We start from the raw sequence: 909,938 nt of genomic DNA, 5'->3' as shown, positions 1-909,938 counted from the left end.
TTTTAAACAATATAGGAAGTGCTCAGCTCCTCCCATGGGGAGAGCAAGTTCCACAGCCATCATCAATTGGGTCAGGCCAGTGGGTGGAAGAGTGTTCACAGCTGTCTGAATAGGATGTGGCCAGGAGAACAGGGCACAGACTGTGACACCTGGCCACTCCCTGCGAAGTCAGAGACTCGGTGTCTCCCTCAGTGTGAACACTGTAGAGAGATGTTAGTCCAATCACAAGAGCAGGGTGTTCAGAGCCAGGCAGATGGGCCATGGCTACCACAAGAGACAGCCAACACTACTGAACTAACAGAAAAGATGTTTGGGGGTAGAGTTGAGTTATCAGATTTTATTGGGCAGGGTGAACCAACGTAAGCTCAAAATGATAAAAAGAAAATCTATGTTAGATTGTCAATCAAACTGTGGCTTTGCACAGTGGTGTAACAGCACAGCACAGAATCGTTCCACTTGGAGCAGAGTGATTGCATGAAAAGCAGGGGTGAGCAGTTGAACTCCTAGGATGTCCAGGGCCTGGCGCTCTCCATCCATTGGCAGAGGGAGAGGACACGCGGTACTGTGACCCTCAGCTGAACAGCACTCACATACATACCAGGGGATGACCATTGTTTTCGTTTTTTTTCTATTACTAAAATCTGTAGCTGAGAAAAGGTCCTGGAAGCCTGGTGACCTTGGTTGGACGTTGGACACGTATATTTGTAGCATTTACAATAGATTTTCACAGCTATTTATTTAACCTGTGGTGGCAGTTGTCATTAAAACGCTTGCCATGGCTTCACAAATGAGCGTCTCATGGGATTTTCTTGTTTCATCTACTTCCTGCCCTCCGATCCTGACCAGATAGAGCTGAAGCATTCACCTGTTAAAGAAGAAACGACACACCTGCCCCTCCCTCGCTTCATTCGCGGTCAGATCCAGAGTTATTTCGATGGAATACAATCTCTATCATATACCTACTGCCACCTACCTGTCCTCGGGTCACAGCAGGGCATTTGGAGGCAGCTGGTCACAACCCAGTCAGGAAGCAGAGAGAGACGAATGCCGGTCTCAACTCATTTTCTCCTTAATATTCAGTCCGGGTCCCCAGTCCATGGATGGGGCTGCCCATGTTCAAGGTGAGTCTTCCCTCCTCAGCTAATCCAGTCTAGAAACTCTCACCCAGACACGCCCAGAGATTTATCCCCTATATGACTCTAGAGCCTGATGAGGTCATCAATGGCAACCATGACTACCCAAATCCCAGGGACCCCCTAAGTGGCAGCTCTCATTAAAGGCTTTCTAGAGAGGTGGCTCAGTGGTTTAAACACTTGTTGTGCAAGCCTGAGGATCAGAGTTTGGATCCCCAGAGCCCCTGTAAATGCTGAGTGGACATAGTGGCCCGTCTGTAATTCTAGCCACAGAAGGCAGAGATACAGGTTTCACTAGAGCAAGCTGGCTCTGGAAACACACCATATCAGTGAGCTCTGGTTTTGATCGACAGACCTTGCCTCAATGAATAAGGTGAAAGATTAATGGAGGATGACTCATGACATCATCCTACAGCCTCCACATGCATGTTTACCCACATACATGCAAGCAAGCATACACGTGTGTCACACAACACTCATGGAAACAGAAAAAGACCAACCTTTGTGCCGGTTATTTCAGTCATCGGGATCTGTCGCCATATTCACAAATCTCTAGTAATGCAAATATGACCTCACAGGATGAGAGTTATGTTGTCCAGACCCTCAGTCATCTCTTTCCTCAAGGGTTCACTGTTACTCTGCCCAGCACCAGCTCTGCTCAGCTTTCTTCTTGGTGTGAACTCAGACAGACCATCACAGTCTGTGATGCAGACCGTGCAAACACGGGATACCTAAGCCAAGGACCCACATGTCAGCTCACCTTTCAAGAGAATCTTTTTTTTTAAATGCAGATGTTTTTTATCTGGTTCTAGTGTGGATCACCAATCCGCTTAACACCAACTGACTGTACCTTCGCTTGTGAAGGGTGGGGTGATGAAGAAGACTACGAGGCTATCAGTCAAAGGCAGAGGTGGAGAACTGCAGGCAGATGTGGGCCACACAGCTGCTCTGGTGTCACCTCCTGTTCCTGGGCAGACTTACCCACTCTTCTCATGGTTTTTGGAAATGTGATGAGCTGGCCCAGGGTGTCGACTTAGTTGGTAAATCACTTGCCAGGCAAGCATGAGGACCCAAGTTCGACTCCCCCATCCTAGAACTCACTATCTTATAAAGTCAGGAATGTTGACCCGTGCTTGTAGGCACAAGGGAGGCAGGTGGAACCCTAAGGTTGATGATGACCAGTCAGCCTAGCCTACTTGGCAACTTAGAGGCCAGTGAAAAATTCTGTCTCAAAGGAAAATGTGAACAGTTCCTGAGGAACAACACTTAGTGTTGTCTTCAGACCTCAGCACACACACACACACACACACACACACACACACTGAGGAACAAAATAAAGGAACAGAATACTTCTCAAGTTAACATGAAGACCTTCAGAACTCTATTAACACCAATATTCATTACAGACAAAGTAATAAGAAACTGTTCAATGGGCTTTTATTCTATATCAAGACCTGTGTCAAACTTTGTCCAGTTATCGACCCAGCACAGAAGTGTGAGCCCTAATTCTGACAAGGAATCCAGCTCAAAACATCTTTTAGATTACGGCTAGACTGTAACAGAGCCAGGATTCAGTATCCAAAGAGGATACTTAATTAACATGTGAATGCAAGCTTTACATATATTATCTGGGGTTAAAAATGGAATTTGAGTTATGGAAAAGAAATTCAGATCCACTACACAGCATTTGGGACTTGAAAAAAGCCAAAAGAAATGAAAGAGATTGAAAAAATTCCGCTCTCCGTGCAGAAAGAGAAATGAATAATTCACCTAATGAGGGTGTCCTCATCTTGAGCAGTGTACACAATTGTGTGTGTGTGTGTTTGGATTCTCGGAGCTTATTGTTATAAACAAGAGTTTCGACTTAATTTTAAAATGTAAAGGACCCCTAAAACATTGGGTTTTTTTAAAAAACAAAACTCTTTTGAGACAGTCATATACTGTGGTCTAGGCTAGACTGGAACACAAAATGTAGCCCAGGCTGACCTCAAACTCATAGCAATCCTCCTGCTGTAGCCCCCCGCAATACAGGAGTTACAAATGCACACCAACATAGCATGTTTTCATAGTTTCAGAAGGTGCTATGTGGGCTGCTGAGGGAGAAGTCATCAAAGGTCTTATCTTTGAATGCTCCAATGAATGCTAACCTGCCAGGCAGGATGAGCCTGCTGGTGAACGGGCAAGACTGTTGGTGGGGCAGCCACTTGCTCTCTTGACTGGATTGAGGCCTGCTCCACAGGAGGTGATTCATGCCTAGCACTGTAAACATGGTCAAAATCCATGACTAGGGAAGTCGTAGGGAGGACCTACTAATGATAATTTTCTATATGTTCGTGCTGTCAAATTGCCTTCTAAATAGCTATGTTTATATCCTTCAATTTGTGCTTCTCCCAACCTTACAAAGAAGAGCTGCCTTCAGCAATGGGGAGCAGTTAGTGCGGAGACAGGTACTAAGAATAGGAGACCAAGTGCTCAGCCATAGACACTTTAGGCTCAGGCAACATGGAAGAAGAGCAGGCAGAAAGAATGTAAGAACAGAGGATGTGGAAGAAGATGCTGTGCTCTAGACATGATGCGGCTGTTGTACATGTAACACGTTATGGTCACCTTCATGAGCTCAAGCCAGTTAAAAACTCCAACATGGAAGGGAAAGGAGAGCCTGGGGCCTCAGCTATAGCTGAGGAACTGTTAGTAGTTGATTGGGGTCACTTTTCTTCAGGAGTGTGGCCACTGGTAGATTTCCATGTCCCAGTGGATGACCCCACACCCAAGAATATATGAGCAGACTAATTGGAATCCATGGGTTAAATAAGCAAAAACGAAGGCATGAAATCAGAAAGCTATCATGGGTGGTTGGGGAAAGGTGAACTGGGGAGTGGAGGGTGAATGTGATCAAGTTAGAGTTTGTATAAATAAATGAAATTTTCAGAGGATATGTGAAAATTAATGCTAAAAAATATTAAGGAGACAGGTGGCGGTGATACATGCTTTTAACCCCAGCACTCAAGGAGGCAGAGGCAGGCGGATCTCTGTGAGTTCGAGGCCATCCTGGTCTACAGAGCAAGTTCTAGGACAGGCTTCAAAAGCTGCACAGAAAAAACCGTGTCTCGAAAAACTAAGCAAAACAAGAACTATTAAGGAGAGAGAAGCAGATGGTACTCAGAAAAGTTTTGACGAGACTGAGAACTGATCAAAGAGGGCAATGAAGGCCGCTTAGAAGAATGAGGCTTGACCTGAGCCTCTCCGGTGCATCTGAGATAGAAGCCTCTGGAGACTCAGTGCAGAGGGGAGTCTGGGAGTGAAGACCGATACAGACAGGTGTGAAAGTGACACGGACCAGGACACAGCAGAACAAAAACTAAACCCAGTGGGTCTGCAGAGATGAGTTTCCTGTGTACATGTCACGGCTGGGTCACATGCATGATCCATGTCCCCCTCCCTGCACATCCATGGAAGACCATGCTGGAAGAGGTCAGAGGCCAGATGCTGCCAGCACGATAGCTTGAAAATCAGGCACATTTACTCCGGGTTGCAAAGTGCCTGATCACTTGACTGCAGCCCTCTTGTGTTGAGCTTGAGGATGCTGTGTTGAGCTTTCCAAAGCATTTGCTGCAAGAGGCTCAGTCATTACTTTTAAACAGCAAAAACTAAAGCAAACCTGGGAGACTGGAGGAGTTGACTGCTGAGGTCTGTGTACAGACAGACATGTGGACTGGAAAATCCTGTGCCAAGAGATACTTGGGAGACAGAGACAGAGGCCAATTTCTCCCGGCACCACTTTGCTTTGGGGTAGAACATTAGATTACATTTCAGAGAATGAGACACATGATGGCATTTTTTCCCAATTTATTTTCCACTTAACAAAATGTTTTATCCTAAAGCCTTTTGCTTCCCCTGTCAAAAAAAAGTCACAAGGTAAAAGGAAATTACCGGATTGTGAAATTTCATTGATTTTTTTTTAAGTCCAGGTTAAGCTGAGGGTCAGGGTTTCCCTTCTCTGTCCTTCAAATGTCCCAGGATCTGCTGTGCTTCAAATGTCCCAGGAGGCTTCAGAAACTGTGAGGTTTGAAGACACTGCAGAGGGCTGTGGCTAACTGAGGTTCCCTTCAGCCAAAGAGAGAAGGAACCACTGCGCCAATGGTGAAAGTGTGGGGGAACACGGGGTGTACACAGACATAGCAAAGCAAAGACACAGAGGGGGTAAAGTCAGTCAACAAATACGGAGCTTATACTATAGGCAAAGATGCCATGTAAGCAGACTGAATAATAAGAGACATGAGACTCAGTGGGTTTAAGGCTTGCCCTGATCCAGCAGGATTAATCATGTTCACTAATTATTTACAACATCCCGAATTCCAAATCGGGTCACAGGCTGAGGACTTGAACTAGAGGAAGGACAATATTCAGCCAGGTACAGTACACAGCAGAATTCCAGCCAGAGTGTTTTTGCAAGTCTAATTCCTTTATCCCTGAGACTCCAGCAGAGATGGTAGCCACCATCCACAGCAACCACATGCACAGACAAGCCCTTTGCAGACTTCCTACCTTTGTCAGTTACATCTCTCTTTAATGTGGCAAAATTCATGACAAAAGCAATGGGAAGGGATTCATTTTGGTTCGTGGCTTCTGGGGTTCAGTCAATCATGGTGGGGAAGGCAGAACACAGTGACACAGCCTAGAGCAGAGGCTTCTCACACAGAGGCCACATGAGGAGGGGGCTTCAAGTAGGACCTTGTCCACCCGACAGGGTTTTTCCCTCCTGAGTGTTGAGATTGAAGGTGGGCACCACACCCAGCCTGCATGTGAGTTTTTGTGTGAACTCTCTGTCCTCCATTCTTAACACATCCCTGTCTCCGTTCCTGCCTGGAGACACACATGCAAGGATCGAAAACCCAGACCTTCCATTGCCTCTTCTATATCCTTCTGTACACAGCTGCCTCCATTGCCTCTTCTATATCCTCTGTGCCCAGCTGCCTCCATCGCCTCTTCTTCTATATCCGTCTGTACACAGCTGCCTCCATTGCCTCTTCTATATCCTTCTGTGCCCAGCTGCCTCCATCGCCTCTCCTATATCCTTCTGTGCACAGCTGTCACCTGCAGCTTTAATGGAAGTCAGAGGAAGCATCAGTGAGTTTGCTGAGGTTTAGAGACTCTACCTTTCTGGTCAGCTCCAGATATGGAGATATGGAAGTACTTGGACCACAGACTACATCTGGGTATTGAGGGTCGTTGGGGTAAGACAGAGACAGTGGGAGTTGAGTGAGAAACAGGGAAGTGGAGAGCCAGAGAGATCATACTCCTGAAGCCATCACAGATGGTGGCAGCAGAAGCCACAACTGACATGCTCTAGGGCAAGCAACTCCTGCCTCCTGGTCAAACCTAGCTAGAGGTGGGTCGCTGTGTCACCAAAATCTTAGAAGCTATGGAGAAATAGAAGAGACCATGTCTGTTTTGCAGATAGTAGAGATTTGCCTCACTCAGGGTTTTTGGCTGTCAGTGTTACTGACAGACATGCCTGGCTCACACCTCAGCTTCATATAGTTACACAGCTGCATATATAGCTGTGTAGCTGCATATAGTTACCCTAAAGAATAGGAGCAGGAGTTCACACAAAAACTCTCATATAAGATGGGTGAGGTACACACTTTAACCTCAACATTCAAGAGGGGGAAAATCCCATTAGAGTGGACAAGATAATGGTAAAGCTGTCACCTTTATCTTGCCACCAAGCCTGACTATCTGGGACCACATGGGAGGAGAGAACCAACTCCTGCAGGTCATCCTCAGACATCCATATACAGGTTATAGCACAACCCCTCCACAATCCAAGATAAGTAAATGTTGAATGTTTTTTAACTTACATGCAACGTTTCTGGGCTCACCATAATAACCAAAAAGTGGACACAGCCTGAATGTCTATGGATGAATAAACAAGGTGTGATCTAGTCTCAAGATGAAATATTATTCAGCCACAAAAGGGAACTATATGCTGACACGTGCTGCAATGTGAATAAGACTTAGACAATATGAAGAATGAAAGAAAGCACAGAACTATGGATCGTAGGGAACATCCAGGAGAATAAAAAGAGGAGTGTTCTAGCTCATTTCTGTTTGCTGTGATAAAACGCTCTAACCAAAAGCAACTCAGGGAAGGAAAGTGGTTATTTCAGTTTGCACAATCAGGTCACAGTCCATCATTAAGAGAAGTCAGGGCAGAAACTCAAGGCAGGATCTTGAACGCAGGCCCGCTTACTGACCAAGGAACTCCCTCACAGTCAAGGAAGTAAAGCAGGAACCATGGAGGGCACTGCTTGCTGACTCACAGGCCAGCTCATGCTTAGGTGGCTTTCACAGGAGGACCTACCCAGGGAATGGTGCTGCCCACAGTGGGCTGGGCCCTCCTGCATCAGTCAAGACAATCCCCCACAGACATGCATGCACATGGATCAATCTCATGGGGAAATTCTTCAATGGAGATTCCCTTCTCAGATGACTCTAGGCCATGTTCAGTTGACAGTGAAAACTAACTAGGACAAGAAGTAATCATTGCTTAAGGTGAGTGAGAATGGGGACTACAGAGGTGACAGCTATGTCTCTTTCTTCTTGAGTGATAAAACTATTCTAAAATTGTGACAGTTCATAGCTCTTGCAGACTGCTGAACTATACACTTGAGAATAAAATTTGGCTCAGGTTATGAGTATGTCTTAGTTAGGGTTTCTATAGCTGTGAAGAGACATCGTGACCATGGCAACTCTTATAATGGAAAATGTTTAACTGGGGCAGGTTACAGTTTCAAAGGTTTAGTCCATTATCATCGTGACGGTGTATAGGCAGACACGGTGCTGGAGAAGGAGCTGAGAGTTCTGCATCTTGATCCACAGGCAGTAGAAGCAACTGTGTCCCACACTGGGTGTGCTTGAGCAAATGAGACCTCAAAGCCTGCCTGCGCAGTGACACACTTCCTCTAACAAGGTCACACCTCCTAATAGTGCCCCTCCCTATTGACCAAGCATTCAAACACATGGGTCTGTGGGGGTCATACCTATTCAAACCACCACAGAGTGACAATTGTCAAAGCCATTCATAACCCAATTCCTTCCACTGGTAATTGGTAATGATGTTGGTTTCAAATGCCATTGAGATTTTCTAATTTGGTGAAAATAAAACACTCGTCAGGTCTCTCATGGCTCTCTGAATCTGCTCAAGGGAGAGGAGAATTGCTGGTCACATGGCTAACTCCTATGGTGAATAGCCCCTCCCTTGTCCTTCCTTGTTCTGTTAAGGCTGGATGTGAGACCCCAGCACAGATTGACTGCTGTCTGGATAGCACAGACGGCAAGTTCTCCTCCTGTGAAGAAAAATGAATCGAGACGTGACTCTGAAGGCTTCTGAGAGACCAGGGCAGACTGGCAAAGTCAGAGTGGATCTGAGCACCTGCGTTCAGCTCACCCAGTGCTTCTGGGGAAATCAACTCCTTCCTAATGGTTTGTACCAGCAAAGGATCACACTCTGTACTCTCTTGTTCTCTCCTGCCTTTCCTCCCCAGGGGGAGGGAAAATATCACTCCATTCAAGGCACCTGGAAGCAAACTGGTGCTCATGGCTCTGATCAGCCTACAAAGACTTTTTCATTAAATTGAGAGAGAGAGAGAGAGAGAGAGAGAGAGAGAGAGAGAGAGAGAGAGAGAGAGAGAGTTTTGCTTTCCTACCCAAGTCAGTCACCGGTTGTATTTCTTTTTCTTTAGTTTTGAATATGATTTACTGAGCAAAAGGTATATTGATTTTTTTTAAGAGCGAACCACAGTTGCCCCTATAGCCAGTTAATGTTGGCAAAACTCCTCTGGCTTTGGTAGAGGGGCCCACGAAGAGGGCTTTGTGCATTTTAGAAAGACCAACACTCATCTGGGTGGAATTTGTGTGATGGGTGGGTAGACCATATTCTGTGTCATGGAGGATCTGGGAACATTCCTTACATGGATAAGCTGAGAAAAGAGGTCACTTAGAGCAGGAGCAATCAAAGTTTATTTTCAAGGTACCCTCTACCTGGACAAGGTGGGCACTTGCCTGGACCTCCATGTCAGAAGGCCTGGCCCTGCACTCCTCTGCCTGTATCATCTACCTGTGTTCCTCCCTGTGAAGGAGGCGGCTGTAGTTGGCTTGTCCCCTCAAACATCCTGACAAAGAATGAGTTTGGGGATAGGGTTTTTGAGAGAGATGACAGGAAAGCAAGGGTGTTCCTGTGGACCCCTCTTGTGGTTTTAATGTCGGGAGAGAATGTTCCATCTTAGGGAGTTCAGCCACATCCCCCTTGCAGAAGAATCTGGGCTTGTTGGCTGTTTCTGACCCCTCGTGGAAGAATGAAGAGGAATACGAGACTCTTACTTGAGTACCCAACAACTCCAATCACACGTTATATGCAAGGCTGTCCCGGGAAGGGGCTAGTGTATATAGCCCAGGGAAGCCTGGGTGTGTGGGGGATAGGGCTCCATCTACGCAGGTAGAGGGAAAAAACGCTATCCCTGCTAGGTAAGGCTTTCCGGGTGTGGCCTGCAGGGGGAAGAGCATCCACATCCCCATAAGTGACCCCTCACCCACACTCTGTAAGGAAATTCAAAAGACTCATTGGTTACCAAGAGAACTTCAGCAGAATTGTGCCTCAGGGGTAGACATTGCTTATGTCTCCCCCTGGTAGGGAATTGTAGCCACAAATGTGAGATGTTCCCCACTAGGTCATTGTTTGAACACTCAGTCTCCTGTGGGTGGTCACATTAACTACTTATCCATTGCTATGAGAAAATGCCAAAATCCAAAGCAATTTGTAGAAGCAAGTTTATTTTGGACTTACGATTCCAAAAGGATAAGAGTTCGTCATGGTAGGGAAGCATGGCAGCGGGCGAGCACGGTGGCAGGGGCAGGAAGCTGAGGGCATACATGGTGAATTGGAAGAAGTGCAGGTGTTGTGCCATCTTTCTGGAACAAGCGTCTTGACAAAAGTGACAGTGGAAAGAAGATGTCACCAGTGGGTGGACCAAAACCAGGACAGTTTGCATCCTTTTTTATACTCTAAAACCACAAGGTAGGGCGGGCAAGCAAGCAAGACTTCACAGAAGGAGGTGTGGTGGTCAGCAGGCTGCTAAGGGCTGGTTCTCCAGGTCATTCTGTTCCAGGTAAATAGGCAGGAGAAGCAGTGCTTTAATTAAATCACTAAGTCAATAAATCAGTGTCTAATAATTGGTCTTCTTACCTTATTCTACTTTGTAGAACCTCAATGCCCACCCTCAGTGATGTTCGTCCTCTATCAAGGCTGAACCTCCTAAACCTCCCCAAACATTACCACTGATTGGGAACCAAGTATTTAAATACCTGTGACCATGGGCGGGGGCATTTCTCATTTAAGCAGTCACACTGGTGCTGGTTTGGAAGGTTCTGGAATCTTTAGAAGGTGGAGCCTCACTGGAGGAAGAGAGCCACTTGGGATGACGGCCTTTGAGATTTTATAGCTGTCTGCCTCTGCTTCCTGACTGGGGACACAACTGAGCAGCCACCTTCCACTCCTACTGCCATTCCTTCTCTGCCATGATGGACTTCGTTCCCTTCAACTGTGAGCCAGAATAAGCAAAGGAGTTGTGAACATAGCCTTCATCTAGCATGGCCAGTGTTCTGATATGGAGGGGCTGGAGAGATGCTGCTGCAGTGAAGAGCTCTGGCTGCTCTTGCAGAGGACTGGGGTTCGGTTCCAAGAACCCATGCTGAAAGGCTCACAACTGCCTGAAGCTCCAGAGGAGCACACACACACACATACACACACAATTTTTTAAAAGAAGAAAAAATGTGAATACAGAGTATGACACCAGGTATGGGGTGCACAGGATGATCAGGTGAGGACACAACAAGAAAACTGACACCTGAATTCAAGCAAAGATGTCTCAGGTTATTCCAAACCCAGTCATACCTTGATCTTGGATTCTTCAGCCCAGGACTGTGAAAGAGGCCCTTTCTTCTATTTAAGTTGTCCATTGTGTGATGTTTTCTTATGACAATCCCAACAGAGGCCAACAGGGTGTGTCACCAGTCTTTGATTTTCCTTTTGCACCATCCTCCAGGTGCCTGGGCTCAGAATCCTCTCTCTGGACAGTAGTGGTAAAGGCTGGTAGGGGCCTTTCCTTTGAGGAAGAAGAGGCATGGAGCATGAAGCCGTGTGCCCGGCCTAGGAAAGGAGAGGATCCTGGGACATGGATGTTTGCAGAGCAACTGAGTACATGTAGCCAAGCTGATACAGGATGTTGATGTTTCTTACGATGCTGTAACTCTAAGAAGACAAAGTCTTTATTAACACTCATGTTTCTGGGTTGCTAGGCGACTCAGAGTCAAGACCAGGGTGGTTTCATTAGCTTATGCAGTGGCCACGAGCACATGGGAGTTGGCACCTCCATCTGTTCACTTTGAGCCCCACAGATATTCATACAATTGACAATAAGGTTTGTGGCTCTGCCGGCCTGTGAGGGCCACATGCTTATTTTGCTAATATTGATGGTACACAAGAGATAGGAGCTCCAGAAAGGCGGCAGCCATCTTTCCTGGGGTGAGGGGTGTGAAGCAGGAAATGTCAACCTAGCATGCCTAACCCTGGTAAGCCATGAGTGATGTTTGCGAAGACTGATCTAAAGGGGCATTTGGAGATGTCCCATGCAGGAGCAAGGCAGCCAATGGGGACTTCAGACAGGGAGGTGGGCTGCCCTAGATGAGTGGATCTCCAATAGACAATGGCAGCAGTTAGGCTATATCATTATCCCAGTGGCGTTGCCATGGAAACCCTTTCCTGCCTTTGAGGCCTACCCTGAATCACTTCTCACCCAGTAATGTCCACTTCTATATTTCATAAGAATTGTAATGTGTCTTGATTATTGCAAAGTTGCTACCTCGGAGAGTCGTGGATCACACAAACAGACACAGTTCTCTGCGTGTTTTTGTTCAAAATACCCTCGCATCCTTCTTGATGGAAAATGCATGGGTCAGCTCGTGACTTGGCTCCCAACCAGAAGGCCAAATTTCTTCTTCCTCCTGCTCTTAGGAAGACAGAAGGCACAGACATGTACTTCCCACGGAGTACCAGGAGCAAGACTGAAGCCTCGGGATCATTTCCTGGGTTTTGAATAGCCACATGGAGGAGAGAGAATAAACCAAGACGAGGCCTGAACTCCCCTCAGAGCACCAGTTCATATTGTCTTTCAGTGGCTTTAAATATTCCTTGTGGCTGGGGAAACAGCTCAGTGGGTAAAGGCGCTTGCCACCAAGTCTGACGACCTGAGTTCAATCCCTGGGACCTACATGATGAAAGAAGAGACTCCTGTGCTACCACACACATTTTTAAACACACACAAGTTAATTTTTATTATTTATTCTCTCTCTCTCTGTGTGTGTGTACGTGCCAGGGGCACACCGAGAAATCAGAGGACAACCTGCAAGAGTCAGTTCTTCCATTCCACCTTCTGGGTCCTGGAGATTGAACTCAGGCCATTAGGCTGGCACTTTCAGCTGCTGAACCATCTCTCTGGCCCGCATGTCAGTTCTTGAAGCTTCTGGTATAGCTAGGTCCAGGTGCTCATCTGGACCTAGCTATGTGTCTGTTAGCTCTGTCTTTCTCTGTTCCGGGCAGCAGGAAAGGGGCCATCAAGAAGCTCGATAACTTTTCAGTCCCTCTGATAGCAGAGCCAGTTTCTCCTCTGCCTACTCCAAGTGTTCAGAATCACATCGCTGGATCACTGGGTCAAATGTCAGCCTCAGGGACTCGTTCCCCAAACATTAATACTTTCTTCACCTGCAACCAGAGAGAATGAATTCAGGACCGGTACAAGGGAGAGGGAGAAAAGAATAACTTTCACCAGATGCATGCCCCCGTGCAAACCCACACATCAGCCTGAAAATGGTTTTAGCTGCATCTGGGACAGGAGGGAGTTAAATGTTTGTGTTCACCCTTCCTGGTCCCATGCAAGCAGATAATGCTGTGGGTTTGGAAAGAGAGTTCAGCAGCAGTTGGCCAGAGCCGGCCATGTATTTTGACATTCATTAATATCTTTGTGAGCCTGACACCTTGTCTTTAAGAAAGTGGCAAATCCCTCTTCCTTCCTCCCTTCCCTTCCCCCGACTTCCATGGCAGCCACAGGTGCTGGGAACAGATAAGGTTTTTTAGCTGTGAGTCCACAGGACGTTGAGGACGTTCTAGGATGCTGTCTGGTTGTTTGATCAGCAGGGTGGAAGGCCTGCACGCTCTGGCCTGGAAAACTGAGGAATCTTGAGAACGGTGTTCGGCCATCCTCATCAAAGCGGATAACAGCACTCCAAACAGAAAGCAGATCAATAGAGGTGATGTGGGGCCTCCCTCGGCTCAGAGGCGGCCACTGTTAACACAGCTCCTCTCAAGCCCTTGTACATTTCTGCAGACACAGGGTTATGAGAGCTGAAATGGGAAATGCTGTGTTCTGGAGACAAGCCAAACTTACCCGCAGAGGCGGGTGTGGTTAAGAAGATTCTTTGGGGCTGGGCATAAAACTCCAAAAGGCAGTGCTGGACTGGTGGTGTTAGTGAGGCCTTGGGTTCCATTCCCAGCACAGAGAGATGATTGATAGAGACATAGATAGATAGGTAAGCAGATGGATAAATAGGTAGATGATAGATAGATAGATAGATAGATAGATAGATAGATAGATAGATTATATATACATATATGGATGGATAGATGACAGACAGGTTGGTAGATAGAAGAATAGATAGATGATATATAGATCATATATTTATATATGATAGATGATAGATAAAGATAATCTAGATAGATGGATGGATAGATGGTAGATTGACAGGCAGGTAGATAGATTATATAGATAGATGGATAGATGATAGATTGATAGGCAGGTAGCTAGGTAGACAGATGGATAATGAATTGGTGGATGGATATAGACAGACAGACAGATGATAGGTAAAGACTTGAGAGGGTGAGGTGGAAAAGAATGACTGATGTTTGTTTTACTGAGGTCCCTGGTGCAGTGGGAGTACAGGGCTTGGGGTGGCTCAGGACAAAGACTCCTGATATTTTCTGGGCAGCAGACAGTTCTCGCCACCTCTGTGTACCAAAGTTTCTGGGAAAAGAACTTTCTAAGTGAAGCACCTCAGATGTCAGTACACAGGTGTCAGCAAACGCGGACACTGTCCTGGCTCTTGTCCCTCTGTTTCCTGTGAGAAAAACTCTGGTGATAAGCAGGATTTTTTAAAAAGTCAGGCTGATGGAGTAAAGGCTCAGCTGATAAGAACACTCTGTTCTTGCAGAAGACCTGAGTTCCAGTCCCACCACCCATGTGTGTCTGACACCCTCTTCAAGCCTCTGAGAACACTGTAAACACATGGTGAAGGCAAAACACTCACACATAAAGTCAATTTTAAAAGTCAGTGCAAGTAAGTCTAATAGCATTGTGGAGATTAGAATCCTGTTTTCATCGGGCAGTGCCAAATACTACATAATCCACTGATAGAAATAGACCAGAAAGACCCCAGACAGTCTAGATCTGCCACAATGGGGATGAATTCCCCTTTATGGATCTCTGAATTGTTGGAGTTTTGTAGCAAGCAGGTATCACGTTCCAACAAAACACAGGAGTCAGTCGGTAATTCTCCCTGGTCTAGTGGTAGTGGCTGTCAGCACAGGCCCCAAGATGCAGGCTGAGGAGGTTCAGGAGTTCAAGGTCAATCTTGCTATATAATGAGTTTGAGGAAAGTCTCAAAAAGAAAAAGAGGGAGGGAGGGAGGGAGGGAGGGAGGGAGGGAGGAAGGAAGGAAGGAAGGAAGGAAGGAAGGAAGGAAGGAAGGAAGGAAGGAAGGAAGGAAGGAAGGAAGGAAGGAAGGAAATCCTTTTCATCCATCCTACAAACAGGGGCCCTTTAGGGGTATTCTTACATAAAGCCAGTATTCTCAGCTGAACCACGCCACCCACCAACCCAAAATATGCTGTGGGGGCAAGTTGAGCAACACTAAGGCAGACCCTGAACCAGGAGGCTGGCCCACTCACCTCCTTCTAAAGGTCTTCTGCAGCTGGGGCTGACAGCACTAGAGTGAATTATCAGCTGCCGGCCCACACATCTTGCACGTGTCCTTTTTGCCTTGCCCGTGAGACTTCAATAGAAGGCAGGTGTTAGGCGCATCAGTTACAAATCCTGCGTGCAAGCCCCAGCAGGGCGATGTGTCCGGGCTTTATGGCTCTCCCGGGGTCTGAAAATTATTACTCTCCCCAACACACGTGCCCTTTGCCGGGCAAAACACTCTCAGCAGACAGACTTTGACTTCCAAAAGTTTTCTGGGCCTCCTGGAAGGAGTCTGGAACATTCTACAGGCCCCAAGTCTAACTCTGGTGTGAATACACCCTGCAGTCTAAGATTCTTCCAGGTGATTTGTGACTAGCCTTCTCCCCCACCCCCCAAAGCGGTGCAGATAAAAACGCTTTCGCAATCTCCCAGGAACAGACCGCCGAGGGCAAATCAGTTGCAGCAGCCTGCGCCCACTGTTGCCGAAAGCGAGCTTCAGAAATGAGTGGCGTTTTGTTTTGTTTTGCTTTGCTGTTGTTTTACTTTCAACAAAAGACTTTGTTTATGCTGAAATTGGTTTAAAAGGCCTTGTAACTCGTCGCCATTCAGGACCCGAGGATTAAAGAGAGGGGGCGCACAAGGCCATGGCCCCACCTTCCTTTGGTTCTCCCCTCAGACTTTCTCAGATGGAAGGCGGGTAAGTGGAGTCGGGGAGAGCTCACCTGAGGCAATGCGGGCCAGGGTGCCAGGGTAGGAAATTTCTGTGTCTTCCCTTGTTGGAGCAAAAGGGAGCAAAAGGGAACGTGCTTATGTCCTTATGCAAGGACAGGGGCAGGGCAGGTGGGGAGGACTGAAAAGAATCGCTCTGCTAAGCCCGGGACCCCTTGTGTGCAGGACTGGAGTAAGTCACAGCACCTTTTGGGGCAACTGTCACAACAGCATTGGAAGGTGGCAAATGTAGACGGGTCTTTGGCCTGCATGGTTATATAACTATGGAGTTCTGGGTCACCCCAACGCAGGTCAACTTGTGACTCCATGCCTATATTTGCCATTTTTCCCGTTGCTGTGACAGAACACCGGAAGAAAAAAGAGTCACATTAAGGAAGGAGGGATGTATTGAGGCTGCAGTCCATCATGGTGGCCCTATGGCGTCCACAGTTAAGAGGAGAGAGATGTCTATCTGTAGAGATTCCTCTCTGGGCCTAGGCATGGGGAGAGTGAGTTGGGGGGAGGGCCTTGGTTCTGCCTCAATGAGGTGATGGGACAGATTTAATTGACTTCCCATGGGAGGCCTTGCCCTCTCTAAAGACTGGATCGGGGGTTGGGGTGGGAGGAAGCTGCGGGGGGGGGGCAGGAGTAGAGCAGTGGGGAACTGGGATTGGTATGGAGCGAGAGAGAGAGAGAGAGAGAGAGAGAGAGAGAGAGAGAGAGAGAGAGAGAGAGAGAGAGAGAGTGCTGGTGTTCACTTTCTCCATTTTATTCGGTCTGGGACCTCAGTCCATGGGATGGTTCTGACGTCATTCATTTGTGTGTGTGTGTGTGTGTGTGTCAGGGGGTGTCTTCCCTCCAGTGAACCCCAGCTGGATGTCTCCTTGTGGACACCCCAGAGGTTGGGAGGTTTTGTCCTCAGGTGACTCTAGATCCTATAAAGTTCACAATGGAGATTAATCATCACAACGTCCTTCCGAGTCTTTAATTAGTCACTCAACAACTAAAAATGATCGTTCATTCCACACGAGTGTTGTATGTAGAAAGCTCGGCTCTGGGAAGTGGGGAAGCCATAGTGAGTAAAAGAAGCAGCTCGAATAGCATCTGGAAGTAAAGAACTGATAACATTCATAAAAGGTTATGATGCTCCACTGTGGTGTGGACGAGCTCTGAAAACATGCCAAGAGAAAGGGAAATGGCCACAAAATTCACACGATGATAGATGGATGATTCCGTTTCTCTGAAATGCCCGTGCAAGATAAATGCACAGAAAGAGAAACCTGGTGGGTGGACCCAGGGATGGGAGGAAGTGAAACAGGGAGCTGGTAGAAAAGGAGGAGGTCCTGAAGTTGCCGGTGTTGGTGGACATGCACCTATGAATGCACTGAAAGTCTCTGAGTGACATCCCTAAAGTGACTTCCAGTATTGTGAGTGGATCTCGATGTGACCATTGAGGTTAGTCCTTAACAGACCTAAAGACATCAACAGATGCTAATGGCTGATCAAGGAGTGGGTGGGATGAGTGCTTGGTTGACTTGGCTATGTGTTCACGGGTGAGAGATGGCTCGGGAAGCGATCTACAAAGACTTCACGTGTGCTGTGGTGCGGCGTCCTCTGGGAAAAACAGGGTAATCTGCCCATGCTTACTTTCACCAGGATAGATGATAAGAAATGTCAGGCCTAGAAGGTTCTAGAGGACTTGGAATTGGCAGAACCACTTCCATCCATCTCTTCTTTAGGCAAAGCAAGTCACAAAGCGAGTTCTGAATGAAACAGTGCTGATTACTCTTAACAGCCTTGTTAAGATGTGATTCAAACAACACCCGTTTTGTTCACTCCGAGTGTACATTCGAATGGTTATTAGTTATCCCTTGTAACGCATCTACAATGGTAGATTAATTATCTGGGACAGAGATTCATGGGATCCAGGCTAACCCGGACTTTGCTAGATTAACTAGGGCTTCAACTTCCAAGGCTGTTTTCACTTCCCCAGAACTAAGGTTACAAGCATGGCCACCATGCTCAATTTATGCCCTGCTGGATATAGAACATGGAGCTCCGTGCAAACACTTGGCCCACTGAGCCCACATCCCCAGCCCCCATTACAGCTAATGTGGGTACTCCCAACAGAAACCCTTCCCCCATTGGCCCTGACTCTGCAGGACTTCCTCCCCACTCGCCTCCTTATTGTATCTGTGGACTCACCTCGTCCATGTATTTCATACAAATGGAACCACATGGCGTGGGAACTGTGCTGGCTTCTTTAGCTCAGAAGCACTGTCATCCTTACAGCAGCGTGGATGGCCCGCCATTCTTTTCAGTCACTACACTGTTCCTCATTTCATGATGTCCATGCTTGGGAGGGGTATAGCCTAAGACAGAGGTCACCTCCTATGGAGGGGTTTCAAGGTCATCTTGTCAGGAGCAGGAGGGGAACCGAGGCCACTTTTGCAAACAAGCTATCCAGTAGTGTATGTACACTAATCAGTTCTGCCCCGGTGATAATATGTCTCACTCATATTGGGATGAACCAAACCCTCCCCAAAGCCAATGTCTGGTTCTCAGTAGGTATGCTGCACCGTGTTTAGCCAATGATGAAAAGCAGTCCTGCTTGGGCACAGGCCTGAAAGTTTCTTTTCTCATAAGAACTGTCCACGGAGACCTTCCGTCCCTTCGATGGCGTGCAGTTTATCTGCACCACCATCTCCATCTGTACTGAGCTAGACAGTGACCCGAATCTCACATCCACTTAAAATCCCAGGATGCAAACTTAGAAACAGGTCCTTCCAGATACGCTGATAGGCAGACAGAAGCATACTTGACCGTGCACCCTCTCAGTCTCTTGGCTGATGCCACTCTAAGAACAGAGTGGTTTCAACGGATAGGTCTGGATGAAAGCATGAGAAAGCATAAGGGGAGGATTGAACGGTAAGTCTACAAACTAAAGAATGCCGGCTGAATATTGATTTCTGGTTCTTAGCCTCCAGAGTTGTGAATATATTCCTGCTGTCTTATACTGCTTCCAATCCTCTCACTGTGATCAGACAATGTGTAAGAAACAGTCTGGCTGGTTTGGGGGAGAATATGGCCCTCAGCCTACCTGGAGACCAGAAAGGGAAAGCACTAAGATCAGTGGGGGCAAGTGTGAAAGGCATGCAGTAATTCAGGCCCCACTTTCCAAATGAAATGGAAGGATGATTGACATCAGACTCCATCCACTGAAGGTCAAGGTTCGGGAGGTTCCCAGGGACTTGACTAAATCACTGAGGTCAGCATTTCTCTGCTAGGAACTCCCAGATTACCTAACTAATCATAACAGGTTTGCAACTGAGGATTTCTGCTCAGCCAATGAAAGCCAGTCTTTGTAGCAACCCCTTAGTTAGTGTGTCTATTGCCGTGTCCAAACATCATGACCAAAGCAACTTGGGGAGGAAATGGCTTATCCACATCCTAGCCCATCATTGAAGGAAGTCAGGACAGGAGCTCAAACAGAGCTGGAACCTAGAGGCTCTTGGCTCTTGATGCAGAGGCCATGGAGGGTGCTGCTTACTGGCTTGCTCCTCATGGCTTGCTCAGCCTGCTTTCTTATAGAACCCAGGACCACCATCCCAGGGATGGCACCATCCACAGCAGGCTGGACCCGTCCTATCCATCACTAAGAAAATGCCCAGCTGGATCTTATGGAGGCATTTTCTCAATTGAGGTTCCCTCCTTTCAGATGATTCTAGCTTGTGTCAAGGTGACATAAAACCAGGCTGCACACCCTGCAAAAACCCTTCCCCCACCTGCCTCCAGGATACCATCAGAATGCCCCCTTGCTGTGCTGGAATTGTGGTTTAGTTTCCCAGACATTTATTTCCCTGGCCAGGCCTTTATTTTTATTTTTGTTGTTGTTGTTAATCCAGGTAAAGAAAGACTATAAACAAGGTTTGGACAGATTTGTGGTCAAACCCCTGAACCTCACAATCATGGTCCCTCCTGTCTCCGGGCTTCCTCCAAAGCTCGCCATTCTTGAAGGGAAGTGACCTTCACCGGAGTGACGAAAGGAAAGCCGCTATCTCTCTCCTCTCTCCTTGCAGAGCCAAGCCCTTTTATCATGAGAAGGAAAATATATGATTTCTCATTTTAAGGGATTATGGGCCATTGATGCCTGCTCTCCATACGTTAAAAGCATATAAAAATTTTTGAGGGATGGAAGTGAATAACTTGAGGGCTGAATGCAATAAAGTAATTTTCGTTTTTATTATGGAGCAGTTTGGCTTGAGGTTCCAGAAAGGGTGTTAATATTTGGGGGCGAGGGTTTAATGCCTTTAGTCAAGGACAATAGAATCTTGGTGGATCACAGGGAGTCATTCAATTACCACAGTTGAAGCTTTTGGCATGCTTCAGATAGGAGGTGAATGAGATTTTAAGTGAATGACTATACCCTAAGATTTGGGCACACACACACACAGAGATAGAGAGAGAGGGAGAGAGAAATCCTTTTTTAAAAAATAAGATCCCAGCCGGGCGGTGGTGGCGGACGCCTTTAATCCCAGCACTCGGGAGGCAGAGGCAGGCGGATCTCTGAGTTCGAGACCAGCCTGGTCTACAAGAGCTAGTTCCAGGACAGGCTCCAAAACCACAGAGAAACCCTGTCTCAAAAACCAAATTAATTAATTAATTAATTTAAAAAATAAGATCCCCTTTATTATCCAGGGAATCTCATGCCTCTGCAGAAGGCTTGAGGTTTAGCTTATTTTGAGAGTTGCTTTCACTGCCATAAAAAAAAAAAAAAAAAAAAATTACCTAAGGGAAAAAAGTGAGAAAAGGTGTATTTCGACTCCTGGTTTCAGAGGTTTTATTCTGTGTTCCGGGGGCTCCACTGCTAGGGCCTGTGCTGATGTTGAACATCTGTCGGCAGGTACACGAGACAACCTGCCTGTCTTATGGTAGACAGGAGGCAGAAGCAGAGAGGGAGGGTCTCTCAAAAGACACCACCCATTGTCATACTTCCTCCTTGGAGCACATTCAGCTCTGAGCTCATTGCGCTAACCCCTGAAGATGTTGGCACCCTAGTGGTGCAATCGCCTCTAAACAGCGCCACCTGCTGGGAACCAAGCCTTCAACACATGCATCTCTGGGAGCTACTCCAGTTCCAAGCCACTGCATCTGGGAAAGAGGGCCCATGGCAGGCCTTTTCAGGATGATTTTGACCTGGTTTCCACACTATGTGGGAGGTGAGGGTATACAGAGAGTAGCTGATCCCATCCCCCAAGGATAATCCCACCATGGAGCCAGCATCCTTGGAGAGTCAGTTCAGTGGTGAGCCCTCCTGAGACTTGGTTTGCGAGACAGGGTCTCATTGTGTAATGCTGTCTGACCTGGAACTTGCTGTGTAGACCAGGCTGGCCTGGAATTCACTCAGATTTACCTGTCTCTGCCTCGGGTACCATGCTGAGAATTTCTAGACCCTCCTTAGCCTTCCCAACTGGAAAGCTCCAGTTCTATTTCCTGGCCAACATTTCTAAATGTTTGGCTGTGATCAGCACTCGAGACTTTGATCAGATGTCCAGACTTCTCCATTACTTAGCTTAGGTACCCCAAAGGCAACACTTTCTTATCTATGTAAGTCCTTGGGATGGGGAGCGTGTGAAACACACTGAATTTTCCATCAGCCTTGAGTTTCACCTTAGCTGCAACTGGCTCCCAGGGAGAGAAATCGATGGGAAAGTAATTAAGGGTCGTGTAGTTCTGAGGACGTAACCAGGGAGGGAGGGTCTCAGAAAGCAGTTCCCAGAAGTTGTGGCGAAGGGGTGATTCATCAGCCACAGAGGCCTGGGGGTTCCTTTGCAGGGATGGTGAGGGCTGTTGATGAGGTGGAATTAGATGCCAGGATGGAGTACGTGGATCCAACTCCCCACCCCATGAGATGTCTTGCTCTCAGTTACCGCCATGCAGAACATTAAGGCAGACAGCCCATGCACAATGCCCAGCCTCGGGCTATGTTGACTGCCGGTCTGCAGTCACACATTCAGGGGTGAGCGAAATACAGTCTGTGCTAGAGCCCTAGATGTGGGTGAGGGGTAGCTCAGGGCATTGCTTGGGTAGGAACCCCTTCATGTGGAGGGACTGCTGTCAGGGAGACAGAGGAAGGGCAGTGTGGATTCCTTGTAGTGGACTCAGAGCTCCGTAAGTTCCAGATGTTAGGGCTCCTTACTAGGCTCACTCAACTGATGAACTGCTCCCTCAAAGGACAGAGTGACCGCCTTAAGCACTTGAAGCTACCCCACCAGCAAACTCCAAATCCACTTTTAGTTTTTTGCAAGGAAGTCCAGGCTTCCTCCCCCAGCAGATCCTCCCAGCAGTGTGTCAGAGTCCCTGTTCCTTCATCCTCCCTATCGCTTGTGGTTTTCTTGATGACAGTCCTTAGCCCTTCCAGCTGTGGTGAGATGGGATGTTACGATGCATTTGCCTTTTTATAGAGTCAGTTGTTTGGAGCTGGGACAGGTCACAGAAAGGACACCTGGCAGACACATGGTCCCCACTGTGCCTGGACACAACCACTGAATATGTGTCAGTTTCTCTGGTCTCTGCTGCTCCCATCTGTTTCCTAACTGTGCCCCATTCACGTTCTTCAGACAGACCTAAGATGTTGGATCATCTCTGCCTCCAGACCTCTTCCCCCAGGAAGGGAAACTGAGGTAACCAATACCCAGACCAGATCATAGTCCATATGTCCCCAGTACCCCTCACCATCTTGCCTCTGGTTTCCCAAGAGGCACTGACTACTTTCTGTGACATGTACCTTGATCTGATCCACTGTTTGCCGAGGGCCCATCTCTATCAGCCTCCAACTAGACCACCAGGGCTTGGGACCGTTTTCTTCTTGAACATTTCATGGCAATGGGCTCATGTTAAGACCTGAACAGGTAATTAGAGAAAGAAGGAACAACATGGGTGTCAGTTATCTGTCCTCACCACTGGAACCAAATACCCGACACGAGCACATAAGAGATGAGGTTCAGAGCTTTAGGAGACGGTACATCAGAGTGGAGAAGGTATCTTAACATCTTTCCCTGTTGCTGTAACTTAAGGCAGGAAGGGTTTATTGTGGTTCATAGTTCCAGACTGCAATGGCCAGGGATCATATCGAGAAACAGAGAATGAGGAATGCTTGTGCGTAGCTAGTTTCCCTGTGCTTTAAATGTTTGTTTAATCTTATGTGTCTAAGAGTTTGCCTGCATGTGTGTGTACCATGTGTGTGCCTGGTGCCCATGGAGACCAGAAGAAGGAACCAGACCCAGGTCCTCTGCAAGAGAAAGTGCTCTTAACCATGGGTGATCTCTCCAGATCCTATCTTTCTCCTTTCTACAAAATTCAGGATCTTAGCCCAAGGATTACTGCCACCCACAGTGGACGGGTCTTCCCCATCTCAAGCTAACCTAGATAATCCCCCATAGGCTTGCCCAAAGGCTAAATAATCCAGCACAGTCCTGGGGGGTTATCTCCTAGATGACTCCAAGAGTAGATAATTCATGCTATCTATCACAGAGGGGCTGAAGGCAGACAGCTTCATGGCAGGGGGTTGGGTGTAAGGCAGCTACATGATACATGGCCAGACCAGGAGCAGACAGAGGGGTCTGAATGTAGGATCTGCCAATCAGTCTCAAGCCCCACCCTAACACTCCAAAGGTTCTGCACTTTCTCAAAACAGCACCATCAGCTGGAGACTGTTTAAAACCATGAGCCTGTGGAGACACTCCAGATCTAAACTGTAACAATATATAGATGAGTCTACACCCAGCATCATCGGCCACTTCCTGGGGTAATAACTCCTACCCACTGTCACTGGGCAAGAGCAGCAGGGATTGTGATTTGTGATTCCAACACTGTAAGTCTGAGAAGCAAACACACCATTAAGTGCAAAGTCCAGTGCCTATGAGGAGCCAGTGAAGCTTGTGACCCATCAGCTGCCCTTCGTTCTTAGCACCGGTTCTATTTCCTAATTTCTCCGAAAGAAAACTTCCCATAATGAATCCATCTTCTCGTATTCATTCAAAGCCACTTGAATGGGATGGGCCACCAAGCCCAAACTGCCTCCCTGTGCAGATCCCTTCTGTATATTCAAAAATTGGTCCAGCCTCTCTCTTCTCATCCTTGAGTCCCCTGAGAACTGCCCATCAGACAAATGAAGCCATCCCCCAATGTCCATCTTTCTGTTTCCAATCTCTATACTTTCCACAAGAACATTTGCTCTCCTTTGGGGCTTTCGTCAGTCGAAGTAACTGAAAAACAAAGAAACCTGTGAAGTAAAGTCCAGTGTCTGCTGCTTCGAGTCAATATTTTGACAGTAATAAAACAAAACAAAAACAGCCCAGGACCGTGCATCTCCAGCTGGAGTGGGTGGGGCACTTAGCAGGACCTTGAAGTTTGGGGGCTGCAAGGTTCCAGTTTCAGCCAGGCAGCACAGGGCTGGAGAACCAGTGACTCATGGAGATCTATCCCATTGAGGTCAGCGCCTTTGTAGAAGCCCCAGGAAGAAAGGAATGCTGGCTTCTGCATGGAGCAGGAGGATGTGAGGAGCCAGGGTGTTGGTTTGCTGTCTCTGCGACAAAATAATTACAGAAGTCTGAAGGAGAAGACTCCAAGAGAACACTCTGCTGGAGGGGGACAGAAACTAGGCCATGAGAAGTGTCTTAGAAGTCCTGGAAACTTGAGAATAGTGTCACCCAGCGTCAGTCAGTGAATGCCACATCTGTGTGACCTTACTAGCCACAGGAAACAGACCTGGAGATAAAAAGGAGTTAGACATGGCCCTCAGACTCCATGTGGGGCTTATATGGGTCTTTACAGAAACAAGCACAGTGCAAAAGCAAGGAAGTTAGGCGCCGGGGCAGAGGCTCAGTTGATAGAGAAGTTGGCCTGGTATGCACAAGGATAGGGGTTCTATCCCAGGACTGCATAAATGGGGTGTGTGGTACATGCTTGTGATCCTAAAACTCAGGACACGGAGTCAAGGGGATCAAAAGTTCACGGTCATCCTCAGTCATATAGTCTGAGGCCAGCCTTAGCTGCACATGATCCTGTCTCAAAGAAGAAAAATGTGAGTCACCTGCAAACCAGCATAGTCAAGTGATTTTTTTTTTTTAATGTGGGACTAGCATAGATTATTCCAGAAGTGATGGTGGATGTCATAGGGTCTTTAGAGCACTCACCATTTCCTAAGATTTTACAGTGTGTGTATGCACTACTCAGAGGCCAGAAGACGGCATCAGATCCCCAGTAGCTAGAGTTACAGGAGGTTGTGAGCTGTCATGGGGATGCTGGGAATTGAACTCAGATCCTCTGCGAGAGCAACCAGTGCTCTTAACTGCTGAGCCATCTCTCCAGCTCCTACTTAGAGTCAATGACAGGATCTCACCCTATAGTCCAGTCTGGTCCAGACTAACCTTGAACTTCCTGCAATTCCTCTGGCCCTGCCTTCCTGAGTGTTGGGACTACAGGTGTGATCCCCACAGCGGGAAGAGGCAAGTGCTGCCACCTCTGTTAGTGCACGGACTTCTCAGATATATGGCACGATGTTCATACTTGTGCTTTGAACATAGCATCAGGTATTATTATAATCAGGGTTACAATTTAATCAGTTCACGAGATCAAAACAGGACTTTTGAAATGATGTTCAGCTGACTATAAAATCATTGGCACTGTTGTGAATGTGACTGCAAGTTTTAAAAACAAATAGACACCAGAGATGTATTTATTTGGCTTTGCCGTAATATGAATTCAAAAGTTTTAGGTTTTTTTATGTATATGTGTGTGTGTATGCCCCATGTGTAGGTACCCACCCACACAACCCAAGAAAGAGAATCATGTCTGTTGGGAGCTTAGCCCCCAGCCCCCTGGCCTGAGAGTTGTATGGGTCTGGACTCCAAATCCCAGCATGCCAGGTCCTGACCCCTCCCTAGGGGGGGAAGGGTCAGGACCACTCACACAGAGTATTTAAGAAAGCTCCCAAAAGGGGCTGGAGAGATGGCTCTTACCTGCTCTTCCAAAGGTCCTGAGTTCAATTCCCAGCAACCACATGGTGACTCACAACCATCTGTAATGAGGTCTGGTGACCTCTTGCATACACACAGACAGAATATTGTATACATAATTTAAATTTTAAAAATAGCTCCCAAAGGAGATACACGTGGTCCCTTTTCTTTCCTCCTGGTGGTCGCGTTTGCGGCCTCCCGGTTCCCCCTCGGGGCCACGTGAGAGTGCAAGAATTTCACTAAACCTGGATATTTTTAATTTGGCTTGTTGTGATTTGGCTTGATTGGGATTTTTGCGGCAGCAGAGAGCTTGCATTAGGAAAAAATTCCTAACAATGTCCCCCAAATCAGGAGTTGTGAGCCACCATGTGGGTGAGAATTGAACCCGGCTTCTCTACAAAGAGCAGCCAGAGCTAACCTCTCCACTTCTAAAAGAGATTTTAACAGGGTGACAACAAAGGCTCTGCGGCTCAGCGAAATCCATTTCCCCTTTTCTTGCTGTGCCTTCCCAACCCCCAGCTCTAAGACACTGTCATGGCCTGAGAGACCCGAAACTCTTCAGTCACTCCCCAGGAGAGCCTGGAGAACAACCTCTCAGCAGGAAAGCAGACACAATGGCCCATGTGATCTAACAACTCCCAAGTCTACCCAGTGTGTCTCCAGCCCACAGAAGGGGTGTGAGTGTGTGTGGTTGTAAGGTGTTGAACAACTTGGGCAGCCGTTACACGGTGATGGATAAACAGTCCTAGCCCAGAACCTTCAGGTGTTCCCATACACGCAGCAGAGCGCCCGTACTTCAGAAGGTACCACAGACTTTTAGCTCTATGTCAAAACTTCATCAAAGCAGTGTGCTCCTTTTGTTTGGCGCCTTCATTCAATTGGATTTCTGACTGAACTGTTTTGAGTCTTTGAAGAACTATTGTGCGATTCTAAGTGCCCAACGTGGGACTGAATGAGTTTTTGCGAAAATGGAAGGTCTTACCGTTTCTGCTCAGGCAGATGGGAATTTTAATCAGGTTATCTAGACAATGGATCTTCAAGAAACCTTGGATTTCAGGAGCTTTTAGCAAATTGCAATGGTGTGTGTGTGTGTGTGTTTAAGCAGAATACCAAGTGGGCAGTGGGCAGCACAGAAACATCTCCACGCAGGCGCCCAGGGTGGGATAGGGATGTGCACGGCAGCCCACTGAAGCAATGGCAGAGAATGATTTCTGACATCACAGGATCCCATTTTGAATACTATAGCAAGAGTCTTTGGGCAGAGTTTCTATTTTCTAAAAAAAAAAAAAAAAAAAAATGGTGTGAGGGTGTCAGATCCTGGTTAGGAGCTTAGAACAGTTAGGAGCTGCCATGTGGGTGTTGGGAATTGAACCCCAGTTCTGTTAGGGCAGCCAGGTCTCTTAACCACTGAGCCACCTCTCCAGCCCTGAGTTCCTAGATAAATTCATTCTCTGTGGCAGAATGGACTGAGCTAACACGGTTTGCAATTTTGCTGGAGCTCAGTTATCTCAGAGAGGTGATGGGGCTTGGCAGACTTTGCTACACAAGAGTGATATTTGAAAAAAAAGTAAAAAGAATTTACATGTAAAGATATTTAGACGTGTGTGCACCTATGCACGCTGCAGTGCCCATTACAAGCAGCTGTGAGTCATCAAATGTGGACGCTGGGAACAACTTAGGTTCTCTGTGGAGCAGTGAGTCCACACGCTTTACCGCTGAACTCTCTCCAGGGCCCCAAACTTTTTCCTCCTTTTGTTTTTTTCAAGACAGGATTTCTCTGTGTAGCCCTGTATTTTCTGGAACTCACTCGGTAGACCAGGCTGGCCTTGAACTAAAGCCCCACCTGCCCCTGCCTCCCAAGTGTGGGGATTAAAGGCCTGCACCACCATGGCCCAGTCAAACTTTATTATTAAAGACACAACTGTGTAACTAATGAGAGAACACACACATGCCAAGGGTAATTAGCCTCCTTTGGATCTGTAAAAAAAAATTATATTTACAAAAATATGACAACAGAATTTAACATTTTGATGGCAATGATAACATTAGTATAATATGTATAGATGAGACTTGGGATTCAAATGTTTATTTTTGAAAGTATCTTTTGAATAGGTCCTATATGTCCACTAAATTTTTTTTTTTTTTTTTTTTTTTGGTTTTTTTCGAGACAGGGTTTCTCTGTGGTTTTGGAACCTGTCCTGGAACTAGCTCTTGTAGACCAGGCTGGTCTCAAACTCACAGAGATCTGCCTGCCTCTGCCTCCCAAGTGCTGGGATTAAAGGCGTGAGCCACCACCGCCCGGCTTCCACTAAATTCTTAAAGTAGACTTGTTACTCCTTAAATCGGGTATGGGGCTGGAGAGATGGCTCAGTGGCCAAGGACACTTCCAGCACTCATTTGAGTTTACAGCTGTCACTTCGGTTCCACCACCCCCTTCTGGCCCTGAGGAGGGCACCGTGTGTATGTGTAAGGCAAAACACCATAAACATAAAACTTAAAAAAGAAAAAAAAAAAAACAGATACGGGTGGGAGGTGGGGCTGGAGAGATGGCTCAGCAATTAAAAGAGCACTGGGCACTCTTAGAGGACCTGGGTTCAGTTGCCAGTACCCACATGGTGACTCACAACCACCTGTAACTCCAACTCCAGGGGCTCTGGCACTGTCTTCTAGCCTCCATGTGTACTGTACGTATTTTATACAGACATACTTGCAGACACATACAAATACATATACAAGATAAATAGCCGAGTGCAGTGCTAACTCAGGAGACAGAAGCAGGTAGATCCCTGAGTTTGAGGTCAGTCTGGTCTACATAGGTGATCCAGGCCAGCCAAAGCTACATAAGCTACATAGTGAGACTCTGTCAAAAATAAAATAAGTAAAAATTTTATACATATATACATGCACACATACACACATGTGTATATATACTTATATATTATATATACAATTACATACATACATTATAGACACACACACACATATATACATACATATAAACACACATACATGTGTGGTATGGTGATGCCCACTTATGACCCCAGTACTCAGAGGCAGAAGCAGGAAGATTGCTTCAAGTTACAGTCCAGTCTGAGCTACATATTCAGTTCCTGGTTGGGCTACAGAGGGAGACAAAAACTGTACTTCCTCATCCCCATAAAAAACATTTTTTTTCTGAGATTTCTAGCAACTTCTCTCATTTGTAATTGACAGTCACATCTGTAAGATTCTAATTTATTTCAAAGCTCTTCCTTTCAAAGGCGTCTATCTTCCTTTGGACAATCAAACCAAAAGTGTTTCACCCTTGGGGCAGAGAAATATCTAGCTATTCAGACTAGGCTCAGCACTGTGTCTCTAACCTTGGGGATGGGGGATGTCAAGTTCATTTCCTGAGCTCTGTCCTGTGTGGTGAGCTGGCTGTGTAGTGCTGCTTCCATGCCACAGTGGGAGTACATCCAGGAACCTTCTGGTGACGCAGGCTCCCCTCAGACATGGCACAAACCCTCCAACTTCACTGCTTCACACTCAATCCCCACGCTTTCCATTTCCCTTTTGGCCAACAGGGGGAGTCCAACCTCCATCAGATCACACCAGGCTGGTCAAAGTCACCCAGGGGGTCCCAGCCTACTTGGAATGTTCTAGAACTAGACCCTGGTGAGCCAGCTTCCTTCCACCTCTCCTGGCGTTCTGCTGTGCCACAAGTGCAGTGTGGGCTCCTGTCCTGTGTGTAAGGGGCAGTCACTGGTACAGACTGCGCCAACAGTTGAGCAAGAGAATGTGTTGAGAATCTGTACTCATGATTCTTCCTCCTGCCCTAAAGTCACTGGGCTGCCCACTCTGATCAGCCTTTGGTCAGATCATTTTTACAGGAGACAGAGACAGACGAGAGGGGACCACACTAAATGGGGTCTTTTGGATGAACTTCCCACAGGGTACAAGCTGTTGCTAATGGGTGTAGGATGGTATAGACTTGCTTGAGTGGAGTGATAAAAATCACTGTAAAGTCAGTCCAAGACAGAGAAACTCGGTGTTACTCTGTGAGTCTTCTTGCTAGCTACTGGGCTTTTCAAAGTCAGGGAGTTCTATTTTCTTAGGAGACAGCGACTCAGTACTCTGCCAACAACGGACACCTGCCACCTACCAACCGCAACCTGTGACGGAAGTTAACAGCCAGTGGGGCAGATGAGATACCCGTTAAAGGTGAGGGTCACAATCCAACCCAGCTCCTTCTCAGGCCCTTTGGCCAATTTCCTGGGGTCTTCAGAAGGCTGCATTTTTACACTGTAAAGCGCTCTGACATCCAGAAGTACACACAGAACCTTAAAATGACCTTGCTTAGAGAAACAGAGAAGCTACTGAGAGCTGTCCTGCACCTGCCTGATACTGCCATCACCATTGGAGAGCAAGCTGTGCCCCAGGTCTTGCTTCTGCCTAGATGTCCCTGATGTCTTTTAGACTGATGTGTATGGGTATTTTGCCTACATGTCTGTGTACCACAAGCATGCAGCCTATGGAGGCCAGAAGAGGGCGTCTGATTCCTTGGAAGTTAGAGATGATTGTGAGCCACTATGCTGTTGCTGGGAACCCCCAGAATTCCCCTTTCGCTTGGAACCAAAGGCAAAAAATTGAGTTCCCCCTTTGTGGTCAGGTGGTATGAGATGTGTGAACCATTTCAGCAGTCCCACTTCTGTTCTTAAAAAATAAGTATGGGGGTTCAGAGGCTAAAAGCATTTGTTGCTCTCACAGTAGACCCCATGGAGACCATTCTCATTCAAACTACCAATGCGCCCCTCCCCAAACTCCCCCATTCCCCCCTTCACTTTCTGGCTCTCCTCTAGCTGATCCAACCTCTGCCCAGGATTCCACATGGTAGTAGCAAAATGTGCTGGTTACTGATGCATCGCTGAAGGATGGGTACCCAGGCCTATCTGCCCGACCTATTCTTTCCACAAGAGACTATACATCATTATGATCAGGTAGGAGATATCTCTTTTAGCCCTGTGAAAATATTTGAAGCCGGGCGGTGGTGGCGCACGCCTTTAATCCCAGCACTCGGGAGGCAGAGGCAGGCGGATCTCTGTGAGTTCGAGGACAGCCCGGTCTACAAGAGCTAGAGTGCCAGGACAGGCTCCAAAGCTACAGAGAAACCCTGTCTCGAAAACTAAAAAAAAAAAAAAAAATTTGAGAGTTCAGATCTGAGTTCTAGAGGAGAAATTAGAGATAACAACCAAAATATTTAGTGCCTGTATGATCAGTGAGGGCAGAGCTAGGGACAAAGTCTGGAGAAACCATGTCATAGTCCTGGGGCCCAGGAGCTACCTATGGCTACATATGGCCAGACAAGCACAGAAAGGCAAATGCGGGCTGTTACCATAGGACTAGTCACCTACCTGAGATGAGAGAGCTGTCTTTTACCTTTAAGTTGGTCTGGAGAGACTCAAGGAAGCAGATAGGAGATGGAGTCCTGGGCCCAGACTGCCTCCCTCTTGGATCCCGACAGTGCAGTGACTTGGAGATCAGCACATCTCTGGTATACTAAGACCCAACTTGGTGTCATCTGCCCTCTCCTTTAGCACCCTTGTACTTCTTTCGCTTCTGTGTACCTGGTAAGTTCTTTTTCAGCAAACCACCTTTGTCTATCATTCCCTTTTAAAGACCCTACTCCCAAAGAACAAGATGTCAGACTGTAATCCTTTAAAATACCCACGCAAGTGTTTGTTTTTTGTGTGACTCCACATAAGGTGTCTGGGACTTACACAGCATAGATGTGCCACCACAGGTAACATGAAGAGAGCACTTGGCACCAAGCGCACAAGCTGCAGTGTAAACATTAGGGCACTTTTGTTGCCTCAGAGTGAGAAGGGGCTGGCATTTTGGAAGGGTCTTCAAATCCCACAACAGTTAGTGTTTATTTGTTTCCCCATTCCCACGCCCAGAGAAGCTACAGCAATGAGTGGACATTAAGCTGTGACCTGCCCCAGAGCCTTGCAAACTGCAGTGGACACAGGGCCATGGCCTGCTCCCGGATCACCAACTGCAGCCCTGAGGGACCAAGCACCTTGAAAGAAGTTGGTTTTATTAAAATCTCTCTGCTTCTGCCGGGACATATGTAGTTCTCACCCACATCCACGAAGAAGCTATTCTGTCTCCTCAGAGATCAGCAAAGGTAATATAGCCAAGACCTCAGGGCAGACACAGCTTTGAACATCCCAAATAGCACAGCCCAGCTGTGTTTATTCAACTTCTTGTTTGGATCTGTATATTAAACTGACTGCCTATAGTCTGTTCAGATACAAATGTCAAGGCTTAGGACCACCACCTGCTCCTCCACAGCCAGGTTCCACAGGGTCCCCTGCAGGTAGATCTCACAGGACTGCTGGTTAATCGGATAACCACCATGCTCTTTTCCTGACTCTGACTACCATGGCAGATCACTCCCAAACTTGAACTTGGGTAGCTTGTTAATCCCAACAGACATGGGGGACAAGACAAGGGAAGGCCACTCATTCTGCTCAACACCAAGCAGCCCCCCAGATGCCATCCTCTGGAAGCTATGGAGACATCAGTATAGTCACGGGGACTCCCATCACTGGCTGCTGCCATCTCCAGCTGGACGTACCACTCACTGAGTATGGCTGATCCTGAAGCCAGCCCCATTATGGTCACATTAGAATGATGGATTCTCTTACCACTCAGCAAGTGATAGGGGTTAAAATCAAACCCCAGGAGCTTTGAGACAGATCACACAGGCCCTTTTCATCACACAGAGGTCCCTTGCAAGCTGCCATGCTTGTCTCACAGAGGGTGCTCCCTGGGTGGTCAAAGGGCTGAGGAGGCCATAGGTACCTTGTCCAGAGCACACAGGGGGGAGGCAGAGCTCCTTCTTTCATGTAAATACAAAAGATCCTGTGAAGGAGACTTACTTTTTAAAAAATGACATGCTTTACTTGGGGTCAAGGTTTGCATATGCCCCAGTGGTGTGTAGGTCACTGATGCAGCCCACAGGTCTCAGGCTTGCTGGCAAGCGCCTTCACCTGCTGAGCTCTCTCACCAGCCCTAGAAAGCCTACATTGGGACAGAAGAAGGTTAAGATATCAGCACCCAGCTTCTCCTAAGATGTAAGCTGAGCTCTATAGAACTACCTTCCCCCTTAAAACAAGAACAAGGGGTACGGTGGGTGTTTTTCATTCCAAATCCTTTCCACCTGGAGTGTGAGAGCCAGACATGTACTTGAACACAGTAGCTCCCGCGTTTGGCCAAGGGAATGAAAGGCTGAGCTGGCAGGAGCTTCTATATGAAATGAAACCTGTAGAGGGAGTCAAACTGAGGCAGAATACGGAGAAACCACCCAGGAAGCTCTTGTTGTCATGTATGAGAAGCTTTTATAAAATTATACAAAACACAGCAACACAAAGAACAAACTCCAGGTACGTCAGTAACGAAACAAAGGTGGCAACCAGCCCAACAGCTCCCGGGCTTTCCCACTCACCCCTGCCTCCAGCCTCACCACATTCAGGTTCTAGGAGAGGATCTGCCTGGTGTGATTCCAGTCTTCTGCCAGCTGCTGTCTGGCTTCAGCAAGGACATGGTGTCCTCAGGATTACTGATGCATGTGCTTAAAAAAGCACATTGGTAATTCAAGAACTTATTCCCACTGACCATGATGTGGGATCTCAGCACTCAGGTGGCAGGAAAGAGACGGCCCCATGTCTGAAGCCAGCCTAGTCTAATGAAGAAAGCTCCCCTACCTTGCCAACAAAACTTACTTGCAGATGAGTCTACACTACTGACCCAAAGGCCTTGGTATCAGCAAGACCTGTGGCAAGAAAACTATGAATGGAGCAGTGCTCCTAGGGACCCTCACGCCATCGACAACAGTTTCACCTCTAAAGAGAATCCCCTACCCCTTGATGGAAGTGCTTGCTGATCTTAGAGGAGATGCTATGAGGAAGAGTAACAGTGTTTGTAAGGAATAAGGATGCCAGTAGCAGAACAGAGGCTGGCCAGGACTCAAACAGAGAAAGCATGGCTGGCTTAGGACTAGCAGAGTCCTTCAGTGAGCCCACATTCTCAGCCCCACGCTTCTCCCCTGGCAGGCCCGGTGCACAGGAGACTGATCACAGTAAGGCACTCCCCACACTCATCTGGGTGGAGGGAGAGGGAAGCCAGTCCAGACAACATGCAGGTTCAGAAGTTGTGTCACCAACGCTCCCTCAATGGGCCTGCTGGCAGTGCCCTGGCGGTTAGCAGGCACTGAGGCCTTACAGTCTGCAGAACCTGTGAGCATGCTGGCTGGCTGCATCAGGTCCTTGTGCTGGCAGGGCCCCCATCTGCCCTGGCTCGCTGGCGGTCGTACTTCACAGACACGATGAGGAAGAGCAGCAGTGTAGCTCCCTGGATGGCGGCCAGCAGGAAGAAGTAGTAATGCAGGTGGCAGCTGTTGATGTTCCCTAGGAGTGAGCAGATGCCTGCTGGTGAGTGCACTCTATGGACAGGGCACCTTCTCACTGGCTCTTGGCCACCTGAGAGAGTACTCTGCTCTAGCCACCTCCCTTCCAGGGGCTCTTCCATTTGGGTGAAGGGAGGGAGGAAGGTAGCTGTCCTGGACCCAGCTCTGACACTGGGCTGAGAAAGATGGGTAACTTCTCAGAGAAGGTTCATGATGGTAACTTGCATCTGTAACAATCCTGGGAGGGAGTGGCATTCTGCTCCTGACTGTGTCTGCCATGGCATTCACTTCTCCCTTTCTGAGGTGCTCTCTCGTCACTCCACTTAAAGTCACTTTCTACATTCAGAACAGCAACGCTTGGGAGGATGGGCTAAGTCCCTACCTCAGCAAACGCTGCAGGGTGTTGAGCATAGAATGGTCACAGGGTATGGCCTTCCCACATGACAGGCAGCAATAAGGACATAGCCTCCCACTAGAGCAAGACAGATGGTTTTTCCAGTCTTAATCTTTTCTAAGTTTCACACACTGCCCAGGTAGCCCACATCCTGGTCTCATTAAAGCATTGTCACAGCTTTTACATCACCCAAATGCTAAACAAAGAGGACGGTGCAGGTCAGGGCCACAGACTACGGAGATCAACAGCCAGGCTGGAAGGTGCGAGCCTATGGTCTCCACTGACTGGGCGAAGCAGCGATAGCTGCAATGCTGCCCACCTGGCACAATTGCTTCTGTAAACCACTGTTCCACAAGGACTACTTAAAGACCCAGCACCACCACTACTTAGCACTGACCCAGGACCAAAATAACAACAGAGTGGCAGGATGACCGCCTGGCTCCTGTCCCCATGAGCCACAGGTATCATTCATGTCACCGGGGCCAGCCAAGGAGCAGATGACTTGTCCCACAGAAGGAACTGGCACACAACTAATGCTGTGGCGGGAAGTTGCTGAGCTTTCTGACATTTCAAAAGCATATTTCAGTGTTTATTCAGAAGGTGAGACTTCCTCTCCCTGACATCTTTTTATGCTGGATTATTCTACATGCCCTTTTACTACCTGAGCAGATGCTTATTGGCATCAAATATCTAGCAAGGAACATGAACAAGTACAACACATATGTTCCTATAAGAAACATAAATACATGCAAGATTTTTTTTTTTTTTTTTTTTTTTGGTTTTTCGAGACAGGGTTTCTCTGTGGTTTTGGAGCCTGTCCTGGAACTAGCTCTTGTAGACCAGGCTGGTCTCGAACTCGCAGAGATCCGCCTGCCTCTGCCTCCCAAGTGCTGGGATTAAAGGCGTGCGCCACCACCGCCCGGCCTACATGCAAGATTCTAACCCAGAGGGAAGAACAAAGGTCCTAAGTCTGCCCGTAGTGGAAAAGCCCTGTTACCCTGAACCTCACAGTCCAAAGACTGATTCAGTCAGTAAACGGAACCCAGCTCTGCCTGCTCCCTCATGGTCAGTGACACCCATCCTCCAGGACCTGTCCCCTCTGTGACTACAGGGGATGGACACTTGATCCAACTGTGACAAGGTATCAATGATGTAATTTTACGTGCAGTGTTGAAGCTGGCAGGCCAGGTGGACAGTGTCGTTATGTCCACACTGTCAGCCCCAGAGCAGAAAACATAACAGAGCCCAGTCTCATTTGGGAATATGCAGAGAATTCAAACATGTACCCATCACCCAAGAAGCAGTTGTCCTGGGCAGTCACAGAAGATCATAATGAGGGGTTTAAAAAAAAAGTTGTGTTTCATCAGACTCCTGGTCTTCTGAGAATGAAATGGAAGGCCTGAACAGCAATGCCCACCAAAGCTCCTTCATGAAGCCAACACTGGAGACACCAATGTCCATCAGGGCAGAATGAACAAGTTCACTGCAACACAAGCCTGTGAGTGGCACTCGGGATCAACAGGGCGCCTCTCAGAACAGGAGGTACTCGAGGCTGACTCTTTGGGAACAGAATGTGTCCTGTGTAGGGTCAGGGTGGTTAGCAGAGACACGACAGGGTTCTGAGCTGACCTTCAACAGTGGTGAGAAAGTGTAAGGAGTTAGAGAAAAAGAAATAGTGCAACTGAAGCCTAGGAAGTCTTGAACCTTCACAAGGACTCCTTAGCCTGCTAGGGACACTACATAAGCTCTCATCACCCCCTCTTCTGCAAGAATGCTAACATAGGACAGGGGACAGTGAGGGAAGGGCCCAGTGGCTGTGCACCTGGTGTGAGAAGGGGGTGCTGGCCTGGAGCTACCACCCCCTTCTGTAGGAGGCCTTCTTCTGGAAGGACCGACTCCATCTGATCTCTCTCCGGGTGACACCAGGGCCTCTGCACAGCACTGTTCCCATTTCCTAGTGGAAAGTGAGGCTGCTGGGGACTGCCTAGCACTACCTTGAACACAGCAACCGAACTCTCCAAGGCTTAGGTACGGTCTATCAGAAACAAACAGCGGGGGATGTTAAGACACTAAATTAGTAAATAAACTAGGAAGGAGTGGACTGCAAGTGGGAATAACCACAAGCAGTCAACTCTGCACACAAATGAGTCTGAAGAACTAGAGTCTAAGACAAGCAAGGCAGTTCCCACTTATAATCCAGAACTCGGGAGGCAGAGCCAGCATTATTGCAGATGAGTGATGTGGTGTCCCTTGGTGGACTTGGGGGGTAGGTCCCCTCTGAGATGCATTGTTTCCTTCACCCCAGCCCCTTTGGACACTATCTCACTAGTGTCTAAGTAGGAATGGTACTCCTGCACTTTGAGGTCACCCTGGGCTACAGAGTGAGACCCTGTCTAAAACAAAGGATTGTGGACTGGCAGGATGGCTCAGCAAATAAAGACATTTGCCATGCAAGCCTGATGGCCTGAGACTGATCCCCAGATCCCACAGGGGAGGAGACAAATAGCTCCTGAAAGTTATCCTCCCTCCATCACTATGACAGCCACCTGCCTGTGGTGTGTGCACATAGAATAGTAAATGTTTTTAAACCAAACAGTAACTAAAATCCTGGTCTCTTTGATGAACATTTAGGAAAGTCTACACCATGCAGGCTGACTCCATGGCACCCAGAACCAATGAGGCATTCCAGGGCTGCCACCCTCCCAGGGGGATGAGAGCAAGGGCAAGTCCCAGACCAGCTGATGGATTTTACAACTGACCTCACATGGCTAGAGTCAGTTACAGGCATCTAGGGGAGAGGGTCTCAGCCTTCTGAACATTACCCCAGGGCCTTCCAAGGAATCCAACCCAAGGCTCTGGAAATCACACTACTTCTAAAAACCAAATTCCTGACTTTCCCAGGAATGCAATAAAAGCGGGTAATATCAAGCAGGGAAATGCTGACATTATGGCCCTCCAGGAACATGTACTTGTTTAAAAGGTAAACTGCTGTAGCTCCTGTTCACCCACAGCACTGCAGAGCTGCCCAGAGAAACATCCAGCAGACTGACCGAGAACAGTATTCACTGACAAAGCCACCGTCTGTCTTAACATCCAGAATCCAAAACTTCAGCTCAGGTTGACACAGGAGCTGCCATGCAGGTCTTCCTCACCTGACACTGCAGACTGTGCTGAGCTGGACGCAACAGCTGATAAGGCAGTGCTACTCACTGCAAACTTCAAGAACAGAGGGTCTGGGCCAATGGCCTCTTGGGACAGACTGGATACTTCACACATCCTGCGGCAGCAGCAAGCACCCTGCTTTCCCATCCCAGACATTAGAATCTTACCAAAGTCTGCGTGGCTGCTCATCCACCCAATGGCCTTGAGAGACACCAGGGCTAACAGTCCTGAGCCCACAAAGGACCCGATGCCAGAAAAGAAGAAAAAGAGTCCCATGATGGCACTCTGCATGGACTTGGGAGCAGCAGAGTAGGCAAACTCCAAACCTAGAGAAAAGGAAAAGGAAGCTACACTGAGAAGATCACCTTGGTCACCATGAGGTCACGTCAGCTTCTCAAAGCCGGGCGGTGGTGGCGCACGCCTGTAATCCCAGCACTTGGGAGGCAGAGGCAGGCGGATCTCTGTGAGTTCGAGACCAGCCTGGTCTACAAGAGCTAGTTCCAGGACAGGCTCCAAAACCACAGAGAAACCCTGTCTCGAAAAACCAAAAAAAAACAAAAAACAAAAAAACACATCAAAGAACACCATTCTCACTTAAGAAGTTTTGTTATAAGACAGACACATGTTGTCTCATACCTGAAATCCTAGTATTCAACAGGCTACAGCAGGAGGATTGTTGCAAGATTCAAGTCAGTGGGACTGCAGTGTTAGAGCCTTTCTCAAAGAGTCAAGAGTTCAGGGGCTGGAGAGATGGCTCGGTCGCTGAGAGCTCGGGCTGCTCGTACAAAGGACAGGGGTTCTATTTCCAGTACCCCCATGAAGGCTCACAACCATCTGTGACTCCAGTTCCAGGGGATCTGATGCCTTTTTCTGTCCTCCATGGGAACTACATGCATGTGGTATACATACATACATGCAGGCAACACACCATATGTATAAAATGAATCTTTGAATAAAAAGTCAATGATATGTTCATTTGTATTTTAATAACTAAAGCTTGCTCGAAGATCAGAGTAAAACAGCCCCACTGGTCAGCCTTAGAGACCAGGCAGTGGTGGCACACAGCTTTAATCCCAGTAGCCACAGAAACCAGGCAGTAGTGGTGTATGCCTTTAATTCCAGCCCTAGAGAACAATATAAAGCGGGAAGAGACAGCTCACAGTCTCTCTCATTCTGAGATTCCTGGAGGCAGAATTGCCATTTTGGACTAAGGTAGAGATAAGAGACAGTGGCTGGATATTTTGCCTTTCTGAACTTCAAGTTGAACCCCAATCCTGTCTCTGGGTTTTTATTATCATGCTATAAGTCAAGACTTGAATGTGTCGGGGGGGGGGGGGGGCTCTCTCTCCATATGGACCCTACTTCATAATCAACACAGCAGAATAGGTTCAAGCACCTATAGACTGAGATTCCCAATGACCGGGTGGAGCAAAGACAAAGCCCACTGTCACTAGTCAGAGAATTCTTCCAGGGTTTGAGAGGTGAGGCACCAGCATGCTCCTCTTTCCCTCCCTCTAGGAAACCAAGCATCACCAGTTCCTCTCTTCACACTGCGTTAGCTGATCTGCACTAATACCTTGTCCTTGCAGAGTCTTACTAGTGACAGAGGCCCACGAGGACAAGCTCTAAGTCAGGTTTGCTCCTTCATTAAGTCTGTGCCAGAAGCACAGCTGTGTTCTGCCTAGAGACTGGGACACAGAGGTCCAGAGGAAGCCTCCCACAGCCACTTCCCCTTCCTTTCTAAGGCACACACAGGGCAGGTCATGGACTCATGAAAATATCTTAGGGAACACTGGTTTTGCACAGGAAAGGGCAGCCTCAGCATGAGGATTATTATTTACTAATTCATGCTGTAAGCCACAACCCCATCCCATCCCCTCCAAGCACCATGGCCCTGCTCAGGACTGCAGGGTATAATACAGACAGACCGAAATGTCACCAGCATTCAGTCTCACCTGCTATACTTGCAAATATCTCACTGATGCCAATGAGCACATACTGTGGGATCTGCCACCAAATAGGCAGGTCAGCAGCATGGTATACCACACCACCAATGGTCTGGTTGATGGTCTTCTCCTTCACCAGGTCCAGCCTTTTACTCTCCAGGATTCCTGGAATTGAGAAGCAGGTTAGTGGAGCACTAAAGTTGTCACTGAGCTAAGTCTTCAGTGTATTACAGGTATTTATCAACAAGCCTGACAGGTGTGAGAAAGGAGGGTGACCATGACAGCTTTGTAGGCAGATTACAGTTGTTATCCATCTCTTCCTCACAGGGAAGCTCACTATGTTTAGTTTAACCCTCAAGTTAAACCTCTTTCTGGTCATCTTTTTAAAACTGGGAGGATGCATGAGGATCTGCATGCAGCTAATGGTCACTGGGGGAGGCAGATATAATTCATTCATGGCATAGCCACTGTGAAGATACCCATGCTCCTGTAAGCAACCCAAGTCTACAAAGACAACACCACAGGCACAGAAACAAAAAGAAAATCCTGAATTAATCAATGTGCATTTCTTCAAATAAATGCACCTAATTGTCTAGATGAAGCTCAAAAACTTGCCTAGGTTCAAGAAAATAAAACAGACTGTGAGCAGAACCAAAATGAAGTACCCCACGTTAAAGGCCTGAGGTTCCAGGAGAAACAACACAGCAGGAATAGTGAAGGGAACACCTCGGAAACAATCACCGGGAACCTTAGTAACAAGCTGGAGCTACTTCCTGACTATGCCATGGTAATACCCCCTCAAACTCCCAACAGAGGACTGATGATCTCCCTCAGCTCTACAATATGAACTATCACTACCAAAAGCACAAACACAAACCTTAGCACCAAAGTAAAAAGGCCCAAGTGACTTTCAGATCAAATGGAAATCAAAGCAAAGTTCTGGGACAATGAGACATGTCAGTGTATGAAGGCGAGGTCACCAAGACTGATGACCTGAGTTCGATCCCGACAGCCTACATGATGGAAAAGGAGAACTCATTTAGGCAAGTTGGTCTTTGATCTCCATACATGTGCTGTGGCCTGCACACCTCTACCCCTATAGGAACACAAAAATTTTAAAGTAATAAGTAAAAACAAAACTACAGTAAAAACATAGTTATCAAAGTATAGCTGAAACAAAAAAATTCTCAGCATTATTTTTTTTTCAACATTAAACAAGAAAGAGGGGTTGGGAAGATGGCTTGGCAGTTAAGAGCACTTGCTGATCCTGCAGAGACCAGAGTTCTGTCTCCAGGACCCATGATCAAGAGCTTAGAAACACTGGTTACTCTAGCTCCAGAGGATCCAATGCCCTCTTCTGGCCTCTGCAGGCACTGCACACACATAACTGCACACACACATACAATTAAAAATAAGGGGCTATTTAAAATCATTTATTAACCCTGCAGAGGACCCAATTTCAGTTGCCAGAACCCACAGCAGGCAGCTCACAATTCTGTAAATCCAATTCCAGGGACCTAATATTTCTGGCTTCCATGGGTAGCTGCACTCATGTACACACACACGTAAATGAAATCTTTCAAAACAAATCTTAAGGCCAGCAGTGGAGCATACACCTTTAATCCGAGCACTCCGGAGGCAGCCAAACCCCTTGAGTTTGAGGCCAACCTGGTCTACAGAGCAAGTTCCAGGATAGTCAGGGTTACTCAGAGAAATCCTGTCTCAAGGAACCAGAAACTAAAACCAAACGATCAAAAAACTTTAGTAAACATCTAAAATTGTGAAATACCTAGAAGTTAATATGTCAAAGTGGGGGTAGGGTGTAAGCATTTCTCTTGGCCACCAAAGAAAGAGAACCTGGGGTCACAATTACTCGCTGCTAACACATGTACAATGGAGCTTAGTTTGTGGCATCACCACTGCCGCCAGCTGTACATCAACAGCAGCTAACCTGACAGTAGTTCGTGGGCCACTCTGGCCAGAGCAAGGCACATACTAACCCGGAAGAAATATCCAGTAATTTCACCCAAACTGCTCAGCAAAAGCAGCATAAACATGGGGAGAGGGGGAGGCAGGGGAACTTATCAGAAGACAAGGAGGAACTATTGTATTTAAAACAATCCACCAAAGTCTACAGAATTTTAAGAAAATTCCACATAAAAGCCACAAAAGCCACCTAAATATGCAAGGTAGTTAGGAATATACTTAACAAAACACATACAAGATAAAAATGAAGAAAATAGGCCCCTCGCTTCCACTCTCCCTTCAACCAAGAGGCTCCAATAAAGCGTGATTTGGGAAGAATCCTCGTCTGGTGATCGTCTTTTCCTGCTGGTCAGGGAGTTCGCCGCATCCTGCCTCAGCCTCCCAAGTGCTCCTGGGATTATAGGACCCAACAAAGATCTTGCTGCCAGAAGTGAGATGGGACAGAACATCTGTACCTGTGTGTGGACCTGGTGCATGGGAGTACCATTTTAGTTACAAGCCAGAAAGAACCTCAAGACTCATGTTAGAAATAATCTCTGTGTCCTATCTCTGTGCCCAGCAAAGGAATGCAAAAAGTGAAGGTATCTCAACAAGGCAAATATAGATAGATAGATAGATAGATAGATAGATAGATAGATAGATAGATAGACAGATAGACAGATAAACAAACAGATAGATGATAGGTAGGTAGAAGATAGATAGATAGATAGATAGATAGATAGATAGATGGATGATGGGTAGGTAGATGATAGGTAGATGATAGATAGATAGATAGATAGATAGATAGATAGATAGATAGATAGATGGATGATGGGTAGGTAGATGATAGGTAGGTAGATGATAGACAGATAGATAGATAGATAGATAGATAGATAGATAGATAGATAGATAGATAGATAATAGGTAGAAGATAGATAGATGATAGATAGATAGACAGACAGACAGACAGACAGATAGATGATATGTAGGTAGATGATAGGTAGGTAGGCGATAGATAGATAGATAGATAGATAGATAGATAGATACATAGATACATAGATACATAGATAGATACATAGATACATAGATAGATAGATAGATAGATACATACATACATACATACATACATACATACATACATACATACAATAGATACATAGATAGATGGGGTATCCCAGAATCCAAACAGAGATAGCAACTCTTTGAGGCCAAAATAGCTCAGGTCTTTTATCCCTCATTCTGGTGATAACTGTGTCTCACCCCATTAATGGGAGCTCGACTTCACCATCTGCTGTGATTGGCTAATTGTCACAAAGAGGAAGGGGAAGGCAAGGAAAGATAAGCCCTTGCCCAGCTTTGATTAAAAAAGAGAAAACAACAACAAACAAGATAAACCTCATCTCTCGCAGTGGCCACAGAGGAAAACAGGGTGGGGAAGAGGAAGCAGATTCTGAATTATGGTCTCTAAAGCCAACGCTTTGGGGCTACACTGCAGCCATGTGCTAGCAAGGGCCTAACAGAGCCATCTTCTAATAAAGCTTCTTTTTGAGTGAGAAACATTTGTGTGTTCTCAATAGCAAGAATCAAGGCTGGAAGCAGAAGCACCACGGAAGATGCCGGAAGGAACTTTGCCCTGCTTTTCACCCTTGAGCGACAGGGACAAGGGATGAGTTCAGCATGTGGTATACACCCTGCTTGATCACTCCACATGAAATGCATGTACAGGACTTATGGGCATGCGTGAAATCTTTTCTCATCCACACAAAAACCTGCTGGGAAATGCTGACAGACAAGCACGTGCCATTGCAAAACTCTCCATCAAAGCGCGCTCCTAACTGACACACGGAACAAGCTCAGCCGCATCGTGTGGAGACACGCTATGTCCCGTGACCAGAAATCAGCCGCATCTCAGGAAAGGGGACAAGCCGGTAAAGGCCTCTCATCCATAGCAAGTTTTCTGAAAGATTAAAAAAAAAATCCTAAAAAAAAAAAAAAAAATGAAGAAAATATAAATAAATGCAAGACACTATAAATAAAATAGAAAAATGACTTAGATCTGTTCCAAACACTAGAAAAACTGTGCTCACAGGAATAGAGATAGTAAGGAGCTGAAGTGGGGACTTAAGCATCAGTAAGGAGATATAAAATAGTGATACACTGTATTTTAACCCTTCAGGTAAAAAGAGGAAGAAACAAAACACATAGCTAGGTGTGACATGTGACAGCTATACCTGTAAGGCCAGCACTCAAAGGATAAAGCAGGAGGATGATCGGTCTCAGGCAAGTCTGGACTACATAACAACCTGTCTCAAACACATAATCAGGGGCTGAAGAGATAGCACGGGTGTTGAGAACACTGATCTTGCAGGACCTGGATACCATGCCCAGCACCCACAGGTCAACTCACACCATTTGTAACTCCAGTTCCAGGGGACCCAACACCCTTTTCTGACCTTCATGGGTACAGTATGCACATAGTGCACAGACATACATTCACACAAAAACATCCACACACATAAAGTAATCAAACTGTTTTGGGTTTTTTTTTTTTTTTTGGTTTGTTTCTTTTTTTAAGACAGGGTTTCTCTGTGTAGTCCTGAGTGCTGAGATTAAAGGCATGTGCCACCACCACCCAGCTAATAACCAAACTTTTCTTTTTTTTCTTTCTTAGAAGTCCTGGAACTCACTCTGTAGACCAGGCTGGCCTTGGACTCACAGAGATCCGCCTGCCTCTGACTCCTGAGTGCTGGAATTAAAGGTGTGCACCACCAATGCCCAGCTTTAAAGAACACATTTTTTTTTTTTTTTAAGGGGAAAAATAAAACCTAATACAGGGAACAACTTTCTTTTCTCTTAAGCCATCTTGGAAGCCCATGGCCTACCAATTTGCACCTGGGGGCCTTTGGAGCCAGTTGCCACTGACAGGCACGGTGTAAGTGGAGTTAAGTCCTGTGTACGGCAGGTACAAGGTGAAGTGTTAGGTTTCTTTTTTTTTTTTTTTTTTTAATTAAAGATTTCTGCCTTCTCCCTGCCACCGCCTCCCATTTCCCCCCCTCCCCCATCAAGTCCCCCTCCCTCGTCATCCCTAAGAGTCAAAGTCTGTGGACACTCCTCAGTCCTCCACCCTAAAACTGCCTGTGTGCAGCAGTGATGGCTGTCTCCAATGAGCTGCTAGACTGTGCCCCTCAATTCCTGACAGGATAGCTCCTTCCTATGTCTTGCAAGGGCAATTTCTTCTTGCGAAGACAGCTGCATACTACGTGGTCTCTACAGGCAGGTCAGAGCTGCCTAGATTCAGCTAATGCTGGACCCTATGAAACACGTACTTTCCTGGCACTTTAAAAGACCTTAGAAAGGACAGAGTCTGAAAGAGAAACCTGTTTCCAGCACTGATCTACCCAGAGACCAGAGGACAGCCCACGTGGCTCTGAGGACAACCATTTAAGGAGCCTCAGCCATGCATGAAACTGAAAGAAAAGAGGCTGTATAGAAACCTATCACAGAGCTCTATGAGAAAATGCCCCTGAAAAGAAGGAAACAAAAGCCCTTCTGACACCCAGCTGGCACAACTGCAGGATGCAGGGCCCCCACCCACTAAGAGAAGTTGAGAACAAAGACAAGCCATAGGCACTTGAGGCAGACAGAGATTCCTTCCAGCCCAGGATTCCCAAAGACTACCCTGCGTCCCCAATTCATGTGCTCTGTTTATTTCTTTGCTAACTTATAAAGCAATGTGTCACTCAGATAAACCTCACTTTAATTATGTTTGATCAACAGAAAATGCACTACTTCTCTTAATAACCCAGCACCTGAAAGATGAACTTCTTAAGCTGAGTGATTTTTTTTTCTTTTCTTTTTTTTTGGTTTTTCAAGACGCGGTTTCTTCGTGTTGCCCTGGCTGTCCTACAATTCCCTCTGTAGACCAGGCTGGCCTCAAACTCACAGAGATCCACCTGCCTCTGCCTCCTGAGTGCTGGGATTAGTTGTGCTCCACCATCAGCTGGTGGGACTGATTTCTGTACACCCGTGAGCACCATATCAGCAGCATGTTCTGCTGCGACGGCAGAGGCATTTTCTTAAACTCCCTTCAGTAGAGCTCAGTACCACGTTCCTCAGACTACAACTGTGTGGAAAATGCTTTTTTTCCCTGCCACTATATTGTTTTATGGTGCATCACTTTCAAATATTAATGACGGCAGGACACTCATTGAAAAGGGGATTACCCCAGTCTCATTTACAAACAGAAACAATGATGGAAACAGGAGTGTCTTAGGGCACTGTCCCTTGAAGTTGTGGTGTGGGACCTCAGCTGCTAAGACTTTTGTTGGGAGTTTCCTTAACAATCCCACAAACCTTTTTTTAGTTTGTTTTGTTTTTTTTTTTTTTTTTTTTTTGATGCTGGGACACCTGCAGGCTCCAACAACTGTGAGATTCAGAAGCTTCCACAGAATGTCCTCTCATTCCCACTGTCAGCCTGCAGCCTGGGGCAGCAGCACAGGGCAAGTCTACTCAGCCCCACAAGATGAAGGTTTGTCCTCAAACGACACGCGTGAAATGAACATCTGAAGACGAAGAGTCACCAGCTGCTCAGTGTCTTCAGCACAATACACTAGCAGAAGCCATGCTGGGAGTGGAAAGAGAAGAAAAGAGGTGGGGGGGGCTCACCCGCAGCAAAGGCAGAGCACATGACGAAGAACATCCCCACAGCAATCCTCTTCAAGGAGGATGGGAGCAGGCCATGTCTTCTGAGCACTGGGTCCACTAGCTTGTCCTTCAGCGGGATGAGCAGGAGGATGAGCACCGCATCGAACATGGTAAGCCAGGCTGCAGGCAGCTGCACAGAGTACGGCATTAGTGCATTGCAGCAGCTCCCTAAACCACCCACACCCGACCTCCAGGATGCTTTAATTAGAGAAAATGACTGTGTCCTGAGATGGGAGAAGGGCTGGAATCTGACAGTACTAGGTTTAATGGCACTGGTCAACCCAATCTCAGCAGGCTGTAACCAGTCAGGAACTAGTTCTAGAGGCAGTGTCCCAGCTACCTGTGGCAGCTGCACAAAGGAGTCGTGTCACCTCCAGATCTCTTACCGTGTGATGGGTAGTGGTGATACTTGAGATTTCTGGAATCTTCAAATGAAGACTCTGTAAAACATATGTAGTCTGCATCTGGATAAAGAAAGCAGATGGTACAAGTAAGCCGGCAGAGCCTCTCCAAGCCTGTGTACACGCCCTCCCTCTTCCAGATGACTCCTCCCACCTCTCAAACTCAGACGGGCAACTACTGGGTGGGTCACCTTAGAGTCTCTTTGAGAAGAGCTGCCAGGAAACCAAATGAGAAGCTAGAGGGTCCAGACAACCAGATGTACCCCACTCTCAGCTGCCACTTGGGAAAGGTTTTTCAATACGAAGCAGCCAATCTGAGTCCATGGCTGCAAACTGTGGCATCTGGTGGCCAACCCTGAGTCCTGCACTGCAGCACCTGCCATGCAGCTGGGGAGGCCAGACACCTGCAGCACTCACTTGAAAGTACACAGTCCAGTAAGGAATCAGAGCCAAGAACACAGGCACGATCTTGACCAGGGCTTTCACGTCTTCCACTTTGTCCTCTGTGAACGGCCCTCCACGCGACATCTTACATGAATCAAACAGACTGTGTTTAGAAGATTGCTGAAAGACTCCAAGGCCTTCACTTTGGGAGACAAAATGAAGGAATTAGTTTACTTCCACCCCCAGGGAAATCGCTCTGGTAACAAATCACTTCAGGGGTGTGAAAGCGGCTCTCTGCACTGCCCTGCTTTAAGTCCTTCTGTGACTAACTGTGGACTGCCCACACAGCTCCTGTGGCTGACCACAGGGCCTTTGGACAGGGCAGCTCTGTCTAATGAACCCACTGGGACGATGTATCAACTCATGCAGCTCCATGGGGCAGCAATGTGGCCTGGACTTCTATCCAGATGACAGCAATCCATGTTTCCTGTGACTACACTGGCTTATCACACAAACAGACACTTGAGGGACTAGAAGGTGCCTTGATGGCAGGGAAAGCAACATCTCTCTCAGGGTAAAGGGACAGTCTGAAGTAAAGAACCGTGAGAGATATTATAGCATGCCTGTGGGGAACCAACAGAGCACTCACTCACTCTCCTTTATCATAGGCTTGGGAAGTCCTCCAAGGCTCTTACTGGCCCATTTCGAGGAGGAAGTTAGGACAGAGACCACAGATGAGACAAGAGCTGCGTCAAGATTCTAATGCCTCAGAGTTGCAGTTTTTACAAAATAAGTGGGGCCCTCCAGATAGCAACAAGATCTTTCCCGGCTACACAATACCAATGTGGACTATATAGAACTGTGCACTGTTGACCAAAAACAATAGGAGACACTCAACGCCACCAAGAGCCTCCCAATTCCACCTTTTTGCACTGGAGTTTATAATCCTACACCCTATTTCACTAAATGGTCACATTTAAATATTTTTTTCTTATTTTATATGTGTGGTTTGCCTGTATGTTTTGTCTGTCTCCCTATGGAGCCCTGGCTGTCCTGGAACTTGCTACATAGACCTAGCTGGCCTCAAGCTCAGAGATTTGCCAGTCTCTGCTATCATTAAAAGCATGTGCCAGCCAACACACCCAGGTTGCCTGCATATATGTGTACTGTATGAATGCCTGCTGCCCTCAGAGTCCAGAAGGGGACAATGGATCCTCAGGAATCAGAGTTGTGGACTAGGTGTAGTGGGAATCAAACCCAGGTCCTTGACGAAATCAGCAAGTACTCTTAACTGCTGAGCTGTCTCTCCAGCCCCTCATTTTTATCTTACAAAGCTTATGCACTTAATCTGTGAATTCCAAGCTGGGGAAGATTGATAAACTAGAGGCCATATCTTAGTATGTTAGCCAAATTCTGATGAAGTAAATACCTATGACTATCCAGTACCACATGGACTAGTTGTGAGGGACACTGAGTCATAGGTTCCTATACTTTGTCTTCATTTGATGACATCCCTAACTCCTTCAAATTCCTATTTATCTCTAGTTCCCATATACATGAAGCAGGCAATACCTCTATTAGTGATGAGCACACCCCACTAATGATGCATCTCTGAAACACATCGATGCCAAGAACCAAATCCCCTTGGCACCAGGGCTCTCACAGGTCACTCAGAGCCTTTCAGTTGTGTATCATTACAATACTTTAAAGATGATGAACCAGGGTGTGGCTAAAGCAGTGATTCTCAACCTGTGGGTCACAACCCCTTTGGGTGCTGAAGGATCTTTTCACAGAGGTCACATATCAGATATCCTGCATAACAAATATTTACATTATGATTTATGTAAATAATTTATGATTTATGCAAAACTAGTTTTTGAATGAAATAGCAACAAAAATAATTTTATGACTGGGGGTCACTACAACATGAGGAACCGTATTAAAGGGTCGCACTGTTAAGAAAGTTGAGAACCTATGGTCTAAAGCCTCCCAATCACCAAGTGAGGTGGCACACATCTAACCCCAACACTAGGAAGGCTGAGGCAAAATAATCACTTCTTTAGATATGAACCAAGTATAGAGCCAGCCTCGGCTACGTGAGACCCTGTCTCAGAAAAAAAGCTCCTAATGCGCTTGCATGGTTAGTGCTCTATGCTGTGACATAAGGAGCCCCCACAGTCACAGACAAGAGCCCACTCCTCCCACAAAGACTGTGACTCAGTTTCCCTGTACCTGTGTAGCCTGTGTATCCAGGCTCTGAAAGGCTGGGTGCAGAGTGCACCCCCTTGCACCTGTCAAAAACTCCACACAAAGGCACTCCAAACAAGCCCCCGCACCAGCTCTATTATAGTATGGTGATGATGATGTGAACTCAGACTGTCAGGTCTCATCTAAAATCAGCACCACTGCCCTCCAAACACATCACCTAGACCACACACAGGAAAAGGGCCAAGAGTCAGACCCATGGAGAACAGGTGTGTGGCACTTCCGGGGCTCTTAAATCCCACTTCAGAAACTCCCAGTAGCACAGTGAAAGGTTCCACCAGGTACTAGGCTGCTAAGAACCTTACTTGCCTCATTGCATTGAGGTCTTACAACAATCCTAAGAGTTGTCCAATCCCCTGGGCAAACAAAGCCAGGCACTGTAATGTCTCTGAACTGCCAGATTCCAAAGCAAGCTCATATAATTTAGTTGACTTTCCAAACCTGTCTGTTTAGTTTTGTCCCAAAGATTTCCAAAGTTGAAGCTGAGAAAAAGGCAGACTGCTCAGTCTCCCCCTTCCTTTGACATGTGTGCACTGAGATATCCCACAGGTCCTGGAGTAATGCTGGACCCTGGCTCAAAGGTTCTCATCAGGGCTATTTGCAAAGGGCTGTCCTGCCCATGGCTAGCAGTCTAGATGAGAAACAGCTAAAGTCTGCAACACTGCTCTGTCTGGCTAAAGTCAGGTCCTAGCAAACACCAGGATCAGCTGGAGCTGGGTGACATCCAGCTTTGCAAGCTCCTCAGTGCTAGTCCCCTTCTGGGCAGGGTCTGAAAGCCGCCAGAGTAAACAGCTTTCTAGCAGATTCACAAAGGAAGTTGGACAGTCAGATTTCACACAGGGGACTCATGCGCCATCAGCACAACCACAGAAGCCACTGTGTAGCTTCAGTTCTGCAACATAGAGGCTTCCAGTACACCAATAACAGACACAGACAAGCACGGGTGAGACTATGCACCTTAGCCTGTAGAACATTTTCACAATCAGGGCCACCCCATGGGAAGCCCTAAGGACAACGAATCCATCTCTGCTCAGTAACTCCTGGAAAGCCTTAGGCTCAGTAAATCACTGAGAGGGAGCTGACCACCAAGGTCCAGGAGCTTCCCTGAACCTTGGTTCTCTCTCTGCCTTGACTGCTCTGGTGACTCCAGTACTGCAGGCTGTCTAATGTCACATCCACCGTCAAGGGACCAGTTTACTCTACACAGCAGTCTGCAGAAAACAGAAACATCTAAGTCCTCCTTAGGCCAATTTCTCAATTTCATTAATCTGCAGAGAGCAGGACCACGGGTCACTATCAGCAGCAGAAGGGGGTAAATCTCAGAATATGGCCGTTTCTAAAAGTCCCAGGCTTGGGACAATCAGCACTGAGGCTGTGCAAGTCCCATTCAAGTAAGAGTAAATGGTTCCCCTAGTGCATCTCAAGCATGTTTGTGTTCCCCTCCATCAGAGAGTAGCTGCCATAGCCCTGGATGAGGGATGCTATCCTGACCAAGAGAGAGACAGCAGCTTCCCTTAGAGATAAGTACCGACAACATACACAGTCTAAGTTCTCATTAACACACTTCTGTGTCTAAGGCACATGATGTGTCTCCATGGTACTCTCTGCAGATCCCTTCCTTCAAAATCCGCAACCCAACAGCATCAAGGCATCCTTACCCATGCTGGCAGTGAGGAAGTTGGGCATAGAGTACTGAACTCAGAGTTCTGCTAGCTGAATGGCAAGGTTTACACCACACACTTTCTGAATGAAAGCTGGCTTGGGGATCAGACACACGAGCCGTACATCCCAGACTTCAGCTAGTATTTTATCTGCAGGGAGCGAAAAGTTGTGCAACTCACCCACTTCTCCGCTGCCCACCTCTCTGGGAGCAGCAGCTGTAGGTGAGAATCCTGAACATGTCAGTGAAGGCGCTGCCATCAGGAGGCTTGGTGATGAAGACACTCTGGCCACAGAGGAAGACCAGGAAAGCGATAGCCACGCAGACAGTGGGAATCAGGTAGCCTGTGAGAAAGCTTACATTCTGCTGAATATAGGCAATGCCTCCTAATGACAGGATCGCTCCCAAATTAATGCTCCAGTAAAACCAATTGAAAAATCTCCGAGTGGCTTCTGGACCACGATCTTTGACCTAAAGTAACAGGGAAAAAAATACGTAAGAACATGTGATCCTCTACATTTTTCATGTTCTGTTAACATGACAAACTTTACTGTTTTTAATACTTAAATGACCACCCAGCCACCCACAGCAGCTACAAGCAATGCCACCACACCAAGTACCTAATCATCTCCATTACGAGAGCAGATACAGGGTGTCTCAAGTCTCTGCTCTCAGAAAACAATAGGACACAATCAAAATGCTATTTACAGATCCAGCCCAGTCTCTCAACAAAAGATATCTTGTACTCAATCATTCCAGGAGCTGAAGCCCACTCCAAATGCAAGGAAGTCCTAGTGTTCAAAGTAAGCTGACCTTGAAACCAGCAGGAATGATCCTTAAAACAGGTTCCAGAACCTACAGCAAAATCATCATCTTGGATTATCAGGAGCCTGCACGCAACTGCTCAGTGCTGTCATATGGAGATTAGGGCCTCGCTGAACTTAGCACAAGTACTAGGACATTGCCAAGTAGGCTGTGGCTCCATGCACTTAAGTAAGGATTACTCAGAGGCAAGGCATGGAGCCCAAACATCAGAGTCTTTGATAAGCCTACAACTAAGCTGTAGGCATAGTAAACAGTTATAATCACAAAGTAGTTTTAGATTAGAAAGGTTATTCAGTGCCAGTGATACACACCTGTAATCCCAGCATTTGAGAGACAGAAAGCAGGGAAATCATGAGCCGGAGGCTGGCCTGAGCTACACAAAAGATCTCATCAACACACTCAAGAAGTGCTCAAAATTGGCCCCAAGCTAACTCTCCCCTTCAGGTGAAAACACACACACACACACACACACACACAACCCTTCTGCAGATCCCACCTGGCTGGTAGCTAGGCGAGTCAGGCCCAGCCTGGCTTCTTCCACCTGTGCTTTTTACATCTACACAGACACTCTCAGGACAGGACAGGTCCTAGTCAGCAGCATCATTCTGCAGTTTCATTGCACAAATGGTCTTGAGCAAACCCACAGCCCAAGATTGACTTGAACATATACAGACACATCCTTAATGGATGGATAGGGTTAAAATTGACTCCATAGCACCTCCTCTGATTCACAGAGCAATCTCTTCCCTCGTACCAGGAGCAAAGCTGCCAAGTACAACATGCAATAAGGCCTCTGCTTGGCACTCATGGTTTCCTACAGAGTATTTAAGGTGAGGGTACAAACTATACAGTCAAAACTGAGTATCCCTTGACAATTATTAAACTCCAAATGATAGCTACTGTGTTGGCAAGTCCTTTGTTTGAATTTAGTCAGATAGTTATAATCATGTCAAACTAAAAAAATCCAAGTTGTTGGTTTGATCTTTCCTTTCTTTAGGGCCAGGGACTTCACACGGGTCCCTGCAGATATTAGATATGACCTTGACCACTAAGTGCCATTGCTAGCCCCCAAATCAAGCAAGCAACCAACCGTAAGGATTTTGTTCTACACACGTCAGTTCTAAACAAAGGTTCCACTCTGAAGGCGGGCATCACTGCAATAGTTTATAGTCACAGTTTCTTACAGCAGAGGCACAAGCTTTTAAATGTTACTCAACAGTGAACATCAATGTCCATGACACAGTGGAGGCAGGCCAGAAGAAAAACACATAAGCAAAGAAACAGAGAAAATAAAACTCAAAGTACATACATACATACTTTCTGTTTGTTTTCATTTTGTTTTTTGAGACAAGGTTTCTCTGTGTAGCCCTTGGCTGTCCTCAAACTCAGAGATCCACCTACCTCTGTGTTCCCCTCAACCCCTGCCCCAGTGCTGCGATTAAAGGTGCGCCACAACTGCCTGGCTCTTTATTCTTTATATATACACTGTACTTTGTGTGTGTTAAATACCACCTACACATAAACATGAAAGGGAAGGAGTCAGTTTAAAGAAAAAGAAAAGCAAAAGCACCTCTTTGGAAATGGGATCAGTTGTCCAGGCCATCCTCAAACTCCTGGGCTTAGATAATCTCCCTGCTTCAACCTCTAGAACTGCTGGAAGTACAGACATGCACCACAATGCCCAGCACAAGACAGGGAACATTAGATACTAACTGAAATGTTCCAAGCGCTTCCCATTACACATCACAGGATCACATACATCTTCCCGCATTCATAGAAACAGTCCTTCCTCCAAGACAGTAGGAAATACTTGTTCAACTGGCCTAGCAATACCCTAACCTAACCCTAACCCTAACATAAGCAAAAGTCCTTATGCCCTTTGTAAACTCGGTGGTCAACTGACTTTACTGTTCAAGTTTCCAGCCACAGTTGCTTCATAAAAGGAGGCCTACTTTCAGGGCCTCAGTAGCCACACACCATCCGTCAGCATACAAACGGAACTGCTGCTGACTGAGCTGTCTGTCACATGCCTCTCCTTGCCTTTGGCCAAAGGCCACAGCTTCCCAATATACCAGTCGCATGACATCATGACATCACCACATATCCTGCCAAGGCTGAACAAGCTCCCCATAACCCCTCCACACCCCATGAAAACACTGCAGTCAAATAGAGAGGAAAGGTCAGCAGGCCAGAAAGGAGAATAGGTTTGACGGTATCAGATTTGCAGGAGCCTAACCTCTCCCCACTGGAACAAACACCACCCTGGGTGTCCTGATGTCATGCTTCAGCACAATCTCAGCACTTAGAATCTCTGCTAAAGCAAAGAATTCCTACAGAAGCCTGACTCAAAACTAAAGCAAACCACAAAGGAAGTACTGTCTACTCTACCTGCATGGTAGTTTTTACCTCGTAGGGTCTAAGTAACCCAGTATGGGTTCCAACTCCTTATGTAGCTGAGGCTGGCTTTGAAGTCCTAGGCCTCGTGACCTGCCTTCCAAGTACTGGAGTCTTAGACAAGCACCTAGCACTCAGCTCACTATTTCGAGTATCACCAACCAAGAATGATTGACCTCTGGCGACTGGTAAGTACTAGGAAAGGCAAGGGGCAGAATTTTGCTTTCAAATGAACCACCTTTGAGAGTGACTTATAGATCTGCACTCACTTTGAAGTAACCTGGTACTTCTGCTCACAGCCACAGCCTGGCCCATCTCACTTGAGAGGGCACTCTGGCAGCACCAGTCAGAGAAGCAGAAGCACCTTAAAGACAGCAACCCACTCCTCTAAACAGGAAAGGCCAGCAAGAACTGCCCCAGCACAGCAAGAACTGCCCCGGCACAGCACCCTTCCAGCCATCAGGCTTCTCCTGCAAAGTAGCTGACGCATTAGAAACAAGGGAGGTCTTGAAATCTCCCTCAAAGAACAGTCATGAGGCAGCGGAGAGCAAATGCCTCCTTAAGGATCCCAGTTACCTGCTAAAGATGCAACTTACACACCACAAGATGAACCTACGTGTGGTTCATGGTCTCTCGCAGTCTCAGAGCTGTCAAACCACCACTGCCCTGGCCAGAAGCCCATTTATCTGCTTACTCACTGAAGTGCTCCCAACACCCCTGGGAACCCTAACCTCTTGCTGTAGGTGGGTAGCATGTTCACAGAAGACAGACTGCGGTAAGTCAGCTGTTCATCAGTAGAGGGGCCACACCTTACTTTTCACTGAAACATCTCAAAGTTATAGAGAAGTTGAAAAAAAAGGAGGATGTGTCCTTCTCTTACATTTTTAGCTCTCTAACTTCTGTTAAAAACAAAAAATACTGGGCCAGCACAATGAGATGGCTCAGCAAGTAAAGGCATTTTCAGCAAGCTTGAAAACCTGAACTCCATCTCCAGAATCTGAATGACAGGAGAGAATCCACTCTTGCAGGTTGTTCTGACCTGAAATGCACAACGTTACCATGAAAACACACACACGAATAAAGACAGAGGCAGGTAAATCTGTGAGTTCCAGGCCAGCCAGGGATACACAGAAAGACCTTGTCTCAAAAACAAACACGTAAACAAAAGAGCTCACTGACTGCCCCCATACACACACACACACACACACCTCTTTGACTGAATCTCCTAAAACCAAACCACTCTTCTATGTAACAAAGGCACAACCAAACCTAAGACCATCCTAAGCACCCAAAACAGGGGCTTTAAAAAAGACAAATGGTTGGGGTGCACACATCTGAAATCCCAGCACTCAGGAGGTAGAAGCTGGAGGATCAACATTATTTTGATGCCAGTCTGTGCTATACATGGAATTCCAGGCCAGCCTGGTTACAGAGCAAGAAGAGAGATCAAAAAACAAAACAAAAATCAGTGGAAGCCTGGCATGGTGGCACACACTCCTCACACCACCATTCAGAGGCTAATACAGGTTGGACTGCCCATCTGGGCTACTTAGTCAGTGTGAAGACAGCATGGACTACACAGAAAAATCCAAGGTCAAAAAAATAAAATGGCCAAGAACGGAGGGGGAGACATGACTTGGGCAAAGGCAGGAATATTAGTAGTTCAAGGTCATCTTCTACTAGTGAATTAGAGGCCAGCCTGAGCTACACTGAAACCCTGTACCAAAAATATAACAAAATAAAACAAAAACCCACAAACGGAAAACAAAACCAAAACACCAGAGAGCCAATCACTGAGCACATCCAAGTGGCTGTGAAGTTTCTCTAGGGTCCCAGATCCAGAGGGTCTCTCCTCCAGATGGTGTTAAGTGTGGAGATTCTGGAGACAATTCCAATTACTCTGTGGAAGAGCACCTATTCTTAGCTACAATGACGTGTGCAGGCTGGGACCCACTCACAGTGGCCCTCACAGGAGCCATTCAACAGGCCTGCTAGGGAGAGCTAATCATTGGTCTAGTATCTACTGGAGAACACAGACTGTGGAACAGCTGGGCCTGGACAGACAGTCACCCCATGCATACTACAACCAAAGCTTCTCAAACTGTGTGTAACTTGGCAACAGTAACAGGTTGCTGAATGCACAAGGACCAAAAACAAACTCAGAATCAATGTGCAATGGACCAGAGATGTTTCTGGCAGGGCTTGCCCACGCTGCATCCTGTGACGTCTGTGGCCTTGATTCTGCACAAGGACCAGATGCACTTTACACTGCACACACTGACATGCCTCATGACTACAAAAAATGTGCCTGACACTCCCTGGTTAGATTTAACACTACTTCATACTATGAGCTGCACTGTTTCCACTGCACAGAGAACGTTTTTCTGCTCTCACAGAAGCACAGTGTTAATTCCAAACAGCCAAGACTTTGAATATGTCCCTACCAGTCATCACTTTCAAAAGCTATGGCTTTGGAATGTATCAAGTTGTGTAAATACCCATCTTATTTCTGTACAAATTGGACTTCATCTTTAATAAATGGTAAGTTATTCATATAGCAAAGAACTGCTTTAAAACAAATTTGTGACTTGGGTGATACCAGTTAATGTTTGATTTGAATGTCTATTTTAGACTCTGAGTCACATAAGTTCTTGGGTGAAAGGGGCTGTGAGTGCAAAGTCTAAGGAGCTCTGCGTACACCATGAGACTCAAACTATGCCAACGTGGAGATGCACAGTAGAGGTACACTTTGTGTGGTATGGCCCAGTTTGCTGCTTACTTTCCTGTCGATGTGATAAACACCATGACCAAGGCAACTTATAGAAGGAAGGATTTATTTTCCAGAGGGCTAAGAGTCCATTATAGCAGCAAATATGTGGGCTACAACAGCAGGTATTGATCTCAAATAAGGCCCAATCCCAGTAACTTACTTCCTCCAGCCAGGTCACACCTAATCCTCCCCAGTCACCAACTAGGGACCAAGAATCCAAATATATATGAGACTTATGAGGGTCATTTCGTGCAAACTACCACACCTAGGCTTAAGACATTCAGACAGAGCTAAAGTGCTTTGACCCTGTGTCTTCATATAGCACTAGAAGCTAAGCTCATTGGAACTGCCCCGTGTGAAAATTCTAAAGTGACAACTACTTCTTTTGCTTATGTTTTACTTTTACGAACCACTGTCTTGCTCTGTAGCCCGTAACAGCCTAGAGCGATATAGACTGAGCTGGCCCAAGTTTGTGGCAATCCTTCTGCCTCAAAATCTGAAGTACTGCAGTTACTACTTCTGGCAGAGTTGAGATGTGCCCTCACTGAATTGGTTAGCCTTGTGGACCATGTAATCGAGGCTTCTGAACATGGCCCAGTCCTATATTCATGGTGCTACTCTCTGAGCAAATGATTTTATCTTGGTCACTTAAATTTCAGGCACTCAAAGATCAGTTTAGTGCCAAGACCCAGGGTTCCTTCCCTGCAGCCACAAAGAACCCTCTAGCAGTCCCTACTGCACTCCTCCCACTTCTGAGTCCACCCCTTTCTTCCAGGCCACTGTCTCCACTCTAGGCCACATGCACCAGCTGCAGCCTGAGCTGTGCACGCGCTCACCCACCTGCCACACAATCCACTCTCTATGGCAGCCACTTGCAATCTCTTTGCAATGAGACAACATGTGTCAGGTTTTAGGAGACATCTGGCCTCTATGACTACTCAATTCTACAAGTCTAGGGGAAGCAGGGAAGATGAGTAAGCAGGAAAGAGCAGGACCTTAAAGAGTTTTATCCACAGAGCCTGCCACTCCAACCCCACATAATTTCCACTGCTTACAAAATACTCGATTTGCATTTGACCACTAGATCCATTCTTAGCCTGTGAGAGCCCTAAAAGGGGAAGCTGAGCAGCTGAGGCACCCAGGCACTAACAGACCACTTCTGTTCTCCCAAGCTTTGGCTCCTCCTTCACCTCTTGGTCTTGGTGTTCAGAGCGGCAGCATGGTTTTGGACTTTCCTACCCAGCCCACCCCAAAACTTATTTAAAACAATGAAGATGAAAACTAAAGTGCTTGCCCGTAAGCTTGTAAACGGAAAACTGGGGCAGTGGTGGGTCTTCGTACATGCATACAATCCACATCTATACAGCTTCAACTTTTCTTTCAGATTTTAACCCAAATGACTCCGCCATTAGAAAGAACCTTCTCTTGAAACCCGCCCTGGCCATCACGTCATGAATAATCACCTCATTGGGTGAAGCCCTCCCTACCACCCAGATCACACCTGCTTTCTGTCTACTCAAGGGCTTCCACCCACACTACAAGCAAGTTCCCCCAGAGCAGAGGGTGGGTGTGGTTCCCGCCCCTCCTTCAGTGCTGTACCAGATGCAAGGGCAGATGTGGATACAGGGTCCGGCCAGAGAGTGTTAGGCTCTCTTTTTACCAGTCATGAAACTTGTGCGAGGTGTGGGCTCCTTTCTCACCTGGATTAGAAGTAGCCTTGCTCTCCCTCCTACCCACTCAGTAGGCGTCGGAGCACTCTACAAGGAAGTGCCCCCACCCCTGACAGGTCTTCTTCCTCCCCTCCCTAACTAGAAGGAAGAGATCAGAGGCAAGTGATCTTATCTACACTACAAGAGAGATTCCCTGGCCAGGAAGTATCCCCTTCCATAGCCTTAATCTTTCTCAAGATGCGAGGTGCAGGTGACTGGGTTGGGGAGCTTGGTGGGCAGCTCCTTGCTCTCCCATCAGTCGCTCAGTCAAATGTGCAGGTTGAGGTAAAGGGGTGGCTCCTTCCATCAGTGGAGAACCCTGGGGCATGTGCAGGTACACAGAGTACCGGGACGGTCCCCGTATCTTCAGCGTAGCGCACCTAGCGCAAAGTCAGGCGTAGGTTCAGGTAGGCGTGGTGCACGGTAGGTGCAAAAACAAAACAGGGAGGACGGGAGCGGGTCCGGCTCACCTGGTCCGCGCCGAAGGGAGTTATGTTGGCCTTGACCGTGGCCACACCGAGTCCCACGAGCACCAGCCCCGCGAAGGTGGCCGGAGCGCAGCGGCGCGCGGCGACATCGGGACACACCGCCGTGCCGTTGGGGAAGGGAGCCGAGCAATTGCGGACGAGCTCGGGGCTCGGGTCCCCGCAGAGCGCGGCGCGCGAGCGGGGCGCGGCCAGCAACGGGAAGGCAAGCATGCCGAGCAAGTAGAGTGCCAGGCTGAGCAGGATGGCGCGCGCCCGGCCGAGCCTCGCGTCGGCGAGCCAGCCCCCGAACGGCGAGCCCAGGTAGGTGAGGCCCATGAAGAGCAGCAGCGCCTGGCTGGCCTGCGCGCCCTCCCAGTTGAACGGCGCGCCATTCAGGAACAGCACCAAGTTCGCCGTGATGCCGTAAAAGGCGGCGCGCTCTAGCAGCTCGGCCAACAGCACCGCCCCGCACGCCGCGCGCCGCCCCGCAAACGCCCCGGCCGCCGCCGCACTCCGCCGCGAACCAAGCAGCGGAGCCCGCTCAGCCTCCATGGCTAACTCCCTGAGTACCAGGTTGCCGAGCTCTCGCGAGGATACGCTCCCCGCCGCCTCACTATTGGGCAGGAGGAGGACTTCCGGTCCGGCCCCGGAAATGGGACAAAGCGTGGCAGCTGCTTGTTGTTGAGATACCTGGAGGTATTGTGGTTCCCATTGCTGGAGGAGACCCACGGGGAAATTCGAACCCTACGCTCCGAGGTTCCGGAACCACGCTGATGTCCTAATCCAGGTCACCTGCGTTTAACTCTTCTCTCCTTCCATCTTCTCTGGTACCCGGGGTCAAGTCTAAGCCTTATTCCCCTGACAGTCTCGGCGTTCTCCCCCCATCCGCTAGCTTTTCTCTGTCTGTTTGGCTGGAATCTCTCCCTCACTCCTGAATGATCCGGCCATTCCTTCACCAAACCCTGCCCTCTAAGAAAAACCTGCCAAAAAAAAGTCCAGTTCCATGGCGGTGGTGGTTGCCCACCTGAAGCTGATAGCTGCTCAAGACCCCGCCTAAAAGCTACCATAGTTGGCACCATCAACCCCCCCCCACCGCGTCTACAAGGTATTTAAGCCCCCTCCTTTAGACAGACAGGCCTGTGATTTTTTTTTCTTTCCCCCACCCCCCACCTCATCTCTGGGGACTGGAGGGTCACCCTGAAGTGCTTTGCACAAGTAAACCTGGTCCTTTACTTTTTAATTTAGCTTGAACTGGCTTACTACGGCGGCGGCGGAGAAACCTATCATCTTGGTGCCAGAAGCCCTGGACGAGTTGAACCTTCCCTGCCAGACAGACCCAGTTCCCTGACCACGTGGGAAACCACTCTTCATTTTATCTTCCTCTCTTTTTGACAGGACCGACTTTTGATACCGCTCCAGGCAACACCAATCCGCTTCGGAGCAAAGACCATCTACGATGGATGCATTGCTCAAGTCTTCAGTCTCCAGCACAGGCTTGGAAATAGGCAATTTCTGGTCTAGATCTCATCCTCAGTCACCCCTGGGGTGTCTACTGCAAAATTTATCCAAATTGGGCTGTCTAACACCATACGTCCAGAACACCTTTTTTCCTTTTGCTCTGTGACCTGGCCTCAATACACCCTTGATAACAAGTCAAGATGGCCACCAGAGGGAACTCTTCAACATCCTCCATGATCTTAAAATTTCGGCCCATATAAACAAGTGGTCTGAGCTCCCTTATATCCAGGGATTTGGGGTTCTGCGCTCCTGCACCTCTCTCTGTAGCCAGTGCCCCACGGCACAGGTTTTGTTGGCTAGGGTTGAGGCACCTCCAGACCCGTGTTTATCTGGGGACTTGGACACTGACCACTCTGCCTTGACCTTGCCATCTGTTTCACTGGCATCTTCACCCTTTCCCCGGAGCCTGCTTCCCCCTTCCCCTCTTACACTGCAATGTTTCTCCGTGGTCATTGCACACAGATGGTGCACAGACCTACATGAAGATAAAACATCCACACATAAAATAAAACGAAATTAATCTTTGGGGACTGGAGAAATGGCTCAGCAGTTAAGAGCACCGTCTGCTCTTCCAGAGGCCTTGAGTTCAATTCCCAACAACCACATGGTGGCTCACAACCATCTGTAATAGGTTCTGGCATAAAGTTAATAGGCTGCTCATATATATAAAACAAATACATAGTTTTTCTTTAAAAGGAAAGGAAAAGGTCTTTGGTGGTGCACACTTTTAATCCCAAGTCTTGGGAGACAGAGGTAGGTGGTTTTGCATAGTGAGTTCCACTGAGGCTGCATAGTCAGACCCTGTCTCAAAAAGGAAACAAGGATGCACGATGGAGAGAGAGTAGACTCTCCAGCACGTTTGTTCACACATAACACACAGGAAATTAAAACAATAAAACGACTGCTAAAGCCGGGCGGTGGTGGCGCACGCCTTTAATCCCAGCACTAGGGAGGCAGAGGCAGGCCTGGTCTAGAAGAGCTAGTTCCAGGACAGGAACCAAAGAGCTACAGAGAAACCCTGTCTCGAAAAATCAAAAAAACAAAAAACAAAAAAAACAAAACAAAACAAAAAAACGACTGCTAAATGTGATGTGTGGGCAAAGACTGTAGTGGGATGACAGTCCATTTGGACTGACTGAGCTGGTGTCTCGCTGCTTATTGTAAATGTGTAGTTTGGATGGTTCTAAACTCATCTAAAGGGATTAAGCTGACTTCCTCAGGGAAACGCAGAACTAAGAGGAAGAGTAGATTGGAGGGCCTCAAAGTGTGTGTACGGAGGAATCTTGGGCAGTGCTCTGAGGTCCCTGAATTAGAAACTTTGAGAACGGAGACAAAGCCAACACAGAATGTTCTAGTATGGTCACAGTGTTGGGGGTGATGGTGGTAAGGAGTGAGCCAGTGTCTTCATTAGCTTCAGTTGTCAGCTTGACAGATGGGAAGAGGAAACCTTTGTTGAGAAATTGTCTTCATCAGATTGGCCTTTGGGTGAGTCTGTGGGGGCATTTTCTTCATTGGTGATTGATGTGGAAGGTGCCCAGCCCATTGTGGGTGATGCCACCCCTGGGCAGGTGCTTCTGAGTTGTGTAATGAAAGTAGCTGAGCAAGTAAGCAGCAGTCCTCCATGGCTTCTGCTTCAGTTCCTGTCTCCATCTTTCTGTCTTGAATTCCTACCCTGACTTCCCTTGATGATGAATTATAAGCTGTAAGCTAAAATAAACACTTGTAGTTTGTTTTTGGTCAGTCACAACAACAGAAATCAAACTAGAAAAAATTTCCTATTTCCTTGAAAAATATTTGGTTATCTTTAAATCTTGTGTGTGTGCTGTCCCATCAGAGGCTCCTTGGAACTGGAGTTACAGGTAATTGTGAGCTATTTGATGTGGGTGCTGGAAACAATTTAGATCCTCTGGAAGAATAGCAACAGATCTTTACAGGTGAGCCATCTCTGCAGCCCTTAGCAAGATCCTATTTCTCTGAAATGTCTGAAATAGGCAGTACAGGTTAGTCAAGGGTTCCCAGACAATGAATGTTAGGGGGACTGTACAACTAGACAGCGACTGCTAGGATATAAGATTGGGGGGCGGGCAGAGTCTTGTCTTAAAAAGAGGTAGGCAGATCTCTGTGAGTTCGAGACCAGCCCAGTCTACAAGAGCCAGGATAGGCTCCAAAGCCACAGAGAAACCCTGTCTCAAAAAACAAACAAACAAAAAAATTGGTTGTATGGATAAAATAAAAACTACTAAGTTTTTCATTCTGCATAGGTAAGCTGTATGGTCTGTTGGCCATATCAAGGTAGAGCTGTTATCAGCTGGAAGTGAACCATTGATCAAAAACAAAGAGGCTAATGTTGGAAAGATGAAGTCAGGAGTGCATACTGCTCTTGCAGAAGACCTGAATTAGGCTCCCAGCACCCATATCGGGTGACTCACCCACCACTTGTAACTCCAGTTCCAGGGCATCTAATGCTCTGTTCCGGTTCTGAGGGGCCCGCACTCAGGTGTACAAACCCACACTCAGATATATATACACAATTAAAAATATTTTTTAAGATGCAGAAGTTTCACATGTAAACCTGGTTGTCTTGCTGCACAGAGGCTCAGGCAATCTGAGCTCATTCTTCTGAACCAAGAGTCAGGCCATGGTAGCCTGGGTGTAGTCTTCCTGGGTGTAGTCTTCCTGGGTGTAGTCTTCCTGGGTACCATTGCCACAGGCTTGGACTTGCAACCTGCTTTGACTAAGAATAACAAGAGTCCTGGGCCAGGTCTGAGTCTTAAGACTTTAGAAGTTCTGGCAGCCTCCGCTCCACATGCTTTGAGCCCCCCGAGCTACACTGTTAGGAATACAACTGCCATGCTGGAAATGCCAGCCTTTGACACAGTAGTCATAATTAAAGATTAATTAAAAAAAAAAGATAACAAAAACATGCAACAAAGAGGCCGTGAATTTGATGGCACTGGAGAGATGACTCAGTGATTAAGAGCACTGACTGCTCTTTCGGAGTTCTCAAGCTCAATTTCTAGCACCCACATGGCCTATCATACCTGTCTGCAACTCCAATTTCAGGGCTTCTGGCACCCTCACACAGAAATACATGCAGGTAAAGCACCAACAGACAGAAAAAAAAAAAAGCCATGAATTTGAAAGAGCAGGATTGGAGGGGAGCACATTGGACAGTTTGACTGTTGACATTTCCTCCTATTTGGACTGGGTGGGGCGAGTCACTGAACTCTCCCCCTGAGATGCTAGCTGCTTCCCACAGCACTTGCCAGCTATCTGTGTGTGCTTCTGACCTAGCTGCATGTGACTGTATGGTGCCAGCCGCTGCCAAAGCGTCCAGACAGTAGAAACCCCAGCAATGAAAAGTTGTCCATATTGAGATAACTGCTTTGGTCCACCCACACTCCTGTTGAAAACCCCTCACTCATGTTCTGTATGCTGTGGAATAATTCTGTACACTGTAAAGACATGTTTCATTGTTAATAAACTGATTGGCCAATGGCTAGGCAAGATTTGGGGGGCAGAGAGAATGCTGAGGAGAGAAAGGGCAGGGTTAGAAGAGACACCATGAGATGTAGACTGAGCAGCATGGGAAGTACATGGATGAGGTAATCAAGCCTTGGGGCAGCCATAGAGCAAGAGAAACAGGTTAATTTCAGTTATAAGGGCTAGCTAAAAACAAGCCTAAACTGTCGGCTGAGCATTTATAATTAATATTCTCTTTGTGGTTATTTGGGACTGGCGGGACAGGAAAGTCCACCTACATCTGTAAGCAAGCCCAGTATTCTCATTGGTTCCCCATGCTGGACTGTGATAGTCATTCTTTGACTTGTCATTGGTGCCCTGCATAAGGGAAAAGGCATTTAAGTCCCCTCAGTGAGTGTTTCAGAACCAGCATGTCATGGCTGCTCAGCCTTGGCACTCTGGTCACTTTTGCCTTTCTGGACCTGTCTGTTTCCTCAGGGAGTGATGCTGGCATGGCTTCCCAGCTTCCTACACCTTGTAGTCATGAGCAGTACTGTCTGCCTTCTGACTTCTCGTAGGTATGGATAGTTGTGAATTCTGTTATTCCAAAGTAGCAGTAGCAACTAAGATTCCAGACAACCTGAACAGAAGCAAAAGACATAAGAAAAAAAAAAAGCAGTCTGTGCTCTGATGTATTAATCTCAGGATGACTTTGAGTTTCTTTTAATAGAGGATGTGAGACCATCGGCTTAGAGAAATGAGCTGCTTCAAGTTCTCATTTTATTTGACCGTCTGGGGAGAAATCCGTGCTTCCTCGGTGCCTTTTCTCTTGTGCTTTAAAACCCACATGATGTCTGCGAACATCAATCATTCGTCATTGGAAGGGGAAAGGGCAAGAGGGAGGACAAGGGTAAGTGAAAGAAGACCAACTTCTGCTTCTGTGCATCATGAGATGTTCCGGATGTTAAGAGTGCAGTGATGCCTACCCGCCCACTGCTAACCGTTGCTTTTTATCACCATGTAGGCCAGGCCGGCCTCAAACACACAGAGATCCACCTGCCTCTGCCTCCCAGTGCCAGGATCAAAGGTCTTTAATCCCACACATCGAGTGGAATTTGTTCTGGGATTTTTTTAAATTTTTTATTTGTGTTTGTATGTGCAGGTGCTCTTTCTTGGAGGTCAGAAGAGCGTCTTGTCTCTCCTAGAGCTGAGGTCAGAGGCAGCTGTAAGCAGCTGGTCTGAACTTAGGATCTCAGTTCTGCTGGGATCCAAACTCAGGTAATCTGGAAGAGCAGCAAATATTCCCATTACTGAATCATCTCTCCAGCCCCTAAATTATCACTTTGTAATTTCTTAAGTATAATCTTAGTCTTGAATGGTGTGTTGGCACACACAAGTAAATCTAGCACTTGGAGGGTGGAGGGAGGAAAATCAAAGCCATTGTCAGCTTCAGAGAGGGTTTGAGGTCATGGTAGGATACATTAGATGTTGTCTCAAACTTTTTTTAATCTTATTTCTATATTGGAATAAAAAAACGGGTAATTTGCAGCTAAAATGTGTGCCTATTTGGGGTTAGACTGATAGGAAATGTTAATGGGGACAAAGACAATGAATGGGACTAGAAGCACTCATAAAAGTGACTCAACCCAGGGCTAGCAAGACGATTCACTGGGTAAAGCACTTGCCACCAAGCCTGCCCGCCTGAACTGGAATCCTGGGATCCACATGGAGGAGGGCGAGAACTGACTCCCACAAGCTGTCCTCTGACTTGCATACTTGAACTGTGGCACATGCATGCCCACACACACAATAAACAAGCGAATGAATGAATGATTGAAAAGTGAAATAAACTGAGCCCACGACAATAAACAAATTTGTAACTCGGGCGGAAAGGGGGCAATTTTTCAATTAATTCTGTTAGGGAAAGCTACTGAATATGGGAGAGGCAGTTTCACATTCTGTGCTGATTAAACTCCAGGAAGAAGACATATAAAATGAAAGGATCAAAAGTATATAAAAATTAAAAGAAGTTGGGAATATAATCTCAGGGAGCGAATTATTACTATTATGGTTGTTGTTATTATTATTAGTAGTAGTATTATTATTAGTAGTATTCAAGACAGGGTTACTCATTGTATCTCTGGCTGTTCCGAAACTCACTCTGTAGACCAGAGTTCCCCCTGCCTCTGCCTCCCTGAATGCTGGGATTAAAGACATGCGCCACCACTGCCTGACTGAGAGGATTATTTTTTAAACTGATGCTGGCAGAAGTCACATTGCACAATTTCTTCTGAAGTGACATAAACAGGTCACCCCAAATAAAAAATTCCAGTGGTGTTAGCCAGGCTGTAGTGGCACCACTGCCTTTAACAGGCAGGCGGATCTCTGTGAGTTCAAGGCAAGCCTGGTCTACAGAGCAAGTTCCAGGATAGCCAGGACTGTTACACAGAGAAACTTTGTCTTGAAAAACCAAACAAACAAACAAAAAATTCAGTCATGCTTGCTGGTCCGTGGTGCAGGACAGAGTCAGGTGGATCTCTGTGAGTTCAAGGCCAGGTTGTTCTGCGTAATGAGACCTGGTTTTTAAAAACAAAAACGAACAAACAAACAAACAAAAAAAACCCTGTAATCCTTATAAGTAATGCATACACAGGTGGTGGCATGGGGGGGGTGACAGGGGAGTGTTGCAGTATAAGAAAACAAGCTTTTCATGAAAAAACGAAATAAAAATACAATAAATTTAAAATTCAAAGCCCTGCATAGTGACACACACCTTTGATCCCAGCCCTCGGGACGCAGAGGCAGGTAGATCTCTGTGGGTTAAAGACCAGCCTGGTCTACAGAGCTAGTTCCAGGACAGCCAGGGCTATACAGGGAAACCCTGTCTCAACTCCACCCATCCCCCAAAAAGAGGGTACTTTTTGTAATTTCACCTGGAAAATCCGTGGTGCTGGTGGTGCTTTGGCAGCTGGTGTGTTGAGAGGACAGGCTTGAGGATGGAGCTCTCTTGGGGAGAATTGGAGATAGGCCCTCTCTGCCCAATTGCAGGTTGTGAACTGCAGGCTTTGGTGGGAGATTTGGCTCTAAACCACTGGTTATGATGTTGCTAAAAGGGATCTCAAAAGCCTGGAGACAGCCACGAGGTACAAGAGGGTACTGATACATTGAATTCCAGCCATGTAGATGCTGGGGTACTCTGTAGTCAATGGTCTTGTAGACGTGAGATTGGTGTGTGGAAGCCTTCTCTACATAGGTTTTTATGTTTCTATCTCTATGTAGTAGATCGAGAAACCTCAGTTGCTCATAAGAAAATGGAATTGATGAACACACAGCTCTGCTGGCTAGAAGTCTGGGCATTGCCATGACAGGCCCAGGACCTAAAATTTGTGAAGTGGCAGATAGCTCAGTTGGAGTTCAGGGTGCAGTGTAGTTCCTTGAGATCATGCGCTGAAATTCCCCCTTCCTTCCCACACTTCGTCTAGAAGTTGTGCCCCACCCCAACCCAGTCCCAGAACCTGCTGGAGTTGCCCACCATGTCAGGAATGCTCACTCCTTTTAAAGTGACAGGCACAAGTTGAGGCTCACTCTGTATAGTTCATACAGACAAAAAGGCCCAAAATAAAATGTCAAATAGCGCAGTGTTTATTTAGCAAATAATCTCTAAAGGCTCGAAGCCTGACTTGTGTGCCACTTTTATTCAAACAATTAGAATCTGAGTCCTAATAGCCCTTTGATCCCAACCCAGAGGGGATTGTCCTACCATGGGGACGTGTGACCTTATAAAATTTACTATCCCAAGATAGTGAGCTGCACTCTTAAACTCTGTCCAAACACAACCCCACACAAATGCCCATGAGACAAAGTAAACTTTCCTCTCTCCACTGCTACAGAGAGGCTCCATTCTCTTTCAGAAGACTCTCCCTCTTTCTCTTCTCCCCCACCCCCAGCTCAGAGTTGCCCACTGTTTCAGTCCACCCTGTCTAATTTTTATTATAACTTTAAAGATTTATTTTTAATTGTGTGTATATGTCTGTGTAGGGTTATGTACACGTGAATGTAGTCGCCCGTGGAGGCCACAGGCGTTGCATCTCTTGGAGCTGGAGTTGCTACTGGTTGTGAGCCGCCAGCATGGATGCTGGGAAGAGAACTTGAGTTTTCTGCAGAAGCAGCAGGTGCTCTTTCCTGCTAGCTACCCCTCTAGCCTCTTATCACAACTTTTTAATACTAATTCTAGTCTGATAAATACTTTCCTCCCAGCCTTTGGCTTATTGGTCCACCAGGACATTGTTTTCCTATTTTAAGGTGAAGAAGCAATACAGCTACAATTCTTCCTCTTGGTAATTCATGGCACAGGACGTGCCTGAGCCACCAGCAGAAGGCATGTGTCTATCGGGACGTGCTGTATAATTTTGCCTACCAAATTTATAATTTTAATTTCATTATTATTGCTGTTATTATTAGTCTATGTGTGTCTAAATTTGTACGCGTAAGTGCAAATGCCTGCAGAGACCAGAGGTGTCAGATGCCCTGCAGCTGGAGTCATATAGGTAGTTGTGAGCCACCTGACATGGTTGCTGGAAACTGAACTCAGATCCTCTGGAAAAACTATATGTACTCTTAACTACTGAGCCAGCTCCTCAGGCCTAAATTTAAAAAAAAAATTAAAAATTGTACTTAATTTTATGCCTGTGTGTGCATATGTGCATGTGTGCAGGTGCCCCTGGAGAGCAAAGGTATCACATCCCCTTAAGCTGGATTTACAGGAAGCTGTGAGCTACCTAATGTGAGTGCATGGAGCTAAACTTGGCTCCTCCGCAAGAGCAGCTAGTACTTGGAACCTCTGAGCCATCTCTCCAGCTTCTAGGACATGCGTAAGGAGGTCAGAAGACAACTCCTACGAGTCAGTCCTCTCCACCATGTGGGTCCTGGGGATTGAATTCAGGTTATCAGGCTTTGTAGCCAGTGGTTTTACCCATTGAGACATCCCATCAGCTCACCTACCATGGTTACTAAATAAAAACAGAACATATTAGACATAAAAACATCGATGGTCCCTCCTTCTGTTGTAGCAAGAACAAACGCAAACCAAAGGAAAACAAATGTCAACAACAAAAATGTTCTGTCCTTGGGGCTGGGGAAGTGGCTCAGTGGGTAGCTCCAAGTCCCAGGTTCCAGGTTCCACCCACAGTTTCACCGAAAATCAGACATGGGAATGCTTGTGGGGCATTTTCTTTTCTTTCTTTCTTTTTTGTTTTTTATTTTTTGCTTTTCAAGACAAACCGTTTTTGGCTTTAGAGCCTGTCCTGGAACTCTCTGTAAACCAGGCTGGGGTCAGACTCACAGAGATCTGCCTGCCTCTGCCTCCTGAGTGCTGGGATTAAAGGCGTGTGTCACCCCTACCCTCCACACCTCCAGCTGTCGGGCATTTTTCTTAATTAGTGATTGATGTTGGAGATTCCAACCCATTGTGGGTGGTACTACTCTGGAGCAAGTGATCCTAAATTCTATAAGAAGACACGCTGAGAAACCCTATGGGGAGTAATCCAATAAACAGCATCTCTCCCCTCCATGGCCTCTGCATCAGTTCCTACCTCCAGGTTCCTGCTTAGTTTGAGTTCTTATCCTGGCTTCCTTTAGTGATGGACTACAGTGTGGAAGTGTAAGCCAAATAAACCTTTGCCTACCTAACTTTTCTTTCGGTCATGGTGTTTCACCACAGCAATAGAAACATGAACTCAGACATTTGCTTTCTATTGCTGTTAAAACACTGACTAAAACCAACTGAGGGAGGAAAGGGTTTATTTGACTTACACTTCCATGCCATAGTCCATCCTGTAGGGAAGTTGGGGCAGGAGCCTGGAGGCAGAACCTGAATCAGAGGCCATGGAGGAAACATGGCTTGCTCCGGCTGCTTTCTTCCCCCAGCCCAGGGGTTATACCACCTACAGTGGGCTGTACCCTCTGCACATCACTCATCCATCAAGAAATGCCCTGCAGACTTGCCTACAGTCCAGTCTGATGAGGCATTTTCTCAGATGAGTTTCCTCTTCCTAGATGACCTTAGCTTGTCTCAAACTGACAGAAAAACTAAGCAGTATAGTGAGCTTGAAGTCGGCCTGGGTTACACAAACCCCTCTCTGCAAAATACAAAACACACATTTTTATAATGAAGTCAAAGACAGAGTATGTAAGCGCACCTGATGTAATGGGAGGCTCCAGCCTTCCCGATTCTCAGATTCCCATGTTGAGGGTACACTGAGATCTGTGGGGGAATGGACAGAGCACAGCTCAGTGCCTGTAACGACGTTCACACAGTCATCACCTGTGAACAGAGAGATTACTGTGAACTCATTCTCAGATTTGGAAAACTCGAAAATATGAACAGAATTCTGGTTAGTCACTGTTCTGGTCACTGTGATAAAAAAAAAATGGCTAAAACAAGCAACGTGAGGAAAGGAAGAAGCCATCCTGACCAGGAAGGTGTGGCAGTGGGAGCCCGCTGACACATGGACAGGTCAGGAATACAGACTGACAGGAAACAGGATCTGGCTATAAACCTCAAGGCCCGCCCACCTTCTCACCCTCAGCAGCCCACTTCCTCCCCTGAGGCTCCATTTCCTAAAAGTTCCATAATTGTACAAAACAGCAAGAGCGCCACCAGCCGAGGATCGTGCACTCACGACAGCCAGCCTGTGCAGGAGCTTTCACATCAGAACAGCACGTGCTTTTCTCAGGGCCATGGGATTCTGTGTGATTTTGACTCTTCTTCCATATGTTCAAAATGTTCCCCTTCTCTCCCCTTTCCCTGTAGCATAAATAATGAAAAGCCAGAGATAGATATTGGGGTTCAACCTCAAAACCAGAAAAGCAAAGCAGCCAATCCACTAGAGAAGTCTTAACCTCTACCAAGGCTGGGCGACTACAAACTAAACAGATTAAGCCTCTCTCTCTTCTCTCATTTTATAGTCCCTCTAGTACTGGGATTAAGGGCCTGTGACTCCGTGGGACTGGGATTGAAGGTGTGAGCCACCACCACCCCACGGGGATTTGTTTCTGCATTGATCTTGTGTAGCTCAGGGTGGCCTTGAACTCACAGAGTTCTGTTTGACTCTGTCTCCCAAATCCTGGGATTAAAGGTGTGTGTCACCTTTCTCTGACCTGTAGTGGCTTTAGTTTTGTCTCTGGTCTTCAGGAAAGATTTATTTATCAAAATATAAATAATATATCACTACACTTCCCCTCCCTTATCTTTTGTCTGTTTCTCTCTCGCCTTCCTTTTCTGTCATGCACTACTGCACACTCGCACACACAGGCACACAGCAACCCTCAGCCTGCAGCTTCATGGAGAAGTATAGGGGCACAAAGCCTCGACTCTCTAATAGCAACAGAGACGTGGGCTGCCTGTCCTATTATGAACATAAAAGAAAAAGACTTCAAGTGTTGATTTCGACAACAGAGTCATTTCTAAAGGCAGCAGGTCCTCGGAGCTCTCCTTAGAACATTCTAACTTTACAGAATAGGTGATAAAAATTTTTGTTCTCTCTGGTGCTAGGAACTTGGAAACAATCTGAGCAAACACTATGATCAAAGAAAAAAGAACCAGATTTTTCTTTGCATATATTTTAAGACCCTTATGTTAGAAGCAGCTGGAGCAATCTCAGCAGTCTCTCTCCTCCCTAGTAATCATTTCTACATTTCCATGATAACATATTTGCCTGTGTGTCCTTTTCTATTACGTACTTGAGACCATCGTAAAAGACTCCATGAAAAATGAGCTAGTTGGCCATGATACTGTTTCTAGTTTTTCTCATTTTACAAAGGAATAAATTGAAGCAGTGGACTTGTCAAAGTTATGGGTCCTAAAAGATATATCAGCTTCTCCCACCTGATGGAACACTCATATTCTAGAAACATCCAGTGTGAGCGTCAGCCTAGCCAAATTTCCTATCAAAAATCAGGACACAAGGGCTGGACAGATGGCTCAGCAGTTAGGAGCACCAGCCGCTCTTGGAGAGGACCAGAGTTTGATTCCCAGCACTCCTGCCCCTCACAATAGCCTGTAACTCCAGCTCCAGGGGATCTGACATCTTCTAGTCCCCATGGATACTGCATACACACGGCACACAGACATACATGCAAGCAAAACACTCATATACTTAGAATATACGAAATCTTTAAAAAGAATTGGGAATGGTAGCACACATTCAATGTTTCATCAGAATGAAGTGTTTATTGAATATCGCCTAGGATGTTCATGTTGCTGCCCCAGCACACAGAAGTTGGGAAGAGAGTGGCAACCTCTCAGTCTTGGTGCATTGAGACAAGGACTGATTCCTCCATATTATGGTTAGAAAGCAGAGTAGGGCCATGGAGGGGGAGAGGGGACAATACACTCAAGAGTGAGAAAAATGGGAATATTTTGCATAAGTAGGGTGTTTTGCGAATGCAGTCATTTCTATAATTGTTTTTTTTTTTTTAGATTTATTTATTTATACAGTATCCTTCCTGTAGGCCAGAAGAGGGCACCAGATCTCATTATAGGTGGTTGTGAGCCACCATGTGGTTGCTGGGAATTGAACTCAGGACCTCTAGAAGAGTAGTCAGTGCTCTTAACCGCTGAACCATCTCTCCAGCCCTAAAACTGGGGTTTTGTCAGGTTTGTGTGGTGTTGTGGCCTGTGAGAATGTCCCCAATGGCTCAAATATTTGAACATTTGGTTCCCATTAGGTGATGCACTTTTTGGGAAGGTTATGGAACCTTGGGGGGGGGGCGCGGTTACAGCCTTGATAGAAGAAACATGTCCTGGGGGTTCATAATCTCACCCCACATCTAGTTTTCTCTTTCTGCCTCGTTCTTGTTAAAGATGTGAGCTCGCAGCTTCCTGTTCCTGTTACCATGAGTATCTCCTGTCGCCGAGCTCCCCAGCCATGATGGCCTTTATCCCTCTGGGACCATAAGTCATAATAAACTCTTCTACCCCATAATCGTTTTGTTAGTGTTTTATCACAGCCACGAAAAGTAGTTAATACATATGGCGACCCTTTCCTCACCCTAAGAAATAATATGCTCACGTCCTAAACCCTAGAAACTGAATCTATAACAAAACACCAGAGTCTGGATAATTTATTCAGACACAACAGAAAATTCACAGTCATAGAGGCAATGAGTTGGAGATGAAGGGACCAGCAGATTTGGTGTTTAATGAGGGTTGTTGTTTGCTTGTGTCTTGTTTTTTTCTCTCAAGTCCTTCCCCTACCCACTGGCCTACACTTGTTCAGAGAGTCCATGCTGTACCCCAGCCTCACCACAGATTTTGCAGGGGACATGCGCATTCTGACCACCACAGTGTTATTTGGAAAGGAGCTCTTTGCTGTAGCTAAGACAAGCGTTTTGACAAGAGGCCATCTATGGAGGGAGGACCAAAGGACAGCCAGCAGAGACAGTGGTCGCACACCAGGTGGAGCCTGGGGAGGTGCAACTCCAGAAGAGGGAATGTTGACAGGCACCAGCAGCAAGGAACCAATATAGGGATGCCCAGAGCAGTGGGTTCTCAACCTGTGAGATGCGACCCCCACAGGGGTTGCATATCGGATCTTTACATTACAACTCATAACAGTAGCAAAATTACAGTTATAAAGTAGCAACAAAATAATTTTATGGTTGGGGGTCACCACAACACGAACTGTATTAAAGGGTCACAGTGTCAGGAAGGTTGAGAATCACTGTGCTACAGTGTCCAGAGGAAACGATGCCCAGATAACACTCTGACTTTTGAAGTTTATTCTCTAGAAAGCTTCTTTTTTGCTGAAAGGCTCCAAGGCAAGCAGATGGGGAGAAAAGGGCTCAGAATTTAGGTTTGTTTGTGCTAGGATTAAAGGTGCGTATCATTATACCCAGCTTCAACCACCTTTTAAAAACACGGCTTTAAAGCAGGCGGTGGTGGTGCTTGTTTTTAATCCCAGAACTCGGGAGGTAGAGGCAGGTCGATCTCTGTGAGTTTGAGGCCAGCCTGGTCTACAGAGCTAGTTCCAGGGCAGACTCCAAAGCTACATGTAGAAACCCTGTCTCAAACAAACTAACAAAAACAACCAAACAAAAAACTAGAAAGAAATACCGTATTCTGAGGGCATCATTTTTTCCCTTCCTCCTGCTGCCTGGAATATGAATGTGATGATTGATTTCCAGATTCAAAGATAAAGTCTGGGAGTCTATGAACCTGACTTTGAGTCCCAGAACCCACATCAGACAGTTTGTAACAACTTGTAACTACAGTTTAAAAGGATTTGATACCCACTTCTGGCCTCTGAAGGCACCTAAACACACACACACACACACACACACACACACACACACACACACACACATACACCAATAAAAATTTTTAAAAGGAAAGTTAGAAAAGAAAGAAAAAATCAAGTCCCAGAAGCCTTTAATGAGGAGAGGGAAGAAACGGGTAACTTCATAAAAAATAAATGCAAAAACCTTCCCTTGCTCCCTCCCTGTGGAAAGGCAGGACAATTGGTGCCACTGTCTCCTGCAGGGCAGGCTTTGTCCAATGGCAAACCAGAGGTCAGCGTGTTGAAGAGCTCGACCGGGAGGATTACACACTAACACCTAGGCACCTACCCTTTCCCCTTTGAAGCTATTAGGGGGTTTTTGAGGGTGGGAAGAAGCTGATTTCAGGGGTTATTAAGTTTAAAATATTGGTTCTATAATATTGCTCAGCTTTAAATACTGCACACGTGTTTGTGAAACACCATGAATTCACCCAAAAGTTATGTTGTCAGAGGGCTCTGTCTTGTCCCACACTTCCTGCTTCCTGCTCAGGTCAACTTAGTGTAAGAGACTCTCAGCTGGGCGCCCCACATCCTAGCTTCACACCATGGTTCCCTAAAAGCTGCCTTTCTGGGCCTGGGGTTGTGGCTCCGTGTGCAGAATAACAGACTAGCAAACAAGAAATCCTGGACTACCAGAGGTCGCCTTTCCCCTCCGTTCCTCAGAATCTTGCGGCAGCAATCCTCCTGCCTCAGTCTCGGTATTGCTGGAACTGTTAACTGCACCCCTGAAACCTGGCTCCATAAGCGGTCCTCTCTTCTTCTGGAAGTTCACTGAACTTAGTCCAGGGATGCCAGGGTCTAAAATAGGATGAACTGCCTGGCCTAAGGCTTCAGAGTCCAGGGTCCCCTCAAAGAGTGAGTCTCGAACATCATCTCCGCATTTGGGCTTGCACCCCACTTCCCACCTGGTCCTGGTGTGGTGGGGAGGGCAGTCTCAGTCTCCTAGCCATCACATTGCATGTGGGAACCCACTCATGGACACCATGGGAGGAGACACAGGCTACCTGTGTGTGGGTCTCCGGAACAGTGGATACCCCTCACCTTCCTGAGCTCGTGGATGCCTGACACCTGGGCTCGTGACCCCTCCCCACCCGCTAGTCTCCTCAGGTCCCCTCAGGTCCCCAGCCCTCCCTTCTCCCGCCACTCCTCCCTTCCCTTCTTGACCCCTCCCTCTCCCCTCTCCTCTCCTCCCTTCCCTATCTTTCCCCTTTTCCTTCCCCCTTTCCCTTTCTCCTTTCTGCTTCTGAACCTGCCGCTCCGCCTGGGAGTGGCGGGCGGGACCGAGTCCACCCGGACCCCGCTGAGGCCCCGGGCCTGGTGGCTCAGTCCTTGGCGGTAGCGACATGCGGCTCCTGTTCCTGGCGGTGCTGCGGCCACACACCGGCAACGCGATCACCGCCGAGCGCCTGCGGTATGTTTCGGGGCCTGAGCATCCCTCGCTTGGGGATACCGGGCTGGGCCGGGCGCCGGAGCTGCGCGTGCACAAACGGCTGGGCCATGGGCGCAGGTGCCGCGCGGGGGCTGCCGCTTTTAACCCAGCTGCCGCTACCCTGTCTGGCTATTGTGAGTGTCCCTAGGGTGCGGAAAAGGGGCAGCCTGGGCCAGCGCTGGCGGGGTTGGGGGAAGACTCAAAGGATCCGCAAAGGCCTCGGTGCAGAGATGGGGTTTGGGCAGACTGGCCTGGGATGCGAAGGGGGCACCCACGTGGCTGGAGAAAAGCAGAGTCCTGGTGAAAGGTAGATCTACATGGTTGGAGAAAGGCCTGGTGGATGGTCCAGCACGTGCAGGGATGCAGGGTCCATATTCTGCTGCAGCTGTTCCCCGCCCGCACCTTCCATTTGATTCTCTTCCGAATGCTCAGCTTATCTTGTTAGGTCCTTTTGCTTTGTTTGTTTACCTGGGATGGAAGCCGGAGCCAGGACAAGGCAGGGAAGGAGGGTCCATTCTCTGGCCATGCGATTGCCTGGATCAAGCAGGGCTTGGTCAGTATTAGTGGGAGATAGATGCTTATGTACTCACTCGGCCTAGAAGTTAGCTTGCTCCCCGCTCCTCTATCTCCCTCTCTCCCTTCACCTGCTTCACGGAATTTCCCAATGGCTTCCTCCTCTGTGGGTCTGTTGCGTCATCTTGGGACAGAGCCGTTGAGGCTACTCCAGCCCTCACAGACCACTTTCAGCTTGAAAATGTTACAGTTCCTCTCAAGATCGCAGTGAACAACCAATGGAGGGTGGATGCTTTCCTGAAGTTTCCTGGAGAAGAGACAGGGTTCGAATTGTGTGCGTCTCCCCTCCGTCTAGTTCAGTCACTCATTGGGCTCTCTGTGGGCAGGTTTTAGACAGAGCTCTTTGCAGTGGAAGAGACACAAGAAGAACAAACAGAGAAGTCAATCATTCCAGAGGGTGATTGGTGCTGTCAGGCAGCTAAAACCAGGCTGGGAGTGTGGCCAAGTTGGTAGAATGTTTGCCAAGCAAGCATACTTGAATCTCTGGGTTCTAATTCCAGCACCGTATAAACCAGGTATTGTGGTACATGCCTATAATCCCAGCTCTTGGGAGGTGAAGGCAGCAGGATCAGAAAGTCAAGGCCATCCTCCTTGGTCAGACAGCTACTTAAGTTCCAGGTCAGACAGCTACTTAAGATCCTATCTCAAAAACAAAATACTATGACCTTTGTGTTGGAGGGGGTCCTTCATGCCATAAGGTCCAGGCTATGCTCTTTGTAGAAGGAGCATGCAATCTAAGACCAGAGGGGAGGCATTCACCCAGATCTGGGAAGCTAGGTCTGGAAGGACTAATAACACAGGTCCTGAGGTCAGTGCAAACTTGAGCTGTTCAAGATATAGAAAGTTGGGCCGGGCGGTGGTGGTGCACGCCTTTAATCCCAGCACTCGGGAGGCAGAGGCAGGCGGATCTCTGTGAGTTCGAGACCAGCCTGGTCTACAAGAGCTAGTTCCAGGACAGGCTCCAAAACCACAGAGAAACCTTGTCTCGAAAACCCCCCCCAAAAAAACCCCCCAAAAAAAACAAAACAAAAAAAAGATATAGAAAGTTGGTAAAAGCCATCCAGCTGCCTTGTGCACATGGTGGGAAGAACAGATTGTGTTTAAGATTAGCATTTAAACATTAAGCACATGTTAGCTAACATTTGACTCTGTGGGCGGGAAAAGGTCCAAGGTTCTCCGGAGCGAACTGATCGTCGATAAATGAATTATTATGTGCAAGGAGGCTGTCACAAAGCATAATTGCTTGTTAACTCAGAAGTGTGTGCGCCCCTTTCTACAGGGGAAGGCCATGGAGAATGTGTACCTTTCCTAAGGGGATTCCTAAATGATTTGGGGGAGGCCTTGGTGGGCTTAGAGAAGCTCACATTGCCCTGGGATGAAGGTGTAGACTCACAGAACAGTGAATGGCTGTAAATGATTCCTAGTGACATTGGACGGTTCCAAAGTCAGGCACAATGGGCTATGACAAAGGCCTATTCATCCGTCATGCTGTTATGAGACTTGAGGATCACAATGTGAACCCTCAATAAGCAACAACCTGTTCTCAATAAGCCAATTAAAGGAGACATAGAAACTTTAACATGTTACATACGTACACACACATATGGGTATAATTTTTGCTTTGTTTGTTTTTCAAGACAGGGTTTCTCTGTATAGGCCTAGCTATCCTGGAACTTGCTTTGTAGACCAGGCTGGTCTCAAACTCAGAGATCCACCTGCTTCTGGCTCCCAAGTGCTGGGATTAAAGGTGTGTGCTTCTATACCTGGCTAAAAAAAAATATATTTTAATATTTTTAATTGTGTGTACTTGTATGTGTCTGTAGGGATATGTCAGTATAGAGTCACAAAGAGGCCAGAAGCGGGTCACTGGGTCCCCTGGATCTGGTTTACAGGTGGCTGTGAGCCTCCAGACATAGGTGTTACAGAAAGTTTGTGCTTGAACCCCTCTTTTTAGCATGGGTGCTGGGGATGTGAACTTGGATTCATATGCTTAGGCAACAAGCAGTCTTAATTCAAATCCACCGAGCCATTTTTCCAGACCCCGAGGTGTGACTTTTGTCTTGAACTAAAGAGGCCTAACTTGACATCACTGCAACCATGACAGGCAGCAGAGTAATAATATTGGGACTAGGCCTCAATATTTTCCTCACAATAACCAGGAAAAGCCGCAAACTGTATCCTGTGGGGGACCAATCAGAACTGAGACACACAAGTACCAGATGCTCCAGAACATTAAGAATAGCTTTTATAGCTTGTACATAGGTTACCAGTTTCCTTACAACAACACCAATACTGATCCCTGTTTGACCGGACTTCTGTTACCTCACTCCTGCTCAGTCAGGAGTTCAACCTCTATCTGAATCCAAAATTTTCCTACCCCCCCCCATCCTTTACTCCTTAGAAGCCCTGCCATAGCTGAGCTCAGTGCGCTCCCTGATCGTTGCAACCGCTGTGTTGAAACGGACAGACAGTACAAGATTGCTTTTGCATACGAACTCAAACTCCTGGTGGTCCCTGGGGAGTTCATGAGGTGGGCATAACAGGAACTTCAGTACATTTATATGCTGTAGGCAGAGGGTTTCTTTATGGCCAGTTTCAGGAGCATGGGGGTGGAATTTTCAGGTTTTGTCATTGGTTTGGGGTGGGGTGGGAGGCTCAGATTTCTATGACCACCCTGAAAAAGAAATTCAGCATTTTGTTATCCTTTGCTTGCTTTGCACGAGAAATAGAGCAGGAGGCAGGAGTAGAGGCAGTCAGCTTCAGAGGCCTGACATGGGGGTGCCATTTTTCTGTTTCTCTAACATTAAGGTGTCAGTAGTGACTAACCTGTTGTCGTCAGGGCTGGGGATAAGGCAGGAGATGTAGGAAGGACTCTTGTCATAAAAGGCCAAGAAGAGCCACGCAAGGAAGGTAGTGACAGCTTTATGACGGCAGGTAGGAGAGATTGAATCTGAGGTATTCTGTGTTTAAGCAATGGGGGCTGCTGACTTGGCCCAGTTGGTAGGATGCTCGTAGATCCTATGGCAGAGAGCTTGTGCCTCGGTTGGTAGAGAGCTTGTGACTCAGAAGAGTACTCGTGACTGGGTTGGTGGGGAGCTTGTGGTTCGGTTCACAGAATGCTTGCTTAGCAGGCTTTAGGCCTTGGGTTCTGTCCTCAGCATTGTACCAAATGGACATGGGGGTCCTCGTCTGTGAGCTCAGCGCTTTGAATACGGAAACCTAAGAACAAGAAGTTTATGGTAATTCTCTGCTTTGTAATGAGCTCAAGGCCAGTGGAGGCTACTGGAGACCCTGCCTATAAACAAACAAACAACAAACAAATGAACTGGGTGTGGGAGAAGGCAGATCTCTGAAGGTTCAAGACCAGCTGGTTTACTTAAGTGAGTTTCAGGCCAGTCAGGGTTACATAAGGAGCCTCTGAAGAAAAAAAAAAAGATGAAGTTGGAGAGATGACTCCGCAGCTAACAGCGCTTGCTCCTGTTCCAGAGGACTGAGGTTCGGCTCCCAACACCCACAGCAGGAAGCTCACAATCAACTGTAACTCCAGCTCCCCACCCCACAGTGGGCGTAGGTCTGGCCCGTGCTAGGCAAGACCTTGAACTTCTGGTCCTTCTACACCTACGTCTTGAGTGATTGGTTTGTAGGTGTGTGCCCTCACATCCCACCGCTGAAAGTTTCTTGACCTTTGTTTGAAATCATACTGTCCAGTTCCCCCGATGAGCACAGTGTTTATGGCTCTCCTGAGGGCATCTGGGAAATTCTGCCAAGTGCCGAGTACACTCGGCTCTCAGGAGCACACACTGTTAGGGTCAGATTGGCATAGGGCGGAGAATGTTGCCCCAGAATTGTCACAGGGAGAGCTGGACTTTGCGCAGTGGGTGGCAGCTGCTCTTAACTCACCCAGGGCAAGCTAGTGAGCAAAACATGTTTGTTTTTTTTTGCTAAACCTTGTGATGAGGTACCTTAGGGAAAGGGAGCAATCTGAAGCCTCCCGGGGAAGATGTCCCCTGCAGCCAGGAGTCACTTTTCCTTCCCCCAGACAACTGTCGCTTGCCTTCTGAGTTCTGCTGCAAATGCCAGGCCTTTGGGTAGGAAAACTTTTTGAAGAATCCAGAAAGGGAAGTTTTCACTTTTTTTTTTTGTGTGTGTGTGTGTGTGTGTGTGTGTGTTTTGCTCTAGAGGAACACACTTAGAAAGCTGAGACAAAATACCTGAGGGAGGTCCAAGGAGGAAAGCAGAATTGTGGATGAAGGTTTCAGACCTGAGTGAGGAGGGCTTGGCCCTCCTCCAAATCCACTAAGCTAGGATCCATAGATTGGTCCATCAGTAACATCAGTGCCTCCATGAATCAGTCCCCACCCAAAGACTCCACACGCTGTAACACACACACAAAAACACACGCGCACATACCTTCAACACATGACCTTCTGAGGAATATCTCACACCCAAACCACAACACAGACTCAGGGAATCATGGGTGCCTGGGAAGCGTGGGGAAAGAGACTATTTTATCTTTCTGCCCTAAGTAACACGTATTGGAAGTTAGTCAGTATTTAGGCATTTGGCAAATGGGTATCAAAGACAAAGTGGGTCCTCACATAGCAACACTGGCCCTTGCAGCCCTTGTATTCCTGAAGCCTGCAGCCAAGCCACCAGAACTGTGCGTACCTGTCAGAACCAAGCATGGCCATTTGGAAGAAGGTTCTGGCACGTAGATGCACAAAGTGTTACCTAGTTATATGTGAGCCTCTGATTGAGAAACGCAGGTGATGACAACCTGGGACAAGGACTTGTCCTGTGCTCCACAGCGTCTGGGAAGGCTTCCTGCAGAAATACTCCTTCCTTTCCCATCTGAGACCCTTGCCACACCACAAAATCCACCCTTTAAGAGTAATCCATGGTGCTGGAGAGATAGCTCAGAGGCAAAAGAGCCTGGGTTGCTCTAGCAGAGGGCCCAGGTTCAGTTCCCAGCACCCACATGGTGACTCAGAACCATCTGTCATTCCAGTTCCAGAGGACCCAATGGCCTCTTTGGACCTCTGAGAGCACTGCATGCATATGGTGTACATACATGCAGGCAAAACACTCATACACACGAAATCAATCTAAAATATATAAAAAAAGAAGTGCATAATTCAGGGGATGGGCTCCAGGGCCTTATGCATGTTAGGCAAGTGTTATTCTCCTAGATATATCCCCATCCTTTATTTTTGTCATTGTTTTGTGACGTGGTCACCTCTGCCCCGAAAGGCGCTATTTAGTCCAGATGGATCTCAAACTCACAGAGACCCTCTTGCGTCAGCCTCATTGGTTCTGCCATGCCAGGCATGCAGTACCATGTCTGCCTTTAATTTCCTTATGCTGCTTTCATTTTCTGTAAACACGGGCATCGTTGATCATGGAAATTCTCCCCTGTGACACACGGAAGCAATTAAGCGTTGCTATTCACAGGGAGAAGAAGAGGGCTGTAGAGACTGTGGAGATGGCTCCGGAGTTAAGAGTGCATAATGCTCTTGCAGAGGGCATGAGTTCAGTTCCCAGCATCCACACAGTGGCTCACAGCCACCTGTAGCTGCAGTTCTAGTGCGTCTGATGCCCTCTTCTGGCATCTGTGGGTACTGCATGTATATGGTGCAGATGCACACATATAGGCATAATTTTAAAAAATCATACAAATAAATCTTTAAAAGGTATTGGGCTATTGTTGGGAGGTGGACGGAGTGGTTTCTAATCTTCAGTCATTAATATGCAATTGGTTCCCTCTTCACAGAGATCATGGACCATTTATTAAAGTTTCTCTCTCTCTCTCTCTCTCTCTCTCTCTCTCTCTCTCTATATATATATATATATATATATATATATATATATATATATATATATTAGCTTCTTTTTTAAAAAAAAACCTTTTGCTAGGAAAGAAAACCACAATTCCTTAGGCATAATAGGCACTTTGTGAATTTATTATTGAATCGAGTTATTATTTGACAGAAGGAATAAGGACAAAGCAATTTAAAAGTATTATAAGTCAGCAAGCCACCAGGGCAAAATTTCAGTCCTCAGAGTATTAAGATTAAACATTTTTTTATTTAGAATGTTTATGAGCTCATGCAGCGAATGCCACAAGGCAGTTTAAAGGACGTTTAGGAGTTGGAGAACAACTTGTTATCATGACTCTCATTACCCGTGACAAGGCCCCCTTCCCCTTTCTTCCATATGGATTCCGCAGAGGTCATCGATTTCTCAGGCACTCATTCTCCAGTAGATTTTAGACTCGTTCCCATTTGCCAGCAGCTTCTCACTTCCTACAGCTTTCAGGAGATGGAAGAGTAGCTCCTCATTTCTGCACCAAGCACGTAGGACGCCAACTCTTAGGCTAAGGCGAGCAGTAGCTGCAGAAATATTCCTTCAAGGGCTGGAGAGACGGCTCAGAGGTTAAGAGCACTGCCTGCTCTTCTAGAGGTCCTGAGTTCAATTCCCAGCAACCACATGGTGGCTTACAGCCACCTGTAATGAGATCTGGTGCCCTTTTCTGGCCAGCAAGCGTACAGACAGACAGAACTCTGTATAAATAAATAAATTATGTAGAAATAAATATATCTTAAAAAAAGCTAAGAAATATTTCTTCAAGAAATGAGTGACAGGGTCTGGAGAGGAGGCTCCGTGGTTAAGAGCATTGGTGGCTCCTGCAGAGGACCTGGATTTGGCTCCCAATACCCACATGGCAGCTCTCCATCACCTAGAACTCCAGTTCTAGTGGATCAGATGCCTTCCGACCTCCGAAGGCACTGGTATTTTATGTGGTGCATAGACACACCATGTAGGCAAAACCCTCATATATATAAAATGACAAAAAAAAAAAAAGAAATCTAAACGAGATGAGTGACAGCAGTTAGAAGATGCATTTCAGGCAGCATCTCGAGTGGAGGGCAGCGAAGAAGGAACCGGTGGAATTAGAGAGGGCAGACAGAGCTTTGAGGTAGTCCTGTGCCACTCAGAGTTGTGACTACATTGGCCTTGATCTCCCACAGTCTGAGGTCTCTTGCAGGCTGGGGAATGGAAGGCTGCTGCCACCATCTCCAGCTTCCATGTCTGTTTCAGTCCAGACTGACTCTAAAGCCTTAACCAGCCTTTCCCTCTCTCTGTTTCTCCATTAAGGGACCACCTAGAAGCTGCGGGCCACATGTGCGTTCTGAGAGATGCCTTTGACTTTGAAAGCCCATCTGATGTTGCCGATCTCATCGCGGCCGAGAACCTGGAAGCAGCCCTAGCCCTTCACCTCTACCGAGGAGGCAGACTTTTGCAAGGTACAGCTCTCATGCTCCCAAGGTTGCACAGGGGGAAATGTTGACAAACCAGATGCCAAGAACAGTGCCCTGTTACCCAAATGAAGGATTATACAAGGTTTCCATTTTTTTTTCTATTAAGCAATTTTCTAAATTTGGTGGCCTTGACACTTTTGAACTGATACAGTTTAGAGTTCCCTTCCTAGGGAATGGTAACACCTACAGTGGGCTGGGTCTTCTTCCCACATCAATTCAACCAAGGCCATCTCAACACAGATGTGCCCAGAGGCCAACCTGACCTAGACAAACCCTCACTGAGACTGTCTTCCCAGGTCATTCAAGGCTTTGACAAGCTGACAGTTGAAAATGAACCTTCGCAGGTAGTTTAAATAGCTTGAGACATAGCGGTGCTTCTTTTCGGAAATGTCTACAGCAGAAGGGCTTTTATTTAAAAAATTTAAATTTTAGTGTGTGTGTATGTGTGTGTGTGTGTGTGTGTGAGAGAGAGAGAGAGAGAGAGAGAGAGAGAGAGAGAGAGAGAGAGAGAGAGAGAGAGAGAAAGAGAGAGATATGTGCCAGCACACCATGGCATTCACACTGAGAACAAAGGATGAGCCAAGTGGTAGTGGCACATGCCTTTAATCCCAGCCCTTGGGAGGCAGAGGCAGGCGGATCTCTGTGAGTTCGAGGCCAACCTGGTCTATAAAGGGAGTTTCAGGACAGGCTCCAAAGCTACAGAGAAACCCTGTCTCGAAAAACCAAAAAAAAAAAAAAAAAAAAAAAAAAAAAAGAGAGAGAGAACAAAGGATGAGTTTGTGGAGTAGATTCTCTCTAAAATGAATTCCAGAGGCTGAATATAAGTCATAAGGCTTGTGGGCAAGTGCTTTTAGCCATTTAAACTATCTCGCCAGCCCTTCATCTTAGTTTTTTTTTTTTTTTTTTTTTTTTTAAATGTGTATCTTCACATAAGCAGTGAGATATTTGGAGGATAGCTAGGCTAGATTATGAAGTTCATTTGTGTTTTTCACTCCCTTGGACCCACGTCCTATGGTCCATTTAGGTTTGTTTGTTGTTTGAAGTAGACTCGTGTAGCCCAGGCTACATGAGGATGACCTTGACTTTCTCACCTTCCTGGCTTCACTTTCCAGTGCTGCGATTCTAGGCATGTGCTACCATGTCTAGTTACGTGGTGCTGGGAAAGAAACACGGGGCCTCATACATGGCGGCAAGCACTCAACCAGCCAAGATGCATTCTCAGCCCCTGAAGTGATTTCAGACAGTATTTTCAATAGTGACAGTGACCTGCTCTGTGAGGTTGGGAGTGCCATTTTCCACATGTGGCCTCACTTCAGTTCAGATTCTCCAGTGTGGGATCACCCCACGTTTTGGATTAGGCAGGCTCCCCCCCGTGTCACACTGTGGGGATCCTCTGCATTCATAGCTTTAACTTTAGACTCTAAGGCATGCCGCCCCATCTTGGATCATATCTTTTTGTTGTTATTGTTTTGAGACAGGGTCTCACTAGGAATCCTTGGCTGCTCTGAAACTCATGTAGACCAGGCTGACCTCACAGAGATCCATCACCACACCAGGATGATTGTACATTCTTGAAGTTGATATGGGATGCCTCTCTGTATGCTGTGAATATGTTTTATTACCATTGGTTAATAAAGAAGCTGATTTGACCTATGGCAGGGCAGAATATAGATAGACAAGAAATCCAAGCCGAGAGTGAGGGAGAAAGAAGACGGAGTTGGGAAGACACCTGAGCAGCCACCAGAGGAGTGAGATGCTAGAGCATTTCTGGTAAGGCACAGGGCATGTGGTAATACACAGATTATTAGAATTGGATTCATTTATATGTAGAGCTAGCCAGTAAGAAGCCTGAGCTATCGGTCAAAAAGCCTGTAATTTGTATTAAGCCTCAGAGTGGCTCTTTGGGAACTGGTGGGCAGGAGAGAAACCTCCAGTTATGTGAAGTCATGGTGAGTGTCTATGCTATCAGTTCCTAGGTTAACCTGGAGGCCAAAAAACTATTCAGTATTTTGTTTTGTCCAATGCTGACAAAATTGCCATAGAGTTCAGGTAAGACTGGCAGATGGCAAGAGCCTGCTTCACCTCACTCTGATCCAGTTGCTGTTTTTTTTTGTTGTTTTGTTTTTTTGCTTTTTTTGTATGTATATATGTATGTATGTAGGTATGAATGTATGTATGTATGAATGTATGTATGTATGTATGTATGTATGTATTTTGAGTCAGGGTCTCTCTGTGTTGCTTTGGCTGTCCTGGAACTCACTCTGTGAGTTTGGCTGGCCTCAAACTCAAAGATACACCTATGACCCCCACAAGTGGGGGGCTAAAGGTTTGTGTCACCGCCACCACCTGGTTTTTTTTTTTTTTTTTTTTTTTTTAGTTTATATGCTTAATCCCACCACTCTTGACCTCTGCTTCAAGTAAACATGAAGATGTCACTGTTCCGTTTGCTTCTGACTTGGGAGGAACTCTGAACTAACACAGGGATTGTTTTTCTCTCCTGGGGATGAGTATGAAAGACTTTTTTTTTTTTCTGTGTACAAATCAACAATTTTTAAAGTGTTCATTGACAGAACTTTATAGTTGTCCTTATCTAAGAGAGATATAGCTGGGGCGCTGTGCAGGGTGCATTCTGGGAGCTCTTTTATATGTTTTACTAGTGCATAAAACAGACAACTTGCAAGTTAATTTGATGTGGGTTGCAGAGCTTTAATGAAGTCTTAAGAATACACCTTAGCTAGGTGGTGGTCGTGCACTCGGGAGGCAGAGGCAGGCAGATCTCCGTGAGTTCAAGGCCAGTCTGGCCTACAGAGAGAGTTCCAGGGCAGGCTCCAAAGCTACAGAGAAACCCTGTCTCAAGAAACCAAAAAACAAAAACAAACAAACAAACAAAAAACAAAAAACAACCCCCCCCCCCCAAAAAAAAACAAAACAAAAAGAACATGGCTTAGATTGGAACCTAATAAGGAAGCAGATAGGGTCAGGTGGCCAAGAACAAGATTAACACGTCTGCGATGGCACCCCATGACTCAGTATGGATCCAGTTCAGGTGCCCCACCCCATAGGATTGCTCTTTACTTTGTGTTGTTTTTAAAATCAAAATCACGTACTATAGTTTGGTAGTCTTTGGGTTGTAAATTATATTGCTCTATTTCATAGGGTGTGTGTGCCACTGCATGCGTGTTGGAGCCAGAGGTCAGGTACATGGTGTCTGTTCCCTCCCACCACGCTAGCCCTTACACCATGAGCCATCTCACTGACCTGCAGTTGTCTGCCATTTTTGTTGTTATTTTGGGATTTTTGAGGCAGGGTCTCACGTAGCCCAGGTTGGCCTTGAACTCACAATTTAGGTAAGGTTGACCTTAACCTGCTCTCCTCCTCTTGTCAAATGCTGGGGTTACAAGGCACCAACACACTCAGGCCTTTGAGACAGGCTTTTACACTTTACAGCCCAGGCTAGCCTAGAATTTACTATGTAGCCCAGACTGGGGTTGAAGTCCTGACAATTCTCCTGCCTTGGCTCACAAGTTTGAGTCAGTCCATCTCTAGCTTTAGTTTTCTGTTCTTACCTGAAATAAGATAAAAACATCCTCTATCTTTGTCAGGTCTCTCGTAGTAATCAGTTATGAGTGATGGCATATTTTTTCTTTTTAAAAAAAATGATGTTTTTTTTTTAATTAAAATTTTCACATGTATGGATGTTTTGCCTGCGTGTATGCAATGACATTGCACCACATGTATTCCAGGTGCCCACAGAATCTACGAGAAGCTATTAGATTGGGACCTGGAGTTACAGACAGCTATAAGCTGTCATATGGGCGCTGAATCAAAGCTGGGTCCTCTGCAAGAGCAGCAGCGCTGTTTACTGCTGAACCATCTCCAGCCCCACTATTATTTTTATGTGGGGGGTTTTCATCCGCATGTCTGTGCACCTTGAGGATGCTGTGCCTGTGGGTGCCAGAAGAGGATGATGGAGCTACAGACTGCTGAGTTGCAAAGAGGTGCTGGGAATTCTGGGTCCTCTGGAAGAATGACTGATGCCCTTAACCACTGACCCATCTCTCCAGCCCTGAATGATGATGTCTTATTTCCATGTTTTGTCTCAGACACTGTATATGATGAACTGTGTCTGTTTTTGAGTTGGAGTCTCGGCGTGTAGCCTTGGCTGACATGGAACTCACTGGTTATGTAGACCAATCTGACCTGGGACTCACAGAGAGTGCTGGGATTACAGGCATGTGCTACCACACCCTATATGTGACGGACTGAATTCAAAGATACTTTTAGACTGGACATGATGGGGCAATCTGGAAGCAGAGGCGGGCAGATCTCTGAGCTCTAGGCCAGCCAGGTCTACGTGGCAAGTTCAGTTCACAATGTTGTGTTTGCTTCCAAGAGCCAGGGATACCACTCAGATACCCTTCAGAGTCCCACTGTTTCAATGCCTGGCTTTAGAAGCTGGTGATCATGAGGGAGGGGCTATGCCTGGTGACCACCGGGTACCAGTGTCTACATAGTGTTGCCCATTCTTCGAGACTTCCAGAGCTGCTGGCTGAGGATACTAAGCAGGACCCTCTCCTGTCACCAGCTTCATTGGAGCTCTTTGATTTCTTCCCAGGATTGGTGAGCTTGGCTTTGATGGATGGTGGGGAATGATATTTTTCCATGGTTAAAACGGAAAGCAAATTAATTTGAAAACTAATCCTGACAACCACGGGTGAGACTTGGCATGCTTAATCTCACTGTGGGTTTTTCTTTGTACATATATTTATTTGTGTGTGTGTGTATGTGTGCAGTGTTGGTGGGCATGGTCACGGTGTTGGTAGGCATGGTCATGGTGATGGTGGTAGCGCTGGGGAGGGATCTTTGTGGAAGTCAAAGGACAACTTAAAGGAGTAGATTCTCTCCTTCCACTATGTGGGTCCCAGAGATGGGACTCAGAGTGTCAGCTGTGGTGGTTTTTGCCTTTGCAGAACTATCTCGCTGGCTCCTCAGTACAGGTTTCTTTCTTTCTTTCTTTCTTTCTTTCTTTCTTTCTTTCTTTCTTTCTTTCTTTCTTTCTTCCTTCCTTCCTTCCTTCCTTCCTTCCTTCCTTCCTTCCTTCCTTTTTCCTTCCTTCCTTCCTTCCTTCCTTCCTTCCTTCCTTTCTTTCTTTCTTTCTTTGTTTCTTCCTTTCTTTCTTCCTTTCTTCCTTCCTTCCTTTCTCCTTCCTTCCTTCCTTCCTTTCTTCCTTCCTTTTTCCTTCCTTCCTTCCTTCCTTCCTTCCTTCCTTCCTTCCTTCCTTCCTTCCTTCCTTCCTTCCTTTCTTTCTTCCTTTCTTCCTTTCTTCCTTCCTTCCTTTCTCCTTCCTTCCTTCCTTCCTTCCTTCCTTCCTTCCTTCCTTCCTTCCTTTCTTTCTTTCTTTTTTTTGACACAGGATTTCTCTGTGTAGCCCTAGCTGTCCTGGAACTAGCTCTTGCTGGCCTCACACTCACAGAGATCCACGTGCCTCTGCCTCCCAAGTGCTAAGATTAAAGGTGTGCGCCACCACCACCTGGCCAGTGCAGGTTTCTAATAGTGATATCTGCTATTCCTCTAGAGAGTTGAACAGAATGAAACAGGCACCAAAACACACCACGCTTAGGGACTGGGTCTGAAGCTCAGCTGGCAGAGTGTTTGTCAAACACGCACAAAGCCTCGGTTTCAACCTAGAGGGACTTGAATTGGGTGTGGCAGTGCTTGTGGGAAATCTCAGCCCTTTGGCCCAGCTTAGGTAGAAGCTTGAGGATTAGGAGTTCAAGGTTATCATCTTCAGGGAAATAAATTCAAGGCCAACCTGCCTCAAAAAGAAAATGACACCAGGCCAGTGAATGGATTCACTAGAGTTCAATTCACAGAACACACGTAAAGGTAGAGAGTAATGACTCCACAAACATGTTCTCTGACTTCCACACTAGCACTGTGGCAAGCACATGTTCCTACACGTATCACACACACACACACACACACACACACACACACACACACACACACACATCTCGGAATGGTGGTGCACAACTGGAGTTCTAGCCCTGGGTTTTCTGAGGGAGGAAAGTTGAGAGTTCCAGGCCAGCAGCCTGGGCTCTAGAGCTCTCTTTCAAAACAGATGACAGAAAAGCCATGCAGCCCTGGATTACGGGAACTTCCGCTTTTGCTTCATGGCTGCAGGCCAGTTGTCAAGGGGCACTCCCTGATGTCCCATGTGTTCTACTTGTCATCATTTTGCAGGTCACGGCATTCCTTTTGGGGTCATCTTTGGTGGAACTGATTTAAATGAAGATGCCAATCATAAAGAAAAAAATGAAGTCATGGGGAAGGTTCTGGAAGAAGCCAGGTAAGGCCATCTATTTGTGCTCTGCTTTGGGAGGGCTTGCATCCTAGCAGGGAAAACAAATTCTCACCACCAATAATAAGGCCCTTGCCAGGCATGGTGGCTCATGCCTTTAGTTCCAGAACTTGGGAGACAAAGGCAGGTGGCTAGCTGAGAGTTAAAGCTAACCTGGTCTACATAGGAAGTTCCCAGACAGTGAAGGACACATAGAGAGAGACCCTGTCTCAAAACAAGTCCACAAAACAAAACTGTCCTTCAGTATAGTTTTATTTTGCTACAAATTCTCCTTGTAACCAAGTGAGTCATTATATCTAGCTTAATGCTAATATCACATGAGCATTTTAGAAGGTTCTGTGTGGTAGGAAGATAGCTTGTGTGTGCTTGTGTGTGCTTGTGTGTGTATACTGAAATAGGGTCTTTTGTAGCCTAGGCTAACTTTGACCACTGAGGATGACATTGAACTCTGCTCCTGTCTTCACCTCCCATTTTCTGGGACTGGATGAATGCACCACAGTGCAGGGCTGAGCAGATGATGCAGGTCTATGCTAGGTTTCCCAGCCCAAGGCTCATCCTCGTCACTATTCTTAGGCTATTCACTATTCATATTCAGTATGTATGGCTCCTGTCTGTGTCACCTTGTGAGTTCTGTAAACCATTATTGAGAGCAGTCACCAGCGAGATTCTGTACCCTGGCTTAGTCCTCCATTTACACATTACTCCCAGCCACCTGGGAGCAGAGAGCCACCAAGAGCATGGCTCTATCACCTGGAGGTGGTGCTTCTCCAAGACATCCATTAGTTCTGTGGGAATAGTGTGGGAACCCCTGCCCCAGACACTAGCTGTGGCCAGCATCTTCTGACCTGCATGGGCAATGTGTGAACGTGGTATACATACATATACACAGGAAAAACACTCATACACGGAAAATCAAAATAAATAACTCTTAAAAAACAAAAACACAAATTCAACACCCCTTTATGATAAAGATCTTGGAGAGATTAGGGATACAAGGGTCATACCTAAATATAATAAAAGCTATTTACAGCAAGCCGACAGCCAACATTAAATTAAATGGAAAAAAACTCAAAGCCATCCCACTAAAATCAGGAACACGACAAGGATGTCTACTCTCTCCATACCTCTTCAATATAGTGCTTGAAGTTCTAGCAATAGCAATAAGACAACATAAGGGGATCAAGGGGATTTGTATTGGAAAGGAAGAAGTTAAACTTTCGTTATTTGCTGATGACATGATAGTATACATAAGGGACCCCAAAAATTCTACCAAAGAACTCCTACAGCTGATAAATACCTTTAGTAATGTGGCAGGATACAAGATCAACTCCAAAAAATCAGTTGCCTTCCTATACACTAAGGATAAGGAAGCAGAGAGGGAAATCAGAGAAGCATCACCTTTCACGATAGCCACAAATAACATAAAATATCTTGGGGTAACTCTGACCAAGGAAGTGAAAGATCTATTTGACAAGAACTTTAAGTTTTTGAAGAAAGAAATTGAAGAGGACACCAGAAAATGGAAGGATCTCCCTTGCTCTTGGATTGGGAGGATCAACATAGTAAAAATGGCAATTCTACCAAAAGCAATCTATAGATTCAATGCAATCCCCATCAAAATCCCATCAAAATTCTTCACAGATCTGGAGAAGACAATAATCAACTTTATATGGAAAAGCAAAAAACCCAGGATAGCCAAAACAATCTTATACAATAAAGGACTGCCTGGAGGTATTACCATCCCTGACTTCAAACTCTATTACAGAGCTACAGTATTGAAAACAGCTTGGTATTGGCATAAAAACAGAGAAGTCGACCAATGGAATCGAATAGAAGACCCTGACTTTAACCCACAAACCTATGAACACCTGATTTTCGACAAAGGAGATAAAAGTATACAATGGAAAAAAGAGAGCATCTTCAACAAACTGTGCTGGCAAAATTGGATGTCAATCTGTAGAAGAATGAAAATAGATCCATATCTATCACCATGCACAAAACTCAAGTCCAAATGGATTAAAGACCTCAATATCAGTCCGAACACACTGAACCTGATAGAAGAGAAAGTGGGAAGTACTCTACAACACATGGGCACAGGAGACCGCTTCCTACGTATAACCCCAGCAGCACAGACATTAAGGGCATCATTGAATAAATGGGACCTCCTGAGACTGAGAAGCTTCTGTAAAGCAAAGGACACTGTCACTAAGACAAAAAGGGAACCCACTGATTGGGAGAAGATCTTCACCAACCCTGCAACAGACAAAGGTCTGATGTCCAAAATATATAAAGAACTCAAGAAATTATACCGTAAAAGACTAATCAACCCAATTATAAAATGGGGCACTGAGCTGAACAGAGAATTCTCAACAGAAGAATTTCAAATGGCCAAAAAAACACTTAAGGTCATGCTCAACTTCCTTAGCGATCAGGGAAATGCAAATTAAGACAACTTTAAGATACCATCTTACACCTGTCAGAATGGCTAAAATAAAAAGCACCATTGATAGCCTTTGCTGGAGAGGTTGTGGAGAAAGGGGTACACTCAGCCATTGCTGGTGGGAATGCAAACTTGTGCAACCACTTTGGACAGCAGTGTGGCGGTTCCTCAGGAAATTCGGGATCAACCTACCTCTGGACCCAGCAATACCACTCTTGGGCATATACCCAAGAGATGCCTTATCATACAACAAAAGTATATGCTCAACTATGTTCATAGCAGCATTGTTTGTAATAGCCAGCACCTGGAAACAACCTAGATGCCCTTCAATGGAAGAATGGATGAAGAAAGTATGGAATATATACATATTAGAGTACTACTCAGTGGTAAAAAATAATGAATTTTGCATGCAAATGGACGGAAATAGAAAACACTATCCTGAGTGAGGTAAGCCAGACCCAAAAAGAGGAACATGGGATGTACTCATTCATATTTGGTTTCTAACCATAAATAAAGGACATTGAGCCTAGAATTCGTGATCCTAGAGAAGCTAAATAAGAAGGTGAACCCAAAGAAAAACATATAGGCATCCTCCTGAACAGTAACCTTCATCAGGCGATGAAAGGAGACAGATACAAAGATCCACATTGAGCACCGGACTGAAATCTCAAGGTCCAAATCAGGAGCAGAAGGAGAGAGAGCACGAGCAAGGAACTCAGGACCGTGAGGGGGGCACCCACACACTGAGACAATGGGGATGTTCTATTGGGAACTCACCAAGGCCAGCTGATCTGGGTCAGAAAAAGCATGGGATAAAACCGGACTCCCTGAACATAGCAGACAATGAGGACTACTGAGAACTCAAGAACAATGGCAATGGGTTTTTGATCCTACTGCACGTACTGGCTTTGTGGGAGCCTAGGCAGTTTGGATACTCCTCTTAATAGACCGGGATGGAGGTGGATGGTCTTTGGACTTCCTACAGGGCAGGGAACCCTGATTGCTCTTAGGGCAGACGAGGGAGGGGGACTTGGTTGGGGGAGGGGGAGGGAAATGGAGGTGGTGGTGGGGAGGAGGCAGAAATCTTTAATAAATAAATAAAGAAAGAAAGAAAGAAAAAACCTGTCTCAAAAAATACTCAAAAACAAAAACCCAAAACAAACAAAACCCCCTACACAAATACAACAACACCAACAACAACACAAAAGCATTACCTCCCTTTACAGAGGACCTGAGTTCCCTTCCCTGTATCCACATCAGGTGGCTCCTGATATAACTGGAGTATAGATAACTCCAGCTCCAGGGTGTAAGCACCCTCTTCTGGCCTCCATAGGTACTGCACCCACATAGTGTATACACACACACATGTGCACTCATACACATACACAAATAAATCTTAAGAAAAGTGACCCATTAGTGAATATTCCTTACTTCTTGCACATTTTAAAAATATGTTATCTTTCTATTTGCATAGTTCATGCTGCACAGCCCTAAGGAAGAAAAGTAATCCTGTTTACTAGAAACATTATTGAACAAATCTATCTTGTAGTATTATCTTTAGGGTTATTTATCTTTTTGTTATTAAAACAAATATTGATTTTTTTATTTGGGGGTAATTGATTAAGGCCAGTGGGCAAGAGAGACACATGAATCATGGATTTCTTGTTTGACAGCACACAGCTCATGTTTCTGTAAACGAGGTATTGAGCTTGCCTGACTTCTTAATGAACATTTCATTTTTAATTAAACACTTTTTAAGTTGGTGTATTTTTTTCTATGGGATTGTGTGAATTTTTTTCAGTATTTTAAACCTTTATTCCATGCAGTATAGTATTCTATTTTAATTTTGGATTAGGTTATTAGCTTCTAAGAATTATAGTATTTGGTAATTATATTATAAATATCAAAATTAAATGAAGTGTATCTGAAAATTAGGATCATTTTGTTTCTGAGTACACTTGAAAAAGAATACTTGCCACTTGTTATTGTTTACTTAAAAATTCATTTTCTTTAATTTTATTTTTTGTGTATGAGTATTTTTCTGCATATGTGTCTGTGGACTCTGTGTGTAGTGTACTTAAAGGGCAGAAGAGGCCGTCAGGTCTGGGACTGGAGTTACAGATGGTTGTAAACCACCATGTGGGTGCTAGGGATTGAACTCAGGTCATCTGGAAGAGCAGTCAGTGCTCGTAGCCACTGAGCCCTCTCTCCAGCCCCCCCAGTCTTCTATCTTCTCAGATATATCCTGGGTAGGAGGGTAGGAACCCTTTCAACTTATGGAACCCCTTCTCTGCCATTGCGTTAAACTCTTAGATGTGTTTGAGTCTGCTCCTGGCCTCATGTTCACTTTTGGGCTCCTGTTCTTTTTCTCGTTGCCAATACAGTTTTTTCTTGTTTTTTGTTTGTTTATTAATTTTTATTGAGTTCTACATTTTTCTCTGCTCCCCTCCCTGCCTCTCCCTTCCCCTTCAACCCTTTCCCAAGGTCCCCATGCTTCCAATTTACTCAGGAGATCTTGTCTTTTTCTACTTCCCATGTAGATTAGATCTATGTGAGTCTCTTTTAGGGTCCTCATTGTTGTCTAGGTTCTCTGGGATTGTGATTTTTGGGCTGGTTTTCTTTGCTTTATGTTTAAAAACCACTTATGAGTGAGTACATGTGATAATTGTCTTTCTGGGTCTGGGTTACCTCACTTAAAATAATGTTTTCTAGCTCCATCCATTTTCCTGCAAAATTCAAGATGTCGTTATTTTTCTCTGCTGTGTAGTACTCTATTGTGTAAATGTACCACATTTTCCTTAGTCATTCTTCGATCAAGGAGCATTTAGGTTGTTTCCGGGTTCTGGCTATGACAAACAAAGCTGCTATGAACATGGTTGAACACATGTCCCTGTGGCACGATTGAGCATCCTTTGGATATATACCCAAAAGTGGTATTATTGGGTCTTGAGGAAGGTTGTTTCCTAATTTTCTGAGAAATTGCCACACTGACATCCAAAGGGGTTGTACCAGCTTGCATTCCCACCAACAAGCAGAAGTGTTCCCTTTTCCCCACAACCTCTCCAGCATAAATTGTTGTCAGTGTTTTTGATCTTGGCCATTCTTACAGGTGTAAGATGGAATCTCAGAGTTGTTTTGATTTGCACTTCTCTGATGACTAAAGATGTTGAACGTTTCCTTAAGTGTCTTTCAGCCATTTTAGATTCCTCTGTTGAGAGTTCTCTGTTTAGGTCTGTACTCCATTATTTGGATTATTTGTTCTTTTGATAACCAATTTCTTGAGTTCTTTGTATATTTTGGAGATCAGATCTCTGTCTGATGTGGGGTTAGTGAAGATCTTTTCCCATTCTGTAGGCTGTTGTTTTGTCTTGTTGACTGTGTCCTTTGCTTTACAGAAGCTTTTCAGTTTCAGGAGGTCCCATTTATTAATTGTTTCTCTCAGTGTCTGTGCTTCTGGGGTTCTATTTAGGAAGTGGTCTGCTGTGCCAATGCATTCAAGTGTACTTCCCACGTTTTCTTCTATAAGATTCAGTGTGGTTGGCTTTATGTTGAGGTCTTTGATCCATTTGTACTTGTTTGGTGCATGGTGACAGATATGGGTCTATTTTCATTCTTCTACATGTTGATATCCAGCTATGCCAGCACCACTTGTTAAATATCCTTTCTTTTTTCCATTTGATATTTTTTGCTTCTTTGTCAAAAATCAGGTGTTCGAAGGTGTGTTGATTAATATCGGGTCTTCTGTTCGGTTCCATTGGTCCTCCTGTCTGTTTTTATGCCAGCCAATATAGTTTTAATCATTGTATTTTGGATATGTGCCAGTGTGTAATGTGAGTATCAGCTCTGCATTCTTTATCTTGAATGGTTGCTACTCAGTAACATGCGTATTTGATTTTGTCTTAGTCAGGGTTACTGTTGCTGTGATGTCATGAGTCACCATGACCAGAAGCAAGGTGGGGAGAAAGGGTTTATTTGGCTTACCCTTCCACATCACAGTTTATCATCTGGATGTCAGGACAGGAACTCAAATAGGGCAGGAAGCTGGAAGCGGGAACTGATGCAGAGGCCATGGAGGAGTGCTGCTTACTGGCTTGCTCCTCATGGCTTGCTCAGCCTGCTTTCTTAGAACCCAGGGCCACCAGCTCAGGGATTGCACCACCCATAATGTGCTGGGCCCTCCTGCATCAATCACTAGTTAAGAAAATGCCCCACAGGCTTGCCTGATCTCATGGAGGCATTCTTTCAACTGAGGTTGAGGTTCCCTCCTCTCTATTGACTTTAGCTTGTGTCAAATTGACATAAAACTCTCCAGCACAGTTACTTTCTTCACTGCTGTGACAAAATCCTTGACAGAAACTACTTAAGGAAGGACCTAGGTGTGGTGATGGGCACCTTTTATCCCAGCACGCTAGAGGCAGGGACAGAAGGATCTCTAAGTTCAAGGCCAGCCCAAGCCTATATGGAAAAACTCTGTCTCTAAAAGGGGGGAGGGTTATTTTGGGTCACAGTTTAAAGGTACTGTCCAGCCGGGTGGTGGTGGCGCACGCCTTTAATCCCAGCACTCGGGAGGCAGAGGCAGGCGGATCTCTGTGAGTTCGAGGCCAGCCTGGTCTACAAAGGGAGTTCCAGGACAGGCACCAAAGCTACAGAGAAACCCTGTCTCGAAAAACCAAAAAAAAAAAAAAAAAAAAAAAAAGGTACTGTCCAGTCCATCTTGGCAAGGAAGCCATTGTGGCAGGAATGTGAGGCAGCTGGCCATGCAGTGTCCCCAATTCAGGAAGAAAAGAACAATAGATGTTGATACTCAGTTCGTGCCGTCCCTTTTATTCAGCCCACGGCCCCAGCCCTCGGCATGGTGCTGCCCACAGTCAGGCTGGGTCTTCCCAACTCAGTTTTCCTAGTCTAGATACGCTTTCATAATAGGTCCAAAAATCTGTTTCTTAGATGATTCTCTATCCTGTCTTGATAGATGGTGATTGACAGAGTGACCTTGACTTAGATCCCAACTCGAAAATCTTTCTAACGATCATAGACTTACGTGTATGGTTAATCCTTAAGCAACCGTCTGAAAAAAAAAAATCCTGTCTGATGCTATTATAATTCAGTTGTGGGTTTTTTGGTAAAAAAGGAATATCTTGGAGTGCTGGACCGCCGGCCGTTGGATTCCCCGGACTGCGCCCACCGCTTCTCTGGGTCACCCCGGCCGAGGGGCTGGCTGCGGGAGACCTCAGGGAAGGCTCGGGCTGCCGGGCCGGGCGCCATGTCCATGGAGGACCCCTTCTTTGTGGTGAAAGGAGAGGTACAGAAAGCAGTCAACACTGCCCAAGGATTGTTTCAGAGATGGACGGAGCTCCTTCAGGGCCCCTCTGCAGCAACAAGGGAAGAAATCGACTGGACCACCAACGAGCTGAGGAACAACCTCCGCAGCATAGAGTGGGATTTGGAGGACCTCAATAAGACCATCAGCATAGTTGAAGCAAATCCTAGGAAATTCAAACTGGATGCAACTGAATTGAGCATAAGAAAAGCCTTCATTACAAGTACTCAGCAGATTGTCAGGGACATGAAGGATCAGATATCATCTTCATCCGTGCAGGCATTAACTGAAAGGAAAAACAGACAGGCACTACTTGGAGACAGCAGCAGCCAGAACTGGAGCACAGGAGTGACGGATCGATACGGGCGCCTTGATCGAGAGCTGCAGTTAGCCAACTCCCATTTCATTGAGGAGCAGCAGGCACAGCAGAAGTTGATTGTGGAACGGCAGGATGAGCGGTTGGAGCTGGTCTCTGGCAGCATCGGGGTGCTGAAGAACATGTCCCAGCGCATCAGAGGGGAGCTGGAGGAACAGGCAGTCATGCTGGACGACTGGACAATGTGATGAAGAAACTTGCAAAGGTGTCCCACATGACCAGTGATCGGCGCCAGTGGTGTGCCATACCCATCTTCTTCGCAGTCCTGTTGGTCGTGCTGATCCTCTTCCTGGTGCTGTGATATCATCGGCCCTCCGCAGGCCCTCCTGCACTGGACCTAGGGGAGAGGAGAAGCAAGCACTCTGCCACTTACATTCCTCTTCCAGAGACTGGCCTCTGCCCTGCTTCCTCTGTGTGACTCCACCACTGAGACAGCCCTCTCTCCCAGTACTGGAAGGGCAAGGCTGGAAGAGGAAAGAGGTGACCACACTCCCGGCTGGATAGCAGAAGCCCCAGCTGCCCATTCTTTCTGAGGACAGCTAGCCACTGCTTTGCCTTACTGGACCTCGCTCCTCGAGGAAGACTGAGAATCATCAGGAGAAGTAACAGCCCCATTTATTGCTTATTTTTCTGGTCTCTGGCAGCCCCTTCCCTCTGCTCAGACCCTTGCCATGCTTAGATGGGTGCCGCTGTCCCTTCAAAAGAAACCTGGCAAGAATGGGGCATTTGGGGATGACGTTTCCCACAGCTGTTGTATTAGCCCCTGAGAGCTGGCTGTTGGTGAGGACAGAGGCTCAGAAACCGTTCATGACAGAACTGCGGTGTTTCACTTTGCTGGGTGAGAGCTGAGGTTAAATTGCTTTTCCAGGTGTGTTTGTGGCAGGGCTAAGCACAGGAAATAGTGAAATCCCTGGGGGTTTGGAGGTGCTGAGGACAAATGGCTTTAATGGACAGGAGCAGCTGAGAGCAGCTGCCCCTGTGTTGGTCCAGCTTTATGAAGGGCTGGCAGTAGTTCCGGAGGCCGGCCAGACCCGCTGCCTGTCCCAGAGATGCAGCTGCACGTTAGAGCACCCCTGCGCACAGCCTTGGACAGCATAGCAGCACTGGGTGGGTGAGACACGCCTTCTCCCCTGGTGCCTTTCTTCTGATAGCAAGGCACTCAAAGTGAGGGGGAGGGGTCAGGCATTTATTACATCTATGCAGAAACTGTCCTGACACAAAAAGGCTGGTTGTGGGTCAGGTGCCCCTTACTCTGTAATAGCTTGGATGGGTGAGGGAACTTGATACTTTGTTCTCTAAGTGACACTTTGACTCCATTGTGACAGACCGTTTACTGGGTTGAAGTCGTGAGAGCTGCTGACACTAAACTTCAGGCTTCGGGTGACTTTTTCGATGCTCCGATGTGCACATATATGGAGGATTTTCATACCGTCCCTGATGCATTAACCTGGTATTAAGTCGCTGTCAGACCCAGAGCCTACCCTTCACAAAGGAGGCTGCCCCTCAGTCATCTTCTGTGCTGGAAAGAGCGGCATCTGGACAGTTTGACCTTTGACCTCCCTTGCTTTGCCTTTCTGTGCATTCGTTAGCATGCCAACTTTAAAAAAAAATCCTGGGTCGTTCATATTCCTTGGGATTTTTGATTTTTGGATCCCTTTTTTGTTTTGTTATTTCCAATGATGTGCTTGCCCAGCTAACTTTTAAATTGCACTTTTAAATAAATATTTGTAACAGTTTTAAAAAGAAGGATATTTTATCTGGTTTAGGATCATGATAAGTAAGGAAATCTATCTGTTGGTGGAAGCTAAAGAAGATTGTAAAACCAAAAGGATTGCCAGCACCACGTTTACATTCAGCTCTGGTGTTGGATACAGAGATGTTATTTCTTTTCAGATTGGGGAAAATGTGAATATTACAAAGGGCTCCAATGTAGGGTTCTGTGTTATTTATGTTTCATGGAATCTTAAGGTTTGAATAGTCTTCTGTGAACTTAGACCATGGATAATCCTTAGATTTGCATTAAAATATAGAAGCCTTTTGTTAAAAGTCAAAAAAAAAAGGGAATATCTTTATGTAATTCTTTTTTTTTTTTTTTTTTGGTTTTTTCGAGACAGGGTTTCTCTGTGGTTTTGGAGCCTGTCCTGGAACTAGCTCTGTAGACCAGGCTGGTCTCGAACTCACAGAGATCCACCTGCCTCTGCCTCCCAAGTGCTGGGATTACAGGCGTGCGCCACCACCGCCCAGCTCTCTTTATGTAATTCTTATGCAAAAGATGTCCCATACAACTCAGTTAAAATGTATCTGTTGCACTCTTTCCACGGCAAAGGCAATCTTTTAAAATACATTTATTTAGTGTGTGTGCACACATGCACATGTGTGAGCATGCTATAGCTCTCATGGGGGTCAGGGAACAACATATGGGAATTGGTTCTTTCTTTCCACCATGTGGAATCCCAGGGGATCAAACTCCAGTGATAAGACTTGACAGCCTCTTCCTGCTGAGCAATCTTTAGTGGTCTGGTAAACAGCCTTAAATAGAGGTTCCCCCATTTTCTTAACGCCGGAGCCCCTTAGGTGTAGGGGCATTTCATTTGGATTGTAGTAAATAAAGCTTGCCTGAAGATCAGAAAAGCAAAACAGCCACACTGGCCAGCCTTTGATGACACACACCTTTAATCCCAGTGGCCGCACTAGTTTGCCATAGAGACCAGGCGGTAGTGGTACATGCTCTTAATCCCAGAGCTAGAGAGGAATATAAGACAGGAGGAGACAGCTCTCACACACAGTCTCATTCTGAGGTTTCCTGGAGGCAGGATCATCATTTTTGAACCGAGGTTGAGGTTTAGAGCCAGTAGCTTGTTGCTTTGCTTTTCTGGTCTTCAGGTTAAACCCCAATATCTGTCTCTGAGATTTTATTAATTGTGCTTCACTTAGGACTGACTTTTTCTTCTATTGTTTTTAAATTTTTGTTTGTATATATAAACCTGAATGTGTGTGTGTGTGTGTGTGTGTTACATGGCTTTAAGATGTAAATATTCCCATTATCATACAGGCATCTTGGGCAAATATGGGCACTATAGCACACACAGAATTCCCTGGTCACACACCCGTGTCATGTGCCCCTTGCCCTGGTGTACTGCTCATAGCATATTAACTACGTCACCTACTGAATTTGATTTTCTGGCTTTTGATGTTTTAAAAAAAAAACTGTAAATGTACGTTAGTGTGCATGCTGTGTGCACGCAGGTGTCAGAGAGGGTGTCAGGTACCCAGGAGCTAGTTAGTAACAGGTGTTTGTGAGCCGCTGCACGTGGTTGCTGGAAACTGAATCCAGGTCCTCTGGAAGAGCAGTAAATATTCTTAACTACTAGTCATCGCCCCAGCTCTGGCCTTTGATTTTTAATCTCTGCTTTTTCTAGCATGATTAGAAAGGAACAAGAGAAATAAAAGGTTTCGAGCATCGCTGAGTTTATCTCCCTCCCACAAGTTTTTCTGGTGTGGGTGGAGATGGGGCTTAATGGGCGGTGACTGGGAGTAATGACAGTGGATGGAACCGTGCCCTGTCCGTCTCTCATGAGTTGTTGGGAAGTGCTGCCTCGGAGTTGTGTTAATTGAATTCCAGCCTAATTGACTGTTATCTTTATTCATTGGCTAGGTTTGCCGTGGCTTTCACAGAGGCAATGAAGGACACAGCGCAGATGCAGTGGGTACGTGTTCTTCTGGAGTCTTTCCGGTAGGGCTTGGGGACAGGGAGGCTGTCTAGACCATGGTGGGATGGCACACTTTTTTAAAAAAGTTTAGTGATGTTTCAAAGTTTTTTTTAATTAATTTTTTGAGAGTTTCATACAATGTAGGAAATTTTTTTAAATTAAAATTTGTATATATATATATATGTATATATATATGTTTTTTTTTTTTTTTTCCCTGCATTCTATCTGTGTTCTACGTACGTGTCTGGTGCCTGCGCCTCCTGGGGCTGGAATTACAGAAAGCTGTAAGCCATCGTGCCAGTACTGGGAATCGAACCCAGGTCCTCTGCAGGAACTGTCTGTGTTCTTAGCCAGTGAACCATCTTTCCAGCCCCATACAGTGTTATTGAGCATGTTCATCTCCCCCAACTCCTCCTCCTCCCAGATCTGTCTTCCTTCCATACCCACACAACTTTGTGTTCTCTTTTGTTTTGTAAAACCCTTGAGTCCAGTTGACTCTACATATACTCTTTCATATGGGACATACCCTGAAGTGTCGTCAGCCACCTAGGGGCCACAAACATAAAGAAAGCTGCCTCTTCCTCTCCCAGGAGCCACCAGCTGCCAATAGCTCCTCAGCTAAGGATGAGACTTTGTGCCTTCTTCCCCCTCCATTCTGAGATTATTTTTAAACTTATTTATTTTGATTTTACGTGCATTGAGTTTTGCTTGCATGTATGTTTATGCGAGGTTATCAGATCCCCTAGAATTGGAGCTACAGACAGTTGTGAGCTGCCATGTGTGTGCTGGGAATTAAACCCCGGGCCCTCTGGAAGAGCAGCCAGTGCTCTTAACCACTGAGCCATCTCTCCAGCTCCCATGCTGAGATCTTGTCTGGCTTTAGCTTGCATGGGAATTATGCACACTGTCTCAACTGCTGTGAGCTAACATAGGCAACTGCTGTGTAAGGAAACATTGTTTTCTTGCAGTCACCCCCTGCCTCTGGCTCTTACAGCCTTCCCACCCCCTTTCTGCAATGATGCCTGAGCCTTGGGAAGAGGGAATGGGATCTAGCTGTGCCATTCAGGGTTGAGTATTCCACAGTCTCTCATTCTCTGCACCATGACCAGTTGTGGGTCTCTGTGTTAATCACCATCTACAGCAAAAAAGATGTTTCTTTCATGAGAACTGAGAGATGCACTAATGTATGGGTATAACAATGCTTCACTATGTACACCAGGCTGGCCTGGAACTTACAGAGAATGCTTGTCTCTGCCTCCCAAGTGCTGAGATTAAAAGCATGTACAACCACACCTGCCTCAGATATGTATAAGCTATAGAATATATATGAATATAGGTATGTATATGTATATACACACACATGCTACCAAATATATAAACACTACCCTGGTGCAGCCAGATCTAAGCTTGGACAGTCCTTTGCCAAGACTAGTAGGCATTTGAACAAACAAACAAACAAACAAACATCAAGGGGCTAGAGAGATAACTCAGTGGTTAAGAGCACTTACTCCACCTACCAAAAACCCAAGTTTTTGTTCCCAGCACCCACATGGCAGCTCACAACTATCTTTAACTTACAGTTCCAGATGATCTAATGCCCTCTTTTGACGGGCTTCAAGCATGCGTGTACTACAAATATACAGGCACAGGCAAAACACTCAGGCACATAAAATAAATAAGTGTAAAGCAAATCTTTTTAAATTAAAAAAAAAAATGAGGACTGCAAAGATGGCTCAGCAATTAAGAGCATGTACTGCTCTCACAGAGGACCTGAGGTCAGGTCCAATACCAAGTAGCTCACAGCTGCCTGTATGTCCAGTTCTAGGAGAGCTGATGCCCTCTTCTGGCCTCCATGGGCACCTACATCCATGTGCACAAACACGCTTTCATATGTACATATAATTGAAAATAAATCTTAAAAATTAAAAAAAAATGAAGGGAGGAAAACACTTGCGGTAGCTTAGATGGCTTTGTCCCGGATGAGGATGTAGGAGGTACTGAGATAAGCCTAATACAAGATGATATTAACTTGTTTTCATAGCTTTGAGGCTGAGATAGTTATTAAATTTGAAAGTGAAGTTGTCTTTAATACACATTTTGTACAGGATTGGTGGGTGGGTTTTCCAATAAAGTTCAGCTCAGTACCTTTATTTGCTTTGAATTTTTTTCAAATGCAAATATGTATAACTAATATAAAGGTTTCTTGCTCAGCTGTGTTTATGGAATTCTTTTTGATTTTGGAGGAGAGACTTTGATTCATGTACCATGAACGGTGATAATGTGTTTTGAGCAGCACAGTCTTAATCTTCCCGGTGGAGAAACCAGCTTTGGTTTTTAATTTTATGTTCTCTGTTTTGGAAGCGGGCTTGACTCAGGCTGTAGCCTTGTTAATCTTGCCTAATTATTACCAAAGTGTGATCAAATATCAGTAATCCTAGATTAGAAAGATTATAGGACCTCCTCTAGTACTCTTGTGGTTTTTGTCCTTCTCTTCTTCCTCCTTCTCCTCTTCCTTTTTTGCCCCCCTTTTCTTTCATGAAGTATGGGCTCACCATGTAGCCCTGGGTAGCCTGGAACTTACTATGTAGAACACACTGGCCTTGAACTCAGAGATGGGCCTCTCTCTGCCTCCTGGGATTAGAAGTTTTGAAGCCACTATCATACCACCATGCCTGGCACTTTGGGACTTCAAAAGAGAGACTATGGAGGCTGCAGAGATGGCTCAGTGGTTAAGAGCACTAGCTGCTCTTGCAGAAGACACAGGTTCAATTCCCATATGGCAGCTTACAACCATCTACCTCCTGTCCCAGGAGATCTGATGCCCTCTTCTGGCCTCTTGGAGCACTGCAGGCACATGGTTTTTCTCCCCCACCCCACTCCTCACACTTTTAAGAAGGAGATAATATGTATGTGCACAGAAATAATGTATTTAAATGTGGTTTTAAGCAAAGAAGCCAGTTCAAAGCTTAGGCATGCATTCTCTCCACCTTTATTTCTAGAAAGGTAATTAAGTTGGGTGTAGTGACATGCTGATCCCAGCACAATCTTGCTGCTATTCTCATGAGAAATACACTTCCTAATACAAGCGCAAAAAGTCAAGATGACCCTTTCAGTTCCCCTTTCTACCCAAAATTAATTAAGCTGGCAGCTGAACTCTGTGGCGGGAGGAAATGGCTGTGCCTAGAGACTTGGGAGTGTGTCTGTTCACTCACCTCCCAGGGCTATTTCTCTGGGATCTAATGAATGCCTGAATGGTTGAGAGCCGAGGCTGCTTTGTGTGATAGTTTAAGAGGAATGGGGGAGAGTATTAAAATTCCACTTTAATAAATGGGAGAACTTAATACTTGATTTGACTAATTATTTGATAGGAAAAGCCAGCGTCCTTTTAGGTACACGCTCTGAAATAAATGAGTCTCCGTAAAAGACCCATTTCATAGACTAAAAGGGAAAAGAGAGTGGGGGAGGGGATGAGAAGGGTGGGGCTGGGCTCAGCTGTAGCGCACCTGCCTAGAATCCACCAACGAGGAGCTGCCGCTTAGCTTGGTGTTGCCATAGCACTTGATGAGGGGGCGGAGGCAGGGCTCAGTGGTGCAGCGCTTGTCTCTGAGGGTGAGCACCACAAGATGAGGGAAAAGGCAAAAGAAAAGAAAGACCAGACCACAGCTGTAAGAAGACCTCCTGTTCTTTGGCTAATATAATAAAAAGGCTAATCTTAACATTCAACTTTTCGCAAGTGGAAACTACATTAAAAGTTCTTGTAGTAGATTCAGAATCTAAGACTCAATGTTTGTTTTGAAATCACAGAAATTACTCCTGACTGTAGCTTTCTGAAAAGACTGGATCTAATAGTTACGGCTTGCTTAGAGGAAACCATCCCCCCTACACACAGTGTTCACACGCTGTATCAATGCGGGTCACACAGAGATCGGCACTTCTCAGGGAGGTTATTTACCCTTTTCCTATGCCTTTTCATATAAAATCTTTTGCCAAGCAGAAAATACACTGCAGCTACAAGAGATAACCCTGTAAAACAAGGCAGGGTCTCACCATGAAAACACTCACTCCGTGGGTGAGACTCTGAAGGCATTTATAACCGGGCTTGGATGCCGTTCAGTAGGGAGCATGCTCCTTAGCACACGCACAACCCGGAGTTCCATCCCCAGCCCACAAAACCTTAGTGGCGTGCCTCCGCAATGCAAGTACTCAGAAGCGGAGAATCAGAATCCAAAGTCGCCCGCAGCTACCGGGCTTGTTCGAGGTCAGCCTCGGCTCCAGGAGGTCCCATCTTATGCAAACAAACCAAAAGCCTGAGATGAAAATATGCGCCTGCATATGGATTCCAATACGGAGAGGCCCCGAGCCATAAGATGAGAGGCCTGGAATCCTGGCAAAGGCTGGACTCAGGGCATGGCACAATGTCTATGGAGACAAATTTGGCTCAGGGGCCATGGGCAGGAAAGTCAGTCCTGAGGAAGTTGCTGCTCTGAAGTACCAAGTCCCCCAAGACCACAGCCTGCACTGTGGGTTTAGCTAGCACACCTTTGAGCTTGTTATTATTTTTGAATTTACGTGCTAGCAAGGGCTAGGGTGCCACTGGGTAACTTGCCTGTATCCACTCTTCACTTAATTTATTTATTTATGTTTTGTTTTATGAAAAGTATCATCTTCTTTAAATAGGAGATTTTCATTTTGTTTTGCTTTGTTTTGAGACAGGGTCTCGCTGTAGCCCAGGCTGCCCTTGAACTCGAGCCATTCTCCTGTTTTTAGTCTGTGAAGTGATGAAATTATAGACACAACACCACTGTGCTTACCTAAAAAGTGATTTTTTTAAAAAAAATTTTGAAATACTTCCTATTTAAAGGTTTGGGATTTCAAGGGATTCCCTTAGGGACACCCGTATCTGCCATACAGTATCTGGAATAGGACAGCGGAGGCTTTGGTGGGCCAATGGTTCAAAGAACTAAATGAAAAAGGTGGTGCTGAAGCCAAAGCCAAACTGAAGGGAACCTTAGGTTCTGGAATGGAAGCTGCTCGTCCTCAGACCTGTGGCTGACTCTCCATCATTCTATGGGACGTCTGCCTGACTGGACTTTATCACCACGACTTGTTCTCCAAACTGACAAATTAGTTTGAGGACCATTGTGCACACCCCTTACAATGTCAGGACCTTGCTGTTAGCGGTGGCGCTATGCACCTGTGTGTGTGTGTGTGTGTGTGTGTGTGTGTGTGTATACACATGACAGGAATGGTGACCTCTGGCTTCAGGTGTCCCTTCCTGCCTTCATCAGAATATTTAGGTTACTCTGGGCAGTGGTGGCACACATCTTTAATCCCAGCACTTGGGAGGCAGAGGCAGGTGGATCTCTGTGAGTTCAAGGCCAGCCTGGTCTGCAGAGCAAGTTCCAGAAAAGCTAGGGCTGCTACACAAGAGAAATCCTATCTCAAACAGTAACAACAAAACAGCAGCAACAACAAGGGAATATTAGGTTACAAAATAAAAAGTTACACAGCATTGGTCCCCAGAGCTCACCTCCACAAGAGCTGTATTTCAACCACAGCCGTTGGCATCTTCGAATCCCCTCTGCCATGGGACAGAGGATTTCCTGCCCCCTCCAGCTCCCACCTTTGTTCATTTAATGATTATTTGTCCCCCTGTGTCTCCAGAACCTAGAAAAATGAACTCTTTGCCCTCTAGTGGCTTTGTGCCCTTTCACCAGGAAACGGTACAAAGAATAAGAAGCTGGCATCTTGTCACAAAGGGGAAGGAAGAGAAGGAAGAAGAGAAAAGATATGAGAGAAAGAGGGGAATGGACAGTAGAAGGGAGAGGGAGAGAAGGAATGAGTGAGCAGAAGAGGGGACCGCTGCTTCTGCCTGAATCCTGGAGACACTGAGGTCTCTGCCAGGTCTTGGGGCCAACCTGTCCTCACTGGCCACCACTTTGGGTCTCTACCCACCACCTCCTTCTTTCCTCCCACCTCTTTCTCCCCCTTTCCTTTCTTCCCTCCTCCTCCTCTTCTTTCTTGGTCCTGAGGGATGGGAGATACCTTTCTCAAGTTAGGGACAAAGTACTATAGCTGAATGGCACTGCCCCACCCTCCTCCCCTGCTTCAGCAGCTGGTGCCCTCCTGGGCCTCAGGGACTCTCCTGCTGACAGCCCCCATGAGGCTGCAGTACTGGCATTTCTTTCTTCATTCTTTTTCTTCTTTTTTTTTATTTTTGATTTTTTTTGAGACAGGGTTTCTCGGTAGTTATTGGTTCCTGTCCTGGAACTAGCTCTTGTAGACCAGGCTGGCCTCGAACTCACAGAGATCCGCCTGCCTCTGCCTCCCGAGTGCTGGGATTAAAGGCGTGCGCCACCACCACCCGGCTCTTCATTCTTCTTAGTGATGCAAAACCCACTAGGGTGGAAGGACCTCTGTACCCCTCAGAAGCCAATGTGGGTGACTTAGAGATGTTTCTGAAAGGGTATTTAATTATCTTGATTTCTAAAAAGCATAGAATGGTTGGATCATCCAATTAACTTTACCCCCCCCCCCCCATTCTTTCCCTTTTAAAAGCCACATGCTACTGGGAAGATCTTTGTCCAGAGTCAAGGTAAGAATTATATATATATATATATATATATATATATATATATATATATATATGTGTGTGTGTGTGTGTGTGTGTGTGTGTGTGTGTGTGTGTGTGTGTATGTAATTTATTAAAACGTATTTATAATACATATACAGTTTATTGCATTTATTTTACCTATTTGTGTTCATATTCATACCACTGCATACACGTGAAAGTTAGAGGACACTTTTGGGACTTGGTTCTCCTCTCTTTTCTTCCTTTTTTTCCCTCTTTTTCTGTTGGTTTTTCAAAACAGGGTTTCTCGTGTAGCCCTGGCTGTCCTGGAGCTCACTCTGTAGACCAGGCCTCCCTCCAACTCAGAGATCCACCTGCCTCAGCCTGAATGCTGGGATTAAAGGTGTGTGTTACCACCTGACTTTGTTCTTTCTTTTCACCATGTGGATCCCAAGGATTTAAATCAGGCTTGGTGGCAAGCATCTTCTTCTACTACTGAGTCATCTCTCTCAGCCCCAATTTGCTCTATATTTTGAAACAATGCTGGGTGATGAGATACTATAGTTTCTGAAACATATTTAGAATAATTAGCAGAGAGGATAACTTTCTGTTGCTGTCTAACATTAGAATAAAAGATGAGGAAATTATAAAATATAGAGAGGAATGCATATGACCATGTTTTCCACCAGTGGAGACAGACAGTCCAAGTGTATTTTATTTCTTGTTTGCTTTTCCTTCCTTCCTTCCTTCCCTCCCTCCCTCCCTCCCTCCCTCTCTCCCTCCTTTCTTTCTTTCTTTCTTTCTTTCTTTCTTTCTTTCTTTCTTTCTTTCTTCTTCTTTCTTTCTCTTGTTTGCTTCTCAAGATAGATTTTCTCTGTGTACTCTTGGCTATCTTGAAACTGGCTCTGTAGACCAGGCTGGCTTCAAACTCACTGAGATCCCCCTGCCTCTGTTTCCTGAGGGCTGAGATTAAAGACAACATAGTGCCCTCAAGCCCCATGCTTGGTTTTTCTTTTTAGAGACTCTCTGACCCAGGTTGACCTTGACCTCCCGGTCATCCTACCTCTATCTTTAGCTGTAATTACAGGAGCTTGTATAACACCTAAGTGAGACAAGAGTTGCCTTGTCCTTGGGGTGTGAACTCTTCTGCACCAAGCCATCCTCCCTCTCTCCCAGTACCCCCCCGACAGTGGCACACGACTTTCTTAGCCAGCTACAGTGACCCTTAAAAAGCACTATCCTAGAGGGCAGAGGATGGAGAGAGGGTTTCAAAGACTGATTTGGGAGTGATTTTTGAGTCAGGTGGACACAGGTGTAGTGGCCGAGGCAGGGGACACTGACTTGTGTTGGCTCCACAGGCTCCTCCTGGCTTCATCGAGTCACCCAGGTTCTAGTAGGCCCCTGAGACCATAGCACTTGGTGAAGTCAGAAAGGAGGTCAAAGCTGAGTGAGTGGCCAGCATGGGGTACAGGAGATCTTGGAACTGGATGCAATCCTCCTGCCTTCCAGCCTCCCAGGTTAGAGGCATGAGCCATCACTCTTAGCCGAAACGTTCGTTTTAACTTAAGTCCATCTGAGGAAATGACAGAGTGTACACCTGTGTATATATATGTATACGTTGATTCTTGAATTTAGGGGTTGTAAATGAAGGTGAACTTATCCATATTGGGTTTCATGGTCTAAGTTGATAAGGACAACTGACCAGGTCTCTTCCTCAAGAGGGCACAAGATCTCCTTACAGGTGGTTGTGAGCCACCATGTGGTTGCTGGGAATTGAACTTGGGACCTTTGGAAGAGCAGGCAGTGCTGTAAACCACTGAGCCATCTCTCCAACCACCATATACGGGCTGCCCATGCTTGCTTCAGAAAAAAACAAAATGAAGATGAGCCTTTACCCAGTTTTTTGTTTGCTTATTTGTAGTAAGAAGTCACTAGTTAGTTCCCAGCTGCTCAGCCCCCAAATAATCACACAGATACCATATTATTTGCAACATTGTTTGGCCAATAGTTTAAGCATTTCTCTGGCTAGCTCATATCTTAAATTAACACATCTCCACTAATCTGTGTATCACCACGAGGCTGTGGCTTACTGGGTAAAGTTCTGGCGTCTGTCTCCAGCAGGGCTACATGGCTTCTCCCCGACTCTGCCTTCTTTCTTCCAGCATTCAGTTTAGTTTTCCCCATTTAGCTCTGTTCTACCCTATCACAGGCCCCAGACAGCTTCTTTATTAATCAATGGTATTCACAGCATACAGAGGGGAATCCCACATCACTTTTTAGTTTTGGCTTTTGAGTTTTCAAGACAGGGTTTCCCTTTATAACAGCCCTACCTGTCCTGTAACTTGCTTTGTAGGCCAGGCTGACTCAAGCTCACAGAGCTCCACCTGCCTCTGCTTCCCTCACTAAGTGCTAATGTTTTAGAAGATTTTCCCAAATCTCTTTAAAGAGCTCAAGGTCTGTACCACCCAGAGGGGGTGGTGGTTCAGCAGGATGGTGCAGCCCTGGCATCCACAGGTGTACCCAATTTCTGTGCCGAGGGGCCCATGAAACTCCATTGTAGTGCTCAGGAGGTTGAATAGATTTATAAGAACCAGAACTTCACTTCTTCTTCTTTTTTTTTTTATATTCCTTCCACCAGGAATTGCAACGATACCAAATGTCAACTTTAATTAACTGGAACACCTTCCTCCAACAATCAGGTAAGACATGGCTCCCTTTCTGGGTCTTTGCCAGAAGCATCCTTTGCCATCTGCCCTTAGGGCCCTGTTCAGACTATCTTGCTGGACCTCCTGCTTTTCTCTTTCTATAATGCTTAGGTCTTCAGTAATGGGGGTGGCGTGATCTCCTTTCTTTATGCATTCACCTGGATGTTTTCTTAGGAGGCATTCCTAATAGCTGGTTTCTGTGTGAGATGGTACACTTAATCTGAGCTCCATGCATTTTGCAAGACTGTCACCCGGCAGGATGGCATCAGGACACAGCCTGATGGTGGAGTGGGGAGGGGCTTTTTCCAGCCTGTGGTGAAATTCAGAGAAACTTAACCACTTCAGCTCCTACTTGTGGTGTGAAATGAACTCAGCCATGATGTGTGAACAAAACCTTATTGTGCCAAGTCTTTTAAATACAGGCTGTCCATACATGAGGCCTGCTGTATATAATTGTTTTAAGGATCAAAACTTCCAATTAGATTGCCATCCCAGTTATTCTGGGTCCTAAGGGATAGAAAAGTAAAGCTGTCTTTTGACATGAGATTCGAGTTTAATAATTCCTCTGTTCTAAGTCAACATCTTTTCCCAGAAATGACCATGCCATATAGTGATCAGTCAGATGTGTGGTCATTCAGATGTGTGCACTTGAATATGTGTGATGGGTATGTGTAATAGTCATTCAGATGTGTGTACTTGGGTATGTGTGATGGTCACTCAGATGTGTGCACTTGGGTATATGAGACGATCATTCAGATGTGTGCACTTGGGTATGTGTGACGGTCACTCAGATGTGTGCACTTGGGTATATGAGACGGTCATTCAGATGTGTGCACTTGGGTATGTGTGATGGTCATTCAGATGTGTGCACTTGGGTACGTGTGAAGGCCAGAGCGCAGCCTCAGGTCATCCTTAGGAGCCATCCACCTCGTTGTTAGAGACAGTATCTCTCACTGACCTGGAGCTCATCTAGTCGTGCAAGATGACTGGCCAGTGAGTCCCAGGAATCCTCCTGCCTCCATCTCCCCAGCACTGGGATTAAAAGTGCACATCCATATGCCTGGCACCTTGTTTTTTTAAAGAAGCATTCTGGGAATGGAATACAGGTAGGTCCTCATTTGCAAGTTCATTCTTTACTGACTGAACCATCTCCCCAGCCCTATATTTAGTAACGTTTACAGGGTTTAAGCTCTGGGGGTCCTGGAGGGGAAAGCTGAAGTTATAGGCTTTACTACAAACTTCCAAGACTCAAAATTTGAAACCAGCTCCCCATCCGCAGCTGATGTAAGGACGCTCCAATCCCATTTCCTCTCCAAAAGCCTTACCTAAAACCACCACAGATTGCATGTCAGCCTTAGTTTCACTTGAAAAGAAAAATCCCAAGCATTTTATTAGAAAAAAATTCTGTAGCACGTTCATCAATCCCCATGACAGCAGTGTGGCTGTTCTCGGCGTTACAAATGAACCTCTGAGACCCCATTGCTTCTTCATGTCAGCATGTGGGTACAATTCTTCAGGACAGGGGGGCAGGCTTTAAATTGCATGCCTTAAGGTTATTTCAGTTTCGATATATTATAGGACACGACAGAGGCGTAACTGAGACCCATAATTCCTGAACTCCAAATGGCATTTCATCAAACCCCCTAGTCTCAGGGCTGATGGTTGGGCTTGCAGTTGAGTGAGCAACAGAACAGGCAGGAGTTTTGAAACACTCCACTGAAGGCATTTTCCCCATAGGCTGACTTGGCTACTGTCCCATCTCAATGTGAACAGTTAGAAATCCTGTCTGTTTGGAATCAATGGGTTCAAGGAAACTCTGGCTGTGGCTGGGGTAGCTGATTGCAGGGGGAATACAGTAAATCAGAGGAGCCATTGGAATTCTTCTGTGGGTTTTACAATCAGGTGTGAGTCCCTATTTGTACAATTGACTGTCTCTGTTGAGTTTGGTCTTGGGGGATGACTGGCCTGTTAGCCCTGCTCTGTCTCACTGGGATTCTGGAGTTTGTGTGACTCGAGATCGTGCCCTACCCCTTCTTTGTGCCTCAGACGATGAGAACAGAAGACGTAGAGGATTTGGATGTGCTCTTAGTGATCATTGCCCTCTAAGTTCTGGTTGTTTGGGTATAGAGAGTGGGCAGGTAGAGCAGGACCTCACACGACCATCTAAGTTGGTGAGTTACCAAAATTTATAGCCTGCTCCTTAGACATCTGATGTTAGTTTTTGTTTGTTTGTTTTTTGAGACAGAGTTTCTCTGTGTAACAGCCCTGGTTGTCTTGTAAGTCATTTTGTAGACTAGGCTGGCCTTAACCTCACAGAAATCTACCTGTGTCTGCATCCCAAGTGCCGGAATCAAAGGCATGTACCATCTGTACATCTGATCATCTGATACCTTTTTTTTTTTTTTTTTGAGACAGGGTTTCTCTGTGTAACAATCTTAGCTGTCCTGGAACTAGCTCTTGTAGCCAGGCTGGCCTCGAACTCACAGAGGTTCACCTTTCTCTGCCTCCTGAGTGCTGGGATTAAAGGCATGCACCACCACCGCCTGTGTGCCACCAGGGCTCACTCTCCTCCCACCATCCCCCCAACCCTATTTGTTTTTCTTTTTTTTAAAAAAAAAAATTATTTATTTATTTATTATGTATACAATATTCTTTCTGCGTGTATGCCTTCAGGCCAGAAGAGGGCACCAGACCCCATTACAGATGGCTGAGCGCCACCATGTGGTTGCTGGGAATTGAACTCAGGACCTTTGGAAGAGCAGGCAATGCTCTTAACCACTGAGCCATCTCTCCAGCCACCCTATTTGTTTTTCTATGCAATGGAGACCCTAACATCTTAAAGCCCACTCCCCGTCCATTTCCAAGAAAACCCACTTGGTTTTGCTATGGGATGATGGTGCTACTGGATCTCCATTCTTTATGCAGCCATAAATCAAAATACTTTTTTTTTTAAAAAATCTACACTCCTGTCAGCACACCACCCTTCTCACATTTACAGTTGAGGGATAGAAGAGGTGCCAAGGCAGGGTACCGTGGCCCACACCCATAATCTCACCCCTCCAGAAGCAAGGGCAGGAGGCTCCTCAAAAACTCAAGCCTAGCCTGAGCTAGACAGCTAGTTCCAAGCCTGCTAGGGCTACGTCAGACCCTGCCTTGAGAAACAAAGCCAGTGATGGAAGAAGTGTTGACATGGGGGACAGGAAGCCTCAACAACTGGCATTTGGCTCTCCCAGCTGTTCTCACGTGTGATCAGACAGCCCCGGCTTTCGTCTGTCACTGGAAGTGGATGCTAGACCACCGAGAAGAAGAAAAAAAAAAGGCGTATTTTGTTTCAAAGCTAAAAATACCATTCCGTTGGCCCCTGAGCTATGTTAAGTACACGCACACCTGCGTACATGCCAGGGCTGGGTTCACATCTGCCCTCTGCCTAACCCAGTGTGGGAGGGAGGACGTGAGCAGGGCTAGCCACAGCTCCGACGTAAACAGCGGACAAAAGTCATTCGAGCTTTAGGTAGCACCTGCTTTCCCCAAGCCTTTGCAGGCTCATCTCTTTCTGTTTCCTTTTAAAAGCTAAGGACAAACCACAACACTTTCCCTTAAAGCCATCAAGGGCTTGGAGGGTGCCTGCCAGGTCACTCACTAGACCAGTGGCTCCCAACCTTCCTAATGCTGCAACCTTTTAAGACAGTTCCTCATGCTGTGGTGATCCCCCCAACCTTAAAATTGTTTCTGATCATACTTTATAACTGTCATGTTTGCTACTGTAATTAGTTGTAATGTAAATACTTTTGGAGATAGAGGCTTGCCAAAGGGGTCGTGACCCACAAGTTGAGAACCTCTACATTAGACAGAGTTCACTTGCAAGAGTACTGGGCTCCAGTCTTTGGTTCTGTGGTTCATTTTTTTTTTTTTTTTTTTTTTTTTTTTAACGTTCATGTGTCTGAAAATGAACTTTCTCTCTGTGGGCAGAACATGCCAGGTTCTTCTCTGAATTTTCTTTCTTTCTTCCTCCCCTCCCCCCTTTTTTTTTATTTCCAGAAGAAGAGCAGGCATGGAATGCCCTCGTCTGTCATTCTCTAATTTAGTTTCCTGAATTCTCATTACATTTAATCTCCAGCCCAGGAAAAAGATTTGAGAGGCGCAACGGATATAGGATTAACTCCGGCTCCCTCCAGGGTCTTCTGGGGCAGGAGGCTCAAAATCAATTTAGAGAGTTGGGGGGTGTGCACTTTGCTGAAGAGCAAACATCAAGGCACCTTGCCCGTAGTCAGTCTGAAGTATACATTTTTATTTTATTTATTTTCATTTAAATAACTTATTTTTGAGACAGGGTCTTATATAGCCCAGGATGGCCTTACATTGCTAGGAGTGCTAGCATTGTGAGTAAGCATTGTCATACCTGGTTTGTACCCTGCTGGTGAGTGGGTGCAGGGCTTCCTCCAAGCTAGACAAACCCCCTACTAATTGTTCTGTAGTCCCATCTATTAGATTGCTGAGGCAGTTGAAAGAGACAGGAGCCGGAAGGAGACAGGAGTCTAACCCTTCAATGGACGGGACTGTGTTTATTGGTGCACACAGTTGGGGGCAGACTCCTTCTGGAAGGGGTCAAAGGGCAGAAAGAATTGCATGGCATAGCTCACATTTCCTTCCTGAAGTCCCTGCCTCCCAGAGTTGCCTGCTCAGGTGAAACTGGCTCTCCCAATAGACGGTCAAGCAAGGTCCAGCAAGATGATCTGTGGCCTTGTAGGAACCCTGCTTCAAGGACGAGGAATTCTATCATCATCCACCTGAAGTCTGAAGTGTGTGTGTGTGTGTGTGTGTGTGTGTGTACTTTTAAGTTTTTTAAAATTGACTTTTATTTATGTGTGTATGCATTCTTTGTGTGGATATGGTACCATGTGCATGCCTGGTGCCCACAGAGGCCAGAGAAGAGCATCAGATCCACTGGAACTGGAGTTTCAGGTGGTTGTCAGCTGCTATATGGGTGGTGGGAACTGACCCGTGTCCTCTTTATGAGCATCCATTTCCCTTAACCACTGGGGTCTCTCCGGCCCCCGCAGCATGTTCGTCATTGTGAGTAAGCACTGCACGTGACACACAGGCATCATGGGTTCTCAGCTGCAATACGGTGCATACCTTCCTATAACTTACAGGCAGCATCCTGTGGAAATCAGGGATGAGGTTCATGGACCAGCTTCTTCCCAGGGCTGTCGTTCCAAGCCATCCAGGTCCCAGACGGTACAAGGCTAGGTTTCCCTATGACCTCTCAGCTGGGCCAAGGGGTGTTCAAGCAGTTCTTCTGAGCAGGTGACCCATGTGAGTGTCCTCAGCACCTAAGTCACATAGGTGTTTACAAGGTGCCAGGTCTCCCCAAGCAATTATGTGAGCTCCCAGAATGTCATCTTGGTACAGCATTTGGCATTTTATAATTTTCTCCTAATTCAATGAGACCACTTTCCCATCCTGGGGGTCCTCATGGCTCTCCCACTGGCTGCCCTTCCTTCTTCTTCCTCCCATGGATTTGAACACATCTCTACATCAAGGGTGTGAGCAGATTGGAGTCACGTTTCACTCTGGAGTTGGATGGATTGTCCTGTTGAATATATAAACTCCTGTGTATGTACACATGTTTTATGTGTATCTATGTGGCAGTGTGGTGCATGTAGGTCATGTGTGTGAATACACAGTCCTATGTGTTGGACTGAGAGACCTCTCCTTTAGCTAAGGAGCCTCCCCCTTGTTTTTCCCATGTGCAGAATTATATTTCCTTTGAAATTAATAAGCACATTTTTGGAAGGCACTTTTGATCTCCGGCTGCAAGCAGACTTTCAGTCTGAGGCTCAGGCACACATTAGCAGCTCTACACTGGGAATCAAGGCTTGGGCGGCCTTCTCATCCTGACCCTTCCTCCCCTTAGATTTTATTAAGGAGAATAGCTTATCATTTATTAAAGGCAATCGCTTGACTCCTGACCTTGTATTCTGGTGCCTGAATTCCAATTCTCCGACATTGCGTCCACACTCTCTCCGTAGCTTCTGGCTCAGACTTTAGTCAAACGTGCACTCACTAAGTTTTATCTGCTAAGATTAGTTAGGAAATTCAGAGCATGGGGGGGGGGACACATAAAACCCTCAACATAACTTAGTGATATTGAATTGAAATTCAATTCAGAGACTGTAGTAACTTTTTAAACGATATATTAATTATGCATAAAATGTATGTATGTATATGACATTATACATTATGATATTTTGATACATAGATAATATTTTATTATTTATTTATTTTGGGTTTTTGAGACAGTATAACAGCTCTGGCTGTCCTGGAACTCACTTTGTAGACCAGGCTGGCCTCAAACTCACGGAGCTCCACCTGTCTCTGTCTCTGCCTTTCCAATGCTGGGATCAAAGGCATGAGCCACCACTCCCTGGCCGTGTTTTATTTTATTTTTTTAAGATTTTTATTTTGTTTTTATTTATGCATGTAAATCTGTGTGCGGATACATGCAGTTGGGTGGAATGCTTGAGAAGGCCAGCAGGGGGCATCGGCTCCTCTGGAGCTGGAGTTTGCAGACCCTTACAAGTGGCCTCATGAGTGCTAAACTAAATTTGGGTCCTCTGCAAGAGCAATAAGCACTCTTAACCATCATGCCACCTCTCCGGCCCCAACATATAAAGTTTCTTGATTATATTCCTTCTTTCTGAATTTTCCTTCTTTCCTATGTTCATTCTTTCTTCATTTCATTTTCTTTCTTTCTTATTTATTTATTTATTTTTGAGACATGGTTTTGTTCTGTAGCCCATGCTGGTCCTGAACTCAAACTTGGCGTTATCCTTCTGGTTTAGGCTACTTCTTACTAGGATTGAAGGCATGTGCCATCTCACCTGGCTTAGAATGTGTGTGTGTGTGTGTGTGTGTGTGTGTGTGTGTGTAAGTGAGGGGTAAGTGTGGGGGTATCAAAAGGTTCTCAGGTATGCAAGGCAAGCATACTACCCCTGAGCTGCATGCCCAGCCCCCAGAATCGCTTTTAACGCTTTTCTAAGACAGGGCTCGGAGTCTTCCCTGTCAGTGTGAGTCTGTCCAGAGTCATTCTCGTTCTTCTCTTTGCTGACCATGTCCCTCCTGCACTGAGCTACACGTATGACACATATACCATTTTCATTCTCAAGACTTAGGTAAGTTCAGAAAATGGTTTGCATGAAATGGAAATCGACAAATGCCCATCCTCAGGAAGACAGCCTGGCACGTGCGTGGTTTTATGGGCCAATTACAAAGGCTGCAAACCCCGATATTTTAGACCAGCTTTTTCTCCTGAGTCTATTAATAGTTGCCATTAAATCAATTATCCACCAGTTGCCATAAAATACCTCAACATCTCCTGGTTCCAAACAACTATGGCCCTTCCTCATGATTTTTGTGGATGTGAACTGTTGTGGTTTGTGTCTCAGCTGGGCAGCCTCTGTCTGCTCCGGGTCCGTCAGTGCTGTCCCCTCCTTGCTTACATGTGTCTGATACCCAGCGTCACCTCTGGGCGGGGACCTCACTCTGTCAAAATGAGTCTCTTTATCAAGTCTTTTTTTCCCCCATAAAAGTGGTGTGGCCAGATGACCAGGGAGTGATAAGGCCTCTCACAGCCAAGGTTCAAAGGTTACATATGAACATATTCCTGCATTTTGTTGGCTAGGAAGGCTCACACCCCATCTAGAGGTCAGGGCTGAGGAAGTCAGCTTCACTTGTCATGAGAAGAGGCACCAAGAATAGTGCTCACTGCTTGTCCTACATCACAGATTTGGCACTCCTAGGCCTATTATTATTATTATTATTATTATTATTATTATTATTGCTGTTGTTGTTATTCATATGAGTGGCTCTTTGGCCTTATTTATGTCTATGCACTACATTAATGCAGTACCTATGGATGCCAGAAGGGGGCACCAGAGCACCACATCCCCTTGAACTGAAGTTACAGATGGTTGTGAGCTTTGTGAGCTACCATGTGGGTGCTGGGAACTGAACCTGGGTCCTCCGCAAGAACAACCAGTGCTCTTAACTGCTGAGTCATCTCTCCAGCTTCTTTCCCTCTCTGTTCTTTTCAAAGCTATACAGATAGCTCCATTGGTAGAGTGCTCGTCCAACATGCAGGAAGGCCTGGGGTTGATCCCAGCATAAACTGGGCGTGATGGTATATGGCTGTAGTCCTGAACTTAAGAGGTGGAGTCAGGAGGATCAGAAGTTCAAGGTCCTCCTCAGCTACGTAACGAGCTTGCGGTCTGCTGGGACTATTATAGGAGACACTATCTCATACTCTCCACACGAGAAACAAAACAGAAACAAACGAGAGAGAAAAAGAAAACCCTTCTCTACAAACACGCGTCTACTTTTAGAACGGTTGCAGTTTTCTGAGGTATAGTTGACAAATCCAACTGGCACATACAGAAAAAACAACAGGACGACAAGACGGATGTGTGTGTTTCCTATTCCCGGGGACATATGCTCATACCTAGCGTGCATCTGTGAATTCGTGAGTACTCTCACCCAGAAGCCACTTTTCTAGCTGCGTCAAGGAACTCACACTTTTCTCAACTGGAACTGTGCCCACGTCCTTCCTGGGACTGCTCACCCCTATCACTCGTGGCTGGGGCAGCTCTCCCAGGCCCCATCCCTCCCTCTCTAGGGCAGAGACCTTGCATTTCACAGGCAGAGCGAAACTCGGGTTTATCTATGCTTGGAGAAGCTCATGTGTGGCGAGGCAGTCAGAGGACATGGAAGGGGTCAGAAAGTCAACGTGGGAACCTCTGTTCTGCACAGTGATGTCACTACTGCAGCGTAGCTGTATCCCCCACCCCCCCACTGAAGTGGCCCCCGCTCTTACGTTGCAGAGATTGACCAAAATGCAGACAACCTGTACGTGTTCCTGGTAATATGTGGACTCAGGCCCGTGAAGGACCCTCTGTTCTTGGTAGACGCGTTCTCAGGTATGTGGTCCAGTGTCTCCCTTCCTTGTCATGTGGATTTGTGGATAGAGATGTGCCTTGCTTGGTCTTGTGTTCTTTCTGGATGGCCCCAGCTGGCCATGAGTGCCCAGTCCTCCTGCTTGAGATTCCTAAGTGAATTGCTGGCATCACACCACGAGCCATCTTGCCTGGTGGGACCACTTTTCTTTCTCCCCCCTCCTTTTTTTTTTCTTTTTGCACATAAGCAGAACTATTTCTAGATCATCACTTTGGAAACAGCCAGAAGGGTAATTTATTGGATAACTATCTCTGTGTAGACTTGCAACTTCGGTATGAAGGATGGTGGAAAAATTGGAAATAATTATAAGGCTAAAAGATTTGTTTAAAATTTCATCACTTTTTTAAAAAATAAAGATCCCCTTATTTTTCTGTGTTTGTGTATGATGTATGTGCAGTGCCTGTGGATACCAGCAGGGGGCCCTGGGACTGCCCCACCCCAGAACTGGAGTTACAGGCAGTTGTGAGCTGCCATGTGGGTGTTGGGAACCAAATGTGGATCCTCTGCAAGAGTAGCAAATGTTTTTAACTGCTGAGACATTGCTTCGGCTCCCAAAGAAGCAAATCTTCGTGTAAAAGCATACAATACTACATGTGGGCATTCTAACCAAGTGAGATCAATCCTGGTTAGCATGGGTGAATGCTTAATGACCTAAAAGCACAAAGCATGCTGGGGAGAAATTTGTAGTTAAGCTGAATTGTTTTCTCAGCTGTGACTTGAAGCCACTTCAGGTCCTTTATTCAAAGTCTTTCTTTCTTTCTTTCTTTCTTTCTTTCTTTCTTTCTTTCTTTCTTTCTTTCTTTTTTCTTTTTCTTCCCAAGAATGGCATCAAGAAGAGCCCAGTGTTTACATGGTGATTGTAGGTCCTGAGGTGAGTCCTTGTGCTATGAATTTCTAGCTGGTGGCTGCTTTTTCCTACTGATTTTGTTTTCTTATTTGTGTGTGTACATGCATGTGTGTGAATTCAGTTCCTACTGGGGCCAACAGAGGGCACTGTATCCCCTAGACCTGGATTCAAAAGCGGTTGCTTGTCAGGTGCCCAGTGTGGGTGCTCAGAATGGAACTCAGGTTCTCCGTAAGGGCAGTGCACCCTCTACCTGCGGAGTCAGCTCTCCAGTTTCTCTTCTACTGACGTACAATACATTTTCTAAAACTAGTGTATGTTCCTCTTCTATATACCCAGGCATTTTTTCTCTTTAGGTAACTTTTCTCTTTAAGTTTGCCTTTTTATCATATTTTACTGTTTAATATGGCAAGTGCAGGGGTGGCCATGCATCTACAGCACACATGTAGAGGTCAGAGAGCAGCCTTGGGGAGTCTTTCTACCATGTGGGTCCCAGGGATTGAACTCAAGTGTCAGGCTTGGTGGTAAGCACCTCTAATGCTGAGCTATCTCCTTGGCCCATAATTTGCATTAAAAAAAATGAAAACCATGGGGTGGAATGATGACTCAGCCATTAAAAGCACTGGCTGCTCTTCCAGAGGACCTGGGTTCAGCTCATGCACCCACAAAGTGGCTAACGAGCATCTGTAACTTCAGTTCCAACACCCTCACCGGGCTCTTCAGGCGTTGCATGCATGTGATGCAATGCATACATACATGCAAAACATGCATATATGTAAAAATATTTAAAAAATGAAAATCACCTGAGTCGTATCTCAGTGGTAGAACACTTGTCAAACTTGTATATGCAAGGCCCTGGATTCAGTTCCCAGAACTGTGTGTGTGTATGTGTGTGTGTGTCAGAGAAGCGGGGCGGGGGGGGGGATTAGATCAAAGTTAAAGCTTATAGCTGCTGTTCACCTTTATGGCCGACTTACTGTAAAGATTGCAATTACTTCAAACTAATTTACTGTTGCAAAGACTAATTAGATAATTCTTATGGGAAAACTGGTGGTTCATGTAAAGAGAAACTTAGTTAAAAATATATAGGCCAAACTCTACGTATGGTCCGAAGTATTTTGGAACCCTTTAACTGCTCAAACTGTGACTGCAGAACTGCTCTGGAACCCAGCTTCAGATCAAGCCACTGGCCTCTTTGGACTTTCATTTGCCCCAAGCACTTTGGAAAACAAAGTATACTCCATGCTCCTAGCCCGATGGGATCTGCATGGTCATTACCACTCTGTCTTCATGTGGCTTCTGTTCCTGGCTTCCCACTGTGTACCTTTCCCTCCAAACTCCTCTGCTGAAATCCTGTCTTGCAATGTGCTAAGATGAAATCTCTGGGGAGGCGACTATATTAAAGGGGATGAGGGAGCCCTCGCCAATGTGATCAGTGCCCTTATAGAAGAAGCCCCGGAGAGTTGCCCTGACTTTTTCATTGCGTGTGGACGCAGCAAGAGGCCACTACCTACCAGCCAGCAAGCGCAACTTATGAAATGCTCAGCCTGCTGATACCTTGATCCTGGCTTCTAGCCTCTGAGACTCTCTGCTACGTGTGTGGGTGCACCCAAGTTATAGTACAGCACAGGAGTAGCCTATCCGAGCTACAACATCAATCCTCTGTGGTGCTGAGTGGAATCCTCATCTGTGCAGTGTGAGCCACCTCTTCCATCTCCTTGTCTTGTTAGGCCAGGTGGTGAGAAGCCAGCTGGGAGTGTTTGCTAACTGACACCGACAGAAAGGGTATCCACAAACCTAGGAAACCCACGTACATAAGTCCATCTTGGTGAACCAGGGAGATTATTGGTGTTACTGGCAGGACTATGGGTGACTCAAAGGCTAGTAACAACACCAAAAACCCCACCCAGCCTGGGTGATGATGCATCCCTGGGGCTTCCTGCTCAACTTGCAGATAGTTCCCCTGAAGAGTCAGTCTCCTCTTCCCTGGCTACCGCTTCCCTGCTTCTGGGACCTCAGGGGGCTCAGTGAGCCCTGTGACTTTGTTGTGTCTTTCCTATGCCTCCCACCTCCATCCAGGAGGAAATGGATTCTCTATAGCATCAATCAGACGGTCTCACTTTCACTCACTGGTTTAGAAACTCGCCCCCAGAACCTAGCCACCACTTTCTACACTTCTCAGAGCCTCTTCCATTTGTCTTATTTATTCTAGCGCCCCGTGGACCTTCCCAGCACGCACAAGTGTTCTCTGTTTTCTTACAGCCTTTGGGAAGAATTGTGTTTACTTAGAATGAGGGCAGAGGTGCTAATAAAGATAACCAAGGTGGGGAGGGGCTGGTAAAATGGCTCCGTGGGTGAAGTGGGTGAGGGTGCTTGCTGTTAAACCTGTTGGCTCGATTTCAGTCACAGGGATCCACTTAATGGGAGAGAAACAATTTCCAGATGTTGTCCATTGCTACGTGTGCAGCCAAATTTAAAATACACACACACACACACACATATATACATACATGCACAATCAAGGGCTAGAATCTGTGCAGCCATGTCAGAGCCCTTGGTGAGAAGAGCTCTCTTGTTAGTCTAGTGACATAATACATAGTATAGCATGAGAGGTCCCACAGTCTTCAGGAAAATCCCAACACTTTAAAAGTTCAATGCCTTTTAACGGTGGCTTCCTATAAAACCCAAAATAAGTCACACACTTCTTATTTTAAGAGGGGAGAATCAGGACATAGTTAGAATCAGACCAAAGCAAAACTAAACTCTAACAGTATAAGCCATTCAGTGTCCGACATCTGGGACTCCGTCAAGAACCAGGCTCCAAAGGGCTTAGACAGTCCCAGCCCTCTGGTTCTGCCACCGCAGCACACACTGCCTGTCCTGCAATGCTCGGGGTAGCTTCACCCCACACCTGCCACTGTCCCCAGTGGTCACTCCATCATCTGGCATCTCCAGTATTCTGACATCACCCCTGAAACTAAAGCTTCACCCTCCCCAGTGATCTCTCCCATTGCCAATGCTCAGCTTCTCTCCTTGAGCCCTGGGGTCACCCATGCAGTCGAGGCTGCACCTTGACCAGTTATCTTCTTCATGGACTCCCTTCAGGGACTCTACCTCTGCCCCCATGGCATCAAGCCTCAGATTCTCTCCACGACCCCTTCAAGCCTGAAGCCTCCACTACAGATGCAGCTATCACTCCACCAATGACCTCCTGACCTTTCTAAAGGGACTCCAGCCCTGCCTGCCATAGGGTCCTCTCACCCTCTACACCCTCAAATCAGGTCCATGTAGGGGATTTCCACACCTTACTAAGTTTTTTTAAATTTTTTTAAAGATTTATTTATTATGTATATAATATTTCGCCCACATGCAGGCCAGAAGACAGCACCAGATCTCACTACAGATGTTTGTGAGCCACCATGTGGTTGCTGGGAATTGAACTCAGAACCTTTGGAAGAAGAGTCAGTGCTCTTAACCTCTGAGCCATCTCTCCAGCCCCATACACCTTACTAAGTGTGACTGCCAGCTTGAGGTGCAGCCTTCTGAGCCACTGCTTCTGTGTGCCGGCCCCAAGGAAATACCTTCTAGAAGATTCCTCCTGAATGGTGCTGGTCTCTCATTAACCACAGCTTAATTTTCAGTCCCAGCAAACCAGAAACCAGGCTTGCAATTTAAAACATCACATGAAGGAACGGCCCTGATAGGGTCTCTGAGAGACTCCCAAACTCCCTTCAGATACCCGTAAGCCAGGTCTGCGCTGCTCTTAGCATCATCCTCCCGCCTTATACAACAACCGCCCACCAAGGTCCGAGGACTCAACCGTCCCTTCAGCCCAAAGTTCCCAAATCCTTCCATAATCCTCCCCCAAAACAGCCCGGTCAGCTCCATCATGGCAAGATGCCACTCTCTGATACTAGCTGCCCATCCCCCCCAGTTTGTTTTCTGATCCTGTGATGAACACCATAAGGGAAATCAACTTAGACGGATAAAAGGCTCATGTGGCTTACAGCTCACCGTCCATCAAGAAGGGGAGCCAGGGCAGGAACTCAAACGGTAACGGTACAGGAACCGGAAGGCAGGAACTGAAGTAGCGGCCATGGAGGAACGCTGCTTATTGGCTTGCTCCTCCAGGCTTGCTCAATTTGCTTTTCTATATGACTCAGGCCCACCTGTCCAGGGGTGATACCACCCACAATGGGCTGAACCCTGCCTACATCAATCACCAATCAAGAAAATACCCCTCAGACTTGTCCACAGGTCAATCTGATGGGGGCAGATCAGTGGTACTCCCTCCCGAAGCCTGCACAATGGCTTCTCCTGAGATGCCACTGAAATTCCCCAGGGTCGGGGCTGGCTCAGGTTGGGTCCTTCTCAGATGTTCTTTTCTGACCTCTCTCTACAAACTCATTCTTTACCATTTCAAAACCTCCACACGTCTAAAATGGCCACAGTCAAGTGCTCAATTTATCATCTCTCTGAGTCTGGAACAGGAGGAGATTTAAGCCATTTTGTACTTTGAGTATTTGCTGTTGTGTTAGGGGCTCACATGCTGATAAGGTGAGTTTGCCAAGTGACCAGTGTCAGGACACATTAAATGTCCTGTTTCAATGGCTACAGCATACATTAATACCACCCCACCCCACCCCACCCCCAAGCCTCCTGAATCTTCCTGTCTTTCTTTTGGACCATTTCTGCCTTTGCTCTCTGCAGAGCTGGCGTCTCAGTAAGCACTTGTGGTATAAGTGGGATGCTTGGCGGGCTTATTTAGCTTTTCCACGTCATCTCCCATGCCTCTTTGCAAAGTTGCGTCAACTTGGCTAGATCATGGCCCATGAAGCAGACCCCCGCTATTACTGGGGAATCACTGTGTAGTTTGGCAATGACTACCTCCTACCTTGTAGCCCCAATCATGCAGAAGACTCTGGTGAAGATAGTGAGTGGGTTCATTCACATGCCTCTGCCACAAGTACCAAAAAAGGTTCCCAGCTCAAAGCGTGCCAGAGGACATCTTACGAGCTCAGTGGAGAAATCACAGGGGACGCTGAAGAGCCTTGAAATGAGCACAGTACGCCTCATGGTGATAAATGTCACTTAAGGGGAGAAAAGAGGCCCTCCCACCTTGCCTTTAGAGCTGGCTAGTGTACCAGGCTCAGGGCTCAGGAGAGTGTCAGGCTATTTCATAGGGACAGGGCCACCATGTGAGAGGCCACTCATCAGACCCTATTCAGTGGGGGAGAAGTGAGGATGAGTCATGGGCAGGCGGGATGAGATGGGGGCTGACCAGGACAGCTACAACAAAATCCAAAACTGTTTATGCATATGCACATTTTATTTTCAAGATTTCTTTCACTTCTTATGTATATGACTGTTTGACCTGCATTATGTATGTATGTTGTTCACGTGGGTGCCCGGTGCCTGCTGAGGTACCATGTGGCTGTATGGTGAAGGATGTCATGGCCCTCATTGACTTCGGGGACAGCTACCTAGCTGCTCTTGAGTTAATCATGTGCCTCCGTTTCCCCATCTGCAAAGGAGGAATGACTGACAGCAGTCCTTGCCTCCCAGTTCGCTATGAGTGAAAACTTGAGCCGTTCTTGTCCTTGGGGTAGTGTCCTGTGGCTATAGGGATGGAAGGAACGTTGTCGCCAATGGTCCCTTCCTGCTCTGACTGCCAGGATCCTGTTCCAGCTTCAGGGTGCTCTGAGCTTGGCTTGGGCTTTCCATAATGCTCCTTTGACCTCTCAGTTTCCCCATTTGAGAGAAGCACGTGTTCCTGCTCACAGGGCATCTTGTGTGGGACCTTTCCTGGCTCTTTGATAAGCGCGCTGGAGGCCAGAACGTTTGCTTTGGGCATGACAGCTTAATGACTTTGCCCGGTAATGTCTCCAGTGAAGATTATTTCCTCTAAGCCCGAGAGAGTTGAAACAATATATTTTGTTAGGAAATAAACAAGCTTAGAAGGAGGAGATGAGAATTTTTTCTCTGCCGCTTTCGATGTTTTTTTTCCCCCTTTAAGAATTCCATTAAGTAACAGCAATCCCCTCTTCCTTTGCTCTTTATCTCGTGTTTTGTTCCACTCGGCTTCACTAAGAGATTTGAAAATGAACTGACGTGGAAAGTAAACCCAGCGAAAGCCAGTGCCGATTGTAGTTTCATTTTAGAGCTCGCTCTTCGCTCCTTAGCTACGCTCCAGCTTTGCATCTCAGCCGTCTCAGAGCACGGGCTTGTTTGCTTGACAAATTATCTTTCCCCGAATCGTTCATCAAGAGAGCCAAAGCATGCTCGTAAAGATGAAAAGATGACCTGGCTGAAGTACCCCCCTCCCACACACACACACATACGACTTTAACATGAAAAGAAATGTGGAATGAAAGGCTTGCAGCTTTTTGTTGATTTTTATCTATGTGTACGTATGCACATGACATGGTGCATGTGTCTAGAGGTCAAAGGACAGCTTTCTGGGGTGGGGAGAATGGGGTTGTCCCAGGGATCAAACTTAAGTCATTGTGCTCGGTGGCAAGCACAGTTGTCCACTGAGCCATCTGGCCAGCCCAGAAGGAGGGTTCATGCGGGGGGTCGTAGTGAGATCTAGTTGCTTAGGATACTTGGAGCCTGAGGCCTCGAGAATGGGAAGTGGAAAGGGAGTTCTCATGCATGGGATGTTCTAGTCACTGCATGGGATCCAGGGAAGGAGACGGAGGTGCAGAGGAAAGAGGCAGAGCTATCATAGATGGAGATCCTCCGTGGCAGGTAGCAGGATAGTTGGGGAGGAGGTGGTGCTGCTAGTCTGGGTAGTAACAGGGATTAAAAGCATTTCAGAGATGTGGCATTTCAGAGATACTGCATCCCGGAGGCTGACTTCTGGAGGCTGGGACACAGGTTGGCCAGAAGGGGAATAATGAGGAAGGTGGCAGGAATTTCATGGGCCTTTACTCTGTGTGTGTGTGCCCACCCTCATGTGTGCTTGAATTAGTGCATATTCCTATGGCGGGCCATCCACCTTTTGTTTTGAGACAGACTCTTTCATGGTTCTGGGGCTCACAGATCTGGCTAGGCAGACTCTTCAGGAAGGGCCAGGTATCTTCTACTCCCTATCCCTTAAGCTAGAATTATGAGCATACACTATAATGCCTTGATTTTTAAGGTTTAAATTATTATACATACATACGTGCATACATACATACATGTGTGTGTGCAGATACATAATAACCACTTGAGTATAGGGGTTCATGGGGGCCAGAAGACAGTGTCCAGATCCCATGCAACTGGAGTTACAGATGATGGTTTTGAGTGTTACCCAATATGAATGCTGGGAACCCATTCTTCTGTAAGGGCAACAAGTGCTATTCGCCACTAAAGCCATCTCTCCAGCCCTGACTCCTGGCTTTTTAAAATGTGGGTTCTGGGGATTGAACTGAGGTCTTCATGGTTACAAGGCAATCATTTACCAACTGAACCATCTCTCCAGCCTCTGTCCCTCAAACTTTTTAGGATGAAATCAAGCAGAACCAAGGGAGCTTGACTTGCAATCTGCCCAAGTGGAAACACTGGTCCAATAGCTTTCCTGCTCTGGGACCCTGGTGAAGTTACACAACCTCTCTTAGTCCTCCTGTGTGGAAGTGTTTGGTAGTAACATTGTTGCTAGAACCAATTTAACAACTGTAAAGGACTTGGCACATGCTCTTCTAGCTTATGTGGCTACAGAGTAGTAATTATTAAGAGCCAAAATAGCGGCGATTTGCTGTTCATAACTATGAGCCTCTCTCTGCACAGATCTTCCTGGGAATAATTACAAATTCTTACGCATTCATGTTTGATATGATGTAGCCCTTCAGATTCCCAGGCATGTAGGGGTCCCGGGGATATCAGCAACCCTAACAGGGACAGCCCTTTGGGATCTTGGGCAAGCATCTGAGCAGTCGCAAGGATCCAAGGCGCACCATATAGCACTTCTCTCAGGAGAAAGTGAAACCGAGTTCCTGGGAGAAGGCAGTCTATCACCTGCCATTAGAAGTGGCCGTCCTGGCGTTTGCTTGCAGCTAGCCAGCATGCTTGTAATTCACGATGGCTATTGGCAGCGTGTAAATGAGAACAGAATGAGAGCAGGAATTGGATCTGCTTTCTTCACAGCCCGGCTGGAGCCAGTGTTGGGAGGGGCTGCTGGCACCCTGCGTTCCCGAGCTCGGTTCACACCCTTGCTGTGTCTTTGAAACAATGTCTAGGATTTTTTTTTTTAAAAGTTAAAAAAATGTCCTTTTATTTTTATTTATGTGTTGCATGCAGATGCCATTGAGCCACCTCTCCGCCGAAAATAAGTCTTTTAGAATTTTTTCTCTTTCTTTTTCTTCTTCCTTTTTTTATTTTCTGAGTCTGGCTCTCATTCTGTAGCTCTAAATGTCTTACTAGGTAGACCAGGTTTGCCTCGCTCTCATGAGAGACCCCCACCTGCCTTTACCTCCCAAGTATTGGAATTAAAGGCGAGTGTCATCATTCCTGGGCTCTAATTTTTTTTAAAAAAACAAATACATTTATTTACATATTTATCTTGGAGGAGGCACATGAGCCACGGTGCACGTGGGTCCTAGAGATCCAACTCAGGTCTGGTTTGATGGCAAGCATCTTGACCCACTGAGCCATCTTCATCTTGCTGACTCTAGAATTTTGTGCTGAAGAGAGCTTTTTCTATTGCAAAAGCGTTTTAGCAGTCAGGCAGGAGACACTGAGGGTCCAGTCTGCCTGATGTAGTTTGTCAGATGTCTCAGTGTGGGGTTTGTGGCGAGCATCAACAAGCTGGGTGACCGACTCTACAGCCTCCAAGCAAACTGACCTTGAACTCCTGAGCCAAGTCTGACCTTGAACTTCTGTCCTCCCTGCCTCCACCCCTGAGGGCTGTAACACAGGTTTGCACCGCCACGCCTGCGCTAGCTCCTGCTTTCTAGATTCACTTCTGTTGCTACCTAATTTAGTCCTTTCTCTTTGTGTCTGAAATTATACTCGTGTGGGTAAACACATTTTTGTTATTCATTGGCGGAGGGGGCGCGTCCTTGATTTGCAAGCTGCATTTCTGAGAAGGCTCCTCGGTAAAAACAAACTTTGATTCCATGAACTACTTTGTCAGAGGCTTACTGAGGTTTCCCCTGCATCCTCTTGATTGCTTTTATGACAGATTCCATCTGCATCATTTAAGAAAGCAAGCCTTCCTCTGAAGGACGGGGCACTTAAATTGTCCTGTCTCTAGGAATGCTCCACTGTCCTTTAACGTCCTGAGGTGTCCCTGGACTCAACCCTCACAGAAGGTGGCACACACAGTCCAGGTGCCCTCTGCTCCTTCCTGTTCTTGTCCTCATTGTGTAACTGCTAGATTTGGACTGTTCCTCTGTTTGTTTGTTTTTTCCCCTATATTTATCCTTTCTGAACTACTGAGTGGGCTTTGAGCCTGTTACAATTTATACTCTGTAGACTCGGATTTAGGTCAGGTTCACCCCAGCCCTAGGCAGGGTCTTTTAAATATCCAAAGCTGGCCTGGAATTTGCCACGTAGCAGAAGATGAACTCCTGATCCGTTTGCCTCTTTCCAAGTGTGAAGAGTACGGGTTTTCATCATCACACCTGGTTTACTCAGTGTTGGGGATTGATTGAACCCAGGGCTTTATGCATGCTAGTTAGGTGCTCCACCACCTATAGGGTCAGGATGTAAAAATCCTCTCTCTCTCTCTCTCTCTCTCTCTCTCTCTCTCTCTCTCTCTCTCTCTCTCTCTCTCTCTCTGTGTGTGTGTGTGTGTGTGTGTACGTACATGCCATGGCGCATGTGTGGAAATGAGAGGACAACTTTGGGGAGTCAGTTATCTCCTTCAATCATGTGAGTTTCTGGATCCAGGTCCTCAGGCTTTTGCAGCAAGGGCCTTGATCTGCTGAGCCATGTGCCAGCCCGAGGCTCAGGGGTTTTAAGTGTTTCTTGTCCCTCTCTTTTTCCAGGTGGATCCAGCTTTTACAAGGGAAGTGAAAGACCGGGTGAGGAGGTAGGCGTGGCAGGCAGGTGGCGTCTTGCACACTAGGAATCATGAATGGCAGAATGGTTCACGAGTCCCACCTTGCCCATGGCAGACTGCTCTAAGTGGGTTGCCAGTACTGCATCCTTTAATGTTCCCTATGATCCCTCAAGGTCATGCTTTGGGCCTCAAGGTATAGGCAAATAAATGGATGCACTCGAAGTGTAAGATGCCCTACCTCCCTAGTCATCTGCGGAAAGGCCAGAGCAAACCATTTTGTCTCTCTGCATATCCCAGGCTGGACTGGAATCAGAAGCCTCCTACATGGTGGGGTTCTAGGTATGTGCCTCCATGCCTGAAGACGGTGTAATACTGATGACACCGGCAAAAAAAAAAAAAAAAAAGAAAGAAAAGAAAGAAAAAAATATATAAATTAACAAATATTTAGGAACAGATGAAGGCTCAGTTGGGTCAGAGCACTGGCTGCTCATGTAGAGGACCCAGGTTCAGTTCCTAACATCCATAGTGTGACTCACAATCACCTATAATTCCAGCTCCAGAGGATCTGATGCCCTCTTCTGGCCTCTGTGAGCACTGAAGTCACATGGTTCACATGCATAATGGCAGGCAAACACTGATGTTTATGAATCAGCCAGGTGGTAGTGGCGCACGCCTTTAATCCCAACACTTGGGAGACAGAAGCAGGCGAATCTCTGTGAGTTTGAGACCAGCCTGGTCTATAAGAGCTAGTTCCAGGTCAGGCCCCAAAGCCACAGAGAAATCCTGTCTTAAAAACCAAACCAAATCAATCAATCAATCAATCAATCAATCAATCAATCAATCAGCCAGGCTGTGGTAGCACCTGTTTTTAAGCACTCAGGAGGCAGAGGCAGGTGGATCTCTGTGAGTTCAAGGCCAGCCTGTTCTACAGAACAAGTGCTAGGACAGACTCCAAAGCTACAGAAAAACCTTGTCTCATAAAAAAAAAACTTAACAAAGATTTGGAAGAATTTAAGGAGCTGACTTGTGTTTGGCTGATGTCTATAGACTCTTTGGAGATAACTGATCAATGTATCTTTTTAAATTGCATTTTTTTTTCTGCTAGGAGCAAGGGACCTAGTCTCAATTGTTCACATAAATTTGAGCGGGACAGTGAGCCAGGCCAAAACAACCATGCCAACCCTGCTCTGTTCTTTCAGGGCTGCAGGGGTGCGGCTGATCCGGGAGATGTGTCAGGAAGACCTGCACGCGGTGGTGAAGAGCTGCTTCGCGCTGGTCAACAGCTCAGTCTCCGAGGGCATGTCAGCCGCCATCCTGGAGGTAGGTGCTGCCCAGATGCTGAGGATGGGGTACTGGATTCTTCTTTCTCTTCTCTGCCTTTTAAAAAAAGATGTGCAAGTGAGTGCAGTGGCTGGAGAAGACCAGAAGGGGGCGTCCAGTTACTCTGGCGCTGAAATTGCAAGTGGCTGAAAGACACCCAAGGTGGGTGTGAATTTGCATCCACTATTCTGAAAGTATGTGACATGGCTTTGTGTCATCTCTGTGTCTGGCCAAGAAGCCCTGTGCCCTATGATGAGTGTCAGCCTCGGCAGTCTGTCCCCTCAGCAACTACCTTTGAAACCAGTGGAGAGCAGGTGCCAGTTGCTTTCCTGTACACGTTTTCCCTCTTCCTGTTTCTTAAGAAGAGGCCGTAAGCCTGGAGTCTGCTGAGTGCTTTTCTAAGCTGCGTACCCAGCTTTTCCTGCAGAGGAATTGCTCTCAGCCTCCGCTTAACTCACAGAAAAGGCAGCTGTTAGCAATCCTGATGTCCTGGAAATGTTCCTTTGAGAAGTTAAAATAACCTTTGGACGGAGGGTTCTCAATGAGGTTGATTTTAGGGGGAGGGATAAGCATGTCTTTCTCGTCAGAATCACTTCAGATGGCCAGGGCAGTTAATCATAGAGCATGTGGCATCAACTGGTCAGGGAGGTGACCTTTTGACCTTTCTGAATCTGCTTTCCTGTGTGGGCAAGTACAAATGCCCCTTGGCTAAAAGCAGGCCTCTCACTGAAAACTCAAAAAACCAAATCTCGGCCAGATGCACAGCGACTGCATGGTTATTGCTAAAAACCTGCCAGGCATTTCCCATTTAAGCAGACTGTGGATTTGAGCCCCACATAGAATTACCTAAAAGGAAGGGGACGGGGAGATGGTTCAGTCAGTAAAGTATTTGCTCTCTCTGTCCCTCTCTCCCTCCTTCCTTCCCTCTTCCTCTCTTACACACTCTGACACCAAAATGGCACAAGTGTTTTGAAACCCTCTTCCAGGGTCCTTCAAGGTCCTCCAATCACTAAAGCTGGCACTACCACTAAGGTCAATCCCCGGGACACACAGGAAAAGCCAGCATGGTTGCTTGTAAGTGTTATCCCAGGGCTGGGGACGGGGGAGAGTGGAGACAGGCAGATCCCCCGGGCTCGCTGGACAGTCAGCCTAATAGAATCTGTGAGCTCCAGGCCAGTGAGAGATGCTGTCTCAAAACAACGAGGGATATAGTTCCTGAGGAAGGCCACTTCACGTTTTCCTCTGTCTTCTACACGTGCGTACGTACCCCTCCACACACAAAGGATGTGAAAGATGGCCTTCATTTCCCCGTGTTCCCATTTGGAGCACCAACATATAGTCACACACAGACATACACCATACCTTCTGGGTCAGGTTTTGCCCCCTGGGTGAAAGGAGGGCTGGGCTCAAAAGCTAAGAGCAAGGAGGAGAATGCTTGACCTTAGCGGGTAGCGCCGGCTCTGGTGATTGGAGAACCTTGAAGGACCCTGGAAGAGCGTTTCAAGACCCTTGTGCCATTTTGTGTCAGAGTGTGTGAGAGGAGGAGGGAGGGAGGACGGGACAGAGAGAGGGAGGCAGTGAGGGAGAGAGCATCAGAACTGGAAAGATGTGCTAAGGGCATTTATATGGGATGTGGATGCTGCAGGAGATGAGGACTTTTCCAAGGGGCTGTATAGTCTTTGGTGTAGAAGAACCATATCACCAGCCGCTGGCCAACACCCACCAAAAACGCCCTCTGCTCGGTTCTGTGCATCTGTGTGACCTATGTCTTCAGATCAAGTCATTTCTCCACACTACCAGTGATTCCTCAGGACGGTCACGCATGTCACCAGAATCCAAGCAAAGCAAACCCCTCTTCGAGAACACATAGAGAGGGCAGTGTTTAACCTCAGGTGTGACCCAGAATTGACGAGCAAGTTCCCCCTGCCAGACACATGCAGGTGAGCTGTGTGTCCCCAAAGCCTGGGTGTTTCTCGTGACTTCTCAGCCGTGAAACATAAAGACTGTTTCTATAAACCCCAGATAGCTCTGATAAGGGTAGGGGGCTGGCTGCAGGGGTTTTAGAGAACCATACAGGGGGTTCCAACCACCCCATAAGAGGAGGTTGAGCTGGTTTAGGGAGCTCAGGTGAGCCTGTTTCTAGAGGGAGGCTGTGGGTCTTGTGTTCTGACATTTGTGTGTCTATCCCGAGCGCCAAGCTCACCCCCTCCTCTGTCTTTCCCTGCTTACTCTGTGGATTTGCTCTGGATTGGAGGAGGATGCCCATTTCCAAACACCGTCTAGCGCAGGGCCTTGCCAGCTGCAGTGCTATTGGGACCAGCTTCTCAGTGTGTTCATATTCTCAGAACTTGTCTGTGCTTAGAAGTTGCCATTTAAAAAAAAAAATTTATTTTTATTTTCAAATATGTATACTCATGTGTGTTTATGTGGGGGTATGTGTACATGTGTGGGAGTGGCCATGGTGACCTGAAGAGGGGGTTGTATCCCCAGATCTAGAGGCCAGCTTGGGTGCTAGGAACTGAACTCCAACCTTCTGCAAAAGCAGCAAGCACATGTAACCCATGAACCATCTCTTCAGTCGCATCCACCTTAGTTTTTCTGAGCTAGAATCTTTCATAACCTGGAGTCTAAGAATGAGGCTAGACCAGCTAGCCAGTAAGCTCCAGGGATCCCCCTGTCTTGCAGGCCCCCATCTCCACACCCCGGATGGAGATTATAGATATGCACCACCATGCCTGGTTATGTGTTTAACATGACTCCTCTGGGATCGAACTGGGGTCCTAATGCTTGCAGGGCAAACACTTTATCACCTTAGCCATCTTCCAGCCCCCTTGTCTGACTCTTCAGTGACAACCCCCGTCTTCTGTCCTCCCCCCTTCCCAGGCGATGGATTTGGAAGTCCCCGTGCTGGCTAGGAACATCCCTGGGAACTCGGCTGTGGTAGAGCACGGAGTCACAGGACTGCTGTTCACAACCCCTCAGGTAAAGAGAGTCCTTTCTCCACACTGGCCTCATTGGTGCCATTTCTGTCTTTCTGTCTGAAGGATGGCCATAAATTTGGGTTCCTCGTAAGCCTCTCAGCTCCTGCTGTGCATCAAGGTGCCCGGCAAGCTCTGTAGTTTCTGTTCTCACCCTGGAGGGACATGCAGAATTTAGAAATCCAGGGTACCTCTGACCTGAGTGTTTAACTTAGTGGCTGAGTGACTTGCTTGGCATGCATAAGCCAGGCTTGGCAGTGCACACCTGTCACAGAGCATTCAGAAGGGAGAAGCAGGAGGGTCAGAAGTTCAAGGTCAACCTCTGCTATAGCACTAGTTCAAGACTAGCCTGAGCTGTGTGATACCTTGCCTAAAAAAACAAAATATAGCTAATCTCACATAAACAAACAAGCAGACAAACAAAAAAAAAAATCCAGATGCACAGGTGTTCTTTAAGTGGTTGTCTGGGGCAGGGTGGAGCAGAAGAGAAGGGACTCTAACTTCCTGGTGCCTTGTGACGCTGTGTGCAACCTGGGGCCTGGAGGCACAGCTCCCTGCCTCTCTTCTCTCGTGTTCAGCACAAGCCCCCACAGACACAGCCCCACCCCCGCACCCCGACTACAGAACTTACTTGCACATGTGTTTCAACTCAGCGTCTTCTCATTGGCTTTAGCGAGGATGTTTAGAACAGCAGACCTTCCTGGTTCTAGGCAGGGAGAGCTGTGATTCTTCACACTCTGAAACGGCGTGCGAGACACAGATGTTGCCCGTACTTTGTTGCCCTCGTCATCTCCACCAGACATTACTCGGTGCGTGGCAGGATAGGAAGCTTTAAAAACAAATAATGCAAATTTTAAGGAACTTCAGGCTGGCATTGAATACAATCTCAACCGCCGCGGAACTCAGACTTTAGCCACTCGCTGGTCGGCTGTAGGGAGGGCAAATGTAATTTCAAATATGCATTCAAATATGTATGAGAATCAGCATTTCATATATTAAGAAGAACTGTTCTGTCAGACCACCAGCTCTGGGCGTTAAAATATGTATATGAAATGCATAGGACATAAATAATGCGTAAGCATAAATGCTCTTTGAATCCAGGCTAAATATAGTTACTCATTCTGCGTTAGCTGTTATTCCTTAATTGGGAACATAAAGAAACTTGATCTCTTCATGTAGAGCTGGAGATAAAGGGCTGAAGAGTTCAAAGAGATGGGGAAGGTAGGGCCTGTGTAAGGGGGTGAGGTACATGGCCAGGAACCTTGGGCAGAGTCTGGGAGCTCAGAGTAGCTCCAGTGAACAGGCAGCAGAAGAAAGGGGCCTTGGTTTGGGGAACAGAAAAATTGAATTTGGCCAGGCACCATGGAAACTTGAGGGAGGAGGAGGGCAAGGGCAACCCATGGACCATGCAGCATACTGGGTGTGTGGCTGTATTGAACTCTAGAAAGAGGATCATTTTAGATGCTAGGATGCAGTTCAGTTAGTAGGTTGTCAGCCTAGCACGCATGAAACTGTGACTTTAGGTGCCAGCAATGCATGAACCCAGACATGGTGGTGTGTGTCTACAAATCCAGCATTTGGGAGGATCAGAAGTTCGTCCTTGGTGACAGCTGTGTGGAACGGGGCACTCAGTCATTGGTTTTGTGTCTGCCTTTCTGTCTCCAACCTTCTTCTCCACCCCCTTAGCATGCCCAGCCTTCCAGGGTGATTTCTGCCTTCGACAAATGAAGATGATTGGATGCCCACTTGTGGGATTTGGGCCTCTGCATTATGTGGTTCTCTAGCACCTGAGACAGTACCTGCCCCTAAGCCCTTGTTCCTTGATAAGAAGGGAAAACCAAAACCTGTGTTCCCCCTAATACACATCATTATCCCTGTGACAGCTACTTGTGGGAGCAGAGAGGAATCTGGAAGGAAAGGATTGTATTAGTTTGTTTTCGATTGCCATGGTAAGTGCCACGGCCAAAATCATCCTGGGGAAGAAAAGGTTTTATGTGGCTTACACATCCCAGTCACAGTCCGTCATCGATGGAATTCAGAGCAGTAGCTCACTCATGCAGGAGCAGAAACAGGAACCACAGAGGAGCACTGCTTACTGGTTTGTCCTTGTGGTTTGCTCAGTCTGCTTTTCTTCCTCCCTTCCCTTCCCTTCCCTTCCTTCCCCTTCCTTCCTTCCTTCCTTCCTTCCTTCCTTCCTTCCTTCCTTCCTTCCTTCCTTCCTTCCTTCCTTCCTTCCTTCCTTCCTTCCTTCCTTCTTCTTCTTTTCCAAGACAGGGTTTCTCTGTGCATCCTTGGCTGTCCTGGAACTCACTCTGTAGACTAGGGTGGCTTCGAACTCAGAGATCCCCTTACCTCTGCTTCCCGAGCACTGGGATTAAAGGTGTGCACCATCACCACTTGGCCTGCAGCCTGCTTTCTTATACAAGCCAGTATGGTGTGCACCATCACCACTTGGCCTGCAGTCTGCTTTCTTATACAAGCCAGTATCACCTTGCCCAGGGGTGGCACCACCCACAGTGGGCTGCACCCTCCCACATCAATCAACAGTCAAGAAAATCTGATGGCCAATCTGAGAATTCCTCAGTTGAGGTTCCCTCTTCCCAGGTGACACTAGTTTGGGTCCAGGTGACAGAAACTGAAGCATCACGGGATGTTTGCTTTGGGAACCTTACAAGGAGAGTCTACTGGATCATCTGTATCTATTCATCTCTCTCTGTCTATGTCAGTATCTTCAACTATCTATGTCTATCTAATATCTAATATCTCTCTCTGTATCTAATATATATGCATATCTATATATGTATGCATAAATCTATATATGTTTATGCATGCCTATATATCTATATATCTATATATCTATATCTAATATCTATTTATCTAATATCTATCTGTATCTCTATAGCTATCTTTTTCATCTGAAAGGCTGATGACTAAGCATATTTCATGGTTGTAGGCACAGAATAATCTCTGTTTTTGTACACTTCACCTCTGGAAAATTTCAATTAAACGAAGCTCTCCAAACCCGCTCAGCATTGATTTCTCATTACCTCAACAATCTGGTTATTTCTCCATTTAAGAAGAAACGAGTCCAGTGACTTTCCTGGGTGTTTTTATAGCTTAGTTTTATAGCTTCAAAATTAAGATCCATATGACATTTAATAGAAGCAGTGAATTCATATTCTGCCAGGGTTGCGTTCTTCAAAAGAGGCTCACACTTATTCTCTAGCAGGTTTTCTATTTGCTCTTCAGACAACTGTAGAGAAATAAACTTTGGGATATTAGTGGGGGCAGTGGCTAATGCATATAAAGGGCTTGTTATAGTCCATCACCTGTCCTTAGTGGTCAACGTGACTTCTTTTCTTTTCTCCTTCCTTCCTTCCTTCCTTCCTTCCTTCCTTCCTTCCTTCCTTCCTTCCTTCCTTCCTTCCTTCTTTCTTTCCTTTTTTCTTTCTCTCTTTTTTTCTTCCAAGACAGAGGTTTCTCTGTGTATCTCTGACTGTCCTAGAACTCACTCTGTAGACTAGGCTGGCCTCAAACTCAGAGACCCACCCACCGCTGCCTCCTGAGTGCTGGGATTAAAGGTATGCACCACCACTGCCTGGCTAACTTATGTTTTCTTAAAGAATATGTGTGTGTGTGTGTGTGTGTGTGTGTGTACACACACACACATATATTCTTTTTAAGACAATGTCCATGTAGCTCAGGCTGCTCTCAAGCTCTCTATATAGCCTTTGTGACCTTGAATACCTGATCCTCCTGCCCACCCCAACCCCATATTCCCAGTACAGAGATCACAGATGGCCACCATCACACTGAATGTACGCAGTACTGGGGATGTGATTTAGGGCTTCATGAATGCCAACTCTATCTACTGAGCTACATTCCCATCTCAAAGCTTATGTCTTTCCTAAAAACAATGACGTTTTCTTTAAGCAGGGATGGCTTTGATTGTGTTTGGGGAGAGCAAGGTGCTTTGGGGGATTTGTCCGGGCTGGGAGGTGGTGGTGCTTAGGGGTCTTGTTCCTGTTTGAAATCCACCGTGGCTTTCTGTTGTATGCTGCTGCTTCATCCAGGAGATGGAGGCAGGACTCTCTGGAGGTAGAAAATGCTGTGCCAAGTGCTATGAAGATTTTGAATAATTGAACCTAGAAAGCATCAGTTTTCAAATTTAAATTTAGAGCCAGCAAGATCACCTAATTGTGAAGAGGCACTTACCACTGACCTGAAGATCCAAGTATTACCCCTGGGAACTAAATGGTGGGAGAAGAGAATGGACCTGAAAGTTGTCCTCTGGCATCTACATGCTTTTAAAAAATAAAAACAGCTGGACAGTGGTGGCGCACGCCTTTAATCCCAGCACTCCGGAGGCAGAGGCAGGCAGACTTCTGTGAATTTGAGATCAGCCTGGTCTACAGAGCTAGTTTTAGGACAGCTAAGACTGTTACACAGAGAAACCCTAATTTGGAAAAAAAAAATAAGTGTACAAAAATAAACCAGAAGTTAGTTAAGTGGTCACTAAGCACCCAGTTCCTAGTCCCTGTACATTTGGATGCTCAGAGATACCAGGAGGAGTAGGTCAGGCCTCCATTGTTGGATAGAGGGGCGCTGTGCAGGGAAGAGCCTTGGCTGGGCTTGTCAGAGGGGTTCAGGTCCGTCTCCGTGTGGTGCATAGACATCAAGTAGGGTCAGCACTGTGAGTCTGGACAGTCACACCTACTGTGAGGGTTAGAGAGTGAGTCTGTGCCCCAGGCACTGAGGTCCTGCAAAGAGTCCATCCCAGGGGAGAGATGCAGAAATGGATACACACACAACACACACACACACACACACACACACACACACGTACTCATGCGTGCATGCATGCATTCATGCATGTAAGCACACGCATCCCACCGCAAACAAATGCTGATCATAGCTCTCACCTCCCTCTACTTCTGTGACTCTATCCTCCCTCCCTTCCTCCATTCCTTCATCCTCTGCTCTCTCCTTTACCCCCTCCCTTCTGCGTTCCTTTCAGAAGGAATTCTGGCACTTTCCTACCTAGCAGTCACCCACAGTAGATTCTCTCAGCCCCTACTTATCCAGTTTCATCAAGAGTAGGAAACTTTCCTGTCTGAGGCTCACCCCTGCCCTTTGCTGGAGACAGATGGCACAGTCTGGTCACCCCTAGTGATCCCTGGAGCCTGGGCTTGATGAGTGTGGCTGGATGGGAAGAGCCACCAGATGGGGCTCATGCCTCAGGAAAGCGGAAGCTGTACCTGGGGTTAGCACAGGCCTGGACCCATCACCTGGGCTCATCGTGGGCCTAACTCTCAGGGGATCAGGGGCAATATCAGGAGAATCCTTCTAGTCAAGAATTGTTGCAAAATATGAGGGAAAGAGGGTGTGTGGTTTCTCCAGTGAGCTCCATGGTGTCCCCACCATCCCAGCTTCTGCACAGTCGCCTGCTAACAAGAAAAGCTCTTCTCAGTATTGTCGCTAAGACAGAAGATGAGTTGGACACAGACCTGGAGCCTGGGGAAGGGGCCAGTTGTGTGGTCCAGAGGGATGGTTCCTTCCCTTACTCTTTCAGTTTGCCTATGCCCTGTGAGGGCTCAACCGATCCCACTGCAGGATCTCTCACCAGGCATAGAGGTCTGTGGACAGCTTTGGTACCCAGGTGTGTGGCAGATACAATGGCATCCCTGAATCAGAGCAGAACAGGGTCGCTCTATGGGAGCAGGTGCTGGCTGGTGAGTACCCTGGAAGTCAGCAGGTGTCTGAAGTGTCCCTTGGAGGATGCCCTTGGGCTGTCACGGGCAGGATAGTACTAGAGGGGAAGGTGGGAACTGCAAGCAGGCTCAGTCACCCGCCTGGTGCCTCTGCTTGTGTTTCCTATGGGCTTTGTCTCCAAGACAGAACCAAAGCCAGTATCCATGGCGTCCCATTTCTGGCAGGCAGCACTTGGTCCTACCTGGCTATTTATTTCAGCAGCCACCTCCATTGCAGCACTTTTCCTGGCCCTGGGCAGCCAAAGGAACCTGTTTTGAAACATTGAAATTTCAATTACACCCAGCACGCCTGAGAACCCTCTAGGCTTCCCATCACATACAGGGCATGATGCATGTCTAGGCCAGGCTGGGGGCCCTGCCTAGTGCCCACCATGCCCTCCTCTGCCCAGATCCACTGGTTGTGACCCACAGGGGCTGGTCTCTGCACAGAAGGCCATTCCCATGCTAGCTCCTTTGCTGAAGAGCTCTCCTTGGTCCAGGTAACGGCTAGGTTCCCACCATAGCATTCCAGATCTGCGGTTTGAAATTCTTCTTTTAATTATCTGTAAAGGAGCCAGCTATGTCTCAGCAGCCCCAGGCTCTTGGAGGGCAGGGCCATTGGCTAAGGAGGAGGGCTGTGGAACGCTGCCTACTGGGCAGGGCAGGGTTGTTCCACCCATGGTCTAACCAGGATGTGTGTCTTAGTTTTCTGTTGCTATGATAAAACATCATGGCCAAGGCAGCTTAGAGAAGAAAGAGGTTGTTTTATTTCATGTTTGATTCACAGCTCTCAAGGGCTAGAGTCCATTATGGTGTGGACAGTGTGGTGCACAGGGCAGGTGCAGGAAGTGGAGAGCTCACAGCCTTGACTGTAATCAAGAAGCAGAGAGCAAATTAGTGGCTGTGGAGTCTTTTTTCTTTTTTTTAATCTCAAAGCCTGCCCCCCCAGTAATCTACTTCCTCCAGCAAGGCTGCATCAGTTAAACCTCCCCAAATAGCATCACCAACTGGGGACCAAGTGCCTAAGATGATGCAGAAGACATTCCACGTTCAAGCTACAGCACCTGCATAAGATCTGCACAGGATCAAGCCAATCAAAACTCCAGCACAAACGGAGTAGGGGGTTCCCCGGGCTGCAGCCCCAGCTCAGAATCTATAGGCACTTTGTGGCTGTGGATGAGGGAGAGTCATTCCTGGGAGTTTGCGGCTACTGGGAGGTTGCTCATAGCTCAGTGGATGACCGGAAATCATGTGCTACTAGTTTCCGTGAGTTAGTTCTTTTTTAAAGGGACAGGAAGCTGGAAAGATATGTTGGGGGCAATGAGAGAGCTGGGGGCGAGAGAGTAGATAGGATTGAGATACTCTGTATACATATATGAAGCTTTCAAAGAATTAAAAGTGTTTTTTTTTCTTTTTCTTTTTTTTTTAAAGAAAGAAAGGATACAGTTTCTACCAGCAACAGAGTCTGAGGTGGAAAGTAAACTTCAAGCAGTCGGTTACTTATCTGAAGATAAACAATGCTTGTTTGTATCACATAAAAACAAAACAAACAACTTTCTGCAGTTGTCTGAGTCAGGTTCTGTACACCTGCAACCCTAGAGGCAGCACTGGTCTATACCTTCGTTGTATTTAGTTGGCTGTGTCCCTTGTGTTTCTGAGTGACTTAAGTCACTACTGGCTACTCACTGGGGATGGGAGGCATATGGTTTTCCCAAGGCTGATTTATAAGCATCCATAATGCAGCTCACTTCTGAGCTCTCTGAAGCACTGGGTTTTTGTATATGGTTTTTATTTGAATTGTCTCAGTGCGTGCAGATTCTCTGCCTTTTCCTGATCTTCGCTAGTGGCTTTCAGGAGTGCAATATAGGTCCAAGAGAGAGAGCACCTCTCTCAAAAGTCACTAGACCTGTTCAAGTTTGCACTTGGGTGTGCTCTGGGGTGACAGCTGTGTGGGACCTTGTAGTAGGAGCTGCGGGCCTGCTTTTCGTCCTGCCCGGCTCCTGCACAGCTAGCTTTACACCAGAAATAACAACACACAAACTGTATTCTTTTAAACACTGCTTGGCCCATTAGCTCTAGCCCTTACTGGCTAATTCTCATATCCCAATCAACCCATGTCTAATAATCTGTGTAGCATCAGTCTTACCAGGAAAGATTCAGCATGTCTGACCTGGTGGCTTGCTTCATCGCTTCTGGCTCTGAGAGGAACTGCCCTGCATCTGAGCTCACTTCCTCTTCCTCCCAGCATTCTATTCTGTTTACTCCACCCACCTAAAGGCTGGCCAATCAAATGGGCCAAGGCAGTTTCTTTATTAGCCAATGACCTTCCTCCATCAGGACCTGTGACTGCTCCAGGCTGAATGACTCTGCCCCGATTTAGTGTGAACACTCCACAGATGTTTTTCTGTGGCTCTTGCTTTATAGTTCTTTGGTCTGTTTGGTGTGGTGGCTCCAGGTAGGTTTCAGATATGCAGTCTGATATCGCCCACATAGCCTAGACTTACAGGAGGCCATGGAGTGTGGACCGGTCAAAGGCATTCTCGCTCCTGAACTTTGCCATGGCTCCTGCTGGTTGGGAGTGACTCTCAGGGTTATTCTCTCCTTGAGTCAAGGGAATGGGTTGGGCTGTGGCTTGCCCCAGCACCATAGTCAGTGTGGACAGATAGGGCCATCCATGGATGCTGGGTATAAGTCGTCTCCCTGGACCGCATTACACTAAAAGGTGGTCATTTCATCTGAGAGGAAGGAAAAAGTAAGGACGGGGCTGCCGGCTCGGGTGTTCGTGGCTGATTAAGCAGCTGGGTTCCATGGAGACACTTCTGCTATTCCAGTTGGGGCCAGCTGCCAGACCCGTGAGTCAACTTGTGCCACAGTTGTTCAGGGGCTGGATAACCACCCAGCCCTCATTTACAAGATGGTGTTCCTCTTGCATTGACCTTGATTCTGTCCTTGGTGTCTCATCCTCAGTGAGGCTGCCCCAAGCATCTTTCTGCATCATTTTCCAAGGAGTTTTGAGAGAGCAGAGCAGAAACTAAAGCTACATTTTACTTCTAAAATCTACTAAGGTTTCTTTCTTCAAAGCTTTGCCTGCAAATCAAAAACAGCATCATATCTGACACACCATGCTGTTGAAAGCAAGAGCCCAGGCTTGTCCACTTGCAGTTATGGGGAGGGGAAATAGGGGCTCGACTCCAACAGGGAAGAGTGACAGAAGCTACAACGTAACCACCCTTGCATGAGGGCTGGAGGGCTGGTGGCAGCCGACTTTGCAGACAGTCCTTGACCAAGATCAAATGAATGAGTGGCAGGTAGCTCATCTGCGCACAGGGACAATATCCTGGCTCAGCAGATGGTCACTGTAAGACTAAGGTTTTCTTTTCTTTTTTTTTTCTCTTTCTTTCTTTCTTTCTTTCTTTCTTTCTTTCTTTCTTTCTTCTTTCCTCCCTCCCTCCCTCCCTCCCTCCCTCCCTCCCTCCCTCCCTCCCTCCCTCCCTTCTTTCTTTCTTTCTTTCTTTCTTTCTTTCTTTCTTTCTTTCTTTCATTCTTCTTGATCTGGCTATTTCTCTTCTTTCTTTCCATCTCTTTTCATGTTCTCATTAAGGCAGTTGTAAGGTCCGTCTGACTTCTAGCTCTGATCTTTCTTGCTTCAAGCCCTCTTTTCCCAGACGTCATTGCTGAGTGAGTAAATACATAAATAAATAAATAAATAAATAAATAAATAAATAAATAAATAAATGGATGTTTTATCAGAGCCCATCCCCCATCATTCAGGATTTTGCTCTAAAATTGTCCTGCATTTTGTAGCGATAGTAAGCAAAAGTCCCCGCTTTAGCCCAATCCTCCACATCAGATAAATCACAGATATGGCCGGTGTCGTAAAGTAATATTCCCGAGTGCTAAGCCCCTCAAATTATTTTAATAAGAATGCTGTTCTGCCACGCGGTGAAAATAAATATGTTGTGTTTTTATGGTGAAAAGAGCACCAATTTACTAGAAAATGTGTACGTAGTACATAAAAATAAAATCCCACCCACATAAATGTTGCTATTTATATTGCCAGCTATAAAAGGCATTCAACATTTAATTAACAATAATTTTGAGACTATGAGGATGTTCCTACTTGACAGTAAAGTCTCAGGCACTGTCTTCTGGTTGGAGTTTACCTGAGCTGACGGAGTAAGAGAATAATAGTAATTAAGTGTGTTTGACTTTTTGCATGAGAGTCTGAGTGTGTGTGTGTGTGTATGTATGTATGTATGTGTGTATGTGTGTGTGTCTTGTAGGCACAAGTATGCATGCGGTGCTGGGGTGCATGTGGAAGCCAGAGGATAACCTTTCCTGCTGTTCCCCAGACACTGCACCCCACTGCTGCACCCGGTTGCTTGTTTTTTGTTATGCCAGGCTTAGAATTCACAAGTAGGCTAGGCTGGCTGACCCTTGAGCCCCAGAGATCCACCTGTCTCTGCCTCCCTAGCACTGAGAATACAGTGTGTGCCACCACATGGAAGTCCTTTGCTCTGGATGCTGGGGATGGAACTCAGGGTCCTCATGTTTATAAGGCAAGCACTTTCCTGACTGAGCCATTGCCCCAGCCCTGTCAGCGTGACATTCTGTAGCAACTGCTGTCACTACTGTGGCTGACAGTTGAGCGCCATGTGCAAGCCTCTGTGTCTACTTCAGGAAGGGGAGTTTGGGAACTTAAGCCAGGTTCCTGCCTCAACCCTCCTGAGAATTCTAGGCAAGCATAATAAATAACATGTACTCCCCTCTTCTCCCTAAACAAGCTTTGATATCAGGATCCATCTTAATGTCCTAATTATGAAAGACTTTGAAATGAAGGCTTGGTCAGCAGGAGCCTCTCAATGCATTGGTTAATAATACACACTGACGGTAAGCTACAGGAGCCAAGGCAAGAAAACAAAAAACCCAGGGCCTTCTCATGCTCGGTACTCAGCCTGCGGGGATGGTGGCCTTTGCTCCTTCACAGGTGATGGGGGTGAACTCAGAGATGGGAACTAGCTTGTTGGGAGACAGACACTGATGATGCAATGCGGAACTCAAACACAGATTTCACCCTGAATCCCAGAGCGCCCTTCTGAGCCAGGGGTACTCAAGTATGAGGCTCTCTGTGCCCATTGTGAGGCAATGGTCTCTGGTTGTGGCCGTAAGAAGAGCGAAGAAATCACAGCTCCTACCACTGCAAAGAAAGGAGATGGGATGTTTAAAAAAGTTCTTTCATTAGCATATATTAATTATATATATTTAATGCATCTAGAGCATACTCCCCTTTTGCCCCCTCTTGTCCCTCCCTCACTCCCATTGATTCTCTTCCTGGTGAGTCCCTTCCTCTTCTTCCCCCCCCCCGCCCTTCCTCTTTGTGTCTTTAGTGGCTCTTCTCATGAGGCTGGGTTCCTTACAAGTGACCACTCTTACCAGTGGGGAGAGTCTCTCTCTTTCTTGCATTAGCTTTTAGTACTGTGACAAAAACCCCATAAACCGAAAGCAGCTTGGGGAAGAAAGGATTCACGTGGCCTCTAAATCCTGGTCACAGCCCATCACTGGGGGAAGCCGGGGACTTAAGCAGGGCAGGGACCTGGAAGTGAGAACTGAAACAGACTGGGGATGAAAGCTGCTTACAGGCTTGCTCCGCATAGCTGTCCAGTCTGCGTTCTTACCGCACCCAAGATCACCTGTCCAGGGGTGGCACCACCCAGAATGTGCATTGCACAACACTGTACGCCTTCCTTCAGTTCTTACAGTCCTAACCCCCAGCACTGTGTTCCCTGAGCAGCCTGGAGGGTGTGATAAACACATCCCATCTAAGGCTGAGTCACTTATCCTCAGCATTTTTGACCACTTATGAGTCTCTGTGTAAGCACCGCCCACTGCAGAAACAGGCTCAAGGGATGATTCTTATTGGATTAAGGAAGACTGGAAAGAGGCATGATTGACAGCTCTAGAGTTTTCCCTGGGTGTTTCCAGCAGGTGTTTATGGGCACAAATGTGTGTGTGTGTGTGTGTGTGCGCGCGCGCATGCTGCTTCTTATAGTTGTTCACTGCAAAACCGCAAGAAGAACAGTGTGAGCATATGGTTGTAGATATGGCATATACACGTGTGTGTGCGCGCACACATATTTGTCTGTGTGTCCACACACACATAGACCCTAACATTTTTATTTATTTTTTTGTCTGTGTGTGGGTGTGGGTGTGAACATGCCACAGCGCACACATGGAGGTCAAATGACAATGTATTCGAGTCAGTTCTCTCTTTCCACCAGGTGGGTCCTGGGGATTGAACTCAGGTCGTTAATCTTGGTGGCAGGTACCTTTACCTACTGAGCCATCTCGCCAGCCTGACATATACAGTGTGTCTTAATCTCAGTGCTTGCGCTATTCTGATATCTCATTGAAAGCACTGTTTCTTTAGACTGTGAGGCAGATGGGGGGCGGGGGTGGTAGTGATGGGGGGTGGGATGGGAGAATGACCGAGAACTGGTGCAGATACAGGCTTTCAGACAGCTCCTCAGGTTCCCTTCCGCTCATCACTCAGGCATGTTTCTCATTCACTTTTTGTCTTCCAGGAGTTCATTCAGTTGGCAAAGAGACTGGTCAGTGACCCTGTGCTGGAGAGGGAAATCGTGACCAATGGAAGGAAGTACGTGAGGACATACCACTCCTGGCAAGTGGAGAGAGACACTTACCAGCGCCTCATCGGGAAGTTGGGGGCCAGCTTAGAGGATTAAACGGCTGAAGTCTGTGCTTCCCACATCTGTCCCAATAACTGTTGGGTACTCAGCTCTGGGTAGATGCTGAAAGATGGGACCTAGTCCTGGACTGCTGAAATCCCTGAGTCCCCAGGAACATCTCCACCCCCAACTCTCATGTGTGGCGGACACAGTTCCAAAAGTGTTTACAGTTCCATCCTGGATGGGCTTGTAGCTCACTCCTGAAAGAGAGCTTAGGGCTCAGTGCAGGTGATGGAGGTGCATCTCAGGGGCCTCTGCGCGAGTCTTCCAAGAACTGCTTTTACAACTTCTGGAGCCTCCAACAGGGCAGACCTTTCGCCTGCCTTCAGAGTGACCTTTGCCTGTCATTGCCAGTTCACAAAGAAGAAACAGAAAAGCCAGGACTGTCAACTGAGTGGAACTGGCAGCATTTTTGATAAGATCTTGATCTGCAGCCCATCTCGGGGTCCTGATGGACATGTGGGGGTCCAGGTTTTGACTGGCATGCTAATAAGCCCTAGAGAGGTCGTGAATGGGTTTTATCAGAACATGCTGCTTCTCATGGGTGCAGCTGAGGGACACTTGCCAAAAGAGACCCACAGGTCCCGCCCACCTATATCACATCACAGGGAGCCTGGAAGATGATTGGATGGCCCCAGGATGGAGGACCCCAGGATGGAGGCTGGGACCTTGAATTCAGCCTGGGCCCTCTTCCTTCTTGCCTAGGGAACTGAGGGCAAGTGCTGACTAAGTCACAAGACTCCAGACTGTGACAGGAGGTCCCTGGGATGTGGGGAGGTCAGCCTGGAGTCTTTCAATGGGATCTCCCCACATCAGCAGGCCGTGTTTCCAGTGCTCTCTTGTCGCATTCTAACTGGGCTGCGCTACTGTAGGCAGCTAGGAGGAGGAGGGAGGAACAATACAGCCAAGAGCCACACATGCAAAGAAAGTACCAGACTCTGGAGGGCATGGTGTATGTGTGTGTGGGGGAGGACTCGGCACCTGTACTGTCCTTGTTCCAACTTTGAAGGCACATCCTGGGCCTTTTGCTTTTCTACAGGAAAAGAAAAAAAGAAAAAGGAAAGAAAGAAAGAAGAAAGAAAGAAAGAAAGAAAGAAAGAAAGAAAGAAAGAAAGAAAGAAAGAAAGAAAGGCTAGCAGTCACATTTCATTCTAGGAGAAGTGGACTAGAAGAAAGCAAACTTTGTAAGCCAGTGCTTTGGGAATGAGACCAGAGCCCCATTATATAGGGTATAATCCGGCTCCCCATTTCCGTACCTCAGATCCTGCACAGTCACTTTCCTGAAGGCTCCAGCAGAGGCAGTGGCAATTCCATAGTCCCTGAGTGCCTAGCGTCTAGAGGCCAGCTGAGCAATGTGCCCATTTCCTTGGCCCCTGACGTGAGCTGGGGTCCTACCTCTCTGGGCACAAGGAGAGGAAGGGAGTAAAGAAGCCTGAATCCTACAGACAGTTCCTTTGAGCCCAGAGTTCCCGCCCACCTCAGGAGAGGTGCACAGAGGTCGTCAGGTGTCACTGTTTACAAAGTGGGATGCTCTGGAACGCAGGCCTCTCCTTTGCCCAGTGTCAGTATCACTGCCTGACCTCCTTCATGCCAGCATCACTGAGTTACATCTTCTGCCATGTGCACTTTGGGGGAGGGAAGGGACTTAATTAATAAAGCGTGTCACCATCAGGCTTACGAAAACAGCCGCCGTTTATTCGTCCCAGGAGTGCCTCTTGTGGTCCCCAAGAAAACAAATGCGAGTGTCTGGTTGGAGGCATTTGATATGAACTTAGACTACAGTGTGATAGTTTTCCCTTTCAGGAACAGACACTGCGGTGACCGATAGAGAGAGGTTTATGCAGGCTCTCAGGTTGGAGTTTCTAAACTACACCAGGTTGGCCCTATTGCTCTGGACCTGTGGCAAAGAAGCGTCTTGACAGGAATGATTGGCAGAGCAAATCTCCCTTCACACCTGGGAAAAGAAAGAGAAAGAAGAGGCAGTGGCCCTAGAACCCCCCTCAAGGCTGATAATGGCCTCAAGACCACACAGGAGGCCCTCCTCAGAGGGGCACATGGCAGCTGTGCTTTCAAGTGAGCATGTAGGGGAGGCCTCTGGATGGGAGACACTCTGACCACGCGGGAGGTTTGCAAATGTTGGTGTGCATAGCAGGCACCTTGGACGGCCTGGCTCTTGCCAGTCTTATTACTGCTTCCCTTCACTCTTTTTTTAAAAATATTTATTTATTTATTATGTATACAGTATTCTCAGTATTCTGCCTGTGTGTATGCCAGCAGGCCAGAAGAGGGCACCAGACCTCATTACAGATGGTTGTGAACCACCATGTGGTTGCTGGAAATTGAACTCAGGACCTTTGGAAGAGCAGGCAATGCTCTTAACCACTGAGCCATCCCTCCAGCCCCTCCCTTCACTCTTGACCATTTCATTATGTCAGCCCCTCACGGACTGGGATGCCGTTAACTTCCCATATCCGTTCTCTTTCTAGTCACCATGACGGAATCCCTAACAGAAGCAACCTTTGACCCAACGGCCAGGGCATTTGGTCCACCCTGGAGGCTGTGGTGACTCTGTGTGGCAGGGGAGGCTTTGGCCTAGCTTGTTTGAATTTTGGTTGATCAGAGAGCTGGGGTAGGAAGCTATGTCAGACCAATGTCTTCAAAGGCAGTGCCCTGACGACCTTCTCCACAAGGTTCCACAGCCGCTCTAGAAAGCACCATCAGCTGGGTAGCGCAATGTGAGCGCCCATGTTTACGGTTCTCATTTAACCGCAGTATTCCCCACCTCCATTTTGTCGACCTAAGCACTTCCTGCCTCTTTCCCAACATTTGCAATTCTGCTTTACGGTCGAAGCCTAGCAAGGCCCTGCTTGGTGAACCAGTGAATGTGTTGGGGTTACTTACAGGAGTGTAGGTGAGGAGTTACCTAAGAGCATAGATTCCTTGCTGCAAAGGCCAGCCTGGGTGCCTCTCTGCAAGAGGTGCAGGCAGCTTAAGAGGTCAGAGAGTCTCATCTTCCTCAGCTGCCCTATCTACCTACATAATTTTGGGGAAGAAGAGGCCTTGTGTGTCTGTTCAGTTTCAGGGTCTTCTTGAGACTTGTGAGTTGTTCACTTCCCGAGTCTTAAGAGCCTCTCTTCAAGACAAAATATTTCAGTACAGAGGAAATTGCTATTTATCAGTCATATATACCTATAAACACAGTGTTCTGGTACAGGAGAGTCACTGGGGCTTACTGGCTACCACACTGGCTCTATGTTTTCAGTGAGAGACTGTTTCAAAGAAATGATACAGGGGCTGGAAAGATGGCTCAGTGGTAAATAGTATTGACAGCTCTTCTATAGGTGCTGGGTTCAGTTCCCAACACATACATACAGGTACATACATAACACACACACAACACACACACATACCACCACCACCACCACCATCAGAAAATCCCCAAATAAGTAGTGGTTTAAACAATATAGAAATTAATTCTTTCCACTCGGAGGAGCCAGTGTTCTATGGGGTGAGAGACCTACACCTTTTCCATCTTTCTTTTCCTCCCCCTTGTAAAGGGGGAGGTGGCCATTACTAACTCATGATATAAGGGGCTGCCTACATTCTTCCATTATGCCTGAAGTCCAGGCAAGAACAAAGATACCTATCCTTCTCTTCAAGGTAAGTCTTACTTTGGGTCATATCCCATAGCCACATATAGCTGCAAGGGAAGCGGGGATCTACAAACTCCTGGGTCCAATGGAAGAGTTGGAATCTGTAACTGGGGAAGAAAACATGGTGCCTGCATAGAGTGACCTTGCTGCTGTAGCTGCAGCTATTGGGTTATACCGAACTGAGATTCTGGTTGTGGCTATAGGCAGCCTGCTTTGTATAATTGCTGAATAACTTTTAATGTCAAGAGCAGTGTTTTCCTGGACTTTAATTTAGCCTTTAAAGTCACCCCTCACCTTTACTCTGCCAGATGATTATTTATATTGCAGGTTCTCTGCCAGTGCATCCTATTGATCAGCACCTCAAACTTTGCCACTCCTAAATTAAAAACTCCCAGTGTAAGAGAGAACGTGACTTTTTGTGGCATGAAATGCCCTTTTGCTTCAGGTGAAACACACCCAAGGGAAACAGTAAAATAAGTGTATTGATTGCACATAGACACAGGCTCCCTTTGAATGTCCTCACAGCAGTATGGAGTGAGTCAGCACTTTGTTGTATGTGTTGGAGGGTTCTGGGACATTGAGATCTTTTCCAAAGAGATCTACCAGTCAGTGTTTACTAAAGTCACTCTTATACATTAAATAATGAAATGCATGGGGCTGGAGAGATAGCTCAGCAGTTTAGAGCACTGGCTGCTCTTGTAGAAGACTCAGATTTGATTCCCAGCACCTACATAGTGGCCCACAACTATCTGCAACTATAGTTCTAGGAGATCTGACATCTTCTGACCTCCTAGGGCACAGATACATGCAGGGAAAATATCCATGCATACAATATAAAATAAATCTAAAACAGTTTTTAAAATGACATTCATGGGGCTGGTAGTATGGTTTGGTGGTGAAGATCATGTACTGCTCTTACAGAGGAGCTGAGTTCAGTTCCCCACACCCATGTCCAGCAGCTTACAACCACTACTTCAGCTTTAGGGGATCTGATGACCTCTTCTGGCCCCTGGGGACCACACACACACACACACACACACACACACACACACACACTAGCCTGTTGACAATATCAGGACATGGATTTTGACAAGTGAGTGTCAAATATAGACTAAAATTATACTCTGGATAGAACTCATAGGCCATCCTAATGAATTACTGAGTTAGTCCAAACAAAGGCTTACTTTTAAAAAATATTTATTTATTATGTATAAATGTTCTGTCTGTGTGTATGCCTGCAGGCCAGAAGAGGGCACCAGATCTCATTATAGATGGTTGTGAGCCACCATGTGGTTGCTGGGAATTGAACTCAGGACCCTTGGAAAAGCAGGCAGTGCTCTTAACCTCTGAGCCATCTCTCCAGCCCCAAAGGCTTACTTTTGAGTACAGGATAATACATGATCATTAACTTGGGTACATTCTCCATGTGTGTATGCTCACACTTGAGTGTGGTTTACTGTGAAAAAGTCAAACTCACAGTTTTTCAGCAGTTGAGAGCTGAAGCAGGCAGTGCCCATTCTGATAACAGAGTCAATTTCTATTTTTTTTTAAGATTTATTTTTTATTATTTTTGTTTATGTGTATTTGCATTGCCCATTGTGGCCAGAAGAGGGCATTAGATTCACTGGAGCTGGAGTTCCAATGTGGGTTCTAAGGTCTTTCGCAAAAGCAGCATGTGTTCTTAATCACTGAACTGAGCTGTCTCTCCAGCACCTGGAGTCAGGATCTTGTCTTTGGACTTGATAAGGGGCTTTTGAGTGTCAGCAGAAAGAGTAGCTATTCTGAACACCAAAGTCTGAATCACAAAGTAGGGCTTTGGGGAAGAAAGGTTTTGGCTTTTAAATGCAAGGTCTAGATGTGTCTGTCTGGAAGGCCTCAGGCATATCTGTGTTTGAATTGTCAGCCTGGAGAAAAGAGAGACAGTGTGTGTGTGTGTGTGTGTGTGTGTGTGTGTGTGTGTGTGTGTCTGTATTGGTGGAGGCTGCTCATTCATTCCCGGCTTCCCATACTCGAAATAACTACACAGAAACTGTATTAATTAAATCACTGCTTGGCCTATTACCTCTAGCTTCTTATTGGGTAGCTCTTACATCCTAAACTAACCTATCTCCATTAATCTGTACATCACCACAAGGTGTGGCCTACCGGTAGATAAAGTCTGAGCAGGCTTCAGGAGAGGTGTCTGTCTCCTGTGGCATTTACATGGCTTCTTCCTGACTCCACCTATTCTCTCTCTGTATATCTTTCAGTATGGATATATTTTGTTAAACCATTGGCTGAAAGCAGCTTCTTTATTAACCAATGGCAATAAAACATTCATAGCATATAGAAAGGAATCCCATATCATGTCTCTCTCTCTCTCTCTCTCTGTGTGTGTGTGTGTGTGTGTGTGTGTACTACAAGACAGAGGGTTTTCTCTTTTCATGAAAAGGTGGTTGAGGAAATTGGCTCACACACACTACTTGCAAATTGCTCTTGCTTGAGGTAATTTAAAAACAACAATTTTGTAAATGGAAAAACTCTGAATTTTCATTAGAGAATAATTTTACAGCAAAAGCAGATTCTTGCCCCCTGGGCCCCCCATATACATGTAAGAGGCAGGATGCCATGTTCCTGCCCTGTGTTTCTTCATCATCTTCACACAGAGTCATCGTCACATGCAGGCTGTGTATGATGGAGCCTCTGGACCAGTTGACTCACTGCCATGCTGGGCTATGTGTTCCACCCACCACCCCAAATCCAAAGGGTGAACAGTTTGTCATACCTAAAATTGCAAATGCTGGGCTGAAGGAAACGGCTCAGTGCTTAAGAATGTGTACTGTTCCTGAAGAAAGCCTCCGTTTGGTTGTCAGTAGTCACATCAGGTGGTTCACGACCTCCTTTAACTCCAGCTCCTGGTGTCCTCCTCTGGCCTCTGGGAACATCTGTACTCATGCACACACACAGAAACACATAAATAAAACATAAATCCTTACGTTCCGAGTGCTATCAACATCATTATGCAAATGAAATTACTCGAGTTTTCACCTCACACATGAATGAGGAAGCCAGTGGCAAACTCAACAAATTCAAATACAGGTTCACGACACGAAAGTTCCTGTCTTAGTCATTCTCCTATTGCTGTGAGGACACCAACAGATATAGAGAGGTTATTGGGGCTATAGTTTCCGAGGGTTGGTTCATGGTATGGAGCATGGTGCTGAAGCAGTAGCTGAGAACTCACATCTGATCCACAAGTAGCAGAGGAAGGAGGAAGAGAGAAGAGGAGGTAGGGGAGAGAGAGAGAGAGAGAGAGAGAGAGAGAGAGAGAGAGAGAGAGAGAGAGAGATTGAAAACTTACTTAGGGCAAGGAGTTGGGGCTCTTTTCATCCCAGTACTTAAGGGGAAGAGACAGCAAATGGTTGGAAGACACTTAAGGAAACTCAACATCCTTAGCCATCAGAAAAATGCAAATCCTAACAACTCTGAGATTCTATCTTACACTTGTCATAATGACCAAGATCAAAAACACTGATGAATGGATGGATCCAGAAAAACAAACATGTTGAGTGAGATTCCCAGACCCAGAAAGACAAATATAATATGTACTCACTTGTAAGTAGCCTTTAGACATGGAGCAAAGAAAAACTAGCCAACAGTTCACAACCCCAGAGAACCTAGACAACAAAGAGGATCCTAAGAGAGACACACATGGATTTATATAGGAAAGAGAAAAAGACAAGATCTCCTGAGTAAATTGGGAGCTTGGGGTTCACAGGAGAGGGGAAAAGGGTTAAGGGGAGGAAGAGAGGGGAACAGACAAAAATATATAGCTCAATAAAAACAATAAAAAAACAAAAGAGGCAGAGACAGGCCAGCATGGTCTATACACAATGAATTCCAGGACAGCCAGGGCTATAGAGTAAGCATGCTGAGACCCTATCTCAAGATAGAGGGATAGATGGTAGATAGATAGATATAGATAGATAGATAGATAGATAGATAGATAGATAGATAGATAGATAGATGATAGATAGATGATAGATAGATAGATGATAGATAGATAGATAGATAGATAGATAGATAGATAGATAGATAGATAGATAGATAGATAGATAGAGGTTTCCCATTCTTAGATCTGGCAGTTCCTTTCAGTCTTATGCCTTGGTTCCACACTACACCACCATATTATCTCTAAAATAGTATATCTTTCTTGATTATGCCAATTTGGGCTGGACTGTGGTGAGAGGGGCTAGCAAGTATGCCTAACCTCTGGGCTGCACAGAACCAAAGATGGCTACCAGTGCAGCCTAATCCAACATCACAAAGTTACTTAAAATCTCTTGATATTTTTTTTTCCTGTTACTTGTTTGTGCAGTTCTTGAGTTTGAATTTTGTAGACGACAATGTGATGTGGAAATGTCAAAGGTTGAACACACTTGGCAGTAACTCAGCTGGGACAAGCTAAGCCGTGAGAGTTGTGAAGTGCACCAGTACGGCACAAGCAGGTCATAGGAGACAGCTCTCCACTTGAGTTCCATCAAGCATGGAACTTGATGAGCCACCCCAGGTCTCTAGGCTGTGTTCCGGCCAGCAATTCAACAACTTCATACACCTTTTTCAGCCTTGGTTAGACCTTTGTGCTTTAGGCCTCACATGGTCCGAGAGTTGCAAGATGAGTTCTTGGTCATGGTGAAGAGTGCTAATTGCGCTTGGATATCAAGTACCTGCTCTCTCTTTTGTCAACGGAAGTTTGGCTTTGCTCAGGGATGCAATGTCCCTGAATGAAAACGCTGTGGATGTCTAGTCTGAGTCTGTGGGGTGTGACCTAGAAGTTTCCAAACGAACCACCAAGAATGACACTAGAAGAGACAGGAGTCATTCCTTCTTGTCGCGTAGAATTCAGGTATGATGGCTGGTACTCCAGCAGCCATCTTGCAATCATTAGGGCAGCTTGAGGCGACAGCTGGTATGTTCTCATAGACAGGTGATTTAGTGGTATGTTTCCATGGCTGCTATAACCTTTCTGTTTCTAGGGAAAAGAAATCTGCTCTCATGTAGTTTTTTTTTTAGCTCTTTGTCACAGAGACATTTGAGCATACCTAATAGCAGATGGAATAATACAACACTGTCCATGTAGCTGTCACTCATCATCAAATGCCTGTCAGTCAAAGTCCCATGGAAATGAGTGCCCCATCAACATTAAGGAGGGTGTTGTAAAAACATTTCTTACATAGATTTGGCTGCATCTAGGAAAGTCACAGCCAGTTGCATGTGCCTGGGGCTAGTGTGGTGGAAGCATGTTCCTTCCCTGAAGACATGGCAGGGATGTGGATTACCTGGAGGGGAACTATGTGCAGGGGGTCCTTCATAGGAACTGCAGGTTTTTTTATGTGTGTGTGCAGGTCCCCTGGCTCCATGGAAAGACTCCCTCTTCTTCTTCATCCTGTTCTCCTACAGTGAGACCTGCTCAGAAGATACAGGGAAGCCAGGCAGTTTTATCTTTACCAGGAGCTCTTATGGGCAGATTCTGGGGTAGGAAAGAGGGCCATGTAAGTCCTGGGTAGAAGGAAGTCTTTCAACTTAATTCATCCCCAAGACTTCTATGATAGGTGACTATATTTCTGGTGACTTCAAACAACAGACATGATATGCTCACAGTCCTGGCAACCAAGGCCTGGGATTGTAACATGAGGGCCTTCTGCTTGTTGGGGTTTCTGTCCTGCCCAGTTCCCACAGCCGTTTAGCCACAAAAAAATCACACGGAAGTCTACATTAGATATAAACTGATTGGCCCATTAGCTCATGCTTCTTATTAGCTCTTATCACATATTAACCCATTATTCTTATCTATGTTAGCCACATGGCTTGGTACCTTTTTCAGCGGGGTAGGTCACATCTTGCTTCTTAGGTGGTTGAGACAGGACTGGGAGGAATAGACTTCCTTCTTCCCAGAAGTCTCCTGTTCTCATCGCCCCGCCTCTACTTCCTGTCTGGTTGACCTGCCTATACTTCCTGCCTGGCCAATCAGTGTTTGTTTAAAACATGATTGACAGAATACAGACAATTATCCCACACCATGGGATGAAGCTTCAGGCAGAGCTGTGTTGCATTCCAGGCTCTTGGGAAGGATACTCCAGCCTCAGTCAGGTCCTAGTGGCATCGGGTGACCCATGGTTTGTGGCCTCCTTGCTCTACATTGCTCTGTTATCTATCCCTGTCATCTTTCTCTGTGTGTCCCTGACTTGCCCATCCCTCTATCTGACAAGGACTTTTAGGCATTTTATTTCTAACCATCACTGTGCAATGAAGTTTGAGACATGCAGTTCAATTCAGCTCACATAATTTCTTAGTTGAGTTAATATTATCTTTTCATGTGTCAATCAGACCTGGATCCTTTCAGTTCAGATGAACACACGATTCAGAATTTTCTGCCATTTTGTAAGCATGGAACACTGAATAAAATACCAGGGGGTCGTGGGGACAGGGACATGTGAGCAACAGGCAACATGTCATCCTTAATCCTATCAGATCAAGCTAAAACATTTACTTTCTGCTCTAGAAAAGTCCAGATGGATTTGTCTCCACGGCTTTTATGAGAGATGGCCAGAACTCTGGTGACTCCAAACAATACTAAGGGTGTGAACATGTTAACATTACCAGTCCCACGGCTTCATGGGCTGTAATTTTGAAATTTTGGTAAAACCATGCTTCAGAGCACAAGTGTTACTCTCTGAAGTAACACTGCACCATCGACCTGTTCCCACTGCCAGAAGTGTTGCAGGAATATAATGCACATATAATGTATAGATAGAAAATAGACAAACATTTAAGCATTTATCTAAGTATGTGCATAAATTCATGTTTAATGAATATACCAGATTTTATAATAACTGAATTTATCACAGCTTCCAAACTCATAACTACCTTACTGATATTTATAAAGTTATAAAATGATGGTTTTAAATGCATAGCATAAATAGCAAAATAAATAATGAAGGTAATAAAAATTTAAGCATATATATGTACAACTCAATACACCCATCCTCAGAAGCCTTAAAGCTATGAATTGTCTTCTGCCTAAGCATTTTGCTTGCAGGGATTTACCCTAAGGATACAATCAGAGAAGATTAAAGAGATTTATGTGGAAGATGGTGCCATCATGACATCGACTACAATGGTAGGAGATTTCAAACGGTGCACGTGGTCAGAAATAGCAGGTTCCTTAATTAAGCAATTGTGTGGTTATAAAAATGGATTGTGTGCAGCCTTTTTATTGTATTATAAATGGCATTACCCTAAAAGGAGAGACAATACCAAGGCATGTATGTGTGTGTGGTGGGACTGTCTTACTGTAAATGACAATTCCTGCCCACAAGCTGGAACTCCCAGGGGCACCCTTGTTAATTACGTGATGAGGCATGGATAGGATCTTAATTTTTTTTTATATACAGGTTTTTTGAAATGAAGATCTATCAAGGCCAGCTCTGGGTTTGATTAGTAGATTTTGACTCAAAAAATAAGATGGAAGAACCAAGAAGCTAAATTTCTGGCATCAACTTTAGGCCTCCACATGCATGTGCATGTACATTCCAACACGCATACATGGGAATGCATGCACAGATTCCAACACACATATATGGGAATGCATGCACAGATTCCAACACACATATATGGGAATGCATGCACGGATTCCAACATGCATCTACATAGCAGGGATACCATACACACACAAAAACAAACCCAAATTATATTTTAAAAGCTAAGGAACTAGCTGAGTGTGGTGGTGCATGCCTGCTGTCCTAGCATGTAGGAAGGTGAAGCAGGAGTACTGTAAGCTCCTGGCCAGCCTGGGCAAAGAAGCAAGACTCTCTCTCAAATCAGATAACAACTGGGTGTGATGGTGCGCACCTTTAAGCCTAGCACTGGAGAGGCAGAGGCAGGAGAATTTCTGTGAGTCCAAGGGCAGCCTGGTCTACAAATCAAGTCCAGTACAGCCAGGGCTACACAGAGAAACACTGTCTTGAAAACCCCAAACAAAACAAAACAAAACAAAACCAACCCCCCAAAAACAAGAACAAGAAACAGACAATAACAAATTTAAAAAAGACAAAACCAGAAGAATAGTCATTAGCTCCCTATTGCCTTTTTCCTCGGCGACTTGGAGCCAAACCCACATGCCATTTACGGAATGAAGGAGTGGCAGTCATGGAATATGAGCCTATTTCCTAGGATTCTTGCTCGAGACGATCTCGTCCATGAGGCCTTGAGATCTTCGTGGGAAGTTGGAATTGAGTTTCCTTTGAGAATATTATGGGTGAGGCTAGGATGTAGCTCAGGTCCTAGAGTGCTTGCCTGGCACACACATGGATTTGATTCAAGCAGAAGCCTGGGCCCTCATTTCATAATAAGAGCACTGGAGACTCGGAGACTTGAGGGCAGTTTATTTTACATCCTTACAAAGTCCAGCATGCGCTCTGGGGTAGACTGAGGCCGAGAACAGTCTTCATAGTCCTAAGGCCGGCTGCTTCCTCTCTATCCTCTTTAGAGCTGAGTAACAAGAAAGCTGCTACTTTGAGTCACCTGAGTCACCTGAGTAGCTCTCTTCCCCTCTCTTGCTTCTATATCTTTTTCTCCCCTCAACAAAAACCCTGGTCTCTCCACCTCTCTCTTACACCCTGTTTATTTTAAGACATTACAGGTGTCCCAGTGCTGAGAGGGGGATGTGGACCCAAGTCCCCAACCCTAACCAAGAAGCTACACCCGACTGACAATCCTTTGCAAAGGAAAATGTAGTTACTCCAATGGAATCTCACTGGGTATATAAACTACGCTTTAGGATAGGCTGTGTGGCCAGCAGTAGATAGATGACACATAATGAACTCAATGTTATTTTGTAGACTTTTTGTCTCACGTTACTTTGCTTGGGTCTTTTTTGTCTTACTGGTCTTTTACTTGTAGTTTGTGTGTGTGTGTCTACGGGGGGCAGGGGTGGAGACTGACAGAGGTTGGGTTAGGTGTTTGGCTTCCCAGGATTCCAGTGGTTATTTTATTTGTAGCTAGACTAAGACGACTCATGGTACGTTTATTTTTTATTTTATTTATTTATTTATTTATTTATTTATTTATTTATTTATTTATTATGTATACAATGGTTTGTCCGTGTGTATGCCTGAAGGCCAGAAGAGGGCACCAGACCTCACTACAGATGGTTGTGAGCCACCATATGGTTGCTGGGAATTGAACCCAGGACCTTTGGAAGAACAGGCAATGCTCTTAACCACTGAGCCATCTCTTCAGCCCCGGTACGTTTAGTTTTAAATGAACCCTTAGATTTTATTTTTCACAGATTCCCCAACACCACATAAAATCAGATATTGTGGCAAACAACTGCAATCCTAGCACTGAGGAGGTAGAGGCAGGAGGATCATGAGTTTCAGTGAGTTCCAGGCCAGCCTGAGCTATGTGAGATTCTATCTCAAACAGTAACAGTGACAAGAATAGCAACAAATTCCAGAAGCTTCTGGCTAAAGCTGGACTTTGGGCTTCTAGGACGTCCTTAATAAGATGGTGACAATGCAGTTGAGTCTAAAAGCTGGGCAGACCTCAGACACAGTCACCTGAGATATCAACCCACTCATTTCATGCCATGTGAGTACACGACTTTAACCTTGGAGGGTGCTAACAGGTAAATATGGAGCAAATTCCCATTCAAACATGGTGTGGGCCATTCTTAGTCCAGTTGACATCAGTGTCTCCATGACTGATCAGCATGTGAAGTGGTGTGTGGAATTCTAACATATCAAGCATGTTGAGTAGGTTAACTGCAGACATTTGAGGTCTCAGCTTCCATCTGAGGTCGACCAGAGTCTCAGTGGGCAGCCTATAAGTTACTATCCACATGTAGGTTATTTTCGGTCTCTGGGAGCTAATGTTGCCTTTTTCTTACCTTGAGGTAACCATCAGGATATAAAACTCTCTAAGAGGAGGCTTCATCCCTCCGGACTGTGGGGAACTCAGCTGGAAATAGAAAAATAGCTCTCTTTCTGTATGAGTGGTTTATAATCCAAGTGAATGCCAAGCTGTGTAATTAATAGCTCATTATAATTGGAAGTGAGAGTGCAATCCATCTTGCACATTCTTGTCTCTCCACCCATAGCTGTGTCTTCACTGGTGAGTGACCAAGCTCAAAGACAAGGCTGTATTTCGGGGAAAAACTCTTTGGCTAATCTTTGTCATCCTTCACATTTCCATGAAAAAGAAGAAATAGTTTATAATGGGGTTGTCACAGCTGAAGGGGGTTTCCACGTGGAAATCAACTGTTTAATGTCTCAGCAGGAGTTGGGGAGTTTTCATTAAGTTGTCTGGTACAATTTCATCATGGTGGAAGCAGCTCTGGTTCTTAGATTCTTTAGGGCTGGACAGAAAGTCACTAGAAAGTCAACAGCTCTGTGTGCTTGGGGTGTGTGTCTGGGAAGATGCTCTCATAACCCACTCTCTATGAATTTACACCTAACTGATTTCTGGGTTTGTCTTTCTTGTGGTTTGCTTCTTCTCGGAGAATGGTTGGTGGTATCTTAGTTACTTTTCTATTTCTGTGAGGAGACACCATGACCATGGCAACTCTTCTAAGGGGAAGCATGTAATTGGGGCTGGCTTACAGTTACGGAGGTTAGTGCATCATCATCCATTATCATCATGGTGGGGAGTGTGGGAGCACAGAGGCAGGCAGGCAGGCAGGCCTAGCACGAGAGCTTGGCTGTTATACTTGCTATTGCTATTTCACTCATCCCATTTAGGAACTCATAGCTGCCATGGTTACTCATGCAGAATCAAGCCAGTCAAACTTCTGGCTGGCATAGATGGAGGTGGGGTAGGGGTGTTCTCCAAGGCACACCCTTCATTGGTGGGACCTATTGGCAGCTGGTAGTTACTAGGGGAGAGAGAATCACTCTTTATCAAGGGTGTAACCACTAGCAGACATTTCACTCTTCAGTGGGGGAGGGCATATACACATGTACATATGTGAAACACCAATTGGACTTAGGAGGTTATCAAAAAACAATATGTTTTAATTTGAGAAGAAATGCTTTTGGGGGAGGAACATGGGGAGAGTAAGAAGGGGGAATTTAGAGATGAATATGTATATGTGTATATGTTATACTTATATGAAACTCACAAGTGGCTAAAATTTTTAAATATTTTTTTTTAAAGGCAGCAGCTGTCTTTGTTGGACTGGGTTCTAGTGAGTAGAGTCTGACTGTTCAGCAGCCAACAAGTACATCAGACAATTTCCACGGTGGCTTAGTGTGGAGGAGAAGATACATAGGGCTGAGGGATGCCTGGAGATGGGCATGAAGAGACTGACATTTAGATACTGTGTGATTGGAGGCATTTGCAAGGAAGGACATCTGCACTGAGACAGAACTCTCTAGAAAGATACAGTTCACAAATGTCAGGGGCCCATGGTACCAAGCTGAGGAAAGTGTGAATTCAGAGGCCCTGTGGTGGTAAGGGGTTAGGGTGTGAAAGGACTGGCAGTCAGCTTTCACTGCGGTTCAGAGGTAGGACATGCATTCAGATGTCATGGGGTCTCAACTCAGGTGTGCACAGAGCTCAGGTGTTCACTCCCAGTGTAAGGGACTGCTGCTGGGTCTTAGCAAGCAAGAGAGTGGCAGAATCATGTTCTTCCACTGTGGAGGGAGTGGTGGAGGACCAGTAGGGCACAGTGGTGAGTTGTGTAGAGTTGTGGAGGAGAATTCAGAGAAGACAGACAGATTCTGGATGCATTTGGAGTTAAAGCAAGTAGGACATGTTAAGTCAGATACGGAACACAATGTAGAAAATGAGCCTTAGGGTTTTGTAAAAAAGCAGCTGAATGAGAGCAGGGTAGCACTGTTGCTAAAGATTGAGATGTGATAAGCATCACTAGTGTCTTTTCTTCCTTCATTCTCAAGCACAGAAAGAATAAAATAATTAATATAGATTATCAGCTTATTAGGAGGTAAAAATCACTGAGGAGCAAAATATCTGGACATGTCTATGAGATGTTTCTAGATTGGGTTGAGGAAGAAATGTTCACCCTGAATGTGGGCAGCACCATCCCATTAGGTGGAGTCTTGGACTGAATGAAAAGAAGAAAGAAAGGGAGCTGAGCACCAGCACACACTAATTTTTGAATTTCTGATGACAGTCGTAATGTGACCAGCTGCCATACTTTCCCACCTTTGAACTGTAAGATGAAATAAGCCCATTTCACCTTAAGTTGCTTCTTGTTAAGTATTTTGTCACAGTACTGGGAAAAGTAACTAATACAGATGGTAATTGCTCAGGTTTGCTTTGATGGATTCCCTTGCAGCTAGGTGTGAGCAGGTGATCAAGTTTTGGCCAGATCAAGTTAAAATCTCTTTGGATGAGCTTCCAGGAAGGTCTGACTCAATTGAGAGGGGCTGAGTTCCTTTCTCTGCCTTCTCCTTGTTGCTTGGAATGACCATGTGATCAGTGGTGCTTCAGAGGTCATCCTGTGACATGAGTGAGAACTGGCTTAGGTGTCTGGAGACTATTATTAAGTCTTGATGTTAGAGCAAAGTTCATTTTGTTCATGTGACTGTCATTCTGAGCTTTCTGTGCTATGCAGTTGACCTTCTTCTGGAGGTGAAAAATGACAGTAGGAAAGAAGCCAGTCATCTCTGTGCCTAAGGAAGACTCAGACGGCCTTCTAAATGTCACCTTAGCATTGTCAAATGGATCTCTCCACAGACATATAGAGCTCATTAATGAATTATTAATCTCTGTGCTGCATATAAGAAATAAGTCTTTCCTATGCCCTGCAAGAAAATCAATTTCCTTATTAGCTTTCTGAAATTGGAGAAGAGAAACTGGATACAATGCTCTAAGCAAACATGTTTTACCATCCTGGCTGTTATAAATCAGCCAAGTACCTCCTCTGACTACGCCCAGGGACTAGGCAATCTCTTCTAGTCAGAACTGAGCACAATGCAGGTCGGAACACAAGAGCAAAGGACCCAGTGGAAAATAAGAGGACTCCTAGAGAGCCCTTGCAGATTTCAAAAAAATACTTCCACTTCGCTAGAGACACAGGTGAGCATCAATTAAGCGTGAGGGTGTGTGTGTTCACTTGTAACTAGATTTTCAAGGGCTTTAGGGAGAAGGAAAACAGCACAGTATCCAGTGTGTCATGTGACAATCTTTTACTTGTGCAATATCCTCTCTAGACCAAAGGGTGTTTGCTGCTCAAACTTAATCCATTCAAACTTTAGCAGACATTCAGTGGGAGGTCTGAACCATCTCTAAACACTCATACCACACACAGAGAGGTCTCTGCTGTTGCTGAGGTCTGGGGAAGAATAAGGTAAGATGCAATGACTACTCTAATGTAAGAGATCTGCTGAAGCGTGTGCACACAAGCTGGCCCATGTGCACACACACTCCCTGGAGTCTCTAAGGCTTTATAGCAAGACTGCACATGGGCTTATGATAGCCACTACTGCTTTCTTAAATTCACTTGACAATGGAAATAAACATAATGTTATCTTTAACTTATGACTCTTAAAAATAGTGTGAGGGACTCTGGAGGGCCAGAGCACATGTTTCCTACATTTGTATTACTTGGTCTTGTATAGCATGGGGAATGAGAAGTACAGCTCAACCTTTGAATTCATTTGATCCTTCTGCGAACACTGGGAGGCCTGAGCTATGATCATGCTCAGATAGGTTACTGAGGTGTATGCTAGAAGGGTGTCTTTTTTTCTCTTGCCCCTTCCTGTGTCTGTGATTCCTGGCTGACATGAATGGAGCAGCTTTGTTCTACAACATGTTATCTGTATGATGCTCTTTCTCCCTTACCATGTCCCAGGAGCAATGGGTGAGTGATACACACTGAATCTGCTGAAACCATAGGCCATTTTTCATTGGTTCCAGGCACTGGCCTTCAATCAGTAGCTACTCTAGTACCATGGTTTGACATGTTCCTGGAGGATGCATGGCAAACCCTCACAGATAGTCTACGGTGTTCATGAAGGCTGAACAATTTTTTGAGGTCCCGTCTCTTCCTCCATCCCATGTAGGCTATGCAAACCATGCATCCAACTTCATGGTGGCATTGGAATTGAAAACTCAGCTTCCTTAGGTCATTGGGACACAGGTGAGCAGTGATGTTGGTGACTAAGTTCACTGACCTGTTCTTTTGAGAGTCCTTTTGTTTTCTTTCATACTTGGGGCTTCAGGGATGCAGTCAGCAATGTCTGAAGCATGGAGTTTAAGGCAGAAAGGTGGAATATCTGCAATGGCAAGCCAAAGAGGCAAGGAATGTAGCCTTGTACCCTCCTCAGCCTGGGCATTGCTCTTGGTACCTGGTCCATCTGGAGCTTCTGTGGGAGATCCTTCTGTATATGTGTTGCTTTTTTTGGTTAATGTATAAAGAATCTGCTTTTGGCCAATGGCTTGGCAGAGTGGAGCTAGGCAGGTAAAACTAAACTGAGTGCTTGGAGAAAGAAGGCAGAGTCAAGGAGAAGCCATGGAGCTGCCAGAGGGGGGAAGATATGAGCTGCCAGCTGGAACCTTGCCAGTAGGCCATGAGCCTCATGGTAAAATATAAAAATGGAAATGGGATAATTCTAGATATAAGAGTTAGATAGCAATATTCTCAAGCTATTGGCCAACCAGTGATTTAATTAATACAGTTTCTGTGTGGTTATTTTGAGTCTGGGCAGCCAGGAACAAACAAGCGGTCTTCTACTACATGGAGTGAGAAAAGCTATAATGGCTTCTAGACTTGCCTTGGAGAATGGGATGTAGTGAGAACAATATCCTAGTTTTTGTATTAATTTACTCAGACCAAATGCAACCGAGGGAAAGAAAGGGTACATTTCAGTTTATAAGTAGTCAGGGCAAGAACTCAAGCTGGAACTGAAGTAAAAATCATACAGGATGCTTCTTGCTGGCTTGCTCACATGATCATGTATAGTTAGCGTTCTTATACAACCCAGGGCCTTCTGCCTAGGGAATGTGGCCACCCACAGTGGGCTGGGTCCTCCTACATCAATTAGCAACCAAGACAATCCCCCACAGACATACCCATGGGCCGATATGATCTGTAAAATCCCTTAATTGGGTCTCCCTTCTCAGGTGTCTCTCTTGGCTGTGTCAAGTTGACAATCAAAGCTAAGTAGGACAAACAGTGTCCCCAAGTGCCAGAATGCACCTGCGTTTCATTGTAGAGGAGTCCAGGATGACTTGATGGAGGATAAGAATCCTTATAGGGCACATCTGAGGACAACCTAGGCCAGGCAGCTGACAGATCTCTGAGCAGGACTAGGCACCATCACCTAAGCCTAATTCAGACAATGGAAATGCAAACCCATGAGCTATAATTATCATAAGCTACTATAATAAATTATAATTAGTCAACTCCATTATACAATCACAAATAACTTACAATAATAAATGATAATTTTAAGTCTTTGTTACCTGTTTCTAAGGCAAAATACCCAACAAAAGCAACTTAAAAAAGGAAGGAAGGAAGGAAGGAAGGAAGGGAGGGAGAAAGGAAGGAAGGAAGGAAGGAAGGAAAGAAGGAAGGGTGTATTTTAGCTCATTGTTTGAGGGCATAGCCCATCATTGTGAGGAAGGCAGTGAAGGGAGCAGTCAAAAGCACCTTAGCTTGAGTACTGCCATTTTGACTTCACATTCCATTTTACCGATAGGTGAAACAAAGTTCAGGTTCTCAAGCCCTAGAGGAGCTGAGAACCATCCAATGGCTGATCAACCTCCTCCCTAAACCACAGAAATAGTCTTTATGCATCTTTAGTTCTTTAGAACATTATGGCTGTTCCTAACAACAGAAGGAGCAAATGAATCTGATTGGTTGGATTGAAAGGCTTGCATTGTACGTCGATTGACAATGATGGAACATATAAGGAAAGTCTCTAATCTTTGACTTCCGATTGGTGAAACTTGTAACTGTAACCTAGCAACGAATGTTCATCATTTTTGTACTTACAAACCCTGCTTCTGCCCCCTGCTCGGGGCTGTCAGGAGAAACAAGGCTCCCGAGTCCTTGTCCTGCATCCCTGATCATCAGTGACCTGTTTATGTGGTGATTTATTAAGACTTTGGAACCTGTTAGTGTTGTCTCTGTCCTTCCTCAGGCACACAACCGACACGGGTGTAACAGACATGAGACAGCAGGTCACGTGGTATCCACAGTCAGGGTCGTGAAGAGGCGGACGCTGGTGGTCAGCTCACTTTCTCCTTTAGATTCAGTCGGTGACTCCAGCTTACCAGCTGGTACCACCCACACTCAGGATGGGTCCTTCCTTCTCAGTTAAGTCTGTTTGGGAATGTCCTTACAGGCACATCTCATGTGTCTTCTAGATGACTCTGAATCCTGTGAAGGTGACAGTCAAGATTAGATGTCACAGTAAGGGAAGCAGTTCAGTCCAGGTCTCTAGGACAGTGGTTTCCAACCCTTGGGTTGTGACCCCTCTACAGGGGTCACCTAAACCATCAGAAAACATGGATATTTACATTATGATTTACAACATATCAAAATTACAGTCGTCAAGTAGCAACAAAAATAATTTTATAGTTTTGGGGGTTGGTCACCGGAACTTGAGGAACCGTGTTAAAGAGCAGCAGCATTGGGAAGGTCGAGAATGACTGCTCTAGGGTCGGATGGTTTGTTGTGCAATAACACGTGAGAGAAGGAGGGCTTCTTTCCACACTTCAGCCAGATTCTGAAAAAGAAAATCACACACCACACTGCTGTGGACATTTTCAAATGTAGTCACTCTGCCGACTTGTAATGTGGAGGTTGAGCTAGGATCTCGACACTTACAAGAAACAAGCTGAGTCGATATTTTAAAATTGAGACATTTCACATAAGAAATCCCAGTTTCAACCTCTTTCAAGAAATGAAAGATCTGTCAATGTATTCCCTGAGGGCAGCCGTGTGCAGCATTCGGTGCTGGCTGTGGAGTTTGTGCGGTACCAACTCTGATCCTCATCTCTGGAGTCAGGTGCAGGGCCATAGGACTATTGCAGGTATATTACAGATGGCTTTTAATTCTCCCCTGAATATGCGAGCCCAGGTCTGCATTAGGTTCCTTTGAGACCAGATGAGCCATAACACAAAGAGTTGCCTGACCCATGCCTGGCGCTTGGAACCCTCTCCGCTGTTATTACTATGACTGCGGTCTTTGGAACACACTGGGCCCTGTAGGCATTATGCTTGTTTATTTCTGTGCTGAGAGTCCTTCCTCTTCCCATGCCACCCCTCCCCCATTGTGAATGTGAGTCCATAAAACAGAGAGCAGCTGGTTAGAACTCAGACTGGAGGAGTCATGAAACTGGTATAGTCCTATATATCTAGCACGGAGGTGGAGAGAAGAGGATCAGGAGCAAGTGTGAGGCCAGTGTAGACTACAGGAGACCCTGTTTAAAATAATAACAAATAAAACTGGGTGCGGTGGTTCATACCAGTAATCCCAGCATTTGGGGAGGCCAAGGCAAGAGGACTGCTCAGAGTTGGAGGCCAGCCTGTACTAATTTAGTGAGTTTCAGATTCAGGAATACCTAGGCAATAATGAGACCCTGTCTCAGCAAAACAATTTAAGGTATTAAGACTGGAGAGATGGCTCAGCAGTTAAGAGCACTGTCTGCTCTTGCAGAGGATCCGGGTTCAATTCCCACTGCCTACATGGCAGTTCACAGCTGTCTGCATCAGCAGGTCTGGTGATACAATGTCTCTGTGGGCACCTACATGCATTTGGTACACCTAATTTCATGGGGCTGGAGGAATAACGGTTCAGTAGTTATGCTCTTCCAGGAGACCCGTGTTTAGCTCACAGCACCTATGTCTCATGACTCACAATGGCTGTAACTCCAGGGCCAGGGAATCCAACATCCTCTTCTGTCTTCTGTGTATTCCCAACCCCACCCTAACACACACACCACACACAGTAAAAGGTAATATCAACCAATATGTTTTACTCACTCTTTCCATGTTTAGTTCTATAGACATACCATATACATGTTAACTTGTACTGTGATCAGGATTCCAGAAACTTCCATGCACTGTCCTTTGTCACTGTTCCTTTCCTCTGGCATTTTTTTTTAAATTATAAACTGGTTGGCCTATTAGCCCAGGCTTCTTATTAACTCTTATAACTTATATTAGCCCATAATTCTTGTCAGTGTTAGCCACGTGGCTCAGTACCTTATTCGGCGAGACAGTCACATCTTGCTTGCTCTGTGTCTGGCTTCCTCTGTCTCTGGGAGATGACTGCCTCCTCTGGCATTCTTCACCCATTCTCTCTTAGTATAGATTGCAAGGCTTTTATTTTTAAAGGCTGTTACAGGAATGGAATCATGTGGTCTGCAAGCTTCGAGATTGGCTATGATTATTACTAATAGCGCAAAATTGGATCTAACTTAAAAGCACAGCAGTAGAAAAATTCTTAATAAATAGTTACTGGCACTCGGTGACCTGGCATGCAGACGCAGAAACACAACATATGTTAGAGCTGTCTGCGCTGGCAAAGGCAGAATCTAGATATAGGAAGATGCAGGCGGATAGTCTGAGTCCAGTGTCGCTCATGTTCCCTTCCCCATCTATAGGTTCTGTGCAGACACAAAGGAAGAGGATTGAAGGATGCATACAAGACAGATTTCAATGGATACCCACGAGGCCTGTGTTCATTCCCACTCTGCACCCTTCCTCTCTATTCCCTACCCCACCCCCAGGTTGAGGCTGCATTGAACCTCCAGTCTGCTACAGATGTTGCAATGAAGTCCCCAATAAGGTACCTAATGCTCTCAGTGTCAGTGACCACTCTACCAGCTGTGCTCTGCTGTGTAGAATATCCCCAACTGTGTCACCAATGTGTAATCATGAAAATGACAGCATGAGACTCTCAAGTCCACACCAAGGTGTTCTCTTGGGTCATTTGTTGTGGGAGAAGTCAGCCACCATATTGACAGGAGCCCAGGCCACCTCAGGGACTGCTGCACTTGACGGTAGATGGAGGGTGGCCTTTGCCTGCAGTTTGGATGGATCAAAGGCCTTCCAGCAGTCATTAGCGCCTTCCAGCCTCCAAGCCACCAGACAACACAGGCACACCTTGACAGAGGCCTTGTGAAAGGCAAAGCCGGGGTTGATTCCTGACCATGGGAGCTGACTGTGGTTTCAGGGGACTGAGCTTTGGGAACTTAGTTGTATAGGTTACCTCTTGCTGTGCAACAAATGTCCTGGGTCCAGCAGCTAGAAGCCAGTACTAGGGGTTTACTCAGCCATTGTGGTGCAGGGTCACTTATGAGGGTGCCACCCAGGTGCTGGTCCTATGGAGAGACAATGGCTTCCAGGGTCACCCAGGTGGCTTCAATGCCTATGTAGAGACAGTGGCTTCCAGGGTCACACAGGTGGCTGCTGATCAATCTTGCTTTCTTGCTAGAAGGGCCTCCCCAGTGGTGCTTTGTGACATGGTTTCTGGCTCCCTCTAGAGAGCAAGCATGAATCCTGTGCCCCTTTCTTCACAACCCTCATAGGTTGTGTAGTTTCAATAACAATACAGGAAGCTGGAAACCCAAGTTCAGGGACTCAGAAAGATTATATCTGGTTCAGGATGTTTTACGAAAATTTGGTTACATTCTTTTCTTACATGGTGTAGGGAGAGCAATAAGGGCAGGGCAGATATGGGAGAAAGCATAAAAGGAGAAAAAGAGAAACAGAAAAAGAAAGAGAGACAGGGGAAGGAGACAGGGGTAAAGGAAGAGAATGGAGAGAGATACACACAGGACAAACAGAGGGGGATAGAAAGAGAGAGGAGAGGGAAAGCAAAAGGGAAGAGAGAGGAAGAGATGGAGAAGGGAGGGAGGGAGGGAAAAAGAGTGAACACTGGATGTCTTTTTCACCTTTGTCTTTTAGATTTACTTATTTTATACCTATTAGTGTTTCCTGCATGTGTGTGTGTGCACCTTGTTTGTGCCTGGTGCCCATGGAGGCCGGGATAGGGAATGAGGTCCCCTGGAACTGGAGTTATGGAGAGTTTTTTTTTTTTTTTTTTGGTTTTTCGAGACAGGGTTTCTCTGTGGCTTTGGAGCCTGTCCTGGAACTAGCTCTTGTAGACCAGGCTGGCCTCGAACTCACAGAGATCCGCCTGCCTCTGCCTCCCGAGTGCTGGGATTAAAGGCGTGCGCCACCACCGCCCGGCTTTATGGAGAGTTTTGAACCATCAAATATGTGCTGGTTATCAAACCTGGGTCCTCTGAAACAGCAACAAGTAGTCTTAACTGCTGAGTCATCTCTTTGGGTCCTGACTTTTCATCTAATAATGATAGGAGTTTATTATATAGTTATATTTAGGGTTTCTTCCATTTATGAATTTTGGAGGATACCCAATCACATATGTAATGCTACCTAACAGTTCACCTTTTCATACTTTAATATGGAAATAACACCCCATCACTTCTGCTGCATTTAATTGCAGCTCCCATCCAAAGAGCGATGGTTCCCAGTGTAGACAGCGGGAAGCAGGGGCCAGAGAGAGCATCCTAGAGGCTGACTCCACAGCACGGACACATCAGAATGAAGCAGCTTTCTGTGGCCAGTCCCAGCCCACTTCCTCAGGAGCATCAGCACATCCTGCCACTTTCAGACAAGCCATTCATTAAATTAATTCCTTGAGTGAGCAATACGCCTGCACACGGCTCACTTCTTTCAATTCTGAGCCAGTCATGGCTTTTGATTCATTTCTTGTAGGTTGTAGAGTATCTTCGTTCAGACAGGATCAGATACAAAACATATTCTTATTCCCTCTGCTCTTCTTTACACACAGCCACCTGCTGTCTATACTGTCTTGTAATCCACTTCCTACTCCGAATCATTTTTCTTTCTCCATCAGTTCGCAATCTTTTCACTCCCTGCCCCCCTTTATCTAGATATGCAGCATGCTATTATATATTCCAGTGGATGGCTCGATGCACGTTATCCAAAAGGTCTCTTATGGATGGAGCATCTGGTCTTTCTCCATCACTTGTTATTACAAGAAGATGCAGCAGAATTAAATATTCTCGTCCACGCGCCACACATGTGCAGGTCTGCAGGTGAAGGAAACTCGCAGGTGCAGGTGGAGGGTCGCAGGTATGTACATCTGCAAGCTGATGGCTGTTGCCAAGTCTGTCCATATGGAGCTTGTATGGGTTTGTGTTTCCAACAGCGATGTGTGAGGCCTTGCTTCCCACAGCTTCTCCAACACAGCGTGTTCCCGTGTGTTGGAACGTGTGCCAATCTGCTGGGGTGAAAACACACCGCTCTTGCCTACTTTTTAATTTACACTTGGGACGTTATGGAGTCTGCTTCAACTTCTCTTCATGTGTTTGGGAATTCCCTTTCTTTCTTTCTTTCTTTCTTTTTTTCTTTCTTTTTTTCTTTCTACTGTCCTTGTGAAAATGACATTTCCAATTCTCTGTTTTTCCATAGCAGGTGTTTTTCTAGAATGTCAGGGGCCTTATCTTACCTGGAATGCTCCATACTTATCCTATGGTCACGGTGGACCACATTCATATCCAACCACACTCATGACTGACCGTATGTTCATTTGCTCCTCCTTAGACTGAGCTGATAACTGCACGTTCCCTCTCTGCTACAAATCCCACTTACTATCTGGTGCTGGCTAAGGGTCCCAGGTAAACAAGCCACCCAAATTAGAAAAGTCATCCCAGAGGCTCAGAGATGACTTCCTAGGAGTCTGTCAAAAGCACTCATGACCAAGGCATAGTGGTTCATGCCTGTCACCCCTGCACTTAGGAAACTGAATCAAGAAGAAGCAAGTTCAGGTGCTGAAAACTTATTTAGACTCTGTCTCAAAATGAATGTGAGAAGCTGGAAGTGTAGCTCCCTGTTAGACTACCTGCCTGGCATTCTTAAGCTCTGAGATCCGTTTCCTGCTACACACACACACACACACACACACGCACACACACACATGCACACACGTGCACACACACACACATGCACACATGCACCAGGAGAGAAACACTTCCTTTGAGAATGGATACTATGTCACTAGAAACCACACACTGAGATTCTGCTCTTATTTCCTGAGTTAACTAAAAGATCCCCCCTGAGAATACATGAGAATTAACCACCCCATTTCCTGTACTTTCAAGCCATGGTCATGGCCCTCTGTCATTAATGTTACTAGCCTTTGCTCTTTAAAATTTATTTGAAGTGTGTGTGTGTGTGTGTGTGTGTGTGTATTCACGTGAGTGCAGTTACTAAGGAAGCCAGAAGAGGGTGTCAGATCCACCTGGAGCTGTAAGTCAGCTGACATGGGTAGGTGCTAGGTGAACTCTGGTCCTCTGCAAGAGCAGCAAGTGCTCACAGCCACTAAGCCAGCTCTCCAGGTCTGACACTGGCCTTTAATGCTGAGATACTCTGAAGGACCCATGATGAGGATTGTGTTGTAGAGGATCTTCTGAAACGCCCATCATGTTCTCCCTCACTGATCCTGTCTCCAGTCTCTCCAGCTTAGGTCATCCTTGTTTCTCCGGCTCCAGCAAGCCCTTTCTGGTTTGTTTTGCTTTCACAAGATAGGGTCTTTTTTTTTTTTTTTTTTTTTTTTCAAGACAGGATTTCTCTGTAGCTTTGGTGCCTGTCCCGGAATTAGCTCTTGTAGACCAGGCTGGCCTCGAACTCCCAGAGATCCGCTTGCCTCTGCCTCCCGAGTGCTGGGATTAAAGGTGTGCGCCACCACAGCCCAGCTCAAGATAGGGTCTTATGCCGCCCTGGCTGCCTTTGAACTCTCTAAGTAACTAGTTTTCCAATCTTTCTACCTACCTTCCAAGTGCTAGGATTCTAAGTGCCACCACCTTGTCTTATGTAGGCCTGGGACTAGACCTAGACCTAGGGCTCTGGGAGTACTTGGCAAATGCTCTCCCACCTGCACTGCATCCCTAGCCTTCCAGTTATCCTCTGATGCTACCTTCTATTAAGTCCTTGATGTCAGTCTACACCCTTGTGGAGAGGGCGGTGGATTTTCAGTTCTTTCTTTCCTTTCCCTGCTTCAATGTCATGGTCCCTAGCAGCCCTCCACACCCTCAGCTGTCTCTCCATATAAGGGGCACTGACCACAGGCCACCCCAATTATTCATCTGCCTCACACCTGCATCCAGGTGCCGACAGATGCACACAACTTGCCCACACGTCTTAGCTATATTTCTGTGCGTTCTCTTTGATGGGTCCTCAGTGCAGCCCAGAACTCCCTTTGTGGCTCCCAAAGCCACCTGCTTCCTGCTCACCGAGAAAATTAGAAGCAGTGAGAAAAGGACTCTTTAAGCTCTGAGCACCACATCTATATCCCCTAGATGGAAGGAGGTTCTCTGCTCTGATTGACAGCCACCCTTCCCCTCCATCAACTACAGGAGGTCATTCATCCCACAGGCCGCCTCTTGTCTTATTGCTATTTTTTCTCCTCGGCTGGCTGAGCCTTGCAAACTTTGGGGGAAGAGCTGGCTTTTGAGGTACCCAGGCTACCTCTGTTCTTTGCTCTTCTCTGCTTTGTCCTTCAGAAAAGTGTTCCCAATGTGTCCCCTTTCTATCCCTTAACGGTACCTCTCTTTGGATGGCAGCCATTGGAACAGACTGCTGACTGTCATGTTCAACTCCCAATCTTCCTTGTAGCCCACCTTATGAAGCAAGGAAACAAACCCCTCTATTCCTTTTATGTGTATGTGTGTGCACATTGTGTGTGTGTTGGTGTGCATGCATGCAATAATGATGAGGTCAAAGGTTGATGTTGGGTACATTCTTCAAATGATCTCTATCTTTTTTTTTAATTATTTTTTTTATTTTATTTATTTATTTTTTGAGAGGATCCCTCACTAAACCCAGAGTTCATGGGTTTAGCTGGATTGGATGGCCAATGAGTCCCTGTGATTCTTCTGTCTCTGCCTCTTCAATGCCAAGATTAAAGTGAGCACCACCAACTGGTGCAGAGTATGCTCAGGAATATGCCTCCCTTCCCTGTAAAAGTTAATAAAGTACAGATGTGTGGAAGACATTTTCCCACACGGTGGCTTGAGGACCAATTTGTCTCCATTTTACCTCCTCTCCCCTTCTCAGCTGTTGGGGGCAGGGAGAGATTGTGGCTGGCAGATTTCTTGGCAACGACTCTTCTGCAGCCCACCGACCAGGTCTCAGCCTCCAAAACACTGGGAGCTTAAGCTGGACTGCGTTCCCAAGAGAAGCCCATAGATTTGAACTGCCACTCAGGTCCTGAAACCCACTAGTTTCTGCTCCTTGCTGTTCTCTCCTGCCGGGCAGGCCCGTACCAGGCTCAGCTGTGAGACTGAGCACAGGCTATGATGGATGAAGATGCACCAAGAGGGCTGTGGCCAGGCAGCCACCCGGTTCCCACACACACTTGCAGCCGCTAGCCTGAGTCTTTACCAGATCACGTCTAAGCACCTCCCTTGCCTCAAACTGTTGCTCAGTATTTTTAGCAAGGCCGAAAGTTCCCTTAAGCATCGTAATTATCTCCACTGGAGCTGTCAGGAGCGTTTACAGTTGAAGAGGAAGGCGGCCTGCCGCCGTTGTGATAACAGGGCGCAGCTGCGGAGCGGAGCTTCCAAGGCTACTTTACATATGGACTGGGGCCGCGATTGTCCTTCGGGGAGCCGTCTAGGCATAATTTCTCTTCAGTAGAACCGAGTAAGTTATTCTGACCCATACGGTTTGCACCTCGGGAGGGAAGAAAATAAATGCACTCAGTAGAAAGAGTCTTCCCTTAGTTAGTGAGTTCTGATGAGACCGGGCTGGTCTGAAGATGGCGGTAGTGGCCGTAGAAGATATTCACAAGCCCTGAAGTGCTGGAGTGCGTTCAGAACCTGCAGGCTGTGGGACAGAGAGGAGCCAGAGTCTCTCTCCTCAGGATGCAAGATGTCATCTAGGAAGAAGCTGGTGATGCTGAGGGAGGTGGGCTAGCTAATGTGATGCTCAAAACAGCAAGATCTCCTCAGTTTGAGGTCAGAGTTCCCTGGCACCCAGTTTTGTGACCCCAGGAAACTTTCTGACCGTCTCTGTGTTTCAGGGACCATAGGTATGAAATGGAGGTCAGGGCCCCTCAACAGAGGTCTTTGGAGTCAAGTGGGTTCTCTGTCCACTTACTTACACTACAGAAGTCAAGGGCACTGATCTCAGCGACTGACAATTTGGAGACTTACCTCAGCTCGTGTGTTCAGTGTATCAAGATGTTATGTCCCTCTATCCTTCCGAGGACTGTGTGAATCGGCAACTCTAGTCTGGATGGTGCTGGTCTTGAGTTGAAGGAAAAGAAGGGCCAGGGTGTGCCAAGCAATGGATTTTTTTCTTTAAGAAAAGGCTTACTTAATCGTTTTATTTTGTGTGTCTGTATATATATCTGACTGCATATGTGTGCAGCATGTGTGTGCAGTTCCTACAGAAGCCAGAAAAAGGTGTCAGAACACCTAGAATTGCTGTTTAAAGGTGTGAGTTGCCTTGTTGGTACTGGGACTCAGACCTGAGTCCTCTGCTAGAGCAACAAGTGTTCTTAACCACTGAGCTATCTGATTAGCTCTCACACAAAGGCTTTTAGAACCTCTGAGGAATATCAGATGTCATCTCTGCTCGCATGGTGTGTCGGAGGTAGGTCTCATGTTCATGGCAGGAAGGAGGGATTTCTCGCAGGGTCTGTTCCTTCAGGATAGAGGAGGAGGGATGCTTCATCTGTCTTCTGCCATGTTCCACAGGCCAGCGACTTTCATCAACAAACTTTGGTGTTAAATAGAACTGTAAGATTTAGACTATTTCAATTTGTGTATATGTATGTGTGTGCTTACAGGTGCCCGTTGGTGTGTTTATATGCGTGCACATGTATACATACACTGTGGAGGGCAGAGGTCAGTCTTAGGTTCTGAGGAATCTTGAGGCACTGTTCACTTGATTTTTGAGACAGGGCCTCATATTGGCTTAGAGCTCTCCAAGAATGCTAGGCTGGCTGGTCAGGGAGTTCTGAGGATGGCCTATTACCATGATTAACAGGCACACAAACTGCCAAAACTGGCTTTTTTCTTACATTGTGGGGCCTCAAACTCAAGTTCTCAATCTTGGGTGGTAAACCTTTTACCAGCAGAACCATCTCCCCACCTCAAAAATTTCAAGTCACACATACACACACAAACAGAGAGAGAGAGAGAGAGAGAGAGAGAGAGAGAGAGAGAGAGAGAAACAGAGAGAGAGAGAAACAGAGAGAGAGAGAGAAAACACACAGAGAGAGAAACAGAGAAAGAGAGGGAGAGAGGAAGAAAGAGAGAGATTAAGATGGCATCCATCTATATCTATCTGTCTATCTGTACAGCAGTCCACAGGACCTATGACTATCACCCTTGGTGTATGCTGGATGGTATCAAACCTAGTACACTACACATATGTATATATGATAAAATGTACAACTAGTCACAATAAGAGATTGATAGTGCTATAGTTAGTGAAGTGCTTGCCATGTAAGCATGAGGACTTGATTTCAACCCCTAGAATGTTTTTTGTTTTGGTTTTGTTTTTTCCCAAAGCCAGGTATAGGGGCTGGAGCGATGGCTCGCAGTTAAGAGCACTGGCTGCTTTGGCAGAGGACCTGGGTTCTATTCTCAGCACCCATGTGACAGCTCACAACTGTCCATAACTCCAGTTCTAGAGGATCTGATGCTCTCTTCTGGCCTCTGTGGGCACCAGGGACACATATACATAGACACACATGCAGGCAATACCCATTAAAATAACAACAGCCAAACACATTTAAAATTAAATACATCTACAAAGAGATAAAAAAGGCAGGTGTAAAGGCACATATTTGGAATCCCAATGCCTGGTAGATAGAGGAGACCCTTTAGACTTCCTGATCAATGAGATCAGGGCCAGCGAGAGACCCTGTCTGCAGAACAAAAGCAAACCCGTGAGGTGTACAGTGGTGAGGAGAGGCATGTGTACATGAAGACAGGGAAACTGGTGCTGGGTCTAAGAGTGGAGTGACCCAACATTTGGAGAAATGTGTTCGGCTATGGTTTGATTTCTGGTGTTAGCCATACATGTATATGTGTGAATGTGTGCGTATGTGTGTGCACGTGTACCTGTGCATGTGTGCCTGTGTGTGCACAGTGTGCCCTCACTGTCAGGTGTGTGGAGAGGCAGGATCATAAAGAAGTTGTGAAGCACAGGGGAGTGGTGGCCTTGAGGAGCCTGGACCGTGTCTCATGCTCACTTCCTGTCCAGGTAGAAACCTAGCACAGCCTCCTTTTGGCATCTCCAAAGAAAGCTCCCAGCCCTCAAGACTTCTTCTCACCCACCTGGTTGTTATGTGGTCTACTGTAACAAGCCCTTTACAAAAGCCTGCTTGGAAGAGTGAATATATGTGAGGTGTCTCTTTCCTGTCTGCTTCCCACAGGACAGGGAGAGGTTCCCAGACTCAGGGACTCAGCGGTATGCCCCTGTCAATGCATATCCCCCCTGCCCCGGGACAATGCAAGCCCTTGCACCTGCATCCTGGGGCACATTCTACAGCTGCACAGATTTTCCAAGTGCAGAAAGTCTCACAGCTACAGCGGCCAGCTGCCTTCTCATTCTAATTGAACTTCTGGTGGCTCCTGCAGAAGCAGAAGCACCAATGAGGGACTGTAAATTTCAGATCAGGTTTGGAAAGGAAGACCCCCATCCCCTTCAGCAATCAGAGTCTGGCTTGGCTCATGTGTGGGTGTCTAGAGCCACAGTAAGGGCTGGGAGTTCCTAGATGGGGTCTGGGATTTTCATTGATTAGTTTGAGGTGGGACAGGTCCTGGCTGCAGATGCTGGAGAGCCATAGCTTCCAAGAGCTTCACAGGGTTCTCCTACTCAGCTCTCATGTAACTGCCCACATCCTCCTCCATCCTCACTGTGGATCACGGGATGCCAGGCTACCAGTGAAGGTACCACTTCAGTATCTGAGAGCTGGAAGTGTTGACCGAGGTTTCTGTCCAGTCCGGTCTCCCAGCTGTTCAGTCTCAAAGAAACACACAGATGTCTACATTAATTATAAACTGGTTGGCCTATTAGCTCAGGCTTCTTATTAACCTTTATATCTTACATTAATCCATAATTCTTGTCTGTGTTAGCCATGTGGCTTGGTACCTTTATCTTGTTTCCCCTGCATCTGGGTGATGACTGCAGACTGAGCCTTTCCTCTTTCCAGAATTCTCCTGTTCTGGTTGCCCCACCTATTCTTCCTGCTTGGCTACTGGCCAATCAGCATTTTATTAAACCAATACAAGTGACAAATCTTTACAGGGTACAATACTATTGTCCCACACCATGGAAAGAGGCAGGGTCTTCCAGGAAGAGCAAGAGTCATCTTTATCATAGCTAGGGCAGATGGCTGGCCAGCTTGCTGGAGGGTAGATGTCCTGCCAGCATCACCACAAATGTGTTAGTCAGGCCCATGATTGACTTCAGCCAAAGGGAAACCTGTGAGGGTCCAGAGCCCTGCTCTAGTTGGTAAAATTTAGAGGAAGAGAGTTCAGGGTCATTGTGCTTCCTCCCCATAGATGTCTTAAGAATCAAAGTCCCACTGCAATCAACCTGTGCCCCCCCCCCCCACGCAAACTCAAGTGTTCACTGTGGCTCTGGAGTACAGTGCTTACTCAGCCTAAAAGGGGTACTGACTGGGTCCACCTCTAGTGCATGTATATGTGTGCGCATGTGCGCGCGCGCACACACACACACACACACACACACACACTTGAAGCTGTGAAGAAACCACAACAGGAGTCTGCAAAGATGGCTCAGTGGTTAAGAATAAATACTGCTCTTGCAGAGGATCTGGGTTTGGCTCTCAGCATCCCTGTTAACCAGCTCACAGCTGCCTAGCATCCCAGTTCCAGAGGATCTGATGCCCTCTTCTGGCCTTTGCAGGCACTCACACACATCACTTAAAGTAAAAATAAATCTTAAAAAGGAACCCCTGGGACTGGAGAGGTGGCTTAGTGGTTAAGAGCACTTGCTCCTTTCCTGGAAGACTTAGGTTTGATTCTCAGCCCTCACATGGTAGCTCACAACCATCAGTAACTCCAGTTCCAGGGGATCCAATTCCTTCTTCTGATCACTGAGAGGCACCAGGTACACAAATAGTGTACACACATACATTCAGGCAAAACACGCACACATAAAATAAAAATGAATAAATCTAATACAGACTTTAAAAAAGGAACCACTTTGGTATGAACAATGATGGGGCCATGACAAGCTGCAAACAGAGACACAAACCTGCCAGGAGGATAAGCCAGTTGCTGCCTTGCACAGATGGGACTGGTGATAATGGATTTTCTGACTTGAATGTTTACAAGAACACAGAATGTAGTCATCAACCCTAAAATCATCACAGATTCTTGTCCTTCTTCAGGAAATCCCAGACATCAGAATGGCATACTCCCCCATCCTGTGTTCTCATAGAACCTTCATGTCTATCATTTACTTCTCAGCCCATAGCCTCAGTCCCTCACTGGGGGATTCTAACTCTACTCCCTGAGTCACACCCACAAATCTCCCCTGAGGGCCTAGCAGGAAACACAGGCCTTCCAGGACCTAGGGCAGGTATCCAAAGGACAGGGGCAGAGGGGGTTGTGCTGGGAGATGAGGACCCTAGGCAGACCATGTGACCAGGGCCTTATAGCTGTGGCAGTGGCTAGAACTTCATTGCAATGCAACGATCAGCTCCGGGTTTGGCCAGGGTTTTCTCTATGGCCTTTACAGATCTCTGAGTGCATTGTGGAACAAGGATCACACAGGAGTGAATTCAGAGAGCTCAGCCAGGAGACCAGGGCTTCCTTCCCAGTGCTGGAAAGTACTGATGCCCAGAAAGGAAACATAACAGAACGTTCTAGTAGAAAATCAACACTGGCTCAATCCATGACACTTTGTGCCCTGACCAAAGGGCTGATTGACACCCCCGGGCCATGTCTCCTGGAGGTGGCCTAGGGCTGAGCATGCTAAATGTCAGGCCCCACTCTGTAAGGGTCTGAAACCCAAACAACAGTCACATGTACCCAGCAACCAAACGCCACAGACATACGTGTATCAGTTCCCCATTAACTGATCAAATAGAGTCTGTCTTCTCAAACAAAGGTCATGTCTGAGTCAATTTTTCTGGTTGTTCACGGGGTAGTGAACTGTGAACGGATGAACTGTACTCCATGGATTCTGAGGGGAAAGGACTAGCAGCCACCGACCAGAGCAAGGGGGCCAAGGTTCACCTTTGCTTCAACCAATTTTTGAAAATAACATGTCTCAAAGGAATCTTCGAGGCAGATAATTCTCCCCCTGGCGGATGCTTCCCGACAGCATAGAGATGTGCTCATCTCATAGATAACCCACCCTTGCCTAGCTCGATTTCCAGAAACATTTGGAGAAGCCATTTCTACACATGGCTGATTCCTTCTACACAGTGGCTTGGTGTTAATATCCTGGGTTGACATATCATTTCTAGAAGATTAGGGGGATTCATATTTTGAGGTTATCCAAAGTCCCTTGGTTGCCAGGGATTTCGACTAACCAAATGGGAATGGATACTGTTAGAAGCTGTTGGGTATCTTATAAAATAGAAAAGTTCGCTGAAAACTGGACAAAAAGTGGGCAGGAAAGATCATGGCCTCAGAGTAGGGTGAATGACAAAAACTGATGGCTGGGCTCTCAGGTCACTGATGTAGGATCCCCACCTCTCTCAGAGTGGAAGAGGTGAAGACATCACCCCAGTAGGTTAAACCCCAAGGAAAGGAGCATCCTCCCTTCCCTGAGTAGATTTGGGACGTTGCTGTCAAGCAAAGGTGAAAGAGTTACTGATGGCCAACAGTGGACAGTGGCTGTGTCCTCTGATGGATCCTCTCTTGATTGGCAGAGATTACACTCAGAGCGCTTAGTAAGTAGTGTGAACACTGAAACACCAGAATGGAATTTTAAGGTCTCCATGTAAGGTGCAATGGGGACACTGAGCTGCATTGTTAGGGGTAAGTTTATTAGAAGGTCTGTTAGTGCAATGGACAAAGAACAGACAAGGACATGGAGGGGACTCTGAGGAGAGCTTAGCCCACAGTGCCATAGACAGCGTGGTGGGGTTGGGGTAAGGTACTGAAGAGGAATCAGATCCCTGAGAGGGGAACACCAATCCCTTCTAAGAGGTGTCTGAGGCAGGAGGATGGTTTCATAGCAGGACGCAAACCTAAGGCCAGGTTCTCTAGGAGAGAAGAGAGGGCATAGGGAGAGGGAGTGATTCTTGGTTCCAGCAGTCACTGGCAATCCTTTCCTGTGCTAGAACCTGCAAACCCAATCTTCCAAGTGAGAAATTCAGACACCTGAGAGTCTGATGGCTAGATATTCATAGACAGCACTCTCAACAGGGAGCCTGACAGTGTCTAAGAGGGGGAAGCGCTCCAAGTGGTGTGGCCTGAGCATCCCTCTGGTCTGTGTTGCAACAGAGCTAGCTATGAGTCCCTGGGTGAACTCTGTAGGATCCTAACCAAGAGTTGAGCAAGTAAAAACAAAACAAAACAAAGATCTTCACACTAGTGTTTTATTTCTTACCCCACCCCCAAGAATGTTCATCTCTGTCTTTGGAATCTTTGTGAACACCGGGAAAGAGCACTGACTAGGAACTAGGACGCTGTCATTTCCACCAGTCTTCTCAGACTGCTTCCTGTTGTGTTATCTTGGATGGCTTTTTTCATTGCCAACCTGGGGCCTTGAACCTCTGAACTCAACTGAACTTGATGGATGCTGGTTGAGTTCTTATGGTTCTTTCTGCCCAGTCTCTCAGTGGTAACGAGTGATAAGCTCACCAAGAAAAGTGTGGGACCATCTCTGATTATGATAGCCACTCATCTACCTGTCTCTATCTCCCCAGTGCTGAGATTTTAACCCTGTATAACATCTGGATTTCTTTTTTTAAATGTATATTCTGCGGATTGAAGTCAGGTCCTGCTGTTTGCAAGGCAGACTACTGACTCAGCTATTTCTCCAATGTTTTTTTTTAGGGTTTTATTGTTGCAAAGAGACAGCAACTCTTACAAAGGGAAACATTTAATCGGGGCTATCTTACAGTTCAGAGGTTTAGTCCAATATCATTATGGCAGGAAGCATAGTGGCACACAGGCAGAAATGGTGCCGGAGAAGGAACTGGAAGAGAGAGAGAGAGAGAGAGAGAGAGAGAGAGAGAGAGAGAGAGAGAGACCCGACCTAAGCATTGAAACCTCAAAGCTCACCCCGGCGACACATTTCCTCCAACAAGGCCACACCCCCTAACAGTGGCACTCCCTGGCAAGCAAGCATTCAGAAATAAGAGCTTATGCAGGCCATTCCTATTCAAACCAACACATGCAGTCCTGGTTGTTTCCTAAGGCGGAAAAATAAAACCCCTGGAACTTGAAGACTTCTTAAACATAGTCAAAAGCCCAATGGTCAAGAGACCCTGGGTGGAACTAGCTAGCATTATTTTGCTCAATGGTCCTGCTGCCAATGGCATTCTAAACATTTACATTTACAGTCACAGATAGGGCTGTTCTGCACCCTGCTCCGAGAAGCTGTTTTGTGCAATGCTCAGTGGTTGAGGCAAAGACTCAACTGGTCCAAGTGTGGAGAAGAGAGTGAATGCTGGTCCTAAATGGGAGCGCCACATGGTTGTACACATGGAATCGAACCCCAGTTCTCTGCATGAGCAGCCAGTGTTCTTAACCACTGAGCCAGCTCTCCAGTCCGACAATCATTTTTTTAAATTTTTTTAAAACAATAACTTAGTGGCTACAGCCATTTGATAATTTCTGCACTGAAATGTCCACTAATGAAATGGAGGGAGGGAGAGAGGGAGAGAGAGAGAGAGAGAGAACGCTCAATTTATAAATCATGAATAATTTCAATTTCCTTCAACAGAAAATATGCTGTGGTATATTATCTGTGTGAAGCAGATGCTGGTTGACTTAAAAAAAAAAAAAAGACAGCGTGTTTTACACAAATCTAACGAAGCAGTTTCAACGGTTGTAGCTGAGGTGGATTCTGCCAGCAGCCATCCCGCACCCTGTTACAACAACAGCTCCTCTGTGCCGTGCAGAGCAGACGTTCAGACCGTGGCTGGGCTTGAGGATGCCGGGGCCGTTTATTTCATCCCAGGAAACAACAGGCGGCCACGATGGCTGTGTTTAGTTTCAGTGATTCTTTGAGTCCGGAAACTGAGAAGGAGTGGAAGAAGACAGAAAAAGGGAAAGCTACCACCTGTCAGGTTCAAGGTTTGCTTAAAATTCCACAGCAGTGGCAGGCAGGTCTAGGATGGCAACTCGTGCAGGTTGGCTAGTGGCTCTCGTGAAAGACAAATGCCATCTGCTTTCTCGCCTTTGTGACGTTAGCTTTGGCTCTTCAGTTGTGTGTGCTTCATTGGGAATAACCACAGAAGTCAGGGAATTAGTAAGGGGCCTAACAGATGGGTCTCAAAGGATGGCAGACACAACACAGTGGTATAAAAGGTTAAAGGGGAATAGTGGAGCAGAAAGGGTTAAATGGGTCAGGAGTAGGGTAGAAGTGGGACTAGATGGAGGGCTAAACAACACGAAAGGCCCTCTGAAACAGTCCCATGGGAAATGTCTATAGGAGAACATTGTTGGGAAGACACGTGTCACTTTGTGATGGTCAAGGCCAGGCATCCCATCAGGAAAGCCATTGCTATATGCAGCTGTCTGCTGTGAAAGTTGAAGACCAGGACTCCTCATCTCACAGATGGGTGTCAGCACATAGCTTGGGCGTGTCCAGCTTGAGGCTTTCTCTGGGAATTCTTATTCTTGAATATGATATATAGGGAGTGGTGGGGAGATGGCACAGTCAACCCAGTGCTTGCCTTGCACGTGCGAGGACCTGAATTTGATCCCCAGAACCCACGAGCAAAAAGCTGGGCATGCTCACACACAGGGTTTGTAGGAAGAGAGGTGCGGGATCACATCTGTGGGAAGGGCAGAGGTGACTCCAGCTGTGCCATCCAGTATCTTGCTCTCTGTGGTCCGCCTGGTTTCTGTTCCCTTCCTTTACCCTCAGCCCCAGTTGTTTCGCAGAGACCCCCATCCTCTGATGAGGGGGAAATCCTTACCGGTTGCAGCCAGGAACACTGACCCCTTCCAACAAGCTTCATATCATCAAATGCTTTACTTTGTCTGGGCAAAAAGAGAAAAGGTGCTTTGCAAACACACAGGGTGTGAGGATAAGAAGACACTCTTCAGCCAATCCCCAGGGCTCCTCAGGCCTCCTCCTAAGTGCTAAGCACAGAAGGATCTCTATCTGTGAATTCAATCTTCATCACCACATTTTATTCCCAGATTAGAAAGCAAAGACAGCAGTTTGGTAAATAATTCCTTGTTATGTAGACAACTAGAAAGTGGGAAGGCCTGGAATCAAACCCAGGGAGTTGGATTGTAGTTTTTAATCCCTTAAGCCCCTAGACTTGTCTAGTCTTGTCCAAAGCAAACCAACTTAAAATTCTCACAAAGCACCTGCACATGGGGCCATCCCTTTCTGTGTGGCTGCAGCATCCTGATTGGTTGGATAAAGGTGCTTGTTGCTGCTGTTGGAGCTCTTGAGGCATCTTCTCCCACACTGAGTACCTGAGTGCAATTCCATTTTCCTGTTGCCTGCTGCGTCTACACCCTGTGTTATCTTATTACTCAGACAGTAAGTAGGCGAGGCGAGGCATACTGTTTATCTGGTACATAATGGGGAAGGTGTTGCCACAATGTCTACCTGCTCTCAAATCATGAAGAATTTGGATTCTTTCTGCTCAGAGACATTGCTTAATAGCTGAAGTGTGACTGTGTGCGGCTTTGTTTTGTGATTTTCCTGTCATCTGTGGACCACGTGGGGGGAAAAATGGGGTTGTTTACTGAAGATGACGGGTGAACGTTAGGAGCTGAACGTACTACGGTTTACTCTCAAGGGCTAGAGAAATGGCTCAGCAGTTCAGAGCACTGACTGATCTCGCGGAGGGCCTGAGTTTAGTTTCCTGAATCCTAAGTCAGACAGCTCACAACAGTTTTTAATTCCAGATACAGGGGACCCAGCACCCTCTTTTGGCCTCTGTGGGCATCTGCATCTGTGTTTACATTTCTACCTCCTCCTCATAAACGCAGTGTGGTGGCTTGAATAGGAAGGGCTCCTATAGGCTTATATATTTAAATGTGTGGTCATGAGGAAGTGGCACTGATTGAGAGGGAGTAAGAGGTGTGGCCTTGTTGGAGGAAGTGTCCCTGAGGCTTCTGATCAGGTCCAGTGGCTCTCTATTCCTGGTGCCTGTGGCCAGATGTACATCTCTCAGCTACCATGACTCCCTGTGTGCACGCCATGCTTCTCACCATGACGATAACGGACTAAACCTCTGAATCTGTAATTCCTTTATAAGATTTGCCAGGGTCATGGTATCTCTTCACAGCAATAAAACATTGACTAAGATATACATAATTAAAATAATCTTTAAGCAGTCATTATTGAAACCAGGAAAAGTGAATGTGATGGCTATATTTATTGTCACCCTGATGGGAGTTAAAATCACCCAGGAAACATATCTCTGGGCATGTCTGTAAGGGAGTTCTAGATTGAGCTAATTGATGTGAAAAGACCTATGGTGAATTTGGGTAACACCATCCCATAGGGTCAGGGCTTGAACTCAATGCAAAGGAGAAAGAGAACTGAGTACCGGCGTCCATTTTTCTTTGCTTCAACAGCAGATGCAATATGACCATCTTCCTCATGCTCCCACCACCACGCCTTCTCCACCATGATGGACAGTGCCTTTGAACTGTGAGCAGAAATAAACCCTTGTTCTTCCATTGCTTTGGTCAGGTATTTTGTTGTAGCAGCAGCAAGTAGCTAATACAGAGGATAAGGGGCAGAAACTTAACCACCCAATCGCTATTTCAGAATAAGAGAGCTAGGAGTAGATGTCCTAGCTTTCTTGGTGTTTCTTAGTGTTGTTCTGATAAATTCCATGACACAAAGCAACTTGGGGAGGAAAGAGCTTCTTTCATCTCACAGGTCGGAGTCCATCGTTAAAGGAAGTCAGGGCAGGAACTCAGACAAGAACTTGAAGCAGAGGCCATGGAGGAATGGTGCCAGCTGGCTCACTCACAGGCTTACCTTCAGCTAGCCTGCCCAAGGATGGCACCCCCACCCCAGTGTGCTGAGTCCTCCTACATCAATTAGCAATTAAGAAAATGCTGCCCACATATCCCCACAGGCCAATCTGATGGAGATAATTCAACTGAAATTCCTTCTTCCCGAGGGTGTCAACCTGACAACCCAAATTAGCCACCACAATTTTGCCCCTTGTCAAACTAGAAACACATCGCTGTTAAACTATGACCTTACCCACAGACATTGCCAGTGAAACCCAGTCATCAGGCATGGCAGCAGGTGCTTTACCCATTGAGCCACTTCGTTGGGTTTGCAACCAGAGTTCTGATCTTTATCATTATAGGACATCTCTGCCTGTTTTTCACTCATATAAACTCAGCACACCTGGCTTCTATCTTCTCCCCTTCCTTTTTTTTTTTTAAACATTGTGCTCATCAACACCAAATTAATTTATTTTTTTAAAAAAATGATATATTTTTATTTTAGGTGTATGAGTGTTTGCCTGCACATCTGTCTGTGCACCATGCCTGGTATACTCAGAGGCCTGAGGAAGGCATCCATCAGATCTCCTGACACTGCATTTATAGACAGTTGTGCACCACCATGTGGATACTGGGAATTGGACCCAGGTCATCTGCAAGAGCAGCCAGTGCTCTTAACCACTGAGCCATCTCTCTAGCCCCTCCTTTTGCTTTTTACTTCCCGAAATCTCAACATCTTTTTATATGTGAGCCTGAGACTAAACCATGAAATTTACCTCCCATCTTAATTTACTTTGTGCTAGGGAATATTTCCCCTCTTTAAAAAATGTCCCCCTAGGGGGCTGGAGAGATGGCTCAGAGGTTAAGAGCACTGCCTGCTCTTCCAAAGGTCCTGAGTTCAATTCCCAGAAACCACATGGTGGCTCACAACCATCTGTAATGAGGTCTGGTGCCCTCTTCTGGCCTGCAGTCATACACACAGACAGAATATTGTATACATAATAAATAAATATATAAAAAAATTAAAAAAAATGTCCCCCTAGTCCCTATCCCTCCCAGCTCTGAGCCTGGCAACCCGTTCTATAATAATAGCATGTGCTCCTGTGCTCATTGCAGAAGAATCTGGAGGAATCTAGCAAGTTTTGTGTTTCAGGAAGCATGGAAGTGAGGGTGATTCTCTATATCTAACTACCCCGAACATCTGTCTAATATGCAACTGAACTGCATCAATGCAGAAGGCGAGGCAGCCAAGCATGGTGGCTCACACATTTCATTAAGTGCCTGATTCACTTGAGTTTCGACGCCATTGATGGTGTGGAGAGAGCAGAGCCAGCCAGAATCCAGCCCCGGTTGCCACATAAAACCGCCAGTATAACCTGAAGGCAGGGACTTTGACAACCCCAATGAAAACCGCAGGAGACAGTTACTGTACAACTTGAATGCTGTAACCATGCCACTGTGTAAGGGTACATGGCCAGTTGAAATGAGCATCTTACGTGTACTGTGGCCCAGGTGAGTCCCCCAGGGGCACCATCACGATCCCAGCATTCACACGGGACTCCACGTCTCCCAGGCACTTCTCATTAACGTTGAGTTTCCCGTCAATGACCCATTCAGGTGAACACTATTTTTTCATGTTTCCTATATGAAGAAACAACAGGTGTGAGGAGGTTAGTGTTTTAAATACCAAAGTTGCAGAGTGAGAACTCAAGCTAAGGCAGTGGTGTTCCGTGGCTGTATCTTCACCTACAATACCATCACCCTCCCAGAGAGTGCCGGTCAACCACAAGGCAGGCCAAGTAGACACATCCAGGCCATTTGGACGCCACCTTTGGTCCTTTGGTTATCTCCAGAGGATAATTATTAGTGGTTAGTGTGTTATCCCAGCACATGGATTTGACTGGGAAAGTCTGATCTCATGTCTACTTAGATTTATCTGTCAGAGTGTGTCCCAAACCATGTTTCTGAGTGGCCTGTTCCTTTCTATACACTCTTCTATTGGGTGGAACTGGTCCTGGGGTGAGACTTGGGGAGGGCACTTCTGCTAGATTGATGTCATGCCTCTGGATTTCTGCAAGAGGTGTGCAGCTCAGCTGATATCCATATTGATTTTTTTCCCCAACGCTAAGTACAGCACTGACTGCTAGAAGCCTCTGGTGGTGTAGCTGTCTATGCTTTCTACCCTGAAGTCCGTCACACAGCTGCAGTGATGATGGCCAAGCCTGTATCTTTTGCTCCTTGAGTGTTTCTGGGGTTCCTTGAAATCAATGACTTTATACATACAGAGACAACCTCAAGGACACCATAAAGTCACGGAGTTTGTAGGAGTCTCTGGGTGATGGCAAGAAGCCACATTGACTCTGAGAGATGCAAGCCCTTCCCATAATGGCTTTATTTTAGCTAGCTAAAATAAAAGCAGAAAAGCACAAAGCCCAGTGGCTAATCTGACTAGTCTTTACCTCTTGGGCATGCGCCTTAGCTGAACTGGACTAAACAGCTGCCCAAATCTGTCAAGACTCATGGGTCTATCCATGAGGAGCTGCCATATTCATTATCAGGTTGTGTTGCTGACTCTGACCAGGCCTTTTCATGGGGCCTTCAACAGAGATACCCATTCCATGTGACTAACTTATCAGCAAGCTAGCCTGGGCTTGTGATTTGAAGGCAAGCTGTTTTAAGGATGGGCATGGCCATGCAAACGCTCTTGGGTCTTGGAACTGTCACAGGTGTCTTCTCCCATGCTCTGATGACTAGATCAAGGGACAGAGGCCATTTCAGCAGATTCAAGCCTGAGGGAACACTTTCCATCCCACGAGAGGAAAAATGCAAAGTTATAAACCAAATATGTCATACATATACATCACCACATCAAATGCTTATAAATCAATTCATCACATTGTCTGCTCGCACATAGACAAGCTTTATTTGTCAGTGAAATATTCTGAGCTAAACAAAGAAAACAGTGTACACAGGAGGAGGAGGAGGATTGAATACATTTTCTGTGACCTGTCAGTCTCTCCTGTGGATTCTGGAGTCGGCCCTGACCCAGACACTTGAACACCTAGAAGGTCCACGAAGGGCCCGCAGAGCCCAGCTAGCCTTCAAGAGCCTTGTGCACCTGTGCTGAGGAGCTAAACCCGACCTGGTTGTTTCTGTCACCTTGATTGTACCTCAGTTTCTGTGCAGACAGCCTTATGTTGTGATCACGGTTACATTGTGATCTGCACAAACGTGCAGTTACAGCGATGGAGTGAACCACCTACTGTGCTCTGGAGAAGAAATCACCTTTGCTTCCCTGTGGGCTACTTGACTTAGCACCTCAGCAGCTGTCTAAAGGCTCCATAAAGGAGCTGAGATTTGCAAAGATTGCCCAGAAAACAGTCAACCATCAGTGGTGGTAGTGCCCTGGACACTGGGGTCCTCTGTCCTGGGACCTTTAGCTCACTGCTCCTGGACAGCTGTCGTCAGTCTTACTCATAGAATTCCTCTGAGACTGGAAACATGACGCTTCTCCACAGAAAACAAAGTGCGTGTCAACTAACCATGGAGGGATGGCCCAGAAGGCAGGACCATCGATGCTAAGAGAAGAACCTTGTCCACTTTTTATCCCCAGGAACCCACTCAGTACACACAGAAAAGCCAAGAACTAAGAGGAGAGTTACGGATCAGATCTGCAGGGGGGAGGGTTGGCTGAGAGCCATAAATGCTTCCTAAAGTCCGGCTGGAGAAAGGGGTGAGGCTGGCATGGCTAAGAGAAGACAAAAGGACCAATCGAAAAGGGAGGAATCTGGGATATAGCGTCTCAGACGCTAGAGGCCCCTGCTCAACACTGCATCCCTTCGAATCAACCAGGTAAGGCTTCAAAAGCACAAATGCCTGCCTTGCCCCACATCTGTCTACTCAGAATTTCTCAGAGGTGAGCCTTTCTCCCTCTTTCCTTTCCTCTCCGTCTTTCTTTCTCTCCCTCATTTCTCTACCTCCCTTCCTCCCTCTCTCCTCTCGCCCCTACCCCCTTTGAGACAGGGTCTCACTATGTAACCCAGGCTGTTGACTCAGAGAGATCCATCAGTCCCTGCCTCTCAAGTACTGGGATTGAAGGCATGTTCTACAACACCCAAGCTGTTTTTGTTTTTTTTTATTTTTTATTTTTTGTATCCTCTCAACTACATAAGCCCGGCTGATCTTGAGCTTTCAGCAATCGTCCTGTCTTAACCTCCTGGCTGCTTGGTTTACAAGTGTGAAATTGGTGATTATCTCTGTTTGTTTTGGAGACGGACCTTTCACTCTCGACTTTGGGAATGTTCTCTTGAGTGCATCATTAGAGCCTGTGGTATCCAGGATGCATGCATTTTCATCATTGCCACTGTCTTATTTTGCATATAAAGGAACTGAGAATTATTGAGTAAAGCACCAAAGCCATGGACTAGGGAGCAGCCCAGCATAGATTAAAACCATAGGCTGACCACCAACCCTCCACCATGTAACCCACACTGACCTGAGACTCCTGATTCCCCAGCCTCAGCTTCCTGAGTGCTGGCATAACAGGCTCGCACTGTCATGCTCACAAGCCTCTGTTTATTTCTTCTGTATAATGGGTTCAAAAGTGTCTGCTAGCTCAAATGCCAATCCCCGTGACCCAGACTTGAAACAGCCATGAAGAACACTCTTCTGCCACTAAAATCAGTACCCTTGACATTTTCTATACCCTCTGTCTGCTCCAGGTGTTCATCCCTGGGGATGACCATTAACACTATATATCTACATACATCACGATAAAACAGTGTATATATGGATGTGTATATATACTGCATAGTGTTATACATCATGTATACTGCACATGTACACACACATTCACACACAGTTGTCACCATACATTCTACTTCAGTGACTGGAACCCACAACCCTTTCTGCTCTGTTTTGCGCCTAGCAACCTTTCTGTAGTGTTTTGCTAAAGATGGAGACAGAGAACTGCCCTGGTCCCCAGAATCAATTCTTCCCATCTCTTTCCACTAAAGGAACCTCTGAGCATCAGCCAGTAACATGGATACTCAGGTGGAGATGCTGCCCAACCTCCCTGACAGCAGAGGGTAGATCAAGGTCAAGTTTGTGCTGACGGTATGTGAATGCCCAGTATCAGCATCCCCCACTTCTGGATGGAAACTCCCCGGAGGACTTTCATCACTTCCCTTTCACACATTGGGTTAAAATGAGGATTCAGTGCACTAGAGGGGATTTCCATGGCAGCTAGTGGTCAGAGGTCTGGGGCACTGCTACAAGCCATACGAAGCAAAGTGTGGCCCTTCCCAACAAAGAATTACCTAGCCCCAAAATGTTGAGCAAGTGCCAAAGCTGAGCAAGGGTTACAGATGAGGACAGCACTCCAGAAGAAAACTGAGGTCAAAGGAGTCATCCTAGGAGACCTCAAAAGCCAGAAACAAAAGCCACCAACTAATCCTGGGCTATCAGCCTCTGAACTATTGTTTCAGAATGAAATAAACACTTCTATTTGTTTCCTTCTTGGATGCTTAGTTTGTGTGCCATTTGATATGGGGCCATATCAGAAACGCAGCCCCAGAGACCTCCAGGTGAGCACAGGCTATGTATGAGAGGAGAATAGGAATACTTTTTCATTATTGGGAAGCATGTTCTAGAAGACCGGCTTAATCTTGATAAGGTGTTTTACTTGCAAGCATGAAATCGATTGACGGCTACTTGAAGATATAATTTACTAGGAGCCCAATGGATGGGAAATTTGGAGATGGACAGGGTAGCTTGCAGAAAGCCTAGAAGAATGGTCCACTTTATTTGCTTCTTTGACCCTGGGCCATGTGCTTCAGAGTTAATACCATAAGTAGGAGCTTCTATCTAGATATACAGGTCTAGGCTGCATGCCCACATGCTGACCAGGTACCCAGGTGCACTAGGAAGGTTATGAGCAAAGATTCTCCAGATGCCCCTTCCTTTCTGTGACAACAGGTTCCCCTCCTTACTTCTACTGTCCCACCGGGACACACAATGGGTTGAGGTGACTCTCTGAGGAATTCCAGGCCTCATTTCTGGCTGGCTACTGTTGTGGTCTTAGCCAGTGATCAAGGCTAAGACCATGCTACTTACTATGCATGGGACGCTGAGAAAAAGCCTTGGACTTGAAGACCTGAAGATCAAGACTGGACTCTGTGCAGGCATTGGGAGGCCAGAGGTCCAAGATAGGGTCTCTTCTTCGATTGCTTTCCACCTTTTAATTTATTTTTGTTGAAACAGGCTCTTACGCTGAGCCTGGAGCTTATCGATGCCCCACGTATCTTTCAGTCCTCACCTCTCCAGGCCTGGATTACACGTCTGCATGTTGTGCCCGGCTTTAGAAAGTAGATGCTGGGCGACACCTGTCCTCCTGCTTGCCCACAAGCACTTTATTGTCTGAGCTATTGCCCCAGCACTCAAGAATAGATTCGTTAACGGCCCATCCCCTTCCTTAGAAAGTGACTGTGATCCAGATGTACTCAAACAGGTTTATAATTTGATCAACACTGCCAGTAACATTATCCTTCTTCCAGGATCCATATATTGGCACGTGGCTCTTCGTCTGCCCAATTTCACATCAACAAATGAGAACTATTAATTGATTTTGTCTCAGTTATTTGGAATGAAGGGGTTGTTTGCAGACACTTTCATATACTTTGAAATATCTCAAAAGTTGGGAAGATGTCCAGTGAGATGATGCAGCAGGTAGAGGTGCCTGCTACCAAGTCTGACAATCTGAGTTTGATTCCCAAAACCCACATGATAGAGAGAGCTGACTCCCCTCTGACCTCTACAGTAATACTGAGGTTCACAAACACTCTTCCCCATGAACACACGCACGAGAGAGAGAGAGAGAGAGAGAGAGAGAGAGAGAGAGAGAGAGAGAGATGTAATTTAAAATATTTGAGAAGAAACAGAACCTACCATGTCATGATAGCCCATTTGGCCCTGGAGAGATGCTGATGGACTCGCACAATGTGGTTCAGTCCAATCCACACCCTCTGAGCTTTCTCCATGAAAAACAGCCCATCAGTCTGATATCCGGTTAATGGTGCCAAGAGGGCATGGGCTGACTTACCTCAGCTCATCTCTGAGGGATCTCACATCTAACTTCCGGGATGACCTGTAGGTCAACTGCTAAGTTTCCCCTCCCTGTGTAAAGACTCGGGCACTATGGGAGTTACCAGAGTCTGCAGCTGCTGTTGGCCGATCTTTTCTGCTCTTCCTCTCCCTTTTCTGTGGAAAAAAGGAAACTCTAGGCTCCTCATGGGAGAGGTCTTCTAACTTCAGCCTATGTTAGGTGAGGATTTTACCCCGTGCTGGAGAACTGAGCAGCAGAACGCTTGCTGAGAACACAGTGGAAGCTGACGTGTTTCCTGACTCCATTTGGAACAGTGGGGTTCGATTTCTTGATTTTTATTAGAAACACTTACAGAGCTACTGTTTCTTTAACAGTTTACTGAGCTCTTTGATGTCAGCATGTCATCTGGGGAAGGTCATTTTTGTGGCTGCTCAGAGAGTCATGGCGCCCACCCTCAGAGTGGTTCCCATGATCCCTTCCTCACTTTCAGAGTCTTCTGTGGTTCCCTCCCACAGTGATTAAGACTAATTTGTGCAAACAGTAGAATGTAGCAGAAATTAGAATGTGTGAGCTCTGCAGTTGGATCCTTGGAGCCATGACCACATGCTCTTTGTCCCTTCTTGGGTCACTCACGCTGGGAGAGACTGGCAGCTATGTCAGGAGGACATGCCACGCCACCAGACCCCGCTGAGATGCAGGTGGCAAGGGTTCCTTTGAACAAATTCTTACTTTTCTTTTTCAGACTGGCCAGTGAGCTACCTCAGAGACACACGTTTTAGTTCTAATTAAACTTTCAGATGATCATAGTCCCAGCTGGAGTCTTTAAGACCACATCTACATGGGGGACCTTGAGTGGAGACTGCCCAGCGGAATCACTCCCGGGTTCTGATGTAAGGAAGGCTGGCGGGAAATAGCCGCATCAGTGGATAGCTAGCAAGCAGCTTCTCTGGACTTGCCCACACAGCAGAGAGTTTCCTGAGAATCACGTGGGGTTAAAACATCGATCTAAAATTCAATCTAGCCATTAAGTTCTCCTCTAGACAGCCCTGCCCAGGTGGGTCTCCATCACTACCTTTATGGAGGAGAGAGAAGGAGGGAAGGAGATAGGGAGGGGGAGGGGGAGAGGGAGATGAGAGGGAGAGGAGAGGAGAGGAGAGGAGAGAGAGAGAGAGAGAGAGAGAGAGAGAGAGAGAGAGAGAGAGCGCTTTGCTTTTCAAAAACAGGATTAAGGTTTTATTTTGAGAAAAAGCCTAATTTGGGAAGTTTCTCACTCATGGTGTGTGAGCTGTACCTTGGGACCCCTCCAGGTTCCGCAACCGTCTTCTCTGCAGGAAATCAGAACCAGAGGTAGTTGTCTTGGCTAACAAAATAACTCTTGGAAACAGAGAGAAGCAACCATGGGAAGGAGCTGTTGGGTTCGCCTCTTGTGGTGTCTGAAAAGAGACTTCCGGCAGGGCCTGTGAAGAAGGTGGATAGGAAGCTGCCAGCCTGTCCCAAGGATCTGAGGAAACCTTCTCGATAGGTTCTTGATGGTCAACGGGAATTGTGGATCATGGAGTCACTCAATGGACTGTCTGTCTTTATCCCACGATGATGTTCTCCGGTTTCTTCTTAGAAGCTGGGAGCAAAGAATAAATAGTGATGTCCACTCTGGGGCTTCTGCCCGCCAGCAGGGCAAGGATAAGAGATGTTTGCCCTGCTGCTTACGTCTCTCCTGAGGTGTAGTGGTTACCATCATTTCTAAGGCTGAGAGGCCATCTATGGCAGAAGTGATGGGGTTCAAATTGGTTCCTGACTAGCGGTCATGAGCTACAGTTTCGCTATTGACTTTCTTTTGAGCTAGAGTGGTGGTCAAAGATGGGACAAGGCTGAGTCAGGTTCATACGGACATGGAGTCTGACATAAAGACCCCAAAGGGTCTTCCAGGAAAAGGCCTGGGGGTGACTGATTTTCTCACCTTAAAAGTTCTTCTCGCATCTGTACCAGGAAGAGGCTCTGCCTAGTGACTGTGCCTTGTGTGGCTGCTAGTCATTTCAGTGAGACGGCCCGCTTTGCTTGGGGGACAAGGTTCTCCTGATCTCTTAATTCTTGACACACTGGAGAAGAGGCACAGATTCAAACCTGGGGGGCTTAGTTGAAGTCAAGGAGGTGGGAAGAGGGAGGACAGAAGAGGAGGAAAGGGAGAAGGATAAGAAGGGAGGGGAAGGAGGAGGGGGAAGGAGAAGGGAGGAGGGAGAAAGAGGGAGAAGGAGGGAACAGGAAGAGGACACTTTAGACGCATAGATGAGGAAAGAGTGTATAAATGAGCAGCAAGAACTGCCAACCAAAATGTAGAGGTGGGATCCTGGGAGAACCTTTGGGCAGAGTGCCGTTAGCCTGCCAAAAACACAGTACATGCTGGCATTTTCTATTCACTGATATGTTCTAAGGTTGCTCAGGCCAAGAGAGACACTTATATTACAAAGGACAAACTTGCAGCTCAGGAGGATTCAATGGCTTGCGCTGCTTCCCCCAGCATGGCTGCAGAACAGGCCTGGGCATCAGAAAGCATTTACAGAGGAGCAGGGAGCCCACTGGGGCTTCACTAACCATAGCTCTCCTCTGAGCAGCTGAAACCCCATCCAGGCTCCAGCCTGGATGGCTGCCCAGCTCTGCCACTCTGAGACGGGTGGTATTGAGGTGGGCTTCAGAGCTGCGGTTTCTGTTTCCAGACCTGAAGCTGTGTGAAACGTCTAAGGTGGCTGGGTAGGGGCAGAGCTAAGACCCTCTCCGTCATGACTAAACACGTTCTCCAAGGGGCAGGTAGGGATGAAGGCCATTGGGGAGCTGGAGAAGCCAGACAGCCAGAGGTCTTTGGGGGGAAAGCTAGGCTCTCAGGCAGCACTGGCACACACTGCCAAGTCCCAGCTGGCTAATGAGGCCTCTCGAGCCAGCAGAGAAGGGCAGTCAAGTCCCATCATTCCTTGTAATAAGAGTCACAATTAAGCCTCTGGGGACCTCTTCACTCTCAAGACGGTCTGCGTGTTGTTCTCCTTCGGGCCAGGCCTGCACTGGCAGCTGGGTCAGGCCGATCCTTAAAGGGAAAAATAATAGATTGTGGCATGAATCTGGCCCCTGGCTGCACACCTAACTTCCCAGTCTGACATGAGGATGGGCTCGGGGGAATCCAGCTGCTTAACGAGCCAGCTGCGTGTGATCAATAACTATGGTAATTGGGCCACGGTGGGTGCTGCCAAGATAATAACCCAAAGTGCCAGTGGTGAGCAAGAGCTACTGAGGTCTGCGTTGTCCCGAAGAGGCCTATGGGAGGGTCCTATGGAGACCAGGCCCCTCCATACGGTGATTCAGGGATCCGTGTGTCAACACCCACATAGACACTCCACAAACTCGACTGTCCTCATAGGAAGTGACACCTGTCACCACTGTCCACAGCTGATGCCCAGAGCTAGTTAGGAAGCTGTATCTGTCCAGAAACCAGGAAAGTAAAAAGGGACCATGTGTTGGCGGAGTAGGGGCTTGGAGAGGGGGAATAGAAGGACATAGGTGCTGTAAAGGAGGACATAGCAAAGGCCCCCACCTTTATCCGGGGAAGAGGAGGGAGGATGTATAACATTAAGGATGTAAGGATGATCGAAAAACCCATAGGGAAACATTATTTTATGTTTACTTAAAATACATATTTAATATATATAATATATGTAAGTATGAGTGTCTATCATAAATAATTTAAATTAAATTAGGCCACTTGGGGTGTACCACTTGCTCCTGCAAAGGCCCAGAGTTCAGTTCCCAGCACCCATGTTGCTGGCTCACAACTACCTGGAACTCCATTTCTCTGCAGGTGCCTGCAATCGTGTGCCTTTCCAGGAAGCAATTTAACCTCTGAGCTATCTCTTCACCTCCTATGTATTGTTTGAAATCGCTTGCATTAGAAGTATTTTATTTCACTTCACTCTGAGACAGGGTCTCCCTTCGTAGCCCTGACTGTCAGTCACCATGTAGACCTGGCTGCTTTTGAACTCACAGAGATCCTCCTGTCTCTGCCTCTCGAGTGCTGAGATTAATGACTATCTGCCACCATGCTTTGTGGAAAGATTAAAAAAAAAAGTCCAGTAATATGGGATTTCTTTCTTCCCAAAAGGCGTCTTTCTCTATGGTGTGGATAGAACTGTGTCCTCCTCAAGGTCCATCACAAGCCTAAGCCCCAAAGCCCGTGGAGACAGGGCTTTTACAGATGTAAAGACGTAAAGACATATGTAAAGACTATATGTATGATGAAGTCATACTGGAGTGGGGCAGGTCTGCATCCTTATGAGAAGATGAAAAATTCAGACTCAGTAGAAGGCCAGGCCTGGCCAGGAGCCATCAGGGACCTCAGGAGGCACCTGGAGATGCCCTCATTTCAGACTCGGAAACCAACAGGGAACAAATTCCTGTTGTTCTAGGTCATTCGGTCAGTGGTGGTTAGATACAACAGCGCTACAGGTATCCACTCCTCTGTGCCCCCAGAAATGCACCCTCTCCCCACACTGAAGTGTAAGCCTTTCACTTCCCTGTCCACAGCGTTCTGCTAGAGTCTCACATTTTTGCCATAGACGTGTGACCACTGGGCCCAACAAGTCTTCTCAAGGGACTCCACTGAGTCAAGTCAATCTGGTATCTGGATCTCTTATTCTTTTTCATCATCCAGAATGCTCCTTTGATGTCAAGTGGCTGCTGGCCCAGAAAACATGCCTCTCCTGGGACAGCATCCCTGGTCCACACACTCCTCTTACTGAATGTTTTGCTGTTTCAAAGGCAGAAGCAAGGTGGAAAGGCGCTAATGAGGGCTCTTTGGGAGGTGTCAAATGGGCGGGGAAGCTCACAGTTTGGAGCTTCCCCAGAGGGAAACACACACCTATTTACTGGTTCGCACTCCCAGGGGGGCCCAGCACAGCCTTATTTGTAAAGTGGGTGTGAAAGGGAGAAATGAGGATGAAGAAAAGCTTTGGGGGCTCAGACATTCTTGGAAACCCCAAACCCAAGCCAGTCCTATTAACAGGGAAAGGGGGATGTTTTAGGATGTTTGAGGATGAAATTCAGGGCCTTGTACACGCTAGGCAAGTGTTCTACCAACGAGCCACTCTCCAGCCCCAAGGTACTATTTCTGAGAGCAAGGGACACCAAAGACCGCCAGCAAGCTGCAGAAGCCAATGGATAGCTCCAACTTGAAATTCTCAGTCTGAGTGACCTCCAACAACACTTTGACCTCAGTGCTTTGTCCTCCAGAGATGAGAGGCAACATAGTGTTCAGGGCTCCTCTTTTACAAAATCTTTATGGTTGGACAGCTGGAAGAGACGTGGGAGGCAAAGAGAGCTGGTGGTGCATCCTTCTGAACGTGATGCTGAGGAGACGGTAATGGCTGCTGCAGGAATGGCATTCCCAACATGTGGGAAGCTCTTTGCTCCCAGGCACACATGGGTACAATGAGATTAGCTATGCGAGAGAAGGCATTGGCTTTCTTTACACTTGAAAGACACCTGTCTGGGGTTTTTTGTTTATCCAGACTTTGGGTTGTTGTCCAAATTCTAGGCACGTGGATCATGTCAGACTGTGTATTTAAGTTGTTGTGTTTTTTGTGGGTGTGTGTTTGTATAGGTGCATGTATGTCTATGGACAGGAGGTCAGAGTTCAATGGTGGATGTCATTACCCATGTGCTGTTTACCTTGTTACTTTTAAATTACTTATTTGGTTTTCTGTCTGAGTGTTTTGCCTGCATATATGTGCAGCATGACCATGCCTTGAGGGTGCAGAGGCCAGAAGAGGGTATTGGGTATTCCGGAGCTAGAGTTATGGGAGGTTGTGAGTCACCTTGTGGGTGCTGGGAACAAAACTTGAATCATTTGCAAGAACAGCAAGCACTCTTAGCCACGGAGCCATTGCTCCAGCCCCAACTTCATAATTTAAAATTTTTTGTTATTATTATTATTACTAGTAGTAGCAGTGTGTATGCATGTGTGTGTTCATGCATGCACATGTATGTCATGGAATGTGTATGGCTATCAGAGGACAACTTCATGAAGTCTGTTCTCTCCTTCCACCTTCATGCAGGTTCCAAGACTGAACTCAGGTCATCCGGCTTATACAGGAAGCTCCCCCAGCTGCTGAACCATCTTTCCGGCCCACATCCTGTTTTCTGAGACAGAGTCCCTCCTTGTGACTTGGAGCTTACTGAGTAGGCCAGGCTGGCTGGCCAATGAGTCCCGAGATCTGTCTATCTCCACTTCCCCCGCACAGGGATCCCATGCCAAGCTTTTGTATGTAGGTGTCGGGAATCGAATTCAGGCCCTCTTTCTCGCATGACAAGTATGTTACCACCGAGCCATCTTCTCCATAGACTGTGCATTGTGTTCTTTAGGTACTGTGTATTTGCCTGGGAGATTCAGAAGAGAATGGTCTTCCTCGCAGTAACATATCCTTTACTAATTAATTGTCTTAAAAACAGTTTCTTTGTCATTTTCCCCACTTGGGATGGAGATGGCTTCAAAAATCATTCCTCTTGTAGGAAATTGTAGGCAGGTAGAATTGATGCTCTGTTCCAAGTACACCCCAGGAATCAGGTTGTCCATACCAACCATGCCCTTTCTCACGTGTATGCGTTTGTAAGGAACAGTAGAACCTGGATATTTTTTAGGCAAAACGGACAGGGCTTTAAGTACTGTTTAACCCTTTCTTCTGCTACTTTTTGTATTTCTTTTTGTGAAACTTATGGCTATCTTCCAAATTATTTTATCTTTGTTAATCCCTGTCCCCAAACATAAGTAATACCTGTGAGAGTGCATGTGTCTCTCCAGTGCTACCCTACTGGCAGAGCTCTTGCTCCGCATATGGTTGAATGACCAGCACTCATGAGTGTGTGTGTGTATCCCAGGGCTCTGCCGTCTTTGTCTATGAAGAACCGTGTTGGGGACACAGTGAATAAAGTCTGAATCTCCAGATCAGCGTGTATGTGTGTTCCTGCATTGGGAGCACTAAGTTGCTCTCCATGTTAATTTTTGAGACAAGGTCTCTTGGTAAACCCGGGCCTCACAGGTTCAGCTAGGCTGGCTGGTCAGTGAATCCCAGGGATTCCCCAGCTCTGTCTCCCCAACACTGGGTTTGCGGATACATACCACTGTGTTTAGCTTTTTCGTGCGGGTTCTGGATATCTGAACCACCTCTCTCAAGGTCAGTTTTTGAATCCAGCTGTGTGTAAATACCTAGGAGACCCAAGGAGAGGACAGAGTGCCCTCGTTGCTCCAGCACGCAGGGAGGCTGGGCCAAGTGCCTGTCTCTGAGGCTCCCATCTACCATCTGTCAGCAGGCTTTTAGGAGAGAATTACACGTGTGATTTATTTTCAAATCCTTTCAGGTCCTGAAGGAGAGACACTCAGCACACGGCATACTCTGTCATCGTGTGTCAACATCCCCTCGATGCCGGGAGCAGCATTACAGGATGTCAGGGTGTAATTGGATTGCACTGGATCCTTAATCTACATTTTCATTTACCAAAAGCCATAGCATTGGGAGAGCCATTTACAACTGATCCTGGGGCCCTGGGAGCAGGGGGTGGTGGTGGAGTGGGGGGGTTCAGCGTGTCGAAAGACAAAGGCCAGCCATAAAGCCGCGGAGTGCATGTTTTATATTTACAGTCAGTGAGTTTATAAATATATATTACATTCTTACAATCTACAATACATTCTACACATGGAGGGACTGGAGAACAGGCATCTGCTGCAGTAGTCCAGGAAATGCCACATGGGTCAGAATAGGAAGAAACCAGAAAGGGGGCAACTAAAAGCAAAGCATTTCGGTGGTCGAGGGGTAAGAGTTTCATCACCTACCCAAACAAGGGGAGTCTATGGGGGACAGGAGCTGGGTGGCTTGCTGGCTGTCAGAACAAACGGGTTAGCACCACAATCAGAGGGGAGTGGGCCTGAGGGGAAGGGGAGGTGAGACTCTGGGGAGATTCTCTTAGTGGGGAGAAGAAGAAGAAGGGGAGGGTGATAAAGAAAGAGACAAGAGCATAAAGATAGAAAGTAATGGGAAAGAAAATTGAGAAATAGGTTCAGGGCAGACAGAAATGCCCAAAGAGAGAGGAGAGGAGAAAAATGTTGAAGAGAGGTCTGAAGACCAGGAGAAGGGAACTGACCGTGGTAGAAATAGACAGAGAGACCAGCCTCCTTCACCCTTCAAGGTCACGGCTACTTTTCAGTCCTCCTCACTTCACAGTGAGACCGGGATTGGGTTAGGGATCCCCTGATCATGCCGCCCACTCCGTCTTCAGGGGCATCAGCATCTGAGGAATCTTAGAGACAATGACCAATCATTTTGATTTTAAGCAATGGTAATCCTTTTAGGGCTTTTTTTTGCCTGTGTTTGCAAAGGTATGTACCTACACACATGCACCCACAGACACATGCATACCCTCAACATACATGCACACACCTCCAATACACATGTACACACACACACACACACACACACACACCCTACACATACCCTTCATCTCTCTCATGCTCTCCAAGCGTGGACAAGCCCATCTCTCTCACAGCTCGGGATAGCCTATCCTCTCTGAACAGAGGGATTTGTGTCATATGAGATGCAGAGGGACCTCCTACACCAGATTTGTTGTAATACCTTGGTGACAAATTCTTGGACAGGAGACCCACCATGAGTAATAAACAGATCCACTCCCAAAACAAACCTCTATGGTTTCTAGGAAAGCAGGGAGTGAGCGTGGCATTCACCCCAGTCCTGCTTACACTCTGGAGCCCAGCCTCTTCAGAGGGATGTATGTCCCTGGGACCATCTCCATGGCATGTCACCCACAGTTGACACAAGGTCCGAGGAAAGAGGGGCAGGGAGAAAATTCTAGAAAATTTACCCTGCTCTCTTCACTCATGAATAACCAACAGCTACAGTAAGGGTGTCAGTGGAGTGAAGAGATCAAGTTCAAATGTGATGAACTTGCTAAAGGAGCCGTGTGGTTTATGCCCAGTGCCCGACAGGGCAGGAGGCTTCTCTGAGTTGCTCTAATGTTGTGTGTGTGTGTGTGTGTGTGTGTGTGTATAGTTATATTTGTGGGTCACACTCATCTACCCATTTCCTTTTTGCCCTGCTAATCTCCGTCTTGACTTGTCAATCATCCCTGGCCGACTTTGACCATCTTTGGGAAATACCAGTCCACTACCTGGCTTCCTGCAGCTAGCTTCAGCATTAGGCTCTGCCCACGGGCACCCTCCCAGCCAGCCCTGCTGCTCCACTCAGATAGCATGCTTCTGCCCGCTGCTCCATGCATGCTCAACCCGAGTCTTGCCTTTTTTTATTATCATGGTCTGAAATATTGACACCCAAAGCAGCGTGGATCTCACCAGAAAACCAAATTGCTTAGATTAAAGGGAGAGAGCTCTTCCCTGAGAACTCTCAAACGCGCATCTTTGTTCCAGGTTTGAAAACACTTTCCTATGCACAATGAACCTCATAAGTAGAACCAGAACATTGTGCGCAATGACGTATGCATGGGTACCAACTCTGGGCCTCCTCAGCTAAGAGGGGATCATTTCCCAAGGCTCCATGGACAGTGTCACCCTTATGGTGTCCTCTTGTCTCATGTCTCCCTTGGCTGCATGTCTACTCCCCATACCCGGGTGGGTTCAAGGCTGAAAGGTAAGAACAACATTGCTGTCCATGTTACACGTGCTCATGTAGCCTCTCCATGCAACTGTGAGGGTCTGGGCACTCCCCGGGGTCCAGAGCCTGACAGACCCACTTAATGTCATCCTCATTACTCAACACCATGGTGTTCCCAGCAGAACACCCGTCATCTGAGGAGATGGCCGAGAACGTGGAGAACGTCACTCTTTTCCTTTTGGAGGTAGGGGATGTGGGGGGTTCGCTTTTCTGTTCATCCCCATCTGTGAGCATGGCTCCCGCAGACCTGAACAGCTGTCCATTGATGCTGCTCTGGGAATTGGAGCTGAGAAGCAGTTTGCTCTCCTCAAAGTCCAGACCCCTGTCAAGGGCAGTGATCTGCTCCTCTTGGGAGGAGGCGAAGTTCATGGGGTTCCCCAAGAGCTCTGTCCGGTTGCTCAGCCCAACCCAGTCATGAGAGTGACTCAGACCTTCTTGCTCCTCAAAGGGAACCTGTTTGTGCCTGTACTTCAAGGCAAAGGTCACGCAATTAATTAAGAACACCAAGATAGCCAGGCAGAAGACACCCAACAAGGCATACATCCCGATTTCTAGGTCACTCAAGCCCTTGGCTGCTTGATCGGGGTCGTGCTCCTCAGAGCCTGTGTTGCTCCTGGGGAGATCCACCTGGTCTGGAAAGCTGGTGAAGTCTGTGGCCATGGTCTGTGAGAGGATGATGTCGTCTAAGAGGCTTTCCTGGCCTTCCTTCTTCTGGAAAGTTGGCCTTTTGGTTGTACTGCCCCATCCCTCCATGAGCCCCATGGAGGAGCTGCTGTAATACGGCCCTTCAGGGCTCCCCCATTCCTGCAAAGGCTTTTTGGACCGCCTCTCATTGATATTCTCCACATGAAGTCCAGCCCCAAGGTGTCCACTCTCACTGCTGTTGGGGTTCCCGTCATTTTGTCCAAATTTAACCTTGATGTTGGCTGTTCCCACAGCCAGCACGCTCTTCCGTTTAGATTTCTGGCAAGATTCACTGATCAGCATCTCCACCTTTACCAGAGCCCCTTGTCCTTCATTTTCTGCAGCGATGATAGGCCACTTGAATTTGGGGTCCTGGAGAATGGAGACAACCTTCTCATCCAAGGATGTGGCCAGCAGGGAGAAATCCTTTTCATCGTAAATGTCCAACGGTGTGACAGAGCCATCACTGAACTGCACCCAGCAGCTGATGGCCGCTTCCTGTGGAGCAAGAGAAGTGGGGTCAGCATGCGTCCAGAGGCTCAGCAAATAGGTACAAACAATGAAAACTTTCTGTGGCTTCAAGGAGAAGCCAGTTAGACAATGTAGGGAAGTCGTGAGAAGCCCTACTCTAGGACATGGAGGGATGTGAATTCCTATAAAGATACCAAGCGGAGAGGGTGGCAAACAGGACCAGATTAAGCCTTCCAAAATAAGATTGGTGTTTGAGGTTGGGGGCGTAGCTCAGTTGGTGGAGTACTTGCCTAGAAAGGGTGAAGCCCTGGGCTCCATCCCCAGCACCATGTTAACCCAGGGACAGTGAAACGCAATTCTGCTCCCAGTACTTGAGAAACGAGGCACTATAACAGGAGTTCAAGGCCATCTCTGACTATGTAATGAGGTCTGGGGTATCCTCATCTCAAAAAAAAATTAATAAGATTGACTTATTTTCTGATCCGTTAGAAGACCACAGGTTCAGAGACGCCCCAGGATCTACTTTTGCACAATTTTAAATACCTTGTTGAACAGTATGGCTAATCAGCGGGCACCTTCATCGGGGTCACAGGTGTAAATTAAACACGGTACCATGCCATCTGACACCATCTTAGCAGCCAGTCACATTATCACACATAACACAGATTGAGGACACTGATCTAGACAGGAAGAGAAGCCCCTCAGGGTCACTGAAGGGCATGGTTTCACTGGCTCTGCCTTCTCTGGGACACAACTGTTTGGTGCTCACCTGGAGACCAAGCCTTGACTAAGGTAGGCGTGAAAACATCTAGAGATAGTAGGAGATTTTGCCTCAGTTTCCCCCACCACACTTCATTTAAACCAATGGGAAGAAACTTGGGGACACAAAGGCAGCCAACAGCCAAGGTCCCTATGTGTCTCCATCTCTTGCCTTCTGCACTTCGTGTTTAGACGTCTTCATTCATTCATAGCATGAGACGTGACTTCATCGATGTCTTCATTTTAAGTGATGCCTTCGATCTTGGATATGTCAGGAAATGGGCACTTACTGGGAAGTAAGGGAAGCCCCCCACATTGAGGGGCTACCATGGTAGCTCAAAGCAAAGATATGAGGTGGTCATCATGCACAGTAAGATTTTAAAAAATGACAAGATCTCAGGGAAGAGAGAGTGGGAACCAGATGACCTGGGTCTCCCAGTCAGGGTCTGAGAGTTCCCCAGGGCTCTACCCCATTCCCCACTGTTGATTGAGTTTTCTCCCCACCCCCATCCTAACATCCGTCATTAGTGATTAAAGTAAATGTTTCATGGGTGGTATTTAGCTTCAAAGAAACAAAGCAAGACCCTCAAAGGTGGTTTGTGGCTTCCATACCTTCCTTTTGTTAGATGTTGGCTTAAGCCAGGCACCACAGGGGAAACGGGCCAGGTTGTGGTGCAAACACCACAGGACCCAGCCACTGATCTGCCAGTTTGTTTTGTTGTGCTAGGAAGTCTCAGCAGGAAATGCATAAGGACAACCGGCTTTTTGAAGTTGTCAGGTCAGGGCCAAGCTGCACAAGGGGACTGAGGGCCATGTAACCCTACCCCAGCACTACCCTTAGGGGAGCAGGTGGCGCTCTGCATGTCAGGGATGCATTATTCTATTCTGGTTGGACCTTATGACTTTTTAATTCTTAACTGGCTGTGGTCCGATTTTATCATCCGCTGAGCCAGGAAGAAAGCTCATCGCTCGCCTTCCTATCAGTACTTCACAGGCTGCTGTCCGTCTTTCTAAACAAAAGGCTTGGTTTTTGCCAAGAATTCATATCTGTTACTAGGAGCATCAACTCTCCAATGTTTTCTAATCCCAAATCCCCCGCGTAAGACTGTGCTATCAGGGCTCAGTGATTGGCTAGCACCTGAGAGGGGAACTTGAGGTGCAGGTCCAGCTGGGAGATAGAAGGTTGGAGGTGGTGAGTTGGGCTCTATCTTCTTCCTGCTGTGAGCATGCTCAGTCTCTGCTGCTACCCAGTGCTGTGAGGGAGGCTAAGTCTGGCAACTCTCCCTGCTGTGGTGGAAGAAGGGTTTCTGGTGGGTAGGGAAGCTTTCAGAGAAGTCTCTGTGGGATGGATGAATACGATCCCATGCAGACAGAACTGATCGCTGTCCTTTGCTGTAAAGTTCATCTCTTTCTCTGTCCAAAGAGGAAGATAGGCATATTCTAGTCTATCTGTAGACCTATTGTACACAAACCACCGAGTCTCTCTCTCTCTCTCTCTCTCTCTCTCTCTCTCTCTCTCTCTCACCATTCAACTACACACATTAGAGTATATTCACACAATGCCCACACAACACAATACACACTACATACACATACATATGCAGACACATACACAAACACACACAACACAGGATGCCTAAACAAGATCCACACATACATACACCCAGCACACAATATGCTTACACAGGCACATAGACATAGACATAGGCTCATGTATGTACATAACAGACAATATAATACACAAAGGACACATGTACCCACATGAAGACACATACATGAGAACATATAAGACACACAGATTGGAACATCGCCAAACATATGTCCTATGTGGGTTGAACTTTGTTAACCTGATATAAGCTAGAGTTATCTGAGAAGAAGGTTCTTAAATTGAGAAAATGACTTCATCAGATACATTTGAGGGCAGTCAAGGGACATTTTCTTGGTTAATGATTGATGTGAGCCTAGCTCAGTATGGATAGTGCCGCCTCTGGGAAGGTGGTACTCAGTGGGATAAGAAAGAAGGCTGGGCAAGCCATGAAAAGCAAGCCAGTAAGCAGAATTCCTCCATGGCCTCTTAAGTTCCTGCTTTGAATTCCTGCCCTAATTTTCCTCGGTGATGGACTGTGAGCTATCAGTCAAATGAACTCTTCCCTCCGCAAGTTGCTTTTAGACATAGTGATTATCACAGCAAAACAGACCCAAGACACATCCCTACACACAACACAAATGCACAATGCAGCCTGTTAGTATACTGGCTTCGAATAACAAGAAAAGGATGACATGACCTCGTGTTAGTTCCCTTCTTCTGCCTGAACAATAAGAAGAGGTACTTTATTATCTATATCAGCCTCCAAGCCTTCAGGAACCTGGCTGCAGGTTTTGGTAATCCTTAGTCGTCTACCCATGCCTCCTCTACCTCACAACCACTGCTAGATGAGGCCAGCATGCCAGTCCAGGAGGACTATTTAGACAGCAGGAGAGTGTGACCCATCCAGGTCCCCACCCCAGCACACTTGAGTGCAGAGGACAGGGGAGCATCTTCTCAGCACTTCTGACATGAGTGGCCGATGGTCACCTGCTGCAATGTTAACCCATCTACTTCAAGGAGCTAGGAGGCAAGAGGCTTCGCAATCTCATGTTAGCAGCTCCTTTGCAGGCAAGAAACACAGGTCATGTAATGTCTGTTTGGAGTACGTGAATCTCCTGGAAAGAGCCTTCATCTGCCATGGAGTTCTCACTATGGGACATTCACCTGGTATGAAGTCTCCTTAATGTGTGAGCACTCTGGTGTTTGCTGACCTCGGTTGACGAAAGTTGGCTATAGCTGGTGTATGGTGACCTCACCTACTGCGTGCTGACCTCACCTGGGGTAAGACTCGGCTGATGCGTGTTTTAGGCTTCACCTCCTTACCTGTTTGGGCCTCTGCAGAAGTTCCTGAGCCACTGCAGTGGCGAAAATGGCTCTGTTGCTTCCGGGGCTGAGCTGCAGGGACAGCGAAAGCCCCGTTACCAGCTGGACCCCGAGGTCTGTGATGGTCACCTTCTCATCCAGCACAGTGATGGTCTTCTCGGCAAGGATGGCATCTGACAGAGGGGACAGGATCTGAAGGGCAGAACCAACATGACAAGGGGAGGCTCTCTGTGGTTACAGCACTTCATCCATCACACGCCATGTGTGAGGGCATGCAGGGACAATGAGAGAAAAGGAGCCCACATGAGCCTGCTGGAGCAGAAGCAGACTTCCTCTAACACTAAGCTTTGATCATGGAAATGTGGTGATGCCATGTGCTTCCACACACAACAGCATGGATACCCATAGGTGTGCAGAGGGATACCCACAGGTGTGCAGAGGGATACCGATAGGTGTGCAGAGGGACACCCATGGGTGTGCAGAGGGATACCCATAGGCCAACACTGGCTGTCACTGTGAGCCTATCTTCTCCTTAGCAAGAAGAATTAATGTCATTGTTCTTCTGAGCCTGTTGATTCTTATACACACCGTGGGTCATTTCTGCCATTACCAGTGCACTTTTATCTAAAATCATTCAGCTTCCAAAGGCTTTCAGATCCCTGAGAGAATGGTGACCCGACACCCTAATTGTACATTTATTTCTGTCTCACATGTGAAAGCCAGCATGGAACTATAAAGTAAGACTTCTCGAGGCTGGAGAGATGGCTCAGTGGTTAAGAGCACTAACTTCTCTTGCAGAGGACCTGGGTTCACTTCCCAGAACCCACATGGATGATCGCAACCACCTGTAATTCCAGTTCCAAGGAATATAACGGTCCTCTCTGACCCTTCTGAGCCCTGTGGTCACCAGGCACATGTGTGGTGCACAGACATAATTACAGGGATAAAAATCAATCAATCAATAAATCAATGAATAATATCTAAAAAATGTGTAATGCTTCCTAATTCAAATACCATCTAATCTATCTCCTGTCCCGGGATCTTCAGTTTCATAGTTTGAGATTCTTTTTTTTCTTCAACAGGATCTCAATGTCTAATCCCAGCTGGTCTAGAACTTGCTATGTTAGAACAGGCTAGTCTTGAACTCACAGAGCTCTTCCTCAACTTCCCTAAAGCTGGGGTTAAAGACTTGTATCAGCACTTCGGGATTCGACTCCACACACTTTGAGAAAGCCTGAACCATGAGATCCAGGGGCATCTTGAAATCTTGTCTTGCCTCACATGACACCCACCCTCACCCACACTGACTCCCCTTATGAGTCCAGTCTGGTCTTGATGTCCTCTACGTACCTCTGGGGACCAGGGAGCACGATTCTCCCCAGTCCAGCTCAGCTTTGGAAGGATGAAGAGCTGGCTTCCTACACTTTTTGTTTATCCTCAGCCCCCTGGATAAATGAGGCCTGCTCCCCTGTCCACCTTGCTCTTTTGACTTTGGAGTTTCAGGGCAGCTTCAGCAAATCAGTTTTCACAAGTTCCAACCAACCCCCACCTCTGGATGTCTGTGGTCATTTAAATGGCGGTAGGCATGACAGGAAAGACTCCAGAAGGAAGTGAATGAACAAGCTCATCCATCACTCAGGAACTCAGTGGATCTGCTTCAGGACTGGATGCCCTGCTGTACCAGTTCCTACACTTCCTGACTGGGAAGGCAGTCCTTTCCTCCTTGCTAACATACAATTCCTTTCTGGACTGAAATCAACTTTCAAAGTGAAGTTTAAAGCCAAACCCTTATCTAGGTCCAGGCTCCCAGCTGTTGGTATTGCCTTTCAACTTTCTTCCTAGTTGTATGATAGAAGCAACATTAAAATTTTCATTTACTATTACTATATTATTACATTATTATTATTATTGTGTATATATAGTTCAGGGGACAACTCTTAGGAGTAGTGATGACTCTATTATTAATAATATTTTAAATTTATTTTTCATTTTGAACATTTTTGAGACGATAATATAATTCCATCATTTCTCCCTTCCTTTTCCTCCCTCCAAACCCTTCCATGTTGCCTCCCTTGCTTAATGAAGATGGAAGATTCAGGTGGCCATGGTCAGTATGGAGGAGACAGCCAGGCCCAGGAGCCAGGCAGGGTGAACTTCTCTCTAGGATTTTGCTTCTCGAGCTGGTAAGACCTGCTATGGCTTTAGGGACATGGCCAAGAAGAGGTGGAACCCTGTAGTGCCAATGTATTGTATGAGGGGTCTCAAGGTCTTTGCTGTATATCACAAATTGTGTATGTTGTGATTTCACTGAAGCAAGCCCTGGGAGACTCTGCTCCGAGCAATGGCAGACAGCTGAGTGCTCACCTGGCAGAGCAGAACAGAAAGCCCCGCCCAACCCTGCAGATGCCTCACCTGGATGGTGGTCATGCCCAGCTCCTGGCCAGTCAGGATCTGCCCTCCTTGTAGCTTGGCGATCCTGGGCTCCTCCACCTGCATGAAGTCAGTTATCAGCTCTGTGATGTCCACCTGCCAGTCAGAGCCCAGCAGGTAGGCCAGGTGTCCCCCGGGATCAGGTGCCTCGGCCACAAACTGGGTCAAGACTCGCACCATGGCATGTTGGTACTGGAGGGTGCAGCCTCGGCCCTTTTTCTCATCATCATCTTCCTCTTCACTGTCCTGAGCTGGCCTGCCAAAAGAGAGTTACTTGTTGGGGCAATTGTTGGGGACTCCATGAGTCTACTTCCAAAGAGTCCCGCTTGTTTAAGGCTCGGGTGACACACAGGAGATTCAGGGTGTTTAATCAGTTCTGTGACAAGAGTTCAGAATGGAGAGGTACGATGGGGGGTGAAGAACTTCCCAAAGATCCCACTTCCTGACATTTTCTCTCTACTCTTCCTCATCAAACGCTGAGCTTGTTTTGTAACTCTGTTCAAAAGCGACTGGAGAGTCCTTCCCATCGTTAACATTTTTATTAATCTATATTAATGATGTATAATAGCGGGTTTCAGGATGACATTTCCATACATGTACATGATATATTTTGATCATATTCATCCCCATCATTGCCCTCTCTCATCCTCTCCCACTCTTACTGATGCCCTTTCTCTTACTCACCAGCCCCCTCTATTTTGTGTCTTTTGTTGTTTCGTGGGTGGACCAAGCAGTTTCACTAGGTTGCTTACAGGGACAGTGTGATAGGTTATTTACAGGAGTATGGGCATGGGAATAACATGTCTGAACCACGGAAGACAATGTCTCTCCCTCCCCAGCAAACATTGCCTGCCAATAGAGATCAAGGGTCAAAAGGCTCCTTTAAGACTTACATTCAGCTAGTGTTTGCTGGGTGGAAGAATTCACAAGCCCTTTTGTTCGTTTCTTAATACGAGGTCCCACTATGAGGCCCAGGTGACAACTCTCCTGCCTCAGCTTCCCAAGTTCTAGAATTACAGATGTACACCCTCATGCCTGTCTACCTGATTGGGTTTGAAGACAGTGACACCAACGTAGTTTGTAATCTTCTATGGCTTCTGTCACTGGTTCTCTCTGATGAAGCAAGATGCTGAGTTCTGAGCTGCCTGCCCTATGGGGACATCCAGCTGGCAGGTACCTTGTCTACTGATTAGCAGCTAGTGGGATGTTGAGTCCTCTGGACAATGCCTGAGCGAGTCTTCTCTGCAGAAGCCTCTAGATGTGTCACCAAACTACTGGTAGACCTCAGCTTTGAGACCTCAGCTTTCAGGACTTCATTAAACCACATCTGGCTGCTTCTGCACAGAATCTGAGAGGCTGTGCACATAGTCCTTCAAGCCATACTGAGTTTTAGATTAAGGCCCTGCATCATACAGTGTTCTGATTTCCTTTCTGTTGCTTTGATAAAATACTCTGATGGAAAGAAACTTGGGGAGAAAAAGGTTTATTTGGCTCACACATCCAATTTGAAATCCATCATTGAGGGAAGTAGGGGCAGGAACTCAAGCAAGAACTTGAAGATAAGAACCAATGGAGGATGCTATTTGCTGGCTTCATGACTTATACTTATCTAACTTCTTTCTATAGCCCACGACCACTTGTCTAGTAGATGGTGCTGCCAGAGTGACCTGGGCTCTTCTGTATCAATTAATAATTAAGGCAATTCTCCATAAACATTCACATAGACCAACCCAATCTAGGCAATTCCTCAATAGAGATTTTCTGCTCAGATGACTCTTGGCTGTATCAAGTTAACAATTGAGGCCAACCCAGGACACACAGCAATGTGTAGTTGACATGACAAGGTTGTGACCACTAGCAACGTCCTCTAAGTCAGCACCTGGAAGAGATGAGTGTTTACCTTGAGGTTAGCGAGATGCTGTAATCAATGCAGACAGGGACAGGTGGCTTCAAACAGACAGATGTTAGCTGTTCCCTCACTGTCTGATACATTATACACACTGATCCATTCCCACCATCATTTCAGCCTCAATTAACGTATCAGTGACCCATTTCTCAGAGAGCGCACAGCCCTACGTGAGTCCATTAGCTATAGTAGCATTTAGTTGAGCATGCACCAGACCTGGCCAGTTGCCTGCCAGCAGCAGCAGCAGTAGCAGCAGCAGCAGCAGAAGCAGCACTACCACCACCAGCAGCAGCAATAACAACAACATCTACTTCACCATCTATCCCAATTCCTGAAAACCCAGTTTTCCAAAGAAGTATCTTCAAGAACCACCTTCCCACTGTCCATGGTACCAACTTCCTTCTCAAGCTCTATATTCTTCCAGATGTCACAGAACTAAAGGTGTGAACCTCAAAGGTGAAGACTATCAAGGCCCTCCCAGTGACAGCCAATTCCCCATTCTCTGCTGTGCCACAGCCTGCAGAAGCCTTTCCTTGTGTGCTGGCACATACTTACTTACTCAGACATTTGCAATTTTTCCAGTGCATGGATATGTATGCACTGAGGTCCCTGCAGTGGTGGTCAGAAAAGAGAGGTTGAACTGTGACTCTGCCTTTCTGGTCCTTGTCTGGATTTACCTCGCTACCAAATTCTGCCCACGTGTGCAATAGGTAGACAACCAACAATAGGTTGGTGCCCACTATGGCAAACAAACTTCAGATGTCTCACCAAAGCCAAGTGCTCAGGGCATCTGCTGCCTGCTTCTTCCTAAAGTCTGCCAGTTTCCTTCTTATCCCGAAACCCATCCACGTGACTTCCTCTCTAAGCTCCCTTTTCTTTAGCTAGAGGCTTGTGGTTGGCATCCAATTGCTCATATGGCAGGTTCTAGGCGCTTGGTTCCAGTAAGTCACCATGTGAACCCTTGCGTCTACTCCTGCTTTTGCCTAGATAGGTAGTTAGCCACTCGTGTGTGTCCCTCCTCAGCCTGAGCACAATGGACATGACTTTCTGCTATGTATGCCCAACACACACACACACACACACACACACACACACACACACACACTCATACACACCTACCTTTTGTTAGAGACAACAGGGACCCTCCAGCCCTTGATCTGGTTCAGCTCCATGTCTGAGACCTCAATCTGTAGTGGTAGCCGTGGCACCCACACTGTCATCTCCAGGGGGCTGCTCAGGTGCTGGTAGGTGAAGCTGACTATCACATTCACCTTGCCCTTCATTTCCTTCCCATTGACAAAGACATAGTCACATCTGTCAGAAACCTGGTTGGGAGGAGGGAGAGAAGCAGGGAGGAGGGAGGTGAGCTTCATCTCATTCCATAGTTCGGGGAAGAGGGTTGTGTCATGTTTGGGACTCATCATTGTGAAGTGAAGCAGGCACAAGCCATTGCTTTGAATGAACCCCCTGACGTCAGAGCAGAGCCTGCTGGGGACTCTGCAGATGGGGCTAAGGGTTTTTGATGTGCTGTTTCGGTGAGTGGAGTTGTACACATTAATTTGTTTTTCTATTGTTGTGTTTGTGGCATGCATTTGTGTGTGTACATGCATGTGCGTGTGGAATACCCAGGTTGAGATTAGGAAGCAGCCTTGATCCATCTTCAACCTTATTCATAAAGACAGGGTCTCGTAATCAAATCCAGAGTTCACCTATATGGCTATTCTCGCTAGGTAGTTTGCATCGGGTATCCCTTGTGTCTGCCCTCCAAGGGTGGGATCACAATCAGGCTGTCATGCACACATGGTATTTATATGGGTTCTGGAGATCCAAACTCAGATCCTCAGACTCTCAGAGTAAGTACTTTTTAACGCTGGAGCCATTTCTCCAGCCTCAAAGTGAAGGATCTTGGCGGATAGAAATTAGCCTAGAATATTTGAATTGGTCCTGGATAGCTTATGGTTGCCCCTTTGAGAGGGGCACTGGTAATGCAGTGGGGGGAAGCAGACACTGTGGCTGAGGGGCAGGAGGCTGTGTTGCCAGCTTGGAGGTCTGAGAGGGTTGGGAATGAGGAAAGTCAGATTGGAGGCTGAAGAATCCCAGACTGATGCCTGATTCCAGATCTTGACCTTTAGAACTGCAAGGAATAAACACATTCTTCCAAAAGAGAGCTGGTGTGTGGGTCATTGGTCCCAGTAGAGGGTGGACCCAGAGTGGAATAGGAGGATGGACCTGGGGACAAGAATGAGTTCCCTCACCTGTGTCTGCTGATCAGCACAGGAGAGGAAGGCAGGTGTGAGGAACCTCTCTCCGCTGACAACAGGATGTATGATATAGGTTAGGGATGCCTTCTGAGTTCACCCTAAGTATCATCTCAGCATCAGGACCACACAGGAGGTCAGCACTATTATCAGCAGCATCTCACATATGACAAACCCAAGGCCAAAGGACACTGATGACTCATAACACCCCAAGGCCATGGCAAAGAGTAAGGGATGTGACTCGCTGTCCCTCAGTCTGCCCTGCCCCCTCATAGGTGCCATTTCAGTCCCAGGGCTCTTACTTTTCTTCTTAAAGGATGGAAAGCCTTCTTTTAACACTTAAAGGGGATGTGAAAGAAAGCAGACAGAAATGAGTAGGTTGTGCAAAGATCACAAAGACCTTTCTAGTGAAAGCCCCTTTGTCTGCTTCAGAGGCAGCCTGGGAGGGGAGGTCGATCGATAAGTGCAAAGAGAAATGGGCACCCGGCTCCATCGAGGCGAACTTTGTCATCTTCAGTGTCTGCCAATAGCGAAAGTACTTAAATCTGATTGCATTGTCCAGAGGGAGTAGCGATGGCTGGTTTATTATAATTTGTGGTCTGGCCAGAGCTTGCCTTGCTTCAGGGCCCAGGGAGTATTTAATTTAAGGCCTTTTCTCTTTCAGGATATCTGCTTATGTTCAGGTTGAGCATTCTCAGAGGATCAGACACCGTGAAAGAAAGAGTGGTTGGGATAAGGGGGCAAGAAGAGAGGGGGGAAAGGAAGAAAGAAGGAAGGGGAGGAAAAAAGGTTGGGGGGAGGGGGAGACAAGAAGGAGAAAGATGAGCGTTGAGGAAGGAGGAAAAAGGGAAGGAAGAAGAAAGGAGAGGAAGGAAGGGCAGAGGGAGGAAGGAAAAGAAGAGGATACTATATGACAAATTGCTGGTAAGAGTCATTTTTTTAGTACAACTTAGTCCTTTATGACCTTAACTCTCTTGGCCTTCCTGCCAAGCAGGTGACCCATTTAAAGGAGCTTGGAGCTCATCCCAGCCCAGAAAGTCACACAGCCTGTCTTCGCACTGAACAAGATGTGGGCTGAGGTACACTAACCATGGCTTTGAGTACACTCAAACTCTCGTGTGCATGTTCTTTGAGTGCCTTCATCATGGCTCTCTGAAGACATGGGGTGCAGGCCACATCCTGGACTCTGGGATAGTCAAAAGAACTGCTTAATAGCTATTTCTGGATCTTTGGGATGTCAGGGTTTGCCTTCTGCCTTTGCTGCTGCTGAGTTAGGATGTGACCATCACAGGTTATAAGCTGGGAACACCAGTGACAGGTATCCCTTTCTTTCTGGGACTCTTCCTCTCCAAAAGAGTGACCTGCTGCTCTATAGCTGTTACCTCGCTGTTGGTGAGATGGTGGCTGATGCCAGGCCAAGATCTCAGAGCTGGGGCTACACATTGCTGCTGGCACAAGCAGGGGTCAGAGGTCCTGGTGAGAAGAGCCCTTCCTTGGTATGAATCACCATAGCATCACTCTGATGCAACACGAAGGAGCCATGTTCCGAAGGCTGTATTCATCAGTCAAAACCTGCCAAATCGATGGCATTAGTAGGCTAAGCCTTACTGAGTAAGACAGATGAAGATAGGCAAGCTCGCACAATTCTAGCTATCAAAAACTCAAAATGAGCCAAGAATATAATTGGGGTCCCCACCGAACAGAAGTCTCTGTTTTAAGTGACCCCAGTCACATCACTTTCAACCGCCGGGTTACAGGAAGGGCTCTTCTAATATAAAGTGCAGTCAATGAGTTCTTAGTTTTCCTAAGCCTGTGTGCTTGGGAGGTCTTGGCTAAAACCTAGAGATATCAGTGGCTACAGATAATACTAATTTTTATCCACTTAGAAAATGCTTATGTGTGTGTGTGTACACACATGTATTCACATGTGTGTTTAGAGGTCAGAGGTCAAATTTAACTGCCATTCTCAGGGATGCAGTGAACTTCCTTTGAGATGGTATTTTTTTCCATTGGTCTGGAGTTCATCCAATGAGGCTCAGCTTGCTGTCCAGAAAGCCCCTGGGATCCTCCTGTCTCTTCCTCTGCATCAGTCTTAATACCAGTGTGCATCGCTCTACTTGGCTTGGTGGCTGGACAGATGGCTCAGCAGTTAAGAGCACTGGTTGCTCTTCCAGAGGACCAATGCTCACTTCCCAGTACCCATGCGGGAGCTCACACCTGTCTGTAAGTTTAGTTTCAGGGCTTGACACCTCATACAGACATACATGCAGGCAAAACACCAGCGAACATAAAATAAAAATAAATGTATAAAAATGTGGGATTGGGGGATTGGACTGAGGACTTTCTGCTTTCCAGCAAGCACTTTACCAACTAAGCCATCTCCCAGGATAGATTCTTTTAAATAAACTTTTGACAATTATATTTCATTGTGTATATTCAAGGTTTATAAAATGATACTTTGGGGTTAACACATATCTTGGAGACATTAATACAGTGAAGGAAAAGTCATGTATCTTTGTCTGGTACGGTGACAAACATTCGTTTCTGGGAGATTCACACTGGACTTGTTCTTAGGGAACCCACTGCAGCAGGTCCTCTTCCTCTTTCCAGCCATAGCTCCAGGTAGGTGCTTAAACTTCAGACTCTCCCCGCTGGGAGGTGAACCAGAGAGATTCGACCATCTAGGAGAACTGTCCGACTTCATCACTTCTCCTTCAAGGATGATGACTAATGGTACATGTCAAATGATTTATCAACCACCACTTTACAATGTTGGCGGCTTCAAGGAATGATCAAGTAACACTCTTGAGTTCCCTCCACAATCAATTTCCAGCCAATCTCCCCTGCTCCGTGACGGAGACAAAGCTAATATTTCTGACTCTCGTGTGCATAATCCTGGCACTTATGTGAATTTAATGCTAGCTCTAGCTCTTCTGGTTAAATGCTGGCTGGATTTAAATCTTATCTAAATATCACATCTGTGACAAAATTTATGTTCTCTGGATATTTTTCTGGATATAATGAACTCTTATCTTTCCTCCCTCAAACTGAGCAAACAGTCATATTCCACAGGAGGCTGGCATCTGAGTCTCAGGCTGGCGGTACCCTCTTATGGATGGTCTTTATCTTGGGTGAAAAAAAAAAAAAAACAACCCAGCGTTAGTAGTGATGGTAGAGGTAAATACCGCAGCTAACACTTAAAGTTTGCTAATGCAATATGCTGTGTGTAGCACTAAAGCCTTACTCCATCTGTTCTTCATGGTAAATACACTAAGTAATATGATTTGGATGTGAAAGTCCCCCCTCCGTGCACACCTCAGAGGCTCATGTGTTTTAACACTTGACTACCAGATGGTGGCACTGTTTAAGGAGGTTGTGAAGTCCATAGGACTGTGGCCCTGCTAGCAGAAATGAATCATTGAGAGTAGTGGGCCTTTGAAGGTGGAATCTATTTCATGCCAAGGCCTGAGCTATCTACACACACACACACACACACACACACACACACACACACACACACACTTGGATTGGGGAGATAGCTCAGTGTGCAAAGCACTTACCTTGAAGGCATAAGGATGAGTTTGAATTCTCAGAAGCCAGGTAAACCTGGACACAACAGCACAACCCTACAGTGAGGTGGAAGGTGGGACAGGAGAATCTCAGAAGCCTGAGGGTCAACTATATTGGAGAGCATAGCAGGGTGGACGGTGTGGATCAACACCCAAGTTTGTCCTTTGATCTCTGCATGTATGCTGTGGCGTTTGTGGTGTCTCTGTACTCACACATAAGAACAGACGACATACATACACATGCACACACACACATGCAGACACACAATATGAGTGCAAATTAAATTAAATGGTAACTAGGCTTTGTTCAATTCAATGGGAATCTTTATAAGACAGTCCAGACGTAAAGATGGAAGATGCGTACCCAGTGGAAAGGCCAGATGAGGATAGAGAGCAGGTGGTCACATACCACAGGAGGCAGGCAGAGGAGAACCCAATTCTGCCATCACCTTGATCTTGCACACATATGCATATATGGCAGGGAGAAAATAGATTTCATCTATTTAAGCCACTCAGCCCACCCTGAGGTACTTTATTATAAATAGCCTCAAAAGGACCACACAGTTGACAGTACAGGTGAGCACAGTCAAATAAGCAGGCCCTGGAGACCATTTTCCTATTTCAGGAGACAGTCACCAGCTTGGATGAAGAAGAGGCCATTAGGGACTCAGGGAAACTGGCCTCTTGAGAGAGCTCCATGCATCAGTGCATACGAAAGCTGGCTTTAGGGAGGCCTGCTTGTCCAGAGCCTTCCCAAGGTCCCACCTGTTTGGATTACTGTATTCCTATGGTATTCCAATGACATGGCAGCCACTAAGAGCACCATTGTACCAAACAGGAGACAGGCACCCAAAACGGAGCTGCGTCTCTAGTTCTCCTGGTGTTGTGGTTCATTTGAAAAGCTAACTGCTGGGGCTGGAGAGATGGCTCAGCGGTTAAGAGCATTGCCTGCTCTTCCAAAGGTCCTGAGTTCAATTCCCAGCAACCACATGGTGGCTCACAACCATCTGTAGTGAGGTCTGGTGGCCTCTTCTGGTCTTCAGGCATACACATAGGAAGAATACTGTATACATAATAAATAAATAAATATTTAAAAAAAAAAAAGAAAAGAAAAGCTAACTGCTGCAACCGGGAAGAAGGTCTCAAACGAGGAATTATCTAGATCAGGTTGGCCTGTGGGTTTATCAGTGTGTATGTGTGTGTGTGTGTTGACTGTGAATTCAGATGGTACCCTGAATATGGGAGGCACCATTCCCTAGGCTGGGTTCTGAGCCTAGGTGAAGAAAGCTGGCTGAGTGTAAGCAGAAGAGAGCAGGCAGTGAGGGCGCATTGTCTCTCTGTTTTCTGCTATGGCTGTGATATGATTAGTTTCTTCAAAAAGAGAAAACAGAAATCAAGCTGGCTGGGAATGTTTTAGAACCAAGGTTTCGATCCAGGCTACTTCCTCCAGTGTTTGAGACCATGGGGGCTCCTCTGAGAAGCAGAAGTTGAGTAAGGAATGCGTTGGGTGGAAACATTAATGAAATCAAAAGAGAAGGAGTGGCTCTGGAAATAGAGATTGGCAGAAAGGAGGTTGCTATAGGGCATTCTCGCTGTTAGAAATAGACAAGTCCTTTCCCGCTGTCTTAGTTATTAGATACAGCCATCCTAAAGGCAGCCTAGAACAGAGGGGCCCCCATGAACTACTTACTGGAACCTATCTTTCCTCAATACTCCCCAAGGCCAAGTGAGGCCCTTCTTGAGGGAGCACTGCAGCTTCATCTTTGTATGCCACATCATGCCTCTTAAGGACTGTGGAGAAGAAAGCTACGCATGTCATTAGAACTTTTAACAGCTGATGTTCCTCTAGAACCCATGTCACATGCCCAGGAGATGCTGCCATTCCTAGCAAGTGTCAGCCACTTTCCTGGGGAAGGAGGAGCAGTGTGCTCAGAGAATACTCTCTTTGGTCTCAGAACACATGTCTGGAGGCTGCCATTGTCATGGAAGATCATTTTATAGTAACAACCACCTGTAGCCACTTTGCCTTAGCTCCAGTTGAGAGGACTTGGTGGCAGTCATAGTGGCAGGCTGCCCGGTACATTGTGGAATGTGGAATAGCACCCTGGCTTCCACACTAGATGTCAGCAGCACCCTTACAGCAGTGGGGACAACCACAATGACTTAGATACTATCAAAGGACCCACAGGTCTCCCCAGAAGTGCTATGATCCATGTTTTCCATGTGTTTATTTTAGCCACACAAAGGTCCACTGCCTGTTGGATCTTAGGGACATCTACAGAATAAAACAAGAAACTCTGAATGACTCTGCCAGCATTGGCCATTTGGACAACAGGGTCCTCCCAAATCTGCCCTTATAGACTAATGACCATTGCTGTAGATAAGACATAGGGCTCAATGAGAGGCAACCTGACAGTCATCTCCACCACCCCCTGCTCTTCCCAGAGATCCTCTGAAGCTGGAATGATCCCATCTACTTTTTCCAGACAACTCAAACCCAGACGAATTGATGTATATAGCAGATTGTATTTTTCCAAAGATGGCCATGGCCCATTTTGTCCCTCACCTTACCTCATCTTCTTCTTTCAAGTGATCCTGTGATGGTCCAGTTAAAGAGCTAAACCCAACTCCATCCTGGATTCTCTGCAGGTCTCAGAACTAGCTTAAACAATAGAATTTAATCGCAAGTCTGCGATCTCTCTGTCATAGATTCTTTATTTTGCTGTTTCTCTATTTGTCTCTGCTGCCTTCCTTCACGCCTATCTTTCTCTGCATCTCTCTCTGTTTCTCTTTCTCTCTATGGAATGCAATGGCATGAGACTGAATGCAGCCAGGTCTCAGAAGAGCAAGGCTCTGGGGATGGAAACTGGGAAGACCCTCCGCTATTGCCTGGGAGCTTTCTGACCTGCTTCCTCCCATGCTAATGATCCTTCCTTGCCTCCAAGAAGCACAAAGGACACAGTTGTCTGTGAGTCATTGTATATGCATTCTCTCTCTCACACATGTATTTGAGTGGATCTGGATGTACATGTGCAAGCAGGTGGCTGTGCATGTATGTGAGCATGCATGTATGTGAGCATGTCAAGGGATGAGGTCAGGCATCTTTTTTAAAAATCATATATATATATATACACAGACATATATATATATACACATATACATACACACATCTATATCTATATATAAATTTAGACTTGCAGAAGTTGTGAAGGACAGAGACAGTTCCTCACAGGGAGAGACTATCCATGCGTGACACTGTTCACCAATGCCCAGTGGCTATGAAGGCTCTCAGTCCTGTGGTAGGTATGTCCCCACCAAGGTCTTAGACTTTGAGCAGAAGGAGATCTTTCTCCCCAGATTTCCTCATACCACACACAGATTATTCTGCCTGGGCTTCCAGAGGGCACATGATGATCATGGTATATCCCTTGACCTGTCCCTCTCCTCACAGCAACCAAAGGAGGACAGAAGAAGAAGCAACAGCTTCCATGAGTTGCTGGGTCAAGCTCATCACTCAACTTGTGAACCAAAGGTGAGCAAGCCTCCCCACAGGGGACTGGGAAAGGAGGAAGCTTATCCTCTGGGAATCGAGAGGATAAACTCACCGCTCCTTCATTTGGGTGGTAATGGCCAGAGCCTTCCTGCCAATAGCTCACCTCTCTCATCCATCACCATGCTGACCTGTCTCTGAATGTGTTCATCACAAAGCAACTTCACAGCAACCCATTCTTTAAAGAGGGCATCCGTGTCCTCTCTTTAGCTGGCTGCATCCTATGTAACAGGACATGGTTCTTTTCTCCCTGTAGTGGCAGGACCTATGGGTAGTGGATGCCCAAGACTTGACCATATGGTTTGTCTCTTAGACTGGATAACCTGTGTGAATGACCTCTGTGGCGGTTTGAATAAGAATGGCCCCCATAGGCTCATACGTCTGAATTCTTGGTTCCCAATTAGTGGAAGTTTGGGGAAAGGATTAGGAGCTATGACCTTGTTGGAGGTGTGTCAGTGGGGGTGGGCTTTGAGGTTTCAAAAGATTCACTCCATTCCCAGTGTCTCTCTCCTTGCTTCCTACTTGCAGATGGAGACGTAAAGCTCTCAGACATTCCCATCTCCACACATTTGCTCAGCCATCATGGACTCTGACCCTTCCAATCCATAAGCCCTAAACTGAATGCTTCCTTTTATAAGAAGCCTTGGTCATGTTGTTTTATCTCTGCATTCGAAAATAACTACGACAGTCCCTTTCCGCTAGCTTCTGCAGTCGTCACCTTGCTGGACCACATACAGCAGTCTTGGAAAACAGCTCTAGTTAACACTGGAAAACATTAGGTCATCCCCTGTGAATCCCTCTTTAATTAATGCATCGGGGGCTCCTCTTGCTTCTCCAGGGATGAACTCCGCTGTTGCAGCAGTCTGGCAGACTGTGCATGGTACGTTTCTCTATGTTCTTTTCTGTATCTGCTGGCAAGCTGCCCATCTATCTCACTTTCCTACCTGGCTCCTGGTGGTAATGGGAGATGACTCATAGCCTGCAGGCTCAGAGGACATGTGTCCCTGGTTCTGGTGGAGCAGCTGTGGCATCCAGCAGCAAGGTGGGAGGCCGAAAGGCTCTGGTTGACCTCTCTCTGGGTAGCCCAGATTATGTAGAATCCTGGGAGTCCTGAGCTACCTTATTTATCTGCCATGTCTGGGAATTCGCATCTTCACTTATGGTGCTTCCTGAATACCAGACATCTTTACCACCCTGCAGAATGAGCCGTGTGCTGGCCCTGCCTGTCCCTGTTCACTTGCGGATTAGTTCACTCAACCTGTTTCTACCAACATTTTATTATGAAAAGCACTAATCAGAGGAAAATTGAAATTGTTCAGTGAGCACTCACGCCCACTGCCTAACTTCTATAATTAACGTCTTGCAGTATTTGCTTTATCACAGATCGGTCCACCTCACAGCCCTCCATCCATCTGCTTTTATGCTCCGTCTCAAAGGAAGCCACAAACACCCACTTCTCATGCCCCCGAAGGCTTCAGACACATGCTATTAACTGGAGTTCAACCATCATTTTAAATAATATAACAAAACAAACGGCTTTGTACTCTTATCAGGAGCAGGACACTGTTACCACTGGACATTGGTAAAGTTAACTCCCCTCAAGCAGGTACAAAAGCAAGCACTATCAGGAGAAATAGGAAATTGGGGATATATAGCTTGAGATTCTCCAGCCTGGCTGAGTCCCACGGGATAGGTGTTCTGTTGTCTCTCTGGCTGTGTGACTATGAACGGCTCGCTTCTTTGATTCAGTTCCCTATCTGAGAAATGAGGATGAACCTAGCCTTATCAGACTGTTTGAAGACCCAGTGAGCTACTGTATCTGAGGTCCCTGGACTTTCTGCAATGCAGCATTTACTCCGGAAAGCAACTGTCTATAATAGGTTTCAGCCGATGAAGGCAGCTGGCAACAGAAATGTGCTCGCCTTTCAAGATCCTCACAACCTGGGTTCCATCCTTAGGACCCATGCTTGAAAAAGATGAATTATTTCTACAAGTTTCCCTGTGACCTCCATGCAAGCTGTGGCATATATACCTCCCCTTAATGTAACAGAAATATAATAAAAAATAACTTTATTTTCCTTAAATTATAAAAATAACAGGGCTGGAGAAATGGATCAGCACTTAAGAGCACTTGCTGTTCTTGCAGAGGACCCAGGTTTGATTCCAAGCACCTACATGACAGCTAACTACCCTCTGTAACTCCAATTCCAGGAATCTGATGCCTCTTTCTGGCCTTTGTGGGTAATGCATGCGTGTGGTATACAAACATATACACAGACAAAATACACATAAAATAAAAATGAACAGGTTTTAAGCCAGGTGATGGTTGGTGCATGCTATTAATCCCAGCACTCAGGAAGCACAGGCAAGCAGATCTCGGTGAGTTTGAGGCCAGCCTGGTGTACAGAGTGAGTTGCAGGATAGCCAAGGTTACACAAAGAAACCCTGTCTTGAAAAACCAACCAACCAAACTAACCAAACAAAACATTACTCTTTAAAAAAATAACATATATACAAATAAACATTAGACATATATGGTCATTTTCTTCTGGTTGATATGCCCAAATACCTGACAAGGAGCAACATAAGGGAGGAGTTTAAGATGGTTACCACTTTGAGAAGGGATACAGTGGTGGCAGGGAACCATAGGGCAGAGCAGGAAAGAACATGGTCCAAGAAGATGTTCAACACCCTCTCGCGGGCAGTGGAGTTCAGGTCACGGTGCAGTGTGGGCCTGTGGCTGCATCTCTGAGTCATTGGGAGCTGGCTAGTGTGCATCGCATTGGGCTCCGTAACTATACAGCTATAAACGGGATCAAGCAAGTGTTCTGCTCCCAAGGTGGAGCCACCATAGAATATATCCTGAAGGGAGAAGGCTGGCACATGACTCCTAGGCTAGGGCTTTCCAGTTCTCTGTTATAGGACGAGTATGAACAGCCACCACCTTCAGGACTCCAGCTGGACCTGCTCATCAGAGATCATCACAGCTGGGCCTGTTGGTTGTTGATGCTCCCTCTTGGAAGGAGAGGGTAGGGAGGGTCATGGAACCTTCCCATGAGTATCCAGCTGCCCTTCCCAACCAGTTGCAGCTAATTTTTCCCACAGTGCATGTGACCTCAGAGTTTCAGGGAGGGGCTAGCCTAGTGCTTCTCAACTTTCCTAATGCTGTGACCCTTTAATATAGTTCCTCATTTGTGGTGACTCACAACCATAAAATTATTTTCATTGATATTTCACAACTGTAATTCTGCTATTGTTATAGATTGTAATGTAAATATCTGTGTTTGCCAAAGGTCTTAGGTGACCCTGTGAAAGGGTCATTAGAACCCCAAAGGAGGTTGAGAACTGCTGGGGTAGTGGATATAGGTGGGGAAGAATAAGCAGAGGGGCTCACCACAGTCATGGACCAACCATCATCCCTGCTGGGTGTGGCCACCATGTTCCTGCCATTAAACCCTCGCCCATGATCTGGAAGGAAGCCTGATAAAAGCCATTGGTTTCCCAGAATGAACCTCGGTGGATTCACCCCTCAGTTTGTCATTGAGATTTTATAAGGAGGGGAAGTCTTTTTCAGGTAATGAATGTTAGCATTACATTCCCATCACAAAGGTCAAGCTACTGGACAGAACAGTAGTTCTCAACCTGTGGGTCACAACCCCATTTTGGGGTCATATATCAGATATCCTGAATATCAGTTATTTCCATTATGATTCCTAACAGTAGCAAAACTATAGCTATAAAGTGGCAATGAAATCATTTGATCGCTGGGGGTTACCACACCGCAAGGAACTGTATTAAAATGTCATAGCATTAGGAAAGTCAAAAACCACTGTGCTGGAACATTGCTGATAACAGCGAAGCTAGCCATCAGCACATGCCTGTAAAAACCAAAGCTGGCAGCAGAGCACACCAGCGACAGCCAGGCTGGCCAGTACAGTGCCTTCTCTGTCAGTTCCCAGGCAGTTCCCACCCTCAGCTGCCCAAGAGCTCCCTGGGACACTGTAGTGAAGGACTTATATACTCGGGAGGTGTCTTCAGGGCACCTGTGCAGAATTGCTGTGTGGGCGGGAAAAGAAAGGCCATTTTCAAAGGTGTATAAAACTTCTGGAAGAATCTATAGAAGAAGCTACAGCCCCTACACGGAACAGAGAAGAAGGAACATGGGCCTCAAACCACGGAGCACTCGTAGCCCCAGGAGCCACAAGAGGCAGGAAGGCTCCACCCAGTGAGTGCTGTGGATGCCTGGATGTCAATTTCCATCCATTATAGCAGTGAGAGAATGAAGCTTGACTTTAGAAGATGACCCAGTTTGTGGCAGCTAAAGAAAGCTAAACACCTGCTACATTAGCCTTCTCCACCAGGCTTTAAAGTCTGCCTGTGACACACCACATGTTTGAACTGCCACCGAGAGGCTTGAGAGGCTGGATCCCCAGCCCAGGCAGCGATTATATTATCCTTGCTGTCCACAAAGGGTATCTAAATGAAAGAGCCTCATACAAAGTCAGATCACTCATCACTTCTGAGAGCTCCAGCTCAATCTTATCTTCTGAGTTAAATGAGAGCTTCTTCTGGAAATTTCCTCCCTCTCAATCTTTCCAAAAAGCCTGGCTTCCCCAGTTGCTCTGAGCCAGAGGCTTCTCGGTCAGTGATGAGCAATTCGAGGGACAGCCAGCCTTCCCGTGATGAGGGTAAGCAAGCGCCACCTACATGTGCCCTTCAAGTGGATCTCCCTTGCCAGGTCAGTGTTACTGGTGTCCTCTGAGTAGTGTGCCCTTGCTGCCTCCACAGAAGCCCCTACGGCTTGCCATAGATGACAGGTAGGAGAGGGCCATGACCAGAGACACTTGCTCCATTCCAGACACACTGGCTCCTGTCCCTCCAGGAACTAAGTTATTCATTATTCTTTTTAATAAATTGAACAGCTTGGCATCTGCATAAACCAGCCAAGGGTTCTATTCTATTATCTGCAAATAAGAATTCTGGGAAGTTGGAGCGATGGCTCAGCAGATAAAAACACCCCATGCAGCAGTTTACAATTGTCTGGTACTCCAGACACCTTGGTCTCTGTGGGCATTGCACACACATGATTCACAGACATACACACAGGTGAAACATGCATGCACATAAAATATACACAAACACATCTTTAAAGATATTCTCAGCCTAGGGGAGATTGTCACATTTGTTAAAAAGAAGTGTGGCCCGTTTTCTGCATGGTTATTATGGCTTCTGTCCTGTCTAATTGAGACAGAATTGAGACTGTAATGACTTTCATAGACCTGAAGTGATTTTGGCCTGGGACTCATTATGTCGCCTAGGTTGGCTTTGAACTTGGGCAATCCATCTGCCGTGGCATCCTGAGTTCTGGGATTGCAGGAATAAATACTCAGCTTATTGGGTTGGAACATAGACAAACCATGACAGGACACTGTAAGGCAGTCACTGTCTGGACCAGGAAGTTCCCCTGGAGACAGTGCAAAAGGCAACCATGCAATTTACCTAGTGAGGCAGGAGCACTGTGGGGGCAATACTCCTGAGTCCCAGCTCAATGCCCCAAGTCGAGGTCACTCAAGGTGTTTTTGTTTGACAGTCTCACGTAGCCCAAGTTGGCTTTGAACTGGTTATGCAGACAAGGATAACTTGATCCTCCTGCTTCCACCTCGCTTTTGGCATACACCACTACACCTGGTTTATACTGTGTGGGGATCAAACCCAGAGCTTTGTGTGCGTTAGACATTCTCTTTGTCAACTGAGGCACATTCTGGCCTTTGGGGTACATCTTTAGAAGTATCCCAGGTAAAACAGAGGGAAGTTAAATCCCCCAATATTAATGTCTATACTGTTATACATTAATGATTACATTTTAATATTTATATCTTTTTTTTTAACTTAAAGAAAAAAACTTTATATTAGAATATTACACAATAAACAACTGTGCAACAAATGAGAACAATGACCTCAAAATGTAAACAATGTATAAGTATCTTGATCAGAGATAGAAATGTACATTGCATACAAAAATGTTTTAAGCAGACGTAGAAGCATGCATGCATATAATATGATAAAATAACTTTGCCTAGATATATATTGTAGATGAAAATAGAAACATATTCAATATAATTTAAGTTTGTATCAATATACAAGAATCCATATCAATGTAAATTGCCTATAAATAATAGCTTACAAGTATTCACTCTATTACTCACTATTATTATTAGTGTGAGTACGCTCACACTAATCTATTATCCCATCCAACTCCCCCCTCTTTTTTTTTCTTTTTTTTTTCTTGCTGATTTTTTTTATTAATTAATTAATTTAATTATTAAAGATTTCTGCCTCTTCCCCGCCACCACCTCCCATTCCCTCCCCCTCCCCCAATCAAGTCTTCCTTCCTCCTCAGCCCAAAGAGCAAGCAGGTTTCTCTGCCCTGTGGGAGGTCCAAGGACCACCCACCTCCATCCAGGTCTATTAAGATGAGCATCCAAACTACCTGGGCTCCCACAAAGCCATTACATGCAATAGGATCAAGAACCCATTGCCATTGTTCTTCAGTTCTCAGTAGTCCTCATTGTCCATTATGTTCAGCGAGACCGGTTTTGTCCCATGCTTTTTCAGTCCCCGGCCAGCTGGCCTTGGTGAGTTCCCGATAGATCATCCCCATTGCCTCAGTGTGTGGGTGCACCCCTCGCCGTCCTGAGTTCCTTGCTCGTGCTCACTCTCCTTCTGCTCCTCCTTTGGATCGTGAGACTTCAGTCCAGTGCTCCAATGTTGGTCTCTGTCTCTGTCTTCTTTCATCGCCTGATGAAGGTTAATATTCAGGGGGATGCTTATATGTTTTTCTTTGGGTTCACCTTATTTAGCTTCTCTAGAGTCACGAATTATAGTCTCAATGTCCTTTATTTATGGCTAGAAACCAAATATGAGTGAGTACATCCCATGTTCCTCTTTTTGGGTCTGGCTTACCTCACTCAGGATAGTGTTTTCAATTTCCGTCCATTTGTATGCAAAATTCAAGAAGTCATTGTTTTTTACTGCTGAGTAGTACTCTAATATGTATATATTCCATACTTTCTTCATCCATTCTTCCATTGAAGGACATCTAGGTTGTTTCCAGGTTCTGGCAATTATAAACAATGCTGCTATGAACATAGTTGAGCATATACTTTTGTTGTATGTTTGGGCATCTCTTGGGTATATTCCCAATAGTGGTATTGCTGGGTCAAGAGGTAGGTTGAACCCGACTTTCCTGAGAAACCGCCACACTGCTTTCCAAAGTGGTTGCACAAGTTTGCATTCCCACCAGCAATGGATGAGAGTGCCCCTTTCTCCACAACCTCTCCAGCAGAGGCTATCATTGGTGTTTTTGATTTTAGCCATTCTGACCGGTGTAAGATGGTATCTTAATGTTGTCTTGATTTGCATTTCCCTGATTGCTAAGGAAGTTGAGCATGATCTTAAGTGACTTTTGGCCATTTGAACTTCTTCTGTTGAAAAGTCTCTGTTCAGCTCAGTGCCCCATTTTATAATTGGATTGATTAACCTTTTACGGTCTAATTTCTTGAGTTCTTTGTATATTTTGGATATCAGACCTTTGTCAGTTGCGGGGTTGGTGAAGATCTTCTCCCAGTCAGTGGGTTGCCTTTCTGTCTTAGTGACAGTGTCCTTTGCTTTACAGAAGCTTCTCAGTCTCAGGAGGTCCCATTTATTCAATGATGTCCTTAGTGTTTGTGCTGCTGGGGTTGTACGTAGGAAGTGTTCTCCTGTGCCCATGTGTTGTAGAGTACTTCCCACTTTCTCTTCTATCAGATTCAGTGTGTTTGGACTGATATTGAGGTCTTTAATCCATTTGGACTTGAGTTTTGTGCATGGTGATATATATGGATCTATTTTCATTCTTCTACAGATTGACTTCCAGTTTTGCCAGCACAGTTTGTTGAAGATGCTCTCTTTTTTCCATTGTATACTTTTAGCTCCTTTATCGAAAATCAGGTGTTCATAGGTTTGTGGGCTAAAGTCCGGGTCTTCTATTCTATTCCATTGGTCGACTTCTCTGTTTTTATGCCAGTACCAAGCCGTTTTCAGTACTGTAGCTCTGTAATAGAGTTTGAAGTCAGGGATGGTAATGCCTCCAGACAATCCTTTATTGTATAAGATTGTTTTGGCTATCCTGGGTTTTTTGTTTTTCCATATAAAGTTGATTATTGTCTTCTCCAGATCTGTGAAGAATTTTGATGGGATTTTGATGGGGATTGCGTTGAATCTATAGATTGCTTTTGGTAGAATTGCCATTTTTACTATGTTGATCCTCCCAATCCAAGAGCAAGGGAGGTCCTTCCATTTTCTGGTGTCCTCTTCAATTTCTTTCTTCAAAGACTTAAAGTTCTTGCCAAATAGATCTTTCACTTCCTTGGTCAGAGTTACAAGGTATTTTATGCTATTTGTGGCTATCGTGAAAGGTGATGCTTCTCTGATTTCCCTCTCTGCTTCCTTATCCTTAGTGTATAGGAAGGCAACTGATTTTTTGGAGTTGATTTTGTATCCTGCCACATTACCAAAGGTGTTTATCAGCTGTAGGAGTTCTTTGGTAGAGTTTTTGGGGTCGGTTATGTATACTATCATATCATCTGCAAATAATGAAAGCTTAACTTCTTCCTTTCCAATACGGATCCCCTTGGTCCCCTTATGTTGTCTTATTGCTATTGCTAGAACTTCAAGCACTATATTGAAGAGGTATGGAGAGAGTGGACATCCTTGTCGTGTTCCTGATTTTAGTGGGATGGCTTTGAGTTTTTCTCCATTTAATTTAATGTTAGCTGTCGGCTTGCTGTAAATAGCTTTTATTATATTTAGGTATGCCCCTTGTATCCCTAATCTCTCCAATACCTTTATCATAAAGGAGTGTTGAATTTTGTCGAATGCTTTTTCAGCATCTAATGAAATGATCATATGGTTTTTTTCTTTCAGTTTATTTATATGGTTGATTACATTGATAGATTTGTGTATGTTGAACCAGCCCTGCATCTCTGGAATGAAGCCTACTTGATCATAATGGATAACTTTTCTAATGTGTTCTTGGATTCGGTTTGCCAGTATTTTATTGAGAATTTTTGCGTCGATGTTCATGAGTGAGATAGGCCTGTAATTCTCTTTCTTGGTTGGGTCTTTGTGTGGTTTTGGTATCAGGGTAACTGTAGCTTCATAAAAGGAATTTGGCAATGACTCTTCTGTTTCTATATTGTGAAATACATTAAGAAGTATAGGTATTAGCTCTTCTTGGAAGTTCTGGTAGAATTCTGCATTGAAACCATCTGGCCCTGGGCTTTTTTTGGAAGGGAGATTTTTGATAACTGTTTCTAATTCTTCGCGACTAACAGGTCTATTTAGATCGTTCACCTGGTCTTGGTTTAGGTTTGGTATATGGTACTTATCTAAAAAAGTGTCCATTTCTTTTGCATTTTCCAGTTTTGTGGCATACAGGCTTTTGTAGTAAGATCTAATGATTCTCTGAATTTCCTCTGCGTCTGTGGTTATGTCCCCCTTTTCATTTCTGATCTTATTTATTTGCGTGTTCTCTCTCTGTCGTTTAATTAGTTTGGATAGGGGTTTGTCAATCTTGTTGATTTTCTCCAAGAACCAACTTTTTGTTTCATTGATTCTTTGGACTGTTTTCTGTGTTTCTATTTTGTTGATTTCTGCCCTCAGTTTGATTATTTCCAGTCTTCTACTCCTCCTGGGCGCGTCTGCTTCTTTTTTTTCTAGAGCTTTCAGGTGTGCTGTTAAGTCCCCAATGTATGCTTTCTCCGTTTTCTTTAAGTGGGCACTTAGTGCTATGAACTTTCCTCTTAGCACTGCTTTCATCGTGTCCCATAGGTTTGAGTATGTTGTCTCTTTGTTTTCATTAAATTCAAGGAAGACTTTAATTTCTTTCTTAATTTCTTCCTTGACCCAGGTGTGGTTCAGTAGTTGACTGTTCAGTTTCCATGAGTTTGTCAGCTTTCTGGGGGTAGCTTTGTTGGTGGCTTCTAACTTTAATCCGTGGTGATCTGATAAGACACAGGTGGACACTGATATTTTTTTGTATCTGTGGAGGTTTCCTTTGTTTCCAAGTATGTGGTCAATTTTCAAGAAGGTTCCATGAGCTGCAGAGAAGAAGGTGTATTCTTTCCTATTTGGGTGGAGTGTTCTATAGATGTCTGTTAAGTCCATTTGATTCATTACGTCCAACAATTCTCTTAATTCTCTATTAGTTTTCTGTCTGATTGACCTGTCCATTGGTGAGAGAGGTGTGTTGAAGTCTCCTACTACTAGTGTGTGTGATTTGATGTCTGCCTTGAGTTTTAGCAATATTTCTTTTACATAAGTGGGTGCTTTTATATTAGGGGCATAGATATTCAGGATTGAGACTTCATCCTGCTGAATCGTTCCTGTTATGAGTATAAAGTGTCCCTGTCGATCTCTTCTGATTGATTTTAGTTTGAAGTCAGTTTTGTTAGAAATTAGTATGGCCACACCTGCTTTTTTCTTAGGACCATTTGCTTGAAAAACCTTTTCCCAACCCTTTACTCTGAGTAGATGCCTGTCTTTGTGGTTGAGATGAGTTTCTTGCAAACAGCAGACTGTTGGATCCTGTTTTCGTATCCAATCTCTTAGCCTGTGCCTTTTTATTGGTGAATTGAGACCATTAATATTAAGTGATATTAATGACCAGTGGTTGTTAACTCCGGTTATTCTTACTGCTTTTGGTAGAAGAGTTTGTGTGTCTCCCTTCTTTGAGTTGTGCTGTTGAAGGGTCGCTAGATGCCTGGGTTATTGTAGGCAGTGTTGGCAATGTTGGATTCCTTGGGTTGTGATTTTCCTTCTATTACTTTCTGTAGGGCTGGATTTGTGGCAACGTATTGTTTAAATTTGTTCTTATCCTGGAATGTCTTGTTTTCTCCATTGATAGTGAACGATAGCTTGGCTGGGTATAGTAGTTTGGGTTTGCATCCATGGTCTCTTAGTTTCTGTAGTACCTCTATCCAGGACCTTCTGGCTTTCATGGTTTCCATAGAGAAGTCAGGTGTAAGTCTGATCGGTTTACCTTTATAAGTTACTTGGCCTTTTTCCTTTGCAGCTCTTAATATTCTTTCTTTAATCTGTATATTTTGTGTTTTGATTATTATATGGCGAGGGGACGTTTTTTTTTGATCCAGTCTGTTTGGTGTTCTGTATGCTTCTTGAATATTCAAAGGAATATCTTTCTTTATGTTGGGGAAGTTTTCTTCCATAATTTTGTTAAAAATGTTTTCTGGACCTTTGAGCTGTGCCTCTTCTCCTTCTTCTATCCCTATTATTCTTAGGTTTGGTCTTTTTATTGTGTCCCATATTTCCTGAATGTTTTGTGATGAGAATTTGTTGGTTTTGGTGTTTTCTTTGATCAGTCCGTTTATTTTCTCTATGTTGTCTTCAGAATCTGAGATTCTTCTATCTCTTGTATTCTATTGATTATGCTTGTTTCTGTAGTCTCTGCTCATTGACCTATATTTGCCATATCCAGCTGGTCCTCAGTTTGTGTTTTCTTCCTTGCTTCCATTTCAGTTTTCAATTCTTGGACTGTTTCCATTACCTGTTTGATCGTTTTTTCTTGGCTTCCCAGGGTATCATTTACGTATTTACTCATTTCTTCAAACTTTTTGTTATACTTCTCATCCATTTCTATGAGGGCGTTTTTTTACATGTTGTTTAAGGGACTCTATTGCTTTCAAAAAGTCAGTTTTTTCCTCTTCTCCTGTGATAGGGTGTTCAAGTCCTTGTGTTGTAAGATCATTGGGTTCTGGTGTTTTCATGTTGTTTTTCAGATTGTTGGGTGAATTCTTGCCTTGGCGTCTGCCCATCTCCTCTTACCGATGCTATCTATTGGGTTTGATTTAATTGTAGCGGGGCAATCTGTTCTCAGTGCAGGCTTCACTGTTTCTTGCCCGCACTATCCTGTATCCAGTGCCTCCGCCACCCGGGCCTGCCTGCCAGTGCCTCCGCCGCCCGGAACTGTCTGTGCGCCGGTGCTTCCGCCGCCTAGGTCTGCCTGCCGGTGCCTCCGCCACCTGGGCCTGCCTGCGCGCCGGTGCTTCCGCCGCCTAGGCCTGCCTGCCGGGTCTGACTGCCGGTGCCTCCGCCACCCGGGCCTGCCTGCACGCCGGTGCCTCTGCACCACTATCTTTATCACTATTATCATCTCATCACCATCTTCATGATGATCACTACAACCTCCATCACTATCATGACCATTGTTATAACCATTGTCATGACCACCATCACCATGACCATCATCATCACCATTATCATGACCATCATCATCACCATTGTCATTACCACCATCACCAAGCCCCCATCACCGTGACCATCATCATCACCACCATTATCATGACCATCATCATCATCATGACCATCATCATCACCACTGTCATGACCACCATCAGCATGACCCCCATCACCATGACCATTATCATAACCCTTGTCATGACCATCATCATCATCACCATCATCATCACCATTGTCATGACTACCATCACCATGACCATCATCATCACCATTGTCATAACCACCATCACTATCATGACCATTATCATAACCTTTGTCATGACCATCATCATCATGACCATCATCACCATTGTCATAATCATCATCATCACCATTGTTATCATCACCATCAACACCATTGTCATAACCATCACCATCACCATGACCATTATCATCACCACCGTCATGACCACCACCATCATGACCATCATCATCACCATGGTCATGACCACCATCACCATGACCATCACCATTGTCATGACCACCATCACCATGACCACCATCATCACCATTGTCATGACCACCATCATCACCATTGTCATGACTACCATCACCATGACCATCATCATCACCATTGTCATAACCATCATCATCACCTTCTACTTATAAGGTACTACTACTGACCATTACATTTACCAAGTTAGAAATTCAGGCCACAAGAGGCCCAAGGCCCCACTGATAACTTTAATTAAGACAGAACCTACTCTTATGAATGCAGATCCCACAGTTACTCATCCCTCTTTGAATCTGATGCCAAGTGTAACAATGGCTTTATATTTGCATAGTCTCTTTAAGGTGGTTGGATCTATTATGATGCAGTGGGAAATAAACTTGTGATTCCTGAGAATATTTTACTTTCCTGACATATTCTCTTTCCCTTCTTGATTCATTCATCTTGTTTAAAATATGGGCATGTTGACGGAGCCATGGCAGCTATCTTGTAACCATGAAGCAAGTGGCATCAGGAAGAAAACATGATAAAAATGGTACTTCATAGCGAGAGGAGAAGCCTATCTCTGTACAAGCATCATCTCTGTATAAGCAGCAGCCCTGTGTTAATTCTCCTGTGTTACGAATAAGCTCTTACTTGTTCTATTCATGTTTATGCTGCCATTGCCAGCTATTACAACTATCCAACTATTTGCAGCCACGTGAAATCTTTTCTAAAAACTACTTTTGTCTTGTGTGTACATGCGTGTGTACACATATGTATAGGTAGACATATGTCTGCAGAGGCCAGAAGAGGATACTGCATGTCTTCCTCTATTGCTCTCTTCCTTATGCACTTGAGATAGGATCTCTTACTGAACCACTGGGGTAGGTTGGCTGGACAGCAAGAGCTCCTTACTATTCTGTGTCCAGTCTCCATTGATAGGGTTACAGGCATGCACAGCCATGCACAGCTGGGGATTTTACATGGTTGCTGGGGATTTGAACTCAGGTCCTTATGCTTGACCAGCAGGCATTCTTACCCATGGAGGCATGTATCCACCTCATGTGAGGTCCTATTGAACTCCAAACATAGAAAAAACTCCTTTTTGCTTAAGAAGAGGCTTTCTTGATCCCAAACTTTTTCTAACATTTAACTTTAGTCTTAAGAAGTCACAGATAGAAAGACAACAGCAGGCAAAAGACAAAACAAATGAATTAGAGTGAACCAGATGAACCAGAGCGGACCCTCCATGCCTGCGGAGAGCACTGATGGGTGACCTGACTGTGACCTCACAGGAAAGGGTTCAGTTCTGCCAGGCAAGTCAATTTCCAAAGAGAAGCTACACATCCAATTTTAACATGAATTTTAATATAATGTTCTCCAATTTCCAAATATCGGTTACTATTCAAAGCCTTTAAGACCAAATACATCGTGCATAGGCCAGATGTGACCCAAAGACCTGTAATTTGTAACCTCTGGCTTAGAAGAAAAAGCTAATCTCCTGATATTTATTTATTGGGGGATACAGGAGAAGGAGTAGGTTACAAGAAAGCAGGCCAGGGGCTGCTTTTGGTCTCTGAACCAGTAATCAACAACCAGCAACAAAAGCAAGCTGAGAAATGGGGTCTCCTCACACCACCATCGATCACTAACAACAGGGACAGGGGGCCATGAAATATGAGGACAGGATCCTGCCACGCAGCATCTCTGATTTTGCCCCACACCAACAATGCCTCCCAAGGCTGCTGAAGGATGGTTAAGCCCAAATTGCAACCTCAACCTCAGGACTTCCAGATCCACCAAAGCCTGAAGAACCCCTCCCAACTTCCCAGCTTCTGACTCTGAAAAAGGTTTGGCAGTATGACTCGCGGCTCTCAGGGAGCGGGGACTAGGACTCCCATTTTACAGATAGAAAGGGGAGGGACATCTAACTCCCAACCCTATAGGAAGAAGTCTGCCTTCCTGCCTAGTGCTCTTACTCTTTCTGGTAGAAAGTGCCCAAGTTTAGAGACAGGAGAGATGGATCCATGGGTAGAAATGATTGCTATGCAGGTGCTAGGATCTGAGTTCAAGTCTTCAGGAACCACATAAAGCTGGGTATGGCAGTGCATTTACTCCCATAAGTGAGATGAGAGAGTTCATAGACATTCGTGCTCTAGCTACTCATGAGCATGCGGTAGTGAATGACAAAAGAGACGAACACTGTCTCTGACCAGGTGGAAAGCAAGGGCTGACATCCAAGGCTGTCTTCCGACCTCCACATGCAAGGCAAAGCACGCATGCTCCGATGTCCACACACATGAGAGTACACACACACAATAATAGCAATAATAAATAAGATGAATGGTACATGAGGTTGATCTTGGACCTCTACACACACAGACGCACACATACACATACATACACACACACGCACACATACACACACATACATAAACATACACACACATACACACACACGCACACATACACACATACACATAAACATATACACACATACACACACATATGCACATACACACATACACACACACAAACACACACATACATAAACATACACACACATACACACACATGCACACATACACACACATACACACATACATAAACATACACACACATACACACACATACACACATACACACACGCAAAGTTGATGAGTTCAAAGAAAGGAAGTGTGCACGCATGTGTACATTTGTGTGTGTGTGTGTATGTGTAGGCAAATGGGGGTGGTTGTGCGTGCCTTCCTGTAAGAGTATGTTAGTGTGTGTTCAGGCAGGACTGACTAGTCCTCTCTTGCTTAGGGTAGCAGCTGAAGCAAGCCTTACCTTTTGTCTCTGGGGCCTTTATACAACTCTCGTATTTAATTTTGTTTCTCTTTAGTGGACAAAGGGAACTTGTTTATGACAGTTTTGGGGTAGAGTGTGATGTCTCTTGTGTTCTGACACTGCTGCAGTTAGATCACACAGGTTTGGGAATCCACTATTTCACATGCCTATCATTTTTTTTGTGTGTGTGGAAATATTTGAAATCTGTTCCATTAGCACTTCTGGAGTCTGTGGTAATTGCACATAGTTATAGGGTCTGATGTGATGTTTTGATATGTGTATGCATTATGGAAAGATTAAATCAAGATAATTAACATATCTATTACTTCACACCCTTGTTTTTTTTTTGGCGTGTGTGGTGGGCACATTTAAAATACAATGTTGGAATTTTGCGACATGTATTGCTACTAGCTACAGTTGGCACATATACTTCGTTATCTTTCTTCATGTATCTGTATGTGTGCTGTGCACACAAGCGTCTGTGGGTCCGTGGCTGTGCACATGAATGGCAGCCAGAGGTTGACACTAGGTGTCTTTCATGATCGATCACTCTCCACCTTATTTATTGAGATAGGCTACCTCACTGAACTCTGACCTCTCTGATCCAGAGTCTAGCTTATAAGCTTGGTTTGGTGACACCAGCTCTGCCTCCATGTTTGGTGTTAATATGAAAGGTGGTTGCCACACTATCCCAGTTTTTAGATGGGTGTCAGGAACATGAGCTCAGGTTCTCACCATTGTATGCTACCCACTGAGCCATCCCCTGCCCCTATTTTAGCATCTTTAAAGTATTCAAGCCTTGAACTTCCCTCTGTCTTGTTGATGAGGTTATTACTTGCATGTGGAAAGACTCGACCTTAAATGTACAGTTTGATTAATGTTGATAACTGCACAAGCTCATAGCCCTCATAGCCATCATAACCACAACAATCAATTGCATCTATATGAAAAGTGTTATCTAAATGGCTTAGTTGTAGTGTATACATGCACACATGCACACACACACACAGACACACATACGGATGCAGAGACATGCACACACACCCATACAGACACAGACACACACATAGACACAAACAGAGAGACACAGAGCCACAGAAAGATACACACAGACATATACACACAGATTTAGAGAGAGACACACACACACAGACACATAGACACACAGACACCCCTGCAGACTCAGAGACACAGATACATACACAGACACAGACACACAGACACACACACAGAAACACACACCCACAAACCCAAACACAGATATACACAGAGATATAGACACATACACAGACATATATACATAGACTCAGAAACACAGACACATACACAGAGACACAGATATATATGCAGAAGCAAAGAGACACACACAGAGAGACAGACATACACAGACAGACAATCAAAGACACATACAGACATACACATAGAGACATACAGACATACACAAACAAAGACACAGACACACTACAGACAACCTCCCCTATGGACACATACAGAGAAACACAGACACAGACACACACACACACACACACACACAAACACATGGAAGCTCTGGGTGGTGATAGATATGAGTTTTTCTTAATAGTAGCAACCATTTCATTTCATATATATATCTATCCTTATACACAACCAAGAAAGATATTCCAAATTTCCCTCACATTAAAATAGATACACGATGCAGGAAGAGGGGGACTAGCTTAAAGAAAGGGCATATGCAAAAGCCATATGGAAATTACTATAACACAGCTTGATTAAAAATATAATTAGAGGGACAGTAGCGTACATGTAATATGGAAGAAGATGTGGGAACACTTGGAGCTCAAAGATTAAGTAGGGAAGAGAGCCAGGATGAGGTCAAGGGTGGGTCAACCAAAACTAACAATGTGTGAAAAAGCCTTACGGAAACCTTGAGTCAGAAGGCTAATTCTAAAATAAAACTGAAAAGAAGAGTTCCAACAATGGTACCCTGTATGGATGGACAATGTCGCTCCCAGAAGATACAGGCTATTAAAAGAAAAATCTTCAGAAAACGCCTACTGGGATAGAATTCCACCACAGACTCTCTCTCTGTGACTTCATCTGGCCTCGGGCATTGAGAATCATTCTAACACGGAGGGTCCCCACAGCTCTTCGATTTGGGTGGAGAAGGAGCATCCTTTTGCCTGACTGCACCCGGGTCTGTCTTTTCATCCAGTAGTTATGAGACATTTGGTTTCCTCTCTGGTTTTGTCTTTTTAAACAATATGTATATTTGGGGGGTGGGCATATGGGTTTTGCATGCATATTTCTCTGTGCACTACATGCTTGCAGTGCCCTCGGAAGCCAGAAGAGGGCATTGTATCCCTTGAAACTGGAGTTACAGACAGCTGGAAAGAGCCATGTGGGTGGTAGGATTCAAACCCAGGGACTCTGAAAGAGCGATAGGTGCTCTAAACCACAGAGCCATCTATCCAGCTCTGGATTTTGCTGTGTCTTTTAGTTTGAGGACTAGGCACCGTCTAGACTTCAAAGACCTTTGTCTGCAACAACCAGCTTAGCTTAGCTGTCAGGGCACCTGCAGCAGCCCCAGTGCTGCACCGTCACCGCTGAGATCCTTCTCACACTCCAAGTCAGTGTGGGCAGCTGGAAATACCAACGTGCAGATGTACATTTCACCATCCTTCACCCAGCCAATAGGAATCAGAGGGCCGCTATTTTTTATTGATTCTTTAGAAATTTCACATCATGCACCCCGATTCCACTCATCTTCCAGTCCCTCTGCATTTGCCCCTTATGTAATGCTTCCCAAAAGGAAACCTTAAAAAGAATAAAAAGATAAAAATAATAATGAAGAAAAGAAAAGCACTCCACTCCTCTGTCTTTCCCCGCTCTCCATGGCTTCCCTATTCATCTCAGTGGCACTGGGAGCTGCGGTATATTGTGTAGTGAACCCTTTTGTCCAAATAGCTTTACTTGCAAATGTTCATTGTGTAATGAGCTGTTGTTCAGGTTCAGGTCTCTGGCTTTAGTACACTACCAATACTGAAAGCCCACTGACATTTTTCTCTCTGATATCCTGCTGTTGCTCTAAGTCATGGAGATGCTGCTATGGTTCTGCAGGACCAGTCTCTTCATACATCCCAGCAGGTCATTGATGGGGTAGATGCTGGGGTGTGCCTACTCCAAGTCTCGTATGTGTGCCTGGGTAGAGGCTGAGTTGGTCAGTCCAGGCTGCTGGGACCATTCCTTTGGGTGAGGGGCAGAACCAGTGTTCTCAAGTCTGTGGTGAGGGGTGAGGTGAGCTTTCCCAAATGTTGGGAACAGCTCTCCTATTAGGGGGTGGGCCCAGTTTTCCAGTGCCAGGATCATCAGGGTTCTTTCTTCCACAGCAGGGAAGGTTCAGGGTCAGTTCTCCTGTGAGGTGTGTGTCGGGGGGTGCAGGTCACTTTGGGCCAGTGACAGTTCAGCAGGTCACGAATACTTCTGTACACAGTTCAACACAAAGTCTGCATGGGCCCCTATGGTAATATGGGTAACAGACATCCACACAGCCCCAGCTGCTGCAGGATCACAGACCCAGATGTGGTCATCGGCAGCGGCTTGGGGCTGGTTATCATCACGGCCTTGGGTGGCAATGCAAGCCCCTCAGATCCAAATGAGCCCAGCAGCAGCACGATTCCCAGGGTCCAGTCTGGCCCCATGTGGTGTGGTTCAGACTCTGGGCAGTTATGTGCCCCCACCTCCTCAGCAACAGGAGCCATGGAAGTCAACATAGACTCTGGCTGCGGCAGGGCCACAGACCCAGAAATAGCCCCAACCACAGCTCAGGCCTGGATGTCAATATGGTCCTGTTGTCATACATGCCACCCTGATCTGCATGGTCCCTGTGGCAGCGGGCACCTGTATTGCCTTTGGTGGTAACCAGAGCCTCGGACATTGGCACAGACCCTGGTTGCAGTGGGGTAATAGGCACCATGGAAATCAACACAGACCTTGACTGTGGTAGGGCCACAGAACCAGACATGGCTCTTGGCAGCAGCCCAGAGCAAGATGATGCCATGTCCCTAGGTGGTAAGCAGCCTGTTCTTCACAGCCTTTGCCCTTCAGATCTGCCTCTCTCTCCCTCCCATATCCCACTGTGCATTAGCGCACCATAATGGTGCCCAGCTACCCAGCACTGCAAGGCAACAGGTGGGTAACCTGGCTTCTTCGTGCAAACTATTCACGGTGGGCACGTGCATGACCATCTCCAGCCACTTGGTTTTTAGTGGTGCTGAGCAGGCTTGTGGCTTTTTTTTTTTCTTTAATGTTATGCTTGGGTCTAGAATTTGGGGGCATGATTGTGAGTTAGATGGCAAGATCTTTTTCTAGATTGCAAACGACAGTGATGGGATCAGCAACGGGAGAGGAAGTGAGAACATCGTGATCCAAGTTGATAAGGGCCGAGAGTGTGTGAATGTGCATGTGCGTGCTCACTCGCATGCCAGTGCTCATGTGTATGTGGGTGTGCATGTGTGTGAGAGCCAGACAACAACCTCAACCTCGGGTGCCTTCCTGAAATACCACCCTTCTTCGAATTAACTGATTATTAGCTCGGTGTGTACGCTGCAGTGTATTTGTGGAACTCAGAGGACAACGTGCAGGAATCCATTCTCACCTTACACTATGTGTGGGTCCTGGGGATCAAATTCAGGTCCTCAGGCTTGGCGCCAAGTGCCGTTACCCACTGAGCCCTCTTGGTGGTTCCACTGTATCTTTCGAGACAGAATTTCTCATCAGTCCAGAAGTCACCAATTAAGTTAGACTGGGTGGCCACTGCGTGCAACAATCCCCCTGCCTCAGCCGCCCCAGTGCTGGGATTACAAGAGTGGCCTGTCACACTTGGAATTTTCACATGGGTTCTGGGGATCAAACTCAGGTCCTCATGCTTATAAGACAAAACTTTTTTTTTCTCCCTCAGGAGCTATCTCCTCAGACTGGCAAGTTGGCAAGATTTTTAAGCTAAAATTAGAAAAAGCCTTATCCAGAACAAGTGATTGAAAATTAGGCTTATGTTGGCTGCATGTAACAACTTTCAAAACAAGTACCATTTTGATGGAAAATGCAAGGTTATTAGAAAAGTTGGAAAGGATTTGCCGTGAGCAATGAATTCTATATTCTCTCATAGTGTTCAGCATAGAACTGTCTTGCTTTCTTTTTCTGATTCTGTGTTAAAAACACCCTGATAGAAGAAACTTAAGGAAAGGTGAGGGTTTTTTTTTTTTATGTTTGTTCTTTGCTTGCATCACGTCAAGGAAATCAAGGCAACTGGGGCTTGAAGCAGTCGGTCACAGCACACTCGTAATCAGGAGCAGAGGGGGGTGAATCCATGCCGCTGCTCAGCTTCCTTCCTCCACGTACACAGTGCAAGATCCCAGCCAGGGAATGGTGCTGCCCACAGTGGGCAGGTCTTCCCACCATGGTAACTATAGTCAAGATACTCCCCCACGAGCACATCCCGAGGTCCATTTTTCAATGATTCCAGAATCTGCCAAATTGATAGCACCATTCATCACAATGATTACACAACAAATCCTATCCAACAACTTGTGGATTTATGTGGGCTCCTTGGGAATCACATTCAACTCCTCTGCTATTATTCTTTCTACTGCCCCACTGCCTTAGTGAGTGTCTCCAACCTCGTGATGGCAGCACTGTTCCTCTAGGTTAGGAGGACAAAGTCACACCTCCCAGATGAGACAAACGAAGTTCCAGGGGTAAGTAAGACATTCACTCCAGGAGAGCAAGGTTCATGTTGTTCAGCGGAGTTCGTGGACTGGCTTAAATCTCTTTGCTTATTGTGTGTTTTGCCTGCTCCTTAAAAGTGCTTCAAGTCTTTATAAAGATAGATGAGGCTTGTGTTTTGAATTTCAGGTCTGGAAAATTATGATTAAGTTTGTAGTCAACATTTAAATCTAGCCAATTGAACTTAAATCTGTGAAGCACGCTAAACTGAAAAGTTTTACAGTTCCCTGCCCTGTGAGCAGCGCACATTGGTTTAGAGAATGGACGCTGCCTGGCAAGTCAGGACAGTGAACAGTAGCCCTCGCTGCTTCATGGTGAAGACAACATGGAGACAACTTCACTCACACCTGCTTCGGAGTCTGGGCTGTGCCATTTCCTGACCCCATCTTCGGCAGCTGAGGATGGCTTGCTAGGTTGGCAGTGGGCCGCTTAAGACTCAAGAGGTATTCCATGGACCCAGGGAAAGTAGAGAAAAAACAAGGTCAATGTGTGGCATTATGGTTCTGTGAGACAGAGTGACGAGTCAGGGACAAGAGCAGGATGGTAGCCCCAGGGTGGCTCATGCCACTCACGCCGAGGAGGACAGCTCAGCTTCCATTTTCAGGGGCTGTGAAGCTACACACAAGCTTCCCAGAGCTTGCAAATTATATTAGGGAGCTGGGTGCGATGACACTGATTTATTCATTACATCCACAAATATTGACTCCTGAGCACCCGGCATGATAATAAGATGTACAGGATCGTAGGGAAGACGCGCTCTCTCCTCTGGGGTCCCGTTGCCTTGACATTCAGCAGCCTCACATCCTTTAATAGGTTTTTGGTGATTGGATAGAAGTTTGTACATTTATAAATAAAACATAATAGTTTAGAACTTATTCTAATGATTCTTTTTTTCCCCTAAGGATCATATTGTTGTGATATGTTCCATGGTGTCTATATCTGGCTTGAGAACAGATGGTAGGTATGATAAGTCATTTTTCTCATCTACTTCTCTTTCTCTCTCTCTTTTCTCTCTTCCTTCTCTCCTCCACATCTCTTTCTTCTCTCCCCTCCCCTAGTTCTTTCCTTCCTTCTCTCTCCCTCTCCTAGTTCTCTCCTTTCCTTCTCTTCTTCCTTCCCTCTCTTCTTCCTTCTTTCCTTCCTTCCCTCTCTTCTTCCTTCTTTCCCTCCCTCCCTCCCTTCTTTCCTTCCTATCAGAACAGTCTGACTCACTAGAGATGACAATGGGGGAGTTGTTGGTATAAGTTCTGGGTGTTTGGAACATCGACAGGTGAAAGGCGTTTGGGATGGCTTTTGACTGCTGTGTTAGATCCTTTTCTCATCACTGTGGGAACAAGTCCCTGGCAAGAAGTAGTTTAGAGGAGGAAGGGTTTATTGTGGCTCACAGTTTCAGGGTACACAATCCATCCCAGCAGGGAGTGGGAGTTGCTAGACACACCCTACTCAGTCAGGAAGCTGAGAGCAAGAGAGACAGAGGGAGGCAGAGAATCAGACAGAGATGGGAGAGAGAGACAGAGAGGCACACAGAGAGTGACAGAGAGACAGAGACATGGAGACAGAGAGAGACAGAAGTGGACAGAGATAGAGAGGCAGAGAGACATACAGACAGAGAGACAGAGACTTAAAGAGATAGAAAGAGACAGAGAATGACAGACATAGATGCAGAGATAGAGAGCTAGAGAGACAGAGAGAGATTAAAGAGAAAGATAGACAGAGATAGAGAAAGACAGAGAGATATAGAGAGACAGAGACAGAGAGAAACAGACAGAGACAGTGAGATAGCAAAACACATAGAGAGGGAGTGAGACAGAGACAGAGAAACAGGGAGACAGAAAGACACAGAGAGGCAGAAAAACAGAGAGATGGAGACAGGGAGACAGACAGAGAGACAAAGCAGAGAGAGACAGAGAAAAAGAACAGAAAGGAGGGCCTGGCTATAAAATCTCAAAGCCCAGCCCCAGTGATGCACTTCCTTCAGTCAAGCCTTCATCTTCTGAAGGTTCCATGACTTTCCCAAACGTTGCTACCATCTGGGGACTAAATGTTGAAACACATGAGCCTGTGGGAGATATTTCACATTCAAAACATAAGCACCAACTTGTTTCTGAGAGTTCTACCCATTTCTCTGTGTGCACCCCACTGGAATGACTTATTCTCGGTTTGGCTTTAATCACATTTTTTCATTTCTAGCTTTTTAGAATCAAGGGCGGGAAGCAAATTGCTAACCACAAAAGAACAACCAGACCGTGAGCTCACCTAGGGTTTCCTTCTCAGATATATGCAGCTTTAGTACGGAGTGCACTTCTGACAAAGCACACACAGTCATGGTTCTTTGCAACTGTTCACACAAAATGTTTGCAAGAATACACAGATGCGGGGGTTGGTTGCAGAGATGCTTCAGTGGGGAGCTGTCTGTTGTGCAAGCATGAGGACCTGAGTTCAGATCCCCAGCATCCATGTTAAAAGCTGACCATGGTGGCCTGTGTTTGGAACACTAGCACTGGAGGATGGAGGAAGGTGGAGACAGGAAGATGCTTTGGGTTCTTTGGCGAGGAGGATTAGCCATTTGGTGAGCTCCAGGTTCAGTGAGAGACCCTGTCTCAAAAAGTAAGGTGGAGACCCATCAAGGATGTCAACTTTTGGCTTTTACATGCACATTCCTATATAATCACACACACGCACACACTACGGTGTGACACACACACACACACACTATGGTGTGACACACACAGAATACATAAGCCCAAGTAGTTGCTTCTCTACACCGAAGGCTCCCTGATAGCACAGCTTACCCGCTTCTTCCTTACACACGTACTATTCAGTTTGTACCTGACTGCAAGACGCTTAGGCTCCGACCATTTGTAGTCATTTTGTGATGTGAGGAAGCAACATGCTTTCAGTGGAGACGATGATGTGAGTTTTGTTTTCCCTGCCTTTAAACGCACGAAGCCTCAGTCTAAAACACCTCATCGTGTGCTTGTTGCTTTATCAGTGATGCTCCCTTGCAACATGGCAACATGACAAAATCCAATTTTCAGGACATGATTGACAGTCCACCTGGATTCCCACCTCCCCTCCTCACTTTTATAGATTTGCTTTCCAAGGTGCATCTAGCTTTACGCTTGAGTTGTGTCCATTTATATTAATATCACTAATATGGATATAATGCTGATGCGGCTGTCATAATCACCAATTTTACACACCAGTTAATTTGCACCAGGCCATTGATTTATTTTTATGAATTGGAGCTGTGATGTCAAACACAATGCAAATAACAGCGATTGCAAAACTAATAAATGCAAGCAAAACATGTAGATTTCATCAAGATGCATTAGCTGTTATCAGTTCTTCCCTGGTAACTGAATGCCAGCTCTAAATAAAACCCCAAACCATCTGGTCTCTGTAATGCCTACATAATTTTAAGATTGTAATGATTATTAAGAACATAATGTGGCTTCTCAGACAATCATAATTAATAGCTGTTTTCCTTGCATGATGTCTGGAATTTCATTGCTTTCCCCCAGCAGCTGTCACGTTACTTATTAGGATATCTAGTGGGGAAGAGAGGTCCAGGGAGCGGAGTCAGAACCCTGGCACACCAGCGCCGTGGGCCGAGAGCCCCTGTGGCTGGAAAAAGAGAATTCGAGAGAGCAGAGATGTAGGCAGAGAGGAAGTGGGGCCATCCTCATAAAGTTCTTTGTTAAATAATTATTCGTCTATTATTATGTGTATATGCCTGTGTGTGCCGGCATGAATATATGTATGTTATGTATGTATGTATATATGTATTATATATAGAGAGAGAGGAGAGGAGACTGTCAGGTTCCCTGGAGTTGCAGGCAACTGTAAGCTGCCATGTGGGTGCTGGGAACTGAACTTGGGTCCTTGAAAAAAGCAGCCAGTGCTCTTAACTACTGAGCCATCCCCCTTGCTCATTATCACAAAATTCTTCAAGACTAGAAGAAGGGGAAGTAAAGAATATATATGTTTGGGAAAAATTACTGAGTGGAGGGTGATCTGAAGATGATAACATTGAGGACCAAAAGGCTACAGAAAGAGGTGTAGAATTCAAATGGGAGAATACGATGGTCTAGAACAGCGATGAGAAAGGGAGGCGATTAACGGATGTTGGCTGGGAATATGATTCACTTGGTACAGTGCATACCCACAATAGACAGGAGGCCCTGGCTTTAAGCTCTAGGACTATATAAAATCAGGCAAAGTGGCTCATGCTGAATCCTAGCACTCAGAAGTAGATGCAGGAGATCCAGAAGTTCAAGGTTATCTTTGCCTATGCTGTGTGTTCAAACCAAGCCTGGGCTATGTGAAACATTAGGGTGGAGGTGTAGCTCTGTTGTAAATCATTTGTCTAGTGTTGCAAGATATTTGATGACACTGTGAACCCCAAGTTTGCATTTACACTTATTAGAGAAAATCAACTTTGGAAAGGAGGCTGAGTTAGTCACTAGTTGATAGAAAATAATCATAGAGAGTTAAAGGGTGTCTAGAAAATGACAGAGAGCTGCACAGTAATAGTAAGGAGGCGTTTCCTGGAACTAGCTCTTGTAGACCAGGCTGGCCTCGAACTCACAGAGATCCGCCTGCCTCTGCCTCCCGAGTGCTGGGATTAAAGGCGTGCGCCACCACCGCCCGGCCATAAGGAGGCGTTTTGAGTGGTGTTTTTTTTTTGGGGGGGGGGGTAAGCGGAGCAGAAGGGCACTCTCTTGCAAAGAGAGAAGGTCAGCTAGTTGACACTCAGTCTCTCTGAGCTAGCAGGTTTTCAACCCAGCCTCTGATTCCTGAGTCTTATTGATAAATAGGATGATAGAGATTTAATTCATACCAGGCTATGCCGAAGTGGTAGGACCACTGCCAGAGATGCAGGTGAAGCCACAATTACTGGCTGAAACACAGCAGTAGATTAGGGCACAGCCTCCATGCCAATGGAAAAATAACAGTATAGCCTGTCCAAGGCCCTGGGTTCAATGTCCAGTTTATATATATATATATATATATATATATATATATATATATATATATATATATATATATATATATATATGAGAGAGAGAGGAGATATACACAAGGAAATTACTGTAGGGACTTATTTATTGATTCTATCTATTCTATTGCCCACATTAGAATAGAATAGGGAGGGAGAGACTGAAAATAGCTCCTTGTTTCTGAAGAAAACACAGGTAGGCAAATGGGATTTCTCCTCCTCCCCTTCTTCTTTAATGACACATGTACTTTGAACATCTTGAATTGAAGCCATTCACATGCTATCAGGCTAAGCTACAGGCTGGGCAATGAAAGCTCAGACCATCCATGGCTTAGGAGTTGTCAGTTGGCTCGTTGGCTCCATGCAAATGTACAAAATCCTGCAGAATGAGCACTTTTATGAGAATGAGAACTTGGAGCTGGAAGTCTTGAGTACCTGTCAGCCAAGCTGGGTCAATGGAGGGAGAATCCCTTGACGGAGCAGTGAGGAGAAAGGATGCAAGGGTTGCGAAGCCCCAGGAGAGAGGCTCTTCAAGAGGAGAGGGTGATGAGACTTGCTGCTGAGAGCAGCAGGGAGAGGTAGCTGGAAAACATGTCTGCTGATTCTTACAGAGACGATGTGACTTTGCTAACCAGTCCGAGTCACTCCAACTAGTAGTGAAATTGACCCATTTGGTCTGAGGTTGTTTGTGCACATAGAGTATGAGGTACTTTGGGAGCACAGATAGAATATTCAAGAAGTTGAGTTTTGATGACTTTTTAAAAAATGTTTTTAATTGTGTGTGTGTGTGTGTGTGTGAGAGAGAGAGAGAGAGAGAGAGAGAGAGAGAGAGAGAGAGAGAGAGAGAGAGAGAGAATAGTGCCTGCAGAGGCCAGAAGACAGTGTCAAATCCCTTGAAGCTGGCTTACATCCAGCTGTGAGTTTCCTGATGTGGATGCTGAGAACTGAACTCAGCTTCTCTGCAAAAGCAACGCGTGTTCTTAGCCATGGAGCCAGCTCTCCAGCCCCAAGGCGGAGCTTTGAAAAACCTAAACCTTGGAAGCAGCTGAAGGAATATTTTACATAGGCCTTTCCTTTATTTGAAGGAAACTGAAAATCCTTTTACCTGGAAGAGATATTTCTAAAGGGCATGGACGGCACAGAGTAGATAAATGATAAGACAATGGGACTTGAGAACCAAAAAAGGAGAGAAGGAGCTCTAATTCCACACATACTGGGAGTGAGAAGAAAGGTGGAATGGTTGTGTACTGGGGGTGGATGGCCATTGTCGCTCAGTTTTATTGCTGCTGTGATAAAATAACCAATAGAAACAAATTACAGGGAAGATTTATTTGGCTCATGGTTTCGGGGGGGGGTCGTGACGATGCAACTCACACCACTATAATCAAGAAGTATGAGAGAAAGGGAACATGAAGGGGTCAGGAAAAGATCTAACTCTTAAGGAAATATGCCCCACGTTGGCTTGAAAGAAAAATGCCCTTCAGGGGCTCAGGTGCTTGAAAACATGATCCCCAGTAAGTAGTGCTGTTTGGGAAGTTTATGGAATCTTTAGGAATGGGGTTTCCTTGGGGGAAGGACATCACTGAAGGAAGGATTTGAGGGTCCATAGCCTCATTCTAATTCCTGTCTCCTTTGTTTCCTGCACATTGATGAAAACTGTGATCTCCCTGATTCCTGCTTCTGCTTCCATTCCTTTCACACCAGGATGGATTTTGAGCCTCTGGCATTGTAAACTAAATAAACATTTCCTTAAAGTTGCTCTTTTGGTGATGATATTTGTTTTTATCATAGCAACAAAATGTAACTAATATACCTGCAACGATAATGAGCCACCCCATCTAAGCAAGCCCTACCTTCCACGGTTTCACAGTCGTCCAGGGATCTGTTCACACTTTGTCTTCATCAGGGGATTAAACCGAATTTTAAGTCTGAGCCCTTATGATTTAGCTGTATCTGGAAACGGCTCAGAGACTCATTTCCCAGGCAATTCTCAGTCCCACCATGTTTACAGCCAAGGATTCACCATCACAAACCAGAGTCCTCAACAGTGTCAGACTTCTCCGTGAAGATGGAGCTGAGGTGGGATGATGGACCAAATGCACACAGAGAAGAATGAAACACTCATGGGTAGCCACTGGCAAAGAACCCACTGGACAAAAGAGCTCTGGCCAATACCGGGGGACCTTTATAAATTAAATAACGGCCCACTGTGTTGGAAAGGAATTATGCTTTGCAGCAGCACCGGATTCCGGTAGGTAGGTGACAACTGCTCCACACACGATATCTGTTGGAGAGATCATATATGTCCTTGGGGAGATTATATCCTGCTGTCAAGCCATGTGTGTCTAATACCTGGCTTAAGAGGTGGCATACAGTTCCAGTCTAGCCAATCAGTAAACCCCACTCTATCTGTTTGCAATGCTTAGTTCATACACTGATCCAATCAGATGGCTCTCCTGGACCTTACCTTAGTAATAGAGTCTATAAGGCCTCTTTTTTTTGCTTTAGATCTATTACTGTTTTAAAAGTTATGTGCACATGTGTCTCTTTGTGGTTTTATGCATGTGAGTGCAGGTGCCCAGAGAGGTCAGAAGAGGGAGTGGACCTGGAGGTAAATGTAGTTATGTGCTGGCCTAAGTGGGTGCTAGGCACTGAACTTGGGTCCTCTACAAGAGTAGTTAGTGCTATTAAATGTTGAGCTATCTCTCCACCCTCTGCCTCTTTCTGTTGTACTGGGACAGAGTCAAATCTGCTGATGTACACCCTGAAAGTGGAGCTGCCCTGCTGAAGAGTCACTGGCAGCAGGGTGGTACCAATGTGCCAGATGCAGCTATGGACTTGGCCAACAAATTATTTTGATATTTATGTTTTCTTCACCATGAAGGTAAGTCTACTGGCCATTGAACTACATAGCTTCTAGAATTCTCTCCTTTTGACCTTCCAGTTATTAACCTCTAGTCTCCAAATTACTGTTCATGACTCAAACATGACTTAGCTATTGTCTCATTCCTGTGATAAGATAGTTGACAAACACAACAAAGGAAGGGAAGGTGTTGTGTTTTGAATGAAAATGTCCCCCACAGGCTCACAGGGAGTGGCACTATTGGGAGGCGTGGCCTTGTTGGAGGAGGTATGGCTTTGTTGGAGGAAGTGTGTCACTGTAGGTGAGCTTTGCGGTTTCAGATGCTCAAGCCAGGCCCAGTGTCACTCTCTCTTCCTGCTGCCTGCTGATCCAGATGTAGAACTCTCAGCTCTTTCTCCAGCACCATGTCTGCTTATATGTCACATGCTTCCTGCCAAGATGACAATGGACTAAATTTCTGAGCTGTAAGTCAGCCCCAATTAAATGTTTTCTTTTATAAGATTACCATGGTCATGGTGTCCCTTCACAGCAACACAGGATTATTTGGACTCACAGTTGGAGGGTGCAGTGCATCCTGGAGAGGAAGGCATAAGAGGCTAGTTTTATACTAAGTCCTCAGTCAGGAGGCAGAGACAGACGCAGCTGCTCTTCAGCTCTGTTTCTCCTTTCTATTCATTCCAGGACCCCACAGTTCCAGTTCACAGTTAAGTGAACCCGACTTAGAAACTCCCTTACAGATACAGCCAGAGTCTCATCTTTTAGGTGACTTTACATCCTGCCAGGCTGCCAATCAATATTACCCATCACACTGAGTGTGGCATAGTGTTGCTTAATTTTCTGCCTCTCCTTCTTCCAGGCCCTGTTTCTCATTAAAGATATCAGCAGTGGCAGAGAGTTGAGGGGTGGAGTGGGGCATGGGTTTGCCTTTTCTACCCAGAACAACAATCAAAATAGTTTTTATTATAAATTTACTCATGCATTTTCCCTAACCCGTCTTCTCTGATATGGCTTTTGCCTTTCTCTGGGTCCCTCTGCTAGGCAGTGATTAAATTGATGAGACATTTAAGTGGGTCATGATGGTATGTCAGCCTCTCCCACATCCAGGTGTAGCAGCCATGCTCCCCCCAAAGTTGACCTACTTTGCCATGTCAGAATCACATAAGCCTAAAAATGTTGCATGAGCAAGTATCTCCTGTCCTGGGAGATACTCGCTAAACATGAGTATCGCTAAACCAAAGTTCCTCTTGATTGGCCCCCAACTGTAAGAGAAAAAAATCAAATAGCTTCTTCATAAAACATCATTGTTGTTGGGGAGGGGAGATTTTTGACTGCATGAAAGTATTGAGTGACCCACAGAGGGGAACTCACTGCAAGCCTGCCTATCTGGGGTCTCAGGCTTAGCACAAAGGTCTGAGGAGTTTGCTAGGAAGCAGAAGGTTTGGTCTCTGTCATACGACAGGCTTTGGAGAAAATGGCTAGGGGTCACAGACTGAACTGTGCCCCTATGGTGATGACTCATTCTCACTGGTAACTGAGGAACGAATGGTGAGTGGGGTGGAGGGGAAGGTGGAAGGAACGGGAGGAGGGGAGGGAGTAGGAACTGGGATTAGTATGTAAAATGAAAAAAAGATAGTTTATTTTCTTTTTTTTTTTAATAATAGAATTAGAATCACCTAGGGGACACATCTTTGGGCAGTTGTGAGGATATTTCCAGAGATGATCACCCAAGGATGACAGACCCTGAGTGTAGGTGGCATTGTCCCATGAGCTGGGGACTCAGACTGAATACAGTGAGACAAAGCAAAAAGCCACCTGAGCACCAGTATTCCCTGTCTGTGCTTCCCGATCGACACAGATGTGAGCAAGCAACCTTACACCCCCCGCCATCATGGCCAAGAGTGCCACTTTCCCACCAAATTGGGCTGTCCCCTCAAACCGTGAGCCAAAGTACCTTTCCTTCCAGTTGTTCCTCGTCATGTAGTTTGTCACAGTGACAGCAGAGACACCCACGGACAAACTGTCCCTATTTGTGCTGCCGTTCAAGGCCAGGGCAACTTATTCAGACTATGTCTTTAAGGAGGTGACTGCGGATGAATTGAAGCCATAGGGTGGGGGTCCTTAGAGAGAAAGAAGAGAGGCCGGAGAGCCGCTGTCCCTAGACATGGAGGCAAGGTCATGTGAGGATGCAGCGGCAAGGTGGCTGTGTGTAAGCCCAGGAAGGGAGGGCCTCCCTAGACCTACCCAGCATGGGACCTGCAGGCTCCAGAGCTCCTGGGCAATGGATGATGTTGTTTATGACACTCTGCCTGTGAGATCTTGTCAAGGTAGTCAGAGTTGATAGGCAGTAGACATACTAGGGAGTGCGTTTGTTCCTATGTTCCTATCAACACTCAGGACAATCTGCCATTGAGCCAATACCAACCAAGTGGTCACTGGGCTGCATAGGGCCACTCAACAGCGCCCCCATGTGTCTGCAAGCTGCAACAGTAGCAGAGGATTTGTCATTAAGTTCTACGATTGGCCTCCTAACCTCACTTGCATGGTGCAGCAAGCCACTGGGATTTTTGGACAATGCAAAGAGATGGCAAAGGCTGAATATGTTAGATGTTCTGATATCACATAAGGTAGGTTCTTATGATATGAGCCCTGAATAGTAGAAGATATGGTTGTTTTTGGTCCCAAGCTGATGAGACAGTCACTGGACCAGGTAAGTGCTTGGAGTTGTGTGTTATTTTCCTTCATTCTACATTCAAAAGCAGCTATGATGAGTTAAATGAGCTTTGGTACAGCCGCTTGCCCCCCCTTTTGTCCCTCCACACTCAGGCCCTGTGTCCTCATGTTCATTACCTCCTAATGAAGTTGATCTGTATTAATGACAGCAACCACTCTCCTCTTCACTGAGTCCAGTGGGGTTCGGCTAATGTGTGGTCTTGGCAGGGAGTCACACCAGGACGAGGAAGAGGCTGGGGCATTTCTGCTTCTCTTTCTTCCCTGGTGACTGCTGTTTGATGCATATTGTTTTATTTTGATTTTCATAGCCACCATTCCACATGGCTGTTATTTTAATAGCTGTTTCACGGACCACAAAACAAAGTCCTGGGAGCATACAGAGCAAATCCTCGAGAGGGAGCAGGCCCATCGTATCTGGTTCGGGATTTGAAAATCAGGCATACTAAAGTCAGAAGCCCACAGCACATTGTCAGGGATCCGTATGTAATTTAACACGAGCTTCGTGCAAAATGGTTTGCCTAATGGCTGTCTTAACTCTTACTGATTTGGGGCTTTGGAGAGCAAATAAGGACGGGTGGACTCTGTGGCCAAGTGGATATGGAGATCCTTGGCTGAAGAGCCAGATGCATGTGGGTTCTAGCTGATCCTTGGCATGTGTAAATGGAAGTTGGACTTTAAGCTCAATGGTGTCTCAGATCAAAGTCAAATAAAGTATTTAGCTATTAGCAGCTGAGGATTAAAGCACTGTGCTTAGCTGATTTTAGAGGATTGCTACAAATGGAAACAAACCTGGGAGGATATTTTGAAAGGAATATACACTGTACTGAGGCTTGGGACAGAACTGTACAAGTTTCCAGACTAGTCTAGAAACACTGTTAACCACAGATACAACCCCTCTATCCCAGGGGCACTTACCATCCTGTAGCCCATTCCACTGCCCATGTGGGGAACAAGTTGGTTTCAGTGGGGGTTTCTATGTTGAAATCCTGGATATCAGGCTTGATGGGACTAACAGGGTTACTCAGGGGGTCATAGGAAGGATGGCTCTAGAGCTTGCATTTCATGGGCTTATTGCCTTGGTTACCCTCTCAGTAGGGACAACAAATTTTCTATTTATCCAACATCCCCAGTCAGTGGGGATTAACTTTCTTGAACTAGTTCTATCAGTATTTGTCATTTATTGCCTGTGGGTACACCAGCAGACAGGCCTATGACCAGCGTGGGAGGGGGGGATCCCAGGAGCTGGTTCCTGTCTGTAGCCATTGGCTGGTCCTAGCACATCCCTCATTCGTTAACTCTTCCATGAATGCCTGTTCATTTACACAGACACAGGACACCATAGGGTTTGATCTACACTATTTAATTCAACGCCAAGACACGATAGGTCTACAGGATGTTGTCTCTTTAATACCCCCATAGTCTAATTCTGAGTGTAGACGAGAGCTACCTAAACCTGGATGAGCCACTCCCTCACCCAGACTGATGAGAGCTGAGGAGTGTGGCAGTGTATAGCCGTGGCCACACAGTCTGTGGATGAATGCAGGGCATCTCTGGAAGAAAGATGCTGGGGATGCATCTTTCCCCTCTGGCTTTCCCTTAGGGTATCAAGACAATATCTAAACAATCAAGATTTTTGTGAAGGGTGAAGATTTTAAAATAGTTACAAGAATGGTTTTCTCTTGGCCTAGTGTACAAACACAATGTGAGAAATTATTTAACTTTTGCTTATCTCTTCGTTTCTACCATCTAGAGGTGGCTGATATAGATGAGGATTTAAGAAACAACAAATGAATGAATGGGTGAATGAATGAGTGAATAAATGAATGAATAAATAAATGAGTAAATGAATGATCTTTTTGTCTCAAGCCTTCTCCAGCTTAGTCATTTCTCATGCACCATGCTTTGTCACACTTCAAATATCAATTACATTTTAAAAAGTTTCAAACATTTTTAACCTTCTAAGCAAAATATTTGCCACCCTAGTTTTTGTTCTGCTACCTATGTTTTTAACAATCCAATAAAATGCTTACGTATTGCATTTGAAAAGAAGATTTGTGTACCACCTACAACCTTCGTCCTTGCTCTGGGGTGGTCACGTGCAGGAAGCTACGCTGGACCACAGCCAGTTCTTAATCAGGTCCATAGTGTTCTGGCTTTTCATGAATAATCATGAATCCTTTACACCTGTTTCTTTTAAAGCCGTTTCTTGAAGGTTAGAGGTGAGGCACGGGGTGGAGGCCGATCCCTGGTGCTGTGACCAATGCAGACTGCAGATTAATAAAAGATGATGGGACCCGAGGCTGGGAGCAGCATCTAATTCCTCCCCCCGCCCCCCACCACCACTTGCGTGTGCTGCAGTGTGTCCAGCAAACCAAGAAGCCCCTGCAAGGGTTTATGGGTATAAGATCAATAAGACTTGGTGCCTCTGAGACTCTTCCAAATGGAGTGATTTTAAGAAAAACTCCTTTAGAGACGAAGGGCGTGATCCTCTGCGCTCCCAGTCAATGCTTCCTTTATTGCCCCTAAAATTTATAAACCAGGGTGCTCCCTAATGGTTGGCAATTTTTCATATTAGCTCAGCCAGCCTTCAGCTAGCTGGATTTTTTTTTTAAATACAGAACCTAGCCTTTTTTTTCCCCCCACCAAAGATTTCCAGCCTAGGGAGCTCTCCTCTGAGGTGTGGAGCATCTTTCAATGTCTGTTTCTGACTCCTGCATCTTGTTAGTCCAATCTCCCTTAGTGATCTGTGTTGATGCCCATGTTTAATTCCACCAGCTTCTCCCTCAGTCTCAGCCTCCTCTCTGGTTCCTTCATCTTGGTAAGACTGGTTTGTAGTTAAGACCTGGGTTATTGCCTCCTATTTATAAAGTACCAGACAAAACATACGGCTATTTCTGTGAACGTCCAGAATGATTAATGCCTTGATTGGCTCCTTTTGGAGAAACCCTGTCCCTAAAGGACATCCCATTCTCCCTTTGATGTTTACCTGTATACACTGAAGAGGAGATGAAAATCAGTAATCCCCCCATTTTTTTTTTTTAGGAAGGCAAGATCAGCTTAAAATTGCTGGAATTATTGGAACATTTTGAGACATGGTTCAAAAACAGAGAGAAATGCATAGCATACATATCTTAGAAAAGCTCTACCAGGCCTTCCTTAGCTACCAGGAGATTTTGGTCACAGTAATAATCAAACCACTGGAAGAACTGATGCTGTCTTTATGGGAGGAAAAGAGCCTGGGGCTATGACCTGACCATGTAATTATATTTGATACTGACAATAGCATTTGATGTCATCCGCATCAACTCCCTCATCTGTATACATATATTTGCTCTTAAGTACAGAGAATTGAACCTAGGCCCTCACACAGCTAGACAGACATCCTACCACTCAAAAACACCTTTAGTCCCCTTTTTACATTTTAAACATTTTGAGATGGGATCTCATTAAGTTGCTCAGGCTATCTTTGAACTTACTGAAGGTAAGCCTTGAACTCATCATCTTCCTGTCCATGGTAATTTGAGTGAGAATGGCCCTCCTAAACTCATATATCTGAATGCTTGGCCTCCAGCTAGAGGAACTTTTGGGAAGGATTGGGAGGTGTGGCCTTGTCAGAAGAGGTGTGTCACTGTGAGTGGGCTTTGGAGATTCAAAAGCCCACACCATTCCCGGTTAGCTCTTTCTGCCTCTTGCCTGTAGATCTTGATGTGAGCTCTTAGGTACCGCTCCAGCACCATGGCTTTTGCTTCCCACGGTGATGATCATAGACTAGATTTCAGAAACTGTAAGCGAGCCACCAATTAAATCCTTCCCCTTATAAGAGTTGCTTTGGTCATGGTGTTTTTTCTCAGCAATAGAACAGTGTCTAACAATGCCTTGCCCTCATGAGTGGCTGGAGTTACAGGCTTGTGCCATTCTGCCTGTTCCTCTGTGTGTGTGTGTGAGAAAATACACATGCATATGGGAGCTGGAAGTTGACACTGGGTATCTTCCTCAATTACTCTCTAATTTAGTTTTGGAGACAAGGTCTCTTACTGTATAAGTGCCTCCCCAATTTGGACAGACTGTCCCACTAGCGCTAGGGACCTGCCTGTCTCTATTTCCCTGACTCTGAGGTTTCCCATGAATGTTGTCACCCCAGCTTTTCACAGGGGTGCAGGGCACCTGGACTCAGTGCCTCTTGCTTGTGTGGCAAGTACTTCCCTGACTGAGCCATGGGCTCAGCCCCACTAATCTGGCCTTGAGCAAGTATTTTTAAATGAAAAGAATCTATGAGAAGATTCTTCAGAAACAGGCGCCATGCTGTGCAAATGAAGCCAGGACAGCAGGGTAAGGCTACCCACTGCTGAGCCAATTTGACATCCTACTGGGCACCAAGCATTCTTGGTGCGACAGTGATGTTTTGTGTGCCACCAAACTTCTCGTCATTAGTATCCATAGCTTTCTTTTTTAAGGCTTCTTTTAAAAATTAATTATTTTTTGAATTAAAGTAAGTTGTATATATTTATCCCATGCAACATGTCTTGCTATGCATACATGCATATATATTATGATGATGTATATATTGTGGAACAGCTAAAGCAAACTGACTCTCTTGTAAATTATCTCATACCCTCATCAGTTTTGGGAGAACGTTTAAAATAAACAATTTCCAAGAAGCGCTGCCTCTACACAGACCCAAACCATAGCTTCCTCTCTGCATCTATGACGAGACACCCTGAGCACAACCCCAGGGAGAAAAGAGGCCATGTCTGTCATGAGCCACAGTCCATCACTGAGGGAAATCAGAACAAGAGCCTCAAGCAGGAACTTGAAGCAGAAACTGTGGAGGAACAATGCTTAGTGTCTCTGTCTCTGTCTCTGTCGCTCTCTCTCTCGTCCATCTGCCCAGGGAATGGTGCCACCCACAGTGGTCTGGGTCCTCCTTCCACAACCAGCAATCAAGACTATCTGCCACAGACGTATCCGTAGAGTGGTCTAATCTAGGCAGTTCCTAACTGAGGTTCCCTTCTCAGATGACTACAGACTGTGCCAAGTGGACAATTAAAGCTAAGCAGGACCCCACATAATCCTTTCTTCCTGAAATCTGCTATGCCAGCTCCTTTGTCACAGCAGCAGAAAGTCGAATATACAGAGTGTCAGGCAGCTCTCCTACAGAGTTCTTTATGGCTCTTGCCAATCCCTCTGAGCAACACTATGTGGTTTCTGGGGATGGAGTCTGCATCTCTGCAATGTCATGCTCTCTCCTGGAAAATCAGCTCCTGGTCCTGGCTCCTCTAGTCGAAGACTGGGTTTGTTAGAGAGAGCTTAGGGACCATATTGCATGGAAGAAGACATCTTGGAAAGGCCACTGAAGTGAGATGTTCCCACTCCAGAAAGCACCTGGGAAGGAAGACTGGCAAGAGAACAGAGTCTGGCGCCTTCCACAGCTTTGTCATAGCGTAAATCTCAGTGTTCGATGGGGCCAAACCCTATCATTTGAGGGCTGTTTCTCTCTCTCCATCTCTATTTTCCCTCTCAGCTTAGGCAAAGTGATAGACAGTGTTCCCACAAGAAGGTCACACGCTGAGTGACTCCCCAGAAAGCCCAGGAGAGGGTGTGATTGTTTTGTAGAATAGAGAGAAGCGACTACCACCTGTCCCTATTGTCATCTCATGGGAACCTTCACACTGGCTCCTGGAAGCTAAGGGAATATTCCCACCAGGTTACCAACATCATCTAAGAAGCCGTGTGTCCAGAATGGGAAGCCAGAATACCAGATCACATATAGCCTTGCCTCTCTGCCTCAGAGAGGGGATTTACTTCATAAGATGAGTGACAGTCTGCCCAGCCTATCTGCTGACTCCCTGTCCTACAACAGTGAGTTAAAATCCACCTCCAGGCTTCTACTTTGGCTGCCAGAGAACAGGCGGTTCACTGTACGCTGTTATCTTCACTGAAGGACAGCCAGCTTCTGAGTTCCATCACAGGTCAGGACGGATGCAAGGACCAAGTCTGGTGACTATGTGTAAGAAATAGGACTATTTCCCTTGACATATGTCCTGGGCATTGCCTAGCCATGGCTGTTAGGAGGTGACATGCCAGGGACTGAGGTGTGTTTAGCCCAACAAGTCCTATTAAGAACAGAAGGAAAGCTGTGGCAGGGAGGCCAGGCTTCAGTTGTTTTGATTAAACTTTGTAGTTAGAATCTCCCCGTTAATGTAGCATAGCTTGGGGAATCTCTTCCCTACAGAGGTTGCTTTGCATTCTTGAAAGTCACTAGTTTGGTCAAATTAGAACTGGTGAGTTTAAAGTTTCAGGAAATGAGGAATTAATGGGACAGAAGAAAAATGACATTAAATACTTAAAGCTGGGTTATAAGTAAGAGTCTCGTTCTGACTCGTAAGTTTCTAAAGTTAGTGCATTCATTCATTAAAATCACCCAAGTATTTATTATGGGCCTGATGAGTTCTTACCAAGATGGATTCCCATTGGGGCCCTATCCGTCAATAAAATAAACAGCAGCACCGTTCTTGTGAGACATGTGTTCTCTGAGATGTATGAGCGACGGCAAACCAACAGAATAATAAATAATTTATACCATAGGGTAGAGGAGAGGAATGAGGGATTGGATAGGGGCAAAGGGGTTGGGAGTGTTCCACGTTTAAAAGCAATTAAGATTTTTTTTTTTTTAAGAAAGATGAATGGTACAGGACGTTTGGAGGTGACGTTTGGGCAAAACTTGAAGAGGGTGAAAAATGGGTATAGTCAAAATTATAAATTATAAAACACGTGATCTGGCCCCTGATAAAAACAGCTATGGATTTCTGCCATGCTGTGCACAGACTGATTGCTGGCAACAGGTGAAAGGGGTGGCTCTCTGTGGATCATCCTAACAGTGGGGAGATGGTAGATGTGACGTGGACTTTAGCCAGAGGACAACACCTATGTGAGAGGCTTTTTCCTCTCCCTTCTGGAATGTTGGGCCCATCTTTGAAAAGTGTGAGTTAAGCCTTCTTGATGATAGAAGCTACATCTGAGCCTGCATGGTCTTGGCTGATGTTGAACCAAACACTAGATGTGTTGGGTGGAGAAGTTGGTGGGGGGACCTCCTGGCCACTGGTGAGAGCACAGGAGACAGGAGATGCGAAAACTCCTCAAATATCTCCTAGGCCATCAAGAATTGACACAGAAAGATCAGGAGAGCCGGACTGTGGTGAGAGAAGGAAGGGACCAGGGCTGGAAAGCGGCAGATGCCAGGAAACTGGGAGAGAAATCCAGGCTAGAGGGTGGGGTGGAGAGACTTTAAAGAGCTTCGTGGAGTGATGGAGAATATGGGGCAAGAGAAGAGCCAGAGAGGCTGGACAGGAGGAAGCGGTGGTGGTCAGTCACAGAGGTCCCAATGTGGGCAGGCACAGTGTGCCACGGGCAGGTGCTTTCCGTTCAGGTAGAGCCTAAGCTCTGCTTCCCCTTCAGAACTACCCCCCCCCTTTTTTTTAAAATACATTCTGCTCTCTTGATATTTTTTTATTATCTCCTCAAGCCAGAATTCTGAATAGCTTCTGGACCTCCCCCCTTTTCTTCATTCAAACACACCCTCTCCTCCACGCCATTGCTTCTCTACCTCCTATTATACTAACAGGTTGGCCTATAGCCTCTTGGAGCGGGGATCATCTACTTGGCTGAAGGGATATTTATTTAAATGTGAATTCTAAAGAGGGGTCATCCGAGAAACCTTTAGAATAATGTCTAACTAGTTGGGGACTGTGACCTAGCCAGACTGGCTCATAACATTGGTCATGACTCAAGAGAATTAGACTGTCCAATGGTTGTTGAGACAAACCTCACCAAAGGTTAGGGGACTCCTAAGGAATTCTCCTGCTCTTTTAAAAATTACAATTTTATTTATTTATTTTATGCGTTTTGCCTGCATGTTTGTATGTGCACCATGGGCCTGCATGGTTCCTCTAAGGTCAGGAGAGAATATTGGATCCCCTGGTACTGGAGTTACAGATGGTTGTGAGCCATCCTGTGAACGCTGGGTATAGAACACGGGTCCTCTGCAAGAACAAGTGCTCTTAACCACTGTGCCATCTCTCCAGCTTAATAATCCTGTTCTTTCTCATGACCTGTGTGGCGGCTTTTGACTGCCTCCATCTGAGCTGCTCATGGCATGGCAGAGAAGAGGAATCAGGGGATACTTTCTCTCTCACCTTAGAGCTGAGCCAGCCTTCTCGACGTGTTAGGTGGGTTCAAAGAGCAGGTGCTGCAAGAACAAGCCCAAGGCACCCACTTACCAAACCTCCTGTGAGCATTCTGTAACACAAAATAATGTGCATTGTGAAAGCCAATGCCCAGCTGAGTAAGGGACCTGACATCTAAGGGTTACAGATGAATGTCCAGGAATAGCTTGTTCCTGCCCAAAGGGGACCTCTTATCTGCCACTGTCTTTTCCGCTAAGCCAGCACTCTGTCTAAAATGACCCTTTTCAGGTGTATGTGGTGTGTGTGTGTATGTGCATGTTCATGCATGTGTGTATTTGTGTTTGTGTGTATGTTCATGAATATGTATATTCATGTGTGTTCATGCATGTGTATATTCATGTGTGGTGTGTGTGTGTGTGTGTGTGTAGGTCTGAGGTTGGTGTTACTTGCTTTTCTCATTCATTCTCCACCTTATTCACTGAGACAGGGTTTCTCAGTTGACCCTAGGGCTCATCAATACTCCAAGTCTGGCCAGCTGGGGACCCCATGTCTCTACCTTCTGATTGCTGGAATCCAGGTGACTGACACATCCACCTGGAATTTATGTGGGCTCCGAGGGCTCCTAATCTCAGTCCTAACACCTAAAACACCTGTATGGCAGGTGTTTTAACAAGTGAACCACCTCCCCAGCTCCTAAGCCTTTTCCCTTCCTTTTCTGCCTTCCTCCACATCCTCCAGCATCTCTCCCATTTGTGCACCATCCCGTCTGTAAGGGCTCCACTCCCTCTAACCTGAGCTCCAAATATAATTTAGTTCCCTGAGCATCTGCACCACAGGCCATGGGATTTTTAGCTCAGATATTGTCATAGTTTTCATGCTTGAGGCTGAATACCGACAGCTTCTGAGTCAGGCATGCGCATGTGGTTTGTTTAATTTTCAATAGGCATTCATGGCCATCAATTAGAAGGTGGGAGAGTTTGCCAGAATATCTGGGTTTCAGGTTTCTCTAGGGAGAGTCACCAGCTCTGACACACAGCAGAGGGGCAGAGACTGGCCTCGGGGACGATTCCGAGAGCTGAGTTGCAGGGCTGTTCCCTTGGGTGGGAATCTTCTCTCAATGCAATGGGGACTCAGCTGTTCCTGCATCTTTCTGAGACCAAGGCAGGTGTCCTTCATTCCTAGACAATCCTGTCACCTTTCTTTCTGTAGAGACAACTGTCCTCATGATCACAGTTTAGCATGAGGGAGAAAACAAAGGCAGGTTTGGAGAACAGCCCATTCTCTGCACACCCTGCTGAGCTCATTGGGGTTCCCGCTTGCTCCTGTTACCAGGGTGTGCCCCCCACAGAAAGACAAACTCTAAATGAGGTCAGGAAACTGTGGGCCACGGCCATTAAAAATGAGTGTCAGGGAAGCTGGGATTCCCCCAGGTTCATCCTTATCTCACCCCTCCCGTTCGACTGCAAACTTCTCTGCTGCCCACAAGTGACTACTATAAAGCCTGGAAAGCAGTTGAGTTTCCAGAGTCCCTGATCCTGTGTGTGGATAAACAGAAGATGGCAGGCTTTCCTGTGCATAGATGGACTGGTGACGGGCAGAGGAGAGGGGTACCTGACTACCATGCTCTGCTGGTTTGGAGGTCCTGTCATGCCTGGGGGTTTCATTGTCTCCCCTTAACAGCAGCTCAGGGCTATGCACAGAGGCTAGGGATGCACCCCATATTTAGGGCAAGTGCCTTTCTGCACCTGTTCTACGCAGAAGCTGAAAATTTCTCTGTCTCTTGCACAGTCATTCAGGGAGCCACCATGAGCTGCTATCTCGCTCTCTCCTTTTAGCCCCGTGTTTCTGAATCTCCGGCTCCCTGAAGTCCGGGGACAGTTAACCTAGCTGAGGCTCTGAGCTTGTATCAGACCCAGCAGACCCTCACTTTCTTCTGCAACCCCTGTCTGTTCATCAGAAATGTAATATGAAAGAGACTGGGGTGGGATAGGAGGATAAGGGTTTGGGGTATAGATGGGGTGGGTCTCTGTCTTCCTGCCTCAAGATCCAGACTTGAGAAACCAAGAGATTTGAGCTAATCCACACGAGAAGAGCTGGAACGGATTGGTGAAACCAACCAAATGACACCCATGGGAATGACTGCCTGGAAGGAACAGGGAATCTAAAGCCAGTTAATGTGAGCCAGGTTAAACTCGAGCTGAACCTATTTATTTCTTAAATTATAGAATACTGTCTGAGTTGAACTCATAGATGAACTTTGCAGATTTGACTCCCTAGCTCTTCCTCCAGGGAGAACAGACCTGGGGCCCATCTGCTCCACGCAAAGGCATGGATGTGAGGGTGAACAGGTTGCCTGGGCCCAATGGAAAACAGTGTTTCTGCGCTTTCAGACAGATAGAGGCTTCTGTCTTTTGTGCAGTGCTGGGTGGGGAGGATGTTCATATTCTCAGTACAGAGGAAAGTAGAAGACAAAATCGCAGCAAAATGGAACAAGTGGAGACCAGTTAAATGTCTGTTGCATTGTTAACCCAAATGGGAATGTTTTATTCCAGATGTTATATACAGCTGTTGGTGACAGATAATAGAGTAAGGTCAATGTTCACAATGGTGCAGCTTTTCAATCATCAGTCTGACTTCTGTCTATCATCTGTCTGTCTCACTATCCATCCAGCTTCTATCTGTCTGTCTGTCTATCTATCTATCTATCTATCTATCTATCTATCTATCATCTATCTATCTATCTATCTATCTATCTATCTATCTATCTATCGTCAATTCCTCTGTCTCTTATCTACCCTGCCTCTCTGTCATCTGTTTATCCATCCATCTATCTAGGTTCTATGTATGTGTCTACAGTACATCATCTACCTTTTCATCCTTCATCCACCTTTCTTCTCATCCCAGCACTTGGGCAGCTTTGCTTGTCTGTATCTTTTGACAGGAGCTGGAGGCCTCAGACGGAGTCTTGTTTCCATGAAGCTCTTCCACCCTGACAACACTCTGGGAAAGCTCTAAACTTAGCTGGCACCCCACAGTTCTGCAGCCCAGCCAGAGGGCTTTATTGAAGAAGTAGAACACAACCTTGCACTGTTTTCTCCCTATTTGATGGTAGACCTCAGCGAGGTCTGGAACGTGCAGGCCCCTGCTGCAGGTGCCCCAGGCTATTCATGGGTGCGGAGTAAAGGTGCCTATCCACTGCTACCTATGGAGCATACGGAAACCTTGCATAGTAATGATTTAAGTGGGCAACTTAGCCTGCCAGGTAGGTGACTCCACAGCTCAGGTCCTGCTTCTGCAGCTGACAGCCATCAGTCTCTGCCTGCTGTTCTCCTATGCCTTACCTATGCAGGCAGGGATTAGTGCCCTCATAGCTCACTGGGCACTGCCCTCTTGAGCTCCAGGGCAAAGGGGCACAGTCACCTCCTACAGAGCCAGACAGGCTTCCTTCTCCTGTACCTCTAGTCACAGAGTATCCATCCTTTGTCTCTGCAAACAGCCTGTCTTCAAGTGGTTCGACTTTCTGCTCTGTCCTTCTCTCCTGCGCATTGAGAGAGAGAGAGAGAGAGAGAGAGAGAGAGAGAGAGAGAGAGAGAGAGAGAGAGAGCTGTGTTTGCCTGTGATGGACAGGCTGAGTCAAGCTGCCGGGGATGCACATTCTGGCTTCTACTCAACCTCTCAGGCCCCTGTTTCTTCTGCATTACAGAACCATGGAGGGACAGGAAGGATCTCCATAGGAGCTAGCATTCTTATCATTACTTGCTAGATCATCATAGCGACCGCAAATCCAATACTGCAAGGAGGATTTCATTTTCTCAGAACTGATTCTTGTACAATACTAATATTTTATGAATGTTTGGAATATGTTAAACTAAGGATTAAAACTAAATTTGTAACACATTCTAGGCACACTATATTCAAGTATTATAGAAATGTGAGCAAAGGAACTGAGGATGCTCAACCCTAAGTAGGATGCCTTAATCATATCCCTCCGGCCATGGCTTGGAGACTTCACCACCATGGTAGACTGTACCCTAGAACGCTGAGCTGGAATAAACTCAGTTAAGTCAATTAAGTTGTTTCATGTCAGAAATTTTGTCACAATAAGAAGCAAAATAGTCAACACAGTGGGTTTTTCATTTTGGATTCTGTATGAAGTTTTCACGATGTCCTTTGGCGTTTACAGTCCTAACGATGTCCTTTGGCATTTACAGTCCTAACGTGGCTCAAGGGGAAGAGTATGTAGGTGTGGAACATCTTTTAGAACATTTGGGCATCTCTGCCCTTCTCCTCCCCAGGATTCAAATCTCACCTTGGACAGGAGCCCCACTGCTCCCTATTGCTCTGCCCTGCTAGTGACACCAGCTAAGGTTGCCCCTCGGGTCCACCTTCCTGGTTTTGTTTCCATCACTGTGACAACATACCCTGACCAAAGGCAACATAGGGGAGAAAAAGGTATATTTGTCTTAGAATTCTAGTCTGTCATTGAATAGAACGAAGGCAGAAACTTAAGCAGTTAACAGTCAAGAGCAGGGAGCAATGAATGTATCTTTGCTTTATGGCTCTCATCTTCCTTCCTGTTGTCTTATATAGTCCAGGACGCTCTGCCTAGGGAATGGTGCTACCCACAGTGGGCTGGGTCAGTGAACAATCGAGACATCATTTCACAGATGTGCATACAGGCCAACCTGATCTAGACAACACCTCGGCTGAGACTCTCTTCTCTGGTGACTCTAGGTTGTGGGAACTTGCCAGTCAAAACCAACCAGCCCAGGCAGTGATCAACGATACCCGGGATCACAGGGCTCCACAAAGGAGTCTTGCCTAGGATTTAGAGTCTATGGTTTCCCATTATCTGAAACCCTTTCTTTCAAAGCATAGACTCTGTCCTCTGCATTTTCTTGTGGGGACTTGAAAAGGTGTTTCCTTTCTGTTACTGTAATGAAACATTCTGACCAAAAGCTACCTGGGGAGGAGAGGGCATGTTTGTTTATATGACTTCCATGTCACACTCCATCAATGAGGGAACTCAGGGCAGGAACTGGGAGCAGAAGCCATGGATGCTTGGGCTAGCTCACTGTCTTGTGAAGAGTTAGCTTTCTTACACAGCCTAGGCCTACCTATCTAGGGAATGGTGCTGCCACAATGGACGGAGATCTCATACATCAATCATTAGTCAAGGCAATCACTTAAAGACAACACCCCCAAGCTGGCCTGATCCGGGCAATTCTTCAATTGAGGCTCTCTCTTCCCAGGAGACTGTAGGTTGTATCAAGCTCATGATAAAAAATCAGCCTGCAGAGCAGGACTCCCATCTCATTATCAAACGGTCATTAAGTCTCCTGATACCTTTCTCTCTCTCTGGATCAAAGACCTTCCTCTGGGGGAAGATGGCAGATGCTTCCCCGTGTCACCCCAAAATTAAAATCGAGATTCGGCAGCCATTCTATAAGAAGGATAGACCCAAAAGACCAACAATGCAAAATTCCCGGTTGCAATAGCAACGCCTCTAATTCGGAGTTGCACACGTCTTGTCGTCATTTCCCTGATTAAATTTAGCTTCAGCTTATCAGAGGAGGGGAACCGGCTTCTGGCTGCGTGCTAATTATTCACCACTGTCTAATTAATGAGATTTTCTGCTGTACTCAGGGGCTTGAGTCACAGCAGGTATGATATACATAGATACGCTCTAAGTATGATGTGCAAAAGATGGTAGCTCCAGGCCTCACATCAGTACCAGAGGGGATTCAGTCCTAGGCCATCATGCAAAAAGCTTCTTTTCTAACATTGGGTTTCCAAAGAAGAAACACACGGCAGCCCTCTACTGATCACAAGGTGTCTATCTACAACACGTAGCACTTTCTTTCGTGAACTTTAAATTGATACATCTCAGACGACGTAGGGCATAGAACACCTGCTCTGGCGCAGACCAGGTACGTGCGTTTTTTTCTTCTAGACTGTCAATACCACTTGTAGTTGATGGACTATGAAGTCCAATCCAATAGACTGTTTCCAGCTCAGAGATGTTAGAGAATCGGAAAGTTTCTACCTGAAGATGCTGGAAACTCGAAAGACATTACACCTGCCTCTGGGCTGCCAGGAGGGGATACTCGTCAATAAACACTTGTTCCATCAGGTGTATCTTACCCTCAGGTGTATCTGGCTCTCTCTGCCTTGGGGCATTTGGCAAATGACAAATATGAGATAGAGTCTTATGAAAGCAACCTGTTGCACATCACACACGTGTGTGAGCCACGAGACTATTATCAGAGACACCATAGGAAGAAATGACGGCTTTGATCCATTGTAGCCCACTAGATGCTCAAGCTTTAAAATTTCATTTTTGATTTTTATGTGTGCATATGATGGGTTTGTATGTGTGTGTGAGTGCATCACATATGTGCCAAAGCAATTGTATTGTGTGGAGGTCAGAGGCCAACCTTGGGTATCGGTTTTTGCCTTCTACATTGTTTGAGCACGCTGCCGAGTTCAGCAGGCTTGCTGGACTCCTATCTCTGCCTCCCGTCTTGCCACATGAGAACTGGGATTCACGCAGCTTTATGTGAATGTTGGTTGGGTTATTTACCTTTGAGTCTTCTTCGCAGCCCAATAAATTGGAGTTTTAATCAAACCAGTGCTTATTCAGGCATTCATCACTTTCCTTCATTCATTCAGAATCTCATTACTATCAAGCAGCTGCCTTGTCTCAGGTTGTCTGTTAGTGAGAGTAGATGAGTAACACATGTCCCAGTCTAGAATCTCTCCAAATCATGAGGGTGGCTCCATGCTTTGATCTACTGAGGACCAGGCCATTCTATGCACAGCAAGGGCATAGCCCGCCTGATACCTAAGTCTGTGGAAAGACTCATTGGCAAAAACAAAAAACAAAAAACAAAAAAAAAAACCTCAATTAAAGCTCTTGAGAATGTCTATGATTTGATCATTCAACTCCAACTTTGGTTTGCAGGACTTTGCAGGCCTTGGCGGCAGGTTTACAATCTGCCGTAGCTTGGCCCTGCTACCTCCATGAGGCCTGTTCTTGTTCCAACCAAGCTGCCCCAGAACCCTAATTTACTGTCCTATTGTTATTCTTTCCCAGAGAACACAGAGAACATGGGGGAGGCTTGAGGGTCATGCCTGTCTCTACGAGAGAGCTCAGTTCTCTTGCTTTTCCGATCAGTTGTCGTCTCTGCAGCCCCTTCCCTTCCTATCGACTGGGATAAGCAGGAAGATACAGCACAGTTTTAAACATCACCCATCAATTCAGCTCCTGAACCTCTTCTGTAATTTCCCACCAGCCACCTCTGAAATAACTCTCCTTTTTTATGTGGAAGCTTGGGGAAAATCTACTACATAGGAAGTGTATGGGCATCTAGTACATAGGAAGTCTATGGGTGTCTCTTCACCTAGGTGAGGGGAAGGTGGCATGATGAATGGGAAGCAAGGTTTCCCTCCATATAATCCTAGTCCCCTGTGTGACAGCCATCAGGGATGGCTCTCAGTATCCTCTTTCCTTGTGATTTCTCAGATAAGATTCCTTTCCTAAGAAATGCTGATAGGCCGCGCATACAGCAGGAAGCCCAGGGGAATCTGTAAAGAAAGATGCTGGAAGGCCTGGAAACAGGAGCATTGCCTTGGAGGCTCCAGGATAATCAGGAAGGGTGGTGATGCTGTGAAGAATGCACAGGAAGTGATGTCAGACAGGTACAGGGCCAAGAAGGTATATGGGAGACAGAGTGAGTTCCCGAGACAATTGCAAGCCATTTGCCTTCACTTATTAATACTAAAATTTACCTTGAGGGAATTGGGAAGCCACAGAAGAACCAAGCAGAGAACTAATGTGACCTATTTTAAAATTAATAAATTATTTTAAAGTTCTCTATTACCTATGTGTATATGTATGCATACATATGTACATATGAGAGTTGGTCGGAGGACCACTTGCAGGAGGCAGTCCTCACATTCCACCGTATAGGACCCAGGAGTCAAACTCAAGTCTTCGGCCTTAGAAGCAAATACTTTGACCCATTTGGTCATCTCATCAGCTCCTGATGCACGTTTTCAGAGGATCCCATTGAGTACTGGGTTGAGAACAGGTTTTGGAACAGGGCACGAAGTCAAAAGCCATTATATCAGAGAGAGTGCTCATGGAAAATTTATGTGTCCATCCAGCTCTGACCATATATATCCTAGTTCTAAATAATTAAACCTAGGAAGAATTTGTGCAGACATTCTTGTAATTAAGAACACTGCTAAAGGCCTGTTCCTACCTAGGAGTGAATTTGCAAGTGATCGAAGTAACTAATAGATTCATTTCCCAACATGAGGCAAAATCTAAATTTATTACGACAATCATATCCATGCTAAAATTCAAGAAATGGAGGGAGGCACAACAAGTCTAGGCATTGTCCACTAATTACTGTTGTTTATAAACAACAGGGTCAACATTGCTTGTGTGTGTATGTGTGTGTGCGTGTGTGTGTATGCATGTCTGTGTTGGGAGGAGGCAGAAGTAGATGCTGAGTGTCTTTTTCAATTGCTCTCCACCTAATTTTTTTTTTGAGACAGGGTCTCTCACTGAACCTGGAGCTTCCCAGTTCAGCTAGTCTGGCTGGCCAGTAGGATCTGAGGATCCTCCTGTTTCCTTTCCCCAGCTCTGGGATTACAGGCCTGTTCCCCCAGGTTAGGGTTGCCACATGGGTGGTAGGAAGATTGAACTCAGGTTCTTAGACTCGCACTGCAAGCTCTTTACCCACTGAGTCATCTCCCCAGCCCCAGGGCCAGGGTTTAAATCTGGGCAATCCAACTGAAGAGCCTCCAACCTCCAGCACTTTGGGTTTCTTCCACATCACATAGCCCCATGAGATACAGAAGGGCTGCATTTCATATGAGGACACACTCTACAATTTGCTGCCATCTCTACCACCCCCTTCCATCCTAACTCATGTAAATGTTCATTTGCCTTTGATGTTCTTTCGGCCTGATATCCCTGGCCTTAAGTCTCTGAAACTCCTGTGATAAATTCTGTAGGTGAGGTGGTATGGGGAGGTGACGTGGCTTCTTTCTAGGTTCCAGACGACAGAAAGGTTTCATCTCCACAGGCTCAGGGCTGGTAATGTTGAGGATTGTCAAATCTATGACTAAGCACTATATAGAAAGATGCTCTGTGTTCACTCAGCTGGTGATGTCTGCCATGAGTATGGTACTGGGAGGTGTGTCCTGAGTGAAGTTTGTCTCTGTGGATGATGCTCTAGGCTAATTTAGAAGGTAGGGAAACATTAGGCCTTTTATGGTCTGTAAACGGAGACTGCACTTTCCGTTCCTGGATACCCAGACCCAAATAGTAACACATAAACTATATTAATTGCAACACTAGCCACTGGCTTAGGCACATTCCTAGTTAGCTCATACATCTTAATTAACCCATTTCTATTAATCTGTCTAAAGCCATGAGGCTGTGGCTTACGGTTAAGGTTCTGGCGTCCTTCTCCTTCACCACTTACATGGCATCTCCTGACTCTGCCTTCTTTCTCCCTGCATTCAGTTTAGTTTTCCCACCTAGCTATATTCTGCCCTGCCATAGGCCAAAACAGCTTCTTTATTAACCAATGGAAATAAAACATATTCACAGTATACAGAGGGGAATCCCATATCAATGATCCACTTTATCTCATTTTCTATGTTTCCATATTTCCCCAAAAGGTGAAGTCTCTGTTTGTCTTTACTTGAATTATTGAGGAAAAAATATATTCCTGGAAATTGATATGCTCCAATGTAAGCATTGGAACAAACTCACTTTAACAAAGAAATTGCAAGAAGAGATAAATATTCAACTAATTATGTGCTTTCTTTCTTTCTTTCTTTCTTTCTTTCTTTCTTTCTTTCTTTTTTTTTCTTTCTTTTTTGTCAAGTTGACACAAGTTAGGTCATCTTGGAAGAAAGAACTTCAAGTAAGAAATGGACTCCATCAGAACGGCCTGTGGGGTATTCTATCACTGTGGAAAGACCCAGTTTACTGTTGGAGTGCCACCCCTGGGCAGGTGGTCCTGGGTTATATAGGAAAGCAGGTTGAGCCAGCCATGGGGAGTAAGCCATTAAGAAACATTTCTCCATGGTCTCTGGTTCAGTTCCTGCCCTGGCTTCCCTCAGTGGCCTATGTAGACCAGATAATTCCTTTCCTCCGCAAGGGACTTTAGGTCAGAGCACTCTATCACAGCAGTGGAAGCCTATCTGGGACATCCACGGGCCTGAGGTCTTCCTGAGTGAACTGCAGTATCTGAGGCAGTTTGATGCGGAAATGAGCCCTCCCCCTCCCGCCTCCCAGGAGACAGTGTCCTCTCAGAGTTCTTGAGTAGGGATTTCCCATGAAGAACTGGGTCAAAACTGGGCGGATGGGACACAGTTTCTATCGCTGCTCCCCAGCTTTCTCTGGTATTGGTTGTGATTCAGGACAAACATTTTTAAGGCTAGTGACACTTGGAGTTGAAGTATGTTTCACATCTACTTTGCCACCACAGCACGGAGCAGCAGAGACAACAGCAAATGCAGGGCTGAATTATGTTTTCTCGTGCTACAGTGAGCAAATATCCAACAAAACTCAGTTTTAAGAGGTGAGGGTTTATTCTGGCCCAAGGCTTGAGGAGATACATTCTGTCATGGTAGAGAAGGCATGGTGACAGGAATGGGAAGCAACTAGTCATTCTGTGTCCCCAGTCAAGAAGCAGAGAGCAAAGAACCAGGGAGTGAGACTTGAGCCATATTTAGCTTTTCCCCCTTAGACATTTATTATTTACTTATGCATAAGCGTGTTTGTCTGACTGTGCACGTATGGGCACAGCATGCAGACGCTGTGGAGGTCAGAAGAGGGTGTTGAATCTCCTGGATCTGGGGTTACAGGTGGTTATGAGCTGCTTGAGGTGCATGCTGGGTACCAAACTCTGGTCCTCTACAAGATCAGCAACTGCTCATACCCACTAAGATATTTTTCCAGGCCCTGGGGCTGGGCTATAAAAACCTCAAAGTCTGTCCTAGTGACCCTCTTCCTCCAGGGAGGCTCTACCTTTGAAAGGTCCCACAACCTTCTAGGTGAGCATCCAACCATTTGTGAGACCAGGTGTTCAATAACTTGACCCTACAGGGAAAGGTTCATATGAAATCCACAGCAAAAGGATGCCAGTTTTGTTCCATGGCAAAAATGGCTTTCCAATGCCCAGCTTGGGAATGGGGACTGTGAAGGTTCTATCATCTCTGTGATGTATCGACACCCTGCTGAGCCTCACGTACCTTATAGGAAATATAAGAATAAAATGTTTCATGGTGTGGTTGTGAGGATGAAAAAGTAGATGCTTATTTGCTATGAAGTGAGTTTCCAGCAATTAAACAGCCACTGTATCAGTTTTCATTATTTTATTGATATCTTTGTCTCCCTTTATTCTCCATAAAATCTGGGTCAAATGGTCAGATAGCAGCTCTGAAATTGCATATGAAATTTAAAAGCTGTTGGACAGGTAGTTGCAGAGAGAGAAGATTCTCATAAGGGTCACAGAGTGGGGAGGAATGTGTTCTTCCAAGGGAGAGATTAAAATGATTCAGTGTTACCAGATCACTCCTGAAAAAGTCTCTCCATTCAGTGTTCTCATGGGATGTTAGGATTCAGAGGCAAACAGAATCCAACCACGTGCAAACTTGCACAGCCTAGCTTCTCTTTCCCTTTCTTCTCATCCCCACCTTGTGTATTTGCTGAGTATGCCCTGGATGGGAGGGAGACATGCATGGTAGACTCCTGCATTCAGCGGGTGATCCTCCCCATCCTGTAGTCACAGGTTGCATATTCGTGCTGGAGGTGTATTTAAAAATGACCACCCTTTGTGGCTGGAGAGATGGCGCCCTGGTTAAAGTATTTGCCTCCCAAGCATGAGGACCTGCACTTGATCCTTAGACCCTGTGTAAACAGCTACACACAGTAGCTTGCACTTGTCTTCTTATGACTAGTGAGCCCCTGGCAAGCCTGCCTACCAATTTCGTAATCTCTTTGTTCTAGAGAGAATTTCTCTTTCAAGAAACAAGGAATGGCATGTGAAGTTGACTTCTGGCCTCCACACAAATGTGTACACAGGTACACATCATCCGCAAACACAGAAACACAGAAACCACACACACACAATGAAAAAGTGTATATAGTATCAAAGTGTCTTCCACCAATAGATTAGTGCAGCTCTCAGATCTCAGAGATGTCTCTTTGCACAGTGGGTGGTGGTCAACGCAGAAAGTCATAACTGGTCAGAGTGCAGAGCATAGGTGTCAGCAGAGACATAAACAGGACATCTGTATCAATCAGCCACCCTCCAAGGTGCAGGGATCATCTTGAAAGAGAGATTAGATTGTAAAAGCCAGAGGTCAGGAGGACCACAGCTAACCAATGTCTTCTGCACATGACAGGACCACTACACTCATGACCACAGCAGCTGTGATTGCCCACACAAGATCAAGTCAGTAAATACACTATCATGGAGGAAAAAACGGGTCATGATCCCTCATACCATAGCTAAGGAGCCTTTTATAGCTGGTGGCTCCTGTGGGAGGGAGAGTCCATTTTCTTTAAGGGTGTGTTCCTGGATAGGTCAGTCAGGCCCTGGTGGATGGCCACATAGCAACGAGTACATGACCATCACAAATCGGGTTAAAAAACTGTTGAATTAAAAAGAATATATACATACATATATATGATGTTCTCCAGGAATTAATAAACACCCTGTGCCTAACGGATGAAAGACTGTCTATGAGGATGTCAGACAAATTCATCACTCCTGCCAGATGGAAGACGTCGAGAGACACTCGTCTTCTGCATTGATGTGTCAAGCATCACATAGAATGTAAAGGTGATCAGCCATCCCTCCAAACTGTCTCCCTGTGTTCCTTGCTGCTGCTGACAGAGGAGGTCTTCAGAGGAGGCAGCAGGCACTCCTGGGGAGACACAAAACCCTGCACTGCCCCATCCCTGGCTGGAGAGTTAAGGAGGGGCTGTAGGGAGGACAGTGCGGAGTATAGAGCCTTCCAACTGAGAAGAAACTAATGAGCTCTGTCCCTCCTGGTGGCATCTCTGTGGCTGTTCAGTGATTGGAAGTCCAGTTGGATGTGTGTGTGTGTGTGTGTGTGTGTGTGTGTGTGTGTGTGTGAGAGAGAGAGAGAGAGAGAGAGAGAGAGAGAGAGAGAGAGAGAGAGAGAGAGAGAGAGAGTCCTTCAGCAGGCTGGTACCTTCTGTTCTCCCCAGGAACAAGGCTACTGAGCAGACGAGCTGGTTCTTTGAGCCCCAACTCTAAAGCACCCACTGAGGTACTGAGTGCTCTCCTGAAAGCCCCACCCTTTTCTGTTCCTCACAGGCACCTGGTTGGCTTGTTAAGTGGCGCACTCCGGTCCCCAGCTCCACACTTCTCTTCTCCCGGCAGGTTGTCCTTCTCCTGGGACAAAGGTGTCCACAAAGCCCTGCCTTGGGGGAGTATCACAGCTTTGTTCCATGGTCTCCTGCTGGTGAACATCTCTGGGGAGGGGCCAGGGTGGGCCTGAAATCTCTGAGCTGCTCTGACATGAGTGAGTGTGGTCTGTGCCCAACTAGGACTGGCTGGAGCTGAGCCCCCTTTGCCGCTACCAGTAGACATGGGTGAGCAAAAGGTTCATACTGGAGATGAATACTTGACCCTATGAGCAGTGCAGACTCTTGAAGGAGGTGGTAAGCTCCCATCAGCTGACTTCCCACACGCAATTGCCCTACTCTGATGTTTCCTGCATTCTGTCAAGATTCCCCCAGTCCCCACATCCATCCCCCACTGAGTGACTACAGGGGACTTTCTGATTGTACTGCTTTACTTTGGGGGTTTCAGCTCAGAGATCTGCCCAGGGGTTCCTGCTCCAAATGCATCTTTGAGATGATGTGGATTGGAACTGCTTGTGTTTGGGGATCCCTGGGATGTACTGATTTGCTCAAGGATGAGAGGCAACCTGAATACTTATGATTAGAATACACTCCAGGCTTTACGTAGGAATGTTCTGGAAGGCACACTTCTTCCTGTGGGCTATGAGCTGGCTCAGCAGCACCCACAAGGATGGGAGGCTTTTGTAAGAGTAGAGGTCAGAGCCTGCAAGATGGTTTAGCCAGTAAAGATTCTTGTCACTAAACTGGGTAACTAGAGTTTGATCCCTGGGACCCAAAATGTGAACTGACATCCCCAAGTTGCCTCTGACCACCCCAACAACTTCCATGATCTAGGCATACCCCCATGCAAAAAAAATGGATATAAATGTAATAAAATTCCATTCCCTGAGTTCCCACTGGGATTTGTCTCTAAGGCATGTACTGGCTTCTTGGGATCCTATTCTCTTCAGATGTAAGCCTTGCTCAACCTAGATGTAGTTGGGGGGGGGGCTTGGACTTTCCACAGGGTGGGATGCATGGCCCTCTCTTAATATTGGAGGGGGGTTGGGATGGGAGGATCTGAGGAGGGGGTGGGAGGGGAGGGGAGGGAGTGGGAATTTGGATTGGTATTTTTTAAGTAATAAAATAATAATAATTTAAAAAATTAATTTCACAAAAATAAATGTAATAAAATGTTTAAAATAACAAAAACCATACAGATAAAAGAGTAGAGCAGAAAGAAGGAAAATGACGCGGGGGGGGGGGTTGAAAGAGAGGAAGGGAGAAAAGAACTGAGGAGTGCGAGGGAGACAGAGAATGGATATCTGGTACTGTATCTTTACATTCTCAACAGAATCCACTTCAGCAGCCCAAACTCAGACCCTTTCTATCGTCTATGTTGGTGTGTGTGTGTGTGTGTGTCTGTGTAAATAAGTTTGCATGAGCGGGATTTCCCATAATTTCCAACCCTTGAATGTTACACTGGATGTTATTGCTAATATCAGAGATACTTCTGGGTAATCCATGTTTTCTAAAACAATAAACCCCAGGCATTCTCGAAGTCCACAGCTGGGGAGATCATGGGGGCAATAATGGGGCCCTTATGTCATTTACAAAACATTCTGAGTGAGTTTGCCTGTGGATTTCCCAAGAGGAGGCCCATGATGCACTTGGAGGAGACCCTAATGAAGATGAAGAGGGAGGCCCAGAAGGGAGAAGGCGCGTCTACCCGGGTGGGCTGATGCTGCTCTAAGGATCCTGAATGACACCGATGTACCACCTGTTCCAGGTGACTGTCACCATCTGTGATGTAGAGAGTGGCACAGCGGCAGCTGGGGAGGTCAGGGGACTGGAGCATTGCCTCGTGTGCCAGCCGCAAAGACTGGCGATAGATGTGAAACAGAATGTAGGGTCTGCCATTTTTCCTTGTGTCCTCTGCATCTCTGAGAGTGGCTCAGGAGTCTTTCCCAGGAATGAATGGATAGAAGCCCCTTCCTTCTCTAGGCTCATCCCCGAATACCAAGGCTGCATCTCGGCTGCTCTGATTGGGTACTCTGTGTATCTCTGAGATGATGGCTGGACCACGAGGACCCAGTGCTGGCTGGCCATCTGGACTTGTTGATGATTGTTGCAGGCTGCAGATGCGACCGGTGTGCCCTGAGCATATTGACTTTGTGTCCTTTCTCTGCAATGCCCTTTGGGACCTTGTCTGTTTGGCAGACTGGTTAATATTGACTGTCAGGTTGGTGAGATGGCTCAGCAGGTAAAGATGCTCGTCCCCAAGCCTGACAGCCTGAGTTCTGTCTTAGTAACTCAAATGGTGGAAGGAAAGAACTAACCTCTGCAGGTTGCCCTCTGACCTTCTCACATACACATACACATCATAACATAATAAGAGTACATAATACATACATACGAACATATACACACAAATGATAAATATAATACAACATTAAAAATACTGATTGTCAATTTGACGGGATCTAGAGTTACTGAGAAGTCAGGCCTCTGGGCTTGGCCATGGAGGGGTTTCTAGACTGGGTTAATTACACTGAGAAAGCCTACTCTGGACGTGGGCATCACCGTTCCATGGTGCCGAGCGCCAGCATTCATTTCTCTCCTTCCTGGCTGTTCATGGAATGTGACCAGCTGCCACTGTTGCCATCAAGATTTCTCCACCACGACAGACTGTCCATTTACGTTGTGAGCCAAAAGAAGCCCTTCCTTCCTTAAGTGGCTTTTTTTCCCCACTGGGCCACCGTAACTAACACAACATCCTTTCTGTCTTAGTTTAAGCCCCTCCCCCGAGGTCAGTTTTGTAACTTCATTAACTGTTTCTTGTTTGTTATTACAGACAGTCCAGCTGAAGGATGCTCCCCCTTAGGATTCTTTGACTCTATGAGAGTGGGGAAGTGATACACACTCAATAGAAATATTACTTTAAATGTTAATTTTGATTTTTTTTCCGGGGCTGGCAGTCGGTTCCATGGTACTCTACTGATGCTGTGTGTTTCCTTTTCTGCTGTCACAGGGTCTATAACTCATTTTCCACAGGGCACTGTTTCATTGGTACATTGACTTTATAAGGTGGCCAATCTGTTCCATGAAATATTGAGCACTCTTTTACAAGACAGATAGAGTTTGTGTTCCAAGGTTCTGCCCAACTGTGAACTGATGCGGACGCTCAGGGAGGCGGGGGCAGGGCAGGCTGCTCAGGTTACAGTACTAAATATGTTTTAACTCAAGATGCTCTTGACTTAATGACAGTGAGAGAGTTAAAATGAAGCTACTTCCCCTAAGGATTCCTAGCTAAGAAGTGTATTGTTGAACAGTATCAAAGCACTGGTAACGTCAATTGCCCTCATGCTAAGAACCCTTTTAAAGCTTATTTTTCCTTTACGTAAGCTATGATGTTGGAGGCTGTGATGGTTAGGCTCCCTGATTGACAACTGCCAGACTCCTTGGTGCTCTGGATGACTCGCTTCAGCAGAGGACTATCAGTTGAGAGGTCAGCCTTCATTACAGCCAGCCTGCTTTGGACACTGCAAGACATTGAGGAAGCTACATAGCAACCACAGCTGCTTGCTGCCATTGCACAAATCTAGCTCCAGGGGGCACTGTCCCAGGCACAGCAGTTTAGGCAGTTTGAGCAAGAGCTTGCTGCTGTCACAAGCTTCAGTAGTCATACTACCCAGGCCAGAGGAGTACCAGAGGGAGCACTCTCTGTGGTTTCTTTTTGATTATATAAGGATATTGGACTCTTCCAGCCATTGCTGTGCAGCATTAGGCTCAACCAAAGGCTTCTCATAAGTAATGCTTTCCTGCCTATTTTCAGTCTTTAGTAGAACATAAGAAGCCGGTCATACAAAGTGGAGATGGTGCGGTGGTGAGGTAGTGGGAGGGAAAAGGTGGTGGAGGTGGTGGTGGTGGCAGTGGCTGCAGCTGCAGCAACAAGAGGGTGATTTCAAAGTTCCAGAGAGTGACTGGGGTAGAAATGGTGGGAAGCAGACGTGGTGGAGACAAGGAGGAACAGCAGAAGTAGAGGAAGGTGAGCGCGAAGAAAACCAATGCTGAAAAAAGGTAGAAAGACGGGGAAGAGTAGGCTCCGGTGGCCAAGCAGATCCCAGAGAACTGGCAACCCTTATGGGCTAGGGGTTTCAGACCCCGCCTTGTCAAGGACCATAGCACTACCTCTGCAGGAGCTGAGCCTCCCAGCTATTCAGGAAATGAAACACGAGCAGGAACTGCCTGCTGCTGCTGTTCCTGCTACTTAGCAAGCTGAGGGTTACACCAGCTGCCAAGTACTGGTGATTAAAGCCCAGATTAATAAGCCTCCGAACTGAGTCCTAACAGTTTAAGTCTCTGGCTTCTAGAGCCTAGAGCAACGGGTCTGTAGCTCTTAGGGCTTTGAGAAATGAGTCTCTGGGTCTGCCTTGGGTACTCAAGAGCCTAGGCCAACCAGCCCCAGTCCACCTGACCCACTCATGATTTCTGTCTGAGAGCACTAGCCCAGATGGCTGTTTGGAAGTGATGGGTCCTCAGGAGGTAGCTCCATCACCACTGGAGGGGCCGCTGTATGGCATTCACTTGTTCGCCTTGCAAGTATTTGTTTATTATTCATGACGTGCCGGGTATTGCAAAGGATGGGACTATAGCAATGAACAGAAGGAACCAGAACATCCTCCACTCATGGAGCTGATATTCCGATGAGAAAAATCAATGAACACGGTTATCTGTTTTGTGTACATGAACATATATATTATATCACATATATAATGCAATATATGAATAACTAAACATGATGTATATTATATAGGTACATATTTTATTATGTAATATGTATGAATAACTAAACATGATATGCATTGTAGAGGTGCACATTTCATTATGTATTTATATATGAATAAAGAAATGTAAGCAGGTGGGAAAAGCCATGCTGGGTATCCATGACAACTTTGCCCATGCTGGAAAGCCAAAGACTGTGGAAGCTAAGTGAGGGCACTGGCTACATAGTCATCAAGGGGAGAGCTAAGATGCTAAGATGGAAAGGGGTTCTTGCCCTCAAAAAACCCACAGAGGCACTGGGTGGCTGGAACGACAGAGGGTGGTGTGAGGTGTGGAGTGTGGGTTCTCTGAGCCAGAGGGGAAGCTGGTGAACGGTCCTCAGTCGATGAGTGGTGCTGTTGGCTGTCACATCTTGGCTGCTGCATTGAAGTAGATGTGGGGAAAGCACATGGGTATGGTTGAGTGTGGGGGTGAGGGGAGAGGGCCATTCCTTGATCTAGAATCCACAGTGTCCTGGACCAGGATGGGGCCTATCCCAGAGAAGAGCTGTTGAATGGGAAAGCCTGAGAAGGGATCCCCAGAATGATTTGCAGAAGATTCGATATGAGAGACAGAAAGGGAAATCAAGATAAGGTGAGACACTGGCCAGAGACACTGAAGGCCCGCCTGTATGTTGTAAAGAAGATTCTGGAAGTAGGTTGGAATGGCATGTTATGTAAAGCACCACACTACTGATCCATTCTCCTGTAAATCTGCCTCCTCACAGTTCTGGTTAAGTGTGCTGCCTGGTTTTTGGTGGTCCTGGCATCCTGAGAAGAAACTATCACCAGGAAAAAGTGGAGAGATATCTGTCACCATGGCTCTGACTGTGGAGTGGGTGACGGCAGCCACAAAAATCCACTCCCTCCTGCTGTCTGCAACCTTGCTGAGAGATTCCTGACCCAGCCAAACTGGAATCATTGGCCTCAGGCTTCTCCCGGTATGCCTTTGCCTTGAATCATTTCTGCTTTCAAGTTAAAAAGAGAAAGAAGAGTTTGGGAGGAAGGATGGGGTTTGGGGAGCGGAGCAGAGGGATGGGTATAGTGTGTGGTGTCCCTCCCTCATGTAGAGAGCCATGTGGGAGGGCCAGGGGTTGGGAGACAACTCCTCTCTCCAGTGGCTGATTTTGTAAATCAAAGTTAGTTATAATCATAAACTTTATGCCTTTATCGATCTCAAACAAGTCTGTAAATGCATCATGGAGCATGGCTGTATGTTCACCAGTCTGGGTCGTGACTCTCCTTCCCATTCTTTTACAGTCCAAATGGGTGGAAAGAAACCTCTATTGTCAGTCTGTGGAGGGGGTGTGGATGGCTTATGGTCCCCGCACCCCACTGCTGCCTCCCAGGGTCTGGGAAAAGATCAATGTCAGGCGACACAGACCCAGAAGAAAAGTCTCAAAGCCCAGGCATGGGCTAGAGCAGTGTTTTTTCCTCTTCAGTTTTGGGCTAGGAGACACTCCCGATTTAAGTGGCAGGAAACTCAGAATGGAAGGCACCCTGCAGATCCAGCTGGAGAGAACTACCCACACCCAGGCAACTATGGGTTTCTGCAGCGGAGAGGGACTGTCCACTTGCCTTAACCACGTCTTCGTCTGCTGACCTGCACTCCACCGAGTCCGACAGACCTTGCACTGTGCCATCTTCCTCTACCGAGATCACCTTCACAGGGACAGCCACCGTCTTCCCAGTGAGGATGGCTGTGTTCAGTATCTCTGCCTCCTGGAAGATCAAACACAAGGTCCATTACCTAACCTCCTAACGACCAGTCCCTTGAATGTGTGGATTGCAAATGGCTCAGCTTTTCACCTGGGCACAGGAAGCTTGGTTACCAGTGCTTGATTACCAGCCCTCTGCCAAGAGGCCATTTCTGTGAACACTTGGGTTTTGTAGGAGCATGTGATGGGACCAGTGATGGGGTAAATTCATAACCAACACTGTGTCTGGCAAACATGTATGAGTCTTATTATGTTTCCAGCACTCTTTTCAAGAGCCCTGCAAGTACTGACCCAGAAATCTTCACATCACTAGGTGAGACAGGCAACATTCCTGTTTCTTAGGTACCACAGAGAGGTTTTGTGATTTGCCCGAGGTCGCTAGGCCAAGGAGAAATGAGGGGGAGAGTTCAATTGGGAATTCCAGCTTCTGAATCCTGTACTGGTGACTTAAATCACTCTAACTTTATATACCATGAATCCAACTTAAAAGAGCTTAGATTGGTGATGCCACAAGGAAGACGGGAGTGATCTTGGTTGCTTCTCTCTGCCCTCCTTTCACTTCCTTCCAATTTGTCAGGCTTTTCCTGGGTTATAGCCTCTGAATGCTATTATGGCTGAAACCACACACCCACAGCTCCTCCCATGTAGTTCATGCATGTATAAAACTAACTCCCTCGCTCCTACAAACTCATGAAAACACACATTTTGCCACCAAGCTCTCAAGCTCTTCTTTTAGGGATCAGGCAAGAGATCTGTCTTTAGCTCACCAAATTGCAGGGTGAGTGTAACTGGGCTGTGAGTGTCTAGTTGGACCTGGGCTGGACCTGGGCTGAAAACTAGACTGGCTGTCCCAAATAGTGTTGGAAGGTGCTATGCAGGCCACATGGCTTCAGGGAGTGACCTAACTAGGGCAGAGCGGGAATGAAGGAAAGACACACAGACACACAGTAAAGCTGGGATCGTGTGGACTCTGATAGACATGCTGCAGCACCCTCTTTATTATATACACAACATACACGTTTATATACAGATACACAAGGAGGTGGGGTTATTACATACTGGTAAACAAGTAGGCAGGGTTATTATATACATCTGAGCAAGGAGGCAGATTTAGCTAATCTTGGTAGAACAAATCTCTGTAGGGGAGCAGTCTTCAGGCCATAAATATTGGTGGTGGGAGGGGGGTGGGGGAAGCTATGGTGGACATTTCTGCACACACTGTCAACGTCTGAACATGGACCAGAAAGATTGACAATTCCCTTGCGCCTCATTCCTGGAAGTCTTTGTCATTTTCCTTGAGTCCAAGGCTCTGAGGTCCTTGCTGTGGTCATGCCTATGCTAACAACACACATTCGCTCAGGACTTCCCTGCTCCCTACACATGACACACCCTCCTCAGTTGGCCTCTGGCATGCCTGTCACTGCGGCTTATCCTTCGCTGACAGTGTTCCCATGAGTCCTTTCAGCAAACAAGTCCCATTCCATTCTGTAAAGTCGGAGCTTGCTTGGCCCTTCTTTATAGACTAACAGGGGACAGCTGGATATATGCAGCAGGGTCAACTAGGTGTCACGTGACTTGACTTGCAGCCACTGGATCAGGGTGTCCCTGCTCTAAACTCAGGCTCTGGAGGGCTGAGGCACTCTCCTTGGGGACAAAACTTGTAAAGAGTCTTGTGAATTTGATTTTCGTGTGGAATCTGAACTGCCTGCGAGTAGCTTGCCAGAATATGGAGTAGCAGTTATCTCCAAGTGACACCGCCACCTCTCTTATGGCAAGCCTGCTTTTCATGTAAGATACACTGTTTCCCTCCCTCGTGAGGCTCACAGCATGTCAGCTCCTACTAAGCCTTGGCCTCTGCTAACATATGCTATTTTTATCCTAAAAGAAAAGGCTCCGCTTTGCAACATTACTGAACTCGAAGCACAGGCCTCCCCACACTCCACTGAACACACTTTAAAATTTTTTATGTACATTTATTTATTTGCATGCATACACATGTATGCAGGTGTGTGTGCACATGTATGTGTGTGCATGCATGTGTGTATGTGCACGTGCACAAGTGTGTGTGTGTGTGTGTGTATGCACGTGAATATGTGTGGAATGGGCACATGTGCCATGGTGTGCATGTGGAGGTCAGAGGACAACCTTTGAGAATCTGTTCTCTTCTTCCACTATGTGGAACACAGGAAGCAAACTCAAATTGTCAGACTTGGTCACAAGTCCTGTCTGCAGAGCCATCTTGCCAGATCTACCCTACAGATATTTCTCTTGGAGTCAAGTGCATTATTATCAGTTGTGAGAAATGATAATGCTCCACGTTTTGCTGGAGGAAGGACCAGGCTGCTCTCAAATCTGGTTAAAGAGGCTTCTCTGTGCAGCAGGCAACAGTCAACACAGAGATGTTTAACTGGCCAGAGTTCTGAGAATGAGAGGCCATGAGTGCTCAGCCCTAAGCGGGGCAGCAATATCAACCCCTACATGGCTCAGGGAAAATTGAAAAGAGAGGAAGGAAGAATGCAAGAGCCAGAGGATGGAGAGAAGAGCTGTGAAATTCTGTCTTCTGGACAAGACGTGGTTGATGAACACCTCAGACCCCAGGAGCTATGCACAAGACCTGTGCCAAATCAAGCCAGACAGAATTGCAGCATGAGCAGGGGAGGGAACCACAAGACTGGTCCCACTCCTAGCTGAGGAATTACTGGAATTTGATGACTCTTGGAGGAGAGAGAGTTATTTTGTTTCAGAAGTATGGCCACTGGTAGAGTGCCCCAAACTCATGCACAGTCTTCATAGGACACAGGAGGTTATTTTTAAAAAGCAGTTAGAGACATATTGGAGGAGGACAGGAAATGGGGTGGGGGTGGATATGATCAAGATAAATTTCTGTGGGACAATGGTCTGTACTCTGTCGCTTGTATTTTAAATAAACGCTGATTAGCCAGTAGCCAGGTAGGAAGTATAGGCAGGGTGACCAGGCAGGAAGTAGAGGCGGGGCAGTGCGAATCCTGGGAAGAGGAAAGTTTCAGTCTGTAGTCCGTCCAGACAGAGAGGAAGCCAGACATAGAGCACGCAAGATGTGACTGCCTTGCTGAAAAAGGTACCAAGCCACATGGCTAACACGGACAAGATTTAAAGGCTAACAAGAATTAGTTAATAAGAAGCCTGAGCTAATGGGTCAAACAGTTTATAATTAATGTAGACCTCTGTTTGATTCTTTGGGACTTAATGGCTGCAGGACCAGGTGGGGTAGAAACTTGTATGAAATTATCAAAGTGTCTATTGTGACAAACCCACAAGGTTGAAGAGTCAGGTTCCAGATGACTGCCCAAGATCACCTGAGTGAGTCCTTGCATGGAGGGATCATCCAGCTGACCTGGGTAGGCAGGAGGAGGAGTGACCAGGTTTTCCTTGTCCTATTGCGGTCTGATTTGGAAGTGACTTTTACCGCCATATAACCCAATCTATTCTGACTGATAGAATACTTACCCTCAGAATTTGTTCCATGCAGAGGTTGATGGTCTTCTGCCCTGGTTTGTTGGGCGGATCCATCCTAAGTCATTTTGGTGGTCCAATGTTCCCTGCTTGTCCTAGATGTGGCTGATTTCTTAAAGCTTCTCGTTTCCCTTCCATGATCAATAACCTAACAAACCAGGGGCCTCGAAGCAGACCAATGACTCTGCAACGAACACTTGGCAAGTAAAGATACATGGATAAAAGAGTATCCTGCATGATTCACAGAGTCACACGACAGCTTCTATCATGAGACTGATGTTTTCCTTCTTTCTTTTTACTCTTAAATTTTATTTTATTTGGGGGGGTTTGAAAGGTCAGAGGGTGAATATGAAGGGATGGGGAAATGAATGGAATGGAGATGCATGATACGAAAGACACAAAGAATAAATAAGAAGAGGGGAAAATAACCTAACAATCAGAGTGATAACTCACCACCCTGTCCTTGCCTTTTGTTTGCCTTCTGAAGCCCTTCCCACCCTGGACTCACACACCCTCAATAAACTTCAAACACTGTCAGGATGACGAGTGGGGGAGGTTTTCATGGGTACCACATTAAACACAGAGAGTTGTTAGATGACCACAGTGATAGTAGATCTAATTAGCAATAAGACTGCAGGGCCATAAATAAGCCCCAAGCCTCTTCTGGCCAGTGGGAAGCATCACTCAGTCTGATGCCTGTGACACATACAGATTTACAAACCACTCTCTGTGGCACCAAGTGCATGGGTGCCTGGGTTTAGTGGCAGGAGTATAGTGCAGCGAATCCTGCGTTTTAATAGTCCCGCTGAAATAAGATCATTCCTCCACCTGACGGGGAGCAATAGGAGTTTGAACAGCACAGCAGCCTCCTCATCAATCTCCCACTTAGGCTGGCTGCTCTGTGTCATCAAGACACAACTGGCGATATCTTTTCCCTCTTTTATTAATGTGGATTTAACTGTTTTATCAAAGCCACACATGTTCACTGTTACAGCACACTTGCTGAATAGTTCGTGAAAAGATACCCCACAAGCATCCGGTTCTCCACAGCCATTTCTGCTTCTTCAACCCTAACTCTCCTGCCCATACTATGAACATTCTCCTATGGGTTGAAGTGATGTGCTGTATAACCTAGTCTCAACGGAACCATTGTAGATCTCATGTACTGTTCTGATTTCATTGATGTTGCTCTAATAAAATGCTCTATGGAAAGAACCCTAGAGCGGGAAAAGGTTTATTTGAGCTTACAATTTTGGGTTATAGTCCATTGTAAAGACAGGATCTTAAGCCAGGCAATTAATTATATCACATCCACAGTCAAGAACAGGGAGAGAATGCACACATGCATGCTTAGTGTTCAGCTCACTGTTTCTACTCTTACACAGCTCAAGACCCAAACCTAGGGGGTAGGGATGCCCCTACTGGGCTGGTCGTCTGACCTCATTCAACTCAATGAAGAAAAGTCAGTCCTTCACAAATGGACACACAGACTATCCCCATCTACGTAGTCCCTATTCAGACTTTCGAGATGAGTCTAGGTTGTGTCAAATTGACATTTACAATTCATCTAAATACCAATTGGCGGTGTGAGAGATGAGATGTTGCCTCTGCTGCATTTGGTTCTCTCTCCTTTAGACACCTTACGTGTTCTTGGCTGGGTCTCTTTACTGGCTATAACTAGTATTTCAAGGAAACTGTTCTAATCAGGTATTGGGGGAGATCAGAAAGCAGAGGTTACACGCTGCAGTTTGGAGATAGTTATACTCTGGAGATCTGATGTGCAGTAGGGTGACTGTGGTTGGTGAGAATGTTCTAGATACTTGAAATTTGCCAATGGAGTCAGGCTTCATGTCCCATACCAATAACAACATCAAATAAACTATGTGAGCTGATAGTTCTATTATCTACTCTGACGATGGCAACCATTTCAGAATGTAACCAGAACACCATCCTACACACTTAAGCTAGGAGGAAATGAGATAACATACTGACTCCCGAATAGTCCTTTGGTATTGCCATAGAGAGATTGAGTCTAGCTTCCCTCCTTCAATGAGACCTGGCTTTAGGGACATATGGCTGGAGTCTAGGAAGCTGTGTGACTCCTGAGGTGAGGCCATAGAAGGCAATGCAAATACCACCTGGCTTTTTCCCAGGGGTCCTTGCTCTTGGAACTTAGCTGCCATGCCACAAGGAATCCTGAGTCACTCACAGAGGGATCTGTCTGGTTGGCAGGCTCAGGGGAAGCCCAGTCGTGACCTACCAGATACAGACTAAAGAGGCCTCTGTAAGGACTCCAAGCCACCACCTCATTGTACTGGACAAGGGACCCTGGGCAGGAGCCACCTAGCTGGAATTGAAAGTGAAAATGGATGACTGGTGTTTTATGTGAGCATGTGCAATGGCTCTCAAGGTTCCGTCCACCTTGAGAGATGAAGGTTCTTGGCCATCCTTCAGTCTGTCACATGCTGACTCCCTAGCCTGCAGGAGCCAAGTTTCCTGCTCCTACTTCCTCTGTGACTCTTGGCAAATGAATGGCAGCTCTGTACCTTCATTTCTGCATCTGCAGAATAAAAGCTTAAACGCTTCAAGTCATCTGACTGAACTGAGGGTTGCGCGCGTGACAGTCCTTAGGATGCGATGGTTGGTGATAGCCCAAACATGCTAGGATTTATTGCTTTCACCTGCTTTACCCGACTTCTAGCCTTTCAGCCACATCTGGCCTCTGGGAGCTCGAATGCAGGAAGGAATCCCGGCTCGGGGGTGGTTTATGAACAAAGTGCTGGCAAGCCAAACGACCTTGGCTGAGGTAATGTGAGCTCCTGGGAGCTAAGTTTCCTTATTCTGAAAGTCAAGGATGGTCCAGCAAAGTCTGTTCACGTGTCAGTGTGCAGCCTCTGAGTTCCCTTTCCTGTATCATATAGCCCCTTCTTTGCCCTTTCTGGAATGTATGACTTTGTAAGTCTCTGAATCTCTTTGTACCTTGCTCTCATCAGCCTGGGCATCAGGTTTCCAGGCTGCATCCACTGGAACGGGGTGAGTTAATGAGCTCAGCTCTTAAGAGTGATTGATGTTATTAAGTTTTCAATAAGGTTGGTTATTATTAACTGTATCATAATGTATGCAACGACTTATACGGATCCAGTATGTTCTTGGCAAAGGGAAAAGGCTAGAGAGATGAGAGAGGGAAGAAAAAAGAAGAGGAGGGAGGAGAAGGGAGTCATGGGAGAGATACAATCTATTGCAATATTTTGGGGGACTCATACTCCATCAGGAGTTAGACCAGGATGGGAATGATGTCCCGTTGGTGGCTCTCAGCACACATGGCCACTACTCAGATAGATGCCATCTTTAGGACTAAAAGCAAGCATTTCTTATTCATAGCTCCCATCCCCCCAACCCCCAGCCATGGGCTTGGTACTCAACCTGGGACAGATAATAAATACCTCATCAGCAATGAACAGCTGGAGGCTTTGAGCCCTGCAGGCTACACTGCGTGGGCATCCTGGGATTTGTGAGAGCCATCTCAGCCATGTGTTACTGTGGCCTCATGTGCTCAAGTTGGGAGACTGAATCTAGGCTCCCCAGCCACGCATGGTAAGTGTCCCCAGCATGTGCGGTCTCCAGTGAAGATGGGTGAATTAAACAAAGATATCACCTCCTGGTCTCTTGCATGAACATCAAATCCACAGTAGGTTTTTCTCATGTGGATACAGATGGGTATCTTCCTCAACTGCTTCCACTCCTGGCCTCTCCATAAACACTCAGAGCTTCAAGGTCTCAGCCTGAGCATTCTTATACAGTTTACCTTTGACAGCAGCTGACCTGGGGATGTCAGGCTTTACTTGGGGATGGAGGTGATCACATCACTTGGTAAAGAGAATCTCACACCTGATTCCAAGAGGATTTTTTTTTTTGTCTTCCTGAGACAGGGTTTGTATTGTGTAGACTTGGCTGTTCTGGAACACATACTGTAGTGTAGACCAGGTTGGCCTCGAACTCAAAGAGATTAACCTGCCCTGCCTCTGCCTCCCAAGTGCTAGGATTAAAGGCATGTGCTCCCAATGCCAGGCTTCAATGGGACAATTTTAGCTCCAGCCAAATGTGACCTGTTGGGGGCTTGTTGCTGCTGCCTGTTGTGCAGCCCCCGGATGGAGATAGGGGAGCAGGGGTGAGGAGATGCAGAGGCAATGATACAGACTCCAGAAGATTCCAATGTAGATTTTAAGGGGTTAGGGAAATTAAGCTGCTGCAGGAACGTTTTTGATTGGTCCTTTTAAAACTGACAGTCACTACTACCATGTTGTGATTGGCTAGGAGCACGTGTCATTAGTTACTGTGCATTTAGTCCACTGACAGGTTCTTCTGGCCAATTTTGCTTATTCATTCTAAGTTTGCAAGCGCTTTCTTGTACTTGAGCTATTGCCCTGCCTCAGTGACCTTTTAGATACGAGGATAGTTTGTTCATGTCTGGATTTCTGCAGAGGAGGTGAGAATTGATGGTTTTATATAAAACTCTGACTTTGCTGTTTGGCCTAGCTTCTGTGAACACTGGAACAAAACACATGTACAGTGACCTGCAGGTGCCACTGTGAGACTCTCCCTGGCAGACTGTGCTCATGTCTGAGAAGGACAGAGATGCTACAAACCCTTCCCTAGCTGCCTAACCTCAGCAGAGACAGGCATGCATTTCCCCCATGACCCTCTGGGTCCTCCAGCACCTTCTGCTATCGGGGACTCCCCCCAGACTTTCTGCTCTCAGCCTGCCTGACAACTTCCCCAGCATCACGACAGCAAGTCTTGGTTTTGCATAACTAATTTCAAATCTTACGTAGCATCTAGTTTGGGAACTAAGCAGTGGAGTGACAGCTGTTTAATTAACTCCTCAAGCTGATTAGACAGTAGTACTGAAATCCCTCAAGAAGGAATTTCTGACCTGGGGAGAGCCCCCGGGCACTATGTACTGCCGTGGGATGGACTGGGTTTAGAAAGCCGTGAAACCGCTGGATCGTGCATTTCTGGGGTCCTCAAGGGTGTGGTCAAACATGTGTTTTTGTTTATTGTATTAGCTGCTGTTACACGAGATGCGACATGAGGATAAGAAAAGGAACCTCGACTCTGCCAAGAAAGCACATTCTGAATAAAGCTGTGGCACCAAACTGAATTTTCTCCCAACCCCTGGCTTGTTAGTATGTTGCTTGAACATGTGTGCTTGCTTGTATTGGTCAGGATGAGCCTCCTCCCCACACAATGGGTGTGTGCATTCCTTTCCATGAGTAAGACAAATTCAAGTTAATGAGCTTAGGGTTTTAAGCCAATTTCATCCTCAAGATTACAGTTGTACAAAGAAGAATCGGGAAGGAATGGGGGAAGCCCAGTGTTCTTGGATTGCATGTGTGAGGCCGAGCCAGGTTGGGGGGACCCAGGACACTCCACGAGGAACAGATTCCTTCTTTTTTTAAGTTTTAGTAGGCACCGTGGAGTGCACGGTCCCAAAACCCGGTGGGAGGGATGAACAGCGGGTCAAAAAGGAGCATAACAGTCAGGCAAATTGGTGCAAGCTTGTAATGCCAGCATTTGGGAAGTAGAGGCAGGAGGATCAGGAGTTCTGGGCTGTCTTTGGCTACAGAGGGATTTGAGGTACCTGGGCTACATGAGAATCAGTCTTAAAACAAGACAGCATCAAAAACAGCACACACACACACAAAACACACACAACCAACCTAGTTAAACAATGGAATAAAAACAACACTGCTCATCTTCCTGGAGGCTCTTAGGGGATAGACTTTTGAATTGTCCTTCACCAAGGTATTTTTCTTATATATTGAAGATATACAGTCTCCCTGGGGACCAGCAGATTTCGGCTCCATAATGATGATGTAGGGACAGTTAGTGGATGCAGAATGCATAGTTCATACCATCCACTCATTTAGAGTGAACAGCTCACTAGCTTTTAACCTGTTATCAGGTCTGTGCAACATTGCCACAATTTTAAAATGATTTTTATCATATCCCAAAGAAACTATATCTCTGTTAGCTCTCATCACACAGCCCCACCTCCAGCCTCAACCGGTCACCTAATTCTTGTCCCTGAATTTGTCCTCTATGACTACGTCCTATGAACTGAACCACACTGTGGGTGGTCTTGTGCATCTGGCTGGGTCCATGTTGCCTGCTGATATCAGGCTCGCCCCCACTGTGACACGTGGGTATTTCTTGCCCATCTTGACTCTGCAGAGTTTTCACATGTAGAGTAGAATGACTTCCGATGAACGATCTTCAGTTGTTTCCCCCCCAATCCTGGCAAATTCAGTTTATAAATAACATATATTCTGTTTGTAGAATATATGAATAGGATACAGACGTGATTCCTTAACCCTTCAGACTGAATTCCTTTTCAATGAACCACTACCCTAGTTTGCTTTCTGTTGCTGTGTTAAAACATGGCCAAAAGCAATCTGGAGAGGAAAGGGTTTATTTCAGCTTATAGTGTGCACAGTCCATCATGAAGAAGTCAGGGCACAGGAACTTGGAGGCAGGAATGGATGCAGAAGGCATGGAGAAGTGCTGCTTACCAGCTGCTCCCCATGGCTTGTTAAGCCTCTTACATATGCAACTCAAGACCTCCTGCCCAGAGGTGGTACTACTCACAGTGGGCTGGACCCTCCCATATCATCATCAATCAAGAAAATGCCCTACAGACTTGTCCATAGGCCAACCCGATGAGCGGGAGGCAGTTCCTCAACTGAGGCTTCCCCAGATGACTGTAGCTTGTATTGTTTACAAAACCTAACTAGCAAAATCACACGCTTAAAATCCAAGAAATGGGCAAAAATCGAAACACCCATGCAAATGTGTACTGGCATTTCAAATGTATTTTAATAAATAAAGATTGCCTGAAGATCTGAGAGGAAAACTGGTTAGCCTTACAGACCAGATTATGGTAACACACACCTTTAGTCCCAGTAGCCACACTAGATGCCATAGAAATCGGGAGGGGGGGGAGGGGGTGCATGTCTTTAATCCCAGCCCTAGAGAGGATTATAAAATGAGAGGAAATAGCTCTCAACAGACTGTTTCATTATGAGAGTCCCGGTGGAAGGATCGCCATTTAAGACTGAGGTCTAGGTAAGAGCCAGTGGCTGGCTGTTTTGCTTTTCAAATCTTCAGGTTGAACCCCAATTTCTGACCCTGAGCTTTTATTAATCACGCTTCACAGATGTGTTAAGATTCCGAAATCCAGGCTTTGACTCAGGTGGGGGAGCAGATGCTCTCCATGAGCCCCAGGCTTCTTGGCATAGGGAAATGCAAGATTATCCAGGATGTTTTGAGTCTGGGACCCTGGTTTAGAAGCTTCTAGGAAAATACCATATAAGTAATGTACCCAGAAGTAAACCACACCCAAACCCAACAGCTAAAGCTGGAGTCTGTAAGAAACACAAAGGATAAGAGAATAAGAACTCAGTTTCCTTCATCTCTTTCCCTTTTAAATAGTTTCTATGTGTGTGTGTGTGTGTGTGTGTGTGTGTGTGTGTGCGTGCGTGCGTGCGTGTGTATGCATGTGAATGTAGTACCCTTGGGCCAGAAGAGGGTGTCATATCCCCTGAAGCTGGAGTTACAGGGGCTGTGAACTGCCTGCCATGGGGGTGCTGGGACCTGAACTCTGGCCTTCTGTAAGAGCAATAAGCACTCTTACCTGCTGAATTATCTCTCCAGCCCAGTCTTGTTTTTAAGTGAGCTCTGCTCTTTGAGTCAGAAACACTAAATGCAGTGATTCAGAAAGAAGCTAATAACATGGCCAATGGCTGTTAAGCATGATGATACAGATCGCGGACCGACAGCTGTGGACGGTGACAATGGTTCTTAAGGAAAGTTTCCACCTCGCCCACAACCAGCAAACAGCAGTGCCACAAAACACGGCATGAGTATTTAATCTGTGTTGATAGGTCCTTCCTGATGGCATGAAGTCTTACTCTTTGAAGCCAGGGGGAAGCTCTGCCCGCAGCCTTTAACCAAGCGGGCCTCTCATCCACTTTTCAATTGCTACAGAAAAATGCATGTCAAATTGTCAAAGGCGACAGAATTTTCTGTACGCCCGGAGAAGCGTATCAGTTTTACGGTTCATGAGACTAAGGAATTAATTCAATTGGTTTGGGAAGGGCAGACAGAATTAATAAACATCAAAGGGTCGCTCCGAGGCTGTGCTTTGCAAAAGGGGCCGTTTTGAAAGTGGGCCTTCTTGCTGAGAGAGCTGCAGTCTTTTTTTGGGACCTGCCAACCCCAAGAATTTCAGCAAGCCCCACATGGGAGCCAGAACCAGGGCTTGATCATCTATGCTAATGAGGGTGCTGAGGCGTGGCTAATCCCCAACAGTGCTAAGTGCAAAAGTCATCTTCAGTTTGGCCCCTGAAGACATTATGTTCTTTTTCCCCCTCTTCAGCAGACAACTTCTTAATTATGTTTTTCCTAGGCTAATGTAAAAATGAATTTGCATGTCTGCAGCCCACACTAATTGAAGGAGGGTGAACACCATAAAGATTACTCCAGGAGACGCAGCTAAATCAATTCAGGGCTGAGTCAGCCATGCAGTACCCTGGGCCACTGACCAAGGGAACAGGTTGTCAGCCATCTTTCCCTTCCTAGGACTGGGACTACTGTGGTGGGAGAAGACAACCTTCTTTGCTACTTCCTGAGCCCTGCACTACCACTGTCCTCACACCAGAGAAGGTGAAAGTCAGATGAAGGTCATAGGCCTTGAAGACAAGGAATATAATCCTTAAACCCTCTTCCTCCTCAAGGTTTTGAGACAGGCTATTTATGGCAGTTTAAGAATGTTCTCCACAGGCTCATGTATTTGAACACTTGATCACCACAAGGTGGTGCTGTTTAGGAGAAGTCATGGAACCTCTAAGAGGTAGAGCCACTGGGGGTGGGCTTTAGGGGTTTATTGCCCCACCCTCTTCTAGTTTGCTCTCTCTGCTTCTTGTTTGTGGTTGAAGATGTGAGCTTTCAGATTCTTGTTGCAGCTGTTGGCTGCCAGGTCTCCCTCACGGTTACAGACTCTCCCTCTAGTACCAGAAGCTCAAATAAACTCTTTCATGTATAAGCTGCCTTGGTCATGGAGTTTCATCACAGAAGCAAATGGTAACACATACAAAACACAGGCAAAGCTTAGCAACACAAGACTGTGCTTTGTTTGAGCTATGCTTAGAGGCCTTTCCTATAAATGGATTTATCAACCTGCGACTCCCCCACTCACATCGCATTCCATGCACATCCCACTCTAAGCCATGCAGCAAGTGGCTCTACCCTGCGGGAACTCATGGTTCTGATTCAAGCACATCTGGGAATTAGACACAGTAGGCCAATCCAGTCTGACCCAATTTTGGATGCTTGAACAGTAAGAAAGTATACCCTCTATGGTAACTTTTAGGGAAAACCCTCTATTTAGAGTATTATGCCTATGAATGATTATGTGTGCCTACAATTACAATCTGATGCATCATGGGAAGGGACATATTCAGTTAATAGAGGTTTATGTAACCTAGGCCTGTCAATCAAAATCAAAGCATCACCTATACCCCATCATTAGTAACTTTTCCTTCTCTTGGTCCCATAAAAAGAAGCTGGCAGCTGTGCCAGGGACTCTTGAGTACTCTGGCCGTCTTGCAGTGTGCTCAACCAGTATTATCACTTTGCTGGGGAATAAAGTTCCTTACCAGTTTGCTATCTGTATAAGTTTCTTCAGTTCTTTGAACAGGATGCTAAGAAGGTGGGACACCCAATTCAGACAGAGAATCCAGTTAGCAATGGTGGAAGCTGGTCTTACTTTCAACTGTCCTAATTCAGACATGCACGCCATGGCCAGGCAGCCATGCTTCCCAGTTGTTTGTGGGTTGGGTAAGTGAGCTTGCTGTGGGAGACAAGAGCTGGGAGGACCATCTCAGCCAACCTAGTGGCACCGATACTCTGGTTGGTTCCAGATGTGGGTCCCCCTCAGTTATCCCCTGTGCACTCTGAAGCTATATTCCACCACCCCAGTTGCATCACTGCGGGGGATGTCTCACACTTTCTGGGCTCCAATGCTTCTCCTGAAACCATTTCTCTGTCAGCATGCCAGATGAAGAAAATGGTACCCACAGCTACTTGACTGAGAAAGTCCCAAACCTCAGAGTCATCATCTATCTTTTCTTGCATATGCAAGTCTCACATCCATCAGGAGAAGCTGTCCTGCTTCTCCCATAGCCAACGTGCATTACAGTTCCAGCCACATTCCTGCAGCCCATCCTAAGTACTGTCAATCAAGCCACTATGAGAGGTGTAACCATACTACAAAAAAGCATTTGAAAAGCCCAGGTCTAGTTGACTTGCACCATAATATTTATTCCTCTCAGGATCATGCTTCAAAACAAAACAAAACAACAAAAACACCATTACTGCATCACTGCCTTTTACATCCATAGCCAAGCTTGAAATTCGGATAGAGAGACAGGAACCATTAAAGGGACTTTGGAAGGGAACAAAGCTCCTCATTTCAGAGTCTGATTGGAGCCTCCCAGAGACTGAGTCAAGAATTTCAGTTGGATTTATGTGTCACAAGCCCACTAGCATAGAGGTGTTCCTTATAGAAAGATATTTTAAATAAGACTATTAAGTAGCATGAATGTGTGGGAGTAACCAACCACTTTCTAATTAGATTTCTAATTAGATTGAAGCCATCCTCCACAAGTTGAAACCACATCCTCCACAAGTTGAAATCCTGGCACTGTTACTGGAGGCAGGAACCTACGACCAGACAGGTCCTAGGCCCTGGGTGAGAACCTACTAGTATCATCCTGCTAAACGGACACAGTATTTACCCACTCCTAAAGATACATGGTGAGAACTATTGATCAGAGCATCTCTCAGTCCTCATCCAAGATGCTTCTTTTTGCAATAGATGGTGCTTACCACAGGGACCAACTGGTCAAGTTGCAGGGAATAAGAGACTGCAGAAGGCTCATCCCTAAATGGGATCTCTATATTGTACCTTCTCCTCCCAAGGATGAGGCAGCATTCCAGAAAGGGGATGAATGACAAAAAAACAGTATTTTCTGGACACAGCAGGGCAGCTGCACATGTGAACTCAGCACACACATAATTTTCATAGTAAAATCCAACTCTGTCTCATGCTGGCTCACCCTCAAGTTATTTTCTACAGGGAAGTCAAGAAGCCCAGCTTCACCTGAGTGAAGATCGCTGTAGAGAGGCCCCCAGGCTGCTGCAAGGGGGCATTGTGGATCTATCTCTCCAGCTTCTGCTTCACTGCAACTGTCAAGCTCAGGCAGGATGGCCAAGCCTTCCTGGCCTGTCAGACTGAAGGACATGTCATCACTTAACTCATGTGTCTTGAATGCATCATAAAGTCACTTCCAATCAGTTCCCATTTCCAACAGATAGTCTACACCATGGCCTTATTCTCAAGGCGCTTTGTTCTGGGTTGCAAACTATACCACTGGTAGATCCTTGTAGACAGCTCCAGGTCCCCACATTTCCTAGCTGCATTAAGAAAATCTCATCAAATCCACAAGGCGTGGTGTGTATGAGGACATAGACTCAGCGTGATTAAAGTCCTTCCTACTTTGGCTCAGTACAGGAGCATCAGCGACAGTGGGACATCCACACCATCACCACTTTCTGTTGCTGCTTTTATTTTTATTTTTTCACTTAATTAAGCTGGACTCTATAGGAGGGCTGAAAGCCATATGCAGTCAACAAAGCAACCATGGATGATGCTCTCAGCTGGATAGCCCAAGGTCATGGGTTCAGACACACCGGGCTACAGGTTTGCTCTAATTTAGCAGGCTGGGGTGGTGGCTCCAGCTCCATCTAAGAGCTTTGTGATATGAGAAACCATAGGCGCATCAAAGCCAAACCATTGCATCTTTCTGAGATCCTGGTACTCCTGAGGTTGGGGATGGTGGAATGATGCACAACCTAGGCTGATTAAGCATCATCAGGTCACAGCCCAATTCCCCTCTGAGATATCAGAAACCTCCAGAAGGTAGACACAGACAGCAGTCAGTTTTCATGTCTTTGTAGTGGTCCTCGAATGTAGGGACAGGCTGAAATCACCCGAGGGGGTTAGACCTTAGCCCCAGGTTTAGATTCTGGATTGATTATTATGGATTGCAATTTAGCAGCGTGGGTACCTTCAAAGATGATCCTATTAGGCCTGCTTAGGCCTGTTAACATATGCACTCACGAACATAGGCCGAGATAGATCAGTCAATCAATATAAAAGGCAAATCAAGAAACTCAAGTCAGATAAAAAAAGATTTAATGGTGCCTGCTACTTAAGGTGTATTAATAGAGATTGTTGGTGGGGTGACAAGATGGCTCAGTGGGTAAAGGTGCTTGCCACTAAAACTGAAGACCCGAGTTTGATTCCAAGCCCCACAAGTTGGGTGAGGAGGAGCTAGTCTTATATTTTTAATCTGACCTCCACTCATGCTCCATAACATGTTTAAGCCAACACACACACACACACACACACACACACACACACACACACACTTCATTTCAGGAAGCAGGAAGTTCAATAGGAACTGTGACTTACAGGGCCAGCTGTTCCCCAGGTGAGACTGGATGCCATAATGACTTAGAAGTTCCTTGTTCATGTATCAAGCTTGTTGTCATGGTTTCTTGGGGTTTCTCTGACCTCTGAGCTCCAACAGTTTGCTATGGCCCCCAACCAACCACCCCTCCCTTCATTCCAATGCGTCCTTCATTTCTGCAGCATATGGAAACAGGAGGCTGTGATCTTACTTTTAGACTTCCTTTGTGACTTTTAGATGTATTTATTTTTATTGCATGCATATGGGCGTTTTGCCTGCATGGATGTCTGTGCATCATGTGTGTATCCACAGATCCCAGAAGAGGGTGTCAAATTCCCCTGGAGCTGGAGTTACAGGTATTTGTGGTCTGCTATGCACACGTTGGGAATCAAACTTGGATCCTCTGGGGAAAAAAAAGTCAGTGCTCTTGAGCCATTTCTCCAGCCGCTCATTTGTCATTTAAAAAGGGCTCTGTCCCCTGTTCTAGATCACAGATGGACGAGGGTGGACCACTGCAGGCTTCTCCCATGGCACGGTGTGGCTGGTCATCATACTCCAAAGCTCAAAAACAGGTCACTCCAGTTATAGAAGGTTCTAGTCTTTCCTTGACTTGCTCACACTTTTGATAAAACTGTTCATGCTGGCCATTTGGACCATGGTGACAAAAAGCCACACTTCTTCAAAATGCAATGGATAATTGACTGTGGGGGGCCCAGCCTCAGTTACTACATCCACAACACAACCACCACACCTTAAGGGTCAGGGAACGCTGCAGAAGAAGGCTCAGAAAAATTGGAAGAGCCAAGAGGTTCAGAACATCTGCTCTGAGATAGTGGTATCTATATAGGATAGGAAAACTGTACCCATCAAACAAAATCCGAGCAATATCAATGCCAGCTGATGTGTCAATATGAACATGGTAAATATCACAAGACTCCATGCTAATTGCTTGAAGCTTTTCTTGTAGCTACTGAGAGAGAGGGAGAGTCAGTCTTCTGTATGAACGAGCCCACTGGTAGGTTATCTAATATCATGTGATCACCTCCATATATGAGCAACACCAAATGGACTAGGTAGTTGCAATAATAAAGAATAAGAATAATAAAGAATAATTTGAGTAGGGAGGGAGAACAGGAAGAGTTGGAGGGAGGGAAGAATGGGGAGAACAAAGGGAATACAGAGCAGGAATTGAAAAAATTAAAACACACATGCTCCGCCACGGACTCTCGGCACACCCTTGAATTCACATCTCGTTACCGGATAGTTTTTTAGTGAGGGAAGAACTGAGTCTGTGTGTAGTCAGAGGGTTAGAAATGAAACTCTAATTTGGCTTGCAGCAAAACATAATTTAAGAGTTAGACCATTGCAAAAAGAATTCATAAAAGCGATTCCAGTAGAGTACATGACACAGTGACTCTGATGCCATGGAGGAAGGATGCTAAGAAAATGAAAGCACGGAAATTAAATGAAGAGAGGGGGCAAGCCTTCTCATTTGCAGATCTGGGGAGGTTTGAAAAGGAGGAACAGGAGGCACTGGGGTGAAGAGACACAACCTGCCTGTCACAATTTCCCCAGAAATCAGCGGCGAGTGTAGGATTCGAGTCCTTGCTTGTCGGAGGCTCAGCTGTAACTCTAATTTTCTCAGGCTCCTATCAAGAGAATTTACACTAATGCCTAGTCTACATTACTCGAGAAGATAAATCTCCTTTTGACTAAGGCTTTGCCTCCAAACGGCTACATTTCTATAAAATCTGTTTTATAATGACCTGCAGGCTTGTTCCTGTCTGCCCCAACACAAAGCTAGGATTTTTCTCATTTCTTTTCTAAAATATAGTATGTTTCATAAAATTTCCCATTTTGCCTAAATCTGTTTAAAATATTATAGTCACTTGGAATCACAAAATCCATATGTAATGTCAATAATAATGACTTACGTATGTTAATAAGATAGTTTTTTAATAACTGTTAGAAATATAAGCACCATTATAGTAGGAGTATCTAATGATTTTTTTCTTTTCAAAGACAATCTATGTGGGATAAATCCATTATCTTAAGGGTATTTTGATAAAGAAAAATCTATGTAAAAAGCTCTATGTATCCGTATGCGATTGTTAAACCCCATTAAACATGCTTAATAATTAGCTGGGCCAAAGAATCTCATTAGACGTACATCAAGTGTGCACTGAAGTCATATTTGGAACACTTCATTAAAGGCAACACGGGCTTCCCTGCATAACTTAAATACAAACTCCAGTCAAATTAAAACTTGAATTTATGTCCCTCCCACCTGATCTGGGAGAAGAAATCTTGCCACCACCAGGGACCAGCCTTGGTTGGGCTATGTCTCAGTCAGCTAACGGGCCCATTTAGGTATGATTTACATGCCACATGCTTATTTTAAAAGGACAGTTCAGCGCCTTTTACGAAACTATGCAATTGCACAGTAATCACCACAGTCTAGTTCGGGGAGAATCCTTCATGTCAAAGTTGGCTAGTGTTCCTTTGTAGTTAATTCTATATTACTCTCTTACTTTTTCTGTCTACGCTTGTATTTTTGATGATCTCACACACACATACACACACAATCCTAGAACATGTGACAATATGTCTTCTGTCCTCATCTCTCAGCATGATTTAAACCTTTGATATTTTTATGTGTGAATATGTGTGTGTCTCTCTGCACGTGTGTTCATGTGAGTGCAGCTGCCCAGGGAGGCCAGAAGAGAGCACTGGGTCCCCTGGAACAGGAGCTACAGATGGTTGTGAGCTGCTGTGTGGGTGCTTGGAACTGAACTCAGGTCTTCTGAAAGAGCAGCCAGTGCTCCTAACCACTGAGCCATCTCTCCAGATCCTAACATGATGGTTTTAACATTGATTCTCATTGTTTAATTCTGTGGCTACACCAGTGTAATTGCCTATCCAGTCACTTAACTGCATTTGGGTTGCCCCACTGTATTTTGTAGTGGCCTGCCTGTTGTATGGGATGGTTCGTGAGTTGGACAGGGGCTGGAGATGAAAGAGAGAGAGAGGAGAGAGAGAGAGAGAGAGAGAGAGAGAGACAGAGACAGAGACAGAGAGACAGAGAGACAGAGAGAGAGAGAGAGAGAGAGAGAGAGAGAGAGAGAGAGAGAGAGAGAAAGGTCATCCTTGAAACAAGAATGCTCCCTTTATTGTGTTCCAGGGAAGCTTATATAGGGCTCTCCTAACTCTTGGGATTTTTCAGTTGCAATCCCACCAGAAACCACTCCGCTATCATCAGGAGCTCATGAAGGTCTTGCGCTCACTGCAGCTGCAAGCATAGGAAAACAAGTTGTTGACTTTGGTAGGAAAGGGGTCACAGGAAATTCAGGTCTGAGGGTCTGTAGTCCCCAACTGATGGAGGAAGGTCATTGGTTAAATAATAAAGAAACTGCCTAGGCCCATTTATAGGCCAACCCTTAGGTGGGTGGAGTAAACAGACAGAATGCTGGGAGAAAGAAGCCGAGTCAAGAGTCGCCATGATTCTCCCACTCCAGACAGACGCAGGTTAAGATCTTTCCTGGTAAGCCAGCTCGTGGTACTACACAGAATATTAGAAATGGGTTAGATCAATATGTAAGAGCTAGCCAATAAGAGGCCGGAACTAATGGGCCAGGCAGTGTTTAAAAGAATACAGTTTCCGTGTAATTATTTCAGGGCATAAGTAAGCCATGCGGGTGGCCGGGTGCCTGGACGCAGCCCCGCCGTTCCCACTACAACAGAGTGGCACCCAACGTGCTAATAAACTCCACGTAAAACCTGAGAGGGCTTAAAAAGAACATAGAATTTAAGACAGCTTTTTGCTGTTTGTGGGTTGTGTGCGGCAAAGAAATTGTCCTGACTCAGCAACAGGAAAAAACTGGCTGTTTTAAAATGCCGGCTTTCTGGGCTGTGCCGCCATCGCGATCTCTGTCTGGCTCCTGCGGGAGAAAGAGTCTTTGAATGGAGCATTTGGAGTAAAGTGCTACGGCTTGCTTGATGGCAATGTGGACTACTGTGTGCCTGGAACTGTGAATGGTTCAGGGGCACCAAACGGCTCAGAGGCACATGCAGCTCCACCACGCTACTGGTGCAATGTGCAAGGATCACAGGCACGAGCGGCACCGCCATGTTGGACTGGGCGGGGCAAGCAAGCAGTACCTGTTTTTGTTAGCGATTTAAAAGCACAAAACAAAGTGCTCCTGGATAGTAAAAAAAAATTACAGATTCACAATAGAACTGATTCAGACACTGTTGGATGAATGTACGTAGGCTTCAGAGAGAGAAAAAAATATATATAAAGAATAAAGTTAATGTTTTAAAAAAAGGGTAAAGTCTTTAAAGAGACAGAGTACAGATAGTTATAGATTAAAAGAAATGAAAAATAAGCCACGTAAAAATGGAAAATTCACAGAGAGTCTGGATACTTTGTATTATTGTGTTTTCTTTAAAATTTTTGACTGTAAAGGAGCTAAATGCAGAGAGACATTTCATTATATGGGCTGCCAAGCTAAACCAGAATGGATATAAGGGTATTATGATTTCAGAATATGGGTCTAAGGATATGATGCTTTGGACAGGGTCTTCTTTTGTTTTCACAGAGGATGCGACCCTGTGGATTTCTTCTATCCCAATATGGTATGATAGACCACGCCCTCCTGAAAGGTTGCTGTGAACACCCTCAAAAAATTACTTCACTCAACTGCCAACTGAGATGACCCTGGCACACAGGTTATACCATGAAAGACCTAGTTAACGATGCCCCCATTCAGCAGGAAGCAGTTTGGAGAGAAATAACTGCGCCCATATTCCCAAATATTGTTTATAAATGTTCTTTTACATTTAAAGGGGGATATGATATAGATATGAATAATTTGCTTTGGTGTGGATTTGAAGGTCAATTTTGTTATATGTATATGCATATTTCTAATCTTGATTAAGGTATTGTGATTGTATAGTTCATTTAAAAATGTAATGTATATAGGTTGTTAATGGATAATCATCAATAATTGTCAAGCTTTTAGTCATGTTAGTTAGATTTTCTAGATGTGCATAGATATATTTCAGCTAGATAGGCATTCTTCATATCTTTCAAAGACTGCAGAATATGGCATTTAATGTTTTAATAACTTAGGGCTTTTCATGACAATGAGACACATCTGCTCCTGGCAGCACCAATCTACTTCAAGAGGAAGATGGGCATCGAAGAGGCTCCTTATGGAGTTTGATAGCCATTTGGGCAAGAAACTGCTCTTGCCTGGACTGTTGCATAAACTGGACACAGAGAACCCGCAGAAAGAGGACTGCTGAACTTGCCTAAAGGTGAGATGGATTTTCGGGGTTCCTGACTCATGAAAGAGTCTGCAAGACATTCTGCAGGACACAGCAAAAAGTGACTGAACTGTCTTTGGAATTTCCTGCTTCATGGAAATGTCTGCTGAAAACTATGGGCCTGTAGGCCGAAGATGGATGCCCCAACGGTACAGAAGAACTTTGGATGACTGTCCAGGCAGCGAAATGTTTCTGTCATTTCTAGAGTTTTGGATTTCTTGTTTACTTAAGTAATATTATATCCTTCTGGAGTCTTTGATGGAGTTGAAGAATGGATAGATAGTTATAGTTTTCCTTAGTTATGATAAGAGATAAAATAGATATAAATATTGTAACTGTAATTCTTGCTTGATAACTGTTTTGCTATATGTAATCTTACTATGTTAAAGTGAAATCCTTTCTTTTTTGTTTAAACAGAAAAAGGGGAAATGATGGAGGAAGGTCATTGGTTAAATAATAAAGAAACTGCCTAGGCCCATTTATAGGCCAACCCTTAGGTGGGTGGAGTAAACAGACAGAATGCTGGGAGAAAGAAGCCGAGTCAAGAGTCGCCATGATTCTCCCACTCCAGACAGACGCAGGTTAAGATCTTTCCTGGTAAGCCAGCTCGTGGTACTACACAGAATATTAGAAATGGGTTAGATCAATATGTAAGAGCTAGCCAATAAGAGGCCGGAACTAATGGGCCAGGCAGTGTTTAAAAGAATACAGTTTCCGTGTAATTATTTCAGGGCATAAGTAAGCCATGCGGGCGGCCGGGTGCCGGTGACCTAGCCCTGCCGCTCGTATTACAACACCCAACATCTCCCCATTTTCTATATAATTAGCACTAAGGTTCTTGACTGGCCCAGGTGTGGCACAAATCTGATGGAAGGAAGGAGAACAACTAACCACATGCAAATCCCACAAGAAATCCAACTGCTCTTGTAAGTTGGAAAATGCCCTAGCAAACATGCTCATTCTACATTCAACAAGAAATTTAATGCTGGTGCTGGCTACAAGATCGCCACAGCAGCTGTCTTGCTGATGGCAATTTCACCTGCCGCAGTGATCATGAAGTCTCGACCAGGACATCTCAGCACAGCTGATTAACCTGGACCATAGTGACAGTCGTCTCCTTCACCCAACAGCTGTTTAAACTTGAGAGCAATTAAGGGCAGAATCATTCAAGGCACAGACAGATGCATGAGAATGGCTGGCTGCCTGTAGGCTATTTAGTCATATGGGACTATCCAGAGCCACCAGCATCAGCACCGGATTCCTGACTGGGGCCCCTTGTACCTGTTGCCAGTGGCTGATGGTACAAGCCCAACGGCCTCTCCAAGCTGTTCCCTGACCACATAACCTTCAGTATACAATCATTTAGTGAATTTTGGCATAGTTCTCTCTAAACTGCTTTCTGCTGTTAGTTAGGCAAAGTAAATTTTTTTTTGGGGGGGGGGTTGTTCACAGCAACCTTTCAGGGGCTCTTGGTCCATCAAACCACATTAGTTTGGAATGATTCCACAGGTTCTCATCTTCTGTGAAAACAAAAACAGAACCTTTTTTCCAAAGCAACAAATCCTTAGACCCATATTTTGAAATCAAGATACCTTTCTTAGCAGTTCTCAGAATCAAATATCTCTCTCCAGTCAAAAAATTAAAAGAAAACACAATAATATACATAATCCAGATTCTCTACACATATTCCATATTCCTATTACTCTCCTTTATCAGAGTGGACTTGAAAAAAATCCACCCCCATCCTTCAGTTCACTCTATTGTCTTTTCTTTATTATGTTCCTGACGGCCAGTCTTCTGGAGGGCGCCCGTCAGAGAGTCCCTAGTTCTCCATCCCAGAGGTGCCTCCTGTGGTGCCTGCACCATCCGGAACTGCTATCTGGTAAGGGTCGTGGGATGCAAAAAACACACAGACACATACCCATCTTCAATCCACCCTCACTATTCCCGAAGGCTATCTCTCAGGGATCCTGAGCTTCCAATCTCGCTGGGGACCTCCACCTGTAGTGGCCCGACTGCAGTAACAGGATGGTTTGCAAGTCAGGTAAGGGGCTGGAGACTGAAACACACACACACACACACACACACACAGAGAGAGAGAGAGAGAGAGAGAGAGAGAGAGAGAGAGAGAGAAGAGAGAGAGGGGGGGTCATCCTTGAAACAAGAAAATCCCCTTTATTGTGTTCCAGGGCAGCTTATATAGGGCTCTCCTTAACTAATGGCCACGCCCTAACTCTCGGGATTTTTCAGTTGCAATCCCACCAGAAACCACTCTCCTGTCATCAGGAATTCATGAGGGTCTCGTGCTCAGTGCAGCTGCAAGCACAGGAAAACAAGTTGTTTGCTTAGAGAAGCTGCATGCATAGGAACACAAGTTGTTTACTTTGGCAGGCAAGGGGTCACAGGAAATTCAGGGTCTGAGGGTCTGCAGTCCCCAACAGTATTTGTTCTAAAAAATGTTGATTTAAAAACTCAGGTGTAAACCCTCATGTGCACATATGCCATTGCTTCTTTGGAGAGAGAAAAATGTCAAATCAGATAAAAATGATGCAATTTAAGATTCTACAAATGTAAGTGAGTGCATGGCCCTTATAGTCAAGCTTTCTCTCGTTACCTGAGGTCCTCTTAGGTCCCATATAAATTTTAGGACTGTTGTAAACATTAGGAGAAAACACTGTTGCAATTTGGACAGGGTTACTGCAAACTTACAGTTTTAACTATATTCTAACTATGATAAATTCTCTAACCATGAGCATGGGACACTTCCCATTTCTTTGTGTTACCCTAAAGTTATTCATTACTGTCTGATAACTTCAGTGCACAGGATTTTCACTCCTTAGTTAAATTTGTTTGAAAGTATTTTGCTTCGGATGTTACTGTAAATTGGCTATTTTCCCCTATTTTTTCCAGGTAACTCTCTATTGGTGTTTTTTTGTTTGTTTGTTTGTTTTTGTTTTTTTTTGTTTTTTTTTTTGCCCTGCCATATTTCTGAATTCGTTCCAGCAGTGAAATGTGCAGGGTTGTTCACACACTAGGCCATTTTGTCTGTAGGCAGAGACAGGTTTCTTTTCTTCCTTCTGATTATCTTTTTCTTGAGTAGCTCTTTATATATTTCCTGCTCCCTACCCCTCTTGCCACATCCTATGGACCCAAGATGAAATCTTTTTGAGGTTTTGACTTGCATTTCACCAATGATTCATGACACTGAAACTTTTTTTTACATATTTGTTGGCCATATTTCATATCTTCTTTGGAGAAATATTGTGTTGGTTTGAATGAGACTGGCCCCCAAAGATTCATATATATGCATGGTTAGCCCTCAGTTGGTAAGAAGGATTAGGAAGTGTGGCCTTGTTAAAGGAAGCATGGCCTTGTTAGAGGAGGTGTGTCGCTGGGAATTGGCTTAGAGGTTTCAAAATCCCACGTCAGGCCCCAATGGCTCTCCCCCTCTCTCTCTGTCTTTCTCTCTCCCTCTCTACTTTCTGCCTGTAGATCACGATGAAGCTCTCAGCTACTGCTCCAGCACCATGCCTGCCTGCCTGCCACCACCCTGCTCACTATAATGATAATGGATGAACCCTCTGAAACTGTAAGCAAGACCCCAGTTGAATGTTTTCTTTGTATGGCATTGGTCATAGTGTCTCTTCATGACAATAGAACAGTGACTAAGACAGATATCTTGTCAACTCTTTGTATAAGAGTGGGTATTTAATTTTCTTGATCTTACAGGGTCTTTTATTTAGCCTTTCACCATACGAAGTTAGCCATGGGCTTATTTTACCCATATATGTATAAATATAACAAGATATACCATATAAGTTTATATATATTATGTAATAAACCATTCCTATTTAAAGTATATGACTTATTTATTTATGTAAACACTAACAGAAACATTAGCATAACCAATGTAATTAGCATATCAATCAGCAACAACATTTTCCTTGTGGCCCTCGGGAAGTGACATCTCAGCAGTCTCTGCTGATCAATTTTCTGTGATTAAATTAGTATGAATTCTCTAGATTCATATATAATTAGAATAATTTTAGAAAGCACAAATTTCACTAACTTTCAATGATAAGAACTTTCAATTCATTTTGGGTTGGTCAGTAGTGGTGCATACCTTTAATTCCAGCACTCAGGAAGAAAAGGCAGATGAATCTCTCAGTTCAAGGCCAGCCTGGTCTAAGAGTAAGTTCAAGGCTATACATAGAAACAAAAACAAAAAAGAAAAAAAGATTCCTCTTAGGCCCTGTGTGTATCAACAGGGATTTCTTTTTTATTCCTGAGCACTATCCCATTTTGTAAACCAGCCTCCCTTGTATTTTTCAAATGGATCCCAGCTGGTTGTGTTGAATAATCTTTTTCATTATTATTAGAATTGGTTGCTAGTATTTTCCTGAGAAAAATTTACAACTGTATTCATCAGGGATATTGATTAAAAATTTAATTACCATAAGGTTCACACATTACCAACTTATTTTCAAATGTATAGTATGAAGTATACTTATATTGTTGTAAACCAATCATTAGAAGACATTTATCTTCCAATAAAGCTTTATATTCATTAATCAATAACTTAGATCTTCCCCTGGTGACTTTGTCTTCAGATGCCCCATGAAGTTAGAATGATGTAATATATATGTGTTTTGTGCAAATAGTTCATTCATTTCACTTTGTATAAGATTCTCAAGGTTCACCTATACCACAGCAGGGAGGGGACTCAAATTCCCTTACTTTAAAGGCTGTAAAATGTTCCAATGTATGGAGGAATAGCACATTGTGTCCATCGTCCTCTAATGTCCCAACCTGTCAATATGAACAGGCTCCAAAGAATAGGGGTATATAAATATTTCTTTGAGACAGTGTTTTTTTTAACTATTTCAACCATATAATCTAGGATATATGGTAGTTCTACTTTTAATTTTTTTGAGGAATGGTTGTATATTCCACAGAGGCTGCATAGTGAGATAGTTTTACATTGTACAAGTGTTCAGTATCTTCCAATCTTGGTTTTTTTTTTTTTGTTTTTTTGTTTTTCCCCCCACATTATGATGGGTATGAAATGAGATCTCATTGGGTGTGCATTATTTATTTATTTATTTATTTATTTATTTATTTATTTATTTTGCTTGTTTCTTAAGACAAGGCCTTGCTCACAGAGATCAGCCCATGTCTGCCTCCTGAGTGATGAAATTACAGGCATACCCATCACTCCCAACTTCATTATGGTTTTGTTTCATCTCCCTAATGATTAATGATGTTAGATATCTTCACATGTTAATTGGCCATCATTTGCATCTTCAAAGAAATATCTTTTCTACTCCTTTGCCCATTTCCATCGAGTTTTTGACTTTTGTGTTAGAATTCTGAGTGCAGCTGTTTGCATATTCTGGATATTAACTCTGTGATGATTAATTTTATAAGAAATTCTTACTGAATCCAATGCCACATAGCATTCCCTTGCTCCTCTCTCTGTCATGTGTAGTCTTAGCTCTCATGCTTAGCTGTTTAGCGTATATTGAGTTGAATTAGTACGTGGTGTGAGATGAAAGCCTAGACTCATTATTTTACATGTGGATATCTGGTTTTCTCAATATTACTTTGTCAATATGTTTGCTAAACTTTCTCCATTTCATATGTGAGAATATTCATTTTCCCACATAAAGTTGTCCTTATGCCACACTTCACCCAAATTCTAGAACTTTTCATGAAACTTTCTCTCTCAAAAGTTCTTCCTACAACTATTTCTAAGTCTTGTGACTCTAAAGGGCTAATTGCAAAGCAATTTTTGACAATTATATTTTGCTAGATGTATTAATCCAAAGCAAAAGGTGGTCTGGTTAGCCAATGTACAACCCTTCAGGGTCCTAGACACCTATTTTTTGATCTCTGCCGTCTTTAGAACCCTGCCTGGTTTCTAACTCCTCATGGTGACAGTATGGCTGCTGGAGTCCCAGACACATCTTCCTAGAACCACAAACACTTGAAAATCAAGAGGGAATTCTTACCTGAATCTTGCTGTTGTTGAGAGAAAATTATTCAAGGATAGCAACTGATACATGCAGCACTTTTGCATAAAACATAAAAGTTCTTCTAAGTAGACTAGGCTTATATGGAGCCACTATTGTTTGGCAAGAAAATAGCATCACTGTGTACATAAAAGAAGAACATCATTACATTCTCTCCTAAACCATGCAGTCCATGCTAAGATTTTTTACAAACACACAGCATACTTGGCGACCTTGAAAAGCATCATACACCTAACCCTACACCTATCACTTATCAAGTACAGAGAGAAGATTTCGAATGACCTAGACCACAGGTTCTCAAACATGTCAAATCTTAACCAGCATCACTACTTGCCCTTCACTCAGGAAGACCTGAATAAGAAAGTCAGAGCCTGGGGAGAGTACCGGAGTTCTATAGATTTCCAGTTGACCAAAATGAACAGCGGCGTCTCACTGAGGATCACTAGCTCTCTAATCCAAGAAAGTGTTGGCACTCACATTAGGTTGCCTATCAGAGTCACCAGGGAGCTGAATTAGACTTCATTTCTCATCTGCGGATCCCCTTCCATTTCTCTGGGTGCATAGGGTGGTCTTGAATTTGCCTAAGAGCCTTTGAGATGGTTGCTACACAATCTGTGTGGTCTTACTTTGTTTCCCCAAAGACATGTGTAGCTTCTTCTCCAGTGCCTGTGAATATGACCTACTTTGAAATATAGTCTATCCAGAAATAATCAAGGCCCTAACCCAGTGAGTGCTCTTGTATTAGGAAAGAGTCATTTAGACAGAACAGAGAGCATTCTGGGTGATGAGAAAGGCAAAGATGTCAGAGTGGCATATTTTCTATGCCAGAGAATCCTGCAGAGAATTCTAAAGCCAATGTGGTGGTGTGAATAAAAATGGCCCCCAGAGGCTCACAGGTAGAGGTATTATTGAAAGGGTTGAGATGTGTTGCCTTATTGGAATATTTGTGGTCTTGTTGAAAGAAATGTGTCCCTAGGTGTGGGCTTTGAGGTTTCAGAAGCTCAAACCTGGCTCACACTTTCTTTTGCTGCCTGCCAAACCAGATGTAGAACTCTCAGCAACTTCTCCAGCACCATGTCTGCCTGAATGCCACCATGCTTCCCACCATGATGATAATGGTCTAAACCTCTGAACCTGCAAGCAAGCCCCAGTTAAATGTTTTCCCTTATAAGAGTTGCCATGGTCATGGTGTCTCTTCACAGCAATGGAAACCCTAATGAAGGCACCAGACAAGCAAGGAGACATCAGGCACTGGCTTTCAGAGAGGGAGCATTGTCATGCTGATAAACTGACTCAGACTTCACAAGAGAAAAGATGTTTTCTGGAGCCATCTCAGGTTATAGACATTTCCTCTAACATGTGAAACTTCCATATGGTTCCCGAGTCTGGCTCCAGGTTTCCTGAACACATTTCCTCCCAATGTTAGGACAAAACTGGGTCTTAGTCTATCTCTCTTTCTGTCTCCCCCATCTTCCTCTCTCCCTCCTTCCCTCCGTCCTTCCGTCCCTCCCTCCCTCCTTCCCTCCCCTCTTTTCTCCCTTCCTTCCTGGCATTTCCTTCCCCTCCCTTCCACTTTATCTGGAGTGTGTGTAGGCAGGGGTGCTTGGAGAAGATGAAGATCAACCTTGAATGCTGTCCCTCAAGTGCCTCCCTGTTTTTTGAGGGGTAGCAGGGTCCTTTACTGGCCTAGAACTTGCCAAGTAGGCTAGTCTGTCTAGCCATAGAGCCCTGGGGATCTTCCCATCTTTCCTACCCAGTGCTGGGATTGCAAGCATGTACCACCATGCATGACTTTTCATATGGGTTCTGGGGATCAAACTCAGGTCCTCCAGTTTGCATAGCAAGCACTTTGCTATGCCCACTGAGCCATTTTTCCAGCTCCAAAATAGTTTTTTAGCAAAGAAGAGGGAGACGTGGCTATGAGGCTGGCAATTGACCATGTTTCCTTTCCAGTTCAAATAAACGAGCAGCTATTTTCTTGCATTAGGGATAAAAGATGAATCGGGCTTATTGTAGAACATTTAGAGGATTCATGGAAGCAACCAGAAGTAGGTGGCAACCCTGATACTCAGACAGAAACACTGTTAAAACCATGTTTTCTGCATTCTCTGGCTCTTTCCCAGAATCTATTTTTTTTTTAAGATATGAAATGACTCCTTGCTTTCCTTCCACGTTGCCATGGATACCTTCCATTTCCCATTCTGTTGATAATTTAAGTTTGTTCAATGCTAGTCTTGAGCTACAGTAAAATTGGTTTGAATTCCCCCAGGGTATCAATTGTCATGATACCCAGGTAGACACTGTACCAAAGACAGACCCAGGTACCTGGAATACAGTCAATTCTCAGAAGAACTTCGTTGAATGAATTAAGAAACTCAGAATAGTCTTCTATGGTAATGCATCAACTTAGACTGTATATTGTTCACAAACTACAGCACTGGAGAGTAGAAGAATGGGGGAAGTTATCAGAATCAGCATGGCAAGTAATCTCTTTTTCTGTAATTTAAAAACTATGAAATTACTTTGCAATTTTGAGTGTAAAATTCACCTGTCATCATCATTTTATGGATGTTTTGTTCAGCCAAATAGAACTCTTTAAGGTTCAGGAACTGGGATTTGCTGATATGCAATTTCTGTTTATTTTAATATTTTTTGAAAGAGCATGTGTGGCATGGTGTGTGCATGTATGTTTGAATGTATGTGCATACATGTATGTCTTCCTTGGTCACTCTCCATCTTATTTTTTGAGGCAGGGTCTTTACCTTAAACTCATAGCTTGCCACGATGGCTAGTCTGGCTAGCTAGCTTGCTTTGGGGATTCCCTGTCTCTACCTTCTGAGCACTGGAATTACACATGGGTCACTATGCTCACCTGAACTAGTGAAGATAGATGACACCAAGGAAACAGTGCTTTTAAGATACAGTAGGGCAGTTGCGCATATGAACTCAGGGCAATTGTGACAGCATCCACAAGATCTGCTCACGCTCAATTCGGACAAATCCCAACATGAGGATGGGGAGGTAGGAGCAAAATCCCATCACCAACAAAATCCCACTACTACTGGCATTTCATTGCTGCGGTAGAAGGGAGAGTCAGTTTTCTTTAATGATGTCCCTTCCTGGTTGGCCAGCCACATGTGGGGTCAGACCCTACTCCTATACTAGCTGGATAACATATAAACTGGACACAATGGGGAAAGAGAAAACACAAGAAGTCTCAAAGTTGGGTGGGAAGGGATCGAAAAGTGGTTATGGGGGAAGGCTTAGGGAAGAGGAGAGTATGTTCAAAATATGCTGTATCAAATTCTCAAAGAATGAATAAAAGTGTGGATAAAAACGAAGATGGGTGGCTCCTGAGGAACAGCACTCATGGCTGGCATGTCCACACGCATGCACATGTACCTGCGTGAACATGTATCCCTCCATCCCGGGAGAAAGTTCTCCGAATTTCCCCTAGTGAGCCAGCCCTTACCCCAGTAGCTCTCTGCTCTTTATCTTCTCTCATGGCACGTGCCATAGGTAATGTTCTAGACTCACTTCTGCCATCATTTGATTAAAAGCTGTTTTCTTACCCGATTTCGCGCTCCCAGGGGCTGAGAGCACATATGACTTGTATTGATTTTATCTTCAGCTCCCATCAAAGTATTTGGGGGAAGGGACACATAATCCAGGCATGTTAACTGAGTGAATGGAACATATATATCATGACATCATTGTGAGATTGAGACCAGCCTGTGCTACACAGTGAAACCCTCGGTTGCCAGAGAACTGTGAAAAAAGTGGAACCTAAGCCTATTTAAGCAGAAAGAAAAATGCATGAGCCCTGACAGCCTGGCATTTTGAAGACTCTTGCAAGAGAAATTGAAGGCCCACCTGATGCTCCTGGACTTTTGGCTATGGGGGTATTTAGTGAGGTGCATTCCAAGTGTGCTCCAGGAGTATAATCCAAGACCCAGAGTCCATCCATCAAGATGCTATTCTGAATGGATGTTGAAGCGTCTTGTAGGTTTCATGAGGATAAGGTCCCATGCCTCTCTTATCAGCCAGCCCGGTAGTTTAACTTCCCTCTTTGGGCCTAATGAAGTTATTTTTCAAGGAAAAAGAAGTGTGTGAAACATTGCTTCTGGTTAAATATTTATGCACACCGAGTCTGGAGGATGCCCATCTGCAGGTGGAGAGCTCAGCAGTCGGACAGTGACCTCTTCATCTTGATGTAGACTTCTAGCATTAAAGCCTATTTTGTGTGATTGTTTCGCATCCATACCAACTTCCTTTTGACTAGGATTTGTTTCCTATATAATTATCCAGCATTTTCTTTCCAATCTTTTGGAGTCCTTATCTTTTAACATAATCCCCCTCTTGACAACACAGATCTTTTAAGTGGAGAACTTAATTATCTCTGTTGATTGTCAGACTTGTGCATTTCAGTTCATGCCTGTCTTGTTTTATGGGTTTTTGCTTTCTCTTTGTAGAAGATTTTTGAAGTATTTTATTTCTTTGCTTTTTTTTTTTCCTTTTAAAACTCTGGTTGAAAATTTTCCTTCTTGTTTTCCCTTCCCCTTCTCCTTACAGAAGCTACATAACCCCCCTCTATTTTCCAGCAGTTCACCTCAACATTTTAACAAGGCTTATCAATTAGTTTAGTTCTTTAGTCATTTTATGATTATTGAGTCATCATTAATCATAGGAACGAGGCTCTGAAGACAAAGTGAGGTGACCCCCTGCCTCATCCATGGAGAGGCACTATTTCTTTTCTTTTTTCTTTCTTTCTTTTTTTTTTTTTTTGATTTTTCGAGACAGGGTTTCTCCGTAGCTTTTGGTTCCTGTCCTGGAACTAGCTCTTGTAGACCAGGCTGGCCTCGAATTCACAGAGATCTGCCTGCCTCTGCCTCCCGAGTGCTGGGATTAAAGGCGTGCACCACCACAGCCCGTGAGAGGCACTATTTCTAATATGGGCTCTGCAAAGCTCAACCCGAGGGCTTCCTGCTCCTGTTGTTGTTCATGGAAGGATTGGTTATGGGTGCCATATTTTTGCTGTAACATCTAGACTTACCCTTGTAACTGTTAACAAACAATGCTTGGGATGTGGCAGCTCACACCTATAATTCCAGCGCTCAGAAGGCTGACCTAGAGAGCACCCTGAGATTGAACCTTGCCTGGGCTACATGATGAGCTCTTTTCCAATCTGGGCTCCAGAGTGAGATTCTATTTCAAGATACAAAAACGTAATCCACCTCCCACAGACAAAACAAAATATAACAGGCGAGGGAGTAGCTCACTTGTCTGACACTCACGAGTCTTTAAGTTTGAACCTTGGCACCACAAAAAATGAAAACGGACTAACAAACCAGCTACTAAACAACAAAGGGGTTAGCCCTTCACTCCAACAGCCAAGCAAATCATGTACACTTCACACAAAGGCACACATAAATGCTCACACACAAATGAGCATACATACACTTACATATATACAGGTCAAGATAGAGTGACTATATAATACTCGGCCGTCCTTCCGGAGCTGATGTCAGCAAATGGCCTCATCTATTGTTGGGAATTAAAACCCTTTCCCTTTATTGCAACCATCTGTTGCATATCTGACCCCACTTATAGATGAGGACTTCTATTTATAATTAGAACAGGGATTTGAACCAGTTCAATATTGTCTGCACTACACCGCCATTGTAAGTGGAGTTCAATTTGCATGAATTTGCATACCTTGCATATGCAGGAGGACATCATGTCAGAGTGAGGAGGGATCAGGTGCTCTCAGGTCAGATGCCAGGGGACTCTAGTGCTACACTCCAGATGAGTATGCATCAGCTGAATAAATACATCTTTGCCAAACAGATGAGAAGACCTGGAGGAGACTGACCTTTGACCGCTTGCCTTCCTGACCCAAGGCTGTTTCTCCATCCTAACGTCTCCAATTTTTGTACTATTACCTGACAAGATTTGATTTCAATTCTTGTAAAGGTGAGCTTAATGTGAAGTAAATTACATTCTTTAATGGGGTTTCCTTTAGTATGAACGAGGAATATAAAAGGCCCAATATTAAATAGCAAATTGTTCTTTATTAAAATTTTTATGGGTTTAGCTAACAGCAGATGGAACACATCTCTTAGGTAATTGCTTCTATTAATGGCACACCTTGGGATGTTAATTAACCATTTGGATGTCCGAATTTTGATTGGCTTTGTTTTCTTCGATAAACAAAATGGGATGCTGGCTCAGGTTTCTACTCGGAATAAGAAGACTCTCCCTTGTGAAGGAAAAGTGACTTTGTCAAGGGTTGGGGAGTAAGAAGGAGGAGCCAGAGAGAGGGATGGAAGCCAAGGCAGGTGACCCACGTGCAACACCAGTCAGAGGGGGCTTGATGCATAGGTTCCTGAGTTTTGAGGTAAGGATGGAGAACTTGGAAACAAGGATCAAACTAGAAGAGAAGAAAAACAAAGAAGTTGCTTCAGCTGGGTCTGTTTACAATGCCGAAAATCAAACTTTAGGAGACCTTCATGGCAGGTGGTTAAGAAACAGGCACCCATCCCTTTGTTCTGCTGCTACTGGGCACACATGCGGCTTCCACTCTGTCCAGCAGGACGGAAGAGGTTGGGGTCCTAACCATTAGTTCAAATGCCCAGTGAGAATGGTCTATGCTCATAAAATATGCTGCTGTTCCTTACTGAGGTTCTGACCCATCTCCTAGTCACCAACATCAGATAAGCCCTAGTCTTCCATTCTAAGGTAGGAGGGGAATGGAATTTTCCATGTAGAGAGTGCAGTTGGGAGGAGACTCTGGTAGTAACAGTCCCTAGGACAATAGTGGTGGCTCTTCCTTGACATAGAAGGGGTTGGAAAGGACATAGGAGCCAGAATTCAGAAGAGCAGCTTTGAAATGTTACCTGTTAAGTATGACACAGCCATGGCAATCATGACCTCACAGAAGCTGTGCTTTCTGGCACCTTCCAGTCAGCTATGGAGGGGGAAGGGGCTCATGAGGCTCTGTCACCAATTGTCGATCTACTGACAATGAACAGATTATGGGAGACAGGGAAGTATATCGCCTAGTTGTGCACTCACTGGTGAGTCCCTCAGGCTGTGATGGAACCTTCGGAACTCAGAGTCACACAGATGGTTCTACTTAAACTCCATGTGACACTATGTCACACAAAAGCTAGTAAATAAAGGGGAGGGATTTGTAAGGAAGGAGGGCAGCTGGCGGGGTGGGAGGGAAATAATGGGGGGAGGAGTAACCAGCATGCACATTACACACATAGGATTTTTATCAAAGGACAAAAGTCATTAAGGAAAGCAGAGAAGAATGAATGCAACTGAGGGTAACAGTGGGGGTAGGAGCTCACGGAGGCAGTCAATGTTAGAGAGCACAGTGTCGGTGTGGGTGTTTCTATACAGCATCACCCAGGGCAGCAGGGAGCCCCAAGCCAAACAACTCCACCATCCAGGCCAACACCAGCCCTGCTGATTTTCTGGAACTGAAGGCGGAGAAATTCTGTCACCCTCCAAACAATGTCTTTCTGTTCATTAAGCTGGTGTCAAAGACAGAAACCCTATACAAGCTAGAAAACAATTTTCTCACCATACCTTTATCGTAAAGGTGAATCTGAAGCCTTCTACATAGCAGCCCCTTTTATTTTATTTTCTAAAAATGTGTGTTAGTAAAATACCTATGAAGAAGAATCTAGAAGCCAGCCCACAGATTTTCTCTGTTAACTGTTCAGCTTGGTGGGTATAGTTAACCTCGAACATGGGGTTTGGGTGGTAGTTATCGGCGCTTCGGGCCTCAGAGCAGAAATGAGTGGATCTCGTGTTTGTAGTTGGTGTCAGGGTCCACTTTTATTTTTTTAAAATTCATTTTATTTTATATTTGTTTTGCTTGCATGTATATCTGTGCACCATGTGCATGCAGTGCTGACAGGGACCAGAAGAAGGCATGAGATCTCCCCCTGAAACTGGAGTCATAGATGGTTGTGAGGCACCATGTGGGAGTGGGAATCGAACCTGAGTCCCCTGCAAGTGCAGTCAGTGATCTTCCCCACTGATCCATCTCTCCAGTTCCCAGAGTCTATTTTTAAATGATGACATTTATAAAGGATGTCTGGACCAAATTACAATTCCCTGCCCCCTTGGCTTATGGAATTCTCAGTGCACAGTGTTTTGCCTGCCTGGAGGATAGCAAAATAATTCATGCTCTGAACTTGACAGCTAAGTGACATTTTCTAGCATTTGCATGACCACAAAAGGCTGGTCAGCAACTGCCACCTCTCCTGGGATACAGTGCCCAGGTTTATCATTCTATTTTCACAGAGACAGAGACGGGAAACCCAATTGCAATGCAAGTCACTCTGATAGGATGTGCAGAGGTGGGGAATGGGAGAGAAATTACTGTATCTACTGGGGATGGGAAGACTGTGCCTCATGCTCAAGAAAAGTCCCACACCCAAAGAACACTGCATGGCTCTTCTCCTTGTACAAGTGGGTGTCTCTCAGTACCATCTGAAGTCAAAGTGAGGAGCTAGCTATGTAGAAACAGAACATGACACACCCTACATGCCTTAACTCTGTCCCAAAGAAGGAAGCTGCCAGCCCCCAACTATCAAATGAGCTACATCTCCAACTCCAAGAGTGGCCTTTGCATAGTGACACACTCAAAGAGCAGACACTTGGGAACTTGGAAGCAACAGAAGTCCAAGCCAGAGATGTAGCTGAGCCCAATTCCATTGATGCTATTTATCTGCCATAAACACACAATCCAAGCTAGGTCTAAGCTTGTCCCTCATCTTGATGTCACAAGCTGACTGCTTAAATCTTTTCCTGCCAAAAACAGGGCAAAGGGCTTCTTCATGAAATTGAAATGTCACATAATTCTAGACACTTTTGACCTTGCATTCTGGGGCTGAGAATTATCATGGAGGAATCTGTATTTGTTGGACTATGTTTGCTGAAGGAAATCGTATTTGTCCTCGTGATGCTGAAGTAGGGTCATAGGGAGCGGATCTGCCCATCAACGTGGTGATAATGAACTCGGTGTGACCTGCTGCTCCCTCACTAATTAACTCAGTCACCAGGACAGGGCTCTGAATATTCTCAGAATTACAACATGGTGTGGGCATTCCTCCTTCCAAAGCCCATTCTGCAAGTAAGATGGAGGCAGCTGTAATAAATTCTCTTTCAGAACCAATGCAGACCCTCTGGGTACCAGAGCATAAAACTCACTTGAAATGCTGGAGAAGAACCAATAAATTGCTATTTAGTCTCACACAATGAGCCTGGGAACGAGTAATATAAAACAGAGGTGGGTTTTCATTATGAGAATTCTTGTTTTAAGATTGATTTTTGGAGGGCTGTCGAAACAGAACTAACCTCCTTATGGTACCAGGATGCAAGGGCAGAGCTCAGGAAACTAAGATGAAATCAACTGTGGGTTTTCCAGTGCTTGGTTGCAGGGTGTTCCGTGATGTTTGAGAATACTAAACGGTGACCAAATTAAAGAAAAAAAAAAACCATGTTTACAATTAGCGCTTGCCTACAATTAGCACTTCATTATTTCCATGGTGTGATTTAGCATGACTTAACAGCATAACTGTCCACATTTCCCAGGAGTAGGAGGGATATGCACGGGCTGGTGGTATGGCTAACCCCGAGCAGAATATCCATGCCCGCAGAAGACAAGAACACAGCCTGACTAGAGTACAACCTCCTCATACTCTGACCCTGGAATACTTTCCCCACCTTCTTTGATGCCTACACTGAAGAGCCTTTCATCCATGTAGCCTTTGGACAAGATCTTGTTGGATTTACCACCATCTGCAATGATCATGGATGATCACCATGTGTTCTATCTTGCCCCACATGGGAGGCACACATGAGAAGGGACTGTAGAATCTATATGAGAGTGGCGGGATGTTGGCGGTCAATACTGAAGTGAGCCATGGGGTCCTGGAGGGGTTCTGTGTGACCGAGTTGCGGCTGTGGTTCTTGCTGCCTAGCCTTCTCAGCTGCCTTTTTTGGTCTTCCCTTTTCCACGAAATATCTCTCACTTGGGATCTTACTGGTTGGTGTGGACTTGCCTGGACTACTGAGGGCACCTTAACCCATAAGCTTCTGGTTGGACTCAGATTTAAAAAAAAAAAAAAAAAAGAGGCAATGAAGATTGAAGGAAGAGAACCAGATTGCAAGTTTGGCATCTGGACTTCTAGGGTCTTCCCTGGTGGCTCTATGTAGGGTGCTTAGCCTTCTCAGTCTACCCCAGAATGACTTCTTTTGGTTGGCTCATTCCTTTGGTTAACCATCTCTATCTCCAAGAAGCATGCTTCTCTGTGCTGAGCCCTTCCCCTGAGCTGTCCACTGCCCTGACTGGCAGGTCCCTGGTCCCGTCATTGCTGTCCTTGTCTTGTTTCAAAGATGTCATCTGTTTTCTCCTGTCACTTAACTGCTTCACTCTGAATTTTTTTTTTAGATCAGACATGTTACTCGGATGTTCTTTCTGAGAATCTCTGATTCTGTGAGCCACTTTGTATCTTGCCAAATGGACTTGCTTAACATTACTTAGCTGCAGCTCAAGAGTGTGTTGGAATAGATTGGATAGCAATAATGGCTGACCCCAAGGAGGATGCTCATGCTCTTAGCAGATAAGAATACAGCCTGACTGGAGGCCAACTCCTATCTTCTGGGGGCTCTATTCATGTTCCCTATCCCAGGAAAATACAGAAAGACATTACCTTATGATATGCTTATTAGTGCCCTTATGTTGGTTAGTTTCAACCTGACACCACCTAGAATCACCCAGGGAGACTCTCTATGAGCAATTGTTTAGATTAAGTTAACCCTCGGGAATGTCTGGAGGGCATTGTCTTGATTGCTGACTGATGTGGGATGACTCAGTCCACTGTGGGCAGCACCATTCCCTAGGCAGGAGTTCCTGAACAGTATAAGAGACAAGAAGGCTACCTAAGAGCAAACAATGAAGGGTTCATGCGTTTATTCTTTCTTGCTCTTAACTATGGATGTGACAGGTTATGTTTCCGTCTTAACTATTCCACAGCACTGGACTTGAGACTGTTAGTCAAACAAACCCTTTCTTCCCTAAATAGCTTTTTGTCAGAGTATTTGCTGCGGCGATGGAAATGCAGCTAGAGCACCTCCCCAGGACTTTCTTGTGTGGAGGAGGAATATTTTACATAGGAGGCAGTGCATGTCAGCAGGCACTGAGTCATATAAGAATCAAAATTTGTTTGGGAAGTCTGCTTAATTGCCTATAAATTTCAGTGTACCTGCTTTTCTGTGAACAGCTCTACACAGAAATCAAATGCTAGCGTTAGAATTCATGGAGATTTCAAAGGCTAAAGGAAGGAGAAAAGGGGGAAGGATTCTATTGATAAGCTTGGTCTTTGTGATTCTCCAATTTCTAAGCTAGCCATTAAAATTCTTGCGTGGATAAGGGATGGATAAAGATCTCTAAGGTGTTCTGTTTGCCTGTGGATTTTCTCCATTCTATTTTATTTTAAGGCCAAGAGCTCTAAAATATACTCATTTCTTCTGAAACACCAACAGGACAAAGGGACAGCACATAGCATAGAATCGGGAGTCAGCATTTTGACAGAGACTGTCTTTGACAGAAACTATTCTCCTCATCACCATTTGCCCTCTTTCCCCAAGACACAAATCTAGATGGTTCCCAGCTTCTCTTTCTGCTGAGTATAGCCATGTGGCTAAAAAACAGGCCTCCATTGAATCATGGGGTTTTCTGGAACTATACTTTTAAGAGAGCGAGTCAGGCTACTCTTGGTCCTTTTCTACCTCTGATGGTTGGACCTTGGGCAAGAATGATTATTGGGCCACCCAGACATTTATGGGGTACTGAGCTACAGGCAGAAGAAACCTGGGCCCCTCCATCTCCTTGGCACTCTAATCTTTCATTCAAGTAAATAGCGCGTCTGTGTTCTGTTTGACTCCCTGGATCATAGGGCTTGTTGGGGGCCATTGAGTTGTTATCAACGTAGGAAATGTATCAGATCATGAAAACATTCAATGATGGTACAGCAATGGTAGCTGTTCAGAGGTCATATTTGAAAGCATGAAACTACTATGGACAGACGCCTTGTCCAGAGCCTGGAGACTGGATGTGGACTTTGAGACAGAGGAAGGATTTCCCCGGAGAAGGAAACAGAGAAGGGTGCCTTTGCCCCTCAGACTCCCTAGACACACTTAGGAGAATACAATACACATTTCAAGAAGAGATTGGCAGTGAAACAGATGGACAACAACTTGGCTCCATCTCAGGAAGAGCCCAGGTTCTTCAGCATTTCCTGGAACCCTAAAAGTGCCTGAGACCAAGGCAGTAGCCACCCCTTGGGCACCTAATGGGGCTGAGGCCTGAGGGCCAGACAGAATCCCCTCACCCTGCACAGAGAACTATGAGCTCATTCCCAAGCCCTTCTCTCTGACCTTAGAAGCAAACAGAAGGAGACTGGGGTTAATTACCCTGTCCACTCATAAAAAATGGGGTCTAGGAAAAGTAATTAGGTTGAGTTACAGAGAAACAAAGAAATATTTCTAAAACAAGTGTTCCTGATGCCTGAGATTTATAGTCACCCCAACCAGACTAGGAATGCTTTACTGGAGAGAATTTAAACTGGTTGGCCTTCCAGTCTTGCCAAGTCAAGGAGAAGACTTCTAGGAGAGCAGGATTCCCTACATTGTGTCTCTTGTGGAATTCAGGCTTCTGATTTGGTGGTTTGGTGTTCTCTCCCTCTGTTAGAGCCTGGATTTCTAGGAATCTCCAAGATGCCCACTTGGGCCAGCACACTGCAGATGCAGTAAGATAAGTTTAACCCCCCCCCCCTCCACGACAGCTTTTGCATGGTCCTGACAAAATACCTGACAGAAACATCCTAAAAGAAGAAGGATTCATTTTGTTTATGGTTTCTAGTGGTTGGGAAAGTTTGGTGAGGCAGCTCAGCTCATGGGCCAGGATGTAAAGAGTTAGACAGGAAGTACTCAAACACAGGGCACTTGACATGATCTGCTGACAGTGACTTCATTGTTCCAGGCTAACACTACCTCCCAATTTTGTAGAACATTTCAAAATAGCATCACTATTGGGATCAAGCATCCAAATCAGGAGCCTATGGGGTGGGGGAATGGTACGTATTCAGACATAGTACCTATTGAAGTCATTCGGATCAAAAAGCTTCTTTGAAGGAGAGGAAGGCATTGACATTGGAAAGGGACAGCAGAAGGGAAGAAAGGGGGGAGTTCTTGGAGGGCTAAGCACAAGTACACTGTATACGTGCATGAAGATGCCGTGGCAAATTGCATTATTTTGCAAAAGTAATAAAAGCGAATGGGAAGTCAATGGCTACCAGAAGCCATGGGATGGAGAGGTATGGACTTTGTCCTCTGCAGTTCAAAGGGACAATGCTGTAGACACTGCTGCCTACATTTCCTGTAGGGAGTGGGCAGCACAGAGTCTTAGGAATCTTCAGCCAGGGCATCTATTTTAGGGGAAACCAGACAGAGGCCATGCATCAGGGGGCTGAGTGGGGAGGGGCTGTGGTGGCTGGTGCCTGTGCTTCCTGGTGCCCTTCTCCATGCAGAAGGGTTCACAAGGAGGCTGGAGCTGCATGCCTGGGTTTAATTCCCAGATTGCCACCTTCTAGGTCAGTGGCAAGTTGTTTTTATCTCCTCTAAGTCCAAGATCCCTCTGTAATCAAATAGGAATAAACAAGAGTATCTGAAGTATAGATTTGGGGCAAGAATTGAATGCGATTAAGCCTTCAAAGAGTTCAGTGCAGTTTTGACACACAAGGACCCATGGATGATTGGAACATGATTTTTCGTGACAGAACATGTCAGAGATTCAGAATTCTCTGTCCTCTTCTGGAATGAGCACTGACAAGGGGGACTTCCTTTTTTTTCTTTTCTTTTTGTTTTATCTTTCATTCTCCTTGCCTCTTTTCCTCCCTCCTGCTTACTCTTTTTGACTCTCCTTCTCATTTTTATATAGCAGAATAGTGGGCTATACCATGATTTTAAGGGACATATCTTCAAGATTACAGTTTTCTTTTTCATGATCATTCCATCTCCTTCTGGTTTACAAATGTGTGTGTGTGTATCTGTGTGTGTGTCTATCTGTGTGTACATGGGGATAGGTGCATGTGCGTATGAGTGCCTGTGGAGGCTATAGCTGGAGTTATAGGTGGTTGGAAGTCACCTGGCACAGATGCTGGGAATCAAACCCAGGTTCTCTGGAGGAGCAGAATGTGCTTTTTATCACCAAACCATCTCTCCAGCCTGCACCCCTGGGTTTTGGCAACTGTTCATTTCTTTTTATGCTAAAGACATCCAGATTTGTCAATGAGGAAATATCCTTCTTTACCTTTTGGTTTGGTTTGGGTGGGAGCATGTGACTTGTGTCTAGCCAATCAGAACTACATTTTGGGGTTCTGGCCACTAAAATTAATTTATGAATGTAGCTATGACTCACACAGACACAAGGAAACAAGGGTCTCTAGGAATTCCAACTGCTATGAATCTAGGAGGGGGTGATCTTGGTATCTAGTAGACATCCAAACACCATGAGAGGCTAAGCACAGAGACAGTTTGAGATGTGGAGAGAACACAGATATTAATGGCCTCATTTGGGCTCCTGGATCCAGTGTCTCCTGAAGTGGGACATGACTCGAAATGATATGCATGGTCACTCAAGCCTTTTGTTGTCTACGTCACTTTGGGTGAGGTCACCTTTCTGTTACCACAAAAGCAGTCTTCACTGACATAGTAAATAAAGGTGAAATGTGAAACCCCTCCAATCCCTGTCTAAAGGCAACACACTTGTTCATAAAATGAGACATACATGCTTGAACTACTGACGCAGTCCTTTCTGTCTAGCTGGACTTGGACAAGCCATTCCAACTCCCTTTGCCTCTGTGCTTTCATTTGCAAAACTTGGCTAGATGCCACCTAACTTCCAGGGCTGCTTACGGATTAAATGGGAGAGCCTGTGTGAAACAGAAAGAAGAGATATAAGCCACAGCTAAGAGGGTCTAGCTTATCATTATTCTTTCCAATACTCAGGGGAGCATCCAGTACACACGTCTATGGGATAGCACTAACCTTGCTCATTTCTGCAGAAAAAGAAGGAGGAGAAGAAGGGGCTGGTGAGGTACTTTCCACAGCAGGTAAAGGTACTTTCCACAGAAGCCTGACCACTCATGTTTGATTCTCAGAGACCACATAGTGGAAGGAAAGATCCAACTCCACTAAGCTGTCCTCTGAGCTCCACACATGTGCTGTGGCATTCATGCCGCATGCATTACTGTCATGCACACACACAATGATAACAGATAGAGAAAAACCAGAAAGGACCCAGAACTTCCATTTCTAAAACGTTCTCGGTCTCAAATGAATGAATAAATCATTTCCAGTATATATTGGCTTATGGAAACCCAGTGAGAGAAACGTATTCTTTTTACTTTTTTATTTTATGTGTGACCCTTGCACACTGATGGAAAGCTAGGCAGTGCTTGATGCTCTGAGTGATGTCTCTGCACCCGGATTCTGGGGTCTGGCGTATCTCAGTAAGGGTGAGAAATAGGTGTGGGTTAGTGCGGTGTTTCTCAACCCGTGGGTTGCGACCCCTCTGGGGGTTTGAATGACCCTTTCACAGGGGTCACTGAAAATCCCGTTTTCCTGCATGTATGTCTGTGCACCATGAGCATGCCTGGTGCCCAGAGAGGCTAGAAGAGGGCATCAGATCCCCTGGAGCTAGAGTTACAGGTGGTTGTGAGCTGCCATGTGGTTGTTAGGCATTGAACCTGGGTTCTCTAGAACATAAGTCAGTGATTTTAATTGCAGAGCCATCTCTCCAGCCCCAGAGGCATATTTTTTAATGTCACATTTATGTAATTATCTTATAAGGTGACATCTGTGATGGAAAGGTAACAGCCCTGGCCATGTGTGCATTTTTCACCATGGTGCCAGAGAACAGTCATTTCACTCCTTAGTTATGGAAGACATCCTGCCTGCACTCAGGCACGCCCTCACTCATTCAAGCATTTATCCGTTTTCTTGGGTAATCATTTTGGATGCCCAGCATGGACCAAGTGCTATTCTGAGCCTAAAGGACGCCCACCATGAGTCACCTACTTTTTAAAATAGCTTACAATGGATGGACGGAAAATAAGCGACAGGTAAACTAACTAGATAAGTTCAGATGGTGCTAGAAGCCATAAACAGGGTCAGAGGCTGTTTGTGGCATCATTACAGTTTCCCAGAAGCATGGTGTGGTGTGAGGGCGTGAGGGAAGGATTTGCGTGCACTGGACAAACTGACCAAAGGCTCTGGTACATTTCCCTAACCATGCTTGCAGGAATATGGCTTCAGCTAGAAGAAGATGGGTTGTCATTATTTTTATAGTTTTGTTTTGTTTGTTTGGGGGGGGGGCTGCCATGCTATTACGGCAACACTTGAGCCTCATGCATGTAATTCTCCTGCCTCTACTGCCTAAGTGCTAAGGTTAGAGGTATGTGTGCCAGGCCCAGTGAAGTTGTCAGTGTGTGTGTGTGTGTGTGTGTGTGTGTGCGCACGCGTGTGCACATGAAAACAGTACTCTCAGAGGCCAAAGTAGAGTTCCTAAAACTGGAGTTTATAGGCAGTCTTGAGTCTTAAAATGTAGATGCTGGGAATTGAACCCAGGTCCTCTGCAAGAGCAGCCAGTGCTCTTAACCACAGAGCCATCTTTCCCTACAGGAGGCTCACACTCAAGCCCATAAGTGGGTGCAGAAAATATTTCCTTTTAATAGAGAGAGAGGGATGGTGTATGGGAGAAGTAGAAATTCTAGGCAAATGAGATTCTGGGCTGTGGCACATCTGAGGATGAGCTGGTCTCCCAGGAAGCCCTTTAGTGAAACTTGTATCTGTGGCATCTGGCCCACGTGTCCCAGCCTGTCACAGCTGCTCCTGAACTATTTGCTGAAAGGCAGAATATTGGCTAATTTCTTACAGTAATACCCTTGATCAAGACAAAAGCCTTTAATTGAATAAGTGATTATCTCTGAAATTATCAGTACGCACGGAGGCATAACAAATGACTTTGCTGATGGCTCTTAGCTCTAATCATCCGCTGTTTTGGTCTTAGGTATGAAATCATTACCCTAATAGGTATGCCATTAGCTCTCTGGTCCCCTGTTCCGTTTTGGTCACTATAAAGGTCTGAGCAGGACCCAAAATTCAAGGGTCTGTTGAGCTGGGAAGGCAGGTGAATGAGCTTAGAGACATGGCTGTGATCAAGGGGAGATACAGGCTCAGGCCAGTCTGACTGGTCTCTTCAGAGAGACACAGATCTTCATTTGTATGAGTTATCTGCTGAGATTTGCGTATCTATCAGGACTTCAACCTTTTAGGAAAGGCAACATGTCAAAACAAAATACACCTGTGTGTCTCACTGTAGTATTTCTGGACTCAAGGTCTGGGTATCTTTTCTTGAGACCATCTCACCACTCCTCCTCCTGCTCCATGTTAGAGGTTAGAGCAACACAGAGTGTCCTTGTCTCCTCTGCCAATTCTCTTCGTTTGGGTTTGGCCAATGGAGGACTCTAGCAATAGGTGCAAGAGAAAAGAAAGAATAAGGCAGGAAGACACTCCTTGCAGTGCTACTTCAGGTGGATAAAGGATGCTTTATCCACAGGGCATTGTTGCTGACTAGTGCCTCACTGCGAGCCTGTTTCTCTGGCCAGCATATCATCTCTTCAGAACTGACAGTGGAAAGATCTCCTTAGCTGGTCCTCATGTCCTGCATTGGGCTTGGTGACTTCCTCATATCTATTAATCAGAATCTGTTTAAGAGACTCAACTCAAATATCTATTTACTTTTTTTCCCTGGGACCTGGAAAGTACACCTGTTCGGCCATATCCTAAGAATTCAATTCCCTTTCTCTATAGCATCTCATCTCTGCCCTCCCATCCCCTCATTCCTCTTTCCTTCTCCCCTCCTCCCTTCCCTCTTTCTCCTTGTCTTCCCATTAAGGGCTCCATCCATATTAAAGCTGTGATGACCATTTACCCAATGAGTCTAAAATCGCTTCCCTCCTGCCTCAGTTCTCTGATTCCAACCTCCCCACATCCAGATCACCCACTAGACACGATGAAGACCCTCCTGTTGTACCAGGAGTCCAACCACCCTGACGTCAGCTCCTGCCCTACAATCAGCACCTGAGTCCCATCACAGCCCAAACGCCTGAACCACCTCCAAGCTCAGCTCTGCCCCTTCCTCCAGGACATCTTGTTCCTCTCGATGCTTACCCAGTATTGGAAAGGTCTCCAAACTATCTCTACTTCCTGGATAACACCTTCCAGAGCCGTGGCCACACTCTAGCACCCAGCTAAGGGCCACTGGAGTCCTAAGATCTGGTCCCCGAGTCTTTGATCTTGTGCTGTCCCGGTGTTCTGTCATCATCACACCCTAACCTGAATAGCTTCAACTGCCATTTACACTGAACAGCCACGGCATTTCCTGCTCATTCCTTCTTTCCTCCTCCCTTTCCCCCTTTCTCCTCCTCTTCTTCCTCCTCCTCACTGTTTTCTGAGACAAGGTCATGTATCACAGGCTGGTCTCTGATTCAATATATACCCAAAGATGACCTTAAACTTTATGTTTCTGATTTACCTTCCCAGCGCTGGGATCAGACCATATACTACCAGACACAGCTTCCTGTAATGCAGATGATCAAATCCGGGGATTTGTGCATGCTAGGCAAGCACTCTACCAATGGAGCTATAGTCACACACCCTTTTATTATGAAGCTGCCTTCTGACCTCTGCATCATGATTTGCTTCTCCTTCACCCTGCATGCTGTCTCTGTAGAGAACTTTCAGACTGCCTAGTCTAAACTGGTTTTTGTCACTGTCGCAATCCTTCTCTGATTTCCTGAATTTAGTATGACATTTTGTCTTCTTTTCTCCCTTTCAGGGAATCTTTCTTCTTTCCAGTATTTTGTTGAGGATTTTTGCGTCGATGTTCATGAGTGAGATTGGCCTGTAATTCTCTTTCTTGGTTGAGTCTTTGTGTGGTTTTGGTATCAGAGTTACTAAATCAATCCTCCCTCTCTGCCCACTTCCTCCCTTCTATTGTCCCTGTTAGGCTGTCACTTACATGAGAGTAGGGATCTTGCCAGTCTTGGCTATGTTTTTATCAGGCTTAGAATAGTGCCTGTAGGTGATTGCTACTGAATGTCTGGATAGATGGATTATGGAGTGAATGAATGAACAAATGAACTGTTGAATGAATGAATCCATCTGCCGGCCTTCATTAGGCCCAGCTAGAGAATACAGAAGTAAATTCAGGAACTGAGCAGGGAGCTGTGAAAAATAGGGCGACAGAGAGGGAAGAAAGGTCAGCCTGGAGACTTCTATATCTAATATGTAATATTAAGCTTCTCTAGTCCATGTTGCCTGCCCTAGGGTCTGTTCTACGGCAGCCCTCCCCTCTCAGACCCACCCTCTTGGGGACGGACCCCTGCACCTCATTATTCCATCTGAGTTAGTTGTAGCATTCCACGGCGCAGAGGCTGGTCTAATTGCGCATGCTGGATGCAGAGCTAGCATCTGATTAGTAAGGATGCTGTGAGGACAGCGCTCTGGGTACAGCCACTTAGTGATAGATGGAGCTACAACTGGGGGCCCTGAAGGAAAGGCAGTGTTGGGAGCTGGAGGGCAGCGGCTGTGCCTGGTGAAGCAGTGACATTGATGGTCAACTCCGACTGGGAAAATTCATCAAACCACTCGGAAAAAGACCCTGGGCTAAATTGAATGGTCTCCAAGAAATTCGATAAGCCCAGGATTTCCAGAGTCACAGTCTGCTAAGCGTTGAGTCCATCCTAGGACTCCCGTATCTGGTATGCAGATAAGACAGCTCAGCATCATTCTCTCCACCACTTCACCAGCAATGATTTATCCTCAGCGCCTCTGCTAGGAATGTAAGTGGTGTCAGGAGCAGGCTCTTCTAACCACAGTTAAATAGCTGACTCCCAAACCAGACACCTAGGGCCATAGGCCGGTCTGGTTGTCATGGAAACGCCTCATCACACTGGGTACCACTTGAGTTTACACCGTCAAAACTCAGGAGTCAAAGAGGACCCCTGGAACACGAAACTACTTAGCTTATCCTGGAATCACCTGTATCATTAAGTGGGTTGTAGAGGCCTCATCCCACGTTCCCTTGAAAACTCACACTTCAATGTGCCATCTCAGGTGCTATCACCTCCACAAGTTCCAAAAAGTGACAGGTGGAAGACAGTTGTGTGCTTGCAGGGTCTCACACTGGCCTTTAGGAGACTGCGTTATATCATGCTGCATGGTCAAATCCCACACTTGCGAGTGTGTATCTAGTGGATTTGATCCCACACTTGTGTGTATCTAGTGGATTTGTGTAGCTACACAAGCTATATAACTCAAGTTACAACACAGAAGCAGGTATTTCTGACCCCCTTCGTACCTGGCCTCCTGAAGTCCTCCATCAACAAAAGGCTGAGAGGCTTTCAAACAATCGTTCATCTTCAAGTGTGGTCATATGCCAAAATATTATCATCCCTCTGGGATATATCCATAGCAGATAATTATAGCCACGACAAAGCTGAATTTGGATTCATTAAGAAATGAATGTTGTGGGGTATATTGCAGAGGCACCCAGGGTCTGATTTTTTTTTTTTTTGTTAGGCAGAGGCATGCTTGCCATTGAAAGTGGCTCTCTGTGATTGTTGCCTCAACATCTTTACTTCTGAATGGAGAGTCAAAAAAAAAAAAAAAAAACAGTGTTTTCTAATGTAGCAGACAGGTGCATGAAGATTTTTATCTTTTGGAGTGCATTTTCCCTGAAGCACTTAGCTTTTAAGTAACGCGTGTGAAACTGATTTGAAAGGAAAGATCAGGCAGCTGTTTTCCCGGGATTGAGTGATGTTGGGGGCAAAGAAAAGACTCTCAGACAAGCTGCTGTAAGGAGACAGGGAGGCTAGTTCCCTTCAACAAGCTTTACAGAAGAATCTAGCCTCCAGCTTTGTAACCAAAAGCGGCGACAGAACCCTTTCATAGCTCCCGTGAAGAACATGCCCCAGCAGGTTATGCTTTGGTAAAATGGGGACCATTGCTGCACACAGTCCTCTGGGCATGGAATGGTTGTTGCCATTATCTATGATTACCTGCATGACACCTTGAAGAGACCAGGCTCACTAATGTTCCTTTGCAGAAGGGGCATGCATGAGGCTAATAGGGTTCTGGGCCTTCCGTATGATATATAATATAAGCTGTTATCAGCAATGGGACAGAGGGAGAATCCTCAATTATGTAGCTATCTATAAATCGCCCATGCTCCTATAAGTAAGGCCCTACCCATGCTCCTGAAAATCACTCCAGTACATTCGTTGGTCCACTAAGCCATATGTCATTTGATTGGCTGATCAGTGCGCTCTATATCTTTGAGGAACAGTAATAGACAATACAAGAAAAATCACAAAACAGGGGTGGCTAAATGCCAGGGTGTAACACATCTCATGAATGATGACATGGAAAGAATACACCCAGATCACATCACATATGGCTCTGGACCACGCAATGCAGCATCCAGGCCATGACCTGCTCAGTGGAAAGGATTTCACAGATCTCCAGGATCTGAGTACCAGAATTCCTCCTGGGACTGACCAGCACATCGTGCCATCAGAAAGTCCTAACTACAATTCCAGAGAATCACATGCAAGCCTCATTAGATCAATTTACTGGAACATGATTAATGAAGGTCATAATCGAAATCTACGGATTTTACAATGTGCTCCCACGAGATGCTTAACAGATCAGACTCTCTTTAGTCTGGAGACACAGCTTGCTTTTTCTTCTGCAGGTTGTTGCTATGTAAAAAGCATCGTGAATTTAAACTTGCCTTCCCTCTGGTGTGAGTCTCATGGCTGTGGAGGATGGCCAGTGAACTGGGAATGGTTAAAGGTTACCCAAATGAGGGGAGGTTTGTGGGCACCATGTTTTCAAGCAGCTAGGAGAATCTCCCTTCTCTGCCTCTGCACCTCACATAGATATCCCTCTCTCAAAGCTGCTGGCTCTGCTGGGAGGTCATTAAGTTCTACCATGCTTGCCCATCATGTGCAAGGTTCTGGCTCCCATCCCTAGCACTGCAAGGAAGCATGCTGCTGCTGGTCGTGCACACTGATGGAAAGCTAGGCAGGGCTTGATGCTCTGAGTGATGTCTCTGCACCCAGATTCTGGGGTCTGGCATGTGTCAGATGGGGTGAGAAATAGGTATGGGTTAGTGCGGTGATTCTCAACCCGTGGGTTGCGCCCCCTCTGGGGGTTAGAATGACCCTTTCACAGGGGTCACTGAAGACCACGAGAAAGCACAGATACTTACATTATAATTGATAACAGTAACAAAATAACAGTTATGGAGTAGCAACAAAGATTATTTTATGGTTGGGGGTCAACACAACACAAAGGAATGTATTAAAAGATCGCAATATTAGAAAGGTTAAGAAGCACCAGGTTAGTGCATGGATAACACCTAAAATGACTCAGAATGACACTGACAGCTTGCTCCTGTAAGAAGGTGCTTTGATGAAAGGAGACAGAGACAAAGACCCACATTGGAGCACCGGACTGAAATCTCAAGGTCCAAATCAAGAGCAGGAGACAGAGCACGAGCAAGAAACTCAGGACCGCGAGGGGTGCACCCACACACTGAGACAATGGGGATGATCTATCAGGAATTCACCAAGGCCAGCTGGCCTGGGTCTGAAAAAGCATGGGATAAAACCGGACTTGCTGAACATAATGGACAATGAGGACTACTGAGAACTCAAGAACAATGGCAATGGGTTTTTGATCCTACTGCTCGTAATGGCTTTGTGGGAGCCTAGGCAGTTTGGATGCTCACCTTACTAGACCTGGATGGAGGTGGGTGGTCCTTGGACTTCCCACAGGGCAGGGAACCCGGATTACTCTTAGGGATGATGAGGGAGGGGGACTTGATGAGGGAGTGGGAGGGAAATGGGAGGTGGTGGCGGGGAGAAGGCAGAAATCTTTAATAAATAAATAAAAAAAAGAAGGTGCTTTGAGATTGTGAGTACTTATGGTCCTGGTTCCTATAAGGGCGAGGCAGGAGGACTGTTTTGACTTCAAGACAAGTCTGGAACACATAATGATAATCTATTTCAAAAGTTAAAAGAAGGGAGGGCGGCTAGAGAGCTGGCCTGATGGTTAAGAGCAGGTACTGTTCTCCTAAAGACCTCCACTTGGCTCCCAACACACATGGCAGGTTATAATCATTTTGTAACTCTAGTTCCAGAGGATCAGATCCTTTTGGCCTCTGTAGATAACTACATATGCATAGTTCATACAAACTCAGACAGGCATGTTTTTTAAAAACAAAAAAGGGTACCCTGAATTTGCTTATCTTATAGCTCATTTGTTGGTATCTTGCTTTTCCTGAATAGTAGAAGTGAGGGAAGTGTTAGTCTATTTATAAATGTATTTATTTAATAGGCTAAGTCCACTTCGATAAGACCATTAAGCTTATTACTAAAACAGCAATAGAACAATGTCAAAAATTGAGACGGCTTTTTACCTAAAAATATAAATTTGGGCCAGGTCACGGTGATAAAGCAGGGATATATTCCTTACTGCCCAGCATTGGCATAATTCTGGGTCACCTTCTAACCCTGAAAAGGGACTTGAAACCTAATTGATATGCTCCGAAACCTCCAGTCCTCTCCTGGAGTTGAGATATATGCAATAAATCACTCTAGGTAGAGAGAGGGCACCTGTCAGGAGTGGAAGACCATGGAGCCAAGTCAATGGGTATAAGTGCTGTACGCTGGTCCGGCATCCATTTTCTGGCCTCTCCCAAGTGAGATACAAATGCCTGGCTTGAAGGTGAATGCACAAGATAGTTTTATGTGAACTCGACAGAAGCTAGAGACAACTGGGAAGAGGGGCTCTCGATTGAGAAAAATTCACTATAAAATCTGCTGGCGGGCAAGTCTGGAGTGCATTTTTCTCAATTAGCAATTGGTGCCTGGGTTGTATAAGACAAAAAAGCACGATAAGGCAGGAGGAAGTCAGTGGGCAGGGTTCCTCCATGGCCTCTGCTTCGGTTCCTTCCTCTAGGTTCCTACCTTGGGTTTCCTCCTGACTCTCTTAGTGATTGACAACGATGTATAATCTGTAAAGTGAAATAAACCCTTTCCTGCCCAAATTGCTTGGGTCGCGGTATTTCATCACAGTAATAGAAACCCTAATAAGACACCGAGGATCCTTCCTACATGCTCTGGAGGATGAGCTATTTGAAATGGTGAGAGAAAGTCCCGCAAAGACACGGGAATAGGGCCACTTTATTTGGGGAGGGCAACTTCATGATGATCCAGGTGGGCGATACGGGGATAAATGTCACTTGAAAGTTGGGGAGGGATGTGGACAGCTTAGCCCCAGCTGTAGGCTGGCCTTGTTTATCAGGCAGCCAGGCTCTTGCTGTACACCCTGCCTGCTCTCTTGAGATACACAGTTGTCTTTAGGAAATAGGACTTGTCTCCCAATAATACTAGCTATCCTTGGCTAGATTAGCCTAGATGATGCATGCCCCTCCCCAGCCCCTAGAAGAAATTTTCAAAGATGTGCCCACTCAAGAGAATGATATTGATGCAAACCACTGGCCATTTTTCTATGTGGAATTTCTCCTGGTATTATTACCCCAAAGATAAAGCATTTGCTAGCCAAAGCACAATTTGGTTGAATAGCAGCATTGATGGGGAGGGGAACTCTTATCAGAGATTCTAAACACTATGGTATCAAACACATTTGCAGAACCATATTTTGTTTTTAAGATAGATTTCAAGGGCGCTTATGATAAATCTATGAAGAGAGAGCTACTTACAAGCCAGGGATTTGTGGAGTTTGCTGGTTATTTGTGTCCCTTCTTTTGTCAATAGTATTAAGATCTGATGTTTGTGTGGGATTATCCACTGACCCGGATCTTGGTGAGCTATCAAAATCTGCTTCTGAGATAAATTTGTGCAGGCGCGTGATACATTTATCAGCTCCAGACATGCCGCCACTCTGTGGAGGAGGCTTTTTTGAATCTTCCCTGAACACCAGAGGAAAGGAGGGAGCAAACACGAACCGCGGCCCATTTTTGCTGACAATTTTCAATAATCCCCAAGCGATTGTTGCCTAAAAGAGCGCAGTAGCAAAGTCCCTGGTTTCTTCCAAACTTTTAAAGCAAAATGCCATGCCATTTGTTTACCTAACGCACCGCCCTGAGATTTAACTACGAGGCCCAAATGATGTATTGTTCTCCACTGAACAATACACTCTGGAAAGTCCATGCTTCATTATGCAAAATCAAAAGCATCGCTATTCACTTGAACGCGTCTCGGTGTGTCAGCACCAGGTGCCCTCCGTGACTGGCTGCAGCACTGTCAGCGTCCCACTGTCTGAGACTTCAAAGCAAGAAAATGACTCAAGTGAATGCCAAGTCTCCCAGGAAGAGACACTAATTTGGTCTAGAGGGTAGCGATTCCAAAGCCAGCAGCAGACAAACTCTGAGAGGGGTCTGCCATGAAAACCATAAATTCAGTATCTTAGAACAAGGCACAGCTGGGAGGAGGGGGGGCTTTGGCAGCAAGCCTAAAATCCTTTGTTTTATTTTTTGCTATAGCAGTGTGTTTGTATATGCCCCTGTGTCTTTTTAAAGATTTTGCTTTTATTTTTAAACTGCATGCAAGTGTGCATGCATGTGTGGGTGCAGTTGTCCATGGAGGTCAGAAGAGGGCATGAGACACCCCGGAGCTGGTTGTCAGACATACATAGACGCTGAGGACTAAGCTTGGGTCCTCTGCAAAAAGAATAGTGCTCTTAACCACTGAGGCATCTCTCTTGTCACCCGTGTGCCTATTTTAAAATTTACCTTCCTTCACCACAAGATCCATACTTAAGACATCTGCATCCGTTTAGGCTTTTTACCATTATTCTGAAATGTGAGGTATGGGGTATTTCTATTTTATTACAAATCCTATCTGTTATCACATGAAATTTCAACACTGCATTTGTCAAGGACAGAAAAGGACATGGCTCCAATGGCTGTAGTTTTGAATGCTTGTAAAATGATTTTAAAAAACTCTTCCCTGGCCTATTTATTGATGCTATCAAGAATTTGAAAAGAACATTTATAGAGATTTGATGCAGACATCTCAAGCATACAACCAGGCATCTAAAAGTCGTGTTCAGGCATGCGAGCTGAGGTTTCTCATTAAAAACCCTTCTTTTAAAACAGATTGAATTTGGAAGTTATAAACAAATTTAGTATCTAACATATTTCTTCATTGCTAGTTCTGTGTGTCTTCTTAATATAATCACGTAATATTAAGAATCATGGCTGGACCTGATGGTGCAGTCCAGTAATCCCAGCTATTCAGAGAGCTGAGGCAGGTGGATGGCAAGTTCAAGATGTGTCTAAGCTACAGAGTGAGTCCAAGGCCAGCCTGAGTAACTTAGTTAAACACTATCTAAAAAAGAAAGAAAGGGAGGGGGAGAAATAAATAAACAAAGAACGAAAGAAAGAAGAAAAACACTAGATTTATCTGTGGGTATAAGTATTTAGAATGTAGTTCAGATTACATATCTACACATACATATGTATATATATGTTTCATACACACATACATATATATAAAATGGCAGTAGTAGGTTCTTTCTCATCCAGAGTCCATGACCTCACCAGCTGGCTCTGTTCATGGTATTAGGAAAGGGTTCCCTATGATTGAGCAGGCTTAAGTCCAATTAGACAGCTGTTGGTTACCCCCAAGATAAATGTGCCACTATTGCACCAATGGGGATAGCTTGTTAGGTTGATAATTCTGTTTTATAGGTTTTACAGCTAGATAGGATTAGTGACTGATTTTCTCCCTTGGCAACTTTTCTCCCAAGGCTTTTCTTTAAATCGCTGCCTAAGTAAGACCAGAACAATGACAATACTAGTTGACATGCCAACGCCCCTAGATGAAGAGCTTCAGGTAGCCAATAGCTAATTAGAAAAGGATAACCCATTTTCTCCAAGGACAATCTCCCTGAGAGGTTATCCAATCCCAAGAGGTCATCACTAAACACACAGACATACGAGTCAAACTAAATGGATTCAGCAGGTTGTGCATATATACATGTGTGTGTGTGTGTGTGTGTGTGAGAGAGAGAGAGAGAGAGAGAGAGAGAGAGAGAGAGAGAGAGAGAGAGAGAGACTGTATCTATGTGCATGCAACAATGATAATTCAAGAAGAAACCATGAATTTGAGAAGGAGAGGTGGACTTAAGAGGAGTCAAACTGCAGGGGAGACAGGTAGAAATGATGTAAATATGCCCATGTGGCAATCTTAAAAATAAAAATTTAAGTTTGCAAAAAAAAAAAGTAAAAGAGGCCTGGGAATGTAGCTCAGTGCTACCGTGTGAATGCATACATGAAGTCCTGGGCTGGATCCTCAGACAAAATTTTCCTGAATCTCTCACAGATGCTTTGCAATCCCATCTACTGCAAAACCACTCATGTTGGGACCCACAACCAAGTTGTGAAGCATTGATCCAGCACTAGGACTGCTCTTGTTCACACAGCATCATTTCAAACTCTCATCCCTGTGTAAGAGAAGCATGCACAGGCTCCAAGGACCATCAGTGCGCTCCCCATCCATCCCGCTGTGCAAGGAAGCAAATGACAGGCCAGGGACCACAGGAGGGAGGCAGGTGGAGGAAAAAGTGTCTCCTGAAGACACACCTGGTCCTTGGACGGTTTGGGTCAGGATTCAGCCACCTCCTCTTTCTGTACTCCCTAAACTCCCAAGCCCAGGGAAAAACACCCCAGCACATTTTTGTGGGTTCTCTTATGTCTAAGTGATTGGCTTCTGAGGCTGAAGAGCCAGGGAGACAGGTGCCTCTTGGTTTGAGAAAGTGGCCTGAATGCTTCCTAGGTCATGCTGAGCTAACCCTGCTCGCTCATCAGAGGGTCAATGGAATCACCCGAAGAGTGATTGCTGAAGGGGCGTGGTTAATTCAGAGTCCGGCAATGACCTTGCACGTTCCCCAGTACTGCTTCAGCCAGTCTTTCTTCTGAGTCACAGACGCACCTCGCTTCAGTAGAGGACACAGCTCTTGACTTCCCTGGTCAAGTGGCCACTCTGCTGCCTCTGACTTCCTCTTTAGGAAGCAGGAGCCCATGCTCTTTCAAGAAGCCCCTCCATCATGAAGAGTTACTAAGGGCTTTGCCTCCAGGAGAAATTAAGAGAATTTGGCTGTAGAAAAAAAAAAGCCATGTAGATTTTATAATGAGATTTTAAAGTATGTCACGAGACAGTGACTTTATAAGTGGCAATTAGAATTTAATACTGCGAATTAGCCATTGTGATTCGTGTATATCCCATTAATTAAAATGTCTCCATATCCTTTCCCTTCTTGTCCCCACTGTGTCTTTCATGAATATGAACAATGAAAAAAAGAAGTAAAACTTGCTCTTTGGGAAATTAAGAAAAACTATATTTATTTTTATAAAAACAAAGCCCAAAATCACTTACGTAGTCCTAACAGCTAGCTCCAAACTGTCAAAAATTTTTTTAAAGAGTACTGGGCTAGGGAAGGAGGCTTAGTAGGTAGGACCTGAGTCCTGAGTTTGATCTTCCAGCATCCATGTCAAAAGCCAGGCACAGTGTTGTGTGAATGTAATCTCAGCAGTGATAAACTGAGCCAGGAGGATCCTGGGGCTCACTGGCCAGTGAGCTCAGCCTACTCAATGAATTCCAAATCAGTGAGAGATTCTGTCTCGAAAAAAGTATAAGGTGGGTACCTGAAGAATGAGGCTGTTACTCTTCCACATGTCTATGGATACAGGCACACCTCCACATGTATGTGGATACAGGCACACAGATAGGTATAAACTTGCACACATGCATGCACACACACACAAACACATGGATGCACACCTGCATTAAGGGGTTAACAGAAAACAGGGTATGCATCCTGCATACGATCTGCGGCTGAATATTTGGCTGCACGTAGGAGATGTCAACTCTTGGTGCTGTTGACACTGGGGACCACACACATACACCAGGGTAGGGATAGGTGAAGACATACCAGTCTGCATACGAGGAGGAACCAGCAAACATGCCTTGAGGCTTCGGCCATCTGTTGCCAAGCAGCATCTAACCAAAGCAGCAATTTCCAGTTTGACAAGAGAGCTTGGGAATCCAGAACTTTATTAAACACCCAATGTTAAACCGAGCAGTGAAATTTAATTAAAAACTAAACACAACACTCTGTGTAACCTAAACACGACCTGTGTCTTCTTAATAAAAGAAGGTGTCACCATCACCTAGGAGTGCTTAAGAAGGACCCTTGGGAAGCAGGACACTTGTGAGTATGGTCTGTCCCCAGCATCCTATGGAGTACTGGTCCAGCAAGCACAGCTCACTGGGAACTGGTGAAGTAATAGAGCTGAGAGGAGGAATCATTGCTTCACTTCCCTAGAAGCTTTAGAAATACATACATTTCACGGAGCAGAAGGTGGGAAGCCAGCTCCCAGGGATGCTTGATAAGCCACTGCTGACATAGAACTTAGAATAGAAAAATAGAGAGTGGCTCAGTTGTTAAGTGCCCTGGCTGCTTGCAGAAGACCTGGGTTCAGTTCCCAGAGTCCACATGGAGGCTTACAACCTTCTGTAACTATAGATCTATGGAATCCTGTGTCCTCTTCTGGCCTCTGTGGGTACCTCATAAACATGACACATAGGCATACAGGCATGCAGAGCATCAATATGAATAAAATTTTTTTTAAAAAAGAATAAAAAGAAGTGGAAAACAAACTGCACATTGGTATAAAGGGGCTGTGACAATTCTGTAATAACTGTATTCTCTCCCCACTCACTGTGTGTGTGTGTGTCTGTGTGTGTGCATAGTGGAGACAGGACCACTTCAGCTGTCATTCTTTAGACATCATTCGCCTTCCTTTCTGACAAGATCTCTCATTGCCCAGGAAAACACTGAGTAGGCTAGTCTGGCTGTCCAGAGGTCTCTGGGAACCCACATGTGCTATCCCCAGTGCTGGGATTAGAAGCACATAGCACCAGACCCAAATATTTTCCAGCTTCCAGGATGGAACTCAGGTCATACTTGCAAGACACTTTACCATCTGAACTGTGCCCCTGAACCCCAGGTATATGCTGTGATATTTGGTATCTTTAACTTTATTAAACATTTGTATTATGTTAATGTATATGTACATGTGTGCACATGTGTGTACACATGTGTGTGTGTGTGTGTGTGTATGGCACGAGTGTGGAGGTCAGAAGACAACTTGCAGTAGTGACTTTTTTCTCTTCTCCATTTGGTCCAAGGGATTAAACTTAGGTTTTCAGGCTTAATAGCAAGCATCTTTAACATCTTGCTGGCCCTAATTTTATTTTAGAACATATAGAAAATCCAAAGTTTATGACATTCTTTAATAGGAGTTTTTTTTTTAAATATAAGTATAACGATTCGTTTATGTATTCATATGTGAGGGCATAGGCTCAAGTGGAGGTCATAGGACAACTTGTGGAAGCTGGTTCTCTCCTTCTTCTATGTGGGTTCTGGGGACTGAACTCAGGTTGTTTAGGCTTAGCAGCAAGTGGCCTTACCTGCTGAGCCATCTTGGTGACCCTCATGAAAGTCCTAAAGAACATATTAACAAGAAATCAGAGATCTCAAAATGCATCCACTCTTGGGGACCTCACCGTTCCTAAACCTAGACCATTTTGTCTCTACAGAAAACATCGAGAAATCGCGAGAGCACGTTGCGCTTCATTTCCCCCCCCCCCAGAACCGGCTCACGGCGGCTACTTAGACTGACGACGGCCCAGTGTCCAGTGACAATCTCATTTCATGTGTTCATGTGTGATTTGCTTCTAAATGATGTGACTTCATCAGAGACAGTCAGATAAGCCCATCGTATCTGGAGTTAAGTCCGTTAATGTGGCTTGAATTAATTTTCCTGGTGTTAAAGTGCAAACGAGGCTAATAAAAACGACACATTGACTTTTGCTGAGAATGATGTTCAGCTTATGAGGAATGGCGGCATAAATGAAAATTAGCCCGGAGACAATGTTAATTACACTCTATCAATTAGGAGGAGGTAATTGAATCACTCATTTCTCAGCAAAGAAAACCCTGCTGGCTCCGTAAAGGAAACTATAGTATTTAACGCTCTAATTAAGGCCTCTGACTAAAGCTGCGTTCAGAAGAATGTACAGTAGAGATGCGAACGATGAGTGTCTTCTTGTCGATTCTCTCTTCTGCTTTCAGCTGTCTGATTTGCACGAAGATACGGGATAAGAGGCACTACAGTCAAGTGAGCCGTAGTCACTCAAAAGCTCTGATCTATGGAGTGTACACAAATCAACTCTGGAAACACAGAAAGCCAGCTTACAACTGCAGATGCGCTTTCAAACAAAGTGACTAATTGTGTTGGCAGTGGACCATGAAGTAGGATGAATTTAGGACACACACACATGAAGGAAAATCAGGTTATTCTTTTTTCTCGGCTCTTGTGCCACGCAGAAAGCATGCTTTTTGCTCCGCTGCAGAAATTGGGGAGCCAGATGAGAGGGTTAATGGCATCGATGCTGTGTATATGGACACCCACTTCCCAAATGGGGTAGCCTTTGGCTGATCTCTTTGGGATTATGTGGATGATGTAGGATCTACCCTTGTTGAGGACAGACACAGTCTTCTCAACACCCGTGTGGTAGACAGTGGCACTTATCCGCATCCAGGCATCATTCCAAATAGGATGAACAAGGCTGGGAGATTCTCTCCACCCAGTCTTCATGCACTGCGAAGTCTCAGACTATAGATGGTTCTTCCTGGGTAAAGTGACCACCTATGATGGTTCACATTGACTACGAAGTTGACAGGATCAAGACTCACCTAGAGCACTCACCTCTGGGAATATCTATGATTTTATATCAGGTTAATGAAGGTAGGAAGGCCCACTCTAAATGTGAATGATAGAATCCCATACACTGCATCCTGGGCTGTATTAAAAGGAGGAGAAGCCGGGTGGTGGTGGTGGCATACGCCTTTAATCCCAGCACTCGGGAGGCAGAGGCAGACGAATCTCTGGAGTTCGAGGCCAGCCTGGTCTACAAGAGCTAGTTCCAGGACAGGCTCCAAAGCTACGGAGAAACCCTGTCTTGAAAAAACAATAAAAGGAGGCGATGAGCTGAGCACCAGCATTCATCTCTGCTTCCCGACTGTGGATGCCATGTGACCAGCTCCCCGCCACTCCTACTTCTACTGCCAAGATAGATTCTACCCTTAAACTGTGAGCCCCAATAAGTCTTTCTTTCCTTCTTTTTTGTCAGCAATTTGGTCACAGCAGTGAGAAGAGTAAATAACAGACCATCTCATCCCCATCATAGAGCAGAGATAACCAGGGTCCTACAACTGTGACGAGAAATGCAAAGAGCCACTTGGTGACAGCCATGTCAACTGTAACTATAATGGGGTTCTTAATCCTCCCTACCAGGAAAGTGGGGAGAACTGCAGGCTCTTTACGTGAAATCCTGCCTATTCTCTCCTGCTTCTAGCTACATGTGGTCTGGGGAGGTGTCTTTGTATATAGGAAGTAAAGAGGAATTGAGGGTAGGTCTCTATGATGTAGCTCCCATGAGGTCACTAAAATGAGGTGAGACCAGGAAGCAAACTTATGTTTGTACTCCAACAAATGCACTGGTTCTCTGACTTGGGCTCTGGAAAACTGTTTGCTAACGGGGTTCTGTCTGGGGCGAGGAGATGTTTGTCAATGTCTCCTCAAGAGAAATACCACTGTCCTGTGGAGGTAGCTCTACTGGTATCAGTAGGATATATGTGGCCCTAAACTACCCTCATCAATGCCTGGTAGGTATGGGGATCAGAAAGTTAATGCCGATGCCTTGGGGGTTCAACTTTAAATGACAGCCAGAGCACCGAGGGTTCAGCTGCACCTCGATACCCCTCTTGATCCCTCCTCCTCTTCTCTCTTTGCAGTGTCTGGATATCAACCTGAAGCTCAGCTTTTTCTATAAACCCCAGCCAGGGCACAGCTGCGGTTACTGGACCCACAGAACAGGGGCCAGACAACTGAGCCAAATGCTCGGGATGATGGAAAGGCAGAGTCAGCAGGAGTCCACCTTAGGCAGAATGCCAGGGGGAGTAACCACATCTGCATGTGAGGCTGGGAGTAGGGGACCGACATGAGTATCACTGACTTTTCCTTAGGAGCCCATTTCTAGTCACACCAGACAGAGAGGGCAGTGACAAGCCAAAGAAACAATCCCATGGAAATCAAGGGAGATGAGCCAACGGGGATGCTTACAGGGACATGAGTGACTCATAGGCAGCTGCATCGTGGAACCCCCCTCCATCCTCCAGCATGGGTGACCAAGAGGTACACTGGTAGAATTCTCTGGGCATGGTAAAGGCAGCTCCATCAAAGAGTGTTCGCCTCCTCTAGAAGTTGCTTACTGCTTATATAACCCAGGAAAGGGCAATGTGTGTTTCCCAGTCCAGTGAGTCTGTCAATTTCTAGTGAGTTCCATAAGCCCTCTGTGCCTCTCCCATCTTTTCCTATCACAGAATGCTTGAATTTAGAGGAAATAGCTACACTGCACAGGGAGTGTCCCCTTCCCCAGTTCCACTCCAGATAAAGGCTTTGAACTGTCAAGGGGTCACAGGACGCCTGAGATCAGCAGCTTACGTATCTGCATGGAAAGCAGGTTTGAGGCACAGCCAGGATCTCCTGAAGTCCGGGGTGCCATCTGTTGTAGAAAGGGCACATACGTATGTGTCCCATAGAGGAGATGCATCTAGAGACGTTAATGACCCTGGCGGTCAGAGGCACGGCTGGGTGACTTATAGCCATTAGTCAGGAACAAAGAACTGTGTGTGCCCCAGGAGGGTTGGTGACCCTCCTCTGAACCCAGTGCAAGACTTGGCAAGAAGGAATGAATTTATGCCACCTTGGTGTGTATGAGGGTGTATGAGTTCAAACTCGAGATCATCAGAGAGAAATGCAGGTGGGACACAGGCGAAAGTGGAAACCGGGTGAGAATCAGAACTGAAGACACTGACATTCCTAGCATATGTGACTTACTGAGGCGGGAGACGTACTCGGGAGACCTCAGAGCCATTACAAAACATCATGTGTCGGGTAGATGGGCCCAAACACATGGGTGGTGGATGAGAAGACATCTCAGCTACCGCTGGTGGTGGTCCTTCCTGCTTTGTGAGGCCAGCGAAGGCACATGTTCTGTTAAGACCTCTGGCTGTCTCCTCTGTGTTTACAGATGTTAGTGGCAGATCATATGACTTCCTGGATGCAAGAGCATAAAGAGTCCATGATACCCAAGTATTCACATACACTCTGTCCCTAGTGGACAGAACTACAAGTCATTCACTCATCCAGGAACCCAACAATTCAAGTAACAAACACATACTTATCTATTGTGTATATGTGTATGCATGTGTGGATGTTCCTATGTATAGGTACATGTGTGTGTTTGTTTAGTGGACAAGAATGCATGTGTACATTCATGTGGAGACCAGAAGGGCAGAGGACACTCTTGGGTGTTATTCCTCAGCAGTCATCCACCTTTGAAAATACTATATATTTTTAATTATGTATATGGGTGAGGAGATATCTGCACATGAATGCAGTGTCTATGGGAGCCAGAAGAGGGCGTCAGGTCTCCTGGAGCTGGAGTTACAGACGATTGTGAGCCACTTGATATGCATGCTGGGAACTGAGCCTGAGTCCTAAACAGTGAGTACTCTTAACCACTGAGGCATCTCTCTAGTCCCAACCTCTGTTTTCTTCTGTTTTAGAGACTCTCTTCCCATTCCAGTGTCCCCTCCTTCCTCAGCTTCTTCCCTCCATTACAACCAGATCAGCAAGGAGACTTCCATCCCAGTTCTTCCTCGGCCACGTCTGTAGAAGTGCCACTTCTTCACTGGGCACTTCTCTCAACCCCCCATTTCCAGAGACGCAGCAAAGATGCTTTAAAAACATGCTATTAAAATCCATGATTTTCTTCTTGCTACCAAGGAAGATTTATTTCAAATAAATGGCTTATAGAAAGAAGGCTGTGTCGGCCAACCTCCTCAGAGCCCAGTTCTGGAGAGAAAGTTTCTCTGGTGTTAGCTTCGTTAAGGAGAAAGGGGAATGAAAATAAGATAGAGTCTGAGTTCCAGCTACAGCAGCTCTCCACGGTGGCTTTTGATCATTATCCACGAGAAATAGCTGCCAGCAAATCCAGGAAGAGCATGGACTTAAGCTACATGTAAGTACCAGAGTTTCATGTGCAATGTTTAATACAGTGTGGAAAGCAGCTCAGTGCTCCATTACCCATGGCTCTTTAATTATCTTTTTAAAAATTTGAGGTGTGTGCACATGCATATGGATGCTGATGGTTGGGTGTCATGCCTCAGATACTCCCCAGCTTTGTTACTGGAGACAGGGCCTCTTACTGAACTGGGACCAGAATGGCTGGTCACTGAGGCCTAGAAATCCACTGGTCTCTACCTCCTGAGTGCCACACTCAGCGTTTTGTGTAGGCTAGAGACTCAAACTTGGGTCCTTGTACTGATGTGGCAAACACTTTATGCACTGGGTGTCCTCCGCCCCCATCCCAACCAGGTGACAGGTCATCATGCATTACTTGGGATAATGAGCATGAGCAGTCTGCCACATACATGAACAGTGAGACAGGTTCAAAGGTGTGTGCTGAAATATGACAGGCAGAAGGCAGAGTTCCCGGTTGCATACATAGAAAGCGACCACACCACGGAATCCCTCTGTGCCTGTCACGCTGCTTGCCTCTGCCTGAGCCCCTGGGAGATGGGATTTCTCAGCCTCCCTCAGTCTTATGTTGGGAGCCCGTGTCACATGTAGACAAGCAAGAACATTGGGAGCTGGGGGAAGTGCTTGCTGAAGTATTTCTGTTGATAAGTGGGGGAGAGGGCCCCAAGAGATGGCTCAGCAGGTCAGAACACTTGATGCTTTCCCAAAAAACCTGAATTTGGATCCTAGTGCCGTATCAGGTGGCTCGCTACCACCTGTAATGCCAGCTCTGGCGGTGGGGGGGGGCATTGCTTCTGTCCTCCTTGAACACATGGACTTATGTGCACAAACCCACATGCAGACACACACCTACACATAATTAAAAATAATAAAAAGTCTTTTTTAAGTACATAAAAGCCAGTGTGTTCCCTGAGCATTCAGAACTAAGAATCTAAATAACATTCTTCACTGAAAATGTGCCACAGGACCTTGGAGCACCAGTTCACTTCTGCCTGAGGCAGATGGGCATTTGATGAGCTTGGAGGCTGATATGGCAGAAAACAAGGGCTCAGTATGGGTGTGAGTGGGGTTGGGGGTTGGGAGTGAAGCTCAGGGGTTGAGCAACTCCCAAGCAAGTGTGAAGCCTTGGGTACTATCTACAACACTGCCAACCAACCAACCAACCAACCAACCAACCAACCAACCAACCAACCACAGCTTCATGGAAGCATAGCAATCAACTGGAAATCTTACAGTCAGGCAAATCAAACAGGCTTGGTAGCTCATGCCTATGATCTCAGAACTCTAGAGACCGAGGCAGGAGAATCACAATGAATGTGAGGGCAACCTGGGCTATATGGTGAGCTCCAAGACAGCCTGGGCTACAGAAAGAATCGCTGTCTCAAAAATCATAAAAGAAATAATGATAACAATGGGTTCTAATCTGTAAAATAAAAGAAAATAACTAGGAATTCATAGCTAATATGCAAACACAATTGAACACACAGTCAATTTAAATCAATGAGCACCGGAGAAATGGTGGAAACAGAGTAACCATAAGCAAAACTGACAATGGTGATTTTTAGGTGAGAGTCATGAGCAAACACTTCACTATCCAGGCTAAGTGTGGTAAGCCAGAGGTGTGCAGCCTTAAGACACAGGGAAAACAGAAGTCTCCTGGCAAAGAAATCGGGACAATGACTCAAAACGTCTATCATTGGTGATAGGACTTAGTGCTATCTAACTCCTTCCACGAAACCTTGAAAACACCTTCACAGCTGTCAGAGGACCCATGTTCAAGGGGTATAACCTTCTGTGAGAATGCCTGGGTTTCCTAAGATTCATTGTTTCCCTGGTGTGTGCTTTGGCACCCTGAAGTTGAATGAACATGTGAGAATTTATTTCAAGACTCTGTTGATAAGTCTGCTTTTATGCCAGGCTGACCCTGTGTGAACCTGTGTTGCTTTAAGACGCATTATACAACTAGGAAGGATGCTTTGTTCTTCCTCAAGATAGTTCTGACTATTCACAGCCCTCTGTGGTTCCACAGGACTTTTTAAAAGCTGAGTATGCACCCACAGAAGAATAAAATTGGGCTTTTACCTTACACACTACCCAAAAAAATCCAACTCAAAATAGATTAAAGACTTAACCTAATACTGGAAGACCTTTAATTCCCAGAAGAACACAAAGGGAAAATCTTCATGACAGTGGTCTAGACAGTGATTTCATGGATATGACCCTAAAACTCTGGTCAATAACAGCAAAATGTAGACGAGGGGATTATATCAAGCCAAGAACTTCTGCCCAGCAAGAGGATCAAATCAACAGTGACTGGAGTAGCCCATAAATGGGAGGTGAAGGTATTTGTTAATTATGTATCTGATATGAAGTTAATTCATAAAATATATGCAGGATTGCTAATGTTCAGTCACCAAAAAAAAAAGAAAGAAAGAAAAAAAAAAAGAAAAAAGCTCACTAATTCCCAAAGTTAAAAATCAACTGAATATTTAAAAAAACATTCACCCACAAAAGACATCCAAACAGCCCCAGGTACATGGAAAGATGTGCATCAGTGATGGACACAGGGATGAAAATCAAAGTCATAGTGAGACGCCTCTTTCCTCCTGCTGTTAGGATAGGTAAAGTAGGAAGTAAAGAAATAAAAGTGGAGGAAAAGTGATAGAGGAAGGTCATTGGTTAATTAATAAAGAAACTGCTTGGCCTGATAGGTTAGAACATAGGTGGGTGGAGTAAACAGAACAGAAAGCTGGGAGGAAGAGGAAGTGAGCTCAGACACCATGCTCTCCTTTCCAGAGCAGACACGATGAAGCTCCGACCCAGGATGGACATAGGCTAGAATCTCCCTGGTAAGTCACCACTTCGTATTGCTATACACATTAATAGAAATGGGCCAAGCAGTATTTATATGAATACAGTCTGTGGGTTGTTATTTTGGGGCATAAGCTAGCCAGGCGGCCGGGAGCAGGGTGGCAGAACACAGCCCATAGCTCCTACTACAGAGTGGTGCCCAGACGTGGATAACAATCCACAGAAAGCCTGAGAAAGCTTGGGAAAGAATAGAGTAAAGCATGTTTTCTTGGTAGCAGCAATTTCTCAGGTCTGCTCTGCTTGCTAGAAGCAAGCAAGCATTCTCATCTAAGAGAGGCTTCCTGACTCAGCTTTAGCTGCAAAACCCTGTAGCTTTTAAGAGGTCCTGCCACGAAACACTTAAATGGTGTTGATAAAAGCTGAACGCATGCTTTTCGGTTTTCAGCCGTAGTAGGAAAAAAGCTGTGCCATTTAAAAATGCCGGTTTTCTGGGCTGTCCTGCCAGGGCAAACTCTGACTCTAAGAGGCAGGAGGGCCGGCTACAGAGAGAGGACTTAAGTGTTGTCTGTGGACCTACTGTTGCAGCTTGCTTGCTGGCAAGGACCTTAAAACGCCACAGAGTTGTGGCAATAAAAATGGCTCCAGCAGTACCTCTGCCATGAGGCTGGAAAGCTAAGGAATGGGGTGGATCCAGCCATCAAAGCCATGGCTGTAATCCTACTGATATTGCTTGGTAAATTAAAGGCTCATGTGGTCAGAAAAAGAGAGAGATATACAGTAAAGAGAGATTCAAAAACAAAACAATAATAAATAAATGCTGCTGAACTAATCCAAGATATATATTTTGAAAATACCTTGACTTTAAAATTTGGATCTAAGGACATGATACTTTGGAAAGAAGTTTCTTCTTTTGTTTTCACAGAGGATGAGACCCTGTGGATTGCTTCTATCCCAATATGGTATGATAGACCATGCCCTCCTGAAAGGTTGCTGTGAACACCCTCAAAAAATTACTTCGCTCTACTGCCAACTGAGATGAACCTAGCAGACAGGTTACACCATAAAAGACCTGATTAACAGTGCCCCTATACAGCAGGAAGCAGTTTGGAGAGAAAAATACTACGTCCATATTCCCAAATATTGTTTATAAATGTTCTTTTACATTTAAAGGCAATATGATATAGATATGAATAATTTGCATTGGTATGAATTTGACTTTATTGATATAAATTTAAGGTCAGTCTTGTTATATGTATATATATTTCTGATCTTGATTAAGGTATTGTGATTGTGTAGTTCATTTAAAAATGTAATGTATATAGGTTGTTAATGAATAATCATTAATAATAATGAAGCTTGTAGTTATGTTAGTTGGATTTTCTAGATGTACATAGATATATTTTAGATAGACATTCTTCATATCTTTCAAAGACTACAGAACAGGACATTTAATATTTTAATAACTTAGGGTTTTTCATGACAATGAGACATGTCTGCTCCTGGCAGCACCAATCTACTTCAAGAGGAAGATGGGCATCGAAGAGGCTCCTTAGGGAATTGGTTGGCCATTTGGGCAAGAAACTGCTCTTGCCAGGACTGTTGCATAAACTGGACACAGAGAACCTGCAGAGAGAGGACTGCTGAACTTGCCTAAAGGTGAGATGATCTTTCGGGGTTCCTAATTCATGAAAGAGTCTGAGAGACATTCTGCAGGACACAGCAGATAGTGACTGAACTGTCTTTGAAGTTTCCTGCTTCATGGAAATGTCTCTGGATACTATGGGCCTGTAGGCTGAAGATGGATGCCCCAACCGTACAGAGGAACTTTGGGTGACTGTCCAGGCAGTGAGATGTCTCCGTTATTTCTAGAGTTTGGAAGTTGCTTATTTCTTGTTTGCTTGGGTAATATTGTATCCTTCTCGAGTCTTTGATGGAGTTGAAGAATAGTTAGCTATAGTTATAGTTTTCCTTAGTTATGATAAAGATAAAATAGATGTAAATATTGTAACTGTAATTCTTGCTTGATAACTGTTTTGTTGTATGTAATTTTACTATGTTAAAGTTAAAGCCTTCCTTTTTATTTTGTTTAAACAGAAAAGGGGGAAATGATAGAGGAAGGTCATTGATTAATTAATAAAGAAACTGCTTAGCCTGATAGGTTAGAACATAGGTGGGTGGAATAAACAGAACAGAATGCTGGGAGGAAGAGGAAGTGAGCTCAGACGCCATGCTCTCCTTTCCAGAGCAGACACGATGAAGCTCCGACCCAAGATGGACATAGGCTAGAATCTCCCTGGTAAGTCACCACCTCGTAGTGCTAATACATTAATAGAAATGGGCCAAGCAGTGCTTATATGAATACAGTTTGTGTGATGTTATTTTGGGGCATAAGCTAGCCAGGCGGCCGGGAGCTGGGTGGCAGGAACGCAGCCCGCAGCTCCCACTACAGAAAAGAAAGGGGGAGGAAAGAAAAGAGAGAGAAGAGAAGGCAAGGGAAGGAGAACATGGAAAGGGATAGGAAAGGAAGGAAGAGGGTAAGGAGTAGGAAAGGATGGGAAGGGAAGGAAAGAGAGGGGGAGTGTAGAAAGGGGTGGGAAAGAGGGGAATATGTGGGAAGGAAAATTAAAGTAAACATGGCAGTGGGTCAGAAGGAAAGGAAGCGGGAAACAAACAAACCATTAATGTCAGGGTGTAGAGAAAACAACTGTAATCTTTCAAACCTTGTGCATTCCCTACTCAAACCAGTATGGAAACCTCTCAAAATTTAAAAATAGAACTCTTGAGAATTGATTCAAGATCACTGACATCAACACCCAGGGAGAGGTCGACATCCCCATATTCTATCCACAGTGGGCATAGGAGCCAAGATCTGAAGCAGCATGGAACCCACCCACAGATGAGTAGATAAGCAAAGTGTAGTATGTCTATGCAATGGAATATTATTTAGCCATAAAAGGAAAGAAATCCTGCCACGTGTGGGAACATGACAAACCTTGAGACATGGAGGTATGCAAAACACTAATCACGGAAGAAGAAATACTGTCCGAGTACTTAGAGGAGGTGTCTAGAACACAAGGCACCAGCAAGTAGGGTGATAGCTGCCAAGGCCCCAGAAAGGAAAATTAGGAGTGTTTGGATTTCAGGCATGCAAGCTGAGTACATCTTAGGAACACACTGTGATACTGAGCTCATAGTTATGGCAACACAGGGCACATGGGTAAGAGGTTGAGAGTAAAGGGCCCGTGCTTAGTTCTTGCCTCAGTGAGGAAAAACAGCAAAAAGCCAAATGTAGATTCAACCAAAGCCAAAATATAGAGGCAATCTACAAAACAACTGGATGATAATCATTAAAAAAATGGGGGCCATACATAACTCATTGCTTAAGAGTCCTTGCTGACCTTGCAGATGATCAAGGTTTGGTTCCCAGCATCACACATGGCAGCCTCCATGTGTATTGTGCTTATGGGCACATACCTCCCCACCCCTTTAGAAAATTTAAAGATAATAAATTCTAAAAATAAGAGGAAAAATGTTCTTGAAAAGCAAAGAATGCAAGGGCAATTGGGGCAATTCGGGACAATGGGGTAACCCTGAGCTGTATCCTTCACACCGAAAAAGGTTGTTGGCGAGTCATGTTGGGGTTCAAATAGATACCTACACATGCAAAGGTTCACAGCAATGTGTATGTCTTTCTTGTTTGTGGTTATATCAACTAATAACATTAAAATAATGCACCATGACAAAACAATAAAATATCTATTTAGGAAAACACAGTAGAAAGAGACTATGGGAAGTCTTACTATTACTTTGTGACATATGTACATATTAAGAAGATTTCCTTATTTTTATTGTATACACACAAGTGTTGTGTCTGCATGTACGTCTATGTACCACATGCATGCAGTGCCCACAGAGGCCAGAAGAGGGTATATGATCCCTTGGAACTGGACTTGTGAAGAAGGTTGTGAGCAGCCATGTGGACTCAAACCCTGTTCTCTGCAAGAGCAGCCTGGACTCTTAAACACTCAGACATGTCTTCCGCCCTTATGATATACAACATTGAACCCCCAACTTCTTCAAGTGAGCAAACGGCATAGTTAGGGTGTTTTCTCCTTTCCACCTTCCTTCCTGGTTGGAAACCAGGCATTGAGCAAGGGTGCCATGAGACAGGAAAACCCTAAGCCATTGAGTTGTGATAGCAACCAGTGTCACAGTCAGTCTAGTATAAACTTGACAGGAGTGAGAAGCTAAGATCTGGAGGCCATACAGCTGTGCCCCAGCTGGACTATTCTGATGAGCACACCCCAGGGCAGTTAACAGCCAGAAGCTGGCTCCGTGTGTCCAGAATTGAGTGGGTTAGGAATTACTGTTGAAAAACAAAAACACATTGGAAAAAAAAAGCTGCAGAAAGAATCCAATTCTGTTGAAAGAAAAATCACAGAATTTGACACAGGGTTTGTGTGCACTTAGAGGTCAGAGGACAACTGACAGGAGTTGGTTCTCTCCCTTCACTGTGTGAGTCCCAGGGACTGAACTCAGGCCACCAGGCTTGTTGGCAAGCACCTTTAATTGCTGAGCTAGCTCTCTGGTCCTTGTCATATTTTGAGAACGGGGCTCACACTAAAGCCGAAACTCCCTGATTCTGCGAGGATTTTTTTTTCCCAGCAAGCTGTCAGGATCCACCTGTCTCCCCTTCCCCAGAGCTGGGATTCCAGGTGCACAGCATGAGACAGGTGGTTTGTGGACATGGATATGCCTTAAAGGTCAGGGGATGATGGAGGAGTGTGTTCAACTAAAAATTATGCTATTTCTGGTGAGGTGGGGATTGAAGAGGTGGCATAAGAGCCTCATCTGTATTATGTTAAACATGGTAATATAGTCAGCAGTAATTTGTATAATTAAAATTCACAATAAAAGCAGGCAGTGTATTAAATCATTGACCTCCACTAAACGCTTTGTAAACCCAGGGCAAAAGAGAGACACATTTTCAATATAAACCTCTCTAATTTGCTAAGGCCCCATTTGCTACTCATTATCTAATAAAGTTTCATTTCTCTGTAGATTTGATTCCAGAGTCAGCGCTAAAGGTAGGAATTGAATAAAATTCACAACTCTTAGCATTTTCTCTTAAATTGCACACACAGTGCAGATGGTTTTATGTGGTCATGCAAAACAAAATAAAATAAAATTGGTTTTCACAGACTTGAATGCTAACATGCCATTAGGCCGAAGTAGAGAGAAACCAGACAGATGCAGGCGTCAAGTTAAAAACCTTTGTGATGTTTGCTTGACTGTAAATTCCCGGCTAGTCATGTGCACGGTGGGAGACATGTCCCTGCAGGGTTGGCTTCATTTGAAAATCATGCACCTCTGATTTGGGTCTGCACTAATGAGGCCACAGGCCTCTAGGATGGGAGAAGGGGGAACATAAAACCCCCAGCTTGAGCTTCCTATGGATTTTTGGCCCCCAGCAACAGGCATCAAGGCTCCATCTCCTTGTGGTCTTTCTTAACAATACTAAGTTTCTCGTTCTCTGAAATGGAGCCCATGCTCACACGCAGTGGGTAGCTATGCACAGACAGAGGAAGAGTTTGGTGTATCCACTCTTGCTCCAGACAATGAACACTTCATGGATTTTTATTCTTGTGGACAGAGGCAGAGACCCAATCCCAGATAGAGAAAAGCACACGGGCACCTTTCAAGGAGAATGTGGGTAATCACCTGGTAGGACACCCTAAAGCCAAACGAAACCCCAGATTCCTTAGTGTCCATAGCTTTCCCAGATCTATGGGCTTCTTATCTTTTGACCTTGCTCTGTTCTGTTTTCCCATCTTCTAATTCTTTAACTGATGGAGAGCAAGAATTCACCAGCGATGTTATCCAGAATGGATGTGTTTGTTATTGGAGTGTGAGATCAAAGAACCAAGCATCTTCTCCCTAGGATTCAATCTTAAAGTCAGCTTGTAGATTAAACGTGACTATGTCACAGCTTCTGGTCATCAAGCCTTCTTACAACAAGGCATAAGTCAGACAAATGGCTGCCTGTGCATACTGGCCCCCCAGGCTCTCATGGCACCACAAATATCAGTTACGCATTTCTGAGTCCATGTTGGCATCCTGACCCTTCTTTATTCTAAACTTCTACAACTCATGGGCTTCCCTTCCCCCAGCTACCCATTTCTCCTTCTAACCCTGCTATTTCAGCTATGATATATATTTTTTATGCTCTCTATTTTGCCCTACTCTCTTGTTTTCATCTTTGCTCCCCACCTCCTTCTCTTTCTCTATTCTGGCTCTGGCTTCTCTCATGGTCAGATCTAGTCTGCTGGACATGTTCAATCTACTACTTTCTCTCTGCTCTGGACTCTTCCAAATGCTCCCGGCTGTCATCTCTACAATAAAAACCTTTCTTATAGCCATACCTTGGAGCAGTCTGTCATCTGTTTATATCACGTGTGTGCTTAAAGGATTTCTACTTTGCTCTTCCCTGCATTGACTTCCAGGACTATTCTCCACCCTGTCTTGTCCTGTCTTGTTCTGGGTGGTTCCGTGTCTCACTCTGAGCTAGTAAGTTGACACTAAAACCCTTCATACCCCATCTTGGGTGGGCCAATATCCAATACAAACCTGCAGGGTAATAATTTCCTCTGAACTGGAACAGTCTCTTTGAAAGGATGGCTCAGTGCTTAAAGTACTTTCTAGGTAAGCATGATGCCTCATCTATAATTCCAGTCTAGAGAGATAGAGGTCGCGGTAACGGAGGGGTGTTGTCCACAGAGCAAGCTGGTTAGAATGATTGGCCACATTGGTGAGCTTTAGGTTTGACTGAGAGACATTTCCTCAGTTAATACGGTAGAAGCACTGAGGATGATTCCCGAACACTAACCCCAGGCTTCCTCATGCACAAAACCATATGTGCACATGTACCCCACTAAACAATATGTACCCCATCCATGCAAAGAATATATATGCACACACAGAGAGACAGACAGACAAGACACACATACACAGAGAGGGGGAGGAGAGAGAGGGAGAGAAAGAGAAGAAAAGGGAGGTGTGTGTGTGTGTGTGTGTGTGTTAGATACTCAGAAGGTTCACAAGCCAAGGTATATAAGCTGTGAACAATCCCTGGAGGCAGGAGGCTGTCCCGGGCAGAGCTTCCTATAAGTTGCACAGTGGTCACCCATGCCTGGGTAAGCTTGGTGGTCAGTCCCTAAGAAACTTGCTGGGTCACCATGCTAGACCTGGATGGAGTCATTTCTCTGGCTGTCACTGCTGCTCTATCTTGAGTAATAAATATCTTCCCAGGGGAAAACACACACACACACACACACACACACACACACACACTGCCCATTCCCTTCCGAGCAGCATGGGGACTGTGGAAGCAGATGAAGACACTGGGTGTGGAGTTAATATCCAAATTCTCCAGAGTGGTTACTTGGATCCCCAGTTTCCTCCAGCCTCTGGAGTCCCCATAGTTCCCTCTGTGTTGGCGTATCCTGTCGTTGGGGCTAGGAGCGGGGAAGCTTCCCTGCTACTGCTCTGATCTGGTCTGAGGGTCACAACCAGACCACAAAGTTAATGAAATAAAGCCTTAACCTTGATCTGATGGAGGCAAGGAAGTCTGGGGGAAAAGAACCGCAGTCATTCGGTTTACAGGTAGGAGACAAGAGGACTTGCAATGAGGTATAAAAAGACAAGGAGATCATGGGTTTGAAGAGAGGCCACAACAGAAGCCAGGAGGTTATGGGAGGTGAACTGGAGCTGTTTAAGGTGAATGCACAGCGCCGCCTACGGCAGAGGAGAGTACTGCAGCTGATGCGACTGGGCAAGCCCACCTTATTAGAAGGGGTCCATGAGGTCCCGTTGTAAGAACGTTTAATTAGCTTCCACATTCACATGGACCTGCCCTTTTCATTGCCTCCTGATGACTTAACGAAATAAACTGACTCTCATCTGTAGGTGTGAATTAAATCTTCCTTCTTGCTGTGATGATGGAGCGCTTAGGATCTGTGGTGACTTCCACAATGCAGCATGAATGTGGCCTGCAGTGGGAGAGTGGAAGAATCCCATTACTTCCCTCCCCAACAGCCTGCCTGGATCCTGGTATTGGGGTAAGCAGGGACTCTCTGAGGAGAGGAAATTTGGCCAGTCCCTCTTGCTCATCAAGGTATGTGTGTGAGGCAAATAGATCAATTCTATTCTTTACGGTGGACTGTTTATCCACAGAGGAAAGAGCGCAACATACTGCATCCACAGCTATGCACATTTCAGCTCGGCCCCACGTGAGAGAATGAGACCTCTGGGTCCTCACTCGCTGCCTGTGCTGTGAGAGGATGAACATGCATCCGTGTGTGTGTATGCGTGTTGAGTGTGCATGTGTGTGTGTGCACATGTGTGCAGTCACCTAGAAAGTCCAAGATATACTGTAAAGATATTTACACACACACACACACAACACACAAATCTTGAAGACAGAACCTTGAGGATAGAACTAGGTCCTCGAGCATGCTAAGCAAGTATTGTGTGTGTGTGTGTGTGTCTGTGCATGCGTGTGTGTTCATGTATGTGTCTTTGTCTCTGTGTGTATGTAAGCGTCTCTCTCTCTCTCTCTCTCTCTCTCTCTCTGTATATGTGTGTGTATATGGTGTATGTCACATGTGTACAGGTTCCCAAAGAGGCCAAAGAGGGTAAGGGCATCAAATACCCTGGAGCTGTGTTGGGGTGAGCTGCTTGTTCGTACCAGCCCCCCGAACCAAAATAATCACACAGATGTGTTGCTTTGTCTGCCTAAGGAACCTAATTGGTCTAATAAAAAGCTAAATGGCCAATAGCTAGGCAGGAGAGGGATAGGCGAGGCTGGTGGGCAGAGAGAATAAGAAGGAGAAATCTAGGCTCGAGGAGAGAAGAGGCAGAATAGAGAGAGAATGAGGGAGGAGATGACTGGGGCCAGCCAGTGAGGCAGCCACCAGACAAACAGACACAGAGTAAGAAATACATAATGGAAGAAAGGTAAAAAGCCCTGAGGCAAAAATCTAGATGAAGAGAAACAGGTTAAATTAAGTCATAAGAGCTAGGGGGACAAGCATAAAATAAGGCTGAGCATTTGTTACTAGTAAGTCTCTGTGTCATGATTTGGGAGCTTGTGGGTGGCCCAAAAGTAAACCTGCCACAAATATCACTTTCTGTGTTTTGTTTTCAAAGATAGAGACTATAACAGAAGAGAGAAGAAGATCTGGGAATCACTGTAAGACACAGGGCAGCTTCAGTGACAGTAGCAACTAGCCACCTTCCTCCTTTGGTCCTCAACCTCCAAGAGACAGGTGGATGGGGCTGTGGTTATGCTGTGGAGTGGTCTGTATCTCAGCACAAGCCCAATACAGCCAAGATCTGCCAAGAGGACATTGTATTTGCTTCTTGAGACAGTTCCCAAGGAAGTGGGAGGAGGGTCTCCTGGAAGAAGAGTGAAATGAAATACCTGAAGCATTTCCTGCATCCCAGACAAACACAGGGGCTGTGGGAAGATGCTTGAGGGCTTCAGAGACACTGGAGAAGTAGCCAAGAACACCTGGGCTTAAAAGGAGATAGAATATGCACTACAGCTTCAGCTAGGTGTGGAGAAGAGAGGCCCAGTTGGACCTCCTCCACACTGGGATAAACATCGGAGAGCATGATAGGAATCTCAGAAGTGGCTCATATGAGCTCATTGTCTTGTATACCCAGCTCCGTAGGCTGTAGGAGTAGGCTGCCCAGGATATAAACACACTTCAGAAAGAGAAAGGGAGGTAGAATCTTATGGGCCAGGGCTTGAAGAGGAGGGGCTGTGTTTCAGTTGTAGAGCTCTTGCTACATAAACCAGGCGTGATGGCAGATACCAGGAGTCCTGGAACTGGGGATGGGGAGGCAGAGGAAAGAATTTAAAGGTCATCCACAGCTACAAGTGAGTTTGAGGCCAGCATGGGCTCCATGAGAGCTCAATTTTTTTTTTTTTTTAAAAAAAGCCAAGTTACTGAATACTAACAAAAACATCTTCTTTTGTTTTGTTGCTCATGCTGACTCAGGCTATGTATAGATCATGAACAGGTGATGTATGTGGGTTTTAGAGCCACTGTGAAGCCTGGAAAAGAGCCAGTCAGCTGCCTAGCCTGGGTGTGATGAGGGGGTTTTCCTACAAGGAGGTGCAGCAGGACCCCCCCACACACACCTGCAGGAATCTCAAGCTCAGATTAGGGGGCCCTATGCTACTCAGATGGCAGATGCTCACCTCTATATCCCAAGACAACAAAACTTCAGTCTAGTGGCTGACTAACGGCAAGGCCTGAAAGAGAGACTCGGGAGTAGAGAAAGTCCTTGACAAGTTAGAACCAGCTTCTAGCTTCCCAGACCCACCTCATAACCCTGGCTTCCAAGAGGCCAGGGTTCCAAACATGCTTATTTTCTGCATTTTGTGTATGTGGGTGGGGAGGGGTATGGACGTGTATGGAGACCAGTGGTCACTCCCTGTTGTCATTCCTCCTCAGGCAGTGTTCACCTTGTTTTTTGAGGCAAGGTCCCTCACTGGAACCCGAAAGTCACCTACTAGGCCAGATAGGCTGGCTGGAAAGCCCCCAAGGCTTCTCCTACCTCCTTGTCTCCCGTGCTGGATTATTATTTTTTTTTTTTGCACTTTAATACTAGTTTATTTCTTTTCTTTTTTTTTTATTGAAAAAAAAATTTTCCGCCTCCTCCCCGTCTCCCATTTCCCTCCCCCTCCTCCCGCCCCTCTCCCCCTCCCCCCACTCCTCTTCCCCTCCCTCTCCAGTCCCAGGAGCAGTCAGAGTTCCCTGCCCTGTGGAAAGTCCAAGGTCCTCCCCCCTCCATCCAAATCTAGGAAGGTGAACATCCAAACTGTCTAGGCTCCCACAAAGCCAGAACCTGAAGTAGGATCAAAACCCCGTGCCATTGTCCTTGGCCTCTCGTCAGCTCTCATTGTCCGCCATGTTCAGAGAGTCCTGTTTTATCCCATGCTTTTTCAGTCACAGTCCAACTGGCCTTGGTGAGCTCCCAATAGATCGGCCCCACTGTCTCAGTGGGTGGGTGCACCCCCCATGGTCCTGACTTCGTTGTACATGTTCTCCTCCTTCTGCTCGTGCTGGATTATTGTACACCGGCTTTTATGTGGGTGCTGGGGGTAGAACTCAGATCCTCATGCTTGTGTGGCAAGTGACTGACTGACCTTAATTCCTGTTTTTAAATCACTGGATGCCACCACTCCTCTGCATGCCACCAGCTTCATCTACCCTGTGCCATCCAATAAAAATCTGTTCTTAATACTTGAATACTAGTTGAAATGTGTTCTGTGATTGTTACCTTTTCCCCCCTCCTGTTTGGTGGGATTTTGTTTTGTTTTGTTTTGTTTTTTGTTTTTCGAGACAGGGTTTCTCTGTGGTTTTGGAGCCTGTCTTGGAACTAGCTCTTGTAGACCAGGCTGGTCTCGAACTCACAGAGATCCACCTGCCTCTGCCTCCCAAGTGCTGGGATTAAAGGCGTGCGCCACCACCGCCCGGCCTTGGTGGGATTTTTGAAAAAAAAAAAAAGTCACCCCTTACCACAGTGACGGCTCACCAAACTGTGTGCTCAAACATTCCTTGGATGCTTCTGTTGGCTGTTTTCAGCTGAGATAAACAGTTACAACGATGAACTTTGGATAAAGAACATCCCACACACAATGTGGATGGGGGTTCTCTCTCCTTGGGTCAGTTGAGATCCTAATTAGAAAGGGGAAAGAGCAATTCCCCAGCAGACCATCTTCAGGCTCATTTGCAACATCAGCTCTTTCTGGTCTTTGGGAGATGACCTTTGAACTCTGCAGCACCTGCCCCCAGGTTTGTGGTGTTCCAGCCCTCACTTCAAACCTCGGCGTTGCCACATCACCTCAAGTAGGTCGAGGTCCTAATTAGAAGCGAAAATCCCAGCTGTGCCTCCGAAGCTCCGCAAACTCTGGAGTAGCCCGCTTCTCTTGCTGAGCGTGCTAAGCCTCGCCAGGGCCGCTGCCCTCACGGTACACATTCTTCGGTTGATTCTCCGGATGGAGATCGCTGACACAGCTACAGTCGTTACACTCCGCGACCTTCGCTTGTGGCATGCAACTCGATATCAAACACCAGCAACAAGGATCCTCTCTCTCTCTATGACTCTATGGCTCAGGAGGCCTCAGATCTAACTTACACTTTCCTGTGGTGCTGCCGGCATGCTAAACATGGTGGGATGGATTGCCAGGGCCAAAGGCAGGATGGTCAGGTTAGGACAGATCAGTTTTTATGAGAACTAACTCTCTGATGACAGCTCTAGCACCTTTGTGTTACACTCTAAGTGGCTCTTAGTCTGTGGGTCGTGACCTCTTTGGGGTTACAGGGGCCACTTAAGACCATCAGAAAACACAGGTATTTGTATTAGGATTCATAATAGTAGCAAATTAAAATGATGGAAGTAGCAACAAAAATAAGTTTATGCTTGGGGAGGGGTTGGTCACCACAGCATGAGAAACTGTATTAAAAGAGTAACAACGTTAGGAAGGTTGAGAACCACATTCTAGAAGGAATAAGAGGTTTGGGGTGTAATAAGAGTCTGTTGTGCTGGCCTTGGCATCAAAAAATATCTATTATTTGTGTGTGTGGTGGGCAGTCCATACATGTGTGCCCTGAGGCTCATGTGAAGACCAGGGGCCAATTTGTGGGAGTCGATTCTCTCCTTCCACTATGCTGGTTTAGGGATTGAACTCAGGACCTTGAGTTTGGCAGCAAGCACCCTTACGCGCTGAGCTATCTCACCTGGCCCATCATTTTTATTTTTAAGATCAGCAGATAATGCAGATGCCTCTCTGCATAGTTTCTATGTTTAAGTGGCTCTCAGTCTGGATAGTCAGTTTCCCGTCCCTTTCTCAATATGGCCTAGAGGGTTTCTGCCTACAAGGTGTGCAAGGCCCCTGCTTTTTCTAATGTGATCATAAAAGGCAGCGCAACCTGTGCCCTCAAAGCAGAGCCTGGGGAAGGAGCCATGTGCTTATCAATGTCTAGAGAGTACTAGCCCTGGAGGAGGAGGGAGGAAAAGAGATTGGGCCTGCAGAGAACCAACACAGGTACGGGTTACAGGGCTCAATAGCGGAAAATGAGAACTGACCTGAGCTGGCCATGTGTTTGCAATGGGTTCATTAGCTAGTGAATCTTTCAAAACCCAGGCTACACAGGCCCTGGCGGGGCCGAGCCTAGCTTTCCCCTGCTTCAGAGGAGCATATGTGCTCGGCTAGAAAAAGTTCTCTGCTTAGAATCAAAACCCTTGGGAGGGAAGCATGAACAGAGGGGACACCTGCTTCAGTGTCCCAACGAAGTCATTGGCATCAACAGGGTGTAGTTTCCTTGGCAACGGCTGAAGATGGGAAGCTAGCCAAAGGCCCTGAAACCAAGTGTGGCTGAGAGGCTAAGACTGGAGAGAACGGAACATGATTTCCTCCGTCCGGTTTTCTCAGAGGCCATCCTGGGTGATTTTAGCCCAGTGGACACTCGCAGCTGGTGCAGGGCAAGGTTCACAACAAGTAGTAAAACGACACTTTGGATAATTTAGCTGATGCAGGGATTTACAGGCATGGTTTATGTGGGGTACTCCTGAATCAAAGGAACATTACAGAAAGCAAGTCTCAAAAGGGCACGGACAGTGTACGAAGAGCCAGTCTGGAAGCCTAAGCTCATGCCTCTGCCTTAGTGAGAATTAACTTCAAAAGGTTCCTGGTGCAACGGCTTTCCTGTCAAGTTAAAAATTCTTGGCAGCCTGAATAGTTCAACTCGCATGACAAGTTTCCCAGCCGTGATCACTCAGCTGAAGCCTGAATGCAGGACAGTGGGAAACAGAAGATGTAACATCCTGCATCAGCATGCCTAAGTGATGCTGTGCCAGAAAACAAGCATCCCCACAGTTGTAGAGGAGCATGGCCCTTGTACATTCCAGATTTAATCTACAGTCAGAGACCAAGACTACAGAAGCAGCCAGTACAGGGAGCATCACTACGCACTCAATTAAAGAGGAAAATTTCCCTGGAGGATTCTGCCCAGGCAACCAAATGTTCTTTAGTAGAAACAAGTCAATTGACTCTAGTCAAATCAGAAAGCAAAAAGCAAAGGGAGTCCCACAAGAACAACACAAATTACCGTCATTCACGCCCAGGGCAGTGGGTCATTTCCCAAGGGATGACAAGGGACAAACCAGGTGGAACCAACCCTCCACTGGTGTCCATTATAAGTAGTGGTCAACGTGAGGAGGACCAGAGTATATCAGGCTTTTGGAGTTCAAGCTCACCAATAGCTCACCAAGGGACATTCATTCCTAAAGAATTTTTTATAGCTTGTTATACTATTTACCTCTTTTGTTTTAAAATTTATATGCATTTGTTTGAGTATGTGCCATGCTGGGTGCCTTCAGAGGCCAGAAGAGAGCATCAGATTCCTCTGAACCTAGAATTATAGTTTCTTGACATGTGTGCCAGGGAACAAACCAAAAGAGTCCTCTGAGAGAGCAGTGCATGTTCTTAACCTTTGAGCCATCTCTCCAGTCCCACATCTCTACTGTTAAGAGGCCAAAAGTGGTCTTCCGGAGGAGAACGGTCATTTTTTTTAAGTCAACTGCAGAGCCAGGAATAGACACTAGGTGACCCCAATGAGAGATTTCCCTTACAGGGTGTCCCTGTCAAGAGCTCCAGTGGTAGGGTGAAGTCCTCCAGCATACCCCCCCAAACCCAGGACCCTGGGAATATTTGCTTCCATAGTAAAAGGGACATTGTGGTGGCATTAGGGATGTGTGATGCCTTGGTCCTTAGTGCTGTGTGTGTAAGAGCCTGTGTGCTCTCAGAGGAGAGCGTCACCATGCTGGCTGCAGCGAGGACCTGGTTAGGGTAAGAGAAAGATTAACAAGGAAAGGAGCAGAACTGATTGAAATGGTCTCTAGACTCAGAAAAGACAAGAGGATTTCCAGAAGGAAAAAGGCTCAGGCTACAAGTGTATTTCTTACTTCTCATCTCCAAGGAGTATACTGACTTTGTACAGTAGCCTTGGGCCATATCGTTCCTGAGTGACTCTTCAGCTAGACAGGTGATCACACTTCTGTCCTTAGTGGTGGTCACGGAGATGCCATCAGAAGTCTTTTTTGCCTTAATGGGTCAATGGCAGCCCTATTTTTATTGACTTGCGGGATCTTTTCTTTTATGGGGGTAAGTGTTGGACAGCTGGACTCGCTCGCAGGTTAAAAGCTTTTCTGCACATGAACTGGCATTTGGAGTTCTGGGCTTTGCTGCACACTTCTCCCTTGCATTGCACAAGGGACATGCTCAGCAGCTCCTCCAGAGGACGTGACCCACCCCCGGCACGTTTGAAATCCTCCCCCTCTCCCCTCTACCGAACAGCTGTCATTCTCCAAATCTTTGTGCCCAAACTCCAAATGTGCAGAGATTCACAAAAGATGAGGTGTGAGGTTTTATTGCTTTCTCATTTTGGCACCTTTTCTGTCAACCTTTTAAGTACTAAAGATATCCGTGTGTGTGTGTGTGTGTGTGTGCGTGCGCTGACTTTGCTTTTTGAAAAGCACAAGGAAAGCATGTGAGGTTTGAAGTTTACCTACGGAAATGATTAAGCAGGCTGGGAAGCAGCTGGGCAAGATGGTGCACCGAAGATGTAGGCTCAGCTTCGTGGCATAAAAGGCTCACAGAAAAGATGCACCTCTGCTTTTTCAGAATGGTCTTGAGAACATTCTGGAAATGGTGCTGTGTCCACTTCCTGTCCCAATCAGCAGTGAGCTAACCTGGTGTCAGTAAAGAACTTGAAATGGTATTTTATTATTGATGGTATCTGCAGATTCCAGAAAGTTAAAGGAAGGAGGTGGGGTGAGTTTAATCGGAAGGGAAGTTGGAACGGTGCTGTGGGCTGTCACACATAGAATATTCTCTGACCTTCCCTAGCTCTCTGTAAACAAGTCTTTAAATTGTTTGGGGACCAAATCAATCAATCTAATGCAAAACAGTTAAAACTGTGTGTTTGTGTGTGTGTGTAACATGTGTGCTTGCTTGCAAGTACATGTGAACATGTGTGCACTTGTGTGTGAAGGCCAGAGAGGGAAGGATCATGGGGAACAGGGGAATACGCTCAAAGTACATTATATGGTTATACAAAAACAGTCGTATCATATAGTATATATTATGTGTATATTTACCTATTATATATATATGTATATGTGTATCACAGAAATTTTTTTTTTTTTTTTGGTTTTTCGAGACAGGGTTTCTCTGTGGCTTTGGATCCTGTCCTGGAACTAGCTCTGTAGACCAGGCTGGTCTCGAACTCACAGAGATCCACCTCCCTCTGCCTCCAGAGTGCTGGGATTAAAGGTGTGCGCCACCACCGCCCGGCTCTATCACAGAAAAATTAACAAACACAAAATTCACTCCAACAAAGTTGAAGAAAGATGACCCAACCTGAAGAATTCTTTGGTAAGAATCAGTGACTCACAAAAGCCCCTCTCCCAACACTTGCCTCTGACATGGGACAAAGAGAGGCTAGGTTGAGTGTCAATGGCCCCTGGGCTGCTCTCTCTCTCTGAAGGTGTGGCAGAGGGTCTTGTGCAACGATGGAGAGGGAGGACCTCAGATCCTGCATTGGTTTCCAGGTAACACGGGAAAGGAAATGGGTGTAAGTGACTGATGGAGACAGGGCTGTAAGTGGAGACCTGAGTTCTAAGGCTAGAACTGACATAGAAAGGCAGACTCAATATCACACACAATCCCAGCGGTGAAGAGACTGGAGGCAAAGACAGGAGGATCGCTGGGGCATGCTAGTCTACTTGGTGAAGTTCCAGGCTAATGAGAGACCCTGTCTCAAACAAAAGTGGAAGGCGCCTGAGGAACAACATCCAAGATTGACCTCTGATACACACACACACACACACACACACACGGGGGGGGGGGGAAGGAGGGAGGGAGAGAGAGACAGAGCATACTAAGAGCTCAAGATCTAGCTCTAGATATCAGTTTCAGACTTGTTTCTAAGCCTCTCTGAGCCTCAGTTTCCCCATCTTTTGCATGGGGCCAATAACAGCAAAGCCCCTGTGGGCTTTCCTAAGGACTCACCAGGTCAGTTCCTGCAGAGCCCTGTGTGGGTGTAGTGTATATAGTAAGAGTCCATCTGGCTTTGCTATTATTAGTATAAATAAATATTAATCTGCATCAAATTATAGATATGAGAGGGATCATAATTAGAGCCATAAAAGAAGACGTGTTATAATTTCTCTGGAAAATATAGAGGCTTCTGGAAATAAAGCCTTCTACACATGCATCTTCAGGAGCGTGGTGCTCAGCCGCTCACCCACCCGCCAGCTGTCAGCGATGGGTTTAAGTCAGGGAAGTGTTCTGAACAGCCGTTCTCTTTTCCCTGACGATCTTATCCCAGGGCCACCCAGCAGTGATGATGACCTGCTTATTATAACTGCACTGTAAACAAGGCCTGGGGTTTACATAACACCTTGGCCACTGACGGAGAAAAAGCATAGCTGAGTGTTGTACTTAGGTCTGTTTGTACAACACTGATGCAAAATTGAGTGGCTTTGGCAATAGCCTGTTTACAGACAAAAAGATTGGAAGAAAATTAAGTGGTTCCTTCATGTATCCCCACCGGAGAAGCCCTGTCCACAGACAGCAGGGCAGCCTGTGCTACGGTGTCTGATGAACAAATTTGATCTCTTCACTTTGATTCCATCTCTTTCTTCAACAGAACAGATAATATCAGTACTACAGAGATGGCTCAGTTGGTAAAATGCATGCTGTATAAGCTGGAAGATCCTGGCATCCAGATAAAACCTGGGGATGGGAGAGCTAGTACCTGTTACCCCTACAATGGTATGGCAGTGGAGATAGACAAGCCCCCAGGATTTCGCTGGCCAGCCAGATTAGCTGAAAACTGTCTATAGATCTAAGCTGGGAAAATGATCGAGGAAGACTCTGATGCTGAACTCTGGCCTCCACCTGCAGGCACAAATGTGCATGCTCCTCCCCCAAGGAACAGGAACAGAGACAGACACAAAAGCAATCAGCGGTACAACTCACAGGTCAAGTGGCTGGTGCCAAAACTAATCTCCCCCAAATAATAGCAGACGGTGGCTGCTGTGCTTGGAAGCTAAGAATTTCACTGAAGACAGGAGTCCACATCAAAGAAAGCTTGGGGTACATTCTGCCCCAGTTCCTCTCATGTGGAAAATGAGCATTATTTACAGCTCTGGACATGCCTGAAGCAGTCAGCCTCTGAGTCTGGTTAACTTGGCATTTTATGTTCTCAAGCAGAGCAGTTTCTAACACAAACTCGTGCTGGGTTCCAAAGCTCCTCTGCCTGGGAAATGGTGTAAGGAAGAAGACAAGGAAACGCCACGACAATGATGGGATAGTCGGGACTAGGCTGGCTCCCCGAGGCAGGCCGTGGACATAGCAATGGACATCCTCCTGATAAGGTGATGGCCTAGTGAGCAGTTATGGAATTGAGCGAGCCAGGAGTGTCATTTCCAATGATTACACTTCCTCAGATATTAAGATTTGACATAAAGCGGCGATATGGGACAATCATCAAAAGACTTATTCTTAAGTATTTTTGGGCCGAGTGAATTTAGTCATCCCAAACATAACTAGTGACGTTCTTCGAGGTGCCATCCAAATATGCTGTAAAATTAGGCTGTTGGTTTCTGTCGTCGTGCTTGCTCGTGCAGGGAGATTTCAGATTTCTGAGAAGACGGCAAACTAGAACTCTCCGTGGAAAGTGTGGGCATGCAGCCTATAGAGGTCATGAAAAAAGTTGCGCTCACCCACAAACAGGAGCTCGGATAACCACCAGCTCCTGTCATGCCCACCGCTGTTGGCGGCTTTACGGTGCTGTGGAGACACCGCAATGCAAGGATCATCAATGCTCTCCCATGCCACTATTAGCTAGGCTGGAAGAAGCCACCTCACGTTCAGGAGTGTGTAGTCATCGTCACACTGGTCTGAGTAGCAAACTCAAGCCTAGAGATTTGGGGGAGGGGCTCCGTGAGCCTGGTTTAAATGAAATTCGGGAGGGAGATTTTGTCCTTTGCAGCCTCATTCATAGTCTGCAAGATGCGATGCCAAGTAAAAGGAGCCAGGTATGGAAAGGTAGATCTCGCGTGCTCTCGTGTGTGGGAGCTGCATTATGTAACACACAGGAGCCGAGCAGAATAGGGTTTGGCAGGGCCTGGTGAGTTAGAGTCTGGAGGCGATAGGCAAGGAGAATGCAATACTTCAGCTACAGGAAATAGCACTAGGGAGGCTGAGGCAGGAGGATTGTTGTGAGTTTGAAGCCCATCTTGGCTAGACACAGAGTAGGTTCAAGGCTAACCTCAGCTATGCATCAAGAGCTGCCTCAAAATATAATTTCACATATCCAAAAGCAGATGCATGGTCTCTTCTAGAACCATCTCACCCATCTTGTCCCCCTGGTGTTAGAGAGGGAGGTGGGGGTCAGCATCTTGAAGGACCATCAAAGAGCAAGGTCAGGAGTTCTGCCTTCCTCCCGCTGCACATCATATGCTCTCCTCATTCCCACTTTCCCTAGAGTCCCCAGTAGGTCCTTCAATGGTCTCTGTCTGATCTCTCAATATAGTCTCCACTCACAAAGAACTCCAAACCTCATACTTCTTAGCTTCCGGTTCACGCTTCCTATATCCTGACCATCAACACCGGAACAATACCAGAATGCTCTCCAAGCTCCTTCAAGGCATTTCTTTGAGTTGTCCACATCCTTCTGGGTCCTTGGGGTCTGTTCTCTTAGAACCTGACAGAAGGTTCACCCCATGGGCTGGATCCTCATCCCAGCCTATCACTTGACTGGCCTCCCTAAAGCCTCAATATCCTCTCAGATCTCCCAAAACAAAAGGGCTTCCTCCTTCCCCATCCCTAAGGCCTTGCCAAAAAATTCTATGGAGTGCCTTCATAATCTGTGGCCGGACACCTGCCCTCTTTGGCTTATTTCTTCACTTCTGTGTTTAACTCTATCCCGGTCCCCTGTGTACCTTGCTGCCTCCATGGGAGAGCCCTGCACAACTGTTTTACTTAACCAAGCCCTACACTTGATTCACCGAATGTCAGGCAGAATGATTACAGAGAACACGCGTGGCTGAATGAGGAAAACTCTACAAAGCAGTCTTCATTAAGAAGGAACATAATTTTAATTTAGGATAAATTACATAAGTATCACACAAAACACCCACAGAATCCCGAGTCATTCATTAATTTACTTCCATTTCTCGGCCACCAAGTCCTCTCGGGCTAACATATCAAAATGTAAACACAGCTTGTTTATAATCCTTCATGTTTAAAATTATCAATGACCCAATGCCCTATTTAGAAATCATAAATTGAATACAGTAAGGAAATTAAATGATCTTTCCGACACTGCAGAACACCCCTTAGTTAATTCTGAAGTGAATGATGAGGCACAACAAATACCACATACGAGTTATGTTTATATGGATTCATTAGCTAGAGTTTGGGAAAAGAAAGAATTGTCTTAATCTGGTCACTCCTGCCAGGCCATTTGGAGACACAGAGTGGGAGATGATCGGGCAGAAGGGAGGCACTGGAGGCTCAGAGCTTTCTGTGTCTAGCAGAGGAAATAAGATGCTGTTGGGGGTGGGTTATTGACCAGCTCACAATTGCATTTAGCTGTTTTTCTGCTAAGAGGTGAGCAGGTAGCTTTTAGTTGACGTCTGTAAGACACGTTTCCCAAGGCAGGGCTGCTTATGTGGAAGGGAAGATGTGAACCTTAGAATTCAGGGCACATGGGGTTTCTTCACAGTCTCTATTTACCCATTTATTTACAGAAAATCCAGCCACCACCTCTCTGTGTTGCCTGCACATCCACCTGAACAAACACTCTTAAAAGGCACTTATCTGGCTAGCTGTCAATAGAGAAGCACATCATTATCGACGTTATCTTCAGAGAACTAGCTCTCTTGACCCCCTGCAGTACAGACTCCCCTATTTCCTTTTGAAGTTTTAAGAGTGCCCATTTTCTGGTTGGCAAGCCCAGTGTTCTGACCACTGCACCACATATGGGTTTTTACCTGGTGCCTGGTCACCTCTGCTCCGTGCAGTTAGGGATGACTTTTGGATGTTATTAAATACATCGGGAGGAGATTTTTCGTGTTGTTTATCTAATGACTAGTTCGGTAATTACCTCATCACTACTTAGGCACCAAATTATCTACATAGTTTTCAATCCAGAATTCTCTTTACAGTCCCCAAGGATGTGTCTCATCAGGGTGCAGGTGCAGGGTGGGTGCAATCCACAGTAATAGAAGTTTTGTAGGAAGGGATGAATTCTGTGCAGCCCAATTTTGCGTACAACCATTTAGGAGAGAAGCGATCTCTCTGATTATCTGTGGGATGCATCCTTCTCCTTGGCCATTGCCGATGCCGGCTAATCGGCCTGCAGATATCAGGAGAGTAGCCCGTCTTACAGACAGAGCAATTAAAACATGCGCAATGCAGTTTTTGCTGGGAAAAGAAGCAGGAAATGTTCCAAACTAATGGAAGGTTAATAGGTGGTCAAGCCAGATAATCAAGGAATCTTGAGGGGAAAAGAAAATCAAGATCTTAAGGAAAAAGAAACATAAAGTTGCAGACAATTAACCCATAAGAGCTACCCTGGAGCCACTCTGTCCACTTGTAAGCCCCTCCGCTAGCACTCTTGAAGGGGGAAGTGGCCAGTGGGGAGCAGTCATGTGTTACAAAGTGTGTTCACAGACAGAAGTTGAATTTCCGTAACAACCAGGTCAAGGGTTCTATGTCCAGAAGAAACTGATGAGGCCAGCCAGGCAGGGACACTAAACTCGGATGCTACATCTACAGATAGATGAAGTAGGAAGAGTCATCAACAGGATCCACAAAATTGCTGGTGTTGGCTCAGGGAGAATCCATAGGGTGGTTGGGGCAGGTTTAAGGTCTCCACGGAGCAATGGATCCTTAACAGTAACAGAAGGCCAGACTGCTTTAGGGGGGCTGATTGAGTAGCTTCTTCTCTCTATCTTTTCAACTAGGCAAAACAAGTGGTGATAATATACTAATATATTATTTGATATAAAAGTTAATTAAGTTCATAGTTTTATCGTTGTCCTCTCAAAAGTAAGGTGTGCTTGCATAGACCCGTTATCTAGTACTATGGAAGCAGATGCAGAAGGATTGCTATGAGTTCTAGGCCAGTCAGCACTAAGAAGAACAGATAAGATGAGGAAAAGGAAAAGCTCAAGACAACGTAAATTTCACTTATGTCCAGACTGTTGGTTCAAGAGTCATGATGGGGAAGGTACAGCTTGCTGGTATAAAAAAACCCAGAGCAGGGGGCTGGAGAGATGGCTCAGTGGTTAAGAGCATTGCCTGCTCTTCCAAAGGTCCTGAGTTCAATTCCCAGCAACCACATGGTGACTCACAACCATCTGTAATGAGGTCTGGTGCCCTCTTCTGGCCTGCAGGCATATACACAGACAGAATATTGTACTCATAATAAATAAATAAATAAATAAATAAATATTTTTTTTTAAAAAAAAAACCCAGAGCAAAGAAATCATTTAGGAGAAGGAAATAATTGATTTCTAGTATTTTGATATATCCAGAACATTAGCTGAGCAATGAAATGCAATATGAATCTGAATGGAGCCATCTCGGTTATTTATTCACTTCTGAGTATATCTGAAGACAACCTTGACATATACCTGGTATGAAGGATTTTTTTTACTTGTCCAGAGGGGCCTCTTGGAGTGGAAAGCAATGCAGAGATGTGAAATAACTGGTTAACGGACTTGAGAATATGTGGCTGTTGAGTGCTCAGCCCTAAGTGAAACAGCTGCATCAATATCACCCCTCCCAGGGCTCAGAGAACATCCTGGAAGAGGGGGTGGAAAGAGGAAGAGCTGGAGGATGGGGAGGAGAGCTGTGAAATACCGTCTTCTGGACATGGTGTGGCTGTTACACTCCACCTCCCAGCAGCTCTTGATACCTGCACAGGGGCAAGTCAACAAGATCGGTCACCACTTCAGCCAGCAGCACTAATAGGATTCAGTGGGTTATTAACAAAGAGTGGACATGAAGGAGAGAGGAGGATACATTAGGGTGCACAAGAGTAGGAGGGAGGAATTGCGGGTGAATATGATCAAGATACATTGCTTACATCTACAAAATGATTGAAGTATAATTAGATGTACTATATTTTTAAAAAGTTTTAGATTTATCTAGAAAATAAATATGTAAGTAAAATAGACAAAAATTCACCATTTATCAATGGTATTCTAGTTTATCTGATATATACAATGTCAGAAGGTGGCTGGCACCAGGCCGCGAACATGATGAGCCATTGAGAGCAACTGAGAAAGGGGATGTGAGGTTTGAACACAGTTTTGGTCCGAGCAACTGGAATGATGGAATATTTTGGCTGGGATGGGGAAGTTACCAGAAATAATGGTTTGGAAGGTGAAGATCGTGATTTGGGGTTTAAGACATGCTGGTTTGGATTGCCTACTATGTAACCACAAGGAATGAGTGAGTCTAGAGTGTTCTGGGACGAATTCCAGCAGGGAGACACACATGTCGGGATTATCAACAAATAGATGGTATTTAAAGTCACAAGAAAGCCTGGGATTGCCAAAGAAAGGAAAGTTAGAAAAAAAAAAAAAAAAGGACCCCACAGCTACTCCCTCGGAGCATCACACTGTTCAATGGGCTGATGGTGAGGGCTGAACAGAGAGGATGACGTAGGAGCTGCTGTGAGTAAGGAGAGAATTCCAGGTGTGTGTTGTCCCAGAGCCTTAGGTTCTAATAGGATGTCAGGCCCCCTTCTACTCAGAGAGTCAGTCAGTGAACCACTATTGATCATATGTTAATCTCAAGAGCTGTCATCAACATGCCCAGTTAGAGACTTGGGATCCTTAGGCACTCACTGGGTTGACATGGTGATAGAGTCTATACTCAGCTGTGGATGAAACATCCACATCCAAATTCTCCCCATCCAAGGCTCCAGGACCATAGAGGAAGAGTGGGTGGAAAGGATGCAAGAGCCAGCAGGTGGAGAGGAGTTCTGTGAAATGTCGACTTCTGGGTATGATAGGGATGCTACACAGCATCAACTCATGGCAGCTGTGGTTGTCTGCTAATGACCAAGTCAATCAAAATTCTCTCATGACTGGGGGAGGGGTCCCCACGGTCCCACCCTTGGCTGAGGAGTTACTCATAGTTGATGGGAATGTGACTGCTGGAAGGAAGCCCATGTGTCAATGGATGACCACACATGCATGTGTACATGGGAAATGCTAACGGGATTCAGAGAGTTGTTTTAGCTAGGGTGTCTATTGCTGTGAAGAGACACCATGACCACAGCAACTCTCATAAAGGAAAACATTTAACTGGGGCTGGCTCACAGCTCGGAGGTTTAGTTCATTCTTGTTATGGTGGGAATCATGGGGCACACAGGCAGACATAGTGCTGGAGAGGTAGCTGGAGAGTTCTCCATCCAGATCAGCAGGCAGCAGGAAGAAAGAGAGATACTGGGCCTGGCTTAAACAGTTGAAACCTCAAAGCCCCCAGTGACACAATTCCTCCAACAAGGTCATACATTATAATTGTGCCACTCTCTGGCGAGCAAATATTCAAATCTTTAAGACTATTGGGAACATTCCTATTCAAACCACCACAGTCATTAATAGCAAATAATACAGAGGATATGAAGTTTGGGGATATTGGGGTGGGAACACTAAGGAAAGTTGAAGACAGTAATGATGGACTAGATATTAAAATAGTAACAATTAATGACAAAAGGTCATGAATTTGAAAGACAAAAATGAGGGGTATTTTAGAGGGTTTGGAGGGAGAAGGGGGAAGGGAGAAGACATAGTTATGTTTTAATCTCCAAAATAAAATAAATCACTAAAATATATTGTATAAATGTATGACACTTTCAAAGAATAAAGCTGGGTATGATGGTGCACACACCTTTAATCCTAGCACTTGAGAGATGGATATCTATGATTTCAAGGCTGACTTGGTCACACAGTAAATTCCAGGTCAGCCAAAGGGATATAGTGAAAACCTGCCTCAAGAAAACAAAACAAATAATAACAATAATAATTATTTTTTTTTACAAAAGAGACTTGTACAATGGACCACTGCAGGGGAATTTCCCAAGAAGATTCTCTACAGGTTGGTTGACATTTATGAATATACAAGTCCAAAACTGAGAAATTCAAGCTCCAAACAATTCTTTTTCTGTCAACCCTAACCCACAACTGTTCTGCAGCTATGAATAAAGTGTGGGAGATGGATTTTGGACTGAGCACTGGAAAGACAACAAGCCATTGCTTCTGAGGGTGCTCAGTGCTAGATATGCAGACCCAGGAGGCTCCTGGAGTGACACAGCTCTGTGCTGCAGCCTTTTCAATACTCATTCCACTGGTAACCATGCTACCCAGTGTCTTATAGCTAGAAAGGGTTGAAAGAAGATCTCAGAAGGGGTCAGGGTGGGGCACACAAAGCAGGATATAAATGCCTTGTGATTGTTCCTGTCTTCTGAAGAGTCATAGACAACAACTGTGAGGTGTAAATCGAAGGTGTTGATATCCAGAGTAAATTTCTAAAAGGAAACCATCTTCATTGTAGAGAAGAGGGTAGTGAGGGGGTGGAGGGCAGTGAGACGTGTGAGTGAGAATCTGGCAGGGCAGCTTGGAGTGCAACGGCATTGGATCCAGGGTAAGAAAGATGGTCTGACCATAGATGGGAGATAAAACCAGCAAGGTGGGCAGCTGGGTTAAAGATAAAGCCATGGGAAAGAAGATTCAAAGGGCATCTTGAGAGGGACAACTGTCAATCATGTACTCAACACTGTATCAAACTTCTTCTATTATATTCATCCATCCATGTATTATCTATTATCCCTATATCAATTAATCTACCATTGTCTATATATCATCTCTCTACTATATCTTCCATCATCTTTCTGTCAACCCTATCTTCCTATCAATCATATATCTCCATCTCCATAGATGATAGTCTATATTATTCAGACTATCATCTATCAATCTATCATCTATATTCTACCATCTTTCTATTATTTGTATACTTATCTGCTTACCTTCCTATTATTTATCTCTATTTTTGGTCTACCCACCTATCCATTATTCTGCCTGTGAACTAGAATCAATCTATCAGTCTATCTATCTATCTATCTATCTATCTATCTATCTATCTATCTACCTATCTATCTACCTATCTATCTATCTATCTATCTATCTATCTATCTATCTATCTATCTATGATCTTTCTACCTACCTATCAACTGTTTATCTATTGTTAATATTATCTATCTTTTATCTAGCAATCATCTATTAGAATGCTGGGAGAAAGAAGCCTAGTCAAGCAGTCGCCATGATTCTCCTACCAGACACAGAGGCAGGTTAAGATCTTTCCTGGTAAGCGCACCTTGTGTTGCTACACAGATTATTAGAAATGGGCTAAATTAATACGTGAGAATTAGCCAAGAAGAGGCTAGATATAATGGGCCAGGCAGTGTTTAAAAGAATACAGTTTCTGTGTAATTATTTCGGGTAAAGCTAGCCGGGTGGCGGGACGCAGCCCGCTGCTGCTCCTACAACACTTATCATATCTATTAATTTGTTTTCTATCCTATCACCTCTCTGTCTGTCATCCATGCACATCTATAGAGCAGCTGTAGCTGTGTCATATATCTCTTTCTCTGATCCACAGCCTTCACAATTCTCTGTTCATCTGCTCTGTGTATAGGGAGGCCTGGTTTACCCAACAGGCTGTGCATCACTGTCCATCTCAAGAGAAAAGTAAAAGATCAGATGATCCCTACTGGATGTATTGTTGAGGGAATTGAACCATAATATAGAAAACGAACAGGCTGTTTCAAAACATATTAGGGCTAATATTTCTAGAAAACATCAAGAATTCTATTAAACTGGTAGGGCTGGCATGGCATTTTTTCATAGACAGGCAGAGGCATCACTAAAACAGGAACTTGCCATAACTGCCATGGGGGAGATGTCAGAATCATGACCTTTCCTTCCTATGTTTTTTTATGTGTGTGGTCCCATTATTCTAGAAGTTTCTGACATCACACACCTTCCACTGAGAGGGGTACAGCTTGGCTTTGTCATCTTGCTTTGAAGACCAACACATCTCAGTAGTTTCACCATTTATTACTGTGATTTCATTACTACAAATGGAATTCGTTTAAACAAAGGATGGAGTTTTCTGAAAGATTCTATTTTTATTTATGTGTCTGAGTGTCAGTATGTGTGTCATGTGTGTGCAGTTCCTATGGAGGCCAGAAGAGGGCACTGAATCACATAGAGTAGGAATTATAGGTGTCTGTGAGCTGCCTGATGTGGGTGCTGGGTCTCTTAAAGAACAACAAACATGCTTAAATGCTGAGCCATCTCTCCAGTTCACTTCCTTAGATTAAAAACATTACATTTATTTATTTGTATGTGTTGTGGGGGGTTGCATATGCCACAGGGCACAGGTAGAGCTCAGGGGACAACTTGAAATAGTTGTTTTTCCCTTATACCATGTGGGTTCTGGGGATTTAACGCTAGTTAAATCTGGATTGACAGCAAGTACCTTTATCTGCTGAGTCATCTCACTGCCCAGCAAAGACAGAAATTTCTAAAAAGACAGAGGTCATGGTGCCATTATATTTAGAGTATAAAAATGTTCACTTCTTTCCATTTCTTTTTTCATTTTTCAACACTGGGGATGGAACCCAGGATCTCCCATACAGGTGGCAATGCTTTCTCCCATGTTTGCTGCTGAGTGGTTGAGGATAAGCTGAAACCTGTGAACTGTGACTTGGAAAGGTGCCTCCTGTGTTCCTCAAGGGGTGGCTTTTAAGCATCATCTCACAGAGCAACACTCTTGCTGTTTTTGAGTCCCACTGTCCACAGGGCCTGAAGGACCACTCCTTGCCACTCCGGCTCATGTCTCTCAGGGTTTTGCTATTACTAAACCTTGAGTAGCAACTTTTCCATCTTAGTATGCACATGTGTAGAGATGTGTGCACATGTGTACAGATGTGTGCACATGTGTACAGATGCATGCACATGTAGAGATCAGAGATGTTTCTCAAATTGTTTTTCACTTTACTCTTTGAGACAGGGTCCCAATGAACCTGGAGCTCACTGCTAAAACCAGGTAATCTTCCTGTGAGTCTAAAGGATTTGCTGCCCCCGCCTCCCCAGTGCTAGGATTTCAGGCATCCCTGGCTTTTTATGTGGGTGCTGGAGGGGGTGGTCTGAATGCAGGTCTTCATGAATATATGACAAGCACACTGCCCAGCCACCCTTTTCAATCTTTTCTGATGGAGTCATAAACTTCCCTGACAGTCAGGGTTGTTCCATTAAACACTGGCTATGCAGCTATTCACATGGGCATTAGTGAGCAACAGCCCAGCTCCCTCCACGCATCCAAACAGCAAAACAGACAGATGAGAAACACCCTATATCAGAAGGATTAACAAGCTGGAGCGAAGCTAAGTGGTGAGCCAAAGAAAAATGAAATTGATTCTGAAATCTGGCATGATTGTGGAGGAAGACATGATTAGAAGTCATTAGGACTTCGATTTAAGAAGATGTTCAGGTCGCCCTGATAATGTTTGTTAAATCCTTTCTGATGGGAAGGTCACGGGTTACAAATAAATACATTTCAGAGCGTTAACTCCTGTCTGAAGCACAATCTTCAACATTTAATATCACCAGCCTGACTCTAATTTAGCTGTCGACAGCGGGCTTTATGGGATGAACATGTCGGCCTCACCTGTGGACACATTGCAGTAGGTATGTGGGGGGGGGGGGTCGGAGATGAGAGCAGAGTGTTCCAGCTACATATGCATGCTTTAGGAATGAAGAGTTCTGGAAGGGCTCTTCCTTCACCTGTGTCTCTATTATCATAGCATCTTTTCTGTAGGAAGCTTAGTTTTCTTTTATTATTATTATTATTATTCTTTAGAAGGTTTCAGGTGCATAAACTGGAAAGCACTTGACTCCTTCCCCTAAGGCTTTATACAGTCAGTCACACTTACCCTTTGTTTTTCTGTGGGGAATTTTCCATGTCTTACCCACCCCTCTGGATCAATAACCAGCCTTTCTTCAGGTAGCTGACTGCCTTGGCAGCCTGAGAGTTCACGAGATGTTAGCGGTCTCTCATTTAAGTTGGCTTGTGGTGATCTCATACTATTGGCTAAGATGAGCCCAGGAGACCTACCCCTGGTCCTCTGTTAGTAATTATGGATGAAAGCTGGCTTGTCAGCATCCGGTTGAAGGGAAGGATTCCACCCCACAGCAAGTGAAGGGTTATTCCTTAGGAGATGATGAAGCTGTTGGTGGGCTGGAGATGCACCGCAGACAGGGAATGGAGCTTAAGCAGTGGTGGAGTGGGACCCCCACATGGGGCCTGGTGGGAGGTCAGCTCTGTGTGTGAGTGTACTGAGAGAGGTCATACCTACAGAATTCTGAAGGGGTGGCAGCTGACACCTGAGACCTGATTAGTATTAGAACATGGTCCTTGGGCTTAGGGCTATAGAGAAGTAACCAACTGTGAGCAGATGGGGGAATCTGGGAGGGAAAAGAATGGGAGTAGAGGAGGAACAAGAAAGAGTTTTCCACCCTGTAAGGGTGAGGAGGAAGTGACTTCTATATTCATATTCATGGTTTCTTTAAAGCAAAATGGAAATTGCCCTTAAGGAGATGGGAGCTATAATGGAGGAGAGGAGCTGGGGCGGACTAGGGTATGACATGATCTAGATACATTGTGCGTGCACAGACACACACTCATACAGATACACACACAGACACATACATACATGAAAAAATTGAAAAAAGTACACGATCATTTTTGTTTAGGGTAAATTTCACAGATAACTCTGGAAAACCCTCCAGGGACTCAGGATTTCAATGTGCAGCCTCCAGCTTGTTTCTCTATACGGAAGGTTGTAGAGCCTTCCCAGGGTGCAGCCTGGATGGTGGAAAGTGAGTCTGCATGGAGCGGGTCTTTGAAGGTTATGCCCTCTAATAGCTCTGCCAGACCTCCCGGTCCTGTCACTAGGTGCGGGGTTTCCACCTCACACTCCAGTTGGCCAGCGGCCATGAGCATCATGGTGGACTGAAATTCACAAAACCCTGATCCCAAATAAACCCCTCTCTTCTTTTAAATTGCTCTGTCAGATATTTTGCTACAATAAAAGGAATAAATACAATGTCTTAGCCATTCATTGACTGACTTGTAAAAATACACAATTGTTTATTTTCCCCAGGCTGGAATGTTATGAGCACCAACTTCCAACCAAAAGTCTGCCCAATTGTTACCTAATTAGACTCTGCTATTGCTAATATATCCAAATGCAGACTTCAGCATCCATTAAAATTCTCAGTGTTCTTATCACCTACCAGGAGAAGTATACTTACTGAAAAATGTGTGAAGGAAAAATCATGAAGGTCAACATGACTGGACCAGTTGATAAATGCATGAAACTGATGTTCTACCCTCTGTGCCGACGGTGATGCAGTTGGTAAGCAGATACATGTATTGGTTCCAAAAATATTTTGAAAGTGATTATTTCTCTCACTACAAAGCACTTTCACTTTTGGATCCACACTATCACAGATGGAAGCGCTCACTATTTCAAGCTAAACTTGGGTCCTCTGGATTCTGATGTACTTTATAGCCTTTGGGTGAGCAGTGAGGGACATCTAATGACTAACAAAACGGCAAAGCTAACCATTGTTCTGCCTTAACTGGATGCTGGTCTTCATGTATTCAACACTGCCTTCAAAGACTTCATTTTCTTTCTCTTTTAAATAATATTTTTAGCCGGGCGGTGGTGGCGCACGCCTTTAATCCCAGCACTAGGGAGGCAGAGGCAGGTTGATCTCTGTGAGTTTGAGACCAGCCTGGTCTACAGAGCAAGTTCCAGGACAGGCTCCAAAGCCACAGAGAAACCCTGTCTTGAAAAAAACCAAAAAAAATATATATAATATTTTTATTTTTAATACTGTGTATGAGTGCTGTGTGTCTGAGCGTAGTTTTCCATAATTTTGAGGTTAGGTTATTATGGTTTGAATGAGAAATGTCCCTCACAAGCTGTAGTATTTGAACAGTAGGTGGCGCTATTTGTGGAGGTTATGAAACCTTCAAGAAGTGGAGCCTTGCTGGGAAAAGTACATCACCCCCACTTCCTGTTCTCTCTCTGCTCCCTGCATGTGGATGAAATGTGATGAACTAGGCTCCTGCTCCGACCACCAAGTTTTCCTTTCCTGCTGCCATGCCTTGCATGCCATGGACTCTGTCCTCCCTGGAACCATAGCTAAAGCAAATCCTTTCTCCATTTAGACTCTTTTTTCAGGGTGCTTTACCACTGGAAAAGGAAAGGGACTCAGGCAGGTAGTCTCTATTGCAAAAAAGAGATTTCATGGAGGTGACATGGTGGTGGGCTTGGTAAGTAGTGGGAACACCTGAAATGCACATGGGCTCTCCATGCAATTAATCTGTTCTGAAAAATGACCTGACCTTCTAGTGTTGGTTGCCAAGATCTTGGGCACTGGGAGCAGGTCGGCTTTTACATGGTAATCCATGGACTAGCCCTGAGCAAGTGGAATTTGGAAATTACTACTGTTCCTTAATATCTGTAGGGAGGAGCTCCAGGCACTCACTTCAAGGGTCTCAAATCCACAGATACTCAAGTCCCTTTAATAAACACCTAGCTTGTGCCTACCCTCTGAGAATTTTTTCTCTGCTCATTTATGATATCCAATTGAAACCATGGCCCCAAGGCACAGAGAAACAAAATTCCTCTTTCCATATTAAGTTACTCTTCCTTAGTTATTAAAACACAAAAAGTGGGTAACGTGGGTCCACCCTAGTTAATGACAAACACCAACCAATCAACAGCTATTTCTGTGCTTGTAGACAGAAACAGGGCATCCAATCCCAGCACCAGAAGCGTTGCTTGGATACCTTAGGACCCACAGAGAAGAGTAAGACAATTACAAGAAGGGGTATTCAAACCCAAAAATAAAAACCCAGACTCCTGAGAGTCAGGGGCTTTCTAGCTCTGGGTGTCCCTTGTGACATTTGTAACATTTGCTAATGAACATTTATGTGTTGTGGGATAATCTTTTTATATACTGTGAATATGTGTCTCTGCCTAAGGTGCCTTCTTTATTGTTTAATAAAGAGTTGAATGGCCAATAGCTGTGCAGGAGAGAATAGGCAGGATTTCTGGGGAGAGAGAGGAACTCAGGAAGAATCTGAAGAATTTGCCAGCCAGACAAGGAGGGAGTCAGATGTATAGAATGGAGGAAGGTCAAGAGCCATGTGGCAGAATGTAGATTGATAGAAATGGGTTAATTTAACTTATAAGAGTTAGTTGGGAACAGTCTAATCTAAGGCCAAGATTTCATAATTAGTAAGTCTTCATGTCATTAATTTGGGGACTGGCAGTCTAAAGAAAATCCAATAAGAAAGTTTGATTCATTTATGCCTTCGGCTGAGATATTTTCTCTTCCTTTATTTCTTTAATTGATGGAGACAATAAATCCACCTGGCAGCCAGTATCATGTTGCAGAGCAGGTGCTGGGAGAACCATTGTTATACATCAGTGCATGGGAGCACGGCTGCATCAGAAGTCTGTTTGTATTTTGGAAACAAGGGCGTGCTTTCCCCTGTATTTTGCATCCACGGACAGATGGAGAACCTGCACCCATTCACATTGGCTCTTGAGTCTGTTTACGGGTCTCTTTTCTCAACCACTATTGACTCTTGCTGCAAGGCTCATTCATTCAAGTTGGGTTGCTGTGATGGAGATGGTATGACCTACAAGATGGGAAAATATCTTCTACCACTGTTTTGCAGAGAGCAATCAACCAACTGCCCGTGGCTATTTCCCGAAAACAGGAAGTATGCCTCCCTTAAAGACTCAAAAAATAAAGGAAACATACACAGCCCAGGAAGTAAATGAAGTCAGATTTACAAGGCACTGTTTCCAAGGTTACACACATAGTTACAGCTGCTAGGAAGAAAAGACAGACTGGTCCAACTTCCTCCAGGTCAGGCAGAGAAAGTTCCAAGAATGGAGCTTTCACATATTGGTGCCCCTATTGATTGGCATTTTGGTGATGCAGTGATCTTTGCGTCACCGATGTTCCCATAGGAAACCCCACACCCATGCTCTGCAAGTAAGCCCAATAAACTATGCTTCACCAAGTTGGACTTGGATGGAATCTTTACTTTGGTCTGTTGACAGTAGCCTCCCTGGGAGTGGGTGGACATTCATTTGTCTCCCCAGAAAAGGTCACACAATACCAAACCTACTGTGACAACCATATCTGAGCTAAACCTTTCTTTGCAGAACATTTTGTTAATATTTTAGTTTTATTTTAATCACGAGTGTGCATGTGTTTTGTGTCAGAATGTCTACAGACATGCAGGTGCTCTCTGAGGCCAGAAGTGTTTGCTCTTCTGGAGCTGGAGTTATATACGGTTGTGAGTCACCTGACATAGATGCTGAATATTGGACTCGGGTCCTCTCCAAGAGCAGAAAGTGATTTTAATTGCTGAGCCATCTCTCCAGCCTCCCCAATAAGTATTTATGCAGGAAATAAAACAGGACTTACTTAATGACTCTGAAATAAGAACCATATTAAGAGCTACACCACAATCCACCAATGAACATACTTAAAAATCAACATATGATTTAACTGAATTGTAGAACAAATAATTTATAGGAAAATTGTACCTATCTGAACGTGTCCATTAGGGGCAGAAATCATTCCTTTAGATCTGTGATGCCGTGAATAGCAGGAGATGACCGAGTGCTTGTGTGGGAGTCACAAACACCACAGATGATATTTTTTGCTCATACTTGATAGAGTTGGCCGGCAGTAGCTGGCAGTCTTGACAGAGTTCACAGCCATTGTGATAAATGGTTGTCACCAGCATAAGATATCTCTCTCTGCTCCTATACCATGCTGGTTGTTTTTTGTCAACTTGACACAAGTTACGGTCATCTGGGAAGAGGGACTCTCAATTGGGAAAACATCTCCTTCACGTGGGCCGTAAACAAATCTATTAGGGGCATTTTTTGACTGATGATGGAGGTGACATGGTCCAGCCCATTGTGGGTGGACCACCGAGGAAATGTTCCTCTAAGAAAGCCAACTGAACAAACTGTGGGAAGTAAGTCAACAACCGGTGTTTCTCCACGGCCTCTGCTTCAGCTCCTGCCTCGGCTTCCCTCACTGATGAACCATGACTGGGATGCGTACACCAAACGAACCATTGTCTTTCTGTCATAGTGTTTATCACCAAAACAGAAAGCAAACTGTTACACCTACCAAGATCTTCTGCCTGCCGAGATACTAGTGGGAGACAAACCTAGCTGCGCAAATCATAAAAGGAAGATTCCAGGGCACGGCACAGGGAAAGAAGACCAACAATGGACTCACGGTGGAGAAGGAATCAGCTACTCTGCATAGCATGGTCTCGCCTTATGCAGCCCCAGTTCAAAACTTCAAAGATGCCCTATCTAGTCTCGTAGTGACTGACACACTATTCAGATTTATATTAATCTTTTAAAGTTCATTGCTCGCCGGGCAATGGTGGTGCATGTCTTTAATCCCAGCACTCGGGAGGCAGAGGCAGGCGGATCTCTGTGAGTTCGAGACCAGCCTGGTCTACAAGAGCTAGTTCCAGGACAGGCTCCAAAACCACAGAGAAACCCTGTCTCAAAAAACCAAAAAATAAATAAATAAATAAATAAAGTTCATTGCTCAACTCCACCCTTTGAGCATTCAGCACTTGATGTCACCAGACATCACAATGGTTGCCATACTAGATGGCGTAGGTTTCCCAACACTGATATAATTATATCAAAAAGTCCATTGTGTTTTTCTGTCCAGTCCAGTATCACATTTGATCTTTGCTACAAACACACATCTTGTCAATTCTCTAGGCAAGTCTCAATGTCTTTACATGAGAAACATCCTAATAAAGTCTATTTGTCTATAATATCAGCATTGTCACCTTTGTCTGAACTCAGTCATCCTGTTATGGACGAAGTCATGTTTCTGTTTCAACCACTGGCCGTCCCTTTCAAAAATATATTCTCCTCTTGGCCTTCAGAGTGATATTTTAAAAATTGATCATTGGTGTCTAAGAGATGGTTCAGTGGATAAGGGTGCTTGTAGTGTAGGCAGGAGGACCTGAGTTTGTATCCCAAATACCCGTGTAAAAAGCCACACATGGCTGTGGGTCTTTGTAACTTCAATATTGATCCCGAGATCCTTAGAGCTTGCTCGCTATCCAGCCAAGAGGAAACAGTGAGGTTGTGGCACAGTGAGAGACTATCTCAAAGCAATCAGGTGGAAAGTGACAGAGGATGACACTGGTGCACACCTGCACATTCACGTAATGCATCACACACACATGTGCACACACACAAACACACACACACTACATATACAAATAGACAAGGACTCAGATCAGATCCAAGCATCCACAACCAGAAATTCCACTCCATGAATCAAAGCTGATAAGGACATACGCTATTAAGCCCTTGCCAGCTCTGACCTCAACTCCTGGCCCTGTCTCCCCAATTCATGACTCAGATTTAAGCCACTCAAAACACACCAACCGGCCTTTGTAGGGACATGGTATATACTTTTCCTTCTTTGTGGGCACCTAGTGCTCCTCATGTCTTCCTGCAGATATCACCTGTGCAGGCGCCCACCTCACTCAGCCCTTCTCCTTCACAGCGCACTGTTGGGTTTCCTCTGCAGCACACATACCCTGGTTCTGAAATCATCTTGCTCAATTATTCTTCATTTATTTACCCCCTGCTTTTGCTGGGTGGAGTATGGGCTCTGCTATACCTTTAAGGCCAACACGAGCGCTTGGCACTCGGTGGGGAACTCTGTAGATGTTCCCCGAGCAGTGTGTGCTATTGTGGGGTCTACAGAATGAATCACCCCATGAGCAGCTGTTTGTGGAGACCAACTGGCTATACAACAGCTGGGGCTGTAATAACTGCACGACAGTCAGTGACAGCAATGGCCCTCCTGTGTTCATTTAGTATGACATACCCACAAAAGCACTGTAGATGAGCAACCAGCCACCTTACTGTTAGTCGTCTCTGGAGAGGACAGTTCATTAAGTAAGGAGCACCAGAGGCAGCTCAGGGGGCTGTGGAGAGAAAGCAGTGGCTCTCTGCATAACAAAGAATTCATTGCAAAGGGCTTCTCCAAGTTCAGGATGATTTCTCTGTCTCTTATGGCATGTGTGCCTCTCTGAATTTGCATTTCCCAAGATCACCTTGAACAGGCACTTATCAACAGCCCCTTGAACTAATCAATACCCTCCATGTACAGATCAACATCTTCCCCTTGTACAAATCAATCAATTGCACTGATCAATACCCACCCTTGCACCTATCAATACCTTCCTCTTGTACTGGCTAACTCCCATTGCACCAACCAACACCCTTTTGCACAAATCAACACTTGCCCCTTGTACCCAACACATCTCTCCTTGTACCCATCAATACCCTTTGTGCACCAACCAGCATCCTCTTGCACTGACTGATAATTTCACACCTATCAACACCCTTCTCTTTCATTGATTAACATCCCTCCTTATGCTAATCAACACTCCCCTCCTGTTCTCACTATGGGTGAAGCACTATGGGCTGGTCATGAGCCTGAACTCTGAACTCCATCCATCTAGAATATGACTTGTCTCTGCATCTTAATTGTGTGTCTTGAGGGCAGGTTGCAGGCTCCGTGCATCCCCTTCCACCTGGGAAGTGTGAACAAGAGCAGCGCCCACATCTCTGAGCCATGATGGAAATCACATGGGTTGAAGTATGTTCTGGAGAACAGACAGCCTCACCTGGTACCCAAGCAGCAGCTAAGTGCTGCCTTTAATTATCCAGACGTGTTTGGGGAACAGCAGCCACTCAACAAACATAAAAAGAAATAAGGCATCTCGGAGCAGCGCGTTTCCTCAAGGGCCATGGCAGCATCTTAATTTGCACTTGGTTGCAGAAGTATGAAAACGAAAGTGGCAGCGTGCTCTGCATTGTGACTGGATTTTCAAAAAGTCAGAGTAAAACAACAGAGGGGCGCTGGCGTGTTAATTAACAGGTCGACATGGGAAAAGAATACCATGGAAAGTCAAACAGAAAGAGCCTGGAATCTGCTTTTATGCCCCAAATAAAAGGACTTCTCATTATTGGAGCCAGGAGAGAAAGCTTCCTTCTATAATTTAGGGCTCTTTCCCGAGTCCTGATCTCAGCACGTGAGGGCTACACTGTACTACCTGCGTTCATTTCCGGAACTCCTGAGAGATGATGACAGAGTTCTTCTGTCTAGAGACTGGCCACAGGTGTATGTATGCAATGGACAGTAGGATTTGTCTTACACACATCTTTCAGGTATCTGTGTGGGTAGATGCTGTGCTTTCTGTTGGGGTATAGAGAAGAGAAGACCCTGGGCTGAGGGCCATGCAAGTCCTGCGGGGAGAAACACCAAGGTGGATGTACTAGGCAGGATTCTAGACCTGTCATACAGACATGATCAGTCTATGTAAAATTCGTTTTACTTAAGTATAGAAATGTACTAGATAGAATTTTTTTTGAAATGCATTTCTTGAGAAGTTTATGAGCTAAAATTTCATGGCCCTGAAAGCTGGGGAGGTTTTGTCTGCTTGCTCCATAGAAAAGAATTTCTGAGAGGGCTTAAGTACACACAGGTGTCAGAGAAGACGGCGATGGTCTCATACTCCAAGATTCATCCATAGGAAGAAACCACATGGCATTCCAGAGGCTGGGGAGACGGCTCAGCAATTAAGAGCATTGACTGCTCTTTCCAGAGGACCTGGGTTCGATTCCCAGAATCCACAAGGAAGTTCACAAGCATCCATAACTCCACTTCCAGGTGATCTGACGCCCTCTGCTGGCTTCTGTGGCTGCTGTGCCTGTGTGTGCATGTGAATACACACATTCATACACACACATGCACATACATACATGTTATTAAAAAATAAATCTTCAAAAATTCTCAGCATTCAGCAATCCTCACCAAGTTTGTGTAGGGTCTGGCTAGACAGATACGGATACTTGATGCCTACTTATGTAGGTTGCGGAACTCACTGCCTCTACTCTTTCAATCCTGCTGATGAGGAAGAAAGTATTAAGCTATGGAAAATTGGGTGCCAGAAACCATGCCCTGGAGTCTAGTAGCTTCTGCTTTGGAAGAAGGGCTGGAGACTGAATGGGTTTAAGCAAGCTTTTAGGAGACAGAATGAAAGGAGAAAGGACAAAGGCTCCATCAAAGTGACACTTAAGTCCTCCTACAGCATCTCAAGTTTGTCTGCTGATGACTGCGGAATCCAACCAGCAGCAGCAAGGCTTGCTTGCTGCCATTCAATCTCAAGAAAATAGCAGCATCAACTACGATCTTCCTGAGTTTAGGCATCAAGGAAGACCCTTGCCACGAGGTAGCATGGCAGATGGGCTAGGAATCATGAACTCTTGCAGTTAGAATTCTCGCAAAAGCCAGAACGTACTGTCAAGCTGCACTTCACAAAGGGAGTTGTCTTAGTTAGGATTTCTGCTGCTGTGAAGAGATGCCATGACCACGACAACTCTTAAAAAGGAAATTTTTAATTGGACTTGTTCACTTACGGTTTCAGAGGTTCAGTCTATTATGGTGGGGAGCATGGCGGCACACAGGCAGAGGAGGAGCTGAGAATCCTACATCTTGCAGGTGACAGAAAGTCAACTAAGACACTGGGCAGTATCCTGAACATAGGGAACCTCACAGCCCAACCCCACACTGACACACTTCCTCTAACAAGGCCACACCCACTCTAATAAAGCCACGCCTCCTAATAGTACCACTCCCTATGAGATTATGGGTGCCAATTACATTCAAACTACCACAGAAGTGTTCCTGACACTTTTGATTCCTTGCTCTGAAACCCCATGGCACACCCCTCAGGACCTTGAAGGCTGTCAGTCATATCCGTATACACCTTCATGTCACATGCAAGACCTTGGGTTCCATCTCAGGATATATATGTGTGTGAATATAAACAAACAGGCAAAATGCTCTTTGCCATCAATGTAACTACCATGAGACATCATCACACCAAACTTCCTTGGAATTAGAACCTCCTTGTAAACTGAGACTGCTTTTTCATTTCCTGGCCACACAGACCCAAATAATCACACAAAAACTGTATTAGTTACAACAATGTTTGGCCAATGGCTCAAGCATATTCCTAGCTAGCTCTTATAGCTTAAATTAACCCATTTCTAGTTTTTCATATTTTACAAAGAGGCTCGTGATTTGTTACCTCTTGCTTCTTGGGTGGCTACATGGAATCTGCCTGTCTCCACCTTCTATCTCCCTGAATTCAGTTCAGTTTAGTTTTCCCGCCTACCTATATTATGCTTTGCTATAGGTCAAAGCAGCTTCTTTATTAACCAATGGTATAAAACATATTCACAGCATTCCGAGGGGAATCCTACATCACCTCCTTCTGATTATTGTCAAGGATGATGTACTATCTGTTCTGACTGTTATCTTTGGGTTGAGTTTTATCTCAAGCCCCAGATCAATAATAATTAGTATTAAAGTTTCAGAGGTGAAGCTGAGACAGAAGCAAAACAAGAACCGTTTACGAAATGGATGCAGGATACTTGTTTTTTCCAATGCCAAGAAAGAATTGATTAAGCCCCTCCCTTATCCATGTGCTGGGCTGACAGCAACACCCACCATGATGGCACTCAAAACAGTTGCTTCCCCAAAGGAGTGGAAGTAAGGGTTCATTGAATTTTGAAGAGCACTTATTAGTGAGCTTTTAAGGACTCACTAGTGAATTGCATTCTCAGCATGGAAGTGCAGGCCAGTGTCTCTGAAGCTTGGAATAAGCTCAGAATTAGTTTTATCCCAAGATCAGGAAGCAACAATGAGAAGCAGCCACCACCCTCAATCGATGGGCCACTGAGGAGCCTCCCAGCTCCTCTAAGAAATGCAAACAGCATGCCTCATACCAGACCCTGTTGTGTGCTCACTATGCACTTAACAGAAAGATGCACCCTTAATGAGCTTTTCTCTAAGAATTCCCCACCCTTAGGAGGGGGAAGCACACTTCACCTTCAATACAGCAAAGCATGATTTCTCAAAGGGCAAAAATTAAGCTTATAGAAATGCGTGATTGGATTAAGAGCGTACAAAAGCTTTCAAAGCACTGGACATGGGGGAGACTTGGTCTCAGTTTAAAATTTTTTCTAGTGGTGCAATTACAGAGCCACTGAAAAGCAGGGGAGTGACATTTGCCCTACACTGATCTCTAAGCTTTCCTGGTGTCACAGAGGCACCTGCCTTCAGCACCATCTTGGTGTTCTTCCTGCTTATTCGGATGTGCTGTGTCGGGCATTGTATTATTCCCAGGCTTTGTGAGAACAAATAAAGCAGGTGTGCATTTTCCTCTTAGAATTCATTAGGAGAAGATGAGAGATTTTAATTATGGAAAGGATCGATAGATTTGATCACATTAAAAATTAAACAAGGGCCAGGGGCATAGCTCAGCAGTAGAGTACCTGCCTAGAATCTCCCAGTGAGGGGCTGGGGTATGGCTCAGTGGCAGAGCATCTGGCTAGAATCCCCCAGTGAGGGGTTGGGATGTAGCTCAGTGGTAGAGCACCTGCTTAGAATTCCCCAGTGAAGGGCTGGAGGCATGATTCAGACACTGAAGACTTGCTTAGTGTAAGAAAAGCCTTAGGTTCCATCCCAGAATATATACATAAGCAAACAGGCACAACCTTTGCACCGCCCCCTAATGTGTGAGATTAGGAGGTCAAGAGCAAACTGGTAAGAATCCATGTGACACATCAACCAAAAGACAGATTATCACTAACACACAGGAGAAAGTGGATTTGGACTCAGTGACCCTAGCGGTTCAGTTTTGTTAAACAAGAATGTAGGAAGAGCTAATGTCAGCAAGTCCTACCCTTGAAATGTGATTTCCCTGCTTTGTACAACACTCTAGCTTCAGAAAGAAAAGAAGTTGAATTCCCAGTAGGATAATAAAATGGGCAAAGGACAAATATTTAATAATAAAATAAAAAATAATGTAACCCAAGTAGGGCAAATTAAGGAGACACTGAGATAAGATGTTTGCTTAATAAATTGTCTATTTGAAAAAAAATTAATATTCTCTGTTGGAAAAGTTGCGGGGAAATGGGTATCTTTACACACAGCAGGTAGAATTGTAAATTAGTTAAGACTTCCCGAAGGCAATTCTACAGACATTACAAAACTGTATTACAAAATTACATATCCTCTGACTCACATCCTTGAATTAAAATTTATTTCTCAAAGTTTACCTCAAGGGATCGGTGGGAGATACGTGCAAAGATTTCTATATCAAAACACAAACCATAATATATTTTATAATAGAGAACATCTTTATAGTGTTATAGAGTTATGGAAGGGATTTTTAGACACATGGTTTATTGCTGTCTTTCTTCCATTCCTACTTCTAATGAGGAGGGATGTCTGAGAACCTATCAGGAGCGTGTATCTCCGAATGGCTCAGCTGTCTGCTTTCCCACCACAGGAACAGCTCACTGGGCAAGGGGCAGCCTTGGGCATCCCTTTCTTCTTTCACTGTTACATCCACCTACGCAGGTAGACAGCCTCTGAGGAGGGACTTCAGTCTCCTCTGCCTCCCTTGACACTTAGCAGAGTTCTTGGCTTAGAAGTTCAATGGAAAATGTTATACTCAGTCAAAGATCCCATTCGTCTCTGGTCCCTAACCCTGCTAGATACAAGGTAGACATGGTTTTTATAGACTTAAAGGTTGTTGAGACCCTGGTGGGTATTGGGGAACTGAACTCTAGTTCTCTACAGGAGCGGTGTGCACTCTTGACGGCTGAGCCATCGCTCCAGTCCCAACATGACTGTTATTAGTTTGGGTTCACAGGGATAATAATGTGATCGGGATCACTCAGCTACCAGATAGAACATCCAAGCCACTGAGTCACCATTCTGGGCACACAAAGAGAGTAAATATGCCAAGCCCAGCAGACCAGTATAACAAAGTCTTTTGTAGAGCAGATGGAGCATGCCCTAATTTTCTGTTTCCCCTTTGCCTCACAATTCTGTCTAAGCATGTAACCAGAATGCTTCTGAATGATAGCAACAACAACAACAAAATCAGTATAGGCAAGACTCTATGGTTCTCCCGGCACTGGCTTTCCATACCATCAGACCCCCAACTCTTCAAGCTCCCTTCTGGGATGCATGCTTCAACTTCAAACCCTCCCCCTGGTCTACACATCTCCATTGCTTTACCAGTTATCACTTAGTGAGCATATAGACTAGAAGAAGCAAGGCCATTTTGTAATGGTAACACCCCCCCATGGGAAGTATTTTATCAGCCAACAAAAGTGGACCCCCAAATGGCCCAGATACAAGACACAGGGAGTCAGAGCTCAGAATTTTCACTTGATTGCTGGGAACTCGTCAAATTCAAAGTATTTTAATCTGGTTAATTCAGTGAGGCACACTGATCAGAGATGCCTACCTGTTGCCTGGCTTTCAGACTGTGAAGAACAGGGCTGTGACCAAGCACTTTCCTTAGAGAATGTGCAGACCTGTTGTGGTTGTGGAGTGCCCTTTGTACCTTGCTGTCTATAACAGAAAAATTATAATAGTGGCTAATAGTTATTATGTGTCTGTAAGGGGATGGAGTTCTTGGAAGGACCCACGAGTTATTTATTTATTTAATTTAAGTTTTATTGGGTTAGGGGTTGAAACCTGTCCTGGCATATGATGGAGGAAGGTCATTGGTTAAATAATAAAGAAACTGCCTAGGCCCATTTATAGGCCAGCCCTTAGGTGGGTGGAGTAAACAGAACAGAATGCTGGGAGAAAGAAGCTGAGTCAAGGAGTCGCCATGATTCTCCCACTCCAGACAGACGCAGGTTAAGATCTTTTCTGGTAAGCCAGCTCGTGGTACTACACAAAATATTAGAAATGGGTTAGATCAATATGTAAGAGCTAGCCAGTAAGAGGCTGTAGCTAATGGGCCAGGCAGTGATTAAAAAAATACAATTTCTGTGTAATTATTTTGGTTCATAAGCTAGCCATGTGGGCGGCTGGGTGCCGGGGACTCAGCCCTGCCGCTCTTATTACAACAGGCATATGCCAGGCAAGCATTCCACCCCTGAGTTTCAGCCGCGGACCCAGCAACTGTTTCATTCTCACAACAATAATATGGTTTCTGAGTGATTATTTTGAGTCAGATTGGTTGTGAAACTTACTAGCAGTCTTCCCCAACAGACTGTAAGATGTAAGTAAAATAAATCCCTTTCTCACCACCTTGCCTTTGGTCCTGGTATTTATCACAGCAATAGAAAGCAAAGTAGAACACATGACTTGTAAATGGAGACCAGAATTAAGGTGTATTTTCCTTCTTTACAGGAAGGTGGCTAATGCCAGTGAAAGACACCAGACCCACAGAACCAAGATGAGTACTTCCTGGAACCCTATTCTTCTCTTGTGGAGATAAGGATTCCTTGAAGAGATACCCCATTACCTTTCAAGACCTGCTCTCTTTGTTCCTTGTGGCAGTGTCTAAGCCACTGTAATGTTGTTGAATTGCCAGCCCAGCCTTCCTTGCATCTCAGTATGAGCACATGCACACTTAAGCTAAGCACTCTGTACAGTTGCATATGTCTGAAATCATTAAGTTATCTGCATTATATCATGCATGTTCATCCCACCATCCATAATATTCACATAAAGACAGGCTCATAACTACTAACTGAACCACATATATTGTTGGCCATTGGCAGTGAGCTTATGCTCCCATTTTGTCCCCATCTTGGTCCTTGCTGACTGACATCCTTGACCCCCCGAACCTGGATCACAGCATGGAGCCTTCCCGTTCCCAGTTCCCCAAGTGTTATCTTACCATTGCCAGTGGTATGACCCCAATCAAGTCCTTCTGGCTCACATAGATCTTGGATACCCCCAGGTCAGAGGTGATGTCTCCTGGATATTCAACCTGCCACGTGACAAGCTGTGTGGTGGGTGGGTCACTGGGTCCTTCAACCTCGACGTCAATCTGCATGACTTCGTAGGAGGCATCATCCACACTATGGAGTAGGAATGAAGGGAAACAGAGGTGAGCAACTGAGACGCAGAACTCACCTGTGTCGGTGTGGCGTTTCGCTGGCACTTCTGTTTGTGTGCTCCAAGCCTTGAGCAATTTAAGGACAAGCCACCATCTGCATGCTTGCCAGCCCTTGCCAGGGCTCTGACATCATCATTTAAGAGTAGCTCCTTCTTCTGAGCTATTCAGCATCCCCAGGACAGGGGCTGCATTCTCTGAACACTTTCTGACCCATCTTTTTTCTTTCTTTCTTTCTTTCTTTCTTTCTTTCTTTCTTTCTTTCTTTCTTTCTTTCTTCCTTCCTTCCTTCCTTCCTTCCTTCCTTCCTTCCTTCCTTCCTTCCTTCTTTCTTTCTTTCTTTCTTTCTTTCTTTCTTTCTTTCTTTCTTTCTCCCCCACCCCAAGAATGGCTCTTTCCTGGACTTCCAGAAACAACAACACTGTTACGTTGATTTTATCTCAGAGTCACAGCCTGTTTGGTCATGTGCACAGAATTTTAAAGGATGCTATGGCCTTGTGTTCTATTGATGGTAAGGCAGTGTTGCAGGGAAACAGAAGACAGGCAAGGAAGTGGGCCCAGGGATCATCCCACTGCTGATAAACATGGAGACATCATCAGCTATCACCCAGAGACAGGAATGGCTGTGACAAATGCTAGTTTCGAGACATATGAGTTCCCATAAACACAGTTCTGGAAACAGATCCAGGCTAGAAGGCTAGAACTATTTTAGCAGCCTTTGCTATTTTCATTAACTGGCTGCTTTCTTCTCTTCAGAGTTTCTTTCTAGTACAATGTCTGTGCTTTTACGTGACAGGTGAGAGACAAAATGGTTTCATGCCAGCCTCTCTTGAGGAGAAGATGAAAGAAGGGTAGGTGAGGGCTCATAGGGGCTGTCTGAGATGGGCTCTCAAAGGAGCATTAGTGAGCAGACATGTATGTAGTGACTCGTTTCACATCTTCACAAAAGTGCCTTCAAACACTGGCATTTACTATTTTCATTAGCGCTGATTTTTTTTCCACAGAGGACCAGTTTATGCAAACACACATGTCAGTGACACCACCCACCATGCAATCTCTCACCTGGAAGCTCAGAAAGAGACACTGTGAACACACGGGTTAAGATGGCTGATTGGAGATCATGAGATTGGATCAAACAAAGTCAAGGTAAGAGCCATCAATACAGAAACAAGCGAAAGAGCCACAGAGAACAGAAACGAGGATGGTAGAAGAAGGCACCCCTACACCAGTCCATGCCAAGATGCTCCTACTGGTCCAAACCGGTTCTGCATAAAGCATGTATTCAAGAACAGTGGGTAGCAGCTACCCCTGGAGTCTGGCAGTTTGGATGCTGAAAACTCAAATCAGAAGCCGAATTTCGTGTTTCGGGGGTCTGAGGGGGTAGGTAGAGGACAGTAGACTGTGGACCCAGTACTAGAAGACAGACATAGGAGTCTGAAGTAGGGAGATCCAAAGTGCAAAGAAACCAGGGTTGGTGGAAGTGTAAGCAGAACCCGGGGCAGAGTCCTGATGGATGCCATAGATGCTCAACAGTACACATAGAGGTGATAGTATCAGCAGGGTGATTAGAGTGGTTTCCTCAACACTTTCTGCCTCCCTAACACCCTCTCTCATCCCTGAAGTCTTACAGGAGCATGGGAAGTATGTGTTGAGATGTGTAACAGCCAATCTAACAGATTAGAAAGGGCAGACACAGTGGGTCTTCCCCATTCCCTCAGAGACTCATGTACAGAAAGCCCTGCACTGCCCAGATCACCCCCAAAGCATCAGAGATGGGGTGTAATTTGCAACCTGAGGAAATCAGAGGTGGCATTCTGGCCAGAAGTTGTCTTTGACTTATTTTGAATGTCTGACACCAGTAGCCCCACCCTGTCAGTGTCAGATAAAGTACATTTCCCTAGCATGAAGAGACAGACTGAGAGAAAGTACACTATATTCTGTCATATTTCATTATAGACAGGATCTTACTATGCAATCCTGACCAGCCTGGAACCTTCTATGTAGACCAGGATGGCAGCAGACTCAGGGATTCACCTGCCTCTGCCTTCTGAATATTGGAAGTAAAGATGTGTACCACCATGCCTAGCTATTTTACTATCCATTTAATATTTATTGCTTAATTTAATTTTTGTTTGTTTACTGTTTACTTACTATTTTTGAATTACACTTGTGTGTGTATGTGTGTGTGTGTGTATGTGTGTGTATATCGCCACATACACATAGAAATCAATGGTTCTCTCCTTTCATTACATAAGTTTTGGGGACAGGACAGAGGTTGTAAGCTTTGGCAGCAAGAAGTTCACCCACTGAGCCCTCTCTCCAGCCCTTATTATTTTAATTCTAACTAATTGTTTTGATTAGGTTCATAGAATGCCACTTCTGTCTTTGGGTTATTTGTTGTGGCTTAATTTGTATTCTCACTGGAAAAGCCTGTGTTGTTTCCCTTTCTTCCTCTACATCCAACACACAACAGTCTTCCTACTACTCACTGTGTACCCAACCATACACTCTCCTCTCATTCTGATTATACCTCTGCATTCTCTCTTATCCATTCCTTTTTTTTACTTCACTACTCAAATATTGAGACCATTAGCACTAAAAAAAAATACCATAAACCAAGTTGTTATGGAGTTTTTTGTTGTTGCTATTTTGTTTGCCATGGAAATTTCAGTGATACTGTATCTGAATGTTCTAGAGAATGCAGGTGGAGGTCACAAGTGTCTTCACTCTCTGCTGCTATTCTTTCCTGGACCACTGGTAACCCACCATACGTGCTACTGCATTCAGCTCTATCTCTAATCTAATGCCACACAAGGACAAGGCAACTCACCAGGAGACTCACATAAAAGAAAACAAAACAAAGTATGACTTTGATTCAGTGTCAGAACCCTTGCCTAGAAGTATAAGGCCCTGGGTACAATCCCCAGCATTGGAAAAATAAAACAAAAGAAAATAAAGAGAAAATAAAAGTAATAAAAGATAAACTATATCCTAAAGGACACACACATCCTAACAACTACGTAAATCACACAAAGAGAGCAAAAGCCAGGAGCCAGCAATGCACAATGGCATTTCACAAAGTGACGACTCAATACCAGAAAACAAAGATAATAAAATAGATGGAATTCCAGAAAAAGATATCAGAGTCTTACTTTAAAACTAATCAAGGCCATCAGAAGACTCCAAAGAGCACTTGAATGATGTAAGAAAATCCACTCGGGACCCAGACAAGAAGGTGACCGGAGTGGATGAGATGCTCAGTACCCTGGAGTGAGGATCTGAGCACATAGACAGGAAAGGTGGCATGTAAATTGAGACACTGGAGTAGAACCACAGATATTCTGGAAATGACAGAGTCTATCAATAACACTAAAAGAAAAGACAATGGAAAGAAAACATTGGATAAGCCTGGTCAGAGTAACGGAGTTCAGGACGGGTGGACAAGTCTGAGACAGTGCATAGCAACATACAAGAAAGAAAAACCAACACAAATGACAAACTTGTGCAACAACTCAGAAACAGTCAAGAGACCAACATAAGAATCCCCGAGGTAGAGAAAGGATTTGGAATGAAGTCTAAAGGGCTTAGATAATTAATTTGAAGAAATTATAGTTGAGAATGCCCCTGACTTTGAGGAAGAGATGGACATGCAAACACGGGCAATATTTGGAAGCCAAACAGAGAGGATGAGCACAACCCCTCCATGACACATCACTGTACAAGACAAAAAACACCAAGAGAAACACAAACACTGAAAGCTGTAGTGGGCAAATTGCACCTCACATACAAAGGCAGAAACAGTAAAACAACACCAGATGTCTTATCAGCAACCCTAAAAGCCAGGAGAGCATGGGATAAATAATATGTTTCAATCACTAAAATAAGTCACTGTTAACTAAAGTTCCTAGGCCTTGTGAAACTGCGGGAGAAATACGAACATTTCTTTTTTTGTTCAAGACAAGCCGAAGTCAGAGAAGTTGATGACCATCAAGGAAGTGCTGTAGACTATCCACAAAGGAATACTATAGACACAGGAAGACGAGAGTTTCTCGATGAGGACACAGGAAAACCAAGCATCTCATGAGAGGAGCAGATGAATAGAGGGGCACTGGGAAGGTATCGACACAACCCATGGATTCCCAAAGAGGAGGAAGGAAGGACCTATCAATAATCCAGCTATCCTCATTTATTTCTCCATTGCTGAGATAAAACACTGTCTAAAAGCAATGTGGAGAGTAAAGGCTTTGTTTGGCTTACAGGGTCACAGTCCATCACAGAGGGAAATCGAGGCAGTAGTCTGGAGGCAGGAATTGAAGCAGAGGACACAGAGGGATGCTGCTTACTGGCTTGTTCCCTATGGCTTGCTCAAACTGCTTTCTTATACAGCCTAGGAATAGCAGCCCAGGAATGGTACCACCCTAAGTGGGCTGAGCCCTTCTACAACAAACATAAATTGATAAAATGCCCAAAAGACTTGCCCATGTGCCAATACGATGGAGGCAATTTTTCAAATGAGGTTTCTTGTTCCCTGGTGTGTCAAGTTGACAATTGAAGCTATGTCACACGCCCTTTAAATATACTCTATGAGCCTCACCAGAGAGAGAGAGAGAGAAAGATTTGTTTCAAGACACTTTGAAATCAACTTTGCTTTTAGGGTCCTCTGCCAATCCTCTGAGTCCTGTGATGTTTCAGTAAATCAAAGTGGAGGCATAAAAACTAGAATATTAGCTGCGAATGCTTCATCACACATTGCATTTGGAAAGATCAAACACCACATAGACTCTGACCCTTGGGTGGGCACAATATTAATAGCAGAGAACTCAAGTTATTAAGTCTTCCAGCCTCCTTTCTGTTGTCCTGATAAAATACTCTGAACAAAACCATCTTGGGGAAAACAGGGTTTACCTAACTTACATTTCAAGATCATAGTCCATCACTGAGGGAAGTCAGGGCAGCAATTCAAACAGGAATTGAAGCAAAGCCTAGGGTGGAATACAGATTACTGGCTTGCTCTGGAGATTATGCTCAGCTAGCATTCTTGTACAGCCAAGGACAACCTGCCTAGGAGGGATGGTGCCTCAAGAGAGGGCGTGGCCATTCTGCATCAATAATCAACCAATAGAGACAGACATGGCCAAAGCCCAGTCTGGTCAAGACAATCCCTTAGTTTATGTTCCCCGCTTCCAGGTGCACTAGAGCACTGTTAACTAGAGCACTGTTAACACTTGTTAATAATATCCATGTTTGTTTTTATTTATTACAGATTAGAAGCCAATATATCATGGTATGGCTTTAAGAAGCACTCTAGTGATCCACTTTCACTCTGCAGCCACCCACATGGGCAACTGGCTTCCGGGGTGTGTGTGAGAGCTGCATTTGCATGGTGACATGGGTGTGGGAGACAGGGAGTGAAATTTCACTCCCAACTTTAGGCTGCTCCAGATGGTTCCCTGAAGGATAAATTGGTGAAATTTTAGGAAACCAAAACCAAGCCAGAGGTGGAGTGGAGGAGTGGGGTCGGGAGGACCCATCTAGGACGTGAGTGACTCTTTTCTTAGGGACCCCTTTGATATGTATTCCCGGTACCCCTTTCCATACACTTTCTAATAGGTCACCCGAGTGCAAGACGTGTGATATTAGGTCCATAGAATTGTACAGACTTCCCCATCCATTCCACTGCCCCCTTGTGCCTGAACCCTAGCTCTAAACACTTTCAATGCTAATGACCCAAGTCTGGCTTTCCTTGGATAGTCCCTGTTACGGTTTGAAAGGTGTTTGAACATTCAGTCCTTAGCAGATGGCACTGCCTAGGGAGGCTGCGGAGACTTCAGAGGTGAGGGCTAGGTATGGAAACTAGCCACCAGGGATGAGCCTTGATGATGATGTCTATTTCTGTCCTCTGCTTCTTGATGGCCAAGAGATGAGCAATTTGAATCATAGGTCACCTGCCACATGCTTTCCCCTCCAAAACAGACTATAGTCCATGAGACAGTGAGCCATGGTAATTCTTTTGGAGTTTTTAGAGCCAGTTTACAAGATCTGAATTTGAGGGGTTATTTGCTGGGAACTCAGCTTTAGCAGAGACTGTTGGTGCTAAGTTAGATGCCCCAGTCCTTGCCTCTGAAGGAGTCACAGTGAGAGTCTAGTACTTCTTGTGGCAGCTACACCTTATGGGAAGAGCCATTGTCTTAGGCTGGGTCTTCCATCCTAAAGTCCTCAATGGGTTGTTACACTTTGTCACACATTCATTTACTAAAGAATCTTCATCATCTTATTGGCCGTCCTATAAAAAATGAAGGAATTTTCAAAATAAGCAGGATAGCATCCTGTTTAGGTCTTTTTGTCAACTTGACCCAGGGATGGGTCATCTAGGAAGAAAAGGACCTCAATTGAGGAAATGTCCCTACCAATCTGGCATGTAGACAAGCATGTGACATATTTTCTTGATAGGTGACTAATATGAGAGGGCACTGACCACTGTGGGTGATGCCATCCCTGGTGTAAGAAAGCCATCTATGCAAGCCATGGGGAGCAAGACAATAAGAAACATTTTTCCATGATCTCCGCTTCAGTTCTTGCCTCCAGGTTCCTGCCCTGACTTCCCTCAGTGATGGTCTCTGATCAGAGCTATAGCCTAGTAAAAATGCTTTGCTCTCCAGATTGCTTTTGGCCAATATTTTATGACCGTAATAGAAAGCAAACTAGGAGAGAAATCAAAGGCAATTAATAAATATTCTCCAGAAACAGGAGTGGGGAATGAGGGAAGGTACAGAGGGTTTCACTCCAGGCTCAGCTCCTCTTAGAAGAACATTACTGTGGTCCTCGCCTGCAGTGGAATTTGGGAAATTTGCAATGATGCAGACATAAGGGACCAGATGTCTCCCACATGGAAGGACCACTGTCCTCCTTTCCTGTGTCCTTTTTCATGTCTCATTCTCAAGATTAAAATGGGGATATTACTCAAACAAATTGTTTCTCCTTAGACATTATCATGCTATTAAAATTTTCCATTACTGATACATTTTTTCTAACTTCTTCATTACCATTTTCTGTATAAGACCTTTTATGAGTAAGTAAAATATGCACAACTCCTTTAATGTATATACTTTATAATGAGATCTTCTTTGTCACTATAAATTTCTCGTCTCATTAACTCTCTTTGTGACCAGAGTCATTCTAGAGGAGAGAAAGAGAGAGATCGCCAAAGAGGTGAAACTCATGGGCCAAGGTTTGTGTGCAGTACAGTGAAAACTGAAGCAATCTCTGTGGTGTGACTGGGATCTTAAGAATTCTGGGATGGAGCCGGGCAGTGGTGGCGCATGCCTTTAATCCCAGCACTCAACAGGCAGAGGCAGGTGGGCCAGGCTGGTCTACAAGAGCTAGTTCCAGAACAGCTAGGCAGCTAGGACTGTTGTATAGAGAAAGCCTGTCAAAAAACAAAAAACAAAAAAAAAACAACCAAACAAACAAAAAGGAATCCTGGGACTGGGACTGACTGGGGCCAGAGGTGCAGGTGATTGGTAGGAAGGCCATGCAAGTCTTTAAAACTATCCCCCAAGCAGCCAGCTATGGCTAGCCAGTCATCTATGAATCACAGTTTGCTTATGGACTGTTTTTTTTTGTTTTTAGCTAAATTTAAGCTTAATTTTTGAAGAAAAAAGAGTATACAACATAGAGCATGCATGGTCTATAAAGCTTGGCATATTGCTATCCTACCCCTTACAGAGAAAGCTTGCCAATTCCTGATCTTTATCATGAGAATAAAAAGACAAATTAATAACCTTTAAAAATAATAAAATGGTATTTACTTCACCATATAGATACTCCTCTAGAAGAGAACATGAACCAGTCAAGTACTTCTCCCAAGTGCTAATGAGAAAGTTCACATGTAAGAGTTGACCTGGGGCTATTCCAGATTGGAACAACAAGAGAAGTGGAATGAGAGAAATTGGCATAGGCGGGCCCTATTATAAAGGCTGGCATTAGGGTTAGAATTCATATACTAGGCTTTTTTTTTTTAGGTACTAAAAAGTACAAAATGATTCCAACTGAAATAGAGCAATAGGCCAAGCTTCAATGGAAAGGGGGAAAAAATAAATGGGGGAACTCCTTTAGATGAGTTATGGATTTCACAAGAATCTCTGCAGAACTCTAGAATGTTAATCAGAGTGGGGCATTTTTCTTAAGTGCAAGCATCCTTCACACATTTGTGATCTCAAGCCCTGCCCTTGCACACAGAGGAGCAACCCCAGTTAACCAGAATGGACAAAAATACACAGACAGCCTTGACCTAGGACAGCTCAAGTTTCCAGATGAGGACTTACCTATATTGCTTGAGTGATACACAAAATGATTAACAAGTAGGGGTGTGGCCATGTTCAAATGTGAAAATCTACATGAACTTTGACCAGCTGGACCCTTTGCAACTCATGTCATCATCTTAAATATGAAGCAGAAATCCCAGAAAGAAATGTAACAGAGATGTTATGCTTGGGATGCTGTCTTCTGAATAGGACATAGTCCATGCCTTCGTGAGGAGACCCACACAAGATCTGGACCATAGATGTTTTGTTATGCAAAGGAGGGCTCACACAGACCCACACTTCATAGAGAATACAGAAGCAAACAGCTATTGCTAGCAAGAGGAGCTTTGCTTGGGTGCACTAGCCTGTGCTCCTGTGAGTGAGCCATCTTCCATGCTTCTGTAAGCAACCCCTCACTCACGTTCCTGTAAGTAACCTCTCACCCTTGCTCCTGTGGGTTACCCCAATTCAACTTCAGCTAGACTTGAGTGCAGCTGCTTATTTATTCTGTTTAGGGTACCCTATCTAGGCTGTGCAGATTTGAAACACAGCAACACAGTCACTCATTCAAAATGGGGTTTTCTTTGCAAGAGAGAACCGCTCCCACTTAGGCGATGTCCACATCAGTCTTTAAGAGCAAGCCCAACATTCTAATTATATGATCGGTGTATTGGAGATGAAATAGCCTTGCCTTCTAGGTTTTAAGTTTCATTTATTAAAAGGCAAGTTCCCAATTTGACCCCTTTTGTTCCTATTTTAACTATATTTCCACCTCTGTTTTACCTGGATTGACTTAAATGATCTTTTATGGCATACTTTACCTGTTAATCCATAGCTCAAGAAGCTTTTCTTCCATGTTCCAAAGTGGAAAGAGAGAAGAGAGAGAGAGAGAGAGAGAGAGAGAGAGAGAGAGAGAGAGAGAGAGAGAGAGAGAGCGCACAAAGATGGAAGATGGGAAATCAGCTGTTTGCAAAAGGCATAATTCTACCTAAAAGCAGCGAGTGCCCTTGACATCTTTGAGGAGCCCCCTCCACTCCCAAAGGGAAGGCATTTTCCACACTTGCTGAGCTGGAATCGCTACAGCAGACAAACAGAGGGAAAAAATAACACTAAATCTTTCATCTCCACTTCGTGACATTTTCTTAAACATATTCGCTTGGAGATAGAGAGATATTTTATTTTTATACATTTCTTTTTGTTGGGAGTTTTTTTTCCCACTCAAAAAGAAAGAAAGAAATCCAATCTGTATGCCACAGACACATTAGTATCCTCGCCAGGGCTGCAGACTGTTCGAGACCACATCTTGTCTTGCATAAACAGGTACCTCGGATGCCCAGCATTCGTGATGAAGCTTTAGCCCTCCGTGCAACTTGAGCGGGAGCTACAAACTCAGAGTAAGGTGCAATTGGCAAGAAATGTAAGCAAGACAATCACACAGTTAGTTTCTGACTGTCTCAACCTCTCCCTTCTTGGGGAACTAAGAAGGGTCTGTAATGGGCTAACACTGATGAAGACATTGTCCGCGTTCTAGCTGGAGTTTATAAAGGTGCGCATTATAAGATTTCCTAGCACAAAATTTTAATTGGAACTATTTCTACTACTACGTCTGGTGACTCTGCTCCCTAGACCCCACTGCAATTATTTATTATTTTTAAGTTAAGATAAACTAAGCAGAACTTCTTTACACTTCCTCTCAGCAGAATGCCTCCAGGATTGACAGATGTGAAGCAGGGTTAAGTGTCTTTGCAAGTACCTTGGTGTTTGGAAGTGGGAAAGCCTCACCATGACTGTGTGACATCTTCAGCAGAAAATTGAGGTGTATCCCACACATACATGCACCCATGCGCGCATGCGCGCACACACACACACACACACACACCACCCCTGAACCCAATAGCCAAAGCATATCTGAAGCAAGTATACATCCTACAGTATTAGTGCCACACTGAAATAAAAGACCTACAGACATTATTGTTCTCCATCTACAATCTCTTTAAGCATGCCATTGAATTGAATTGCTGGACTAAAAAAGCTCTTACGTTCACATGAAAATTCAAAAAGGGGGTTATTAATTGATAGCGATGATGGGCACTAAATCTACTAATGGTTTTCTCAGCTCCCATCTGACATGACAAATGACAGAGCTCACAGGCTGAGATGTTTTATTATCCTGCAATAAAATTAATTCAAATATGTATATAGGTAATTCCTCCCACAAAAAAGGTTTCTGTTTCTTTAAACCTCCATGTGAGACTGTCATGTCCCCGCCTATGATCAATACATAATTGAGCTTCAAGCTTCTAGTGCCCAAGGTCTGGGGCTGAAGAATTAATTTGCTGGTTGAGGTTAATGGAATGTCAATTAATTTCTTGGTATAAATGTCAATACATTCAGTTAGGCTCTGTGATTTAAATATAATTAAAGATAAACTTCAAGTCAACGTTACCTTTTTGGCTTGGGATATGATGGGTGATTTACTAAAATCCTATGAAGTCACAAGGGAGGGGAATTTGCACGTTTGCATTATCTCATCCAGCAAGTTATGTGTGTTCATTTCCAGTAGCTTGAGAAGGAAACAGAAATAAGTGCCCTCTTGTTTCTCTCCAGCCTTCATGGTCCATCTTCGATGGCTACAGTTTGTGTTCCTCGGTGTGGTGGTTGATAGAATGAACTTTGGAACCAAATGTACCCAGTATAGAATCCTGATTATGGTACTAATTAGGATATGTCAGCCCTAACTCCTAGGGTGGTGAGCTTGAATTATCAACTTAATACAACCCACAGTCACTGAGAAGAGAGTCTCAGTTAGGGGTTGTCTACCCTAGGTTGGCTTATGGGCGTGTCTGTGGGAGATTGTATTGAGTTCATCAATGTGAGAGAACACAATCCATTGTGGGCAGCCCCATTCCCTAGGCGTGGAGTCCTTAACTGTATAAAAACGGAGAAATGGAGCTGAGCACTAATAAGCAAGCAGCCTATGTGCTTTCACTGCTTTCTGCTCTTGACTGTGGGTGATGTGCTTAGCTTTTTAAAGTTCCTGCCTTAACTTCCTCATTATGATGGGCTGTAAACCTGCCATTATTCACTGAAATAAGCCCTTTCTCCTCTAAGTTGCTTTCTGGTAAGGAATTTTATTATCAAAACCAGAAAGGAATCTAAAGTTCTGAAGGCCCCAGATTTGCACACTATACCCCTTAATCAGGACTGTTTTGAGTGACTATCAGACCTCAGGACATGATGTTTTGAATTCTAAGTGGCATGCAGTGCCTGTTTGAACTGCAATGGTGATGTGCACAGCTGTATGGGGCCATCCTGTCAATGATTAATGGAGATCACTGTGCCAAGGGTTTAAGATTATATGCATATGAAGCTATGGCCAAGGCATTGGAGGTGATAGCTTGCATTTGAAACTGGGTATCAGTCTTGACATAAGCTCCATTTAGTACCTGTGGGGGTGTGAGGGGAGGCTAAAGATCAGTGCTCAGTGTGTGGTTTTGAATGCTGACCTCCTTCCAGCTGTGGGTCACAGACAACACCTGGAGAAGCCACCTGTAAGCCATGCTCTGTTGTAGATGCTGTCCATGGTGCCAAGTGAGAACACTTGGAAAGGCTTCCGCTCCCAGGGAGACCACACACTCAGGGTTATCAGATTTCAATGAGAACATACAGAAGATGAATTCAATCTCCCTGGGATGGACATCTCTCCACTACTTCTCTAGAATCAAGGGGTAGTGAAGTTACCAATGTCCTTATCCATGGAGCCTGTCACTGCCATCTGATATGGCAAAGGGGACTTTGCCATAAATTGAAGGTCCTGAGATAACATTATTCGGGATTGCAGGTGTGACTCTAAATGCAGTCCTGGTGGTCATCATTAGTTGAGGGCCAGTGGGAGGTTCCACAGTGGGAGGAGCCCCACAGAGGCCCAAGTGGTTGGAACAACGTTCTTGGAAACAGGACACAGAGCTGACTTCAAAGCTAGTACGAGGAATCACTTTAAGCGCTTTATTTAGCCAGGCCCTTGCCTGGTGGACCAGAGGAATTTCCTCAGTGACCCAAATTCCCATCAATATGTCCCACTCGGGAGTGTGGGCTGTGCTGTGGCCCATGTGTTATGTCTGCTGCAACAAGTTCAGAAGCAATTGGCCACTTTACATAAAAAAGAGATTAATCGGCATCACATATATTATGCTCAACCTTATAATAATCCAATCAATTATTCAGCACAGCAATCAGTAAACATGGAACCGTTTACAAACAACCCCATCATAAAGTGTTCTGGCTTAGGATTAACATATGGAGTCGTGTCTACACCACAGACAAGCCTGGTGTTTCAGGAGATACATCAGGAGGCCAGCTGTACATTGGCAACACCTGATGTTCCCAAACAATGCTGAGGGGGAGGCTCTTGTCTCCACTGATTGTAGGTTGGCTCTTTAGTCTGGGATATATGATGGCCGTGAACTCAGTGTTTCTCTCAAGACCCCACTGTAAAGCCCCCATGGAGAACAGTTGATTTTGAGCAGCAGAAAAGCACTAGTCTGGAGAGATGGATACTCCATCAGATGGGAGAAGATATTTGAAGAATGGACCCTTTGAGCCCACTGCCCTGTTCAGGTAAGGAGCACCCAGAAGTTCTAGTCCACTGATCCAAGGCTCTCCCCAGGCACACAGATTCCAGGCATCTGGGGTATATGGTGTGTCGAGTGCACAGTGAACTCCACGGGGGCATCATTCATGTAGTTACATCCACTTAAAGTGCACAGCGGTGACAGGCACACCTGTATGAGGCCACCCTGTCACAAGCAGCACAAATGAAATGAAGTCAATGAGGCAAATATTTAGGGACACAATTGTGAGGGTGGTCTGGACTTTGGGTGTGATAGCTTGTATTTTAAACTGCATATCAAGTTTCAAATAAGCTTCATTTAGTGCTTATAAAAGACTGTGGGAAGGCTAAAGATTGATTTCTTCATGTGTGCCTTTGAATTCCGACCTCCTCCCTAACCGTTAGATACAGACAAGAACTGGGCACCCCCATTACCTCCTGAGAGGAGGTGCCTGCACTCACACGGTGGTTCTGTTTGAAGCAGGCTTGTCATCTCATTCACATGCCATAGTCATTCCAGGTTTTTAGAGTCTGGGAGGATTTGATTTGAAACTGGCTTGTGTGCACCCTTGCTAACAACTGTCTTTACAACCTCCCAGGGTGGCCTATAGCACTCATGGCTGGAACCTAGTGATCTGAACTCAGGATGACACACACTCTTAATGGGAACCAGGGAAAAAGTGAGTGGGCCTCTTCACTGAGGTTCCCAGAGGAAAAGGGAATTTGAAAAGGTGTTAGGTCCAGTCTGTGTCCCCAAATTCACATCCTTAAGAGCTTACGTTGAGTGCCTCGAAGTTGGACAGTTTGGAGATGGACATAATAAGAGTAAACAGAGGAGATCGGTGGGGGGCAGGGAAGTTACAGTCAAATTAAATCAGAGACAAAGCATCAAAAAGTTCCCAAGTGGACAAAACCACCCATGCCGTCTAAGTGACCTCAATCTTGCTTGAGTTGTGTCCTAGATTTTTTTTTTATTTTTTTTATTGTCATCCTGACACAAACTAGAGTCACCTGAGAAGAGAGAATCTGGAAGAGCTGCCACAATGAGACTAGTTTGTGGGTAATTCTATAGAAGACTGTTGTGATTGGTGATTGACACGGGAGGGCTCAGGCCACTGTGGGCTGTGCCACTCTCTAGGCAGGTGATCCCGAGCTGTGTAGAATGAGCTTGTGACTGAGCCAGGAAGCAGCATTCCCCTGTGGTCGCTCCTTCAGTTCTGGCTTGTGTCTCTTCCTGGATCCCCTCAATGATGGACTGTGAACCTGGAAATGTAAGCCAAATAAGCCCTTTCCTCCCCAGCTGGCTTTTGGCCATGATGCTTATCACAGAAAGTGGAAAACAAACTAGAATAATTTATAAACATAAGAAGAACTTGACTATTTCTTGCCATGTATGCCTTAAGGAAGAGCTGAACTACCACCCACTGAATCAGAAACCACCGATGGAAGGATCATAATATTAATTAGTGATGTTCCAATAGGATAGACTGACAAGGGCACCGGGACAACTAAGCCACCAGGCATCTTCCTATCCAATTACATACCGTGTGTTTTCTATGAACTGCTCTCGCTGTGTTCTCTCTGCAGAGTCACTCACCCAGTGCTGGCTAAAAGTCTAGGAATGCATGAGCCTGACAGCAGAGCTGTGGACGAATACATCTTCTGGACTCAATAGTTCAGCAAGATGAGGCTGACTAGTAGTTCCATGGCCTTAATACAGGAGCTGAATTGAGGCACTCCTTATGGATACAGACTTAAAGTACTCATTATGATTCTGTTTACCTCTTAACCAGGTGCTGGGGTGTTTGATTGGCAGATCATTAAGAAGGGATGACCAATTACTTTGCATTCTTTTTCTGTACTAAACACCAAGACCAAAAGCAACTTGGGGAGGAAATGGTTCATTTGACTTAACAGCTAACAGCCCACCATCCAGAGAAGTCAGGGCAGGAACATGCAGGTAGGAACTGATGCTTAAGCCAGGAGGGATAGCTGATTACTGGCTTCTCTTCATGGCTTGCTCATACAGCCTAGGTCCACCAGACAGGGTATAGTACCTCCCACAGTGGGAGGGGCGGCCCTCCAGTGTCAACAATTGATCACTAAAATGCCTAACAGACTTGCGCATTGGTCAGTCTGATGGAGGCATTTTTTCAAACTCCAGCTTGTATCAAGTCAACAAAAACTAGCCAAGACAGATGAGAACACAGACACACACAGGGGAAAACCAGCAAAGGCAAGGAAAGCCAAGTTCTATCCATGCTCGTGGGCGAAGGAGCGCCCTCCAGTTCTGCCATGTCTGCCTGGTAACCGGTTTGGAGTCATTCCACGGCCACTGAATTGTATATCAGTCACAGTGTTGTTTTGTCTCGTGAGCATGAGGAAGAAGCAGTTGTCTACATTCTACTATTGTGAAGAACTGCATGAGATGAATTCCCACTATGAAGATAACTCACGGTTCTTATCCCTTTCCTTCTATATTTTTTCCCTATTTCCATCTCTTCATTTGATCTTCTTTAATGAGTTGCTCTTATTTTCTAGCGCTAAACATGCTAATTAAACCCCATTAAGGTATTTTGGAATAAACTAATGAATAAGCTATGAAATACTATCTGTAGCTTATTTTTCTTTGTGTATGTGTAGTGTCCATATATGTATGCACATTTACATGTGTAGGAGTGTGTGTGTGTGTATGTGGGCACACGCATGTGAAGGTCTAAAGTTGATGCCAGGAATCATCCTTGGCCCATCTTCCACCTTATTCCTTGAGTAGGGCCTTTCAAACTCCAAGCTCATCAATATGGCTAGTCTTGCTAGCCCACTTGTTCTGGGGATCCATTGGCTCTGCCTTCTGAAGTTGGAACAACAGGTGGGCTGCCACACCCACCTGGCACTTACATGGTTGGGGGGACTCCAAACTCGGGTCCTCATGTTTGCAGAACAAGTGCCTTAACCACAGAACCATCCCGAAGCCCCCTCTCTGTAGTAATTTTGATCAAAGTCAACGTGTCGTTATTTGGCCATCTTGTCAGTCAATGCTGGTGTGTCGGACACATTCCTGATGAACACGCCTCCTGCTAAAAGATACTGAATAGCGACAGTCTGCTTTAAAGCCTCGTGGAAATAGTCTCCTTAAGTGAAACTTCAAGATACACTTGGAAACAATTAGGGCTTTGGGTCTCAAACCGACTACAGTTAAAAGATATTTTAAGGAAGAGAACACGCCTGGGCCCAGCCTCTGGGGCTGACTTCTGTGTCCGACATGACTGACTATGCCACCTGTGTCTTTTTTGGTTTCCTAACTGCCCAGGTTTCCTAACTGCAACCCAGCACTCTTAAAACTAATTGAAAGTTGGGAGGCTGTGTTCTGATGCCCAGGTACATTTAAACTACTGCATGGTTGTGAGTAGATTCCTCTGGACCTAATCGAAGGTTTTATAGGAAACCTGAGACAGACCATTTCCAAAAGAGCCTTGACTAAAAACAGAAAATTAAACAATGGGGTCCCACCCTGCTTCACCAGCCCCCTGCTAAGGCTGCCTGCCCTAAGACAACTCTGGCCACAATTCCTGGCTGGCTTCAGATGGAAGCATGCCACCCCCCATATCCTGCCCAGCTACTTACATGGCTCTCTCTGTTTACTATTGAGAGAAGCTGCCAAACGGCAGCATAGGAGGGGAGTTGTTTTAAAAATGTGCCGACCAGCGCTGTAATAGCCTGCTGCTCTTTTTCAGTGGGGACTCTCAAGCCACCGGAATATATAGTCAACACAAATGGCTGGGTGATGGAGTAAATTTTTAAAACCGATGGCTGATGCAGCTAAGTTCCTTCCATCACAGCACGCCTGGGATGCCACAGGGAGACCACCCGGGATGGGGGTGCAGTGAATCTGACAGGTCCCCTGAGAATATCCTCTTAATTCCATCTCTGAATTCTTTTTAATGATGCTAATTATGGTGATACACCATGGAAATGTGTCTTCCAGTGCCAGCCTTCGTTCCAAGTGACTTATCAAATTTATATACTAGTCATTACTCCTTACTGGACTGTGAAGACCAGGGCTGTGTGTCTGTATTCTGCTCTTAACTACAATGTGCGTCTGCACACACACACACACACACACACACAAACACACAATCACTCTGTACATGTGCATGCATGTACACACAAAAATGTCATAAACAGAAACACACACGATACATATACACACAAATACTCAAGCACACACATAAACACACAAACACACACACCTTCACAGATTCAGACACATGGGTGGCAAGCCCTGCGGTTTGCATACATTAAGGACAGAAAGAAGAAAAGGATGAGGGAGTGGATGTGACGGGTCCAGGGAGAGTTGGAGGAGGTACGGGGGTGCACAAATCATGTGTTACTGAACACAGGTACGGAATCCTCCAGGAATGTAGCTTTCTAAAAAAGGATAATCTATTAGCTTATTCCTGTCAGCTACTGAATGACATCAGTGAGGACAGACATTAATACAAAGTGATTGAAAACAAAGCAAAAGTCCGGATCAGTGAGCTAGCTCAGCAGGTCAGGTCCTGACTGATGCAGCCTTAGGTGCCAAGCCTGATGACATGAATTCCATCTCCAGGGCTCACAGGGTGAAAGGAGAGAACCGACTCTCAGAAGTTGTTCTCTGACCTCCATAGGTGCACTGTGGCATGGACACACATGTGTGCATACACACACCAAATACATGTAATTTTAAAAACGGATTCTAAAAGAGATCCACCATTGAGTATAAAAGAGTCCAGAGGGCATTTTTTTTTCAGGTAATCAAAACACACTTTATAATCTTTGCAACCTAGACCTAAGAGAATACGATGATAACATATCATTTATATCAGACTTTGAGGAGTCAGGTACATTTTATTTTAAAAGGAAAATCATACAAACAAGGAACAAAGTGTTTCTGGATCACTCACCCAACAAACAGATTTTCCAAGAAACTCATTTCCTACAGGAAATGGCTTTAGCGGGTCTGTCAATGAAGCCTCCACTGTCATTCCATCAGTAATTAAGAGTTCATTGGAACTTGGACAAAGATGATTGCCATTTATTTCCTTTGTGGTTACCAGAGCACAGTCTCTCCAGCCATGGCTGGACCAATCTGATGCAACATGATGCAACAGAGTGAATCCCAGATGGAATGTAGATGTGGGCCTAGTACAGGCCTCATTCAGAGTTTCCAAATTTTATTCCCATTTATGTGTGTCATTACATATATGCCTGCATGTCTGTACATGTGTGTATGCATTTGTGCTCTTTATGTGTACATATATGTATGTGAATGTCTGCTTGTGTTCATATGTTTGTATGGGTATGGGTATGTGCACATGAGTGCACGTCTCTGTGTACATGTGGGCATGCATGTATGTATGTACCATAACAGGTGGTACATACATGTTCATCACCACTATCTAGAGCCTTCAGTTCTGCTTCTTCCTGATCCCTTTCACAGCTGAACCCCACTTCCTTTTGTCCCAAACTCCTCATCGTTGGCAACCACTATTCTTTCCTGCATATCCAAACCCCCATAATTTCAATTTTGACATGAATGGGATTGTACAGGATATGAACTTCTAGAAGTAGGTATTTTTTCAACAAACATAATTTTTTGGAGCATCCCTAAGCTTCGGGATATATTTGCACTTCATTCCTTTTTATTTATTGCTTCTTTTATTTTATTATTATGTTTTTTTTGGTTTTTCGAGACAGGGTTTCTCTGTGGTTTTGGAGCCTGTCCTGGAACTAGCTCTTGTAGACCAGGCTGGTCTCGAACTCACAGAGATCCGCCTGCCTCTGCCTCCCAAGTGCTGGGATTAAAGGCGTGCGCCACCACCGCCCGGCTTGCTTCTTTTATTTTTGAGATTATAATAAAATTCTATTTCACCCTTCCCTTTCCTCCCTCTGAGTCCTCTATATACCCCTCCTTGCCTTTTTTTTCAAATTCACAGCCTCTCTTTTCATTAACTAATGTTACATACATATATGTTTTGTATATACATATATATTCCTAAATATAACCTGATCAGTCTGTATAGTATGGCTTCTATGTATGTTCCTTGGGACAAATACCTGGTGTTAGATAACCAGTTGGTGTGCTCTTCTCTGGAGGACTATTCCTCTCACTCTCAGCATTCCTTCGTGCCTTGTAGTTCCTTATGTATGGTTGAAGCTTTGAGATGTTTGAGAGGCTTGATTTCTTACATCTTTCCTCTCATAGACTCCAGGTACACAACTAATGAATTTGATGGTTGATATTAATTGCTAACTTGCTTTAGAATCACCTAGGAGACAAACCCCTGGGTGTACCTATAAGGGGGTTTTCAAAGAGCCATCCTGAATGTGGACAACATCATTCTATGGGCTGGGGTCCTGGACTGAATAAAAATGAGAAAGTGAGCCGAGTACCAGCATCCGTCTCTCTCTGCTTCCTGACTGTGGATGCAGTGTGATTGGCTGCCTAAGGCTCCTGCAGCCATGACTGAACTGTATCCTTGAACTGTGACACAATGTAACACTTCCTGCCATAAGCTGTTTTTTTTTTTATCACAGCAACATCAAAGTAACCACTATAAACATCAAAACTTTTAACACTATAACAGTATCCCTGAGGATCCCACCCTTGCCGAGCAGTGGCATCTTATGTGTTCTCAGCAAGAGTGAGTTGTTTGGTCTGATCTGGCTTCTTATGTAAATAAATCTAGACTGCACCCTCCGGTGTCTGGTCCCTTTCACTTAGCACAAGATATTGCCACACGCAGTTGTACACCATCATCAACCATGGCTGTATAGTACTCCATTGTGAGAATGTACCACAGTGGAGGTCTGCATTTTCCTCTTGGTGAGCAAGGCAGGGTTCCCAAGTGAACCTCCTAGAGGCAAAGTTTGCTAACACATATACACCCGTCTCTTCCCATGCTTACTCAGCAGTGTGACTGCTCTACTCTGAAATACAAGCGGTACTCTTGGAAGAGCTGTTGACAGCTGCGTGAGCACTACAGAACCCTCAAGTTACAGGAATGATTCAAGTTTCCATTCGGATAAAATTCAAACATCCATTTCTGCCCTCCCACTCCCATCTCATAATCAAACATCATCTCAGGAGCCGGTTTACGAGGCTCCTTCTCCAAATTTACCACCTTTCAAGTCCTAGCCATTTTAATCAAGACTAGAACATCCGACCACAGTTCTTTGAGCACTAAAATTCCTTTCAGTCCATTAAGTTGACAAGGGGTATTCAATTACCAAGTATTACTGTAATCATCACGGGAAAGTGTCTCCAGGCAATACTTACAGCTTTGGGGTTTGCTCCAGCAAAACACTAACTGCTGGTTGTCCGTAGCTGTGAAAGATAGAGCTGGACAGGCACTTCTCTCTTAGGACGGCCCCCAGGTGACTGTGCACTGGAAGAGCCCAGCTCCATCATTGTGGCTGGGTTGTTTGATGACAGACAACACAAAAGGCGCGAGTCTCCACTGTTAAATAAATATTGACCGGATGGAAGTGGCTGGATTGAGAAGGGAGGAGGAGAGAGAACTGACTCGCAGCTCTCAGGGTAAGGAACATCTACTTTACTCTGGGCCCGTCTACCATGTTTGCGGTACGTAAGTGACAAGCACAGGACAATGTCCACATCTCAACTCGGTCTGCCTTGTAAAGCATTATAAAAGAACTCTTGTAGCTAGATAGTCGTCACAGGAAGCTTCAAATGTCAACTTGAATAAACCTCAACTGTTAGAATTGCCTCCATCAGACCGCTCTATGCCCATGGCTGTGTGGCATTTGGTTGATTATTGGCTGATGTGGGAGGGCCCGGCTTATTGAAGTCAGTACTACCCCAGGCTGATGGTGCTGGGTACTATCTGAAAGCAGACTGAGCAAGCTATAGCAAGCAAGCCACTAATCAGTGTTCTTCACTTCAGTTCCTGTCCTGACTTTCCTGGATGGACTACAAGCTATAAGGTGAAATAAACCCATCCCACCCCCAAGTTACTTTTGGTCATAGTGTTTATCACAGCAACAAAAACCTACTTAGAAGAATTTTTGTTTATTTCACAGACTTCCAACAAACACACTTCATCCATGTCATTGTCAAATACCTTTCCGAGATGTTCAGTCAGGCAATAGTCACTTCTGTGTAGGATGTTGGTGTCCACCACTTCTATAATCCACTATGACGCTGGTATGGTTCTCTTTGACTGTCAGCTTGAAGGGATCTGGAATCAACTAAGAGATGTACCTGTGGGTGGGTCTGTGAGGGCATTTCCAGAAAGAATAAAGTGGGAGGTACCTTCCAGCAGCAGCCAGAATATAAAAAGGGACTAACACTTCAAGGGCCTTCTTTGGCCTTCTGATGTGGACTAAATATAACCCCTCTCTAAGAATCCTCTAGACCAGTGATTCTCAACCTTTCTAATGCCGTGATTTTTTTAATACAGTTCCTCATGTTGTGGTGACCCGCAACTACAAAATTATTTTTGTTGATAATTCATAACTATAATTTTGCTACTGTTATGAATCATAATGTGAATATATGGTATGCAGAATATCTGATATATCACCCTTGTGAAAGAGTTGTTAAACCTCCAAAGGGGTTGCAACCCACAGGTTGTCTCTCTAGACCTTCAACACTAGATGAGGAGTAGAAGCACCTAGCTTCAAGGTTCTCGGTTTCTCCAGCACACAGATAGATACTGTAGGCCTTCCCAGAATGGAATATATAAGCCATTTAAAAGAATTCCTCTTGATATATTCATTCTGTTGGTTCTATCCCTTTAGAGAACTCTGGTCTATGTAGACGCTGTCCCTGAATCTCCTACTGAAAATTAGCTACAGGGTTTTGAAACAATAAAACTGAGACTCATGGTGAACGTATGCTCAGACAACACCCTCTGACCTCCCAAGAGCCGCCCCTGGCTAGATGTTTGGCTTTCTTTACAGCTGTCAGTACCCAGGCAGCCTGTTACTCACTTGGGATTTTTGTATAACTTTTATTCGATCTGGTTTCTATTGGTCAAGGCTGAATTCCCCAGGGCTCCTATTAATTAATGACATTTGAGATTGCTGAAGTGGCTAAATGGTAGACTTGAAGCTGAGTCACCAGCCTCTAGGAACAAATGCTCAAACCACACTATAGGCCTGTCCTGGTCTCAGCTCAGAGCTGTGGCGGTGAGCAGGAAACAAAATGACCAGGGTCTGTCCATGACACCCATCAGTTCCAGTCTGCACCAGCAATCCCAGGTGTCTGTGTCCAGATAAATAACCCAAGTCCAGGTTTGCATAGATATATTTAATTAAAGTACCTCAACTCATACCTAGGCACAACCTCTGTTGGAGTTGTGTGAAGTGTGAGTCTGTTCACAGGGAGGACATAAGAATGCCAACCCCACCATCCCATTAACATCACCTCGATCAAGGGGGAATAGTCTGGGAGGGGCGAACTCTGCAATGTGTGTAGAATCTCAGTACTCTAGCAACAAGACATCATCCCTTATTATCACTCAAAACCCCCTCTTCTTTTAACATCATCAGTTCTCTGCACACCTTTTGTTGAAGGTGAGATATTCATTCACACAACCTAAAACAACAGACAGAGGGGCCTGAGGAGATGGCAAGACGGCTTGCCCTGTTAGCAGGAGGACCTGAGGTCATGGCCAGAGTCCATGTTTAAAACACTAAGTGCAGTGGCGCGTGTTTATCATCTCGGTTCTGTGTAGGCAGAGATGGGCAGCTGCCTGGGGCTCTCTGAACTAGCCGAATTAGCAAGTACCGGATAAAGATGAGAGACCCTGTCTCCAAGACAAGGTGGAAAACTCCTGAGAAAGGCAGCTGAACTTGTCCTCGGGCTTACACACACATACAGACAGACAGACAATCAGACACACACCCCCCTCTGCAAGGTCCATCTGAACTGTAGAGAGGCTGAGAACCCAGTAGCTGCTCAGTTCGTGAGGCTGTGTGTCTCCAAGGCCTAATCTAGTGTTGAAAGTCTATATCATCAGTTTTCAACCTTTGGCTCACATATCAGATATATAGCATATCAGATATTTACATTATGATTCATAGCAGTAGCAAAACTGCACACACATACCATAGGCGCTTGTGTGGGAAATTCTCATGGAACCCGGCACCAAATTCCACATAGAAAGAGAGATCTGAGAACAGGTTCTCAAGTCTTATTCCACCTATTCCACAGGGGCAGAGAGGAGGGCTGACAGGATTTGCACGGAAAGTGCCGGGGGATATTTTAATTATCAGAACCTTATCTAAAATAAATGAAAAGTAGAGCATTCTATGTAAGAAATAACAGCGCAGTCTCCAGCTGCCAGGTCCCTGTTGGTAATTTAGAAGAGTTTGTTGGAAGTTTAAGAGCTAATCAAACAAGCCAGGCATAGTGGCACATGCTTTTCATAATCATCACCCAGGAGGCAGAAGTTGAGGGAGTCTCTGTGAGTTCAAGGCCAGCGTGGTATGTGTTGTGAGTTCCAGGACAGCCAGGGCTACATAGTGAGACCCTGTCTCCAAAAATGGGGAGGGATTAAAATGAATCAGAGAAGCAGAAATAAAGACAGACGGTAGCAAACCTCACCCCAATAAGATGGGATGAACTAGGAGAAGCTGACTCTAAGCTTCATTCATTCTCTCCAGAACCCCTTCCCTTCTCCCCCAAAAGCTACCCTGGTCCTGGAATTCTGGAAAATGAAATTGCATCCTCATCTTTCCTGGCTGCTTAGGGAGAGTAAGAGCTTCTGGTAAGGTTTGCTTTTCACTTCCTATCATTTCAAGTATGAGATTCACCACATTCTTTAGCAAAGACAGAGGTCTTGGATTCGGGTTTGCTGGCCTGCCCCATTCTCCTGATGGACAATGTACATAAAGCGTCTCCATCCAGCTGTGCTGTGTATTCACCGAGGTCCCCTAAGCCCCAGCCAGAGCCTCCCTGACTGCCTTGCCCCTGTTAGACCATCTGTGGGCATGCTGGCCTTTGAACATGAAGTATCCTCCTTAAGAATTGTCATTGCTTTAGATGGGGTCTCATGTATCTTTTTTGTTTGTTTGTTTTTTGAGACAGGGTTTCTCTGTGTTGCTTTGGAGCCTGTCCTGGAACTAACTCTTGTAGACCAGGTTGGCCTCAAACTCACAGAGATCCGCCTGCCTCTGCCTCCCAGCGCCGAGATTAAAGATGTGTGCCACCACTGCCCGGCCTCATATATCTTATATTGGCCTCAAACTCTCTATGCAGTCGAGGATGAACTTGAACTCCTGATCCTTCTGTCTTCATTTCTTGGGTACTGGGAGGATAGTCACGTGTCACAGTGCCTGGTTCCTATTTAAGAACTGGGGGATATTAAAAAGAAATTAACTCTCTAGCTTACTAGATTGGAGGCAGTCAGGCTTCTTATAGGAGGACACCTTCCACAGTCTGATGCAGATCCATGCATAGGAAATGCTTCCTAATAGCTAAACACCCTCCAACATACAGCTTTGCCCGCCCATCTTCCTAATGAGCACTTGAAACTGCTGGGGAGCTTTGGACGAAGCATCCTGCACCGCAGACTTATATGGACATTAAAGAAGAGTTTTGTGCCTTTATTCCTAGTGACCTGAAAGCAAGCAGACAGCTCCTTCACCTCCCGCCCACCTACTGGCCCTGTAATTGCTATCTGACTGTCTGGTTGATTTTTTAAGAGAACAAGGCTTTAAAAACTCCTTTCTCTTCTAAATATGCAGCAAGAATTAGTTGGGAACACAAATCAAATCTCTGACATTATGACAGGACGGCAGGAAGACAAGATTAACTGCCGGTATGGTTCTCCATCTCATCTTTAGGTTCAATAATTTAGAGCTTGGATTGTTTACACAGAAGGCAAACAATATCTTGTGCTGCATATTTTATGATTGCATTTCAGAGCGCAATAAGCCAGAGCCAACCACCAGTGCATACTTAACCGTTCTCGGGAGAGAGCTATTAGGGAAGAGGCAGGATCAACCCTGACACCCCAGGCAGAGGTTCAGATGGGATCGGCACCCAAGGGTGAGCCTCAAACCCTCCCAATTAACTTCTCCTGGAATCAGGGTACTTAGCAAGGAACAGTTTCCAGACCACCCTGGAATCTCCCTCTGAAGTACTCTTCCAGACCGGCCAACTGGGAGGCACATGCCATTTATTCTGCTTTAGTTTTTAAATATTTATTTATTTCTATTTTTTATGCATTTCTGTGCATCATGTGTACATACTGCCCTTGGAACAGAAGTGGGGGACAGTCAGAGAGATGGCTCGGTGGTTAAGAGCACTGGCTGCTCTTCCAGAGGACCTGGGTTTGATTCCTCCCAGGACCCACACAGTAGCTCAAAACTGTCAGTAACTCCAGCTCCAGGGGATCCAACACCTTCTGGCCTCTGAGGGCAACAGGCATGCACATGGTGCACAGATAAGGCATATGGACGAAAGTCAGAAGAGGGTGCTGGATCACCCTGGAACTGGAGTTACAGATGGTTGTGAGCATCCATGTAAGTGCTGGGACTTGAACCTGGGTCCTCTAGAAGAGCAATCCGTGCTCTTAACCATTGAGCCTTCTCTTCAACCCCAAGGCATACTTTTTTTTTTTTACTTATTTATTTATTTTTATTCTTTTTTAATTAAAATTTCCACCTGCTCCCCATTTCCCATTTCCCTCCCCTCCTCCCAAATATTGCCCTCCCCCCACTTCCCTCCCCCTATCCCCACTCCTCTTCTCCTCCCCCCACTCCATTCCCCCTCCCTCTCGATACTGAAGAGCAGTCCAAATTCCCTGCCCTGCGGGAAGACCAAGGTCCTTCTATCTACGTCCAGAAAGGTGAGCGTCCAAACAGGCTAAGCTCCCACAAAGCCAGTTCATGTATTAGGATCGAAACCTAGTGCCATTGTCCTTGGCTTCTCATCAGTCTTCATTGACCGCCAAGGCATACTTTATAGATAACTTATGGCTACATAGGCCTGGCATATGGACTGCACACACATGCCTATCTATTGATACTGGGATCCTTGATACCCAAATGAAACCAGCTCTCTCTAATCCCAATTCATTGGGAAAAGCGTCTGTTGTTAAGAGCGCATATGATGAAAACACAGTGACCGTGCTTCTCAGACTCAAGGGAGCATGAACGCAGCAGCACTAACCAAGTGTGGATGCCAGCACAAACACTAGGACTGATGTTGTTTTCGCTCTTTTTCTACTGCTGTGGTGAAACACCTTGACCAAGGTAACTTATGGAAGGAACGGTCTATTCAGGCTTACAGTTGCCGAGGGATGAGAGTCCATTGCCATCGCGGTGGGGAAGTGTGGCAGCAGGCAAGTGGGGAGTAGCTGAGAGTTCACATATTAAACTTTAAGCAGGAAGGAGACAGAGTTCTGGGAATGACAAGGAGCTTGAGGAACATACTTCTCCCAGCAAGGCTCCTTCTCTAGACCTCCTGAACAGGGCCAGTGATTTCAGATTGTTTAAATGCCAGAGCCAACAGACAAACAAAACAATCACAGACATCAGCACCACAAATGACCACAATACTAACAGTAACGCCAATGCCAACACTAGAGTTACAGACGGGTGTGAGCGGCCATGCGGATGGTTGGAATGGAACATGGTTTGGGGGGACTCTTTTTAGGTTTGTTGCTTTTGATTATGATGCATTTGTTTAACTCTATGGAGCTGCTATCCTTTTCCTGCTTAAAACACCTGATGATCTGATAAAGAGCTGAACAGCCAATAGCAAGGCAGGAGCAAGATAGATGGGGCTGGCAGGTAGAGAGAATAAATAGGAGGAGGACCGAGGGAGAATGAGGGACAAGAGAACAAGGAGAGGAGGATGTCAGGGACCAGCCAGCCATGAAGGAAGAAGGAAAGTAAGACATAAAGAAGTAAGAAAAGAAAAGGCTCAGAGGCAAAAGATAGTTGGAATAATTTAAGAAAAGCTGGCTAACAACACGGCAAGCCAAAGCCATGTATTCACAACTAAGAATAAGCCTCCATGTGTGATTTATCTGGGAGCTGAGTGGTGGGCCCCTCAAAAAGAGTAACGAGTAAAACAACCACAATAACTTGGGTCCTCGGCAGGAGAAGCCGATGCTTTTCACTACGGAGCCGTTGTTCCAACCCCGTAAGCAATCAAGCGTCGTGCCTCTGCTTCACGAGTAGCTGTTATAGCAGGCAAATGCCACTGTGCCAGCATCTCTCAGCCTTTTCATGGTGACTTCTTCCCACTTTCTCTAACAATCATTGCCCGGGGTGCATCACCATCACAGAACTTCCCTGACGCATGCCCGTTGATTCCCAAGGCCTCACTTGGGATGTCACCAAGTCAGTAATGACGCTATTGGAAGACATAGTCCCCAGGAGGTAACATCTTATGTCTGCGATACACCTACTCCAAACATTTCAGATGCATAACTGATGCAAGTTTTACACACACTGTGGGAGACAGAGTTAGAGTGTAGAGAGACATAGAACACTGTGTGTGTGTGTGTGGGGGGGCATCTCTAATTGGAAAGCCAGAAGGAGAGGAGACATTTGGAGACCAGCTCCCTGAACTTGATAAAACACTCACACTCAGGTCTAGATGGGAGTGGAGGAGGGTATTGGCTTCCTTCCCCAGCCAGGCTTGTCTTGCAGAGACAGAAATAGGGCGAGTTCCACTCAGTGTCGGCACCCAGCATTCTCCCTTGGCCCTGTGAACTAAGGTTGTTATCAAATCAAAGAAAGCAGTGTCTCTAGACCTGGCTAAGTGTGCAAATGTTCAGGGTGGATTTCTTAGAGAGATTTAGATGGCGTCACCCTGGGGTGGAGCCCTGGCAATGGCACTCTGTAAAAGCTCCAGGTATCTGGAAGTCAAGGTGCTAGGAACAGTGGAGGTGATACCATACTTTAGTCGTTTCTCCACTTCTCACCCTCCTTTTTCTAGGGGATTCTCACTTCTCAGGTCTATATACACACACCCTGGCAAAGCAGGCTTTCTGAGCAAGGGCCATCTTCTGGTCATCCTGGAAACTCGTAAACCATTCAAGTTCATGGCCCCTGCCTCATATGTGAGTCAGGAACTCTAAGGAAACCACTCCCATCTATGATGTAAGAAGAGAAGCCCTTCTACCCTAACCCTGGTGATCTGGGTGCCTATATCGTTGAGGGTCCTTGGGAAGGGTACCCATTCCCATTTAAGAACATCTGCCCTACACCCAATGTGGGAAAATTCAAACCCTATAAGGACCATGTAGGCAGAAAACCCAAGGAAAAAAAGACTATGTCAGATTAAAACAAAACAAAACAAAAGATAAACTACAAGACAGTATTAACAATGAGTGGTACCTGTTACCCTTTGGTGTTGAGGAAATCAATGTAAGAGCAAGGGATGATGGTGGACTTTGGCGTGCGGTCCACCTGAGGAGGCGACAGCTAATCATCAATGGTACGTTAGGATGTTAGAGGTGGGACCAGTTGAGTGAAGAAGAAAGGCATCACACACACACACACACACAATATTTATATGTATATTTATATATATAAACATAAATTTTTCAGAGTCTTAGGATGCTAGAAGCTCAGAGTTGTAAACGATAGCCTGTTGTTTCAATAAGTCATGGAATTTATGTTAACTTAAACCAAGCATGTGGACCAATCAAATCTCTACCTAGGCAATAGATTCCGTCTCTGTCTACAGATTTACAATCCTAATTCGGGGCCATGGAGGTGAGGCCACCTTTTATCTACTTTACCCATCATGCCATGTGTGACTGGAGGCTTAGAATACACACATGTGAAAAAATGAGTGGACGAATGAATGGTATGGTAACCACGCAGGGTTTTCACTGGCAGTGTCCACGCAGGGCAGAGTATGTGGTTAGCTGGAGAAACTTTCTCAGCGCCAGCGAGGCTCTGGGTTCCAGAAAGATTTCAAAAGTCAACCTTTGATGGGGTGACTGTTGAGTGTCAAAAAATGCAGATACAGTGGCTTCTTGGGGACATGTTCCTGCTTCCTTCTGTGATCAGGGGAGGGCTATGCTGAGGCAGGCCAGGAGAGGGCTAAGGGCTTGTGGAAGAGAAACCCTCGTTCTCAGTTTGGGCCTCACCAGACAGCCCTTACAGTTCCCCTTCCCCTTTTTATTTTCCTTTAATTTACACGCGCGCGCGCGCGCGCGTGTGTGTGTGTGTGTGTGTGTGTAGGCACCATGGAGTCCATAAGAGGTGGCCAGATAACCCATAATTATAGTAGGAGATTGTGAGCTGCCCTGTGGGTGCTGGGACTGAGCCCAGATCCCCTGCAGGAGCAGAAAGTGTTCTTAACCACTGAGCTACCTCACCAGCCCCTTTCCCCCCTTTTTAATCCACTGAAAGTTTTGTTACTGCTTTCAACACACCTCAGGAGCTTCGCTGAACATTGCCCACTTTCTCCTTCCCACAGACTATTCTGTCTCCTCCTAGAAGGCCTCAGCAGCTTCTCCCTAAAGAAGACAGAGATGCCAGCTGGCTAAAACCCAGAGGCAAACAGCTCAAGCAGGTAGACACTGGTTCTCTCCTGTAGCTGATGGTAATCACTCAGAAACACCAACACACAATAACACAGATACGATGAAGAACAGGGGATGCTATCAAAAACCCAACACCGCCTCCTTCCTTGTGACTAAACCCAGAACTCGGAGCCAACTTGCGAGGCCTCAGAAATGAAAATCTTCCACTTCCTGGGGAATAGACATATTTTTCCTGGCAAGAGCCTCATTTACAATTTTAAAGAGCAACAATGTCTTTCATGATCACCGTTTTCTCTGTAACAAGGCAAAAAAATCACAAATTGAATTAAATGACTCCACTCTCTGAGTGGTTTTGCCGGCGCTCCACGCTTTTTTCGGTAAGAAGCCGAGAATCCTAAGCCGTTGATCAAACTGTGTGATTCTCGCTGACAGGGGGAGAGAAGGAAAAGAAAGTGGCTTCCAAGCCAGCGGCTGAAGCTATTACTGTCAGTCTCAGCTTCTGCTCAAAAACACTGGGGAGATCTCCCGGCCTGGTGCCGTTTCCTTCAGCACACTTCTCTAAGAACCGGGAATGCAGAGCTGGAATGTGGGAGATTATCTGCTCCTGCTGAATTATTACCCCACCCCAGACCTCCATGGCCAGACCCAGCTGAGGGATGACATTATTGAGACCAGTCAATGAAGAAATATTGAGTGCCCCCAAATCTCTGCCATGGAAACAGCTGTCTATTGATGTGACTCTCGCAAGGTTCCTCTGACACGTAAGATGAAGGATGCCCAAATATGGGCCATCTGGTTCTGAGAAGACAGAAGGGATGTCACTAAGGAAGGGCTTTGAGGAAGGTGGCTTGGTGCTGCTGCTGTGCTACTCTGAGCCCAGAGGAAGCCCACAACTGTATGTACTGACATCGGGCACTAGACCAGCTAAGCATAGCGAAGCCGAGAAGATAGATACTTTGTGATTCTATTCACATTAGATGTTTGCAAAAGGCTAAATCTACAGAGGTGGACAAATGGATAGACATAGATAGAACATACTTGCTGAGGGCTAGATGCAGGGGTTAGAAGAGAACTTTCTAGAATGTGGTAAATGTCATAGTTTAAATTAAAAATGTCTCCCATAAGCTTGCTTATTTGAGCACGTGGCCCCTGGTTGGCAGTGCCGTTTGAGGTTATGAAACCTTTAGGAGGTGGAGCCTTGCTCAAGAAAGTATGCCGCTGGGAGTGGGCTTTGAGGGTTCACAGCCTCGCCCCACCTTCTGTCCTTTCTCTGCATCCTTTGAGAGGTTAAAAATGTAATCTCCCAGCTTCCCATCACCAAGCCTCCCCAGACATTATGGACTCTCTCTGGAAGAGTAAGCCCAAATGACTTCTATTTCAGTCGCCTTGGTGATGACGCTTTATCAGAACAACCGAAAATTAACTGATTCATAGGAACAGGGATGTCCTAGTAATGGACTGTGGTGACAGTCCCTGACTTGGTAAGCACACCAGCTATTCTTCAGCTGGCCACGGATTGCGTGTGGGTTTTATGGACTCTCCTGGAGGAAAGCTGCAATGGGTGGAAGTTAAGGAGGAAACTCTTAACTGGCCAAAGTGTCAAGAATAGGTGATGGTGTCATGCCTCGACCCAAATGGGACAACTGTGTCATTCTCCTCAAAGCTAAGGGGACATCATGTAAGAGGGAGAGGATAGGATGTGAGATCCAGAGGATGGAGAGATTAAAAAAAAAAAAAAAAAGAAGACATCTGGAGGTGGCATGGCCATAGTACACATGGACTTATCTGCAAAGAATTGTGCAAGACCAGGTCTGTAAACGTTGTACCATGGAAGTGACAGGGACTCTGAGGCCCCACCACTCCTCGAGGGATTTCTGGCAGCTAATGGTTGGAGGAGGGGCAGGTGTCATTTTCTCCAGTGGCGTAGCTCCTGATGAGTTGCCTTTGATCTCGTAAACAACATCACTCAGGCAGGAGAAATAGTGAAGCTCAAAAAGGTAGCACTACTATAAGACATGCAGTAGGAGGCAGACTTGTTGAGAAGAAGGATTGAAGCAGAAGACGGATAGGGATGAGGGAAAACGACTCAAATTCGTTCTGTAAATGTAAGAAACACCCCCACCCTCACTGTGCCAACAGAGAAACAGCCCCCAGGTGAGGATGTCATGGCACATCTTGACCTCAGGAAGTCCTCCTCCAGGAAGAGTGGGGATGCAAAATAGAAGTTAGTGCTAACTATGGAATTTAAGGGAGGCTTGAGATGAATGTACACCTAGGCATTCAGCAGTATAGAGGGAGTGGGAGTAAACAGTGGTCCTCCCCATCCCAGCAGCCATTGGCAGCATGTAGTTCTACATCTAGGGACGGAGCCTCATGAGATTACCCCATTCAACTTGTGTTGTCTTTGTTCAGGTCTTCTGGTGAGCATATTGTCTTGGTAGCGTGGTGAGGCTTCTTCACCATATACGGAAAACATGTGCCCATCCTGGTCCTCTGGGTCTTACAATCTTTCCACCCCCTTCTCCACTGTGTTCCCTGAGCCTTAGGTGTTGGGGTTGTATTGTAGATATATCAGGTAGTGCCGGGCACCCATGGGCATTTGTTCTCTGCTGTTTATTCTAGTTGTGGCTTTCTTCCCTGGTCTCCACGACATTCCATATGGTCAAGAGGCACAGTGGAAAATGAGAATAATTCATTCGTAGAATTCCAAGATCGTGTCCATAAGAGGAAGTGTTGTGCCTGAGTCCTGAGACCCCCAAGATCACCACCATGGAGCCACACTTCTGAATGCCAAAGTAAGGTTTTGTTTATTAAGTTTGGGCTCTGACTCACAGTCTGACACAGCAGATGGAGGGAGAAGGACCCCGTCTATTTTTATAAGGGGTTTGTTTATAAAGACAAAAACCACAAAGCAGTCACAAGGCCATAGTTTCAAAGTACAAAATTACTTAACCTATATCACAATTGGTTAAAGGTAAGGTAAAGCTTAACTGTTGTTCTCTGATAGGCTGTTGCTGCTTGGAGGGGGTGTTACGCCCCTGGTGACTGTCCTCTGATCACATACTCAGGACATCTGATGACCCCTTGCAAACACAGGATCTGCCTGGAGACTTATCTGATTGGTCCGTAATTACTCAACCAGTAGGGAAAGTTAGATGGTCAACATTCTATATATAACTACAGGTGGGGGAATGGGCTACAGCCAGCAACTTTGTATAACTTAGGTTTTTCCATTAGCTAATACTTCCCCTAAAGGGGGGCCCATGGCCTTCAGCTTATCCTGGGGGCTAGGATGCAGTTTCAAAGTCCCAAAAGGACTCAGCACAGAAATGTAATCCTTTCCAGCCTTTCATTCCCCCTCCCCCGGTGTTCTAAATGGAGTTCAATCCTGAATTCTAGGCTCCTCAACCTGATGAGAACAACTAAAAAAATGTATTTCATCTTCAGTGTTGCCCCTTCTTCCCTTTTCTGTGACTTGGAGGGGGCTTGATGGTACCAGATCCTGGGAACTAGGACCCCAGACATTGTGAGCAGTAAGACATAAGAACGAGACTCTTCTGAGGAACACCTCTGCCCTCCTTCCCTGGGTGCCTAGCAGTATATACTTCCATGAGATGGGAGAATCCACATGTCATCTTTATTTGTTGCTAATGAACTTTTAAGAGAAGATTTGTCTTTTTATTTTGTGTGACTGTGTGTGTGTGTATGTGCACTTGAGTGAAGTTCCTACAGCAGCCAACAGAGGGCAACAGATCCCCTAGCACTTGCGATATACCTTTAACTGCTGAATCTCTCCCCAGCCCCATGAATTCTCTTTATAGTACGTACACTGACATTCTCCCCAAAGACAAAAGAGGTTTAAAGATAATTTTAAATATGAACATTTTTATTTCTTAAAACAACATGCAAGGAACAGTTGATAAATCATCACTCTTGTTAATTATATGTAGCAGTCTGTATACTTATTTCTAAATCATTTTTATATTTTCCTAAAACTTACAAATACATGCAAAAAAAAAAAAACCCATAAAGGCAGTCCCATGACTCTGATTTGGATTTGTTCCACATAAACACACTTAGTGGTCTATTTAATGTCTTATATCTTTGCCAGAGCCCCAAGCAGAAATAAACAACTCACCTTATCATTAAAGTGACATTAGCAATGCTGTCCATGCCTCTGGTTCAAAGGTACAGAGAGGGGAGGCTTCCTGTTTTCAGTGCTCACCCCTTCACAGCATACCTCGGAACAGAAATCTCAGCAGGTATTCACCCACCTCACCAAATAATAGCTAGCTACAAATCTCCTTTGACTCAGGAGTTCCAGGACTGGCGCTTGTGAGCAAGATGGAGTGTTTGCCATCTGCCACTCACTAGGTGTGTAGCTGTCACTTGGGCTCAGAAACCTGCCTTCACAGGGCTCTTGACTCGCAGGGTCTCGAGAGCATGCCCATTCTAAATCATGGTCTGCACGTAACCTTTCCAACTCACTCCATAAAACTAAATGATAGATTGTCCTGAGAGGTGACCAGACGCGTGGCTATAGGAAACCAGAGTCTCTCCTTTGGAGGCACATGATTAACAAAAAAATCCATCTTCTATTTCTGCGGTGCTGGGGATTAAATCCAGGGCCTTGTGAACACCAGGTTAGCACTCTACCTCTGAGCCCCGAGCCCTTCCTGCGTACATTGAGACAATGTCTCACAAAGTTGCCCAGACTAGCCTTGAATGTATTATGTAGTCCACCATGGGCTTTGAAATGGCAGCCCTCTTTCCCCAGGCTTCCAAGTAGCTGAGATGACACACCTGTGTCACCGGGGTTGGCTAAAACCTATTTCTAGATTAAGATAAACAGCAAGGTCTGGGAGTTGGGGATTTAGGAAGCTAAAGGCATTATTATTCCCTTGACACTTTCCCAGGGTGTAGGGAAGTGCCCGGTATAACCGGGAATTGCTCTTGCCGGCTGATTTCTACAGATAACACCACAGCCTGTTATTTTCCCTGATTACGATCCCCAAAACTGTGCAAACAGGGGAGGAAGTGGCACTCAGGAAGCAATTGGTTCTCAGAACTCACAGCAACTTCACTGCTCTGCGATCCATATTTGCTCCTCTCTGATTGTGCAGTCACCAGGAAGCCAAGAGCTACCAGGTAGATAAAACCAATGGGGCAAGGGGAGTAAACTCTGAGCTGACCCACGAGAAAGCCCTGGGGTAGCGAGCAGGGATATGCAGGACCCAGAATTTTTGTACGTGTGCCTGCTCAATCGCCCCTGACTGCTGTCATGGTCTTCTGCTCCAACATTGAAAAGCACAATGATAAACACAGGAGACACTCTTGTTGGCACAGCGACAAGGTCCCTGCCCTTATCTGACACTTAGGGTGCAAGCAACACAAAGTTTCCAAATGAAGTAAAGGCTGAAAGATACCAGTTATTCAAATGAGCCTGTGGGTAAATGGTCCCCTCAGGGAAATCATTGGGGATGAGGGTCTATCTTTATTCATATATATTACCTACTATTTAACTTCTATCTATCTATCTATCTATCTATCTATCTATCTATCTATCTATCTATCTATCTATCATCTATCAATCATTTATCTTCCTATCATAATCATCTGTCATCATCTGTCTATCATAGTCATCAACCATCTATTTATCTAATCTATCATCTATCTTATCTATCATCTTTCTAATATTCATCTACATATCTCTTCAACTTCCACCTATTTATCTATCTTCTATCATATTATGACCTATTTCCCTTCTTCCAGCCTCCTTTTCTTTCTTTCTGTCTCCTTCCTCCCCCCCCCACCAATGTACCCATCTATCTAGCAACTGATCAGAATCTCTCTCTCTTTTTTTTCGACAGGGTTTCTCCGTAGCTTTTTGGTTCCTGTCCTGGAACTAGCTCTTGTAGACCAGGCTGGCCTCGAACTCACAGAGATCCACCTGCCTCTGCCTCCCGAGTGCTGGGATTAAAGGTGTGCACCACCACCGCATGGCAGGATCAGAATCTCTTATACAAAATTCTTGTACATTTTAATAAACAATTTATACAGTGTGATTATAAAGTTATCTGTACAGATCAAGGTGTACAGCTGATTAGGAAATGGAGCCAAGAATGAGATCAATCACAGGCAAAAATACAGCATGGAGGAACCATCACAGGGTTAATGGAGGAAGGGATCAGATGGAGCTACATGTGCATATCAAGAAGGGATCAAAAATATATGGTAAAGGAATGAATGAACGTTTTCCCAAGTCATAAACCATAACAACTCCAGATAGGGAATATGAGGTAACACTTGTTTATTTTCTAAGAACTAAGTTAGAGGACTGGGGTGGGAGAGGTCTCAGGGCTCAAGCTGGTATCTCAGGAATTACATCAGGTTCAAGATGAAGCACAAGTAGGAGGGGGAGGAGAAAAATGTTGTAGTGGTTTGATTGAGAAACATCCCCCATGGGCTTATGTGTTTGAACACTTAGTGCCCAGCAGGTGGCGCTGTTTTGGAGGTTATGGATCCTTTAGGAGGTGGAGCCTTGCTGGAGGACATTAGTCACTAGAGGCAGGCTCTGGGGGTCTATAGCCCCACAGCCTCTGTTTTCTGCATGGGGCGAAAACTGTGATCCCTTCACTTCCTGCTGTCATGTGATTCCCACCACTGCTAATTCTCCCTCTAGAACCATAGGCCAAAATAAACTCTTCCAGAAGCTGGTTTTATCACTGCATTTTATCACAGCAGCGAGAGTATAGGTGTATATCATCAGACTTCAAAACTGTCAGCCAGACGCAGAACCCAATGTCAGGAGCATGCTCTGAGGGTAGATGCAAAACGGCCCCCGATTTTTCCTTCTTTGCATACCTGTGGCCTGCCAGCAGGCCCTTGCGTTCGACTATTCTCTTAAGGCAGCAGAAACCATCCCGTCTGAACCTTGAAGATCTGACCAAAGGACCACGGGGTTCAGTCTACACACCAATGTTTCCAGGGAAAGGGAACCGTGTCATTTGTACTTTCTTGGAAGAATGGTTCTTGGGGAAAAATATATCATTTTAATGCCAAGTTAAATATATAACATTTTTCAAGTTAACTCTACGTTTTTCCACGCGGAGTGGGAAAACTATCAACATCTCAGTGGGGAATGTGTGAGTCACTCGGTTGGCCATTTCAGTACTCAGTGAACAAACTATGTCACATCATATATCTCTGTCTGGATCCCCAACAGCGAAGAGTTCCTACTCACCCGCCCTGTCCTGACAAGGGTCTCGCCATCCTCGGACTTGAGCTGGTGCTCTCCCTCTGGGACACTCCCAAGGATTTCACCCAGTGCCATTGTCAGCTGTAGTGTTCGAAGCACAACATACATGTTTGCTGCTTGACCATGGTTTATTTATTTACTCTTTTGAAAAAGGCTTACTTTAGGGGCTAGAGTGATGAACCAATGATTAACAGCACCTGCTGCTTTTGCAGAGGATCTGAGTTTGATTCCATTCCCAGCATCCATGTCAGGTGACATACAACTTCTTGTTAACTCCAGCTCCAGGGGATCCAGTCTATGGGATACCATGATTTCCCCCACTTCTCCAGCTCTCTGACATTGAGTACCTGAGTCTCAGAGTAATTGGAGAAGAGGGAAGGAAACAGGTTTGCAGGGAAGCCAGGTTCCTAGGCTACATTTATACCCATCTCCACAGTTCAGGTCTTTAGAAGTCCCTCCCTTAGATTGCATGGAAGTGTGCTAGCTAAAGGGTCAGTTTCTCCATCCACATATTGAAGAGTTGCTTTTAGAACCCAGGTAGAGAATTACAGGGAGGGAAAGGGGGAAACCCTTTGGGGAGTGTCAGCCAACTTCAGGAGCTTCCCTAAAGGCCCATCCTTAAGGTTTGCAGGAGAATTCAAATGCTGGGTCTCACATTTGTTCCAGCCAGGATGCCAGCAAGTCCCTTCTGCACTCACCTGGCAACCTTACATAGCAAGTCATCAGCATACTGAAACCCTCAGCTGGCCCAATGGTCAACTGACTACAGAACAGGGTCAGTTTGCTAATTGAGAGGGAGAAGTCATCTCTCTTACTCAAGGGCTTGATGCCAAGGGGTGGGCAGTCAGTAGGATACTGGTCCCTGAAGTGGGAAGTGCCCACCCGAGATGAAAATCCGGAACCTTGTGTATTTTCTGTGCACATACAGCTGGCTTCACTACAGAACCCATGGTTACACAAACCTCCGAATTCTGCCTTGTTTTCCTCTTTGCAGGGGGTGGGAGCAGTGTTCTCTGTCTTAGACACTAAAGGAGACATAGATAGTCAGACTGTCCCTTAGGACTGTGCTTGGCACCTTATAATCTCAAACTCAGTGGTAGGTACCAATTACCAGAGAGAGTCCCTTGTATGTAAACAAAGGGGTCTGCTCACAACAAACCTTACAAACCAACTCAGTCACCGAAGGTCAAAGGTCAAGTGACTCCACTCCTTTCTGTTGCCTGTTACCAAAGGCGTGTCACACAGGGACATTGTCACAGCCCAGCATGGCTGGGACATTCATCTGTGGAGCCGAGAAGTGGCAAAGAGCCCAGGCATGTCTCTCTGAGGATGAGCAAAACACTCACTCCAGAGCTCCCACAAAACTCCACCAAACAAGACGGCAGACCATGGATGAAATTCACAGATCAGATGTTGGGTGACAGAGAGCATCCGGGCAGAGTGAGAAATCTCAGGTGGAAAAGCTTTAAACACTGATTTTTAACTGAACAATAGGTCTAAGGAGGCACGCCTGCTGTAGGGAAGACACTGTACTTAAGGGGGATATATAATCTCACCCTGAGCCCCTGGCTGAGGTCCAGGCCAGTGTTCTGTTATGTGTACCGAGGGGAGGACGTGGAGAGTGAGAGATATCAGTTCCCATTACAGGTACTGAGTTGAGGGGACAGGGTTATAAAAGTAGAAAAAAAATCCCCAAAGCTAATTCATGCTGGTGGTGCTTACACACAGTAGAAGGACTAAAGAAGGTACCAGGTTAGTGGAGGTGAATTTGAGCAAAGTCCTGGATGCAGCGGGAGGGTCATCGGAGCAGCCAATGAGAAGCCAGTTCTAGGCAAAAGGTGTGACTGGAACAGTCACCATGAGCTCGGCATGTGTTTGACATGTTGAAGGACAGTGAAGGCCCCTGCATAGGTAGAAAGTTGTAAGTAGAGATAGCATTGGCATCTGAGGGGACCAAAAAGAAACAGTCAAGAACCAGGTGAGTTTCTGATTAGTTTGTTAAAGACTTAGGACTTTATCCCGAGTGGGGAGTACCCAGGCGAGCCAGCCAATGTCCATGTTTAGGAGACCAGCTGGGGGGCTGGAGGGATGGCTCCACGGGTAAGCACACTGGCTGCTGTTCCAGAGAACCTGGGTTGGATTCTCAGCACCTGTATGGTGGATCACAACTTTTCTGTAACTCCAGTTCCAGGGAATATGATTCCCTTTGTGCCATTGTGGGGACTATACACATGTGCTGCACAGATGTCCATGCAAGCATAGATATAAAATAAAACAAACCTAAAAAAAACCACCTAGGAACCAGGTCTATAGCTCAGTCAACAGAGTGTCTGTCTAGCGTGTGCAAAGCCACGGGTTTCATTTCTCACATTACACAATCTGGCAAGCCTGAAACCCCAGGACTCAGGGGCAGAGACTGGGGATCCCCAGGGCAAGCTAGCTAGGTAGACGAGCCAAATCAGAAAGCTTCATGTTCAGAAACAGACAACCCCACTTCAGTAAATAAAACGGAGAGCAACTGAAGAAGACATCCAATGCCAGCCTCTGATCAGCATATGTGCATGCACGCACACACACACACATGCATGCACACACGCACACACACGCACATACCACCCCACACACATGCATGCACACACACACAAGCACACAAACATACACACACACACACACACCCTAACTTGCAGACACATACTCAGACATACCACACATACATACTCATGCCAAAAAAATTGGTGAAAACCATGAATAAACTAAGAATGATATGGCAGGTGGGTGTGAATAAAATGGGAGCCACACACTTGCTCGGTGTACATTTGTTCAGGGTGTCCTGATGGTTTTAAACTTACATTCATTCATCCCTTAGCACAGGGAGCAACCACACAATCCCAGACTCTGTGTATACTAAACAGAAAGTAACTTATCCCTTGTGGTTGTAGAAATCTAAAACGTTCAAAAAATGGAGGAAAGATGATTATGCTTTTAAAAAAAACTTTTTCCTAGTGATATTTCATTTGTATTTAATAAATAAAGCTTTCCTGAAGATCAGAGGGTAAAACAGCTGCCCAGGCCAGCCTTACAGATCAGGCAGTAGAGACACACACCTTTAATCCACACTAGTTTGCCATAGAAACTGGGTGGTAGCGGTGCACAACTTTAATCCCAGCACTAGGGAGGAATTTAAGATGGGAGGAGACAGCTCTTACGCAGTCTCATTTTGCGGATTCCTAAAGGCAGGATTGCCATTTTTTGGACTGAGGTAGAGGGCTGTTTTGCTTTTCTGACCTTCAGGTTGAACCCCCAAATCTGCCTCTGAATTTTTATGAATCGTGCTACACATTTTAATTACAGCAATAGATAAAGCCAGTGAGAGATTTTCGCCCTGTGGATGCCCAGGCGTGGAGAGTAAATTCCTTACATGATTGATGAATGTCACCGGTCTCAGGAAAATCTCTGTGCTGGTTAGGCTTAACAATATTGGCTCAAGACAACCTAGGATCCCTTGGGAAGAGTCTTAATTACCTGGACGAGATTGCTCTGTGGGCATCTCTGTGGATGATTATCTTGACTGTTAATTGATGTGGGAAGATCCGGCCTGCTGTGGGAGGCACCATTTTCTAGGCAGAGTCCTGACTTATGTGCAAATGAAGAAAGGGAGTGAAACTTGAGCAGAAAGCAGGCAGCATGGTTGCATTTATTTCTCTGTGATCTTGACTATGGATATTAAGTGGTTAACTGTTTTGACTTCCCCAAAAGTATGGTTTGAAACCTGGACGTGTAAGTCAAAAAAAGCCCTATGAATATTAAGTGGTTAACTGTATTGATTTCCCCAAAAGTATGGTTTCAAATCTGGAAGTGTAAGTAAAAAAACAAACAAACAAACAAAAAAAAAACACCCTTCCCTTGCCTTGTTATTGTTGGATAGGGTGGTTCCACCATACTATTAATTAAAATAGAACAGCAATATTGTTCTAACTCCTAGTAACTAAACAAAACTTTTTCTTTATATATTGTTGTGGAACAATCCTTCTGTATACTATAAGTATGCATGTATTACTCTCCCTGGTTAATAAAAATCTGACAGGCTGGTAGCTAGACAGGAAGTATAGGTGAGACAGTCAGACACAGAAGACTCTGGGAAGAAAAAAGGCAGAGTCAGGTGAGATGCCAGCCAGCCACTGAGGGAGCAGGATGTATAGAAAATGAGATAGCAAGCCATGAGCCATGTGGGAGAGGGTAGATAAGAAATACGGATTAATTTAAGTGCAAGTGTTAGCTAGTAATAAGCCTGAGCTGTTGGGTGAGCACTTGTAAATAATATAAGTGGTAATTTGGAAGCAGCTACCTGGACGAGGAGCAGGTGGTCAGGACCGAGACACTTCCAACTACAATGTATGACTTGCGAAAGGAAAGCTCAGCTATCCAAGAACAGCAGCTATGCACGGCTGCCTGATGTCAGGACCTCAGACAGCACCAACCTAAGCCCCTAGCACACATGGCTGGATGTGAAATTCTCATCTCCCCACAAGCCACTTGTTGCCTTAGGCTCACAGATCTGTGTCTGCCTGATGGCTTTTCCTTCATCACTTCTGTTCTCTGAACTATTTTAGATATTTTAAGCATCTCTTCGCTGGGCGGTGATGGCACACGCCTTTAATCCCAGCACTCGGGAGGCAGAGGCAAGCGGATCTCAGTGAGTTCGAGGCCAGCCTGGTCTAGAAGAGCTAGTTCCAGGACAGGAACCAAAAAGCTACAGAGAAACCCTGTCTCAAAAAAATAAATAAATAAATAAATAAAGCATCTCTTCGTGTAATTGGATTTTAGGATTATTTTGTTATTTTTCTAAACACCTCTCTAGCATTTCTCCTCACATTATAGAAAGAGCTCTGAACTGTTAGAATATGTATAAGTGCAATACTGCATTTAGAGTCCTCTGTGGTGAGGGGGTGTTGGATTTTATCTTTTCAGCTAATGTGATGGGAAGCCAGTCTAATCGCTCCTGTCCCTCCCCATCCCTTTGCAAAGCTCAGAACTTTTTCTTCTTTTGTTTTTATTGCTCTTGAGTTTACCTCTGAGTGTGCTAGAGGAGACTGAAAGCATCAGGCTGGGGCTGTAGACTCTTGGGTACTGAGATGTTTGCACAGCACAATGTGCATATAATATTGAGAGCTGGAAGAGACAAGAGCCTGTGGTCTGAGCCAGAGGCTTCAGAATATCAAGGATAATGAGTCTTTTGGGATATGGTTGCTTGGACAGCCATCAGTGTTATGTGAAGATAAGTGGATACAGATGTCTCTACATATACACACATGGATTCCTACAACTTGTGTGCAGACCACACTCTGTCAGATTCCTGGGTTCCGGCACTGCACAGTGGTCACAAGTTAGGAAAGCTTAGTGAATACACTCAGTGCCTACTCTTGTATTTTTTTACCATTTATTTATTATTGATTTGTTCACTAATTTATTTTTCAAAGATGGAGCTCAAAAGTAGTCATCAGTCCATGCTAGGTAGCTGCTCCATAGTCAAATTATGTGCCAGTTCTATGTGCTGCAAAGGATCACCATGGCTGGTAAGATGACTCATTAGGTATACATCTTCAGACAAGTCTGGAGTCCTGAGTTTGAGTCCCAGGATCCACATGGAGGAAGGAGAGAAACTGCAGCTGTAAGATATAATCTGAGCTCCACACACAGAGCCTACCAAAAAATCAATTAATAATGTTAATGTAAAACAAAGATCATAAATGCATGTCTGGCTATGTTCTGCTCTACTCTGCTAGACTGACGGGAGAGCTAAGGTTGTTAAGTAGCCCAGGATGACCTCGAACTTGCTATGTAGCTGAGGAGGGGCACTCACACAGCACTCTAACCATCTTCAGAAGACAATACAGCAAAATATGGGAAAACGAGTGTTCACAGATACTCTTGGAGAAAGCTCCCAGTGTTGTATAAAACATTTCTATATTTTTGAGTCCTTTCTATTTCAGCAATAAAACAAGCTGGGTGAAAAGGCATCCCAACCTGTGGATGCCTGACCTGGGGAGTGAGTCTCTGCATGAATCATTTCTACCATGAGTGACAGGGTGGGAAGCTAATTCCTCGACGACCTTTCCAAGCCTCCTGTATGGCTCTGACTCCTGGAAACAAACAGAAGTGTTTCTTTACATATGCAGTGTGAACATCAGGTGCCTTTAAGCAGTAAACAAGCATTCGTCTGTTATGGAGCGAACACTGGGGGAGTTTAATGTCACAAATACAGCAGGAAGCATCCTCACTGATTAGAGACAAACGCAGAAAGAAATGCCACCCAAACAGTGAGTGGCCCATACTGGAGATGTTCACACACACACACACACACCCTAGAGGATGTAAGATCTCTCATCCTTGATAATGCTGGGAGGATGGATAGGGACACACTCTGTGTGTGTGTGTGTGTGTGTGTATTTGCAGGAAGGGCACTGTGGGGTGTGCACCTTCTACATGCTCATGTAAATCAGGGCCATGAATTCTTATCTACGAATTTATTTTACTCCAGACTTGTTCTTTTTTTACTATACCCCAAGGATAGAAGTCAATTCACAGCCTCCCATTTCTGCTTTATACCCTGGATAAGGCAGCCCCTCCTAGGACTCCAGCATCTTCCTGCTACTCATCCTGTAGGACACTAAGAGTCAAAGGAAGGAGGGTGTGTGCCAAGGAATGCTACTGTCCAATCATGGCACAGCTGTGCACTCTTAAACTCCCAGTACCTGGGACTAAGACTTGCACAAGTTTGGGCTGCCAATGTCCTCTCATAGATGGTGCGCTGGCTTATTTTGTCAAACTGACACCAACTAGAGTCACCCAGGAAAGAGGCCACCACGGTTAAAGAACTGCCATCTTCAGTTCTGTATGGCATTTTCTTTTTTCTTTTCTTTTCTTTTTTCTTTTTTTGGTTTTTCGAGACAAGGTTTCTCTGTAGCTTTGGTGCCTGTCCCGGAACTAGCTCTTGCAGATCAGGCTGGCCTCGAACTCCCAGAGATCCGCCTGCCTCTGCCTCCCGAGTGCTGGGATTAAAGGCGTGCGCCACCACGACCCGGCTCAATGTGTGGCATTTTCTTGATTAATGATTGATGTGGGAGAGTCCAGTCCACTGTGGGCAGTGCCATCCCTGAGCTGGTGGTTCTGGGTGCTATAAGGAAGCAGACCGAGCAAGCCATGGGGAGCAAGCCAATAAGCAGAGTTACTCTATGGCCTCTGCTTCAGTGGCTGCCTCAGATTGCTGCTTGAGTTTCTGCACTCACTTCCCTCAGGGGTGGACTGTGCAATGGGAGTGTGAGTCAAATTAACCCTTTCCTCCTCAAGTTGGATTTTGTCAGTGTTTAGCCACAGCAGAGAAAAGCAAACTACAATAGATGGGAAGGGCTCACAAGGCTCCACCCCACTTTAAACATTTATAGGCGGCTAATAATTGCTGGAGGGAGAAGAGACATGCTGTTCAGACATGTAGTTACTGATTAGGTGCCCACATTCCTGTGACTATCCCCTCAGACATGACGTTGTGACTCTGGAAGAGACACGAATTCAGTGGATAGGGTCACCAAAAACAATGACATGGGAAGTAGGAAGGAGGAGTTGGAAAGAGGATGGAGATCCGTAGGTGTGAGGGGAACAAGAGAGCATGATGGAGGGCAAGTATGATCAAAATACATCATTTACATTATATAATACATACACATATGCACACACACACATGCTAATGAAAACTTCGTAAAAGAACAATAAAAAGAAAGAGCTCCCACTGCCCACAAGGTGTGTTGCAAATTCTTCTGTTTCGCCTACAAGTATTTTAGTAAGGAATGGTAAGATTTGTCTCACGTGCAAACCTAGCAAAGATTCCTTCCTCATGAGTACCATTTAGTAACACAGGTGTTTAAATTGAAGTCCCCTTAGAAAGTCATGTTCAGGTTCTCAGCCTTCCACCAGAGGACAAGCTCTCTGGATGTGGAGAAATGGCTCCGAGGCAAAGGACACTGGCTGCTTTTGTAGAAAGCCTGGATTCAATTCCCAGCATACACATGATAGCTCACAATCACCTGTTAATTCCAGTCCCCGGGGATATGATGCCCTCTTCTGGCCTCTTCAGGTACTGCATGCACATGGTGCACAGACACACAGACATATCCTCACACTCATTAGCAACAGAGAACACACACCTTTCCTGACTAGAACTGTAGAACCACTTTTGTTTGCAACTGAATAATGAATTTTGTTGGCAACTGAATGATGCTGATAGACATCAGGCTGTTTCCTTTTCCTGGCCATTGTGATCCAAGCATCAGTGAGCATGGATGATCACTATAACAGGCAGTAGAGTCTTTGGGAGTGTGAGAACTGGGTTATATGGTAGGCGTGTTTACAGCTTTTGGAGGGACAGAAACACTGTCATCTGGATATGGCATGGCTGTTACACTCACGGACTCACAGCAGCTGTGGTTAGCCACTGTATATCAAACCACTCAACGTTCCAGCACAAATGGGAGAGGGGCTCACAAAGCCCCCACACCTCATGAGGAACTTTGTCAGTAGTGGGTTTCTTGACGAAAGAGTTTTCTTCAGGAGCCTGGCCCCTGGTAGATTTCCCATGTGACATGGGGATGGCCCCACACCCATGCACATAAAGACTGGACACAGTGGGCCTTGAAAAGAAGACATGCAGTTGGATGGAGGATGTGGCCAGGGGTGCCTGAAGGCCTTGGAGAGGAACGGGGTGGTCACGATCAGAATATTTTGTGGACATGTATGAAATTCTCAAAGAATTTTTTTTTTCAGATGGACTGTGTGCTACTCAGTCTGTGAGTCTCAGGCGCATTACCCTGTAGACCTTCTCAGGGATTGGTGTCTACCCGTCTGTATGGTCCAGTGTGGATGGCATAAGCCACAGGTGAAAACAGAGCGCCAAGTGTGGCCAGGGGCTGTGACCACTGCTATCACAGCCAGCCAGTGGTTTCGGCTTTGGACAAGCTAACCCAGAGTCAGTCTTCTATGCGCAGAAGTGGGTGATTAGTGAAGGGAGGCATGGGAATCCTGGAAGCCTCGGTTTGTTGATTCTGATGTTATGATGCCTGCCGGGAGGCTGAGAGTAGGCACCTCCCACTTGGTATCTTCCAGCGTGCAGGACTACTTGCTTCCATCTGCATCTTGCAGAATTTTTCTGACCAGGTCTTACACATTCTTCCCCACCACATCCCACCCTTCTCCTCGGCCCCTTTCCCAGGAGGCACCCTCCCTAACTTACTATGCCATTCTCATCTAATTGTGCCCCCTGTGAGTTCATCAGCCCATGCAGGTAAAACAATCAGGGCTCAGACAAGTTCCATTTTAGCCAGATTCCATATTCTGCTGGTGGAACCCTGCGCACAAGCTCATCTCTGTCTTGTGCCACCACAGATCTCAGTGACGGGTGCATTACGATAGCATTAACACAGGGAGGAATTACACTGTGCAGAATGGCACACTTGCATAGTCTTAGGTTGCCTATAAAAACGTAGTTTTGTTGTTATTGGTTCTTGGAAAGCCTTGTCCAGTCCCTTTTGATCGTTTTCAGCTCCTTCCTCCAGCTCTGCTTAGATCCACCCCCACTTCCCTACTAACCCAGCTTGGTGTCCTCTTCTTCACTTTCAAACCCACTGAGTCCAACTTGTGCTACCCATAAACTCTTCAGTGTGTGGCCTTCCACTGGGGTGGCGTTGACCTATCAGGGGTCATGCACTTAAAGAAAACATAAAATCCCAACAGCTCCAATAGCTCCAAGATGAGACTTGATGTCCACCTCTTCTCTCAATGCTGAGAGTTCATGTGGCTTGAGTTCATGCAGGCCTTGAATTTTAAACATTGGCTCTTTTTATTTTAGAGGAAGGTCCTTACACTGTAGCCCAGGCTAGGTTGAACTTACTACTTATTCCCGGCTGGCCTTGAACTCATGATAATACTCCTGCCTCAGCCTCCCGAGTTCTGCATTGGCAAAAAAGCACTACCACATCCAACCCTATATCTCCTTTGATACATTTGACTACAGATGAATATTCTCCTTGAACATAGAGTTTAGTATTCAATCCTCATAAAAATAAGCCAGAGAGAGAGAGAGAGAGAGAGAGAGAGAGAGAGAGAGAGAGAGAGAGAGAGAGAGAATATGTTGTATTGTCTGCATCTTACTTTCCCGACTTCAAACACTCAGGGGCCGTGACAAACAGATGGTATTAATTTCACAGAACGCAGGTCTGATTTATAGGCATCATGATGGAATAACCCGACTGACCTCCAAGAGAGCATCCACCACTACCACTTTACAAAGGGAACTTGCAGTCTCTCTCCTCCAGCCCACAGAGCAATAACCACACACAAATGATTTATCATCTTTCTGTGAAACTACTCTTTTTTTTAATAAGCATCTTTAGTTAGATGCTGATGCTAACAATTACAGGAAAGAAAACAGAAGAAATTGGTTCTTTTTTTGTAGCCAGAAATAGAAGTTAGTACTAAATGAAATGAATTTGAAGAATTTCTTAAGAGAGAGTAATAATCCAAATTTAAGTATTTAACTATTAAAAATTGGTTATTTTATGTACATGGGTATTTTAACTGCATGTATTTCTGTGCACCACATACATGATATGCATGGAAGTCAGATGAGGGCATTTGATTCCCCTGGAACTGGAGTTATAGATGGTTGTGAGTCACCATGTGGGTGCTGAGCATTGAACTAGGGTCTTTTGAAAGAACAACCAGTGCTTTTAACTGCTGAGTCATTTCTCTGGCCTCATTATTTTATTTAACAAAGGATACATATTCATTATATTTCTATATGCATCTTTTTTAGGTTTTTATTAACTTTTGACAATTGCTTTCTTTTTAAATTAATGTACATTAATATTTTAATATAATTGCCACAAGTCATTATAGATTTCAATAAAATGGACTGTGCTGTAGTTTTCAGTTGCCAAATAAAAATTAATACTATTTTAAAAGTTTTTGGAAATACTTTTCAATCAATGTATATGTGTGTGTGAGCATGCATGCACATGAGTGCAGTGCCCATGGACACCAGAAGGGGGCATCAGATCCCCCGGAGCAGGAATTACAGGAGGTTGTGAGGTACCATGTGGGTGGTGGGAACCAAACTCTGGTTCTCTGCAAGAACAACAGGAGTATTTAAGCACTGAGTCATCTCCAACCCTTGAAATATTAAAATTGAGATTTTTGTATATGATTTGAGTTTCCTGCTGGGGGTAGAACATGGGGTCTTGAGCACAAGGGAGAAGTGTTCTGCCACTGAGTTATACTCCCAGTCACGCAGCTAAAATTCAATTAAAATATTTTACTAAGCAATTTCAGGTAAATGCTTTAGATATTAAATAATACTTAGGGGATGGAATAATATGAAAACTAGCAGTCTCTCTCCACAATTAATTCTGTTTCCTGACATTGGTCACAGTTACTTTCTTTCGCAGCCTTTTGGCTTTTTTATAATATTTTCCCTATGCTTGGAATAATATAAATAGTCCTTTCAAAACTCCCTTTACCAATTTTTTTTTTTTTTTGCCAATTATTTATCTCTGGCCCTCTTCTCATAGAGCTATTGATCCGTAACATCTAATGTGGTAGGATCGGCTGCAGCTGTCTGAAGAGAAAAACATATTTCTCTAGCTTTTATGTATTTTATGCCTTTGTAACATGGTTTTATTCAAGACCCGCATTTGTTTGTGCCACACATTTGTGTGATGTTTTCTTTCTGAAACTCTGAGTCACAACTGACTACATTTTCCTTAATAAATAAAGGAATAAAGGGATTTAGTTTATATCCACTACTGTTTACATTTGTCATGCATTTTCTCTTATAGATACACTTAGTTAGATCTTGGGAGTCACTTGTTTTCCAGAAATACATTTTCACTTTTTAGACACTAATCTTCATGTATGTGCTTGCGTGAGCATCTGAGTGCATGTGAGTGGCAGACCTGTGGAGGCCAGAAGTAGGTGTCAGATACCCTGGAGCAGGAATTACAGGTGGCTGTGACCCCTCCACATGGGTACTGGGAACTGATCTTTTCTTCTTCAGGAGTAGAAAACACTCTTTACCACTGAGCGGTTTCTCCAGCCACAATATTAGGAATTCTTATTAATGGTGGCTATTCTTGGTTAACTATAACTGAAATTAACTAAAATCTCTAAAATGGAGGGACATGCCTGTAGGAACTTTTGCTTGATTTGAAGTGGCTTCTACTTCTGATCTGGACCTTTAATGTGAACAGACTCACCTCCTATCTAGGTCACATCTCCTGCTGGAAGCCTCTATAAGGACATGGAAGAAGGAAGCTTTTGCTCTTTGCCTCCTTGCTCTTGCCTCTCCAGCAGGTCCAATACTTCAGCTGACATTTGAGTCTTCGTCTTTAGGGTTCCAGTGTTACTGAAGACCAGAAAACTAAACAACTACTAGATTCTTGGGCCTCCTCCTCATAGACAGCCATTGTTGGGCCTCTTCCTCATAGACAGCCATTGTTGGGCCTCCTCCTCATAGACAGCCGACAGCCATTGTTGGGTTTCCTACTCAAGACAGCCATTGTTGGGCCTCCTATTAATAGACAGCCATTGTTGAAGTAGCTGGACCATAGCCTGTAAGTTATTCTAATAAATTGTGTGTGTGTGTGTGTGTGTGTGTGAAGAGCAATTGAGAGAGGGATTCAGTCTATAAGTTCTGTTACTCTAGAGAACCTTGACTAATACATTATTCAAGGGCAGAGTGGGTCTTTCCCATTTAATAATTTAGTGGTGTTACATTTAAGAGCGTTTAGTAATTTGCTATAATAAAGGTTTATAATTAAATCATTTTTTCTTTTTGATATCTAAAAGTAGTACAATGTTTTATATTCACCAAAGAGCTTTGAATTTTATGGTGATGTTTATAAAATCATTATTGTGTTAATCTTTCATTCTTCTCTTTTAATACCGGTTCCTGGATTTCTCAGGGTACACAGTTACATCTTCTGAAGACCATGCTCCCAGCGGTCTAACTGTTGCTACATCACTGTGCAGTGTAAGGCAGCTGTGGGCAGCTGGACTCCTCTGTTTCCTTCACGACTCTGACAGGCTCTTTTCTTTTAGCCCACCAGTTCTTTTCTCATTAGCTTCCAGCCAGATTGACATTTCTGAGTCAAGGGTTGCTCTGGGGTTCTGGGGGGTGACTGCACCTGCTCCATCCCAGATTTACCTGCGTGGCTCTCTTCTCATCAGCCACAGACCTCTCAGCCTTTTCCAGCACTCCTTCCCCCATCAGTTTACTACCTTTTTTATCCCTTTCCGGATATGATGTGTCCACATTGCAGAGTGGGTTGTGAGCACATGTGTTCAACCTTTCCCCTTAACCTCAGAATTACCAGATGTTAACTTCAATCAAATACAGTCTCGTGGACACTCAACAATTTTTTTTTGCTGTTGTTGTTAAAAATCAGTCTATTAGAGATAGAACAATGAGTCAAGATGTCAGAAGACTTCCTCTCATAGAGATCCCAAAGGAACAAAGACAAAGTCTGTGTCGTTAAAAATTACCCTTAACTCTCATTGATAGTTTAGAGTCCAACTCCCCAAGTTTCTTGGGCTCTAGGCAACACACTCAGATACAATGAATAGACTTGTTTATTCAGGAACTTTCTGGGAAGGACATGGTTACTTGTTTATCCAAAATCCATTCTTCTTTCCTTCTTATGAAAAGACTTTGGTAGTTTGTGATTATTTGTTTTTGTTTTTGGGTGGTGGCAAGGAATCAGAGGGTGGAGAATGACAACTCCATACCTGTGCCTAAACGTGGCCAGTCCATGACTCTGTTTCAAGTTTTGAAATGCAGAAGTTTGGGGTGGAGAGATAACTCAGTGGTTGAGAGCACCTGCTGCTCTTACAGAAGATCTGGGTTAGGCTTGCAGCACCCTCATGGTGACTCACAACCATCTGTAACTCCAGTTTCATGGGATTTGAAAGCCTCTTCTGGGCTCTACAGATACAAGGCACATATATGGTACACAGACCTATATGCAAACTCATACACATAAAATATACATACATACATACATACATACATACATACATACATACATACATAGTTTAGTGGAATTTGCCATGGCCTCTGGAGACATTTTGTGCTCCTGTTAATTGGGCACCTCTTCCTTCCCACTCTTTCTAGAGAAGAGGGAACAACTATCTTCATACTCTGGGAAGGAATTTTGCATGTTTATGATGGAAGACTAGAACAACACAGCCAGTTTCGGAAACTGGTGGTAGATGCAGGCTGGTGCAGTCATGAGAACACAGTCTAAAAGAGCATAAACTGTCATCCTCCAGGTTCTACCACGGAGAACCAAATAATATCAAATGTAAACACTCCTTACCTCTCATTTGATACTAAGTAGTTGAAGACTGAAATTTTCTACGAGATTCTTCAAATCCATTAGTTTGAGACCGAAAATTCCTATAGAACCTAGGGTATTCCATTCCCCATCCCGTGGGCACGCAATTAGTTTGAGAATTTGGGGCAATTTCTGGCCCTGCAGTGATACAGGTTGATGCTAGAGATGATTAAATCTGTCCTCCTTTCTAGTAGTCACAATTCTTGGGGACAACTGTCTTGAGGTGGTGATTCATTCCTCAAGGTTGTGAGTCTTGCAAATATTTATCGCCTGCCAAGTACGTGACTAAGTGCAAAGTGGGGAAGAAATATTGACCTTGGGAAGCTTACCCACTCTAGGAAGCTGACATTGAAACAATATGGAAAAATCTATCATCCAAGGTTTGGGCGGTGCATTGTTGAGACACAGAGAAAGGAATAATTACTGCGTGCATAGAAAGCAGCCTGAGTTATCATAACTAACATCTCAGCTGGCCATGAATTCACAATGTCACCCACTCCACAGTTATTCACACAAGAGCATCTAAATGAAATCAAAATACTTGATAGCACCCTTGAGCTGGAATGCAACCCACACACACCTATACAGACACATATACAGCCCACTGCTACGCTTTATTATGAAGACAGAAGAGGTCTGGGGGAGGACCTTGCTTGGTGGGATGACTCACTGGGAGTCATCCCACCGAGTCATCCCTCACTGTGAAGACCCTCTGAACTTTTAGTAATAAGGCAGGATGCCAGGGTACTTTACCTAATATCATATACCTTTCTTTTATTCATGTGTATTACATAGGCTTTGTGGTTATGGCCCTCATTATGCAGCTATCTTCGTGAAGGAAGAAATGGCTCCTGGCTCATTATAATTTCAGAGTACCTAGCACATTGTAAGTTATCAGTTGCTATGTATTACATGAACGGTAGATCCATGAAGACACCACGAGGCTGCGATGATCATTGTTAACTTTACTGCGGCCACTCCCTGAACAGCAATGAAGGTCTGATTCCCCACAGTAGAAACTGTGTCTTCTGGTTGACAAAAATGACATAGATTTAAAGCATGAAGTGTGTTTTCATATGTTCAAGGACAGGTTTTTGTAACAAAGAAGCTGGTTGCATCCTTCGTGTGTGTGTGTGTGTGTGTGTGTGTGTGCGCGCGCGCGCATGTAACAAGAATACCAGCAATGTCTTCTTTCAGAAGTCTTCAAGAAGAGAGTGGGATTTGCTAAATATAGTGACCACAATGGACACACTAGGCCTAGAACTGATTCCGTTTGTGACTGCCATTTTAAACCATCCTGGTTCCCTACCCTAGCTCCTTGGCAATAAACACTCTACTCTCTTTTTCAAGACATCAGTATTTTCAGGTCCAGAGTCTGTTTAGAACGTTGCACTACCTTTGGGATCTGGCTTCTTTCACTTAACATAATGTCCCTCTGCTTCATCTGTGGTACTGCAGGAGACAGGCCTTCCCTGTTTCTTAAAGATGAAAAGTCTTTCATCTCATAAGTCACTTTTTAATATCCATTCATGAATGTGCTCATGGGTCGTTCCTTTGTCTTGGAACTGTAAACAATACACAGACCCTGAGTGTCTGTTCTTTGTGTGTTCTATCTGTGGGGACAGTGGAACCATGAGGTAGTTCTACTTTTTTTCAGTCTCACCAACAGAGTAATTTATCCATTTCTACAAACTTTCCAAGAATTAACTCCCACCATACTCCAAGGGCGGTAAACCGACTCTTCCTATGCAGCCAGCATGAACCACGAAGCTTAAGAAATGAGATGGGAACCAGGTTCGCCTGCGAGAGAGGGAATATCAGCAACACCATGGGACCCCTGCAGGAGACTTTTCTCTCATGTTCACGTGCAGGGGCAGCTATTTGTCACCAGGAAGGGAACAAGTAGGAGCATGAGGGTGAGGGGAGAGACAATGTGCAGGGTAAGGATCGACACTGGAAGACAGAGACAAAGACAGATCGCCTATGGCTCACGACCCAGGCCTTCCTGAGGTCTGGAAGCCACTTGACATTTTTGTCAGCACACGCTAATGCAATGTTTTCCGCTGAATTCACCTTCCACTGTTATTTTCTGCTTTTCACAGCAGAGACAGCCTGAGAGACACTGCCCTTTGAGTTAAGTTCCTTCTGTATCTACGGTGAAATTCTACCCTGGGGAAGCAGCTGTCTATTTGATAGGTGTAAAATACCAAGTCCGTGGCCTTCTGGTCTTAGAAGTGGGAGTTTGGGTTTTAAGATCTGTTGTGTTCCTGTTTCAGCTGATTCTCAAGGTGAGCTGAGTTATGTGTATCAGGGTGGGGTGGAATCATTGGGAGATAATTTATTTCAGGAGAGGCTTCATTTTTGTCCTAATTGACTATATCGTACCATCTGACCAAAATGACCCCAAGAAATTAAAATTGCCATATATGTATATAAGTATATATGCATATATAAAACAATTTTATATATACATATGTATATATGTGTATGTATACATAAACTTAGGAAGTATTGGGAAAATTAGTTTCAACTTGAAAACCACTCAGTAACAATGTTCCGGCGTCTGTGCCAAGGAGAGCTGTGAATCCAGATCAACCCAGAGAAAAGTGCAGCAGGGTCAGATGCTTTTCTTAAATAAATAAAGATGTATTATATATATATATATATGGATTTTTCCTATATGACTGCCTGTTATCTGTCTATCTTTATGTCTGTGTACCACTGCATGCAGTACCCATAAAGATGAGAAGAAGGTATCGGATCCCACTGAGAGACCAAACACCGCCACCACCCAGAAAAACATCGAGAGAGAAGTTCCCAGAAGACACCTCACCTTCTGCCTCCTCAGAACCGGCTAAAACTATTCGAGGGTGCTGTGCCCTCCCACATCACCTTTGATATCAACAGAGGAGCCACCTGGAAAGATCTCCCAGAAAAGTACCTGTAAGTCCACATTTGTCAAACACAGATGTTTCTGCCCCGTGGTCCTCCGCCAGTTCACCCCTCCGCTCCCAATTATCTAGCACCCAGAATAATCCATGTATCTACACAAAGATGAAGAATCAGCACTGGGCTGTACGAAGTGGTTTTATACAGCTCTCATCGAGACTATGTTTCTCCTCTTATTGTGAAAATTAACTATATTATCTCAGTGAACTTGATGTCAGCGACAGCCCCGCTCTGGGAGATACGTGACACTGTCTACAGACAGGGATGTGTGTGATGAAACGAAGTTGTCTGTGGCTCTCAGGACTCCAGGATAACCCAGCTGCACGTCCCGGACTCCAGGATAACCCAGCTGCACGTCCCGGACGCCAGGATAACCCAGCTGCACGTCCCAGACTCCAGGATAACCCAGCTGCACGTCCCGGACTCCAGGATAACCCAGCTGCACGTCCCGGATGCCAGAACAACCCAGCTGCACGTCCTGGACTCCAGGATAACCCAGCTGCACATCCCGGACTCCAGGGTGATACTGGAGTTTCCACAGTCTCCCCAACAACACCACAGCAGTGCCAAGGCTTTGAAACCTGGACCTCTGTTTGTTTGGCTTTGGCATCAACCCATACTTTCTATTGCTGAACTCCAACTGGTTCTCCTTAATTTCTTCCCTTCTGTCAATTTCATACAAAATAGAGTCATCTGAGGAAGAACCACAATGAGAAAGTGCCTCCATCGGATTGGCCTCTAGGGCATTTTCTTGATGGATACCTGATGTGGGAGGGCTCAGTTCATTTGGGAAGTGTCACCCCTGAGCAGGTGACCTGGGTGCTGTAATAAATCAGGATGAGTACATCATGAGCCGTCAGCCAGTAAGCAGCATCCTCCATGGCCTCTGCTTCAGTTCTTGCCTCCAGGTTCCTGCCCTGCATTCCTATCTCGATGTCCCTTCCTGCGGGGTTGTAGCCAGGACATGTGCACCAAATAAACCCTTTCCTCCCAAGCTGGTTTTGTGTTTATGGCAGCAGCAGAAAGCAAACCATGGCTGGAACATTCAAAGATAACCCAGGTCCACCACCTTTCTGATACACTATTGCACTGGACTTGCCAGCTTCTTACACATGATGTTTGTATTGGCCAGCAGCACTGACTTAGCAAGTACTGTCATTGAATTTAGAGCTACGGTCAAGTGTAGAAAGTTTTCATTTTTAAATTACCATTTTTATATGCATCTGCGTTTCACAAACACAATTATGTGGTCCAGACAATAAAGAGACAACAGATTTCCACGGCCCTCCCCAATCAGTTTGCCTGATCCTTCATGACCAAATATTACCCATCTTCTATGTTAAACCATACTTTACTTATAAAATTAATTTGTGCCAACTTCAGTGAACCAAACTACACAGTCAAGTTAAAAAATTTTCCCATACCTATTTGGTGATGAGAAAATTCCCTAAGTGGGAATCTAGAAAACAATATCTGTACAATTATAATTTCATTTGTTGGTGGAAATTGTCATAAGCTTAACCAAAGATTTTTGTCTTGAGATGGGCGGTTCTTTGAAAGGGTGGGAAGAGAGTCCTGAAGAAGAGGGAGAGAAGAGACAGGTGACTCCACAGAGCAAAGACTCAGGGGCGGTTGGAGACAGGCACGTCTCAGAAGAGGAGGTGCTGGATGGGGATAAATGCCTGAGAGATGCTCAGTAGATGCCAACCAATGTAAGAGGCAACCATAAGGCAGCACGCACATCATGTGGTTCATGAATGCCTGAAACTTCAGCCCCAAGTGATATGACGCCCTCTCTGGCCTTTGCAGGTAACTGCACATCTATGGGCACATACACACACACAGAGGCACACAAGGGTATGTGCATATATGAAAAAAATAAATTTATAAAAGAAACAGACTTTTTCTTTGTAGTATGAGACTCGTTTGGCTATCTCTCCACATAAATAAAAATCAATCACACATACAAAATAGCATTGAGGATTATTTTAAGCTTATAAAGATAATAGGAAGAAACAGCCTCCCAACAGGTGAATGGTTGAATGAATTATGGCAAAGCCTACACTGAAGACTTCCATTTAGAGTTTCTTTTTTTTAGACAGAATCCAGCCCATGTGCACACATCTGGAGGGATACACACATAAGAATTTTTAAGCAACAAAGATGAGTCAATCTCAATTTACTAAAATAAAGAATGCTCGTGCTCATTTAGACAGATGTGGGTGACATCTTCAGCCTGAAATGCATCATTTGATAATTTCCTTCTTTTGTTTTTCATTTTCTGTACATCGACATAAGCAGTGTTCTCAAAACTAGAATTAAAACCAGAGCCAAAGTGGGCTGCCATATAATAAGTGGCTGCCACAAGACCATCCCTCGATGGTGGACAATATCTGTACCCACTGTGCCTTATCTTGTCTGCCTGGGATTCTCATTTGGGTACCTGGTCCTCGAACATGTGGTCAGCAAGCGGGTGTCATTTCAAAAGTCAAAGATGGCCAACTGCAGTGGCTGCCTGAAGCCATGCCAAGGCTAGATGGAAAGAGACACTATCGTTGATTGCCGGTGTCTTCCACAGGTTTTAGATGCTACTTTACATGTGTTCTGGGAGTGAAAGCCGAGCATCGTGGCCGCCAGTGAGGAGTTAGGGCACAGTAACATGGTCAGACACTGACAGAACGTAAACGCCAGTCTCTGCCTTCACTCAGCATCACAGCCTGGGATAAGGACTCCAAATGCCTACTGCATCCTCATTTTATACATATAGATACTTTCTGGGGTTAGAGAGACATGGCTCAGTACATATGGTGTCTGCTGCACATACATGAGGACCTGAGTTCAGATTCCTGGAACCCACATAAAAAGCTGTGTGACAAGGTGTCTACTACCTAATTGTTAGGAGGGAGAGATGGCGTAGATCCCTGCGGCTCACTAGCCAGCCAGTATAGCCTCCATGGTGAACTCAGGGCAGAGAGAGACCGTGACCCAAAACACTGAGGTGGGAGGCAACTGAGCTAGACACCTGCTATCCACTTCTGGCTTCCACACACAAGTGCACACAGCAAATGTGTACCCACATACATATACACAGCCTGTACTAACTACTACATACACACGCATATGTAAGTCTATGCACATTTAATGAGAGCCATTAAGGATATAGGAATCAATCCGTTAAAAACAAACAGACTATGAGCTCCAAATTCCCTGCATCTCAATGACCTGCTGGGGACAGATACCCCGGGTGACTTTGGCTGAGAAGATAGCTAACATTTTCAGGGCTTTGCACAAAGTCATTCTGACCATTTGTTACAGTTTCCACAAAGACCTGTTCACCATTTTCATGAATATGTATGTGTGCTAATGGAGGCTGGGTATTATGAATGAAATAGAATTGTCCAACATCATAACACTCAATCAATAGCCGCCACCCTAAGGAGATGCAGAAGCATCTGTGTGCGTGGATGGCTCATTCTCCGAAAAGCTATTGGAAAATGGTATTGGTTGTAATTGAGGGAGATCATGACAAAAATCCCCTCAGCAAGAAATACCCCTTAACCATGACATTCTCCTTTGACTCATGAGGCAAACTGCTTTCCATTTCTCACTATGGAAAGGCACTTTCTGCTTATTATGCCACGAGTCTTTACCCTCTGAGGTCTATTTTTTGAGGGATTAGTCTCATAATACAAGGGAAACAGAAACGTCTTATTCTTATTTTTTTAAGATTTATTATTTTGAAAATTGTTACATACTTACGTGTGTATGTACGTATGTATACCTCATGTGTGAAATGCCCACACTTCACAAAGCCAAAAGATAGTATTGGATCTCTTGGAACGAGAGTTATAGATGGTCGTAAGCCACCATGTGGGTGTTGGGAACCAAAACTGGTCCTCAGGAAAAGCAGCCAGTGCTCTTCACAGCTATCTCTAGCCTGTGTTTCAGGTTTTAAAAACTTCCTACCACAACATATTCTGACCATGATTTAACTCAACCATGCCCTGTGTGTGCTAAAATGATTTTAAGCAAATTGATCAAACTGTGAACAGAGATGACCTTGAGGGACAGCCAGGCCCTGCACACATCCAGGACTCCCAATGACTGCTTTCTGTCCCTAAGCACCTTCCCATGTTGGATGGCCATGTACCTAGGACAGTGTGGTGTGTGGTTTCTTATGTCTCCTTCTTTTCACACTGGGTCACAGTTTAGATATGCATCTACAGTATATTATACTGAAACTTGTCACTTGTGTAAGCTTGTTGGGAGCAGAGGTTGGGAGCAGGAGGCCTTCCTTTGTCTCCTTCACACCCCTCTGACATGGTTAGATTTATCCCCTGGATCTGTAGAGGAGAGAGGGAAAGGCAAGGAGCAGCTAAGGGTATTGAAAATATTGCACCCAGGCATGACTCCAACAAGGCCAACCCCTCTCTGGTGGAGAACCTCAAACCTAGAAGTGTTCCACAGCAAACACTGGAGTGGATGGATTATCAATGTTTCTTTTAAGTGGCAGAAGATAGGAAAACAGGGTGGGATGTAGTCTTGGGAAGAAGTGAAGTGATTATGAACAAAATATATTGCATGAACTTCTCAAAGAATTAATAAAAATATTTATCATTTGCAATAAAATAAAAAATATTTGTAATAAAAGTATTGCAATTAACAATGTAGGAAGTGGGGAAGAGAAACCAGATGCTCATCCACAGAGAGAAAACTCAATGAGGAACTGTATCTGACTGCCCCAACTTCCCTATTCACTCTCTGTTGGATGGTGTGAGCCCCAGATTTGATGACGTTTTTATATCTGTCTTGGTTAAGGTGAACAGACACCGTGACCATGGCAATGCTTATAAAGGAAAACATTTAACTGAGGGCTGGTCTACAGTCTCAGACCACTTATCCTAACTTACATGCTCTTCTTGCCTGCTCTCTGCCTTGAACCCATGAAGGCACCACGATCTTGAACCTCTGAAATGTCTTTTATAGCTTTTATAAGTCTTTTATAGCTAAGACCCTTTGTCTTCCCAGCATCATCCACTTCAGGTGTCTTGTAGCGGTAATGCTGCAGCATTGGCTGATATATCAGTAAGCAAACACATTGTTGCTGCTGCATGTAATTAGCTGTATGGATTGGATTTTAGGGAAAGAGCAAAGCTAAGGGAATACCTAAAGATAGGAAGCAGGATAAAGAGAGGAGCTGAAGCATCATGAAAAAGAAATCAACAATGTTCCACTGTTACTTCTCTTTCTCATGATATGGAGCCCAGGATTAAGGAAGCGTCTGTACAGCAGGGCCCTGTGTGAGGTCCTGGCTATATAGATGTAGTATGTACTCCATCTTTTGTTGGAAAGGGTAAAACTAAACTGTGTTTTTTCGAGAAAAATCTAGTATGCTTAGGAAAAGGTAAATCTTGTAAATTTCTCTGGGGAGGGAAATTAAAATAATGGGTTTAGACTTTGATCTTACTAAAAGGGACAGATTGTCTTTAATTGCTGCAGTACCAGAGTTTTCAGGTATAAAGTTCCACTGAGAGGCCCCAAAGTTCTGTCTCTATATCATCGCTTCTCTAGTTACACTGTTTCAGTCCTCGGCAGGATTAACAGAGATGTCTCAATAGGACACTTACACCTCCATAAAAAAAAAAACCCTGTACACAATACCCCATGATTTCACCCTCCCCACAAAAACACAAAAATCCGCCCAGACAAAAGCAAGAACAAAACAAACCAACAAAATGAGATGGGAGGGGCGATGTGCGTGATGTAATCAGAAAAAAAGAAGCACTCTGTGAATTATTTACAAAGTGATTCTTTCGAGTTGATTGTTTTTAAATCATTGTCTAAATTGGATAATTCAGTATCCAGGTGAGGCTCTTCAAATACCTTGGGAAGCAATGAAATCTTCATGACTAGGACATTGAAAAACACAGAAACAAAGGCTTGACAGGAATGAGAAAGCAAACAAGTTCCCAAGCATGTTTCTCTGCTTTGCAGTGTTGTGCCTGACAGGACATGGACTCAGAAATGTTGGGGGGAGTCGTTGGAGGGGATGGAGAGGGCTCATTGGCTAAGAGGGCTTGTTGCTCTTGCAACAGCACGGAAGTCAGTTCCCAGTACCCATATCAGGCAACCCATAACCATCTATAACTCCAGCTCCTGGAGACCTGATGCTGTCTTCTGGCCTCTGTGGGCATTACACATGCGCACAAACACACATAATTTAAACAGATAAACCTGAAAATAAATCTTAACTAACTTCTAGATAAACTTTGCTGAAGACGCCAACCAGATTTCAGCTGGAGCTAACAAAAATATACAGAGACATCAGAAAGTCATTTTCCTGTGGCTGATTTACAGAATCCACCTTAGTGCATCTTGGAAGTACTGCTTCACTGTGGCTCTGCGTATCCACACCAATGTGAAGTAGCAAGAACCTGTGACACTTATCAATTCAGACAAATCTTCATGGTTTAAACCTTAAAGGGCTAGCAGATCCTAACTCCCATCTGGTCATGAGATCATGTGACCAACAGATCCCCAGTCCTATGGGAAATCTATAAGAAGATATGATTGACAGGCCCTTAGTCTCAGGTCTGCAAGTGTAGTTGGTGAGATGTGTGCCAGCTGAGAGGAATGTTCCTATGCACACAGCTGTGGTCCAGAGAGCAGATGATGAAAAAGCTCAGAAGACTTATGAAGATGTGTAATCTTCAGACACACCCATCAACATATGAATTCTACTCAGGCTTGGTGCAGGGAACCCCCTCAAACTAAATACCAGTAAACCTAAGTTGTCATTTCTCAGAAAATATACAGAATGGCCAATAGGTATGTGAAGAGGTACTCAAAATCACCAAAGCTCAGAGACTGTATAAAAACTCATCGGGAGACATCACCTCATTGTAGTGGGAATGGCTGTCATCAAAGAGCAAAGCTGGCAACTGTTGGTAAGGATGCAGGAAAAGGGAATCCCACACTGTGTTGGGGGAGCATAGGTTAGTAAAGCCAGCATGAAGAACAGTACAGAAGTTCCTCAGAAATGTAAAGTATAAACTCACAGCAGACCAGCAAACTCTGCAGGAGACCTGTATAAGCTCAAACCAGACCAAATCTCGGCATGGAGATGGGGAGATGAACAGGAAGTCCTCTGCTAGCCGAGTAGCTATTTATAACCGACAGCTGATAAAGAAGGGACGGTCAGTTTTCTTTAAGGGTGTGGTCCCTGGTAGACTGGCCACATGCTCTGGTGATGGCCCCACACCCAAGAATATATGGGCAGCACAAACTGGACTTAATGAGTTTAGAAGAAAAAAAAGGACATAAAGTTGGGGTGGAAATGGAAGGAGTTAGAGTGGGTAGGATCAAAATTTATTATATGAAAATCTCAAAAAATTAATAAAAATATTAAAGAAGACAAAGCAAGAGCAAAAATTTGAGCTGTCTATGATGAACAGCCCTAATGCTGGGTCTATAACCAAGTGGAGTAAAATTTTTCTGTTGAAACCATACCCACTCTCTGTATTCACCGCAGTAACATTCATGAGCAATGACCAAGATGCAGAATCAACCACTTTGTAGTGGGAAGCTGCAGGCTGTGTTCCTGCTGCCCCAGCTCCTGGCTAGCTTATGCCCCAAAATAACACACAAACTGTATTCATTTAAACACTGCTTGGCCCATTTCTATTCATGTGTGTAGCATCCGAAGGTGCGCTTATCGGGAAGATTCTAGCCTATGTCCATCCTGGGTTGGAGCTTCATTGCATCTGCCCCAGAGAGCAGAGCTATCGAGTCTGAACTCACTTCCTCTTCCTCCCAGCATTCTGTTCTGTTTACTCCACTCACCTATGCTCTAACCTATGAGGGCCAAGCAGTGTCTTTATTTTTTAACCAATGACCTTCCTCCATCATTTCCTCTTTTTCTGTTTAAACAAAAAAAAAAGGGAAAGGAAAGGCATTCACTTTAACATAGCAAAATTACATATAACAAAACAGTTATCAAGTAAAAATTACAATATTTACATCTATTTTATCTTTATCATAACTAAGGAAAACTATAACTATTCTTCAGCTCCATCAAAGACTCCAGAAAGATACACTATTACCTAAGCAAACAAGAAATAAGCAACTTTCAAACTCTAGAAATGACAGAGACATCTTGCTGCCTTGACAGTCACCCAAAGGTTCTCTGTACCATTGGGGCATCCATCTTCGGCCTACAGGCCCATAGTTTCCAGCAGACATTTCCATGAAGCAGGAAATTTCAAAGGCAATCAGTCACTATCTGCTGTGTCCTGCAGAATGTCTCGCAGACTCTTTCATGAATCAGGAACCCCGAAAGATCATCTCACCTTTAGGCAAGTTCAGCAGTCCTCTCTCTGCAGGTTCTTTGTGTCCAGTTTATGCAACAGTCCAGGCAAGAGCAGTTTCTTGCCCAAATGGCTATCAAACTCCATAAAGATCCTCTTTGATGCCCATCTTCTTCTTGAAGTAGATTGGTGCTGCCAGGAGCATAGTGTCTCATTGTCATGAAAAGTCCTAAGTTATTAAAACATTAAATAGTATATTCCGTAGTCTTTGAAAGATATGAAGAATGTCTATCTAAAATATATCTATGTACACCTAGAAAATCTAACATGACTACAAACTTGACTATTATAGATAACTAATCATTAACAATTTATATACATAACATTTTTACATGAGCTACACAATCACAATACCTTAATCAATATCAGAAATACATATACATATAACAAAATTGACCTTAAATTTAAATCACTAAAGCAAAATCCATATCAATACAAATTATTCATACCTATATCATATCCCCCTTTAAATGTAAAAGAACATTTATAAGCAATATTTGGGAATATAGACGTAGTTATTTCTCTCCAAACTGCTTCCTGCTGAATGGGGGCACTGTTATTCAGGTCTTTTATGGGATAACCTGTCTTCTAGGTTCATCTCAGTCGGCAGTTGAGCAAAGTAATTTTTTGAGGGTGTTCACAGCAACCTTTCAGGAGGGCGTGGTCTATCATACCATATTGGGATAAAAGCAATCCACAGTGTCTCATCCTCTGTGAAAACAAAAGAAGAAACTCTTTTCCAAAGTATCATATCCTTAGATCCAAATTCTGAAGTCAAGGTATTTTCAAAATATCTGTCTTGGATTAGTTCAGCAGCATTTATAAACAAATAATCTTTTAGCAGCTTTTGCTCTTTCCTCAGCATTCAAACAATTCAAAGAGAGCATAATAGCATACAGTATCAAGATTCTCTGTGTATTTTCCATCTTTGTGCGGCTTTATTTTAACCTTTATTTTGTTTATTTTTACTTTTATTTTTTGCTTTTTGAGACAGGTTCTCTGTATCTTTGACCTAGAATAACTCTGTAGACCAGGCTGTCCTTGACCTCTCAGAGATCCACCTGTCTCTGCCTCCCAGGCATTGGGATTAAAGGTGTATGCTACCACATCTTGAACTCACAGAGATCTGTTTGTCTCTGCCTTTTAGGCACTGGGATTAAAGGCGTGTGCTACCACACCTTGAAGTCACAGAGGTCAATCTCCCTCTGCCTCCCAAGTGTTGGGATTAAAGGTGTGTACTACCACACCCAACTACTCTCTTTCTTCCTTATTTTTTTTTTACTTTAAGAACTTTAACTTTTAACCTGCATATATTTTTAACACACTGTAAACCATTTAGAAATTTTCTTTGTCTTTGAATCTCTCTTTACTGTATCTCTCTCTCTTTTTCTGACCACATGAGCCTTTAAATTACTGAGCAATATGGGTAGGAGTAAAGCCGTGGCTTTGCCGGCTAGATCCAGCCAATTCCTTAGCTTTCCAGCCTTATGGCGGAGGTACTGGCTGTAGCCATGTTTATTGCCACAAGTCTAAGTCTATGGCGTTTCAAGGTCCCTGCCAGCAAGCAAGCTGCAACAGAAAACACTCAAGTCCTCTCTCTGTAGTCGGCCCTCCTGCCTCAAACAGTCAGAGTTTGCCCTGGCAGGGCGGCCTAGAAAGCTGGCATTTTTAAATGGTGCAGCTTTTTTCCTGCTACGGCTGAAAACCGAAAAGCTTGCAGTCAGCTTTTATTAATACCATTTAAGTGTTTCGTGGCAGGACCTCTTAATGAGCTGCAGGGTTTTGCAGCTAAAGCTGAGTCAGGAAGCCTCTCTTAGATGAGAGTGCTTGCTTGCCTCTAACAAGCAGAGCAGACCCAAGAAATTGCTGCTACTAAGAAAACATGCTTTACTCTATTCTTTCCCAAGCTTTCTCAGACTTTCTGTGGATGCAGTTGTCCACACGTTGGGGGCCATTCTGTAGTGAGAGCTGCGGACTGGCATTCCTGCTGCCCTAGCTCCTGGTCGCCTGGCTAGCTTATGCCCCAAAATAACAACACACAAACTGTATTCATTTAAACACTGCTTGGCCGATTTCTATTCATGTGTGTAGCACCCCAAGATGCGCTTACCAAGAAGATTCTAGCCTACGTCAATCCTGGGTCGGAGCTTCATCACATCTGCCCCAGAGAGCAGAGCTATCGAGTCTGAGCTCACTTCCTCTTCCTCCCGGCATTCTGTTCTGTTTACTCCATCCACCTATGTTCTAACCTATGAGGGCCAAGCAGTTTCTTTATTTTTTAACCAATGACCTTCCTCCATCACCACTTTACCATTGACTGACCAGAGAAATGGGCAAAGACAGTGTGGTATGCATTATGTACAACCAAATACCACTCAGCCACAGAAAGAATGGATCTTGTCATTCGTAATGACATGTAGAACTGGGTAACTCTTTAAAAGGTAAGGGAAAGCCAAAAAGAAGTCAGGCACAGGAAGATGAAAAATGTTGATTTCATAAATGTGAAGCAGTTACCAGAGGGTATAAGGAGGATGAGTGTTGGGAGAGAGAGAAGAAGAAGCTGGATTGATGGGTCCTAAGTTACAAGCAAGAGCAAGGAGCTGTGAGGGATTATAATTAAGTATTGCATATCAACTTCCTCTGTATAGCTGTGACTAAGTGCCTGGCAAAACAGTTCGTGGGAGGATAGATGTATTTAGGATCAGAGTTTCAGAAACTTCAGCCACTGGAGGAACAGCAGTCCACATCATGGTGGCCAAGACGCAGAAAGGAAGGCACACGGCAGGGACTGGGGTGGGATAAAGCCTCAAGGACAACCCCCCAGTAACACATTTCCCCTAACTGGATCTGACCTTCTGAAAGATACCTTCTAACAATCCCATAATATTATAACTTTATCAAGGGACTGATCCATCCATAGTTTAGAGTTCTTACGATTCATCTCTGGAAATGCCCCCAAAGACAAACCCAGGCTTGAGCGACATTTCTCTACTGCCCAGCACACCATCAATCCAATCAAATTGGCACTTAAGATTAGCTGTCAGATGCTATGTGTCTGAATTACTACAGAAAGGGGGTTTTGAAGGTTTTGCCATTAGGAGTGACAGGTAACTAAGGTGCTCACTTATTTTTTTTATATTTTAATATATTTTTTTAAATTTTATGTGCTTTGATGTAAGGGTGTCAGATTCCCTGCAACTGGAGTTACAGACAGTTGTGAGTTGCCATGTGGGTGCTGGTAAATGAACTCAGATCTCGTAGAAAGAGCAGTCAGTGCTCTCAATCCCTGAGCCAACTCCAAATGTTCACCTATTAAACATCAAAAGTTTCCATTAATTGGCACACTTTTGCTTTTTACATATAAGTTTTTTTTAAAGAAAAAAACACATAAAAATCAAATTCAACAAAAAGAAAAGCATGTTATCCAAATTCTAAGTTATCCCCAGGCACTACATTAAGTATTTCTGAGGAAGATACTTCGGCAAAAAATGACATATTCAGTAGTTGCCACTTGTGGGACAGAAGGAGACTAGAAGATCGTCTTCAGAGAAGGAGAGACTGTCAACGATTGACAGACGTGATGAGCACAACCCCAGACCTCAAGCTTGTGGTCTCCTGTCGTAGGCCAGGAACTTCCGGGAAGAAGGCAAGAACTCCATCACTGGTAGAGGCTGGGGTGACGGCATCTGGTTTGTGTCATTTAGTCCTTGTGCAGCTCCTGCAATGTCCCCATCGCTGGCCAAGGGCATTACCTTTCATTATAGCCAGGGATGTACTTCACACGGTCTCCTGAGCCCGGCACATGCTCCTCCCAGAACACTGCCTGCCTCTCTCTCTAACCCGCACTCCCAGCTCCTCTTCTGCAGATTCTCCCAAGGCCAGATGTTCTCCTATTACCTCTCACAGCTGTCCTGCCTGGGCTGAGAACAGAGATGCCAGCTGCTGAATCGGCTCTTACCCTCTAGAGCTATGAACACCAGATGCCTTGTGGGTAACTTTCATCTAGGACTCTACTTGACAAAGCAGATCCGGGACCTAACATATGCTACCACCTTCTGTCACCACCTGCCCTCCTGGATTTGAAAATACCCAATGGTTGTCTGCTTCTACTTCTGATCTCCATGTCTCAGTGCACGTTCACCAGTCATGTAGACTTGGACCATGCCAACTATGCATCAGAAGCCTGCTGCTTTCCCTCTTCACTCTGGTTAAAAGCTTAGGTCCCTGCCACTGGTCCTTGGCGACCTGTCTGGCCCATTTCCCATGCCATCCTCTTTCTCTTCTGCTGAACCCTCACCAGATCTTTTTACCCATGAACACACCATGTACATGCCTTCCTCAGGATTTTTCCTGGACATTCATTCCTTCTGTCTTCAGTTCTCTTCTTCTATGTGTAGATCTCTTGGATCTCTGCTTAGGTCAATGTCAAAGTAAACTCCCTCTATCACTGGACAGAAAGTCATACCTTGACCACAACACTAATAACTTAGCTTTACCCATCTCATTACTGCTAACACATTACCCATAGAGGGAGAAGGAAAATAAGAGTTAGGAAACAGGGAGAGAGGAATACAGGGATATGTTCATTGATAGATGGATGAATAGATGGATGGATGGGTGGGAGGATGGATGGATGGATGGATGGATGGATGGATGGATGGATGAATAGATGGGTACATAGATGGAAAGATGCATGGATACATGGGTGAATAGATGGATGGATGGGTATATGGGTAGATGGCATGATGGATGCATGGGTAGATGGAATGATGGATGCATGTGTAGATGGATGACGGATGGGTGAGTTGATGGAGGATTGATGGATGGATGGAAGGATGGATGGATAAATGGATGAATAGATGGATGGATGGTGAATAGATAAATTGATTCCTAGATGGCTGGGTGCATGGATGTGAAGACGAATAGCTGTCTGTCTGTCTGGAGGTAAGAACAGATAGGGGGATTTCACCTTTCTTATTGTAATATGAACTTCATGAGGGCAGCATTTTTTTACATGTTTTTTCATGCGATATTCACAAGTGTTCTAGTTTTTTAAGTTATGGTACCAATTTAAACATTTAGAATTTTGAGCAAATTACTAATTCTTACAAACTAATAATATTTTATATCAATTTTGTTTTCTTCTGTTTCCTGCATTTTATTACTGTCATTCAAGCCTTGCTCCCTTTGTGCAAAGGAGGGTTGCATCAGGGCAGAGAAGAAGGCATGATTAAAAGTCCCCCTTACTTGTTTCTTCCATCTTGAGTTTTATAGAAATGATATTTGTCACAACTGTAAGAGATGTCTAGATAAATTATAGTATTTCAGGAATCTTAGGACTGAGTGATGAGAGAAGAGCCTGCATTTCCAAAGACAAAACAGGTGCATGACTTCCAGAAAATGCCAGGAAAGGCCACCCAGGGAGGATAGTGCTCTGGCGCAACCAGAGAGTCTTGGATAATGGGTGTCCTAACAAGAACACATCTGAGAGTCAGAAGGACATGGATTGACTGACATCCAATGAGATAGATAAATGGAGTTTGGAGTCTCAATAATGAAAGAAATATGGCCAGCACTCCTGCCTCTTTTATGCTTTTTCGGTATTTCTTAAATTTTGATAACAAACATCACATAAGACTTTCTTGTGATACAAGACTTTTATTGAAGAGATGAAAAGGAACATAAGAATTCTCACATTCTGCTGGTGGAACACATGGGGTGTGAAACCTCTTTGATAAATGCCTGTCAGGAACAGAGCAAGCAAACCTAGCATGTAGCATGGATACTGCTTACTGCTTACCTGGGCTCATATGTTCAGAAAACAAGTTTTCAAGACCACCAGACATGGGCGCAATAGTGATCTGAGTTACTACTTAGAGTCCCAAACTGGAAACCACCTATGTAGTTTTCAAAGGGATGTGCACATAACATTTGATGTGTTTGTGTGATGGATGTCAAGGGCATACACACAGAGGCGCGCGGGGGGGGGGGGGCATACAATAGAATAGATTTTAAATTAAAATATACCAGTGTATCTTATGCCTGCATGATAGGTGAACAAAGAGTAAAAGGGCAGAGGTGTTTATATGGTGGATGCCAAGAACAATGTCCCACCACTTCGGAGATGAGTCTCACTGGCATTATTAGTTGGTGAAAATAATTGAGAGCAACAGTGGTACCTATGACTTAATGCACACAGAGTCTAGACACAGAAGCCCCAGCCTGTGGTTGTAAAGGACAGAGCTATTCTCCTTGGGATGACTGAGCATAGCCAAGCAGAGTGTAAGAACACTTTCTAGCAATGTTCCCATGCTTACATCTGGCTGGTGGATGATCTTGCTTACATCCTACAGCAAGGATACGGGGAATTTCCCTGTCATCCATATTAGGCTTTTATATTTTTCTCATGTGTATCTAACTCAGTGGTATATAGCTGTTAAATATCCCGACACCACCAGTGAGGTATTAGCAGGGAAGAAACGGTAGAGCAGAGGAGAGAGCAGGGCGACAGGGTCATTGGGTCATCTGTTCATGGAGCCGGTCTATAGCACAGCAAGTAGATAGAATCTTCTTGAATATCCTACTGCCAGCCTGAACTTCCTCATTCCAGAACTATCGACCTGAGACTCAGCATGGGATCATGAGCCACACACTCCCTGCAGGGTTTCCTCAATTGCACAGTCTGCAGGAAGTTAGGGCAAGAGGAAATTGAGGCTGGCTGTGAGGCCTGGGAATTACTACAACAATGAGGATTAAGGCGAAATACCCCAAACTGGAAATGCACAAGGGAAACAAGCTTCCCTTTGGCATGGACTTCTTCTGTGGAGTTCTGGAAGGCAGTTAGAGCGCTGCTGTCTGGGCTGAGAGCCTCAAATGGTGGCAAGCAATTCTACCCAGAGTAATCCAGTTGGGCACTGGGTGGCTGCCCAGCTTTGCAGAGTAAGTCAGTGGATTTTTTTTTCAATGCTAACTTAGGCTCCACAGTTCTCAGTGAGTCAATGCTTCTAAATGATAGCTTAACTCACGTTTTCAGTGCATAGCAAGTTAATACACAAATACTAAATTAATTTCTTTGCCTCTTCATTTGCCCTCTTCCTATCATGAAAGTATAGGCTAAATTTTTTATTTTATTACAATAAAATATCTAATTAAAATAAAAATTAATTTTTAAGATTTATTTTATTCTCTCTCTCGTGTGTGTGTATATTTCTTTTTTGAATGCTCAGCAAGCTGTTTTCCAAATACTAGAAAAATTTAAAGTATAGTGGATTGTCCTATTTTCTTTTCGAATGCATTCTCATCCTCTTAGGGGTGGATGGGCTGTGTGTTCCTATTTATTAACTTCAGATTAGGGCAGGTGGCCTACTTTAGTGAACCTGTGGCACAAGACAAGTAACATATGAGCCCGTGAGCCAGGTGCTTAAAGGATTGTTTTGTGGTTCTAAGAAATAGCCCGGGATGGATAGATTATGGGTAGACTAGGAGAGGACCAGTTCTGTCTTGCTGAGGATGCCAAAGACTAAGAGGAGAGAGAACAAGCTAGGCTGCATTTCTTGTAGACTCAAGAGACTAAATGATCGTGCAATGTGTCAGGGCCAAGGACTACTTACACGGGTACAAATGTGGCCTCTTCCAAGCTCTGTCGTTTGTGGGTTGAATAAGATTCTTATGTGTCCCATGAAAGCAAGGGGATGGCTAAGAGGTTGCTGACCTTCATGGTGATATAGAGAAAGATGTCAATATGGCAGAGGATTCTATGCAAATCCATAGGTGAAGCCCCAGGCAGATTGGATGCAGGCAGCGGTTGTCAGTTGGCTCCATGATGGCCAGGCCTAGGGCCCCAACATTCTCCTCTCAAACCGATGGCCCCTGCAAGCTACTCAGGTTTGTAAACAATGATGCAGACAGGTATAATTTGATTGTATGATGACCATTCAGCCAGCAGAAAGGAGGTGCATTGAAAAAGAAAGTAGCTCCTCCATGTCCTTGGCTCCCATGGCCGTTAAGTCAGACTTATGTCAACAGTCACTTCTTATCTTCAAGGTCTTCTTCATCTATCTGTCTTTGATTGGCACTTCTAAGTTTTTGGTGGCTCTGGTCAGAGTCCAGCTAGGAAGACAAGTTTCATCGGCATCAAGCTAGTTTAGAAGACATTAGATGTCTACTAAGGTGTTTAAATGCCGACTGTCATTAAAGCAACCACAGAAACACCTCCCAAAGGTGTTGGTAGAACTGGAGTCCACAGAGGGATTGTTAAGATAAGGCATGGAGACAGTGCCCACCAAAGGGGACAAAGTGGGAAGGATTCAGCAGGGAAGATGGATCTCCCCGGGCCAGAAACCATAGCCCTGATAGAAGCCAAAATCTTGGACGGATTTTGATGGTGGGAACTAGATATACTGGAGAGGCAACATCTGGGGTAGGGAGGAGGGTGGGAGAAAGAGATGAAGAAAATTGATGAGGAGGAGGAGAGAGAAAGGAAGAGATGTGGAGAAGGGCAGGAGAAAGGAAAAGGGTATGGGGAGAGAGATAAACCCTGGCACAGCTTTAGCCTCTCTCTCTCTCTTTCTCTCTCTCTCTCTCTCTCTCTCTCTCTCTCTCTCTCTCCATGCTTTCCCACTGGCTATGTCTTCCCAGATGCCAAGGAACAAGAAACCCCAAGGGGAGTTTGGAATGATCCAGTCCCTGTGAGTTAGAGCTTACTGGGGGAGGGCAGGATGGAGAAGGGTGGTATGGTGGTGTTTCTGTATCCTGTGATAGCCCGACATTGAGGGAGAGGTGGATAGTTCTCCTGGTGTAATAATTGTGACAATCCAGGAGACATCACTTGCCAAGGCATGTAAAACAAGCTAAAGGGGGGGATCTTTCTCCCTCTACCCTGTCATATGCAGACCAACATGGAATGCGTCCCAGGGATGCTCACAGTCTTAAAGCCCGGGACAAACATGAACATACACTTCCCTACTAGCAAATGTTTGAATCATACCAAGTTCACAGAAATATGCTTGGACAAGAGGCCAGAGCAGGATCTGCAAAGAGGTTTAAACCACCACTTGTGTGACACCATGTCCCTCCAGCATTGAGCCCTGGCTCCTCCTGCCAGACATCTGTTGTCATTGACCCTGTCATCATCTAACCCCAGGATGGAGGCAAGCGGGGCCCTAGCTACTTGGGGAATTGGGGTTGCTAAACCTATGGAAATTCCCCTAGCTGAAACGAGCCTCCCTCCCAGGGCTGTGCTCCCTTGTCCAAGGCTGGTCAGTGCACTGCTGAGACCTGGTGCCTCATAGCAGAGGAGTAAGGGACACCTGGGATCTAAGGCTCTCCAGTGTCAACCCAGCGTCTGTTGAAACCACACAAGCCCCAGCCTCTCCTCTGCCCTCTGCTACTTATTCCTTATGCTGCTCCAGCCTCTCCTCTGCCCTCTGCTACTTATTCCTCATGCTGCTCCTAAGAATGGGATCCTAAAGCCTCCTCTATATGCATTTCCATCAATCCACAGAGTAGCTTCTTTGGGAATCTTCCCCTAAGGTGAGGATGCCAGTTCCTAATGAGATTCCCAAGGTGACCTGACTCTGGCTGGGCTCACCTCAAGGTCTGAACCATCTGTAGGACCCACCGAACCATTCAGTCCTGTTCTGATAGCATCAAAAACTGCTTTGTATGCATTTTTAATCTGATGATAAATATGATGACTCATGTCAAGGATTCCACACTCAAGGGTATCTGGGATGCCATTCATTGCCAAACCTCCTCAGTGGCCTGCCCATCCTCACCCTAAATCTGACTGCCGCTGCCATGTTCTCCTCTTTATCCTTTCTTCCACCCTCCCTTAGCTGGTTTTCACCCTTCTCTACCAAGCAGATGAAAGCTGTAATTTCCTGAGTGTACGTACATCCCTCAGGGTTCCTGCTTATGACCTCCAGCTGCCCCTGGAGGGTCAGCCTCCTTCTACCCTACGCCTTCTTCCTTGAACCAGAGAAAAGTCCCCAATGCAGCCTGGCCACAGACAAGCTTCCCATTCTTTGTCCACAGTGACAGCTTGCAATTACATCATGTGACCCCGGTGATCTTAATCAGAATGTCTATAACTTCAAAACTATTTAAATGAACTCTGGCAATTGTATATAATGTATTTTGAGCATATCAGCCCCACCTCCACACAATCCCTTCCACCTCTCTCTCCTTATCCCCCCAGTTCCATGGCCCTTAAAAATTTGAGTAACCTACTCTAGTGCCCTGCTCCCATATCCTACGGGTGTGGGGACATCCACTGGAGCATGGCGCATCTGCTGGGATTTTCATCCTTCGAAAAACAGATTCTTCCTCCCCAGAAGCCATCAACTGTCCATAGCCCCTTGGTTAGGGATGGGGGCTTGTGAACCCCTTCCCACTCCAAGCTGGGATGTTGACTGGCTCGATCTGGGGCAGGCAGCCACAGCTGCTGGGAATTCAAGAGTACAGTGGCCTGTCACGTCCCCGAGATATGCTTTTGCTCTGATCTTCCCTGATGGCTGACCCTTAGTTACCCCCTCTTTCTCAAAGGTCCATGATATTCAGGATGTGCTATAAATGTCCTCGATTGTAGCTGAGCGCTCCAATGACTCTGACTCTCTGCACTCTGACCAGCTGGGTGTTTCTGCATTAACCACTGCCCACTGTGCACAGAAACGTGGTGGATGAAGTCTGACAACTGCGCTGTCCTAGGAGTCTAGAGATCTGAGTTTAGAAGACCATTTGATACTGTGTCCATTTGACAGAATAACTGTAGAAGGGTCCCCCTGGGGCCTTTAAGCCCCCCAACTATGCATTCTTGGCCAGATTACAGCACCAGGCAAGCGTGATGGGTCTTACATTCATTCCGTCAGAAAGTGGTCGGTTACCCCCACATCACCCTTGTGCTGCAAACAGTGTGGGTCAGTGCCAGTGGGACTTCTGGGCAGACTTTGCAGGAGGATGTTTTCAGCATGAACTTTTCATTGTTTGCCTGCTCCCTCCTTCCCAGATGCCTGTTGACATCAGCAAGTTCCTACATCCAGTCTGGAGAAACTTTCTCCAGATTCCTTCTTACTGCACATGCCTATAAATGGAAAGGCTTGTGACCTACCTTTGTCACTTACACACACACACACACACACACACACACACACACACATATACACACGCACAGGAATGAAGCTGCCTTTGATCCATTTCTCACACCTAGGAAGGCAGAACATCTCTACAACACACTGATAATATAGATTTTACCCTATTCCACTCCAGTGCCCCACAGAACCCTACACCAGGTCTTTCTTGTTGAGTCCTACACAGAAACAGGTCTGGAAATTTTACAGTATTTATTGAGAATATGATGCCCCTGACCTAGTGGGAAAACTGTATATAAAACAGGCAAGATCCATGCCCTGTGGGGACATGAAGCCCTTCAACCAGCATGCCACAATTCCATTTTTACTCACTGACACCCCACGTCCATTGCACACACACACACACCTCACACCTCTGCTCTGCAGAGCTCAGCGCTCCAGCCACCTGAGTGATGACACAGAATGAAAACAGCCACAGCTTGATAGCATCTCGGGTCAGAGAGAAGGCAAGAGCAGCAGAAAGCTGATTTAAAATGGAAAATTAAATGCTGTCGCTAATGATACAGTTGAGGCTTCTGTGTTTCACAATTTCTTCTGTTACTTGAAGGAGGGCAGATGCCATGGTGGAGATTTCTTACCGGGAGCAGCAGTTGTGCCAGCCAAGTTTTAATCAACTTGCCTGGCTGTGAGACTCAGCTGGAACCCACTGTCTTGGGGAAGTTAAGTGCCCGGGTTACTGAACTTATGGTTAGCGAGAGTGAGTCTCCAAGGGGACAGCACTCAGCGTCAGGGTGGGCTGCTCTTACCCTTGTACTGGCTGGCACCCTACAAGCACAAAGCACCTATTCTTGCCCTCCCCACCCCTCTTCCTCTGAGGCCATCAAAGTGTGCAAAGTGTGCATAGTCATAGGCTAAGAGGGCATAGGATTAGGGATGCGACTCAATGAGTTGAGTTTCTTGCCTATCATGCATGAAGCCCTAGAGGTTCAATCCCCACTATCACATGAACCAGGAGTGTTGCTGTATGCCCATACTCCCAGCACTCAGGGGGTGGAGACGGAAGGATGACGAGTTCAAGGTCATCCCTCAGCTAGTTAGAGAGTTTGAGGCCAGTATGGGCTAGGCTACATGGGATCCTGTTCCTACAAAACAAAAACAACAAAAATAAAAAAAAACAGCAAAAAAGCACTAGTGTCTTTATTCAGTAGAATTTTGTTTGTATTTGAGAGATTTCAATCTCAGGCACTAGGGTCCAAGGCTTCTTTCTCGGTCATCTAGCAGCCTTCTCCAGCTCAAGATACTAGCTCTATTATGAAACACCACACTGATTAAACATACTTTCTTTCTTCCCTTAAATACATCATTTTGAAAGGAAGTTTTATTGCCCGGCTGTTGAGCACAAACTGGTACCACTTGCTATCACCAGAAGGCAGCAATAAACATGCAGGAGGAGAAGGAAGCCACGCTACTGATCCCATCCACACCCCGTTGCCTGCCAAAGGTTCTGTGTCTCGGCTTGCGCTCTGATGCTCAGAACTGGCATGAGCAAACAGTGCTGTTTAAAGACACCCTGGCATGAGTGACCTTTCTCCCTGAGCTAAGACTGCAATAGAAGAGCAAAACAAAACTTCCTTTGTAGAGGTTTGCCATTGCAGGCTGGGGAGATAGTTCAGTGGTTAAAGAACTTGCCGTGTGAGCCTAAGGACTGGAGTTCAAATCCCCAGAACCCATATCAGTTTCAAGGGAGTGTGACGCCTGACCCCTGTGATTCTAGCCTTAGAAGGCAGAGATAGGGAATCCCTAGAGCAAGCGGGCTAGCAAGACTAGCCATATGGGTGAGCTCTGGGTTTGACTGAGAGACCCTGACTCAATGAATAAAGCGGGAGAACAATGGAGGGAGATCTCTGACATCAATCTCGGGTCTCCTCATGAACGTGCATACAGGTGTAAAAATATACATACGCTCACACATGTATACAACATGTATGCACACATGCACATGTATATTTTTACAAAACGTAAAAAGAAAAATAGAGAGAGATGGAATTGTATGATTGTGTATTTGCACATGCTGGCTTGCTGCCTTTTGGGCCAATGGGCTAAACAGATTTTCCTGGATACAATACATAATACAATAAATGCATGGGCAGTCCCCAACTGGAGCACTCCTATTTATCTTTGTGTGTGTGGTTAAGTGTGTGTGTGTGTTTCTGTGTACAGATGTGTGGGTTCCAGGACCTATGTGTTGGGGTCTGAAGACAACCTTGGGTACTGGTCCTCACCTTCCACTGTATTTGAGACAGGATATCTGCTTTGCTATGGATCACTGTTTCTGGCAGTCTAGCCAGCCGGTCCCTGAACTTCCAGAGAACCCCTGTCCTGTCTCTGTCTCCCATCCTGCCATTAGAGTTCTGCACTCTACTGATCCAGTTTTGCATGGACTCTGGAGATTCAAGCTAGGATCCTCACACTTGTATAACAAATGCCTTGCTCACTGGGCCATCTCCCTGCTCCCTCCTTTTTTTTTTTTAACAAAAAAAAGTGCTAATTGAGGAAAGCCCAATACTCAGCGCACTGACAGAGCAGCAGCCACATAACCGGGACGTGTGGGTTGGTCTGAGCCATCGGAACTCCTCAGAGCACTGGCATTGCCTTCAGATGTGAACTGCAGCAATTAGAAGTTACCAGAATTCTTTCTAGGCTCTTTCTGAGTGCTGGAAAAACTTGTGCTCATCTGCTTCTGATGCCCTGAAGCCCACAAGGAACTTTATGCACCGGCATCTTTTAAAGGGTTCCTTTCAAAGGCCTCCCGCAGCAAGGCTGAAGTATCTGAAGTATCCCCCAGGAAGCCCTTGGTACTCTGATGCTGGGGAGAAAGTTTCCATACACACCCACCAGAAAAGCCTGCCAGAACACAGACGACCATCAACCACCACTCTGGTAAGCAGTGGTCATCACTGTAGAAGCACTGCTAAAACTCAGACCCACTAAGGTCAGACCCACTTGGCAGATCTGAACCCACTTAAGCATCTCCTGTGAACTTTTGGTCACTAATCTGATGTGGACTGAGGGACAGTGACAGATATTGTGTGTTTGGGGGACATCAGTATCAGGTTGCAAGCTTGCTGAAACAAATCATGTCAATGATTGACGTGTCATGAAGCAGGCTGACTAGCATATGGAGAGTGAGCAAGACTCCTATACTTGACTACATTAAGTGAGGCTGATTAAAATGTCACAGTCGGAAGCCTGTCCTGTCCACAGAGGCATACACATAGTGGGGCATGCTTTGTGGAAGCAAGGATCCAGAGAAAGCTCCTATAGGCCAAGTGTAGTGACTTCCCGATGCTGATGGGCTACCAGTAAGGAAGGAAGAGGCAAAGCATAGAAAATCGACGTTGGTAACAATCTCTTAGAATGACCATCTAGAAAGTCCCACCTGCACCATAAGACCTGGTTCATGCTGTTACCACAGCACAAAGGTGGCTGAGGGGTGACCTGGAATACTGCTGGCTCAAACTGCTAGAATGGTCAGGAGGAACAATGACGATTAGAGAGGTACACAGCCTCCTGTCACAGGATGTGGGCTGGCAGGGGATGATATATCTTGTGTCCAGACTCCAAGGTCAGGCTAGGGAGGTAGAGTGCAGTCTCTGAGATGCCACACGTTTGTACTGGTCCCTCCTTTCCTTCCAGGCTCCATTGGAGAAGCATGATGGATGATTCCTCTTTCTCATCCCACTTGGTCCACTCTCCAGATCTGTGCAGATAATTATTAGATTCTGCCGGAGACAGGGACACTGCATCTAATGGTGCTTGCCTTGGGGGAAACTATAAATAAATACCATGCCAAATGTCAGGATAAAGGCGTGCTCCTGTTGATGGTGACGTGAGCAGTAACAAAACCTGGCTTCAGCAGATTGAAAACCAAACCACCAAACTTGCTATGGAATGGGTCAGCTACACTCCGAGGCCATTTCTGAGGAGGCAGGAGCGGCATTCCTCTGCAATGTTGATGAAGTGATGCTGCTTGCACCCACTGCTCTTGCTTTTAGCAAATGCTGCCTTGAGTTTTCTGCACATCTAAACCTCATCCAACCCCAGCATATATGGCTGTTGGCTGCAGCGTGCCTTCTTGGGGTCTTCCTCCAGTGAAGAACAATTAAATGTGAGAGCAAGAAACCCATGACACTGAGGACTGTTCAGATAGCCAAGGGTTGCCATACAAGCATGAGAACCCAAGTTTGATCCCCCAAAACCACGCACAAAAGCCAGGCATGGTGGCGTGTACTTGTAATTCCATCACTGGGGAGGCAGGTATACTGGAGCTCACTAGCAAGCCAATCTATCCCACTTGGAATGTCTAGACCATTGATAGAACCTGACTTTAAAAAGGTAAACAGCCCATGACTAATGACACCCGAGGCGATGTACTCTTAACTGATGACACCCCTCCAGATCCCATTAAAAAGAATTTGATGACAACATATAAAAAGTTGAAAGAACATGAAAAGAGAAAATGAATCATTTTTGCAGGGGTGGAAGACCTATGAGAGACCAATGTCACCAGTGTGGAACTACCATGAATTCCCAATGGAGAGGAAAGCGAGCCAGGAGCAGGGAATGGAGACGGAGACAGAAGATATATATATATATATATATATATATATATATATATATACACACACACACACATATATATATATATATCTCACATGGATTAAGAAAACATTGTGCATTCTGGAGACTTAGTGGAGAGTGGGGCTTGGACAGCATGGAGGAGCATCAGTAGACAGGGCTGTAGCCCAGACATAAAGGACATTGCCCAGTCTGAACAACAGACAGAACTATTCAAGGAGCCAAGAGCCAGCGACTTCAACACAGGTATTCATTGACTTGTTATGTTTTAAAGGACACTCTTCCTCTTCCTATGTAGGATGAACCCGAGAGGAGGAGCGGTGGAGGGAGGGAGATTCTTTACCAGGCTACTACAATAATCCAGATAAGAGCTAATGCCGGGAGAGCAGAAGTCAGCAGGTTAAACACCTGATGAGCAGACAGAACAGCTCATGATTGAAATCAAAGAGGATAACATAGAAATTGAAAGCAAAGGCTTTGGCCTGAAAGACCCCATATCAGATCTCAACGCTGTGCCACTTCCTTGTCATCGGGCTTGCCAGCACTGCTTTCTCACTGCAAACTGGAGATGATTTAAATGACTTTCTTGGGGCCGTCATGAGGGCTAGATAAAAAAACATACAATTACTCATGAGCAGAGTCCTGAACACAAACTGAACAATCATACACTCAGCAAGCAACTCCTGTGGCTTCCCTGATATGACTGCTGTTGTCTTTAGGTTACAGGACCCTCAGTCCTCCACCCCAAGGACTTCATAGATTTTTCTGGCTGAAGATGGACCAACTCTATCCCCATACCTTGTCCTTTCTTTCCTATCTTGACATCTAGTGCCTTCCAGATTCTTCCAACAGAAAGGGACCTGGCTTTCTACATTGCTCTCTTGTCATGGTTGCAATTTTCTTTATGAAATTATAAACTTGTTTGTTCCTGAGGTATGATATGGATGAGCCACCAAATATTCCCTTCTGTTTAAAAAGATTTATTTACTTATGTTTCACTTACATGTGTGCCTGCATGATGTGCACCAGCAAGGTGCCTTTGGAAGCAAATAAAGGACACTGGATTCCCTGGAACTGTTACTGGTAGCCATGAGCTGCCATGTAGGCGCTGGGAACTGAACCTAGGTCCTCTGCAAGAACTATATGTGCTCCTAACCACTGAGTCATCTCTCCAGCTCCACAGCCTTTTTGTGTTAGTTAACAGATGCCTCATTATCTTCTTTCTTTAACAAGAAGTGACCCAAGGATTTGGTCCTGAATGCCCTTCCTGCCCCCAGCCAATGACCATCCCAAATCAACTCTTTCTTTCATGAACCATATCTTCAGGGGGAGAGGGCTTATTTCTTTTCTGGATTGGCTAGAGGTCAAGGGAAGTACCAACTGCATGAGGAGAGTAGAGAAAGGAAGGAGGCATGCAAGTTCTCTTTTCTCCCTAATCACCATGCCTGACATGAGCTGTGTGGATGTCGTGTTTAGAGATCCTGTCCACACACCTTTCTGCAGGTACACGGTGCTCAAAGGATACAGGATGCTGTTCATTTTTCTCCTTGTCCTTTCAGATCTGGAGAGATGGTTCCTGCAGCCTCTGTGGCCTCATTATACCTCCTACTCACACCTCTACAAACAGCCCCTTTCTGACATTGCTTCTGTCCTTCCGTTTCCAGCTTGTTCCATGGACATCATAGCAAGGCCTGGGGGCAGAATCTCAGCCAGGCTGCTGACCTTTGACCCATCATATTCCTTTTCACAGTGGTGGATAAGAAAAAGGGAAAGAAAAGAAAGACAGTGTTGATGCAGGTGGAACTCGTGTTTGCCTGCATCTGAGTGGGCAGAGAGTTTCGTTAGATGAAGCTGCTGCCTGGTGGTAATGAGTCAGACATGAGACCAAGAGAAACCATTACAATTTGCAGTATTTTCCGTGAAAAGAGTCTCTGAAATGGTTTAACCAGAGGCATCTGATAAGGATAATGACATAGTAAGATTCCAGGAATCATGCAGAGGGAGAGAAGTAGATCGAAGGCAGCTGCTAACCTTCCAGCCAGGAGCGAGCAAGGGCAGGGAAACTGGGAAGGGATATACAGTAGGGCTCTGAGGGGGCGCCTTGCAGGTGCTAATGGCATCCCCAGGCAGGCTGACACTACCCTTGGTATTCAAGAGATGCCGTGGAGGGAAGGAGTCTGATTTCTGCTTCTTTAATTCTATTGTATGTGTATGGGTATTCAACCTGGGCATAGGTCTGTGCACCTGTGTGCAGTGTCTGTGGAGCCCAGGAAAGGGGATCAGATCCCCTGAAACTGGAGTTCGAGCTAGGTGATTGTGGTGGTTGTGAGCTGCCATGTGGGAATTGAACCTGGGTCCTCTGCAAGAGCAACAAGTGCTCTGAACCACAGAGCCATCTCTCCAGTCCCTGATCTCAACTTCTGCCATAACTTCTCCAGGTAGAGCCGGGAGAAAGAGGACAGCGGTCTCAGAGCTGCATCTGAGATCTGCAGAATCTTGGTGGGGCTGGCAGGAGTTTCACACACCTCAGACTCTACTTTCTCTGATGTACAGAAAGCTATTTTTTTTTTTTGTTCTCAATTACTCAGAAAGATCCCAAGGCTACTACCTGCTGACCTGGGCCTAGTTGTCACCTGCTTCCTGAATGAGCACACTGAGTTCTGGTGGGTGGGTTGTAATGGCAGCAGTAACACTCCCCACCAGCTCCCTCAAGTTCTCTATGACTTTTTTATTGCCTTGGCTCACAGTGGGCCCCACTTAATGACAGTTCTGGGGCAGCAGAGCCGCAGGACACCTAGAAATGATGGCAGGCCAAGGCCTAGAGGCCTTTCTCTCTCTCTCTCTCTCTCTCTCTCTCTCTCTCTCTCTCTCTCTCTCTCTCTCTTCTTTCTTTCTTTCTTTCTTTTTTAAAGGCTTCTTTCTGCAGTCAAAAATCAAGAAAGTGTCTGTGTTGTGAATAGCCATGCTTGGCTTAGTCACTTATCCTGTAGATGGCTATTGAGGTGGGAGAGTCACCAGGAGCCACCCAGGGTGCTGATCCTAGTGAGCAGCTAGAGAACAGTGTCTCTCTTCTGAGAAGGCAAGTGGGGCACAAAGGCATCTGCATTGCAGATGGAAACCACACTTTACACAACAAGAGAAGGGACACCAAGTGTGTCCCAGGGAACAGCCACAGGTACAGTCTTCCTGGATTGACTCTGAAAAGCAAAAATTTTCTGAAAATCATTCTACATCCCTCATATCTTTTGCTAGCTGCGGTGGACAATATGTAAGGCTAATTAGAAAGTAAGAAATACTGGGTTTGGTTATATCCACAAGTTATTGAGCATACATAACACCCAAGCATTGTCAATCCCCTGCAAGCATTACTGGTTAGATCAGTCGTAAAGTTCTATTAGGATTTTGTATCAGAATGGCAGAAGTGGATGAAGTGGGAATACAAGAGCCAATGTAAGGGCTGACATTGTTTCAGGGGTGTGTTATCATAAGAAAACTCCTAGGACTTCTGTAGACTCTTATCATTGAAAATGGCTCATGGTTGACAGGAGACTGGGCCACTAGCAAATGTCACAACACAGCCAGGCTGCAAGCAAGATGAGCTCATGGGAGCTCTGGCTGTGTATGTTGTGCCCATATCTTCAAATGCTTACTGGCCCCTCAATGCCCTTTCGTTATCTCTGCTCTCATTACTCCTGAGATTGGGGGATTCTTTGGACCCAGTTTTTTTCTTCTGAATATCTTATATTTATTCTTTGAGATGTCATAAAGGCATACAATATATCTTGGCCACCCCCACCCCCACCTTCCTCCTCTTACTCCCCCAGCATTTTTCCAACACACCCCTTTCACCTTCATGCCCTCTTCTTTTTTGTTTTGTAACCCACTGAGTCCGATTAGTGCTGCCTGCTGGAATATTGACTGATCTTGTTGACTTGATCCTGGGCAGACGACCGTGACTGCATTGAGTTCATGAGTGCACTGGCCATGTTGTGTCCAGAAAACAGCATTTCACTGCTCTCTTCCCCCTTCTCCAGCTCTTGCATTCTTTCCACCACAATGTTCCCTGAGCCTTTGTTGGGGAGGGGTGATAAAGACATCCCACTGAGGGCTGAGTACTCCATGGTTAGCTATTCTTGGCCTTTTGACCAATTATGAGTCTCTGCAATGGACAAGCTTTTCCTGTGCACAAAGTATTATTGCTCTCATAGAAATTGCACTATTCTATTTACTCATTCATTCATTCATTCATTCATTTTTAGACAAGGCCTCATTATAAAACCGTGATTGTCCTTGAACTCTTTATGATGACTAGGCTAGCCTCTAACTCATATAGATCTGTCTGTCTCTGCCTTACAAGTGCTGGGATTAAAGGCATGTGCCACCATTCCCAAGAGACCCCACTGAGTACTTTTTTTTTCTGGTTTCTTCACTGTTTTTTTTTTCACCTCCACATTGGAGATAACAAAAGTAGGGGAAACTCATGAGAAATGCCAAGGAGGAATCCTTCCCTGGGAACAGGAACTCACACTGCACAGGTGTGAGTGGCAACCACGGATGTCATTGGCTACTTGACGATGATGCTAACAGTAACTGTCTTGTGAGCTGGGTGAGGTGCCCAACTGCTTCACTACACCGTTTAGAAAGCAACCCCAAAACTGAAATTATAACCTGTGGTTAAGTGATGTGGGCTTCCCCTCTGTATGCTGTGAATACCATTGGTTAATAACGTAACTGTCTTGAACCCATGACAGGTAGAACAGAGCTAGGCAGGGAAATCTAAACTGAATGCTGGAAGGAAGAAGGGGGAGCCAAGAGAAGCCATGGAGCCACCACCAGAGAAAGATGTGCTGAAACTTTGCTGGTAGGCCACGACCTCGTGGTGATGCTAGATTATTGGAAATGGGTTAAATTATGAGTTAGCCAATAAGACGCTACAGCTAATGAGCCAAACAGTACTTTAAATAATACAGTTTCTGTGTGTTTATTTCGAGTCTGAGCTGCCAAGCAGCCAGGAACCAACAAGCAACCCTCCACCAACAGGTAAGTAGCAGCTGTAGATTCTGAGTTCACATACAGCAGGTTCCAGGGGCTGGAGAGCTGGCTTGGAAGTTAAGGGCAAGCACTGCTCTTGCAGAGGACTAAAATCAAGTTTCCAGAATCCAGACTGAAAAGCTAACAAGTGCCTGTCACTTCAGTTCCAGAGGATATGATACCTGTGGCCTCCAAAGACACCTGCACTCTAATGTACATGCCCACAAACAGACAGACAGACATGCACACATGCACGCATGCACACACACACACATTTTAAAAGCTATTATTAAATTTTAACAGGGTTTGGTTATATTCAGAAGATGCAAGCTCTTTTGTTAATTTATATATTTTTTGTTTTTGTTTTGTTTTGGTTTTGAGATATCCTGGAACTGGTGAGTCTCTTGCCTCCATTTTTCAAGTCTGTGATTACAGACATGTACCATTATACACAGAAAGATTGGGTCCTATAAAAATGTTGCCCTGGAGACATCTGAGTACCCACATCCAGTGGCTGGGCATGGAGCTCTGCACAGCACATGTGCTCTCTGAGCTGTCTGAGGTGTTTGTATGTGTGTGTGATCAGTCTCTGTGTGATCAAGGTAGCTTTGAAAAGAAAACAGAAGGGGACACCACCCCCAAAAAAGTCACAGGGTCACAATATAGTGATAAACTCTTTATTACCACTTAGAAATGACTAAGGTTTCATTTGTATTTTAATAAATAACACTTGCCTGAAGTTAATAGAGTACAAAAGCTGCACTGATCAGCCTTACAGATCAGGCAGTGGTGACACACACCTTTAATCCCAGCAGTGGAGAAGAATATAAGACAGGAGGAGACAGCTCTCACACACAGTCTCATTCTGAGATTCCTGGAGGCAGGATCACCATTTTGGTCTGAGGTGGAGGTAAGAAGCAATGACTGGCTGTTTTGATTTTCAAACCTTCAGGTTGAACCCCAATATCTGCCTCTGGGTTTTTCTTAATCGTGCTACAGGTAGATAGGCAATCCATACTTCTGGAGATATAGACATGGGAGAAACAGAGAAATCGAGGCAGAGTGAACCTCTTTAGTGAAGCTGCAGTAAGAGTTTCTTATCCTGAGCAGCCTGTTAATCACAGGCCAGGGAGGGAAGGAAGAAAGAAATGCTGAGCAGACACACGCCCATGGAAGAGGGACACAGAGGAGGGGACAGGCAGAAGGAGGCACAGGGAGCAAACCCACTAGACAGACATCGAACGCGCCCCAAGAACAAGAGGGAAGCCTGTTCTCATCTCATGCTGCCTTTTCTCACTGCCACTGCACCACCGGCCATGATTTTGAAAAGTGTCCTACTTCTGCATTTCCATACTAACAGGCTGGAAATAACACAGGGCTCTGGACAGTTTTATTACTGCCCTTGTAGAAGGAACTGTTTCAATAGCGCCCTGGTTAATAAACACTGCACGTGTACCCACTCTCAGTCCTGTTACCATGGTGGGGCTCAGAGCATAACACACCCAATTAATTTTACAATGACACTAAATATTCTTCTTTGTTAAACAGAAATTGCCTGCATAAACAAGGCCTGGCAATTATATTTTGGCCACCCTTGGGATATGGTAATAAAGAGTTACTTTGTCCAATTAATGATTTCAAATTGATTGCGAGGGGGGCTGTGCAAATGTGGGGTCAAGCCACCAGGGATTAACCCGTGAATTCCCAGCCTTCCACGCAGTAAGTCCAGACAGATTTCAAGACACAGCCTAAGGGATTGGATGGTGTTGGATAAAGCCACAGATTGCCGGCAGCCAGCCTGGAATGGAACTCTGATTTTCTCTCTTACTAGATTCAGTAAGAGGAAGTATATAACAGGAAGGAAGTTGGGGAAGGCACGTGGCACCCTTAGCCTTAGACAGAGGCTATGATGTCCACAATGGCTCAGTGAAGACCATGATACATTGCACTCACTGAAAACCACCACATTCGTATCCCTGTTGTTTTCTGCAGGCTAAACCTTTAAGTGACAGTGATTGACATGCTTTTGCCTTGATAAAGAACTAAAAAAAAGTTGGTGTTATAGGTAGGAGTTGACCAAAGGTCAATTGGAATAGACCTTTCCTCCTCTCCCCACTTCTTTAATTCTTTATTCCTTTCTTTCAACAGTCACCCACATAGCCCAGGCTAGCCTCACACTCACTAAGTAGCCAAGAATAACGTTGAACTTCTGATCCTACTGCTTTCCCCTCCAAGGTGCTAAATTTACAATTACAACACACCAACTTTGTAGCAGCCTTGGCAGAAATGAAGATACTCTAAAGAGACACTCGTCTCTCAAACTATTGAAACAATGGGTCCCAAGGAAATGAGAATTTCCCTAGGAGTCTTGACTGAGAGAAGGAAAAGGCACCAGCCAGTGGTGGGTAGCTTGTACTCCAGAAGAGATTTTACAGAGTTCTAACAAACTGTCAGAGACCTTGCAGGAAGGGACTAAAGCCCAGAGAGTTATGGTCTTGTCTCAGCAGAACCCCAAAGATGGACTTGGCGCATTGGCTGGACCTCTTTGTCCTGATTCCCAATGTGGCCAAAATGAATTAATGTCCCTTTTCTACTGTTACTATGAATATGGTTTTTAATTGGCTCATTGAAGATGCATGGCAAGACCTGGCTTGGGACAGCTGTGAGATGCAACTCAGGGAGTCACAGGTGCAAGGCAAGCATCTAGCAACTGAGCTATGACCCTGTGGACTTCCTGTTCTGTCCCTGTCATTCTTTGTTACAACAGTGAGGAATCTTCCATTGCCTAGACTACCCACACCCTAGCACATTCACCAAACACCCTCAAGGTGTGTTCCCTCACAATGCCCAGTCCTGGACAGTAGACCCTGGGCAGTCTTTCAGCTATGACAAAATACTTGCTGCCATCCCAGACCCAGTGCTCACATGTCTCTTGTCCTTACACTTTATTTCAAAACTCCATTTCCTCCTTCACCACCCAGCTCACACAACACCAGCTCTGAGATGCCTGCTCAGATGGTCCCAAGGCTGTAAGAGCATAGAGGGTTGTTCAAGGTGTGCACTGAGCTACTAAACTCCCCTTAGCATGGCAGACACACACAGTGGGTGTTTAATGAACACAGGCTTTCACAAATACTTGGGGATAAAATTTTAAACATGTACTCATAATTGTAAAAGGAAATATATACTGTCCTGTTTGGAAGAATAGAAAGGAGAAGAATTTTTGCACAGACTTTACAAATAATAGGATATCTTGGCAGAGAAATTCAGTTGTTAGGTCTAAGTTCACCCATCTTCATCTGGAGAGGGGAGTCTGTCTTTAGGACATATTCCTGGTCCTTCATCCAAATGTCAGTGTCTCAGCTTCTTCTCCTACAACTTTTCCAACTTCAACCTCCATGGTTTCCTGTATTCTAAGCCACTCCCAGGAAGCAGCAGCCTCCTTATTCCAAATGGAACCTCATTGGCTATGCTTGACTCAAATGACCATCCTCAGCCAAGCATTGCATCCCAGTGAGCTGCATATTCTGATGTGCCAGGCTGGGTTACATATATGCCTGTTGTATACTTTTTACTGGGGCAGGATGGGGAAAATGAAGGCAATCCTCAGTGTGCAGCTTTCAGTAGAGGAAGGAAGGATATGGGGACGTATCCTAATAAATCCTCGGTACCCCTTTAAATTGGCTCTCGTGGATTCGCCTACATTTGGCACCCAACTGAATGCCATGGTCTGCAGGTAGTCTGCACGGTATCTGTCTCCAGCCTCTACTGCTACTGGTGCACTTCCCATGCCCTGCATTTGGTGGCCCCAACATTGGAGAGAGACTGTGGGTGACGACTGTCTAGGTAGTCAGCTGTTTCTGTCATTGCATCTTTTGGAAGTTGCTTGGTTGCACGTCCTGCTTACTCAGATAATATTTTCCTTCTCAGGTCTTTGATGGGGTTGAAGACTAGATGGTCCCAGTTACTATCCTCTCATATCTTGACTAAGAGTGTATCAGATTCTTCTTGATAAGAAAGCTATTCGAGTAATCTCTGTAATTTGTCATTCACCCATGATCTGGACATTTAGCATGTGTTTCTTACTGATGTTGTTCTTGGTGGCTGTAGTTCTATTTTTGTGTATGTCATTACCCTTTCTGTCTCCTGGACAATACTTGATAATTGTTCTTATTGTGTATAGTTTTATCTTAGGTTTAGAACCTTCTTATTTAGACAAAGAGGGGAAAGTGCAGTGGATATTCGCTCTGCTCATGACCTTGGGCTATCTGGCCTGATAGAGGTGGTGCTTCTTGTCTGCCTACTTGATCTCTTAAGAAGAAAGAGGGGACAGTCACTCAGTCTCTCATGGGGTGGTTGGATATTGGACTGCTGGTTCCAGTCACCTCCAGGCAGAACTGAAGACACAGTGGCTATTTTCCTTGTTGTGTATACGTGAGTGTATCCTAACAAATCTTTTTAGCCCTCTAATGGGCTCTTGTGAATTTGCCTACACTGGGATGATAGTACAAGAGTCCAACTTTAGAGCCCATGAGCAAAGTGAGGCTGCATCGGACGCAAATGAGTGACAGAGCAGCCTGCAGGATCAAGGTTTGGTCTGGAAGCCACAAAAAAAAAAACGGAGCTATGTGCTGGGGACTTAGAAAGATGCAGGAGGCTGGCAAAGGGTCGTCTATGCTAGAGTTGTTACAGTGGGCTCAGTGTTTGGAAATATACTGGACTTCCAGGCTGCAGGAGCCAAGTTTGGCCAAGAAGGCAGGAGACCTCTGATGCTCTCTCGCTGGGATGAAGCAAGATAACAGTTGTGTTGCAGAAAGCCCGACCAGGAAGTCATGTGTCACCCACACAGGTCAGCAGTCCTGTTGTAGAAATCCCAACCAGGAAGCTGGATGTCACCCACACTCGGTGCTATAGAGAGAGTGACACTGTTGCTAAGCTGAGAGATGAGGACAGTTTGGGCATCCCAAGAAAGGAGAGCACACACAATTCAGGGACAGTCTAGATTCAATCAGTGATTCCAAATATTTGTTGTCCTTCTGGGAAGGTCCTCCATTTCAGCCCCCTGCATCTGCAGCTCCCATTTCTAATATAAAGCAAAAGCATTTAAAAGTATTTTTCTTTAAAAAATCTTTTTGTTACACTTTTATGTATTTAGTGTGCATATATGTGTGAGTGTGCATATGTGCGCATGTGCATGAACTTGCATACTCGACTGTGTTTATATCATTGTGTATGTGGAGAGGAGAGGACAACTTGCAGAAGTTGGTTCTCTCCTTCCACTGTGCAGGGCCCAGGGATCAAACTCAGGTCATCAGACATGGCAGTAAGTGACTTTACCCACTGAGCCATCTGACTAGCCCCAGCAAAGAGGTTTTCGAGGTCTGTCATCACAAGCTACTGAGTTTCTCTTGCCTGGCTTCTGCCTTGGCTTGGCTTCTTGTCTTTTGAAGAAAGGAGGGCAGGAAGCATAGAAAGCAACCCTTATGGCTCCCTGAGCATTGAGCTCCAGTGATGCCAACTGGTAGCCAATTCTTTTCACAAGCCATGGTGACTGCAGAGAGTGAAGTCAGAAAAGCGCAGCCCTGACTGCCTTGCCAGCACACACATAACCACATGGTACTTGTGGGTTCGGAGGCTTGGATGATACCCATGCCGATATCCATGCCAATACCATTCAGCTGTCCACAGGTGAACAGTGAAACAGAAAGATCTAGTTCCCACATCTGGCCTTAGAGAGGCTCCGCCAGGCTGCTGGTCAGCAGAGAGCCTAGTCAAGGGGATTCTGTTTGTTTCAACCTCTCTGTATTTTGAAATTGAAAAGCATCAGAGGCTAATCAAAATCACCCGTTGATCCATAAATAATTCTGCACATTTATCTCTGTGTTTATACTTCTGGACAACCACCCCAAGAGGCTGTCTCTCCACTCACACTTCATAAAACAATATTTTCCATAAAATATTTCATAAACTACTTCTCCCAGCAACCATGTATTTCTAATTACCCCAAGCCAAGGGCACTGGCTGCATTTTATTTTACTTGCTCTTGATAAGATAAATCAATTCTAATGCTTTCCTTTTAAAGTCTGGCTGCTTCCAGATGGAAGGAGCTGGCTCGCCCTCTTGATGGTGCTTGTTTCAGCCAATGTGGTTGGTTTCTCTGAAGGAAGCTGAAGTAGCAAGGACAGGTTGCTTCACAATGCTCTCTCTTAGCCTGGGAACCAAACCTATGATCACCTGAGACAGGAGCAGCTGCCAGAAAAACAAAAACAAAACTCTCTCTCTCTCTCTCTCTCTCTCTCTCTCTCTCTCTCTCTCTCTCTCTCTCTCGTTCAGTTTCATAAAGATAACAGGACCATAAACAAATAAACTAACAGAGTACCAAGGGAAGAGCCTAGCTCTGTATCCTAAAGGTATCTCAAATCTATTCTGCCCAGACCCCAAGACAGCAGGGTCCTTTCCTTCTTTGCCATGGTGCTTCAAACAATGAGACCAGGATGCTTTTCTGTTTTGGTTTCACTGCTGATTGGACTTCACTTTGAATTCTTCAGACCCCAGGCCAGCTATATAATGACTGTTGTCAGCGTAAACCCCATCAGCACCAGAAGCTTGCCCAAAATACAAATTCTCCATCCCATGCAAGAGTTTTCCAGCTATACCCTTCCTCAGAGTATACCGGGAGGACTCTTAAATTTATACACCACAGAGGCATTGACACATTTGTGTTGCCTGCAGCCCTTTTTGCAAGAATCCAGTTATAGAATCTACCCAGGTGCCCACTGACAGCCCACTGATGAAGAAAATGTGTTGTTTATACGTACAGTGGAGTTTTACCCAGATAAAATGAAAAATAAAATAATGACATTTGTAAGAAAATGGGAAGAACTGGGAATTATCAAGTAAAATTAGCCAGAATCAGAAAAGCAAGTGTTCTGGATTCTTCCTGTAGATGCAATAAACTCTGGCCAAAGGCAACTTAGAGGAGAAAAGGTGTGTTTAGCTCACACTGAGGGGAAGTCAAGCCAGGAACTCAAAAGTAGGAACCTGATGGCAGCCCTGCTTGCTATGCCTTGGCCTTACCTCTGGCTGAGGGACTCACTTCACAGCCAGGGAAGTACAGCAGGAGCCACTGAGGAGGCTGCTTGCTGGCTCACAGGGTCATGTTCAGCTAGCTTCTCATACAGCTCAAGACCACCTGCTCAGGGAATAGTGCTACCCACAGTGGGCTGGGCTCTGCCCCATCAATTAAACATCAAGGCAATTTACCACAGACCTTCCTACACTCCAGTCTAATCCAGACAGTTTCTCAAGAGAGGCTCTCCTCACTGGTGACTCAAGGCTGTGTCAAGCTGACAGTTACAAACCAACCAGGACACTGAGTAGTCTGTTTTCTCCTATATATGGATCAGAGATTACACACACACACACACACACACACACACAGTTGGAGGGGAACTTTCTAGAAGAACACTAGCAAATGGGGTGGAAAACTAGAAAAAAGACAGGAAAGAGTAGTAGGGTGGCGTGGTTAAAGTGTATGATGTGTTTGAGTGACAATGTTATTATGGTAACCATCACTTTGTACATAAATATGTACTAATAATTATTTTTAATTTCCCAGGGGTGCCAGCAACCTGTGTTTCAACCTGTTTTCCAGATGTCTGAAGGCAATGTCAACCCCTAAGAGCCACCAATGCAGGAATGTGGAAATGTAAAATCTGGAAGTCACTAAGAGAAGAGAATGTTCCTTCCAGCCATGACTCAAGTGACCACTGTGTACCTGCTCTGTCTGTCCCAAACACTGCACCCATCCACCCCAAGAGTGAACACACTATTCAGCATGCCTGCCCTGGCATAGCTCTCCCTGTCTGTAACTCCAGAGCCGTCCTGGCATGCTTCTAAAATGTAACACAAAGCTTTCGATTACAAAGAGCCAAAGGCTTGGCTTCCCACCTGGGCAATCAGGTGTAAGGAGGAAATAAGGTTTTAGAAAGCACAGTGGCAAACTGGCCAGCACGTCCCCATCATTTCAACGCTGTCATTTGTTGTCTCTGTGGATGATCAAAGCCCCAGGTGCACCGCCAAAGTGGAGTTATGGGAAACATTTCGCATTGTGCTACCCAGAAGCTTGGAACTGTAACCCCAGGGTGTCTGATGGACACAAAGCCAAACCTCTGTGAACTGCTTGCCCCCTGATAGTATTTTGAGCAGGGTCATGTTCCCTTTCCTGCCTTTTATAAGACACCTTAAGCAGAAAGGGTATTGACTGTGCAGTTTGGAAGAGGGATGGAGTACGGCTGTCTAGCTTGAGTCTAGTGTGTGACTCAAGCCAGATCTAAATGTGGACTTATATTAAAAAATCAATTGTTATTCCTAGGCAATCAAACAAGGTGCCTTCTCCAGTCTCTCTATTGGCAGTTCATAAGGAGGTGCTATTGATCAAGGGACCAAATTTTTAGTTTTGACTATAAAAGTAATTTGTTTGTGGGTTGGGATTCTCACCCCATGAGTGGAAGGCAACATCTCTCACTAATTGACTATGTGCGTGCGTACCTGTGTGTGTGTGTGTGTGTGTGTGTGTGTGTGTGTGTAATGTCCAAGGAACCCATAACAGGGCATCATATCCTCTGGAGGTGGAATTATAAAGGTTGTTATCTGTCTGATGTGGGTGCTGGGAATCGAACTCAGGTCCCATGAAAGAGCAAGAAGAGTTCTTAATTGCTGAGCCACCTCTCCAGGCATTATCAGGATCTTGATGACATTAGAAAGGAGAGGTGACTTTATCCAGCTAATGATCAGATACCCACTAGAGATGGAGCCCTGACCAGTGAGCACAGAAAAGCCGTGGCTAGTTACTGCTCATTCAGCACTGTTTCCACCTGTCCATTACAAAGCAGCGACTAAATAGAACTGTGGACTACATAGAATGGGCCAGCCCCTCAGATACATGGCAATGCTCCTGAGTGGGTAAGGCCCTCAGATACATGACTGTGCCCCTGAATGGGTCAAGCCCTCAGATACATGACAGTGACCCTTAACGAGTCAATTTCTCAGATACACGACAGTGATTCTGAGTGAGTCACCCCTCAGATACATGACTGTGATGCTGAGAGGGTCAAATCCCTCAGATACATGACCACGACCCTGAGTGGGTCAACGTGTTAGATAAACAGCTCTAACCCCGAGTGAGTCAATCCCCTAGATAAACATCTATAACCCTCAGTGGTCAATCCATTAGATACACACGATTGTGATGCTGAGTGATTCAATCCAAAAATCCATGACTATAGTGCTGACTAGGTCAACACATCAGATGCCTGTTGAATCACACATCTGCACAAACGACCACTGAGCCAATGCTGGCCCATGAATTCTGCTTGTTTGGAGGAACTCTGGGTAATCCAACAGTGGCATTTAGGTTTTAAAATGCATTGCTTGACGAAGTAAATCATCCTGTCTTACTTTCTTCTCTTAAAACTATTCTCCTTTAACATGTCTATACTAATTCACCAGTGTATGGCTTAGGTGTTTCTTAGATGCCAACTACTCTTTAAAATGGTATACATTTACTTAATTTGTACACACATGCCAGCACATATACAGGGGTTAGAGGACAGCTCTTCTTTTTTTAAAAGGATTTCATTATTGTTTTTATTGAGCTATACATTTTTCGGTTCCCCTTCTTTACTCCCCCTCCCCTTCTACTCTCTTCTGTGACCCCTCCCCCATGCTCCCAATTTACTCAGGAGATCTTGTCTTTTTCTTCTTCCTATGTAGATCCATGTATGTCTCTCTTAGGGTCCTCATTGTTGTCTAGGTTCTCTGGGGTTCTGGACTATAGATTGTTTTTTTTTCTTTGCTTTATGTCTATAAGCCACTTATGAGTGAGTACATATTATACTAGTCTTTCTGGGTTTGGGTTACCTTATTTCTAGATGTTATTATTTTTACCACTGTGTAGTACTCCATTTTGTAAATTACCATCTTTTCTTTATCTATTTTTTGGTTGAGGGTCATCTAGGTTGTTTCCAGGTTCTGGCTATTTACAAATAATGCTGCTCTGATTGAACATCCTTTGGATATATACCCAAAAGTGGTATTGCTGGGTCTTAAGGTAGATTGTTTCTTAATTTTCTGAGAAATCACCATAATGATTCCCAAAGTGGCTGTACAAGTTTACACTCCCCCCATCAATGGAGGAGTGTTCCCATTAATCCACATCCTCTCCAACATAAGCTGTCATCAGTGTTTTTGATCTTGAATCCTGAGAGGTGTAAGATGGAATCTCAGTTGTTTTTATTTGCATTTTTCTGATGGTTAAGGATGTTGAACATTTTCTTAAGAGTCTTTCAGTCATTGGATATTTGTCTGTTCACAGTTCTCTGTTTAGATATGTAGCTCATTTTTAAATTAGATTATTTGTTCTTTTGATGTCAAGCTTCTAGAGTTTTTTGTATACTCTGGAGATCAATTCTCTGTCAGATATGGGGTTGGTGAAGATCTTTTCCCATCTGTAGGCTCCCATTTTGTCTTGTTGACCATGTAACAAGTGTCCTTCACTTTACAGAAGCTTCACGAGGTCCTATTTATTAATTGCTGCTCTCAGTGTCTGCACTACTGGGGTTGTATTTGGAAAATGATCCCACTTTCTCTTCTATGATGTTCAGTGTGGTTGGTTTTATGTTGAGGTCTTTGATCCATTTGGACTTGAGTTTTGTGCATGGTGATAGATATGGATCTATTTGCATTCTTCTACATGCTGATATCCAGTATGCAAGCACCATTTGTAGAATATGCTTTCTTTTTTCCATTTTAAGTTTTTAGCTTCTTTGTCAAAAATCAGGTGTTTGTAGGTGTGTGGATTGATATCCAGATCTTTGATTCTATTGGTCCTTCTGTCTGTTTCTATGCCAACACCAGGCTGGTTTCAGTACTATAGCTCTATAGTAGAGTTTGAAGTTAGGGATTGTGATGCCTCCAGAAATTCCTTTGTTGTACTGATTGTTTTGGCTATCCTGGGTTTTTTGTTTTGCCATACAAAGTTAAGTATTGTTCTTTTGAGGTCTGTGAAGAATTTTGCTGGGATTTTGCTGGGCATTGCACTGAATCTGCAGATTGCTTTTAGTAAAATTGTCAGTTGTACTATATTAATTCTACCTACCCAAGAGCATGGGAGATATTCCCATTTTCTGTTGTCTCCTTTAATTTCTTTCTGCAAAGTTTTAAAGTTCTTGTCATACAGGTCTTTTACTTGTTTGGCTAGAGTTACAACAAAATATTTTATGTTATTTGAAGGGTTCTGTTTCTCTGATTTTTTCTCAATCTGCTTATCATCTATATATAGGAGGTCTACTGATTTTTCTTAGTTAATTGTGTGTTCTGCTACATTACTGAAGGTGTTTATGAGTTGTAGGAGTTCCCTGCTAGAATTTTTGGGGTCACTTATGTATACTATCATATCGTCAGCAAATAGTGAGAGTTTGATTTCTTCTTTCCCGATATGTATCCCCTTGATCTCCTTTCGTTGTCTTATTGCTCTAGCTAGAACCTCAAGTACTCTATTGAATAGATATGGAGAGAGTGGACAACCTTGTCCTGTTCCTGATTGAGAACATCTCTTCTTTTTCCCCTGTTTCCCCCAAACATACACACTAAGAAATAAGATTGACCAGTTGTCTAGGCTAACTAGTCTCTATGCACTCTGTGCAGGTAGTGAAGTCAACCATTTGTTTGTCTTCCTTACTTGGGCTTCAATTAGACTCCTCATTCCTCTCCCTCCTCTCTCCTCCTCTCTCCTTCCACCATGTGGGTTCTGAGAGAAAACTAAGGTCATCAGACTTGGCAGCAAGCACCTTTACTGCTTGAGCTTTCTTGTTGTCTCCTGAATAATGCTTTCTAAAAGCATCTGCATTGTAACAGTGTGCTTTGGGACAAACAGTGTCCAGATGTATAGTAACAGTGTCACACTTTGACAGATGCCTGAATGCTTATAGCTCCTAAGACAGTGAATATATCAGCAGTGCAGTACTTGCTTTGGGCCATGAACCATGACACTATGTGCATGCCCAATACTTCAAATAGTTTATTCCCCTTAGTTCTTACATCAGCCCATCTGTGGGGTGATGTGACTGTAATCACTCGCTGCTTAGGGTTGCACACAGTCAAACTCAGAGATAAATATTATTTTCAAACCAACAGAGAAACTGATGGCATCAAATAAGTTCCCTGACATTGATGTCTGTAGACCTGACTGTTAGTAGGGGCTCAATCTGAGGTCTCTTGACCACTGTCAGGATCCAGAGCTTGGTCTGAACTCTCATTATGTCCACTCAGATGTCCATGGCAATAACAATGGCCTGTAGAAGACAGGTCAGGAAATTTTACCTTCCTCAATGCATAAGGTAGGTGGCTGAGGGTGAGTCTTAAGAGCAACCTCAGCCTCCAAACACACATGCACACACACCTCCACACATGCTTGTGTCCACACACATGCAAAAACATACTTTACACACATATGAACAGTCAAAAACCGGAAACAGGAAAAGAGTTTCTTTGCACAAATTATGTTCTCATTTTTGAGAAGATATGAAGGACATTTCTAAAGGAGAGAAAATGGAGATAATGTGGTCAGAGCTTGAAGACAGTTGTTGATTTTTATCTCAAACTAATTGGGCCCAGTGTCACCCTTCTATAACAAAGATGCTGTGTTGACCTCTTTCATCTCTAAGACAAAACTCATAGATGCATGCATAATGCAAAGGAAATATAATAACTTCTCATATTAAAGAGGGAAAACAGGAGGAAAGAGTCATAATAAGACAGCATAGATTTTAATATGCAAATAAGCATGTAACCGCTCTGAAAGGCACAGCCAGGCAATCAAGGACTTCTACCATTCCCAGAGCCAGGAGTGTGATTGTGTGTGAACTGGCAGGACTTTTCTGGAATACTGGACATTTGTTGACATATCCAGAAAAGACCGAATGCAAACTTTTCTTCATTTAAAAAAATATATTTAATTACATTTTTGATGCATCTATTGTGAAAATGTTCACATTAGTGTGGGTTCTTACAGAGACCAAAAGAGAATATCAGATCTTCTGGAGCTACAGAATTACAGGCAATTGTGAGCCATTTGATATGGACACTGGGAACCAAACTTGGTTCCTCCGAAAAAACAGCAAGTGGTCTTGACTGCTGAGCCACATCTGCCTTTCCTTTTCCTTGATTTAACCAATGTCTAGAATCCTCACAATTTTTCATCTGTAGTAAGGCTATGTGGACATACTTCTGACTTATGGATAAAAAGAAGTTGAGTTTGAGAAGCAGCCATCTGTAGGTAGTTATTCATCCTTTGCCAGTTTCCTGTGAGGCTATTTGGAGAATGTGTGGGGTGAATTGCTTTCTCTGCTGACTGAATCTGCCATCCACATCACAGGGCATCTAACATCCCTGGTCTCCAATCCACGAACACCAACTGACACGTCTCCGTAAGTGCGGGAAGCAAAGAGAATGATTCTGTGCCAATAAATAGAAGGTGACTAATTTGCATATCTACATGCATGCAAGTCTGCATATGTACATGTCCACATGTATGCAGAGCACCTTTGGAAATGCATGTCAACTGCTTTTTGTCAGGAATCATCATGGTGAGAAGCAATGGTGGTAGCAATGAAAATGAAGAAGGATACATGTGAGTCCATGGTTTGATCAATCAAGTGACCGAGGCTATACTTAAATATAATCATGGGTCCCTTACACAAATCCCATACAACTCCTCACAGGCTATATCTCCCCTCTGTGTGTTCCACACATTGCTCAAGTGATAGTCACGTGGGTGTTGTGCTCATGAGTTTTAAACGTCAACTTGCTACAATTTAGAGTCACCTAAGAAGACAAACAACAATCGTCTTGATCAGTTTGGCCATTGGGTACATCTGTGGTGGGCTGTCTTATTGCTAGTTGGTATAAGAAGAGACAGGGAGGCACATTTTGGGAGGCTCCGTTCCCTAGGTTAGGGGGTCCTGATCTACATAAGGCAGGAGAATACTGTGTGAGAACAAGCGAGATCTGTTTATTTCTCTCCGCTCTTGACTGTGGATGTAATGAGACTGGATGCTTGTGTCCCTGCCTTCATCCACTCTCAATTATGGATAGTAGCCTGGAATTCTAAGCCAAACAATCCCTTTCCTCACTAGGTTGCTTTTGGTCAGGGTGTTTTATCCCAGCAACAGAAATTAAAATGGAAGAAGTGAGTGGGACCCTGAGCTGGGTCACTCTGACTTGATCTTGCCAGCATGACTTAGGACTCACGAACAACCCTTCTATTCAGTCTGAAGCTATGGTTAGCACTCTCTCAATTAGGATCAGCACATGTCTAACTTTGCTGAATTAATATCCCATGAGGCAGTTTTCAAGTTGGACCTTCTAAATTACCGTAGATATTTCAATACAATCAAAAAGAGACCAGGCTTGAGAAACTCAGGAAAATATCATCATTTAAAATGGTATTAAAATTAAAATTTAATCCATTTATATCTCAGGTACAAGAGAAACAAAGTTGGCATCCTTCTTAAAAGTGTGATGACCATAAACAAAACTTAAGCAACTTTCTAACGCCAGTATCAGCTGAGTCTTCTAAAACAACTGTCTAAAATACCTAATTGCAACAACCAATCACTGTTAAGGATGAACAACTTCAGCTGTTGTCAGTTCTGCTGGGGGCCATTCCCTTTTTGTCGAGAGGGACAGAATGGAAAGGTTTAGTCTGTCTTCAAATGTTTGCATCCATTCTAAGGCCATTAGCTACTATAGAAGTATCTTGATTTCAGAATGCCAGAGAAAGGGACTCTCACTGGCTGAACACCTAGGAGCCAAGGCCAGAATCTAGAGTTCCAGGGAGGTGGGGTCAGGTGGGATTTGCTTATGTCATTAACCTGAATACTGACTGGGTTCCTGCCAATATTCACTACAATGGGTACTGAAGATGCTAGAGTATTTAGGATACATTAATGAATAACATAGGAAATACGTACACGTGGACAGATTTAACGATAATAATCAAAGAAGTGATCATGAATTGGGAGGAGTGGGAGACACAGGAGGGGTTGCCTGGTGCAGGGGTGATGTAAATACTCAATGTAGAATTCTCAAAAGAATAAAAACAATTAAATTAAAAAAGAAACAGCAGGGCATTAATAAGGCACATTTGGTATGTACCTATGAGAGCTTTTCCTGCGAGGATTAAGTGAAGGGAGAGATCTGCCTTGAATGTGGGTGGCATAGTCCCAAGGGTTAGGGATCCAGACTGAATTAAAAAGAAAAGCAAGAGCCGGGCGGTGGTGGCGCACGCCTTTAATCCCAGCACTCGGGAGGCAGAGGCAGGCGGATCTCTGTGAGTTCGAGGCCAGCCTGGTCTACAAGAGCTAGTTCCACGACAGGAACCAAAAAGCTACGGAGAAACCCTGTCTCGAAAATCCAAAAAAACAAAACAAAACAAAACAACAACAACAACAACAACAAAAAAAAAAACAAACAAAGAAAAACAAGAATGTGACTGTGCGGAAGAATGCATCCTGGATCAGGACTGAGATGAAGGCAGCGCCTAGTATGCTGGATTTGAAACTGATCCTGAAAGTCCTCACTCTGTGCTCTGAGAAGAAGCACGATGATGCCCCAGAGGGCTAAGCCAAGAGGGGATGAGGGAGCCCACAAGAGGGAGCGGAGTAAGAGGGTGAGGGAGGAACCCCATTGAGGAGGCCTCATAGCTTAATGTGTGGAGGAAGTACAGAGACATTGCTACTCCTCTTGGGTGAGGTGAGGACCCACCAGGGCTTGCAAACACGGATGGGATAGGATTTTGCAGAGTCCTTCTGCTGCTGCACAGAGACTCCACTGAGGAGGAGCGTGGATAGGAAGGAGACTGGCTGTCTAGCCACCCAGGTCGGGGATGCTCTGTAGACACCTGAACACACCCCAGCGAAGAGCCTTGCTGCAGGGAAGGGACTGTTGCATGAGGCATGGCCATCTGGTTCTGATTCACACCTTCCTGGAAAAACACATAGTCAGTCATCTCCTGAGGGGCAATGGAAGAACATGGAATCCCAGGGGCTGTCTATACTAAGCTGAGAAAAGTGAACAACACAGCAAGAAAGCCAGCACATGCAGAAGATAGTGCCCCCAAGACTGTGGCAGCAATCAGGAGTTGCTCACATCAAGGCTGCAAATCTCCTATGGTCCCCACAGTGACTTCTGGGATGCCTTCCGGAAGTGTTCTCATGAAGGAACACAGAGAAAGGTGGGCAGTGGCTGACCTTGTGTCACAGTTTATGTAGCAGGGTGCTGGGGGACCCAGCGGGGTGTGCGAACACTACAGGAATCACAATACAGCCAGAAGCAGCCAGGCAGTGACACCCTGAAACACGGGTCAGTCTAAAATTGGCACGAGCAGATAAAGAGAAGAGGGAGCTGACCAAAGTGCAGGCCACATCCCAAGTCTAGAATCCCAGAACAGGCAATGCATATTGAAGCAGAAGTTAGGAACAATTCACTATACAGAGACACTAGCAAACTATGCAATGAGCTTGCCTCCAGACAGAAAAAAAAAATAATTAAAACAATATTTAAAGAAAAAGAATCAGAGCCAGGGCTGATGGCATAGGTCTGTCATCCCAGCTAACTGGGAAGCTGGGGCAGGAAGGATTGCAAAGCCAGGCTGGGCTACAGTATGAGTTCAAGGGAGCTTGGTGAGACCGTGTCTCAAAGTAAAAAGCACAAAGGGGGTTGGATGTGTAGACATTTGCCTGGCATATATAAGATGCTGAGTTCATCCCAATACTGAAAAAAAGATAAAGAAGATGAATTATGATTTACCAAATGGATATAAGAAAGGATGTTTTACTCCTACTAGTGATGAAGGAAATGAGGATTTAAAGGACAGTTTCAGCCATAATATTGTCAAGTTTATAAAATTAACATTTACTATGGCATTGATTTGGGATATGAGGTTTTGAATTTGTTAACAGGGATAATGTTAATTGTTACAGTTTTCAGGGAAATTAAATGGTGTTGCCTATAAAAAGTCAGAACTTCACCTAGCCTTCCAACAGCTGAGCATTCTCTTTGGAAGCCCCTGTGAAATGCAACCTACTCTTGCATCTCTCTCCATCACACAGGAGAGCTGAACTTGGCCATGTGGTCTTCTCTAGCCAATAGGATGCTAGGAGAATGCGGAATTCCAGTTTTCCCCTTGACCTTCATGACCCTGTGACCTTAGCCACATGGGGGAACTGAGAGACCCAGGGGGTATTAAGAATGAAGTCCCAGACAGGTGACTCTGACTCAGTTGTTTTGGCCAGCTCCCAGTTGTGCAAGCATCTTACCTGGGCTCCCTTCCGTCATGGAGCCATCTCTAGTGATAGTCTGTCATTGTGTGTGTAATGAAAGGTCTAGAAACAGCCAGAGTCCCCCCACTGAGAAATAATGGAATTAATTGTGCTGGATCCATAGTAGGAATGCGACATGAGGAATGTCTTGAGGGGAGTCTTCTCCACCCATCGGGAAGAGTGAGCACATGGCAGGTAGTGGGAGAGCATTCAGAAGCAACATGTAGGCTCCAAGTTCACAGAAACTGTTAAATGCAGAGATGTGTGCAATGTACCAAACTAAGCACCTCTCAAAAACAAGAAGACTAAGATTGTCTTCAGGGGTTAGGGAGAGTTGAGCTGATGGCAGTGGTCGGTGCAGCTCGCTAAATTTTTATATGCACTTTGAAGAGAGTTCACTCAGTGCATGCAACACTGCATGAAAACCAGATGCACTGAATGCATGGCAAGACTATGTCAAGAGAGATCAGTCTGGGAAGGTCATCCACCTCTTTCTGAGAACTCTGTGGTGCAAACAAGGTTCTCTGATTGACTTTAAAATACAGCATCAGTTTTGCTGTGTTAGACCTGGTTAGTTCTGGGGAAAGTTTCAGGGACCTTTGCTACCTTCACGTCTAGGACTCTGAATCCATCATGTGCCTCCTTCTCAGGTGCATTTTACTAAGAGGGCAGACATCCAATCTTATCTCTGAGACTAAATATTCTATACACATGTGTATATGTGTGTATGTATGTGCCTGAGTGTGTGTATGGGTATAAATAACAATGTATGCATATGTGTAGAAGCATACATGTGTATGTATGTGTATGTGTGTATGCATATATCTGAGTGTATGTGAGTGTAAGAGCGCTTGTATGCATGTATGTGTAAATGCATGGACATGTCCATGCATGCATATACCTGGGAGCACACTTAGATATGCACATGCATGTACATATGTGTGTGCACATGAGTAGGCATGTGCGTGAGCACATGTGAGTATGTGAGTGAATTTATACATGTGTATGTTGTATGTGTGTTTATGCATGTGTGTTTATACATGTGTGTACATACGTACTTATATGAGTGAATACCATACGGGGTGCCTCATCTGCTCAAATTTCCAGAAATTCCCTTCACTCTGAAGTTCAAATAACCTGAAGGCTTTAAAATGGATCCTCTCTTCATCTTCATTAAACAAAGCACCCCTCAAAATGTTTTCAGGCGCATGTCATGACATTTCCTCTTTAAAGGACAAATTCATCTGAGCGTGCTCAGAATCCTCTCTTCCCTTATGCTGGGATTGGCTGAAAAACTAACCAGATGCCTGGGTCTCACCCTGAGAATTCGGTTTAATCTATATGGAGCCTGGACATAAGGACGGGGAACCTGCCTAGATAAGAAATACTGATCTCTGATGAGCAAGGCTAATTGGAATTCTCAATGAATGCTTACAATTCTCTGATCTTGTGACATCTGAATCAGTGACAAATTAAATTTCCCATCATCTGAATGTGATCCGCACTTTACTGAAGTCGAAACACTTGAAAATTGGTTTTAAAAATGCCATTTCATCTCCACGCTCAGCTGGGAATGTCACTTCAGATGAGCATAAACGTGAGAACCGGGCGGCTCTGTATGGAAGCCGACATGTCTGTTTCCTGCCAAAACACCGTGTCAACGCTCACGTCATGTTGACGAGGAACACCGGCATAGGGCTGGGGCTTGCAGAGGCTGGTGCTCCATGGCCAGGCTGGAAGACTTCAGGGGGTTTACAGAGACCTGTGGAAAAAGTGTCCTTCCCTGGAGAAACCTCCCTGAAGGCATCTTCATTTCTCCATGCCTGAGCTCTAACTTGGCTTGCACATGCATGACTCATGCATGTTTGTGCACGAACTTCTCTAAAACCTGCAACAGGGCTCCACCCAGGAGTTTCCCGTGTCCTTCTTCGATTCCAATTCTTGCTCTGAATTTGTTAGCTCTATCCTGTTGCTTACACACACACACACACACATACACGCTTCAGAAAGTCCACAAATCCAACGTGTCTGAGGATGCTCTGCCTTGTCCTCCAGGGATCTGATCAGAGTCTCTACTGGGTCGCAGACAAAGCTGATTCCACTTGCTGCTTTTCTAAGAGCATCCACCATGCTTTCTCCCAGTTCTGGGCTTGGAGAAAGAACATGGACACCCCTCTGTTATCTCCTTCCCTCTCTTCTGCATCTCTTGGCAAGTCAGAAACAGTCTGGGGTTCAGACCTCATCTCTAATCATGTCTAAGCTCCGATTACTTTTGTTTGGGAAAAACCAGTTGCCACACACAAGAAAGAATAATATAATAATAAGTGAAAATTCAAAATAATCTAACTTCTTATGACACTAATTCCAGGTATTACTTATGGGGCTCTTGCTGAGTGGCAGGAGGTGCTGTACTAGGCCAGGCCCAACTGTTCAGAGGACTGGTCTCGTGTCTACTCCCACAGGACAATGTGTCCAGTCGGCCAGACGGGTACTTGAAATTAGGGTGAAGTTTGTTGCCCTTATGGACAGCACTCCAGGTATCTCATGGGACCCACCAGAGAAGACACGGCTTGGAGACAGGCAGGGAGATATGGATAAGTGGTAGCTGGATGAGCATGTAAACCAACATGGACAGCTGGTGTTTTCTTCCTTTGGAGACCTCAGGGGACAGTGGAGAAGTTCCAGAAAACCCAACACAACTTAAACGGCTATCATGGCATTACCTGCTCATTCCTGTCAGGCATGCAGCTCTTTAGCAGGCTTGAACTCTGAGATTCCAATGACCAAACCCCAGGAAGGGCCATTCATTCTTGCCTTTGCTCATGGGAGGCCTCCCAGTGTACTATGGGTACTGTGGGGGTGCCTTGGGGGTTGTCAGTATCTGTTGCAGCCGAATCCCAAAGCAGGCAAAATAGATGTACCCCCTTCCCTTTTCCATTTCTGAGGATGTCCTGTCCTGGAACAGGTGAGGCCAGAGCAGCTGCAGAACACCCAGGGAACACCCTCCCAAGGGTCCTTCTCCCCAGTGGCATATGCAGTCTCGTGGTTGGGGAGGAGCTGAGGGCCGAAAGAGACCAGGAAAGAAATTTTGGCCAAAGTTGGTTCTCACTGAGGTGGCAGATGTCAAAGCCAAGTCTTGGGTGGAGTCTGATAATTCGGCACCCTTGCCTGACATTCCAGGTGCTTCGGAAGGTGTATTTGTCACCATGGGAGACCAGAACACTGTTTATCAGCCGTGAACTTCATTTATAACTCTGGAATGTTCAGATACAGGTCAGATGGAGCAGATGCCATTGACATCCATCTCATGGTCCTTAGGGTCACCCTCCTAAGCCCCTTCTATCCCCCACTGCAGTTCCCACACTTCTCAGACTCTGGCTTCTGGCTTCACCTGGCTACACCTTCACTTTGCATCTGGTGTGTATAGAGCCTGAGTATCTCAGTTTAGGGTGGTGTACACACACACACATACCACATTCATACACATACCACATACATACACATACACCACACACACACACACACACCACATACATACACATATACCACACACACACATACACACACCACGTACATACACACCACACTCACACACACCACATACATACACATACACCACACACACGTACATACACATACACCACACACATACCACATACATACACAAACACACACACCATACATACACACACACCCCACCACACACACACACACACACACACAGGGTGGGGTGGAGATCACTGAAAGGGCGCTTGCCTGGCAGGTGAAAAGCCCCGTGTTCAATCTCGGGACCACAAATAAATGTCAAAGAATGCTTGCAGATGTGCAGTGGCACAGTTACTGGGGCCCCTGTGGCATTGACAGTTGCAGCTTTAAGTGTTCCTTGGCCTTGGCCTTTCAGATAATGCTGGATTTTATGTTCCTTATTCTTGGAAGGCCATTTTTTCCTTTTGGAATTTTATAGAGATCCTAAACAGTAGATCAGTTTGTAAATATAGGGAGTAAGTCAAATTCAAAAATTACCATACACACAGTTCCACCAAGGATAATTACAGTGACAGGTGATAAAAGTCCTTCTGTGGAGGATGTAATGGTTGAGGAGGGAGGGAGGGAGGGAGGGAGGGAGGGAGGGAGGGAGGGAGGGAGGGAGGGAGTGCGTGCAGGTGTGTGTGTAAATCCAGGCACCAGGTCCTCTTGGGGACAGTCACTAAATCCTTTTGCCTCATGAAACAGTAATTATCATGATGTCTTAAAATGTTTAGATTTGACTTAATATCCAGGGTGTCTTTCCTAAATTATGCCATAATTTCTGATGGCCACGTGGCAGTCTGTTAAATATGACTATTATAGTTCATGTATTTAATTCCCTGTTAGTAGATATTTGAGTGTTTCCAGTCCCAAACTACAAATATGATACTCTCAAAATAAATACCTTTCTACACACCTGAGTGCATTCAATGTACTTTGATAAACCAAGCGATTTAGACCTGTGCATTGTGGTGATATTTTGTTTGTGATCTAACAAATAATGCTTGCCTGTAGTTCAGAGCGCAGAGCTAGCCACACTAGTTAGTCATAGAGGCCAGGCAGTGGTGGCACACACCTTTAATCCCAGCACTTGGGGGATACAGGCAGACGGATCTCTGTGAGCTCAAGACTACCCAGGGCCGTATGAGATTGAATCAGTCTAAAAGAGAAACAGAGATCACACCTTTGATCCCAGCCCTTGGAATCCCATGCCTTTAATCCCAGCACTAAGGAGATAGAGACAGGAGGGATATGGCTGGGCAGAAACAGGAATATAAGGCGGAAGGAAACAGGAGCTCAGGGCATTCAGTCTGAGGATTCGTAGACAGGATCTTGCCCACTTTGGTCTGAGGATTCAGTAGAGGAGAAAGGTCTCTCTAGTGGCTAGCTTCTTCTCTGATCTTTCAGCTCCCCCACCCCCAATATCTGACTCCCAGACCAATTAGAATTTGTGCTACAGTTCATATCCGCTTGGGTTTCTTAACACACACCAAGAATCAGTCACTCAAACACTGAGCTGGAGTTAGCAAATGCATAAATAACAGGTGTGCCTGGTTTGATGCTTTAAATATTTGAGGTACTGTGGGTATAGCTCAGTGGTAAGAGCACTGGCCAAGTATCCATGAAGGTCTCTGCCTTTGATCCCATAACAACAACAAAAACAAATCGATAAAATTAGTCAATAGCTGCTTGAACATTTTGCCAGTGTATCTGATTTTATTCATTCCAGTTAAAGAACTGTGATAACCCCGGCTGGACCCACATTTCCAAATAGCAACCATCGGTGGGATCTGGGACTCAGTTCACATTTTGTTGGCACCACTGTTTGCCCTGGTCTTTCTTGCAATCCCCCATGGGCTCAATTCTGGGCTCCTATTCAACCTCTGCCTGTCCCACCTGGGCATCTCTTTGTGGGAGCCTTGCTGGTTTCTATGTATGCTTCCATCAATCAGTGACTGACATGTCAATTTTTGTCCACTAGGACGGGAGCCAAAATATGGCGTTCCCACTCTGAGTTTAGTAGAAGTGGAGCTTCATGAGATTGAGTTTATTTGAAACTGAATTTTCTAGTCTAGTGCCATCACCTGCAGTCTGTAAATATCAAATGCAATAATTCACGTTACAAGTCCTATGAAGACTGAAAAACCTCCATCTGTGCCAGTCATTCATCAATACCCATTTCTTTCTATTCACAGCATAGAGCCAGATCAAACATCCTGGGTGTCCTGCAGCAGAGGGGATCCTGTGCCCAATCCAGACAATGGATTTAAATAAAATGATCCATGTCCCCTCCAGGTCTATCAGCAAATGTTTTGTGCCCATCACTGCTCTCTTGTTCCCTCACTGGGTGCCCAGTGACTTTGATTTCCTAGTGAATTATGCATTTGTTTAAGATAAGGGAATTGGGGGCCAAAGCCTTCATGGAACGGGCAATTATTGAGAGCAGAACCTTTGGAGTTAATCTGTAAAGAAGAACTTACAATAGCGCAGAGCTGCGGCCAATCTGGGACCCATCAATGGATTAAGCGTCCCTTACACTAAGAGTTTATAACATCTCAGAGAGCATCAGACGGAAACACTTCCTGCGTTTATCTCGAGAATCTCTTTCTTTGTGTTAAAATTAGTGAGGAAAAGTACTGGGTGTCACTTTTGAGCCAATTGAGACACCAGGTTACCCGTGTGGCACTGGGAAACTGGGCAGTTATGAGATGCTCCCCGAGAGATGGTACCCACTTGCTCACAGGGTTTGTGGAAAAGCACTTAATTCTTATTTTAAGGAAATAAGAGGGAGATTTTTCTGTACAGAGCAAGGACACCAAGGAAGAGTTTTGTCTGCATAGTGTGGGAATATGAGTACTGTTAAACGGGGTGGATAACATCTAGATACGCAACCCTCCACTAAATCTACCAGGAGCTAATGGTAGCAGCGAAACCTGGAAACATAAAGCCCACATATTACGTACAGGCGTAGCCTTATCACACCTCATACTCCGATTTTTCTCTTTTGCGGGTTAGCAATTCTACTTTCTCTGATGCCCAGAGAAAACACAGTGTGTATATACTCAACATTGACTTACAGTTTTAACAAAAGCTTCCGTACTGAATTCTGCAGCAGCTGTATTAAATCATACCACACCAACTATTTCTGAGTGTTCCCTCTGTCCACGTCCTTCCCAGTATTTGTTGCTACTTGTTTTTTTGTTTGTTTGTTTGTTTTTGTTTTCTGACTGCCATTCTGCCATATGACCTGGCTAATCACAAAAAGACTCTGTGCTTGGTTAGTTTTTTATCAACTTGACATAAGCTAGAGTCATTTGGGAAGAGAAACATTGAGAAAATGTTCCCATCAAATTGACCTATGTGGAAGATGTTGGAGCATTTTCTTGATTGATGATTAATGTAAGAGAGCCCAGTTCACTACCCCTGGGCAGGTGGCCCTGGGTTCTATAAGAAATCAGGTTTTAAAAAAAATAAAATACAGAAATCAGGTTGAGCAAGTCAGTAAGCAGTGACCATGGCCTCTGCTTCAGTTCCTGCCTTCAGGTTCCTGCCTCCAGGTTCCTGCCTGGAGTTCCTTCCTGCACTGACTTCCCTGAGTGCTGGACTACAAGTTGCACGATGAAATAAACCCTTTCCTCCCCAAGTTGCTCTTGGTCACGATGTTTCATTATAGCAATAAAACCCCAAGACAGACTTCAAGTGAATGCATCAGAGAGACCCCTGCATGTCCATGTTCCTTCCGGTTCTATTCACCGTCGTTGAGTTGTGGACCCAACCCAGGGGTCAATCCACAGAGGAATGAATGGGGAAAATGTGGGGTGTAGGGTGTGTGTGTGTGTGTGTAAAATGGAATTCAGTCATAAGAATGTAATATCATCTTGTTCAGGAAAATGGATGCAACTGAAGATAACCATATTAAGTGACTTCAACTTGACTTGGAAGGTCAAACACCCGATGTTCCTCTCAGATATGTATAGGCCACATGAAACTGGGAACCAGAAGAGAAACTGCCTTGGGGAGAGCAGGGGATATATGGGAGATATGGTCAACACACAGATAAACTAAGATAAACACGTACAAAATAAGCAAATTTCAAAAAGGAAAAAGTCGAGGGGCTGGTGAGAAGGCTCGGGGGTAAAGGTCCTTGCTAAGCAAAATGGCTAACCTGAGTTTGATATCCAGAACCCACGTAAAGGTGGAAGACAACCAATCCACAAAGCCATTTCTCTGAGTTCCACATGAAAGCTATGGCACAGACACCCACAATGAGAGAGAGAGAGAGAGAGAGAGAGAGAGAGAGAGAGAGAGAGAGAGAGAAAGAGAGAAAGAGAGAGAGAGGTTTAGGTCGGACTTTGGCTAGTGGTGTCCTTTTTATTTAAAAACAGTACCTTTTCCCATTTTGGCAATGCCACACCAAGTATTTTGGGGGTGTATCTTTCCCATCCTTGCGTAAAGGTTTACATAAAGCTGCCCCACTCTCAAGCAGATCTCCTCCCACCAAAGCTTAAAGGATCGGCATTGCTCATGCTCCCAGGCTCGGAGGACTCACGTGCTGATCCAGGTCAGAGAACAGAATGGGAACTTCCAGGTCATTGTGCAGTGCAATCCGCATCCTCTTTCCCCAGCTGTGCACCTTGGACTCAGAAGCCAAATGTCCCCATGGACTTTCTGAGCCATAAGCCAATCAATTCATTTTCTCCATTTCACTCTATTCCTCTCCAAGTCTCGTCTAATCTTGTTTGATTTTGTATCTAGCAACCAGGGTCCAAACTAATCCATCACTAAATGGGGAAATCTTTGCTTATAGAAATCTCTGTCCAATCTCCCACCACACACGTACCACACACAGTGAAGCAATTTAACGTGACCAGCTTTACTATCGAAAATAGCATTGGGGATGAAAATAACATTTATTGGGTGATTATTATAGATGAGGCTTTGATTAAGTAATTTGTATGGTAATAATACATATGTGTTATAACAAATACTCAAGCAGTATAAACTGGCGTAAAATTAAAAGTCTCTGCTATTCTATACCTCATTTCCATCACTGATTAATGTGTTATTTTGGAAATAGTCTGCCTATATAAACAGGCATTATTAAATGTGAAGATTTAATAACATTTGAGTATGGTTTTTTTAAGATTTATTTTTAATGATGTGTCTTGTGTGGGTGTGTTTGTGTATGGGTATGTATGTCTGTGTATGAGTGTGTCTATGTATGGGTGTGTCTGTGTATGGGTGTGTCTATGCATGAGTATGTCTGTGTATGGGCATGTTTGTGTATCTGTGTGTCTGTGTATGGGTGTGCCTGTGTATAGATATGTCTGTGTGTAAGTGTGCCTGTGTATGAGTGTGCCTCTGTGTGTGTAGGTCTGTGTATGGGCGTGTCTGTGTATGAGTGTGTCGGTGTATGTCTGTGTATGGGTGTGTCTGTGTACAGGTATATCTGTGTATCAGTATGTGTGTGTACTGGAATGTCTGTGTATGGGTATATCTGTGTATGGGTATGTGCCCTTGAGTGAAGATCCTCTAGAGGTCTGAAGAGGGCATCAGATCTCCTAGAGCAGGAGTCACAGGTACTTGTAAGCCCATCTGAAGTGGGAGCTTGGAACTGAACTCAGGTCCTCTGGAAGAAGAGTATGCGCTTTTAACTGCTGTACTACCTCTCCAGCCTCACTGTTTATTTTACACAAAGGCCAGGAGGCATGGGTCAACCAGTTATATTACACATAGCATGATTCCTTCCAATGCCTCTGTTGCCTTCTGGGGTCTTCACTACACTCATGAGGTAGATGGCCCTCTGAGGAAGCAGGGTGGAATACATGATCAAACTGAAACTCAAACCAGACAGCTGTCTTCAGAGCACACAACCTTAATAGCCACTCTGCTCCATTGATACCTTGATACATTGAGCAGGAATAGGCAATATCTCAACTCCCTGTTTGGGTTTGTATGAAACTGAGAAGCTGATATAAGAATCAGAAAGTTAGCCGGGCGGTGGTGGCGCATGCCTTTAATCCCAGCCCTCGGGAGGCAGAGGCAGGCGGATCTCTGTGAGTTCGAGACCAGCCTGGTCTACAAGAGCTAGTGCCAGGACAGGCTCCAAAACTACAGAGAAACCCTGCCTCGGAAAAAAAATAAAAAATAAAAAAAAAAAGAGTCAGAAAGTTAAAACTCAAAATGTGTTATTAAAGAGACTGGGGAGATGGCTCAGTGCTTAAAAGCACTGGCTGCTCTTACAGAGGACCCAGGCTCAGTTCCCAGCACCCACATGGTGGCTCACAAGTGTCTTCAATTCTAGTTCCAGAGGATCTGATGCCCTCTTCTGGCCTCTGTGGATACTGCACGCATGTGCTGCACTAACATGAGGGAAAACACTCAGAGTCTATTACAAAGATGCCCTTGCTTTCAGTGGCAATCACCCCATGTTTGCAAATGTTCTGGGAACCAAACACATGTTTAACAAAATGCAGCCCCAAATCAAGATGCTAGAGTGGGAAGGATGTCCAGCCAGCAGCGGCAGGCTTTAGGAGTGAATCCAGGCAACCTGGGGAAGGAATACCAGCCAGAGGCTCTGCCCAATACCACCACCTCGGCTGCCTGGTTAGGAGGAAAAGGAGGAGCAGTCAGGAGAGGCAGGCTGGAGTCCTGTCTGGAAAACCTCATATCTTCAGAACAGACTTCAACTCTCAGGTAATAAAGTCATGGGGATGGCCCACCCAGATTCACTCAGGTACGAAGGCTGCAGTCGTAATTTCAAGGTTTGAAGGATCAATAGCCTGACTGTTTCAGCACTCCTGGGCAGGAATCCAAGACTTCTCTGCTAATCTCGCATAGCCCTGGACCAGGCTTCACCCACAGTGCACAGGGCTGGGAAGGGAGATGTCACAGCCATCAACAACTCCATTTTCTAGTCAGGTGCTAACAGAGCCAATCTGCTTTTCCTGGGTACCAGACCTACAAAAGCATGCACTATGTACAGGCTCATTTACCAGGGCTATCTCCATCAACCAGGTACAACCTGCTGGATGAAATGACTAAGACAGGGCACTCGGCCAACAGACACCAGAGGTGAGTTAGAGACCAAGTCACCCTGGGATGATGCCTCTCCATACTCCTTGGATAGCTTGTGCAGTCCTTCCTTTGTTAATTTAAATGTGACAGAATGGAAGACTTTGAAAGGGAGTGGCATGGGCTGGTAGCAATGCCAGTGATGCTCGTAGAGACTACATGAGACAGGGAGATGCTGTGGCTCTGCGGACCGAGGGCCATGTCTGGACATCTCTCAGTCCCACTCAGCCCAAGGTTGGAATGCAGTCTCCCAGGAGCATCTGTGAGAGCAACCATGAAGCTCGAGGTTCCATTTCCACTGTTACAAGTTCATTATAGAATGTATTAAGCAGCAAAGCTCAGCAGGATTCAGGGACCAGAAACCTATGGTGAACACAAGCAGAAGAAGATACTTGCATACACATGAAGACAGGCCACCTGAACACACGCATGCACACATACACATGCACAAGAACACTAATGCATACATGCACACACGTGCACACATACACACACACACATGCATGCACAGGCCTGCACCCATGTTTGGGGTGAAAGCGACAGAGTCCAGTGTCTTACATCTGCTAGGCAATGTCCTACCACTGAGCTGCACCCAACCCCCAAAATTTTGCAGTTGGGGTCCAATTGGAAGCTGGCTCATGAAGATGTCACCTTGCTTCATTAGCCACAGTCTGACATGGTCTGTGTGAATAATTATATTTTGTTGACTAGATCTACTACTGAGTGAATGCCTGTAAGTTTCAAAAAAGCCTGGGACCCTGGCTCAAAAGAGATGGACATGAATCCTAAAGATGAGACCTGAGGTTGTCCTCTGACTTGCTTGTGCGTGTACGGGCACGCACTTGTGCGTACACGCACACATGCACACACACGCATACACAATACAGTGGTGGGATATATAAAACACAGATTTATATAAAATAAATCTTTTAAAAAATGAATACAATAAAGTACCAGGGGAAATGAAAGGCAAATAAAACCTAAGAGGTGTTGAGGGCATCCTCAGAGTAGACACTACGGATGACCAAGCCTGAAGCGGGAAGACCCTGGAAAATCAGGGTCCAAGTCTCCTTCTCTTTCCCCTAAGATTTACCTTCTGTTCACATCTCTATAAATTATGCATTGTTTAAGAAATTCATGCATATATACAAAGTGGTCTGATCACATCTGCACTCTTCCTACACCCCATGTGTCCCCCACACTGTGCCCTTCTTCCAAGCTCATCTCCTTTCATTCCTTCTATTTACACCTGCTCAGTCCAAACCTGAAGCTGCTGAAGTGTGCACGGGTGTGAAGCCATCTTCTGCAACATGGTTAACCTGCCCAAGGACCACACTACGGAAGAAAATGGACTCTCTCTCCTCTACCAGCCATCCACAATGGCTCTTCAGGGGTGGGGCTCAGAAGCCCCGCCTTCATCCATGCTGGATGCTGATTGGCTTGATCTTGTTCAGGCAACACCAGCTGCTGTGAGCTCATGACTATAGCGCCCTTATCCTTTCCAGAAGACAGTCTATTATCAGAGCCCTCCCTGACTCTGGCTATTATCTTCCCAGCCTCCTCTTCTGTGAAGTCCCTTCCCTAAGCCTTGGAGAGATGGGTGTGATATAGAAAACCCATTTAGGCCTGAGAACTCCACAGATACTTATTCTCTGAAGTTTGACCAATTGCGAGCCTCTGTTTTAGTCACCATCTACTGACCAGAAAAGCTTTTCTGGTAAGAACTGAGAGGCAGTCTTATCAGACGGAGTTTCATGTAGCTCAGGCTAGCCTAGACGTACTGTGTAGCCATGGATGGCCTTGAACTCTGATATTCCTTGCCTCTCTCTAGTGCTAGCATTAGAGGTGTGCACCCCCAGGCCTGCCTCTCCAGCCCCTTGTCATATTGCGATAACCCTCGAGGATGACCGCTTCCATGTTCTCTTCCCTAGAGTCACATGTGATGGCAACCTGCCAAATGTCTAACCAGGACTGAAAAGACAAAACGGTTATTCACTGACTTCTAGTGAATGTAGCAGAACAATCCTCTTACTTGAGACTCTCTCTCTCTTTTAACGTAACTACAGAACAAGGACAAATCCCCAGTTTCAGTTGCTTCTCTCACTTTGAGCACTGAAAAATCAAAGATAAAAATAAGCTTCATCAATACCATTTGCCTGCGGCTCACCTTCCCATATGCCCAGGGAGCAAGTAGGCTAGAGAAATGATAATAAAATGTTTCAATGACTTCTGGGGGATAAGCATCTCCAGGCACGGTCAGAATGAATAATGGCAGGGCTACACTACACGCTTGGAGAAGAGGCGTAGCTGTCCAAAATCTCAATGAATACAAGCAAAGCTAATTGCAGCTCTCCATGTCTTTCGCCAAGGCTCTGCTGGAAGAGATGGGTCAGAACGCAGAACTTCCGAGTCATCCGTGTAAGGCAGATGAACAAGGAAGAAAACAGAATACTTAACTCCCCTCAGCTGGGGTTGCTGGATCCAGACCCTCCTGTGTACGTCAGCCAGCTAAAAATCAGGAGAGGCGGGTAAGAAAATACTCTCTTCAAAGTTGCTCAAGAAAAACAAAGCCCAACCAGGGAATTCAGGTCTAACCTAAGGAATTGAAGGAGGGCATGTTAGGAGGTGCTAGGAAGAGGTAAAATTATCAGTACCAAATGCCTAGGGCTCTTATTTTCTTCACCTCTGCGTCCCCAGTGAATTGCCTCCAGCCCTCATGGTTTCTCTACCAACCCCTCCTCTTCCTGACCCTTTAGACAATCTGCCTGTGGGTATTGAAAAAATGTAAGCTTGCTGCTAATTCTTCATCCATTCCAAAATCTGCAGGAATTCTCTGTGGGAGTGTGGAGGTCAGAGGGCAACTAATGGGAGCCCATTCTTTCTTTCCACCACAGGGGACCCATGCAACAATCTCAGGTCCTCAGACTTGCGAGCAAGTGCCCTTACATCCTGCATCATCTCACTGGCCCCATGTTTCAAACTGCCCTTCATTTGCCATTATATATGTAGATAGCGCAATAAAGTCGCAGGGGTGTGTGTGCAGAGCACACACTGTTAAAGTCCTTCAGAAAGAGGGGCTGGGGGCTGGAACAGAACAGGGGGAGTAATCAGCATATGAAACGAGACTATATAAAGAGGTGATTATCTGTGTTCCCAGATCTACCTGTTGATTTGGGTCAGCCAAGTAGGTGACTGAGGAAGGAAAACACAGTTTCCCCATTGCTGTAGCCCAGAGAACACATGGACTGAGCACAGCCGGGGAGGGGAAGAGTCTGAGGTCAGGTTTCCCACCCAATGTTAGATATTTATTGGGCTGCTGCCCCAGGCTGATGGCCTCACAAGGAACAGGAAATGAAGCTACGGAACAACCAGGTGACACTGGATATGTGGATTAGATGGTTTCACTTCAGGCAAACCATGAGGGCAAGTATGAGGAAGGGGTTTGAGTTGGAAATAAAGAATAAAGGAAAGAATCCTGTTGTGGCTTTGGCAGTGTGACCTGATGCCCCTCCTTTGGGATGCCATGGCAGTATGTAGCTAGCTAGAACCCAATTCACAGACCCGCGTTGACCCTCTATCCTCTGTGCGGAGTGGAGGTGTCCCCCCCCCCCCCCCCCCCCCCGCATCCAATGGAGAACTCTGTCTCTGGTTAGGTTTCAGGGTGGCCTTGACAGCCTGCATTTGCAAATACCTTCAGTTGCAAAGACAAGGGGGCAAAACCTGCCAGAGGGAACAGGTTAAGGGGTCTTCCCTGGACACACTGAAATATGTCTGTACCTAGTCTTGACCCACAGAACACCTGTCGGGTATGTCTGGGCTTCATAAAAATGGCTCATCACCTAACTGTCCCTCTTTTTCCAACCAGAGGGATTATCTTTTACAGGTCATTAAGAATGTACCCTCTTCCTTCCTGCCAAAGACAGGAAAGAAAAAAAGTTTGAATCTACTGACTGTGCGTAGTAGAAATGGCATGGGTGCCTAATTAATTGCATTTGTGCTGTCTCATATTTCATTTCCTGTCCCCAAGACCCCATCTTTTGCGGGCATTTGCAAAATACCACCCAGAGTTACAACAAACTTGTTTTTAGGATAGGTGCCCGAGATGAGAAAGGGGGGCCGACAACAAGCATGGGTGGGTAAGATTGCCATGTCAAGGGCAGCAGTGTCTGCATCTCTCCCATCGCATGTTTGCTCTCTGCTCTGTAAGCAGGGTTACCGTTTGAGCGCCTTTGTCTACCTCAAAGCCAAATACCATTCATAAAGAACGGAACCTAGAAATGGCGGTATCAAGCCCAAATTAAATTCCCAGGCTATCTCAGAAGGTGAAAATGCAATAAAGCTGCCAGGATTAGAGGGGAATGTGTACTTAAAATGACAAACCAAGTGAGAAGCCTTTCCCAGAGATGGAGGGACTCAAGATGGATGCACTCTGATTAGAAGGAACAGGCGGCGGCCAGGGATGGGGGAGCTGGAAGCTAACACGGGCAACCCTGAAATATCATCTCACACCGCACGGTCTCCAAGGCTGTTAAGAAAAGTAGCTTAGGGAGACACGCAGCAATTTTTCTTATTCGGAAAAAAAAATCTGATTGTATCAGAAAGTCAAACTCATTTCTCATCTAAAGCATTTCAGGTTTCTCAAAAATTGTCACAGAATACATAAAAAGCATGGTAAAACCCAGAGGCAGTTTCTATGTTATAAGTCTTTTTTATTTTCATTGATTTATGATGATTGTGCTCATTAATAAAGCAGAATAAGAAGATTCAGACACCGCGTCTGACCTCTTCATGGTCACTCGCATATCCACCACAAGTATCAATCACAACTCTACGCTGAGATCACTTGCGTTCACATCTTAAGCACCGTGAAATATGCTAAGCCACGGCCAACTAGAGTCTTCCTCTTGTGCTTCAGAGCTGCAAAGCTTGGACCCAAGTTACAAAGCCATCGTGGACTAACCCAATGAATCAAGACAATGTGGTACGTCTATGCTGTGAAATACTATTCAGTCATGAAAAGAACCGAATTTGGCATTTGATGGAAGCATGGTTGAACCCGAAGGACAATGAATAAAATGTGTCTGGCACAGGAAGGCAATGCATAGTCTCATAAGTCTGTGGAATCTGGGGAACTGGATCTCACAAGTAGAGTGTAATTAATAGTGCCCAGAGGCTGGCTGTAAACTCAACAAGGATCAACTGACACCCATGCGGGCACAGGTGATCATTCCCATCTTAGCTGTCCCTACTCTCCCACAATCATGCTCAAAGAAAAATCCTCCATAGGTCACAGATTCATCATTATTTCCAACTAGAATAATCTGCACTGCATGTTAGACTTTGCAAGCACATCTCTCTCTTTTCGGGATTTGTGATGTCTCTAAACACATCTCACAGACACATAGGCCATCAAGGGCAGGGCTGGGGAGGTGGCTCAGTCAGCCAAGTGCTTGCTGAATCATCAAGGGTGGACTTGCAGTCAGCTCCCCACCCCGGCACACAAAATGCAGCAGTTCAAGCCTGGAGCCTCAGGACAGAGGAAGCAGAGAGAGAAGATCCCTGGGTACTTCTGTCTGGCCAACCCAGCTCAAGAAGCCAGCCCCAGGTTCACTGAGAGATTCTATTCCAAAAAACAATGTGGAAAGGTTGGAGAGATGGCTCAGTGGTTCAGAGCACTGGCTAATCTTGGAGAGTACCCGAGTTTAGTTCACAGCACGAACATTGCAGCTCACAACTATCTGCCAGTCCAGTTCCAAAGGCTCTAACAATTTCTTTTGGCCTTCCAGGCACCAGGTGTGCATGTAGTCCACATACATAGACATGCAGATAAATGTTCACACACAAAATAAAAATAAAGATTTAAAAAAATGAAAAAAGTGGTGAGTGGTTAAGAAAGATATCTAGTGTTGACCTCTGACCTCCATAGGCACATGTACACACACATAAGAATACACAGGCACACATAAACCACACACAGTAAAAAGGGAAAAAAAAAAGCAAAGTCAAAATAGAATGGAAAAATATAACCTCACTTGAAGACCTGGATCAAGTGAATAGACATCCAGAGGGAGGCCTTCAAAACACTGATAGGAACCCATACCCAGAGTCATAAGCAGCTGTCAACACTCAGGGCCTAGATAGCCCAAATTCTATTCACTTACTGTTTCAGTGGGTGAAACCAGAGCCTCTATTGGCTGCATGAAGTCCGCAATATTGTAATATGGATTCTGAAGTAAAACTGGAATTTTTATGCTATTTGCCCAGTCCAGAGTCAGAAGTGTCTCCCGGAGATTACAGCAGGTATGCAAACAGAAGCAGCCCAGACACATCTGTCTTAAATAAATAGATACTATTAGCTCACGGAGGACAAAATCTTGACTCCAGATTTAGCTGGATCCGATGTACACACTGCTACATGGGAGCACCTGCTGGACTCTGTGAAGCACCCTCAAGTGGAGCCATGCTGCTTCCCACAGCCAAGCCAAGTTCGCATGTGCAGAAAGAAACACAGCATCTCTGGGCACAAGTCCTGGCATCACACTCATCAGACCTCCATGCCTCATGTGCTGGTCCTGGTCCATACGCTGGTCTGTGTGGCCAGGAGGGTTAGCTAGCTTGGGGTCCTCCTTCCCCTTCCTGTGACCTAGCAGGTAGGGAGAGTGCCAGCTTACATGAAGGATCTGAGCATGGCAGAACAGTGGCTCACAAGGTGGAACAGTGGTTCTCATGGATCAGCCAGTCTGATAAGGAAACACCACTCTAGAGGGCAGGGACCTTGCTCAATTCCTTATAATCGACCTTGTAAGGTCAATTGACCTGACCAAGGGCAGGGACTGGTAATTCCTTGCTCAACCCCTGATTCCCACAGTTCTGAACCCCACATTACTGCTGCCCAGTAAATCTGTGGCGAGTGAGAGAAAAGGGGAGTTGGCAGCAGTCATCCGAAGCAACAGGGCCTGGCTCTCTGGGACATTCATGGTACAACTTCAAAGGGTCTGCATGCATTCCATGGACACACCCCCCTCCATCAACAAAAGCTACATTAGCGGGATTTTATATGGTGACTGCTTCCTGGCTGCCTTTATTATTTACGTGTCAAATGTAAAAAGAAAAACCTCAAAAGAGCCCGGGAACATAGAGAGTGAGGAACAAAACAAAACAAAGGAAAACAAACAGTAGAAACCAGAGATAAGACAGTGCAGGGAAGAGAACAGAACGCTTTGCTTGCTGAGGGTCGTAGGGGGAGATTTCCAGATACAAGGACATTTACACTAATTAATAAAATAATGAATGTATTGTGAGAGGGAAACCAGGAAGAGAAGGGCCCCCACAGAAGGGTATCTTATTTGCATATGTAAATACAGAAGAACTTTGCAGAAACAATTGTCTTAGTTAAGAGTTCTATTGCTAGGACGAGACACCATGACCAAGGCAATTGATAAAAGAAAGCATTTAACTGGGGGCTTGCTTACTGTTTTAGAGGGTTATTTTTTAACCATCATGGCAGGAAACAGGCTTGGTGCTGAAGCAGTAGCCAAGAGCCTTACATTCTGATCTGCAGGTAACAGGCAGAAAAAGAAACAGTGGACATGGTGAGGCATTTGAAACACACATGCAGTGCCCATGGAGGCCGGAAGAGGGCATCAGATATTGTGGATATGAAGTTATAGTTGTAAGCAGACATGTGGATGATGGGAACTGAACCGAGGCTTTCTGCAAGAACAGCCAGTGCTTTTGACTGCTGAGCCATCTTTCCAGCCCCAAGACTAATTTTTATCACACAACTTGGTAATAAAATAATACTCACAGGGATGGTGGGATGGCTCGGTGGGTAAAATGCCAATAACATAAGCATCTGGACCTAGGTTCAGCATCCCAGCATTCATTTGTAAACTGCCAGGCATGGTGGCATAAACCTTCAATTCAAGTGCTGGGAGGCAGGCAGGCAGATCCTGGTAGCACACTGGCTAGCTAACCTAGCCTAATTGGCGAGCCACAGGTTCAAAGAGAGCTTGTCTCAAAAGCTAAGTTAAAATGTCAAAGAGAAAGACACCCAACATCAACCTCTGGCCTCTGCACAGGAATACACAGGGGCACACACATACAAAATATAGCAGAATATAATGCATTGACAATGTAATACTTTGGACTCCCCCACTCACACACCCCTCCCCAGATATCATGGAGAGAATATCTGATTTTTTTTTTTAAAGGAACAGATAATGTTTGAGGACAGAATATACTTGGTTCAACAGCAACAGCAACTAGGCAGTAACCCTGCCAGCTGAATCACTGGAAAATCCAAGGTTCAGGAGAACAAAGGAGCCAGACAATGACAATCAGCCTGGATTCTTCAGAATAATAGCTCTTCTCTCCTTCTATCCTCTCTTCTTTGCCCTCCTCCTCTCTTGTCCCTTCTTCCCTTGGTTCCCATCCCCTCTCCTTTTCCTCCTTCTCTTCACCATTAGGAAGAACTGCATAAGAAACTAGCTGAGTGCCCTTGAGGAGGTTGCTTCCTTCCTTTACTTTACATTCCTTTCCCTCTGAAAAGGAAATAAAGGTATTTGTGTTGCCAAACTGTCGTAAAAAAATTAAAGAGATGTTGCATAGGGTGTTGAAGAGATGGTTCTGTGGTTAAGAGCACTTACTGCATGAAACCTTGGGAAAAAAAGGTTTGGCTACCTGCCCTCACATGGCTCACAGGCACCATGACACCAGTTTAAGGAAATCTGACACCCTCTTCTGACCTCCATGGGGATCAAGCATGCACTTGATGAACATACATGCACGCAAGTAAAACATTGACTTAGTTTTCTACTTCCATGATAAAAATAACACAAACAAGGCAACTTACAAAAGAAAGCAAATTAATTTGGAGGCCCACGGTTCTGATGGTCAATGATCATCATGGTGGGGAGCTGTTGTCTCAGGTTTCTGTCTTGCCAGTTCCCACAGTCGTTAAGTCCCAAAGAAATCACACAGAGGTCTACATTAGTTATAAACTGATTGGCCTAGTAGCTCAGACTTCTTATTGACTCTTATAACTTATATTAACCCATTATTCTTGTCTATGCCAGCTACGTGGCTCAGTACCTTATTCGGTGAGGAAGTCACATCTTGCTTCTTCTGTGGTTAAGTCACAACTGCAGACTAGGACTTCCTTATTCCCAGAATTCTCATTGCCCCACCTCTACCTCCTGCCTGGTCACCCTACCTATACTTCCTGCCTGGCTACTGGCCAATCAGCATTTATTTAAAGTAAAATTGACTGGGTACATACCATTGTCCCACACCAGGGAGCATGGCAGCAAGCAAGCAGGCATAGCACTGGATCAGTAACTGAAAATGTTTATCCTGATGCTCAAGTTGGAAGCAGAGAAAGAGAACTAACTGAAACCACAAAGCCTTCCTCCAGTGATACACCTCCTCCAACGAGGTCACACCCCCTAATCCTTCCCAAACAGTTCCACCAACTGGGGATCAACTATTCAAATATATGAGCATATGGGGGCCATTCTCATTCAAACCACCACAAACACTCATACCCATAAAATAAAATAAATCTAGAAGAAATTTTTAAAGAGGTGCTGCATAGATCAAAACACCTGTAAATACTTTCCTCCAAAGACACTCACTCAAAGAACAGAGGGTTTAAGAGGCATGATACAGATTGGAGATATGGCTTAGTAATTGTTAAGCATGCCTGAAGCAATGGACTTGATTTCCAACATCATGGCCCATACCTGTAATCCCAAAATTCAGAAAGTTGAAGCAGGAAGACCAGAGATTCAAGGTCACCCCTGGCTGTATAAGAAGTTGAGGTTAGCATGGGCTACATGAGATCCTGAATTCAAAAGAAAATGCGTGGCGGATGCTAGATGAAAGATGCAGACTAAAGTGCAGCTCTCCCACACAAAGGCATCTATGGCACTCCATGACCACTACCAGCCTAGCAGACCCAGGCCTGCAGATTTCATCATTTTATGTGAGAACCCAGACATCAACACTGGGATGCAAAATGTCCCGATTTCAAACACAGTGTGGGGGAAATAAATCCTATGCCGTCCACATCAGGACTGCAGCTTGCCATCCCACAAGCCCTGATTACACTCATTATTTAGGAACCAGCACTTTGAGCAATCAAGCCAATTGATGATTCAGAATGTCTGAGCTCGCTGTCTATAAAGGCATAGTGCCGTGCCAGCTGGAAAGTTCTGAGGCCACTTTTAGAAGAACTCAGCCTCTTTCACCTTCTCCAAAGTGTCACTCTAAGTCCTTGGAAGGTCAATGTGGCTGTAAACACTCATTCGAGGGGATAGTGAGTTGGACTGGCTACTCTGAATGAAGACTGGGTTTAGTCCCCAGCACCTACATGGCAGCTGACAATCTTTAGGAATGCCAGCTTGATGGGATACTATGCCCTCTTCTGGCCTCTATAGATAAGGCAAGCACATGGTGTACCAACACACAAGCATGCACACACATGAATAAAAATAAAAATAAGTTAAATTTATTTATACATAAAATATGTTGAATTGTAATTCACCCAGTCACACAGTTGAATGACTTTTCGTAAATGTCTACAGTTGTATAAAAACAATCACAATCAAAATATAGAATATTAGAGTCACGCACCCTAATACTGTGACCCTTAGGCATCTGCATACTTAGATCTCAGCCCTCAGCTGCCTGAGTTTGCTTTGTATATACTGTCACTCTAGGTTACATTTGTCTTCTATAGAATTTCATCTGAATACAATTTGGCAGTACAAATATTCTCTGTGCTAAATTCCCTTGGCCCAGCATTTTTCCTTCATTGGCTGATTATTTGTGTGAATGTGGTAGGGTTGCTTATACATGTGTTTGAAGGTGCATGTGTGCGCATCTTCACACTTAAACATGAAGGTCAAAGGCCAGCCTTGGGTGTCATTCCCCAGGAGCTGCCCACATTTTTTTGCTTTTGTTTTTGTTATGGATGGAGTCTCTCGTTGGGACAGATAGTGCTCTGATTTGGCAGTTTTACCATCTGTGCCATCTTCCGCCAGCACCTTCTCTTTTATGGCTCTGCGATTCAGCCCTGCAACACTTCATTCCTTTTGTATGTTTGAGTCTTTCTCATTTAGTGTGGACACGTGGGGAAGTATGACTAAAACTGCTGTAACGGGCTGAAGAGATGGCCCAGCAGGCAAGAGCACTGGCTGCTCTTCCAGCGGATCCAGGTTTAGTTCACAGTACCCACATAGTGATGCACAACCACCTATCTTGTTCCACGGAATTCGAGACCCTCGTCTGACATCTGTGGGACTGTATGCATGTGATGCAATACATACATGCAAGGAAACACCCTACACATAGAAGGAAGGAAAGAAGGACGGAAGGACAGACTTCTGTGATCATATTGAGACTGTTCATTTACTTTTGCTTGTTTGTTAGCTTATTTGCTAGTTTTGAATCTTACTAAGTAGTTTTGGCTGCCTGGTCCTCACTATGCAATCCAGGCTGGCCTCAGACGGCATACGATTATCTACCTCAGTCTCTTGAGTCCTGAGGTTACAGGTGCATGCCAACATGCCTGGCTTATGTCTGTTTTACACTCAACCCTGCTCCAGGTTGGCACCTGGCATCTTCTATTGAAATTTATGTTTCTCTAACAGCTCGCTGTGCCAAGTGCCTGTCATGTCATTCACCATCTGCATATCTTCTTTTGGGAAATCTCTGTTCAAACACGCAGCCCATTCTTCTCTAAACTGGGTCATTTGTCTTCAGTTCGGAGCATCAACCCTCTGTCAGCATCATGATTTGCATGTATTTCCTCTCGGTTTTAAGACTGAAAACAATAATATTGTGTAGTTTATGCGCCATTCACACATCAATCACCCCATTTTATCTGTGGGGGGGGGAGAAACTTTCTAAAGAGAGAGAAGATATTTCATATCTTAATTTCTCACATGAGAGAAATAAGACTTAGAAGAAAGTGTCCCAGTTAATGCCAGAGCTGTTGGATGAGCAGGGTAGAATTACCCGCTGGGCTTCTAATATTTGGGTTTTTTTTCTTTTTCACCGCTTTGTTTCACTTTGAGACAGACAGGGTCTTCTGGAGCTCAAGTTGGACCCGAACTCTCTATGCTGCAGAGGCTGATCTCAAGCTCCCAGGCGTCTTGATTCTATTACCCAAATGCTGGGATTCTAGCAGGCACCATCACAGTTGGCTATATGCTGTGTGAGGAATCCAGCCCAGGCTTCTGTGCATGCTAAGCAAGCATTCTGCAAGCTAAGTTACATCTCGGCACTGGCCTCACAGTGTTTTCACCATCTGAGTTCACTCACTGGGATCTAAACCCTGGAAAGTGTCAGTTTTGGAACTCTGGCTGTTTCATTCCTGAAACCTTTAGGGTTCAGGTCTCAAGAGTAAAACCGAAGTCACTGCACCGTTATGAAGGGTTTAGGTCAGTGGTTCTCAACCTTCCTAATAATGCCACCCTTTAATAGAGCTCCTCATGTTGTGGTGTCCCCAACCATAAAACTGTTTCACTGTGACTTTTTCAATATAATTTTGTTACGGATTATGAATCGTAATGTAAATATTTGCTATGTAGGATATCTGATGTGTGATCCTCAAGGGGTTGCAACCCACAGATTGAGAATAACTGGTTTAGGGTTTGGAAAAACCCACTTGTTGACTGTCCCCCATGTCTCTGAAGACCCAGAATTTGGGAGCAGCTGGGGGAAATGGGTAAGAGGCTTAGGCTCAGGGAATACTTCTGATTGATCAAGACTGTAGGCACCAGTCACTTCACACACACACACACACACACACACACACACAAACACACACTGGCCATAGGATGGTCTCCTGCAGGAACATCTGAGTCACAACGTCATTGTGAACAGTTTCCGATTTGGGATTCAAGTGGAAAACTGAGGCAGATTTTCCTTTGGCATAAGAGATTTATCAGAAGAAAACGCTAGGGACAGATATGTGAGGCTCCCATAGTCAAATGGGGCCCCCTTTTTACAGGAGTTGGAAGCAGGTTGAGTTCTCTGTCATGTGATGGGTGAACTGTCCATAATTGCTCACAGTCAGTCTGCCATGACTGGCAGAAGGATGGAGGGAGCCTGGTACCCTGCAGAATCAGCTCTGAGGATGGAGAGGGACACAGTGCAGGAATGGCATGATCCGAGAAGCCACTGGTCCAGGATTTGACAGGTCCCTGCTACAAACCCAGAGCTTACAACCGTACCTGACAGAAAGCTGTGACTCAGCTAATAGCCCACTAAATGTCTCTCTCCTTGCACGAGCCTTATAAAAAAGGAATGTGCCTCTTGCAAAACTCTTCCTATGCCTTAGTGACCCTGATCTTACCCCTGCATCTCCAGCACTGGACTCCACCTTGGCTGTGGGCTTGCTTCAGCAGCAAAGCTAGGGGAAAGTCCAGTAGTCCTGTGATTCTAGCGGGACCATAGGAAACAGATTCTGCTGGGTGTTTTCTATTGCGCTCTAGAATGGGATGGGCTGACTCTGGGATTGTTGCTGTCCATTCATCACAGGGGGAGCTGGGCATTTCTGAGAACTTAGCAGATGGAGGAGGCAAGCCAGACAAAGGGCAAATGTAGCCTACATTGGAGCTGTAAGTCCAACCTTATCTGGTAGAATAAAACCAGTCTGTTGGCTGTCCCTGTGCCTCTGTAGTTATAAGACTTAGGAGCAGCTGGGGTTGGTAACGAGCTCAGAATCTCCCTTCTAATTGATCAGGACTGTAGGCATCTTCGCATAGGCTGTAGGAAGGTCTCCAAGGAGCCTTCTTACTAGTCTGCTAAGACTTATTACTGCAGAGGGTCTCAGTGTGTCCCCCAAATGGCCACGTGTCAAAGTGACCAGTGTTAGTCTTGAGAGAGATCAGGGCAAGAGTGGACATGGACCTTAGGAGTTATTTCCAGTGGCTATGCATTTTCTGCTCTGCCCCATTCACTTCAGGCAAGCAACCAATCCAGTCACATCTCATAGAAGTTTATTAGACTCTACCTGTCAATGGCAAGTGTTCAAAGAATCCACGAAGACATTTAAACCACTGCCAATCACTCACGAGGGGCTAGTTTTCTTTCATGAGCCGATAACTTGAACACCACCTCATCTCAATCAAATCTTTTCATTCGCTTCTCCCCGTTCTCCTTGAATGAACAAGTTGGAGGCTTTCTATCATTTTTTAATAGATAGAACTGTGAATGATACAGAAATACAAAGCGAGACTTTCCATGGAGAACATCATGTTCCTAGCACATGCCTCTGCTGTCAAACTGTGGTCACTTTTTTTTTTCTTGACCCTGAAAGCTTGCTATGTTTTATGTAAAATGTTGAAATGCCTCAGAAAATCCACAGCAAGCACTCACCTCTCTCATCACACCCCTCTCAGAGCCATGAAATGACTTCTCTCTGTGTGTGAGCTGCATGGACACGCAGGACCTGCTGTATCTGTCTCTGCATCTTCAGCAGGAAACCAAGCGCCCAGTGTTGGTTAGTCACCTCCTGTCCTTAGCCACACTTTCTTTTGGTAGCTTTGATTTGTTTGAACCTGGGGCCCCTGACAGACAGGAGTGTGACACCCCCCCCCAGCACAATGCTGACCCTGACATTCCAGAATGCTTAGTGACGGGGCGTAAAGACCTTAGTCATGTGGCGTACAGCCACCTAGTTACTCTGCTGTAGTTTGGGTCAGCACTTCACTCAAACAGGTGCTAAAGTCAGACTATGCCAGAGCTGGGACGCTGGACTGTCCTCCTGGGGCATGAAACCCATGTCTCTCAGGACAGCAGCAGGAGGAGTTGGGAAAGAGAGCTGCCTTCCTCTGACTGCTAAAATACATTGCCACAAATACAGGGACCTAGAAGCTCACATTCTCCTGAGTTCTGGATGTGCAAAAGTATGAAATCCACTGCTACAAAGACTCTGGAGACTTCAAGGGCAACCCCACTACTTTGCTTCTTGCACACCAAGAAGCTGCCCTGGGATTAAGGTGGCCACCCAGGGTCATCTAAGTGTGCTCGTTCATTCATCCACCCACTCTTTCATTCACCACCAAGGTTGGGCAGAACTTGCTCATTTGGGCAAAGCCCTTTTGCAGTGTGAAGAACAGGCTCCTGTTGTAGGGTCAAGGGCAGAGGTCAAGGAGACAGTGGGATAGGGGATAGTACCTACCCTTCCACAGGAGCGATTTTGGCCTCCTGAATTTAATGATGCCTTTATCCAATGTTAAAATTAGGAGTCTTCAATGAGTTAAATCCAAAAGAAGGAGTGGACTGGGGGGGGGGGGAGAACTCAATTGGTAAGGTGCTCACCACACAAGCATGAGGACCTGAGTTCGAACTCTAAACCCCACATAGAAAAGTTGGGCATAGCAGTTTGCTTCTGTAATGCCAGCACTGGACAGCTGGGATCTAGGAAGATCCTTGGCCCTGCAAGCCAGCAAGACTAACTGAAAAGGTGAGTGCCTGGTTCAGTGTGAGATCCTACCTCAAAGAATGAAGAGTCAAGTTACAAAGCAAGACATATAGCATCAATCTTTGACCTCCAGACTGCACACAAGTGCTTGCATACCTATGCAATAAATGAATGAACATATGTGATAAATATAATTAATTAATTAATTAAAATAGAGGAATAAGAAGAAGACTTGGAAGAGGCTGCTAACAGATGTGAGATGTTTGTGTGCCTTGGTCACCCTCTGGGTACCTATAGTATCTAACATTAGCAGATGTGGGGGTCTTCATTTGCGTCCTAAGGAAAATGTAGCATTTGAAGATGGAAGAAAGGAAGACGAGGAAGAAGTCCTGGCCAGCAGGTGTGAAGTCCTGTAGCTTTTTCTTCCCCTGGAATAGTAGCAGACCCTCTGAAGGAAGTGGCAGGGGGACAGCAGTGTCAACAGTGTTTGGCCATTTCATTGCCGGTGTTAAAATAGCACTTGACAATAAATGCTAACTGACATTTCCCTTCCTCATGCAAAATCCAATCCGAGTCATCTCCTAAACTCTGCCTGAGGCCTCCACTGCAATTGCTTAGGCTCATAACCCCATCACAAGGTCACTCGGAGGTTACTTTGCAGTCCATCTGCAGCGCCAATCCACGGTTGACTAAGGGGCAGAAGAACCCATACTTGGTTCTTTCGGACAGTTCTTTTATAAAGAAAACTCAACTTCTAATCAAGTTTTCTGCCTTAGAATGTAGCGATTTTCATTTTCTTTTTCTGTATGATTTTAACACATCTGCTCAGACGACTGAATACTAGACTTGAGCCATCCTAATTTACCCTCCAGGCTGCTGTCCCTAGCCACGACACCCACCTTAAGCTTGGTGGACATGTCTCGCTCTTCACTCAGCGAGAAGTTGATCCCGAGTTCCCAAATGTTTTATGTCTGTCATTGCAAGATCGCCAGCCTGCAAGAGCTCTCCAAGAAAGTGCTTCATCTATAGAAAGCAAATGATTTCGGCCTCAATAGCTGGACGGCTCCCTGTCCATCAACCAGCAAGCCCAATTTCACACTTGAAAGAAAGGCTTGCATCTTTCCATGGTAAATTTGTAGTAACAATCAGAGAATTAAAATCCCTGCATGTGGTTTTTTTTGTTTTGTTTTTTGTTTTTGTTTTTTGTACTCAATAAAGCTGGCTTGTGTTTATGACAGAATGTGTCACGTGACAGCTCATGAAAGAACAAGGTTCTACAATGACAAGTATGCTCAGGCCTTCTGTTTTCACTTTAATTTTTATCATGCACAATACAGAACCTGGTACCTTGCAGAGTCTCAAGGGGCCTGAAGGCTTGAATTGAGGAGAAAATATGTATTACTCTCTAGTCTCTCCGTCATTAACATTGTGTTATAGCTCACCTTCACTCATTTAACTATGCTGGGTGTGTACACATGTTTGCTTATATACTATACAGTCGTTCAGAAATGAGCTTGCTAATCTATATATTTTATTCTGTTTTTTTAATATGCTAGTAAATGAAGCACATATTTCTTTTCTTTTTTGTTGAAGTTTTAGTTTTTATATCTTTTTAATAAAAATATTTTTTTCATACAATACATTTTGATCAATTTTAGCCTTCTCTAACTCCTCCCAGCTCCTTCTCACTTCCCCACTCACCCAAACCCATACCCTCCTCTGCTCTTTCTCTCTCATTAGAATTCAAACATGAATCTAAAATCACATTAAAAATAAAATTAAAACAAACAAGCTATATAAAACAATACAAATAGGAAAAAATAGAGCCAAAGAAAAAGCATGAGAGAAATGTACAAACACTGAGACGCTCATTCACACATATAGGAAACCATAAAAACAAAATCGGAGGCCATAATATATATAAACAAAAGAGCTGTCAGGTAAAACAAAACAAAGATGCCTAAACAAAGCATTCTGTGACAAAAAAAAAAAAAGCCTTCAAAAATACTATAGAACTTGTTTTGCTTTGGCTATCTATTGCTGAGTATAGGGTCTGCCCTTAAGTGTGGCTCCTATACCCAGTGAGACCTCCCTTGGAGAAACCGAGTTTTCCTTTGTGAGCGAGCATTGATCAGTTAACGATGGCTTCTGGGTCTGCGGTGGGGGCTTGGGTTTACTTTCCCTGTCAGCACTGGGAATCCATCTGACTCAGTCCGTGCAGGCCCCGCGCGTGCAGCTGCAATCTCCGAGCTCATTTGTGTGCCTGCTCTGTTGTGTCTAGAAGGCCTTGTTTCCTTGCTGTCCTCCATCCTCGCTGGCTCTTAGAATCTTCTTGCCTTCTCTTCTCATAGCTCTGAACCCGGAGCGGAGGGGTTTGATGGAGACATCCCATTTAGGATGAAGTGGCTCAAGGTCTTAGAGAGATTTTTTTGTGTGTGTGCCAGTAATTATTCTTTCTTTCAAAGGTGTATTTGTTTTATTTAATGTGTTTGGGTGTTTGCCTGTATTAATATGTATGTGCCACTCACATGTACTGCCTGCAGAAGTCAGAAGAGGGCATCATATTCTCTGGAATTGGAGTTGCAGGTGGTTGTGAGCCACCACGTGGGTGATGTGAATAGAAACCAGGTCCTCTGCAAGAGCATCCAGTGCTTTAAACCACTGAGCCATTTCTCCAGCCCTCAGGCCATTAATTCTTTGAAACAGTTTTATTAGCCCTGTTATTTTTTTCCATGCAAATATGTTGATTATATTCAATCAGTCCTCAACCCCGTGGGGCCAGGAGTCCTCAGATGGGGTCAGTACCATGAACAGCGTGAAAACTGCACTCATGTGTAATATTTATGTTTTGAAGACTAGACTAGAACCCTAGACTAGAGGAGTGTATTCCTTACTGTATCATTGCTGTAATAAAATACAAGACAGAAGTAGCTGGGGGAAGGGAAGGTTTGTGGTGCAACGCTTCAGAGATGGTTCAGCCCATCGTGATGAAGAAAGCATGGCAGGATTCACATAGCATGAATTTCTTCTGTCACAGTCTCAGACCAGAAGGGAGCAGAAATGCACACAGGTCATCCCCTATACCCTATTCCCTATACCCTCTTACTAGCCAGGCCCTACACCCACAAGATCCCCCAAACCTTGCCTGGAAACCATCAGTAGCCAGAGAGCAGGTGTTTAGACACATGACCTGGGGCAGGGCAGTTCAGATAAAGATCATAACAAGGACCAAGTGGTTACTGAACAGTTTAACGAGTTTCACGATGCTTCCCCTGTTGCCACATGGTTCTTTTATCTAAAAAGTTTCCTGCAGGTTTTCTGTTGTTTAGGATTACCCTCGGATGAAGCTTAACACAGTCTTACAGCCCTGAGCCCCCAGTCACAAAGTAAAGCGACTGGGGCTCTTTGGCTTTAGGACACTCTTTCCCTTTGAATAGGTCATGTCCCATTACAAGAGCCCAGAGTCACCTTTAATGCAAGGGTTATCAGTCTTATGCTTATGAACTCAGAGTTCAGGAGCAGAAATCCATCCTTCATTTTCCTAGCCTCAAACTGAAATTTTAGCACAGCCTCCTAGGGAAAAGTGGCTGAGACAGCCCCTTCGCACCAGTTCTTATGCCATACTGATCGGCAGCCAAAAAGAATCCTGCACCCAGCACCCTCTCAGTTACAAGGCCGTAGGTTAGCAGAGAGCCTATGAGACTTACTTCTCATGTTATTAAAAGACACATTTTATTAAGGGGCACATAAGTGTCACTATAATCGCACTCCTCAGTCTATGAATTTTATTTTGAGGAAATTAAAAATATCAATCTGAGGAAACATTCAGAAGTATCACAGAACTGCCAAGTACCCATGACACTCAACCCAGACGCAATGGCAGATCTTTAGGAGCCGTAACCAGAGGATGCATGTTTCCCAGGTAAAAAAAAACACTTTGCAAACTGTGAGAAATTCTAGAATTACAAGACATATGTACTATGAATAAATAATAAAAAGCTGGGCGCAGTGGTGCATTCTTGTAATCCCAGTGTAAACCCAACAGAGACAGCTGGATCCCTGGTGCTCTTTCAACAGCCAACCAGCCTAGCAAATTCAGCGAGTGTCTGACCCGTGAGAGACCCTGTCTAAATAAACAAAGCAGGTGGTGTCATGAGGAAGAAATCCTAAGTTGGTCTCTGACCTCCATACATAGACAACACATGTACACACATACATGCTTGTATATATGGTTATATGGGTCTATCCTTTATATATCTATATGCATATATTTTCATTTTCCTTTGTTAATGTTTTGTTAGCACAAACTATTGCCATAGTCACTAAGCAAGACTTGGTAGTACCTAATGAGCTTTTAAGGAGTCCAGAGGAACAGAGATTCACTAATGAAGTCCCTGGTTCCCTGCTTTCATCCTTCGTCTTGGCTGAGGAAATGGTGGCTTCCCCATTCTGCGACTGACTGGGTTGGCTGTGTGTTTTCCCTGCAAGCTTGGACCCAAGCCAGGGAAGGGAAGGCACCAGGGAACTTTTCACACAGTGATGAAGCTGTTTAGGTTGTTGTCCAAAATGCTGACAGATCAAACATGCTAAAACTGCAAAAACTCACCTTGGCCCTGGGCCACATTCTGTAAACCCTCCCTGTGGATATCCACGGCAGCAGCACCTGCCTGCCTTCCTGTACCACATCCTGGGCAATGCCGTGCCGTGGAATGAACCCCTGGGCTTCCTGCTTCTGTCTCTGGGACCCAACCTGTCCTACCTCAGGGCAGCACCTCATAAGAACTCCCATGACGTCATTTTCAGGGGACTCCAACAACAGATTTGCACAGAACCAACGGCACATAGCAAAACACTTCTTCCCGGCCGCCATGCTTTCTGTCCTCTCACTCCCTGAGAAAGCATGAGGCTCAGGCCTGAACACACAATCGCCTGCGGTCTTGAGTGCCAGCTGTCTCTGCTGCTGTGACACAAATACGTAACACAACTTAACGGAGAAAGGGAACCATAGGGTTCTGTCCATGGCCTCATATACTTGGGAAGAACCTCGGGCAGTGAGAGGATAGAGAGTGAAGTGCTCACTCACAGTGGACAGGAAGCAGAGACAGAAAAGCCTGAGGTAATATACCTCAAGGAACTCACCCCAGTGACCTGCTTTCTCCATTTAGGCTTTGATTTCTAAAGTTTCTGGAACCTTTCAAATTAGTGCCGCAAGCTGGCGACCAAGTGCCAATATGTAAACTTGTGGTGGGGATGGGGATTTCAGATCCAAGCCATTGCAGTCCTGAGAGGCTTGCTGACCATCTGCTGCCAGACAGCACAGCCCTCAGAACATGCTACAGCCGCAGCCTCTTGGGATTCAATCATACTGATGCTTTTATTGCTTGATTTTTTTTTTTTACAACTAACTCCTGACTTCAGGGGACCCCAGTTCTTCTGTTTAATGGTAAAATAAATTCTTTGAACTTAAATTCAAATGAAAAAAAATAATTAGAGGAATAAGTGATCTCACAGGCTGAGATGCTGAAAATGACCTTTATCTCTTGATCCTCATGCTTCTGCCTCCCAAGAGCTGGGATGACAGACATGATCCACCATGGAAGATAGTGACGGTGCCAGGGACCAGACTCAGCGTTTCATGTATGCCAGGCAAGCACTTTATCAATCAAGAGACATCCTTAGACTTCCATCTGGCTTTGCTCCTTGTTGTAAGAACAACCCACAAATCACACACAATGTTCCTTTATCCAGTGCTATGTGAGTCTGTGTGAGGGATCAACTGACCCGCGTTCAGGGGGTACCCGTTCAGGAGCTGTGCAACCACAATACTAAGTGACTGTAGAGAAAGCAATCCCAGAGAGCATGCCGGATGCCAACTGACCCCACAAGGTGGCTTCTGACACAGAAGAAGTCCCCATCGATTTCCTCTGCGCATTTTGAAATTGAACCTGATGTGATTGTATTTCATGTTGGTATTCTGCACACAAATGAGAAACCCAGTTTGCTCTGAAGCATTTTAGAAATTCAGACTACTGGAAAGGAAGTCCTTCACTTTGTAATGGAGACTGAGGTCATCTGGCATCTTATTACCATGGTAGGACAATTGGCCTTACCTTTCAGACAAAGATTAAGTGCCCAGCAGCTACCAGCATTTATTTTGACCAAAGTTTAATTTAAAGGAAACAAGCCTCATCAAAACAGTGGGATGAGAAAACTCCCGGCGTTACTGCAGTTATGGTGGCAGACTAGAGCAGGTGATCTTCCACCTTTGCTCTCAAAGCATTTAAACTGTGCCCAGGATGGAGCTCAGTTGGTAGCATGCTTGCTTAGCATGCAGGAGGTGCCGGGTTCGATACTTAGCACCCATAAACTGACATGGGGGTGCATGCCTCTATTAACCCTCACACTCAGGTGATGGGGGGGGGGGTCAGGAGTTCAAGGTCATCCTTGGATAAATAGGAAGTTTGAAGTCATGTGGTTAGATGAGTCTCTGCTTCAATAACAGCAACTCAATACATGGTGACTCAGTGGGTCCAACTGAGAAATGGGCATCTATTCGTTTAAAATGGGATCTAGAAGTTGAATCTAACTATCGCCATGAGCTGTGTCTGCTCAAGGAACTGGCTTCTTTTGGCACACACTGGAGCTGACTACTGCTTTTTAATAAATTACTAGTTTGTTCCTCTTCTAGGTGGTCACGGTTTGTTTATCCACTCACCATTGCTGGACTTGGGTTACCTCCGCTAAAACACTATCAAGAAAAAGGAAATTTATAGAAAGAGGACCCTGGTTGCCTAGAATTGGGGTAAACACAGGGATTCAGCACAGACAGACAGAAGGGGATTTCTTCAGTGAAATGTTATATAAAACTGTGGCCATGAGACAGGACTGTAATCCCCAATATCTGGGAGGCAGAGACAGAAGAACCAGAGTTCAAGGTCAGCCTGTGCTACTTAGTGAGTTCCAGGTTAGCCTGGACTATGTAATGAGATCCTATCTTGAAAGAAAGAAAGAAAAATGGAAGAAAGGATCTCTGTTTTTCTCTATCTCTCTCTGTTTCTTTCTCCCTCCCTCTTGGTTAAATAGAACAATCAACTATGTTTTCCCACACTGACTCATGTCTGCAGCCTTGAAAAGGGCCAGTGTCATAGCACATGATTTATAAGCAGAAGACTGAAAATAACAATCTCAGCATGGAGTCTCATGCCCTCAGTGCCAACTTATCCCCACACGAGCACAGATGTCACCGAGAGCATCCTTGGACCAGCTGGTACCCATCAGGAAAAGAAGAGTCCTAAACAAACAATTCCTCAGACCCCATCCAAGCCAGCAGTACAGGAAGCCAGGCAGGAGAATGCCACCAGCGTGAGGTTTACAGAATGCTGGGACAAGGTGGTGCTTTCCATAGTGGGACTTTGCGTCAAGTCCCTCTCAATGGATCTCATAACCTTTCTTCTGCTTTACTCCTCAATATCCCTTTGAACCACTGCTATCTTCTAAATTGATTCCCCAGGTCTTCCAGAAGCAAAACACCCAATTGTGTCATTTGCTCCATTCAATTGAGCTTACTGGAATCCTGGATCATGGGGTGTGTGAGGGGATGCTCACAGTACAGGCTGCTGCAGAACAACAAAATGCACTGGGTACTGAAGGGACCCGAAGGCAGCTGGACCTGGATGTGATGAATACCACCCCTTCTCTGAGAGAGAGAGAGAGAGAGAGAGAGAGAGAGAGAGAGAGAGAGAGAGAGAGAGAGAGAGAGAGCTGTGCTTCTCAGAAGGAATGCAGAATACGCTCTTCTCCATAAAAAAAAAAATGCATTTGAGGATTAATACAAGCAAAACAGCACACATCAGGACTGCAAGCATCAGGACCAACACATATTAGAACAGTACACATCAGAACGAATAGACATCAGGCCCAATGTGATCTCAAAAAATCACAACTGCCAGCAAACAAAGAAAGCATCCTCTTCAATTTTGCAGTGAGCTCATACAAACAGACCACACAATAACTGTAGATAAGAAGCCAGTATGAGAATAGAGTCATAGCTATATAGAAACATAGACACAGGGAGAGACATAGAGAGGGCTGGGGTAAAGGACCCAGAATCTGAGATATCAGAAGGCTGTGGCAGGAAAATTCTCTGCTATTACCCATACTGGGCAACAGGATTAGAACTTGTTCCCAAATCCCGAAGAGGAGATGGCTCAGCCAGTCAAGTGCTTGGTGTATAAACACAAGAACCTGTTTCGAGCCCCAGGATCCACTTAAAACAAGCCAGGCATGATAGTGTGTGCTTACAATCCCAGAGCTAGGGAGGAAGAAATGGGCAGATCTCAGCGTTTTCCTAGGTGGTCAGCCTTAGCTTACTTGGTGAGCTCCAGGCCACTGAAAGACTGTCTCATAGAAGCAAGGTGGAGAGTGCCCGAGCCAAGGCTGGTTTCTGGCCTCCACACATCTGCTCATATACATGTACCCTCTAGCCCCTGTCCTTTGCAATGACTTTCTAAACATCCAAAAAGAAAATAGAAGGGAAATGAGAAAAAAAAGAAGAAATAACATAGGAATAAATCCAGGCATTGACCACTTTTCTTACAGGTCAAGGATGTGCACACTTTTCAACAGAAGCATCAAGTTCAAAACCTCACAGGAAGACAAACAGCAACATCCAGTTTCCTATATGTCACACTGACTGTGACAGAGACCGCAGGAGATTCTTGTAAGTCAGACACTGAAGACTGTCGTCTTCCCCCAGTACAAGAGTCAGTTGTCTGGGTTCTGTGAAATCCTAACTCCAGAACAACCAATCAGCCATGATCCACAGCATAGAAATGCCCACGAAACATCTGATGAGCTACATCATATAATTATGGTTGATGTTAGGTTATCATTTATGCTCTAGGTTATCATGTTATAGCTCTAGGGGAAAAATGACATTTTCTGCCTAGGGCTCCCTGGAGATGCTGCGAACCCAAAAATGGTAGCTTCTGCCTGAACAAAATAACTCACCACCGTTACCTACCGAAAAATGATAGTAAATAATTTAACTCTAAATATAGTTCCCTGCCTGGAAATGGGAGATATTAAACACCAAATATATGGATGTAATAAAAGGGCAATGCATGGGTAAATTAAGGCAAGGCATGCATTCCTTCACGAGATGCAGAATGGGACTGAGTGAATATCAGGGATTGGTAACTGCAGCACCCCGAGGCATAACTTTATAGAGCGCTGGGCTTACAACTCCCCTTCATTGTGGAAGCATGTACATGAGTTCCTGATGGTTCCTCGCCTAGTCTCTTTCTCGGAGACCAATGCATAAATGCTTGTATCTGCAGGGCCAAAAGAAAGGGCTGTGGTAACCAAATCTGAGACCCTGTCTCTTACTGCACGCCAAATATCCCCCACCTGAAGGTGCATCTACTGAACCCGGGTCTTTCTGGGAGTGGTGTGACCTCATCCCATCCCTTCTCACAGACATGGTATCTCTCGCCCTCAAATGGCATCTGTGTAGGGAGCTCTGCTCACAGGTGATAGTATGTGATGAGGTAAGGGCTAGGGAAACTTCTCACTCAGGAAAGTGCTTGTCCCCAGGACATGAGAACCTGAGGTTGATGCCTAGAACTTATGCAGTTCTAGTTTGAGGTGCATGCCGGCAGCTAGAGACAACAGTCTCCCTGGGACTCACTGGCTAGCCAACCCAGCCTACTGGGTGAGCCAAGTTCCCATGAGAGACTGTATCTCAAAAAATAAGGCAGATGGAGATGGAGAAGTGGCTCAGAGAGTATTTGCTGTTCTTGCAGAGGACAGGAATCGATTCCTAGCACTACCTGGTAGCTCATAACTGTCTATAACTCCAGTTTCAGGGGATCCTGCATCCTATTCTGGCCTTTGAAGACACTGAACACACATATACATACGTGAAGGAAACACCCACAGGTGTAACTTAAAAATAAGGCAATGGGCCCCCGAGGAATGATACCTAAGGTTAGCTACTGGCCCTTACCCACACACATGTGTACATGCACCTGACATACATGAACAGGCACATACTTGCTGGTCTATACACAGAAGCAAAGAGGTGATGTTTTAGATGACTGTGCTGGCTAGTTTTATATTAAGTTGAGTCAGACGTTCAATTGAGAAAATGTCTCCATCCGATTGGCCTGTTGATAAGTCTTTGGGGGCATTTTCATGGTTGACGAGTGATGTGGGGTAGCCCAGCCGGGCTGGTGGTCCTAGGTGCTATAAGAAAGCAAGTTGAGCAATCCATGAGAAAAAATCCAGTGTGCAACACTGGTCCATGGTCTCTAAATCAGCTCATGCTTCTGGTTCCTGCCTTGACTTCCCTGGTTAAACTATGTACTGAAATAAGCCTCTTCTCCCCAGGTTGCTTTTGGACCTGATGTTGTGTGTGTGTGTATGCATATCTATCTATCTATCTATCTATCTATCTATCTATCTATCTATCTATCTATCTATCTATCTGTATGTATATATATTAATATAAAACAAACTAAGATAATGCCATTATTCAAGATTTCTCCACCTTAAAATCATACATTCAGGGATTTCCTGGTGTTGATGAACAGGATGGGACCACCTCTCACCACTGACAACAGACACATTTCTTAACTCAACTACTTTTTGATGAACGTGTCACTAATCTTTAGCTTTAACTTTCTGCTATTTTCAAAGGACACTCTTGTGACCATGGCCCCCATTATCCCACCTACATCTGCAACCGAAATGGTCCAGTGCTACCACTGCAGGCTGTGTGACTTTGAGTCACAGGCTTCTACAACAGCATCCCCGCGCATACATCTCCAGCAATGTATGAGATATCACCCTCACCCTCATCCCATGAAAACTCATTTATTGTTTCCATATATGCTCTGGCGATACACACAGGGCTCATGCCATTCAGGAGCATGGGAAACGACTGCGATGTGCTAGGTCCCTAAAGCAGGATTTACTACAAATACATTTGGCTGGGAAAGCTCCTGGTGGGCTCTGAGTCAAAATAGGTAGAGATGGCACCGTGCATCCTCAACACAGATTTTGTACATGATTGAAGGGCTTCCGTGTTCATGCTGGAGAATTTCAATTCAGAGTAAAGAGAAACGATCTAGCTTAAAGAACCTGAGTATAAGGTCCGCACTCTCCTTTAAGGCATGCTCACGTGACAATATGGGAACTAATCTCTATATTACTATATTATATTACCTTACTCCAATACTTCATATGTCCCTCGCCCTCTCTTTCTCTCCCATCAAGTCCAATTTGTGCTGCTCATATACTCCTGGGTGTGGGATTATCTATTAGAGCATGGTCAACCTATGAGGACTCAAGCCCTTAAAAAGTAAACTGACTCTCCCTGCACCCCATCAGCCATCAAGAGCAAATAGCTCCTCAGCTGGGGATGGGGGAGTCATGATCCCCTTCCCACAACACGCAGGAATGTTGACTGGCTCAATTGTGTGAAGACAGCCACAGCCACTGCGAGTTCATGAGATTAGCTTTGGTTACATCTAAAGGTGAGTTTCTCTCTGGTCCTCCCTCACTTTTGGCTCTTAGATCATCTTCCTCCTCTTCCATGAAGGTCCTGAGCTTTGGGGGGAAGAGTGTGGTACCAGTTGTGGGTGAGCATTCCACGGACACATATTCTCTGCACTTTGACCAGTTGCCAGTTTCTCCATTAAGCACCTTCCTCTGCACAAACAAACGTCTCTGGTGGGGACAGAGAGCATCACTGATCTACAGGTAGAAGATATGAACTTAGAGGGAAGTTTGGTACTAGGTACATTGAATGGAATAAATGTAGCACCTTCATCGCTGGGGCCTTGAGCTCCACAAATGCCAGCATTCCAAAATTCACATTCAAAGAATTTTTTATTGTATTCACAGAGCCCCGGGTCATCTCTAATACCCAACTGTAGAATATTCTTCTCCTAGGCATCTTTTATAAGTCACTCAACTCATGTAGCAGTGTTTCCAAGACCTGACTGACAGTATCACATCCTGACCCTGGCTTTTCTCTACTGAATAACTACTCTACCTTCTGGATACAGTACATTCTATTTATCTCACCTTTGGGTTTTCGGTGACTGTGTGACTTCTAGCTTTTGGTTAGGACAGTGCCTGGCTCTACAAACATAAACACACACACATTTCTTGTGGGTGCTGGTTTTCTGCTCTGGGCATCAGTTTAATAGAGGAGTGTTGACCCTAATTGTCACTCTGTATCCACCACATCATAATATGGTTGTCATTCTTCTTTTCTTTTTTTATACCAATGTGTGATTGGTTCTCAGCACTTTTGCTTTCTTATTTTTAAGATTTCTCATCCCAGCCGGGCGGTGGTGGCGCACACCTTTAATCCCAGCACTCGGGAGGCAGAGGCAGGCGGATCTCTGTGAGTTCGAGACCAGCCTGGTCTACAAGAGCTAGTTCCAGGACTGGCTCCAAAACCACAGAGAAACCCTGTCTTGAAAAAGCAAAAAAAAAAAAAAGATTTCTCATCCCAGTCTTAAAGTTCTTATCTCCTGGTACTCTTTATTCCCCTGCAATGGGTTTGCTTCCTGAACAAGTGACTCTAGTAAGTGGTGATTTATCTTTTAACGCCCTCCTGACCCCCAGAAGTTTCTTCTTCCTACAGGCTTGACTTGTCTTTGTGACATGGTGCTCAGATTCAATCTGAGCACCCTGACAGGCTCTGAGCTGTTTCATGTGAGAAAATCTTATTTGTTGGGGGTCTGTCCTTATTTCTTTCTGACCATTATAACTCTATTTGCATGTGTACATGTCCCTGAGACATTTCATGCTCTCACCTATACAAACATTCTGTTCCTTTTTTTTTAAAGTTACAACTGAAATTGGCTAAACTCTTGTCTTCTCCAGTCTGTACCTTCAAAGCATTCCCTGAGTTTCAAGTTCCGTGCTGATGCTGATGTAGGTTTCCATGGGAATGTGACAAGGGATGGTGAAGAGAGACAAGCATGGTCCCCTCATCTAGTCATTCCCTGGAATCCCCACTATGTTACTTCTTTGTAAATTACTGAGATGTGTGCTGGTCTCCATGCCGCCCATGTTGCTCTTGTTCGCAGTGTCAGGCGGAACACTGATTCTGAACTGGCACATGGTCCAAAATAACTAGTGCCTGACTTTTCTCAGCTGCCTGGCATAGCCATGTCATTCTGTTCTGACAAGGGATGGAGGTTAGCAGACGTTTCCAGAAAGGTCACTTAAAGAAAAAAAAAGGTTGTGACAGCTAAGAAGATCCTTTCCTGTCACTTTTATTTGACCTGCTATGCTGACATAATGTTTGTCACTCCTGCAGCTATCTTAATCCATGAGAATATAAGCCATGAGCCAATAGGGTGTGGAGCAGAGAAGGTACCTGGGAATCCAACAGGACCAGGAACTGCAGCGTCTGTCCTGGCTGGCCTTCTTCATTGCTTCTGTCACGTGACTAAGAAATGAATGTCTATCTTAGTCAAGCCATTTATTGCCAACTTGATATAAACATAGAGTCACCCAGGGTAGAGGGACCCTCAAGTGAAGAATTATATTAATCATATTGGCTGGTGGGCATGCTTGGGAGGGATTATATCAATTGATGGTGGATGTAGGTACCATTGTGGGTGACACCATTCCCTAGGCAAGTGGATTCTGAGCTGTATGTGATAGCTAGCCGCACATGAGCCAGAGATAAGCCAGCTAGCATCCTCCTCCATGGTTTGGTTTCTGTTTCAGGTTCCTGATTGAGGTCCTGCCCTGGCTTCCCTCAATGATGGACCGTGACCTGAGAAGTGTAAGTCAAATGAATCTTTTCTTCTCCAAGTTGCTTTTGGTCATAGCGTTTATCACAAAAAATGAGAACATTAATCTTAAGAAATACAGTTGGATATGTTTCTGTCAGGCATGACTTTAGTGTAGCTTCATGAATTCAAATACGGCCATCTATAGCTAAAAACAAATTAAATATCAATTACCTCTTTTTGCAGCTCATTCTATTACTTAAAATGTATCTGTTTTAAAATGAAACACATTACCTACAGTAAGTGGAAAATCAGTATTGCATGGACTATATAGAGGATCATTATGAGAAAGACTAATTTCTTGTGATGCATGCCTGCCAGTCTACAAGATGTCAAGAAACCAAGGCTTTAAAGACACACAGTCTCCTTAGACAAAAAAAGCTAACTGAGCATGAGCCAGAGAGAGAGCCAATATACAGCATTTCTCAGTCTCTCTCTCTCTCTCTCTCTCTCTCTCTCTCTCTCTCTCTCTCTCTCTATCTCTCTCTCCCTCTCTCTCCTCCTCCCTCCTCCCTCCTTCTCTCTCTCCCTCTCTCTCTTCCTCCCTCTCTCTCTCCTCCCTCCCTCCCTCCCTCCCTCCCTCCCTCCCTCCCTCTCTCTCCCTCCCCCTCTCTCTCTCTCAGAAGTAAATACGGTAAATACCTCTCCAGGCTGCAGCCATGCTAGGAAACTCAGATGTATGCAGGTGGGTATCTGTTCAAGTTTATTCAAACTTAACTCTGTGTGCCAAGAACATCATTTGCAGATTCGCCATCGGAGCCTCTGGGAAACCCCCATCCACGAGAGAATTTTACACATCAGGCTTTGTACATATTTACCTAAGTCAGGGCCATGGACAGGGAGACTCTGAAATTGCAGAATGGGATCTGGGGGCAGAGAGCAATTACCTATTCTGCTGTGGCTTTAGGATCCGTGCAGGCAAATCAAAGCAGATCTGATCGCCGAGATAACAGCATTGAGATGAGACTCTCAGCAAACAAACTTCTTCAAACAAGGAAGATGAACTTGAGGGCGATAAGAGATCCTCACTAACTCCCGCTGAGCTCATCGCTGATACGAAAGTGGCTCCTTACCCATGAAATTGCACCTGTCACAGCGACTTCACTTCATTAAGGCAGCTTCCTGATCCGAGCAAGATTATCGGCAACACAGAATCTATGACTCTCAAGCTAATGAAGACTGCCTCTCCTGAGTTTCCAACAGCTGAGCTCCGAGTTCTGAGATAGCCGAGCATTGGCCAGAGAGAAGGAAGGATTTATAAAGCAAAACAGCCCCTCAAGCCAAACCCACCAACATTATCTAAGCGTCAACTCAATGAAACATTTTCCAATTATCCTCAAGAAAAAAAAAGACCTCGCCTAGCTTCAACGCCACCTGAAATAATGGCCCAAGGTTCCCTTGATTCCATTCTATGAAGACAGAAGTATAAAATGAAAGGGGATAACTATTGAAGATGTTAATAAATACGTGGTACCCAATAAAAATATCTATTTTCATCTTGTATATTTTGCTAAGTTGAAAACAGACACAGGATGGTAGTGGGGGAACCTCGGATCAAATGACTCACTGTAGAAATTTATTTATATTCAGCCTTTTCCAGCTCCCAAACTCTGTCTGCAGGAATCCTAGGTATCAATCTTCCCTGGAGTTTTTCTGGGACAGCATCTATTCAGATAAATATCCTTCTATGGTTTCCTTGAGTGGACTTCTTTTAACTCATAAACGAGCGATCACTCCATAAGTATGCATTTAGACTTGTATCCTAATGCATATGTTAACAGAGACAGTCTCGTTCCGGACTTTCTTAGAATTTATCGAGCAATTAAAGGCATCCTCCTGCATACCAAGCACTGCTCAGATGCTAGGGACATAGCTGCAAGCAAAACATGATTCTGACAGCAAAGGAGCTTCTGATCTAGACTTCTTCATGAAGTTCAGTCAGCAGACCTGTCATATCAGGACCCCACACTATGTGTGTATGTGTGTGTGTGTTGTCATCCTATAAAAGGTATACATTATCAAATTGCACAAGCACAACACTAGCATGTGATATATACATGCTTAATATACTGTGTCCTCACACTTACATAAGGTGCTTCATACACAGGCTCATGCATGTCTGCATTTCCATTATCTGTCCCCTAAATATGAACCAAGCATTGAACAAGAAAGGCTCTCTAAATGGGTGGCATTATGACACTATATTCTTCAGAAGGAAACACTTGGGTAATATGTCCAGAGTCTTGTTTCTTAAAGGAGACATTGACAGAGGCACAGGACCACAGCTGACTGTTCCACACTTAGAGATGGCTTGGAGATGCAATGTACTAGAAGACCTGGGCTGTCAGAGTCAGAACCACGGGAATTGTATGATGAGGTGAGGGGCCACCCTCAGAGTGTTCTACTCTTCACTTCTGTGCCCAGTTGTAATGAGAAAATACAAAGCATAAAGATGATAAAATGATAACTTACGGTGGTCCAAATCCCATTGTATTCATGGGCAACATTACTGCAATTATCAATGAGTTATGGTAGATGGTAAACAATAGCAAGAGGGAAAATGAAAGTACATTAGCTAGGACCTTTAATCCTCTCCTCTTGTGGTAGAGGATTAAAAACATTTATTTAGCAAAATATCTAGCCATCAATTCCATCCATCATCCATTGTCCATCCACGATTTCACTCATTTATCCATTCATCTATCTGTCTATCTATCTATCTATCTATCTATCTATCTATCTATCTATCTATTTATCTATCTGTCATCTATTCATCCATCTATCCGTCCTTCACCCTTCCATCCATAATCTATTCATCTAAATATGTATCATTTACTTTTCTTCTGGTTGTGGCCAAATACCTCATAAGGAGCAGCTTTGCCTGCTGTGGAATAATCCTTCTGTACACTGTGAACACAATTACTCTTATTGGTTAATAAAGAAGCTGATCAGCCTATAGCAAGGCAGGATAAAGTTAGGCACGACAATCAAACTGAGGATACTGGAATGAAGAAGAAAGGAGTCAGAGGACTGGGCAGCCAGATGCAGAGGAAACAGTAGATGAATGTGTTATGCTAAGTACCACCATGTGGCAGAGCATAAATAAGACATATGGATTAATTTAAGTGTAAGAGTTAGCTAGTAACAAGCCTGAGCTAGCAACCAAGCATTTACAATATAAGCGTCTGTGTGGTAATTTGGAAGCAGCTCCCAGGACGGGAAAACTCTGCCTACATTAAGGAACGAAGGATTTCTTTTGACTCATAACTTATATAGGGAAATGGTCCATCAGAGTAGAAAAGGCAAGAGTGTGAGGTGGACTGGGCATGGTGGTGAATACCTTTAATCTCAGAATTTGGGAGGCAGAGGGAGGCAGATCTCTCAGTCTGAGGCCAGTCTGGTCTACAGAGTGAGTTCCAGGACAGCCAGCCAGCACTACACAAAGAAACCCTGTCTTGAGAAAAATAAACAAACAAGAGTGTGAGGCAGGTGGTCACATTGCCTCTGCAATCAGGAAGTGGAGAACAGACAGGAAACAGAGCCTCAAGGCCCACCCCTAGCAATCTACTTCCTTGAGAAGTTCCCACCACCCCACAAACAGACCAGGAGCTGTGACTCATTGTTCAAACAAATGAGCGAGCCTATAAGGGACAGTTCACATTCAAACCACAATACCATCTATCCATTCATCCATCCACCAATCCCAGCTTCCACACCCACCAATCCCTCTGCTCACTACTCTCCATTTTTACAGATGTCCTCATGATGTCGGCTGGCTACGTGACACAAAGTCACTTTACATGAGGATGGTGCTCCCTTTGCAAACTGGATTTCTCTCATGGGCACACTGGGCCAAGATCATATGTAAGACCAACAAGAACCTTTGTGTGATCCATTCCTATTACAGGGCAGAGCTTAAACACCAACTTCCTCTTTTCTTCTCAATTTTTTTCCAGCCATAAAAAGGAAGAACACAGACAAGAGCTGCTATAGGTGACCCAGATTCCCCCAATTAACATCAGGTAGTGGAGCACAGGGAGAGACTCAAGACAAAATATCCCTGACTTGGTTTCAAGTGTTTTTGATAATGAACGGGTAGAAGTCACCTCCATATCATGGGAAATAAATGTATTTTCCAAATACTAAGCTTTGACATTTTAAACTGTGCTCCAGGAACAATGTAATACCTGCCTAGATTCATCCTTTGAATTTTTTTTTTGGCTCAGTTTTTCAGTAATACGAAGATCCAGAAGAAACCTAAAAGTGACAAAGAAAATGCATGTGACTAGACTAGGAATTCTCCGAAGCCACAAATGAGGTTCCGGGAGAGAGGAATAAATCAAGAAGTCCTAAGTCGCCAAGCCGTTCTTCGCCCAGCTGTGAATTGCCGGTTTCTAATTTGGTGGCTATCAGAGGCAGATCCGGGTTTTAATTTCTCCCTAGAGTGATTCACGATTGCCTGTAATTCCACAGCAGGTGGCTCACTGTTCCATCAGAAAGTGCCTGTGCACAAATACAATCATATGCATTACGTTGACATCGGCCCCAGAAAGGTGGCTGCATATACCCTGCCTGCAAAAGAGTGAATGCTCCCGTGTTTAACACACGTGGAAATACTCACGTGGTAAGAGACAACCTCACAATCCTGACACCTCTGACAGGAACTGAAAGAAGTGTCAACTTCAATTACTGTTAGATGCCACTGCATGGAGAGGCCCTGGCACATGGTAAAGTTTCTATGGCCCTATGTGGGTCCACTATGAACAGGACCCCCACGGCCCCCATCTGGAAGACTCCACCTATTTCACCTGGAGACAGTAATGACAGATTGCACACACCACATACAAATCGCAATGGAGTCAGCTAGCCAACTTCAGAGCAATAGGAAGCCACCATGGCAGAGACTCTGAACATAGCGCAGACCTGGTGGGACTCACCTTTTCTCTGCGCCAGCAGATTTCTTCTGACAGATGAGGACAGCTGGTGCGTACTTCCCAGTATACTCCGAGCTCTGCTTGACATCCCAGATGGCAGGGCTGCTGGCTCTCACCCTAATGATGCTCACTCCTTTCTTAACCTTGGCCCTGTTGGAGACAGGAAGTACATGTTTGAGACAGCCCTGAGACACCCTAGGTCCAGGTCAGCAGTGGTACCAGGGACGTGGTGAGCATTTGCACATTGGAGCTTTGCAGGAATGAACTCATGGGGAATTAGGTTTAAACACAAATTTGTAGCCATCTTCCTATCTATCTGTCCTAGTCCCCCTCCCCCACCCCAGCCTCCAGTCATCCCTACGTTTACAGAAGGAGCTAGGAAAGTATGCTGGCCTTCAGCAAACATCTGTTACATATGGCAATGGAATGTCTCTATTAATTAAAAGACAACACACAAAACAACAGCACTAAAACCTACCTGGAATCGTTTATGGTGAGAAAACCAAATGAGAAACGGAAGCAAGCCAAATATAGAAAGATAACATTCATAGGGGAGCACCTGCAGGGGGAGGGTCCTGAGCAGCAGACCATATGAACAGCAAGCACTACACCTGATTTTCCCAACAGTGTCTGAGTTCCACAGAGAAGCACGGAGGCTCAGACAGGTGAGGGGATGTTCATGGGCCCCTGCACATAGAGGTTCTGGGCTGAGCAAGGCTAGCCAACCTCTGTTTCTGTTCCTTCCTGACAGTCTTATCATCTTTGTTGCCATAGCCACAGCCTCCATCATCATCATCAGAGCTGCAAACACCATCTTCATCATCACCACTATGCCCTCCATCACCACCATCACCATGACTCCATCACCACCATCACCACTATGACTCCATCACCACCATCACCTCGACCTCCATCAATATCACCACCACAATCCCGGACATCATCATCATCATCATCATCTTTTCTTCTTCCTCATCACCACCATCCCATCATTATGATTATCATGACAAACCTCCCTCCATCATCATGACCGTATGCTTCATCATTATCATCACTACATGCCCAATCTTTATCATCACCACCACAACCTCTCTCTTCATCACCATTACCACAATCCCCATCTTCTTCATCATCACCACCACGAACCCCTCAACGTCAACAACATTACAATATCTCCATGACCAACACACCTCCTACCTTCATCATCATCATCATCATCACTACATCCATCTTTACCATCATCACCACAACTGCCATGTTTCATCATCACCGCCACGTTCCTCATAATCCTCTGTACTCTGGATCACTTACCACCAACTGGATGCTATTCTAAATGTTATAGTTCTATAACATTTCATCCTCAAATACCCTACTATGTCAGTTACCATAGGAAATCTTATCTCTTTCATGGCTCCAGAGTAGAGGAACAGGCTTTGAGCTGCAGGAAGTACAACACTCTTGGCTCTCCCTGTATCACTGCGAACTCCTGCTATTAGAGCTGATAAAAGTGAATATATTCATTTTCTCTGCTGCTCACACAGAGTTGGTTGGCTTGCGCTGTGCTACCCAATATCTACTCGTGATTTAGCCAAGGACACATCCAACAAGGCAGTTCATCTTCCATCTGAGACCCCATTTATCATCTTCCCTCTTTCCTTCCTCCATCATAGAAGGGGCCACACGGTCCCACAGGCTTTTCTGCAAAGTACAAACACCCCTGCCCTTGCGCTGAAGCTGGATAACAGTGGTCCTCTTTGCATGCAGGCCCTTGTTTCTAAGAAATTTCAAAAGAAAAAAGCCTACATGTGACGAGAAAAGGCAAAAGGACAACACAGTAATTTTCACAGTTTGATTTACAAACTGCTTTGTAGATTTGAAGAAAGTGTGTTTCCTACTGTGTCTTCCCTTTCCGAATCCTTGGGGAGAATGAAAAGGGCTTAGAAGCTGAAGCACCAAGGGAGGCTTGGACACTTCTAGTCTCCTGGGGAGACTGGTCGCAGTCTGTCACATGCTCTGCCTTACACCCACGTGATCAGAAGAGGAGCCCCCCGGTTCCTGTCTGAACCTCTGAAGTCCTCAAGGAATGGGGCATAGAAGACAGAGACATGCGTTTGCTTAAGTATTTCTACTTCTATTGGAGACAATTTTATACACACTCTGCAGCAGAGGGCCTGAAGTCGCCATGCTCCTGGAAGGCCATCAGAAAGATTTCACTGGCACTGGGAATAGGATCCCGGGAAAGTTCCACCATTCCTCAGCTGAGAACAGTGGGACTCCTGGGTTGACACTACAGACAGCATGATTCACATGCAGCACCTTGGTGTAGAAGGGCCAGGAATATTGGCAACCTGCTGGACAGAGGGCACCATGGGACTCGTCCGCAGCAGAATCCTGCACTTCTGGGCTGAGGTACACTCCTCTCAGTGTTCAGCGCCGCATACAACATTGCACAACCGTTTGTTTGGGGGAGCTAGAGTCGTGCTGTGTGGCTTCACAGGGCGAGGACTCTGGGAAGTTGTACCTGGCTTCCTCTGGATATGACCCATGTCCTTTTCCCCTCTGGTTACTACACTTTGTGTGCTTTTTGAGACATAAAGCTGAGCAGCACACATGACTACAGGGTAAGCCCTCTGAATCTGCCTAATGACTTGTTGGACCGGTAGGGGGTCTTCGGGACAGGGCATTCCCTACTGAAAGACTATATTTCCCAGATCCCCGTATGGTCTATGGGAATCATTTTCTTCCCTATTAAGGCTACAGCCAGATGCTTCCTGTGGAAAATTTTTCTCATCCATCCATGTAGGTGAGATCTGAGATGTCCCCTTATTATTATTATTTTTTTTTTTAGTCAATAAACATACTTTTGCCTAGAGGTTAGATTTGAATGCCCCCATTTGGCCCTTTCCAGCTCCTTTAATCCTAATAATATAATAGGGATAACCCCAATACTCACAGTCTACAACAGGAGAAATTGACGACTTGTGGTCAGCTCTGGGAGGTAACACTAGGAGTTTTAGAAACAGATTGTCATGGATAGCATTGCGTCCATGGGGGATACGAATGTGCTTTGTGGGAGTTTTGTTTCTTCTGGAGTCGGGATGGGACCCAGGGCCTTATGCACGCTTGGCAAGCACTCTATCACCAGGTGCCATCCCCAGCCCGTGTTTTGCATGTCAAATGACTATACTAGCAGGTGTTTTGGATGCATCCATTCATAAAGGTGAGGTTTTATGTACAAGTCTGTGTACTCAGGATACTCTCTGACTAAATAAGTTTTGACTTCTGCTTTGTGCAAACTCGACTAAATTACAGGCATTTGGGCATGCTGGTGAAGGGGCTGAGGAGATGGCTCAATGCAGAACATACTTGCTAGGCAAGCATGAGTTTGTTTGATCCATAGCGTTTACATAGAAGCTCGACACAGAGGAAAGCACTTGCAATCCCAGTGTTGGGGAAGCGGAGATGGGAAGATCACTGGGGCTTGCTTGTCAGCCAGTCTGGCCAAATCAGTGAGCCCTGGGTATTGAGAGATCCTATTTCAAAAGCAAGGTAAAATAATTGAAAATCCCCGAGATCAGTGTGAGGTCTCCAGATGTATCTGTGTAGTGTTGCACACACAGAGATCTACTGGTGTAAAATTTCATTCGCCGTGGACAGCTATTCTTTCGAGATATGTTAGTATGGACTATAGAGGCTGCCCCAATTACTGTGCACTGGAATTTTATTGAATCAAATTTGCTTTAAATAAACAGGTCATCAGCCTCTCTTTGGCAATCTTTTTATTATGTGGAAGGTATTGGTACCTAGGCCTTTGCTAACATATGACTCATATTTTGCTTAGATTTTATTCCTAAGTAGGCCATTTAGAATTTGGATGATGTTTCTCAGTGAGTGGTCTTTTGAATACACAGGGTTATTTATTTAATCCATGAATGATCTCGAGTTTTCTATAGCTACAGTGGTTTTGAAGAAGAAATTTTTTCTAAGGTTTATAGCAGAACACTGGATTTGCCTCTCTCACAAACAGAAGGACTTTGCTGAGAAATCACACACACGCACACTTGAACACGCACGCACGCGTGTGCACACACACACAGCCCATGACTCTGACACAGAGTGGGAAAGAGATGTTTGTTTGCATGGTGGAGGTCTGCGCTGTGTGTGAGAATCACGTGCAGATATATGCAAGGTTGGACATTTGTTCCTTGGAGATAGGTCCGTAGTATTTGTAGAACATGGCGCACCTGCGTTAATCATTCTGAAACATTCCTTCCAGAGTTACAAGTGGCGGCGTGTGGAAGCTCATAGCAGGCAGTTCTTAGAACCCGTGGAGATTGGCATTACTGGGTCTGAACCAAATGCTAGTTCCTTCTTTGTTTATGACAAGCGGGTTCGTTATAGTCATTAATGGGAGTTTATAACCCACTTGTGGTTCCATAAATACAGGTTACCCTGACAGCCTCATTACCAGCGATAAACACAGCACTTGATTTCTGAAGACACTTTACCGTAGATTTACATCTAATAACACATCCACCACAGTTGAGAGCGGAAAAGCCATAATTTTCCCCAGAGTATGCCCATGCCAGCGAGGGCTGATACAGACGAACTTGCTTGGGCTTAGAGGATGGCGTGCTTTTAAAACATAATAGAATAAGCTGTAAAGTCTAGACATGTGCATATGTATGATGTATGTATTATGTATTTAGCATATGCACATGTATACCCACACTGCCTCAAACACAGGACTCAGGAACTTAACTGATATAGCCAGGACTAGCTGGCAGCCTGGACACCAAACCGAGGGGCATAGTGGTTATGTTTTACCTCCATTTGCCCCTCCACATCCCAGCCTCTGTCCTCTGTCAATGTTGGGTTGGGCATGATCCTAGACCATGCATTCAGGATATCTGTCCCCCACCTTATAAAAAAGGTTGACAGTTGACCCAAGTCAACCTACTCAAAAGCCCTCTTCTAGGAATTTACCAAGCACTGGGCCCTGATAACCCCCCTATTTCTCTCCCTCCTTGCCACCTTGCTTCTTTCTCTCTATGACATTAACATATGCAAATGAGACTTTCATTATCATATGCAAATTATCATTTAGCCTCAACATCTGCAAGTGATCCATTCCATTGAGGTCAAGACATGCAAACAGTCCTCTAGTAGTAACATATGCAAAGTGTTCCCTAATATTAACATATGCAGGGTGTCCCTTGACATACCATATGCAACAAGCCTCAGGCATTAACATATTTAAATGAGCCCTGAATTAATATGTGCAAATTATCTTCCAGCATTTGCATGTACAAATGGCCCCTGTCATTCGCATAGACAAATTCACCTGAGATTAACTTATGCAAATATCTCTAAATCTAGCTCTCCCAGGCTGTCCTTTAGGCTATGAAATAGCCACCACTCTCTCACCAGAGACTCTCTCACTCTGGACAAGAGGTGATTAGTTCATCTGCTATAAGGCTGACTGAGGTGCTGTCATCTACCCCTAAAATAGGCTTGCTTTGAAAGAAGACATTGCATTTCTCTACCATAGCTGAGAAATTCACAGCTGGCCTTCTTGGTGGTAGGTGCCTCTGATCCACTCCGATATTCAAGGATCAAAGCAGATCCTGGTCCTGCCGTTTCCAGCCCATGGTTTGCAGCGCCTCTGTCAGGAGCACCCCAGCCATTGGGGAAAAGGCAAGTGGCAAAGAACAGGACAGGGCAGATGGGCAGCGCAAACTCAGGTGCACTCACAGTCTCCTGAAAGCATCTACCATCTTGGCCACATGCGGTTACAGGTGCAAAGGCATCTGGGAAGCCAGTTCCCACCTGGCTATTGAACCTGCCTGCAGTGTTGCCCACGGGGAACTAGGATTTCCACCTCAGTTAAATGTGTCCTGCGTCCTAGAGACCACACGCAGATCTAAATCCCCCCTACACCATTGCACGCAGAGTCACTACTGCAGAGAAGGCCCACCAGTGGGCACTCAATGCTGGCACATTTATGAATGGTTTGACATGTGGATTATTAAAAGTGCCTGTGTAGGCGATGAAAGAAGACAGAGACAGAGACCAACATTGGAGCACTGGACTGAAGTCTCACGATCCAAAGGAGGAGCAGAAGGAGAGAGAGAACAAGCAAGGAACTCAGGACCGCGAGGGGTGCACCCACACACTGAGGCAATGGGGATGTTCTATCAGGAACTCATCAAGGCCAGCTGGCCGGGGTCTGAAAAAGCGTGGGACAAAACCGGACTCGCTGAACATAGCGGACAATGAGGACTACTGAGAACTGAAGAACAATGGCAATGGGTTTTTGATCCTATTGCACATAATGGCTTTGTGGGAGCCTAGGTAGTTTGGATGCTCACCTTAATAGACCTGGATGGAGGTGGGTGGTCCTTGGACCTCCCACAGGGCAGGGAAACCTGATTGCTCTTTGGGCTGAGGAGGGAGGAAGACTTGATTGGGGGGGGAATGGGAGGTGGTGGCGGGAAAAAGGCAGAAATCTTTAATAATTAAAAAATAAAAAAAAGAAAACATAAAAAAATAAATAAATAAAAGTGCCTGTGTATACAGCTGGGCAGTGGTGCTGCACGCCTTTAATCCCAGCACTCGAGAGACAGAGGCAGGTGGATCTCTGTGAGTTTGAGGCCAGTCTGGTCTACAAGAGCTAGTTCCAGGACAGGAATCAAAGCTACACAGAGAAACCCTGTCTCAATGATAAAAAACAACCAAAAAAAAGCGCCTGCGTGCTCAATACAAGAGGTACAAAAGGAGAAATTTGAGTATTTGTGTTCCTTGGGAGATTTATTTAAAATTTGCGAGTGCATACATGTGTGATTGAGGAGGAAAGGAGGAGAAGAAATGAAGAAATGGAAGGAGAAAATTGAGACAAAGAGGCCTGGGTTGGGGTGAGACTCTGGCGCAAGTTTAGTGCACACAGAGTTCAGAGCATTGAGAGGAACCCTTGGGTGGCTTACAAGTACAGTACGTGTTTCCAGAGGAATGTTCTGGAACTAGCAACTAATACTTTGCCAAGCAGGGATGAACACCCTAACATTGTCTGCAATCCTCAACCTGCTCTAGGATTCCCTGGAATCTGACAATGGAGGAAGGAATGGGCCTCTAGGCTGCCTCCTGTTCAAGAGGGGCTTGCCAGAAGCAACCTTTCCAGAGATCCAAGGGATAAAAATCTTTCCAGTGCCTCATCTCCCAGGGCACCGAGTTCTGCTAACCACCAGCACCCAGCACCCACAGCTGCACGAGGCTCTCCTGTCTGCAGAACAGCACGGACACTGCTTATAGTTGGACAACAAACACAGGGATGGATGCTGTACAGCCTCCTGATCAATGTGGGAGCACACACTCCTCAGTTCAAAGACCAGTAGATACCCTGCTGAATTTTTGGAAATGCTTCCTGTCCCTTGTTTTCTCTCATTAATAGTGGCCAAGAATAAAATAGGTTCCATTTTCTGAGGGGTGGTAGCCAGGTACCCCGTTGGTAATCAGTCTACTTCTCATTGCTGAGTGATCTGACTACATAATTGCTGAGTGATCTAACTGCATCGCTTTCCCTCGAGTCCACATGTTATATAATGTTCAGTCGTAGCTCAGTCTTGACACTGGTCAACAGGCATGAGCCTTTCCAGGTACCACTATCCATCCTGTGAGAGTCATGCCCCATGTTCCCATGTTCCCTTGGAGTGGCATAGAGCCAGACCTTAGACAACAGGGATAAAGTCTTTACTGCACCTCTTCCATCCTGACTTGGAGATTGTGGTGGCTTGAATGAGAAATCTCCCCAACAGTCTCAGGTAAGTTACACTGTTTGAGGTTAGCAGAACCATTTAGAAGGCAAAGCCTTGTTGGAGGAAGTATTTCACTGGCGGTAGGTTTTGAGAACATATGACCTTCCCGTTTGATCTCTGCTTTCTCTGTGATTGAAATTCTGATCTGTCAGCTTCCCGCTCCTGGCTGCCATGCCATCCTCACCATCACGAAGATTCCCCCCAACTGGAACCATAGCCAGTATAAAGTCTTTCTTCCATAAGTTGCTTTTAGTCACGGTGACTTATTACAGAAACACAAACCTAACTAATACAAGGGCTATGCCAATTTATGCACGCAGCTAAGACAGACACAGACGGGAGAGGGAGACCAGAGTGATCAACACTAGCATGTTCTCCAGCAGGAGACATATTTGAATGTGCCGTGTTGACGTCGGCATATGTGTTTATGAAGCTGGCACTTGCACTATTGAAATACTGTGTGCTACACACACCACATCACAGGCAAAAATCAAAAGTGTTCAGATGAAAAATAAATATGTTGAGAAGTAATGGCTATTCTTTCGTTCCTAAGAGTCCTCTGGCACATCCCCAGGATGCACATGCAGTAGAGGAATGTTCTGTTACCATACGGCACATTGGTACATGCTGAGATGGAGACCAAGTCCCACTGCAGGATCTATGTGTTCCAATCTCAGCAAGAGTGAAGGCGATATGGTAGTGTGAATGTAATTGGCCCCTGTAAACTCATAGGAGGTGTGGCTTTGTTGGAGTAGGCAAGGCCTTGTTGGAAGAAGTATGTCACTGCGGAGGTGAACTTTGAGGTCTCATAGGTGCTCAAGCCATGTCTAGTGTCTGAGTTTACTTCCTGTTGTCTACAGATTAAGATGTAGCTTCTTCTCCACTTTCACCTCCTTCCCCAGCACCACGTTGCACTATGACGATAATGGCCATTAAAGGTAGAGCCCGTGCTGTGAAATCCAGGGAGACATCCCAGGCTGGAGCCCGCCCCACACCCTTATTTACAATGTGTTTTATTGACCTTCCAAGTTCAGGCTGCCACTAAAACTTTGCTGTGACCTTTTATTTCCCAGAATTCTGCCAGCTGGTCCTGGTGCACAAACATACTCATGCTGAAAGAATCAGCTTAATGCTATTAGTCACTTCTGAGACTCCAATAGTCCATCAGTGTGTCAAGTGTGTGTGTGTGTGTGTTTGTATATGTGTATATATATGCCAGATGGGTGAATGAATGAGCTAGTTAATGAATGTACTGAGAAGAAAACAACTGAATGTCCATGACGACACCCTCACTAGTAACATTTTAGTGACCATTTTCCTATGTGCCTCTTTACTCATGCACTATCTATAATTCTATATAATTAGGACAAAACCCAGACTGGCCACACGGGCATCAACTGGAACACTCACCATCCAGGGAGGTTCTGGTCAAAGGTAGTATCGTATAAATGGGACCTCCGTAAGTTAAGCCCCACGCACCTTGGGCATCTGTATGTGATGGCTGCAAATGAGGCATGCTGCTGTGACCACAGATCGTTCGGATTTCTTTATCAGCTCCAAAGGTAGCTAAACAAGCCTGATGCAGAGAGCTGTCTGGCCGCCGACCAACCCAGGAAACGAATACCCAATGAAGGGAAAGCCCAGGCACAGAGCACTACAGCTGGGCCTCTGTGGTATGAAGTTCCCTCCCAGGCCAGCTGCCTGCTTGGAAGATCCCTGACGTCCCTTGGGTGTCAGAGCCTCTGCAGTCCCAGCATATGCCAAGTGGCTTCCTTTGACAGTGTAGTGATCACTGACTTGTTCAGGCTGCACCAGAGCTTAGAGTGTCCTGCAGCCTTACAGCTCCCAGGCCCAGCTTTTCTCCCACAACTCAGGGCAAACAAGATGGTCAAAGGTCTGCTTCTCTTCTGGCCTTAGCTCAGGGGAGATGTGACAGAGATGGATGGAGAAGGTTGTCAATGCCACAATATGGATGCTGATGAGGGGTAACGCCCTTCTCCCAACAGAATACACTGTCTAGAGAGGACAGTGGCATGTGTGAGCAGGGCCAGGAACCAAGCTGTGATTCTTCTGCTTGGTCACCCAAGCCATTTAACAGACACCTCCTGAGACCCATCTGGCTTCCAAGTACTTTCCACAGCACTGGAAATGCACAGAGAGGAAGCCATATCCCAACCATTCTAGAACGAGTGAGAGCCAGACAGAGAGACGTGTATGTATGCATGTGTACACACAGGTATGATGCTGATATCTCCTGTATGTTGTTGCCGAGAGCTGGGAGTGGAGGTACTATAGAGAATGTCCTTAGCTTATTGCTTACATTCCTGCCAAGAAGCTATGGTGGGCAGAGGGAAACATGCAGACAGGTTCAAGGCTGCCTCTCATTTGATTTGCTCTCCGTCTGGTGACAGTAATAGGGAAAAACAAACAAACAAACAAATTACCCTGGTCCCTAAAGAAACTACCATCCAGCAGATCAGAAGGCTATTTGCTATTGCTTGAAAGTGAAGAAGCCCCCAGGGGCTCATGGTTGGGGCCTTGATTGACAGCTTATGGGCTTGGGGAAGTGATCAGATCATGAGGACCTGATTGATAGATTAACACATTGACATATCAATAATAGAAAGGACTTATTATGGTAAAGGAGGCAGGGACTTGGAGGAAGTGGGTCACAGATGTGTGTATAAGGGCTAAATCTTGTTCTGTTCCCGTCCTGTCCACCATGACATGAGATGTTCCACCATGCCTTCCCTGTTGTGAGAGATCAAACCCTCCAAAACCATGAACTAAAATCAGCAGTCCCTCCTTGAGTCTCTCCCAGGCAACTGAGCATAACCAAGATGGCTACCACACTGTTCAAATGTTTCACCACTAAGTTTTAAGTTTGGTGTGTAAGGTGCATGGTATATGTATGTGGGCACACATGCAAATGCAGGTGTGTGAGAGTATGTATGCATGTGGAGGCCAGAAGAGAAAGCCAGGTGCCCTTCTTGTTGACAGAGGTTTCTGGCCTGCCTGGTCCCACAATTATTCAGTCCAAAAGAAGCACTACATTAACTGTAAACTGATTGGCCTATTAGCTCAGGCTTCTCATTAACTCTTATAACTTATATTAGCCTATAAGTCTTCCCTGTGTTAGCCATGTGGCTTGGAACCTTTTTTCCACAAAGCAGTCACATCTTGCTTCCTCTGTGTCTGGGTGACGACTACAGACTGACCTTTTCTCTTCCCAGAATTCTCCTGTTCTCCTTATCCCTCCTCTACTTCCTGCCTGGTTGCCCTGCCTATACTTCCTGCCTGGCCAATCAGTGTTTACTTAAAATACAAGTGACAGGGTACAGACCATTGTCCCACAACACCTTCTCTATTCACTCTCTGCTTTATTCCCTGGAGACAGGTTCTCTTACTGGTTTTTAGCTAAGCAGGAAGGCTGACAAGCCCCAGCAATTTTCCTGTCCCTGCCCAGTGCTAGGGACACATGGGTCCATAAGGCCATGTCCAGCTTTTGGTATGAGTGCTGAGGATGTAAACACGGGACCCTGTGGTTACACAACAAGGGTTCTACCCATGGAGCCATCTCCCAGCTCCTCACTCCATCTTTTTTATTTATTTTTATTTTTTCTTTATTTTACATTCCAACCACAGTTCTCCAATGCACCCCTCCTCCTGCCTGCTCCACCTCCCTCCAGCCCATACCCCATCTACTCCATAGCAAGTCAACAAAATCTTTTACATTAAGTTGGGGCAGGACCAAGGCCCTCCCCCAGCATGAAGGTTGAGCATGGCATCCCACCATAGGGAATGGGCTCCAAGAAGCTCATGCGCCAGGGATAGATTCTAGTCCTACTGCCAGGGGCCTCTCAGATAGTTCAAGCTTTACACTATCTCCCACATATGGAGGGCCTAGTTCGGTCTCATGGAAGCTCTACAGCTGTGGGTCTAGAGTTCATGATTGTTCATGAGCTTGGTTCAGCTGTCTCTGTAGATTTCTCCATCACGATCTTGATCTCCCTTGCTCTTATAGGTGAATAGGCTGCTCATAGATTTACAAGCATCCTCAACACTCCCTGCAAACCAGCTTCTCTAGGTCCAGGAAGGACGGAACAGAAAGGGATCATATACATAAAGGACAGTAAAGGATGGAAGTGGAGAGAAGGTGAGACAGGACAGTCAAGGCTGAAGGCAGAAGATATAACAAACACAAAATACTACAGTCACTGGAGGGGTACATGTGTTGCCAAGCCCTGAGGGCCAAAGGTTCCCTTCCCTGTAGGCCTGAGGGCTTTGATGCTGGCCACTAGGGAGTAGAGCATTACACCACCAAGGTCACTCTTCAGTAGCTGTGGCTATCGAGGTCTAAACACCTGCACTGGTGCTAATGTTCCTGGAGGCTGGAGTTTCAACAGCTGACAATGCCTGGTCATTCATGTCCAGAGCAACAAGTCCCCAAGCTGCAGATAGAGAGCCATGAGCTTCTGGCTCTAAAGCCCAGAGCAGTGGGCCACTGGCTCTCAAAGCCTGGAGCTGGGAGTCTCTGGCTCTGCCAGTGTAGTTCCCCAGGTCTGGGAAACTCTGGAGCCTGGGATTGCCAAACCCTAGTAGTTTCTCAGCTATTCACGATCCTTATGTGACCAGAGCAGAAGGAACCAAGGCAGATCGGATATGAAACGCAGAATGCCTCTAGGAATCAATTCTCACTTTCTTCCTAGCTCATCTTGAAATGATTACTAACCAGCTCTGACCACTCACAACAAAACAAAAGCAAGTAAGACAATGGCTTGCACTCCAGCCTCAGATATTAGACACAGGCCTGAAGTTTAAATCGGCCTCTGGAGTTCCAAATTTAGACAAGTCAATAATCTCCACATAGAAAACGGGACAGATATTTACAGAGAAGCAGCTCTTGGGTGACAGTGCCAGCACCAGGGTTTTATAACTTGGGCCACCTCCCAGATCTCAGATCATTGCAGTGCATAGGGGACCAAGATTCGCCTGATATTCAGGGTTTGGAACAAGTCGTAATTTTTACTGTTGGTGAAGAGCCTCAAACCTCTATTTTCACCACACACTTACTACAATTGCAGGCTGGTTTTTGTTGCTCTCGAGATGATCAATTTTTGAAGGGAATTGCTTAATCATACATTAGTTGAAGAAAACTTTCCATACCAAAAGCAGGACGCCAGCCAGCAAACACACATGTTCTAGGATGTCTTTGGGAGACCTATAGCTTTTTTGCTTTCTTTTCGGTTTGTCGAGACAGGGTCTCTCTGTAGCTTTGGAGCCTGTCCTGGAACTAGCTCTTGTAGACTAGACTGGCCTTGAACTCACAGAGATCCGTCTGCCTCTGCCTCCCCAGTTCTGGGATTAAAGGCGTCCACCACCGCCACCACCCAGTTGGAGCTACAACTTTTAATTAAGTATTTTTATGGAACAAATATCAGGATGTTGTAAATAATTAAATCAGAATGAATGGGACTGTGAGAAACACTTCTTTCTCTGCAGATTTCTGTCCGTAACTTTCCTTTCCTTTGCTATGTATATTCTGGGAGAGTTAAGATGTGTGGATGTCTGGATTTGACAGAGTAATAATCATGTTGTGTGTGCTAACTTGGTTTTGAGAAATTAGAACCAAGCCTACTCAGTGGTCACCTTGATGGAGAAATGGGAGGTTTCCAGTCCTGGATTCTGGCAAGTGTTTCATGTATTCTTCAAATGCACTTCCTGAGTATTTGTTTTAGGGTCTCCTAGTCTAACTTTAACTATCAATTTGGTCTAGCCAAGGAGTACAGAGAAGACTGCATCATTGAACAGGCTGCCCAGATTAGACTTGTCTGTGGGAATTGTCTTGGTTGTTCATTGATACAGGAAGACCCAGCCCACTGTGAGTGGCACCATTCCTTAGGTAGGTTGCCCTGGCCTGTATAAGAAAGCTAGCCTGGAAGAAATCAGTAACTAGAGTTCCTCTATGGTCCCTGCCATACAGTGAAGTAAGTCCCTTGGCTGGGCTAATGTGCAGAATAGCAAGCAGGCCTGTGATACGAGTTCTTGCTTTGACTTCTTGCCACTGACTTCCCTCACTGATGGACATTGACATAAGAGTTAACCAAACCAGCCAGTGGTGGTGCGCGCCTTTAGTCCCAGCACTCGGGAGGCAGAGGTAGGCAGGTCTCTGTGAGTTCAAGCCCAGTCTGGTCTACAGAATGGGTTCCAAGACAGTTAGGGCTACACAGACAAACCATGTCTGGCGGAGCAGGAGGGGAGTAAGCCAAATAAACCTTTCTTCCGCTAAGTTGCCTTTGGTCAGAATGTCTTATCACAGCAGGATAAAGGAAACCAGAATACAGAATGAACGAGTAGACAAAAGGACTGCCATGTCAGAGAGACATGTGGGTCAATTATGCATGTGGAGGGGGTACACGTGTGTGAGGATGCTTTTGCACAATTGTGTGTGTGTCCATGTTTGTGTGTGACTGAATTTGTGTGTGCACTGGAGGCAGGTGTTCCTCAAGCGTCGTCTGCCTTTGTTTTGAAACAGCCTCACTATTGGCCTGAAATCCAGAAATTTGACCACGTTGATTGGCCAGGGAGACACAAGGATTCCACTGTTGCTATCTCCCAAGGGGTGACGACTGAAAACTTGTGCCACCACACCAGGCTTCTTTTTATTTTTGACTTGTGTCCTGGGGTTCAACTCGGGTCCTCTCTTACAAGCATTTTAGGGACTGAAGTATCCTTTCAGCCCCACAGGTTCGCAGATTTATTTTTGATGTACTTTGGATAGCTGTACTAGCTACATTTTGTTTCTGTGATCAAAGACCACAGCCGAAAGTGACTCATGGATAAAAGAGTATATTTTGGCTTATGGTTCCAGATGGAGAATCCAAAATGGTGAGAGAGATATGACTGTCAGCACAGGGAGTTGACAGACCACTTCTCAACCACATGCAGAAAGCAAAGGCAAACAGGAAGTGGGGCAAGACTATAAACTCTCAAAGCCCACCCAGACCAGTGACATACTTCCTCAAGGAAGGCTCCAACTCCTAGAGGTTCCACTCCCCAAACAGTGCCATCTAGAGGGGAAAAATGTCCAAACAGCTGAGCCTGTGGGGGACATTTCTCACTCAAAGCATTGCATCTATGCAACAATATTCTGCCCATTTCCACATTTACTGACATTAACACTATGTCTAAAGAGGGCTGTCTTACATTTCTTTTGTTTTCCTATCTTTAATCTCTTTCTATCCTTAAAAACCTTCTCATCCTCTACCTGTTTCTCTATTATGATGTTGGCTCAAGTTTAATTGTGTATTAAAAATGCTGCCACTTAGGGAAATCAATCTGTGGATCCTCCTAGAGTTTATTTCAGTGTAGATGAAGCTTTATTTTTCCATTTGTTTTTTATATAAATGATCTGTCCACGCAGCTCCCATGATACAAAATTCTGTTATTAATATATATTAAAGCGACCCCTGCTTTGTGGCTGATGTTTGGCTTTGCAACCCCGTTATTAGGCTGAGGACCTTCTCACAGTCCGGATGCCTTTTGACACACACTTTAGTATCTTGGAGGGTCATTTTCATCCTGTGGCCTTTTCTTTGTGCGGCTATTTTGATGTCTCACATTTCAATAGGAGCCATTCCCGTTTGCATGTTTTCAAAGGCACTTTGAGTTTCGAAAAGAATAAAAGAGACAGGAAAGAAGAAAGACGTAGAAATGGGGCATAGAGTGTTATAAAAATCACGCCCAGGTTTGGACCACACCAACCTCCAGTCAAAAAGTAGCACATACCAGTCAATTATGGGGTGATGGCCCGCAGCGGTCATTCTCCCAGGAAGGCAAGTGGCTAAGTGTGCTGTTGAAGAACCCTGGTAATGCCTGAGTTGACTACACTGAATACTCCACACACAGTAACCTTCACAAAGACGGTGGGGGGGTTGTGGTTTCCACACTATTAGCAACATCCTTATATCCAATGAAGATGAACATGCCTTTTCTCTCTTTCTAGTTTGAAGGTGAGGTGCAGTCTCATAGAGCAGTGGTTCTCAACATTCCTAATGCTGTACCCCTTTAATCCAGTTCCTCATGTTGCTGTTACCCCCAACCATAAATTATTTTGTTGCCACTTCATAACTTTAATTTTGTTACTATTACGAATCATAATGAAAACATGTATCTTGGGCAACCCCTGTGAAAGAATTGCTACACCACCAAAGGGGTTGAGACCCATAGGCTGAGAAACACTGTGAAAGAAGCTCTGGGATGTCCCCAGCAAGTAAGGAGGGAGCCTTCTTTCCACCACCTTTCTCTTTCAACCCCCTAAGCTTTGTGAGGGTTTGAGGATCTCAGCTACTTCACCACAAAGAAAAAGCAAGCATAAAGTGAGTTTCTGTGATGGAAGAATGTTCTAGTTAGCTTTTCCATTGCTTTGGTAAAGCATTATAACCAAATGCTTGAGGAAGAAAAGGAGTGTTTTAGATGAAGCTTTCAGGTCACAGTCCATGACTACGGGAAGTCGGGCCAGGAACTCAAGCAAGAACTTGGGAGCACAGTAGCACAGATATTGAGAGAAGCAATTAATAACTGGGACCTCCTGAAACTGAAAAGCTTCTGTAAAGCAAAGGACATGGTCAACAAGATAAAACAACAGCCTACAGAATGGGAAAAGATCTTCACTAACCCCACATCAGACACAGGGCTGATCTCCAAAATATACAAATAACTTAAAGAACTGGTCATCAAAAGAACAAATAACCCAACTAAAAATGGAGTACAAATCCAAACAGAGAACTCTCAACAGAGGAATCTAAAATGGCTGAAAAACACTTAAGGAAATGCTCAACATTCTTAGCCATCAGAGAAATGTAAATCAAACAACTCTGAGATTCCATCTTACACCTGTAAGAATGGCCAAGATCAAAAGCACTGAAGACAACTTACGCTGGAGAGGATGTGGGGTAAAGGGAACACTCCTACATTGCTGGTCATCAGTATGGATATCAGTATGGTGATTTCTCAGAAAATTAGAAAGCAACCTTCCTCAACACCCAACAATACCACTTTTGAGTATATATCCAAAGGATGCTCAATCATGCCACAAGGACATGTGCTCAGCATCATTGTTTATAATAGCCAGAACCTGGAAACAACCTAAATGCCTCAAGACCAAAATATGGATAAGGAAAATGTGATACATTTACACAGTGGAGTACTACACAGCAGAAAAAAATAACGACATCTTGAAATTTTCAGGCAAATGGATGGGGCTAGAAAACATCATATCGAGTGAGGTAACCCAGACTCAGAAAGACAATTATCATATGTACTCACTCGTAAGTGGTTTTTAAACATAAAGCAAAGAAAACCAGCCTACAATTCACAAGCCCAGAGAACCTAGACAATAATGAGGACCCTAAGAGGGACATACATGGATCTAATCTTCATGGGAAATAGAAAAAGACTTCTTGAATTTTGCATACAAATGGACGGAAATAGAAAACACTATCCTGAGTGAGGTAAGCCAGACCCAAAAAGAGGAACATGGGATGTACTCACTCATATTTGGTTTCTAGCCATAAATAAAGGACATTGAGACTATAATTCATGATTCTAGAGAAGCTAAATAAGAAGGTGAACCCAAAGAAAAACATATAAGCATCCTCCTGAATATTAACCTTCATCAGGTGATGAAAGAAGACAGAGACAGAGACCAACATTGGAGCACTGGACTGAAGTCTCACGATCCAAAGGAGGAGCAGAAGGAGAGTGAGCACGAGCAAGGAACTCAGGACCGCGAGGGGTGCACCCACACACTGAGGCAATGGGGATGTTCTATCGGGAACTCACCAAGGCCAGCTGGCCGGGGTCTGAAAAAGCATGGGACAAAACCAGTCTCGCTGAACATAATGGACAATGAGGACTACTGAGAAGTGAAGAACAATGGCAATGGGTTCTTGTTCCTATTGCACGTAATGGCTTTGTGGGAGCCCAGGTAGTTTGGATGCTCACCTTAATAGACCTGGATGGAGGTGGGTGGTCCTTGGATCTCCCACAGGGCAGAGAAACCTGCTTGCTCTTTGGGCTGAGGAGGGAGGAAGACTTGATTGGGGGAGGGGGAGGGAATGGGAGGTGGTGGCGGGGAAGAGGCAGAAATCTTTAATAATTAAATAAATTAATTAATATAAAATTAAAAAAAAAGAAAATTTGGAGTGTGGGGACAATGGGAGAGAGGGATGAAGGGTAGGGGAGAGAAAGGGAGGGGAGCAGAGAAAAATGTAGAGCTCAATAAGATCAATTTAAAAAAGGAAAAAAAAATAACCTGGGAGCAGAAACCATGAAGGAGCACTGCTTAATAGCTCACTGTCTGGCTCTTGCTTAGCCTCTTTCCTTATACAGCCTTGGACCACGGGCCTTGGGACGGTGCTGCCCACAGTGGGTTGGGCCCTCTCTTCCACATTAATCATCAATCCAGGCAGCTCCTCATAGACATGGTCACAGGCCATTCTGGTGTGGGCAGATCCTCAGAGGAGACTCCCTCTTTCCCAGGACTCTAATTTGTGTCAAGCTGACAACAAATGCTGAACAGTCCACAAAGGCACTGAGTCTTTCTGTCTATTCTTAAGCCCAGGATCCAATCGAGCCTGAAACAGGACCAGTGACGGTCTTTTAGGTTAGAGAAAGCATCTAGCCTTTGCAAGATTTTTTATTGTCTTGTGTTCATCTTAAATTTTTTACCTTTTTATGTTATTGTGGTAAGTGCCCTGCTCGGGCTTGAGTATGCTCGCAAATATCCCATAATAGAAACTTGATTCTTAATTCAATGGTGGTGAGACCTGGGTCTCCTACGAGGTGATAAAGTCAGAAGCGCTCTGCCCTCAGGAGATGGGTTAGCAATCACAGGGGTTTCCTGGTAGGAAACCATGCCTTCAGCCTTCTTCCATCTGTCCTCTGTCAGCCACCATGCTGCCTGCAAGATACTACAGTCCCTAAATCTTGGCCCTCTCAGCCTCCAGAGCTGTAAGGAATTAATCTCTGTTTCTGATCACCTAACCAGCTTTGTGTGCTCTACGATAGGCCCCCAGAGTAAGAGAAACACTTAGCATTGGCTTTCCACTCCTAATAAGTTCTAGTGCGTAGTAACTGTAGCCGCTGCAATGCACGGAAGCTTTGTAAACAGTTCCACCTTGTGTAATTGAAAAATTGTGTTCACCTACCCATGATTCCCCTTTCCTGACCTGGGCTAAGGTGACCAACCATGCTTGTACTCTATTTCTGTATGTTCAGTCATTTTATGTCCCATCTGCTGTTGACATCTTGGATGCACAGAGCAAATGCAGTTTCTTTACATTTTTACAACATCCACGTCCTTACTTAAGCAGTCAGTGATGTTGAAGGACTGAATATTGGTCCAGCTGGGTGGCTCCATTCTGGCACTAATGCCCTGCAAGACCATCGAACAGTGAAAGGCACTCAGCTGCCTCTGTGCCCTCCAATCCAGCGAGAACATGAGAGCAGGAGCAGGTGCTCTTAGGTGGCAGGCCAGTCAGATGCAGGCAGAGCCCTGACTCCTTCACATCCACTCTGGGCTGGAGATCATACCTCTGAGCTGGCTATTAGCTCTTTTAGCACTGACTGGCAACAGATGTTCTTCTAGAACCTTCTGTGAAGCCAATGGCTGGAGCAAACCATCGGTTCATGACATCCCAAGCTGTGGTTAAGTTTCTCATTGGCCTGTCTTCTCTTATGCTCTGTAGCCAGCCCTACAGGCTATAACTGTGCATTTATTTATTAATTTTACTTCATGAACACTTAACATAGCTCTTCTTGCACCTACTTATGATTGTCTGATGAGCCAAGGAGCCACCTGAATTAATCCCTGACACTTCACTGCTAAGTGAAATGCTCTTAAATATACACATATATTTAAATACATATGTTGATTAAAATATCATTATTTTAATGGGAAAATTATGATTTCCATTCCAAGTAGACAACTCTTTAGATGTCAAAAACCTCATCAATATTTGCGTCCCATTTAATGGTGTATGTGGGGGGGGGGTGTATTCTGAAAAATATGTCTCAACCATCATCAGGACCAAATAGACACCCAGTGGTCCTCATTCTCGCTGTTGGTTCTATGTTTATTTATTGGTAGGAAAGGCAGGAGAAGGTTTCCCTGGAGCGGTGAAGTCCAGGGTGTAGGTATTTGGTCCCCAGGACACATGTATAAAGCCAATTGCAGTAGCTAGAGGTTATGACCCCAGCACTGGGGTGACAGAGACAGAAGGGGCTCTGGGGCTCAGGGGTCAGGTAGCCAAAACTACTTGGTAAGTTCCAGGCTGAGAGACCCTGATTTTAAAAAAGATGTGTATTGCACACATGCATGTGAATACATCTTTGTAGATACCTGAAGACATCCTCAAGTATTACACCTCAAGTACTGCCCACCATTGGTGTGTGTGTGTGTGAGTCTGTGTGTGTGTGTGTGTGTGGTGTGTTTTAAACAAGAGCCTATTCTTACCAACATGAATTGTTTTCCTTTACATATCAATTCTCCTATGCCTGTGTAAAGACCTTTGACAGTAACCATCCCGGGAACTGGGGGACAACATTAGCGCCACTGCTTCTGGGACTAGAAAGTCATCTTAGGAGAGGAACGGCTTCTCCACGATTGCTTCTCTGGCAAGGCTTTCCCTCACTGAACTTCAGGTTCTCGGCAGACACCAGAGCACAGAACTTGCAGCTCCCTTCCAAGGCAGCATCCGATGGCCCCCGCATCAGGGCACTTAGCAGACCCCTTGCCGGAATGCTGTGATTTGCCAGCTGCCTGCCAGCCGCTCCACAGCCCACACATTTAAGTAAAGATTTCACAGCCATTACCAGTCTCGGTAATGACACCTGCTGAAAGCTAAGTGCTCTGCCCATCGTAAACCACAAAGAAAACACAGGCAGGTGAAGACGGACACTGTGATAAACAAGAACAGATGGCTGTGCTTTTAATTGATTGATTCAAGTCTCCATACAGCTGCAGCCATCTCCTCTCCCAAGTCCCTTTGGCGTTTTGCAGACATAACCAGTCTTGTCCTCGGGTGTTGATGGTCAAGAATGAGAGGGTGTGCCAGGTTCCATGGCATGGTTCTCTCAGGTGGATGAATAAGGGCAGAACCAGCCTCGGGCTCCTCCTGTAACTCCTACTTGCTTTGGTGTTTATAGATTCCCAGGTCAAAGTTCAAGGTCACCACACTACATAAAGGCTCCACCTCAGAGCTCAAGTCAGTGTTCTGCGTGGTGACCATGGCTGTAGTTCAAGGTGAGAACCAGGAGCAGCCACATGGAACACTTAGGGTCAGCCTTCAAAGGACTCAAGGTCTTTTGATTTTCTCACCTCCTTCAGCATTTCCTGACCAAGGCGCACGCCTTAACAGGAATTAATTCACCTCTGGTACCGTTTTGACAGACAGTCCAAAGGAACCCATCTGTCTTATAATCATTATAGCTATTTTCTGTTATTTCATTAAACATCATGACCAAAAAGCAACTTGGAAAGGAAAGAATTTAACGTACAGCTGGCACTCATTATGGAAGAAGCCAAGGCAGGAATTCAAGACACAAGCCTCAGGGTTGGAATGAAGCAAAGGCCATAAAGGAACACTGCTGACTAGCCTGTTCTTCATGGCTTGCTCAGTTTGCTTTTTTACCCAGCCCACTACCATCTTCCTAGGGGTGGGTCTGCCCACAGTAGGCTGGACCTTTCCACATCAATCATCAGTCAAGAAAATGCTCCCTACGTGCTTGCCTACAGGCCAAGCTGATGGAAGCAAATCCTAACCATCACAGCTCAGTTATCTTCTTCTGGAATACAGAAATAAAGATATGGAGCGAGACAGGGACATCATACTCAGCTAACTTCAAATCTTCTGACTCTTGGTCAGACATGGGTACATGGTATGAAGAGGACAGGGGTATCAGGCAGATTACAGTTTCACCTCTATACCCAAGAAATTTTTATAGGACCCTGGGCATTTAGCTCTATAATACAAGTGTACAAATCAAGCATTTATTGATCATAAATCATAAACAATTTATTTTAAAACAATTCTTTGGACTGCATATAACTTTGCCATTTTTTAAAGTCAAAAGAAAATTTGAATATTCACGAGATGGATTGCTTGTTCATTTTTACACAAGAAAATAAATCTTGGTTGAATGTCCAATATTGCAGGATGAAGAGTATCTCTGCTGTTTTTCAGAGCTGATCGATAATTTGATTTTATAATCATCCGTGCTGAGAATTCTGCTTCATACAAACGCATAGTATAAAATGGAAGAAATGTTCAGAGCCATTTCAGAAATTATTGGAAATTTTCTTTCCAATCTGGAGCCAAAATGAATTCATCATTTCTTATGAAATTCAAGTCAGCAACTCAAACAGCAGGGTTTTTTTTTTAAATCAACCATCCTAACACCACACAATCCAAAGATATACAAATTTGACACACTAAGGCACGAAGGTAGGAAAACATTAAAATATGAAAAAAGTCTTTGTTTTCCATTATTAAACTCTTCTGTTTCCATAACAACAGAAAACTTTGTTCTAGAAAAACAGTTCAAGTCAGTCATATCTGAGCTGCGGAGTCGCAGGCAGCCTTCACTGGAGTCGGACGGTGTGATCGCATGCTTGGTACAAAGTGTGGAGAATTTGTACTGGGAACTGAGGCCACAGTGAAGACGCAGAGCCAAACATGGGTTCGCACTGCTGCAAACACCTTGGAAGCACTATGCATTTGATTTTGAATTAAATTTTGTTATTTGCACTTCCAGAAACCAGATACTATTGCCTGCCTTTGCGTTGATTCACTCAACCTCCAATCTAGTTGCAACCCACAGCTTCTTAAGCTGGGGTATAGAACACGTGATTGGGGGGGATTCTTATATAGCAGCAAAAGTCAACAACACTATGTTGATATGAAGCTGGAGGTCTCACCACCTACCCACCCATCCCTGATGCCCATCACAGGCTCAGTCTGTTTGCCCTCAGAGGCCATGAAGAAACGGGCCATGAGAGGACACTGATCCACGTGATTTCTCTGATCTAGTATTGCTACACTTTTACAATCTGAATCGAAATGATGAACTTTTTGTTTTTTAAAAAAGATGTAGATTTTTGGGTTGTCTTGAAATACAATATAATTCTTAGATTTCCTGCCTTGACGACACCCCATCATGATGGACTATGTGCTCTAAAGCCACGAGCCAAACTAAAGCCTTCTTCATGTGCTTGTTTCTGTCAGATATTTAGTTACAGTAGTGAGAAAAGAAGTTGCTAGAATGATCACTTTCTCTCTTCTACTGAGAGAAGCCTGGAGATCAAAGAAGCCCGGAGAGTAGGCCAGTGATGGACGTGACGTGCTAGCTGCCACAACAATGGCCAGGACCAAGCTGAGGGAACCTGTAAGGCACTCACCACGGACACTGACAGGCTCTCAGTGGGAAGGACCACCTGAGGAATCCCACCCATCAGACACTGCAATCTGCAGAAGAGAAGGTGTCTTTTACCTCAAGTAGATGAGATAGAAGTTCAGCCCCAATGACAGAGACTTCCACTGAAGTACAGGCCAACTAGCCCATGTCTCTTAGATGCCCTTGCTCTTGTTTCCTCCATGTCCCTGATGGAGCGCTAGCCTTTTGAATAATTCTTTCCTCTCATCTCACTGTGACCTGGAGCCTTTACCCCTCTCAAGAGCCATTTCACTCCAGGCTTCCAAGGCACCGGGTACCCTGCCAATCCTTGGGCTGTCAGTAAAAACAATGACAATAATAGGAACGGAACAAATTGCAAAATCTCTTGCCAACGCTTCTTTTACAATGAGGAGTGAGAAGCTGATTTTACAGAACTTAGTCTCGCCTTTGGTTGGTGCCAACAGCCCAGGGGCATCCAGTACAGAGCTGGCTGCACACGGCTTGCGAATGCCTGGGAATAGAGTCGGCCTACCACAGAACGCATTTGAATCTGAGAGTGCCCTAATGAAAAGGTAGGTCTGGTTTGGGCAATACCTTTCAAAGATCAGGCTGGGACTGGGTATGTAGCCAGAGAGTCAACTTGGCAAACCCTCCTGGCAATGTGGCGGCTTGAACAGGGTTTGACTGACTGACGAGGAGAGACTGTCTATACCTCATTACAAAAGTGAGAGAAGCAACCGTTTGCTTTCAAAGATGTTGACATATCAAAAGGTAAAAATAAAAAAAATTCTTACATGTCTTAAAACTTATTTTGTGATTCATTCATCTCTCTGCTTCTTCACTGGGGATACAATGTGACCAGCTGCATTACACTTCCGCTGCCGTGTCTTCCTCACTATGATGGAGAGCCTAACCATGATGGAGTATCTTCACCATGATGGAATATCTTCCCCATGATGGAGTATCCTCACCATAATGGAGTATCGTCACCATGATGGAGTAGCCCATCACAATGGAGTATCTTCATGATGGAGTATCCTCACCATCATGGAGTATCCCCATCACGATGGAGTGTACTCTTAAGGCAGGAGGTCAAACAAGCCCTTCCTTCTGTAAGCTGCTTTTATCAGGCATTTTGTCACAGCACTGAGGAAAGTAATAAAGATGTCATCCGGGCCTTTCCGTGTTCATGGTGTGAGCCTGATAATTCACCACGGATCCTCAGAACCTGCACTCAATGGCAATCAAACAGCAAAACGAAAGAAAAATACTTGTTTCTCAGAGTGAACAGATCTTATGACACATTTTCTTCATTGTTTACTCCTCAATTATAGAAGTAAGAAAAATGCAGTGTGCATAGGTTAAAGAACGCTGGATCAAAATGCACTCTTGGATTCTCAGGGATGTGCATGACTTCTGGTTTCCCGTCATACACCAGTCTGGAGCAAAGATGTCTTCATTAGATGCTACCCAGAGTTCAGAAGATAAAAGTGGAGTCCGACTTCCTCTGCACCGCTGCCTCTAGTGTATCGAAGTTGCCGACACACTGTGTGTATGGTGGTATAGGAGCCTGAGAAGAACATCCCCTCTCTTCTGTGACATCATCTCCTAGCAGACACTCATGGCCATTGGCAACCACACCGCTCACCAACCACTGTCTATTCACCCACCTCAAAGAAAAAGGTGCCATTTCTGCCTTGGACATTTCCCCTACCTACACCTGGAACCAAGATTGGCATGAGGCTTCTTCAGTCTAAGCTCACCACACACCCTGAGAAGTCTTTCACTACACCAAAGTGTTCCTCTTTCTTCTCCATCAATTCCACGAAACTCTGTCTTCCACGGATGTTCTGGTGAAATGGACAGGGCCATCTCAGGCTATCCAAAACTGGCATAAAACACATCACAAGTGACTGCTTGGTTGCCTTCCTGTTTAAGAGGTGAGTGAAAATGAGTTTTGCAATTTTCCTTGGACTACTTTCTTTAATATCTGATGGTTCAGTAACACAGTGACCTTGCTCACAAAAAGCCTGAAGATGCACAATCCAATCAGACAGCCCCTGGTCATGTTGATCTATTTAAATTTAAATTAATAAGGACGAAATTAAATAAATTCAATTCCCTGGTTGCATATCAACAGCTCACGAATACACAGGCCACTTGGATGAGGACCTTGGATACATAACCCATGTGGATGAGGGTCACGGATGCACAGGCTACATGGATGGAGAACATGAATGCACACACTGCATAGATGAGGACCATTGGTGCACAGCGCATGTGGGTGAGGACCATATGGATAAGAGCCATGGATGCACAGCCCATGTGGATGAGGGTCATGGCACTGGGTAGCACAATTTTATCATATTTCCAACATCTTAGAAATTCCATTGGAAAGCAATGCTCTAGAGTAATTTTGACAAAACTCTGCGTCCTCAGGCACATTTTGAAGTTGACATTTAAAATTTTCCCTCCTAAGCTACAAAGGTTGGAATTTTCAGTATATTGAAACTATTGACATTTCAAAATTAACTGTTACATCTTTCTTTTAAAAGTATTCACCAGACTCCAAATACCAGTGCAATTTGATACCCACCATTGTTCACATAAAACGTACACACACACGCATATATATACTCTTTTACTACAGTTAAATTGTCTATCAGTTATTTTTTCTTTTCCCTTCTATTCTTGTTATCTTGTTCACAGACACTTCCCCTCAATTCTATGCTGAATGTTTTTTATCGATCCCTCTCATTGTCTGGAGTCAAAACACACAGAAAGATTTGTTTCTCTCATGATCCTGGGCCTCCAAATAGTTACTGCAAGAAATAAAAAGAAGAATGATTGCCAGATACCTGAGCTGGGGACACAGTGTCACAGTTAGCTTCAGCTGTCCTCTCGACACACCTGGGAAGAGAAGCCATCCGAGCGGCCTATGGGTATGTTTGTGAGGATATTTACTTAGCTACTAATTGATATGGAAAGATCCTGCACAAAAAAAAAATGAACTCCAAGGTATTAAGAATCTCAACAAAACTGAAACTTTTAGATGAAAAAGTATAAAGGACATGTCAATAGATAGGCATGGGTAAGGGCTTTCTGAATAGGACTCTGATCACTCAGGAAATGCATCCAATAACCAACATATGTATCTCATGATGCTGAAAATCTTCCACACAGCAAAGGAAGCTATCAGTCAAATGAAGACAGGCTATCCATAAAGGGAGTCTTTTACCAGCCATAAATGCAACAGCACAGACACAACAAATTAAAAGAAAAAAAAAATAAAGAAAACAGACTCAATTTTAAAAACAGGCCATGGGATTGAACTAAGCATTCTCAAATAAAGAAATATAAGATGATAGGAAGAATTTCTAAGAAGTACTCAACATCTCCTTGGCCAGCAGGGAAATGCGAACAAAAGCTACTTTGAGACTGCATGTCACCCTAGTCACAATGGTTGCCGTCCAGAAAACAAACGACAGCAAACGCTGTCGAGGATGTGGGAAGAGTGGAACCCTGATCTCTTCTTAATGAGTATGTAAGCTGTTACAAGCACCGTGAGAGTCAACGTGGGGCTTTCTCAAAAAGTTAAAAATAGAACTATCATCTGATCCAGCGATTAAATGTCAAAGAACACATATACTGTGAAAAAAAACAAAAAAAACAAAACCAAAAACCAAACAAACAACAACAACAAAAAAAAACCACTGATGGCAGACCTATCAGAAGTCAGGAGAGTTTTGCTATCCTGCAGCAATGCACAACACTTACTGGCTACGACAGAGATTCCTTCTGTGCTCACATTCAGTGTTCCGTGTGAACAGGCAGAGTGTAGGCTGCTGGGACTGCGTATGGGGCTGCCATCGCTGCCCAGCACCTCAATGCTTCCAACCCAAAGAATGAGAGAGCAAGGGGCTGACATCTCGGCTCAGACATGTTTCCATAGAAGTGACACATGTCATTTTGGACTAAGGGAATCACATGATCTGAGTTTAATGCAAAGGAGGCAAAGGAAGCGGGGAGCATAATAGTGCACTGGGATCCTGTGTTAGTTACTCTTCACATTGCTGTGACAAAATTCCAAACAAGATCAACTTGAGGAAAAAGGTTTCACTTATTATTATTTATTATTATTATATCAAGGGTGCAATCTATCATAGTGGGAAGCCAAGGCAGCATGTGTGTACGGCAGCTGGTCACATCAAGTCTGCAGTCAAGAAGGAGACAGATGAATGCTGGTGAATGCTGGTGCTTAATTCTCTCTCTCTCTCTCTCTCTCTCTCTCTCTCTCTCTCTCTCATTTTTTCAAGACAGGGTTTCTCTGTTTGTAGACCAAGCTGCCCTCGAACTCACAGAGATCCGTCTGCCTCTGTCTCCCGAGTGCTGGGATTAAAGGTGTGCACCACCACTACCTAGCTGCTTTTTCCTTTTTTCCTTTTTATTCAGTCCAGGACTCCAGCCCAGGGAATGGTACTACCTACATTGGGATGGGTCTTCCCTCCCCAGAAACATCTTTACACACACACACACACACACACACACACACACACAGAGAGAGAGAGAGAGAGAGAGAGAGAGAGAGAGAGAGAGAGAGAGAAAGAGAGGCTCTAAAAAATGTGTTGTATCCATTATTCTAAATCTCATCATTAACAATCACAGGTCCTATCTAGACAGAAATTTCAAAGTGATGCTAGAACATCCCCAGCCAAGGATGTTCGGCATAAGACATAAAGACAATGATACTGGGAAGTTGAACTCAAAAAGGCATTGCCAACAATTTCACCTCGCTGGGACAAAAGTCCCACACCATGGAACTTCAGCCATGTCTATGGAACCAGGATGGCAATGACATCTCCACCTTCCCAACTGAGAACAATAGGGAATAGGAAGTGTGTAAGGCATAGCACAGCTTCCCAAGAGAATGTAGATGCACTGGTCATTTTTATTTATAACCTAGCCTTGCCTAGGAAGAGAGTCTCCATGGGAGATTATCTGGATCAGGCTGGCATCTAGGCCTGACTGTGTAGGACTGCTACAGTTAATTGATGTGAGAAGACCCATTCCACTATGGGTGGCACCACTCCCTAAACCCGGTGTAGCTGAAATGATCAGCGGAGAATTCGAGATGGATAGACGCAAACAAGCAAGCATTGCATACATTCACTTCTCCCTGCTCTTGTCTGCAGGTGTGATGTGGCTAGCTATTTAATGTTCCTGTTTGCCTTTCAACACAATAATGAACAGTAACCTTGAATTGTAATCTAAAATAAATCCCTTTCTCTCCTAAGTTGCTTTCTTGCCAGGGTATTTTTACCATATCAAGAGACACAAACCAGGACAGGTAGGGGCTGGTATTAGAGTGCACAGGGGGCAGGCTTATGCTGAAGTTCAGGGCGGTTCTTTCTGGTTTGCACTTGGGTGGAGAAGTAGAAGAAGTCATTTTCTACACAAATGGCACAGGGCAGCATGGATCCAAATCCCAGGCTTCCAGTTAAGGAGGGCACTCTGAGGAACACTCCGGGAGCACAGCTTTCCATTGCAATGCCATTCAAGTCTTCAAACCCCATCCGTGACAAAAATGACTTGTCACCAAAGCAAAGGCTAGGGACATGACGGTTTGATCAGGTTCTGTTTCTACAGCAATGAAAGCAGAGAACTGGACACTGTGTAGCCTGCGAGTGGATTTGCACCCAGTCACAGCTGACATCTCCTTTCTCAGACACCAGGGTTAGCAGACGGCCCACGGGGTTTGCAGTTGCAAAGGTCAGCACCAGTGGAAGGCCCCCAGTAAGTGAGCAGGATGCCTCCACTTTGCTCTCTTCTCTTCTCCCTTTTAAAATGAAGTCAAGGGACTGGAGAGATGACTCAGTGGTTAAGAGCACTGACTGCTTCTCCAGGGGACCCGGGTTCAATCTCCCCCCACACACATGGCAGCTCACAACTGTCTATAAATCCAATTCCAGGGAAACTGACAGCCTCACACAGATATACATGAAGGCAAAACACTAATGCTCATAAAATAAAAATAAGTAAATTTAAAATAAAGGTGATACATGGTGAAGGCATTGACACTAGGTGTTGAATTACTTTCAATAAATAGAATGTATGTATATACATATACTTTATTTATTAATACATACATTATTATATATAAAGGGGACTCAGAAATGTATACTTTTAAATGCACTGATGCCCACGCATCTGCTGTCTGGCTTTGCACTATGCAAGACACTGCTCTAAGCTGAATATCTTTCCTTTTAAAACCTCCCCGGGGTCAAGACAACATTGGCGGTCAGGTAGATGTGTAGCCTAACCATAACCCCCTAGCCTGAGTATAAAGACACCAGCTATAATTTTCAAAGAGTCATGACCACTGCATGTCTTTCATCTGTATGTAAGTATCTCATACACCTGAAAGGATCCCACAAAGCAATTCCCAAGTCCAGAGACAGTCAGCATCTATTCCAACACCTCCCTCTTTCTAGCAGAGAAGTTATATGACTTAACCTAAAATTAGTCTTACTGCCAAAGTCAGAACTCATTATTAGAAATCGTTCCCCTTTAGACTCTACTCCAGAATACACTCCTCAAAACAAGTCAGCTGGACGGGATCTTCCCTGTGGAAGCCACCTTCAAAGGCTTTTGATTTCTGTATGGTACTTTTTGATGTGTGAAGAATAAGCCCACCTTGGTGCCTGCCATGTGAATCTAATCTAAGCCCACTGATACAAGGAAGGTTTTCAGGCTGCACATCTCCTGGTATGGATGTGACAACAGGCAGGTGGTACATAGGCGCCAGCTTCAAACGAGGAGACTGCTGAGTGGAGTGGCAGGCCAAGAGAAACGAAGAGGCTGGTGTCATGAAGGCATGTCAGCAGAAGTGACATCTAGGCACAGTGCGCAGTGTAATGGCAGCCCAAACTGAGGCTTAAATTGGCACAGGCATGAAGTGGGTAGCAATTTTCCTATTTCCAGGAATGGCAACACTGATGAAGGCCATGCCTAGGCACCAGAGGGTTATCTAAAATAAGAATATAAAGCATGCATCTTCTGCAATGACTGCTCAGGAAGAGAGCAATGGACTCAGTGGTCCTGCTCGTCCCTCTGCAAAATGAAGGAGACAAATAGGTGAGGGTGACTTAAACCCTGACAACAAAGAACGGTGGGAAAATAAGCAGTGTGTGTATATTTCCCAGTGTCCCATATCCACACTGACCTCCTCCCTCAGCCAGAGCCCAGAAAGGGTCACCCACTTGGAATGCCATCAAACACTGCCACTGAAAGAGAAAGCTAGAACGCCCACACTTAGTTCTCCTGTGTACACACGGAAGTGACAGGTCGTGCACCCTTATTTTCTCTCAGCAGCAAAAGCTCTGCGAGCATGCCTGACCTCAGGGGAATGGGCGAGCCCGAACTTCACGGTGATGGGGAAACTCAAGTCTACTACCTTGATGGGGAAGCTGACTTCAAGTTGATGGGAAAACCTGATTTCATGGTGATGAGGACGTTCAACTTCATGTTGATGCGGAAATCCAGCTTCAAGGTGATAAGAAAGTCTTACTTGAGAAGGATGGGAAACCCAAGCCCATTATCTTCTCTGAAGACATTAGTGGATGGCTGTCATGGCCACTGTGTGATGCAGACATCCAACAAGACTTCATAATGACAGATAGTGTCCTGCTATCAAAGTCTAAGATACCCTGAGAGAGTAAACAAGGCATGCATGGGTTGAGGGGCTCAGAGGAGGCCGTACTTTTTTCAGGATGTGAAGGCTAATCAATGAGAAACAATATAACCTTTCCATCCCACCTTAGTTCAGGACGAACACTCCAAACAACCCATTCAACCACTGTTTGAGCGCCTGCCTATGTGAGGTTACGCCCAAAGCCCAGGTACAGAATCCTCCCTGACAGTTGCCTTCCACTTGGCAATGGTGACTACAGCTAGTTTTTCTAGAATCGGTCTTGTTTGTGAACCACCAGACATAGAACTAACTCAGTGCCACACAGGAAACGGTTCAGGGTAAATTCTTGTCACACTATAGATTTTCTACTTGAAAACTTGCTTTCGACAAGTACTGGGAGAGTCCCTTAGACACTGCTGGAGTCAGAATAATTCACAGAGAGCCGTTGAGCCCCTCGTACATGCTGTCTGAAGCTGCATAATAAACCCACACAAGTTCTTATTAAGGACCACAGCATTCAGCCCTGTGAGACAGAAACCAGTTATCATTATGCATCTCCAGGAAAGCAGATTAAAATTAAATCAATTTGTTTATCTCCAGATTCTCTGACCAATTAACATTTCAGAAAGGGAAAGGAAAGTACTCTACCCCCACCCCCAAACACACACATACACACACACCCCTCATTCAAATGGAGATATTAAAAATATCAATCTCAGGAGGGTTTCAGAAATAAACTTAATTATCCAAAGGGCAGGAGACCAAATGGGACTCCGCCAGCGCCAGTGCTGTGAGCTAGCATCAGGCTTTCACGGCCCCGCCACTGCATCTGAAGAAGGTGACATTTCCTTGTGAATTCATTTGGAGCATCTGAGAATTTGTGTCCCTCTGTACACTGTCATCTTAGTTTTAAAGCTTTTGTATCTCCAAAATATGCCTTAAGAAGTGTTTTTGCAATTAAATATTTTAACTTCTTCTTCCATCTTTTCCCCTCTCTTTTTTCATTAGTACGCGAGACAGCAAGCATCCTTACGGCATGTTCCTACAGACTCGGTTTTGGTTGATCACCACCCTCTGCTTTCCCCCTTCCTGTTGGACCCTTGCACCCTGAGTCTGCCCCCTCCCACTTCTGGTTTTCCCCCCTTTCACTTTTATGCCCTATGGGTTTCATTACCCTTCCCATCTGCCACACTTAAGGCCTCTTTTAACCCCTCCCATGGAATTCTTTCTAGTTTCCTGGTCTCTGTCCACCTCACTCCCACATAAATACACATAAGAAATATTAATTGACAGAATCCGCAAATGAGACAGAAGATGCAGTATTTGATTCTCTAGATTTAATCTATGGATTTTTTTTTCTTTTTTCTTTCGACTCTCTCCTTTCCTTTCTTAGTCACTGTGACAAAAGAAATGAAGAAAAGATGGGTTCGTTTTGGTTTTTGGCTCCAGGTGAGAATTCCTCATGGCGAGGGAGGTGCAGGAGCAGGAGCATGAAGCCACTGCTTACACTGCACCCACATCAAAAAGCAGCAGAGACAGACACATGTTGGAGTTTGGTTCCTATCTCCATTTGTACTTCTAGAATCCCAGCCCAGGGAATAGTGCCATCCACAGTGGGACTTCCGATGTCCATTAACCTAATCAACATGATCCTTCACAGACAATCTCAGAGGCAAACCTCTGATAACCTAGATAGTCCCTAGCAGGTTTGCCTGGAGGGTGCCCCTTAGGTGATTTCAGAGAGTGCCAAACTGATAACACAATCACAGCTCAGCTTTCAAGAGAACACAGTGGCATTTATTAATTCATAGATGACTTGGGCAATGACAAAAAAAAGGTTTTGACTAAAATTCTAGACATTTATATCATTTCTGATTGGGTATAAAAGGCCTGAGACTGAGTATCCACCAGCTGGTCCAAGTCCTCACTAGGCTCAGCTTCAGAACCACGAACCAACAAGTTGCCTTGGCACTATCAGATCTTGATGGTGTCATGGGATGGATGCAGGGTACATCCAGCACCAGGAAGAAAGAGATTGTGCCTCAGGCCAGCTTACACAGGAAGAAGGCTGTGCCCTACTACTAGCAAGCAGGCTTACTTCCCATGGAGCTCAAACACATCCTGAACGGGTGGATAACCAACCGCAGGAAGCAGAAGACAACAGCGGCCTGTGAACAGACTGGAGTTACAGCGTGAGTTCTAGAAGCCTGAAGACAACTCCTGTCTCACAGAAGAAAGGCCTCAATTCCAGATCCAACCTGTGTTCACTAGCTCTCTATCCGAGGGCCACAAGGTACCTGCTTTTGCTGACACGGAAAATGGCTGCCTGCTTCCTGTGGGGCACCAGAGAGGGATCAGCTGAGACTGTGTGAGTGTGAACTTCATCCTTGTGCTCCCTGCCCCTCCTGCCACACCTGCACCTTCAGACACATCTACATGCCCTCATCATGCAACTCTGTGGTCCAAAACGTTCGTCAACTCCTGCTCACTTGGATAAAACTTGTTGTTTCGTTGAGAACCAACTTGGAGAGAAAGTCCACTTGAGAAATCTGCCCTCGTTTGGGTTTTCTTACTGTAAATCAGATAAATGTTGCTTGTATCCAAATGGGACACCTGCCCCTAGCATACTCCCTATCTCACTCTGTGTGTGTGTGCATGTGTGTGTTTGCATGTGTGTGTACATGTATGTGTGTGCATGTGTGTGTGAGTCTGTGTGTGCAGGTGTGTGTGAGTGTGTGAGTATGTGTGTGTGTGTGTGTGCAGGCATACACATAACATAACACACTTGTGGAAGTCAGAGGACCACCTCAGTGTCACACTTCTTATCTCCCACTTGGTGACACAGATTCTGTTTGAGGCTTGCTTCTCTGTGTGCTGGCTAGGGGTCTGTGAGCTTCCAGGGGACTCTCCTGTCTCTACCTGCTGTCTTGCTCTAAGAACATGGAGATTATGGATGCAGACTACCAGATTTTAACTCAGATCCTCATGTTTGGCAAGCACTTTACCAACTGAGTCATTTCCCCAGCTCTCAACTCCCCCTCATCACCACCTCCCAGCTCTAGCAGAACTTGTGTGCAGGAGATGCTCAGCAAATAGAACTAATGGCACACAGGAACTCTGTATTACAGGGTGCCTCAGTCTGTTCTGCAAGGAGCAGTACTGTTGCAGAACAGCTGTACACTGTGTGGAGAGGAGTTGCTGTGATTGGTGTAATACAAAGCCGAATGGCCAATAGCTAGGCAGAAGAGGAAAGGCGGAATTTCCAGGGAGAGAAAGGAAGAGGAGAAGGAATCTAGGTGCTCAAGAGATGCCAGCAAGATGCAGAACAGGTTGGACAGGCTGTACAGAGGAGGCGTTACTAAGCCATGTGACAAAATGTAGATTAATAGAAGCAGGTTAATTTGAGTTATAAGAGCTAGTTGGGAAAAAGCTTTCATTATTCATAATAAATCTCTATGCCATTATTTGTGGGCTGGTGGTCCAGGAAAAGTCTGACTACATGGCATGCTAAAACCACTAGGTAGCATTCTCCAGAATAGCATTTCAGCATGCAGTACTATCCTGTCCAGCTGTTTCTGTGAGACCTCCAAGACCTAGTTCAATGGCCTGTGAGACACAGCTCTCTGCCTTTCTAGAATGCACACTTGTTCCTTGCTCTTTTATGTATCTTTGATGCTTTGTGCTCTTGGTTTGGGGACATGTGCACCTGTGTGCAACTGAGAAGGTCTTTAGGTATCTTCTTTCATCCTTCTTCCTTTTATCCTCCTCTCGCTGCCTGGCGAGGCAAGGCAGGGACACACGGAGTCTCCCCCAAAGAACAAGACATTGCGGTTAACACACAAAGAAGGCAACACTGGAGAGATCTATTTTTTTTTCTAGTTGACATTTTAGTCTGAAGAATTCAAACCACCAAAAGGCTCTTCCCACACTGAACATCTAAAGGTCAGCAAAGTTGTCCTTTCCGGGAGGATCCAGCTCCCTTGGGAAAGGACAGCCTGAGTGCAAAAGGATGGAGGAGTGTGGGGAAGAGAGGCATGCTACAAGTCTGCAGCTTAGATGTCACACCCAGGGACAGCACTTAGAATAGTCATCAGGTGACAAGTGGAGGAGCCATCAGACAGCGGAGGACCCTGACACGGCCACTCAGCTGTGCACTGGATGGACATGAGGCCTGTGTTCCTGAGAACACAGGATGGTAGGAAGAGACACTGACTGGAAGTGAGTGCTATGTCTCAACTGATGGACACATACTAGAAACATTTCAGAACACTACGCATTCTCCCCAAATTGTCCCTAGAGTAATTCTCAGTGTGACTGTCACCTGGCTTCTTTCAGACATGAGGAGAAGTACCGAAGTCAAAACTCTGGTCATCAGCAGCATTGGCAGTGAAATCTAAGTTTCCTTGCCTCGTTGGATTTTAAGAGAAAAGTAGATATCTCCTGGTGGGTCGTGGGACGGAATCCTATGAAAGAAACTCAGAATGCCACCGTGTGGTCATAAGACCCAGAGGAAGTAATGAGCTCAAAAGAATGCAAAATGGCAACTTGGGGCCTCTAGCAAGATGGTCGCTGAAGCTTCCGGCGTCAGATCTTTGCTTTCACCTCTTCCAGGATGTGCTGGAAGGAAAGGCACATGCTCCTTAGACAGCTAGTGCAAGTCCTGCAGACAGCATCTTTTGCAGATGATCTTGTCAGCAGAAAACAGCTAAGTTCTTAAATTGGCTTCTGCATTTATCTGGGGCCATAATATTGATTTAGTAATTGATAGGATATTTCATACACACATCTAGCTCCAGGAGATATATAATAGGCTTTCATATTACATATTCAATATGTAATAGCCACAAGACAATGATCTTCTTTAGAGAAGCAGCTCCCTCACAGCTCCTGCTCACTCTCCTGGCTTGTGTGCTGTGTGAACAGAACCCCACTCTGAGTCACAAAGGTTCACCGTGGCTTACATTAGGGATATTCCCAGTATCCTCTGTGGAGCCCCTAGAGCATCCTCAAGGTCCTTTCTGCAAAGCCAAAACTGTTTTCAGAAGTAAGCCAAATGCCATTCACAAACATGTCTAAAGTGGATGATGGAAAAACCTAGCAATTAGGCACAACACAGAACAGCTGCACAGCCCTGCTCTGTGCGCACATTAATGGTGTAAAGTGAGGAACGGCATGGGATAAACCTGCTCTCACCCCAGCATGAGTCAACATGAAAGGAAGCTGTGTTGGCCAGGAATCCTTCACGCACATGCTTGTGATGTGAAAATATCACTGTCCCTTACGGGTGTCCTCTATAAAACAGCAGAAGGATTGTTTTTATTAAGCATCTGCCCCTGAACACACACCCAAGAAATGAAACACAGACAGCAACCATGCAGTGTGCTGCCCTCCCCTGAACGACTACATGGAGAATGTGCAGGATCCCCGAGAGACCGACCGTGTGGAGCTGTCAACCAGACATGACCTAGAATAACCCAGAAGAAAGTGTGAATTGAGGACCGGTATAGATCAAGTTGGCCTGTGGGCATTTCAGGGGCCATGTTTCTTGATGGTTAATTTCATTGGAAAATCTGAATTTGGGTGGCACGGTTTCAAAAAGTTGGACCCTAAACTATATAAGAGTGAAGACTAGCACAGACAGCAAGCAAGCATCTCTAACTGGAGCCAACTATTCACTGGGTCTCAAAATATAAAATGTTGATATTGCATAATCAAATGGGTCAAGAACTGGTAGTCCTACATTTCTAACAAATAAATATGCCCCAAATAGTCAATTTACTATGTTATGTGATCAGTCTGGGCTTACCAGACATGATTCCAGATATGCTTGAAAGATGAGCAACAGGCGTTATTGTTTGAATTGCAATACCATCACCACCACCAGACAATCTTGGATAATGCTAAAAGACCAAGCACAGTGCTTTGAAACGCTATTACATATATCCCTGTGGTCCAGCTATATGTGTGTGTGGAATATCCTATCAGTTAATAAATCAATGCAATGGCCACAGATAAATACAGAAGCCAATTTGAGGACTCAGCTGGTACCTGCTAAACCCAACTTCAAGAAAAGTTTAAAAATGTAAATAGTACCCTAATCACTCATTTTCTCTAAATATAGTTTTTTAGTGAAAAGTTCATCATTCATGTTTAACATGCAATGATGGTAACAACTCTTTTTAAAAATATATTCATAAAATCTTTAATGATTTTCTCTGTTTTATTTCAAATGTAAAAATGTAAGTAAAACTACACAAGACATTCTGGTTCCTTTCTTGTTATGAGAATTCACAGGAACTTTTGAAACTAAGAGGAGCCATGGGACTAAAGAGATGTCTCAGTGGTTAAGAGCTCGAGATGCTATTGCAGAGGACCTGGGTTCAATTTCCAGCACCTACATATTGACTCACAATCATCTGTAATTTCAGTTCCAGGAGATCTGATGTCCTCTTTTGACCTGTTTGGGCACTACACACCATGCACAGACAACCACGCAGGCAAAACACATAAAACAAAAATAAACAGAATAGAATAGAATAGAATAGAATAGAATAGAATAGAATAGAATGAGTCAGAGAACCCAGTCTGAAAATGACTAGATGACTAGTTATGGCAGTCAGCCTCTCGTAATGTGTGTCCGGAGTGGGTGGCCAAGGGATAAATCTGTGACCAGAACACCACAAGCACTAAGGGAGCTTTCTTGGAGCATTTGAAAGAGAAGTAATTATAGCTTATTTCCTTCCATGTAGGTTTTTAGTGAGATATTTGTTATATAAACCCTGAAGAGAGACACAGGACAGACTGAGTTGGAACAGGCTGCAAAAAAGCAGCTAAATCCCAAGCAGAATGTTTGGAATTCAACTTGAAGCACCAAACCCTGTCTCCTCATAGGCCCCCAGTCTCCCCACTGCTCCTCAGTCTCCTCATAGACCCCCAGTCTCCCCACAGTTCCCAGTTTCCCCATAGCCCCCAGTATCCATAAGGCTCATGTCCTCATGCTGTTAGTGCAGTATCCTGGCTTCCTTTCCAATTGCTATGATGACAACATACCCTGACAGAAACAGCTCAGGGAAGAGGCTTTTAGTTCACAATTCTAGGGTACACTCCATCACTGTGGAGATATCAAGGCAGGAACTTGAAGCAGTCAGTCTGATCACACACAGTCAAGAGCAGAGAGAATTGAATGCATGCAGGCTCAAGGATCAGGATCTTTCTCTCTGCTCACACAATTGAGGGACCAAAACCAGAGAAACAGTGCTGTACACTTTCAGGGGTCTCCTTACTCTAATTTACATAATCAAGGCTGTCCACCACAGTCACACCCATAGGCCAACCCAACCCAGACAGTCCCTCACTGGGGCTCTTCCCAGGTGATCCTAGGTTGTATCAAGTTGACAATTAAAACCAACCAACACAGCCAGTGTATGTTTTCCTGAAACTTAGCCTAGACATCAGCCCAGGCTGAGATTCCTCTATACTGCTACCCACAACTCCTTCAGTGAAAGAAAATGAATTCACAGCTGCCAGAATCTCAGGGTGTAGATACATTCTCAAGGACTTGAAGAGTACTACTTCATCTTGTAGTTTCTTCCAGTTTCTTCTCAGGCATTATCTGTTTCCCATGGTGACAACCGTCATTTGTGACTAGATGAGGGATGGCTCAGCTAGTAAGAGCTCTGGATGATCTTCCCGAAAACCAGCACTCAGTTCCCAGGACCCATGTTGGTTGCCTCACATCCACCTGTAACGTAGACTCCATGAAATATGCTGCCCTCTTCTGGTCTCTGTGAGCACAGCACACATGAGGTGCATATACGTAAAACACATAAATAAAATTAATCAAAAAAATAAAAATAATAATTCCAAAACAATGTGTCTTCTTCCCTAAGCTGTCCCTACCAAAGATCTGTGGAAAGGCAGGTAATTTCTTAAAACATTTTTCTAAAGTCTTTTTAAGTACTTGAAACATTAGACAACAATGTAATTTCTAGTGTTTGATTCACAGTTTTATTAAACTTTATTTCCTATATCCTACTTATATCTTTAATTTCTTTATAATATATATGAAAGAATTTGGATTTTTAAAAAAGATTTATTCATTTTTATGGTATTATACGAATTTCTGTACGCTTGTGTAAGTATATGTGAACAGTGAGCATGGAGGCCAGAAGAGGGTGCCAAATTCCCTAGCCCTGGAGTCACAGACAGTTGTGAGCTACCATGTAGGTTCTAGAAATTGAATCCAGGCCCTCTGGAAGAGCAGCCAGTGCTCTTAGCTACTAATCCACCATTCCAGCCTAGGCTATTTTTACTCTCATTGTTTGGTTTAGCAAAATTGCTGATGGCATGCACATGTACTTCACTATATATTCCCATGTCAGTGGGCACACAGGACAGGAGCCTTCAGACCTCAGCACAAACGTTAACACCATGCTCTCTCTTAAAGCAATGGTGCTCCACCCCCAGTCCTGGTAGGGATCACCCAGAGGTCATGATGTTACAGAAGTTTCTTGGGTATAGGTGAGGATGGTATGGAGCATCGCCTTATCTACTAAGAACCTCTGGATCAGTCAGGGTCTACAGTTTGAGAATCATTGCCTGAGAGACTCTTTGAATGAGATACAGTGGCCAGCTGATAGTTGCTAAAACGTTTACAAGCTAGGAATGATTGGCATGATAAGAAGCTTTGACAGGAGGAAATAGAGAAAAGATACTCCTAACTCCACACCCCGGCCTTCAGTCAGCCAAGAGTCCAAATGGATAACCTAGCTCACAAATTAATTGAGCTCTTCCGACCCATGAACTCAACTCGTCTATCATGTAGCCATTGTGAAGGTGAAAAGCACCATGGAGGGCAATGGGTAGAATCAAATTAGAGATTCAGTCTGGACATGTGGGAGAATTGTATCAGAGAGATATGAATCATCCAAGAGAGAGTGCTCAGACTGCCCTGTCCCTGCCCTGAAGTTCAGCTATTATACAAATGCCACTGACAGGGGTTGAACTTGTATTTAACTATACACACAGACCCTAGTTGCTGTTGGACATTATACAGAGTAGAAGATGCTAGAGAGATTGGGGGTGGAGAAGGGGTATATAAAAACCTCTCTGTGTATCATGTATAGAAGTAAGACATCTGAGCAAGGGAGATCAAATTCATGATGGAGAAATCTACAGTGACAGCTGAACCAAGCTCATGGAAAATCATGAACTCTAGACTGACAGTTGTGGAGCCTCCATGGAACCAAACCAGGCCCTCCATATATGGGAGATAATGGTGAAGCTTGGACTATTGGAGGGGCCCCTGACAGCAGGACTAGGATCTAACCCTGGTGCATGAGCTAGCTTGTTGGAGCCCATTCCCTATGATGGGATGCCATGCTCAGCCTTGATGCATGGGGAGGGGCTTGGTCCTGCTCCAACTTAGTGTGCTAGACTTTGTTGACTCTCTATTGGAGCCCTTACCTGTTGGGAGGAGTGGATGGGAGGTGGGCTGTGGGGTGGTTAGGGTGGGCTGGAGGAAGGGTGGGAGGGAGAACTATTCTCAGAATGTAAAATGAAATTAAAAAATAAATTTTTAAAAGTGTCAGTGCAAATTCATTTGGATTTTAAGATTTGCAAACAGAATAAGCATGAACGAAAGCATGGCTCCAGTTCAAGCCTGAAGCCCTTAACACTCACGAAAGTAGGTGTTAAGTGGACTTCATAAAGCCAACAGCCAGGAACCCATACCTCCTTCTGAGAGAGTCACTGCAGGATGGAAGCTACAGCTGCCATCACGGGCTGCCTGAGACTGCAGTCGGTGTGAGATGGGAGCTGCTGTTTTGACATGCTGTCAAAGGGATGTTGGTCCTCATGGCCATGAATTTTAGTGGTTGCTCACCATAGCCCTTGTGTGGTGAACCACAGTCTCCTTATAGGTGTTGACTGATCAGGGCTCAAAAAATTTAAAACATAGTTTTTTAAACCCAGGAGTATCTAATCAGGACCCAAGAGCTATTCTGGAGACCAAGGGCCATAGGTGAAGGGAGGAATCTAATGCAGGTTACTTCCACCAGCTAAGGAGCCCAGTTTGCCCCATACCTCACTGACTAACTCTGGGCTTTCTCTTCTTATTCTACACAGCCTCCTCCTTGAAATGCCCATATCCAAATGGGGCTATGCTCTTTCTCGGCAATGGTTTAAATACATCTCATTTCTAAATGCTGGCTAAAATGCCATAGAGGAGGCACTGCCTGTGAGTGCCTCTAACTCTGACCTAAGTAGGGCCTAGAGGTGAACAAAGCAAAAAGGTGGGTAGAACGATCAACAGAACCTTGGGTTCAGGAATGGAGGGTGGCACAGACCATAGTAAAGAGTGAAAGATGCTGGCCGTGAGAGTATGAGAGTAAAATAGCAAAATCTTTGAAAGACATACAGTGTATTCAATCAAAACACAAAATGTTCTCTGGTCCTTTGGTTCCCCCAAAGGCTAGAAACTGTTTCCTGGGCCAATGAGAGCAGTTGATGTGCCTTTTGCTGGTTAGCTCTTTCTTGTAGCCCACATTCCATTCTGGGAACTTCTAGGCACATGGATAAGCAAGGCTTAGTTCAGTATCAATGATAGTTATACAAGGAAAGGGGGAAATCCAAGAATGGGGGAATCTAGAGACAGTTCAGTGGTTAAGAGCACTGGCTGCCCCTTCAGAGGACCTGGGTTTGGTTACCAGCACCCACATTTAGTTCACAAACATCTGTATCTTCTGTTTCAAGAAATCTGATACCCTCTTCTTGTCTCCATGAGCACAGCACACACATGATGCACAGGTTTATATGCAGGCAATCACTTATATACATAAAATGCAGTGTTTTAGTGATATTTTAAAAATTCCAAGAAATTTCTCAGGTCAAGAGACCTCAAACAAGCCATCTCCGAACAGAGATCTATGGATGGCTGAGATTGACCCAGGAACCTGAGACCTTTTCTTGAATCTGGGGGAGTTAGACAACAGTCAGAATCAACTCAGGAATGTAAGTGCCTCCACAATGAACGAGGTTGGTGCTAATGGGAGATCAACCTTGTTTTAAAATTAGGCCACACCAGGGAATATATGATCCCACTGAGCTTAGCCAAAGGGGTCTGTGTTATTTTCTGTCCCCAACTGTTGTGATCTACCTGCCCTCACTCCCCCTGACCAACAGTGGAACTTCCTTGTGGTCTGTAATTGACAAGGATGTTTGTGTTCTTTCTGGCTAGTGGTTTTCCACAGAAGCAGTAGAGGTATAAACGGCTTTAGCTCGGTGTGCAAGCCTCTGTGTCTCAATCCTGGCACCCCCACTCCAGTCTCAGCATCCAGGCTGTGCTGGGCATGGCACCCAACGAGGTATTGCAGGCTATAATTTAGATTCCTCGCTGCAGATCAAGCGCTGACTATTTGTAAATACCAGTGGTTATCAGCAAGTTACTCTCCAGGATCTGATAAAACACGGATTTAAACCATGCGTGACCAACACAAGGAGGTCAAGACCTACAAATAAGAAGTGGCTGTGTGTGCTCTTGGTGGGCGCTTTGAAAAATGAGCATTGCCAAGGCCAGTGATTCTTCCCGAGTCTGTGGAGAAGCCAATTAGAAACAACTTGACATTATTTCTAATCCCCTGCTCTAGTAGGAAAGGGAAGAGAGACGCTACCACATTGTCTGATAAGAGGACGGTACATGGAGATAGGTTCGTGTGTGTGTGTGTGTGTGTTGAGATGCACATCTGTAAGTGGGTATGCATGCATGTAGAGGCCAGAGGACAACTTTAGGTGTTGTTCCTCAGACACTGCCTATATTATCTTTTGAGATGAGGTTCCTTGTTGGCCTGGAACTAGTATGAAGTTAGTAGGCTAGTCTGCCCAGTCAGCAAGCCCCAAGGACCCACCTGTCTTCACTTCCCCAATATTGGTTTTACAAATGCATGGCACCATCCTAAGACTCTACATCCCTTCTGAGTCTCAAACTCAAGTCCTCAGGCTTGTGGGATAATCATTTTACTGACTCAGCTATCTCCCAAGTCTGAGTTTGGTTTTCAAAAATGTAACGTCCATAGGTGTTTCCCCTGCATGTATGTCTATTCACCACAAATATTCCTGGAGCTTGTAGAGGCCAGAAGAGAGTGTTTAGTTCTCTAGAACTGGAGTTCCAGGCAGTTGTAAGTTGTATTGGAAACTGAAACCAGGCCCTCTGTAAGAGCAGTAAGTGCTCTCAACAACTGAGAAATCTTTCTGACCCCAATTAATTTTTTAAAAAAGCAAGGATGAATAAAAGCTAAGAATAAATATCATAAGTACAGGCTTCAGACAGTTCAATCCCAGAGGTCAATCGCTGTTACTGAGACCTCAGGCAGATGTTCAATGGTCAAGTACAACAACAGGGAGAAGCAGCAAGGAGCTCGGGCCACACAAGCTGCTGAGGTCACCAAGAGCAGGACAGGGAACCAGGCTGGGGTAGAGAAGAGCTGGCTCCTGGCTCCTCAGATGCCCTTGAGTGGAATCAATACTGACTAAGATGGGACCTGGATATATCTCATGCACATTTGAAACAGGACCAAAAGTTTACAAATCCTCCCCTTTTATGCAGCCTCTTTTGAATTTCTGACTTGACACTCCATGTCATTCATATCAGGAACACTTCCCTGAGCAGATGTGTGCAGGGGCTGATCTGGGCACCTGGAAGATGGAATCTGGAAGACAGGCTGCAATTGAGGACAGGCGGGTATGCTTCAGAATCTGATGAGAACCAACCACTTGATCGCCATGTGGAAGCAGTCATCTATGGGTTATCTGAGGAAAGCTGCTTCCGGGAGACTCCTCTTCCTTCACATACAAGTACCCAAATCTATCAAGTTCAAGTCTTTATATGTAACAGAAGAGGCATGGATTCCCCCACTCCTAACCCACATACATCATGGCATGTCTAGATGACATATGGCACCTTATAACATCATGTCGGTGTGCTGTGTAAATTACTGTTATTCCATATTGTTTAGGGAATAATATAAAGAGAAAAGTCTGTGCATTTAGGGGGAAAATATTTTTAAATGCTTGAAAACATAGACAGGGACCCCACAGATACAGAGAACCAATTTATAATCACCCCCTAGATATTTGTGCTGGGACTCTAGGGAAAGCAATTTAGTGTTGGTGAAATATTTTCTCTTTTAAATTAGTCCAATGGAAAGTAAAATAAGATTGAGTCGAATTGATTTTTAAAAAGCAAATGCTTCTTGGCGCTCTTGCTTTTACACACTCTGCCTGAGAACAGGGTTATCTCAGCCAGTGGACATATCGGATGTTGCAAAGACTTTATAAACACATTTGTGAAAGCGATTTCTTGGAATATTTATAATAGGCTATAAATACAAAAATGAATTAGTCTGATGGAACCAGGGTGTGTGGAAGAGACGCTGAGCAAACACAGTTCAGGGGTAGCCATGAGCCAAGGAGATGCAGCGCCGGGTGATGTCAGATCTTGTCCTAAGGGATCCTATTCCAGCCAGCCAGCTTTAGCATTGGGATGATCCATGGTGCAGTAGGGGAGAATGAAAAAGAGAAAAGGACAACAGAAAGAACCAAGCAAGGCACAATTCCAGAAGTTCCTGAGTCTAAAGCTTCCAAGACCTAATAGCATAGACAAGCAAACCCTAACCCTGACCCATCTTAGAAGAATGGGAGCTTGGGAATTTGTTGCCCAGGCAACAGAAACTAACATCCACCAGGAACTCTGATTACTGAGTCTCTAACAAAAGATTACCTAGGAAGACCAAGGGACTCTCTGAGGGTGGATTAAAGACTGTCAGAGACTTCCACCGCTAAGCCTCAAGTTCAAATCCTCCACCTACTTTGAAAGTATAGCTAGGGAAGCTGTGAATATGGCTCAGGTGTTAGAACGCTTGAATGGCGTGTACAAAGCCCTGAGGTCCATCCCCAGCACTCCACAAACAGAACCTGGTGGTTCCATAATCCTAGAACTCAGGAGGTAGAGGCAGGAAGATCAGACAAAGTCCAAGGCCATCCTCGTGTACAGAGTTAATTTAGACCAGCCTGGGCTACATGAAACCCTGCTTCCTCCACCCTATCCCCTGAAATATAAAGGTATAGCTATAAATTACACTTATTTAGAGCTGATAATTGTTATCCAAATCCAAATTTTTTTTTACTCAAATATTCACAATTACTTTATTTGTAATATCCCAAACCTGGAAACAGCTCATAGCTCTACAACAACAACAACAACAACAAAAGCTGGCAAATGGTAGGTGGTATGGTTTAAGCAATGGTAAAACAAGAAAGATCACAGAGAATTGATGCAACAACATGAATGAGTCCCCAACACCATTCCACAAAGATATGATGCACCAAATACATCATATGACACCCTCCATACAATGCTGCAGAAGCTGGGATCGTGGCACACACCTACAACCCCAGAACTTGATGGGGAGGGATGCTGAAGAAGAAGGGTTATCAAAAGTTTGGGACCAGATTTGGAATGTAGAGAGACCCTGTCTCAAATCAACAACAACAACCACCAAAAGGACATTGTACTGGCTGGTTTTGTGTCAACTTGACAGAAGCTAACGTCATCAGAGAGGAAGGAGTTTCCGCTGAGGAAATGCCTCCATGAGATACAGCTGTAAGGCATTTTCTCAAGTAGTAATCAATGGGGGAAGGCCCCGCCCATTGTCGGTTGTGCCATGCTTGGGCTGGTGGTCCTGGGTTCTATAAGAAAGCAGGCTGAGCAAAGCGTGGGGAGCCAGCCAGTAAGCAGCATCCTCCATGACCTCTGCATCAACTCCTGCCACCAGGTTCCTGCCCTGTTTGTGCTCCTGTCCTTCCTTTGATGATGAACAGCAATCTGGAAGTATAAAATTCCTTCTGTGATTTTTTAAGAACAATGACACTGTGGAATAGAAGACAGAAAGATTGTAGAGCCGGGGTGAAATGGTGTCCTTTGAACATGCCATAGCCACTCCACTTACGAACTCACAGCAGCATTGGTTACCTGCACAAGACCAGGCCACTCCCTTTCAGCATGGAGTGGTGAGGGGTTCATGAGCCCCCAGCCATAACTGAGGAGTCATGGAGGGTTGATGACTGCAAACGGAAGGAGACTCGATTTTCTCTAGTTGTGTGACCCCCGGGAGATCAAACACATTCCGGTGGATAAGCCCACACCCAAGTACACAGGCAGCACCAACTGAAATGAGTTATTTAAAAAAAAAAAAAAAAAAAGACATGAAATTAGGAGGGCTGGGCAATGGGGTGGGTGATAGGGGTGGATTTGGAAGGATTCGGGAGGAGGACTGGGGGTAAATATGATCAAAACACATTGTATGTATGTATGACATTCTCAAAGAATTAATAATAGAATTATATTAACTTAAAAAGAACAATGATTTCCTTGGTGGCTATCAGAAGCATAGAAATTGATTGGGAAGGGATATAATGGGACCTCATGGGGATATGCAATGAGCTGTCTTCAGATTTAAGGTTTTTGCATTCCATTCCATGACCATTTTGCACTGGGAGCTACAGAGAAAGGCTGAAGTCGAGTTAATGAGATGCACATTGCAAGATTTGCCTCAAGTGCACTTACATTTGCAGGTTACTTTAAAGTCTATCAAAAATCAACTGGATTAATAGATGCACAGAAGAGAAACTGGATTGCCACACGATAGAGATACGAGTGGGGTACCCGGTGCGGAAGCCAGCACTGGGCTGTGCGAGCCAAGAACACAATTTCATCAGCACGACTGCCTGTCCAAAGTTCTTTAAGAAAATGTTGATGGAGGGCTGGTGAGATGGCTCAGCAAGTAAAGAAGCTTGCAGCTCAGCCTGACAACTCTAGTTCAAAGCCCAGAACCCACAGAGTAGAGGGAGAGAACACACACTCATGCGTGCGTGCACACATGCACACACACACACACACAAACACACACAGAGTAAATGTGAAAAAATTGAAAATAAGTAAGCTTCATATTGAGGGAGTTGGGATGCAGCCCAATCAGTGGTAGGCTACTTGCCATGTGTGTATATGGCTTTGGGCTCCATCACCAGCACTAGGAGAATTTTTTTGAATTGGGAAAATATACAAGGGGCTCGTCCATTATGAAGTAGAGTCATTGGGGTACCCAAACACCCAAATTAAAAACAAATGAAATTCAAACATCACACAGGTCAAGATTTGCATTCCCATTTTCCATAGAGGGAAGCCAGGGCACATTTATGAAATCAGCAGAGTGTGCAGAGTGGAAGGCTCTTTATAAGGGGCCTGAGCCCATACTCATCTCCCTGACCTGCAGTGGTCAGGGACAGAGGGTCAAATGTCACACCCAAGACCCTGTCCTGGAATGGTCAGGGACAGAACGTCAGCTGTTAGTCAAGGCATTCCACAAGGCAGGAGGAACAAAAGGAAAACCCCACCATATAGGTCTCCCTACTCCCCAAGGGATCTCACAGAACAAGCACACAATGAGTGACAGAATACAAAACAAAGAGGAGAGAATTTCATACACTTGTGTATATAAAAACATTTACAGCAGTCCCTCAGACGTCTTTTTGCCAGCCTAGCTTCTCTATAGATTCCAGGGACTGAAACTCTGACCTACATACTTGAATGACAAGTGCTTTCTCCCTAACCATCTCCCTAGCCCCTAGGGTGGTTTTAAGTCACCATCTCTGATCAATAGTTTGTTCAACAACTAGAGAAAGTTGGAAAACAGAGAGCTGGTTCCCAACCCTTTAGGGAACAGAGAGAGGAAGAGAAGTTTTGATAGATGAATGACAGCATGGAGACAGCTCTAGAATGGTACGGCGATCATCTCGTGATGGATGTGGGCATTAGAGACCTGTACAGCTGCAGAAACTCAGCCACTACCTACCAAGAAGATGGGTGTCTGTTTCTTGTTTGTAAATTCACTCCGCCTACACCACAGTCATGCGGGCTGTAACAAGCATACTGGTATCCTTGCAGGAGCTGGGGACATGGAGCCTGGCCAATGGCTCCTACAGTAGGGACAGACTAGGCACCAGGTGACAAAGAAAATAAAGAGGACAGAGGGCTGGAGAAGGAATATCAGAGTGTGTGACACTCTCAGAGAGAAGAGGATGACAAGGGCCTTGTGCTAACTGCATATCTTTGTCACCGCATGTTGACACAGGACAAAAAGTCACCAGAGTTTCGAAGGTCACAAGGCTTGTCTCTCTGACCACCCAACAAACTATTTTGAGGTTTTTTTTCTTTATAAGTTTAATTGCAACTTATTTAGAATGGGGCAGAGGTTATGCACAGGCCACAGTGCATGTGTGAGGTCAGAGGATAACTTGCAGCAGGTGGTTCTCTCCTATTAGTAGGTCCTGGGGTTTGAACCCAGGTTCTCAGGTTTGACAGCAAGTGCCTTTACCGCTTATCCATATCACTGGCCCCAGCCCTACTCTGATTCTTATTCCCTGAGGCAGTGTATGTTTCTAGCTGGTATGAACATGAATTTTAATAAGTTTTCTCTTGTCTCTGTTGATTTTTTTTCCACTGAGTAATGGAGTTCGATGCAGATCTGCTGACTTACAATGACTTCTGCTCCCAAGTATACTCTCTGTTATTGTTTGGATCTTAAATGACCCCCAGAGGCCCATGTGCTAAAGCTTCATGCCCATCCTAGTTTCAAATTGCTGTTGCAATTTGACAACCCCTCCCAAAAAATAGCAACATAGAAGGAGTAATTGCAGGCAGTAATTCCCCATGACATCAGGGAAGTCAAGGCAGGACCACCAACAGCCAATCGCATCACGCCCACAGTCAAGAGCAGAGAGAAATGACTGAAACCCCATTGCCTTCTGGCTTTTGTTATCTTTCTCCTGTTCTAGAGATTTTAGGATGCCCTATCTCGAGAATGATGTTGCCTACAGAGAGCAGTGTCTTTCTTTATGATTTACCATCAGGACAGCCCTCAACCAACAAATCTGTTACTATATAAAACAATTCCTCAGTGGAGACTCTCGCCTCCGGTGACTGATGCTAGACTGTGGCATATTGACATTTAAAATTATCACAGTCCTGTGGGGGGCACTCTAGGGAGACGGTAGAGGTGAACCAAGTGGGAAGAAGTTAAGGCATCGGGGTGTGCCCTGAACATGATATTTGGATTGAGGTCCTTGGTATGCTGCCTCCATCCAGCCCCAAAGGGAAAGGTCCAAGTAACAGTGAACTAAGACTTTGGAAGCTATTGGCTAAAACAAACCCCTTCTTCTTGATTATCTCAAGTGTTCTGTCACAATGATGGAATCCGACTCACACTTATTCTATCAAGAAACTCAGTGTTGGGCCAAGAAGACAGCTCAGTCATTAAAAGCTAGGCCTCACAAAAAAAAAAATCAAGAAAATGAAGCCCTTTCCCCTCTTTGATGATCTTTGAACATGGCTATAAGGTTTTATGGTATCATTTGGGATGGGTAGGTATCACTTGACTTCTGATTCTAGGATTACCCATATGGTTTGCTTTGGCCAATAAGATTTGGCCAGACATGAGCCCAGCCCAAAGTGATGACTGATCTTCCTGGCCAATAAGATATGATGACCAGACATGATCCAGTACCTAAGTGATAAGTGGCTTTTCTGGCCAGTAAGATATGATGACCAGACATGATCCAAGCCGTAAGGGATGACTGATCTTCCTCTCTACATCTGCACAATCCATTTAGAATACTTCTTGACTAGCCTAACGACCCCCGTTTGGTGGCCTGGCTGGACAAGACCAGGACTGTTATTTCTTGTTACTATGACAAAACACATGACAAAAGCGACCTAAGTAGGAGAGGTTATTTTGGTTCACAGCTTGAAGATAAAGCCCATCATGGTAGGGAAAGATGGCAGATGGGATATGAAGCAATTGGTCACCTGGTATCCACAGTCAGGAAGCAGAGAGAGGTGGATGCCGGTGCTCAGCCTACTTTCTCCTTTTTATTCAGTCCAGGACCCCAGCCTAGGAAATGGTGCGGCCCATAGCTAGGGTGGGGCTTCCCTCCAGATAACATAATCTAGATAATCCCCCGCAGATATTCTCAGAGGCAGGTTCCTACATGATTCTAGATGCTGCTGGAGTAACAATCAAGATAACTATCACACAACGCTCACTGGCACTTGCCTTCATTCACACTGTGTGCTGGAACCCTGCATGGCTCCCAGTGACGGACATCACCTCAAACACTGAGACGTTCCAGAAGAGTGTGAGAGAGAGCACTGAATGACTTCTCCAGATATCCAGTAACGCGTGCTGAGCAGCTCACATGGACAGAAAGAGCAACAGGCAGTAGGTGCATAAGCCAGCCAAGGAGAGTGTCTCTGTGACCTAGTGTGAAACTAACAGAGTCACTCACAGGGGCTGCACCTGCTTAAACCCAGAGCAATCCAGGGAAGTCCCCTGAAATACCACGTGGCTCCTTTCTTCAATGACAACAGAGACAGAAACAGGGACCATGACTACAGATTGGAGGATTGGGCAAATGGCTGCCAATACAGTTATTGGATCAATGTTGGCGTAGATAGCAGCTCAATAAATAGTCGCTTAATTGCAATGACTGCTACTAATTCAAGAGGAAACAGTGTTGTGAACATGCTAAACAAACAAAAATCACCAAAGCAAAACCAAATTAAGATATGCAGCTTCATGAAGTACGGTACACAAACTACTACCATAACTTTCCCCTCATTTTTAGTTAATTCTTTGAGAATTTTGTACAATGTATTTTAATCATGCTTACTCAACTTTCCCCACTGCTATGATAAAGACCATGACCAAAAGCAGCTGAGGGAGGAAAGGGTTTATTTGGCCTTCATGTTCCCACCACGGTCCATTACTGAGGGAAGTCAGGGCGGGAACCTAGAGGCAGGAACTGGAGCACAGGCTATGGAGGAGTCTGGTCTACTGGCTTATTCCCCCTGATTTGCTCAGCCTGCTTTCTCATAAAACCCAGGGCTACCTACTCAGGGATGGCACCACCCACAGTGGGCTGGGCCCTCTCATAGCAATCAGTGTTCAAGAAAATGCTTTACAAATTTGCCTACGGGACAATCTCATATAGGCATTTTCTCAGTTGAGAGTTCTTTCCAGATGACCCCGGATTGTGAAAAGTTGACAGTAAGTAGCCAGCACACCACCCAACTTTCTGTCCTCTTCTTTAAAAGCCCATTGAATCCAATTTGCCCTGCCCATTTACTCTAGAATGTGTGGTCTTCCACTGGGAGAGGGTTGATTTACCCAAGACTGCGCCCTTAAAGAAAACTGATTCTCTCTTCCTTAGAAGCTACCAAATGCCAGTAGCTCCTCAGCTATTGGTGGGATTTCATGATCCTGCTCTCAAGGCTGAGGGGTTATCGCGGAAGAAAGGGTGGGAATATTGTAAGAGCGACAGTCAGTGCATGACATCATGGAACAGTGTTTTCTGGATATAGGACGGAAGTTGCTTTCCTGTACTCATGGTGGCTGTAACACTATCCATAAGAACTGTAAAGCCCAAGCCAGACAAAATATTACCATGACTTTTTAGCAAAAGTCACGGGCAAACGAGAAGAAAGAGCTGGATGGATCCCCCACAACACACAGCCCATCATGTTATGAGGATGGAATTTTACAAAGACAGGAAGGAATACTTACTACCACTGACTCATTTTAGGACCCCAATTCACAACCTACAAAAAAGTAAATGAATAATAAATAAATAAGCAATCCCCCCCAATCAGCACTTTTCTAGACATTTGGAAATGGACCCTCCAGCAGCAGAGGGGCCCCCACTCTGCACACCTTGGCTCACGTCCCTGCGTGTTATTAGTTGTAATTGACCCATTCCACTGATTATAGATACATTAGCAGCTGACTCCAGCAATTCTTTAAATGCACAAGTGACTGCTGAACTGTGGGATTTGCTGATGTGAACTTCCAAGCTTGACTCATAAAATGATTCCTTTAGTTTTTTTTATTATACACTGAATGTCCCCAGAATTATTATCATCAGCTTCTAATTGAGACTGTAACAATGTTTTTTGTTGTTGTTGTTGTTGTTTTCAGTGGGCATGTGACTGACAGAATAGGGGAATAAATGCAGATATTGTCATTTATAATGTATAAATACAATACATTTCTGGTCAAAATTCCATTGGGATTTGTGTGAGAAAAGAAGCATATAATTAATAGATTTAAGGACCTTTGAAATTTTTAATCATTAATTTAGTTCATGTGTAGTTCTATGTATGTGTGTGTGTGCATGTGATGTGTATGCAGGTGCCAATGAAGGTTAGGAGAGGACATCAGATCCTCTAGAACTAGAGTTACAGGTACCATGTGACAGTTATAAGGTACCATGTGGGTGCTGGGTGAATGTACTGCCATGGCTCCCCAGAAGGTAGAGAAGGCTGTTGTCTCTCACTAGAAAGGCATCTGCTCCACTCACACCAGTCGACCTGTACAATTACAGGATGAAGCATCTGCTGGAGGGAGACTGGTGGGCCCCAGCATGTCTCAACACCCAGATTACTCCTGTGCTTTTAGATCAAACATACCTATTTGGTGGACCTCATTGGCTCTATCCTCTTTCAAGACAAAATTAAATGGTGCTCCCTTTTAAAGTTTCTTTATTAAAAGATTTATTTTATGTGAATGATACATTATGTGTGTATCTGTGTTGGAGTTTGCACCTCTGAGTGTACTGCCCACAGAGGCCAGAGGGGGTGCACATCCATTGAAGCTAGAGCTACAGATGGTTGGGAGCTGCAGCGTGCCTATGGGATCCAAACCTGGGTCCTTTCAAAAAGCAGGAGGTGCTCTTAACTGCTGAGTCATCTCTCCACTCCACTCCATCCGAGCTTTGTGCTTTCTGGCATCTGCCCTTCCATCTGTGCTGTACTTCATGCCTACCAGGTCTATGTGATCAAGAGAAGCCTTTTTACTTTCCTTCATCTCTTTGTGAATGGCTTCCTTCAGTACTTCACTAATACATGGCCAGTTTTAGTTTTTATTTCTATCTTCCACCTCAAGACCCTTTCATGTCGTTTATGTCTCCTTACGAATGACGTATCTGGGACAAAATGCACTTCTGTGGGTTCTATGCTGTCTGTGTCTGGATGAGCAACACCCTGCCCCACCCACCCAGCCACACTACAGTATTTATTGGACACAGGTAAGCATGATCTGGCCTGTAACAGCATCACTGACGCAGGCTGTCTTCACACGCTTGCTTCCACGAGGCCCCTTTGGATGCAGCCGCCATGCAAGATCTCTTTTCCTACCAATTACCCATCATTTGTGCCAGCACACTGCTAAGCTGCAAATCCCTGCAATTGCTATTTCACTCTCTGCCGTTCTTTCTCATAAATCTGGCGAGAGTCTGGCAGCCTGTCCGGAGCCTAGGATAACGAAGTCCTCTCTCATCCTTCTTCCCTCGCTGTGCGGGTGACAGGTAAGGAGTAGATCACTCAGGATGAAGTTTCAGCTGTTAGAGCAGAGAGGGAAAATAACAGTGGCTTAAATAAGACAGCAGTTTACTTTTTCGGAGGCTGCTAAGGCACAGACAGCCTGGGGCTCATAGGTAGGTTACCTTTACTTTGCTATGGTTACTGGTTTGTGCTCACTCATCCCCATGGTCCAGGAGGGCTCAATTCCATACATATGTGCTGCAAGGCACAGAGGATGGAGAGTAGAGGGCCCTGGACCACTTCCATAGCCGGTACAGGTCCTAAATCTCCAGGTTCTGCTGATCTACTTTCTAGATAAATCAAAATGTAAACGGGAAATCCACAGAGACTTCTGTATGATAGAAAGCTGAGGGACCTCTCCCGCCCAACCCAAGGAAGAGGAAATTCTTCTCCTATTTAAAGCTTTTCACTGCAGGATAAAGCAGCAGCCCTTAGCAATTAGATAAAATATGTCTCATGCTCTGCCCTAGCACCCACTGGACAGAGATATGCTTCTATGTGCAAGAAAGTACATGGACAGCAGGCTGTTATTTTGGAGGAGGCATAAATGAGCAAAGTATACCCTAGTTAAGGAACTGGTTAAAGAAATCAGGATGTATTTTCCCCCATACAACATTGTACACCTACTGAAAAAAAGAAAAAACCTGCCTGTTCTGACAAGGAACACCCCAGAACGTGAAACGTCCTCAACAGGCTCATGTGTCTGAACACTTGGTCCCCGGTTTGTGGAGCTGTCTTAAAAGTTGTAGAATCACTAGCAGAAACAGCCTTGATAGAGGTAGGCTATTCGGGGTGAGCCCTAAGATTTGACAGCTTGAATCCATTTCCTGTCTGCTCTCTCTGCTTCCTGCTTGTAATGCAATGTGACCTTGCATGCCTTCCCCACCAAGATGGGCCATTCATGTCCCTTCTTAAAGGAGGAACTCAATGGCCTCTTCCTCTCTTAAGTAGCTTCAGCCAGGTCACAGCATTAACAGAACCAAGGCAAGACAGGAAACTGGTCACGGGATGCCACCTTAACGTGTGCAAAGGTGGAAGAACATTCTTGATGTGGCATGAGTCACAGAGCTGAAGAGATGTCCTACTTTGCTCTTCTGTTGTTGTGATAAACATCATGACTAAAAGCAACCTGGAGAGGAAAGGGTTTATTTCAGCATACACTTCCAGGGTCCAGTCCATCTGTGAGGGAAGCCAGGGAATGAATGCAAGCTAAAGCCATGAAGCAGAAATCATGGAGAAACGCTGCTCACTGGCTGGCTCACTTCGTCTTGCTCATTCTCAGCTAACTTTTTTAATTACTTTAATTTTATGTGTATGGTTATTTTGCTTGCATGCATATCTGTGCACACATGTGTATGTACATGGAGGTCTGGAGGTCAAAAGAGGGCACTGAACCCCCCCAGAATGGGAGTTCCAGGTGACTGAGCTGATGATGTGTGGATTCTGAGAACTGAACCCATGTCCTCCACAAGAGCAGCAAGTACTGTTAACCACCGACTCATCACTCTAGCCCCACAAACTAGCTTTCTTATGTAATTCAGGAACCCTTGCCCAGGGGTAACACTGACCATAATGGAACTACTCTCTCCACTTCCATCAACCAACAATTAAGGTAATTTCCCATTGATATGACCATAGGTCAATCTGATTTGGGTTCTTCAGTTGAGAGTCAGGTGATTCTTGGTTGTCTCAGGTTGACAATGAAACTCAACCAGGACAACAGAGAAATGGAAAAGGGACTAGAGCTGGGTAAATCCCAAGGAGAGGCTTACTGGCATATAGACATCGTAAGTTCTCTTTGCGTTCAGATCTTCTCAAAGTCAAAGGACACATTTTATGCAGCTACTACCAAGAGATCTACTATGTAGACACAAGGAAGTTAGATGATCAGAGAAGGCTGACGAAGGTCTCATTTGACCTCACAAGCTGCAGCTACTAAAATACTGGGTGGCCTTTTCCTTCATGTTAAAAGAAATTTCACCAATGCATGCGAAACTACATCAACTGAAGGAAATGAAATCTGAAAAAGACTATGAGACCCCAGACATTTTATTTTTATTCCATGGGGGAGGGAGAAGTAAAACTGATCCAATCCAGGTTTCTTTCACAGTATCCATGGAATAGATCCAAGTTGAAAGGTTCTGAAGCCGGGAAGGGTTTGGGGCCGATTTCTGATGCATTGGAAAGTGGATGGGAAGCACACGGACAGGGAGATGTGAGGCACTGGTGTCCTACTTTGGTTTTTGTTGCTGTGAGAAAAAAACGTGATCAAAACTAACTTGAGAGGAAACGGTTTTTTGGTTTATACCTCCTAGTCACAGCTCATGACTGAAGGAAGCCAGGGCAAGAAACCAAGGCAGGAGCCGGCAGGCAAGAGCTGAAGCAGACAGAGGTCGTGGAGGAACAGTACTTGCTCTTCATAGCTTGCTCAGCCTGCTTTTTTTTTTTTTTTTTACATAACCTGGGACCACCACGTGCTCAGGGGTTGCGCTACCCACAGTAGGCTGGACCCTCCTACACCACTAATTAAGAAGACGCTCCACAGATATGCCCCCGGGCCAATAAGATGGACGCAATTCCTCACTGAGGTTCCCTCTTCTCAGATGACTCTAGTCAGTGTTGAGCTGACAAAAGTGATCAGCACAACGGGACAGGGAGAACAATGGTGGTGCCAAGCATCCTTTGTCAAACGCTGCAGCTTTGGGGAGATGTGTTAATTACTTTGATCATTGCTAGGACCAAATTACCTGACAAGAAGAAGCCTAAGGAGGGGGAGGGTTTAATTTGCCTTACAGTTTCAACGTAAACACTGTCATAGTAGGCAAAGGAACAGCTGCAGTGGGTAACTCTCCGGCTCACAATTAATGGAGCTGGAGGTAGGACGGGGGTGGCTAGTTTACTTTCTCCATTTTATTCCTCCCAGGACTTTAGCCTATAAAATGGTGTCATCCACAGTCAAAGGTTTCCCCACCTCAACTAGACCTCTCTAGAAACACTGTCACAGCCATGCCAACAAACATGTCTCCATGGTGATTTGGTTTCAGTTCATAATGAAGATTAACTATTTTTTAAAATTATGCGTATGGCTGTGCATCTGTATATGTACATGTCTGTAAACACAATCTTTAAAGCTCACTGGTTTGGAGACGTCTAGGTGACTTCAATCACAACCCACCCATGCTTTCTATTCCCTTCACCTTCATAGGTATTACCACAGGGTTGAGCCATTTTCTGTTACCTGTTAGTGTACGGCTAAGGTGAGTCTTCAAGGTAACCACCTCGGCGGATTTCCAAGACATTCTAACACAAATACAGGCTTGATTGTGGATTTCACTGGTTCACAGTCAGGCTAGAAATATGTGAACATATGGCACACTGACCCAGGCAATACATGAGGGAGAGAGAACTAAGTTCAGCCAATGACACACAGCCGTGCTGGCTCCTTCCCTCGGCATTCAGAATGGAGTTTAACAGCTGATTCAGCTTAGCAACCCCATAAGCCATGTGGCCTCATTTAAGACAATGATCTGCCCCTGTGTGGTTTGCACATTTAAATAAGTCCAGAGATTTTCTTGACAGTTATCACACTCCCGTGCAGGGAAGGGGACATCATTAGTGTCACATCAAAGCCTGGAAATTACTGGGCTGTTTTCATAGTCATCGGGAAAAGGGATTATCAAGAGGCCCTCAGCCAGGCACAGCGAGTCACCTTTAGCTTCTACCAAACCAAGATGAAAAAGGAGGGGCTGGATGAGCTTCATGGGTATCTTAGCTTCTTTACGCCTTGCTGTGACAAAATAAACGGCCAAAGCAAGCACTCCAGATTGCTTTGCTCTTGGCTCAATAAACAGCCTGATCAAAAAGCATAGACTTCCAGTTCACAGTCCATCTCTGAGGAAACTCATGGCCCACACTGGAGGCAGGAAGCATGGAGGAACGCTGCTGGCTGGCTTGCTGCAAAGCTCCTGCTCAGCTAGCTTTCTTATCCTGTCCAGGACTATCTGGTTCCAACTGCAGTGGGTTGAGTCTTCCTACATCAGTTAGCAATCAAGAAAATGACCCATGGACCCACCTGAAAGAGGCAACTTTTCAACTGGGGTTCCCACTTCCCATGTGATCATAAAAATGAACCAGGGCAGCAACTTAAGAGGTTCAGGATTTATTCTGGCTTACTGTTTGAAGGGCTATGGTCCATCCTACTGGGAAGGCACAGCAGTAAGTGTACGAAGCTGAACAGTCAACAGCATCAAGCAGGCAGGACACAGAGAGAACAGGAAGTGATCAAACCTCAAGTTCTCCCTCAGTGATGTACTTACTTCCTCCAGCAGGGGTCCACCTCCTAGAGGTACCACAGCCCTTCCTAATACAGCACCACCAGCTAGGGACCAATTGTACAAACGTATGAGTCTTTTGGACACATCTCCCATTTCAACCACAACAGGGGATAAAATGCTTGCCGTACAATCACAAGGAGGCAGATTCAGCACCCACAGAAAAGCGGGTGCAATCCTGTAGCCCCAGATCTGGGAACAGAGACAAGAAGAACCCCAAGGCTTGCTAACCAGCCATTGAAAGTGGCACAGAGAGCTCCATAGTCACTGAAAGACCCTGACATAAAGCAAAAATCTGTCCCAGCATGTTCTAAGCTTTCCTAAATCCCGAGCAAATCACGTCTCAAAAACTGCCTACTTCTGCCTGAGGCCCCAGCCATCACCTTTGCTCTTCTGCCAGCTCCCAGTGACAGTGACCCTGACTTCCTTCACAACCTGTCTGCCACGTCCATCTCTGGCACAGTCTATGTACACAACAGACACTTAATTGACACTTCCCTGCAAAGCTGCCCGTGCCTGGAAGTGATGCAGGGTGTGTAGACAGATCGTTCCCCCCCGGCACACGGGAATGAAAGCAATGCAAATTTACCTTGTTCGATGGACTAGGGTTTATCATCACAGACAGGCAGAGCCGAGAGCTAAGCATGAATCTATATAGGTTAATGGCTTTGTTTTACAGAGGCAGAGCCGAGGGAGAGAGCACGAAGGAAACCACTCCGAGGCACAGATAATGTTACAACCAGATCCTGATCAGAAACCCGACCCACTAATTAATTCTAAGTGAATCTGATAATATGCAAAAAATGAATATGACAGCAGCTGGCGTTTAAACTTAGCATTCATTCCCCTGCTCTATAGCGAGTGTCTTTCCCTCGTACCTGCTTCAGATCACGGATGGAGATTTATGGGTCTTGGGTGCCAGCATTGGAGAGGAACACGGGAAGCGTGTATGTAAATAGGTAATCTGAGAAATTGAATGCAGTGAAGTAACAAGATATCCTTGATATGATGCTACTTTGGGGACTTGGGGGGAAACCCCTGGGGTGTCTCCAATGAGCCGAGGACTGCGGATAAGAATGAGCCACTCCTGCCTGGTGTGGAAGCTATAAACGCTGGCTAGATTTTTCAGCTTCCCGTAGTCACAATCTTCCTTATGTGACTGTGCAGATCCTCCCACAAAGGGGACAGAGGAGGGGTCTCTACACTTCAACTGTGAACAGAGCCTGGACCCTTGGCATATGGCTAGGTTCAAAAATTGAATAGGTTTGGCATGCTGTTCTGTGAGGTCTATGTATGTTCATGGAACATACCACAAGAGCAAGACATACCCAGGAGCAAGACAGAAGACTGAGTGTGTGGAATGGAGCGGCCAGAAGCCAGCAGGCTGTAAACATGAGGTGCCGCTTACTGAAAACAGACCGGCCTGTGCAACCCCATCCCCAGCCACCCAGAGGAATGAGAGCTACACAAAAGTGCACTGCAGCTGGGCACAGTGGCTCATGCCTGTAAGCCCATCACTCGAGAGACCGAGGCAGGAGGACTGTTAGGATTTCCATCTTGGATTACACTGTGAGTTCCAGGTCAGCCTGGGCTCAAAACAATAACAATAGTAAAGCAAAGCAAACGCCCATGTCTTCATGTTCTGCATTGTCCCTAAACGTCCTAGGCCGTAGTTCACTGACAACCTTGAGGAGGGTTTTGGAAACAAGTGTTCCATAAAGGAAAATGGTCGATGAGATGGTCCAAAGAGACCGCAGGTGAGAGGTGAAGGGACAGAAAGCCCGGTGTGAACGATGCTGGTTAGATGACTGTAGGCTGGTGCATAAGGAACTGGGTGGGTGTGGTCCTAATGGCTCTCCTGGAGACTGTATTGGGACATCAATGGACATCGGAATGTACATAATAAACTGCCGTGTTCCGGGTGCCTTGTGGATGGGTTTTATGATAGGGGCAGGTGAGAACAGAAGCTGAGATGTGAAAAAATCGTGACTGGGAGATTCATCAGACTGAGGAGAGCTACAGCATGCAGGCATGCGCCACCACCACCCCTTGTGTGTACATTTGTACACTTATATACACACATGTAAGTAGTTATACCATGTATATGCATGATTGATGTACTAACCAAAAGTTGTGCAGTCACAACTCCCAAGAGAAATTCTGTATTCTTGGTTCATCTCTATGCACACGCCAACAACCAGAATATCATGTGATATTTTTTTCCAGGTCCCAAAGTACTCAGAACATACTTACAAATAAAATATACCCTAATCTTCTGTAATGAACACCCAGGATTTGCATGAAGCAGAGCTGCGGGACTTCTCAGCATGATCAGTAAAATGATTGCATGGAAAAGGAGTCCCCCGTTTCACAGTCCCCCACTTCCACAGGAGTCCCCAGCAGCAAACACCGTGTCTGCAGTATAAGCAGAGGAGGGTCCCCAGGGAGGGAACATCATCTTTCCACACATCATCCAAGCGCATCCCCTCAGGCAGCCTGAGGAGGAACATGCATTCTCCTAAATAGGACGAAGAAGTCCTTTGAAAGAAACAAAAACAGAAAAACAGAGGCAGGAATCCAAATGTAATATTCACGCTCACATTGGAATTTCAGGTATGGTAGGGGGATTATAAGAGGGATGGGTATCTTGGCTGAGCCATTCTTTGCAGACTTAAAAACATCCCAAATGTGGTCCTGACCATTGTCCTTCCTGGGTCATTTCCCCTATGGGCTTGGCCCACCTGTGGGGCTGAGACAATTGTGGATATTTCTGAACTCCAAATTGGATTTTGTGTTCAGAAGTGCTTTATTGAAGGCGGAGGGTGGGTCTATTCAAATATGAGCTTTGAGAAATGCCATTAGAATCAGACACGAAATTCAATCCAAAGTATTGAATGGGGAAATAGGGAGAGAGAATGTAGCAACCTCACCATGACATATCGCGCGCGCGCGCGCGCGCGCGCACGCATACACACACACACACACACGATTAAAGAAAAGAGAAAAATGGGAGCTGGAGAAAGAATTCAGTCAAGTGCATACCATGCAAGCTTGATGCAGACCTGAGCTGAATCTTTAGCACCCATGTGAAAATCCAGGCATGATGGCATTTGTCTACAATCCCAGGACTAAGGAGGCAAACAGGATAATCCCTGGGACTTGCTGGCTAGCCAGGCTAACCCACTCTGTGAGCTTCTGACTCAAAGTGTAAAGGGATGGAAGAAGATACCCAGTGTCAATCGATGGCCTCCATATGCATGTGTATTTGCGTGCATGTGTACCTGCACGTGTGTGTGATGTGCACACATACATGTGCAATTGCACACACACACAAAGTAGAAACGAAAAAAAAATGAGGAGAGATAAAAAAAAATAGAGTCTACAGAGGAAATCAACCACAAATCCACAGTGTCCACAACTGGAGGAGCAAATTAGGCCAGCACATTAACAGTTAGAACCCTCCCGCAGATTCTTAGACAATGGGGGAACAGTTTCACATGCTGCACCTCTCACACAGAAAGGTACACAGCCAAATGCCCTCCATTCTCTTCCTGCCTTCCGAAGTTTGCAGGGCAGGGCTGATTTTAGCTCTGAGTGACCCAGGGTTCCCTTTCAAGCAGTCATTAAAACAAGTAAGTTTCAAGCCAAATCAAGGGCACACAGCCAGCTCGTCTCTCTGACAGATGTGCCTGGCGTCCAGCAGAGAATCCAAGCCCTCAGTTTTCTTATGGACACAATCATTCCTCTTTCCAGCATTTGGCTCCTAGTTTTACTGCAAAATCCAGAACTGGATTTTTGTGAGCCGGTCTCTCCCATGGTGGTGACTTCAGTTCTAAGTCCTTCTGGTGAGGAAAACAGAAATTGAGCAGGGCATGCTGTTACCACAAAGGGGAAGAAAAAAAAACACAGATATGTAGAAGTCATGCCTCATGCAAACATCCCTGGACTTCTAATAGAGCTATAAAAGTTTTGGGGTACTAGACAATTGTCTTTCTGTTTGCCCACAGTCCTCTGCTGGTACCACAAGCTGTATTGATGCCTCTTCCTCACCCAGAGTTCAGCTGTGTGCCTTCATTGATTCTATTCTAAGTCAAGGTAGGCATTTGGACAAGATGTGGCCAATCACCACAGTCTTAGACATGGACAGTTGATGCAACGACAGTTCCCTAGGCTCATAAAAGTGGCTAGAGACTCTACCTTCACCTCACCCCTGTGAGACTACCAAGGGACAGAACATGAGCCCTGAGTACCTCAGCCATACACTCACCAAAAACAGAATCGAGCTGAGGCTGCAAAGAGAAACAGAGCTGAGAGGTGGGTGAGGGTTTACAGCCATGACTCAGTTTGGAACCAGTTATGCTTGAGGGCAATACCACCCTTGAAATTCCCATTTCTGTGAACCAATGCATTCTCCATTTTTAACGAATTCTTTTTGAGTGGGGTTCTGTCAGTACCAACATATTCAGTTCTAATAGATACTTGGTGAATAGATTGTCAATGCCTGTATTTCTTTAGTATTTTCATTTTGTGTGTGTGTGTGTATGTGTGCGTGCGTGTGTGTGTGTGTGTGTGTGTGTATGTGTGTATACCTGCTAGGGAAGCATCTGTGAACTTCCTAACATGGGTATTAGGAGCTAAACTCTGGTCCTCCAGAAGAACAGTATGTCCTCTTAACTCCTGAACCAACTCACCAGCCACCGAAACGTTTGCTTTAAAATATAAGACATAAATAATAACAAATACAGGGCTCTAAATAACAGAAGTTCTAAATACCTGCGGCTATGTAGTCAGCATACACAAATTCCCTTCAAGTCAAATGAAGATAGATTTAAGGGGCTGGAGAAATGTCTCAGCAGTTAGGAGCACTGACTGCTTGTCCGGGAGACATGGGTTCAATTCCCAGCACCTACATGGCAGCTAACAACTGTCTATATAACTCCAGGATCCAACATCCTCACACAGACATACATGCAGGCAAAACACCAATGCACACAAAATAAAAATAAAAATTTTTTAAAAAAGAGATATATTTAAGTTCAAAATGGTTGCTGACACCACATATTTCTTTCATTAGTCATAATTCATAATTTCTCCCTCTGACACCCTTGCATTTTAACCATAGCGTCATTGTCGCAAAAAATGCTCACATCACAAGCCAACAGAGGTAATGAATTTTGTAACTCCAGAACTGTCATTGGCCTCCTGTCTCTGTGCTCCCACTATTACCTGAGTTTGACCACACTGTTTCTTTGGTGTGGTCTACTCACTCCTGCTCTTGGAACAGAACACAGAATGGCGACCAGCAGGGCTGGGACCCCAGTGGCAGAGTAACTGTGTTCCCATAGGCGGTTTCCAGAAGCCATCAGGTGGAAAAGCGAAAAATGAAACAGGTTGCAGTGTGCAGTGATTACAGTCACCTCTATGCAGAGGGCAGGCAAAGCCCAAGGTGTGCAGTGACCACCACCGTTTGTGCTTGGGACCTGTGCAAACATCACAGGATACAGTGTGCAGAATTAAAGTCATGCACAGAGTATTTGCAGACCTCACAGGACACGGTGCACGGCGATCACAGCCACTTGTGTGTGGAGGGCATGCAAGTGTCAGTCCACAGAGGAGCACAGGATAAGACTCACATGGATGCTAAAAGAAGCAAATATCAACACAGTTATGGAAGCTCTCCTTGGTGCTTCTTAAAGAGGGCAGAAGGGTCACCTGGGATGCCACTGCCTTGACTGAACTGTGAGGAGGACACAACAGTAAATGAAAGAAGGAGAAATTGGGGTGGGAGATGAAGAATTGAAAAAAGGAGGGGAGGGAGAGAAAGGAAATCAAGGCAAAATACATTCCATGCTAATCACCATATACCTCATGGTGTTAGCCAAATCATTATCACTTTCAAGATCTACTGTTAGGTGAGTCACACGACCACGTGTTTAAGATAGACTGTCTTTAGCATAGTCTGACAGTCAATGTATTAAGCGACAGATGGGGTGATGTCTCACACACCTTTTTACTAAACATGCACCGCCCACCCCATGAGCATCCCACAGGATGGGAGTACAAGTGCCACAGCTGTTGAACCCACAGAGACCCGCCATCATCAGTTAGAGACCAGCCAACCCTAGTATCACTCTTAACATTGTATGTCCCATGGGTTAAGCACCATGTAAATCCCATCACTGGGTGACACAGTACCTTCAGCATCCTCAAATCCCTAAGCTCTGCCCATCCATCTCTCTCCCACCCTCAATCCTTCCTATATTATAATTCTAGGCAGTCTTTCCAGACCAGGTCATTTCACATCATCACCATATGCACTGAGGTTTACTTCAGGTCCTTGATAGCTCTTTTCTTTCTAGTTTTGGATAATAGTCATTGTGTGGATTTCCAGGGATTTTAGCCCTTCACCTGTTGAAGGACATGTTGGCTTCTTCCAAGCTTTGGCAACCTTAAAGAAAGCTGCTGTAAAAGGTCACATGCAAGTCTCTCTTTAGATACATGTTTAGCTCCTTTGGGTGGTGTGCTGGGTAGTCTTATGTCTACTTGACACAAGCTAAAGCCATTTGAGAAGCAGGGAACTTCAGTGAAGAAAATGCCTCCCTAAGATCAGGCTATAGGCAAGCCTGTAGGGCATTTTCTTAATTAGTGATTGATGGGGAGGGTGGTGCCATCCTGGGTTCTATAAGAAAGCAAGGTGAGCAAACCATGGAAGCAAGCCAGTAAGCAGCACCCCTCCATGGCCTCTGCATCTGTCTGCTCCCGCCTCCAGGTTGCTGTCCTGCATGAGTTCCTGTTCTGGTTTCCTTCAGGGACAGAGTACAAAACTACCATGTAGGTGTGTAAGCCAAATGAACCCTCTCCTCCTCTGCTTGCTTTTTGGCCATGATCTTTCGTCAAAACAATAGAAACCTAGCTTAGACAGATGGGCTCCAAGGGGCCAAATGTCCAAGGGGTGGACTATATACCACCTTGGGACATTTAAATTTTTCAGAATATCACAGATATCATCACTTCCAACTGTGAACCAATTGTCTAGCCGCTGGTCCTTGTTCTCAGTTGAATGAGGAAAAGAAAAGGCACACTGGAGTCATTGTAACACACCTAACCAGTCGGAAAATGGCATAGCTGGGGCACAGCCCCGCCCTCCCCACTTGCCTGAAGCATCATCATCTTTAGATAGTGAAGCATGAGATTTAATTACCATTATCATTATCTCAGCCTGACTAGCTGCAAATGAATTCTGGGTTCTAGGTATCCAGCCAAGACACGGAGTTAAGGATACTGCTTACTGACCTAATATTAGACAATACAAATGCATGCCCCTTAAGAAAACAGCCGTAATTAAAATAGCCTTCCCCTCGGGGGAGATGAGGTGGTAAACAAGAGATGGGCGGTATTAATTTAGAACAAGTATGTTACCTCTTTAGAGAGAACCTATCGGCATGTTAATTTGGGTATTTTGTTTTCTCTCCACCGTATATTTATAACAGTGAACGTATCTGAGATGGCCCACTCCTAAATGCTCTCTGATCACGGCTTGGGTTTCTGGTTCTCTTCGCTTTTCGCTTTTCGTTTGTATTCTGTTGCGGAACACTGGAAGCCCGCCGATAGGCCACGGCATATCTTTGAACACGGTGAGTGTGATTAGAAAAATAATGTGTACTGTGGGGAATGACTTTTTTTATCACAGCATCGTCGTTTTCCTATTCTGCTGATTTATCTGGAAAAGAATATAGGTAAAAATAAGCTTACTCCATAGAGAGAACAACCTAGCTTGCATATCCGACAATATATGAAAGTTCTTGAATACAGATGTGCACTGGGGGGGAGAATACTTGGGTTGTAGGGGGGAATCTACAGGCTCTAGTAGTCTCCCGGAAACGCTTTGATCGACACTTGGATCTTGGCATCAGACAGCCCTATTGACCCCGTGTAATTCTTCCTAAGCAGTTTTTAATTATACTGGGGACTTTGTGGTCCAAGTGGAAAGAAAAAAAAATTGCACAGATCGGCAAGTATGCATTTGGAAGCCGGGACACTCGGTTCCTATTGTAAATTAAGAAGCTAGCCGTGAGGTTTTTAATATCCTATCTTTTATAAGTCACAGGTCTTGGTTGTGGTCAGCAACAGCCGTCCTGAATCTGCAAGAGTCAATAAATGAACTTTGATGATATGAAGGCCAGCCCAAGAAATCACAGCCAGCAAACCAACATTGCTGTGTTCTACCAAGCCATTGCTTGTAGCCATGACCACTTGTATAGCTGAACATGTGAACCGAGGGAAAGGACCAAAGGGACACTTCAGACACATGCTGGATGGAATTCTCTTCTTTGTGAGGTCTTGGGACGTGTGTTTGTATGGCAGAACATCCATTCCTGGGCTACAGATGAAGACCTAGTGATGATGAGAGTCTTCAGCAGTCAATGTTTCCATTTCCTTCCTCTGGAATATAGAACGCTAAGAGGCAGTCATGGTGGGTATTGATTGAGTCAAAACACAGATCCCTCTGCAGACTCCCTTGAATATGGCTCGATGAGAACTGGAGGATGGGCAAGGAAAATATAATTGAGCAGCGAAAACCTGGTGTGCTCAGCAATATAGACTCCCAGAGAGTGTGAGAGCCACAGGAAAAGCAGCAAATGTTCCCCTGCATTGCTTAGACAGCATGGATTAGCTCAGAGGTGACCCGGTCTTTGTATGGTGGATAATGGTGGAAGACCATGATGCAGAAGGTAAACCAATGATGACACCAAACTCGCCCTCCATCACTTTAGGCCCAGTGCAGGTTTGACAAGACTTAGATGCTACTCAGGGGAAAAGATGAGGAAATGGAACTGAAAACTATGACTAAGTACTGACTGAGATGAATTTTCTATCACTTTGGTAGAAAGATTAGAAAAAAACACTGAATTAAACAAGGAATAAAATTTCATTACTTGTATACCTGTGTATATTATCCCAGCAACACCCTCTACAGGAAAGTTTGCTTTATATGGGTTGGTGGTGATAACCAGGTGTAACTGTGCTGATGGTAACCCCTGGGTGGTAGTTCTATGTCCATAGTCATAGTGACAATCAGAGTGTTGACTTGATGCCCTGTAGTCATAGTGACCCCTAGAGAGTGACTTGATGCTCTAGTTATGGTGACCCCTTAGGTGGTGACCCGGTGACTGCAGTAATTGTGATCCCTGAATGATGACTTCATATCCTATAATCATGGTGACCCCTGGATGGTGACTTGGTGTACTGTAGTCATGGTAACCACTGGGCAGTAACTTGATGTCCTCTAATCACAGTGACCTCTAGATAGTGACTTGATGCCTTGTAGTCATGGTGACCCCCTAAGTGGTGACCAGGTATCCTACAGTCATAGTGACTCCTGGGTGGTGGTATCATATCCTGAAATTATGGTGTCCCCTGGGTATGGACTTTGTATACTGTTTCCATGGTGAACATGTGCTTGGCTAGCCTCAGTCCCCAGTCCTTCCAGAGAGCCAGCTGATGCTCCCACACACTGGAGAGTTAACATGGAATACTGGCATGGGCCACATACCCAGGAGAACAGAAACAATTTTACTAGGCAGGGCATTCAGAGGGCTCAGAAGTTTGCCTCCCAGGATCCAGGGACAAAGAAAACAAAGCTTTCTTGTGTTTGGGCAAGGCTAATCCTGCGCACAGCCAGGGCTCCTTGAGTGACTGCCACTGAATGAACAAGGGACAAACAATTCCAAAATAAAATATACCCACACACTCTTCTGTGTCCTTCTCTGTGTTGGTGAGCACCTGTGGCCAGCACAAGTCCCCATCCCCCCAACCCCAACCCCCAGACATCAAAGCTGTGGAGGTGGCCTGCTGGGTGCTCATGGCACGGTTCCAGCTTTTGTTCCACCAATCAGCATATGCTTCCCAGAGCAAAAATAGCAAGCACCGACGCTCCTCTGCAGCTTGTAATGACAGCCAGCCCCACTGGACATGTTGATGGAACTGAAAAGGAGCAGGAGATGTCTGGCCGTCTGTGCTGCAGTCTGTGAAATATTGTTTACAGTGAGGAAAGATGGATGGCACATTGCTAGGGGGGAAAGATCTACAAGTTCCTGGCTTTTAAACTAGGATCACTGTGAAGTGTAAGTGCTGTGTGTGTATGCTTTTGCGTGCCTCTTCACACTAAAGCATTAGAAACAGGAGTGCCAATTTCATTCTCCTATGTGCACGGGCTTTTCAATTCGCAGAGCAGAGAGACTTGCAAAGATTTGCAAAATACCAGCTTTTTCTACAGGGAGTGGGCAGCAAGATCCAGACATGGAGAGCCTGCCAGGCCCTCTGGCACGAGTCCATCTTAATTCTGTCCAGGCCTGGGGTTGCTTTTCATCTGTGGAAACACACAGGTAATGGGGGTTCTGATGTTATCAGCAAGGCTAAGAAAGCTGGAGCTTAGATGATTCAAGCTCCCATTGTCCCTTGACAGATACTATTGAGGAGGCCAGTTTTTCTATGGGTAAACACAGTCCAGTTTCCCTTTGAAACCTGAAGAGACACACCTTCTTAGCTATTTTCTTTCAAAAAAAAAAGAAAAGTAGATGCCATTTCCAAGGCAGAAGAAAGCCACCACAAGGGCAAGTGAGATGGTTCAGTGGGCAAAGGCACTCAGGCCAAACCTGATCAACTCCCTCAAGCTGTTCTCTGACTGCCACATATAAGCTGCATGAACGCACGCACACACACACACACACACACACACTCACGCACGTGCGCACGCGCACATGAGCGTGCGTGCTTAACAATGTAATAAAAATAAAAAGGAATATGCCTTAGGAAAGAGCATACTGTCTCTACTGACCGACACACTCTTCTCTGTCCTCATCATCTGCACCATCCTTAGCCCTTCCTACTTCACAGTTCTCCAACAAATCACCCCCCTTGGCTTCAGATCCACGTGCAGGAGTGTGGTTCTCACTCTCTGGACTTAAATCAATGACCTGGCAGCTATGCTACAACAGACTGTCAGCACTAGCCTGACTAAGGTCAAAGTGGCCCCTGGTGTCTGTCACTAAGTATCCAGATGATGCTGAGACTGGCAGTTTAGGAAGCAGTTTGTAAGCCAGTGTACAGAGCTTCCCAGTCAATCTCTGGAAAGAACACTCTTGTTCTCTCATGACAGACAAGACAGGGAGAGACAGAAGATAACCATCAGGTCTGGCCCTGGGGGACCTGTAGAAGGCTCTTCCCACCCCTCTGCGACATGCACAGATGGCCTTTAAATGAAAGAGTGCCCTCCTAGAAAGTCACAGGAAACCTGACAATGGTGGGTGCTCATAGCCATCAATCAACATTATGACTAGGCTCGGACTCAGCTTGGGGTACACCAGGGAGGGGTGGGGCTCTAGTTCCAAGGGCTGGCTGTGCAGGGATGGTGCAAGTCACTGGATTGCACGTGGTGCTGTTTGTACTCTGTTTCCACATCCTCCACAGGGAACTGGCACCTCTTCACTCTGTTCCCAGGGGAGGTCCTTCCTCCTACTTCTGTTCTGCCCCTCCCTACTTACCTCTCCATACTGCCCCGTAGGTAATGAGTACAAGACTGTATGGGTGTCACAGATGGGGGTCACTGGACTATGGATATGGAACAACCCAAGGTCACAGGGTTCTTGTTCCACTTTGCTCTGGCTAAGAACTATGAGCATTGTTCATGGACATGACATACTACCCTTCTCTAGACACTTGCCAAAGTTAAGAGAAAGACTATCAGTGTATTTTAAAACTGACTTCATGCCTTGATCTCACCTGAATGGCTCCAGAAACTTCATATATTATGAGTATATTTCCTGATTGAGCAAAAAAGACTTCTGGTCTATCTTCAACTTTTTAAGTCATCAGATAAATCAAAATACCTTGTTTTCTTTTATTGACTTATGCCTTCATGTGCCTTATGTGTGGGGGGACATGTGTATGCATGCATGTGTGCACATGAGTGTGCTTGTGTTTATGTCTGTGTGTGAACATGTATGTGATGACTATCAGCCATCCTCACTCAGGTTTCTTTCCTGAGGCATGCTGCTTGAAGAGGATCTTTCTCGCAGGCTGTGAATTCAGTGTTTAGGCAAGATGATGAGTTGACTGCAGAGCCCCAGGGATCCCCCTATCTCTATTCCCCAGCATGACAATTACAAATAAGGGCTGCCATGTTCAGCATCTCACACCGGTGCTGGGAACTGAACTCAGATCCTCACGCTGGCACAGACAACACTTTATTGACTGAGCCATCTCCCAGCCCATCTCTTCTTTTTTCTAGAAGTCTGACACTTCTCAGAGAGGCTGAGCCTTCTTTTCTATAAAGGCAATTTGCTATTTACTTCCTAATCCATCTTCTAACCACTTGGCTACTTGGACAGGAGAGAGCAGGACTGACCCTTCAATCCACAGAAATGAGACTGACATGGAAGTGTGAACTTTGTGAATACGAGGAGCGAGTCCCTCACGTTATAAACAGGTAAGTAAATGATGATACTAACAGAAAATAACGATTAGAAAGCAGCTCTGCTCACCCGTAAGTGAATTACACACTTGTTCCAAGGACGTTTTAGGAAGTAAACAGCATATAATCACAGGGATTTACAGGGCAATTAGGTTAAGTACCGACAGAAGTACATTAGCCCGACATGGCACAAACATCCTGATAACAGACTGACCGAGGCTCTGGTCCAAATCATTCTCCTGGGAGCGCTGTGCAAACGCCTCCATGAGGAAGACCTGCAATCCTCATAAAGCCTCAGACTCATGATCTCAGCTGACCCTAGAGGTCCTGAGCATCCATGGAAGTCCTCCCTTCTAGTTTCATTTCTGACAAACCAACTTATTGATGGGGTCGCATTTTAGCTGACAGTTCCAGGGCACAGTCCATCACTGAAAGACATCAAGGCCAGAACTCAAGCAACTAGCAACATCACATCCACAGTTAAGAGCAGAGAGAAAAAGATTCATCCATGTGGCTGTCTACATGCCTCCAGCTCTCAGCCAGTCCCTTCCATCCTAGGGCCTCTGCCCATGGGAGTGGTGTCACCCGCAGTGGGCTGGGTCAATTAGCGATCAAAACTATCCTCCATAGCTATGCCCACAGGCCAGCTTGGTCTGGACAATTATTCAACCAAGGTTCTCAGTTCTTAGGTGATTCTGGGTTGTGTCATGTTGATAATTAGGAATGACACAGCACAACTTCCCCTTTGCCTTTGCCACAGCCAGAGACTCCCCATCGGTCTATTTGGGGAATGTATTTTAGTCCCACAAAATCCATCTTCTCACCTTCCCTGTAGCCTGCAAGACAGACACTGCCGCTGTGGAGATTTCCATGCTGAAAACACAGGAGCTTGAATTGGTGGCTGGCTTGTTGCCCAATTACACAGCATGTGTAGGTTTCTGAGTGAAGTTGACATTAGCTGCTTGTGGTGGCTCCTGCGCTGAGAAGGCTTGGCCCTCAGATGTCGGGTCTGTCGCTGAAGGGTGACTAGATCCCCCATGTCCTGGTGTCAGTTATCCACTGACGGTCTCAAAATTAGATGGCAGTACAGGGAGGTAGCAGAAACCATCAGAGGTAGGACTGAGTTGGAGGAAGCAGGTCACTACTTCCTTGGGAATTTGTATTGGTAATGAAATGAGCCAGTCAGTCCATCTCCAGGTGTGTGTCTGCCTGTCTGTCTCTCTCTCTCTCTCTCTCTCTCTCTCTCTCTCTCTCTCTCTCTCTCTCTATATATATATATATATATATATATATATATATGTGTGTGTGTGTGTGTGTGTGTGTGTGTGTGTGTGTGTGTGTGTGTGTCTGTGTGTGTGTGTCTCTGTGTGTGTGTGTCTGTCTGTCTGTCTGCCTGCCTGCCTCCCCCACACCTCTCTCTTTCTCCCCCTCCCCATGACATTCTTTCTTTACCTCAGTCCAAAAGCAATGGAGCCAGTCTCTGAAACTGATAGCCCAAATATGACTGTTTTCTTTTAAACTGTTTTCACGGGATATCGTTGGGGAAATCTTTTTGTAAACTGTGTGAAGATGTGTCTCTATTTAACCTCACCCACCTAAGGGATCTTCTGATTGGTTTAATAAAGAGCTGAATGGCCAATCGCTAGGCAAGAGAGGATAGGCAGGACTTCTGGGCAGAGGTAGGAACTCTGAAAAAGAATCTAAGGTGGACAGATTTGTCAGTCAGATGCAGAGGAAGTAGGATGTACAGTACTAAGGAGAGGTAACGAGCCATGTGGCAGAATGTAGATTAATATAAGCAGGTTAATTTAAGTTTTAAGAGCTAGTTGGGAACAAGCCTACACTAAGGCCAAGCTTTTATACTTAATAAGAAGTCTCAACGCCATTATTTGGGAGCTGGAGGTCCAGAAAAGACCTGCTACAGGATATTCTGTGAATCAGACATGGTGCTCTCACAGCAACATGAATCATACACACTGACTTCCTAAGTCCTGTGCTGGTTCTGCATCTGGGAGAATTCCTCGTAGATGCCCCACTACAGTCCTTAACTGTAAAATTGGTCTATCCTTCCCTTTCTGCATCTTCCCTGTCCACATCCGAGGCAAGAGCTGAGGGCTGTAGAAGCATCACTCTCCCAGCCTATTCCTCACTCTTGGAGGACTGGGATGTGGGATCCAAGGTTTATTTTTAAGTCCAAAGCTTAATCTTAAGTCTGGGTGGATTTAGCACAAGCCCTTCGTGCTCGTAGGCAATCTAGTGTGCACTGACTTTGGCTCACCTCTGAGAGCAACATAAGGATCTAAGCTCCTTGACCTTGTGATGTCACCAGCCCACCCACACTAAGTCCACCCATCAGGAACGAGAATGATGGAGGACAACAGGGACACTGATGTCCCTGCACTGAAGGTGACACATCCCTTAAAATCTACTCTTAGCTACCAAAGCATAGCCCTGTGGTCCCAACCCAGCTGTAAAAGAAGTTTCTGGATGGAATGGGATGCACAGCTACTGAGTAAACCTAAGCATCATCAAGGTCTTTACCTTGATTCCCTGTTCCCAAACGATGAGCAATGGTTTTGGCAATTCCATCCATCCCCAAGACAAAAATTCAAAAACCCCCTTCATTCACTCCAGCCGGAAATGTGGGTGAGAACCAGAATACAGAGGCAGCCCAACAGGTTCAAAGAGCCATGAACTAAAAGAGACAGATTTCTACAACTGATCCAATGTGCAGTGGTGGGCCAAGAGTGACAGGGTTTTCTTCTCTTATGATAGACCCAACACACAATGCTGGAGAGGGCAAGGACAGAGTAAGGGACACCCTCTCTATGTGATAGATCCAGCATGTACAGCAGTCCAAAAACAGAAAAGGGATAATTTCTCCCCATTAAAAACCCAATATGTAAAGGGGAGCCAAAGGTGAGTGATACCTTTCTCCATGTGGTAGACCCAGAATTTCATGGGGTCCATGGATAGATTGGGTACACCTTATCTACACGATAGACCCAGAATGTAATGCGGAGCCAGGGACAGAATCATCACTTAGAGCAGAAAAGCTAAGGAATATCGCAGAGTGTGTAAGAGATACATCTGTAACTCTGGTGGACAGACACAGTGCATTGCCCTCTATTGAGCACAGGAGATGTTTTGTGTTCATTCACTGATTCTGATACATGGGAAGCATCCCTCTGCCTGATCTTTGACCCTGGCTTACGTTGAGCCTTAGCACTCATCTATCCTAATCCTGAGATTGAGATACAGTGAGTCTTCCCAATTTCACAAGGACTTTGATTTCAGGGGTGGCATTATGTCTTTCAGTTTCTTCTTCCAAACACAATTCATTCCCAAGCCCAGCTATCCTTTGGCTAACTTGAAGGGCATACAACATAGATGTCATGAGATTTGACTGCTTCACTTAGACCTACCGTTGTTTTTTTTAAGGGCTGATCACCAGCTACCTTGTGACTGTGGAATGGAAGTCATATTACTATTTATTAGCTATAAGGTCCCTTGATACCTAACAGTTGGTCACCAAGCCACTGTCCTGGTTCAGGTTTCTGATGGGACAGTCCCTGACTTCTGGGACCAATTTCTGAATTAGGGTAATTTAACCTAAGTGCCTAAGAGGGACCCTGCATACCTATGTCTCAGCAAAAGTTTGATGGGATCAGTGGAATCCAATTATTATTATCAACTGTTTGGGATAATAAGGAAATACAGGGTTAGTAATTAGTCATCTATTATAATTGAACTTGTAGTCACAGTAGGTATGTTTTCAAGGTCAAAGATATATTTTAGATATAGAAGTCATCTTCAAACACTTCAGAGAATGTGGCATTTAAGATGCTTTGATAACCTAGGTTCTTCTTTTTTATGACAGTGAGACATGTCTGTTCCTGCAGCACCTATCTATTTCAGAGAAGATAGTGAGCATCGAAGAAACTCCACATGGAGCTGACTTTTTTTGTTGCAAAAGTAAGTCACTGGGCAAGAAAATGTCCTTGCCTCAACTGCTGACAGTATGCTGTCCTAACTGAATAAACTGGACACAAAAGAAAGTGACTGCCAAACATTGTCAAGGCAAGGAGGGACAGCCTTTCAGAATATCCTGCTTCACAGAAAAGTCTATCAGATATTCTAGGCCTGAAGACCAAAGATGGATGCCCCAATATTGCAGAGAAACTTTGGATGACTCTCCAGGCATCCAGCTGTTTCTGTCATTTCTCACATTTTTGGAAGTTGCTTGTTTGCACTTCTTGCTTATTCAGTTAATATTATTTGCTTCTTGGGTCTCAGAGGGAGCTGAAGATTAGATAGCTATAGTTATAGTTTCCCAGACATAGAAAGCAAGTTATGATAGAAAGTAAATTAGGTACAAGACTTTGGACTCACCAAGTATTTTCTCTAAATTTGCCAAATGCAAATGGACTAGACATTATTGATGTACTTATTGCCTGTATGTATTGTATATAGACATTGTATTTATAGTATATATTTTTATTATATTAGTTATAGCCTTCCTTTTTATATTAGACAAAAAGTGGAACTTAGTGATATTTTATTTGTATTTTAATAAATAAAGCCTACCTGAAGTTCAGAGAGTAAAACAGCCACACTGATCAGCCCTTACAGACCAGGCAGTGGTGACACACACCTTTAATCCCAGTAGCCTCACTAGTTTGTCATAGAAACCAGGTGGTAGTGGTGCACACCTCTAATCCCAGCCCTAGAGAGGATTATATGATGGCAGGAGACAGCTCTCACTCACAGTCTCATTCTGAGATTCCAGGAGGCAAGATCGCCATTTTGGACTAAGGTAGAGGTAAGAGTCAGTGGCTGGCTGTTTTGCTTTTCTGACCCTAATTTCTATCTCTGGGATTATTAATCATGCTACAACTGACTTTACACCGTGACCTACCTCATACTAAAACTCACAATGGGCACCTCAAAAGGGCACCTTCAGCTCTGCTGTGTGTGGCCACGTCACACAGGATCAAGAATACACCTGTGCCTACATGTCCAGGTCCAGGGATATAAGTGATATTTCTGTTAACAGCACTGTTTGCAGAAGCTAAGTCTCATGACCTAAGCTTGGTGTACAAAGCTTATAGGGGTGCCATGTAAGGATTTGGGGGCAGGTGGTATATGGTGAACCCTGCAACATCTGGTAAATTGAAGAGCCAGCAGCAGAAGCCAGGTCACCTGGCTCTAGAACCAAGACTCTCAAATATTCTACCAATGGGGAACAACTTTCACAACAAACACCAGGGACTAACTGGTGGCTGAGCCAAAAACCAGACTAACTTTTCCTGCATAAGCTATTTTCAAGATGGTTCGATAGCTTGGGGTCTTTTCCGCTAGAACAAGCTGTTCTTTGCTGCAAAGAAGCTGGGGCATCAGGCAGATACCTTGTCAAAGGTCCAGGTTACCCAGAGTCCTGATGTAACAGAAACCAATAATAGGCTGGCCGATACCGGAAGGGGACAGGCACTTACACAGCTCACTGTTCCTTAATTCAAATAGGTCTGTTCTTAGAGCCTGAGTTCCAATTACATGATGCTAAAACCTGTCTTCCATTGTGAGCTACTGTACAAGATTTGGCTGGGGCCAGGGGTTGGGAGGGAGGCAGTGAAGCTAACCCAGCAGTTATGAACTCACATGGCTAAAATCCTTCAGGGTGTGGAGGGGGTGTATGAGAGCAGACTAGTAGGGAGTGGGTGCAACTAAATTCTACAGTTAGCAGACAGTTCTCAGTCCAAACAAACCAAAGCCCTGAAAACCCAGGAATTTTACAACCTCAGAGATAAGGCAGGGAGGGAGGGAGGGAAAGAGGGAGGGAGGGGGGAGGGGGAAGGTGAGAGGGAGGGAGAGGAAGGGAGGGAGGGAGGAGAGAGAGAGAGAGAGAGAATAAAAAAAACACACTGAATTTCAGGTAACTTGGGGTGGGAAATAGTCCTTGGCTAGTTAATTTTTCATGCATACATAAAATTAAACTCTCACCTATGGTACAAGAATCATCACTATTTAATCTTAGTCTTAACCCATCTGTTCACTCTCAGGCCCTGTCTCCTGGAGCTTAACTCTCCTAAGATTAAAATCACATATAAACCAATTCATAATATACCTAATGAAGTTGCGCTTTGTTGAGTGTTTCCAGGCGATGGCACAAGAGCCACAGTGAAGATGGGGCTTCTGTCTCTGGCCAAAGCCACAAGGTAGAGAAATGAGGCTTCTGTCTGGATAAAAGACTGATAGGATAGAATTCTTCCCAGGGAGCCACTTCTGCAGGTATCTGAATGGTGTAGATTACTGGAAAGATCCAGGTCACAAGCAGCAAAAGGATAGTACGTAGTAGCTGACCAGCTAAGCACAAACACAGATTCAGACCTGTCCATTAAGCCTGTAGCACCCCATTGTCCATCTACAAGGCAATATCTATGGTGATTTGAATGAGACATGTCCTCTATAGGTGCACATGTTTGAATATGTTGTCCCCATTGGTGTCACTGCTTGGAGATATTATGGAATCTTTAGTGTGCAGAGTCTGTCTGGAGAAAGAATACCACTGGGGGATGGGTTTGGGGGTTCATAACCCCCTATTTCCAGTTTGCTCTTTCTGCTTTCTGTGTGTGACTGAAGAGAGAATCTCTCAGCTTCCTGTTCTAGCCACCTGCCACTAAACAAACACTCCCTCTGGAACCATAAGCCCAAATGAACTCTTTCTCCCTCAGGTCAGCTCAGCTATGACACAGCCTCAGACCTGTCCATCACCACCACTGTCGATTGCCCTGCATCCACTGTGCAACTGAAAAGACAGCATCTCAGTCTACTTAGATGGCTTTAGCGAAACATTATAGCTGGGGGCTATGGCTTTAATATATAACATCTGCCACAGGCTCATGAAGTCAGTGCCTGGTCCTCCTGCAGTGGGTTAGTTTGGTACGTTCTGGAACTGTAGGAGGTGGCGGTTAGCTGGAGAAAGTAGATCATATGGGTGGGATCCAGGGTTGCTTATTCCTGGTTGTTTTCTGTCTTCTTGGCTTCCTGGTTGGTCACAAAGAGAACAGTATCCCCTACATGCTCCTGCTGCCGTCATGTTGTTCTGAAGCTCATGGAAACCAATGAGCGTGGACTAAACCCTCTAAAATGGTGAGCAAAGCCTCTAAAATTGTCTATGCACGATTTCTCTCACAGCTACAAGAAGCTAACTACGACATACCAATAGATTATTCCACAACACGATAGCTTAGGTTATTTCTCATGGCTGTGAACACTGGAGGCCCAGACTCAAGAGGAACTACTAAACACCCATTCTTGCTCATACATCCTGAACAAGATAAACATGGCCCTTAAATGAGGACATTAATCTCATCCCCTAGGGTCCCACCCTCAGGACTTAATAATATTCCAAAGCCATCATCCCCATCCACCCAGGTAAACCTCCCAGGAGTTAGAATTTTCACATATGAATTGGGGGAGGGACAGACATACATACTGGCTTCATGTCAGACAACGTGCCTGCTTCTTCTGTCGTGTCACTTCTCGGTGCCACATCTTCCCAGACAGCTGTGGCAGTTGCTGTGACGACCAGGGACAAGGTGGGAACCTGCCAATTACAGCACCTGTGGGCTGCAGACTTCAAATCACACAAGGCAGTGGGAACCGCCGTGGTTGTGAGAGCAGCATGTAGGCGTGAGGGCTCTACACGACGCTTGCTCTCAGAAGGTTACACGCTGCCATTGTCTCTACGAGCACAGCTGCAAGAACGTTTTGTTGTTTGTCCCTTGAACGAAAATCTCTGAAAACATTCTTTGATTTACAAAATCAGAGAGACAGAAAACAGTAAGAGAGCAGAATCATAATGTTTACCACGATGATGTGGACAGCTGCCTGGACTCCAACCCCAACAGAATGTCCCCAATGTGTTGACTCAACAGACACCTGCTGACACACATTGTGCACCAGGCAGTGCTCTTTCCTGCAATGGCGCTAACTTATTCTGTAAGGAGCCAGAGAGGAGATGTTTGGGACTTTACAGAAAACACAGTCATTTGTATCTATCCAGCGCAACTACAGCAAAACTTCAATAGATTCAATAAACTGGCTGTGGTAGTATCTTTTTTCCCTGCACTTATGAGACAGGTGGGGTTTTGTGAGTTCAAAGCCAGCCAGGTGCACATACTAAGTTTCAAGTCAGCCATGTCTCAAAAACAAACAAACAAAACAAGCAAGCAAAACAAAACTCAACAGACTCATATTGCTTTAAATTCATTCTGATAATTAAGGTCATGCATGCAAAATATATACACACACACTTTCATAACCACAGACATGGCTACGTGAATGCATTCACACACAAATACCCATATACTGCCATTCATAGGTGCATGCATGTACCCTCCCATACACACAAATTCACAGGCACATGCACACTCCCCCCCACACACACTCATACACATACATGCAAGAGCAAAATGGATCCTGTTAGGTTCACACAGGGGCACCAAGCCCTATACATACATCCATATCTCTCCACTATGCTGTCTACACCTCTCCCAGCACAGCCCACCCAAGAACCAAGAACTCAAGCAGGATAATTCCACCAGTGAAGAACATGCCACCTGATTATACATGAAAATCCTGAGTCCATGTCCTGCTTCTAGCTAATTTCCCAGAGTGTTTCTACTCCAAGACTCCCCCTCCCCCATCCCTTTGATTTTTCAACATCAGCCAAATTGCCTTCATTTAAACTCAATTAACTTCTGAATGCAGAGGCACCACCCTGGTCCCATTTACTGAAGGAAACTCTCCTAATGTGCCCATTATAAACTCCCGTCTTCCGTGTTTTCAATAGAAAGATCATCTGACATTTGGTTGAAAGGTCTGTCTGCAGTATCCTCCAAACTCATTAAACAACTTTCTTTGAACCAGACTGAGTTCCAGTAATCATTTACCTCTTAATTTAAATACCATCGCAATTTTTGAAGGGCATTTCATTTCATAATGGAGTCTATTACCCTAACACTACAAGAGCAATTGACATACGGTGACCAGATCCCTCTAGAAAGGCACCAGATGCCGTTGTTTTAGGTTACTGTGTCATAAGAACAGCCTTACCACCTTGCTACCAAGTCAGCAGGACTGTGGGTCACTCTGCACATATCCCAACCACTTTCGGACCAACCCTGCTCACCCAATAAAGGTGACCTGCTGTGGTTACTGCCAGATCCTTGCGACTGGTTTTGGTTATGTTTATCTTTTTAAACCCAAAGCCACTCAAGTTCAAGAGGAGGAGGCTCAGCCATCCAAATCTGGCTACAGTATCATTCCCACTCCTGCTGCTTCACAGGCAGGTGTCTGGTCATGCCTCCTGCCCCTGCCTCACCCTCCGCTCCGCTCTTGCACCTTCTGGTGGTCCATGCTTACAATAACTCAGAGATATCTTTTAAAACATCAAGCCATGGCGTTGCCCGAGATTCGCTCTCACAGTGGCTTCCGCATTGCAAGAAAGGCCTCATTCCCTTTGCTGGTTCCAGTGGTCCTGATGTCCCTGCCATCTGGGCATCAATTATCTCCCCTGCTCCTAACTCACTCCTGCCCCACTGGATGTCTGACTGTATAGATGCCAAGGCTAGCCAGCTGTGAACCCCAGCCTGTGGCTGCTTCTGTCCAGTGTTCTCTTCCCATATCCTCGCTTTTGTCATCAGAGGAGATGCTGCCAGCCCCTTCCCTGGTGTCACCTGCTCATGCTGCTACTGTGTAGTCTGAGCGCCCCAAACAGAGATATGACATATGATCCTGCTGGTGGCTTTCCTCGCTGGGAGAAATTACATTAGCTGGACAAGTTTTTATTCAGCATGGAAGCTCATGGGTTAAAGATGGGGCTGAGTACCTCTTTGCCTATCCCATGAGTGTTGTATGAAAGCAGGCTCTGGGTACCACTTACCTGTCTCATGAATGTTGTATGCATGCTAACCTCCTCCTGTTCTTTTCATTTATATTCTACTGGAAATGAGGGCCCACAAAGGCTGTGCTGTGTGGAGTGCCTATGCCATTCTGTTTCAAGTACTTCCAAAGATGAGCACGGTAAGCCTTTCAAGGATGTGAAGCAGTGTAGCCATTGACTCTCATTTAGTAACAGAGTCTGGAGCACAGAGGGTGAAGTAAATCACCAGAGGACACACAGCCTCTTAGGAAAGGCATGCCTCAAACCCTAGTGGTCTGTGGCTAAGTTCCTGTCCCTGCTATATAATAAATGACCTGATTGCAAGTCTTTTTTTTTCCTTCCTCTCTCCCTCCCTCCCTTCCTCATTCTCTCTTCTCCCCATTCCTCCTCCCATGCTTTTTTTTTTAGCAGAGTAAGGACCCTAGTTCTCCTCTATGAGCTGCAGCTTCAAGAGCTGCCCCCCTCAGTGCAGCAGTTTTTCCTTCCCCTACAAAAACACTTATTCCATTACCTTTTTAAAAATGAATACCCTGGATCCTCTAAAGGAGTGAGTAGCTAGGTAACTGACAACCTGCATCTCAAGGGGCTAAAGGAAGGCATCAGGAAAGTGCTGTCAGATCCTGGGTTTCAGACTGCAATAGGGTGATGGAGGGCCCTGGCTCTCATAAGGCTCCCGGATCAGTGTAGAAGACAGAAAACCACACAAACACCATAAAGGGCCAGGGAGGGGAGTAGTGCATGGGGAGGTGAGAGGGTTTCTATTTAGTGTGATTCCAAGGAAGTTTCTGCAGACAAATGGGGGTAGAAGGGAATCCCCCCACATCTAATATGGTAAGAACGTGAGATGTGAGACTGGCCATGATGGAGCACACTTTCAATCCCAGCACTCAGGAGGCAGAGGCAGGTGGATCTCTGAGTTCAAGGTCTACAGAGTAAGTTCCAGGATAGCCAGGGTTATACCGAGAAACCCTGTCGGAATAAAAGAAAAAGAAAAGAAAAAAGGAAGAAAGGAAAGGGAAGGGAGGGAGAGAGGGAAGAAGGAAGAGCTATACCTAGACTAAAGGAAAGATGAACTACTTAGGTAAAGGTTAAGCTGAAATACACTCTAAAATGCCATGTCATATCTTTATCCCAACCAAATCTCAAATTATAGAGAAATCTACCAATCATCTTATGGTGGTCAACTTGAAACAATACAGAATCACCTGGCACTGAAGTCTCTATGAGGGGTTAACTACACTGTGTTGGCCTGTAGGCATGTCTGTGGGGGAGTGTCTTAATAAGGTTAATTCATGAAGGAAGACCCATTCCACTGTGGGCTGTGGGAAGTGTCATTTACTAGACAGGGGACTTTAACTATTGAGAGTAGGGAAACTGAGATTAACACAAGCAAGCAAGTGAGCATATATATATATATATATATATATATATATATATATATATATATGCATTTATTTCTCTTCCCTCTGGAAAGAAGGAAGAGGAAGAGGGGAATAGAAAGGAAGAGGAGGAGAAGGGTTAACTTACAACTTCACACTGAATTTATTTTAATATTGTTGGGTTCTTATCTTTTTGGCTGAATTCTATGCGTGAATAAACACCTATGTGTGAGCAAATGATGTATGCATTATATGTGTGTGCACACACATATATGTGCTTATGTATAAACAGGTGGATACAAGCATGTGAAAGTATGTATATATGTGTCTCTGTGTGGGCGAATGTGTGTGTGTGTTTCACTGAGTATGTGCAGGTGTATTGTGTAATGTATGAGCACATGAGGGTCCATATATGTGTGGGAGAGAAGGCATATGTGTGTTTGTGTTTACATGGTCACACATGCTTCTGGTCCTTGACTTCTTAAGAGACAAGACACACACACACACACATCCTTATCCCTCTTCTCTCCATCCCCATTGCAGAGTACAGTGCCCTCCCTATAGGACATTGCTGAATCAAATCTTTGGTTGACTGAGCCAATATGTGAAATGACCCAGTCATAACTCTGCCTTCATTGCTCGGGAAACTACACAGCAATGACTATGTCATTTTTGATTACACAAATATACCCTGTTCGGCCCTATCTAATCATCTCTTGATGGGCATGCAGCATATTTACCGCTTTTCACCATGCAGTTGCTGGTGTGAATATCCTAAGCCATGTCCTTCAGAGCTCAAGGCAGGGCTTCTTCCCAAGCAGAATAGACTCAAGAGGCGGGGGCTGCGCCACTTCCAACTTCCCTGGTGGAAAAGTTTCCTTGGGCAGAGTGTGTGAGATGAAGAAGAAGGGTAGGGGGAGAAGACAGGAAACCTTCTTAGTGGGCCAGGAGAGTATGGCTGGGGAAACATCAAGATGAACCCATGAAAGTGGTCAGGGGAAAGCTTGACATCCCTTCCCATCAAGGGTTCGGGCGAGAAAACGCAGCAAGATCAAGAAGAGCCCCATCTCTGGAAGCTGGAGGAAGAGGGTGTCATGCAAATGACTTGGAAAGGGTCACAAAGGAGGGAGGGCCCACGGCTTTAGAGCCTAGATGTGTCCCTAGTCCCCTTGCCCACTTCCATTGTCAGGCTTCCCTTTTCATTCTTAATAGACTGTCTCTATTCCAATCTAATTCTTTCTCAGAGACACAAGAACCTAGAAATCTCAGCAGGTGTGCTTTGTACTCGGATACAGCCTATAAAACCAGCTATGAGTGGTATGGAGCCCCAGGGGATGTGGCCAGCAGTGTAAGCCTACAACAGATATCAGTTCTAGTGAAGAAGCAACCACTGGTACCCTGCTGCCAGTCAAGGAGGAGGAAGGAACCAAGGGAATTGCCAGCCTTCTGATCTCCTAATAGTGGCCTCACACACCGAAGACAGAAAAAGCAGAAAGCAGTCAAACTCATGAGTGCTTTGCAAAGAGAGCAGCCTCCAGGACATGGAAGAGAGCAAAGAAAGGATGGATGGGTTCCTGCCGAGGAATGAACAAGAGGGTTAAGTAGGGGAAAGGGATTGGTAGACGAAGTCCCATGATTGTCCTGACATTCCAATGGCAGTCTTGCAATTTAAGATTTCCACTGCATCACAATGGTGTCAGGCCCTCCCCAGGTTCTTGCTTTGATAGGCACATGACTTCCTATTGGCTGACCTGATTGGTGTGTGCTTTTTTTCAGGGATTAACTGGAGTGTGTCCATGATTAAGTCTTCAAGCTGGTTATCTTTCTGTTTTGTGCATATACTAGCAGTTTGCAAACTGTTAAGAAAAAGTATGAAATAAAATAATTTTCTCGCCGGGAGGTGGGGTGGCGCACATCTTTAATACCAGCATTTGGAAGGAAGAAGCAGATGAAGCCCTATGAGTTTGAGGCCAGCATGGTCTACAGAGCAAGTTTCAGGACAGTCAGAGCTATTTATACAGAGAAACTCTGTCTCAAAAAATCAAAATAATAATGATAATTATTATTATTATTATTTTCTCAAATCAAGGTTTATTGACATGGGAAAAATATGAAGTATTCATGAGTTCAACAAAGACTTTTCTCTCACATCAGGTAGGCTTAGCCTGGGGTGACTAGAGTCCAAACAAAAAAATTCATAGGGCCACTAAAGCCACCCTAAAGCTCTTACAGCAGAAACTGGGGTGATGTGGAAGAGGAGAAAGAACTGTTCAGTTGGCCTCAGAGCTTTCTCTTCGATGTTTCGGTCCTGTACCACAGTCAGGACCATGTGAGGAAAGGAGGCAACGAGGACCCAGGAGAACTCCCCTCCCCCCCCCCACCCCGCCTCCAGCGAGGACTGTATCAGAGCCACTGCTGAGGGCCACTGGCCTGATGTGTTTCTGTCTTCTGATCTCATCAGTAGCATTCTTTCAATCTCTTTTCTCTCCCTAAAAAGTACTGTATCCCCACCCTTGTTACAACACCCCCAAAAGTCTAGTTGTTCAATTCCCGAGGGCCTACAAAGAGTGAAAACAAAGAAAGGACCCTGAAGGCAGGGTGTCCGTTCCTTCTCATTCATGTTCATTCATTTGTTCATTCGCTCATTCATTCATCCATCCATCCTCACTCTCACTGAGTGCTCTCTCGCCTATCTTTCTCTGGGTATGACGGATGTTTGCATTCTTTATTGACTTGATTAGATTCAGAATTACCATGGAAACACGCCTATGAAGGTGTTCCTAGAGAGGTTTAACTGAGGTAAGGAGAACCCACGCTGAATGTGGGCAGCCCTATGACCTTCCTAGTCTGGCGTCTTGGACTGAACACAAAGGAGGAGGTGAGCCAGGCACCAGCATCCATCTCTCTCTGCTTCCTCCCTGTGGATGCCATGTGGCCGGATCCCTCATGCTCCTGCCTTCTCCAGCAAAACTAAACCTGACTCCTTTAAGTCGCATTTGCTGGGCAGCTTTTCACAGCAATGGAAAAAAAAAGAAAGAAAGGACCGCCATGTTTCCAGCCTCTGTGCTCTTTCCTCCCCCACGGGAGACACACCTTACAACTGTGCACTGGCAGCCTCTTCATAAAGACTGTTTCAGCCCACAGACCAGCAAGCAATTACGGCCTATCCTTCAGTGAATGCAGGGTTCCATAGAAATACCAGGCAGACATGAGCTGTTTCAATGAATGCCCCACACAGTAGGTGCAGTATTTAAGGGTGGGATTTATTACCGTCAACACAATTAGTTATTTTACACACACCATAACTTTTAATCCCCTCAGATGCTCGGGGGGGGGGGGGGATATTCCAAGCCTCAATCTGCAGTGCTCTGAGCTCGATGCTCCTGTGGAAAATCACAGGAGTAATTCTAACTTGTAGCAATTTAACTTGAAGCGTTCCTCTTTCAGTTAAGGCGAAGAAACAGCGAATTTACGGCAGTCACAAGTGGGACGCATGTACCTGTTTGCACATCCTGTCTCTTGGAACAATGTTTCTAATGGGATTTTAATCAGTGTTCAGCCCAAAACAGGAGCCCCAAGGTCTACTAACCTAGGAACACACTGGTTAAACGTGTGCAGTACCTCTTCTCTGCACACACTCTTGCACCATATAGGTCCTAGGGCTCTGCGGGTCTGCTCTGGGAGTGCAGGTTCTCCAAACTTAATTAGTGATATCATCCGTTCCCACTCCTGACACATTCAGCTCCATGCAGTGGCCTGTCTTGATGGTCACCTTGTTTGTACTGAAATCCACCCAGGAGAACACCGAAACATGCTCCTGGCAGGGTCTGAGGGAGTCTTTCAAGAGGAATAGAACATGAGGGTAATCAAGGGGTTAATCCTCGGTGGACGCAAATTTGAGTAGACAGTTAGAAGGTACTAGAACTTGATTTAGGCTACTATGTAGCCCAAAAGAAAGATGTGTAGTCCAAGCAGAGATGGTAGCTATGAAAGAAGACGAAGGAAGGAGTGATGTAGCTATGAGATGTGCTGATTCGCTTTGTTGCAGTATCCCTGTGTGACATTTCCTTGATTGGAGATTAACATGGGAGGGCCCAGGCCATTGTGGGTGGGGCTACCCCTGGGCAAGTGGTTCTGGGTATATAAGAAAGCAAATTAGGCTTGTTCTTGGTCTGTTCCAGTTCCTGCCACCAGGCTCTTGCTTTGAGTTCTTGCCCTTGACTTCCCTTAATGATGGACTCTAACCCATCATATAAGAAACCTTTCCCTCCCCGAGTTGCTCCTGATCATGTTACCACAGCAACATAAACCCATTCAACAGCATGTGATAGCAAATGAAGTTGCCCATCGTGGCCCTGATTTCACCTAAGCTTCATCACCTCCTGGTACTGGTAGGATAAAAACAAAGCCCCTCAGTCCCTCATTATGAATAGCAATATCCCATGGGGTCAGCTCTCCTCAAGCTTTTATCTCCATCCCTCTCATTTGCTTCCAGAGTCCTTCCCTCCCCATTTCTCTCTCTAACACCGCCTCTACCTCTGCCTTTCCCAGTGTCTCTGTCTCTATCTATCCTTCCCAACCTTCCTCTACCCCATCCATGCCAACTACCTAAGGCACATATCCCTGGCCCTCATCTTGTGTTCTCACCACAGGGCTTGTGTGGCATCCATGGCCCCTACCTGGCTCATGCTTCTTCATTTTTCCCTTTTCCACTCTTCTGGCTTCGACATCCCTTTCTGAGCTGGTCCACGGCTACAGCCACAGAGAAGCTCCTACTGGCTCCCATCCTCATAGCCCAATGTATCTTCTCAGCACTGTGCAATTTTAGGATTATAGGATGATCAGCATTGACTAACAGCTTGACAGGATTTGGAATCGAAGAGATAAGTCTTAGAGCATAAATGTGTCTCAACTTAGATATGTTTATTAACAGCCCTCTATTCAAACTTCAATCTCACTTTAGGACCCTGAAGATAAACTTGGGGTGGTAGTGGGGGATTACCGAATTCTTCTTTGTATACTTTTTCTTGTTATATGACTGTTCTGATGAACTCACTGAGGACGACAGGTGGCTTCACCTACCTTCAGGGACAGGGGGAGCACAGGCTGTGACCCTAAGTTTAGTAACAATCTCTCTCAGCTTGCTGACACTCCTGCTGCTGTGTCTGCCCCCTTTTTATGGACTATACCCTGGAACCCTCAGGGAAACTGTCTCCTTCTCTATGGTGTCTTTTCCGGGCATTTTGTCACAGCAAGTGGTGAAGTAATAAAAACCGGACAGGCTTCTATTTATCATCTCTGTGGCTCTGCACGTCAGTTCTTGCACCCATCACAGCATGGAGCAGTTACACGGAACAAGTGTGCAGTGACTGAATCTTCCAAAGTGAAGTTCGAGCATTTTCTCTAGGAAGGACCCCCACCCAAGAGAGTCCCTCCTGGCAGTTCTGTCAGTCCACCGGTGACTGCTTACCATATACTCCTACGGAACAATGACAGCATGAGTCACCTGCCTCATCACTTCCTTTTCTACGTCCCATGTTTTACGAGGATTGCAGCTGATAGCTATAGTTTGGACAAGAATACAGTTTTGCCATCAGAATTCATTTTCAATAATCGCCCAACGATTCAGCTGCTTAGCACCCAAGATCCCAGACCAACCACCGCCACCATGAGGGACATGCTGCTGAGCTTAGGGTACACTCCATGAGGAACCAGATCGTGCATTTGTATCAAAGCTACTGGCACATGTAGTTAGGCTCAGTTGGTGAGGTGGGGCAGTCGGTGATGGCACAACCAAGCTTTGAAGGTCAGGGCTCACTCCTGAGCTCTCTATCTGGATACCCACAGTACATGCAAAGGGCTTTGCCCAAGGCAGAACTTCCATTGAATTTTCTGGGCATCTGGTTATATGGTTTTTAAAGCACAGAGTGTTTGGCCACATACACACCAAACATACCATCCTCTGCATGGGAATTCTCCAGGTGTCCCTCCCACTAGCCAAGAGGAATCATTTTGCTCTGGTTTTCTTGATGCATACTGGACACTATCCAGTTTTAATTTAAAGGTGTTTCTGTTTGGAATGGAAACTCTATGTGGCATGTGTAATCTGAAGAAAAGAGACAGATGGAACCAGTGTAACTTAATGGTTTCAGTTTTGAGTTTAAAGCAGGTAGACAGAAAAAAAAAAGGAGAGAGAGAAAAAAAGCAAACCCCAAGAAGTCAGGGAACACCTGACATCTGAGAGTCACTGGGTAAAGTGAATGAAGGAGGCAGTGTCCCACCCTGCTTCATACAGAAAGTTTTCTAGAACATTTTCGGACACAGAAAGAAAGCAGCTAGGGTTCAAAATGGGCTTCCTGACTCAGCAGAGGCCAGTATAGTACTTGTCTTAGTTGTTGTTCTATTGCTGTGATGAACACCATGACCAAGGCAACTCAATTAAAAAAGTATTTAATTGGGGGTTTGCTTACAGTTTCAGAGGTTTAGTCCATATCATCTAGAGGGGAGCATGGCATGGTGCTGGAGAAGTAGCTGAGAGCTACATACTGATCCATAGGCCATGAGAGAGAAAGAGAAACACTGGGTTGGGTGTGGGCTTTTGAAACCTCAATGCTCACTCCCGGTGACATACTTCCTCCAGTAAATCACACCTCCTAATCCTTTTTTGTTTGTTTGTTTTTTTTTTCTGTCTTTGTGTTTGCTTTTTTTTTTTTTTTTTTTTTTTTTTTTAGACAAGGTTTCTCTGTATAGTCCTGGCTGTTCTGGAACTCACTATGTGGACCAGGCTGTCCTTGAACTGATCTCAAAGATCCACCTGCCTCTGCCTCCTGAGAGCTGGGACTAAAGGTATGCTCCACCACTGTCTGGCCCTCCTAATCCTAATCCTATCAGGGAGTTCTATTCCCTGATAAATAAGCATTCAAATATAAGAGTCTATAAGGTCCACTCTTATTCAAACTACCACAGTACTAAGAAGAAAGTCTATTTGGCCCAGATGCTTCTGGTGTTTAGTAAGATATAGATCATCACCATTCCCCTTTTTGGTTCTTTGTTTTTGTTTTGGGGTGTGTGTCTCTGAGTGTGCATGTGTGTGTGTGCACGAATGGTGCATGTGCATGAGTGTACATGCCATGCATGAATGCAGAGGCCAAAGGAGGACATCAAGTGTCCCGCTCCATCACTCTCTACCCTATTTCCTTTGACACAGGGTCTCTCACTGAACATGGAGCTAGGAGGGTAGGCAGCGGCCCCAGCATCCTCCTGTCTCTCTCTATTCCCTACACACAGTAACAATGCATGCCTGGCTTTTGTGGGTACTGGGGATTTGAACTCAGGTCATCATGCTCGCTTAGCAAGCACTCAACTTTCTGAGCCATCTCCTCAGGACTTTGAATGACCCTCTTAATTCTCACTATAATTACCTTGGGTAGAAGAGTAAGATTATCATTATAATTCCTAGATTGTAGGCAGGAACACTGGGGAACAATCACTAATTGGTTCCCCAAAACCACAAGAGTAGAAAGTGAAAGACAAGAATCTAGCCCAAAGCTGGGTGAGGTTATATCCTGAAGTGACAGCCAGGCTCTTTCTTCTGCTTTGAGCTCCTCTGTCTTACTACACGCTCATGATAAAGGTTCAGAATTCTTCACATTCCATCCCTGTGCTTCAACCCCAAATTCTGGTAGAAGCCTATCATAAAACACAGAGAAGCTGCAAAGGCTGAGTGTAGCCATTATAGTGGGGAAGCAGAGAGGGGTGCAGTTACAGGGGATTCTGCAGGTAGGGATGGTTATTGTCTTCAGTTGTGCATTCTCTAAGGAACCACTCAGTAGGTCTATAAAAAAAAAAGTTTGAAAGGAAATTTTAGGGAGGAAGGGGCTTGATTAGGGATAGGAGAGGAACTAGAAAGGGTAGGGGTAGGAAAAAGGAATGTGATTAGGGATAGGTGGGGGGCTATAGAGGGTGGGAATCCCAGTAATTACAATGTCCTCCGTGCATGTATGAAATTCTCTAAGAAAAACAAGTTAAGTAAAAGTTTAAAAAAAAACCAAAATGGAGTAAGAAGAGACCATAGGATGCTCACACCACAAATGAAGACTTGAATCAGGAGGCTTTGGAAACAAGGTATTTGATGATCACGGTTCTAAGCGTGACTGAGGGAACGTCCCAACCATCTATAAGCCTTGATTCATTTCCTCATACACTTAGAAAAATCCAAGAGGTTCTAGAGGGAGTGGAGGGAAGAGGTGGGAGAAAGATGCATGGATGATGACTCCTGAGAGGAACTGACGAACTCCACTGGGAGAAGACCCACAGGAGGCAGAACAAGATGTCAGGACCCCTCATCTCCCCTCCCAATCAAAAGTAGTCCACAGTCCACCCTGAAGTCATGCTAATCACGCCTGTCTTTTTGGTTGACAACCAGAGGGACACAGGTGGAGTGAGCCTTTTATCTACTGATTTAAAAAACAAAAACAAACCTCTATTGGGGGACAGGAGCATGGCTTTCCTGTTCAAAAATTATTTTGTAAATTGTTTATAATTTTATATAATTTTTGGATATAAAGATACTATGATTTGTGAATATAATAAGGTGAAGCTACACCAAACCACTTGAACCCCCATCACCTCATATGCTGCTTCATAAGGAGAATATTTAAAATTTTTTTAGCATTCTGAAATGTGAAATACACCATTACTGATCTTTCACAAAGTACCACCCCTAAGCATTCACCCACAGATGAATAGGTCAAGAACATGTCGTATATATACACAGTGGAGCAGGATACAGCCTTTAAAGGGAAAGACACTCTATAAACCTCGACAGCATGGCTGAAGTAGAGAAAGAGGTTACTAAGTGAAATAAGCCCGGCACAGGAGACACATTCCTAATTATATGTAAACTCTACACAAAGGGAAAGGAGAAAGAAGACAAGGAGGGAGCCCAAGAGGGGGAGACAGAGAGAAGAAAGAAGAGGGAGGAGGAAGAGGATCATAGGGAAGGATAAGGAAGAAGAACAGGAAGAGGAGGAGGGTGAGGAGGAGGAAGGAGGCACAGCCAGCTTTAACAGGGTGTAAATGCACCTATTGACTCCAGTGCCCAGGCAAGCTCAATAGATCTTCAAACTCATCATATTAGAACCTTATTAAAGACTGTTAATTCACACACACACACACACACACACACACACACACACGCACACGCACGTTTGCACGCAGGCACATATACACACACCACATAATGGCAAACAAAGCCCCAGGAAGATGTACCCAGAACTCTTCTCAATAAGAGATCATCACATACATCTTTTGAATGTGCCGACAGGAAGAGGCTGAACTGTTGGGTACCCACTCCTGACATGTTGTCAAAGGGTGTGTGGACCATCCTTAGGAACACCATTTAGCTCCCCGAGCAGCGCTCAGACGGAAAGGCCAACCCTAGGCTGTGCCTGGGCATAGCTGTAACTTTATTAAAAAAAAAGAAAAAAAAATCCCCCCGGATGCTGGAGCAGGAGAGACAATCCACCTGTCCAGTTGGCTGGAATGGCAGGGTGTGGTTTCATTCCTTCTGAAGCTCTTTAGACAGTGAAGACTAGGGTTTTGAAGAAAGCACACTAATTTGTCCATTTCTGACTCAGTTTTTCCTCTTCCTGCAAAAGTTCCCTCGCAAGCCACTGGCACACACGCCTTTCCAACTGGAGCCCCGCCAGCCACTCCCTCACGATTATCCTCTCTGCTTTCTCCCTGGCTGTCTGTTTGTCAATCTCACCAAACTGTGTCGGATAATTTCAAGGGTAATTCCCCTAACCAGGCCTGACCACCCTCCTTTCAATCCCTCCCTACCTCTGCCCACCTCCTAGCGTCAACCTGAGCTGCAGTATGAATAGCAGACGTCAGGATGTCATTATCCACATCTCAGTCACTTAGGTTCATTCATTCACTCATTCACTCATTCATTCGTTCACAAGCTAGGTAGTGTTCTCCTCACCCTGTCTGCTGTTAACACAGTAAGTAGCTCAGAAAGGAACATGACCACGCCCACTTCCCTTTGGACCTCCCACAGGCATAAGCCTGTAGCCAAACGATAAATTGGGCTCTGCATTTGATACCGTGAAAGTTTTCATTTCAACACAGCCCATCATCTGTTCTCCAACCTAGACAAACCTCACTGCCCACACCCCTCTTCAGTCAAGGGTGTACACAGAAACAAGCATCTTCCTGGAAATCCCTGCTCACTTCCTCTGCACATTTCTGTATAGATTCATAACGCTTATGCATTATGGATGAATCACCTATAGATACATTAGAACTCAGGAAGTCTACAGTCTTTTAAAAGTTACCTAGTTCCCAAGTCTTGCAAGCAACTTTTATCTCTCTAAATTCTGGAAGCAATATAAGCCCGCCTGGTCTCGCTTTCGTTCAAATTAGGTAAATATTGAGGACAGGAGGGAAAGCAGGGTTGTGAGGATCCAGGCCAATGCCAGAGCAGGCAGAAAACTTGTTAGGAATTCAACATTTGTCGCCGGGGAGCAAGCAAGTCCCTGAGTGGAACTGAGATCCACGGCAGGAGGCACTTGCTAAGAGTTTAGTGAACTTGGAGGCTCCGGTTGCCTTTCTCTGTCTGTGTTAATACTCTTTGAAGGCAAGGGAACCTCGATTTGTGCCCCCGATTGCATTCATTTTACCAGCCCTCTGGGATTGGCAGTACATTGGAATGACACCTCCATGCCTGGCAGAAGTGTGATGAATGGCTGGGGAACTCCGCAGACAGCCCAGCTCATGTGCTGTCGGGGCCCATCACGCCGGCCATCCGTCTCCCACTTGCAAGCCCAGGCTTGGCAGCCATCTTTCATATTGTTTCATCTGCTCATTACTATAGATCCACAAATGGGCTTGTCACAAACTTGGGAGCCACTCGGAAGGAACACTGGCGCTTTCAAAGGCTTTGTCCCAAATCCTAAAAATATTCAGCCCAAAGGGCTCAGCAATAACTTTTCGAGGCTTTGTTTTCACATAAACTATTTTTTTTTCTTTCCAAGTTATCTCGCTAGGCTGCTAGTCCAGGGAGGAATGGAGCTTGTCTGCAACCACTAGGAATCATGGTCACATGGTCACCATAGCAACTTCAAGGGACACCAGCGAGTATTCACCCTCTGCTCCTCCAGTTCAGTCCCCAGTACCAACAAGGGGTTTAAGAAACTGACCTGAGGGAACTGGGGAGATGGCTAAGTCTGAAAAGCGTCCACTGTGCAAGCATGAGGATCTGGGTTTGATTTGCAGAAGCCGGGGCGGGGCTTGTGCTTCTACCAATGCTGGGGAGGAGGAAGGAGCCAAGAGACTACAAGGAGCTCCGTGGCCAGCTTCACCAAAAGTGGTGAGTAGTGTCCAGGTCAGTGTGAGATGTTGGCTCAGAAACAGCATCTGAGGAGGAACCACACTTGAGGTTGACCCATGGTCACCCCAGGTACGTGCCTGCTTGTACACACACACACACACACACACCCTCTCCTAATGACTCTATTTAAGAATCATCTACAGCGCTTTGATTCCCACATAAATCTTGAAAATAAATGTGAAAATGTCTATATCTTTTTTGGACTATACTAAACTATGCATATCATGTAAATTAAAATGTCAGCTACACAGAAAACAGAATCCTGGCATGCCTGAGTCTGAACACTTTATTTGAACATGCACGGAGAAGTAGTTTGCTTTATACAAAGAGGAATGTCATTTTGCCATCTCTGTTCTCTGGGCTCCCGCTAGAGTTTTAAGACAGGGCTTTTCCTCTTTTGAAATGTGTATTACAGTTTCATTAACACCTAAGAGATTACACAAATAAATTATTTTAATCCATGAGTCTGGCTTTGTAATTTCCCTACTTATAAGCATGACACTGGTGGAGCTGGAGATACGGCTCAGGGGTTCATAACACCGAGAACCACTGCTCTCGCAAAGGATTGGGGATCCATTTCCAGCGCCTGCGTGGGTGGGTGGGGGCAAGCTCACAAGGCTCCGCTCTTAAGTGAAGAGCTACGGGCCACAAAAGGAAGAATCAGTCTTCTCCATGGACAAGCCACTGCTAGGATATCCAGTCCCAAATAGTAAGCCCTGAACAAATGTATGTATGAGCAAACTAAGTGGGCTCAGTAGGCTGTATTTATATATTTATATATGTATACAAGTGTGTGTATGTGTAAAACGACAATAATTAAAGAAGAGGTCGTGAGGGCTGGAGAGATGGCTCAGTGGTTAAGAGCACTGACTGCTCTTCCAGAGGACCAGGGTTCAATTCCCAGCACCCACATGGCAGCTCACAACTGTCTGAAGTTTCAGTTGCAGGGGATCTGACACCTTCACACCAAAGCACATAAAATAAAGTTAAATAAATCCATAAAAAAGAGAAACGGAATGTGTTTAAAAAAGAAAAAGAAGAAGAGGTCATGAATTTGAGAGGGAGTAAAAAGAACACTAGAGAAGTAAGATGGGGGATGGGGTGAGAATGATGTAAATACAGTGCTCATGTATGAAATTCTCAAAAACAAAACGATAAACAAGAACTACGTAATAAATAATATTCAGTATAATTTTGTCAGCTGGGAATTAATGTGACACTATATTGTTGCCTGACTTCTTCTGTACTTAAGCAGCCATTTACCTTTAGAATGTATTTACTTAGCAGTCTCTCGGCTGCCACCAACCCAGTAGTGAAGAATTCCATCAGACAGCACCTGAGACCTCAAGCAGACATTTCCCTGCTTTCCTGGAAGCCAGGTGTTTCCACGGATGTATTTGAAGTGCTCTGATTTACGACTCTGTTCCATAACTATAAAAATTTCACCAGTTGTTTTCCGGTTAGAACACATTATTTGGGGCAAGTGAGTCTGTATTCCTGGGCCATGATCACACATATATTTGACTCAAGAATAAACTATGTCTTATTCCCTTTGAGCTGTGAGTTATGTGGCCAGAAAGCACAATACATCATGTAGAGATTTTTCCAGTATTTTCTTTCTGGGCAGAATCCATCCCTAAAACAACTTATCCTTGCCTAATTCATTTCACCCTGAGCTGTCTGACAGTGATGGTCTATGTACAAAGCCCCCAGGTAGAATCCCCTGAACTGGACCAAACTGTAGCCATGCTCTGGACTAGAGGTCTGGACCTCCTCCCAACCTTACCTTACAGAACTCAATGCCCTGACCAAACCTCCCCCTCTACTACTCCCTTCTAGTGTCTCAAAGCATTAGAATTTCCCGCTAGTAAACTCAATTTGAGATGCAAATCCTGTTTAAAAAAAAAAAAAGTCTCTTTTCAGCTCGACGTCTCAGCTTTACAACCCAGGGCACATTCTTAAAACCCTGGAGCCGTCCTGCTGTGTGCAATCCACCAAGGGAAGCCAAGCCCACCCCAGCTTCCCTGGGAGAGCAGGAAGACAACTCAGAGGAATTGCCCATTAAACTGTAAAATCGCCCATTTGCTGGGAAAGTGAGAACTTTACTTTTGTTTAAGGAAACAATTAGCAAACAATAGTCCAGCTAGGCCTCCTTTACCCCAACTGTGGAATGCATTCAGTGGGTTCAGTGGTGCCTGCCTCTAATCCCAGCACTAAGCAAAGTTGGGGGATGGAAAGATGGCTCAGTGGTTACCAGCTCTCAGTGTTCCTCTACCAGGACTGGAGCTGGGTGCTCAGCACCCACCTGGCAGCTCACAACTGCCTGTAACTCCATTCCAAGGCATTTGGTACCCTCTTATGGTTGCCAGAGCTATTGTCATATGCGTGCACACATACAATAGTCACATAAATAAAGACAATAATTTTAAAAATCAAAGCCACCCTCAGTGACATAGCTAATTCAGAACACTCCATCACAAATAAACATGAAAGCAAGGAAAATTCCCTCCAAGGACCTTTTTCCAGTAAGGTTTGAGTTCTGGCTTTAGTCCCTGAATGCAAAAGCCCGAAGCAAAGTCTGTCTTCCTGCTATCCAGGGTAGCAGTCTTCTTATGGCCAGAGGAACCTATGAGGGGAAGACTGTAATTGGTCACTTTAGAGGGAAAGTAGAGGAATGTACCCAGGGATCTACTGATGTACCAGCCTGCCTCCATCTTGGCCTTGAAAGCCATCTTATAGTAAAGACAAACTAGGTTCATTCCTGTTAATGTTTAAATCTCTTTCTCAAGGATTAGGCTATGTTCCACTTGTAACCTTAACTCCAAATAGCTTTAGTTCTGGCTCTTTCAAAAAGTTGTTATGACTACCTCGCAACCAAGTCTTTATTCAGAAGGTTATTACAATCAACTAGTTATGTTTATGTTCTGCTTCTGTAACCCCACCTATTTGTCTGCCAGATCCCCCATTTGGAAAGCCCCTATTCCCCAACTATAAAATCCCTTATCTCACCCATGTACAATGCTGATATCTTGAACCCCAGTTTTAGGGGGAGGCAGTAAAACATATTTTAATTAATTTCACAATGATTTGGATCGGTGGTCTTTCTCCCCGCATCTGTGAGATTAACACTATCCAGATGACAACTGAAGCTCAGGCTGAGGTGAGAGACAAGCTCTGCAATGCCCTTCCTGGCTCACACAAGCTAAAGGGAAGGAACAGGCTACTCTGCCCACCCCGAGGGGCACAGCCTCTCCACTCTCACACTCAGTGAATTACCATTGCAATTACTCAGAAATTTTGCATCATCGGCTTTTAGGTTAGAAACGTTAACACGTGCTATGAAACTTGTGTGGTCTTCATTTAAAGGCCCCAACATGGCAACCTGTGCTCAGTATGTCCTGTAGGACTGAATGGTGTGTGAGGGGCCAACCACCAAAGGGGAAATAATAATAAAGATCTCGGGAACTAAAGAGAGAGACGATATGGAGCCACTTGCCCTTCCTTGTCTGATGGTCTTGCTCATTATCATCTTGATTTAAGCACCAAGGAGACTCTGGTCCCAAAGAGCTTCAAAAGTGAGTCTCAGAAGGACCATGGGGTCACCTCTGATCTCAGTTCTCATTTATCCCAATCACAAACCCCACAAAGTTGTCCCCTGCTGTTACACAATCTAATCCCTCCTTTGGCTCTGAGGGAACAGCTCCTATTGCAGCAAACACTATCAGGTAGGAGTCAGGGTTTGACACCTGGCAGCTTGTAAAATGGCCTTGGCCTTTGGCTTCAGTCCTGGAGTATACAAAATAGTCTTTTTTTTTTTCTTTTAAAAGAAGTATTCATTTTGAGAGGAATTTGAAATCAGGAAGCATTTATCTCACTAAGTCCTGGCTCTTTACGTGGCTACCTCCATGGACTCTTGCCAAGTGTTCCTCTTTGTTTTCATGCTTTTTGGTGGTAGAGATGGAACCTAGGGCCCTGCACACACGAAGCACATCCTTGACCATTGAGCAGTTCCCCCAGCCCCATTTCCCCTCTGAATGTTCCTATTAAGGTCTACAGTGGCCCATCCCCGGGTGAGATCTCTCACTTGGAGCTAAGCATTTGCTCACGGTGCCCTGCAGAATTCATCTACACAACTCATAGCAAGTGGTGCTTTAAAATCATGAGTCAGGTCCTGTGTCTTCTTGGCTTTTTGCTTAGGATCCTCTGTGGCTTTTTATCCAGCTTTGAGACCTCTTCAAACCTCTGACAGTTTCATGGGCCTAGGGAATGGGTACTAAAAGAACCTAGGTCCACAAAGCTGGTTCGAACTCCCCCTACTTTTGAATGAACTTTCTGCTACTTTTTTTTTTTTCATTTGGCAATCAAAGACAAAGATTTGGAATGAGTGAGTCAGGCAGAATTTATTAAACATAGCCATAAGACGGAAAATTGCTAAGTGTAACTACCATCAACCTGCTACATGACTATCCTCCACATTTAAACAGCCAGAATGCTGTCACTTGTATTTCTCTCCATGAAACAAGAAGGAAATATGCACATTCACACATACAGAGAGAGAGAGAGAGAGAGAGAGAGAGAGAGAGAGAGAGAGAAACACATACAGATACATACAGAGACAGACACACATACTGACACATAGACACACACATATACAATCACACACACACAAACACACACACACACACTCATCTTAGTGGTTTGAAAGAAAATGTCCCCAAAGGGAGTGCCTCCTTTTAGGAGGTATGGCCTGGTTAGAAGCAGTACATCACCGTGGGGGCAAACTTTGAGGTCTCTTTTGCTCAAGCTTCCTTCAGTGTAACAGTCAGTTGACTTCCTGTTAACTTTCAAAACGTAGGACTCTCAGCTATTCCTCCAGCTCCATAACTGCCTGCATGCCACCGTGATGACAATGGACTGAATCTCTGAAACTGTGAACCCTCTCAATTAAATGTTTTCTTTATTGCCATGATCATGGTGGTGTCTCTTCACAGCAATGAAAACCCATACTACGGCACACATATACACAGAGACACATAAATACATTTACACACATACACTCACAGACATATACACACTCATACACATAGAGATATACATATGCAAATATACACAAACACACTTTTCAAAACCAGGCACCTGAAATGTAAGGCAGAGCTCTCAGCCTATGTACTCCTCACTGCAGTACACAGTCTTCAGGGTATTCACCCTTCCTTGGTTTTGAACATCCTGCTTCCTCCCCAACTTTCTGGGTGACTACTATTATTCAAAGGAAAACTCAAAGTTACCTCTTTCATCCATATGGTCCCAACATGGCCACCACAGTGTCACAGTTAGTTTGGGGTGGGAGAGGGAGGAGTTGATTCTGAAAGCATAATGAAGACATAGATCTCCTTGGCCTTGGAGATCAGAACTGGTCCCATCCTGAACTGCTGTACCTCTCACCCACCACATTGGCAAATCCCTAAAGAGGCCCCCAAATAATGTTTCCACAAGATACAGCCTCTTCAGAGGCACAGCACTAGCTTATGAATATGTCCTCTTCTTCCCACTTACATTCATCATTCCTAGCAACATGGAAGGTCAGCTCCCAGGTGTATTATCTCCAGAAGCTTTAAGTATGAGGCTCCCAAAGAGCTCAGACAGATGGATGGATGGATGAACAGACAAACAAACCAACGAATGGACAGATGGACGGACATCTGCATAGATAGATGGATGTAAGGATGAAAACAGACGGATGGATGGATGGATGGATGGATGGATGGATGGATGGACAAACCAACGGATGGATGAATGGACAGTTGCATAGATGGATGTAAGGATGAACAGACAGACGGATGGATGGATGGATGGATGGATGGATGGATGGATGGATGACTCCTACAAACACTATTGGCCAAGAGTCCACAGGTACTCATTAAGGCCATCTGTATGAGTCTCGGGGTCTAATCAGGCTATCTTCTGCCTTTCCTGCCATCTCTAATCAGCCTCCCAGGGTCCAGAGAGGAAAACGTCTCCAGTCACATTTGGTTCAAGTTAGTTTCTGATGGAGGAAGGTCATTGATTAATTAATAAAGAAACTGCTTGGCCTCATAGGTTAGAACATAGGTGGGTGGAGTAAACAGAACAGAATGCTGGGAGGAAGAGGAAGTGAGGTAAGATGCCAGGCCGCTGCTCTCCAGGGCAGATGCAGTGAAGCAAGCTGCCAGGTCAGACATGCTGAATCTTTCCTGGTAAGACTGGTGTTATACAGATTACTAAAGATGGGCTAGGCAAGATGTGAGAATTAGCCATCAAGAGGCTAGAACTAATGGGCCAAGCAGTGTTTAAAAGAATACAGTTTGTGTGTCGTTATTTTGGGGCATGAGCTAGCCAGGCGGCCGGGAGCTGGGTGGCAGGAACGCAGCCGCAGCTCCTTCAACAAGTTTCATTTAGATGATCCTAGAGCAGTGGTTCTCACCCTGTGGGCCACAGCCCCTTTGGGGGTTAAACAACCCTTTCACAGGGATCGCCTAAAACCATTGGGAAGCAGATATTTAGATCACAACTCATAACAGTAGCAAAATTACAATTATGAAGTAGCAACACAAACAATGTTATGGTTGGGGGTCACCACATCATGAGGAGCTATATTAAAGGGTCACAGTGTTAGGAAGGTTGAGAATTACTGTTCTAAAGTAACCGCTGATGGCCAACCTTTCTGCCGGTGGATCTGCCCTGCCAGGGCCCAGTGACTCCGAGTGTGGGACACACTCCTGGGAATCTGCCTCTTCTCGAGGGCATGCTCGGCTGTTTTCTGTTCCATCAGGCATCAGGCTCACCTCCAGATGAATTCCATCAGGTCTGCTCAGAGAATGAGCTCCCCTCTTACAATACGATGTCCTGCAGTGTGTGTCTTAAGGGGCCATTATTCTATTTTTGGATTTTCATGGTGCCAGTGTCTCATTGTGTCTCATTTTATGGCTTACTGAGCTGAGTTATCTCATGAAAATTCTCCAAGTATGAACTGCACATGCCTGCGAGATGCTAACGGAGCTCAATCCCACCTTAAATCAAGCAGAAAAAAAAAGCAGCAGCTCTGTTCATTCAGGGGCTATGGGGGGGGGGGGTACGTGAATGCAGCCAGTCTGAGACAGAGGCAATGCAAGCTGCCCACTGAGGGTGCTGGCCAGCAGGAGGGCTACAGGGAAGTTAAACTGGGATGAACTTAATTTGATTTGGGCTTTTCTTTTATTTTTCCCCCATGTCTTATGTGTCCCAGGTTGTCCTTGAATTTGCTATGTAGCCAAGACTGACCTGGAAATATTGATCCTCCTGCCTCCACCTTCTGAGTGCTAAAGTTCTGGCCGTATACTACCAGGTTAGATCTGAACTGATGGCGGGGGGGGGGGGGGGGGGGCGCTACAGGGGAAAGGGAGATGGGGAGAAGTCGGGAGACAGAGAAAGAGCAGGAGCTAATGGAGATTTGATTGTAGCTTTTGAAGAGTTTCAGGAACAAAGCCATTAGTTCACCTTCACTAACCTCACAAAACACTCCTTTATTCTGTTTCCTACAGCGGCTGAAACAAATCCCCAGAGACAAAAGGCAAACAGCCCCTGGGGGAAGCAGGTATTATTGTCCTTGTTAGCCCTGAGAACAACACAGAGGCTGTTTAGGGTCCAACAGAACCAGTGACATCAGATGCACGATCTGCCTCTATAAACACGCAGGGTACCCTCATTTTATCTCCTCGGGGCTGCATTTCCATGAGTGATGCTGTGCCTAGCTTCCTGATGCTTCCTCTACCTTCAAAATTCTTCCAGATTCCCCCACCCCCTCGCAGCCCCACTTCCTTCCTGCTGACTTACATGACCCAATGGGGACCTATGATTAAAGGCAGGCTCCCCTACTCTGAGCTTTCATTTCTTTATCCACTACAAAACATCGTAATTGAATAAGAACCATGGTTTCTATATCACAGATGTTCAAGGAGACCCTCCATCATACTCAGATCCATTTTGAAAAGTAACTAAGCATCTTCACTCTAAGTCTAAACACAACGACACTGTATGGCAAGAGCTCTGGACAATGGACTGCCTTCAACATTTGTTTGCAGAAGAAAGTTTAAACACAGTCTGGTGACAATTAAGGATTTCTCCAAAACATAGCCCAGAGGGTTTACTGGAGTGGAAAAGGGGGCACCTACCTTACTTGGGGCTCTGGGATTATGTAGAGGCATTGCTCCACCCCAAATCATCTACATCTCACTTTACCTAAGTGGGCAAGGCAGAGTTCACTCACCATCTTCTTTTGTGCATGTGCATGTGTGTGCTTGTATGTATAGGCAGGTCTTCATATAAAAGTGTGCATGTATATGATATGGAGGCCAAGGTTAACCTTGGGTTTTGCTCCTTGGATGCTGTCAACCTCTGTAGAGACATGGCTTCTCAGTGGCCGTGGACTCACCCAGTAGGCTAGGCTAGGCTGGCTGAGCAATGAGCCCCAGGGATCCACCCATTTCTAGCTCCCCAGTGCTGGGACCATATAAGGGGGCTCACCATACCCAGATTTTTGTTTTTGCCTACATGTTCATCTGTATGCCAATCATGTACGTACAATGACTGCGGAAGTCAGAAAACTGGAGTTATAAATGGTTGCGAGCTGCCGTGTGGGTGCTGGGAACTGAACCTAGGTCCTCTGGAAGAGCAGCCAGTACTCTTAACTCCTGAGTCCAGTCCATATCCTATGCTTGGTTCTGAGCATGGAACTCAGATTCCTTATAAGGGATCTCAAGAATGCACCAAGGTGCAGGCGGCAGAGCATCAGCTGAGGTAGAAGCCATCCTGATCATTTGAGTGGGAACTGGCCATTCCACATCCCCCCCACTCTGTCATCTGTATGGTACTTGCCACTATCTTTTCTTTTATAAAAACAGAGTCATACTATGTAAACCAGGCTAACCAGGAACTCACTATGTAGACCAGGCTGACCTCAAACTCAGTGAGATATGCCTGCTTCTGCCTCTTCAGTGCTTAAAGGTATATGCCACTATATCCAACTGAAATTCTTAATTCCAAAATGAATTCATTTTAGATTTGCAAAATATTCCAGATATCTCATGCAGTATATTTATGAGGTATAAGATGTGCTTTATCACTTGAATTATTCTATTTAACAAGTATCTATATACATTTTAATATCTATACTCATACGTATCTATAAAATAAAAACTCATATACCTAAGACCCAAATTAAATAAAATGCAAAGTATTCAAAAGTAAACAGAAGCCCCTATTTTCACCTTAAAAAATAGTTTAGTTTAAAATTTTATTCATATGTTGTAGACCGCCTCGACGGGTTACTCTGTCTAGGGTTTGTAACCCGCCTGGCTGGCCAGTTATTCCAGGGTCACGGAGAGGCACCACCTGAAAGGCATAGGCTGATAAGAGGAAGGAGGCTAAGCGTATTTGTCAAAGCCTCCCTTTATTAGAGTCATGGTTACAGCTTATATAGCCCCTGGATGGGGAGCTTGGGGGGCTGGGGCATGGGACCTTGCCACGTGGTCCACGCCCGTCACGTAGTCCGAGAGGTTACGATGGGTCAGGTCACGATTCCTTGGTCGGGAAGTCACAAGGTGACACACCTAGTTGTCTAGATAGTTTGGAATGTGAGGCAGGTTCTGCTAACAGATAGCTCTCAATTAACAGTTAATTTGGGTGTGAGATAGGCTTGGTCAATAAGACTATTCTCAATACAATTGAGAAGTGAAGCCCTCTACAAAAACTCCTCACGGTGGTGCTTTCTGTAAATTTTGGGGGGACACGGCTCCTGACAATATGTATGTGTGTCTATGTCTGAGTTTGTGCATGTGGGTGCTGTACCCGAAGACACCAGAAAAGTGCATCTAATCCTCCACAGCTGAAGTTACAGGTGGTTGGGAGCAGCCAGATGGCGGTGCTGGGAGCAGAACTCAGGTCCTCTGGAAGAACAGCAAAGGCTCTTAACCGCTGAGTGGTTTCTACAGCCCCTCTCTAGGTATCTTCTATCATAAACTGCATATTGCCATTTATGCAGCTACAATTATGTTTTCAACACACATATTTATATTTAGGTTTTACATATTGTTATTTGCAAGTGTATAATTTTTTTCTTTGTACACAAAAGATGGGGAGGTCTCTTCCTCTACCCTCAATCACATCATTTTGCTCGGCGTTAAGCTCCTGCTGGGGACCCAGCTGTCCTTCGCTTTTTTATTTCTGCTGTGCAACGTATGTGGAGCAAGTGTTTCGATCTTTACATGTTCCCTGTTGAGCAGTGCACGCATTGTTTCCAGTGTTTACTGTGAGCGCTCAAGCTGTTTTTGAATGGCTTTACATTTCGCCCAAGCCTACAAGGCATGACTGAGCGCTTCCTCTGCAGGCAACAGCAAAAAGGAAACAGCTGAGTCACAGGCACCTCAGGTCTACCCCAGACTCCCATGGCTGCTAGAGCTGAGAGTGACCTCCCTCTCATGGGGGACTGACCATAGGAGCCTTCCTTACTTCTTTCACCACGCACTGACTGCCATATCTGCAGTCTTGTCAACTCGGTGGCTGTGAAGTGGACTTTGGGAGGGTTGAACTTGGTAACTTTTATGACTTTTTCTCCTTTCTCTGTGGGACTCCGCATCTTTCCTAACACCTTAGGGGAGCTGCCTGTTCTTGCATTTTGCCCATTGTCTCATGAATCTTTTTCACAACAGCCTAGCAATTATTGACCTTTCACCTCTTGGTGTTTCTCTGCCGTCACTGACTGACCCACTCCTGATACACAGGGAAACAAGAAGTTAGCCAGCCTTACCCTCAGCGCTCTCAAAAATGACAGCACCTTCTCCTTCACCAACTCTGCAGCCAGCCAGCACCCCGGCACCATGCTAGAAGCCCACGACTGCCATTCCCCTGCACCCACGTGGCAGGCATTGAGCGGGATGTTGGCTTCTTGTCCTCCTCCTCTCTGGATGTGCCAGTATGTATGTCATTATTCTGACTTGTGACCCAGCTTTCAGCTACAATGCAGAACACACAGACTGACTGGGTGTCGTGACTTGTACCTGCAGTTTCAGCACTTAGGAGGCCGAGGCAGGAGGATTGCCAAGAGTTCAAAGTCAGCCTGGGTATAGAGTGAGACCCTGTCAAAAAGATAGGAAGAGGAAGGGGAGGAGGGAGAAGAAGAAGAGGAAGGGAAAGGGGAAGAGAAGGTAAGAAAAGGAATGAAACAAAGAGAAGCGGAACATAGACTGAGCCACTTAACTCTCAAAGACCTAACACTCCTTAGAAACTGCATCTTCTTTTGATTCTGGTTTTGTTTTGGTTTGTATTTTTTTGTTTTTTTTTTTTTTCTGTTTGTTTGCTTGCTTTTGTTTTTGTTTTATTGAGACAGGGTTTCTCTGTAGCTTTGGAACCTGTCCTGGAACTCACTCTCTAGACCAGGCTGGCCTCGAATTCACAGAGATCTGCCTGTCTCTGCCTCCCGGGTGCTGGGATTAAAGGCGTGCGCCACCACGACCCCCACTAGAAACTGGATCTTTCTCTATCTTCCTTGAAGATTTTATTGGGACAGAGGAGCACAGCTGTGGCTCCTGGCTAATTCTAACCTTTGGATTCTTCTGGCCAAACAAAAGATCCATTTCATAGCCTGTTTTCCAGCCAGTTCCTACTCTCGTACTTGAGGAATACATCGAACTTTATGGTACGTGGGGGGCAACGGGAGGTGTACACAGATGCAAGAATGTACAAAACCCTGATATTAAAACCACACATGTCCACAAGTGCAGGGGAAGGCAAGACACAGGCCATTAAGGAATCCGTTTCTCTCACCTCACAGCCAGCGCAGAACTAAACAGGCCCTTACAAATGAAAATGGATGTAATCCTTCATCATCAGGAACAAAGAACAACATTGCAGACTTCGAGTCCCCACCACATCTATTCAGCTTCCGCGGGTTTTCATGATGGATTTCTCCATCATCCGTCTTTGCTCTCAGGTACAGGTACTCTGGGCGGCGGTGATGCAGTGTAAAAATGCCTGCCTTTCGAATGTAGGTAAGGGATCGGCGCAAGCATATGTTCATGTGTACGTGCTGGTGTACCTGAAGGTCAGAGGTCAAAGTCAGGTGTCTTCCGCAACCACTCTCCACCTTGGGTTTTGAGACAGATTCTCTCACCACAATAGGTATTTACCCATTCAACAAGATTAGCTGCACTGCAAGCCCCAGGGATCCTCCTGTCTCTGACCTCACCAGCACTAGGATTTTAGGAGGATACCAGTCTGCCTGGGTTTTTTACTTGTATGGGGAGGCAGGTTGAACCTAAGTCCTCATGCTGGCATGGTGAGCACTTTACCTACTGAGTCATCTCCCCAGTCCCCTAAAAGGAGGTCTTTTTGGTATTACCTGCCTGCACCCTCTGGCTTAGCCACACAAAGGTGTCCTTCAGTCTCATGATACAGAAAGAGTCAATTTTCCAGACGACCTTCACGAGACAGCTTTGTTGGGGTGTCCAACGGGACACGTTCACCAGGCTTCCGGCTCAGGATGATACACTGATTGTGCCTGTCCCGGATGCCTCCCTGTGCACACAGCCCTTGAAGCCTTTACTGCGAGCAGACAGCTGGCTCCAGTATGTTCCACGACAACGGGACTGAACGGGCCTGCCTTCACATTTCAAGCATCAGCAGGGAAGTAAAAGTCTAAGCACCTCATAACCATCATTTACACACTTTTCTAGTTAAATTAAATGCCAAAGGTCACTGGTGGAGAGGACAGCCTTCCCCCTTGAAGCAAAACACCTTGGGTGTTTAAGGCAAATGCAATGGGCCATTTGCCTTCCTCTCATTTCAATAGCACTTGGAAACAAGTCAGGGGTGGGGGGTAATGGTCTGCAGGAAAATAGCTGTGGCCAGAGGAAGAGAAACATGTCCGAGGGTGACCTTAAACTCGGTTGGTGCTTGACATGCTCCCCAAGAATGGCCTGCCATCCATTTCTGGGTGCCTGCACTTCATCCCCTACATCCAGCGTCTCTGAATGTGACTTTGACCATGACCTTGCAGGCCTGCAGTGAGCACAGGGATGGGCTAAGGTTTGCAGAAAGACGTGAGTCGGACAGATCCCGTGAGTGGAACCTACCAGGCGGCAGTTTGGGACCAGTCTTCATGGGCAGCAGACACTATAACAAAGACTATGACGTCTGAGGTAGTGATGGATCTGCAATGGTCAATCAGGGAGTCTGGGGAGCCCGCATGTGCATATTCATGAGTAAGCAGGAACCTGACTCTTCGGGAGGGACAGAGGAGCCTCAGAAATGGGGGAACAGACTTATGGGTAGGGGTGGAGCACACAAGAGTTAGGTCATTTCATAAATACTGAGAACAACTGAAAGTGGCATGAAAACATCTTGGAAATTCTTTTCCTCATTTCTCCTGCAGAGCTCCCACAAATTCCCCTGGAGCCCACGGTGGTTTTAGCCTTTGTCATCAGTACACATCCCTGACTCTGTTTAAGCCTCCTGGATCTCTTCCTCAGTTCCCAAGGCTAACTGTATAAACCAGCATTGCAGACACACAGCAGCGTGGTGGAGCCTTCCTCCTGTGCCCATGGATGCACTCCACAATTTCAGACAGACACTCCTGATGGAGGAAGGTCATTGGTTAAAAATTAAAGAAACTGCTTGGCCCTCATAGGTTAGAACATAGGTGGGTGGAGTAAACAGAACAGAATGCTGGGAGGAAGAGGAAGTGATCTCAGACGCCATGCTCCCCTCTCCTGGGCAGACGCGATGAAGCTCTGACCCAGGATGGACATAGGCTAGAATCTTCCCGGTAAGCGCACCTTGGGGTGCTACACAAATTATTAGAAATGGGCTAAATTAATACGTCAGAATGAGCCAAGAAGAGGCTAGATATAATGGGTCAAGCAGTGTTTAAAAGAATACAGTTTGTGTGTTGTTATTTCGGGGCATAATCTAGCGAGGCGACCAGGAGCTGGGGTGGCAGGAACACAGCCCGCAGCTCACACTACACACTCCAGAGTAAGAGGTCACCATCTGCACCATCTAGAGAAAAGCAGAAGTTCTCAACTCCTAAACACCTCTCCACCAGCAGCTGTTCTACCTGCTTCATTTCTCCTATCCTTTCAGGCTCCTCACCTCCCTGTGGCTGGGACCGAAGCATCTTCTAGAAAATGTGCTCTGCAGTTGCCTAACACAGGCTGCTTGACTGGAATCCTTCAACCTTTCTGAAAGCCATGAGCACATGCGTTGGGTGGTTCTCCAGTAGCCAATGAGGGCAGAGGAAACGAAGCTATACGTTGAGAGACATATCCTTCCCTTAGCTACCCTGGGTTTAGCAAATAGAGAGAAGTTTCCAGAGAACCTAATTTCCACAAATTGCAAAACACATTTCAGAGATGGAAGGCAAGGAGGTGATTCGGTGGTCCGAAAATGGGATGCTTTGGTAGCATGCTAGCACATTAGCCCCTGTAGCTCCATCAGATGAGAAAGCAGACATTATCTTTATTATACCCCCGTAAAGGCCAAACTGCTGATGATGGATGGATAGCTGAAGGGTGATTTGATGCACTGGATGCTAGGCTAGGGCACAGCTGTGCTTGCCCTAAAGACATGCTCTCCAAGGTGACTCTACTCTTCCCTACTTCCAATTTGAATGATACATAACTTCTCTTGATGTATGTCTATGCTACCCCCTCATTCCAGCAATAGCTACCACACATCCTCAGTGAAGGCAAACAGCAGACAGCCCTGAGCCATGCATATGTGCACAGATTCTCCCACACATCCCAATGAAAAAACTTCATTTAAATCAGACACAGTAAGAAATTAGGGACAACAAACAATAAACACAATAATTAGAGACAATATGCTTTGACAAAATTTATGTGACTATTTCCTTTTCCTTAAAATACCTCAGTGCAGCAAGGCATGGTGAGACATAACCTATAATCCTGAGGCAGGAGGATCACGAGTTCAGAGAGAGCCAGAGCTATATGATGAGTTTGAAGCCAAGCAGGGATATAGCAACACCCTATCTCTAAAATAAAACAAAATTGCAAGAAGACAAAAACTTAATTGTATTTTTTACTCTTTTCCCTTAATTTACAGCTTCTCTGTGTTTATACAGGGTCACGATTGACAGGAAGAGCTGCCACACTAAGATAGGTATTCTGATAACAGGGGTGTCTATTGTATAGATAATGGGCAGGTAGCATATACCTTGTGGATTCAGTGGTTAAGAGATAGCCATAGTGAGGCTGAGCAGGATTTCATGATATGTCATTAGGCTGATCAGAATGACCTGTGCTTTGAAACTTAGGCACTGTTTGATTCTGAAGTTTCTGGTCCCTATTTTCAGGCCATGGTTAACACAGGTAAATACGGCAAGTGAAAAATATGCAGATGAGGGAATTCTTGTACACCTGTGTTTGGTTTTCGGAAACCACACCTTCGCTTTGCTTTGGTCAAATGGGTCCGCATCTCCAAACACGAAACTAGATAAAGAGAAGTATAAGAGACACTATGTAAAGACAAGCTGTGTATGTTGCTCACTTACTCTCCCTCCCTCGCTTTCTCTCTCCCTGCTTCCCTCTCTCCCTTCCCACTGTACACCTTTTCTGTTCTGATAGTGAGATCTGGAGTCTCCAGATCTTCAGATAAGCATCCCTGTGTCCTGTGGTCTTGGCTTTGTGCATGAAATGTGGCTGTTCCTATCCTCATGGGTTCTATACGACAGTAGGGTGCCTGTGGTTCCATCTGACGCAAAGGGAACTGATGTGGGAGTGATTTTTTTTTCCTAATCTGTTGCTTTCATTGGTTAATTAATAAAGAAAACTGCCTTGGCCCATTTGATAGGCCAACCCTTAGGTGGGTGGAGTAGACAGAACAGAATGCTGGGAGAAAGAAGCCGAGTCAGGCAGTTGCCATGATTCTCCCACTCCAGACAGACGCAGGTGAAGATCTTTCCTGGTAAGCCAGCTCGTGGTGCTACACAGAATATTAGAAATGGGTTAGATCAAAATGTAAGAGCTAGCCAATAAGAGACTGGAACTAATGGGCCAGGAAGTGTTTAAAAGAATACAGTTTCCGTGTAATTATTTCGGGTATAAAGCTAGCCGTGCTGACGGCCGGGTGCCAGGAACGTAGCCCACCGCCCCTCATAGCAGAGTGGCGCCCAACGTGATGGACTAAATGCGCTTAAAAACCTGAGAGGGCTTTAAAAAAAAACAAAAAAGGGAGAGAGAGTTTAACACAGCTTTTGGCTGTTTGTGGGTGGCGTGCTGCAAAGAAATTTTCCTGACTCAGCAGCAGGAAAAAAACTGGCTGTTTTAAAATGCCTGCTTTCTGGGCTGTGCTGCCATCACCATCTCTGTCTGGCTCCTGTGGGAGACAGAGACTTTGAATGGATCATTTGGAGTAAAGTGCTATGGCTTGCTTGATGGCAATGTGGACTGCTGTGTGCCTGGAACTGTATGTCGCTCAGGGGCACCAAATGGCTCTGAGGCAGGAGCGGCTCAGTGGGCTTTGTGCATGAAATGTGGCTGTTCCTATCCTCATGGGTTCTATATGACAGTAGGGTGCCTGTGCCTCCATCTGACGCAAAGGGAACCACCAAGGCTGAGCATGTCTACAGATCAGAAGCGCAGCTGGGAGGGTGCTCTGCTTGGAGGAGAGCAGGGGAACAGCGAGGAGCCTGTCCGGGGCTTTCAGACCCAGTGTGAGCTGCACAAGCTGAAGGCAAGCTAAAGCTTTGTTGTGTGCTGCCCAGGACAGTTTCCCTCAAAGGCAGTGAGAGTGTGGCTGCCACTGGGCTTAGATCCCAAGGTCTTCTGCAGGGCTAAGATAGCACCATCTCCCCCTGTACCAGGCAGTGTCTCTGAATACACAGTGCCATCGACCACCCGTTCTCCTTTCCCATCAGGTTTTATTCACAAGCAGAAGTCAGGCTGGAGAAGGCCATCTTGCTCTTAGCAAGCTAAGGGATAGCACAGACAGAACCCGTAACCTTAGCTCTGAGACTAGGCTCCAGTTTGCTAACATAAAAGGACAGTAGACTATATGTAGACTACTGTCACCATCAGGCTTGCTCTGGGTTACAGTTAACAGATATAAATATGGTTATTTAGTGACATGATGACCCATTCTTCTCATCTCAAAGGAATCCTGGTATGAGAAAGCTACAGACGCCTAGGAAGATGAAAAACCATCCATCAAAGACCCAGATTCCTTCCTTCTTCCCGCTCTGCCTCATTCAGATTCCAATCCTCAGTCACCTGACCCAAGGTGGGAGTCTGAGCCCATTGACTAGGATGTTGCCCCAGACTGGAAGCAAGGAAAGGACAAGATGTGACCGAACTACTTGTATCTTCAATGAGGGCCATCAGGAAGCTCTGCTTAGCTCTCAACAGAACATACTGGGTTAAGCAGCCAACCATGACCATAAAGGATTCAAGGAAGAAAAGAATTGAAATGGACTCTAGGACAAGTCAGAACTGTATTAGCAAGAAATGGGGCAGGGTGGACGTTGACTAGGCAACTAGCAGTTTCTGGCAGAGTGACCATGAATTAATTCTGAATAATTGATAGCAAAGCAACAGGCAGTCCATCTGTGAAGACCTAGTTTGAGAGGAGCGATTCTTAATCCAAAGTAATAGTGACTGTCTCCAAGATTCACAAATGAATTTGCTTTGTCCCAGAGGCTGAAGAATAAACTCATCCTCCATGTCACCAAGCTGAGCTACTACAGATCATATGGGGCTAGAAGATTCTGATAAAAGGAAACATCACTGTTTCAAGGTCCTTCCGAAAGGAAGAAAGCACAGAGGAGAAACATAGTGTCAACACATCTTCTTCTCATGACTTTCAAGCAAGGAATCACCATAGCTTGACTTGTGGAGTTTAAAAGGAAAGGGGCCCTCAGAGATGGCTCTGATAAAGTACATATTGTCAAGAATGGGGATCTGAGTTCCAGTTTCCAGTATCTATGTGAAAAGCTACCCACAGCTATTTAAGTCTGGAATCCCAGTACTGGGGTAGAGACAGGAGGATCCCAGGAGCTCACTACTCAGCTCTAAATTTAGGTGACAGACCTTGTTTCAAAAAAAATTGTGTGGATAATGATTAAGGATGATATGTACATGTGAAGACATACTGTTATAGAATATTATTTTAACCAGGCAAAGATGTGCTATATTTATTTATGATGCAGACTATTACTTTAATTGTGTGAAGGTGTGTTACATTTGTTTCACCTTGCCTGCCTAAGGCACCTGATTGGTCTAATAAAAAGCTGAATGGCCAATAGCTAGACAGGAGAGGGATAGGTGGGGCTGGAGGGCGGAGAGAATAAGTGGGAAGAGAAATCTAGGCTCCGAGGAAGAAGAGAGGAGAGAATGATGGATAAAGAAAGGGAGATTCCCCGGGGGGCAGCCAGGTAGCTACCAGCCAGCAGACACAGAGTAGGACATACAGAAAAAAAGTTAAAAAAAAAAAAACTCAAGGCAAAAAGTGGATGAAGGGAAACAGTTTAAATTATAAGAGCTAACAAGAAACAAGCCTAAGCTAAGGCTTAGCATTCATAATTAATAAGTCTCCATGTTGTGATTTGGGAGCTGGTTGGTGGCCCAAAAGAAAGCCTGCTACAACATACATACACCAAATACACATACACAAGTAAATAAATAATAGAGAAATGTCTGCTATCCAGCATAAATGGCGGTGAGAAGATGTGATGACACCCAGACCCACTATAGCCATCTGGGAAAATCGAGATGAGATCTTGCAGCACGGTTCTTCTCAGAATGCTCTTCTGTCTTGTTCCCACCACAGTGCCAGTCCTATCAGGCCTGTGCTTTCTGAAGGATGAAGCAGCTCAGCTTCAGGGGGAATATCACCTGCCTGGCAGAAGGCAGCACTGTCTCAGAATCAGATTGACAGGACCATTAGGGGACTTGCTAATGAGGGACAATGAACCCCTCTGAGATGCTTTTCTTCTTAGTGTGCAGTAATTTTCATCAAAAGAAAATGAAGTAGATCCTAGAAAGCAGGCTTGCGCAGAAAGTGTAAGAACCCTTACTTCTGGTCAGTGAGGAAGTAAAACCACCAGAGGGCTGAAGAGATGGCTCAGCTGTTGAGAGCACTTGAGGACCGGGGTTCAAGTCTCAGAACCTACATGGTGCCTCAGAACCACCTGTAACTCTAGTTCCAGGAGATCCAACACCCTCTTCTGGTCTTGGTAGACACTACACACACATAGTGCACAGATGTACAGACAAATATACCCATAAAATAAAATAAATAAATTTTAAAAGTCACTCATTGTCAATCCTCAGATACAATATCAACAATGACAGCCATAAGTAATACTCACTGAGCCACCATAACAAGGAATTCTTTTCTAAACAAATTGAATACATGAACTGCCATAAGCCACAGACTCTGTCTTCATCCTTGTATGGTGGAGAGGGCTCTGATGCAGAAGAGTCAGACAGCCTATGCCCAGAGCCTGCATTCTTGACACGAATGCCTTACCACCTCTACATAGTAACACAGTGAGCACTCAGTACTGCATTAGGTTGCAGACCCCCCAGCAGCCCATCTCTCACCCCAAGAAGTCAGTCCACACTCCTGCAGCTCTATCCAGAGTAACACTTGCAAGTCATAAAAGCATGGAGCACCCTTTCTCCCCTTTGCTCTTGCAAACCAGGCCTATCCTGCTAGCTTCTGCCTTGTGGTATAGCTAGACTGTATCAGTGGGATCCTGTTACCTATTAGTAAGCTATATCACAGGGTAGGAAACTTCCTTCTTTCCAGTCCCCTCCCCAACAACAACAACAACAACAGAAAAAGAAAAACTTTATGAACAAGAAATAAAGAAATACCCTTCTGTTCTTTGGGCCTACAGGCTCATCCTCTTTCCCTCCAGGGCACCGCCATGTCTGCCTCTGTCCTCGATGTTACCATTATTCTAATCTTTTCTGTAGGATAACTTCATCTCATCTTCCTTTCCATACATATGTGTGGTAGTTTGAATATAATTGGCCCCCATAAACCCACAACCTCATAGGGAGTGGCACTATTAGGAGGTGTGGCTTTGTTGGAGTGGGTGTGGCCTCGTCGGAGGAAGTGTGTCACTATGGGGGTGGTTTTTGAGGTTTCTCAGGCTGTGATGTTGTCTGTGAAAGCCTCACTAACATATTTCCAGATTCTGCACCTGGAACACTAGTTTGCATGCAAGGGGGCACCAGTGGCTACACAGCCCGCTTCCCAACATTTCCCTGCCCCTTGCCAGGGAATTAGAGAACCTGGTTCCAGGCCTGTGCTCTGAAACCACCATCCTCAGAGACCTACAAGACCCCGACTCTGCCATCTGGGCTCTCTTCAAAGCACCCAGTCATGCTGTCTGTCTGTCTCTGGAATCAGGACCCGAACTCTCCGCAGATCCCTTACCACACTGTTGTTTGTTCGTCAGTTCATGACATTAATTACTCTTCTAATAAACTCCTGTCCCCCGATGATCCATTCCAGTGACCTTCTTCATCCCACATGCAAGACCTTTCACAGGGTGACTGAGGACATCTGATCTTGACCAGTCCCCATCCATATATGTACATAGTGCTCCCACACACACATATACATACATACATACATACATACATACATACATACATACATACAAAAGGAAGGAAGGAAGGCATGCAGACATACATACAAAAGGAAGGAAGGAAAGCATGCAGACATACATACCTACATACCTACATACCTACATACATACATACATACATTCATACAAAAGGAAGGAAGGAAGCAAGCAAGCCATGGAAATTGTGGAGTACAGCTAGATCAACCCAGAGAGCCCAAGCCACCCATCGAATCTGCAATAGCACCCTTGGGCTATGCAAGATGAGCTCAGGAGAGGCAGCAAAGACAAAGAGCCAGAAGCCGGGATATTGGTGAGATGAAATGGGGTGGAAGGAAAGGGAGAAAGCAGAAGGATTTTGGACTCTTGCAGTCAGGGAGGGAAATTAGCATTTTAATTTCCTACTTAAAATGCCAACCTCTTCTATGAGAGGGCTGAATAAGTTAGCATATCATGGCCTGTCGGGATATTTGCAAACAGTTTTGTGGGACTTTCTAGACTTTGCAAACTGGGCGATAAACATCTCCGTGACTCAAAACTCATTATTACACCTTTGCTGGCCTCTCACACGTGCAGTGTATGCTGCTTTTTCTAGCATACAAGAGACACACCACTTTTGCGGTGCTAAGGGCTCAACCCATGGCTTTGAGCTAGGAAAGCACGCCACCGCTGCGCCGTGTTCCAGCCCCTGCTTACTTCTCATTTTGACACAGGGTTTTTAAGTTGACTAGGCCAAAGTTGAATGTGTAATCCCCCTGCCTCAGCAGCCTCTTTAGCAGGTGTGAGGACACACCTATCCCATTAGATCCAGCTAAAATAAGCATGCTACAAACACTCTGAGTTTTATCTTTTGCCTACTTTGATTTTATCTATTGCTTAATCATTAAAAACTTCAAAGTGACAGTGTGTTTTAGCTCATTTTGAGAAAATGTGCCAATCTGAAATTCTGACTCCTTTCTATAATTAAGAGCTGTCAGGTTGCTGTGGAGGGGTCTTGAGGGAAATTTAATAATTTTCTCATTTTATATGGAATAAATTCTATTTTAATTCTACTGATGAGGCTCTCCAAAGAGCACAACTTCTGTTGCGGGTAAGCTTTTGAAACAATGGTTTCAGCTGCCCCAAGCTCCAGCAGATACCACAGTGGGCTGCAAGCCCGAGGGAGCCCACAGCTGAAGGATCCCGGGAACACACATATGTACAATTGGCAGGATCTGTATCCTATCTCTCCCCCATTTGCAAAAGGGAAAAGAGAAATAATCTGAATTTTGGAAGCATTCATGAAAAACTCTTGGAAATATTTCTGATGTTTCTCTCACTGGGCTGTGGAGTCACTGAAAATGTCTCTTGGCAGGAGAAAGAGAGAAAACAAAGAATAGGTAAATATTGAGAGAATATATGAAAATATTGTTGTGTAATATCCCTACCAAACAGAAGAGAAAAGCAGAGATTCGTGGCCTCATGTGAAATGCGTTTCAACTTTGAGAGCCAGCAGTAGAGTTGAAAGAAGATAGCTGGTGAGTTCCTGCTTAGTGAACAAGACACGCTTTGGCAGTGCTAAACCGACCATTATAACATGCTTCCAATATGCAGGGTGAGTATTCTGTAGCAAGGAAAAAGTACACGTGGCCTCCACCGGGTCATAGAAGTTGCCCTCAGCACCCACAGAGCACTGTTCATTGGAATCAAGTGAAGGGAAGTTGAATATTGGGCAATTAGCTTAGAGATGGTGGGAAGTGAGAAGTCAGGTGAACTAAGGTGTAAAGGCAAGGCACAGTGCGATGTGAGTGGGCTTCCCAGAGGCACCATGCTGCGTGCACATGCTCGCCAAAAGGCTGGCCTTAGATGAAGCAGGAGGAGAGACCCCATGATGGGTATTATAATAAACAATAGATGGTTCACATCAAGCAAACAAGGAAGCATAACACAGCACAGCACAGCACAGGAGTTGGTCGCTCTTCCTGAGCTAAGTAACAGGTCCCAGAGAGTGTAGCAGGGCAAGAATGGATTGCACAGGGTGAAGGGTTCACCACACAGACAGGTAGCAATAGCCTGGATCTTGAATGTCCCCCCAAGCTGCTGTGTTAAAGGCTTCATCCCAGTTGGTGTGCTGTTGGGAGGAGGTAGGGCCCAGTGAAAGAGAAGTGGGTCACTAGGGTCATCCATCTTTTCCTCTCTGTTCGCTTCCTCATCACCATGATGTGAGAAGTGGCCAATTCCAAGTGCTCCATCACAGTGTTCTGCCTTGTCATTGACCCAGCCAACACAATGAACCACAGAGGGGAATCTTGGAAATAATGGGCCAAATAAGTCCTTCCTTCCTTTAAGTCAATTCTTATCATATTACAGAGATGGGAAGCTGAGCGACACATGTCATGAGGACCAGGAAAGTCCAAGCTGTGCCACTGACTATGGGACCCCAGGCTGTCCCAAGGCATTCTCACCTAATGGTGACAATGTAAGCATGAAAACATACATTTGAGGTGGCATTCAGTTAGGAGGAGGCAGATCCTTTTGGTAAAGGGCTCTGGAGCTAGATGGAAACCTCCAGATCAAACAATAAATCAAGGGGGAAAGAGAGAGATTTCCAGGCTTGCCCCCAGGCAGATCTTGGTCTCCACAGTTGGCCACTTCCTCTAGCCAGAAGACCATGTACAGGTCAAGGGCATCCAAACTAAAGTGATTGCCTCTCAAGGATAAAACTGACTCCCATCATGGTCCTCCGACTCTCACTTCCTGGCTGCTGGCTAGATGTGACGATCTGAATCACACAGGATGGCAGATGCTCAGAGACAGCTGAGGCTTCACCTCATGACAGTCTTCTCAGGGTCGCTGACAGTGTGAACTAAGACATTCTTGAGTGTGCCAGGCATCTGAGACTTAGGGCTGCGTGTTCCAGTGGTTTGTATGACCTTCCCTAACTGTTATAGAAGTTAACAGCGTGGCTTAGGGAACCAGAGTCAACCCAAGTCTGTTTGCTTGAGAAGAGGCCAGAATAGTGAGGTTGACTTGTTATAGCAGACTGGCTCAGGGTAAAGTGACCCAAGATGGTGTTAAAACCTGTGGCATTCCTTACAATTTGAGTCACATTTTAAGAGTTTCTTGGGCCCTCTTATAAATTTACACAACCATGCAATGTTTGGCACACACAGACACAGACAGATACACACACACAGATGGGTAGGTATGTGGCTATACAAATATGTTAGAGTATAGTTTTAGGAGTCTTGAGACATGCACCGATGCATAGATCCATGTGACCATCATTCTCAGGACAATAAATCAGGGCCTAAGGCTCCACAGAAATCCCTCTGCCTCATCCAGCCACAAGGGACTCTCTAACCTTACAGTCTGTTTATGAAAATGCCACAACACTAGAATAACGCCACCCTTCTGTAGCTATGACTGTCACTCAGTGTATCTCCTCTCGAGTTACTTTTCTTTCTGTTATTTTACGTGTCTTGGTGTTTTGCCTGCATGAATATCTGCACACTATGGTATGCAATACCGATAGAGGAAACAAGAGGGTGTTGGATTCTCTGGAACTAGAGTTATAAAATAGTTGTGAGCTGCCATGTAAGCTCTGGGACTCGAACCCGAGTCCTCTGCAAGCACTGCCATTACTCTTAACTGCACAGTCATCTCGCTAACCCTCCAAGTTAATTTTCAGAAACATGGCAGTGGCCTGGAACAGGACAGACTGGATAGTACAGTTGATAATATTGACTCATGGGCTACAAGGCCCCATTCTCTCTACATCTATAAGCTTGAAAAATATCAGTAATAACTAATAACTTTTAATTTGGGAAAAGTTATCTCTGGGAATAGCAATTTCCAGACCAGGATGAAGTGTAGTTTGATGGGTTGCAAAGAATCCAAGGAGCCAGGAAGGAGGGGAGAGGGCAGGCAGAGCTAGGATTAAGCAGCCCATTCAGGGTGGAAAGGGACATATCCATCTGCCAGCAAGAGCCGTAGCAGCCAGTACAGCCTTTTGCATTGCTCTTGAGTGTGAACCTGCAGGACCCAACAGCTTCCAGAGCCAATGGGACCAAGCACAATGTCCTGCTTTTCCATCAGGAACCATTACCCAATGTCCTTCAACTCTGAGGGCCCCCTACGTGCTGGATTCAAGAGTTCAAAGGGCAAACGCAGGCTAGTTAGAGAAAATGCATCTTGCCTGACACTAGGGTCACTACGAGGATAATGGATTGTGAAAAATGAGTCTTACTCCTTTTGAAAAGGGACACAAGTCTATTAGGGGAAGAGAACCAATTCTAGGCCAGAAGGCAGCCACGCATCAGCGCTGTGAACAAAAGCCTGTGCCCATGGCTCACACCCCGTGATGAAGACAGGGATGGCCCTTCATCTCCTACAGAGGCTCTGTTTGAACTTTGAAATGAAAGTCCTTGAACTTCCTCTGCTGTTAATGTTTAAGAATTTGGAAAACTGCAAACTGAGTGCTGGGGAGACAGGGACAGGCAGATTCCTGGAGCTTAGTAGCCAACCAAGCCTACCTTTGGTAAGCACCAAGCCACTAAGAGACCCTTTCCCAAAGGGTGTGGACAGCATTCCAGATGTCGACACCTGAGACTGTTTTCTGACACCCTTACATACATGAACTGACATGCACCAACACTTACATGTGTGTACATGTACACACACACAGGTTTTGAAGTCAGAATTATAACCAATATTCTCAGATACCTGGAAAGAATTGCAAGTGGTAAGGTTGGATTTCCCAAGGCCCTGCAATAGGTTCTCCAAAGGACACAAATTCTCAGCAGCATATGAAAAGTCCTGGGAGACTTCAGAAGTGTCCCTCCCGACAAAGGGTGACACTGCAATCTTACTTGAAGAATGTCAGAAGCTTCACTATACATATATGGTTAGGTTCACTAAAGATAACTGTCTTTTGAATCTGACCAAAGAATCATGTCCACTGTGGCAAACCCGATTATTTTGTTTGCATAATTCTTGGTTTAAAATATATTTCATGTAGTTGGAGAGGTGGCTCAACAGTTGAGAGCATGGACGTTGAACGGCTCACTCCATCTACCTGTAAATACAGCTCCATGGGAGCTAACACCCTCTTCTGGCCTCTGTGGGTACTGCAGCCATGTGTACATACCCACACACAGACACATAACTTATAAAGTGATAAAATGGGTTGTCCTTTTTAAAGAAAGCACATTCCAGGACTAAATTGTCTTTGCATCTGCTGTAGGTTGTAACTCGTACCCACATTAGTCCAAAAGATTCTAAGCACATATCTTATTAGACCAGAGCTGACCCTGCTGTGTATCCTAGTGGCTTTGAACTCAGGTTTAGTACCCTGGGGACCCTACACCTCTGCTGCTTTGGCTTTCTTCCAGTAGCCTCTAGACAGTGGGTAAATATGCCCATCTATTGAATCCCTGTGACTCCCACCAGCATGGAAGAGGAAACGGGTGACCCAGTGAGAACACAGCATAGTAACTGAGAACTGCCAGCCTGAGTGGTGTCACCCAAGGTTAAAAGATGACTCCAGAACTCAGTGGGTAAGCTGTGACAGTTCCCCCTATGATCTCTGCCCAGGATGACTGAGGCTGAGATAGTATTTGGCAAATGCTGGAGCCATTTGGGGTTCTCGTAACTCAAGAGGGAGCAGAGGTAGGGAAATTACAGCCAGGGGTGCTGCTTAGTACCCTACAAGGAACACCTCACAGGCAGGATGGACATCTGGAATTAGCCAGTTCACACGGTCAGTGAACTGCATTCAGGAAAGATTGCTGAAGGCTGTGACCAGAGAGTCTCAGAGGCATCACCAGCCCAAAAAGATGACCCAATGTTCCCATCAGCAGAGCCAGTCTCCATTACACAAGAAGGCAGCCTGTGTCTTTATACATCTCACGGCCTTTGATTTTAACTATGCAAGTCATTCCATCAAGAGATATTCTGGACTTCAGCTTCCAGCAGCTCCTGCTATGTTGTGGAGGGTACCTGGGAAGAAGACCCCTCTCCACCACAACTCACAACAGAGCAGAGAGCAGACAGAAAGTTGGCCTCTAGCCATAGGAAGGTCCTTGGTGGACATAGGAGTTGCTGGGGACACAGCAGTGAAATGCCTTCACACTCCCACACTGAGCATACAGCAGGGGGTGCCCTAAACCCCTAGTTCTCCTAGCTGCTAGCTGCTAGTTCTCGTCTCTGCCACATGCTATGCTGTTTCACCATACTTACGGACTTACCTGAGCTGGACACTCAGTGTGAGGACCATGACAGGGGTATAAAAATACCTGGGAGGGCAGACGGGGTGGAGACGCAGCTCGAAGGTTAATCCACAGAGGAAGCCCGTCTTGAGAGGGCCAGAGGGTCAAGCAACAAGGCCACCAGTATCTGTGGAGAGGGCTGAACCTGTCACACAGTAGTTTGGGAATCCAAGACCAGGTACTACTGAGGACAGCAGTGGCGGGCCAGACTTTTTAATAAGTTCATGAGTTCAAAGTTGGTTCAGCTGCACCATTCTTCCCAGGGACCCAGGCACAGAAGCCAGTGCAGATGAAAGAGGGGATCTGGCCCTATCCCTCAATGGGAGGAGTATCCAAAAACACACAGGCGTTTCCAATCCACCAGTCTCACTTTCTCTGCATGAGACTATAGAGAAAGGGGACCCCAGAGATCTGAAGAGGTGAGGCATGCAAGCATCTGGCTCACTCTTTAGCCAACCCTGCTCCCAGTCTTTTTTTCTTTCTAAAACTATGGCTTTTGCTGCATTTTAAAAATAGATCTGCAGAGCTGGAGCCTGCTTGGTGGCAAAAGCTCTTGCCATGCAAGCATGAGGATTGGAGTTTAGATTCCAGACACTTGCAGAGATGCCAGGCAAGCATGGCAGCCCTTCTACAATTCCAGCCTTGGAAGGCAGAGTCGGGGGATCCTTGGAGTAAGTTGAAGAGCTAATCTTGCCTTGCTGGGGAGCTCTAGGTTTGAATAAGTGGAAGAGCAATAGAGGATGATTCCTGACATCAGCCTTGGGGCTCCACATACATGTACATGCACATGTATGAGCCCCCATATACATTTCAACATATGCAAACAATCATGAGCACACACCTGAAAAATGGAAGGATAAAAATATATTTGTGTTTTATATCTTCAGAAGGGGAAGGAAGCGGAGGCCCATCTCACCCTGGAATATGCTGGGTTGGACACCTCCGGAGTTATTATCAAGGAAAGTGCCTCCTAAATGGCTTCCGGCGTGTTCCTTTCTGTATTTGTTCTTTGAAGTTTAACTTAGAGGAAACCTGCTACTTATGTACTTACCAGCAGACTCTCAAAGAGAAATCAATTCTGGGAGTTCAAAGTGACCTTAAGTTGTCTGTTTGCATTTCCCCCGACGCCCTGCATTTCATGGCCAGCTGCATTGATCTACTGAGCATTGAATCCATTGCCAACCTGCACTTCAGGTCCCCTTTGCGCTTTGTTTATGCTCTGTAACACCTGAACAGGAAGGTGCCCAGAAATTGCGGCTCAGTGAGTCTCAAGGACCCTTCCAGGATGCACGGGAGGGACATTACTAAGGCAGATGCCCAGGATGCCTGACTTCAGGAGCTGAGCTGTGCTCTTTCTCTCAAGTGCCCTGTGGTCCTAGTGGGTAAACACAATGCTTTTTATCTGAACAATCCTGTTGTTTTCGCAACGTCTAATGTGACACCAGGAGCACTAGGAAAGGCCACTGTCTCTCACATAGCCACCCCCACTAGCAACTTCTGTTCCCACTGCTCATGTTGTTCTCTCTGCCCTCATTTCTGGATAAATGAGAAATGAATAAGCAAGGCTCATCCCCCACAGAGGCCCCAGAAGGCTGCCCTGACTCACTTTCTAGGGGAACAAAAGGATTGTGGGTAAAGTGTTCCTCTTCGATCTACTTAGCTGGTTCTCATCAGAAAGGTGCAGAGATTCTACCCTTCAGCCTTTTTCCACTTCCCTTAGAGGTTGAACAGACAGACAGGATGGGAAACTTGCACCTTTCAAATGTATTTATCCCAAGATCCAGAGTGGGAGTGTTCTGAGCATGTACTTCTTCATTCCTGAGGCTTCTGGTGGGTACAGACCACACACAACTGGCTTTAGGGAAACATGAGGTCAAGTTTACAGAGAAAGAGAAGTTGTGGGCGACACTGTACACAGCACAGACAAGAAGAATGTAGAGTTACACGTGCCCAAGGTCCACATCCATCACCATCATCATCATCATCATTATCATCATCAGTCATGGCGACCACCATCATAATCACCACCACCATCAGCAGCATCACCATTGTCACCATCGTCATATTGTTGTCACCACACTAGTCATCAACATCACTATCATCTTCACCATCACTACTAACATTATCACCACTATCATCATGACCAGCATCACCACCATCACCCTGATCACCATCATCACCATAAGCATTACCATCTTCATGTGTTGCTAATTCCAGTCTTTGCGTGTCTTTAATGGGGTCAGCAACTCAACACTTTGTAGCAAGAACCCCTGGATTCTCTGATCATAGTGGTCAAGGGTCATAGTGAATTTCTTTGCCATAGCAAATGCAGAGGCTGCTTTCTACTTGGCCTTTGAAAAGGGTAGACTGTTCTCCTGCTCTGGCATGGCCAGGGGTTCAGTGTGCCCTAGGCTTGCCCAAATGATGCTTCTTTTAGGATGCAGAGTTTAACAGATGTCACTGGGCATTTATAGGGTCGATCTCATCTTCACCAGAGTCCCTAGTTCCCTATAGGTTTACAAGAAAGAAATGCCTTGTCCTTCATAAAGGCATTTTAGGAGCTAGAAGCTTACAAAAGCCATGCCTGTCTCCTCTCTCTCCCCTCAGATCTTGCAAGGTAGAGGTTAGGGAGCTCAGTGAGGGTCTTTGCTTGGTACAGCAATGGAAGAGAGGTGCTTGGGGACTCAGGATGACAAGTCAGAGAGGTGTGTCTCCATGCTGGCCTCTGTTCCTCAGTCAGACTCCACTCTGTCAACACCTCCTGTTCAGTTATTATTCCTTGGGTTCCTCAGTGACCACCCAGGAAGCCGTTGGTTAAGTTAGCTTGCAGGATGTGTAGCCTACAACTAGAACTATTCCAGGATTCAAATTGACTTCCTCCACCTGAACTAGATTGAGAGATGCCCTGCTAGGTAGAGAACAGCTCACAGGAGCCCCGAGGACTGAAGGAAGCCCAATGCCAACCACTCCCCAACTCATCACTTTTGTAGAAGCCCCAAGTCTTCTACAAAGCAGCTTGCCACCTGTGATGGCTGCTGTTGGTTGTCAACTTGATGACATCTGGAATTAACTAAAACCCGAGCAGCTGGATAGACCTGTGAGTTAATTAAACCATTTGAAGTGGGAAGACCCACTTTTAACCTGGATCTTTTGAAGAGGGAAGACCCATCCTTTTATCTGGACCACAACTTCCTCTGGCAGCCTATATAAAGGACGGGGAACAAGGAAGCTAGCTCTCTTTGCTTGCTTGCTCTTGATCTTGCTGGCATTAGAGCCTGCTTCTTCAGAACTCCAGCATATACCGAAGACCAGCTAGGACATTCAGCCTTGTAGACTGAACAACTACTGGGTTCTTGGACCTTTCATTGGACTAGCTGGACCACAGCCTGTAAGCAATTCTAATAAATACCCTTCATATATATGTTCCTCTAGAGAACGCTGACGAATATACCACCCAAAGGGCATCTCCAGACCCATCTTAATCCTGACTCCCCAATCACATGTCAAACTCTCTTTTTTATAAACCCTCGCTTTCTCTTTCATAGGTCTTTTCTTGTCAAGAAAATCCCCACGGCTTAAACCAAAGCAGCTTTGATAATTTAGTTTTAATTAACATTTATGCATATGTGTGCATGCCTGTACGTTTGTGGGGGTTGGGGTGAGCGTGCTATTGAGTATCTGTGCATATGGAGGTGCGAGGTCAGCCTTAGGTGTTGCCCCTCCAGAGCCAACCACCTTATAGAGACAGTCTCTCATGAGATGTGAAACAAGCTGATTCAGCTAAATTCGCTGGCCATTGAACCACATACCACCATATATGGTATTTTTTTTAAAATTTGTGAATATTGGAGATCAAATTCAGTATCTTGTGTTCACATGGTAGGATCTTTCCTATATGGAGCAGCTCCCCAATTCCCAAAGCATCTTTAATCTGACAGTGCAGGATGCAAGACTGTCAAAGAGTACTTGAGCATACCCTATTTTCAACTGCAGAGCCCACTGCAAGTCCTAAGTGGGCTTTGCTAATGCTCAAGAGGGATTTGTTCATTTGGGACTTAAGAACAGCCTTGACTTTGGGAAGAGCCCTGATCTGTCTGAGTTCTGCCTTTTATAGCTCTGGTCTCTGTCTCCCACATGAACTTCCTTGACACTGAGTAAATATTCTACTCAAACCTCAGTTCAACCTAAGGACCAGGGCTTCTTAGAGATTCAGTTTCTCTAGAGGAAACAGAAAGCAACAGCTGATGTAGGGGGAGAGAAATGGTCCCCATGTTCATCTTCTCCAGTTTGGCATTTGGGCAGTCAAAGCCACTGGGTGGCTTCTGAACCCTGTGTCCTGTGGCGAGGGAGATAAGAAAGGGAATATGGCAGGTGGGATCTCAGAAAAAAGGGCACAAGTGCTGTAGGTATTTCAGTTCTTCATGGAAAGGAAAAGGTTTTCTGAGATTCAAAAGAACTTGGATGTCCATAAATTCAAAGTGCTTTGTTTTTCTTCTGCAACGTGGGCTCCAAGACTAGAGCAGCAGGGTTGGATAGATTTTAGAAGACAACAAGCTATCTATTGGGGCTTTCTTGTTCTCGGTCCCTGCACTTCACACACACACACCACCCCCCCCCACACACACACAGACACACACACACACACACAGCTCGTTAAAACATACTTATAATTTGGTACCCAAAATGGAAAGTCCCAGTCCCTCATGCTTCCTCCACAGCATCCCCTGAAGTTACAGGCACAGAAAAGCCTAACCCTATGTTTGGAGACTCAAATGACAGGCTCGCCACATCACCAGGTCCAAATCCATTCAAGACTGAAGTATGTTAAGTGTGTAGCAAGCATATACCCGAGTCCAGGGAACATCGTGGAAGAGGAGACAGGAAGAATATCAGAACCAGAGGATGGGGTGGAAAATTGTGTGTTCTGAACATGGCGTGGCTGCTGCACCTGTGAACTCAAAGAAGCTAAGATTACCTGTACATGATCAATCTAGATAAAAATCCCAGCATGGATGAGGGAGGAACTAGCTAAAGAGTTAGTCCAGCTGCTAGCTGCTAGAGGAAGCAGGGTGGGACATTCTTCTTTTTTTTTTTTTTTTTTTTTTTTGAGGACAATCCTATTGGTAGGTTTTTTTTTTTTTCTTTTTTCTTTTTGAGGACAATCCTATTGGTAGGTCTTTTTTTTTTCTTTTGAGGACAATCCTATTGGTAGGTTTCCCATGCTCTAGTGGATGATCCCACCCCCATGCACAAATGTGCAGCATTAACTGGGCTTAGTGGGCTATAAAGGAAAAAGACATAACATCGGGAGGGTGTATATTGTGGGGATATGGGGGGAGTTGAAGGAGAAAATGAAGAGAAGATGTATTTCACTGAATGTATGTCAAAAATTCTCAAAAATTAAAAAAATTTTAAAACTAAATCCATAAGGAATGGAGCCTGAATAAATGTACATTTTCGCTATATCTGAAACCACCCAATCTTGGACTTACAACCAGAGCCAAAAAACGCACAAGGGTGCAATGTGTTTGCTTCCGAAGGTGCAAAGTCCTGAGCCTAACCTCGTGGGCTGTGTGGCCCAACAAAGGGGATGTCTTTTGGGTCTACTGGAGAACCAAGAGAGCTGATTTTACTCCAGACTCCAGGGGATACATTTACTATATTATAGATGGTGACAGGATTCCAAGCCTTTGTGAAACACAAACACACATAGAGATATTTCTAGAAAAGGCTAGATGAGCTCACTTCCTGAAGCCAAAGTCCAGAGGATGGCGAGATTCCATCCCTGGCCCAGGAATCCATCACCAATCAACAATCAACATGAACAGCCACGGGAGGATGGCACGGATTAGAGCAGAGGCCCGCCCTTCCCATGGTTTCCAGACAAAGCACTTCTCTCATAATCGGCCTTCTTTAAAGATGTTATAGAAGGCTGATGAATTTAAAAACTGAAGCACACACTAGTAGGTACTGTGGAGGACTTGCAGCCAGCTGCACGATATCTGACGGCCAGACAGACAGAATGAAGCACGAGTGTGGTCACAGTCGCCCAGATGTCTTTCCATCACACACCCCGACCCCGACTCTTTAGCTAATCCCTAGATGCCCAGAATGTGAAGTCAAGGTTTTTACCTCCCAGTTTTTGCCAAGTTTAACTTTTAGACAAATCCTGTTCTCTAATGTCTATTGCTTTAGTCAAAATTAAAAAAGGAACCCTGAATTACAGGTCAGAATCAACTCAACTTAAATTGTGAGTTCAAACTAAAGAATGATTTGTTTCTTGAGTTCATCACTCTTAAACAAAGCAGAAGGGAAATGGAGTTGCGGGTAGAGAGGGAGAGAGAGAAAGAGAGAGAGAGAAAGGAGTTACGAGTCTGGATGAAAAACTGAAATCAGATTGGTAGCTAATGAACTCGAAAATCCACAGGCAACATGTCCCACATGCAGGTACATCCATATTCTATGATATCATGATAAAATTAATGTGTTGGGGGATGGAGAGATGGATGCTTCGGCATTTAAGAGCACTTGATGCTCTTACAGAGGACCAGAGTTCAATTCCCAGTACCTCTATCAAGCAGCTCCAGGTTTATGATGTGCTCTTCTGGCCTCTGTGGGCATTACGATCATGTAGTGTGTGTGTGTGTGTGTGTGCGCGCGCGCGCGCGCGCGCGCAATAGCGCACGCACATGTGCACTACCACCACCACACCACACCAAACATATACACACAAAGCAAAACTATAAAACAAATAGATTTAAAAAGCAAGAAGAAAACAAGCAATCTGTTTCCCAGCAGGCCTAGTCATGCCGTGCTGTTGGACACCGCAGCCCACCAACAATGCTTGTCCTAATTAATTAGACAGACCTATCTACATTTAAAATGAAGCTAAAGTCTTTAGTTACATCACAGTTGACACAAGGCGAGTTCCTCTTGCATATTATATTTCCAAAAAATTTCAGAGGGTTTTTTTCTAAAGTGCACAGTGCTTCTTTTAAATGTCTCTTCTTTGCTACAACCTTACATAAGAAATCCAAGATCCTACCGCATATTCCCCACCCTTTACGCTCTCTTATTTCTTTTTTAAACACCACATTCTATTTCCAGGGAGAAACAAAGTGATAACTTTGAGGCTGGTACCACTTTATACTTAGAGCCTGTCTGTCTGGAATAGCTTCTGAGTTGGCAGAACCATGTTCTCCATCCTCCCTGACAACTGTCGCCACCGTTTGCAGATTTGCTGAAACTGTGAGGTGTTTAAAGACCCGCTTGTGAAGTGGTTGAATTGGGGAACCTTCAGTGCCCCGAAGGGTGTCGATAAACCCTCCACGAAGGCCAAGGGATCCTGACAACATCGCCGTCTCTTCTATGACAGCCTGAGTTTCATTAATACTAAAAAGGATGTTTGATGGTCCCAGAGAGATGGCTAAGTAGTTAAAAGCACTTGCTTGCTCTTCTTGTGCACCCTAATTCAGATCACAGAACCCAGAACCCACATCTGACAGCTAACAACTCCCCATAACTCCAGCTCCAGGGTGATTTGATACCCCCCTCTGACCTCTGTGGGCATTGCATTCACATGCACACACCCGAACATAGATATAGTTACAGACAGACAGACAGACACACACACACACACAATTAAAAATAAGATAAGTCTTAATAAAAAGGAAGAACATGGGGCTGGAGAGATGGCTCAGAGGTTAAGAGCATTGCCTGCTCTTCCAAAGGTCCTGAGTTCAATTCCCGGCAACCACATGGTGGCTCACAACCATCTGTAATGAGGCCTTGTGCCCTCTTCTGGCCTACATACAGACAGAATATTGTATACATAATAAATAAATATTAAAAAAGGAAGAACATTCTCTGGACTGGTGAGATATTAAAGTGTTCACCATGAAAACATGGGCACCTCAGTTTGATTCCCAGGATCCATGTAAAAAGCTGGGCATAGAACTAGTGTGGTCTCTTGATTCAAATGCTGGAGGGTGGAGAGAGAAGGATCCTGGGGTCTCACTGGTCAGCCAACTGGTCTAACCAGCAAGCACTAGGCTAGTGAGAGACCCTGTCTCAAAATAATACTATAATAATACCTGAGCAAGGACACCCATGGTTGGTTGACCTGTGACCTCTATATTCATTCATATACACATGTACCCTCCCAAATGTTCATAATTAAGTGGACAACCAGCATCATCAAACTAGCCCTTATATTTCACAGTGAGAACACCGCATGTGAGCATCTGACAGGAACTCCATGCTAGAGGCATAAACACAGCAGCCCGGCTGGACCCCCAGGGCTGCCTGCTGCAGACAGATTTGAGAACCTGCTCACCTCAGTGTGAAGTGATCCTCTGTGCAGTTCCTGGAGACGGAGATGGGGAAGGTGAGTATGTCTCCTTGTCGGACAGTCTTGGGGACATAATGAACGGCCACATTGCTATCTAAACGCAGTTCCCTCAGAGGTGGACTGCTGGGGGTCTCGCGAAGGAAGACACTCCCAATTCTGTGCAAAGGGGGACTGGATTCATCAACATCATTGTGGCCGGTCAGAGGGCCACCACCCTTCCTCAAGTCCTCCTTGGCACAGTCCCCTCGCTCATCCCCCGGCTGTACTGCATAATACAGTTCCACGGGACTCCCTTCGGGCTGCTCTGTGGGTCTCCTACGCCCAGACACAACCGTAGGGGGACTGAACCAGCCAGGCAGCATCTCCAGCTGGGCCACACACAGTCCCAAGGCTCCACCCAGCCGGCAGCTGCCCCGAACCTCCCTGGTCTCTCGGAAAGCAAAGACCCGCAGACAGGGGAGCTTCTCGTCCCTGTGGTCATCCCAGTCTCTTCCCACAACGTGGAAGAGCACCTGCACTTTGGGATGGCTCAGGTAGACCTTCTCCTGCAAGATGTAGGCCTTCAGCCTCCAGTTAAGGGAGAAGGTGTTGGTGAATCCGAATGGGTTGGAAGGCAGCATCAGGTCCTGGGGCACCACCTGCTCAAGGGAGAAGGGCCCGTAGCTGGCGTTGAGCACTGGCAGCCGCTTGGACTTGTAGATCAGAAAGGACTCAACCCGCGACTGCAGGCTAGAGTTGCGCATGATGTCCTGGTTGGCCTCCTTCAGGAAGAAGGACACATCGGCATTGTTGATGTGGTAGGTCACCGGGAGGTAGGTAGGCAGTAGCGAAAACCGCTGGATGCTCTCCAGGATCCCTCGGCCTTCTGTCACTGTTGGGAGGAACCGAGGGCAGGTGTTAGTGATCCCGGGACACCAGATTTGTAGCCTTGGAGAGCACACTGGTAACCACCCACCAACCACCTTTGGACCCGTGATGCTGCTCTGGATTAGCCGGGGTTTCTTCTTGGAGTCAACTCAATGTCTACAAAATATAGGCAAAGGAGATGGATGAGAGGGCTCAGACGGCAAAGTGCTTTCCACACAAGCAGGTGGGAAAGAAGTCTAAACCCCAGAACCCATCTTAAAAAGAAGCTGATCAGGGTAGAGAGATGGTTTGGCAGTTAAAGGCAAGGCTCACAACCAAAAAAAAGATGAACACAGTGGTACATGCCTGTAAGTCCAGGGTTGGGGAAATGAAGACAAGTAGGAGGATTCCTGGAGTTCATTGGACATCTAGACTAACTTAATCAGTGAGTGCCAGGTTCAGTGAGAGACCCTGTCTCTAAAAACAACATGGAGAAAGATTGAGGAAGATATATGACATTGACCTCTGACTTTGCATGTGTACACACTTGTGTGGCACACAAAGAAAACATATGGTAAGGATATATGTATATACACGTGCATGTGCAAACGATAGGTGACACAAATGTGTTGGGTGAGTATTTCCTCCAGACTGAAACCGTCCTTCTTAGGAGGTAGGGGGCTTGCAAAACTCACAAAGCGTTATAAGAATTCGCAAGATTACAAGTCACATCAGGATCTGAACAAGCTTCTGAATAGCAGAGAACCTTTCCTAGGAGAAAATATTATCAGCCAAGTGTGGTGGCGCACACCTTTAATCCCGGCACTCAGGAGGCAGAGGCAGGTAGATCTGTGAATTCGAGATCACCCTGGTCTACTGAGTGAGTTCTAGGACAGCCAGGGCTACACAGAGAAACCCTGTCTTGGGAGAGGAGAGAAAAAGGAGGGAATATTAATTTTGGTGGAGGGGTCTGCAATGTGAGTCCAAAGTTCCAGGGACAGAGCTTTAGCTGATGGTCACCCATACCGTAGGGATGAAGCTGCCTTTTGGTCATCTGTGCTTCTAGGAGTAACCCTCACAAACTCTTTCATTCACCAAGCTCAATTCGGGTGGAAACTATTTTCTCCTTTTGGTTGGTGGTGTCCTACCTGGGGTGAATAGGTATCTGTTTATATCTCAACTGGAAAAGATGCTGTACAATGTCACTAGTGTTAGGTAGAAAAACTTGTCACTTGATACTCAAAAAGGAATGTGTAAATAAGTAAGATTCAAACAAAATTATTTCTCCCCTCTAGGGATAAATAATAGCTTTAAGGGGCTTAAGTCTCAGAGCATAAACAAGCAGGAGGCCTGGAGTTCCAATTCTCCAAACTCATATTAAAAAGAAGCAGGACACAGCAGTACATGCCTTAAGCCCAGGGTGGGAGAAATGGAGATAGGAGATGCCTGGAGCTTGCTGGACAGCCAGGCTAGCTGAATCAGTGATCACCAGGATCGGTGAGAGATTCTGTCTCAAAATATAACGTGGAGAGAGATTGCAGAAGACGCCTGATATGGACCTCTGGTCTCCATCATTTTCATATTTTGTTTGTTTTTGTTTTGTTTTTGTTTCTGTTTTTGGTTTTTGCTAAAGAAGATGTCAAGAAGGGCTGAAAGGATACTAACATCTCACCACATAAACAATGGGTTTTCCCTTGACCAACCAGGCTGGACAAAGTATGTAAAAACAGAGATAGCGTTTTTTTTTCCCAACCACCCAGACCCAAATAATCACACAGAAACTATATTAATTACAACACTGGCTAATGGCTTAGGTATATTCCTAGCTAGCTCTTATATCTTAAATTAACCCATTTTTATTAATCTATGTACCCATTTTTATTAATCTATGTATCGCCACAAGGCTGTAGCTTACTGGTAATGTTCTGGCATCTTTTTCCTTCTGCAGTTACATGGCATTTCCTCAACTCTGCCCTCTCTCTCTCTCTCTCTCTCTCTCTCTATCTCTATCTCTATCTCTATCTCTGTTTGGATTTATGGCCTGGCTTTACTCTGCTAAGCCATTGGTCTAAACAGCTTTATTCATCAAACAATAAAAGCAACACATATACAGAAGGGTATCCCATATCAAAAGTGGAACTGGGGTGACCTTCTCACTTATAATATGACTTTCTCACACATAGTCTGATTCCCCACATCAAACCTGGTACCATTTCTGATACAACCTCACACCCCACATGGAAGAACCTTTGTCCAAAAATGATGAACAATGAGGGACAAAGACACATAAGATAAGTAACCACAGTCACATGAACGCTGAGTTGGAGAGAGTGCTCCAGAGATGGGAAATGGACTGACCACAGCAGGTCCTTCGAGTAGCCTAGACCCTCAAGCCAAGAATGGGTAGCAGCATCTACCTTTCACTTCACCCAAGTCCTATGGAGACTATCCTGACACCAATGAACAAAAATATATTCTTTCCTCTTTAGGGAACATATCCTCCTGGGGGGCGTAGGGGTTAAAAAATACAACATGTTATTTTTACATTTTGTCTTGCTTTCTGTAATAAAAACCCAGACATAGAAATTGTACAACCCACAGAAGTCATTTCGAGAGCTTTGGAACAGGGAGCCACTGCTCTGAGTAGCCCTGATTGTTCAGGCACAGCTGTCCCCGCCATGGGGCAGACCACACTGGCAGTAGCCACATGATGATCCCTGGTTATTTGAAAATATTGACATCCCTCCAACAACCTGCTTCAGCTTCAGTGACCCCCATAAAAGCACTCCCCAAGCACAACACTCTGACAAGTCTGGACCCACATCTATCAGGAACAGTGGGGGACAGCCAAGAATTCAGACAGTTCCTGGATTTGCCACATGTAACTTGTGGGACAATCAGCAAGGCACCAATCCTCCTTGTTTCTGTGAGTCAATCAAATCTGCCGTTCAGGTCAGAGAACACAGAAGTTATATTGCATACACTTTTACAGCTAGGTCAGATTGACAGACACCTGTATTCAGGTCTAGCTTGCACTCTGGAATGACAAATAGCTCTTTGTCTAGTATCATTACCAAGTTCTGGGAAGGATGAGTCTCACATTTTTATTAAAATAAACTACCTAGAACTGTTAATACATGTGTATTTGGTCTGACTCGAACAGCAATTTCATAGGTTGCAGCCTAATAAATGTGAATTTCTTTTTCAAATACCCAAATCTGCAAACTGGGAAGATGGCTCAGGGAATAAGTTGTTTGCAAGTGTAAGGGCTGGAGCTCAGATTCCCCTGTAGCCATATGAAAATGCCAGGTGGACACGATGGCCTGTCTGTAAACCCAGCACTTGAAAAGTAGGGTCAGGAGATCTCTGGGGCAATCTGGCTAGCTGGACTAGGTAAGTGGGTAAGGTCCCCCTTCACCTATCTCAGTAAAGTGAGCAGCAATCAAGTAAGACACCAATGTCAAGCCTTCTAAGCACATGTGCCCACATACATATCAACAAGCACACACACACGACATAAAATTCAACAAACACACACACACGTAAAAATTTTTCTTAAAAAAATCAAGATACTATGAATGTTATAATTGTGGCTCTCAACTTGATGGCATTAGAATCAGCATGGAAATGAAAATAGACATCTGGTAGACCTCTGGGCATGTCTATAAGGATGTTTCCAGAAACGTTTAACAGGGGAGGGAACAGTCACACTAAATGTGGACAGCTCCATTCCATGGGCTTAGAAAGAAGGCAAGCTGAGCACTGGCATTCATCTGCTTCCTGGCTGCAGATGTGATGTGACCAGCCCTCTCATGCTCCTGCCGCTGTGCCTTCCCACCATGATTGACTGTCCCCTCAAACTGTGGGCCCAAATAAATCTTTCCTCCCTTAAATAGCTTTTGGCTGGTATTTTGTCACAGAAATGTGTAAAGTCACGAAAACAAGCCTAACAAGATGCCTTATCTGACGTAGTATCGTATGTTTTAACGTTCTGGGAACTGGCACCTGATTTGTGTTTTCCCAAAACCTGGGTTTGCCCATCTAAAAGTCAGCACAAAGAGCAAGCAGACATTTTCTGTGTGTTCTCTGAGAGGAGCTATCTGGTTCCTCCCTCCTCTTGGGTGCCACCCTCACCCCTTCCCCATCAGCCTGATTACAATCCCAGCCGGTCTCCAGCCACATCTTCTGTATACTCTGGAGCACTGAAAGTGCATCTCGAGGTCATGTTCACATGTGTGTCCCACATCCCCAAATCTCTCTGTGTTTCCCTGTGAGTCGCTACAGATCAGTAGGGTGTACGCCATATAATAGTGGTCTCATGTAGTCCCACAGTACTTGGGGTCTTTAGAACAGCATCCAGAAAGTACCAGACATTCATTAAATATTTGATGAACAAATGGGTGCACAAACAGATTATGCATCTTCTATCCTAAAGAGCAGATTATATTTTCCACCAGGATTCTATAGGATTTCTTCTCAGCAACATGACTATAATCAGGGCTGCCAATGCTTTCATCTCACTAAGAGCAGCACATAATCCCACTGACCGAGATAGGAGAGGAGAGGAGAGGAGAGGAGAGGAGAGGAGAGGAGAGGAGAGGAGAGGAGAGGAGAGGAGAGGAGAGGAGAGGAGAGGAGAGGAGAGGAGAGGAGAGGAGAGGAGAAGAACCTCAGGGCCAGGAGATTCCTAAAGGGACATCTTATGTTCCAAGGTTCCCCTTGATTATTTAAAACACATCTAAGGCTTCACAGAGCCACTGCCTTGAGCAGCCTTGAGCCAGCTTACCATGCAGTCAAGAAACTGCCAGGGTCAAAAGTGTAAACCCGAGCAGGGCACCAGAGCAGGGCAGGCATCAGCATTGGGCACCCAGGCCTCCTGAACCTCCCTTTTGAACACCTGACCCTGATGCTCGGGGACACAAAACTTAATTGTGCAGCTAATTACATAGTGCCAGGTCAACCACACTGGGTCCTCTGATACTGTTCAGGAAAACAGTAAAGCAAGGAAAGGTCAGGGCCGGGCGCTGGAGGGGAAATAACTCCAGCTTTACCCTGCAAACCACATAGAGGTCTTTCACCCTGATAGCCAACCCAGGCGCTTATTGCCTACAAATGCCTGAAGCTCCCAGGATACTCCCTTTCCTTTCTGCCTCCATGTCCTAGTACCACCTCCCAGGTCTATGGATGGAGACGCTTTATTTCATCTTACTGCTCTCAGTCCATGATTGAGAGCAATCAAGGGAGGACCCTGGAAGCAGGAACTGAAGCAGAGGCCATGGAGCTTGTTCTCCATAACTTGCCCAACCTGCTTTCTTATACCATCCAGGACCGCCTGCCCAGGGGCGACACCACCCACAGTGGGCTGGGCCATCCCACATCGATCATTCATCATAAAGGTGTTCCACAGACTTTCCCACAGGACAGGATGATGGAGCCATTCCTCAGCTGAGGTTCCCTTTCCCCCCTGTGTCAATTTAGCGAAAACTAACAATCACCCTCCCTTTTTCTTTTTCCTTTTGCATGTGTCTGTATGTATGTATGCTCTCTCTCTCTCTCTCTCTCTCTCTCTCTCTCTCTCTCTGTGTGTGTGTGTGTGTGTGTGTGTGTGTGTGTTTGCATGTGTGGGGGAGCATGTAGAAGTGTGCATACATATGCATGTGCAAAGGCCTGATGCTGCCATTGGTGGTCTCTTCAATCACTTCCACCTAGTCATTGAAGCCAGGTCTTTCGACTGAACCCTGAACTTGCTGATATGGTTCATCTAGTTCTCCGGTTTGTTCTGGACCCTTTGGCTCAGTCTTCTACACAGCAGGCCGCCATGCCAACCCAATCCTAACATAGGAGCTGGGATTCTGACTCTCCTCTTGTGCAGCAAGTGCTTTGCTAACTGAGCCATCTCCACAGGACCCTCCCTCCTTCTCTTCCTCCATCTTTCTCCTCCCTTCCTTCCTTCCTCCTCCCGTCCCCTATCTCTCTCCCTTCTTGCCTCCTTCCCTCTCCATGCCTTATAGTTTACAAAAGAGTCCCCATTTCATGCCACAATGCACAGTGGCTGTTGTGACAGCCACTGCGTTCTAACCCCCAGAAAGGCACCTTCTATCACCTATAACGCCAATTTATTTCACATAAAAATGATCCAAGCATCAAATAGAAAGCTGAGTACAATGAAAGCAAATGAATGCCCCATTAGGGAAAAAGAATGGTTTTCACTTGGGCCATGATTTTGATGGAACAGAATGTGGCCTCACAGATGTTTTATATTAATCTTTACATTATTTTGAGAGCATAGTGTTTCATAGTGTTTCCTTAACCAATACATTTAAGAAACCACCCAAACATAGAACTGTATTCCTCCCTTTGCATGGTCCAAAAGAGGACAACTTTGGGGAAATGATTGTAGCTAAAAGATCAGCAAGTATCGGCTAGGAAGTACAATCTGGGTGCTGCACACTGTGAATTCCCGAGAAGTCACCAGGACGTGCTCCCTCTCTCTCTCTCTCTCTCTCTCTCTCTCTCTCTCTCTCTCTCTCTCTCTCTCTCTCTCTCTCTCTCTCTCCCTCTCTCTCTCTCACACACACACACAGAGAGAGAAAGAGAGAGAGAGAGAGAGAGAGAGAGAGAGAGAGAGAGAGAGAGAGAGAGAGAGAGAGAGAGAGAGCGCTCTGGTTTGGTGGGGCAAACAGAACAACAAATACAATATAACATTACTTCTGTCTCCTAAAACTAAGGCAGAGTGTAAATACGAGGCACCTTGGAACTTTGCTTCTAAGTCTGGCAGCCCTCCTCACCTTGTAGAGAGGCCAACAGTCAACCTGGCAGAACTGTCTAATATTTGTCAGAGCAAAGACCTGAGACAACTGGAAGCCCCATTGGTAACCCAATCACTTCTGTGGTTTTTTAGAAGAAACTGGAGTGGTTTCAGATTTGGGACAGTGGAGGGCTTATAGAATTCAACCCTCATACACACTAGGGGAGAAAGGAAGAGAAAGGAACTCACACTGGGATCCAACAAGCTTGTCATCTGCTTAATCAGAGTCTAGAGGCCATGCTCCTCAGGAAGCCCAACCACAGGGCTTTTTCCTGAGGTTTGTCCTTGTCAAAGGCGGTAACCTAAAACAGACCTCTGCCACTGGTCACAATCCATCACTGAAAGGAGCCAGGGCAGAAGCTGACACAGAAACCGTGGCGGGACACTGCTAGTTTGCACACCCTGTTCATGCTCAAGCTCAGACAGCTTTATTACAGAGCCCGGGGTCAGATGTCTAAGGATGGTGCCACCCACAGTGAACTGGGCCCTCCCATACCAATTGTCAATTAAGCCATACCCCTAATAGGCACAGACATGAGCCAATCTGACCTGGGCAACAATTCAATTGATGTTCCATCTTCCCATGAGGCTGGCTCTATGTTGTGTCAAGTTGACAGCTATAGCTAAGTAGGATACACAAAAGGAAAAAAGACCCCCATATGACAGCATCACCAAGCCACCGCCAGCACTTCACAGCCATAGCTCTCCTCTGTAGGAACATCAGAATATGGGGACATCCTCACACTGACGCCCAGGCTGCGAATCACTGACTCAGGAACTTGGAAAAATCTATGTGTCCTTCCCTGTGACTCTAACAACTCTGAATGGAGGAAACATGCGGCCCAAGAGGTCCCCTACCCTGTGGGGTCCCAGCACAGGAACACAGAGGGTGAAACACCAGTAGGAGATCCCAGCAAGTGCAGAAACAACAGTATGTCCTCAGCTCAGCACCTACAACCATCCAAACTCCCCCGACCCTCCATTCCCAGTCCAGGGACTGTGCTATTCTGCTGCCCGTGACCTTCTCTGTATCCTGAATGTCCTTCTGCCCCACCAGGCATTCTTCCCTGACCTCAGAGAGAAAACAGCTTCTAGGCCATTGCCGTGTTAGGGGGACTCTTCGGGACTTCTCCCTAGTCATCTGCACCCAGTAGATCCTCCTCACTTGCCTCTGCCCCGCCAGCCTTCCCCCTCGATGCAGAATCTCCACTGTTTTTCTGCTTGAGTGAGTCATGCTTTGACCTGGAGTGCACGGGTTCCCTTTACTGTCCCTACAGAATTATTCATTTAGTGATGACACATTTGCTAACCCCCTGTCCTGTGGCTCCTTCATAATGAATGAAGGAGGCAAGTCTCCAAAGCCCTTTCCACAGCACATTTTCCTTGTCTCCACTCCACAGTAAGTAGGACCAGAGAAGGCAGGTGAGTTGTCCAAAACCACCACACAGGTATCACGTTGTCAAGGTAGAATTCAAACTGCCTATTGCGCCTATAGAGCCCTAAGTAACGTGACACTCAGTGAGCCACTGTGTGATTTCAGCAGCTACATTTTTTTCATATGCCCTTTGCACTTTAAATAGTGTTCCACCCACAGAGCACAGAACAAGAGAACACACAACTAGATGAACACATAAAACACACTCACTACACTATACACAAACTACTCACACCACATACATAAACACAAATAACACACACACCATACCACACACTACATAATACAATCTCCATACCACATATATACACACACCACACTACAATGCAAACACACAGACTACACACTACACATAACAACACACAGCACAAAATGCAAACAAACCATATGCCACATTATATACACACACAATACTATACAACACACATGCACACACACACACAGAGCATCATGCTGCAGTGCCATGCAGAATAAACACATGCTTTCCCAACACAAGGACTGGGGATTGTATACCCCTGGACGTAGCAGACATAAGCAAAGGCTGGCTACCTCTGGACCATAGGCTAAGACCAAGGATGGCACTTCCTGATACCCCGTCTCTACCTGCTGCCCGAATCACCACAGGCTGCCATGCCAAACGTAGAAGTGGCAGCACACTTGGGGCGCATTAGTATCCCTTGATTGAGAAAACACCAGTGCAACAAGCCAGAGCTGTCTTTGGAATCCCCAAAGCACAAGGTGAGAAAATACTCAGCACCTTCCCCACAGCCACCCTGGCCCTCATCGGAATGAGACTCAGGGATGGGGAATTGCACGGTTACTGCAAACATTCTCCTGAGACTGGGTTCAAGGATCATATGTTACTGAAGGGAGTTGGTCTTCACTTCTCAGACACGTCCATAGATTGAATGATTCAGGAAGCCTGAACTTTCCTTAAGCCTCTCAAAGGTCCCAGTGAGAAACACAACCCCAACAGGACCCAGCACCTGCCCATGAACATCTCACAGAGCATCCTAGCATCACAAGTAATTTGCTAAGATATGTGCGCCTGGAGACTGTGAGGCTATAGATAGCAAGACCAGGTACATTTCCGTCTCAATTCATCCACTGGGCCTTTTACAAGTGGCAGTGTCACACTGTGCTGGCGATCAAGGACCCCACAGGAGCCATGTTTGTTTAGTCTCGGGCGCCTGAGACTCAGAGGGAAGGGGGGACTAAAGATCAGGCCGGGACAGGAATGCTTGTGAGAGGTCTCCTTGCATTGGAAAGCACCCCGAAGAGCCCAGAACAGGTTGAGATGGGAAGGAAGGCGGCCGAGCCTTTGGTGGCTCACCTGCCTCCATGACAAATGCCCTAAGAGGGCAAACATGTGCTACTGTCTCCAGTCTTCATGAACTCCAAAGATCTGAACTCACGCCCTCATGGTGGCCCAGCAAGTGCTTTACCTACTGTGCTCCCCCTCCCCAACCCCTTACTGTGCTTTAAAGCCTGCTCTTCTGTACCATAACCAGCTAAGTGAGTGTCACTGAGTGTCCCCCTCCAGGAGCAGGTTCCAAGTAAACCCAATACCAATAACACCAAATCTCTGTAGTGTCCACAGATCCCAGCACCATACAAAGCATCCATTCCTTGTGTGAAAACAGTGGAAGCTGTGTGTTCTCATTGCTACCTCTAGCCACCCCAGTAGGGAACAGAGACACTTAGGTCTGAAAGCAAGGGCTCCACCTTAACGCAGTTGGTGACTGTATGTATTCAGGGGATACTCAAAGGACAATAGTTCAAACGGTCATGTGGAACTGGGGTTATAGCTCAAAAGTAGAGCATTTGTCCCAGCATGCATCGGGCCTTCAGTTCAACCCCCTAGGACAAAATTGAATGTGGACTACAAATGTGCTGACCACGTAGGTCAGGGACCTGCCAGAGAAGTAAGCACGGGGCCAGGCTCCACCACTAATCAAAGTGAGCACACAACACTGTCACATTTTTGCCTAACTATAAGAGTTTCTGAATCACAGGGAAGAAAGATTCCACAGCTCAGATACAAGGGTCTCCCAACAGAGCTCAAGGGATACACAGAGTGTTTCTTATTTCTGGGAAAGGGCAATTCAACAACACACAAAATAGGTTACATGTCCTATCCTACGCTCCTATTTATGTGACTCAGACCCTATCCTGAGAAAATAAAATGTTGGGGGAACATTCTGTACAACACCAGGTATAAAATGAAAAGCTAGCAACCAGTCAAAGGCCCAGTGAGGTCTATGTGACCAACCGCACAGAGTCCCAGACCTCTGCACGAAATGAACCCAGAGTTTTGTGCCATGAACATGAAGACTTTGTAACTGAGGCTCCCAGAAAATCTCTCCCTGCGTTGAACATTTCACAAGACTGGCTGACTGATTAGAGAACATCAATGACTATAGAGTTAAGGAACCAAATTATCTTGAGCTATGTTAGCCCTCCAAAAGCCATGTATTGCCAACATCTGTGTGAGATAATATCCTTGTGAGTATCAGGTAAATCCTTTGGCAATCGACAAACAGACCCGTTATCCTCTCCCAGCCCCAAAGCTAAGAACACTGTCCAATATGTCTGAGGTCTACAGCAGAAACTCCCCCACAACCCAAAGTTTCCCAAATAAACTTTAAGAAAAGTATCATGGGGCTGGAGAGATGGCTCAGTGGTTAAGAGCATTGCCTGCTCTTCCAAAGGTCCTGAGTTCAATTCCCAGCAACCACATGGTGGCTCACAACCATCTGTAATGAGGTCTGGTGCCCTCTTCTGGCCTGCAGACATACACACAGACAGAATATTGTATACATAATAAATAAATAAATATTTTTTTTAAAAAAAAAAAGAAAGAAAAGTATCATGACCCCTTTCATTCTATTACTTTAAAAAGTTCATGAAATGCTTGCCAGAATGTAGAATTTTGGAAAACCTTGTCCTAGTCTGAATTCTGTTTGTTTTTATTTGTTTTTTGTTGTTGTTGTTGTTATTCAAGACAGGGTTTCTCTGTGTGTGGCCCTGATTATCCTGGAACATGCGCTGTTGACCAGACTGGCCTCGAACTCACAGAGATCCACCTGTCTCTGTCTCTCAAGTGCTGGGATTAAAGGCGTGCGCCACCACCAACTGGCATAGTCTCAATCCTGATGCTGTGGTAAAACTCTATCCAAAACCATCTAGGCGATGAAAAGGCTCATTTGGCTTATAGCTTTCTTATACAATCCTGGACCACCTGTCTAGAGGATAACACCGCCCACAGTGGACTGGGCCCTCCCACATCAATTACTAACCAATAAAATGACCACAGACTCACCCACAGGCCAATATAATGGAAGAAATCCCTCAGTTAGGATTTCCTCTTCCTAGGTGACTCTGGCTTGTAGTGACATAAAAACTAACGAGCAAGCACAGGTAGGAATCTGTATTCTAGGTCATGCTCTAGTCAAATAGTCCAATCAAATATTCACTCATATTTGATTCCAGAATAAACTCTCTTATTCCCCTTGAGATAAAAGTTGTGGGTTTGTTTTTGTTTGCTTGTTTGTTCCATTCACTGCACTACATCTTTGTCTAACTTCCTTTCAACTGGGAAAGAAACTTTTAAAGAGAAAAGAGAGAAATGGAGACATAGAGGGCACCAGAGAAAACACTCAGAGGCTTTCATGGGTCAGCTGCCAGTGACCCTAAATCCACACCTAAACATCCTTCTGCAGAGCCACCAGCAAGGCCCGGGGACAGACCTGGTAGAGGACCCCGTGCAGAAATTAACTTGACTCTTGGTCTCTGATCCTCAGGGAAGTGACGACCTCCCCAGCCAGTACTCCACTGAAACCTCTCAGCACACAGAAAAAAAAAAATAATGTCATTAAGTAGCTTTATATTAAAACTATCAGACTGTCACATCTCATCAGTGTTTAAACTGTTTATATTAATGTTTAATTTGTTCAGGGATTGAGCAGCTTAAAAAAATAAACACAAATAACTCTCTCCTCTACTTGCTGAGGGCAAAATCATTGTGAGTGATATAACCCATACACCATATTTCCTAATAAGAGTAAAGGACAGAGCAGGAGAGGCAAAGGAAAAGGGGTGGGGATGAAGGAGGGCAGTGGCTTGCAGGAGGGAATTTCTTATCAGACAGGACAAAGGACCCTTCTGTATAGTAGACAGAAGACCAGGCAACCTTTCCAGCTTTTTCCAATGTGTTATTTTTATTATATTTTTTCTTTTGCAATAGGGTGTCACTCTACAGCCAACTGCCTGCACTCTCCATCCCTCTCCCTCGGCCTCTGGAATGCTGGGAATGCAGATACGCACCCTATCTCTTGGCCCCAGCTTTCCCGGCTCTGAAGTGAAGGGGGCCATGTTACACTTTGGAAGGTGACTGAGGTTAATACAACAGTAGCCTAACTTGCAGACACACAAAACCATTCCACCAGAAAGGGGGACAGCTCTCCCATTCCCAACTTGTGCCCACACTATTCAACATCCCTATTCCACAGCCTGTCTGGGCTGTCCTTTGAAAAGGTGCTAACACCCATCTGATAGGACCCGTGTCAGCTCTATGTCTACATACAAACCATGATTCTACTCTCTTATGACAATCACCTTTAGCATCAAAGAGAAAAGATACTTGAGTCTCTGGAGATGCAGGTCTGTGAGGATATCGGGTTATAGGCATTTCTAGGCTTCTTGTGGTTGCATCTGCACCCTGACCATGTCTCTCATCTCCACTAGAGGAATCCAGTTAGGGACAGACATACTGGGGGATGACTCGAAAAAGAGAGTTGGAGACATAATGACTGAAGAGAGAGATAGAATAAGGGGAGAAGAGGCGGGGCAGGGGAGGGCAGGGGGAGGGGCATGAGCATCATGGTTTCCACAAGGTGCGAGACCAGACCCCACATAAACATCAGAGCTCCTCTAAAGGGGGCTATGTCCCCAGACTGATAGTGGTCACCTATCATCTATCTTACCTTTTGACCTGGGCTGTAATGGTGTGTTCTGTCAACCTGACATAATCTACAACCAGCTGGGAAGAGATTCTCAGTCAGGGACGGTCTAGCTCAGGTTGACCCAGGAGCTTGTCTGTGTGGAGGCTATCACCAGTGAATCAACTGCTGGGGGAGGACACAGTCAAAAGTAGACGACACCAGGTTCTTGATCAGTGGTCTCTCAACCCGTGGGTTGTGACCTTTTCACTGGGGTTGCGTATCAAATATCCTGCATATCAGATATTGACTCTACAATTCATGACAATTCATAATTCATAATAGTAGCAAAATTACAGTTATGAAGTAGCAACGAAAGTAATTTTATGGCTGGGGATCACCACAACACAAGGAACTGTATTAAGGGGTCGCAGCATTGGGAAGGTTGAGAACCACTGCTCTAGCTTATATGGGAAAGGAGAAAGTGGGCTAAGCACAAGCTCACATGCATGCATCACTCTGGCTTCCGAGTTCCTGCTGCTTTGACTTCCTCACTACGAAGGGCTGTAACCAGGATTCTGAGCCAGATAAACCCTTTCTCTCTTAAGGCACCTCTGTTAAGGTGCTTTTCATAGTAACAGAAGACTAAACCAAGACACCCACCATCCTGTGGCTTCCTTCTTCCATGTCTGGGGAGCTAGCGAGCAGACCCAGACAGATACAGCTTGCAGCACAATGTTGAGTCCCTTCTTCACCCCCCTGCTTCAGCTGCAAAGTCTGAAGTGTTGAGCGCAACTTTGTAACAATAAAACCAATCCTGATCAGTGGACAGTGCCTATGGAAACAGCCTGTACCCTGCATGGAAGGGGCATCTCAGGGCACATAGGATCCTGCCACCCTGAGAACCTCAGTCTTGGTGTTCACAGGACCTGCGGTAGTTTATATAAGATGTCTCCCACAGGTTTGTGTATTTGAACACTTGGTATCCGTTGATGACACTGTTTGGGGAGATTTGGGAGTTGTGTCCTAGTTGGATGAAGTACATCACTAGAGGCGGGCTTTGAGCATTTAAAGACTCAAACCATTTCCAGTTCACTCCCTCTGCTTCATGCTTACAGGGAAGGATACAAGCTCTCAACTTCCTATTCCATCTGCCATGTCAACTTCTTGCTGCAAAGTGTCCCTACCATGACAGATCTTTATCCCTCTAGAACCATTATCCCAAACGAACTGTAAGTCACCTTGGTCATGGTGTTTTATCACAGCAACAGAAACATACATGGTGTTTTATCACAGAAACAACTAAACAGTGCTCCAACATCAAAGCAAATGTTGACATTTTTTTCACGCATCAATAAGTATGAGGGGACCAGCTCCACATGAGCAGAGATGTCCCTAGAGACCATCCCTGCACAACAAGGCATACTTAACTCGAGAATGCAAAACACCAGAGAGAATCCTAACTGCAGCCGGCCAGTTGCCTAAGAACGGCATGCCAGACAACATGACGCCGCCACTCCACACACACCCATGTCCCAGTCCCTTCAACTGTAGATCTGTTATTCCATATGGTCACAGGTTCCCAGATGTGATTAGGAGTTGAACACAGCAGTCTTTATCTGGATTACCTATAAGAGAGGTTCAGTCTCCCAGGTCCTTGACAGCGACGTTAGTGGCTGCAGAGGCAGAGGCAATGGAGCCCTGAACAAAGGAGAGGAGCTAAACCAACGATTGGGTGGGTGGCAACTTCTCACAAACCTAACAGCAAGCTAACAGAGACACCAGCTTGCAAAGACTTAGGATTTTTATATGAGTGCTTTAGTATTATGGGTTAAGTGTAAAACATCCAGCATTTGGGCACTCGGTCTCCTGCTAGTGGTGACAGTAGGGCTGGTGTTGCGTGATCATTAGAAAGTGGCGCCTGGTTGGAGTAACTGCACATGAGAAGTGGGACATGAGGTTCAGAGCCTGACCTGCTTTCTGTTCCACTGATGATTCCTGATGTGAGCAAGCAGGCTCTGCTCCAGATGCCACTGGCATTAGCCATTCCTGTCACCATGCTTTTCTGCCATGTTGGGCTACAGCCTTAAAACCTGAAACAAAATGAACCCTTCTTCCCTTAACTTGGTCTTTGGCTGGCATCTGGTCACAGGGACCAGACGAGTAACTCGTACCCCCTGCATCTTGAGGTGGGCAAACAGGACAGGTGGAAATTATCTGCTCAAAGCTCAACAAACATAACAGACATCTTGGTGTCGGAAGAGTCCTGCTTTCAAAGCCGCTGCCGCCCTACTATAGCTCGCGTAGAATACTGACCTGTGCTAACCCTATGGAGAGCAATTATGCAGTTCACAGCATAGATGGCAGCCGCAAGAGGGAAGGATGCCGTCAACAAGAGGGCCTTTTACTCTGTAAAGACGGGGAGAGCTCTTAGCTTGAAAGAGCAGCAGGTGCCTAGCTCCTCACGTATATGAAACCCGTCACTCTCCACCACCTCCTGATAGATGGCGCGCAGGGCTTACCTATTTCACACATGTAGGCTCTACATTTCAATGTAAAAGCCTGCCCGTAAGTGAAAGACGTCCCTAGAGAGCATTCTATAACCCTGCCTTTGCTGTTCTGCACTTGATTTCACCCAAAAGGCTGAGAAGCGGCTGCTGGCCTATTTGTGTAAAAAAAAGCTGTCAGAAAAAATCTAAATGTAAGCAACTTGAACAAGGCAGGGAATTTATTGTATCACAAAAACCTAAGAGCCCAGAGGGACTTGGGGCTCACGTCCTGGGCTTACCTCTCCCACAGTCCAGCAGCTCACTTAGCAGGGTAAGGAGTTCGTGCTAGAGGCCCTTGGAGGCCTGGGTAGACCCCCAGCTCCTGTGAGGACCCAGGCCTGTACACAGTGGCTTCTACACTCGACCTGAAGATCAAGGGTGCCACACTCATCTGGGGCCGTCACTAAATAGAAGGAACAGAATAAAGGGCTGTGTCTGTCGCCAATCCTGGACCCCTTCTCACAACACTGGGGGCTGTACCAAGGCCTCAACTAAAGGGGGTGAGAAGGGAAAGGGCCCCTGGGTGTGGTGCAATGCAAACACCTGGTACCCCATCGCTATGAGGGTCCTTCCCAGGTAAGTCAGGAAGAACATTACAAGGCCTATGGTTCTTCCTTCCTTTTTTCCTTCCTTCCTTCCTTCCTTCCTTCCTTCCTTCCTTCCTTCCTTCCTTCCTTTCCTTCCTTCCTTCTTTCCTCTTTCTTTTCTTCCTTCCTTCCTTTCTTTTCTTTTCTTTTCTTTTTCTCCTCCTCCTCCTTCTTCCTTATCCTTTTTCTTTTCTTTCTTTTCATAGGATCTTATGCAGCCCAGGCTGACCTTGAACACCCTGAGTATCCGAGGATGGCTTTAAATTTCCTATTTACCCTCCACCACTTCCCTCACGCTGGGCTGCCAAGTATACACCCTCTATGCCTGTTTTTTGTTTGTTTGTTTTCTTTTTTTAAATGGGGATGGGGATGGAACCAAGGGATCTGTGCATGTGTGGCAAGCTCTCTTCAGACTGAGCCACGTCCCCAACTCTGTGTCTCACTTTTTGGGATTCTGCTTCTTCAGCGTTTGCATTTCGGCTTTCCTTGGACATCGGTTTAAGACTGAGTGTGTCCCTATAGGAACAATGAAAAAGGCAGAGGGTTGTCTACTGTGTGTTTCCAAGCACCTGATTCTATGACATCATCAAGCGTTCCCAGAGTGCTATGCATGTCACTGTTCCCACATGAAAAATCGTTACCTGGAATGCCCACGTGCTGGCATTTCTCCTTACTAAGGTGTGGCTTTGGATGAACGGCCTAACTGCACTTGTCCTCCAGTCTTTACATCTATAATCTCAGATGATTCTCAGAGCTACATCACCATCGCTGGGCAGATATGTGCGTTATCCCTGTAAGGATGATTAACCAGCATGCAATCAACATTACTGCTTTCAGACATGGCAGCTTAAGCATCCTAATGAGAATCCACCCAAAGCTGCCTGTGCCTCTCAACAAAAACCTGAAGATAAAGGCGAAAGATAAATCCACTCTGGGACAGTAAAGGGTAAAAAGGATGTGTCTCTTCCAACAGGAAAACAAACTCTCCAGAACATAAATATAACAAAATGAGGGTGGGGTTGTGATGGAAGTGTTCAGTAACCAAAGTGACTAGCCTTTCTGTGGGTCCCTTCTAAGAGGCTCTGAACACCCCTGCCCCATCTCTACCCCTGTGTGAGGCGAAGTTTTGTCATTTAGTTTCCCATTAGGTACTTGTACGGGAATCCCGATCTGAGCCTTAGCACAACATGGAATTCCCATATGGTGCGCTCTCCTTCACATGCTGGAGTCTATCATCACCAGAGCTGCTCTGAAAATGTGGACTAACTCACTGTGCTAGAGAGCCCTTGACTTAGAGCCCTGCTTTCTGCAGTAGGGAATCTGCTTAACCCGGCCACCGTCATCATGAGAGACTTCAAGGTTACGTCTGTCTGTGATGAGTTTATTTCACTCTGACAAGGGAAATACCTGGCTCTTCAATGACCCGAGACTTCTAAACTAGGCTTTCTTGGCTTGCCTACCTGCAGCCTTCATCAAGCTACTTAATGCCTGCTACTTAGCATTCAAATTGTATAGCCAGTAACCTGGTACCTCATCCAACTTCAAGAGGGAAGTCTCAAGTGCACCAATAAAATAAATAAATAAATAAATAAATAAATAAATAAATAAATAAATAAAACAAATCAAAGAAAAATAAAACCCAGAAAGCCTACAATGCATTCTAGGAGACAGTCTCATGCCATTGACTTCACTCAGGGGTGACTTTCCATAGATACGGGGTACACCATCCAAAAAAGACTAATAGGTGACATTCCCTGTGTCCAAGAAATAACAATAGGATTCTAAATTGAAATGAAATTTTGAAATGACTGAGTTCTGACTTCACAGGGAAGATACATAGGTTTTGTCCTTAGTAAAACCGAGACTCATCAGCCAGAAAGATCATTGGAGAAGTGTTAAGTCTGAACCCTGGTTATTTACAGCATACTGGCCGGTCAAATCCATGGTTCTAGAACCTGCCTGGCATTGCTTGGCTGAGGTATTGTTTCTGAATTTTGGTAAAATAAATATAATTTTACATTCAATGAATTGGCAATGTCTTTAAAAGTTGAAAAGTTTATCCAGCTGAATTACTGTTAAGGACATCTTGTCCATCAAATATACCTGCCCATCAAAGACAGTTTTGTCCAAAGACACCCTGCCTTTCAAAGACATCTTGTCCATCAAAGACATTCTGTCCATCAAAGACAGCTTATCCACGGTTTGGTAGATGTTAAGGTACCAAAGATATCTTTGCTTATTCTGAAGTGGTTGAAATGTTGAACCCTATCTATCAAAGATGCAGTGTGTATTCCACTGACTCAGTGTCGCAGTACACATGCTGACAAAGTAGAAAGATACTCTGGGCTACAGATTCTGTCATGCTCTACAGCAGTGGTCCCCAATGTTCCTAACACTGGGACCCTTTAACACAATTCCCCCTGTGGTGATCCCAAACATAAAATTGTGTTGCTACTTTGTAACTGGAATTTTGCTACCATTATACATTCAGAATGCAAATATCTGATATGCAGGATATCTGATGTGGGACCCCTGTGGTTGATGCTGACAAGGGGCCAAATCTTCAGGAATGAGGAATAACCATGGCAGCAGACAGGGAGGCAGCATCACCTATGGGGCATGCCATGTCTCTGTGTTGGAACCTCAGAAGTGGAAGGCTGCATAGAATATGTGACATTGGAATAGAATGCTGACAAGTAGGTAAGGAACCGATGGCTGTTGGTGGACTATTTAAATGGTGTGGATAAGTGGGAGTATGGGTTTGAGAACAAAAGATGAGAAGGGAATGTGGGCCTTGTTGATACTCATGGTGACTCAGAAGCCTGAGTAAGGCTCCAACTCTTCCTTTCATGTTCCTCTCTCAGGATTCACAACCAGGACAGCTCTGCCCACAGCAGGAGCTTAGGTCATACTGTCGGAGCTTGCTTTGAACTTCTGGACTGCATCTACAGCGAAGGTGATGGCCTTGATAGTGCCGATTTTAGTGTTCAGGGGGGTCCATACCATCATCACCAAAAACAAAGCTTGGTGAAGACCCTGCACAGAAAGCGGAGGGATCCCAATGCCAGGAGGTTTTAGCTGAGTCTGATAGGAAGGAGTTGAGTGAGCAGGGCACAGTGAGCTGACATTCAATGTGACTGGTTGAATTCTGACTGTCCTCTGCTAAGATCAACTTCATCGGAGAAGAGCAACCCAGGATTGTCTAGGGAAGCCTCATTAGCAAGTAAGCAATGGTACAGGATGTCTTAGAGCCCCAGATCAGCATGAATCTGTGCAGACACTCAAGAAAGGATCCTTGTTGAAACATGGTGTTTTACACACACACACACACACACACACACACACACACACACACACTAAAGAAAAACCAGCAGTGTTTTGCGCAGTAGCATGGATCCCAGCATTGATTCCTCCCAGGATCTGCTGTTGGCTTACAGTCCTACTAGACAACTGGAGTGCCAGCCACACCCCTGATTATTTTGTCACAGGGCTTGGCTTCAGACATGTACATCCAACCTGTGAATGCAGCCCAATACATTTGCAGGTTCATTTGGAGACCCTCTCTCAACAAACCACTAGGAGAGTAACTGAGGAAGATTACTATAACCTCTGGTCTCTACATGTATGTGCACACACATGAGCACATATGCAAGTATAAAAGATAAGCTGAAACCCCCAAAAGCCTGTGACCCTGAAGGTGTTGAATGGAGAGGGAAGAGGGAGTCTCTCTAGGCAGTGTTTCTCCACCTTCCTAATGCTGAGACCCTTTAATGCAGTTCCTCATGTAGTGGTGACCCCAACCACAAAATTATTTTCGTTGCTATTTCATAACTATATTTTGCTACTGTTATAAACTGTAATATAAATATCTGTGTTTTCTGATGGTCTTGGGCGACCGCCTATGAAAGGATCATTGGACCCCCAAAGGGGTCTGTGACCCACAGGTTGAGAACCGCTGCTCTTGAGTCTCTCATACACTTCCTCATGATACAAGAAGCCTCTGATGCAGCGTAATGGACAAGCTGGAGAATTCATCCACCAGCCCAGAAAGCACCTAAAACCAGGACAGAAATAAAATGAGCTGTTTTATTTAAAGCAGCATCCGTGTCAGAAACTCACAGATAATTCTCTTTTCTCTTTTCATATGCCAACAAATCCTGTTTCTGAGCAAGAGAGTATTTTTACACTTTAATATGAGAAATTGTAATTAATAGGCAGTCCACTCAGTGTCACTTGGAGATGTTTTTCTTCTGGAACAATCAGACATGTTCTCCTGCATGGACTCCAAAGCCTGACAGCCTACAGCAGCAGGGTTGCAGGAAAATGAGGAAATCTAAGAACTGGCCAGGAGCTGAGAGCTGGGATCTTTAGGTTGTATAGCCCAGAGCCACTGAGACTGGTGATGTGGTTCAGTTGGTAGAGGGCTTGCCCAGCATGCATAAGGCCCTGGGTTCAGTTCCCAGCACCACATAAACCAAGCCTGTGCTCCCAGCACTCAGAAGCAGAGGCCAGAAGTTGAAAGACATTGTCTTGCTACATAGAGAGTTTGAAGCCAACATGGGCTACATGGGAAGAGGTTGCAGGGAGGGAGGGAGAAGGGTGTTTCCCAGAGCTGAACAGATCAACCCTTTTTACTTCCTTCCTTCCCCTCCCTTCCTTCCTTCCTTCCTTCTCTTCCGCATCTCCTTTTCCTTCCTCCCCTCCCTTCCATTCTTCTTCGTTCCTTTTTATCTTGGGCTTCTTTCTCCATCACTTGAAATACACTGGCCAAGAGCATGCATTCTGCAGAGATTGCAATGTACCAATGGCAGAGAGCATGCACTCTGCAGAGACAACAATGTCCCAGATGCATACCAGAAGATTTCTATGAATATTCTCTCCAGTGCGGACAGACAGACAACAAAGAAGGCAAATGCATGGTCTCTCAAGTGTTAAGAGACTGTGAATGAAAACAAAAGCTTTCCTCAGACGAGTGGGGTGAGGCTCGGGAGGTGGGCAGGATTAGCACAGACCCAGTGTTTTTTGTTTCTAGCAGCTTAGTGGACTGGATCAGTCTTTGAGAAAAAGCAAGAATGCAAGGAGGAATGAGCCTCAGGCAGAACCACTGAAGGGTGGAAGCCCTACTGGGTATGTGAGAGTAACAAGGGATCCTATGTGGCAGGAAGGGTGAGGCCTTCGAAAGCATTGTGGGCCTTCTGAGAAACTGAGATATTTTGAGACTCTAAGCCACTGGGGGATTTTTGAATGTAAGTTTGTGGTGACGCTAAGACACGGCCACCCATTGGCAGAATCTGGTCACTCTCTCCCAAATGGGCGAGAATATAGCAGACATAACTCTGCCTGTCTCCCAAAGCAAGGTGACATAGAGCAGCCTTGTAGCCTCCCTAGCTACTGGAAAGGGAACAGGTTGCCCCAGCAAGGTCCAGCCACAATCACAAATTCATGAGCCTCATACCCACGGTTGGTGACAACAGGCATTGGTCCTGGTGTGGGTCTGTTCTTGAACATTAAGTACCTACAGCAGAGGCAATTTTTAGGGATGGAAAGTGAAAAAGAAAGCAAGGCCAGGAAGCTGTCTGAATAATTAAGGTAAGACGTGACAATAGGTCCAAAGTAGCTGACGTAAAAGTGATAGTAGCGATAATATAAACAACACCCACGTCTTGTGTGGACAGGAGGGTGTTGCTGACTTATCAGGTATGAAGAGATCCAGTTTTCACTTTGCTCCTCATCTTTCCTTAGCACAATTTTACAGATTTATATCCCAAAATGCAATGCAAGAACCAGAAGGTGGGCCGGCAAGACGGCTCAGAGCGTAAAGATGCTTGCTGCCAAGCCCAAGGACCTGAGTTCAATCCCTAGGACTCATGGTGAATAGAAAGAACTGATTCCCTTGTCCTCTGACCTCCACATGCATGCTGCGGCACATCTGTACACACACACACATAATAACTAACAAGCTAACTAAATAATTTGATTTTTTTTTATAGACTCAAGAGTGAGGTAGTGTAGTAGCAGCTTTGCCTCTGTTCTCTATCACAGCTGTCAATCTGGCAGTGACTCCCCCTCCTCCCCAGAATAAACTTACAAGCAGTTTGGCACTCAGGCGATTTTGCTAGTTTGGGATTGAGAGAAGACAATGCTGTCCAGTAGGGTGAGACCCAGGACCAGTTCCTCACAAAGAGTGAAACAATCGAGGCACTTAATTGCCCTTAATGAGCTATCTTATCCTTTCATTCAAACTGCTCAGGCACAGGGACCTAACAAAAATCAACAATGCCAGCTTGTTTACAGAGACCACAAGGCCATCCACAGAGCCTCCTGCATTGTCTCTCATGGTCCTGTCTCCTGGAGCTTCTGGCTCTTTCAGCCCACCCACTAAAGCACCATTCATCTTCTAAGGCTAAGGTCAATCTCCGCCTCCTCATGGAAGTGCATTTTCTGACCACCCCATCTGTGACCTCCCCTTCCCCCCTAAACTTTTTCAGCAGGTATCTCACACTCTCCTCCCTGTGCAGTCACAGGGGTCACAGAACTGCCATGCAGAGTGCTTAGTTGCTAAAAATAACACAACACTCGATCAACCCAGCAACTCCATAAACTCGATCAAAACCAACTTCACTCAAACTTATCCTTTGCTAGTTGAGCACAAACCCGTGATAATCAAAGAGACAGGCTTCTGCGGTTAGAGTTTGGGTTTAAAATGCCCACTCCTCAGACTCAGGGTTTGAATGCTTTTCCCCCAACTGGTGGTGCTATTTTGGCACGTTGGGAATCATTAGGAGTCAAGGCTACTTGGGAGCAGGCTTTGAGAACCTAACTTCCTTAGGTTCCTGTCACACCTCCTACTTCCAGACTTGCTATGATGTGAATAGTCTCTGCCACACACTTCCATCACCATTAAATTAGCCACTCTCCGAGCTTTCCCCACTTAAACTATGAGCTGAAATAAATCGTCCCTCCCTTAAACTGTGCCAGTCAGGAACAGTGGCCACAGCAGTGTGAAGGTAACCAAAACTTCCTGTTAACCAAAAAAAAAAAAAAAAAAGTCATTCTTTTTAACTGAGATGTTAATTCCTGGTCTCATCAGTTTGTTTCAGGCAATCTAAATCCATGAATGAAAAATGAAGACTTGGTAGTACTCTAATATGTATATATTCCATACTTTCTTCATCCATTCTTCCATTGAAGGGCATCTAGGTTGTTTCCAGGTTCTGGCTATTACAAACAATGCCGCTATGAACATAGTTGAGCATATACTTTTGTTGTATGATAAGGCATCTCTTGGGTATATTCCCAAGAGTGGTATTGCTGGGTCCAGAGGTAGGTTGATCCCGAATTTCCTGAGAAACTGCCACACTGCTTTCCAAAGTGGTTGCACAAGTTTGCATTCCCACCAGCAATGGATGAGTGTACCCCTTTCTCCACAACCTCTCCAGCAAAGGCTATCATTGGTGTTTTTTATTTTAGCCATTCTCAGCAGTAAAAAACAATGACTTCTTGAATATTGCATGCAAATGGATGGAAATAGAAAACACTATCCCGAGTGAGGTAAGACAGACCCAAAAAGAGGAACATGGGATGTACTCACTCATGTTTGGTTTCTAGCCATAAATAAAGGACATTGAGCGTATAATTCGTGATCCTAGAGAAGCTAAATAAGAAGGTGAGCCCCCCCCCAAAAAAACATATAGGCATCCTCCTAAATATTAAACTTCATCAGGCGATGAAAGGAGACAGAGACAGAGACCCACATTGGAGCACCGGACTGAAATCTCAAGGTCCAAATCAGGAGCAGAAGGAGAGAGAGCACGAGCAAGAAACTCAGGACCGCGAGGGGTGCACCCACACACTGAGACAATGGGGATGTTCTATCGGGAACTCACCAAGGCCAGCTGGCCTGGGTCTGAAAAAGCATGGGATAAAACCAGACTCGCTGAACATAGCGGACAATGAGAACTACTGAGAACTCAAGAACAATGGCAATGGGTTTTTGATCCTACTGCACGTACTGGCTTTGTGGGAGCCTAGACAGTTTGGATGCTCACCTTACTAGACTGGGATGGAGGTAGGTGGTCCTTGGACTTCCCACAGGGCAGGGAACCCTGATTGCTCTTTGGGCTGACGAGGGAGGGGGACTTGATTGAGGGAGGGGGAGGGAAATGGGAGGTGGTGGTGGGGAGGAGGCAGAAATCCTTAATAAATAAATAAATTTAAAAAAAAAAGAAAACTGAAGGCTTGGACTCTAAAGTGACAAAGGTGCAGGTTTCTTTAAGCAAAGAGTTAGTCTCATATTGAAAACAACTTAAATTTTTCAGACTAAACATCCCACCTCTCAGGATTGACAATACACAAAGATTAGTAGACAAACCACATAACAGGAAAAGTGAATATGGGTTTGGAGCAATAGCTCAGGTGGTTAACAGCCCTGGTTGCTCTTGCAGATGGCTTAATTTCTGTTTCCAGCATCCAATCTGGCAACATAACTCCAATTTCAGGGTGATCCATTGCCCTCTTCTGGCCTCGATGGGTACTGCACTCACATATGCACATACACTCACACAGGTACATACATAAATAAAATAAATACTTTTTAAAGGAAAGTGAATATATAAAAGGTGGTGATGTAACAATGATTATTTCTAAGGTGTTAAGATCAACATTTTCTCATTTATTAGATGCAGGAATAATTTTGAAAGTACCCATTATTTCAACATAACATAGAAAATTGAAAGTTGAAACCCAGTAGATTAGAAGAGTTAAACAATTAAAATATTAAAATTAAAAAAAACCCACAGAGCCGGGCAGTGGTGGTGCATGCCTTTAATCCCAGCACTCGGGAGGCAGAGGCAGGCAGATCTCTGTGAGTTCAAGGCCAGCCTGGTCTACAAGAGCTAGTTCCAGGGCAGGAACCAAAAAGCTACGGAGAAACCCTGTCTCAAAAAATATTAAAAAAAAAAAACCCACAGATTTCACAGCTGTTGTATAGAGAATATTTCATTACACAGAGATAAAAAACTGGCAAGTAAGAGTGTGCCATATTCATTGAGGACATCTTTATCTTTATCCTGCCATCTTATCACATGAAGCATTATTGCTGACTTCATTATCCAAGAACAGAACCTGGAGGGTCATGGATGTATCATGTTCATATTTAGTCCAGTCTAGTGTCTGACATTTAGAAGTCCCCTGTGTGATATTTAATAGTTGAATAAGGCAGAATAGTTATATAAATTTGGTAGTCCAATATATATATCTTAAAGTTCAATCATGAGATGGCTGGAAATATTTATGTGGGGTGTGTGTGTGTAAAATGGAATGTTACATTTTGAGATAATATAATATTATTATGTATCTGTATCTAGATAATAACACTACATTTTTCAATGCAAAAAAGCTGGACTCTGCACACTTAGGCAAACGTTCATGGCTGAAAGGAGAAAATAATAACATAATAGGAAAGCCAATAACAAATTAGGCCAATGATTTAAACACACAAATAGCTAGATGAATTCCTTAATAGAAGGCAGAATATTAGAAGCTATACAATAATGGGAACAGAGGCTAGAGAGATGGTTCAGCAGTTAGGAGCATTGGCTGCTCTTGCAGAAAGATGACCCAAGTTTAGTTTTCAGTACCCACACCAAGTGACTCACAACTGTCTCCAACTATAGCTCTAGTGAACTTGATGCCTACTTCTGGCTTCAAAGGACCCAGTTCAAATGTAGCAGATTTACCCAAACACAAACACACTGAGATACACACACACAGAGACACACAAATATTAAAAAAAAAAAACCATTTACAAATGAGAGCAGAGTGTAAGACTCCATGCAAATAAAACTGAAAATGGCAAAAGGAGTGATGGCCAAGACAGTGGTGCTCTGTGGGAACAACTGGAATTGCTGGGATGAGAGGACTCTGGGATCCAAAAACATTCCATGCATGTCTCACAGCATAACTATCCACTCCTGACATTTTCTTTACATATATTATACTCCAAAAGAGATGAATGGAGGACAGTGAGATGACAGAGGACTCAGTGTGTGTTAAAGTGCCTGACAACCCAAGTTCAATACACACACAAAAGTGGAAGAAGAGAACAGACTCCAAAAATCGCCCTTTGACCTCTATGTATTCATGTTTCCATACACACATCAGGTGCACAATACAAACAACAAATAATTTTTAAAAGATCCAGTGAAACTCCACTTAAACTACATATATATATATATATATATATATATATATATATATATATTTAAGTAAGCAGAAAAAATGTTTTTCTATGACCTTTTCAAAACCCTTAGTGTTGTTTATACCTCCTCCATCCCTGTCTTACCCCCTCCCCAGGTCACTTCTCTTTAGTCCTACAATCCCCTTTATGACACCCATGTCCTATTATCCACCTGTCTCAAGTTCCCTCTCCCTCCTCTTCCCATGGTCCCTTTGTGCTTTCTGAAGGCTCTATAATGACCGAAAAGACAAACTTCTGGGCATCTCTATGAAAGAATTTCTAAATTAATTAGGATTTAATGCCCAGTCTTAACTGTGGGAGGCATCATCCTATGGCCTGAAGTCCTGAAATAAGTAAAATTGAGAAAGTGAGCTGAGCCTGAGCACACATCTCTCTCTGCTCCCTGACTGTGGATACCATGTGACCAGCTGCCTCACACTCCTGACACGTCTTCCCCACCACGATGGACTGTATCCTTGCCAACAGTGAGCCACAACAAACCCTTCTCTCCTTAAGTTGATTCTGTCAGGGATTTTGTCACAAAAATGAAATAACTTGTACACAGTCCCGTCTTGACTGCAAGCCATAAACCCCATGAACCAGTTGAGTCCAGAGACCCAAAGCAGGTAGAGTGTGAGCTATGAATAGCAAAGGGCAACTCCCATCTGGTCCATTACCCAACATTCCAAAGTCAAGAAGACCAGACTAGCTTCGCATACCTGTCTCACTTGGTCTCTGTCATGGCGTATATCTCTTTGCTTCCCTTATCTGGACAACCACTTCTCTCTAGTATTTTTCTTTTTTTCTTTCTGGTAACAGACAATCCTAACGACACACTGCATTTACTGTTATTTCTCCAAAGAGAAATGTGCCCTCCAGAAGTCACCTTCCTTGTAGCTTTTCTCATCTCTAACAGTGTGATGCTTCCTCTTTATGAGACAGGAGAATTATTTCCTCCTGATGTTGGTTTCATACAAACTGAAGTAAATATTATTGCACCAGCTATAGAAAACAGTCCGCATGGAGAAAAACATATTTTGTGCCTGAAATACTGATTTCCCCGAATATTTTCATAAGAACTTTGAACATAATATAAAATACTGGATAATTCTGAAACAAGTAGACTGCACTACATTCCAAGGAAGCAAAGAGAATAAAATGAAATGGACCAGGAACCATGCTATTCAGAAGCCATTGCTGGGTGAGAGAGACAGCAAAGCTACAGGCAACCTCAGCAATTACATTTCCACTAAAACAAAGGCAAGTTTTAGAGCTGAAAACAAAATCAAAACTTTCCAACTTACCACAGATAACAAGCAAGGATAAAATGGTCTGGGGCTGGGGAGATGCCTCAGTGGGTAAAATGCTTGCATGAAAGCATGAGGACCTAAGTTTGGATCCCCAATATCACATAAGGGTCTGGGTATGGAAGAGTATATCTGTGTCTTAATTGCCTCTCCATTTATTGTGATCAAATAGCCAGACAAAACAACTGAGGGACAAATAATTGATAGTGGCTCACAATTCCATGTCACAGTCTAATGTGGGACTCCCCTCTGTATGCTGCAAATATCATTAGTTAATAAAGAATCTGCTTTGGGCCTATTGTAGCACAGAGCCAAAGAGAAGCTATGTAGCCACTGCAGGAGACAGATACCAGACAACAGATGGAATTTTACCCGTAGGTTACAGTTATGTGGCAATACACAGATGAATAAAAATGGGTTAATTTAAGATATAAGAGCTAGTCAATAAGAAGCATGAGCTAATAGGCCATATTATAATAATAATACAGTTTCTGTGTGATTATTTCAGGTCTGGGAGGCCAGGAAATGAACAAGCAGCCTAGGGAAATGAAGGAACAGCCTCCACCAACAACAATCCATTACAGTAGGTATGTCAATGAGGCAGTTATTTGAGGCAGCTGGTCACATCCACAGTCAGGAGCAGAGAGAATGAATGCCTGCATGCTAATCCTCAACACACACACACACACACACACACACACACACACACAGAGAGAGAGAGAGAGAGAGAGAGAGAGAGTCCAGGACCCAACTCAAACTCAACAAATATTGCCATTTACAGTGGGCCATCTGGACAATCCCTCATTGAGACTCCTACTCCAGTGATTTAAGATTGTGTCAAGTTGACATCAAAAACAAAACCTTCACAATATTAAACTCCAGCACTGGTGAGGTAGACATAGATGGAGTCCAGAGACTTGAATGCTAGCCAGTCTACCTGCAACAGTGAGCCCCAGATTCAATGAGAGACCCTGGGGGTGGGGGGAGAGAGAGAGAGAGAGAGAGAGAGAGAGAGAGAGAGAGAGAGAGAGAATGATCCAGAAAGATACTTAACATTGACATTTGGCCTACACAGACACACATAGACACACGTGTCTACACACACACACACACACACACACACACGGTTTAGGAAAAAAATGTCCCCCACTTTATAATAAAATGAAGCTTTAGAAGAATACAGCAAAGTGTTAATATTTTTGTGGCATTAAATGGACCTAAAATATGATTCTCGGGACAGCATTGCAGACACTTTTGGGCTAAGCCACTCCTTCATGAGAGTGACCAGCCCATTTACACAATAGGACATTTAGCCATAACCAGCTCTTAACTCTCCAGATTTCTTGAATGCCATTCCAGAGAGGCCAAGGAGAATGGCACAGGAACTTTCATCTGGCGATGGATCGAGAGAGAGACAGAGACCCAATTTGGATCAACCGTCTGAGCTCTTAAGGTCCAAATGAAGAGCAGAAGGAGGGAGAACATGAGCAAGGAAATCAGGACCACGAGGCGTGCACCCACCCACTGTGACAGTGGAACTGATCTATTGGGAGCTCTCCAAGGCCAGCTGGACTGGGACTGAATAAGCATGGGTTGAAACTGGACTCTCTGAACATGGCGGACAATGAAGGCTGATGAGAAGCCAAGGACAATGGCACTAGGTTTCGATCCTAATACATGAACTGGCTTTGTGGGAGCTTAGCCTGTTTGGATGCTCACCTTCCTGGGCCTGGATGGAAGTGGGAGGACCTTGGTCTTCCTGTAGGGCAGGGAATTTGGACTGCTCTTCAGTAGCGAGAGGGAGGGGGAATGGACTGGGGGGAGGAGAAGAGGAGTGGGGATAGGGGAGGGGAGGGGGGGAGGGGGCAATGTGTGGGAGGAGGGGAGGGAAATGGGAAACGGGGAGCAGTTGGAAATTTTAATTAAAAAAGAATAAAAAAAATATATAATAAAAAAAAAAAAAAAAAAAGATGACCAAAAGCATATCCACAGGGTGTCAGAGATTCCTTGGTGTACATGTCTTCTCAAGATGAAAACCACTGACCTAAATGAAGAATCAGTTAGCCTTCCAGTGATCAACAATAGATGGTTTGCCCCTAACCAGTAGGTGACATCATTGAAATCTTGAGAGATTTCCATTGAACCCTGACTTTCTTATGGCTCCTGAGGTAAGTAACCTCCATATCTACTCTGATGGTATAGTAACTGGTAGTGCATACCTCTTGTTCTAAGCATGTTACCCTCTTCCCACTGTCTCCTGGGACAGCAATATCAGCCAGGTGCCATAGTCTTAATTCACCTGTTTTGTATCCTGTTTCCATTTCTGTTGTGATAAACACATGACCAACTTAGAAAGGAACGAGTTTACTTTAATTTCTGCTTTCAGGTCACAGTCCGTCAGTGAGTGATGTCAGGGCAGGAACTCAAATAGAAGCAGAGGCAAGAAATATGTAGGAAGACACTTACTGGGTCACTCTCTAACTTATGTCCAGCTAGCTTTCTGATACAGAGCAGGACCATCTGCCTAGGGAATGGTGCCACCAATGGATGAGCCTTCCTGGTATGGGACTACTGTCAATATTCTGTCAATTATATTTTAAATAAACTCTGATTGGCCAGTAGCCAGGCAGGAAGTATAGGCGGAACAATCAGATAGTAAGTATAGGCAGAACAATCAGACAGGAAGTAGAGGTGGGTCAACGAGAACAGGAGAATTCTGGGAAGGAGGAAGCCCATTTCTCTGCAGTCCTGACCCAACCAACAGAAGAAGCAAGATGTGACTGCCTCTCTGAAAAAGATACCGAGCCACATGGCTAGCACAGATAAGAATAATGGGCTAATATAAGTTATAAGAGTTAATAAGAAGCCTGAGCTAATGGACCAATCAGTTTATAACCAATGTAGACGTCTGTGTAATTTTCTTTGGGACTTAAAAACTGCAGGAACTGGGCAGGACAGAAACCCCATCAACACCCTCCCACATCAATCATCAATCAAGACAGTTTCTTACAGGCATGGCCACAGTCCAATCTGATGGAGACAATTCCTCACCTGAAGTTCCCTCTTGCTAAGTAACTATAGGTTGTTTCAGGTTGACAATAAAAAGTAACCATAGCAGCCTCCCTCTTCCAACTGCAGCATAGATATTTTGCCACACTGTTTCACTGTAGATTAGTTACTATAACTGGAAAGGGAACACCTGAGTTCATGTGTATATTTTAACTCAACCTGCAGCACAGACTCCAGATGCAAATAACCTAGAAAGTCCTAGGACCAAGAGAAGAGACTCTGAAAAGCAAAATATAAAACATAATAAAGAAAATTTTCCCACAACACTACACTGACAGGATCAACATGGCTGCACGGAGGCCCAGGGCCACCTGATTTGTAGAGTGAAAATTGGCATCACACATTTGTTGGGGGTTCATCTCTTAAGTTTATAGCCATCGGGAGAATGTCACAAAGAATCATTCGAAACCAAGGAAACTAAAGAGAAAAAGAAATCCTTCTCTCTCTAATAATCTCTAAGGGCATCCATCACACAGCAAGGCCTACAGTACTTCTATAACTAAAAGAAAAAAAATTGCATGGTATCGATTGGCTATTACCGAACAAACTAAGCAGATTAAATGGCTCCTCTACTCATTCCTCAGAGCCGTATTTAATTGTCTCAGCCATAATATTCTACTGAATACCAGGGGAAAATCAATGAGATTAGAGATCTCCCTACTAAGCCTAAGTGGCCATATCATTCCTTCCTCTGCTACGAAAGAAACCAGTCCTCTTCATCTGCCTCTGGTGTGCACCTATGCATGCCTCTCGCCAAACACAGAACTGACTCAGTGCAGAAGAGGAGGGGGAAAGGGAGAAAGAAAGAAGGGAGAGAGAGGGAAAAGAAAAGATGGACATGCACACAGGACAAGTGTGGAAGCACACACACAGGACACAGTGTGGAAGCACACACACAGGACACAGTGTGGAAGCACACACACACAGGACACAGTGTGGAAGCACACACACACAGGACACAGTGTGGAAGCACACACACACACAGGACACAGTGTGGAAGCACACACAGGACACAGTGTGGAAGCACACACACAGGACACAGTGTGGAAGCACACACAGGACACAGTGTGGAAGCACACACAGGACACAGTGTGGAAGCACACATAGGACAAGTGTGGAAGCACACACAGGACACAGTGTGGAAGCACACACAGGACAAGTGTGGAAGCACACACACAGGACACAGTGTGAAAGCACACACAAAGGACACAGTGTGGAAGCACACACAGGACAAGTGTGGAAGCACACACACATAGGACACAGTGTGGAAGCACACACACAGGACACAGTGTGGAAGCACACACACAGGACACAGTGTGGAAGCACACACAGGACAAGTGTGGAAGCGCACACACAGGACAGAGCACCCATCTTCACCAGAACTTCTACTTGGAGACCATCACTCCCCTTGTGAATGACTCCATCAAACCTGTTCTCATTCATTTTCAGTACTTCACAGTAGAAGCAGGTCCATGGCAGGCACCAACTCTAGGCACACTGTGGGTAGCCTGTAGCAAAGCAACCATGGATACCCTACAGACTGTCTTATCTCTGGAAGCCATTGGCATAGTCCCCATAGGCTTGTTCAGCTCAGCTAGTAGGGAGAAGTGGGTAGAATGGAAGGTGAGTCTCCCATGTGGCGATATCTACTTGTCATTGAAGCCCTCAGGGATGCCCTCCAAATTGTGAGCCATAGATACCACTGTACCTAGTCAGGATAGACACAGCTCTATAGGTCAGTCCCATTCTGAGGCCAGAAATTCAAGCATGAAGCAGAACCAGGCCTGGCCTCCTCCCTCATCCTTGATTTGTGTAACCTTGGAGTCCCTGCCTCTTCCTGTTTCAGCCTGTTCTATACTGCTTGTTCCTGAAGCTGACTTTTCAGAGCAATGATTGTTGTCACACACATCCAAGTCCACGCTAAGGAAGACAGGTGCGGGAGGATCCTGGGGGTGGGGATGGGGACCCCCCGGTCCTAATGGACTGATGAGCCAGGCAAGAGCAGGATGGGAGCACTGAACAGAATGTGAAACAGCTGCCAACTCTCCCGACGAACCTCTAGGCATGGGAAGAACAAATGAACAAATACAGACCATGAGAGCTTCTCTGATCGTGAAACGCAGGAAGCGTTGGAGTAGAGTCGGAAGTGTCTTTCCTGTAACACCTGGGCCACATGGAAATTCAGACATAGGAAGTTGCCCCTTGGGAGGAAGTCCTGGCATTGTTGAGCGTGACTGATGCATTAAACGAATGTTCTGTGCACTCGCATTGATCCCTGGAAGGTAGCTTCCAGGATGGCAGCAACCACAAGACCTTCTTGTTTCTGGCTGTAGAAGGTGGTGAAAAGGGATCAGAGAGAAATGGAGTGTTTATTGCCCATTCATTCCAGCTGTAATCAAAGTCAATGGCCTCACCCCATAGCCCTGCAGTAGTGGCCTGAACCCTCTCATTAAAGGTCAGAGATCTCGGGGTCCCATAATCAAACTTTAGTGACCCTTTCCCACTGTTGCTACCACGGGGTTAGATCCCTAGACTCTAATATAACCCTAATTATTTTATCACTAATTCCCTTCACCAATATTTCTTCAAACATCCCTAAGAGACAGTTATCTCCCCAAGGTTTGAGTTGTTCAGCACTGAGGAAGAATGCTGTTAACTTTCATAGTTTAAGTCTTTAAGTTAATCAGGTCTTTCTTCAAAACCTGCTCTGATTGAGTCACTAAATAACCATTTAACATGGATTCCACGCTGACTCAGTACCTCTGCCAAGCCTTGGACATTCAACTGAGGGAAGAGCAGGTAGCCATTCATTACAGAGGTGTGTTGTCTTCCCTGAGGTGTGTGTGTATCCTTCCATGGGAGTACAGGTGTGAACACCTGAGCTGCCCTTGTACATACAGGTTCTAACGATCAGCAGAGAATCCAACTAGTTAATATGGACCACACGCCCTAAGCTCTTCAGGAACATCATGAGCAAAATGGAAGCTCTTCGTGCTTAAGCTGCCCCGGTTGGGCATTTGGTCACAGCAAGGAGAAAAGAGACTAAGAGAGTACCAACGAGCAGACAGATGTGTGGCAAATGCAACAGGAAGATATTTTGAGATAGTAAGAGATGACACCCCCAGGGCTGTTTGGCCTCCATTTTCTGGAAAAGTCAGTTTTCAATCTTACGTGGGAAGAGTTGGGAAAGCACCACCCAGGGAATTCCACCTCTTCTAAACTTGTGTGTGGAGGTGTGATTGACAACAGAACTGGACACACCTGGTGCTGATGCTGACATCTGATGCCTATGCTGATGCTGACATCAAGATGAGGAGTTTAGAAGGCTGCTGACTGCTCTGGTACTATTGGAACAGTAGAAGTAACAAACACCCAGCACCCCCAGGGTCAGGTGTCTCTTGATTTTTTGCAATAAGATCTCAACATCAGCATGCGGTCTGGCCTCCTGGTGACTTCCGAGGTGCACAGTACAGCACTGCTGGCTATGGGTGGGGCGTGTTCACACTGACTCTCCAGAGCAGTGGTTCTCAACTTTTCCAATGCTGCCACCAATCCCTTAGTACATTTCCTCCTTTTGTGGCACCCTCAACCAGGAAATTATTTCCGTTGCTACTGCATAGCTGTAGTTTTGCTACTGTTATGAGTCATAATGTAAATATTTTTAAAGAGAGCAGTTTGCCAAGGGGGTCACAACCCGCAGGTTGAGAATCACTGCTCTAGTGCCTACTCATCTGCTATCTCTGAAGTTGACACTCACTGAACACAGTTTCCCAGTTAGGGGGACAAAAAGGAAGACATGGAGGCAGGAAAGAGGAATAATGGAAATGAAGTAACTTCTCCATCCGGGACCTCCGAGGCTGAGTCAAAACCAACACCCAGACTACTATACCCAGCAAAGCTTTCAATCACCATCAATGGAAAAAACAAGATATTCAATGACAAAAACAAACATAAACAATGGAATCTTCACAAAAACTAACCACATACTCAGTTACAAAGCAAACCTCCACAGTTACAAAAAAAATTGGATTAACGCCCTGTGTCTTTTCAGATCACCATGGATTAAAGTTAGAATTTAACAACAATACTACTCTCAGAAACCCTACAAACTCATAGAAATTGAACAGTGAACTACTGAACCACTCCTGGGTCAAGGAAGAAATAAAGAAAGAAATTAAAGACTTCCTAGAATTCAACGAAAATGAAGGCAAAATGTATCCAAACCTGTGGTACACTATGAAAGCAGTGCTAAGAGGAAAAGTTCATAGCACTAGGTGCCCACATAAAGAAAATGGAGAAAGCTCACATTAGTGACCTACCAGCACACCTCAAAGCTCGACAACAAAAAAAGAAGCAGACACACCCACAAGGAATAGAAAACAGGAAATAAAGTGAGGGCTGAAAACAACAAGACAGAAACAAAGAAAACAATACAAGGAATCAATGAAACAAAGAGCTGGTTCTTTGAGAAAATCGACAAGATATACAAACCTTTATCCAAACTAATCAAAAGGTAAAGAGAGATCATCCAAATCAACAAAATCAGAAATGAAAAGGGAACATAACAACAGATACTGAGGAAATTCAGAGAATCATTAGGTCATTCTACAAAAACCTGTACTATACAAAATTGGAAAACATAAAAGAAATGGATAATTTTCTAGATAGACACCATATACCAAAATTAAATCAAGACCAGGTGAGCAATTTAAATAGACCTAAAAAGGCAAGGAAATAGAAGCTGTCATCAAAAACTTCCCAAACAAAAAAAGCCCAGGGCTGGATGGTTTTAGTGCAGAATTCTACCAGAACTTCCAAGAAGAGCTAATACCTATACTCTTCAAAGTGTTCCACATAATAGAAACAGAAGGAATCTTGCCAAACTCTTTTTATGAGGCTACAGTTACTCTGATACCAAAACCACACAAAGACTCAACTAAGAAAGAGAATGACAGACCATTTGCACTCATGAACAAGGATGCAAAAATACTCAATAAAATACTGGCAAACCGAATCCAAGAACACATCAAAAAAATCATCCACCATGATCAAGTCACCTTCATCCCAGAGATGCAGAGCTGGTTCAACATGTAAAAATCTATTAATGTAACCCATCATATAAATAAACAGAAAGAAAAAAAACATATGATCATTTCATTAGATGCTGAAAAAGCATTTGACAAAATCCAACACCTTTTCATGATAAAGGTCTTGGAGAGGTCAGGGATACAAGGATCATATCTAAATATAATAAAAGCAATATGCAGCAAGCCGACAGCCAACATCAAATTAAATGGAGAAGAAATTAAAGTAATTCTGCCAGAATCAGGAACAAGACAAGGCTGTCCACTATCTCCATATATCTTCAAAATAGTTCTTGAAATTTTGGTATAGCAATAAGACAACAAAAGGAGATCAAGAGGATTCATATTGGAAAAAAAGAAGTCAAACTTTCGTTATTTGCAGATGATATTATGGTATATATAAGTGACCCCCAACACTCTACCAGTGAACTCCTACAGCTGATAAACACCTTCAGTAATGTGGCAGGATACAAGATTAACTCAAAAAAATCAGTAGCCCTCCTATATATGAATGATAAAGAAGCAGAGAGGGAAATCAGAGAAACATCACATTTTACAATAGCCACAAATAACATAAAGTTTCTTGGGGTAACACTAGACAAAGAAGTGAAAGACCTATTTGACAAGAACTTCAGGTCTTTGAAGAAAGAAATTGAAGAGGACACCAGAAAATGGAAGGATCTCCCTTGCTCTTGGATTGGGAGGATCAACATAATAAAAATGGCAATCCTACCAAAAGCAATCTATAAATTCAGTGAAATCCCCATCAAAATCCCAACACAATTCTTTACAGACCTTGAAAGAACAATACTCAACTTCATAAGAAAAAACAAAAAACCCAGGATAGCCAAAACAATCCTGTACAATAAAGGAACTTCCAGAGACATCACCATCCCTAACATCCAGCTCTATTACAGAGCTACATTAACGAAAACACCTTGGTACTAGCATAAAAACAGAGAGGTTGACCAATGGAATTGAATTGAAGACCCGGATATTAATCCACACCACTATGAACACCTGATTTTTGACAAAGAAGCTAAAATTATACAATGGAAAAAGGAAAGTAACCTCAACAAATGGTGCTGGCATAACTGGATGTCAAGATGTAGAAGAATAAAAATAGATCCATATCTATCATCGTGCACCAAACTCAAGTCCAAATGGATTAAAGACCTCAAAATTATTCCAACCACACTGAACCTGACAAAAGAGAAAGTGGAAAGTAGTCTTCAATGCATGGGCACATGAGACCATTTCTTAAATATAAGACCAATAGCACAGACACTGAGAGCAACAATAGATAAATGGAGCCTCCTGAAACTGAGAAGCTTCTGTGATGCAAATGACAATAAGACAAAAAAAGAAGCCTACTGAATGGGAAAAGATCTTCACCAACCCCACATCAGACAAAGGACTGACCTCCAAAATATATAAAGAACTCAAGAAATTAGACATCAAAATTCTAAATAACCCAATTTAAAAATGGGGTACAGAACTAAATAGAGAATTCTCAACAGAAGAATCACAAATGGCCAAAAGATACTTAAGGAAATGTTCAACATCCTTGGCCATCAAGGAAATGCAAATCAAAACAACTCTGAGATACCATCTTACACCTGTCAGAATAGCTAAGATCAAAAACACCCATGACAGCTTATGTTGGAGAGGATGTGGAGTAAGGGGAAACACTCATCCTTTGCTGGTGCAAATACAAACTTGTGCAACCACTTTGGAAATCAGTATGGTGGTTTCTCAGAAAATTGGGAATCAACTTACCTCAGGATCCAGCAATACCACTCTTGGGCATATACCCAAAAGACGCTCAATCATACTACAAAGGCATTTGTTCAACTATGTTCATAGCAGCATTATTTGTAATAGCCAGAACCTGGAAACAACCTAGATGCCCCTCAACTGAAGAATGGATAAAAGAAAATGTGGCACATTTACACATTAGAGTACTACTCAGCAGTAAAACATAATAGCATCTTGAGTTTTGCATACAAATGGATAAAATTAGAAAACACTATCCTGAGTGAGGTAACCCAGGACCAAAAATATGAATATAGTATGTACTCACTCATTAGTGGATACTAGCTATAAACAAAGGATATTGAGCCTATAGTTCATGATCCTAGAGAAGCTAACTTATAAGGTGAACCCAAAGAAAAACATATATAGATCCACCAGGAAATTAAAAACAGACAAGATTGGGAGCATGGGGGTGGGGGAGATAGGAGAGTGGAAGGGGAAGAGGAGAGGAGAAGGGAAGGGGTGAGGAGAACTTGAAGGAATGGGATAGTTATGATGGAGGAAGGGCAGATATGAGAGCAAGGAAAGAGATATCTTTATTAAGGGAGCCATTATAGGGTTAGCAGAAACCTGGCTCTAGAGAAATTCCCAGGAATCAAGAAGGATGACCCCAGCTAAGAACCTAAGCAATAGAGGAGAGGGGACCCAATCTTGACTTGCCCTGTACTCAGACTGATGAATATCTTAACTATCACCATAGAATCTTCATCCAGCAACTGATGGAAACAGAGGCAGAGACCTGCATCAGAGCACTGGACCGAGCTCCCAAAGTCCAGTCAAACAGTGGGAGGAGTGAGAATATGAGCAAAGAGGTCAAGACCATGATGGGGTCACCCACTGAAACAGTTTACCTGAGCTAATGGGAGCTCACCAATTCCAGCCAGACTGAGAAGGAACAAACATAGGACCCAACTAGACCCTCTGAATGTGGTTGACAGTTTCATGGCTGGGGGCCATTGGCAGTGGCACCAGAATTTATCCCTACTACAAGTACTGGCTTTGTGGGAACATATTCGCTTTGGATGGACACCTTGCTCAGCCTAGATATAGTAGGGAGGGCCTTGCACCTTCCATAAAGCAATCCTCTCTGAGGATTAGATGAGGATGGAGTGGGATGGAAGGTGGAAGGAATGGGAGGAGGGGAGGAAGTGGGATCTTGGACTGGTATGTATAATGAAAAAAGATAGTTTGTTTTCTTTTTTAAAAAATAAATATATATAAATAAAACAGGAATATCTGAAAAAAACATATACACATGTACATACAGATGTATACACATATATACATATACAGATATATACAAACATGCATGCTAAAGCATAAACATGTATACAAGCACATACACACATGTACACACACATATATATACACATGCATATATATGTATGCATATATACTCATGCATATATATATATATATACACACATACATATACACAGGAGAAAAAAATTGACCCAGGGAACAATAAAACGACAATAGGTCAGGCACTCACCTCTAGATACAAGGTCAAACTATACTGAAAATTCTCCAGAATTGGGACAAAGTCTTGGTGACAAGTGGAAGAAGCATGGTGTTGACTGAGATCCTATCACCCGACACCCATTTGTGAAACAGTCCCCAGGAGGGTGTGCTGTAGACCCTCTGAGGCCCACTGCCCTGCTTCGCCATGCTACCTTTCAGGACTCTTTCCTGACTTCCCTCTTCACACCCTACACCTCACCTGCAGGTGTGAACAGTGACTGTTACTCCGGGTTGTGGGGTGGGGTGGAAATTAGAGCCAGGCACATGACCCATTAGTCTCCAACAATTGTTTACTATCAAAGAAAAATGCATTCTTTAGCTGCTGCTAAGGAGAAGAAAAGTGGGGGAAACAGCACCATGGAGAGCAACTTTCGGATGGGCTCCAGAGATGTCAGGAAGTCAGTGACAGTGACAGCCAGTGTGAGGGAGACTCAGTCCTCTGCAGGGCAGGACAATGAAAGAAAGGCTGGGAGCCTGTCTGCTTGTTGCTGGGCTGGCAAGTCCTTGTGATGACCCTGGAGGACCATGGGGACCACTGAGACAGCTGCTCCTGCAAGGACCATGAAGTTGGAATTTAGCAAACGCTGCTTTAAGTCTCCCTTATGACTGAATGCTGTTGCCACATTCTGGGGCTTCCAGAGCCTATTTACAAATGGGAAACTGTCTTTGTGGTGCCATTTATTTGTTCTCTGTGTCTGAGATATCGCTTCCCTGAAGTTCTGTCCTTGAGGCAAAAAGTAAGTCCTTACAGCCAGCCGCGGAGACACACACCAATTCCAGGAGCCTGGTGGGGTTCCAATTCATCCCCAACTAACAGCATCTCCAACACCAACACATCCCAGGGGACAGGCAGTGAGAACCAGGAGAAGGAGGCTTCCAGGAGGAACTGGCACTCTTGACCCTTTTTAATGAAAGCAGGTGTGTCTGCAGCTACATAAAAATGACCACCAATGAGAAAGGTTTTCAATGTTCGATGCTCTCAAGTTCCAAAGACGGCCTTAAGGACTGCAGGCTGTCATTCACAAGCCTTCCAGGCCCTAAGCTTTTAAGATTTGACTGTGGGAAATACAACTTTAATGCTATAAACAGTGCTGGGAACATGCCTGTCTCCTGGGGAGCTGTTGATCGGCCCTCCCTCGGACCCTTTAAAAGAAATTGTAACCTGCACACACCTGACAGAGACCCTTGCCTGCCAGCTCCCTGAGATGCTCCATCTCTAGAAGCTCTGCTCTTTGAAGCATCAGAATGCAAGGATGTCATCAATTTTAGTCACCTCCTGGCTTGCAAAATAGGAATCCACAGGGAGGAGAGGTCTGTAGGATGGCCAGACAAACCTGAACAGATGAGCGCATGGTTTTTGTCCCAGTCTCTGAAGACCTGGGGAAGAAGATGCAACCCAAGAACCTTTTCAGGAAACCTTCCCCAGTCCGAGGATAAAATCTGTCCCTCTGGCTGATTATCTCACCTCCTCTGCCTTACACGATCTCTAAAATCTTAACACAACACCACAGAATCTCTCTCCTTTTGGATGATTTCTAACCTGTTCTTAGTGGTTGTGACAGGGAGAAAAATGCCCTCCTTAAAAACAGAGACAGCCATGAGGATGTAGCTCAGTTGTGGGGCAATCACAGAGAAGTCCTGGGTTCCATCATTAGTACCAGAGGAACTGAACATGGTGGTGCATGCCTGTAATCCCAGCACTGGAGAGCAGGAAACATGTGTGTCAGGAATTAAAGGCCATTCTTGGCTACACAGGACTTCAAGGGTAGCCTGAGCTACAAGAGACTCGGTTTCAAACAAACAAACAAACAAAAAACACACAAAAATATATGTAAGCCCTAGGCCCAGAAAGCAATGTCTTTCATTCAGCTACCATGCTTCAAGGAATTTGGGGTAGCCTTGATACAGGGAAGAGGTCATAGGTATAGAGTGGGCTCAGTGGAGGCTTCAGGGGTTTTCTGAGCAGACATGACAGAAGTTGCAGTGAGGAGGGCATTCCTAGAGAATATAGCCCAGAGTCACACAGTCCAGACACTGCTGAAAGCTGAGTGATGCAAAGGAAGGAGGCTGCAGGAGGAAGAAGCCAGATTATAGACTTCAGCATAGTGGGTCCAGGTTATTCTCTGCCTTGCAGAACCGAGAGAGAGAGAGAGAGAGAGAGAGAGAGAGAGAGAGAGAGAGAGAGAGGGAGGGAGGGAGCGAGAGCGAGAGAGAGAGAGAGAGAGAGAGAGAGAGAGAGAGAGAGAGAGAAGAAGGAGGAGGAAGAGGAGGAGGGGAGAGGGAGGGGAAGAGAGACAGAGACAGACAGGGAGAGACAGAGAGAGAGAGAAGGAGGAGGAGGAGGAAAAAAATGAGGAGGAGGGGGAGGGGAGAGGGAGAGGAGGAGAGGGAGAGACAGAGAGAGATAGAAGAGACAGAGAGAGACAGAGAGAGAGAGAGAGAGAGAGAGAGAGAGAGAGAGAGAGAGAGAGTTTGCTAGGCCAGTGGCAATTTGTGGCAGTGGACACAGAAGAGAGATGGGGGTCTTAGGGCCAAGTCCGTGTTCCAAAACACACTGGAGCAGATTCCAGATGATGAGTAAAGCACTTCCTCTATGTGCTAAGAGGTCACTTAATTTCCTCAACTGCAAACTGGGTATAGTCGTTTGATGTCATGAGTGATCTTATAATAAATACCTTGGGTGTGTGTGTAGGTCAGAAGTTAATCTCGGGTGTCAGCCACTCTCCCCCTTAATTTTGGAAACAGGGTATCTCACTTCTCCCTGGGATTCACTAATCCAGCTAGACTCCCTGGCCAGGCAGCCCCAGGGATCCACACATCTCCATGTTCCTGGCCTCTGGGAATACAAGCATATGCTGGCATTTATTCTTCACATGGCTTCTGGTGACTATGCTTTGGACTTTGTGATTACACTGCAAATGTTTTACTAACTAAACCATCTCCCCAACCCACAAATCTTTTTTTTTTTTTTTTTTTTTTTTTTTGAAAAATTGAGTCCAGCTAACTATGTGGCCTCTGGGCAAGGGAGTGGGGCTGGCTCAAACTTGCAATCCTCTGACCTCAGACCCCAAGAACTAGGAACCTGTACCCACACAGCACACCCACTAATCATTGTCTCTAAACGCATTTAGTCAGAGGTGATAATAGCTAAGGCCACACTGCACCTGATAACATTTGAGCTGCTTCCTAAAGCGAAGCTGGCAAGGGAAAGGCACCTGGCTTAGTGCTACAAGAGGCATTTCTGTTAAAGATAAGGTTTCTGCCCCAGAATCACACATGCCTGGAAGATTCCTATACAACTTTCAAAGGTGAGAAGGGAAGGAGACTTTGTACTGCCCACAGCTAGAGGAAGCAGGATATAATGGAACCTGGAATAGAGGCCTGTGTCTAGGTAATTGAAAGAAGTGGCCTCGAATGCGCAGGGCCGGTTTCATCCACATCTCCAAGATCTGCGGGTGTTCTAGTTTCTTTTCTGTTGCTGTGACAAGCACCATGACGCATAGCAACTTGGGGAAGGAGGGGGTTATTTGAGGCTTCCAGTCACAGTCCATCACTGAGGAAAGTGAGGACAAGACCTCAAGCATGTGCTTCAAACAGTTTATAGAAGAACACTACTGCTGGCTCCCTTACCCATGCTTGGATAGTTTTCTGTTAGACCCCAGGACCATCTGCCTAGGGAATGGTACCTCCCACAGTGGGCTTGACCCTCCTATATCTATTGCCAATGATGAACTCTCTCAAAGGTATAGTCACAGATCGACCAGACAAAGACAGCTAATTCTAGCTGACACCAGGCTTCTGGGAGAGGGATGCCCAGGGTACTCTCAGGCACAGACTCTGAATTGCAGACCTAGACATGAGTGCCCCTAAGCTTCCATAAGCTAGATGCCTTGTTGGTCTCAGCCTAGCCAGATCCTGTATATACACAAATGAGTAGACAGTCTTCAGGAAGGAGAATCAGTGTCGCCTAAGAGGGAGGGTATGGTGGCACCAGAGTAGAAAATGATAAGAGTTCATGCCAGGCATTCTTCCAAACCAGCCCCAAGAGGCCAAGTTCTGCTTCACAGTATTTGCTCATTTCCACAAATTTCCTTGTGATTGTTATTATAGTAACAGTCATTCTTCTTACTGCTATGACAAAATACCCAGTGAAAGTCACTTAGAGAAGGAAAAGTTTGCTTCCGCTCACAGTCTGATGGACAGTGCATCCTGGCAGGGAGGCATGGCGGCAAAAGCATGAGGCAGCTGTTCATGCTGCATCCACAGCCAGGAAGCAGAGAGAAATGAATGCTGGGGTTCTCCTCACTTCCTCCTTTTTATTCCATCCAGGACAGCAGGCCATGGGGTGGAGCGATCCATATTCAGGATGGAACTTCCCTTCCCAGCTCTCCTCAAAGACCTCTCAAGAGATGTGCCTCCTGTGTGATTCTAAACCCAGGGCCCAAGAGATGGCTCAGTGGCTAAGACCACTTTTGCTTTTGCAAGGAACCCAAATTTGGTTCCCAGCACCCACATCAGGCAGCTCATAACCACCTGTGACCCCCATCTCCAGGGGATATGATACCCCCTTCTAGCCTTCACAGGCATTTGCACTTATGGGCACATACCTACATACAAACACGTACATACAAATAATTAAAAATAAAATAAATATTTCTGAAAGAAACAGGATCACAACAACAAAACACCTAGAGTCCTTGTTAGACGCTTCCAGATGAACTTGGTTACATGTCTTGGAACTCTCACTACTTTGGCTGGCTATGGCTACCATCTAGTACACTGTCCCTCCGATCAGTCGTCCTTCATATTCTCTGACCTTGCTGGCTTGAAGCTGGGGCAGCAGGAATCCAAGGCCACACCCAAGTCTAGCTCTCGCCGATCCCTCCATCCCCCCATGTCTTCATTTCAGATGGACGTCATCACAATAGCTAACCACTCTGAGTTGATAAGATTAAATGAGACAATGTCTGGGTCCTGTACATATACAGGTCAGGCTCATGAATAAGGACTGTGAAATGTCATCCAACAGCGTCACCCTAAAGAATATCATTTGTTTTGTCCAGCTGAGAGGTTTCTCAGGATAGAGGACCCAGCACTTCCTTCATACAGGAATTTGTGAAATACACAAACAGAAAAAGCAAGTTAATGAACCAAAATGAGCTGACTTCCGAAGGGCGACAGCTCAGATAATGAAGTGTTCTGTGTAAATCTGAGCTCTCTTAAATCCAGGCTTTCCATGTACAAACAGACTCCCCCCGGTCCTGTTGAATGAAGATTAGAGTTCTGAGCAACTGAGGTGCAGGTCCTAAGTGGGCCAGTTTCAGAGGGGGCACATGACCTGTTATATTAGATGCAGCCAGAAGCTGGGGCCAGAACCACAGGTAGAGATGGGCAGGACAAGCCCATGAGCCACCTTAGCACGAGGAGAGGCTGTATACAGAGGCTATGGAGAAGCCAAAGGCTCTAGCTGATCAGAGAAAGCCTGGGAACGGGCGCAGCTGAGGAGAGAAGCGGGGAAGTAGGTTCCAAGCCAGCAAGACACTGCTGGTCAAGGACCCCATCTTGTCTTCGCCACCGTGAAAAGCCACTACTCTGGGATTTAGTCTATCCATTTCATTCATGCCTAAGATCGCGGTGGCCACTGGGATGGGGATGACTGGCAGGGAGCCAAGAGTAGACCTGGCAAGACCCCCTTAAGACTAGAGCGAGGAAAGAGAGGGCATCCTCTCCGACCGTGGTGGTAGAAGCGGAAGTGGGAAGACATCACCAGATTCAAGATGCATCCTGGCAGCTGAGGGCTTGAAAAGAATCATTAAGAAACGAGGCATACCTCTTTAATATAGTGCTTGAAATTCTAGCAATAGCAATAAGACAACATAAGGGGATCAAAGGGATTCAAATCGGAAAGGAAGAAGTTAAACTTTCATTATTTGCAGATGATATGATAGTGTACATAAGCGACCCCAAAAACTCCAGCAAAGAACTCCTTCAGCTGATAAACACCTTTAGTAGCGTTGCAGGATACAAGATCAATTCCAAAAAAATCAGTTGCCCTCCTATACACAAAGGATAAGGAAGCAGAGATGGAAATCAGAGAAGCATCACCCTTCACGATAGCCACAAATAGCATAAAATATCTTGGGGTAACCCTAACCAAGGAAGTAAAGGATCTATTTGACAAGAACTTTAAGTCAATGAAGAAAGAAATTGAGGAGGATACCAGAAAATGGAAGGATCTCCCTTGCTCTTGGATAGGGAGGATCAACATAGTAAAAATGGCAATTCTACCAAGGGCAATTTATAGATTCAATGCAATCCCCATTAAAATCCCATCAAAATTCTTCACAGATCTTGAGAGGACAATAATCAACTTTATATGGAGAAACAAAAAACCCAGGATAGCCAAAACAATCTTATATAATAAAGGATCGTCTGGAGGCATTACCATCCCTAACCTCAAACTCTATTACAGAGCTATAGTATTGAAAACAGCTTGGTATTGGCATAAAAACAGAGAAGTCGATCAATGGAACCGAGTAGAAGACCCTGATTTTAACCCACAAACTTATGAACACCTAATTTTTGATAAAGGAGCTAAAAGTATTCAATGGAAAAAAGAGAGCATCTTCAACAAATGGTGCTGGCAGAACTGGTTGTCAACGTGTAGAAGAATGAAAATAGATCCATATCTATCACCATGCACAAAACTCAAGTCCAAATGGATTAAAGACCTCAATATTAGTCTGAACACACTGAACCTGACAGAAGAAAAAGTTGGAAGTACTCTACAACATATGGGTACAGGAGATCACTTCCTACGTTTATCCCCAGCAGCACAGACATTAAGGACAACATTGAATAAATGGGACCTCCTGAAACTGAGTAGCTTCTGTAAAGCAAAGGACACTGTCACTAAGACAAAAAGGCAACCCACTGACTGGGAGAAGATCTTCACCAACCCTGCAACAGACAAAGGTCTGATCACCAAAATATATAAAGAACTCAAGAAACTAAACTTTAAAATGCTAATGAACCCAATAAAAAAATGGGGCACTGATCTGAACAGAGAATTCTCAACAGAAGAAATTCAAATGGCCAAAAGACACTTAAGGTCATGCTCAACCTCCTTAGCGATAAGGGAAATGCAAATTAAAACAACTTTGAGATACCATCTTACACCTGTCAGAATGGCTAAAATCAAAAACACCAATGATAGCCTTTGCTGGAGAGGTTGTGGAGAAAGAGGCACACTCATTCATTGCTGGTGGGAATGCAAACTTGTGCAACCACTCTGGAAATCAGTGTGGCGATTTCTCAGGAAATTTGGGATCAACCTACCCCAAGATCCAGTAATACCACTATTGGGAATATACCCAAGAGATGCCACATCAAATGACAAAAGTATCTGTTCAACTATGTTCATAGCAGCATTGTTTGTAATAGCCAAAACCTGGAAACAACCTAGATGCCCTTCAATGGAGGAATGGATGAAGAAAGTGTGGAATATATACATATTAGAGTACTACTCAGCAGTAAAAAACAATGACTTCTCGAATTTTGCATGCAAATGGATGGAAATAGAAAACACTATCCTGAGTGAGGTAAGCCAGACCCAAAAAGAGGAACATGGCATGTACTCACTCATAATCGGTTTCTAGCCATAAATAAAAGACATTAAACATATAATGTGTGATCCTATAGAAGTTAAATAAGAAAGTGAACCCAAAGAAAATCATATAGTCATCCGCATGGAGAGGGGGAAGTAGACAAGATTGCAGGGCAAAAACTGGGAACTTGCGGGTGAGGTGGCATGGGGCAAAGGGGAAATGGGATGAGAAATATGAGAAGGGGAGGATGGGAGGAGCTCGGGGGATTGGGATGGTTGGGATATAGGAAGGATGGATACGGGAGCAGTGAAGTATATATCCTATCTAAGGGAGCCATCTTAGGGTTGGCAAGAGACTTGACTCTTGAGGGGTTCGCAGGTGTCCAGGAATATGTCCCCAGCTGGTACCTTGGGCAACTAAGGAGAGGGAACCTGAAATGACCCTATCCTATACTGATGAATATCTTGCATATCACCTTAGAACCTTCATCTGGCGATGGATCGAGGTAGAGACAGAGTCTCAATTTGGAGCAACGGTCTGAGCTCTTAAGGTCCAAATGAGGAGCAGAAGGAGGGAGAACATGAGCAAAAAATCAGGACCACGAGGGATGCACCAACCCACTGTGACAGTGGAACTGATTTATTGGGAGCCCACCAAGGCCAGCTGGTCTGGGACTGAATAAGCATGGGTTGATTCCGGACTCTCTGAGCATGGCGGTCAATGAAGACTGATGAGAAGTCAAGGACAATGGCACTAGGTTTCGATCCTAATACATGAACTGGCTTTGTGGGAGCTTAGCCTGTTTGGACGCTCACCTTTCTGGACGTAGATAGAAGGACCTTGGTCTTCCCGCAGGGCAGGGAATTTGGACTGCTCTTCAGTATCGAGAGGGAGGGGGAATGGAGTGGGGGGAGGAGAAGAGGAGTGGGGATAGGGGGAGGGAAGTGGGAGGAGGGGGCAATATTTGGGAGGAGGGGAGGGAAATGGGAAACGGGGAGCAGGTGGAAATTTTAATTAAAAAAGAATAAAAAAAAAAAAAAGAAACGAGGCGGGCAATGGGCTAGGCCGGTTCCCTCTAAACAAGGCTGATTCTATGCCCCGCCCTAGAAAGAATTAACATTTCTACCACACAAACCACACTGGCAAGAGGAAAGTGATTTCAGCCTGAACTTAAATCACATGCGATGCTTCCCAAGGCTGAAGCGCCTAGTGAAGCTAGGAAACACTGCACACTTTATAGACGAGAGTGGGGAGGGACATGCAGAACAACTCACACCCACCTTAGTCTTCCCCTGCTGAGATGCTCCAGGATCCCTGACTTGGTCTTGGCAGTTGCAGCTCTCTCTTTCCAATGGGTCATGGAACCATCCAGCACTCCCCTCTCTTGTTATCCATCATCATCTAATCTCACCTGCTCCACCTTTACAAGATACCTACATGCCCCTTCTTCCCACCTATGGACAGGCATCGCTGACCTGGTTGCCTCGGGAGCTCCTGGGTAGCCCATTCCTCTCTGCATTTTCCTCCCCATCCAGCCGCCAGAGAGTATCTGCACGAACACAGTCACCTCTGCTTCCTCCAGAGCAACTGAACGGATCCTTACAATGGCCATCTGGGTCACTAGGGCTTGGTGACAAGTCTCCACACTCTACCCATCAGACCATACTGTTCCCCTTACAGTGACAGTGACCGTCGAGCTGCCAACCAGCCTGGGCTTCTGCCTTTGCCTCTGCTGGGCACTCTCATGACTAGCTCCGTGACCTCCTTCTGGACATGCTCAGCTGACTAATTGCTCCTCGCTGCCCTGTGTTGCACAGCCACAATGCACACACACACAGAGCCCGATTCGCTTTCCTATATAGCACATTTCGCCAGCATCCGCACACTTGTCTTCTTGTGTCAGCATCCTCTGATTACCCCATCACCATGTTGTTTCCAGGACTACAAGAACTGGGGTGTTCCTGTGGGTCTGTGACAGGCCAAGGTACACGGCACCCATGCAGCTGAGGAAGGGAATGGCCTAGAGTACCTGAGGATAAGTGAATACCTATCCAGAAAGCTGCAGGTGATAGAACAGAAGCACACAGGCACAGAGGTGGGTATGGCCGTGCCCGTCCCCCACGTCACTCAACTTCCTACCCCATCCCCAGCCCACTAGGAATAAAGCTTGGTGTGGAAAACGTCTTAGGTCTAAGGAGTTTCAGATCAGTGGAACAATAAGAGCCCCTGTCTTGAGGAAAAACAAAGTTGATGGCATCTGGGAAATGACAAAGACATGGGTTCTGAGCACTGCAGAGACCTGAAGGCCCTGGAGAGAACTGTTCTAGCTGGACCTCTCAACCTCTAGCTAGATCCAAAGGGTGGAGGGAGAGGTATCTCAGAGAAGCCATCATGAGGACAATTGAATGTGATGTATCTCAGTGGCATTCCAACTGAAGTGTCTAATATGGACGATAGAAGGTTCTGGAGTTCAGTGCGATGGCTGGGCCTTATCATGGTTCACATCTGAAACATCCTTGTTTGTTGAAGGCATGGTCACTAGTGGGAAGAGATGGAGTTTGGGGAGGTGGGCCCTGGATATAGAGAGGCCTTTAGATCTGTTAGAGGAAACTGCACGTGAAGGAGAAAGTGGAGTCCTTGCCCTCCATCCTCTTGTTTGTTTCTGTGTGAGCCGGTATGCAGTCATGCTAGCACACACTTCCCATAATGCAGTGCAACATCACCACTGACCCAAAGCAAGAGACCAACTGACCATGGAATTTCCCTCTGGGAGGGGAAGAGAAATCCAAAAAACTCAAGAAGATCATACAACTTACAAGTCCCAGGAAGTTCAGAAAGTTACTAAATTTACAAAACCCCTCCTTTACAAGTAGCAAGCACTCACTGGGGAGAGGTGACTTTCTCTGGTAGAGTGACCTGCAAGCTGGGCACAAAGTTCCTAGGACGCAGCTTTCATGAGTTGTTACTCACATTGGGTATCACATCATCATTTTTGATGATGCAGCTGCCTTAGAGTCACCCCTGCTCCTGTCAATTAAACTTATTCACCAAGCTAAATGTGAATGGGGTCATTTCTTTGTTCTGTTATAGTTGGGCCTTTTTTCTTTAACTCTTTGGGGGCCTGTCATCCAGCTCCCATATAAATACATAGAGACCTATTCTTACTTATGAATGCTCAGCCTTAGCTTGTCTTGTTTCTAGCCAGCTTTCTAACTTAAATTATCCCATATCTCCATAACTACATTTTTGCCTTTCTTCTTTCTTTCTTACTCTATGGCTGGCTGGCCCCTGGCATCCTCCTCTCCTCCTCTTCTCACTCTTCATTCTCTTCCATAGATTTCTTTCTGCCCACCCATCCTGCCTATTTCTCTCTCCTGCCTAGCTATTAGCTGTTCATCTCTATATTAGGCCATTTTAGATGTTTTCAGCAGGCAAAGTTAACATAGCATTACAGAGTTAAATAAATGCAACATAAAGGAATGCAACACATCTTTGCGTCATAAAACAAATATTCCACAGCATAAAGGAATGTAACCCATCTTAAATTAATACTCCACAATAGTCTGTCACTGGAGCCCTACCTAGGGTGAACCCATGTCTGTTCATGTTTATGTGTCCTGGGGAAAAGGCACACAGTAGTATATGTCCATCGTGGGATTAATAAAGAAGAGTAGATCCATCTCCATTAAGAGTTCAGAATATGTTCATCAAATCCTGGCTTCTTGCCCTAGTGTCTTCAGGCATCAATGTCACCTGCCTGCACTCTGTACTTGTGTTTACAATTCTGAGCTAAGGAAACATGAGCCGTATAGACTGATGACAGAGGGAGACAAGGAGTGACTGTGGAAAGTAGCTGCAGACACACAGGCAAGACAAGTCTGGCCCATGGCCACAGATCTTAGGTCACTGCTTGTTGCAGTGGCTTTGTTATTGAATGTCAATGGATTCTATTTCTAAGAATGTTGACAAATTGATTTGATTATCTCTGTATGGATGCAAACTAATAACAGAGTTCAAATCTAACTCTAAATCTGGTCTCCAATAAAAAGTGACAGAGTACGAGCTTCCACTGGATCCACCACTCCCACCCAAAGTGCCAAGAAATGGGTGTGCCTGGCAGTCCCTTACACTTAGATGATGCTCATCTTGCCCACCTGTGCCAAGGCAGGTCCAGCCTACGTGTCCCTCCATTGGCAAAGCCCTTCCAAGAGTGCATCAGAAACGTGAACTTCAGAACTTCTGCTTACAGAATGAGTCTGGAAGAACCCTTCCTTTCTCAAACACATCAAGCTTCTTCAGGACACACAGACAGCATGCAGACCCATGGCATTCCTGTGCGGCTCCTCTGGGTTGGCTCTTCTATCATCTGCTAGTGAAAACAGAGTTAATGGGGCTTCCCAACGTAGACACATCTCTCCCATTCCTCTCCTCACTGTGTGGGTTATGGCTACCAGGCACAGGCTAATGCGAGCAGGAGAAAGCCTGCAACCATCACTCCTCAAGTTAGAAAGTTCTCGGTCTGTCACTTTGAAGGCCCACAGCAGTTGCTTCCAACGGGTACCCTTTAGAGGGTGGAGAGAGTCCTCTTCTGTCCCTGTTTTGCAAACCATTAGCCTTGCTACGGTTGAGTCTGGTAGGGGCCTGTTGCAGTTCAAATATGACATGCCTCCCACAGGCTCGTGTGTTTGAACACTTGGTCCCAAGCAGGTGTTGCTATTCTGGAAGGTGGTCGAACTTCCTGGAGAGGGAGCCTTGCTGGAGAAAGTGGAATGTTGGGGGCAGGCCTTGAGGTCGCAGAAGTTGGCTCTGTTTTCCTAGTCACTGTCTGCCACCTGCCTGTGGGTGCAATGTGACCAGCACCTCCCCTCCTGCCACCACGCTTTCCCCACAGTGGTAGACTAGGTATTCTGTTGTGAGTGTCCGCAAACCCTTTTCCCTTCAAGCTGCTTCTTGCTAGGTATTTGGTCATATTGATGAAAGAAAAGAACTAACTCAGTGCCCTTCATGCACCTTTATGGTTTTACACCATGTTGGAATGGGAGACAGGGTCTACACTGGGGGCTAGAGTGTGTTCAAGTAGAGGCGAAGACCAAAACACAAACAATACAGGACCAGGCTGCATTTGGGAAACAGAATTCATGGTTGGCTGACAAAAGCAGAAAGTTCCATCCAGCTCCCATTCACCCATCCTTTCTTCTAAACATCTACCCATCAATACAGATCTGAGGACTGGCAGGGAAGAAGCCATTGCTCTCCTCAGATGAGGGCCTATTCCCTACACCACTTGTTCCTGATCCACAGCCTCCAAGATACTGAAGTCTAACAGGTGCCCACTGCACACCTGCCCTCTAAACACTAGTGGGGCACAAAGGTCCCTTTGGAAGATGCTCACTTGCGGACTCCAAAGGTTAAGGTCACAGACCTCATGGCACTGTTCTGCCATGACTATCACAGAGAGCGACTTGGTGTTTGGGTCCTGAATATATGACATTATACAGGTGTACAGCTACTTGGGTGGTTGAGACGGGATCACCATGAGTTCAAGGTCTGACTGAGCAACTTAGTGAGGCCATAGCTCTAGAATCCTAGCTCAGAGGTAGAGCACTTGCATGAACAAGGCCCCGAATTGGATTCCTTGTGCCATGAGAAACAACAAGACCATCCCCACCTCTGTGTCTCTGGGTGGGATCTGCAGCCTCTCGCCAACCCTGGAGTGCCTTTGATTTTGTTCAGGAGCTTGTACATCAATTCCCACACCACTCTGCTGGGAACCAAGCTGGTTCAGCCAAGCTTCACTCTTTCCCATCACCACCCTCCTGATGGCTTGCCTGCCTGGGACCTTAATTAAAACTCAGCTCACCGGAGATGCCAACTCACACAGAATTAATCTCTTGTAATGTCTTAACAAACTTTATTATTGACTCAGCAAAACCCTAATTCTTTAAAGTGATAATGAAAGAAATGTCAGTTTGCACTACTCCGTTCCTCAAAGAACTGGGAAGACTTTACACAGGGTTAGGTCCTTACAGGTGAGGGAAACCCAAGGTATCTATACTTAATACATATTAAAATGTCAAAGAGTGGTGAAGTTTTGCTATATTTTTAATGCTTAATATTCAGGATTTTGCCTCCATCCCTCTACCCACCTTGCTGTGTATATACTGTCACGTGAATCTCCAGGGACATGAGACACAGGTGAAATGACTTTAAGTTCTCTTTCCATCTCATACTTGAATATTACAGGGTGGGCTGTTCCCAGAAGGCTATGGGGTAGGTCACTGATATAAACTATAGATAGATAGATAGATAGATAGATAGATAGATAGATAGATAGATAGATGATAGATAGATAGATAGATAGATAGATAGATAGATAGATAGATAGATAGATGACGAATACATGGGTAGATGGATGGATTCATGGGTAGGTGGGTAGATGGGTGGGTAAATTGATTGGAAGATGAATGGATGGGTGGGTATTTGGATGGGTATGTGGGCAAGTAGATGCAAAAATGACTGAATATATAGATGGTTGGATGAGTGGGTTTGTGGGTAGTCAGATGAGAAGGTAAGCAGATGGTTAGGGTAGGTATATGGAAAGGTAGGTGGGTAAGTGGGTAGATGAATGGATAGATGAATGAATTGGTGGGTGAGTGGATGGATGGACAGATAGATGAGTAGATGGGTACATGATTGAATGGGTATGTGGATGGGTGATCCAGGGAAGATGGAGAGTGCAGGAATATGAAGGAGGACCATATATCTTCAAGATGCCTTAGGTACAGAAATAAGGTCAACACTCATTGGAGTCTGTGTGTCATTTGTCTGTGGAATGGCATGGGTTGGTCATGCCTGACTTACTTCTCACCTTACTTGATTGCTACCACGACTACACCCAAAGGAGGAAGGGCAGTGTGCCCCAAAACAACTTGGTAAGAAATCACAGGAAATCAGAGGCTTCAAGGATGAGTGTACAAAGTCACAGAAGCCTACTACCCTGTAAGAAAGTTCCATAAACACTAAAGACTAGAGTGCCTGGTGACCAGGGCTTGCTCAGAGAGGAATGCTGAATGTGATCTTTGAAAGACTGGAGATAGCCACTTAAATGTCACTTCTCTGTAAACCAGATGGACTCAGCACTTCTCTCAGCTCAGTGAGCCTCAGAACACAAGTGGAATGCCGTCCTACGGTCCCTCTGACCCCTGCCTGGCATTACATCCAAACATCCCAGACTAACATCTGGAAGGCATCACTTTCCAAAGTCTTTGTCCAAATAGTGTGCAAGGGGCTACAACAAAAACAACAGCAAATAAATAAATAAATAAATAAATTCAGAAAATAGAGACAACAGGCTTCCAAGACACCCAAGGAGCTAAAAGGAAATCAGAAGAGCCTTTTCCCCTAAATTTAAACCAATTTAGTCAATTAGGCATTGTTTTAAGTTTTTGGACTTCCCAGTGTGCTTTGTAGATGGAGGTCCTGGTAATAACACCCCAGACCACAATAGCCGCGCCTCCAGAGATCAGTAGGCATATTTATTTAAACAATTTAGAATAACAGAAAATGATTTTCCTTTTCCTTGAAAAATACTGGCAGAGTGACAAGTTAATTGAGAAAGGACAGGCACACTCACACACAATTATGTGACAGTAGGTGAGTCCTGGGACGCTTACTACCCATTAACAAGAGGAAATGGGAATGTGCATTTCCTGCGCTCCTATGACACACTGCACACTGGCCCAACTCAGCTACACATGAACCTCTGTGTGCTGAGAAAACCCAGATAGTTATAGGGGCAATGTTCTTCAGGACTACTTGATATTTCCCACAATTCCTTCCTTTTCATTACCATAACCTTTTATGCTATTGCTTCAACTGAAACCAGACTACATTCAAGTATCTCCAGATCTCAAATAGTCCCTTTAAGTTGCCCAACAAAGACAGACTCTCTGTTTCTGATATTTAACACCTGAAATCTGCACTGGGGAGATGGCTCAGTGGATAAAGTGCTTGCTACACAAGGACGAGGACGTGAGATGGGCTTCCCCACCACACCCACATTAAGAGCCGGGTGCTGGGGTGTGTCTGTGATGCCAACAGTGCAGTGGTGCAAAACCAGGCAGATAAAGAGGGGGCTGTTTGGCTAGCCAGTCTAGTCAAGCAGGTGAGTTCCAGGTTCAGTGAAAGGTCCTGCCTCAAAAAATAAGGAGAAGCTGGACATTTTCAGAAAGCCAAATATGAATTTTCCTCTCTCTGAAACATCCCAAGGCCCTCTGGATGTCCTGAGCTGGCATTCCTCATGCAATAGATTTCAGTTCCTCTCCAGTCTTCTTGTTTGTTATTCCTCCTAGGGCCTCCTCCCCATGGTATGAAGTCAGGCCAGGGACGCTGTTGCTGTGTGGAACATAGGAAGATATCCCTCTGTGCTGCATTTCCTAAGAAATAAACTCTTTATGTGCATTTACATTATATTTGAGATCATAGGCAGCTAGAGAGAGTGCAAAGGACCCAGGAGGAAGTGTGCAGAGCATACGTAAACACCACACGATTTTATGCACTGTATATGTTGTTACCTAAGGTAGCATCTGGAAGCAATCTGCATGGACACCTGGGGACAACAAGGATAAGTGAGGAAACATGCCAATTAGAACTTCTGAGGGAGGGAGCCTCTCTTGCCAGCTCCTCTCAGCTACCTCCTGGGGACGTCTTGGCAAAATGCAGATAGACTCTCTCTCCCACATCCTTTCTGGATATGCTGGGAGTCCTCAAAGCAGAATCCATTCCCTGCATTTCCAGATGAGACCCTGAGATTCAAAACGTATGAGAGTCCCCACTCCACAATGGCAAAGAAACAACTGGTATACCAGGAACTCTGAGAAACTGAGGCAGCAGGCTAGAACTCATGACCTCAGGAGGATGGGAGTACCGACTCCCAAGGAGCCAGACTCTGATGGAATCATGGCATCCATATGAAGAATGGGATCTGAACTGAGAAGTCAGGGCTGGATCAGAGCAGGGAGAGGGGTGGATGGGAAAGGTGGGTGGGTGGGTTGGCAGGTGAATGGGTGAGTGGGTGGGTGTACACGAATGGTGGATATCTGCAAGCAGCCATAGCCATAGAACACAGAGAGGAAAGAAAAGGAGTAGGAGGCTTTGTGGTTCCTGAATCGGGACTTAGATACCTCCTGAAGGACAAAGAGTGGGTAGAAAATTCTCTAAGCGTAAGCTTATGGATAAAAATGCTTGATGTTTAATTAAGTTGCCTAGAAAACCACAGCCAGCAGGAAATGAGAAGAAAAAAATGAGATGAGATTCTGCTTCCAAAGTTCTTTGGTCTAGACAAAGACAGAGATGCCCACTCCTTCATGACCAGAGCCATCCTGTCAGATCTTGTGTGTATAGGTGCAGGGGTATGTACATGTTTGTTTGGAGGATAGACACATGTGAGTAGTCATACATGTATACACATACATGCGAATGCCAGAGGACATCCTCAGGTATCTTAGCTCAGACCCTTGTCACCTTGATGTTTTATTTTAAGAAATACTTCCATTTATTGTGAGTATGTGTATATGACTGTAACCTTGGAGTCCAGATCAGGGCATGAGATACACCCCTGGAGCTATAGTTGCCCAATATGGTGCTGGGAATCAAACTCAGGTCCTTTGCGAAGGCAGTGCACACTGTTAACCACTGAACCATCATCACCTGTCCAGCCTCTCTACCTTGTTTTTTGGAGCAGGGTCTTTCACTGGGTCAGCAAACCCCAGCTATCCTCCTGTCTCTGTCTTCTCGTGCTGAGATGATTGATCAGGTCTAACTTTTTGTCACTGTTGTAGCATGGGAACCGGAAATCAAACTCAGTTCCTCATGCTTGTGTGGGCGAGCCTTTTACCACCTGAACCGTCTCCTTATCCTCTCCTAGTATATCTTTGAAACACTGAGCAGTCACAAAGATCAACACCAAATGGGACTCATCCATTCAACTGAGCACGGCTTGGTGTTTAAAAGGAAAAACTCTGTTCTGTGTTGGAGTGAGGCTGGACACTGAGGATGGTGAGCACAGTGAACAAATCTGATCCAAAGGAGAAGCACTAGATCCCCTCATGCCCCGCCCCATGAGGTCACTAATGAAGTCCAGTCCCTGCAGACAGGAAGCTGTACTAATGGGCTGGGGTGTAGCTCAGAGAAGTTGCCTAGCAAGCACCAAGCCCTGAGTGTGAGCTCCTGCTCTGTATGGACTGGGTGTGGGGACACACACCTGGGATTACAGCACTCAGGGAGTGGAGGCAGGAGGATCAGAAGTTCCAAGTCCTCGTCAGCTACATAGTGAATTCCAGACCAGCCTGGGCTATAGACCCTGTTGGGGGAAAAAAGGAGAAAAATAAGAAAGAGAAGTTGGAAGAAGGGGAGAGGAGAAGAGACAAGGAGCAAGGGATAGAGGGGACTGTTAGGTGTCAGGGTTGGGACTAGCTACAGGGAAGTCTGTCATCCATGGTTTACTGGGATTTTCTGTTCTGCAAGGTGAAAACTCCTCCCCCAAGCCAGACATTGTTCTAGTTGCCCAGCACTATGGATACACCTGAAGCCAACGTTACATATTTAGAAAAGATCACGGAAATATGTTTTATGATTTGGGGGCCATGACTAAGAATAAAACTTTAAAAAAAAAATGTGTTCTGAGGAATCACTTTATTCTGCGCCAGAAGCATTCAGTTCCTGCTTGTTTGTCTCTGGCTGGTTTCCCTGGGTGGCTGTCCTGGCACCTCCATGGCTCAGCGGCTCATACCCTTCACCTTCCTCCTTTCCTCTGTGTGTTGCAAAGTCAGGCTCTCATCTTGCCCTCCGGGTGGGGTCACTGTCTCACTCCCTCCTTCAGCCCCTCCATTTCCTCCCTTTTAAAGAAAGCTGTTCTTCCAGAGAGGCCTGGCCCTACAGCTGCACATGTGTGTGGTACAAACAGAAGGAACATGGCAGTTCTTATGAAGACAAATATCAGTCAAAGTGAAGAGTCGCGGGAAAAGAAAAGAAAACCTGCGATTCTGTGATCCAGTTTGCCTTTTATGATCACAGAACATATCTCAAAGTTTAGCATCAAAAAGAGCTAAATATGCAGCCTCAGCTAGTAGCATATACCACCTGTCATTTCAAAAATTAATAGTGTCCGTGGGACGATGGGACACCGGGACTAGCGCATCTTGTTGCTGCCTGTTCCTTTTTAACTAGGTGCTTTCTGCAGAGGGCTCGTTGTTCAAAGGTTGCCAATTCAGTTTGTTCTGACTATGTGTTTGTCATTTCAAATACCAGCTATATGCCAATGACTCAAAAATTCAAATCCCCAGCCAAAATCCTGCCACAGAGCTCTGGACCCTCAGATCCTGCTGCCTACTCAGCAGCTCCTCTCGACGTCTGCTGGCTCTCCAAAAGCCGGCCACGTGAGCCTGCCCACCTTAACCGTGCCACCTGCGTTCAGGAGAAGGCGCTGAGATCCCTGCCAGTCATATCCTGTTCGTTTAATCTTGGGGATTATCAAATGTAAGGGTCTCCTCCACCCACTCCTCTCCACAGTGGCTCAAGTCACTCTTTGTGGTCCCTTCAAGTGATTAGGACCCTACTCAGGGCCTCCAGAGTCGCTTAATTTTACTTGGTATTTTTAATTGCAAACACGATCATGGCCTTGCCAGAAATCTTCGTGGATTTTTGACTTCCATCATTAGGGTAAAGTGCAAAGTTGTCAGTCAACCTGGGCCTCAACAGTCCATCACCACGACCATGTCAGCCCTCTTTGTAGTCTACCATTTCCCCTCAACGACACCAACTTCCTTCCTGCCTCAGCTCTTTGTCAAATGTCATTCCTTCATCCAACATGACATTTCTCCCTCTTCAGTTTGCAAAACCACCTTCTCGCCCCTGAAGTTCAGCGCAGGGCTGGAGAGACAGCTGAAGCAGCGAAGCGAGTCCCTTGCCACGCAAGCATGAAGAACGAGTTAGACTCCTCGAGCTCCCAGAAAACGTCAGGAGTGAGGGTGCACACCTGCAATCCCAGTGCTGTGCGCTCCAGATAAACATGGAAAACTCGGTCTCAGAAATCACAGCGGATGGCCCAGGAAGAACAGCACGCCTCTCCAAAGGCTCACCTCAAATCAAGCCTCCGCACATAGGCCTACACATGTACATGAACACCTTCACATGCCCCCCCCACACACACCCATGCACAAGTGAGCATAAATATACACCACAATTCAATTGATTTAACTGGAATTTGCCCAGAGAAAGGGTTTGTTTCCCTCAGGGCTCAGGCAGATTCCTCATAATCTCTCAAAGAAACTGTGCTTCTCCTTAGTCAACTAAAGTCAATTATTAATGCAGTGAGTTTTGGGTTTTTGTTGTTGTTGTTTGCTTTTTGTGGGTTTTTTTCTTTTAACTCTGTGCCTGTTTCTAACTCTAGAATAAATAGTCTGAGAAATAATGCCTGTTTCACTTAACTCTGCATTCCTAGGACATCCAAAGTGCTTGGCAATCGATGTTCATAAAGTAGATTTGTTTTGTCGGTGAGCAAAAGCATGGATAGAATGTATTAAGGGTGGTGCCAATTCCTCTAATAACAAAGATAAAATTTAATTTATTTGGCAGCTTCTGTGCTTGTTTTAAAACCATTCCAACCTAAATATTTTCTAGAAGAACCCAGAATTAGAAGTGCAGGAATTTCTGTGCTTGCTAAGTATTATTTACTGGATGATACTTCGGAAGCATCAGAGCAGCGCTGCATAGTGACCCAGCTTTGAATCCACTCAGGTGATCCACCAAGTTCACGGGCACAGAGAAAGCCAGCCAAATCCTGCCACACCTGAGTTCCTCCACACACTGCAGGCTGACTGAGCTTCTTGGCTCCTGAGCTAGGTTAGCGAATGTGGCTGCTTTACTAGGACAACAGGTTTAGTAGAGAGTGGCCACAGTCGTCTCCATACATTCAGCAGAAGTGGGCATGAGCACTGGCATGCTGACGGCTGAGAGGTTAAGAGTACATAGTGCTCTTGCAGAGGACCTGAGTTCAGTTCTCAGTGCCTACACTGGGTGGCTCACAACTGCCTGTAATACCAGCTTCAGGGGGATCTGACGCCTTCTTCCAGTCTCCACAGGTATCTGTACTCACCTGCATATAACCATACATAAATATAACTTGCAAAAATAATACGAAATTTCTGAAATACTTCAAAGCCTGACAGCCTTCACGATAGAGGAACTGGCCATCAGGTCCTGCGGGCTGCAGTAGAGATGGTCTCTGCTCTCAGCACACAGGCACTCAGATACTGGTCCAGGCTCTCAGGATCTGTGGGAAGTGTGGAAGTCAGCCCCCTGCTCAGCCTTCCATTAAGGAAGGTTATTATAATTTCCTGTCCATCAAATGAGACAGCAGGGAACATCCCATTTATAATCACACACCATAATCCCAACATGTTGCTATTATCTTCATCTGCCCCACATCTCTAAGTCTGTCCTACAAAGAGAACCAGAGACTGCCAATCCTAGATGTCTGTCACCATGGTTACGGATATATATCCATGACAGTTAAACCTCGGAACAAAGTCCCTTTCAGAACCTGACCTACTGTGAGAACCAAGCTGAACCATACCTACCAGGCTCAGAAAATATGTTTGTGAAACTGGCCATAACACATCCGCCCTTACAAGCTTCCAAAAGTCCCTCTTTCTCTGTGGTCCTGAAAACTTGGTGAGATCTTTGACTGAGTTTTGATCAACAAAATACACAGAAGTGACATGAGTTGCCTCCACATTGGCCTTTAAACCATCTGCCTTGGGGCTGGAGCCATGGCTCAGTAGTTAAGACACTTGATGCTCTTGCAGAGGGCTCAGATTAGAATCCCATCATCCACATCATGTTTCATAACCATTTGCAACCCCAGATGGAGGAAATCTGATGCCCTCTTCTGGCTTCTGTGGGCACCAGGCACACACGTGGTCCACAGACATGCATACAAGCAAAGCACTCATATGTATAAACCAAAATAAATGTTAAACAAATTTTTAAAACCTCTGTCTTTGCATCATCTGCTCTTACTACTCATGTGGACCTTGAACGATATGTAGTCCAGGAGCCTGAGACAAAGCCAGAGCTGGGGACTTCCTCTCAGGAAAGCCTTCCACTAGATACTCACATGAGGAAGCCCACGTGCCTAAGAGATGAGCAGCTGGCGGGTAAAGGAGCTAATATTGTGGGGTTTGTTCTCCCAGCACAGCCAGTCCCATACTGACAGGGACACTAACATACATGTAGTAAAATAACAAGCCCAATGGGCAATCTGGATTGGCAGCTTGACAGAATCTAGAGTCCCCACAAAAACAAGTCACTGGGAAGTCTGGGAGGAGTCTCTATACTGGGTTAAATGAGGAAACAAAAAACCTTCCTGAATGTGGGCAGCACCTTACCAAGGGCTGGGGTCCTGAACTGAATACAAAGGAGAAGGGGAGCTGAGCACCAGCATCCATCTTTCTCTGCTTCCTTCCTGACTATGGACACCACGTGACCAGATGCCTCATGCTCCTGCCACCATGGCCTCCACCATGATGGACTGTGTACCCTCAAACTGTGAGCCACAACAAACCCTTCCTGTAGTTGCTTTTGCCGGGTGCTTTGTCACAGCAATGAGAAAAGCAAATGTTTTGGGCTGGATTGATGGCCCTTTGATTAACAGTGCTTACTGCTCTTGCAGAGAACCCAAATTTAGTTCCCAGCACCCACATGGGGAGACACAATCATCTGTAACTCTAGCTACAGTGGAATCTGCTGGCCTCTTCTGGCCTCTGAATGCAACATTCACTCCACACCCACAGACAATTAAGGATAACAAGATTAAACCTTAAAAAAAAGAAAAGCAACGGATAAAGCAAATAAGAAAATAGGTATGATCCCAACCAGTCATATTATACATTAAAAAGTTCAAAACAATGTTTACCAAAATTTTAATAATTGCATCTTACTAATAAACTACAACCAGATCTTATTTTGTGCACTTTTTGCATTTCAAAATGATTGTTTTTTATGCTATCAGTAGCTTTTATAAATGGTTCGCATTTAATGTCTTAATAAAAGTTAAATATCATTAAAAAACACATCAAAGGAAACGGAGTCAAATTCACTCCAGGGTTAACATTGAGCCCATTAGTTATGATGCCAGCACACATTGAGAGAGCCTGCCATGCAAAGACATGCTCTAAAGGAGAGTCTGGTGACAAGGTGAGCACACTGTCCCCAGCCCATGTACGTAAGTGGAGCTGGCACGGCACCTGTGCAGTGAAGGCTCCAGGAACCACTATTTACTGTAAGCCCGTGTGCCTTCTCCTTTAATCTGTTAGGAAATAAATGCCTTTGGAAGCACCAAGAGAATGATTAAGGAAATGATTAATGATTAAAGCCGGAAGATTTGGCTGAGCTCTCTCTACTTGTATATTCTCTCTCTCTCTCTCTCTCTCTCTCTCTCTCTCTCTCTCTCTCTCTCTCTCAATTGTCTACATTCTGCTACAACACTGAGAAGGAAAAATAGAGCTTCCATTAGGAACCATAGGACAGCCGGGCGGTGGTGGCTTTAATCCCAGCACTTGGGAGGCAGAGGCAGGCGGATCTCTGTGAGTTCGAGACCAGCCTGGTCTACAAGAGCTAGTTCCAGGACAGGCTCCAAAACCCCAGAGAAACCCTGTCTCGAAAAACCAAAAAAAAAAAAAAAAAAAAAAAAAAAAAAAAAAAAAAAAAAAAAAAAGGAACCATAGGACAGGACCCAGGAGACTAGACCCTACTCAGGTTCTTCCTCAGCCTCAGGCACTCACAAACATGTCTTGATTTCAGCTCCATGCCTTGGCTACTACCAACAACTTCCAGTTCAGATGCTGGGCTGAGCCTCTGGGCTGTAACCTGCAGGAACAAGGGGAAAGATGCGTTCTTCCACCATGAATAGCTCCATAGTGGATCTGAGGGTTTCCTGGCTGCTCACAAGAGCTAGTGACATCCTGGAACTAGATGGGAGTTGCTGCCCCTTAGAGTATTCTGTCTCTTTGGAGCTGGCAATGCCACCCCTCCCATCCTCCCTGCTGAACTGTCCCCACATGTCTGTGCTCCACAAGCTTCTCTAGACACAACCCACAGAAGTGAGCAGCTCTGGACTTCCTCAGAAATCAAAGCCACTCCCAATTCTGCCTTTTTGGTTCATCTTTCCTCCTTTCCTGGCCTCTGTCTCCCTTTCCTCCTATGCTCACTCTTAGCTCCCGAACCTTAGCTCCCGAAACTTAGCTTCTCTCTCCACAACAGAGACACCAGGTATACATTTTTCTCCCATGCTCTACTTCTGTAGAGACTGACCCCACCGCACGCCCAGGCTGAGTCTTAACCATCCATTTCCATCCTTTGCTTCCTTTTGTAAATTCTAGCCTGTATATGTGCCCTCTACATTACAACCCAGTGGACCTACAGGACCCAGGCACAGGGTCACAGTCCTGTTCTCCTGACAGCACAGAAGCAAAATGGAACCTTCCACGGTGAATACAGTGCCATGGTTTTCAAATGATGGATTAAAAGAATGCTCCTTACATCTCAGACCTGGGGTCACTACAGCAGATTTTCCATCAAAAAGAAGTACCTGCCCAGGATGGCCTTGATCTTCCTGCCCCACCTCTGAAGTGCTAAGATTGCATAACAGCTGGCAGAACTGAAGGTGTGGGGGGGGAGGGGGAAGCGCACGTGTGTGTGGATGCCATCCATACTATTTTCAGAGATAATAGGACCTTTCACTGCCCTGCAGCTTGACAAGCAGGCTAGACTGACGAGCATGTGAGCAGCCCCCAGCCCCTCACTGGGGGATTCTAAGCAAGGATTCTACTGCTGAACAACATAACCAAGTCAAAAAAAAAAAAAAAAAACTAAGACAAGATTTTGCTATGTATTCACTCAGGCTGACCTTGAACTCTCTACATAGCCCAGGCTGACTCTGAACTGTGATCCTTCTGTTTTTGGCTTCTGAGGCTGAGATTATAGGTATATGCCACCAAAGTTGATCTATTGGCTTTTCTTAAATTATATCTTATGTTAACTTCTAAAATTTGAGAAACTTTAACACTCGTGTCTGATTTTTCTTCTGAAATATAAACTCAGCAACATTGATGGTGGGAACTGGGATGTCAAAAGCTGATTTTGACCTTCAATATAAGCCCCTTTGTCTGAACTCCGGCACGCAAGTTTGCTTCACACATGCGTGGCCTGTTCTACTGACCTGAGTGGACAATGCTTTCTTCCAACCCAAGCTCTGCAAAGTCCTTTTTGCCACAGGATTTTAGGTTTTGAGACCTATGCCCATCTGAACATTTTTCTGGGTAAAACATTTGAGAAATTTTATAAATGCATAAAATACTTGAATTCCCCTGCATTTGTGCTATGAACTGTGGTAATTTCATTTTGTCCTTCCGTTTTGCTTTTCTTTAACTCAGAAGAATTAGAAGTTCATGGCGCATCTAACACAACCTGCCTTCTTTCCCACGAGCCCAGAAAGGCATGAGATGAAATTACTGTGGCCCAGCGTGCCACCTCTCCCCCTGGAAGTCTACCCAAATCCAAACAATGGCACCACTGTAGGGTCAAGAAAGGTTGCAAAGCAAAATTACTTTAACACAACAGGAAAAGAATTTAAACAGAGCTGAGCAAAATTGCAGACTTCTCTCCCCTAGCTCTCTCATGTTATACACAGACAGGCTACAGAGAGTTTTGCAACAGCCAGGCTCAAAGAAATCAATGTTGTCTGAGCAGTAGGAAAGAAGTCAGTATATGTGTGTGTGCATTCAGTATTGCAAGGAGGGCTGCTTGTTGGTTTTCTGGCTGCCCAGACCCCAGAAATAATCACACAGATACTGTATTAATTAAATCACTGCTTGACCTATTAGCTCTAGCTTCTTCTTGACTAACTCTTATATTAATTTCACCCATTTCTATTAATCTGTATATCACCACATGGCTGTGGCTTAACAGGTAAAGTTCCCGGCATCTATCTCCAGTGGCTCCATTGCTTCTCTCCAACTCTACCCTCCTTCTCCCAACATACAACCTAGTATTTCCCCGCCTAGTTCTGTTCTGCCCTTGCCACAGGCTCAAAGCAGATCTTTATTCATTAACCAATAAAAGCAACACATAGACAGAGAGACCTGCCACACCACATGTGGTGTGTGTGTCTATGTACATGAATGTATGTGCCTGCATGTGCATGTATGCACAGATGTGCACACATGTGTATATGTGTACACGTATCTATGTGTCTGTGTGTATATGTATATGTGTGTAGCTACATGTGTGCACATGTTCATGTGTGTGTAAGTGTATGTGTGTAATCATTCATGTGGAGGCCAGAGTCCAGTTATCATTCCTCAGACACTATCTGTCTTGGTTTTTGAGACAGTCTCTTATTGGCCTGGGACTCACTAGTAGGCAAGCCTGATGGTCAGTGATCCCCAGAGATCTGCCTACATCCACTTCCTCAGTGCTGAGACTGCAACTGCAAGTCACCATCCCCAGCTTCTTTACATGGTTGTGAAGCTCAAACTGGAGTCCTCATGTTTGCAAGGCATGCACTCTATGGTGGGAGTGATCTTGACTTTTTTTTTTCTTTCTAAGAATCCCCAAACCATTTTCCAAATCAGCTTCACATGTTTCCAGTTTCTCCACACCCATGTCAGCATCTGTGATGATGTTCCGTGTTTTGTGTGGGTGGCCATCCTAGCAAAGAATGACTGTAGGTAAGCCACTAAAGGCCCGCAAAAGAAAAGAACAAAGGGGGCATCAACAAAGATTACGGCAGTCACAGGGACAGAACCTGGTGTCAGCTCCTAGCTATGACCTCCCTAGACTAAGCCAGAGAATGCAGCTGCATTCAATCCAGCCACAGACAAATGGGGCTGTCCCTTGTTCTTAGCCCAGTACAGCCTTATACCCACAAGGCAATGCAGATCTGTTGAGGATTTTCCTCACGCCAAGGCTCAAGTGGTTTTCCTTTCTGCTTGGCAGCCTGTTTCTACCATTTTCAGGTAAGGAGAAAAATCACATTTGTTTCCAATTATCTTTGAAGCTCTCACACGCCTTGTGTATAACACGTGCGGGGCACGGGGGCCGCCTGCATAGTAGTGGCTGAGGGGAGAAAAAGCCTACAGCCTCACAGCTGGAAAAGAAGAGCCTGGTGTTGTGTAAGGACAACACAAGAAGGACTGAGGCGGTGACACTCACAGGCCAGGTCTCCATGCAACAGACATTCCTCGAGACTTCTGAGTGCCTGAAAATGGAAGGCTCTCTTCCAAGATGGTTTTATCCAGGCCAATGACAACTCTTTTGTCACATAGGATGAGATGATGAGGTCTTGCAGGGAAACATTTTTGAGTTAGTTGTTCTTGAGAATCATTGAAAACGGATACTGACCATACCTACTGGAGGAGGCTATGCCAGCCACCCAGCAAGGCCTTTGAATCCCTGCAGGCTTTAACCTGCTAGTACCCACTTACCTGGAAAGACTCACACATTGAAAGCTCATATTACAGAGCCGCTACGGGTAGGAAGAAGGTTCTCATTTCAGCTGCATTTGAGTGTACATATGTTTGCATGCATGTGCCTGTGTGTGCATGTATATGTATGTGTAGTTGCATATGTGCACATGTTCACAGATGTGTACATGCATGTGAGTGCCCATGCATATAACATTAATGCTGGAATTCTTGTCTTAAGGTTTCTGTTGCTTGAAGATAGACCATGACCATGGCAATTCTTACAAAGGACAACATTTAATTGTGGTGGCTCACTTACAGTTCGGAGGTTCCATTTTCTTCATGGTGAGACATGGTAGCATGCAGGCAGACATGGTGCTGGACAAGGAGCTGAGAGTTCTACATCTTGCCGGCAACAGGAAGCGGCTTAAGACACTGGGTGGTATCTTGAACATATATGAGACCTCTGCCTTCATAGTGACACACTTCCTCTAACAAGACCAAACCTACTCCAAGAAAACCACAACTCCTAATAGCGCCACTCCCCTTTGAGGACATTTGCTTTCAAGCAACCACGATACTGGAATGCCTTTCTGAGAACCAGTGAAGCCCTTGGCTTGGGTTCAGTAAAGTACCACTGGCTTTTTATTATGTTCAACAGCATCGAGGCCCCAGGGGACACATCCATTCCTGCCTCACATCTATCTCTAGCTCTTTCCAGGGCTCTTTGGGCAGAAGCTGGTGCAGGGCAGCCATGTTAAGATGTGCAATACTCTCTGCCAAACACACACACACACACTATAGTTCAATGCATTGATCTTGTGATGGACTGCTCCTCTCTGCTAGGCATTTTAAGTCCCCAGACAGACAGGGTATTGTTTGTTCCTACGAGGCAGTACCAGACATGAGTTCAAATCCTAGCTCTGGCTTTTTTACCATCTGGGTGGTTTTGATCACTGTACAGTGTGTGGTACGATCAGCAGACAGCATAGACTAGTGCAGAAATGTATCAATTTCCCCACCCACTGAACTACGTGCAAAATCAGGCCACAGGGATACTCTGGAACAGCCTTCCACTCAGGCATGCCACTAAATCAATAAAGTCCTTAACACCCGGGGCTCTCTAAAACAATAAAGGAAGACAAAATTTACCTTGCACAACCAAAGTCACAGGATGCTGCCACAAGCAAAGAGAAGTTTCCACAGTCCTGAGTGTAGTGATGGTTAATAATGGGGTATGCCAAACACACACAGACACACACACACACACACACACACACACACCGTTGATATAAAAGTTACTGCACTATTCAGCTCACTTTATTTGTTCATTCATTTGGCATGTGCAGGCAGGTGTGTATACATAGGTAGGTAGGTGTGTGCATGCCTGTGGAGATCAGAAGTCAATGTTGGATGCCTTCCTTGATTGTTCTCCTCATCTTCTGAGACAGAGTCTCTTGAGGAACCTGGAGCTCACTGATTCTTCTACACTGGCTGCTCAGCAAACCCCAGGGATGCTCCTGTCTCCACTTACCAGTGCTGGGGTTCCAGCTCACAGCCACACGGGGTCATGTACAGAAGTGCTGAAGACAGCCCTCCATTTCTCATGCTTGTTCCACAATCCCTTTACCAGACAAAATCCTATCCCCAGCTCCCAGACAGAATTATATCCTCAGTTTACCAGGTAGGGAAAGTGAGGCAGGCAAATCAGAGAAACACCTGCCTGTGATCTATTACAGCACATTATAGCACATTGCTATTACACACACACACACACACACACACACAGGCCCAGCTGCATCTCAGGGTACAGCTTTCCCAAACCATGCTCTTTATGACACAATCAGGACACGGGATAGCATAGACTTTTTTTTTTCCTCAGTGAAGTCTACAGTCATTTCTGTGTGAGATGCTATCATCTATCTCAGCCTCTTTCGGGGGTGCACAGTGCACAGACAAACCTAACAGAAACAGTTAAGTCATTTTCTATCCAAAGCATTTACATCCGTTACATATGCATGAGAAATTCAGTTCATATCATTTGAGACTTTCACAGAAATAAAAAAGCACAACTTCTTGAGAAAACAACTTGTATCTGTTCTTAATTGAATGGAGTGGATTCCATAGTTTATAGGGAATTTGGTCTTTTAATTTGGGGAATTTTAGGGCTGGGGTGTAGCTCAGTAGAGTGCTTGCCTAGCACACACAAAGCCCTGGGTTCAATTCTCAGCACCACATAAACTAGGCATGGTGGGCATGCCTATAATCCCAACACTGGGGAGGTAGGGGCAGAAGGATCGGAAGTTTACCCTTGGCTACACAGCAAATCGGTGGCCAGATCAGACCACATGAGACCCTCTATTCAAATAATAATAATAATTTGCAAAAATCAGTGATGATTTATTTTAAAGAACGTCACTACACCCTTGGATCTCAGCCATCCAGATCCTGATGCTGCCTAGGGGAACTTCCTACCCTGGGCACAGTCATGTGAGTTTCCCATGAGCCACCAGTCTCAGGTTCTTTGCAGACACCTCTGGAAACACAACTGTCTAGTCACTTGTATGCGCGAGCCCGTGAGTTAGTCTCTGCCAACTGTCTCCATTTCTCCTGATAACAGACTCTCCACGTCTCTAAAAAGCAAGGCAGGAAGTGGTGGGATGCACTCAGTCTGAAAAGCGACATTGAAAGCAGCTGAGGGCAGGAGGGCCAGCTGCTCCTCTAGGTTTCCCAAGGCTGACTGAGACCAGGTCCTGGGACCCCGAGAGGCGGAAGCTGAGTGCATTTGAGCAGGGCCTCCTGTAGACACCTCTGTTTGCCATTCCCCTTTCTCAGGGTCTTCAGGGAGTCAAGAAGTTGCAGGCACTGACGGGGGCACAAGATTCATTGCTGCTGCACTGGGGGAAAGGAAGCCAGGGCAAACAGAACCCTTTTCATCCCCGTGTGGCAGAGCGGCTCAGAGAAGAAGTCAGGGGTTTGTTAGAGGCAGCCTGAGGGAACACAGGCCACTTCTCTGGGCGGCAGCCACGTCTGGTTACCCACGCATCCTGGATACAAATGGCCTTGGGGGAACACAAGCCAATTCCCGGGGGAAATCTGTCGTCATGAAATAGCCTAATGAGAAAGGCACAGCCATTCCTTCATCTGATAGCCAGAGCCAGGGGCACAGTGAACAGGTGACAGGGTGTGTGTGTGTGTGTGTGTGTGTGTGACAGAGAGAGAGAGAGAGAGAGAGAGAGAGAGAGAGAGAGAGAGAGAGAGAGAGAGAGAGAGAGAGAGAGACCATGACTGGTGATCAGACTAGACAACTCGGGGAGATGTGTTTTGTGAAGGGGGGCTTTGAGGAGCTGAAGGTCAGGGTGCGGGTATGGTCACAGGGGAGCCAGGGACTTCTCCATGGGAGGACACACGGACTTTCCAGAAGGAGCTGGGTTAGAGAGGAGAGAGAGAAGGTGCTAGGTCCAGCAAGATCCAGTGCAAAGGCTCTGAGGAAGGAGTTAAGTGTGAGCTCGCCCCAGAACAGACAGGAAGCTCATATGGCAAGAGATATGTGGCAAGCATCCTAAAGATGGGCAGGGAGGATTATCTGGACCAGGGACGTCCTAGAACAAACTTAGTCTGTGGGTGTCAGGATGGTTCGTAAACTTAGTGCACCGCCATGGAAATCAACATGGAGGGCTCTCCAAACCCTAACAGCAGAGGTCTACCATATGACCCAGCCTTACCGCTTCTGAGCGTTTATCAGGCAGACGCTCCCATATATTTACTGCCACGCTGTTCACAAGGGCTGAGTTAGAGAAGCACAGGTGTCTATCAACAGAGGAATGCAAAACGAAAAGGTGGTATATCAACACAATGGGATTTTGTTCAGTCATGAAGAACAAGACCGTGTCATTTACTGGGAAACGGAAGCACCTGGAGATGATCATATTTCACACATTAAGGCAGAGACTAGATATGATACCAAAGCATATGTGTACACATGAAATGCGGTAGGAGTCAGGCTGTCCAGGGAGGATGGAGGGAGTCAACAAGGAAGGATGGGGGTGATATGGTAAGGTGGAGGATATGAGGGATACGTGCATGAAAATTTCCTCACCAGTACCCAATACAACACACACATACACACACCAATAAAACGTAACTCTGTGTTGTGGTAGAGAATATTCCCACACTAGAAGATGCTGGATAGAACAAAGAGTGTAATTTGTTCAATCGCAGCCACCCAACTTCCCAGCCTGGGTGACTTGGTCTGATTTTTAATGTCTCCATTTTTTTTTCTCAGCCTGTCATGGAGTCGGCAAGGAACACAGCATACAGCACAGTGGGTTACCATGGTTGCTAAATGGAAGATGTCGAGGGGTTGGGGAGGGGCTGGCTGCACACCTACTGAGGGCTGGCCTCATAATGAGGCTGGTGATGCCAGGACGAGAGAAAACCAGAAGGACATTAACTTAGTGTCCTGGGGGGGCAACAGCTTATTTCTGGCCACACAGGCCATCTTACGCCATGCCCATCATGGGATATATTTTCTGCCTCTTTAGGGATTGGCACCATCCTTTTTCATTCTTGGGTTTTAAAATGACTTGTGCATGAGAGACTTGAGAAAGAAAGAGACAGAGAGGTAACAGGGCAGTGCCCTCAGAGGCCAGAGGATGGTGTCAGATCCCCTGGCACTGGCATTACAGGGTGGTTATGAGCTGCTATGCCAGTGCTAGAAACTGGGTCCTCTGCAAGAGCAGCCAGTGCTCACAACTTCTGAGCCATCTCTCTAGTTTCCCATTTTGTTCTTAATCATATTGCCCCCCTTTGCCTGATTGGCTCACAAGGCGACCTGCCAAGGGTGCAGCCTCGCTGGCATCCACTGTATGGGCTTATGCTGTATACTCTCCTGAGAGATGGCCATGATGCCCCCAAATCGGGAGTCACTCTAAAGTGGGTTCCACTGGAGTTGAGAGGCAAGGATCCCACTGCCTCTGGCTGGCTTCTGGGGAGGTGAGGATCCCAGGTATTAGGGACCCAGGGACTAGTGGCCGTAAGGAGGAACAAAGCCTTACCCTGGGAAGACACCAAATGCATGGCTTCGATTCTTGCATGGTGACTATCAGACAGAAGGAGACACCAGGACAAAGGATGTGCTAAGACGTGACATGAACAACAGCAAAAACCTCATACGTGAGGCAGTATTGGCAGAAAGCAGTCAAGAAGGTGTGAAATGAGATGTGGTGTTTACTAACACATCTGTCAGCTGAGCCTCCAGAGTCGGTGTGCGAGGATCCCAACCAGTTAACCACATGACGACAGCCCCTGTGTCACAGAACCGCGAAGACACTACTAATAAACCAATAGCAAGGGAATAAGATGAGAGTGGGTACCATGGCTAATTTTGACTGTCAACTTGGCAGGATTTGGAATCACCATGGAGACACACCTCAAGGCTGACTCTATGAGGATGCTTCAGGAGAGGTTTAACTGGGGAGAGGAGAGCCATCCTGAATGTGGGCAATATCATCCCATGAGCTGGGGGCCTAGTCTGTATTAACAAGAGGAAGTAAGATGGAGCATGTTGGCACACACCTTTGATCCTAGAAATGGGTAGGTCAAGGCAGGTGGTGCTCTGAGTTTGAGGACAGCCTGGTCTACATAGGGAGTTCCAGGGATGCCAGGGCTACACAGTGAGAACCTGTCTTAAAATAAATAGGTGATAGATAGGTAGATGGAGAGAGAGAGAGAGAGAGAGAGAGAGAGAGAGAGAGAGAGAGAGAGAGACTCATCTCTCTGTTGCTGACTACAGATGCAGTGAGACCAGCTGCCTCATGGTCCTGCTGCCATCCTTCCCACCATCATGGACTGCACCCTCAAGTGTGAGCCAGAAGAACCCTTCCTTCCTTCCTTAAGTTGCCTTTGTCAGTATTTTATCCCAGCAACAACCACAGTAACTAATCATGCTGGATTCAGAAGGTGCCGGGCACACGACAAATACTCTGACAGGAGCCACAGACTGGACATGTAGCAAGCTGTCTCCACATCTCGTCTGCCTGTGTGATTGGTTGTTTTGAGATAGAATCTCACATAGCTCAGGTTGAGCCCTCCCTCACTATATAACCAAGGCTGATTTTGAATTCCACAGTCTCCTGCCTCATAAAGGGAGAAACAATAATTTTGATAAACCCTTTGCTTAAGTTGCACAACAGCAATCTAAAGCAGACAGATCTGTGTTCTTTGGCTGCTTTGGGGGTAAGGGTGGCTGCAGGGATTTCAGAGCTGACATGTTTCTGCATCTTTTAGCATTTCTGTGACAGAAGCAGAGGCCAATTAACAAAGGGATGGGAAGAAACCCGTGTCTGCAGAGAGTTGACAGCAGATCGGCACCAGCAGAAAGCAGGGGACTCTGCAGGGAAAGCCACCTCTGAGCCACACAGAGGGACAAGCCACACCTCCTACTCTGCCCCAGCCCACGCCTGGGGCAGGAACCCAAAGGGAGAAATGAGCACATAGCCAAGCTCCACAAGGCAGTGAGACCATCATCATCTGCTTCAGGCTACAAAGATGGCTTAGCTGGTAAAGTGTTTGCCACACAAGCAAGGAGACCTGAGTTTAGTCCCCAGAAGTCATACAACAGCTGGGCATGGTGGCACACATCTATAATTCCAGAACTGAGATTCTGGCAGAGATGGGCAGGTCCCCGGGGCTTGCAGAGGAGCCATCTAACCTAGCCCACAAGCTCAGACCAAAGAAAGACCTCATTTCAAAAACAAAGTAGATCATGTGAGGAACAACATCCCAAAATGACCTCTTGTCTCCACACAAGTGCACACACATATGTGCAGGCATGAATGTACATATGCATACCAATTAAATGCATGTATAAATAAGCAAACAAATAAATATGTTTTCTATCTGCCCTTTGTCGACAATGCATTTCTTCGTGGGGCACTGGGCCCAAGTCAAACAGTATTGAGCACTGTGAAAATCATTTTGATTGATACTAACATAAATTTATTATAAGCACTCATTCAGATGCACATGTTACTTTAAATAAGCTAAGACCCTGGGGGATGGGTAGATTTGGTTTCCTAATGGGTAGCCCGTAGGTCCTTCTCTGCTGGCCACGCTACCTAGAGCAAAAGCCATCCATCAAACAGCCAAATAAACTTCCCTGGTGTCGGGAGCAGCCATCTGAACACGGCACAGCCATCTTGGGGAAGCTACACGCAGGTGCAGCTGCTGACTGTCCAAGGGCTGTGACCAAAGAGGGTTCACCTGCTGCAGCCTGCAGCTGTCTGCTGCTGCCATGTGCTGAGATGGACGGAAGCCCAGGCTTACAAAGGCTGCCAAGAACCTGGTCTCGAAGTGCGTATCCTGGCCCTCTCGCTGTCCCTAGCAAGACAGAGCAGGACGGCAGCCAGCTATGAGGGACGCCTCTGTGTATCTATAGTGAACTGCATGCTGGGAAATCAGTCCAGGAAGATGACTATGGCAATTGTACAGTGACGGCCCTAGGGTAGATTTCTGCCTTACTGTGGTATTAGTAAACAAAGAAAGCGCCAACCTATAAACACAGCAGCGACCCACACACAAATGTTCTATCATCGACTTGCCTACCATCTATCTGCAAAGTACTTCATCATCCACCGTCAGGCATTTTGCCCAACTACCCAGCCCTGCCTGCCTATGCATCCACTAGGCACTTTGTAACCTGGGCCATCTTGCTCCTCCTCTTCCTTGTCTAGACACCAAGACCCACCACCTAATGAGCTTGAGCTGTTTTGTGGTTTGAAGGGAATGCGGTCAAAACGTAAACACTCTGGGGGAGGGGAGGCAAAGCGCCAAGGGGAAGAAGAAGAGGAAGAAGTCCCACTGCTGTGCTGTGTGTCTCGGGCAGTCTAAAGAGTCAGTGGCATTTAAGATATTCATCAATCTGACTTTGGGGGGTCAGTCCAGTGCTCCAATGCAGGTCTCTGCCTCTGTTTCCATCAGTTGCTGGATGAAGGTTCTATGGTGACATTTATGATAGTCATCAGTCTGACAACAGGGTAAGGCCAGTTCAGGCACTCTCTCCTCTACTGCTTAGGGTCTTAGCTGGGGTCATCCTTGTGGATTCCTGGGAATGTCTCTAGTGTCCGGTTTCTTGCTGGCTCCATAATGGCTTCCTCAATCAAAATATCTCTTTCCTTGCTCTTATCTTTGTCCTTCCTCCATCTCGACTATCCTGTTCCCTCAAGTTCTCCTCCCCCTTCTCCCCCTTCCCCTTCCTTTCTCCCTCCCTTCTCCCCCTACCCCCATGCTCCCCATTTTGTCAGGCAGTCTTGTCTATTTCCCCTTTCCTGGTGGATCTATGTATGTTTTTCTAAGGGTTCACTTAGCTTCTCTATGATCATCCCCAAAGCCATGTGCCTTACCCTCTCTGAGGAGTAGATGGGGGGGTCGGGTAAGAGGGTAGGTAGAGGGAATGGGAAAAGGGGAGGGAGTGGGAACTGGGATTGGTATGTAAAATGAGGAAAGATAGCTTGTTTTATTTTTTAAAAAAAAGTAAATTAAGAAAGGGAGGGGGGTCATGGTCCCAGAACTGGACTGCTCACCACAGGGAAGTGGAAAGTTTGCTGGATTAACACTCTATGAGGGAGATTTCCAGGGTCACCACGTAAGAAATGGTAAGTCAACTACTTGCACAGTCTTCCAGAAGCCTGCTGGGAGAAGTTCAGCCTTCCAACGGTATTAGTCTAGGTTTAGGGGATTTTAATATATATATATTAATATATATTATAATATATATTATAATATATATTATAATATATATAATATTTAATATATATTAAATAATATATATATATTAATTATCTGTGACTTCGGGGTGGTATGGTCTGATGAGACCAGAAGAGTGTGTCACATCCCCCAGATCTGGAGTTACAGATGGTTCAGAGCTGCCATGTGGGTGTTGGGAACGAAACCCAGGTCCTCTGGAAGGGCAACCAGTGTTCTTAAACACTAAGCCTTCCCTCCAGGCCCTGTTGCAGATTTTGTTAGTCCTGCTTTTCCTGTATGTTTAGGGATGGGGAGGTATGTTTTGACACAGAGTCTTATGTTTTTATTATTATTGTTTTTTAAGCATTTTAGATTAACATACAAAGTAATGGATTTTATCGTGGGAATTGCTATTTGGACCAGCAGACTGGTCTGGAATTTTCTCTATAACCTGGCTGGCCTTGAACTCATGATCTTTCTGCCCCTGCCTCCTGAATGATGCTATGGTCACAGACATGTGCCAACACACCTAGTTCAATGTTGCCTTCTATCTGTCAACTATCGGTGGTCCCTCATTGTTCCGGTCTCCCTTTGTCATTTCTCCATAGGACCCTTAGCAATCACCACTGGCTACCAAAGCCCTCTTGAGATCCTTCCAAAATCCCCAATAGAGACTGAACAACCTCATATCCACTGAGCCTTGCTGTGTAGTTACATGACACTGTGGCTAACCTCTCTGTCCGGTTCTCAGTCACTGCCTATCACTTTAAAGTCATCGTTATTAATAAAACAAATGATGCCTTCAACCCCAAAACTTTGACCAGAGGATAAAGTGGGTCTGATTTGAGAGGCAACTGTTAAGTGCCTGTCAAGTGAACTAACAGGAGGGCCCCAATACACAGTGGAGCCCACAGCAGAGGTGATTCGCATACCACGCAGGATGATCTGGACAGGCAAGATCTCGTCACACTACCTCACAGGTGCACAGTTTAAAGCGCACATATTGCTTATTTCTATAATTTTCCTTATAATATTTTCAGATGATGGAGCTGATATTACCTGAAGCAAGAATGGAGAGGACTATACCCCCACAAAAGAGTAAGAATGCATCAACCTTATTCCTGATATACTGTATGGGGAGAAAAAAAAAGACACCCTATGGCTTGCTGCTAAGATTTCTTAGCTATTTTATGGAAACTCTTTAATCCATTTTTCTCCCAGTAGCAGCATACCTAGTAGTAAACATATTTAAATTAGATACTTACAAAGCCAAAAGACCACATCCCTTAATTATTTATGTGAGTTCTCACTTCTTAACTAGGGAAACAAGTAGCAGAGATGACTTACCGGCTCCGCTCTGAGGATCGTGTACGAGACAATAGGCTTCAAAGAAAAATGCCCTTTCAAGGACGACGAAAGGCACCGTTTTCTTATTATGAAGCCTGTTCCCTCATTAGCGACTTTTAATCAATACCTTCTCCACTTCTGAGTAGACAAACATATCTGTGCCTTTGACCAGAGTTCCTGACAGCTGCACAGGGCTTTGTGATCTGGGCTTGTTTAGTAACAAAGGTGTCCTTAAGTGCCTGTGCCATGTGCACTTGAATTAGGGACTTCTGAAAGCCTTAGACCAGTGGTTCTCCACTTTCCTAACACTGAGACCCTTTAATACAGTTCCCCCTGTTGTCCTGACTTCCCCAAACCATAAAATTATTTTAGTTGCTACTTTGTAACTGTAATTTTGCTACTGTTATGAGTCATAGTTTAAATATCTGTGTTTTCCAATGATCTTAGGGAATCCACCTCAAGGGCCGTTACCCCATAGGTTGAGAACAACTGCTTTAGACAGAGTTGAGAGCTGCAACCAGCCTGGGCCAGGAGCTGTGCACCTCTCCCAGGGCGGGTGCCCTTGGGAGGCATCCTTTACCATTATTCTACGTGCCATTGATTTGGGCAGCATGTAAAGGCCTGTTCCCCAGACAGGAGACTGGAACCCATTTGGTACTGTATTTAGAAAAAGAAAGTTGGCAGCAACTGCCATGATGATGGGACAGACCAGCCCCACACTGGCCACTGCCACACTATGGACACTCTTTATACATCATTCAGAACTTAAAGTTTGTCAATAAATACTAGGCGTGGTTGGTACACACCCTTAACTCCAGTACGTAGGAGGCAGAGGCAGTTGGAACTCTGAGTGTGAGGCTAGCCTCAGCTACATAGTTGAGTTCCAGGCCAGCCAGAGTTATATAAATGACATCTTGAAAAGAAATGTAATAATAAAAAAAATTTAATTAAAAATAAAGTCAATCAACCCACACTTTAAAAAACAAAAAACAAAATTACATGGGACAGAGAGCATTCATGAGTGAGACTCAATCTGTGAATCCCACTTCAATGTCACTGCAGACCTCAGCCTGTCTCCTCCTCCACCCCTGGGTCACCAGAGAATCTCCTGTCCCACACTGTGACTGTGGCTCCAGGCAGCACCCCAAGCTGTGTCATGCCTACCCTTACCACCTTTCACAGAACACATACACCTCCACTAACTGCCAGGGCCACCCCAAACATCCAGCCGAAAAATCTTAGACGCAAGCGCAGTTTAAAAATGATCTCATATAAAAGCCAAAGAAGTGGGGATAACTGCCTGAAAACCCACGATTAGCAGGCATTGCCCCTTTAAGTTGCAAGTTTTCCTTCCTCACCGCACAAGTGGCTCCCACAGCCCTGAACACACTGACTGGAGCCTGAGGCACCAACTGCTGATACTGGGGAAGGCACATCTGGGGCTTGGTTGGTGTTTATCTCCAGCTGTTTGTGGCTCCCGGGAGACTCGTCTGAACACTTGGCACTCTCTGGTTGGCACTACCGTGACTCTGCGACACCTGTGGGTGCAGTTACCCTGGGTACCAGCGTTTTTGAAAATCATTTGCAAGTTGCCATTGCATGGGCTAATTTTAGAGAATCAGAGACTTTGAAGCCAAATACACAGTTCGATCTGGTGACTATAGAAAGCAGAAACTTGAACTTTGAGCCTGACGTGATTTCCTCTTATCAGGCAGGACACTGCTATAACCCTGGCATTGTGGGACTTCAATTCTGGATATTGTTTTGTTTATCTTGGCAAACAGGTGTTCCAGATGATGGGAGTTAGCGGGAGGTACATTACCACTAAAATTTATAATTGTTATGAAAGATAAATTCTGGATTTAAGAACTGAAGGACAATAGTAAATGACCTAACTCTCCCTCCTCTCTCGCTTTCTCTTTTTCCTTAACTCCTTCTCCTCTTCCTCACTAATTCCTCCTCCACTTCCTGGTGCCTCCACTAATTCATCACTTCTCCTCACAAGCTCCAACTAGCTAGCACACACCTGCCTTGGTATGTACATCCCAAGAATATACTCATTTTCTCACTTTGAGTAGCAACATCCACTCTCTCTGGAATAACACTAAACCTCCTGCCCCTTGGCTCCCTGATAAGCAGAGAAACCTCATAAGAGAAGCCCACACTCCCCTGTCCTTTGGCCTCCCGTGGTTTAGAACTTTTCTGAGAAGCCAGGCATTAGCCTGCAAAAGCGGAGGTATCTCACAGAAGTTTCAATGTCACCTGTCCTTAGAAGAAAGGAAGACACGGTGACCTGAATCCCAGTGCTCACAGCACTAACCATCAGGAAGCAAGTCTCCTTGCCCTGATGCACCATGCGTCTCCATGGAGACCCATTCACACCTGGCTTGGCCTGGGGCTCACATCCCCGCCTGGTTCTGGCAGCAGACAAGTCTGTGACCTGCCAAAGGGAACAGGATGGCACAGTCCCCTCGCCCCTGCAAGTGACCTGCTCGAGATCAACGGAACAATAGATAAATAATAGAAAGGACAGGGTGGCAGGACTGTTGATTCGTCAACTTTTCTTCCCTTAAACGGAGTCTATGGCTAGGATCTGTCTTTGATCCACAGGGAGGGGACAGCAGTAACCACCTTTCTGGGGTGGGGGAGAGAGCTGATTTGCAGGAAACTTAACAGTGTTCCACTAAAAACCCCCATGACAGGCATTCATCTAGAGCAGGGTTCCACAGCCCTGGATTATGAGGGACAGGAGGGAGTTGGATGTCATTGGCTCCTGGACCAAGGAGGCAGCTGGAGGTCTGGGGGTGCTATGTATGCTTTAGGTTACAAAATGAATATAGGTACAAAAGGGATAATAGGTTACAAAATGAATAACCCCATAGGAAGCTGTGTTATAAATGACATTCTTAACCTGTAAATCCTGAGTGTGCTATCTGGTTTTCGGACCCCATCAGGTCCTCCAAACCCAACAACACAGAGATCCCTATGTATAAATGTGGGCGTGGGGCTCAGCCATGTGTGACAATCTTTGAGTGTGTGACAATATTTCTGATATCCACACCATAGAAATAGTTTTAAACATTAAGTGAAACAGACCCCACGAAGCAAACTGAGGTAATTTGGATAAATGTCACCTTGGAGGTAGATTTTTCAGTGTGACAGCTTGCCATTTACAAGTGAGTCTAACATATTTCAAAACCTACTGTTTTGCCCAATACATAGCTAGAATTTGTATCACTGAAGACTACTTTTATAAAGGACCCCCAAAATACAACAACAGTTTAGACAAAATATTAGCCTCCTCTCCCTGCTTAAGACCTATCCTGGTCTAGAAGGTCTGAAACTCAAATGTGTGGCTTCGATCTCAGGTTCCAAAGTGGCTGCACCACTCCCCACCATCAATATCTACATTCCAGCTAGCAGAAATCAAAGTCTGGGGAACGTGCACACAGTTGTCTTGAGGTCGAGGCTAAAAGTGGTGCAAATCACCTCTCCCATTGAGTTATAAGGTAGCCACGAGACAGAGCCATGGCTGGTACCCTGGTGCGGTCAGTTCACAGAGAGCAAAGGTAAGAGTCCCAGGACCACAGCAGCTGCATCCACTCAGCATGCCCTGGGTTTAAAATAACACTAAAAACAATGATGTTCTCAACAAACCAGCAACTACCAAAAAGTGGGAGGCAAGAGCATCACAGGACAGCCCCCCCACCAAGTGAAGAGTAAGTATATAGAAACAAACTAAGGAGCCCTAAAATGGGGTGCCTTCCTGAGCCTTTGTTTCTCTCTCTCTCTCTCTCTCTCTCTCTCTCTCTCTCTCTCTCTCTCTCTCTCTCAGCTTTATTATTTATTTGTATTTATGTGTATGAATATTTTGTCTGCATGGTGGAAATGCCTGCAGAGGCCAGAAAAGGGTGTCAGATTCCCTGGAACTGTAGTTAGAGACAATTACGAGTTGCCATATGGTTGCTTGGAATCAAACCCAGGTCCTCTGGAAGAGCAGCAAATGTTCTTAATAACCAGGTCATCTCTCCAGCCTCTGGGCCTTTTGGGTTTTGTTTGAAAAGGAGGAGGAGGTGGAAGAAGAGGAGGAGGAGGAGGAGGAGGAGGAGGAGGAGGAGGAGGAGGAGGAGGAGGAGGAGGGAAGAAGAGGAGGAGGAAGAAGAGGAGGAGGAAGAAGAAAGAAGAAGGAGGAGGAGGAGGAGGTACATTGTAGGAATGGTCCCTGATGCAGGGGCATCATGGAAATCAATTGGCAAAGATCCTAAGGGTCCTAAATCCTGCCTGGGTGCCACCCACTGGGAAAGGGGCAGGTTAAGGAACTAGGGGTCACTAGTTGCCCTTGTTCTCCACACCCCTCACTCACGTCACTCCCGAGAAATTAGTCCCTGAGTCTTACCAATCCTTGCTGGGAGACTTGAGATGGCATCTGAGCTCCTCCTGACCCTCCGTGTCCCGAAGGCTCTTTCTCTCTGTGACTCAAGCCAGCTCCTTTAAGTTTTCAGAGCCATAGCTAGGTAAAGCCATGTCTAGAAAGCATTGCCCTGAGTTTGGAAGGAGCTTGGGTTTGCATCTCTGCAGAGGCCCCTCTCCTCTAGGGCTCTGAAGCTGGAATTTAGGACTAAGAACAGCACTTTACTAGGGGAATGGTCCTCCTACCCTCTATGGGGCTGTTATAAAGGTCAGCCCCGTGGGCCTGAACTGTCTGATGCATTCAGAATTTTCAAGTATATGAGACCCTCCCCTATCCTCATATCATTGATCCAGAGACAGATACTTTTTTTTTTTTTTTTTTTTTGCTTTTTCGAGACAGGGTTTCTCTGTAAGAGCTTTGGAGCCTGTCCTGGAACTAGCTCTTGGAGACCAGGTTGGCCTCGAACTCACAGAGATCTGCCTGCCTCTGCCTCCTGAGTGCTGGGATTAAAGGCGTGCGCCACCAGAGAGTTCTTGGTGCAGCAGGAAAAGTTCCTATGTTCAGAAGCACAAATGATAACTAGAGAAGTCACTAACATCTTGACTACAAAGGATCCCTGTTAATACATCACCTTTCTTGAGTTACAGGTAGGTGAGTCACTATGCGGGTCCTGGGAATCGAACCTTGGTCCTCTGAGAGAGCAGCCAGTATATAATCAGTGAGCTGTCTCTCCAGCCCCTGGCCTTTAAGTCTTAATTCTTTACTTGGACAAAAAAAAAAAAAAAAGTCACAGTCCTTGTTGGGTTGACAGGTGTCCGAGCCAGAATTATATTCCCAGTTCCCCCTGGAGGGACCAAGTGTACAGAGTATTGGCAGTGAAGTGAGTTTGAAGAATGGGGCTCATCTACAAGAGGTCTGGTGGTACCTTCCCTTACACCAAGGTCTGATGCATTCAGCTTGGAATTCTGTTGTGAGTGAAAATCTCTGCATTTAGGGTCTGTGAAAAATGAAGGCAGTGAAGGGCCCAGGTGCTATCGACAGGAATGTCACACTGCAGAAAGGGGGTGGGGTCTTTAAGGGCTCCCTAGCTCCATCAGCTGTGCCTGAGAAGCAAAAAGGATCTAGACAGTCACTTAGAGGCCTCGGCGAGGTGAGGACCACGAGTGGAGCTGGCAACCCCTGATTCCAGGTTTACTGCAGCCCACACTCTTCCTACTTCCGTCCACACCACATCAGCTCCTATGCTGAGGGACTCCCAGGTGAAACTACATTGACCCCCGTGTCACAATATTTCCAGAAAATAAACCCACCTAGAAATGCCATCGTGGGTCTCCAAGGAAGCAGCCCAGTGCGGGCACAAGCAGGGTCAGATGTTATAAAGCCTCCTTTCTTAACATAATTGTTTTGCCAATTTTTAAATTAACTTGCAAAAAATCCATTTTACTTTCCATTACTTTTTTTTTTTTGAGTTATGTCTTCTGGTAAGGGAGGCCTATGAAACAGCAGCAGAGTTATCTATGGTCCTTGGGGCTGACCACAGCTGTCCTCTGGAGGTGCTTGGTCACCATGCCCATAGCAAGCCTGCCTCTCTCTCTCTCTCTCTCTCTCTCTCTCTCTCTCTCTCTCTCTCTCTCTCTCTCTCCCTCTCTCTCTCTCTCTCTCCCCCTCTCTGTCTCTCTCCCTCCCTCCCTCCCTCCCTCCCCCCTTCCCTCCCTCTGTCTGGTTCTGTTTTGTCTCTCTCTTTCCCCTAAATCTATATATGAAACTGAAAGTCAGATAAACACCCAGCCCCATTCCCATTGTGAGTGGAGACAGTATAGAGACAATCCAGTTGCAAAACCCTGGGCAGGGGTGGGGCTCAGTGGCAGAGAACTGGCCTAGAACGCACAAGTCCTTGGGTCCCATCACCAAGACACCACTGGTTTTCCCCCACTATATCATCAGCTTCTAATCCTAGCCCTTGCAAAGAAAAAGCAGAAAGACAGCAACTTTGAGGCCAGCCTGGAATATATAGCAAGGATCTGTCTCAAAAATTAATCAAGGGGGCTGGAGAGATGGCTCAGAGGTTAAGAGCATTGCCTGCTCTTCCAAAGGTCCTGAGTTGAATTCCCAGCAACCACATGGTGACTTACAACCATCTGTAATGGGGTCTGGTGCCCTCTTCTGGCCTTCAGGCATACACACAGACAGAACATTGTATACATAATAAACAAACAAATAAATAAATATTTTTTAAACATTAATCAATTAAAATTAGAAACTGCCTGTGTGGATTTCATGAGGTCTCTGGTTCTTCGAGGTGAACCATACATGGCCACCCACTCTTTGCCAGAACTATTTCTGTTCCTACCAATATGCTAGGGGCTCCTACAATCTTGAGCCTTCACATTTAAATCCAGATTCTTAATACCAAAGTTTCTTAGACCAGAAAACCAGTGGGAACCAGCAGGAACCAGGGATACCAGTGGACTTTTCTTAGGACACAATGGCCACCCCACCCCCTTCTCCATGAGTTCCTTTCATCTCTGCCTCTTCTCAAATTACCAATTTTTTCCCCTCTAGGCTGAAGGTAGGATGCTAGCTCAGAGTCCACTGCATCTATAACACAAGCTGCCTCAGCCCCAGGGCCTACATCCACCCTAGTGGACCCTAGGGGCTCTGCTTCCTCCAACTCAATCAAGACTGTGCCATGAGACCATGACCATCAGTCTCAGGACCCATCAAATGTTCTTAACAAGACCCCCAATTGCATTTTAACAGCCTCTAAAATAGAATACTTGCATTTATAAAATTCTAAACTTAGGACTGAATAGATGGTTCAGTGGGTAAAGGCACGCGGCCTCCTAAGTTTGATCCCTAGAAACCATAGAGAGGAAAGAGAGAACTGATTTTTCTAAGTTGTTCTCTGATTTCCACACACGCACATGCGTGTATGTGTGTGTGTGTGTGTGTGCGTGCGCATACACATAAATAAATAAATATAATTTAGAAATCTGAACCTATTTTCAAAGGAAGGAGATTTTCAAGCTAATGATTGTCGTTGGAAGGCAGAAGCACTGCGGTGTTTAATATGTCATCTCTGACATCTGTAGTCCCAGGACGTCTCCATTTCTTCTCCACTGGAGATGGAAGTATAATGTAAATCACACACATTTCTCTAATTTCAATAGGCTGCATAATACAGTTCACCAAGACACAATCAAATTAGGAGTGCCTTGCTTGGAAGAGGCAGTACAGACCAGAGGACCAGATCAGCCGGGCTCAGCTCATCAGAATCACAAAAGCATATAGTTTAATATGAGTTGCTGGTGGAATGGAGATCTGAAAATAGATTGATCAAAAATAAAATGAGAATATAAGTCCTGAAATGAGACCTTGACTTTTCAGAGGGACATTTAATGTATGTCTGCACAGGACAGCCTATACAGTTATGGGATCTGCTCCATCTCTTCAAAGATTAAACATTGATTCCAGAAGCAAGTGGTGGAGAGGAAGAAAATCATTTATTCTGAGTCATTGTCAAAGAGGAGGTGGTGACGCATCTTCAATGACTTTCAATGACTGTCATTGCCTTGAACTCTTCCCACTTTAGAATACAAAAGGAACGTTTTTAATTTAGATTCCCCTCCTCCTCCAATCACATTCCTGAGAGGGAACCACCACAATCACAGATCTGGGCTCCTGCACACATTTCCAAGAACCAAGGTTAGGATGTCTCAAAATCTAATTACCAAACGAATCTCCCCATTTCAGCCCAGCTCTGGGGGATTTTCGTCACTGATGCTTGGAAACATGGCTGAAAAAAATCAATTTGTAAAGCAAATATTCTAACAGCCATTCTCAGAGTTAGACAATCTATAGATCTGTTTTTAGAAGTGTGCTCAACACACCCCTCCCCTTCACCGAGCAGAGAGGGGGGAAACAGGAGGAGCTGCAGAGCCAAATCCACTGATGTCCTCCTTCCTGGTACCAGATGCAACCCATCTGTGGATCTTGGGGCTATGCACAAGTTTGGGGGATCCTGGGTTGAATTCTTGTGTGCCACCCAAAGCCCAAAGTGATGATTGGAGTTATGTCAGCGGAAAGAAAAAGTAGGGCAGAAAGAGACAGCTCGGTTAGTAAAGTGCTTGTCACACATGCATGAGGACCTGAGTTTGATCTCCAGAACCCATTGCTGAAGAGGCAAGGATGGAAGGATCCCTGGGGTTTCCTAGACAGTCAGCCTAGCCTACTTGGTGAGTGCCAGACCAGTGAGAGATGATGCCTGAGAGGGGCAGAGGGAGAGCCACTAAAGAATGACACCCAAGGTTCATCCCTATAATCTACATACATATATACACACAAGCACATGCACCCACCCATGCCCAACACACATACACACACACACATGCACGCACACAGATGCACACACACACAGATGCATGCACACACGCACATGCAAAGAAAAATTTAAATTTCTTTTTCAAATTTAAAAAAGCACTTCAATGAATCTTTGATGGTCAAAGCCTTCTCTATGCACAAGATGGTGCCCTTGACAAAACTTGTCTCCATGTAGGGGGTCCTGGGAGGCTGCAGCAGAAGCCCTGGGTCTGGATTCCATTCAAACCCTGACTGTATCACTGCTTTCCTGTGCCAGTCAGAACAAGTTGCTCCGTCTCAGAGCCCAGTCCCCTGCTCTGCAAAGTGGGATAAATGAATGTAGGATTGCTGAAGGAATAAGAAAGGACATGACAGGTAAATGCCATGGGAATCATTCCATGCATATATATAACTCCTTTTCTGTTGCTATGATAGAACACTGTAACTAAAAGCAACTTAAGGATGACAGTTTATTTTGGCTCTGAGCACCAGAGGGATAGAGATAGCCCTTCATAGTGTGGAAGGCACATCAGCAGGAGCAGGAAGCTGGCTGATCACATTCCCATCCACACAAAGAACAGAAAGTGGGACAAGACTATAAATCTAAGTCTACCCAGAGTGATGCACTTCCTCCAACAAGGCTCTGCCTCCTAACCGCTCATGAACAGCGCCACCTATTGGGTACCTAGTGTTGAAACACACAAGCCTGTGGGGGATATTTCTCATTCAACATGTAAGCTATCCATCCCTTCACAGAATCACTCTTGAGCCACCGTTCGCATACTAACAGAACCCCAAAGTGTGCCAAATATGAAAGAAGAGCTACAGGGTCCCAAATAGGAGTGTACAGACAGGTAGGGGACAAGTGACGTTAGCAAGCTCACAGCACCAGCAAATCCACAAACAGCGCCAGTGAAAATAACTATGAAGTAAACACACTTCCCAGAGTGACTTACTGAGGAATATGACTGAATGGGGGTGCTCAAAATACTTCAGTTAGCAAGGGCAAGGCATTTTTTAAACTGCTGAGTAGACCTTAAGAAGAAAGAGAAGAAAGAATCTGTTTGGGTAGATATTTTCTGACTATAAGTTATTATATTTCAATTTTCTTAGCAGGAAAAATAAAGAAAAGTACAAAGAAAAATATTACAATCACCATAATTCACTGCTAAGAAGGAAAATGGTACCCACATTCCTAGATAGCTCCTTGTAGGATGATATATATTGAATTATATTTAATGAGCACACACAAGGCTAGAGAGATGGCTTGGTGGTCATGTATTTCTGGGCAGCACTGCCCTTGCAGAGGATCAGAGTTTGATTCCCAGCACCCATATGGTGACTCCTAACTACCTGTAACTCTAGTTCCAGGGGATCTGATGTTCTCTTTGGTCTTCCATGGGTGCTGCACACAGTACTCATATCCATATACAAAAGTAATAACACACATGCCTTCATAATTATGCATTTATACTTTTGACTAAACTTCAGAATTCTAATTGTTTTTTTAAGACCACTATTTGAACCCAAAAGGGAAAATTATAATTTCAGAAAACTATATTATGAGGTATTCAGCCTCTCAATATTTTATGTGTGTTTTTTCTGGCTATGTGTCTTATGGATTTGAATTCTGCTGCCCAGTTCTTTCAGTTGTGCACATGTTCATTATGTTATTCCTAAATCATTTATGGCTTGGTTATTCATGGATGAAATCTATTTCCCCCACATTATTTGAAAAATAATTGTTGCTATCGTTGGGAGATTATTGTCATGACATTCTAGTAGATATTGGATATTCCTCTAATTATCCAGAGAGAGAATCATATCCTCTCTAAATAATGATCTTCCTCTTATGTAAATAAAAAGTATGCACGCACTGCAGGCATTTCTGGAAGATACTGAATGTCATTAACCCCTGGGACACATGATAAGCAGGCTGCTGGGAAGTTACTCTAACTCTTTGATGGCCAGACAGAACACATCTGTTTGACTATTCCAACCTGTACGCTCCTGTCATTTTTCGTTAGAGAATTACCCATGAATAGTGAATTAGTATCTGAAAATGCTTCTCTATAAATTAAAAAAACGTTACATTAAAAAACATTAGTAGGAGCCGGGCGATGGTGGCGCATGCCTTTAATCCCAGCACTCGGGAGGCAGAGGCAGGCGGATCTCTGTGAGTTCGAGACCAGCCTGGTCTACAAGAGCTAGTTCCAGGACAGGCTCCAAAACCATGCTCAACTATGTTCATAGCAGCATTGTTTGTAATAGCCAGAACCTGGAAACAACCTAGATGCCCTTCAATGGAAGAATGGATGAAGAAAGTATGGAATATATACATATTAGAGTACTACTCAGCAGTAAAAAACAATGACTTCTTGAATTTTGCATACAAATGGATGGAAATTGAAAACACTATCCTGAGTGAGTTAAGCCAGACCCAAAAAGAGGAACATGGGATGTACTCACTCATATTTGGTTTCTAGCCATAAATAAAGGACATTGAGACTATAATTCGTGATTCTAGAGAAGCTAAATAAGAAGGTGAACCCAAAGAAAAACATATAAGCATCCTCCTGAATATTAACCTTCATCAGGCGATGAAAGAAGACAGAGACAGAGACCAACATTGGAGCACTGAACTGAAGTCTCAAGATCCAAAGGAGGAGCAGAAGGAGAGAGAGCACGAGCAAGGAACTCAGGACCGCGAGGGGTGCACCCACACACTGAGGCAATGGGGATGTTCTATCGGGAACTCACCAAGGTCAGCTGGCCGGGGTCTGAAAAAGCATGGGACAAAACCGGTCCAGGTCCATACGGACAATGAGGACTACTGAGAACTGAAGAACAATGGCAATGGGTTCTTGATCCTATTGCACGTAATGGCTTTGTGGGAGCCTAGGTAGTTTGGATGCTCACCTTAATAGACCTGGATGGAGGTGGGTGGTCCTTGTACTTCCCACAGGGCAGGGAAACCTGCTTGCTCTTTGGGCTGAGGAGGGAGGAAGACTTGATTGGGGGAGGGGGGGAATGGGAGGTGGTGGCGGGGAAGAGGCAGAAATCTTTAATAATTAAATAAATTAATTTTTAAAAAAAAAAAAAAACATTAGTAGGGTTGGGGACAGGGCTCAGTAGGTAACAGTGGCTACTGTGTAATCATGAGGACCTGATATGGATTCTCTAGCACCCATGTAAAAAGTCAGGTATAGATGAGCAGGACTGTCACCTGGCATTGATGGGGGACAGAGACAGACAGATATCATGAGATCATAGGCCAAAACGCTGACCTCCTGGACTGGTAAGAGACCTTCTCTCAAGGCACAACAGTGAAAGATAGAGGGAGACACCAAATATCCTGTTCTGACCTGGACATGCATGCATATGGGACTATGTACCTGCACACTCATGTGTATGCAACACACACACAGTATCAGTAATCAAGTCCAAGCAGAATAAGTGCATCAGTCTCTTTTCCTTGCCCTTACCTAACTCTGAGCCTTCTGACTTGCTGCATTACCTCTAAGAGTTTCTGGACTATCTTAGTTATCTCTTTTCATCTATCTGTCTGTCATCAATCTATCTATCTATCTGTCTATCTATCTATCTATCTATCTATCTATCTATCTAATCTAGTCTGATGAGTGCTTGGTCTGCATGTATGTCTGTGTACCACACTCATGTCCGACGTCCACAAGGGACAGAAGTGGGTGTCAGATCCTCTGGAACTGGGGTCACAGCTAGTTTTGAGCCATCACCTGGGTGCTCTGAACTGAACCCAGGTCCTCTGCAAGAGCAGCCACTGCTTTTCTGTTGAACTGTGTCCCCAGCCCTGTGTTCATGCGTTTTGAGTAAGACTCTTCCTATGTAGCTCAGACCAGCCTGGATTTCTCCATCTTCCTGCCTCTGTCTCTGAGAGCTGGAATTCTAGACCTGGGACCCCTCCCCCAAGCCTTCTGATTGTCCTTCTCCTTGGCAGCATACAAGAGGACGCTCATCATGTGGAGTGTGGTAGGCCTGTGTTCCTGGATACAGGAGGGCTCCCAGGGCAAGACCACAGGTCAGCTGGTCCCACCAGAGCCCTAGAGGAAGCTCTTCATGGACACAGACCCAAAAAAGGCATGCTGGTAGGAAAATATGCCACCCTCTCCCCAAAATGCATTGCACAGCATGAGGCTGGGGGCTTTATTCACGAAATGAGACAGAACACGGTACCAGCAATAGGTTTCCTCGCTCTGCCGAGGTGCACCTGTGTGCTCTCTGGCTGGAAGAGAAGGTGCTGGAGAGAGGGAAGGCTGAGCGAGGCAGCAGGGTTGAGGTTCCCACTTCCCACCACGAATTCCCAGTTTCTGACTTGGGTGGACATTGTAAATTGTGAACCTGAAGGTCAAGTCAAATCCAGTCCATCACAAGGTTGGACACGGGTCTGTCACAGAAAGCACATAGATGCCAGTGCAGGAAGCATGGGTAAAGGAGCAGCATCCTCGGGTGAGTGCCTGAGCCAGCAACTCTGGGCAGAACACACAGCCTGCACTGAGGTCTGGGGATCTCCACCCCTCCGCTGACTCCTGGCACAGGCAGCATCAACTGCCAGCTGCCACTGATTAGCTGCGGCGGGGCGTGGGGGTGGCGACACTTAGTATCCCTACCCCTCCCATTTTTGATGCTCACACTCCTCTGCTCGGAGGCTCATGCTTACTCTATCCTCCCTGCTGAGGAGCCCTGGGACATCAGCATGGAAGAGTGGGGAGCCAGCATGGCGCTGCGGTGATCATCTGAACCAGAGTATAGGTTGTTGAGGACGACATTTGCCCTCTCTGAGTAAGGCTCTTCCCATGGGATCCCTGCCACATTTCAGCACAAACTTAAGCCATTCTGAGACAGTGACCTAAAAATATTTCCGTCACAGGCCATGTTGCCTGGATATGATGGGCATAGCCTCTATACCCGAGTGAGAGCTGAGATGCCCTTGACATGCCAACCCTCAGAAGGCTGCCAGTCAACCTGTCCCACCCCAGCACAAGACTCTACAGTACCTGATTCTTCCCCTCAAAGAAAACATCGCCGATATAATTTAACATGTGCCTGGATGGAATTTGTTTCACAGCTGAGACCTCAGTGGAACATAAATCTTATAATACTCTCTCAATATTTTAAGGAGAAAATAGTGGGAACAGGGTATATTCAGGTAAAAAGAAAATCAAAGTCCTGCAATCCTACACTCAGGTAGTTGGACAGGAAGATATAAGAGGAGGGTGACGACATTCAAGAGCTGGAGCAGGATTGAGAAACTGCTCAGTGCAGTTCTTGCCTTGCAAACATGAGGACCTGAGTTCCATACCCAGAACCCATGTAGAAATACCAGACATGACGATACACATTGGTACACACTTGTAATCCCAGAGCTGGGGAGGTAGAGGTAAGTGAGTTTCTACTGAGCCAGCCTGGTCCACTTGGCAAACTTTAAGGCTCTAAGAGACCTTGTGTCAAACAAAGTGGATGGCATGTGAGGAATGGCACCTGAGGTTATCCTCTATATCCTCTAGCCTGAGCACACGCATGCACACACACAGACACACATGTGCGCACACACATGCACATGCACACACATACACACGCACAGACAGTCGGGGGAGACGAAACAGCAAGGTATACAATTTGTCCTTCAGTACATGACATCATGGGCTCCGCATGGGCCTGGTGTCTTTGAGGTCCTTGTCTTCTCTGCATTGATACACCAAATGCAAACTTGATAATAAACCTGAAGTTTTTATTTTTGTTTATATGACAAAGCAGGGAACTTGGTCTAACCTATGGTAAGCGGATAATATTGTACAGAAGACTGAGAACTAAGACAGCCATGCGTGTTGCCCTGTGGGCAGCTGAGGCTCTGGGTTTAGCATGTCGGGACTATTTAAAGTCCTTTATGAGAGAAATTAGGTATATATACAGGTTTTCTTGGTTTTGTATGTTTTTTGGTTTAATCATTGTTATTATTATTGTTGTGGGCCTTAGGCAACCTAGGCTTGCCTCAAACTCACTATGTGGCTGAAGATGACCTTGAACGCTGATCCTGCTGCCTCTACCTCCTCAGCTGAATGCTGGGATGACAGTCGTGTGGCACCGTGTCCATTTCATACAGAGCTATGGGATGGGATCCAGAGATTCATGCCTACGAGGCAAGCCCTCTCCCGGCTGAGCTACATCCTCAGGCCACACACACACACACACACACACACACACACATTTTCTGAGTCTCTTTGTTGTACCCCCAGGAGACTAAGGGCTCAGCTACACTAGATATCTGTTCCGATGTCACCATACATAGTTGCAGCATTGGGACAGTTGCTCATGGAGCTAGAACCAACCTGTTCCCAGAAATAAGCTATCCCCCACTTGCCTGACCCCGTCCCCTGACCCTGCTGCCATCATCAATGGTTCCGCTTAGAATCCTCCTCAAAAAAGAAAATGCCAAGGCATATTTCCATCCTTCCATGAACTCCGTCATGTGAACAAGTTCTCCGCTGACCCCACTGTGTTAAAGTCCCTAGCAGCCACTCTGCACGACAGTCTGTGGCCTGGGAACTCGCCCCCAGTGTGCTTACACACTACCGCTGGGGTTGGCTTTCACGCTGTGTGTTCATGATGTCTGGAGAGGAAGCGCTTGCTGACAGGGCAAATCTGTCTGCAGGCTCTCCTGGACATCTGCCTACAAACAACTTGCAGGCCAGGAGAGGCAGCAGGCTGGACCCACTCAGATTGGGCTGGGCGGAGCCAGATGACAATAGCTGCATTTAAGTGTCCCAGTTTCATTTCTGTGGCTGGGATAAAAATACTCTGACCAAAACAGCAATTGGTGGGGGAGGGGAGCATTGCAGCGTACAGTGCCAGGTTACCCAGCCCATCACTATAGGAAAGTCAAGGCAGGAACTTTGAACAGCTGGTCATAGCACATCTACAATCCAGAGCAGAGAGAAATGAATCAATGAGCAAGTGCACACTCTCTTGCTTGTGCTTGGTTCCATTTCTCCACTCTTCCACAGCTCAGGACCCCTAGGCTAGAGAATGGTGCCGCCCAGGGTGGGCTGGGTCCTCCCATGTCAATCAACTTAATGAAAACAATCATCCCCAAACATACTCACAGACCAACCCGATCTAGAATCTAGACAACCCCTCATTGAGACTCTCTTCCCAGGTGTTCCTAGGTTGTATCAAGTTAACCAAAAAAAAGAAAAGAAAAAAGAAAAAAAGTTAACTGAAGTTCAGCTACAACTGGTGAGCAGGCGAGCGAGCACCATTTCCCTGAAGCTCCCTCTCGCTGTTCTGTTCTGGCTGTTTCTACAGCAACCCATGCTACCTTAGATAACACGCGCTCCCCACTCAGCGCCAGACAAGGGGCTCTCTGAAGGCCACGGATCGAGGCTGAACAATGAACTCTCGAGCAGGATGAGGCCTCGGGAGTTTGCCTGAGAAAAACGTACAGAATGTAATTGCTTTTGCTAATACGACTCTGACTGATGGTCCCGACCTCTTATTTAATGTAATGTTATTATCAAATCTAGGACTCTATTTGGGAAACGGCAACTTAGATTCTCAGCCAAAGTGTAGGCTGCATATTACTGCTCGGGAGAGGGATGAGGAGAGTCTAACCCTGCACACCCAGCTCATAGCCCTGCCACTGCTGCCTTGAAAATCCTGCTCTCCGCTCTGTCTATGGAATCCACAGCCTCCAAAGCACTTAGACCTGGAGAAAAGATACCAATAAGGTCAGGCGAGACCCCAAGCTGTCACGACAGAAATATGAAGGAACAGAAGGCTGGCTCAAAACAAAGGCTACTTCTGAAAGCTCATAAAGGGGAAGTAAGGACAGAATGCAGCTGTGCCAGGAGCACCCAGGGCTGAGTGCATAACAGTGACTCCAGAAGAGGGCCCTGCAGACGAAGTTAAGGAAAACCACCTAAGTCCCAGAGGAGCAGATGAGGGAGAATGATCCAGAGAAAGCACTGGGGCCACACACTCCCGATGTGCCTTTGCTTTGCCTGCAGACAGTGAGGGGAAGGTAGGAAGAGAAAGAGGAGGTGGGCCAGACACTGGGGAATAGAAAATACTGAACGCACCGTGTGTAAGTCTGACAGATCACGAACCAACAAGAAAAGAGAGATGAAAGAAAGGAAGCAAGAGGAAGGAGGGGGGAGGAAAGAGAGAGGAGTGAGGAGGGAGAAATGCAAGAAGGGAGGTGGGAGAGGGGAAGGGAGGAGGGAAAGGGAGAAGGGGAGGTGGGATGCAAGAAGGGAGGTGGGAAAGGGAAAGGGGGGACAGGAAGGAGGGGAAGGGAGGAGGGAAAGGGAGGAGGGGAGGTGGGATGCAAGAAGGGAGGTGAGAGAGGAAGGGTAAGGAAAAAGGAAAGAGGGAGCAGAGGAGGGATTGGGGGCGGAGGGAAGAAGGGGATAAAGATGGAGAGACGACGAGAAGAGAGGAGAGGAGAGAAGTGAAGAGGAGGTGTGAAGGAATGGAGGAGGGAAGAGCTGTGGAGAACCAAGATAATAGAGCAAAGCTAACTGTTCTCTCGAGACCACTTCCCAAAATGTACAGACAACAAACTTGCTCAGATATTCAAAGACAAGCAGAAATGGTCACAGGAACTATCAGTAAATCCCTGAAGACTAAGTAAGATTGAAGAAATGCTTGGCCTAAACTCCAGCTATACTTTATTTTTAAAATAGGAAGGACGCAACGCCCTCAAGCCAGTTGCTTGGAAATCCACAGAGTCTCCAGGGACATCTTGGGTCACGTTATAAATAAAGCCACCCTGTGGCTGGCTGGCACGTCCTCACTCAGTGAAGGGGACCCGTGGGCATGCTGAAAGACCAACTGAAGAGCAGCCCACAAGGGCCTGGCGGGTGCTGAGAGGCAAAAGCAAAGAAGCAGGGCCAGTCCTGCTGAGAGACTGAGTCTGCGCCAGCAGCGGGGAGTCTCTCCGGACGCTTCTTCAGTTCCCAAGGGGGTTCACCTAGAAAGCCAGTCTGAGTCCCTAGGGAGATGTTTTTCAAAATGAATCCTTCAGAACGGCCAGTGATAAAAGAAAAACAAGCTCCCTGCTAGTCTAATGTAGGACAGACAAGCAGAAATATAAAAGACGAAGCTCCGACCTGAGAGAGGAGGGTGAGCAAAGAGTGCGCGCACGGAAGTTTAAAGGAAAAACACGTGCGCAGGTCCATGCTAATAAATTTGGAAATCTGGAGAAGAGGGGAATGTTTCTAGGAATCTGTACATTCTAAAAACACACACCAGGGGAGAGGCAATTCCAAAGTGAATGAAGCTGTATTAAAAAGGAAAGAAAAGAAGACCCCAGCTGACCCAGGCTGTCCCAGGCTGGAATGGGGAAGAGTGTAGGTCAGCAAATAAGAGCCAGGCCCATCCTTAAGACTCAGAAGAGAGTCTCTGCCACCATTATCCCGGTATCCCAGGTCTAAGGAGGGACATAGGGAAAATAAACAAGCAAACTATGAGGCAAGAAAAGGGAGGGAAAAGTGTCACTAAGTGGGGACGAAAATGAGTCTTATTTACCTGTTTGTTGGTTGAGACAGGGTCTCACTTAGTCCAGGCTAGACTACCTTGAATTCTTGATACTCCTGCCTCACCCGACAAGTTCTGGGTTTGTCAGTATGCACCCCATGTTTGATTTTGAAGACAGTTTAAGAAATATGAAATATTGTTCCCTCATTTTAAAAAAAAAATGTGAAATGCTAAGTGGCTGAAGAGATGGTTCATCCGTTAAGAGCACTCAGTCCTCCTGAAGAAGATGAGAGATTCCATTCCTGGAACTGACATGGTGGCTCACAATGGGCTGTGACTTTAGGTCCAGGGAATCCTTGCACTTCTGGCTTCTGCAGACATTGCACACACATGATGCACAGGTATCCATGCAAGTAAACACTCATTTACATGTCATTTTAAACATCTTAAAATTTAATAAAACTGTGTTAAGATCGTTCTTAGGTTATATTTTTAAAAGTCTAAATAATATGATTTTGTGGAATTTTGACTAAGTAGTATCCTATGAATAACCAAACAAATTTAAAACATTGACTAATTTCTCATTTATTATATTAATAAATTGAAGAAAAATATATGTATATATATATACACACACATGTGTGTATACACATACCTGTATCTATACAATGCTCTATAATCTTGGATCATGTCTAAAATTTTCCTTTAAAGCAAGTCATAATTGTTCCTAAATAAAAATTCAGCCCCAAGCAGCATGAAAGAAATAGGAAGAGCAAAAGAAGTACATTAACATTGCTGTTGATGGCATGAAGTCTGCAACTGAATTAACGGGAAGACTCCAGGAAAAAAAAAATTGCAGTTTCTAACAAGGAGGCTGGGGACAGAAACTCAAACCAATAATACATTTATATAAAGCCACAGCCGTTAAGACATGGGATGTAGAAAGATTTATTTATAGCTTTCAGAAGGAAAAGAACCAGTATCCAAGAGTAGACTCAACGAGACGCTCACTCCCTCTCTGTCTAAGGAGGGTGCTTACACTTCGCCTAGAGAAGTTGTGAGGTCCCTGGAGAAATGACCTGTATACAAAAGCACACTGTCAAACACAGGCGCCATCGCTTCCAGAGCAGTCTGGGGGCTCCCTCCTCGATGTCACCTGAGTCCTGACTCACTCTCTCACGCCGTTCATGCCCACACTTGCTGGCTCTGTGTCCCTTGAGCTCCGGTGTCTCCCAGCATCACTTCACTGGACTCTTGGTGACCAACTTCCAGGTTCCTGGAGTACTCAGTGCCTGACCATGACACCCGCAAGGTGACCTTCAAACACACACTCCCTACCCCGCACTGTCTCTCTTCTACAACCCAAAGACTACCCTGTCATCATCTCAGAGTCCAGGGACAGTGAGTGTATAGCAATCATCTCTGCAAACGTCACTACTGGCCAGGCTGACACTAGAGATGATGAAGGCTGTTTTAGATCTAATTGCGTTAGGGTCATTGTCCTGGATTAGCAATGTGAACCCAAGATCAAAAGAGAAAAAGACAGCCAGCCGACGGGAGAGGAAGAGAAAATATGACTGACTTATTCAGCAGTGGGAAGCCAGGAAACAGGACCCCACTCCTACATTTCCATGAAACTGAATGCCTACAACAGCCAGATGCATGCAGGAAGCACATTCTAACTATAGAAGAGCCCCACCTCCATTGGCCTGGGGTCATCTGAGCAGAATTCACAGCCAAGAATACTTGAACGGTCCAGCCCACAGAGCATGGAGTTTGTAAACATACGTCATCAGCAATGGAAATGAACACACGTATGAAGCAAACTACAGTGTGCAATTCCACTCCCCACTCCCCACACATCCCAAGGGTGCCTCATGTACAGCCCCACCACGGGTACAACCTGAGGACAACGCCTCATCTCGTAAGTCCCCAGTCACCAAGCTCATTTCTCTAATCCTCTCCCTCCCATCCATGATATTTTCTCCAAAGGAGTTTCTATGTGTTTACCTTTCTGGAGGTGAAGATCCAGCACCTGCTCTTCCAGTGCACAGAGTTGTTTCTCTGAACTACATGCCATCTTTTCAGGAAAGTATCTTTGCTTGATTTCTCTCTTAAATTGAGTGGAACAGATCATCCTATTATTATCTGAGGATCTGACTAACAGTAATGTTCTGGTATTTTGTATACTTAAAAATTAATACCCCAGGGCTAGAGAGGTAGATTATCTGTTATGAGCACTGGCTGCTCTTCCAGAGGACCTGGGTTCAATTTCCAGCACCCACACAGTGGCTCACTATCTGTAACTCCAGTTCCAGGGGATCTGATGACCTCTTCTGGCCTCCATGGGCACTGCTTGCTTGTGGTGTATAGACAAACACACAGGCAAACACTCCATATACAAAAATACTATTTTTAATCTTGATTCATTTCCCTTTTCTCTACTGCCACTGTCCAAACCCCTTCTTCTAATTTCCTCGAGGAACATTCTAGAAGCTATCTCCACTTCCATATCCATCTTTCAGCCTTCCTGGCCTGAGGCTACAGCACTCTCCAGGACCAGCCAGACATGTCTCTGCATGATCATGGTCATCTGCTACTAGCTCTGACAGACATCCCTGGTGAGTCTCCCTGCGCTGCTCCTGGAACAAAAAAGGTCACATGCAGTTGCTTTTCCCCTGGGATCCCCATTCACCCCTTCCCAGCCTCTTCTCCTGGGTCACCCTCTGTAATAGGCAACTTAAGTTGTCTCAGGCTGTGTCTTTTGTCTCATTTCCCCCTGGAAAAACTTCTTCAACTTTTATGTGTGTGCACACACGCATGTGTGGTGTGTGTGTGAATTTTTCTGTGTGTACGTGTGAGTTATCTATGCATGTGTTTATGGGGGGATATCTGTGTAGGGGTGTCTGTGTGTGTCTTTGTCTGTGTACATATGTACACCTGTAGAAGCCAGAGCTCAACCTCAGGTGTCTCTCAAAAACCATCCACCTTGATTTTTGAGTCAGGGTCTCTCACTGGAACCTGGGGTTCACCAAGTAGTCAAGGCCGGAAGGCCACCAAGTTCAAGGATTGCTCCTGTCTCCACAAGGCTCAAAAGCAGGTGCCACCATACCCAGCTTTTTACCTGGGTTCTGGAGATCAAATTCAGGACCCTCGTGCATGCTTAGGAACCACTTTACCAAGCGAGCTATTTATTGTCTCAGCCTCCTGTCCCTCCGCTCTCAACGTTGTCCAGTTCACACCTCTGAAGCCATCAGTGGAGATGTGAAAGAACATAAGCACAAGACTCTCTCACTTCGCAGGCTCCAGCCCCTTGCTTCGCATCCGACTGGGACTGACAGTATCTAAAGCGCCTGGCTCAAGCACCCTTTTGTGCACAGCAGAAATCCCCCAGCCTCCCAGCAGTGCCTGCAGGTTCACCCTCTCTACCAACCAAACTCAAGCCTACTCTGGCTCATTATTCCCCTTCGCACAAGCTCCTGCCAAGCTTAGGATGAGAGTAATGATCCCAGCGGCTCTCCACCACCTTCTCACACCGCCCCCGGTGCAAGGCCAACGTCATCTTCACAGACACAATTCCAAACAAGCCCATCCTGAGCTCCTCCGTCACCAGCTGTCTGCCACCAAATCTTTAGACGTCCTTCAATTTGTAATGATTTTCTTTTTACCTGTTTCCGAATGTGTCTGACATTACCCCACCCCCACCCCTCCACCAGCAGTCTGAGACCCCCCACAAGACTAGAATCTTCTCCTGACACCGCGAAGTACCGGTGGATTTGTTGTGAAGATATTTCAGAAGTGTGGAAGGAAGTTAATTGCGGTGTAGCAATTAACCCCGTGCCATCTGCTAAACAAAGGTCAGTGCATGCACGCAGAGGGTTAATATGCAGTCGTGAAGGGAACAACTTAGCTCTCCATGTTGCAAATTAGAAAAAGAAAGTCCCAGAAAGTGAGGGCCCTCGGAAGGTTCCAGGGAGCGAAAACAGCAAGCTTCAACAGGGCGGATGCCCAGCTCTCCCAGGCACAACAGCATCGTGAGTAAGTCAGTGCCTGTAGCTTGCCAGAGTATGTCGGAGATCTGTCCCCGTGCACAGAAATCACACTCCCAACCACCACACTCCGAAGATGACTATTCCAGAAGCAAGCCTACCCCAAGGGGACCAAATGCTCTTCCAGAAGGACATGGAGCCCACATTTTAAGTCTAGCTAGTGCCATAAAATAGCTGCCAGTGGTTAGTTTTTTTTTTTTTTTAAAAAAAAAAAGGTATATATTCATTGTACATGACACCGTGTTACATAACAACTTTTTTAAAAGATTTTTCTTATTTGTGTGCTTGTGTGTGTCTACCACATGTGTGCAGGTACCTGGGGAAGACAGAAGGGAGCATCAGATTGGCATCAGATTGCCTGGAGCTGGAGTTACAGACATCGGTGAGCCACCCATCTGGGAACTGGGAAGGGAACCCAGGTCCTCCACGAGAGCAGTCAATGCTCTTAACCACTGAGCTATCCCTCCAACCCCACGTGAGGACAGTTTTCACATAAGTAAATACTGCATATTGAACCCACCCTCTCTCTTCTTTCCTCCCCTCCCCTAACCTGTTAGTTAGTCCCTTTGTCTCCCTAGACAGCTTTCTTCTTCCTTTCACCTCATATAGACACATAGGCTTCCAGGCATCTCTATAAAAATCTAGGCTCCACAATGAAAGAAAACATAGCACGCATCTTTCTGAGACTGACTGAACATGCTTGATATAATAATCATCTCTAGTTGCACCCATTCTCCTGCAAACACCATAATTTAGTTCTTCTTTATAGCTCAATAGAATTTCGCCGTGTGTAGGTACCTCATTTTCATTCCCAGTTCCTCTGCTGAGGTTGGCTCTACAGCTCAGCTATTGTGAACAGTGCTGCAGTGAACATGTAGTTATCTCTGGGACGTGGTGACTCGGGAGTCCTTTAAGAAAATATCTGTGAGTGTTGTGCTTGGGTCACACAGTAGCGGCTGCAGTCAGTGATCTTGACCATGGGCTCATCTCTCCAAGCCCTATTGTCTACTCATTCCCATAGCGGCTGCAGTCAGTGATCTTGACCATGGGCTCATCTCTCCAAGCCCTATTGTCTACTCATTCCCACAGCGGCCGCACTGGCACTGGTTTACATTCCCTCCAGCAATAGATAAGGATTCTTTCTGCACCCATCCTCGCCAACAAATGTTGTTAGTGTTTCCTTAATGAAGGTGGTAGGGGATGGACTCTTATTGTAGGCTAATTCTGCATTCCCCTGATAACTGGTGAGTTGAACACATTCCAATGTTTCCTCTTGTTTCTAACAGTACCTATGTGCATCTGTCTGTCTATTTGAGTAAGAGAAAGTTTCCCCCAAACTGGCTTCAACCAGTTTACTGAGTCTTCTCTCTGCCTGAAGGCATTCCAAACACCAGTTATTTTCTGCTTCTGGGACGTCTGTTGCTCAAATTGTCTTCAAGGACTTTGATGACAATTAGAAATTAAAGCTATTTTTCTCTGGAAAATATGGACAAAAGCAGTGATTAAGTAGCTGTGTTGATTCGGATTATGCCAGGCAAGCCTTAGTTCTCATCTACAGCCAGACAACCCAAGCGATGTTCAGTCAGCAGCCGGAAGCCTGACAGCACAGGGTGTGCTTTCTTCCTTCCTCCATTACCGTGGTGGATGGCACACACTGGTTATGGCGGTAAATGTCATCTTGAGAGAATCTAGAATCACCTCAGGGTTGGGCCTGGGGGGATTATCTTGATCCTGTTAATTGATGCTGGAAGCTCTGCCCACTGTGGGCAGTACCACTCCCTAGCTGGAATCCTGGACTATGTGAGTGGAGAGGGAACGAAACAGCCATGTGCATTCATTGCTCTCTGTTCCTCAGTGTGGACATGATGTGGCAGCTAATTCAGGTTCCTACCTCCTTGAGTACACCAGCACGATGGACCACAGTTAATTCAGGTTCCTGCCTCCTTGAGTCCCCCAGCACAATGGACCACAGTTAATACAGGTTTCTGCTGCCTTGATTTCCCCAGCACAAAGGACCACAGCTAATTCAGGTTCCTGCTGCCTAGACTCCCGCAGCACAACGGACCATACCAGCCAACCTTCAGTCAAGAGAAGCCCATACTCAAGTTGCATTTGTCTGAGTGTTTGATCACAGCAACAGGAAAAGGAACTGAGACACAGGGAAAGGATGCTGCTGCATTGGGGATGTGCCACTAACCTGTCAATCACTTCTAGCAGCACCTGCCTACAGACAACTAGGACCAGGTGTGTTTTGAAAGCTTCCCGATTTTCTAGGGCCATGTCTGTCTTCTTTATATTTGAGACTGTAGCAAGCGATGTTTCAAAATTCAAATATCCTCCCATGGTCATGATGAAAAACTCTAGCATCATACTGCAATGTTGACTGACATACATCAAAATGTCTAACATGGGTCATTAGTGGGGATGGAGTGGAACATGAAGGCGCATCAGTTCCATTCAAGATTGGGAAACTGAGTCACTTGACTCTTTTAGCAAGCCAACTTGAGGTTCCCTGCTTCAACTCTACAGGGTATTTTGTGGCAAAAAGGCTATTTGACTTACCATCTTCCTGGACCAGACAAAGGCTCAATATTAGTTACAGGAAAATAAGTGTCAAATAAAACTCAGAGATGTAGAAAAACCTAAATAAAAAAAGAAGTCAATTCTACCTCTGAGCCTATAAAAGGAAGATGAAAATGATGGAAGACACAATTAAGATGAAATAGGAGAAAGGGCTATTTGTGGGGATGTCTTTCCAAGTCTCTGGGAAAGGGCTGGTTTCTAAGGCAGGGGTCAAAGGCTGCTTTTGACTTCCTCCTGGCATCTCCGTGTCATTGATACTTTTTTGCTGGGACAGGGCTTCTGATCACGGCATTTGCTAAAACAAAGTCAGATGACGTCCTAACACGTGAGTGAATTATTCCTCTAAAATACCAGCATAGTTCTATCGAAGACAGAAATTCTGTAATATAATCGCAAACAGGAACCTAAATAGATAGCATATTTCAAATAATGAGTCAGCTCTTACTGCAACCATCCAATTCCATCCAAGAATAGCACTTGGCTAATTAGCCAGGAGTCAGCTTAATCACGAGCTGACATTCGTAAGAATAGAAATGGATTGTATGAAAAAATTGTTTACGGCTTGCAAAAGAATGGTTAAGGCTGGTAATGTAGGAAATTGGTGCAGTGGGCTCCCGTCTCATAAATATGCAAGGGCTGCAGTTAAAACGCCTTGCAGAAAAATCTCCACAGCACCTTCACATTTCCGTGTGTGTGTGTGTGTGTGTGTGTGCACATCAGCATGTGTGCATATGTGCAAGTGTATGTGTGTCAGACGACAACCCCAGCTGTCATGTTTTAAACTCAAGAGTAAGCTGGGCTGGCTATCCCTTGGAGCCCCAGGAATTCACCTGTCTCCACCTCCCTAGAGCCAGGTTTATTCAGTATGCTACCATTCCCAGTTTTTTTAAATATGAGTTCTGAGTTGCAAGCAAACACCTTAGTGATTGAGCCGGCCTTGTTTAATATGTAGTGATTGAAGACCCACTAAGTGTCAGGCGTTGTGCTAAGTTCTTCACATACTGAGTCTCTGTTTTTAAACGCTTTGGGGGGGAAAAGGCTGGTCCCAAGCCTGGAGTGCTGTTTGGCTCTTATCAAGATATCTGGAGCCGGGAGATGGTGGCGCACGCCTTTAATCCCAGCACTCGGGAGGCAGAGGCAGGCGGATCTCTGTGAGTTCGAGACCAGCCTGGTCTGCAGAGCTAGTTCCAGGACAGGCTCCAAAGCCACAGAAAAACCCTGTCTCGAAAAAACCAAAAAAAAAAAAAAAAAAAAAAAAAGATATCTGTCTATCTCAGAGATTCTTCATTTATCGGTTGTGCACTTAAAGGGGACACAAGAGAAAAAATGGAAGGTGACAGTAAGCTGGTGAGTGTGTGGCCCTGCATAAACGTTTTCCAAGAGGCAGGAGCCTTCCCTCTCAAGGTCACAAGTCTGGCTGCCTCTGAACACTTCCTGCATTTGTGTGGTGGCCAGAGAAGAGAAGGACCCATTGCTGTCATTCCTGAGAAGGCGTTGAAATTGACATAACGTCCCATCTTTTTCTTCCTCCCCTCCTGCCAAGTATCACGGCCCCTGGCTAGCTGGAGAACAGGCCGAAAGTGAATGAAGACCTAGGTTCTTGCTGTTAAACAAAGGGACACTTTTGTGGGGTGTGAAGTCCTTAAGGACAAAAAATGGGTCTCACCCCTCTCGCCCATCCCGCCCCATGTTGCCAATATTATGCTTCCATCGCAGGGAGAGAAGACTCAACAGAGGAGATCTAGCATCTGGCTTCACCTTTCTCTGTCCTAAAATAACTGGACCAAAGCTAGGGAGACTGCTGAGTTGGCAAAATGTTTGCCTTGTAAAGCCAAAGGAGTTGAGTTTGGTCCCTAAAATCCATGGTTTCAAACAAACAAGCAAGCTCAATGTAGAGGCATGAGCTTGTAATCCCAGCACTAGGGAGCCAGAGACAGGAAGATCCCTAGCTGAATTGGTGCACTCCAGGCCAGTGAGAGACCCTGTCTCCAAAACCAAGGTGGATGGCATCTCACAATATACATGGCTGTCCTCTGATCTCCAAACCCACCTGCACATATGCACACAGGAACACGCATTCACACAGAGAGAGATAAAATAACTGAACAAACAAAATATGGTTTTAAAAAATAGCATATTTCATTAGTGTGGACCTGAGCAAGGGACATCTTCAGTATGATCAAATCAAGTCAGCCCCTCAACTCTGTCACATGTGGAGGTATAAGTGACCCCAAGTTTTTATCATGGCATGTGGGGAACCTGTATAGAGGAGCCTGTAGATAGTGATAGCAGCAATCTTCTCATCTCTACATCACTCTGCCAACTTCTCAGGCAAGGCTAAGGGATGTCTTATGGTTACTGATAACTGTGACATGGTACAGAGAGGGCCTGACACATCGCATGTGCTAAGCTAGAGATTGACTCAATTAGTTGCCGCTAACCAACCTCAATTTTTTTTTTCTGGAGCCCACATGTAAAGAAGCTTACTTAGAGGGTAAGAGTTCACTGCCATGACTGGTACTAATGCCATATAGGTACCATCACCACCATCACCCTCTTCATCAACACTATCAAGCTACATATTCTCTCCTTAGTCACAGGTTTCTGAGCATATTCAGTGACAGGGTAATACTCTCTACCCAAAGCATTGATTCTGTGATGGATGATGCCATGGATTCTAGACTGAGATAAGAGGGATTACAGCTGCCCAACAGGCCAAGTAGCATTTGGTTTGGGGCATCTCTTCACAGCACCTGTATTTCTCTTCATCTTGTAGAAGGAGCGGCAGGCTGCGTTCTGGCCGCCCGACTACCAGCCCCCTGGCTAGCTTATGCCCCGAAATAATTACACAGAAACTGTATTCTTTTAAACACTGCTTGGCCTGTTAGTTCTAGCGTCTTAATGGCTAATTCTCATATCTTGCTTAACCCATTTCTAATAATCTGTGTAGCACCACGAGGTGGTGGCTTACTGTCTCGGGTCAGAGAATCATGGCGACTGCTTCACTACCTTCTTCCTCCCAGCATTCTGTCCTGTCTACTCCACCTACCTAATTTTCTGTCCCATCAAAGGGCCAAGGCAGTTTCTTTATTAACCAATGAAAGTAACACATAGACAGATGACCCTCCTCCATCATCTGTCTTTTCATAGAGAACCCACACACACTCTCCATCCCAACCCCCAGTTCTCCAAACCTCCCACTTTGTTCTCTAAGAAGCAAACACAAACTCCTTCCCACCATGGAACTTCTCAGCCTCCATCTCTCAAGTCCTAGCCACAGCTGAGATAGAGTCCCTTGGCTCCCTGGATTCTTCCAGGACCTCTTCTCAAAGACTGTGGTCCCTGTGCTAAATCAGGTCCAGCAATTAGAAATGCTACTCATTCCTTGGTGCGGCTCCTTGAAGCCCTGCCCATAACTATTTTTTCTGTACCACCTGAGAAGACTGTGAGAGCAGAAGGGGTCCCCAAGAGCCCTTGTGGAGCTGAGGGATAGAGACATGGAACCGATGAGGCCACTCCAGTATACAGAACCAGTGCACAGGACAGGTGTGTGATGCACAGATACACACCCAGTGTGGGTCTCCCCAAGTGCTCCAAACTCAGGATTAGCCACAGGGTTATTTAAATACAAAGAGAGCAGAACCCCCATTCCATTCAGAATGCATCTACTCGGGCTTTTACACTCAACACCTCAAACAGGACTTTGGGACTTCACTGTAAAATATAAAGACTCTAGCACAAATGAGCTCATGTTCTGAGTGCACAGATAGGATTACTATGCATGCAGAACCTGGAGGAAGAGGCAAAACTGAATTAGACGACTCTCCACTTTTCACTAATAAACACAAAGGAATTGAAGAAGGTCCAATCCAAGTTCCATTAGACCTGAGGACATGAAGATAACTCCAGTTTCCAGTCATCCCTACAATCTTCTCCTTCTTTCTCTTCCTCTCTCATCTGTTCCTGATTTTCAGTCCCATACTTCCACCTAAACTGTTTGAAGAATAAATCTGAAATGAACCACTTATTCCCTAACAAAAACATCCCATGATCAAAAAGCATCTGAGAGGCACTGGACTCAAGTTATAGACCTAGAATTTCCTCTCTTTGGAATCCCTGAGCCTTCATTATTATGCTGTGTACTGTGAGCCTGCCTTTCCCAAATGTGTCCCAGTAGACAGGGAAATTGCATGGATAATTTCACATGTGAGATGTCCACGTAAGAGGTCACATTGGTGAGGGGGTGATTGAAGTAGTCCAAAGAGCTGCTCTTCTGAGTACTCTTCTGGGATTTGAGTTTAGACTGACTTCAATTTCCCAATTTAGCCAAGGATGACCTTGAACTCCTGATCTTCCTGCCTCTGTCTCCTGCATGCTAGGATTACAGGTGTGTCTACCAAATCTGGTTTATGTGATGTTGAGGATTGAACCCAGGGATTCGTGCATGCTAGGTGAGCACTCTACTAACTGAGCTACTGTTCCAGCCTCAGGGTTTGAATTTAAGAGTTACAAAGCTACTTGGAACCTCCAACCTGACTCTCAAGTAGACATACATCAATGGCACTGATGGACTTTTTGGTTCACAACTCCAGGTGATGGACATCTGTCCTTTCCAAACTGCAAGATGTCTGGGGAGGTGATTCCAGAACATTCCACAGCAGACACTGGTTCTTCATGTGTGTGTATAGAGTCTATCTGGTCTAAAGAAATGTAAGATATTGAGGTTTTGACAGGTGACTCAGTGGGTAAAGGGCTTGTGGAGCAAGTATGAGGAATCAAGTTCAGATCCCCAACACCCACATAAAAAGACAAGCACACCTCTTTAATCACAGCATACCACTTGGAAGGCAGAAGCAGGTGCATCTCTGTGAGTTCAAGATCAGCCTGTTCTATGTAGTAATTCTATGCCAGTTAAGGGTATAAGTCTCTCTCTCTCTCTCTCTCTCTCTCTCTCTCTCTCTCTCTCTCTCTTACACACACACACACAAAACCAAGTGATGATGATGTATGCCTATAATGCTAGTGCTGGGAAGGCAGAAACAGTGGATACCTGGGGCTTGTTGGCCAGCCAGTCCAATCAACATGTCAGTACCAAGTTCAGTGAGACACGAGAAAGCCTGTCTTGAAAAATAATGTGCAAGATTAACATTTAGCCTCTGGTCTCCACATGGATATGAACAGGCATATGTATATACCCGCCACACACACACATACATGCATGTACTCCCATTCCCCCAAAAGAATAATGAAAGAGAAAAGGAAATTTAAAACATTGAACAAGGTTTAGCTGAGGACAAAATGGGAACAGAAGATGGCATAAAAACACCCTTGGGCTATTTGGGCTTGGGCTACTCAAACCTTGATGCATAAGAGGTACCACCTTGGGTCAACTGCAGACTCCAGCCCTTAAGAAAGACATGAACGTGCATTTTCGGCCAACTCCCAGGGATTATGGTCACTGGCCACGTTTGAACAGCAGACATCTAGGCGATACTGAGAGTCACTGTGCTTTTGTAGAGAGCATGACAGCTGCCTAATGAGCCAGAGTGCAGGCTTCCTTTATGGAAGGGATATTTCATCTCTTCCTGTGGCTCGGGCACCATGCTAGGTACTGAGAGCATCACAGAGCAGGAGACAGACGTGCTCTTTGGACTCACCGAGCCAGTCCAGTGGGGAGGCAGAAAACAGGTACATCAGACGGACAGTAAGTGTAAGATAAAGACAAGCTTGAGGTCTGAACAGACAAGCCAGTGACACATCAGAGGGCAGAAGTGGAGGGGTCAGTCATGCAGAAATGGCCAGACTAGGGGAACCTGAAGATGGGCACTGGTGTGTGAGGGCGAAGGGGCCGGTTGGAAAAGGAGCTGAGAGAGTTCCCAGGACCAAGTTCTGGAAGAGGACCCGTGGGATGAAGCTGTTGATCCCACATAAACCTAATAAATACTGCATAAAGCACAGAGCAGACAGCCAAGATGAGGCAGAGTCCAGAAGACACAAGGCAGAAGCCCCTGGGGTCATCTCCAGAGAGACCAAGATACAGCCAATGCCTCAGAGGGACCAGCAATCTCTTTAGAGAGAGACTCTTCACCTGGGACTTAACTGAGCAGTCATATGGGCACCTCTACCTGACATGGACCCAAATTCAAGATTAACTGTAAGAAGAGCTAATAATAAAATCAGCTGCTGGAAGCTGCGGCGGGACTCAGTAAGAAGCCTGAAAAGCAGGCACGAAACCAATTTGACTATGTATTTCAATCCATGGAGCAAGGGAGATGGCCCCATCGGTAAAGAGTTTTGCCCTGTTAGCATGAAGACCTGAGTTGGATCCGTAGAACCCACACCAGAACCTCCAGCCATGGAGTACACGCTTGTAACCTTCTGCTCTAGACAAATGAAGACAAGAGGCTTCCTGGGGCTCGCTAGTAATGAGAGACCCTGTCTCAAAAAAATAAAACCGAGGCAGATGGCGATTCACTGGTGATAGCTGAGGTTGTTCACTGGCCTCCACCCACATTCAAATTTCAATTTTGAAATGGAGTCAGGCAATAATTAGCTGCTTTCTGGAAAGTACTCTGAACCTTGTCCTGCAGAAGCACTTCCGTCTGTACAACAGGCTCCATCAGCATCTCTGGCCAAGTCCTGACATAACTGTCTTAACACTTTCTGATATTTTAAAAAGGTTTATTACAGCTAGAAAGATTCAGCCCCGGCCCCGTTTTTTGGTTTCAACCATGTCCTAATCCATCACAGGGTAACACTAGCATGTGTTATAACTGGATATTTGAGTCTTCAGAATTTGTCTGCTGAAGTCCTAGACCCCACAAGTGTGGTTATCGGGTGGTCATGTTCCGATGTGTTCATGAGGGTGGGGCTCCGGGATGGGATTAGTGCCATTCTGTGGAGATAAAGAGATACAACAATACCTTCTCTCCATCGTGCCTGCACTCAATTTGGGAGCATCCACCTGGAAACAAATGACATCTTGACCTTGGTTGTCCTACCTCAAGAACAGTGAGACACAGGTGTCTGTGTCTAAACTGAACAGTCCATTGCACCATCTAAAGCAATCAGGGACCCTGAGACCCAGAAGCCATGTGTTGGGTTAGGCCTAAATTAGGGGTCCAACTGCCTCCAGCTCTGCCCTCCAATTTGATGAGGCATTTCCTTTACAGTCGAACACAGAGGAAGGAGAAAGTGAGCCTGTCTTTGAGGGATGGTGCCTGGATAGCTGTTTCCTGTCACTCTTTAGTTTCACAAGTTGGTCATTTGTCCCTTCAGAATAGGTTGACAGTCATTTCCTCTGGGCAAATGGCAGCTATTCTCTGGGCTCTTTAAAACCTCATAGGAGCCATATAACCTGGCCCCCTTTCTTGCTTCTATCTCAGACTCTTCCTTAGCCTCCTTGAGCCTGGCAGTGCAACCCTCTCTCTCCTGCTGCTGGGGTCTCCCATTCATTCACCAACAGCTCTCTCCGTGGGAATGTTGGAGAGAAGTTTAAGCCCAGGAACCTTCCATAGTGTCCTCTGGATCAATTGACAAGAGATACATGCATTCCAGCACACTGTGAAACCCGTAAGTGTCCTTTCTGCCCTTGTCACATCACAGGAGCACCTCATGCTAAATGATGCACTCACTCACCACCGTCAAAGCAGAGACAGGTACACCATGGCATGACACGGCCTGGGTCATGTGACTCTGCACTGTACTATCTCCTCAAAAGGTCAGTAATCCCATCCCAGGGTTCCACCTGCCTGCACCAGGATGCTGACTCCATCAAAAGCATTACCCTGTTACCCTCCTTTCAGACCCGAGCACCACACCGAGAGATTCTAGGTGACATGTGTATCCAGAATGGATAAGCTGAGGTGTTGGGAGCCATTACAGGGTTTAAAAAAAAAATCTCAGGAGTATGCATGTGGCTACTCAGTGGCTAGGGTGGAGTCTCTACTGCTTGAGTTTCTAAACAATACTGGTGTGAGGGGCCCTGTGCTTCTGACCAATGTTAAGGTCACAGCTTAAGTGAGAACAGATTTTGCCTGTAAGAAACAACTGAAAAACAAGGAAAGAGATGGGGGTAGGTGGGGGTGATGGACACAGCAGAACAGGAAGAGGTACAACAGCATCCCATCTCAGGATCTCACTCACATGCCCCAGGGTGATAACTCCATTAAAAAACATTACCCTGCCCTGCACCAAACCCCAGCTGTCGTAACTACATCTAGCCGCTACCTGCCACCATTTAGCTGTTCTAAGATGAAAGCTAAGCAAGCCATCTTTCCTGTAGCCTGCAGCCAGACATTAATTGCCCAGAGAAAGAGAAGGGTATGAAGGAACAAATACCTTCATCACCAAGTAGCCCTGAAGCCTCTGGGGGCTTACACTCAAATAAACAGAAACTTGGGAACTAGCAAGATGACTCAGTGGGTCAAGGTGCCTGCCACCAAATCTGATGACCTGAGTTCAGTCTACAAGACCCACATGGTGGAAGAGAGAATGGACTCATGAAAGATGTCCTCTGACTTTCATAAATTCATTGTGGCATACTTCCCCAATACACATGTATATACATACATACATACATACACATATACATGCAACAAAACAGGAGTTTGGTAAGCAATGAAATGGGGTTTCAAGAAGAACCTGCAACCGTCTGTGGTTATCCTCCACTCCATAGGTAACACCTAATAAAATAATTTTACTCATCAAGATAAACCCCCAAAGATCACTTTTTCAAGGGAGGGCAGGTGCTACCTCAGTTTGGTTGGTGAGGGCTAATTTTACATGTCTTCCTGACCTTGACCCAGCTCTTGTGAGATACTGAGGTCCCTGCACCAGGATGGTGACTCCATTAGGCATCACACTGCCACTTGATGATGACTCCAACGGGAGCACTCCCAACGGGAGCACTCTCTGAGCCCCAACAATGGCATACAAAGGCTGTGACAGCTGAGCTGAGAATGTTCTCTGCAGGCTCAGGTGTTTGAACATTTGGTCCCAGTAGGTGGCGCTGTCTGAGGAGGATTTGTAGACTCATCTCAATTGCCTGTTTTTTCCTTTCCGCTGCCTCTGTGTGAATGAAACATGACCAACTCACTGCCTGCTCCCGCTGGCATGCCAAGCTGTGATGGACTCTATATCCTTGGAACCATAATCCGAAATAAACTACTCTTTCCTCAAGTTGCTCTGGTCATGCATTTTTGTCACATCACCAGGAACATTACTGACATGAGGGCCCAAATGCAATAATCCAACTTGATTTCCCATCAGAGACAAGTGTAGCCAGACACTGCCAGGAATGGAAGTGTTCAGGGATGAGCTTGTAGTGAGCCGACAGCAGGGACAGAGGAACTTTCCAGGGGAACAGAAGAGCCCATGCACAATCTGGCTGTCAACCATGGAGTTAGGAACAATCTGGAGGTGTCTTTCTTGAGGCACCGAGTAACAGTTGCACCATGAGCTGAGAGGCTGTGCTAATAATAGCTCTACTGTAAAAATGAGAGCATGGTGAACGACCCCATGTGCAGAAGTATGGACCATTGTGAAATGTCCTCACAGGCTCCTATGCTTGAGCACTTGGTTCCCAGCAGGTGGAATATATGTAGATGCTACAGAAATAGGATAGACTAAGGTCACAGGGGCAGGCTTTGAGGATTTGATCTGCCTCGTCTTCCTGTCCACAGTCTCCATTGCCTACCAGTTCTGATGTGAACAAGCAGCAACGCCACTCCTGCTGCCATGCATTCTACTATGGTGGACTGAAATCCGTCTGAAACCATGAGTCAGTAGAACCCTTCCTCCCTTAAGTTGCTTCCATCAGGGATTCTGCTACACTGATAAGAAAAATCGCTAATACAGAAATTGTACTGGATTATCAGTGATTGGTGTTTGTTTCGCAGGAAATGCAACATTTGAAAACTCAAAACACTAAGCTGAGCAATTGCAACTGTGCATTTCCTCTGGGGCTTCTCTGCATGCTTAGCCTCCTGAAACTCTACCTACGACCTCTGAAATAAGTGTTGCTACCATCCCCATTCTAAAAATGAAGAAACGGGCACAAGGAAGCAAAGCAACCATCCCCAAAGCCCACAGAGACAGTCAAGAGGAGAGCGGGGTCTCTATAAGGTGGTCCATGATCGCCAAGGTTCTAAAGCTTTCTCTGAGAGAACATGCGTCCATACAGCTCCTGGTTGATCCCTCCCATGCCTGGCTTTCTTTGCACGACATCTAGCAAGGGCGGCTTTGGCATTCTGTTTATTAGGCTCAGTCCCTAGTCATTCCTGTCCCACCTAATTATCAGTTGTTAGAACCTGTGTTCTGAGCAGGTACTGCCAAAGAAGCCAGGCTCACTTCGTCTCCCGCTGTGACATTTCACTAAATTAAATCTTCAAACTTTTCCCCACCACAGACAGAGACATCCTTAACAGATTACAAAGAGTCTTGAGTGTAAAGAGACGGTGGCAGAAGTTCTCGTTTGTCATTGGAGGAGAAAAGTTAATTTTTTGACCCTCCCCCCACCTCAATTACGCGCCTTCCACACTAACAGATGCAAAGTGTGAGGACGGATGCCTTTAATGTGAGCATGAACCAGAAAGCAGATCCATTCGGAAATAAAATATGAATAAGCTGCTTTCTGCATTCGCTAAGTGATTAAAAAAGTAATCTTCCCAAAGCGATGTGCCGCGTATTTGTTTATATTAATGTTAATAACTCACAAACTAATGATAAATGTATGATAATTTATTCTAAGTGAAACGAAGTGTGCCCCGAAGATAGACTCCATAAATGGAAGCTCATGCTCACCCGAGTTTGGGGCAGGAGCATTAATAACTGGATCCTCCTACTGCAGCAAAAATTATCATATGCAAATTACATGCAAATGTGCCCCCAAGAGCCATATGGAGGGGCCCCAAGGGAGGCTAGGAGGCAGGAACCTTTGGCCAGGTTCTGCAGTGACCTAACCCTCTGTGGCGGTGCTCAGGCACCAGTTGCCCTCATGTGACAAGACTCCATTAACGGGCTCTTTGGGCATACTTAAGATTCAGGATTCTTCATCTCTTGTCTCTGTACATAAATAGAATTAATAAAAGCCACCTAATGTCCTATTACATACATTTAAAAATCATTAAGCCAAACTATGCCTGCGAATTTAGAAATTATGTAATTATTATCTTCATAAATAATAACAAACAATTCCAATTTATTCGTGCAGATAGAACCAAACTCTGCCGGCATCCATGTGCCCTCTCCCTCAGCCACCTTCGTGATCATCCTCTGATGTGTGGGAGACCTGGAGGAAGGAAGGGACCACTTGAAACTCCGAATTCAAATGTTCTTTCTCCCCCTCCCTCCCTCTCTTCCTCTCCTTCCCATTGGCTCAGCCCTTCAGGCACCTCTGCCAATGAGCTCCTTACTTTCTGCATTCCCACTACACAGTCGAAACAGAGTCTGGTGGCCTGGTTTGTTCCCTGAACCCTCAGACACCCTCCATGGATAGGGATGCCCTCCCTGGCCAGCCCTGGGTGACACACTGCCTTTAGAATGAGAGTGGGTCCTTGCCCCACCCAACATCACCTGGCAGAACTGGACAAAACTGGTGGTCCTGTGCCATGCCACGGGGTGAGAAAGTGAGGCAGACTATGGGCCTTGTGTACTGTGATCATCTGGATAGACGCTGTCTTTCCCGCAAATCACTCAAGCCAATGTATAGGAGAAAGATGCCTCACACTGAAAGTTGGTGTCTCCGAGTAAGGGCAAGTTTGCTGGGGAGGCTTGCTGCTGCACCCAGTGGACTCTACTTGAGGTGATGCATGTGAATAGTTCTAGAACCCAGCAGCCCAGCAGTCTCCACACTTGAGAGGCATGTGATTTAAAACAGTATTGTCTGCTTGTTTTCCACTTTGGGACAAGCAGCTTTGCTGTCTGAGCCCTAGATGTAGCCCCAATACAATACTTCAGCAACCTCAAGAAATCAGCCAACCTCAGACTTCCAGAAAAGTCTCCAGGTGGCTGGTAAACAGATTCCACAGAAGAAGAGCTCACACCATGTTGTCAGAGGATGGAGGGAGGGGGATGAAGACGGGGAAGAGGAGCTGTCTAGGAACAATACATAAACACATTCTTCATTCTCCCAACCTGCAGTCCATGGGCCACACACAGCAAAACATAGTCAAGGACAGCCAAAAATGTGCTCAACACAAAATCCTAAACATACACATTATAAGGATTTTTTTTTTCCTGTTTGTTGTGACCTTTGTAAATGATGGCCTCAAGCTATCCAAAAGCTAGACATGCCTTCAGGTCAATCTCCCTACAGCAAAGGTGTGTTCATCCTTGCACCAAGTCTTAGGGAGCCAGGTTGCTGGACTAAGCATCCTTTACTGCCTGGCATTTGCCCAAAGTGCCATTCAGTGGCAGAGCATGTGCAAAACAGGACCAAAGACCCAGGTGCATCCCCAGCCTCACAAAAAAAAAAAAAAAAAAAAAAAAAAAAAAAAAAAAAGCCAAGATGAAGAACACGGAAGCCTTCTCTGATTTCCTTGTCCCTAGGTAAAGCAAGTATCATTCACATCCATACATCTCTTCTCAGTCCCTATAAAAAATTAGGTTCTGCATTTGAAATGCTGCCAAGACCTGCAGCCAAGACCTGCCTGCCTCTTGCTTCCACTCAAGTCCCTGCTGCAAGGTTCTAGAATCAGAATCCTTCGCTACATTGGATCATCTATGAGTTCTAGGGAGTCTGACAAACACAGCATCTCCCACAATGCCTCTGACACCTATCAGAATCCATCTCTATTTGGTCTGGGTCAGTCAGCCAAACTCGCATCTCAAAAGTGGAGGGGGAGGGCGGACTCAACACGACCTAGCACTTTCTGGGACCCCATTCTACCATCAACCCTGATTGACCATTATCACACCCACCCCTGACATAGGAGAGTCTTCACAGTAATATCCTTCACCAGTGGCAAAAAGCTATGGGAAAATCGTAGCCCTTCTGCCTAAAACTGCTCTTGGTCAGGACAGAACCTCTCAGTTTCAGGGACATATTGCACAGCGCGATTGAACTCCACTCTACCAAGACCCTTCAGACATTGCTCCAGGTGAATAGTCTTCATATTGTTTGGGGCATTCAAAACTGTATTGTATGTTTCAGTATGTGTGTAGGGATGTGTGCATGTTCATGTGTGTTCAGGTGTATTGTGTGAACACGGTCGTATGTACTTGCATATGCATGTATGTGGAGGCTATAAGACAACCTGACATGCCATTCCTCAGTAATCTTCTACGTCTTTGGAGATAAAGCATCTCACTGGTCTGGAATTAACCTAAGACCAACTAGGATGCTCCCTCCTATTTCTGCCACCCCCAGTGCTAGGATTATAAGAACCACCACCCTCAATATTTTTATATGTTGCTGAGGATTAAAGCCACGGCCCTACGCTGGCAAAGCAAGCACCTTACCAACTGAGCCATCTCTTCAGCCCATAAAGAAGCTGCTTGCAACGCAAACTCTGGGGACATCACACCCTCACACACCCCAACCTTGTCCCCTTCTCACCCCTTCCCTGCAGACGCGTCCCCGGCTGCAGCCCTGGTTTCACTTTCTCTTCCCCAATTTGCTTCTCAACCAAATTGGATAACTAGGTCTGGGGATGCTGACTGTTGTCCCCAAATGCCTGCACACCTAAAAATAACACTGTAGATCTACAGATGGCGCTGAGACCACGGAGGGGCTGAGGCCAGCGCCATGCTTAAAAACAGCCTGCATCTGACCGTGGTGAGTGGAAGCCACATGTTCTCCTCTGCACAGCCTGCACACCGGGACCATGTGACCCCTTGGGAAACTGAATGCAGAAGATGGAGCCTGAAGCTCTTGGGCAGTCTACAGGCAGCCACTCAGGCTGTCCAGCATGGTACTGTGGGGACTGAACTCTGATGGACAGGAGTGGGGTGGGCCCTGGTCTTACAACATGCATGCTGTTGATAAGCACAACTGAGCTTCAACACTGGAGATGGACCGAGAACCCCTGTGTTCTAGGATGCATTTGTGTTTGAAGGTCATTGTTATGTGTGTCCTATAAAACACCTACAGGTTAATAGAAACAGTACCAGCTTGAGGAGTTCAGGGGCAAGCAGAAAATAAAACAAAGCTGAGTTTGGCTGAGTTAGCCACAGCCTGTCTTCAAACTGGTGGATTAACTCCATTTTGAGGTTTATAATAGCCACCTCCAAAATACTGCAATATGGAAGAGATTCGTGTTGTCTGGGAAAATGCAAAATCTCTGACATGGAGGCTTGTCTGATTAAATGTGTGCCGTATGCCAGCCTCCTCTGATGTAAAACATTCCCTCCAGAAAAGAGAGGAGAGGCTCGTGAGACGAGAGGGGTAAGCAAACATCATGTGTCAGAGGGGTTTCTTACAGGGGATTAGGTGAGGTTACCCACAGGAACATGGGTGAAGGGTTTCTCACAGGGGCCTAGATGAGGGGTTACTCACAGGAACATGGGTGAGGGGTTTCTCATAGGAGTCTTGGTGAGGGGTTACCCACAGGAGCCTGGGAGAGGGTTACCCACAGAGGCCTTGGTGAGGGGTTACCCACAAGAATATATATAGGTGAGGGGTTTCTCACAAGGGTCTTGGTGAGAGGTTACCCACAGGGACCTGAGAGAGGATTACCCACAGGGGCCTTGGTAAGAGGTTACCCACAGGAATATGGGTGAGGAATTTCTCACAAGGGCCTTGTTGAGGGATTACCCAAAGGAGCATGGGTGAGGGGTTTCTCATAGGAGCCTTGGTGAGGTGTTACCCACAGGGGTCTGGGAGAGGGGTTACCCACAGGGGCCTGAGTGAGGGGTTTCTCACAGGGGCCTTGGAGAGGGGTTACCCACAGGAACCTGGGTGAGGAGTTTCTCACAAAGGCCTTGATGAGGGGTTACCCACAGGGGGCTGGGAGAGGGTTACCCACAGGTCCTGGGTGAGGGGTTCCTCACAGGGCCTGGGTGAGGGGTTACCTTGTAGAATATTATAGTTCTCCATTTCTTCCAAGGTCCTTCTCTGTTATTCTGGATGCAAACTACAGTTGCTCAGGGAGGGTACTCTCTCTCTCACCTGTGGAGCTGCTTGAAAGCAGCTCCTGGGTTGCAGCTTTTTTTTTTTTTTTTTGGAGTCTTCACTTCCATTAGGGTGGGCTTTTTCGATGATGGAGTTTTTGAAGACACCCATGCTCCCATAGGTAACCACCCCTCACCCAGGCTCCTATGGGTAACCCCTCCCCCATGCTCCAGAGACTCCACACACATGTTCCTGAGGGTAGTCTCTCACTCATGTTCCTATGAGTTACCCAAATAAATCACTGGTTTACCAAGCTGAACTTTCATATTGTCATTGCTTTGGTCTGTGGTCAGTTCCCTTTCTGGGGTGAGTGGATGTATGTGTGCTGCATCTCCCATAGGAAGAGTCTCTCGTGCTATAACCCAGCAGGACGCTGGCCGTATACCAGATGTCCCTGTGATTGCTTCTGTTTCCTCAGCACTTTGCTGTCAGATGACGAGTATGACAGCCAGCTGTGACCAAGCGCTGAACTGGCCAAGCTCTGGTTGCCAACTCACCTCACAGTCCAGCAGTCTCCACCCTCACCCCAGGGATAGCAGAGTCCTCTAGAACCAGAGGGCAGAACTCATCAGTCAGATCTCTGAGCTCAGGACCCTACCATCTCAACCTAAATGTGTAGCAGGCACAAGAAGAAAACCTGGAGAGGTTAGTCTGAGACATTACGATACTCACAACTTACCCAGCTCTCCCAGGATGGCAATTGAATATTAAGTCAACTGTGGGACAATTTCTTATCCATCATATCTAACATGGAGTGAGCACACAGCCCACATTTAATACCACTGCAGCGGAGCCCAGCTATAAAGAAAAGAGATTTATCTTTTATGAAGTCCTTAAAACAGTCTTCTCTCCCCTAACTGCCTCTTCACAGTCAGCTGAAGCCTCTATCCTAGCTGTCCCCCTCCATCGCTGCAGGTATCTGGGGCCTGGGCCTCCATGAGCTTAAAGTTCTCTAGATACCTGGGAGTTCTCCATTCACAAGGTCTTGATATCTTCATACTGTTTCATACTGCCCAGAGAATTGTTGATTTTTAATTAAGGAATCCTTATAAACAAATGGACGGCTTGTGTCTCTGGGAACAGAGATGAGGGTGATGTTGATGATGGTGTGTGCACAACTGTGTGTGTGTTTGTATGTGAGTAATCTTCAGACAATGTGAACAAATACAAGAACAGTCCACATTTCATCAATGTAAAAAATGTATGAATTGTCTCTTTATCCAGGAAAAGTGGTATTTAGACAACAATATGCCATCTCTACTTTCCTTCCATGTGCATATAATAAACGTTTCCCATGAACCATTAAAATCAGAAAAAGGCTCCCCAGCCCCACAGACAAAAGATGAATGACTGTGGTAAACGGATAAACTGCTCCCTAGATATGACTGGTAATCACAGATTAACTAAAGTGATGTTGCTATCCTTATACCTCTACAAAGAAAGAGCTTGGCAGCGTGTAAAAGATACTTTGAAGCTATAGCTCTTAGCAGGCCAATTAAGACAACCATAAACGGATCTACCCTTCTAATTGATTGTAAATTTTGCAAAGAAAGAAAGACAAATCAGAGGGAAAACATAGCATGTTTCTGAAAGTCTGTTCTTAACTTACAGGAGGAAGAAATGTGGCCAAAGAGCCCCTGCCCACAGAATCATGAATGTAGCCCTAATGTTTTTTAAATGTTCTTCAATAGCTCAAATATATGTCTTCCAACCCCTTGTTTTATTCTTGACAACTTCATACAAGTACATGATATATTTTTATTTTTGTACATCCTGTTATTCTCTCTCACTTTTTTAAAGAGTTAATTTTATCTTATGTGTATAGGTGTTTGCTTGCATGTGTGTTATGTGTGCTCCATATGATTGCAGTACCAATAGAGGTCAGAAGAGGGCATCAGATCCGCTAGAACTGGAGTGATGGGAGGGGCTATCAGTCACAACAGGCACACAGGAAAGGAAATAGGGCTGCTTAGATCCCACATGACTTTCTAGGAAGATGGCATCTTCTTAAAAGAACTCATGCCCAAGTGTTCTGAGTGGGTGTCGTTTTTATTGTTGGTTGGTTGGTTGGTTGGTTAATATTCAAGTGAAATTCAGGCCTGGGGTGTTACTGAAGAGGAAGAGGCAGCTCTAGACAGACTATAATAGAACTTGTACATGTAAATGGGCTTGTTAACCTTTAAGTTTACAAGGATACAAACGCCTTTTAAAGGTTTGTGCTTTCTTTCTCTTTTCAACAAGAAGAACAGAAAGGGAATGGAGAAGAAGAAGGAGGGAAAGGAAGAGGAGGGGGAAAGGAAGAGAAGAGGAGGAGAGGAGAATAGCACCTTTATTTGATCCTCTTCAATGAGGCAAACTTCTCAAATAGCCGCATTCAGGATTTCACAGAAAAGAGAGCAGGGGGGTGAATAAATTCCCACTCTTGCCCAGACTTCAGTCAGAGTGGAGTTTTCCCCACCAAACGTAAAGATTCTGGCATTTTTTTGATTTGTTGCTAATATTTTTATCCCCAACTATGACTGCAGACATTTCCCAGGCACACGGCTGTGTCTCCCAGCAAACGAATGGGCTGCAGCACAGGGTGGCCACTCTTGGGCTCCCTGCCTCTTTGCAGTCCGTGAAATAGACATGAAACAGTTCCGTGCCACCTACAAATGAAAAAGTCAAGGGAAATTTACAGTTGGGAGGCAGGGCTCCAAGGGGCCCTGGAAAGGCTAATTTAATGCATCTGTCATGTACAATTACATCCAAAATGCAATCCAAAACATCTTACCACTCCCCCCATCCCCGCTTCACATAAAAAAGAGACCAATTGCCCAGACTTAAAAATCAAACAGCTGTCCCACCAAACAAAGATATTAACCTCGGACGGTTTTACTTGCCAGTAAAATCTGATCATTCGACAAGCCTTTCAAGAACATTTACTCTTCCCATTACAGAAATTGCTACAGTGGCTTCCTGGTCTTAAATAAGGACCATAAATCAGAATTAAAAGCCAGGGCAAGCTCTCCCCAAGTCAGGAGGTCAATACTAACATCCTTAAATCACTCACTGGCCTGGGCTGGGTCACTCCCCACTTCTAGGTTGTCTGAGGGGGAAGAAACTCACATTGTCCAGAAGAGAATGAACACACGCACTATGGTGCACAGGCCCATATACACTAAGTAAATAATAATTAATAATAATAATAATAATGAGAGAATTTAAATGTGGTAGTAAGGAGTTGTCACAGCTCATCTTGACAAGACTGTGAGCACCGACCCAAACCTCAGTCCATCAGTAGGAAGAGGGGAGAACATGGGCTTATTAGGGACAAGATGGGGCACAGGAGGATCGCTTGGCATTGCAGGCCAGTCTGGGCTACAGGATGAGTGCCAACCAGCCTGGACTGCAAAGTGAGACCCTGTCCCTAAAACACCAGACAAACCAAAAGGACGGCGATGACCTGAGTGTGCTGACTGGTTATTGAGCTGGGGGAAGGAGAAGTGCATGGCTGCTCCAGCTGCAAAGAACCCTTTGCCCATGCTCCTGAAGGCAAGCCTAATAAAACTCAGGGGGTCATCAAATAAGTACAGAGGAGATCAGCAAAAGGGGAATGAGGATGAGAGAGTGATGGTGACAATAATCAAAATCCATTACAGATGTACATAAAAATGTTTTTTTTTAAAAAAAAAAATCTCCCCCAGACAACACACAATTACATACACGGTAGTTCAATAAAACTATCAAAAAAGCTAAGTGTGTGTATCTGTTTATGTATGTGTGTGTATTTGTGTGTGTGTGCGCATATATTCGCTACATGATACTGAGCATGTTACACGGAGGACCTATTTGGCTATGGTATATGCATAACACATATGCGTAAATACATATTTTTTTGTTTTATGTGTATGGGTGTTTGGTCTGGATTTATGTCTGTATTACCACAAGCGAGCAGTGCCCTTGGAGACCAGAAGAGGGTGCCGGATGTCCCGAAACTAGAGTTTCGGACAACTGTGAGCTGGCAGGTAGGTGCTGTGACTCCAACCTGGATCACCTGGAAGAGCGGCCAGTGTTCTGAACTCCTGACCCATCTCTTAGGTACACATTCTAAAGTCGCAATAATAAAGTCACCCCAGTTTTCAAGGACATAATCAAACTCGGTCTACTTGGCAAGCAGCAAACCCCAGTACAACGGAAGAAAGACTCCTCGACTTATGCAAATCTATTTGTAAGATTAAAAACAGAAAGAAAGAATAAAAGCACCACAGGTGGAGGTTCAAAGCCTGCTAGAGTTGCCTAATTAGACGGGATGATTTCTTATTTCACACACTCGGGGCTGGGAGATGCTGAAATCCCCGTTTAATCAACCCTTGGCCCCACTGCTCCTCAGAGAAAACTTTTTCCTCAAAGCCATGAACTTCAGCTGAGAATTTGTTAATTTTCCCTTTTGTGTGCCCTCCCCTCTAATATCGTAATAATGAAGTGCACAGAAATGTTAATGTTAGTTGGGATTTTCATTTCAACTCCTTCTCCAACTTTTGCCCTGAGATCTTTCTTTTTCATCGATGAAGTTGCGGAAAAGCGTGGATAGAAAGAAAAGAAAGAGAACAGCGGAAGGAATCAGGGGCATCAGGCAAGTTCGTCAGTATTGAAAGAGTAATTGTGTCTGGAGGAAAATCACTGACCTCCCCTTCCCACCCCCCCCCCGGCAAAATGCACAAATAGGATACAGTAGTGAAAGTCAGGCTTGGGGTCTCAACATAGGCATGACCACTCCTTTCTACTGTCCAAGGTTCATCAAGGAGATCGAATCCGTCCTTAAACGAGCAACAGCAATGGGAATCTGAGTTACAACACTTGCTCCGAGTCACACTCCCACAGTTCACCAGAGACAGGTGTCCTCCAATTTGCAGAACACGGCGGTTTTAAGCCTTGTGGCTACTACGCTGTACCATCATCCAGCACCTCCACCTGCTCTGCAGAACAGAGCAAAGAGAGCCGACCTGAGACTCTACCAATAGCTGGAGACATCACTGAGTTGTTGGCTTCCTGTGCTCTCTCCAAACAAGTTCAAATTCACCTCTCAGAGCATGAAGAACCGAACAGAACAGTCACCTCTTGCATTCGTTTTATCTCAATATCTAAGAAGGAAAATATATGTAAATGATCCCAGGGAAATCAACAGAAAATTGAAATGTATGCATCTTGAAAATAATGCCTTTAAAGGGAATATGTTCTGGGGCTGACAGTCCAGGGACGGCCTTTAACATGGCCACCTCTTCCTTCTGAGGAGTTTAGACTTGGTTCTTGGCTGGTGATGGGCTGTGTGAGAGATTGCTCCAAACAACAGAAGATGTGACATCTGTATGGTCACACGCATCATGTTTTATGTTGGCCTGAAACAAATGGCGTCTGTTCTAGTTTCGTCTCTGTTGCTATGATAAAATACTCTTGTCAAAACGCAACTTAGGGGAGAAAGGATCTGTGCGGCTTACAGATCCAGCTGCTGCTGAAGTCCCAGTCCATCGCTGAGGGGCGATCACAACAGACGTTCCACGGGGCAGCTGTTCCCATCACATCCATAGTCAAGCGCAAAGAGAAACAAATGCGTGCATGCTTGCTCGTGCTCAGTTCAATGACTCTACTTTCCCACAATTCAAGACTCCTGCCTAGGATGAGGATGGAGAGATGGCTCAGAGGTTAGAAGCACTGGCTACTCTTCCAGAGGTCCTGAGTTCAATTCCCTACAACCACATGGTGGCTTACAACCACCTATAATGAGATCTGGCACCCTCGTCTGGTGTGCAGGCATACGTGCAGGCAGAACACTGTATATATAATAAATAGATCTTTAAAATAAAAAAGGCTCCTGCCTAGAAAATGGTGCCACCTACAGTACAGCCCAAGCCAACGTAGACAATCCATCATCCATTCTCCCAGGTGATTCAACTAAATTAGTGTGTGTGTATGTGTGTGTGTGTGTGCATGTGTGTAAGTTAAAGTACTTTCTGAAATTAGATGTTTCTGATCCAGATGAGACATCTTCAATAACATATGACTTTTGACAGCCTGTAGACCAATCTCTTCTCCCATGAGGGCAACTGCTATGGTTGGAATGTGAACTGTCCTTCACAGGTTCATGCGTAAGCATTTGGTCTCCAGCTGAAGTGTTGTTCCAGAAGGTTGTAGAACCATTAGGAGGTGGGGCCTCACTAGAGGACGTGAATGCCTAGGGGTAGAGTTTGAGATCTTATAACCCTCCCAACTCCCTGTCTACTGGCTCCTTCCCATTTACTCTACCTGTTCTCATCTATCCAGATGGGCATCAAGGAGGTATCTCAGCTGCACACTCGTGGCACCAAGGGGTCACCTGCCTGCCATGTCTTCCCCTCCACAATAGACCCACATCCCTTCAAATTACGTGTCAAAGCTAACCTTTTCTCCCTTAAGCTGCCTCTTGACCACGAGAAATAACTAACACAACAAAGAACATATCCGGCTGATGGGCGACTCTCCGAGGTACCATCTAGTTCTGCAGGAGTCTCTCTCTCTCAGCTCTGGGCCTCTCCCTCATCTCTGACATGGGAAATTCTCCAAGATCATTCCCTAATGGTTCCAATGAACAAATTATCACAGAAACTGCATCAAGATTTCACTCATAAGTGATCCCTGGAGAATCTTCCCTGAAAACCTGCAGGAGCTAGGACACACACGAGGCTGATGTGGATAACGGAGGAACATCTGGGAGCATGAGTACTGGAACTTAGTCTTGAGAGAAAAAAAAGGTGGCTTTGTGATTAGCTTGCTCTAGCAGTAAGATGTCAACATCAGAAGGTTAATTTTGTTAGTATGCTTGTTTGTTTTTACAGTAGGAAAGAGTAGAAAGAGATCTTAGGAAGGTAAGGTGGGGGCTGGAGAGAAGGCTCAGTGGTTAAGAGTCAGTGCTGCTCGTAGAGAGGACCTGAGTTCAGTTCCCAGCATGGATAGCTTAAACCACATGTAGTAACTCCAGCTCCAGAGGATCTGATGCCCTCTTCTGCTGTCTCTGGGCACTGCAAGCTGAGTGAGACAAATCATTTCAAAATTCAAGTTAAAAAACCATATGGTGGCTCACAGCCATCTGTAATGAGATCGGGCACTGTCTCCTGGAAAGTGTATATATAATAAATAAATAAATTAAAAAAAAAAACTAAGGCCATCTACAACCTCGGAGCCAGAGCCTCTCTATATACCAGGTAGACCTAGAGAATGCTCAGCGGAGATTAAACATCTTATTTTCAGGAAATCTGAACTTATTTGTCTTTTCATTGGGCTTTATCTCGTTAATTAGTCACTTCAGTGTCTCAAATGTCTCAAGATGAACTAATTTGGAGGGGCCATTTCAATCCTTGCTAAGAAGCAATTGCCTCTTGAGGTTCTCAAGTCTAAAGAGTGGAGGCCAAACCCTTTCCCAAAATGTGTGTCGGCACATCCCCGAGGTGAGACGGGCGTGGAGAAGTGAGTTCTTACTCAGCACTCACCTGCCTCTTGACTCTCGAGTTTCCCCGCTAGCACCCTCTCCACTGGCTGCCAGCCAAGTACTTCCCATTCTCGCCTCTCACATAATTACAAATCATCATTTGGGGCTGACATCCGCATTCTCTACCCAGAATGGAGTATAGACCCAGTAATTAAAAGGAAATTGCTCCAGAGAACTGCTCTACACAATTTGCAAAGATAGTAAGAGTTTATAAAGCTACCACCAGGCCACCAGGCTCTCTGAAAATCCTGGCTATACATCACATGTAAATGTGTGTGCACAAACACACGCATGTGTGTATACACGTGCACGTAGAGGCCAGAGGAAAACATCAGCTTTGATCTTCAAGTACTATCTGCCATGTCTTTTCACACAGGGTCTCTCGCTGACCTTGACCTCGCTAAGTAGACTAGGTCAGTGGGGCCCAGGGATCCATCTGTTTCTCTCCCCAACACTGAGAGTATGAGAATCCACCATCATATCTAGCATTTTTACCTGGGTTCTGGGAGCCAAACTCAGGCCTTCGCACTTGCAAGGTGAACAGTTTACTGCCTGATCCATCTCATATTTCCACAGGCCAGGATCCCAAAATCTTCACAGTGGCATGCTCATAGCTGACCATCATCATAGCTCAACCCAGACGCACCCCATTCTTTCATCTTTCTATATGCAGGTGCAATTTTTCAAACCACTCTCCTTCAGAACAGGGGCAATCTCTTACCAATAACGCTAAACAAATACGAGCAATCATATCTCTGTTTTTCTAGGGAAAAGGCAAACTTGAGTTTGAGCCATCTACCTGAAAAGAGAAACAGAAGACTTAGGGAGGCCCCTAGCTTTGATGCTACAAAAAAGCAAATCCCCTAATTAAAACGTGCAGTGCCAGGGTTTGAACCCTCTAAGAGAGCTCTGCGGGAGGCAGCTACCCATGATGAATACCTTACATACATCCCCTAGAGACTCAAAACACTATGGGTTACCTCCATACAGCTATAGCCAAATGCCTTCCAGGAAACGTCTTTAAGAAGGGAAGGGTTTATCTTGCTAATGATGTGGGAGAGTCTAACAGTGGCCACAGTGGCTCTGTCTGATGTGCACAATAGAGGAAGCCTGGGGTGGAGGACTGTGCTCACCTGGTGGTGAGCAGGAATCGGAGAGTAAGACAGAGGCTAGGAGCAGGCACAAGCTCCCAAGTCACACCTCCAATGAGCTGCTTCTTCCAGCTATGTCCCGTCTCCTAAAGCGGGTACCACTTCCCAAAATAACATCAGCATCCATCATCGGCATCTACGAACCATGTCTTTCAGTATATTAGCCCACAGGGGACACTCTGAAGACAGATGATAACCTCCACTGACAGGAAGTGTCTGCATCACTTAAAAAGCCCCGGACATTTATCGGAAGCTGCTGAGGGAAAAGGGCTGGAGAGATGGCTCAGAGGTTAAGAGCACTGGCCATTCTTCTAGAGGTCCTGAGTTCAATTCCCAGCAAACACATGGTGGCTCACAACCATCTATAATGAGATATGGCGCCCTCTTCTGGCATGCAGGCATACATGCAGGCAGGGAGCGGTCAAACAGGCACCCCGTTGCAGGCACAATGCCAGGCATCTCATACACGTCATTGCACCTGGATCTAATCTGTATTAATGTACCCTGATATGCAGAAAAGGGAACTGAGTCAGGGACCTTGGCTACACAAGCACCTGACCAAGCCCATGGCTTCCCACCACACTTCCTCCCTTGCCAAACAATTCTCCACTGCAGCATGAGAAAAAAAAAAAAAAGGGCTCGGCTTTACAGCAATGGCTTCTGCTGCCTCTTATTGACAGGGGACTCTGCTAAAACTCCAAACTCCCAAAAACAGCCATAGGAATAAAAACCGTGAGCCTCCAGAATGAACTGTCTAGGGCAGCTAATGTGAGAGCCAAGGGGCTGATGACTAAAGTTCGATGCAAGGATGGGCCCACCTTTCTCTATGCAGGTTAACAGTGGTAGAGCCCCCTGACTTGGGGTGGTGGGGGGAAGGTGTACATATGACCCAGACAGCTGGCAAGGAGTCTTCCTAGAGGATACTCTAAGATGTCCCTAGCAACTCTACCCTCAGCCTTTCTACCCTCTGCAGGTGGAGTACCAGCCACTTGCTTTAAAGTTCATAGAACAACTCTCCAAGCAAAGATGGGACATTGGAAGAGATACAGGTGGAGCAGAAACAGTCCCCACACTATGTAGCCAGGGATGACCTTGAACTTCTGACATAAAGGTTTCAGCTCCTGAGTATTGGACAGACATGCACCATCACATCCAGTTAGAGGTGCTAGGAATCAAACCGAGGTTTCTGTGCATGCTAGGTGAGTTCTCTATCATGTGGGCCCATCCCCCGCCCCATCGTTTGTTTGTATTGTTTCTAGCAGATCCCACCAGAAGAAAGGTCACCTTCCCTAGAAGTGATAGACACCCACCCACCTAAGGGAGGAGGTAAAGGGGATGCTGGAACTGGCCTCGCAGGAGAATCAGCCTTTCTGAGAACATGATAGAAAGTTCCTAGCCAAATACTGAGCCCAGTTGAGCACAAAGATGAAACTAGGGATAGGAAAGTTCTGGAACATTAGCCAGGGCAGATTTGCACGTGTCCCTAATCCAAGCCCAGGAAAAGCTTTCCCCCATGTTGAATAGTTTCTCAGTTATTTGAAAATTAGTTGACTTGCTTTCCATGTATATAATTTTAAACCTCTTGACTCATTATCAACTTTTTTTTACCAGTAAAAACAGAATTTCTTCTCTCCGGCAGCCATCATAAACACTAAATTGAAAAATTGTTCATTTACCACAAGTCGCCACATTGTTCATTAAATTGCACACATGGCAGCATTAACACTGCTCTCAGTGGGAGATAATTGTGACTTTAGTCAGAGCGGAATGGCTGTGTGCGGGATTGACAATGGTGTCTGAAGCCTTATTTGTAACAGTAAAAAAACTAGACACAACCAAATATCAACAATTCGGGATGGAGGGTGTGTGTGCATGCGTGTGTGTGCATGTGTGCATGTGTGTGAGTGCACGCACATGCACAGGCACCTCACACGCTCACATCCATCTACAGCAGTTCTTCTTTTTGGCTGCGTGTGTTGTATAGCACAAACTCCAGAAGAGACATTCACATCCAAGACAAACATTTAGGGAAAGGGGACATAAACCCCCTGGTCTTCGTCACAGCTATTCAACTCTTCTGCTTCAGTGAAAAGCAGCTAAACATGTCAGTGTAGGGAATTGGCTCTGCTTTAATAAGACTTTGTGTTTGGACATTAAAAGTGAAGGTACATATAATTTTCTTTTCAGAAAAAAAAGAAGTCATGATTGCATTTTGCATTTTCAAGCATTTCTTTAAAGTAGTGGGTTTCCAAAGAGTAGCGGTTATCCTGTTTGCCTAACGCATGAAAGGTCCCAGTTTCAAAAACTCCTGGCTTGCCATCCTGAGTGAGGGAACCCAGACCCAGAAAGACAAATGTAACTTATAGTCACTTGTACGTAGATAACAGACCTAAAACAAAAGATAACCAGCCTACAAGCCACAACCCCAGAGAACCTAGGTAACAAAGAAGACCCTAGGAGAGACATCCATGGATCCGCCTAGGAAGGGATAAAAAGACAAGATCTCCTGAGTAAATTGGGAGCATGGAGGGCAGGGGGGAGGGGAGAGGGGAGGAGAGTAAAGGAGTGTGGAAAAATGTACAGCACATGCCTACTCAATTAAAATTAAATTAAATTTAAAAATTAAATTAAATGCAATTAAAATGAGAAGGATATATATTCATATATATATATATATATACTTTTTTTTTTTTTTAAAGAAAATACATCACAAGACCAATGTAAAAATTCCTGGTTTGCAGGTCTGGAGAGGTGACTCAGTGGTTAGGAACATAAAAATGGGCTTGCAAAGGATACAGGTTCTAGTCCCACAACCCACATTAGGGAGCTCACAACCAACTGTAACCCCAGCTCCAGGGAATCTGACCCGCTCTTCTGGCCTCCACGAGCAATGCATTATGTGAGATATACCCATACACAATATGCACATAATTTTAAAAAGCAAACGTCTTTCTACCTCCCGGCCCAGAACCAAATACAGGCTAAAAGCTTTAAGATCTGTCCCTCAGTGATCCACTTTGTCCAACAAAACTGCCTAAAGACTCCACCCACCCCACCCCGCAAAAAAAAAAAAAAAAAAAAAAAAAAAAAACCAGCGCTACCAAATGGGATCAAGAGTTCAAACACATGAGTCTCTGGAGACACATCACATTCAAACCAGAATAGTATATATATCCAGAAGCTACCTCACCCTCACCTCCTTCACCGTGTGAGATTACAGTATGAATCCACCATTAGTGAGCCAGGAAGATGGTCTCACTGGGCACCAAATCCACTTTGCACTGATTTTAGCTATCCAGCATCCAGTATTGTGAGCACGGCCATCTATCAATCACCAGCTTACAAAGACAGTCCTGTCTCCTTGCAATGAATTAGTGACCCATATTTTAAGGATTGGAGACTTTTACATAAACACTTGACTATATCCTTTCTCTAAGCAAACCTGAGGTTCTAGAAACACAGTATTTCCCCGCACCCCAGGGGACAAATGCTTGGCATTGAGTGGCAGCTGCCCTCGGACAGAGCAAGCATTCCCTAGAGTGCATGCTGACATCCCTAAAAGAATTTAGAAATAAATCTAATGGAGGATATTTGAGCACAAAGCCCTTTATCTGAATTCCATCAAATGGACTCAAATGAGGGATGGAGTCTGTGATTCAAAGGCAGTCTGTTAGCTGTTTAAATAAAACTACTTCACTTTAGGATGTTGAGGACGCATAGGGAGTCAGACCAGCCGCAGCTCCACACAGAGATGAGCTTAGGTGGAAAAAAGTGAAACCAGGATGTTGGTGAGCTGCAGAACCCACCGGGTGATGGGGCTAAGTTTAGGGGCTGGGGCTTCCTTGGCAGTAGGTATGGTGTGGAAATGTTCCAGTATGGATGGATGTAGGAACTTGTGGCCACCCACCAATTCATTCAGAGACCCACAGAGAAACATGGACCTGGGGATGGTGATGGACTTGCCTGACAAGCATAAGCTGTCATGTGAAGAGCGCCATAATTGTAGCGTGGGCGGAAGTGTGACTCACAGATGACCAACCTTCAGATTGGTTTTCCAGGGTCGGTTTCCAAGGAGATGGGAACACTGGAGGGCAATGTTGTGACTCTGACCAAACAGGAAAGGACGGTTGTGAGCCACGGCTGAAAAAGCATTCAGGCTACAGCAAAGTCAATTTTGTGGGTCCCAGATGAGAACCAGATTCTGCTGAAAATGCCAAAGGAACACCTAGCCTTCCCGTTGAGCATGACACTGAATCTGCCATCATCAGCTGGCTTATGGCTTCCCCATGACAGGCCAGGCTCGCAGCTCTTTCTCTCCATCACCATACAACTACAACACCATCTGCCAGCAGCTGATGGATGAGAAAATGGGAGAGATTCGGGTCCAAAAGTTCAACATCTCAGTAATAGGGTAATTGACAGCCAGAAGTCTCATGTACACCCTGGGGACCATGGTTTATGATACCAGATTCCACTGTAGAAGTTTGTGAAGAGTCAGCCTTCAGAATTTTCATCAAGATAAAAAGAAAGGATCATGCAGAAGGTGATGCTTTTACTGCCCAGCGCTTTGACGATGGCCCCTCTACAGTGTGCAAATGCGTTGAGCTGCTGGGCTAACCGCATCCAACAGATGGTAGAAAACAGTATTTAGACTGCCACAAAGCCGGGGAAAGTTTAAAAACTACAAAACAAATACAGGCCTTTAAGGGTAAAGTAAGCTGTCATGGTGAACAGTGACTGCCTGAACCACCGTGGGAATGGGATGACGGTCCAGGGGCAGAGGGCTTTGGGCAGGTGATGGGAAGGGTCTGTGTGTGACGGCGTTCACAGCTCTGAGCACGTGAGAGAAAAATATCCCCAAATGCTTGCTTAAAACAAACTTCTTTTGAAACCAATGATGACTTAGGCAAATGGGTTTGAGTGTTCATAAAAGTTGCCATCCACTTCTGCTGAGACACTTATTCCTGCCTGTGTGAGCATGGCCCCCCCACACAATGAAAGGCCACCCCAGGCCTCAGCAGAACCTCCCAGAAGCCACAAGCAGGAGTAAAATCTTCCTGGGTCAGCACCAAAGAATGTAACGTGCATGGTAACATCTATCTGGGTGGCCCACAACTCCAACTCCAGGTCTACACTTGCCGGAGGGACTCAAGTGAGTCGCAGTGTGGGGCTGGGGGGTTCAAAAGCCCTGGGATGGGCGAATCTCCCAGCATTCCTCTGTCCAGCTGCCCAGAGGGCAGTGGTTCCCCTAACCCATCCTGCACCCTAGACTCTGGCTATCACACAGCAGAAGGAATAAAGGTCAGAGGTCAAAAGACAACTAGCTATCTGGGGAAGGACAAGCCACCTTATAGGAAGACGTGTTGGTCACACATAGCCACAAATCTGAGCCCCATTCTGGGGTGCAGATTAGCTAGTTTCACCATTACAACTACTTCCTTAATAATTTTGTTTGATAAAGAAATGCTTTTAAGGTTTCATTCTATTTATGTTTATGTTATGCACATGTTGGGGTGACCTCAGCGATCAGAAGAGGGTGTCAGATCCCTTGGAACTGGAGTTACAGGTAAGGTGGTAAGCTACTATGTGGGTGCTGGGAACAGAATCTCAGTCCTCTGAAAGAGCACCAAGTGCTCTTAACACTGAGCCATCTTTCCAACCCCTTAACTCCATTTGATTTTTTTTAGGGGGGAAGGGGATGGGAAACATGTTTCTAGTGCAAATGTCCCCTCATAGGACTCTGCTGTGGGTGCAGAATGAAGCTCTGGATCTTAGTCAGAGCTCTGCACCCCCAGTTCTATAGCAAGACCTCAGTCTACCTGTCTCTTCATTTGTGTGTTCCCAGGTTTTAAACTTGATCTCGGGACCGCATCCACAGGTACCGCTTGACTCTAGTGAGATCTAGGAGTCATCTGGGTTGTTAGCAATCTGAATGGGGTCACAGGAATGAAGTTCAAATGCACAACTAGTCTAGAATACTAGCAGAAGTACAGGGGTCAGGGGACTCCACCCTCTGCTGAAAGGCAGTAGCCAATATGGGAATAAAACCTTTGACCTTGGGGGCTGTTTCAACTCTAGGCTTGGTATCTACTGAGCAGGTGACAGAGATGTCACTTGACTAGTAACAGAGACAGTGTTGGGTCACACAGGCAGCACAAAGCCTTCCTCTGAGACATACCCAGTTCCACTTTGGAAACCACGAGTATCTGTGGCTAGCCATCCATGAGTAACTTTTACATGGGTCTCATCAGCTACACACAGACTTAAAACTCACTACTGAGCTGTGATGAGGTCAACACTGAAGCCCCATTAACGCTGGTCTCCCATTCTATTTCCTTACAGGAGATACTCAGAAGTCCAGAAGAGTAAATCCAGTCTGAACAAGAATAGGGAAAGGCAGACATTTCCAGCACCAGGAGGTAAATATTCTGACCAGGTAAACTTCTTGATTACAAATGGAACTGGCCATCCGCCGCCATGAACCCAGATGGCTGGATCCGCATCAAACCAGCTGTGGACGACTCATCTTCTTCTGCCTGGGAGCAACTCACTGTAACATCTTCAGACAGGCCAGTCTTTCTTCTTTTCTAGACACTTGTAATTATTGGTGAGTGTCCATCAAAAAGCCAGAGGTGTGAGATTTTCCCAACACAATCTGCAAGCACCCCATCCCCAAATACCCTTTCCTGAATGAGGTGTGACCTAAAATTAAAGGCTCCAGATTGAACGATGAGGAAGCTGTGGGCAGTCCCTGCAGGAACAGCCAAGGTAAGCACCATTACGTCTACAAAGTTCATTAATACAAGATATTCTCTGCAAGGCACTGGAGTTGAACGAGTCCTTGAGAGCCCTGCTGTTTACACTTCATTCTACACAGATGAAGGATGAGAGGGGCCCAAGGACCTTTCTCTGGAAATCAGAAATCGCTGCTAATGCCGAGGCATGTTCCTGTGGTGAGAATGGAGCGAGCAACTCTCCCAGGATAACCCTCAATCTCAGCTTCTTGAAAGAGCTAAGAAAGGGACAGGAACGATGGCTCAGCAGTTAAGAGCAATGACTGCTCTTGCAGAGGACTCAGGTTCAGTTCCACATGGCAGCTCACAAACACCTGTAACTTCAGTTCTAGGTGAATTCAACGCCCTCTTCTGGCATCCTCGGGTACTGTACACATGTGGTGCACACACACATATACAGGCAAAAAAAAAAAAAGGAGGAGAAAGGAGGAAGAAGGAGGAGGAGGGAAGAGGAGGAGAAGGAAGGAGGAGGAGAAAGGAAGAAGAAGAGGAGAAGGAGAAGGAGAAGGAGAAGGAGAAGAAGGAGAAGGAGAAGAAGAAGAAGAAGAAGAAGAAGAAGAAGAAGAAGAAGAAGAAGAAGAAGAAGAAGAAGAAGAAGAAGAAGAAGAAGAAGAAACACAAACAAACAAACAAATCTTTAAAAAGTCAGTCCCAGGTTCCGCCTGTATGAAAGGAGAGGGATGAAGGATGCCAGGAAACGTATGTGCTCCAGTCCCCACAGAGGAGAGATGTTTCTCGGTTCTTCAGCTCATTGCATCAGACATGTACAGCTAAGCCTGTCTTCAGCTCTCTCCCAACCTCACATCTGAGACCCGATGGGCGAGGAAGCCTGGAGCAGAGCAGATGTGTTACTCTCATCGTAATTAACAAAATGGAGGGGAAGATGGCTCACCGGGAGGGAGAGGGCTGTGATGGTTGTCCTGATCATAGCATTTTGGTGATTTACCACACTTGGATGGGGGCAGAAACACAGGCGATCAAAGGGAACCAGCCTGCTGTCGCCTGTGCTATTACAAACACAAACAATAGGGACGCTGAGCTGATGTGTGGGAACTCAGCAACAGAAGTCTCTGAGTCCCTGCTCTCTGCAGAAGCATTTCAAGGATCAGACCCTGAGCCAGCCTGAAGCTGTGACAGAAGGGGCCACCGGCCGAACATCTTTACCACTTGGCAAAGGGTCTGAGTGTCAGGCTGAACTGGAGGGTAGCATCCCCCAGTAACTGTCAATCTCCTGACTCCACCATGCTTTTCACATAATTTTCAAAAGGTCCATATTCTTGGTTGGCTTAACTATTAATGAGGCAGAAGATTCTAGAACTGAACCGACTGGAGCACAGGTGCCCTGCTGTGGTCACTCCACTCAGGAGAGTCACACCCTCTTCCAGTCACCAATCACCAACCTTTGCTCAGGGAGGGCAGGGCTCAAAAGCACTTCTCCTTCCTTAATGATCATGCAGGCCCTGATCTTGGGGAATTCCCACACTTTCCCAGGCTCTGGTCTCCACCCTTCTCTCTGTCACCTGTGAGCACCCACACATGCATAGGAACATAGCATCTTCTGTCTCTTATGAGCCATTCACCAGTTCTGGGAACCTGGTAAGAAGAGGAGTCAGTTCTCAGGCCATACACTTCTCTGATGAAAGAATTCTGGGGCTCTCATAAGCCCAGGTGTCGCAGTTAATGATATTAGAGCCTGGACTAGAGATTTGCTGAGAAGACAGATTTTCATGTTGTATTCACCACACAGATTGACAAATGTACGCACAGAAACACATCAGCCTCATTCAACCAGTGTGCGTGAACACAAGTATCAAAGCACTGGCCACTAAACCATATGCAGGAATATTTTCACAGGGCTGAGCAATGTCCCAGTGGTTAAGAGTGATGTTCTTCCAGAGGACCTGTGTTTGGCACAGTAGGTGGGTCATGTCAGGTATGTGTTTATGTGTATGATATAGTATAAATGGTACACATATGTGTGATATGTATATATGTATGTATGTGTATATGGGTGATGGAGGAGTTACTTTCATTTAATAAAGAAACTGCCTTGGCCCATTTATAGGCCAGCCCTTAGGTGGGTGGAGTAAACAGAGAGAATGCTGGGAGAAAGAAGCTGAGTCAGGAGTCGCCATGATTCTCCCACTCCAGACAGACGCAGGTTAAGATCTTTCCTGGTAAGCCAGCTCATGGTACTACACAGAATATTAGAAATGGGTTAGATCAATATGTAAGAGCTAGCCAATAAGAGGCTGGAACTAATGGGCCAGGCAGTGATTAAAAGAATACAGTTTCCGTGTAATTATTTCAGGGCATAAACCTAGCCATGCGGGCGGTCGGGTGCCTGGGACGCAGCCCCGCCGCTCCTATTTCAACAATGGGTATGAGCATATATATGTATATGAGTTTATATGACTATATATGTGTATATATTTGTGTATGTGTGTTTCTGTGTGCATGCGCACGTGTGTGTGTAACTCCAGTTCCAGGGGATCTAATACCTCTGGCTTCCATGGCAACTGTACTCTCCTGTGTATATTCAAAACACACATATAATTAAAAACGAAAACAAGCCTTTTTAAAAATTGTAGAAGAAATAATTTTACTTGTCAAGTAAAACCAAACAAAAAGTTTTAGAATAATTATGAAGTGGTGTGTGTGTGTGTGTGTGTGTGTGTGTGTGTGTGTGTGTGAGTTTGTGGGATCATTTCCCAATATAAACATGCATCCAGCTCCACACACACTTTAAGGACTGTGTTTCTATCAATTATATTTCAAGAAAACAGGGAAACAGAGGGACAGGGATTAGGAAACCCTGATGCCCAGGTCCCACCCAAATGCACCCCTGTGGAAGCTGGGGAATATTATTTTAACTGGGCAAAGATGTGTTACATTTGTTTATGCTGCGGAATATTACTTCAACTGTGTGCACGTGTGTTGCTTTTGTTTATGCTGCATCTGTTTAATTCTGTAAAGATGAGTTGCATTTGTTTCGACGTGCCTGCCTAAGGCACCTGATTGTTCTACTAAAGAGCTGAACGGCCAATAGCTAGACAAGAGAGAGCAATGGGGCTGGCATGCAGAGAGAATAAACAGGAGGAGAAATCTAGGCTCGAGAGAAGGAGAGGAACAAAAAAAAGAAGAGGAAAATGAGGAACACACCCAGGGCAAGAAGCCAGGCAGACACCAGTCAGACATATAGAAGCAGTGAAAATAAGATACACAGAAGTAAGGTAATAAACCTAGAGGCAAAAGGTAGATAAAGATAAACAGGTTCATTTAAGTTAAAAGAGCTAGCCAGAAATGTGCCTAGGCTAGGCCAAGCATTCAACATCAATAATAAGTCTCTGTGTCATGATTTGGGAGCTGGTTGATGGCCCAAAAAAGAAAGCCTGGTTCGTGTGGCGTCTCCCGCTACAAAGGAAAAGTGATGCTCACTGATCAAACAGCTGAAAACTCTAGAGATCAGTTCATGACATAGGAAGCACATGAGGTCAGGGTCTATGAGCACGCTGTTGGACAAGACGTGTCCACCAATGGGCCAGCTGTTTTCGCACAGAGTCAGAGTTGAGCAGCTAAATAAAGATGCTGCAGTCACCAAGTCAGGCCCTTGTGCTGTGAATTCTGGAAGAAGAATGCTAAGAGGAACCGGACATGATGTGTCCTCTATGTATATGGCCCAGAGAGCTCTTATGCCCATAGTCATATGGCCTACTGTTCAAGTCAGCATAAACTCAACAGAACCTTGTGGAGTCTGGCACCACAGGTCCAGGGGAAGCACAGTCCCAACCAGGGTCAGACCTATGTCTGGGCTGCAGATGTTCCTCTGGATACTTCTGCTTTGTACCTCTCTGGTGCGATACGCATCTCACACACAGACATATCAGGGGGTTATAATTAAAGTGAGTGTGAGGGCAGGTGTTAGGGGTATAGCTCAGTCGGTAAAGTGCTTGGCACACAACCATGAAGACCTGAATTCTTATCCCCGGCACTCGCATTTAGAAAGCTGGGCATGACAGTACACATCTCTAATCCTCAAGTCCAGGAAACAGAGACAGGAAGATCGCTGAGACTCGCTGGCCACTCAGTCTAGCCATACTGGCGAGCTCCAGGTCTCAGTGAGGGGCCCTGCTTCAAAACCTAAGGTAGAAAACAATTGAGGAAGACAGCTGACACCAACCTTGGCCTCTACAAGCATACACATGCATGCACACACACACACACACATGCACACACACAGAGAGGAGAGACACAGGGACAGGGTGCAGCTGAGAAGACATGGAGCCTCTGATGACTTTGCAGCCTAGGCTGCTACTCAGATAACACATTAACAAAGCTGTCTTGCTTGGCAGAGGGTGGGTGAGGCAGAGGGTAGTACAGGCTTCCTCTAAAGCAGGCAGAAGCCATCCAAGCACTGATGAGCCTCGGAGATGCCAGCTCTGCCACTGATTTTCAAAAGACACCAGAAGTCCAAGTGGATGCCGATTCTCTTGATTTGAAAATATTGACACTCTTATTCATGAAGCAATAGAGGCTGCCTACACTTAACCTAGCCCTGCGTGCCCACTGGCAATGTCTGGCCTACAGCTGCCATTTTGTTCTCACCAGCCTGGGCAGCTCCGAGTTCCAGAGTAATCAACGCCACAGCATCCTTCCACCCAGCGTTCATTACTGACCTGAGTGTTCACGTGTCCTCAGGCTCCATCCTCAGCATGGCCAAAATGCTCAAGAGTGCTGGCACGTACACTGCCTGGTCACAAATGATTCACCACCAGCTCCAGACCCAAGAGACAGAGAAGCCAAGCACATGAGCAGAAGGCCCCCGAGGGAGGTCTTGAGATTACCCGTGTGAACCCTAGCAGAAAAGTGAGACATTAGCAACATGACTAGAACACATATCAGACCGTTACCTGCTGGTGCAAATGTCATCCAAGACATCCTCCCTGCCAGATCCGACTGTTTAGGACAGGGACACCAGTGGTTTAATGTGCCAGAGCCCCAACAGGAAGAGAGCAGTCCTTCGTATCTGGAGCTCAGACACTGTGCCCTGTCTGGGAGCAGAAATGAGCTGGAGTGAAAACGAAGGCAGGAGGATTATGCAGTTGGCTCACCCCTTCTTGCTCCTCTCATGGTGAATCAGCCAGACCTCTTCTAACCACAAATGAAGCAAACTTATTAGCTTAAATCTACAATTAATTGGTTCCTACAGGCAAACAGCTTTGTGGTAAAGCTGTAACTTCAGGCATGGCTGGATCAAGCCTTATACAGGGCCTCTCTCGAAGTTCCCAGCCGCCCCAGCTTGCATCTTTTTTGTTTTGTTTTTAAGACGAGGCTTCATATAATGGAGACTGGCCTCCAACTCACGACGTAGCCAAAGATGAACTTGGATTTCTAATCTTTCTCCATCTCTACCTCCCAAGTGTTAGAATTACAAACATACACTACCATGTGCTATTTAAAGGGTGCTGGGAATCAAACTCGGGGTCTGTGCATGCTAAGCACCGAGCAGCAGCTCCAGCTGTGACTTCATTATCTTAACTCCTGCTGCTCTTCACAAAATGTGACCTTATCGCCTTTCAAGTCTCCAGCGAAAGCAACAAGCCCGTGACTCCTTTGCTCGGACTGGATCAGATGCCAACCTCTGACTCACTGTGGCCAGGCACATGGAGATGGTCCATTGCCTTTCTCTGGCATCTCCTGAGCTTGACCTCACCATGCAGACTGCTGTGGGGGATGACTCCCCAAAAGGAAATAAGATGCTCTGACGGGAAGCTGCACTGGAGGCTGAATGTACAGATGAGATCAGTGTCCTTAACAGGGAAAGCAAATCCCATTAAGGCCCAGAACAATCATAATAGTTAGGAACCAACAATCTCCCCAAGTCACACAAAGATGATACAGAAGCAGGGAATTATGAAGCCAGCCCCAGAGTGGAGATAGAAAAGAGAATCATAAAAAATCTGGAGCCTAAACATGTGTGAAGGGCCACACTGTGAGCAAGAGATTTGCAAAGTACCTGGCTTGTGCCTGTTCCTAAATCCTACACATAGCGGGGACAGATGTCACATCTGCAAAACCAGCACAAGAAAGGCCATCCTTTGGCTCAGCAGAGAAACATTCCAAATGTTTAAGACAGAAAAGGACATGAGACATCCTTCCTCCGCCTCCGCACAGAGGCCCGGATGACCATGGGTCAGAACAGCAGGCACAGGGATCTGCTAACAGCCTGCTGCTACCTGTTAAATGTGCACACAGCTGGGAGCCAAAGCATCAGCTGCAGATTCCCCATAGAGCTGTCGGTGTCAACAACAAACCCACAGGGCCTCACAGAGCAGGCCTGACTGGAACTATGTAGACCAGGCTAGCTCAAAGCCAGTGATCAGCATGCCTCTGCCCCTCCCCAGTCCCAAGTGCTGGGATTAAATGAATGCACCCCTGGAATCCAACAATCCCTTTCTGCATGCTGACTTCCCCCGATATCTGCACTGGATATCTTCTGAGGAAAGCAGTTTGTCCTCCAAGCGCACCACAGTGAGCCACTTCAGCGTCCCCATAGTAACTGTTCTCTGTCACACACACTCAACCAAGTGTAAAACCCAAACTGCAGAGAGACCATTAAAGTGGAGAATACATGATTTATAGACTGCATCCCTTTCTAGATGCTTCTCCATGACAACCAAGACCACGTGCATCCACAAAGTTCAACAGACAAGACTGAAGCCTAAGACCATCTTTATCAAGATGACTTTTACTGCCCGAATATTCCAGAAAATTCCTGCTAGGAACATGGGGCTGTAAACTGTAAAGGTTCTTACTGGTTGCTTCCAGAAACTGTTCCAAATGAGTTTGCTTAAACAGGCAGTTTCTCAGCTGGGCTAACCACACTTTCCCTAAGAAGACTGTATCAAGAATACCTCGGCTTCCCCTCTTAGCCATGTCTAGCTGACCCTCACATCGAGGGATCAGCCTGAAGACCACTTGGGTTCAGATCCTCAAACTCCACACAGACCTCCTGACCCCAGTCCCCTGAAACCCTGCTGAGGCTCAGGCAGCCCTGCCCTTTATTGTAAAATGTAAAATTAGCTTTGCTTAACTAGAAAGCTGTGCTCTGGCCATTGAGAGGTGAACGGCTTTGCCTTACAGGATCTCCCTCATCATATCTGTTTCCTTCTGCAGTGTGTCAGTTGTAACCACCTGCAGGAGCCTGGGGCAGGCAGGGGAGGACACGGCCAGAGCTCTGCCCCACTATATTTTACACTCATGGCAGTATCTCACACCCTAGCTCCCCCATCTCTCTTGGAAGTTACTGGTTTGGCTTCTGGGAACATCATCTCCTCCACTGTTCCATCATCCTAGAGAGGGCAGCTGTCGGCCGTGTGGGTAATACTTTATCTTCATCACCTCCTGTGTTCAGCCACAAGCTCTCCCATCATTTCAAAACCAATGTATGGGATGGAGATGATCCAGTAGTCAAGAGTGCATACTGCTCTTGCAGAAGACTGGAGTCCGGTTCTCAGCATCCCACATGGACATCTCACAACCACCTACAACTGCAGTTCCTGGGGATCTGACTCCCTGAAGCGACACCTGCATGCATGGATGCGGCACACACACACACACACACACACACACGCAGACAAAACAACCAAATACATGAAATAAAATAAGCTTTAAATTAAAAAAAAAAAAAATCACCTGCCAGGTGGTGGTGGTGGTGCACGCCTTTAATCCCAGCACTCAAGAGGCAGAGGCAGGCGGATCTCTGTGAGTTCGAGGGCAGCCTGGTCTACGGAGTAAGCTCCAGGACAGCCAGAACTACACAGAGAAACCCTGTTTCAAACTTCACCCCAAAAATAGGGCTTGAGATGGCTCCATGGATAGACGTTCTCACTGCTCTTGCAGAGGACCTGGGTTTGATTCCAAGCACCCACATGGAAGTTCACAGCCACTCACAGTATCAGCTCCATGAGATCCAACACCCTCTTCTGATCTCCAGGAGCACTGGGCATGCATACGGTACACAGCATACATGTAGACAAAACACTCACCCATAAAACGGATACCTCTGATTTTTAAAAATTTTAAACACACACACAACCAGGAAGACAGTGTTCTTAGTCCAAGCTGTGTCTAAATTATAATAAATGCAAGCTGTTAGGACACCGGTTAGAATGCAGAGCTTGTCAGGATGTCACACCCAGGCACAGCCCAGAGACAGCAACTGGCTAAAATGAAAATGTGGGAAAATATCTACCATCCTAACAGCAATTTTTAAAACTTAAGTGTTTCTACTAAAATGAGGATAAATTTCTAACTAAGTGGTAAAACCAGGGGGAAGGGTACAAAACATTTATGAAAGAATCTGTTCACCCAGAAAGTACAGTGATGCTAAATATGTAGGCAGCTAACGGCAAAAGTTCACAAACTTCTGAGGAGAAACATTAAAAACCATAGCTATAGTTGGAAATGCCAAAAGCCTCCTCTCGGTGATTTTGGTGTAGAATGGCTCTACAATATTATGAACCGCCCAGCCTACCTGACACAGAGTACCCCACCCCCAAACAGCAACAGCATCCTTGTTGAGAGCACAATGAGGGTTCAGCAAGAAGACCCCATTTTAAAGCAATCAGGAAAGGTCAGTGATGGTGGAACATACTTGAAATGCCAGAACTCTGAATACTGCAGAGGAAGGATTGGGAGTTCAAGGCCGACCTGACTCCATAGTGAGACCCTGACATGAAAGAACTCCTTAAATAAATACATGCATTAGTAAAGTATACCATCTGAGTGATGTAGGACAAACTAGAAGTTTGCAACAGAAAAGCATCTGATCCTAGTTAGTCAGGAGGATGAGGCAGGGGGATGGCCAGGTGAGGATTGCCTGGTCTGCTCAAGACCAGCTTGGGCAACTTGATGAGGTTCTGTCTCAAAAATAAAAAGATGAAAGGTGTTTGGAGATGCAACCAGGCTCCATGGGAGGGTGTCTGTATAAAACGAGTAAACCCCACGTTCAATACGCAATAGACAACCCAACAGGAAGGTGGCCAGGAGCCCTGCAACACTTCAGTAGAAACCACAGTCACTTACACATAAGCCAAATGCAAGTTGCAGCAGACATTTGCAAAATAAGCACAAATTGCAAGAAATAAAATTACAATGACGTTTGAGAGACATAGCTAAAACGGCATGCGCCTGCAGGAGAACATAGAAGTCTTCACAGAAAAAAACTCAATAAATTATGTAAGTGTGTGTATGAAAGAACCAAGAGGAGAAAATTCAACACAAAGCCAGAAAAGAAACTAATATCTGAACTGGGAATCAATTAAAAAGTGATGATGATGATGATGATGATGATGATGATGATGATGATGATGATGATAACAATAATAATAAAGAAAACTCAGTAGAAACAGAAAGCTGGCTCTTTGAAAAGACAGACAGGGTCCATAAACTCCAGCCAGGCTGACCAAGAAAAAGGAGAATAGAAACGTATTATAAAGGCAAGAATGAAACAGGTCCTGTCACCAACATCTGGAAGACAGGAAAAGGCTCATGAAAGCTCAAACGGTTGATTCCTATCTACTTGACCATTTAGATGATGTAGAACAAATTGCCAACAGTCACTAACTACCAAAGTTCACCCGTTATAAAAACAGACCCTTTAAACCATCCTAGAGTGATCAAAGAAATTTAATTTACAATTCTAGAGCTTGTGGAAGAAAAAAAAAAAGCCAAAGCCAAATGGCTTCACAGGACAAGCCCAACATTTAAAGAACAGTGAACTCCAAATGCAAACAGGGGTGAGTGGGAGATGCCTCAGCTCACTTCAGGAAGCGAGCCTTACCCAGGTACCAAAGCAAACGCAGAACCACAGACAGAATTAGTAAAGGACTTGTCTTGCCAGCACAGGGCCTCAGTTCAATCACAAAACCATATTTTAAAAAATAAAATAAAAAGCGCAGCCCGACAGTGCATGCTTGTGACCCAGCACTGAGAAACTGGAGACGGAGGATGCCTGGGACAAGCTGGCCAGCCAGCCTAGTCTAATCGGTAAATTTCCGGACTAGCTGACACTAGCCAACTAGCCATCCATCTCTGCCCTCTGTGTGCACTCACACATGTGCACCTGCACACACAATCTCTCTCTCTCTCTCTCTCTCTCTCTCTCTCTCTCTCTCTCTCTCTTTCTCGCTCTCGCTCGCTCGCTCTTGCTCTCTCTCGCTCGCTCTTGCTCTCTTTTCCTGTCTCTCTCTGTCTCTCTGTCCCTGTCTCTCTGTCTCTATCTCTCTCTCTCTCTCTCTCATGTGCATCTGAACATAAGAAACAAAGACACAAATATCTGTCCTGAATTAAGACATAAATGCCTCTATACATCAACAAATTAAGTAGAGCAACATATAAATAATTTAACCACACGAGCCATTGGTTTTCTACAGGACTACACATTGGGTTGATATGTGAAGATAAACTAATGGAATCCGCCATATCTAGAGAAGAACTTGGAAAAACCAATTAACCCAACAATTGGACCCGATGATGATGAGCGCCTGGTATCATGGAGCCTCTTAGCTAATCAGAGAGGCACAGAATAGCCTCATCTCCACCAAGAGCATCTACAAGAAGCCAGAACTAGCATCAGATTTAATAACACTTAATGGAGCATCCAACCTTGGGGACAGGGAAAGGAATGACTGCTCTAACTTAATGTCACTCTAGAGGGTGTAGCCAGCACAGCAAGTGAGAGAGAAGTATAACAATAAGGGAGTAAAGACAGAAATGTAAACAGCAAAGGAACTCACAGGTTAACCAGGGACAACATTCCTTTACCTAACAGAAAAGTCAATAAAAGTGAACTTAACAGCATTGGAGAGATGGCTCAGCAGTTAATAGCACTGTCTGTGAGGACCTAGGTTTGGTTCCCAGCATCCACGTGGTGGCTCACAACCATCTGTAACTCAAATTCCAGGGGATCTCATATACTCCTCTGGCCTCCATGGGTACTGTACCCCCACATGGTGCACCCACATACAAACACTTCCATCTATATTTTTTAAAACTCTTTTTAAAGGAAGAGAAACAAGTCTTACAATAAATAATCTTGGAATAATTCATTATTCCTATAGAAAAAATATAAATCTTGACCCATTTTGCACCAAACACAAAAGAATAACCAAACACGAGTCACAAACCTCATAGTGGCCTGTAGCTACAAAACTTCCAAAAAAAATGACTTCTAGATACTTCAAGTCCTTTCCTCAAAGAAGAAAAGAGGAGTAGAAGGTTTTCAAAATAAAAAGGGGAATCCACTCTACCATGGGTACATTAAACAAGATGCAAGGAAAAAAAACTATTTTTAAATCCTATGTATGATAAAAAGTATTCTACAGCAACAGTACCCAGGAAGGTGGCCCAAGTCAGTTGCTTGTTTTGAGCCAGGACAGGGTTTGCACAGACATTTTTACAGAGATAACCTGCAGATGGTAAATGACCACACTAAGGCCTGTGCCACCCCATTAGTAATCAGGGAAATACAAATTACAACACCACGAGGGGCTCTTATACCCATGTCAAACCCGACATGGTAAAGTTCCAAGGTGCAAATGACAAGTGTTGGCAGGCACACAGATCAGCAGGAGATGCCAAATGGTCCCGCCGTTTGCAAAACAGTTTGGCGATGCCTTTAATGTCAAACACATTTCCCATATGTCCTAGTTAGCATTAATTGTCAACTTAGCACAGCCTGGGGTCATTTAAAAATGAAAACCTCTATTGAAGAGTTGTCTAGATCAGATTAGTCTGTGGGCATGTCTGTGGGGATGTCTTGATTACTAATTCATGTGGGAATGCCCGACCCACTGTGGGCGGCACCATTCCTAGGCAGGCGGACCTGAACTGTTGAAGGAAGCTAGTGAACCTGAGTGAACTAGCCAGCAGTGTTCCTCTCCAGACTCACCATCCGATACCTAAGTATTTACTTAGAAAAGAAAAAGCATATCCATGCCAAAACCATACAGTGGCTTCATGAGAAATAGATGAGACATCCACCATCGCGGGGAGGGCTAATCAAACTCTTGAGTTGGCCCACTCAGAAGTATGGAGAACCACACTCACATTCAGCCTCCTGATGAGATACCCAGAGCATTGCAGTACCTGGGCAGGGGTCGGTACCTAAGTGAAGCTGCAGATAACACATAGCAGGACTTCCATCCTGTACAAAGCAAAATGATCAGGACAGTAGACAATCCCAGAGGACAAGGGGTGGGGTCTGGTACCACAAGAAGACACCTGGAAGCCGGGCGGTGGTGGTGTATGCCTTTAATCCCAGCACCCTGGAGGCAGAGTCAGGTGGATCTCTGTGAGTTCGAGGCCAGCCTGGTCTACAGAGCGAGTTCTAGGACAGGCTCCAAAGCCACAGAGAAACCCTGTCAAAATAAAAAAATAAAAAACCTGAGACCTGGAGAAGGGGGAAGATTCCATATTTGGTTATGCCATAGTCATTAAACTATATATGCATTTATCAAAATATATCCATAGAAAGATGCATTTTAGGGCCAGAAAGACGGCTCAATTTAAAAATCTGGGTACAGCAGCACATGTCTCTCTAATCTTGGTGCTGGGAAAACAGGAGGACCCTTGAGGTTCACTGACTAACCAATCTGGTCAAATCATTGAGCTCCAGAGTCAATATGAAACCTTTGTTAAAAAGATAGAGTAGAGGGGCTGGAGAGATGGCTCAGTGGTTAAGAGCATTGCCTGCTCTTCCAAAGGTCCTGAGTTCAATTCCCAGCAACCACATGGTGGCTCACAACCATCTGTAATGAGGTCTGGTGCCCTCTTCTGACCTGCAGACATACACACAGACAGAATATTGTATACATAATAAATAAATAAATATTTAAAAAAAAAGATAGAGTAGACAATGTTTGAGGAAAATACTCCACGGTCTTTCACAAACATGTGCATACATGTGCATAAACACACAGCACAGGTCCACACACAAGTGCACATACAATATGTGAGTTTTATTGCACCCCAACTATGCTTCAGATATTCAATACTCCTTCAAAGCACCACAGAATTGTAGTGGGCAGCCGGAGCTCGGCATTACACACTAACAATTCCACTCATGATGGCTCTCCTCGGTGACTTTGCCTTCATCATGTGTTAAACACCCCACACTCCAGCTGGAGAGATGGTTCAGTGGTTAAGAGCACTAGCTGATCCTCTGGAGGACCCGGGTTCAATTCCCAGCACCCATATGGCAGCTCACAACTGGTTCCAGGGGATTCAACACTCTCACACAGATATTCAGGCAAGCAAAACATCAATAAAATAAACAATTAATTTTAAAAAGCATAAACTAGGTGATCTAACAGAAGTAATTTTTAAAAATGAAGTAAAAATAAAACCTCCCAGGTGGAGCCACTCAAGCATATCAGGGCTCATGTCCTGGCATGTCGACTCTAACACGTAAGCCAGGCTGAGAACATGGCTCTAGGCATGTTGACTCTAACATGTAAGCCAGGCTGAGACCATGGCTCTAGGCATGTCAACTCTAACATGTAAGCCAGGCTGAGGCCATGGCTCTAGGCATGTTGACTCTAACATGTAAGCCAGGCTGAGGCCACAGCTCTAGACATATCGAGTCTAACATGTAAGCCAGGCTGAGACCACAGCTCTAAGAGCAACAATTCTCTCTGGAATTTCTGGTTCTGCCAACTTCCCCCAAAAGCAAACTTCACAAACTCCAGCACCCACTTGCATTTTCCCAAAGTGATTTCTAATCATCCCCATTGGAGTTTCAACAGTTGCTAGGAACGAGGTTTCTGGCGTATTGAAAAATCTTGACATTTGAAGGTTCAGCGGTTACATCATTCCTTTGAATGTATCTATTGGAATATAAATAACAGACACCCACCACCATCCATTATAAGATCAAGGAGAAAGTCTTCATTAACAATCAGAAATATTGCATTGTTCCATTTCCCCCAAAAATGCTTAGAAGCCTTCTCCCTTGCGGTTTTACCTTAACCAAAAGATGCTTCTAACCTTGACAGTCAAGCATCCATCATCCCATTGTGTCTTCCTAAAAGAAAAACCTATGCATGCATATCCTACTCAAGCTTCTTAAAGCTGTTTCTCATTGTAGGCTTCTCATTATTCAAAAATCTCATTAAGGGGCTGGAGAAATGGCTCAGTGGTTAAGCGCACTGGATGTTCTTGCAGAGAACCAGGGTTCAATTCCCAGCACCCACATGGGTGGCTCATAACCACCTGTAACCCCAGGCCCAGGGGGGTCCGACACCCTTTTCAAGCCTCTACGGGCACTGTATACATTGCGAGCAGATTAAATTTGCAGACAAACTCATACACATAAAATAAAAAATACATAATTTTTTAATGTTTTCACTAAGTTGACATGGGAATGGAGGTCATGGTACGATCAAACCACAAACATAATACAATTTAATAAAGACCAATTAGGTTTTAAAAAAAATAAAAGAAGTGGTTTCTCCATCGCCTACAGTCATGTAACTAATCTGGCTAAATAAAAAAGATCATGAAGTAAAATCCGGAAGTTCCTTGAAATTAACAGGAAAGTGGTGAGATGTGGGTAAGCTTAGGAGGCCTGTCCCTCCCCAAGACTCTACAGACTCTCAATGGTTGCTGGGGAAGGAGACTGTCTTAGGTGGTGGGGACCCTAGTAAGATGCCTATGTCCCAGTGAATAATTCATGAATAATCCCTCACCCATGCCCCTGAAAGCAACCCTAATAAAATTCAGTGGGTCACTGAAGTGATTTGAAGAGGAATGACCCCCATTGACTCTTGTGTTTGAATGTTTGGCCCATAGGACAAGGCACTCTTATGAGGTGTGGCCTTGTTGGAGGAAGTGTGTCACTGTGGGCATAACCTTTCACATCTCCTATGGTCAAGCTACACTCAGTCTGGTACTCCGTTGCTTCTGCGGCCTGAGGCAGGATGTAGAACTCTCAGCTCCTTCTCCAGCATCACATCTGCCTGCATGCTTCCTGCCATGATGACAATGAACTAAACCTGAAACTCTAAGTCAGTCCCAATTAAATGTCTTCCTTTGGCATGGTCATGGTGTCTCTTCACAGCAATAGAAACCCTAAAATAGTCAACAAGAAGCCAGGAGGTGGTGGCACACGCCTTTAATCCCAGCACTGAGGAGGCAGAGACAGGTGAATTTCTATGAGTTCGAGGCCAGTGCAGGCTACAGAGTGAGTTCCAGGACAGCTAAGAGTGTTTCACGGAGAAACCCTGTCTCAAAAAAAAAAAAAAAAAAAAAAAAAATGAGAAGGGGACCAGCTGGGGGATGAGATGGAAAGTGAAAAGCGGTCAGTGGCCATCAAGACAAGAGCGGGTAAGAGAAAAAACATGACAAAAACTCATTGTCTTAGTTAGGGTTTCTATTGTTGTGACAAACACCAAGACCATCAAGCAAGTTGGGAAGGAAAGGGTTTATTTGGCTTATACTTCAGCATTGCTGTTCATCACTGAAGGACGTCAGGACTCAAACATGGAAGGATCCCAGAGGCAGGAGCTGATGCAGAGGCCATGGAGGAGTGCTGCCTACTAGCTTGCTTCTCGTGACTTGCTCAGTCTACCTTTTTATAGAACCCGGGACCAGCAGCCCAGGGATGGCACCACCCACCATGAGCTGGGCCCTCCCCCATTGATCACTAAATGAGAAAATGCCTTACAGCTGGATCTCAAGGAGGCATTTCCTCAGCTGAGGCTCCTTCCTCTGATGACTCTAGCTTGTGTCAAGTTGACACACAAAGCCAGTCAGTACATACACTATATGCATGTATGAAGTTACACAGAAACTATATACATCGAAAGGAACTTCACTTTTGCACAGGGCCGGGACTTGAACCATACACTCAGGGTTCAAGAGCCCAGGGTGCTCTTGTCTGTGTTTATTTACCCTCTTTCTGAAAGAGACTGGATGGAGAAAACCATGCCTTAACAGGGCACACAGCAACCCACACCCACGCATCACACGAAGAAAATGAAGACACACTGCCCCTAAGAGGTGGTCCTGTATAGACCGCTGCCCTCCCCCACCAGGAGATGAGTACCCTTTATAGAAGGACCAATGCAGGATGGAAGACCAGCCAGCACACTCACAACTCTAGAAGAGCAGGAAAACACATTTCTTGGACCCATTCTTTACCCCCAAACACGGTGACAGCAAGCCACCTGTCAACCCAAATCACACCTCTGACATAACAGAACTCAAGGAGATCCAACAAGAGTCTGCCTGTTGCTGGCCCGCCCCTGCACAGGTCCCCTCCCCCTGTTGCTTATCCGTGTTTCATCCCGTTCATTCGCATGGGGCTTTTAAACTGCAAAAGAGTAACTGAATTTGAGGAGAAGACTCAGTGGGTAAAAGCCTGAACAAGCCTGCAGATCTCAGTTTGATCCCTCAAACCTATGTTAAAAAGTAGGATGCTGTGATGTGCATCTGTAACCTCAGCCCTCCTACAGCGAAATGGGAGGCAGAGACCCAACAATCACTCAGACCCTAGGGGTCAGTCATCATGGCAGAAGCAAGAAGAGAGACCCCACCTCAAAACAAGATGGAAGACAAAGACAGATAGAAAATTGTCTTCTAGCCAGGTGGTGGTGGCGCACGCCTTTAATCCCAGCACTCGGGAGGCAGAGGCAGGCAGATGTCTGTGAGTTCGAGACCAGCCTGATCTACAAGAGCTAGTTCCAGAACAGGCTCCAAAACCACAGAGAAACCCTGTCTCGAAAAACAAAAAAAACAAAAAAAAAAAAAAAAAGAAAGAAAGAAAGAAAGAAAGAAAGAAAATTGTCTTCTAACCACGACAATCACCATGGTACATGCACGCACACACACACATGCGTGCACACGTGCATGCATGCGTATATAAACAATAACATTCTCTTCCCATCAAAAATTGAGGTGACCCCACACATTCTAAATGGCAAAATGAGCTACAGCACTGAAGAAGGGCCTGCCAAGCCATTCTGGGAAAACTAAGAGATCATAATCACGATATTTGGCCCTACTGCATACTGCAAGCTTTTCTCAAAGTTTGACTATTAGGCTATCGATAACACCAGTGTGTCTTCCAAATCGGTTTTCCTCCTCATTTTGACGTTACGTTGATCTGAACTGCAGGCAAAACCCAGCTCCCTAACGCGTACTACCTAATTAGGGAAATCAAGCGAGACATGTTCATGGAATAGATACACAGAATCCGGCACAATGAGGCAGGCTTCTTTGTAAACTGCATTCGCAAGTCTGTCCGTCAAAACCGCTGCCTCCCCTCACCCCCCCCCGCCTCCCCGCACTACACCCCTTGTTGATGCAGTCCCACCCAGAATGTTAATCACATTATTCCAAATGCTCTCTCTCCCCGAGAATTCTCCAGCTCCACAGATCTCTCATCTCGGAACGCTGAATGCCTGTAAAACAAGTGATTGTGTGTTTTGATGCTTGCTTTTAAGGGAGCATAATGCAAATATTTATTCACCACAGTAATTTGCATTGTGCGTGTAGTTTTCACATCTAATTAAGGACTTGGAAAAATTACAGTCGTTGGAAACAAAAGCTTACATTGCATTTAAATGCACATTCAAGGGACGGAGCAATTTCTCCGTGAGGGTGAGATTCCAAACTGGGACTCACCGTTGAGGCTGAAACATGGAGTCTCCTGGAAGTTTAAAAGCTGAGGAAAAGCTGACTGTCTGTGTTGAAAACTGTGTGTCTGTAAGACCTGAATGCTGCTGTCCTGTTGGTCACTGGCATCCATTCTCTCTGATGCTGGCAGTATCCCCTCCCCGTGGTCCTGTGAGAGTCTTAGAGCTGAACTCTAGCCTAAGCATCAGCCCCTGCTGCCTTCCCCTGTGGCATCTCACTGAGTGTGGTCCTTGTTTCACAGAGCAAAAACTTGAACTGAGACTCAGATGAAACCTTTAAGAAGAGAAAAAAAAAAGTTTTCTGTTTCTCTGAACTGAGGATAAGGAGGTATAACTCTGATCCTTTTGCCCAACCGATGGACAAATGAACAGTGGCCTTTATGGGACCAAGGAAAAAGACCAAAGACCTGCTGGGTTCCTCAGGTCCCACTGGAGCCCACAGATCAAGCTTTGCCTGATATCAAGTCTTGTTCCCAACATCTCAGCTCTGTGAACTGAAGAGGGTCCCACTGGGCTCCTCCGAACGTGAAACTCAGTTCTTTCCAGATGTGGGCTCCCCAGACACACTCTTGTTTACTGCGGCCTTTCAGCAAGTTCAGATTTTTCTACAGCTCCTACCAAACTATTGTCAGAAGAAAATAGTATCCGCCTGATCAATGAAGCCAGACGGAATTCTTCCATTCAACTCCTCATTCTAGCGGGTTCCCTCACAGGGCGCATCAGATTCTGAAGGTGTGCACAGCTGAAGACCTGCAACCATCCCTTTGAGGTACCGTCCCCTAACGTTGAGCTAGGGCAACAATCTTACTCCTTTAAGTTGATAAAACTCCTGACCTTTCTTCCCCGGGCTCCGAGGTCATGAGGAAGGCTTCAAAGACCTAGGCATGAGCAGCTACCTAGAAACATCCATAGGAAAACCATCACTGACTGAGTGCTCTCTACCAAACCAGGCCCAAGTAAGAGTCCTTGAATGTCCTCCCATAACCCTCTTGGGAAGCAAAGTGTAACAGGAGATGATCTATATATGTTTTATGTCAGTAGGAGTTTTTTAGGTTTGGAACCTAAATGTCATTTTTGTTAGCATATATCAACTACACAGGATGGGTTTCATTAGACATTTTCATATGTTATATACTTAGATCATCTCCACCCCCAATTCCCATTCAACTCTTACTCCCACTGCTCCCCTTTCTCTTCCTTCCCAGTCCCTTTTCTACTTCCACACCGTCTCTCCACCCCCTCCACTGTTCCTACGTGTATATCTTTATTCTGCTGACCCCATGAGTTTCCTTAGGATCGTGAACCTGAACCGTCGTGATGGGTTATTTTCAGGAGCATGGCTTCAGGGCTTTTACAAATGGTTACACCACTGAAGAAAATATCTCTCCCTCAGCAATAATCAGCTGCCTGATCCTCAGGAAAGTGAGGGAGGGGTCTCATGAACGTCTCCTCCCAGCTCTGATCAACTTCCTATCGGTCCTGGACTGAAGATAAACTCGCGAGCCCTTCTCCTCACCATGACAGGATGACAACGGGCCCTCTCCTGCTGAGGTCTTGCATGGCTGATAATCACAGCTGCTGTGAGATCAAGACTGTAATAACGATGTCCCCAAAGACGAGCATGTTGAAAGCTTGGTCTCCACCGTGACAAGAGTTAAGAGGTAGAGCCTTCGGAAGGGGTAATTGGATCATAAGGGCTTCAAACTCATGAGAAGATTAAGCCATTGGTGGGGTCATGGGTGAATGGGAGAGGATGGGTACTACTGGAAATCTGGGGGTATTTGAACAAAGAGGGATGTGCCCCTGAAATGCGTATCTTCTCTCTGTTCCCTTTCTTTCTGTCTACCTCCTGTCTACAACAAGTTGAACCTCTTTTTCCCTAGCCCATGTTCTCTGCTTTGATATGTTGGTAAAAGGAGCAGAGCCAGAGAGAGCCACAGGCTAAACCCCGAAACCATGAGTCACAGCAAGAGATCTTCTCTAGGTGGATTCTCTCCAACACGCAGTCACAGCAACAGAGAGCTACCTCGTGTCACTAATCCATGTGAACAGGAAGAATTCTGCCATGGTCTCAACCCTGGCACATGGAGGGCCAGATCCCCTCCTTCGAGCTCAGAATGCCAGGATCCTACGAGTGACACACGCCACAGCGCTCAAACCTGAGCTCTGGTCTGGTGGGTCTTCAGGAGCAGCTGCCTCGGCTTCACTGAAGACCAAGCAGGAAGCAGAACAATGGGCTGGCCTTGCGTGAGGTCAGCCTCTACTATGAACGCAATGATACAGTGTCTGCTGAGTTGGAGCAGTCCTACCTGCTGTGGGATACCCCTCTGTAAGCTGTGAATATGTTTTATTACCATCGGTTAATAAATAAGCTGCTTTGGCCTAAAGCAAGGCAGGGGAGAGCCAGGCAGGAAATACAGGGAAAGGGGCAGATTTAGGGACAGATGCCAGAGAGTTGCCAGAGCAACAAGATGTACTAGAGAACAGGTAATGCCACAAAGCCATGTGGCAAAATATAGATTAATAGAAAATGGGTTAAATTGGGTTGTAAGAGCTAGTTAGTAATAAGTCTGAGCAACAGGCCAAACTGTTTGTAATTAATATTAAGCCCCTGAGTGATTACTTTTAAAGCAGCTGTGGGACCAGGCAGGGCAGAAAAGCCTTCATTTATACTTACCCTATGGTAGAGCGTCCCCACTCAGAGTCACAGGTGAACCAGGGATCCTTGGGTTTAGGTCAGAATAAGAGCACACTGTTGCTGCTCCCAGTACCCAGAGAACCTGCACAACCTAATACAGTGCCTTCTGCCATAGTGGGTTAGATTGTGTGGTCATCGGATATAAGCTTGACCTACAGTGAGCAAGGCCAACCAGGGGCAGAGGGAGTTCTGAAAGGTCTTTAGACGAACTCAGATAACACTCCCCTTTACACACAGGAAGCCATTTTTTTCTATTTGTGTTATACAGCCTTCCCAAGGTATGACCACCATCACGCCTCAGTTTCCCCCACTGACTGGTGACCTCCCGTGAGGTGATTTCGCCATCACATCTAATCACAGCCCACTTTGCTGTGTTCACAGTTGGTCCTCAAAAATAATCTGGGATTTCAGTTGAGATTCCCTACTTGAGGTAAAACCTAGAGCCAGGCAGATTTCTCAATGGAACAGGGGTAGGTTATCTAAGTATTTAGCAGCCTGATGTGGGAGTGATTTCTTTCTAATCTGTTGCTTTCATTGGTTAATTAATAAAGAAACTGCCTTGGCCCATTTGATAGGCCAACCCTTAGGTGGGCAGAGTAGACAGAACAGAATGCTGGGAGAAAGAAGCCGAGTCAGGCAGTCGCAATGATTCTCCCGCCGGACACAGACGCAGGTTAAAATCCTCCCTGGTAAGGCACCAGCTCGTGGTGCTACACAGACTATTAGAACTGGGTTAGATCAATATGTAAGAGCTAGCCAATAAGAGGCTGGAACTAATGGGCCAGGCAGTGTTCAAAAGAATACAGTTTCCGTGTAATTATTTCGGGTAAAGCTAGCCGGGTGGTGGGAAGCAGCCCCGCCGCTCCTATTACAACAGCAGCCAGGGGGTGCAGTGGGGATAGGGTCTTACATCTGATGAGAGCGACAGGAAGAAACACTCATTCCAGGAAAGAATGTACATCTGTGGCACTGAGTTGGGTACCTGACATGGATGTGTGAAGGATACATGCCTCTTCTACATGTAAATGCACCTTGTCCTGTCATAGCCACAAAGTCAAAGTCTCTCTCTCTCTCTCTCTCTCTCTCTCTCTCTCTCTCTCTCTCTCTCTCTCCACAGCCTGCCCACTGGCATCCTCACATGCGGCACCCTCAAGATGCTCTCCCTACATTTGTAACGAGGACCACAGTCATAAACAGAGATCCATGGCACCCCAGGTTCTTTCCTGTTTCCCAACCCTTCTGCCCTCAAAAGTCAGCATCCCCACAGACAGGACCACATTCTGAGGGAAACAGAGCCTCGCCACTTATGGGCACAGCTCTTTGTGTGTGCAAGGCTAAGCCATACTCACAGGACATCAAAGAAGTCAGCAGGAGTCACCGGGAATGGCAGAAACTGAGAGTGGCCACAGCTGAGGGTCACTCGGCAATTTAGATGCCTCCCTACCTCACAGTTTGAGGGAGGAAGGGGGAGTCCAGCCTCTTGGGAAAGAACTTCACAACCAACAGTCTACAGTGACCCAGTAACTGTAACCCAAGAAAGTAACAAAACAAAAATTGTGCTGTACATAATAGCAAGATGCTGCATTATATAATTGTCCAGCAAAGGCAGAAAGCCCTAAATTGTGGTAAGCCACTAAATTATATATATACATATATATATATTCAGAATATATTTTTAAAATGTAAGGACATGCTTATATAAACATACGAACTCAAAAAAAACTTAAAAATAAATTGCATGTACGCCCTATATATAAGTTTTTTCTGAATTTAAGAACTCAGAAAAACAACCAGTAAGAAAAACATAAAAATGCAAAGCCATCAGGATTAGGCAGTGACACTGTTTCTTTTTAGCTCTCGTTTTTGAAATAACTTGAAATAGCTTACTTATCACAAATATTAATAAATAAAAATAACTGTGGTGCCTTGGAAATATGAGTTAGCCATTAAGACAGCTTAACTGCTTCTTGCCTTTGAGTCCAAGCCCCCAAGTCCACATAGCTCACAACGGCCTATCACTTCAACTTCAGTGGATCAGATGCCCTCTTCTGGCCTCTGAGGGTACTGCATTCATGTGGCATAGACACACACACTTAGGGAAACAAAGTATTCCCTAAGTACTGTAAAGTAAGCAGACAGACAAAGAAAAGACAGAGTTTAAAACAAAAGAAAGCTGAGTACTAATCTTATTGATAAAACCAATAGCGCAAGTATCTATAATTATGTATTGCAACCTCGGCGAGAGACAAATCCTGGATCACATAGAAAACCCACCATGTTCATGGGCAGGAAGTGCAAACCATGGGTTTCCTCTAATTCTGACACACAGTGAAATGTGCTTCCAAGCTTCAGACCAAAGAAGAGGTCTGAATATAAATGGATAGTGTCCTCAAAAAAATGTGGGTATACCCTAAATATCCAGAGATACTGATGGGTGTACCCTAAATATCCAGAGATCCTGGTGGGTGTACCCTAAATATCCAGAGATCCTGGTGGATATATCCTAAATATCCAGAGATACTGGTGGGTATACCTAAATATCCAGAGATACTGATGGGTGTACCCTAAATATCCAGAGATACTGGTGGGTGTACCCCAAATATCCAGAGATACTGGTGGGTGTACCCCAAATATCCAGAGATACTGGTGGGTGTACCCTAAATATCCAGAGATGGTGGGTATATCCTTAATATCCAGAGATGGTGGTGGGTGTACCCTAAATATCCAGAGATGGTGGTGAGTGTACCCTAAATATCCAGAGATGCTGGCGGAAGAGAGCTACAGTACATACAGATGCTAGAGGTTAAGCATCCTCTACCACCTCCCTTTCCCCTCTCCTTTTCCTTCCTCCTTCTCCCGCTTCTCTGCTCTCTCTTCCTCTTCCCCAACTCCTTTTTCCCTTCCTCCTCTCTGCTTCCTTTTTCATTATCACCTTTTCTCTCCCCCCCTTCCCTCTCTTTTCTCCTCCCTCAACTCCCCCACTCCCCATTCTCATCCCTCTCCTCTCCCACTTCCCCTCCTCCTCCTCTGTCATTTCTTATCACCGTCAGATATTCCCACAATCCCCCACATTTCACTTTTATTTCTGTAAAATCCGAATAAATATTTTCCCATTGGAAGGACTTCATCAAAACTGCAAGCCCAACCTTCACATTCAGGCTCCGCTCCTTCCTCAACCTACACTGAATTTCAGGCTGCTCTCGGGGCTGTGAATTGATCCTGGGATCCTGGACCCTGGAAGAAGTCTTCCCCACCCTCGTTCTATTCTGAACTCCAGCTACAGAGCCTGTGTAGACGGCCAAGGCCTTCACTGGGAGACATTCAAAAGTAACAAGCTCATTAAATGGTCTTTATAAAACTATAGTTAAAAACAAAATTCCTCTTCTTGCTGGCCTGGGCTAGGTATCTATTATTTCAGTTCTTGTGACCAGGGTCCCCCTGTAGGATGGACAGGATGATGGCCCTGATGCTGGTGAGGTTCTGAGCAGCGAATAAAGGTTAGATATCTCGGACTCTGCCTACCTCAAATGGGCATTGGGTAAGCAGGAAGACCGTTTATATGTGACTAACACTCAGTAAACAAGAAGAACATTCCAAATGCAACTTGTGTTTAGTCACTCTTGACCCTGCTAACTTCCAGCCACTTGTAAAGCCGTCTGGTGTCTGTCCACCTCCTCCCACCCCTGCAGCCCTAGAGACAGGCACAGGTCCTTCCTGGCAGAGACCATGGACATGCAAGAGGGCAGAGTGGTCTCCCAAGAGAGTCCCTCATAAATCCCACAACTGGCCACGTTAAGAGTTTGCAGTGTCTCCTTCTCAGACTACTGTGTCTCCCCAGCCTTGACCTTGGTCCTCCTCAGACACATGTGCACCTCCACTGGCCATCCAGAAAAACAGCCGACAGTGCCTAGCAATGTGCCAGGGACTGTCACCCACTTTTCTGGCACAACACAACACCTGTTCTGCTGCTTTAAGAGCCTGGGGCACATTCTCTCCACAGGCTAGGAAGCATCCAAGGCCACTATGACACTGACTTGAAGGGGCACTATCTGAAAAGCACACCCACATCTGAGTCCTCTCTAAATGTCTACCCCTTCCCTGGAGAAACCATCTTTACTCAATAAAGAACGTAGACAGGGCCAAGAAAGCTACATGCCTGGGAACATATGTGTTTCCCAGACTTTCTCTCTTCTGATACATTTTGGCTTTTGAGTTTTCGAGCCTAAATTTTTTGGTTCTAGCAAGAGGCTGCAGCTGCCATGCTGTGCACCTGCCTGCTGCCATGCTGTGCACCTGCCACACTGCGCACCTGCTGAAGAGGTGGCTGCAGGGAACACTGAGGGCCCGGGAGGACAAGAGAAGGCCTGCTTTGAAACCGAAATCGTCGGCTGCTGTGGTGACCTGAGACTGTCACATCATGCTTCCAACCTCAGTCGGAGACTTGTTCGCCCCTCCCCCACCAGCTCCCACCCACCGGCTTTGCTGAAAGCAAGCAAGCAAAAAATAATGACACATGAACAACACTGGATGGACTCAGAGTCTCATAAACATGACGATTTAATGTCACACACATGAAAAAAAAAAACTCAGTGCCAGTAAAAACCGTTTTATAGCCAGTCTGTCCCTCTAGGGTGTATATCTGAGTTTCCCCTCTAGTCCTGTCCTTGGGGTCAGAGAAAGAGACAATAAATATGCGTTTGAACCCTCTTCCAAAAACTCTCTTTACCATGGAAGCCCCCATTGTCCCTGTTCTGAACACATGCACTCGATTCCATTTTCAAACACTTGCCCCAAGTGTGTTCATTTTCAAGTTTGTCGATGCTCTATTCTCCATCCTGGATAGAGTTTTAATTTCTGGAACTGAGGTCGGGTATGCATAGATGTCATGTTTTTAGAGGTTTTGTGAAAGTCCCCTTTAAAAACCAACAATTTAAGGGGTCGGAGAGACGGGTCAGTTGAGAGTGCTTGCTCTTGGAGAGGACTCCAGTTCAGTTCTGAGAATCCATGTCAGGCCACTCACAACCACCTGTAACTCTAGCTCCAGGGGGTCTAATGCCCTCTTCTGGTGTCCATGGGCACTGCACCCATGTGCACAGACACACACACACACTCAAATACACATACATTTTTTTAAGGTTTTCTTTTTTTTTTTTTTTCAAACACCAGCACTGAGGACATGAGGCTTCTGTTTCACTTCTTCCTACAGCAGATTTTGTCAATAAATAACAAACTTGCATCAAGATGCCCTGAGCCTCGGGTCTCATTTCATAACAGGTTGGCTCCCTGTCCTTTTTGCTTGAGCGCCCACAATATTATTTCCACAGCTCACCCAAGCTTGGTTCTGGCATCCAAAGTCCAACTCACAAATCCATATGCTCGCCGGATCCCACACCCACCTCTTGTGAACAGGAATATCGTGTATCTGTCTTCGTCCCATGTGTCCTCTCCCTCTCTTGTCAGCATGTCAGCAGTCACTAAAGATCATCTGTTCTTTAATCCTGGAAGGGTAGAGGCCACCTGTTGACCTTGGGTTACCCAGGAAGCCATGCGTACAAGTGTAGGGGACACACAAACATACCCATGAATCTCCACTATTTCCTGCTGTGCCTACGCATCTTCTATGCATGTGTGCACACATTTCAAAGCCAGAGGTCTGCTTTGGATGTCATTCCTCAGGGTGCCATCTACCTTGTTATCTGAGACCGAGTCTTTCAGGAGCCAAGAATTCACCAATTCAGCGAGGCTGACTGACACCAAGCCTAAGGGGGCTCGTTCTTCTCCACCTCTCCAGCACTGGAAAGGTAAGCACATATAACTACACGCCTTTCACACACAGGTGCTGGTGATCAACCTGGGGGCCTCATGCTTACACAGTAGGCACTTGAGAGACTGAGCCATCTCCCCAGCGCCATATTCTTCAAGTAGCTATCCTAGGTGGCCTACCAACACATCTCAAACCTCACATCACTGCCTCAAAAAGTCCTGGAAATCAACTCTTGATCTCAGTCAAAACGAGGTGCTATTTCTGACCTCCACTGACAAAATAAAGTGTGAGAAAATGAAACAACATGGTATCTTTCTATTCATTTACTCAATACATACTGAGCATCTAGCATGTCCTGGGCTGTGAGCTTCCACTAAAGTGAGACAGACTCTGCATTAAACCCTCAAGTCCACTCCTGTTGGAAAGACAGCTTAGGAACACAATCACACCCAACACAAAACAGCACAGCTTGGGGAGAGAGAAGACATCAGAGTCAGACCCTATGGCTCTCCCTCATCAGACTCCAGGCCAGTTACTCAGCTTTTCTGAGCCTCAAGCTCATCATCAACCTCTTGAGTATGTCTGCAAGTTTGCAAATATCACCTGGGTAAATCTCTCAGCATGATTCCCGCCATCAATAATTGCTCAAAAAATAAGCTATTATGTCTATTGACTGGTGTATCCCTGTAGCTGTTTGAATTACTGGAAAAGACACGGAGCCTTTTACTGCAAGGCAAAGGTTCTTCTGACAATATTTTATACTCTTAAGCACACTTAAAAATTTTTATTGACCCTCTGCAATGTCCAAAACGCTATGCTAAACACTGAAGGGAAGTTAAAGTTAGAAAAAAATAATAGGTGTTTGTTACCCTAAGGAAACTTAAATTTTCTAATAAGGGTTACAAAATAGATTTTGAATGTCATATCTACGGACTTGTGGAAGGTGGGAGAAATGTCCCAATCTTTTAAAATTATTAGCATTCAAATCCCTGGGTCCTAAGACCTTGATAACCTTGTTTGTAGATTAAAAACCAGGCTGGGAGTAAATGAAATCATGGGCCACTGAGGGGCCATAAAAGCAACTGCATATACGCTAGCAAAAGGGAACATGCACACAGTACACAAAAGAGGACGGAAGCCTAAGGTGAGAGCAGGGGAGATGGAAGATGCTGCAAGGGAGGAAGCATAAAGAGAAAAGGAAGAGGAACCAAGGAACATGGAAACAACCTCGTGTGTACCACTTGGCAATCTAGAAGAATGTGTGGGGAAAAGGCCCAATACGGCTGTTAGCAGTCACCAAAAACTGTGATGGCCAGAAGCATCCTTTTCAGAGTTCCCTGATGCTGGGCTTCCAGCCTCCAGAGTTTCTGCTGTCTGAATCCATAACGTTGGGGACCATTTGTTACAGCAGTCACAGGGAACTCATACTCACTTGTACTAAAATCCATCCTTGTCTCCCTCAGTTTCTTGTTTCTACTGGTTTTTGTTGTTTGTTTGTTTGTCTATAACTCACTGTATAGTTGAGGGTGACCTTGAAAGCTTTAAAAAATGCATTACATATATGTATGTATATATGTATGTATACATGTGGGCCATGGTTTGTGTGTAGAGGTCAGAGGACAACTTGTGGGAGTCAGCTCTCTCCTTCCACTGTGTGTGTCCTGGCAATCAACTGGCAGCAAATGTCGTTACCTACAGAGCCATCTCACCGGCCCTGTGTTGTTTGTTTGTTTGTTTGTTTGTTTGTTTGTTTGAACCAATTGAGCCCTTCACACAGCACATGAAAAAGAGATCACAAGGTTTCCCATCCAAGTGGATGCTTTTGAGAGGTGATGCTCATGACTTCCACCCAGTTCTTTCTATCCCACTAGCCTTTCCACCTCCACGCAGCAATAATGTGACCCCCATCATTGCTTCTGTCCCATCTATACTAGTTTTCTTTAGCCCATGATGCAAACTCTCATCTCTTTCTGCACAGGTCCCTCCCCAAGTTGTTCCCATAGTTGACAGCAATCACCAAAAGGAAGCTCCCAGGTAGTCACTCTGGTCAGTGCTGGGTGCACTTGCTGGTAGAGACCCTAGTCCCGTCCCTCCAAGTACACACCACAGTACTAACTCAGCTTCCTTTGGGTATGCTTTCTCACTGCCCCATATACCACAGGCTCTGAGAAGCCAGACTAAGTCTGTGGACAGTCTTTTTCTCGCTGCTAGATTCCCTGCATCCAGTATGGCATGAGCAGTGCTACTGGGAGGAACAGCGTTATCGTCCTGAATTAGAATATGGAGGGGATGAAGGAAACCACAAGGCAAAAAGGAGATTGCTAAATATATAGCCACCAAGGTTTACATCCGCCCTTAAGAACAAAGCAGCGTGTGGCACTTTGAATGTGAGAGAAATAACTTCCATAAACTTCTTCAGTGTGGGAACTCTTGATGGTCCAGCCCTGTGTCCCCAGAACACACACAAATGCTTCCTACACAGCTCTGCGAGGTCACTAAAATGTGGTCTTCAATGTTTGTTGGATGGATGAATGGGTAGAGGAGAGGATGGATGGATGGTGGATGGATGGATGGATGGATGGATGGATGGATGGATGGTGGATGGATGGTGGATGGATGGATGGATGGATGGATGGATGGATGGATGGATGGATGGTGGATGGTGGATGGATGGATGGATGGTGGATGGATGGATGGATGGATGGATGGATGGATGGATGGATGGTGGATGGGTATATAAACTAGACTGGATAGACAGATGACAAATGGATATAGATGAACAGCAGAAGTCTGGACTGGATGGACAGGTAAACAGTTGGATAATAATAATCACTTAAATAAACAGATGACAAATGGGTGAATTAAAAATATTACAGTGATTCACGATCTCATAATATCTTTAAATATATAGTTCAGTCCTTTTTCTTGGCTTTTTGAGAGTGGAACTCATATAAACATACATTCCAACTCTTTTTTTCCCCCTTTGGCTTTTAGACAAAGAGTTTCTCTGTTATTTTTGGAGCCTATCCTGGAACCAGCTCTTGTAGACCAGGCTGGCCTTGAACTCACAGAGACTCACCTGCCTCTACCTCCCAACTGCTGGGATTAGAGGTGTGCGCCACCCCCGGCCAGCTCAGACATTCCAACTCTTAAAAACTTAGGCACATACGTTGTTTTTGTTTTAGAAACATGCTCTTACTATATAGCCCAGGCTTGCCTGGAACTTATGATTCTCCTGCCTTGGCCTCAGGAGATTACAGCCATACACCGCACCTAACCACATGTAAGTATATTTTTTTAAATAAAATCACATTCCATTACATCATTCACTCAAATAAAAGAAAGTTTCCTGTCTCCCCAGTCCCCAGCCTTCCTTACAGCATTGAACACAAGCAAGAAAGCCAGTCAGATACACACTCCCTGCTTATCTCTCCTCCTACATTTCCCATGCCCCCAAAGTGACCTCTTTTATGGGCCACTCACTATAAACTGAGGTTCTCTCCCTACAATCAATCCAAGGCTGCAGAGGCTCAACATTCCCTTAGCCAAAGCGGCTCCCACCGCCCAGAGGCCTGGTCTAGACAGAAGGGAGGCTCTTAACACAGCCACAGACAACCAAGGACAAGATTGCCCGCCCCAGGACATGCCATGAACCCAGCTGGCAGCAGGCACGCGCACAACATCATGGCAGGTGCAAACACCACAACACTGCAGAGGGTCCTCTCCAGCATCGCGGCTATGTGTACTTCTCACAGCTTGTGGCAGAGAACAAAATGCAGAGTGACTTGTGCAAGAGAAGGTGGGGACAAGTGGCCCAAAGTGGCAGCTTTCCAGCCTTGCATTCAAAGCCCGCCTCGGTCTCTGGCTGTCTCCAGTCTGCCCACAGCTATTTTTTTCTTCTCAGCTAAGTGTCCTTACACCTGCCTCCTTCAGAAAGCTCAGAGCCATGGACTCATACATTTGCAGGCAGCAACATCAAGTTTCTAACCAGGACTGCAGTGTGAACACAAGGCATGAGCTTCCTGATCATGTAAGGCCACGCTTCAGGGAAGTCTGGGGACACAAACCAAGGTCCATGGCAAATTATACACTTTATATCAGAGCCCCCTAGGTCCCAAGGAGACAGAATCTCACAGGACAGAACATTTTATTTGTGTTTAAATTTCCAAAGAACCATGTGAGGGTAGGCTTGCAGTATTTACTCATAAAAGTGGCATATATAAAGTTCAAGGTCACTGGGCTGATTAGCCAAAGTCATCAGCACATGAAAATATGTGTTCCATTGTATCCAAGGGTTCCTATGGGGAAAACAGTAAAATACAGTAACATAATGAAGTAGACATATAATATTTAATACTCATGTTTCATTTGGTCCCAGACAAATGAGACATTTTAGAGTGTGTGTTTACTTGATCAAAATTCTCTCCAGTGTAGTCTGTACTTGACTTCAAGTAAGTTAGAACCTGCAGACATAAGTAGGGAAATGGCCCTGTGGATAAAGTGTCTGCCTTGCAAAGGTGAGGACCTGAGTTATAATCCCCACCACTCATGTAAATGCTGGGTAAAGAGGGTAGCCAGAACCAGTGTGCTCTGGGGTCAGCGGGAGACTATGCCTCAGCAAGTAAAATAGAGATCAAAGAAGCCGCGTCTGATGTCAACGTCTGGCCTTTAGATGTGTGTGCACACATTAGCATCTACACACACACACACACACATGTACTCATATGTTAACATGCAAACTACATGCATACATACTTGCCATACACATAAAAATAAGTTCTTAGAAAGAACATACAGGTAGTCACTCAAGTAGAGAGGGAAGTAGGAAAACACAGAACAACACTGGGCTGTCCTTGGGTTTCTGTTATGCTTGACCCCATGAACTCCCTTTTTACACAGCTTGGTACCATCCCACCAACCTCATTCTTCCCAGCTAAGTTATGTCGCACGCGCCCAGCTGCGCTCACAGCTGCATAAAGGTTCCCCGCATTCTGACTGGCTTCCGCACTCTGACTGAGGCAGGCTCTGTCTCCAGAGTCCACACACAGAAGCCGCCTGGCCTTACATGACACGGACATTGGTGACAAGCTGGGTTCTAGCCATTCAGAAAGGAGTTGTCCCCCAACATACTGTATCCTGTTTAAGGACAAGTTCAAAAGCACCCTGGGAAAGGCAGCTCCCTTCAACACAGCTACTCATAGTGAAGAAATCAGTAAGGGAGGTGGGGAACATGGAGTCCAAAGCTACTCTGTTCCTTGCTTAATAAAACCTTATTATTACAGGAAAAAAAAAACCCAGAGACGTCTATGCTTATCAAACCAAGTGACAAGGATACAACATGCCTCCCAGCCATGCCAGAGTGGCATCGCAGTCCTGGAGGCAGGTTTTTAACCTAGTGTCTGCCTATTTCACCAATCTCTTTGATTACCAGCTTATTCCACATCCCCAAAGATGTGACTCCCGAGGTGGGGGTGGTACCGACTCCTCATTAGCAGACCGGAGCCCCTTTCAACAGCACTTGAAAAGACAGTGGAGTAGATAAAGCAAATCCCCTCCTCGCCAAACCATTCCCATGCAAAAGCCCAGCGAGTGATCTGCCTAACTCTACAAGATCCAAAGCAATTAGATTCCCAGGTACCAGAAAAGCCAGAAACCAAAATCAACGTATCATTAAGAGATTGTGCTTGTCAACTGGCTAGGAAGTTTCAAAGAGAAACATCGTCTGAAATATATTCGCAGAAAAATATGTTTACAGGGTTTTTCCAGCACACTGGAGACTGCAAAGAATCTTGACTTTTGCAGTAGAAAAAGAGGTGGAGGGGAGGAAACTACCTGCAAATAGAAACCACTGATCAGCCCATCTTCAGTGCCCTGCTGATATCAACTGCTCTGTATGGCATCTCTGTCCCAAGCTTCCAAATGACCTGTGCCAGGCCAGGAGTTGAGGGAGATGGCAACAGAGCAGGTATATGGGGGTAAGAGGGGTTTCCTGCCTCTACTCACAACCTCAGGTCAGAACCCCACTGGGACAACTTGGGACACACAGACAGCAGAGCATCCTGCGGAGATACTGTCCCCACCACAGCAACTGCAGGAGGCAGACGCAGAAGACCCTGGGCTGAGGGGAACTCTGGCCAACTTGGCGTTCTTAGCAGACCCATGGTACACTAGCTGGCATTCCCATACAGCAAAGCTGTTCAGGTTTATTTCCAAAAGGATCAGGACCATTTGCATAGTTCACTCCAAATTCTAGGAAGCTCCCAGGTCCAGGATAGTATAGGCACACTCCTTGCTTAGGCACACTCTCCTAGAGCATCCTACCAAGACTTCCAGGGAAATCACCTGCTGCCAGAGGCCTGCCCCAGACCTTGGCTCCGCAAGCCTCCTGCACACGCACGCACACACGTACACACACACACACACACACACACACACACGCCCACACCTCTCCCTGGCCGCCCACATTCACACACACACATATACTCCCAGCAAAGTTAAGTCTTAGGACTCAGGTAGCCCTAGAGTCCTCACCTTTGGAGAAAAGGGCAGCCAGGCTGATGAGCACAGGAGACCAGAGGTGCCACAGCGTCCCCATCTCAGACGGGCACATCCTGGAGACTCGGAGAGCGGCTGAAGGAGGGATGTCGCCAGGTTCCCGGAGAACAGAAGCTGAGCTAGATGGCCAAGACGCATCTGGCTAGAGACCCGAGAGGCAGAGTCGCCCTGAGCCGGATCCCCACAGGTCCATAGCCAGGCCTCTTTGGGCTCCGGGGTCCCGCAGCGCAGGCCAAGCTCACCTCAGTGCTTCGACCGCGCTGAAAACTGGCTAGTGAAAGGAATTTCACCTCCACGAAAGGGGTCTCCAGTACCGCTTCCCCAAGCGCGGAGAGCGCTCCTGGGACTCCGGCTGGGCTGCCGGGGTGGGCTATCGCGCCCGGGCGGCGACGGGGCTGCGAGGCTTCGGGGCCCGGGGCGCGGGCAGAGGCGGCGCTGGGGTCCCCGGGCGGGTGACCAGGCGCGCTTGGGGACCCGGGGCGCGCAGCCTCGCCGCCCCCATCCCGCGCCACAGGGCTCCCGCGCGCGCGTTCCGTCGCCCAAAGTTTGCGGGGCGCTGCGGCTCCACCCCAGCCCGGCCCGGCTCCCCCGCGCGCCCGGCGCACGGCCGGCTCCGGAGACGCGCGGCGCCCCGGGCGGAGGGCGAGCGGCGCGCGGACGAGGAGGCGCGGGCCCGGGGCGGCTGCATCCGAGCGCACCCAGCGCAGCGTGCCCAGGCGGGCTGAGGCTGTTGCTTCCTAATTTCTCTCTCTCTCCCTCTCTCTCTCTTTCTAAGCCCCACCCTTCTGGAGTGACAGCTGTGAGCCCCAATCCGCAAAGTAGGTCCCACATTCCTGGTTGCGGAGCGCCCAGCCTCGGTGTCGCCCTCTCTGAGTGCGCGAATGGGAGGGGAATGTTCAGAGGAGAAAATGGACACCCCGCCCATCCCCGGGAGCCTGCATGGGGACCAGCGTGGATGTCCATGCTCACAACAGGTGTTGAAAGGCCATCTGCCCTGCCTTCTCAAAGACTCGGGGTGCAAGCGGTCCTCAGGCAAAGACAGCTCAGGACCCTAACATAAGCCGAAATGTCCCCAGTAATCTCTTGAATGTGACCCTGGGATCCCAAAGTGACTCCCAAATTCCTGTCCCGGAAGATTTCTATCTTGGCTCCCAGCTGCCCTTTGGGCATCAGGGAATTAATCGTTAGGATAAAACATTGTACTGAGAAAGTGATAGGCATGGCTCTCCACTCTTCACTCCTGCCTTCCCATATCTCTAAGGCAAACTTACACCAAGATACCTGATTCCCATGCTAGGGTTCTGAACTCAAGCCCTCCTCTGCTCCCGCTGAGCCTGGGAAGCAAGTCGATTCTATGGGGATTCGGGGAGGAAGCCCAGCCTCATTCCAACAGGTGAACTAACTCATTTCTGCATTAATTCTCTTGTTGCTGTGTCAAAAGCAACTCACGGGAAGAAGGGTCTGTTTGGACTCCAGTTTGAGAATACAACCTGTTTGCTCAATACAACCTGTATTTCTCAAACACAGGCAGGGAAGGTACAGGAACTGGTTAGTTTTTGGTCCAGTTGACCAAATCAAAAAAAAAAAAAAAAAAATCCGCTTCCATGGGAATGGCCCATAGGCAAGCCTGTGGGCATATTCTTGATTCATGGTTGATTTGGGGGGTCCACTGAGGGCAGTGGTAGCCTGGGGCAGGTGGTCCTGGGTTGTTCAAGAAAGGTAAACTGTAAAAGCCACGGAAAGCAAGTCAGTAAGCAGCACCCCGCCATGGATTCTGGATCAGTTCCTGCCTCCCAGCTCTAGCCCTGACTTCCCTCCGTGGTGATTTAAACTGTAAAATAAAGCAAGCCCTTTTCTCCCCACATTGCCTTTAATCTTTGTTTTATCACAGCAACAGAATCCAGACTAGGACAGCGGGGCAGCAGGGGCACAAGGCAACTGGCCACATGGCATCTGTAGTCAGGAAACAGAGAGAGATGGAGCCTGGTGCCTGGCTTGCTTTCTCCTTTGCACTCAGTCTAAGGCCTCAACCCATCCCTGGTGAGACCCACATTCAGTTAAAACTTGGTGGGAACACCCAGAGGTGTGTCTTGCTACGGGATAATGCTCTTTGCACTGTAAAGATTTGTCACTCATATGAGTTTAATAAAACTCTGACTGGTCAGTAGCCAGGCAGGAAGCATAGGCGGGGCAACCAGACTAGGAGAATTCTGGGAAGAGGAAAGGCAAAGACACAGTAGTCATCCAAAAGCAGAGGAAGCAAGGTGAGAAGGCCTTACTGAGAAAAGGTACCAAGCCACATGGCTAAGCATAGATAAGAATTATGGGTTAATTTAGGTTGTAAGAGGTCATTAGTAATAAGCCTGAACTAGGGGTCAAATGGTTTTTAATTAATATAAGCCTCTGCATGTTTATTTGGGACTGAATGGCTAGGGCACCCGGTGGGACAGAAACTTCCATCTACAGTTTCTCCATGGTGACTCTAAACCTATGACAAGATTAACAACCACAGGACTCAGAAAATCTGGCTGAGGGGGCAATCTATATCTGGGAGCTTCAAAAAGAAAATAACCACTGGCTTTAAGTGGTTTCAGTTTCTTGACTTTCAAGGGCAATCAGAGGGGCCCAGGCTGTTCTCCAGAAGTCTGAGTATCCTTGGGATTCCAGCTTTACCTTTGTTCTGTGTGTCTTTCTTAATTATTATCTTTCTGGTGTTCTTTTGTTTAGTTCTTAAGTTCTCTTTCTTTCTCTGTGTGTGTGTGTCTGTGTGTGTGTGTCTGTGTGTGTCTGTGTGTGTCTGTGTGTGTGTGTTTGGATGTGTTTTCTAAACTTTTATAGAATTGATGATGGGAAGAATCTGTGAATCTACCCACCCCAAGCCTCTAACATATGAGCCTTCCAAAGCCTCAGTTGGAAAGCTGGTTGAAATGACCACTGTGCCCATGCCAGAAACTGATGTGGCAGAGGCTGGTGGCACTCCAGGCTGCCTTACTGACAAATTCCAGGCCACACTGAGGCCATGGTGATAGAATGTATACTGAGAGCCATCAGTATGTATCACTTCTTTCTTTCCCTGACTGATGAGGGAAACTGAGGCTTCATCCCTGACACATACTTCTCTGAGCGACCCCTCATGTCTAGCCAAGCTTCCCCCATATTCCTCAGTGGCAGACTCATTTGTGTATATCCAAGTATATATTTTTAAAAGATTTACTTGTTTTTTATTTATTTATGTGAGTGCTGTCCCAACATGAATATGTGTAGAGACCAGGAAAGGCCAAATCCCTTGGAACTAGAGTTATAGGCAGTGGCCAGCCACCATGTGAGTGCTTGGAATCAAACTCAGGTCCTATGCAAGAGCAGCCAATGCTCTTAACCACTGTGTCATCTCTCCAGACCCCCAAGTCTATTTTTTTTTTGTTTTGGTTTTTTGAGACAGGTTTTCTCTGTGTGGCCCTGGCTGTACTGAAACTTGCTCTGTAGATCAGGCTGGCCTGGAACACAGAGATTTACACCCCACCTCCTCTGCCAAGAGCTAGAATTAAAGGCCTGTGCCACCACTGCCTGGCCCCACGTCTATTTTTAAGAGAATCCTTGAGTTCATTTCCTAGAAGTTAATGGTTTTTATTTTTTTATTCAAAAAAATGGCTTTACTTTTTTTTTCTAAATCATTTTTCCCCTGAATTGTGAGCAGCAGGAGACTCTTTTAGGTATATGACCACACAGGCTTCTCTCTCTCTGTCCTTAGGATAAAAGCTTCTAACCGCTGCCTGGAATGTCTTCATCATACACAGTTATTTGGACAAATCTTTTCTCTATTCAAACTGCGCAAACATCGTGAGTGGCTAAAATAAGAGGTAAGAACGACTCCCCCTCCACCTCTCTTCAGGGAGCTGTTGGAAAGTATGTGCCCACTCCTCTGTAGACAATTAGCGCAGCTAATGGTGGAAGGGCCGTTCCTTAGGAAGACCTACAGGCATGTGTGGCAGCCTTCCAGGTCCTCCGCTGCAGCCCAGGGCCGGAGGGACCCCTTCCTCTCAGATCTACCTGCCCTGTCACTCTCAAGTCAACTGCCACCACCGTGCTTTCCTCCTGGAATGTGTTTCCTCTGCAAAGCTATAAATCAAATCCTACCGATGACTGAATAGCACCGCTCGTGCTGAGTGTATGAAGCCTCACACACGGCAGCCCTGCCGTTTTACAGAAAGGCGACATTCTCCGGGCAATTTAAAGAAATACCAGCCATGTCCCAGAGCTAGTAAAGTTAGCAAGGAGGCTGGGTTCCCACGCCCCCTGGTGAACATCCACTGTTAAACATACCTGTGCCATTTTGAGCATGAAGACACTTCAGACACTAGAGGCCACGATGCATAAGGCTGAATCCCACTCCCACCATCCCCCGATGACACAAAGAGAAACCCGGGTGAGGACAACTGTGAAGCTTCCTTTGAGCAATACCAGTGTGTTCATTTCAAAATGGCATAGCCCAGTGATAAATATTGGGCTTGCCTAGCGTGCATGAGGGTTCAGTCCACTGCATGGGGGCAGGCGATGAAATAATGCAGAAGGCTTGGCTTGGTGTGCAAAGAGCAGGGTCTAGCTGGAATTCGCTCACAGTTTATATGCTATTAATATTTTTGCTTTCGCATACACCCCTTCCGCCAGTTTCAGAAGCATGAGCGATTTTAGATTGTGACTGGCACAAGGAGAAAGGGCAGCCACACACCTCTGAACTGTCCTCTTCATCACAACCTCTAAAACCTCATGACGTAGTGATGAAATCAGCCGGGGACAGATCAGCCCAGGACATCTATCAAGATCAGAGACAACAGTCAATGGGCACACGCCTCCAGAGAGAGTGCCTGTGTAGGTGGAGATGGGTCCTGCTCATCTGTCACTCAGTCCTTCCTGTCACTCAGCTGAATGGACTCTGTAGCTGACTGGCTGGCTATGTAGCCACCTGTAGCTCTCCACTCTGAACCTGCTACCGAAGCTGTTGAAGAAGCCAGGAGCTGTGGCCATTGCAGGCTGGTGGTGCCCCCTTCAGCCTGCAGCCCAGCACAGAGAGTGAGGGAAGCAAAACCTTCTGTCATCTACAAGGGGATTTGGCAGGAAACCAATTATCGTGTGGAGGCCCCATAATCCTCCATTATTCCCAGTGACCATGCTCCAACCTACACTGTTTTGGGCTCTCCTTCCCCCACTCACGTCTCCCGGGGCTCCAGGGTGTTTGAGATTTCTCACACAGCACCTAAGTGAGTGTAACTCTGGCCTCCATTCCCCTTCAGGTACTGACTGCCAGATCAGAGCAGGAAGCTGGATCCCACGATGTCTCTCTAAGCTTGGATACATGACTGCCTGTGTAAATCCTGTTTCCTGCCCCTGAAGGCCTGACTGACAAGCCTGCCACAGAAGGCCTGATTCTCTCCTCTCGAGTAGTTGACACAGCCAGACTGCTGTCCAAACTCCACTGGAGCTTTCCATTTATCCTGTGTATGTCCTCTGAAACTGGCTGCCTCTACCTGCTAGAGAGCCATGACCCACTAGGGCCCTCTTAAGGTGACATGTGACCAGGCCCAACGCCTATAGGTGGGAGGTCGTCTGTGGCTTTCACGAGGAGCTCAGGACACCTCGGGGTGACCCTCCAACCTTGATGCTCTTCCCACAGTTTCCAGCTGAATTCAGGGAGAGCACCCCAGCTTTTTATTTTATCACGAAGTCTGTGTTTGCTTGGCACATATGTCCATTTATATGAGATGAATCCAGCTTGATCCCAATTGGCAGCAACCAAACGATGGCTCCCTGGATGGCCAGAGATGAGATGGAATGTTCAGTCTGGAAGGCTTGGAGGTAGCTATGCGCTGCCCACACGAAGATAACCAGAGAGTCCGTGACATCCTGTCAGAGATGCCGCGACTGCAGACTTCGCTGGCCCTAGCAGGGGAGCCCTCATTTGTTTCATCCTCAGATTCTTGCATTCTTGCTTACTCTTTCTGATTTTTGCTCTGTCTCCTTTCTGACATAAGACCGTCCAGTTCTCTTCGGACAGCCACCAGTAAGTAAGTGGTATGCTACCCCGAGGGCCCCACACTGGTCAGGGGGACCAGGGAAAATGCTTTCAGAGACCAGGGAAAATGGAAAGCGGGGCTGACAGGCTCAGGGGTCCAGCTGACACTGGGAAGTGTGTCTGGTAGAGTGTCATTTCGATGTCAGGAGCCAACAAGCCCGTTTGGACCATTTAACTCCTCCATGAGGCTGGAACAGATACTTTGCAAGCTGAGGGCTGGAGCTGGGCCACCTTCTGTGAAGCTCTCTGTCAGCACGGAGAAGCTAGGAGGTCAGCTAAAGCCCAGCTTTCCCAGAATAAGACAGTAGCTGCCACTCATCCACCCAATGGGTTACAAGCACAGGCAAGCACCGACACTGAGGAGGCCTGAGCCACGCTCCCATAATGAGTCCAACATTTGACGTGAGTTGGAAGGATCAATTTGTTTCCCTGATTAAGCATCCAAATGGCTTGTGTCTTTTGTCCATTCAAAAATCAAATCTTCTAATGGGCCTGAACGGCTGTGTGCTTTGGGGGGATCTAAAGGCTCAGTATGCCTACAACCTTTCCGCAATGCAAAATGCCGGCCTCGTTTCCCATGCCCACATCCAAAACCATTTATGAAATGGATAAGCAGAGAGTTAATCCCACCTCCGGGGAAGGCTTATGGGCCACAAAGGGGGGAGTTGCAGCCACTAATTGGAAGTTTCTGGAATCAAAGGCTCTGTAAACATGCTGTGTTGTGGTCATGGTTGTTCACCAGTGTGTTACTCTGAGGTGTTTTCTATGGCCCAATTGGAGGGACTGAGAGAGCTTCTGGGAAATCAACATATTGAAGTGATAAGGTTTGGGGTAGTTCTCACTTAGAGGGCCGCGTGTGCTTCTTAGCACAAGCCATCCATCACAAGCTAATACAGGGGCTCTGCAGCGTCCTTGCGGAACTGACTTCCTGGACGCCTCTGTGTGAGATTTGGAGATAGAATGGTAAAGGACACACCTGGTTGGCCCCTTATTCGGCATGGGCCTGTCACTCAAAGTCAGGTTGGCCCCACCTACAAAGGACACATACAGACCTTCAGGGGGACTCTAGCCAGTTCACACCAGCTTTTCAGTTGATCACAAGGTCTGTGCTTGCTTGGCACTGAAGGCCATCAATATGGGATGCATCCAGTGCGATTCCACACAGCTTGTAGACTCCAATCTGACTTGTCTGTCACACGAGCGACGTCGGTCTCAGCAAAAAGTGACTAGGGAGTAATGACTCACTCACAAATGGGTCCTCTGGGTCTGAAAATAAAACAGATGGAGTGACCAAGCGCTTCTGCAACTGATGTCTTGGGGGGACAAGGACAAGAATCCACCCACCCCAGATAAGGTGGCAATGACAGACCACAGAAATGATTCCATCCAAGACTGGCTTGCTTGGTGATCGGAGTATTAATTGGGATTTCTTTCAGGAGCATGCTTGACTCAGGGGATTGCATCGCAGCAAGCCCCAGATCAGAATTGTGAGAGCTTCCCACAAACCTTGTAGCCCAGAGAGTCTGCATCCCCTCCCTCACCTCCAGCAGTTGTTCATTGCCCTCTGGAAGGACACCTCCTAGGTCTCATAATGTTCTTGTGACTTGTGTGAGCTTCCTACTTCCTTCCAGGAGAGATCGCTTCAATCCGGAGGCAATAACTAACTGCACTACAGTTGCTTGTGAATGAGGAAGTATAAAAGATAATTTAAATATTTCCCCACATTTTTTTTAAAAAAGGCAACATGAGGTCTATCTATGTCATTATCGTTATTATTTTAATGGATACAGAGGTTGTGAATGGGCCAGGGAGGGGTGACTGTGTCAAGTGTTTCATTTTGCACAGCTGGAGAGTACAGCTGTGCTTCACTGTGGGTCCAGGGCACACAGATGGCTTGGGTAGAGGCAGCAGGTGCAGCACTGGGTACATCGGTGGGCCTGCAGTGGCTCCTAGTGGTAGCATGTGGCACTTTGAGCACCTGTTTTCCCTCCCTGGGAACAAATGGACCAGCATCTGTCATAATCATCCTGAGCTCTGTAACACTTCCATTAGTCAAGCTGTATATTTCTTAAAAGCTGAAAGGGTTTCTTATCACCTCCCCTGAAGATAACCAAGGCAATGAATATGGAAACCCTGTGTCTGGGCCCACGCAGTGACAGAAGGGTCTTTACCACTAAAAATAAATAACACCCTGCTCATGGGTGTTTACCTCAAGGACCCTCAGTCATGGATCAGCCTTCGGTGCTGCACCATTTCCAAGGCTATGCCATAGAAGCGGTGTAGCTGTCCGCGGACAGAACAACGGATATAGAAAATGTTTATACATACACGGAATTTTATTTGGCCATAAAGAAGATTGAAATAATATCATTTACAGGAAATGGAAACAACTGGAGATAATCAAACTGAGTGAAGTAAGCCAGCCTTAGACAAATAGTGCACATTCGCTCTCTATTGTGGCTCCTGGATTTCATATATAGTCGCAGAAAGCCATGTGTGTATAAGCTGAATGAAGGTAAAAGCGAAATTGTCAGGAAATAAAAAGGCTAGACAGAAGAATCAGTTGGGATTAGGGAGGGGTATGTGGGAGAGGGTTGGAGATGAATTCAAAATACAGAAAATACCCATAACGATTTTTTAAAGATAAAAAAATATCATAGAAATGATTCGAATTGTTTCTTTCAAGTTTGCACAACCCTGGGTTGAAATTTAGCTATTCTTTGAAATCTGCCAAGCAGCTAATGACTTCCAAAGGGCGTGGGGCCAGCGCTACTCTTTATTACACAGGTTACTCGAGTGAAAAAAGAGCTAGACCCGTGAGTCACCTGCTTACCGAAACCTTAAACCTTGGGAGGGACCGGAGGCTCCCTGGGTTCTGTCCTTTACAAATATATTAATCCCATTGGTGAGGGCCTCTCCCCAAGATCTCACCACCTTCCGAAGGCCTCTCTTGAAAGCATGAAAAGGGTGGGGGCTGAAATCAGTAACAGAAGAAAAAGACTCAACCTAGGGAAAGTGGGAAGTGCTGCAGACCACCCTGGATGGTGAGACTTTCAGATAAGAGATTTGTCTGGCAGGGATTAGATGACCAATCAGAACAGAGGATCCTGGAGCTCCGGAAGTCCCTGAAGGGCAGGATGATGGGAGGCCTAGATTCCCTTCTTGCCACCTTTGCAAGCACAGCCTTGCAAGGCCATACTGGGGCTTCCTACAAAGTTGGCCCTTTCCGTTCATCCTTTCCAGTTTGATCTGTAAGCTACTACTTGAGTCTGACTGTTATCCGACTATGTGTTTTAAATAAAGCAGAATCCAAGCTGGTTTTTTTTTTTTTTTCTTTTCCTTTGAATGTAGCATTCCTGGAGGGAAAACTGCTTTGGAAATAATTTTGGAAAGTTCCATTATGAGAAATCTGGGCTTTGAGTATACACACTTAGCAAATATTTTCAATATTTTCAAACTCTTTCTGAAATCAACCTTCGGAAGTTCCCAGTTTGGCTGGAGTTTTTGGGTCAGCAAAGCTAGAGTTAGTCACACACATGCCCCTACCGGGATGCAGGCTAACTACAAGTGAGGAAAAGAGAAAGGGGCTGTGTATTCAGCATTTACAAAGTGTATTTTTTTTTCTTTTCTTTCCTTTGTTCTTCTGTGAGTCTCCAGTGCTCTTATGATGCTGGTGTTTTTCACAGGGAGGCAGACAGGTGTAGATAGAGAGCCACTGTGGTACCTATGTTACCCCAGTGATGTGTGTCACCTCTGTCTCTACACACACCTCACTCTGAGAAATCTACAGTGAGTTGAGTCCTCATAGCAGGAGAAAAATTACTCATTGTCTCTCCTCATAGTTGGGCTTCTGCATCCACATCGGCTAGAGTAGTTTGGGGGAATATAAATCACAGGGTGAAGCTGAAGAGAGAGAGAGATCAGTTGGTAAACCAATTACCTTAAAAACACAAGGACTAGAGTCTACACAAACAAACAAACAACAAGTTGGGTGTGATAGCACACACTTGTAATCCTGGTAAAGGGAGATGGGTAGGTCCTTAGGAGGTCATTAGTCAGCCAGGTTGGCCTATCTCCTGTGTTCTAGGCCAGCAACAGATCCTGTCTCACCAACCATGGAAATGGTACCTGAGGAATGACAACTGAGACTACTCGCTCATCTCTCTACAGATGCGGACCCCTGCACACACGAACACACACACACCCTAAAGAAAATACAAATCAGACTTGATATACCTCATCTCTAAAGCCTACCAGGCTGCTCAGCCCTCTCCAGAAGAAGCTGGAGTTCTTGACGTTGCTCTACAAGGCTGTGTGACCAGCATCCACATCCCTGCCCACGGTACTGCTTCCAACACAGCCTTGTTCGCAGCGTGTGGCCTTTGCATAGACAGTGCCCTCTGCGAGAAACAGATACCTTGTGATTCATTCATTTCCTTCCTCCTCAAGGTCTTGGCTGAACTTATTGAAAGAATGATACACCCAAGCCTGAGGATGAGTTCAACAAACCTCTTAGTTCTCTGAGGGGAAACTGAGGCAAGGAGTGTGTGTGTGTGTGTGTGTGTGTGTGTGTGTGTGTGTATTACTTGTTGAAATGATTTATTTTGGTTCCTGGATTCCGAGAGTTCGGTTCACAGCCCTCAGCTTCTTTGTTTCTGGACCCACAGTGAAGCAGAAAGGCATGGGAGATGGCATAGGGATTCCCCTAATGTCAGCGACAGAAGGCAGGGAAGAGAGGAATTAGAAAGGGATGACAACCAGACACATATTCTGTCACTCAGGCTGGTCTGAAACTCACTAAGTGTAGCCCAACCTGGCCTTAAACCGATAGGCAATCCTGCCTCAGCCACCCTGGCACCAGGATTAAGTCCTGAGCTCCCAGGCCCGGCTTACTAAGCCAGTTGCTAGATGGGATCAGTGGTATATGTTTCCTGGTCCTCAACCTCAGCTGCTCCGGTCCTGAGTTCCCCTGACTAACATAAAGACAGAACCCACATATGCACACTTGCAGGAGGACAGACAGCAGGGGTTGGGGGTGCACCCGCAGGGGGAGCCAAGATCTCTGATTAGGAGTCACTGGATCCCAGGACAGTCACCCTGCCTGGCCTCATCACAGCCAGGTGAATCTCAGCAACTTCCTGCCACACTGAGGTTGTGTAAACACCCCAGCAACACCGTTTTAAAACGGCATGTCTGACACTCAACTTGAACCTGGAGGCGCAACGAACAACTCAAGTACAAATGCTGAAAATGTGCAATGGAGAGGCTCACAGCCCAGTCAGCATTTCCCAGCTGCACCAGGAAATGAGGACTCAGCAACCAGTCCACACCTGCCGCCCCTCGTCAAGGAGAAGATGCAAAACCCAAAGGTGTCTGTTCTTTCTCCAAACCTTAGCATCTTTTATGCAGAAAGAGAAGAGGGACTTTAGTAACAGCAAAAACAACAACAAAAATTAAGGTTCTTATTTCCAACTTCAGGATGAGTTCATTAATGGGTCGGTCCTGGTGCTCTGATTTCCTAGAAGAGCAACACATTTTCATGGTGTTCATTTCCCAGCCATTCCTCACAGAGACAATCCAACACCGTGCTATGAAAACCCATGCTAGCTTTGACAGGCCCAGTAAGCTCTATCCAGAGTCAGACAGGGACCCAGAAGAGGAAAAACATAGTTTTGGGAAATGCATTTCCATCCTGGGAGAAAAACCCACACCAACCATTGCTCTCCCTCCCTTCAGCTGCTTGCCCCATGCTGGGAGTCATTTGGAGCCCGTTCACCAGCACCCTTGGCTTGTAGTCTAACAGCTCAATGATCTGAGAGGCAATGGGCTTTCTATGCTTCGAAGGGCTAGGAGCAGAGGCTCTGGGGGTTTCAGGAACTTGGCCACAGTTGTACAGCTTTTAATTCAACCAGCATGAGGCTTCTAAGTCCCTTCCTTGCCTGTACTGCTTCCACATTGAGCTGGGACACAATCAGCTTTGGGACGTCTCAAAGCAAGGCAGAATGTGAGCAGTCCCCAATGGGGTTTTTGTATTGGGATTTAGATGGGAAGAGGTAGATTCAGGGCTCTGAATTCATCTTCAGGCCCACCCCTTGGTGGAATCGAGATACGACAGCATCACGTGGGACTGGCGAGATGCACAGGGTGGGACTTAGCTGCAGCAAGCAGGTCACAGGAGCAGGTCTCAAAACAGACAAAAACAAGAATAAACCCAGAGTCAATGAGGTGGCTCAGAGGGTTAAGATACTTCCTGGGCCAAGCCTGAGGACCTAAGTTCAAACCCCAGGACCCACATCCTGGTGGAAGGCAAGAACAGACTCCCATAGGTTGGCCTCTGATCAACACGCGCGCTCTATGGGTTTCATACAACTAAACATTTTTTTTTTTTTTTTTTTTGGATTTTTCGAGACAGGGTTTCTCCATAGCTTTTGGTTCCTGTCCTGGAACTAGCTCTTGTAGACCAGGCTGGCCTTGAACTCACAGAGATCCACCTGCCTCTGCCTCCCGAGTGCTGGGATTAAAGGCGTGCGCCACCACCGCCCAGCAACTAAACACATTTTTAAGCAATTTTTAAAACGTTAGCACAAGAATGAATGAATGAATAGTAAACAAATGGTTTTGACCTCTGCTGCCCATCCCCCACATGCTCCCAATAACACAAACTAGTTGGGGGCAGGATGCCTTCCAGTGATAGGCGAGGGAACCTCCCAACCACATTCTTCTCAATGTGACCATCCTACCCCACCCCAGAAGGCTTCTTCCACTGTTCATGTATCTACATGGATGTATATTCACTGGTGGCCATGTGACACGAGATGCCATCTAAGGCTCTGATAGTGGCGTCCACCTTGCTTGTTGGACCATGAACCCAGAGATTCCATGTGCTTATGGCCTCAAAGACAGACAGAACATGAAAAGGCCACTTTTGAGTGTCCCAAGAAGTATTCCTAGTTGTAGGACCCTCACCCGAAACCCATAAGGTGGCAGAGTTTTTCTGTATTCACCAGCATATCACCATGGCTCCTAAATGCTCTCCCATCATGGTCCCAGGTAACACAGGCAAGACAGCTGACCATCATGAATCTCTGACCAACAGACCCTGAGACCATAACAAAACAAAATTGTTTTACCCTATTAAGTTAGCCTGGCCTGCTACCCAGAAGAGGGCCACAGGCTAATGATTTGGAAATCCGTGTGACCAGAGTTTGTGGGTCATCTGGTTGAACCTGATGTGAGTTGTGTGGCGGTGTTGGGATGTGTGCTGTGGGTGGTGAGGGAAGGGCCGTTTTACCAGAAGATGCTACGCACGGTTGCTTAAACGATGCTTCCTGGGTATCTACTGGCCGCAGAAGTCCTAGAGGGGAGAATGAGTGTTGGGGGTTTTGTGAACAGTCAGAAAAATTCTAGAATGCAGCCATTCAGAAGTTTTGGATGTCCGTTCATCTTGAGATCAAGAAACCAAGACACAAACTCTGTGGAGACAAGAGAAGGCCACTGCTACACAGCACCCCTAGAGCAAACCGAGGTCTATGCAGGTCATTTTAAAGCAGTGGTTCTCAGCATGTGGGTCATAACCCCTTTGGGGATTGAATCATCCTTTCACAGGGGTTGCCTAAGACCTTCAGAAACACAAATATTTGCATTAAGATTCTTAACAGTAACAAAATTACAGTTATGAATTAGCAATGAAAATACTTTTATGGTCGGAGGTCACAACATGAGGAATTGTAATAAAGGGTCACAGACTTAGGAAAACTGAGAACCAATACAAGCAAGCCAAGGTCAAGTAGGGCCCCCTAGCGTAAGCAACAGCTCGTACAGGTCCCCCAGAGCAATCCAGGGCTAATAATGCAGGTCTCCCGTCACCCAGGGCTCTAGGTTTATTCTCCTGTCTGCCACACACTGACCATACCATTCACACACTACACACGCAGTCTTGATGTCCCACTCCAACTGGAAAAACCCCCAGCTCCTGGTGATTGAATCCAACTTCATAGAAAGGAGGTAGTGAGTCAGAAGCAATTCCTACTCATCCCTGATGACTACCCCACCAAACTCAAAGCCCCCCCAGTTCTTGTAAGGTGAATACACAAATATCTCTGAGCCAGGTAGGTGCCCCAATTTTTTATCTCTATTAGAGCAACTATGACCACAGTCAAGCTTTCAAACATCAACACAAGACACAGTTCTTTCTCTAAAACAATGAGTTGATTTTTGTGCCAAATATGAGTGACTAAAGCCCAAGACATGGCTTCAGGTTGTTCCAAGAGTCATGTTCCAAAGGACTAATACTTCCATGATCTTTTTATAGCAATAGAATAAGGAAAGTCATATACTGATGCATTTTTTCAGCAACATTGGTGGGATTATCAGTCAAGCAGAATACATACAGCAAAGCAAAGAAATCTCTCATGTAGGTAGGTCTCAGATGCTATCTGATGAATTTCCTAGCTCTTTGGTTGGTGGAAGCTAGGGAATCAAAGTCAATATAGTTCAAAAGTTGTACCTGAGAGTCACGGGATGTTAAGTCAAGAGTAGAGATGGGCAATAAAGGACCCTAAGGATGTTTAAAGATAACTCAAGATAATTGTGACTTTGGATCTGTGACATTCCAACTCTCCACAGACAAGAGATCCTGATCTAGGCTCAGGTGGATGCTTATAGGGAGGGTCAGTTCACACACATCTCTACCTATGTAAACCTGTATCCTAGCCTGCAGACAGAACTTGAAGACATGTGTTAGTCTAAACTAAGAAGAACATGGATGTCCCCAAGATGTATTAAATAGAAGCATCTGTATGTATGTGGAGCTGGCCAAGGAGGCCTTTTGCACAAGCTTCTGATGGCAAAAGCAGAATGTATGAACTGTAATAGATAAGTCCTTCAAGAACCTTCTCTGTGAGCCTGACCATAGCTCTGACCAGAATGTAGCCCAAGTGCACCCATTTTGCCAGCTCACCATCTTTCCTGGGCTGCAGTGGCTGGTCCAGGAGATGAATGCACAGGTAGGGGAATCAGTCAACGCACCTACCCTGTCAGCTCACCACCTTCCCTGGGCTGCAGTGGCTGGTCCAGGAGATGACTGAAGATGGGGCGGGGGAGCGTCACAGTCCCTCTGAGAATCTTCAGACTTTCACATAGAGGTGAACATCCATTTTCCTCTGTGAGAAAGATAAGCAACAAGAGCCACCAGTCACTAGGGCCCCACTGAGGAGACAAAAAAAAAAAAAAAAAAAAAAAAAAAAAAAAAAAAAAAAAAAAAAAACTGAAAGAGGAAAGTTCATATTTGACGAATAAGAGAAGACAGAATTCTAAGGAAGCTCAGAAGCCAAGAAGTGCTTCAGGCTCGTGAGAGGCTTTCTTTTTGGAGATGTATGTCACATGTCCAAGTAGCATCATTTTGCATCAGCAACTGACCTCCTCTAAGAATGGGTACTGACGTCTAGTTGGCACTGAAAACTACAATCCCAACAACTACCCGACATTACTGGTGGCTTTCGCCATTTGTGAGTCTGGCTCACGTCACATCTTCCCAAGAATGGAAGACTCCTTCATTAATTACTCATGGAGCCCAAGTCATTATTTGTCCTTAATTGCTACATCTGAGGTTGTTGTTGGAACTCTCTTTGTCTAACAACATGAAATAGATTTTCACTTCCTTAGCTGACTTGGCGCCACCGTCCCTGTGTTTGTAGGTGGAAGCATCACCCCGCATTACAGGTGCCTGGTTTCCTATATTTTTATTTTATTTTATTTTTTATGTGCATAAGTGTTTTACCTACATATGTGTATATGCACCATGGGCATGCAGTATTGTAGAGGCCAGAAGAGGGTGCTGGATCCCCTGGAACTAGAGCAACAGATGTTGTGAGCTGCCATGTGGGTGCTGGGAAGCAAATCCAGGTCCTCTGGAAGAACAGTCAGGGATCTTTACCACTGAGACATCACGCCAGCACTGCTTGAGAGTCATCAGAATGGGTTCCATTTCTCCTCTACCCTGAATCTCTGCAACAGTCTGTCCTGCCTACTTCTTCCTGATGCAGTGAATCCTGGTTGGGTGGTACATTTTGTTTCTTCTCCCTTCATGACCCACCGCCTGTTAATTTAAGAGATCATTTTCTTGATTGCCTTTGAAGTACCCTGAGAGCATGCTTCCTTGTTTCCACACATGTCCTCACCTGAATCCCAGTCATCTGGGGGTTCAGTGACATAACTTCTTCCCCATAAATCTCTGCTGAAGACTTCCATGAGGAGTTCTCATTTCTTTCCTGTATGTTGTGCTACCAGTGATGTTTGAAAAATACAGAGCAGAGTCCTTTGAGGGATAGTCACGACAAACATCAGACACATACACCACACACACACACACACACAGAAAGAGAGAGAGACACACACACACACAACAGGGACAGACAGATTGGAACTACATAACATACAGAAAACAAACAGGCAAGCCAGTAACTACAAACTCCATACAGATAGACAGATGGTAGACAGAAGACAGATTGATGACAAACTGACAGGTAGCACCAGGAGCTGTGCTTTCTCTTGATCAAACTAATCCAAGAGGAAGTTTGTCTCCATTCCTTACTGTGACACTGCCATCCATGTTTTGGTACCCTCTGAGGTTATCTTAATGAGTTACCTGCAGCATCCTCTCACCTCTCTCTCACATATTCAGGCTTCCAAACTCTCCCAGCAGAAGCCCCGTAGATGGACCAGACTCTCCCTTCCACTCCTGTGCATAGACACTCCCTTTCATAGACTTTCTTAGACAGAGAACTGTCACGACTATCCCTTGTAGATTTAGACAAGATGCCATCTGCCCCAGGAACCTCTTGTCTGCTTATCTCAGAGGAGGGACACTCAGCATGTTGGATAATTCTAAACATTCATCACATGGCTTGGTCTCAAGAGCAAACCATTCTGGCACACTTCTTTTAAAAAGGTATTATTTGCCAAGGGTAGGCCCATCCTGTGGTCTCAGGGTCTTCATGGCTAGTCAAATAGCTCTTACAAATGTGCTTATTTGACAAGTCAGGGTAGAACTAAGTCTTAGAATCTTCTGGTTGGAAGTCTGTAAGCATTGTCTTCTGTAGTCTGTCTCAGTGTGTATCTTGGGGACACTTCTATATTCTCTGACCCTATGCACCTGGTGTCCTTCATTTAGCTTTGTGAGAGATTTCAGCAGGTGACCCTTCGTGCCCTGCAGTCATTGTGCAACAGAGGTGCAAAGCCAGAAGACTCGTGGGGATATCAACTTTGAAACCTGTAACCTGTTGAGCTGGGGTCAGGGACTTGTGACCTCCAGAGACTGCCACAGGGAGAGGAGGCTTGGTAAGCACAGGGCCCCATCAGTGACAGCTAAAAGCTAACATTGGCCATGGCCAACAGCAATGGCTGAGGTCCCGTTATTGACTGTACCGAATCACAGGCCATAAAGGTGGTATTAATTATTTTTCTGCCACTGTGACCAAATGCCTGGCACAAACAAGTTTACGGGAACAATAGGGGTTTAACTGGGCTCAGTCCACCCCGGTGGAGGCAACAGCAGGGTGAAGCAGCTGAGCTCATGGCAGCAGGAGAGTGTGGAGAAAACCCTTCACATAGGAGCCAACAGGAAGCAGAGGGAATTGAATCAAAAACAGGGACAAGGATTAACATGGCTTTCAGTGTCCTGTCTCCACCAGCTGGGCCTCTATAACCTTCAAGAACACACCACCACCCAGAAATCAAGCAATCAAAACACAAGCCACAAGCACAGCGGTGGCATTGCATAATCAAACCATTGCATAATCAAACCAAAAGAAGAAAGTCTGGGGGGTGGGAACTGAAGGTAAGCCACCTCCTGTGTGGTGGAGTGCTTTGCTTCAGACAGAAATACAACTGCTTTCTAGTTTAGGACATGTGGTTTGAATGATAATTGTTCCTGTGGCCTCATAAGTTTAAATGTTTGGTCCCCAGTGGGTTGAACTGTTTTGGGAAGGATTAGGAGGTGTGGTCTTGCGGGAGAAGGTGTGTCACTGGGAATGGGCTTTGACATTTCAAAAGTCCACACCAAGCCCAGTTTTACTCTCTCTTCCTCCAGCTTGAAGATCAGATATAAGCTCTCGGTTACTTCCATGCCTGCCTGCGTGCCACCATGCTCCCCGCCATGACAATCACAGACTCAGACTCCGAAACTGTAAGCAGGCCCCCAATCAAATGCTTTCTTTTCGAAGTTTCCTTGCACAAGGTGTCTCTTCACAGCACCAGAACAGTAACTAAGACAGCACACATTCCTGAGAAAGGAAACACTTAGAAATGATTTAATGATGAATATCAAGCCTTACCATATATGTGGATTAAGACACAAAATTATATACTCTCCAAGTCTATCATCACCCCCTCACTGGAGCCACTATTTCCTCCTACAGGAATAACATGACAGCTCCTTGGGAAGGCTCACTGCACAACGGAATACTAATGGTCCCCATTGTGCGGCTACATTTCCTCACAGGTAGCTTTTCATCTGCCTGGAGTTGATTGTGGTGTGAGATTAGTGTATGGCCTCTTTCTGTCCTCTGAACTGAAATATGAACAGCATGCTCAAACTTCTTTAAATACTAGAAAATCATGTTTCTTTGTAATCATGGTCTAGGAACTAGAGAGGTGGCTCAGCTACTAAAAGCATTGACTCTCTTCCAGAAGACCTGGATTCAATTCTCAGTACCCACATGGCAGCAGCTTACAACTATCTGTAACTCCAGAACCAGGTGATCCAATGCCCCCTTCTGGCCTCTTTGGGTATTGCACTTATATGGCACACATACATACATACATACATGCATACAGGCAAATACTCATATACATAAGATAAAAATAATGATCTAGTGCAAAAAAATCTGTTTCCTCCATTCATCTTTTTCAAAGGAAATCATAATCACAGACTCCACTGAGGGAATTCCATCTAAGGTGGACTCCGGTGGATAATTATAACTTTAATGTCGAACCATAACCCACATCAAGTAAAATGTAAAATTACATTTTAAAATTACATTTATTTACGTTAGAGGGAGGCACATGCCTGAAACAGCCACATGGGAAGGTCAGAGAACAACTCGTGGGAATCGGTTCTCTCCCTCCACCACGTGGGTCAAACTCGGGTCGTCAGGCTCGGCAGCAAGCGCCTTTACCCACTGAGCTATCTCATCACCCTTTTGCTGTTGATGGCTTACATTTTTTTTTTAACTGGGGACAGGGAAGTACCACAGCATGCCTGTGAAAATCAAAGGATAACTCTGGGAGTTGGTTCTCTCCTTTCATTATGTGGACACCAGGGATCAAACCGCTCATCAGGTTTGGCAGCAAGCTGAGCCCCCTCAGGAAAATTTCTCTCCCCGCCCCATGGTTAAACATGCAAGATTACTTGTTACAGGGAGTTTCTTTCTCCCAAGTAAAATCATTCTTTGCTGGACCCCAGCCTGTTACATAACCACAGAATATTTGTGTGTTTCATGGAGCTTTAATCAAAGCCAGTTCTTGTGCCGAAGCTAAAATACAGCTATTACTTCTGGGAAACGGCATTGTAGAATGTTAATAGTCACATTTTAACCCAGCATAGTCGTCCTCCCCAAATTTACAAGTGTCATCAGCAAACACCGTGGGAGCCTGACACTGTATAAAGACCTCATCCTGATTGGACGCACAGCAGGCGACAAGTACAGAAAAGAGCTCTCACCGGAATGAGCAGGTAACTGGCGAGGTCGGCCTGTTGCTGTTATTTTATTCATTATGCATTTATAGTTCCGAGTCCGTTTATTTATTCCTTGTTCCTCAGCAAATAGATGGAGGTGATGTTTGGTTCACTGCGAAGTGCCCTTTCCCCCAGCCTGAAAAAACTGGCCCTGCAGAAGATGCAGCTCGTGAGAGAAACATATATAGAAGCCCGTGGAGCCTCATGAATAATCTGGGCCTTTGTGACTCTTCAGATGTATCTCAAGATGCTAAGGGCCACGGCAGGTGCCTTCTGATGCTCCCCATTAGCACGGGACAGGCTGCCAGCTGAACGCCCTCAGCTGTGGACATGCCCAGCCACCTTTGCCCTTCTTCTCTCTTCCATCTGCCCTTCCCTTTTCTTGTGGCTCCTCTCAGAAGTCCCAGTGAGCCTCTTTTGTTGTTGTTTGTTTGTTTGTCTGTTTGTTTGTTTGAGACAGGGTTTCTCTGTGTAACAGTCCTAGCTGTCCTAGAACTAGCTCTTGTAGATCAGGCAGGTTTTGAACTCATAGAGATCCACCTGCCTCTGCCTCTTAAGTGCTGGGATTAAAGGTGTGAGCTACCACTGTCCGGCTCTCTACTTCTTGAGTGGGATTTCCTCTAGCAATGGAGGATGAGACCAGCAGTGGGCACCCATCCCCAGATGGACCACTCACACCATTGGGCTGCCTGAGCCTCGGAATTGAATCCTGAGGCGGGCTGTGTGACTACCATCTGTCTATGAGCTGAGCAACAGCGGAGGACTGAGAAGGACAGAGAAGATGCTGGAATTGCATGTGGAGGACAAGCACACAGTGGAGGGGGCTGGGCTCTCTGATAAAGCCTTGAGGGGCCTGAGTCTATCCTAGCAGACACAGAACACTAGACTGGCAGAACGTGAAAACTGGACGCACGCACCCCAGTTTCTATTACATCTCCTGAAATAGTAAGTGTGCATGGATGAGTGTGAGTGTGTGTATATGAGTGGGCAACTACTAAGTATATATGTGTATGAGTGTGTGTATCAACGTGTGTATGTGTGTGAAGGTGTATGAGTAAGAATGAGTGTGTATATGTATGTGTGTGTGAGGAGGTGAGAGTGTAAAAGTGAGTGTATGTCTGAGTGCATGAGTGTGTATGTGAATATGTATGACTGAATGATTGTGTACGTGTGAGTGAACATGTGTGAGTATCATAATATATATATATGTGTGTGTGAGTGTGCATTTATGTGAGTGTATGTGTATGACCATGAGTGTATGAGTGTATTGTGAGTGTAAGCATCTGAGAGCATGAGAACATGTGTGCAAGAATGTGTATGAGTGTGCAAGAGTGAATATGTGTTACATATGAGTGTGTTTGTGTGTCTGTGTGTTTCTGTGTTGTGTGGGGATGTAGATGGTGTGCACATTCCATGTATGCACTAGTTTTTCCCGAGGTTTCTGCTACTGCCAACCAAGTAAACAAAAATCTTGCCATGTTAAAAAGACTGACTTCCCTTGAGTATTTATAGAGATGGCATTAAGGCTAGCTGAGAAGGAATGATTACAAGCGGAATTTGAATCTATACCCATGTGTGTATATACATATAATTTCGTGAGACAGGGTCTAATGTAGTCCAGGCTGGTCTCGAACATAGTAAGTAGCCTAAGTAAGTTTTAACTTGTGATCCTTCTGCATCTCCCCTCCCAAATACTGGGTCTAATAGTCAGGTTCTCTAAAGGAACAAAACTGATGGAAGAAAGAGAGAGAGAGAGAGAGAGAGAGGAAGGAGGAGGAGGAGGAGGAGGAGGAAGAAGAAGAAGAAGAAGAAGAAGAAGAAGAAGAAGAAGAAGAAGAAGAAGAAGAAGAAGAAGAAGAAGAAGAGAGAAAGAGAGAATGTAAAATAGGTATTCATTAGACTGTCTTCCAGTCTCCCATTAGAATTGTGCAGCAATGGCGGTCTTTGGATGGAAAGACCACAGGTTCCACAGTTGATCAGCAGTACCAGTCTGGAGCAGAAAGCCTGCAGGATTCCTAGAGAGCTGCTGTCTTCAATTTAGGTTGAATCTCAAAGAGGTAGGTTCTAACACCAGTGAAGGAATGCCTCAGCAGCAGGATAGATGAACTCGCCCGCAAGAGTGTGCAAAGCCAAAAGCCAAAGCTTCCTTCTTCTATGTCCTATCGCGTGGACTGCCACCAGGAGGTGTGACCAAGAATTGGGATGGGTCTTCCCACCTCAAATGATCCGATCACAAAACTCTTCACAGTCATGTCCAGCTGCTTGGGTTTTAGTCGATTCCAGGTGTGGTCACTCTGACAACGAAGATTAGCCATCGTGCTGAGATTAGAGGCTGTGCCAGTGTTCTCAGTCATATGGTACTGGGACTTGAACCCAGGGCTCTGAGAATGCTACTGACTGAGTTACAGCCCCGGCCCTCAAATCCCTATGCACCAGTGTGCCTAGAGGATGCCCCGTTGTCGGTAGGAAACAGTATCTACCAATGATGGCTTAGGCTGGAAACAAAACAAAACATAGTACCAAAGACCTAGAGACAACAGATTAAAAATCAAGTCTAAAGACCAAATCAATAAAGTTTTAAGATAGCAATAGATAACCTGAGTTAGTGGGGGTGGAGGGAAGCACTGGGGACCTACTGATCTCAAGGTGAGGATGATGGTTCCTTCCATTCTGACTGGAATAATAAAAGCCTGGGGCCTGCTAAGACAGATATGTGTGCATATCTGGGAGGGGTTGGGGTGGGGAGAAGACCTACCTGAATGTGAATGGTGTCATCCAACAAAGTGGAAAGACAAGGAAGGGAGCTGAGTACCAGCATCTACCCAGTGTGTTTCCTGATCCTTGGAGATGCCAGCTAGAAGCCCCGAGCATCAGCTGCCACAGCCAGAAGCCACTCCCCACCGTGGTGGAGTATATCCTCAAGCTAGCCCCCAAGATAAACCCATTTTCCGTTTAGCTGTTTCTTGTCACATATCTAGCTACAGTAACAAGACAAGTGGTAGGGAGGAGTGAAGAGCCGCTCATGGTACCACAGTCTGGGTAGATCTAGGGAGGCACAAGAGCCATCCGGATGTAAGTCCCCTGTAGGTAAACAGCAGAGATGGGAAGTAGACCAGGGGTTGCAGGACTGAGGGGTGCAGTGATGGATGAGGCTGCTATGGGGGAGGGGAAAATAGTCTAGAAACCCATGGTGGTGGGTGGTGCTTACCTCACCCTCCCAATACAATAGAAAGCTCTTAAAAATGCCGAGGTCTATTTTGTGTATGTTAATTATCATCCACAAAGCTGGCACCCTGTCTCTCTGCTCTGGGCTGTTCTGCCACAGGACTCCAGGGGGCGCCTTGCCTATTCCACCAGTGGCCTGGGTTTGTTGATAGACAGCTTGGAGACCTATTCACTCTCTCAAGGGATCCAGAAGTGCCAGACACATGGGAGAGAGGAAAACAATGTGTGGGGAGGAGGGAGATAGGATGGCAGATTCAGGTGGAAGGAGGGTTTCTTTGTTAGAGGAACCCGGAGAAATACAGGTACAAGGCAGGGTGGTGGGGTGGGGGTGGGGCTTTTCACTGACCCAACATTCGAAGTCAGAGAAAAGACTGGGATTGGTACAAAGCCAGCCAATGAGTGGCTGTGAAGAGATGGGTGAGGCTGGACTGCTGGAAAAGGAGAGGCTAATGGGAAGTGTGTGTGGTGGTCGGGGGGGGGGGGGGGGTTGTCTAGTAGGATGGAATGAGCTGATGGAAGGGGAGGGGATGGTGCGCAGGGGGATGCTAATGGGAGGGGTTTGACTCCACCCTTTGGCGAGACTATAACTGGATCCCAGCTGTAGGTCACACTGCCCTCATCTCTACAGCCCTCACATGTAATAAGTGTCCCTCAAAGGAGGGCTGGTGCATGGTCCTTGCCCACAAGCCGTTTCCTGTCCAGATAGCCTGTCTCAGGAAATGTTTACAACGCCCACTTCATCAACTCCAAGGCCTACACGCTTCTCACTGAACATCTGTAAAATTGCTTACCTTCAAAACAGATATTCCCACAACTGAAAAAGCTAGAAAAAGGAAAACAGGAAACCAAGTCCTTGAGGGGAATTTAATGATCTAGATTGACATGTGGGTAGTCTTAATAAAGGGAGGGAAAACGAAGCGTAGCCTTTTGCCCGTCAGATGCCCCCAAACTAAACAACCCCATGAATAATTCACTTCCAAATCAGCTTATAGGACCACAAATGTGGGAGAAGTCTGTTTCCCAAGCAACATCAGACAAGCTCAGAAAGTCCCAAGATATCAAATTAATAAGCACCATTAATAACTGATTTGAATCGCTTCGCCTAACCTATTGAATAAACAGAACTTGCCTCCCAAAAGCTCAGGAACTCCACTGAGTAAGAAAAGGAAATGCGGGTTCCACAGGCCAGTGCTCACACTTGATAATGAATGAGCATAAATATACTTTCTTCCCTATTTAATTATTATCTAATAACAAAACATGTGGGCAGTAACTGGGATTGGAAAAGTAATTTCTCCTTAAATATATGTGTTCTGCCATGCCCCTAACTAGGAAGAAGGAAAACAAATTGAAGCAAGGATGCTGGTCCATGTCAGGGTTGGTTGCGGGGGGCTGTGTCCCAACACTCACCCTGCCCAGCTCAGTAGAGCAGTGGGAATTGGTACCCAAAGTTCATTTCACCTCCATGTTCTATTTAGGTGAGCCCACAGAAGATTCAAGAAGGATGCTGCGGGAGGCAGGGGGATGCTCAGCTCCTCCCCTCTGACAGAAGGTGTACCAGGCTGTAGGATTACATCCCGCTGGTTCACCTCCTAACTGCTACGCCCACCACTAGATGGCTCCCTACTCTGGGCTTCTTGGAACTCTGAACTAGCGCCCCCTACTGGCACCCCTGTGGTATCTGACCTGGGTTTACCCTTCCTTTCCACATGTACCTGCTCGCTCCTGGCAGAAGACTTCTCATTCATCTCGCCCTGCCCCATCATGGAGCGACCCTCCATGTTGTATGCCATCGTCTTCCACTGCCCTAGTCAGGGGCTCCTTAGATGCTACTCAGACTGCTGAAGCTGAAGCCATGAGGCCCGGGCTAGCCTCCAACTTGTAGCAACCCACTTTGCCTCTATCTCCCAAGCACTGATATTATTGTCCTTCTGAGGCTGCCATCTTCCCCTGTATCTTGAATAAAAGACCATAATCAATGCTTATCGTCACTTATGATAAAGGTTAAAAACTCACTGGGTTCCGCACACTGTGGCTGAATGGCTTGGAGCTGTAAACAACAAGCAAACAAATGGTTGTTTTCAAACAGTCTGAGCCACCTGTGCACCATATTCTCTGAGGTGGGGGCATGGCAGCTCCTTCAGAATGATTGACACTAGAGCAGCTAGCCAGTGAGGTGGGCCATCCCCCTTCTTTTTCATCAAGTTGTTCAAGCCAAACCACATAGCCAACCAGGCTGGGGACCTGGCTAGCTGAGGACAGGTTTACAAGAAGGTCCCCTAAAGTGTCCTTCATTTCTCATCTCTGCTCCTTTAAAGTTTCCTTTCCCCAGCCCTGGGTCTCAGGTCCCAAGTCTCTGTGCTTTCCCACTGTCTCTGCTTCTGCTGTCCCTGTTATCCCTAGCACCTCTGCTCCTCACTGCTCTGCTCCTGTTTCTCTCTGGAACACTTCAGTCAATCTCTCACGACCTCTGCAGCTACTGTTTCTGCCACCAAGGTGGTGGTGACGGACGCTGCTCTGCTGTTCCTGTGAGCTCTGTTGTGGAATATTAGTTAGAGATGTGTTGCATTCTTTTATGTTGGATTTGTTTGCCTCTGTGAAACTGTGTTGCTTTGCCTGCCTCAAACACCTGATTGGTCTAATAAAGAGCTTAACGGCCGATAGTTAGGCAGGAGAGAGAAATAGGTGGAGCTGCCATACAGAAAGAATAAACAGGAAGAGAAGAGAAAGAGGGAAGGAGGAGAGAGAAATGGAGAAGAGGAAGCCACCAGGGGCCAGTCACCCAGACACACAGCTAGCCGTGGAGTATGAAATAAATAAAGGTATATAGAATAGAAAAAGACAAAAGCCCAGAGGTAAAGGGTAGATAGAATAATTTAAATTAAGAAAAGATGACTAGAAACAAGCCAAGCTAAAACCAGATATTCAAAAGTAAAAATAAGTCCCTTTGTATTTATTTGGGAGCTGGGTGGCGGGCGCCCAAAGGGCCAAAAGGAAAAAACTACAAACTACGGAGCTCAGCCCTGCTCTGCTTACAATAAAATAATATATGGTGTGTATGTTTGAAGAGATGTCTAAGTGATTAAGAGCACTGGCTGATCCTCCAGAAGACCCAGGTTCAAGTCCCAGCACCCACATGTCAACTCCCAACTGTCCATAACTCTAGTACAAGGGAACCCAATGTCCTCTTCTTGTCTCCAAAAGCACAGGGCATGTGCATAGAGCACAGACAGATGCCCATACCACATAAAGACATTTTTAAAAAGGAAAAAAGTCACATGAATACTCAAAGTCCACCCACAGTGACATACTTCCTACAGCAAGGCCACCAACAGTGCCACCAGCTGGGATCCAAGTGTTCAAGTGCCTGAGCCTACAGAAACATTCTCATTAAAAAACAAAACAAAACAAAATCCAAAGTCCTTACTATAGGCTGATTGTCTAATTGACACATAGAAACCCTACTAGCCTGGTCCCGGAGAGGAAGTAGGTGTTGTCTTCTGTATCTGCTTGATAAGGACTAGCAATATATTGTAGTATGCAGCAGGAACTCTGAGATGCTCTTGGATCAATAGAAAGCCTGGAGGACTCATCCTGCTGAGGTCACGTGCGTAGGTCCTATAGCAGAAAGCATATGGTTCTCTTCCTCAGCATTTCTGGAATGAATGAACTCCTGCCTCCTTTGATCATTTGATTGATCTTCGAGATTTAAATTATAGGAAGAAAGGAGCATTACCGACCCTCATAATCTCAGAAAGAATAGGTCACCTAGAAAATTGGAAAATTGAGGAAATGGTTGTTTCCCAACAAGAAAATTAGGCTGCTGTCCCCAAAAGAAGATAAAAGGACCCAGAACAACCAAAATTGAAATGTCACACAGTAACAAGAAACTTCTGAGCCTCAGCTTTGGAAAGACACTAACTCAACACAGCTGGGACACTGAGCCCACCACCATTCCTTCTAAGCCTGGGATGGATGGATGGATGGATGGATGGATGGATGGATGGATGGATGGATGGATGGGGTGGGGACCCATGAGAGGGGAGCAGTCTTTTCTAGCTTAGTTTCCTGTTGCTGAGATGAACATCACAAACAAAAACAACTTGGGGTAGAAAGGATGAATTTGGCTTGCAGGTTATAGTCCTTCATCAAGGAAAGCTGAGGCGGGAGTTCAAGGTCTGAGCTCAAAAACAACGGAGAAACCCCGCTTACTGGTTTGCTCTCTGTGGCTTGCTCAGTTAGCTCTCTTTTACAACCTAGGAGCACCCACAGTGGGCTGGGCCCACCTACATCAGTCTTTAACCAAAGCCATGTCCCACTGGGCAATCTTATGAAGCCAAGTCCTTCATTGAATTTCCTTCTTTCAGGTGTGTCAAGTTGACAACTGAAGAAGCAAAAATGACAGAGTGTGAGGCTGGTGGGAAGAGTGATGGAGGAAAGGCCAAATGGCTGGACCACTGGTGAATTTCTCCTTTACTTCTTCCGTGTCTTCCAGACTCCAGAACAGGAAGTGACCCCCACTTCGGTCTTGCACTGGTCCTGGATGCTGGTTCTCCATACCGAGGGCATCATTTCCATCGGTGGGTCTTCAGCATCTTCCTTACTGCTCACTGCACATATCCAGCAGTGACACACTTCAGTGGTCACACTGTGTTGCTACTGAGGGAACTGTGGTGTCCCCAGCATTCTGCACAGACACTGCATGCTATGGTTTGAGTCTGAGTTATCCCCATGGGCTCATGTTTCTAAACACTTGGTTCCTAGCCAGTGACACTGTTTTGGAAGCTTGTATAAAACATTTTGGATGTGGTGTCTAGCTAGCTGATGCATAGCCATAAAGTTGAGTTTTATAACCCAGTCTGGTGTAGGAGGTCCTTCTGTCTGCGTGTTGCTTTTATTGGTTAATGAATAAAGAAACTGCTTTAGCATATAGCAAGACAGAACTTAGCTAGGCAGAGAAAACTAAACTAAATGCTGGGAGAAGGAAGGCGGAGTCAGGAAGAAGCCATATAGCCGCTGCCAGGAACAGATGAGCTGGAACTTTACCCAGTAAGCCACAGTCTCTTGGCAATACACAGATTAATGGAGATGGGTTAATTTAAGATATGATGAGTTAGCCAGAAATATGCTTAAGCTATGGGCCAAACAGTATTGCAAATAATATGGTTTCTGTGTGATCATTTCAGGGCTGAGCAGCCAGAAAGAAACAAGCAGCTTCTACAACACCAGTCTATGTCTTCAAACTTTCTGCTTGAGGGTAACCTGCTGTTTCATTCTCCAAGCTTCTCCCACCACTGTGCCTTCCTCACCATGATGAACTCTATCCCCAGACCCCTGAGCCAGAAGAAATCCTTCCTAGCTTAAGTTGCCTGTGCCAATTGTCTTAATTAGGTTTCTATTGCTGTGAAGAGACGCCATGACCATAGCAACATTTACAAAAGAAAACATGTAATTAGGGCTAGCTTATGGTTCAGAGGCTTAGTCCATTATCACCATGGCAGGCAGCATGCAAGCAGACGTGGGCTGGAGAAGGAGCTTCAAGCTCTACATCTTGATCCATAGACAGCAGCAGTAACTGTGTGTCGTACTCTGCATAGCTTGAGCATTAGAGATCTCAAAATCCGCCCCCAACAGTGACGCACTTCCTCCAACAAGACCACACCCACTCCAACAAGACCACACACCTCCTAATGGTACCCCTCCCTCTGGGGGCCATTTTCTTCCAAACCACCACATCAGTCGTTCTGTCACAGTGACCTGAAAACTAAACTCACTACACTCTGCACATCTCCACCTAAGTGTCTTTCCGGTCCCTGTCTCCTGAGCAGGAAATCTGCTTTGCTTAGCACGCATGGTTCCAACTTTAAGTTACTCCTAAGAGATCTGTGATGCTAGGGCTGGCAAGATGGCTCAATGACTAAAAGCACTTACTGCCAACGTAAAAGACCTGAATTCAATCCCAGGACCCTCAATGGTAGAAGGAATCCAACATGGAATCCAAGTTGCCCTCTGACCTCTATACATGCACTGTGACATGCAACACACACACACACTCACACACTACTCCAATGAGCAAATGGAACATCTGAAGGAGATGTGTGGTGTCTACAGCTTTAGTTTTGTGGATGCAGAATCTGGGTGTACAACCCATTTATACCTTCCCAAAGGGTATAATCTCATGCTACCCTGAGATTATACACGGTTCCTCCAAGCTCAGATTCCTCTATGAAGTAGGTGGGTATCGGCAACTCTCTTAAGGAACAACCACGAGCTGAGCCCTTCGCAAGCCCTGTCCAGGAAACGTTTATTGCCGATGACATGTTAGAATGGGCAAATTCAATTAGTAAGCCACACAACAGTATAATGAAGTGCACATTCACTCTGAGAAGCCACCGGGCTCTCGGTCAAGCACTCAGAAGACCGTGATGTCAGCACGGAACTTTCTGGTGCAACTTACAAGCAGAATCTTAACCCCAGCAGGGGGCTGTAACCGCAAGACAGCAAGAATCACCACTACTCATGAAACAGGTTCACACTGCAGAGCTCCAGCAAGGCTTCCCTGAAGAGATGGAGAGTCTAGATCCATGTTGCCCATGTTGGCAACCCATAGAACCTAAAGAAACTTCTAGAAAACAGACACGAACCCTTCCATAGATTTGTGAAGGCCTGATAATCCTTCATCATGAAAGCAAAGATTCATTTTACACTCGCATGCCAATGAGGGTGTCCTTATTTGCATAATGATGGAGATTTGCATGGCATGAAAATTTGCCTGAGTCTTGAGCTCAAAATACATCCAAACGGAGGTACCATTGTTGCTGTATTTTTTTTTCCTCAAGGATCTCAGTTTAATACTATTTATCTAATGAAAGGGAAATAAATAAATAAATATTCGCTGTAAGATCTCATTATGTGAGAGAGTTGGTTTTACACTACACTTGAAGGAAGGGAGGGAGGAAAACCTGCCTGTTTACAGTTTGGGTTGAACAGAGAACTTCAACAGTTGCTCAGAAGGAACTTCTCTGGACACACCAGCAAAATCCTTCAGTGAGCTACCTGGTCCACAGAAACAATGACCCTACAATCCTAAGTGAGGCTCAAGCCAAGAGTGAACATTGAATGTCCCTTCCCACAAATAGGAAGGAAAAGAAACGTCCTTACCATAGGTGACAACACACTTTGCTCTCAAACTTGCCATGCAGACGGAACCAAAGCACAGCCGGAACCTCTAGTGGGAGGACAGTAGTGGAGACAGTTGTTCCTTGGACTGGACATCCTGAGTCTCTTCAGGCCTGGTACTGTGAGCTTAGTCTTCTACCTGGGGGTGGGGGGAGCAGGCGGCAGGGAATGCAGCTTGGCTTCATCTCCATTACAAAGGCAGGTCCTAAGGCAGCGGGGTGCCCGGTCCTTGTACTCTGGCCGTTACAGGCTGTTCAAGTCCGCCCCTCCCACTTTTTTCCTCTTTTTCTTATTTTTTGGAGGTGGGGGAGGGGAGAGAAGAGACTGCTTTGTAGCGCAGGCCGCTGGCCGGCCTGAAGCTCTTGGTGTTCCGGTCTCCTCCTGCTGAGTGCCAGGTTTATAGTCTGCGCCACCACAGCACCTGAGACTTCCTCTCTGGTGGCTTACAAGTCTTAGGATGGCCACCGTCTCTCTCTATCTGCAAAGCGTGAGCACCTTGGGGGATCCCCTGGGTGATGGCTAGCTTCTTGCCCAAGCTTTTTCTTCCTCTGGACTCCAGAACTCCTGGCAGGGTCTCAAGTCATCAGCTCCTGGCTGCCAGTCTCCTGAGGCCTGCTGGCCGGAGGGCTTGGCGGTTTGTCCCGGAGCTGTTATGGTGCCCTCTAGTGGTCAATGACTGATTCAGCATCCTGAGTGCCTGTCTCCCTCCTAGACTCTGTCCCTGGGAACTCACAAGTCCTTCGTGGCACTTCCCTGTCAGCACCACCACCATTCAAGTCCCCAAGCTCCATCACCACGAAGGGTACACTACATGCTTATTGTTGAAGGAATTGAGCAGAGTGACTGTAACTGGGGTAGGGCTGTGACTATCTGGGGTAGGGCAGTGGCTGTATCTGGGGTAGGGCAGAGCGGCTGTATCTGAGGTAGAGCGACATTAGAGTGAACAGTTTTCACTGTATTTAGAATGAACAGTTTTCTCAGTATCTAGGGTAAACATTTAGAGCGCAGAGTTGTTTTCTAGAAGTGCTCTGACCTTGAAGAATCATTGTGGAAAACAGTAAACAGTCTTTGTGAAGAACAGCGATTGTTCTCCGTGATTTGTAGAATTGTTTTTCTGAAGGAGTTGCTGCAGCCTACGCACGACTTGGGTCACAAGACGCCTCTGGCACACCTGAGGCTCTTGGATTATTGTGTACTGCAAACGGTACACAATAAGAACTAAAACAGCAGGGGCGAGTGTTCTCTCCTTTCGAGAGAAGTGTAGATTAGATAAGACCCTGGGATGAGGAAATACTCTACCCCCAAAAACAACTTTGTGTAGCAGTCAATAAACGTGCCTTCAGACGGCTGTTCAGGGTGTGGTTCTTCAGAGGCTAGACCTCCCTGCTGCCGCACAGGCTTTCAAATTTCATCCAGTGACTTCTAAATTCTTCGACCAACCCACGCAACTCAGAACGCCCAAACAGTCATTACGGAAGAAGACACATTATGTGCTTATTACTGTAAAAGACACACTATGTGTTTATTATAAAAGCCACACTCCGTGCTTATTATTATAGAAGTCATCCTACATGCGTGTTACCATAGAAGCAAACTGTCAGCTGTAGGTCTCAGCACCATCTATCAGAAGGCGGCAGAGTCAATCTCGTTGAGAGTCACTTACCTATATGGCATGTGCTAACAGCGGCTTCATGCCCCACCTCTCCTTCCGATAGGGAAGGTGACAACATACGTAGCTGCTGTCACAGCAGTTGCTGGAAAGCTTATTCAGAATTCTGCCCCCAAAGACTTTGTGGACTCTGAGGGTGGTGGCCAATCCTCGTTTTCATAAATGAGAAGAAACTTAAGCCAAAAGTCACAATCACCCTACCCTCCCCGAAGCCCAAAAGCTGAGTCCCTCAGCCAGTGTTTATCGAAATCCCTAGTACTCAGGTTGGAGAGAAGGACAGTATGATGCTGCTATAGTACTACACGTCTGTAATCCCAGCCCTTGGAGGGCTGAGGCAGGAGGATTTGTGGGAGTTTGGGGCCAGCCTGGGTTACAGAATGAGATCTTATCTCAAAACAAATAACAGGATACCAAATGTTGACTCTGAGCAAGGGCACTTGACCAGCGTTGGGGACAACTGTCTTTCTGCCCAGTGTTCGCAGAGTGCTTTCTGGCGGATCCCCTCAGCATCTCTCTGGCAGGCACTCTTGACTGTCATCAGTTTCTGCTGAGGGCTCTCTGTTGTGTCCTCAGGGGTGTCACCTTGTCAGCCTGGCCAATCCAAGGCTCTCACTGCGGTGGAATAGAGCCAGAGATGTGTACTGGGCTCTTTAAAAAAGCGGCAGCTTCTAGCCAAGCCTAGTGGTCCAGGCCTGTTGTCCAAGTACTTTGGGAAACTGAGGTGAGATAGGAGGATTGTAAATTCAAGGCCAATTTGAGTAGTTTAGGACCCACGTACGTGTGCGCACACGGGCGCATACACACACACACACACACACACCAGTTATCTTTCCACTCTGGCCTCCAGCCAGAGAGTAAAACAGAGGAATTGAGTTTTTCCAACCGTGATTAGCATTCTGGACCAACTTCTAAGGGAAGTCAGACCCCAGGGCAGTTCTCCAAGAAGCAGCCACGCCTTTCCCCCTGGCCTGGTCAGACTGTTGAAACACAGAGCTTCTGACCTCAGCATATGCAGGTGCGTAAGAAAGAGGTGGAACTCAAGTCAGATACAGAAGAGGAAGCTGAGAACCAAAATCACAAGAAAGCTATTGGTGTGTGTGTGTGTGCGCATGCATGTGTGCACAGAGGATATCTGGGCGTGGGGGGGGGGGTGTGGTGATCCATCCCCAGGTGGTTGCTACTTCATCCTACTGTCTTCCAGATCTCAAATCTGGGACAAAAGAAGATGGAATTGCAGAGACTCTGAGGAAAGGAGACTAGATATTAGCTGGGACTGAGACCGGAGGAGAAGCAGACTCCCTGGGACATGCTATTTCATCTGCTCACAGGGAATGTTCATGTATCATCCCATGCACGTTTTTGAGACAGAAGGGCTTCAGTGGGCAGAACACTCCATGCAAGAGAGGATGTGTAACAATGGGTGCTAGGTGCTGGGTACACTTTGCCCAGAAGAAAACATGCTCAATCAAGGCTGTGACCCGTCTGGACCGTGAATGCCACTACTTGACAGCATCTGGCAGCTGCCATGATCTCCCTCTTATTCTGTGAGAAAAGATAAATTATAGGCTCTGTTCAAAGTTTCAAACAGAAAAAAGAGCCTCTGCGACAGGAGGGTTGGTTTTCAGAAACTGTGTATCCGGCAAGAGTTCACTAGGAAAGTGCGGCTAACCCAAGCAGAGCTGGGAAAGGGGCTGAGCTCCACAGAGTGAGACAGGAAGGGGGTTCTGCAGCCTCCAGTGTTGCTGTGATGAAGCTTTATATCGGAGCACTTGTGGAACACTTTGTAGACACAGAATCACTCTTATACACAGTCTCGCAGTATAATACATAATTTAACATCTATTTCATAAATATAAAATAATCTTGGTTTGAAGTAGAGATACACACTTTTCAATGTGTTAAAGTGGTTAGCTGGCTTCTCTTACCCTTTTGAGAGAAAGAGTTGGAATTACCAAAGAAACAAGTGGCTGCTGTAAATTGAGACTGCTTGTTTATTTCCCGGTCACCCAGACCCGAATAATTACACAGAAACTTTATTAATTACAACACTATTTGGCCAATAACATGTATATTCCTAGCTAGCTCTTACATTAAATTAACCCATTTATTTCCACAAGGGCTGTGGCTTACCAGTATAGTTCCAACATTTTTCCCCTTTGGTAGCTACATGTTAGCTCCCTGACTCCACCTTCTTTCCTCCTCTGTCTCTGTTTGGAATTCCTACCTTGCTGTATTCTGCCCCGCCATAGGCCAAAACAGTTTCTTTGCTAACAAATGGTAATAAAAATTTTACAGCATGTAGAGGGGAATCCCATATTATCTTTCCTTTTCTGTCTAGTTTTTTTAACTTTAAAAAAACTGTCTAGGATTTAACTTTAACATAGTAAAATTACATATAACAAAACAGGTATCAAGCAAGAATTACAGTTACAATATTTCTTTAAGAGTCTAAAGTTTCATATCTAATTTATCTTTTATCATAACTAAGGAAAACTATAACTATCTGTCTTCAAAACCATCCAAGACCATGGAAGGGTATAATATTATCTAAGTAAACAAAAAGTGCATTGTAAGCAACTTCCAAAGTTCTGTAAATGATAGAGAGATCTCGCTGCCTGAACAGTCACCCAAAGTTCTTCTGTAATGTTGGGGATTCCATCATCAGCCTACAGACCCATAGTATCTGGCAGACTCTTCCATAAAGCAGGAAATATGATAGACTACTTCGCCTATATTGGCAGTTTGTCAGCCATTTTCTTCTGTGTCCTTCAGAATGTCTGGCAGACTCTTTCATGAACCAGGAGACCAAAAGAACCATAGCATCTTTTGGAAATTTCAGCAGTCACTTTTTTGTGGGTCCTGCATTTATATAGTATATCTTCAAGCAGTCCAGGCAAGAGAAGTTTCTTGCCCAAATGGATAGCCTTGTCACATGTCACACTGAAGGCAAATTCCATAAGGAGTTTCTTTAATGTTCATCAACTTCTCTGAATTTTGTGCTGCTAGAAGCAGACATCTCTCATCTCACTGTTGAGAAAAGTCTAAGTTCTTAAAACATTTTAAATGCTATATTCTGTAGGTCTTTGAAAGAGTTGAAGAATACCTATCCATCTGAAATATATCTCTCTACATCGAGAAAACCTAACATGACTACAATTTGACTATTGTAAATGACTATCTGTTAATCTGAAGTTTTTAATTACATATTACATTTTTAAATGAGCTGTTTAAACACTTAAACAAGAGCAGAAATACATTTATACAATGTAACAAATCAACCTTAAATTTGTATCAATAGACCAAGATCCACAGCAATGCAAAGTATTCATCTTTATATCCCCCCCCTTTTACAGAAAGATAGTGATTGGGACCATTTAACCATTTATAAACAATCTCCTTTAAATGAAAGCAAATATTTATAAACAATCATTTTGGGAATTTAGGTGTTGTTTCCTTCAAACTGTTTCCTGCTGTTTGTTTTAGAGTTCATGGAAACCTTTCAGGGAGTCTTATTCTAACAAACCAGATTAACCTGGAAGGAATCCACAAGTTCCCATCCCCTGTGGAAACAAAAGTACAACCCCTTTTCTAAAGTAAGATATCCTTAGACTCAAATTTTGAAATCAAGATGCCTTTAAAATATATATGTCATTTAACATCACAGCCCCTAGAATCAAATGTCTCTCTGCAGTCAAGAAATTCAAAGAATGCACAATAATATGCCTAGTGTAGACTCTCTATGTATATTTCATCTTTACATGTCTTATTATTTTACTCTATTACTTTTTAATATTTTATTATCTTTACTCCTTTAATCTATGACTTTCTGTACTCTTTCTTCTCTCTCATAAGCCAATGTATATTTATCCAACACTGTGACCCATTCAGATGTCTTTTGCATCTGAATCTGTCTTATTGTGTATCTGTAATCATTTTCTGACCAGGAGGTTTCTTTCTTTTTCTCTCTCTCTTTCTTTCTTTCTTTCTTTCTTTCTTTCTTTCTTTCTTTCATTTTTCTAAATGCTAAGCAGGCATGACTAGGATCAATGCTGGAGCTTTGCCTGTTTGCCCAGTCCAACATCATGGAAGTAGGTTTATGGCTTCTGTAAGTCATGCTCACCACCCCAGCTCCAGGGATACAGTTGGTCTATGTCACCACAAAGCAATTTGTACCACACTGCTCACAAACCCCATTTAAGTGCAGGACCTCCCAAATGAGCCAGAGCCATTTGTGCTGCCAGCAGGAACCAGAAAGTCATCTCTTAAAGAAGCCATGCAGTTTTTGCTGTTAGTGCTGAGTCAATTCTCTTAAAGGAACTGTGCCTCTGCTTGCTTCGCAAACAGGACCCACCAGAGAAAATTCTGCTACCAAGAAGCTGTGCTTAACTCTGTTTTTTTTTTGTGTCTAGAATTCCTTCCTAAGCTCTCTCAGGTTTTATGTAGATGTATTTGCCCCATGTTGGGCATCATTATGTAAATAGAGACTGTATTTTAGTTTCTTGGCTGCCCAGACCCAAATAATCACAAAGAAACTTTATTAATTACAACACTGTTTAACCAATAGCTTAGGTGTATTCCTAGCTAGTTCTTACATTTTAAATTAACTCATTTATATTAATTTGTGTATTGTTATGCCCAAATCCACACAATCCCTGCAAGCCAACAAGGAAAACCAAGTCCCATATGTAAAAGCAAAGAGCCTTTATTTTAATAAAGTTTTCAAACTCGGTCTCTCCACATGTCCAATGTATTGGAATAACTGGAGAGCCCTGAGCTCAATTAGAATGGGGTTTTTAGAGTAGTAAAGGTGGGGGTGAAAGGTCTCTAAGGTTTACGGCCCCTGATTGGCTGACATTTGTCTAGGGGTGTCCTGGTGAGGTGTGCTGGAAGGTATCTCTATCTACAGCTCTTGGAATGCCAAGCATTTCCTTTGAATGGTCTGCTCTTGGGTAGGGACTGGGCAGTCTCAGCCTGTGGTTCCTCTTGTAGCCAGGCATTGTCTCAGAGTAAACTATTGAGACTCCAGACTCCATTTAAATCCATCGATGGCCGAAGTCCCAAGTGATAATGGTTGGAAGTAAAGAATTTCCTTTGGGTGACCTGCCCAGACTTAGCTTATCATGGATGGCCCCCAGAAGAACTATTGTGGCCTACCAGTAAGTTTCCAGCATCTTTCTCCTTCAGCAGCTACATGGCATCTCCCTGACTCCACCTTATTTCCTCTATATCTGCTTGGAATTCCACCTGGCTATAATCTGATCTGCCATAGACCAAAGCAGCTTCTTTATTAACCAATGGTAATAAAACATATTCACAGCATACAGAAGGGAATCCCACATCAGGTTGCCTTGCCTTGCCTCAACAGGTTCTAGAAAAAACACAGAAGCCACTTGGAGGAAAGAAAGATTACATAGGCCCACATCCCCCAGTCACTGAACCTATGCTCCTGATGTGGTCTCAATTCTATCCCCTGAGGGACCTGCTATTAGTGGAACTTAGTGTTTGTGGAAACTGAAGCAAAGGGTGACTATAAAAAGATGACCAGCATCAAAGTCAGGAAAGTGGGAAGCAGGTGTAAAGGCCAATTAAACCCTTCCTTTCCATCTCTTATCCCATTTCATGTGCCTTATTCATCCTCACTCATCTTGGACCAGAATTCTTTTTTGAGTGGAAAATATGCCTACAACAGTTCCTAGGTTGGAGCCGTGGAGCCTCTACCACGCATAACTCCCAGTTTTATCCGATGTCTTGAATTGGGTTTAAATATCCAGCCATGAACCTACCAAATGTCAGAGGGACAGAAAAATGGGAATTGAAAACAAGGCTGCTCATAGGGGGTGATGGGGTTTACCAGGTGCCAGAAGGATCCCAATATTGTCAGAAAAAAGGGAAGATGCCAACAGGGAGATGAAAATGCATACTCTACCTCTGGCCTTTAAACAAGAACCAGATGAGAGGCTGACACAATGCCAGAACCTGTGTGAATCTAGGATGCTCTGCCGTTCTGTGATCTACCAAGACTGGCTGGCCACTCATGCATGAAAACAAGTCCATTGCTTTACAAAAGCTTCTCAGTTTCAGGAGGTCCCATTTGTTAATTGTTTCTCTCAGTGTCTATGCTACTGGGATTATATTTAGGAAGTAGTCACCTGTGTCAACGCATTCAAGTATACTTATCATTTTCTCTTCTATAAGGTTCAGTGTGGTTGGTTTTCTGTTGAGGTCTTTGATCCATTTGGACTTGGATTTTTTTGTATGACAATAGATATGGATCTATTTTCATTCTTCTACATGTTGATATCCAGTTATGCCAGTACCATTTGTTGAATATGCTTTCCTTTTTACATTTTATATTTTTTGGCTTCTTTGTCAAAAATCAGGTGTTCATAGGTGTATGGATTCAAAAGATGTGTTCAACAAGACAAAACGGCAGTGTAGAGAATGGGAAAAAAATCTTCACCAACCCCACATTGGACAGAGGGCTGATCTCCAAAATATACAAAGAATTCAAGATATTGGTCATCAAAAGAACAAATAATACAATTAAAAAATGGGGTACTGACCTAAACAGAAGACTCTCAACAGATGAATCTAAAAATGGCTGAAAGACACTTAAGGAAATGCTCACCATCCTTAGCCTTCAGAGAAATGCAAATCAAAACAATTCTGAGATTGCATCTTACACCACTAAGAATGACCAAGATCAAAAATACTGATGACAGCTAAATGCTGGAGAGGACATGGGGTAAAGGGAACACTTCTGCATTGCTGGTGCGAGTGCAAACTGGTACAGCCACTTTGGATATCAGTATGGCGATTTCTCAGAAAATTAGGAAACAACCTTCCTCAAGACCCAGCAATACCACTTTTGAGTATATACCCAAAGGATGCTCAATCATACCACAAGGACATGTGCTCAATTATATTCATAGTAGCATTGTTTGTTATAGCCAGATCCTGGAAACAATCTAAATGCCCCTTGACCCAAGAATGGATAAGGAACATGTGGTACCTTTACCCAATGGAGTACTACACAGCAGAAAAAAATAATGACATCTTGAAATTTGTGGGCAAATAGATGAAGTTAGAAAACATCATATCTAGTGAAGTAACCTGTTGCAAGGGAAGGGGCCAGGCCACTTGTTCATCCCGGCCACCCGGCTAGCTTAGCCCCTAAATAACCACACAGAAACACTGCTTATCCATTAGCTCTAGCTTTTTATTGGCTAACTCTTGCATATTAGTTTAACCCATCTCCATTAATCTGTGTATTGCCACGTGGCAGTGGCTTATCAAAGATTTTAACTTGCGCCCAACTCAGGCAGAGGATCCATGGCTTTTCTTTGACTTTGTTTTCTTCCTCCCAGAATTTAGTTCTGTCTTCTCTGCCTACCTATGTTTTACCTTATCAAGGGCCCAAAGCAGTTTCTTTATTAACCAATGAAAACAACACAAAGACAGAAGGACCTCCTACACCAGTAACCCAGACCCAGAAAGACAGTGCAACATGTACTCACTCATAAGTGGCTTTTAGACATAAAGCAAAGAAGACTCAGCCTACAATTCACAATCCCAGAGAACCTAGACAACAACAGGGACCTTAAGAGAGACATACATGGATCTAATCTACATGGGAAGTAGAAAAAAGACAAGATCTCCTGAGTAAATTAGGAGTGTGAGGACCATGGAAAAGGGTAGAAGAGGAGGGGAGAGAAACGGAGGGAAGCAGGGGAAAATATAGAGTTCAATAAAAACAAATTTTTTTTAAAAAAAAAGCTAAGTCCCCACGTCTTCCCTAGCTTGTGAAAAATTGTTCCAATGTCCCATAGAAAGTTGATATGGGTGTTTGGTCTTAGTGCTATATGGCTCTTCTCTACTTTTTGGTTTGTGAAATATAAACTGTGGGGTTGCTTGATTACATTTTAATTGCATCAGGAATAAATAAATGTAGATATTTTCTTTGGAAGGCATCAAAATTCAAGGGTAGGGCTGCTGTTCTCATCAACTGCTCCCGAGACAGAGACTCTCCACCTTCCACAGAGACTGACTGTCTAGACCCCTGTTTATCCTGATTCTCTGAGACATCATCTGCCAAAACCTGCTTGAGGTGTTAAAGCAGAAAACACGACAGGTTTGGCTCTGTTGTGTGTGTTTGAGAGGTAAATGTTCACAAAGAACCAAGGAGCTCTGGGATCATGAAGCCACAATTCTATCCAAAAATATGGTTTGGAAACATCTAGACAGCACTCCACACATTTGAAAGCTACCCCGTTATGATACATCTCCCTGCTAATGAACAACTAAGTTGTTTTCCATTCCCTTTACAAACTCGCACTGAAATAAACACCCTGATTTGAGGAAAGAGAAAAAAAATCTCCAGTACAAATTTCCAAGAAATCAAATCCAGTGCTTTTAAAACTCTGATTCCTACCAGGGACCGGTGTGTACCTGCTTCAGGGACACTTGCCATTATTCAACATCACCCTCTTCTGTGGTGGTTTTGAGAAATGAAATATGACCTTGGAAAGCTGGGTTTGCACACTCAGGTGGATAATTGCTACTTTTGAGACAGGAGGAAGGTTTGGAAAAGCACAGAACTTCATCAGCAAGTCAAATAACTCATGATGTGCAGTTTGGCTCTTCAGGGGTTATCTGTACCATGGTCTTACCAGTTGTTGCCAAGTGAAGGTATACATAGTCCCAACACATATCACTTAGGCACTTCCCCCATTATGGGATGGTGTCCTAGTTGACTTTCTTGTTGTGAAAATAAAATACAATGGCCCAAACCAATGTAGGCAGGAAAGGGTGCATTTAAGCTGGCACTTCCAGGTTATATTCCATCATTGAGAAAAGTTAGAGAAAACCTCAAGGCAGGAACTAGAGCAGAGGCCATAGAGGAACATTGTTTTCTGCTGCCTTGTTCCCTAGTTTCAGACCAGTTTGCTTTCTTACACAGCCTAAGACCACCTGCTCAGAGATGGTATTGCCCTTACTTACTATTACATCAATTAGTAATCAAGAAAATCCCCAACACACATACCCACAGGTCAATCTTATCCCAGCAATCCCCCGACAGAGGCTCTAGGCTGTGTCAAGTCGACAGGGAAGCTAACTAAGAGAGACTGCAGCTGTGGCTTTATCCCCAAAAGAACAGAATTCTGCTTAAATTCTCTGAGTGGGCTGCTGGAGAGATGGCTCCATTGGTAAAGTGCTTGCTGTATGAACATGAGGGGCTGAGAATGACCCCTGGCACCTATGTAAAAAGCCAGACCTGTAAGGATGCTGATAAGGATGCTGATGTGTACCTGCTCTTCTGGCACATGGGAGGCAGAGACTTTAGGAGCCTGGGAGCTTACTGGCCAGTACATCTAGCTCAGTGGTTCTCCACTTTCCTAATGCTACGACCCTTTAATACAGTTCCTCGTATTGTGGAGATCCCAACCATAACATTATTTCGTTACTACTTCATAACTGTAATTTTGATACTGTTATAATCGTAGTGTAAATGTCTGCTATGTATGCAGGATATCTGATAGGCAACCCCCAAAGGGGTTGCGGCACACCAGTTGAGCTGCATGGGGACACCTATGAGAGATTATCTCAAAGAATAAGGTGACAGCCATGAAGGAAGGCAGGACATTGATCTGTGACCTCATAAGACAGCCATGCATATGGACACATGCACATTAATGTGTGCACACACAATAAACAAACAAATAACAAACACACGAGAGCGTCCAGGCAGCATCCTAAAACATTGCTCCAGAAGGGATGAAGGAGGATCTGCCTGTTGGGAAAAAGAGGAATCTGAGTGAAGCTAAAATCATTCTAAGGATGACTCATTCCTTCAAGCAAACAAAAACTCATTTCCTGACATCTACCCAGTGCTGGTCTGGGTACAGGATGGAAGCAGGTGTGGCGCAAGCCCTTGCCAGGGGACCCCTCGGAAGTGACTGGAAGAAACCTGCCCACTGTGGACATTAAGCTTGTGTGGGAAGCTCAGGCAGCGAGATCAGGGAGTGGGCCCTAAGCAGAGCTGGGGAAGAGAGTCACACTCTGGGCTGGGGTCCCAAGGGGAGAAATACGGCAGCCTGTGTGGTGGGGGGAGGGGCGCATCACCTTTATATGGTGTAGGGACCGGATAAAGTTAGTCAGTGTTGCCTCCAGCATTCTCAAAGATGAATTCAGGAGCACATCTTAAACCTCCACTTGCCTAGCGATGGACCCAGGAATGTGAATGACAATGACGCCCCCAGTGGGTACTGGAGGATAGTTCTCTGGCATCTTCAGATTGGCCTGGCTATGGACATCAGACAGGAAGAAATTGGGTCCTGTTTCCCTCCAGTAGTCAGACTCATGGAGGATTTTGGATTCTGCTTTTCCCCTCCATGGGGCACCTGACAGGAAGGGACCACTGACTGAGGAGGGGAATAGAGAGAAAGAAACATTGATAGAGCTGGGCACAGAATGGCTACAGCTAGCAGAAGTCAGGGTAGCCCTGATGAAGCCTGATATCATCCCAAAACTACAAAGCTGGCAGAACCTCCCCTAAGAGAGCATGCAGAGAGTCTGGGAAAACCTAAACCTGTAGAACAGCAGTTCTCAACCTGGGGGTCATGACCCCTCTGGGGAGGGGTTGAATGACCCTTTCACAGGGGTCACCTGACACCATCGGGAAACGCAGGTGCTTACATCATGATTCCTAATAGTAACAAAACTGCAGCTATGAATTAGCGACAAAAATTACATTATGACTGGGGCTCACTGCACCATGAGGAATCACTGAAGGGTGGCAACCGCATTAGGAAGGTTGAGAACCATTGCTGTGCTCGATACAATGTATCCCTGCAGGAGCAGAGCCTGTGGCATAGACCCCACAGTGTCTCTCTTCCTACCCTCTGTCTCCTGCCAGAGGGTCTTCTGAGCCAAGTCCAACCAAAAAACAGGAAGACAAGGGTTTCAATACTAAAGCTTTGATGGAGGTGGGTCATTTGTCTATCTGTTGCTTTCATTGGTTAATTAATAAAGAAAATGCTTGATAGGACAGAAAATTAGGTAGGCGGAGTAAACAGAACAGAATCCTGGGAGAAAGAAGCAGATTCAGTCAGTCGCCATGATTCTCCCACTCCAGACAGACGCAGGTTAAGAATCTCCCTGGTAAGTTACCAGCTTGTGGTGCTACACAGAATATTAGAAATGGATTAGATCAATATGTAAGAGCTAGCCAATAAGAGGCTGGAACTAATGGGCCAGGCAGTGTTTAAAAGAATACAGTTTCCGTGTAATTATTTCGGGTAAAGCTAGCCATGCAGGTGGCCGGGTGCCAGGAACATAGCCCACAGCTCCTCACAACAAAGCTCAGCCCTTAAGGTGTGGATCCCTGGAAAAGGGTGTGGGGACAAACATGAAAAGATACTAGGCATGGTGGTGCATGCCTTTAATCCCAGCACTCGAGACAGAAGCAGGTGGATCTCCATGAGTTTGAGGGCAGCCTGGTCTATCTATTGGGTTTCAGAACAGTCAGGGTTATATAGTGAGACCGCCCATCTCAGGACACACAGAAAACAAACCAGGAAAATATGCTCTGTTCCAAAACGACAACGCAAGGGATTGCTCTGCAGGGAGGAACCTTGGCACTGGGTCACATGAGCTGTGCTTCGAAGGGCGGTGGAACCCCTGACAGTCACCATGAACTGACTGACCAAGGACTGAAGAACATTTGACAGGAAATCATCTCCACTTGGGGGTAGTCCTCACTGCCCTGCAGAGCGAAGCAGGGAGACAGAACTGTGCGGAAATGGGCGGAGCGGGAGCAGGCAGGATGGCATGAGGGATGGTCTCCCACTCAGGGCTAGCATCATCTTTAATCATGAGCTCCAGAGGAGATGTTGCCGCCCTCCATAACATCCATAAATTACCCCAGTGTACTTAAGAATCAGACTGGCTGATTTATCACTCGGTTCATTTATAAAAGCCCAAGTCAGCCACCGATGACAGCGGCTGCCTGAGACACGCTTTAAAGGGAAGGTGGCCCACAAATTACCCAGGGTTCTGGTTTGAGACAAATTAGCCAGGAGCGCAGCGTCAGCAGGAATTGGGCCACCCATTAATCCCTGGCAGGAGGAGGCTATCTCAGTGTCCGTCTTGGTTTATCACTTCAGGGTGGCAGAAGAGTGATGAAGGGAGAGTGAACACCAAGGCCCATCAGGCCCAGGCTATAGGTGATCTGGGTCTGAAGATTCCAGGGCCACCAAGAAAAGTGTGTGTATCAGCTATTGCTACGTAACAAATAGCCCCCAAACTCAGACTCTTCAAACAATTGGAGTTTCTTCTCTCTCCCCCTCAGACAGGGCTTCAAATTTCTTAGATTATATAATTCACAAAAATAGTTTTGTTTTGTTTTATTTTTTTACATATTTCAACCAGCTAGAAAACTTCTGAAGGCAAAGCACTGAGGGGAAATAAGGGGGAAAGAGAGACTAGGAGAATATGGCAACCTTTCTGATGAGGCAATGCATGCACAGAGGACAAAAGTCACAGATACTAGGCTGAATCCAAGTGACCAGCTGCAACCAGAAATAGGTACTCATATATGTGTGTTTTTCTCTCCATTATTTCTGGGGCTCAGGTGTATGTGTTTGACTCTGCTGCATGCTCTGAGAACTGCATCTCTGTATAATGAGATCTGCAAACAGTCCTCCAGGTTGCCTCATCCCATTCCCTGCCTTGTGAACTCCAAGTAGACTCTGCCTGTCTTAGCATTTCTATTGCTGTGAAGAGAAGAAACCATGACCATGGAAACTCTTTATAAAGGAAAAGATTTCGTTGGGACTGGTCTACAGTTTGGAGGTTTCGTCCAATACCATCATGGCAGGAAGCATGGTGGCATGCAGGCAGATTTGGTGCTGGAGAGGTAGACGGGAATTCTACATCTGGATTGGCAGGCAGCAGAGTGACACTGAGCCTGGCTTGAGCTTCTGAAACCTCAAAGCCCACCCCCAGTGACACAATTCTTCCAACAAAGCCACACCTACTCCAACAAGGCCACGCCTCCTAATAATGCCACTCCCTGTGAGCCTATGGGGGCCATTTTCCTTCAAACCACCACACGGCCTTTATCAAACCATGTCCCCGAAAGATGGGGCCATGTGATGCTGTCATGTGGTGAGAACATGCAGCTCCCGTCACTCCAGCGTCCTCACTTGTTGAGAAGCAAGAGACCCCGTTGCCACTCAGAGCGGGGTATCAGGCAGCAGCTAGAAGGAACTACAGTGATGGGCTGCAAGAAGAAAGGAGGAACACATCTTCAAGGAAGAAAATGAGTGAAGAGAGAAAAGGAAATACAAGATGAGAAAATGCATCCAAGCTACAAGACGGAAAGACCTCAGAGACATGCCATTTCTGGGTCTCTGAGCCTTCAGTAGGAAGCAGAGGCATTGAACCCACACTGGGCCAAACTCAAAGACTGCTCTGCCCCACTTCCATTTAGCTTCCAGATCCACAAAGATGCCCCTGTTGACCATTTCTCTTTCCCCAAGAAGCCACGTCAATCAAAAACACCTCCCTCCCACCTGTTATTTGCATCCATCCTCAAAGAGACCCTGAGCCTGGTCAGATGAAAGGAACCTTCTTTCATAGTCCATCTAATGAGTGCCCCAGAGGCAGGAGAATCTCTGTGAGTTCAATGCTAACCTGCACTAGCGCTAATTTCAGGACAGCCAGAGCTACACAGGGAAAACCTGTCTCGAATCTCCTCCCTTTCCCGCCCCCCAAAAAAAACTCCCGCAAGGCCAGAGGGATCTGAACTGGCACTCTTATTTTATGTCTCCGTGCCATGCTCTCTGCAGTGTGAGCATGCGGCAGGAAACCCCGTGGCTCATGGCCAGAAGATTGGGGTATCATTCTCATCAGCTTCCCCAGCCTCAGAACCATAAATAGAAAAGGCTTTTACTTATAAATCACCTGGATTCAGGTAACTGTTCTAGCAACAGGAAATAGACTCGGACATTCCGCAGCGCCAGGACCCCATGCTACCCACTCAGCTCCATGATGCTGGGCCCCAAGCCTTGTGTCTTGCTTCCTTTCCTCATCACCACGACTGTTCAGAATTTTAGTTTTCTTCAAATGGATTCCAAAGAGCTTGCCCCCTGAACTCTGAAAGGAAAATTAAGACTTAGAGTGATAGGTGGGCTGTCGAAATAACAACAACCAACAGGGAAAGTATGTCCCTTCTGTTAGTCCTGATTACGTTAAGGTCAGAGTCATCCTTGACATTAACATCACTGTGATTGCTCTAAGCTTGGACTCATCACTGAGCTACAAAGAGGGACAGGTCTTTGGCTTGCGGCCCTTGGCAGGCAACAGTAAGAATCTAAGAGGAATTAATTAGGCCTGTGGCTGAATTCTGTTTATTAATATAGAATATAATGACTGTCCACTGTAGGAGTGGTTGCATTTTTTTCTATTTTTAGAAATATTCAAGTTTTAAATGATGGCCCTGCTAGCCAGAGAAGCCCATGTTTCACTAAATTTGAGATGCTATCAAACATAAGATAAAGCAACATTGAATGGACCACTGAGATAGAGGATCAGAAATCAACCCAGCCCAATGTCCTCCCGAGGCTGGAAACCCTATGCCCCAGAATCTTCTTAAAGAAAAGATTTGGGCAGTAATGTTTAGTGTTGTAATGTTTAGTGTCTCACCTAGTAGAGGGCTGTGGTGGGCATCAGGGCTGGGTCACCCTCTGGTAACAAGACTTTCATCCTGGCTGTGAATCTCACCAAATAAAAAGAAGCTAGCACCGGCTTTTGTGTCCTTGTTCAAATGAGACTCACGGTTTGTACCTTCTCCTGGTCATGAGCCCGCAGCTCTCTGGCTTGTAGGAAATGGGCAGAGAGCCACTGCTCACCCCAGGAAATGAGACACTGAGGTAAGGTCATAGGAAGGGAAGCCTAGAAGGAAAACCATTCAATTACAGCACAGTTCGACTTTAATTTGAAAGAAGCGTCTTAATTGCCTTGGCTCAGCTGCAGGTAATAGAAAGGTTAAATCAGCTTCAAATTTCTATTTCATTCACTGTGAGATGACTGATTTCAAATATTGAACTTCCTTCAGAGGAACAATAAATTACTTTCTGAGATATAGATTGTGCCAATAATGGATGGGTTAGACATAAATGGAATTCCAACATCTTGCGAACATAACCTTGTGTGCATTTTTCTAGAAACAGAAAGAAAGAGACTTTTGTAGTCTGGTGGGTTGTTTGTGTTTTTTCAAATGGCACAGAGGTGTGCCATGTGAGCTGAGTTTCCCAAAATGTCTGAGCATCCACGGAAAGACAAATGCTCTGGATTTAATATGCTCCCACCCGAAATCCTTCAGTAGATATGGTGGTGACATCAGACATAGTCCAAGAAGACACGAATGGCAGAATCAGAGTGCCCACAATGCACATGGCCAGAGAGTACCATTTTACTCCATTCTCTGAGATAGTCCTGAGGACAGACTACAAACTGTTCTCTGAGAAAGGTCCTGGTCTTCCCTTCACTGGGACAGACTACCGGATGGAAACAGCTCAAGCAGGGAATTGTCTATTTTGACTTCCCGTTTCTATGATCTCGTCAACATTCTCACCTTGACTCTATGGATCCTGGTCCCATGGTGATATGGAATTCCACAGTGGCAGGAGATGTGGTGTGGTACGAGAGCCTATGGAGGTCATGATGGGCAGGAAGCAGAGTGAGAGGGGAGGACTTTAGATCCAGGATAACCTCCAAAAGTACACGCTCAGTCACCCATTAGCTCTAGCTAGGTCCCACCTCCTAAAGGCTCTAGATAGTGCTTTCAAGGTAGAGTCACGTGGGGTCTCAGTTCAACACGTAAGACTATTGGGTCTTAGAATCCAGGCTAGAAACAAAAGATAAAGGGGAAGATGAGCCAATGTCTATAAAAATGTATGTTCTCATCTAAGATCTGTTTTGGGGTGTCTCTCATACGTCATCTCTTCCCATGTTGAGGAGGGGACAGTGTATAAAATGCACAGATGTCAGACATGCTAGAGCTTAGCTTCGGCTGTTTGTAGAGGGGGCAGTTCCACGTGAACCAGCCCCACAAAGCCTATGTGTGGGGTCACAGAGGCAGGAAAGCCCTAAATAAAAGGGAAGTTAAAATCCTAGGTTGTAGCCGGGCGTTGGTGGCGCACGCCTTTAATCCCAGCACTCAGGAGGCAGAGGCAGGCGGATCTCTGTGAGTTCGAGACCAGCCTGGTCTACAAGAGCTAGTTCCAGGACAGGCTCCAAAACCACAGAGAAACCCTGTCTCGAAAAACAAAAAAAACAAAAAACAAAACAAAACAAAAAAAAAATCCTAGGTTGTTCTTGACCTAGGGATCTGGGGGACAGGATTAATAAGCATTCATTGCAGAGTCTTAGGAAGTGTCATGTATGTCACAGAAAATGTGTTGACACCAGGGGACAGGAGTATGGTGAGGGTGGAAAGCTTCCATTGGATGTCAAGAAAGTGATGGCGTCATAGTTAAGCACACTGGCTGCACTTGCAGAAGATGTGAGTTTGGTTCCCAGCACTCAACTACTAACTCACAGTTCCAGAGTGTCTGAAACTCCATTCTGACTTCTGGAGACACAGACATGTATGGTGATATACAGACATACATGCAAGCAAAACACCCATATGCATAAAATAAAATTAAGCAAACCTTTTTTTTTTTCTTTTTTTGAGACAGGGTTTATCTGTGTAACAGTCCTAGCTGTCCTGGAACTAGCTCCTGTAGATGCAGGCTGACCTGGAACTCACAGAGATGCACCTGCCTCTGCCTCTCAAGAGCTGGGATTAAAGGCATGTGCCACCACCATCTGGTGAAAATAGGCAAATCTTAAAAGATTTTCTTTAAAGATGTCACATGGGACTATTGAAAGAGAGACATCCAAAATGATACCGGTGCAAAAGGTGTGGGCAGACATCCTGATAGACCAGCGCTTCTCAACCTTCCTAATGCTGCGACCCTTTAATACAGTTCCTCATGTTGTGGTGACCCCCAATCATGAAATTATTTTGTTGATACTTCATATTGCAATTTTGCTACTGTTATGATTGGTAATATAAATATCTGATATGCAGGGTATCTGATATGTGGCCCTATGGGAGTCATAACCCACAGGTTGAGAACCACTGTGACAGACAAATGGTTCTCAAGTTCATCACTGCAGTAGGGAAAACACTCTCTAAGATGCTCAACAATGGCCTTCTCTGCGACCTCCTGTTATCCCATGGCACCGTTCCCTCATGATGACATCATAAAATGCCTGCCAAGAGCCAGACATCATCCTGGCTTGAGGACCACAGCTGGTAGCAATGGCAAACAAGAGGAGGAAGAGCTGGAAACATGGCCTTGACTTCCAAGGAGCAACTGGGGATTTTAGGGAGATACCGTTGGCAAGGTACAGGAGGCCATGTTTACAAGGTCTATTGGCTACTGGAAGGTTTGTTTCGACCCTGCACAGAAGGCACCTGGAGGTTCAAGTCTTCAAGTTCTTCAGGTGAATGCCTCTTTCTTCCATGTAACTCTCTTCTGAGTCATCTCAGACAGCATCAGCTGCTCTGGTGGCCTCTGACTTCCTGCACCATTTAGTCAGTTGTATAAGGTTATGGGCGACAGACAGTACAGAGTGCCTATGCCTGGAGCTGCATCTCTGCTTGCCCCCATGGCTCCACACTTCTCCAACAAAGACTAGGTCAGATGGCTGTCTCTCAGCCACACTCTCCCGTTCCTGCCCCCCGCCTCTGTCTCAAGTCTGGGGGCAGAGCAAGTAGCCCCAAAGAACAGCAGCACCCCAGACCTTCACAGGTTTCTCCAGGTCCCACTCCAGGGAGTCAAGACTGGAATTGTGCTGCATTCTTCTCAGGCAGACGTCATGAGTAAGCTGGAGAGGAATGATCAGAACCACAGCGTCCCAGGGTTATTCCAGCAAGGGGGATGCTGTCCCTGCCTCCTTCCCCCCTGAGTGTCTCTCATCCCATCTCAGAGACGCACACAACAAAGGAACACATTGGCTTTCAAAAATAAACCGTGTTAAATAAAAAGGCTTGAAACATGTTGCCTCGCTGGAGGCGGTCTGCCATGTTCCCAGGCACCAGAAACACCACACCGTCTGTTTGTCGTTTTTAGCCTTCAGAGTTCCTACAGAGGCAGGGGACAAGACAGCAGTGACTTCTGGCTGGAGAGAGAACAGAGTGTCTCCGTTCTATGCCTATGGTGTTCTGACCCATGACCTTCCACAGTTTGAATGAAAACAAACGCAACAAGCGTGGCCTCAGACAGGCAGTGGATAAAATGCTTTGGGGATGGGTCTGGGGAATAATCTGTGTCCGTCAGCGCTCACTAAGGAAAATGAAAGACATGACTTGGTGTTTCCAGATTTTGGAAAGGTGAAGCCATGAACCAGGAGGAATGGTGGGTAATATTATAGTGACATGAGAAACCTTGAAGCTGGAGAATGTGGGTACGATTGTAGGCACTGCTTGTGTAATAGCTGCTGAGAGCTCTTGGTTCAGTTGGGCAAGTGCTTGAATGTAAGCTTGAAGACCTGACTTCAGTTCCCAGAACCTCACAGAACAGGTCAGATGGGGCCAGGCGGTGGTGGGCTATGTTTTTAATCCCAGCACTGGAGAGGCAGAGGCAATCAGATCTCCGTGAGTTCGAGGCCAACCTGGTCTACAGAGCAAGTTCCAGGACAGCCAGGGCTACACAGAGAAATCTTGTCTCGAAAAACCAAAACCAACAAACAAGCAAAGTCAGATGGGAGAGGGGTTCACAAAGCCTTAGCCTTTAGGGGAGGAGCTAACAGCAATTATGGTGGCTGGGAGAGGGAGAGTGTCCGTTTTCATCAGAGTTACCACCCTCCGTAGGCTGCACATGCTCCCGGGGATGGTCCTGCACCTTCCCACACCAGCTGTGCCAAGATGATGCAGTGAGTTGTACAAAGAGTACATGGAGTGGAAGGAAAGGCAGGGACGATGGGGATTAATAAAATCACAGAGCATTGGGGGCTGGAGAGATGACTTTGGGGGCTAAGAACATTTGTTTTTCTTACAAAGGGCCCAAACTTGGTTCCCAGCACCCACATGGTGGCTCGAAACCATCTGGACCTCCAGTTTCAGGGGACTTGATGCCTTCTTCTGGCCTCCAGGAACATCAAGCACACATGTGGTGCAAAGACATGTATGCAGGCAAACATTCATCCATATCAACTAAATAAATCTTTTTTAACCCAAAGCAAACAAAATAACACAACAGATAGATGTGTGAAACTCTCAAACAATAAATTAAAAACAATAGAAACAAATTTACATATGCACAAAAAACAACAAAATATCAGGTATGACAGCACATGCCTATAACCCCAGGCCTGGAGAGGTGGAGACAGGAGAACCCCTGGTGCTCATTGGCCAGCCAGTCTATCCAATCAGTGAGCTCCAATTTCAGCAAGAGAGCCTGTCTCAAAAAATAAGCTGCAGTGGAAGCCATCTGACATTGGCCTGTGGTCACCACATGCATGTATACATACATGAACATGCACAGACACACTAGAAAAATACAGCTGCTGTGATTTATTTGGTCCCAACAATAAGAAAGGTAGATGAGGAGAAGAAGGAGAGCATGGTCTGTCTCACCTCCACTTTCTGAATGCTGCTGATGTAGGTGTCCATGCCAGGAGAGATGGAGTCAGTCTGCTTCTCCCTTATCCTTCCTGCTAAGCAAAGCCTGTACCACAGCACCGCTTATACTGCCAGCAGGAGAAGGCCCTGGAAGAGAGAATGAGGAAAGAGACAGGCTAGACCCACATCTCAGGACAACTAGGTGGTGAGATCAATGGGTCCTGCTATGCTTTGTGTCCCCCACCCCCATCCCCCTACACACACACTGGAGAGTTAGCTGACAGGAGAATCCCAGGGGGTTTAGCCAGACACATCTCCAACGGGAACTGCTTTCTTCAGCCAGGGTATAGGGAACGGGCCAGTGTAGCAGGACAGCAAGCAGCTGTGAGGTCAGGAAAGGTCAAACCAGCAGCCCAAGTTGGCTCTGCTGGTCAGGGGATGTAGGCCAGCCTCCTTGAAGGTCAGCAGAGCTGGGAGGGGCAAAGGTAAGTTGCAACTGCCCCACTCCTGTGAGGATGGAAAAGGATGATTAGCACAGACCCTGAGCTCCACCATCCCCAGCAGCAGGACCAAGGTTTCCTCTTCCAGGTGAGATGATAGAGGAAGGAGAGATGGAGGGACCAGGGTAATAAGAAGGTTAAGACTTCTCTTCCACCCCTAGCTGGCATCGTAACTGAGGAAGCCTGTTGAGACAAGATGTCGGTAACACTCAGAGCCTTGTAGCCTGATACGAAAGTGACCAGGTTGGAACCCAAGGAAGTCTTCCTCGTGCTTAAAAAAAAAACTAGAGTTTGTCAACAGGAAAATCAGATCCCCAGAAGTAGATGGCACAGTCATAGAATGATCTAGAAAAAGCAGCCATGTGAAAATGCTGGTAAGTGATTGAACAAACATTTAAGACAGAGGATAAATAGGAACAGCCAGTGTGGGCAAGTAGGTAGGTAGAAGACCCAAAGACAAGCCAGATTTTAGAGCCAGAAAGATGGGGGCGGGGGTAAAAGCTGGAACAAAAGGCTTTCCGCACAAGAGTGGGGGCTAGGGAGGAAAGAGCCTGCCCCTTAACACAGCAGTAGGAACTGCCTGAACACAGAGGAAACAAATTGAAATGAAAATAAAAGAAAATGAGCCTTGTGGACACACTGGGAGCATCACAATGGATTTAACACTTGCTTTTAGAGTCTCAAACGAAGGGAGAAATATAGTCAGACTAAAAAATTCACAGCAAGAAATAATCACTAAAAAAAAAAAAAAAAACACACTTCTACCTTTCCCTAACTCTGGCCAATAAATAAATAAATATATAAATACAGAAATCGACAGGTTTAAGACTGAGTTAGCCCCAAATAGTTGAAACTAAACAACTGCATACCAAGAAACTGCCTCAAATTAAAGTTCAAACACCACAAAGGGGGAAAATTCTAGAAAGTGCTAGAGAAAAGCCAGCATCTTGCTGTAGGGAAGAAATGACTTTTAAAGTTATCTTGCGGGGAACTGTGGAGAGCAGAAGTAGCCAAGCATTTTCTTAAGGGAGAAAAAAGAACAGTGAACTTGGAATTCTACAGTCATTAAAAATATCCTCGGGAGGTGACGAAAAATCAAGGCCTTTACAGAGGGAGCAAAACCAAGAGAATGGGCTCCCAAGAGAGATTCCTGAAGTAGAGACTGATGGATGTGTTCCAGGAAAAAAAAAAAGACGGTAAAAGGAGGGATGGAGTGAGTGAGCAAGGGAAAGAGAGAATGAGGGACAGAGGGAGAAAGGGAAGGAAGGAAGGAAGGAAGGAAGGAAGGAAGGAAGGAAGGAAGGAAGGAGGGAGGGAGGGAGGGAGGGAGGGAGGGAGGGAGGGAAGGAGGGAGGGAGAGGAAAAGGGAGGGAAAAGGAAACAACAGAAAGTCTATAAATAAAATAATTTTTAAAAATTAAACCTGTAAACCAGGTGGTGGTGGCACATACCTTTAATCCCAGCACTCAGGGAGGTAGAGGTAAGCTAACCTCTGCATTCAAGGCCAGCCTGGTCTACAGAGGGAGTTCCAGGACAGCCAAAGCTGCACAGAGAAACCCTGTCTCGAAAAAAAAGTATTAAACCTGTAATTCTAGCATGGTTTTCCTTGAAGGAAGGGAAACCCGGAGACAATTATGTCATCATGGGGGAGGAGAGGAGAGCACAAAGGACTTGAAGGCAGGTGGGACCAGCTCGAATCTTTAAAGCCAGTAATGGTGGTGTTAGTTATGCAACATGAAATTCTGCAGTAACTACTAAGAAAAATCTATGTCAAACAATGCACTCAGAACCATAATGAATAAATTCAAAGGACATTTTAGGAAATATTCACGTCATATATAGGGAATCGGATAGTCAGAGAAAGGGAAGCCCAAAGCAGAAAACAAAGCAAAATAAAATGGCAGACATTAGCCCTTAAGATCAGCAGTTTTATTCATCACCAAACACATCGATTAAAAGATAGATTTGGAGGCTGGAGAGTTGATTCAGTGGTTAAGACCGCTGCTTTTGCAGAGGTCCAGGCTTCAATTTCTATCACCACCATCACAGCTCACAATCCTCTACAACTTTAGTTCCAAAGGATCCAGCGCTCTCTTCTGGTCTCTGCAGGTATTGCATTCACATGGTGCACATACATACATACAGACAAAAAACTCACATATACACTAATAATAATTAATAAGATGAATTGACATCTTATTGCAAACAATGGCCCAATGACAGGTTGTCTTTGTGAAACTTATTTCAGATATAAATATATAAGTAAGTTGAAAGTAAAGAGTAAAAATATTGTATATCAAAGAAATATTAATCAAGAGAAAGACCCTTTCTCAAAATGAAACATTAAAAAGAGAGGTAAGGCTAAAGCTCAGCTCAGTGGTAGATCACTTTCCTTGTATACATGAAGACCAAACTGTAATAACAAGAATTAACAATAAACACAGGATTATCTCATTTCTTGGAAAGAAGGCCTTCTGATAGGCTAGTATTCATACGGAAACCCACCCCATTGTTACTTCATCGAACGTAGGTAAAATATGTAGTCTCTTTAATCAGTCAATACATTACCTGAGTCAGAGATGGACACAGGAATGGGCACCCTGGGATGGGGAAAAGCCGGTGAACGAGAGATCAGAGCGGGGCTGTCAACTGGCTCCTGCCTCTCCAATCTCCCGTCCCTGCAGGGAACAGTCCCTGTGCCTAGTTCCCTTGCTTCCTAAGTTGATAACACTCAGAGAAGGTGACTCCATCCTTGCTGAATCCTGATCACCTAGGAAAGTATCCAGGACTAGAGAGCCATGGAGTGTGTGTGTGTGTGTGTGTGTGTGTGTAGGTTGCACATGTCTATTATAAGAAGAGATGGTATGTTGAGCTCAGTTACAGGTGTTTTAATGCATGCGGGAGGCTTTGTAATAATGATGGTTAACTCTGAGAAAACTGAAGCCTAGGAAAAAACCATCATAGAGAGAACTGAGCTGGCCTGGTGTCACAGGCCTGCTGACCCGCTGTTTGGATGCACATGTGTGCATGCAGAGGCCAGAGGACAACCTTAGCTATCATTCCTCAGGTGCTGCTCACCTTCTTTTCTGGTGAGTTGGGATCCTCTCACTAGTCTGGACAGTCACTGACCTTCAGGGGTCCTCCTGTCTCTGCCTCCCCAGGACCAGGTTTCATTACTGTTGACTGCTTTTTAAATGGGTCCTGGGGGATTGAACCCAAAACCTTGTGCTTACTCACTGAACCATTAGCCCAGTCTGTGCCGATTACTTATGCAAGCATCCTAAGCGAAGACACCTCCAGACAGTACACGGTACAGCCACCCACTCTTAAATGATTTGTCTCTGCTGTGCCCACACATCCGCTGGGAGCCTCCACTTCAGTGAGCACACAACCTTAACTCAGTCGGAGTTCTTCCAATAAGCCCAGTGACAGATCTATTAGGGCTAGGATTGGGAAATCATTACACCCTGGCTTCCACCCCACCCAAATCTGAAGGCATGGATTTGGCCAACTCTGTGGCCTTGGTAGGCTGCAAAACTCCCCTGGATTCCTTTGCTCTCTTGAGATAATCCGTCCACTGAGGACAGCACCGCTCTGTGGCTGATTTCCATTCATTTCACTAAGCTTGGAGCGGACAGGCAACCTCAGCTCAGCTGGCATCTTTCTGTCCAGATACAAGAAACTACAAAGCTGCCTCCCGAACCCAGCCAGCCTTATTCCGCTCCTTGGCCTCTGCTTCTGGAGTGTTCTGTCAGGAGCTCAAAGGTTGGGCTGAGCCATCAGCTGGGGGTAAGGGAGATAATTCATCTTCTCAAGGGAGCAGGAATTGAGGTCAGGCAGGACTCGAGGTGGCTAATTAGAAAGGACCCCAGCTGCTAAGGGGAGTAACTGCAGAGCTACCTGGGGTTCAGGAGCAGGCAGCTCCTGACTTGCACAAGTGTGGCTACTGGGCTCCTGCCAGACCTTCCTGACAGTTCTCCACAAGGGATCACTTCCTTTCTCTCAGGTCATTTTGCTCAGAGATGGGACTCCACTTTTGTTAGGCAAATCAGGCCAATACCGCCAAATCCAGCCCCCTTGGACTCAGCCTTAAACACTGGAGGTCTCATGTGCTCAGCACCTACTAGGATCTTTTCTTATTTACAGCAGAAGAGAGTCTCAAAAGATAGACAAAAAGACATTAAAACATGAAGCATTTCTCAGCAATCCCACTTAAATGTCTGTGGGTGGCTGTAACAGGTTCTAAATGACTGGAGGGTGGGGGCTGGGAGACAAAAAAAATCTAATCTCTTTCTTTTGTTCTATTTTCTTTTTCTTTGAGTCTTTTTTTTCAGTTAATTTTTTTTATTTTTAGAAGAAGTCATGCTCTGAAGAGGAGCTCAGAAGTCAGTATGCTGATGCATTATGCTGCATCTATGGTCCTTGGCAGGGAAGGAAGTCATTTCCGTGGGGATCCCAGCAGGAAGGGGCATGGGCCAGGGGTGGGCTGTTTGCCTGGAGCCTGGCAGAGAATAAGAGGAAACCTCCCTCTGCTTGGTAGAAATGCAGATGGTGGCGCTCAAGAGACCAGCTAGCATCTTGTCACCAGGTGGCTGGACTCCCTCCCTCCCTGGAAAGGGAAGTCTGAACTCAATGAGTTAGTAACTTGTTGCCAACGGATGGAGGATGGATACCAAGTATGTTTGAGTACCCTTAAACTGAAGGGTGCTGTCACCTGGGAGGGACGCTGCTTAACCCAGGTTAATCCCGTTGATTTAATGAGAGAGAGAGAGAGAGAGAGAGAGAGAGAGAGAGAGAGAGACCCCAACATTTTGTTTAAACTGTCATAGAAGACAGTGCTTTTCCTATACGTATTTGTTATGTCTTTCTTTTTTTTTTTTATTCTTTTTTAATTAAAATTTCCAACTGCTCCCCGTTTCCCATTTCCCTCCCCCTCCTCCCACACATTGCCCCCTCCCCCCACTCCCCTCCCCCATCCCCACTCCTCTTCTCCTCCCCCCAGTCCATTCCCCCTCCCTCTCGATACTGAAGAGCAGTCCAAATTCCCTGCCCTACAGGAAGACCAAGGTCTTCCCACTTCCCTCCAGGCCCAGGAAGGTGAGCATCCAAACAGGCTAAGCTCCCACAAAGCCAGTTCATGTATTAGGATCGAAACCTAGTGCCATTGTCCTTGGCTTCTCATCAGCCTTCATTGTCCGCCATGTTCAGAGAGTCCAGTTTCAACCCATGCTTATTCAGTCCCAGTCCAGCTGGCCTTGGAGAGCTCCCAATAGATCAGTTCCACTGTCACAGTGGGTGGGTGCACGCCTCGTGGTCCTGATTTCCTTGCTCATGTTCTCCCTCCTTCTGCTCCTTATTTGGACCTTAAGAGCTCAGACCGTTGCTCCAATTTGGGTCTCTGTCTCTCTCTCGATCTATCGCCAGATGAAAGTTCCTGTGCCATTCTCCTTGGCCTCTCGTCAGCTCTCATTGTCCGCCACATTCAGAGAGTCCGATTTTATCCCATGTTTTTTCAGTAGCAGTTCAGCTGGCCTTGGTGAGCTCCCAATAGATCGGCCCCACTGTCTCAGTGGTTGGGTGCACCCCTCATGGTCCTGACTTCCTTGTTCATGTTCTCTCTCCTTCTGCTCCTCATTATAACCTTGGGAGCTCAGTCCGGTGCTCCTTTCTTTATATTGAGAGAAGTTTAAAGAACACTTCTTTCATGTCTACCGCCAATTCCCAAAGTTGCTCAGTGCTCCAGGATTACCCATTATACTCCAGTTAAAGTCAGAATAATACGTCACTTTGTGGGTTTCTGGATAAGTTTCCACAGGATTGCTGTGACGGCTGACACTGTCAGCTTGACAGGCTCTAGAATCACGGAAGAGACAGATTCTGGGTTCATCTAGGAGGGTGCCTATAGAGAAGTTCGGCTGAGATGAGAAGCCCGCTAGAACTGTGGGAGGCACCGTCTCATGAGCTGGGAGCCCAGACTGAGTGCAAAGGAGAAACTGAGCCCTGGACCAGCATCCATCTCTCTCTGCTTCCTGCCTGCAGAGGCAACACCGCCAGCTGCTTCACTCTCCTGCCGCCATGCCTTCCCTGCCATGGTGGACTGTACCCCCTGGTACTGTAAGCCATGACAAACCCTCCCTTTCTTAAGTTGCTTTTGTTGGGTATGTATTGTATTTTATTTTAAATAGTGTGTGTCTGTGTGTGAGTTTGTGTGTGTGCGCGCACGTGCGTGCACATGAGTGTATGTGTTCACGGTGACCAGAAGAGGGTGTTAGATCACCGGGACTGGGGTTAAGGCAGTTGTGGACAGCTGTGTGAGTGCTGGAAACCAAACTGATGTCTTCGGAAGAGCAGCCAGTACTCTTAGGTGAAGAGCCCTCTCTCCAGCCCTGTCAAGGTATTATGTCACAGCAACAAGACAAAGTAACTAAAGCAGTCACTTGGAAGTTTCACCAAGTCATCCACAATCCACTAACCTATGTTAGATTGATTGATCTACTGATTGATTGATTGATGATTGATTGATTGATTTTACCCCAAAAGCCTTGAGCATATGCAACGGCGGGTCACCAGGAGGCACTGTGCCACTAGGGAGCAGAAACACTATCAGACCAGTGTTACACTCAAACTAACTCTTTGCCCGGTTTGTGATTACACACTGCAACCATCTCCTTCTGGGGCTGTTAGAGACTGTAACACCACTATCATTGATGAGACTCTCCTGCCGATCCCAGAACAGCAGCTCTTTAGAAAAGTATGCCCAGGAAGTCTTAACTAATCATCAGTGGGAAATACTTTCTCCCACACAGTCATTGTAACTTGTTAATGTGTTTGCTTCCAAAGCCTGAAACCCATTAAGAAATCTGTCCAGAGCAAATTCCCCAATTGCCAACCAACAGCACCACTGACGTTAACAGCCCTAAAAAGCATGGTTCCCAACTACACAGGACACAGCCTTCTAAGGCTGGAAGGAAGGTAGGGTCTGCTGCGCATCCATGGATCCTGTGATTGCCTGCTGAGTGTCCACATCATACGTACGTACCTTTGGTCCAGGGGCAGCTTAAATGGATATAGAGTTGCTCAAGGTGGGGATAGCATCAGGGAAGCCACAGGACTGATTCATTGCTGAGAACCTTCTAGAATGGTTCCGTGGAATCAGGGCAGAGTAGAGATATCAAGGAATCTCTTCAGAATTCTAAAGAACCTTTGAAAGGGACATTGTGCACTCAAGGGGTGGGGTGTGATGGGAGGCACAGGGACCTTGTGGGAAGATGAATGCTTCTATAATAAATGTGGACATTTGACCATCAGAGCTCAAGGTAACACCGGTTCTGATACAGATGAAGTGGGTCCTACACAGAAAGCCATGACTTCCCCTGACACACCCCCGCTATGTGTTCTAGAAGCAATCCTGACTCTCCAAGAGCCAAGATCTATGTCTTCTTCTTGCAGTGGTTCTCAACCTGTGGGTCACAACCTCTTCCGTAAACCTCTATCTCCAAAAATATTTACATTACAATTCATCACAGTGTCAAAATTATGATTATAAAGTAGCAAAAGGGAATACTGTTACGTTTGTGGGCTCCCCACAACACGAGGAACCGTGTTAAAGGGTCACAGCGTCAGGAAGGTTGAGAGCCACTGAGCTAGAGCATAGAAGTTATGCCCTGTGACTTTGCAGACTCTGTTCCCAAGTGAGGATTTGCTGAACCACTTAAAATGGAGTCTCCTGGAAGGAAACAAGATGACTTAGTCCGCTATGGTATGTAGGCAGGACACTATCAGAAGCCATGGGCTTGATTGGCTTCTTGCTGGGGACAGACAGGACAAACAGGACAGCGGCCAAGGCTTTGGATGATTTGTTAGATTCATTACACAGCCAGGAATCTTCTCATATGGAGCCCCAGAGTCACTGGGCTGCATCAGCCTTCAGCAGTGTCTAACTCCTGAGCCCACCACCCAGGAAAATAACAAGGGGATTTGGAGGTGCCTGGTGCTGTTGTCCTTTTGCTGTGCAGAATAGCAGCTGGGATAAGCATCTGGAATCCTTATCTTTCTTCCTTTGCTCTTTATTCCTATATATAGAAGATAGAGAAATAGCCCTACAGTGAGCATACAGATGCTCTCTTGAGACTGAACAAATGGCAGCACATTTGCCATGTTCTCTCTCTCTCTCTCTCTCTCTCTCTCTCTCTCTCTCTCTCTCTCTCTCATCTCTGTCTCTCATCTGTCACTCTTATCCTTTTCTCTCTCTGTGCCTTTGTCTTTGACCCAAGGGGCAGTAATTTCTAAATTCACATCAAGAAAGGAGAGAAAGGGTACTGAAGAAATCTTTAGCTTTTGGGAGGTTTTTGGGGAAATTTGAGTGCAGACTGATATTAGAAATTGAGAAATTGCAGTTACAGCGGTGAGGGACAGAGCCAAGCACAGCAGCCATGTGCAGAAATGTCCATCATAGGTCAGACCGTTAACAGTGAAGGATTCCTTTCGAGTGGTCCAAAAGAGATGATAAAGACAAAGGCACAGAGAGACAGGGATGGGAGTGACAGATGAGAGACAGAGAGGAGAGAGACAGAGAGGAGAGAGACTATAGAAAATGTGCTATTTGTTCAGTCCCGAGAGGCATCTGTATGCTCACTGTAGGGCTCTTTCTATATCTTAAATATATAAAAATAAAGAGCAAAGGAAGAAAGAAGCAAGGCAATGGTAGGAGGACTTTTAAAACTTAAGTCCCATAAAGGTAAGAGAAGTCAAACTTAACAGACCTTCAAAGAGTTTGAAAGACAGCAAAAGGCTACTATGAAAGGGAGCCGGAGATGCTCCAGGGCCTCTGCTAAGTCTCACCAATCCAGACAAGCACTGGAGCTCCTGCTAAACCTCACCAATCCAGAGATGCTCTGGGGCTCCCGCTAGGCCTGGCCCCATAGACTGATGGATTTTTTTAGAGACAAAATGATATGTAATTAACTGTATTGATAAGACCAGAAATTTATCAGTAACAGTTAATCAGATGACAAAAGCTACAGCTTTGGTAGCCAGGTCTCTATCTCTCCACTAAGGATCACCTGAAAGCTTACAGCCCTGCCTACAAGGGCTGGGAAAACCCACACATGCACACACCTCATATAGACATACACCACACACACACACCGCACATCATACGTACACATAAACATATACCACACATACACATCACATACACACATATACCACATAGACATACACCACACTCCACACATGCCACACATACACATCACACACACACACCACACGTACACATCATACATACATATAAACATATACCACACATACATACACATCACATACACATACCATGCTCACATACTCACATATAAACATTATTCCCTTTTCCTCTCTCCTTTCTTCTCTCCCTCCCTCCTTCCCTCCCTCCTTCAGGCTTGAGGTTCTCATGAATGAATAGAAAGAGCAATCTTTCCTGATTACATCCATGATCAAGACATGGGACAGAGCATGTGCAGTTGTATGGAGACCCCAGGTGATTTGGGTTAGCAGTCGGACATCCCAACCACGTGAGGTACATAGTCCTAAGCCTCCCCTACCTCTCTCTCCTCCCCCACTGAGGACAAAGCTGCTGATACAGCAGCCATCCCAAAGCCACGATTTCCTGGTTTTAATCATCTTTCTGAAGAAAGCACATTAGGAAAGGCCTCCCAGGTGCCAGTGTGAAGGTCAGCCAGATAATGATAAAAAGCTCCACACACATCATAAAACTCCTAAGAGAACAGAATTCCAGCATTCTTCCCCAGGCTTCCTAATAAGCTAATAGATGGCCCGGCCAGCCTCACCTCCAAAGCCTATTTGTTGAAAGAGTGATGGAGAAGCTCTGATACTCAGGATGACAGGTGGCCAGCCACAGACTAATGGGGCTGGCTGGCGTTCGGCACAGCCTGTGCAGTTGTCCTGGTCTGGGACAACTAGAGCTGTGCTCTGCCCTAAATAGCCAACGCAAGCCAACAAAGTTTTTCCGGGTTGGGAGTTTGCAAACTTCTCCTGCAAAGGGTGGACAGGGAATGCCAAGGCTTTTAGGAACCCTATGGCACCTGCGGCCGCCACTCAGTCTCACTGGGGGTGGACCAGAAAGACTGGAGACTCTTCTGGTAGAACTTTACTGGCAAAACAGGAAGTTGACTTCTGCATCTGTTCGGAGTTCCTGTTCTAGCAACGCTGGCTTCCAGCCTCTGCAGGAGCTGCTTCCTGTGAAACATGCATGGTGTGAGTGGCTGTTTGCGTTACAAGATAATGCTTTTCTTTTTATTGTTCATCTTGCAACCCTCACCTTCCAGAGTGAGAATCAGACACGCATCACCCTAGGTGAGGCGAGTGTTACAAGAATAGGCAACAGAGACACTGCTAGCTTTTGTTTTCTGTTTTTAAAATGGAACGTCTGAAAAAGACTTATTTTTTTTTTTTGTGCATGTGTATGTGTGTGCCTGTATGTGCTTATGTGCACCACGTGAATACAGATACCTGTGGAGGCCAGAAGAAGACATTAGATCCACTGGAACTGGAGTTACAGACGGTTGTGGATGCTGCAAATTGAACCTGGATCCTCTGCAAGAGTAGTCAGGGCTCTTAGCTACAGAGTCAGCTCTCCAGTCTAGCTCTAGGAATTTTTCTAAGTGACAAAATCGAAGGAAGCTATGTCCTCAGATCCAGGAGCAGTGATGGTGGCCATTAAGAAAGGGTATGAGGGTTCCCGATCCCTCATGGTCCGGGTGGTTTGGGTGGTGGATTAAGATGTCAAAGGCCAAGCTGTCAGGTGACCTGCGAGGCCTGGAGAAGGACAAGCCAAGGGACTTCCCCTCCCCGCTGCCTGACACGGGCAAAGACAGAGACACCATGTCTGGGAGGCTGTGAAGTGGTGGGAACAAGAGTCTGTCTCCATCTTCAGAGCTGAGCTAGGGAACAGTTCACAAGACAGAGACCACAAGACATCCAGCAAAGGACCCAAGCCGTCAGAACTCAAGACTGTCTTCAGACAATCCAGGATGGGAGCTACAGGCAAGGGTGTTCACCCCTCTGTCCACTGGGATCCAGTCTGATCATACAACATAAAAGCAAAAATTGGTCTAGAAAGTCTTCCAAAAGCGATGTGCACCTGGTTTGGTTGTTGTTTCAGAAGGGGGTGTGTGCGTTTCATACTCTCAGGAGTAGCAAGCACGTGCAGGCAGCGCTCCTGCTGCCAATCACAAGCCACCTCCCGTCCTTGTGCATTTCACCCTCCTCTCTTCCCTCCTCCTCCCGACTGCTGAATCTGTCCCGCTCAGCCTCGCCCCTACACCTGCAGCCTCAAAGACCCTGACTCAGTTTTTGGTGGGAGCAACAGTATGAACCCACCTCTCCAGTTCCCACTTTCCATCACACCTGCCCAGCACTGTACTTTAAGCAAAACTGCCTACTACGGACACCAGCACTGACTTCTAGATTCTTAGGGACTTGAGCTGCAAATTGAGGTGTGGTTTCTGGAATAAGGGCAAGTTCTTGGCTCCTTTGTTCTTGGCAGACTGTACACAAACCCCTTGGGTGGAAGCAGCGGGCAGGGGAGGGGGAGACAAGAAACACAAATCACAGCCAGGGAATGGGAAAAGAGACTTGTCTCCTCTCTGCTGGTCTGACTCCTTATGGGGGAAGCAGTAGCTGTGAGTACCTGTATCTGTCAGCTCTAGGGAGGCATCGCTGCATTAACAAACAGCCCCATGCATTGATATAAATCTGAATCTCTCCATAGAAAATGCCTCTTCCAGGGATGGAGAGATGGCTCGGTGGTTAAGAGCACTGCTTGATCTTCCAAAGGTCCTGAGTTCAATTCCCAGCAACCACATGGTGGCTCACAACCATCTGTAATGAGATCTGGTGCCCTCTTCTGGCCTGCAGGCATGCATGCAGAATACTAAGAATACTGTATACATAATAAATAAATAAATAAATCTTTAAAAAAAAACGAAAAAAAGAAAATGTCTCTCTCTGGGATTCAGACTATGGGAGCTTCTGGGAAGTAGAGAGAACATGGCAGGGCTACTGACATGTCAATCACAGAATATCTCCCCAGAGTCCATTGGCTAAAGAAAGTCACATGACCATGCTTTCGATGGCAGGGATAGGAGGGGAAGAGAAAATTTGGGGGGGGGGGGAGCTTGTGATGTTCTTTTTAAAATGTTGATTTGTGACCACACATTCCCATTCTAAGTGGATTTCACACACTGAAAAAACAATCCTATAAATTATTCATTTTCATCTGGCCAAGCCAAAGCCCTCAGGATCATAGAGCAGAGGGGCTTTAAGCACACACAGGTGTCATAGTTTGGGGTGTAGAGATCAGACCCCCAAAATATTGGTCATATCCTCTTCATGCACCATGTATGGGCTACAATTTCTTTAAGATTTATTTTTAATTAAGTGTGTGCAGTGCCCAGAAAAGGCATCATCAACTCCTGGAGTTGGAGTCAGGGGTGATCTGTTGTGGGTGCTGGGAACCGAACTCAGGTCCTCTGCAAGAGAAACAAACACTCTTAGCCTCGGAGCCGGAGCCGTTCTCCCAGCCCCTGCCCTGTAAATTAAAACACCTCTTTCCTCCTGGTCCAGATGCTTCCCCTGGCTTCAGTTCACCAAAGCCCTCAGAGGAGGACAGCCCAGAAAACAGCAATGCCATTTCTTCGGTGTGCTTTGCTTATCTCACAGAACTAGCCGGCCATCGATGCCGCACCATAGACGATAATTCACAAGAGATAAATCGTCACTTTTCATAATTCAGAGGCCAGAGCGATGGCACCACTCCTCTGGAAGATGAATCTGCCAGCCGTTAGGAAAGCCTAACAGCATTTGACAGATGCACTGGAAATGTCACAGACCAGGGAGCCATTTGTCACTGCTGGCGTTTGACTGCCAGAGTCTGGGGGGTTCTGGCGGGCCTTAGCATTTTGCCTCTGATTAAAAGCAATTAAATGCAGACTACTGTGCTAGAAGTACAGGTTGCTTTAGAAAACATGTCTCCCTCAAAGCCCTAAGAGGAAGGCATCCATGGGCATGTCACGGAGGCTCTTCCTGTGCGGGATGCTCCCATTAGCAGCCTTCATCTGGAAGCCACCAGAAGCACCACTGTTCTTCCCAAGGACCCAACTCTGGGTCAAGTCATGCAGACTTCGTAGCTTATGACCAAGGCACCCATAGAATGTTCTAGAGCAGATGAGAGTCTACTCGTGGGTCCCAGGGCTGGAGTGTACCCTATGAGATCCTCACAAGGACTCAAAACATTGTTCTGGAGGGTGGATGAGAGGAGGAACTGAAGACCACAGGATGTCACAAAGGAAGTTAGGATGAAGCTTCAGATAATTAATAGCTAGGGTTACTTTTTCCTTTACGTTTCTGTGACCCTAAGGAGCTCAGCCAGCACCATCTGCTCAATGCAGAGATGGATGCTCTACATGGGTGTGGAGATTTTAGTAAAGTATATGGATGCCCGTACTGTAGGGGACTGACCATCTGGTGATGGCAGGACAGTCACAAGCAGAAGGATGGGAACAGAAGGTCATCATTTCCCTCACTCTTTACATTGCTGTTACCAATATCACCATCACCACCACCATCATCATCACCACCATCATTACCATGACCACCATTACCATCATCACCACCACTATCATTACCATGACCACCATTACCATCATCACCACCACAGTTACCACCACCACCACCACCATCATCACCATTAGCACCACCTTTATTGAGGCACAGAAGGGGAAATACAGTGAAATCCAATTTTCTCATTGTCGTTTCCACCATAACTAGTTAATGTTTAAGTTTTTGTCTCCCTCAAGCATACAAAGACCAAATGGAGCTCACGGACATTTAATTTCTCTATGCAATTGGGCTGTGCTGTTTCTCCACTGATGTAATACTTTCAAACTGACCAATGTCACACACCTTCACTTGAGGCTGGAGTAATGTGGATTCTTCCACTTGGCAACAGTCCCAAGTGTCTCTTTCTGAAGATGGCCTCTCTTCAGCTCACCGTAGTCCTTACAAGTCCCTATTTTTGGAGTGCCGATGGTTTAAATAAGTCAGACTGCCTGAACCATTCTTGTTAGTCTATGGGTTTGCTTTTCCAGTGTTATTTGATTTAGATTTTTCTCAGATTTGCCAATTTCTCTCTTAAATGAAGTCAGTGACACAAATACTAATAACATAAGGGCTTTAATAAGATCCCAGCTCAATCACCCTGAATACCTAAAGAATATATTTTAATTGAACAGCATTCAGAATTCAAGATTTCTGTTCTCTCTTCTACCACAGAGGAACAGAAATCTCTATCCATATAAGCCAAAGTCACAATATTTAATATATATCATTCAACAATGGTACAGGAAACACTGAGTAACTATATGGCACGGGAATTAAGCCGCATGCCACGGGTGCCTTGTGTTCTTCTTTGTAGGTGAGGTACATCAGTCTGAAGATAGGAACATTAAAAACAAGTGATAATCTGGAGAAAATATTATAATTCAAAAGCAATAAGATCATATACAAAAAAAAACAATGTCCACATATTAAGTCTTCCCTATAGATCAATAAAGTGAGAAACTCAAAAGCTGGGCATGGTTGCCTGGCCATGGTGATTCTGGTGGCAAACACGGGACTGCATCTGTGTGTAGCACGGGCAATAAAAACCCAGAGTCAGAAATTGGGACTCAACCCGAAAACCAGAAACACAAAGCAGCCAAGCCACTAGAGAAGTCTTACCTCTACCAAGGCTGGGCGACTGCAAACTAAACAGACTAAGCCTCTCTCTTCTCTCATTTTATATTCTCTCTAGTGCTGAGATTAAGGGCATATGACTCACTAGTACTGGGATTAAAGGTGTCAACCACCACATGGATTTGTTTCTGCATAGATCTTGTGTAGCCCAGGGTGGCCTTGAACTCACAGAGATCCATCTGACTCTGTCTCCCAAAATCCTGGGATAAAAGGTGTGTGACACCACTGCCTGGCCTCAGGTGACTTTATCTTTGCCTTTGGTCTTCAGACAAGATTTATTATCAAAATACAAATAACACATCACTATACCTGTGTGGTTCTGGTAGGTATTTGCATTTCCACACGGGGATTGCCACACCTTTCTTTTGGACATGGAGAAAACCACGTTATTTTTCTTGCTAGGACACTTCCACCTTCTGGCCTCTCCTGTGATGGTTGATCTCAAAGATGGCACTCTTTCATCTCTGGGCCACCGGGAAGTCCGCTGTCAGAGTTGGAGTCAAGGATTGCAGGGCATGGCCAAAGTGTTGATTATTGGTAATGCATGGCAGCTGTGTTAATTCAGTTCTTGACTGTAAGTGCTGGCTTGTTCTATTTTATAAATAATATAGCATCTGAACTCAGTGGATAGAGCCCAAAAAGCCTGCTATAACTGGAGACCAGCACGGAGCTTGGATGCGTGTCAAAGCTGGCCAGCACTGAATGACAGGGACTGGGAAGCTGATGGAGAGACCCCAAGAGCGTCCACCCCAATCCAACAGACCTAAGCAGAGACACACAGGCCAGTCTCTTTTGGCTCCCTGTCAAGACGCATCAATAAATGTCAATAGCCTGACTTTTGCTCAAGGCACTTTGTGTATATATAGTTCATTTCTTTCTCATCACTGTGAGGCGGGCGTGCTTATGAACCCATTTCCAGATGAAGAGGTTGAGGAAGAGGGCAGGAGCAGGCAACAGCTAGAAGCAGAACTTGAAGCGGAGCCTGCCTACTTGTAGAGCCGAGGGGTACATGCCATTTTTTGGAACCTGCCAGGCTCAACCATCCTAGTGAACTCCACTGGTGACACACCCACCACGCATTGCTGAGAGCCACAGGATGGTCCAGTGGTGGCACGTCACACTCAATGCCAATGTGTACCCAGACAATGCTTCCTTCTGTGCCCGCAGCTGAAGGCAAAGTTCATAGACAAAGCCAGCATCCGTTGCATGAGCTCTGATGTCCTCATGCTAATCTCAAAGGTAAAAGACAAGCCAGAAACCCTCAAGTCTCCACTCAGTGAACCTTGACCTGATGTTCACATCACAGCCAAGTGCAAATCAGAGGATTTCCAGGTGGTGGTCCTCTGTGATGGAGGGATCCAGGCTCCTTCCTATGAAATGCTTGGCCTCAGAGTGTATGGGAATGGTGAGAGCCAAGTAGGGACAGCTTGCGAAACACTTTTAAGAGGGGAACCTGGAATGGATTACGTCACCTCTACCCAATCTCATTGGTCAAGACTTGGCCTTTGAAATCCCCAACTTGGGGACTGGAGACACAAAGAAGCCTGTGGGCCTATGGACATCTTGCAACTCTACAGTGAACCTCATAGAGAATGATGGATCAAAGGATCTGATCCCTGAAGGTTGAAGGGGAAGTGTCTTATCAAAGCTTCTTATTTAACAATACACATCAAAATGACCTAGAGAGCCATGTCGATATCTAGACGCCAGCACACCACCCCCAAAGCAACATATTCAAGGCACAGAGACAGTTGGCAGGTGTATCCGGTTCAATACAATGCTCTATGCCCTCTCAGCTGGCACTGGAGTTGAGAACCCCAAATCATAATTTTCAATCTTCCTTCCACCTCTATGTGGTTTCCCCCTTATAATCTGAGGGCTGAAAAAATCCATCTGGGGGTTCACGTCCTGAAACCTATATAGATTGCACATATGTGCACATGTTCATGTGTGTGCATACCCATGAATATGTGTGTGAAGTCCAGTGGTCAACTTCAGGTCCCAGCCACCTCATCTTTTGAGACAGAGTCTCTCACTTGACTGTAGTGCACCATTCTGCCTAGGCTGGCTGGCCTGTGCGCCCAAGGGATCCACCCATCTCTGCTTCCCCAGTGCTAGCATTACAAGCATGCACCCCCCACACCTCGTTTTTTAACTTGCACGTTCTGGGAATGAAACTCAAGCCCTCTTGCTCCTGTGGGAAGGTATTTTACTGACTGAACTATCTCTCCAGGCCCTGAGATTTGTAAGTAATCTTGGCCCCCAATCTCCAGGTGACTAACATGGCTCTGAAGACCACCCCCCATCCTTATTGGGTAAGACATCACTCAGGTCCCCACATCATGTCTTTCAAATGACCATTCTCCTGACTCCATTCCATTTTCATGGTCTTCTTGACTTACCCAGCCCTACCCAATGTCTCTGGGTGAGGAGTCTAGCTGGGCACTCTATGCCTTACCCCTACGACTCTCATTGAACCTTGAATAAATCTGCACCCTCCACCCTTCCCAGCAGCATTGCTATTACCAATACCATTTCGTTCACTATATCTAAAGGATCACAGTACCAATGACATCCAGTCCTATAACTGCCGGGCAGTGTGTCCCTCTTATGGAGGTTCATAAAACTATACTTAAATTGACAGATAGCTGCCATTAAATGGATCAAGGTGGTTGTGCTGAGTCAGAGGGAAATTGTGGCTTTGGTATCGACCTGAAACTTTCCTCTCTTTCTTTAAAGAAGTTGGCCTATCCCCTATTTACCTTCACTAGACTACAGAGAGTCAATCAATGGCCTGGAATGGAAGCATGCTTGAGGGATGGTAAGGGTCAGAAGAAGTGCATCCAGAGAGGTTGGCCTTCCCTGGGTCCTAGGAAATTCCTCTGTGAGAATTCCCACCCAAGGCCAGAGGAAGACTGTTTAAAACGCTCAATACTTGTGCAGAGTCCAGAAGCCACAGAACCCACCCCTAAGATCATCATGGCTGAAGAAAGTTCTAGCGGAGCACGTGGAAGCCCCAATGTGAATTGAGGAAAGCAACTCACTGAGCAAGCAGAGCTTACCTACAAAGGACTCTTTCAGCTACAAGGAACAGTCCCAGAGAAAAGTGATGGAAGAAGTAAAAACAGAGGTATGAATTGTGTCCTTGACAGACCGTGGTGCAGTCACTTTGGCTGGCTACGTCACAGCCGGTCACATCCCAGCGTCTTCTGCCCTCTATTGCTTTCAGTTGCTTTCCTTGTCAATGTGACCAAATACCAGACAAAAGCAAGTTAAAGACAAAGAGGTTCATTCAGGGCTCAGAATTTGAGGGTACAGTCCATCATGACAGGGAAAAATTATAGCAGCGGGAGCATAGGGCAGCTGATCACAATGAGACAACGGTCAAGAAGTAATGGGAGAAGAACGGGCCGGCTTTCATCTATTCAGTCCAGGGCTTCAGCCTAGGGAATGGTGCCACCCACGGTTAAGGTGGGTCTTCCCCTTCCCCTGAACCCAGCTGAGAAACTCCTTCACGCACATACCCAGAGGAGTGTCTGCTAGGTGGGTCTAGATCCTGTCAAGTTGGCAATCAAGATGAATCATCACAGCCCATCATCCTACAGAAGTGGGCATCTCTTCAAGCTAGAGCCGTCCATGGTCACAGATGGTGGCTATGATTCAGAAACAGCCCCAGGACCTCAACATGACAATATGCTATCCTGAGAAGATGAAGCTGGGCCTTTTTGTCTTCTGCTATGGAGAAAAGCCACTCTAGGGCACTCCCTTCCTATCACTGCTCAGCATTCAACAAACATCTCTCTTACAAGAGACAGGAAAAGACTGAGTAGCCAAGAGACTCTTGGGGGTGCCACAGCCACCTCCCCTCCTAGAGACTTTTGTATTAATAGAAGGCCTTTTTTTTGTCTTCTAGCAAAGTTGAACCAACACATGAATATTTGATGAAAATTATTAAATATTAACATTCACATTATGTTGATGAAGCTTCTTAATTTTTGTTTTAAGTTCAGTTCCAAGTGTCATATTGATTTTTTTTCTTGTGTTCATAAAAATAAGGTTGAGGGGCAGACATCAGAGAACCCACCTGAGTGTGTTGTAGTGAACCAAACAGATAATTATGGAAAGGAAGTTTAGTCTCTGGGTTCCAGGAGGGATTGCTAGCATTCATGACCAAGTTCAGATGGTAACAGAGACCAGGTGATGAGCTGCACCATCCTAGCTGTCTAGATATAGTGACCATTAGTGACAAGGAGCAGAGGAAGGACATAAATAAAACTGTGAGATTTCCCCTTTGTTCATCTAGGTTCCTAATCTTCACCGTCGTTTGTTTCTTAGAGTTTGGATCTGGAGTGTGCCCAGAGCCCCTCTGGTGGAGCCTGGGTTCCCAGTTGGTGGTACTAGCAGATGCTGATGGAACCATTAGGAGGTAGGCAGAAGTAGGCCCCAAAGGATGTGGCCCTGAAAGAGGATACAATCACACAGCCAAACAACTCAGAATCTCTTGTGGTCTGACTTCTCGCTGAGTTTGGCCAGTGAAAGTGACCGGAGAGAGACTGGCAGGTGGGAGCAAAGAGAAGTTGGGGTTTCCTCTTACCAGGGGCTGCTTTCACACTGTGATTTCTGTGGGCCACTCACATATTACAGCTCAGAGTCTCCCTGGATGCCAGCATCATGCTCCCCTGCCCCAACCCCTCTGGCCTGTATGATAAAGGGTGTAGGAACTCCACCCATTGATCTTGGTGGTGTCTCTCTGCCCTGCTGGCTGTCACTAACTCACATGCTCCACTGGAAATGGTGTCCCCAGCTGTGATAGTTCAAAATGAAAATGGCCCCTATAGGCTCATATATTTGAATGCTCAGTCACTAGAGAGTGGTACTATTTGAAAGGATTATCAGGATTAGGAGGAGTGGCCTTGTTGGAGAAAGTGTGTCAATGGAGATGGAAGTTTTGAAAGTCCTTGCTAGGCCCAGAGTTTTGCTCTCTCTCTCTCTCTCTCTCTCTCTCTCTCTCTCTCTCTCTCTCTCTCTCTCTCTCCCTCTCTCCTCTCTCTCTCTCTCCTCTCTCTCTCTCTCTCTCTCTCTCTCTCTCTCTCTCTCCCTCTCTCCCTCCTCCTCTCTCTCTCCCTTCTCTCTCTCTCTCTCTCTCTCTCTCCCTCTCTCTTCTCTCTCTCTCTCTCCCTCCCTCCCTCCCTCCCTCTCTCCCTCCTCCTCCTCCTCTCTCTCTCTCTCTCTCTCTCTCTCTCTCTCTCTCTCTCCTCTCTCTCTCTCTCCCTGCCTGTAGCTCTCACCCCCAGCTATAGTCCCATGTATGCTGCCATATTCCCCACCATGATGAAAATGGACTAGGCCTCTGAAACTGTAAGTCAGCCCCCAGTTAAATACTTTCTTTCCTAAGAGCTTCCTCAGTCATGGTGTCTCTTCACAGCCATAGAACAGTGACTAAGCCACCAGCTCTCCCTCCTCAGCCTTTGACAGCTGAGGTCTGCTTCCTTGTGCCCCTGGGTAGCATCCAAGGTACTGGCTGCCTTCTCCCTCATGGCATGAGATGGGGGGCCCCTTAGGTTCTAGTATCTCATTTTACTACTGTGTGCATGTCTTGTCTGCCCCCTTCAGGCCACATGCAGGAATGCGGGGCCTTGCTGGCAAAGTGCCCTGTGGCTGCACACCTCTCTGTGTGTGGATGGTGATCCCTTCACCAAAGGAAGCTCGCCGCATTCCATGAAGATGGCTGGATCCAATGCTACCAGGGACTATGGTGTCTCTTTAGATGGCGGCTGCCTCCTGTGCTCCATGTGCCTGACCTGAAGCTCATCCACACAATTGTCTTTTTCTTAAAGAACCACGAAGAAATGGGGCCACTATGGAAAGTTCCCTGGAGCCTGCACGTTTCGCTGCACAAGACCATTTTGAGGTCCAAGGGGCTAAGGTCCATGAGAGGGAACCGGAGGAAGCTTGCCTGGGTTTCTCTGGAGAAGTGGCTAAAACCCCCATAGACCCGTATCCTTCCTGGGGGCCACTCAGAAGTAGAAAAACTTACAGTCCCAAGCAATGCTTCTAGAGATGTCTTATATGGAAAAATACTCTCTGCCTTCATGAACCCAGTCCTGTAAGCACCAGAATCCCCTCTGCCCAGAACTCCTGAGCTTCCTGCTCCAAGAGCATTCTGGAGATGTGACTGGAAAAACCCTTCTTAGGGATTTTCAACCGCATTGATTGCTAAACCCTTGCCACAGACCACACTTCTGAGCTCTCTACTGAGAACAAGGTCAAAGGATGACCAGGGGTTACGCCCCTGACCCACACCTCCATTCCTGCGAGGACACTGGCCATCTCTACAGCCACCGGGGATGCTCTCGGGCCTCTCAGTGGTGTTTGTGTTTTTACTGCCACCATCACCACCTGCACAAGCAACTATGACTCCTGGGTTCCCTGTGGGAAGCATGCCCCTGAGCTGTTCATCTAACCTACATGAAGAAGTCCTTGGCTCCAGACAGGAGCACACAGCTGAGAAAGGGTTTATCACTGGCCTTGAACTTGCCAACTAAGCTAGGTTGGTTGGCCAATGAACCCAAGAAAAATCTCCTGTCTTTGAATGCCCAGTGCCGGCATTACATGCACACACTGTACCTGGCTTTTTTTTTTTTTTTTTTTTTTAAACTAGGGTTCTGGGGATCAAACTCAGGTCCCTCTATTTGCAAGACAGGCACTTTAAATACTGAGCCATTTCCCAGCCCCAACATGGTATTATCTTATGAAAAGTCTCCTTGGACTGCAGCCAACAGTGGGAATTGGCCGAGAGGACCAGTGTGGAGCTGGAGAGATGGCACAGAGTCTGCTCTTCCAGAAATTCAACATCCACAAAGCAGCTCACAACCATGTATAATCTCCAGTTCCTGAGTATCTGGCGCCATCTCCTGGCCTCTTCTAGTACTTCATTCATGTGGCGCATGCAGGCAAAACCACCACACACATAAAATTAATAATAAGTAATAATAATTTAACAAAAAAGAACCAGAAACACGACCCCTATCTCCATCTGATCCCTTTGACCTTTGTGTTGTCGTACTGTTTAAACCAGCCCGTATATTTCTAGAACAGTCAGACCGGGCCTCTTTAATTCTGAAACTCAGTGCATAACAACACATACAATAATGGATCTAGAATCAGGAGGAATATACGGGAGTCTACCCAAGCCTCATCCTGTGCAGCCTCCATGCCTCACAGGGACCGATACCCACTCTGCCAGAGTCCAATTCAGCCCACGCCGTACTCACTAGACCCCGACAGCAGGGACCCACCACCAGCCTGGGAGAGAAGCCCACGGAGCCCCAGGGAGAGAGCTGTAGTCTGAAACACTCACCCTAGCTCCCTCCCCTGCACACAAGGCTTCCATAACTTGGCAGCACTTGCCATCCCCAGGCAGCCCAATCAGAGCCCTTTCTTGGGGGAAGAATGCTTCGTTTTCTTCCCTTTGTGGAGAGTGGCTCCCGTAGCCAAGCACCTCATCAGAGTCTAACTTCCTGCATCTGCGTGTGATAAATAGGGCTTCGCAGAAAGGACCACGGAACAGTCATCCATCCACCCGCGCCCTCCCCCCCACCCCGCAAAGCTCAGAGCCAGTCAGCCACTCAGCCAGCCAGCAACTTCCCAGCCAAGCTGCTGTGTGGGCCTTGAGGATCTCGTGCTGGGACTGAGCCCCGCCAGGCTAGAGAAAGAAGCGCAACGTGCACAATGTTACAAGAGATGAGAGACGAAGAGGCAGATAATTGACTCTGGTCGTGATCGGAAAGGACGAGAACACCTCCTTAGGTATCTCTCTACTCCACAGCAGCCAAGGCCAGGCTCCACCCCCACCCTTCCATGCTACCCCACTGGCTCCACCCTCCCCCATCCCGGGGCCCATGGGGGTGAGGGGGGCGGGGGGGGGCGGACATTTCCTCATTGTCTCAGTTTCTTTTCCTGTGGCTGTAATCTTTTGCCCTAACAAAAATGAAGGGTGTATGGTCTATCATAGCAGGAAATCAAGGCAGCTGGGGTTTGAAGCAGCTGACCACGGGGCACCCACAGACGGAAAGTGGAGAAGGATGGATGTTGGTCCTTAGTTTGCTTTCTTCTCATATAGTCCAGGACCTCCTGCCCAGGGAATGTTCCCACCACAGTTAACACTGGTTCTTTCTAGAAAATATCATACAGAACGAGGGAACCCAGAGCCAGACAAACACAGCGTGTTCTCTCTTATCTGTGGATCTCCAAATCTTTTCTTTTTTCTAATTGTTTTTTCGAGACAGGATTTCTCTGTGTAACAGCCTTAGCTGTCCTGGAACTAACTCTTGTAGACCAGGCTGGTCTCCGTCTACCTCTGCCTCCTCCCGAGTGCTGGGATTAAAGGCATACGCCACCATTGCCCGGCTCTAGCTCCGAATCTCTAGATGAACCATGAGCCCGTGCCCTTCATCAGAGGCGTTTCTTTCACAGTAGATGGACACCAACCCCAACTGGTCAAAACGCAGAGAACAGCTGAACATAGGGTGCCCAACCCCAATTGCTACATCTACAATACAGTTCGTACACCTAAGACTAAGGAAGAACCAAGGAGGAGGGGGTGGAAATACTGGAATAGCCAGAGGACCAGGACACCGGCTGCAAAAAGATGTCTCCTGGACGACAAAGAAGCTGCATGCATGGGATCCCAACAATGCTATCTTGCTTTAACAAGATCTACGCAATAATGCCACAGGAGACATGCCGGGGTGTGTGTGGTGTGTGTGTGGGGGGGAGGTTGAAATCTCACAAGGCCCCACCCCTAGATGAAGAGCTAAGCAAGTAATGGCAGCTGAGGGAGAGTGGGGGAATCCGTTTTCTCCAGAACTGAGCCTCCTGCTAGGTTATCCAGTCCCAAGCAGTCAGTCCTAAACATGCGTACCTATGAGCAACAAGACTGAATGGACTCATTAGATCGTATTTATATTCTCAAGTGTGTAAGGGGTTAAAGAGGAAGAGAATGGCTCATTCCTCATCAGTTGACCTTGTGAGGCTAATCCTGACAGGATGCATCTAGGCCCACATGCCTTCCAGGTCATTCTGTGTATCATCAAGTTGACAGCTGAGGTTAACCTTCACCCTAGCTGTTCTGGAACTTGTGCTGTAGACCAGGTTGGCCTTGAACTCAAAGAGATCCACCTCCCTCTGCCTCCCATATCAAACAAAACATGTCATTTGATGGGCCTGCTCCAAACCTCCTCCAGGTGGCAAGAGTGCTCTTGTTGAAAGCAAACATGGTCCTGGACCCATAGCTCAGCATCCTCAAGCACCACAGTTACTAAAGGGAACATAGTAACTCCACATCCTTTGGGGTCTCCATGGAGACGGATAGGATTCCTTTGCATATGGGTGTCCAAGGAGGGAGAGAGGGGACATGATGATCAGAGGACCACCAGATGCAGGTAAGTCTTTACTAGGCTGTAGGTAGATGAGTTGATGGATAGACAGGCATGGACAATTAACAGATTATAGATAAGCTGGAAGATTGATACAGCTAGGTAGATGGATAATTAGTAGAAGCGGATAGACAGGTAGATGGATAATTGATATGTTCATGAGGGATGGTAGGAAGAGAAGTTCCCTTTGAATAAGCCACATCTGTGTTAAAGATTCTACATGGCTGACTGGCTGGGTGGAACTTCATTGATTGTGGCGAGTTTAGAATGTGGATCCAGGGCTGAATCAGCTTGGGCTACCTTTTGTTCCCTTAATAGGCATTCATTGTCCACCTCTGTGTCTGGCTGTCCTAAGTCATCTCTAATAGTCGACTTGACTCAGCCTAGAGTCATTAAAACCTCAACTGAAGAATTGTCCAGATCGGATTGTCCCCAGGCACGTGTCTGTAGGGAATTCTCTCTCTCTCTTTTTTTTTTAATATTTATTTATTATGTATACAATATTCTGTCTGTGTGTATGCCTGCTGGCCAGAAGAGGGCACCAGACCCCATTACAGATGGTTGTGAGCCACCATGTGGTTGCTGGGAATTGAACTCAGGGCCTTTGGTAGAGCAGGCAATGCTCTTAACCTCTGAGCCATCTCTCCAGCCCCGGGAACTCTCTTGATCTTGAGCTGATGCAGGAGGACTCAGCCCACTGTGGGTGGCATCATCCCTGGGCAGGTATCCTGGGCTCTGTAAGAAAGCGAGCCGAGCATGAGCCAGTGAGTGGCCGAGTTGATACGCAGCATTCCTCCACGGTTTCTGCTTTCAGCTTCCTGCCCTGACTTCTGTCAGGGATGGACTGCGACTTAGACATAAGCCGACTCAGTTCTTTCCTCCCCTGAGTTGCTGTCGGCCAGGGTGATCGATCACAACAACAGAACGAGGACTAGGACACTGACCCAACACCCTTCGCCTGTCATGTGAAGCCTTTGGGACGTGCTAACAGATGGCTCCCTT

General features: G+C 45.5%; 3 protein-coding genes and 1 pseudogene across 3 annotated transcripts; 2 read left to right on the top strand and 2 right to left on the bottom strand.

Moving 5' to 3' along the window:
* Positions 1–33,297: 33,297 nt before the first annotated feature.
* On the bottom strand, positions 33,298–59,995 carry Slc15a4 (solute carrier family 15 member 4). The gene is made up of 8 exons (XM_057765994.1): positions 59,428–59,995; positions 51,441–51,730; positions 47,368–47,536; positions 46,936–47,013; positions 46,511–46,679; positions 39,890–40,045; positions 38,102–38,260; positions 33,298–34,379 (listed from the first exon to the last, which is right to left on the bottom strand). The coding sequence occupies exons 1-8, from the start codon at positions 59,974–59,976 to the stop codon at positions 34,231–34,233; spliced, it is 1,719 nt and encodes a 572-aa protein (XP_057621977.1). The 5' UTR covers positions 59,977–59,995; the 3' UTR covers positions 33,298–34,230.
* Positions 59,996–75,859: 15,864 nt separating this feature from the next.
* On the top strand, positions 75,860–150,583 carry Glt1d1 (glycosyltransferase 1 domain containing 1). The gene is given in 13 exon segments (XM_057764488.1): positions 75,860–76,152; positions 83,899–84,047; positions 90,306–90,411; positions 102,212–102,263; positions 108,825–108,861; positions 111,476–111,507; positions 111,509–111,536; positions 120,422–120,517; positions 121,376–121,425; positions 131,373–131,416; positions 132,586–132,706; positions 135,590–135,688; positions 148,016–150,583. Coding segments are annotated over 13 exon segments (1,044 nt in total). The 5' UTR covers positions 75,860–76,084; the 3' UTR covers positions 148,178–150,583.
* On the top strand, positions 98,076–99,170 carry LOC130871181 (syntaxin-6-like; annotated as a pseudogene).
* A 52,201-nt stretch (positions 150,584–202,784) lies between the features above and the next one.
* On the bottom strand, positions 202,785–833,236 carry Tmem132d (transmembrane protein 132D). Its single transcript, XM_057766158.1, has 9 exons — positions 832,633–833,236; positions 667,033–667,918; positions 538,825–538,971; positions 393,225–393,408; positions 283,300–283,443; positions 215,100–215,305; positions 212,057–212,330; positions 209,645–209,836; positions 202,785–206,001 (listed from the first exon to the last, which is right to left on the bottom strand). Exons 1-9 carry the CDS (start codon positions 832,709–832,711, stop codon positions 204,820–204,822), a joined length of 3,294 nt encoding a protein of 1,097 aa, XP_057622141.1. The 5' UTR covers positions 832,712–833,236; the 3' UTR covers positions 202,785–204,819.
* Between the last annotated feature and the right edge of the window lie 76,702 nt (positions 833,237–909,938).

The sequence above is a fragment of the Chionomys nivalis genome, chromosome 3 (assembly GCF_950005125.1).
Source record: "Chionomys nivalis chromosome 3, mChiNiv1.1, whole genome shotgun sequence".
Lineage (NCBI taxonomy): Eukaryota > Metazoa > Chordata > Mammalia > Rodentia > Cricetidae > Chionomys > Chionomys nivalis.
This window is presented reverse-complemented; position numbering and strand designations above follow the sequence as displayed.

What these genes read in the sequence shown, in the direction of transcription:
- Tmem132d (XM_057766158.1), bottom strand. Translation starts at nt 832,711, where the DNA reads ATGTGCCCGTCTGAGATGGGGACGCTGTGGCACCTCTGGTCTCCTGTG. An exon ending in GGGTCATACCACTGGCAATG is followed by an intron (nt 283,444 to 393,224) that starts GTAAGATAACAC and finishes TTGATCTTCCAG; the next exon opens with GAGGCAGAGATACTGAACAC. An exon ending in TTCTGCAGAGGCCCAAACAG is followed by an intron (nt 206,002 to 209,644) that starts GTAAGGAGGTGA and finishes CTTGCTCCACAG; the next exon opens with GAAGCGGCCATCAGCTGCTG.
- Slc15a4 (XM_057765994.1), bottom strand. Translation starts at nt 59,976, where the DNA reads ATGGAGGCTGAGCGGGCTCCGCTGCTTGGTTCGCGGCGGAGTGCGGCG. An exon ending in ACTGGACTGTGTACTTTCAA is followed by an intron (nt 47,014 to 47,367) that starts GTGAGTGCTGCA and finishes TTCTTTATCCAG; the next exon opens with ATGCAGACTACATATGTTTT. An exon ending in GAGCAGCCACGCAGACTTTG is followed by an intron (nt 34,380 to 38,101) that starts GTAAGATTCTAA and finishes GCTCACTCCTAG; the next exon opens with GGAACATCAACAGCTGCCAC.